Here is a 1,153,433-nt window from a genome sequence, read left to right as displayed (position 1 = left end):
AAACAACTAATCCATTCCTCTCAGAGCATCTTTTTTTGTCAAAATTGGAAGATAATCACTACAGAAGTCTCTCAGGTTGGGGCACAGTATGGGGGTTCTGAAAGGCTCACGGAGGAGGTGAGGTTACCAATAAACATCCTAGAACTCCAGGACACTTCAGAGCTGGCCCCTCTTAAAAAAGAGACTTTTCTTTATTTCCAATCGGACAATGTCACAGAAGTGTCATATATCAATCATAAAGGATAAACTCACACTTATCTAGCAATAAAGGAAGTAGCATTTATACTTTCTTGGGCAGAGAAAAATCATTGCAGAATTTTAGCTATTCACATTCTAGGGGTCAGGAACTGGGAAGCAGACTATCTGAGTCATCAATCTATTCAAAGGTGGGATTATCTCTACATAAAGTAGTATTTTATCAGACAGTAGAACCATGGGGTCTCCCAGAGGTAGATCTCATGGCTTCTTGTTTGAACAACAAACTTTGCAGGTATATAGAGAAATGTAGAAATCAATGAGCAGTGGCAGGAGATGCTTTAACTGCTCCTTGGTCATTTCCGCTTGATTACATATTTCCTCCAATAGTCCTTCTTCCCAGAGCGATCGCTCAGATCAAACAAGAATAGTCATCAGTAATTTTGATTGCTTCAGCCTGGCCACGCAGAACTTGGTTTATAAACCTAATTCAGATGTCAGTTGACCCCTGTCTTCTTGGCTTTATGGCACAACTTTTTCTCTCAAGGCCCTCTTTATCATCAAGATCTTGAGGGTTTTTTTAAATAAGGTTGTGGAAACCTTAATTCAAACCAGAAAAACTTGTCACTAGAAAAATGGTTTATCTTTCTTGGAGTAAAAGAAAAAATAGCTTTAGTTGGCATCAATGTCAAATTCCTAGAATACTGCAATTCTTGTAAAGGACAAAAGGTTTCAGCTATAACATTAGCATTGTGGTTAAAGTCCTTGATTCATAAAGCTTACTTGTAGGCAGGCAAGCCTCCTCCAAAACACACTTTACTAGATCTGTTTCTACCCCTTGGGCTTTCAAGAAGCAACTTTGTAAATCAGAAACTTGGTCACCTTTACTTAATTTTATCATTTTTAGGTTTTTGCTTCTTTATAAATGGCTTTTGGTAGTAAAGTCCTCCAGGCAGCAGTCTGAAAAATAAGTTCATGCCTTCTCCAAAAAAAAAATTTCTATCTCACTCCCAACATTGCAAGTGGACTCCATAGCTTGGGTAATAGTTTCCATGCATAATGGATTGTGGACTTTCACCACCTAATGAAAGAAAACAAAATGTATTCTTACCTGATAAATTAATTTATTTCATGGTGGTGAGAGTCAACGAGACCCACCAAAGCTATGTTACACTTTAAATTCTATTTAATGACTTTGTTCTTTCCTACATTGCTTTCTATTTCTAATGCTTGGTTATACCTAAGACTGGCATAACAATGAGATGGGAGGGATGAAGTACTCTTGAAAGTTTTGGATTGTGTGCAAGCCCAATACCAAACCAATGACTAGTAATATAGTACAATAAGAGTGTTATAACAGTCTCCCATTAAAAGCATAGGCTGTTCTATTCATATATTATGTGTGTTTAAATATGATTTGGTTAAACATTTTGCTTAGGTTAAAATTACCTGATTGTTGCATTATTGTTTGCACAAGGAGGAGCACTAAATAACGCACCGCACATAATCGATTGCACTCATCTTCTAATAGAGCCATTACTATTTACAAAATACTTAAAGGGACATGCCACCCACATTTTTTCTTTTATGATTTAGAAAGAGAATGCAATTTTAAACATCTTTCTAATTTACGTATATTATCTAATTTGTTTTATTCTCTTGATATTCTTTGATGAAAAGCATATCTAGATATGCTCACTAGCTGCTGATTGATTGCTGCACATAGAAGCCTTGTGTTATTGGCTCACCGTGTACATTGCTTTTTCTTTAACTAAGGATATTTAAAAAATGAAGCAAAATAAATAATGGAAGTAAATTGTAATGATGTTTAAATTTCTATTCTCTATCTGAATCATGAAAGAAAGATTTTGGGTTTAGTGGCCCTTTAAATATTTTGTTTCTGATAGTGTTCAATTCTTCAGCATTTAAATTCTTCTTATTGAAATATATTCCTTGAATTTCAGAATTCACAAATATTGAAGTATTGTAAAACGTTCCTGTTAGTTTCAAAATCAATTTAAATAGACATAGGAGGCAGGGGGAGGAAGAGCCTCGCCTGTCATGAAAAGAAAAAAAAGAAAATAATGCTAAAATAAAATAAACATATAAAAAACGTACCTAATTTTCTGACACATTTAATCATTAAGCCAATCAGGAAAAAGCCCCAAGTGAGGAAGCTATCATATCTGCCTCTTGGGGGGCATGACAGTGTTAGTGTAAGAGAAGCACTGACAATCTGTAAATCTATATATACAGTATAACTATTTTTTATTTTTGTTTATGTTCTGTGCTTCTTTGCGTCTGTGTGTGTGTGTGTATCTGAGTCTTTCTATGTGAGTGTTTTTTTGTGTCTTTGAATGTGTGTGTCTCAGGAGTGTTTCTGTTTTTTTTGAGTGTGTCTGAGTATTTCTGATTGTCTGTGAGTGTGAGTGTGTCTTTGAATGTTTTTGTTTGTGTTTGCCTGAGTGTTTCTGCAGACTTTTAAGTATCCAACAATTGAACCTCTATCGGGTTCATGTGTGTGTTAATCTGGCTCTGATACAAACCAGTGCCTCACCAGCCACTGACCTCACCACACTTTACTGGAACATTTTATTATTGTGGTATTGTTTGCATTACTGTGTGCCAGGAGCTAATCACATAATTAACGCCAGCTTCAGAGCAGCAATGCACTCCTGTGAGTTAGATGAAAACATATGGTAAGCCAATGACAACAGGCATATGTGCATAGCAATCAGTCTCCAGCTAGTTTCCAGTGGCACTTTGCTGCTCTGGAGCTGAGTTTGCTGGGTTAAACAAATAGCTATATATAAGCAATAATAAAATAATAAATACGTTACAGCATTTTCATTTGGAAATGTTATGTCCCTTTATGGAACTTCAACAAAATCATTATTTCATGCAATCATTTTTTCCGTGCTCGTGTATATTTGTCACATGTCTTTAAAAAGAATAATTCTAACATTTTCTACATGGCTGCCTTCAATTACTGTTTCTCCTTATTCAAATAACATTGTGATTCCTATTTTCTCTGAGCTTTGTGTTCATATTTGTGAATGAGTTTTATTAAACTGTCTGAAACTCCTATTAACAGGGAATATGTTGCTGCCATTATCAGTCAGTTTGTTACTTCATGTATAATAGATAAGTTTAAATATTCTGTATAATTTCTAAAACTAACTATTATGGGGTGTAAATTTTCTATTTCCGCCAGTCATCCTGGGTTTGAATTCTATCGTATAATAAACTGATACAACTTTATAATTATATTTTCAATAATGAATATTTCCAGCAACAAATGGTTTATAAAAATAGCAAATCCATAAGACTATCAGATATCATTATTTAATTCTGTTCATTGAGAAGCATCAGATGCATCTAACTTAATTCTGAACAATTCCAAGCAAAGCATACGTATTTATCAGCAATTAGAGAAACAGTATTATTAGCAGAGACTTATATCATGGCCTTTAGAATACATTTCTGACCAGAGACAAGTTTTAAAAAGACAATTTGTAACTAATGCAAACATGTTACAAAATGTTTCTTAAGCCTCGTGCACCTGCCCAGGTTTTGGCTGAAACTGTATGAACTGTACATAACACATACAATATCTGTACTAATTGTCAGTTGTGTGCTCTAGTTAAGCAAACACTGTGTATCGTGTAGCAGGGTCAAGGTCTTGATCAAGCAGGAAACCCTCGTCTCTCTACAGCAGCTGAAAAACAACAATTTTCAATTAAATTATGGTAAAAGCAGGCAAAATAAATAATAAAAGAACACTGAGATGTTAAGCACAAAAAAGGCAGCTGCACTAACAGTCCATAAAATAAACAAATTATTTATTAAGGAATATGTACTAAAAAAAAGTCACATATACCTTAGGAGGGGGTCTCCATCTGACATGTTTCACGCTATTACAAGCGCTTAATCATAGATCCACTGAGATGTTTTGTTATGCACAATTAGTAGACATGCATTTGTTTAGTTATGAAAGCAAATGTATTATTATTATTATTCTTTATTTATAAAGCACCGACAGATTCCGCAGCGCTGCCCATGGGTACAAGGATAACAGTACAGTGGAGAAACAATACGATAAGACACAAAATTTTACAAACAAATACAGGGGGAATTGAGGGCCCTATTCCCGTGGGAACTTACAATCTAAATGTATTAATAAAACAGAGATTCAAGTCATTTTCAAGAAACAAATATCCACAATGCACAATGAAATTTAAAGAAAAGGAATACACAATGAAATTTAAAGAAAAGGAATGGACAATGAAATTTAAAGAAAAGGAATGGACAATGACATTTAAAGAAAAGGGCCTCTATTTATGAAAGGTCTTGCGGACCTGATCCAACAGTGCGTATCAGGTCTGCAAGACCTCGCTGAATGTGGAGAGCAATATGCTCTCCATATTCAGCATTGTACCAGCAGCTCACAAGAGCTGCTGGTGCAACGCCACCCCCTGCTTACTCGCGGCCAATCGGCCGCCAGCAGGTAGGTGTCAATCAACCCGATCATATTCGATCGGGTTGAATTGCGGCGATTCCTGTCTGCCTGCTAAGAGCAGGCGGACAGGGTTATGGAGCAGCGTTCTTTAGACCGCTGCTTCATAACTGCTGTTTCTGGCGAGTCTGAAGACTCGCCAGAAACACGGGCCATCAAGCTCCATTCGGAATGGGCAATGAAATTTAAAGAAAAGGAATGTACAATGAAATTTAAAGAAAAGGAATGGACAATGAAATTTAAAGAAAAGGAATGCACAATGAAATTTAAAGAAAAGGAATGTACAATGACATTTAAAGGAAAGGAATGCACAATGAAATTTAAAGAAAAGGAATGCACAATGAAATTTAAAGAAAAGGAATGCACAATGAAATTTAAAGAAAAGGAATGCACAATGAAATTTAAAGAAAAGGAATGCACAATGAAATTTAAAGAAAAGGAATGCACAATGAAATTTAAAGAAAAGGAATGCACAATGAAATTTAAAGAAAACAAATACATACTGATGAAATATGGCAGTATTCATAAATTACCTTTAAATTACCTTAGGAGGTTAAAATACATACCGGCAGCACACTGGAGAGCCGCGCTAATCCCAATCCTCATTTACAGAGCCCCAGGGCACACTAATAGGAGGCTTAGCATGGCGGATCCCAGGACCTGCGCTACAGGCGAAAGTCTTTTAATGGAGGTCATGGATTGGTCATGCGAGCAGGACCGGAGTTAGCGTGGCTCTCCAGCATGCTTAAGGTAAGTATTTAATGGTACAGGTGTTACAAATTAACATTTACATTTGTTTAACGAAAACTAATGTAAATGTTCCACAAGTTTTTGGTATTTGTTTCTTTAAAACAAAGTGAATACCGAATAGCACTGGCAATTAATATTCGAAAAACGAAGTGTATAACAATGATCCTGTATATCAGTTTCTTTTTAAAGAGATTTTTTATTACATTCTGTTTTTTAAAGACACAGGGCCAGATTACAAGTGGTGCGCAAATTTTTATCGCTCATGGGCGCTAACTGCACTTAAGATAACATTTTTAGCATTGTTGGATTAGTAGATGTGTAAGTAAAAGGCTCAGGAGCGCTAACTTTGGGGCAAGGGGGGACCAATGCCCCACGCACCTAGAATTTTGCTGTTTAATTTTCTGCTATACTTGTAGGTTGACCTACAGCAAAGGTGAATGGAACAGTTCCCTGAACCTCCAGTAGCAGGGGACTCTCACATGTTCTCCCGGCTCTGCTGCTTTAGTGCTATTAGCTTTACAGATCTCTAGCGGTATTCCTCAAGCAGACTGTGTTGTTTTTTATTATTGTCTTTTGGTTAATATTTTGTTTACTATGTTGTTGTTTAAAATTGGCTTTTTGTTAAAGTTTTCTTTTTTTTTTGTTGTTTTTTTGGAGCTAGGTTTACTGGTGTAGATAAAGTGTGCCACCGCCATTTTGTTAGCAAAGCTATTATAATTTTGCAGTTTCCTATCTGATACCCCATGTTGATGCTAATTTTCAGCAGATATATACCAGGATTAGAAACAGAAGTTGGTCCTGTTCACAACTGAAAAACATACAAATTTCATAATTAAATTACAATAGGCTAAATGAATAATGCAAATATATTCCTAAGTAATTTTGCTGGTTAAGTTAGCATGATAAATTGCTTTTATTGAGCTAAGCAATGCGTTTGCATTGTGGCCGAGAAACGCGTTGCTTAGCTCAATATAAGTATTGTTTTATCATATTCGGATGTCCTTTGTTTTCTCATGAAGTCTCTTTTGATACATTTGGCAAAGTCAAGAGGGGCATAATAATATTACAGCAAATCACCTGTTCCATCTGTTGCCCTCTGTTTCACTGTGGCCTATTTGTTTGGCTCCACTAACCTTAGCCTCTGACAGTCTTTGGGAACCAAACTGGTTATCACTCCAGAGTCATTAACCCACCTGTTCAGTCCAAAGGATTCTGGTTCAGCTGTGGACTCCTGCATTGCCAAAAATTGGATATCGTGGTCACAGCGTACTGACTGCTGTATAAAGGTCAGCTTGCCTGTTTGCACTTTTTTCGTTAAGAGTGCCATCACACTTGTGAGTTTCTGTTCACTTGTTTATCCTGCATCGTTTCACACTTTTTGGATATACTACACCATGAGGTGCTTTTTTTCTGTTTTTCTGTTTTTATATGTGAAATTAGTATTAAAGATAAACATAATGATGATTTTAGGCCACACAGTGTGATATTTTTGACAATGATTTTAATAATCAAATGATGTTTAATTCAATATAATCTTAAACTGATAGCTCAAAGGGATGGTCTACCTAACTTTAAACTGTCATGACGCAGATACAGCAGAAATTAAAATGACCTCTTTAATATCATCCTCTTTCCTTCCTTCTCTTGAATTTAATTTTCATTAAGAAATGTCATCTTAAATGCCAGCTCATTTGTTAACACCTTTGTAGAAGTGGTGTTTAAAACTAGGCTTCAATTAGGAAGTGATAAACAGGTGCAGAAAGAAAACTGGCCCAGCTCTTAAATATATATAGTGGTATAAATAAACACAAAGATATGAAAGACAACATTGTTTAGAACAAAAAAAAAGAATTTAGGGACATGTAAATATGTTTGATTTTTTTTTTTACATAAAACACATATATATATATATATATATATATATATATATATATATATATATATATATACACAAGTATGTGCAAAGATATATGTACAAATTCTATCATTAATAATAATTTTAAAAAATAAAAAAAAAACATGAGATAAGCATATCATGATTTCTAGAAAAACAAATACATTTATGTGAAAATATTATATATCAGATTGTTTGTATAAAAAATAAATAGAAAAATAACTTTCTATGAGATATTATTGTTTGTTCAGGTAAAAGAAAACAGAAGAAAAGAGAGCACAACCACGACTCAAGGTAAAAGGTTTTATATTTCCACTTTGCGCATATATAAAGGTTAATCGGAATAGATGGAAATAATCACTCTGGACATAAAATATATTATATATAAGCTAATATTTATTATTTAATATAAAAATGGTGATTAAAATTATTCTTTGAAAATTTATTCTTTGAATTTTTTTTTAAAAACAATTACATTTGTGTTAAAAAGCTGATATAATAAAGTTTTCTTTTTTTCAGCAAAAATGACAGAGGCAAAAAGATAAAAAGATAAGAAGTAGGCGTAGTGAGTATACTGAGCAGAGGATATAGTTAGTATACACAGCACATATAGTTAATATAGTTAGTATAGTTAATGTGGTTAATATAACAACAGATACGGTTAGTATATACAGCAAGTGTAATTGGTGCAGTGGATTAGAGAATCATGGAAAATTAATAGGAAAAAATTGGGGTTAAAGTGTCAACTAAAATTGTGTCAGCTAAAAGTGTGTAAACTAAAAATGTGTAAGCTAAATAGCTATTAAATGAATAACACCTTATTTCATGTAGTAGACAGTTATCTGCATGTTGTGCAAAAAAGCAATGTTAATAGAGCTAAGTTAAAAAAGCTAAAATTAATAAAGCTAAGTTAATAAAGCTAAAATTTTAGAGATTGGTAGCAAGCCTTAGTATAAGAAATAGCCATATACATATTCCAACATAATTATGATTGAACTGAAAAATGGAACAAAAGTTCGTTAAAAGTTCTTTTCTGTGCACAGGTAAAGAGTTTTGGCATATGCAAAATGTTAGGCAAATGTAAATTTTAGTGCCGTCTCCTTTTTATATTAAAAGTACCTTGTGAGATCAGACTCAAAGTCCGTTATGTTATCCAATCCTATAGTAAATGAAAATAAAGTAATCCGAAGTGCAGGTAATACCAGGTTACCTTAAACTGCTTTTTCCCAAGGAAGCATCTGTCAGGTTGTAAATATAATACCTTATTTCTTTCCTTGTCCTTTATGGTAAAGCCAGGTTACCATTAGGAATTTCGAGCAGCATACAGGACTGCTGTGGCGTTAATGTGGCGCTTTTGTCCCGCGTCTGGAAGCAGGGTAATTCTCGTCCGGTCTTTTTCCTGATGGTGGTAGTCTGACGTCACAGACTACGGTGGCTCAAATTGGCCAAAAAAGAAGTAACGCGTTTCGGTCGTGGACCTTTCTCAAACTTCTGATTTGCTCCGTGTATGTCTTGCTCTTTATATAGCAGAGCTTATGGCTTGACATGTGTAAGCACCTCCTTATTTAGTTTGCTGTCAAAACGCTACATCTGTAGGAAATGGGCAGTTATCGTTCTATCATATATGGTTTATAACACAAAAAACGAATGTTAGAGGCCCATTTCCTACAGATGTAGCGTTTTGACAGCAAACTAAATAAGGAGGTGCTTACACATGTCAAGCCATAAGCTCTGCTATATAAAGAGCAAGACGGACACGGAGCAAATCAGAAGTTTGAGAAAGGTCCACGTCCGAAACGCGTTACTTCTTTTTTGGCCAATTTGAGCCACCGTAGTCTGTGACGTCAGACTACCACCATCAGGAAAAAGACCGGACAAGAATTACCCTGCTTCCAGACGCGGGACAAAAGCGCCACATTAATGCCACAGCAGTCCTGTATGCTGCTCGAAATTCCTAATGGTAACCTGGCTTTACCATAAAGGACAAGGAAAGAAATAAGGTATTATATTTACAACCTGACAGATGCTTCCTTGGGAAAAAGCAGTTTAAGGTAACCTGGTATTACCTGCACTTCGGATTACTTTATTTTCGTTTACTATAGGATTGGATAACATAACGGACTTTGAGTCTGATCTCACAAGGTACTTTTAATATAAAAAGGAGACGGCACTAAAATTTACATTTGCCTAACATTTTGCATATGCCAAAACTCTTTACCTGTGCATAGAAAAGAACTTTTAACGAACTTTTGTTCCATTTTTCAGTTCAATCATAATTATGTTGGAATATGTATATGGCTATTTCTTATACTAAGGCTTGCTACCAATCTCTAAAATTTTAGCTTTATTAACTTAGCTTTATTAATTTTAGCTTTTTTAACTTAGCTCTATTAACATTGCTTTTTTGCACAACATGCAGATAACTGTCTACTACATGAAATAAGGTGTTATTCATTTAATAGCTATTTAGCTTACACATTTTTAGTTTACACACTTTTAGCTGACACAATTTTAGTTGACACTTTAACCCCAATTTTTTCCTATTAATTTTCCATGATTCTCTAATCCACTGCACCAATTACACTTGCTGTATATACTAACCGTATCTGTTGTTATATTAACCACATTAACTATACTAACTATATTAACTATATGTGCTGTGTATACTAACTATATCCTCTGCTCAGTATACTCACTACACCTACTTCTTATCTTTTTATCTTTTTGCCTCTGTCATTTTTGCTGAAAAAAAGAAAACTTTATTATATCAGCTTTTTAACACAAATTTAATTGTTTTTAAAAAAAATTTCAAAGAATACATTTTCAAAGAATAATTTTAATCACCATTTTTTTATTAAATAATAAATATTAGCTTATATATAATATATTTTATGTCCAGAGTGATTATTTCCATCTATTTTGTTTCACCTCAATAGTTTTAGCTTTAGGACCACTTAGCTTGGCCTTTAGCGCAGGAAGACAATTAACATAGACTTTAACTCATCAGTTTCATCTGGGGATTTTTGACATCAACCTGTGTACTTTGAGGTGAATCTTTTCAGCGCTCTCTCTCTCCCTTGATGCATATATAAAGGTTGCACTTACAAGATGTAAATAATACAAGCGCCTTCAGAGCAACACACATTTTACGGCATCCGGTTTCCAAACAGCTGATCCTGCCTTTACCAGTATCTCTCTGTAGCGTGTGAGTTCCATCAATGGCAGTCTTTGCAGTAAGTTTTTTTAACTCTTGCTGCAACGATGATGTCTGTGACTTAGTCCTCGTCTACGCGTTTCGTCTGGCTTCTGCAGACTTTCTCAAGACTCTGGACGCTGAATGAATTCTTCGCGGGGATCCTCTCTTAAATGCGGATAGCTGCTCCTCTGGGTTCTGCCCGGCACAAATCATCTGCTCAACATTCACACGCCCACTAGTTCAGTATATCGGGCGTGTGCGTTGGTTTGTGTAACATAAACAAATGAATCAGTTCATATAAATTCAAATATATGTTGCAATCCTGGCATAATGTATCAATTTTAAAGAACCACTACTATTTAATACAACTCTCCTAAAATTTCACCTAAAAAAAGAAAAAACGCAACATATCAGGCTGATAAAGGAGGAGGGATTATAGTCCAAAATAGAGAAGACTATTTATGTGAAGCTAATCGATTATTGGGAGACAATAGTACTTATAGAAAATTGACAAAAGACCCTACTATAGAATATAATAAGAGTTTATTTAATATACTGATGGAAGCTAAAAGTGAGGGTATTTTGAATAATGACGAATTTGGATTCATATATAATCCCCACCCAAAAATTCTGATCTTCTATCACATCCCCAAGTTCCATAAAGATCCACTGAAACCTCCAGGCCGGCCAATAATTTCCGGCATAGAACCTATTTCAAGCAACTTATCCATATATATATAGACTCCTATATGCAACCTATGGTTAAGAACATTAGATCCTACATCAAAGATACTGTTGATGTTATTTTACAATTAGAAGGTATACCTTGGGAGGAGGAATATATGTGGATTACTTGCAATGTTACAGCTTTATATACTAATATTCCCCATGAGAAAGAAATTGAGGCTTTCAAATATGTAGGACAAAATAGTGGTATGTCTACAAAACATTTAGAGTTCATAGAGAACAGTATCAGGTTTATTTTGTGCAATAATTACTTCAACTTTGATGGAACGTACTATAGACAAATCCAAGGGACTGCCATGGGTACCCCAATGGCACCATCATATGCCAACATCTATATGTCCCATTTTGAGTATGCAAAGGTGTGGAATAAAAATCCCTTTTTAAGCAATATAGTTAAGTATCTGAGATATTTTGATGATATTATCATCATATGGCGAGGAGATATAACAATAGCCGAAGAATTTGTCAAACACATGAACAATAATCAACACAATTTGACTTTCATCGGTAAAACGTCCAGGGAGAAAATTGAATTTCTGGACGTTGAGTTTTTTTTTGACCATGTGTCAAGTTCAATAATGGTAAGGAACTATAGAAAACCAACGGATAGTAATGGTTTCTTAAATGCCAATAGTGGACATATGAGTATATGGAAACAGAATATACCGTTCGGACAGTTTTGCAGAATTCGGAGGAACTGCACGAAGTTAGAGGATTATAACAGTGAAGCTGATGTCCTTGAGAAAAAGTTCTTAGAGAAAGAATATGATAGTAAGTTAGTTAGCGAGGCTAGGTATATAAATGCGATATGTGAACGTAAAGACCTACTACACTCTGGAAAGGGCAATAAGGAAGATCAGGAGGGACGTGATAACACAATTAGATTTATTAATACATATAATGAGTGGGCAGGATTCATCAAAAAGATTTTACATAAACATTGGGGGATCCGGAAGGCTGATCCCCTCTTAAAGGGTGTCATAGAAGATAAACCAAATATAGTGTTTAAGAAGAATAAGAATCTTAAGAACTTATTAGCTCCTTCAAAACTTAAAGGATCTACAGTAGGGATAAATAAGAGGTGGGTCTCTGGAAAACCATAATCACAAAATGCACATTCTTTTTATATACTCACTTTTTGAGGCTCCAACTTCTACTGAGCATTTGCAGAAGCATGCAGTATATACATATTTGCATTTTGTGATTGGCTGATGGCTGTCACATGATATAGGAGGAGGGAAAATTGGATTAACTTTGAAATGTGACTAAAAATATTCTACTACTCATTTCCAAGTGCTTTTGCATTGTCCTTTTGTTGTGTATTTGTCAGTTATTAAATTCTGCTGTATTTAGTAAACCTTTAAATGTTAGAAATCAATGCCAACATGAATTATACTACAAAATACATATTCTTGTAATTGTATTGTATTGTTAATATGCATATTTTGCTTTAATCTAATTTTTTCACAATCATCACTTCTTCTTCACAAAAAAATCTAGGATAAGTTACTTTTTTAAATAGTGGTTGAATTTAACATTCAAAGAGTAAATTCAAATATCTACAAAGACAGCAACATTTACCTGCATATTTAAAATGGCATAACAATTCAGAAATATTCTAACATGTTCTGCATCATTGCGTTCTGTGATTGTTTCCTCTCCTTATTCAAATAACATTTTATTTCCAATTTCCAGTGAGTCTTGTGTCCATATTTGTAAAAAAAAATTATATAAAAAATTACTAAAAATCAAGTTTAACTCTTATTATCATTGATTATGCCACTTTCATTTATTAATGTTTAATCTATAATAGCAGTGTTTAAATATTCAGTATAAGTCCTAAAGAGATATAACTATTATCTAACTACTTTAAGCTTTTTTAGAATGTAAAGTTGTATTTTCTGATTATTATGGGCTCATTTGTAATGCTTAATAATCGAGATGGGCATAAAAGTCTATTGTTTTGTTTTAGTAATGGAAATTTTCAGCAATAAATAACTTCTGACTAATTTTTTGTTCCGTGGGTTTATAGCATTTTCAAAGTGAAAAGCTGCTATAAAACGTATCATTGTTTAAATAAATCAGATTTATCTAAAACTAGTGGGTGTAACTCATATCTTTTGTTAACGATCAAATTCAAAATTGCAATATAATGAGATATAACAGACAAAGAAAACGATTTAGCATAATTTACATTATTTTCCTAACTGTACTTTTTCACAGCATGGTATACAAAATAGATGATTGTAATCACTGCTTTACCTTTGACTGAAATATAAAATCAGTGGAATTAAGGATAATTATAAGGCAAATTCTCAGCAATTTTAAAGGCCACAGCACATAAGTTTCATTATATGCATGCATTGCATACAGTGTTTTAAAGATTATAAAGATTTCTGCCATAAAAAAAATATTTTCCAAGATTCTTAAATTATTCTTTTTCTATTGCAATATAGTTCCACCATTCTAAAAAATGAAAATAAATTTGCTCCAAAAATAGGCGTATTTTGACCTGTGCTTAAAGGGACAGACTATTTGAAAATATTTTTGTTTAAAAAGATAGATCATCCCTTTATTACCCATTCCCCAGTTTTCATAATCAACACTGTTAAATTAATATACATTTTTTTCCTCTGGGATTACCTTATATCTAAGCTTCTACAGACTGCCGTCTTATCTCAGTGCTTTTTTTTTTTTTTTACAAACATGCATTTAGCCAATTAGTGCTGGTTCTTGCATAACTCCATGGAAGTGAGCACAATGTTTATCTATAAGGAACACATGAACTAGTTCTTTCTGGCTTATCACAGTCACTGTGATAAGAGGTGGCCTGTAAGGGCTTAGAAATAGGCAGAGATTTAGAGGTTATAATGTATATCTATATAACAATGTTGGTTATGCAAAACTGGGGAATGGATAGTAAAATCAAGTAGACTGTCTATTTAAAGGGATATAAAACCCCACATTTTTCTTTCATAATTCAGAAAGAGCATACAATTTTAAACAACTTTAACAATTTACTTCTATTATGAAATTTGCTTTGTTCTGTTGGAAGCAGCATTGGGAGCTAGCGGAGCACATTGGGTGAGAAAATTTCAAGTAGTATATACAGTATATGTAGCCTCCAATCAGCAGCTAGTTCCCAGTAATGAATTGCTACTCCCGAGCCTACATAGGTGTGCTTTTTAACAAAGTATGCCAATAGAACAAAACATATTAGATGATAGAAGTGAATTGGAACGTTGTTTAAAATTGCAATTTTCATTTCTCACTGTCTACAAAAAGGGGTTTGCCTCTAGCACACATTTAATTTGAGTAAGGGGTGTTTTTAGCTACAGCACTGCCCTAGGCACTGACATTTTTCTCCTCTATGTACCTATTTTAGCTTATATGTGCCTGATGTATGTTTATCTCAAATGGAATGAGCAGTAAATTATTCAGTTAGCCCTTCCAGACTCAAAGAAAAGTATGCAATAGTGACTATCCTCCGACTCGTTATAAACCGTTTGTATCATTCTGATGAGCATGAGAGCAGCATAAAACCATGAAACCAAGCTGTTATTCAAAGTTTGCTGTCTCCCTGAAATCTTGTTTCCTTAAAGGGACATGAAACCCATTTTTTTTAATTTCATGATTAAGCTAGATCATGCAGTTAGCTTATAGGGACAATAAACTATAAATATATATACAGTATATTATGCATAAGAAATAGAACTACTTAAACGTGTTAGCTTATAGGGACAATAAACTATATATATACAGTCAGTGGCGTCGCTACAGGGGGGCAATGGGGGGCATTTCCCCCCCCCCTGATTTATGGCTTGGCTACCCCCCCCCCCCCCCCGGGCTGCCCCCCCGGCCCCCAGCTCCTGTTTTTGCTTAATGCAGCAGTGGTACTGAGTGTAGTGTGCTGTGATTGTAAACAACTGTTTTACTCAGGGCTGGTGATGTTTCAATGATGAGACAGAGTGAGCAAATAACATGCGCAGCGGCGCGTGCCCACATCCACCATGTGTTCAGTTCTCCCCCACCCACCACAGACACGTGCCTCGTGCCAGCTCTACATGCAGCACCACAGCACTGAAGCACTCCAATACCCCATCTGCATGCTGGCACTATTTGCTCCTCCAGTCAGCCAGGCTGAGGTCACTTTCCTACACAGCAGAAGGATAGGTACATGACCGGAGACTGGAGGAGATCAAGAGGGAGGCGCCAGTCAGCAGGTGCTGAGCGGCCTGAGCCTGTGTGCAGTGCAGGACAACTTAGAGCAGAGAAGGAGCAGCACCAGCAGGCACTGGCTGGCTGGCTCTCAGTGACAGCAAAGTAAAGACGAAGCAGATCATCTGGTGTAAGTCACTACTAGTGTCACAACAAGGTACTTTAATTACCAACTTGTAAAGTTGAAAGTGACTATGTGACTGTGAGTGTTTTTACCTCTAACTCCACCTGTGACCTGCTCTGTCTCTGCCCTGGCTGTGTAGATTCTGCCCCCTTACACCAAGACCTGGATACAATTTATGAAATACTGGGGATATGCATATTTTAAATATAACAGATGGGACATGTGGTCCTTGAGAAGATAGATTTTTGGCTTATGGATAACTTTACCATTTTACCCTAATGTGATATTAACCTTGGTGTCATGCTCATATAGTACCACAAATTGATATGAGTATATGCAGGGAAAATTATTAATGAAATACTCTGCAGAGAGGATGTACTAGAGACATGCACTGGAATCAAATACAATTATCTACTTTCCAATACATGATATAGGCTTAACAGTAGTGATATTTAGGAATATAATTTAACTTTTACAATGAGTCAGATAAGTGCATTTTTAGTATTGATTATATGACACATTTAAAATTGGGCCACAAAAAAACACCTATTTCAATCCATCTGTTGAACATAGTCAAATGATTTATGATGCATATTATTAAAAAAATGGATTACTTGGCACTAAGAAACCTATATTTATACATGGTTTATGGTAAGTAGAATGGGACAAAACAGGCAAAATTCACCTGGTGTTACAAACTCTCAAATAACTGCAACAAAAAAAAGGTGAAAAAATAGTTTTTGGTGCACAATCTGGCTCCTATAAAACATAACATTTACTACTATAAAAGCATAAATATTTTAGGCACACACCCATAAGAGTTATACATGATGCATATTATTAAAAAAATGGATTACTTGGCACTAAGAAACCTATATTTATACATGGTTTATGGTAAGTAGAATGGGACAAAACAGGCAAAATTCACCTGGTGTTACAAATTCTCAAATAACTGCAACAAAAAAAGGTGAAAAAATAGTTTTTGGTGCACAATCTGGCTCCTATAAAACATAACATTTACTACTATAAAAGCATAAATATTTTAGGCACACACCCATAAGAGTTATACAAGTGTTGGGGTAAGAAATATTCATGAAAAGAGCAATTATCACTATTCTCAGAAAAACCTCAAATGGAAAAAAATCCAATGGAAGGTCACCCCTCTTTCCTGTCCAATAACTGGATACTAATAAATTATGATTACTTATAGACACGGGCCACATGGCTCACTGTTAGAGAGACTGGGAGAGAATTTGTCTCACTGTCTGTCAGAGAGACTGGGAGATAACCTGGCTCACTCACTGTCTGTCAGAGAGACTGGGAGAGAAATTCCCTCCCAGTCTCTCTGACAGACAGTGAGCAAAATTCTCTCCCAGTCTCCTAGACAGACAGTGAGCCAAATTTTTCAGATAAACTGGGAGAAAATTTGGCTTACTGTCTGTTAGATAGACTGGGAGAGAATTTGGCTTACTGTCTGTCAGAGAGACTGGGAGAGAATTTGGCTCACTGTCTGTCAGAGAGACTGGGAGATAACTTGGCTCACTCACTGTCTGTCAGAGAGACTGGGAGAGAATTTGGCTCACTCAGTGAGCCAAATACTCTCCTAGTCTCTCTGACAGACAGTAAGCCAAATTCTCTTCCAGTCTCTCTGACAGACAGTGAGTGAAATTCCCTCCCAGTCTCTCTGACAGACAGTGAGACAAATTCTCTCCCAGTCTCTCTGACAGACAGTGAGACAAATTTTGGCTCACTGTCTGTCAGAGAGACTGGGAGAGAATTTAGCTCACTGTCTGTCAGATAAACTGGGAGAGCATGTAGCTTACTGTCTGTTAGATAGACTAGGAGAGAATTTGTCTTACTGTCAGATAGACTGTGAGAGAATTTGGCTCACTGTCAGAGAGACTGGGAGGGAATTTGGCTCACTGTCAGTCAGATATACTGGGAGAGAATTTGGCTCACTGCCTGTCACATAAACTGGGAGAGAATTTGGCTCACTGTCTGTCAGATAGACTGGGAGAGAATTTGGCTCACTGTCTGTCAGATAGACTGGGATAGAATTTGACTCACTGTCTGTCAGATAGACTGGGAGAGAATTTGGCTCACTGTCTGTCAGAGAGACTGGGAGGGAATTTGGTTCACTGTCAGAGAGACTGGGTTAGAATTTGGCTTACTGTCAGTCAGAGAGAGTGGGAGAGAATTTGGCTCACTGACGGCTAGATTTGGAGTTCGGCGGTAGATGGGTTTCTAACGCCACGCATGTTTTATGTCTAACGCACGGCATTGTTTGACTCCGGTATTTAGAGTTCAAAAAAGACCATCTAACGATGCTCCTAACGCGTGTATGTCACACGCGGAATCCTGCACGCGTTAGACAGTCTCCCATAGAGATCAATGGGAAAGCAAAAAAATCGCTTTTTTCACCTAACACTCGATCTCGCGAGAATACGCACGGCTCGGTCATATGACGCATACCACATCATGCACAACAATAACACGCCGCAAATGTCACAACAACAATCAATCAACAAAGCACACAAGCATTACACATTCACAAGCGGGGGGATTTTTAATAAAATTTAATACTGGGGAATACGCATATACTTTAAGATGCGGAAATTCGCAAAATAACAATAAGGAATAAAAAATATATACATACACTAGAAAAATAATCGCATTCAATATCACTATATATTAGGACAAACATACATATACAACACTTCACTAATAACACACCATCGCAAATTCACATTTAAAAAGAATACTATTGGACAATGTTAGAGAAAACGACCACTATGACATCATCGCATTCTACACATTCCACAAATACTAACTCAAAATGAGCATGCGCAAATTCACACAACTAATACACATTGCACTAATATTAATTGCTAATAAAGCACACCTGAACACAATTTACAACGGAAATTGGTACATCATTAAACATTTACACAGGGTATATAAGCACCACACAAGCAGGGCTTCTTTGACTGTGTTGCTGGTGGGTCTTTGGAGATTGGAGGTTTAAGATTAGAGAGTTGGTGCATTATTGTGAGTGAGTTAGTGTTAGCGTGAGAGAGTCAGTTGTTAGTGTTATCGTGAGTGAGTTAGTGGGAGTGGGAGAGAGTCTGTTAGTGGGAGCGTGAGTGAGTTAGTGGGAGTGGGAGTTGTTAGTGAGAGTTGTTAGTGGGAGCGTCAGTTAGTGGTAGTTAGTGAGAGTTAGTGGGAGTGTTTGTTAGTGAGAATTAGTAGTAGTGTGTTAGTGAGAATTAGTAGTAGTGTGAGTTAGCGAGCGAGTGATTTTTCTGTACACGTAACACATTTACACGCAAACACATTCAATACATACATACACTTATCAATAACACTACATACACTCCATACCCCCTACCCCCTCATACTACACCCCATACCCCATTCCCTGTAGTCCCATTCCCTTTCATCCCATTTACTCTTATCCCATACCCCATACCCATCCCATACCCATCCCCTAGTTACATTTAGTTTACATATCCTCCTTTTAGTCTTCTTCTTCTTTTGGTTTATTTAAATACTCCTTACCCTCTTTGTTTTTTTACATCCCTCTCACACTTTCAGCACTTTTTTTTGTCTTTTTAGTTCTTTATTTTGACCCCCTTTCATTTCATCACACTCACTTTTTGTTTGATTATTTGGGGTTTAGTTTAGGGAACAGATGGAGGCCAGGCAGGGGAGAGGTAGAGGGGGGAGGAGAGGGAGGGGGAGAGGAACAGGGCAGGAAGGGGGGCAGGAAGCGGGGGTGGAAGCGGTGGATGGACCCAGCCACTTGGTTCAAGATGAACAAGTGGCTGGGCCCAGTGGCGGACAGAGTAGGGCTTCACAGTCCGGGAAACAGAGGGCATCGTCACAGGGGAAGGCCAAGGCGACTAGGGAGGCGAGGTTTTCGATGGAGGAGAAGGAGGCCCTCGTAGAGGCCTATATGGCCAGGTATAGGAGGCTGCAGCACCAGAAGACTACCCCGACTGACAAGAGGAGGCTCTGGAATGAGATAAGAAATGCAGTCAATGCAGTGGGTGGCCGGAACAGAGATCTGGATTCGATAAAACATCGCTAAAGGGACTGTAAGATGGATCTCAAGAAAAAGTTAAGCCTGGAGGCCCGACATGCCGCAGGAACCGGTGGCGGACCTGCCCTGGAAATAGAGTACTGCCGATGGGAGGAAATGTTGCGGCCCAGCATCTCCGAGGTGGAAATAGTCGGTATCGGAGGAATTGATACCGGGAACCTGCCACTCTCATCTGACGGTAAGCTCATTGAACAATAAATTCACATACGAATGTATTTCAAGGGACACTATACGCAAACCTTTACTTTCATGATTGAGGTAGCGAATACAATTTGACAAAACATTCAAATGTACTTATATTACCTAATTTGAATCATTCTTGAGATATATTTTAATGAAGAAATAGCCATGCACACGGTGAAACAATCACAGGAGGCAGCTATATTCAGCTAACAATCAGCATCTTATAAGCATATTTAGATATGCTTTTCAGCAAAGAATATCCAGAGAATGAAGCTAATTAGATAAGAAAAGTACATTAGAAAGTTGATAATAAATGTATGCTTCTAAATCATGAAAGATAAAACATTGGGTTTCATGTCCCTTTAAGGATCAGATTAATGCTATAACGTTGTTTACACGCATTCAATTACTTTGCGGTTACATCAGTATCTAGGCTATAGGTTAGGTGTGCATTTAAACAGACTGAAAACAAACGCGAAAACATTCAGATTGACCAGAGATATCACAAACACGGTTTTGAAAAAGCGGAAATCGTATTGATTGTTTGTTAGATTTCAAAGTGGATTAATGATTCTGCATTTGTAATTGTATCGTAAGCTAAGTCATTTAAAGCTTGATTTGCAAATATGCTAATATATACCTTTTTTTTTTTTTTTTAATATACAGAGTCTGGGGAGGAGGCAGCACAAGAAACACAGCCTCATCTATCTCCCCGGGATGAGAGTGGTGGGGAGGAATTTCCACTTCGGAGGGAAGAGGCCCCCCGTGACGAAGAGCGCACGGAAGCTGATGAAGAGGCCCCGGAAGCAGAGGAGGAGCCCGCGGAACCAGAGGACCCTCAAGGACCCGCACACCGCCGTGCACGGGCACCCCGCCATGCACGGGTACCCCGCCAAGCACAACAAGAGGAAATAGCGGAGGTGCGGGTTCTACTGGACTACATAGACCAGATGCGTAACTCCCGGATACAAAATATCGAAGGCCGCACTCGAATTCTTGATGGACAAAATCAAATAATTGAAGGACAAAACCAAATAATAAACATACTTAATAGAATCGAACAAGGCCAAAACAGAATCTTTAATCTGCACCAAGAGATGTTCAAATTTTTCCGGGAGGCGCATGCTGGTCTACCTCCTGGTCCGCCTCCTGCTGCTGGGCCTCTTGCTGCTGGGCCTCTTGCTGCTGGGCCTCCTGCTGCTGGGCCATCTCCTCCTGCCAGCCCATCTACTCCTGCCGGCCCATCTACTCCTGCCGGGCCATCAACTCCTGCCGGGCCATCTACTCCTCTTCAGCCATCTCCTCCTCTTCAGCCATCTCCTCCTCTTCAGCCATCTTCTCCTCCTCAGCCATCTTCTCCTCCTCAGCCATCTTCTCCTCCTCAGCCATCTTCTCCTCCTCACCTTGGTCGTCCCAGTACTCTTCCTTCCACTCTTCCCACAACATCTCCAAGGAGAACTCTTCGGAGTCGGCAGTTGCCCCTCCCAGAGCCTCAGCCCCGTGGGAAGAGAGGAAGGAAGAGAAAGTAAGTATTTATTTTCAAATGTAATGTTTTTTTTATTTAATGTGTAATGGATAGGTATGTGATGATGTGGTTTTCATACACTTGTGGACCACACTCTGTATATAATCTACTTCTATGGGACCGGGTCCATGGAGGAAGATTGTTTGCAGAGTGTGGGTTATAAGTGTGTGAAAACCACATCATCACATACCTATCCTTGTTCATGATATTGATTGGTTTCTGTGATGTGATGTCCAAACCGTTTCCCGAATCGCAAACAAAATTACCATTACAATTATCCATGATGGCATATTACTGTTTGAATGCCAATAACACAGCTTAAAGGGACAGTCAGAAAATTATTGATTACAAAGAAAACACTGTATTACGTATTATCAAGTTGGAAACAACAAAACATGGAGAAATACGTGTGACTTATGTGCTTAACCTTGTATCTATGACTAGGAAAAATGACCACTTATTTGTTGTTCTGACATAACAACATTTTAGATATCAATGATCAATACATGGTAAATAATATGCTGTATGAGCACAAGGTTTTACATATACAAATGCTATCCAAATGCCCTCTAGTGGTCAAACTGTATAATGATTACATGCACTCTTCAAGCTCGAAGAAATGAGCACACGAACCTCATAGGTTTAGCTAGCAAATTTAAATAAACAAAGACAAATGATTAATTGGTGAGAAACCTTTGATATCATTGATATTACAAAATTGATTTTTAGAATAATGCAAAACATTATTTGTTTTCTAAACTGTCCCTTTAACAAAATTACATATGCTAACACATATTTGAAGCTTGTTGGTATATCTACATGTACTTGTTCAAAAATTAAATATTGAAATCAGATTTATATTGACGTGTTAAATAAAGTATATTTTCTTAAAGAGACATTATTGTGGTAATTTTTTTTTAGAAAGACATTTGTTTGAACAATGAATATGGTTTAAAGTCCTTTTAGGAGTGGGGGGTGAAAATATGCTAACAATAATATATTTGAAGATTAAACAATGTGGAACTCATACATGATACAAAAATCAACATTTGCATTAAAGGGACAGTATACTATATTTTTAACAGAACTGTATGTAATAGACACTACTACAAACAACAAGATTAACATATACTGATATCAATATTACAAAGCTTCAAACACTTTCAAAGAAAATCGGGTTAGCTCTATTGAAAATATAGATGAACCCCCATTACAACCGTAAAACAAGACAATACCCCATCATTAACATATGAAAAGACCCTTTACACAAACAGGAGACAGCTGGAGATGGTACTCACATGATACTCAGAGGCTTGGCGAGGAGTCTGAAAATGAATTACATTTTCTTTGAACAGAAGCAAAATGAAACGTGTATTTGTTAAACAATGGACTATCTAACTAGAGACAAAATTAAAAGTTTTGATTTATAATGTGAGTGTCTAATGAACCTTTAATAAAATATACAACGAAATTACATTTAGAAGAAGTCGGCATCATATATTTAGCATATGATAAAGCTAAATGCATATTGATTACTTTATCTGAAAAAGGAACATATTGTTGACAAACATATTAAACAACATGGACTATAGAGATTTGCACTTGCCTCGAAATATCATATGCATGAAAACATTTTGCTTTTGTTCGTTTATTCAACCAGACATCCAGCAAAAGAGAATGTGGTGGTCTTTATCAGCTACGGGTCAACAATGTAACATGATGCAAATAATACATATTCGCAAGGTTTTTAAAATTGGCTGCAGTCACAAACGTGTTTAACGTGCACAAACAAATATTGTGGGACTACGTAATCCAATCAGACGTTTTTTTACAATACAAGGACTCAGTTGACAGCTTGGCATATCACTAAGAAACGTATTTATATTTTAGGAACTAGTATGTGTCTAGATTGCTATCTAGGAATGTCACCAAATCATGAATCATCTTTTCGGACTTGACTGTCCCTTGAACTATAGCTATGGTGTATATCTTTAACATTTAAAAGATACACATGAGAAATACATATGCCATTGATGTTTTAAGATATGTTTTGATTGTTTTGGAATAACAATAATGATACATGGATTGATTAAACGTGTCATTTATTCAAGTTTAAATATGGTCAGCCTACCTATAGCCATATATGGGAGGAGAATTATTTTGTTAACATATTTTTAAAAAAATATTCATCATCTAAAATATTTGCATTACACACAGAGATTTATTTGGTTACACTTTTACAATAAGATAGAATAGAAAATGAAATACATGTGCTGTCAACATTACAATAAGATTGTTTTTTAATAAGATTATATGTCCTTGTTCATGTAAAAAGGACAAAAACGCTTTAGAAATGGAAAGACATTCATTAACAATTGTGCTCACCATCACTTAAAGGGACATTATTTTGTTTTTAAAAAGAGGATACACATAGACAATACTATTTCAATAAAATGAACACTTTACAGGGATTATATCATTGTATCAATCCTCAGATCATTTGTTAAAGGTGCATCAATTCATGCAGAGTTTCTAAATACACACATGGATGTGAAAATTGAAATATACATATATACACAAATAACAATCTATATATACATATATAAAACAATTACTATGCTAATCATAATCATGCAATGATAAAGCTAAGAGAAAAATATATAAAGACAAATAATAAGATTACATTGGAGATGTTAATCTTAAAGTCATTTACAATTGTCTTACATATATGATTTTTAAAAAAAAAATATTTTTGGTAGGTCCCTTTAAGGATCAACAAGATAAACTAGAGCTTTCAAAAAATAACATGAAGAATGAGGACAAAGAATCGTGCAATTACATGTCTTTTATTAGTATGTAAGAAAACATCAACAACGTTTAGAAATAATCTTGTAAAAATAAGGAATATTTGAGCCATATGACAAGGTAACAGAGTGCATCACAGTCCATGAAGAGAGTTGCCAAGGGCCACCATAGCCCCATTGGAGACATATGACAAGGTAAAAGAGTGCATCACAGTCCATGAAGAGAGTTGCCAAGGGCCACCATAGCCCCATTGGAGACATATGACAAGGTAAAAGAGTGCATCACAGTCCATGAAGAGAGTTACCAAGGGCCACCATAGCCCCATTGGAGACATATGACAAGGTAACACAGTGCATCACAGTCCATGAAGAGAGTTGTCAAGGGCCACCATAGCCCCATTGGAGACATATGACAAGGTAAAAGAGTGCATCACAGTCCATGAAGAGAGTTACCAAGGGCCACCATAGCCCCATTGGAGACATATGACAAGGTAACACAGTGCATCACAGTCCATGAAGAGAGTTGCCAAGGGCCACCATAGCCCCATTGGAGACATATGACAAGGTAAAAGAGTGCATCACAGTCCATGAAGAGAGTTACCAAGGGCCACCATAGCCCCATTGGAGACATATGACAAGGTAACACAGTGCATCACAGTCCATGAAGAGAGTTGCCAAGGGCCACCATAGCCCCATTGGAGACATATGACAAGGTAAAAGAGTGCATCACAGTCCATGAAGAGAGTTACCAAGGGCCACCATAGCCCCATTGGAGACATATGACAAGGTAACACAGTGCATCACAGTCCATGAAGAGAGTTGCCAAGGGCCACCATAGCCCCATTGGAGACATATGACAAGGTAAAAGAGTGCATCACAGTCCATGAAGAGAGTTGCCAAGGGCCACCATAGCCCCATTGGAGACATATGATAAGGTAAAAGAGTGCAACAGGCACAACAATAAACTTTTAAAAAGGCCAAATGGCAACAATAAAAAAAAAACATCAACATGTTGACGGAGGATTCTTATCTGCCACCTTACTGGTCATCCTCTTCATCATCCTGTGCATGTCCAGCTCCAGATTCAGGCCTTGAACTTAATCGCATAATTTCACGCAGAGTCAAGTCCTGAACCCGGAGCTGGGCCTGCATGGTGTCGTTCATCCCTCTCAGGACAGCTGTGTTCCTCAACACGGCCTGCTCTACTCTTGCTATACCTTCTAGCATGAGCCATGCTGAGTCACAGCCTAAAATAAAGAATAAATTAAATATTAATGATAATTACACAGCAGACGAAAAAATAAGCAAAGATACATTGTCATCATAAAGACAAATCATTCTTTACATCAATTAGTTTAAATTTATTCTTTACACATGAAATATGTTCAGACTGACCGAAATCATTAAAGGGACAGTTTACTCAAACATGTTGTCCCCTTTAATTGGTTTTAGATGATCCACTTATACAGCTTGAGTGTATCATATCTTGTTAAAGGATTTACATTGTACTTACATTAGCAATTTAAATATTTTAATTATACTGTGGTAGGCACACCTATCCTTAAACATTTTGGCATTGAGGACAAGCTGTGTAAACATAGCAACCTGAAGAAATTACATTCCCACTGGGTTAGACAAGAGATAATGTATAAACATTTGTACATTAATTGTTGGATCCAAGTAGTGGTGATTGGTATATGTAGTGATATCCAATTAAAGGGACACTGAACCTAAATATTTAATTGACTGATTCAGATAGAGCATGACATTACAAATATTTAAAAATTACACATATTCTTTAAATGTTTGAATTCTATAGCTAGATTTTGAATGCAAGAATGTCGGTTTTTAGGGCAGGCCATATTTGTTTATCAACTTTGTTTGTCCCTGCTGGTGGATGGATACATTCATCCAACAATAAAGAAATGATGTCCACAATTATTTTATTTTTAAAATTAATTATAGGCATTTCTTTGTTTCAATAAAGATATCAAGAGAATGAAGAATAATTCATAAGAGTAGTAAATTATAAATTTGATTAAAATTGCATGCTCTATTTGAATCACAATAGAAAATATTTACCTTCAGTGTACCTTTAAGTATCTTATAATGTTGATTTTGAATGATACTTACAGCTGTGCCTGGGAAGGACAATCCGACACCCACGACAATGAAGGTTGAGACAGGGGGGAGGGATGGGATTGGGTTGGGGAGGGATGGGATTGGTTTTTGGTCAGGGATGGGATTGGCTTGGGGAGGGATGAGCTGCTGCTCCGGGGTAGGCCGTACCCCTGGGGAGTGGGGAGTTGGGGTCTGGGCAGCTGTACGGGCCATAATACGGGGAGAGCGGCGAAGGGGGTTGTAGGGGCGTTTTTTGGGAGGGACAGGAAATGATAAATGGGAAGGGCCGGCAGGGGTCTGGGCATGGGCAGGAGTCTGGGCATGGGCAGTGGTCTGGGCATGGGCAGGGGTCTGGGCCTGGGCAGTGGTCTGGGCATGGGCAGGGGTCTGGGCATGGGCAGGGGTCTGTGACTGGTCAGGGGACTGGGCAGGGCGGAAACCAGATGACCAGAAGTGGCGGATCCATCTGAAAATTTAAAAAATATATATTAACATCTCATACATCATGAAATCAAATCAACGCATTTCAAATTGATTATGTTTTCAATATACTTAGAAGTGTGTTTGAATTTGTAAACAATTATGAAATGAGGATATGGTATGCATATAGGCACTCAGATGAATATCAATTACTGTCTGTACAATTATAACATTATTATTGTGTTTTGGCCTGGAATATGCATGTGCCATAATGATGGCATGAATTATACATTTTTTAAAAAAATAATATTTTCATGCTGCCTGATATAGAAAGGGGGCAGTAGTGTATTTGAACAGACAAATAATATTCCTTTTTAAAGTGCAAAAGCTGTAGACTTTGAATGTCTTCAATGAAATGATTTCAAAAAAAGCAACATGTTGGAAACATGATAGATATATTTCACATACCATTAGACTCCAAGGCAGCCTCTTCCTCCTCCGTCACATATGTTAAATCAATCTCTGTAAAACATAACATGTTGTGTACACGTTAAGAACAGATATTATAACATATGTTACTGTTGTTCAAAGACACACATCAATGTTGCATTAAATATATACACACCCAAAGTTATGATTTACATCATTTTGATGGAGCATACAAATTACATTAGATTTGTTATTCTCAATGATTCATATTTTCAATGTATTGTTTGTATTAATTTAAAAATCATAAAAGCATAGTACATAGAACATTTAAGATTTCTCATGTGTGTATCACTTGATGACTGTTGTCAAAAATGAACATGGAAACAAACATATGCTATACATCTTCTGAATAACAAATGTGTAGACTAATAAAGTTGTAATTATTAATCTTTCAATATTAAAAGAAAATTAATATATAATCAGAAGATAAAATTATATGTTTGTTTCAAATGTTATGCTTCATCAGAATCATGCTCATAATATTGATTACCAATACACCTTCAATGACATATAAATGAGTCAATGGACTTACCAGGAGACGGCAAAGGCGGCTCTGTGTCACTGCTGGATTCCTGTGGGCTCACCACACCAACTCTCTCTATGAATGATATAGATATATATTAGTAAACACATTTGGGATATCACTAAATCACATCTGTATCGAATTTTAAGATTAATCAACTTGAAAATGTGAAGAATAGAGCAGTCATTAAACCAGAAAATGCTTGATTGAATCAAGGGGATTCTGTTAAACATGATGTATTGAACATATGTTTAATTTCAGACTATATTAGACATCAAACTCATCTCATACGATGCTATTGCATATCTAAATATACCCATTGATCAATGTTCTTAAAAGAATACACACAAACCACATTTTGAAGAACAGCTGTTGACAAATCTAAACAAACACATGTGGCACATCGAGCCATTTGTGCAATGTACAGTAATCTTGTTTAGGACACAACACATATTTATCACAATACAAAACCAAATTGATTAGTACAAATATGTAATCATGGTGCTGTTAGAGTATGCTGATATCTATACAGTAACTCCAACAGTGAATATGTGAATTATATATCAATATTGTTTAATCCAAAGAATGTAAAGATGAATGAATCTATTGTTTATTAAAGGGACACTGACATGATTAATTTAAATAATTGATTTCTCTGTTCAAACTGTTCAAAATGATTTAACATTGACTCCTATTATAATTTGAATGTTGCTACATTTTAATATTAAAGGCAGATAAGTAATATTGTATTCAATAAATATTGTTTGTTGAAGGTATCCACCAATCATCAATAAAAACCCAGGTTGTTCAACCAAAATTGAGATGCAGATAAACGTACATTCTTGATTTTAAAATACATTTAGCAATAGAATATTTCACATATGATGATAGTATTATATTTAAATGTTTATTAATATTGCATACTCTATCTGAATGACAACATTAATAATTGTAGCTCAGTATCCCTTTAATATAAAATTATATTGATTTGACAATGTTGGTGTTAATGAATTCTCTACTCCATATGTTGATGTAATGAATGGGATTGAGCATGCAATTCAAATCTAATATGTTATTTAAGGATATCCGAAGAATTATTTAATTTTCATCTATTAAAGGGACATTACATATAAATATTGAACAATGTGGATTTAGTATGTAATGTTCTGTCCATGTTTCTAAGACAAATGTCAATTAAAATGAGACATACCATACTGTGACAAGCCCTGCCTTAAGGATCCAGCAGCAACATCCATATCTGTAATATATTAAATGAGGATTGCATATCATTAATACAAATCATGCCATGTTTAAAATCTTTACATTATTAGCAAATCAATTTAAAACTATTAATCCTTTGGTAGTCCCATGAGTTAATTGTTTCCTCAATTCAATTCATGATAAATATATCCTGTACTCTTATTTTCAATCAGTTGTGTTGTTTACTGTAGCTTTAATTATTTTTTGGTGTTATTTCATTCTCATCAATTGCTGGGCATATGTTATAATTTATTTGGATTCTTCTTTTTTTATTATGTATAATATTGAAAATAAGAATACTGTATTCTTCACATATATAATAATTCACATTTCATTTTGACCAACATGTATAAAGCAATGCCACTTACAGCAAAGCCATGTTAACGTGTATGCGCAATTCCATTTTCGCGATCATTGCGCAATGATTCAAAGCGGAATTACGCATCCGTCATTTGACCAACATGTATAAAGCAATGCCACTTACAGCAAAGCCATGTTAACGTGTATGCGCAATTCCATTTTCGCGATCATTGCGCAATGATTCAAAGCGGAATTACGCATCTGTCATTTGACCAACATGTATAAAGCAATGCCACTTACAGCAAAGCCATGTTAACGTGTATGCAAAATTCCATTTTTGCGATCATTGCGCAATGATTCAAAGCGGAATTACGCATCCGTCATTTGACCAACATGTATAAAGCAATGCCACTTACAGCTAACCCATGTTAACGTGTATGCGAAATTCCATTTTCGCTCTGTGACGCATATTCTGTAGAGCGCAAGACACATCATTCCTATTTCATGTGTCACTAATCTAAAATCAGATATCTAAACATCATATGTAGTGTATGTTGTGAGATCTGTATAGGTTTAGTATCTGACTATATACACATTTATTGATTAAAAAAAATAAAAAAAGATATTATATGAAGTTGGATAATTACCTGGTTCAGATTCTCCATCTCCTCCCAGGCCACTGGACGGAGAAGCAGCTGCCCTGGCCCCCGCGTCAGGACTTTCAGATCCCGCAGCTGGGAGGGAAGAAGAGGAGGCCGAGGATGGCGAGGATCTGAATCTTTTGGGGACCCGGAGATTGAGGAGCTTGCATAAAGTCACCTCATAAGGGAGTAGGTACAGTTTCCGCGGGGCCTCTCTTTTGCCACCTCTTTTACGGGCTTGTACCCAGTCCCTTATGAGGTTGACTTTTTTTGTTAACCGCAACCTCATATCTCCGAATCTCCTCATGATCTGATCCTGGGTCTTCTGGATGTCACACACCAATCTAACCGCATTGGTGATAGACTCCCAGAGGGCCTTCTTAACAGGCACATCTGTCAACCTCCTCTTGTTCCCAAACAGCTGGGGATAAAAGTCCTTGACGGCGTGGACCAGTGCAGCGCTCTCCTCCTTGGTGAACCTGGGAGCTGACATGCCTGCTGGGTTGTCCAATAAATATATTATAATAATAATAATATAAACTGCCTGCAGGCATTAGAGAACTGACAAAGATGGCAACGTGTAATGGACTTGTATATGGTGAAGTAAACATGAGATGCACCATGGGACAAGTTATCTGTACATCTGATTGGATAAAAGTTTGAAATATTGTTATCATGTCTGTGAGACCATCCTGACTCAAGTTGTGTTTGTGTGATGAACTCTGATTGGCCGTTCCTTAATGTTTCATATCTTAGTAACTTCCTTACACATACCTCATGGTGGTGCTGTTACTTCATTTTTCATGTAGACTTATTTGTAACTCATGGGCCTGTCATGCGGATATGTGTGACGCAGATTTAATATCCGTGATCCGTTAAATATTAATGATTAAATTCTCTTTAACATCTAATACTGTCACATTATTAAATGTTGTAGACATTTCTCGGTTTAATAACGGTCTGTTTCTTTAATACAAATACACATTTAATATTGTATGTCTTTATTGTTCATAAAATCCATTTATTGACTTATTGTGAAGTATTGATATTGCTCTATTAAATGTATTTCATAATGCACATTGATTGTGTGCTATTGCGTGACATTAGACTCTAATGTTTAAAGATGCTAATCTGGTGTTTCAAGATGCGTTTCCCACGCAATATTTCTGAATGTTCAAATTCAGGTTATAAGGTCAGTAACTTGGATAATCTGTTTATAAATGTTAAACTACAGGTTTGTTTGTTATTAGTAAATAAACCTCGAGCTTGTATTTGTCTGAAGTGCTCATATATGTTATTGTGCAATGGCGTCTTTATTTTTAAATAGACATTACAAACAAACAATTGTATCAAATGAAGATTGTTTAGACTTTAAAATGTAAATCAATTTATCTTAGTATTTAGATATCCTCAACAGAAGAAATTTAAATGCACATGGTTGAGACAATCACATAAGGCATCTCTGTGCATCCACCAATCTTCATCTACTGAGCCTATCTCGATATGCTTTTCAAGCAAAGTATGTCAAGATAGGAAGAGAAGTAAATACACTCTTTAAATCTCTTAAAGGGACACTGTCCAAACAAATTTAGCGTTGGTGATTCAGATTGAGCATGAAATGTTAATCAACGTTATAATTTAATCCGATTCTCAAATGTTAACAATTATCTTGTTATCTTTCTTTGCAAATCAATAATGATATTTGAGATTACGGACAATTGTTTCAAAAAACCTGGGTTGTCCTTGATGATTGTTGGATAAATTAATCCACCACAAAAAACCAAGTTCAGTCCAGAGTACTGAAGCAAATAAATTATCTATTTAATGCCTTATTTTTAAAGTAATGATAGCAACATCACAAGGAGCATTCATAATATGAGACAATTTTTAAAGTTGCTTAAAATAGAATACTCATTCAGAATGTATAAATAATTAATTTTTTAACTGTCTCCCTTTAAGTATATTTTTAGTTCATGTCCCTTTAAATAAACATTTCACAATAATACTTGAAATATCAGAAACCTAGGCACCTTCCTTTTGATAAATTAGTATAACATATGAGTATATAAAATTTAGATTAACTTCTGGATTGTTTTACACACTGACTGAAATATATATTGTAAAGGAGGTATTTCGGAGTCTTCAGCTTAGAGGGTCATTAAGCTATATGTTATGTATGCATTTTGGATAAGATTATAATATTTGAACAACTTAATATGTTTTGGTATTCAATCATTAGATTGTAATTATATATATTTTTGGATTAACTACATATCTACATAGGCTATTTTGATGCTGATTGTTGGTTGCACATAGATACCTTATGTAATTGACTAAGATATGTGCATTGATGTTTTTTTTACAAAGTATATTTAAAGACTGAATGTAATTCTATAGTACTTTCTAAATATGTTTAAATTCTTTTATGAATTATTTAAAAATCAATACACAATATACTTTGTGAATGTCCCTTTAAGGACCAAAACATTTGTAATGTTGATTTAACATTGTCAAAATAAACTAAAGGGGAATGAAAATTATATGTAGATATGTGATGTCTAACCCAAGAGGTAAGATTTTAAAAACTACATAATATTATTAACTATAGTTAAATGACTCCACTAGAAAATCAAAGCGATTAACCTGCCATCCAATAACTAGCTTGTGAAAAATATAAAGTTAAATGACCTACCATTTATAAATGTAAAAATTAAAATAATTTAGCAAATAATGTTTTGAGATACCTAAGGAAGATACAAGATCTTATAAAATTAATTTTACATTCAACAACACTGTCACTTTAATGTAATTGAACCACTTCCCCTTCTTAAAAGTGAAAAAAAATAATTTTTTAGAAATTGACTACATATCCGAAATTATTTTAACATCTAAGAATTTCAAAAGAAAAGCATCAATGGATCTCACTCACCAATGAATGTTAAAAAAGATAGTTTAATGTAATATTCTTGGAATCAGTGGATTTTCCACAATTAATGCATTATTTGATCTTATGCATGTGCTTGTCAAATAGACAACTACCAGTCATGGGAGTCAAATTGTTTTTTATTGACAGATTATATGGATATTTATTATAATCTGTTCCAAAGAGTGTATTTAATACTAAAATGTTTATTATTACCATTTTAAAATTTAATAGTTTTTGAACCAAAAAGAAAAAAATATTCCTGGAAGTCATCAGATGCCAATCTGAAATGTAAATTTTTTTTTTACAAAAGTTAATACACACGTAGTCAAAGATTCATAAAATACATTTACAATCATCTTGTGTCTATGCTCTAACTTTGTCCAACATTTTTTAAAGATATTTATTAATTATATTTAAAAAATAAAAAATAAAAATTATATTGTGTAATAAAATAAAAAAAACAAAATCTGATTTTCTAATTATACATAAAAATGTATATCACATTTCAATAATATATATGTTGAACATAAATGTCATATTTCATGTCCATTCAAATACCTCTATATCAACTATAATATGTATTCCTTTTTATGATTGTGATCCCTAAATATCTAATGATGAAATATGTATGACTAATGTATGTAAGCTACCAATAATCAACATTCTTCCTGTGATTCTTAACTAGCATGCATTGGGACGCCAACCTGGATAATGCATGGTCTTTGAAAGTCAATTCAGTGGTAAACAGTTGATCTTCAATAGGTGTCTTATTCATCATTTCAAAAATAGAGGACTGAAATCCCATCTAAAAATTTGAAAATCATCTAAGTGTCTCCGATAGGATGCCTCAACAGCCTTATTCTATTAAATAGTTGGCACTTACCATGTGAACATGTCTTTGTATGGTTTTCAAGGTCAGCAGATTTGAAAGATAATGCCAGACATGATCCCATTGGTATACTTCAATTTCAATCTTGGCTTTTTCCACTGTCAGTCTTCCCTTTCAGTCTTTAGATTAAGTCAGCTCCCTAATGGCATAAAAGGTTTATTCAAAATTACTACAAGTGTGTGAATCATTTCTGTAGCCCTCTCCCACCCCCCATTTCATAAGAAATTTCTGTCACTAGCTTACTGTGTAGCATCTTGTGTTATGTTCTATCAAGTGTGAAGATGAGTCATATTGAGCAGAACAAACCTCTAATGTGTGACATTGAACCATAGTCATGCTAGAGGATCCCTTTCTGAGTATTTTCATTTTAAGTAATGTGTAAACTAAATACTAGTTTATAAAATGTATGCCATATGATGTATTTGTGTACAATTCATGCCAGCAACAGTCCAGACATTTATACTTACCAGCTGATGTCCTCTTTAAAAACCAGGTGGCAAAGACTTGCTACAGGACCCAATGGCCAGAGCATCACCTATATTAATAAATGAAACACATTTTTAGCATTTGATGAACAATCCTAACATGTTTGCACAATTCTCTACTTGTCATTTCCCTACAGTTCACATCTATTGATAATACTCCAGTCTAACTTCTATTCTTTACCGTCTAAAGTTGCGGTTGATGATGTCTGCTCTGACATTGAGCCCCTCGTCTCGGAATGGCCCCTCTAGAACAGGATCATCCTCCTCATCTCTGAGGAGGTTTCTTTCCGGCCGGACGGCCTGCAGCATCCCAGCCCGCTGTGCAATATTATGCAGGACGCTACAGGCTACAACGATCTTAGCCACCTTCTTTGGGTTGTACTGGAGGGCTCCTCCCGACCTGTCCAGGCACCTGAACCTCATCTTCAGGAGCCCGAACATCCGTTCAACCACCGCCCTGGTTCTCTTATGAGCCCTATTGTAGCGCTCCTCAGACACATCAGTCGGGCTACGCAAGGGGGTAATGAGCCAAGGCCGGCTCATGTACCCAGAATCACCTATAAATTATGAACAGAACATAATTCCAACAGAATCCTCAAAATAGTATTTGTAGTACAATAAAAAGTTTTGTACACGATAATTCATTAACAAATGTTTATTTTAACTTTAAAATATCTAGTTCAATATTATTCTCTATCTTCCTATTTCAGCTAAGACATGCTACATATGCGTATTTCTCCTAAATCAAGCCTTGTGTAAAATGCTAACTACATGGTTACATTACATTCTCTATCTGAGCATTTAAGGTAAGACATGCTACATATCTGCATTGAACTAAAAGACATTTGCAGAAAGAGACAATGACATGGTTAAATTGCATTAGCTAATATCTTCCCATTTCAGCTAAGACATGCTACATATGCGTATTTCTCCTAAATCAAGCCTTGTGTAAAATGCTAACTACATGGTTACATTACATTCTCTATCTGAGCATTTAAGGTAAGACATGCTACATATCTGCATTGAACTAAAAGACATTTGCTGAAAGAGACAATGACATGGTTAAATTGCATTAGCTAATATCTTCCCATTTCAGCTAAGACATGCTACATATGCGTATTTCTCCTAAATCAAGCCTTGTGTAAAATGCTAACTACATGGTTACATTACATTCTCTATCTGAGCATTTAAGGTAAGACATGCTACATATCTGCATTGAACTAAAAGACATTTGCTGAAAGAGACAATGACATGGTTAAATTGCATTAGCTAATATCTTCCCATTTCAGCTAAGACATGCTACATATGCATATTTCTCCTAAATCAAGCCTTGTGTAAAATGCTAACTACATGGTTACATTACATTCTCTATCTGAGCATTTAAGGTAAGACATGCTACATATCTGCATTGAACTAAAAGACATTTGCTGAAAGAGACAATGACATGGTTAAATTGCATTAGCTAATATCTTCCCATTTCAGCTAAGACATGCTACATATGCGTATTTCTCCTAAATCAAGCCTTGTGTAAAATGCTAACTACATGGTTACATTACATTCTCTATCTGAGCATTTAAGGTAAGACATGCTACATATCTGCATTGAACTAAAAGTAGACATTAGCGGGGGGAAAATATATGGTTAAATTGCATCCTATAGCTGAACATTACGCTAACATTTTAAAACTACAGTGGCAATTGTCAAAATAATTAACCATGTTGTGCACAAATACTCACCAACGAGATAACCAGGGGGCATTTGTCTTTCCTCAAACTATCTCCACAGGGACGACAGAGAGAGGATGCGGGCATCATGACAAGCCCCTCCAAAATTCGCACACACATGCATAATCCTCATCTGTGCGTCACAAACATACTGCACGTTGAGGTTATGAAAATGTTTGCGATTTCTGAAGGGCGAGTCATCAGTTGGAGCACGCAGCGCAATGTGGGTACAATCTATGGCTCCCAAGACATTGGGCATTTGAGCAATATCAAAGAATTCCCGCTTCAGGCGCCTCCAATCACCATCATTCTGTGGGAATCCTATGTATTGCTTACTGATACGTACCATGGCGTCCAGAAAGTTATCAAACACCCCAGAGAATGTACCTTGAGCCAGGCCATGCATGTACAGTTCTCCGGATTGAAAACTCCCGGAGGCCAGGACGTATTGACAGCTTAGCATCTTACTCATGGCAGGAACAGCAGTCCTTATTCTTATACGTGGCTCCAAATGAGGTTTAAGAAGATCGTAAAGGCCAATGAGCTGTTCGCGATCGAGCCGATACTTATCAAAAACCTCAAAGTCGCTCATGTTTTCCAAGGTGGGTCTCACCCTGTAGACACGAGGACCTCGAACCAGACGACCCCTTCGTCTCAGTCTGAGCCGCCGAGGCTGCCTGATTCGACCAACAGCTAGTTCGCCAATAGCAGCACCAGCAGCGTCTACCATGTCATCGTCACCCATCTTTCAAAACAGCGTAACAAGGTAAGCACTTGATCTGATGTGGATCACAAGTGATGCATTGGCCATGTTGTTTGGGGGATTTATAGTACAATTAGTCCAATGGTAGTGAGTTTGTAATGATTGCTGATTGTATTCACCTGTTTGTATGTGAGCGGCGCGAATGCTTTCACAGTGGGCGTTTATTTGTTGTTTGCTGAAATGTTATTTTCAAACAATGAATCTCAATGTGAAAGTGTCAAATATCACACATACAGTGCATGTTTGTAATGTTTGTTCATATGCGTAATCAATATTTCTTAAACGCGATCTTATAGTAACAAGCACACGTCCAGGCTAACATGAATGAAAGTGCATAGTTGTGTATAATGTGCATCGAATGTGATCGATCAATGTTGCTGCAATATTGTTTGTAAACGATAAAGTAACAGCTGCCATCTGTAGTATTGTATATATAAGTGATTGCCGAGCTGTCAATATTGTATGCGTCCCTTTAAAATCGCAATAATAATTCCGAACTTCCCGTCTGCCATCTGTAGTATTGTATATATAAGTGATTGCCGAGCTGTCAATATTGTATGCGTCCCTTTCAAATCGCAATAATAATTCCGAACTTCCCATCTGCCATCTGTAGTATTGTATATATAAGTGATTGCCGAGATGTCAATATTGTATGCGTCCCTTTAAAATCGCAATAATAATTCCGAACTTCCCGTCTGCAATCTGTAGTATTGTATATATAAGTGATTGCCGAGATGTCAATATTGTATGCGTCCCTTTAAAATCGCACTAATGCTGAATAACTTCCGGCTGTCATCTGTAGTATTGTATATATAAGTGATTGCCGAGCTGTCAATATTGTATGCGTCCCTTTAAAATCGCACTAATACTGAATAACTTCCGGCTGTCATCTGTAGTATTGTATATATAAGTGATTGCCGAGCTGTCAATATTGTATGCGTCCCTTTCAAATCGCACTAATACTGAATAACTTCTGGCTGTCATCTGTAGTATTGTATATATAAGTGATTGCCGAGCTGTCAATATTGTATGCGTCCCATTCAAATGGCACTAATACTGAATAACTTCCGGCTGTCATCTGTAGTATTATATATATAAGTGATTGCCGAGCTGTCAATATTTATTAATTGTCCCATTGAAATCGCCCTAATAATGCTGTTCCAAACTGTTGTTTACGTATATGTTGTATTGTAGTATTGAGTGTTAAAGTTCCGAAAGGGGCGGTACAGTCGTGAATCTGTGATGTGTATGGTTGAATCTTCTAATGACGTCATGATATTATTAACCTGCCTATGTAGTTCTGAAATCCTCATTGTGTTGTTCTATTGTGCTACATTGTTATTGTGTGCTGAATAAAATCTAAATGTGTGGTTTGTGGTTGCGTGATGGGTGATGCGTGTTATGTACATATACGTATATATTGTGATTGTGTCCCACATATGCTGACTTCTATATAGCGGTCTGGCATTGTTGTTCCTTCCCATAAAGTGACATCTGTAATCTGGTGTAATGATGTTCTTGTTGTACGTAATTCCTAATGGTTTCTGGTGATGGAATCATGATGTTAAAAGTACAGTAAAATCCATATGTTCTGTTTTGTGATTCCTAGAGAGAATGTAATGTGTTTTTCCCCCATCATTTGAATGCACATGTATGAGTGAATGTTAAAAGTAATGTATGTGCATCCATGACTGATCATGTGTTAAGCCTATGTAGATATGCTGTTGCTGCAAGCATATGAGTTGAATAACTGAAATGCAATAATAAAGGTAAATGAGAATTGTTTCCCATTGTGTAGTGTTTGTGAATCCTGAAAAGTTGACATTATTTTTGTGTCCGTTTAAATGTAATATTTTGAAAACAAAAATGTTGTTAATAGTGATGTTGATTTGTAGTTGATGTAATATAAAAGTCTGAAAGAATTTAATGGTGTTGTGAATATTCAAACAGTAAAATCCATAAATCCACCATAGGGAAATAGTCATTTCTTGATCTATTTATCATAGCTGGGTCTAACGCATGAAATCATGTCTTTTCTAGCGCTGGTATTTGGAGTTTTTCTGTCTACGCTATTTGCGTGCGTTAGGGAAATGAGGGTTTCGCGTGCACGAGCACGTCTTCCCAATAGAAGTCAATGGAGGCTCTAAAATTTGTTCATTTTTTTTTTCTAACACTGGTTTTCCTCGTAAAGTGAATGACGTCATGAGCTTTTGTGAAAAAAGTAACTAAATCGTGTTCTTTTTGTGATAAATAAATATTTTGTGTATGTCATGTGGTGTATATTGTTTGTATGCATCGATGAGTGTATGTTTGTGATAATGTTATTAGTTAGATGTAGGTATATGAGGGTCTTTTCCCGTGTGTCAATGTAAGTCAATGGGAAAATGGATTTGTGTTGTTTTTTTTCTAACACCCGAGATCTCGTAACTTTAATCCTTTGTATTTTGATGAAAAATTATTAAATATGAAAAATAAACATAGTGTAGTGTTTGTATGACTGTAAGTGTAGTTTGTGTAATATTTGTTTTTTGATTCGTGGATCTTTTTTTTGTCGGTATATGTTTACTACTGGTTCTGAGGTGTCGGTAGAAATGTGAGCGTTAGGTGTTTTTTGAGTGTCGGTAACTGAACTCTAAATACCGGAGTCCGTAAGAAACCCACGTTAGGAGCCTCTAACGCTGGTTTTCACGGCTAACGCCGAACTCCAAATCTAGGCCTGAGTTCGTTGGTCTTCATTAGTGACAAATTTAACAAAGGGGATTATTTACAGAGCCCTGGTGTTTGCTGAAATTGCTTTAAACTATAAAGAAAAGCTTTTGATAGTTTTCCTCTCTCAGGTCTGAAGCTATAGCCGAGGAAGAAAGGACAACTCTCAACAGCTTTTCTTTTAAGTATTAGATTATTACAATAAAAAGGTATGATTGCATACCGCATTACTCTGGTATTTTGGAATCTTATTTATATATATTTATTTAGTTTATTTTAAGTGGTATGATTTAGTTGTGAAAATTATTAGTGCCCCCCCAGTTTTGACTGTGGTATCTTATGTGCCCCCCCTATATATTGTTCCTAGAGTCGCCACTGTATACAGTATATATATATATATATATATATATATATATATATATATACATATATATATTAAAAAAGAGAATAATCAGAGCTAGAAGTGTATGAGTATGCTGTTAGTCTTAATATATATTCCCATCCACTACCTGGAATATATATGTATACACAAGACACTTGCAGGTTATGCAGCAAACAGTCTCATTCATTCAAGTGTGTTAAGTCTATGGATATATAATGTTCATTAGAGTCCACAATGCTAGTTCCTGTGTGCTGTGAAAGATTTAGGCTGCTCGTCTGTAAGAAAAGGATGATCCCCCGCAGGGCGAGGTTCCTCTTGAAAATCTGAAAAGGTATAGAGCAAGACAAGCGCCAAAAGGCACACTTCGTGTAATACGTTCAGATAATAAGCATATAGTTAACAGTGGGAAAAATCCCCGCTCACCTGGTTCAACCTCAAGGTATGAGGTATTGGTAGGGCACTTGTGTTAGTGTACTCTCATCCCTTGCTGTCCTCCTGTATGTCCACGGGTCTTCAGGGATCCCTGGGTGTCTGTAGAAGTGAAGGTGTTATCTACATGGTATCATGTAATTGCCCAATGTTCTATATAGGAAAAACATATGGAGGCCTCTCTGAGTGTTCTTGGGACTTCTCCGGTGTGGCTACAGACCCACAAGGACGCCAGCCACACCGGAGAAGTCCCAAGAACACTCAGAGAGGCCTCTATATGTTTTTCCTATATAGAACATTGGGCAATTACATGATACCATGTAGATAACACCATCACTTCTATATATATATATATATATATATATATATATATATATATATATAGTATATTATGCATATGAAATAGAACTACTTAAACGTGTTAGCTTATAGGGACAATAAACTATATATATATTGAACAAAAGGAATTGTGTGGATGGTTGCTGTGACAAAACTCACCGCAACCACTGGAAGGCGCTGTAAATCTCAGTACAATAGTGAAGCTGCTATGTATGTGTAAAGAGTGACTGATGGGGTGTACCCTCAACCCTATCTGTCAAAATAAAGATAAATATACAACAAGATTTATACACTTCACAGAGCTACACCTTATTCAGCTAAAACGTAATAGATTAAATGCTATATAATATTCTAATAAGTATAAAATATCTGCATGTAATCGATATGTGAGGAATTCATATATAGTTCAAAATGTTTCCAACTTTTGAAAAGTACAGAGTAGTTGGATTATTAAAGCAATTAGAGAATACTATCAGTGGCAATCAAAAATATTGGATTAGTTTGTGAGAAGAATAAAGCAATATAATGACTAATACGGCAAAACTATTGGCATGAGCAAAAACAAGGCAATAGTCAGTTTAATATGCAGTCTATACAGATCGTATCAAGAAAGTCCAATTTCCAACAACATTCAGCTTGATACCATCTGTATAGACTGCATATTAAACTGACTATTGCCTTGTTTTTGCTCATGCCAATAGTTTTGCCGTATTAGTCATTAAATATTTAAAGTGCACCCTGGATGCTGTTTGGTAATAGTGAGTGCGGAATTCATTTGGGACTTATATATATATATATATATATATATATATATATATATATATTAAAAAAGAGAATAATCAGAGCTAGAAGTGTATGAGTATGCTGTTAGTCTTAATATATATTCCCATCCACTACCTGGAATATATATGTATACACAAGACACTTGCAGGTTATGCAGCAAACAGTCTCATTCATTCAAGTGTGGTAAGTCTATGGATATATAATGTTCATTAGAATCCACAATGCTAGTTCCTGTGTGCTGTGAAAGATTTAGGCTGCTCGTCTGTGAGAAAAGGATGATCCCCGCAGGGCGAGGTTCATCTTGAAAATCTGAAAAGGTACAGAGCAAGACAAGCGCCAAAAGGCACACTTCGTGTAATACGTTCAGATAATAAGCATATAGTTAACAGTGGGAAAAATCCCCGCTCACCTGGTTCAACCTCAAGGTATGAGGTATTGGTAGGGCACTTGTGTTAGTGTACTCTCATCCCTTGCTGTCCTCCTGTATGTCCACGGGTCTTCAGGGATCCCTGGGTGTCTGTAGAAGTGAAGGTGTTATCTACATGGTATCCTGTAATTGCCCAATGTTCTATATAGGAAAAACATATAGAGGCCTCTCTGAGTGTTCTTGGGTCTTCTCCGGTGTGGCTAGCGTCCTTGTGGGTCTGTAGCCACACTGGAGAAGTCCCAAGAACACTCAGAGAGGCCTCTATATGTTTTTCCTATATAGAACATTGGGCAATTACATGATACCATGTAAATAACACCTTCACTTCTACAGACACCCAAGGATACCTGAAGACCCGTGGACATACAGGAGGACAGCAAGGGATGAGAGTACATAACACAAGTGCCCTACCAATACCTCATACCTTGAGGTTAAACCAAGTGAGCGGGGATTTTTCCCACTGTTAACTATATGCTTATTATCTGAACGTATTACACGAAGTGTGCCTTTTGGCGCTTGTCTTGCTCTATACCTTTTCATATATATATATATATATATATATATATATATATATATATATATATATATACAGTATATTATGCATATGAAATAGAACTACTTAAATGTGTTAGCTTATAGGGACAATAAACTATATATATATATTGAACAAAAGGAATTGTGTGGATGGTTGCTGTGACAAAACTCACCGCAACTACTGGAAGGCGCTGTAAATCTCAGTACAATAGTGAAGCTGCTATGTATGTGTAAAGAGTGACTGATGGGGTGTACCCTCAACCCTATCTGTCAAAATAAAGATAAATATACAACAAGATTTATACACTTCACAGAGCTACATCTTATTCAGCTAAAACGTAATAGATTAAATGCTATATAATATTCTAATAACTATAAAATATCTGCATTTAATCAATATGTGAGGAATTCTTATATAGTTCAAAATGTTTCCAACTTTTGAAATGTACAGAGTAGTTGGATTATTAAAGCAATTAGAGAATACTATCAGTGGCAATCGAAAATATTGGATTAGTTTGTGAGAAGAATAAAGCAATATAATGACTAATACGGCAAAACTATTGGCATGAGCAAAAACAAGGCAATAGTCAGTTTAATATGCAGTCTATGCAGATCGTATCAAGAAAGTCCAATTTCCAACAACATTCAGCTTGATACGATCTGTATAGACTGCATATTAAACTGAATATTGCCTTGTTTTTGCTCATGCCAATAGTTTTGCCGTATTAGTCATTAAATATTTAAAGTGCACCCTGGATGCTGTTTGGTAATAGTGAGTGCGGAATTCATTTGGGACTTAAATAAATGTATATATATATATACAAAAAATATATATATATACTGTGTATGTGTGTATATATATATATATATATATATCTATATATATATATATAGACACATACATACATACATACATACATACAGTATATAACAGAAATATATTTCATGAAACCTTTAGAATACCATTATATGCCATCAAAATATTCTGACAAGTTCATTTATTACTTTACATTTATATCTCTCTCCTCCATTCCATATTTTTTTTCTCACTTGCTTACTTTTAATTTGGACTATAGTTTCTACACAGTTTTTTGCTTGTCTTTATGCATTGTCATAAAATCATGGCTCCCAAATAAAAGAAAAATCAATAATGTATTTTTCACCTCTAAATGCTATTCAAAGCATTGGCTTTCTCTGCTCATTTGCATTTTTACTACATCTAAAGCATAATCTTCAATTTCAAGTCTTTAGAAAACAATTATTAAACCCTTTAGTGCGGATGATGGTACATGATTGTCATCCACACACTGGTCCCCATTTACCAAAGGTTGTGCAGACAATGTTTTCAGAAAGGCAACCTGTCCATGTGCCTTCAGCCTCAGGTGTAGCATTGGCCACCAAAATTTAATTTTGCACAATTGCTCTCTGCTCTCACACAGTCTTTTACATGAGAGTAGGACTTGATAGACATTCTGAACTAATTAGTCCAGAACGTGTGACGACTACAACCTCAGAGGTTGAGTACACATTATGAAGCAGCAGTCACATGAGAAAGCCAGCACTGAATGGCCCAAATCTTCTTATACAGCTTCATAAATTAGGGTCATGTGTTTAATGCCGAAGATAACCATATTTCATCATCCTGGGGATGATTCGTTCAAAGCTAATCTAGACCTCCTTGAGGTGGCCAGGAGAATCCAAGCAAGATGACATTCACCAAGTGCTGGCCTGTTACAAAGAAGCTGGATGGGAGTGAGTATTAAACCACTCAACCTCCCTTTAAGGGACATAAAACTCTTTTTTCTTCTTCTCATGATTCAGATAGAGCAAGAACTCAAATACATTTCTAAATTACTTATATTATCAAACTTTATTTGTTTTCTTGCCATCTTTTTTTTGAAAAGCAAGGAAAAGCACAATTGCTCTCTGCTCTCACACAGTCTTTTACATGAGAGTAGGACTTGATAGACATTCTGAACTAATTAGTCCAGAACGTGTGACATCTACAACCTCAGGGGTTAAGTACACATTATGAAGCAGCAGTCACATGAGAAAGCCAGCACTGAATGGTCCAAATCTTCTTATAAAGCTTCATAAATGAGGGTCATGTGTTTCATTCCGATGATAAGAAAAAAGAAGATATAATGTGTACTAGACACACCAATCCTCAAGGGGGCGCTCTTTAACGGGTATATAATGACATAAAAGACAGCATCAAAAGAATAGTGGTAAATCAAAAATGGTAATGAGAACAATCATAATAATACAAATAATAAAACTCCAAAAAACAAAAACAAAATGGTCAGCTCTCTGTCATAGGAGGGTCAGGATCCTGATGATTCAAATGGTCTAGAAGAGAAGAAAACAGAGGTGCCCAATGTCCTAATACCATATACACAGAGTGAATAAAGTTAAGCAAAATGTATACTTACAAACGGACAGCACCTGAGGGTGCAAATAAAGCAAAATGGAACCTCACAGTTGCCCATCTAACTGGATATGAGCAGCCGGATATTCAAAGGTGAATCCCCACTTGTAGATTTCAACGTTTTTCCTATATGAAGGGAAACAGAGCCAACGTAACCCAGCACAGTTTGGTATAAAAATGTGTGTATTGTGGAAATAAACACACTTACATATTCCGAAGCACCTCCAGGTTCACTATAAGCAGGCTGGGGCTTCTCAGCCACCCAGCTGACTGAGTCCAAGGGTTGAAGAGGTGCAATAAAAACTCCCAAAGAGTTTAGAGATGATAGATACACATAAAAAAAACAGCAGCAAGTGTATAGATAAAAAAAATACTTTAATAAAAGTGACGCATTTCTCAGCCTCTGCAGGGGCTGTTTCCTCAGAATATACAAAAACAAAATGAAATACACTTGCTATATAAAGGGATAAAACACTCCAATAGGGCAAACCATTAACAAGATACACCTGTATGTGTCATCAGTAGATGATTGATTGCTATGGTAACCCAAACAAACAAACAAACAAACAAACCCTTTTATACCTCCTTAAAGGGACAGTTCACCCAAAAATTTTCTCCCCTTTAAATTATTCCCAATGATCCTTTTAACCTGTATTAAATTGGTTACAAGTAGCTCCTTTACTCCTATTTCAGCATTTGAAATAGCTGATTTAGCCTGTGGTTTCACCACCTATACTGAACAAATTAATACTGGAGTATAGGCTATTGAATAGCCTAAGTAAACACAGCCAGCAGAAGAGATTACACTCTCAGTGGGATGCAGGATAGTTAAGTAAAAAAATGATAATTTTCCATTGTTCTATCTATGTATTGAGCTTTGGTGTTCCAGCCAAACAAAAGATAAGGAAGCAAGTCTGTTTACACAAACTTAGAACATACAGTAATGAGATCTGATATCACCTTTAAGTTCAACCCATTGTAATAGGCTGTGCTTTCAAAGCACAAAATCAGCTACTTCATATACACAAATAAGCATGAAAATGGAATTTCTCAAATATTTTATACTCTGCAGTTGGTATAACAAGTCATTTAAAATACATTAATGGAAAACAATTTTACAGTGTACTGTCCCTTTAAGCCATAGAAATCTCCAACACACACCATTTGAAAGACAATTATTTGCTCTTGAGGATACAAAGATTTAGCACTTTTTAAACAAAAAATTAAATAAAATGCACACTCTTTGTAGGCTGGGAGACTTGTAAGGAAAAGGCCTAGCAACCCCCCCCCCCCCCAACAAAAAAACAACAACAAAAAATTATTTTAAAGCCTAGAAGCCCCTCTTTACAGTAGGTTGTAATAGAGAGGTGACCAAATGGCATGAATAGATGTAAAGATGCTCATGGGACCTTATGTGCACATTATACAAATATTGCCAAATGCACATTTAAAATGATAAAAATCCTTATTTTTTACACTACAGAATTTAAAAAAGACTCACAAATTATAAGGCCTCAAATATATGAGATCTCCGGTGATGGAAAAAAAAGCCGGCAAACATCTTTAACATAGAGATGCATATATATACAGCTTTAAAGATGTATATGTATGTATGTACAATATATATATGTATTACATGTTGCCCACGGCTTTGCTCACGTAGATTTTGTGATTTGTTAAAAATAGTGAAAAGCGCGACTACTCACAACAATGTTTGTTCATGTGTGTGCCCATTTGGGTTGCACGCTCGCTGACATGAACTTTGTGAGTTTTCATTAATTCTCTGTGTTTCTCGTGCATGGGCACCAATCAACTAAGTTTTGAGCAGGGCATCCATCCAACACATAAAAAATATGTTATTATTATTCTGTTTACAATTACATTAATATTAAATTGTAATTATATATTATGACTAAACTGTCAGATGTGAAAAAAAGAGTATTCATTTTTTTAGTGATATCCATATCTTGAGAACTACTGACGTTAAGAACAAGAAATTTGGCATGTAAACTTACTTTATAATGAAGATTTGAAATTATTATTTTTACTTTTCTAATTTCTTCGGTTTTTAAGATATAGCTATCCTCATAAATCAACCCCCTTTTCACCCCCTTAAGTGGATTTTTGTGAAATGGTAAAACACGTGTTTCTTTATTTTTAAAGGAGAATGTAAATACTAATTTTCACATCTTTGTTTTTTGAGATATAGCTATCCTCATATATCGCCGCCCCCCTTTTTCACACCCCTTAAGTGAATTTTCGGAAAATGCTAAAACACATGTTTATTTTTAAAGGTGAATGTAAATACCAATTTTCTAGTCTGTAACAGTCGGTAGCTCTCCACTTTCTGACTGCTGGTCAATCAGTTTCCTCACTGCGAACTATGCTCATGGATCATATGCCTCACCCAAGACGGGGAGGTGACAGGGCAAAGACATGACTACGACTGGAAGCTCGCTGGATATTCAATCTGTGGACTTAACACTAACATTGACTTTGGCTGCTGTTATAGGGCCGAATAAGAGGCCCCTGGGAATCGTTGCTTTAAGTTTCTACCTACTCCCTCTGATATGAAGTGTGGGCATTTTGTCCACCCTTGGATATGGGTTCCTGATCTGTACTACATTGAGTTTAAGCTCTAGGTTTCACTTGTGGCACCTTGATACCATGTTGGTATAGAGGGTATCCCAATATACTTACTATTTTCATGGTATATATTGGTTGCGCTATGATGTTAACATGATACTTAATTCATTGATTGGCTCTTATGGACTGTATATTATGTCTCTTATGATTAGATTTGATCACTCAGAGTGGTGGTCACTTTTAGTTGTTTGTTCTGGTATCGATCTGACAGCGTTTACACACCTTCTCTGCTTTCATGTATATTATGACTAAACTGTCAGATGTGAAAAAAAAAGAGTATTCATTTTTTTAGTGATATCCATATCTTGAGAACTACTGACGTTAGGGACAAGAAATTTGGCATGTAAACTTACTTTATAATGAAGATTTGAAATTATAATTTTTACTTTTCTAATTTCTTCGGTTTTTAAGATATAGCTATCCTCATAGATCAACCCCCCTTTTCACCCCCTTAAGTGGATTTTTGTGAAATGGTAAAACACGTGTTTCTTTAATTTTAAAGGAGAATGTAAATACTAATTTTCACATCTTTGTTTTTTGAGGTATATCTATCCTCATAAATCGCCGCCTCTTGGTGGTTGTCACTCGTCTTTCACACTATCGGAAGGTATTTTTGTATTTTTGTATTCCATGCCACCAGAAGGCGAACCCCAGGACACTTATGATTTGGGACACTGGGATTGTATTCTTATACTCATATATATGACCCTTGATGTCCTGTTGAGGTGATCGCTAATATGTGAACGTATTGAGGGCAGCAAAATTTAGCATCCAAGAATGTATATTTAAAAAATCTTTATCTGAATATGGGTGTATAAGAGTTGTGCATAATCTATGTAAAAGCATTTTACCTAAGAGTGGTACATTGATTACTGACAGCGGATCTAATTTCAAATCCAGTTCTGAAATTGATGTGATCCCATCTCATTTAACCATTTGAGGTTTTTGAATATATGGGTCACTGGTATTTGGATAGATCTCCTGTTATTATACAGATAACTTACAGTACAATACTGTTACGATATAGCCTTTCCGTTTTTAAAATTCTTTTGTTTGTCATGTTAACATTTACTAGTTTTATGTTAAATTCTGATGACATTTTTAGGTTCAGTAGGTCCGTTATAGGACATACATAAGGGATCTGACACTCCGAGATCTGGTTTATTAGTTCACAACTGCATAATAATATCTGGTCTCTGGGCTACAACCCTTATCTATTGTATTGTATATAGAGTATAACATTTTTAAAGTCACCTTTTTTAATGTCACTTTGTGTTGCACATTGATACACCATTCTTTTTGTGCATTTGGTATTTGAATATAAGTGAAGATGCTCTTATTTAAATTTTTGGCTGTGGCCCCTACGCTTTCAAAGCGTTACTAGTTTAGATGGTAACCATTTGTCATTGGTGGCATGTGGTTTAATCAGCAGATTTAGCCACATACTTACATATTAACACACGTTATGATGTTGTAATATGCATGCAATTTATTTAGTTGGCAAATGAGTTAAGATTGCTTATTGCACTTACTATGTATGTCTCACATATCGGCTTAGACCGGAAGTGAGGCAATTGAACTTCCGGTTTCGGCTCTAACAGTGGAACGCAGTATGCGTTCCATACACGGAAAATTTGGCGCTGTTTGGGATCAGGTTGGTTTGTTTAAACACTCACACTATAAAAGATGTTTGGTTTGTCACTAGGGTATGCTGACGAAGGGGACCAGATCCCCTAAAACGTTACACAATAAAGTATTGTATACTTGGATTGAGAAAGACCTGAGAGTGCATCTTTTGTTCCTGTATGGTCTTGCATCCTTGCACCCAGGCTGTTGACGGCAGGAGGGTTGAGCTGAAGTTTGTTTTCTAAATTTTGTTGAGCAGTGACAACCCCCACATTTGACCATCTTTTCCTTTTACCCAGCATCCATTGGACTATATAGTTTTTTCTGTGTATTATTGCAGAGGATCTGTTGCTGTTACTCTTCTCTTATTACTCATTTGCTTCCTTTTGTGCCAGCATGACATCACAAGCAGAGGAACAGGGGATCATCCCTGTGGACCCGGATTTCCAGGTGGAAGACATTACTTGCCAAGCTAGGATGGCACAGACTGGCACAGCCTCATATACCCAAGATGATGCCAATCGGATCCTGTTTGCACCTATCTCTAAGACAGCCGGTGAGACCCCTTTAATCTTTACTATAACTTACATAAATTGAAAAAAAGAGAAGTTGATCTAGCATTGCATGGCAGCTATTTATCTGATTATTATAGGACAGGCCATATCCCTAGGGGGTTTAGAGTTCATAATGTTCCAACTATTGGTAGAGAAAACCCAGAATTTAGGAAAAATTGTGCTTTATCCTTAATAAGTGTTCTTTGGATTTAATACTCTTAGTGATTGAGGAGGTAACAGATATACTATCAAAGGTTAGAATTGAAATACAGTCTTTTGAGACAGCTCATAATAATACCCTTACCAGTGACCCACAGGAGAATTGGTTGTCTAAAATTAAACAACAAATAGACAAATACCAAAATGAACTTATAACTTTCAAAAACAGAACGTTAGAAACAGTAAATGCTAATTATACACAGGGGAAAGTGTATAAATGGCTTACTATTACACAAGCTAGCCAACCTAGGAGAAAGCAGAGAACCAGGAGAGTGAGGTTTGATACAGTGGACACCAGTGGTGGGGATTCCACAGACACTGAGAGACACCAGTCCAGTTCATCGTACACCTCACCAGGTACACATAGACAACAGGATCTATTTACTTCACAACATGACTCTAGACTACATTCAACTCCTAGTCATTTTTTAGGGGTTACCACATGGTCATGAGGGGGAGGCACAACAGACCCCATATTAGGAGGGCGGGGCATCAGACACAGACCCCCCAGACGAGCACGCCAGAGTACATAGTCATTATTTTAAGTGTACATATTCTCACGGATAGTGAACGTAAGGTACTTAACAGAGGTCTTTCTTACCTAGCACGCCTACATCTGAATTTGACCAAAAACTTGATATTTATAAACTTAATAGGACTTTAAAGATTAAAGAGTTTTTTCAAAAAACGGAATCCCAAGTCACCTACTGAACTCAAATGTAAGATACCGAGTTCATTTAAACCCACAAATTGTTGCCCAAGTACTAAAACATTCATACGACTAGTAACTCAAAATCTAGACCAGGAGAGAATTTATACCCCTTGAAAACATAATTTATCCAAGGAGGAACATGGTGCCATTCGGACTCTCCAGGATGACTCCTCTGTAGTCATCAGGCCCGCGGACAAGGGAGGGGCCATTGTCCTTCTTAACTACTCGGACTACAGGGCAGATATCCTGGAACAGTTAGCTGACACACTGACTTACACGCAACTCCCTACTGATCCTACAGGAATATACAAACGCCAGTTGGATAGCCTTATTAAATTGGGCTTTGAACAAGGGCATATATCTGAACACATACGTGATTTTTGTACAACTAAGTACCCTAGAATTCCAATTTTGTATTCGATCCCTAAGATCCACAAGAGGTTGGACCATCCACCTTGCCGCCCTATAGTGTCTGTGGTGCAGTCACTATAACAGCCAATAGCGCAATACGTGGATGTCTTATTACAACCAGTGGTTAGGGATATTCGGTCATACATCATGGACACTAATGATTTCATTAGGAAATCGCAGAGTGTTGACATCCAACAGGATGACATTTTGGTTACCCTGGATGTCAACAGTCTGTACACTATTATTCCCCACCACAGTGGATTAAGGGCCATCAAGGAACATCTCACGGGCAACCCTCTGTATGAGGGTCCCCCGGTGGAGTATGTCTTGGCCCTTATTGAATTCTGCCTGTTTTAAAATTACTTTCGATTTGAGGGTGATTTTTATTTGCAAGTTGCCGGCACAGCAATGGGTTCCTCCTTGGCCCCATCGTACGCCAATATTTTTATGTCACAATTTGAAAATATGTATCTGTGGGACAGTCATGACGCATCTATCGTTTGTTACTACAGATACATTGATGACATTTTTTTGGTGTGGTGTGGGGGCCTGGAGGAACTCCACAATTGGTTTGATCATTATAATAATACTGACAGTTCAGTCAGGTTTAAGATGACATTGGATGAACAGACCATTAATTTTTTGGATTTAAAGAGGCAGGGCATTTGGGTACTACTCTGTACAATAAACCCACTGACCGCAACTCTATTCTTAGGGCGGACAGCTGCCATCCCCCAGCATTATTAAAAGGCATTATAAAATCACAGCTCATTAGAGCAATGCGCAATAACTCAAATGTAACTACAGGGGTTTCCCAGCTGACTGGAGTGGGTGAAAAATTTCTTGCACGAGGATACAAACCATGTGTGGTTAAAGAAACCATAGAGGCAGTATCTGCACTGACACAATTGGAATTAATCCAAAACAAACCTAAGAGGGACTCATCTGATAAATTGATTATGTCCACTACTTTCACACCTGGCACTAGAAAAACAGGACAAATCTTCCATGAACACTGGCCAATTATAACATCTGATCCGAGACTACCATTTGCTACTAATCTTCAACCAATGGTAGAATACAAGAGAGGTACCAACCTCAAAGATTTATTGGTCAAAACAGATCCAAAATGAAACTATTCCACAGGCACAAGGAGTAACATCAGAGGTTCTTACCGCTGCCTAGGATACACAACGTGTAACGGCCTAATCAATACCAAAACGTTCCACCATCCACATACCAACTGTAATTTTGTCATCAGACATTCCATTTTGTGTACTACTACACACGCAGTGTATTTATTATTCTGCCCATGCTCTAATTTCTATGTGGGCAAGACCTCAGGAACACTACGAGAACGTATGGCCAATCACAGACATGCAATTAGAACTGCTTTTCAACGCGGTGAATCCAACCAACCGGTGGCGAGGCATTGTGCCAAGAAAGGCCACTCCATCTCCTCCATCTGATATATTCTAATTGATCACATTCCAGTTTTGGAGAGAGGTGGTGACCGTAACTAGCTACTACTAAAGTGTGAGGCACAATGGATTTATTGGTTGGGAACCATTTATCCTGGTGGTTTGAATACAACCCCAGACTTTAAGGGTCTGCTATAATTCTGATTAGTGTGATACATACTGGGAGTGCATCCCTGGGGAGCTGCGACTCTGTGTCTGCATTGGGTATAGATATCCCCCTAACGTGGGTGTTCGTTCACATTATGCTCAGAGCACACGGGATTGGAAACATCTGGTATCCCTGTGTGGAAGTCCAGCCTCTTGGTGGTTGTCACTCGTCTTTCACATTATCGGAAGGTATTTTTGTATTCCATGCCACCAGAAGGCGAACCCCAGGACACTTATGATTTGGGACACTGGGATTGTATTCTTATACTCATATCTATGACCCTTGATGTCCTGTTGATGTGATCGCTAATATGTGAACGTATTGAGGGCAGCAAAATTTAGCATCCAAGAATGTATATTTAAAAAATCTTTATCTGAATATGGGTGTATAAGAGTTGCACATAATCTATGTACAAGCATTTTACCTAAGAGTGGTACATTGATTACTGACAGTGGACCTAATTTCAAATCCAATTCTGAAATTGATGTGATCCCATCTCATTTAACCATTTGAGGTTTTTGAATATATGGGTCACTGGTATTTGGATAGATCTCCTGTTATTATAAAGATAACTTACAGTACAATACTGTTACGATATAGCCTTTCCGTTTTTAAAATTCTTTTGTTTGTCATGTTAACATTTACTAGTTTTATGTTAAATTCTGATGACATATTTAGGAGATCTGGTTTACTAGTTCACAACTGCATAATAATATCTGGTCTCTAGGCTACAACCCTTATCTATTGTATTGTATATAGAGTATAACTTGTTTAAAGTCACCTTTTTTAATGTCACTTTGTGTTGCACATTGATAAACCATTGTTTTTGTGCATTTGGTATTTGAATATAAGTGAAGATGCTCTTATTTAAATTTGTGGCTGTGGCCCCTACGCTTTCAAAGAGTTACTAGTTTCTATGGTAACCATTTGTCATTGGTGGCGTGGGGTTCAATCAGCAGATTTAGCCACATACTTACATTTTAACACACATGTTAAGATGTTGTGATATGCATGCAATTTATTTAGTTGGCAATTGAGTTAAGATTGCTTATTGCACTTACTATGTATTTCTCACATATCGGCTTAGACCAGAAGTGACGCAATTGAACTTCCGGTTTCGGATCTAACAGTGGAACGCAGTATTCGTTCCACACAAGGAAAATTTGGCGCTGTTTGGGATAATCAGGTTGGTTTGTTTAAACACTCACACCATAAAAGATTTTTGGTTTGTCACTAGGGTATGCTGACGAAGGGGACCAGATCCCCGAAAACATTACACAATAAAGTATTGTATACTTGGATTGAGAAAGACATGAGAGTGCATCTTTTGTTCCTTTATGTTCTTCCATCCTTGCACCCAGGCTGTAGACGGCAGGAGGGTTGAGCTGAAGTTTGTTTTATATATATATATATATATATATATATACTAGCTGTTGCCCGCGGCTTCACTCGTGTGGATTTTGTGATTTGTAAATAATAGTGAAAAGCGCGACTGCTTACAACAACGTTTGCCCTCATGTCTGTGCCCATTTGGGTTGCACGCTCGCTGACATGAACTTTGTGATTTTTCGTTAATTCTCTGTGTTTCTCGTGCATGGGCACCAATCAACTAAGTTTTGAGCAGGACATCCATCCAACACATAAAAAATATGTTATTATTATTCTGCTTACAATTACTTTAATATTAAATTGTAATGATATATTATGACTCAACTGTCAGATGTGAAACAAAGAATATTCATTTTTTTGTGATATCCATATGTTGAGAACTACTAACGTTAGGGACAGGAAATTTGGCATGTAAACTTACTTTAGAATGATAATTATCACTTTTCTAATTTCTTCGGTTTTTAAGATATAGCTATCCTCATAGTTCAACCCCCCTTTTCACCCCCTTAAGTGGATTTTTGTGAAATGGTAAAACACGTGTTTCTTTAATTTTAAAGGAGAATGTAAATACTAATTTTCACATCTTTGTTTTTTGAGGTATAGCTATCCTCATAAATCGCCGCCCCTTTTCACACCCCTTAAGTGGATTTTCGTGGAAATGCTAAAACACGTTTATTTTTTATAGGTGAATGTAAATACCAATGTTCTAGTCTGTAACATCTTTGGTTTTTGAGATACAGGTATCCTCAGAAATAAACCCCCCCTTTTGACCCCCCTTAAATGGATTTTTGGGAAATGGTAAAACACGTTTTTCTTTATTTTTAAAGGACAATTTAAATACCAATTTTCTTGTCTGTAACATCTTTGGTTTTTGATATATAAGTATTCTCATAAATCAGACCCCCTTTTCACCCTCTTTAAGTGGATTTCCGGGAAATGTTAAAACACATGTTTCATTATTTTAAAAGGAGAATGTAAGTACAATTTTCATGTCTGTAACATCTTAGGTTTTTGAGAAATAGGTAGCCTGGTAATGGTAAAACAGGTGTTTTTTTTATTTTAAAAAGAGAATGTAAATACCAAATTTCACGTCTGTATTCAGCCAATAGGATTTTTTCTAACTTAATTCCGATTGACTGATAGAATTCTATCAGCCAATCAGAATTGAAGGGACGCCATTTTGGATGATGTCATTTAAAGGAACCTTCATTCAGTCGTCGGCCATGGACAGAAGAGGATGCTCCGCATCGGATGTCTTGAAGATGGACCCGCTCCGCCGGATGGATGAAGATAGAAGATGCCATCTGGATGAAGACTTCTGCCCATCTGGAGGACTACTTCTGCCCGGTTGGATGAAGACTTCTGCCCGTCTGGAGGTCCACTTCTGCCCGGTTGGGTGAAGACGTCTCCCGGTAAAGTGATCTTCAAAGGGTTAGTGTTAGTTTTTTTTAAGGGGGGATTGGGTGGGTTTTAGAGTAGGGTTGTATGTGTGGGTGGTGGGTTTTAATGTTGGGGGGGTATTTGTACTTTTTTTACAGGTAAAAGAGCTGATTACTTTGGGTCAATGCCCCGCAAAAGGCCCTTTTAAGGATTATTTGTAATTTAGTGTAGGGTAGGGCTTTTTTTAGTTTGGGGTCTTTTTTATTTTGTTAGGGGGATTATAGAAGGTGTAATTAGTTTAAAAATCTTGTAATTTCTTTATTATTTTCTGTAATTTAGTGGGGGGGGGTTCGTACTTTAGATAATTTTAGGTAATTAATTTAATTATAGTGTAGTGTTAGGTGTAATAGTAACTTAGGTTAGGTTTTATTTTACAGGTAAATTTGTGTTTATTTTACTAGGTAGTTATTAAATAGTTAATAACTATTTAATAACTATTGTACCTAGTTAAAATAAATACAAAGTTGCCTGTAAAATAAAAATAAACCCTAAACTAGCTACAATGTAACTATTAGTTATATTGTAGCTAGCTTAGGGTTTATTTTATAGGTAGATATTTAGTTTTAAATAGGAATTATTTAGTTAATTGTAGTAATTTTATTTAGATTTATTTTAATGATATTTAAGTTAGGGAGTGTTAGGGTTAGGGTTAGACTTAGGTTTAGGGGTTAATAACTTTATTATAGTGGCAGCGATGTTGGGGGCGGCAGATTAGGGGTTAATAAATGTAGGTAGGTTGCGGCAACATAGGGGGCGGCAGATTAGGGTTTAATAAATAAAATGTAGGTGTCGGCAATGTTGGGCGTGGCAGATTAGGGGTTAATAAATATAATGTAGGTTGCGGCGGTGTCCGGAGCGGTAGATTAGGGGTTAATAATATAATGCAGGTGGCGGCGATGTTGGGGGCAGCATATTAAGGGTTAATAAGTGTAAGATTAGGGGTGTTTAGACTCAGGGTTCATGTTAGGGTGTTAGGTGTAGACATAAAATGTGTTTCCCCATAGGAATCAATTGGGCTGCGTTAGGAGCTTTACGCTGCTTTTTTGCACGAGCACGTTTTACCAGCTCACCGCTAACGCAGCGCTGGTATTGAGGTGAGATGTGGAGCTAAATTTTGCTCTACGCTCACTTTTTTGCAGCTAACGCCGGGTTTGTAAAAACCTGTAATACCAGCATTGTCTGTAAGTGAGCGGTGAGCATAAACTGCTCCTTAGCACCGCACAGCTTCTAACGCAAAACTCGTAATCTAGGCGTATTGTTGCAAGTCTAATTTGCAACAGTAACTTGGTGCTTTTAAGTTACTTATTCTCTTGTGTGCACATTACAGATTTTATCATGCGGTCGCTCAGATAATGATTCACTGGTATTAGAACAGTGTCATCAGAGGGAATCTATTGAGTTCTCAACAGAAGTAACATATAATATTATAGTTAAAAAATGATTAAATTCCTTGGTCTAGTATTAGAACGATTATTAAAGTACAACTTAAAAATAATCGTTCTAATACTAGACCAAGGCATTTAATAATTCTTTAACTATAATATTATACGTTAATTCTGTTAAGAGCAAAAATCTGAATTTAGAGTATTGTCTGCACATTCATGTATTCCCCCATATAAGTCAATAGAGCAAAAAAGCCTAAAATATTACTCTTGTGCAAACATGATTGCATATTCTCATGTGCGCTAACCCGACATTTCACATTCCAATGTTCTTCACATACACAGAAAATACAAGAATATGTTCTATTTATTCATAAATAAATATTTCTATATTATATTCTACCTGAAATACAAAGCTATTCCTATCCAGCACTGACCAATCCCTATCTATAAAATAATCATGACCTCCTTATGTTATTCCAAATAAATACTCCTTTTTATGCTCCTTTTTGTGTAGTATATGACTGCTTCACAGTATCATTTTATATATATTTCACATTTTTATGCTGCTATAAGGTTTGACACTCTTGAGGATGCATATTTCAATTATATAGATAGGGATTGGTCAGTGCTGGATAGGAATAGCTTTGTATTTCTGGTAGAATATAATTTAAGTTTACTACTTTCCCCTTGCACCAGTGGTCTGATAAGTACTAAATAATTCAGACCACTGTAACCACCCCTTTTATTGGTAATACTGGAAGTGCTGACAACACCTCTTTTACTACAAATATTTCTATATATATATGATTTTTTTTTGTTGGTAAAATATATATCTATACCAATCTATACTATTAAAGCATTTGTAAAGCGCCCGTCGCCGTTGTAAGTTGCCGGGGCATTGCCGGACAGGAGTCGGCAGGACGTGGTTGAAAAGGAGAGGGCGTGGCGGGAGCGCAGGCGGGTGGGACCGCTGCACTACAGAAAATGGCCCGTGTACAAAGGATTTACCACTAGTATATCTATATACATGATTATATATAGGTATATATATATATATATATATATATATATATAAATATATATACACGTATATATTTATATATAAATATATCTATTTAGAAATTCTTAGAACATGTATTGCATATATCTACTTTTTCATGTTTTCATCTACTTTACTGCAAAGGGCTCAACATTTAAGTCAATTATAATGCAACATACAAGAGTGTCAGGTTTCTGCAAAAGACCAGAGTGAAAACGCTTCATTAATAAAAGTAAATAAGTAATAAAGTAAAATTACAGGAAAAGCAGGCAAATAAATAATGAGATTGAATTTCAAGTTTTTTTTATGCATAATTAAACCTCTTATGGGGAATGCAATTTTGAGTTTATTGTCCCTTTAATTATTGATTCACATAGAACATTACATTTTAAACAATGTTCCATTTTACATGTATTGTCAAATTGGCTTTATTATCCTAGTATTCTTTGTTGAATGAGCAGCAATACAGTACTGGGAGCAAGCTCAGCACATAAGCCCATGACAAGAGACATACATGTGCAACCACCAGTCAGCAGCTAGCTCCCAGTACTGCTTTCCTGCTCCTGAGCCTACCTAGGTATGCTTTTCAACAAAGGATGTCAAGAGAACAAAACAAATTAAATGATACAAGTAAATGGAAAATTGTTTAAATTGCTTGCCCTGTCTGAATCATGAAATAAATATTTTGGTTTTCATGTCCCTTAAACCCCTTCCTGCTTGTACTCATTTGTTGACATCAGAACAAAGTTCTGATGTAAACAAATGAGTTTAAATTTAAATCACGCAATCATTTATGCAATGGCATTATTTCAATGATGGAATTTGGTCAGGGGGGGGGGGTTCCTATGACGCTAGACACGCCCCCAGCCTGCAATCCCATACAGGAAGCAGCTTTTGTTTCCTGACCGCTAAACTATCAGGAAGTTCCATGCCTTCCTAACCGCGCTAAAGCCCAGTGCAGTTAGGATTGCATCGAATGTCCTAACGGTGGGAAGGGGTTAAGCAGTAGTTGCTTGTGAGACTTGCAGAGGGAGTTTCAGGGAGTTTCCTTATAATCCTTATAACCCTTTGAGCAGCATTTAGTAGGAAGCTCACAAGGGCTGCACTATATTAGACATGTGCGTTTCGATTCGGAACAAATCGAAATTCGGCCAAATTTGTTAAATTCTGAGATTTGGATTGATTCGAATTTCCGAATTACGGTAGTACCGAATCTACCGAATAAATCCAAATTAGTTCGGATTTATTCGGTAGATTCGGATGGCCATGGATTACACTAGTATTGTACAGTATATTAGGTTATATCACTCTGCTATGGGTTACACCTAATATACAGTACATAATACTAGTCTAATACATAGCATATCCAACCTAACATATTCCGAAATTCCGAATTTCCGAATCGAACCAAACCGAATCCAGCCAAATTTATTCGAATCCGAATGAATCGGAAATTCGAAAACATCCGAATCGATCCGAACCAAAACAAATTTTTCCGCCATGCACAAGTCTACACTATATTAGTTTCAATTTACACTTAGATTTTACTTAACATTTTTTAGGCAAGAAATTGAGTTTAATGCAATTACATTATTTGTTTCTATATACACAATGTACAAAGTCCCTTTAATCATAAAGTATCTCAGGACAAACACATTACATTAAAACCTCTTGATAAAGGCTGGGAACACAGCTGAAATGCGAAGATGTTATATCACCTGTAAAGGAAAATACTCTTCTATATAATACGGTAAACAGGACGGGTGTCATCAGATCATTTAGTGATATGCGCTAGTATTAAACACATACCCATTGTGGCATTTAACCAGTATCTTGCAGACTACTTATGAGCAGTTTTTGTTCTTTCCTCTGAACCGCTTCAGTGATCTCAAAACCAGCATATCGGTGATCCTACAAAGAGGCGGAGCTACTACCTGCCTAAAAAGTCAGGGAGCCACAAGTCTGAGTATGATCTGCCCTGCACCAAGACATTCAAATTAAGGTTTAGCTCAATCTCTACACATTCCGAGCGGTAACGATTCCACTCTGCAAACACACACGCTTAGCGAATAACCCAGCTAAGTGGGACAACACTCTCCTCAAGGTACTCAGCATGAGATAATCTCTCGAGACATTCATACATTACTGACTTTAGCCCTTCATCGGATCGGCACATACGCCTCTTGCAATTAACATTTGTTTGCACATCTTTCTGCCGTATATACGTTTTCTGCTACCAACAGTTTGTGCACACCAGCATCTGCTTAATGCACTGTATAACTATATCATGACTCTTTGTAAGAATGCTTTATGATTGTCATTAGTAATTATTTATATGCCGGAATACGCATGTTAGGTTATATGTTTTTTACTATTTAATAAATTATTCTTTTATCTAAGTCAATACGTCTTTTATATATATTCTGTCACGTAATATATTAATTATAGTATCCATTTGTGAGACACCTACAGATAAGCTCTTCTTTTTAGAGCGCTTTTCCCCAACTCTTTTTTCTTCATTAAAATAAAGAAAAACACAACTGTTTAAACATAAAAGTGAAGTAGTCCAAAATAAGCATAAAATACATGTTTTTTTGCCAATGTTACATATTCATTAACTTTATCTCACTTATTACTTGGATCTATAAATAATGAGGAATAAACACAGCTGTGTAATGTTAACTTGACTCTTTATTAAAGGGACAGTCAAGTTAAAAAAAAAACTTACATGATTTAAACAGGGAATGTAATTTTAAACAACTTTCTAATTTACTTTTAACACCAGTTTTGCTTTGTTCTCTTGGTATTCTTAGTTGAATGCTAAACCTAGCAGGTTCATATGCTAATTTCGACCTTGAAGACTGCCTCTAATCTGAAAGCATTTTGACCACTAGAGGGCATTAGTTCTTGTGTTTCATATAGATAACATTGAGCTCATGCACGTGAAATTACCCAGGAGTGAGCACTGATTGGCTAAAATGCAAGTCTGTCAAAATAACTGAAATAAGGAGGCAGTTTGCAGAGGCATAGATACAAGCTAATCACAGAGGTAAAAAGTGTATTTCTATAACAGAGTTGGTTATGCAAAACTGGGGAATGGGTAATAAAGGGATTATCTTTCTTTTTAAACAATAACAATTCTGGTGTTGACTGTCCCTTTAACTCTCTACAGACAAAAATGAAGTCTTGAAGATTGATTCAATAATGGCCATTACTACAAAATAAAGATTTGTTTCAAATTTACAAATTACTTATAATAAAAACGTAGTCAATAAAATGTATTTTCCAATTAAAGTAAAATAATTTTTTCTCTTCATCTATATTGCTTGTACTTTATTTATTTATATAGGATAAGAAACCCACAAATTTGTGTTTTAGATCATAGAATTTTTTTTAAAAAGTTTGTAATTTACTTCTATTATCAAATTTGCTTTGTCCCTATGTGTCTGACTTTTAAACAAATGTTAATGTCATTTTACAGGTAAATTATAGTTTATATATTTCAGTATAGCCTGAACAGCTAAGCATCTATTTCTCTTGTTAAGTGTATCCAGTCCACGGATCATCCATTACTTATGGAATATATTCTCCTTCCCAACAGGAAGCTGCAAGAGTCCACCCACAGCAAAGCTGCTATATAGCTCCTCCCCTAACTGCCATATTCAGTCATTCTCTTGCAAGCCTCAACATAGATAGGAGGTCGTGAGAGTCTGTGGTGCTTTCTACTTAGTTTATTCTTCAATCAAAAGTTTGTTATTTTTAAATGGCACCGGAGTGTGCTGTTTATCTCAGGCAGTATTTGGAAGAAGAATCTGCCTGCGTTTTTCTATGATCTTAGCAGACGTAACTAAGATCCATTTGCTGTTCTCACACATTCTGAGGAGTGAGGTACTTCAGAGGGGGAATGGCGTGCAGGTTTTCCTGCAGATAAGGTATGTGCAGTAAAATATTTTTCTAGGAATGGAACTGACTAAGAAAATACTGCTGATACCGAAGTAATGTAAGTAAAGCCTTAAATGCAGCGATAGCGACTGGTATCAGGCTTATTAATAGAGATACATACTCTTGTAAAAATGTGTTTTAAAACGTTTGCTGGCATGTTTAATCGTTTTTTAACATATGTTTGGTGATAAAACGTATTGGGGCCTAAGTTTTTTCCACATGGCTGGCTTAAATTTTGCATAGAAACAGTTAACTGAAGCTTCCCACTGTTGGCTGTGGCAGTTTGTTGTGTCTGTTTTTAAAAACGTCTGTCGTTTTTTTTTTTTTTTTTTTTTATCTGTTTTTTGCATTAAGGGGTTAATCATCCATTTGCAAGTGGGTGCAATGCTCTGTTACCTTATTACATGTACTGTAAAAATTTCGTTTGTTTTACTGCCTTTTTTTCACTGTTTTTCAAATTTTGACAAAATTTGTTTCTCTTAAAGGCACAGTAACGTTTTATATATTTGCTTGTTAACTTGATTTAAAGTGTTTTCCAAGCTTACTAGTCTCATTATTAGTCTGTTCTAACATGTCTGACATAGAGGAAGCTCTGTGTTCATTATGTTTTAAAGCCATGGTGGAACCCCATCTTAGAATGTGTACCAGATGTACTGATTTCATGTTAAACAATAAAGATCATTTTTTGTCTTTAAAAACATTATCACCAGAGGATTCTGTCGTGGGGGTAGTTATGCCGACTAACTCTCCCCACGTGTCAGACCTTTTGACTCCCGCTTTAGGGACTCACGCTCAAATGGCGCCAAGTACATCAAGGGCACCTATAGCGTTTCTTTTACCAGGGGATTCTGTCGAGGGGAAAGTTATGCCGACTAACTCTCCCCACGTGTCAGACCCTTCGACTCCCGCTTCAGGGACTCACGCTCAAATGGCGCCAAGTACATCAAGGGCGCCCATAGCGTTTATTTTACAAGACATGGCAAAGGTGGTGAATAATATTCTGGCAGCAGTATTAGTCAGACTACCTGAAATTAAAGGAAAGCAGTTAGCTCTGGGGGTAGATACAGAGCATACAGACGCTTTAAGAACCATGTATGATACTACCTCACAATATGCTTAGTCTGTGGGTGATTTTTTTTGACTCGGGGAAGATGATTTAACCTGATTCTGATATTTCTACATTTAAAATTTATGCTTGAGAACCTCCACTTGTTGCTCAGGGAGGCTTTGGCTGCTCTGAATGAATGTGTACAATCGCAGGGCCAGAGAAATTGTGTAGACTGGATAAATAATATGCAGTGCCGGTGTGTACTGATGTTTTTCCAATACCTAAAGAGGTTTACTAAAAATTTTTTAATAAGGAATGGGATAGACCAGGTGTGCCGTTCTCTTCCCCTCCTATTTTTTAGAAGAATGTTTTCTAATAGTTACCACCACACGGGACTTCTGGCAGACAGTTCCTAAGGTGGAGAGAAGAGTTTCTACTCTAGCTAAGCGTACCACTACCTCTGACGAGGACAGTTGTGCTTTTTAGATCCAATGGATAAAAAATGTTTATTCAACAGGGTTTTATCCTGCAGCCCCTTGCATACATTGCTTCTGTCACTGCTGCTGCAGCGTTCTGGGTTGAGTCTCTTGATGAGGCTTTACAGTTAAGCGACTCCATTGGATGAATATATTTGACAAGCTTATGCTAGCCAATTCCTTTGTTTTCTGATGCCTTGTTCATTTGACTAGACTAACGGCTAAGAATTCTGTTTTTTACTATACTGGCGCGCAGAGCGCTATGGCTTATATCATGGTCAGCTGTCGTGACTTTAATAAATAAGCTACTTAACTTCCCTTCAAGGGGCAGACCCTATTCAGGCCTGGTTTGAAGGAGATTATTGCTTATATCACTGCAGGAAAAGGTCATGCCCTTTCTCAGGATAGGTCTAAATCAAGGGCAAAAAAAAAAAAAAAAAAAAAGTCTAATTTTCGTACCTTTTAAAAACTTCAGGGCAGGTGTGGCATCCTCTTCCTCTAAGGCAAAACAAGAGGGAATTTTTGCTCAGTCCAAGGCGGTCTGGAGACAATCGGACCTGGAACAAAGATAAGCAGGCCAAGGAGCCTGCTGCTGCCTCTAAGGCAGCATGAAGGAACGGACCCCTATCCGGTAACGGATCCTATAGGGGGCAGACTTTCATTCTTCGCCCAGGCATGGGCAAGAGATGCCCAGGATCCCTAGGCATTGGAATTTATATCCCAGAGATATCTTCTGGATTTCAAAGATTCCCCCCCAAAAAAAGGGGAGATTTCGCCTTTCACAATTATCTGCAAACCAGATAAAGAAGGAGGCATTCTTACATTGTGTACGAGATCCATCCAGTTCCAAGAGAGGAACAGGGACAGAGTTTTTACTCAAATATGTTTGTGGTTCCCAAGGAGAGGGAACCTTCAGACCTATTTTGGATCTAAAGATCTTAAACAAATTCCTCAGAATTCCGTCATTTAAGATGGAAACTATTCGTACCATCTTAACTATGATCCAGGAGAGTCAATAGAGGACTACAATGGATTTGAAGGATGCTTATCCTCACATTGTGATGCATAAAGATCACCATCGTTTTTCAGGTTTGCCTTTCTAGACAGGCATTACCAGTTTGTAGCTCTTTCCTTTGGGATATCTACAGCCCCAAGAATCTTTATGGAGGTTCTGGGGTCGCTTTGGCGGTCCTTAGACCGCGGGGCATAGAAGTGGCCCCTTATTTAGACGACATCCTGATACAGGCGTCAAACATCCAAATTGCCCAGTCTCATACGGACGTAGTACTGGCATTTCTGAGATCACATGGGTGGAAAGTGAACAAGGAAAGAGTTCTCTATCCCCAATCTCAAGGGTTTCCCTCCTAGGGACTCTGATAGATTCTGTAGAAATGAAAATTTACCTGACGGAGTCCAGGTTGTCAAAGTTTCTAAATTTCTGCCGTGTTTTTTCATCCCATCCACGCCCTTCGGTGGCTCAGTACATGAATGAAATCGGCTTAATGGTAGCGGCAAGGGACATAGTACCGTTTGCACGTCTACATTTCAGACCGCTGCAACTATGCATGCTCAGTCAGAGGAACCGGGATTACACAGATTTGTCCCCCTGTTAAACCTGGACCAAGAGACCAGAGATTCTCTTCTCTGGTGACTATGTCGGGTCCATCTGTCCAAGGGTATGACCTTCCGCAGGTCAGATGGGACAATTGTTACAATAGATGCCAGCCTTTTAGGTTGGGATGCAGTCTGGAACTCCCTGAAGGCTCAGGGATAGTGGACTTAGGAGGAGACCCTCCTTCTAATAAATATTCTGGAACTGGGAGTGATATTCCATGCTCTTCAGACTTGGCCTCAGTTAGCAACTCTGAGGTACATCATACTCAGTCGGACAATATACACGACTGTGGCTTACATCAGCCATCAAGGGGGAACAGAAGTTCCCTAGCGATGTTAGAAGTCTTACAATAATTCACTGGACAGAGACTCACTCTTGTCTATCAGCTATCCATATCCCAGGTGTTGAGAACTGGGAGGTGGATTTTCTAAGTCGTCAGACTTTTCTTCCGGGGGAGTGGGATTTCCTCCGGAGGTCAAGACCAAGCAGGAGAGGGCTTTGGTGTTTTTGACAGCGCCTGCGTAGCCACGCAGGACCTGGTATGCAGATCTGGTGGACATGTCATCCTTTCCATCACGGTCTCTGCTTCTGAGACAGGTCCCTCTACCTCAGGGTCCTTTCAACCATCTAAATAGAATCAATCTGAGATGGACTGCCTGGAGACTGAACGCTTGATGTTATCAAAGCATGGCTTCTCCGAGTCAGTCATTGATACCTTAATACAGACATGAAAGCCTGTCTCTAGGAAAATTGAACATAGATATGATGTAAATATCTGATTGTTATGAATCCAAGGGTTACTCATGGAGTAAAGTCTGGATTCCCAGGATATTATCTTTTCTCCAAGATGTTTTTGAGAAAAGGGTTGTCAGCTAATTCCTTAAAAGGGGACAGATTTTTACTCTGTCTATTTTTTTGCACAAGCGTCTGGCAGGTATTCTAGACGTTCAGGCATTTGGTCAGGCTTTGGTTAGATCCAAGCCTGTGTTTAAAACTGTTGCTCCGCCATGGAGCTTAAACCTGATTCTTAAGGTTCTTCAAGAAGTTCCGTTTGAACCTTTTTTGTTCCATAGATATCAATCTTTATCTTGGAAAGTTCCTTTTGGGTAGCTAATTCCTCGACTCGTAGAGTCTCCAAGTTATCTGTGTTACAATGTGATTCTCCTTATCTGGTCCTTCGTACGGATAAGGTAGTCCTGCGTACCAACCTGGGTTTTTTCCTAAGGTGGTATCTAACAAGTACATCACTCAAGAGATAGTTGTTCCATGCTTGTATCCTAATTCTTCCTCAAAGAAGGAACGTCTATTACACAATATTGGACGTGGTTTGTGCTTTAAAGTTTTACTTACAAGCTACTACAGTTTTCATCAAATGTTCACCTTGTTTGTTGTCTATTCTGGACAGAGGAGAGGTCAAAAGACTTCAGCAGCCTCTCTGTCTTTTTGGTTAAAAAGCATAATTCATTTAGCTTATGAGACTGCTGGACAGCAGCCTCCTGAAGGGATTACAGCTCATTCTACTAGAGCTGTGGTTTTCACTTGGGCCTTTTTTAAATGTGGCTTCTGTTGAACAGATTTACAAGACGGAGTCTTGGTCTGCGCTTCATACTTTTCAAATTTAACAAATTTGATACCTTGCTTCTTCGGAGGCTATTTTTGGGAGAAAGGGTTTTTTACAGGCAGTGGTAACTTCCGTTTAAGTACCTGCCTTGTCCCTCCCATCATCCGTGTACTTTAGCTTTGGTATTGGTATTCCATAAGTAATGGATGATCCGTGGACTGGATACACTTAACAAGAGAAAACATAATTTATGCTTACCTGATAAATTTATTTCTCTTGTAGTGTATCCAGTCCACGGCCCGCCCTGTCACTTTAAGGCAGGTAATTTTTTCATTTGAACTACAGTCACCACTGCACCCTATGGTTTTTCCTTTCTCTGCATGTTTTCGGTCGAATGACTGAATATGGCAGTTAGGGGAGGAGCTATATAGCAGCTTTGCTGTGGGTGGACTCTTGCAGCTTCCTGTTGGGAAGGAGAATATATTCCATAAGTAATGGATGATCCGTGGACTGGATACACTACAAGAGAAATAAATTTATCAGGTAAGCATAAATTATGTTTTTTACAATGCAAGAAGGCTCATATACAAAAAAAAAATAGAGAAAATACTTGATAAATGAGGAGAGTGTATGCTGTCGGACTTTATGTGCAGCGGACATGATCAGCAATATCGTATCATGTCCGGTCGCACCATAATAAATAGGCCCCATGGTGTTTGAATACTGGTTCACAGAATATGTGCATATGCTGCAGAAAAGCAGTAATAATTTTTACTAGAAGCATTTTTGCTGATGAAAGTTTATTGCAAAAATGCTTATAATTTCAACATGAAATGCACCCATGCGCATATGATTTTTGAACGTTTTCTCCCTTTTTAAGCTTATTATTATTATACATATAAGAAGGTAAAACAGTAAATAAAAACTGAATAGGCTAGCAATAATTATTTCATTTTCAGATGGTAAAAAAATGCACAAAAGCATTTTGCAAAAATGTAGTATGAAAGCAGTGATGCAATTTGTCATGTGATATAATGGTATCAAACAATCTGTTAGATGTGAAATACAAAGTTCATAATTATTATTTTCTGAAATACAAAACTTGAGTTGAACAGAGGTTGCTTATTTATTCATAACAGAACAAAACAGTAAAAAAACTGCAGCCACAGAAGGGATGGCTATTACTTTTATATTGAGATCACCTATCCATAGGGAAACCGTGATTTATAGAAATCCAAGATTTATATTGTTATGGTTTGAGAATTTATTTTGATTTGAGATAGCAATTTCCTATTGACTTTTCAATTCAAAATTTATCCATAGGGAAACCAAAAATCCTCCAGCCACTCATTTTACTTACTGAGAGAAATTAAAAGTGACTCGGATTTCCAATACACACAATAAATCTAAATAATCTATTACCATAAGAGAGAGCTTGACTTTTTCACTCTACTGTTTTAAAAAGTGGAATCTAGAAAGTTTGCATCTGTAAAAAAAAAAAAAAGTTTAAACTGACGTTGTATTTGGATTAAAGGGATGCAATTTAATTCCCTTTAAAATGTTTAATCCTAAATTGCAAACTACTCTTCTATGCATCTTTAAAGGGACATTCAAGTCAAAACTAAACTTTCATGATTCAGATAGGAAATGCCATTTTAAGCAGCTTTCCAATTTACTTTTATCATCAAATTTGCTTTGTTCTCTTGGTATTCTTTGTTGAAAGCTAAACCTAGATAGGCTAGTTTGCTAAATTCTAAGTGCTTGGAGGCAGCGTTTTATCTCAGTGCATTTTGACTATTTTTCACAGCTAGACAGCTCTAGTTCATGTGTGCCATATAGATAACATTGTGTTCAATTTTGTGGAGTTACTTATGAGTCAGCACTGATTGGCTAGACTGCAAATCTGTCAAAATTATTGACATAAGGGGGCAGTCTGCAGAGGCTTAGAGACAAGGTAACCACAGAGACGAAAAGTATATTAATATAACAGTGTTGGTTATTGAAAACTGGGGAATAGGTAATAAAGGGATTATCTATATTTTTAAACAATAAACATTCTGGAGTAGACTGTCCCTTTAAAATTTGTTGTGTGAGTTTTTTTCATCATTTAACTTTAATAAGTGTAGTTTTTTTCATGCATTCTGCTACATATTGATAAAATATTTTTTGTGTATGCTGGTGATTTGTAATGCAGTTTTTAATTTCTGATAGACACATCTTAAAACAAAAATACCCTTTACAAACTCCAGGAAAAATCACATGAATACAGATATTTAATTGTGATTAAAATGCAAATTTTAGTCTGGTGTCTCACTGATATGACATTTTACTAATGTGTATAACTTAAAGGGACACTGAACTGTAAAATTAGTTTCCTTTTAATGTTTTAACTTGTTATATCAGCTGCAAAGTATGAAATGTACAGAACATTGCTCCTTTTTTAGTTATTGAAACCATAACCCATTGTTCTCGATCAAGCCCATTCAAATGGGCTAAGCCTCGGGAAGCACAGACCTCCTTTTCTCATCTCCTTCTAAACACAAAGGCATGTTAGTTGTATATCTTTATATATACACCAAGTCCAATACTTAGAATAAATATGAATGCTCCAGTATTTTCTACTGAAAATCTGTATAAACAAAAGGTAGCTCCAGACATCAACATCCCCACTATTTGGTGTTTACATAGCTTTTTTTATAGAGAATACTGCAGTATTCATATTTTCAGTATAGGTGGTGGTTTCAACAGAATTAAAATCAATCATCTATTTCAAATACACAATAAAGGTAAAATAAATATATGTAAATAATATAATATGCTCAATATGGTTAAATGGCTCATTGGGAGCTCATTAAAGATGAGGACACTATACAGTGCAATGTCCCTTTAAATAGGCACATGTTTGTATATACAAAAATATCACAATGTGGGTTTAGCCTACACGGGTCAGTATGGGTTGCATACATTCCATTCCTTTTGAATAATTCGAAAATACACATAAATCTTGACTTGTATGGACAAGTATTGTTGCACAATACACAAATGCTCCTGGTGTGGATATTTTTAAAGCTTGCAATATAGATTGTCAAAAATAAAAACTAAAGGATCACAATACAGAACTCTTGTTTTTTTATCTGGTTTCCAACTCCTCACCTCTATCTCTCAACATTTCAACATATAATACGTTCCTTTTCACTGCAAATAACCCTTGTCTGTACTCTCTATACTCATAATCTAATTGGTATGTGAGCTCTGTCCTACTGTTCCTTCTGTAACCTATAATTGTCACAGTTGCTCATAGTTAAAGGGACATGAAAGACTTTTATTATTTAGATAGGGCATGTCATTTTAAGACAATTTTAAAATCACTTCTGTAATTACATTTTCTTCATTCTCATGCAAGTTTAATCTTGACTTAAGGGACGCCATCTTGGATGACCGCTTAAAGGGAGACTTAATTTTCCAGCGATGATTAGAAGAAGAGGATGCTCCACGCCGGATGTCTTGAAGATGGACCCACTCCACACCGGATGGATGAAAATAGAAGATGCCATCTGGATGAAGACTTCTGCCCGCTTGGATGAAAACTTCTGCCACCTGGATGAGGATGGATGTCCGGTTTTCGAAAACTGTAAGTGGATCATCGGGGGTTAGTGTTAGTTTTTTTTTAAGGGTTTTTTGGGTGGGTTTTATTTTTAGCTTAGGGTTTGGGCACCGTAAAAGAGCTAAATGCCCTTTTAAGGGCAATGCCCATACAAATGCCCTTTTCAGGGCAATGGTTAACTTAGGTTTATTTAGATAGAATTTTATTTGGGGGGTTTGGTTGGGTGGGTGGTGGGTTTTACTGTTGGGGGGGTTGTTTGTATTTTTTTACAGGTAAAAGAGCTGATTTATTTGGGGCAATGTCCCGCAAAAGGCCCTTTTAAGGGCCATTGGCAGTTTAGTGTAGGCTAGGGTTTTTTTATTTTGGGGGGCTTTTTTATTTTGATAGGGCTATTAGATTAGGAGTAATTCATTTTTATTGTTGATCATTTTGTTTTTAATTTTGTGTAATTTTTTTTGTAATTTAGATTTTAATAATTTAATTTATTTGATTTTATTGTAATGTTAGTTTTTAGTGTACGGCAGGTTAGGTTTTATTTTAAAGGTAACTTTGTATTTATTTTAACTAGGTAGCTAGTAAATAGTTAATAATAACTATTTACTAACTTGTCTACCTAGTTAAAATAAACACAAACTTACCTGTGAAATAAAAATAAAACCTAAGATAGCTACAATATAACTATTAGTTATTTTGTAGCTAGCTTAGGTTTTATTTTATAGGTAAGTATGTATTTAGTTTTAAATAGGTATTATTTAGGTAATAATTGTAAGTTTTATTTAGATTTATTTTAATTATATTTAAGTTAGGGGTTGTTAGGGTTAGGGTTAGGTTTAGGGGTTAATATATTTATGTAGTGATGTGGGAGGTCAGAGGTTTAGGGGTTAATAATTTATTTTAGTATATTTCGTTGTGGGGGGCTTGCAGTTTAGTGGTTAATAGGTTTATTATAGCGGCGGTGTGGGTGGACAGCAGATTAGGGGTTAATAATATTTAAATAGTGTTTGCAATGCGGGAGGTCGGTGGTTTACGGGTTAATAGGTTTATTATAGTGGCGACGATGTCGGGGAGCGGAGGAATAGGGGTTAATAATTTTTTTTAAGTGGCGGCGATGTCCGGAGCGGCAGATTAGGGGTTAATAATTTTATTTTAGTGTTTGCGATGCGGGGGGCTTTGGTTTAGGGGTTAATAGGTAGTTTATGGGTGTTAGTGTACTTTGTGACAGTTTAGTTATGAGTTTTATGTTACAGCTTTGTAGCATAAAACTCATAACTACTGACTTTAGATGGCGGTACGGATCTTGTGGTTTTAGAGTGTACCGCTCACTTTTTGGCCTCACCGCAAAACTCGTAATACCGGCGCTATGGAAGTCCTATTGAAAAAGGACTTTTTTAAAAGTGCAGTACTGACGTTGCCTGATGGCCAAAAAGGTGTGCGGTACACCTATTCTGACAAAACTTGTAATAGCGGCGTTAGGGAAAAAGCAGCGTTATGAAATATAATGATGCTTTTTCACTCATAATGCAAAACTCGTAATCTAGGTGTAAGTCAGTTAATTCACTGTTACTAACTGCAATTTCACAAGCTTATAGTGTATCAGAAAAGTTACATTATTTTCTGGGATATAGATACTATTTATATACGCTAAGGTCATATGTACTAAAAGTATAAAAAAAAAAAATTCTCGTTTCCAGTCCCTTTGTGGACATATTAAACAAATATATTAAGCAGAATTTGACCTTGTATCTTCACGTTGATACTTCTTCTAGGATTATTATTGTTAACCCTTGTCTGTATACACTGTTGGCTCGATATTTTCATTATCAGCTAATTTATACATTACATGGCTTTCTATGAGTAAGATCCGTGTTGAATAATTTTATATCCAGCTACTACTTTTAGCCCTCACAAGAGGAAATAATAAGCTGCATAGATTCTATGTTGGATATTACTGCATTAACTTTGAACTATATCAGTGGTCATATTAGAACACTTACCCCTAGGATTTATTATCAGAAGATCTTTGTACACACAATGTCAAGCAACTTAGTTATTAACATCTTCTGATTACAATACATATTTGGGAACTCAATAAGCTGTAATAATCACACGCTAAATATCATTGAGCTACGTTTGACTATATTAGTGGTTAAGCTTTATTTCATACTCCTAATAATTTCTATACACTTTTCAAGGTACCTAAGTGTGTTTTTAATGAAGTTTCCTATTTTATTTTTAACTTAATAAAGACGGCAGTTATCACCCTAGGGGTTGTCGAGTGAGTCAGGGGTTCCCGTGTCTATTGAGGCGTGGGTTAGGGACTCCCAGTAAAATTGGACCTCCTGAAAAAAGGCCAGGTTACAATTTCTATGAAAGGAGAATTCCTCCACTGACAGAAGTTCTGAGGTATAGAGGATCCACTCTTGTAGTGTGGGGATACGTGCAGATTTCCATTTTCAGGCAACGAGTGCCTTTGTGCTATTTAGGCTAACTTGTAATAATTTCCATTTAATTTTAAACACTCTACCCTGTTTGTAATTTAGGAGGGCAGTAAGGGGTGTTAACCTGAATGTCGCTCCCATTAATTCCTTAAGGAATAATTCTACCTCCTCCAGAAAGGGGAGAGCAGGTGACATTGCCACCATATGTGTGTAATCGTTCCAAGGGCCCCACACCCTCTCCAGCAGGTGGCGCCCAGCCCACCCCAGGGAAAAATTTGTTTAATTCTCTCTGGTGTGAGATACCAGCGGAACAGGACTTTGTGGTTCAATTCTAGTATTCTGGGGGAGGACGAGGATTTAGATGTATAAAGGAAGACATTCTGCCATTGCTCCTCAGAAATCTCCATCCCCATCTCCGCTTGCCAATGCAGCCTGTAGGAAGGAGACGACAACACATGAACAGCAGCTAACATTTTTTTGGCTATTGATATAGGGAGCCTCGGGGTGAGGTGCCCGATAGGCATAATTTCTCGAAGTGGGTTAATTCTCTGAGCAGGCTGTCTCTGTGGGGTGATATTTTTACCAGGTGGGTCAGTTGGGCATATTTAAGCCACAGGGAGAAACCCCCGCCGGCAATGTCTGCCATTTGTGATTGTGTTTTTAGTGTACTATTAGAAACTAATTTTGCAAATGGGATTGTGTTTTCCATGCCCTTGGGGTATGATTTCTCGGCCAGTATACCTCCCATAAATTCGACTTTATGGGAAATTGGTGTCATTGGGGATATGGGGGAAGAAATTCCCTTTGTCTTAGCCCGTATTATGTCCCAGGTTATAAAGAGGTGGGCATATAGTGGGGATGTTCTAGCAAGGGGAGGCCTGGCAGAATGCTTAATCCAACTAAGGGGGCCTATACTGTGTGAGTTTAGGAGGAAAGAGTCAATGATTGCCCACGCCTTTAGCATTTGTCTGATCGTGCCACTCAATCACTCTTTGCATTACCACAGCCCGGGAATATTGCAGCATGGAGGGCACTGAGTGGGGTTAGTATGACTTTTTTTACTAATGCGTGGTTTAATGTTTCCCCAAATAAATGAGTTTATCAACGATTGTAGTTGGTTAATATATGTGGTCTGTAGATGGATCAATACCGTTTGCATTTCATAGAGTATCCATGTGAGAGTAGTCATCTTAACCGCTTGTATGCGGCCCCACCATGAAAGCGGTTTATTTTGCCATGTATCAAGCTCTCTTTTAAGTCTGTGTATAATGGGTATGTAATTGTGTTTGAATAATTTGCTACTAGCCAGTGTAAGGTAAATTCCTAGATATTTAAGTTTATCGTGGTTCAATTTGTAAGGGCAGTGGCTTCTTAAGGCTTCATAGTGCTGTGTTTGCATATTGATGTTAAGAATCTCTAAATTTTTGTGCATTGATAAGGAAGTTAGAATGGACACTAAATCTGTCAAACTCTTCCAACAGGTAAGTAAGTGAAGTGTTTGGAGAAGTTAAGAGGATTAAGACGTCATCCGCATAGAGTGTTAGTTTATATGTGTTGGGGCCTAATTCAATTCCTGTGATTTTGGAGTTGTTTCTGACATGAGAGGCTAGTACTTCCATTGAGATTACGAAGAGAAGCTGAGGCAGGGGGCATCCCTGCCTGGTTCCATTCCCAATCCCAAAGCTATCTGAAAGTATTCCATTGGCTTTAACTTTCGCTAAAGGTTGGGTGTACAGGCTAAGGATTCTGTGGATCATGGTATCACCTATACCAAAGGCGGACAGACAGGAGTGTAGGAATTTCCAGTCCAGCCAGTCGAAAACTTTTTCAGCGTCGGTTGATATTAAAATCGAAGGTATATCCGACCGGCTTGCCTGTTCTATTAATTGTATTACCCTAATGGTGTTATCGCGTGCTTCCCTCCCAGGGATGAACCCTGTTTGGTCCACGTGAATAATTTGGGGAAGGATTGAGTTTAAGCGCATTGCTAATACTTTTGCATATAATTTAATATCAGAGTTAAGGAATGATATAGGCCTATAATTTTCCACTTTTTGGGGGTCTCTGTCGCCTTTGGCAAGACTATGACATGGGCTTCTAAGATACTTTTGGACCATGGTTCATTATTGTCTATTGCAGCGAACATTGATGTCAAATGTGGAGCTAAAAGTTGCTTGTATTGTTTATAATATAGATTGGTAAACCCATCAGGTCCTGGGAAGGGACTTTATTGCTAAGAGTACTTCTTGAGTAGTGATTGGGTTTTCTAATGTCTTGGATAACTCTGTTGGGAGGACTGGCAGACCAGCCTCTGAAATGTATTGTTCACGCGCCTGAGGAGTTGCTGCCGATGGTGGGTTCGGTAGATTATATAGTTTGCTGTAGAACAGCTTAAATTGGTCCACAATTTGGTGGCTACTTAGGAGTTGTTGCCCTGTGGGATCAGCTAAACTGTGTATGTAGGAGCTAAGTTTTTGTTCTTTGAGGGCTCTTGATAGGGAGGGTCTCACCTTGTTTGAATTAGCTAAATACATTTTCTTGAGATAAAGCACCTTTGTTTTTGCTTCTTTATATAGTAATCTGTTTAGATCATTTCTCGCCTGTCTCAGTTTATCGGCTGTGGCTTTGTCTCGTGGGGAAATTTTGTTTTGTATTTCTATACTGTGAATGTTTTATATCAGAGACATGTATGTCTCTCGATACTGTTTCATGAAACGTGCTTTATGCTTTATCATTTCACTCCTGATAACACATTTGTGGGCCTCCTACAGGGTGTGTGGGGAAATGCCTGGTGTGTTATTGAGGTCAAAGTATTTTTTTAATATTTCCGCTACTCGCGTAGAAAATATGTTTTTTTTAATAAAGATTCCTCTAGCCTCCACACATACGGGGATAAAGGTGTATCTGACCAGTTCAGGATGGATGTTACTGTGGCATGAACAGACCAGCTGATAGGCTCTATATCTGCATCCCCAACCAAGCTGTAAGTGGTTTGGTCGATGAATATATAATCAATGCAGGAGTAGTTCTGATGTGGATTGGAGAAAAAAGTGTAATTCCGTTGACCCGGGTGTTTTGCCTGCCATGGATCGATCAAGGTAAGCATGTTTGGAAGAGTTCTAAGATCTAGTTTTAAGTTTTAAAGGGAGTCTTTAGATGCCACTATACAGACTGTATAACATGTTACCATCTAACCCCAGGTAATGGTTTTTCCAGCACAAAAACTGGAGAAACCTTTGAACATGACAGATGTTTCAATTGCAGGGCCACCTACGTGATTTATCTCCTCACATGCAGACAATGTAATTTACAATACATGGGTATGACCTCACGGGAAGTCAGGTCTAGAATATGTGAACATGTTAATAACATCAAATTAGGCACCCTTACCACTCCTCTAATAAATCACTTTTCAATGGTTCACAACAAAAACACTGAATTCCTAAAGTGGACTATAATGAAGCATGTCTTACCCCCCCCCCCCCCCCCCCACAGAGGAGGTGACAGGGACTCACTACTAGCTAGGGAAGAAGTCTTTTGGATATTAAAGTTAAAAACCAGGAAACCTCATGGGCTCAACAGTGAGTTTGATCTCATACATTTTTGGCACTAGGTACAGTGCCTCCGTCCTCTCCCTTTATCTTTTATTTTATATTATTTTCTGTATCTTACCTGTATTCTTTATCGTTTTTCTTATTTTATCTTATTTTTCTTTATTTTACCTTATATAATACTACCTGTTCTCCATTTACCCCATGTATGCCTCTGAGGGGGAATTTTATTTGGATCAAGCAAATCATTAAGATACACATGTAGCATTAGCACTTATTGGAAAAGTATATGTTCATATATTCATATGTTATAAATTTATTTAACATTCAATATCTTGCTACAAATATGCTCTGTGATGTTTCAACGTTACTGCTATCCCAGATTGAATGATATAAGTATGCATGTACATTCATTTTACTTTATGTCATTTGCCTCTGTCAGTGTATACGACATTTGCTATATCTAGATATTCACAAATTACTCTAATTGTCATTGTTGTTACATAGCCCCAGTAAAGAGGCGCAATTGAAGTCTATTGTACAGGAGCTGTGTTTGTGATCTTAACCAATGGGATACAAGCAACACCTTTTTAAAGCCGGGACTTATGGTCACTAAACATGCTATGACTACGGCGTGGGAAGCCGAAACGCATCAGCATTAGTTACCACCATCCTGTACCTGTGTATACTGCTGAAGTGTGTTTTGTTTGGAGTTACTGTTTTAACCGCAATAAATATCAAGTTTTGGAAGAAGCACCAAGTTGTATCAAATTTCCTTTACTTCTTTGTTCCTGTCTAGACTGACTTGAGCCTCAACTGGGAATGATAAAATGAAAGTTTTCCATTGTTTAAAAAATAGAGCTAATCGAGCATTGAGGTGTTTTGAAGATTACCTTGCTCCAATGTAAATTGTGCTATTAAGGCATTTTTAAGCTCTTTCAAGCTAGGTGGTGTTTTGGCTTTCCAGGCTCTCAATATTATATTGCGGCCGAGAAATATAATTAAATTAATTAATTTCGAGTTTCATAAAGTTGCCTGTGGTTTAACTAAAAAAAAAATTTCTATCGGCTGTACTTGGTATTCCAATTTGAGCGTTACATTCAACAAATAACTTACTTTAGCCCAAAATTGCCCAATCCTTGGGCATGACCAGAAACAATGAAACAGATCTGCCATGGTAGAGCTACATTTAGAACAAGCAATCTTAGATTTAAACCATCCTGATAATTTTTTTTTGTTTTTTTTGTTTGTTATTTGCGTGCATAACTTAACAGAAGGTATACTATACAAGATTATGTGCCACTGCATAACTTACATAGAGCTAAAGGATCTACAGGGATGGGTGGGTAGAGGGTATAAGTAGTAGAGTAGTAGGTAGTTAGATAATACTTGGAGTGTTAGGTGGTCAGGGGACCATGAGTGTAAAGAAAAATTATTAGCATAACAGGATTATATGTTAAAAGGTCTCACGCGAAATGATTTAGTAGAGGCAGAAATGTTAGTCTTAGTTTTGAATTAGAGATACTCGCTTGTAAAGTAACAAGTTGGGATCGACATAAGCTCTTCCGTTTTTTTTTTTTTTTTTAGGTGTCATGAGATGTAGAAGCTTATGTTAACTTAATGTGTTGCATAACGGTTATAGATTATTAGGCTACTGAGATAAATTTCACTCTTGTATAAATGTTTAATCTTGTGTTATGCGATCACCTTAGTTAGTTAGTCGTTTTGCTAATGTTTCTATAATGTTTCATATCTTGAACTTGTTTATTTGCATGATACTTTTTAATTTATATTGTTAATGATCAAGATGTTTAAACCTGTTTTGAAAAACCCAATAAAAAGGATATATAAAAAAAAAAAGATTAGTACCTAAAAGAGCCATCCCTCTACTATACAAGCCACACCTTTATATGCGCTATGTAAAGTTAGTGAAATGTGGGATACTTAGCATGAGGTAGTCCTTATATTCAGGTGACTGCTTCTTGGCTCTTAGTCGATGAATCTGCAGGGGTCTTCGTTAAGGGCCTTTTTTTCTTTCTGTAGGGGACTTGTGTCCATTCTTGCCTTTGTGGCCTTGGTGTACGCTGATCTTTGGGAGCTTCCTGTAGCGCGGGAAGGCTGGGCTTCTGGATCTTTAGCAGCAAGCAGAAAGCTTCCAAATCCTCTGGAGATCTGTACAATGCAGTCAAGTTGTCCCTGATCACCTTGAGGCAGAAGTGGAAGCCCCATCTATAAGGGATTCCAAGATCCCTAAGGTGCAAAGTGAGGTATCTGGTTTCCCGTCTTTTGGTTAGTGTCAACTGGCTTAGATCTGCATAGAATTGGAGGTCTCAGCCATTATATGATATGGGTGATTTCTTTCTTGCTTCTTTGAGGATATTTTCTTTATCCCTGAAGCTTGTGAACTTAATAATGATATCCCTCTGGGAGCTGGATCTTTCGGAGGTGGTCTCAATGCCCTATGGTAGTGGTCAAGTGGGTACTCAACTGCATCTTCATTGTCCTTAAGTTTATTGAATAAAGTTTGCAGGTAGGAGAGCAGCTTGGGGGATTTGATATTTTCAGTGACACCCCTGATTCTGATGATTTGGCGTCTCCCCCTGTTGTCTAGGTCTTCTACCTGGTCCTTATTAAGGATGAGTGATGTGAAGTTTGGCGGGACTGTAGGTCTAGGAGTTTGTCAGTGTGTTCTGCGTCTTCTTACAATTATACTATTCTGAATCCAATTTCACTGATCTCTTTTCTTACTTCCGACAGACTGGTTTTTATCATAGAGCTGACTTGGGCTATAAAATTATTAAAATCTTCTTTGGACGGCAGGGTCTGCAAATCTGCTTTTGTGAGCATTGTTTCCATTGTGACCTCTGTTTCAGATTCTGACATTGGTGAGGGCACCTTAGCTGGGTTGTCAGTTTGTTCTGTTGTTGCCGGTTCCACAGCCTTGAAGAAGTGATGTACTGTAGGAGCTGTTATAGTGTTGCCCTTGCATGATTTTTCAGTTCTGGGTACTCTCCTGGTTGTCATAGTGAAAATGCCTACACTAGCTTATGTTATACAATGTATGGCTATTGGGGACTTGTGGCGACAATTAGTGTATTAAAGGATATGTCTGTAAGTCTTTCTGTAAGGCCCTCTCCGTGTTATGCCTGTATTTCTATCAACTAGATATTAGGGTTGATTTGCATACATCAATCTTCCGCATGTCGCCAGTTTATCTCCTCTGTACGTCACCCAAAATTATATGCCTGAAGCTCCAATATTGAACTTGCAGATTATAGGACATAGGTGCAGGGGAGACCACTGATGTGTCATTTTAGCATAGATAGGGCTCATGCTTTAATTTCCTCCATACCTGTGGGCCAACGAGGATTTATTTAATTTGCTGCCTGCGTGCTCTCTTACGATCACCCATGTGGCGATAGATCTTGTACTCACCGGCCTTTAAGCTCTACACTTTCGCTCTCTGCTCTCCTGTTATATATCGGTGAGTCCGCTGTTCATGTCCTGCAGCTGGTTTACAGCAGCGTGGTAATGGTGCGTGTCTCAGCCCCGTCGGATGCCTCAATATGTTATGCCCAGCGGGTCTCAGCACCGGATCTCTTCTGTATCTTACCGGGTGCTCCCTTGACTGTTAGGAAGTGAATGCTGACTTTTTTGACTCCCAACTCACATTCCTATAGCACTAGGTATTTGAGCTGACCACATTTACTAAGTGCTAGCGACCATCTTGGGCACCGGCTAGCTCCGCCCCAGAGCATACAATAATAAAACACTTTTTTTTTTACTTATTTACTGATATTATTTAATTTGCTTCCTTCTCTTGTTATCCTTTTCTGAAAGGTTTATCTATGTAATCTCAGGAGCAGCAAAGAACCTAGCTGCTGATTGGTGGCTGCATATATATACTGATTGTCATTGGCTCACCCATGAGTTCAGTTAGAAACCAGTAGTGCATTGCTGCTCCTTCAAGAAATAATACCAAGAGAATGAAACAATTTTTATTATAGAAGTAAACTAGTAAGTTGTGTATTCTACCTAAGGGCTCCATGTAAGAAGCAGCAAAAGCTGCTCCGGAGCCCTTGTGGGGCAGATTCACATATGCGAGCCTGCTTCCTACAATGTAAGAAGCAGCGTTCTTTAGAACGCTGCTTCTTACACCCTACGCCACCTCTGAGGTGGCGAGGGAAAATCACTGAGAGCTTGCTCGCTCTCTGTAATTGACATCCCCTTCAGTCACGCGATTGGTTGGGCGAATGAAGGGGCGGGCATTACACACTCCGATGAGTGTGTAATGATACATACGAGCAAGCGGATCAACAGATCCGCTGCCCGTGTGTAGCAAACGCGGGCGGACAGCTTCGCGAGTTGAGAAGCTGTCCGTCCGCCGGCTAGTACATGGAGCCCTAAATCATGAAAGAAAATTTCGGGCTTTCATGTCCCTTCAAATTTTAAACACCTTTCCTATTTACATCTGTTATCAAATCCGCTTCATTGCCTCGATATTCTTTATTGAAGGAGCAACAATGCTCTACTGAAAGCGTGCTGAACACATCTAGTAAGCCAATTACGAGAGGCAAACCAGGCTCCAGCCCGATCCTACTAGTGTAGGATATATGCATATTCTTTTTCAACAATAGATACTCAGAGAACAAAGTATATTTGAAAATAGAAGTGAATTTAAAAGTGTCTTAAAATAACATGCTCTATCTGAATCATGGAAGTTTAATCTTAACTTTCCTATCCCTTTAAGGCACCTAAATGACAATACCTGAGCTGACTAATAAGAGACCAAAATACTTTTTGCTATTCAGAATATAGTGTAATACACGGTGAGTTTTAATCTGCAAACAATTTCCTCCATTTAGTTCTACTGAACCATTAAGTCCAAACCTATTTTGATTTAATTACCTCCATATTGCTATCAAATGCATCAATTATTTCATGCTTGTCCCTTTGCATATCTGTGCGGCAGCATTACAGCAATAAGACTAGGCAAATTATAGTTTTCTTATATGGAAAATAAATTCACATACATATTTAGTAGGGATTACTGTATGTTATGTGCTTGTTCACTAGAGCAGCAGATATAATTCACTATATTTAGCATTTAGTCAAGTCACATAAATTATTCTTTGATCCTTGGAAATGACTTAAACTGTGATTTAAAATAATGTTTCAACTTGTCAGCCAGAATGCTAATTTTGTCTTTCTAAAAGTAAGAAGTCTCTTGAAGATTCTCACTGACAATCTTTTGTCAGCTTGTATCTTTACATTCTTCAGTTAAAGAGAAGCTTAATAAATGGAAATTTTGGTCCTGGTCGTTGGTTTTTAAAACCTTACTCTCTATGGGGTCCATTTAAAGGGACATTGAACCCAATTTTTTTTTCTTTCATGATTCAGATAGAGCATGCAATTTTAAGCAACTTTCTAATTTACTTCTATTATCAATTTTTCTTCGTTCTCTTTCTATCTTTATTTGAAAAAGAAGGCATCTCAGCTAAGGAGCCAGCAGATTTCTGGTTCAGACCATGGACAGCACTTTTTTATGGGTGCTGTCCAATCAGCAAGGACAACTAAAAATGCGCCGGCATCTAAACTTACATTCTTGCTTTTCAAACAAACATACCAAGGGAATGAAGAAAATTGGATAATAGGAGTAAATTAGAAAGTTGCTTAAAATTGCATGCTCTATCTGAATCACGAAAGAAATTTTTTGGGTTCAGTGTCCCTTTAAGGCCACCCTGTGCAAGACAAATGTGTGGGGCCCCTCAGCCAAGCAACCTTATTTCCTTCCCTCTGTATGCTCTTTGCCCTGCATGGACCACCCCTGTCCCAACTTCCAGTGTTATCTATAAAAAGAATAACACTATGGGCTCCATGTACGAAGCAGCGGAAGCTGCTCTGGGACCCTTGTGGGGCAGGTTCGCACATGCAAGCTGGCTTCCCGCAATGCAAGAAGCAGCAGTCATTAGACCACTGCTTCTTACACTCTTCCCAACCTCTGAGGTAGCGAAAAGAAATCACTGAGAACTCGCTCACTCTCGTGATTGACAGTCCCTTTTCTCGCGTGATTGGTCGTGTGAGTGAAGGGGCAGGCATTACATAGTGTTTAATGCTGCATATGAGCCAGCAGATGAACAGATCCACTGCATGTATGTGGCAAAGGCAAGCGGACAGCTTGCCCAGCTTGCCCAGTTTAGATGCTGTCTGCACACCTTTTGATATATGGGGGCCTATAAATTACACCTCCTGATACAATAAACACTTCTTCATAAACTATATACAGGGTATTCAATGCACCTTCTTATAACCTCACTGTTGACATTTTTGGGCCCTGAAAGCATGGGGCCCTGGGGGGGTGCCTTTCTCTGTCTGCCCAAAGAGCAGGTACGGGTACATTTAGCGATAAGAAATGATATCTGTCATATATTTTATGTCAACTTATACACATATATTTATTGAGAAAAAATTACCATAGAATATAAACATTAATTTGTGCCTCGAGAAAGTTGCACAATCACTGTTTGTGTCACACTTTATAGGAAGATACAGGAGACTTACATGTCATTGGCCAAAATTCATAGATGCATGAGGTGGCAGAGGGACATTTTTGCAAAAGCAAAATCATGTTCTTTTTTTCATCAATATTTATACAGTATATATATAAGAAGAAAAACAACTGACCACAATTCCAAAGAGGGACTTTTCTTCTTTCAAATGTAAACCTATAAAACTATATGAAATTATACAGTATACAGGTATAGAAGAAATATACCGATGTGAAGAACATTGGAATGTTAAATATTTACAGTAAATACACTGTAAAACAAAATGATAAATATTAAAATGTAATAAAAATGATTTTCTTGTTTTCATTTATATATTCAAATTCTATTCAAATACCTGAAAACAAGAAAATAATGTTTATTAAATTTTAATATTTTTATTTATTTTGTTTACAGTGTATTTACTGTAAATATTTTATATAAATCTTATATATGTGTTTATATATATATATATATATATATATATATATATATATATATTTGTTTATCATACATTTTCACTCAAAAACTTTATATATGATATACATTTTATCCCTTATATATATATTTTTTAAAATATTTTGAGTAATAATTTTTATTGTATAGTGTATATATGAATATAACACTTTATTTTAATGTATTTATGTTGTGTTTGGGGCTTATTTTATTTTAACTCTTACGCTAGGGCCCCAAGTTATCAAGGTCTGTCGGACCTGATCCGACAGTGCGGATCAGGTCCGACAGACCTCACTGAATACGGCGAGCAATACGCTCGCCGTATTCAGCATTGCACCAGCAGCTCACAAGAGCTGCTGGTGCAATGCTGCCCCCTGCAGACTCGCGGCCAATAGGCCGCCAGCAGGGGGGTGTCAATCAACCTGATCGTACTCGATCGGGTTGATTTCCGGCGATGTCTGTCCGCCTGCTCTGAGCAGGCGGACAGGTTATGGAGCAGCGGTCTTTGAGACCGCTGCTTCATGACTGCTGTTTCTGGCGAGTCTGAAAACTCGCCAGAAACAGGAGCCATCAAGCTCCATTCGGAGCTTGTTAAATAGAGGCCTAGGTCTTCAGTCACGCAAAGCTGACAAGCTAAATTTGTTTGTGCTTGTAATATGCACTCAAATATGCAATAGCTATAACTTGTAATCTTGCCTTTTATCTAATATCACTGTAGTATGTAGCATGGTGTAGTAAATGACACCATATTTATTTATGTAGGAGGCACATCAACCTCTATTGTGCACTTCTTATATATTATCATGTTTGTATAATCTCAATGAAAATATTTAAAGGACCAGTAAATACATTAGAACTGCATAATCAACAAATGCATATTTAAAAGACAATGCAATAGCACTTATGGGTAGATTTATCATAGTGCGAAACAGGGGCATCAAGCTCTATACGGAGCTTGATAAATTGGCCCCTTAGTCTGAACTTCAAATAAGCAGCAGATTTCAAAGTTATGTCTATTTCCACTCTTCCTGTATCATGTGACAGCCATCAGCCAATCACAAATGCATAAATGTATATTCTGTGAATTCTTGCACATGCTCAGTAGGAGCTGGTGACTCAAAAAGTTTAAATATAATAAGACTGGGAACATTTTGTTAATGGAAGTAAATTTGAAAATTGGTTGAAATTGCTGCACTATTTGAATCATGAAAGTTTAATTTTGACTTGAGTGTTTATTTAAACACAAAAAAAGAAATAATTTAATGATTATGATTCAGGAATTTAACAATAAATACAATAATTGTACAATATGTTATTTTATACACATTAATACAAATGTTATGCATCAATATGTTATGTTATGCATCAACACATGTGTTATGGGTAATTTAGTTTGTACTTTAGCGTTCCCTAGATCTAATTTCACCAATTGATAATAGACATACTATATAGGTTTTAGTCGTTAATTACCTTTTGGAGGGCTAATAAGAGTGGCCCATTCATTCTAAACTCATGTTTAAGAGGGTGATGGTCCCCTGATTAGCATGTTTGTATAGCACTAGTATGCGCTAACCTGCTGAAGAATATTTCATTATTATGGGCTATTCTGTGGAAATTTGCAGCTAAGTAGTGTCAGTGATTTACAATATAAGGCTAACTCAAAGAGGCCTATTTATTAAAGGTCTTGTGGACCTGATCCGACAGTGCGGATCAGGTCCGCAAGACCTCGCTGAATACGGAGAGCAATACGCTCTCCGTATTCAGCATTGCACCAGCAGCTCACTATCGGCCGCCAGCAGGGAGGTGTCAATCAACCCGATCATACTCGATCGGGTTGAATTGTGGTGATTCCTGTCCGTCTGCTCAGAGCAGGCCGACAGGGTTATGGAGCAGCGGTCTTTATGACCGCTGCTTCATAACTGCTGTTTCTGGCGAGTCTGAAGACTCATAAATAAAAAGAGAGAAGCGCTCAACCTGGAAACGAACAATAGCATAATAGCTTGTTCTATGGCTAGTTGCCACCCAAGAAGCAGCCTCTTTTTGCTCAACATGTGCCTTTCACAGAGAAAAACTTTCCTGAAGCATATCAGTCTGATCCTGACTTCACAGTACAGTCCAGCCCCGAAATACCAGGCAATTCTTCTCTGAACGAAAGAAACAGCAAAACCCCAGACGTACGTTTCGGCCTATTGTGGGCCTCGTCAGTGAGGTGCAGCCATATCCCTCTAGGCACACTGAGCAACGGGTCCACGTCTGGATTCCCGCATCACACTTAGGGAGACTTCCCAAAATGTCATAATTTGCATAAATAAAAAGAGAGAAGCGCTCAACCTGGAAACGAACAATAGCATAATAGCTTGTTCTATGGCTAGTTGCCACCCAAGAAGCAGCCTCTTTTTGCTCAACATGTGCCTTTCACAGAGAAAAACTTTCCTGAAGCATATCAGTCTGATCCTGACTTCACAGTACAGTCCAGCCCCGAAATACCAGGCAATTCTTCTCTGAACGAAAGAAACAGCAAAACCCCAGACGTACGTTTCGGCCTATTGTGGGCCTCGTCAGTGAGGTGCAGCCATATCCCTCTAGGCACACTGAGCAACGGGTCCACGTCTGGATTCCCGCATCACACTTAGGGAGACTTCCCAAAATGTCATAATTTGCATAAATAAAAAGAGAGAAGCGCTCAACCTGGAAACGAACAATAGCATAATAGCTTGTTCTATGGCTAGTTGCCACCCAAGAAGCAGCCTCTTTTTGCTCAACATGTGCCTTTCACAGAGAAAAACTTTCCTGAAGCATATCAGTCTGATCCTGACTTCACAGTACAGTCCAGCCCCGAAATACCAGGCAATTCTTCTCTGAACGAAAGAAACAGCAAAACCCCAGACGTACGTTTCGGCCTATTGTGGGCCTCGTCAGTGAGGTGCAGCCATATCCCTCTAGGCACACTGAGCAACGGGTCCACGTCTGGATTCCCGCATCACACTTAGGGAGACTTCCCAAAATGTCATAATTTGCATAAATAAAAAGAGAGAAGCGCTCAACCTGGAAACGAACAATAGCATAATAGCTTGTTCTATGGCTAGTTGCCACCCAAGAAGCAGCCTCTTTTTGCTCAACATGTGCCTTTCACAGAGAAAAACTTTCCTGAAGCATATCAGTCTGATCCTGACTTCACAGTACAGTCCAGCCCCGAAATACCAGGCAATTCTTCTCTGAACGAAAGAAACAGCAAAACCCCAGACGTACGTTTCGGCCTATTGTGGGCCTCGTCAGTGAGGTGCAGCCATATCCCTCTAGGCACAATGAGCAACGGGTCCACGTCTGGATTACCGCATCACACTTAGGGAGACTTCCCAAAATGTCATAATTTGCATAAATAAAAAGAGAGAAGCGCTCAACCTGGAAACGAACAATAGCATAATAGCTTGTTCTATGGCTAGTTGCCACCCAAGAAGCAGCCTCTTTTTGCTCAACATGTGCCTTTCACAGAGAAAAACTTTCCTGAAGCATATCAGTCTGATCCTGACTTCACAGTACAGTCCAGCCCCGAAATACCAGGCAATTCTTCTCTGAACGAAAGAAACAGCAAAACCCCAGACGTACGTTTCGGCCTATTGTGGGCCTCGTCAGTGAGGTGCAGCCATATCCCTCTAGGCACACTGAGCAACGGGTCCACGTCTGGATTCCCGCATCACACTTAGGGAGACTTCCCAAAATGTCATAATTTGCATAAATAAAAAGAGAGAAGCGCTCAACCTGGAAACGAACAATAGCATAATAGCTTGTTCTATGGCTAGTTGCCACCCAAGAAGCAGCCTCTTTTTGCTCAACATGTGCCTTTCACAGAGAAAAACTTTCCTGAAGCATATCAGTCTGATCCTGACTTCACAGTACAGTCCAGCCCCGAAATACCAGGCAATTCTTCTCTGAACGAAAGAAACAGCAAAACCCCAGACGTACGTTTCGGCCTATTGTGGGCCTCGTCAGTGAGGTGCAGCCATATCCCTCTAGGCACACTGAGCAACGGGTCCACGTCTGGATTCCCACATCACACTTAGGGAGACTTCCCAAAATGTCATAATTTGCATAAATAAAAAGAGAGAAGCGCTCAACCTGGAAACGAACAATAGCATAATAGCTTGTTCTATGGCTAGTTGCCACCCAAGAAGCAGCCTCTTTTTGCTCAACATGTGCCTTTCACAGAGAAAAACTTTCCTGAAGCATATCAGTCTGATCCTGACTTCACAGTACAGTCCAGCCCCGAAATACCAGGCAATTCTTCTCTGAACGAAAGAAACAGCAAAACCCCAGACGTACGTTTCGGCCTATTGTGGGCCTCGTCAGTGAGGTGCAGCCATATCCCTCTAGGCACACTGAGCAACGGGTCCACGTCTGGATTCCCGCATCACACTTAGGGAGACTTCCCAAAATGTCATAATTTGCATAAATAAAAAGAGAGAAGCGCTCAACCTGGAAACGAACAATAGCATAATAGCTTGTTCTATGGCTAGTTGCCACCCAAGAAGCAGCCTCTTTTTGCTCAACATGTGCCTTTCACAGAGAAAAACTTTCCTGAAGCATATCAGTCTGATCCTGACTTCACAGTACAGTCCAGCCCCGAAATATCAGGCAATTCTTCTCTGAACGAAAGAAACAGCAAAACCCCAGACGTACGTTTCGGCCTATTGTGGGCCTCGTCAGTGAGGTGCAGCCATATCCCTCTAGGCACACTGAGCAACGGGTCCACGTCTGGATTCCCGCATCACACTTAGGGAGACTTCCCAAAATGTCATAATTTGCATAAATAAAAAGAGAGAAGCGCTCAACCTGGAAACGAACAATAGCATAATAGCTTGTTCTATGGCTAGTTGCCACCCAAGAAGCAGCCTCTTTTTGCTCAACATGTGCCTTTCACAGAGAAAAACTTTCCTGAAGCATATCAGTCTGATCCTGACTTCACAGTACAGTCCAGCCCCGAAATACCAGGCAATTCTTCTCTGAACGAAAGAAACAGCAAAACCCCAGACGTACGTTTCGGCCTATTGTGGGCCTCGTCAGTGAGGTGCAGCCATATCCCTCTAGGCACACTGAGCAACGGGTCCACGTCTGGATTCCCGCATCACACTTAGGGAGACTTCCCAAAATGTCATAATTTGCATAAATAAAAAGAGAGAAGCGCTCAACCTGGAAACGAACAATAGCATAATAGCTTGTTCTATGGCTAGTTGCCACCCAAGAAGCAGCCTCTTTTTGCTCAACATGTGCCTTTCACAGAGAAAAACTTTCCTGAAGCATATCAGTCTGATCCTGACTTCACAGTACAGTCCAGCCCCGAAATACCAGGCAATTCTTCTCTGAACGAAAGAAACAGCAAAACCCCAGACGTACGTTTCGGCCTATTGTGGGCCTCGTCAGTGAGGTGCAGCCATATCCCTCTAGGCACAATGAGCAACGGGTCCACGTCTGGATTACCGCATCACACTTAGGGAGACTTCCCAAAATGTCATAATTTGCATAAATAAAAAGAGAGAAGCGCTCAACCTGGAAACGAACAATAGCATAATAGCTTGTTCTATGGCTAGTTGCCACCCAAGAAGCAGCCTCTTTTTGCTCAACATGTGCCTTTCACAGAGAAAAACTTTCCTGAAGCATATCAGTCTGATCCTGACTTCACAGTACAGTCCAGCCCCGAAATACCAGGCAATTCTTCTCTGAACGAAAGAAACAGCAAAACCCCAGACGTACGTTTCGGCCTATTGTGGGCCTCGTCAGTGAGGTGCAGCCATATCCCTCTAGGCACAATGAGCAACGGGTCCACGTCTGGATTCCCGCATCACACTTAGGGAGACTTCCCAAAATGTCATAATTTGCATAAATAAAAAGAGAGAAGCGCTCAACCTGGAAACGAACAATAGCATAATAGCTTGTTCTATGGCTAGTTGCCACCCAAGAAGCAGCCTCTTTTTGCTCAACATGTGCCTTTCACAGAGAAAAACTTTCCTGAAGCATATCAGTCTGATCCTGACTTCACAGTACAGTCCAGCCCCGAAATATCAGGCAATTCTTCTCTGAACGAAAGAAAGAGCAAAACCCCAGACGTACGTTTCGGCCTATTGTGGGCCTCGTCAGTGAGGTGCAGCCATATCCCTCTAGGCACACTGAGCAACGGGTCCACGTCTGGATTCCCGCATCACACTTAGGGAGACTTCCCAAAATGTCATAATTTGCATAAATAAAAAGAGAGAAGCGCTCAACCTGGAAACGAACAATAGCATAATAGCTTGTTCTATGGCTAGTTGCCACCCAAGAAGCAGCCTCTTTTTGCTCAACATGTGCCTTTCACAGAGAAAAACTTTCCTGAAGCATATCAGTCTGATCCTGACTTCACAGTACAGTCCAGCCCCGAAATACCAGGCAATTCTTCTCTGAACGAAAGAAACAGCAAAACCCCAGACGTACGTTTCGGCCTATTGTGGGCCTCGTCAGTGAGGTGCAGCCATATCCCTCTAGGCACACTGAGCAACGGGTCCACGTCTGGATTCCCGCATCACACTTAGGGAGACTTCCCAAAATGTCATAATTTGCATAAATAAAAAGAGAGAAGCGCTCAACCTGGAAACGAACAATAGCATAATAGCTTGTTCTATGGCTAGTTGCCACCCAAGAAGCAGCCTCTTTTTGCTCAACATGTGCCTTTCACAGAGAAAAACTTTCCTGAAGCATATCAGTCTGATCCTGACTTCACAGTACAGTCCAGCCCCGAAATACCAGGCAATTCTTCTCTGAACGAAAGAAACAGCAAAACCCCAGACGTACGTTTCGGCCTATTGTGGGCCTCGTCAGTGAGGTGCAGCCATATCCCTCTAGGCACAATGAGCAACGGGTCCACGTCTGGATTACCGCATCACACTTAGGGAGACTTCCCAAAATGTCATAATTTGCATAAATAAAAAGAGAGAAGCGCTCAACCTGGAAACGAACAATAGCATAATAGCTTGTTCTATGGCTAGTTGCCACCCAAGAAGCAGCCTCTTTTTGCTCAACATGTGCCTTTCACAGAGAAAAACTTTCCTGAAGCATATCAGTCTGATCCTGACTTCACAGTACAGTCCAGCCCCGAAATACCAGGCAATTCTTCTCTGAACGAAAGAAACAGCAAAACCCCAGACGTACGTTTCGGCCTATTGTGGGCCTCGTCAGTGAGGTGCAGCCATATCCCTCTAGGCACACTGAGCAACGGGTCCACGTCTGGATTACCGCATCACACTTAGGGAGACTTCCCAAAATGTCATAATTTGCATAAATAAAAAGAGAGAAGCGCTCAACCTGGAAACGAACAATAGCATAATAGCTTGTTCTATGGCTAGTTGCCACCCAAGAAGCAGCCTCTTTTTGCTCAACATGTGCCTTTCACAGAGAAAAACTTTCCTGAAGCATATCAGTCTGATCCTGACTTCACAGTACAGTCCAGCCCCGAAATACCAGGCAATTCTTCTCTGAACGAAAGAAACAGCAAAACCCCAGACGTACGTTTCGGCCTATTGTGGGCCTCGTCAGTGAGGTGCAGCCATATCCCTCTAGGCACACTGAGCAACGGGTCCACGTCTGGATTCCCACATCACACTTAGGGAGACTTCCCAAAATGTCATAATTTGCATAAATAAAAAGAGAGAAGCGCTCAACCTGGAAACGAACAATAGCATAATAGCTTGTTCTATGGCTAGTTGCCACCCAAGAAGCAGCCTCTTTTTGCTCAACATGTGCCTTTCACAGAGAAAAACTTTCCTGAAGCATATCAGTCTGATCCTGACTTCACAGTACAGTCCAGCCCCGAAATACCAGGCAATTCTTCTCTGAACGAAAGAAACAGCAAAACCCCAGACGTACGTTTCGGCCTATTGTGGGCCTCGTCAGTGAGGTGCAGCCATATCCCTCTAGGCACACTGAGCAACGGGTCCACGTCTGGATTCCCGCATCACACTTAGGGAGACTTCCCAAAATGTCATAATTTGCATAAATAAAAAGAGAGAAGCGCTCAACCTGGAAACGAACAATAGCATAATAGCTTGTTCTATGGCTAGTTGCCACCCAAGAAGCAGCCTCTTTTTGCTCAACATGTGCCTTTCACAGAGAAAAACTTTCCTGAAGCATATCAGTCTGATCCTGACTTCACAGTACAGTCCAGCCCCGAAATATCAGGCAATTCTTCTCTGAACGAAAGAAACAGCAAAACCCCAGACGTACGTTTCGGCCTATTGTGGGCCTCGTCAGTGAGGTGCAGCCATATCCCTCTAGGCACACTGAGCAACGGGTCCACGTCTGGATTCCCGCATCACACTTAGGGAGACTTCCCAAAATGTCATAATTTGCATAAATAAAAAGAGAGAAGCGCTCAACCTGGAAACGAACAATAGCATAATAGCTTGTTCTATGGCTAGTTGCCACCCAAGAAGCAGCCTCTTTTTGCTCAACATGTGCCTTTCACAGAGAAAAACTTTCCTGAAGCATATCAGTCTGATCCTGACTTCACAGTACAGTCCAGCCCCGAAATACCAGGCAATTCTTCTCTGAACGAAAGAAACAGCAAAACCCCAGACGTACGTTTCGGCCTATTGTGGGCCTCGTCAGTGAGGTGCAGCCATATCCCTCTAGGCACACTGAGCAACGGGTCCACGTCTGGATTCCCGCATCACACTTAGGGAGACTTCCCAAAATGTCATAATTTGCATAAATAAAAAGAGAGAAGCGCTCAACCTGGAAACGAACAATAGCATAATAGCTTGTTCTATGGCTAGTTGCCACCCAAGAAGCAGCCTCTTTTTGCTCAACATGTGCCTTTCACAGAGAAAAACTTTCCTGAAGCATATCAGTCTGATCCTGACTTCACAGTACAGTCCAGCCCCGAAATACCAGGCAATTCTTCTCTGAACGAAAGAAACAGCAAAACCCCAGACGTACGTTTCGGCCTATTGTGGGCCTCGTCAGTGAGGTGCAGCCATATCCCTCTAGGCACACTGAGCAACGGGTCCACGTCTGGATTCCCGCATCACACTTAGGGAGACTTCCCAAAATGTCATAATTTGCATAAATAAAAAGAGAGAAGCGCTCAACCTGGAAACGAACAATAGCATAATAGCTTGTTCTATGGCTAGTTGCCACCCAAGAAGCAGCCTCTTTTTGCTCAACATGTGCCTTTCACAGAGAAAAACTTTCCTGAAGCATATCAGTCTGATCCTGACTTCACAGTACAGTCCAGCCCCGAAATACCAGGCAATTCTTCTCTGAACGAAAGAAACAGCAAAACCCCAGACGTACGTTTCGGCCTATTGTGGGCCTCGTCAGTGAGGTGCAGCCATATCCCTCTAGGCACACTGAGCAACGGGTCCACGTCTGGATTCCCGCATCACACTTAGGGAGACTTCCCAAAATGTCATAATTTGCATAAATAAAAAGAGAGAAGCGCTCAACCTGGAAACCAACAATAGCATAATAGCTTGTTCTATGGCTAGTTGCCACCCAAGAAGCAGCCTCTTTTTGCTCAACATGTGCCTTAATTACCTTTTGGAGGGCTAATAAGAGTGGCCCATTCATTCTAAACTCATGTTTAAGAGGGTGATGGTCCCCTGATTAGCATGTTTGTATAGCACTAGTATGCGCTAACCTGCTGAAGAATATTTCATTATTATGGGCTATTCTGTGGAAATTTGCAGCTAAGTAGTGTCAGTGATTTACAATATAAGGCTTACTCAAAGAGGCCTATTTATTAAAGGTCTTGTGGACCTGATCCGACAGTGCGGATCAGGTCCGCAAGACCTCGCTGAATACGGAGAGCAATACGCTCTCCGTATTCAGCATTGCACCAGCAGCTCACTATCGGCCGCCAGCAGGGAGGTGTCAATCAACCCGATCGTACTCGATCGGGTTGAATTGTGGTGATTCCTGTCCGTCTGCTCAGAGCAGGCAGACAGGGTTATGGAGCAGCGGTCTTTATGACTGCTGCTTCATAACTGCTGTTTCTGGCGAGTCTGAAGACTCGCCAGAAACACGGGCCCACAAGCTCCATACGGAGCTTGATAAATGGACCTCAAAGACTCGATGTGCCCCCTTCAGAGTTTCATTAAAGAGACAGTCAAAATTAAACTTTCATGTTTCAGATAGGGCATTCAATTTTAAACAATTTACTTTTTTAATCAAATTTGATTAGTTCTCTTTGTATTCTTTGTTTAGCTCATATACTAATGTCTAAGCCAGTGGTTCCCAAACTTTTTCGGTTCAAGGTGCACTTAATGTTTAAAAGGTTTTCCAAGGCACCCCAAGTCAAACTATAGTTCTATATTACATACCTGACAATTGCAGTGCGCAGTTCGTGGCTTGGTGCAATTAGTATTAAAGGCAAATTATCATAAGGAACCAGCAATAATAATCTTTTATTTGAAAAGATTCAACAACAAACATAACAGAAATCACAAACAATTTATTGATGGGAATAATTAGTGAGATGAATGAGCCTGTTGTTCACTACACATCTTTTCAAATCTCTGAATCAAAGTGGATACAGCCACCCTCATTTCCTGTTCCTCGTTGAGTTCACACGGTATTTGCTTTTTATCACAGCGATTTATCATAAATATGATATTCAAAAGGAATTAAGATTTGCTGAGCTTTACCACTTAGCAGTGTATATTCATCTTTTACTGAAGTCAGTAAGTTCCATGTTTGCAAATTTTACCTTGAGCGTATTGTCGCAAGAAAGCTCAATACGATTTTTATCTTCTGCAGAAGTAAATTCAGATGAAGCTTGGCTCTAGTGATGTCGCGAAGCTAAAATTTTGCGTTCGCGAATGGTGAACGCGAACTTCCACAACTGTTTGGGAACGGGCGAACCGCGCGTACCGCCATAGACTTCAATAGGCAGGCAAATTTTAAAACCCACAGGGACTCTTTCTGGCCACAATAGTGATGGAAAAGTTGTTTCAAGGGGACTAACACCTGGACTGTGGCATGCCGAGGGGGATCCATGGCAAAACTCCCATGGAAAATTACATAGTTGATGCAGAGTCTGGTTTTAATCCATAAAGGGCATAAATCACCTAACATTCCTAAATTGTTTGGAATAACGTGCTTTAAAACATGAGGTATGATGTTGTATTGATCAGGTAGTGTAAGGGTTACGCCCGCTTCACAGTGACAGACCAAACTCCCCGTATAAAGGGACAGTCTACACCAGAATTTTTATTGTTTTAAAAGATAGATAATCCTTTTATTACTCATTTCCCAGTTTTGCATAACTAACACATTTATAATAATATACTTTTAACCTCTGTGATTATCTTGTATCCAAGCCTCTGCAAACTGCCCCTTTTTTCAGTTCTTTTGACAGACTTGCAGTCTAGCCAATCAGTGCCTGCTCCCAGATAACTTCTCGTGCATGAGCACAGTGTTATCTATATGAAATAGGTGAACTAACACCCTTTAGTGGTCAAAAACTGTTAAAATGCAATCTGAAAGAGGTGGGCTTCAAGGTGTAAGAAATTAGCATATGAACCTCCTAGGTTAAGCTTTCAACTAAGAAAGAATACCAAGAGAACAAAGCAAAATTGGTGATAAAAGTAAATTGGAAAATTGTTTAAAATTACATGCTCCATCTGAATCATGAAAGTTTATTTAATCTACACTACTGTTACACCAGATATGAGTGGTGGCACTGGGCAAGTGGGCACAGTATACGCTGTGAGCCTGACACACAAGCTGGCAGGCAGGCAACTGCAATTAGATTACACAGGAAAAAAAAAAAAAAAAAAAGCAGACTGATGTTCTAGCCCTAAAAAGGGCTTTTTGGGGTGCTGTCCTTACAGCAAAGATCAGATGAGTCCTTCAGGACTGTAGTGGACACTGAATACACTAGCCTAGCTATCAATTTCCCTATTAAATCAGCAGCAGCTACACTGTCCCTCCTCTCACTAAGAATGCAGCTTCCAAATGAATCTAAAATGGATGCTGTCCAGGAGGTAGGAGGGTCTTGGAGGGAGGGTCTGCTGCTGATTGGCTGGAATGTGTCTTCTGACTGTGAGGTACAGGGTCAAAGTATTACTCAATGATGATGAATAGGGGGCGGATCGAACATCGCATATGTTCGCCCGCCACGGCCAATGCAAACAAGCTATGTTCGCCGGAAACTATTCGCCGGCGAACTATTCGTGACATTACTACTTGGCTCTGAATGGGTCTTGAATTTATGCAAATTTGTCACTATCATCTTCTTGAAAGTATTTTTCAAACCACTTTATAATCTGTGATAGGTGATCTTCAAAAACAGATTTTAAATTGTGAGAGAAATCAACTTAATTGGAGACGACAAACTGCGCAACAAGGTGAAACAATCTTTGCCACCATCTTTATTCATTTTTCTTCTCCATAGTTGTAATTTTTTTCTGAAAGCTGAAATCTTCTCAGTCAATTTCAAAATGTGCATATTGCCTCCGTGCAGGGAGAGATTCAATGCATTTAACTCTTCAAAAATATCACACAAGTATGCTAGTTTTACTATAAAAATGTTTTTCCAGAAAGTGTTTGGCATACTTGTGTTTTTCTGTTTCAAGAAAAATGTAGATTTCTTGCGTAATGAAAATACAGGGAGTGCAGAATTATTAGGCAAGTTGTATTTTTGAGGATTAATTTTATTATTGAACAACAACCATGTTCTCAATGAACCCAAAAAACTCATTAATATCAAAGCTGAATAGTTTTGGAAGTAGTTTTTAGTTTTTTTTTAGTTATAGCTATTTTAGGGGGATATCTGTGTGTGCAGGTGACTATTACTGTGCATAATTATTAGGCAACTTAACAAAAAACAAATATATACCCATTTCAATTATTTATTTTTACCAGTGAAACCAATATAACATCTCAACATTCACAAATATACATTTCTGACATTCGAAAACAAAACAAAAACAAATCAGTGACCAATATAGCCACCTTTCTTTGCAAGGACACTCAAAAGCCTGCCATCCATGGATTCTGTCAGTGTTTTGATCTGTTCACCATCAACATTACGTGCAGCAGCAACCACAGCCTCCCAGACACTGTTCAGAGAGGTGTACTGTTTTCCCTCCTTGTAAATCTCACATTTGATGATGGACCACAGGTTCTCAATGGGGTTCAAATCAGGTGAACAAGGAGGCCATGTCATTAGATTTTCTTCTTTTATACCTTTTCTTGCCAGCCACGCTGTGGAGTACTTGGACGCGTGTGATGGAGCATTGTCCTGCATGAAAATCATGTTTTTCTTGAAGGATGCAGACTTCTTCCTGTACCACTGCTTGAAGAAGGTGTCTTCCAGAAACTGGCAGTAGGACTGGGAGTTGAGCTTGACTCCATCCTCAACCCGAAAAGACCCCACAAGCTCATCTTTGATGATACCAGCCCAAACCAGTACTCCACCTCCACCTTGCTGGCATCTGAGTCGGACTGGAGCTCTCTGCCCTTTTTCCAATCCAGCCACGGGCCCAACCATCTGGCCCATCAAGACTCACTCTCATTTCATCAGTCCATAAAACCTTAGAAAAATCAGTCTTGAGATATTTCTTGGCCCAGTCTTGACGTTTCAGCTTGTGCGTCTTGTTCAGTGGTGGTCGTCTTTCAGCCTTTCTTACCTTGGCCATGTCTCTGAGTATTGCACACCTTGTGCTTTTGGGCACTCCAGTGATGTTGCAGCTCTGAAATATGGCCAAACTGGTGGCAAGTGGCATCTTGGCAGCTGCACGCTTGACTTTTCTCAGTTCATTGGCAGTTATTTTGCGCCTTGGTTTTTCCACACGCTTCTTGCGACCCTGTTGACTATTTTGAATGAAACGCTTGATTGTTCGATGATCACACTTCAGAAGCTTTGCAATTTTAAGAGTGCTGCATCCCTCTGCAAGATATCTCACTATTTTTGACTTTTCTGAGCCTGTCAAGTCCTTCTTTTGACCCATTTTGCCAAAGGAAAGGAAGTTGACTAATAATTATGCACACCTGATATAGGGTGTTGATGTCATTAGACCACACCCCTTCTCATTACAGAGATGCACATCACCTAATATGCTTAATTGGTAGTAGGCTTTCGAGCCTATACAGCTTGGAGTAAGACAACATGCATAAAGAGGATGATGTGGTCAAAATACTCATTTGCCTAATAATTCTGCACTCCCTGTATACGGGACAATATATTGCCGTGAGAGAGCCATCGTGAGTGGCAGTAGTACAACAAAGTTGTGTATTTGGCTCCCGTATCCTCACACAATTTTTAAAAACCTTGCTTTCACTGGCCTAGTTTTAATAAAGTTTATCACATTCACCACACATTCTAAAACCAGATTCAACGGAAGACTCAAATACTTTGATGTGAGTGCTTCTCTCTGAATGAAGCAATGGATCCACAGTGCATCTGGAGCTTTGTTTCTGATAAGCGCCTGCAATCCTCCATAATGGCCAGACATCAAACGACCACCATCAGTAGAGACACCAACGCACTTTGTACATTCTAAGTTATTTTCAACCATAAATATTTCCAAGATCTCAAATAAGTCTTGAGCCTTTATACTTGTAGAAATACTTTAACAAAAGAGAAGGTCCTCCATAATGTCATTACTATCTACAAACCGTACAAAGCAAATAAAATGTACATCCTTGTTATTGTCCGTGGCCTCATTCAGCTGCAAGCCAAAGTTCTTTCTGTTCAGTTTCTCAATTAATTAATCATTGAGATCCTCTGCCATGTGCTGAATTCTGTGACTGATAGTATTGTTAGGCAAAGGCACATTTGAAAGCAGTTTTCCTGCAGATTCACCGATCATAATGTTCATCAAATCTATAGCACCTGGTAGAATTAGTTGCTCTGCACGTTGGAACTCTATATGCAACCTTGTATAAGGCTAGCAGTGCATTGTTTTATAGTGACAAATGTTGAGAAAAAGTACATCGTTGCTGTTTTAATTCTTTAACCTTTCTGGTAAAGTAGTTGCAAGATTTACCAACCATGTTTGAATGATTGGTTTCTAAAATGGGGTTTTAGCTTACTTGGAATCGTGCACTCTGGAGCCAAAATCTTCAAACACACTACACACTGTGGTCTATCTTCACCATTGACATTTGTTGATGTAAAGCCAAAATCAATGTAATTACATAGTAACATAGTAGATGAGGTTGAAAAAAGACCGAAGTCCATCAAGTTCAACCTACATAAATCTAAAATATATACAAAAAGCTCCAGTTAAGCTTAAATAATCCCACTAAAAGGTGACCCATTTAATACTAGCAATCATATCCATTAATTTTGTTTATAGACAGAAATGTATCCAAATATTTTTTAAATGTATCTAGGGTATTGGCATTCACTACCTGCTTTGGTAATGAGTTCCACAATTTTATTGCTCTTACAGTGAAAAAACGTTTCCGTTGCAGGAGATTAAATCTTCTTTCCTCCTACCTTAAATTGTGACCTCTGGTCACAAACAATTTTCTTGGAATAAACAGAGCTTCTGCCATCTCTGTATATGGGCCTTGAATATATTTATATAAAGTAATCATGTCACCTCTTAAGCACCTTTTTTCTAAAGAAAACAGACCCAGTTTGGCTAGCCTCTCCTCATAGGTAAAATTCTCCATTCCCCTTATTAGCTTTGTGGCCCTTCTCTGAACTTTTTATAGTTCTGCAATATCTTTTTTTGCGATCGGACCCCAGAACTGCACTCCATACTCAAGGTGAGGTCTTACCAGGGCTTTATATATTGACAGAATTATGCTTTCCTCCCTTGAGTCAATGCCTCTTTTAATACATGCTAGCATCTTATTAGCCTTTGAAGCTGCTGCCTTGCATTGTGCACCCATCTTTAGCTTGTTATCTATCACTACCCCCAAATCCCTTTCCTCCTGTGTTTGGCCCATTTAAATAATACGTTGCCTGCTTATTTTTACTACCAAAATGTAGAACCTTGCATTTTCCCGTATTAAATCTCATTTTCCATTTACCTGCCCATACTTCTAATTTTTGCAGGTCCCTTTGTAACGAAAGTTCATCCTGCTCTGACCTAATGACCTTACTTAACTTAGTATCATCTGCAAAAATAGAGATGTCGCTATTTAATCCTAGCTCCAAATCATTTATAAAAATATTAAAAATAACAGAGCCCAGCACTGATCCCTGGGGTACTCCACTGATTGTTATCATATTTAAGAAATTTTTCGTTTCTTTACACACCCACCACTGGTTTGTGGTGCATCCCCTTCATTTTCAAACCTATCGTGCTTCTCAAATAAAAACTTGTCCATTTTTTTAGAAAGATAAATAATATGCACTTGCAATACAGTAATATAATTAACGTGATAACTGTAACAGTAACTTGTTCAAATACAAAAGAAGGAAAGGAGTCTCTTTTTTTCAAGTAGGTAAGTAAGTAAATGGTTTGGGCTCACTTACAATTAAAATGTGGAAATGCAGGTTAACATGTGTAAGTACCAGAGTGTCTCAAAAGCTCTTAGTGATAGTTTCAATAATGCAGGATGTTTATAATTATGCAGCTAAACAAACATAGTGGTCAGTTCAATAATGCAAAAAAACTGTCACTGCCACATAATATCAGAGCTAAACTGCTGCACTGCCACACAATGGGGCCTATTTATCAAAGGTCTTGTGGACCTGATCCGACAGTGCGGATCAGGTCCGCAAGACCTCGCTAAATGCAGAGAGCAATACACTCTCCGCATTTAACATTGAACCAGCAGCTCACAAGAGCTGCTGGTGCAACGCCGCCCCCTGCTGACTCGCGGCCAATCAGCCGCCAGCAGGGAGGTGTCAATCAACCCAATCGTACTCGATCTGGTTGATTTCCGGCGATTCCTGTCAGCCTCATCAGAGCAGGTGAACAGGGTTATGGAGCAGCAGTGTTTCTGGTGTTTCTGAAGACTCGCCAGAAACACGGGCCCACAAGCTCCGTTCGGAGCTTGATAAATAAGCCCCAATATCAGGGCTAAACTGCTGCACTAACACACAATATTAGGGCTAAACCGCCTACTGTATATATATATATATATATATATATATATAAAAGACTGTATTTATTGTCCTTTTAAAGATTTTAAATAATTCCCAGAGGTTTTGTGCCTGAATTATACAGATTTTCTTCTGCAACGCTTAGAGGAGAAATCCTTTGAAGTTTGACCTTATTCCCTGCTAGCACTCGAGACAGCACATTGGCTCTGGAGAAGACAAGGTACCTCCCTTTGTCTCTTATCAATTACGTCTTTGCACTATGTGTAATATTATAATATATATAACATTTAAATCTGCAAATTACAGTACCTCTTGCGACCTTATGTGTAGTCGCATCATTCTCCGACGCTCAGTGGCACGGCAACTTATTCATGTGCAAATGGGTGTGTTCAGGTGTATTATTCATATGCAAATATATTTTGTGTCGTAGCGCACATGTAGATCAGTCACGGTGCACCAGGGCGCCGTGTCGCACAGTTTGGAAACCTCTGGTCTAAGCCTTTGAAGGCTGCCTATTATCTAAATGCTTTTTGGTAGTTTTTCAAAGCTAGACAGAGCTAGTTCATGTTTGTCATATAGAAAAACAGAAAAGCTGAGGGGCGCTTACGTTCCTGGGTTAAGTCTGTGAGCTGTAGAAAAGCCGGTTGCTCTGTTGAGCAGGAAGTGGATCCACTGTGATAGCGTGTTGCAGGTGTCAGTGATAGTCTGCTTCCTGTGTCACTGTAGTGATGAGCGCTGCCTGAGACAGAGGGGGGTGTATTCTCCAAACACCTCCAGCAGGTAGTAGTCTGTGAAAAGAAAGCAAAGACAGGCGCAGCCCAATTCAAGTGTAGTATTCTTTAATTCAGTGTAAGTGCACACATACAAATGGCTACTTACAAAAGGCACAAATAAAATCTGCATATAAAGGTATCTTTACATCCAAACTGTGTTATAGTATAACATACAGCTATGAAACAAACTCTACGCGTTTCGTCTGAGAACGCCCAGACTTTCTCAAGAGATGAAAAATTAGAAGTGTTGCAAGCATGGTGCCTACCGGCTTTATAAAAGGGACCATTAATTGCATGATTGATTACCAGCCAGTCAGAGTGTGGTGAAACTGATTGGCAGGTGAGCTTGTTAAGTAGGAAAAAAGCTTTGCATTATTGTATGTTTGAAAAACATATAAAATTTGTTCAGTGTTATCACCTTAAATGCAATAATAAACGTTAAAATATAAACATAGATAAGAAAATGGACAATAAGCTTTATGTTAAAAAAACCTTGTATATTAAAAACTAAAAAAAAATTTTTTTAAAAGCAATATGTAGTTGTATACACTAAAATTAAAAATCTGATGTTGTGTTTTTTTAAAAAGGTGTTTTTTAGTAAAACTACATGAAAGCTTGCAGGTCTAATTCTAGGTTTAGACCTGATGGTTGTATGGTGTTTAGTTGGTAAATCCACCATGATTCTCTGCGTCTGAGTGTTAGAAGCCTGTTTGGAAATTTATTGGGGGGTATCCAGTCTATGACTTGGATTTTGAGGGATGCAGGATTTGAATTGTGATGTAATTTAAAATGTTCTGGCACACTGTGTGTCATGAGGCCATTTTTTATATTATTGACATGTTCTCCCAGCCTTGTACGTATACTTCTTTTGGTTCTTCCTATGTAAATCAAATTGCAGCTACATTTTAGCAAGTAAACTACATAGGTGGTACTGCAGTTGCTCTTATATTTCTGTTTGAATGTAATGTCTCCCCCTGAGTTGGTAAAGGTAATCTCTCTATTTACATATTGGCACATGCCACATCTGGATACCCCGCATTTGTAGGTGCCGGGTTTTTGTTGTAACCAGTGTGTTTTATCCTTAATTATACAAGGTTTATTAGAATTACGCAATCTTGTGGGTGCTAAAATGTTTTTAAAATCCATATTTTTTCTGAAAGTTACCAATGGGTGATCTGGTAAAACATCGCCCAGTATGGGATCTGCCTTTAACACACCCCAGTGTTTCTTTAGGATATTTTGTATTTCTCTAGAGCCCTGACTGTATGTTGTGATGAATCTGACATTGTTTAATGTATTAGATTGTCTCCTTCGTTTTGACTTGTCAGTAGGGAGTAAAAGAGTTTTCCTGTCCATTAGAGAAACTTTAGTTTTAGCCTGTTCTAATAACTCAACGGAATAGCCCTTTTCAATGAATCTAGAGTCTAGTAGAGCGCACTCTTGATTGTAGTCGCTTGTTTTGGTGCAGTTTCTCTTTACCCTTTGGTATTGCCCCAGAGGAATGTTAATCTTCCATCTGGGTAAATGGCCACTAGTTGCGTTGAGGAACCCATTCTTATCAGTTGGTTTTCTAAAATTCTTCACTGCTACCTTGTTTTGTTCATCGATATATAAAATTAAATCAAGAAACTCTATTTGTTTGGTATCTGTTTTTGACGTAAATTTTAAATTATAATTATTGGTGTTGATGTGTTCTATAAACTCCTTACATAGTGTTTCACTTCCTCTCCAGATGATAATTACATCATCTATATACCGAAAATAACGTATTAGGTGGCTGTGATAAGGGTTATTTGTCCAAATGTGATTGTTCTCAAAATGATGCATGTAGAGATTGGCATACGATGGGGCAAATGTGGTCCCCATCGCAGTGACCTGTATCTGTCTATAAAACTGTTTGTCAAATGTGAAATAATTATGTGAAAGTATGAATTTAATGCCTGTTAAAATAAACTGAAGGTGTTGATGGGGTGAGAAGTCTTCAATAAGTATTTCTTTAATAGCCTTAATTCCTTGGTCGTGCGGTATACAAGTGTATAGCGACGATACGTCGCAGGATACCCACAGAAAGTCATTAGACCAATCTAACCCTTCAAATGTGTTGATTGTGTAGATTGTATCCCTGAGGTACGCCTTGGTAGATTGTACTACAGGCTGTAAGTAATGATCTATGTATACAGATAGGTTGTTGGTTAGTGATCCGATCCCAGAAATTATGGGTCTACCTGGTGGAGATATTAGGGTTTTATGCACCTTGGGAAGGTGATAAAACGTGGGTATGGTGGGGTGGTTTTCTGTTAAGAAATTGAATTCATCATTATTAAGTATGTTGTTATTTTTTGCTTCTTTCAAAATAATATTGAGTTCCTTTTTAAATTTAAGGGTGGGATCAAAGTTTAATTTTTTGTATGTGCTTTGATCATTTAATATATTGGAAGCCTCTTTAAGATAGTCTTCTCTGTTCTGTATCACCACCCCACCACCCTTGTCCGCTGCCCTGATGATGATATTATGATTATTTTCTAAATCTTTAAGTGTTTTTCTTTCACTTGTTGTTAAATTATCATTATGTTTGTGTATCCAATTGTCTCCTTTCTTTTCCCAAAGTCTAGTGAGATCATCACATATTAGTTTATTAAAAGTATTTACAAATTGGCCTTGGGATGTGTAGGGGTAAAAACTAGATTTACGTTTAAAATCACTGTTTGATACTTTCCTCGAGGTCATGTGTGCTAAGATCTAACAAAACTGATTGATTTTGGGTCAATGTATCAGTTAAAGTCACCCCCGTATCTAATTCATTGAGAGTCGCCAAAGCAGATTGGTCAGAATGGTCCAAGGTGATAGGCAATGTCGGTGTGATTCTGGGTGTGTTTTTTAAAAAATACCTTTTTAGGGTCAGGTTTCTAATATATTTTTGTATATCTATGTAAGTCTGGAATTTGTTTGGGGCTTTTTTGGGGGCAAAGTTGAGGCCTTTCGCCAAAAGATTAATTTCTTTATTGCCCAATGGTACAGTGGAAAGATTAAATATATTAGCTCTATTTTTATCTATCTCATTCTTTTTGTGTTTGAGAAGTTGGATCTTTCTCCCCCCTCTACATCCCCGCTTGCTCTTCTTCTTTTGCCTGGCAAAAGCCTTCGGTTTTCTATTGTGTTTTCGTGTGTTTGGTTTCGAAATCTTCCTGTTGGGGAAGTGGCGAGATATAAAAAATGCAATTGGTGACTTCTATTATCCTGATTGGATGTATTATGTGTTGAATGTGTGAACTTAGGTTTCCCCCCCTGTATTTGCCAGTTGGGCTTTAAAACTGTATTTGAATTGCCATTTCCTAGGTGCCCCAGAGTATTGAATCTATTTGTGGTTGGAATGTTAAATCTAGATTCTTTAAGATATGGTGGAGTAAAGCAGCTGGAATTATTTCTGCTTCGCCAGGATTCCTTCCTGGCAGTGTGGAAGCCTGTATTTGTAGTATGATGTGCAATGTGGTTTCCTGTGTTGGAATTTCTCCTAAAATTACCATTTTTATTATCACGATAATGATTGTTGTTAAATTGATGATTATCATTTCTGTGTTCTGTGTTACCACCTGTATGGGGAACTGAGAGAGGCCTATTGAAAGTGTTTGTGTTTTGATTTCTATTCCTATTTATTGAGTGTGAGCTCGTATTAAAACTCTGTTGTCCATTGTGTTGCATGGTTTGTTGATGGCCTTTATTGTAATTTTCAGTTGAGTGTCTGTTGTAGTTTTCATTCTGTTGGGGCTGATATGTGTTGCGATTTGTGTGTGGATTTCTAGTGTAATGATTGGAAGGTCTTTGTTCACATATGTCATTCCTAGTATCATTCTTCAATATGGTATGAGTGATTTCTTTTGTTTTATAAGTATAGACCCTATCATTTTGATAGTCTTCCATATCTCTGCAGTTTTTTGTATTTTGCACTCATTAGGTCAGACCCATATTTATTATTTCTTTCTTGAATACTATCATTGAGTTTCTTCCAATGATCAATATTCTGAAAGTTCTGAATTTTAGGGAACAATTTATCTAGATCTACTTTAATTTTGTCCAGTTTGTATTCTCTATATTTGATGAGGATTTTAATTAAGATAAGTGAGCAGTCATGGAACGCTTTATCCCACTCCGTGCTAAATTCTACCTCCTCTAGTTCAAAGGCTGGTTTCTTATACAACCTTAGTCCCCTGGGAACTATGTCATGTAAGACATAGTTATCAAGCAACACTAGGTCCTGCCATTCTCTGGTGTCATTATTTAGTAGTTTCTCTAGGTCTTTGAATAGGGCATTTGGGTCTAAGTTTTCAGAATTGGTTGAAACAATGTTAGTCTGATTAAGTAAATTCAGTGCCCTTTTTCTCAGATGTCTATCTGGGCAGTCCCCAAATTCAAAATTGTTCATGGCTGCCTGGAGGTGCCTAACTGCAATGTGGTTGATAAGTGAGTATCTAAGAAATGCCAATGATATAATATATGAAGAAAAACAAATAAACACTTGTGTGAAGTATGAGAAAAACAGATTAGTTTCTATATATGCCTGTAAGCCATTTAAACTTCAATGTGAACTACCTGAGCTACTCCCCCTATTTGTATTTAGTATAGCACAAATAAGTTGGAGTCTGGTAATTATATGCTTATATGAAATCAGCTGAATGAGGGAATACTGAATTCAAAAAGGCTTATACCTACCTGAGTGTTGGTTTCAGTGGGCACTATACAGTAATAATAACAACAAGTCTTATGTACATCCCTCTGTTAAAATAAAAATGGATTAAAATTTATCAAAGTTAGTTAAAGTAAATGAAAATGCAAATAACAAATACAACATCAAAAGACGAAAAATCGCCACTACGAATGAGTGTGCACCTTGTTAGATCCTGTTCTTAAGTACTAGTACGTGACTAGAAGCAAGGTATTAAGTAAACGCTGCAGCGGTTGTATACTGAGAGAGCGATTAGGCTCTGTAAATGGTGACCGCAGCACAAGAAACCAAAGTATCAGAGAAGCTGGATCACTGCGCTAAACACAAATTCTTGACAAGCGGTCCCAACAAAACAGATTGAATATGCGAGTGTCAGTATATTCAAATTACACAGGTATGTGGCGCTTAGGATCTGCAAGTGGTGACCGCAGCACAAGGAACCAGTGAATTAAAAAAAAGCTGGATTATTGATACATTTTCACTAAACATAAATTCTTAACAAGCGGTCCCAACAAAACAAAACAAATCAGATGTGCGAGTGATAGTATAATCAAATTACACAGGTATAATTGATACGCTGAAAAAAGAAGAAATGGGTTATATTGAAGGCGTAACAAACTTGCCACAATTAAAGTTCGTGATGAACAATGTCTGCCGGTATTTACATAAAGTTCAGTCACTTGGCATTTAGAGGTGTACTCCAAGAGAAATGTAGCAGCCCCAAAGGACTAGGAAAAAGTTAATGTAGAAAAACAGAAAAGCTGAGGGGCGCTTACGTTCCTGGGTTAAGTCTGTGAGCTGTAGAAAAGCCGGTTGCTCTGTTGAGCAGGAAGTGGATCCACTGTGATAGCGTGTTGCAGGTGTCAGTGATAGTCTGCTTCCTGTGTCACTGTAGTGATGAGCGCTGCCTGAGACAGAGGGGGGTGTATTCTCCAAACACCTCCAGCAGGTAGTAGTCTGTGAAAAGAAAGCAAAGACAGGCGCAGCCCAATTCAAGTGTAGTATTCTTTAATTCAGTGTAAGTGCACACATACAAATGGCTACTTACAAAAGGCACAAATAAAATCTGCATATAAAGGTATCTTTACATCCAAACTGTGTTATAGTATAACATACAGCTATGAAACAAACTCTACGCGTTTCGTCTGAGAACGCCCAGACTTTCTCAAGAGATGAAAAATTAGAAGTGTTGCAAGCATGGTGCCTACCGGCTTTATAAAAGGGACCATTAATTGCATGATTGATTACCAGCCAGTCAGAGTGTGGTGAAACTGATTGGCAGGTGAGCTTGTTAAGTAGGAAAAAAGCTTTGCATTATTGTATGTTTGAAAAACATATAAAATTTGTTCAGTGTTATCACCTTAAATGCAATAATAAACGTTAAAATATAAACATAGATAAGAAAATGGACAATAAGCTTTATGTTAAAAAAACCTTGTATATTAAAAACTAAAAAAAAATTTTTTTAAAAGCAATATGTAGTTGTATACACTAAAATTAAAAATCTGATGTTGTGTTTTTTTAAAAAGGTGTTTTTTAGTAAAACTACATGAAAGCTTGCAGGTCTAATTCTAGGTTTAGACCTGATGGTTGCATGGTGTTTAGTTGGTAAATCCACCATGATTCTCTGCGTCTGAGTGTTAGAAGCCTGTTTGGAAATTTATTGGGGGGTATCCAGTCTATGACTTGGATTTTGAGGGATGCAGGATTTGAATTGTGATGTAATTTAAAATGTTCTGGCACACTGTGTGTCATGAGGCCATTTTTTATATTATTGACATGTTCTCCCAGCCTTGTACGTATACTTCTTTTGGTTCTTCCTATGTAAATCAAATTGCAGCTACATTTTAGCAAGTAAACTACATAGGTGGTACTGCAGTTGCTCTTATATTTCTGTTTGAATGTAATGTCTCCCCCTGAGTTGGTAAAGGTAATCTCTCTATTTACATATTGGCACATGCCACATCTGGATACCCCGCATTTGTAGGTGCCGGGTTTTTGTTGTAACCAGTGTGTTTTATCCTTAATTATACAAGGTTTATTAGAATTACGCAATCTTGTGGGTGCTAAAATGTTTTTAAAATCCATATTTTTTCTGAAAGTTACCAATGGGTGATCTGGTAAAACATCGCCCAGTATGGGATCTGCCTTTAACACACCCCAGTGTTTCTTTAGGATATTTTGTATTTCTCTAGAGCCCTGACTGTATGTTGTGATGAATCTGACATTGTTTAATGTATTAGATTGTCTCCTTCGTTTTGACTTGTCAGTAGGGAGTAAAAGAGTTTTCCTGTCCATTAGAGAAACTTTAGTTTTAGCCTGTTCTAATAACTCAACGGAATAGCCCTTTTCAATGAATCTAGAGTCTAGTAGAGCGCACTCTTGATTGTAGTCGCTTGTTTTGGTGCAGTTTCTCTTTACCCTTTGGTATTGCCCCAGAGGAATGTTAATCTTCCATCTGGGTAAATGGCCACTACTTGCGTTGAGGAACCCATTCTTATCAGTTGGTTTTCTAAAATTCTTCACTGCTACTTTGTTTTGTTCATCGATATATAAAATTAAATCAAGAAACTCTATTTGTTTGGTATCTATTTTTGACGTAAATTTTAAATTATAATTATTGGTGTTGATGTGTTCTATAAACTCCTTACATAGTGTTTCACTTCCTCTCTAGATGATAATTACATCATCTATATACCGAAAATAACGTATTAGGTGGCTGGGATAAGGGTTCCTCAACGCAAGTAGTGGCCATTTACCCAGATGGAAGATTAACATTCCTCTGGGGCAATACCAAAGGGTAAAGAGAAACTGCACCAAAACAAGCGACTACAATCAAGAGTGCGCTCTACTAGACTCTAGATTCATTGAAAAGGGCTATTCCGTTGAGTTATTAGAACAGGCTAAAACTAAAGTTTCTCTAATGGACAGGAAAACTCTTTTACTCCCTACTGACAAGTCAAAACGAAGGAGACAATCTAATACATTAAACAATGTCAGATTCATCACAACATACAGTCAGGGCTCTAGAGAAATACAAAATATCCTAAAGAAACACTGGGGTGTGTTAAAGGCAGATCCCATACTGGGCGATGTTTTACCAGATCACCCATTGGTAACTTTCAGAAAAAATATGGATTTTAAAAACATTTTAGCACCCACAAGATTGCGTAATTCTAATAAACCTTGTATAATTAAGGATAAAACACACTGGTTACAACAAAAACCCGGCACCTACAAATGCGGGGTATCCAGATGTGGCATGTGCCAATTTGTAAATAGAGAGATTACCTTTACCAACTCAGGGGGAGACATTACATTCAAACAGAAATATAAGAGCAACTGCAGTACCACCTATGTAGTTTACTTGCTAAAATGTAGCTGCAATTTGATTTACATAGGAAGAACCAAAAGAAGTATACGTACAAGGCTGGGAGAACATGTCAATAATATAAAAAATGGCCTCATGACACACAGTGTGCCAGAACATTTTAAATTACATCACAATTCAAATCCTGCATCCCTCAAAATCCAAGTCATAGACTGGATACCCCCCAATAAATTTCCAAACAGGCTTCTAACACTCAGACGCAGAGAATCATGGTGGATTTACCAACTAAACACCATGCAACCATCAGGTCTAAACCTAGAATTAGACCTGCAAGCTTTCATGTAGTTTTACTAAAAAACACCCTTTTAAAAAAACACAACATCAGATTTTTAATTTTAGTGTATACAACTACATATTGCTTTTAAAAAAAAAATTTTTTTAGTTTTTAATATACAAGGTTTTTTAACATAAAGCTTATTGTCCATTTTCTTATCTATGTTTATATTTTAACGTTTATTATTGCATTTAAGGTGATAACACTGAACAAATTTTATATGTTTTTCAAACATACAATAATGCAAAGCTTTGTTCCTACTTAACAAGCTCACCTGCCAATCAGTTTCACCACACTCTGACTGGCTGGTAATCAATCATGCAATTAATGGTCCCTTTTATAAAGCCGGTAGGCACCATGCTTGCAACACTTCTAATTTTTCATCTCTTGAGAAAGTCTGGGCGTTCTCAGACGAAACGCGTAGAGTTTGTTTCATAGCTGTATGTTATACTATAACACAGTTTGGATGTAAAGATACCTTTATATGCAGATTTTATTTGTGCCTTTTGTAAGTAGCCATTTGTATGTGTGCACTTACACTGAATTAAAGAATACTACACTTGAATTGGGCTGCGCCTGTCTTTGCTTTCTTTTCACATGTTTGTCATATAGCTAACAATGTGCTCATGCCTGTTAAGTTACCTAGGAGTCAGCACTGATTGACTAAAATGCAAGACTGTCAAAATAAATTAAAATAGGGGGGCAGGCTGCAGAGGTTTAGATATAAGTTAAACACTTAGTTAAAAACTATCGGCTAGATTACGAGTCTTGCGTTATGAGTAAAAAAGCAGCGTTAAGCCTCATAACACTGCTTTTTTACTACCGCTGGTATTACGAGTCTTGCAGATTTAGGGGCACCGCACACTTTTTTGGCCTTACCGCAAATCAATTTACGCAAATTGTGTATAGTCTATTTTCAATGGGACTTCCATAGCGCCGGTATTACAAGCTTGTCCTGGGAGGCCAAAAAGTGATCGGTACACCCTATCCCGTCAAGATTCGTACCGCATTTTAAAGTCAGTAAATATGAGTTTTACACTACAACACTGTAGCATAAAACTCAAACTGAAGTGCTAAAAAGTAAACTAACACCCATACACTAGTTATTAACCCCTAAACCGAGGCCCTCCCGCATCGCAAAAACTAAAATGAAATTATTAACCCCTAATCTGCCGCTCCGGACATCGTCTCCACTAGAATAAACATATTAACCCCTAAACCGCCATACTCCCGCCTCACAAACACTAGTTAATATTATTAAACCCTAATCTGCTGTCCCTAATGTCGCTGCCACTATATTAAATTTATTAACCCCTAAACCTAAGTCTAACCCTAACACCCCCTAACTTAAATATAATTAAAATAAATCTAAATAAAACCTACTACTAATAACTAAATAATTCCAATTTAAAACTAAATACTTGCCTATAAAATAACCCCTAAGATAGCTACAATATAACTAATAGTTACATTGTATCTATCTTAGGGTTTATTTTTATTTTACAGGCAAGTTTGTATTTATTTTAACTAGGTAGAATAGTTACTAAATAGTTATTAACTATTTAATAACTTTTAGCTAAAATAAATACAAATTTACCTGTAAAATAAAACCTAACCTGTCTTACACTAACACCTAACCTAACCCTACAATTAAATAAATTCCCTAAATTAAATACAATTAACTAAATTCAAAACAATCAGCTAAATACAAAAACCCCCCACTAAATTACAGAAAATAAAAAACAAATTACAAGATCTTTAAACTAATTACACCTTATCTAATAGCCCTAACAAAATAAAAAAGCCCACCCAAAATAAAAAAAAAACCCTAGCCTAAACTAAACTACCAATAGCCCTTAAAAGGGCCTTTTGCGGGGAATTGCCCCAAAGAAATCCGCTCTTTTACCTGTAAAAAAAAATGCAAACACCCCCCCAACAGTAAAACCCACCACCCACTCAACCAACCCCCCAAATAAAACCCTAACTAAAAAACCTAAGCTCCCCATTGCCCTGAAAAGGACATTTGGATGGGCATTGCTGTTAAAAGGGCATTTAGCTCTATTGCAGCCCAAACCCCTAATCTAAAAATAAAACCCACCCAATACACCCTTAAAAATCCTAACACTAACCCCCAAAGATCCACTTACAGTTTTGAAGAGCCAACATCAATCCTCAATGAAGCCGGGAGAAGTCTTCATCCAAGTGGCAATATGTCCTCAATGAAGCCGACAGAAGTGGTCCTCCAGACGGGCAGAAGTCTTCACCCAGACGGCATCTTCTATCTTCATCCTTCCGACGCAGAGCAGCTCCATCTTCAAGACATCCGGCAAGGAGCATCCTCTTCAATCGACGGCTTCTTGCTGAATGAAGGTTCCTTTAATGACGTCATCCAAGATGGCGTTCCTTAGATTCCGATTGGCTGATAGAATTCTATCAGCCAATCGGAATTAAAGTTGAAAAAAATCCTATTGGCTGATCCAATCAGCCAATAGGATTGAGCTTGCATTCTATTGGCTGTTCCAATAGATTAGGGGTTAATAATTGTAGGTAGGTGGCAGCGATGTTAGGGGCGGCAGATTAGGGGTTAATAATATTTAACTAGTGTTTGCGATGCGGGAGTGCTGTGGTTTGGCAGTTAATATGTTTATTATAGTGGTGGAGACATTGGGGATGGCAGATTAGGGGTTAATAAGTGTAGGTAGGTTGCAGCGACATTGGGGGCAGGAGATTATGGGTTAATAAATATAATGTAGGTGTCGGCGATGTTGGGGGCAGCAGATTAGGGGTTAATAAGTATAGTTTAGGTGTCGGTGATATCCAGAGGGGCAGATTAGGGGTTAATAAATATAATGTAGGTGTCGGTGAAGTCGGGGGCGGCATATTAGGGGTTAATTAGTGTAAGATTAGGGGTATTTAGACTCTGGGTTCATGTTAGGGTGTTAGGTGTAAACATAAAATGTGTTTCCCCGTAGGAATCAATGGGGCTGCGTTACTGAGCTTTACGCTGCTTTATTGCAGGTGTTAGACTTTTTTTCAGACGGCTCTCCCCATTGATGTCTATGGGGAAATCGTGCACGAGCACATACAATCATCTCACCGCTGACTTAAGCAGCGCTGGTATTGGAGTGCGGTATTTAGGTCAATTTTGCTCTACGCTCACTTCTTGCCTTTTAACGCCGGGTTTGTAGAAACCTGTAATACCAACACTGTAGGAAAGTGAGCGGTGACAATAACATGCAAGTTAGTACCGCCCCATCATAATGCAAAACTCGTAATCTGGCCGTATATTAATATAACCGTGTTGGTTATGCAAAACTGCGGAATAGGTAATAAAGGGATTATCGATCTTTTAAAACAATATAAATTCTGGCGTAGACTGTCCCTTTACACTTTTATTCTTTAGTAAATTTACCATTTCCTACAAACATGGTACATTTAATAATACTCATCAAATAGCATTAGTTTAAAAAAAAACACGAAATAAATGCATTTAAACTTTAACTATCAAACTGTTCATCTGCCCCAGAATTTTTTAGTCTGAAATAACTGTATGTTGCTTGAGTAGGGAAAAAAACAAATTAATAATTATTAGATTCATAAAGTGTATATTTACATAATAGACATCTTCGTTAAATTCCTGTGTCACAGGTCGGTGACAGGTGATGTGAGTAGAGTCAATTGGCCCCCATTAAATTGGACATTTCTGGCCTTTGTGTTGTAGGGTATATTGCCATTTGTATTTTTATTCATTTTTTAAAATGTAAATAATGGTACGTACATTTATACTGATGATGCCCCTGTATACTGTCATTTATCTCTATAATGTGAACATATGTGTTTCTTGGTTAATGTAACATTAAACTAACCAAATACAAAAGAGTACTATTTCAAAAATCTTATTTATCTATATTTAATTTTTGCATGAAAGGGGATCTTGAAATCAACAAGAAGTGTGTGTCTTGTGGAATAAAAGCTTAGTAGCCCTTCCATAGCTTTATTAGTGGCAAATGACATTCCCCACGAGCATAGCAACAAACATTTATTTTCCAGCACTCTAATATCCATTAAAAATAGGAATAATGCATATTAAATGCCTGTTTAAGGAAACAATTGATGAATTTGCAATTAAAAGAGAAGGGTACCTATACTTTTGGTACCCTTAAAAAGAGTGAGAATGGGGCAGATGATCAGAAAGTTAATGATACTCTGAAAATGTAGTTTGATAATAAAGGGTTTGGAGATTGAGTGGTCGGTCTGTCATGTTGAAGGTTACAGATTGATCAAGAAGGACTATCATTTATAAATTACCTTTATACTTGGCTGTGAGCAGTTTGTCACCTTAGTGCACTCTTTGTAGTTTTTTGGGCGGCAAACTCCCATTGACCTCTTAGATGCAAGTGAAGTCTTTAAAGGGACACTAAACCCAATTTTTTTCTTTCATGATTCAGATAGAGCATGCAATTTTAAGTAAATTTCTAATTTACTCCTATTCTCAATTTTTCTTAGTTCTCTTGCTATCTTTATTTTAAAAGCAGAAATGTAATGCTTAGAAGCCGGGCAATTTTAGATTAAGCACCCTGATTAGTGCTTGCTTATTTGAAACTACATTAATCCAACTAATAAGCAAGCGTAACCCAGGTTCTGAGCCAAAAATGGGCCGGCTCCTAAGGTTTACATTCCTGCTTTTTAAATAAAGATAGCAAGAGAACGAAGAAAAATTGATAATAGAAATTTTGGATTTAGTATCCCATTCAAACACATTGCATCCAAGGGGCTAATTCCAACTCAAATCTCTAAATGTAACCTCATTCATTAACAGCAACTTTACCCAGGAACAAGATTGTCAGCCACAAATTCTAACACTGTGAAGTCATGAGACATAAGGTTTTGATCTTTTCTGATATTTTCCTGGTGACTCTGTGGTCAGCAATCATCTGGCTGTGACATAGTAATAGGTTGTTATTCGGGGCTGCTCTCTAAATAGAAAAATATATTTTATTCCTGTGTAATGTGTAATGCATTGCGATTAATTCTGAATTTATATGACCAACGGTGTAAATCTGTAGCTTGTATGAACATCCATGAATTAATTTGGTACAGATTGATCTGGATTAAAGTTATTAACTAAATTAACGTGAAGTGCTTTTCAAAATCTTCATAATAATCAAGGGCAATAAATGCAAATGTCAGATGCTAAAAATACATAGCAGCAATGATGCAATTTGGGGAAAGTATAAATAAAAGATCAAGGAAATATTAAATAATTATTAAGCAGTTTTTAAAATGCATGAATTACATAGTAACATAGTAGATGAGTTTGAAAAAAGACAGAAGTCCATCGAGTTCAACCTATACAAATCTAAAATACTTACAAAAAGCTCCAGTTAAGCTTAAATAATCCCATTAAAAGGTGACCCATTTAATACTAGCAATCATATCCATGAATATTGTTTCTAGACAGAAATGAATTCAAACAATTTTTAAATGTATCTAAGGTATTGGCATTCACTACCTCCTTTGGTAATGAGTTCCACAATTGTATTGCTCTTACAGTGAAACAATGTTTCCGTTGCAGGAGATTAAATCTCCTTTCCTCCAACCTTAAATTGTGACCTCTTGTCACAAACATTTTTCTTGGAATTAACAGAGCTTCTGCCATCTCTGTATATGGGCCTTGAATATATTTATGTAAAGTAATTATGTCACCTCTCAAGCACATTTTTTTCTAAAGAAAACAGACCCAGTTTGGCTAGCCTCTCCTCATAGCTTAAATTCTCCATTCCCCTTATTAGCTTTATGGCCCTCCTCTGAGCTTTTTCTAGTTCTGCAATATCTTTTTTTTGCGATTGGTCCCCAGAACTGCACTCCATACTCAAGGTGAGGTCTTACCAGGGAAATTTGCTAAAACTATACAAGAGCTGACCATGGAAGATTGCAAATATAAAATTAATGAATGAATAAAGTACTAGTTTTATTAGCGCTGTAATAATTACAGATCTTTAAATCTCCTAAGAGTTCATCACACCTTGCCTGTACCAACAAACTTTCCAAATTGCTTAAAAAGTTTTTTAAGAAAAAAGCTGATTTCTTGTAATCTACTTGTTAGGTTATTTGGCTTGTTCTACTTTTTATATTATATATCAGTCTGTTAATTTGCCAATAAAGACTAAAAATTAAAAATGATATCTTTAATACACTTGTAGCAAACATAATTGTATTTTCAGCTTTATTACTTAAAAAATAATTATTGTATTACTGCACTTATTTTTATTTTTTATTTTAATTCTAACCACTTATGAAAAATAAGCAAAACAAAATTAAAAAATGAAACCTTAAACAATAGATACACAACTTACTTTTTGGCTAGATTAATAGATGATGATGTTGAAAGGCGGTCTGTGTGCATCATTATTCAAGCAAGATCACGTTTGATATTCAATAAGGCTATCTTCACATATCTTTCCAGCCAATCACCATTATCATCATCCAATTTACTTCTATTATCTAATTTGTTTCATTCTCTTGATATCTTTTGTTTAAAAGCATATCTAAATTTGCTCAGTAGCTGCTGATTGGTGGCTACACATAGATGCCTTGTGTGATTGGCTTACCCATGTGCAGTGCTATTTATTTAACAAAGGATACTAAAGCATGAAGCAAATTAGATAATAGAAGTTAATTGGAGAGCTGTTCAAAATTGTATTTTCTATCTGAATCATGAAAGAAAAATATTGGGGTTCATTTCCCTTTAATGCATAGTTGTGGTAAGTGACCTCATACATGATATATTGGACAGCAAATAAGAAAAGCTAGTGATGAGGAAAAACAATAATTGCAACCAGGGGCAGAACTACCAGGGATGCAGAGGTAGCGACTCCTCAGGGGGGGGGCCCAGCTTCAGCCCAAACATTTTTTTTAATTACTATTTTTTGTTTCTGCCTACTTACTATTGGCTCCTGACCTGACTGCATGTGTAGTCTCCTCAATTGGCTCATGACTGAACGTGTGGTCAGGAACATTGAGACTGTGAGTCTGCAGCATGGCAGTCGCAGAGCTGAGTGAGGGCGGCTAGTGGTAGCTGAACTGAAGAGTCAAGCCAGCGCAACGGTAAGCTGAGTCAGTAATGTTTCTCTGATACATCTAGCACTTGTCCATCTTCCTCAGCATCTTGTACAGAGAAGTATATTTTCACCTAATTGAACCCTGCCTTGCCTAGATGCACTGCCCTATTATAGGAGTAAATATTTACCACCCTGCTCAGCTTCATGTGTGTATAATGTTAGCTCGGGCTCTCTGTATGTCTTTACTCACACTCCCTGGAAAACTGTGTCTGTGGTATCTGGTTATCTGCCCCAGCACTGCCCTCCCCTTTATCGCTCTCCAGCCTCTCCCTGCGTATTTGTGACTTCCCCATACTCTCTCTAGTGCGTCTGCTCTCAGCTCTTATATTTCTCTCCATGACTACCTGTATCTGCTGCTCACTGCTCTGTGCTCAGTCCAGTGAGTCCAGAGCATTATGGGCTTAATGCTAACATTATTTTTACACTCTGTCCATATAAGATCACTGGACTGTGTCAGTGGTAGAACACTACTGTGTAGCCTATAATCCCTTTATATATATATATATATATATATATATCCCTATATATATATATAGATATATCCCTTTCTATATATATATATATATATATATATATATATATATATATATATATGAAGAATATGGGAGTTATTGAAGAGGTTGTCGAAGCAACTGACTGGTGTGCTTCCATTGTGCCCGTTACGAAGAAGAACGGGAAGGTATGCATCTGCGTAGAATTGAAACGCTGAATTTGGTGGTGAAAAGAGAAAGATACGTGCTGCCGACCCTTGAAGACATAGCTCCGAAACTGGCTGGGGTGAAGTTCTTCCCTACACTGGATGCTTCCAGTGGCTCTTGCCAGATACCTCTAGACCCAAAGGCTAGACTACTTTCATTACATCGGTAGGTCGGTTTTGCTTCTGCAAACTCCCCTTTGAAATATCCTTTGCTCCTGAAATCTTTCAAAGAGAGATGAGTTCCCTCCTAAGCGACCACGAGAGCACAGCAGTTGTCATGGACAACATTTTAGTATATGGGTCTACAGTGGAAGAACATGATTAGCGATTGAGCTGTGTGCTGCAGACCATTAGAGAGTCTGGGCTTAAATTAAATAAAGAAAAATGCCATTTTAGAAAATCTGAGTTATGTTATTTTGGGCATAATTTATCAATGGAGATGGCATCAAGCCGGGCCCTGACAAAATTCTTGCTATTGAACAGATGAAAAGTCCTTTTGATGTACACGAGGTGAGACAAATATTGGACCTTGTAAATTATGTTGGCAGGTTCCTACCAGATTTATCCACAGTAATACACCCTATCACGAGTTGTTGAAGAAAGATGTTACCTGGGTATGGGGACCTCCACAAGAAGAAGCTTTTATAGAGGTCAAGTCCCTGCTTGGGTCTGCCCCAGTGTTGGGGTTCTACGACCCTTCTAAAAATTCTGTGGTAAGTGCTGATGCAAGCAGTTATGGGCTAGGGGTCGCTCTCCTGCAGCTGAATGAGAACAAACTACAGACCATCGCCTACTGCTCCCGTACACTGACAGCTGCAGAATAAAAAAAACGCTCAAATTGAGAAAGAGTTTGGGCAGTTTGGGCCTGTGAGCGGTTCCAGCGTTATCTAGTGGGTTTGGAGAAATTTAGTCTGGAAAGTGACCATAAACCACTAGTCCCTCTAATCAATTCATATGATATTGACAAGACATCCGTAAGATGCAAGAGACTTCTGATGAGGCTACTCAGGTTCAACGTTCAGGCAGTGCATGTGTCGGGGAAACAACTGGTAGTGGCAGATACACTTCCAGGCTCTCACTGGCTGCTGCTGAAGGATCTTCAACTGAATCGGATGTGAAAGTGTATGTGAATTCAGTTCTGGCATCTAAATCCATCTTGTCAAGAAAGTTAGTTTTGTTTTCTTGTTGAGTTAATGGTTATACTTTCTGTGATCATGTATTTCATTTGGAAACAAAATTTAAACCGCTATTACTCTTGGCATCTATGATATATTTTCTAGGTTATTGTAATCATAGTTTAATATCCCAATAAATCTGGAATTAAAGGGGCTATAAACAAAGCTTGATATTTTTATATAAAATATTTACTTAAGCATAATAAAACAACTTTACAATATCCTTTTGTTATTTATTTTACTAACCATTCAAATTGTGGATTTTCTCTTATTCTCAGAACTTTAAAAACAACTTGCTGACCTCTCAAGGCTAAACCTGCTACATATCTTTTTGAAAGTGTCTTTAAATGATAACAACTGTAAAGCAATTACTTTTATACTAACATTATGATCAAAGCTAGCATTGTTGTCTGCAAACTCAAGCCCAGATTGGCTTCTCTAAATAAGTCAAATCATATGTGGAGTTTGGCTAATGTAAACCCAATGCAGTAAAAAAGTGTGGTAATTTTTTTTTTAAATATTCTATATGGCTGATATGATATTCTATAGCAGCATAACAAAAATGTTTTATAATTACAATGTGTTACCTGTTCCTTTAATATAAAATCCTGGCATTACTTTTTGATTTACCTTAATGCAGTAGTCTACCTACTCAACAGAAGGCCTTGGTGAAAAAAAATTTGGGGGCCCCCCAAAGTTAACTAGTAAGCAATAGCAATAATATAGATGCAGCTTTGTATAATAATTTGAGTAGAGATAGTTGATGATATGTAGATAGATGATAGATAGATAGATAGATAGATAAATAGATAGATAGAAAGATAGATAGTAGATATGTACATCTTGTTCTTTACGAATGTAAGAATATATATTTTTTCTTTCAAATTTGTTAGTGCATTTGTTCAGATATTCTATTTGTTTTCACAAAACAAATATATGAACAAATGCACTAACCAATTTAAAAAAAACAATATATACTAATGAAATAATTAATTTGCATTTGTCTCCTTTAAATAAGTTTTAAAAGGTAAAATACCACGCTAATAACGACCCTTGTTCACACAGCCCAGGGCCACGCTAATAGTGGGTCCTGTAGTGCAGACTCTGGGCTCTGCCATACTAAGCCTCCTATAGGAAAGTATAAAACTATAGGTGACATTTTTTCACTTGCAATAAAGGAACATTTAGATTCGTTTTAAAGAAAACTAATGTAAGCATTACTGAATATTGTGTATTTGTTTAGTTTTAAACAAAACAAATACCGAATAGTGCAGCAGATGAATATTCTGAAAAAGCAGATGAATATCCTGAAAAAACAAATTTTTTCAGAATATTTATTGGTTCATCCAAAACACATTTTTCGCTGCTGCACAAGTCTGATAGATATATAGATAGATAGAGATAAGATAGACCTGCATCCTGCACTTAAAAAAGGCTCACCTGCATTAGCACTGTGAACATTCTGCACACGTCTATGCATAGGCTTGGGCCCTAGTGCCTCTGCACCTGCCGCACTAAGGGCTCCATGTACTAAGCCCTCAATTCATCCGTCATTGTAGACGCGGATAAACTCGCCGTTACTCGCCGCGGGCGAAATGGTGTCCGCTGTTGCTATGTACTAATAATCCCACAATAAATAGACACGTCTAGCCCACCGCGAGCAGTGGCGGAATATTGATAAATTTGACGCCTCTCTCGCCGCGACTAAGCTGATGTACTTAACTTTCAGTTGAATTGTCTGGCCAATTGTTAACACGTGACATGCAAGGTGTCACAAACGTCATAGTAGTCGCGGGAATAGAATTTTGCTCCAATAAAAGTACAACTTTTCTAAACAACTTTATTATTGTTCCAAAATTTTTGGAGAGTGATTACAGAGCGTTATTTTTTGTGATCTTTATTTACAAATTGGATATGGCTTCATCTGGATCTGAAACCACTTCAAAATCCAAGAATCCTCACTTTTCGCATCCTTCAGGCATATTTCCGTCCTCGAACTTCCGGTATAAGCCAGTCTGCCTTAAGATGTAAGAATCATGACAGGAGCCAGGAAAGTTAGAACGGACACTGATAATCCTCATGTTGGGGTCACAGACCATCTGGACATTCAAGGAATGGAAATGCTTTCTATTCCTATAGATCTCCTCACAAGCTTGAAGTGGTCTTACAGCAACATGGGTACAGTCTATGGTACCTAGGACATTGGGCATCCCAGCCATCCTATAGAAATTGGACTTTATAGATTGCCATTCTTCAGGGTTAGATGGCAAACAAACATATCGAGGAAAAATAACCATCATAGCCCCAATGACTTTGGATAAGTGGCGTGAAAAAGCTGATTGACTCATTCCAATAATGAAGCTAGAAACTGCCTGAAAGGAGCCTGTTGCCATAAAATGCAATGCAGCTAATAGTTTCAGAAGTCCCGGAATAGCTTGTGAACGAGCCGTCATCGGCTCCAAATGATCTTCAATCTCTCGATACAGGTGTAATATGGATTCATGATCAAGCCTGAATCTCCTTATGATCTCTCGGTCAGAAAGGCCGTGCAAAACAACCCGTGGAAGGAATACACGGGGGACACGAACTCTCCTTCTTCTAACCATTCGATTAGCGACATTTCCAGTATTCTGTCTTCTAGACCCTATTTGCATCACACGGAGAATAAACAAATACAGTGTCTCCATAGCTGCTGAAATGAACAATGTAAGTACAATGCTGATATTACTGCCTTTTATATATGTCTAGACTGGCGTCTAGAGTGACTTTCCTATTGTTTTGTACCTTGCCCGCCACCTAAAAGGTGGCGAGGCAAAAATAACGAGGTGGGAGCGGAAATTGTCGCGAGCGAACAAATAGATTTTTTAGTACATTCGTTTTTGGTGAGTTGGTCGTCAAATGGGTGTAATTACAGTGAAAAATGGAGAGGTAGCGAGGTTTGGCGGATAAGTACGCTCGCAATTTTAAAGATGCGAGTTTGAACATAGTTGACGACTTTGTACATATCAGTTTGCGAGTTTTGACGCAAGATTTGTTGCGGGTAGCTCGCTGACTGCTTAGTACATGGAGCCCTAACTGCAGTTCCGCTCCTGATTCATGCTCAATAAATACCTTGAACATTGACTACTTGTAGTTCCATTAAAATAGTATACAAAAATACATCATTAATGTTTTTTTAACTTCTAGAGTTTGCATCAAGCAAATCTAGAAAATGGTTTTGCTGGAAACCTTGTTTTCCTTTCTATTTGAACTATTCATCCATAGAATCAATCTGTTTTATATGTTCACATACACCACAGTAATGTGTATTATACAAAATGCACTTTTTAGATTTTTATTTCTTGGTTTACTGGGAGTGGAAATGCCACCCTACTTAGCGATGCAGTCTACACAGATCATCTGGTAGTTTACTCGTTTGTTTTCGTTGACCTTATCAATAGTTAATGAGTTGCAAGGAAATTGTTGCCTAGCAACAGTTCTTGCACCTTATTTGCTTTATTGTGCTATATTAGTATTGGAGCACATAATACATTTCTCTCAAAATACTGTACTTGTGGGGATTCATGAGTTTCTTATTAAAAAAAAGGTAGAACAGCAAAATATATAAATATTTTATTTGCTAACTTTCTTAAATTTTTTATTTTTTATGTTTCAGAAAAAAAATATTTTTGTGTATATTTCGATTTTTTTTTTTATTTGTTGAATATATCTAAATGTTAATATAAAAATATTAGACTTTTGTGAAGAATGTTTTATTAATTCTTCAAATGTTTTTCAAAGTTTAGTTATCATCTAATGATTGACAAAAACATTTTCCAAAGCTTAGTAATTAAATAAAGGCAAGTTGAAAGAAAATATTTTATTCTGTCTAAGAAGTTTACCATTAAAGGGACAGGAAACCCCTAAATATTTTTTCATGATTTGGATAGAATATATTATTTAAAGCAATTTTAAAATGTACTTCTTTTTATCAAACTTGCTTTAGTCTCTTGTTATCCTTTGTTGAAGGAACAGCTTTACACTACTGGCAGCTAGATTTAGCCAATCCAATAGACAAATGTGTGCGGGGACCAAACTAGCTTTAATTAGTGTAGGATATGTGCGTATTCTTTTTCAACAAGGTATACCAAGAGAACAATATAAGTGAATTTACAAGCGTCTTAAAATGCTCTGATTCAAGCAAGTTTAATTTTGACTTCTTTTTTAAGGAAATTAAAATACTTTAATTTTTTCAGCATATTAATTGAAATAAGACTGCATGGCAGGATTCCACTACTAAAAGCTTTAACAACTCTAGACACCACAATCATTTTTATAGCATCTCAAAATCTATAAGTTGCCAGTCTATTTTTGAATTTGTGATTGTCTTTGTAAACACCTGTAGATATATTGGTCTAGAACAGTGGTTATTTTTTTTAATGGTTTATTTTTGTTGCAAATGCTAAACTAACATGCAATCAATTGACCACCAGTCATAGTGTTACTATGAAAATAAATATTTTAATATAATTTGAATATAGGCAATGTAGTGTAAACAGTAAAATACTTGACAATTGACAAGTCATTGAATAAAACTCAACCCCAATAAATAAGACAGAAAACCATAAGTGGGATGAAAAGACCACAGCTTGTTTTATTACCACTTTAGATAAACACGGTCCTGTATTATGCCTAGCTGAACACTTCTTCTTTTACAGCTGCTGTGTTTTGTGCCCAGTAAATATAGCAGGGTCTAACAAGCCAACATCTAACATACACATGGAACCTTTCAGACCTCCACCTACCAAGCTGCTTAATAACCAAAGCACCTAACCCCAAACCCTCTCCTTCTGTTGCTGCCCCAATTCGGAAACAGTGTGAACAAATTCCTTCCCATCAACCCCCAGATAACAAAACTTTTCTAAAAATTGAGACAAACTGAAACTGAGATAGAACCAAACCATCACTGTCCTCTAAAAATGCTTCAAATAGAAAAGGCCTTAAAATAGATAATTACGCACATTGCCAACTGGGCAACAACTGGGAAACAATTGCATCCAAACAGACCTGCCCTTACCCATCTGATTAGTCTTTAACTGATGCAACTACAGCTCAACCACCCCATCTCTTAACTGCACATCCTGAAGACGCAACTAGACACTCTCCTGTTCTTTGCCACCATTTCAGAAATCCGGAAGGCCCCAGAGAAAGCCAGCTCTAAACAACAACACCTCAAACTCAGATGAATAAATTGTAGGTAATTGACCCACCATCTGCTGTAAAAGCCAGAAAACCATCCTTTCTATCATGGCCCTGCACAACCCTCCCACAGCCATTATCACCTAAAAGAGTTTTGTCAGGTCTTCCAAACCTAACAACTGAAATAAAAACGCTATACCAACTATGCTCCTCACCTCAGCTGGCAAAAAGACCAACAGCAGCCCAATGCCTGATCCAATATACCAAACCCTCCAAACAAGCCTCTCTTGACTTAATTCATTCCCTGCCACCAGCTTCAGCTGCCTCCTGTCACACCAGGGCATATGCCCTCCAAGTAAATGGTGCTAAAGCCCCTTTTACTGACTTAGATACTACTGGTAACCCTGGTTCACAAGTCTCCTGGGTAAGCCACACCCTTCATCTCCATGTCCGGAGCCTACAGCTCCCATTAAAAATGGCACAAAGAATCAGCAATTGTATTAAAATTGCACGCCATATGCACTGTTCTAAATGACACATGCATTGTTCTAAATGACACATTGCACACACTACTTACTAAAGGACAATGGAGTCAAATTAGTTGGTAAACGATTAATTGCCAACACCACTCCCATTTTGTCCAATATGGAAACACACCCATTTGTCCCTGAGCAGCTATTCCTCTGCACATCACTTACCCTTTAGGTATGCTCCAAATCCATGAGCCCCTGACAAATTATTGAATAAGCACAAACCCTCATCCAACTATCTCACTTCTTGACTGCTCAGCTTACAATTAGATTTTTCCAGAGAAGCATTCCACACCTTCAGGTCCTGTTTCATTTCCATAGTCAACCTGATGTGATGATGAGGCACCGAGACACCCACCGTTGTTATAGACAAATGGCAACAGAAGATGTGACCAACGGGAATAATTTGATAGGCAAAAATCAGCTTCCCAAGTAAAGACTGAAGTTGACATAATTTATTTTCTTTGATCCCAAGGCTTCCACAATAGCTGGCTTCAAATCCACCAATTTGTCCAATGGGAGCCTGCATTCCATCACTACCGTATACAACTCAATGCCCAGGAATCTGAGAGATGTCACTGATCCTTCAGATTTTTCTTCAATGAACAGCATACAAGAATCCCACACCACAACCTTAAACATGTCTATCAAACACTTGCAAACATCCGATCCTGCAGGACGCAGAAACAGAAAGTCATCCAGGTAGTGCACCATAGAAGACAATCCCATTTGTTTCTTCACCACCCACTCAACAAAAACATTAAAATTGAGCCACATACACTTTAGCCAAGTAGTGACTCCCTCGACACCCTGAACACTTTTATATTTACAGGCTCCACTGAACCTACATTGCCCATCATTAAATTTGAAAAAAAGGTCTTTCTGCATGGCAACTGCCATGCTACTATTGAGAGTTGAGCCAATTGATCCCCATCCGCTCCCACAAAAGGATTTCCCATGAAGCAGCATCATAATCTCCAGCCAGATGGCTGATCTCCAGCCAAATGCCCATGTCACAGTCGTCCCACCGCATCTTCGGGCCTTACGTCATCTGGTTAAACTTCTTATCATATCTCCACCATGCCATACTCCTATAGGTCTGATAAGCCCTCTATGTTTCATCAAAATAACAAAAAAGGGGAGATCCTTGATCAGTAAATGTATCAGCCACCAGGCTAACAAGAATACAAAAGGCCTTGGGCCAATTGCTAAATGTCTTAGAAAGCTTCCAAAATCACTTCTTTCTTTCCTCTTTCTTCCCTTTATCTGACTTATCACCCTCTGTGATCTCCAGCACCTGATTCATTGGCAGCAGTGAAAAATCTCCAAATGCTCACTTTCCAAAATGTCTCCTTTACTTCAGCTGTAAGGGGACAATAGAGTACAGGAATGGATGTCTCAAGGCTTCGTTAAAGCCCTAACATGTTTCGCCTGAACGGCTTTCTCAAAGGGAATTCCCTTTGAGAAAACCGTTCAGGCGAAACATGTTAGGGTGTTAGGGTACTGGTGAGGAGTCCTAGGAGCTCCTGTGTTTTAGTTTATCTTGGGTCTACTTCGTTGATGCCGGTCATTTAATATTGTTTTGCTACATTGATAGTGGGCGGTTTCTGTAACGGCTGCTATTCAGTTGCTCAATCTTTAGTGTGCTCTTCACACTTGTATAAATAACCTACTTTATTTATAACTTATGTGTTAACGGTATCCATCTTTCAGACGCCAATTTTACATATTTCATAGAAGCTGGTATGTACTACTTGATACAGGCTAACTAGACTTGTATCAACGGAGGGTTACTTTTTTGGTTAAGTCAGTTGTGATAATTGAACTCTATAATTAATCAGAGTATCCTTATTTATTTGAACATATAAAACTTTATAGATGAAAACGACATACTAGGGCTTATATCTCCTATGTTAAGCTGTTTGCTCTTAATCTGTTACTAAACTTTACAGGTGTACCAGATATATTTACTAGGTCACCACCAGGGCATTAGCTGATGCATTGAACAGTCACTATACTGAATTAACCCCTGTGTTTATTACCTGCCAGTATAAGCACCTCACTTGATATACACTTCTGTTACCAATACGTACTGAGGAGGAAATTACCACTCGACATACAGGGAGTGCAGAATTATTAGGCAAGTTGTATTTTTGAGGATTAATTTTATTATTGAACAACAACCATGTTCTCAATGAACCCAAAAAACTCATTAATATCAAAGCTGAATATTTTTGGAAGTAGTTTTTAGTTTGTTTTTAGTTTTAGCTATTTTAGGGGGATATCTGTGTGTGTAGGTGACTATTACTGTGCATAATTATTAGGCAACTTAACAAAAAACAAAAATATACCCATTTCAATTATTTATTTTTACCAGTGAAACCAATATAACATCTCAACATTCACAAATATACATTTCTGACATTCAAAAACAAAACAAAAACAAATCAGTGACCAATATAGCCACCTTTCTTTGCAAGGACACTCAAAAGCCTGCCATCCATGGATTCTGTCAGTGTTTTGATCTGTTCACCATCAACATTGCGTGCAGCAGCAACCACAGCCTCCTAGACACTGTTCAGAGAGGTGTACTGTTTTCCCTCCTTGTAAATCTCACATTTGATGATGGACCACAGGTTCTCAATGGGGTTCAGATCAGGTGAACAAGGAGGCCATGTCATTAGATTTTCTTCTTTTATACCCTTTCTTGCCAGCCACGCTGTGGAGTACTTGGATGCGTGTGATGGAGCATTGTCCTGCATGAAAATCATGTTTTTCTTGAAGGATGCAGACTTCTTCCTGTACCACTGCTTGAAGAAGGTGTCTTCCAGAAACTGGCAGTAGGACTGGGAGTTGAGCTTGACTCCATCCTCAACCCAAAAAGGCCCCACAAGTTCATCTTTGATGATACCAGCCCAAACCAGTACTCCACCTCCACCTTGCTGGCGTCTGAGTCGGACTGGAGCTCTCTGCCCTTTACCAATCCAGCCACGGGCCCATCCATCTGGCCCATCAAGACTCACTCTCATTTCATTAGTCCATAAAACCTTAGAAAAATCAGTCTTGAGATATTTCTTGGCCCAGTCTTGACGTTTCAGCTTGTGTGTCTTGTTCAGTGGTGGTCATCTTTCAGCCTTTCTTACCTTGGCCATGTCTCTGAGTATTGCACACCTTGTGCTTTTGGGCACTCCAGTGATGTTGCAGCTCTGAAATATGGCCAAACTGGTGGCAAGTGGCATCTTGGCAGCTGCACGCTTGACTTTTCTCAGTTCATGGGCAGTTATTTTGCGCCTTGGTTTTTCCACACGCTTCTTGCGACCCTGTTGACTATTTTGAATGAAACGCTTGATTGTTCGATGATCACGCTTCAGAAGCTTTGCAATTTTAAGAGTTCTGCATCCCTCTGCAAGATATCTCACTATTTTTGACTTTTCTGAGCCTGTCAAGTACTTCTTTTGACCCATTTTGCCAAAGGAAAGGAAGTTGCCTAATAATTATGCACACCTGATATAGGGTGTTGATGTCATTAGACCACACCCCTTCTCATTACAGAGATGCACATCACCTAATATGCTTAATTGGTAGTAGGCTTTCGAGCCTATACAGCTTGGAGTAAGACAACATGCATAAAGAGGATGTTGTGGTCAAAATACTCATTTGCCTAATAATTCTGCACTCCCTGTATGTTAATTATATCTGTACTAACAGCTGGTAACATACTGTTTTAGTCCCTTGTGACTTTTAAACCCAATAAATTATCATAGCTTTATTTATGTGAACCTGTTGATCTCATATATTCAACTGTCACAGCAAGACTATAAGCACAAGGGCTTGCTCAGAGCTACATGGTAACTAAGCCCTCAGGGGTAACCAACAGGTATATTAGGTTACCACTTAGGCGCAAGCTTATTTTTGGGCAGTCACTTCTTGTACTAATCATAGTGGTTATTTTCCTCTGGACCTTCTGTACTAATCCACCTGAAAGATACTGCATATAGCCATTAATAATGCTATGTCCACTTACTTAAAGCTTCTCCTGAAGCATACATAATTTTGCATTTTTATGAACTTACTTTAATTAATATTAAGCTATATGTAAAGCCAACAGTATCTTGGCGACTATAAGATTCAATACCAACACTTAGTAATTACCACATTTAATTGCTATATCATCTGAGCACACTACTCAGTACTGCCACCACTTTCCAGCTTATTATACTTAATGCATCAACGAAATGTACCTAAGTGTGATTTTATTTATCTTTTCCTATTTTAATATGTGTTTATTGTATGTAATAAAAGTTATGTTTTAATCAACACAATCCCCCCAGCAGTGCATGCTAATGTCAATTCCTTTCTAATACTTATTAGGCAAATCAGTAAGTGTATGTTGCATTATCAGTTATAAATACAACACAATTAACCCTCTTGAGTGCTGTATATGTAGCCTTTATTAAAGTATAGGTTGCTTGACCTATCTTTAAATATTTTTGCAATTTGTATCACACTACATAGCACCTTCACCCAGTGCACTAATTGACTGCTAGTGCATTTAATAAGGATTATAAGGGTTAAAACTTACTTTTGTAGTGCCATTGGTTTTTCTGCTTTTTTCTAGCACCTTCATCCAGTGCACTAATTGACTGCTAGTGCATTGACTAAGGATTATAAGGGTTAAAACTTACTTTTGTAGTGCCATTGGTTTTTCTTCTTTTTTCCTCATCATGTGTAGTTACCCTTCTCCTAAGGTACCTAGAATTGCCTGTAATCTGTGAATGGTGCATGGTAACAGTTCCTGTTCCCAGGTAAGTTACTGTATACAGAAGTTACAGAACTCAGTGTTGAAAATTTTTCACATTGTTACATTTTTGCATTAAAATACATTGTTTATATATCTAATTTATATGTCATAGCATTTAATCCCCTAGCTAGGTGTACTTTTGCCTGGTTTTGTTCTTATAAAACTGTAATCATTGATCTAAACCTGTGATTCAATCTGCATTTACTTGTTTAACACTTTTTGCGTTGGGGGTTGTGGTGGTTTAGGCATTAATAGCATAGGTTAGAAGCATTGTTTTATTATTAAAAAATAACTAATTAATTAATATTTTATATTATTTTATATTAAAATAGTATTTCTAGTCTACAACTGTGTTTAATAAATGTAATATTCGAATGCTAAATTCGAATTTGAATGTAACATTCAAATTCAAAATAGTATTTCTAGTCTAATACTGTGTTTTATAAAGGTAAAATTCAAATTTGAATGTGACATTCAAATTTGAATGTCACATTCAAATTCAAAATAGTATTTCTAGTCTAGAACTGTGTTTATAAATGTGACATTGAAAAACTATAAATAACATTCAATAATAGAATTTTTAAGAATATTCATTCTTATCAACATTCTATCATGTAAATCGAATTTCTACAATAACACTCCTTCTAACATTCAAAATTGAATATGAACACATTTGCCTATTACTACTGGAGACATGCTTGGCCAGTCCATCACCTTTTCCCTCAGCTTCTTTAGCAAGGCAGTGGTCGTCTTGTAGGTGTGTTTGGGGTCGTTATCATGTTGGAATACTGCCAGTCTCCGAAGGGAGGGGATCATGCTCTGTTTCAGTATGTCACAGTACATGTTGGCATTCATGATTCCCTCAATGAACTGTAGCTCCCCAGTGCTGGCAGCACTCATGCAGGCCAAGACCATGACACTCCCACCACCATGCTTGACTGTAGGCAAGACACTCTTGTCTTTGTACTCCTAACCTGGTTGCCACCACACACGCTTGACACCATCTGAACCAAATAAGTTTATCTTGGTCTCATCGGACCACAGGACATGGTTCCAGTAATCCATTTCCTTAGTCTGCTTGTCTTCAGAAAACTGTTTGTGGGCTTTCTTGTGCATCATCTTTAGAAGAGGCTTCCTTTTGGGACGACAGCCATGCAGACCAATTTGATGCAGTGTGCAGCGTATGGTCTACTGACAGGCTGACCCCCCATCCCTTCAACCTCTGCTGCAATGCTGGCAGCACTCATACGTCTATTTCCCAGACAACCTCTGGATATGACGCTGAGCATGTGCACTCAACTTCTTTGGTGAACGATGGCAAGGGCTGTTCTAAGTGGAACCTGTCCAGTGAAACCACTGTATGGTCTTGCCCACATGCTGCAGCTCAGTTTAAGGGTCTTGGCAATCTTCTCATAGCTATATTTATGTAGAGCAACAATTCTTTTTTTTCAGGTCCTCAGAGTTCTTTGCCATGAGTTGCCATGTTGAACTGCAGTGACCAGTATGAGAGAGTGTGAGAGCGATAACACCAAATTTAACACACCTGCTCCCCATTCACACCTGAGACCTTGTAACACTAACAAGTCACATGACACTGGGAAGGGAAATTGGCTAATTGCGCCCAATTTAGACATTTTCCCTTAGGGGTGTACTCACTTTTTTTGCCAACGGTTTAGACATTAATGGCTGTGTGTTGAGTTATTTTGAGGGGACAGCAAATGTACACTGTTATACAGGCTGTACACTCACTACTTTACATTGTAGCGAAGTGAAATTTCTTCAGTGTTGTCACATGAAAATAAATAATAAAAAAAATGTTAGGAGTGTACTCATTTTTGTAAGATACTATATATATATATATATATATATATATATATATATATATATATATATTTACAATAAAACATATATTATCCTGTAAGTGAAGGACATTGGAATGTAAAATATGTACATATACAGTAAAACACTTAAAGACATAGATACATATGCATGTATGTATGTATATATATATATATATATATATATATATATATACATAGTAATATAGTAACATAGTAGATGAGATTGAAAAAAGACAGAAGTTCAGAGTTCAACCTATACAAATCTCAATATACTTACAAAAAAATCGCATTAAAAAAGGTGACCCATTTAAAGGGACAGTCTAGTCAAAAATTCATGATTCAGATAGAGAATGTAATTGTAAACATATTTCCAATTTACTTTTATCACCAATTTTGCTTTGTTTTCTTGTTATTCTTAGTTGAAATCTAAACCTAGGAGGTTCATATGCAAATTTGAACCTGCCTCTTCTCTCAGAGCATTTTAACAGTTTTTCACCACTAGAGGGTGTTAGTTCACGTTTGTCATATAGATAACACTGTGCTCACGCACGTGGAGATCCAGTGAGCTAGCTCTGATTGGCTAAAATGGATGTCTGTCAAAAGAACTGAAATAAGGGGGCAGTTTGCAGAGGCTTAGATACAATGTAATCACAGAGGTAAAAAGTATATTCATATAACTTTGTTGGTTATGCAAAACTAGGGAATGGGTAATAAAGGGATTATCTATCTTTTTAAACAATAACAATTCTGGTGTAGACTGTCCCTTTAAAACAAGCAATCCTATTCCTGAATTGTGCTTCTAGACAGAAATGTATTCAACCCATTTTTAAATGTATCTAATGTATTGGCATTTACTACCTCCTTAGTTAATTATTTCCACAATTCGATTGCTCTTGGTTTCTTGTATTCTTTGTTGAAAACTAAACCTAGATAGACTCATATGCTAATGTATATGCCCTTGAAGGCAGCCTCTTCTCTCAGAGCATTTTGACAGTTATTTTACAGTTTGACAGCGCTAGTTCATGTGTGCCATACAGATAACAGTGTGCTCACTCAAGTGGAGGTATCAGTCAGCCCTGATTGGCTAAAATGCAAGTCTCTCAAAAGAACTGACATAAAGGGGGCAGTCTGAAGAGACTTGCATATAATGTTATCACAAAGGTAAAAGGTATATTAATATAACAGTGTTGGTTATGCAAAATTAGAGAATGGGTAATAAAGGGATTATCTATCTTTTTAAATAATAAAAAATTCTGCAGTTGGGGCATGGTTTGGAAGCGGTCATGAGCGGCTGCAATTTATGAATCTCTCAGTATATTTCTAACAAACTTCGGGAAATCTTAGAGGATAAATCCCAATATATCCTGTACTTTCAGGGTTTAACCACTTTGACCTCTGGGGGACCGAAGAACATTAAAATGTATCCCACATATTCTCTCTGAGACCGGATCCAGCCCATTGTATATACAGGTGAAGGCCTTCACTTGGATTCATAACAACCCCCACCCCCCCAGTTATCCGGGTTAAAGCAGTTTTGGCCTGCTGACATTAGACACTATCGGCTACTACATTCCCTACTCTGAATTAAACCCAGCACCAGATTCCTATCTTAAAATGGAGCCCCTAGCGATACTTCTACAAGATTTAGACACTCACCTAGATCATCACCACCCAGATTGCATGGATTCACTAAAATCTGCAACAACCTCACCTCTGGCTGCAGATCTTGCTGAAGCTTTGCGGACTACTAGTAAAAAGGTATTGAATGTCGGGGGGGGGGAGATGCTGTAAAGCCCCAGTGTTATCCTTCAGCCCCCACATATTTGCAAGCTTCCCACAGTATTTAGAGAGGAAAGGCTGAGCTCAGTGAAAAGCCAAAGGAGGGGAAGATAAAAATGGCAGAAGCGTTTCAACCTGTTTGCTACACTGAGGATTTGGCTGACTTCATAGTGTACCCAGAGCGTACCGAAAAATATGTTCCAGATAGACAATTTATTATACTGACTGATGGACCGCCTGGTCCTAGGGAACTATGGCCCTATGCGATCTCTTTTTATGCAGCATGGACCTCTGACAATGCTTGGAGATATTCACTTGACAGATTAGTTCAATACTCCGCAAGAGCTTGTCAGGGCAGAGCTTATCTGGACTTGCATAGTACGCTTCCACTAAACAGCCCTAGTGCACGAGTTGGGGGATCTTCTATTCTGTGAACTAATATAAGATCTGGGGTTGGGTAATACATCAATAGCACTGGGAGATTACAGTACTAGGAAAAACACCCTGGACTTTGTTAAGATGTATTTAGGATTGAGGTGCTTTAATGAAAACAATTCAGTTTGACAATTGTGCCCTGTCCATTTCTAAGAATGCAAGTTTCTTTGGTGTCCTAGTATAATCTAATTTTATTGCAAATGGCGACATTCATGTAGCGTAGAATAGCACATGTCAGATTGTGCATATAATCTTTAAACAGGTTATAAAGTAAATATCCACTCTACTGGTATAAGCATTCTAAGTTTACTTTGTGTTGAAATTGAGATAGGATGATATCCTTCATAGCAATCTCTTTACTAGAATTTTAAAAAGAAGATACATTTTAATGTCTAGTATAATTGTATAGTCTTCATCTCCCATATACAGGACATGTTTATAGTTTCACCTCTGTTGTATTCATACTTTTATGTTTGAACTCTTAAATTCATTAATTCAGTACCAACTTTCTTAGATAACTTGAGGAAAAGGGGAATTTATTATTTAATACCTTAGGATAGTGTCTAATAGTAGTCTAGAATCTCTATATTTTTGCTCTAAAGATACAATTTAACATCACTTGTCTCATTGCTCTTATATAGCTTCAGGAACCTCCTATACATCGCTATCTACCAGTATGGTTAAGACATATATTTAAAAAGGTGATAAGGAGATGACAAGAGTGTGATGTTTAATTAAATATTAAATAATATTATTTACTAAAATTGTGTGATATAAATTTTATATCACCAACTTATATCTCCAGTATGTAATATATCTGTTTTATAAACTACCTTTAGAAAGTTCACAATATTAATGTTATTAATAACTAGTCAATTCTATTATTTTTAGAACGAGTTATATAAATTAAAGAAATTGAGGTTTCATTCCAAAATGTTTAATCTTAATATAAACTCAATTCATGCTTGTATTGCCTATATATTTTGTGCACTCTAACTGGAAGTTACCAAGCTTGTTATAATATTCTTATATGACTAGGAGTATTACTTATATTATAGCGACAAATGTCTCTTCAGTTAACGTGTAAAACAGTATATAGTACATTATTACTTGTTTATTGTATTGCATCTATTGTTATGTGTGAACATATACTATATGATGTTTAATATAAAAACCTCAATAAAAAAGTATGATTGGATTTAAAAAAAAAAAAAAAAAACAGGAGTAGACTGTCCAGTGTCCATTTAATATAAGTTGGATGCAATTTCTTTCTACTCTGACCTTACCTGTGACATACTAGGATCATTTTAAGACGAGTATTTTAGCTGCTACTTTAGAAAATTAATGCTTTGATTCATTTGTCCTATTCATACTGTAATGTTATACAATTAAGAAACAACTTGACAGGTTTTCAAAGACATTTAAGTTTAAAATATAATGTTAAAATCTAAAATATTAATATGACTATTTTAAATTAACTTTGCTAGCGTTTGAGAAAGAACTTTGGTATTAAAAGAAATCACTGAAAAAAAATATAACTATGGATTGGCAGTAGCTTGTTTGAGCAACAGTAATAGTCTATATCTTAATCATTATCCATGTTATGTTATCTTATGATATAGGACTTTGTTCTGATTAAGAAAGTTTTAAAAATCTGATCATAACTATCATACTCAAAATAAAAGGAAATGTGTGACCTTTAATGAGAAAAGATTGGACACATATAAATACATACAATAAAATCAGATTTTCACTCGTAGAATACACATTTCTATATACTTTATTACATTTATAGATGTCCTCACAAACTGTGTATGTTTGCATCACATCTACTTTATGAGGAGATAAACCAACTGGTCAGAGATCCAGTATGTAGAGCAAAACATGTTTTACTGAAAAACTCTGGATTTTGTGTAACATATTGATGTTCATGAATAAAAAAGAGTTCAACAATGAGCCTCCAATAGTGATGTCGCGAACCTAAAAATTTGGGTTCGCGAACGTCGAACTCGAACTTCCGCAAAAGTTTGCGAACGGGCGAACCAGGCGAACCGCCATAGACTTCAATAGGCAGGCGAATTTTAAAACCCACAGGGACTCTTTCTGGCCACAATAGTGATGGAAAAGTTGTTTCAAGGGGACTAACACCTGGACTGTGGCATGCCGGAGGGGGATCCATGGCAAAACTCCCATGGAAAATTACATAGTTGATGCAGAGTCTGGTTTTAATCCATAAAGGGCATAAATCACCTAACATTCCTAAATTGTTTGGAATAACGTGCTTTAAAACATCAGGTATGATGTTGTATCGATCAGGTAGTGTAAGGGTTACGCCCGCTTCACAGTGCGCAGTGTAGGTGATATACCTGCCCTGACCATGCTTTGCAGACCAGGTATCAGTGGCCAGATGGACCCTTGCCCCAACACTGTGTGCCAGACATGCCATTATAGCAGACTTATATGGCTTGGGCGTTGCTTTTTGGTAATTAGAAGGCTGCTAAATGGGTTAATTAGGGAGCATGTAGGCAGCTTGTAGAGTTAATGTTAGCTTAAGTGTAGTGTAGTAGACAACCCAAAGTATTGATCTAGGCCCATTTTGGTATATTTCATGCCACCATTTCACCGCCAAATGCGATCAAATAAAAAAAAATTGTTCACTTTTTCACAAACTTTAGGTTTCTCACAGAAATTATTTACAAACAACTTATGCAATTATGGCATAAATGGTTGTAAATGCTTCTCTGGGATCCCCTTTGTTCAGAAATAGCAGACTTATATGGCTTTGGCGTTGCTTTTTGGTAATTAGAAGGCTGCTAAATGCAACTGCGCACCACACGTGTTTTATGCCCAGCAGTGAAGGGGTTAATTAGGGAGCATGTAGGCAGCTTGTAGAGTTAATGTTAGCTTAAGTGTAGTGTAGTAGACAACCCAAAGTATTGATCTAGGCCCATTTTGGTATATTTCATGCCACCATTTCACTGCCAAAGGCGATCAAATAAAAAAAAATTGTTCACTTTTTCACAAACTTTAGGTTTCTCACAGAAATTATTTATAAACATCTTATGCAATTATGGCATAAATGGTTGTAAATGCTTATCTGGGATCCCCTTTGTTCAGAAATAGCAGACTTATATGGCTTTGGCGTTGCTTTTTGGTAATTAGAAGGCTGCTAAATGCCACTGCGCACCACACGTGTTTTATGCCCAGCAGTGAAGGGGTTAATTAGGGAGCATGTAGGCCGCTTGTAGAGTTAATTTTAGCTTAAGTGTAGTGTAGTAGACAACCCAAAGTATTGATTTAGGCCCATTTTGGTATATTTCATGCCACCATTTCACCGCCAAATGCGATCAAATTTAAAAAATACTTAAATTTTTTCGCAATTTTAGGTTTCTCAATGAAATTATTTACAAACAGCTTGTGCAATTATGGCACAAATGGTTGTAAATGCTTCTCTGGGATCCCCTTTGTTCAGAAATAGCAGACATATATGACTTTGGCATTGCTTTCTGGTAATTAGAAGGCCGCTAAATGCTGCTGCGCATCACACGTGTATTATGGCTATCAGTGAAGGGGTTAATTAGGTAGTTTGTAGGGAGCTTGCAGGGTTAATTTTAGCTTTAGTGTAGAGATCATCCTCCCACCTGACACATCAGACCCCCTGATCCCTCCCAAACAGCTCCCTTCCCTCCCCCACCCCACAATTGTCCCCGCCATCTTAAGTACTGGCAAAAAGTCTGCCAGTACTAACATAAAAGGTTTTTTGTTTTTTTTTAGCATATTTACATATGCTGTGGTGTAGCATCCCCCCTTAGCCCCCAACCTCCCTGGTCCCCCCCAAAACAGCTCTCTAACCCTCCCCATCTGCCTTATTGGTGGCCATCTTGGGTACTGGCAGCTGTCTGCTATTATTTCACAGTCAAAAAAGTGTTGTTTTTTAAAATGTACACTACTGTTACACCAGATATGAGTGGTGGCACTGGGCAAATGGGCACAGTATACGCTGTGAGCCTGACACACACGCTGGCAGGCAGGCAACTGCAATTAGATTACACAGAAAAGAAAAAAAAAGCAGACTGATGTTCTAGCCCTAAAAAGGGCTTTTTGGGGTGCTGTCCTTACAGCAGAGATCAGATGAGTCCTTCAGGACTGTAGTGGACACTGAATACACTAGCCTAGCTATCGATTTCCCTATTAAATCAGCAACAGCTACACTGTCCCTCCTCTCACTAAGAATGCAGCTTCCAAATGAATCTAAAATGGATGCTGTCCAGGAGGTGGGAGGGTCTGGGAGGGAGGGTCTGCTGCTGATTGGCTGTAATGTGTCTTCTGACTGTGAGGTACAGGGTCAAAGTTTACTCAATGATGACGAATAGGGGGCGGATCGAACATTGCATATGTTCGCCCGCTGCGGCGGACGCGAACATGCTATGTTCGCCGGGAACTATTCGCCGGCAAACTATTCGGGACATCACTAGCCTCCAATAAAAAATATAATACTTTATTCCATCATCTTAAAAACGGAGCTGGGAAAAAAATAGAGATACAATCCTAAGCCAAAGGCTAGTCTTACTGGTTTCGATCACAGAGACCTTAATCATAGACACAATTAGTGACATCTGAACACACCATTTAAAGGATAAAATTCAATCTGATTGGTTTAAAATAAATGGTCTAGGACTGGGAATAACTTTAAAGGAGTAGAAACGTAGAAAAATTGATGAGCATATTTACATATCAGGAGCATTCTTGAGCAACAGTCACATTAATCAATTAATACAACATCAGTATCTCTACAATAGAACTACAAGTGTATGTAAAACCCACAAACTCAGACTTTAACCTGAGTGAGGTATAATGACGATACTTAGCAAGGGATTTAGATATCTTTAAAATTATAATCCACACAGTTTAATCAAATGTTAACTATGATTGGGTATAATGGGGATACTTAACATAGACTATAAATTTCTTTAGAATAACAAAACCATACAGTTTAACCAAGTATAATCAACCATTAACCATAATTGGATATAATGGGAGTACTAGCATAGAGTATACATTCTATGGGGTAAAACTAATGGTTATCCTGAGAATGACTCAGACCGTGTAATCAGAAGTAAAGCTTTATAGCCCTCACATGAAAGTGCCCCACTATAAAGATATCAGTAAGAATTGAGGGGAATGATTGGCAGCTCATGTCATGGGGGAGGCAAACGGATAATTATATAGGGGGGAGAAGGACCCTGTCAAATATCAATGGGAGCAGATACCTGAATCATAGAGGGGGGCTTTTGAGCTATTAACCATCCACTTGATATATGGACCTAACATTGCCAAAAGTTTATAATATCATATTCAGAATTGAAACCAATCGGAACTAGACTATTAAGTCTAAATATCCAGTAGATCTCTTGTCTGCAATGCAATGAAAATGTATCTCCCCCTCTAGGGGGTCTTTTGATTTGTTCAATGGCTCTCCATTTGAAACTACTCACATACAGACAGTGAACGTCCAAAAAAATGTTTAGACAAAGCAGAACAGGGTCTTTCCCCTGATATGTAAGATAGGTGCTCACTAATCCAGGTCCCCACCTGTCTAGTGGTTCTAGCCACATAGCTTTTGGAACATTGTGTACACTCCACCAGATATATAATGAAAGTAATTTTACAGTTGACACAAGTTTTTGTGTCAAATGTTTCCCCTGAGTGGAAAGAGGAGAATGTCTTGCCAACCTTAACAAAATCACAAGAGGTACATTTATGCCTCCCACACCTAAAAGTTCAGTGCATTGCAACCATGAACTTCCTGTGTCAACTTCTTTCAGCATGCTAGGAGATAACATGTTGCCTAGTGTGACATCCTTTTGGCAACACACATACAACCTCCTTTCACAGTATTCCTCTATTTCTTATCTACCACTAGTATTGGTTGATTCTTATTAATGATTTTACATATTTGATCGTATTGGTTTTAAAATGAAGTGACAAATTTAGGTTTTGCCTGCTGTAAAGACCTTTCTGATCTCCTTTTATTAGGGGCATTGTTGAAGAGGGAAACCCTCTCCATCCTAATCACATCTTGGAATGCTTTTTCCACAGTAGACTTGAGTTAACCCTTCTCTCTCAACCTTCTGTATAGGTGTCTGCTCTCCTCAAGAAACGTGCCATCCAGGGTGCAGTTACGGCGTACCCTCATAAACTGCCCTTTGGCAATGCCTTTAAAGACATGCCTAGGGTGACTACTGCTAGCATGTAGCAGGATACTGCCCGCAATAGGTTTCCAGAAGAGAGCAGATACTAATCTACCTTCTGATGGTTGTCCTCTAAGTGAAATATCCAGAAACGATATAGTATCTTTATGCCATTTATAGGTAAACTTTATACCCACATGATTGGTATTCAGGCAGTTGACAAACTCATCAGCCCCGGTTAGGCCGGTAGACCATACCATGAGCAAATTGTCAATATATCATATATACTTGACTATATGAGTGGATGAAGGAGCACCACCATCTCCATAGATAGTGGTCCCACACCTCTGGAGATAAAAGCGTCCCTGAAACATAAAAAAGTTAAGTTCCAATGGAAACTTTACAGCCCGTACCACCATATCCTTCATTTCTGGGAATAGGTCAGTATATAACTCCAAAAATAATTCTATTGCCCTGAGACCAGAGAGGGATAGAGCAGTACAATGATACAACATCCACTGTTAACCAGCTGTACTCTTTCCTTCAGCAGACATTTTCCATTTTGCATATTGCCTGTGTGGTATCCCTAATGTAACTGGGAAGTCTGGGGACCAAGGGTTGTAAAAAATGATCAACCCATTTTGATTATAGTTCCATCATTGAGTCTATCCCAGCCACGATAGGTCTGCCTTTTACATTCACTGTACTTTTGTGGAGTTTTGCAAGATGGTGGAAGATGGGGATCACTGGATCACTAACCATCATGTGTTTAGCTGTATCATTATCCATCAACCCATCTTCCACCGCCTCATCAACAAGATGCTTCAGTTCACAATAGAATCTTTTAGTGGGGTCCCCTGAAAGCAACATGTAAGCGTCTGCATTTTGCAGTTGGCGCAGCGCTTCTGACACATAACTGTCCCTGTCCATGACCACCACGCTACCACCCTTATCTGACTGTTTGATCACAATATGTCTATTATTCTGTAAACCAGCCAACGCTGTTTTTTCTTTTACAGCCAGATTATGGGGTCCTGCCTGTAAGGCCATGGACAGCTCAGTCAGATCTTCAACCACTCTCTGGTGAAAAACCTCAAGTGTTTTACCCCTAACCTGGAGGGGATTAAAGGATGATAGTAAATTTCAAAGTAGGTATGGTTACTCTCATATCTGTTTCTTCATAATCATAACCTTCTTTATACAAACCCTCAAGGGACACTACAGCACATGAGTCCATAAAGTCATTTGTTGAACTTACGGTTTCAGGCCTACAGTCCACGTATCCTCAGCAGGAGCCCTGGACCCAGAGAAATACGTATGAAGCGTAAGATCTCATATTAATTAATTAACATCAAGAATAGTCGAAACATATAAAAATTTCTCGATGGAACAAACCCCAGTCCATAGTTAAGAACTTTAATTTCAACTGCTGATAGTGGGTACGTGGATATATTAATCACCATGTTCATTGATATTTCTTTTGCTTTTTGTTCTTCGCTCTTAGGGAATATCTGACTTGTTCCCGATTCCCTACCTTGGAATTTGGGGTAGCTACACCCTGATTCCCTCCCCCTGAAAGGACTTCAGGGCCTCATGAAAAACCTGCACATTGGGGTACTGAGTGTTGTTTATTGGGGCCATAGTTTCAAGATGAGACTTAGGTCTAGCCCCCTGATTAGTGTTCTTAGCCCCTGGGAGTGTATGTAAATTGAGCACCTGTGGCTGTTCATCTACCCCTTGACATTGATTCATCACCCGAAGCCCCCTCAAAGCTTGAGGCAAATCTGTCCTCATCAGAGGCCTCCACCTCTGAGTCAGAAAACGTGACCTTTTTGGGGGGTTCAAGTGTAGAATTTTCTGCCTTTTGTCTATTACTCCTATAGAGTTTCCAATTTTTATTCTTATTCTTGTTTTTAGTATTATTACTACTAGAAGATGTCTCTTGACTATCTGCATTATACCAGGATTTATTCCTTTGGCGTTGTCACCATACATAAACAATACCCTGTGAGTAATCTTTCTGATCTCTCAAGAACTTAGTATGTTTCGTCTGGATTACTAATTTCTTAGACTCTTCAATAGTTTTTCTAAAAATAGCTTCAAATTTCACATATGTGTTACATTCCTTAAACCTGTATACTTGTAATTTTAGTTTTAACCTCCATGAGTAATATATCCTTATATTCAATAAGGAGAGTAATAAGAGTAAGCGAACAATTATTATTATTATTATTATTATTATTATTATTATTATCATTATCGGTTATTTGTAGAGCGCCAACAGATTCAGCAGCGCTATTAACAAAGGCGGAGTGCAAAAAAACAGTTATAGGGATCAAATGGGTAGAGGGCCCTGCCAAGCGTTGCACTGTTGTAGTCAGCTCTTGAGAAGGTGATCAACAAACAGCTGGACTCTTAAGCTTACATGCTAGGGGGGTTCAGGGGATAGCAATGGAGGAGAGGAACTGGTATAAAGAAAGGTTAGCGTAGGATGTATGCATCCCTGAACAGTAGAGTCTTTAGGGAGCTTTTGAAGCTTTTAAAACTAGGAGAGAGTCTTGTGGAGCGAGGCAGAGAGTTCCACAAGATGGGAGCCAGTCTGGAGAAGTCCTGTAAACGGGAGTGTGATGAGGTGACAAGAGTGGAGGAGAGTAGGAGGTTAGTGAGCAGAGCGAAGGGGACGGGAGGGAGAGTATCTGGAGACAAGGTCTGTGATATAGGGGGGATCAGTGCAGTTGAGGGCTTTGTATGTCAGAGTGAGAATTTTGTGTTTGATCCTAGAGGCAAGAGGAAGCCAGTGAAGAGATTGGCAGAGAGGTGCAGCAGATGAAGAGCGAATTGTAAGGAAGATGAGTCTGGCATAGGCATTCATTAAGGATTGTAAAGGAGCTAGGCGGTAGGTGGGGAGACCAGAGAGGACAGAGTTGCAGTAATCGAGGCGGGAGAGGATGAGAGAGTGGATTAAAATCTTAGTTGTGTCTTGTGTAAGGAAGTGTCTAATTAAATTAAGGACAATAAGTTAAAGCTTGAGTCCAACGGTTAACAAAGTCTTGTCCTTGATATCGTAAGTTGGGAATGTGTTCAACTTAAGCCCCCTTGGTATTATTTATAAATCCAAATACTTGTTAAGGATCCACTTGTCCCATTTTAGCTTTTGCCCCTTTAATTTTCTATTCTCATAGTCCTGGAAAAGTTCTTCCAACTTAGTTTCAGGGGAGTCATGGCTGAACACATCTTCCAGGCCCAGCAAATAAAGATTGTCCTCATCTATCTCCTTTAAAAATATAGAGTCCATTTCCTGCAACTCCTCTATAGAGACTGGCCGTATACCAGTGGACACTTTATCAAAAAAGTGCCAAAAAACAATGGATGTAGACACAATGGTGTTTCTCAGCAGTTCTCTTTATTATGTGTATAATGATCATACTTATAGCAAAATATAACAGGAACAGGATGCAAATGGACAAAGACCATATATGGGTTTTACCATGTACAATCAGCATAACGTGATTATCTCTCAGACACTGGCCTTAGCAAAAATGCAGACATACACAAAAACAAAGAACTCAGCCAAGAACAGGGAAGTTAGCATCTGCAAAGAATAGGGAAGTTAGCATCTGCAGAGAACAGGAAACTAAGAAACTAACTAAGCATATATCTGTGCAAATGTGTGTATAAACAATTCTTAGTTATAATGTATAATAATAATGATTATATAGCCTGACATTGGCCTAACATAATAATGGTTATATAGCCTGACATTGGCCTAGCATAATAATGGTTATATAGCCTAACATTGGCCTAGCATAATAATGGTTAAATAGCCTAACATTGGCCTAGCATAATAATCATCCCAACATTCCTCTCTTTAATCACAACGTGATCACAACGGTAGTAAATGTGCATGATTATAAAGGAGTTTCCAGGGTCTCATATGGGGAAGGTATGCCTCTTAACAAATATTCATATTGATGCTCAGTGTGCCTCTTAATAGTGGACTTAATTCTTCTCTGAAGAGTGCACGTGAGATAAAGGTTCCACAGGGTTAACAATATCAATATCACTGTAATTATGTTTGGTGGGTAAAATGACATTTGTAACATGTTTGTACCTGTTGGGGACCATCCAGTAAGGGAGTCATACCTGTGGTGCGTATGATCACTTTGTATTTTTGAAGAAACAGATTTATCTTTAACAAAATGTGTTTGTATCTCCCCATGAGAAATAGCTTTTGCATGTTTTTGTAAATTGTAGAATAATTCTTTCTGACCCTGCAATTATTGTAGGATGGTAGAGTAGGGTAATTGGTAGGAGGAAAGAGGGTACCTGTATGCCATTCATGTGAATTTTGGCAATTCATAGGAATATGAGCATATGTTGTATGTATATTACAGAATTGTAAAAAACCATTAAGCATAGTTGTATACCCACTTATATCCTTTGTACTTACAAATACAAGGTATGTATTCTGAGGCCACGTAATCTCTGTAGTTTTATCTCCTCCCTTTTGTATGGTCGTTATATTAGGTGTTGAAAGATTGTTATGTTTAAAAAAAATAAAAAAGATTGTATCATATTGTGTTCTGCTGTATCATTTGAATTTGGATTATTCACTTTGATTATAAAATCATTCGTCATTCCCATAAAACAGGGAGGAAGATCTGACAAAAGGTAGGTTGTGTAGTTGGTATAAGAAGTAACTTGCATGCTACAGTGTTGTGTATCTTGGTTTGGGGTCAATATTAATACATTTGAAGTGATATTGTGACATAGATTAGATGAAGATTCCAAAATAAATACATCACATCTTCGCTTTGTATTACACCCTTTTGGGTCTATACCTTTAAAGTTTATGCTATAATCATGTGAGGTATAACCATTCCAAGCAAACAAATCATAACACTCTACAGGTATACCCGGGGTCCTATGTAATGATGCAGATCTTTTGGGTCTCTCTAAAGGAGCAGAGGTATTAGCATGTACAGTACTGAAACTTCAGTTACCAAACAAAAAAACACATTCTGGTTCAAAAGAAGTATCAGGGTATCCATAACAAGAAAATATTATGACTGGTATGTAAGCAAACAGAAGTATACATATCAATATCAATACTGTTTTCCATGGGTGCGTCATCATCACAATGGAGGGCATCCCTAGATATTAGTATAGTCCAGTAAGTTGAAAGTGGTAGGACTAGCAGATATTGTAGGGACAACCTGAGCTACTGGCCGGGGTGGGCACACTCTTCTTCTTTGTGAGGGGTGACCGAGTGGGGGGAGAGGTAAACGGGAGGACACATCACCATAGATGCCATTCAACTTATCAATTAATTGTTTTACATAATGTTCCTTAATACAATCTAAATCACCATTTTTAATGATAAACGGGCCTTTCACCCATGGATTTGGAAATGGTCTACCCATTAAGACCTCAAATGGGGACAACCTAGTTGTCCAATTTGGAGTCATTAAGATTTCTGCTAAAATCGCAGGTAAATAATTTTGCCATCTAACCCATGTTCCTGCTGTTGCCTTTAAAAGTTTCTCTTTAATAGTGCGGTTCATTCTCTCTACAATCCCTGAGCTTTGAGGATGATATGGTATATGGAAGTTCCAATTAATTTGCAACCATTGCACTCACGGGTGACCTTACTAATGAACGCAGGACCATTATCAGAATTAATCTGGAGCGGACAACCAAATCTGGGGATTATTTCAGTGGCTAAAATTTTAGCAACTGTTTTTGCATCTTCCCTCTGAGTAACAAATGCTTCTGGCCACTTAGAAAACATGTCAACTATAACAAGCAAATATAATTGTTTAGCACCAGTCTTTGGAATATGTGTAAAATCAATTTGCAGGTGTGTAAATTGGGTTGTAGGTGGGGGTAAGTGGTCATGTTGAGCCTTATTAGGAATAACTGTATTTGTCTGTAAGCAATATACACATCTGTTAATGTATGCTTTGCAATGTTCACCTATGTTTCTAATATAAAAAGACTTTCAGCAGGTTAATTGTTGGCTTCATACCTAAGTGTCCTACACCATGGGATTGTGCTATAAAAAGTGGTGCGCTGCTTTCCGGTATGCCCACCTTCCCCTCCCTAGAAAACAAACCATTCTCATCCAATGTTAACCCATTAGTCTTCCAGAAAGACATGTCACCCGTGGTGGCATGTCCCTGGAGTTCAAGAAGCATGTGGTCTGTAGGACATGAAGGTGGGGCTAAAATAGCATACAATGGGACGGGTGGTCTAGATGTATGAGAAGCATAAGCGGCTTCTTTAGCAATTTTATCTGCCAGCGCATTACCCAAAGAAATAGGGTCAGTCTTATGTGTGTGTGCATGGCAATGTATGATCGCTATATCTTTTGGGAGTTGTATGGCCTCTAGAAGGTCATTAATGAAGTTGGTATGAGAGATGGCCTTGCCATCTTCTGAAACAAACCCACATTGCTTCCATATCATACCAAAATCATGCACAACCCCAAAAGCATAGCTATAATCAGTGTAAATATTAACAGATTTCTCCTTAAACATTTTAAATGCTTTTGTGAGGGCTATTAATTCTGCAGCCTGTGCAGAATGATAAGCAATAGGGCCTGCATCTAGTACAATGTCTGGTAGCTGCACAACGGCATAGCCTCTCTTATAAATCCAGTCGCTAGGTTGGGAACAGGAGCCATTTACAAATACGTTATCTGCATGGTCAAAAGGTTTGTCCATTAAGTCAGGTTGTGGTGTGGTAATGTGATGTATTACCTCTAAGCAGTCATGGTCAGTTGACAGGTCTGGTGAGCCTAAAAGTAGGGCATTCAGGATTTGGGCTGGACCCGAGTTGCTATTACTATATTTAATTGTCAGGTTTATATTATTCAACAATATACACTCATAACCAGAGAGCCTCTGGGCAATCATGTGTTGAGTGGTAAAAAATTTTACAAGATGTAAGACTTGGTGACTTGTATGTAATACTACCGAGTGACCTAGTGTAATTGTTTCAACCATCTCTACAGCCATGGGGCAAGCCGCCAATGCTAGGAGACATGCCGGCATCCCCTCTACCGGAATTGGGACTACTTTGGAAAAGAAAGCTATGGGATGCATATTGCCTCCTCCATGCTCCTGGGCACAGACAGCAGCCATGGTTTTACAATTGTCCCTCACATACAAATGGAATGGTTTACAATAATCAGGTAGTCCTAAAGCAGGGGCACTAATAATACTGGTTTTAAGCGCTATGTAGGATTTAGTCATGTCTGTGGTCCACTGAATGTGTTCTGGGCTATCTCCTTTTGTGGCTTGTCTTAGTATAGAATCATGATGGAAGCACTCAGGAATCAATTGTCTGCAATAGTTAATCATGCCTAGAAAGGTGAGCATGTCATTTCTAGAGTTAGGTTTGGGACCCATTGGATGGCTTGTATGCGTTTAGAACTAATGGACCTGTGACCCTGGGAAAGTACAAAACCCAAATATTCTACTTCTTTTGCTCCTACTTGTAATTTGTGTTTAGCTATTTTGTGACCTTCAGCAGCAAGATGCTTTGGCAGACTAATGGTGTCTGCTGTATTAGCCTCCTGATTATGACTACACAACAGTAGGTCATCGACGTACTGAAGGAGGACGGAAACTTGGCTGGGTGTCCATGACCGCAAGGTATGTTGGAGCACCAGCGAATAATCAGCCGGCGAGTTCACGTAGCCTTGAAGAAGGCAGGTCCACGTCAGGTGATGCCCACCATAACAGAAAGCCATAAGTAGTTGTGTCTCAGGGTCCAATGGGACAGAGAAAAATGCATTAGCTAAATCAATTACTGTAAATCTACGGGTGTCATGTGGAATGGCCGTGAGTAAGGTTGTAACATCAGGGACAATAGGGGCAATAGGTACCACTATAGCATTAATGGCCCTTAGAACTTGGACTAGTCTATATTCATTATCCTTCTTTGGGACTGGGTTTATCGGGGTGTTATAGGGGGAATCCACTGGGCGAAGAATTCCTTTATCAAGGAACTCCTCTATCATAGGTTTGATACCCTCCATCTTTTCCTTTGACAATGGGTATTGTTTTATAAACACAGGGGTAGTATTGGGTTTTAACCTAGCCTTGCACAGGGTACATTGAATCAACCCGACATCTAGTTTAGAAGATGCCCACACTGAAAGTGGGATATCACCCAATAAGTCATTGTAAAAACTCAAATTAGTGGATCCCAAACTTATGTCTAACCCACCCCTTTTAGAGATAGTTACTTTTACCCCAAGGGGACCCATAAGATCCTGACCCAAAAGATTCAAAGAACACCCGGTTACAATATGAAATGGGTGAAAAATGCACTGGCCAGTACAGGGTACCCTGACTTCAAGTAGTAGTGTAATGTGAGTCTGAGTCAGCACCCCATTAATCCCTAGAAAAGGTTCAGATTCTTCAGTAGTGCCCTCATACATATCCGAGCATAAAAAGAGCATGTGGCTCCGGTATCTACTAGGAATGGTAGGGGCTGCCCCTCCACCTCTAGGACCAAATATGGTTGCTCACGATAAGTTGTTGACACTACTTAAAAATTGGAGTGCTACCTTATGGGCAGCCCTATGGCCATTGTATGTTATGTTTGGGTGGATCTGTGGGCGCAGGTGGTATGTAAGGTTGTCAGTTATACTGTCGGGGGTTGTAAGGTGGGCCAGAATTAACAGGGGGGTTAGGGCATTCATTCTTCCAGTGTCCCTGCTCCCAAAAAATAAAACACTGTGTCCTATTGGAATTATGATTCCCCCTTCCCTGTCCTCTTCCTCTACCTTTTCCTCTCAATTACATCCTATTACTTCCTGCATGATCCCGCCCTCTAGTCTGGAATGGGTCACAGTGCTGCAAACCTTGCTTTTGATAAGAAGCAAGAATTTTCCCTCTAGTTTCTTGATGTTGAAACAATCTGCCCCCCTCTTTTTCATGAATTCTTTTCAAGAATTCATCGGGTTTTAACTCCGGCCATTCAGAGACACGCTGTTTCACCAACAAAGAAAATTGAGGCTGCATATTACCTATGCAAGTCTGGAACTTAAAGAGCCCATTGCATTTTCTGACTCCATTCCAGCCTCTTCCTTCCAACATTTATAAAAACGTTTAGCAAATTCAACCACTGTTTCCTTCTGATTTTGTTTGCAAGCTAATGCAATTGACATACTTTGCTTATCTTTCCATACTCTATGCATTTCTACAGAAAATTCCTCCCACATAGCTTCCCTTTTATCGGGATAATTTAATGAATAATCTGTTGTGGTATCATTATCGATTTCACTAATGGTTTTAACTTTCACCCAATCCCACCCTGATTCAGTGTCAAGATCTAATAAAGCATCTATAATAATATGTATATCTGTTTGTGTCATGTTTTGTTCTTCTAACATATGCTTTAAATATTCAATGCATGCGGATGGGTGCTGTCAGGGATTAGGCACTCCCTTAGTAATTTTGTGCAACTCAATAGATGTTAAGGGTTTAATTATAAGTTGATCACCTACAGTAAGAAAAGGCATTTTACAAGATACCTCATTGTCTTCCTTTTATATCCAATATCCCTTCCCTGTCTTTCATTAAGGATTTTCTCAAATAGTCTAAAACCCTCTGCTTGCGCTCGCGTTAAAGCCATCTGTGGGGTGAAAGTATATGAGTGATGCGAGTGGATATAGGCGGGCAGGGAGCTGGTGTAGAGGAATCGGAGGCTACTGAACTAATTGAATCAGTTTGTGGGACATTTTGTCTTGACAGAAGGGATGCTTCTGCGATAGTTTGTAGTTCATCATCTATCTGGGGAGTTAAACTAGGATATAACTTATTATATGATGGTAATGGTGGCTGTACCTGAGGTGGAGCTGAGGGTCTTAAATACACTATTTGCCTTTGCTTATTCTTGATCCCCTTTTTCTTCCCCTCTATAACAGTATACTGCCAATGTAGGGCAACTGTCAACCAATTCTCACCAACATTTTTCATATATTCCATATCCCAGCCGGGATCACCCTTATACAAAAGGAAATGCATCTTCATCACCTAGACACAGCCCTGTTACCATATTCATATTAAATTTATCATTATCCCCGTCTCTAGGGAATGGATCAGAGCTTCTCATGGCCTCCGTCCATCCCGCTATGTTGTCTACCCAGGGAACAACATATGCGTATCCCTCGGGTGACACCTTCCCATAATCTTTAGAAGTCTCTCCCAGTCTAGGTGGTGGAAATTGTTTAGACTAGGATTTGCCCATTCTCAAATCCTAACTTATCTTATACATATCAACACAATATCAACAACATACGTATTAACACAATATCAACAAAATACTTAGCAACCCAATATCAACAACATACGTAACAACCCAATATCAACAACATACGTAACAACCCAATATCAACAACAATTTAGTTATCTATCATTTTGCAAAAAAACGAACTATCTGGCCCGGCTGTACTGAACCGTGAAGGCGTCATCAAAATCCTGTAACCAGATATTGGGCTCAAATGCTTAATTGTGCAAAAAGGTACATTTTTTAATATCTACTCTATCTTCCTTCGGTAACCAATGGATATCGATTTTCCTGGATCACAGGGTCACCCCTCACCAGTGAATCGGGGCATCTTGAAACGTCACAGAAGATTTTTTTTTTTTATAATTAAATATTTTTATTAAGGCAAGTAAACAAATACAACATCCGAAAAGTGTAGGATAACATCTCCATAACAGTATTACAGACCAATAGTTTAGCACAGTTATACAGTATGAATTAAAGTGTTTAAGTACAGCAAAGTGTCAACCTACATCTAAGCCAAATTTTGTAATAGTTGAGCACTCTGGTGTCCTCAATATAATAGAGACCCCGTCATGGGATCTGACACCTAATTCAAACTGAAGACGTCTTCCGAAAATTCAGAAAGTCCTCACCATATACTGACAGAATCTACAGGGAATAGGTTTAGAGTAAGCTTGCGGGAATGTTTTATATATATTATACAATCATAGCCGAGTATGTGAATCAGGCAGGGGGCAGAAGGGAGGGAAGAAGAAAAAAAAAAAAAAAAAAAGAGGGGGAGAAGTGTAGAGGAAGAAAGACTAGAAGGGATGGCGAGAGCGGGGCAGGGAGAAGTAAGGAAAAGGTGCCCAGTGGCCATGTCAAAGGGGCTATGGGAGGAATTAGTGGTCCGGTAGTTATGAGAAGGGATGTGTCGAGCTCATCTGGTTCATTCCCAACCCGCCTAGCCCTCACCTGGCTTGAGTGATTTGGTCAAGTCCTCCCTTCCCTTTTTATAGTCGTCCCATATATACCAGATTGAGCAGTAGAGGTTGTATCGTCCTTCAACTCTTAGTGAGTATTCCTCCATGTTCTGGATGTAGTCTAGAACCTCCAGAACAGGTGTCAGCGTCAAGCAAGAAGATTTATAGCTCTATTCTATACATTACGTATAAACAGATTAATACAAAAAACAACTTTATGTAAAATAACACAGTAAAGGTTAAGTAAGTATACAATATCAAAGATAGACATATAAGCAATACATCAACTAGACAAATTAGTGAACATACAAAAACACATGAGTTCCGGTTACTAGTCTCCCAGTCAGTACTCAATATTTTCCTATGTTTCTACCCATTAGACTATATATGAGGGGTCTTACCAAAAGACCAAATCTACCTTAGATTTAATACCAAATTATTTCCCCTAAATTTAAGTAAGTTGGGATATTTGTGGATCCTGGAATAAGTGAAGGGATTATGTATGTAGAATAAAAACACCGTTCAACTTACCTCACGGGGTCACATATCCCATCCCACAGCTACCACCACCTGAAGGGGATGATCACCGAACTGGAGTCCCTGACTAGGAGTGGATGGCACCTTCCTTCAGCAGGGCCCTGGGAGGACCACTAAGAAACAATGGAAGCAGACACAATGGTGTTTCTCAGCAGTTCTCTTTGTTATGTGTATAATGATCATACTTATAGAAAAATATAACAGGAACAGGATGCAATGGACAAAGACCATATATATGTTTTTACCATGTACAATCAGCATAATGTGATTATCTCTCAGACACTGACCTTAGCAAAAATGCAGACATACACAAAAACAAAGAACTCAGCATTTTGCCAAGAACAGGGAAGTTAGCATCTGCAAAGAATAGGGAAGCTAGCATCTGCCGTGAACAGGAAACTTAGGCCTAGATTTGGAGTTCGGCGGTAGCCGTCAAAACCAGCGTTAGAGGCTCCTAACGCTGGTTTTGGCCGCCCGCTGGTATTTGGAGTCAGTGATTAAAGGGTCTAACGCTCACTTTTCAGCCGCGACTTTTCCATACCGCAGATCCCCCTACGCCATTTGCGTATCCTATCTTTTCAATGGGATCTTTCTAACGCCGGTATTTAGAGTCGTTTCTGAAGTGAGCGTTAGAGCTCTAACGACAAAATTCCAGCCGCCTGAAAATAGCAGGAGTTAAGAGCTTTCTGGCTAACGCCGGTTCATAAAGCTCTTAACTACTGTACTCTAAAGTACACTAACACCCATAAACTACCTATGTACCCCTAAACCGAGGTCCCCCCACATCGCAGCCACTCGATTAAAATTTTTAACCCCTAATTTGCCGCCCGCCACCTACGTTATCCTTATGTACCCCTAATCTGCTGCCCCTAACACCGCCGACCCCTATATTATATTTATTAACCCCTAATCTGCCCCCCTCAACGTCGCCGACACCTGCCTACACTTATTAACCCCTAATCTGCCGAGCGGACCTGAGCGCTACTATAATAAAGTTATTAACCCCTAACCCGCCTCACTAACCCTATCATAAATAGTATTAACCCCTAATCTGCCCTCCCTAACATCGCCGACACCTAACTTCAATTATTAACCCCTAATCTGACGACCGGAGCTCACCGCTATTCTAATAAATTGATTAACCCCTAAAGCTAAGTCTAACCCTAACACCCCCCTAACTTAAATATAATTTACATCTAACGAAATTAATTAACTCTTATTAAATAAATGATTCCTATTTAAAGCTAAATACTTACCTGTAAAATAAATCCTAATATAGCTACAATATAAATTATAATTATATTATAGCTATTTTAGGATTAATATTTATTTTACAGGTAACTTTTTAATTATTTTAACCAGGTACAATAGCTATTAAATAGATAAGAACTATTTAATAGTTACCTAGTTAAAATAATAACAAATTTACCTGTAAAATAAATCCTAACCTAAGATATAATTAAATCTAACACTACCCTATCAATAAATTAATTAAATAAACTACCTACAATTACCTACAATTAACCTAACACTACACTATCAATAAATTAATTAAACACAATTCCTACAAATAAATACAATTAAATAAACTAGCTAAAGTACAAAAAATAAAAAAGAACTAAGTTACAAAAAATAATAAAATATTTACAAACATAAGAAAAATATTACAACAATTTTAAACTAATTACACCTACTCTAAGCCCCCTAATAAAATAACAAAGACCCCCAAAATAAAAAATTCCCTACCCTATTCTAAATTAAAAAAGTTACAAGCTCTTTTACCTTACCAGCCCTGAACAGGGCCCTTTGCGGGGCATGCCCCAAGGATTTCAGCTCTTTTGCCTGTAAAAAAAAACATACCATACCCCCCCCCCCAACATTACAACCCACCACCCACATACCCCTAATCTAACCCAAACCCCCCTTAAATAAACCTAACACTAAGCCCCTGAAGATCTTCCTACCTTGTCTTCACCATACCAGGTTCACCGATCCGTCCTGGCTCCAACATCTTCATCCAACCCAAGCGGGGGTTGGCGATCCATCATCCGGTGCTGAAGAGGTCCAGAAGAGGCTCCAAAGTCTTCCTCCTATCCGGCAAGAAGAGGACATCCGGACCGGCAAACATCTTCTCCAAGCGGCATCTTCAATCTTCTTCCATCCGGTGCGGAGCGGGTCCATCTTGAAGCACGCGGATCCATCCTCTTCTTCCGTTGTCTCCCGACGAATGACGGTTCCTTTAAGGGACGTCATCCAAGATGGCGTCCCTCGAATTCCGATTGGCTGATAGGATTCTATCAGCCAATCGGAATTAAGGTAGGAATTTTCTGATTGGCTGATGGAATCAGCCAATCAGAATCAAGTTCAATCCGATTGGCTGATCCAATCAGCCAATCAGATTGAGCTCACATTCTATTGGCTGTTCCGATCTCAATCTGATTGGCTGATTGGATCAGCCAATCGGAGTGAACTTGATTCTGATTGGCTGATTCCATCAGCCAATCAGAAAATTCCTACCTTAATTCCGATTGGCTGATAGAATCCTATCAGCCAATCGGAATTCGAGGGACGCCATCTTGGATGACGTCCCTTAAAGGAACCGTCATTCGTCGGGAGACAACGGAAGAAGAGGATGGATCCGCGTCGCCTGCTTCAAGATGGACCCGCTCCGCACCGGATGGAAGAAGATTGAAGATGCCGCTTGGAGAAGATGTTTGCCGGTCCGGATGTCCTCTTCTTGCCGGATAGGAGGAAGACTTTGGAGCCTCTTCTGGACCTCTTCAGCACCGGATGATGGATCGCCAACCCCCGCTTGGGTTGGATGAAGATGTTGGAGCCAGGACGGATCAGTGAACCTGGTATGGTGAAGACAAGGTAGGAAGATCTTCAGGGGCTTAGTGTTAGGTTTATTTAAGGGGGGTTTGGGTTAGATTAGGGGTATGTGGGTGGTGGGTTGTAATGTTGGGGGGGGGTATGGTATGTTTTTTTTTACAGGCAAAAGAGCTGAAATCCTTGGGGCATGCCCCGCAAAGGGCCCTGTTCAGGGCTGGTAAGGTAAAAGAGCTTGTAACTTTTTTAATTTAGAATAGGGTAGGGAATTTTTTATTTTGGGGGTCTTTGTTATTTTATTAGGGGGCTTAGAGTAGGTGTAATTAGTTTAAAATTGTTGTAATATTTTTCTTATGTTTGTAAATATTTTATTATTTTTTGTAACTTAGTTCTTTTTTATTTTTTGTACTTTAGCTAGTTTATTTAATTGTATTTATTTGTAGGAATTGTGTTTAATTAATTTATTGATAGTGTAGTGTTAGGTTAATTGTAGGTAATTGTAGGTAGTTTATTTAATTAATTTATTGATAGGGTAGTGTTAGATTTAATTATATCTTAGGTTAGGATTTATTTTACAGGTAAATTTGTTATTATTTTAACTAGGTAACTATTAAATAGTTCTTAACTATTTAATAGCTATTGTACCTGGTTAAAATAATTAAAAAGTTACCTGTAAAATAAATATTAATCCTAAAATAGCTATAATATAATTATAATTTATATTGTAGCTATATTAGGATTTATTTTACAGGTAAGTATTTAGCTTTAAATAGGAATCATTTATTTAATAAGAGTTAATTTATTTCGTTAGATGTAAATTATATTTAAGTTAGGGGGGTGTTAGTATTAGGGTTAGACTTAGCTTTAGGGGTTAATCCATTTATTATAGTAGCGGTGAGGTCCGCTCGGCAGATTAGGGGTTAATAATTGAAGGTAGATGTCGGCGATGTTAGGGAGGGCAGATTAGGGGTTAATACTATTTATGATAGGCTTAGTGAGGCGGATTAGGGGTTAATAACTTTATTATAGTAGCGCTCAGGTCCGCTCGGCAGATTAGGAGTTAATAAGTGTAGGCAGGTGTCGGCGACGTTGAGGGGGGCAGATTAGGGGTTAATAAATATAATATAGGGGTCGGCGATGTTAGGGCAGCAGATTAGGGGTACATAGGGATAACGTAGGTTGCGGCGGTTTACGGAGCGGCAGATTAGGGGTTAAAAAAAATATGCAGGGGTCAGCGATAGCGGGGGCGGCAGATTAGGGGTTAATAAGTGTAAGGTTAGGGGTGTTTAGACTCGGGGTACATGTTAGGGTGTTAGGTGCAGACGTAGGAAGTGTTTCCCCATAGGAAACAATGGGGCTGCGTTAGGAGCTGAACGCTGCTTTTTTGCAGGTGTTAGGTTTTTTTTCAGCTCAAACAGCCCCATTGTTTCCTATGGGAGAATCGTGCACGAGCACGTTTTTGAGGCCGGCCGCGTCCGTAAGCAACTCTGGTATCGAGAGTTGCATTTGCGGTAAAAATGCTCTACGCTCCTTTTTTGGAGCCTAACGCAGCATTTGTTTAAACTCTCGATACCAGAGTTAAATTTATGGTGCGGCCAGAAAAAAGCCCGCGGAGCGTTAACAGCCCTTTTCCGCCGAACTCCAAATCTAGGCCTAAGAAACTAACTAAGCATATATCTGTGCAAATGTGTGTATAAACAATTCTTAGTTATAATGTATAATAATAATGATTATATAGCCTGACATTGGCCTAACATAATAATGGTTATATAGCTTGACATTGGCTTAGCATAATAATGGTTATATAGCCTAACATTGGCCTAGCATAATAATCATCCCAACCCTGCTTGCTCACTTAGATAACAACGTTGCAGTTCTAACAGCATAAGCCTTTATGCACTGCCCATAAATAATGCCACACCAAAATCTTCAAATTCACTCACTCACCCATATGTGACTGCTAGAGCGCCCTCACAAATCCAGCAATATCATGCTGAGTCAGCTGGAAGTCTTTGGCCAAAAAACAGAGTTAAAGCTAACAGTTTCTCCAAAGCGCTGTCAGTCTCCTCCTGCTTCCATTACTGCATGTGTCCGGTAGTGGACCAATCCTCAATGTGTCAGGTACTGATGTCAGTAGCTGAAGGTGAATAGTAAAAACAACAGGCTGCGTGTAACCCTCAAACAAAGAACGGCTCAAGTTCTGGAAAATTGACCCCTGAAGACCGAATATAATATGAATAAAAAAGAGTTCAACAACGAGCCTCCAATAAAAAAATATAATACTTTATTCCATCATCTTAAAAATGGAGCAGGAAAAAAAATGGAGATACAATCCTAAGCCAAAAGGCTAGTCTGACTGGTTTCGGTCACAGAGACCGTAATCATAGACACAATTAGTGACATCTGAACACACCATTTATAGGATAAAATTCAATCTGATTGGTTTAAAATTAATGGCCTAGGACTGGGAATAACTTTAAAGGAGTAGACATGTAGAAAAATTGATGAGCATATTTACATATCGGGAGCATTCTTGAGCAACAGTCATATTAATCAATATATACAACATATTCATATAGTACATCAAGTATCTCTACAATAGAACTACAAGTGTATGTAAAACCCACAAAAGTTCATAGGGAACAAAGGGAATAGTCCGACTTTAACCTTAGTTAGGTATAATGACGATACTTAGCAAGGGATTTAGATATCTTTTAAATTATAATCAACACAGTTTAATCAAACGTTAAGGGGCCATTAAACCCCAATATTTTCTTTCACGAATCAGATAGAGAATACAATTTTAATCAACATTCTAATTTACTTCTATTATCTAATTTGCTGCAATATTTGTATATACTTTGTTAAAGAAATAGCAAGGCACATTGGTGAGCCAATCACATGAGGCATCTATGTGCAGCCACCAATTAGAAGCTACTGAGCATATCTAGATATACTTTTCAGGAAAGCATATCAAGAGAATGAAGCAAATTAGATACTAGAAGTAAATTAGAAAGTTGTTTAACCTCTTAAGGACATATGACGGAATTTTTCCGTCATAAAACAATTGAGCAAACTGCAAGCTGTGTCCTTAAAGGGTTAAAATGGTATTCTCTATGTGAATCAAGAAAGAAAAAATGTGGGTTTAATGTCCCTTTAACTATGAATGGGCATAAAGGTGATACTTAACATAGACTATAAATTTCTTTAGGATAGCAAAACCATACCGTTTAACCAAGTATAATAAACCATTAACCATAATTGCATATAATGGGAGTACTAGCATAGAGTATACATTCTATGGGGTAAAACTAATGGTAATCCTGAGAATGACTCAGACCGTGTAAATTGAGATAGGACGATATCCTTCATAGCAATCTCTTTACTAGTATTTTAAACAGAAGAGAAATTTTAGTGTCGAGCATAATTTTATAGTCTTTATCTCCCATATACAGGACATGTATATAGTTTCACCTCTGATGTATTCATATTCTTATGTTTGAACTCTTAAATTCATTCATTTAGTACCAACTTTCCTAGGTAACATGAGGAAAAGGGGATTTTTTTATTTAATACCTTAGGATAGTGTCTATTAGTAATCTAGAATCTCTATATTTTTGCTGCAAAGATGCAATTTAAAACCACTTATCTCATTGCTCTTACATAGCTTCAGGAACCTCCTATATATCGCTATCTACCAGTATGGTTGAGACATATATTTAAAAAGGTAATAAGGAGATGACAAGAGTGTGATGTTTAGAATTTATATTATAGTTAATATGGAGGTTCCTCTCTTTACTAAAATTGTGTGATATAAATTTTATACCACCAACTTATATCTCCAGTGGGTAATATATCTGTTTTATAAACTACCTCTAGAAAGTTAACAATATTAATGTTATTATGATAAACCATCTGCTCAGCTAGTTAATTCTATTATTTTTAGAACAAGGTATATAAATAAAAGAAAATGAGGATTCATTCCAAAATGTTTAATCTTAATATAAACTTAATTCATGCTTGTATTGCCTATATATTTTGTGCACTCTAACTGGAAGTTATCAAACTTGTTATAATATTCTTATATAACTAGGAGTATTACTTATATTATAGCGACACATGTCTCTTCAGTTAAAGTGTAAAACAGTATATAGTACAATTGTACTTGGTTATTTTATTGCATTTATTGTTATGTGTGAACATATACTATATGATGTTTAATATAAAAACCTCAATAAAAAAGTATGATTTGATTTAAAGAAAAAAAAAATCTGGAGTAGACTGTCCATTTAATAAGTTGGATGTAATTTCTTTCTACTCTGACCTTACCTGTGGGGTACTAGGATAATTTTAAGACAAGAGTATTTTAGCTGCTACTTTAGAAAATTAATGTTTTGATTAATTTGTCCTATTCATACTGTAATGTTATACAATTAAGAAACAACTTGACAGGTTTTCAAAGACTTTTAAGTTTAAAATATAATGTTAAAATCTCAAATATTAATATGACTATTCTAAATTAACTTTGCTAGCGTTTGAGAAAGAACTTTGGTATTAAAAGAAATCACAGCAAACAATATAATTATGGATTGGCAGTAGCTTGTTTGAGCAACAGTAATAGTCTATATCTTAATCATTATCCATGTTACGTTATCTTATGATATAGGACTTTGTTCTGATTAAGAAAGTTTTAAAATCTGATCATAGCTATCATACTCAAAATAAAAGGAAATGTGTGACCTTTAATGATAAAAGATTGGACACCCATATACATACATACAAGAAAGTCAGATTTTCCCTCATGGAATACACTTATTTTACAAGTGAAAATCTGTTTATGTTTGCATCACATCTACTTTATGAGGAGATAAACCAACTGGTCAGAGATCCAGTATGTAGAGCAAAACATGTATATCACTGGAGAACATATTGATGTTCATGCTGAATTAAAACTATTTAACTCTTAGGGGTCGATTTATGAAGCAGCGGATGCTGCTTTCAAACCCACTCCACTTCTGTTCCACCTGACGCGGAAGTTAAGAAGCAGTGGACCTAAGACTGCTGCTCCTTAACTTGTCCGCCACCTCTGAGGTGGCAGACAGCAATCAGCCTGATCGAATATAATTGTGTTGATTAACACCCCCTGCTAGCGGTCGATTGGGCCCGAGAATCTGCAGGGGGTGGTATTGCACCAGCAGTTCACAAGAACTGCTGGTGCAATGATAAATGCTGACAGCCTATGCCGTTGGCATTTATCGATGTGCGGCGGACATGATTCGCTATAGCAGGTCATGTCTGTCCGCACCATGATAGATTTACCCCTTAGACTAAAGCTACATCAAAAAGAATAAAAAAACAGAGCAATGATTGAAGTCACTGATTTAAAGAAACCTAAATAGAGAAATAAAAAGTAGAGCTTTGCATGGTCTAGAAACTGACGGAGGAGGAGGAGTTTGTGGAACATGGTCTCCAAGGGGCGGTCCTAGGATCTATGGTAGTGTGCTTGACGTAGGCGCACGTATTGCGCGCCAGGGAGAGGAATACGCGGGTGTGTGCAACGGACCGGCGGAGGAAAGCAAGGACGGGAGAACAGACCTAAGGGGACTGAAAGCGGAGGTCGGAATCCACAGCCGACGAGCGGACGGTCTCATTCCCTGTTCCCCGCAAGCAGCTCAGATCTCTTGTTAGGCGGGAGGTGATGGTGAGGAGAGGCGGCTAAGAGGTATAATAAGGTTGTGGGTACCTTCACTGTGTATGTGTTTCCCCCTTGTGTTTTTTTGATAAGCAGTGGTGAACTGTTGTTTCCTCCCAAGGATTCACCGGCTTATCTCTTGGGGGTTATATGTCTGTTTAACCGTTTCTCTCCTCACTAGACACAATCTGCGCCATGAGATAGCCACCAATAGGGTGTACTGATAGGACCAGTGCCATATAGAATACCAATGGCTATAGGTGCCCCACAAATTTAGGGCTGTGGAACTGAAGGGATACCTCCCCCCCATCCCCCATAAGTTATAATTATTAAGTGAATACTAAACTGGACTAAGTATAAACAACTTAAAAATAAGTAGCACTAGTACCTTGCAGATTGCAAAGCGTTATTCTATTGGAAGATTATAAACGCCAGCTCTACAGAATTCAGCGTGCTGGACTGCTGTAAAAGGTCCAGCCTGCTTATGAAGGCACAATGAAGTGTCGCTGCGTTTGTGAGTACCATTAAGAAGACTGTATAGTGATTTATTTACTGTCTATGACTGAGTCATACATGTGCGGTCTCTTTGTGTTTTCTCTCTCCTTATCTCCTTCATGAACCGGGGGAACATGGATCTTCGGCGTATGAGGTCAGCGTGCTAGGCTGCTGTGAAAGGACTAGCTTGCAACATTTGGCACAACAGAGTGCCGCTGTCTTTGTGAGTACCCTGCAGTTGGTTGTGTATGTGTTTACAAGTTTCTCTAAGCGGATTCACACAGGGTTCTGTTTTCTTGTTTTTTCTTCTTCTCTTCCTCTGCTCTCTCTCTCTGCTCCCTCCCCCTCACGTTACTGCTATTCTCGGAGGTACGATATCAACTCTGGAAGGGGTCAGCATGCTGAACTGCTGCTAAAGGTTCAGACCGCAACTACAGGCACAATTGGGTGCCGCTGGAATATGTGAGTACCCTGCACAGCTCTGTTTTGTCTCACACGATTGTTGTTTTGGATACACACATGTGGCGTCCCTTTCTTATGTGTCCCAACAGAATTGCTGGAGCGGAAAAAGATTAACATCTAGAATATGGAGAATGATTCTTTCTGAATTCTTGGAATAATGACCCATGGAAAAAGAGCACTTATTTATGAATAAGAACATTGGGACATTTGAGTCTGGGTTGGCTGCCGAAGTTAATTAAGTATCACATTTTTTCTAAATAGTAGTTTTCTACCTACAGATTGCAGAATTTGTATCTTTCTTTTGTTCTTGATGAGGTGCTTATATTGTAGTGTCTGTTCATCTGTATGGACTTCCTACTGTCTCTCCGCTATATTTGTTTAGAATAATACACTATGTTAATTTTGTATTTTTTTTTTTTAATTTGGGTATTTGATAATTGGAGTATATAAGTTAATACGGAGGGATAGTTCATTGAGTATAAATTATTTTTGAAATTTGACACATAAAAGTAACACTGTGGTTGAAGCTGAGGGGATAGCAGAGGGGCTAAATTAGGTGGTAGGAAAAGAGATTAGGGTGATAGGGGTAGGGTAGAGGAAATAAGAAGCCCATTGAGGGAAAGCAGAAGTATTAGCAGTACGCCTCCTATGGATAAATTTATCCTCTCAACCTCTAGTTTAAAAACAGGAAATATGGCAGGGAGGAGGCAACAAGAGAAAAAACAACCTAGAAGGAGTACAGAATTAAGTATAGAAACCTCGCAGGAGGCAAGGCCAGATATTATAACGAATACTGAATTGTTAAAACAAATGAGCGCACTTTTTATGCCTAAATTTGAGGCGATACAAAATACCGTGGAGGTAATATCGCAGGAAACAAAACATATATCGGCCAGGCTGGGCCTTGTAGAACAACGTATTTCAGACCTAGAGGATAGGGACATTGAGAAGGATCAGGAGCTGGTAGGAATACGAAAACAAGTTAAATTTTTAAGTGAGAAAGTGGAGGACCTCGAAAATAGATCAAGGAGAAATAATCTCAGAGTTATCGGAATACCTGAAACCCTGCTAGAGAAGGAGTTGTTACATTTTGCTGCAGTCCAGTTACCTTCAATCTTGCAAATGTCAGAGGCAAATCAGGCTATTTTAGTTGAACGGGCACATAGGATTGGGGGATTCAGAAATCAGGAGGAGGGTAGGGAAAGACCTAGACCTATAATTATTAAGTACTTAAATTACCAAGATAAGGTAAATATTCTAAAAGCCTATAGGCTTCAGAAGGATGCCCTTTATCAAAATAAGAAATTTCTTATTTTCCAAGATTTTTCATTTGAGACTTCTAATAGGAGGAAACTGTGCGTGCCACTTTGTTCCCGTCTAATAAAGGAAGGTAGATCAGTTAGGCTTCTATATCCAGCGAAAATTAGCATTAAAACCCAGGAGGGGTTTAAAACCTTTGATAGCCCACTAGAAGCAGAAAAGTTTCTTCAGGAAGAAATTAAAGGGTAGGGGTGGCTAGAAGATAAGTGGTAACTTATTGATGTTTAGTACAGGTAAAGAACAAGATTGCAGAACTTTTAGAGAGGGTTGGGGGTTTGGGGGTGATGTGTGGCTTCTTGACTCAGTATGGGACGAATGTGGGGGGGGGGTTCCTTTTTTTTTTTATTTTTATTATTATTATTCCTTCTCCTTTTCTCTCTCCCTCCCTATCGCCAATTATAAGTAATAATGATTGGGAAATTTAATATAGGCTCGTGGAACGTGGGGGTTTTTACCTCACCAATTAAAAGAAAAACGGTTTTACAACATCTGAATAGATTAAAGGAATCATAGGAAGAAGGGAGTGGCGATACTATTTAGGAAAAACATACAATATCAGATTCATAAGAAAGAAATAGACCCTCAAGGCAGGTTCATTATCTTGGAGGTGGAACTTGGGAAGAAAAGGATAACATTGTGTAATATATATGGCCCAAATGAAAAGAAAAGCTCCTTTTGGAAAATACTTCAAGATAAATTGATTGGGTCTGGACAAAATATTATAGTAGGGGGGGATTTAAATATGGTGGCATCCGATTTGCTGGATAGGAAAAGAATTGGGGAGAGGAAACAATTGGAAAATAGGGACACCAAAATCTTTAAAAAGTTCTGTTATGAGCTGGATTTATTAGATATTTGGAGAAATAATTTTCCGGATAGCAAGGAATACACATGTCTATCTAATGCTCATAAGTCCCTTTCGCGCATCGATATGTTTTTGATTAGTAAAAACCTATTTTCCTTAGTTCAAAAGACAACAATAACCCCAATCACAGTGTCTGATCATGCACCAATATTGCTAAATTTAATAGTTAATCATAATGCCTCATCTAGTAATAAGTTCTTTTTTCCAAAATACTTGTACACAAATCTGAGATTTCGGAGTTTTCTGCGTAGTAAATGGGATGAGTATGTAGCCAACAATAAAGACTCAGTTGAGAATAAGGAGGTATTCTGGCAGGCCTTTAAGGCAGTGATTCGGGGGGGAAATTTTGGCATACTTGGTTAAATTAAAGAAAGTGAACAATAAACAGTGGATGCAACTTACAAATCAAATAATTAATAGATATCAAAAGTACCTCCAAAATAATAGTAATGAGAATTGGAAACAATATTTAGATGCTAAGAAACAGAGGGATGCCTGGTGTATAGCAAAGGAAACACAAGCTGAAATTAAACGAAACAGCAAATTTATGTCATATGGTAATAAAACGGGGAAGTATTTGGCCAGTTTAGTAAAGGCTCAAAAGGGAAGCAAACCCATAACAGCGATTAAAACAAGGGATAGGACACTAAGTCACCCGTCAGAAATTATTCAGGAATTTCAGCAATATTATAAGAAGCTATACGGGGAGAGGGAGGTAGATCAACAGGAAAAAGAAATATTTTGGGAGAGCATTAGAGTGCCTCAGATAGTGGAGGAAGATCTGGAAAGTTTAAATGCCCGGATCACTAATGAGGAAATTCAAAAGGCGATGAAAAATTTGAAACTTAATAAGGCCCCTGGACCGGATGATATCCCAGGAGAACTATATAAGATTTTGGAAGATAAAATAATTCCGACAATAAATGGGGTATATAATTCATTTCATATTGAGGGGAAGCCCCCCTCTAAATATTTTAATGAATCAAGGGTAGTCTTGCTTCCAAAACAAGGGAAAGATCTGAGCCTGATGGAATCATATAGGCCTATCTCACTGTTGAATGTGGATTACAAGATGTTGACATATATTATGGCAAATAGATTGCAAGGAGTTATTAGTTCCCTTATACATGTAGATCAAACGGGATTTATGAAAGGAAGAACATTGGTGAAAAACATTAGAAAATTGGAGGTAGTGATAAACTATTGCGATAAGGCAGCTGGAGAGGGTTCTTTCAAGGCAAAAGACGCGGCGGTGATATCCATAGATACACAGAAGGCCTTTGACTCCCTGATCTGGGACCATATGTTCACCACTTTAAGGAAATTTGGGATCCAAGGCAAGTTTGCTAATACTGTTTCCCTACTGTATGCTGCACCTACAGCTGCCTTAGTGGTCAACTCTATGTTGTCGGATAAGTTTGTTTTACAGCGGGGAACAAGACAAGGGTGTCCCATTTCACCCCTTCTTTTTAACTTATCTTTAGAATCATTGGCTATATATTTCCGAGATAATTTGGAGGGAATAGATATTGGTGGCTTTAAAGTTCAGCAGGCAATATATGCAGATGATCTTCTCATCTTTACTCAAAATCTAGGAGTTAACCTACCCGTGATTATTGATACTTTGGATAGATTTCAGCTATTTACAGGTTTTAGAATAAATAAGGATAAATCCGAGATTTTGTGGTTGATTAAAGATAAGAACTCACCGGTCACACCGTTTAAAGAAGCAAAGGAGTATATTACATACTTAGGGTTAAAATTTGCATCAGATCCAAAAAATTGGTATAAATTAAATTTCCCACCGCTCATTTGTGCTCTGGGGAAGGATATAGAGAGGTGGATGAATCTACCCCTATCTTTGTCAGGAAGGATCCAGCTTATTAAAATGATCTCACTACCTAAATTCTTATACACATTTCAGGCCATCCCAATAATGTTATTAAAGAAAGATAGTATGTTAATCAATAAACATATAAGACAATTTGTATGGAATAAAAAAAGGCCTAGAATAGCCTTCAAACGTATGTATGCAGGTAGAAGGGGGATGGGGTTAGCAATTCCAGATATAGAGGCATACAATATTGCGGCTAATATGAAGTACGTATTAGATTGGTTCTTAGGAACAGACAATTTTGCTTTGTGTAAAGCTGAAGAAGGGATGGTTGCCCCATTCTCCCTTAAAGCTCTGGTTCATATGCCGCTATCTAAGATCCCTAAAGGATTAAGACAACTAATAATAATAGAACAGCCGATCAGAGCTTGGCGAAAATTTTGTACAAGAATAGGTTTTAATTTCAGGGTTTCTCCCTATTTAACTATAAGGGGGAACCCTGACTTCTTGGCAGGATATGACTCCTTAAGATTTGGAAGCTGGATGGATGCAGGGTTTAGCTATATGATTCAGGTCATTAATACGGAGAGAAATAAGGTTAAAACTTTTGATGAGTGCAAAACTGAATTTGCGATTGGGAACTCCCAGTTTTTCGCTTATTTGCAACTCCGCCACTATGCTGAGCAGATCTTGAGAGTAGAAAATGTGGACTGGCATAACAAAGTCTTAAAACAAATATTAGTGCTATTTGGAATAGGGAAAGTATCGATTTCCCCCACCTATGCCGCACTACTAAGTAGTCAGGAGCAGAGTAATATTAGGTACCTCACTTTAAAATGGGGAGATATTCTTAGCCCGGAAATGGCATTTATCGATGTGCGGCGGACATGATTCGCTATAGCAGGTCATGTCTGTCCGCACCATGATAGATTTACCCCTTAGACTCAAGCTACATCAAAAAGAATAAAAAAACAGAGCAATGATTGAAGTCACTGATTTAAAGAAACCTAAATAGAGAAATAAAAAGTAGAGCTTTGCATGGTCTAGAAACTTCCAAAGTTATGTTTTTACTGTAAAAACTTTACATTTTAAACCATGCATACCAAAAGAGAAGAACGCTGCCTGGAACAAACATCTCAGTGGCTTGTTCTATAGCCTGGTTACCACCTGGAAGTAACTTCTTTTAGCCCAATTGTGCTTATTTACAGAGGATAACTTTCTTGAAGTATATCAGTTTGATTCCGTCAAATAAAGTCAGTCCTGCCCCAAAACTTCAGGCAACCTCAGATCTTAACAATGGAAATGACAAGCTCAGATAATTGTTTTGGCCTCCTTTGGGACTTGTCAGTGAGGTGCAGTCATATCCCTCTTGGCACATTGGGCAAGGAGTCCATCTCTGGTTTCCCCACTACCATTAGGCTTTAACATTAAGACACATACATATACATTGCTAAAGTAGTATTTGTATGTGAGTGTGTATATATATATATATATATATATTATTCAAGCAATTTCCAGTTCAGCCCACCAAGAGGCAACCGCCTGGGTGCAAATATAAATAATATAAGTAGACGAAATCAGATGCACTCTCAGGTCTTCCACAAAATTCTTTAATGGAACGTTTTCGGGGTTCACAACCCCTTCATCAGCATCAACATATAATCAAATATCACACAATTTATAGTGTTTCAAACAGTGTCTCACCAAACAAGTGTTATTCCAAAAAGTGTGCCAAATATCGAGTGTGGAACGCATCTTGCGTTCCACTGTGATCATGCCTACCGGAAGTGATGTAATCCCACTTCCGGTATCGCGGCATGACAATATTAAGCATATAAGCAGTGTTGTGTATTGTGCCTTTATATATTCACTTTTACACATCTAGTGTAATATGAGCTTCAATATGTAAGTGCAAAAATTACCTTTTGGTATGTTAAGGATCTGCCTTATATCGCTGTGTTATTAGCTCTGATCGGCAGGTTGAGTGTATACAAGTCGTCATAGCAACTGTAGCTATGGTTATGATACAAACCCAAATTCGTGTCTCAACACAGTGATAAATTGCCTGGTACAGCAAGCATATATAAGTGACAATAAGTGCTAAACATTCTAAGTCACATTCATGCATAGGTATGCACAATAGTATATGTACATAAATAGATCTAAAAAAAATAATAAAAAGTGGCGATTCTCGCTATACTTGTTATCAATACATATAAAAATGTAGAATGACTCTATGCAGGCTATGCATCCACTGAATCAATTTGCAACATTATTCTATTATGTTTTCCAGTAAATATATGGATAGATAAGTGATGTACTATAAATAATTGGGCACAACTTTTTATATCAGTATCCAAAAGCTGTAAATAAATCAGTACATCTATTTCTCTGTATATTTGTGGTATGGTACAGATATTTGGCCCAATAGAGAAATTCACTTAATAATATAGTGAACTCACATAGAGACCTAGATTATCATGCTAGAATAAGGGGAGGTATATTTGATCATGTCAATATTCATGATCCCACCTTTTGGATGTATACCACAATGTGTCATACAGCTAAGCCATGTCCCAAATACTAGAATAATACTTGATGGTGTATCGAAATGTATCTTAATTACATCTGAAATAATCTCTTATTTCACCAAGATAAACAGGTAATTAGGTCCAACTTATAGATGACCAAGTATGGACAGATAGAAAAGGTCCATCCTGTTACTCCTTAGTATTTGTGACAATATTGATGTATCCCCAGCATAAGGTCTAAGGTGCATAAATGGGTAATTCCACCTCAGGGGCCAGGCTTCCACAACCAAGGTGGGGGATTCCCCTCCACCCGGGTGTGTCGTAAGCGACCGGCTCGCATCGCTCAAAAGAGCGATGGAACCAGGAGCTACACGTAGCCACTATGCTCCTGGGTTGTACCCCAAGCATGTAGCACTACCTTATGGGATCAGATAAGATTTTTAAAATCTGGGGTGGTATTTAATCCACCTGGATGTATGGTTCCCAATTTGAAGATCCACTGGGCTTCACGTTTAAGCAATGTCTTGCTCCTATCCCCTCCCCGATCCAGTGGGGGTATATGGTCAATGAGGATATAACGTATGGAAGAAACGGCGTGACCTTGCTTGGCACAATGGCGTGCAACAGGCTGTTTAGAGTCGCCCTGTTTAAGTGCAGATCGTATTGCATGCCTGTGGTTTGCCATTTGTTCATGTAGCGTGCCTGTAGTCTTGCCTACGTAAAAACACGAACATGGGCAGAAGAGTAGGTACACTACGTGTGTAGTGGTACACATAATGGAGTGTTTAATCACGTATCTCCGATTAGTGTGTGGGTGATGAAAGGTTTTACAGGGAGTGCAGAATTATTAGGCAAATGAGTATTTTGACCACATCATCCTCTTTATGCATGTTGTCTTACTCCAAGCTGTATAGGCTCGAAAGCCTACTACCAATTAAGCATATTAGGTGATGTGCATCTCTGTAATGAGAAGGGGTGTGGTCTAATGACATCAACACCCTATATCAGGTGTGTATAATTATTAGGCAACTTCCTTTCCTTTGGAAAAATGGGTCAAAAGAAGGACTTGACAGGCACAGAAAAGTCAAAAATAGTGAGATATCTTGCAGAGGGATGCAGCACTCTTAAAATTGCAAAGCTTCTGAAGCGTGATCATCGAACAATCAAGCGTTTCATTCAAAATAGTCAGCAGGGTCGCAAGAAGCGTGTGGAAAAACCAAGGCGCAAAATAACTGCCCATGAACTGAGAAAAGTCAAGCGTGCAGCTGCCAAGATGCCACTTGCCACCAGTTTGGCCATATTTCAGAGCTGCAACATCACTGGAGTGCCCAAAAGCACAAGGTGTGCAATACTCAGAGACATGGCCAAGGTAAGAAAGGCTGAAAGACGACCACCACTGAACAAGACACACAAGCTGAAACGTCAAGACTGGGCCAAGAAATATCTCAAGACTGATTTTTCTAAGGTTTTATGGACTGATAAAATGAGAGTGAGTCTTGATGGGCCAGATGGATGGGCCCGTGGCTGGATTGGTAAAGGGCAGAGAGCTCCAGTCCGACTCAGACGCCAGCAAGGTGGCGGTGGAGTACTGGTTTGGGCTGGTATCATCAAAGATGAGTTTGTGGGGCCTTTTCGGGTTGAGGATGGAGTCAAGCTCAACTCCCAGTCCTACTTCCAGTTTCTGGAAGACACCTTCTTCAAGCAGTGGTACAGGAAGAAGTCTGCATCCTTCAAGAAAAACATGATTTTCATGTAGGACAATGCTCCATCACACGCGTCCAAGTACTCCACAGCGTGGCTGGCAAGAAAGGGTATAAAAGAAGAAAATCTAATGACATGGCCTCCTTGTTCACCTGATCTGAACCCCATTGAGAACCTGTGGTCCATCATCAAATGTGAGATTTACAAGGAGGGAAAACAGTGCCTGGGAGGCTTTGGTTGCTGCTGCACGCAATGTTGATGGTGAACAGATCAAAACACTGACAGAATCCATGGATGGCAGGCTTTTGAGTGTCCTTGCAAAGAAAGGTGGCTATATTGGTCACTGATTTGTTTTTGTTTTGTTTTTGAATGTCAGAAATGTATATTTGGGAATGTTGAGATGTTATATTGGTTTCACTGGTAAAAATAAATAATTGAAATGGGTATAAATTTTTTTTTTTTGTTAAGTTGCCTAATAATTATGCACAGTAATAGTCACCTGCACACACAGATATCCCCCTAAAATAGCTATAACTAAAAACAAACTAAAAACTACTTCCAAAACTATTCAGCTTTGATATTAATGAGTTTTTTGGGTTCATTGAGAACATGGTTGTTGTTCAATAATAAAAGTGAAAAAAAAAGCTGCCGAGTGAATGTTAATTTAGGATCCAACGTCATTATGGGCCAGTGCTGATGTAGAATACGTCCCGTGTTCTTGGTGGTTGGAGTGAATGTAGTGGACATAATTAATCTATTGCTTGTGTCTCTCTTTGATGTGGGCTTGATCAATTCGTCTTGAGTGAGTGAAGATGCTGTGATCATGTTTTCTTGAATAATAGAGGATTTATACCCCCTCTCGCAGAATCTTTCTCCTACTCCTGCCAGTTGGGAGACCCCAGTCTGCATCTCTGAATTATTTCTCATAGTTCTCACAAAGTGAGATTTGACTATGCCATTTAAGAGGGCAGGGGGGTGACAGCTGTCAGCACTCAGAATAGAATTACGGTCGGTTTGTTTATGATAAAGGGTAGTGCCCAATTGGTGTACCTTTTTAAAGACCATCAGGTCCAGGAAATTGATAGACTGTGTATCAACCGTCATCTTAAATTTAACATTGCTAGTGGCCGTGTTGTATATTTCAAACCAAGTTTGTAGTTCCTCCATGGTCCCCCGCGACATCTTTATGGTGTGGCGGGGGACCATGGAGGAACTACAAACTATGTATTTACTGTAAATATTTCACATTTTCTAATGCGAATATGCTTTGTTGTTTCTGCGATGGGTGTTTTTTCAACATTTTTTTTCTCCATTTACTTTTTTTTTGGGAAAGGGACAATGTGATGGAGTTTGCGCGATCTCGGGTGTTTTTTTCTACTTTTCTCCATTGATTGCTTTGGGGGAATACATGCACACGTACACTATGGGGCCGATTTATCATGTACAATAGTACAATATTATATAATTTTCATTCATTTTTATATACTTTTAATGGACATTCATTAACCCCTTAATTCTATGGGGAGCATCTTAAGGGCAACACAGGAGCATTTGGACAGCAGCTTAAACTTAAATAAGTTTAATGTAGTAGTTAATGCTACTGCCACAAGCAAGTAGCACAAAAAAATATATATATTTTTTTTTAATGGGTTCAGGGTTGTCAAGAACAAAAGTTCTTACTTACTTGGCAGACACAGAAATCAATTAACTAACAAGGACATTGATCAATCATTACTGAATAGTGTAAAACTGAAAAACTTAAGCATTACCTACCTGCAGAAAAGCCTTTTCCATCTGAAAATAGTCTTCCCTTTTGCCGAATAGTTTTTTCAGCCTTTAGAGTAAAACTTTTGACTGCATGAAACTACATTTTTGTGTAGTGTGCATTTGTTTGTTTGTTTATTCATCAAAGTGTAAATTCATTTTGCATTTTCAAACAAATGCAAAGAACACAGCAAATTGTGTGATTTTTATTTGTCTGAATCCGAATGCACGTCTACTCATTATGTTATTTGTTATGATGGTATAATGCAATTTATCACCACCCCTCTGTAGCTAGTAAAGAGACATACCCATAAAGCAAAGTAATTTGCTTTTGGTAGATTCATTGTACTGCCCATGTTATGTTAGTCACAAGCTGTTTACAGTGCAGATAACAGTCAGCAGATTAATTGTGTACACTTCATTCTACAACTTGCAAAGAGACCAGAAAATAACTTCAAATGATAACTGCATTTAGAGCAATTTATTACAGCCTCTCCCAAATGTCATTTTGCAAAAACATTCATTTTAAGAGAGGACCTGGATGTTTTCTTCAGTCATGTTAAAAGAAAAGAAAATTTTGTAGGCGAATCAGAGATACATTCATTACCAGGAGTTCATTATTTAATGTAATTAATGTTTAATTACCATAAAACATATCAGTTATCTAGTCTTTCACAACATCATATTGTTAAATCCATAGGATATTTCTCTATCAGACCAATCATGTGGATAGATAAAGAAAAATCCCAGGACTAAAGTTAAACATATTAAAGGGATGAGGTAGAGAAATAGAAAGGAAGTCCATACAGTAAAATGAATCAGAGGGTAAGACAAAAGGAAGGGCACTAGGCAAAGCAAGACCTGGCAAGAAGAAGATCAGGTTAGCACACTCTCCAGAGTGTGTTAAGGTAAATATTAAAGGGAGAGTCTACTCCAGCATTTGTTTTGTTTAAAAATATAGACAATCCCTTTATTATCCATTCCCCAGTTTTGCATAACCAACACTGTTATATTAATATACTTTTTACCTTTGTAATTATCTAAGCCTCTGAAAACTGCCCCCTTATTTCAGTTTCTTTGACAGACTTGCATTTTAGCCAATCAGTGCACTCTCATAAGTAACTCCAGGGGCATGAGCACAATGTTATCTATATGGCACACCTGAACTAATGCCCTCTAGCTGTGAAAACTGTCAAATGCATTTAGATAAGAGGTGGCCTTCAAGGGCGTAGAAATTAGCATATGAGCCTACCTAGGTTTAGTTTTTAACTAAGAATATCAAGAGAACAAAGCCAATTTTATGATAAAAGTAAATTGGAAAGTTGTTTAAAATTACATGCCCTATCTGAATCATGAAGCTTTTAAAATTAATTTAAAGGAAGCAATTAAATACTGAGTAATTCAGTTAAATTTTGCTGGTGGATTCTCTCATATTTTCTTAAAATGAAAATCCCATTTTCAGTACAAATGCGCATTCGTCCAAAAACAAAGGCTCATCTCTACTGCTAACATTTACTGCATGTACTTGTCACTTTAAATCTGATTAGTTCTGTACGTTGCTTATTTTGAGGAAGTTAAGTTATGTCACATATAAGACTATTTCTTGCGATTTTCTCTGCTAATTATTTATTGCAAGAGCTGTCAGTAACTCATTACTAGATATGTGCACCGACAAAAAAAACAGTTTCAGATAAATGTTCTAGCACATTTTTTTTTTGTTTCGTCCAAGATTAGTTCATGGGTTTGATCATTTTAGCTGAATTTTGACAACATTATTTATTTGTTAAATGGATAGGAAAGTCAAAATTGTTCTTGCATGATTTTGATAGACCATGTAATTTTAAGACTTTTAAATGCACTTGTACTTTCAAATGTACTTTGTTCTCTTGATATCCTTCTTTCAGAAATAATATGTACATATTCTACACTACTGGGAGCTAGCTGGTGATTAATTGCTAAGTTGCAGATTAAAATATTTTAGCATTTTGGAAGTCTATTAGTAAATATGCTTGTGATTGGTTATTTTGCCTTCTTATACCACAGGGAAAGAGCTCTTGCAGGTTTTTCAAACTGTTGTGCGCAAGCAATATTGTCTTTTTCGGCTTGTTGTGCACGATGGACATACCACTTATATTGCGAGAGTACAATCGCATCTTATGTGCTTCTGGTTAGCGTGACTGGAATCCTCACGTAGAGGGTAGTGCATTAAAACAAGTTGCACCAAACACAAGATAAATATATTTAAAATTACAGAAACATTCATATAAACACTATCTGGTAAAAAATATTCACGGAAATAATAATTAAAAAAGTTATAAAGGTTAAAAGGAATACAGTATATGAAAAGGTGTTTAACTGCAAAGGTCTATAGTTTACAGTATGTATACACGCATATACATGTCTAAATATATGTATGTATGTATATATACAGGGAGTGCAGAATTATTAGGCAAGTTGTATTTTTGAGGATTAATTTTATTATTGAACAACAACCATGTTCTCAATGAACCCAAAAAACTCATTAATATCAAAGCTGAATATTTTTGGAAGTAGTTTTAAGTTTTTTTTAGTTTTAGCTATTTTAGGGGGATATCTGTGTGTGCAGGTGACTATTACTGTGCATAATTATTAGGCAACTTAACAAAAAACAAATATATACCCATTTCAATTATTTATTTTTACCAGTGAAACCAATATAACATCTCAACATTCACAAATATACATTTCTGACATTCAAAAACAAAACAAAAACAAATCAGTGACCAATATAGCCACCTTTCTTTGCAAGGACACTCAAAAGCCTGCCATCCATGGATTCTGTCGGTGTTTTGATCTGTTCACCATCAACATTGCGTGCAGCAGCAACCACAGCCTCCCAGACACTGTTCAGAGAGGTGTACTGTTTTCCCTCCTTGTAAATCTCACATTTGATGATGGACCACAGGTTATCAATGGGGTTCAGATCAGGTGAACAAGGAGGCCATGTCATTAGATTTTCTTCTTTTATACCCTTTCTTGCCAGCCACGCTGTGGAGTACTTGGACACGTGTGATGGAGCATTGTCCTGCATGAAAATCATGTTTTTCTTGAAGGATGCAGACTTCTTCCTGTACCACTGCTTGAAGAAGGTGTCTTCCAGAAACTGGCAGTAGGACTGGGAGTTGAGCTTGACTCCATCCTCAACCCGAAAAGGCCCCACAAGCTCATCTTTGATGATACCAGCCCAAACCAGTACTCCACCTCCACCTTGCTGGTGTCTGAGTCGGACTGGAGCTCTCTGCCCTTTACCAATCCAGCCACGGGCCCATCCATCTGGCCCATCAAGACTCACTCTCATTTCATCAGTCCATAAAACCTTAGAAAAATCAGTCTTGAGATATTTCTTGGCCCAGTCTTGACGTTTCAGCTTGTGTGTCTTGTTCAGTGGTGGTCGTCTTTCAGCCTTTCTTACCTTGGCCATGTCTCTGAGTATTGCACACCTTGTGCTTTTGGGCACTCCAGTGATGTTGCAGCTCTGAAATATGGCCAAACTGGTGGCAAGTGGCATCTTGGCAGCTGCACGCTTGACTTTTCTCAGTTCATGGGCAGTTATTTTGCGCCTTGGTTTTTCCACACGCTTCTTGCGACCCTGTTGACTATTTTGAATGAAACGCTTGATTGTTCGATGATCACGCTTCAGAAGCTTTGCAATTTTAAGAGTGCTGCATCCCTCTGCAAGATATCTCACTATTTTTTACTTTTCTGAGCCTGTCAAGTCCTTCTTTTGACCCATTTTGCCAAAGGAAAGGAAGTTGCCTAATAATTATGCACACCTGATATAGGGTGTTGATGTCATTAGACCACACCCCTTCTCATTACAGAGATGCACATCACCTAATATGCTTAATTGGTAGTAGGCTTTCGAGCCTATACAGCTTGGAGTAAGACAACATGCATAAAGAGGATGATGCGGTCAAAATACTCATTTGCCTAATAATTCTGCACTCCCTGTAGATATATATATATATATATATATATATATATATATATATATATATATATATATATATGTTTAGAAACATAAAATTTGATGGTAGATAAAAACCAAAAGGCCCATCAAGTCTACCCATATTACATATTACTGTCTTCTTAGAATAGCCTTACGCATGTCCACGGCATTTCTGAATTACTTTACAGTCCCTGTGTTTACAACCTCAATTGGAAGTTAATTCCATTAATCTACCACCCTTTCTGTAAAAAAAATGCTGCCTCACAATTCTCCTGAATCTGCTAATTTAAAGGGATATGAAATCCAATGTTTTTCTTTCATGATTTAGATAGAGCATGCAATTTAAAGCAAATTTCTAATTTATCTATATTATAATTTTTTTTTCATTCTCTTGGTATCTTTATTTGAAAAAAACAGAAATGTAAGCTTAGAAGCCGGCCCATTTTTGATTTAGCACCAGGAAAGCGCTTGCTTATTGGTGGCTAAATGTAGCCACCAATCAGCAAGCACAACCTAGGTGCTGGATGAAAAATGGGCCAGATCTTAAGCTTACATTACTGCTTTTTCAAATAAATAAACCAAGACAATTAAGAAAAATTGATAATAGGAGTAAAAATTGCATGCTCTATCTGAATCATGAAAGAAAAATATGGGGTTTCATATTCCTTTAAGATTGTGACCCCTTGTTTTAACATTTTTTCTTTTTGTGGAAAATGCTTTTAGCTTCCACTTTATTAAGTCCCTTCATATATTTAAAGGTTTCTATCATGTCACCTCAATCTCTTCTCTATGTTTTATGTATTTGACCAGGTACCATTTTAGTAGCCCTCCTTTGGATATTTGCTAGTATATTTATACCCTTCTGGAGATATGGGGGCATATTTATCAATACACTCTCCGCATTTTACATTACACCAGCAGCTCACAAGAGCTGCTGGTGCAACACCTCCCCCTGCTGACTCGCGGCCAATCGGCCGCCAGCAGGGAGGTGTCAATCAACCCGATCATACTCGATCGGGTTGATTTCCGGCAATTCCTGTCCGCCTCATCAGAGCAGGCGGACAGGGTTATGGAGCAGCGGTCTTTAGACCGCTGCTTCATAACTGGTGTTTCTGGTAAGTCTGAAGACTCGCCAGAAACACGGCCCTTCAAATCACATTTCAATTTATAACAAAATTGTTCTGGAAAAGTAGAAATCTTGAAAATTAAATTTTGCAGCAAACAAATGGAATGTGCACAGTAGAAACTCTAATAAAACCACACTGCAAAAGGAAAAAAGAAAAAAAGAATAAAGTGTACTGTTTTGTTATTGTAAAATGAGCACCCTCCTCTCCTAGTACGCTGAGCAGGAGCAGCACATAGGAGTAGCTGAATAGTCTATGGCAGGTCTTCTGTTTTCTCTAAACATTTTCCACTGTCACTGTCAAAATACTCAAAACACTTATTACCATAACAGAAAAGCATACAGAAAGGGAGAGCAGTCTGCCAGAAACAGCTCAGTGGCCTGCTCTATGGCCCGATTGCCACCTATGAGTAGCTTCTTTCAGCCCAATTGTGCTTTTCACAGAGAAAAACTTTCCTGAAATACAGTAGATAATGTATATCAGTCTGAACATGACAAGGTCATTCCAGCCCTGAAATACCAGGCAATGCTCCACTGAACAAGGGAAATGGTAACCTCGATGATTGTTTTTTTCCTTCTTTGAGCTTCATCAGTGAGGTGCAGCCATATCCCTCTAAGCACATTGGCCAGGGAGTCTGCATTTGGTTTTACCCACCACCTTTGGGGAGACTTTCCCCAGGGCCATAATACAAATACATACAGAAACAGAAGCAGTCTGTCAGGATCTATTAGAAAATTCCATGCATATGAATACAGAGACAAGTATAATATACAATACATTGAAAACAGAATAATCTAATTTGTATTGACTGCAGGATTTAATTTTTAAAGTTTGGCTCCTCTATCCAGCAAAGTTTGCCTTTCCAGAAAATTATTTTAGTTTCTTTAGGAGGCATCTCACAACTCCCAGAGATAGCTTTTATCATAGAATTTACAGAGGGCAGCCCTTTTTGAATGTCATGCCTGATGTGGCAATATTAGATAACGGAACCTTGGGAGTACAGTGCCAATCACTGTTATTTTGACTAACACAGCTGTTATGATGAAGGGGTTTTGGTTTGCAGTGTGCCCAGGTTTGCGCTGGGGCCTGAAAATCAGTTACATTAGGCACAGGCCTTGTGGGTCTATGCATTAATACACCGCTAGTGAAATATATTAGTTTGTTTTGTAAATAGATAATAAAATAAATAAATAATAAAAATAGTTAATTTTTGGAGCGCTATTTGCTTGTAATGGCTGGTTATTTATCGCACAGTGAATTTGCCCTTTTATGGGCACACAATAAATTAGAGCTCCACTTGTAATCTAGCCCAAAATTAGTGATGTCGCGAACCTAAAATTTTCGGTTCACGAACCGCGGACTCGAACTTCCGGTATTGTTCGCGAACCGCGCGAACCGCCATTGAATTCAATAGGCAGGCGAACTTTAAAACCTACAAGGACTCTTTCTGGCCACAATAGTGATGGAAAAGTTGTTTCAAGGGTCCTAACACCTGGACTGTTGCATGCTGGAGGGGGATCCCTGGCAAAACTCCCATGGAAAATTACATAGTTGATGCAGAGTCTGCTTTTAAGCCATAATGGGTCTAAATCAACTAACATTCCCAAAGTGGCTGTCTCAAAACATCCCGGACAGAAGATAGATTGATAGTGATAGATAGGATAGATAGATATACATAGATTGATAGTTAGATAGAATCGATAGAAGAGAAATAGAAATATTTGTTAGATATATAATTACCCTAATAAATTCTAATAATCAAACATGCGTTCTTGGACCCAACTAGCTTGTGTCAATTAGTACTTTTCTTAGCACTTTAATCCCTGTTCCCCCCCCCCTATCGTGGGAGTTTTATATGGCCTGCCAGATTACCCTGAAAAATTATAATAATAAGACATGTGGTCTGCTACCTATTTTAACGAGGTTGTGTTTTAAGTACTACCATTCTTAGCACTTTAATCTCTGTAACTCCCCCTATTTGGTGAGGTCTATACGGCCTGGATGATTACCCATACAAAATATAATAATAAGACATCTGCTCTTGGTCTGTGACCCATGGTAACTATGTTGTGTTAATTAGTAATGTCCTTCGCATTTTAATAGCTGTTACTCATACTCACCCTATCGGTGGAGGTCTAGATGGCCTGCATGATTACCCTTACAAAATATAACAACCAAACATATGTTCTGGGACCCATGGTAAGTAGGTTGTGTTATGTAGTACTGTTCTTTGCATTTTCATACCTGTTACAACACCAAATGGTGGCAGGTCTATCTGTCCTTCATGATTAGCTGCACCCAAACCCAAAAAAAAGCCGAGTGGTCTTAGACTAACACCCATGGCTAACTCTGTTGTTTCAATTAGTACTATTCTTAGCACTTTCATCCCTGTTACGGGCGGTCTACATGGCCATCATGATTAGCCGAACAAAATACTACAATCCAACCTTTGCTCAGTCTTCATAGGCCCTTCATTGTCTGTATTTTGATAGTACAGTTCTTATTATTTTTATAGCTGATACAACACCGAATGTTGTCAGATCTATATATATGATTAGCTGCACCCAATACAAAAATAAATCCAAGCTGTCTTGGATTAACACCCATGGCTAACTCTGTTGTTTCAAGTAGTACTATTCTTAGCACTTTCATCTCATCATCCCTGTTACTTCCAGGACTCTCAGTGGTGGTGGTCTACATGGCCATCATGATTAGCCTAACCAAATACTACAATCCAACCTTGGCCCAGTCTTCCTAAGGCCCTTCATTGGCTGTATTTTGGTAGTACTGTTCTTATTAGTTTAATAGCTGATACAACACCGAATGTTGTCAGCTCTATATGGCCTGCATGAATAGCCGCACCCAAAGCCAAAAAAAAGCCAAGCGGTTTTGCACTAACACCCATGGCTAACTCTGTTGTTTCAAGTTCTACTATTCTTAGCTCTTTCATCTCATCATCCCTGTTACTTCCAGGACTCTCAGTGGTGGTGGTCTACATGGCCATCATGATTAGCCTAACCAAATACTACAATCCAACCTTGGCCCAGTCTTCCTAAGGCCCTTCATTGGCTGTATTTTGGTAGTACTGTTCTTATTAGTTTAATAGCTGATACGACACCGAATGTTGTCAGCTCTATATGGCCTGCATGAATAGCCGCACCCAAAGCCAAAAAAAAGCCAAGCGGTTTTGCACTAACACCCATGGCTAACTCTGTTGTTTCAAGTTCTACTATTCTTAGCTCTTTCATCTCATCATCCATGTTACTTCCAGGACTCTCTGTGGTGGTGGTCTACATGGCCATCATGATTAGACTAACCGAATACTACAATCCAACCTTGGCCCAGTCTTCCTAAGGCCCTTCATTGGCTGTATTTTGGTAGTACTGTTCTTATTAGTTTAATAGCTGATACGACACCGAATGTTGTCAGCTCTATATGGCCTGCATGAATAGCCGCACCCAAAGCCAAAAAAAAGCCAAGCGGTTTTGCACTAACACCCATGGCTAACTCTGTTGTTTCAAGTTCTACTATTCTTAGCTCTTTCATCTCATCATCCCTGTTACTTCCAGGACTCTCGGTGGTGGTGGTCTACATGGCCATCATGATTAGCCTAACCAAATACTACAATCCAACCTTGGCCCAGTCTTCCTAAGGCCCTTCATTGGCTGTATTTTGGTAGTACTGTTCTTATTAGTTTAATAGCTGATACAACACCGAATGTTGTCAGCTCTATATGGCCTGCATGAATAGCCGCACCCAAAGCCAAAAAAAAGCCAAGCGGTTTTGCACTAACACCCATGGCTAACTCTGTTGTTTCAAGTTCTACTATTCTTAGCTCTTTCATCTCATCATCCCTGTTACTTCCAGGACTCTCGGTGGTGGTGGTCTACATGGCCATCATGATTAGCCTAACCAAATACTACAATCCAACCTTGGCCCAGTCTTCCTAAGGCCCTTCATTGGCTGTATTTTGGTAGTAATGTTCTTATTAGTTTAATAGCTGATACGACACCGAATGTTGTCAGCTCTATATGGCCTGCATGAATAGCCGCACCCAAAGCCAAAAAAAAGCCAAGCGATTTTGCACTAACACCCATGGCTAACTCTGTTGTTTCAAGTTCTACTATTCTTAGCTCTTTCATCTCATCATCCCTGTTACTTCTAGGACTCTCGGTGGTGGTGGTCTACATGGCCATCATGATTAGCCTAACCAAATACTACAATCCAACCTTGGCCCAGTCTTCCTAAGGCCCTTCATTGGCTGTATTTTGGTAGTACTGTCATCCTTTTGAATAAAAGATTACAGTAAAGGCATTGATTTTAGAAACCCACAGATCATTATTTGCAACCGTGAATTTAGAAAAAAAAATTGATTACACAGCCGTGACACTTATTTATGCTCAGGCCTTTTTAATACGAGGGTCCCGGAGCCTCAACCGAAACAACAGCATGAAAGAGGAGATATGTCATCCTTTTGAATAAAAGATTACAGGAAAGGCATTGATTTTAGAAAGCCACAGATCATTATTTGCAACCGTGAATTTAGAAAAAAAAATTGATTACACATCCGTCACACTTATTTATGCTCAGGCCTTTTTAATACGAGGGTCCCGGAGCCTCAACCGAAACAACAGCATGAAAGAGGAGATATGTCATACTTTTGAATAAAAGATTACAGGAAAGGCATTGATTTTAGAAAGCCACGGATCATTATTTGCAACCGTGAATTTAGAAAAAAAAATTGATTACACAGCCGTGACACTTATTTATGCTCAGGCCTTTTTAATACGAGGGTCCCGGAGCCTCAACCGAAACAACAGCATGAAAGAGGAGATATGTCATCCTTTTGAATAAAAGATTACAGGAAAGGCATTGATTTTAGAAAGCCACAGATCATTATTTGCAACCGTGAATATAGAAAAAAAAATTGATTACACAGCCGTGACACTTATTTATGCTCAGGCCTTTTTAATACGAGGGTCCCGGAGCCTCAACCGCAACAACAGCATGAAAGAGGAGATATGTCATACTTTTGAATAAAAGATTACAGGAAAGGCATTGATTTTAGAAAGCCACAGATCATTATTTGCAACCGTGAAATTTGAAAAAAAAATTGATTACACAGCCGTGACACTTATTTATGCTCAGGCCTTTTTAATACGAGGGTCCCGGAGCCTCAACCGAAACAACAGCATGAAAGAGGAGATATGTCATCCTTTTGAATAAAAGATTACAGGAAAGGCATTGATTTTAGAAAGCCACAGATCATTATTTGCAACCGTGAATTTAGAAAAAAAAATTGATTACACAGCCGTGACACTTATTTATGCTCAGGCCTTTTTAATACGAGGGTCCCGGAGCCTCAACCGAAACAACAGCATGAAAGAGGAGATATGTCATACTTTTGAATAAAAGATTACAGGAAAGGCATTGATTTTAGAAAGCCACAGATCATTATTTGCAACCGTGAAATTTGAAAAAAAAATTGATTACACAGCCGTGACACTTATTTATGCTCAGGCCTTTTTAATACGAGGGTCCCGGAGCCTCAACCGAAACAACAGCATGAAAGAGGAGATATGTTATCCTTTTGAATAAAAGATTACAGGAAAGGCATTGATTTTAGAAAGCCACAGATCATTATTTGCAACCGTGAATTTAGAAAAAAAAATTGATTACACAGCCGTGACACTTATTTATGCTCAGGCCTTTTTAATACGAGGGTCCCGGAGCCTCAACCGAAACAACAGCATGAAGGAGGAGATATGTCATCCTTTTGAATAAAAGATTACAGGGAAGGCATTGATTTTAGAAAGCCACAGATCATTATTTGCAACCGTGAATTTAGAAAAAAAAATCGATTACACATCCGTCACACTTATTTATGCTCAGGCCTTTTTAATACGAGGGTCCTGGAGCCTCAACCGAAACAACAGCATGAAAGAGGAGATATGTCATCCTTTTGAATAAAAGATTACAGGAAAGGCATTGATTTTAGAAACCCACAGATCATTATTTTCAACCATGAATGTAAAAAAAAAAATTGATTACACAGCCGTGACACTTATTTATGCTCAGGCCTTTTTAATACGAGGGTCCCGGAGCCTCAACCAAAACAACAGCATGAAAGAGGAGATATGTCATCCTTTTGAATAAAAGATTACAGGAAAGGCATTGATTTTAGAAAGCCACAGATCATTATTTGCAACCGTGAATTTAGAAAAAAAAATTGATTACACAGCCGTGACACTTATTTATGCTTAGGCCTTTTTATTACGAGGGTCCCGGAGCCTCAACCGAAACAACAGCAGGAAAGAGGAGATATGTCATACTTTTGAATAAAAGATTACAGGAAAGGCATTGATTTTAGAAACCCACAGATCATTATTTGCAACCGTGAATGTAGAAAAAAAAATTGATTACACAGCCATGACACTTATTTATGCTCAGGCCTTTTTGATACGAGGGTCCCGGAGCCTCAACCGAAACAACAGCATGAAAGAGGAGATATGTCATACTTTTGAATAAAAGATTACAGGAAAGGCATTGATTTTAGAAACCCACAGATCATTATTTGCAACCGTGAATGTAGAAAAAAAAATTGATTACACAGCCGTGACACTTATTTATGCTCAGGCCTTTTTAATACGAGGGTCCCGGAGCCTCAACCGAAACAACAGCATGAAAGAGGAGATATGTCATCCTTTTGAATAAAAGATTACAGGAAAGGCATTGATTTTAGAAAGCCACAGATCATTATTTGCAACCGTGAATTTAGAAAAAAAAAACGATTACACATCCGTCACACTTATTTATGCTCAGGCCTTTTTAATACGAGGGTCCTGGAGCCTCAACCGAAAAACCAGCATGAAAGAGGAGATATGTCATCCTTTTGAATAAAAGATTACAGGAAAGGCATTGATTTTAGAAACCCACAGATCATTATTTGCAACCGTGAATGTAGAAAAAAAAATTGATTACACAGCCGTGACACTTATTTATGCTCAGGCCTTTTTAATACAAGGGTCCCGGAGCCTCAACCAAAACAACAGCATGAAAGAGGAGATATGTCATTCTTTTGAATAAAAGATTACAGTAAAGGCATTGATTTTAGAAAGCCACAGATCATTATTTGGAACCGTGAATTTAGAAAAAAAAATTGATTACACATCCGTCACACTTATTTATGCTCAGGCCTTTTTAATACGAGGGTCCTGGAGCCTCAACCGAAACAACAGCATGAAAGAGGAGATATGTCATCCTTTTGAATAAAAGATTACAGGAAAGGCATTGATTTTAGAAACCCACAGATCATTATTTGCAACCGTGAATGTAAAAAAAAAAATTGATTATACAGCCGTGACACTTATTTATGCTCAGGCCTTTTTAATACGAGGGTCCCGGAGCCTCAACCGAAACAACATCATGAAAGAGGAGATATGTCATCCTTTTGAATAAAAGATTACAGGAAAGGCATTGATTTTAGAAAGCCACAGATCATTATTTGCAACCGTGAATTTAGAAAAAAAAATTGATTACACATCCGTCACACTTATTTATGCTCAGGCCTTTTTAATACGAGGGTCCTGGAGCCTCAACCGAAACAACAGCATGAAAGAGGAGATATGTCATCCTTTTGAATAAAAGATTACAGGAAAGGCATTGATTTTAGAAACCCACAGATCATTATTTGCAACCGTGAATGTAAAAAAAAAAATTGATTACACAGCCGTGACACTTATTTATGCTCAGGCCTTTTTAATACGAGGGTCCCGGAGCCTCAACCGAAACAACAGCATGAAAGAGGAGATATGTCATCCTTTTGAATAAAAGATTACAGGAAAGGCATTGATTTTAGAAAGCCACAGATCATTATTTGCAACCGTGAATTTAGAAAAAAAAATTGATTACACAGCCGTGACACTTATTTATGCTCAGGCCTTTTTAATACGAGGGTCCCGGAGCCTCAACCGAAACAACAGCATGAAAGAGGAGATATGTCATACTTTTGAATAAAAGATTACAGGAAAGGCATTGATTTTAGAAACCCACAGATCATTATTTGCAACCGTGAATGTAGAAAAAAAAATTGATTACACAGCCGTGACACTTATTTATGCTCAGGCCTTTTTGATACGAGGGTCCCGGAGCCTCAACCGAAACAACAGCATGAAAGAGGAGATATGTCATACTTTTGAATAAAAGATTACAGGAAAGGCATTGATTTTAGAAACCCACAGATCATTATTTGCAACCGTGAATGTAGAAAAAAAAATTGATTACACAGCCGTGACACTTATTTATGCTCAGGCCTTTTTAATACGAGGGTCCCGGAGCCTCAACCGAAACAACAGCATGAAAGAGGAGATATGTCATCCTTTTGAATAAAAGATTACAGGAAAGGCATTGATTTTAGAAAGCCACAGATCATTATTTGCAACCGTGAATTTAGAAAAAAAAATCGATTACACATCCGTCACACTTATTTATGCTCATGCCTTTTTAATACGAGGGTCCTGGAGCCTCAACCGAAACAACAGCATGAAAGAGGAGATATGTCATCCTTTTGAATAAAAGATTACAGGAAAGGCATTGATTTTAGAAACCCACAGATCATTATTTGCAACCGTGAATGTAGAAAAAAAAATTGATTACACAGCCGTGACACTTATTTATGCTCAGGCCTTTTTAATACGAGGGTCCCGGAGCCTCAACCGAAACAACAGCATGAAAGAGGAGATATGTCATTCTTTTGAATAAAAGATTACAGTAAAGGCATTGATTTTAGAAAGCCACAGATCATTATTTGCAACCATGAATTTAGAAAAAAAAATTGATTACACAGCCGTGACACTTATTTATGCTCAGGCCTTTTTAATACGAGGGTCCTGGAGCCTCAACCGAAACAACAGCATGAAAGAGGAGATATGTCATACTTTTGAATAAAAGATTACAGGAAAGGCATTGATTTTAGAAAGCCACAGATCATTATTTGCAACCGTGAAATTTGAAAAAAAAAATTGATTACACAGCCGTGACACATATTTATGCTCAGGCCTTTTTAATACGAGGGTCCCGGAGCCTCAACCGAAACAACAGCATGAAAGAGGAGATATGTCATCCTTTTGAATAAAAGATTACAGGAAAGGCATTGATTTTAGAAAGCCACAGATCATTATTTGCATCAGTGAATTTAGAAAAAAAAATTGATTACACAGCCGTGACACTTATTTATGCTCAGGCCTTTTTAATACGAGGGTCCCGGAGCCTCAACCGAAACAACAGCATGAAAGAGGAGATATGTCATACTTTTGAATAAAAGATTACAGGAAAGGCATTGATTTTAGAAAGCCACAGATCATTATTTGCAACCGTGAATTTAGAAAAAAAAATTGAATTAAGCGACAAAAACACAGGACTGATAGAAAATTAAGTTACATTACACTAGCAAAATATTTTAAAATTTTAGATTTTAATATTAAAATTATGTTAAGAAGTGCAATGCACATATGACTCTATGAGTGGTCGCACTGGCTGGCTGCTACGTAGGGCAGCAATTATAACAACAGTATGCTGTGTAAGTCAGATAGACAGTTAGACACAGGCCTGATAGAAAATACAATTAGATTACACTAGCATAATGATTTAAAGACTTTTTTTTGGAAATTTTAAGAAAAAGGTTAAGCACATACATATGAGTCGTGGCTGATAGCCTTGGAAGGGCAGCTATTAAATACAGTAGGCTATGTATGTACACACACGCCTGATAGAAAATACTATTAGATTACACTAGAAAAATGATTGAAATTATTTTTTGGGGGGGGAATTAAAAAAAGGTTAAACACATATGAGTCGTGGCTCAAAGACTATGGAGGGCAGCAAGTAAACACAGTAGGCTCTCTATGTCAGCAAAACACACAGGCCAGATAGAAAATTAGATTTGATTACACTAGCAAACAAATTTAAACTTTTTTTTTTTTTATATATTAAAATTAAGGTGAAAGAAAAATAGATATGAGTGCTGGGTGGCTGCCTGGCACAGACCAATTAACCAAAAGACTGAAAAAAAGAGGTATATTAATGCTGAGTGAGCCTGACAGACACAGGCATGATAGTAAATGTAATTAGATTACACTAAAAAAATATTTTTGTGTGTTTTTTTTTTAAATTAAAAATAATGTTATAAACGGATATTAACACTGCTGGCTGCTGGCTGGCACAGAGCAATGAACCAGAGTATATGCTGTGTGACACTGGCCTGATAGAAAATGAAAAAAAATTACACTAGAAAAATAATTATATTTTTGGGTTAGTTAAATTTAAACTAATGTTGTTAGGGAGATATCAGTGGTGGCAGTAGTCACAGCATATGCTGTGAGCCTTAAACACAAAGCTGAAAGCCAGGCAAATGCTAAAAAAAAAAAAAAAAAAAAAAAAAAACGGCACGAAATATAGCCCTAAAAAGGGCTTTTTGGGGTGCTGTGCTTGCAGCAGAGATGAGTGGAGTCCTTCTGGACTGTAAATACACTAGCCTAGCTATGTTTTTACTATTAATGTCAGGAGCGAAAACACAACACGTCCTCTCATTAAAAAAGCAAGGTCATTATGAGTCTAAAATGGCGGATTCCGAGTAGCTGGGAGTGTCTGTGAGGGAGTGTCTGATGTTGATTGGCTCTAATGTGTCAGGCGGCTGTGACATAAAGGGTCAAAGTTTCCACAATGATGACACATAGGGGCGGATCGAACATCACCATGTGTTCGCCCACAAATGCGAACGCGAACAAGCTATGTTCGCTGTGAACCGTTCGCGGGCGAACAGTTCGGGACATCACTACCCAAAATGAATATATACGTTTAACCGTAATATACATGATAAAAACATTTTAACAATTTTAGTGCTACAGTATGTCCATTTAATACTGCATTAACACATCTTGCTATAAAAAATGTTATCTAGCATTTAAAAATAATAAATATTAAGAACAAACTTAAAAAACGTTTAATATTAATCTTTTATTTACATAATTATAACATATTACATTTTAAATGTGATAAAAAAAAATATTTTTAAACATTAAAGAGATGAATTTGAAGTAGTTGTTTATTTTATTTTATAAATTTGATTGTGCCATTTTAGCTGATTTATTTGCTACATATTAATGTATTTATATATGTATAGCAGCTAAACAAAATGCAACCCATCCTCAGAGCACTTACTATTATAACAAAAGCAAGTTACTTTATACAAGTAGAACTTTTTTCATTTTAGACTACACATTTAGGCACTAATTTAGTACAGTCAATATTATGCTTTGGGAAACTGATTAGCTCTTTTTTGTGGTTTAATGGATTTGCCCCAAACCCCTTTTATCACTTGAGTAAATATATAGGCGTTGAAGACATTATTAAACCTAGAAGCAAATGTTAATATAATGTGCTAAATAAGCTCTATATCTAGTTTCTAAAGCCTGCGGGAACCTCAAGGACAACTGACAGAAAACAGTTGTAGAGTCCAACGAAGGGAATGTGCTGCAATGTTTTTAACTGTTAAATGGCTATTTATAGAGAAACTAAGCAACACAGATCTTAAAGGGATATGAAGCTAAAAAAATAATAATTTGTGATTCAAACAGAGCATACAATTTTGTATGTTGTAGAGTCCAACGAAGGGAATATGCTGCAATGTTTTTAACTGTTAAAGGGCTAGTTATAGAGACACTAAGCAACACAGATCTTAAAGGGATATGAAACAAAAAAAAATCATTTGTGATTCAGACAGAGCATACAATTTTTTTAAAAAAAGTTTCCAATGTACTTCTTGAAGAGATACCTAGGTAGGTGTCTAGAGCTTTAGAGTCCTATTTATCAAAGCGTCAACTGAAAATTCGCTGGAATTCTGCGTCATAATTGTCACGAGATTGATCCGCCATAGTTATCAAAGCTAGGGCAAAGGAGTACAAGTAGCGCAAGAAGCCTTGAATTATTTATTTGTCACAACAAGTAAAAATATTCAACATAACAACTTACATTCAAGTAAGTAAATTCATGCACCAAGTATGCAACACAGCCGCAGTACAGGACCGGATCCTCAGGCAGATATGTCCAAAACAGATTTTGAAAAGGACCGCCGAACAGAGTCGGCGTCTGACGTCACTAAAGGTTCCGGCACCGGAGCGTCCCCCTGCAGGCCTAAGCCTCCTAGACCGCTATTGCTGATGTTGTAACCGGAGCACAGGAGCACTGTATCCCTACGCGTTTCGTCCGGATCCCGGCCGGACTTTTTCAAGGGTTATTGGATAGTGAAATTAATGCAATGTTCAGACACTGTAATGGGCCATCTATTTATACCAAAGGAGAGGAGCGCCCTCTATCGGTATATTAAAAAAATGACATGATGATGGCCAGCATTAGTATAAAATTGAATACAGAATAAAATACATACACTGACAAAATACATTTGAACTACATGTAAATACAAAATTAATAAAACTACCATAATACAGAATATAATATAAATAAAATACAATATAATACAAACCATTACATGCAATTCAAATCTCTAAATCCATTCATAAAATCAAACACAATAATTTTAAATTTTTTTAAAATATATGATAAATAAAATTCATGCCCTTTAAATTGATCTATCTACCTCAATGTTTAAGGTTAAATAACCTATATAGAAATACTATGGAAGTTAGTTAAAGAGGAATTAAAGAATATATAGAATAAAGAGATAGAGGAGATTGTGGTATGAACCCCTAATGATAAAAAAATTATTATTTTATATTATTAACCCTAACAAGTGTATATAAATATATATATATATATGTAGACTAAAAGAAGTTAAAATCATACTAATGTAAATTAATGAATTAATTTAATATAATAAATTACATATAAGCTGCAAGGTCCAGATCAATATTTAAACCCTTTGGGGCCAGACTACCAATCTTATATATCCAATAGGTCTCCTGCTGTCTCAAAGCTAGGAGCCTATTGTGAATATTTGGAGGAATCCAATCTATGACTTTAACCCTAAGTGAAGACGGGTTACAATTATGCATTTCAAGAAAGTGAAGGGGAACACTATGTTTTATAGATTTTTCTTCATTTTTAGCTATTTTGATGTTATACAGATGCTCGTTGGTTCTGGTTCTTATTTTCCTTTTTGTACGCCCTACATAAAAAAGACCACAGCCACACCTGAGAAGATATACCACAAAAGTGGAATCACATGTTGCTCTACAGTTTATATTAAATGTCTGGGTACCATCCCAGTTTGAAAAATTAGATGCATTATCTACGTGACTACACATGTTACACACTTTTTTCATACATCTAAAGGTTCCTTTTTTGGCACTCAACCAATTCCGTGCATTATCTACTACTGGATTGGTGTCCCTAAGTTTACTCGGGGCCAATATATTTTTGAGATTTTTGCCTTTTTTAAAAATGACTTGTGGTTTATCTGCTAGAATATTACCTAGTATAGGGTCAGTTTTTAGAATTGACCAATGTTTATTGAGGACTTTTTGTATGGTGCTATAGCCCTCATTATATCTGGTAATGAACCTTGGAGTATCAGATGTTATTTGATTCTTTGTATTAGAAGGTTTACTTTTATTTAACAGATCATGTCTGGAAACACTCATAGCCCTATCTTTAGCTGTTTCTAGAAGTTCTTTTTTGTAACCTTTATCCGAAAACTTTTTGTCCAAGATAGCTGCCTCAGACAAAAAATGTGACGTATGAGTACAATTTTTGCGCATTCGCAAATATTGTCCATATGGGACATTTGACACCCAACTTCTTTTATGACCACTTGTAGCATTTATATAACTATTCTTCTCGGTTGGTTTTCTAAAATTGGTAGTTGCTATCTGATTATTTATATCTACATACAGGAGTAAGTCTAAAAATTCTATTTTTGTTTTAGACATGTTAGCTGTAAAAACAAGATTGTAACTATTTCCATTCATAAAATTGATAAAATTACTAATATCTGCTTCATCCCCTTGCCATAAAATCAGCACATCATCGATATACCGATGGAATTTGATAATGTTTTTATAAAATGGATTATTATACCATATATAATTATTCTCAAAATCATTGACATATAGATTTGCATAAGAGGGCGCAAAGGTCGTGCCCATTGCAGTCCCCCTTATTTGTCTATAGTATTTTTTCTCAAAGAGAAAATAATTGTGTTCAAGGATGAACATAATAGAGTCAATGATAAAGTCTATATGATCTTTGGGAATGTTCCATCTCATTAGTTCATTCAAGACAGCCTTACTACCTAATGTGTGAGGGATGCAGGTATATAAGGAAGTCACATCACATGTGATAAAATAATAATCATCCTTCCAAGGTATACCCTCAAAATTTGTGATTACTTGGGTGCTATCCCTCAGGTAGGCCCTAGTCTTCTGAACAATCGGTTGTAGATAATGATCCACATATTGGGATAAATGATTACAAAGTGAATCTATACCAGAGACTATGGGCCTACCTGGGGGATTACTTAAGTCCTTGTGGACTTTTGGCAAGTGATAAAAACCTGCAATTTTTGGCGAAGCCACAAATAAAAAAGCGAACTCTTCATTAGTTATAATCCTTTTATCTTTGGCTCTACATAAAAGAGTTTTGAGATCTCTAATATATCCCACCGTAGGGTCTCTCTCCAGAACAGAATAAGTGGTATTATCTTCTAATAGGCGATAAGCTTCTAATAAATATATCTCTCTATCTTGTATGACAATTCCACCACCCTTGTCCGCACTCCGGATGACGATATTGTTATTATCTTTAAGATTATTAAGTGATTTTCGTTCAAGGGTGGTGAGATTGTCAGAAAATTTATTAACAAATTTGTTTGATTTTATAAAAGCTTTTTCTAAATCCTCCATTACTAATTTTCCAAATACTGGAATTTGATCACCTTGAGTCCCTATAGGGTAAAAATTAGATTTGTTCTTGAAATTAGAGTGAATAATGTGTTGTTCTTCCTCATGAATAGTAAGATTCATAAGATCTGGTATTGTTACAGACCCTTCACTATTAGAGTCTGAGACACTAATATTTTGTCTCTCAAGATCACATAGGATTTTTAAGGTATCTAGATCTTTAAACTCTAGATATTCTGGATTATGATCACCTCTATTACATGGATTTTTAGCAAAATAACGTTTTAATGTTAGTTTGCGAATATATTTCTGAATGTCAATAAATATTTCAAATTTATTTGGGGGTGCCTTGGGTGCAAAATTCAACCCTTTACTTAATAGTTGATAATCCGACTTATCTAGTACAATGCTAGAAAGATTGTAAATAGTTGATTTCCCTTCCTCTAGTATCTTGGTCTTCTGTCTACTTGTATGCAATCTCTGTCCTGCTCTAGTTCCCCTTCTTGTTCTAACGATCTTTTTCTCGATTGTGTGTTCCTTGTCCCTGGATTCAATCCCTCTCCCACTAGTGTTTCTTGGTTCATTCTGTTCGTTATTACAGGCCCTCTTTGCCTGTTCACTTCTAAAAAAACCCTTGATGAATCTTGGTTATGATTTGAGAACTGATTATTACAAGGATTTTTGGGGCGTGCTCCTTGGTTGTCCCAAGGTTGATTCATATTTTCATGTGTTGGACCAACATTTGGGTCCAATACTTGATACCTATTACTATGTACAAAAGGACTATATGAATCTTTCTCATTATCTTGATTGAACCTAACTTGTCTATAGTCTTTCTCTGGGTTGTTCCAAAATCTCTTATCCTTAGGATATTCAGATCTATCTCTTCTCCAATTCCTATCATGGTCATATTGGGGTCTATTGGTATGATTACCCTGAAAACTCTGATTTCTATTATTAGAATTTCTAAAATTGTGATTATAATTACTATGATAATCAGGTCTGTAATTACTGTTTCCCTGAAATGTTTTATCATTGGATCTCCAATTGGTATAAGTAGATCTATCTGGAAAAGAATCAGGATTAAAATTACTCCTCTGGTTATTGGTAGATCCATTGATAGATACATTTCTAATATCATTTGGTCTATTCTCATTAGGTTTGGTGTCAGAAGAATAATTAGTACTGGATTGGGTTTTTATAATATCTCTGGAGGGAAGTTTATTGAATTTATTGATTTTCTCCTTAAATGTATAGACCTTGTCCTCTTTAAAATCATTTAAATCTCTGTTGAGTTTAGATATTTTCTTAATCTGTAATTCTTTTTCCAAATTATTAATTCTAAATTGGATGTTATTATTCCTTGTTATCCATTTTTCATCTGTTTTAAATGTTTGAATTTTGGGGATAATTTCTGCAATCTCAGTCTTAACCTTTTCTAATTTGTACTCAGTACTAGTTATCAAAGCGTCAAGATCATCAAATGTTGAGATTTGTGACGTAAAATACGATCCCGCAATCTCAATCTGACACAGATCGATGCGAGTTGAAAACCGAGGTAGTCGCCCTCCTAGTCGACACTATTTGAAGCTCTCAAAAAGTTATCAAAAATTCTACTAGTTTTCAATCCGCCACCCTTGAGGTCACGGATTCAATAAAACTCAATGGGAGTCTGAAAACACAGAAAGCTTATGTTCAATGCTGCAAGAGAATGAAGTATATTACATAATAAAAGTAAATTAGAAACTTTATTAAATTTGTATACCCTTTCTAAATTAAACAATATTATTGCTACACATTTGGTGCACTAATAGATATAGGGATAAACATGACAAATACATACTACTTATGGATTATGCTACAACTTTGTCTCTTATTGCAAAGCAAGGGGACAATATTATTTCTCCAAATTTTGTGCACTAATAGATATAGAGAATAAAATGAAATAAATACACAACATAATATAGCTAACTTCCTTTTTATTCTTTGGAAAAATCTATGTGCACCAATGTTTAAGCCATGAAATACAGGTCCCACTCTCCACTTCGCGCCATATTTGACTCAACACTTTTCGCACCAATTATGACGCAATCTCCTAAATAACCCACACACTAGTGAATTTTTCTACCATTTTTGATTGGAATATGCATAATCACATGATTTATGACATCAGCCAATCTGATTCAAATACACATTATAAACTATCACTAACAAATCAAATTGCTCGATACTTGTGTCATTGATCATTCATCAGAACTTGTAACTGCCATTTGTTACATTGTGCATTATACTTTGAAAGTATGTACTGTATATGTGAAATTAGTATTAAAGATAAACATTGATGCTGACATTAGGGGACACAGTGTAATATTTTAGACAACGATTTTAAAATTCGAATTGATGTTTAATTCAATAGAATCTTAAGCTGATAGCTCAAAGGGATAGCCCACCTAATTTTAAACAGTCATGATTCAGATACAGCAGAAATTAAAATCACCTCTTTACTGGCATGCTATTTTCAGTGTAGTATTTCTTCCTTCTCTTTAATTTCTTTTTCAGTAAGAAATGTCATCTTATATGCCAGCCCATTTTATAACACCTGTGTAGGGGTGGTTTTTAAAAATAGACTGCAATCAGGAGGGGTTAGACAGGTGCAGAGAGAAATCTGGCCCAGCTATAAAAGGGACAGGAAACCCCAAAATATTATTTTATGATTTGTATAGAACATACAATTTTAAACAACTTTCCAATTGACTTCTATTATCAAATTTGCTTCATTCTCTTGTTATCCTTTGCTGAAGGAACAGCATTGCACTACTGACAGCTAGCTGAACACATCTATTGAGCCAATAACAAGAGACAAATGTGTGCAGGCACCAATCAGCAGCCAACTCCCACTAGTGTACAATAAGTGCGTATTCTTTTCCAACAAGGGACACCAAGAGAACAAAGCACATTTTAAAATAGACGTGAATTTTAAAGTTTTTTTAAAAATTACCTGCTCTATCTGAATCATGCAACTTAAATTTTTACTTACCTATCCCTTTAAAATATCCATTGATTGCAAATAAATACATTTGATACTCTGATTACATTTTATATTCTCAATTAGTCCTGCTCAGAATAATAATAGATTCACAATATATACATATAGTGGTATAAATAAACACAGAGATATGACAGACAACATTGTTTAGAACAAAAAAAGGAACTTAGGGACATGTTAATATGTTTGCAAAAGATTTCTGACATATTTATTATTTATTTATTTATATGTATTTATATATACACACACAAGTATGTGCAAGGATATGTACAAATTCTAGCATTAATAATAATTTAAAAAATAAATAAAAAAATATGACTCCTAGAAATACAAATACACATTCATTTCTGTGAAAGTATCATATAACAAATAAATATAAAAATAACTTTGTATGAGATATTGATTGTTCAGGTATAAATCAATCTATTTCTTGGACATTAACAGACGAAAAATAAAAGATTAGCTTTAGAGAAATGTGCTTGTTCATGGACAGTAATGAAATGGTATAAATAAAGTTGGGAAAAACACGAACAACCACGACATCAATGACTGTTAGTTTACACCAGTCCGAGGCTCTTCCCACCACACTTGACGCGCATGTTTTTTGATGGCTTTTTTGATAAATAAGGAGATTGTATTCAGGTCCGCTGCAGCAATGTCTGGCGAGTGTATTGATACCGGTGAATGCAACATAGTTGATGCTTTGATAAATAGGCCTCTTAGTGCTGATATCTTGTGTTCTTGAAAATAGATAACATTCTTGCGAAACTGCTGCCATATAGTGCTTCAGAAATGGGCCGGCTTCTAAGCATTTCAACAAAAGATATCAAGAAAACGAAGAACATTTGATAATAGAAGTAAATTAGAAAGTTGTTTAAAGTTGTCTGCATAGAGAAATAAAAAAATGAGGTTTTGTGTCCCTTTAAATTAAGCAGACAGCACAGCCAAATATAGACGATACCACTCCTCTTATAGACAATAATAAGAATGAACTCCCAGTGGTAGTTCTACAGAGGGTGCACAAACCCAAGCTGTCTCTACTGAATGACAAGTCCCCCATTTATTGCGTGATGTAATCTCCAATACACTTTTCTGTTGCTCTCCTTTAGTGCATTAGCAAGTTGTTTGGCATGTCGCATAGACCTTCTTTGTGCTACAGGTCTAGCAGCAATACAAAATATTCTGAATCAGTTGGACAGCTTACTAAGAGGGACTATAAGTATGGCCTCTTATTGTCTGTGCTGTTGATTTTTTTATATAATTTTTTTTTGAGGTTTATAAAGCATACATTACAGATATAGGCCTCTAGTTATTAAGGTCTGTCGGACCTGATCTGACAGTGCGGATCAGGTCCGACAGATCTCGCTGAATACGGCAAGCAATACGTTCGCCGTATTCAGCATTGCACCAGCAGCTCACCTCGCTGCTTTATAACTGCTGTTTCTGGCGAGCCTGCAGGCTCGCCAAAACACGGGGCATCAAGCTCCATTCGGAGCTTGATACATATGCCCCATAAAATCAAAACGTTTAGGTATATGTGTACAGTAGACATGAAGTCAAACCAAAGCTTTCAGTACCATATTTATAAGTACAAAATAATGTGAGAATTACAAATCATTGAGGTTTATAAAGCATAAATTGTAGATACATGAAATCAAAGCTTTTAGGAAAGTACATAATATACTCAAAGTAAAGTTTTCAGTTGCATATGCATAGATACTAAAAAATTTGAGAATTACAACTCAATATTAAATAACTAAATTCTAGGGGTATTGATTTCTAACGCTCACTTCAGCACGACTCTAAATACCGGAGTTAGAAAGATCCCATTGAAAAGATAGGATACGCAATTGACGTAAGGGGATCTGCGGTATGGAAAAGTCGTGGCTGGAAAGTGAGCGTTAGACCCTTTCCTGACTGACTCTAAATACCAGCGGGCGGCCAAAACCAGCGTTAGGACCCCCTAACGCTGGTTTTGACGGCTAACGCAGAACTCTAAATCTAGGCGTATGTTTATAATCTTAAAAAAAGCGGAGAATACCTCCAAAGCATATGTCATGAGATGCAGGACATATGCAGGACACAGCAATGATGGTACAACTCTATTTTATTACAGAGCATAGCAATACACATCCAGACAGGTTGATTGTACTAAACTAACTGCGACACAGACACCGGACCTAAGCCCCACCCACATGCTAGTGACATCACATCCTGCTATCATCACATCTTCCCCTTTTTCAAAGACAAAGCATACATTCGCATATATTAAATAACAAGGTACACCAACAGGGTATACAACAACATTTTGTTTTAGAACATTATAAAAACAGATAGATTAGAAAACATGAACAAATAAATTACATCCTGACTTGGACATCGGGGTAGACTACCCTAGTCCACAGTGACCATGGGATTATTCTGCCCATACTTCCGGTCACTGTTCTAGCTAAAGTCAGTCCCTGTATCGGGCCGGAAGCCTCACCACTCTTCCGCTTGATGTAACTTTGCATGAACTGTCCTCTGATACAGAAGATGGTGAACAAGAGTCTGCTGGAGGCAAAGATATATCCCCGCTATGATCTTGCTGAGGGGAAGGCACCTCTCTTAGAACAGGGGATCCCACCGGCGGTGGTACTGAGGTATCCGGTTCCAGACTCTCAGGTACAGGCTGAAGATGTCTTCGGTTACGGCGTGTAACCGTCCCTCCCTCTGTAAGGACTGTGTAAGACCTTGGTTCTGGAGAGCGGCCCACTACCGTAGCAGGCGTCTTCCATTTCTTCTCATCATCCAGTTTAATTCTGACACTTTGGCCCGCTTTCAGTTCCTGTAAAGGCCTGACAGAATGTCTCCTGTCGTAGAAGAAACGATAACCCTTTTTGGCCTCTTCATCCCTCCTAAGGACTTCATCCCGAGGAACAGGGCCAGGCGGCTTGAAGACACCCACTGAGGGTAAAGTGGTGCGAATCTGGCGTCCTAGCATCAGCTGTGCCGGGCTAAACCCGGTGGCTTGAATGGGCGTCGCCCTGTATGACAAGAGGGCTAGGTACGGTTCAGATTGCTTTAGAATGAATTTTGATGTTTGAACTGCCCTTTCAGCCATTCCGTTGGCCTGCGGATAATGTGGACTTGACGTGGAATGTACAAAATCATATTCCCTGCTGAAAGCACTGAACTCTGTAGAAACGAACTGCATGCCATTATCACTCACCAGCTCCATTGGAATGCCCCAGCGGGCGAACAAGCTCTTCAGGCGAATGATAACGGCCTGACTTGTGATATCATTCAGGGGTGCTATTTCCAAATACCTGGAATAGTAGTCGATAACAACAAGAAACTTTTTCCCGTGCAGTTCGCACAAATCAGCAGCTATTTTCTGCCACGGCCCCGCAGGCAGCGGAGTAGACATTAAGGGCTCCCTTCTCTGAGTAGGCCGGCGTTCCCGGCAAAAGGCACATTTAGACACGTGATTTGCAATGTCGGAGCTGATCCCAGGCCACCACACAGCTGTAGCTGCTCTTTCTCTGCACTTTGTAATGCCTAAGTGGCCATCGTGAATCCTGTTTAACATCTCCTTCCTCATGCTGACAGGAATTACAATACGGTCTTGGAACAGCACCAACCCCTCCAGCTCCGTGAGCTGCGACCTCTCTGACTGGTAAGCATTTAAAGACATCCAGGCTGCCCGGCTCTCGGGCCAGCCATCTCTTATGTACCTTATAACTTCTTGCAGATCTGTGTCCAAATATGTCTCTTTCTTTATCTCTTCCAGTTTCCTTGAAGAAATGGACTTAGAGGCCAGAACTGAATCAACATACACTTTTACATCCGACTCTGTGGAGGATTCTTCAGCAGCAGCCAGCGGGAGCCTGGACAGTGTATCTGCCACAACCAGCTGCTTCCCCGGCACATGCACTGCCTGAACATTGAACCTGAGTAGTCTCATTAAAAGTCTCTGGCATCTCAAGGGTGTTTTGTCGATGTCATAAGAATTGATAAGAGGGACTAGCGGTTTGTGGTCAGTTTCCAGACTAAATTTCTCCAAACCCACTAGATAACGCTGAAAGCGCTCACAGGCCCAAACTGCAGCCAGGCACTCTTTCTCAATTTGAGCGTATTTTGACTCCGCAGCCGTCAGTGTGCGGGAACAGTAGGCGATGGGCTGTAGTTTGTTGTCATTCAGCTGCAGGAGTGCAGCCCCCAACCCATAACTGCTTGCATCAGCACTAACCACAGTCTTTTTTGAAGGGTCGTAGAACCCCAGCACTGGGGCAGACCCCAGCAGGGACTTAGCATGCAGGAACGCTTTTTCTTGTGAGGGTCCCCAGACCCAGGCAACATCTTTCTTAAGCAACTCTGTGATAGGGTGCAAAACTGTAGATAAATCTGGAAGAAACTTGCCCACGTAATTTACAAGGCCCAATATCTGTCTCAGCTCATGTACATCAGAAGGGCTTTTCATCTGTTCGATAGCCCGAATTTTCTCGGGGTCCGGCTTGATGCCATCCCCGTTGATGATATGCCCAAAGTAGCATAATTCAGTTTTCCTAAAATGACATTTTTCTTTATTCAGCTTCAGCCCAGACTCTTTGATAGCCTGCAGCACACAACTCAAACGCTGATCATGCTCCTCCACTGTAGACCCATACACTAGAATGTCGTCCATGACGACTGCTGTGCCCACGTGGCCACTCAGGAGAGAACTCATTTCCCTCTGAAAGATCTCAGGAGCGGAGGATATCCCAAAGGGAAGTCTGCAGAAACAGAACCGACCTACCGGAGTGATAAAGGTAGTCAGTTTGCGGCACTTTGGATCCAGGGGGATCTGCCAAAAGCCGCTAGAAGCGTCTAATGTGGAAAAGAACTTCGCCCCAGCCAACTTCGGGGCTATATCTTCCAGTGTCGGCAGCACAAATCTCTCCCTCTTCACTGCCTCATTCAACCTTTTCAGGTCCACACAGATGCGCACCTTTCCGTTTTTCTTTGCAACTGGAACAATGGGGGCACACCAATCAGTTGCTTCAACAACCTCTTCAATAACCCCCATAGACTTCATGCGCATGAGCTCTTTCTCCACTTGAGGCATGAGCGGGAACGGAATTCTACGAGGAGTAGAAATACTGTACGGGACTGCGTCACTTTTAAGTGCTATACGGACAGGTTTGCAGCTCAGTAGGCCCAACTCGCCAAACATATCTTCAGAGATCTCATTCACTCTGGCCACGAGGCCCAAGTCACAGGCTGCTTTTCTGCTCAATAAACTGTTAACACACTGACCTCGGATCACATGCACCCACATGGTGAACTTCCTTTGTTTGTACTCACAGCTGGCAAGAAATTTCCCCACACAATCAATGCGGCCACCAGGACTATGAACATTTGTAGTAACCTTCGCCAGCTGGGGCTGTCGAGGCAGTTTCATAAATTCAGCAAAAGACATTACAGTGATATCAGCTCCTGTGTCAATCTTAAAATCAACATTGGCTCCCATTACAGCAAAGGTAACTTTCCAATCTTCCTCTGAGCTTGTCCGTTCCACAACAGACCTCACAAAAGACACTTCCTGACCCTCCTGGTCACTGTCCACCTGCATCTCCTTAATGTATTCAGTTTTACACACCACTTCAAAATGGCCTATTCTGTTAAATTTTCTGCATCTTTTATCTCTGGCCGGGCATATAGCACTCTGATCATGAGCCCGGTAGCACCGTGTGCATCGGCCATGTTGCGCCCATCCACTTCTAGGCCTTTCCAGTACTTTAGATCTACCGCTCACACTGTGCCTTTCACTAGTAATTTTCCTAGACTGTTGCACTTCATCCACAATACTCTCAGACCTCAGATCAGCACTTTGCTTTTTCACCAGTTCACTCTGGCGGGCCATCCTAATAGCCCCGTCTAACGTTAAATCAGGCTCTAACTGCAGCTTCAGGGAGACTTCAGCATCTGCAATTCCAATAACTATTCTGTCTCTGATTTGCTCTTCTTTAGCAACACCAAACTCACAGAATTCAGCTAATTCATACAGGCTGCGCACCAATGACTCCACAGATTCTCCCACACGCTGATTACGTTTGTGAAAACAAGCTCTCTCATGAATCACATTTCTTTTGGGCACAAAGTGGGCACTGAGTTTATCCATAACTATATCAAAGTTAACTTCGTCCCCTTCTTGGAAAGTAAAAGCATTGAACACTGGCTCTACATCTTTCCCCATAGAGTATAAAAGAGAATTAACTTGTACTTCACCACTCTCCTTGTTCAGTTTGGATGCAATCCTGAAGCGCTGAAACCGCTGACGCCATGTGGGCCAAGCTGCAGGCTGAGAAAAGTCAAAAGGCTCAGGTGGGGTAAACTTTGACATCGTCATCATCAGAAACAGAAGCGTAGTCCAGAACTTCTGACACCATGTCATGAGATGCAGGACATATGCAGGACACAGCAATGATGGTACAACTCTATTTTATTACAGAGCATAGCAATACACATCCAGACAGGTTGATTGTACTAAACTAACTGCGACACAGACACCGGACCTAAGCCCCGCCCACATGCTAGTGACATCACATCCTGCTATCATCACAGCATAAATATGCTACAGGCTTTAAATAGTTAAGACAGCACTAACATAAAAAAAACAATAACAGGAGGGTGGTAACTAATAGAGTAGGGTCACAAAATATCTCTAACAGGAAGCATTAAGCACATTCACATAATATCAAGTAGCAAGATATATTATTTACTATGGAGCTACCAGAAGTTAGGTAAATTTGACTGTTGTATCTCCAGGATAAGCTGCAGTTAAAAAATAGAGCATAATATAGAGAGATAAGACTAATATATCTCACCACAAAATGTTCCAAATGCTCTTCCAAAATACAGTCTAGTTCCTTAATAAAAGTGACTGCATTAAATTCTATATTTCTGATAAATCTTGCAGCCCCCCTTTTTCAGTGGTTTGTACAATGATTGATACAGATAGCAGTCCAAATGCGACTGCTCTACCCAGATCACTGGAGGGGGGGTATCAAGATCCCAGAACAGGCCACCGCCTAAGGCCTTGACGGTCCGGATGAGGTCTCTAATTTCATGCATACAGCAAGTCTTATATCAAACTGCTCAGCAAATTATGAAGAAGCTGAAAATGGTATTTTCTTATAAGGCTGTTAGAAATGACCAGTGATAAACAGAGGATTATGTGGTTCACTCTAAGAGCTCCCAATATTGCGACTTAATATGTCCGCTACCCAGACACCCTCCCCCTGAACTGTTAATTTAGTTAAAGAATATGGTACTCTAAAATGTTTTAGCATGCATACACACATTGGCTTAAAAAGATAACTGCCACTGTTTTATTGGTTGAGTTTTCAAATAACAAAAACTAAAATAAATTTTGAATGCATTATTTTATATGCAACATAAAAACAAGTTGAGTAAATGTCTCTTTGAGAAACGTTTCATAGTTAAGGATGTCCAGGGTATCATGCTAATCAGTGCTTCTTAAACTGAGGCGCAAGATCCCTTTGGGGGTACGTTAACATTTTTGGGGTCATCACATGATTTGATAAGGTAATGCTTTAGGTGTGTTGTGAGTGTGTATGTTTGAGTAACTTTTTTCTGTATGTTGCTTAATATGTATGGGTGTTGATCATCAGTACACATAGGGGTGAAGTCTATATGGAAGGTACATGAAGTTAGATAAAAAGTGTAACCTTTAGTGATTAGTAATGGCTACAAAAGTTGAATTTACTTATTTTTGCTAAAATACCCTCACTTTTGGTATATTCCTAAGAGGAAGCTCTTAATTGCAGCAGAAGCACAGCTAGACATCAGCTTAAACTTAAATAAAGTCATGTAGTATCTAGGGCTACTGGTACAAGCCAACAACAGCACAGAAAAAAAAAAAGATTTTTCTTTAAAAATAGGGTGAGTACTGGACAAGAACAAAAGTAAAGCTTTCATATGTTGCTAACAAATAAATCAATGGATTGGCATGGACATTGCTAAATTGTTATTGGATAGAATACATTTGAAAATTAAAAGCCTTTTCCCTCCTTCAGAAAAAGACTTTCTTGCCTTTTGAGTAGCCATTTAAACCTCATAAACAAATCAACTAAATTTTATTTTGTTTCATGCATTCATTCATTTATTTGTTTGTTTTTTGTTAAATAGGCTGCTTGTTTTTAGCAAATCAGAAAAAAAAATCTAAATTCACATGTCTATTCTAAACTACACGTACAGATCAAGGGAGGAACATATCCCCTGAGACAGAAAAGAAACAAATCGTTTACAGATAAAAAGTAGTTTGAGACTGAAAAGACAAAATATAAATAATTTGTAGGTGGAATTGTGGTCCTTGGCCATATGGTGGACAAATGTTTTTTTCTACACTTGGAGTGTAAACTATAAGCTATGTGAATTACCTAATAAAAAGCTAATAAAGTATATTTCAACTTAGAGGATTTATTTTTGATGGGAACTAGTGATATTTGCTGAAATGAAAGACTGTAACTAAACCATTTCCTATAAAATTCTAATTTAGAACTAGATTATGTTTGATAGGTCTACTTTATGGAGAATGATAGGTCTACTCTATGTGAGAGGAAAGCAATTGCTTTTAATAAAAAACTCATTAGACATTGGATTGTTAGTCTTCAGATTGATTTGCTTTGATTGATTCTGGAAAAAAATACTTTCTGAAAAACTACAAATTTCATGAATAGACATAAGTATAAATCAGGGTTGACAGACTAATTGAATATGGTATAAATCATTTTGTTATAATCAGCTTGCATAGTCCTATTTTTAAAATCCATCAAATAATTATTCAGTGTTTCCTATTTTAAAAGTATTTTCTATGTGAAACATATACATAAATCTGAAAGAATGTTTAATACATTTGTTCTGAAACTGATCAGCTAATAATGACTTATACCAAACAAGCTTTAGTATTCAGACAGCATAATTACATCCATAGTGAATCATGCACTTTTCCTATATGACTTTTGAATTTTTAAACTAAAATAAATGTTTTCAGATTTTTAAATGAAAATAACATGAAATAAAGTTAGGCTATACAAGAAACAGGTTTGTAGTTTTAAATACTCATAATAACCAGGGATAGCAATATAATTATTTAGTGATTGTAGAAGGAACCTTGGAAAATTATATAAATTATACAAATGGAATAAAATGACAAAAAATTAGAGAGAGAGAGAGAGAAATAGGTATAGATGATAGATAAATAGTTTGATAGATAGATAGATGATAGATAAATAGATAGATAGATGGAATAGATAGGTAGGCAGACAGACATGCAGACAGACAGACCGATTAGATAGATAGATAGATAGATAGATAGATAGATAGATAGATGATAGATAGATGATAGATAGATGATAGATAGATAGATAGATAGATAGATAGATAGATAGATAGATAGATAGATAGATCGTGAACAGAGCATAAGCATCAGATGTCAGAAGTTTAAAAGCAGAGTTTTTCAAACCTTTTGTATCAAGTACCTTTAAGAGGCATACATTTTGCCCTACGTACCCAGACTGCGACATTAATATATTTTTAGGTTTAAAAAAATAAAAGTTATTGATTGTGCATATCCCAGAATGTGGCAAGCTGATATCAGATGTATCTTTCTGTTTCAGGAATTTATTGTAAAAACCCAGTTTAACAGAATGAAAATGCAATAAACATGTCGCTCTGGCATAAGGGATCAAACCCCCTATTCATTTTTCTTTTACAGCTATGACATATAATTCCCCCAGCTGGACTCCTGACCCTTTCTCCCCATTAATTAAACCTTGTTACCCAAATAAACACAAAACAACAGAGCTGTTCACAGTCATGTTTATTAAACTTTATAGGCAACATATTGAAGCCGACTAAATTAGTTTATTAATATTAATACATCACAGAGCTGATCATTCTTCAGTGATGCCCCACGTTGCCCCTACTCTTGTGTATCATGGCTCTTTCACCTGCCTACCTGCAAAGAGGAGTACCCCAAGGCCACCATCTAGTGGACATCACTCCATTTAGCTAGGCAGTCACTTTTTGGCTTCTCTGCTTGGCCACAACCAACCGCCATAGCTAGGGTGAAAACACTCAATCCCAGTAGCAACTCTAAGGGAGCGCTGTCTCAGAGCTGCCTATCCTACAACACATCCATACAAGGGAGGAAGGGAGCAGGAAGCAAAGAGGGCTTAAAATGTCTGACACTTATAACAGGTAAGTTGCAGCACCACAGTCACTCACATAGTTTAAGGAGGTTAATCCTTAGGGCGTTCCAGACTCACAAGAAGTCCTCCACTATTACAATCCACTCATTAAATGGACAAATCAGTCCCGAGCACCAGTTGCCATTTTTCTGCAGCCCAGCCTCTGTGTTTCCATACATAGCTGAGTCACTTAGCCTTGTTTCCATGTCCAAGGTATGGCTTTTTGGCTGCAAGTCTCCATAAAAGACCACTTCTGACCAGACTTCTCCAGACAATAAATGAGTACACAATGGCCCCACTTGTTTCTGTCAATTCATAGTTGATGGCACTGCTTGACATTCTTCAGGGGTGAAAGGAAGTAAGCATATGTGCCTTTCAACAGCTGCAATACGTTTCCTTGAAAAACCACTGCGCCTATGGTCCTTAACGTTGCCCCTTTCTTTGTGCTTCTTCAGAGCTTGGACAACACATCTGGAAAAGCCTGCCTGCCTTACAATTTCTCCCTGTGAGATACCTTGCTGATGCAGTATAACATGTGAATTGTTGCAGTGCTAAACCTTGCTATGGTGTATGACTTTTGACATTAAACTGTCTTCAGCAAGCTCACATTCACCTAGATTATGAGTTTTGCTTAATAGAGGGTACAAAACAAACGCAAGAAAAGTTGTGTTAATTTACCCTCCATAGCGCTGCCATTACGAGTTTCTGAAAAGCCTCCTTGTGTATGCAATACCTTGTGCGTGCAATATTGTGGCGTTAAGCTCCATACCGCACAAAATTTAAGGGCTGCTTTGATGTGCTCGTGCATGCTTTCCCTATAGATATCAATGGGGAGAGAGTGTTAGAAAAAAAACTAACACCTAGGGGAATATTTACCAAGCTCCGTATGGAGCTTGATGCCCTGTGTTTCTGGCGAGCCTGCAGGCTCGCCAGAAACAGCAGTTATGAAGCAGCGGTCACAAAGACCCCTGCTCCATAACCTGTCCGCAGGCGGACAGACATCGCCGGAAATCGTTGGCGGCCTATTGGCCGCGAGTCTGCAGGGGGTGGCGTTGGATCAGGTCCGACAGACCTTAATAACTAGAGGCCTATATCTGTAATGTATGCTTTATAAACCTAAAAAAAAAAAAAATTATATAAAAAAAAATCAACAGCACAGACAATAAGAGGCCATACTTATAGTCCCTCTTAGTAAGCTGTCCAACTGATTTAGAATATTCTGTATTGCTGCTAGACCTGTAGCACAAAGAAGGTCTGTGCGACCTGCCAAACAACTTGCTAATGCACTAAAGTAGAGCAACAGAAAAGTGTATTAGAGATTACATCCCGCAATAAATGGGGGACTTGTCATTCAGTAGAGACAGCTTGGGTTTGTGCACCCTCTGTAGAACTACCACTGGGAGTTCATTCTTATTATTGTCTGAGCAGGCGGACAGACATCGCCGGAAATCAACCCGATCGAGTACGATCGGGTTGATTGACACCCCCCTGCTGGCAAGTCTGCAGGGGGCGGCGTTGCACCAGCAGCTCTTATGAGCTGCTGGTGCAATGCTGAATACAGCGAGCATATTTCTCGCCGTATTCAGCGAGGTCTGGCGGACCTGATCCTCAGTGTTGGATCAGGTCCAGCAGACCTTGATAAATATGGGCCCTAGTGCGGAATGAAAATCCCTGTAACGCAGCCCCATTGATGTCTATGGGGAAAAAAAAGTTATGTTTAAACCTAAGCATATTAGAAGTTATAGGGAGATATACTTGAAGTTTCGATTCTCAGTTTAAATATTTAAATATAACCCTTTAAAGGGACAGGAATGCAGACCCTTAAAAATAAATAGTTAAAGACTACAAAAATAGAAAGAGAAAAGTAGGAACGTAATATTCACCACTTATAAGACAGGGATTTCAGCATACTGTGCTTCTCTGTGTGTACATTTGAAAGGTTGTGCATTGCATTTGTTACTATGGATAATTGGTAAGAGATTTATCCTTACCTCCAAATAAAACTACGGTATGCTGAAATCCCTGTCTTGTAAGTGGTGACTTATTATGTTCGTACTTTTCTCTTTCTATTTTTGTATTAAAAAAATATAAACAATTACACCTAATCTAATAGCCCTATAAAAATAACCCCCTCCCAAAATAAAAAAAAACCTAGCCTACAATAATCTACCAATAGCCCTTAAAAGGGCCTTTTGTAGGACATTGCCCTAAAGAAATCAGCTCTTTTACCTGGAAAAAATACAAAGACCCCACAACAGTAAAACCCACTACCCAACCAACCCCCCAAAATTAAAAAAAACTAACTCTAACAAAAACCTAAGCTGCCCATTGCCCTGAAAGGGGCATTTGTATGGGCATTGCCGTTAAAAGGGCATTCAGTTCTTTTACATTGCCCTGAAAAGGGCATTCAGCTCTTTTACCTAAAGCCCAAAACCCTAATCTAAAAAAAAACTCACCCAAAAATTAAAAAAAAAACTTAACACTAACCCCAAAGATCCACTCACAGTTTCTGAAGTCCGGACATCCATCCTCATCCAAAAATCTTTATCCAGGCGGCAAGAAGTCTTTATTCAGACGGCAAGAAGTCTTCATCCAGGCGGTGTCTTCTATCTTCATCCCGGCAGCGCAGAGCAGATCCATCTTTGAAGACATCTGGCAAGGAGCGTCCTTTTCATACGGACACCGCCGTACACAATTAATAATACTTTTTTGTAAAGAAAGTTTTGTCTATCATATACAGTTACATTGGACTTAAACTGATTACCAGCACTATTGTTTATTACACCACAAAATGCTGCTCTTTGTTTTTCAGACTACTGTCAACATAAACCTGTTTATCCTTTTATTAATAAGCACTATAAAAATATAATCAGTGCTTGAATTGTACTAAATTGAAGTCTAATTTTAATTTTGCATATATGCACTTTTAATCAATATTTGTTTATATGCAGTGAACTTAATTGGCTATTCATGTGCTAAGCCTAAAATCCTTGCTAAATTAGTTGACATCCAAACGTAACCTTTTTAGGCATGTTTGCTGAACAGCAAAATAGAAATGATGTAAAATTAATGCTAATGGATAAAGGGCAAAAACAGAGAACAATGCTGATGTTATTATTGTAGAATTTTAAACTGTTAGGACATCAATTAAGGAAAAGGTAAAAACTGGACATAATTAAACAAGTTATCTCAGTGTAGCAAAACTTCATAGCAGATTTTCAAATCATAAAAGCTTCTTGTAAAGCAGTTATCTTGAATTATAATTCAATAAAACATTTTTTGAAATAGTACAACATTCTCATTCTAGACGGCTTTCTGTTTCTATATTTTCACTTCAGTTTGGAATATTGAAAATGTGTTGCAATATGTTTCCATAAATAAGTAAATTGTATTACTTTTTCAGTGACACAACCCACATATGCTGTGACTGCCTAGTGCACCAATATTCAAATACCACACCATAGAATCAGAATCTTAATAGTATCCAATTGCTTCTATCACCTGTCTAAAATGACAATGCTCACTATCACTTGCGCCGTTCCTTTCACAAAGTGGGCTATCTAGTGCTATCGTTCCACAAACTGGGCTGTCTAGTGAGTCTATACCCAAGATGGCACCGGAACTAGAAGTTAAGAACCAGAAGTGATGCGGGAGAATGACGCTTTTTGGCACCAAACTTTTTCATTTTTAAGGACAACATACTGCTAAGCCTAATTAACCTTGAAAAAAGACTTTAAGGGGTTAAAACGCGTCAGCTGTTGGGCTATCTATTGAATCTATACCCATTTAGGGTTACTGTTTGTGCATTACATTTTGCACTATTTTTTATTTTGTATTCTGCATTTAATACAGGTCTTAACGTGGGATGTATAGCTTATTCCATTGAGGAAACATTTTAATGTTGTCATTTATATCCTTTTAAAAATGTAAAAATATGTATGATATGTTCTATTTTTTTCTGAATGGCCCACAATGCAATTTAGATGACAAAATAAACAATATAATTTATAAATTAAATTTATAAAAATCCTACTACATGTTTTTCCTCGCTCTCACATTATGATTTCCTCATCATTTTGTAGATAGCACACACATTAATTGTTAATTGAATATGGGCTAGATTACAAGTGGAGCGCTAATTTATTGTGTGCCTGTCAACAGGCAAATTCATCCATTTGTGGTCACGCAATAAATAACGCCATTACAAGTGGCTGGTTATTGCTACCGCAGGCTTGCAGTAGCAATTAGCGCTGTGGTTAAATGTTTTAAATGTGCCCGAAAATATATGTAGCTACTTTTAAAAATAAAAAATTGTGGCATCTCTTTTTTTAAAAAATATTCTGCACTAGGCAGTTTTTGTGGGCTAAAGTTGGCAGCTGTGGGGTGTTTTCTAAGGTAAGGCACTATTCAGTGCCGTTTTTTGTTTCTGTCCATGGGAACTGTATGTTCCTGTAAATATATATGCACACATTGCTAGTGAGCTTGCTTCCATAGGCTCTGATGGGCCTAGAGGCACGGCATGAGAACTAGTGCAGCGAGGGGGGTAAGTCACACAGCGATGGGCAGCAAATATAAATATATATGCATATGCTTATATACATATATATGTGTTAATATGTGTATATACACATAATAACACAAATATATATATATATATATATATATATATATATATGTTCATATACATATATATATATATTTATATTTGCTGCACATCGATGTGTGAGACTTACCCCCCTTGCTGCGTTAGTTCTCATGCTGTGCCTCTAGGCCCATTGGATCCTATGGAAGCTCGCTCTATTGAGCGCAAAGCTCCCTAGCAATGCGAATGCAAGCTCACGTTCGCATTGCGCTGCACTTCAAATATCAGCGCACAATTACCTGAACTGGTATTATGAGTGGAGTGCAAATATCACACCACTCGCATAAGCACAATTTTTCGCTCCACTCGTAATCTGGCTCTATGTGTTTAACCTATGCAAGGGGTTAAACATATGTAACATCTAATCTAGCCTACTAAAACACCAGCAGATTTCCCTGGTGGGCCACATCAGGTGGGACTGACCAGCTACAATTTAAGGGGATGATGCTAATGGTGAGATGATGCAGCTGTTTCCCCTATTTTTCCCCTCTGAGCTGTAAGTATTAAGGTCACAAAGTAATTCCTTGTAAGTTTAATTTCTTAGACCATGTGTCATTTAGTAGCCCTCCTTTGAATGATTTCTTGTGTATAGTCAAGTCACTCTGTTTTGAGTGTCTTCTCCAGATCACACTATTGATAATCCCTTTCACACTGTGAAAGGATGTCATGGAACAAATTGTAGGGTGCCTACATAATAACAATCTAAAGGTTTTTTTTTTTATTACAAACTAATATAATTTAATTCTGGAAAGAAATTGGAGGAACAAATTTTTCCTGTGCTGCTTTTTTAACTTCAGCTCATGAGCAGCAATGCATTAAACTAGCTGACTTAATTTCGTAAGCCAGTAAGTGGGTAGCTCCAAGTAGTGCATTGCTGCCCCTGAGCCTACCTAAGGATGCTTTGCAAAAAAGGATATCAAGAAAACTTAGTACATTTGTTCATAGAAGTACATTGAAAAGTCTCTTAAAATTGCATGCCCTTGGCTCTGTTTATTAAGATCTCATGCAAGTTTGCTAACAGCAAGTTAAAACTACTGCTTTTTAATCTTTTCTACACTTCAGAAGTGGAAGGATTAAATCCCCCTGAACTTGATTGTCCATGGTGATTGACAGGCCCTGCTCTGTGTGATTTGTCACATGAGATCTGGGGGCAGTACTTAACACTAGGTTCATGTACAATGATAGATACAGGCATTTTGCCCTAGCTGGGAATCTTGTCAGCCCACCTGTTGATAAATGCTGTACTGTATCTGAATCATTAAAGTTTAATTTTGACTTCCATGAACTTTTATGGACCCTTAAGATAGAGTTATCACATTCTTAGTGGATGAAACTCATTTGCAATTATCAATTTATAGGGTAAAAATTAATGCTTTTCCACAATGCCTCTAGGTTAGCGCACATCATGGCATGGACTCACCCTGTTAATACTAATAAATGGTCGATTTTGGAGCAAGCTTCTATAACTGTTGACATACCTCTTAAAGAATTGATATGGATACTTAAATACTCTATGGCACATGACCTTACAGAGAAGTTTATTGTCACTTCTAATCTTAAAGTTTGGGACAAAATTCGACATCTACCTGACATATCACCCCACGATCCCTGATTCACTCTATCTGTCATGTCCATTTCCACCTTAACTGGATATTTCTCAATTAGTTCCATATCCATCTTAACAACGACATCATAGATCCTGACAAGGATAAAAGAGCTCTAACTACTATGCTTCAATGCTGGATTATTGAAGAGTTCATATTAACCTTTTGTCTCCAGCTCTGAAGTTTATACTAACCTTTTGTCTCCAGCTCTGTAACTTATACTAACCTAAGAGTTACTGTTCAAACTTCTATTGGATTCCTGACACCATGAACCAAGATTCACACTACAGCTCTGACATCATCAGGCTTCGTCCTCCACTTTGCATCTTGTCTGCGCACAAGCTGATACAAGCCACGCATAACCAAGGCTCGAGAATATGCTCACCCTTTTGCTAACGATCCGGTAAGGTGTATGCCCTTATTGCAGCACAGCCACTCTCTCTGTACCGGACAACTGTGAGTTAGTAGTTACTTCTGTAAGCTGTATGCCTTTATCCTCCGATGCTTTTATGTAACTGCATATTGTTAACTGACCGTACTCTTAATAACATCTTTATACACTGCCCTTACATATTGAATGAACTACCATAGGGGTACACCTTAAAAGGGGCATTATTATACTATACACATCCATACCTTATGATCTACTAACTATTACTATAGTTACTTGTTACTATCAAATGTGAGATTTACAAGGAGGGAAAACAGTACACCTCTCTGAACAGTGTCTGGGAGGCTGTGGTTGCTGCTGCACGCAATGTTGATGGTGAACAGATCAAAACACTGACAGAATCCATGGATGGCAGGCTTTTGAGTGTCCTTGCAAAGAAATGTGGCTATATTGGTCACTGATTTGTTTTTGTTTTGTTTTTGAATGTCAGAAATGTATATTTGTGAATGTTGAGATGTTATATTGGTTTCACTGGTAAAAATAAATAATTGAAATGGGTATATATTTGTTTTTTGTTAAGTTGCCTAATAATTATGCACAGTAATAGTCACCTGCACACACAGATATCCCCCTAAAATAGCTATAACTAAAAACAAACTAAAAACTACTTCCAAAACTATTCAGCTTTGATATTAATGAGTTTTTTGGGTTCATTGAGAACATGGTTGTTGTTCAATAATAAAATTAATCCTCAAAAATACTACTTGCCTAATAATTCTGCACTCCCTGTATGACACTTTATATAGTTCCTTGATTGGGAAACTCCTAGGAACGGTGTCTATTATACTTTTTACACTAATATGAAATATATTCTACATGTATTCACTTAGAATAGTTCACTATGCATTATACAGACTGCACATGTATTTTAGGGTCACTATCTCCTTAAGCGTGTTTAGCTTTCTATATTACGTTAGTTCACTCCCATAGTCACCGCCCCTAATATCTGTCATTCATACTAGCATGCTTACCCACTGACACGCCATAGGCATTACACCTGTCAACATGCATCTAGTGTACCTATCAGTATGTAGCTAATGGGTGGAGCTACACATGCACCAGCGACCCAGTGTTTGACAACATGGAGACAATATTTATGATCGGTGCTCTGTATATGCATTTTTTTACACAAAAGTGTTCACACATCCTACACTTGTTATATACACATATAATCCACCTACTAATATGTGCTCACCAAAATAATCATCGGACATGTAGTGGGTGTATCGTCCTACGCATAACTGACATGGGGGCTGATATATTGTATGGGCCAGTAATATTATAGTGATCTCTGCACTGTGTTTTAATACATGTTATAATATGCAGGCACTGTATTAACTAGCAATAAGGCAGCTATTTATGATGATGGCGACATCCATCTATATACTTGGATACATATATGTAAGTAGTGATTCAGTATGCAAGCAACATATCACAGTATATTTTACATTTAGACAAATAGGGTTACCTGTATTGAGATTGATCACAGCCGCAGGCCTTAGTGCAGGTAAAAAAAGACTTCTTTATTCAGGTAGATTTCAACATTTACAGGGTGAACAGACTCAGGGGTACATTGAGCACAAACGTCCGACGCGTTTCCTGCCCGGAGGCACTTCGTCAGGGACTTACAAAGTCAAAATACAAACAGCTTAAAAGGGCTTACTTCCTTACGTAACAAAATTAGCACCTGCTCATTATGGTTGAAAGTACAACTGCTGCCGTCTATGGAAATTTGCTACCGCTGGGTCCAAAAGAACCCCTTTGAACTGATCGGCGAGAATAACACTGTGTCCATAGTGCCATATGTATATATATCTTGTATCTATATTGGTAAATATCACAGAAGACACAATGTGAATGTCGTAAACCAGTAACATATTATGATAACGTTTTCCAAAGGAGGCAGCCAAATATAACAGAAATTGCACTAAAATCTATTCATATGAGCAGGTGTTAAAAAACATAATTATTTTCAAGCTACAAATTCTAAAAAGAATAGCGATATTATTCATATAATGTACAGCGGACTCACAGAGGATTCGAACTGAGACGTTTTCACAAGTCTCTTATATAGATTTAAGATGTTAAAAACAAGTATTTAAGATTTGAACGGTCTTTGTAAAGAATATTAAATGTTACACATTTAGGAGAGAATTTAAGGACTTATAGAACAATCAGTTTTTTTGCTTGACTTGCTTTGTTAGTTACAGTGTGTGTGTGAGCTAGCTAACTCCTTGTGAAAAGCAATAAATTTTGTTAAAGTGATGTGTGCAAGTGTGATTGGAGACTAAGACTAAAAACAAAAAGGTGAATATGTGAAGTTAAAAAGAATATGTGCAGTTGGAAAGAAAATTTAATGTGTGACTCCACATATTCTTTTTAACTTCAACTTGCTTTCCCTTCTAATCAGCTGGTTACCATTGTCTAAACAGCTGTGCATTTTATTTTGGTGTTAATTAATTAACAAGAGCATGTGTTTTCTTCATAAATTTTGCTTAATAAGTTTCAGGTTCACTTAGTCAAGAATAGATAACTTGAGATGCTCTAGTCCTCACTGGGGCTGACAAAACTTAAGCTCTCTGTTTTTAGTAATCACGACTCAACTTGTATAATTCACCTTCAGGTAGATTACAAGTTAGGTGAGTTAGAGGGTATTTAACGAACGCAACAAAAGTTGCGTCATTTCACCCTCAATAGCACTGCCATTACACGTTTTCAAACAGCCGGCTTTTGCGTGCGATATGGTTGCGTTGGTCTCCATACCACACAAAATGCAAGAACTGTTTTGACGTGCGCATGCATGCTTTCCCCATAGAATTCAATGTGGAGAGCGTGTTAGAAAAAAACCTAACACCTGCGATTGCGGAATGAAAAGCTCCGTAACACAACCCCATTGATGTCTATGGGGAAAAAACACCCTAACATTAAACCACCCTAACATAAAAACCATAAAAACCACGTCTAAACACCCCTAATCTGCCACCCCCAACATCACCGATACCTACATAATGTTATTGACCCCTAATCTGCCGCTCCCAACATCGCCGCCACTATGAAAATTCATTAACCCCTATTCCTCCGCTCCCCGACAACGCCGCCACTATCATAAACCTAGTAACCCCTAAACCGCAAGCCCCCCACAAATAAATATACTAAATTAAACTATTACCCCCTAAACCGAAAGCCCCCACATCGCAATAAACTAATTTAAACTAGTAACCCCTAATACTAACGCCCCCCTAACTTTATATTAAAATAAGTTTCCCTATCTTCAATTAAATTAAAGCTTACCTGTCAAATTAAAAAAAAACTAAGTTTAAGCTAACAATTAAACTAATATAACTATTAAACTAAAATTAAACTAACTACCAATTAAAGAAAATTAAAATACACATTAAAAAAAACCTAAAATACCCATTACCCTGAAAAGGGCATTTGTATGGGCATTCAGCTATTTTGCTTGCTCTGAAAAAGGACATTCAGCTCTTTTAAGATAGCCCAAACCCTAATCTAAAAAAAAAAACACCCAAAAAAAGTTTAAAAGATCCTAACACTAACCCCCGAAGCTCCACTTACAGCTCCTGAAGTCTGGACATCCAGGCGGCGAGAGGTCTTCATTCAGACGGCAATGTTTCCATCCATCCAGGCGGCGTCTTCTATCTTCATCCAGGCGGCATCTTCTATCTTCATCCCGGCAACGTCTTCCTTCTTCATCCCGTCGCTGCGGAGCAGGTCCATCCTGAAGACATCCGGCGCAGAGCATCCTCTTCATACGGTCTCCGCCGTATACTGATTCTTCCATGCAAGGGAACCTTTTCAAAAAGGTGTCCCTTGCATTCCTATTGGCTGATTTTGGAAAATCAAATTAGCCAATAGGATGAGAGCTAGTGAAATTTTATTGGCTTTTCAAAACAGCCAATAGGATGAGAGCTTCTGAAATTCTATTGGCTGTTCAAATCAATGTTATTGGTTGGGTGGTGGGTTTTACTGTTGGGGGGTCTTTGTGTTTTTTTACAGGTAAAATAGCTGATTTCTTTGGGGCAATGCCCCACAAATGGCCCTTTTAAGGGCTATTGGTAGTTTATTGTAGGCTAGGGTTTTTTTTTATTTTGGGGGCCTTTTTTATTTGTATAGGGCTATTAGATTAGGTGTAATTCTTTTTTATTTTTGATAATTTCGTTTGTTATTTTTCGTAATTTAGTGTTTGTTATTTTTTGTAATTTAATATATTTTATTTTTTGTAATTAGATACTTTGTAATTTTTATAGTAGTGTTAGGATTTTTTTAATGTGTATTTTAGTTTTCTTTAATTTGTAATTAGTTTAATTTTAAATTAATAGTTATATTAGTTTAATTGTTAGTTTAAACTTAGTTTTTTTAATTTGACAGGTATGTTTTAATTTAAGATAAGGAAATTGAAATTTTAATATAAAGTTAGGGGGGCTTTCGGTTTAGAGGTTAATAGTTTAATTTAGTATATTTCATTGTGGGGGGCTTTCGGTTCAGGAGTTAATAGGTTTATTATAGTGGCGGTGGTGTTGGGCAGCGGCGGGATAGGGGTTAATAACTTTAGTATAGTGGGGGCAATGTGGGCGGATGCCAGATGAGGGGTTAATAATATTTAAATGGTGTTTGTGATGCGGGAGGGTGGCGGTTTAGGGTTAATAACTTTATTATAGTGGGGACGATGTCAGGGAGCAGCAGATTAGGGTTTAATAACTTGAATATAGTGTTTGCGATGTGGGAGGGCCTCCATTTAGGGGTTAATAGGTAGTTTATGGGTGTTAGTGTACTTTGTAACACTTTATTTATGAGTTTTATGTAACAGTTGTGTTGCGTAAAACTCATAACTACTGCTCTCTGAAGGCGTAACGGATCTTGTCGTTACAGGGTGTAACACAAGCTTATTAGCCTCACCACAAAACTCGTAATGCCAGCGCTATGAAAGTCCCATGACAAAACATAATTTTTACAAGTGCGGGACTGACGTTGCGTTACAGGCTAAAAGCCTTGCAGTACAGCCATACCAACAAGACTTGTAATGGCTGCGTTGCTGTTTTAACTCTGAAATTACCATTTTTTTCAGAGTTAAAAAACAAATGCACAACTCGTAGTTTACCTGCTTGTTAATTAAGAGGAAATGCTTTGAAATTTACATTTAAGCCCCAGAATTTAATTCTTACACACAGTGTTGAAAATTTAAGAACTCCTAAATAAATCCTTAATGGAAAATGAGATTTAGTACTGGAACATATAAAGGTTCTACATTTTGAAAGTAACAATAGGCAAGCAACCTTTTATTTTAATAGGACTAGACTTAGCAAAACAGAGGAGGAAAGGGATTTGGTCATATTTATAGATAACAAACTAAAAAATGGTGCACAATGTAAGGCAGCACATTCTAAGGCTAATAAAATGCTAGCATGTATTAAAATAGGCAAAAATGCAAGAGAGGAAAGCATAATTCTGTCACTATATATATATATATATATATATATATATATATATATATATATCACTGGTAAGACCTCACCTTGAGTATGGAGTGCAGTTCTGGGGACCAATCTAAAAAAAAAAAGACATTGCAGAGTTAGAAAAAGTTCAGAGATGGTACACAAAACTAATAAGGGGAATGGAGAATTTAAACTATGAGGAGCGTTTAGCCAAACTGGGTCTGTTTTCTCTAGAAAAAAAGGTGATATGATTACTTTATATAAAGATATTCAAGGCCCATATACAGAGTTGGCAGAAACTTTTTATTCCATGAAAATTGTTTGTGGCAAGAGGTCACAATTTAAGACTGGAGGAAAGGAGATTTAATCTCCAACAATGTAAATATTATTTTTTCACTGTAAAAGCAATCAAATTTTGCCTAAGGAGTTGGTGAATGCCAATACATTTAAAAATCGATAAAGATACATTTCTGGCTAGTAACAGAATTCATGGATTTGGTTGCTTGTGTTAAAGGGAAAGCCTACTCCAGATTTTTTTTGTTTAAAAATATATATAATCCCTTTATTTTTCCATTCCCCAGTTTTACATAACCAACATGGTTATATTAATATACTTTTTTTCCTCTGTGATTTCCTTGTATCGGCACACTGCGCCCTTATTTCAGTTCTTTTGACAGACTTGCAATTTAGCCAATCAGTGCTGACTCGTAAATAACTTCACAAGTGTGAGAACAGTGTAATCTATATAGCACACATGAACTAGCACTGTGTGGCTGTGAAAAACTGTCAAAATGCAGAGTCGGCCTTCAAGGGCTTAGAAGTTAGCACATTGGCCTACCTAGATTTAGCTTTCAACAAAGAATACCATAAGAACAAAGCAAATGTAATGATACATTTTTTTTTTAAATTGCATGCCCTATCTGAATCATGAAAGTTTAATTCTGACTAGACTGTCCCTTTAAATTGGTCACCTTTTTAATGGGGTTAAGTTAAGCTCAATTGAAGCTTTTATTGTAAATCAGGTAGATTCTGTATATGTTGAACTCAATGGAATTCTATCTTCTTTCAACCTTATCTACTATGTTACTATGGTATATGCACTGGTCAAAATTAACAGAAAAAGAACTGATGCTGATCTTTTTAGCCTTTCTACTTTCACCAAGTTATTTAATTTAGCTAGTTCACCTATTTTCCAATTTTCAAAAAGCTGTGTAGAATAAACAAGAACTGAGAATCTGAAAAATGGCTTGATAACCAGTAAATACTGAACACTGCATTTACTGATTCTTGGTCACTAGCAAAAATATTTTCCAGGTAATTTATGGTTAATATAGAGATACAAATGATTTTTAAAGACATTTGATTGTCATGTGACATATATGCAGTCATATACACACTTTGGTAAATACCTTTGTGGTGGGATACATTTGCAGATACACTAGGCTGAGCATATTGTCACTTTAAGAAGGGACACATATGAAAAATACATACGTCAGGGTTCTTATACAAAACATTTCTTTAAACAGCCCTGAAAACTGCCCTGACATATGTATTTTTCAAATGTGTCCCTTTTTAAAGCGGCAATATGATCACCCTAAGATGCACTCAATGGTAAATATTTTATTTTGATATACATAATAAGACACCATAAATTAAAAAAAAATATATCATATATAGTTTATTAATGTCTTAAATACAACCTTTAAAACTAACACTACTGTATGTGTACATTATATGTTCAATTCTGACTTATTAAAACAGCCTTGTGTATTTCAGTTCATAATATTCCTAATATTTTTAAATTGAAAAATGGTGACTGTCAAAAAAGGGCACACTTTGTTCAGATGTCATCCAGAAAAAGGATAGCGTATTGGAGAACTGTCTCTCAAATATGAATAACATTGCACTTATGGTTAAAAGCTCAAAATAAAGCAAGAAACATGTTTATCAATGTTTTTACTTTGACATCACATGAAGGATTTGGGGTGTTTTAAACAAAATCCTGACTGTCAAAACATTTCAGGTAAAGTATAATCTTTTATAAATATAGTAGTACTTGGATGTTTTCCTGACACTAATAGATAGTGAAGTCTTTTTCACATTTTCTGAAAAAACTTTTTTGCTAGTCTTTGACCATGTTTTGTAGAATTTAAAAATAAAAAGAATTTGCTATATATTCATGGTTCCCCACATTTAACGAAAATAAAAATGCAGTTAAAGGGACATAAAACCCATTTTTTTTCTTTCATGATTCGGATAGGGCATGCAACTTTCTAATTTACTTCTATTATCTAATTTGCTTCATTCTCTTGATATCCTTTGCTGAAAAACATATCTAGATAGGCTCAGTAGCTGCAGATTTGTGGCTGCACATAGATGCCTCGTATTATTGCAATTGCTATTCCTAAATTGGAATGTTGTTTAAAATTGCATTCTCTTTCTGAATCTTAAAAGAAAAAAATTGGGTTTAATGTCCCTATTACAGTTTTCTTAATCAAAGCACGGTATATTATTTACATGAGTAAAGAATATAGCAATGATCTGAATAATGTAAAGTTAACAAATACGGCAAAAAGACTACAATGTAAAATAATATAATAAGGGAATACAAACTAATCTCCATAGAAAATAACCGGCCAACGGCAAGCCTGATTTGATGCACATTTATCCTCTACACTTTAGATTTAGCTTTATAGCTGCCATATACAACTTTCACAATAACCAAAACACCAAATTACAAAAGAAAAAACAGGAGACAGAAGACATATGTTCCTCGTAGAATATTAGGAAGATGTTGATTTTAAGGTATCTTCTTTCAGAAGAAGTTAGCATGTTGGTGATTTCCATCCATTTGCTTTATTTTCCACAAACACGATGGGGCAGAAAAGCTTAAATGATGGTAAACTCTCCCCTTTTTAAAATCAGATCCAGAATGTTAATGATATTTTTTATGGAGTAGCATTCATCATTTGTAATGAAGATTCACTTTAACGTACTTTTTAATATAGATATAAAAATTAAATACCCCATGCTCCGCCGTCCACTTCAAACTGTTCAACTGTTTAACTGTTGTCCAATCAGCGCTCTAGCTACAAAAAAAGTGCCATATGGGGAGAGCACTGATTGGAGAACAATTCAAACTGTTAGCTCACAGAAAAAAAATGACTTTTGAAGTGGGCGGATTTCCGTATTTGTTTTTATAAAAGGGAGAGTTTACCATCACTGTAAGGTGCAAATTCAGAAACAGAGGAGACACAGATGAGTACCCCTTGTTTCTCTTCCTATGACCAGGCTTGATTACCTAAATAGCGCTTAGATGGAATAGACAATCCATATTGGGATTGTATAACAATATCATCTCTCTGCAAGGCCATACAAATTGCTCATCCATTACCAGTAATGAAATCAGTATTAAAGCCAAGATAAAAAAAATCTGCATTCTTTTTTATTAAGCATGGAAAAAAAGAGCAAAACAATATAAATTCATTATTTATGCTGTGACATTTTCTTGTAATTGTGTGTTTCTATTCCTGAAAACAAGCATGGCTTTATATACAAAGAGATCTCCCCAGCTTTTCCTGCTTATATTTATTCGTGCCATTTAATTTACTAAAGCTTATGGGAACTGGTAAAGGTGGAGAGACTGTTGACTCCTGAAAAACTGGAGAGACTTGAGAAATTAGTGAATTTAGCAAATGAAATGCATTAGTTAGTGCATTAGTTAGAGACTTATTAAACTGTGTATCAATGGCCCACTCCGAAAAATAAAACTTTTGCTATAAAAATTACAGGTTTAAATTATTTCCCAAAACTATTTTGAATTCAAATCATTGGAACAAACAAGTTCATTATTAATACATATAGTTCCATTTAACAAGATGTGAACAAACAATGTTACCAGTCAGGAAACTTATTCATCCATGTTTGGCTTTTCCTAGGCATCATCTGCTGCCCACATGTATCATTGCACAAGCAAATACTGGGGCCATGCCCATTGTTCACATGTAACCAATTTCAGTGCTTGTCAATCTTCCTGGACAAATCAGTCTGGGAGGATTTAAAGGGACAGTCTAGTCCAAAATAAACTTTCATGATTCAGATAGAGAATGTAATTTTAAACAATTTTCAAATGTATCTTTATCACCAATTTTGCTTTGTTCTCTTGGTATTCTTAGTTAAAAGCTAAACCTAGGAGGCTCATATGCTAATGTCTAAGCCCTTGAAGGCCGCCACTTCTCTCAGAACATTTTGATAGTTTTTCACCACTAGAGGGTGTTAGTTCCTGTGTGTCATACAGAAAACACTGTGCTCATGCACAAAAGAACTGAAATAAGGGGGCAGTTTGCAGGGGATTAGATACAAGGTAATCACAGAGGTAAAAGTGTATTTATATAACTGTGTTGGTTGTGAAAAACTAGGGAATGGGTAATAAAGGGATTATCTTATCTATCTTTTTAAACAATAAAAATTCTGGTCTAGACTGTCCCTTTAACTCTTCCACAACTGAGGTGGTAGAAAGGTTAGGAAGCAGAAGTCTTTAATACACCTGCTTTTTAACTTGAAAATGTGCAAAGTCCTAGCTAAGAATTTTCTTTCTCCATCATCTTCATGACATTCTCTTCTTTTACCAGAAAATGAAATCTGATTGGTTAAATATTTTGAATCAGAATTTTAGATGAATAAGCTCAATGTTTCAGTTGAACCTGTCCACTCTTCTGTCTATTTAATAGTAAACACACAAACACACCTATACATATAATCAAAAGAGAAGGCAGGTATCCTTGAATGTAAAAAATCAATTCCTTTATTCGGTATATTTAAAACTTTAAAACACAAGGATAAAAATGCAAGCTGGTCTGACTAGTTTCGGCAATGCGGTAATCATAAACCTGCTCACACTGAGGAGTAAACATGTTTAAAAAGGCTATCTTGGGGGGCGGAGCCGAGCCAAGGACCAGCATGGCCGCAAATAAGTGTAGCTCCGAGTGAAGTTCCCCATAAGGGCTTATAAACAGGGGTTCCCACCGCTCAAAACACCCCACAAAATGTCCGGGCAGTCTCCCATTACCCAGGAGCATCAAATTGTTTAAAAGTAGAGAACGTCCAGACCTCGCTTAGAGATTCAACCGCCGACCGCAGCAACGCAGCAGGGTAAAGTGAAGCGCCATTTTAGGCCCACCGCTCCCACGCCGCAATACAATAAGATCCGACCGAAGAGCAGAAGCTGCTGACAGAAAGGAAAAAAGCCCTAATCGGAGATAAGTATACCTCCCGACTAAGCACACACCAGACGCCGCAACATATAACACGAGCGTTACTCCACACTCCTGCTCCAAAGCTCCGGAAAACAGTAGGCCCACACACTAAAATGCCGATACCAGCCCAAACATGAACATGTAATCGGGTGACCATACAGCTAACAAATAGCCTACTAGCGGTGCTGCAAATAGAACAAGCTGGGACTCCCTTACATTACAACTCAGGACAACAACATAAGTAATACAGACAAGGGATCAGTCTGTAATGAACGATAAAAAGGATTACCAAGCGATACAACCGCAATAGAACAACCAGTTATAATCCACAGCCACAGCCACAGGCTGACTTGCTCATACGACAAAGAGAGTGTGAGGACCGGGACTCATAGTTGCAGCAAACAGCATTATTCCACTCCACAAAACACGCTGCTTTAAAAATGACATCTAAACGTGTGCCTAAGGGAGACAAAGCTAACAAATCAACTATACAACCAACTGCTAAACTAAACTCCTTTTTTAAAACAATGGATGCAAAAATAAATAACACTCCAAGCTCCCCACACAGCTCTGATAGCACACACGAAGAAGAAATAGATAACTCTCCAACAGACCTTCTCACTCCTATAACTAAAGCTGACTTAAAATTTCTGCCAACCAAGGAGGACTTTACAACATTCATGACCCAAGTTAGCTTGCTTATAAAAGAAGGACTCTCTGATGTTAAAAAAGAAATCACAGACTTGGGTAACAGAGTGCATGACTTGGAAAACCATGCAGAAGAAATCTCAGAACCAATTAACCTACATTCTATGCAACTCCAACAACAAGCAGAGGAGATAAGACAAATGCAGATGCAGATTGAAGATTTAGACAATCGTGGCAGACGCCAAAATTTACGCATTAGAGGGGTAACAGAAAAAATCTTAAACACTGAACTCCAGAAATACTTACAAGGCCTATTTAACTTCCTTCTTGATAGCGAGGAAGACACAGATATCTCGTTAGACAGAGTACACAGGGCGCTGAAACCTAAGCCCTCACCCAAAGCTCCACCAAGAGACATTATTTTAAGGTGCCATAACTTCAAAGACAAAGAAAAGCTACTGAATGCAGCAAGGAAAAAAGCACCAATTTATAAAGACGGAGATACAATACAAATCTTTGCAGATCTCAGCCCACTAACTCTCACTAGAAGGCGAGATATCAAGTTTCTGACTGCCCACTTACAAGACCACCAAATCCCATATCGCTGGGGGTTCCCTTTCGCACTCAGAGTAACAAAAGATAACAAAGAAATCACCTACAAAGACCTAGAAGATCTCAACTCCTTCTGCACACAACTGAACATTCCACTACCGAAACATATACCCCAAACTGCAGATCAAGAGGAAGGCGAACCAACATCTGATCGGTACCCACCAAAGCCACAGAGACAAAAATGGAACACAGTACCCAAGAAGCATAAAATTGTTCCCAACATCCCCAGCCCGATGCTGAACATCCCCACAAACCCACCTTGAGGTCTAACCCCCACCATATGGGACTTTACCAACCTAACTAACCCCACTTCCACTCCTAAAAGAGACTATGACTGCCCAGCGAGTAGCATATTTTGACTCTTAGTTGCAGGTTTATAGACAACCCAATGTTACAACATACTGAGACCTAAAAAAGAATCTCCCTGCACACCCTTTTCTCCCCCTTAGGGGGCTTATACCACTATAGTCAGAATATCCATGATTAGAGGGAATCCCATCTTAATGTAATTTCAGCACTAGCCCTATTTTGAGGAACGGTAGTGACCCTAGTCAGCTACCACTTTCCCCCCTTCCTGTTTTAGATTTAAGTCCAAACTTAGATTTAGACTTGAATTTGTATTTAATGTTATTTACTGTAATCTCAATTTTGTTATGTTACGTTTCTCAATGCATGTTTTTGTATTTCAGATTCTCTGCAGAATCCGGATCGATTCACTGGCTCACATTCTACTCATCCCATGTCCATAGTAAGCATTACATCTTTACAAAGACCTCATCAGTATACTACACCTCCAAGAAGCACATAATCTCCCCATATGGTAAGACAAATCTGGAAAACTTAATAGCAGATGCTCGCACAAACATTACTCATGTCCCCTAGATCCCTTACAATAATATCCCAAAATGCTAAAGGTTTGAATTCACCTACAAAAAGGTCAGTCGCAATCCATTGGTTCGCCAAACAAAAAGGCTCCATTATATTTCTACAGGAGACTCATTTCCCCCGAGCAAACAAACCCAAATTCTCGAGCAAACACTTCCCTCTCAGTTTTTTCAATTCCCACGAAAGGAAAATAAATGGTGTGGGAATCCTTCTCCACTCATCCTTACCCTTTCAATTGCTTCATAACACATCAGACAAGGAAGGGATGATATTAATCTTAGTAGGCCTACTTTACAATAGACCAATCACTCTAGTTAATGTATACGCTCCCAATACTAATAAGAGCAGATTTTTCAATACTCTCAACCGCATGATACATGAATCACGTAAAGGCACAGTAGTAATGGGTGGAGACCTAAACGTTACCTTAGACCCCCTACTTGACTCTACCTCCTTAAATACAAACAACACATCACGCCCCCCTAATGCTACTTACTCATGCCTTAAACAACTAGGCCTCATAGACACTTGGAGACTACAACACCCCACTCAACGTGGATATTCCTTTTACTCTCATCCTTGGTCCATGTACTCAAGGTTAGACTATCTATTTCTAGACCAATCTAGCCTATCCCTCTTATCCAATACTGACATATTATCAACGGCATGGTCAGATCATTCTATGGTAACCCTAGATTTAAACTGGCCCGACACTCCGCTCTACCCGTACACATGGCGACTTGACCCTTATCTTCTACACCACCCACCAACAGCCCAAAAACTCAAGACAACACTGACAGAGTACTTCCACCTAAACGCTGACCTAGAAACTCACCTGATGTTTGTATGGGAAGCACATAAAGCAGTAATACGCGGAGAATGTATAAAACACAAAGCATACATCACAAAACAATACAACACCCAGCTAAAAACTCTTACCGACAGACTCACCGACCTAGAAACTCAACACAAACAATCCCCCTCAGATAGAACCCTTCTAACAACACTGACAGCCACACGAAAGGAACTCAATGCATTACTGTACACTGAAACCCAAAGAAAAATGTTAAACCTGTGAAAGAAATACTACTATGAAGGAAACCGCCCAGGCAAAATCCTTGCTAACACCCTGAAAGATAAGAACACCATTACACATATTCACAAGCTCAGAACTAAACAAGGAGACTATGCAGTTGACAGCAAGGAGATAGCAGCCCACTTTCGTAGCTTCTATCAACAATTATATAACCTGACAAAAATTACCCCACTCGACCACGCACAAAACATGAAAGCGTACATAACTTCAGCAGATTTAAACAAATTATCACAAACCCAGGTAAATGACCTAGAGGCAGATATAACATTAGCAGAAATAGTGAAAGCTATTCGGAGCCTTCCAACAGGCAAGAGTCCAGGACCTGACGGACTAACCAATCAATACTACAAAACACATTGTCCTCTCTTAGCCCCACATTTACTAAATCTTTTTAAATCCTTAGACGAAGGCACACTACTCTCTGTAGAATCTCTAACAGCTCATATATCTGTAATTCTGAAACCAGAAAAACCACAAGAGGACCCAGGTAGTTATCGACCTATATCGCTACTAAACACAGATCTTAAAATTTTAGGGAAAATCATAGCGAACCGTATAAACTCCATTCTTACTGATATAGTCCACACAGATCAAGTAGGATTTGTCCCTGGCCGTGAAGCCAGGGACAATACTATCAGAGCCCTAACTCTCATAGAATATGCTAAGACCCACAAAATAGAATCTGTAATGATAGCCATCGACGCCGAAAAGGCATTCGATCGAACAGATTGGCAGTTCCTTCTAGAAACACTTAAAAATATTGGATTTGGCCCAAAAATAATTAACAGAATATTTAATCTATATTCCCACCCAAATGCAAAAATAAAAGCTAATGGTATACTGTCGGATACTTTCCCCATACACAATGGCACACGCCAGGGCTGCCCCCTATCCCCGATCTTATTCGTTTTAACGATGGAGGTCCTCACTTCCCATGTTCGTAAAAACCAAAACATCAAAGGAATAACGTTCAATAACCAATCCTATAAAATCGCAGCATTTGCTGATGACTTACTATTCTCAGTTACCTCACCCCTAACAACTATCCCAGAACTCTTAACAGAATTAGACAGATATGGGCGGTATTCAAACTTTTTAGTTAACAAACAAAAGTCAGAGATCTTGAATGTTAGCTTATCAGAAGCTAAATTTCAATCACTATCAAAGATATGCCCATTAAAATTAAAAAAAGATTCTATAAAATACTTAGGAATACACCTAGCCCCCAAACAAAAAACACTCTTTGACAAAAACTATATAAATTTATTAAACAATACTCAACAAGATCTTCAGACATGGGCGAGTAAACCTCTCTCATGGTGGGGTCGAATCCAAGCCCTAAAAATGACCACACTCCCTAGGATTACATATATACTACAGACATTACCTATGCACTTACCCCGTTGGTATCTGAACCGTCTTCAAAACAGCCTTAATTCCTTTGTGTGGGGGAAAACTAAGCCTAGAGTTAACAGGGACACAATGTATAGGTCAACTGCTGATGGAGGGTTAGGACTACCAAAAATTGAAGAGTACTACCTAGCGGTCACATTACAAAGAATACTTGATTGGCACGGGAAACAGGAATGTAGGGCACGTGTTGCATTAGATTCTCACATACTCAGAGCTCCACTGGTATATGCGTTGTGTTGGGTACCTAACAACTTAAGACCACCCCAATGTAGACACCTGGAAATTCACAAACACTTATTTCAGACCTGGGATCAAATCTTATCCTCCAGACCATACATTTCGACTTCTAGATCTCCCCTTTTTCCGATTGTTCTAAACACTGAGATGGTGGGTGGTCTTGACAAAGGGTTTCAGAGGCTCTCTGAATGGGACTATACCATCCCTTTACTAAACTTCACGGAAGCAGGCAAACTACTAGTAAGAGACAAATTAACCAACATAGCACAAGGCAAATACAACAACTGGCTAAAATACGCACAACTACAACACTTCGTTCACACCTCCCCATTCAAAACAGACTTGTTAAGAACACCCACCACATTCGAAACATTGTGCCATGGAGGGATTATACCAAGAGGAACACTTTCGCTCTCCCGTAAACTATTAACCAAAAACACCAGAGACACCCTACCTCCATACTCAGCTAAATGGAATGCAGATATAGGTAGTCACGTACCAGAGGACAATTGGGCCAATATATTTAAGTTAATCAAAAAATCCTCAACCTCTCCAGTAATATTAGAGCTCAACTATAAGATTGTAACGAGGTGGTATTTAACCCCGTCAAAACTAAGTAGTATTTACCCAAACCTACCAGATAAATGTTGGCGCTGCGGTAAGAGACATGGTAGCCTACTTCACATGTGGTGGCGATGCCCCAAAGTACGCCCCCTATGGAAAGCGGTAGAGCAACATTTCAGGCAAAGTCTTTCAACTGAATTTATACTAAACCCACAAATAGCATTACTCAATGATCTCCCTAATATACCATGTCGCTTGCGACTTTTAATGCTCCAAATAGGCCTTAACAGCGCGAGAAAATTCATAGCCCGTAATTGGAAAAAACATCTAACCATAACTAAGGAAATGTGGCTTGAAGAAGTAGATGAACAATTCACACTGGAACAATACGGTTACCTCTGCCGTAACAAAGTAAACACCCTACTAGATGCCAAATTTCTCTGGCAAGAATCCCTACACACAGCAATTCTCTCAAATACCCCTAGAAATGCCACCCCTCCCCCCCAGTGAATTCAACCAACTATCACCAAACAGAAAGGGTACAAATTTTCTTCGTGAAATGAACAGATCATACAACACCTTGATAAACATATAATCTAAGAGCCAGTGACGATCCGGATAAAGACATAAAGACATGCAGATGTAAGTTATTATATTTATTTTATTGATTAGTTTGTTTGTTTACCTGTTCACATGTTATCTAACCTACATGGACTGATTGACCACAGCTCATGAAGCAGCAATGAAACTCATGAACATACAGCCCTAATTGGCAACACTTGATAATGTAAAATCATTTCTATGCTGATATTTGTTATTGTGAATATTTAAATTTTCAATAAAAAGAAAAATTAAAAAAAAAAAAAAAAGGCTATCTTGCACATACATTAGTTAATTAGGGGGGAGGAACAAATACTCCCCTATATTAACCCCTCATATCTCAAACTTATAATTAAACATAGGCTTATATGACTCTGTGCAAACTGAATTTGGTATATGGTATTTAGTACATACAGACTTTGGGAATATTCATTAAGAGAAGACACGTCATTAGCAAAGCCATAATAAATCATTTAACATGCATAATGTATAAGTATTATATATTATAAAAAAATACAATTGCTTACACCTAAATAGTGTGTTTCCTATTATTGCTATTGGGACCCATACAATGAACATGTACCATGAATCACAACCACTATCCTCTATAACTTAAAGGTATTTATGATATATCGTATACATTTCATATTGCCCAGATATTAGAAAACCATGATCAAAAGGGGGGGTAGCTGTCCAGAACACACCTGGGAATATGTAAAGGGTAACAGTGTAACTAGAAAGGACTTGACAGGATGCCCTATATACATCCGGAGTTAACAATCACAAGGATTGTAAGAACTCCAGAATGGTGCAATAGGCATATTTACAATACATATATATATATATATATATATATATATATATATATATATATATATATAGGCAATGATTCAACACCAGTGATAAATTAAATCAAATTCGGAATTGAAGCCATCAGGAACCTGAGTTTGAAGCTTAAAAATCCAGAAGGCCTCTTGTCTAGCTAAAATCTCATCTTTATTGCCTCCTCTGGGTGGTTGCCTGATGGCTTCAATTGCCCTCCATTTGAATGCTCTAACATCTCCCCCGTGCACCTCAATAAAATGTTTTGACAAAGTAGAACATGGCTTCTCATTTTTAATATAACCAAGATAAATCTCATCTTTATTGCCTCCTCTGGGTGGTTGCCTGATGGCTTCAATTGCCTTCCATTTGAATGCTCTAACATCTCCCCCGTGCACCTCAATAAAATGTTTTGACAAAGTAGAACATGGCTTCTCATTTTTAATATAACCAAGATGTTCTCGCACCCTGGTTCATACGTCTCTTGTGGTCATGCCAACATACTGGCGCCGATGTTGAATGCATTCAATGAGGTACACGACAAAAGATGTAGAGCATTTCACACATCATTTAGTGTCAAAGATATGATTAGTAACACATGAATAGAAGTTCTTCCCCTCTACAATAGATTCACAAGCCTTACACCTGCCACTCCCACACCTATAAGTGCCATTTATACTCAGCCATGTAGCTGGACGCTCCTTATGTGGAAGTTGGGTGGGAGATAAAATATTGCCCAGGGTCAAACCCCTAGAATATACACATTTGAATCCTTTCTCAACAGTACCCTTCAAACCCTTATCTCCATACAGAAGAGGGAAATATCTCTTTATTATTTCTCAGATTTCATAGTATTCAGAAGAGTACTGTGTGATAAACAGTGTCCGCTTATCTTTAGTTCCCCTAGACCTATGGGTAAAAGCATCCTGTCTGTCCATTCCATTCACTTCCTAAGCCACATTGCCAACCATCCTGGGCTGGTATCCCCTCTCAACTAGTCTGTTAACCATATCTGTACTCCCTTCCACAAAATCAGCGTCTGTGTTACAAATCTGTCTAGTACGTAGTAATTGTCCCTTTGCTAAGCCTCTAAAAACGTGTTTAGGGTCTGCACTTTTACTGTGCAATAGTGTGTTGCCTGAAATTGGCTTTCTGTGCAGTCTAGTGATAATTTTTCCAGATATAGCATCCCCCTCAAGGGAGATATCTAGGAAATTTATGGTCTGTTTATTCCACTCAAAGGTGAAACTAACGCCATTCTGACTGTCATTTAGATATATTACAAAACCTTCAGCATCCATTTCATTAGATGTCCATACTATGAGCAGATCATCTTTGAAACGTTTATATAAGCGAATATGACCTGTATACGGATTACTATCTGCATACACAAAGCACCTCTCTAGCCATCCCATAAATATGTTCGCATAGGATGGGGCAAATTTTGTCCCCATGGCTGTGCCTTGTTTCTGCAGGTAGTAGGTCCCTTCAAATAAAAAGTAATTGTGTTGAAGTAGAAAAGTAATGACCCTAAGTATAAAGTCACTTGCACATTTGACCATATCATAGAGTAGTTCCAGAAAATACTTAATAGCCATGATACCCAAATGATGGGGAATACTGGAATATAATGACACTACGTCTATGGTAAGCCAACTACTGTCGGGGGTCCAGGTGAAGTCCTCAAACAATTGCAATACATGTGTAGTATCTTTAATATGGCTATGTAGGGCCAAAACAATAGGTTGTAATATAGCATCCAACCACTCAGACAGTGGCTCCAAAAGGGAGCCAATGCCTGAGACGATTGGTCGTCACTTAACATTTGTTAGACTTTTATGCACTTTTGGAAAATGGTGAAACCCTGGGGTAATAGGATTGACTACATTAAGATAGTTCAAAGTTTCAACATCCAAAATACCATTGTCCAAACCAATATAAATTATTATATAGTTCCTTCTGAAAGCTATTTACAGGATTACAAGTAAGAGTGATATAGGTGTTAGTATCCTCTAACTGTCTTTTCGCTTCTGCAATATATGTTGTCTTATCCAATAGAACCACACTCCCCCCTTATCAGAATATTTTATCACAATAGACAGTTTATTCTTAAGGCTACTGATTTACTGATAAGTTGTGCTGTTTGGTTCTCTTGGATTGATGTAATTGAGTAAGGTCTTCTACTTCCTGCTTATGAAACAGTTCCAAGGCTTTACCACGGCTATGTATGGGATAAAATACGGAAGGTCTTTTAAATTTGGGAAATACAATAGGTGTAGAATTACTGGTGAAGTTGGATTCTCGATAGAGGCTCTCTAATGTGATAGTATCACAAGTATCAAAAAAATTAGCTATTGTTAGTCTAGTAAATTCTAATTCAGAAGCCATACTATTTGGTACTTATGTATCCATAGAGAGATGTTTGTCAATGGTTAATTTCCTGATGAATTTGTTTATGTCTATGATAGTATGAAATAAATTAAAGCTATTGTTGGGACAAAATCCCAAACCATAATTTAACACACTGCATTCTGCTTTTTTAAGTACATGTGAGGATAAATTTACCACACTGCCACTGTAATAAAAAAAAAGCACATTTGTTAAAAGAAATACTTTGGCCTGCTGTTTTTAATTATACACAAGTACTTTTAATTTGTGATGTGACTGAAAACATAAAAGGAAGGTGCGGAATTTTTTTTTCCTTATTGTGCGGAAAATTGTGTGGTATGAGTAAAAGTAACTGAATAGAGATAGAGGGCATTATAAGAACTTCAGATTAGTGTTTTATGGGATACAGTGATAATGAGCAGTCATATTAATAGCTATGTGGATCCAAACAGGGAATGTCTCTTGGAAAGGTTGAAAAAGTCAGAAAATCAATTGTAAGGTCAAATAGATTTACTGTCCATCTACAGGGTCCCTTTCTGGATCTAACCCTCCTCTCTTCGTCCAAATATTCAGTTTGAAGACCGGTCCCCTATAAAAATTACATTTACATAAAAGGGGGTATAAGTAGTGCTCATTACACATTATAATAATATACACATTTAAACTATATGAGAATGAAAAAATGCTATTTAGGCTTTCTAAAAAAGAGCTTTACAAAATAAATAAATAAAATATGAAAAAAGGGCAAGTGCTCCAATATATATTTATATTTGAGCATATATAACTTCAGTTTCAATAATAGGGCTATTTCGAGCTGTATTCATGTACACATTAAAATGGAATACTATATACTTTAATCTGCATATCAGTATTTTTAGTCAATGTTTGATTGTATATACTGTAGCTTGTTGAATTTGATTAGTTAATTAGTAATAATACGCAAAATGTAAACTAGTTGCATATAGATGTCATATTATTTTTCTATTAGCAGTTCTCATTAATTAATTCTCGGCTAGATTACGAGTTGTGCGTTAGGCTTAAAAAGCAGCGTTGGCCGGTCCTAACGCTGCTTTTTAACGCCCGCTGGTATTACAAGTTTTGCAGGTACAGGTGTACCGCTCACTTTTTTGTCCCTACTTGGAAATACCGCAAATCCACTTACGTAAATTGCGTATCCTCTTTTTTCAATGGGACTTTCATAGCGCCGGTATTACGAGTCTGTCAAAAAGTGAACGGTACACCCTCTCCTGTCAAGACTGGTACCGCATTTTAAAGTCAGTAGTTAAGAGTTTTACACTACAACTCCGTAGCATTAAAACTCTTAACTAAAGTGCTAAATAGCACACTAACACTTTTTTTTTGTTTAACCCCTAATCTGCCGAACCAGACATTGACGCCACTATAATAAATATATTAACCCCTAAACCGCCACACTCCCACCTTGGAAACATTAGTTAAATATGATTAACCCCTAATCTGCCGGCCCTAACATCGCCGCCACCTAACTTCATTTATTAACCCCTAATCTGCCGCCCCCAACGTCGCCGCTACTATATTAAAGTTATTAACCCCTAAACCTAAGTCTAACCCTAAACCTAACACCCCCTAACTTAAATATAATTAAAAGAAATCAAAATAAATATTCCTATCATTAACTAAATTATTCCTATTTAAAACTAAATACTTACCTATAAAATAAACCCTAAGCTAGCTACAATATAACTAATAGCTACATTGTAGCTAGCTTAGGGTTTATTTTTATTTTACAGGCAAGTTTGTATTTATTTAAACTAGGTAGAATAGTTACTAAATAGTTATTAACTATTTACTAGCTACCTAGCTAAAATAAATACAAAAGTATCTGTAAAATAAAACCTAACCTAAGTTACAATTACACCTAACACTACACTATAATTAAATTAATTTCCTAAATTAAATACAATTAAATACAATTAAATAAAATTAGCTAAAGTAAAACAAACAAACAAACACTAAATTACAGAAAATAATAAACAAATTACATGATTTTTAAACTAATTACACCTAATCTAATCCCCCTAACAAAATAAATAAGCCCCCACAAAATAAAAAAAGCCCTACCATACACTAAATTACAAATAGTCCTTAGAAGGGCCTTTTGCGGGACATTGCCCCAAAGTAATCAGCTCTTTTACCTGTAAAAAAAAATTACAAATCCCCCCCCAACATTAAAACCCACCACCCACACAACCAACCCTACTCTAAAACCCACCCAATACCCCTTAAAAACCCTAACACTAACCCCTTGAAGATCACCTTACCGGGAGAAGTCTTCATCCAACCAGGCCCAAGTCCTCAACGAAGCCAGGAGAAGTCTTCATTCAAGCCGGCAGAAGTGGTCCTCCAGACGGGCAGAAGTCTTAATCCAGACGGCATCCTCTATCTTCATCCATCCAGTGCGGAGCGGGTCCATCTTCAAGACATCTGACGCAGAGCATCCTCTTCATCTGACGACTAACACAGAATGAAGGTACCTTTTAAGTGACATCATCCAACATGGCTCCATTAGATTCCGATTGGCTGATATAATTCTATCAGCCAATCGGAATTAAGGTAGAAAAATCCTATTGGCTGATGCAATCAGCCAATAGGATTGAAGTTCAATACTATTAGCTGATCCTATCAGCCAATAGGATTGAGCTCGCATTCAGCGATGCAATAAGCCAATATGATTTTTTCTACCTTAATTCCGATTGGCTGAAACAATTCTATCAACCAATCAGAATTGAAGGGACGCCATCTTGGATGACGTCATTTAAAGGAACCTTCATTTAGTGTTAGCCGTCGGATGAAGAGGATGCTCCGTGTCGGATGTCTTGAAGATGGACCCGCTCCGTGCCGGATGGATGAAGATAGAAGACGCCATCTGGATGAAGATTTCTGCCCGTCTGGAGGACCACTTCTGCCGGCTTGGATGAAGACTTCTCCCGGCTTCGTTGAGGACTTCGGCCTGGTTGGATGAAGACTTCTCCCGGTAAGGTGCTCTTCAAGGGGTTAGTGTTAGGTTTTTTTAAGGGGGTATTGGGTGGGTTTTAGAGTAGGGTTGGTTGTGTGGGTGGTGGGTTTTAATGTCGTAGTGGATTTGTAATTTTTTTTACAGGTAAAAGAGCTGATTACTTTGGGGCAATGCCCTGCAAAAGGCCCTTTTAAGGGCTATTTGTAATTTAGTGTATGGTAGGGTTTTTCTATTTTGGGGGGCTTTTTTATTTTGTTAGGGGGATTAGATTAGGTGTAATTAGTTTAAAAATCTTGTAATTTGTTTATTATTTTCTGTAATTTAGTGGGGGTTTTTTGTACTTTAGCTAATTTTATTTAATTGTATTTAATTTAGGGAATTAAGTTAATTATAGTGTAGTGTTAGGTGTAATTGTAACTTAGGTTAGGTTTTATTTTACAGGTACTTTTGTATTTATTTTAGCTAGGTAGTTATTAAATAGTTAATAGCTATTTACTAACTATTCTACCTAGTTAAAATAAATACAAATTTGCCTGTAAAATAAAAATAAACTCTAAGCTAGATACAATGTAACTATTAGTTATATTGTAGCTAGCTTAGTGTTTATTTTATAGGTAAGTATTTAGTTTTAAATAGGAATAATTTATTTAATGATAGGAATATTTATTTTGATTTATTTTAAATATATTTAAGTTAGGGGGTGTTAGGTTTAGGGTTAGACTTAGGTTTAAGGGTTAATAACTTTATTATAGTGGCGGTGACGTTGGGGGCGGCAGATTAGGGGTTAATAAATGTAGGTAGGTGGCAGCGATGTTAGGGCCGGCAGATTAGGGGTTAATAATATTTTTCTAATGTTTGCGAGGTGGGAGTGTGGCGGTTTAGGGGTTAATTTGTTTATTATAGTGGCAACGACGTTGGGGGCAGCAGATTAGGGGTTAATAAGTGTAGGTAGGTGGCGGCGACATTGGGGGCAGCAGAGTAGGGGTTAATAAATATAATGTAGGTGTCGGTAATGTTGGGGGCAGCAGATTATGGGTTCATAAGTATAATGTAGGTGGCGGCGGTGTCCGGAGCGGCAGATTAGGGGTTAATAAGAATAATGTAGGTGTTTGCAATGTCGGGGGCGGCAGATTAGGGGTTAATAAGTGTAAGATTAGGGGTGTTTACATTTGGGGTTCATGTTAGGGTGTTAGGTGTAGCGCTGGTATTGGAGTGCGGTAATGAGCAAATTTTTTTTATAAAAAAACTTGGAATACCAGCGCTGTCTGTAAGTGAGCATAAACTGCTTGTTAGCACCGCACAGCCTCTAACGCAAAACTCGTAATCTAGGTGATTATTTCTATTTCCAGTAGGTAAAAAGTATCATATTACCACTTTTACCAATGGGATTTAGCAGCACAATTTAGGTACTTGATTTTGTTCACTACAATTTTTTCAGCTTAAAGGGACAGTAAAGTGAAAATTAAACAAACATGAAACCTAACATTTTTCAATCATGATTCAGATAAATCCTACATTTTTAACCAACTTTCTAATGTTCTCCTATTATCTAATTTGCCTAATTATTTTAGTATCCTTTGTTGAAGGAGCAATAATGCACTATTGGGAACTAACTGAAATTCAATGACAAGAGGCATATAGCTGCAGCCACCAATCAGCAGCTTCTGAGCCTACCTAGGTATACTTTTCAACAAAGGATACAAAAAATACACAACCAATTAGATGATAGAAATAAATTGGAAAGTTATTAAAAATTGCATGATCCATCAGAATCATGAAAGAAAAAAAAAATGGGTTTCTTGTCCTTTAAAACTTTCATGATTCATATGGAGCATACAATATTAATTAACTTTCCATTTAACTTTCCAATTAACAAATTTGATCATATATAACTTTTCTCTAGGTATCATTTGTTGAAGACTAAACCTAGGTAGGCTTTTTGACGTTTAGGAGCTTGCATGATGTCTATAGCAGTCTATAGCAGAAGTGTTTGTAATTGCTATAAACAATGTTGCAAACACTGCTGCCTGCTGGCTTAAGACACGTGCACACTCCTGAGCTAACCTAGAATTACTCTTTAACTAAGGATGCCAAGGGAACTAAGCAAAATTGATAATAGAAGTAAATTGGAAAATTGTTTAACAGTTCATGCTCTATCCAATCAATTTTAACTTTACTATCCCTTTAAAGTGCATTTTAATAAAGATCAAATCAATAAAAATGTCCCTTTATTTGTTCATTTGCATGTGTAAAACAGGTCAGAAAACCTGAGTCTTAATCAAAACCCTAATCCACTCAATAAAAAAAATAATAATTGGGGCATGAAAAATGTAACCTGCCAGTAAAGAGATTAACATTACTTAAGGGAATCTTCCATTCATTTTTAATCTCTTGGGTTATCTCATTGAGTGAAGAAAGTACATTAATACTTAATCCCCTTGTATAAATTTGTATAATCTCTTGATTTTCATTATAGAAGTTAATGGCGTGTGGTCTGATGCCAAAGTGACCAGCTGGCATTGCTATCACACTGCTTACTGCTGCTATTTTTTTTTATTTAAATACCCTGTTTTATTTATAATAATTCAGTCCAACTGTGGACAAATGTAGCTATCTTGAACATAATTTATGAGCTCACCTTCAGTGCACATTAATAGTATTTAAAGGGACAGTAAAGTCATAATTAGACATTCATGATTTAGACAGAACATACAATTTTAAACAACTTTCCAATTTACTTCTATCATTTAATTTTCTTCCTTCTCTTGTTATCCTTTGCTGAAAGGTTTTTCTAGGTAAGCTCAGGGGCAGCAAAGAACCTAGGTTCTAGATGCTGATTGGTGGCTGCATATAGATACGGATTGTCATTGGTTCACCCATGTGTTAAGTTAGAAACCAGAAGTGCATTGCTGCTCCTTCCACAAATTATACCAAGAGAATACAACAAATGTTATAATAGAAGTAAACTAGAAATTTGTTTACAATTGTATGTTCTACCTAAATCATGAAAGTTTTTTGGGGGTTTTCTGTCCCTTTAAACAAGTGAAGTTCTAAATATTACATTGATCATCATATACTCACATCTTTTGTGATAATGGTATTAATTATATTGTGAATTTTCACCCAACCTACCCCAGAGGTCTCAAAGCACATAGGGTATAGATCCTTGCTATTAAAGGGGCATGTTATCTATATGCTAAATACACTTAAAGTGATGCAGCACATCTGTTGTTAAAAGCTGACTAGATAAGTTTGTTGCCTTTACAATTTCCTCTATAGCCACATCCCAATGCAGAGGGACTTTAAGATGAAAATCTTGTCCTAGGATTAGCATGGGAATATGCATGCACCAGACATGAACAGGCAGTCAGTTATTTTCCTCATCACCCCTTAGAAACCAGGCATTTCAGACAAAAACTTCCCCAAAAGACCAGCATTTTTGCCATCACTCCATTTAAACATAAATAGAGCCTTGGGGGCCGAATTATCAAATGACAGGCAGACAGGATTTAGCGAATTATGTCCTCCCGACATCGCTAAATGCCGACAGCATACTAAAAAGGACACCGCCGCCACCTACATTATATTTATGAACCCCTAATTTGCTGCCCTCAACATCGCCAACACCTACATTATATTTATTAACCCCTAATCTGCCACCCCCGACATCGCAGACACCTACATTATAATTATTAACCCCTAATCTGCCGCTCCGGACACCGCCGCCACCTACCTACATTTATTAACCCCTAATCTGCTGTCCCCAACATCGCCAGCACCTACATACTATTTATTAACCCCTAATCTGCTGCCCCCAACATCGCCGACACCTACATACTATTAACCCCTATCGGAATTAAGGTAGAAAAAATCCTATTGGCTGATGCAATCAGCCAATAGGATTGAACTTCAATCCTATTGGCTGATCCAATCAGCCAATAGGATTGAGCACACATGTCCTTTTTTTTTTAGTGTACTTTTTAGCACTTTAGTTATGAGTTTTATGTTACGGCGTTGTACCATAAAACTCATAACTACTGACTTTTAAATGCGTTAGGACTCTTGACAGGGTAGGGCGTACCGTTCACTTTTTGGCCTCCCAGGACAGACTCGTAATACCGGCGCTATGGAAGTCCCATAGAAAAAAGACTTTACGAAGTTTACGTAAGTCGTTTTGCAGTAAGGCCAAAGAAGTGTGCGGTGACCCTAAACCTTCAAGACTCGTAATAGCAGCGGGCGTAAAAAAGCAGCGTTAGGACCTCTTAACGCTGATTTTTTACCCTAACGCACAACTCGTAATCTAACCGTGTGTATGCAGTCATAACACAAATGGCTGTTGAACTTTCTCTGGGACCCCCTTTCTATATATTGCTTTTTGGTAATCAGAAGACCACTCATTGCAGCTGTGCACCACACTTCTGAAATTACTGGCAGTGAAGAGGTTAATCAGGTAGCTTGTAAGGTTAAGCTTCCCTCTCAATGATCTCTACCTTATCTCTCCTAAACAGCTATCTTCCCTCCCTCACCTCCCCCCCCCCCCACTCCACTGGTCAATACAATTTTGGGTATTGGCAGACAGTCTGCTTATGTGGAAATTTAATTTTTATTTCATTTTTTTATTTCTGCCATATAGGATTCCCCTCCTTTCCCTCCCAACTCCCTGATCCCTCCCAAGCAGCTGTCTAATCTCCCCCCCCCCCCTCTAACTAGTGTTCAGCATCTTAGGTACTGGCAGCTGTCTGCCAGTACCCAGTTTATATAAATTTATATCCTTTTTTTTTAATTTTTTTTAAAAACAAATTTTTTTTCTATAATGTAGTGGCCCCCCTCACCCTTCAAGTGATAATTTTCTAGGGCCCCTCTCTCCCTTCTAATAATATATTTTGCTCCCTCCTGCTCTCTGTGGAAATAATTTTCTGCTGTGTAGCAGACCCGCTGTACCGCCCCCTCCCTCTCCCCTTTAACAATGAGCCACCCACCCGCCAACAATCGGCACCACCGCTACCCAAAGCAGAGAGGGACACAGACTATTTCTCTCTGCATCGGTTTCTCTGCACTGAAATTTCTCCACTGCCCCACTCGTGGGGCATACAGAAATAGCACACTCTTACCACTGACCTAGATTTGGAGTTTGGCGGTAGCCGTGAAAACCAGCGTTAGAGGCTCCTAACGCTGGTTTTAGGCTACCGCCGGTATTTAGAGTCACTCAAAATAGGGTCTAACGCTCACTTTTCAGCCGCGACTTTTCCATACCGCAGATCCCCTTACGTCAATTGCGTATCCTATCTTTTCAATGGGATCTTCCTAACTCCGGTATTTAGAGTCGTGTCTGAAGTGAGCGTTAGACATCTAACGACAAAACTCCAGCCGCAGGAAAAAAGTCAGTAGTTAAGAGCTTTCTGGGCTAACGCCGGTTCATAAAGCTCTTAACTACTGTACTCTAAAGTACACTAACACCCATAAACTACCTATGTACCCCTAAACCGAGGTCCCCCCACATCGCCGCCACTCGATTTCATTTTTTTAACCCTTAATCTGCCGACCGCCACCTACGTTATCCTTATGTACCCCTAATCTGCTGCCCCTAACACCGCCGACCCCTGTATTATATTTATTAACCCCTAATCTGCCCCCCACAACGTCGCCGCCAGCTACCTACACTTATTAACCCCTAATCTGCCGTCCGCACGCCGCCGCCAGCTACATTATCCCTATGTACCCCTAATCTGCTGCCCCTAACACCGCCGACCCCTGTATTATATTTATTAACCCCTAATCTGCCCCCCACAACGTCTCCGCCAGCTACCTACACTTATTAACCCCTAATCTGCCGAGCGGACCTGAGCGCTACTATAATAAAGTTATTAACCCCTAATCCGCCTCACTAACCCTATAATAAATAATATTAACCCCTAATCTGCCCTCCCTAACATCGCCGACACCTAACTTCAATTATTAACCCCTAATCTGCCGACCGGAGCTCACCGCTATTCTAATAAATGTATTAACCCCTAAAGCTAAGTCTAACCCTAACACTAACACCCCCCTAAGTTAAATATAATTTAAATCTAACTAAATAAATTAACTCTTATTAAATAAATTATTCCTATTTAAAGCTAAATACTTACCTGTAAAAATAAATCCTAATATAGCTACAATATAAATTATATTTATATTATAGCTATTTTAGGATTTATATTTATTTTACAGGTAACTTTGTATTTATTTTAACCAGGTACAATAGCTATTACATAGTTAAGAACTATTTAATAGCTAAAATAGTTAAAATAATTACAAATTTACCTGTAAAAGAAATCCTAAACTAAGTTACAATTAAAACTAACACTATACTATCAATAAATTAATTAAATAAACTACCTACAATTACCTACAATTAACCTAACACTACACTATCAATAAATTAATTAAATACAATTGCTACAAATAAATACAATTAAATAAACTTGCTAAAGTACAAAAAATAAAAAAGAACTAAGTTACAAAAAATAAAAAAATATCTACAAACATAAGAAAAATATTACAACAATTTTAAACTAATTACACCTACTCTAAGCCCCCTAATAAAACAACAAAGCCCCCCAAAATAAAAAATGCCCTACCCTATTCTAAATTACTAAAGTTAAAAGCTCTTTTACCTTACCAGCCCTGAACAGGGCCCTTTGCGGGGCATGCCCCAAGAAGTTCAGCTCTTTTGCCTGTAAAAAAAAAACATACAATACCCCCCCCCCCAACATTACAACCCACCACCCACATACCCCTAATCTAACCCAAACCCCCCTTAAATAAACCTAACACTAAGCCCCTGAAGATCATCCTACCTTGTCTTCACCTCACAAGGTATCACCGATCCATCCTGGCTCCAAAATCTTCATCCAACCCAAGCGGGGGTTGGCGATCCATCATCCGGTGCCTGAAGAGGTCCAGAAGAGGCTCCAAAGTCTTCATCCTATCCGGGAAGAAGAGGCGATCCGGACCGGCAACCATCTTGATCCAAGCGGCATCTTCTATCTTCATCCGATGACGACCGGCTCCATCCTGAAGACCTCCACCGCGGACCCATCTTCTTCCGGCGACGTCCAACTGCAGAATGACGGTTCCTTTAAGGGACGTCATCCAAGATGGCGTCCCTCGAATTCCGATTGGCTGATAGGATTCTATCAGCCAATCGGAATTAAGGTAGGAATATTCTGATTGGCTGATGGAATCAGCCAATCAGAATCAAGTTCAATCCGATTGGCTGATCCAATCAGCGAATCAGATTGAGCTCGCATTCTATTGGCTGATCGGAACAGCCAATAGAATGCAAGCTCAATCTGATTGGCTGATTGGATCAGCCAATCGGATTGAACTTGATTCTGATTGGCTGATTCCATCAGCCAATCAGAATATTCCTACCTTAATTCCGATTGGCTGATAGAATCCTATCAGCCAATCGGAATTCAAGGGACGCCATCTTGGATGACGTCCCTTAAAGGAACCGTCATTCTGCAGTTGGACGTCGCCAGAAGAAGATGGGTCCGCGGTGGAGGTCTTCAGGATGGAGCCGGTCGTCATCGGATGAAGATAGAAGATGCCGCTTGGATCAAGATGGTTGCCGGTCCGGATTGCCTCTTCTTCCCGGATAGGATGAAGACTTTGGAGCCTCTTCTGGACCTCTTCTGGCACCGGATGATGGATCGCCAACCCCCGCTTGGGTTGGATGAAGATTTTGGAGCCAGGACGGATCGGTGATACCTGGTGAGGTGAAGACAAGGTAGGATGATCTTCAGGGGCTTAGTGTTAGGTTTATTTAAGGGGGGTTTGGGTTAGATTAGGGGTATGTGGGTGGTGGGTTGTAATGTTGGGGGGGGGTATTGTATGTTTTTTTTTTACAGGCAAAAGAGCTGAACTTCTTGGGGCATGCCCCGCAAAGGGCCCTGTTCAGGGCTGGTAAGGTAAAAGAGCTTTTAACTTTAGTAATTTAGAATAGGGTAGGGCATTTTTTATTTTGGGGGGCTTTGTTGTTTTATTAGGGGGCTTAGAGTAGGTGTAATTAGTTTAAAATTGTTGTAATATTTTTCTTATGTTTGTAGATATTTTTTTATTTTTTGTAACTTAGTTCTTTTTTATTTTTTGTACTTTAGCTAGTTTATTTAATTGTATTTATTTGTAGCAATTGTATTTAATTAATTTATTGATAGTGTAGTGTTAGGTTAATTGTAGGTAATTGTAGGTAGTTTATTTAATTAATTTATTGATAGTCTAGTGTTAGGTTTATTTGTAACTTAGGTTAGGATTTCTTTTACAGGTAAATTTTTAATTATTTTAACTATTTTAGCTATTAAATAGTTCTTAACTATTTAATAGCTATTGTACCTGGTTAAAATAAATACAAAGTTACCTGTAAAATAAATATAAATCCTAAAATAGCTATAATATAATTTATATTGTAGCTATATTAGGATTTATTTTACAGGTAAGTATTTAGCTTTAAATAGGAATAATTTATTTAATAAGATTTAATTAATTTCGTTAGATTTAAATTATATTTAACTTAGGGGGGTGTTAGTATTAGGGTTAGACTTAGCTTTAGGGGTTAATACATTTATTAGAATATTCGAGATTCGGTCGGCAGATTAGGGGTTAATAATTGAAGTTAGGTGTCGGCGATGTTAGGGAGGGCAGATTAGGGGTTAATACTATTTATGATAGGGTTAGTGAGGCGGATTAGGGGTTAATAACTTTATTATAATTGCAGTGCGGTCCGGTCGGCAGATTAGGGGTTAATAAGTGTAGGCAGGTGTAGGCGACGTTGTGGGGGGCAGATTAGGGGTTAATAAATATAATATAGGGGTCGGCGATGTTAGGGCAGCAGATTAGGGGTACATAGGGATAATGTAAGTAGCGGCGGTTTACGGAGCGGCAGATTAGGGGTTAATAATAATATGCAGGGGTCAGCGATAGCGGGGATGGCAGATTAGGGGTTAATAAGTGTAAGGTTAGGGGTGTTTAGACTCGGGGTACATGTTAGAGTGTTAAGTGCAGACGTTGGAAGGGTTACCGCATAGCAAACAATGGGGCTGCGTTAGGAGCTGAACGCGGCTTTTTTGCAGGTGTTAGGTTTTTTTTCAGCTCAAACAGACCCATTGTTTCCTATGGGAGAATCGTGCACGAGCACGTTTTTGAGGCTGGCCGCGTCCGTAAGCAACTCTGGTATCGAGAGTTGAAGCTGCGTTAAAAATGTTCTACGCTCCTTTTTTGGAGCCTAACGCAGCCTTTATGTGGACTCTCGATACCAGAGTTATTTTTATGGTGCGGCCAGTAAAACGCGGGCGTTAGTTTTTCGGGTCGTTACCGGCAAAACTCCAAATCTAGCCGACTGTTAGCAAGATCACGGCAGAAAGAGACCCAGGATAGCAGCACTGTACATGGTACGGCACTGGTCCTTAAGGGCTAAAAGACCAGCGCCGTACAGGGTGCAGCAATGGCCGTTAAGGGGTTAAAGTGATTTTACATGTTGTAAGCATGTTGTAAGCATAGTATTGAGGTTATGACCCACCTCTCTCTAGTCATGAATGCTACCATGCTGAAATCTAGCTTTTACTATATTGCAGTACTCCTCTGATTGCTGTAACTCTACTTCAGATACCTGCTGGACTCGGTGAAGCAGAGTGTGAACATAGCACCATTGATTTCACCATGCACATGAAGTACTCTGGCTTTACAGTTTTAAATAAAGAAAAAACAGTTATGCATCATAAAACTTTTTGTTCTTTCTCACATATGCATAAAGGACAAAGGAGAATTGAGCTTGAGTAATATTTTCCTTTAAATGATACTCAACTTAGAGAACAGAGAACAACTTATATTATAACCAAACTTAGCAGTAACAAGTTTATCAATCTTGAATGTCTGAGGTGCTCTAGTAGAGTCAAATCAATAACATATATTTTTAACCCCTTAAGGACCAGCGACGTACCCTGTATGTCGCTGGCCTTTTTTTGGGACTTGATTGTTTTACAGCGTGGTCTTGCCACCAGTGTTGAGACTGCTCTATTCCACAAAGCCTGCTAGAGGGAGTGCATTAATAGCGTGTTCTTGCTAGACTTGTGCTATTATGTCCTGAAAAAACCCTTAACAACCAGTGACATACAGGGTACATTGTGGTCATTAAGGGGTTAAACAGGTATTAGTCAAGTGATGCATCTCACCAGCATTTTTAAATACAATGTGGTTTTTCACAATCTTGCGCTTTTCAGCAGATAATGATTTCTGAACCTTGTCACATATTGCTTCAGAATCCTAAAATGCTTCCCCCATTAAAGGGAAATAAAACCCAAACTTTTTCTTTCATGTTTCAGATAGAGCATAAAATTTCAAGCAACTTCCCAGTTTACTTCTATTGTAAAATATGCTTCATTCTCTTATTTTCCTTTGTCAAAAGAGAACCAATACACTACTGGGAGCTAGCTGAACACAGATGAGCCAATGACAAAAGAGACATATAATTGCAGGCACTGATCAGTAGCTAGCTCTTAGTAGTGTATCACTGCTCCTGAGCCTACCTAGACATGCTTTTATATAAAAATATACCAAGAGAGCAAAGCTAATTTGATAAAAGAAGTAAATCTATCAGAATCACAAACAATAAATTATGAGTTTTGAAAGTTAATCTGTCCCCTGATGCAATTTCATAACTTTTAACTGCAGTTACCATCACTTTAAGGAACCAAAAGGTACATTGTCACATCTAAAGTAAAACATTGCAGAAAGCTCCAAAATATTGTACAGCATTCTAATTTTTTTTATAATCAATTTGAAAGCTATTCCAATCAATTTCAAATAAAAACCCCAAGTTTACATACATAATAATTCTGTTTGTGACGATTTCTACTGTATCTGAAGCTTTAATCAGCTATATTGCCTTTGATTTTGTCATTCTATGTCATTCTTAAACTTATTTTTTTTATTTATATATCTAATTGTTGTGCACTGCATGTTCGTAAAGCTGAACGTTTACTTGAAGGTACAGTAACAACTATACTGAAAGTGTCTATAATTAAAGGGACATGAAACACAATTTCATGCATGATTCAGATAGAGCATGCACTTTCAAACAACTTTCCAATGTACTTATTTTATCTAATTTTCTTTTCTTTCCTAAGATATGGTGAGTCCACGGAAACATCAATTACTAGTGGAGATATCACTCCTGGCCAACAGGAGGAGGCAAAGAGCACTACAGCAAAGCTGCTATATATGTAACTTCCCTTACCCATAACCTCCAGTCATTCTCTTTGCCTGTGGTGCAAGGAGGAGGTGAAGTATTGGTGTCTGATCTACAATCAATATTTTTTTTATTTTAAAGCAGAGTAGGTTTGCTCTGATCTTTCTAAAGGGTCTAGCCTTAGCCCATGTCAGTCTCTTCAGTAGGGCAATGGTGGCTTCTAAGCAATTGGGAACTTGTGGGGTACAATCCTCACTGCGTTTTTTTCAAAACATTTTGCTGCCCTATTTAGATAGTCTGAGTAAGTTTACTCAGTCTTTCTGTATTTCCACAGGTCCATGTGAGGGATGGCATCCTCTCAAACCAGGTGAGCTGTCCTGCTGCCAGACAGATAAATATTAAGGTAAGTGCCAATTTTATTTTTCTATGTAGCAGGGAAAAATGTGGCACTTATTCAGCTGAAACGCTGCAGGAGGACGTTTTTTATTATTCCTGTCAGGGTGCAGGTTTTTATAGCAGTTTTTGCAGGCACTGTTAGTGTGAGGTTGATGGCTCAGTAAGGATCCGTTTTTAGTAACGGATTATGTACTTTTTTTGGGGGGGGGGTTATTGTTTGCTTTTAAGCCTGTTTTCAAGAAAGTAGTTTTTTAAAAAAAATTGCATTTTTGTTTGCTGTAGGACCGCCCCTTTTAGGGAGGTTCTGATTCTTTGATGTCTAGAAGGCTTCTTGCTGTTTTTGCTTCTCTGGAAATCCAGGTTGTAAATCAGATCATTTTTTTCCTCAGTTTGCTGTGGGTTGCAGGACAGGTAGGGCACCCCAGTAATTCTGCTGAGGTGTAGAGTGTTACCTGGGGTATGTTTTCTTGATTTGGTAAATTTAAAGGGAACATTTATTTAAGAATGTTTTTTTTTTGTTCTGTATTATATCCTTTGTTAAAAGATATACAAAAAAGGTTTTTAAATAAAAAAAAGTTAGATTTTTTTATTTGCTTCTTTTTTTTTGTATTATGGATCAGGAGGCTGTGCAGGATGTTACCTGTAGCTTATGTTTTGATGCCCAGGTGGAACCCCCAGTACCTTTTTGTTCTTCATGTATTGAAAGAACTTTAGCTTATAGAAATAGATTTTTGATCAGCTAAGGCGGATGCTGTTCAGGAGCCTCCTGTTTCAGATGTGCCGCAGCTTTCTCCTCAAGCATCCCAATCCTATTCATCTGCACATGCAGTGCCCTGTGTTTCCTCTCATGCGTCGCCTGGAGTTACTTTGCAAGATATTGTTGCAAAAATATTTTCTGCAGTATCTGAAGTGCTGTCTGCTTTTCCCATGCTGCAGGGAAAATGCAAAAGGAATTTTAAAGAAACAGTAAGTAAGTTTTCTGATCCTGAGGTGGCTAATCAAAGTCTTTCCTCTCAGAAGTCTGATTTTTGTGCATCTGAGGGTGAAATTTCGGATTCAGGCAGTATAAATCCTTCTACTGATGCTGAAGTTGTGTCCTTAAGCTTTAAGATGGAACACCTCTGCTTGTTACTTAAGGAGGTTTTGGCTACCTTGGATGACTCAGATACAACTATCGTTGTTAACCCTAAGAAGTCTAGTAAGCTGAACAAGTATTTTGATGTTCCCTCTGTGGTGGAGGTTTTTCCGGTTCCAGACCATGCTTCTGAGATTATTGCACGGTAATGGGGGAGACATGGTATTCCTTTTTCTCCATCTCCTATTATTAAAGAAAATGTATGTTCACCAAGGTCTTCAATGGCAGCCTGCAGTGTGTATTGCTACTGTTACCAGCACTGCAGATTACTGGTTTGATGCTTTGAGGCCCATTTCTCAAGCTCCGAATGGAGCTTGAGGGCCCGGGTTTCTGACGAGTCTTCAGACTCACCAGAAACAGCAGTTATGAAGCAGCGGTCTAAAGACCATTGCTCCATAACCCTGTCCACCTGCTCTGAGCAGGCCTACAGGAAACGCCACAATTCAACCCGATTGAGTACGATCGGGTTGATTGACACCCCCTGTTGGTGGACCATTGGCCGCGAGTCTGCAGGGGGCGGCATTGCATCAGCAGCTTTTGTGTGATGCTAATGCAATCCTGAATACGGAGAGCGTATTGCTCTCCGCATTCAGTGAGGTCTTGCAAACCTGATCCGCACTGTCGGATCAGATCCGCAAGACCTTTGATAAATAGGCCTCTTTGTCTGATTCTATTCAGACAGATACTCCTCTTGAGGAGATCCAGGACAGGATTAAGGCTCTTAAGGTTAGCCAATTCCTTTATTTTTATTTTATTTTATTTTTATTTTATTTTCTTCCTTACAGGTCATTAAACTGGGAGCAAAAATGTCTGGTTTTGCGGTTCTAGCTCGCAGAGCCGTATGGTTAAAATCCTGGTTTGCGGATGTTTCTTCTAAATCTAAGATATTAGCTATTCCCTACAAGGGTAAGACCTTGTTTGGGCCTGGTTTGGCTGAATTTTTTTTCAGATATCACAGGAGGAAAGGGATCTTTTCTTCCTCAGGATAAGAAGAATAAGCAGAAAGGGCATCAGAGAAATTTTGTTGCTTTCGTAACTTTAGAGGTAAACCCTCCGCTTCCTCTTCCAAGCAGGAAACTATCCAAATCTTCCTGGAAGTCTGGTCAGTCTTGGAGCAAGGGGAAACAGTCTAAGAAGCCTGTGGTAGACTCCAAGTCAGCATGAAGGGTCAGCCTCTGATCCAGGAATGGATCTAGTAGGGGGCAGGCTTTCTCAATTTGCACAGGCTTGTATACGAGATGTCCCAGACCTGTGGGCCGTGGAAATTGTTTCTCAGGGGTACAAGATAGAATTCAAGACTTTTCCTCCCAGAGGTAGGTTTCTTCTCTCAAGATTATCTGTAGACCAGATAAAGACAGAGGTGTTCTTAAATTGTATCAAGGATCTTTTTGCCCTGGGAATTATAGTTCCAGTTCCTCCGTAGGAACAGGGTCTGGTATTTTATTCAAATCTGTTTGTGATTTCCAAGAAAGAGGGGACTTTCAGACCAATTTTATACCTAAAGTGTTTAAACAAGTTCCTCAGTGTACCGTCCTTCAAGATGGAGACTATACATTCCATTCTTCCTTTGATTCAAGAGGGTCAGTTTATGACAACCATATACTTAAAAGATCTGTACCTTTATGATCATCACAAGTTTCTAAGGTTTGCTTTCTTAGGCAATCATTTCCAGTTTGTGGCTCTTCCTTTCCTTGCCACAGCTCCCAGAATTTTCTCAAAGGTCCTGGGGGCTCTTTTGGCAGTGATCCAGTCTCGGGGTATTGCTGTTGCACCTTATCTGGATGACATTCTGGTTCAGGAGCTGTCTTTTCAACAAGCAAACTCTCATACAGAGATCTTCTTGTCTTTTCTTCACTCCCATGATTGGAAGGTAAATCTAGGAAAGAGTTCTCTGATTCCAGCCAAAAGAGTAGTGTTTTTAGGGACCATAATAGACTCCCTGCTAATGAAGATATTTCTGACAGAGGTCAGAAAAACAAAGATCTTCGACTCTTGTCTTGTCCTTCAGTCCTCTTCTTGGCCGTCAGTGGCTCTATGTATGGAGGTAATTGTTCTGATGGTAGCTTCCATGAACATCATTCCATTTGCTCAGTTCCATCTCAGACCTCTGCAGTTATGCATGTTAAGGCAATGGAATGGGACTATGCAGATCTGTCTCTGCAAATAGTTCTGGATCAGACGACAAGGGACTCTCTTCTGTGGTGGTTGTCTCAGAATCACCTCTCCCAGGGAACTTCCTGAGTGATCATGACCATGGATGCCAACCTTATAGGTTGGGGAGCAATTTGAGGGTCATTGAAGACTCAGGGTCTTTGGACTCGAGAGGAGTCAGTTCTCTCTATAAACATTCTAGAACTGAGAGCGGTTTTCAATTCTCTACTGGCCTGGCCTCAGCTAGCCTTAGCCAGGTTTATCAGGTTTCAGTTGGACAACTTAACTTTGGTGGCATACATCAACCACCAGGGGGAACTCGGAGTTCCTTGGCCATGTCAGAGGTGGCCCGGTTAATCCAGTGGGCAGAGTCTCACAACTGTTGTCTTTCTGCGATCCACATCCCAGGAGTGGACAATTGGGAGGTGGATTTTCTCAGCTGACAGACCTTTCATCCGGGGGAGTGGAAACTCCATCCGGAAGTATTTTCCAGTTTAATCCTCAATTGGGGGCAGCCAGAACTGGATCTCATGGCTTCTCGGCAGAATGCTAAGCTTCTGAGGTACGGCTCGAGGTCAAGGGATCCGCAGACTTTCTTGATAGATGCTCTGGCGGTTCCATGGAATTTCAGTCTAGCATACATATTTCCTCTGTTCACTCTCTTGCCAAGAGTCATTGTTCGGATCAAGCAGGAGAGGGTATCGGTGATTCTCATAGCGCCGACGTGGCCTTGCAGTATCTGGTATGCAGATCTAGTGGAAATATCGTCTCTACCTCCGTGGAGACTCCCTCTGAGGAAGGACCTTCTGCTTCAGGGTCCTTTTCTTCATCCAAATCTCGTTTCTCTGAAGCTGACTGCTTGGAGATTAAACGCTTGATTTTATCTAAGCATGGGTTTTCAGAGTCATCATTGAGACCATGATTCAGGCTCGTAAGAATGATTTACTATAAGATATGGCATAAATATCTGTATTGGTGTGAATCCAGAGGCTACTCTTGCAGTAGAGTCAGGATTTCTAGGATTTTGTCTTTTCTCCAGGAGGGTCTGGAGAAGGGTTTGTCATCTATTACTCTGAAAGGTCAGATTTCTGTGTTGTCTATTTTGTTGCATAAGCGTTTGGCAGATAGGCCAGATGTGCAATCGTTTTGTCAGGCTTTGGTTAGGATTAGGCCTGTGTTTAAGCCAGTTACTCCTCCCTGGAGTCTTAACCTTGTTCTTAGAGTTTTACAGCGGGCTGTGTTTGAACCTATGCCTTCCTTAGATATCAAGATGTTATCTTGGAAGGTTTTGTTTCTTGTTGCTTTGTTTATTTATTTATGTTTATTTCTTCTGCTCAGAGAGTTTCGGAACTCTCGGCTCTGCAGTTTGATTCTTCTTATTTTATTTTTAATTCTGCTAAGGTGGTTTTGCATACTAAATTAGGTTTCCTACCTAAGGTTGTTTCAAACAAGAATATTTATCAGGAGATTGTGGTTCTTTATTTGTGCCCTAATTCTTCTTCTCCTAAGGAGTGTTTATTGCACAACCTCGATGTTGTGCATGCATTGAAGTCCTATCTTTAGGCAACTGAGGACTTTCGTCAGTCTTCTGCTTTGTTTGTTTTTCTGGGAAGTGCAAGGGTCAGAAAGCTACAGCTACTTCTCTTTCTCTTTGGCTAAGAAGTATTATTCGTTTGGCCTATGAGTCTGCTGGACAGCAACCTCCTAGGAGAATCACTGCTCATTCTACGAGGGCTGTTTATTCTTCCAGGGCATTTAAAAATGAAGCTTCTGTGGAACGGTTTTGCAAGGCTGCAACTTAGTCCTCTTTGCATACTTCTTCAAAGTTTTATAAATTTGATACTTTTGCCTCAGCTGAGGCTTCTTTTGGGAGAAGGGTTCTTCAAGTGGTGGTGCCTTCTGTTTAGGTCTACCTGTCTTGTCCCTCCCTTATCATCTGTGTCCTCTAGCTTGGGTATTGATTCCCACTAGTAATTGATGATTCCATGGACTCACCATATCTTAAGAAAGAAAACATAATTTATGCTTACCTGATAAATTTATTTATTTCCGGATATGGTGAGTCCATGGCCCACCCTTTATTTAAAACAGTTATTTTATCTAAAACCTCAGGCACTAAACTTTTGTGTTATCTTCTTTTTCCATTTCTCCTTCGGCTGAATGACTGTAGGTTATGGGTAAGTGAAGTGACATATATAGCAGCTTTGCTATAGTGCTCTTTGCCTCCTCCTGCTGGCCAGGAGTGATATTCCCACTAGTAATTGATGATTCCGTGGACTCACCATATCCAGAAATAAATAAATTTATCAGGTAAGCATAAATTATGTTTTTTCTTGGTATCCTTTATTGAAAAGCATACCTACAGGTAGGCTGAAGCTCAGAAGCAGGAATGAAGCTAGCAGATGATTGGTGGCTGCACATGTATTCCAGTTATACTGTGTGTGTGTTTGTGTGTATATTTATATGTATGTATATATATCTATATATATATATATATATATATATCCAATGAAAGATTGCACTCACAGGTCTTTTTCAAACAATGAAAACACTTTAACGTAACGTTTTTGGGGATATTATCCCCTTCATTAGCATAACAAATGTGAACCAAAACACACAATTTATAGTGACAAAATACATATCTCATACCTGCCTACCATGTCGGTGGCGCCAAACTCTAGTGCTGGAAAGCATGTTTGCGTTCCAAGGTCTCGTGTAGCCGGAAGTGTAATCACATCACTTCCGGTATACGTAACACATTATCTTTTAAAACAAATAAACCCTTGAATATAACATCATATGTTTATTAATATTAAAACCATACTTTCTATGCAATTTAGGTGACCAAGTTGATTGGCACCACTGTGTATATTATGGCATTAGTCAGTTGCTAAGAGATATGGCCACATAGAGGTACATTTGATGTCATATATGATGCATAATATAGACAAAATATGTATGTCAATATTTAAGTAGAAGGGTTAGAAGCACAACAGTTTTTTGTCTAGTTTAATGCACTTGATTAATGAACGTAACTCGAATTTTGAGTTACTCTTTACACATTGTGAGGTAATATAGATATGTTTACTGGAGGTGGGCATTATGTTTGACTACAAGGTCAACATCTTAGCTCTTTGTGGTAACAAGCCGTTATCGCAGTAGAACATATTAAGCATCACATAAGTTGTTGTGGGAATATCCAACATGAAACCGTGTGTAGACAAATAGACCCGTGATTGCTTTATGAATTTCATGTGACATATTTACATCTGAGGCATTGTTTATCCCTTACGATGATGGTTTCCATGACAATAACATAATCAACTCACATCATAATATGCATCGCACACTAATATTTGTTAGATGTTAGTAGCACATCACAATTTCAAGTATGGTTTTCATATTAATACACATATGATTTTATATTCGAGAGTTTATTTGTTTTAAAAGATAATGTGTTACGTATACCGGAAGTGATGTGATTACACTTCCGGCTACAGAAGACATTGGAATGCAAACATGCGTTCCAGCACTAGAGTTTGACATCACTGACATGGTAGGCAGGTATGAGATATATATTTTGTCACTATATATTGTGTGTTTTGGTTCACATTTGTTATGCTGATGAAGGGGATAATATCCCCAAAAACGTTACATTAAAGTGTTTTCATTGTTTGAAAAAGACCTGTGAGTTCAATGTTTCTTTGGATTATAGTGGTTTATCATTGCACCCAGGCAGATGTCCTCAGGTGGTTCGGGCTGCAGAGTGGTTATATATTGGTTGTAAACAGTGGAACCCCCAGTGTTTGACTTCAGTTCTCTTCAGTTCAGTGGACTACACTGTGTAATTTTGTCCTTGTTGATGTATAGAACTTTCTTATTGCTGCACCTTGGATTAAGGATATTCATCTATACATCTGCTTGACAGCATGGATTCAGAAGCTGATCCACAGAGGGAAATGGCTACTGGTGATACAAACCAGCAGGAGGATCCAGCCTGTCAAGCGAAAGTAGCCCAGGTTGGAACTACCTCCTATACCCAAGATGATGCAAATAGGATTTTGTTTGCCCACATGTCCAGGACAGCTGGTGAGACTCCTGTTAATTTATAGTATACTTTATTAAAATTAAAAAAGAGAGAGGTAGATTTATCTTTACATGGCAGTTATCTATCAGAGTATTACAGATCTGGTCATATACCTAGGGGATTCAGGATTCATAATATCTCTACGATAGGTAGAGAGAATCCAGAATTTAGAAAGAAATGGTGCTACATCCTCAACAAGTGCTCTTTGGACTTAGTCCTATTAGTAATTGAGGAAGTGACAGATATTTTGGCCAAAGTAAGGATTGAAATACGCTCATTTGAAACTGCACACAATAGTACCTTCACTAGTGGCCAACAGGAAAACTGACTGACTAAATTTTCACAACAGATTGAAAAATTCCAAATTGACCTAATAATAATTAAAAATAGGAAATTGGAGTCAGTAAATACGGATTATACACAAGGGAAGGTATATAAGTGGTTAACTACATCACAGGGGGGGGGGGCAACCAAGGAGGAGACAGAGAAATAGGAGGGTCAGGTTTGATACAGTTGACACCAGTGGGGCAGATTCTTCTGACATGGACAGAAACCTCTCAATCTTATCACATCCATCATCCCCAACACATAGTGACCAGGGTCAATTTGGTTTCTCTCAAACTTGTAAATTACACTCTACTCCTAGCCATTTTTTAGGCGTTACCACACGATCCCGAGGGGGAGGAACAATAGACCCCATATTAGGAGGGTGGGGCACCATACACAGGCCACCCCGACGAGGCAGACAGAGGATATAGTGATAAACTTAAGTACACATAGCCTATCTGTCATTGAATGTGAGGTACTTAACAAGGGTTTACCCTTTGTGCCTAGCACTTCAATCTCAGAATTAGATAAAAAAAATTGGACATCCATAAATTGAGTAGAACTATGAAAATCAAAGAATTCTTTCAGAACATGGAAACTAATAGAATTGCTTCTCCTATTGAATGCAAGTGCAAAAAATCAAGTTCCTTTGAACCTACTAACTGCAACCCTAGTATCAAAACATTCATTAGACTAGTCACACAAGACTTGGATACAGAGAGAACACAAAAACCTTGGAAACATAATCTCTCTAGGGGACAATGGAAGTCATTAAATCTCTCCAGGATGACCCCTCTATAGTCATCAGACCGGCCGACAAGGGCTGAGCCGTAGTTCTTTTGAACTATTCTGATTTAAGGGGGGACATCCTGGAGAAATTACCTGATAAGACTACCTATACCCTATTGCCCTCAGATCCAACCTGCACATATAAAAAACAAGTGGACACACTTATTAAGCTTGGACTAGAACAGGGATTCATTTCAGAACAAATCAGTGAATTCTGTACTACCATGTATCCTAAGATTCCCAGCCCTAAAATTCACAAAACATTGGACAAACCTCCAGGCCGCCCTATAGTGTCCGCTGTCCAGTCACTATTACAGCCAGTAGCCCAATATGTTTATATCTTACTGCAGCCCATAGTTAGGAGTATCCGTTCTTTCATCCTTGACAAAAATGACCTAATAAGACAGCTCAAAGGTTTACGTATCCAGGAAGATGATATTATGGTCACTTTAGATGTTAACTGTCTATACACCATTACCCCGCACCAAGAAGGTCTGACAGCAATCAGAGAATATCTAATACATAGTCAGGTGTATGAAGGTCCTCCTGTTGAGTTCTTACTGACCCTGATAGAATTTTGTTTACAGAAAAATTACTTTCGGTTCAAAGGTAATTTTTATTTACAAATTGCGGGCACAGCGATGGGGTCTTCTATGGCCCCATCCTATGCCAATATATTTATGTCACATTTTGAAAACCAATACTTGTGGGGTAAACGTGATGAGTCTATTATTTTCTATCGAAGATATATAGACAATTTATTTTTAATCTGGCGTGGGGGTCAACAAGAACTCCAGGATTGGTTTCATACCTTTAACAGTACAGATGCAACAATTAGATTTAAAATGACTGAAAGCGAACAGGAGATACATTTTCTGGATCTCAGTATCTATAAGCATACTTTAGGTACAACACTGTATAATAAGCCTACAGATGGAACTCAATTCTTAGAGTGGACAGTTGTCATCCTCCTGCACTTTTGAAAGGCATATTCAGGTCCCAAATGATTAGGACGATACAAAATAATTCTAACAAACAGACATTGGTCTCCCAGCTCAGTGGAGTGAGGGATAAATTCCTTCAAAGAGGGTACAGACTACATCTGGCCAATGAAATACTGGATGAGGTGTCACTTCTTACTCAGGCTGACTTAATCACTGAAAGACTGAAGGTTGTAGCCAGTGACAAGCTAATCATGGCTACAACATTTACACCAAGTACCACAAAAACTGGACAGATATTAAGAACACACTGGCCAGTAGTAGCGTCTGACCCGAAACTACATTTCACTACAAACATGGACCCCATGGAGGGGTATAGAAGAGGGACTAACTTAAAGGATATGCTCGTTAGAACTGATCCTAAACAGCGTTATAACATCAAGGCCAAAGTGAATTTCAAAGGATCCTATCGTTGCTTGGGGTGCACCACATGTAATGGATTAATCAGTAGCAAATAATTTCACCATCTGCATACCAACCAGAGCTATACTATCAGACATTCTCTTACTTGTAACACCACACATGTCATATATTTGCTTTTTTGTCCATGTTCCAACTTTTATGTTGGTAAAACTACAGGAACTTTAAGAGAGCGTATGGCAACCATAGGCATGCAATTCACCTGGCCCTACAAAAGGGTGAATTGGACGAGCCGGTGGTGAGACACTGTGCAATCAAACGCTATCTGGTATCATCTATCCGATACATCTTAATTGATCATGTCCCCAGCCTGGCAGGGGAGGTGACAGGAATTAAACACTCCTAATGCGTGAAGCTCAGTGGATGTATAGGCTGGGCACAATCAACCCTGGAGGACTGAATACAACACCGGACTTTAATGCATTGATTTAGTTCTGGGTGGTGTGGCACTTACCGGGAGTGCAATCCCGTGCAGCCAGGACTACATTGGAATATATGGGGGTTCAGCATTCCCATTATCAATGGCCGTTGTCCACCTTAGTACTAATAGTACACAACAACAGGAACATCTGGTATCTTGGATGCTGTGTGGAAGTCCAGGCGTGTATGGGTGGTCACTCAATATCCCACACTTCCGGATCATACTCCGGTAGCGAACATCACTTTATATATATGTACAAGTATACTCACTTATGTTCTTTATTATACTGATGGGGTACAACAAACCAGGGGTGCATTCTGGCACTCAACGTTGGTACCCAGAGATTGACATAGTGAGGTGTAATGGGAATATCCAGCTTTAGCTCAATTATAGCCATGTATTAATCTAGGCATGCCTTGATTTACATAGGGTTATAGATGGTTTCATCTACTAGAATAAACAGGAGGTTACATAAATCCGTGTGGATACAAGTTAAACACACTAGTAAATCACTGTATATTGGGAGTCTAGTGTGAAAAGTATGTTACAATTTAATGTTACAATTTAATGTGTGGATCCTGGCAATAGGAGTTGCTCCATATGAATACAATAGATGAATTAGATTCAAATATCTAGGACAGTACACAGTGTAGTCCTACAGTGTATTTTGTTTTTAAGTGTAGATATTTTGTAACCTTGTTTATTTCTTATTTTATTTCTTAGTTTTTTTTCATCTTGTTCTATCTGGCATTTTGTTTAAAAAAAGGGAAACGGTTGAGTCCCTAATAATGCAATGTAGGTGGCCAAGTTGATTGGCACCACTGTGTACATTATGGCATTAGTCAGTTGCTAAGAGATATGGCCACATAGAGGTATATTTGATGTCATATATGATGCATAATATAGACAAAAGATGTGTGTCAATATTTAAGTAGAAAGGTTGGATGCACAACAGTTTCTGACTAGTTTAATGCACTTGATTAATGAACGGAACTCGAAGTTTGAGTTACTCTTAACACATTGTGAGGTAATATAGATATGTTGACTGGAGGTGGGCATTATGTTTGACTACAAGGTCAACATCTTAGCTCTCTGTGATAACAAGCCGTTATCGCAGTAGAACATATTAAGCATCACATTAGTTGTTGTGGGAATATCTAACATGAAACCGTGTGTAGACAAATAGACCTGTGGTTGCTTTATGAATTTCAAGTGACATATTTACATCTGAGGCATTGTTTATCCCTTACGATGATGGTTTCCATGACAACAGCATAATCAACTCACATCATAATATGTATCGCACACTATATTTGTTAGATTTTAGTAGCACATCACAATTTCCCATAGAAAGTCTGGTTTTAATATTAATACACATATGATGTTATATTCAAGAGTTTATTTGTTTTACAAGATAATGTGTTACGTATACCGGAAGTGACGTGATTACACTTCCGGCTACATGAAACATTTGAACGCAAACATGCGTTCCAGCACTAGAGTTTGGCGCCACTGACATTGTAGGCAGGTATGAGATATGTATTTTGTCACTATAAATTGTGTGTTTTGGTTCACATTTGTTATGCTAATGAAGGGGATAATATCCCCGAAAACGTTACATTAAAGTGTTTTCATTGTTTAAAAAAGACCTGTGAGTGCAATCTTTCATTGGATTATAGTGGTGTATCATTGCACCCAGGCAGATGTCCTCAGGTGGGTCGGGCTGCAGAGGGGTTATATATATATATATATATATATATATATATATATATATATATATATATATATATACAAACAAAGAGGTATCAGCGCACATCCATTTTCAAAAGCACATCATATTTTTAACTGCTGCAAAAAATTGCCTGCATATACATCAAGAGACAACTATTCTTTTTTAAATAATATTGGGAACTTAGTCACACAATATGGCCATACTTTGCTTAGCCAGTCACCACTTACAAGGTGCCCCAATTCGACTGGTCCTACTCTAAGTCCTTTTGCCACAGAGGGCTGAAACATTCCTGCTTTTACTCTTCATAATAGAATGAGACTCCCTGGCTTTTTATTCACAACTCTTTAACACTGTAATGAGCACACCTGAACTTGGGTGGGGTGCTTAAACCAATGGGAGATGGTCAGTCTCCCTGGTAATTTTAAATACAAATACAAAATTTGTTTTTTTAGCACACTTTACAAAAAGTTTAAATCAACATCTGGGAGTGCTGCCAATATGATCCACTAATTACACAAACAAAGAGGTATCAGCGCACATCCATTTTCAAAAGCACAACATATTTTTTACTGCTGCAAAAAAATGCCTGCATATACATCAAGAGACAACTATTCTTTTTTAAATAATATTGGGAACTTAGTCACACAATATGGCCATACTTTGCTTAGCCAGTCACCACTTACAAGGTGCCCCAACTCGACTGGTCCTACTCTAAGTCCTTTTGCCACAGAGGGCTGAAACATTCCTGCTTTTACTCTTCATAATAGAATGAGACTCCCTGGCTTTTTATTCACAACTCTTTAACACTGTAATGAGCACACCTGAACTTGGGTGGGGTGCTTAAACCAATGGGAGATGGTCAGTCTCCCTGGTAATTTTAAATACAAATACAAAATTTGGTTTTCTAGCACACCTTACAAAAAGTTTAAATCAACATCTGGGAGTGCTGCCAATATGACCCAGTAATTACACAAACAGAGAGGTATCAGCACACATCCATTTTCAAAAGCACAACATATTTTTTACTGCTGCAAAAAATTGCCTGCATACACATCAAGAGACAACAATTTTTTTTTAAATAATATTGGGAACTTAGTCATACAATATGGCCATACTTTGCTTAGCCAGTCACCACTTACAAGGTGCCCCAATTTGACTGGTCCTACTCTAAGTCCTTTTGCCACAGAGGGCTGAAACATTCCTGCTGTTACTCTTCATAATAGAATGAGAATCCCTGGCTTTTTATTCACAACTCTTTAACACTGTAATGAGCACATCTGAACATGGGTGGGGTGCTTAAACCAGTGGGAGATGGTCAGTCTCCCTGGTAATTTTAAATACAAATACAAAATTTGGTTTTCTAGCACACCTTACAAAAAGTTTAAATCAACATCTGGGAGTGCTGCCAATATGACCCAGTAATTACACAAACAAAGAGGTATCAGCGCACATCCATTTTCAAAAGCACAACATATTTTTTACTGCTGCAAAAAATTGCCTGCATATACATCAAGAGACAACTATTCTTTTTTAAATAATATTGGGAACTTAGTCATACAAGATGGCCATACTTTGCTTAGCCAGTCACCACTTACAAGGTGCCCCAATTTGACTGGTCCTACTCTAAATCCTTTTGCCACAGAGGGCTGAAACATTCCTGCTTTTACTCTTCATAATAGAATGAGACTCCCTGGCTTTTTATTCACAACTCTTTAACACTGTAATGAGCACACCTGAACTTGGGTGGGGTGCTTAAACTAATGGGAGATATTCGGTCTCCCTGGTAATTTTAAATACAAATACAAAATTTGGTTTTCTAGCACACCTTACAAAAAGTTTAAATCAACATCTGGGAGTGCTGCCAATATGACCCAGTAATTACACAAACAAAGAGGTATCAGCGCACATCCATTTTCAAAAGCACAACATATTTTTTACTGCTGCAAAAAATTGCCTGGATATACATCAAGAGACAACTATTCTTTTTTAAATAATATTGGGAACTTAGTCATACAATATGGCCATACTTTGCTTAGCCAGTCACCACTTACAAGGTGCCCCAATTTGACTGGTCCTACTCTAAGTCCTTTTGCCACAGAGGGCTGAAACATTCCTGCTTTTACTCTTCATTATAGAATGAGAATCCCTGGCTTTTTATTCACAACTCTTTAACACTGTAATGAGCACACCTGAACTTGGGTGGGGTGCTTAAACCAGTGGGAGATAGTCAGTCTCCCTGGTAATTTTAAATACAAATACAAAATTTGTTTTTTTAGCACACCTTACAAAAAGTTTAAATCAACATCTGGGAGTGCTGCCAATATGACCCAGTAATTACACAAACAAAGAGGTATCAGCGCACATCCATTTTCAAAAGCACAACATATTTTTTACTGCTGCAAAAAAATGCCTGCATATACATCAAGAGACAACTATTCTTTTTTAAATAATATTGGGAACTTAGTCACACAATATGGCCATACTTTGCTTAGCCAGTCACCACTTACAAGGTGCCCCAACTCGACTGGTCCTACTCTAAGTCCTTTTGCCACAGAGGGCTGAAACATTCCTGCTTTTACTCTTCATAATAGAATGAGACTCCCTGGCTTTTTATTCACAACTCTTTAACACTGTAATGAGCACACCTGAACTTGGGTGGGGTGCTTAAACCAATGGGAGATGGTCAGTCTCCCTGGTAATTTTAAATACAAATACAAAATTTGGTTTTCTAGCACACCTTACAAAAAGTTTAAATCAACATCTGGGAGTGCTGCCAATATGACCCAGTAATTACACAAACAGAGAGGTATCAGCACACATCCATTTTCAAAAGCACAACATATTTTTTACTGCTGCAAAAAATTGCCTGCATACACATCAAGAGACAACAATTTTTTTTTAAATAATATTGGGAACTTAGTCATACAATATGGCCATACTTTGCTTAGCCAGTCACCACTTACAAGGTGCCCCAATTTGACTGGTCCTACTCTAAGTCCTTTTGCCACAGAGGGCTGACACATTCCTGCTGTTACTCTTCATAATAGAATGAGAATCCCTGGCTTTTTATTCACAACTCTTTAACACTGTAATGAGCACATCTGAACATGGGTGGGGTGCTTAAACCAGTGGGAGATGGTCAGTCTCCCTGGTAATTTTAAATACAAATACAAAATTTGGTTTTCTAGCACACCTTACAAAAAGTTTAAATCAACATCTGGGAGTGCTGCCAATATGACCCAGTAATTACACAAACAAAGAGGTATCAGCGCACATCCATTTTCAAAAGCACAACATATTTTTTACTGCTGCAAAAAATTGCCTGCATATACATCAAGAGACAACTATTCTTTTTTAAATAATATTGGGAACTTAGTCATACAAGATGGCCATACTTTGCTTAGCCAGTCACCACTTACAAGGTGCCCCAATTTGACTGGTCCTACTCTAAATCCTTTTGCCACAGAGGGCTGAAACATTCCTGCTTTTACTCTTCATAATAGAATGAGACTCCCTGGCTTTTTATTCACAACTCTTTAACACTGTAATGAGCACACCTGAACTTGGGTGGGGTGCTTAAACTAATGGGAGATATTCGGTCTCCCTGGTAATTTTAAATACAAATACAAAATTTGGTTTTCTAGCACACCTTACAAAAAGTTTAAATCAACATCTGGGAGTGCTGCCAATATGACCCAGTAATTACACAAACAAAGAGGTATCCGCGCACATCCATTTTCAAAAGCACAACATATTTTTTACTGCTGCAAAAAATTGCCTGCATATACATCAAGAGACAACTATTCTTTTTTAAATAATATTGGGAACTTAGTCATACAATATGGCCATACTTTGCTTAGCCAGTCACCACTTACAAGGTGCCCCAATTTGACTGGTCCTACTCTAAGTCCTTTTGCCACAGAGGGCTGAAACATTCCTGCTTTTACTCTTCATTATAGAATGAGAATCCCTGGCTTTTTATTCACAACTCTTTAACACTGTAATGAGCACACCTGAACTTGGGTGGGGTGCTTAAACCAGTGGGAGATAGTCAGTCTCCCTGGTAATTTTAAATACAAATACAAAATTTGTTTTTTTAGCACACCTTACAAAAAGTTTAAATCAACATCTGGGAGTGCTGCCAATATGACCCAGTAATTACACAAACAAAGAGGTATCAGCGCACATCCATTTTCAAAAGCACAACATATTTTTTACTGCTGCAAAAAAATGCCTGCATATACATCAAGAGACAACTATTCTTTTTTAAATAATATTGGGAACTTTGTCACACAATATGGCCATACTTTGCTTAGCCAGTCACCACTTACAAGGTGCCCCAATTCGACTGGTCCTACTCTAAGTCCTTTTGCCACAGAGGGCTGAAACATTCCTGCTTTTACTCTTCATAATAGAATGAGACTCCCTGGCTTTTTATTCACAACTCTTTAACATTGTAATGAGCACACCTGAACTTGGGTGGGGTGCTTAAACCAATGGGAGATGGTCAGTCTCCCTGGTAATTTTAAATACAAATACAAAATTTGGTTTTCTAGCACACCTTACAAAAAGTTTAAATCAACATCTGGGAGTGCTGCCAATATGACCCAGTAATTACACAAACAAAGAGGTATCAGCGCACATCCATTTTCAAAAGCACAACATATTTTTTACTGCTGCAAAAAATTGCCTGCATAAACATCAAGAGACAACTATTCTTTTTTAAATAATATTGGGAACTTAGTCATACAATATGGCCATACTTTGCTTAGCCAGTCACCACTTACAAGGTGTCCCAATTCGACTGGTCCTACTCTGAGTCCTTTTGCCACAGTGGGCTGAAACATTCCTGCTTTTACTCTTCATAATAGAATGAGACTCCCTGGCTTTTTATTCACAACTCTTTAACATTGTAATGAGCACACCTGAACTTGGGTGGGGTGCTTAAACCAATGGGAGATGGTCAGTCTCCCTGGTAATTTTAAATACAAATACAAAATTTGGTTTTCTAGCACACCTTACAAAAAGTTTTAATCAACATCTGGGAGTGCTGCCAATATGACCCAGTAATTACACAAACAAAGAGGTATCAGCGCACATCCATTTTCAAAAGCACAACATATTTTTTACTGCTGCAAAAAATTGCCTGCATAAACATCAAGAGACAACTATTCTTTTTTAAATAATATTGGGAACTTAGTCATACAATATGGCCATACTTTGCTTAGCCAGTCACCACTTACAAGGTGTCCCAATTCGACTGGTCCTACTCTGAGTCCTTTTGCCACAGTGGGCTGAAACATTCCTGCTTTTACTCTTCATAATAGAATGAGACTCCCTGGCTTTTTATTCACAACTCTTTAACACTGTAATGAGCACACCTGAACTTGGTTGGGGTGCTTAAACCAATGGGAGATGGTCAGTCTCCCTAGTAATTTTAAATACAAATACAAAATTTGTTTTTTTAGCACACCTTACAAAAAGTTTAAATCAACATCTGGGAGTGCTGCCAATATGTTCCAGTAATTACACAAACAAAGAGTTATCAGCGCACATCCATTTTCAAAAGCACAACATATTTTTTTACTGCTGCAAAAAATTGCCTGCATATACATCAAGAGACAACTATTCTTTTTAAAATAATATTGGGAACTTAGTCATACAATATGGCCATACTTTGCTTAGCCAGTCACCACTTGCAAGGTGCCCCAATTTGACTGGTCCTACTCTAAGTCCTTTTGCCACAGAGGGCTGAAACATTCCTGCTTTTACTCTTCATAATAGAATGAGACTCCCTGGTTTTTTATTCACAACTCTTTAACACTGTAATGAGCACACCTGAACTTGGGTGGGGTGCTTAAACTAATGGGAGATATTCGGTCTCCCTGGTAATTTTAAATACAAATACAAAATTTGGTTTTCTAGCACACCTTACAAAAAGTTTAAATCAACATCTGGGAGTGCTGCCAATATGACCCAGTAATTACACAAACAAAGAGGTATCAGCGCACATCCATTTTCAAAAGCACAACATATTTTTTACTGCTGCAAAAAATTGCCTGCATATACATCAAGAGACAACTATTCTTTTTTAAATAATATTGGGAACTTAGTCATACAATATGGCCATACTTTGCTTAGCCAGTCACCACTTACAAGGTGCCCCAATTTGACTGGTCCTACTCTAAGTCCTTTTGCCACAGAGGGCTGAAACATTCCTGCTTTTACTCTTCATTATAGAATGAGAATCCCTGGCTTTTTATTCACAACTCTTTAACACTGTAATGAGCACACCTGAACTTGGGTGGGGTGCTTAAACCAGTGGGAGATGGTCAGTCTCCCTGGTAATTTTAAATACAAATACAAAATTTGTTTTTTTAGCACACCTTACAAAAAGTTTAAATCAACATCTGGGAGTGCTGCCAATATGACCCAGTAATTACACAAACAAAGAGGTATCAGCGCACATCCATTTTCAAAAGCACAACATATTTTTTACTGCTGCAAAAAAATGCCTGCATATACATCAAGAGACAACTATTCTTTTTTAAATAATATTGGGAACTTTGTCACACAATATGGCCATACTTTGCTTAGCCAGTCACCACTTACAAGGTGCCCCAATTCGACTGGTCCTACTCTAAGTCCTTTTGCCACAGAGGGCTGAAACATTCCTGCTTTTACTCTTCATAATAGAATGAGACTCCCTGGCTTTTTATTCACAACTCTTTAACATTGTAATGAGCACACCTGAACTTGGGTGGGGTGCTTAAACCAATGGGAGATGGTCAGTCTCCCTGGTAATTTTAAATACAAATACAAAATTTGGTTTTCTAGCACACCTTACAAAAAGTTTAAATCAACATCTGGGAGTGCTGCCAATATGACCCAGTAATTACACAAACAAAGAGGTATCAGCGCACATCCATTTTCAAAAGCACAACATATTTTTTACTGCTGCAAAAAATTGCCTGCATAAACATCAAGAGACAACTATTCTTTTTTAAATAATATTGGGAACTTAGTCATACAATATGGCCATACTTTGCTTAGCCAGTCACCACTTACAAGGTGTCCCAATTCGACTGGTCCTACTCTGAGTCCTTTTGCCACAGTGGGCTGAAACATTCCTGCTTTTACTCTTCATAATAGAATGAGACTCCCTGGCTTTTTATTCACAACTCTTTAACATTGTAATGAGCACACCTGAACTTGGGTGGGGTGCTTAAACCAATGGGAGATGGTCAGTCTCCCTGGTAATTTTAAATACAAATACAAAATTTGGTTTTCTAGCACACCTTACAAAAAGTTTTAATCAACATCTGGGAGTGCTGCCAATATGACCCAGTAATTACACAAACAAAGAGGTATCAGCGCACATCCATTTTCAAAAGCACAACATATTTTTTACTGCTGCAAAAAATTGCCTGCATAAACATCAAGAGACAACTATTCTTTTTTAAATAATATTGGGAACTTAGTCATACAATATGGCCATACTTTGCTTAGCCAGTCACCACTTACAAGGTGTCCCAATTCGACTGGTCCTACTCTGAGTCCTTTTGCCACAGTGGGCTGAAACATTCCTGCTTTTACTCTTCATAATAGAATGAGACTCCCTGGCTTTTTATTCACAACTCTTTAACACTGTAATGAGCACACCTGAACTTGGTTGGGGTGCTTAAACCAATGGGAGATGGTCAGTCTCCCTAGTAATTTTAAATACAAATACAAAATTTGTTTTTTTAGCACACCTTACAAAAAGTTTAAATCAACATCTGGGAGTGCTGCCAATATGTTCCAGTAATTACACAAACAAAGAGTTATCAGCGCACATCCATTTTCAAAAGCACAACATATTTTTTTACTGCTGCAAAAAATTGCCTGCATATACATCAAGAGACAACTATTCTTTTTAAAATAATATTGGGAACTTAGTCATACAATATGGCCATACTTTGCTTAGCCAGTCACCACTTGCAAGGTGCCCCAATTTGACTGGTCCTACTCTAAGTCCTTTTGCCACAGAGGGCTGAAACATTCCTGCTTTTACTCTTCATAATAGAATGAGACTCCCTGGTTTTTTATTCACAACTCTTTAACACTGTAATGAGCACACCTGAACTTGGGTGGGGTGCTTAAACCAGTGGGAGATGGTCTGTCTCCGTGGTAATTTTAAATACAAATACAAAATTTGTTTTTTTAGCACACCTTACAAAAAGTTTAAATCAACATCTGGGAGTGCTGTCAATATGACCCAGTAATTACACAAACAAAGAGTTATCAGCGCACATCCATTTTCAAAAGCACAACATATTTTTTACTGCTGCAAAAAATTGTCTGCATATACATCAAGAGACAACTATACTTTTTTAAATAATATTGGGAACTTAGTCACACAATATGGCCATACTTTGCTTAGCCAGTCACCACTTACAAGGTGCCCCAATTCGACTGGTCCTACTCTAAGTCCTTTTGCCACAGAGGGCTGAAACATTCCTGCTTTTACTCTTCATAATATAATGAGACTCCCTGGCTTTTTATTCACAACTCTTTAACACTGTAATGAGCACACCTGAACTTGGGTGGGGTGCTCAAACCAATGGGAGATAGTAAGTCTCCCTGGTAATTTTAAATACAAATACAAAATTAGTTTTTTTAGCACACCTTACAAAAAGTTTAAATCAACATCTGGGAGTGCTGCCAATATGACCCAGTAATTACACAAACAAAGAGGTATCAGCACACATCCATTTTCTAAAGCACAACATATTTTTTACTGCTGCCAAAAATTGCCTGCATATACATCAAGAGACAACTATTCTTTTTTAAATAATATTGGGAACTTAGTCACACAATATGGCCATACTTTGCTTAGCCAGTCACCACTTACAAGGTGCCCCAATTCGACTGGTCCTACTCTAAGTCCTTTTGCCAGGGAGTCTCATTCTATTATGAAGAGTAAAAGCAGGAATGTTTCAGCCCTCTGTGGCAAAAGGACTTAGAGTTGGACCAGTCGAATTGGGACACCTTGTAAGTGGTGACTGGCTAAGCAAAGTATGGCCATATTGTGTGACTAAGTTCCCAATATTATTTAAAAAAGAATAGTTGTCTCTTGATGTATATGCAGGCAATTTTTTGCAGCAGTAAAAAATATGTTCTGCTTTTGAAAATGGATGTGCGCTGATACCTCTTTGTTTGTGTAATTACTGGGTCATATTAGTGTTAAAGAGTTGTGAATAAAAAGCCAGGGAGTCTCATTATATTATGAAGAGTAAAAGCAGGAATGTTTCAGCCCTCTGTGGCAAAAGGACTTAGAGTAGGACCAGTCGAATTGGGGCACCTTGTAAGTGGTGACTGGCTAAGCAAAGTATGGCCATATTGTGTGACTAAGTTCCAAATATTATTTAAAAAAGAATAGTTGTCTCTTGATGTATATGCAGCCAATTTTTTGCAGCAGTAAAAAATGTTGTGCTTTTGAAAATGGATGTGCGCTGATACCTCTTTGTTTGTGTAATTACTGGGTCATATTGGCAGCACTCCCAGATGTTGATTTAAACTTTTTGTAAGGTGTGCTAAAAAAACAAATTTTGTATTTGTATTTAAAATTACCAGGGAGACTGACCATCTCCCATTGGTTTAAGCACCCCACCCAAGTTAAGGTGTGCTCATTACAGTGTTAAAGAGTTGTGAATAAAAAGCCAGGGAGTCTCATATTACTATGAAGAGTAAAAGCAGGAATGTTTCAGCCCTCTGTGGCAAAAGGACTTAGAGTAGGACCAGTCGAATCGGGGCTCCTTGTAAGTGGTGACTGGCTAAGCAAAGTATGGCCATATTGTGTGACTAAGTTCCCAATATTATTTAAAAAAGAATAGTTGTCTCTTGATGTATATGCAGGCAATTTTTTGCAGCAGTAAAAAATATGTTGTGCTTTTGAAAATGGATGTGCGCTGATACCTCTTTGTTTGTGTAATTACTGGGTCATATTGGCAGCACTCCCAGATGTTCATTTAAACTTTTTGTAAGGTGTGCTAAAAAAATTTTTTTGTATTTGTATTTAAAATTACCAGGGAGACAGACCATCTCCCACTGGTTTAAGCACCCCACCCAAGTTCAGGTGTGCTCATTACAGTGTTAAAGAGTTGTGAATAAAAAGCCAGGGAGTCTCAGTCTATTATGAAGAGTAAAAGCAGGGATGTTTCAGCCCTCTGTGGCAAAAGGACTTAGAGTAGGACCAGTCGAATTGGGGCACCTTGTAAGTGGTGACTGGTTAAGCAAAGTATGGCCATATTTTGTGACTAAGTTCCCAATATTATTTAAAAAAGAATAGTTGTCTCTTGATGTATATGCAGGCAATTTTTTGCAGCAGTAAAAAATATGTTGTGCTTTTGAAAATGGATGTGCGCTGATACCTCTTTGTTTGTGTAATTACTGGGTCATATTGGCAGCACTCCCAGATGTTGATTTAAACTTTTTGTAAGGTGTGCTAAAAATCCAAATTTTGTATTTGTATTTAAAATTACCAGGGAGACTGACCATCTCCCATTGGTTTAAGCACCCCACCCAAGTTCAGGTGTGCTCATTACAGTGTTAAAGAGTTGTGAATAAAAAGCCAGGGAGTCTCATTCTATTATGAAGAGTAAAAGCAGGAATGTTTCAGCCCTCTGTGGCAAAAGGACTTAGAGTAGGACCAGTCGAATTGGGGCACCTTGTAAGTGGTGACTGGCTAAGCAAAGTATGGCCATATTGTGTGACTAAGTTCCCAATATTATTTAAAAAAAATAGTCGTCTCTTAATGTATATGCAGGCAATTTTTTGCAGCAGTAAAAAATATGTTGTGCTTTTGAAAATGGATGTGCGCTGATACCTCTTTGTTTGTGTAATTACTGGGTCATATTGGCAGCACTCCCAGATGTTGATTTAAACTTTTTGTAAGGTGTGCTAAAAAAACAAATTTTGTATTTGTATTTAAAATTACCAGGGAGACTGACCATCTCCCATTGGTTTAAGCACCCCACCCAAGTTCAGGTTTGCTCATTACAGTGTTAAAGAGTTGTGAATAAAAAGCCAGGGAGTCTTATTCTATTATGAAGAGTAAAAGCAGGAATGTTTCAGCCCTCTGTGGCAAAAGGACTTAGAGTAGGACCAGTCGAATTGGGGCACCTTGTAAGTGGTGACTGGCTAAGCAAAGTATGGCCATATTGTGTGACTAAGTTCCCAATATTATTTAAAAAAGAATAGTTGTCTCTTGATGTATATACAGGCAATTTTTTGCAGCAGTAAAAAATATGTTGTGCTTTTGAAAATGGATGTGTGCTGATACCTCTTTGTTTGTGTAATTACTGGGTCATATTGGCAGCACTCCCAGATGTTGATTTAAACTTTTTGTAAGGTGTGCTAAAAAAACAAATTTTGTATTTATATATATATATATATATATATATATATATCAACACAAAAATTAAAGCAGTGCTTCTATATGACAGACTGGACTTTGTAAATAGCTATTTAAAATTTGGTTAAGATAGCATAGTATAGACCACTAATATGCAGTGTTGCAAATATGCAAATGAAATCTATACCAAAGAAAATAAAAAATTTAAAATATCCGTTACTCACCTTATTCCATATGCTTAGGGGATGAAAAGTAACTTGGTTTAGAAACACAACGTTATTTGATAATAGCACCAGTTTATAAATATATACATGTAGCAATAGAGGGATTCAAGGATGCACTGGTAGCTGATAGATGTTGCAAAAACTTTATTGAAGAAAACATTAAAAGTTCATCACTGAACAAACTTCATTCCATAGACAAGTGAGAGGTGCTTTTTCCACCCCAGGGACTGCTTGCTGACGCGTTTTGGCTCCAAGGGCCGTAATCGTAGCTGCAGTCACTTGCCTTAATGATCCTAAGTATCAGTTAAAGCCAGCTAATAGGTTAAAAATAGTTACACCCTTCTTTTACCTGGGGCGGAACAAAAATACACCTGTTAAGGTCTAAACTCTATATTGCATATATGGACACATAGGCCTAGATTTGGAGTTCGGCGGTAAAAGGGCTGTTAACGCTCCGCGGGCTTTTTTCTGGCCGCACCATAAATTTAACTCTGGTATCGAGAGTTTAATCAAATGCTGCGTTAGGCTCCAAAAAAGGAGCGTAGAGCATTTTTACCGCAAATGCAACTCTCGATACCAGAGTTGCTTACGGACGCGGCCGGCCTCAAAAACGTGCTCGTGCACGATTCTCCCATAGGAAACAATGGGGCTGTTTGAGCTGAAAAAAAACCTAACACCTGCAAAAAAGCAGCGTTCAGCTCCTAACGCAGCCCCATTGTTTCCTATGGGGAAACACTTCCTACATCTGCACCTAACACTCTAACATGTACCCCGAGTCTAAACACCCCTAACCTTACACTTATTAACCCCTAATCTGCCGCTCCCGCTATCGCTGACCCCTGCATATTTTTTTTAACCCCTAATCTGCCGCTCCGTAAACCGCCGCAACCTACGTTATCCCTATGTACCCCTAATCTGCTGCCCTAACATCGCTGACCCCTATATTATATTTATTAACCCCTAATCTGCCCCCCTCAACGTCGCCGACACCTGCCTACACTTATTAACCCCTAATCTGCCGAGCGGACCGCACCGCTACTATAATAAAGTTATGAACCCCTAACCCGCCTCACTAACCCTATCATAAATAGTATTAACCCCTAATCTGCCCTCCCTAACATCGCCGACACCTAACTTCAATTATTAACCCCTAATCTGCCGACCGGAGCTCACCGCTATTCTAATAAATTGATTAACCCCTAAAGCTAAGTCTAACCCTAACACTAACACCCCCCTAAGTTAAATATAATTTTTATCTAACGAAATAAATTAACTCTTATTAAATAAATTATTCCTATTTAAAGATAAATACTTACCTGTAAAATAAATCCTAATATAGCTACAATATAAATTATAATTATATTATAGCTATTTTAGGATTAATATATATTTTACAGGCAACTTTGTAATTATTTTAACCAGGTACAATAGCTATTAAATAGTTAAGAAATATTTAATAGTTACCTAGTTAAAATAATAACAAATTTACCTGTAAAATAAATCCTAACCTAAGATATAATTAAACCTAACACTACCCTATCAATAAAATAATTAAATAAACTACCTACAATTACCTACAATTAACCTAACACTGCACTATCAATAAATTAATTAAACACAATTCCTACAAATAAATACAATTAAATAAACTAGCTAAAGTACAAAAAATAAAAAAGAACTAAGTTACAGAAAATAAAAAAATATTTACAAACATAAGAAAAATATTACAACAATTTTAAACTAATTACACCTACTCTAAGCCCCCTAATAAAATAATAAAGACCCCCAAAATAAAAAATTCCCTACCCTATTCTAAATTAAAAAAGTTACAAGCTCTTTTACCTTACCAGCCCTGAACAGGGCCCTTTGCGGGGCATGCCCCAAGAATTTCAGCTCTTTTGCCTGTAAAAGAATAAATACAATACCCCCCCCCCCAACATTACAACCCACCACCCACATACCCCTAATCTAACCCAAACCCCCCTTAAATAAACCTAACACTAAGCCCCTGAAGATCTTCCTACCTTGTCTTCACCATACCAGGTTCACCGATCCGTCCTGAAGAGCTCCTCCGATGTCCTGATCCAAGCCCAAGCGGGGGCTGAAGAGGTCCATGATCCAGTCAAAGTCTTCATCCAAGCGGGGCAGAAGAGGATCTTCCATCCGATTGAAGTCATCATCCAGGCGGCATCTTCTATGGTCTTCCATCCGGAGCGAAGCGGCAGGATCCTGAAGACCTCCAGCGCGGAACATCCATCCGGACCGACGACTGAACGAAGAATGACTGTTCCTTTAAGGGACGTCATCCAAGATGGCGTCCCTCGAATTCCGATTGGCTGATAGGATTCTATCAGCCAATCGGAATTAAGGTAGGAATTTTCTGATTGGCTGATGGAATCAGCCAATCAGAATCTAGTTCAATCCGATTGGCCGATCCAATCAGCCAATCAGATTGAGCTCGCATTCTATTGGCTGATCGGAACAGAGCTTGTAACTTTTTTAATTTAGAATAGGGTAGGGAATTTTTTATTTTGGGGGTCTTTGTTATTTTATTAGGGGGCTTAGAGTAGGTGTAATTAGTTTAAAATTGTTGTAATATTTTTCTTATGTTTGTAAATATTTTTTTATTTTCTCTAACTTAGTTCTTTTTTATTTTTTGTACTTTAGCTAGTTTATTTAATTGTATTTATTTGTAGGAATTGTGTTTAATTAATTTATTAATAGTGTAGTGTTAGGTTAATTGTAGGTAATTGTAGGTATTTTATTTAATTAATTTATTGATAGGGTAGTGTTAGGTTTAATTATATCTTAGGTTAGGATTTATTTTACAGGTAAATTTGTTATTATTTTAACTAGGTAACTATTAAATATTTCTTAACTATTTAATAGCTATTGTACCTGGTTAAAATAATTACAAAGTTGCCTGTAAAATAAATATAAATCCTAAAATAGCTATAATATAATTATAATTTATATTGTAGCTATATTAGGATTTATTTTACAGGTAAGTATTTAGCTTTAAATAGGAATCATTTATTTAATAAGAGTTAATTTATTTCGTTAGATAAAAATTATATTTAACTTAGGGGGGTGTTAGTGTTAGGGTTAGACTTAGCTTTAGGGGTTAATCAATTTATTAGAATAGCGGTGAGCTCCGGTCGGCAGATTAGGGGTTAATATTTGAAGTTAGGTGTCGGCGATGTTAGGGAGGGCAGATTAGGGGTTAATACTATTTATGATAGGGTTAGTGAGGCGGGTTAGGGGTTCATAACTTTATTATAGTAGCGGTGAGGTCCGCTCGGCAGATTAGGGGTTAATAAGTGTAGGCAGGTGTCGGCGACGTTGAGGGGGGCAGATTAGGGGTTAATAAATATAATATAGGGGTCGGCGATGTTAGGGGTAGCAGATTAGGGGTACATAGGGATAACGTAGGTGGCGGCGCTTTGCGGTCGGAAGATTAGGGGTTAATTATTTTAAGTAGCTGGCGGCGACGTTGTGGGGGGCAGGTTAGGGGTTAATAAATGTAATACAGGGGTCGGCGGGGTTAGGGGCAGCAGATTAGGGGTACATAAGTATAACGTAGGTGGCGGTCGGCAGATTAGGGGTTAAAAATTTTAATCGAGTGGCGGCGGTGTGGGGGGACCTCGGTTTAGGGGTACATAGGTAGTTTATGGGTGTTAGTGTACTTTAGGGTACAGTAGTTAAGAGCTTTATGAACCGACGTTAGCCAGAAAGCTCTTAACTCCTGCTATTTTCCTGCGGCTGGAATCTTGTCGTTAGAGCTCTAACGCTCACTTCAGAAACGACTCTAAATACCAGCGTTAGAAAGATCCCATTGAAAAGATAGGCTACGCAAAAAGCGTAGGGGGATCTGCGGTATGGAAAAGTTGCGGCTGAAAAGTGAGCGTTAGACCCTTTAATCACTGACTCCAAATACCAGCGGGCGGCCAAAACCAGCGTTAGGAGCCTCTAACGCTGGTTTTGACGGCTACCGCCGAACTCCAAATCTAGGCCATAGTGAGTATTATACTAACATAGACCATATAATGACTAAAGACCGTAAAGCTCACTAAATTTAGCTAAAAATAGCCCATATACCTACATTAACAGTATGAAATAACAAATATATATATATGTACATAGTGCAGACAACAATGATTGCAACTTTCTGATAGATTTGAATACATTGCAAGATAGATACTTATATACAAAATAGCGATATTACAAATGCAAATGCCAATACACAAAAGGAAAAGAAAAGAAAAAGAAAGTATGAGTCTATTTCATTCCCTTGTTATAACCTAAGTTTAATGCCCCAAATTTGATCACTTCCCAATTAATGTGAAAACATATATAGAGGATTTAATCCAATCCTAGGGGATTAGAAAGAGAAAAGGTTATAAACCGTGTTTAGAATTCATGGGACTCTCAATCTCAATATCAGGTCACTTTCTTCTCAGTAACACAGGGATTGAAAAGGGATCTTCCAAGTCAAAAAGACTGAGATAATGATGCAAAGATAATACATAAGATGATACACAGGCCAAAGGATTATTACTCCCAAAAATTAATGAGATCAAACTCTGAATTTAATCCATAAGGGATCCTTGTTTTTAGTCTGTGTATCCAGTATGCCTCCCTTTTAGACAATAATTTATCCCTATCTCCTCCTCTTGATTTACATCTCACCAATTCAACTAAGGTCCATTTCAAGGAATGGGGACTACTATTGTGCCACTCCTTGAAATGCCGCACTAGCGGTGTGGTTAATTTGCCTGCTTTTATGTTAGTGAGGTGTTCCCTTATTCTTTCCCTTGTTTCTCTCGTCGTGAGTCCTGTGTACTGAATTTCACATTCAGTACAAGTCAGGAGATACACAGCATAAGAGGTTCTGCAATTTAGACAAGATAGATGTTCAAAATGCTCTCCTGTCGCTGTGCTGGAAAAGCCATTACCTTGTTGTAAGTACATACACGCTGTGCACTGTGTGTAACTGCACCTGTATGTGCCCTTGTATCTTAGCCATGAAGAGGTTTGAGTATGTGTATCTGGCCTCAACTGAGTGGGTGCCAATATATTACCTATACTTTTCCCTTTTCTAAAGGCGTATCTGCAGCCTTTGGGTATAACATTAGCCAGGCCGTCATCCGCCTTAAGCATTGGAAAATGTTTCCTTAATATATTGCAGATGTTGTGATATTGTTGGCTATACTGCGTTATGAATGTCACACCTTCAAATTTCATATCAGTTTTCTTTTTTGTCATTAATAAATCCTTCCTATCTATCCTTGCAATTCTCTCTCTAGATGCTGTGATCTCCTTCTGTTTGTAACCCCTAGTGAGAAATCTCCTCTCCAGATCCCGAGCCTGTCTTTCAAATTCTGTGTTTAAAGTACAGTTCATTTTCAGCCTTATAAACTGCCCATTGAGGACAGACCTAAATACCCTTTTAGGATGGCTGCTCTGGGCATGGAGAAGAGAATTTCCTGCTATGGGTTTCCTGTAAATCCTGGTTACAATTCGTCCTTGGTCAGTGCCTGACAAATTTACATTAAAATAATTAATACTCTCTGGATTGAAATCATATGTAAATCTTATACCCACGTCATTGTTGTTTAAAACATTGACAAAATCAGTTGTTCTGTCTCACTGCCTTTCCAGATGACCAACAGGTCATCTATGTAGCGTTTATAATAAACAATTCTCTCCTTCCAGCGTCCATCACATGCATAGATGTGGGACATATATTGGCACCCACTCAGTTGAGGCCAGATACACATACTCAAACCTCATCATGGCTAAGATGCAAGGGCACATACAGGTGCAGTTACACACAGTGCACAGCGTGTATGTACTTACAACAAGGTAATGGCTTTTCCAGCACAGCGACAGGAGAGCATTTTGAACATCTATCTTGTCTAAATTGCAGAACCTCTTATGCTGTGTATCTCCTGACTTGTACTGAATGTGAAATTCAGTACACAGGACTCACGACGAGAGAAACAAGGGAAAGAATAAGGGAACACCTTACTAACATAAAAGCAGGCAAATTAACCACACCGCTAGTGCGGCAATTCAAGGAGAGGCACAATAGTAGTCCCCATTCCTTGAAATGGACCTTAGTTGAATTGGTGAGATGTAAATCAAGAGGAGGAGATAGGGATAAATTATTGTCTAAAAGGGAGGCATACTGGATACACAGACTAAAAACAAGGATCCCTTATGGATTAAATTCAGAGTTTGATCTCATTAATTTTTGGGAGTAATAATCCTTTGGCCTGTGTATCCAGCATCCTGAAGATGCTATTATCTTTGCATCATTATCTCAGTCTTTTTGACTTGGAAGATCCCTTTTCAATCCCTGTGTTACTGAGAAGAAAGTGACCTGATATTGAGATTGAGAGTCCCATGAATTCTAAACACTGTTTATAACCTTTTCTCTTTCTAATCCCCTAGGATTGGATTAAATCCTCTATATATGTTTTCACATTAATTGGGAAGTGATCAAATTTGGGGCATTAAACTTAGGTTATAACAAGGGAATTAAATAGACTCATACTTTCTTTTTCTTTTTTTTTCCTTTTGTGTATTGGCATTTGCATTTGTAATATCGCTATTTTGTATATAAGTATCTATCTTGCAATGTATTCAAATCTATCAGAAAGTTGCAATCATTGTTGTATGCACTATGTACATATATATATATATATTATTTCATACTGTTAATGTAGGTATATGGGCTATTTTTAGCTAAATTTAGTGAGCTTTAAGGTCTTTAGTCATTATATGGTCTATGTTAGTATAATACTCACTATGTGTCCATATATGCAATATAGAGTTTAGACCTTAACAGGTGTATTTTTGTTCCGCCCCAGGTAAAAGAAGGGTGTAACTATTTTAACCTATTAGCTGGCTTTAACTGATACTTAAGGATCATTAAGGCAAGTGACTGCAGCTACGATTACGGCCCTTGGAGCCGAAACGCGTCAGAAAGCAGTCCCTGGGGTGGAACAAGCACCTCTCACTTGTCTATGGAATGAAGGTTCTTCAGTGATGAGTTTTCTTCAATAAAGTTTTTGCAACATCTATCAGCTACCAGTGCATCCTTCAATCCCTCTATTGCTACATGTTAAAGAAACGGAGGATTTGCATGAAGTTACAGGTGATTATTCCTGTAAGCATAGTCCACTCACCTCTCGCGAGAGTTGGAGCATTTGGGGAGAGATAGTGACGTCAGACGCCGAGAAACCTTGAGGCTGGAAAACGGAGCACAGCCTAGCGGAGCAGTTGGTTTGCTTTCTGCAGTCCGCATATAGGACCACATCAGTGGAATAAGGTACCGTGGTGTTGGGGAGCTCTGAAGCCTATGAGAGGTAAAGTCTATCTTTGAAGTACGTTTACACTGTCGTTTGCGCCCCGAAGTAGAGGTAAGTGGTGAAGAAGCGGACTTGATCAGCTTATTCACACCAGAATCACAGTTGTTATATGCTCACAGATACGTTTGGGAGTGAATTGGTGCCGATATCGTCTGTATATTTACATATAAATATATACAGTCACCGTTTGTGTTTCTTATGGCTATTTTGTGTAATGACTGCACTCCGTCCTATCCGTTGTCTTATAGTGCTGCCTCCCCAAAAAAGGTGATAGATGTCTGGTCTTCAAAAGAGCACTACAAATACAAAAAGGGGACAGGCACAGGCGCGACTCACAACATCAGTTTATTCAGTCAGACTCCTGACAAATTGACAATACGTATTGCACTTACACGATAAAAGAAACAAGCAGGCCTCAATGTTGCACTTATATGCTCCAATCCCTCCCGGCTGTGATCCTCCTTTTGATGTCAGTATGGACCACCCTCAGTTGTTGAGTGTGGATACCGCTATGCGATTCTTGCCACAGACTGAAGCTCACCATAGGTTGTGAGTCAGCATTGGGTACACTGCTGGCAAAGCTAAAAATGTTCCTGGACGCGTTTTGTCTGCACCCGGGCAGACTTTCTCAACAGGTTGTACACTTACTGGTGCCAGAAGGGGTTTTAAATTGACTGGGTTCTAGTTAGTCCCGCCCCTAACAAGTAACAGGCCTCACCACTAACAAATCTGTTGTGTAGAGATCCGTTATAATACAGGTTCATCATATTATTACTATGTTTCAACCAATTAGCATCAATAATATAACATTGTAAAATATTATAAAACAGTTGCGATATATAAAAAAACATTATAAAACAGTTGCGGTATATAGAAAAAACAAGTAGATCCTCATATTAAATAACAAATTAATAATCACAAAACATTATATATGAAAATACAATCAAATAGCAAAAAAGAAAATACAATTTATAATGCATTACATATAAACGCATATATAATTTTTACTTATATTTGTCTTCTTATACTTAACATCGATCTAATACTAGCTTAACCCTATATGGTATATAGCTTAGTAATTCTTCTTCACTGAACTTATACTGGGATAGATTTACACCATAAGGGCTTGCAGGTCTATATCAATATTGAGTCCCTTAGGGGATATATTACCCAATGCGTGTCTCCATCTAGTCTCTGCCTGTCTAAGCCTAACTAAATGATAATTTCCTTTGTTATCTATATATTCCAAAACTTTGATTCTGACACCTTCACTACTAAAATTTTGTTTAACCTTACAGTGATTAGAAACACTATGCCCCTCTATACCATTTTTGATATTAGTGAGATGTTCATATACTCATCCTTTAATACGCCCTATGTAAATTATTCCACATGAACAGGTTAGTTGGTAGACAACATATGTGGAATTACATGTAGGTCTATGTTTAACCTCAAACTTGTTTGTTCTGTTCCAATTTGTACTATCAATTAATGGTCACATGCAACAATCTTTTTTGCCACATTTATATGTTCCACATTTTAGTGATAACCAGTTGGACACATGTTTGTCTATCTCATTTTGAACTTTTTTTAAGTTGGAGAGGGCTATGATACTTCTTAGGTCTCTGTTTTTCCTATGCACTATATTGGGTTGTTTTTCTATTAAGCCTTCCATTATGGGGTCTGCTTTGAGGACATTCCAGTGTTTATTAAGACTAGACCTAATTCCTTTTGACCCTTCATTAAAGTTGGTTATGAGCTTAACTTGACTTCTTTTATTTTGTTCCTTTTGTTCTTATTTCCGGTTCTCTTTATCTGTGACTAATAGTTTTTCCCTTGGGCATGTAAGTACTTCTTTTTTTTCTTTCTCTATAGTTTCATTATTATTTCCCCTCTGTTTGAATCTTTCACATAGGATATCTGCTTCCCTAATATATACTTCATTCTTTGTGCAGTTTCTGCAAATGCGTCTATTATTTTTCCATGCAGGTAGATGCCCAAAATTTTTGGATGCTACTTTTCCCTCATCATTGACAAATAGGATTAAATCTAAGAACTCTATTTCCGTTTCTCTGATTTTACTACTGAAACTTAGGTTATATTGATTATTATTTAGAAAATGTATGAATAACTCAACTTCTTCTCTCGTTCCCCTCCATATCATTATAATGTCATTGATGTATCTAAAATATCTGTGAATATTTGATTTAAATTGATGTTTTCCCCAAATTTTGTCATTTTAAAACATGCCCATATACACATTTGCATACTATGGGGCCATTATAGTACCCATTGTGGTACCTTGGATTTGATTGTAATATTTTCCTTTGAATGCAAAATAGTTGTGTGTTAGAATGTATCTGATACATTTTGCCAAACATTCTACGTGTGATTGTGAGATATTCCAAGATGTACAATGCATTTTAAAAGCTTCAATGCCCTGATTGTGTGGAATAGTCATGTATAACAATGACACATCCCAAGTAGTCCTCAAGAATTTATCCTTATTTTACAACCAAATCCAAGGTACCGCAATGGGTACTAATATGGCCCCATCGTATGCAAATGTGTACATGGGCATGTTTGAGCATGACAAAATTTGGGGAGAACATCAATTTAAATCAAATATACACAGATATTTTAGATACATCAATGACATTATAATGATATTGAGGGGAACAAGAGAAGAAGCTGAGTCATTCATACATTTTCTAAATAATAAACAATATAACCTAAGTTTCAGTAGTAAAATTACAGAAACGGAAATAGAGTTCTTAGATTTGTCGATGATGAGGGGAAAGTAACATCCAAAAAAAGGTGAAGGTGTAAGAATCAAAGTTTTGAAATATATCTTGTATATGTACATATCTAACCCCTATATTTTCTTTCCTGACAATAGTTTCCTGTCATACCTCTAATATTCTTATTTCTATGTTTAATCCATTTATGGGTGACATTGTACTTTAGTTCCCTTAGTTCTAATATTATATCCCTATTGAAGATTGCTTTACCTTAGCATGTTATTGTGTCCATGGATGAAAATGTCATTTTAATCTGCTAATTGTTCGGTTCTTTGATATGTTATAGCTATAAGATACATGCTTATGTATTTCAGATAGATACAGGTTGCTTGACTCTCATTAACCTACTCTTTCAGGCGAGTGACACACTAATAGCTCCTCCGTATGTGATGTGTCTGTTGCCGGGTGTAGAGCCCGCACCCGGCTGGCATGGTTTACCACTGTCAACATAGACATATGCCTGTTTCTACCGAACCGATATAGTCCACAATATTTTTAGCTGCTTTGGAGTTAAGTATTTTACTATTATGGGAATGCTTAGATTTAGTATATATTCACTACTTTTTAATTTCTATCTATTGGGTGTTTACCACAATTACACTGCATCCCCCTATTTTTTTTTCAATTTACTTATACCCCTTACTATTAATGGTTGCAATCTTTAAGGCCTTTTATCCCCATAGTTATGTTGCATATAATCTCCCTACTAGATATTTGAGTTTTATTAACACATATGCACATTATAATTGCCCATACAAGCTATCCACTCACAGACTCATAGAGTCCGCTGACAAAACCCTATTGTTATATCCCCCCCCCCCCCCCCGCCCACCTCTATACCCTGAGATTTGTAATTAGTCTCAGTGGTTTGCGCGGTTTCTCTCGTTATATACCGCAAACAAAATCATATCAATCCTGTGGATTCTATTTCATTTCTGGTTATTTACGTGTAACAACATATTGAATGTATAGAATCCGTGACATTTTGTGAAAGAGAATAAGCCCTAGATTGAGCATTCATGACACATTTTTTTTTATTTTATGTATGATTGCTAACCAAGTTCTATATAGATATAGACAGTTTAAATTTGCAATCCTATCTGACTACGTTTAAATTTACAGGTAACTGTTCAATAACTGTTGGAAAAGCATTATAAAACAAAAAAGTACGAGGCTTTCATTTGATTGGGACTCTAACTATGACTTTACAACCGTTTATTTTTGCATCTTCTATTTTTTATGCTGGAAATCAACACCATTTATGTTACAGTTTCAGTTATTCTGTGATACTATTTAGTTCTTTTTTTTTGTATTATGTCTGTATGTCACAACTTTATTTGCCTCAATAAAAACTATTATAAAAAAAAAAAAAAAAAAAAATAATTCTATGACTGGGGGCAAAATTTAGTCCTCTATTTAAGACCGACATTTGTGCTTCTGTTAATTCTATTTTAGATAGATTAAAGATACCTTTACCTGTAAAAAAAAAAAAAAAAAAGTTTTGAAATATATAGATAACAAAGAAAATGATCATTTAGTTAGGCTTAGACAGGCAGAGACTAGATGGATACACGTATTGGGTAGTATGTCCCCTAAGGGACTCAATATTGATATAGACCTGCAAGCTTTTAGGTTGTAAATCTATCCCAGTATAAGCTCAGTGAAGAAGAATTACTAGGCTATATACCATATAGGGTTAAGCTAGTATTAGATCGTTGTTAAGTATAAGAAGACAAATATCAGTAAAATAATATATGTGTTTATATGTAATGCATTATAAATTGTATTTTCTTTTTTTCTATTTGATTGTATTTTTATATATATTTTTTTGTGATTATTAATTTGTTATTTTATGTGAGAAATCTAATTTGCAGTTGCACAGGGTCTGAATCTCAATGTTTTTTCCCTGTGGTTGTGGATCTCAAATGTTTCCCTGTGGTTGTGGATGTAATCTCTTTGGTTGGTTAAATGTTACTATAATGGTGTAGACAGGGAACACAATTTAACACACTGCATTTGAAAAAATGTTTTGAGGTCTTCCAAAGCCAATTTGTATTGGTCGCATTGTTAGGTTTCAGTTGGTAGGATATTCTTTCAATTTGTATTTTTTCTGAAGACAATTCTAGGGTTGTTTGTAGTGAAATCCTTAAGAAGATCATCCTTCCTGAGGATATGCCAGTGTTTCTTCAGAATCTGTTTAATTTCTTGGGCCCCTTCATTATAAGTCACAATGAAGTTGACTGTATTCTGTACGTGATTTTTGTGTTTCTCTTTCTTTCTCAGTTTTTAGTAGTGTGTTCCTATATAGACAGACACGATAGGCAGCATGTGTGTGTTACTCTCTAAAGAATGATCTCTTCAATTGAGCCTTTGCTGGTATCTGGAAGGCCGTGGACTGGGCCCCTGTTTCACAAAGTAAGAGTGCGACATTTTGAAGGCGCAAAATTTGCAATCCTCTCACAGACCAGGGACAGACCGAAGAAGGGAGCTGTTTTTGCCTAGAGGGACGACCGTTCTTATGCGATCATCATTCCCTCATATGTTTGAGGTTTGCCTGTGTAAGTGCAATTGCTATTAATTAAAAGCATATGTATTTTAACAATTACTATGCTTAGAGGCTGTTTTTCAGATCAGATTTGATGAGTTTGTTCCTATCTAGACTTTTTGTTTTGTCGTATGCTTCTTCCAGTTTCTTGTGCAGAGAAGACATGCACACTTCCGTGCATTCAGTAGTTCATAGTCCATAGGAAGACTGCACTCATTAAATGGTTTTATAAAACTTAGCATTTATTAAATAGATACACGCTGTATATCGATTTAATATATTTTACCTTTTTTTATCCATTTATTAAATATACTTTACATGTCAGTACTTGATCAAATGGATTCAGCACAGGATGCATTACAACATATAAGATGTTGTAATCCATCCTGTGCTGAATCCATTTGATCAAGTACCAAAACCTCATGGTACATTATTTTTAAAGTATATTTAATAAACTTTAAGTTTTGTAAAACCACCCAGTGAGTGCGGTTTCCTGTGGACTATATATATATATAACTATACATTAATCCATATTAGAACATCCATTCATACACGTTTCATCTCTCAAGTGCTAAATTTTAGCAATACAAAATATAAAGATACATTACTCTGGAGAGTTTTTCATGGTAAGCACAGTACAAAAGAAATCAAGGGCAATAATTTTTGTCTTTTGACATGACAGTTCTGATTGCTTTTAGACTGTATTTCACAATAAAGGTGATGATTGTCAAAGAATTGCTAAAATCTTGTCATTATTATGCCTGAATTTAGCTGTGATAATACATATAATTTTGAATAAAAGTGGACCGTGAACATTTCAGTTGCAGTTACTTACTGTTTTTTTTTTTTCTTTTTTTATCTGTTAAGCCATTTTATTTGACAAGTAACTGGGAAGATATCAAGTAAAAGGGACTTATAAAAAGTTTTTAAAATAATATTTAAACTCAAAGATTTACCAAAATGGACGTTATGTGCCCAAAATATTTTTTCCCTTACTGGCTATACAGGGAGTGCAGAATTATTAGGCAAGTTGTATTTTTGAGGATTACTTTTATTATTTAACAACAACCATGTTCTCAATGAACCCAAAAAACTCATTAATATCAAAGCTGAATAGTTTTGGAAGTAGTTTTTAGTTTGTTTTTAGTTTTAGCTATTTTAGGGGGATATCTGTTTGTGCAGGTGACTATAACTGTGCATAATTATTAGGCAACTTAACAAAAAACAAATATATACCCATTTCAATTATTTATTTTTACCAGTGAAACCAATATAACATCTCAACATTCACAAATATACATTTCTGACATTCAAAAACAAAACAAAAACAAATCAGTGACCAATATAGCCACCTTTCTTTGCAAGGACACTCAAAAGCCTGCCATCCATGGATTCTGTCAGTGTTTTGATCTGTTCACCATCAACATTGCGTGCAGCAGCAACCACAGCCTCCCAGACACTGTTCAGAGAGGTGTACTGTTTTCCCTCCTTGTAAATCTCACATTTTATGATGGACCACAGGTTCTCAATGGGGTTCAGATCAGGTGAACAAGAAGGCCATGTCATTAGATTTTCTTCTTTTATACCCTTTCTTGCCAGCCACGCTGTGGAGTACTTGGACGCGTGTGATGGAGCATTGTCCTGCATGAAAATCATGTTTTTCTTGAAGGATGCAGACTTCTTCCTGTACCACTGCTTGAAGAAGGTGTCTTCCAGAAACTGGCAGTAGGACTGGGAGTTGAGCTTGACTCCATCCTCAACCCGAAAAGGCCCCACAAGCTCATCTTTGATGATACCAGCCCAAACCAGTACTCCACCTCCACCTTGCTGGCGTCTGAGTTGGACTGGAGCTCTCTGCCCTTTACCAATCCAGCCACGGGCCCATCCATCTGGCCCATCAAGACTCACTCTCATTTCATCAGTCCATAAAACCTTAGAAAAATCAGTCTTGAGATATTTCTTGGCCCAGTCTTGACGTTTCAGCTTGTGTGTCTTGTTCAGTGGTGGTCGTCTTTCAGCCTTTCTTACCTTGGCCATGTCTCTGAGTTTTGCACACCTTGTGCTTTTGGGCACTCCAGTGATGTTGCAGCTCTGAAATATGGCCAAACTGGTGGCAAGTGGCATCTTGGCAGCTGCACGCTTGACTTTTCTCAGTTCATGGGCAGTTATTTTGCGCCTTGGTTTTTCCACACACTTCTTGCGACCCTGTTGACTATTTTGAATGAAACGCTTGATTGTTTGATGATTACGCTTCAGAAGCTTTGCAATTTTAAGAGTGCTGCATCCCTCTGCAAGATATCTCACTATTTTTTACTTTTCTGAGCCTGTCAAGTCCTTCTTTTGACCCATTTTGCCAAAGGAAAGGAAGTTGCCTAATAATTATGCACACCTGATATAGGGTGTTGATGTCATTAGACCACACCCCTTCTCATTACAGAGATGCACATCACCTAATATGCTTAATTGGTAGTAGGCTTTCGAGCCTATACAGCTTGGAGTAAGACAACATGCATAAAGAGGATGATGTGGTCAAAATAATCATTTGCCTAATAATTCTGCACTCCCTGTATATGTACATGTGTTGAGGAGGGAAAAATAAATGTTTATGATTCAGACAGAGCATGCAGTTTTAAGACACTTTCCAATTTACTTCCTTTATCAAATTTTTCCCAGTCTTTTTATATTCACACTTTCTGGGGAACAATATCCTATTGAGCATGTGCACAAGATCACAGGGTATACATATACTAGTCTGTGATAGGCTGATGTCTGTCACATTAACAAGGGGCCAGAAAATGGTAGAATTTTTTTTGTCAGAATTTGTTTTTACTGCTTATTTAAAAATTCTCTTTTTACTATGCACTTCCTAAGTATGCAGTTCTGCTGCATTGAGTGGTAATTTAAAATATATTTTATGCCTTTGTTTTATAACAGAAACATAGATTTGATGAGTAGATTAACCACACCTGCCCATATTTCCTTTAAAGTGTAAGCATAAAGACATATACAACCCATTTGTTTTACTTTCAAGATTTAAAGGGGCAGTCTACTTCAGATTTTATATTGTTTTAAAATATAGATAATCTCTTTATTACCCAGTTCCCATTTTTGCATAAGCAACACTGTTATATTAATATAGTTTTTACCTCTGCAGACTGCCCCGTATTTAAAAGGACAGTCAACTTAAAAAAATGTATTGTTTAAAAAGATAGATAATCCCTTTATTACCCATTCCCCAGTTTTGCACAGAAAACAAGGTTATATTGATATACTTTTTACTTCTGCAGACTGCCCCCTTATTTAAAGGGACAGTTAACTCAATTTTTTTAATTGTTTAAAAAGTTAGATAATCCCTTTATTACCCATTCCCCAGTTTTGTAAAGCAAATATGGTTATCATAATGCACGTTTTACCTCTATGATTACCTTGTATCCTTCCATTTACGCCAATTAGTGCAGTGTCTGCCACAACCCACGGGCATGCACACAATATTATCTATATGGCCCACATGAACTAGGAGTCTCCTGTTGTGAAAAGCAAATAAAAAAGCATGTGATAAGAGGCATACTTTAGTGGCTTAGAAACAGGCAGAAATTTAAAAGTTATAAAGTATATTATTATAACAATTATTTCATGATAAGCCCTGAGAGTGCCTCTTCCAACACTTCATGCATTTATCTACCTATATGAGAGCACTCAGGCAGTTGTACTAACATTGAGTGCTTGGATCTCCAAATATATATATATATATATATATATATATATATATATATATATATATATATTTTTTTTTTTTTTTGGAATGTAAAATATGTGTAACTCGCTTCAGTTTAAGCAATGTAGGTTTAACGCAGTGTCAGGCTAGCACACATGAATAATTAGTTATTAGTGATGTTGCGAATAGTTCCCGGCGAACATAGCGTGTTCGCGTTGGCCGCGGCGATCCGCCCCCTATTCGTCATCATTGAGTAAACTTTGACCCTGTACCTCACAGTCAGCAGACACATTACAGCCAATCAGCGGCAGACCCTCCCACCTCCTGGACAGCATCCATTTTAGATTCATTCGGAAGCTGCATTCTTAGTGAGAGGAGGGACAGTTTAGCTGCTGCTGATTTAATAGGGAAATCGATAGCTAGGCTAGTGTATTCAGTGTCCACTACAGTCCTGAAGGACTCATCTGATCTCTGCTGTAAGGACAGCACCCCAAAAAGCCTTTTTAGGGCTAGAACATCAGTCTGCTTTTTATTTTTTTTCCTGTGTAATCTAATCGCAGTTGCCTGCCTGCCAGCGTGTGTGTCAGGCTCACAGCGTATACTGTGCCCACTTGCCCAGTGCCACCACTCATATCTGGTGTAACAGTAGTGTACATTTAAAAAAAAAAAAACACTTTTTTGACTGTGAAATAATAGCAGACAGCTGCTAGTACCCAAGATGGCCGCCAATAAGGCAGATGGAGAGGGTTAGAGAGCTGTTTTGGGGGGATCAGGGAGGTTTCTACACCACAGCATATGTAAATATGCTAAAAAAATATAAAAAAAATTAAAAACCTTTTATTTTAGTACTGGCAGACTTTCTGCCGGTACTTAAGAAGGTGGGGACAATTGTGGGGTGGGGGAGGGAAGGGAGCTGTTTGGGAGGGATCAGGGGGTCTGATGTGTCAGGTGGGAGGCTGATCTCTACACTAAAGCTAAAATTAACCCTGCAAGCTCCCTACAAACTACCTAATTAACCCCTTCACTGTTAGCCATAGTACACGTGTGATGCGCAGCAGCATTTAGCGGCCTTCTAATTACCAGAAAGCAACACCAAAGTCATATATGTCTGCTATTTCTGAACAAAGGGGATCCCAGAGAAGCATTTACAACCATTTGTGCCATAATTGCACAAGCTGTTTGTAAATAATTTCAGTGAGAAACCTAAAATTGCGAAAAAAATTAAGTTTTTTAAAATTTGATCGCATTTGGCGGTAAAATGGGGGCATGAAATATACCAAAATGGGCCTAGATAAATACTTTGGGTTGTCTACTACACTACACTTAAGCTAAAATTAACTCTACAAGCTCCCTACATGCTCCCTAATTAACCCCTTCACTGCTGGGCATAAAACACGTGTGGTGCGCAGTGGCATTTAGCAGCCTTCTAATAACCAAAAAGCAACGCCAAAGCCATATAAGTCTGCTATTTCTGAATAAAGGGGATCCCTGAGAAGCATTTACAACAATTTAAGCCATAATTGCATAAGTTGTTTGTAAATAATTTCTGTGAGAAACCTAAAGTTTGTGAAAAAGTGAACAATTTTTTTTTATTTGATCGCATTTGGCGGTGAAATGGTGGCATGAAATATACCAAAATGGGCCTAGATCAATACTTTGGGATGTCTTCTAAAAAAAAATATATACATGTCAAGGGATATTCAGGTATTCCTGACAGATATCAGAGTTCCAATGTAACTAGCGCTCATTTTGAGAAAAAGTGGTTTTGAAATAGCAAAGTGCTTCTTGTATTTATTTCCCTATAACTTGCAAAAAAAGCAAAGAACATGTTAACATTGGGTATTTCTGAACTCAGGACAAAATTTAGAAACTATTTAGCATGGTTGTTTTTTGGTGGTTGTAGATGTGTAACAGATTTTGGGGTCAAAGTTAGAAAAAGTGTGTTTTTTTTCCATTTTTTCCTCATATTTTATAATGTTAGGTGATTTATGCCCTTTATGGATTAAAACCAGACTCTGCATCAACTATGTAATTTTCCATGGGAGTTTTGCCATGGATCCCCCTCCGGCACACCACAGTCCAGGTGTTAGTCCCCTTGAAACAACTTTTCCATCACTATTGTGGCCAGAAAGAGTCCCTGTGGGTTTTAAAATTCGCCTGCCTATTGAAGTCTATGGCAGTTTGCCCGGTTCGCCCGTTCGCAAACTTTTGCGGAAGTTCGCGTTCGCCATTTGCGAACTTAAATTTTTAGGTTCATCACTATTAGTTATATTAAAGGGACATGAAACCCAATTTTTTCTTTCATGATTCAGATAGAGAATACAATTTTAAGCAACTTTCTAATTTACTTCTATTATCTAATTGATTTAATTATCTTGGTATCATTTGTTGAAGGAGCAGCAATGCCCTACTGGTTTCTAACTGAACACATGGGTGAACCAATCACAATCGATATATATATATATATATATATATATATATATATGCAGCTACCAATCAACAGCTAGAACGTAGGTTATCTGCTGCTCCTGATCTTACATAGACAAACTTTTCAGCAAAGGATAACAAGAAAAGGAACCAAATTAAATGATAGAAGTAAATTGGAAAGTTGTTAAAAATTGTATTTTCTATCTGAATCATGAAATAAATAAATGTGGGTTACATGTCCCTTTAAGGCAAATTATGTATATATTAAATATAAAATATTGAAAAAAATGAATAATTAATGTAAATAATTATTATAGATGTACTAAAATATTCTAAAAAATCAATAGAAAATATATATGCATATTTTACACTAATTATAATAATTATTATTAATATTTTTTCAATACTTTGGCTGACATTTAAGAAGCACCGGGCGGACAAGGCCTCTCTTTTGAACTCTCTCTCTCCCCCCTCTTTCTCTCTCTCTCTCTCTCTCTCTCTCTCTCTCTCTCTCTCTCTCTCTCTCTCTCTCTCTCTCTCTCTCTCCCCCCTCTTTTGCTCTCTCTCTCACCCTCTCTTTGGTGCTCTCTCCCTCCCTCTATCGCACTCTCTCTCCCCCTTCTCTGTTGCGCTCTCTCTCTCCCCCCTCTCTTTTGAGCTCTCTCTCTCCCCCTCTTTTGCGCTCTCCCACTCTTTTGTGCTCTCTCCCCCTCTTTTGTGCTCTCTCTCTCCCCCCTCTCTTTTGAGCTCTCTCTCTCCACCCTCTCTTTTGAGCTCTCTCCCTCTCTTTTGTGCTCTCTCCCCCCTCTCTTTTGCATTCTCTCTCCCCCCTCTCTTTTGCATTCTCTCTCCCCCCTCTCTTTTGCATTCTCTCTCCCCCCTCTCTTTTGTGCTCTCTCCCCCCTCTCTTTTGAGCTCTCCCTCTTTTCTGCTCTCTCACTTCCCCTCTTTTGCGCTCTTCTCTCTCCCCCTCTTTTGCGCTCTCTCTCACCCTCTTTTGCGCTCTCTCTCCCTCTCTTTTGAGCTCTCTCTCCCTCTTGTTTGAGCTCTCTTTCCCCCTCTTTTGCGCTCTCTCTCTCCCCCCCTCTTTTGCGCTCTCTCTCTCTCTCTCCCCCTTTTGCGCTCTCTCTCCCCCTCTTTTGTGCACTCTCTCCCCATCTTTTGCACTCTCTCTCCCTCTTTTGGGCTTTCTCTTCCCATTCTCTTTTGAGCTCTCTCTCTCTCCCCCCTCTCCTTTGAGCTCTCTCTCTCCCTCTCTTTTGTGCTCTCTCTCCCCCTCTATTTTAAGCTCTCTCTCTCTCTTCCTCTCTTTTGAGCTCTCTCTCTCCCTCTCTTTTGAGCTCTCTCTCTCTCTCTCCCCTCTCTTTTGCTCTCTCTCTCTCTCCCTCTCTTTTGAGCTCTCTCTCTCTCCCCCCTCTTTTTTGCTCTCTCTCTCTCCCCCCTCTTTTGCTTGCTTTCTATATTTCCCTCCTCTCTTTTGGTCTCCCCCACCTCTTTTGGCCTCTCCCACCTCTCTCCCGTTGACCTCGCCCCTTCAAGCCAGCTCCCGCAAGACCACACCCCCTGCCACGCCCCAAGGCACGCCCATTGTCACGCCCGCAAGGCCACACCCCCTTATCACGTCTGCTGGTCACGCCCCCACCAGGCAGCTTCCGCAGTGCGCACTCCTCTGCTGATCAAGGCCAGGTATGTTTGTCCTCTGCAGGCTCTACTGCGCATGACTGCATCTGACAAGCATACCTGGCCTTTTATTATATAGGATATTTCTATATTTATCTGATAATGTTAATGTTTGTTGTATGTGAAGAACATTGGTATGGGAAATATTAATAACTCCTGTCGGGTTAGAGCGCAAGCGATAAAAGTTAGCTTTTTTTCTTCTGTGCTCTCTTTTGAAGTCTATGTGGACAATAAGTTAGCGCAGTTACAATATCTAAAGTCCTGAAGAAAGTTTGCATCAGGTTTCGCTCGCATGCTAAAGTTTTACGTTCAACTTGTAATATGCTCGCTTACCCACACACAAACTCTTTATTTCTGTCTGTATTATCACTCGAGCAAAAGTGCTAAATAGTGTGAAACTTGTAATCTGTGCCTCCATGTTTTCAGCTAGTTTCAAGTATTACATTGCTTCTTCTTCAGCAAGAGATACATAGAGAATGAAGCAAATTTAATAACAGAAGTAAATTAGAAATGTTTAAATTGTTAACAATTGTATTCTCTATGTGAATCATTAAATAAATGGGTTCAATGTTTCTTTAGTTAGTTTATGATGTAGCCTTATGCCTTGTGTATTATTTACTACCTCATAGATGTTTATTACATCAATAAACCACATTTTCTAAAATGAAGAGTTTATGGAAATGACTCCTGAACCTACCTCCACACAAAATCATAACCCCTTGTTCTAGTGTAGCTCTTTTGGGAAAAATAATTTCAGCTTCAGCTTTATTAAATTATTTGACAAACATGAATGTTTATATTATATAATCTCCCTCCCTCCTCTCCTCTAAGCTATACATACATTGAGTTATTATTATTATTATCGGTTATTTGTAGAGCACCAACAGATTCTGCAGCGCTATAAACAAAGGGGGAGTACGACAAAACAAATATAGGGATCAAATGGGTAGAGGGCCCTGCCAAGAGTTGCACTTTTGTAGTCAACTCTTAAGAAAGTGATCTACAAACAGCTGGACTCTTAGGCTTATATGATAAGGGGGTTCAGGGGATAGGGATGGAGTAGTGGAACTGGTATAAAGTAAGGTTAGCATAGGTTGTATGCATCCCTGAACAGTAGAGTCTTTAGGGAGCACTTGAAGATTTTAAAACTAGGGGAGAGTCTTGTGGAGTGAGGCAGAGAGTTCCACAAGATGGGAGCCAGTCTGGAGAAGTCCTGTAAATGGGAGTGTGATGAGGTAACCAGAGAGGAGGAGAGTAGGAGGTCATGAGCAGAGCGAAGGGAACGGGAGAGTATCTGGAGACAAGGTCTGAGATATAGGGGGGAGCAGTGCAGTTGAGGGCTTTGTATGTCAGAGTGAGAATTGTGTGTTTGATCATAGAGGCAGGAGGAAGCCAGTGAAGGGATGGGCAGAGAGGTGCAGCAGATGAAGAGCGAAGTGTAAGGAAGATGAGTCTGGCAGAGGCATTTGTTATGGATTGTAAAGGAGCTAGGCGGCAGGTGGGGAGACCAGAGAGGACAGAGTTGCAGTAATCGAGGCGGGAAAGAATGAGAGAGTGGATTTAAATCTTAGTTGTGTCTTGTGTAAGGAAGTGTCTAATTTTTTAGATGTTTTTAAGGTGGAAGCGGCAGGCTTTAGCCAAGGACTGAATGTGAGGAGTGAAAGAAATATCTAAGACAAATGTGACCCTGAGACATCGGGAATGTGGGGTAGGGGTAATGATGGAGTTGTCAACAGTTATAGAGAGATTGGAGGTGGAGATTTTGGAAGAAGGGGGGACAATGAGGAGCTCAGTTTTGGAGAGATTTAGCTTGAGGTAGTGAGAGGACATCCAGGAAGAGATGTGAGAAAGACAGTTAGTGACACGGGTTAGCAAGGAAGGAGATAGGTCTGGTGCAGAGAAGTAGATTTGGGTGTCATTGGCATACAAATGATATTGGAAACCATCGGACTTTATTAGGGAACCTAGTGATGACGTGTAGATTGAGAAGAGAAGGAGACCAAGGACAGAGCCTTGCGGTACCCCGACAGAAAGTGGTGATGGGGCAGAGGAGGCCCCAGAGAGGCTACACTAAAGGTACGGTTTGACAGGTAGGAAGAGAGCCACGAAAGGGCTGTGTCACAGATGTCGAAGAATTGGAGGGTTTGGAGCAAGAAAGGTGGTCAACAGTGTCAAAGGCTGCGGACAGATCAAGAAGGATAAGCAGAGAGAAGTGGCCTTTTGATTTTGCTGTAAGTAGGTCATTGGTAACCTTAACAATAGCTGTCTCTGTGGAGTGATGGGGTTTAAATCCAGATTGCAATGGGTCAAGAAAGGGAGTTTAATGTAAGTAAATGGCAGAGGTGTGCATATACTAGTTTTTCGAGAATCTTTGAGGCAAGAGGGAGGAGGGAAATAGGGCGGTAGTTGGATGGGGAGGTAGGATCAAGGGAAGGTTTTTTGAGGATAGGTGTGACCAGTGCATGTTTCAGCAATGAGGGAAATATACCGGTGCTGAGGGAGAGGTTAAAAATGTGTGTGAGTATAGGGGTAAGGGTAGCAGAGAGGGAGGGAGTAGCTGTGAGGGGATAGGGTCAAGGGGACAGGTAGTGAGGTGAGAGTGCAGTATAAGTGCCGAAACTTCTTCCTCAGTAACAGGGGAGAATGAGCTAAGTTTAAGGTTATGTGGGTTGTGGTTGAGTGAGAGCATTTGAGGGGGTGAGAGAATGGAATTATGTTGAGAGCTTATTTCATTTCTGATGGAGTGAATTTTGTTATTGAAGTGGCTGGCAAAGTCCTGAGCTGACAGAGAAGTTGTATTAGGAGGTGGGGGAGGGCGGAGGAGAGTATTGAAAGTGGAGCACAGACATTTTGGGTTTGAAGAAAGATAAGAGTAGAGAAGTAGTGTTGCTTATGGAGATTAAGGGCAGAATAGTAGGAGTTCAAGATGAATTTGTAATGAAGAAAATCAGCTGAGATTTTCTCCAGTGCCGCTCAGCAGTACAGGAACATCTGTGTCAGAGGAGTATGCCAGGGCTGAGGATGAGTGTGTGATTTCCGAGCTATGGTAAGAGGGGCGAGATTGTCAAGGATGGATATAAAGGTGGAATTATAGTGGCAGATAGATTGTTCAGGGCAGGAAAAGGAGGAGAATGATGAGAGGAGAGGTTTTGATTGAATTAGCAAGCTGATCTAATGACATAATGCTTCTGTGAAGTTTGGTGTGAGGAGTAGAAGGAGGGAGAGTTGTAGGGAGGGATGATATGTTGCAAGTAAGGAGATGGTGGTCAGAAAGAGGAAAGGGGGAGTTTGACTTGTTTAGGTTCTTTTGCCTGGCTACCTTATTTCCTTTCCTCAGACACCCCTGTCTATTTATCTATTCTTTAAATGATGGGTTGCATGCCTCTTTAAACCATTAAGGAGCTGTCGTGGAACTATACCGAACGTGTGGTGTACCAGGTGGAGAAATAACAGAGACCAGACTAAAATATCCAAACAGCATCTAACCCTGTACAAGCTGATCTTTTATTTACTGGTAGCAGGACTTCTCTTACAGACAGACAAAGGGGCAGTGAAGTTCTTGGTATGTGTAACAGCTTATATACTAGCAGCATTTCTAGATACGAGACATATATGTGATTGGTCATTATTAATTACACCACCTAGCCCCTCCAGGTTGCTAGGCAAAAGACAGACATGTAATTTCAGTTACATTTCATGTCACTTGGGTTCCCTGCAGACAAGACTATGTGACATGTATCTTAGGGAAAATGGAGTTTAGACAGAGCAGAAGCCAAATAGAAAATAATACATTACAGGACTTTTAGTAAACTCTGAGTATGATCAATTTACTTTATCAATTTTATTACCAATGTGCCAATATTTCCAGCAATTCCCAACCCATTTATTTAGTAAAGTAAACCTATTGAATGCCTTTTCAAAACTCAAATAGGGTACATCAACTGATTTGCCTTTATCTAAGTTTCTACTTACATACGGCTAGATTACGAGTCTTGCCTAATGAGTAAAAAAGCAGCATTAAGCCTCATAATGCTGCTTTTTTACTACCGCTGCTATTATGAGTCTTGTAGGTACAGCTGTCCCGCACACTTTTTTGGCCTTACCGCAAATCAACTTACGCAATTTGCATATAGTCTTTTTTCAATGGGACTTCCATAGCGCCGGTATTACAAGCTTTTATTTTTAGGCCAAAAAGTGAGCGGTACAGCCTATCCCACAAGATTTGTAACGCATTCTAAAGTCAGTAGTTATGAGTTTTACACTACAAAGCCGTAGCATAAAACTCATAACTAAAGTGTTAAAAAGTACACTAACACCCATAAACTACCTATTAACCCCTAAACCAAGGTCCTCCCGCATTGCAAACACTAAAAAAACATTTATTAACCCCTAATCTGCCGCTCCCGACATTGCTGCCACTAGAATAAACATATTAACACCTAAACCGCTGCACTCCCGCATTGTTTACACTAGTTAAATATTATTAACCCCTAATCTGCTGTCCCTAACATCGCCGCCACCTACCTACATTTATTAACCCCTAATCTGCCACCCCCAACGTCGCCGCCACTATACTACATTTATTAAGCCCTAAACCTAAGTCTAACCCTAACACCCCCTAACTTAAATATAATTAAAATAAAACTTACTATCATTACCTAAATAATTCCTATTTAAAACTAAATACTTACCAATAAAATAAACCCTAAGCTAGCTACAATATAACTAATAGTTACATTGTAGCTAGCTTAGGGTTTATTTTTATTTTACAGGCAAGATTGTATTTATTTTAACTAGGTAGAATAGTTACTAAATAGTTATTAACTATTTAATAACTACCTAGCTAAAATAAATACAAATTTACCTGTAAAATAAAACCTAACCTAAGTTACACTAACACCTATCACTACACTACAATTAAATAAATTACCTAAATTAAATACAATTAACTAAATTAAATACAAATACCTAAATTACAAAAAAAAACTAAATTACACAAAATGAAAAACAAATTATAATATAATTAAACTAATTACACCTAATCTAATAGCCCTATCAAAATAAAAAAGCCCCATCAAAATGAAAAAAAAAACCTAGCCTAAACTAAACTACCAATAGCCCTTAAAAGGGCCTTTTGCAGGGCATTGCCCAAAAGAAATCAGCTCTTTTACCTGTAAAAAAAATACAAACAACCCCCCAACAGTAAAACCCACCATCCACACAACCAACCCCCCAAATAAAACCCTAACTAAAAAAATACTAAGGTCCCCATTGCCCTGAAAAGGGCATTTGGATGGGCATTGCCCTTAAAAGGGCATTTAGCTCTATTGCAGCCCAAAGCCCTAACCTAAAAATAAAACCCACCCAATAAACCCTTAAAAAAAACTAACACTAACCCCTGAAGACCCACTTACAGTTTTGAAGAGCTGACATCCATCCTCAACTAAGCCGGGAGAAGTCCTCATCAAAGTGTAAAGAAGTCCTCAACGAAGCCGGGAGAAGTCTTCATCCAAGCCGGGAGAAGTGGTCCTCCAGACGGGCAGAAGTCTTCATTCAGATGGCATCTTCTATCTTCATCCATCCTGCACGGAGTGGGTCCTTCTTCAAGACATCCGGCGTGGAGCATCCTCTTCTGCCGACGACTACCCGACGAATGAAGGTTCCTTTAAAGGGACATAATACTCATATGCTAAATCACTTGAAACTGATGCAGTATAACTGTAAAAAGCTGACAGAAAAAGATCACCTGAGCATCTCTATGTAAAAAAGGAAGATATTTTACCTCACAATTTCCTCAGCTCAGTAGAGTAAGTTCTGTGTAAAAAGTTATACTCAGCTGCAGCCCAGCTGCAGGTAAAAAAAAATAAAAAATGAAGAAATGAACAGCAGCCAATCAGCATCAGCAGTGCTGAGGTCATGAATTCTTTTACGGTGATCTCATGAGATTTGACTTAACTCTCATGAGATTTCATAGCAAACTTCCTTTAAACTGAATAGGGAAAAAAGATGAGAGTGCATGTAAGCTCGCCCCTTCCGCTGTCCCGGGACAGACGTACTATTATTATGCTGCTTAGAAGTCCTTTACAATGGGATGTGGTTACTGAGAAACTTTTGAGGTAAAATATCTTTCTTTTTTACATAGAGATGTTCAGGTGATATTTTCTAGTTAACTTTTTAAAGCTATGCTGCATCACTTTCAAGTGTTTAATCATTTGGGTATTATAGCCCTTTAAGTGACGTCATCGAAGATGGCATCCATTAGATTCTGATTGGCTGATAGAATTCTATCAGCCAATCGAAATTAAGGTTGAAAAAAATCCTATTGGCTGATGCAATCAGCCAATAGGATTGAACTTCAATCCTATTGGCTGATCCAATCAGCCAATAGGATTGAGCTTGCATTCTATTAGCTGTTCCAATCAGGTATTTGTATTTAATTTAGTTAATTGTATTTAATTTAGGTAATTTATTTAATTGTAGTGTAGTGATAGGTCTTAGTGTAACTTAGGTTAGGTTTTATTTTACAGGTAAATTTGTATTTAGTTTAGCTAGGTAGTTATTAAATAGCTAATAACTATTTAGTAACTATTCTACCTAGTTAAAATAAATACAAACTTAGCTGTAAAATAAAAATAAAACCTAAGCTAGATACAATGTAACTATTGTAGCTAGCTTAGGCCTAGATTTGGAGTTCGGCGGTAAAAGGGCTGTTAACGCTCCGCGGGCTTTTTTCTGGCCGCACCATAAATTTAACTCTGGTATCGAGAGTTCAAACAAATGCTGCGTTAGGCTCCAAAAAAGGAGCGTAGAGCATTTTTACCGCAAAAGCAACTCTCGATACCAGAGTTGCTTACGGACGCGGCCGGCCTCAAAAACGTGCTCGTGCACGATTCCCCCATAGGAAACAATGGGGCTGTTTGAGCTGAAAAAAAAACCTAACACCTGCAAAAAAGCAGCGTTCAGCTCCTAACGCAGCCCCATTGTTTGCTATGGGGAAACACTTCCTACGTCTGCACCTAACACTCTAACATGTACCCCGAGTCTAAACACCCCTAGCCTTACACTTATTAACCCCTAATCTGCCGCCCCCGCTATCGCTGACCCCTGCATATTTTTTTAAACCCCTAATCTGCCGCTCCGTAAACCGCCGCCACCTACGTTATCCCTATGTACCCCTAATCTGCTACCCCTAACACCGCCGACCCCTATATTATATTTATTAACCCCTAACCTGCCCCCCACAACGTCGCCGACACCTGCCTACACTTATTAACCCCTAATCTGCCGAGCGGACCTGAGCGCTACTATAATAAAGTTATTAACCCCTAATCCGCCTCACTAACCCTATCATAAATAGTATTAACCCCTAATCTGCCCTCCCTAACATCGCCGACACCTAACTTCAATTATTAACCCCTAATCTTCCGATCGGAGCTCACCGCTATTCTAATAAATGGATTAACCCCTAAAGCTAAGTCTAACCCTAACACTAACACCCCCCTAAGTTAAATATAATATTTATCTAACGAAATAAATTAACTCTTATTAAATAACTTATTCCTATTTAAAGCTAAATACTTACCTGTAAAATAAATCCTAATATAGCTACAATATAAATTATAATTATATTATAGCTATTTTAGGATTAATATTTATTTTACAGGCAACTTTGTATTTATTTTAACCAGGTACAATAGCTATTAAATAGTTAAGAACTATTTAATAGTTACCTAGTTAAAATAATAACAAATTTACCTGTAAAATAAATCCTAACCTAAGTTATAATTAAACCTAACACTACCCTATCAATAAAATAATTAAATAAACTACCTACAATTACCTACAATTAACCTAACACTACACTATCAATAAAATAATTAAACACAATTCCTACAAATAAATACAATTAAATAAACTAGCTAAAGTACAAAAAATAAAAAAGAACTAAGTTACAGAAAATAAAAAAATATTTACAAACATAAGAAAAATATTACAACAATTTTAAACTAATTACACCTACTCTAAGCCCCCTAATAAAATAACAAAGCCCCCCAAAATAAAAAATTCCCTACCCTATTCTAAATTAAAAAAGTTACAAGCTCTTTTACCTTACCAGCCCTGAACAGGGCCCTTTGCGGGGCATGCCCCAAGAATTTCAGCTCTTTTGCCTGTAAAAAAAAACATACAATACCCCCCTCCCAACATTACAACCCACCACCCACATACCCCTAATCTAACCCAAACCCCCCTTAAATAAACCTAACACTAAGCCCCTGAAGATCTTCCTACCTTGTCTTCACCATCCAGGTATCACCGATCCGTCCTGGCTCCAAGATCTTCATCCAACCCAAGCGGGGGTTGGCGATCCATAATCCGGTCCAGAAGAGGCTCCAAAGTCTTCCTCCTATCCGGCAAGAAGAGGACATCCGGACCGGCAAACATCTTCTCCAAGCGGCATCTTCGATCTTCTTCCATCCGGAGCGAAGCGGCAGGATCCTGAAGACCTCCAGCGCGGAACATCCATCCGGACCGACGACTGAACGACGAATGACTGTTCCTTTAAGGGACGTCATCCAAGATGGCGTCCCTCGAATTCCGATTGGCTGATAGGATTCTATCAGCCAATCGGAATTAAGGTAGGAATTTTCTGATTGGCTGATGGAATCAGCCAATCAGAATCAAGTTCAATCCGATTGGCTGATCCAATCAGCCAATCAGATTGAGCTCGCATTCTATTAGCTGTTCCGATCAGCCAATAGAATGCGAGCTCAATCTGATTGGCTGATTGGATCAGCCAATCGGATTGAACTTAATTCTGATTGGCTGATTCCATCAGCCAATCAGAATATTCCTACCTTAATTCCGATTGGCTGATAGAATCCTATCAGCCAATCGGAATTCGAGGGACGCCATCTTGGATGACGTCCCTTAAAGGAACAGTCATTCGTCGTTCAGTCGTCGGTCCGGATGGATGTTCCGCGCTGGAGGTCTTCAGGATCCTGCCGCTTCGCTCCGGATGGAAGAAGATCGAAGATGCCGCTTGGAGAAGATGTTTGCCGGTCCGGATGTCCTCTTCTTGCCGGATAGGAGGAAGACTTTGGAGCCTCTTCTGGACCGGATTATGGATCGCCAACCCCCCGCTTGGGTTGGATGAAGATCTTGGAGCCAGGACGGATCGGTGATACCTGGATGGTGAAGACAAGGTAGGAAGATCTTCAGGGGCTTAGTGTTAGGTTTATTTAAGGGGGGTTTGGGTTAGATTAGGGGTATGTGGGTGGTGGGTTGTAATGTTGGGGGGGGGGGTATTGTATGTTTTTTTTTACAGGCAAAAGAGCTGAAATTCTTGGGGCATGCCCCGCAAAGGGCCCTGTTCAGGGCTGGTAAGGTAAAAGAGCTTGTAACTTTTTTAATTTAGAATAGGGTAGGGAATTTTTTATTTTGGGGGGCTTTGTTATTTTATTAGGGGGCTTAGAGTAGGTGTAATTAGTTTAAAATTGTTGTAATATTTTTCTTATGTTTGTAAATATTTTTTTATTTTCTGTAACTTAGTTCTTTTTTATTTTTTGTACTTTAGCTAGTTTATTTAATTGTATTTATTTGTAGGAATTGTGTTTAATTAATTTATTGATAGTGTAGTGTTAGGTTAATTGTAGATAATTGTAGGTAGTTTATTTAATTATTTTATTGATAGGGTAGTGTTAGGTTTAATTATAACTTAGGTTAGGATTTATTTTACAGGTAAATTTGTTATTATTTTAACTAGGTAACTATTAAATAGTTCTTAACTATTTAATAGCTATTTTACCTGGTTAAAATAATAACAAAGTTGCCTGTAAAATAAATATTAATCCTAAAATAGCTATAATATAATTATAATTTATATTGTAGCTATATTAGGATTTATTTTACAGGTAAGTATTTAGCTTTAAATAGGAATAATTTATTTAATAAGAGTTAATTTATTTCGTTAGATAAAAATTATATTTAACTTAGGGGGGTGTTAGTGTTAGGGTTAGACTTAGCTTTAGGGGTTAATACATTTATTAGAATAGCGGTGAGCTCCGGTCGGCAGATTAGGGGTTAATAATTGAAGTTAGGTGTCGGCGATGTTAGGGAGGGCAGATTAGGGGTTAATACTATTTATGATAGGGTTAGTGAGGCGGATTAGGGGTTAATACATTTATTATAGTAGCGCTCAGGTCCGCTCGGCAGATTAGGGGTTAATAAGTGTAGGCAGGTGTCGGCGACATTGAGGGGGGCAGATTAGGGGTTAATAAATATAATATAGGGGTCGGCGATGTTAGGGCAGCAGATTAGGGGTACATAGGGATAACGTAGGTGGCGGCGATTTGCGGTCGGAAGATTAGGGGTTAATTATTTTAAGTAGCTGGCGGCGACGTTGTGGGGGGCAAGTTAGGGGTTAATAAATGTAATACAGGGGTCGGCGGGGTTAGGGGCAGCAGATTAGGGGTACATAAGTATAACGTAGGTGGCGGTCGGCAGATTAGGGGTTAAAAATTTTAATTGAGTGGCGGCGGTGTGGGGGGACCTCGGTTTAGGGGTACATAGGTAGTTTATGGGTGTTAGTGTACTTTAGGGTACAGTAGTTAAGAGCTTTATAAACCGGCGTTAGCCAGAAAGCTCTTAACTCCTGCTATTTTCAGGCGGCTGGAATCTTGTCGTTAGAGCTCTAACGCTCACTTCAGAAACGACTCTAAATACCAGCGTTAGAAAGATCCCATTGAAAATATAGGCTACGCAAATGGCGTAGGGGGATCTGCGGTATGGAAAAGTCGCGGCTGAAAAGTGAGCGTTAGACCCTTTAATCACTGACTCCAAATACCAGCGGGCGGCCAAAACCAGCGTTTGGAGCCTCTAACGCTGGTTTTGACGGCTACCGCCGAACTCCAAATCTAGGCCTTAGGGTTTATTTTATAAGTAAGTATTTAGTTTTAAATAGGAATTATTTAGTTATTAATAGTAGGTTTTATTTAGATTTATTTTAATTATATTTAAGTTAGGGGGTGTTAGGGTTAGACTTAGGTTTAGGAGTTAATAAATATAGTATAGTGGCGGCAACATTGGGGGCGGCAGATTAGGGGTTAATAAATGTAGGTAGGTGGCGGCGATGTTAGGGACAGCAGATTAGGGGTTAATAATATTTAACTAATGTTTGCGATGCGGGAGTGCAGCGGTTTAGGGGTTAATATGTTTATTATAGTGGCTGCGATGTCCGGAGCGGAAGATTAGGGGTTTATAAGTATAATGTAGGTGTTGGCGATGTCGGGCGGCAGATTAGGGGTTAATAAGTGTAAGATTAGGGGTGTTTAGACTCGGGGTTCATGTTAGGGTGTTAGGTGTAAACATAAAATGTGTTTCCCCATAGGAATCAATGGGGCTGCGTTACGGAGCTTTGCGCTGCTTTTTTTGCAGGTGTTAGATTTTTTCTCAGCCGGCTCTCCCCATTGATGTCTATGGGGAAATCGTGCACAAGCACGTAAAGCCAGCTCACCGCTGACTTAAACAGCGCTGGTATTGGAGTGCGGTATGCAGCTCAATTTTGCTCTATGCTCACTTCTTGTCTTTTAACGCCGGATTTATAAAAAACTGTAATACTGGCGCTGTAGGTAAGTTAGCGGTGACAATAACGTGCAAGTTAATACCGCACCCCTCAGAACGCAAAACTCGTAATCTAGCCGATAGAAACCAATTGAAATAGTTCCACATATGCATAGAGATCTGCATGTAATCCATTTAAGATCTCATCCAGGGCTTGATGATTGAAAGCTTTTTGGTCTGGAAAGATTATCTAAGATTGTTTTGTAAGTACAGCACGGTCCCTCAAAATATTTAGAAAATCAACCTTTAGTTTGAGAACTGTTTATCTTGCTATGCACGGTTCTAGATGTGAAGGAGACACATATAGTGCAATATAATGCTTAAAAAAAAAAAAAAGAAGAAAAAGGTTTTGCATAATTTGTATCTATACATTTTTGATCATCATGCCCTAAGTATCTTATTACTCTTGTAAGGCTTACTGGTTTGTAACACCCTGAATGGATTCTGGTTCCCTTTTAAACATCATTTTATGGCAGTCCTGTGGCACAATAAGAATCACATTATTGTATGGCAGTCCTGTGGCACCATACCCAAAGGTGCTGAGTCTTGAACAAAGTAAGAGAATAAACTTGGCTGTTATAGAGTTTAGATGACTTTGAATACTAGTAACTACAGTACTTCATTTGAACCTAGAACTTTATTTACACTAATACTCACTAGTGATGTCGCGAATAGTTCGCCGGCGAACATAGCTTGTTCGCGTTTGCCGCGCCGGGGGCGAACATATGCGATGTTCGATCCGCCCCCTATTCGTCATCATTGAATAAAACTTTGACCCTGTACCTCACAGTCAGCAGACACATTCCAGTCAATCAGCAGCAGACCCTCCCTCTCAGACCCTCCTACCTCCTGGACAGCATCCATTTTAGATTCATTCGAAAGCTGCATTCTTAGTGAGAGGAGGGACAGTGTAGCTGCTGCTGATTTAATAGGGAAATCGATAGCTAGGCTAGTGTATCCAGTGTCCACTACAGTCCTGAGGGACTCATCTGATCTCTGCTGTAAGGACAGCACCCCAAAAAGCCCTTTTTAGGGCTAGAACATCAGTCTGCTTTTTTTTTTCCTGTGTAATCTAATTGCAGTTGCCTGCCTGCCAGCGTGTGTGTCAGGCTTACAGCGTATACTGTGCCCACTTGCCCAGTGCCACCACTCATATCTGGTGTAACAGTAGTGTAGATTAAAAAACAACAACACTTTTTTGACTGTGTTAAATAATAGCAGTCAGTTTCCTTCACACGTGTGCGTTTCAGTGCCTGCCAGGGTACAGTGTCACCCCAGTGCAACTCATATCTGGTGTAACAGTAGTGTAGATTTAAAAAAAAAAACACTTTTTTGACTGTGTTAAATAATAGCAGTCAGTTTCCTTCACACATGTGCGTTTCAGTGCCTGCCAGGGCACAGTGTCACCCCAGTGCAACTCATATCTGGTGTAACAGTAGTGTAGATTTAAAAAAAACAACACTTTTTTGACTGTGTTAAAGAATAGCAGTCAGTTTCCTTCACACGTGTGCGTTTCAGTGCCTGCCAGGGCACAGTGTCACCCCTGTGCAACTCATATCTGGTGTAACAGTAGTGTAGATTTAAAAAAAACAACACTTTTTTGACTGTGTTAAATAATAGCAGTCAGTTTCCTTCACACTTGTGCGTTTCAGTGCCTGCCAGGGCACAGTGTCACCACCCCAGTGCAACTCATATCTGGTGTAACAGTAGTGTAGATTTAAAAAAAAAAAACACTTTTTTGACTGTGTTAAATAATAGCAGTCAGTTTCCTTCACACGTGTGCGTTTCAGTGCCTGCCAGGGCACAGTGTCACCCCAGTGCAACTCATATCTGGTGTAACAGTAGTGTAGATTTAAAAAAAAACAACACTTTTTTGACTGTGTTGAATAATAGCAGTCAGTTTCCTTCACACGTGTGCGTTTCAGTGCCTGCCAGGGCACAGTGTCACCCCAGTGCAACTCATATCTGGTGTAACAGTAGTGTAGATTTAAAAAAAAAACAACACTTTTTTGACTGTGTTAAATAATAGCAGTCAGTTTCCTTCACACGTGTGCGTTTCAGTTCCTGCCAGGGCACAGTGTGACCCCAGTGCAACCCATATCTGGTGTAACAGTAGTGTAGATTTAAAAAAACAAAATTTTTTTGACTGTGTTAAATAATAGCAGTCAGTTTCCTTCACACGTGTGCGTTTCAGTGCCTGCCAGGGCACAGTGTCACCTGAGTGCCACTCATATCTGGTGTAACAGTAGTGTAGATTTAAAAAAACAACACTTTTCTAACTGTGTTAAATAATAGCAGTCAGTTTCCTTCACACGTGTGCGTTTCAGTGCCTGCCAGGGCACAGTGTCACCCCAGTGCAACGCATATCTGGTGTAACAGTAGTGTAGATTTAAAAAAAAAACCACTTTTTTGACTGTGTTAAATAATAGCAGTCAGTTTCCTTCACACGTGTGCGTTTCAGTTCCTGCCAGGGCACAGTGTCACCCCAGTGCAACTCATATCTGGTGTAACAGTAGTGTAGATTTAAAAAAACAATACTTTTTTGACTGTGTTAAATAATAGCAGTCAGTTTCCTTCACACGTGTGCGTTTCAGTGCCTGCCAGGGCACAGTGTCACCCGAGCGCCACTCATATCTGGTGTAACAATAGTGTAGATTTAAAAAAACCAACACTTTTTTGACTGTGTTAAATAATAGCAGTCAGTTTCCTTCACACGTGTGCGTTTCAGTGCCTGCCAGGGCACAGTGTCACCCCAGTTCAGCGCATATCTGGTGTAACAGTAGTGTAGATTTAAAAAAAACAACACTTTTTTGACTGTGTTAAATAATAGCAGTCAGTTTCCTTCACACGTGTGCGTTTCAGTTCCTGCCAGGGCACAGTGTCACCCCAGTGCAACTCATATCTGGTGTAACAGTAGTATAGATTTAAAAAAACAACACTTTTTTGACTGTGTTAAATAATAGCAGTCAGTTTCCTTCACACGTGTGCGTTTCAGTGCCTGCCAGGGCACAGTGTCACCCGAGTGCCATTCATATCTGGTGTAACAGTAGTGTAGATTTAAAAAAAACAACACTTTTTTGACTGTGTTAAATAATAGCAGTCAGTTTCCTTCACACGTGTGTGTTTCAGTGCCTGTCAGGGCACAGTGTCACCCCTGTGCAACTCATATCTGGTGTAACAGTAGTGTAGATTTAAAAAAAAAAACACTTTTTTGACTGTGTTAAATAATAGCAGTCAGTTTCCTTCACACTTGTGCGTTTCAGTGCCTGCCAGGGCACAGTGTCACCACCCCAGTGCAACTCATATCTGGTGTAACAGTAGTGTAGATTTAAAAAAAAAACAACACTTTTTTGACTGTGTTAAATAATAGCAGTCAGTTTCCTTCACACGTGTGCGTTTCAGTGCCTGCCAGGGCACAGTGTCACCCCCGTGCAACTCATATCTGGTGTAACAGTAGTGTAGATTTAAAAAAAACAACACTTTTTTGACTGTGTTAAATAATAGCAGTCAGTTTCCTTCACACGTGTGCGTTTCAGTGCCTGCCAGGGCACAGTGTCACCCCAGTGCAACTCATATCTGGTGTAACAGTAGTGTAGATTTAAAAAAACAACACTTTTCTGACTGTGTTAAATAATAGCAGTCAGTTTCCTTCACACGTGTGCGTTTCAGTGCCTGCCAGGGCACAGTGTCACCACCCCAGTGCAACTCATATCTGGTGTAACAGTAGTGTAGATTTAAAAAAAAACAACACTTTTTTGACTGTGTTAAATAATAGCAGTCAGTTTCCTTCACACGTGTGCGTTTCAGTGCCTGCCAGGGCACAGTGTCACCCCTGTGCAACTCATATCTGGTGTAACAGTAGTGTAGATTTAAAAAAACAAACACTTTTTTGACTGTGTTAAATAATAGCAGTCAGTTTCCTTCACACGTGTGCGTTTCAGTGCCTGCCAGGGCACAGTGTCACCCCAGTGCAACTCATATCTGGTGTAACAGTGTAGATTTAAAAAAACAACACTTTTCTGACTGTGTTAAATAATAGCAGTCAGTTTCCTTCACACGTGTGCGTTTCAGTTCCTGCCAGGGCACAGTGTGACCCCAGTGCAACTCATATCTGGTGTAACAGTAGTGTAGATTTAAAAAAACAAAATTTTTTTGACTGTGTTAAATAATAGCAGTCAGTTTCCTTCACACGTGTGCGTTTCAGTGCCTGCCAGGGCACAGTGTCACCCCAGTGCAACGCATATCTGGTGTAACAGTAGTGTAGATTTAAAAAAAAAAACACTTTTTTGACTGTGTTAAATAATAGCAGTCAGTGTCCTTCACACGTGTGCATTTCAGTTCCTGCCAGGGCACAGTGTCACCCCAGTGCAACTCATATCTGGTGTAACAGTAGTGTAGATTTAAAAAAACAATACTTTTTTGACTGTGTTAAATAATAGCAGTCAGTTTCCTTCACACGTGTGCGTTTCAGTGCCTGCCAGGGCACAGTGTCACCCGAGCGCCACTCATATCTGGTGTAACAATAGTGTAGATTTAAAAAAACCAACACTTTTTTGACTGTGTTAAATAATAGCAGTCAGTTTCCTTCACACGTGTGCGTTTCAGTGCCTGCCAGGGCACAGTGTCACCCCAGTTCAGCGCATATCTGGTGTAACAGTAGTGTAGATTTAAAAAAAACAACACTTTTTTGACTGTGTTAAATAATAGCAGTCAGTTTCCTTCACACGTGTGCGTTTCAGTTCCTGCCAGGGCACAGTGTCACCCCAGTGCAACTCATATCTGGTGTAACAGTAGTATAGATTTAAAAAAACAACACTTTTTTGACTGTGTTAAATAATAGCAGTCAGTTTCCTTCACACGTGTGCGTTTCAGTGCCTGCCAGGGCACAGTGTCACCCGAGTGCCATTCATATCTGGTGTAACAGTAGTGTAGATTTAAAAAAAACAACACTTTTTTGACTGTGTTAAATAATAGCAGTCAGTTTCCTTCACACTTGTGCGTTTCAGTGCCTGCCAGGGCACAGTGTCACCACCCCAGTGCAACTCATATCTGGTGTAACAGTAGTGTAGATTTAAAAAAAAACAACACTTTTTTGACTGTGTTAAATAATAGCAGTCAGTTTCCTTCACACGTGTGTGTTTCAGTGCCTGTCAGGGCACAGTGTCACCCCTGTGCAACTCATATCTGGTGTAACAGTAGTGTAGATTTAAAAAAAAAAACACTTTTTTGACTGTGTTAAATAATAGCAGTCAGTTTCCTTCACACTTGTGCGTTTCAGTGCCTGCCAGGGCACAGTGTCACCACCCCAGTGCAACTCATATCTGGTGTAACAGTAGTGTAGATTTAAAAAAAAACAACACTTTTTTGACTGTGTTAAATAATAGCAGTCAGTTTCCTTCACACGTGTGCGTTTCAGTGCCTGCCAGGGCACAGTGTCACCACCCCAGTGCAACTCATATCTGGTGTAACAGTAGTGTAGATTTAAAAAAAACAACACTTTTTTGACTGTGTTAAATAATAGCAGTCAGTTTCCTTCACACGTGTGCGTTTCAGTGCCTGCCAGGGCACAGTGTCACCCCAGTGCAACTCATATCTGGTGTAACAGTAGTGTAGATTTAAAAAAACAACACTTTTCTGACTGTGTTAAATAATAGCAGTCAGTTTCCTTCACACGTGTGCGTTTCAGTGCCTGCCAGGGCACAGTGTCACCACCCCAGTGCAACTCATATCTGGTGTAACAGTAGTGTAGATTTAAAAAAAAACAACACTTTTTTGACTGTGTTAAATAATAGCAGTCAGTTTCCTTCACACGTGTGCGTTTCAGTGCCTGCCAGGGCACAGTGTCACCCCTGTGCAACTCATATCTGGTGTAACAGTAGTGTAGATTTAAAAAAACAAACACTTTTTTGACTGTGTTAAATAATAGCAGTCAGTTTCCTTCACACGTGTGCGTTTCAGTGCCTGCCAGGGCACAGTGTCACCCCAGTGCAACTCATATCTGGTGTAACAGTGTAGATTTAAAAAAACAACACTTTTCTGACTGTGTTAAATAATAGCAGTCAGTTTCCTTCACACGTGTGCGTTTCAGTTCCTGCCAGGGCACAGTGTGACCCCAGTGCAACTCATATCTGGTGTAACAGTAGTGTAGATTTAAAAAAACAAAATTTTTTTGACTGTGTTAAATAATAGCAGTCAGTTTCCTTCACACGTGTGCGTTTCAGTGCCTGCCAGGGCACAGTGTCACCCCAGTGCAACGCATATCTGGTGTAACAGTAGTGTAGATTTAAAAAAAAAAACACTTTTTTGACTGTGTTAAATAATAGCAGTCAGTGTCCTTCACACGTGTGCATTTCAGTTCCTGCCAGGGCACAGTGTCACCCCAGTGCAACTCATATCTGGTGTAACAGTAGTGTAGATTTAAAAAAACAACACTTTTTTGACTGTGTTAAATAATAGCAGTCAGTTTCCTTCACACGTGTGCGTTTCAGTGCCTGCCAGGGCACAGTGTCACCCGAGCGCCACTCATATCTGGTGTAACAATAGTGTAGATTTAAAAAAACCAACACTTTTTTGACTGTGTTAAATAATAGCAGTCAGTTTCCTTCACACGTGTGCGTTTCAGTGCCTGCCAGGGCACAGTGTCACCCCAGTTCAGCGCATATCTGGTGTAACAGTAGTGTAGATTTAAAAAAAACAACACTTTTTTGACTGTGTTAAATAATAGCAGTCAGTTTCCTTCACACGTGTGCGTTTCAGTTCCTGCCAGGGCACAGTGTCACCCCAGTGCAACTCATATCTGGTGTAACAGTAGTATAGATTTAAAAAAACAACACTTTTTTGACTGTGTTAAATAATAGCAGTCAGTTTCCTTCACACGTGTGCGTTTCAGTGCCTGCCAGGGCACAGTGTCACCCTAGTGCCATTCATATCTGGTGTAACAGTAGTGTAGATTTAAAAAAAACAACACTTTTTTGACTGTGTTAAATAATAGCAGTCAGTTTCCTTCACACTTGTGCGTTTCAGTGCCTGCCAGGGCACAGTGTCACCACCCCAGTGCAACTCATATCTGGTGTAACAGTAGTGTAGATTTAAAAAAAAACAACACTTTTTTGACTGTGTTAAATAATAGCAGTCAGTTTCCTTCACACGTGTGTGTTTCAGTGCCTGTCAGGGCACAGTGTCACCCCAGTGCCACTCATATCTGGTGTAACAGTAGTGTAGATTTAAAAAAAAACAACACTTTTTTGACTGTGTTAAATAATAGCAGTCAGTTTCCTTCACACGTGTGCGTTTCAGTGCCTGCCAGGGCACAGTGTCACCCCCGTGCAACTCATATCTGGTGTAACAGTAGTGTAGATTTAAAAAAAACAACACTTTTTTGACTGTGTTAAATAATAGCAGTCAGTTTCCTTCACACGTGTGCGTTTCAGTGCCTGCCAGGGCACAGTGTCACCCCAGTGCAACTCATATCTGGTGTAACAGTAGTGTAGATTTAAAAAAACAACACTTTTCTGACTGTGTTAAATAATAGCAGTCAGTTTCCTTCACACGTGTGCATTTCAGTGCCTGCCAGGGCACAGTGTCACCCCAGTGCAACGCATATCTGGTGTAACAGTAGTGTAGATTGAAAAAAAAAAAACACTTTTTTGACTTTGTTAAATAATAGCAGTCAGTTTCCTTCACACTTGTGCGTTTCAGTGCCTGCCAGGGCACAGTGTCACCCCAGTGCAACTCATATCTGGTGTAACAGTAGTGTAGATTTAAAAAAACAACACTTTTCTGACTGTGTTAAATAATAGCAGTCAGTTTCCTTCACACGTGTGCGTTTCAGTGCCTGCCAGGGCATAGTGTCACCCCAGTGCAACGCATATCTGGTGTAACAGTAGTGTAGATTAAAAAAAAAAAAAAAAAAAATACAATTTTGACTGTAATAGATTGAATAACAGTTAGTTGTCTGCAAGCGTGTGTGTCAGGCCTACAGCGTCTACTCTGCCAACTTCTGCCAGTGCACATTTCCACTCATATCTGTTGTCACAGTAGCTTGCACGCATAGTACCATTAATCGAAAAAAAAATGACAGGCAGAGGCAGGCCACCCCGCAGGGGCCGTCATGTTCATGGTGCTGTGATTCCCTTTGGCCCTAGAATAATGCCCAGTGTTCAGAGGCCACGTACCCCAAACTCAAACAGTTCTGAGGACATAGTTGACCGGCTAACACAGGACACCCAATCTTCTAAAGCTTCCGCTCGGAACCTTGATGCACCATCCTCCTCCAGCTTAGCTTCGGGCACCTCTCAAGTTACCACTCGCCCGCCTGCCGCCACCGCCAACACTAGCACCACAGCCGCTTCACTTGATCTGTCAGAGGAGTTATTTACACATCAGTTGGAAGAAATGAGTGATAGTGATGCGCAACCATTATTGCCAGAGGATGTAGATAACAGGGATATGTCTCAGTCAGGCAGCATTACACACATGGACGTATGGTGTGATGATGATGATGTTGTACCCGCTGCTGCTTCCTTTGCTGAGTTGTCAGATACAAGTGAAGCGGTTGATGATGACGATGCGTCCGTGGATGTCAAGTGGTAGCCCGCTAGAAGAGATGAAGAAGAGGGGGAAAGTTCAGATGGGGAGACAGAGAGGAGGAGGAGACGAGTTAGAAGCAGGGGGAGGTCATCGCAAGGAGCTAGTGGCACAGTCAGACAGCATGCATCGGCACCCGGGGTCAGCCAGACAGCACGCCAATTAACGCATGCAGTTGCCACCACCATAATGCCGTCATTGCAGAGCTCAGCAGTGTGGCATTTTTTGTGTGTGTCTGCCTCTGACAACAGCAATGCCATTAGCAACCTGTGCCAAAAGAAACTGAGTCATATGAAGTCCAACACCCACCTAGGTACAACTGCTTTGCGAAGGCACATGATCGCACATCACAAACGCCTATGGGATCAACACATGAGTACAAGCAGCACACAAACTCAAAGCCGCCATCCTCCTCCTGGTCCAGCATCTTCAGCCACATCAACCACTGCTGTCCTCCTTGCCCCCTCTCAACTATCCGCCACTCCGTGTCTCGCCTTGAGCAGTTCCTGCTCATCTGCCCACAGTCAGGTGTCTGTCAAGGACATGTTTGAGTGTAAGAAGCCAATGTCACAAAGTCACCCCCTTGCCTGGCATCTGACAGCTGGCTTGTCTGAACTCTTAGCCCACCAGCTTTTACCATACAAGCTGGTGGAGTCTGAGGCGTCCGAAAAATTTGTAGCTATTGGGACACCGCAGTGGAAGGTACCCAGCCGAAATTTCTTTGCATAAAAGGCAATCCCCAACCTGTACTCGATTGTGCAAAAGGAAGTAATGTCATGTCTGGCACACAGTGTTGGGGCAAGGGTCCATCTGACCACTGATACCTGATCTGCAAAGCATGGTCAGGGCAGGTATATCACCTACACTGCGCATTGGGTAAACCTGCTGACGGCTGTCAAGCATAGAATGGTGGCTCTGCAGAGGAGTTGGTGACACCGCCACGACTTGCAGGCAGGCCTGCTGCCACCTCCTCTACTCCTCCTACTCCATCCTCTTCCATAACCTCCTCGGCTGAGTCCTCTTCTGCTGCTGCATCTTGCTCCACATTATCGGCACCCCCCCAGCTCCCCAGGTACTATTCCACATCCCGGATACGGCAGTGTCACGCCGTCTTGGGGTTGACTTGCCTGAAAGCAGAGAGTCACAGCGGACCAGCACTCCTGTACGCCCTGAACGCACAGGTGGATCAGTGGCTGACTCCGCACCAACTGAAAATCGGCAAAGTGGAAGAAATTTGGTGGCGGCATTGAATTTGGGCAAGTTGACACATGTGCCGTGCATGGCACGTGTGTAATCTGATCGTACAACGCTTTGTGCATAAGTACCCAGGCTTACAGGACGTCCTGAAGCAGTCCAGGAAGGTGTGTGGCCATTTCAGGCGTTCCTAATGTTCGACCGCCTAATCCAACAAGAAAAAGCCGTTAACGACTATTTGTATGACTGGGGTGCTAGGACAGCCTCTGCGGAGCTGGGAATTTTTTGCCACGTTACTGGACGCTCATGCGTCCTTTTGAGGAGGTGACAAACCTAGTCAGTTGCACCGAAGGCACCATCAGTGACATCATACCATTTGTTTTCTTCCTGGAGCGTGCCCTGCGAAGAGAACTGGATCAGGCCATAGATGAGCGTGAAGAGGAAGAGTTGTGGTCACCATCACCACCAGAAACAGCCTTATCAGCATCGCTTGCTGGACCTGCGGCAACGCTGGAAGAGGATTGTGAGGAAGAGGAGTCAGAGGAGGAATGTGGCTTTGAGGAGGAGGAGGAAGACCAACCACAACAGGCATCCCAGGGTGCTCGTTGTCACCTATCTGGTACCCGTGGTGTTGTACGTGGCTGGGGGGAAGAAGATACCTTCAGTGAGATCACTGAGGACAAGGAACGGGACATGAGTAGCTCGGCATCCAACCTTGTGCAAATGGGGTCTTTCATGCTGTCGTGCCTGTTGAGGGACCCTCGTATAAAAAGGCTGAAGGAGAACAACCTGTACTGGGTGTCCATGCTACTAGACCCCCGGTATAAGCATAAAGTGCCTGAAATGTTACTGAATTACCGCAAGTCGGAAAGGATGCAGCAATTCCAAAATAAATTAAAAAGTATGCTTTACACAGCGTATAAAGGTGATGTCACAGCACAATGGGAATCTAACAGGATAAGAGGTGAAAGTAATCCTCCTCCTCCCACGACCACGCCGGCAAGGACAGGACGCTTTACAGACGTGTTGTTGATGGAGGACATGCAGAGCTTTTTAAGTCCTACGCATCGCCACAGCCCTTCGGGGTCCACCCTCAGAGAACGACTCGACCGACAGGTAACAGACTACCTCGCCTTAACTGCAGATATTGACACTCTGAGGAGCGATGAACCCCTTGACTACTGGGTGTGCAGGCTTGACCTGTGGCCTGAGCTATCCCAATTTGCGATAGAACTTCTGGCCTGCCCTGCTTCAAGTGTCCTGTCAGAAAGGACCTTCAGTGCAGCAGGAGGTATTGTCACTGAGAAGAGAAGTCGCCTAGGTCAAAAAAGTCTAGATTGCCTCACCTTTATTAAGATGAATGAGGGATGGATCCCGAAGGGACTGACAGTGGGCGATACATTTGACTAAAAAGGTCTGATGAGATGAGCTGCCTTGGGCTAAAAATGGTCCACACGCTGCTGTATTTTATCTCTAAATGCCGGATGACTTGCGTGACTTATCCGCCACCAACTAGGGTTCAAGCCGCAATGTTTTAGGGTACTTTTTGCCTGGGAAACAAACATCAATTTTTCTGGCCGCTGCTACAGCAGCGGCTGCAACAATACCTAATTTTTCAGGCATGTGTACATGCCTAATTTTTCTGGCCTCTGGTGCTGCACTGTGGCTTCAAAAACCAAACCAAAAAAAAGGCACATAACAGGGATTAAACTGATAGGAATAGTACTACTTAACACACCACTCCTATCTGGTGGCACATTAGATTGCACGCGCAGTGCCCCAAATTTGAAGTAGGAGGACCAACCAAGCATCTTTTTCCATTTCCCGGTTCCTAAAATCGATGCCATATACACGTCCCCTGATAGGGGACGTAACAGGGATTAAACTGATAAGAATAGTACTACTTAACACACCACTCCTATCTGGTGGCACATTAGATTGCACGCGCAGTGCCCCAAATTTGAAGTAGGAGGACCTACCAAGCATCTTTTTCCATCTCCCGGTTCCTAAAATCGATGCCATATACACGTCCCCTGATAGGGGACGCAACAGGGATTAAACTGATAAGAATAGAATTACTTAACACACCACTGCTATCTGGTGGCACATTAGATTGCATGTTCAGTGACCCAAATTTGAAGTAGGAGGACCGACCAAGCATCTTTTTCCATCTCCCGGTTCCTAAATTCGATGCCATATACACGTCCCCTGATAGGAGACGTAACAGGGATTAAACTAATAAGAATAGTACTACTTAACACACCACTCCTATCTGGTGGCACATTAGATTGCACGTGCAGTGCCCCAAATTTGAAGTAGGAGGACCGACCAAGATTCTTTATCCATCTCCCGGGTTCCTAAAATTGATGCCATATACACGTCCCCTGATAGGGGACGTAACAGGGATTAAACTGATAGGAATAGTACTACTTAACACACCTTATAATAATGCAGAGAGAGGCAACACAGAGAGAGGAGTCTGAAGAAAAGGAGTCAGAGGAGGAAGGTGGCTTTGAGGAGGTGGAACACCAAACACAGCAGGCGTCCCAGGGGGCTTGTTGTCACCTTTCGGGGACCCTTGGTGTTGTACGTGGTTGGGTGGAGGAAGAGACCTTCAATGACATCAGTGAGGACAAGGAACGGGACATGGCTAGCTTGGTATCAAACCTTGTGCAAATGGGGAGTTTGCGGTTGTGCAAATGGACTGTTTGCGGTTGTTTGCTGTGCATAAACGGGGAGTTTGGTCTGTCACTGTGATGCGGGCATAACCCTTACACTACCTGATCGATACAACATCATACCTGATGTTTTAACCCTTTAATGACCACAATGTACCCTGTATGTCACTGGTCGTTAAGGTTTTTTTCAGGACATAATAGCACAAGTCTAGCAAGAACACACTATTAATGCCCTCCCTCCAGCAGGCTTTGTGGAATAGAGCAGTCTCAACGCTGGTGGCAAGACCGCGCTATAAAAAAAATCAAGTCCCAAAAAAAGGCCAATGACATACAGGGTACGTCGCTGGTCCTTAAGGGGTTAAAGCACGTTATTCCAAACAATTTAGGAATGTTAGGTGATTTATGCCCTTTATGGATTAAAACCAGACTCTGCATCAACTACAGGGAGTGCAGAATTATTAGGCAAATGAGTATTTTGACCACATCATCCTCTTTATGCATGTTGTCTTACTCCAAGCTGTATAGGCTCGAAAGCCTACTACCAATTAAGCATATTAGGTGATGTGCATCTCTGTAATGAGAAGGGGTGTGGTCTAATGACATCAACACCCTATATCAGGTGTGCATAATTATTAGGCAACTTCCTTTCCTTTGGCAAAATGGGTCAAAAGAAGGACTTGACAGGCTCAGAAAAGTAAAAAATAGTGAGATATCTTGCAGAGGGATGCAGCACTCTTAAAATTGCAAAGCTTCTGAAGCTTGATGATCGAACAATCAAGCGTTTCATTCAAAATAGTCAACAGGGTCGCAAGAAGCGTGTGGAAAAACCAAGGCGCAAAATAACTGCCCATGAACTGAGAAAAGTCATGCGTGCAGCTGCCAAGATGCCATTTGCCACCAGTTTGGCCATATTTCAGAGCTGCAACATCACTGGAGTGCCCAAAAGCACAAGGTGTGCAATACTCAAAGACATGGCCAAGGTAAGAAAGGCTGAAAGACGACCACCACTGAACAAGACACACAAGCTGAAACGTCAAGACTGGGCCAAGAAACATCTCAAGACTGATTTTTCTAAGGTTTTATGGACTGATGAAATGAGAGTGAGTCTTGATGGGCCAGATGGATGGGCCCGTGGCTGGATTGGTAAAGGGCAGAGAGCTCCAGTCCGACTCAGATGCCAGCAAGGTGGAGGTGGAGTACTGGTTTGGGCTGGTATCATCAAAGATGAGCTTGTAGGGCCTTTTCGGGTTTAGGATGGAGTCAAGCTCAACTCCCAGTCCTACTGCCAGTTTCTAGAAGACACCTTCTTCAAGCAGTGGTACAGGAAGAAGTCTGCATCCTTCAAGAAAAACATGATTTTCATGCAGGACAATGCTCCATCACACGCGTCCAAGTACTCCACAGCGTGGCTGGCAAGAAAGGGTATAAAAGAAGAAAATCTAATGACATGGCCTCCTTGTTCACCTGATCTGAACCCCATTGAGAACCTGTGGTCCATCATCAAATGTGAGATTTACAAGGAGGGAAAACAGTACACCTCTCTGAACAGTGTCTGGGAGGCTGTAGTTGCTGCTGCACGCAATGTTGATGGTGAACAGATCAAAACACTGACAGAATCCATGGATGGCAGGCTTTTGAGTGTCCTTGCAAAGAAAGGTGGCTATATTGGTCACTGATTTGTTTTTGTTTTGTTTTTGAATGTCAGAAATGTATATTTGTGAATGTTGAGATGTTATATTGGTTTCACTGGTAAAAATAAATAATTGAAATGGGTATATATTTGTTTTTTGTTAAGTTGCCTAATAATTATGCACAGTAATAGTCACCTGCACACACAGATATCCCCCTAAAATAGCTATAACTAAAAACAAACTAAAAACTACTTCCAAAACTATTCAGCTTTGATATTAATGAGTTTTTTGGGTTCATTGAGAACATGTTTGTTGTTCAATAATAAAATTAATCCTCAAAAATACAACTTGCCTAATAATTCTGCACTCCCTGTATGTAATTTTCCATGGGAGTTTTGCCATGGATCCCCCTCCGGCATGCCACAGTCCAGGTGTTAGTCCCCTTGAAACAACTTTTCCATCACTATTGTGGCCAGAAAGAGTCCCTGTGGGTTTTAAAGTTCGCCTGCCTATTGAAGTCTATGGCAGTTCGCCCGGTTCGCACGTTCGCGAACAGTTGTGGAAGTTCGCGTTCGCCGTTCGCGAACCCAAATTTTTATGTTCGCGACATCACTAATACTCACTATCTCCTTTTTGATAATATCTAGAGTCAGACAAAATTTGTACAATTTGATAGAGGTTCTGTTTTGTTTTGTTGTAGTTTCTCTGTCATAGATGCATAAATGTCTCACATATTCTATGTTTAACCTGAATTATTATTATTTTTATTTTGAATTTTATGCATTTTAGCCAATTTGATTATCTTTTTGTAAGCTTTTGTATCTTTCTTAAATACTCGATAGATAAATTAACACCTTCCTTCTTTAATCATTTAAATATATTTTTATATACTCTCTCCCTCCCCTCCCTCTTCCTCTCTCTCTGATTTATTTCTTTTTTAATACTTGTTACGCCACATTTTTGTAATTTTACCTTTGTTTGTGTGTGTTGTAATGTATTTTTATTTAACAGCGATATGAATATTACCTATTTATCATCAGTATTGTATTTGAAAATATTTTACAACCATCTATGAAGTGTTAGAAGTTGTATTACTGAAATGTGTCAGTTTTGGAAAATACTCTCAATCAAAATCATGTTATGATCACTGGTGCTTTAATTTTATTTAATTTTGTGATTCCTTTTATTCATTTGTTATTTGAGATTACTAGAACCAAAATTGATTCAACCCTATGTGTCCCTATACTGAAGATTGTTATTGATCCAACCTATTTCAAGGTAATTTAAAATACAATCTGGGCATGATTTCAGACTTCTGTCTTTGGACAGATGAAATGTTGTATCCTATGCCTATAGGTTTTTGGTATTATATAGTCAACTGTTTACTTTAATCCAAAATTCCTTTACATTATTGCTTGTCTCATCCTACATATCTTTACCATCTGTAGATTTAAAGACAGGCCTAGCAAGCATGCAAATCCCTCCCTCCTACTATACTGTATGTCACCTATCTTGCCAAGACCACACTATTGCTGAATTCCTCCTGTACTGTGATATTACAGGGCTGAAAATCATATAAGATGCACAATAACAACGTTTCGAACCTCAGTCCTTAATCATGTCGGTCTGAGGTCTGAAACGTTGTTATTCTGTGCACCTTGGTGTCTTCTGGACTGTTTGATTTGTATTGGGGACCTGGTGTGGAGCCCCTGACAGAATTGCACCTTCTTGTCTGTTGTGCTGTTCCTATTGCTGACTGTCAAATATCCAATAACATCCATTGTATGCCTTTTAAAAGCCTCTCAGGAGGCCTGTTTTTTATCACATTGTATTTAGCGTGAGGAAACGGCCATAGCATTGCGGTCGAGAAATGCGTTGCTAAGCTTATTAAATTTGTTTTACTTTTTTCATATCACGGATGTGTTCATTTGCCTCCTAATCACTTTTAAAGTGTGTTTTTACTTTGCTACAATTGGCAATAATATCTGAGACGCCAGTTGCTACAACAGTATCCATCTGTTGCAACCGGTATTGGAGCTTGAGCCTGTTACGGGTATCGAAGGTCTGACCAGACATTGGAGGTGACACACCACCCACTGGCCTAAGCGAACTGTATGCTGCAAACGTAACTGGTATTGGAGGTCTCACCAGACACCGGAGGTGAAGCACCACCCACTGGCCTAAGCAAACTGTATGCTGCAGACGTAATGGGTATCGGAGGTCTCACCAGACACCAGAGGTAACGCTCCACCCACAGGCCTAAGCGAACAGTATGCTGCAGACTTCAAACAAACTTCCCTGCTGAGCCAACGGAGACCGAGGATACAGCGAGCTGACTGCTGCTTAAAAGTCAGCCTGCCTGTTTGCACCTTTTTCGTTAAGGGTGCCTGCACACTTGTGAGTACTGTACATGTTCACCTTTTGTTCCACACTGTTCCATATTGCTTAAGAATACTACACCATGAGGTGCTTTCTTTATGCTTTCCAATTCTAGATGCACTGATTCACCATCGGTTCAAAGAATTGGTTCCTGTATATATGCATAAAGGTATAAAGGTATTAGACATGTACAGGGAAGAAAATTTAGTTTAAAACTGACTATTCGTTGGCTGCACTATTCGGTTTCTGTTTTATTTAAAATGAAACACAAATTCCTAATAGGTAAAGATATATATTTTACATTAATATTATATAACATTTGAATGTAAAATATAAGTAACGAGCTTCAGGTTTCGCACTATGGGGCATCTTTATCAAGCTCCGCATAGAGCTTGATGCCCCTTGATTCTAAAGACCAGTGCTCCATAACTTGTCCACCTGCTCTGAGGTCGCGGACAGAAATCAACCCGATCAAATTCGATCGGGTTGATTGACACCCCCTGATAGCGGTCGATTGGCTGCAAATCTGCAGGGGGCAGCATTGCACCAGCAGTTCACAAGAACTGCTGGTGCAATGATAATTGCCGACAGCATATGCTGCCGGCATTTATCGATGTGCGGCAGACATGATACGCTATTTTGTATTATGTCTGCTCGCACATTGATAAATATGCCCCCATATGTCGAACGTGATGTTGGGTTAGCAGACATGAAGAATTAGTTATCTTAATGCGTGTTATGTAAACATTAAATATAAAATACTGAAAAAAAATTAATAATAATTATCAATAAGTATTAAAGATGTTCTTAAAAATTCTAACAAATCATTTAAAATATATATATATATATATATATATATTACAGTATTTATAATATAGATTATATATATATATATATGTGTGTATATATTTACATGTGTGTATTTATGTGTGCACATACTGTAAATATGTAAACATATAAATACATATATATATATATATATATATATATACTCATGTATATACACACACACACACACACACACATATATATATATATATATATATATATATATATATATATATATATATATATACACACACATATATATAAATGTGGACTCTTGTTTCTTAACCCATTATCAAGAAATTCTATAATGTACTTTCATATACTGTAGTCAATAATATTGTATATTCCACACTCTCTATGCATAGGTACACAGGTAAGCCTGTGTCCACACTTTTGTCATTATTATTATTTCCCCCTTTTTTTCCCCTTTCTCCTTTTTTGACTATCTTATATTCCCCTGTATTCCTAACTTCCCATCTTTATTCATATTGATTCTATGTTGATATATAATTTTTTGTCAGTATATGCTTTGTGTATAACCATATATTTCCCCTGTCTGTTATCTTTTACTGAAACTAACTGCCTGTCTCCTAAACCCCATGATTTTTACGACACCTCCTCCTCCCCCTGCATTCAGACCTCTGTAACACTTTTTGTCTTTTTAGCCTGTGTTTTAAGATATAGGCCTCTAGTTATCAAGCTCCGTACGTACCTGCCTTCGCCGGCCCCAATACGCTCGCCTAAGCTCGCCTACCATCGCCACCGCAGACCTGAATACGTTCGCCAAAGTTATCAAAAAAGCTGTCAAAAAGCCGCACACCAAGTACGGGGCGATGAGCAGCGGACTGTGATAGTTATCACTCATCCGATCTCGCTGCTCTTCGGCTTTTCTACAGCTTTATTGATAAGCTGACACTAAGCACCCACACTATACTATACTGATCTACCCCCTATACCGCCACCCCCGGAGCCCCCCGCAACTAAATAAAGTTATTAACCCCTAAACCGCCGCTCCTAGACCCCGCCGCAACTATAATAAATGTATTAACCTCTAAACCGCCGCTCACGGACCCCTCCGTCACCTACATAATACCTATTAACCCCTATCCTGCCCCCCTATACCGCCGCCACCTATAATAAATTTATTAACCCCTATCCTGTGGATCTCGTACCCCGCCACAACTAAATAAATTGTTTAACCCCTAAACCGCCGCTCCCGGACCCCGCCGCCACCTATATTAAACTTATTAACCCCTAATCTGCCCCCCCTACACTGTCGCCACCTATAATAAACTTATTAACCCCTATCCTGCCCCCCCATACCGCCGCCACCTATAATAAAGTTATTAACCCCTATACTTCAGATCCCGCTGCATCTAAATAAATTGTTTAACCCCTAAACCGCCGCTCCCGGACCACGCCGCCACCTATATTAAACTAATTAACCCCTATCCTGCCCCCCCATACCGCCGCAACCTATAATAAAATTATTAACCCCTAAACCTAAGTCTAACACTAACCCTAACACCCCCCTAACTTAAATATTAATTAAATAAATCTAAATAATATTACTCTTATTAAATTAATTATTCCTATTTAAAACTAAATACTTACCTATAAAATAAACCCTAATATAGCTACAATGTAATTAATAATTACATTGTAGCTATTTTAGGGTTTATATTTATTTTACAGGCAACTTTGTATTTATTTTAACTAGGTACAATAGCTATTAAATAGTTATTAACTATTTAATAACTACCTAGCTAAAAGAAATACAAATTACCTGTAAAATAAATCCTAACCTAAGTTACAATTAAACCTAACACTACACTATCATTAAATTAATTAAATAAATTAGCTACCAATACCTACAATTAAATACAATTAAATAAACTAAACTAAATTGCAAAAAAAACAAAACACTAAATTACAGAAAATAAAAAAATATTACAAGAATGTTAAACTAATTACACCTAATCTAAGCCCCCTAATAAAAAAAATAATAAAAAAAAATAATAAAAGTTCCTACCCTATTCTACATTACAAAGTAATCAGCTCTTTTACCAGCCCTTAAAAGGGCTTTTTGCGGGGCATGCCCCAAAGTAATCAGCTGTTTTGCCTGTAAAAAAAAATACAACCCCCCCCAACATTAAAACCCACCACCCACATACCCCTACTCTAACCCACCCAAATCCCCCTTAAATAAACCTAACACTACCCCCCTGAAGATCTCCCTACCTTGAGTCGTGTTCACCCAGCCGGGCCAAAGTCATCATCCAAGGGGCGCTGAAGAGGTATTCCATCCGATAGAAGTCATCATCCAAGGGGCGCTGAAGAGGTCTTCCATCCGATAGAAGTCTTCATCAAGGCGGCATCTTCAATCTTCATCCATCTGTAGCAGATCGGAGCCATCTTCTTCCCAGCCGACAAGGATCCATCCTCTTCAACCGACGCCTACTCGCCGAGTGAAGGTTCCTTTAAATGATGTCATCCAAGATGGCGTCCCTCAAATTAAGGTAGGAAAAATCTGATTGGCTGATTCAGTCAGCCAATCAGATTGAGTTCGCATTTTATTGGCTGATCGGAACAGCCAATAGAATGCAAGCTCAATCTGATTGGCTGATTGGATCAGCCAATCCGATTGAACATGAATCTGATTGGCTGATTTAATCAGCCAATCAGATTTTTCCTACCTTAATTCCAATTGGCTGATAGAATCCTATCAGCCAATCGGAATTCGAGGGACGCCATCTTGGATTTTTTTTGTAGCCCTAACACTTTACTTCAGGTGTCAAGTCATGCTAAGTTTTTTAGCGCTGTTAACTTTCAACTTGTAATTTGTGTAATGTTATCATGGTTGCATTATTCCATTCGTATAGGGCGAGCTAAAGGGTTGTCAGCCATGCAAAAAATTATTTGCTGATTTTTCTTTACTATTGACTTGTAATATCAATTTGCTTGCTAATTTTAACGCTGTCTAGCGATATTGATAGAGCATCCCTGTACTAGCAATAGCCTTTATGGAGAATTTTTAGGTGTTGTAATAAAATATGAAGCACTGAGAGCAAACAGAATTATCCTTGTTTTTATTGTTGTTTGTTGTTTTTTTAATCCACAACTGTTAATCAATCATGGAGAGGGTTGTTATCTTTCTTAAAGGGACAGTAAACACCTTGGGCCAGATTACAAGTTGAGTGCAAAATATTGCTTCCGCAAAATCGATATTTGCACTCAACTTAGTAATAACAGCACAAGCAAATGTGCACTAGTAGTTCAAGTGAGGTGCAATGCGAAAGCGACCTTGAGTTCGCATTGCACGGAAGCATTGTGCTCGCCAGAGCTCGCTTCCATAGGCTCCGATAGGAGCCTTATTCTCATGCTGTGATACACAACATGAAAACTAGAATAAGCAAAGAGGGTAAGTCGTGCAGTGATGGGCAGCAAATATAAATATATATGAATATATAAATATATATTTTGGTGTTAATATGTATATAGACATATTAACACATAAATATGCATGCATATAAGCATATACATATATATTTATAGGAATAACATAGTCCCCATAGACTGCAATGTAAACGTACCATTTTTTTTTATAACACCCCAGACCCACCAACTTTAGCCCCCAAAAACTGCTTAGTGCAGTTTTGTTTATAAAAAAATAATACTAATATTTATAATTTCAATACAAAAAACTACACAATTTATTTTGGGGCCAAATGTCTGACCTCTGTTTTTTAAACACTAATTGCTACCACAAGCTTGCTGTAGCATTATCAAGCCACTTGTAATGGCTGGTTGTTATCATTTGCCTGTTTGTGGGCACGCAATAAATTAGCACGCCACTTGTAATCTAGCCCTTTATATTTAATATTTAATCATTTGTTTTGTGACTTTTTGTGTAATTTACTTTCATAGCAAACATTTTTTTAGTAAAACAGTTTTCATCTCAAGAAAAGGGGCTTTGGTTTATTTTTCTATGTCATTACAATCCATTAGAAAGGTAGCTGTTTGAATTAAGTCATTAGCGTTACATCTGCAATAAATACAGAACACCTTTTTTCTGTCCATTTTAATAGGGTAATTACATGGGAACCTATAAGGAACTAGACTTTTGAAGTTTATACTCAAACCAAGTTTTCACAGCGAATGCAAACTAAATCAAAGCAAGTAACTTATTTTGTATTGTTAACTCAGGCTCCATAATGGGACTAAATGTTGTTGTTTTTTACGCTCAAATAGAAATATTAGTGCTTAGATTAACACTTTCATATCACTGTGTTTATTTTGAATTCATATTTTTAAACATTCAAACAATTGCAGAAATGAGTTACTATAAATATGATCCCATTTTAACACCTATAACCTTTTTAATTTTAAAAAAGCCCCATAAAAATATAGCTCTAATACGAATTATAAAATTAAAGGGACAGTCAACACAATATTTTGTTGTTGTTTTAAAAGATAGATAATCCCTTAATTACCCATTCCCCAGTTTTGCATAACCAACACAGTTATAATAATACACGTTTTACCTCTGTGATTACCTTGTATCTAAGCCTCTGCAGAGTGCTCACTCCTCTGTAAATTCACGTGCATGAGCTCAATGTTATCTATATGAAACACATGAACTAACGCCCTCTAGTGGTCAAAATGCATTCGGCTTAGAGGCGGCCTTCAAGGTCTAAGAAATTAGAATAAGAACCTTCTAGGTTTAGCTTTCAACTAAGAATACCAAGAGAACAAAGAAAATTTGGTGATAAAAGTAAATTGGAAAGTTGTTGAAATTACATGCCCTATTTGAATCATGAAAGTTTATTTTGGACTGTCCCTTTAAGTTAAAAATACAAAATTGTTGATAACACATACCAAGCTACATTATTTGTAAGTGACAAAGTGTATTGAGGCACATTAGACAAGTTTATCTAACCCAAGTATAAAAAAAGACAATATAATGTCACATTCATAATACAGTAAACATAACTAGTAATAGATAGTGATGTCGCAAACCTAAAATTTTCAGTTCGCGAACCGCGGACTCGAACTTCCGGTCTTGTTCGCGAACGCGCGAACCGCGCAAACCGCCATTGAATTCAATAGGCATGCGAACTTTAAAACCTACAAGGACTCTTTCTGGCCACAATAGTGATGGAAAAGTTGTTTTAAGGGTACTAACACCTGGACTGTTGCATGCTGGAGGGGGATCCCTGGCAAAACTCCCATGGAAAATTACATAGTTGATGCAGTGTCTGCTTTTAAGCCATAATGGGTCTAAATCAACTAACATTCCCAAAGTGGCTGTCTCAAAACATCCCGGACAGAAGATAGATTGATAGTGGTAGATAGTATAGATAGATATACATAGATTGATAGTTAGATAGAATCGATAGAAGAGAAATAGATAGATTTGTTAGATATATAATTACCCTAATAAATTCTAATAATCAAACATGCGTTCTTGGACCCAACTAGCATGTGTCAATTAGTACTTTTCTTAGCACTTTAATCCCTTCCCCCCCCCCCTAATCGGGGGAGTTCTATATGGCCTGCCAGATTACCCTGAAAAATTATAATAATAAGACATGTGGTCTGCTACCTATTTTAACGAGGTTGTGTTTTAAGTACTACCATTCTTAGCACTTTAATCTCTGTAACTCCCCCTATTTGGTGAGGTCTATACGGCCTGGATGATTACCCATACAAAATATAATAATAAGACATCTGCTCTTGGTCTGCGACCCATGGTAACTATGTTGTGTTAATTAGTAATGTCCTTCGCATTTTAATAGCTGTTACTCATACTCACCCTATCGGTGGAGGTCTATATGGCCTGCATGATTACCCTTACAAAATATAACAACCAAACATATGTTCTGGGACCCATGGTAAGTAGGTTGTGTTAAGTAGTACTGTTCTTTGCATTTTCATACCTGTTACAACACCAAATGGTGGCAGGTCTATCTGGCCTTCATGATTAGCTGCACCCAAACCCAAAAAAAAATCCGAGTGGTCTTAGACTAACACCCATGGCTAACTCTGTTGTTTCAATTAGTACTATTCTTAGCACTTTCATCCCTGTTACGGGTGGTCTACATGGCCATCATGATTAGCCGAACAAAATACTACAATCCAACCTTTGCTCAGTCTTCATAGGCCCTTCATTGTCTGTATTTTGATAGTACAGTTCTTATTATTTTTATAGCTGATACAACACCGAATGTTGTCAGCTCTATATGGCCTGCATGATTAGCTGCACCCAATACAAAAATAAATCCAAGCGGTCTTGGATTAACACCCATGGCTAACTCTGTTGTTTCAAGTAGTACTATTCTTAGCACTTTCATCTCATCATCCCTGTTACTTCCAGGACTCTCGGTGGTGGTGGTCTACATGGCCATCATGATTAGCCTAACCAAATACTACAATCCAACCTTGGCTCGGTCTTCCTAAGGCCCTTCATTGGCTGTATTTTGGTAGTACTGTTCTTATTACTACATGGTGGTCTACATGATTGCTGACAACAATTGGCTTGGTGGGCCTGGCTCACAGCAGGCTGCAAGGCAGGAGGAAAGTGCTATTCAATGGCACCAGCAAACTGACGATTCAAATCACAGCAACTATTACCAAAAATTTTCATTTTTAATTATTAGAATACTGTCACAACAAATATGATTGGTGTAAATATTTTTTTAAGTAGGCCTGGCACAAAGGCTTGGAAGTTTGTAGAAAAGTGCAATTCAAAGGCACGAGCAAACTGAGGGTTAAGATCATCAACAATAAAGATTTTTTTAATTTTAATTAGTAACTATACTGTGACAAAAAATTAGGATTGGTGTAAATAGTTGGCAAGACGGCCTGGCACAAAAGGATGGCAGGCAGGAGGGAGATGCAATTCAAGGACACTAGGAGACTGATTACTGACAGTCTAAACAGTGATGATTGACAATTTTTGCAATACTGTTAACAGAAATATGATTGCTGACAACAATTGGCTAGGTGGGCCTGGCTCACAGCAGGCTGCAAGGCAGGAGGAAAGTGCTATTCAATGGCACCAGCAAACTGACGATTCAAATCACAGCAACTATTACCAAAAATTTTAATTTTTAATTATTAGAATACTGTCACAACAAATATGATTGGTGTAAATATTTTTTTAAGTAGGCCTGGCACACAGGCTTGGAAGTCTGTAGAAAAGTGCAATTCAAAGGCACGAGCAAACTGAGGGTTAAGATCATCAACAATAAAGATTTTTTTAATTTTAATTAGTAACTATACTGTGACAAAAAATTAGGATTGGTGTAAATAGTTGGCAAGACGGCCTGGCACAAAAGGATGGCAGGCAGGAGGGAGATGCAATTCAAGGACACTAGGAGACTGATTACTGACAGTCTAAACAGTGATGATTGACAATTTTTGCAATACTGTTAACAGAAATATGATTGCTGACAACAATTGGCTAGGTGGGCCTGGCTCACAGCAGGCTGCAAGGCAGGAGGAAAGTGCTATTCAATGGCACCAGCAAACTGACGATTCAAATCACAGCAACTATTACCAAAAATTTTAATTTTTAATTATTAGAATACTGTCACAACAAATATGATTGGTGTAAATATTTTTTTAAGTAGGCCTGGCACACAGGCTTGGAAGGCTGTAGAAAAGTGCAATTCAAAGGCACGAGCAAACTGAGGGTTAAGATCAACACTAAAAAATTTTTTTATTTAAATTAATAACTATACTGTCTGACTGTGACAACAATTATGATTGGTGTAAATAGTTGGCTAGACGGCCTGGCACAAAAGGCTGGCAGTGGCAGGCAGGAGGTAAATGAAATTCAATGGCCCTAGGAGACTGAATATTTGCAGTCCAAAAAATTATGTTTTTTTTTTTTTTATTACTGTTACAAGAATTGTGATTGGTGCCACTAATTGGCTACTTGGGCCTGGCAGACAGGCTGGCAGATATGAGTCGTGGATGGTAGGTAGGGCAGTAATTTAACACAGTATGCTGTGTAAGTGACAAAAACACAGGACTGATAGAAAATTAAGTTACATTACACTAGCAAAATATTTTAAAATTTTAGATTTTAATATTAAAATTATGTTAAGAAGTGCAATGCACATATGACTCTATGAGTGGTCGCACTGGCTGGCTGCTACGTAGGGCAACAATTATAACAACAGTATGCTGTGTAAGTCAGATAGACAGTTAGACACAGGCCTGATAGAAAATACAATTAGATTACACTAGCATAATGATTTAAAGACTTTTTTTGGAAATTTTAAGAAAAAGGTTAAGCACATACATATGAGTTGTGGCTGATAGCCTTGGAAGGGCAGCTATTAAAAACAGTAGGCTCTGTATGTCGGATACACACACGCCAGATAGAAAATACTATTAGATTACACTAGAAAAATGATTGAAATTATTTTTTTGGGGGGGAAATTAAAAAAAGGTTAAACACATATGAGTCGTGGCTCATAGACTAGGGAGGGCAGCAAGTAAACACAGTAGGCTCTCTATGTCAGCAAAACACACAGGCCGGATAGAAAATTATATTAGATTACACTAGCAAACAAATTTAAACTTTTTTTTTTTTTATATTAAAATTAAGGTGAAAGAAAAATAGATATGAGTGCTGGGTGGCTGCCTGGCACAGACCAATTAACCAAAAGACTGAAAAAAAAGAGGTATATTAATGCTGAGTGAGCCTGACAGACACAGGCATGATAGTAAATGTAATTAGATTACACTAGAAAAATATGTTTTTGTGTTTTTTTTTTTTAAATTAAAAATAATGTTATAAACGGATATTAACACTGCTGGCTGCTGGCTGGCACAGAGCAATGAACCAGAGTATATGCTGTGTGACACTGGCCTGTTAGAAAATGAAAAAAAATTACACTAGAAAAATAATTATATTTTTGGGTTAGTTAAATTTAAACTAATGTTGTTAGGGAGATATCAGTGGTGGCAGTAGTCACAGCATATGCTGTGAGCCTTAAACACACAGCTGAAAGCCAGGCAAATGCTAATAAAAAAAAAACGAAAAAAAAAAAAAAAAACGGCACGAAATATTGCCCTAAAAAGGGCTTTTGGGGGTGCTGTGCTTGCAGCAGAGATGAGTGGAGTCCTTCTGGACTGTAAATACACTAGCCTAGCTATGTTTTTCCTATTAATGTCAGGAGCAAAAACACAACACGTCCTCTCATTAAAAAAGTAAGGTCGTTATGAGTCTAAAATGGCAGATTCCAAGTAGTTGGGAGTGTCTGTGAGGGAGTGTCTGATGTTGATTGGCTCTAATGTGTCAGGCGGCTGTGACATAAAGGGTCAAAGTTTCCACAATGATGACACATAGGGGCGGATCGAATATCGCCATGTGTTCGCCCACAAACGCGAACGCAAACAACCTATGTTCGCTGTGAACCTTTCGCGTGCGAACAGTTCGGGACATCACTAGTAATAGATTGAATTAAAACTGAAAAGCAAATACCACACAAGTTCAATACATTTCTTTGCATGGTTAACCATAACTGTTTTAAAGGGAACCATAACATTTTATTTCATTATAATAGGAGGATATAAATACCCCAGTCCCACATCTGATTGGACGTACAAGATAACCATTTAGTAGCCTGCACAGTTACAGCCCTTTACTAGCTTAGACTTGTGCAGTAGTGAAAAAACATTTTCAGACAAATCTTTCGGAACAAATATTCTAAAAAAAATAGTTGTACTACTGCACTAATCAGAATTTGCTTCATTTTAAACTAAACAAATGCTGAATATTTTTACATTTGCTTTCATTAACCCCTTAGTGACCAGACCATTTTTTTTAAATGTTCTTACCATTAAGGACCAGGGCTGTTTTTACATTTCTGCGGTGTTTATGTTTAGCTGTAGTTTTCCTCTTACTCATTTACTGTAATCACAATAATTATATAGTTGTTTTCTCGCCATTAAATTGACTTTCTAAAGATACCATTATTTTCATCATATCATATAATTTATTATAAAAAAAATATAAAATTTGATGAAAAATTTAAAAAACACACTTTTTCTAAATTTGACCCCCCAAATCTGTTACATATCTAAAACCACAAAAAAACACCAATGCTAAATAGTTTCTAAATGTTGTCCTGAGTTTAGAAATACCCAATGTTTACATGTTCTTGGCTTTTTTTTTGCAAGTTATAGGGCAATCAGTACAAGTAGCACTTCGCTATTTCCAAAACATTTTTTTTCAAAATTACTGATAGTTACATTGTAACACTGATATATGTCAGGAATCCCTGAATAACCCTTCACATGTATATATATTTTTTAGCAGACAACCCAAAATATTGATCTAGGCCCAATTTGGTATATTTCATGCCACTATTTCACCGCCAAATGCGATCAAATAAAAAAAAATCTTGACTTTTTCACAAACTTTAGGTTTCTCACTGAAATTATTTACAAACATTTGTGCAATAATGGTACAAATGGTTGTAAATGCTTCTCTGGGATCCCTTTTGTTCAGAAATAGCAGACATATATGGCTTTGGCATTGCTTTTTGGTAATTAGAAGGCCGCTAAATGCCTCTGTGCACTACACTTGTTTTATGCCCTGCAGTGAAGGGGTTAATTAGGTAGCTTGACACACTTGACACATCCTCTGATCCTTCCCTGACCCCTCTCAAACATCTCTCTTCCCTCCCCCACCCAGCAAAGGTCAAGTACTGGGCTGGCAGAAAGTATGCCAGTATAAAAATAAAAGTTTTTTATTTGTTTTGTTTTTTTTTTGTTTTTTTTAATATATTTTCTGCAGTGTAGGATCCCCCCCTTACCAACCAACCTCCCTGATTCCACACAAACAGCTCTTTAACCCTCCTCCCTCTACCTATTAGCCACCATGTTATGTACTGTTAGCTGTCTGCCAGTACCCAGTTTGCAGGAAATTAGTATTTTTTTCGTAAAAATAATAAAATATTTATTTTTTTCTGTAGTGTAGACACCCCAATCATTCCCCTACCCACTCCTAGATCCCTTTACCGAAACACTATCATTCCCCCCCCACTCCTTCCCCTCTCACAACCCCTCCCGCCCCTCACACACCTTCCTCTCGCCCCTCACACATCTCCTCCCACCCCCTTTAGTGATGGGCCACCCACCCACCTCCCTCCTATCCCCCCCACGCAACCAATGATAGGCACCATTGCTGGCCAATGCAGAGAGGGCCACAGAGTTACTGCCTTAAGGGTATTGCACAATGTCTCAATATCGAGGCATTGCTGCAATACCCTGAGAGAGGCTGGAAGTGATCACGATCGCTTCCAGCGCTCCTTTTAACTCAGGACGTGCTATGCAAATGTCCGCTTGCTACAGGTGAAAAAGTTCACCTGTATTCTTTTACTTAACTCCAGAGTGCTGGAGAGCCGCTAAACCTGACCCTTCTTCACAGAACCCCGGGCTGCACTAATAGGATGTTTAGTGTGGTGCATCTCAGGGTCTGAACTAAAGTGCCTTCTCCTTTAGATGTGGGATCCACCGTGCTAAGCCTCATATTAACTCAGCCTGGGGCTCTGTGCAGAAGTGTCAGGATAAGGCGTCTCTTCAGCATGCTAGAGGTAGATATTTAACCCCTAAAGATATTTTAAAGGAAACAAATGAATGCTGACAAATTGTGTCAGTATTTCTTTGTTTTCATTAAATTTAGTTGGTGCATTTGTTCGGAGGTTCGTTTTGTGAAAACAAAAGAAATATCCATGTTTTCATCATGTATTTACATTCGTAACAAAATGAATGCAAAAGCCTACAGTCATATAGCATTTCTCTAATTGAAGGTGACAATTTTATATAAAAAAAATGAACTATCTAATTTTAATTGGTTTTCAGTTTGTAATGGCAAATATATTAAAATCAATTACTCTGTCCAACAGGGTCTCTCTTATACTAGTGCAGGAATGCTACAAAGCTGTGTTTAAAGGGACACTCTTCTCCAGATTTTTTTTGTTTAAAAATATAGATAATCCCTTTATTACCGAATTCCCAGTTTTGCATAAGCAACACCATTATATTAAAGGGACAGTCTACTCCAGAATGTTTATTATTTAAAATGATAGATAATCAATTTGTTACCCATTCCCCAACACGGTTTTATTGATATACTTTTAACCTCTGTTATTACCTTGTATCGAAGCCTCTGCCGACTGCCCCCTTATTTCAGTTCTTTTTGACAGAATTGCATTTTAACCAATCAGTGCTGACTCATAAATAACTCCCCAGAAGTGAAAACAATGTTATCTATATGGCACACATGAGCTAGCACTGTCCAGGACTGAAAACCTATCAATATGCACTGACATAAAAGGCGTCCTTCAAGGGCTTAGAAATTTGCTTATGTGCTTACCTAGTTGTTTAAAATTGCATGCCCTATCTGAATCATGAAAGTTTCATTTTGACCACACTGCCCCTTTAATCTAAAGGATACAGCTTTGCATATAATTTATTATTCACCTTTTAGAGAAAAAAATAATAAGCTTTATATCAATGTGATATATTCAAAATACCAATCCTATACAGCCCTAAGGTTACAGGTAAAAGAATTAGAGAATAACAATATTTTTTAAAGTTGCAATGAATTCTAGCAATTAACTCCTTAAAGGGACATTAAACACTAAATACACGCTAGATAGAATGATGCATTCAAAGAAAAGATTAGTCCATGACAAACATGTAGATGTATCTTTAAAGTTTCATTAGTTGTTTAAAAAGTGACAAAATAAGTGTAAAGTTTTAGTGTCTATAAAACACTGGGAGCTGCCATGTTGTAACTTGTGTTACCTTCTCTGCTGTGGCCAATTAGGGTCAGTTATAAATAGGTCCCTAGAGTGTGCAGCCAATTGTTGTGCTGGATTTAACAGTGTTCTGCACTTCCATTTCTAACAGGAACTGAAAAGCTCACAATTTCAGAATGGAATTACAGGCAAAGAGGACAAAATAAATAATGAAAGTATATTGCAGAGTTGTTTTATATATACAATTTATAATTTTATATTACCATCCCAAAGTGTTTAATGTCCCTTTAAGGACCAACGATGTACCCTGTACATCGCTGGTCTTTCTACGTTAAAAGCGGTGGGACCCGCACTATTATAAACAAGGAAACCCTTAATGACCTGTGAGGTACATGGGGGTTAAAAACACAATGGGCAAGATTAAGAGTGGAGTGCTATTTAGCGCTAGATGTAAACTTTTTGAGCACAAGTTAAGCTTGTATCACAAGTTGAAAGTAAATGTTATAGCACTTGCACTAACCCAATGCGTGCAAACAGCTTACTTCTAGTGCAATTAGAATATCGCGCGTGCAATAACGTATTCCCCATAGATGTAAAGTTGTCAATAAAGCAAAAAAGGGCTCTAACCTGACATGAAGAGGTTTCGATGTTAAAGCCCTTTGTCTGCCTTTTTTTGTTTTCTACACCTGAGACCTTATATCTTTGAGCACTTTTGTGTGCAATTTGTTTCCTATAATTTTTATTTGATGTTGTTATTATGAGTGTAACTTTGCTTTGTAAGGTATTTTTATGTGTTTTTTTTTAGACCTTTTTGTTTTGCAGAACAGTTAACCACAGCTCTGAGTACGCTCTAACCCGACGAGCATTGACTTGAATTGCGCTCAATTAATCGCTTTTACTTTCAACTAGTAATATGAGCGCATTTTAACCTGCGCACAAATTAAAACCCGTTATTGCTTGGTCCAAATGTTTGCACTTCACTCGTAATCTGGCCCTGTATAGGATAGAGGGAAATAAAATGGTCTTATTACATTTGGAACTATTTTCACTCTTGGCTATATCTAATTTCCAGTTATCATACATGAACACAGAAAAAAATGTGTTTGGATGACTTGTTTGTCAAACTTAAAGGGACAGTCAACACCAGAATGTTTGTTGTTTAAAAAGATAGATAATCCATTTTTTACTCATTCCCCAGTTTCGCATAACCAATACTGTTATAATAATACGCTTTTTACCTCTCTGATTAACTTATATCTAAGCATCTTCTGACAGCCCCCTGATCACATGACATTTGATTAATTTACTATTGACTTTCATTTTAGCGAATTAGTGCAGTGTCTGCCACAAGCCACGGGTGTGATCACAATGTTATCTATATGGCTGACATGAACTAGCTCTCCCCTGTTGTGAAAAGCAAATAAAAAAGCATGTGATCAGAGGCGGCCTTCAAGGGCTTAGAAATTATCATATGAGCCTTCTTAGGTTTAGCTTTTAACTAACAATACCTAGAGAACAAAGCAAAATTTGTGATATAACTAAATTCAAAAGTTGCTTAAAATTACATGCCCTATCTGAAAGATAAAAGTTTTTTGGGGATTTGACTGTCCCTTTAAATAAATAATAATAATTGCTTATTGTATTGTATTAAAATGTATTTTTTTATGGGGTCAATATGAGGTAAGAACAACGTGTACTGATATTACTTAGTTCCTCTGTAAGCCTTTCCTCCCTTTAAAGTAATGGTTTTAACCCTATAAATGAACCAACCTAATTTTTGTGTTGCATGCTATAATTGTGTTCATTTTTTAATAAGTAAATCAGTGAATGTTCACATTTTATCTAAGTCGGAATGCACCTGCTTAAAGGATATTTTTCCTTTTATATGTATAATTAACTAAAACATACATCTGAATCATGTTTCTATAATTGCAGGTGTGTCAGCTTTATATTGAGCATGTGACTTTAGAAAACAAAATACATACATTCAAAGAATCCATGAAAACCTATATTTAAAGAGTCATGAAACTCATAATATATCTTTCATGATTTAGATAGAACATGAAATAAAAATGTTAGGTTTCATGTCCCTTTAAATAAATTTTCTTCAGAAGTGAAGAAAAATAGTGGAGAAAGGAACATGGGAATAATGATAATAGAAATGGCATATTTTTTATACATTTTGTTCTCAGGTGTTCATATTTCTCATTGTATTCAAAAATGCTTAGAGTATATCAGCATTTCAGATATGTGTTTATGTTTGAGTGATTGATGTGTACTGTTTGCACTGTCTACAGATAAAAAAAAAATCTAGTGCTCTAGAAGGATTGACAGAATATATATTAATAACAATGATTTTTGAAAACAGACATGTACTGCAAGTAGAATATTTTGATACTTGTTTTCCGACCGCTACCATAAATTTTGAATTCTCAATAACAGTTTACAATAATGTCAAGAAATTGCAAATTTCCAGCTTCCATGAAAGCACATTGCTATATTTATATAGTATGCTAAGAAAAAGGATGTTGACAATTTTCAATAAAATCTTTTTATGATTCATTTTCATATTGCTTTTCTTGTATATATTTCAAAGAGGAAATAAAAAACTTGAATGGTGGTCTAAGAAAGAAATCACAAAAGCAATGTTTGATCTAGTTTCTAAAAGGCAGAAGATAACCTTTACCTTTAAAGGGACATTAAACACTTAATAAATGTAAGATAGAACAATGTATTCAAAGAAAACATTAGTTTGTGAATAACATGTACATTTATTCTTTAAAGTTTCATTAGTTTAAATATTGACAAAATAAGTGTAAAGTTTTAGGGGCCGATTTATCAAAGTGTGGCAGATGTGATATGCTGTAGCATATCATGTCCGCCAGACATCACTGATTCCGACAGCATGAACTGTAGTGAACTGCTTGTGCAATGCCGCCCCCTGCAGATTTATGACCAATTGGCCACTAGCAGGGGATGTCAATCAACCTGATCGTACACGATCAGGCGAATTGATGTCCGCAGCCTCAGAGGCGGCGGACCAGTTAAGGAGCAGCGGTCTTGATAAATCGGCCCCCTTGTGTCTATAAAACAATGGGAGCTGCCATGTTGTAACTTAGGTTATCTTCTCTGCTGTGGCCAATTAGTGACAGTTATAAATAGGTCACTAGAGTGTGCAGACAATGGTTGTGAGGAATATAACAGTGTTATGCACTTCCATTTCTAACAGTAACTGAAAAGCTCACAATTTCAGAATGGATATACAGGTGGCCCTCGGTTTACGCTGGTTCAATTTGCGCCATTTCAGAATAACAACCTTTTTTTCAGTCATGTGACTGCTATTGAAAAGCTTTGGAAAGCAAAGTGCACTAATTAAAATAGCCAGTAGGTGGAGCTGTCGCTTGTTTTGCAGCAAGTTTATGAAACTTAACAGCCTGAAATTGATCTGTGTACACAGAGCAGACAATAGCTATCGAGCAACAAGTTTTTGCAGGCACTTCCCTATTATCTTCCTGTCCAGCAGCTTCAGGTGAGGGTGCCTAACTGCTTAATCACTGCAGATTGAAATGCATAGAATAGGTGCAGACCCAATATTATCTAACATGCTAACAATGCAGAGAACTGATTGCAGAAAAATGCAAGTAAAAAAAACATTTTTGTTCATTAAACTTAGTTTGATAATGATGCAGTCTGTTGTGTGATTATTTAAATAGGTGCTGTTAGCAAATGTTTTTGTTCATTAAACTTAGTTTGATGATGATACAATCTATATTATTAGGTTTATAATGCTGTTTAGCATTTAAAGTCTTCATTTCAAAGCTTTAAAAATAATGTATTAGGTGTTACTTATGACAATTTTGAGAGGGGCCTGGAACCTAACCCCCTCACTTCCCATTGACTTAGATTATAAACTGGGTTTCAATTTACAACGGTTTCGATTTACAACCATTCCTCCTGGAACCTAACCCCGGCGTAAACTGAGGGCTACCTGTACAGGAAAAGGGGACAAAATAAATAATGAAAGTATATTGCAGAGTTTTTTTTCTAAATATGATTTATTATGTTATATTACCATTTTAAACTGTTTAATGTCCCTTTAAGAGTGATCTTAGCAAAAAGTTTTACTACTACTTACAAGACAATGGGGCCTATTTATCAAGCCGTCAACCGCAAATACACTGGAATTCCGCAGCGTAATTGTGGCGAGCCTGAGTCCCCTTATTTATCAAACCCTACAGACCGGTAAAAGTAGAATTTTGTGACGTAACATACGATCCGCCGGGCAAAGTCCGACACAGATCGATGCTTACGTCATTACAGATGTTCCGAATGCAAATTCGGCACTATCTGACTACTTTTGCAAGTTAACAAATTTCTACCAGGTACGCTCGGCACTATTCCGGCATAGTGTACCTGGTTTTCAATCCGCCGCCCTGGAGGCGGCGGATGCAATAGGAATCAATGGGAGTCTGAAAGCAGCGAAAGCTCATGTTCGCTGCTGCCCGATATCCCATTGATTCCTTTGGGAGAATAAAGTTACGTTTACACCTAACACCCTAACATATACCCAGAGTCTAAACACCCCTAATCTGCCACCCCAACACCGCCGCCACCTACATTATACTTATTAACCCCTAATCTGCCGCCCCGCCACCGCCGCCACCTACATTATACTTATTAACTCCTAATCTGCTGCCCTGCCACCACCGCCACCTACATTATACTTATTAACCCCTAATTGCTGCCCCGCCACCTACATTATACTTATTAACCCCTAATCTGCTGTCCGACACCGCCGCCACCTACATTATACCACCGCCACCTACATTATGTTATTAACCCCTAATCTGCCGCCCCCAACGTCGGCGCCACTATATTAAATTTATTAACCCCATAACCTAAGTCTAACCCTAACACCCCCTAACTTAAATCTAACTTAAATAAATATAAATAAAATTACTATCATTAACTACATTATTCCTATTTAAAACTAAATACTTACCTATAAAATAAACCCTAAGATAGTTACAATATAACTAATAGTAGTTACATTGTATCTAGCTTAGAGTTTATTTTTATTTTACAGGCAAGTTTGTATTTATTTTAACTAGGATGAATAGTTACTAAATAGTTATTAACTATTTAATAACTACCTAGCTAAAATAAATACAAAAGTACCTGTAAAATAAAACCTAACCTAAGTTACAATAACACATAACACTACACTACAATTAAATAAATTAACTAAATTCAATACAATTAACTAAATTAAATACACTAACCTAAATTAAATTAAATTAGCTAAAGTACAAAAAAAAAAAAAAAAATTACAGAAAATAATAAACAAATTACACAAATTTAAACTAATTACACTTAATCTAATAGCCCTATTAAAATAAAAAAGCCCCCCAAAATAAAATAAAAAAACCTAGCCTAAACTAAACTACCAATAGCCCTTAAAAGGGCCATTTGCGTGGCATTGCCCCAAAGTAATCAGCTCTTTCACCTGAAAAAAAAAAAAATACAAACAACCCCCCAACAGTAAAACCCACCATCCACACAACCAACCCCCCAAAAAAATACTAGCTAAAAAAACCTAAGCTCCCCATTGCCCTGAAAAGGGCATTTGGATGGGCATTGCCCTTAAAAGGGCAGTTAGCTCTTTTACAGCCCAAAGCCCTAACCTAAAAATAAAACCCACCCAATACATCCTTAAAAAAAACCAAACACTAACCCCCTGAAGATCGACTTACCGGGAGACGTCTTCATCCAAGCCGGGCAAAGTGGTCCCCCAGATGCAATCAGCCAATAGGATTGAACTTTAATCCTATTGGCTGATTGGAACAGCCAATAGGATTGAGCTCACATTCTATTGGCTGTTCCAATCAGCCAATAGAATTGAAGTTCAATCCTATTGGCTGATTGCATCAGCCAATAGGATTTTTTCTACCTTAATTCCGATTGGCTGATAGAATTCTATCAGCCAATCGGAATCTAAGGGACGCCATCGTGGATGACGTCACTTAAAGGAACCATCATTCGTTGGTTAGTCGTCGGCCGCAGAGGCTGCTCTGTGTCGGATGTCTTGAAGATGGACCCGCTCCGCACCAGATGGATGAAGATAGAAGATGACATCTGGATGAAGACATCTGCCGTCTGGAGGACCACTTCTGCCCAGCTTGGATGAAGACTTCTGCCCGTCTGGAGGACCACTTCTGCACGGCTTGGATGAAGACGTCGCCTGGTAAGTCGATCTTCAGGGGGTTAGTGTTAGGTTTTTTAAGGGTGTATTGGGTGGGTTGAGGGGTTGTTTGTAATTTTTTTATAGGTAAAAGAGCTGATTACTTTGGGGCAATGCCCCGCAAAAGGCCCTTTTAAGGGCTATTGGTAGTTTAGTTTAGGCTAGGGGTTTTTTTTATTTTGGGGGGGCTTTTTTATTTTGATAGGGCTATTAGATTAGGTGTAATTAGTTTAAATTTCTTTAATTTGTTTATTATTTTCTGTAATTTAGTGGGTTTTTTTTGTACTTTAGATAATTTAATTTAATTTAGGTTATTGTATTTAATGTAGTTAATTGTATTTAATTTATGTAATTTATTGAATTGTAGTGTAGTGTTAGGTGTTATTGTAACTTAGGTTAGGTTTTATTTTACAGGTACTTTTGTATTTATTTTAGCTAGGTAGTTATTAAATAGTTAATAAGTATTTAATAACTATTCTACCTAGTTAAAATAAATACAAACTTGCCTGTAAAATAAATATAAACCCTAAGCTAGCTACAATGTAACTATTAGTTATATTGTAGCTATCTTAGGGTTTATTTTATAGGTAAGTATTTAGTTTTAAATAGGAATATTGTAGTTAATGATAGTAATTTTATTTATATTTATTTAAATTAGATTTGTTAGGGGGTGTTAGGGTCAGACTTAGGTTTAGGGGATAATAAATTTAATATAGTGGCAGCGACGTTGGGGACGGCAGATTAGGGGTTAATAACATAATGTAGGTGTCGGCGGTGTTGGGGAGCAGATTAGGGGTTAATAAGTATAACGTAGGTGGCGGCGGTGTAGGGGCAGCAGATTAGGGGTTAATAAGTATAATGTAGGTGGCGGCGGTGTAGGGGCAGCAGATTAGGGGTTAATAACATAATGTAGGTGGCGGCGGTGTAGGGGGCGGCAGATTAGGGGTTAATAAATATAATGTAGGTGGCGGTGGGCTCCGGGAGCTGCGGTTTACTGGTTAATAACTTTATTTAGTTGCGGCAGGGTCTGGGAGCAGCGGTATAGGGGTAAAACAGTTTAGTATAGTGTTGGTGTTTAGTGACAGGGTACCAATAAAGCTGGGAAAAAGTCAAAGAGCAGCGAGATTGATGACTGTTAGTTAACAACAGTCTGCTGCTCATCACCCCGTACTTGGTGCGCAACTTTTTGACAGCTTTTTTGGTAACTTTGGAGAGCGTATTCAGGTCCGCGGCATCGATGTTAGGCGAGCATATTGGTGCCGTTGAATGCAAGTAAGTTGACGGTTGATAAATAGGGGCCAATGTATTAAAACAACAAATAGATAGGGCTAGATCACGAGTGGAGCATTAACAGTTCCGTGCAAGCAAAAAGGGGTTTATCGCGGGTGTTTGCTAGCTTTGGGCTTTTTACCAAAAGTGTTTTTTAGTAAAAGTGATTGCTTGAGTGCAATTGAAATTCATGTGCTTCGGGTAAGCACATGCTCAGAGTTCTGGTGAACTGCTTTGCAAAACAAAAAAGTGTCACAAAACATCAAAAATGCATTACAAAGTACAGCTACACTCATAATAACACCATCTAAAAAAAATATTTAAAAAAAACTATGCAAAAAAGTTATATATTTATGCAATATTTATATTTAATAAAGTTTTATATTGTGAATTTACTGTAAATATTTCATATTACAATGTTCTGCACATAGGGGAATATATTCTATGTATTTTTAAATAGATATTCATATATATATATATATATATATATATATATACCGATATATAATCATATTTAAATATATATTTGTGCAAAATACCATCAAATATATGTAGAAATATGTACTTATGTATAAATAGAAAATATTGTGCTATGTGAAGAACAAGAACATTGGAATATGCATTTTCATATGTTCATGTTGCGCTAGAGCACTTGAGAATATGCAATAGGGTTTGCGCACGAGTAGGGTGTTAATTTTCCCCCCACTTTTTTTGCTCCATTGACTTCTATGGGGGAATATGTTATTGTGCGCGGGATATTGTAAGTTCGGCTTTTTATGCCCGTCGTGTTAGCGTGCGATTGAAAACAGTTTACTTTTAACTTGTAATTTGAGTGCAATCCATTGAGCTCAAAAAGGTTACTTCTAGAACAGTTAAGACTCAAACTTGACATGTTTTAAAACTTCAAAACTCATATTTTTTGTAAGCTAAAGGTTTGAACTGTTCCCCAATCTACGCTCTAGCTACAAAAAAAAGTGCCGTATGGCTAGAGCACCGATTGGAGAACAGTTCAAACCGTTAGCTCACAAAAAATATGAGTTTTGAAGTGGGCGTCCAGAGTGCTGGGTATTAAAATGGCACGGCTAGATCAAAAATAAGTCTATAAGTTAAAACATGTTTGTCAATTAATGTTTTGGTTTGTGTGTATATGTGTGCAACTATGATATCCCCATCACTACAAAATGTGTAACTTTGTCAACTGTTTTGATAGTTGGTAATATGTGTTAAAGGTAAATGTTTTCATTTTAATTGGTAGAGAATTTTAGACCAGGCTTCAGCAAAAACTACAGTACCAATCCATGAAATTTGAAAGATAAATGAAAAAAAAAGGCTTCTAAGTTTAAAATGCGTAGGGATTGGTACATGTTGGAACAAGACTGGTGTATGAATACTGGCACAATTTTTTTGTTGTATAAACTAATATAATATAAACTAATATCACATAATGTATGATCAAATTTAGACACTATTAGCCAATAACTAGACCCTTTAATGCTCAATCACTCAATTCATGGGAAATGGTTCATTTATACCTCATGTGTTTTAAGGTTAAACCATGTGATGCCCTGCATGTTTATGTTTAGAATGTTTTTATTCAAGTGAATTACACTACGTGTGACACGGAATGGGCAGGATGCTCCAGTCGAGTAGACAAGCTGCAGTGGTCTTCTGTGCTAATGCTTGCAATGGATGGAGTAATTGGGTGCATGTAAGGGAGACACTCCTGTTCAGGCATAATGAGTCAGTTGTAGAACACAAGAACCAGGCACTCTGATATATAACAAAACACACTTTAGTTAATCAGTTTAAAGCCATACAGGGTAACAAGGTTAATTAAAGTGAAGCATGTCCACCCGCCTAATAATAAATGGAGCCTATATTCTCCAATGTACTTAAATACATTGGAACTTTTGGACTTTTAGCTGCAACAATTGGCTGCTACTTCATAATCATCTGCCTAATTATATTAAACTTCAATTTCCTGTATTTTGGTTCCTTCTGTTTGTGCTAGCAAATTATCAGTTATCTCAATTCTTTGGAGTAGATAGTTTATTTTCCTACATATTATCATATTATCATATTTGTTTATGTAAATCCAGAGAGTGCTATATATATATATATATATATATATATATATATATATATACTAGTCCTAAAGCCCGTTCACACAGGCCATTTTTTGCAGTACAGTGGTCCCAACCCTTGCTTTCTCTCCCTCCCACTCTCTTTTGCTTTCTCTCTCTCCCCCCTCTCTTTTGCGCTCTCTCTCTCCCTCTCTTTTGAGCTCTCTCTCTCCCCCTCTCTTTTGCGCTCTCTCTTCCCCCCTCTCTTTTGCACTCTCTCCCCCCTCTTTTGCGCTATCTCTCTCCCTCTCTATCTCCGTTCTATCTCTATCTCCACTCTCTCTTTCTCTCTCTCCCCTCTCCCTCTCTCTCCTCTCTCTCTCTCCCTTCTCTCACTCTCCTCTCTCTCTCTCCCCCCCCCCTCTTTCTCTCGCTCCCCTCCCTCTCTCCCCTCTCTCTCGCTCCCATCTCTCTCCCCTCTCTCTTTCTCTCTCCCCTCTCTCTTTCTCTCTCCCTCTCTCTTTCTCTCTCTTTCTCTCTCCCCTCCCTCTCTCCCCTCTCTCTCGCTCCCCTCTCTCTCCCCTCTCTCTTTCTCTCTCCCCTCTCTCTTTCTCTCTCCCTCTCTCTTTCTCTCTCTTTCTCTCTCCCCTCTCTCTCTCCCCTCTTTCTTTCTCTCTCCATCTCTCTTACTCTCTCCCTCTCTCTTTCTCTCTCCCCTCTCTCTCTCTTTCTCTCTCCCCTCTCTCTCTCCCCCCTCTCTCTCCCCTCTCTCTCTCCTCTCTCTCCCCCCTCTCTTTCTCCTCTCTCTCTCTCCTCTCTCTCTCCTCTCTCTCTCCTCTCTCTCCCCTCTCTTTCTCTCCTCTCTCTCCCCCTCTCTCTCTCTCCCCTCTTTCTCCCCTCTGTCTCTGTCTCTCTCTCTCCCCTCTGTCTCTCTCTCCCCCCCTCTCTCTCTCTCCCCCCTCTGTCTCCCCCTCTCTCTCTCTCTCCCCTCTCTCTCCCCTCTCTCCCCCTCTCTCCCCTCTCTATCTCCCCCCCTCTCTCTCTCTCCACACCTCCCCTCTTTCTCTCCCCTCTCTCTCTCTCCACATCTCCCCTCTCTCCACCTCCCCTCTCTCCATCTCCCCTCTCTCCATCTCCCCTCTCTCTATCTCCCCTCTCTCCATCTCCCCTCTCTCCCTCTCTCGCCTGTCTCTCTCTCTCCCCTGTCTCTCTCTCTTTCCTCTGTCTCTCTCTCTCTCTCCCTGTCTCTCTCTCTCTCCCCTGTCTCTCTCTCTCTCTCCCCTGTCTTTCTCTCTCTCCCCTGTCTCTCTCTCTCCCCCTGTCTCTCTCTCTCCCCTGTCTCTCTCTCCCCTGTCTCTCTCTCCCCTGTCTCTCTCTCTCCTGTCTCTCTCTCTCCCCTGTCTCTCTCTCTCCCCTGTCTCTCTCTCCCTCCCCTGTCTCTCTCTCTCCCCTGTCTCTCTGTCCCCTGTCTCTCTCTCTCTCTCTCTCTCTCTCTCTCTCTCTCATGTCTCTCTCTCTTTCTCCTGTCTCTCTCTCCCCCTGTCTCTCTCTCTCTCCCCCTTGTCTCTCTCTCTCTCCCCTGTCTCTCTCTCTCTCCCCTGTCTCTCTCTCCCTCCCCTGTCTCTCTCTCTCTCCCCTGTCTCTGTCTCTCTCTCTCTCCCCTGTCTCTCTCTCTCCCCTGTCTCTCTCTCTCTCCCTTTGATCTCTCTACCCTGTCTCTCTCTCTCTCTCTCTCTCTCTCTCTTTCTCTCTCCCCTTGATCTCTCTCTCCCCTTGATCTCTCTCTCCCCTGTCTCTCTCTCTCTCCCCTGTCTCTCTCTCTCTCCCCTGTCTCTCTCTCTCTCTCTCTCTCTCTCTCCCCTTGCTCTATCTCTCTCTCCCCTTGATCACCAAATAGTGCTTTAGACACAGGCTGGAACTTCTCAGCCACCCAGCTAACTGTGCTCCGGTGAATTGACAGGATAAAATCAAATCCCAAAGTAAGCAAGTGTATATAATAAAAATATAATTTATTAAACAGCAACGCGTTTCTCAGCCAACACTGGGCTGTTTCCTCAGACTAAATCTGAGCCTTAGGAAACAGTCCTGTGTCAGCTGATAAACATGTTGCTATTTTAATAAATGCAGTTTGGATAAAGGGTTTTGTACCTGTATTATGCTCACCAGCCCACTAAGCAATTTAAGCACATAATAGGAAAATTTTGAACACAACGCCAAACACCATTTTTATGTTTTGTTTTGAATTTGAGAATTACATTTTCCTGATAAAAAAATAACATAGTATAAACTGTATATTTAGTATTTGAGAGAGGTTATTCTTTAAATGACATCACAACATTATGCCTAGATTCCTGTTAATGGCGAATGCACTGCACTGACTTTTAGCCCCTCAAAATAAGCCTACCCTATGCCATTTACATTTTACTGTCCAACAGGTTAAAGTGCCTGAATCTTTTTGTTTTAACAAAAAAATTTTTAACAACAGAGAATAATATAAGCAATCAATATATGAAGAAACAACTAATGTATATTACAATTTTAATAAAATATGAAAACCTAAAAAAATGGTTTCTGCAAGTCTGGAAGTTTGCAGATTTTGTAACCTTTTATAAAGAATTCAAATAGTTGGCAGCAGTCAGTATACATGGTTTAGAATATTCTACCTCTAGATGTCTGTTTTCAAAAATCATTATTATTGATATATGTTCTGTCAATTTTTCGTCAACACTAGATATGCAATTTTATCTGTAGGGCAATACAAACAATACGCATCAGTCATTCAAACATAAACACATATCGCTTTCTAAAATTCTCATATACTTTTTAAATACACTTGAATGCACATGAATACCTAAAAACGGAATATGTAAAAAAAAAACATACTTTTTCATAATTGTTACCATGTTCTTTTTCTTCCAGCGTTCTTTGTTTCAGAAAAACATTTATATAAATATAACTTTTTACAGATTCTTTGAATGTCTGTATTTTTCTTTTTTCCAAGTCAATAACCACTAATGTTACCCATATAAATACATTCAATGTGCATTGTTTGAGATACTGGTCCTCTATTCCAGCTACTAAACGTTTATATTGCATAAATATTTTTTGGAGGGGATTTTCAAGGTTTTAAACAAACAAAACAAAGAAAATGAATTTCAATTACAGTCATATATAAATCACAACAAACTGTGTGATACAATAATGTTTCTAATAGTTCAAGGTGATATATCCCAAGAATAAAGGTCATAATTGATGATGTCCTCTAAATTCAGAACTCCTTAATCTATAAATACAGAGTAAAAAGTAGTCCAAGTAACTTGTTTGAGAATCTTGCAAAAATAAATTCAGGGTATAAAAGGAGGGGAAACTATTGAATCATAACCAATAGTATAATACACTCAAAAATAATGGAAGAGTATCTTTTTTTTAGAGTATTCTTCCCAGAGAAAGCACAAATCATGGTATTCGTTAAAGTGTTTAGTTTGTATATAATTAACTTTCTCTAGTTTTAATAAAAATGAAACCTTTTCTCTTCATATTGAGGTCGGAGGTAAGATTAGTTTTTCCAATTTGCGGTGATTAGTTATTTAGCACAGTTGATCATTAGGGTTAACATATTTAGGGCTAGATTAGGTGTGGAGCATCATTTATCGCTCCCGTGCTAACTCCGCTAGAGGTTATCTTGAAAGTAAAAAGATTTTGCTCACAGACTAGTCCAATGGGCATAAAAAGCCAAAGTTAAAATATCGCAAATGCGTTAACGTATTCCCCCATAGACTTCAATGGAGCATGAAAAGTAGAAAAAACTAAAACCAATCCAGAAGACATTTTCTCAAGTGCTCTAACCCAACATGAAATATTTTGGTAAAATATATATCTATACCTATATATAAAACATGGAAGGGAACTGCACTCCAAGATGAATTCCATGTTTTGTTTTTTATGTTTTGTATTTTCTCTGGGTGATTACATCCACCTGTGCACCCCTTCTTTGTTCTCAGTCTGTTTGGCTTTGTGAGCTCGCATGATGGTGTGGCTGTGTTAGGGACTCAGGCAATGGAAAGGACCTTGACGTGGTGCCTGAGCTTTCCCATTTGGCCAGATGCGATAACTAACCTTTCCAGTTGTGATTTTATCTTATCTGTGAGCTAGCTGGTGAGTGCTGGGTGTTTCTATGTGTTGTATACCTATATATATATATATAGATGATTATATATAGATATACAGATATATATATATATATATATATATATATATACAGTATTTTCTGTCTCACCAAGGTGTGCAATCTCTATAAGCAATAATGGTTTTTAACACATCTGTCACAGATTTCCATAGTTTCAGATGTGATGTGTTGCAGGGAAAAAAAATCTATGTCTTGGGACATAAAGACAAAAACAAAAAACGAAAAACCATAAAAAACACAGATAAATATAAAATATATAGACAGTAGGTAACATTGATGAAGCTTTTTCTCAGACTGCTTCTTAAATATAATGCAGCCTGATTTATATCAGGTAGGATATTTGTAAAGGCTTTTGCTTAAATTCAGATCTAGTTGACCTTTCGGATCAGCTTACAGCAAAAAAACATGATCGTAATGTAATTTTGTGCCTATATTATCTATTAGATATATTATCCTCTTCTTGCTACAATAAAGTCTTGAATTCTTAAAGGGATACTAAACACATTTTTTTTTCATGATTCAGACAGAGCATGCAATTTTAAGCAACTTTCTAATTTACTCCTTTAATCAATTTTTCTTCATTCTCTTGCAATCTTTATTTAGAAAGCAGGAATGTAAATCTTAGAAGCCGGCCCATTTAAGATTCAGCTCCCTGGATAGCGCTTGCTTATTTGTGGTGGATTTAATTCATCCTGATCGAATACAATCAGGATGATTGACAGCCACTGCTAGCAGACGATTGGTCGCCAGTGAGCAGGGGGCGCCAGTGAGCTGGTGAAATGCTTGTGCAATGATAAATGCGAACAGCATTTAGTGATGTCCAATTGATGCTTGTTAAATCAAGCCCTACATCATGAAATCTATGCAGCTTCATAAATGGGGACCATAATTTGAATAATATTCTGAACAGCAGTGAAAGACGTTGTAGGAAATGGCATAGTAGAGCAGTGGATAAAGTGGATAAGGCTAAGTCTAGCAGCAGTATTTAAAGGGACATTAAACACTAAATAAATGCTAGATAGAATGATGCGAGAAAAGATTATTCTGATAATGAAGATGCATGTTTTAATGTTTCATTAGTTGTTTAAATATGGACAAAACAAGTGTAAAGTTTTAATATCTATAAAACAATGGGAGCTGCCATGTTGTAGCTTAGGTTTCTTTCTCTGCTGTGACCAATTAGAGACAGTTATAAATAGGTCACTATAGTATGCAGCCACTGCTGTGTGGAATATAACAGTGTTCTGCACTTCCATTTCTAACAGGAACTGACAAGCTCACAAATTCAGAATGAAATTACAGGCAAAAGGGACAAATAAAAAGTGATATATAAGTATATTGCAGAGGATTTTTTATATACACAATGCATCCATTTATATTATAATCTCAAAGTGTTAAATGTTCCTTTAAGAACAAACTGAAATGCAGATAGTCTAAAAAAGGTAAATCAATAAGAAGGGTTTTGCAGTAGACAATACTTGATATGAGGATGTTACACAATGTGATGTTCAACTGCAGATTTTTATATTGCAGCTGCAACCTTATGTTTTAAAATTAAAAAAACTACCATTACTACTAAAAAAAACAAAACATTACTATTTAAATTAAAAATAATAACATTATCAAAAAATACATTACTTAAAAAAAACTAATACAAAATAAGGGAAAAGGCGGCGCAAAACACCTCTAAATGCAGACTGTTAGATCACACCAAGTTTATTTAAAATATATGACGATTAAAAACTCACACTCTCTACCCTCAAACATATGAGGTATGTGCTATCACAGAAGTAAAAAAGCAATCAGATGCTCAATCCATACGTGATAAAGTTCCAGCACACGAACAGTCCTCAGCTCATTCTTATTGGTTATCTGCATGTCATTGTTGGTAAAAAAAACTAACATTAGAAAAAAAACAGAGGACGGAGGAACCGGAAGGGGAGGAGCTAGTAAGAACGTGGGACGCTAACTCTAGCTCTGGGGAGAAGGGCTCCATCGATCTACCCCATCTGTGCTTATCCTTGGCCAGCGGAGGCGAATCCCGGCTTGGATAACTTTTTTGCAGTGGCCGGTTCCCGTAAGCAGATTGACTTCAAAGCGGAGTCACGACGCCAAAAGGCGTTCCTGTTCTGTGAAAACTTCCTATCTTTCAACACAGAGAAACGCATCAATTGCAGCAACATATCCACCGGTCGGCAGCCACACAGGACAGAGGAGCTGGTGTAACAGCGGAGGCTGCGGTAGCGGAGGTGTCCGAAATCGCGACTTCACAAATCCGCCGCTCCTTAATATCTACCTGTGGAAAGACCTGAAAGCTAGCTGGAAAGTAAGAGGTAGCTGCTATCTGGATAGGAACAACAGCGTGAGACAGAGAGCTGCTGCCAGGAGAACTCAATTGGAAACAGGTACTACAGACACGGTCTGTTTTATCCTTAAACACTCTCTTGTTAGACAATAACTGCTGAACCTTTATAAACATACTAAGGCTGAGATTATTAAAAGACTACACCTAGGTGTAAATAACCATCAAGCCTGGTTAAATGTCTAAATATAGACTAAACTATTTCACAGCCTAAGGTTAAGATCTGCTTCTCCTAATATTAAAGTCCCATACACAAGGAAACTGCCTAAAAAGGTCTTATAGAGGGGCCGAGGAGTGGAGAGAGAAGCTGGAAAAAGATACACGGAGGTATACAGGCTTTTTATGTGCCCGAGCCACCTTATAGCCTCCCTTTTCTCGCTACATATGGTAAAGTTTTTGTTAGAAACCTTAAGTAACACATACCATAAGAAAACTGTTTAGAGAACAAGTGGTGAGACCTGCTGTATTAATCTCCATTAGACTGATTGCTTTTCTTTGGATTTTTCTGTGTGGGGACTGTCCTCTATGAAAACTTCAATCAAGCTAAAAAGTTGTCTTTTTCTGAGGGATACCACTTATTACTTACTGTTAAATACAAGAAAAATATTTCTAGGTCTTGGGAACTCTCCTTCAGAAAGGGATTATCCTTATAATGAATCTTCAATCAAGCTAAAAACTTTTTAGTTATCTTTTATGACTGGTTATTAACATAAGAAATACAGTTAAATATAGCTTGTTTGACTGGCGTAAATAAGCTAAAGAGTCCGATTTGAACACTGAATTTTGCTTCTATTTTCTTTTTTTCCCTTAGCTTTTCCTTTTTTTGTCTCTTGGTATTCTCCTTTTCCTGTCTATTGTTTTTTGCCTCTTTCTTCTCTTTGTTCCCCTTTCTCTGCCTTTGGTAGAGGCAGAGAAATAATCTATTCTTTCTAGCTGAAAAAGTATCAATATATAAAGAAATTGGGTCTATTATATAGTGATAAACATCTCTACATGGTTATAACTTGTGTCTGCTGGAACTGATCATATACTCATTTTGTACAAGTGTGTTGGTAACAGGAACCTACCCAGAAATAGATTATTTTGTGTTTTTACTAGACTGATATTTAGAATACCTGTGGCCTAAGCTATTCAGATAGTGGCTCTGTTAAGAAGTGAGGGAAGCGAGGAAAAAAAAAAAAAAGGAAAAAAGAATAGAGTTGTAAACCTTTAACAACTGTTTTTCTCGGCAGTTCACTACTGTGAGTCTTTGTACTCTCTTATTCCCACTTTCTGCTTTTTTCTTTTTCTTTTTGTTTTTCCACTAAATATACATTTTTTTATTTTTCTTCACTGATTTCTAAAACTAAGATTTCACATATAGAGTATTTAAGGATTTGTTTAAAGCACGTGTTGGCACACATCAATGTAATATTTTGATTTAGTATTGTTTGTCACTAAAATGTAAAAAGGAACACATTTTAACTATTTTTCAGACAAGATCTCTGAAGACATTTCTTGTTTACTTACTTATCCATTTACAGAAATAAGTAAAGAGGATATATTTTTCTTTTTTTCTTTCACCCACTCAAGACACAACTAGGTTTTTTTTTGCCTTTCTTCTCTGGTCACAAAAGAGCGATAATAAGCTTTATGGAAAGGTTTATGTCACATTCTAAAAATTTATCACCAAATATGCCGCCCAAACCAAAAGAAAAAAAACTCAAAACTAATGAAAGTAGTATAGGTTTACAGTTACAAAATGAAATAGATCTGAATTCTACTGATAATACACCACTAATACAACAAATTTCTGATTTAATCATGCCACAATTTGAAGCTTTAAGGCAAGAAATGGCCACAGCTACGAATGAAATAAAACAGTTCGCAACACGTATAAATGAGCTAGAAACCAGGGTTTCAGATGCTGAGGATAGAATAGAGATACAAGAACAAATGACCCATTCGCAGGATACAAAAATTAAATTTTTACACTCAAAACTAGAGGAGTTAGAGGACAGGTCAAGGCGCAACAACCTTAGGGTTGTCGGCCTTCCTGAGACAGTAGAATATCAAGACCTGATAAGCTTTGCAGCCTCCCAGCTCCCTAAATTAGTAGGGAGCACCATTGAGAATGTCAGATTGCCTATAGAAAGAGCTCATAGAATAGGTGCACCTAGAAGGATTGTAAATGGTATGGCAAGGCCTAGAGTGGTAATAATCAAGTTTCTAAATTTTCAGGACAAATTCCATATACTCAGACTATATCGTAAAAACAATAACATCATGATAGGATCTAATAGAATACTGCTATTTCAAGACTTTTCATCAGAGACTCAAAATAAACGTAGGGAGATGGCACCATTTTGTTCTCAGTTAATTAAGGCAAATATAAGAGCAAGATTAATATACCCGGCGAAAATAATTATTGACAAAGATGGTGAGACTTTGACATTTACCAAAACTGAAGAAATCAAGGCATTTTGCCAGAAGCTAGACACAGAACAGCTGAGAGGTACACAAGATAAGAACCCCTAATAAATAAAGGCCTTACCTACATAAATAGATATAAGAAATGGATGTATCTTTATGTAGGGCAATAATACTGAGTGTTAAGCATGAAGAAACAGGATGCAGGAGTTGCGCAGGGGCGAGCTTTAACTATTATAATTTTTTTTTTTTTTTTTTTTTTTTTCCCTCCTTAGGAGCCCTCATTTAGACTCCTGTTTGAACAGTATTTTTAGATGACCAAACTTAAAATACTTTCCTGGAATTGCGGAGGGATTTCGTCCCCAGCTAAAAGGAAACTTCTGTTAAAACATTTAGGAAAGCAAAAACCAGATTTAGTCTTCCTACAGGAGACCCATCTTAGGCCAGTAGAAGCTATAAAACTTAAAAGCAAATGGGTCGGAGAGGTGGTGTTTACCCCTTATGATAGGGCTAAAAGAGGTTTGATTATCTTAATACTAAAACAGCTAAACCATAAAATAATCTCGGTAGATAATGATCCAAATGGGAGATACCAGATCCTTGAAATACAGATCAATGGTTTTAATTTTGTTTTCTGTAATGTTTATGGCCCAAACGCGATAGACAAAGAATTCTGGGAAAATATTAGCTTAAAATTGTTTTTACATATTGGAAAGAACATTGTAGTAGCTGGCGATTTTAACATGGCTTTTTCACATATTCTGGATAGATCAAAAGCTAGATTTGCTCCAAGAAAAGCAAGGGAAACAGAGATTCTTCGAAGGTTCTGTCAAAAACTAGCACTGCAAGATGTTTGGCGAGCACAAAACCCTGATCAACGAGAATATACATGTGTTTCTAACGTACATACTTCATTCTCTAGAATTGATTATTTTTTAATAGCTAGACAAATGTTAAAAATGAATATAGAAACTGCTATTCAAGATATTGTGATCTCCGATCACGCAGTGATCTCATTAGAAATAGGCCTGAATGATAAAGCATCTACTGGAAAAGGTAGAATATTCTTCCCGAATTATCTAGTAAACAATGTCCATTTTAAAAGATGGATGCAAAATAGGTGGTATCAATTCCTAGCGGAAAACTCGGGCCATCTTGATAAACCAGAAATATTGTGGGAGACTCCGAAGGCGGTATTTAGAGGAGAGATAAAAGCATATCTGATAAGAATGCGAGCAATTCTGAGAAAGCGAGAGGAACAACTATCTAATACATTAAGAAATAGCTATTGCAATTACATCAGTATGCCCTCGGTAGAACATTGGAACAAATACAAAGACTGTAAGTCGCTTTACAATCTTTTTCTTAAACAAAACTCGATTGTAGAAGAGCAGAAACTTAAAGCCCTCTATTCAGGTGCGCAGGGTGTTTCAGCCAAATATCTTGCAAGAATAGTCAAAATCAGGCAACAGAAAAGCTACATTGCAGCTTTAAAAACTAGGAATTCTAGGGTGACAGAACCTTCAGAGATAAGGGAAATTATTTATCAAACTTTTCAGGATCTATATACATCTAAACAGATTAATACTGTGAATAAAGTCCAGTTTTGGCAAGGTATAAGCCTACCTCAAATAGAGTTGCACGATTTGCTGAGGTTAAATGAACCTATATCTGTGGAAGAGATCAAGCTTGCTATCCAAAAACTAAAAATGGGAAAAGCTTCTGGGCCAGATGCACTACCAGCCGAATTTTATAAGATACTCGCAGAACAGGTCCCTTTGATCTTAAGTAAATTATTTAATGAATATTTCATAAGTAACAAACCACAGTCTCCATTGTTCGCTGCATCTAATATAGTTTTGATCTATAAGAAAGGCAAAGATCCAGAACTTCCTACATCTTATAGACCAATTTCTCTCCTCAACCAGGACTATAAAATCCTTACCCACATTTTAGCCAACAGATTGAAATCCCCTTTGGGGTATATGATACATCCTGATCAAACGGGGTTTATGAATGGTAGAAATCCAGTAAAAAACATACGAAAATTACAATTAGTACTAGATCATTACTGGAACAAATCAAGCGGCAAGAAATATCACGGTAACCCCGATTTAGCGATTCTTTCAATCGACGCTGAAAAAGCGTTCGATTCGATTATATGGGATCATCTCTTTACCTCCTTGGAGAACTTTGGGATAACAGGGGTTTTCCAATCTTTCATTCAACAACTATATAGAGAACCAATTTCCACAATTCTAGTGAATGGGGAAACTACAAAAGGGATTATATTGAAACGTGGCACGCGACAAGGCTGCCCTCTATCACCATTTTTATTCAATCTAGCGATTGAACCCCTGGCAATCTATCTAAGGAGGGAACTACAGGGTATACAAATTGGAGGGCACAAACTGATTTTATCTTTGTTTGCGGATGATCTCTTGCTCTTTCTTAGCGATCTATCGGACTCGATCCCTAAGCTTATCAGACTTTTCACAATCTTTAGTTCATTTTCAGGATATCAAATCAACTATGAGAAGTCAGAAGTTATGTGGATAAGTAAACCACATAAGCAAATTAATCTACCTTTCACTGAAACAACACAAATCACATATTTGGGTATTAAACTGAGTAAAGATCCTAGTTTATGGTATGACCTTAATTTTAAAGGATGTATTAAGGAATTTGATAAAAAGCTCCAGAATTGGAGCAATCTACCTTTATCTATTACAGCCAGGATTATGGTGGTCAAGGTAATTTTGTTTCCCAAACTGTTATATTTTCTACAAAATCTTCCCTTGCTCCTCTATAAAAGGGATCTGGTCTTCCTGAATAGATGTTTTAATCGCTTCATTTGGCAAGGAAAGAAGCCTCGCATTTCATTGCTTAAATTAACATTACCCAGAATATATGGAGGTTTGGCTTGCCCTAATGTCAGATATTATAATTATGCGGCTTTGTGTAAATATGCATTAGATTGGGTAACTGAAAAAGAATTGGTTACATTCTATGGTTTGGAATCAATGTTAATTAAACCTTTTAACCTACAGGCTATTTTACATTATAATGCAAATAAATTGCCAGTTCCAATATGCCAAATGATCACTTTTAAAACTATTATACAGGCATGGCAAAAAATAGGTAAAGAGTTGAATATTGACTATCGGAAATCTGAATTTTTGCCATTCATAGGCAATCCCGATTTCCCACCAGGATTGGGCTTGTCAGCATTTCAAACCTGGTCCGAGCAGGGACTGAAATTGGTAATCCAGATCTGTGAAGGTAAAAATCTAAGACTGAAAACTTTTGAGGCAATATCTCGACAGTTTGATCTTCCTAGATCTAGCTTCTATGCGTACTTGCAGGTGAGACACTGGATAGAAAAATTAAGGCTAGATACAGGTTTGGAATTGGATAGTAAAGAAATCAAGAAAATAATTGGAGAATATAGGGATGGGGTAAGCACCATCTCCCGAGTGTATGATACAATTCTGAAACAACGAGGTAGGGAAAATATACAGGACTTAACATATAAGTGGGCCAAAGTCCAAATCAGAGTAGATTCTGAAACTATATCCCAGAGCATAACATTGGTAGCAGGCGCCACAATTATGCATACTTGGAAAGAGTCACATATGAAATTGCTTAATAGAACCTATCTTACACCTGCTAGAGTAGCTAAATGGAGGCATGATGCAGGGAAATGCCCCAAATGCCACCATGAGAAGGCGGACATAGTACACTGTTTCTGGACATGCCCAAAGATATATCAATTCTGGCAAAAAATCAATTTTTGGGGTATTAGGATAACAGGGAATAAATTTAAATTAAATCAATATTTAATATTTTTCTTGAGTAAGCATACCTCAATTCCCAATAATAACAGATTCATTAATCTACTTATTCTGGTGGGTCGAAATTTAATTCTGAAAGTTGGAAAGGATTAAAAGCCCCTAGATTTAGTGACTTCCTTATGGAAATACAATATCAAATGACCTTTGAACAATACAATTTAAAAGTCACAAATTCTAAACAATTGGCTAAATTCTTTAAGAAATGGGAGAAATACATAATGTCTCTTCCGTTGGAAATACAGAGGCAGGCTTTATCCTTCTGTAAAGCCTCCATCTGGATGAAACAACAGATAGAACAAGGAAGATTCCTGAGAGCTTGGTCTCCTTAGGATGGATATCATGGTTACCCCCTTTACCCTTTTTGTTGATACGGGGTTCTCCCTTTTTTTTTTTTTCCTTCTTTTCCTCTCCCATTCCCTCCTGTTTCTCTGGTATATTTAAACTTCTTGGAGAGATAGAAACAAGATAGTAACCAACAAGGATTAAAATAAAATAATAAATGCCTATAGATAGGCAGTAGGGGTTTTTTCTCATGCACAAATTCTATAATTTAGGAATAGGGATATTGGAACATTACCTACATTTCTTCTATGTCTCGCAAAGAAAGAGAGAAAAGAGAAGAAAAGAGAGGATAGAAAAAGTGTTAAGCTCAAGGGGCTAGTGTAGCACTATACACTCTTCTAATAGTATGTACATCTTAACGACCTGAAAGAGGAAAATGTTATATAATTCAATTCACATAGAGTGTTGGAGGATAGAGCAGGAAAAATGGAATGTTTGCCATGTTCGTTTCTTATGCTTTTTTGTTTGTTTTTTTTTCTTCTCATGCAAAAATTAGCTACTAGTTGGCTGAGAGCAGATCAGCTATATAATATAGAGTTTGAAAATGTAAAGATTGTTTGTCTTTATTAGTGCAATTTATGATATAACCATATTTTATTTTTACAGCAGTTTAATTTTAATTATGAGACAATGCAATGAATATAATTGTATATGCTACATTGATGTGTTGATTTTGTCTGATGTGTAAAAAACCAATAAAAAGTATAAAAAAAAAAAAAAAAAGAAAAAAAAAAAAAAACCTAACATTAGAAAATAAAATCCTAACATTAGAAAAAATTACAAACACTAACCTTAGAAAAAATAACAAACAAATTACCAAAAAAGAGTTATGCCTATTCTAATACCCCGAGTCCTAAAAAAGAATCACTTGGATGCCGTTTTCTAATAATGGCATGCAAAACACTGATTAATAATATACTGAATAGGTATGGCCTATATATATGTAAAATTAACCTATGCGGGTTAAGTGGATATATAGGTGTGGGTTAGACATGGGTATATATAACCAAAGAAGTAATCTGTAACTAAACAATACTTTACCCTGTTATTCTAAACATGTTAATATTTGTACAAACATAAAACGAAAAATAAAATGAAAAATAGAAAATGTAAATCTCTTGCAAAGAGGTACAGCTCACCACTTTAGGCATATACTTGCGTAGTACTTAAAGACTCTGATATGTGGTGCCATATATAGCATAATACATAGATGCCTGATCAGCCTGTGGGGATAACAAACAGAATCTATTAATATGTAATAATGTGATAAACAATAATACATAAACTTGTCTCTGTGTTTATATACTAACAAGATGCCCCATCATACACCAACTTATTCTTAGGTTGGTGGGAGCTCTTTCACATCTTTGAAGATAGGAACCAATTTAAACATGACATAGTAATGTATAGGAGATACATAGACAACCTCATATTTATATGGGAGGGGTCCTGTGAAGACATACATCTCATAGATTATCTTAATCACAACCAGATTGGACTAAGTTTTACATATGAGATACAACCTTCAATGATTAATTATCTTGATTTGACCCTAATGGGTATGAGGGATGGTACCATAATCACCAAAACATACAGGAAACCCATCTCAGGTAATTCTCTCCTGCATGGGAAAAGCTGTCATCCAAAACACACACCAGCAGCAGTGACCAAAGGCAAATTTTTTCGCCTGAAAAGAAATTGTAGTGACATGGCCGATTTCAAAGAACAAGACGATGAATTGGAACAAAGGCTAATTAAAAAGGGTTACCACAGGAACATCATAACTAAGGCCAGGAAACAATGCAATGAGAAGCAGAGCACAGCACTTCTTAAAGGTTCAAATAAATCACAAAAGGTTTTTTCGGGAGTCAACTTCATCACTAGCTATAGCTCCCAGTGTCCTCAAATAACATATATAATAAAGAAACATTTCCCTATCTTAGCTGCTGATGAGAAATTAACAGGTCTAGGGAAAAAGGGAATCAGATGTAGCTCCAGAAGGAGCCCTACTTTAGGTTCAATCCTGTCCCCAACACTCTTGAAGCAGGACACTATCAGTAACAGTGAAAAGAGAACAAAGACAGGCGCAGCCCAATTCAAGTGTAGTATTCTTTAATTCAGTGTAAGAGCACACGTACAAATGGCTACTTACAAAATGCACAAATAAAAACTGCATATAAAGGTATCTTTACATCCAAACTGTATTGTGTGACATACAGCTATAAAACAATCTCTACGCGTTTTGTCTGAGGACGCTCAGACTTTCTCAAGAGGTAAAAAATTACACTTCTAATTTTTTACCTCTTGAGAAAGTCTGAGCAATAAACAAGTGGGAACATCCAGTAGAGGGGGGGGGGTGGACAAACTTCTTGCCAAGAGAGACATTTTCTGGATATTTAAACTTAAGACCAGACATCCAGCAGGTTTAAATTCTAAATATGACATAATACATTTTTTGGGAATAACACCAAACATATTCTTAGCTGTTAATCTATTAGGTTAGTGTATCTCTCAAGGAGAGCCCTTTATCTTGTTAGTATATAAACACAGAGACAAGTTTATGTATTATTGTTTATGTATTATTGCATATCACATTATTACATATTAATAGATTATGTTTGTTATCCCCACAGGCTAATCAGGCATCTATGTATTATGCTATATATGGCACCAGATATCAGAGTCTTTAAGTACTACGCAAGTATATGCCTAAAGTTGTGAGCTGTACCTCTTTGCAAGAGATTTATATTTACTATTTTTCATTTTATTTTTCGTTTTATGTTTGTACAAATATTAACATGTTTAGAATAACAGGGTAAAGTATTGTTTAGTTACAGATTACTTCTTTGGTTATATATACCCATGTCTAACCCACACCTATATATCCACTTAACCCGCATAGGTTAATTTTACATATATATAGGAGATACCTATTCAGTATATTATTACTCAGTGTTTTGCATGCCATTATTAGAAAACGGCATCCAAGTGTTTCTTTTTTAGGACACACTATCCTCTAAAAATGTGAGCACACACTAAGTAATAGCATGTGTTTTTGTTCCCATATTACATATATTTATATTAAATTCTAAATGCCTATTTTCGAATTTCATAGGTTAGTGGTCACATCAAAAGTGCTTATTATACAGGTGTAACATGAGCAGAGCGCAAATCCTCCTTTTAATTTTTAGACCAATTATGTATGAGTATAGTGTTTTTAAGGTTGTTAGGATGTGCAAAAGTCAGGCTATGACTATGGGTTATACCCGAAACGCGTAAGCCATCGTGCTGCGCTTCCAATGTTTTTTGTATTGGTGGCTTGTATTTATACATTTTTAAAGGATTACAAATAAAGTGGACATTTTATTATATGGAACCTTGCAAGAGCGTGTCTTTTTCTATTTTGCTTTCATTGTGACCGGCTACACATGCTCCTTTTGTGTTTGAACCAACGTAACTTTGGATTGGATGTGAGACACTGGTTGAAACACCCCCCCACCCGGAAGTATTGTATAGCGGCCGTGTGTTAGTGGGAGACAGAGACGGAGCTGCACGGCTTTGATCTGGATCATTACAGCGAAGATACTGTTACTGTGTTTATACTGTGCACTTTAGTGGAAGTCTTTTGGGACTACAGGAGCATATAGAACCATATGTGATATAGAATGTTCGTCACATAGTCCGCATGTAGGTAATGCGAGAGGGAATATATCCCAGGGTGACCATTACCTCACACATACTTGCACAGATCTCCTAGTACCACCAGAATTTATTGGGACTATAGTAAATACACATTATGTATCAGACATAGAAGGTCTGTCGCAATTGAGGGATTCAAGGATGCACTGGTAGCGGATAGATGTTGCAAAAACTTTATTGAAGAAAACATTAAAAGTTCATCACTGAACAAATTTCATTCCATAGACAAGTGAGAGGTGCTTGTTCCACCCCAGCGACTGCTTGCTGACGCGTTTTGGCTCCAAGGGCCGTAATCGTAGCTGCAGTCACTTGCCTTAATGATCCTTAAATATCAGTTAAAGCCAGCTAATAGGTTAAAACAGTTACACCCTACTTTTACCTGGGGCAGAACAAAAATACACCTATTAAAGTCTAAACTCTATATTACATATATGGACACATTGTGAGTATTATACTAACATAGACCACATAATGACTAAAGACCGTAAAACTCACTAAATGTAGCTAAGAGTTACCCATTTACCTACATTAACAGTATGAAATAACAAATATATGTACATAGTGCATACAGCAAAAATTGCAACTTTTTGATATATTTGAATACATTGCAAAATAGATACATATATACAAAATTGCGAAATTACAAATACAAATGTCAATACACAAAAGGAAAAGAGAGTGTAAGTCTAATTCGTTCTCTTGTTATAACCTAAGTTTGATTACCTAAATTTTATCAATTCCCAATTAATGTGAAAACATATATAGAGGACTTGATCCAATCTAAGGGTAGAAGAAAGAAAAAAGGTTATAAACCGTGTTTAGAATTCATGGGACTCTCAATTTCACTGGAAATTCACTATCTTCCCAGTAACACAGGGATTGAAAAAGGGATTTTCAAAGTCAAATAGACAGAGATGATGATGCGAAGGTAATAGCACCTTCAGGATACTGGATACACGGCCAAAGGGTTATTACTACCAAAAATTGATGAGATCAAACTCTGAATTTAATCCATAAGGGACCCTTGTTTTCAGTCTGTGTATCCAGTATGCCTCCCTTTTGGACAATAATTTATCCCTATCTCCTCCTCTTGATTTACATCTCACCAGCTCAACTAAGGTCCATTTCAAAGAATGGGGACTACTGTTCTGCCTCTCCTTGAAATGCCGCACTAGCGGTGTGGTTAATTTGACTGCTTTTATGTTAGTGAGGTGTTCCCTTATTCTTTCCCTGGTTTCTCTCGTCGTGAGTCCTGTGTACTGAATTTCACATTCAGTACAAGTCAGGAGATACACAGCATAAGAGGTTCTGCAATTTAAACAAGAGAGATGTTCAAATTGCTCTCCTGTCGCTGTACTGGAAAAGCCATTACCTTGTTGTAAGTACATACACGCTGTGCACTGTGTGTAACTGCACCTGTTTGTGCCCTTGAATCTTAGCCATGATGAGGTTTGTGTTTGTGTATCCGGCCTCAACTGAGTGGGTGCCAATATATTACCTATACTTTTCCCTTTTCTAAAGGCGTATCTGCAGCCTTTGGGTATAACATCAGCTAGGCCATCATCCGCCTTTAGCATTGGAAAATGTTTCCTTAATATATTGCAGATGTTGTGATATTGTTGGCTATACTGCGTTATAAATGTCACACCTTCAAATCTCATATCAGTTTTCTTTCTTGTCTTTAATAAATCCTGTCTATCTATCCCTGCAATTCTCTCTCTAGATGCTGTGATCTCCTTCTGTTTGTAACCCCTAGTGAGAAATCTCCTCTCCAGATCCCGAGCCTGTCTTTCAAATTCTGTGTTTAAAGTACAGTTCCTTTTCAGCCTTATAAACTGTCCATTGAGGAGGTGAGCGCCTATAAAATTTATTTATAGGAAAACGAACAACCTAAAGAACAGATTGGCTCCAACTGTACCTAAACAACAATAAATAGGCACAGTGGTAGACCATTGTAATAAGATGATAAAAGGCTTCTACCCGTGCCCGAATTGCAAGGCGTGCAAAAATGGTTGGAAAACAACCTCATTTGCATCAGCACATACCAAAGAAAAATTTATGATTAACAGTCTGATAAGATGTAGTGACCATAATGTCATATACCTCATTGAATGTCCATGCAAATTTCATTACGTAGGACAAACCTCTCGAAAACTGAGAGACAGAATGAGGGAGCATATATTATGTATAGAGAATAAAAGGACAGATACAGCCCTATATAAACATTTCACTACTAAACATGGAGGAAATGTTAGGGAAATGAGATTTTGTGGAATAGAGATAGTGAAGAAAAATTGGAGAGGAGGAAACCATGAGCAGAAACTACTCCTACAAGAGTCCAAATGGATATTTTCCCTGAATTGTCTATATCCTAAGGGCCTAAATAATAAGGAGGACCTATCTCATCTGTTCAGTTTCACGAAATAAAGCTAAGCTTTGATCAGTATAGCACTCTTAGCAAATATCCGCCACAAAAATCTACCACATTACCCTCCCCCCATTTTAGTCAGATGTCCTTTATCCATTATAGTGTCCCACATATAAACATATAGTTTCCTAGTCAGGACTATACAACACTATTCATGAGTTTATTCATTCTCAGTGATCAGCCATCGAAGTCACTAGTTTCTCATTATCCTGTTTCATTCAGTCTGGTTTTATTCATCTTTTATCAACATTTGATGTCATTTCCTCACCATAGGTGACACCCTACTTTTTAGTGTACTCTCTCTGCGTTGCCCCTCCCCCCCATATATGAATTTTTTATGAATTTTTTATACATTTTATACAAATAATATTTTAAAACATCAGCTTTTTATATGGTATTTTATTTATTTATATAGATTTTATTAATTAGTGTATGTTCTTAAGTGTATATCCAACAGATTTTATTAATAAGTGTATAGCCTTAAGTGTATATGCAATAGTTTTATCAGCCATGTATATTTACGTTTTTTACCTATTATGTCTCCGAATGTTTGCATCCTAAAAAGTATTTAATATAGTCTAATGCATTTAGATCACAGCTTTTCATTGTGTCTGTACGCTTTCACATTCGCTCACAAATTCACTTTTAGATTGTTTGAAGATTCAATCTAGAATTACGATTTGACTTGTCATACAGCATATTCGAATTCTACTGTATCTATTTCTTTTTAACATACATGTTTGGAATTGCCCCATTTGTACAGTCATTATATTATGTCGGCCTTGACTGTCAGAAATGTCAGCACCTAGTAGCGATATAAACCGGAACCGGAAATGGTAACCGGAAGTAAGAAAATGGTAAACATAAACAAAAACAACACATGCAGCGATACAAACCGGAAACGGCAACCAGAAGCAATAACTGGTAAATTAAAGAAACACATGCAGGATTTAGAAATTAGAGAGAAAGAATAGAGCCCATATAAACAGATCGCTAAGATAAGTCGCAATGAAATTACGCACACACTAGCATAAGAATTAATATGAATATCCAGGACTAAAACGTCGCATAGGGCAGCTAAACCGGAAGTAAGGGCTAAACCGGAAGTAAGGGCTAGATTTACTAGCGAAACCGGAAGTATATGTACGAATAAACAAATTCATATTAGGACACACACGAACTAGCTATATATATTGGAAAGAAAATCTATAACTACACATGTTCTAAAAACATAATAATGACCTCAATAACACAAGCAAAATAAATGTTTTCGCCCATACCCACAATGCTACCAAACAGGAAGGGGGCGTGGCTTATTAGTGTTTGGCGCCAAAACATCAGCCATAACTCTTATAAATTCTGTGAGCTTACTCATTCTATTAGTCTTGATAAAGGCCAGAGGTATATGGCCGAAACGCGTCGACAGATCTGAGTAAGCATAATACTGATATATCTATTGTACAGATTGCATATATTAGAGTATTGTTTGTTTTCTTTTTTTTCAGGATTTTTTCTTTTTGCATAATCTTATTTTTAATGTCAAAACATCGTATCAACACTGAACCACTGATTGATTGATTTGCACTGACATCACCAACATCACTTTGGATTTGAATATTGACACTATTTCTTTATCCTTTTTTACCCTTTTTTCACCTTTTTTCATTTTTGATAACACATTTTTTGGAGGGATCTCATCATCTTTTTATCATCATTTTTTTCATCACATAGAGTGAACACACATTTTTTCACCCCTTTTTTCTAAATTGCTGGATTGGACACTGATCGCACCTAAATCTCGATATTTTTTTCCTGCACAGTATTGGATTACAATTAACCCTATACTACTTACCATGAGCATCTTACACTTACTGGACTCAATCAAGGTGTTAATCACATAACAGATACTCAGCATAAAAGGCTATATCATCAGCCACTGACTCTATCATTATTTATAATTGTTTTTAATATTATATTGTATTGTATTTCACCCTACACTGCAATTTGCAATTTTAATATAATCATTGTATGGAATAAATAACTTTTAATTTTACATTCTACCAGCTCATTATAGCCTATTTTGGCCTTCCCTACCCTACCCTCAGCCTTCTTTTGGCGCTCACCTCTACTTTGCATATATCTTTTACACATTGGGCACGCTAGGGTACCCATCGAGGAGAGCTAGAGGCATCCCCCATCCCCTTTCCCCATCTGTTTTTTGCGCAGGATATACACTTTCTTTATCCAAACTGCCCATTGAGGACAGACCTAAATACCCTTTTAGGATGGCTGCTCTGGGCATGGAGGAGAGAATTTCCCGCTATGGGTTTCCTGTAAATCTTGGTTACAATTCGTCCTTGGTCAGTACCTGACAAATTCACATCCAAATAATAAATACTATCTGGATTGAAATCATATGTAAATCTTATACCCACGTCATTGTTGTTTAAAACATTGACAAAATTAGTTGCTTCTGTCTCACTGCCTTTCCAGATGACCAACAGGTCATCTATGTAGCGTTTATAATAAACAATTCTCTCTTTCCAGTGCCCATCACATGCATAGATGTGGGACAGCTCCCAGCAACCCATAAATAGGTTGGCATAGAAGGGGGCAAACTTAGCCCCCATAGCTGTCCCACATCTCTGCAGGTAATGGACACCTTCAAAGAGAAACATGTTATGTGTAAGCAAGAAATGGGTAACTTGTAATATATAAGAACAAAATCCCTGCTCATACGTGGTGTACCTTTCCAGGAAAAAACTTAGTGCTTCCAAACCCTTGTTGTGGGGGATGGACGAATACAGTGAGGTGACATCTATTGTGAGCCATCCATACTCTTTATGCCACTGTATCCGTTCCATCTCCGTCAACAACTGTTTTGTGTCATAGAGGTGACTGGGCAGCATCACCACCAGTGGTTGCAAGATTTCATCCAACCATTTTGATAACGGCTCTATTAAAGAGCCTATCCCACTGATGATGGATCTGCCCTTCACCTCTACCAAGGATTTATGAACCTTGGGTAAAAAGTTGAATATTGGTATAATCGGATTTGTCACTGATAGAAAAGAGCTTGTTTTTTCATCTATATAGCCCGCTTCATAACCCTCATCGATTAAATGGCTAATTTCGTATTTGAAATGGCTAGTGGGGTTAAACTCAAGAATTTGATATTGTATGTGGTCTGTGAGCTGACGTACTGATTCCTGGACAAAAAATTCCTTGTCCATCACTACCACAGACCCCCCCCTTGTCCGCAGAGCGGATGACCAACTTCTCATTCTGTTGCAAATTTTTAAGTGCAACAGACTCAGATTTGGTGAGTTTAGAATACTTATTCCTCTGAACAGTATAAGCCAAGTTAAATCTGATTCCACTCTCTTCTGAAATTTTTCCAGAATATTACCTCTAGATTAAATGGGGTAAAATCTGGAAGACAGAGATAGAGAAGGACCCCTATCCTTTTGTGTATCGTCATGTGGGTTGACATTCGTGGAGCCCTCTTCAAATAACGTTTCTAGAGACTGTATGTCACTATATTCCTGAAATGTGAGTGATGTATATGTTGTAGATTGTTGTGTATCATTACTAGTAAAACCAAATTGATTTGTCTCTTCGTTCTTATTGAAGTGTTTCTTTAATGTGAGGTTTCTGATTAATCTATTCACATCGACTAGTGTCTGGAAAAGGTTAAAATTCTCAGCTGGAACAAAATTCAAACCATAGCTGAGTACCTTTAAATCCACTTCACTAAGTTCCTGTGAAGACAGGTTAATTACAGAATTTAATTGTATTTTGTTTGAGATCTCCCCCGCCGGGGTGGTAGTCCCTGTTCCTTCAAAATTCCTTTTTCTGTTTTTGTTCCTCCCCCCCCCCTCCTGATTCTTTTTGGGGTCTGGAAAAAACCTGTGTTATTTCTGAACTAGCAGTTCCTCTCAACTGTCCACTATCTGAAACATTATTTACTTGTGGACTAAAATTAGTTGGTACATTCTCACCTTGTGTTATATTCTGTTCAATAACCCTCTCTGTTGTATCAGTTTCATCCCCTGAGGTAGAATATTCCCCAGAGGATTCTACCTCGCTATCATTAAAGGTCACTTTTTTAGACTTATTACCCTTGTTACGATTTTTGCTCTTGTTGTTTTTCTTATTTTCTTTAGGGAACCTCTTTTGATCATTCTCTTTTTTTATAAAAAGACCTTTGCTTTTTGTTCCAAATATAAACCTTATTAGATTCGTAATCCAAAGAATCCCTCAAAAATTTGTCATGTTTAATATCCATGATCAAAGATTTCGTTTTTGATACAGATTCTTGGAGAATACCATCATATTTGCTAAACAACAAATCTCTACTACGTGAGTGTAACTCTAGTTGTAAAGAATCAATTTCATTAGAAGTAACAGACAACATTTTAGTTAAATTCTAATAACATGCCCATCAATTTAAAGGAACAATCAGACAGGACACTGTTCCACACTCTGATGAATTCTGCATCTTCCACCACAAATGTTGGGAACTTGTTAACTCTCAAGCCCCTAGGGATCATCCCTCATTTAATATACTTCTGCAGAGTCCATACGTCCCACTTGAGTTTGGTTTCTTTTATTAACAAAGACTCTATGGTGTCAAATAATTTACTCAGAGTGTAGGTCGAAATGTCCGTTGAAAATACAGTCTCTGACTCCTGAAAGTCCCCAACTCTTTCAACTGTGGTAAGTAATGAGTAAAATTTAGCATTCATATTGTCATTATTAGGATCCATTATGTTTTCTAATTCTTGATTCCTGTATAGAAACTTCTGGTTTGGATTGTGCTCTGATATCAACAATAGGAAACTTATATATACCAACTTGTAAATTTACAAAAGATATCGGCACCAATTCACTCCCAAAAGGAACTGTGAGCATAAAACAACTTATGATTCTAGCGTGAATAAGCTGATCAAGTCCGCTTCTTCACCACTCACCTCTACTTCAGGGCGCAAACGTCAGTGTAACCGTACTCCAAAGATAGGCCTTACCTCTTACAGGCTTCAGAGCTCCCCAACACCACGGTACTTTATTCCACGGATGTGGTCCTATATGCGGTCTGCAGAAAACAAACCAACTGCTCCGCTAGGCTGTGCTCCGTTTTCCAGCCTCGAGGATTCTCGGTGTCTGACGTCACTATCTCTTCCCGGTGCTTCAACTCTCGCGAGAGGTGAGTGGACTATGCTTTCAAGAATAATCACCTGTAACTCCGTGCAAATCCTTCGTTTCTTTAACATGTAGCAATTGAGGGATTCAAGGATGCACTGGTAGCTGATAGATGTTGCAAAAACTTTATTGAAGAAAACATTAAAAGTTCATCACTGAACAAATTTCATTCCATAGACAAGTGAGAGGTGCTTGTTCCACCCCAGGGACTGCTTGCTGATGCGTTTTGGCTCCAAGGGCCATAATCGTAGCTGCAGTCACTTGCCTTAATGATCCTTAAATATCAGTTAAAGCCAGCTAATAGGTTAAAAATAGTTACACCCTTCTTTTACCTGGGGCGGAACAAAAATACACCTGTTAAAGTCTAAACCCTATATTAAATATATGGACACATTGGCCTAGATTTAGAGTTTTGTCGGTAAGGACCCACGTAGCTAACGCCGGGTTTTTTGTGGCCGCACCATAAAAATAACTCTGGTATTGAGAGTCCAAATAAAGGCTGCGTTAGGCTCCAAAAAAGGAGCGTAGAGCATTTTTAATTAACGCAGCTTCAACTCTCGATACCAGAGTTGCTTACGCAAGCGGCCAGCCTCAAAAACGTGCTCGTGCACGATTCCCCCATAGGAAACAATGGGGCTGTTTGAGCTGAAAAAAAACCTAACACCTGCAAAAAAGCTGCGTTCAGCTCCTAACGCAGCCCCATTGTTTGCTATGCGGAAACACTTCCTACGTCTGCACCTAACACTCTAACATGTACCCTGAGTCTAAACACCCCTAACCTTACACTTTTAACCCCTATTGTGACGCCCCCGCTATCGCTGACCCCTGCATATTATTATTAACCCCTAATCTGCCGCTCCGTAAACCGCCGCTACTTACATTATCCTTATGTACCCCTAATCTGCTGCCCTAACATCACCGACCCCTATATTATATTTATTAACCCCTAATCTGCCCCCCACAACGTCGCCTCCACCTGCCTACACTTATTAACCCCTAATCTGCCGAGCGGACCTGAGTGCTACTATAATAAAGTTATTAACCCCTAATCCGCCTCACTAACCCTATAATAAATTGTATTAACCCCTAATCTGCCCTTCCTAACATCGCCGACACCTAACTTCAATTATTAACCCCTAATCTGCCGACCGGAGCTCACCGCTATTCTAATAAATGTATTAAGCCCTAAAGCTAAGTCTAACCCTAACACTAACACCCCCCTAAATTAAATATAATTTTAATCTAACGAAATTTATTAACTCTTATTAAATAAATTATTCCTATTTAAAGCTAAATACTTACCTGTAAAATAAATCCTAATATAGCTACAATATAAATTATAATTACATTGTAGCTATTTTAGGATTAATATTTATTTTATAGGCAACTTTGTAATTATTTTAACCAGGTACAATAGCTATTAAATAGTTAAGAACTATTGAATAGTTACCTAGTTAAAATAATTACAAAATTACCTGTAAAATAAATCCTAACCTAAGTTACAATTAAACCTAACACTATACTATCATTAAATTAATTAAATAAAATACCTACAATTACCTACAATTAAACCTAACACTACACTATCAATACATTAATTAAATACAATACCTACAAATAACTACAATGAAATAAACTAACTAAAGTACAAAAAATAAAAAAGAACTAAGTTACAAAAAATAAAAAAATATCTACAAACATAAGAAAAATATTACAACAATTTTAAAGTAATTACACCTACTCTAAGCCCCCTAATAAAACAACAAAGCCACCCAAAATAAAAAATGCCCTACCCTATTCTAAATTACTAAAGTTAAAAGCTCTTTTACCTTACCAGCCCTGAACAGGGCCCTTTGCGGGGCATGCCCCAAGAAGTTCAGCTCTTTTGCCTGTAAAAAAAACATACAATACCCCCCCCCCAACATTACAACCCACCACCCACATACCCCTAATCTAACCCAAACCCCCCTTAAATAAACCTAACACTAAGCCCCTGAAGATCTTCCTACCTTGTCTTCACCATACCAGGTTCACCGATCGGTCCTGAAGAGCTCCTCTGATGTCCTGATCCAAGCCCAAGTGGGGGGCTGAAGATGTCCATGATCCGGTAGAAGTCTTCATCCAAGCGGGGCAGAAGAGGTCTTCCATCCGATTGAAGTCTTCATCCAAGCGGGGCAGAAGAGATCTTCCATCCGATTGAAGTCTTCATTCAGGCGGCATCTTCTATCGACATCCATCTTGAGCGGAGCGGCAGCATCCTGAAGACCTCCGACGCGGAACATCCATCCTGGCCGACGACTGAATGACGAATGACGGTTCCTTTAAATGACGTCATCCAAGATGGCGTCCCTCGAATTCCGATTGGCTGATAGGATTCTATTAGCCAATCGGAATTAAGGTAGGAATATTCTGATTGGCTGATGGAATCAGCCAATCAGAATCAAGTTCAATCCGATTGGCTGATCCAATCAGCCAATCAGATTGAGCTATCATTCTATTGGCTGTTCCGATCCATTCCATCAGCCAATCAGAATATTCCTACCTTAATTCCGATTGGCTGATAGAATCCTATCAGCCAATCGGAATTCGAGGGACGCCATCTTGGATGACGTCATTTAAAGGAACCGTCATTCGTCGTTCAGTCGTCGGCCAGGATGGATGTTCCGCGTCGGAGGTCTTCAGGATGCTGCCGCTCCGCTCCTGATGGATGTCGATAGAAGATGCTGCCTGGATGAAGACTTCAATCGGATGGAAGACCTCTTCTGCCCCGCTTGGATGAAGACTTCAATCGGATGGAAGACCTCTTCTGCCCCGCTTGGATGAAGACTTCTACCGGATCATGGACATCTTCAGCCCCCCGCTTGGGCTTGGATCAGGACATCGGAGGAGCTCTTCAGGACCAATCGGTGAACCTGGTATGGTGAAGATAAGGTAGAAAGATCTTCAGGGGCTTAGTGTTAGGTTTATTTAAGGGGGGTTTGGGTTAGATTAGGGGTATGTGGGTGGTGGGTTGTAATGTTGGGGGGGGTATTGTATGTTTTTTTTACAGGCAAAAGAGCTGAACTTCTTGGGGCATGCCCCGCAAAGGGCCCTGTTCAGGGCTGGTAAGGTAAAAGAGCTTTTAACTTTAGTAATTTAGAATAGGGTAGGGCATTTTTTATTTTGGGGGGCTTTGTTGTTTTATTAGGGGGCTTAGAGTAGGTGTAATTACTTTAAAATTGTTGTAATATTTTTCTTATGTTTGTAGATATTTTTTTATTTTTTGTAACCTAGTTCTTTTTTATTTTTTGTACTTTAGTTAGTTTATTTCATTGTAGTTATTTGTAGATATTGTATTTAATTAATGTATTGATAGTGTAGTGTTAGGTTTAATTGTAGGTAATTGTAGGTATTTTATTTAATTAATTTAATGATAGTGTAGTGTTAGGTTTAATTGTAACTTAGGTTAGGATTTATTTTACAGGTAATTTTGTAATTATTTTAACTAGGTAACTATTAAATAGTTCTTAACTATTTAATAGCTATTGTACCTGGTTAAAATAATTACAAAGTTGCCTGTAAAATAAATATTAATCCTAAAATACCTACAATGTAATTATAATTTATATTGTAGCTATATTAGGATTTATTTTACAGGTAAGTATTTAGCTTTAAATAGGAATAATTTATTTAATAAGAGTTAATTAATTTCGTTAGATTAAAATTATATTTAATTTAGGGGGTGTTAGTGTTAGGGTTAGACTTAGCTTTAGGGGCTAATACATTTATTAGAATAGCGGTGAGCTCCGGTCGGCAGATTAGGGGTTAATAATTAAAGTTAGGTGTCGGCGATGTTAGGGAGGGCAGATTAGGGGTTAATACTATTTATTATAGGGTTAGTGAGGCGGATTAGGGGTTAATAAGTGTAGGCAGGTGGAGGCGACGTTGTGGGGGGCAGATTAGGGGTTAATAAATATAATATAGGGGTCGGCTGTGTTAGGGGCAGCAGATTAGGGGTACATAAGGATAACGTAGGTGTTTGCGCTTTGCGGTTGGCAGATTAGGGGTTAATAAGTGTAGTTAGCTGGCGGCGACGTTGTGGGGGGCAGGTTAGGGGTTACTAAATATAATATAGGGGTCGGCGGTGTTAGGGGCAGCAGGTTAGGGGTACATAAGGATAACGTAGTTGGCGGTCGGCAGATTAGGGGTTAAAAAAATGTAATCGAGTGGCGGCGATGTGGGGGGACCTCAGTTTAGGGGTACATAGGTAGTTTATGGGTGTTAGTGTACTTTAGAGTACAGTAGTTAAGAGCTTTATAAACCGGCGTTAGCCCAGAAAGCTCTTAACTACTGACTTTTTTCCTGCGGCTGGAGTTTTATCGTTAGAATTCTAACGCTCACTTCAGCCACGACTCTAAATACCGGAGATAGAAAAATCCCATTGAAAAGATAGGATACGCAATTTACGTAAGGGGATCTGCGGTATGGAAAAGTCGTGGCTGAAAAGTGAGCGTTAGACCCTTTTTTGAGTGACTCCAAATACCAGAGTTAGCCTAAAACCAGCGTTAGGAGCCTCTAACATTGGTTTTCACGGCTAACGCCAAATTCCAAATCTAGGCCATTGTGAGTATTATACTAACATAGACCACATAATGACTAAACACAGTAAAACTCACTAAATGTAGCTAAGAGTTACCCATTTACCTACATTAACAGTATGCAATAACAAATATATGTACATAGTGCATACAGCAAAAATTGCAACTTTTTGATATATTTGAATACATTGCAAAATAGATACATAAATACAAAATTGCGAAATTACAAATACAAATGTCAATACACAAAAGGAAAAGAGAGTGTAAGTCTAATTCGTTCTCTTGTTATAACCTAAGTTTGATTACCTAAATTTTATCAATTCCCAATTAATGTGAAAACATATATAGAGGACTTGATCCAATCTAAGGGTAGAAGAAAGAAAATATGTTATAAACCGTGTTTAGAATTCATGGGACTCTCAATTTCAATGGAAAGTCACTATCTTCCCAGTAACACAGGGATTGAAAAAGGGATTTTCAAAGTCAAATAGACAGAGATGATGATGTGAAGGTAATAGCACCTTCAGGATACTGGATACACGGGCCAAAGGGTTATTACTCCCAAAAATTGATGAGATCAAACTCTGAATTTAATCCATAAGGGACCCTTGTTTTCAGTCTGTGTATCCAGTATGCCTCCCTTTTGGACAATAATTTATCCCTATCTCCTCCTCTTGATTTACATCTCACCAGCTCAACTAAGGTCCATTTCAAAGAATGGGGACTACTGTTGTGCCTCTCCTTGAAATGCCGCACTAGCGGTGTGGTTAATTTGCCTGCTTTTATGTTAGTGAGGTGTTCCCTTATTCTTTCCCTGGTTTCTCTCGTCGTGAGTCCTGTGTACTGAATTTCACATTCAGTACAAGTCAGGAGATACACAGCATAAGAGGTTCTGCAATTTAAACAAGAGAGATGTTCAAATTGCTCTCCTGTCGCTGTACTGGAAAAGCCATTACCTTGTTGTAAGTACATACAAGCTGTGCACTGTGTGTAACTGCACCTGTATGTGCCCTTGAATCTTAGCCATGATGAGGTTTGTGTTTGTGTATCTGGCCTCAACTGAGTGGTTGCCAATATATTACCTATACTTTTCCCTTTTCTAAAGGCGTATCTGCAGCCTTTGGGTATAACATCAGCTAGGCCATCATCCGCCTTTAGCAATGGAAAAGGTTTCCTTAATATATTGCAGATGTTGTGATATTGTTGGCTATACTGCGTTATAAATGTCACACCTTCAAATCTCATATCAGTTTTCTTTCTTGTCTTTAATAAATCCTTCCTATCTATCCTTGCAATTCTCTCTCTAGATGCTGTGATCTCCTTCTGTTTGTAACCCCTAGTGAGAAATCTCCTCTCCAGATCCCGAGCCTGTCTTTCAAATTCTGTGTTTAAAGTACAGTTCCTTTTCAGCCTTATAAACTGCCCATTGAGGACAGACCTAAATACCCTTTTAGGATGGCTGCTCTGGGCATGGAGGAGAGAATTTCCCGCTATGGGTTTCCTGTAAATCTTGGTTACAATTCGTCCTTGGTCAGTACCTGACAAATTCACATCCAAATAATTAATACTATCTGGATTGAAATCATATGTAAATATTATACCCACGTCATTGTTGTTTAAAACATTGACAAAATTAGTTGCTTCTGTCTCACTGCCTTTCCAGATGACCAACAGGTCATCTATGTAGCGTTTATAATAAACAATTCTCTCTTTCCAGTGCCCATCACATGCATAGATGTTGGACAGCTCCCACCAACCCATAAATAGGTTGGCATAGGAGGGGGCAAAAAAGAGAATGATCAAAAGAGGTTCCCTAAAGAAAATAAGAAAAACAACAAGAACAAAAATCTTGACAAGGGTAATAAGTCTAAAAAAGTGACCTTTAATGATAGTGAGGTAGAATCCTCTGGGGAATATTCTACCTCAGGGGATGAAACTGATACAACAGAGAGGGTTATTGAACAGAATATAACACAAGGTGAGAATGTACCAACTAATTTTAGTCCACAAGTAAATAATGTTTCAGATAGTGGACAGTTGAGAGGAACTGCTAGTTCAGAAATAACACAGGTTTTTTCCAGACCCCAAAAAGAATCAGGAGGGGGGGAGGAACAAAAACAGAAAAAGGAATTTTGAAGGAACAGGGACTACCACCCCGGCGGGGGAGATCTCAAACAAAATACAATTAAATTCTGTAATTAACCTGTCTTCAAAGGAACTTAGTGAAGTGGATTTAAAGGTACTCAGCTATGGTTTGAATTTTGTTCCAGCTGAGAATTTTAACCTTTTCCAGACACTAGTCGATGTGAATAGATTAATCAGAAACCTCACATTAAAGAAACACTTCAATAAGAACGAAGAGACAAATCAATTTGGTTTTACTAGTAATGATACACAACAATCTACAACATATACATCACTCACATTTCAGGAATATAGTGACATACAGTCTCTAGAAATGTTATTTGAAGAGGGATCCACGAATGTCAACCCACATGACGATACACAAAAGGATAGGGGTCCTTCTCTATCTCTGTCTTCCAGATTTTACCCCATTCAATCTAGAGGTAATATTCTGGAAATATTTCAGAAGAGAGTGGAATCAGATTTAACGCAATTGGCTTATACTGTTCAGAGGAATAAGTATTCTAACCTCACCAAATCTGAGTCTGTTGCACTTAAAAATTTGCAACAGAATGAGAAGTTGGTCATCCGCTCTGCGGACAAGGGGGGGGTCCGTGGTAGTGATGGACAATGAATTTTTTGTCCAGGAATCCTTACGTCAGCTCACAGACCCCACACAATATCAAATTCTTGAGTTTAACCCCACTAGCCGTTTCAAATACGAAATTAGCCATTTAATTGATGAGGGTTATGAAGCGGGCTATATAGATGAAAAAACAAGCTCTTTTCTATCAGTGACAAATCCGATTATACCAATATTCAACTTTTTACCCAAAGTTCATAAATCCTTGGTAGAGGAGAAGGGCAGACCCATCATCAGTGGGATAGGCTCTTTAATAGAGCCGTTATCAAAATGGTTGGATGAAATCTTGCAACCACTGGTGGTGATGCTGCCCAGTCACCTCTATGACACAAAACAGTTGTTGACGGAGATGGAACGGATACAGTGGCATAAAGAGTATGGATGGCTCACAATAGATGTCACCTCACTGTATTCGTCCATCCCCCAAAACAAGGGTTTGGAAGCACTAAGTTTTTTCCTGGAAAGGTACACCACGTATGAGCAGGGATTTCGTTCTTATATATTACAAGTTACCCATTTCTTGCTTACACATAACATGTTTCTCTTTGAAGGTGTCCATTACCTGCAGAGATGTGGGACAGCTATGGGGGCTAAGTTTGCCCCCTCCTATGCCAACCTATTTATGGGTTGCTGGGAGCTGTCCCACATCTATGCATGTGATGGGCACTGGAAAGAGAGAATTGTTTATTATAAACGCTACATAGATGACCTGTTGGTCATCTGGAAAGGCAGTGAGACAGAAGCAACTAATTTTGTCAATGTTTTAAACAACAATGTTTTAAACAACAATGACGTGGGTATAAGATTTACATATGATTTCAATCCAGATAGTATTAATTATTTGGATGTGAATTTGTCAGGTACTGACCAAGGACGAATTGTAACCAAGATTTACAGGAAACCCATAGCGGGAAATTCTCTCCTACATGCCCAGAGCAGCCATCCTAAAAGGGTATTTAGGTCTGTCCTCAATGGGCAGTTTATAAGGCTGAAAAGGAACTGTACTTTAAACAAAGAATTTGAAAGACAGGCTCGGGATCTGGAGAGGAGATTTCTCACTAGGGGTTACAAACAGAAGGAAATCACAGCATCTAGAGAGAGAATTGCAGGGATAGATAGGAAGGATTTATTAAAGACAAGAAAGAAAACTGATATGAGATTTGAAGGTGTGACATTTATAACACAGTATAGCCAACAATATCACAACATCTGCAAGGCGGATGATGGCCTAGCTGATGTTATACCCAAAGGCTGCAGATACGCCTTTAGAAAAGGGAAAATTATAGGTAATATATTGGCACCCACTCAGTTGAGGCCAGATACACAAACACAAACCTCATCATGGCTAAGATTCAAGGGCACATACAGGTGCAGTTACACACAGTGCACAGCTTGTATGTACTTACAACAAGGTAATGGCTTTTCCAGTACAGCGACAGGAGAGCAATTTGAACATCTCTCTTGTTTAAATTGCAGAACCTCTTATGCTGTGTATCTCCTGACTTGTATTGAATGTAAAATTCAGTACACAGGACTCACGACGAGAGAAACCAGGGAAAGAATGAGGGAACACCTCACTAACATAAAAGCAGGCAAATTAACCACACCGCTAGTGCGGCATTTCAAGGAGAGGCACAACAGTAGTCCCCATTCTTTGAAATGGACCTTAGTTGAGCTGGTGAGATGTCAATCAAGAGGAGGAGATAGGGATAAAGTATTGTCCAAAAGGGAGGCATACTGGATACACAGACTGAAAACAAGGGTCCCTTATGGATTAAATTCAGAGTTTGATCTCATCAATTTTGGGAAGTAATAACCCTTTGGCCCGTGTATCTAGTATCCTGAAGGTGCTATTACCTTCGCATCATCATCTCTGTCTATTTGACTTTGAAAATCCCTTTTTCAATCCCTGTGTTACTGGGAAGATAGTGACTTTCCAGTGAAATTTAGAGTCCCATGAATTCTAAACACGGTTTATAACCTTTTTTCTTTCTTCTACCCTTAGATTGGATCAAGTCCTCTATATATGTTTTCACATTAATTGGGAATTGATAAAATTTAGGTAATCAAACTTAGGTTATAACAAGAGAACGAATTAGACTTACACTCTCTTTTCCTTTTGTGTATTGACATTTGTATTTGTAATTTCGCAATTTTGTATATATGTATCTATTTTGCAATGTATTCAAATATATCAAAAAGTTGCAATTTTTGCTGTATGCACTATGTACATATATTTGTTATTTCATACTGTTAATGTAGGTAAATGGGTAACTCTTAGCTACATTTAGTGAGTTTTACGGTGTTTAGTCATTATGTGGTCTATGTTAGTATAATACTCACAATGTGTCCATATATGTAATATAGAGTTTAGACTTTAATAGGTGTATTTTTGTTCCGCCCCAGGTAAAAGAAGGGTGTAACTGTTTGAACCTATTAGCTGGCTTTAACTGATATTTAAGGATCATTAAGGCAAGTGACTGCAGCTACTATTACGGCCCTTGGAGCCAAAACGCGTCAGCAAGCAGTCCCTGGGTTTGAACAAGCACCTCTCACTTGTCTATGGAATGAAATTTGTTCAGTGATGAACTTTTAATGTTTTCTTCAATAAAGTTTTTGCAACATCTATCAGCTACCAGTGCATCCTTGAATCCCTCAATTGCTACATGTTAAAGAAACGAAGGATTTGCACGGAGTTACAGGTGATTATTCTTGAAAGCATAGTCCACTCACCTCTCGCGAGAGTTGAAGCACCGGGGAGAGATAGTGACGTCAGACGCCGAGAATCCTCGAGGCTGGAAAACGGAGCACAGCCTAGCGGAGCAGTTGGTTTGTTTTCTGCAGGCCGCATATAGGACCACATCAGCGGAATAAGGTACCGTGGTGTTGGGGAGCTCTGAAGCCTGTAAGAGGTAAGGCCTATCTTTGGAGTACGGTTACACTGACGTTTGCGCCCTGAAGTAGAGGTGAGTGGTGAAGAAGCGGACTTGATCAGCTTATTCACGCTAGAATCATAAGTTGTTTTATGCTCACAGTTCCTTTTGGGAGTGAATTGGTGCCGATATCTTTTGTAAATATAGAAGGTCTGTCACCTAGTCCGCATTGGTTGCGAGAGGGAATATATCCCAGGGTGATTACTATTATACACATACTCCCACTAAACCTATCAGCACCGCCAGCATATACCTTCCAGGGGACAACCGTATAGGGTACATCTTTTCCAAGAAAGAAAAGAAAGAAATAATAGACATTTATATGAACTTTATACCCATTTATTGAGCAGGGCCTGCAAAACCGTCTCTCTTTAACTGTTTATTCTAATACCCCAACATAAAAAACCCAAAATAAAAAATATATATACTAAAACTAAACTACAAATAGCCCTTAAAAGGGCCTTTCATAGCGCATTGCCCTAAAGTGATCAAGCTCTTTTGGTGAAAAAAATTAAAAGCACCTAATATTTACCCCCCCAAAAAATAAAAGATTATCTAAACAAAAACTACTCTCAAAAGTGCCCTTAAAAGGTAATTTGGCTGGGCATAGCTCTTTTGCTGCTGATAGAAAAAAAAAAATTCCTTACCTTAAAAACCCCCCAAAAAACTAACAGTAAACCTCAAGATGGTATTCGCCAATGATGAAGGCGGCGCTCCATCTTCATCCCGGCAGCGGTCCATCTTCTTATATTTATCCCGGCGGTGGGGGCGGGAGCAGTGGTCTTCATCTTCACATCTTGAACAGGGAGGTCCTCTTCATGCGGTCACACTCACCAGTCACACACTGGTGTACCCTTTTTATATAGGGATACACTTGCATTCCTATTAGCTGTTTTGTATGTTCAAATTGAAATCAGCTAATAGAATGAAAGCTTTTATTTAATTTTTTGGCTAATTTGAGGTAGTTTGCGATGTGGGAGGTGGCGGTTTAGGGGTTAATAGGGTTGTTTAGGGAAACTGTTTTCTCCTGACAAACTTTTTACAACCTTTCAGGTTGTGTAATAAGTTTGAGCGGTAAATGCAATTGCATTTGAGTGATCGCATTTACTTTCAACTTGTTATACAAGTGCATATTACTGCTCAACGCTATCCATAAAAAATATGGGGGGGTGTAGAATACCGCGAGTTTGCGCAAACAAATTCACAGTAATTTAAACAGCGTGCCACTTGTAATATGAATTTAGCTATAAAGAACACTGCAATCTCGCAATAGCGTTTTCGCTCCTATCACTAACAATAGCAATCTACTCAAAATCTGGCGAAAAGTGTTTCCGAGAACCTTCACACTGTCTGATATGTTAATCTATTGCAAGACTTGTAATTACAAGTTTTTTATGTCCTTTTAACCAAAGCTCATTTAAAAATAGTTTTTTTAATAGTTTCTATACTCTAGGGGCAAGTTTTGTGGTACAGCTATACCGCTGAAAAACTGGCCATTGCGTGGGGAATGGCAGGTCTCCCGTATTACAAGTCGCAGCGATACGGCTATACCTCTAGCGTTTTAGCCTATTCCGCAACTCTCCATTCCGCACTCAAAAAATGGCTTTTGAGTGTGAAATTTTCAGGTCTCCCATATTACAAGTTGTTCAGTCAGGCTATTAGCATTATAGCTTAAACTGCAACTATCCATTCCGCGATCACAGACCAGTAGCTATGGATTTTGCAAAACAAAAATGTTTCACAAAACTCATAACAAAAATTATACAAAGTACACTAACACTCCTAAGCTACCTATTAACCCCTAATCCACCACCCCCCGCATCGCAAATACTATAATAACCCTATTAACCCATAATCTGCCATCCACCCACATCGACAACACTAAATTAAAGTATTAACCCCTAAACCGCTGACCCCCCACATCGACAACACTAAATAAACATATTAACCCCTAAACCAGCCCCCACATTGCTAACACCTAAATAAACATATTAACCACTAAAACATCAACCCCCCACATTGCCAACACACTAAATTAAACTACTAACCCCTAAACCTAACACCCCCTAAATTTAAATTAAAGTTACAATATAACTACCTTTTAAATAAAAAAAACTTACCTGAAAAAAACAACCTAAGCTTAAACTATAAATAAACCTAATATAACTATCTTAAAAAACTAAAATAAGCGAAAAATAAAAAAACTAAGTTACAAAATTAAAAAATCCTAACACTACGAATAAATTAATAAAACCTAACTTACAAAAAAAACCCACTAAAATTCTGAAAAAAAATCTAAGATTACAAAAATAATATGCAAAATTATCCAAAATAAAAATTAAACCTAATCTAATACCTCTATAAAAAAAAAAAAAAGCCACCCCAAAATAAACACCCCCTAATCCAACAATTAACTTCCAATAGCCCTTTAAAGGGCCTTTTGTAGGGCATTGCCCAAAGTTAAACAGCTCTTTTACATAAACAAATTGCAGTTGTTCCCTATCCCACTCCATATCCCCTATCCTTTCTTTGTATACCTTTACTAGTCCCTCTCCCCTGACCTACCTTCCCAGTAGGATTTCTTTCCTCACCTATGGAAAAAACTGTGGGTTTTCTTACTAGTACGATTGTGAACTTTTATTGCATTTGTTTTAGGTTTGCAAGTACTATATGATGTATTATTGTGAAATGTATTAACCCAATAAAAAGCATTTAAATGAAAAAAAAATTACAAAGTACCCCCTAACAGTAAAACCCCCCACCCAACCAACCCTGCAAAATAAAAAAAACCTACATCTAAAAAAACCTACGCTACCCATTGCCCCTAAAGGGTCTTTTGTATGGGCATTGCCCTTAAAAGCACAATCAGCTCTTTTGCTGCCCATAGAAAAAGCCATAATCTAAATAAGAAAATAAAAAACAAACCTAACACTAACCCCAAAAAATATACTCACAGTTCCTGAAGTCTGGACATCCATTTTCATCCAGGCAGCGACAAATCTTCATCCAGGCGGCGATATCTTTATCCATCACAGGACCATCTTCTATCTTCTTCCTGGAGGTGAGGAGCGGTCTTTCCCGATGCGCGGATCCGGAGTGGTGTTCCTCTTCAGTGACGCGCCTCTGTGGTGTGGAGGCTCCTCTTCATGCGATCTCCACCACACACTGAAGATTGAATGCAAGGTACCCCTTTTATGATTTGAACATCCAATAGGATTTAAGCAGCTCCCATCCTATTGGCTGATTTGAAAATGTCAGCCAATAGGAATGCAAGGTACCCCAAATATAAAAGGGATACCTTGCATTCAGTCTTCTGTGGTTGCCGGAGATCGCATGAAGAGGAGCCTCCACGCCGCTGAGGACCGCCACCGCTGAGGACCGCCTTTCCGGATCCGTGCATTGGGAAAGACCGCTCCACTCCTCTGGGAAGAAAATAGAAGATGGTCCTGCGATGGATGAAGCTATTGTAACTTTAATTTAAAGTTAGGGGGTGTTAGGTTTAGGGGTTAATAGTTTAATTTAGTAGTTGCAATGTGGTGGGCAGCGGTTTAGGGGTTAATAGGTTTAGTTTCGTAGTTGCAATGTGGGGGGCAGCGGTTTAGGGTTAATAGGTTTATTTAGGTGTTAGCGATGCGGGGATGGCGGTTTAGGGGTTAATAGCTTTATTTAGTGTGAGCAATGTCGGGGGGCGATGGATTAGACCGGATCAGACTGACTCTGCCCATGAGAAACCCAACTCTATTCATCAAGCATTCATGATTTGGGGGCAGCAGGAAGTGTAACTGAAGCTATGGCTGAAGAGGATTGTGCTAGAGGTTAATGTAGTGATTTAACAGGTTAACTGGATAATTTAGGGTACTTGTAGGTATTAACTGTTAATGCAGAGTGTTGTATGAGAGTATGTGTGTGTGTGTGTGTGTGTGTTGTATGAAAGTGTGTGTGTGTGGTGAGTATGTTATGTATAAGAGAGTGTGTGGTGTGTGTTATATGAGAGTGTGTGTGTGATGAGTGTGTGTTGTATGAGAGTGTTGTGTGGTGTGTGTGTGTTGTTTGAGAGTGTGTATGGTCTGTGTTTTATGAGAGTGTGTGGTGTGTGTGTGTTGTATGAGAGTGTGTGTATGTGTGTGTTTTATATGAGAGTGTGAATTGTATGAGAGTGTGTATGGTATGTATGTATGTATGGTGTATATTGTATGTGTGGTGTGTGTGTGTTGTATGAGAGTGTGTGTGTGGTGTGTGTTCTCTGAGAGTGTGTGGTGTGTGTTGTATGAGAGTGTGTGTGGTGTGTGTTGTATGAGAGTGTGTGTGGTGTGTGTGTTGTATGAGAGTGTGTGTGTGGTGTGTGTTCTATGAGAGTGTGTGGTGTGTGTTGTATGAGAGTGTGTGTGGTGTGTGTGTTGTATGAGAGTGTGTGTGCGGTGTGTGTTGTATGAGAGTGTGTGTGTGGTGTGTGTTGTATTAGAGTGGGTGTGGTGTGTGTTGTATGAGAATGGGTGTGGTGTGTGTTGTATGAGAGTGTGTGTGGTGTGTGTTGTATGAGAGTGTGTGTGGTGTGTGTGTTGTATGAGAGAGTGTGTGCGGTGTGTGTGTGTGTGTTGTATGAGAGTGTGTGTGGTGTGTGTGTTGTATGAGAGAGTGTGTGCGGTGTGTGTGTGTGTTGTATGAGAGTGCGTGTGTGTGGTGTGTGTGTGTGTGTGCTGTCTATGTGTATATTCTTACCTTTTACAACACTTTGAAGTTTGACTACAATCAGGAATAAAGTATGCACACATTTTAGTCTTGGGGGCGAAATTCTCATTGTCTGGGGGACATGATACACTGTAGTATATCATGTCTGCCAGACATTGCTGAATGCCGACAGCATACGCTGTCGGCATTTAACATTGCACAAGCAGTTTTAGTGAACTGCTTGTGCAATGCCGCCCCCTGTAGATTTGCTAGCAGGGGGTGTCAATCAGTCCGATCATATAGGATTGGGCAGATTGATGTCCGCAGCTTTAGATGCGGCGGACCAGTTAAGGAGCAGCGGTCTTAAGACCTCTGCTTCATAACTGCTGTTTCCCGGAGAGCCTGAAGGCTTGCGCGAAAACAGGGGCATCAGGGGCCGTTCGGCCCTTGATAAATCGGCCCCAAGCATAAAAATAGGGTCATTAAGGTATGTGGTGTCATAGCACTGGGTCTTGAAAAAAAAGGTTTGAAGAACCCTACTTTATCTGAATCATGAAAGTTTATGTTTGACTATAGCGTCCCTTTCAAAAATCATGATGGGCCTAATTAAAGTTTATACATTGGAGCCAACATTTTTTTATAACACTGAATATTCCTTTAAATGTTTAGTATAATTAATTTTGTTATTCTACGCAATTGTTTTATTTATTTATTTACATTTGTAGGTAAACTGGTTATCATTTGATGCTTTTTCCCCCCACTTTATACCTAAAAAGAAAACTAAAAAGTAATTTGTAACTTATGTGCATGATTAATTTACCTTTCATTTAATAAGCTCCTAGACACAGTGAAAATATTCTAATTAAAAGTGTAACATTTGTATTCCTTGCATTGTTTTCAAGATTAATTCTTTAATTTGTGATAAATGTGTCCTGATAAAATGTAGTTGTGTGAAGTTATGGTTGTGACTGTAAATTAAAACATTATTGCATTCTAATGAAAATCTCTCCTTAATGCAAATCTGGAAAAAGCATTATTAATTAAAAATACCAAATTACATTTTAAAAATGATAAACTATAAAGGAATGAACCACACAAAACTACAATTCTAAACAATTTTCTGAATAAAAAATGAATGGACAAAACAATAGCACGGGGAAGCACTGTAATAGAGTTTTCAAGGAGAAAATAAAATTAAGATTATCAGATATATATATCTGATAAGGTTAATGTAAAATTGATATCTGTACCTATATATCTGCAGGAATAGATATACAGAATCTGCAGGAATAGATATACAGTTATATGTACTGTATAAACATATATATATATATATATATATATATATATATATATATATATATATATATATATATATATATATATATATATATATATATATATATATATATATATATATAAATATGTATTTACAATAAAAAGAACATTACCCTGTGACGAACATTGGAATGTGAAATGTGTACAGTAAATATACAGTAAAACACATAAATACATATGTACACACATCTATACATACAGTATATATATACTATATATATATATATATACATATATAAAGTATATATATATATATATATATATGTAGGATTAAGTAAAATGTGTCTCCTCAGAAACCTGAGTTGACACAAGTGTTACTCTGTAGTGGGCGCTGGTCAGAAAGGTTATAGGAGATAATGGCTGCTATATAAGACAAATACTGGGAGGGTTGTAAAGCCCTAGACAGTAAGAGTAAATACGTATTCGAAAAGGTGGATACAGCGCCTATATGTCCAGTATACTGTAGAGGTATGTAAGGCGTATATATTATAACAAAAAGGAGAAAAGTAAAAAGTACATCAATGTAAAGTATACAATACTAAAAGAAAAAGAAAAATTAAACAATATTAAATATTATAATAAAAAATATATATAAACATACAACAAATAAATAATGAATGAGAGTCCAGTTAAAGATAGCATATAAAATATATGAACTTAAAAATAATGTTCATAGAGGTCCTGGAGATGATATAATTCGTAATAAATCTCCAGATGTAGTAATTATGTAGGTTATAGTTGGTATATACTACCCTTACCAGATATTACCTCAATCGAAATGAGGTAAGTATGCCGCACTGGGGGTAGATATAGATGATTGGATTTCCTCCTTGTATTCTGCTATGGTGCCTCTTGTGATGTTCGTTAACCTCTTGGAGTATGCAGGGATAAGTTTCTGAAGGTGAGTTGATCCCTTGTACTTCCTATGGGTTGATGGTTGGCCTCTTGGAGTGCTCTTTCTGTTCTGGTATTGACTTTCTCCAGCATAGAGATACCCAGGGAGACACAGAGAAAATATATAGTGTAATACTGTTTATTTGTTAAAAGAGCATAAAAATACACTTTATATTGCACTCACATTTGACAACCTCAGACAATATGAGGTATGTATATAGCATATATATTTAAAATAATCTTTCCACAGGTTAGAGAGGGATGCGTAATCCCCAATCTTAAATGCAAGTCTCTTAAAGAATTTACATGCAGCTGTGGTGTGTTCCAAGATAGATAGTACAAAATAAGGTGCCCACAGAGCAGCGCTAGTGAAACTGGCTGCAGGAGGAACAAATGAGGATATTATAAAACAACTATTAAAACGTAGATAAAATATGTTTACACAGAAGTAGATTCCCTAACGCGTTTCAAAGGTTTGAGTCCTTCTTCTTCAGAGGGTAGAATTGAATGCTGGGCCATTATCGTTTGTTTTAAACGCTTTGGGCGGCGGCACGCCCTCAGCGTATGATTGGTCATGTGGGCCCGCGTTACGTGACGTTAGTTTCACGTTTGTTACAGTGTGTTACATTGTACAGTGATTGGTTATACATCGGCACACGAGATAGGGCAGAGATGTATTCTGATAGGTTGAGTACAACAAGGATCTATGGGATATGTAGTCTTTAACTTACTCAGCATTTTCCCTTGTCCTTTTCGATCGCATTATATACGATATATTCATATTATGTGATATCTTTTCTATAGCAATGGGATCATATTATGGTGTATAGTATGAGGTGAATATTTACACAAACATATATTTACATTTTATATTTTATATTTTATAGTATATGGGTTGTTGATATTATATACATCTCTTCAGTATTTTTGTATGATTATATATTTTGTGGTACATATATGTATTGCTTGTTTATTTGAGAACCCATGTATTATTCAGTATCTACTTATTTTATGATATATATTATATGCTCCGTGTTTTTTGGAATAAATGCTATTTTAATATATCAAATTTTCTGAAGTTCTAGAATTATATGTAGCCCCTTTGGAAGGCTATTAATTGTTCTATACTAGGAGTATATCTTTCTTGTGTATTAGAATCATATTCTTATGTATATGGTATATAATATATATTGTATCAAGATATCTATAACTTCATACATCAAGATACTGGGGTCAAATGTTGAACTAATCTCATTGGCTAGTTAGTATTTATATGTGTATAGTTCTAATTTTTTATTATTTTTTATTTTTTATTTTATATATATCACTCAGGTCATTTGGTCTCAGGGTGGTATATCATGATATATATGTGACTATGTAACATATTATGTTATTATTTATATTCGTGATGAAATAGGTAGTACTATAGTGTATGTGATATAGTTCTAAGTCTTGTGAGGAATAGATAGATATAAATAACACATACATGTCATTGCAGACAGTTATTGTATACTTAGAAATTTTAGAATTGTATTTCTTACTAAATAAGGAAAGCTGCTATATCAATGTCTTTGTTGAGGCCTTTGGGAATCATGGAGTCTAGTTTGTGTATCCATTGTGTTTCCCTTCGTCTTAAATGGAGTTCCCTGCTTATACCTTCTGGGGGGTCCCTGATGTGTTCAAGTATGGTGCCTCTTAGACATGCTGGATTAGAATTGTGTATTAGGCGAAAATGATTTGACACGCTATGTTTTTTGAAACTGTTTTCTATGTTCCTAATATGTTCCAGTAGTCTGATCTTGTAAGGTCTAATAGTGCGCCCTACGTATTGGAGCCCACAGTTGCATTCGATGAGATACACTACATGATCTGTTTTGCAGTTAGTAATAGAATCTAATTCCCAGCTTTTGTGGTTTGAGGATGAAGTGATTTTTTTAGTGGGTTTATTGTTATTGTAGTGGTGTTTACATGCCTCACAATTAAGACGGTTGCATTTAAAGAAACCTTTTGTCTTATTTTGCAACCAGTTAGAAGTTTTTATAGTTTTAGTTATTGATTTTAGTTTGCTGGGGGCTATGGTTGCTCTGATATTTTTACCCTTCCTAAAGACTAGTTTGGGGTTATTTGTGGTTATGTCATTTAGTAGGGTATCCTTTTTCAATATATGCCAGTGTTTGTTTAAGATAGTTTTAATGGCATTAGCACCTTCATTATATGTTGTAATCATTAGTGGTATGTCATTTTGTTTTTTATTGTTTTTATTAGGATTTTTTAATAGTCTATTTCTATCCATTTTATTTACTTTATTAAATGCCTTGTGTATATTGTCAGCTTTATATCCTTTGCTTAATAATTTATTGGTTAAAATGTTTGATTCATGTAAGAAGTCTGTTTGTCTTGAACAATTTCTTTTTATACGTTGAAATTGTCCGTATGGTATGCTTTGTATCCAGGCCGGATGATGGCAACTGGTAGCTGTTAGATAACTGTTACTGTCTGTAGCTTTACTGTATAATTTTGTTTGAATAGTGTTACCTTCATGATAGAATATAAGGTCAAGGAATTCAATCTCTTTCGAATTAATTTTTTCGGTAAATGTTAGGTTAAAGTCATTAGTATTGATATGGTTTACAAAATCTTGAATTGTATTATTCGTGTCCTTTTGTTCCCATATTACTATAATATCATCAATAAACCGGAAATATGTTTTGATATTATCTTTGAAGGGATTGTTGTCCCAAATATGTTTATCCTCCCACATACCCATATATAGGTTGGCATAGCTGGGGGCGAATTTCGTCCCCATAGCTGTGCCACCTATTTGGAGGAAATGTTCGTTATTGAAGGTAAAGTAGTTTTTTTGTAGGATGAACTTTGCAGAATCTTTTATGAATTCAATTTTGTTTATTTCTAGATTGGACAGTTTGTTAAGCCAATAGTCTAATGCTTCTATACCTTTATTGTGGGGGATGTTGGTATATAAGGAACTGACGTCTAGTGTGAGCCAGCAAAAGTTATCTTCCCATTTGATATTAGATAGTTTGCTTATAGTGTCGGGTGTATCTCTAATGTGTGATTGGAGTTTAGGTACCAATGGTTGGAGAAATGAGTCTATGTATTCTGACAATTTGGTCGTGAGTGACCCTATTCCAGAAATAATGGGTCTTCCAGGGGGATTTGTATTAGATTTGTGTATTTTGGGTGTATGGTAAAAGGTGGCTACTTTCGGATTAGTAATAGATAGAAAGAGGAATTCACAATTGTTAATTGTGTTTTCATGTTTGGCCGTATCTAGGAGATTCCTATATTCTCGTAAATAACATTCTGTTGGGTCAGTTTTAAGGGGTCTGTATGTTTCATTATCACCGAGTAATCTCGTAGCTTCCTTGATGTAATCTGCCCTATCCTGTATGATAATCCCTCCTCCCTTGTCTGCCTCCCTTATTACTATCTCGTTATCTTCTTTTAATTGCTTTAAAATAATCTTTTCTTTCTTAGTGAGATTATCTTTTTTTATTTTGTATGTTTCGCACATTTGTAGTAGGTCTTCTTGAACTAACTTTTCGAATACCGGAATGTAGTTCCCTTTAGACTGTGTAGGGAAAAATGTAGAAATGGGTTTGAAATTTGAATGCGAGGGAAAATTTACAATTGCTGTACTAGAGCTGGGTACAGGGTTATTATCATTATCATTTAATAGTGATTCCAGATCTAATAGAGCGTTTAGGTCTTTATTGTCCAGTTGTGATGGAACTATAGTGTCCAGATTAATTAATTTATCTTTTTGTATTTTTTGGAAGTGCCTGTTTAGCGTTAACTTCCTAATATATTTATGTAAATCTATGAAAAGATCAAAGGGGTTAGGTCCCTTAGTGGGAGCAAATGCTAGACCTTTTTTTAGGAGATTTAATTCCTGTAGTGAAAAGGTTTTGTGTGTTGATAGATTGAATATTTTTACTTCTGAGTATGCATCAGAAGGATTAGACTTTACATTTTGGTTGATCTTATTCTTTTTTGATTGCATTCGTTTTCCTGCTCTACACCCTCTTCTTCTGACTCGTTTCTTCTTCTTTTTTGGTGATGTGGTTTTATTCTCCAATGTGGGATGTTGGTGTTCTGCTCTTGTTGAAATGGTGTGTGTGGGTGTGAGTCTCTGGGTATTGTGTTCTGATTGTTCGTTTTGTGTTGTCGGTTGTGTGGGTAGTAGGTTTGTTGGTATGGGAGGGAATGGTAATGGTATAGTGGATGTTGTGCCTGATTGATGTGTGCCGGTCTTCTGTAGTTGGGGGAGTGTTTGTATGGCTGTCTGATATGAGTGTTGGGAGGGTGTTGCGGAGGTGGACGTGGTCCTAAAAAATGAGAATTGTAATGACTATTGTTGCGATTGTTGGGTGGTTGTGTTTCTTTGAGGTTTCTATTGCGAGTTATGTGAGATAAATGATTGGGGAGCGAAGCGTTATGTATATGTTTATATCCTCTATTTTGTTGTTCTTTTGGATTTTGGTAGTGTAGTGAGAAACCTGGTGAGTATATTTCCTCATAGTTATCCTCATTTATTTTATCATGAGATTCAGGTTCTACTACTGTATTATGGTTTTCATAGTTGAAACCTAGATTGTGTGAAATATTATTATCTTCTTTTATTCTTTCTTTATGTAAGTTTAAATCTTTCATGAATTTATCTCTTTTTCGATTTTCTACTATTTTTTCATACCTCAAAATTTTGTTTTTGTTCTCATTGTCGAGCTCATTGTAATATACGTCTCCTTTGAAGTTGTTTAGTCTTTGTCTTATATCAGTGATCTGTTCTGTTAGGGTGTCTACCTTTTTATCCCTATATTTGATTAGAATTTTCATAAATGTAATGGAGCATTGATGTAGGGCTGTATCCCATTCTGTTAGAAACTCAATTTCTGTATCCTCAAATATAGGTGTTTTGGTGAGTTGTAGACCCTGAGGTACAATATTATATTTAATATATCTTTCTAAGGTTAAGCTATCATACCAATTTTGCAGTTGCTTCTTACTAAGTTTTTCTAGCTTTTCGAATAGTTTTTTTGGATTTGTAATTTCCAAATTGGTTTCTAAGGTGAATTGTTCCTCATTTATTGATAGATTTCTGCTTTTATTTTTTGGATCAAAATATGCCCCATATTCCAGATCCATGGTATGGTTATTAGTCTAGGGTATTAGTATATATATGTCAAGCTGCAGTTCGATCTGTCTATTTCAAGGTGTGAAATAGGTAATGTGGTTAGATGGTGTCTATGACCTGCGGCCTAGAGTAACAAATGAACCTAAAATTAGGAACCAAAAATATGTAGGATTAAGTAAAATGTGTCTCCTCAGAAACCTGAGTTGACACAAGTGTTACTCTGTAGTGGGCGCTGGTCAGAAAGGTTATAGGAGATAATGGCTGCTATATAAGACAAATACTGGGAGGGTTGTAAAGCCCTAGACAGTAAGAGTAAATACGTATTCGAAAAGGTGGATACAGCGCCTATATGTCCAGTATACTGTAGAGGTATGTAAGGCGTATATATTATAACAAAAAGGAGAAAAGTAAAAAGTACATCAATGTAAAGTATACAATACTAAAAGAAAAAGAAAAATTAAACAATATTAAATATTATAATAAAAAATATATATAAACATACAACAAATAAATAATGAATGAGAGTCCAGTTAAAGATAGCATATAAAATATATGAACTTAAAAATAATGTTCATAGAGGTCCTGGAGATGATATAATTCGTAATAAATCTCCAGATGTAGTAATTATGTAGGTTATAGTTGGTATATACTACCCTTACCAGATATTACCTCAATCGAAATGAGGTAAGTATGCCGCACTGGGGGTAGATATAGATGATTGGATTTCCTCCTTGTATTCTGCTATGGTGCCTCTTGTGATGTTCGTTAACCTCTTGGAGTATGCAGGGATAAGTTTCTGAAGGTGAGTTGATCCCTTGTACTTCCTATGGGTTGATGGTTGGCCTCTTGGAGTGCTCTTTCTGTTCTGGTATTGACTTTCTCCAGCATAGAGATACCCAGGGAGACACAGAGAAAATATATAGTGTAATACTGTTTATTTGTTAAAAGAGCATAAAAATACACTTTATATTGCACTCACATTTGACAACCTCAGACAATATGAGGTATGTATATAGCATATATATTTAAAATAATCTTTCCACAGGTTAGAGAGGGATGCGTAATCCCCAATCTTAAATGCAAGTCTCTTAAAGAATTTACATGCAGCTGTGGTGTGTTCCAAGATAGATAGTACAAAATAAGGTGCCCACAGAGCAGCGCTAGTGAAACTGGCTGCAGGAGGAACAAATGAGGATATTATAAAACAACTATTAAAACGTAGATAAAATATGTTTACACAGAAGTAGATTCCCTAACGCGTTTCAAAGGTTTGAGTCCTTCTTCTTCAGAGGGTAGAATTGAATGCTGGGCGATTATCGTTTGTTTTAAACGCTTTGGGCGGCGGCACGCCCTCAGCGTATGATTGGTCATGTGGGCCCGCGTTACGTGACGTTAGTTTCACGTTCGTTACAGTGTGTTACATTGTACAGTGATTGGTTATACATCGGCACACGAGATAGGGCAGAGATGTATTCTGATAGGTTGAGTACAACAAGGATCTATGGGATATGTAGTCTTTAACTTACTCAGCATTTTCCCTTGTCCTTTTCGATCGCATTATATACGATATATTCATATTATGTGATATCTTTTCTATAGCAATGGGATCATATTATGGTGTATAGTATGAGGTGAAGATTTACACAAACATATATTTACATTTTATATTTTATATTTTATAGTATATGGGTTGTTGATATTATATACATCTCTTCAGTATTTTTGTATGATTATATATTTTGTGGTACATATATGTATTGCTTGTTTATTTGAGAACCCATGTATTATTCAGTATCTACTTATTTTATGATATATATTATATGCTCCGTGTTTTTTGGAATAAATGCTATTTTAATATATCAAATTTTCTGAAGTTCTAGAATTATATGTAGCCCCTTTGGAAGGCTATTAATTGTTCTATACTAGGAGTATATCTTTCTTGTGTATTAGAATCATATTCTTATGTATATGGTATATAATATATATTGTATCAAGATATCTATAACTTCATACATCAAGATACTGGGGTCAAATGTTGAACTAATCTCATTGGCTAGTTATATATATAGAACAAAGAATATGAGATGGCGCAATAGATCAGCTAGTATATATACATATAAATATTAGATGTTATATCATAAAAAGTGCCAGAAAGGAGAGGGATAATCCCCTAACAATGTAACTCTAAGCACTATAGTATAAAGGAAAAAGAATCTATTTCAAGAAAATATATATATACAAAGAAAAAATAAAAGGAGATAAAAATAAGTTAAACGAAATCCTAAAAACAAGTAGGTGTCACAGTTCCAGATGTATAAAAGTCAGAATAAATGTGTATATATATGAGACTCCACACATATATATAAGCAATGCACAAAATCAGCAGTTCTTCATCGCTGTTTCCCCTAATGGATGTGCACTTACTTCTAGAACCCTCAATCAGATGAGGTAAGGATGTAGCAGAATTCACAAATGGGCTAGGCGCCTCTTGTAGTATGGATCAGGCTTGTAGTAGATCCCTGGTCATATGCTGAATCTTGTCACAGAAATTATAGCCAAGCTCCGTGTGGATTTTCCAAGGTCCAGTGCTTTATGTGTGGACAGAAGACTCTCAGCTCCGGTAAATATATAAATGGAAAAAACCAGAAAAACAGAGCATAGTGTGATACCGTTTAATAATAAAGTTAAAAAGCACAACATACGATTTTTCACTCACATTTAAAATCCTCAATATATGAGGTATGAATACAGGATATAAAAATAGATCCACAGCTTTCAAGATAGTAGAGCAACAACACCCCAGTATACCCAGTTCAATCCTGGGGATAGGAAGCACTACTCGGTCCAAAAAATCACAAGAGGATACAGTCTATCTTAAAATATTCCTTACGCGTTTCAAAGGGTTTAAAACAGTATTTCCCTTCTTCATCAGAGGTAATTAGCTAGACTCTTAACTCACCTTAAATAGCCCATAAAGTGATTCATGCTACATGTTTCAAACTGTTCATCGGTCAGACACGCCAATCGTATTTCCTGTTCCTGTGAAGCACAAAAACGTCACTTTCGGTTGGGTGCTGCCAATCCACAGGGGCAGAGTTTGTTACACAGACGGTTGTCATGGAAACAACTCGTTAACCGCAGCCCATATTTCAATAGGAGACCATACAATCTGGTGTGTCAGACCGAGGACTAAGCAAAATTAATTGCTAACAATGCGTGACATACCATATACACATTTACGATAATCTGGACATTTAATAGTATATATAAACTAAAACTAAATTTAACATTAAAAGACTCCCTTCTATTAGGGACATCATAAGTAAAATTTATATATATAATAGATAACACGAAAACCTTAGGTCTCATTACACCCTCCTAAAGGAGTATATATATATATATATATATATATATATATATATATATATATATATATATATATATCCATTAAAATCTATACACCTATTATTAAAAACTATTAAATATAAAGAGCTTAAAATAAAATATAAACATATAATAACATGTACCAACTAATCTATATGATCAATAAAATTATGTCCACATTAGAATGCCATATGAATAAAACTGCTAGTGTGGCACATATATGTTGTAAACATCTAAAAAAAAAATTCAGAGACACCCAGCCTTCATTAAAAAAAAAATATATATATATATATATAATACTGATAGAGTATATAAAAATACATATGGTTCCAAAGTACAGATAAACTATACTTTTGTAATAGTCCTATTCTACATAATTCATATCTTACTAGTTCCCTGCCTAGGGGAGATAAAAGCTGAGTTATAGAAAAGCTGCAATATCAATATCTATATTTAGCCCTGTGGGAGTTCTCGTATTGAAGGCATGAATCCAGAAGGTTTCCCTCTGTCTCAATAGGGTTTCCCTATCACCCCCTCTTTTTCCAATCACCACATGCTCCAAGATAGCACCCCTGAGACAACCTGGATTTTTATCATGTTTTAGTCTATAGTGGTCCGATAGATTATGTGATTTGAGACCTTCTTTGATATTATTGACATGTTCGTACAGTCTCTTCTTATAAGGCCTTGTAGTTCTGCCTATGTATTGGAGATTGCAGCTACATTGAAGTAAGTAGACTACAAAGGTAGTCCTACAGTTTACCAGCTTATTAATCTTGCATTGTTTCCCATTTGATGTGGAATCAATGGTTCTAAAAGGTTTATTACCATGATACATATGGTCACAGGAGATACAGTTGAGTCTATTACATTTATAAAATCCCACAGTTCCTTTATTTAGCCAGTTAGCCTCATTATTTAGCTCCTTTAATTGACTAGGTGCTATAATGGTTTTCAAACTTTTATTTCTTTTAAAGATACAATTTGATTTTGTGCCAATTTTATCCCTTAAGAGATAATCTTTTTGTAAAATATACCAGTGTTTTCTCAGGATCTGTTTGATCCCTTCTGATCCCTCATTATACACTGATATAAAGCTTGTATTTCCATTTCTCTGGTTTCTCTCACTTTTTACTTTTTCAGGATTAATCGTCTCTTTTCTAATAGACCTATCTTCTACCCTATTACGGGCTCTATCTATCCATTTTTCCTTATATCCTTTTTCAATAAATTTTTGAGCCAGTTTCTTTGATTCTTTCTCAAAATCACTATAGTCTGTACAATTTCTTTTTATTCTTTCTAGTTGGCCCACTGGAATATTTCTAATCCAAGATGGGTGATGCCCACTAGAAGCATGGATGTACCCGTTACTATCTGTTTCTTTCGTAAATAGACAGGTTTTTATTAATCCATGGTCCTGGAATAGCAAGAGGTCTAAAAATTCTATTTTCTCTTTATTGTGTTTTTCAGTAAATTTAAGATTCATATTGTTGGTATTTAGATATTCAAAGAATTGGAGTAGTTCTTCTTCCCCCCCTTTCCAGATCAACAGAATATCATCTATGAATCTTAACCAAATAACCACTTTATTGAAAAAAAGGATTATTATGCCAGATGTATTGTTCTTCCCAGTATCCCATGTACAGGTTGGCGTAGCTAGGGGCAAATAGCTGTACCGCCAACCTGTACATAGTACTCATTCTCAAATAAGAAATAATTTTTCTCTAAAATAAAGCCTATAGCTTCCTTTAGAAAGGATTGTTTAGTTTCTGTCAAGTTGGTTAAGGTTTCCAACCAGTAGCCCACTGCTTCAATCCCCAATATGTGAGGGATATTTGTATAAAGGGCCGTAACATCAATAGTGGCCCATATATAGTCATCTTCCCATTTGACATTAGTAATCTTAGTTATAGTGTCAGAGAAAGAGATATGAATTGAGGGCAGCAGTCCCCAATTCACCCTATAGCGCAATTATACAGATATAATACCGCCCTGAAATTACAACAGGACCCCTATATACTTCGCACTAGCTGAGAGTACCTAGCAGCCTAGTCCCAAAGAAAAAGAAGCGCCCCTTAACACTTCCAATACACTACACATAGAACAAAGAATATGAGATGGCGCAAGAGATCAGCTAGTATATATACATATAAATATTAGATGTTATATCATAAAAAGTGCCAGAAAGGAGAGGGATAATCCCCTAACAATGTAACTCTAAGCACTATAGTATAAAGGAAAAAGAATCTATTTCAAGAAAATATATATATACAAAGAAAAAATAAAAGGAGATGAAAATAAGTTAAACGAAATCCTAAAAACAAGTAGGTGTCACAGTTCCAGATGTATAAAAGTCAGAATAAATGTGTATATATATGAGACTCCACACATATATATAAGCAATGCACAAAATCAGCAGTTCTTCATCGCTGTTTCCCCTAATGGATGTGCACTTACTTCTAGAACCCTCAATCAGATGAGGTAAGGATGTAGCAGAATTCACAAATGGGCTAGGCGCCTCTTGTAGTATGGATCAGGCTTGTAGTAGATCCCTGGTCATATGCTGAATCTCGTCACAGAAATTATAGCCAAGCTCCGTGTGGATTACCCTCCTGGTAGGCCCATAATAGCAGGAATTGATTCACTTACATCTCCACTATCTGAGTATGTGGATCACTTCTTGCAGCCTATTGTACCAAAAATTGAATCCTTTATTAGAGACACACCTGACACTATAACTAAGATTACTAATGTCAAATGGGAAGATGACTATATATGGGCCACTATTGATGTTACGGCCCTTTATACAAATATCCCTCACATATTGGGGATTGAAGCAGTGGGCTACTGGTTGGAAACCTTAACCAACTTGACAGAAACTAAACAATCCTTTCTAAAGGAAGCTATAGGCTTTATTTTAGAGAAAAATTATTTCTTATTTGAGAATGAGTACTATGTACAGGTTGGCGGTACAGCTATGGGCACTAAATTTGCCCCTAGCTACGCCAACCTGTACATGGGATACTGGGAAGAACAATACATCTGGCATAATAATCCTTTTTTCAATAAAGTGGTTATTTGGTTAAGATTCATAGATGATATTCTGTTGATCTGGAAAGGGGGGGAAGAAGAATTACTCCAATTCTTTGAATATCTAAATACCAACAATATGAATCTTAAATTTACTGAAAAACACAATAAAGAGAAAATAGAATTTTTAGACTTCTTGCTATTCCAGGACCATGGATTAATAAAAACCTGTCTATTTACGAAAGAAACAGATAGTAACGGGTACATCCATGCTTCTAGTGGGCATCACCCATCTTGGATTAGAAATATTCCAGTGGGCCAACTAGAAAGAATAAAAAGAAATTGTACAGACTATAGTGATTTTGAGAAAGAATCAAAGAAACTGGCTCAAAAATTTATTGAAAAAGGATATAAGGAAAAATGGATAGATAGAGCCCGTAATAGGGTAGAAGATAGGTCTATTAGAAAAGAGACGATTAATCCTGAAAAAGTAAAAAGTGAGAGAAACCAGAGAAATGGAAATACAAGCTTTATATCAGTGTATAATGAGGGATCAGAAGGGATCAATCAGATCCTGAGAAAACACTGGTATATTTTACAAAAAGATGATCTCTTAAGGGATAAAATTGGCACAAAACCAAATTGTATCTTTAAAAGAAATAAAAGTTTGAAAACCATTATAGCACCTAGTCAATTAAAGGAGCTAAATAATGAGGCTAACTGGCTAAATAAAGGAACTGTGGGATTTTATAAATGTAATAGACTCAACTGTATCTCCTGTGACCATATGTATCATGGTAATAAACCTTCTAAAACCATTGATTCCACATCAAATGGGAAACAATGCAAGATTAATAAGCTGGTAAACTGTAGGACTACCTTTGTAGTCTACTTACTTCAATGTAGCTGCAATCTCCAATATATAGGCAGAACTACAAGGCCTTATAAGAAGAGACTGTACGAACATGTCAATAATATCAAAGAAGGTCTCAAATCACATAATCTAACGGACCACTATAGACTAAAACATGATAAAAATCCAGGTTGTCTCAGGGGTGCTATCTTGGAGCATGTGGTGATTGGAAAAAGAGGGGGTGATAGGGAAACCCTATTGAGACAGAGGGAAACCTTCTGGATTCATGCCTTCAATACGAGAACTCCCACAGGGCTAAATATAGATATTGATATTGCAGCTTTTCTATAACTCAGCTTTTATCTCCCCTAGGCAGGGAACTAGTAAGATATGAATTATGTAGAATGGGACTATTACAAAAGTATAGTCTATCTGTACTTTGGAACCATATGTATTTTTATATACTCTATCAGTTTTATATATATATATATATATATATATATATATATATATATATATATTTTTTTTTTTTTTTTAATGAAGGCTGGGTGTCTCTGAATTTTTTTTTTAGATGTTTACAACATATATGTGCCACGCTAGCAGTTTTATTCATATGGCATTCTAATGTGGACATAATTTTATTGATCATATAAATTAGTTGGTACATGTTATTATATGTTTATATTTTATGAATCTTAGGTTTTGATAGTAGTAGATTGAATTTGAATATTCTCCATCTCTTCTCTCTGTATCCGATATTATCTGAAATTGTACTTTCCAATTTTATTTTAAGCTCTTTATATTTAATAGTTTTTAATAATAGGTGTATAGATTTTAATGGATATATATATATATATATACTCCTTTAGAAGGGTGTAATGAGACCTAAGGTTTTCGTGTTATCTATTATATATATAAATTTTACTTATGATGTCCCTAATAGAAGGGAGTCTTTTAATGTTAAATTTAGTTTTAGTTTATATATACTATTAAATGTCCAGATTATCGTAAATGTGTATATGGTATGTCACGCATTGTTAGCAATTAATTTTGCTTAGTCCTCGGTCTGACACACCAGATTGTATGGTCTCCTATTGAAATATGGGCTGCGGTTAACGAGTTGTTTCCATGACAACCGTCTGTGTAACAAACTCGGCCCCTGTGGATTGGCAGCGCCCAACCGGAAGTGACGTTTTTGTGCTTCACAGGAACAGGAAATACGATCGGTGTGTCTGACCGATGAACAGTTTGAAACATGTAGCATGAATCACTTTATGGGCTATTTAAGGTGAGTTAAGAGTCTAGCTAATGGGGGGGCGGAGCCAACACCGGGAGAAGCTAGTCGCACTTAGATTGAGCTCCTCTAACAAATTATCTAAAATCCTTTACAAAATCCCTTTTTATTGTTTTTTCTTTACTAATTTCTTTTCCTGAAGCTTTTCCCACCTTCCTTATCAGACCCTGGCACAACGACAAGTGAAAGGAAACACTGAATTTCGGCTAAACATATGCAGCCTTAAGAGCCCGTGGCATCTTATAGAGGCAAATTCAATCCGGAGCCCAGCAAAAGTAGTGGAGTCTGTCCCCGCTATTGCACTTCACCCCTGCACGGACCCCGGTGCTCCACATTGCAGCACTACAAAGAAGAGCCTTGTCACAGCCCAGCAGTTACCCGCGGCACAGAGGAGACGCCATCTTGGCTCCTTGCCATAATCTACGCGGTCAGTGCAGCGATCCGCTTGCGGCTCAGAGACTCCCCTTCATCCTTGCCGGATAACTGTTATATTCATACCGTAAGGAGATCATCTCACGCAGGAGCAGGCAAACAGAAAGGTGAGCCACCGACAGTGAGTAAAAACATTGCAGCCACGCTCTTAGACACCCACTAGCTCAAAAAAAAAAAAAAGACTCAGACTGGGCCTGATACTTTTACCCTGATCTTAGAGTGCATTGCTGCAGCTAAATAAAGGGGACTTTGATAAAATATATTAAGCCTCAAATTAAGAGCCAAGCAGAGGCCCTGAATAACTCCTGTCTATTATATACACTTAGGCATATATACTCATCTGCCCAGGAGGGATATATCTGAAAGGCCGACATTTCATTTCATTAACGTCTTTCTCACAGAGAAGTTGTGAATTCTATTGTTGAACATTCTCATTTCTACCACAAGCCATTGTTTAAGGCCTTGCAGGGAAAGGACAGTGGAAGGTTTTTTATTGGTGCTTTGCAGCCCAAGAGGGGGCACTCCCCTGGGAGGGGATCATACATAGATCATACACAGATCCTGATTTTGCGGTGCAGGCATCAGCACCCTGAGTACTCCAAAGTTACTATAAATATAAGGCTACAATAATACCCCACTGGAGGTCTGAGATTACATACTCCACTGAATGACAAGAGACTGTTTCAGAGTTCTGAGCTCATCTCCAAGAAGTGAGAGGTAGAAGACTACCTTACAAAATCCATAGACACTCTCTTGTACTGCAGATGTCCTGCTAGGTGCACTAAATGTGAGGAGGGGGAGGTCTAAACCCTCTGGATCCTAATACATATACACACAATTCTAGTCTGCATCATAACTCTAACTTTCAACTTTTATTCCCTCTAGTCTTGGTTGGGACCTTGCTCATACATTGTGCCTTCCATATCTCTAGAAATGGCACAATCAAACAAACGGAAACCAAAGCCTCCTGTTGGCCCCAAAAGGACTGTAGCGGATCATTTTAACCCTTTGCTACTCTCTGCAAATGAAGATTCACAGGATAGCTCAAATACTTCTACAGCAGAATCAGACATGGTGACTACCACTCTTCAAGCTCTTCAAGAGGCTGCCCCAACAACTGTCACGCCTACATTTATCCTATCATCCCTGCAATCTTTACTCGAAGCACACCACTCTTCTTTTCAATCCCAAATTACCGCCTCATTGGTGGAGATGCGGCGAGATCTGACCTCTACTGCAGAAAGAGTGGACACAATTGAAAGGAAGCAGGAGGACATGGTGGTTGAACAATCCAATGTTTTAGCTTATGTGCAGAGCCTGGCGGAGCAACTTAGTATGCTGGAAGATAAAGTGGCGGACGCCGAAGACCGATCCCGCCGCAACAACCTGCGCCTTAGGGGCATTCCTGAGAGTGTGGCCTCGAGTGACTTAGTCACTCACCTGTCCGAATTTTTCAACCTCCTGGCACCACCAGCGAACCCAACTGAGGGACTTATTGACAGGGCGCATAGGGCCCTTCGCCCTAGAAATCTAGCAACTGATAAACCAAGGGATGTCATTGTACGACTTCATTTCTATACGTATAAAGAGCGACTTGTTAGAGCTTCCCTGTCCAAACCTACTATGCCAGACCAATTCCAAGACATCACAATCTTCGCAGATCTTTCCTACCACACACTCCAACAGCGGAAATCTTTTGGAGAATTCACAAAGTTCCTTAGAGCACACAATATAAAATACAGATGGGGTCACCCGACCAGACTCTTTGTTCTGAAAGATAACCAGCAGCACATAGTTACCACAGTCGAGCAAAGTAAGAATCTACTTCAAAGATGGAGATCTACACCTTCACAGGGCACCCCATCTCAAAGCTCTCTGAATCCATTGGTCCCACAATGGGGCCCACTCCCTCAAAGATTACCCAAGGACTCAGCTGCACTCAGTCGCACCCAAGAGGAGGGTGATGGCTGATTGAGAGGGACAGGGTAGGTGAAATGCCTACACCCACTTCTCTCTCCCCATCTCTGCACACAGGCTACATGTTACTTGTTTATTGATAATATTCTTTTTTGCTCTTATTTTGGTAAATGTAAATATTCTAACTCTAAGTGTATATGTATGTCTCCCTTATTCCTTCCCTTGTTTTCCCCTTCTCCTTTTCCCCCTTTTCCCCTTTTTTTTTTTTTTTTCTCTCTCCCTTCCTTTTTATCCTACTCCCTCCCTATATAGTATACCCACTCACACTAGGAATGTACTTAACCTTTTAAGAATGTCTCTGTGGGCTGAGTCAGTGCTGGGGTCCTCTGCCCTGCCCAAGTGGTGTGGTAGATACACACTGGCAATCTACTTTTGGGTCCGTCAACCACTGATTGTGAGATCTTATTGTGCACTGCTATCTTGTACATGCTGTTTGTTCTTTAATTAAGTTTTATCAAATGTGTTGTATATTACATTGCATGTGCCAATTTTGTATTGCATACTTCCTCTCCCGCTGGCGTGCTGCTAGCCTCCCTATCTTAAGGCGGGCTGGTGCGCTGTCTGCGGTTTGCAAGGTCAAAAAGTGTAGCGCTCCACAATTGGCATATTAGTATATTCCACTCTGATTATTAATATGATGTTGATGTTTAACAGCCATTGGTAATGGCCCTACACCTATAACTCTCACATGGTCTATACTCTTATTACAAATTCTCATGTCATATCTATGTATTGCAAGTACTATTGTTGATCTACCTTCTATACCTTACCCATCCCCCAGGCCCCTTCCCCCTTTTTTTTTTCTCTTCTTCTCCCTCCCACCTTATCCCCTTTTCAACAGCTATACCCTATTACATTTCAACTAAGACTCAGGAATACACCTAAATTTCTAAGAATGTATCTGTAACTATGTCAATGCTAATGTGCTATGTTTTATTTAATTGTTGGGATTATCTCATATTGGTGATCCCCCTACCAGGGCTCCCATTGATTGTTATGTCTGTGGATGCGATACCCTCACACGTTCTACTATTTCGCCTATGTTATTAGGTCTATACCTGCACTGTTTTCTTAGTAACACATGTCATAATGTATATGCCATCTTGTGCTGCGCACTGCCTTGGCCAATGCTAGACTACTAAACCTATTATCCTATGACAGGATTGTGCACTATCTGTAGCTCTCCGCGTTGTTGAGATATAGTGCAGCACAATTGGCATATTTGTTCTCTCCGTTCGGGTTATTAACAGTATGTTGATGTTTGTAAACCATTAGGGTGAACCTGACACTTTCAAATTTTGACTAAGGCTTGGGTGGGCACTTAAGCTTTCTAAGTATGTACTGGTAAGTATATCATTGCTAATGTGTTATATTTTTCTTGACGGGTGGGACAGCCATATATTGGCAATCTACTACCAAGTTTGGGTTTACTATTGATTGTAACATCTATGTTTGTGATACCCTTCTGCGCACTGTTATTTTGTACATGTTGCCTGCTCTACAATTGAATTTTACCCTAGTCAATACATAATACAACACTCATGCCATCTTGTGTCGTGCACTGTCTTAGCCGTTGCTAATCCATTAAGCCTATCTATGTTATAGTGGGCTTGTGTGCTTTCTTTAAATTGCAGCGTCGCTGGGGCATGGTGTGGCACATCTGGCATTATTGTTCTTTTCACTTGGTTATTAGTGCTATGTTGATGTTTACAAGTCACTAGTGTAGGTCTGATGTTTATAACCCATGGTCAACCTCCACTCCATGTTTTTTTTTTTTTTTTCTCTTCCTCCCTTCTCCCCTTTTTAACCCTCCCCTATCCGCTCTTTCTCCCTAGATCTGGAGGGACGCTATCTCCCTCTCCTCCCCTCATCTCACACTGTCTCGACTCTTATTGTCTCCTTACTTTTGTCTCTCTTCTTTTCTTTGCTACATACTCCCCTCTCTCACATGTTCAGCTACTAACTGAAGCTACCAGCCCACGCTGGCTACCCCCCCCATTTAAAGTACTCTGGAAGTGTGTTCCAGAGGCTACATACGCGGTTTACCTTGTTTATATACCGCATTCTCCATGCTCATATTTTTGTTTTCTGTGTGTCTTGTTTTGTTTTCTCTTTCTCAAATATTGCTCACACCATTGGTCTCACCTTTAAGTTCTTTTTGGGACCGTACTGAGCTCTAACTACCCTTTTTTTTTTTTTTTTTTTCTTTTTTCCTCTCTTCCTCCCCCCTCCCTCCACCCATCCTTTACCCTACCTGCCCTTCCTTAAATACCCTTTCCTTCATAGCGATCCATAGCGATAGGATTCGACTCCTGCCCAAACTAAGTGGAATACCAGCGAATTATGCCATTCTGCTGTGTTACCCATAATGTGCGGGGGCTCAACTCCACGACTAAGCGCAGTATCTGCCTTAGGTCTCTAGCAAAATCCGGAGCTCACCTAGTTTTTCTCCAGGAAACTCACTGGGTAAAGGGCGCAAAAATACCCATTCAATCTAAATTATACCCAATAGTTGAGACTGCTAGCTTTTTCCAGAAATCAAGAGGAACAGCTATTCTCATACATAAAGACATCTCCTATGAGAGTATTTTTGTTGACTCTGACCCCCAGGGTAGATTTTTAATTCTGGTCTGTAAGTTGGATGGGGTGATATATACATTGGCTTCTTACTATGGACCCAACAAACAACATATCCGCTCACTTCGTAAATTTCTCCAGAAACTGGAGGCTTTGCGTCAGGGACTGTTGCTTCTCGCTGGAGATTTCAATGTTGTGTGGGACCCCCACTTAGATAGGCGGTCGGATACGACCCGCAAATCAATAAAACCAGTTGCTGAACTGTCGCATAAATTTAGGAACTTGATTTCTCAGTTTAATCTGTTTGACGTATGGCGCACCCTTAATTCTTCGGCTCTTGACTACACCTACTTTTCGTCGGTGCACCGTTCTTACTCGCGATTAGACTTCTTCTTTTGCGATCCACTCTCTTGGACAATGTGACTCGATCCTGGATCCCCCAATGCTCATGGTCAGATCACGACCCTGTGTATCTTAGTCTACGCTCCCCTACGGAACTCCATCGTTCCTCAACGTGGTGCTTACCCCCTCACTTATTCGCAGCTCCTGGAATAGAAGCCTCTATTGCCAGGGATCTTGCGGAATTCCTATCTTTGAATGATACCAATGAAGTGGATGACTTCACTTTGTGGGCTGCGTTGAAGGCGTATATTCGGGGGTCGTTCATAAGAATAGCAGCAGCCGAGAAAAAGTGTAGAGGGGAAACCCTGGCACAGCTCACTATAAGTCTTCGCAAGATCTCCGAGGAGCATAAGATAAGTCCCACAGTGGCGCTGACTAAACAGTTAGCGGACCTTAAGACATGGATAGTTACACTGGAGACCGAGAGGTCAGCCATAAGGCTCTTACGGCTTAAAGAAATCTATTACCACAAGGGTAATAAAGCCGATAGACTACTTGCTAATAGGCTACGCCAAAAAACCGCAGCAGCACGTATCCCCTCATTGAAGGTGAACGGGCAATGTATTACAAAACCTGCAGACATTGGCAACGCCTTCGCGGATTATTATGCTTCTCTCTATAATCTGAATCAGGGAGACTCGACTCTCCCCCCAACGGATTATTGACACATTCCTAGCCTCATTCAATCTTCCTTCGGTACCTCTGGACCGCATTGACTCCTTACAGAGTCCCATCTTACTAACAGAAATAAAGAGGGCTATTAAATCCCTCAAAGCTTTCAAATTGCCGGGGCCGGATGGTTTTTCGGACTTATTCTATAAAAAATTTCAAGCCCAGCTGATCCCTATCTTTGGACGTCTTTTTTCACTGGCAAGTGCGCAGGGAACCTTCCCGGCTGAATTCTTACAGGCCACTATTATCACCATTCCGAAACAAGGGAAGGACTCGACACTATGCGGAAGCTATAGGCCAATTTCATTGCTGAACCTCGATGTCAAGCTCTATGCCAAGATATTGGCAGCGCGCCTCAATTCTTTACTACCTATACTGGTTGACTCTGACCAAGTGGGTTTCGTCTTGCAACGTCAGGGTCCGGATAACACTCGAAGACTCCTGAATATCTACTTTGAGGCCCATAGATCGCACCTACCCTGTGTCACCCTGTCGCTAGACGCTGAGAAAGCCTTCGACAGGGTGAACTGGGAATATATGTTTGCCGTCTTACGAAAATTCGGTCTTTCGGACCCTTTTATCACGGCGGTCGCGGGTTTGTATTCTACTCCGTCGGCAGTGGTTAAGGGCCTGGGATTCTGCTCCAAATCTTTTTTGATAACGAATGGCACGAGACAGGGATGCCCATTGTCCCCACTCATATTTGCCCTGGTGATGGAACCCCTAGCTGAAGCTATCCGATCCTGCCCCCAAATTAATGGGGTCAGTATACATCACACAGAGCAGAAGACAGCTCTGTTCGCCGATGATTTAACAGTACTTATATCTGACCCTCTTACTTCTCTCCCCCATTTGTTCTCCCTGTTGGATAAGTTTACCCTAGTTAGCTATTATAAGCTAAATGTTCTCAAAACGGAAGCTTATGCAATCAACATCTCGGAAGAGGCCCTCAATGTGCTAAAGAGCACATACAAGTTTTCGTGGTCTACATCGCATATTAAACATCTTGGGGTTTATTTATCCCATAATATCCCGGTGATGATTGATCTAAACTTTACCCCCTTATTATCTAACATCGAAAAAACTACTGGTACTTTGAATGTTCCATCATTGTCCTGGCTGGGCCGGATAGCAGCTTTTAAAATGAGCCTCCTCCCGAAACTTACATATCTTTTTCGATCGTTACCTATTCCAATCCCTAGACCTACAATCTACAAATTTCAGCAGTTGTGCAATAAATTCATATGGCGTAACAAGATCCCAAGATTAGCTACTAACATCCTACAACAGCCTTTGCTGGCAGGTGGAGCAGCTGCCCCTAACATTTTAAAATACCAAGAAGCAGCCAGATTATCTCACGTAACTCAATGGAAAGCGACCTTGGAGAGCCGGTGGGCCGACATTGAACAGGCATCCCTTCCAACAGGTTATACCCTGAGAGATCTGTCGTGGATCCCCAGACATTCCAGGCCTTCTACCCTTTTGGCTAACTCTATTGTAAAATCAAATTTGAAATTTTGGGACAAGATCCGCAACCTTCCCTCTATAGCACCTCACCCCTCGCCATCACTCTCATTGAGAGGGTTGTTACTGGCACTGCCGGATTCGCACCCTAATTCATGGCTTGCTTTGAACCTAATCAAAATAGCAGACCTCTATGTAGGAGATAAACTGCTCACTTTTCAAGATTTTATTCGGAAGTATAATCCACCCCTCCTCTTGCATTTTTAGTTCTGGAGACTACACAGCCTCATCATCTCATGGGGCTTTGATAAAGGCCCTCCGAGAACCAAAACTAGTTGGGAGGTAAGATGGGACTCCTCGTCCCCCCCTGCTCGACTACTATCTGTTTCATATCTTGTACTCATAAATTCCCCAGTCTTCTACAAATCCCCCCCAATCCGACGATGGGAATCCTCCTTAGCGGTTACGCACGAACCACAACAATGGCGAATTGCGGTCCAACTCACCAAAAAAGCTATACATTGTACAACTTTGTATGAGTTGTTCCTCAAGGTTGTTCTCCAATGGCACATGACTACAGTCCGCCTTTTTAAAATCTCGTCTATTCACTCGCCTAAGTGCTGGAGGGGATGCGAGGATTTGGGAACCCCCCAACATATCTGGTGGTCTTGCCCGCATATCCAGCCGTTGTGGCAAGAGGCAATTCAGTTTTGTTCTTCAGAGGGTATTAAGTTATCCATATCACCAAGTATCTGTCTCTTTCACATTTTGCCCAGGCAGTTAGCCCTACCGCAAAAATTGTTCTGTATTTACCTATTCCTAGCCATTAAATTAGCTGTGGCCCGTATGTGGCTACAGCGCGTTTCACCCTCCTGGGAGCAAGTGACTGACATCTTACACTATATCAAGAAAATGGAATCCTATGTTTCCCACATTCATGGGTCAGCGGACCTCCAGGTCCAGATCTGGGCGTACGGCCCGAAATGACTCTCACTGTCAAAAGTGCGGGAGACTCATGGCTCCCTACCCCTGGTCTTTTCTAAAGCTACATGACCAAATTTGGCCATTCAGGCTCCTGTTCCCTTCCCTCGAATGAACCCCTTCCCCCCTGCCCTCTTCCCCATAACCCTCCTCCCACATACCCCATTCCCCCCCCCCCTTTTTTTTTTTTTTTTTCTTTCTTCTTCACTCTCTCTCTTTTTTCCCTGTTTAACAATTTGATACAATCTCAGTATGGTTGATTAATATATTTGATTTTCAATATCCAATAGTTATTTTGTGCTATCGAGGTGAACAGCCATGATATAACCTTTATATTACTCAGGAAAATGCTGATCTTTTTGTCTACTAAAACAATGTCTGTCTCCTTGTGGACTTTGGCATCTAACACTCCCACCCTGAGAGGTGGCGGGAAAGCTTGGGAGATTAACAAACATTGGACCCTGATACCCAGCATTTTCCATTATGCTTTTCTTATATATGACTATTCCATACATTGTAATGTTTTACAAGTGCCGTATTATGTACCTTTGTTATATACATATATGCACTTGAAGCTCTTATGTTCATTTATCTGTTTCAATAATAAAAAAATATGTTAAAAAAAAAGAGTCTAGCTAATTACCTCTGATGAAGAAGGGAAATACTGTTTTAAACCCTTTGAAACGCGTAAGGAATATTTTAAGATAGACTGTATCCTCTTGTGATTTTTTGGACCGAGTAGTGCTTCCTATCCCCAGGATTGAACTGGGTATACTGGGGTGTTGTTGCTCTACTATCTTGAAAGCTGTGGATCTATTTTTATATGCTGTATTCATACCTCATATATTGAGGATTTTAAATGTGAGTGAAAAATCGTATGTTGTGCTTTTTAACTTTATTATTAAACGGTATCACACTATGCTCTCTTTTTCTGTTTTTTTCCATTTATATGGTTACCGGAGCTGAGAGTCTTCTGTCCACACATAAAGCACTGGACCTTGGAAAATCCACACGGAGCTTGGCTATAATTTCTGTGACAAGATTCAGCATATGACCAGGGATCTACTACAAGCCTGATTCATACTACAAGAGGCGCCTAGCCCATTTGTGAATTCTGCTACATCCTTACCTCATCTGATTGAGGGTTCTAGAAGTAAGTGCACATCCATTAGGGGAAACAGCGATGAAGAACTGCTGATTTTGTGCATTGCTTATATATATGTGTGGAGTCTCATATATATACACATTTATTCTGACTTTTATACATCTGGAACTGTGACACCTACTTGTTTTTAGGATTTCGTTTAACTTATTTTTATCTCCTTTTATTTTTTCTTTGTATATATATATTTTCTTGAAATAGATTCTTTTTCCTTTATACTATAGTGCTTAGAGTTACATTGTTAGGGGATTATCCCTCTCCTTTCTGGCACTTTTTATGATATAACATCTAATATTTATATGTATATATACTAGCTGATCTCTTGCGCCATCTCATATTCTTTGTTCTATGTGTAGTGTATTGGAAGTGTTAAGGGACGCTTCTTTTTCTTTGGGACTAGGCTGCTAGGTACCCTCAGCTAGTGCGAAGTATATAGGGGTCCTGTTGTAATTTCAGGGTGGTATTATATCTGTATAATTGCGCTATAGGGTGAATTGGGGAATGCTGCCCTCAATTCATATCTCTTTCTTTCTTTTATATATATATATATATATATATATATATATATATATATATATATATGTTCATACACTTATTTAGACATGTATATGTATGTATATATACAATATAGCCCTTTGCAGTCATAGACCTTGTCATAAACCATATCACTTTGAGTCCTTTCAACAGCGCCACTTGTAAATTTAGCCCAATATGCTTAAAATATGTCTGACAGGCATGTAAAATGCAAACAATACAAGTGCCTGACACAAACTGGCATGTAACCACTTATTGGGCTAGATTACAAGTAAAACACTAAATTAATCTGTGCACGTAAATGGGCAAATTCGCCCGTTCATGGGCACACGTTAAATAACCTGCCATTACAAGTGGCTGGTTAATGCTACCTTGAGCTACGGTAGCAATTAGCGCTCCAAAAATTAACCAGAGGTTATACCTCTGGTTAATTTTAAAAAATGTCCCCCAATTGCCCCCAAAATAAAATGTAGTATTGCTTTTTAAAATTAAAATAAAAAGTAACATTTTTTTTTTTTAAGTAATAGCTGCAGAAAGCAGTTTTAAGGGTTTAACATTTGCAGATGGGGGGTGTTTAAAAAAATGGCACTGAAAAGTGCCTTTTCAATGCGGTCTATGAGACTGTGTTATTGTTCAAAATATATATATGTATCTGCTTATATACATATATATTTATGTGTAAATATGTGTATATACATATAAACACATAAATATTTATGTATTTATTCATATTCATATATATTTACACTTTGCTGCCCATCACTGTGCGACTTACCCCCTTCGCTGCACTAGGTTCTGTGCCATGTCTGAGGACACATGATTAAGGGGTAACCCCCGAAACGTTGTGTTTTTTTCTTTGGTGCCAATAAATGGTTATTTCACACTGTGCTGCTGCCTCTTTGAGATTTTTATCTATATTGGGGTTTTGCAGTATCTCCTGAAGCTTGGACAGTTGCTACAAGTGTGCTGGACTTTTCTTTGATTTTGTATAAGAACAAAGCTCCCTTTGAAGCCTATGGTCGTGCGTTCTCATGAGTTCAAAGCTTCCATGCAATGCAAAAGCGAGGTCGCGTTCGCATTGCGCAGAACTTATAATTCTAGAGCATATTTGCGAGTGATGGTATTACAAGTGGAGCGCAAATATTGTGATTGTGAAAGCTCAATTTTGCTATCCACACGTAATCTGGCCCATTGTTTTTGAGTTGTTTTTTATGCTTTGCCTGATTTTAAATAGCGGGTACATGTATTTTAAGCAGATTTGACTGATCTGCTTGTTAAACGAAAATATTACTTTCTATTGTTTTCAACTATATAGAACAAGTCCTGTGAATTATTTTTTCATGTAATGTATGGTATTTATTATTTTTATTATCATTCTAATTATTATTATTTATATGTGAAGTGAAGCCAAAATTCTGAAACTTTGAATATATGAGTTAATATACATGATTAATTGAATGCCTGCATAATATACCACTAGTGCATGTAATTATATAAGCATTATCACAATGGGGATTTTATTTTTAACAATTGTTCTGACAAATCTCATGCTGGTGCATAAATCACAATGTAGTTCATTTGCCCTAATAAAGTGATATGGAAAAAGTAAAGAATTATTTTTTAAATAGATATTAAATTTGTAAAAAAAGAATATCATACCATATGCATGAAACATCAATCTAACAGCATTTTTTTACATAAAAAGATATTTAAATTTACAGTATATTGGAGCTAGCAGGAAACACATGTTTTTGCACCACTGGGTGATAATGCATAGAACCATGAATAGATACGCAAAAAATTTTGATTGATTCATGGGACATTAAACATTAACGGCTAGATTACGAGTTCTGCGTTAGCTTTAAAAAGCAGCGTTAAGGGGTCCTAACGCTGCTTATTATCTAAGGCTGGTATTACAAGTCAGGCAGGAAAGGGTCTACCGCACAATTTTTTTCTGCGACTCGAGGCTACCGCAAATCCCCTTACGTCAATTGCGTATCCTATCTTTTTAATGGGATTTGCCTAATGCTGGTATTACGAGTCTTGGAAGAAGTGAGCGGTAGAGCCTCTACCTCCAAGACTCCTACCGCATAAAAAAGTCAGTAGTTAAGAGTTTTATGGGCTAACGCCGGAACATAAAGCTCTTAACTACAGTGCTAAAAGTACACTAACATCCATAAACTACCTATGAACCCCTAAACCGAGGCCCCCCACATCGCAAACCCTATAATAAAATTATTTAACACCTAATCTGCCGACCAGACACTGCCGCCACCTACATTATAGCTATGAACCCCTAGTCTGCTGCCCCTAACATCGCCGACACCTATATTATATTTATTAACCCCTAATCTGTCCCCCCAACGTCGCCACCACCTATCTGCCGACAGGACATTGCCGACACTATAATAAATGTATTAACCCCTAAACCGCCGCACTCCCGCCTCGCAAAAACTATAATAAATTGTATTAACCCCTAATCTGCCCTCCCTAACATCGCCGCCACCTACCTACAATTATTAACCCCTAATCTCCCGCCCCCAACGTCGCCGCTACTATAATAATCTAATTTAAATAAAACAAACTAAAATTACTATCATTAAATAAATTAATCCTATTTAAAAATAAATACTTACTTATAAATTAAACCCTAATATAGCTACAATATAACTAATAGTTACATTGTAGCTATTTTAGGATTTATATTTATTTTACAAGCAACTTTGTATTTATTTTAACTAGGTAAAATAGCTATTAAATAGCTAATAACTATTTAATAGCTACCTAGTTAAAATAATTACAAAATTACCTGTAAAATAAATCCTAACATAAGTTACAAATACACCTAACACTACACTATCAATAAATTAATTAAATAAATTAACTACAATTATCTAAACTAAAATACAATTAAATAAACTAAACTATAAAACAAAAAACAAACACTAAATTACAAAAAATAAAAAAATATTACAAGAATTTTAATCTAATTACACCTAATCTAAGCCCCCTAATAAAATAAAAAAGTCCCCCAAAATAATAATAATCCCTACCCTAAACTAAATTACAAAGTAATCAGCTCTTTTACCAGCCCTTAAAAGGCTTTTTTGCGGGGCATTGCCCCAAAGTAATCAGCTCTTTTACCTGTAAAAAAAAATACAATCCTCCCCCAACATTACAACCCACCACCCACACACCCCTACTCGAAAAACCCACCCGATCCCCCCTTAAAAAAACCTAACACTACCCCATTGAAGATCACCCTACCTTGAGCCGTGTTCAGCTAGCCGGCCACCGATGGGACAGAAGAGGACATCCGGACTGGCAGAAGTCTTCTTCCTATCCAGGCAGAAGAGGACATCCGGACCGGCAGACATCTTCATCCAGGCGGCATCTTCTATCTTCATCCTTCCGGAGCGGAGCCATCTTCTATCCAGCTGATGCAGAGCCATCCTCTTCTTCCAACGATGAATGAAGGTTCCTTTAAATGACGTCATCCAAGATGGCAACCCTTGAATTCAGCTTGGCTGATAGGATTCAGCCAATCGGAATTAAGGTAGGAAAAATCTGATTGGTTGATTTAATCAGCCAATCAGATTGAAGTTCAATCCGATTGGCTGATTGGATCAGCCAATAGAATTGACCTCGCATTCTATTGGCTCATCCAATCAGCCAATAGGATTGAACTTCAATCTGATTGGCTGATTAAATCAACCAATCAGATATTTCCTACCTTGATTCCGATTGGCTGATAGAATCCTATCAGCCAATCGGAATTCGAGGGATGCCATCTTGGATGACGATATTTAAAGGAACCTTCATTCGTCGTTAGTCCGTCGGAAGAAGAGGGCGGCTCCGCGTCGGCTGGATAGAAGATGGCTCCGCTCCGGAAGGATGGAGATAGAAGATGCCGCCTGGATGAAGATGTCTGCCGGTCCGGATGGCCTCTTCTGCCCGGATAGGATGAAGACTTCTGCCGGTCTGGATGTCCTCTTCTGTCCCATCGGTGGCCGGCTGGCTGAACACGACTCAAGGTAGGGTGATCTTCAATGGGGTAGTGTTAGGTTTTTTTAAGGGGGGATCCGGTGGGTTTTAGAGTAGGGGTGTGTGGGTTGTAATGTTGGGGGGGGTTGTATTTCTTTTTTTACAGGTAAAAGAGCTGATTACTTTGGGGCAATGCCCTGCAAAAAGCCCTTTTAAGGGCTGGTAAAAGAGCTGATTACTTTGTAATTTAGTTTAGGGTAGGAATTTTATTATTTTGGGGGGCTTTTTTATTTTATTAGGGGGCTTAGATTAGGTGTAATTAAATTAAAATTCTTGTAATATTTTTTATTTTTTGTAATTTAATGTTTGGTTTTTTTTTTGTATTATAGTTTAGTTTATTTAATTGTATTTTAGTTTAGATAATTGTAGTTAAGTTATTTAATTAATTTATTGATAGTGTAGTGTTAGGTGTATTTGTAACTTAGGTTAGGATTTATTTTACAGGTAATTTTGTAATTATTTTAACTAGGTAGCTATTAAATAGTTATTAACTATTTAATAGCTATTGTACCTAGTTAAAATAAATACAAAGTTGCCTGTAAAATAAATATAAATCCTAAAATAGCTACAATGTAACTATTAGGTATATTGTAGCTATATTAGGGTTTATTTTATAGGTAAGTATTTATTTTTAAATAGGATTAATTTATTTAATGATATTAATTTTAGTTCATTTTATTTAAATTATATTTAATTTAGGGGGGTGTTAGGGTTAGATTTAGGTTTAGGGATTAATAACTTTATTATAGTAGCGGCGACATTGGGGCGGGAGATTAGGGGTTAATAAAATGTATTATAGTGTTTGCAAGGCGGGAGTGCGGCGGTTTAGGGGTTAATACATTTATTATAGTGGTGGCGATGTCCGGTCGGCAGATTAGGGGTTAATAATTGTAGGTAAGTGGCAGCGACATTGGGGGGGGACAGATTAGGGGTTAATAAATATAATATAGGTGTCGGCGATGTTAGAGACAGCAGATTAGGGGTTCATAGCTATAATGTAGGTTGCGGCAGTGTCCGGAGCGGCAGATTAGGGGTTAATAGTATAATGAAGGTGTCAGCGATAGCGGGGGCGGCAGATTAGAGGTTAATAAGTGTAAGGTTAGGGGTGTTTAGACTCAGGGTTCATGTTAGGGTGTTAGGTGTAGACTTAGAAAGTGTTTCCCCCTAGGAAACAATGGGACTGCGTTAGGAGCTGAATGCTGCTTTTTTGCAGGTGTTAAGTTTTTTTTCAGCCAGCTCAGCCCCATTGATTCCTATGGGGAAATCGTGCACAAGCATGTTTTTCCAGCTTACCACTACCGTAAGCAACGCTGGTATTGAGGGTTGAAGGGAAGCTAAATTTGGCTCAACGCTCACTTTTCTGAGGCTAACGCAGCCATTCAGACAACTCGTAATACCAGCGTTGTCTTAAGGATGCGCTGGAAAAAAAAGGCTCGTTAGCACCGCAGGTCTTTACCGACAAAACTCATAATCTAGGCGTAAATAAATGCTAGATAGAATAATGCAGTCAAAGAAAAGATTGGTCTGAGAATAACATGTAGATGGAATTTTTTTAAGTTTTATTAGCTGTTTAAATATTGACAAAATAAGTGTAAACTTTTAGTGGTTTTTAAAACAATGGGAGCAGCCATGTTGTAATTTAGGTTACCTACTCTGCTGTGGCCAATTAGGGACAGTTATTCATAGGTCACTAGAGTGTGCAACCAATGGCTGTGTGGAATATAATAGTGTTCTGCACATAAAAGTATATTGGAGAGTTTTATCTACATATATAAAATATATATATATATATATATATATATATATATATATTTATATATATATACGTATACGTATATATATATATATATATATATATATATATACACAGTATATATGATTTATGATGTTATATTACCATCTCAAAACGTTTAATGTCCTTTTAATGACAATATACAATAAAGATTACAATTGACTTTAATGTCCTTTTAATAAAAGAGAGAAGAAAACAGCAAAACAAAACAGTCTTGATAGTGCCATGTGCGATTGCACAAGTCATGCACATCATAAGCTTGTCATGTTTCCTTCTTTTTAATACTACTCAGGTAGATCTTCAATATATGTTACTTTAAGGTAAAGTTAATATCCTACTCTCATGATTCAGATAGCGCATACCATTTTAAGAGACTTTTTGATTACTTCTATTGTCAAATTTGCTTTTTTCTTTTGGTATCCAAAAGCATAACTACGTAGGCTCATGGTTTGTAATGCACTACTGGGAGCTAATTGGTGATTGGTGACTATACATTTATCCCTAATGTCATTGGGTAGGTCCCATTAATGCATTGCTGCTCTGGAGCTGTTTTAACCCCTTTGCAGGTGATAAACACAGTTATATGTAAGCACTAGTGCAATAATAAAATGATCAAACACTTGAGCATTTTTTTCTTGCACCATGATGTTCCTTTTATATTTTGATACTTTTGCCAATGACTTGGAACTATTAATGATCTATTAAACCTACATGTCTCCTATTCCTTAAGAATATATTTTTTCTGGTTCTTTCAGCTTTAATATGTCTGAGAATGGCTAAGGGACACATTCTCTAAAGCTCTCTGGTTTGATAAGATTATCTAAGAAAGCTCAGCGACAGTAGTGAAAAGTTGGAGAGATGCTTATCTCACTATGCGGGGTTCTGGTTATGAATGGGAAACCCATACATTATAAAAAAAAGGTTAAGCAGGATTCCCTGCTGGTAAGTTTTTATTATTGTGACCTAACTGAGAACACTATGGGGCCTATTTATTATGGTGCTAGTGGACAAGATCCAATATAGTATACGCTGTCGGCATTTATCATTGTACCAGCAGTTCTTGTGAACTGCTGGTGCAATGCTGCCCCCTGCAGATTCGCAGCCAATCGTCCGGTAGCAGGGGATGTCAATCAACCCGATCGTATTCGATCGGGTTAATTTCTGTCCGCTGCCTCAGCGCAGGTGGACAAGTTATAAAGCAGCGGTCTTTAGACCGATGCTTCATAACGTTAGTTTCCGGTGAGCCTGGCAACACGGAGCATCAATCTCCATACGAAGCTTGACAAATATGCCCCTATGTTTACGCCAATAATAAAAATACAATGATGATAAATGTTCCATTGAGGATTTGCGTATACAGGATATTGAGGCCGATTCAGTCTTGGTGCACTACATGCTTTATGAGGATCTTCCAAAAGAAAGAAAAACTCCCTTATATTAAAGTGAAGGTAAACTTTGGTGAATGAAAGTCATTTTTTAAAAATACTATTGAAAACAGGGGCACTTTCATTCATCAAAGTTTACAAATCAGCCGTTTTGATTAAAAACTTACCTTTGTTTTTTTCACAGCTACAGCAGCTTTCCCCTCCTGGAAATCCTCTCTTCACACGTCAGCAATGACTAATCCGGCTTCCTCCAATCATTGTTTTCCCCCCAGGGTGGTTATTGCCTGAGGCCATGCTGTGATTGGAGGAAGCCGGATTAGTCATTGCTGACGTGTGAGGAGAGGATTTCCAGGAGGGGAGAAGCTGCTCTGGCTGTGAAAAAAACAAAGGTAAGTTTTTAATCAAAACGGCTGCTTTGTAAACTTTGATGAATGAAAATGCCCCTGTTTTTAATAGTATTTTTAAAAAACGGACTTTCATTCATCAAAGTTTACCTTCACTTTAAATTAAAAACCATTATGAAATATGTAATAAAGCAGGTATAAAGCAATAATTTGTAAACATCACACCTACACGCTAGATATATTCAAAACATTTTCTGTATATTTTATCCTATCTTAAAAACAATAGATGACCACATGTGCACATTCATTAACAGAAAATCTTAAAAAAGTGTTATCCCTGAGCAGGGAATTCTGGATATATGTGCAAATGAACTCCAAAATGAATCACTTTTTGCGTCCTGTATCTATTTTAAACACCTCCTCACATTCTGATAATAGTACGCTAATTTGCATATCCTCTCCCAGAATTCCAGAGGAAAACTGTTGAGGTTTTCTTTTTTGGGGAGGGATATGTATGTGCTGTACAATAAAAAACATACACGAAAAAACCCAAACACTAAGCTTAAAGCTTTATATAGCTGGTGTGTAATAGAGTAGGATCCAGCAGTTTATCCGGATTAGTTGCAAGATGTGGTACCGCCATGGGCGCTAAGTTTGCCCCATCATATGTTAACTTGTTTTTAGGGTGGTGGGAGTTTTACCACATCTTTGGAGATAGTAACCCCTATAGAGATTGTATATCTCTATATAAGAGATATATTGACGATCTCCTCTTTATATGGACAGGTAAGGAGGAAGATATCCCTGGTTTCATAGAATATCTACATGTCAATGACCTCGAACTGAGATTTACTTGTGAGTCTAGCAGGAAAAGTATAAACTATTTAGATGTCACTCTTACTGGGACCCCCCAAGGGAAGGTAGAGTCAACTATATTTAGAAAGCCTATCTCAGGGAATTCAGTGTTACAGGGCACTAGTTGCCATCCTAAGCATGTGCCATTTGCAATCGCCAAAGGCAAATTTACCAGACTTAAACGGAATTGTACCAATTCGTCTCAGTTCCAGAAATAATCTTTAGATCTGGAAAAAAGACTTAAGAACAGGAAATACCATAAAGCAGTTATATCAAGAGCAAAAAATGCAGTTGAATCAATCAATAGAAAAGATCTTTTGAGTCTGTCGTCCTCTCAGAAGGATAAGTTTAAAGGTGTGACTTTTATTACAAACCACAGCGTACATTATCCACATATTTGTAAGATTGTACGTAAACACTTTTCTATCCTTTCAGCGGATTACAAACTGGTAGACACTGTAAAAAATGGTTTGAGATGCTCTTACAGAAAAAGTCCAACATTGGGTAACATTCTAGCACCGATCTTATTGAAACCTAAGAATGAAACCAAGGGAGCCTGGCTCAGGCATACTGGTATGTATAAATGCGGTCGAAGAAAATGCAAACCGTGTGATTTTGCAAAGGTTACTAAGACATTTTCTAGTCTGGTAACGAACAAAACATATAATATTGAAATGTGTATGAATTGCACAACCGAATATGCGGTTTATCTGATAGAGTGCTCCATCTGTCAAATACAGTATGTAGGGCTCACTTCTAGGGACCTCAATACAAGAATTCGAGAACACCTGTCATCATTTAAAATAAACAAAGCTACTATGCCCATTGTACAACATTTTGGCACTTTTCACAACAATGACTTACAATATTTCTGCTGGTGTGCAATTGAGAAAGTCACCAGACCCCCTATGGGAGGGATCATAGATCTAGTATTGGCACGTAGAGAAGCGTATTGGATCTTTACTCTAGACACTTGTTTGCCGAAGGGCTTGAACTCCAGATTTGATATAATTAATCACTGGGAATGAGTTCTTGGAGACATCTTACCAGGTAGTCTGACACATTTCCTATATTTGTCAGGTCTTTGAAATTAAAATCCAGCTTAATTTCCATTATATGTATTATGTTCCATGATGCTAATGCCCAAGTAATGTTGTTACACTTAAATGTAATGTTCAAGTTTTTTCTGTATTAAGAACTCATTGTGAGTAATAGGCATAGCGTAATGCCACTTTTACAATGGGGCATTATCACATAATGGATAACCTTTAGTGGTTTTGAATAATCAAAACTCTCCATGTAGAGAGGTGTACTTTACCTATGTATTTACCTTAGGTTTACCCATTATCTGAACATTTATGCATCCTGATATCATCGGTCCTTTTAAATTAAATTGATTTAGTTTCATTTGGATCAATTTACTTTAATACTCTTTAATATTCTTCTTACGTTAAATATGTAATATTTGCATACATTTGTGTTTTTTAATTGGTGAATATGCAAATCATTTGGGTTATTTGAAACCTTTCATTCATGTTAAATGCAAGCATCTTCTATATCACTGAGCTATATTGTCATATTGAGCCTAATAACGTTATGTTTAGAACACAATACTGGTAATGGAGGGTGTGTTAAATTTGGTACGTTGTTATTGGTCTTCATTCATGGGGGTGTGTGTTTTTGTATAACCAATCACTATTGTTTTAAAGCCTTTTAAACAAATGTGCGGGCTAGCACCTCAGGCTGTGACTATGGATACGTCCGAAACGCGTATGCCTGTCTGTGCTGCGCCCATGTCTTTGACCTAATGCTGTGTTTATCCTTTTAATCTCATCAATAAATATTGGAACTTTTAATTTAAATCTACTCTGGATGCCATTTTTTTCTTTTGAATTGTGCTGTACAATAGCCTATTTTGTGTTACTATACTCACAGTGGGAGGATTGTTTTCCTAATGCTTTTACTCATACTAGCTTCATGTTACAGCACATACAGTATGAAATGCAGTATGTTTTAGGGAATCTAATGAGATTCTAATTGCTGTTCATGGGATTTCTGAAATACAAAGTTAACCACTTTATTTATATAACTTTAATTGTCTTAGTATAAATGATAGCAGGGCTTGGGGATCATTTTAGAGTATCTAACCTGAGTAGAGAGGATTTAAATATCAGAGCCTAAGTGTAATGAGGGAAACCAGATGAGGATCCTTGCCCACTGTGCCTTAGAGGGATATATCTGTACCTCCACTGTAAGGCACATGAAGGCTGAAATGTCTGCTGATGAGAGTCAAAAAAACTTGAAACAGCTGTGCAGAAAAAGGTTTTTATACTGAGGACCTTCTCCTCTGCCTTGCACTCATTTCTTTTGGGGTTGGGTGCATGCTGCTATTGGGAGCAGCATTCTCTACAGTTGTAAGAGCTTTGGCCAGTAGCCCCAATCATCTTGGCCTTGCAGCATCTCCATCTGGCTTAAGTTGCCTGCTGCTTTTGGGATGCTGTGTTGAAAGCCTATGAGATTGAAGCAAACCTTCTGATATGACCTTGTTAGCCCCGGGCATCAAAAATATAGCAAGTGACGGAGGAGAAAAGGAAGGTGGTTGGTCTTACCCATGTGCAGACTGTGGTGTTGGAGAAGGTTATGGCTTTTCCCCAGCAAGGATACTTTGATGTGACTTTGTACAAGACTGAAGATTTTGATTTGTGCCAATAAAAAAGTTTGAAAGTTGTCTCATGTACAGAAATGGAGGGGATTACTATTGTGTAGAGGGCTCCTAGAGAAAAGCTGAAAGAGGGTACCAATTATAGTTTATTTGTATAACCCTTTGTACCAGACTCTCAGATTATTGTGTGGCTACAAAAGTTCTGCACTGAAGTTTCTCAAGCTGAAAGATTGAAAAATACTCATGGGGCTTTTAATGGAAAGAGGAGGTATTGTGTTGAGTTTCAGAAGAATGTTCATGGTGAGCTCTATCGTCCTCCCCAAACCTTCTTGATTGGAGCAAATAAAGGCTTTCTCTTTTGCCTGCTTATACATACCTTCTGTCAAAAATTCCAATATTTGTTCATTCTAAAGATGAGTGCCCTGATAAACTGGTTTGCAGAAATTGTGGTGGTGTAGATCTGCGGATTGCCTGGAAGCACAGATGTGTGACTTGTGTGAAGTTTTTGGCCATATGGGTAGATTGTGTCCTAAGCTTTTTGTAAAGAAGTCTACCTTTGCTAATTTTCTTGATGGTTATATTCCTGATCCTGTGACTGTTACAGATGAAAGCTTAAAGAATGTGCCTGAGATATTTATTCCTGCTTCTTAAGGAGTTTCAGCTGCTATGCCAGAGAGCAAGTAATGTTGTCGTTTGTCTGATGGTAAAGAATCAGAGGTTCCAGAAACTAGATCCTGATTTCTACCTGCTGTTGACCGTGGAGAAGGTAAACCTTTTGATGTGGGTCAAAAATCCTTGAAGAGAAAGGAAGTTCCAGGGGGAAGTGATTCTTCCAGTAAAATTGAGGAGTTTAAGAGTTCTGAAGCTGGAGACTCTGAGGATTCTAGTATTTTGTCGGACTCTTCTACTTCTGTCAGTGATATTCCTTTTCTGGACAAATCAGCTGTTGAACAGTTAACTGCTACTGTTTGAGTGATTGTTGAAGAATCATGGATGGATGAGGAGTAAGAAGTGGGAATTTAATTCTATTTTGGATAGGTGGGAATAGGTTCAATTCGAAACAAATATTTTTTTATTCTAAGGAGTTGTGAGAAAGTGCGTAAGGAACTTGAGAAATATGAAAGGTGGCAAATTAGATTGGAATAGTTAAAAGATTTTAGAGAATTAGGTTTAGAAGTGAGTGATGAACTGGAAGAAGCAAAATAAGTGATTAAAAGATGTATCTATGTGAAGGGTAGAGGCATTATTATACGTGCAAGAATGGAAAAAAAAAGAAAGGTGAGCAGTCTACTAGTTTTGTTTTTTTAAGAGAGTGTTTGGCAGTAAAGTAGGCATGCTGAGTGCTATGGATATGCAATGTAGAGAAGTTAGTTGCAAGAATAGAGTTTTGGCTGCAGTTTAGAAGTTTTTGTGGTAAGATTGTGTGTGTTGATGAGGTTGTTTTAGAGAGCATTGACAATTAGTTGATTCAAGATGATTGTTTTGATTTCAAAAGAGATCTAATGTTGTCTGAGACTTAGGTAGTGGCTAATGGGATTAAGGAAGGACCATCTCCTGGGCGTGACGGTTTGATTGTTGAATTTTATTTTGCTTTTTGGGATTTGATTAAAGAGGATGTTTTTGATGTTTGCAAGTGGGTTTTAGAGAATGGTAAGATGTCTTTATCAATGAGAGATGCTGTTGTTTTGTTATTTAAGAAAGGTGATCAAAAATATATTTGCAATTGGAGACCTATATTGTAATTGAATATAGATTACAAGATTATTGCTAAGATAATTGATAATAGGTTAAGAGGTGTGATTGATAGAATGGTTGGTGAGTAGCAAGTGTGTGCAGTTCCTTCCTGTGGTTTTATGTTTAGAGTTTTGGAAAGAATGGGTATTCCAAAGAAAGTGTTGCCTTGGATTAAATGTTTTATAGAAGGATATTGTGAGTAAATTTGGAATAAATGTTTTTTTAAAAGATGAAGTGGTCATTGGGTCTGATGAAGCGGTGATTAGGTCAGGGTTGTCCAGCGTCTTCATATATTCGTGTGATCAAACCATTGCTGAGTACGCTTAGAGATGATTGTGTTGTTAAGGGTGTGGATGTTCCAGGTAGTAATGGAAGATGTTTTAAGGTTATTGGTTTTATGTATGATTTAACTGTTGTTTACCAGTCTCAAGAGAGTTTGAGGCAGATTACATTTCATTAATTTTTTGTGGCGTAAGTGGATTTCATCTAAATTGGAATACATGTTTATGTATGTTTTTTGGTGAATGGAGAGACGGATTTGTGTGATTGACCTGTTAATAATGATGCAATTAAAATTTTGGATATTAAGTTTTGTGACGATATGAAGGGGTATAAACGTTTGCATGGTGTTTGTGAGAAAGTGAAGAGGAATATTAATTTTTGGAAGTTGAGAACAATGAGTTTTGATGTGCGAACTTTAGTTATTAAGGCTGTTTTGATTCCTAAATTATTATATGTTAGTGATGTTTTTTTTTTACTTATTTTTTAATTTTTATTGAAGGTATGGAGGTTTACAAACATAAATTTGCATGGTACAATGATCATTACAAACATTTATAGCATATCTGAAAGTATGAGATGCACCAGAAGCAAATAAAAATAATTTTAAAAAAAATGACCTTCCCCTTCATTTTCTCCCCTCTATATGTCAGATTAGATCGCTCTTGGATCCCAGATTTGTAAATAAAATTATATAGGGGCTTATTAAATAGTGATAACAAATAACACAAAGAAAAATGGCATCTCTAACAATGCTGAATATGTTTTAGCTTTTAAAGATAGAAGATGCAAAGGTCCAAACCGGGTACCCACTCGATGAATATAAACATTAACACAAAAAACAATTAAACATGAACCATTATAGTTAAAGAAAAGGCATGTCAACCCCTAATAGGAAATAGAACGTAAGCAGCTTAGTGTAAAAAAAAGTTTGGGCTGAGACTCAATACAACTTGGGATATTAAAATCTACTATCAAAACATCTCCCACAGGATAATATGCAGCAATTTCAGGCTAACGGGACTGTTTAGATATCCCTGCTCCCTCACTAATGTGTTCTGTAAGTTATCTATTGGATGGGTGTTGCAGTTAACTATATGTTTGGGAACATTCAACAGTTTGTCATGAAGAAGAAGTTTATCACTCTAGCACTTTAAAGGGACATGAAACCCAAATTTTTTATTTTGTGATTTAGAAAGAGCATGTCATTTTAAACAACTTTCTAATTTACTTCTATTATCTAATTTGCTTCATTCTCTTGATATCACTTGCTGAAAATCATATCTAGATATGCTCAGTAGCTGCTGATTGGTTGCTGCACATAGAGGCCTTGTGTGATTGGCGCACACATGTGCATTGCTATTTCTTCAACAAAGGATATCTAAAGAATTGAGCAAATTAGATAATAGAAGTAAATTGGAAAGTTGTTTAAAATTACATGCCCTATCTGAAGCATGAAAGTTTAATTTTGACTAGACTGTCCCTTTAAGAGAGATATGCCCTATTGGCATATGGAGACAATGATTTTCATATGTAAGAACCCTTATTTTGCCTATTTTATATAATATGCCTCCCTCAGGGGCCCCCCACTAAACCCCCCGGAAAACATACCACTATATTTAAGGGCACTATTAAAATAGTAAAGTCTGCCAGGCGAGACAAAGAAAGGAAATCAGAACTCTAAGACTTTATCCAGAGTGTAAAAACAAAATGAAACAGGGATATAGGATTAATTAGCGCATGTTTCTCCAGATTGTACATTGCCGTTACATATATAACCCCCTCCCCGGTTCCGGCCGCAAACCGCGGGAAGTAGGCCATTGTAGTGATCTGATGGTAAGGGAACCTCTGTATAATATCTAAGGAATAATTAACAGTGTGGACTCATTGTTTACCCTTATAGTGATGGGGTGGCAAATAATTTATAACAGAAAAGTAAAGCATAACCAGAAACCCAAAATGTCTTTAAGCCTCTCCTTCAGTAATTAACAAGCCCTATATGCTAAGGTAAGAGCTTACACTAAATTTCTGATTCCGGGCATAACCTGCATATGCGCAAATATTGTCCCAGTGTCCCATATGTGGCACCCATCACCTCGAGGGCTATGTCTAGGTAATGATACTAAAGTTCTTGTACATCCTTCCTCTATCGGCTTTTCAGGTCGTAGCATACTCACAAGGTCCAGCCAGTATGATTGCCCCATTAAACTTGGTTTACAAGCGCCAGATAGACTGTGACTCTTTTTATTGTATATTGCGGCATGAGTGCCCTCCCCAAGTTCCTGCCTTGATGCGGGGCTGAGTACAGAACCCCCTTGTGATGGTAAGTCCCGATTTATATCGGCTGTGGTCCCCTCTGCTTTAACGATGCTGGGGCTCAGGTCGAATTCAGACAGCTTCTTGGCCTTTATATCCACCGCTCCCTCAGAGCAACGGCCGCCCATCTTCTTGATTCCTATTGTGCAGCCAGCCGGTTGTTGAATCAGTATCGAGGACGAACATGGCGGCTTCTCAGCAGGGTTAGTAACCTCTGGATGTTCCGGTGCTATGTCTACCACGTTAGCTGTAGCAGGCTGGTATAGTTCTTGCCGCTCTTGGTAAATATGGACAAGAAAGTCCCACGGGGCTCTATCTATCAGGCTCTGAAAACAGCGTTCCAATTTTTCCATGCAGCTGTCGCAACTAGCCTGCAGATCCATTTCCTGTGCGGTATCCATTTTGCGGGGTGGCATTGCAAAGTGATTAGGTAGTATCTTCTTTTATTCAAACTTTGAAAAGTTTATATGGTTCGGTAACTGAATATATATTTCAAACTGAAGTAGTGAGTACCCAATTAGGACAAAAACCCTCGAATATTTGAGGGGGGTGGCGTTGCCTATATGTGAGCCGCCGCTCTAGGCCTCCAACGTCCGATGTCTGCCTCAAACTTCACAAATACAGTGCAGATTTCTCTGAATTTAGGATGTTACTAGGTAGTCTGCCCTCATAGACAGATGGGTGTAATTCTGTGCTGTAGGATCTCCCCTGGCACCGGCGGATTTCAAGCGATCAGTGAGAGCACAGAGAAAGTGCGACCATGTAAGATCGCAGTTCGGCATGTTAGTGATGTTTTTATGATTATGGTGTGTATTTCCCCAAAGAAATGAATGGAGAAAAAAAAGTGGAAAAAAAACATCTGACTATCGCTCAAACACGATCGCATTTTTGCATTCCCTATAAAAATCAATAGAGAAAAAAATTTATTGAAAAATAACACCCATCTCGCAAACAACATAGCATTCTACATTAGAAAATGTGAAATAATTACAGTAAATACATAGTTAAAGTCTTTATTAAATATGTATATTGAGTAAATATGATTTATCATGTTTTCATCTATTAATGGCAAAGGGCTCTAATGTATATATATATATATATATATATATATATATGTCTTATGTGTGTACATATGTATTTATGTGTTTATCTGTGTATATATGTCTGTAAATACATATATACACATATAAATACATTAATATGTATGTACACACACACACATATATATATATATATATATATATATATAAATGTAGAACAAACAAGCACTCTAGAACAACAAAGGAGGGGGCGCCCTAATGGAGAGTTATCTATATACTTAGTGATAATAGAGGTGACTTAATCAGTCCTCTATAGCCATTAATTTAGACAAGATATAAATATATGTCCAACAGCCTCGTTAGAGAAAGATCTATAATGCTTAATGTAGAAGACAACAATCTAATCTAACAATAAGCGTAAATATAAATACAATATATAAAGCACAACCTCCTAGGAGAAAGATATAGATAGAATGGTGTACAATACTAATAGTAAGCAGGTAATATGACCTAGATATAATAGATATATATCACAACCTCCTAGGAGAAAGATATAGATAAATTGGTATACAATAATATTAAACCAGTGGCAGAACCTAAACAGGCAACCTCTCAATATGATGTATGCATGAATTGAACAATATATTAGATTATATGATGAAAACTCATATAGTGGTAAAAGTCTCTATAATATATACTGGGAATCCCTGAAGTGGAGATAAAGGCAGCTATCTGTAGAGATCCAAAGCAGCAATCTACAAAGACAAGAGAAGACAGATGCGCCACATGGCCCAATATTGTTTGGTCCAAAGATGTGTTACAAGATGTGCAAAGATTGAACTCACATTTGTTTAAACACCTCAATTAGTGCTATAGAGGCAGTCTGGGATTTCTTACAGTCACCCAGGGGACCAAACTCCGGTAGTAATGTGTTGTCTGTATCAAAATGACATAAAGAGACACAGGTGCCTATATGGCCTAGCATTGTCTTGACAAAGATAGCAGTGTAATAAGATAGGATGGTACTCACAATAGTTATAGCATCTCCTTTGATGCTATAAAGGCAGGATGGGATCAATATAGTCACCCACCAGACTTAGATACAGGCTCACTGGATACAGATGGAGGTAGGACCACCAGTAATCAGGAATACCAAGGATAAGATGTGCCCTCTCAAACAGAGGGATAGCAGGCCAGCAAACAAAATGGTAGCAAGTGTTCCGGATATTAAAAAAGTTTTATTAAAATCATAAAAACAGGGGGGGGTGGAGCTGACTAGAGAACAGAGCACACATGTCTACATAGAGCTCCTGGAGCCCATAGTGATTCAAACCTAAAAAGCTTGCTTTTTCTACTTAATTCCCGATTAGGTTTGCTCCATCTACACTCAGCACCTGACTGAGCTCTTGGCTGGGACCCTTTCCCCTTTTTGCTGGACCTTTTTCCACCTCTGGGCACAACACGGCACTGCCTTATCTTCCACCAGCCCACACCTCGGCATCAGACCCCGAGGACCAGCACTGCGCTACCACATTAGCGGAGGCCACTTGGCTTTTCTACTTGCTTGCCCAGATGCTCACCTGCCTCCGACTGTATCAGAAGATTTAGCCCTAAGAAGAAACTGTCCGGCGGTGAAAAGGCACGAACGGCGCCATTACCTGTGACGTCACCGGACCGCAACCCAGGAGAACAACAACCGCCGGAGCTCCAATTACCCTCCCGGCAGCCCAACTATCTGACTGCAGCTACCGGGGGCAATCAAGGACCTTTAGCGGTGGCGGCCATACTCACCTAACAGGCCGATAACAGACTGCATCGGCTGTGGACCGGAGCCCTGCATAGCACTTCCATTACCACATGGCCATCACTGCAAGGGTAAGCCTCAGCACAGGGTCCACCCCTAGATCCCTGAAAACCTACTGATTCATATATAAAACCACCGGGCCTGTAGTTAATACTGTACCAGAGTCCCAATAGCTGGCAGACCTATTTGAGGCCTGTTGTTTAATTGACTATTCAAAACAAGCTGCAAGAACAAGGGGAGATTATTCCCAACTCTACCTCTAAATAAAAACTACCCTGCAGCAACCTGCTGACACTGACATATCTCCCAGCTTAGGGGCCTTCCACTGAGCACTGAACACCCACAATTGGCTTGAGGCCTAAGGACTGTGCTGACCTGCTAAGCCAGATATTTCTCATCTACTTTACTTTACTTCTGGCACTGACTATATTCAGCATGCAGAGTATGCTTACAAGATCCTGCTGACACAGAGACTTCCTGCAGCACTACACACTGCTTAGATCTCAAGGCCCTGTCATAACTCAGGATTCAAGATCCCTGCCTAGTTCTCAGACAAATACAGCTCTATAGTGTCTCTCCCCCCTCCTTTCCCACTCTGCCTCCCAGGGTGGGTCATATCCTACATCCTTTTCCCGGCTGGGCCCAGTGGTGGCAATTTTCTCCCCAGGGGAGAGACACATTTTGTCAGGACTTGCTGATATCTACACTCCTACCTATTTACACTGTAGTTCACTGCTAACACAGCCTGTAAAAGAACTTTCTCCAGCTGTTTAATATACATAACGCAATCATGATGTGCTAAGCCCTGAGGCGCCCCTCCCTGCCGGTGTTAGCCAGCTGATTTTGCCAGGTCTCCCTCCAGTGATCCTCTCCCTATATAATACCTCTTAAAGCATCGCTCATCATTGGCTGCAGCCCTGACTTATAATGTTGCAACAATCCAAGAGGAAATCAAAGGGATTGCACCCTTCCAAGCATACAGTTCGGGACCATTTTCATCCCATCAGGGACCCGCTACCAGATATCTCAGATGATGACAGATCTGTCTCCCCCTCTCTGTCCGAGGGAAGGGCTAGCGTGCGGAGCTCACCACCCTCCCGCACACAGTCTGAAACGATCACTATGGAGTCTATGAAATTGCTGCTAGATCAGCAGACCCAGTCATTCACAAAAAGATTTGATAAACTAGAGAGGTCCTTTGATGATCTCAGAAAAGACATTGTCACAGTTAATGAGCGAACGACATTTTAGAACGCAAGCAGGAAGACCTGCTAGTTGACCACACAAATTGGGTCAGCTACACGCAAAATTTGGCAGATCAGGTGTCCTCCTTGGAGGCGAAGCTGGCGGACCTGGAAGATCGTTCCAGACGAAACAACGTCAGGATCCGGGGAATCCCAGAGTCTGTGGGGCCCCAGGAACTGGAAAAATTCGCTCAAGCATTATTCAGATCTATCCTGGGTCCATCAGGGGATCAGGATGCGAGAATAGACAGAATACACAGGGCGGCTAGACCGCAAAATTTACCTATGGACAAGCCCAGGGACACCATAGCCAGATTGCACTATTTTTCCTTCAAAGATAGGCTCCTGAAAATCACCCTGAGACAGCCACAACTTCCGGAACAATTTAGAGATGTCTCGCTATATCCTGATTTTTCCCCATTCATACTACAACAAAGACGAAGTTTCAGTGAAACCACAAAAACTCTGAGAGCCCATCAAATCCGGTACAGGTGGGGATTTCCAACCAAACTGATTATCACCAAAGATGGGGCCCAACATACTGCGTTAACACCACGGCAGGCGCAGGACCTCCTGAGAGTCTGGAACTTACCTGCTGTAAATGGAAATGATGACCCCCCCCCCCCCGCCCACAAAGAGTTGGGCCTATGCTGAGAGTGGGGACTCAGGCCTGGAACCCGGACAGACAAGATCCACCTCGACAAGACCCCGGGCGATGATCCATCACCCCCAACCCATCCACAGAGGTCTAATGATTACCTAATCACCCCTCTGCAGGTGATGTGTAGACTGCCTATTGCTGTCCAACTCCTGAGAGGACTGTGTCACTTTCTGGCATCAAGATGGTGCTGAAGATCTGGAAAGGACCAGTTGATGGGCCCCCTTAACATCACTCCCTGTCCCGTGTTCATTTTCCCTTCCCCCCCCCCACCACAAGTTGTTTAAGTTCTGTATACTTAGCTCTCACTCCACTAGAGGACTGGGACATGGTCTGCCCGAGTGGACCATCTCCCTATATGGACCGTGACTGCTCCTGAGAGCTGGAGATAACCAGGGATCTGGTAATGTACTTTTGAAAGACTATCTAGTTTTTACTAATTGCATACTACCTAATTGAGTTAAATTTACACTACTAGTTATTTATAATGTTCCAATTATGTCTTCAAGTTTATGTTTTATACAATGGTGTTCCTGATGACTATGGTCTCTCTTCCTAACCTTCCCCATCTCCACCATCCTTCCTCTCATTTCCCCCGCTCCCCTAACCCATCTTCCCACCTCCTACTCTGGCTCTGGCCTTTCCTGGCTTCCTACCACCTCCTTTTTTCCCTCAGCCGCCCCACTAGACCCTGTCATTTCCTCCCACCCATCTACTCCACTCCCTCCCCCCACCATTTTTTCTCCCTTTCAGCCTTGCTGCATTTCTCCACATACCACTCTAGACTTTGGGAGGGCTCCCTTATGGGAGGGGCTGGGGGGGGTCCTGTCATCCGAGTAATGTCAAGATGTTGAGTACATACTGTTTTTCTTTTTGTCTAACTGAGTTTAACTTGCACTGTCGGAACGGTATAATTTTTCACATAGGATTCTAGGTTAATGGTTTGTATAGAGGTACATCTAATGATTATGTGGTATTTTTCCATCTCTCCTCATCTCTATCACCTTCCCCTTTGCCTACCCCCTGCCCTACAGCTGCTTTCCCATTTCCCTTTTCGCTCTGATGCCCTCTTGCTGCTGTACCGCCTTCCTTCCCAACCACTCCTCTTTCCTTCTTGGGAGGACAGAACTTCATGTCATCCATCCAACCACCTTCTTTATTTCTATATTCTTCCCTTTCCCATTTCTCCTGCCCTCCCTTCACACACCCTGTGCAGCTACTACTGCCTCTTTCACTCATCTCTCCTCATTCTCTACCCTGTCTGTTTACCTCTTCACCTCCTGAACTCACCCCAGCATTTGAATAATGTCAAAATGTTTTGCACTGTAGAATTTTGTATAATATTATGCTTAGGACTCTATGTTAATGGTTTAAATAGAGGTTCTTCTAATGACCATGTGTTCTCCTCGCATCTCTCCTTGTCTCCACCAACAACCCCCCTGCCCCTCCCCCTACCCCGCAGCCGCTCCTCCTGATACCTCTCCCAATTCTGATGCCCTCTCACTATTGTACTACCCTCCTTCCACCATCCTTCTTTCCTCCCCATGGTAAATGAACCCTCATGTCACCCACCTTACCTAACCCTTCCTCTAATTTCCCCATTCCTACTCCCTTCCCTTCCCTTCCAAGTGCCCTTCTGCAGCTATAACTGCCTCTCACACATCTATCCCTGTACCCTTCCCCCCCTACCTGCCCCTCTACTTCCTGAGCCCAACTCCAACAGGATCTTTCAGATCCCCCCTCCCTCCCTTTCCCTCCGACACTCTCACTTTATGCCCGCTTCGGGCCTACCTACCACCCATTATTCCCTAGTGTTAATGCAGGTTAAGTTTTGCAATAGCTGTTACGCGTTTGAGCACACGTACCTACCTACCCTCTAAAAATGACATGGCATGTCTGATGTCACAGACCTGCAGGACCCTTTAGATCCCCCGTCGATTTCAGATACCTAGGACTCGAAGGTACCATATATGAACATTGCTCCCTCAACATAAGCCTAGACCCTTCACCCCCTCCCTTCCCTTCCTAAGCCTTCCCTCACTATCACCTCTCCTGTCTTCCCCCTAAGACTACCTGGCCACAGCTACCCATATAAGTTGATGACTGACTGTACACCACAAACCGGCGGTGGAGGGGAGCCTCTGAGTTCTCCTCTCCCTGACCACCTCCCCTCTTCCCCCCACCAGGGGTTAAATTTTTGGTGCAGTTAGGGACTATTTATTCTGTCCTCTGCACTCCCTATTTGGCAGAGTGTAGTAGCCTCTGCCCAGCCCGGAGAACCTAGTGGAACCTAGTGAATACCCCTGCCTCCCCCTGCCCCCCATCATCTTTCCCTGATACCTTCCTTTTTTTTTTTTTTTTTTTTTTTCTCTCCCGTAATGAGAGTGGGCACGCTGAACGTTAGGGGCCTGAATTCCCCTACAAAACGGAGTTTACTCCTTACATTTTTGAAAACCCAGCGCCTTGACATAGTGTTCATACAGGAGACCCACTGGATGGGGTCTCGGTCCGCCATGTTCCACCCCAGAGATTTTCCGATTCGCCTGTCCTCAACGTTTCACAAAAAAGCCAGAGGAGTTACTGTCCTAGTGGGGAGATATGTCTCCTACTAGCCCATCTATCTTGAATCAGACCCCTCTGGCCGCTACATATTATGTGTTTGTCGGCTGGACAACATTTTGGTCACGCTGGTGGCCCTGTATTCTCCTAATGTCAACCAGACCCGTTTCCTCAGCAACCTTCAGAGTAAGGTCCCCAGACTTAAACAGGGCCACGTTATTATCGGTGGTGACTGTAACCTAGTGTGGGACCCGCGCAGGGATAGAAAATCACAGCGGAAGGGTCCCCCAAGACGTGGAGAGGACCATTACTCTCACCTCTTTAGAAGCGTTGTCTCTCAACACTCATATCATGATGTTTGGAGGGCCCTGCACCTTGATGTGGATGACTACACCTGTTATTCGTCTCCCTCCCAGTCCTTTGCCCGGCTAGATTACTTCTTTTGTCACTCATGGACGTTGCAGACGGTAGCTGCGGCTAGGATAGTACCTTGTGTGTGGTCGGATCATGATGCAGTGGTTGTAGATATCACCTTTTCTCCCTCAGGGGAAAGTGGGATCTCTTGGTGCCTACCAGAATACCTCCTCGTGGACTCCCAGATTCCGCTCTGGACAAAGGAGATAGAGGAGTTCTTGATTATAAACGACACGGGATCCACATCTGCGCTGACTCTTTGGGCGGCGCTCAAGGCCTACCTTCGCGGGCTCTTTATGCAAAAATCCTCAGAGATTAGAAGACGCAAGGGGACCAGTTTAGCCCAACTTTATCACGAACACACTATCTCCAGAACCCAGCTTAGACAGAGGAGAACAGATTCCCTAGTTAGGAAAGTCCAGTCCCTCAGAAAACAGATCGAGACCTGTGAACTTGAGAGGGTTCAGAGGGGACTTTATCTCCTAAAACAGAGATACTACCACAAAGGGGACAGGGCGGACCGGCTCCTGGCCCACAAACTCCAACAGAGAACCTTACTGAATAAGATAGCTTATGTAACAAGAGACGATAAGAAATTCTATTCTCCTAACGATATAGGGGATGATTTTGCAAGCTATTACAGAGGACTATATCAGATAGCTGACGACCCCGGCACTCGTTATGTACCAGCACACGCTATCCCTGAGTTCCTTGATAGGCTCCACTTACCACAGGTTCCGGAGGGTATGGGGGAACAACTTATTGCCCCCATCACTGTTGAGGAGATTGAGAAAATGATCAAAAGCCTGAAGGCACATAAGTCCCCAGGACCAGATGGATTTGATGCCTTGTTTTACAAAACATTTGTGACCCAGTTGTGTCCTCTTCTCGTTCGTGTGTTTGGCGAGGCCATGGACACAGGTAGCTTCCCCCAAGACTTCTTAGAGGCATCAATCATAACTATACCCAAGCCGGGGAAAAACCCTGAGCTTTGTGAGAGCTACTGCCCAATATCTCTCATAAACGGAGATGTAAAACTATTTGCAAAAATATTAGCCTCAAGGCTAAATAAAGTCCTCCCGGTCTTGATTCATCATGATCAGGTGGGGTTCACCCCGGGACGACAGGGCTCGGACAACACCAGACGCCTACTGAATATCTTTTTTGAGACTGTTGCACTTGGAATCCCACTGGTTACCCTGTCATTAGACGCTGAGAAAGCCTTTGACAGGGTCCGGTGGGAATACATGGTTGAGGTCCTACGCTCTTTCGGATTTCCACTTGCTTTATCAAGGCAGTAATTGCTTTATATTCAGGCCCATCTGCTAGAGTAAGAGGATTGGGGTTTGTCTCTAGACCCTTTGAGATCCGGAATGGCACAAGGCAGGGGTGCCCTCTGTCACCACTCCTTTTTGCTATTATAATGGAACCGCTAGCGACAAGACTTCGGACGACTCCCTCAATTCAACCTTTAGTGCTGCATGATATACCCCAGGTCCTACAAAAAAGTTTTGGCAGCTGCTCAAAAAGAGTGAATAAATGCAAGGGCTGGCAAAAAAGGTTAAAAACAAAAAACCTTTATTAGACCATTAAAAATACATAGGCAGTAAAGGGCACACAAACTCCCTGACTAGTTTTGTGCTCTGTTGAGCACTTAATCATAGGGTGAGTTTGCTTAGTGTTCATGGCCTATTTAAAGGCACAGAACACCTGAAAGAAATTATACATTAAAAACTACAACAGTGATAAAACAATGGCAGAATATACCTAATTACAAACACTATCGGCTAGATTTGGAGTTCGGCGGTAAAAGGGCTGTTAACGCTCCGCGGGTTTTTTTCTGGCCGCACCATAAATTTAACTCTGGTATCGAGAGTTCAAACAAATGCTGCGTTAGGCTCCAAAAAAGGAGCGTAGAGCATTTTTACCGCAAATGCAACTCTCGATACCAGAGTTGCTTACGGACGCGGCCGGCCTCAAAAACGTGCTCGTGCACGATTCTCCCATAGGAAACAATGGGGCTGTTTGAGCTGAAAAAAAACCTAACACCTGCAAAAAAGCAGCGTTCAGCTCCTAACGCAGCCCCATTATTTCCTATGGGGAAACACTTCCTACGTCTGCACCTAACACTCTAACATGTACCCCGAGTCTAAACACCCCTAGCCTTACACTTATTAACCCCTAATCTGCCGCCCCCGCTATCGCTGACCCCTGCATTACACTTTTAACCCCTAATCTGCCGCTCCGTAAACCGCCGCCACCTACGTTATCCCTATGTACCCCTAATCTGCTGCCCTAACATCGCCGACCCCTATGTTATATTTATTAACCCCTAATCTGCCCCCCACAACGTCGCCGACACCTACCTACACTTATTAACCCCTAATCTGCCGACCGGACCTGAGCGCTACTATAATAAAGTTATTAACCCCTAATCCGCCTCACTAACCCTATCATAAATAGTATTAACCCCTAATCTGCCCTCCCTAACATCGCCGACACCTACCTTCAATTATTAACCCCTAATCTGCCGACCGGAGCTCACCGCTATTCTAATAAATGTATTAACCCCTAAAGCTAAGTCTAACCCTAACACTAACACCCCCCTAAGTTAAATATAATATTTATCTAACGAAATAAATTAACTCTTATTAAATAAATGATTCCTATTTAAAGCTAAATACTTACCTGTAAAATAAATCCTAATATAGCTACAATATAAATTACATTTATATTATAGCTATTTTAGGATTAATATTTATTTTACAGGTAACTTTGTATTTATTTTAACCAGGTACAATAGCTATTAAATAGTTAAGAACTATTTAATAGTTACCTAGTTAAAATAATTACAAATTTACCTGTAAAATAAATCCTAACCTAAGTTATAATTAAACCTAACACTACCCTATCAATAAAATAATTAAATAAACTACCTACAATTACCTACAATTAACCTAACACTACACTATCAATAAATTAATTAAACACAATTGCTACAAATAAATACAATTAAATAAACTATCTAAAGTACAAAAAATAAAAAAGAACTAAGTTACAGAAAATAAAAAAATATTTACAAACATAAGAAAAATATTACAACAATTTTAAACTAATTACACCTACTCTAAGCCCCCTAATAAAATAACAAAGACCCCCAAAATAAAAAATTCCCTACCCTATTCTAAAATACAAAAATTACAAGCTCTTTTACCTTACCAGCCCTGAACAGGGCCCTTTGCGGGGCATGCCCCAAGAATTTCAGCTCTTTTGCCTGTAAAAAAAAACATACAATACCCCCCCCCCCAACATTACAACCCACCACCCACATACCCCTAATCTAACCCAAACCCCCCTTAAATAAACCTAACACTAAGCCCCTGATGATCTTCCTACCTTGTCTTCACCATGCCAGGTTCACCGATCCGTCCTGGCTCCAAGATCTTCATCCAACCCAAGCGGGGGTTGGCGATCCATAATCCGGTGCTCCAAAGTCTTCCTCCTATCCGGCAAGAAGAGGACATCCGGACCGGCAAACATCTTCTCCAAGCGGCATCTTCTATGTTCTTCCATCCGATGACGACCGGCTCCATCTTGAAGACCTCCAGCGCGGATCCATCCTCTTCTTCCGACGACTAGACGATGAATGACGGTTCCTTTAAGGGACGTCATCCAAGATGGCGTCCCTCGAATTCCGATTGGCTGATAGGATTCTATCAGCCAATCGGAATTAAGGTAGGAATTTTCTGATTGGCTGATGGAATCAGCCAATCAGAATCAAGTTCAATCCGATTGGCTGATCCAATCAGCCAATCAGATTGAGCTCGCATTGTATTGGCTGATCGGAACAGCCAATAGAATGCGAGCTCAATCTGATTGGCTGATTGGATCAGCCAATCGGATTGAACTTGATTCTGATTGGCTGATTCCATCAGCCAATCAGAAAATTCCTACCTTAATTCCGATTGGCTGATAGAATCCTATCAGCCAATCGGAATTCGAGGGACGCCATCTTGGATGACGTCCCTTAAAGGAACCGTCATTCGTCGTCTAGTCGTCGGAAGAAGAGGATGGATCCGCGCTGGAGGTCTTCAAGATGGAGCCGGTCGTCATCGGATGGAAGAACATAGAAGATGCCGCTTGGAGAAGATGTTTGCCGGTCCGGATGTCCTCTTCTTGCCGGATAGGAGGAAGACTTTGGAGCACCGGATTATGGATCGCCAACCCCCGCTTGGGTTGGATGAAGATCTTGGAGCCAGGACGGATCGGTGAACCTGGCATGGTGAAGACAAGGTAGGAAGATCATCAGGGGCTTAGTGTTAGGTTTATTTAAGGGGGGTTTGGGTTAGATTAGGGGTATGTGGGTGGTGGGTTGTAATGTTGGGGGGGGGGGGTATTGTATGTTTTCTTTTACAGGCAAAAGAGCTGAACTTCTTGGGGCATGCCCCGCAAAGGGCCCTGTTCAGGGCTGGTAAGGTAAAAGAGCTTGTAACTTTTTAAATTTAGAATAGGGTAGGGAATTTTTTATTTTGGGGGTCTTTGTTATTTTATTAGGGGGCTTAGAGTAGGTGTAATTAGTTTAAAATTGTTGTAATATTTTTCTTATGTTTGTAAATATTTTTTTATTTTCTGTAACTTAGTTCTTTTTTATTTTTTGTACTTTAGATAGTTTATTTAATTGTATTTATTTGTAGCAATTGTGTTTAATTAATTTATTGATAGTGTAGTGTTAGGTTAATTGTAGGTAATTGTAGGTAGTTTATTTAATTATTTTATTGATAGGGTAGTGTTAGGTTTAATTATATCTTAGGTTAGGATTTATTTTACAGGTAAATTTGTAATTATTTTAACTAGGTAACTATTAAATAGTTCTTAACTATTTAATAGCTATTGTACCTGGTTAAAATAAATACAAAGTTACCTGTAAAATAAATATTAATCCTAAAATAGCTATAATATAAATGTAATTTATATTGTAGCTATATTAGGATTTATTTTACAGGTAAGTATTTAGCTTTAAATAGGAATCATTTATTTAATAAGAGTTAATTTATTTCGTTAGATAAAAATTATATTTAACTTAGGGGGGTGTTAGTGTTAGGGTTAGACTTAGCTTTAGGGGTTAATACATTTATTAGAATAGCGGTGAGCTCCGGTCGGCAGATTAGGGGTTAATAATTAAAGGTAGGTGTCGGCGATGTTAGGGAGGGCAGATTAGGGGTTAATACTATTTATGATAGGGTTAGTGAGGCGGATTAGGGGTTAATAACTTTATTATAGTAGCGCTCAGGTCCGCTCGGCAGATTAGGGGTTAATAAGTGTAGGTAGGTGTCGGCGACGTTGTGGGGGGCAGATTAGGGGTTAATAAATATAACATAGGGGTCGGCGATGTTAGGGGCAGAAGATTAGGGGTACATAGGGATAACGTAGGTGGCGGCGATTTGCGGTCGGAAGATTAGGGGTTAATTATTTTAAGTAGCTTGCGGCGACGTTGTGTGGGGCAAGTTAGGGGTTAATAAATATAATATAGGGGTCGGCGGGGTTAGGGGCAGCAGATTAGGGGTACATAAGTATAACGTAGGTGGCGGTCGGCAGATTAGGGGTTAAAAAATGTAATCGAGTGGCGGCGATGTGGGGGGACCTCGGTTTAGGGGTACATAGGTAGTTTATGGGTGTTAGTGTAGTTTAGGGTACAGTAGTTAAGAGCTTTATGAACCGGCGTTAGCCAGAAAGCTCTTAACTCCTGCTTTTTTCAGGCGGCTGGAATCTTGTCGTTAGAGCTCTAACGCTCACTGCAGAAACGACTCTAAATACCAGCGTTAGAAAGATCCCATTGAAAAGATAGGCTACGCAAATGGCGTAGGGGGATCTGCGGTATGGAAAAGTCGCGGCTGTAAAGTGAGCGTTAGACCCTTTAATCACTGACTCCAAATACCAGCGGGCGGCCAAAACCAGCGTTAGGAGCCTCTAACGCTGGTTTTGACGGCTACCGCCGAACTCTAAATCTAGGCCATAGTGTGGCGAAATGGAAAAAAGTAAGGACTAACAATTAAGCAAACCACAATACACAAGGACCAAATTAATTCACATAGTCCTAATCATATTTACAATACAGACATAATTCTCATATCTCTTAAATATTCAAAGCATCATCCAAAATTACTTTAAACTGTATTAGAAATATACCTTATGCTAAAACTGTTTGTAATGCCTGTATTAGGACATAAAGCTAAATAGCAAAAAATATCAAAAAATATGTAAAAAAGGTGCATGAAAAAGGTGTAAACCAGGCTCCTAATGAGAGATGCTGTTGATGTGTATATATGAATATCACATAAAGGACAAAAAATCCAATAAATGATACCCATACAACACAAACAAAAACAAAACTAAAACTAAAAAATGCCCATAAAGGGGATAGATACTAAAAAAAAACCCCATATAGGGGATAGATAGAATAACTTTTCAGATAGACAAACATAAATGCCCATATAGGGGATATATAGTTAAAACAGCCCATATATAGGAGATAGATCATATACTCAGTATCATAACATGGGAATAAAGAAATCAATTGAACTAAACAAATTCACATTTAATTTCTCAACATAATAGCTCATATCCCATTCTCTGTTTAAACCCAGGGGGGTTATAGTTCTTAATTTGTATATCCAATACAATTCTTGCTTCAGCAACAAACTACCCCTATCACCCCCCCTAGGTGGAAACATAACACGGTCTATTACCTGAACCCTCATATCAAAAATGTTAGTCATATGTACCAGATTAAAATGTCTAGCTATCGCTGATTCTTTAACATATTCTCTGGTGTCCCTAACATGTTCTCTGACTCTTGACCTGAGTTCCCTACTTGTTTGACCTGTGTATTGAAGGTTACAATATTTACATTCTAGGAGATAGACCACAAAAGTTGTTCTACAGTTAGTGTAGAATTTGTGTTTAAACTCTTCTCCTGTCTGGCTACTCCTGAAACCATCACCCACCTGTACAAAACCACAAGTTATGCATGAACCATGACCACATTTATAAGTTCCTCTCCTCCTAATCCAATCGCTCCTATCTGGGTTATTGGAACGGATTAAACTTGGGGACAGCTTAGATGCCAATGTAGGTGCCCTTCTCGGTACAAATTTACATGAACCAATTATAGGTCTTAGAACATCATCATTCTCTAACAAATGAAGATTCTTCTTTAGTATGGAACATACCTGATAGTATTCTTTAGAGTATTCAGTTGAGAATACTACAGTATCATGTATAATGATGTTTTGTTTCCTAGTCCCTCTCATTAGTTCTTGCTGTGATTTTAGTCTCACCTCATTGAGAACCCCATTCAAGAGGTTTTCAGCATAACCCCTTGCTTTGAGGCGCTCAATGAGGGTCTTGGCTTGTGCATCAAAAAGACTATCTGAGTTTGTGTTTCTTCAAAGTCTCATAAGTTGACCCCTGGGAATTGACCGTACCAAATGTGGTGGATGACATGATTCAGCATGTAGAATAGTATTCCCAGCTGTCAACTTACGATAATTGTCACTAATCACTATACCTGTTTCAAAGTCACCATTTAGAGTGAGATCCAAGAAATTAACCACATTTTCGTACAAATCTCCCACAAATTTTAGATTAAACTCATTTTGACACAAGTAACCTAGGAAGTCCTCATACACAAAAGGTTCCTTGACTATAAAAATTAAATCGTCAATGAAACGCATATAGAAAACTATGTTTTCTTTAAATGGATTACTTTCAGTGTATAAATAAAGATCCTCCCATAATCCCACATACAGGTTCGCGAATGAGGGGGCAAATTTAGCCCCCATAGCAGTTCCGCAAACCTGTATGTGGAATTCTCCATTGAACATAAAAAAATTGTTTCAATAGAAACTCAATAACTTCACATAGTACAAGTCTTACATCCTCAGTAAATCTGGTGTGCTTGTCAAAAAAGTACCTAATTGCTCGTATCCCCATATGGTGGGGTATACTTGAGTAAAGTGCAGTGGCGTCCACCACTACCCACTTATACTCCTTTTCCCACTTAAGATTCTTAAGCATCTGTAGGAGATGTGTTGAATCTCTCAAGTAACTCTTGAGACCCCTCACCAGGGGCTGCAAAATAGAATCAATCCACTCTGAAGTGGGTTCAAGCAATGATCCAATCCCCGAGACAATAGGTCGCCCCGAGGGTTGGGTCAGACTTGTGTGCATTTTGGGTAAATAATGGAAAATCGGAATACGTGGATTCTCAGGAATCAAAAATTCCAGCTGTTCCCTGGTGAGGAGTCCAACAGAAACAATCTGTTCCAACAATCTAACCAACTTGGCCTTGAATACAAATGTGGTATTGGAATCCAACTTTCTGTAAGTGGAGGGGTCATTCAATTGCCTACTACTTTCTTGCAAATAGTCATTCTTGTTAAGAATTACTACATTGCCACCTTTATCCGAATTCCGGATAAACAAATTTGTATTATTTTCAAGTAAGGCCAGGGCAGCTTTTTCTTTCCTAGTTAAATTAGTTCTTACCATCTTTTTTTGTTGTTTCACAGTGTCCTCTAAGGCCAAAATTTCCCTCTCTACCCTCTTCTGATAAAGATTCAAAGCTGGACCCCTAAACTGGACTGGATAAAAACTTGAGGATTGTCTTACAGGGGTAGGAATATCACAATTTTCAGGGCCATATTCACCTTCCATGTCCCTAAGTCCATCTAACATGATGTTATCTACAAAATTCAATGCCTGATTAGCCTCTGTGTAAAGACCATGTGCATTGTCATTCAAATCAACAGGTGAGGTAACCTCACTAGACTCTGAACTAGAGCCTTGAACAACCACAGATTGAGTATTGGTATCTCTAACCGAAAAAAACCTTTTCAGAGTCAACTTCCTTATAAATTTGTTGACATCCAACAATGTTTTAAATGCTGAGAAGGTGTTAGTCGGTGCGAAACCCAATCCCCTAGACAACACAGAAATGTGTTCAGTTGTTAATTCAATGTCCAAAAGATTAAGAACAGTTAGTCCTTCTTGTTCTGCTTGGGCTTCCTTCCTGTTGTTCTTTTCTCTCTTCCCTGCTCTCCTTGTTTTTTTCACCTAAAGGGATATCCATGCTGTCACTTCCTTTTGGATGTATCTCCATTTCTTCATCTTCAGAACTCCCTACAGCACCACTACCCGGTACCTGCAATGAGAAAGATGAACCAGAAGAGACAGAGGAGGAAGAGAGCAAAGAAGAGGAAGAAGAGAAAGAAGAAAGAGAAACAGAAATAGGTGCTGATGCTCCACTGTCATCAGACATGTTGGACTCCATTTCTGAGTTTTCTGTAGAAGAAAACACCACACGACGCTTGTTCTCTTTTTTCTTTTTCAATATGGACTTAGGCACCCAATTGGTCTTCTCATCTGTTTCAGTATCTTGCTTGGCCTTACTTTGGTTATTGCCAGCTTGATTTTTCAGGCCTTTACCAAAGCCCCTCTTGGAATGTTTGCCTTTAGATCTTCGCTGGAACTGGGACCAGTTATATACCCTATTATTGGTATAATCTTCCAAGTCCCGACTGAACTTGGTGCCTTTCCTCTCAGCTAGCTCCTCGTCTGATTTTTTTATTTTAGATTTCAACACTGATTTGAATTCTTTATACTTCTCATCAGACCTCAGAGCCTTTAGATCTTTTTTGACTGTCGTGATCTGCTCATTGAGCTTACTCCTTTTATGATTCTTGCTCCTGTTAGCAATGTCCATTAATTTTAGGGAACATGTAGTGAGAGCTTCATTCCATTCCTCTAACAGTTCTGGGACCTCCAAATCAAATGAGGGATATTCCTTGATACGTAATCCACGAGGGATTCTCTTGGCCTCTATATAATGCTCAAAAGATACCACATCCCACATAAGCCTTAAGTCATTTAATAGCAACTTTTCCAGTTTGAAAAATAGGCCCTTGAGAGAGCTGACAGTCCCTCCTGTGGCTTCATTTTTCATAAATATTCTTTCAAAGAAGCTTCTTCTATGTTCCATGTTGAAAATGGATTTATTAAAACTTGTTCCTTCCTCCTCCATAGTGTTTGTAAAAAAAGTATAACTTAGCCCAAAATGTACTGCCAAAAAGGAAGATACTCTCTCAACCCTTTTAAGAACTATAACCTCACTTTATAATGGTATAGTATGCAATTGCTGATCATGCAAACAATTATCTTGGGATACCCCAGGTCCTAGCCTTCTTTGCTGACGACTTGACGATCTTCCTGGCGGATCCGGAGGAGTAGCTCCCTAAGTTGTTTGAGATCCTGACCGAATTTGCCAATTTAACATATTACAAACTCAACTATTCTAAGACCGAGGCCTACGCTATTGGCCTACCGGAAACCACCCTGTAGACTCTGAAAGGTTCCTACCCATTTAAGTGGTCAACAGAAGGACTGAAACATCTGGGAGTAGTACTCTCCCATGATCCTAAGAGAATAGTGGCAGCAAATTATGGGTCCCTGCTTAAAGAGCTCCAACAGACAGTCTCTGGTTGGAAGGTCCCGGAGGTCTCATGGACGGGTAGGATCGTGGCTGTAAAGATGCTCCTACTACCAAAGCTGATCTATCTATTCCGATGCCTCCCGGTCCCGGTTCCGGCATACCTTCTCCACCATTTTCAATTCTTCTTTACGAAATACGTATGGAAGAGACAGCATGTGCGGCTTCCCCTGACCCAACTACAAAAGCCGAAAAGATGCGGAGGCATGTCGATGCCGAATATTTCGCTATATTACAAAGCTCCCATGCTCTCACATATTACTGCCTGGGGAGTGAGGGACTGCTCCGCGAGGTGGCTCCAAATAGAACAGGGCTCGTTGCCCGCTGGAGTGGACATAGCCAACCTCATATGGATCCCTGATCACGCAGAGGTACTGAGCGGAATACACTGCCGCATAGTCAAGACCTGTCTGAAACTCTGGAGAGGGCTCCGACCCCTGGACTCGGTTGCCCCACATCCCTCCCCCATACACTCTGTTAAGGCTTTGTTACATTGCCTTCCTGACTCTCACCCCAGGAGGTGGGAGGCCTTAGGGCTCAGGCTACTCTTGGACCTGTACAGAGGGGACGCCCTGGCTATCCCACCACAAAATTACCTGACGGACAGTTTTCCCAGAGATCAGCAGTTCGAATACCTCCGCCTGGTTTTGCTTCTCTTGTCCTGGGGATTTCAGAAGGATAATGTGAGAGCTCTCACTAAATGGGAGAGGAGATGGCTGGCAGGTAGGCCTCTACGAGGCTCTCTATCGTTCCACTACAGGATTCTCTTGGACTCCCCTCACTTCATAAAAACCCGGTCCACAGAGGATTGGGGGAGAGACCTTGGAGTGGAGGCTTCGGAGGGTAGATGGCAGAGTGCTCTTCAGGATGTCGGCGCAGCAGTGCGCTGCTCCAACCTGTTTGAACTGTATCTTAAAATCCTGCTTAGGTGGCACTGGGTACCAACCAGGCTGCATAGAGTGTACCCCTCCAGGTCGGCAGACCGTTGGAGAGGCTGTGCCCACCGAGGTACTCACCTCCACATCCCTTGGGAATGCCCCAAATTAAAACATTTCTGGAACCAGATGGCTGGATTGCTCCAGGGACTGGGCCTCATTGACGACCTCTCAGGGAGTACGGCACTCTTCCATTTCGGTCTGCAAGATCTCCCAAAACCATCCCGTCTCCTAGGTGTTGTTGTTCTCTTGTCGGCAAAACTGGTTATAGCCAGACAGTGGATGAAACAAGCCCCTGTTTCGCTAAACCCAGTTCTTGAGTCTCTGGATTATATCCAAAACATGGAAGAATACGCACTAAGGGTTGAAGGGCGATATGACTACTACTGTTCTATATGGTCAGCATGGGAGGAGTATAGGAGACCTGGCGAATCTGTAGCCTTGACGGATGGCCAGATAATTGTATAGCTCCAAATCTGGATCAGGGAACTGGCGGCCTGAGCACCCCAATGGCTCTTAGTGGCCTCCCCCTTTTAAAAAAAAAAAGAGAGAAATTTTTATTTTTTTTCTCTCTTCTCTCCACTCCCGTCTACCTTACCTGCCCTCCCCTGGCCCCAACCCTGGCAACATTTCTCCGGGTTAACCCCCCTCCCCTTACACCACGTATTTTCTCTCAGCTGATTCCCACATACAATCTAATAACCCACACATCCTATATTGCCACAGTAACCATTACCTAACACTTGGTCTTTGCCTTATATGTTCCATATTGAGAATCTTTATCCCTGTGAGTTTTGTCTTCAGACAAGTACTAATTTCCAGGTCCCATAAGTGGATCTATTTCACTTTGTTGACACATGTTTGTCCTGCTATTAAATTATAAAATGGGGCTCCATTAGGGTCAATACAGTGCTCCTACTATTGTCTACTGTATTTATGTTTGAATGATGGAACTGCTGTCATGTAATTTTGTTTGAGATATTGCCCTACCTACTATGTTTGTACTTTGATGTATTTTATTGCCTCAATAAAAACACTTTTAAAAAAAAAAAATCATAAAAACAGGGCAACGCGTTTCTCAGCTCTAGGCTGTTTCATCAGGCTTCATAAAAACATTTGAGAACACTTGCTATATATACACTCTAAATCTAATTAGTCTTAATCAAAATCACATGGTAATGGGAGGAGTCTAGGAGGCAAAGGAAATCCTATTGGCCCATTTTGTTACAATAGGTATAACACACCCACTGTCATAAATGTGAATAAGTAAATAAACATAATATAATAATAATAGTAAAAAATCAGGCTGACATATGTCTCATTAACAAACAATATTGGGCCAAGCCTGGGGTGCAACAGAAAAGATAGCATAAGCAAAAGATGAGTGCATTCACCAAGACTTTTTAATTATTTATTTCCTAAGATGTGAACATTTTCTGGGGATTAGCCCCTTCCTCAGACACACAAAAAACAAGTGTGCATGAACCAACACCAGACACCCTTATAACAGAACCGTCATTAAATCACACGCACTCCAGGGTAGGGTGCCACCTACATAGTGACATCACCATCCCCAGCAATGAGTGTAAATGGTTACAATAACATAAATATATAAATTACATGATTAAACAGGAAATACAATCTAGACAATCATAATATACATAGTATAAACAGCATAAATAATTGGATGTATAAAATATTCTTTATATGTGTGGGTGCAGGATATTATGTAAACATCAAGAATGTTTATATATGTAATATAATAAATAGAGCCAAGCCCCTAATATGTTAAAATCTCATAGAAAAAGGCCAGGAACTAACCCATAACGCCATCATATACAGCAGCGAAGTACTAGGTGCAGAATAGAAAATTGAAAATTGACCAGCTGTAAATCACATGAGGTGTAAGACCTGTATCCGTAAAAAAAACGGGAAATACTAATGTAAGGGGCTGTTGTCATGTCAACAGTAAACACACCATGTTAAATATGCCATATGCAAATTCAAGCAGCTAATCAAATAGCGTTCAAACGAATGAAAAAGGCTAAACAACCTTTAAGAGTCATGAGTGTCCACCATGAGTAATACGAGACATAGGGGCCAATAATATGGTATATAGCATACATATGATATACTTCAGGAAAGTTTTCTTCTGTGAAAAGCACACTGGTCTAAAAGAGGCCTCTTTTGGGTGGTAAATCGCCATAGAATAATCCGCTGAGCTGTTGTTCGTTCCTGGTAGAGCGCTTCTCTCTTCGTATGCAAATTATTATGACCCTGGGGAAGTCTCCCTATGGGTGATGGGGGAAACCAGACGTGGACTCCTTGCCCAGTGTGCTTAGAGGAATGTAGCTGCACCTCACTGACGAGGCCCTTAGGGGGCCGAAACGATCGTCTGGGGTTGTCATGTTCCTTGTTCAGAGGAGAATTGCCTGGTATTTCGGGGCTGGACTGACCTTACTTGGCAGGATCAGACTGATATACTTCAGGAAAGTTTTCATCTGTGAAAACCACACTGGTCTAAAAGAGGCTGCTACCGGGTGGTAAATCGCCATAGAACAAGCCACTGAGCTGTTGTTCGTTCCTGGTAGAGTGCTTCTCTCTTCGTATGCAAATTATTATGACCCTGGGGAAGTCTCCCTATGGGTGATGGGGGAAACCAGACGTGGACTCCTTGCCCAGTGTGCTTAGAGGAATGTGGCTGCACCTCACTGACGAGGCCCATAGGAGGATGAAACGATCATCTGGGGTTGTCATGTTCCTTGTTCAGAGGAGAATTGCCTGGTATTTCGGGGCTGGACTGACCTTACTTGGCAGGATCAGACTGATATACTTCAGGAAAGTTTTCTTCTGTGAAAAGCACACTGGTCTAAAAGAGGCTGCTTCCGGGTGGTAAATCACCATAGAACAAGCCACTGAGGTGTTGTTCGTTCCTGGTAGAGTGCTTCTCTCTTCATATGCAATTTTTTATTATCCTGGGGAAGTCTCCCTATGGGTGATGGGGGAAACCAGATGTGGACTCCTTGCCCAGTGTGCTTAGAGGAATGTGGCTGCACCTCACTGATGAGGCCCATAGGTGGCCGAAATGATCGTTTGGGGATGTCATGTTCCTTGTTCAGAGGAGAATTGCCTGGTATTTCGGGGCTGGACTGACCTTACTTGGCAGGATCAGACTGATATACTTCAGGAAAGTTTTCTTCTGTGAAAAGCACACTGGTCTAAAAGAGGCTGCTTCCGGGTCATAAGTCGCCATAGAACAAGCCACTGAGCTGTTGTTCATTCCTGGTAGAGTGCTTCTCTCTTCGTATGCAAATTATTTTGACCCTGGAGAAGTCTCCCTATGGGTGATGGGGGAAACCAGACGTGGACTCCTTGCCCAGTGTGCTTAGAGGAATGTGGCTGCACCTCACTGACAAGGCCCATAGGAGGCCAAAACGATTGTCTGGGGTTGTCATGTTCCTTGTTCAGAGGAGAATTGCCTGGTATTTCGGGGCTGGACTGACCTTACTTGGCAGGATCAGACTGATATACTTCAGGAAAGTTTTCTTCTGTGAAAACCACACTGGTCTAAAAGAGGCTGCTTCCGGGTGGTAAATTGCCATAGAACAAGCGACTGAGCTGTTGTTCGTTCCTGGTAGAGCGCTTCTCTCTTCGTATGCAAATTATTATGACCCTGGGGAAGTCTCCCTATGGGTGATGGGGGAAACCAGACGTGGACTCCTTGCCCAGTGTGCTTAGAGGAATGTGGCTGCACCTCACTGACAAGGCCCATAGGAGGCCAAAACGATTGTCTGGGGTTGTCATGTTCCTTGTTCAGAGGAGAATTGCCTGGTATTTTGGGGCTGGACTGACCTTACTTGGCAGGATCAGACTGATATACTTCAGGAAAGTTTTCTTCTGTGAAAACCACACTGGTCTAAAAGAGGCTGCTTCCGGGTGGTAAATTGCCATAGAACAAGCGACTGAGCTGTTGTTCGTTCCTGGTAGAGCGCTTCTCTCTTCGTATGCAAATTATTATGACCCTGGGGAAGTCTCCCTATGGGTGATGGGGGAAACCAGACGTGGACTCCTTGCCCAGTGTGCTTAGAGGAATGTGGCTGCACCTCACTGACGAGGCCCATAGGAGGCCGAAAAAATTGTCTGGCGTTGTCATGTTCCTTGTTCAGAGGAGAATTGCCTGGTATTTCGGGGCTGGAATGACCTTACTTGGCAGGATCAGACTGATATACTTCAGGAAAGTTTTCTTCTGTGAAAAACACACTGGTCTAAAAGAGGCTGCTTCCGGGTGGTAAATTGCCATAGAACAAGCCACTGAGCTGTTGTTCGTTCCTGGTAGAGCGCTTCTCTCTTCGTATGCAAATTATTATGATCCTGGGGAAGTCTCCCTATGGGTGATGGGGGAAACCAGACGTGGACTCCTTGCCCAGTGTGCTTAGAGGAATGTGGCTGCACCTCACTGACAAGGCCCATAGGAGGCCGAAACGATCATCTGGGGTTGTCATGTTCCATGTTCAGAGGAGAATTGCCTGGTATTTCGGGGCTGGACTGACCTTACTTGGCAGGATCAGACTGATATACTTCAGGGAAGTTTTCTTCTGTGAAAAGCACACTGGTCTAAAAGAGGCTGCTTCCGGGTCGTAAATCGCCATAGAACAAGCCACTGAGCTGTTGTTCATTCCTGGTAGAGCGCTTTTCTCTTCGTATGCAGTATATAGCATATGTGCGATCATGTGTACAGCAAAGCAACCGTGTATGCAGTGTGTCAGAAAGCTAAAAAATGAGGACGTACCAAATGCTGCAAAGACAGGTACTCCGAGAACAATTGTGTGCCTATGGTAGGCAAGCTAGGGCCGCAGTGTGAAGGAAAAACAGGCCCATTGCCAAGGCAAAGGTAAATACAGTATGTCCCGTATGTATCAAACCAAGATCATGCAGCAAGCAAATATGTATTACGGGTGAACCATTTTTGAACCGTAAGTGGTACACTAAACAGAAGTCAAGCCAGGCAGAGATATATAAACATATAAAAGAGCAGTATGTGCAAAGGGACCTACAATGTACATCATATAATAAACGTATTGGAAGACAAAGGCATATGACATCCCATTACATATAGCAAAAGCACAGACTGGATATAAATATATACAATCTACAGTCCTAAGAGTGACTATGTTAGCGATCATGACAAATAAACTGAAAACATTAATGTATAGTAAACAGTATAGCCAGTGCTGGGGGATATGTTTAACAAGCTAACAGGATTGTATTATAGGGGTGACCTCTTAGACGGCATAACAGGTGCACCAGTCACCATCTCACATGAATAACATTGAACCATTAAGGTAAAGAGGTGTGTAGAAGGTGAGAGTGCTCCCCAAGGAATGTTGCCAAAGAGTTGGTTGCAGTAAAGTAAACATAATAGGAAACAATTGAGAATTAATATGACATACACGATCCTAACACCCAGTCCTAGTTTACATATAACAGAATTACTATGCAGAGGAAATATACTGTGCAGAAAAAAATGAACAAACAAAATAAATGAACAAAATGCAGAGAAGAGCTAACTAGATCACTGTCAACAAATGCCATAGATACAATAGCCGACTTATAAAACCTAGGCTGGGAAAACTTATGTAGGCGCAATGTACCATATACCAAGTTCAAGAACAACTGAATAAAGAAATAAATTAAAAAATAAAAAATGATATAAGTATAGTAGAAATAATAAGTTAGGTGGAACACCCCCCCCCAGCAATGAACATCAAGGGCTAAAGGATGCATATAATACAGATAATAAACAACATAATCACAGGCACACCTGCCAGTCCAGATGGATGTTCAATCCCTTTGGTATGAGGGTGTCCAACACAAAGGTCCAATGTGCCTCTCTCCTCAGCAGTTGGGTATTTCTGTCACCTCCCCTTGCCAGTGGGGGATCATGATCAATAATTGTGTATTTTAAATCTTTGACCGTGTGGTTGAGGTCTAGAAAATGGCGTGCCACTGATTGTTCGGAAGTTCCCTTTTTCAAGGCTGCTCTAACGGCAGAATGATGGTTCGCCATCCTAGTACATAAGTAATCTGTAGTTTTCCCCACATAAAAATGCCCACAAATGCAGTGGAGCAAATAGACTATATGGGTAGTAGTACATGTCAGTCTGTATTTGTGGACAAACTTCTGCCGTATATGCGAGGGAATAAAGTACTGTCCTGTTATGAGGCCACTACAAGTGGTACAGCCTATGCAGCGAAAGACCCCTTTCTTCTCAAGATTAAGCCAGGAGCCCTTGTTGTAACTAATAACCGGGTCGGTTTTAACCAGCATATCCTGTAGGGATCTGGACCTTCTGAAGCCAATTCTTGGAGCGGCCATCTGTTTAAAGGGTAATGCTGGATCCATGGAGATGACATGCCAATTATCATGAAGGTGTTTGTTAATTCGCTGTTTGTCGCCTGTGTAGGTGGTTATGAAGTTCATCCTTTCATCCCCTTGGGTCACCCTGGTGGCATCCTCTTCTGTTAGCAGTATTTGTCTCTGGGTCTTGAGCAGATTTGTAGGATAACCCCTTTGAGCAAATCTGTTCTCCATTTCTTGTAGCTGTGTCTTCTTCTTGAGTTCCATAGTGTTGTTTCTTATGACACGCTGTAACTGCGCCTTTCAGTGCTTGGGGATGGCAGGACGTATAATGCAGTAAAGAGTTCCTGTCCGTTTCTTTCTTGAAAAGGGTTGAGTGTAATTTATGCGTATCCTTAAACAGTCGTACATCCAAAAAATCTATGGAGACTCCTGAATATTGTATTTTGAATTTCAAGGCCGTAGATGTCCAATTTAGCTGTTTATACCAGAGTTGTAGGTCTTTCTCTGAGCCACTTCAGATGAGCAGCAAATCATCTATATAGCATTTGTAGAATTTTATATGTTGAGTCTTGGAATAGTTCCGTATCCATTGATTCAAATGGGCCATATAAAGGTTTGTATATCATGGGGCTACATTGGACCCCACTGCTGTCCCTTGTAACTGTAGGAAGAACTGTTTTTCAAATTTAAAATAGTTAGTCTTCAGGCTAAATTCAAGCAGATGTATTAATACCTCAACTGGAAGCCCCACGTATGGGTATGTCATAAGGTGGCGTCTGGTTACCTGAATCCCATCTATGTGTATAGACTGGTGACACCCAGGGTCACCAGTAGATCTCCTTCTGTGCATGGGATGGTAGATAATTGTTCCAAAAGCATTTTTGAGTCCCGTAGAAAGCTGTTCATGTCTCTAACCAAGGGTTGTAGGAAAGAATCCACAAAGCGAGCTATGGACTGCAGGAGGGAGCCCATAGCGGACACAATGGGTCTGCCCGGAGGGTTAGACATGTTCTTGCGAAGAATCCCTATCCTGTACACCTTGCCAAAGATTCACAAGAACATGTCTAACCCTCCAGGTTAGCAAATACTTTTGTGGCTTTTTTTTCTTTGACACACAAGATCTCATATTTTTGAGCCCTTATAACTTTTGTGTGCAATATTTTTTTTAATAATTTTTATTAGACTGTGTTAATATGAGTATAACTGTACTTTATAATGTAATTTTGAAGTGATTTGTGCAACTTTTTTGTTTTGGAAAACAGTTAACCATAGCTCTGAGATTGTGATAAGGAGAACGCTCCACCTATTATACATGCGCAATGGAAAGGGGGCACAAACGATCAGGATAATGCTAGCGCAAATATTTGCATCTCAATTTTAGGGGCTTATTTAACAAATGTCGGACAGACATGATCCTCTGTAGAGGATCATGTCCGCCCGACATCATTACATACCAACAGAATACGCTGTAAGCATTTAACATTGAAAGAAAAAACAAAGAGGAGCGCTAAAAGCATGGATATAATTTAATCTAAAAAAATCAAAGACATGTATTATCAGTAGTTCATATTGGGCCAAACAACCACCAAATTGAAAGAAATGAGCGCTATATAGCGCAAGAAGATCAGCAAAGTCCCGAATATTCACAATAAGGACCGCCAAAGGTGAAGTAACTGTGAATCCAAACAAGCTCAATATTTTCAAAGTATCTGTTACTCTAGATAGAGTTAGTATCTGTGCTTGTACTGCAGGTCATTTTTTTTGGTTCCTCTCAGCAGCTCCGTCTGCGTCCAGGAGGACAACCTGTTATGTCTCTTGCAGCGTGGGTATCACGTGACTCCAATGACGTCACATATGACGATTTTACCCGGTTTTCAATCCAGTTCGTGAAGTGACTGTAGTGCTACAGCTTGAGTAACAAATCAGTCTCTGTTAGCGAGGTGTGGAGGATCTTTATCTTGTATACCTCTTAAGTTTAGGCAAGTAGTATCCTCGATCTGGAACAGAGCTGTTTCTTGTCATATGGTGCAGACCTGGAATGTCTGTTAATGAAGATGTTGTGACAAGAGGATTCCTAGTCAAAAAATATCTGTCCACGCATTTCGCCCTGAACTAGGCTTTATCAAGACTTATATTCCTTCATTTGCAAAAGTCTCTTTTTAAATAGGCCTCTCTTTATTCTAATTGGTGGTTGTTAATTGGTATTGAAGGTGGAATCCAAATCTTTCTATTTCATTAATAAAGGTGGTATTGTATCATTGCCCACATATGCAACTTTATATCTAACATTCAATGTCTTTTTTTTCCAATCAAAATAATATGATATCATAATACACATTACAAAGGTGACAAATCAATAATATTTGGTTACATGAATAAAAAGTATGCATCATGATCCATATTTCTAGCATTATTTAGAAACATTTAATATATCAATGTTTCATAATAAAAAAAACGATTTTAGTTTAGAGACACAAATCACTGTATAAGTATCTATTTAGTCATCTGTCATGATAGTATACTAAGGGTTGACCATGAACCTTGAGATGGTGTAACATAATTTCTTAGGGATTATAGAATTGTTATAAGTATAAAAAAAATATAGGGGGGCGGAGCCGGCCGATGAAGAACATGGCCGCTGACTGAGAGAGCTCCGGAGCTCCGAGTTCTGGCGGCGGGTACCCTGGGCTATATAAGGCATCAAAATTATAACACTAGGTGCCACTCACTTCCTGAACACTACCGGTGCCTTGAAACTTAACAAGCACCACTCAAAGGCACGTTAAACAAGACTCCGACATGCGGCCTTAACGGAGACCACGAGGATAGAAAATGGCGACACCATAACAGCTCGCTAAGCCTAACAGCGACACAACGCAGAACACCACGCAGAGCTGTATAACTCAATCAGGAGGCAGACGATAATCAAGCGGAGCTGAACATAGACACCATTGACCACCAATCCCGCCACTGGCCGCAAGTATACCTGCTGTTCATATATGCCCTTATGAGACTTACTTAGAATCAGGGCCACACAGTTAAGAGGCTGCTGTTAAATACATATAATAGTCACAGGAGATATGACCTAACCCTGACTCCTATAAATAATGCTCATGCTTGCGACCCAGTATTATTGCTGAGGATGAATGTGATTTAACAAGTGGGGGTTAATACAGCATTTACTCGCTTCTCAAAGAAACCGCAGGAGCAGCATCTGCAGCATGAGATAGCCAGTCTGACCTTTAGGTTCGCTGAGAGCAGCAAAATCATCATAAACACACATAGTGTGCTCTACACTGATTGCGGCTGCATTTGAATTACACAATATTTTAGCCACATAAGACTCATTTCACGCTAACCCCGTGGACTGTGAGGGGGGAAGGACACAATCACAATACCCCTTAGCACAAGACCACCATGACCTCACGCAGCAAACAAAAAGCTGACAGATTGAACAAACCAACTATGTCCACAAATACTAAGTTAAACACTTTCTTCAAGCCACAAGAGGGCCTAACACCCTCCAATCCAACATTAGCCACAGAAGACAGTACTGATAGCTTGGAAGAGAACTCGCAATGGGGTGATACTCAGAAAGCTCCACTCACAAGAGCTGACATAAATAACCTCCCCACTAAGCAAGACCTCAATCTCTTCATGTCGCAGGATAATCAGTCTATCAAGGAGGGTTTAGCAGGTGTTAAGAAAGAAATCACTGCCTTGGGGAACAGAGTAATGTTAATAGAGGAGCAGGTTGAGGATATAGCTAAGACCTCAGACAACTTGGAAGAGGCTGTACAACATCAGAATGCAGCGATAGTTCAGTTACAAGAACAAATGGAGGACCTCGACAACAGAGGTAGGCGACAGAACCTCCGAATTAGAGGAGTACCGGAACAAATTCTCCAAGCACAGATAGCATCATACCTCCAAAATCTATTTAAATACCTGCTGGACTTGAACACGGGAGAATCTATTGTACTGGATAGAGCCCACAGGGCGTTGAGAGCACGACCTTCCAAAACGGCACCCCCTAGAGACATTATCTTGTGCTGTCACAAATTCACAGATAAAGAGAGGATCTTGCAGGCAGCGAGAAAGAAATCACCGATCCTTTTCGGAGAAGATAGCATTCAGGTGTATGCAGACATCAGCAACATCACTCTGGCAAAACGGAAAGAGGCCCGCTACCTGACTCTGCACTTAAATGACCTTGGGATCCAGTACAGATGGGGCTTCCCTTTTGCAATAAAAGTCACGAAAGATGATACGATTGTTACTTACAAGAGCCCTGAAGATCTGGACAATTTTTGCAAACAACTAGAAATATCACAACCTCCCCTCCCGTCATTAAAAGACCCAGACCAAGGTAAAAAGAACCAATCCACCCTCCCTCAAAGGCCACAACGCCAAGATTGGTCAACTGTATCAAAGAAGAGGAAAAACACTACCTCCAGCTCTACTGCCGGAGATGGGGAGAATGAGGCTATAACCTGATCTGCTGCATAATGGATCCAGAGTTTCTCCTTCCACATGGATCTGAGGTCATGACTTGCTCACTAACCTCAATCACTCACCCTACAGGCTGAGTTTGTTTTAATGGGTTAATATGTTGAAGTTTTATTCGCACAGTTTGCTAATATAAGTGAACACTGGACTGTGACATTCAGTATGTTGGCTTGTGCGAGGCCGATAATTTTCATAATTTTCTTTGTCTTGTCCTTCTTTGTTTCAGTTAATCAATCAATATTCTGATGTTACATAATGGGTTAATGAGTCGTAGCAGCTAGCTAATAGTTCAGTTAATCTAATGAAAGCCAAATGTAATTATCAAAATGCTTGCCTTCTAAATTGCTAAAAGTACCAACCCCAACCCGGGGTCCCGCCCCTAGGACGGAGCCGGCCACTCCTGGTTCATTTCCCCTTTCCACTCTTGCTTTTACTTCCTTTCTCACCCTTGGCCGGCACTTATTCTCCTTCTCCTTTCCCCTCTTCCCCCTTCTCTCGTCCCTCCCATCTCCTTCCCCTGAATCCCGTCCCTGTACCCCCTTTGGTCCTCGCCTCATCTCCTCGCACTCCTCCTTCCTCCATATTTCCCACCCCTTCCCTTTCTATGCCCTTGTTCCGTATGGGTTTGTTCTATTTTCATACAATGTTGAGATGCTTTGAAAAATTGTATTGTTTCAGTTATGTTAATTTTTCTTTTGTTTTTCTTTTCATGCCTGTCAGCCACACCTTCCACATAAGGGAAGAGTTATCATATTCAACCTCTTTCTCCACTGCTCCTCACCACAGACCAGAACACCTCTCTACTGATGAACTCTCATTCACCTATGTTGTATCCCGGTACAGGGTAAGAGCTCGCACACACGACCTTCAAACACACACATGACTAACAACACGCTAACGATTTTTTCACAAAATGTGAAAGGTCTAAACTCACCTACAAAACGCTCAGTGGCACTGAAATGCTTTGCTAAACATAGGGACTCAATTATATTCATCCAGGAAACTCATTTTGAGGGCCAATCAGAACCTAAATTCCTATCCAAAACTCACCCAACAGTTTTCCTTAACTCCCTTGAAGACAGAAAAGCGAATGGAGTGGGGATCCTAATACACAAAAATATTAAGTTCGAACTCACAAAAAGGGTAGCAGAGGAAGAGGGTAGGATCCTCATATTGATAGGAATGCTGTTTAACAATCCCATAACCTTGGTAAATGTTTACGCCCCCAATAACACCAAAGCTAAATTTTTTAACAGACTGGGCAAACTAGTGAGTGAAAACAAGAGAGGGACACTAATTCTGGGGGGGGGACCTGAACGTTATATTAGACCCCACCCTGGATGCCTCTTCAGGGAAGCCATTCTCCCATGCCCGACCTCCAAACGCGACTTATGACTGCCTGACACAACTGGGTCTAGTGGATGTATGGCGCATACAGCATAGCTCCCAAAGAAACTATACCTTTTACTCTCACCCTTGGGCAGTCTACACAAGAATAGACTATATGCTAATAGACAGAAACCACTTAGCTTTAGCAACAGACTCTAACATCCAACCGACCGCATGGTCAGACCACTCACAGATAAGTATTGACCTAAATTGGCCGAACCACCCGATTACCCCTTATTTGTGGAGACTGGACAACTCTCTCCTTCTCGACCCATCAATAAATGAGACTCTCACTAAGTCACTAACAGAATATTTCCAACTAAATGCCATACAGGGGGTAGAACCTAGGCTTGTGTGGGAAGCTCATAAGGCAGTTCTAAGGGGGGAATGTATTAAACATTCGGCTTATAGGAGGAAAATATATAATGAAAGAATCCACACTTTGACAAAACAACTTGGGACCCTGGAGCTTCAACACAAAAACAGGCCCTCAGACACAGAGACATACACATTATTAACTGAAGTCAGGCAAAATATAAATAGTATCTTAATGAAAGAAGCACAGAGGAAGGCTTTAAGCATCAGGAAGCTATATGCTTATGAGGGAAACCGTTCAGGCCCTCTGTTACAAAACTCCTGAGGACCCAAAAAGCTAGATCCCAAGTAGATAAACTGGTGACAACAGACAACCAGCACATATACGACAGCAAACAAATCGCAGACCACTTTGGCAACTTTTACTCCAAACTATACAATTTAGACCGAGTAAACACACCAGAACACCTAGCAGATATGCGGGACTACATCAAAGCAGCAGACCTCCCAGCCCTAGACCAAACACAAAAGGAAGCCCTAGAGGCACCTATATCACTTGCAGAAGTAGTTAAGGCCATCTCGAACTTACCATCAGGGAAGAGCCCAGGCCCTGATGGTTTCACTAACGCATATTATAAGTCCTTTCGGAAAATTCTGGCCCCACACTTACTACACTTATTTAATGCCCTTGATGACAACCCCATTCTTTCGAAAGACATGCTACTGGCACACATCTCAGTCATTCCCAAACCAAATAAAGACCCCACAGACCCAGGGAGCTATAGGCCTATATCCCTCCTGAACACAGATGTCAAGATCCTGGGCAAGATATTGGCCACGCGAATTAACGGAATACTTTTTTCCCTTATACACATGGATCAAGTGGGCTTTGTCCCCGGGAGGGAAGCTAGGGACAACACCATTAGGGCAATCACCCTTACTTCTTATGCCAAGCATTATAACATCCCTTCAGTTCTCATAGGCACCAACGCCGAAAAGGCGTTCGACCGCATTAATTGGACCTTCCTCAAAGAAACATTACTTTCCCAAGGATTTGGCCCCAAAATGATACAACGTATATTTAGTCTATACTCCCACCCAATAGCTAGCGTTAAAGCGAACGGAATACTTTCAGATCCCTTCAGTATAGGCAACGGGACGAGACAGGGATGCCCCCTCTCCCCAATTCTATTTGTTCTAACCATGGAAGTCCTAGCTGCGCACATTAGGCAAAACGATATGATAAAAGGAATCACTATTGGACCCCATAACTTTAAAATCGCAATGTACGCAGACGACATCCTATTCTCATTAACCGACCCCCTCTCTAGTATCCCAGAAGTATTGAACCAAATAGACACTTTTGGTAAATTCTCAAACTTCCTAGTCAATAAACATAAATCAGAAATCCTAAATATATCACTCCCCATCTCCATCTTCCAATCCATTAGTAACATATGCCCATTAAAACTCCAAGAAAAATCTTTAAAGTATCTGGGTATTTACATCTCCCCAATCATGAAGCAACTTTTTGACGAGAATTACCTGGCACTATCACGCAAACTGCAGACAGATTTTAATACATGGTCATCAAAACCGATCACATGGTGGGGGAGAACCCAATGCGTTAAAATGACGGTCTTGCCCAGGGTCTTGTACATACTTCAGGCCCTCCCAATCCCAGTTCCTAGGTGGTACGTAGCACATTTACAAAAACTTATTAATCTGTTTATTTGGGGGAAAATTAAACCCAGGGTGAGCAGGGAAAACTTATACAGGACACTCGACAGGGGAGGAATGGGTCTACCTTGTGTGACAGACTACTTGGATGCAGTGACTTTGCAGAGAGTGACGGACTGGCACAGGTCAGCAGACACTAAGGCATGGGTAGCAATAGATTCAAACATCCTCAAAACACCTGAGGTGGGTGCCCTCTGCTGGGTCCCCAAAGAACTTAGACCGCCCCAATGCACAGAGCTTGCAATACATCGCAGATCATTTGAATCTTGGGACTCACTCATCAAACGGAGAAAACATATCTCAGGGGTCCGCTCTCCACTCTTCCCAATCCCGAGAAATGCTGAATTGATAGGAGGTTTAGATAAAGGGTATAAGAGAATAACAGGCTGGGGTTACACCACACCACTAAAAGATTTCACCACACAAGGGAAACTCAAAAAGAGAGAGGATTTATCAGAGATAATGGGAGGCAACTATTCCGGCTGGTTAAAATACTCTCAGCTGGCACACTTTGTACACACATCTCAGCACAGGCACGATTTTTTAAGGGAACCTACCCCATTTGAAAGTTACTGTCTCATCAAGGGAACAGCAAAACATTCATTGTCATTGGCAAAAAAAATGATCCAGGGAGACCAGGCTCAACAACTTCCCTCTTACACACAACAATGGCACATAGAATTGCAAACAAACTTACAGAGTGAAGAATGGCATTACATTTTTATGCGTACAAGGAAAGCCTCCACCTCCCCCCAGGCATTAGAACTTAATTTCAAAGTGCTATCACGCTGGTACCTCACTCCCGTGAGACTACAATCTATCTACCCTGGGTCTTCAGGACAGTGCTGGAGAGGTTGCGGGGCGAGGGGTACCTACCTCCACATGTGGTGGCATTGCCCAAACGTCCAGACTCTTTGGAGTTCAGTGGAAAATTATCTTAAGCCACTTCTGGGGGGTGACATATCTATAACACCTAGAATCGCACTACTGAATGACTTACCGAGACTATTGTGCAAGCTCAGACTCACATTACTCCAGCTAGGTCTGACAGGAGCCAAAGCTCTAATAGCGCTACACTGGAAGACCCCATATTCACCGACACTAAGAAATTGGACAGACAAAGTCACAGACCTTTTAATTATGGAGGGATATGGCTACGCTAAAAGGAGGAAATCACATATGCTAGCAGATATGACATTTATCTGGGAAGGCGGCGGACGAGAGGTAACTTGAACCCCTATAAGTAGCCCCTGAGATCAGCATTTACTAGGAAAATAACGGAAAACTCCCCCAGAAAAGAGTGAGGACTGAGAGGAATGACTTTTCTGCACACCATAAACACCCCCCTATATAAAGACACCCGTATATGACGAGACCCCTTAAGTGGCTGACGGGCACTCCGTTTTCATTTCATCTTACTTTTTTTTTTTTTTTTATTTTTTTTTTTTTTTTATTTTATCTCATATATTTACTATATTCTACTATATATTAGTTTATTCCCTTTTTTATTATTTTATTCTTATTATTTATTTTCCATCTTAGTTAGCTTCTACTACATGTCTTATTCGAGTCTTTTCAAATGTTTCAATTGTTATTACTGTTTGATTGTACATGTCCTACGTCTTGTTTCAAGATTAACACCGATATAAACTTTTTAGTACATTCAATATATCAACACCCGGTATAACACTTCAGATATTGAGACTTTAACATTCACCCGGGTTCCAGGATGGAGACAATCTTACATGTCAATGCTATGTTTATGTCTTACATTTTCCATCGATAAGATTAACCTCGATGATGTACTGTACAATCTCTTTTTATATCAATAAAACTGTTTATTAAAAAAAAATAAAAAAATATATAAACTATACTGGTTAGTCTCAGACGAAACTATAAATAAATCCTTATTACACAATATATACTAATAGCTAGTGTGTATATAAATGGAGGGACTACAAAAAGTTATTAATTAATACCATCAAAATTCTATTCATAAGTGGCCCAGATTGAATCTAAAGAAACAGTGTAATATCTAATTCTGAATTTAATCCTGAGGGGTAAAGAGTATCCATTTGGTATATAAGTTCTGCTTCCATTTTGAGTAGGCACTGTTTTTCACCACCTCTCCAGTTGGGTACTAATTTCTTGAAGCCCCAGAATTTAAAATCTTTAACATTATTAGTATGAAATTCTCTAAAGTGAGTATATAAAACAGTATCTAAATTACCCCTATCTATACAGGAAAGGTGTTCCCTGATCCTTTCTCTCAGGGTTCTAGTAGTTTCCCCTATGTAGAATTTATTGAACGAACATTCAATAATGTATATTACATATTTGTCCTAACATCTAATTGTTTCTTTAATATTTAATTTACATATATTAGTTGGTGATTCAATACTTTTAATTTTGTGACTATGTCTACATGACCTACATCCAAAACAGGGAAAAAAATCTTTTAATGGATTGTCTTGTAAATTTCTTTCTATACATTGTATATTAGTCTGTTTCAATTCACTTGGGGCTAAAACACTTTTTATATTTTTGGCTTTTATTATTGGATCAGTTAAAATAAGATGCCAGTGTTTTTTTAAGAATGTTTGTCATGATTACATTGTCTGTATTATAATCAGTAATGAAGGGGATGTCCAATTTAAGGTTATCTTTTAATATGTAAGTGTTTTTATTTTTGTAGGTCAAAAGTTTAGATATATCCATTTTTTCTACTTCTAGTTTTGCTTGTCGCATAATGTCTGGATTGTAATCCCTCTCAATAAATCTTTTTTCTAAAACCTCTATTTGTTTCTCAAAATCTATCATTTTGAAACAATTCCTTTTCATACATATATATTGTCCTTTCGGTATGTTATCTGTCCAGCGTGTCAAATGTCAACTTTTGTAATGTATGAAGTTCTTTGCATCTATTTCCTTGAAATGGGTAGAGGTTACTAATTGGTCATCAATAATGTCTATTTCTAAATCAAGAAATGTTAGATGATTAGGACTCGATTGGTGAGTGAAAACCTATGGTATTATTGTTCATATCAGACAGTAGTCTATCTAGTTCTGCCATGTTGCCTTTCTAAACAAATATCATATTGTCAATGTATCTTTTGTAAAGCATGAAATTCGCACCCAGCTTGTGCCCAGGAAAAAGTCTCCTCCCATAGCCCCATAAAGAGGTTAGCATAGCTGGGTGTGAATCTCATGCCCATCACCCTTCCCTTCTTTTGCAAAAAGAAGGTTCCATTGAAAGAAAAATAATTTTTATAAAGAATAAATTTAATACCCTCAAGAATAAATTATTTTTGTGTGTCCCTAAGTGTGGAATCTTTATAAATATAGGTATAGACGGCCTGTATACCAAGTTTGTTATCAATGCTAGTGTAGAGCGATGAAACGTCGCACGTAACCAATATATAGTCGCTTTTCCATTTTAGTTCTAGATTTCTAAGAATATCTGTAGTATCTTTAAAGGGACACTGAACCCACATTTTTTCTTTTGTGATTCAGATAGAGCATGCAAGTTTAAGCATTTTTCTAACTTACTCCTATTATAAATTTTTCTTCGTTCTCTTACTATCTTTATTTGAAAAGAACCCGGACAGCACTTGTTTATTGGTGGATGAATTTATCCACCAATCAGCAAGAATAACCCAGGTTGTTCACCAAAATGGGCTGCATTTAAACTTGCTTTCTTGATTTTCAAATAAAGATACCAAGATAATGAAGAACATTTGCTAATATGAGTAAATTAGAAAGTTGCTTAAAATTGCATGTTCTATCTGAATCACAAAAGAAAAAAATGTAAGTTCAGTGTCCCTTTAAAATATGATGGAGATTGTCTAACATATCCCTGGAAGAAATCATCTATATATTGGGAAAGATTTATTATTAAAGAATTGATCCCTGAGATAATGGGTCTTCTGGGTGGGTTATTGGGATGTTTGTGAATTGGGGGTAGACAATAATAAAAGATTGGGATTTTTGGAAATTTTGGATTTAAAAAATTATATTCTTTAATATTTAAAATGTCTTTATCTTTTTCTTCATCAAGTAACCTGGTAAGTCTTAATGAGAATTTATGGGTCACATCCAATGGCAATTTTTGGTATGTTTATATATCTCCCAATAATCTATCTGTGTCATGTCTCCAAGTAAATAAAAAATAGATTTGTAGCTTTTTCCAATATTTAACAAATATAGCTTTGAATAAGTTAAACTCATGGAATAAAGCAACTTAATATTAGTAATTGAAAATGATTTGTGTAAATAAATAAAAAATAATACTGAGTGGGAAATCTGAGGAGAAAGAATCTTAAAGTAAACTCACTCAGAATAAGATTTGTCTTACAAGAGACAGGCTGTTTTAATAACAAAAAATAATACACTCTGTGCGCACAAGAGAAAAATAGGAGACAAAAATGGTGAGCAAAAAGATAGAAAAATTATGTATCCGCTATATATGAGATGTAAACTTGAATTAACAAAATTTACTTTGTAAGTTACAAGATGATCTTACTTGAGGCAAAAACAGTTTATGAGCTGAAGGAGTTTGTACCTGATCGGAGACTGAAATGTATCGAAGACACAGCTGGGAAGCAGCGTTATTGATTAGGCAGCGTTCACTAAACAGGTCAGAGAGGAGGAGGCTGCAAGATGCGAGTGCTGTACGGCTCCTGTGATACAGCGAGTGAGATGACGTCACAGATTCAGACTATAGATTACGGCAAGGGATAAATACCTTGGAGAAGTAAGTTTAGGAAGATATAATCACTTGAGATACACTTTGAAAGTGAAAACTTGATCCAACGTAGATGATTATCAAAAATTAGTTAAAGGCTTGAAAGAGTAGAAACGGAGGAACAGGAAGTTCTTCAGAAATACAACTTCAATAATCAAGCATTAAACAGGTGTGTCTGATATCCTTTTATAGGTGAATAGTAAAGGTGGACCAAGGGATTTAAGGTGGAATCATGACAGATCCCCCGTCTCAAGGCAGACCTCCTGGGAGCAGAGACCCAGGTTTGGAAGGGTTGTGAAGATGAAATTCACGTAATAGTTCTGGAGCGTGAATATCACGTAAAGGAATCCAAGAGTCCTCTTCAGGACCATATCCCAACCAACGGACCAGATATTCAACCCGTCTCCAACGGTTGCGGGAATCCAAGATCTTTTCCACCTCGAATTCAGACTGATCTGCACACAAATCCGCATCAGAGGAATCATTCCCGGGTAGTGAATCTAATGTACCAGAATAAGGTTTCAAGAGAGACACATGGAAGGAAGGATGAATCCGTAGATGAGCTGGCAATTGGAGAACGACTGCATTAGGATTCAGGATTTTCTTAATTTTGAAGGGACCTATAAATTGGGTTGCCAATTTTTTGCAGGGAACTTTCAGTTTTATATTTTTCGTGGATAACCATACACGATCTCCAGGCTTATATGATGGGGGAGGTATATGTTTCTTGTCAAAATAAAACTTTTGTTTATCTTTTGCAGTCTCCAGATGTTTTTTCAATAAAGGTATGGAGTTTTTCAGTTCAGTAATATATTCGACAGCATAGGGAGAAGATGAGGTGATGTTAGAAGTGGGTATTGTTCTCGGATGATAACCATAAGAAGCAAAAAATGGTGTCATTTTAGTAGAAGTGTTAATCGAATTATTATAAGCGAATTCCGCCATTGGTAGCCAGTCTGACCAATCATCTTGAACTTGAGATATATAACACCGAAGATACTGCTCTAATGTTTGATTTAGTCGTTCTGTCAAACCGTTAGACTGCGGATGAAAAGCTGTTGTGAATCTGGGGGTGATCTTCAATAGACGACACAATTCCCTCCAGAATCTGGAGGTGAACTGAGTTCCCCTATCTGTAACTATTGAAAGTGGTAGACCATGTAATTTTACGATATGGTTAATGAAACAAGTAGCAGTGGTTGTTGCAGAGGGTATCTTCTTAAGTGGAATGAAATGTCCCATACGGGTAAGGTGATCAACGACTACAAGGATACAGGTATAATTCTTCGAAGGTGGTAACTCTACAATGAAATCCATTGATATCATATGCCAAGGAGTGTCAGGTATTGGCAGAGGAGTCAACAAACCGAATGGTTTATGCGAAGGTCGTTTGGTTCGGGAACAAACTTGGCAGTCAGTGATATGGCTACAAATATCTTGTTTCATTTTCGGCCACCAATATTCTCTATTCAACAATTCATGGGTTTTAGTAATACCCGGATGTCCTGCTAATGGAAGATTATGGAAATGATGAAGTAATTGTTTTCTTAATGTTGGTGGTACATACAGAAGTTTGTGATAATGATATAAACCAGTCTTTGAATCTTTAGTACAGATTGAAGGGATTGTGGAATCTTTGAGTTGAGCATGTAGTAGATCAGAATGGAATGAGGTAATAGAGGCTAAGAATCTGTGAGTGGGTATGATATTTTGTGCCTCTTCCTTTTCAGGTACATTCTGAAAAGTTCTGGATAGAGAGTCTGCTTGAGTGTTTTTTGATCCTGGACGGTAGTGGATGAGATAGTTAAAGCGATCTAGAAAAAGGGACCATCAGACCTGACGTGAAGATAAAGTTTTGTTTTTCTTTAGGTACTGTAGATTCTTGTGATCTGTAAGTACTAAAAAAGGTTTGGATGTGCCTTCCAGAATATGCCTCCAATGTTCCATGGCAACTTTTATTGCCAAAAGTTCTAGGTCACCCACAGAGTAATTCCTTTCTGCTGGAGTCAAGAGTCGAGAATAAAAGGCAACAGGATGGTTAACTTGTGATCCAATGCGTCGTTGAGACAAAATTGCCCCAACACCCACATTTGAGGCATCAACTTCTAAGGTAAAATCTGCATCTGGATCAGGAAGCTGTAAGATGGGAGCTGAAGTAAAACATTTTTTCAAATGTTCGAAAGCTTCTTGTGCTTCAGTAGTCCAACAAAATTTAATTTTTCCTGTCAATTTAGTTAAGGGTTGAACTATTGAAGAGTACCCCTGAATAAATCTTCTGTAAAAATTGGAAAAACCAAGAAACTTTTGGAGAGATTTTAAATTGGTAGGGACAGGCCAATCCAAAACAACCTTTATTTTGTCAGGATCCATTTCTATGCCAGTTGGGGAGATGATGTAACCCAGAAATTTGATTGTCTTTACATGGAATTGACATTTCTCTAATTTAGCATAAAGATGATGCTCTCTTAACCTCATTAAAACCCATCGTACATGTTTGATGTGATCAGTTATGTTCTTAGAATAAATTAAAATGTCATCTAGATATATCACTACGCAGATATCTAATAAATCCTTGAATATCTCATTTATAAAAAACTGAAAAGTTGCTGGAGCATTTGTCAAGCCAAAAGGCATGACATTGTACTGATATAAGCCATAACGAGTTTTAAAAGCTGTTTTCCACTCATCCCCTTTCCTTATGCGTATGAGATTATACGCACCTTTCAAATCTAGTTTGGTAAAGATTTGAGCATCAGTTAATCTTTCTAAGAGTTCAGGGATGAGTGGAAGTGGGTAGCGATTTTTTACTGTAATTTCATTTAAACCCCTGTAATCTATAATAGGACGTATAGTACCATCTTTATTGGTCACAAAAAACATTCCAGCTGCTGCTGGAGAAGTGGAAGTGGATATAAACCCTTTTCTTAAATTTTCATCGAGATATTCTCTAAGGTATTGTAATTCTTTATTAGACATAGGATATATTTTACCAAAAGGTATGGTGGTATTAGGTTTAGTGTCTATAGGACAATCGAATGGCCTATGTGGTGGTAGATTTTCTGCCTCTTTAAGATTAAACACATCTGAAAACTCAAGGTATTCTGGGGGTAATTGAGGTTGTATGTGGTTTATAGAGATTGTAGGGTAACAAGTATTGGTACAGTACTGAGATGTATATTGTATATTATTGCTTACCCAATCAATACTTGGATTATGCAGCTGTAACCAAGGGTATCCTAAAATGATAGGATGGATAGAGTTAGGTAGTATATCGAATGTGATATATTCAGTATGTCCATTGCCTGTAGTAGTGAGTAGTGGAATAGTGTGGTGTGTTATTGGACCTTTTAAATGAGTGGAACCATCAATAACTTTTACAAGAATAGGGAATTGCTTTAACACTCTGGGTATTTTATTTTTTGTAACATAAGTTTGATCCATGAACATGCCAAACGCCCCTGAATCGATCATGGCCTCATTCAGCAGAAGATGTTGATCCCACTGCAAAGACAATGAAATGGTTAAGTGTGATATCATTTTAGAATTAATTTGAGGGTTAACTATCAATATCTTACCCCTCTTCTGGCGTATTAGAGTTGGACAAGTGGACACTGTGTGGTCTTTGTTTCCACAGTACATACAAAGATTTAAACTTCTTCTTCTTTGTTTTTCTTTGTATGTTAGAGGACCCTTAATTGTGCCAATTTCCATAGGTACAGGACTTGAAGATTGTTGTTGTACATGTGGTTGATGGTTCAGGTGGTACCTTTTCAGCACGGCGTTCCCTGAATCTCCTATCCATTGAAATAGAGATCTTTCTGAGAGACTCAAGCGTCTCTGGGAACTCAATACGAGATAACTCATCTTTCAAATGTTCTGATAGTCCCAGACGAAACTGGTTGCGTAGAGAGACTGAGTTCCACTGAGACTCCGTGGCCCACAGTTGGAACTCAGCGACGTAGTCCTCAACTGGCCGTTTGCCCTGCTTAAGTGTTCTTAAGTTATTTTCAGCAGTGAGTTGGGTGTTTCGGTCTTCATACAATAAAGCCATTGCGTTAAAGAAATCTTCCAGTGAACCTAAAATGGGATCATTAGCCTCAAAAAATTTGTCAGCCCATAATCTGGGTTCCCCACTTAAATATGAGATCACAGTACATACTTTTACTCTATCAGAATAATATGTTTTAGGTTTCATAGAGAACATGAGTAAGCATGCATTGCGAAATTCACGGAAGCGAGTGCGTACACCAGCAAACACACTTGGTGGGTTAATCTTTGGTTCTGGGTGTTCAGCTGCCTTTTGTGTAATAAAGTCATTCATAATACTTTTCAAAGTGTTATTTTCATTTTTTAACTCTGTTAAACCCTGAGCTAATATCTCCACCTTTTGATTTAAACTGGTTATTTCATTTGCCATTGCTGCAGGATCCATCTTTCAGAGTAACTTTATATATTTTTAAGGCTTGATTATTCTGTCATGTCTCCAAGTAAATAAAAAATAGATTTGTAGCTTTTTCCAATATTTAACAAATATAGCTTTGAATAAGTTAAACTCATGGAATAAAGCAACTTAATATTAGTAATTGAAAATGATTTGTGTAAATAAATAAAAAAATAATACTGAGTGGGAAATCTGAGGAGAAAGAATCTTAAAGTAAACTCACTCAGAATAAGATTTGTCTTACAAGAGACAGGCTGTTTTAATAACAAAAAATAATACACTCTTTGCGCACAAGAGAAAAATAGGAGACAAAAATGGTGAGCAAAAAGATAGAAAAATTATGTATCCGCTATATATGAGATGTAAACTTGAATTAACAAAATTTACTTTGTAAGTTACAAGATGATCTTACTTGAGGCAAAAACAGTTTATGAGCTGAAGGAGTTTGTACCTGATCGGAGACTGAAATGTATCGAAGACACAGCTGGGAAGCAGCGTTATTGATTAGGCAGCGTTCACTAAACAGGTCAGAGAGGAGGAGGCTGCAAGATGCGAGTGCTGTACGGCTCCTGTGATACAGCGAGTGAGATGACGTCACAGATTCAGACTATAGATTACGGCAAGGGATAAATACCTTGGAGAAGTAAGTTTAGGAAGATATAATCACTTGAGATACACTTTGAAAGTGAAAACTTGATCCAACGTAGATGATTATCAAAAATTAGTTAAAGGCTTGAAAGAGTAGAAACGGAGGAACAGGAAGTTCTTCAGAAACACAACTTCAATAATCAAGCATTAAACAGGTGTGTCTGATATCCTTTTATAGGTGAATAGTAAAGGTGGACCAAGGGATTTAAGGTGGAATCATGACAATCTGCTTCTGTATGTAGTTGTTTTTATCCATCACTACTACCCCCCATCTTTGTCCGCTGGTTTTACAATTATTTCTTTATTATTTTGAAGTTCCCTAAGAGTGGTTCTTTCTTTGTACGTTAAATTATTGGGAACATTTCTCTTCACCTTTGCATTTTTATATGTCCTTTTGCACTATTTTTTCAAAAAGTTCAAGGTTCCTACCTTTTTCATATGTGGGGTAAAATTTAGATTTAGGTTTATATTGAGAATGTTTTATGTCTGGAACTGCTAAATTCTTATCAATTCCTGGTTTATTTCCCCAATTTTTTAGGATTGGATTTTACATATAATATCTTTTAGTGTCAATTTTCGTACAAATTGACTGACCTGTATATGAGTTTGAAATTTATTTAATCTTGATGTAGGTGCAAAATTTAATCCCAATTCTAAAACTCTCTTTTCCTCATCACTTAATACTTTTGTGCTTAAATTAAAAACACCAGTTTTCTTGATTACCTCACTCAATTTTGTTCTCTCTTTCGTTTTCCCTTTCCTCTTGACCCTCTCTTTCTCTCTTTCTAGTGAAATGCATGTGCAATGCCGCCCCTGCACATTCGTGGCCAATCGGCTGCTAGCAGGGGGTGTCAATCATCCTGATCGTATCTGATCAGGATGATTGCTGTCTGCCACCTCAGAGGTGGCGGACAAGTTAAGGAGCAGCAGTCTTATGAAGGCTCACATGGAAACAGCTGCATTCGCAGCATGTTAAATCGGCCCCATAATCTAGCCCTTTAAATATTGAAATTTCTGTATATTTTATCCCACCTTATATGCAATAGATAATTGTTCAGCTATTGTCCTGGTTCTATTGGCCTGATATTCAAAAGCTTACTGGCATGGAGAGAAATAAATCAAAATCTTGGGAAGTTGTTTAGACCTTACATTGTAATGTAGGCATCTCTCCTTCACACCAAGAACCCTGCATATTTAGATACATATCTTTCAAATGAAAATTTGTGTTTCTTACATTTTATAGGGACCACTCCATACTGATGAGATGTCATAGATCATCTCATCTGAGAGGAGAACCTATGAATACCATGCCCTTTATCTGTTTTAAACATGGATTTCAGAACTTTTGAATATCAGGCCCTTTATCTGTTTTAAACATGGATTCCCTGTTGCCAGTATAGTGTTACTCTAGGCAACTTGAATGCATAACAGGGATAAGTACAGTAGAAGAAATTACAAATGGGCACTTGTTTTAATCTCATTATCCCTCGGCTGCACCTTATAGATTTCTTACTTACTGTATAGTGAAGTTGGTATGAGGCATCTAAACCAATCTTCAAATTATTTAGGTGAGTAAAATAAGGAGAAAAATGTTTCTCATATTGTGAGCAAATTGGCATATTCTTACCTAGATCTCCCTACTCCAGTGGGAACACTGTTTGTTGGGAGGGCTGTCTGTTGAGGGATATGAGTGTATGCAATACAATTATCTATTTTCTGTCACAATACTCTATATAAAGAGAAGTCCCCCCTTACCTTTTTGCTCACCATAGCTCATTTAGAGATTAAATTGGATTCCTAAAATTAATGTCCCTATGCAGCAAATAGGAAATCTATCAAGCACTGATGAGAGCTAATGAGGCTAAAATAACTGTCTACATCTGATTTATCTTGCTGTACGTGTCCCATGCTGTGCATTAAATATGCTTAGTATAGATCTTTATTGGCATAAATAAATTCATGTTTAAAACAAATATGGGAAGATAAATGTTTGGGCATTGTTTAACTTTTTTTAAAAAACCTTGCCCATTATTATTTTTTTTTTTAGTGAAGTCACTATTTGTTAAGGTTCTCCGTACATTGATCTATTGTGAATAACTATCGGCTAGATTACGAGTTGTGCGTTAGGTTTAAAAAGCAGTGTTAAGAGGTCGTAACGCTGCTTTTTAACGCCCGCTGGTATTACGAGTCTTGCAGGTACAGGTGTACCACTCACTTTTTTGGCCAGACTTGGAAATACCGCAAATCCACTTATGTAAATTGTGTATCCTCTTTTTTCAATGGGACTTGCATAACGCCGGTATTATGAGTCTGACAAAAAGTGAGCGGTAGACCCTCTCCTGTCAAGAAGACTGGTACCGCATTTTAAAGTCAGTAGTTAAGAGTTTTATGCTACGGCGTTGTAGTTTGAAACTCTTAACTAAAGTGCTAAAAAGTACACTAACACCCATAAACTACCTATTAACCCCTAAACCGAGGCCCTCCCGCATCGCAAACACTAAAATAAATGTTTTAACCCCCCTAATCTGCCGAACCAGACATCGCCACCACTATAATAAACATATTAACCCCTAAACCGCCGCACTCCTGCCTCGCAAACATTAGTTAAATATTATTAACCCCTAATCTGCCGTCCCTAACATCGTCGACACCTACCTACATTTATTAAACCCTAATCTGCCGCCCCCAACGTCGCCGCCAATATATTAAAGTTATTAACCCCTAAATCTAAGTCTAACCCTAACCCTAACACCCCCTAACTTAAATTTAATTTTCATAAATCTAAAATATTCCTATCATTAAATAAATAATTCCTATTTAAAACTAAATACTTACCTATAAAATAAACCCTAAGATAGCTACAATATAACTAATAGTTACATTGAATTTATCTTAGGTTTTATTTTTATTTTACAGGCAAGTTTGTATTTATTTTAACTAGGTAGAATAGTTACTAAATAGTTATTAACTATTTAATAACTACCTAGCTAAAATAAATACAAAGTTACCTGTAAAATAAAACCTAACCTAAGTTACAATTACACCTAACACTACACTATATTTAAATTAATTCCTTAAATTAAATACAATTAAATAAAATTATCTAAAGTACAAAAAAACCCCACTAGAAAATAATAAACAAATTACAAGATTTTTAAACTAATTACACCTAATCTAATCCCCCTAACAAAATAAAAAAGCCCCCCCAAAATAAAAAAGCCCTACCCTACACTAAATTGCCCCAAAGAAATCAGCTCTTTTACCTGTAAAAAAATTACAAATCCCCCCCAACATTAAAACCCACCACCCACACAACAAACCCTACTCTAAAACCCACCCAATACCCCCTTAAAAAAACTAACACTAACCCCTTGAAGATCACCTTACCAGGAGAAGTCTTCATCCAACCGGGCCGAAGTCCTCAATGAAGCCAGGAGAAGTCTTCATCCAAGCCGGGCGAAGTTGTCCTCCAGATGGGCAGAAGTCTTCATCCAGATGGCATCTTCTATCTTCATGCATCTAGCGCGGAGCGGGTCCATCTTCAAGACATCTGACGTGGAGCATCCTCTTCATCCGACGGCTAAGACTGAATGAAGGTTCCTTTAAATAACGTCATCCAAGATGGCGTCCCTTCAATTCCAGTTGGCTGATAGAATTCTATCAGCCAATCGGAATTAAGGTAGAAAAAATCCTATTGGCTGATGCAATCAGCCAATAGGATTGAGCTGGCATTCTATTGGCTGCTCCAATCAGTAAATAGAATGCAAGCTCAATCCTATTGGCTGATTGCATCTCCCGGCTTCATTGAGGACTTCGGCCCGGTTGGATGAAGACTTCTCTTCCCCGGTAAGGTGATCTTCAAGGGGTTAGTGTTAGGTTTTTTTAAGGGGGTATTGGATGGGTTTTAGAGTAGGGTTGGTTGTGTGGGTGGTGGTTTTTAATGTTGGAGTGGATTTGTAATTTTTTTACAGGTAAAAGAGCTGATTACTTTGGGACAACGTTGGTAGCAGCAGATAAGGGGTTAATAAGTGTAGGTAGGTGGCGGCGACATTGGGGGCAGAAAAGTAGGGGTTAATAAATATAATGTATGGTTCGGCGATGTTGGGGGCAGCAGATTAGGGGTTCATAAGTATAATGTAGGTGGCGGTGGTGTCCGGAGCGGCAGATTAGGGGTTAATAATTATAATGTAAATGTCGGCGATTTCGAGGGCGGAAGATTAGGGGTTAATAAGTGTAAGATTAGGGGTGTTTAGACTCTGGGTTCATGTTAGGGTGTTAGGTGTAGACATAAAATGTATTTCCCCTTAGGAATCAATAGGGCTGCGTTAAGGAGTTTTACTCTGCTTTTTTGCAGGTGTTAGACTTTTTTTCAGCCGGCTCTCCCCGTTGATTCCTATGGGGAAATTGTGCTCGAGCACGTTACACCAGCTCACCGCTAACGTAAGCAGTGCTGGTATTGGAGTGTGATAATGAGCAAAATTTTGCTCAACGCTCACTTCTTGTCTGGTTTGTAAAAACCTGTAATACCAGCGCTGTCTGTAAGTGAGCGGTGAGCATAAACTGCTCATTAGCACCGCATAGCCTCTAACGCAAAAATCGTAATCTAACCGTATATGTTTGGTTTTTTTCATAAGTTTAGTCACTGTAACGCATTTGAAGAGTGATTTGAGGACCTTTATACTTTGTTTATATAACAAATAACCACAATCAAACCTATATTTTAATACATGTCATTATAGCATTCATGTATATTTTCAGAGGACAGAGATAAAATGCAGAACAGCTGGATCCAGCAATAATCTTAGATATCTTACACTGATAATATGTTGGATTCCCAATGTCGAAAACCTGGATAGCATTAGCCTCACATATATCAGTACTACCATTGCATATCTTTCTCTATCTCAGGCAAGAGACTCATACTTCAATGAACCCCTTAGTGACCAGACCACTTTTCAATTTTCTTACCATTAAAGGTACGTCCTCCAAAATAATACCCTTAATGACGAGGACGTACCCTGCACGTCGTCGATCTGGGAAAACAGTGGAAGCGATCCGCTACACTACAGAATTTTTTTACTGAAAAGGGGGAAAAAGGGGGGGGGGGGAATCAGGCTGAAAAAAACTATCTCGCAGGGGGTGGTGGTTGGTCTGTGGGTGGGGGAAGCTACACTACAGATAAGGCAGAGGGGGAGGGTTAGAGAGCTGTTTGGGGGGCCGGTCAGGGAGGTTGGGGGCTAAGGGGGGATCCTACACAGCAGCATATGTAAATATGCTAAAACACTATTTAAAAATTATATCAGTGCTACCATTGCATATCTTTCTCTATCTCAGGCAAGAGACTCATACTTCAATGAACCCCTTAGTGACTGGACCACTTTTCAATTTTCTTACCAATAATAGGACATTAAACCCAAATTTTTTCTTTCATGATTCAGATAGAGAATTCCATTTTAACCCCTTAACGACCGATGACATGCAGGGTACGTCCTCCAAAAATACACTTAACGACTGAGGACGTACCCTGCACGTTGTCGGTCTGGGAAAGCAATGGAAGCGATCCTGATCGCTTTAAGACACTTTCTGGTTATTGCAGTGATGCCTCAATATCCTGCAATAACCCTCCTTTGCCATCTGATGCAGAGAGAGCCACTCTGTGGCCCTCTCTGCACCAGACATCAATGGCCGGTTTTGTTGAGTCGGGGGTGTGCACTGACGCGCACGGGGAGTGAGTGGGTGGGAACCACTACACTACAGAAATTTTTTAGTGAAAAGCGGGAAAAAGGGGGGGGGGGGCAAGCTGAAAAAAATGATCAGGCAGGGGGTTGCGGTTGGTCTGTGGGGGAAGCTACATTACAGAACAAAATAAAATAAAAAACTTTTTTTTGCAAACTGGGTACTGGCAGACAGCTGCCAGTACCCAAGATGGCTACCAATAAGGCAGAGGGGGAGGGTTAGAGAGCTGTTTGGGGGGGGCATCAGGGAGGTTGAGGGCTAAGGGGGGATCCTACACAGCAGCATATGTACATATGCTAAAAACAATTAAAACAATTAAAAGATACCTTTTATTTAAGTACTGGCAGACTTTCTGCCAGTACTTAAGATAGCGGGGACAATTGTGGAGTGGGGGAGGGAAGGGAGCTGTTTGGGAGGGATCAGGGGTTGTGATGTGTCAGGTGGGAGGTGATCTCTACACTAAAGCTAAAATTAACCCTACAAGCTACCTAATTAACCTCTTCACTGCTAGACATAATACACGTGTGATGCGCAGCGGCATTTAGAGTCCTTCTAATTACCAAAAAGCAATGCCAAAGCCATATATGTCTGCTATTTCTGAACAAAGGGATCCCAGAGAAGCATTTACAACCATTTGTGCCATAATTGCACAAGCTGTTTGTAAATAATTTCAGTGAGAAATCTAAAGTTTTTGAAAGAGTGACATTTTTTTTTTTATTTGCTCGCATTTGGCGGTGAAATGGTGGCATGAAATATACCAAAATGGGCTTAGATCAATACTTTGGGTTGTCTACTACACTAAAGTTAAAATTAACCCTACAAACTCCCTACAAGCTCACTAATTAACCCCTTCACTGCTGGGATTAATACACGTGTGGCTCGCAGTGGCATTTAGCGACCTTCTAATTACCAAAAACCAACGCCAAAGCCATGCATGTCTGCTATTTCTGAAGAAAAGGGATCCCAGAGAAGCATTTACAACAATTTTTGACATAATTGCACAAGCTGTTTGTAAATAATTTCAGTAAGAAATCTTAAATTGTGAAAAATGTAACGTTTTTTTTTTTTAATTTGAGAAACCTAAAGTTTGTGAAAACATTTGTGAAAAAGTGAACTTTTTTTTTATTTGATCGCATTTAGCGGTGAAATGGTGGCATGAAATATACCAAAATGGGCTTAGATCAAAACTTTGGGATGTCTTCTAAAAATATATATATTCATGTCAAGGGATATTCAGAGATTCCTGAAAGATATCAGTGTTCCAATGTAACTAGTGCTAATTTTGAAAAAAGTGGTTTGGAAATAGCAAAGTGCTACTTGTATTTATTGCCCTATAACTTGCAAAAAAGCAAAGAACATGTAAACATTGGGTATTTCTAAACTTAAGACAAAATTTAGAAACTATTTTTTTTTTTTATAATTGTATTTTTTATTGATTTTTGTTGAGATAAAGGTGTAATAGATACAACAACTGTACGAGACAATCGTACATCAAGTACAAATACATCATACATCATAGCATTTACGTAATCATTACAGACATAAAGTAAATTTCTATGAAAAGGGAGTCAGTGTCCTAACAGGACATAGGTTATCGTCAAGAGGGTGGGGAAGGGGGGGGGGGGGAGAGGGAAGGGGAAAAGGGTATCAAGATACGCTAAGATTACTTCAAAAGGGGGTTAGTTCAAATGTGTAAGGGTGAGGTCAGATCTACTGCTTATGTGGTTAGGGGTGTACTGCCATTTAAGTGTCAAAGGTGGGGAGCCAGAGAGTATCAAATCTGGTTTTCCAATCGGACCAGATCAGTTCAAAGAAATCAGTCCTACCCGAGGCATAATAGATACTCTTCTCCATAGAGTACATGTATGCCATAGTGGATATAATATCCGACCAGGCTGGGGGAAGGGATCTTTTCCAAGATCTCGCTATATTAAGTTTAACTGCTGATAGAAGGTAAATACACAGTGCACCATTATGTTTGGGTAATTTACATACACCTAAGTGAAACAAAGCCGTTTCGGGAGTTCTGGGTAAGTTGATACCTAAACTGGTTAATGTTGAGAAACATTTGTTCCAGAGAGGTTTGAGTCTGGGACAGCTCCACCAAATGTGGATCATATCTCCAATGTGCGAGCAGTCTCTCCAACAAATGGGGGAGGCCTCTGGAAACATTTTTGCAAGCCTAGCTGGGACATAATACCAGTGTGTGAGCACTTGGTAATGCAATGAAGGGTTTTCTTTGTAAAAAGGAGCGTGCGTTGCCACTCTAGAGAGGATTTCGTAAAGTCTAACTTCCGTTCCCATTTCAGAATATGCTGGGCTTTGTCAGCTGGGGCAGCGCCTTCCATAAGGGAGTAGTGTAAGGACAGCGGTTTGCCCAATCTGAGCCCCTGTTGCCATCTAGCTTCCCAGATGGTAAGTTGTCGAGGTAGAGATGGTTTGAAACCCCACCTAAATAAGAAACTAGTAACTCTGGAGTATTCAAATTTCATATACAAAGGTGTAGATGGAGTTATGTTGAGTTGGGTGTAGGGGGGAAAAGTTATATGTGGCGGGGTTGACCATAGGTCTCCCACCTTCATAATACCCAGCCGAGCCCAAGCGTTCGGATGGGAGTCCGGTAAACCAGACAGAAGACCAGTTACGGAGGTAATTGGGGAAGGGTGAGGGGCCACCTTGGGGTTATGCCTCAGGCGGTCCCAGGCAGACAGGCATTCCTTTATAATCGAGTTAGAGGCGCCCAGGTTACTTCTGCAATGGGGTGGCGTCCATATTAGGTCCCTTAACGTAAGGTTATAAGGTAGGGAGGCTTGTTCAATAGACCTCCATTTGCTGTCTGAGTCCTTGACACCCCATTGAGAAATATGAGTGAGCATAGCGGCATCCGCATACCTAAAAATAGAGGGAGAAGCAACCCCGCCGTGCATTTTAGGGTATTGCAGGGCATTATGAGCAACTCTAGGGGGTTTACCCTGCCAAATGTATTTGGTACAGGCGCTCTGAAACTGAACTAAGAGAGTTCTGGGGACTCTTAATGGTAGACAGCGGAGTGCATATGTGAGTTTAGGGAGATAGCTCATCTTTAGAGCTGCTATGCGTCCTAACCAGGATACACATTTGAAGTTCCAATGTGTGGGCAGGGACCTTAGCTCAGTTAGAAGTGGTTTGAGGTTATCTTCGAGAATTTGGGGGAGAGAATTGGATAATTTAACACCAAGATGGGATACGTACTTATGGCTGGGGATAAACTTATATTTTTTACATAAGTTTTTGGAGACCTCCTCGGGAAACCCAGAGGTGAATAATTCAGATTTCGAGTGATTTAATTTATAGTACGACAGGGAACTAAATGTCTCTAGGAGGGACAAGAGTCTCGGGATCTCTCGTGAGGGTCTGGAGAACAAGGTAGTGTCATCTGCAAATAGGGCTACTTTATGGACCGTACCGTGTAGGGTGATTCCCGAAATCTCGTTATCTGTCCTGATGGCCGCAGCCAGAGGCTCCATGGCCAGTGCGAACAAAATCGGGGAAAGGGGGCAACCCTGACGGGTGCCATTAGATATAGGAAAGGGAGTGGGGTCAAACCCCAGTCCTCTCACCAAGGCCACTGGGGAGGAAAATAAAGCTTTGATTGCCAAAATAATTCGTGTAGGGAACTGGAAGTTCTCTAAGACCTGCCAGAGGTATTCCCATGTGACACGGTCAAAGGGCTTCTCGGCATCCAGAGAGAGCACCGCAAGTGGCCTATTCAGTCTCTTGGCCTCTAGGAGTATGTTAAGGAGCCTCCTGGTGTTATCTGGGCCTTCTCTCCCTGGTATGAACCCGACCTGGTCTGGGTCAATAAGTGTTGGGAGCAGTTTAGCTAGCCGGTTAGCCAGGATTTTGGCGTAGATTTTAACGTCGGTATTGATTAGTGAAATGGGTCGGTAATTAGCGCAAAGGGTAGGATCTTTATTGGGTTTGGGAATGGTGATGATGGAGGCCTCAAGGAATTCCCTGTCGAATTTCCCTGTGGACATAGCCTTATTGAAAAATCTAGTAAGCATAGGGGCGAGTTCTGCTAGGTATGTCTTGTAGAAAATGGCTGTGAAGCCATCAGGCCCAGGGGCTTTAAGAGATTTTAGTTTTTTAATAACCGATTTAACCTCCTGGCTAGTAATCGGGGAGTCAATGCACTCTTTATGAGAGTCATCAAGGGTGGGAAGCTCGAGGGAGTGAAGGAAGGAATCTATGTTTTCCGAGGGGGCGTTCCCTAGCACCGCGGTATTGCCTATGTTGTAAAGTTCAGAGTAGAATTTATGGAACTGTTGGCCAATCTGGGAAGGAAGTCGGACTGAACAGCCGCCCTGTTTGATTTCATGAATATGAGTGGCACCTGCACGCTGCCTGATTTTATTGGCTAGTAAAGAGTCTGCTTTATTGCCCTTGGAGTATAGGAGGTGTTTCAGACGGAGGAGATTGGATTGTGTTTTACGGAATTCTAATTGGCAAATGTGCCGCCTAAGGTCTTCTACCTCAGATTTGTGGATTACCGAGTCAGGGATCCGCTGTTGGGTTTCAAGCACCCGCAGTCTGCTATGTGCTTGGGAGAGGGAAAGGCCTGCCTGTCTCCTGAGATGAGCCTGCTTACGGATGAAAAGACCTCGTAGAGTAGCCTTAAATGCCCCCCAGATAGTATTCTCACTAACTTCTGGGGTATCATTGGTCTGGAGGGTGAAGCAGATCTCTTTCCTGATCTCTTCTCTAAACGGGACATCCAAAAGGAGATGGTGTGGCAGTCTCCAAGGGGCTCTGGTTTTAGTAGTATGACTAGAGTCAATGTCTAAGATGATAAGGTCATGGTCTGACCACGGGGTAAGGTGAATATTCACGGAGCGGACCAGATCTAGGTCAGTGGGGTGGCAAAAAAAGTAATCGAGCCTAGAGTGTGTAGAGTGAGGGTGGGAGAAGTGGGTGGAATCTTTATCTAGAGGATGTAGGGACCTCCAAATGTCAAAATACGTGAACTGGCAGATAAGTTCCCGGAACCTACGACTGGTAGGGTCGTGATTGGGGGGGAGTCTCTTAGAGGGGCCTGTTTTCCTATCTATCTTCTCATCCCATACCATGTTCAGGTCACCAGCAAGGATAACTCTGCCTTGTTTAACCTTCTCCACATGTAAAAGGACCTTCCTGAGGTATCTGGGTTGAAGTGAGTTTGGGAGATGGACCGAAACAAGGGTATATGTGACATGATCTAAATTACATATAAGGATGAGATATCTAGCCTGAGGGTCTCTAAATATAAAGAGGGGCTCGTAAGCCACTCTTTTGTGTATTAGGATGGCTACTCCTCTGGCTTTCTTTGTGAAGGAAGCCGCCTCAAATACTGGGAAGTCCTTGGAGATGTGGGGGGGGGGAGGAGTCCGCTAGGAGGTGCGTCTCCTGAAGGAAGGCTACGTCCGCTCCGTGGTGTCGGAGGGAACGTGATAGAAGGCATCTCTTGCCTACAGTGTTGAGGCCTCTGACATTATGAGTGAGGAATCTGAGGGAGGCCATTTAGAATTCCTGAGGGGGGGGAGAAGAGAAGGGTAGGGTCAAAGGGTTGGTTGGAGTAGGGGATGAAGGATGAAGGATAGCAAGTGGAAGTAGTCCACCTATGTGGGGCCCTAGAATGAGCACCAGAAATTGGGGGGGGAGTTAACCTTGTCTAAAAGACAGAGGGACTAGTGCAAGTAGCCCCGCTCAACTATAAGAAAAACACATAATAGCTAATTAACCATATATATCAACTTAAACTCTAACTTAAATTAGTTACAATAAATATTGACGGAAACAAATCACAGTATATGAACCTGACAGTGGTATTGAAATGCATGTCGACAATCTCAAGTGGGTGAGGCTTGAGGCCTTAGGGTGTGGTCAGGGGGGTTTGGTTTTGACCGCTTTGGCCTTTGTTCTTTGACAGACCATTCAGAGGCTGTGACCCTCAATCTGGAGCGAGACTCTTGCTGGTTGCTGGGGGCAGCTTGGAGTCCCCAATTGGCTAGTAGAGTGCCTCCCATAGAAGGTGAAGAGACTGTGTGGGTTTGATTGTCCTTAGTCAGCTTAGTGGGGAATCCCCACCTATATTTGATCCCTGCTTTCCTCAGCTGAGTAGTAATTGGAGCATAGAGCTTTCGTTGTTGCAAGGTATGTGAGGAGAGGTCAGGTAAGAGTTGGATGTCTTTGAGATTATCGGGCAAAGTAGGTCTGTTGTATGCTGCCTGCATCAACCGGTCTTTGAAGGTAAAATGGTGGAAGCAGACGACCACATCTCTCAGCCTATCTGATGATACTGAACGTGGCCGGAGAGCCCTGTGGGCCCTCTCCATAGCATGCATGTTGCCTTCCAGGGGTCCCAGGTATGCGGTGAACAGAGCTGTGAGAAATTCCTGTAAACCACCCGTGGTTACCGTCTCAGGTATGCCTCTAAATCTTATATTGTTCCTCCTAGCTCTGTCCTTCACATCTGCCAGCTTCAGCTCCAGCTGGGAGATTTGTTCGGCTAGATTTTCTGCGTAGGCCAGGAGGTTCGAGTTATCGGTAGCCAGATCATCTTGTTGCCGTTTGAGGGAATCAACCCTATCTCCTATTTCTTGGATTTCCTTTTTAAGTTCAGCTGAACTTCTCTGAATCTCAGCAGTGATAGATTTAGTCTGAGCTGCGAGGAGTTTCTGAAGAGTACTTTCGGTGATGTAGTGGTTGAGATGTGCAACAGACTGAGAACTTGATTGCGAACCCTCATCTTGAGAATCTGGGTCGCTAATGTCCTTGCTCACAGAAGGAGGTTTCTTGCACGGCTGAGAGAAATGGTCTAGGACAGTCTGCTTCGAGGCCGCTTGGGTCTTGGTGTTTTTTCTAGCTGAGTGTGACATGATTGGTGGTTAAAAGAGACCAAGGAGTATGTCAGTGTGGTGGAGACAAGGCCCACCCTGACCACGTAACCACAGAGAAGTCGTTAAGGCCCTGGACTAAACTTCAGAGAGAGAGAAGGGTTAAATTTCAATACCTGGGTAAGACATTAGCAATATATGGTATACTGTAAGAGCGGGGCTCGCACTTTCCTCATAAGGAGTGACACCTAGCACATAGTACTACACCTCAGCAATGTTAACGGCTCCAAAGAGCCCCCACGCACCTCAGGGAGGGGGGTACGACCAAGAGGAAGGGAAAAGGGGAAGTGGAGGTGACCAACCCAGACAAGCTGGGCCGGAGTGGAGGAGGCACGAGGGGGACCAATGCAGCCCGTCCCGTGCAGCGGGACCTACAGCACTATTACCAAAACACAGAGCAATAAGGACACACGGCAGTATGCTTCAAAATTTAGATCAACTCTAGGTAGCAAAGGCCCTAGCAGATAACTAGAGTAAAAATGATGGGAAGCACTACGCCCCGAGTGTTGGGGATTAAGCAATCCGAGGCCAAAGCTAATGGGTTGTCACTTAGCTTAGTATAGGGGGAGAGGGGGGGTACTTTATGGTAAATGATATGTGGAAATGACCAGCTCGCCACTGGGGTGGGCCAAGAATGTAAGTGTATACTAATTGCTAGGCTGGCTTAAGTATGTTCCTTAGTATAACCTATAACCACAGTATCGATACAAATATGAAAATGCAGTTTGGGAGCAGCAAAGAGGAGTTAAGTAGACATATGCTTAATATACAGAAAGCATCCACATAGATTAGTACTGTAAATAGAACCTGTGAAGAGAAGCAAGTATTAGAATGGCAGACAAAAGTAATAACACTCCACTTTGAGCATAGAGCCCAAAGGCACATAGGCTGACACAGCAGCAATGGTTACACCAATTAATGGAACAGGTTATTGTGTTCAGAGAGGCTCACTGAGGACACTTTTAGGCAGAGCTGTGAGAGTAGGATTACTGTGACTGCAGTCCCTCAGGTTTTTAAATTTTTCTGCATAGCTTGAGGACACATGCAGCAGGGCACAGTGGGGCAGACTGTCAGGTGGACAGGAGGTCTGGGGTTAATAAGCAGTATAGATCTCGCAACCCTATAAAGACTGTTCTGGCCTTCTCAGCACCTGTTCCCTGCTAGGGCAGGGGCTATGTTAATTCAATTGACTGATAAGGGTAGTCCTTAGCTGTGAGTCTGTGAAAGGGCAGGGAGCTAAATTTAATACTCTGGGATCAGCACAGAGAGGAAGGTATAGAGTCCAAAGTTCCTGTGTGAACAACCTGAGACCCAATTTATAGTTGAAGAAGGGAGCTCAAGGGCTCCTGTGTAAAGTTACTGTGGTCTCTCTATTATGGCTTGTTACTTCCCAGCAAATAATATGGTGATAGAGGCCAGCAGAGTGACTCTTATTGGCCCCTCAGGTAGAGTCAAACTGTCTGGCAACTGTACACTTCTGGCAACTGTACTCTGGTTAGTGGTGTAGGAGGTTAGGCCCGGCTAACTATGGCCTGCTAGATGTGAGCCGATCCACGCTAAATGGAACAGCTGTGTAGCCTGGCAAATGGTGTATGAAGACATATAACATTTTTACTTACGGCGTCCAGCCATCTGCTCCTGATACTCCTCACCTCAAGGTCTGGTGATCTAGCCTGAGGGTCTCAGGGGAGCACGCCACAGGTGTTAAGGAGCTCTCAGTGTGGCAACCAGCTCTCTGTATTTATAGCTGGGATCCGCAGTAACCGGTCGGAGGTGTCAAGAGGGCAGCGGTGCAGATATAGGTCCAACTTTCAAGGCAGCGCTCTTCTGGTCAGGTGATTTTCCTGCGCTCCCCGCAACCCAGGACCTCAAAGCCGGGGGTGAACTCGGAGCGGAGCCCCGACCCTCCGGGTCACTTCGAAGATGGGTAAAGTAGTTCCGCCACCTTAGGGGTCAGGATCCAGTCAGTCCGCAACTCCTCGAGGACCAGAGTCGCGGATCGGGTGCGAGTTAAGATCTGGCTGCAAGTTCTAGCCCCGGCAGGGAGCAGGTAAGCGGGCCCAAGATGGCGCAGTTTCGCGCCTTTTGTCACGCTAGGTGTCCCTTAGTAGGCTGCAAAAGGAAAAGTCAGTGACTGGATTTTGGGTCGCTCGGTTGAGATAAGGCGGCTTATGGATGCAGAAAGCTGTGAGTTCGGCCCCCTGGCCCCTACCAGGGACTTCTCTGAATCTTAAGGTATGTGCTCCGGAGCGGGTCCCCGGCCCTCTGGAGCAATGCGGTGAAAAGCCGGTAAGTACAGTCCACTAGTATTTAGAAACTATTTAGCATGGGTGTTTTTTGGTGGTTGTAGATGTGTAACAGATTTTGGGGGTCAAAGTTAGAAAAATTGTGTTTTTTTCCATTTTTTCCTCATATTTTATAATTTTATATAGCAACTTATAAGACATGATGAAAATAATGGTATCTTTAGAAAGTCCATTTAATGTCGAGAAAAACTGTATATAATATGTGTGGGTACAGTAAATGAATAAGAGGAAAATTACAGCTAAACACAAACACCACAAAAAATGTAAAAATAGCCTTGGTCCCAAACGGACAGAAAATGGAAAAGTGCTGTGGTCATTAAGGGGTTAAACAACTTTCTAATTTACTCCTTTTATCTAATTTGCTTCATTCTGTTGATATTCTTTCCTGAAAAACATATCTAGATAGGCTCAGTAGCTTCTGATAGGTGGCTGCACATAGATGCCTCATGTGATTGGCTCACCAATGTGCATTGATATTTCTTTAACAAACAATATCTAAAGATTGCAACAAATTAAGTAATAGAAGCAAATTGGAATGTTGTTTAAAAATGTATTCTCTATCTGAGTCATGAAAGAACATCTTTGGGTTTAATGGCCCTTTAAGGACCAGGGCTATTTTTACATTTCTGCGGTGTTTGTGTTTAGCTGTAATTTTTCTCTTACTCATTTACTATACCCACACATATTATATACAAATTTTCTCGCCATTAAATTGACTTTCTAAAGATACCATTATTTTTATTTTTTCTTATAATTTACTATAAAAATTATGAAAAAACTGAAATAAACACACTTTTTCTAACTTTGACCCAAAAATCTGTTACACATCTACAACCACCAAAAAACACCAATACTAAATAGTTTCTAAATTTTGTCCAGAGTTTAGAAGTACTCAATGTTTACATGTTCTTTACTTTTTTTTTGCAAGTTATAGGGCAATAAGTACAAGTAGCACTTAGCTATTTACAAACCATTTTTTTTTTCAAAATTAGTGATAGTTACATTGTAACACTGATATCTATCAGGAATCCCTGAATAACCCTTCACATGTATATATTTTTTAGTAGACAACCCAAAGTATTGATCTAGGCCCATTTTGGTATATTTCATGCCACAATTTCATCGCCAAATGTGATCAAATAAAAAGAAGCGTTTTTCACAAACTTTTCACAAACTAGTTTTCTCACTGAAAATATTTACTAACAGCTTGTGCAATTATGGCACAAATAATTGTAAATGCTTCTCTGGGATCCCCTTTGTTCAGTGTATTGCCTAATAAAATTCATACCTTAATACATATGCTAAAAGCAATAATTGAACTATTTGCTATTCTTAATAGGTATAATAGTTTATTCACAAAAGAATAAGAACAATCCTAAATAATAATGTATAATAACAACTTTTTTTATAAAAATAAAATAAATCACATCATTAGATCATGCATCATATACTGTATGTTCCACTTTGGCTGGAGATTCCTGTCAACTTCAGCCCGAACGATATAGAAGATCTGGGAGTTTCAATATTATTTCCAAGCAGCATGTCTCTGTCCTTGGAAAGAGAAGACCAAATAAAAGAAAGTCCCAGCTCATCTATATATATATACTGTTAATTATAGTTCTTACATTAGTTTTTTGCAAAAAGGGTTATGAAACTGCCTATGTGTCTCTTCACAACTTGTCTAGATGTATCCGGTCCAACAAATGTCTCAACCACGGATGAGTCATTTGTTCTTTTAGAATACATATTGTTTTGTTAAGCATTTATTCAATCAAAACAAGTTATATTTAAGCTTCAAGTCTATGCCATGTCAGCAACTCTAGATATCTTTATTCTATGTAAATTCATATAGGCCAAGAAGACTGGTTCACATTCATCACACTCTATATGGCCTGCCATATCACATTTGTATCACATTCAGTCCTTGAACCAATCTTATTGACCATATGAATAAGCCATGACTTTCAAAGGTCTGCAGAACATTCGATAAGCCAAGTAGCAATTCCATAACGTTAATATATATATATAAATTAGGATTGCTATCACCAATACTGGGGGAATTATCCAATTTAGCATCTGAGTAGCTGATGGCGAATATCATAACAATATCATACCAATGATGTTGTGTTGCTGTTTCAATATTTGAGCCTATTTTAACTAATTTCTGCCCAATTTTAGTTGTGTATATAACTTGAAGTTGCAAAGTCTGATTCAACAATTTTATATGTGTCTTTACCACTTCTGATCTACTCATGATGTAATGTAATGCTGAAAAAGATAAATTCCAATTGGTAATCATCATTATATTTGTTAGCCACAGGGAACTCACATTTATATGAAGTTCTGGATGCAATATATAGGTCCTATTTTCCCATTAAATATAGTGAGATTAGATATACATCCAGCAAAAGGTAATTGCATATGAGGTATCACCTCCTCATTAGTAACTATACATAGTGTTTGTGAAGCTATTTCAATCAACATTTTCCATTGTATAGGTAGGATTGTCCAATCACAGATGTTAATAGTATTTTGCAATAAACATGGTTTATATAGTCTGGAATGAACAGTACATACCACTCCTTCTATCATCTCTTCACATACATTTAAATCATGTGTTAAATTATTAGTATCAATATGGGTACCTGTAAACTGAGGCATCCAATATGCACCTTCTAAAATCAAAGGTAAAGCAAACAGGCTAAAACACATTCTGCCGGGTGTTGTGCATCCAAACCAGGTTGGATTTGTAGTGGGAAGGGAGGCACCTGATAATATTAGACGTATGATAACAATCATAGCCCATCTGACAAGAACGAAAATGCCTTCTCTGGTCCTATCTCTGGACACAGAGAAGGTGTTTGATAGAATTGACTGGACATACATGTTTACGGTTCTAGACACAATAGGTTTCAGGGGACCCTTCATAGACACTCTGCAAAGCATTTATTCGACACCCACTGCAGAGGTTAGAGCCATGGGCTACCAATCCAAGTTCATAGACATTAAAAATGGTACAAGACAGGGCTGTCCATTGTCCCCTTTATTGTTTGCTATATGTATGGAACCCTTGGCGGCTTGCATCAGGCAGTCCCCGGGCATAACTGGTCTCCAGATAAAAGACAACGACTATAAAATCTCCCTCTATGCGGATGACGTACTGCTGACATTAACTAAACCCCTGACATCACTTACAAATTATATATACAATATTCTTGACCAATTTTCTGCTATATCTGGCTACAAGATAAATTTGGATAAAAGCAAAGCTATGGCAATAGCACTGCCAGATCACACAAAAAAGTTAATAGAATTAAAGTTTACCTTTTCTTGGATTAAGTCCCATATCAAATACTTAGGAATTAACTTGACAAGCCAATACAAAGATTCATACAATAAAAACTATCTCCCCTTGTGCAAAGACTTATGCAGAGACATTAGTAAATGGAAACATTTCTACTTCTCCTGCTATGGTAGAATGTCCGCTATAAAGATGAATATTCTCCCAAGACTCCTATATTTGTTCCAAACCTTACCCATACCGATCCCAAGAAATGATATAAAATCTTTACAATCAGAAATTATCTACTTCATAAATGGTAAAAAACAATCAAGAATCCCCTACCACACACTTACCAAGAATAGACAATTAGGGGGGGTTGGAGTTCCCAACATCCTAGATTATTATGATGCTGCCAGGTTAGCCCAGACTATGTTGTTGGGATCTATAAGAAAAGAGGTAATTTGGACCAAATTGGAATCAGACCTTTGAGGTTTTGCCTCGCCAGGGGATCTCATTTGGGATAAATCCCTATATCGACTTAAAAGTCAAAATTGCCCACAGACCACTATCTTCTCAGTCCATCACTGGCAAATGTTTCCAGAATTTTCTGTTAAGATGCCGCTTAAATATCTCATTCCAGCAGATTACTGGAGGCAATTGGATAAATGGGAAAATAAAGGCCTCTACCGGGTAGGGGACATTCTGTCTCAGGTCAGATCTATGTCTTTCACCCAAGTACGAATAATTCTGTCCCAATCCCCTTAAAATGGTACCTGTATCTTCAACTTCAATCTGCTCTAGGCAAATTTACACCTAATATGCCTAGGCAACTTAGTACACCTTTAGAAAAATTCTGCAGCATTAACACTAGACCAAAGAAGACAATATCACAAATACACATAACACTGTAAACCGCGACCAATGATACCAAATCTACTGTCTTGCTTAAGTGGGAGATGGACATTCATAAGGTACTAGACATACAAGAATAGTGTGATTTATTACACTCGGTGTACAGAGGGCTTATAAATGCTGAACTTAGGGAAGATAGCATTAAAACTATCTTCAGATGGTACTTGACCCCCCAAAAAATGTATCATTTTGGAGAGGGAAGGAGCAAAAATTGTTATAGAGGGTGCGACACGGAGGGTACCTATGTACACATGTGGTGGGAGTGCCTGGGGTCGCTCAAATATGGGCTCATTTATCGATGGATCTTAGCACACTGCTAGAAGAGCAAATAACATTAACTATGGCACAGGGGCTCCTCAATGATCCATTACTGAACTTTCACAAACACATTAACACCTTTATAAAATACTCTGTACGGTTACAAGAACAAACATTGCCAAGTACTGGAAAGAAAGACCCCCAACATGGCAGGAAATCACAGACAAATTTAGAATGACGTACTCCTTGCATGAAACAGCGGCAATAACACTAGGGATGACAGACTCGTTCCAGAGGGTATGGTTTTATTGGATGATGCATCCATCTATAGTTAGTTCTTCTTCCTTAAACATAGGGGGAGCTCAGGGTGACCTGGTTCCAAGACAAAGAGAATAGTATATCACATCATAAATGGAATAATAAGAACTAGCAGACGGTAATTGCTTCAGGCACCAACACTCTACAGCTGTCTCTCTCTCTCCTCACAGGTGAAATTAGATCCAATTTTATAATATGGCATAGACACAGTAATCTAGTTTGCATGACCAAAGGTTAATTGTTGTTGTTTAACTGTTTTTCATTATAAAACCATGTACGTATTATACATTGCAGATGTTTATTCTTTCTCAGAACACTGTACCAGTTGCTTTATATTTGTTAGTGGAATGAAGTTAGGTTATAGTTGACAGCATACGATTGACTCTGTCGGACTTTGAAAATCACCATTCCAGTCAATGGACATACCTCAGCATGAGGTACCGACTTGCCGAGCTGATAACAGACTTTAAAATGCCCATAAATGTCGTTACTTTATGTGGCAACCAAAGGTATAAGATATACTTTCTGTATGATGATGTTATTTCAATTAGTATAACTCACAGGCTACACAGGCTATAGTCAGCAAAGTTAGACTCATATTAAAAATAAAATAAAGAGACCTAGAGTGTAAACAAGCGTTATACGCGGACAATGTACTTTTTACTTTAACCAAGGCTGAAACATTCATTCCAGAACTATTGAAAGAATTGGACTCTTATGGTGAGGTATCCAACTTCCTCCTTAATTTAAACAAATCAGAACTCATGAACATAAACACCCCCCCACAACACATATCTACCCTACATGAAAAATATTCGATTCCTATAGCCAAACCAAAACTTAAGTACCTAGGGATACATCTTACACCGTGCGTGGAGGATCTTTTTAAATATAACTATGCCCCCTTAATAGACGAAATTGTTAGAGACCTATCTATCTGGAAGAATAAACCTATCTCTTGGTTAGGGAGGATAGGAGTCTTCAAGATGAATATTCTCCCTAGAATCCTTTACTTCCTCCAAGCGCTACCAATACCGCTACAAGAGGGTTACTTAAAACAGTTGCAAACCATAATAGAACGCTACATTTGGCCAAACACTAGACCCAGGGTTCCGAAGAAGACAATGTACTTACCTAGGAGAGGGGGGGGGGGGTTGGGGTTACCTTATTTAGTTGCGTATAGAAGAGTGATATTCCTGCAAAGGGTTGTGGAGTGGTCGCATAACAACAAGGATAAAGCTTGGATACACCTGGATAGGCAAATATTTAAACTAAATAACGTGGGCACTATGGCATGGATCCCCTCTGCCCATAGGCCAAAGCATATTCCTAAATATCTAATAACTACAGAAACACTAATAGAATGGGATAAAACACTAGCTACAAGCACTCACATTTCATCTAGAAACTCTCCCCTCACGCCGATTATTGAAAATCGAGAGCTCCTATACTGGAAACAGGGTTACCATATTAAACATCCATATAGTCTCAGAGTAGGCTCTATGCATTTCCTTAAGGAAAATAATATACTTAAAACTCAAGGTAAATTAGCTGAGACCCATAAGGAGATCTTCACCTCTTGGCTCAATTTTAACAGACTGCTTCACTACATTTCACACCACAAGAGCAGGAAAGATATGGGTAGAGAACCCACAACCTTTGAAGGTCTTTGTATCCTCCCGAAACTACCGGGACATCTTATATCCAATCTATATAAAATAATATCCACTGATATTGAGACATCACTTCCCACTTACACTCTAGCCTGGAATAAGGAGTTATCCCAAGATTTAGGGGTAGATGTGTGGTCCAAGGCCTTTGAAATTACAAAGCGCTCATCGGTCTCCGCCAACATACAGGAGACACACTTTAAACTCCTGAGTCGATGGTATCTCACACCAGTCAGACTTCACAGAATATTTCCTTCCTTGAGCAGTTCTTGTTGGAGAGGTTGCGGGGGAGAGGGCTCGTTGTCACACATATGGTGGTCATGCCCCAAACTAGGAAATTACTGAGCAATCATCATCCCCATTATATCCAAAGTATTAAATGTTCCTATACCATATACCCTAGAAAGCATACTGTTCTTCTCTCTACCCACTATCAAAGAGTCAGCCAAACTGGCTCTCTTGTTAATAACGATTACAGGGCAAAGAAACTCATACCCAAAAGATGGAAAACCCAAACGGTTCCCACAGTGGAAGAGTGGAGGAGGGATTAAGACCTTAATTCCCTAGAGAGGTATCACTATCTTAAAATAAATAAGCTTGATACACACAAGATGATCCAGGTAATCTGAAATGGCACTATATAAACAGAAAGCCTTGCGCTTTCCTTCCCTCCCCCCTTTTTTTTTTTCCCTTTCTCTCTCTCTCGTCCCTCCTCCTCCCCCCCCCTCTCTTTTCTATACTTTCTAGCTAAGCTTCTTTAATTTACTGTACTGTATATAGTTTCCTATACGGATAACAGCTGAGCTTGTGGCAGTGGTAACGACAACGATTTCACCAAATATATTGTATATATCATAAACATAAATATTAAGGTTTTCAAAGATTGATGTTCATTTTATTTGATGCTAAGAAGTTAAAGAAAACGGTTTAAAATTATAAAGAAAAAGAGAAAGTCTTACTAATGTATAGACAGGGATGTATCACAATATGTTACTCATTAATGTAATGTAAATTCTGCTGTGAATACTGTAAACCTGTGATTTATACAATAAAGCTCTTTTAAATCTGGAAAAAAATAAATAAATAAATAAAAAGTTTGTAGGCACATGCCTACTGTGCCTAATGGCACATCTGGCCCTGCAAATTACATTAAGGGGTAAAAATTTGTAAGCTGCTTTTGCAGCTTGTTGGTATTTGTGGAGCAGATTCAAGTTTTGCCAGCAACTCATGCTTCAAAAATATGGGATCACAAATATTATGGATTAAAGTAGTATCTGTTTTACATAACATGGCAATGTCTGTAACTGTAATTATAAGGGTTGCCTCCTCCACAAAAAAATGGGACAATCTGTTGCTGACTGGACCCTCCAAAAAGCACTACTTTAACTCCCACCTTTGACCCATCTATATATATTTTTTACTCTTGAATGTCAGTAACATATTAATGATTTTTCCTCTTTGGTTGTCAGTTACACACACAGCAGTGACTAGTACCCATGACTGCCAGTGGCAAACACAAGAAAGTGTTTTTATTCTCCCTTGGCCAACAATAAAAACAAAGAGCACGGATTTTACTTCAGTGTTTACATGTAACACACAAATATCATAATACTGCCTGTTTGTTTTTTACCGTCTTTGGCTGCCAGAAATACATGTAATAATGCATATGAAGTGTCACAGGATTTTTTTAATGCATTGAGATATATTAAACTTTTAAAAGGTAGCTGAACTTGGGGGGGGGGGGGCTTAAAAAAATGGACATTCAAGTGTCAAGTATATTTGTATAGATTTTACTCAACATACTTAGGCCTAGATTTAGAGTTTTGTTGGTAACGACCCACGTAGCTAACGCTGGCTTTTTTCTGGCCGCACCTTTTAAATACCTCTGGTATTGAGAGTTGACAGAATGCCTGCGTTAGGCTCCAAAAAGGGAGCGTACAGGCATATTTACCGCCACTGCAACTCTCGATACCAGAGTTGCTTACAGACGCGGCCAGCTTAAAAAACATGCTCGTGCACGATTCCCCCATAAAAAACAATGGGGCTGTTTGAGCTGAAAAAAAACCTAACACCTGCAAAAAAGCCGAATTCAGCTCCTAATGCAGCCCCATTGTTGTCTATGGGGAAACACTTCCTACGTCTGCACCTAACACTCTAACATGTACCCAGAGTCTAAACACCCCTAACCTTACACTTATTAACCCCTAATCTGCCGCCCCCGCTATCACTGACCCCTGCATATTTTTTTTAACCCCTAATCTGCCGCTCCGTAAACCGCCGCTACTTACATTATCCCTATGTACCCCTAATCTGCTGCCCCTAACACCGCCGACCCCTAAATTATATTTATTAACCCCTAATCTGCCCCCCACAACGTCGCCTCCACCTGCCTACACTTATTAACCCCTAATCTGCCGAGCGGACCGCACCGCTATTATAATAAAGTTATTAACCCCTAATCCACTTCACTAACCCTATAATAAATATTATTAACCCCTAATCTGCCCTCCCTAACATCGCCGACACCTAACTTCAAACATTAACCCCTAATCTGCCGACTGGAGCTCACCGCTATTCTAATAAATGTATTAACCCCTAAAGCTAAGTCTAACCCTAACATTAACATCCCCCTAAGTTAAATATAATTTAAATCTAACGAAATTAATTAACTCTTATTAAATAAATTATACCTATTTAAAGCTAAATACTTACCTGTAAAATAAATCCTAATATAGCTACAATATAAATTATAATTATATTATAGCTATTTTAGGATTTAAATTTATTTTACAGGCAACTTTGTATTTATTTTAACCAGGTACAATAGCTATTAAATAGTTAAGAACTATTTAATAGCTAAAATAGTTAAAATAATTACAAAATTACCTGTAAAATAAATCCTAACCTAAGTTACAATTAAACCTAACACTACACTATCAATAAATTAATTAAATAAAATACCTACAATTACCTACAATAAAACCTAACACTACACTATCAATACATTAATTAAATACAATATCTACAAATAAATACAATGAAATAAACTAACTAAAGTACAAAAAATAAAAAATATTTACAAACATCAGAAAAATATTACAACAATTTTAAACTAATTACACCTACTCTAAGCCCCCTAATAAAATAGCAAAGCCCCCCAAAATAAAAAAATGCCCTACCCTATTCAAAATTACAAAAGTTCAAAGCTCTTTTACCTTACCAGCCCTGAACAGGGCCCTTTGCGGGGCATGCCCCAAAGAATTCAGCTGTTTTGCCTCTAAAAAAAACACATACAATACCCCCCCCAACATTACAACCCACCACCCACATACCCCTAATCTAACCCAAACCCCCCTTAAATAAACCTAACACTAAGCCCCTGAAGATCTTCCTACCTTATCTTCACCATACCAGGTTCACCGATCGATCCAGAAGAGCTCCTCCGATGTCTTGATCCAAGCCCAAGCGGGGGGCTGAAGATGTCCATGATCCGGCTGAAGTCTTCATCCAAGCTCGAGCTGAAGAGGTCCATGATCCGGATGAAGTCTTCTATCAACGGCATCTTCAATCTTCTTTCTTCCGGAGTCATCATCTTCCAGCCGACGCGGAACATCCTCTTCTCCCGACGCCTACTCGCCGAATGACGGTTCCTTTAAATGATGTCATCCAAGATGGCGTCCGTCGAATTCGATTGGCTGATAGGATTCTATCAGCCAATCGGAATTAAGGTAGGAAAATTCTGATTGGCTGATGGAATCAGCCAATCAGATTGAGCTTGCATTCTATTGGCTGATCGGAACAGCCAATAGAATGCGAGCTCAATCTGATTGGCTGATCAGATCAGCCAATCGGATTGAACTTCAATCTGATTGGCTGATTCCATCAGCCAATCAGAATCTTCCTACCTTAATTCCGATTGGCTGATAGAATCCTATAAGCCAATCGGAATTCGATGGACGCCATCTTGGATGACGTCATTTAAAGGAACCGTCATTCGGCGAGTAGGCATCGGGAGAAGAGGATGTTCCACGTCGGCTGGAAGATGATGGCTCCGGAAGAAAGAAGATTGAAGATGCCGTTGATAGAAGACTTCATCCGGATCATGGACCTCTTCAGCTCCCGCTTGGATGAAGACTTCAGCCAGATCATGGACATCTTCAGCCCCCCGCTTGGGATTGGATCAAGACATTGGAGGAGCTCTTCTGGATCGATCGGTGAACCTGGTATGGTGAAGATAAGGTAGGAAGATCTTCAGGGGCTTAGTGTTAGGTTTATTTAAGGGGGGTTTGGGTTAGATTAGGGGTATGTGGGTGGTGGGTTGTAATGTTGGGGGGGGATATTGTATGTGTTTTTTTTACAGGCAAAAGAGCTGAATTCTTTGGGGCATGCCCCGCAAAGGGCCCTGTTCAGGGCTGGTAAGGTAAAAGAGCTTTGAACTTTTGTAATTTAGAATAGGGTAGGGCATTTTTTTATTTTGGGGGGCTTTGTTATTTTATTAGGGGGCTTAGAGTAGGTGTAATTAGTTTAAAATTGTTGTAATATTTTTCTGATATTTGTAAATATTTTTTTATTTTTTGTAACTTAGTTCTTTTTTATTTTTTGTACTTTAGTTAGTTTATTTCATTGTATTTATTTGTAGATATTGTATTTAATTAATGTATTGATAGTGTAGTGTTAGGTTTTATTGTAGGTAATTGTAGGTATTTTATTTAATTAATTTATTGATAGTGTAGTGTTAGGTTTAATTGTAACTTAGGTTAGGATTTATTTTACAGGTAATTTTGTAATTATTTTAACTATTTTAGCTATTAAATAGTTCTTAACTATTTAATAGCTATTGTACCTGGTTAAAATAAATACAAAGTTACCAGTAAAATAAATATAAATCCTAAAATAGCTATAATATAATTATAATTTATATTGTAGCTATATTAGGATTTATTTTACAGGTAAGTATTTAGCTTTAAATAGGAATAATTTATTTAATAAGAGTTAATTTATTTCGTTAGATTTAAATTATATTGAATTTAGGGGGGTGTTAGGGTTAGGGTTAGACTTAGCTTTAAGGGTTAATACATTTATTAGAATAGCGGTGAGCTCCAGTCGGCAGATTAGGGATTAATGTTTGAAGTTTGGTGTCGGCGATGTTAGGGAGGGCAGATTAGGGGTTAATACTATTTATTATAGGGTTATTGAGGCGGGAGTGAGGCGGATTAGGGGTTAATAACTTTATTATAATAGCGGTGCGGTCCGCTCAGCAGATTATGGGTTAATAAGTGTAGGCAGGTGGAGGCGACGTTGTGGGGGGCAGATTAGGGGCTAATAAATATAATATAGGGGTCGGCAGTGTTAGGGGCAGCAGATTAGGGGTACATAAGGATAACGTAGGTGGCGGTTGGCAGATTAGGGGTTAATTATTGTAGGTAGCTGGTGGCGACGTTGTGGGGGGCAGGTTAGGGGTTAATAAATATAATATAGGGGTCGGCGGTGTTAGGGGCAGCAGATTAGGGGTACATAAGGATAACGAAGGTGGCGGTCGGCAGATTAGGGGTTAAAAAAATGTAATCGAGTGGCGGTGATGTGGGGGGGCCTCGGTTTAAGGGTACATAGGTAGTTTATGGGTGTTAGTGTACTTTAGAGCACAGTAGTTAAGAGCTTTATGAACCGGCGTTAGCCCAGAAAGCTCTTAACTACTGACTTTTTTCTGCGGCTGGAGTTTTGTCGTTAGATTTCTAACGCTCACTTCAGCACGACTCTAAATACCGGAGTTAGAAAGATCCCATTGAAAAGATAGGATATGCAATTGACGTAAGGGGATCTGCGGTATGGAAAAGTTGCGGCTGAAAAGTGAGCGTTAGACCCTTTCCTGACTGACTCCAAATACCGGCGGTAGCCTAAAATCAGCGTTAGGAGCCTCTAACGCTGGTTTTCACGGCTACCGCCAAACTCTAAATCTAGGCCTTAGAAAATACTGGATAGTCTGTTTAAATACTGGACACCTGGCAATCCTACATAATATTGCCTAACTTTGAATATTCCCAAAAATAAAAAAAGAGTTAGCCTATTCTATTACCCCAAAATAAAAACCCTATTCTAAAACTAAACTACAAATAGCCCTAATACCCCAAAATAAAAAAAACACCCCAAAATAAAAAATGCTCTTCTAAAACTAAACTACAAATAGCCCCTAAAAGGGACTTTTGTAGGGCATTGCCCTAAAGTGATCAAGCTCTTTTTCTTAAAAAAAAAAAAATAACTACAACCCTCTAACATTAACCCTGCCGCACCCCCCCAATATTTTTTTTTTATATATAAAAACAATCTAGAAAAGGACATTTGGTTGTGCATTGCCCTTAAAATGGCATTTAGCTAAAGCCCAAGATGGTACTTGATATTGATGGCGGTGCTCCATGTTCATCCCGGCGGTGGTCCTTCTTCATCCCGGTGGCGGTCCTTCTTCATCCTGGCGGTGGTCCTTCTTCATCCCGGGGGCGGTCCATCTTCATATCTGCATTCTGGCAGCAGCAGTGGTCTTCTTCTTCAGAGCTTGAACATTGATGTCCTCTTCATGCAGTCACCAGACACACTGAATTTGGAATGCGAGTTACCCCTTTTATATAGGGGTACCCTTGCATTCCTTTTGGCTGATTTGCATGTTCAAATTCAAATCAGACAATATCATTAAATTCATGCTTTCATTCTATTCGCTGATTTGAATTTGAACATGCACATCAGCCAATAGGAATTTAAGAGACAGGGGTATCTTGTGCACCTGTAGGCTCAGTTCCAATTACTAACTAAACAACAGTGAAGCAATTGGACAGAAAGGAATTGGAGGTTGCTGCTAACCTGGGATTTTTCTTCATACGTACATGGCAAAATGTCTTCAACCTTGTTCATAAAGAAAAATGAATGCAGATAAAATAATTTGTATTCATTTTATGGGACACCCAGGATGTATACATGGGTGACTGTATATGTATGACTATGTATGTGTGTACGTATATGTTAGTGAATATGAATGTGTATGGATATGTACAGGTATGTGTGTATGTAAATATATATTTGTGTATGTGTGAGTGGGTGTGATTGAGTTAGTGCGTATGTATGAGTAATTGTGTGTGTGTGTTTTGTATATCAGTGAGTACATTTGTTCTGTATTTTTTTTTAATATGAGAAAGGCACATAGATAATTGTGTACCTCTTCAAAAGTGCTTGCAAAATTTAGTCACTTGTCCAAAAAGAGCAAAGACATTTTGCACACATTCCTCAAAAAATTAGAGCAAACATTTTGTGCGTGATTGATCACGTGAGTGAAGGAGCGGGCATTACACACTCAGCTGGATATGAGCCAGCGGACGAACAGATCCATATGTGGCGAAGGCATGGGGACAGCTTCTCAAGTTTAGAAGGTGTCCACACACCTTTTGATACATGGGGCCAATGGGGCCTATCTATCAAGCTCCGAAAGGAGCTTGACGGCCCGTGTTTCTGGTGAGTCTTCAGACTCGCCAGAAACAGCAGTTATGAAACAGCAGTCACAAAAGCCGCTGCTCCATAACCTGTCCGCCTGCTCAGAGCAGGCGGACAGGACTCGTCGGAAATCAACCCGATCGAGTACGATCAGGTTGATGGACACCCCCTGCTGGCAGCCGATTGGCCGTGAGTCTGCAGGGGGCGGCGTTGCACCAGCAGCTCTTGTGAGCTGCTAGTGCAATGCTGAATACAGAGAGCGTATTGCTCTCCGCATTCAGCGAGGTCTGGCGGACCTGATCCGCACTGTCGGATCAGGTCCGCCAGACCTTGTTAAATAGAGGCCAATGAGTCTATCCGTAAGTGATTGGCAATGGCTACAAAAGCTGAATTGACTTACTTTTGCTAATTATCTTCTCACTTATGTAAATGTAAAAAGGGTCACAAGTGAAAACGTTTATGGAGCTTTGCTCCATCGCACTAAAAGTCCAGAAAAGAACAAAATTGTTTTTCCTTTGTGGAGAGAATGTATTTAAAAAAATGAATGTCTGTCCTTGTTCCCACAATAGAATAAATGACACATGACTAAGTGGTCTTTAACATTTATCAGACAGCTTTTTTTTAATACTGGGTTAAGTACTTTGAAAATTAATTAATTCATTTTAATCACATGGGGGGATATTTATCAAAGCCTCAACTATGCTGCATTCGCCGGCACCAGTACGCTCACCTAACATCGTGGCCGTGGACCTGAATACGATCTCCATATTTATAAAAACAAAGCCAGCAAAAAGCAGTGCACCAAGTACGGGGCAAAGAGCATCGGACTTTTATTAACTAGCAGTCATCGATCTCGCTGCTATTTGGCTTTTTCCCAACTTTATTTAAACCCTGTCACTAAATGCCTCCACTATACTAAAATGTTTAACCCCCATCCCGCCGCTCCCGGACCCTGCCGCCACTAAATAAATGTATTATCCCCTATCCTGCCACTCCCGGACCCCTCCGCCACCTAAATAAATGTATTAACCCTTATTCCGCAGCTCCCGGACCCCGCCGCCACCTAGATAAATGTATTAACCCCTATTCCGCCACTCCCGGACCCTGCCGCCACCTAAATAAACGTATTAACCCCTATCCCGCCGATCCCGGACCCCGCCACCACATAAATAAACCTATTAACCCCTAAACCTCTGGCCTCCCACATCACTACCATTAACTAAACCTATTAACTACTAAATCACCAGCCCCCACATCGCCATAAACTAAATTAAGCTATTAACCCCTAAACCTAACAACACACTAACTTTACATTAAAATTACAACATCCCTATCTTAAAAATTAAAACTTACCTTTAGAATTAAAATAAACTATATTAAACTATTAATTAACCTACCCTAATTATTATACTACAATTACATTAAAGTAGCAATTAGATTTTCTATATTACATATTAAAAAACCCTAACCCTATTCAAATTATTTAAATCTACTATTAAAAATTACTAAGTTACTAAAACAAACAAACACTGTTAAAAAAATAAAACCCACAGTATCAAAAATAAAAACAAATTACACCTAATCTAATAGCCCTATCAAAATAAGCAGCTCTCATCCTATTGGCTGTTCCAATCAGCCAATAGGATTGAGCTCTCATCCTATTGACTGATTGGAACAGCCAATAGGATGAGAGCTCAATCCTATTGGCTGATTGGAACAGCCAATAGGATTTTAGCAGCTCTAATCCTATTGGTTGATTGGAGCTGATTTCTTTGGGGCAATGCAATGCAAAAGGCCCTTTTAAGAACTATTGGTAGTTTATTGTAGGCTAGGGTTTTTTTTTATTTTGGGGGGGGCTTTTTTATTTTGATAGGACTATTAGATTAGGTGTAATTCGTTTTATTTTTTTTGGAAACTGAGGCCTAGATTTAGAGTTCGGCGGTAAAAGGGCTGTTAACGCTCCGCGGGCTTTTTTCTGGCCGCACCATAAATTTAACTCTGGTATCGAGAGTTTAAACAAATGCTGCGTTAGGCTCTAAAAAAGGAGCGTAGAGCATTTTTACCGCAAATGCAACTCTCGATACCAGAGTTGCTTACGGACGCGGCCGGCATCAAAAACGTGCTCGTGCACGATTCCCCCATAGGAAACAATGGGGCTGTTTGAGCTGAAAAAAAAACTAACACCTGCAAAAAAGCCGCGTTCAGCTCCTAACGCAGCACCATTGTTTCCTATGGGGAAACACTTCCTACGTCTGAACCTAACACTCTAACATGTACCCCGAGTCTAAACACCCCTAACCTTACACTTATTAACCCCTAATCTGGCGCCCCCGCTATCGCTGACCCCTGCATTACACTTTTAACCCCTAATCTGCCGCTCCGTAAACCGCCGCAACCTACGTTATCCCTATGTACCCCTAATCTGCTGCCCTAACATCGCCGACCCCTATGTTATATTTATTAACCCCTAATCTGCCCCCCACAACGTCGCCGACACCTACCTACACTTATTAACCCCTAATCTGCCGAGCGGACCTGAGCGCTACTATAATAAAGTTATTAACCCCTAATCCGCCTCACTAACCCTATCATAAATAGTATTAACCCCTAATCTGCCCTCCCTAACATCGCCGACACCTACCTTCAATTATTAACCCCTAATCTTCCGATCGGAGCTCACCGCTATTCTAATAAATGTATTAACCCCTAAAGCTAAGTCTAACCCTAACACTAACACCCCCCTAACTTAAATATAATTTACATCTAACGAAATTAATTAACTCTTATTAAATAAATTAATCCTATTTAAAGCTAAATACTTACCTGTAAAATAAACCCTAATATAGCTACAATATAAATTATAATTATATTATAGCTATTTTAGGATTAATATTTATTTTACAGGCAACTTGGTATTTATTTTAACTAGGTACAATAGCTATTAAATAGTTAAGAACTATTTAATAGTTACCTAGTTAAAATAATTACAAATTTACCTGTAAAATAAATCCTAACCTAAGATATAATTAAACCTAACACTACCCTATCAATAAAATAATTAAATAAACTACCTACAATTACCTACATTTAACCTAACACTACACTATCAATAAATTAAATAAACACAATTGCTACAAATAAATACAATTAAATAAACTAGCTAAAGTACAAAAAATAAAAAAGAACTAAGTTACAGAAAATAAAAAAAATATTTACAAACATAAGAAAAATATTACAACAATTTTAAACTAATTACACCTACTCTAAGCCCCCTAATAAAATAACAAAGCCCCCCAAAATAAAAAATTCCCTACCCTATTCTAAATTAAAAAAGTTACAAGCTCTTTTACCTTACCAGCCCTGAACAGGGCCCTTTGCGGGGCATGCCCCAAGAAGTTCAGCTCTTTTGCCTGTAAAAAAAAACATACAATACCCCCCCCAACATTACAACCCACCACCCACATACCCCTAATCTAACCCAAACCCCCCTTAAATAAGCCTAACACTAATCCCCTTAAGATCTTCCTACCTTGTCTTCACCATCCAGGTATCACCGATCCGTCCTGGCTCCGATATCTTCATCCAACCCAAGCGGGGGCTAGACATCCACTGAAGAAGTCCAGAAGAGGGTCCAAAGTCTTCCTCCTATCCGGCAAGAAGAGGACATCCGGACCGGCAAACATCTTCTCCAAGCGGCATCTTCCATCTTCTTCCATCCGGAGCGAAGCGGCAGGATCCTGAAGACCCCCAGCGCGGAACATCCATCCGGACCGACGACTGAACGACGAATGACGGTTCCTTTAAATGACGTCATCCAAGATGGCGTCCCTCGAATTCCGATTGGCTGATAGGATTCTATCAGCCAATCGGAATTAAGGTAGGAATTTTCTGATTGGCTGATGGAATCAGCCAATCAGAATCAAGTTCAATCCGATTGGCTGATCCAATCAGCCAATCAGATTGAGCTCGCATTCTATTGGTAGTTTATGGGTGTTAGTGTACTTTAGGGTACAGTAGTTAAGAGCTTTATAAACCGGCGTTAGCCAGAAAGCTCTTAACTCCTGCTATTTTCAGGCGGCTGGAATCTTGTCGTTAGAGCTCTAACGCTCACTGCAGAAACGACTCTAAATACCGGCGTTAGAAAGATCCCATTGAAAAGATAGGCTACGCAAATGGCGTAGGGGGATCTGCGGTATGGAAAAGTCGCGGCTGAAAAGTGAGCGTTAGACCCTTTAATCACTGACTCCAAATACCAGCGGGCGCCCAAAACCAGCGTTAGGAGCCTCTAACGCTGGTTTTGACGGCTACCGCCGAACTCTAAATCTAGGCCTTAGTGTTTGTTTTTGTAACTTAGTGGGTTTTTTTGTAATTATTAATAGTAGATTTAAATAATTTGGCTAGGGTTAGGGTTTTTTAATATGTAATATAGTTACTTTAATTGCTAGTTTAATGTAATTGTAGTATAATAGTTAGGGTAGGTTAATTAATAGTTTAATATAGTTTATTTTAATTCTAATGGTACGTTTTAATTTATTTTAAGATAGGGATGTTGTAATTTTAATGTAAAGTTAGCGTGTTGTTAGGTTTAGGGGTTAATAGCTTAATTTAGTTTATGGCGATGTGGGGGGCTGGCGGTTTAGGCGTTGATACGTTTAGTTAATGGTAGTGATGTGGGAGGATAGTGGTTTAGGGGTTAATACATTTTATTTAGGTTGCAGTGATGTTGGGGTGGCAGATTAGGGGTGTTTAGACTCGGGGCTTATGTTAGGGTGTTAGGTGTAAATGTAACTGGTTTTCTACTATATAAATCAATGGGATATCGGGCATCATCGAACATAAGCTTTAGCTGCTTTAAGACTCCCATTGATTCCTATGACTTCCGCGGCCTCCAGGGTGGCGGATTGAAAACCAGGCAGGCTGGTCTGGAATAGCCGCAAGCGTACCTGTTAACTATTTGATAACTTTGAAATAGTGTCAAATAGTGCCGAATGTGTATTCGGAACATCTGTAATGACGTAAGCATTGATCTGTGTCAGATTGAGACCGGTGGATCGTATGTTACGTCACATATTTCAAATTTTGCCGGTATGTAGGCTTTGATAACTAGGTCGAATAAAGCTTGCCACATTACGCTGCGGAATTCCAGCGTATTTGCGGTTGACGGCTTGATAAATATCCCCCATGGAAATATTTTCAATGTATGCCTTCTGAAACAAATAAAATCTATATTCTGGATTGAAGTTTGTACTTTTCTTATCTACATATAAGAACTTCTCCCTTTTCTTCTTGAAGCCGTGTACAGACTAAGGGGCCAAATTATCAAGCTCCGATCGGGCTGATTGACACCCCCTGCTAGCGGCCGATTGGCTGCGAATATGCAGGGGGCGACATTGCACAAGCAGTTCACCAGCACTGCTTGTGCAATGATAAATGCCGACATGATACGCTACATCGTGTCATGTCCGCTCGCACTTGGTAAATTGGCCCATAAATTTTAACCATTATTTGTAATATAACATTATAAGTAACATAGTAACATAGTAACATAGATAAGGTTGAAAAAAGACTGAAGTCCATCGAGTTCAACCTATACAAATCTAAAATACTTACAAAAAGCTCCAGTTAAGCTTAAATAACCCCATTAAAATGTAACCCATTTAATACTAGCAATCATATCCATGAATTTTGTTTATATACAGAAATTTATCCAGACTATTTTTAAATGTATCTATGGTATTGGCATTCACTACCTCCTTTGGTAATGAGTTCCACAATTTTATTGCTCTTACAGTGAAAAAACGTTTCCGTTGCAGGAGATTAAATTTCCTTTCCTCCAACCTTAAATTATGACCTCTTGTCAGAAACAATTTTCTTGGAATAAACAGAGCTTCTGCCATCTCTGTATATGGGCCTTGAATATATTTATATAAAGTAATCATGTCACCTCTCAAGCGCCTTTTTTCTAAAGAAAACAGACCCAGTTTGGCTAGCCTCTCCTCATAGGTTAATTTCTCCAATCCCCTTATTAGCTTTGTGGCCCTTCTCTGAACTTTTTCTAGTTCTGCAATATCTTTTTTAGCAATTGGTCCCCAGAACTGCACTCCAAACTCAAGGTGAGGTCTTACCAGGGCTTTATATAATGACAGAATTATGCTTTCCTCCCTTGAATCAATGCCTCTTTTAATACATGCTAGTATCTTATTAGCCTTTGAAGCCACTGCCCTGCATTGTGCACCCATCTTTAGCTTTTTATCTATTACTACTCCCAAATCCCTTTCCTCCTGTGTTTGGCTAAGTCTTGTCCCATTTAAAAAATACGTAGCCTGCTTATTTTTACTTCTAAAATGTAGAACCTTGCATTTTTCTGTATTAAATCTCATTTTCCATTCACTTGCCCATAGTTCTAATTTTAGCAAATCCCTTTGTAAAGAGAGTTCATCCTGCTCTGACCTTATGACCTTACTTAATTTAGTATCATCTGCAAAAATAGAGATGTCGCTATTTAATCCTTGCTCCAAGTCATTTATAAAAATATTAAAAAGAACAGGGCCCAGTACTGATCCCTGGGGGACACCACTGATTACCTTTGTCCAATCTGAGTATGATCCATTTACTACTACTCGTTGCTCCCTATCTTTTATCCAGTTATTTATCCATGAGCTAACATTTTCAGCTATTCCCAGTCCCTTAATTTTGTGCATTAATCTCTCATGTGGCACTGTATCAAATGCCTTTTCAAAATCTAAGTATATCACATCAACTGATTCCCCTTTATCTATATTTTTACTTACTTCCTCATAGAATCTAATTAGATTAGTTTGACATGATCTATTTCTCCTAAAGCCATGCTGATTAGAACTCATAATCTTGTTTACACGAATATGCTCATCAATATAATCCCTTATAATCCCTTCAAATATCTTCTCCACTATTGATGTCAGATTAACTGGTCTATAGCTTCCTGGATCATCCCTGCTTCCCTTTTTGAAGAGTGGCACCACATCAGCTTTACGCCAATCCTGGGGTACCATGCCTGAGGATAATGAGTCTTGAAAGTGAGGCATGTTGTATGGGAACAGTGGCACCGGCAACTCCCAGGGTGAGATGTGTAGCCTCCCAAATGATCACAACACTGCTTGCCTTAAAGAAAAAGATCCACAAATGTTGTAGACCACACAGGTGATAGTGGCTAATAGAAGGAATATACTCACAGACAAAACTATGAAGAAAATCTTCTGATTTGTTTTGAAGAAATACAGCATCAAACTAAATTTACTGACTAAGTGTTAATCCACAAAATTGCTTAAAGAAACACTAAACTCAATTTTTTCTTTCCCAAAGCATGCAATTTTAAGCAATTTTCTAATTTACTCTGATTATCAATTTTTCTTTGTTCTCTTGCTATCTTTATTTGAAAAAGAAGGCATCTAAGCTGGACAGCGCTTGTTTATTGGTGGGGGAATTTATCCATCAATCAGCAACCCAGGTTGTTCACCAAAAATAGTCCGGCAGCTAAACTTACATTATTGCTTTTCAAATAAAGATACCAAGAGAATGAAGAAAATTTGATAACAGGAGTACATTAGAAAGTTGCTTAAAATTGCTTGCTCGGTCTGAATCACAGAAGAAAAACATTGGGTTCAGTGTCCCTTTAATGAATTTCAACAGATGTCACTGTCTTTTTTAAGATCATAAAAAATAATGGAACACATGAATAAAATTGAAAAGAAAAAACTTGACCATGGAGTGCCTATACCTTTTAATAATTACAAATCCTACAAAGATACACCTTTAAATTGGTTGGGGAAGATTTACTTTACAGTTTTGTCTGTGAGTATATTCCTTTTAGAAGCCACTATCACCTGTGCGTTCTACACCATTTGTAGATCTTTCTTGTTTAAGGCAAGCAGCGGTGAACATTTGGGAAGATACACATATCACCCTGGGAGATGACGGCGCCACCGTACCTATACAAAACAGCTATATACAGCTAAAAGGTGAAACTGGGGTTGGCTGTGACTACTATCCTATTCCTAAGGGATGTTCATTTTAACACTAACAATAACCTTTTCCTTTCTTATATATTATAAGTGAGGCAACCTTCTTCATGAAGACAATGAGCTCCATTTAAAGTTTGGGTGGATATGATGCGCTACCAGCAATGCTTGTACAAGGCCACCCTCTGCTCACTGGTGGCTAATCAGCCTCTAGCAGGGGCTGTCATTCATCCTGATCGTCTTGGGACAATTTCAATCCGTCACCTTTTAGGTAACAGACAGGTTAAGGATCAGTGGTCTTGAGACTGCAGCTACTTAAAGGGGCATGAAACCAAAACATTTTATTTCATGATTCAGATAGATTATACAATTTTAAACAACTTTCTGATTGATTTCTATGATCTAATGTGCTTCATTCTTTTGGTATCCTTTGTTGAAGAAGCAGTAATGCACTAATGGGAGCTAGATGAAAGACAATTACCAGAGGCATATATATGCCACCAATCAGCAGTTTTTGAGCCTACCTAGGTATACGTTTCAACAAAGGAAAAAAAGAAAACAAAAACAAATTCGAAGAAAACGAAAAAGAAAGAAAACAAAACAAATTAGACAATAGGTATACATTGGAAAGCTATTTAAAATTGCATGGTCTGCCCAATTCATGAGAGATAAAAAGTGAGCTTCATGTCCCTTTAACTATTTTTTCAGGAGATTCCGAAACGATGGGCCTCCAAAGCAGTAATTGCTGCTTGGTAAATAGAGCAAATTACGCAAGATTGAATTTGTTTTTTATTCAGAATTTTGGCTTGTAAACAGTTTTTGTACTGCCCTCCTGATTTAAAAATGTAATATACATAGTTATAAGTGCTAATAAATTACAGCAAACATTACAGCAATAATGTAAATCAAAGTGAAATATATCTATAAATCTTACTTTTTTTGTATAAAACAGAGAAACAAAAAAAAAAAAAATCAGACTGACATAAAATTTGAATAATAAAATTAAAAAATGCGTGGCCTAGCACAGATGTTTAACAGCTGAAATGAACTATTTTCTGCATAGGAGCAAATGGAGTTACATCTGTTAAGTGTTTAAAAGACCTTTATTTAGAATCTTTGTTCCCTACCTTGGGAATGCTTATTTTTCAATTGCAAGGTAGATTGGTCTATGGATACATTACAGCCTGGGATTCAATTTGCTTTTCCTAAATGTGGTATTTGTAGGTTATAATATGTTTAATGAACTGAATGAATGATATTTGTTTAGTGGGCAGTGTTTAATTCCATACAGGCTTGTTTGAGAACGCTCATTAAAATACAGATGTAGAAAACATTTGTTAAGATGTACCAGCAAAATTCTACATGTATTCTGGCATGTAAAATATGTGTTATGTGATTATTGTTAAGCCTAGGAAAACACATTTTAAGAGGGTAACAGAGCCAAGAATTGTTCCTGGTTTCATAGCAACTACATATTTTCATACACATTTTTGAACAGCAGCAACAAAGGTTTTTTAAACAAAACGTGAGTCTTTTTTGGGTAGGGTAACAGCTGCGGTGGAACAGCTGGCTGTATTTCAAGATAGAAGATTGATTAAAAAAAAACATCTGGAAGATTATTTAACTATGTCTCTGCCAGGGGAATACAGTTTCATTTTCTTGTTCAACAATTAATACATATGTTTTTTGTAACAAAAGTATATATTTTGAATAATACAACCATGGGATACATTAGTCTCTTTTGCACAGTTTATTTTTTTTAAATATCTGTAACATATTTAGAAAACTGTTTTATATTGTAATTAAATGAAACAACTAAATAATATGAAATGCTGAGTTTTAGTAAATGTTTAGTCTTTTTAGATAATCAGACTGGTATTAAAAACTAAAAGGATAATCAAAATATTGTGCTTGTTTTTGAGATTTAAATACTAATTTCTTAACGTTGGCCAATTTTATCAGTATGTTTTTCCAGTGATCACATCAATAATACCCCTCAAGCTCAAAATTGTAACCTCTGGAAAATCCACAAAATTTATCTGCCTTAAAGGATTACTTTCTGTTTTAATTTTTAATCTAAACAACTAACATATTAAAGTTAATAAACATTAATTAAAACCTACTGACCTATATTTTCTCCAAAACAAAGTTTTATAACGTTCTAAAAGTTATATCTTTTATTCGCCGATGATGTCACGTTATCCTGCCCACTATTTTCAGCACTGCATGTTCAAAATACTTAAACCAATAACTTGTGTTTAAAGCGCCATTTTGAAACCTAGGTATTGTAAACGGATTGGTACAGAGCAAAGACAAGATTTCTGATATACAGTAGAGATATGTTAATGAAACGCTATTGATAAAAAGCGTATTTGGGGTAGTTAGTTAGTAACAAGCATAGAAAATATTTACTTACAGTGGCCCTTTAATATTTTTTTAATATATTGATTTAACCTCCTGTGCCACATTGATGTACGTACTACATCCCACAATACTTTGCCCAGAGTATAAGGTAGGAGGGGAGGGGCAGGGTTCCCAACACTAAGGACAAAATGTTAGGCAGGGTAGAGGGAGGGATTAATCCTATCCTAGAGAAAATAGTTTGTAGGTGGGAAGGAGAGATGTTATCTACCCTATGGAAAAAAATGTAATCTTGGGGGAAGTTAAGGGGTCCCTACGCTACAGAATTTTAATTTTTTTAATGTATAATAAAACAATAAATAGAAAATGAGAATAATGTGTTACTGGTAGGCTAGCTGCCAGTAACAAACATGGTGGGTAGCAGTGGGAGGGTTAAAGAGCTGTTTGGAGAAATCGGGAAAAAATTAAAAATATATAAATTTAAAAAAATAAAACAACTAAACTTTATACTAGCAGAATGTCTGCCACTACTTAAGATGGTGGTATATTAGAGTAATTTCATAACACATCAAATATGTAGGGCTAAACAAGTCATTCCATTATGAATTGACTTATACTTCATTAATGTCAATCTCATTAATATTCTTCCATATTGTTACTATTATTGAATTATATTATGATCCCCATCAATTAGTCAGTTACTTTCACTGAGAAAATATATAGTAGAGTTAAGTGATTGTAAAGTTGAATGACTTAAAGCCCAGTATTTAAAAATACTCATGGGCACTTTAAGTCATTACACTTTACCATTACTCTACTTTTTAAAATTCGTACCTTTTGTTACTGTAAACTTACCTTCAATCCTCCACCCGCATCTCCTTCAGTATTTAGCATATTGATGATGATCCGGCTTCCTCCAATCTTTATGTGCCTCACAAGCTGTATGCCAAAGGGGACACACAAAGATTGGAGGAAGCCAGATTCGTCATTGATTTGCTCAATACTGAAGGAGATGCAGGTGGAGTATAGGCAGCAAGTTTACTGTAACAAAAAGGTAAGTATTTTAAAAAAGAAGCATAATTGTAAAGTTAATGACTTAAAGGTGCCAAACTTTTAAGAATATTTTTAAATACTGGGCTCCAAGTCATTCAACTTTACAATCACTTTAATACCTTCAATAGTAAGGAGATTTTAAATAGACCTACTTCCCCCAATAATACTGTGAGGGGGTGTTGAAGGGAGGGGGAAGCGTTTATCTAATGTGATTGGCTAATTGTGTTGTTTTAAGGTTGCTGTTATAAAAAAATTTCATGCCTGAAGAAACAGCTATGGCCAAGAAACATGTTGCATGTCTAGTAGACCTTATTAGGTTTATCCTTTTATTAGTATACATTCTCATTTTACTTGTTTTTTATTGATTAATGATGTTTTATTATCCCTAATTTGGGAGATCTAGTGGTGTACACTGTTTCACAGCACTTTAAACCTAAGGAGATCACTGGGACCTGGTAATTTGGTCTATTTGGAACCAGACCAATGTCAGTTTGAGAGACCCAGCATCAGTGAGCTGGTTTACTGTGATCTCCAGTATATCTCTACCAAGCACATTTGAGTGTTGCAGGAGCATGTGGGTACCCTGTGTTTTATTTTCACATAGTTGCATACAAATCTGCCGATGTGCTCATAAGGTGCTTTCTGGTGTGGTTATTTTACAGATCGATTTGGTTCTAAAGGAAAAAGAAGAGCAGCCTTTAATGGTGTGTTGCATAAATTATTAGATGTTTCTATTTGCAAGCTTGTAATTTTCTAAGACATTGGACAGAGTATCCTGGTTGTGCTTTCGACATTTGAGTTTCCAGTATAGTATAGAATTTGTATCAAAATTCAATTGGATTGCTATTACAATTTACAATGTTAGTGCCCCCTATTGGTTGACACATCTATTGTATTACCTAAGATGGGGGGGGCGAGGTAAGAGAGCTGTTTGGGAGGAATCCAGTGGTGGAAGGTGTCAGGTGGGAGGGTAATTCCTACACTACAGCAAATATTAACCTTACAAGCTAACTGATTAACTTCACTGTCAAGAATTTCAGAAGTGTTGTGTGCAGCTGTACCTAATTGCCAAAAACCAATGGCAAAGCCATGCATGTCTGATGCTTCTGTACCAAAGGGTCCCCAGATAAACTTTTGCAACCATTTGTATAATGACTGCAGTAGCTGTGTGTAAATTATATCAGTGAGAATCCCAAAGTTTGTGAAAAAAATTAAGGATTATTTTTATATGGTCGTATTTGATGGAAAAATAGTGGCATATAATATACCAGAATGGGCCTAGATCAGTACCTTGGGTTACTTTAAAAATATATATAGTGTTCATAGGTATGGTGTTATTAATTTAATTTAACGCACATCAGGATAGCGTGAGTTCAGAGCTCTGGTTAACTGTTATGCTCAACTAAAAAGTTTCACAAGAAACATCAAAAATATGTCTCAAAGTACATTTACACTCATAACAATGCTATCTAATAACAATTGTTTAAAAAATGCATTGAACCTTATATGTGCTCAAAAAGGACTGCAATGGGCTTTAACATAGAAAAACATACATATACATGTCTAATTTACTGATTTACATATTTAAATAATTCTAGTGAGCTCTGTTAATGAATGCAGATTCTTTATTTTTGGCTTACACATGCGCACCGCCCCCCATTAATATTTTGTCTGCAGTCGACTTCAGAAGTAATGCATGCTGGCTCCTTCTTCCACGCTGGTGTTCTGCTTCTTGGAAATAAACCGTGGTCATGTCCAAATGGAGGTTGATGCCCCTGTTTCCACGCGAGCCTTCAGGCTCACCGTTAACTAGACATGTGCGGTTCGTTTCGGATTAATTCGGAAATTCGGTAAATTCGGTAAATTCGGAGATTCGGATCGATTCGGATTTCCGAATTAAAATACTTCTGAATCTACCGAATGAATCCGAAATAGCTGCCGTATCTCCGAATAAATCCAAATTAGCTCGGTAAAATTCGGCATTTCCCCATAGGAAACAATGGGAGTTTCGGCTGAAAAAAAACTAACACCGCAGCCCCATTGTTTCCTATGGGGAAACACTAAGTCTGCACCTAACACCCTAACATGTACCCCGAGTCTCTAAACACCCCTAATCTGACACTTATTAACCCCTAATCTGCTGCCTCCGCTATCGCTGACACCTGCATTATTTTATTAACCCCTAATCTGCCGACCGAATATCGCCGCCACCTACATTATAACTATTAACCCCTAATCTGCTGTCCCTAACACCGCCGACCCCTACATTATAGTTATTAACCCCTAATCTGCCCCCCCCAACGTCGCCGCAATCTAACTACAAGTATTAACCCCTAATCTGCCGACCCGATATCGCCGCCACCTACATTATAACTATTAACCCCTAATCTAAAAATCAAAAAACAAGAGTCTGGACTAAGTCTAACCCTCTTAGCCTCTCTAAATAAGACTGATATCTCCCTACTCAGTCCAATAAAGAATACAAAAACTTGGGTGTAAGAGAGGCGCTGTATGAACAGCTGAGAGAACCAACAATAGCTAAAAAAGTTTAAATAAAAATATCTCAATATGTATAATACAGTGTATCGTAAAATTATATATATATCAATATGTATAATAAACAAACATAGAAAGGGATGATATAAGCTAGTTTAATAAAAAACAATAATAAATAACAATAGTAAGTTGTGGCCACAACTAAATAAAATGATGAAGAAAAATTAGCAGCATAGATTTACAATTCACAAATCAAAACGCTATTAATTAACTATGACGGTTCAGCGATGTAATATCACTTAGATAAGGTGCAATACTAAGCCTCCTGTAAGTAAATAAAACTGAAATAGTTGGCTTGTAATTTCTCCGATAATGTCCGTATGTGATTTAAAACTGGTGAGTTAGGGTATCCTTTGTGAATGAAATAGTCCCATTGAAAGTGTGTAGGCAAATTACTATTGCGTGTACTGAGTTGAGCTTCGTGAGTTGAAGTGAGTGAGAGACAGGGCAATCAGCTGTTTTGCCGTACTGTGTTAAAGTGCAAGTGATAGATAGTTCTTTGTTAAGTGAACTGGTAGATACGTGAATTTCTTTGAATTAACTTCTTTGCAAAAAAGTGACAAATTTTCTTATTTAAGAATATTTTATCAATGTGATATTTATAAAATGTTCAATGTGAATCTTCAGCTGTATGACAGGCTTATTAGCTGCGCTCCCCGGCCAGCGTATGTGTGTAAATGCGTGGCGGAAGTACTCACAGCTGCTTCACTGTCTTGTAACAGCACTGAATCCTTTCTAGTTGCCGTTCGGCTGTTCCGTTGAAAGAATGGACAATGGTCTCCTTGATCTTCCTGGATCCTCCTGGATCTTTCCTGGGTACTATCGATAGATGATGGGTGACAATGGAAAGTGTAAACAGACTCCACAGCTTCCTATCTACGCGTTTCAGCACTATGAGTGCCTTTATCAAGAATGTTTTCGTGGAGTCAGAATGTTCCTTTTAAATGGTTCTCATAACCCGTATGTAAGACCCGTATGTTAGTAATGGGTCCTAGAGGTTCTCGGCTTTAGATATATTGTATCAAAGTGTTTTACAGAGTATCCAGTACCAAGCAAAGTAGTCTATCTACAGAGTAGAGCTCCACTCTGCAGATAGACTACTTTGCTTGGTACTGGATACTCTGTAAAACACTTTGATACAATATATCTAAAGCCGAGAACCTCTAGGACCCATTACTAACATACGGGTCTTACATACGGGTTATGAGAACCATTTAAAAGGAACATTCTGACTCCACGAAAACATTCTTGATAAAGGCACTCATAGTGCTGAAACGCGTAGATAGGAAGCTGTGGAGTCTGTTTACACTTTCCATTGTCACCCATCATCTATCGATAGTACCCAGGAAAGATCCAGGAGGATCCAGGAAGATCAAGGAGACCATTGTCCATTCTTTCAACGGAACAGCCGAACGGCAACTAGAAAGGATTCAGTGCTGTTACAAGACAGTGAAGCAGCTGTGAGTACTTCCGCCACGCATTTACACACATACGCTGGCCGGGGAGCGCAGCTAATAAGCCTGTCATACAGCTGAAGATTCACATTGAACATTTTATAAATATCACATTGATAAAATATTCTTAAATAAGAAAATTTGTCACTTTTTTGCAAAGAAGTTAATTCAAAGAAATTCACGTATCTACCAGTTCACTTAACAAAGAACTATCTATCACTTGCACTTTAACACAGTACGGCAAAACAGCTGATTGCCCTGTCTCTCACTCACTTCAACTCACGAAGCTCAACTCAGTACACGCAATAGGAATTTGCCTACACACTTTCAATGGGACTATTTCATTCACAAAGGATACCCTAACTCACCAGTTTTAAATCACATATGGACATTATCGGAGAAATTACAAGCCAACTATTTCAGTTTTATTTACTTACAGGAGGCTTAGTATTGCACCTTATCTAAGTGATATTACATCGCTGAACCGTCATAGTTAATTAATAGCGTTTTGATTTGTGAATTGTAAATCTATGCTGCTAATTTTTCTTCATCATTTTATTTAGTTGTGGCCACAACTTACTATTGTTATTTATTATTGTTTTTTATTAAACTAGCTTATATCATCCCTTTCTATGTTTGTTTATTATACATATTGATATATATCTAATTTTACGATACACTGTATTATACATATTGAGATATTTTTATTTAAACTTTTTTAGCTATTGTTGGTTCTCTCAGCTGTTCATACAGCGCCTCTCTTACACCCAAGTTTTTGTATTAACCCCTAATCTGCTGTCCCTAACACCGCCGACCCCTACATTATAGTTATTAACCCCTAATCTGCCTCCCCCAAGCTCGCCGCAATCTAACTACAAGTATTAACCCCTAATCTGCCGACCCGATATCGCCGCCGCCTACATTATAGCTATTAACCCCTAATCTGCTGTCCCTAACACCGCCGACCCCTACATTATAGTTATTAACCCCTAATCTGCCCCCCCCAACGTCGCCGCAATCTAACTACAAGTATTAACCCCTAATCTGCCGACCCGATATTGCCGCCACCTACATTATAACTATTAACCCCTAATCTGATGTCCCTAACACCGCCGACCCCTACATTATAGTTATTAACCCCTAATCTGCCCCCCCCAACGTCGCCACAATCTAACTACAAGTATTAACCCCTAATCTGCCGACCGCAAATCGCCGCAACTATAATAAATGTATTAACCCCTAAACCGCCGCACTCCCGCCTCGCAAACACTATAATACATTTTATTAACCCCTAATCTGCCCTCCCTAACATCGCCGCCACCTACCTACAATTATTAACCCCTAATCTCCCGCCCCCAACGTTGCCGCTACTATAATAAGGTTATTAACCCCTAAACCTAAGTCTAACCCTAACACTAACACCCCCTAACTTAAATATAATTTAAATAAAACAAAATAAATTTACTATAGTTAAATAAATTAATCCTATTTAAAACTAAAGACTTACCTGTAAAATAAACCCTAATATAGCTACAATATAACTAATAGTTACATTGTAGCTATTTTAGGATTTATTTTTATTTTACAGGCAACTTTGTATTTATTTTAACTAGGTACAATAGCTATTAAATAGTTATTGACTAATTAATAACTACCTAGCTAAAATAAATACAAATTTACCTGTAAAATAAATCCTAACCTAAGTTACAATTACACCTAACACTACACTATCATTTAATTAATTAAATAAATGACTCATATTTAAAACTAAATACTTACCTGTAAAATAAACCCTAATATAGCTGCAATATAACTAATAGTTACATTGTAGCTATTTTAGCATTTATATTTATTTTACAGGCAACTTTGTATTTATTTTAACTAGGTACAATAGCTATTAAATAGTTATTGACTAATTAATAGCTAGCTAGTTAAAATAATTACAAAATTACCTGTAAAATAAATCCTAACCTAACTTACAATAAAACCTAACACTACACTATCATTAAATAAATTAACTACAAGTACCTACAATTATCTACAATTAAATAAACTAAAGTACAAAACCCCCCCACTAAATTACAAAAAATAAAAAAACACTAAATTACAAAAAATAAAAAAATATTACAAGAATTTTAAACTAATTACACCTAATCTAAGCCCCCTAATAAAATAACAAAGCCCCCCAAAATAAAAAAAATGCCCTACCCTATACTAAATTACAAAAGTTAACAGCTCTATTACCTTACCAGCCCTGAACAGGGCCCTTTGCGGGGCATGCCCCAAAGAAAACAGCTCTTTTGCCTGTAAAAAAAAAACACAATCCCCCCCCCCCCACATTACAACCCACCACCCACATACCCCTACTCTAACCCAAACCCCCCTTAAGTAAACCTAACACTACCCCCCTGAAGATCTCCCTACCTTGAGTCGTGTTCACCCAGCCGGGCCGAAGTCTTCATCCGATGGGGCAGAAGAGGACATCCAGACCGGCAGAAGTCTTCATCCAAGCGGGGCAAGAAGAGGTCTTCCATCCATCATACAAGTACCAAAATACAAACAAACACTAAATTACCAAAAATAATAAAATATTACAATAATTTTAAACTAATTACACCTAATCTAAGCCCCCTACTAGCTATTAATATAGCTTCAATATAACTAATAGTTACATTGTAGCTATTTTAGGATTTATATGTATTTTACAGGCAACTTTGTATTTATTTTAACTAGGTACAATAGTTATTAAATAGTTAATAACTATTTAATAACTACCTAGCTAAAATAAATACAAATTTACCTGTAAAATAAATCATAACCTAAGTTACAATTACACCTAACACTACACTATCATTAAATTAACTAAATAAATGAATCCTATATAAAACTAAAGACTTACCTGTAAAATAAACCCTAATATAGCTGCAATATAACTAATAGTTACATTGTAGCTATTTTAGCATTTATATTTATTGTACAGGCAACTTTGTATTCATTTTAACTAGGTTCAATAGCTATTAAATAGATATTGACTATTTAATAGCTACCTAGTTAAAATAATTACAAAATTACCTGTAAAATAAATCCTAACCTAAGTTACAATTAAACCTAACACTACACTATCATTAAATAAATTAACTACAAGTACCTACAATTAAATACAATTAAAAAAACTAAACTAAAGTACAACCCCCCCCCACTAAATTACAAAAAATAAAAAAATATTACAAGAATTTTAAACTAATTACACCTAATCTAAGCCCCCTAATAAAATAACAAAGCCCCCCAAAATAAAAAAAATGCCCTAACCTATACTAAATTACAAAAGTTAACAGCTCTATTACCTTACCAGCCCTGAACAGGGCCCTTTGCGGGGCATGCCCCAAAGAAAACAGCTCTTTTGCCTGTAAAAAAAACACACAATCCCCCCCCCCCCACATTACAACCCACCACCCACATACCCCTACTCTAACCCAAACCCCCCCTTAAATAAACCTAACACTACCCCCCTGAAGATCTCCCTACCTTGAGTCGTGTTCACCCAGCCGGGCCGAAGTCTTCATCCGATGGGGCAGAAGAGGACATCCAGACCGGCAGAAGTCTTCATCCAAGCGGGGCAAGAAGAGGTCTTCCATCCATCAGAAAAGTACAAAAAAACAAACAAACACTAAATTAGCAAAAATAATAAAATATTACAATAATTTTAAACTAATTACACCTAATCTAAGCCCCCTACTAGCTATTAATATAGCTACAATATAACTAATAGTTACATTGTAGCTATTTTAGGATTTATATTTATTTTACAGGCAACTTTGTATTTATTTTAACTAGGTACAATAGCTATTAAATAGTTAATAACTATTTAATAACTACCTAGCTAAAATAAATACAAATTTACCTGTAAAATAAACCCTAACCTAAGTTACAATTACACCTAACACTACACTGTCATTAAATTAACTAAATAAATTAATCCTATATAAAACTAAATACTTACCTGTAAAATAAACCCTAATATAGCTACAATATAACTAATAGTTACATTGTAGCTATTTTAGCATTTATATTTATTTTACAGGCAACTTTGTATTTATTTTAACTAGGTACAATAGCTATTAAATAGATATTTACTGTTTAATAGCTACCTAGTTAAAATAATTGGAATCAGCCAATCAGCCAATGATGGAATCAGCCAATCAGATTGACCTCGCATTCTATTGGCTGTTCCGATCAGCCAATAGAATGCGAGCTCAATCTGATTGGCTGATTGGATCAGCCAATCGGATTGAACTTGAATCTGATTGGCTGATTGAATCAGCCAATCAGATTTTTCCTACCTTAATTCCGATTGGCTGATAGAATCCTATCAGCCAATCGGAATTCAAGGGACGCCATCTTGGATGAAGTCACTTAAAGGTACAGTCACCTAGTCGTCGGATCAAGAAAGAAGAGGATGCTCTGCGTGGGATGTCTTCAGGATGCTGCCGCTCCGCTCCGGATGGATGAACAGAGAAGATGCCGCCTGGATCAAGACTTCTGATGGATGGAAGACCTCTTCTTGCCCCGCTTGGATGAAGACTTCTGCCGGTCTGGATGTCCTCTTCTGCCCGATCGGATGAAGACTTCGGCCCGCTGGGTGAAGACACGGTAGAGAGATCTTCAGGGGGGTAGTGTTAGGTTTATTTAAGGGGGGTTTGGGTTAGAGTAGGGGTATGTGGGTGGTGGGTTGTAATGTGGGGGGGGGGGGGTATTGTGTTTTTTTTTACAGGCAAAAGAGCTGTTTTCTTTGGGGCATGCCCCGCAAAAGGCCCTGTTCAGGGCTGGTAAGGTAATAGAGCTGATTACTTTTGTAATTTAGTATAGGGTAGGGCATTTTTTTATTTTGGGGGGCTTTGTTATTTTATTAGGGGGCTTAGATTAGGTGTAATTAGTTTAAAATTCTTGTAATTTTTTTTATTTTTTGTAATTTAGTGTTTGTTTTTTTTGTACTTTAGTTTAGTTTATTTCATTGTATTTAATTGTAGGTACTTGTAGTTAATTTATTTAATGATAGTGTAGTGTTAGGTTTAATAGTAACTTAGGTTAGGATTTATTTTACAGGTAATTTTGTAATTATTTTAACTAGGTAGCTATTAAATAGTCAATATCTATTTAATAGCTATTGTACCTAGTTAAAATAAATACAAAGTTGCCTGTACAATAAATATAAATGCTAAAATAGCTACAATGTAACTATTAGTTATATTGTAGCTATATTAGGGTTTATTTTACAGGTAAGTATTTAGTTTTATATAGGATTAATTTATTTAGTTAATTTAATGACAGTGTATTGTTAGGTGTAATTGTAACTTAGGTTAGGGTTTATTTTACAGGTAAATTTGTATTTATTTTAGCTAGGTAGTTATTAACTATTTAATAGCTATTGTACCTAGTTAAAATAAATACAAAGTATCCTGTAAAATAAATATAAATCCTAAAATAGCTACAATGTAACTATTAGTTATATTGTAGCTATATTAATAGCTAGTAGGGGGCTTAGATTAGGTGTAATTAGTTTAAAATTATTGTAATATTTTATTATTCTTGCTAATTTAGTGTTTGTTTGTTTTTTTGTACTTTTCTGATGGATGGAAGACCTCTTCTTGCCCCGCTTGGATGAAGACTTCTGCCGGTCTGGATGTCCTCTTCTGCCCCATCGGATGAAGACTTCGGCCCGGCTGGGTGAACACGACTCAAGGTAGGGAGATCTTCAGGGGGGTAGTGTTAGGTTTATTTAAGGGGGGTTTGGGTTAGAGTAGGGGTATGTGGGTGGTGGGTTGCAATGTGGGGGGGGGATTGTGTTTTTTTTTACAGGCAAAAGAGCTGTTTTCTTTGGGGCATGCCCCGCAAAAGGCCCTGTTCAGGGCTGGTAAGGTAATAGAGCTGTTAACTTTTGTAATTTAGTATAGGGTAGGGCATTTTTTTTTATTTTGGGGGGCTTTGTTATTTTATTAGGGGGCTTAGATTAGGTGTAATTAGTTTAAAATTCTTGTAATATTTTTTTATTTTTTGTAATTTAGTGGGGGGGTTTTTGTACTTTAGTTTAGTTTTTTTAATTGTATTTAATTGTAGGTACTTGTAGTTAATTTATTTAATGATAGTGTAGTGTTAGGTTTAATTGTAACTTAGGTTAGGATTTATTTTACAGGTAATTTTGTAATTATTTTAACTAGGTAGCTATTAAATAGTCAATATCTATTTAATAGCTATTGAACCTAGTTAAAATAAATACAAAGTTGCCTGTACAATAAATATAAATGCTAAAATAGCTACAATGTAACTATTAGTTATATTGCAGCTATATTAGGGTTTATTTTACAGGTAAGTCTTTAGTTTTATATAGGATTCATTTATTTAGTTAATTTAATGATAGTGTAGTGTTAGGTGTAATTGTAACTTAGGTTATGATTTATTTTACAGGTAAATTTGTATTTATTTTAGCTAGGTAGTTATTAAATAGTTATTAACTATTTAATAGCTATTGTACCTAGTTAAAATAAATACAAAGTTGCCTGTAAAATAAATATAAATCCTAAAATAGCTACAATGTAACTATTAGTTATATTGAAGCTATATTAATAGCTAGTCGGGGGCTTAGATTAGGTGTAATTAGTTTAAAATTATTGTAATATTTTATTATTTTTTGTAATTTAGTGTTTGTTTGTATTTTGGTACTTGTATGATGGATGGAAGACCTCTTCTTGCCCCGCTTGGATGAAGACTTCTGCCGGTCTGGATGTCCTCTTCTGCCCCATCGGATGAAGACTTTGGCCCGGCTGGGTGAACACGACTCAAGGTAGGGAGATCTTCAGGGGGGTAGTGTTAGGTTTATTTAAGGGGGGTTTGGGTTAGAGTAGGGGTATGTGGGTGGTGGGTTGTAATGTGGGGGGGGGGGGGGATTGTGTGTTTTTTTTACAGGCAAAAGAGCTGTTTTCTTTGGGGCATGCCCCGCAAAGGGCCCTGTTCAGGGCTGGTAAGGTAATAGAGCTGTTAACTTTTGTAATTTAGTATAGGGTAGGGCATTTTTTTTATTTTGGGGGGCTTTGTTATTTTATTAGGGGGCTTAGATTAGGTGTAATTAGTTTAAAATTCTTGTAATATTTTTTTATTTTTTGTAATTTAGTGTTTGTTTTTTTTTGTAATTTAGTGGGGGGTTTTTGTACTTTAGTTTATTTAATTGTAGATAATTGTAGGTACTTGTAGTTAATTTATTTAATGACAGTGTAGTGTTAGGTTTAATTGTAACTTAGGTTAGGATTTATTTTACAGGTAATTTTGTAATTATTTTAACTAGGTAGCTATTAATTAGTCAATAACTATTTAATAGCTTTTGTACCTAGTTAAAATAAATACAAAGTTGCCTGTAAAATAAATATAAATGCTAAAATAGCTACAATGTAACTATTAGTTATATTGCAGCTATCTTAGGGTTTATTTTACAGGTAAGTATTTTGTTTTAAATATGATTCATTTATTTAGTTAATTTAATGATAGTGTAGTGTTAGGTGTAATTGTTACTTAGGTTAGGATTTATTTTACAGGTAAATTTGTATTTATTTTAGCTAGGTAGTTATTAAATAGTTATTAACTATTTAATAACTATTGTACCTAGTTAAAATAAATACAAAGTTGCCTGTAAAATAAAAATAAATCCTAAAATAGCTACAATGTAACTATTAGTTATATTGCAGCTATCTTAGGGTTTATTTTACAGGTAAGTCTTTAGTTTTAAATAGGATTCATTTATTTAACTATAGTAAACTTATTTCGTTTTATTTAAATTATATTTAAGTTAGGGGGTGTTAGTGTTAGACTTAGGTTTAGGGGTTAATAACCTTATTATAGTAGCGGCGACGTTGGGGGCGGGAGATTAGGGGTTAATAATTGTAGGTAGGTGGCGGCGATGTTAGGGAGGGCAGATTAGGGGTTAATAAAATGTATTATAGTGTTTGCGAGGCGGGAGTGCGGCAGTTTAGGGGTTAATACATTTATTATAGTGGCGGCGATTTGCGGTCGGCAGATTAGGGGTTAATACTTGTAGTTAGATTGTGGCGACGTTGGGGGGAGGCAGATTAGGGGTTAATAACTATAATGTAGGGGTCGGCGGTGTTAGGGACAGCAGATTAGGGGTTAATAGTTATAATGTAGGCGGCGGCGATATCGGGTCGGCAGATTAGGGGTTAATACTTGTAGTTAGATTGCGGCGACATTGGGGGGGGGCAGATTAGGGGTTAATAACTATAATGTAGGGGTCGGCAGTGTTAGGGACAGCAGATTAGGGGTTAATAGCTATAATGTAGGCGGCGATATCGGGTCGGCAGATTAGGGGTTAATACTTGTAGTTAGATTGCGGCGACGTTGGGGGAGGCAGATTAGGGGTTAATAACTATAATGTAGGGGTCGGCGGTGTTAGGGACAGCAGATTAGGGGTTAATAGCTATAATGTAGGTTGCGGCGATATCCGATCGGCAGATTAGGGGTTAAATAATGTTATTATAGGGTTTGCGATGTGGGGGGGCCTCGGTTTAGTGGTTCATAGGTAGTTTATGGATGTTAGTGACTTAGTGTACTAAATGGGTGTTAGTGTACTAAAAACATACCGAATTTCGGAACGGAATAGAACCGAATTCAGCCGAATCCGAATAAATCCGAAACAAATTTATTCGGATCCGAATAAATCCGAAACAAATTTATTAAAATTTTGCCGAATCCGATTCGATCCGAAACGAAATTCGAAAAGTCCGAATCGATCCGAACCGAAAACGAACCAAATTTTTTAGCCGTGCACATGTCTACCGTTAACAGTAGTTATGAAGCAGCGGTCAAAAGACTGCTGCTCCATAACTTGTCCGCTGCCTCTAAGGCTGCGGCCTTCAATCCGCCCGATCCTATACGATCAGGCTGATTGACACTCCCTGCTAGCGGCCAGAACTGCTTGTGCAATGATAAATGCTGAAAGGAAGGGCCTCACAGCATCGGCGCCAAGCAGAGTGGTGCGAGCGGCCACCATCTTTGCCCCATTCCTATACTGGAGACAGATGTGAGAACGGGCATTAGACCAGAATAACCTGCACATTAAAGCGAACCTGTTCACATTTTGAGGAGTCGCAGACTCTTGATCCATGCAGGTGAAGTCGGAGAGCTGGAAACAGAACCACACAGACACATTAAGGAGATTGAGGTAACCACATGGAGGCTTGGGACCTAATAAAACCACCACCACTGACACACTGCTAGACGGACTCTAGGGGCCTCACCTTATAGTGAAGAGACGATTGCTCATTATTGTAAAACAGCAGAACATTTCATTAAATATTAACCAGCTCCCTAAAGCACCCTCCTGACGAGACACAACAGGTTATAGTGATCTATAGCAGGTCTCCCACAGGGGAAAAAAGAGGATATATAAATAAAATACCTTTCTCCATGATCATCCTGTGAGGACAACTGCCCTGGGGAGAAGGGTATTCCCGGAACACTGGGCCTTAAAGTCAACGACGGAGACATATCAGAGGCCTTACAGCTCTTGCACAAGGGGCAATCAACATACTAAATTCCCTGCACAGAGGAGGAGATATAGGGGGTACTGGATCTACGTATAAATCTAGCTTATATGATATTGCATACCCACGATTATAAAAGACTCAAACACTTTATTTAACCCACACCTCAACATTGTAAGTGCTGACATGTAGTCTACATGGTGAAGATACAAAGGGGAGTCCGTCTAGCGAATCAATAAACAAAGCACATTGGGATAGTTCTATCCTCCAGTAAACCACAGAACCATAATATGTGACCACAGCGGGGGACATAGGAAGTATCATGTAGCCACAGCAACCACCCACCACTATTTCTCCTAATATCGCTACTAGTGGTGGACCGTACGTCCATGATACTAATTACACCGGAAGGGCCTAACCATCTAACACAAGGAGATTGTACCTACTCTTAGAAAAGAAAATGGCTTCTAGGAGAATGGTGAAGGGAGACAAAACAGCTACTAAAACTTCTACAGTGTCCTCCTTCTTTAAGTCCTCGCAACCTAACAAGCCCAACAAGGATATGGAGGGAGACGGAGATTCGGATCAAGACTCCACACTGCAAATAGAAGATAATACCCCGTTAACAAAAGCTCACTTGCGAACCCTGGTCTCAAAAAAAGACATTGCCGACAACTTTGAAAAATTATGGGAGAAAATTGATTCCATTCACTCCACTGTAACTAGCAGCTCATCTGAGATCAAATCTGATTTGACGGATATGGGGAACAGGATAGATATGCTTGAGGAACAGAAGGATGCCATGGTGGAGAATGTGGATGAAATATCTCAGGTGGTCTCAACACAGCAACAACAATTACTGGAATTTCAAGATAAGCTGGATGACCTGGAGAATAGAAGCAGGAGGAATAATCTCAGGTTGAAAGGAGTTCCAGAGGAGGTGACCGTTGCAGAGTTACCGACATATTTAGCGCAACTCTTTGCCAAGATCACAAGCTCACCTTCAGACTATACCTTCCATGTCGAGAGGGCTCATAGAGCTCTCAAGGCCAAACCAAAATCTGGTCTTCCACCTAGAGATATAGTGATTAAAATGACTTTCTTTCCAGACAAAGAGAAGATCCTCCAAGCTGCGAGAAAGCAACCCACATTCAAATTTCAAGGCAATATGATCCTAATTCTACCAAGATCTGAGTCTCCGGACTTTACAAAGATGAAGTGCCCTACGACCTCTCACCACTTTGTTGAGGAAACAGCAGATACAATACAGATGGGGCTTCCCTTTTGCCCTAATTATAACAAAGGACACTAAAGTAATAACTATTAAGGAACCAGAAGATATTCCCGAAGTGTGTGGGGTGCTGGGTTTGGAGACCCCACCGTTACCTGAGAAAGAACCAACGTTGACACACAGGCTGACACCCACACGACAAGAGGACCAATCAAAGTGGCACAAACCACGACAAAAGAAGTTGAAGACAAAAGAACCCAGAGATAGAGAACTTTAACTAACGAATTTTCCTCGCCCCCTGGGACACAGGGGAAAGGGACTTTTCTAATCTGGGACTACCTCCTCAACAATTAAGTGGAAAAAGATGTCAAGAGGGTAGAACCAAGCTATGTATCATTCACAATTGCAATTGTAGAGATGCATGTAATTTATTATACTAACGCTTACTTTAGATCCCTTAGGCTATGTTATTGTTTTAGAACAAATGTTTTCTAATGCTTTTGTATCAGGATAATATTAATATGACTAGACGGGCTCCCCCAGCCCTTCCCGTTATAAAGGGATAAATAGGGAAAATGCAGCAATTACTAAGTTATTTTTTCCAAGTATATTGTCCCAGGGTTGGGGATAAGATTTTGGTTGTTGTTCTCACCTGTTTGATGTGTTTTCCCACCCCAAATGTTTTTTTTCTTTTCAGTGACACTTCCACGGCACACTCCTGTGGGATCCAGGCTCTAAAGATCAGCAGCATATCGACTAATACTTCTCATCTGAGGGTAAATACCTGTAGAGTAGGAAACAGAGAAAAGAAGGATAAAAATGACCACTAATATACACCTAGTATGACATAACGTAAGAGGACTCAACACTGATACCAAACGTAGAATAGCTATGTCCCAGTACACACTCCTAAAGGCCAATGTTCTGTTCTTACAGGAGACACACCTCCTGAAAGCTAATATCCCAAAATATTGGGCAAAACATTTTAATACACATTATCATACCACAGCGGATACAAAGAAAATAGGGTCTCAATTCTGATACATTCCTCCATTAGTTTTACTCATGAAAGCACCATAGCAGATCCGTGAGGCCGATACCTAATAGTTAGGGGGCAGATGCTGGACACTGAGCTTATTTTATGTAATATATATGCCCCAAATGAAAACCAACATGATTTCTTTAGACACATCTCCCATCTTTTAACACAATGGTCTCAAACTAAGATCATATTAGCAGGAGACTTCAACATAACTATGGTCCCACATACATTGGTTAATAATGCTCCTTTATCCTGTAAACAACATAGACACGATCAATTAGTTAAATCAATACAGTATTCACTTGCGCCACACGCTATGATTGATACCTGGAACACACTATATGGGGAGACGAGCGATACTAAATTTTACTCAGCAGCACATATTTATTTATGTTATCCAGATTCTCCACTCAATGCTACAGAGCTGAACTATACATGCTTGTGCATGGTCAGACCACTCTGTTTTATCATTAAGATTGGGAGGGATGCAGGATATTCAACGTAATAGGACATGGACTTTTGATCCAACTTTTTTGAAAAACTCACAGAGACATGATAGCATTTTGCAGTAATTGGTAGAGTTCTGGGAGATAAATGTGGACACTACAACCAACCCCATAAACACCTGGGCGGCACATAAAGTAGTAATACGGGGATGGCTTATACAGGAGAAAGCCAGATTAAATCAACAATACAGAAAACAAATGAGACAACTTCACGAAGAGATAGAAAAGCTAGAAAGACAACACAAATTGACAAGGAGGGCGGCAACACTACAGACTCTTCAGACTAAGAAGGCCATGCTGGCAAAAATTCTAAACTCTCAGGCTGCGAGAGCAATCCAAAAATTGAAAGCACACTATTTAATTTACGCTAACAAGCCAAAAAAATATATGGCCCACAAAATTAGAGAGTGATGCAAAGCCTCAACTATCCCTCTTATAGAGACAGAACAGGGGAAGTTGACGTCTGACCCACAAACTATAGTAGATACATTTGCTACCTTTTTTTTCAGCAGACTATATGACGGACAAAAAGTTTTACATGGCACAGAGAAAGACACATGCACTAACGAGTTCCTAGCTCACTGCCTATTAAAATCACTTACTAAAGACCAAATTGTTAGCCTTAACGCTCCGATTACTAACCTGGAGGTGTTGAGAGCAGTGAAAGACCTGAAGCCTGTTCCGCAGCACCTTAATTCCACATTTGACCAAATTTTGTAATCATATCCTGGAGGGAAATCCTATTCCGAAAGAACTGTTGCTAGCGAAGATTGTGGTGATCCCCAAACCTGAAAGAGACCATAAAAGGTGTCAGAACTATCGACCAATATCATTAATAAATCAAGACTTGAAACTTTTTACTAAGGTTTTAGCAAACCGACTTAAGGTGATTCTTCACGGTCTGATACACCCAGATCAGGTGGGGTTTATTAAAGACAGGGAGGCTCCAGACAATATACGCAGAATCACTAACCTTATTCATCATTTAGAAAAACAGAGGACGCCTTCTCTGCTATTATCGCTGGATGCGGAGAAGGCATTTGATAGAATTTACTGGAGATACATGGACTTTGATGGTTCCTTTATGACAGCTATACAAGCAATTTACTCACAGCCCCAGGCCCAAGTGACTGTGGGGGGCTATAAGTCTGACTCCTTCCCTATATTTAATAGTACGAGACAGGGATGCCCCCTTTTGCCTCTGTTGTTCGCGCTCTGTATCGAACCACTAGCAGCCAGAATAAGATTACACCCAGACATAGAGGGAGTTAAAATAGCGAAATCAGAATATAAACTCGCCCTGTTCGTGGACAACATTCTACTAATGATTACAAAGCCTCTCATATCCTTACCTAATTTATACTCAGTGTTAACCTCTTTTTTGGCCATCTCAGGCTACAAAATTAATTCGGACAAATGTGAAGTTCTCCCCATAGCCATTCCCTGCCAAACTCATAAACTATTGGAGTTAAACTTTGACTTAAAGTGGGTCAAACATACACTTAAATACCTGGGGATTAATCTTCCACAACAGACACAACGCCTGTACAAGCATAATTATCCACCTCTAGTCCAGAAAATCAGACAAGACATTACAAAATGGAGTAAATATATTTTCTCTTGGTTGGGAAGGCTAGCAGCAGTCAAAATGACTATTTTGCCCCGATTACTATATTTATTCAGAGCATTGCCAATAGCAATCGTCAAGGCAGACATAGAAAGACTGCAGACAGATCTTACAACCTTTATCAGAGGGACAAAATCAGCTAGGATCTCGAAATCTTTAGTACACCAACACAGATCATTGGGAGGGGTAGGGGCCCGAATTTGATGGACTACTATAGGGCAACTAGAGCAGTGCAGGATGCTATGTTACTGAAAAAGATGGAGGAACCCATTTGGATTACTTTAGAGAAAGAACTAGAAGGGAGAGTAGACTCAGAATCCATTCTATGGGACATGCAACAGACTAGAGCTAGCGAACATTCCCCAGAATGGATGAGAGTGAGGAAGAGAGAAGATATTCTTCCAAAACACTCCTTGTTAATGCTGATTAGGTACCTATTACAGGGGGACACACGTAAACTCCTACAGAAATGGGAAAACAAAGGCCTGTACAGAGTGGCCAACATTCTACATGGTTTAGTGTTGTCATTCTCCCACTTACAGGAGAGGATTGCACCCCTCAAACTACACTGGTTCATTTATTTACAGTTGCAATCCTCTCTTCAAGACTTCCTTAAACATGCACCAAGTAAGATGTCCACGGTGCTAGAAATCTCCAGCATCAGTCCCCATAGGTAGAAACACTCCATATCTAGAGTCTATGTGGCTATTCAATTCCCCCCAAATGCACCTAAAACACACATAATGCTAATAACAAATACCAAAGTATCACAAAAAGAAAATGGATGAAATAAATGTGATAACATAAAATAAGCCCAAAAGGTGTGAATTAATATATGTGGTGCCACTCACATATATTCAACCTAAATAAATTGATAAATAAAGTTCATATAAGGATATGTATACTCTTCCTGGCACTCTTCAATCTTCTGTGTGGTCTCTCTTGATCCTCATAAAAAAGAAGAAATATGCCACATAGCGTAATTCTGTAATTTTGTTGCAATGTAAAACTTGTGTCTGTGCAAATGGTTACTCACATGCGGTAGAGCTATAACCAAGCTCAGGTGGAAGCGCACACCCACTTTTATACTGTTGGGTAAAACAGATTCTTGTTCTAGTCGTTCAGATAAATGAATTTATTAAAACATCATATATAAAATATATAAAATAGCGTCACCAGACCTGCTAACAACACCTTTTATAATAAGTATAGGCAATACAGTGTAGTAATTGCTCAATATGAGCTTAACAGAATACTAGAAACCGTGGTAAGGAGTGTAGAAGCTGAACCACACAACCTCCCCCAGAAAGTCCAGTAACTGTTGCTCTCCTTATTGGTGTGCAGGTACTTAGGAAGGCGCCAAGGAACGATAAATCCAACGTACGTTTCGCATTAAGCTTTATCAAGGATGGTGTGCGCATGTCCAAAACTTTAATTTAAGTCATTCAAAATCTTTAAACCGGATATCCGGTACAGTGTCCTCCATCTTTAAAATGGGCAAACATCTCGGTTTGTGGTCATCATAAAACTTCAAGTAGAGATTTTCACAATGAAAGCTTTCATCAATATATGCATAGACATTGTTAAAGATAGGAACATTCAACAAAGAAATATTAAAATTAAAATTAAAAACATTCGACAAGAAAAAATATTTTTGTTCAAATTCAATAGACGAACTTAACCTGTATATAACGTACCATATAAATAGAGAGTAGAAAATGTGTAAATACGGAGCATAAAGGGAAATATATCTCTTAAAGGTATACATCCTACAATATATTTAGTAACCGTAATGTTCTCCTTGTTACCAAAAAACAGTATCTTATGCATTGTACAAATGAGGTGAGATCTATCCCATTTCTAGTCATCTTACAGCGATTCATCTACACATAATTAGCAAATGTTAGTGACTACTACCGGATAATATGATTAAATTTAAAATGTATACATTTGAATTGTCAGCTTTTACTGTTTTATATTGATGCATTAGTACTAAGGATGGGAAGTTTTGTATTTACTTGGATTCTTCAAAATTGCTTGTTGGGGGGTATGTATGTTGTTTATAGAAAGTGATGAAGTTCAAAATCCTTATTAAGGCCATTTGGTATAAGACTATCCATAATATGGATCCATTTCATCTCCAAACGACCTAATTGGTTCTGTGTATCCCCTCCTTTCCACCCAGATTCTACCTTCCTAATGCCCAAAAACTCAAGATCCTCTGTTCTTCTATTGTGTTTTTTGTCAAAGTGTGCTGATAGTGTATGTTTCTGAAAACCTTTCTTTATGTTGTATATATGTTCATTTAACCTTATTTTTAAAAGCCTGGAGGTGCGTCCTATGTAAATTAGATTACACGTGCAGCGTAACAAATATATTACATTTTTACTGTTGCATGTGATGACTTGGTTAATATTATACTGCCTATTTCCATCCATGGAATAAAATTTATTGCAAATTCTGGGTCCCTTTTTCATTTCTTTACAGGCACTACAAAACTGGCACCTTCTAAAACCTTCTTGTAATGTTGGTAACCAGTTTCTATTTGAATTAATACCCTCTGTCTTTTTTATTGTTTTATGTGTGAGTTGTACTTTTAAATTTGGAACCTTTTTAAACATTATATACGGTTTGTCTTCTATGAGTTCAGACAGACTTGCATCTCTAAATAAAATTCCCCAATGTTTTTGTATAATTTCTCTCACCTCTTTACTTTGAGTGCTGTGTTGTAAAATCAGTCTACTTGCTGAGTTCTCTGTTTTTGATATCCAGTTGCTTTTTTGCTTATACTGGAGTAGATTTTTTCTGTCCAAGTTTGCCACCTCTACTATTTTCTCTTCTAAGAAATTGCTTGAGTAATTCTTCTCTACAAATCTTTCTTTAAGTATTTTAGATTGAGTGTGAAAAACAGCTTCATCCCTACAGTTGCGCCTAAGGCGCATAAATTGTCCCTTTGGTATATTTTTTAGCCAGTGTCTTTGATGGCAGCTGTTTAGATTAATATAATTGTTTACATCAATACTTTTGAAGAAGTTTTTCGTTTTTAAACCCTCATTTTCTATATATATTTCTAAGTCAAGAAATTCTACTTTTGTTCTACTCTGGTTCCATGTAAGAGTTATGTTAAACTCGTTAGATTTTAAATATTCCTTGAATTCGTTTAACTGGCCTTCCGTTCCTGACCAAATCAGGAACAGATCGTCTATGTAACGACGATAGGACACCAGATATTGCGCCCAGGGGGAATTAAAGATGTACAAATTTTCCCAATTGGCAATGTATAAGTTGGCATAACTGGGCGCAAATCTGGTGCCCATCGCCGTTCCACTTATCTGTAAATAATATGTTTTATTAAACCAGAAGTAGTTAGTCTCTAGGATGATCCTAATACCATCCAAAATAAATTGTAGCTGTTTAGGGTCAAGGGTGGTATCCTCTTTTAAGATGTCACGTACTGAGGTAATCCCTAATTCTGTATCTATTATGGTGTATAGGGATGTGACATCTCCAGTGACTAGTATCCACTCTTTATTCCATTGGATGTCTTCCAGATGATTTAATATACTAATGGTGTCTTTCAAATAAGATTTTGTATTTTTAACATATGTTTGTAGGAATGAATCTATGTATGCCGATAGATTACTAGTATGTGAATTTACCCCAGACACAATGGGCCTCCCTGGAGGATTTATGGGATCTTTATGGATTTTAGGGAGTATATAAAAACTGGCAGTTTTGGGGAATTGGTTGCATAAATATTGATACTCCTTCTTGTTTAAAATACCGTCTTTAAGTCCTTCGTTCAAATATTTCTCAATTCTTTTTCTATAAACAAAAACAGGATTTGAGTCTAATTTTTTGTATGTATTCAAATCATTCAGTTGTCTGAGACACTCTTCATTATACTTTTCACTGTCCATTATAACAGTGCCTCCGCCCTTATCGGCCAGCTTCACCACTATCTTGTCATTATCCTGTAGTTCTATTAGTGCTATTTGTTCTACTTTGGTCAAATTTGAAGTGTAGTTGGTTTTGAGGTGTTTAATGTCTCTGTGAACTAATTCTAAGAATGTTTCCATTGGGGCTGACCTATATTGCGTAGGATTAAATAATGACCTATTTTTGACTTCTGCATGTTTATATTTATTTGAGTCAGGAATCTTATTGTTCATAATAGGACTGTTAAGAAAGTATTTTTTAATACATAAATTACGTATAAATTTCTGCACTCCTATATAGGTATCAAATTTATTGATTCTATAGCTGGGTGCGAAATGAAGACCTTTGTCCAGAACAGAAGTTTGTGCTCTTGTTAGTTCTATCTTGGATAGGTTGAAGATACCTTTTCCTGTCTTTTTGTTGTCATTACTTGCTACTTCAATTATGTTCTTATTAGTTTTTTTATTCTTTTTTCTTAGTATTCTGTTCTGTCCATATTCCTTCTCCTTTTGTTGAACAGATCCGAGTTTGTGCGATTGTATTTTCTTTTGCCTGCTTCTAAAAAAACTTCCTCATCTTCCTCTGAGCTAAATCTGTTTAGGTCCTCGAATCTGTTATATGTAGGGATATCTTCCTGATAATAAACTCTTTGTTTTTTAAAAGGGTTTCTAGGTTGCTGCCATTCATTATCCTCCTTCCTTTCCTGTTCTATACGGTGGTAATTCCCCTTATGTTGTGCATAATTCCTATCCCCTATCTGATGTTGATTATTTTTATACCCTTGTCTGGAATCCTTTTCGTTGTTATGTGAGTAATAGTTTTCTCTCTCTCTATGTGCCAGAGTATGGTAATGATGTTTGTTTTTATTACTATTATTATATGTATTTCTATTGTAATATCCGGGTCTCATTTCACTATTTCTATTCTCTACAAAGAATTTTTCTTTGCCATTATTATAATTATTTACTCTCATATTCTTGATTTTAAAGTTCCTTTCCTTCCTTTCTTTATAGTCCTCATGGTCTCTAAAATATTTCTTTCTTTTAGTATTTTTTATTTCTTTCTTTAAGGTATCCAAATTATCAGCTATTTTTTGTGATAATTCTTTGTAACTTTTATTATTCATATGTGGGATTATTTTTTGCTCTAACATGTTGATTTCTTCATTTGCTTCATCTAATAATTTTTTTCTCTCACTTATAATTAGATTCATGAGTTTCTTAGTACATTCCTCTAAAATATGGTTCCATTTTGTTATAAACATTAAGTTATCCTGTCCAAATGTCGGATTTTTTAATATTCTCAGCCCCCTTGGTGTAATTTGTTCCTTTAAGTATTTTTCTAATGTGACTATTTCAAGATGGTATTTAATTTCCTTAGACATTAGTTTTTCTACTTCTCTTAACAGATTCTCCAAAGACTCATTGGTGTTCTCGGAGTTATCAAAAAAATCATCCGCACATGATGTAGTTGCTAGCATGGGAACAGGAACTTGATATAGTAAAAGATAGACAAGAATGGGAAACACTACTCCAGTCGGGAGATAAGGGCCTACTAAGCGTTGATCTGAAGGAAAACACATTGAAAACAGCCTTCCGATGGTACTTAACTCCAGTTAGGACTTCTCACATGAATTCTCTGGGTAGCAATTTGTGTTAAAGGGGTTGTGGAAAGAGAGGTACATACAAACACATGTGGTGCGACTGTGAGGTTATCCAAGAAGTGTGGAGAAGACTGTCTTTGTTTATAGGGCAGTTGGTAGATGAGGAGTTTACCCTTACTATACAACAGACACTGTTACATGAACACATAGATATTTACCACAGACACCTGAACACTTTTATTAGAATTCTATGTACAATCACTAGAATATGTATTGCGAGATACTGGAAGACAAGGGCTCCGTCATGGACAGAGATATACAATAAAATACAATTCACATATAACATGTATGAAGAGGCAGCGGGAATCCTAAATAAGGAGAAAATGCAAAAGGTATGGTTCTACTGGATAGGTAGACAGGAACAAACAACTAGGAATCTAACTTAGATAGAGACGATTTCAGGACGACAGGGTGTGCCGTGGAATAGAAGTCTTTATTTACAAGGTAATGTGCTATATATGAAAAGAGTCACTGTTTCTTTTGCTGCTTCCCCCCCCACCCCTCCCTTTCCCTTTTCTATTTTCTTCTCTATTAACTTGTTATTCTGTTTAGTTTTAAATTTGTCTAGCTTAGTGTTAGCGCAACTATTACACAACCTTGTTTTTCTGTTGTGTGTAAACTCTGATAAATGTTAAATTGAAGCTACACTAAGATATGTTAATTTCATACTGGAAACGATAGATATTCATGAAGGCATTCAGACAGGTGTTACTAGCTACTGATGCAGATTAAATGCCTTTATCTCAGAAGGAATGATAATGTAATGCATTTACTTTATATACATGTTGTAAACATTTTCAATAAAAACTATTTAAACTTAAATTGCATGCTCTATCAGAATCATTAAATATTTAAAAATTGGGTTTATTGTCCCTTTAATGTTGACCATATTTCATACACTATATATGTGTATCCTTAAATAAATATTATAAACAAATATGTATTTTCTGTTATTCACAGCTGATCTTGGACAGTTGTTTAGGAGCATGACTGCAAGTCCTCCACGGTTGTTTGATGGTTAGTATGTCTTCTTCAAACAGATACGAATAATATGCACAGAAAAAACATCATTATCGTTGACAGAGACATATAATAATTTTGGATATAGACAAACTTTTATACAATGTAATTTAATTACTATACCAGCATATTAATATTGCAGTGTCTTACAATTATCCCATTATTTTTAGTTTGTGAATTGTAAATCTCTAACTCCACCCACGCAAAAAACTTGATGTCTGCATCTATATCCACAATTCATATGGTTGTTGAACGAGTTATATCTGATACTGATATCTGTAACTAATGAAAGAATTATATCGCCGACAATGAAACATATTAAAAGTTCTTCTAATGTAAGATAAATAACTAGATATATATGTTCATCTGTATATTGAGCAATATATATCTATATACATATTTTTATGTATATAGAATATAAAGATTATTTATACAGTATTTTTAGAGAAGATTAACATTATTAAATATTGAAAAGAGTTGTTCTCTATTAGTTACTAACCAAATAAATTTTACCATTTGGTAAATAATCATTTGTTTGTTTTAATTTTATAATTACTAAAAAAAAATTACTTTTTTACAGATTCTGAAGAATCATCAACGGAAAAGATATTAAATATGGTCCCTGTACAACCGGAATTACCGGCAATAGAGGAACCTCAAAACAGGGATCATTGAAGTGAGACACCTGATTATTTGGATGATATGGTGGATGCACAACCACAGCCAATATAATAAGAGCTGCTTAAATCCTATTAGCTGATTTGAACAGCCAATAGGCTTTTAGCAGCTCTCATTCTATTGGCTGATTCAAAATTTTCAGTCAATAGGAATGCAAGGGACGCCATATTGAATTGCGTACCTTGCTTTGAAGATTCAGTGTATGATGGCGACTGTATGAAGTGGATGCTCTGTGCCTGATGTTTTTTTAAGGCTTTTTTGGGTGGGTTTTATTTTTAGATTAGAGTTTAGGCAGCAAAAGAGATAAATGCCCTTTAAGGACAATGTCCATCCAAATGCCCTTTTCAGGGCAATTGGCAGCTTAGGTTTTTTAGATAGTTTTTTATATTTTGTGGGTTTGGGGAGTGGGGGTTTGTAATGTTAGTAGGTATTTGTATTTTTTTTTTCACAAAAAGAGCTGATATATTTAGGGCATTGCCCTACAAAGACCCTTTAAAGGGCCATTGGTAGTTTATTCTAGATTAGATATATATATTTTTTTTTAATGGGTATCAGAATAGGAATAATTTTTATTATTTTTGATAATTTGTTTGTTATTTTGTATAATACATTTTTTTAGGGGATGTTTGTTTTTTTGTAGCAAAAAAACTGTTTAACTTTTAAAGGCCCTTGGTAGTTTGTACACTGTTAGGGGGTGTTTGTTTGTTTTTATTGCAAAAGAGCTGTTTAACTTAGGGCACTGCCCTACAAAAGGCGCTTTTAAGGGCCCCCCAAAAGGTCATTTTAAGGGCCCTTGGTAGTTTGGGGGGTGGGGGTTTGTATACTGTTAGGGGTGTTTGTTTTTTTTGTAGCAAAATAGCTGTTTAGCTATTTAAGGGCCCTTGGTAGATTATTCTAGATTAGGTTTTTTTTATTTTGGGATTTTTTATTTTTTTTAAAAGGTATTAGAATATGAATATTTTTTTTTTTATATATATATAATTTCGTTTTTTTATTTTTTGTAATGGTAGGTTTTTTTATTTTCTGTAATGATAGATTTTTTATTTTTTGTAATTTTATGTTTTAGTGTAAGGTAGCTTAGGTTTTATTTCACAGGTAATTTTGTATTTATTTTAACTACGTAGTTATTAAATAAATCATAACTATTTACTAACTAGTCTACCTAGTTAAAATAAATACAAACTTACCTGTGAAATAAAAATAAAATCTAAGCTAGCTACAATATAACTATTAGTTATATTGTAGCTAGCTTAGGTATTATTTTACAGGTATGTATTTAGTTTTAAATAGGTATTATTTAGTTAATAATTGTAAATTTAATTTAGATCTATTTTAATTATGTTAAAGTTAGGAGCTGTTAGGGTTAGGGTTACTTTAGGGTTAGGGTTATGGTTAGGGTTAGGTTTAGGGGTAGGGTTAGGGTTAAGTTTAGGGGTAGGTGTAAAGGTTAATAGTTTAATTTAGATTGTTACGATGTGGGGGGCTGGTGGTTTAGGGGTTAATAGGTTTATTTAGTGGTAGTGATGTAGGCCAAAGGTTAAGGAGTTAAAAACTTTATTTAGTTGCAGCGATGTTGGGGAGCGGTGGAATAGGGGTTAATAACTTTAATATAGTGGCAGCAATGTTGGGGTGCAGCGGAATAGGGGTTAATAACTTTAGTATAGTGGTGTCGATATTGGGAGCGGCAAATTAAGGGTTAATAACATTATGTAGGTGGCGGCGATGTCGGGGGCGGCAGATTAGGGGTGTTTAGATATAGGGTTTATGCTAGGGTGTTAGGTTTAAATGTTAGTTTATTTTTCCCCATAGACATCAATAGGGCTGCCTTACGGAGCTTTTCTTTCTGCGATCGCAGGTATTAGACTTTTTTCTGACCCGCTCTCCCCATTGATGTCTATGGGGAAAGCGTGCACAAGCACATCTAAACAGCGCTTATTTTTGGTGCGTTATGGATCTTAAAAGCACCATATTGCCCGCACAAGCCAGGTTTTTTAAAACTTGCAATGGCAGAGCTATGGGGGATTAATAAATAGTGATGTCCCGAACTGTTCGCCCGCGAACGGTTCACAGCGAACATAGCTTGTTCGCGTTCGCGTTTGTGGGCGAACACATGGCGATCCGCCCCTATGTGTCATCATTGAGGAAACTTTGACCCTTTATGTCACAGCCGTCTGACACATTAGAGCCAATCAACATCAGACACTCCCTCACAGACCCTCCCAGCTACTCGGAATCTGCCATTTTAGACTCATAACGACCTTGCTTTCTTAATGAGAGGACGTGTTGTGTTTTTGCTCCTGACATTATAGGAAAAACATAGCTAGGCTAGTGTATTTACAGTCCAGAAGGACTCCACTCATCTCTGCTGCAAGCACAGCACCCCAAAAAGCCCTTTTTAGGGCTATATTTCATGCCATTTTTTTTTTTTCATTTTTTTTTATTAGCATTTGCCTGGCTTTCAGGCTGTGTGTTTAAGGCTCACAGCATATGCTGCTGCGATTACTGCCACCACTGATATCTCCCTAACAACATTAGTTTAAATTTAACTAACCAAAAAATTTAATTATTTTGCTAGTGTAATTTTTTTTCATTTACTATCAGGCCTGTGTCACACAGCATATACTCTGGTTCATTGCTCTGTGCCAGCCACCAGTGTTAATATCCGTTTATAACATTATTTTAAATTTAAAAAAAAAATAAAAAAATATTTTGCTAGTGTAATCTAATTACATTTACTATCAGGCCTGTGTCTGTCAGGCTCACTCAGCATTAATATACCTCATTTTTGTTCAGTCTTTTGGTTAATTGGTCTGTGCCAGGCATCCACCCAGCACTCATATCTTCTTCACCTTAATTTAAATTTAAAAAAATAAATTTTTAAATTTGTTTGATAGTGTAATCTATTATAATTTTCTATCAGGCCTGTGTGTTTTGCTGACATACAGAGCCTACTGTGTTTACTTGCTGCCCTCCCTAGTCTATGAGCCACGACTCATATGTGTTTAACCTTTTTTTAATTCCCCCCCCAAAAAAAAAATCATTTTTCTAGTGTAATCTAATAGTATTTTCTATCAGGCGTGTGTGTATCTGACTTACAGAGCCTACTGTTTTTAATAGCTGCCCTTCCAAGGCTAGACAGCCACGACTCTTATTTATGTGCTTAACCTTTTTCTTTAAATTGCCAAAAAAAAGTCTTTAAATCATTATGCTAGTGTAATCTAATTTTATTTTCTATCAGGCCTGTGTCTAACTGTCTATCTGACTTACAAAGCATACTGTTGTTAATTGCTGCCCTACGTAGCAGCCAGCCAGTGCAACCACTCATATATGCATTGCACTTATTAACATTATTTTAATATTAAAATCTAAAATTTTAAAATATTTTGCTAGTGTAATCTAACTTAATTTTCTATCAGTCCTGTGTTTTTGTCACTTACACAGCATACTGTGTTAAATTGCTGTCCTACCTACCATCCACAACTCATATCTGCCAGCCTGTGTGCCAGGCCCAACTAGCCAATTAGTGGCACCAATCATAATTCTTGTAACAGGATATAAAAAAATAAAAATCATAATTTTTTGGACTGCAAATATTCAGTCTCCTAGTGTCCTTAAATTGCATTTACCTCCTGCCTGCCAGCCTTTTGTGCCAGGCTGTCTTGCCAACTATTTACACCAATCCTAATTGTTGTCACAGTATAGTTACTAATTAAAATTAAAAAATATTTGATTGTTGATCTTAATCCTCAGTTTGCTCGTGCCCTAGAATTGCACTTTTCTACTGCCTTTCAAGCCTGTGTGCCAGGCCTACTTGAAAAATATTTACACCAATCATATTTGTTGTCACAGTATTCTTATTAATTAAAAATTAAAATTTTGGGTAATATTTGTGGCGAATCCTCAGTTTGCTGGTGCCAGTGAATTGCACTTTCCTCCAGCCTTGCAGCCTGCTGTGTGCCAGGCCCACCTAGCCAATTATTGCCAGCAATCCTATTTCTTTTAACAGTATTGCCAAAATGGTCAATCATCACTGTTTTGACTGTCAGTAATCAGTCTCCTAGTGTCCTTGAATTGCATCTACCTCTTGCCTGCCAGCCTTTTGTGCCAGGCCGTCTTGCCAACTATTTACACCAATCCTAATTGTTGTCACAGTATAGTTACTAATTAAAATTAAAAAATTCTTGATTGTTGATCTTAATCCTCAGTTTGCTCGTGCCCTAGAATTGCACTTTTCTACTGCCTTCCAAGCCTGTGTGCCAGGCCTACTTGAAAAATATTTACACCAATCATATTTGTTGTCACAGTATTCTTAGTCGCAGACCAAGAGCAGATGTCTTATTATTATATTTTGTATGGGTAATCATCCAGGCCGTATAGACCTCACCAAATAGGGGGAGTTACAGAGATTAAAGTGCTAAGAATGGTAGTACTCAAAACACAACCTAGTTAAAATAGGTACCAGACCGCATGTCTTATTATTATATTTTTTCAGGGTAATCAGGCAGGCCATATAGAACACCCCCGATAGGGGGGGGGGGGGGATTAAAGTGCTAAGAAAAGTACTAATTAACACAAGCTAGTTGGGTCCAAGAATTTAATTATTAGACTTTATTAGGGTAATTATATATCTAACAAATCTATCTATTTCTCTTCTATCGATTCTATTTAACTATCAATCTATGTATATCTATCCATCCTATCTATAAATCTATCTTCTGTCCGGGATGTTTTGAGACAGCGACTTTGGGAATGTTAGTTGATTTAGGCCCATTATGGCTTAAAAGCAGACTCGGCATAAACTATGTAATTTTCCATGGGAGTTTTGCCAGGGATCCCCCTCCAGCATGCGACAGTCCAGGTGTTAGTACCCTTGAAACAACTTTTCCATCACTATTGTGGCCAGAAAGAGTCCTTGTAGGTTTTAAAGTTCGCCTGCCTATTGAATTCAATGGCGGTTCGCGCGGTTGGCGGGTTCGTGAACAATACCGGAAGTTCAAGTCCGCCGTTCGCGAACCGAAAATTTTAGGTTCGCGACATCACTATTAATAAATAAATAACGCCACTTTTCCCTATAGCGTTATAGTTTCCCTATATATTCGTTAATTTCCCTATAGCGCTCAAAACTCGTAATCTAGGTGAATGATGCGTGACTATTTATTTTGATAATTGTGTACTTTTTTGTTTGTTTTTTAATAAATTTGAATTCAACATTATCATGGTAAATTGATTTTGAAAACATCTTTTAGAGCCAAAGTTGTTGACCACACCTAACACTACCAATACAGTTATTGATAAATTCATTATTCATTCGATTTTCATTCCCTTATTATGTTACAAAATGAGTCAATAGATAAAGAATATTTTGAATAATCTGTACATGGACTAATGTGAACTTTTATTTTCTACATTTTACCTTTTTTTATTATGTTGCAATATGCTAATTGTTATGATAAAATGCTTCTATATAGGTTTATTTGTGTGTTTTTTTGTCTTTAATTTTTTTTTAATACAAATTATTGAAACAAACTGAACCTCTCTTTTATTTTAATTTTAGTTGTATGTGATTATTGCCAATACTATTAACTATTACTATTAAACGATGTTTACAAAATGGAAGATGAGATTTTAAATATTTTTTAATTAGGCAAAAAAAAATAACATAAAGACATGTAACTAATTACATAATTTACAGATATAAAAGCAATATTTTGAGAACATGAAACAAAATGTTTTATTAAAAATCAATTATTAAAATATTGGTTAGAAACCATCGCCTAGATTACAAGTTTTGCGTTAGAGGCTGTGCGGTGCTAACGAGCAGTTTATGCTCACCGCTCACTTACAGACAGCGCTGGTATTATGGGATTTTCCAAACCCGGCGTTAGCCGCAAAAAAGTGAGCGTAGTGCAAAATTTAGCTCCACATCTCACCTCAATACCAGTGCTGCTTACGTTAGCGTGAGCTGGTAAAACGTGCACGTGCACGATTTCCCCATAGGGATCAATGGGGGAGAGCCAGCTAAAAAAAAACACCTGTAAAAAAGCAGCGTAAAGCTCCTAACGCAGCCCCATTGATTCCTATGGGGAAATAAAAGTTATGTCTACACCTAACACCCTAACATGAACCCCGAGTCTAAACACCCCTAATTTTACACCTACATTATATTATTAACCAATAATCTGCCGCTTCGGACACCACCGCCACCTACATTACACTTATGAACCCCTAATCTGATGCCCCCAACATTGCCGACATCTACATTATATTTATTAACCCCTAATCTGCCGCCCCCAATGTCGCCGCAACCTAATTACATTTATTAACCCCTAATCTGCTGCCCCCAACGTCGCCGCCACAAAAATACAGTTATTAACCCCTAAACCTAAGTCTAACCCTAACCCCCCATAATTTAAATATAATTTAAATAAATCTAAATAAATTTACTACAATTAACTAAATAATTCCTATTTAAAACTAACTACTTAGCTATAAAATAAACCCTAAGCTAGCTACAATATAACTAATAGTTACATTGTAGCTAGCTTAGGTTTTATTTTTATTTTACAGGTAACTTTGTATTTATTTTAACTAGGTACAATAGTTATTAAATAGTTATTAACTATTTAATAACTATCTAGCTAAAATAAATACAAATATACCTGTAAAATAAAACCTAACCTAAGTTACAATTATACCTAACACTACACTACAATTAAATAAATTCCCTAAACTAAATACAATTAAATACAATTAAATAAAATTATCTAAAGTACAAAAAAACAAACACTAAATTACAGAAAATAATAAAGAAATTACAAGATTTTTAAACTAATTACACCTAATCTAACCCCTTAACAAAATATAAAAGCCCCCCAAAATAAAAAAAGCCCTATCCTACACTAAATTACAAATAGCCCGTTAAAAGGGCCTTTTGTGGGGCATTGCCCCAAAGTAATCAGCTCTTTTACCTGTAAAAAAAATTACAATTCCCCCCCAACATTTAAACCCACCACCCACACAACCAACCCTACTCTAAAACCCACCCAATCCCCCCTTAAAAAAACCTAACACTACAGGGAGACGTCTTCACACAACCGGGCAGAAGTGGTCCTCCAGACGGGCAGAAGTCTTCATCCAACCGGGCAGAAGTGGTCCTCCAGATGGACAGAAGTCTTTATCCAGATGGCATCTTCTATTTTCATCCATCCGGGGTGGAGCGGGTCCATCTTCAAGACATCCGACGCGGAGCATCCTCTTCATCTGACGGCCGACGACTGAATGAAGGTTCCTTTAAATGACGTCATCCAAGATGGCGTCCCTTCAATTCCTATTGGCTGATAGAATTCTATCAGCCGATCGGAATTAAGGTAGAAAAAATCCTATTGGCTCATGCAATTGGAACGGTCAATAGAATTCCAGCTCAATCCTATTGGCGGATTGGATCAGCCATTAGGATTGAAGTTCAATCCTATTGGCTGATTGCATCAGCCAATAGGATTTTTTCTACCTTAATTCCGATTGGCTGATAGAATTCTATCAGCCAATCGGAATTGAAGGGACGCCATCTTGGATGACGTCATTTTGTTAGGGGGGTAGGATTAGGTGTAATTAGTTTAAAAATCTTGTAATTTCTTTATTATTTTCTGTAATTTAGTGGGGGGGGTTATGTACTTTAGATAATTTTATTTAATTGTAATTAATTGTATTTAATTTAGGTAATTAATTTAATTGTAGTGTAGTGCTAGGTGTAATTGTAACTTAAGTCAGGTTTTATTTTACAGGTATATTTGTATTTATTTTAGCTAGGTAGTTATTAAATAGTTAATAACTATTTAATAACTATTGTACCTAGTTAAAATAAATACAAAGTTGCCTGTAAAATAAAAATAAACCCTAAGATAGCCACAATGTAACTATTAGTTATATTGTAGCTATCTTATGGTTTATTTTATAGGTATTTAGTTTTAAATAGGAATAATTTAGTTAATTGTAATTTTATTTAGATTTATTTAAATTATTTTTAAGTTAGGGGGTGTTAGGGTTAGACTTAGGTTTAGGGGTTAATAACTTTATTATAGTGGTGGCGATGTTGGGGGCGGCAGTTTAGGGGTAAATAAATGTAGGTAGGTGTCGGCGATGTTAGGGCCGTCAGATTAGGGGTTAATAATATTTAACTAGTGTTTGCGAGGCGGGAGTGCGGCGGTTTAGGGGTTAATATATTTATTATAGTGTCGGCGATGTCCGGTTTGGCAGATTAGGGGTTAAAATATTTATTTTAGTGTTTGCGATGTGGGGGGCCTCAGTTTAGGGGTTAATAGGTAGTTTATGGGTGTTAGTGTACTTTTTAGCACTTTAGTTAAGAGTTTTATGATACGGCGTTGTAGTGTAAAACTCTTAACTACTGACTTTTAAATGCGGTACCATTCTTGACAGGAGAGCTTGTGGTCAGACTCATAATACCGGCGCTATGCAAGTCCCATTGAAAATATAGGATACACAATTGACGTAAGTGGATTTGTGGTATTTCAAAGTCTGGCCAAAAAAGTGAGCGGTACACCTGTACCTGCAAGACTCGTAATACCAGTAATACCAGCGGGCGTTAAAAATCAGCGTTAGGACCTCTTAACGCTGCTTTTTAACCCTAACGCACAACTCGTAATCTAGGCCTATGTCTCTTATGGCCATGTCATGTCTGTTTGGGTTCTCCCTACAAATTTCCTCTGGAAAATCCTCTAAGGGTATGGGAATATCATACACAATGGGGCATCCTCTTTTCTGCAAAACACAACAAGCTAATATTATTCTAGCAACTTTCTCTGTAGAATACTGCATTGCACCGCCAGATCTGTCCAGACATTGGAACTGCATTTTCAATAATCCATATATCCTTTCAATGACACCCCTTGTGGTCTTGTGTGCCTCATTGAACCGGATATGTTTCCTGAGTTGTGGGTTATTATAGGGTGTCAGAAGCCATTCATAACAAAGGTAACCAGCATCCACAGTAATAAAAAAAAACTCGAGTCTACAATTGGCTCTGACATGCCTCTAGAAATAATTTTTTATACTCTATACCACTTCGGCTGAGCTCTTAGCCCTTATGGATCTCTCTCTGGACAATTTGAGTATACACATGATCTCAAGTCGTACTAATTGTTGAATCTCTTAGCTACTTTGCTTTCTGTTACCATGCTGTTTTGTGGATTTGTAATTATTATATTTATGGCTATACTTTTAAGTATTTGACATCTTAAATGCTTACTAACGTTACGCTGTCATTATAATAATATTATTACTTGTCTCACATGTGAGACCATACGGGAATCTAATAGTATCTACCCCGGCGCAAGAGTTACCATTTATAATTGATCAAAATATACTCTACAGGTATTACTAGTGTTATGCTATACTAGTCAGAGCTATTTTTTACTTAACTGTATCCCACCATCGTTGCATGTGAAACGTGCCTCTCACTAATATATATATATATATGCTTTGTATCTTTACTGGATAACAGCTACCATTTAGCTATGACCATGCTTTACAGTCTACATGGAACATTTCTATTGTGACTTATAGAAGGGGCTAGTGATTGGTACAGATTAATCACTGTACCAAATTTTGAGAGGAGTTTGTGTGTCAATTGTTATTTTTGACACGGTTTTAATTACTTTAATTTTATCAGTGGATTTGTCCACCTTTCTTTTACCGATTTCACACAATAAAAGTTATCTTTTAATCACTACACTCCACACACCATACCTATTGTATGATTATTTCCCCATAAGTGTGCCCAATATGCTTCTCTTTTCACTCTACATATACTATGTTTAACTATTAGCATAGGCACTGCCCACCTTGATCACTCAGGTTTGCACAAGGAGGGTGTACTGTCCTCCCTAACTGATAGCTAGACAGCTAGTTAACAAACCAGGCAGAAATAGCTTTGTGTTTATTCCAAACTGATTTTACTTCTGAATAGTTATTTTGTAAAACTGCAATACAATAAGAAAAGTTGAAATTACAATATGTACTTACACATGGTGTTTGCAATGCATACAATAATACATGTTTCTAACACAGAGAGCTTACATTTAAACCTTACAGCAAATAGCAATGCAATTCAAATATACAATGAACTACAGGCATATGTATATTTATAGGCAAATATGAAGAGCTGATTTCCATGCTTCTTGATGCTAAGATGGCTGCTGTGAAACTGAAAGTAAAAACTTTTCATTGACAATTGAGAACTTTATTAACAAGAGCCAGGACACTTCCTGATTCATTCGTGAGAGGAACTAAGCTGTAATTACAATGTAAAACCACCAGATGTCATCAACATAATAACCATAAAATAGACAGAACAGAGGGCCTGTTGAGAAAATCCAGCTAAATTGTTACTACCCCCCCTCTTTCCCTAGGGGCTTTAGGGAACCATATTATAAAAAGTATATCTTATAGACCCTATTGTTTAATATTGTGCTCACTATCTATAAACTGGCGAGGGATTTTTCACGAGCTATATGCGGAAAAAGTAACATGCATAGAAATAGATTGTTTAGTAATTACTGTTTATTACGAGATTTCTGTTGAGCGAGGATTTTTTAGCTACAAAAAAGATTTGAATATCAGAGTTGCGAACAAGTTCGCTCGACACTTGTAATTGTCAGTTTTCCAATGAATTCAGGGCATAGTACATACGATGTTCGATCCGCACTCAGAAATTTAGACGGAAAAAGTCATGAACACCTCACGTACAGCTTAGTACCTGGAGCCCTATTTCTCTGCATTTTTGTAATAAAAATAAATGGTTGCTGTTGACAGAAACTTTTTAAAAATAGTAAAACTGTAAAAAATTTAACTGAGTCCAGCTTCAGAACAAACAGACTCAACTTTATTATAAAACTTATAATGCAAAGCCAGCAGCTGCTTGGCTATGCAACAAAAGGGTTATTTAATTTTTAAATTTAAAGTGGGCATTTGAGAGTGAGAGTGTGTGTGCGGTGAGTAAAAATGGTTGTTGGTTGACGCAATACTATATTGTTTCAACACTGCAAGAGTAAAAGCACATTGTACTAATTCAACCGATGACAAGAATGTGTGGTATTGGGATTGTGTGTGGACACAATAAAATGGTTGACATGGTGTTATTGGCACTGCATAAGTAACACCACATTGTACTAACTCAACCAAGTATGTGTGATACAGAAAATGAGGGTGTAATTATATATGTATGTATGTATGTGACTGTGTGCTGTGTTGTTTTGGTTCTTTATTTTAATAATTTACAACCTAAATAGAAAGTAATTATTAAAGTTACATGAAACCCCTAATTTTTCTTTCATAATCCAGATAGAACATACATTTTAAAACAACTTTCCAATTTACTTCTATTATCAGCTTTGCTTTATTCATTTTGTATCCTTTATTGAAAGAGCAGCTACAGTGAGCTAGATGAACACACTGGTAATCCAATGACAAGAGGCATGTATGTGCAGCCACAAATCAGCAGCTAGCTCCCAGATCCTGATCCTATCTAAATATGCTTTTCAACAAAGGATACAGAGAGAAGAGAACTAAGCAAATGAAATAATATAAGTAAATTGGAAAGTTGTATAAAATTAAATGCTGCTCTCTCTAGATCATGAAATAAACATTTTGGGTTTCATGTCCCTTTAATAAAAACATGGCCATCCCAGCGGAGAAGGCCGTGAAAAAAACATCCAGAACATACATTTCTAAGCAACTGTTTATTTTTTCTAATATCAATTTTGCTTCATTATCTTGGTATCCTTTGTTGAAGTTGCAGCAATGCACTACTTGGAGGGGCCTAGCTGAACACAAGGTTAAGAGACATATACAGTGAGGGAAAAAATTATTTTATCCCCTGCTGATTTTGTGTTTGCCCACTGACAAAGAAATGATCAGAAGAACAACAACAAAATCCAGAAAAACACATTTCAAAAAAGTTATAAATTGATTTGCATTTTAATGAGTGAAATAAGTATTTGACCCCCTATCAATCAGCAAGATTTCTGTCTCCCAGGTGTCTTTTATACAGGTAACGAACTGTGATTATGAGCACTCTTAAAGCAAGTGCTCCTAATCTCAGCTTGTTACCTGTATAAAAGACACTTGTCCACAGAAGCAATCAATCATTCAATCAGATTCCAAACTCTGCACCATGGCCAAGACCAAAGAGCTGTCCAAGGATGTCAGGGATAAGATTGTAGACCTACACAAGGCTGGAATTGGCTACAAGACCATTGCCAAGCAGCTTGGTGAGAAGGTGGCAACAGTTGGTGTGATTATTGGCAAAAGGAAGAAACACAAAATAACTGTCAATCTCCCTCGGTCTGGGGCTCCATGCAAGATCTCACCTCGTGGAGTTTCAATGATCATGAAAACGGTGAGGAATCATCCCAAAACTACATGGGAGGACCTTGTCAATGATCTCAAGGCAGCTAGGACTATAGTCACCAAGAAAACAATTGGTAACACACTAAGCCTTAAAGGACTGAAATCCTGCAGCGCCCGCAAGGTCTCCCTGCTCAAGAAAGCACATGTACAGCCCCATCTGAAGTTTGCCAATGAACAGCTGAATGATTCAGAGGAGAACTAGGTGAAAGTGTTGTTGTCAGATGCGACCACAATCAAGCTCTTTGGCATCAACTCAACTCGCCGTGTTTGGAGGAGGAGGAATGCTGCCTATGACCCCAAGAACACCATCCCCACTGTCCAGCATGGAGGTGGAAACATTATGCCTTGTGGGTGTTTTTCTGCTAAGGGGACAGGACAACTTCACTGTATCAAAGATACGATGGACGGGGCCATGTACCATCAAATCTTGGGTGAGAACCTCCTCCCCTCAGCCAGGGCATTGAAAATGGGTTGTGGATGGGTATTCCAGCATGACAATGACCCAAAACACATGGCCAAGGCAACAAAGCAAAGGCTCAAGAAGAAGCACATTAAGGTACTGGAGTGGCCTAGCCAGTCTCCAGACCTTAATCCCATAGAAAATGTGTGGAGGGAGCAGAAGGTTTGTGCTGCCAAACGTCAGCCTAAAAACCTTAATGACTTGGAGGGGATCTGCAAAGAGGAGTGGGATGAAATCCCACTCCCTGAGATGTGTGAAAACCTGGTGGCCAACTACAAGAAACATCTGACCTCTGTGATTGCCAACAAGGGTTTTGCCACTAAGTACTAAGTCATGTTTTGCGAAGGGGTCAAATACTTATTTCACTCATTAAAATGCAAATCAATTTATAACTTTTTTGAAATGCGTTTTTTTTTATTTTTTGGTTGTTATTCTGTTCAAATAAACCTATCAATAAAATTATACACTGATCATTTCTTTGTCAGTGGGCAAACATACAAAATCAGCAAGGGATCAAATAATTTTTTCCCTTACTGTATGTGCAGCCACCAATCATCCGCTAGCTCCCTTCCTGCTTCTGAGTCTCAGCCTACCTGTAGGTATGATTTTCAACAAAGGATATCAAGAAAAAGAAGCAAATTAGATAAAATAAGTAAATTGCAAAGGTGTTTAAAAGGGCATGCTTTATCTGAATCATGAATTCAAAAAATGTGTTTCATGTCCCTTTAAGAATAGACACTTTCAGTATAATAAGTATATAAGTAGTACTAGTTACTTTACTTTTCAGTAAACCTTTTAGTTTTACCAAAAATGTAGTGCACGAAAATTAAAAGCTAGATTATGAGTTTTGTGTTATGAGTGAAAAATCCTCATAACGCTGCTTTTTCACTACCGCTGCTATTACGAGTCTTGTAGGTATAGCTGTACCGCACACTTTTTTGGCCATCACGCAACGTAACTACCGCACTTTTTTAAAAGTCCTTTTTCAATGGGACTTCCATAGCGCTGGTATTACGAGTTTGCCTGTCCGGCCAAAAAGTGAGCAGTACAGCCTATAACTGCAAGATCCATACCGTAAACTGAAAGTAAGTCGTTATGGATTTTACGCTAAAAATCTGTACCATAAAACTCAGAACTAAAGTGCTACAAAGTACACTAACACCCATAAACTACCTATTAACCCCTAAACCGAGGCCCTCCCGCATCGCAAACACTAAAATAAAATTATGAACCCCTAATCTGCCGCTCTGACATCGCCGCCACTATAATAAACATATTAACCCCTAAATCGCTGCACTCCAGCATCGCAAACACTAGTTAAATTTTATTAACCCCTAATATGCTGCCCCCAATGTTGCCGCCACTATACTAAAGTTATTAACCCTTAAACCTAACCCTAATTCTAACCCTAACCCTTACGTAACCCTAACCCTAACACCCACTAACTTTAACATAATTAAAATAATTACAAATAAATATTACAATTAATACCTAAATTATTCCTATTTAAAACTAAATACATACTTACCCGTAAAATAAAACTTCCCGGGCAACGGCCATTATAGGTCGCAAGACTGTCTGTTACTCCAAGTCTTATCAGAGTTCTGAACATAATCTCTTCTGAAACACTTCATCAAGATTCCCTTTCTGATAGAAATTCTATTACAAAGAAAGAAATACACCTATTTCTGGAGTTGGATCCAGATTCAGCCTACCGGAGCATCTTAAAAGTTGCGTCCCTCTACATAACCCCCCGGCAGATAAGCCACATGTCTGTCGTTACGGTGCATTGATAGACCCGCAACACAATGCAGGACCTTTGTACCCCCCGGTCTTCTGGGTGAAACAGCTTGTTGTGATGTACAAATACCTTGTCCCTGACAAGAGCTTCCTACACAAAAGAGACACTTTTACACCCAAATTCTTTAAAAAGTTCTGCCATCAGTTTGCAAGATAAACTAACATGGCGTCATACACGCAAGAACTAGAAGCCCCAACTCTTCAGCTCCTAGAAGATCATTTCCAGAATCTTTGCAGACTTATCGCAACCTGTTTCCATTTAGAGTCGTTCTCCCACAGAGAGGATAATGGAGACTTACCCTTGACACCCTGTGCGGCCTTGCAGTCGACGATGAAAGGGGCAACCAGCTTGGAGGATAGAGAGGACATTGGCTTGCAAGTGGAAGTTAAAGTGCAGGCATTCCCTATGGAGAGAGAGACACTAGAAGAGCTAGGGTGTCCCACCACTCTCTGCAGTGTTATCCACGGACTGACCGGCAACCAGATTGATGCGGCAGATGTATACAAGATGGTCCCAACCATGACCCCCCTCTTGTTACTTGGAGACCGACGACAACACCCGATGAAGCAGGACTCCTTTACCCACATTCTGGTAGAAGCCGGGAACCAACATAGTCTTACCATTTGCGATCCCCAGACCACAGTATTTTTGAATATGTCTCATGAGACTCTCTCAAAAACGTGTACCCCGGTCATAAAGTGGATGCAACTGTTCATCAAATTAATTAATAACTCGAACCAGGAAAATGACCGCTCCCAAACATGGCGTGACCCTAAAACAGGTATCGGATAATGTGGACAGTCCACTCTGCAAGGGACAGTGTTTCTTAGAGGATGAGGGTGGGCTGAGAGTCCTGCAACCATCTCCATAAGGAACCTTTGTCAGTAAGGAGTTAACCCACAATAATTACTCTATTACGGCTAGATTTAGAGTTTTGTCGGTAACAACCCGCGTAGCTAACGCTGGCTTTTTTCTGGCCGCACCATAAAAATAACTCTGGTATTGAGAGTCCACATAAAGGCTGCGTTAGGCTCCAAAAAAGGAGCGTAGAGCATTTTTAACGCAACTTCAACTCTCGATACCAGAGTTGCTTACGGACGCGGCCAGCCTCAAAAACGTGCTCGTGCACGATTCCCCCATAGGAAACAATGGGGCTGTTTGAGCTGAAAAAAAACCTAAAACCTGCAAAAAAGCCGCGTTCAGCTCCTAACGCAGCCCCATTGTTTGCTATGCGTAAACACTTCCTACGTCTGCACCTAACACCCTAACATGTACCCCAAGTCTAAACACCCCTAACCTTACACTTATTAACCCCTAATCTGCCGACCCCGCTATCACTGACCCCTGCATATTTTTTTCACCCCTAATCTGCCGCTCCGTAAACCGCCGCTACTTACATTATCCTTATGTACCCCTAATCTGCTGCCCCTAACACCGCCGACCCCTATATTATATTTATTAACCCCTAATCTGCCTCCCACAACGTCGCCTCCACCTGCCTACACTTATTAACCCCTAATCTGCCGAGCGGACCGCACCGCTATCATAATAAAGTTATTAACCCCTAATCCGCCTCACTAACCCTATAATAAATAGTATTAACACCTAATCTGCCCTCCCTAACATCGCCGACACCTAACTTTAATTATTAACCCCTAATCTGCCGACCGGAGCTCACCGCTATTCTAATAAATGTATTAACCCCTAAAGCTAAATCTAATCCTAACACTAACACCCCCCTAAATTAAATATAATTTTAATCTAACTAAATTAATTAACTCTTATTAAATAAATTATTCCTATTTAAAGGTAAATACTTACCTGTAAAATAAACCCTAATATAGCTACAATATAGATTATAATTACATTGTAGCTATTTTAGGATTAATATTTATTTTACAGGCAACTTTGTAATTATTTTAACCAGGTACAATAGCTATTAAATAGTTAATAACTATTTAATAGTTACCTAGTTAAAATAATTTCAAAATTACCTGTAAAATAAATCCTAACCTAAGTTACAATTAAACCTAACACTATACTATCATTAAATTAATTAAATAAAATACCTACAATTACCTACAATTAAACCTAACACTACACTATCAATAAATTAAATAAATACAATTCCTACAAATGAAATAAACTAACTAAAGTACAAAAAATAAAAAAGAACTAAGTTACAAAAAATAAAAAAATATTTACAAACATAAGAAAAATATTACAACAATTTTAAACTAATTACACCTACTCTAAGCCCCCTAATAAAATAACAAAGCCCCCCAAAATAACAAAATGCCCTACCCTATTCTAAATTACTAAAGTTCAAAGCTCTTTTACCTTACCAGCCCTGAACAGGGCCCTTTGCGGGGCATGCCCCAAGAAGTTCAGCTCTTTTGCCTGTAAAAAAAACATACAATACCCCCCCCCAACATTACAACCCACCACCCACATACCCCTAATCTAACCCAAACCCCCCTTAAATAAACCTAACACTAAGCCCCTGAAGATCTTCCTACCTTGTCTTCACCCTGCCAGGTTTACCGATCGGTCCAGAAGAGCTCCTCCGATGTCCTGATCCAAGCCCAAGCGGGGGGCTGAAGATGTCCATGATCCGGTCGAAGTCTTCATCCAAGTGGGGCAGAAGAGGTCTTCCATCCGATTGAAGTCTTCATCCAGGCGGCATCTTCTATCGTCATCCATCCGGAGCGAAGCGGCAGCATCCTGAAGACCTCCGACGCGGAACATCCATCCTGCCCGACGACTGAACGACGAATGACGGTTCCTTTAAATGACGTCATCCAAGATGGTGTCCCTCGAATTCCAATTGGCTGATAGGATTCTATCAGCCAATCGGAATTAAGGTAGGAATATTCTAATTGGCTGATGGAATCAGCCAATCAGAATCAAGATCAATCCGATTGGCTGATCCAATCAGCCAATCAGATTGAGCTTGCATTCTATTGGCTGATCGGAACATCATTGTAGCTATCTTAGGGTTTATTTTTATTTTACAGGTAACGTTGTGTTTATTTTAACTAGGTAGAATAGTTATTAAATAGTTATTAACTATTTAATAGCTACCTAGTTAAAATAAAGTCAAATTTACCTGTAAAATAAAACCTAACCTATGTTACAATTACACCTAACAGTACACTATCATTAAATAAATTAACTAAATTAACTACAATTAATTACAATTAAATTAAATAAACTAAAATATGGAAAAAACACACTAAATTACAGAAAATAATAAAATAATTACAATTTTATTAAACTAATTACAGCTAATCTAATCCCCCTAATAAAATAAAAAAGCCCCCCAAAATAAAAAAAGCCCTACCCTATACTAAATTACAAATAGCCCTTAAAGGGGCTTTCTGTGGGGCATTGCCCCAAAGTAATCATAAAACCTAACACTAACCACTTGAAGATCACTCTACTTTGAGACGTCTTCACCCAACTGAGTAGAAGTGGTCCTCCAGACGGTCCGAAGTCTTCATCCTATCCGGGCAGAAGAGGTCCTCCAGATTGCCAGAAGTCTTCATCCAGGCAGCATCTTCTATCTTCATCCATCCAGAGCGGAGCGGGTCCATCTTCAAGACATCCGACGCGGAGCATCCTCTTCTTCCGACGACTAACACTAAATGACGGTACCTTTAAGTGATGTCATCCAAGATGGTGTCCCTTCAATTCCGATTGGCTGATAGAATTCTATCAGCCAATCAGAATTAAGGTAGAAAAAATCCTATTGGCTGATCCAATCAGCCAATAGGATTGAGCTCACATTCTATTGGCTGATCAAATCACACGGTCATATGACGCATACCACATAATGCACAACAATAACACGCCGCAAATGTCACAACAACAATCACTAAACAAAGCACATAAGCATTACACATTCACAAGCGGGGGGAATTTTAATAAAATAAAATACAGGGAATACGCATATACTTTAAGATGCGGAAATACGCAAAATAACAACAAGGAAAATAAAAAAAAAACATACACTAGCAAAATAATCGCATTCAATATCACTATATATTAGGACAAACATATGTATATAACACTTCACTAATACCACACCATCGCAAATTAACATTTAACCCCTTAACGACTGAGGACGTGCAGGGTACGTCCTCAGAAAAAAGGCAGTTAATGCCTGAGAACGTACCCTGCACGTCCTCAGTGTGGAAAGCAGCTGGAAGCGATCCTGCTCGCTTCCAGCTGCTTTCCGGTTATTGCAGTGATGCCTCGATATGGAGGCATCCTGCAATAACCTTTTTAAGTCATCCGGTGCAGAGAGAGCCACTCTGTGGCCCTCTCTGCACCGGAGATCGGTGGCTACCTGCGTTGGTGGGTGGGAGCCGGACCGGGAGGCGGGGTGGCGGCCATCGATGGCCATGTGGATGTGAAGGGGGGCGGGATCGTGGGCGGGGGTGGCTGGGGGCGCGCACGGGAGGGTGGGGGCGGGCGCGTGCACGGGGAGGGAGCGGGTGGGAACCGCTACACTGCAGAAAATGGGAAATAAAAAATATATCAAAAAATAAAATTTAAACAATCAGCAAGGTGGTGGGGGTTTGTCTGTGGGGGGTGTGGGGGGGGGGGAAGCTACACTACAGAAAAAAACAAAAAAACACAAAAAAAAGCACTTTTTATTGTAAACTGGGTACTGGCAGACAGCTGCCAGTACCCAAGATGGCCCCCAATAAGGCAGAGGGGAGGGTTAGAGAGCGGTTTTGGGGGGGGATCAGGGAGGTTGGGGGCTAAGGGGGGGATCCTACACAGTAGCATATGTAAATATGCTAAAAAAAAAATTCATTTTTTTTTAAAAACCCTTTTATTTTAGTACTGGCAGACTTTCTGCCAGTACTTAAGATGGCGGGGACAATTGTGGGGTGGGGGAGGGAAGGGAGCTGTTTGGGAGGGATCAGGGGGTGGGATGTGTCAGATGGGAGGCTGATCTCTACACTAAAGCTAAAATTAACCCTGCAAGCTCACTACAAACTCCCTAATTAACCCTTTCACTGCTAGCCATAATACACGTGTGAGGCGCAACAGGATTTAGTGGCCTTCTAATTACCAGAAAGCAACGCCAAAGTCATATATGTCTGCTATTTCTGAACAAAGGGGATCCCAGACAAGCATTTACAACCATTTGTGCCATAATTGCACAAGCTGTTTGTAAATGATTTCAGTGAGAAACCTAAAATTGTGAAAAATTTTACGTTTTTTTTTAATTTGATCGCATTTGGCGGTGAAATGGTGGCATGAAATATACCAAAATGTGCCTAGATCAATACTTGGGGTTGTCTACTACACTACACTAAAGCTAAAATTAACCCTACAAGCTCCCTAAAAGCTCCCTAATTAACCCCTTAACTGCTGGGCATGATACACTTGTGGTGCGCAGTGGCATTTAGCGGCCTTCTAATTACCAAAAAGCAACGCCAAAGCCATATATGTGTGCTATTTCTGAACAAAGGGGATCCCAGAGAAGAATTTACAACCATTTATGCCATAATTGCACAAGCTGTTTGTAAATGATTTCAGTGAGAAACCTAAAGTTTGTGAAAAAATTTGTGAAAAAGTGAACAATTTTTTGTATTTGATCGCATTTGGCGGTGAAATGGTGGTATGAAATATACCAAAATTGGCCTAGATCAATACTTTGGGATGTCTACTAAAAAAAATATATATACATGTCAAGGGATATTCAGGGATTCCTGAAAGATATCAGTGTTCTAATGTAACTAGCGCTAATTTTGGAAAAAAATGGTTTGGAAATAGCAAAGTGCTACTTGTATTTATGGCCCTATAACTTGTAAAAAAAGCAAAGAACATGTAAACATTGGGTATTTCTAAACTCAGGACAAAATTTAGAAACTATTTAGCATGGGTGTTTTTTGGTGGTTTTAGATATGTAACAGATTTTGGGGGTCAAAGTTAGAAAAAGTGTGTTTTTTTCCATTTTTCCTCATATTTTATCATTTTTTTTTATAGTAAATTATAAGATATGATGAAAATAATGGTATCTTTAGAAAGTCCATTTAATGGCGAGAAAAACGGTATATAATATGTGTGGGTACAGTAAATGAGTAAGAAGAAAATTACAGCTAAACACAAACACCGCAAAAATGTAAAAATAGCCTTGGTCCCAAACGGACAGAAAATGGAAAAGTGCTCTGGTCACTAAGGGGTTAAACATAATACTATTGGTCAATGTTATAGAAAACGAGCACTATGACATCATCGCATTCTACACATTCCACAAATACTAACTCAAAATGAGCATGCACAAATTCACACACCTAATACACATTGCACAAATAATCAGTAAGAATAAAGCACACCTGAACACAATTTACAAAGCAAACCGGTACATCATTAAACATTTACACAGGGTATATAAGCACCACACAAGCATGGCTTCTTTCACTGTGTTGCTGGTGGGTTTTTGGAGATTGGAGCTTAGAGATTTTGTGCATTATTGTGAGTCAGTTAGTGTTATCGTGAGTGAGTTAGTGGCAGTGTGAGTTATTGAGAGTTAGTGGTAGTGTGAGTTAGAGAGTTAGTGGTAGTGTGAGTTAGAGAGGTAGTGCTAGTGTGAGTTAGAGAGTTAGTGGTAGTGTGAGTTAGAGAGTTAGTGCTAGTGTGAGTTAGAGAGTTAGTGCTAGTGTGAGTTAGTGAACGACAGTTGGTTTGGGTGAGTGTGCGAGCGCTTTTTCTGTACACTTAACACATTTACACGCAAACACATTCAATACATACATACACTTATCAATAACACTACATACACTCCATACCCCATACCCGCTCATACTACACTCCATACCCCATTCCCTGTAGTCCCATTCCCTTTCATCCCATTTACTCTTATCCCATACCCCATCCCATACCCATCCCCTAGTTACATTTAGTTTACATATCCTCCTTTTAGTCTTCTTCTTCATTTTGTTCATTTAAATACTCCTTACCCTCTTTTATTTATATCCCTTTCACACTTTCAGCACTTATTTTGGTCTTTTTTAGTTCTTTATTTTGACCCCCTTTCATTTGATCACACTCACTTTTTGTTTGCTTAGTTGGGGTTTAGTTTAGGGAAGAGATGGAGGGCAGGCAGGGGAGAGGTAGAGGGGGGAGGAGAGGGAGGGGGAGAGGAACAGGGCAGGAAGGGGGGCAGGAAGGGGGGCAGGAAGCGGGGGTGGAAGCGGTGGGTGGACCCAGCCACTTGCTTCAAGATGAACAAGTGGCTGGGCCCAGTGGCGGACAGAGTAGGGCTTCACAGTCCGGGAAACAGAGGGCATCGTCACAGGGGAAGGCCAAGGCGACTAGGGAGGCGAGGTTTTCGATGGAGGAGAAGGAGGCCCTCGTAGAAGCCTATATGGCCAGGTATAGGAGGCTGCAGCATCAGAAGACCACCCCGACTGAGAAGAGGAAGCTCTGGCATGAGATAAGGAATGCAGTCAATGCAGTGGGTGGCCGGAACAGAGATATGGACTCTATTAAACATCGATACCGGGACTGCAAGATGGATCTCAAGAAAAAGTTAAGCCTGGAGGCCGACATGCCGCAGGAACCGGTGGCGGCCCTGCACTGGAAATCGATTACTGCCGATGGGAGGAAATGTTGCATCCCAACATCTCCGAGGTGGATGTAGTCGGTATCGGAGGAATTGATACCGGGAACCTGCCACTCTCATCTGACGGTAAGCTCATTTAAGAATAAATTCACATACGAATGTATTTCAAGGGACACTATATGCAAACCTTTACTTTCATGATTGAGGTAGAGAATACAATTTGACAAAACATTCAAATTTACTTATATTACCTAATTTAATTCATTCTTTAGATATACTTTAATGAAGAAATAGCCATGCACACGGTGCACCAATCACAGGAGGCAGCTATATTCAGCTACCAATCAGCATCTTCTAAGCATATTTAGATATGCTTTTCAGCAAAGAATATCCAGAGAATGAAGCTAATTAGATAAGAAAAGTACATTAGAAAGTTGATTATAATTGTATGCTTCTAAATCATGAAAGATAAAACATTGGGTTTCATGTCCCTTTAAGGATCAGATTAATGCTATAACGTTGTTTACACGCATTCACAATTACTTTGCGGTTACATCAGTATCTAGGCTATAGGTTAGGTGTGCATTTAAACAGACTGAAAACAAACGCTAAAACATTCAGATTGACCAGAGATATCACAAACACGGTTTAGAAAATGCGGAAATCGTATTGATTGTTAGATTTCAAAGTGGATTAATGAGGCTGCATTTGTAATTGTATCGTAAGCTAAGTAATTTAAAGCTTTATTTGGAAATATGCTAATATATACATTTCTTTCTTTTTCAAATATACAGAGTCTAGGGAGGAGGCAGCACAGCAAATACAGGCTCCTCCTTTTCCCCGGGATGAGAGTGGTGGGGATGAATCTCCACCTCGGAGGGAAGAGGCCCCCCTTGACGAAGAGGCTACGGAAGCAGAGGAAGAGGCCCCGGAAGCAGAGGAAGAGGCCGCGGAACCAGAGGCCCCTCAAGGACCCGCACCCCGCCGTGCACGGGCACCCCGCCGTGCACAACAAGAGGAAATAGCGGAGGTGCGGGTTCTACTAGACTACATTGACCAGATGCGTAACTCCCGGATACAAAATATAGAAGGCAGAACTAGAATTCTTGAAGGACAAAACAAAATCATTGAAGGCCAAAACCAAATAATAAACATCCTTACTCGAATAGAAGAAGGCCAAAACAGAACCTTTAATCTCCAACAAGAGATGTTTAATTTCTTCCAGGAGGCACATGCTGGTCTGCCTCCTGCTGGTCTGCCTCCTGGTCCGCCTCCTGCTGCTGGGCCTCCTGCTGCTGGGCCTCCTGCTGCCGGGCCATCTTCTCCTGCCGGGCCATCTTCTCCTGCCGGGCCATCTTCTCCTGCCGGGCCATCTCCTCCTGCCAGCCCATCTCCTCCTCCTCACCTTGGTCGTCCCAGTACTCTTCCTTCCACTCTTCCCACAACATCTCCAATGAGAACTCATCGGAGTCGGCAGTTGACCCTCCCAGAGCCTCAGCCCCGTGGGAAGAGGGGAAGGAAGAGGAAGTAAGTATTTGTTTTCATGTTTAATGTTTTTTTTATTTAATGTGTAATGGATAGGTATGTGATGTGATTTTCATACACTTGTGGACCACACTCTGTATATAATCTACTTCTATGGGACCGGGTCCATGGAGGCAGATAGTTTGCAGAGTGTGGGTTATAAGTGTGTGAAAACCACATCACATACCTATCCTTTTTCATGATATTGATTGGTTTCTGTGATGTGATGTCCAAACTGTTTCCCGAATCGCAAAAAAAATTAACCTTACAATTATCCATGATGGCATATTACTGTTTGAATGACAATAACACAACTTAAAGGGACAGTCAGAATTATTGATTACAAAGAAAACACTGTATTACGCATTATCAAGTTGAAAACAACAAAACATGGAGAAATACGTGTGACTTATGTGCTTACCCTTGTATCTATGCCTATGAAAAATGACCACTTATTTGTTGTTCTGACATAACAACATTTTAGACATCAATGATCAATACATGGTAAATATGCTGTATGAGCTCAAGGATTTACATATGCAAATGCTATCCAAATGCCCTCTAGTGGTCAAATTGCATAATGATTACATGCACTCTTCAAGCTCTAAGAAATGAGCACACAAACCTCATAGGTTTAGCTAGCAATTTAAAATAAACACAAATGATTAATTGGTGAGCAACCTTTGATATCATTGATATTACAAAATTGACTTTTTTAATAATGCAAAACATTATTTGTTTTCTAAACTGTCCCTTTAACAAAATTACATATGCTAACATAATATTTGCAGATTGTTCGTATATCTACATGTACTTGTTCAAACAATAAATTTTGAAAAAAATGTTATATTGACGTGTTAAATAAAGTCTATTCTCTTAAAGAGACATTATTTTTGTTTTTATTTTTTTTAAGAAAGACATTTGTTTTAACAATGAATATGGTTTAAAGTCCTTTTAGGAGTGTGGGGGGGGAATATGCTAACAATAATATATTTGGAGATTAACCAATGTGGAACTCATACATGATACAAAAATCAACATTTGCATTAAAGGGACAGTATACTATATTTTTAACAGAACTGCATGTAATAGACACTACTAGAAACAACAAGATTAACATATACTGATATCAATATTAGAAAGCTTTAAACACTTTCTAATAAATTCGGGTTATCTCTATTGAAAATATAGATGAACCCCCATTACAACCGTAAAACAAGACAATACCCCATCATTAACATATGAAAAGACCCTTTACACAAACTGGAGAAAGCTGGAGATGGTACTCACATGAAACTTTGAGGCTTGGTGAGGAGTCTGAAAAGCACTTAAATTTTATTTGAACAGAAGCAAAATGAGACGTGTATTTGGTAAACAATGGACTATATAACTAGAGACCAAATAAAATATTTTGGTTTTTAATGTGAGTGTCTAATGAACCTTTAATAATATATACGACAAAATTACATTTAGAAGAAGTCGGCATCATATATTTAGCATATGATAAAGATAAATGCATATTGATTACTTTATTCTAACACAATAGTGCATATTTATGAATTAGATATCTTTAACATTAAACACAACAGTCATTTTTCATAAAAAGGAACATATTGTTGACAAACATTTTAAACAACATGGACTATAGAGATTTGCACTTGCCTCGAAATATCTTATGCATGAAAACATTTTGCTTTCGTTCGTTTATTCAACCAGACATCCAGCAAAAGAGAATGTGGTGGTCTTTATCAGCTATGGGTCAACAATGTAACATGATGCAAACAATCCATATTCAACATGTTTTTAAACTTGTCTTCTCATTCACAAACGTGTTTAACGTGCACAAAAAAATATTGCGGGACTACGTAATACAATCAGATGTTTTTTTACCTTTGCATGTGACGTCTTAATTAACATGGCGCTTCCTTGATCACGTAAGAACGCAATCCAATAAAAGGCGCATTATTGATTACGTAAGAACGCAAAGCAAAAAAAGGCGCATCCTTGATCGCGTAAAAACGCCATCCAATAAAAGTTGCATCCTTGATCGCGTAAAAACGTCAGTCAATACAAGGAATCATTGGACAGCCTGGCAGGTGACGTCTTAAGCAACATGGCGCATCCGAGATCAAGGAAAAACCGCAGCCAATACAAGGACTCAGTTGACAGCTTGGCATATCAATAAGAAATGTATTTATATTTTAGTAACTGGTATGTGTCTAGATTGCTATCTAGGAATGTCACAAAATCATGAATCATCTTTTCGGACTTGACTGTCCCTTTAACTATAGCTATGGTGTATATCTTTAACATTTAAAAGATACACATGAGAAATACATATGCCATTGATGTTTTAAGATATGTTTAGATTGTTTTGGAATAACAATAATGACACATGTACTGATCAAACGTGTCATTTATTCAAGTGGGAATATGGTCAGCCTACAATATTTGTCAAAACATATTCTTCATCTAAAATATGCGCATTACACACAGAGATTGATTTGGTTACACTTTTACAATAAGATAGAATTGAAAATGAAATACATGTGCTGTCAACATTACAATAAGATTGTTTATTAATAAGATTATATGTCCTTGTTCATGTAAAAAGGACAAAAACGCTTTAGAAATGGAAATCCATTCATTAACAATTGTGCTCACCATCACTTAAAGGGACATGATTTTTATTTATAAAAAGAGGATACACAGCGACAATACTAATTCAATAAAATGAACACTTTACAGGGATTATATCATTGTATCAATCCTCAGATCATTTGTTAAAGGTGCATCAATTCATGCAGAGTTTATAAATACACACATGGATGTGAAATTTGAAATATACATACATATACACAAATAACAATCTATATATACATATATAAAATAATTACTATGCTAATCATAATCATGCAATGATAAAGCTTTTAGAAAAATATATAAAGACAAATAATAAAATTACATTGGAGATGTTAATCTTAAAGTCATTTACAATTGTATTACATATATGATTCAGGAAACACCATTATTTTTGGTAGGTCCCTTTAAGGATCAACCAGATAAACTACAGATTTCAATCAATGACATGAATAAGGAGGACAAAGATTCATGCAATGACATGTCTTTTATTAGTATGTCAGAAAACAGCAACAACGTTTATAAATAATCTGGTAAAGATCAGGAAAATTGGAGCCATATGACAAGGTAACAGAGTGCATCACAGTCCATGAAGAGAGTTGCCAAGGGCCAGCATAGCCCCATTTGAGCTATATGACAAGGTAACAGAGTGCATCACAGTCCATGAAGAGAGTTGCCAAGGGCCAGCATAGCCCCATTGGAGCCATATGACAAGGTAACAGAGTGCATCACAGTCCATGAAGAGAGTTGCCAAGGGCCAGCATAGCCCCATTTGAGCTATATGACAAGGTAACAGAGTGCATCACAGTCCATGAAGAGAGTTGCCAAGGGCCAGCATAGTCCCATTTGAGCCATATGACAAGGTAACAGAGTGCATCACAGTCCATGAAGAGAGTTGCCAAGGGCCAGAATAGCCCCATTGGAGCCATATGACAAGGTAATAGAGTGCATCACAGTCCATGAAGAGAGTTGCCAAGGGCCAGCATAGCCCCATTTGAGCTATATGACAAGGTAACAGAGTGCATCACAGTCCATGAAGAGAGTTGCCAAGGGCCAGCATAGCCCCATTGGAGCCATATGACAAGGTAACAGAGTGCATCACAGTCCATGAAGAGAGTTGCCAAGGGCCAGCATAGCCCCATTTGAGCTATATGACAAGGTAACAGAGTGCATCACAGTCCATGAAGAGAGTTGCCAAGGACCAGCATAGCCCCATTTGAGCTATATGACAAGGTAACAGAGTGCATCACAGTCCATGAAGAGAGTTGCCAAGGGCCAGCATAGCCCCATTGGAGCCATATGACAAGGTAACAGAGTGCATCACAGTCCATGAAAAGAGTTGCCAAGGGCCAGCATAGCCCCATTTGAGCTATATGACAAGGTAACAGAGTGCATCACAGTCCATGAAGAGAGTTGCCAAGGGCCAGCATAGCCCCATTTGAGCCATATGACAAGGTAACAGAGTGCATCACAGTCCATGAAGAGAGTTGCCAAGGGCCAGCATAGCCCCATTTGAGCTATATGACAAGGTAACAGAGTGCATCACAGTCCATGAAGAGAGTTGCCAAGGGCCAGCATAGCCCCATTTGAGCTATATGACAAGGTAACAGAGTGCATCACAGCCCATGAAGAGAGTTGCCAAGGGCCAGCATAGCCCCATTTGAGCCATATGACAAGGTAACAGAGTGCATCACAGTCCATGAAGAGAGTTGCCAAGGGCCAGCATAGCCCCATTGGAGCCATATGACAAGGTAACAGAGTGCATCACAGTCCATGAAGAGAGTTGCCAAGGGCCAGCATAGCCCCATTTGAGCTATATGACAAGGTAACAGAGTGCATCACAGTCCATGAAGAGAGTTGCCAAGGGCCAGCATAGCCCCATTTGAGCCATATGACAAGGTAACAGAGTGCATCACAGTCCATGAAGAGAGTTGCCAAGGGCCAGCATAGCCCCATTGGAGACATATGACAAGGTAACAGAGTGCAACAGGCACAACAATAATCAGAAAAAAAGGCCAAATGGCAACAATTACAAAAACATCAACATGTGGACAGAGGATTCTTATCTGCGCCCTTGGAGCATCTCCAGATCCTCCACTTACTTGTCATCCCCTTCATCGTCCTGTGCATGTCCAGCTACAGATTCAAGCATTGAGTTCCAGCGCCTCATCTGACGTAGAGTCATATGCTGAACCTGTAGCTGGGCCTGCATGGTGTCGGCCATCCCTCTCAGGACAGCTGCGTTCCTCAACACGGCCTGCTCTATGCGTGCTAGACCTTCGAGCGTGAGCCATGTTGAGTCACAGCCTAAAATAAAGAATAAATAAAATATTAATGATAATTACACAACAGACAAAATAAAAAGCAAAGATACATTGTCATCATAAAGACAAATAATTCTTTAAATTAATTTGTTGACATTGATTATTTACACATGAAATATGTTATTCAGACAGACCTAAACCATTAAATGGACATTTTAATCCAACATGTTGTCCCCTTTAATTGGTTTTTGATGATCCACTTTTACAGCTTGAGTGTCTAAAATCTTGTTAAAGGATTTACATTGTACTTACATTAGCAATTTTAAGATTTTAGTTATACTGTGGTAGGCACACCTATCCTTAAACATTTTAGCATTGAGGACAAGCTGTGTAAACATAGCAAACAGAAGAAATTACATTCCCACTGGGTTATACAAGAGATAATGTATGAACATTTGGACATAAATATTTGGATCCAAATAGTGGTGATTGGTATATGTAGTGATATCAAATTAAAGGGACAGTAAACCTAAATATTTTAGTTACTGATTCAGATAGAGCATGACATTAAAAAGAATTATTAATTTACTCTTATTCTTTAAATGTTTGAATTCTCAAGCTATATTTTAAATGCAAGAATGTAAGTTTATAGGGCAGGCCATTTTTGGTTATCAACTTTGGTTGTCCCTGCTGATTGATGGATACATTCATCCAACAATAAAGAAATGATGTCCATATTTTTTTTTAATTAAAAAAATATCGGCATTTCTTTGTTTCAATAAAGATAGCAAGAGAATGAAGAATAATTGATAAGAGTAGTAAATTAAAAATTTGATTAACATTGCATGCTCTATTTGAATCACAATTGAAAAATATTCATTCAGTATCTTAAAATGTTGATTATGAATGATACTTACAGCTGTGCCTAGGAAGGACAATCCGACACCCAGGACAATGAAGGTTGAGACAGGGGGGAGGGATGGGATTGGGTTGGGGAGGGATGGGATTGGGTTGTGGAGGGATGGGATTGGGTTGGGGAGGGATGGGATTGGGTTGGGGAGGGATGGGCTGCTGCTCTGGGGTAGCCCATACAGCTGGGGAGTGGTGAGTTGGGGCTGGGCAGCTGGGGTAGCTGTACGGGCCAAAAGACGGGGAGAGCGGCGAAGGGGGACGAAGGGGCGTTTTTTGGGAGGGATAAGACAGGACAAATGGGAAGGGCCGGGAGGGGCAGGGGACTGGGCAGGGGGCTGGGCAGGGGGCTGGGCAGGGGGCTGGGCAGGGGACTGGGCAAGGGGATGGGCAGGGGGCTGGGCAGGGGGCTGGGCAGGGGACTGGGCAGGGGGCTGGGCAGGGGACTGGGCAGGGGAGGAACAATGATGACCAGAAGCAGAGGATCCATCTGAAATAAATATAATAAATATATTAACATCTCATACATCATGAAATCAAATCAACGCATTTAAACTTGATTATGTTTGCAATATACTTAGAAGTGTGTTTGAATTTCTAAACAATGATGACATGAGGATATGATATGCATATAGGCACTCAGATGAATATCAATGACTGTCTGTACAATTCTAAAATTATTATAGTGGTTTGGCCTAGAATATGCATGTGACATCATGATGGCATGAATTTCAAATCCAAATATTTAAACAAATCCAAGCATATCTTCATGCTGCCTGACATATAAAGGGGGCAGTAGTGTATTCGAACAGACAAATAATATTCCTTTTTAAAGTGCAAAAGCTGTAGACTTTGAATGTCTTCAATAAAATGATTTCCAATAAAGCAACATGTTGGAAACATGTTAGATATATTGCACATACCATCAGACTTCAAGGGAGCCTCTTCCTCCTCCGTCCCACATGTTAAATCAATCTCTGTAAAACATAACATGTTGTGTACACGTTAAGATCAGATATTATAACATATGTTACTGTTGCTCAAAGACACACATCAATGTTGCATTAAAGATATACACACCCAAAGTTATGATTTACATCATTTTGATGGAGCATACAAATGACATTAGATTTGTTATTCTCAATTATTCAGATGTTCTATTTATTGTTTGTATGAATTTTAAAATCATAAAAGCATAGTACATTGAACATTTAAGATTTCTCATGTGTGTATCACTTGATGATTGTTGTCAAAAATGAACCTGGAAACAAACATATGCTATATATCTTCTGAATAACAAAGGTGTAGACTAAGAATGTTTTAATTTTTAATCTTTCAATATTCAAATCAAATTAATATATAATCAGAGGAGTCAATTATATGTTTGTTTCAAATGTTATGCTTCATCAGAATCATGCTCATAATATTGATTACCAATACACCTTCAATGACATATAAATTAGTCAATGGACTTACCAGAAGACCGCAAATGCGGCTCTGTGTCGGTGCTGGATTCCTCTGGGCTCCCCACACCAACTCTCTCTATGAATGATATAGATATATATTAGTGAACACATTTGGGATAGCACTAAATCACATCTGTATCGATTTATAAGAATAATCAACTTGAAAATGTGAAGAATAGAGCAGTCATTATAAAAAAAATGCTTGATTGAATCAAGGGGATTCTGTAAAAAATGATTTATTGAACATATGTTTAATTTCTGACTATATTAGACATCAAACTCATCTCATACAATGCTATTGCATATCTAAATATACCCATTGATCAATGTTCTTAAAAGAATACACACAAACCACATTTTGAATAACAGCTGTTGACAAATATAAACAAAGACATGTGGCACATCGAGCCATTTGTGCAATGTACAGTAATCTTGTTTAGGACACAACACATATTGATCACAATACCAAACAAAATTGATTAGTACAAATATGTAATCATGGTGCTGTTAGAGTATGCTTATATCTATAAAGTAACTCCAACAGTGAATATGTGAATTATATATCAATATTGTCTAATCCAAAGAATGTAAGGATTAATGAATCAATTGTTTATTAAAGGGACACTGACATGATTTATTTCAATCATTGATTTCACTGTTCAAACTGTTCCAAATGATTTAACATTGACTCCTATAATAATTTTAATGTTGCTACATTTTAATCTTAAAGGCAGATAAGCAATATTGGATTCAATAAATATTGTTTGTTGAAGGTATCCACCAATCATCAATAAAAACCCAGGTTGGTCAACCAAAATTGAGCTGCAGATAAACGTACATTCTTGTTTTTAAAATACATTTAGCAATAGAATATTTCACATATGATTATAGTATTATATTTAAATGTTGCTTAATATTGCATGCTCTATCTGAATGACAACATTAATAATTTTAGCTCAGTGTCCCTTTAATATAAAAATATATTGATTTGACAAGGTTGGTGTTAATGAATTCTCTACTCCATATGTTGATGTAATGAATGGGATTGAGCATGCAATTCGAATCTAATATGTTATTTAAAGATATCCTAAGAATTATTTAATTTTCATCTATTAAAGGGACATGAAGCTCTAAATGTGTAATTGTACTACTGTTATCTGAACACATGATTTTAACTTTTGACACAATGCCAATTTATGCATAAAAAAACAGCCGGATAATACCAGAAATGCATTGTTTAACCTAAACCAAAATCAATATGTTTTTAGAAGAACTAAAACAATAGACTGAACCAATGTAGCTCATAAAATGTTTAAACAAAACAATAAAATCACATTTACAAATCATTCAATGTAAAATTTAGTTGGCATGTCCCTTAAATGACGTGATCAATTTCAAAAATGGAATCAATATTTTTAAAAACAAATCATATGCAAAAGTGTGTGAATTTTTTCAAAATGTATACAAATAAGATTAAGCAATACACAAGGGAAGAATATAAATTGGACATTCAAAGATTCTTACATTAAAATTAAGATATCCAGAATAGATGGGATATTTTAAATTTAATAAAAATTCAGAGTAGTCTTACAAAGTAATCCTATGGTTTTTTTTTTTATTCTTATTTGTAAATATTTTACTAATCCATTTTGCAGATACATATAAATATTTAACAATGTGGATTTAGTATGTAATGTTCTGTCCATGTTTCTAAGACAAATGTCAATTAAAATGAGACATACGATACTGTGACAAGCCCTGGCTTGAGGATCCAGCACCAACATCCAGTTCTGTAATATATTAAATGAGGATTGGATATCATTAATACAAATAATGCCATGTTTAAAATCTTGACATTATTAGCAAATCAATTAAAAACTATTAATCTTTTGGTAGTCCCATGAGTTAATTGTTTCCTCAATTAAATTCATGATAAATATATCCTGTACTCTTATTTTCAATCAGTTGTGTTGTTTACTGTAGCTTTAATTATTTTTTTGTGTTATTTCATTCTCATCAATTGATGGGCATATGTTATTTATTTTTTTTGGATTGTGCTATTTTTTTTTTTATGTATAATATTGAAAATAAGAATACTGTATTCTTCACATATATAATAATTCACATTTCATTTTGACCAACATGTATAAAGCAATGCCATTTACAGCAAACCCATGTTAACGTGTATGCGCAATTCAAATTTTCGCGATCATTGCGCAATGATTCCAAGCGGAATTACGCATCCGTCATTTGACCAACATGTATAAAGCAATGCCACTTACAGCAAACCCATGTTAACGTGTATGCGCAATTCTAATTTTCGCGATCATTGCGCAATGATTCCAAGCTGAGTTACGTATCCGTCATTTGACCAACATGTATAAAGCAATGCCATTTACAGCAAACCCATGTTAACGTGTATGCGCAATTCTAATTTTCGCGATCATTGCGCAATGATTCCAAGCGGAATTACGCATCTGTCATTTGACCAACATGTATAAAGCAATGCCACTTACAGCAAACCCATGTTAACGTGTATGCGCAATTCTAATTTTCGCGATCATTGCGCAATGATTCCAAGCGGAATTACACATCAGTCATTTGACCAACATGTATAAAGCAATGCCCCTTACAGCAAACCCATGTTAACGTGTATGCGCAATTCTAATTTTCGCGATCATTGCGCAATGATTCCAAGCGGAATTACGCATCCGTCATTTGACCAACATGTATAAAGCAATGCCACTTACAGCAAACCCATGTTAACGTGTATGCGCAATTCAATTTTCACTCTGTGACGCATACTCTGTAGAGCGCAAGAAACATCATTCCTATTTCATGTGTCACTAATCTAAAATCAGATATCTAAACATCATATGTAGTGTATGTTGTGAGATCTGTATAGGTTTAGTATTTGACTATATACACATTTTCTAAAATTCTAATCAAATATTAAGATATTATATGAAGTTGTATAGTTACCTGGTTCAGATTCTCTTTCATCTCCTCCCAGGCCACCAGACGGAGAAGCAGCTGCCCTGGCCCCCGCGTCAGGACTTTCAGATCCCGCAGCTGGGAGGGAAGAAGAGGAGGCCGAGGATGGCGAGGATCTAAATCTTTTGGGGACCCGGAGATTGAGGAGCTCGCATACAGTCACCTCATAAGGGAGTAGGTATAGTTTCCGCTGGGCCTTTCTTTGGCCCCCTCTTTTACGGGTTTGTACCCAGTCCCTTATGAGGTTGACTTTTTTTGTCAAGCGCAACCTCATATCTCCGAATCTCCTCATGATTTCATCCTGGCTCCTCTGGACGACACACACCAATTTAACCGCATTGGTGATAGACTCCCAGAGGGCCTTCTTAACAGGCGCATCTGTCGACCTCCTCTTGTTCCCAAACAGCTGGGGATAAAGGTCCTTGATGGCGTGGACCAGTGCAGCGCTCTCCTGCTTGGTGAACCTGGGAGGTGACATGTCCAATAAATATATTATAATAATATAAACTGCCTGCAGGCATTAGAGAACTGACAAAGATGGCAACGTGTAATGGACTTTTATATGGTGAAGTAAACATGAGATGCACCATGGGACAAGTTATCTGTACATCTGATTGGATAAAAGTTTGAAATATTGTTAGAATGTCTGTGAGACCATCCTGACTCAAGTTGTGTTTGTGTGATGAACTCTGATTGGCCGTTCCTTAATGTTTCATATCTTAGTAACTTCCTTACACATACCTCCTGGTGGTGCTGTTACTTCATTTTTCATGAAGACTTATTTGTAACTCATGGGCCTGTCATGCGGATATGTGTGACGCAGATTTAATATCCGTGATCCGTTAAATATTAATGTTTACATTATCTTTAAAATCTAATACTGTCACATTATTAAATGTTGTATACATTTTTCGGTTTAATAACGGTCTGTTTCTTTAATACAAATACACATTTAATATTGTATGTCTTTATTGTTCATAAAATCAATTTGTTGACTTATTGTGAAGTATTGACATTGCTCTATTAAATGTATTTCATAATGCACATTGATTGTGTGCTATTGCGTGACATTAGACTCTAATGTTTAAAGATGCAAATCTGGTGTTTCAAGATCCGTTTCCCACGCAACATTTCTGAATGTTCAAATTCAGGTTATAATGTCAGTAACTTGGATAATCTGTTTATAGATGTTAAACTACAGGTTTGTTTGTTATTAGTAAATAAACCTTGAGCTTGTATTTGTCTGAACTGCTCATATATGTTATTGTGCAATGGCGTCTTTATTTTTAAATAGACATTACAAACAAACAATTGTATCAAATGATCTGTAGAGATAGAAAATTGTTTAGACTTTAAAATGTAACTCAATTTATCTTAGTATTTAGATATCCTCAACAGAAGAAATTTAAATGCACATGGTTGAGCCAATCACATAAGGCATCTCTGTGCATCCACCAATCTTCATCTAATGAGCCTATCTCAATATGCTTTTCAAGCAAAGTATGTCAAGATAAGAAGAGAAGTAAATACACTCTTTAAATCTCTTAAAGGGACACTGTCCAAACAAATTTAGCGTTCATGATTCAGATTGAGCATGAAATGTTAAGCAACTTTATAATTTAATCCGATTCTCAAATGTTAAGAATTATCTTGTTATCTTTCTTGTCAAATCAATAATGATATTTTAGATTACGGACAATGTTTGCAAAAAACCTGGGTTGTCCTTGATGATTGTTGGATAAATTAATCCAACCAAAAAAAACAAGTTCTGTCCAGAGTACTGAAGCAAATAAATTATCAATTTAATGCCTTATTTTTAAAGAAATGATAGCAACATCACGAGGAACATTGATAATATGAGACAATTTATAAAGTTGCTTAAAATTGAATACTCATTCAGAATGTATAATTCATTAATTTTTTTAACTGTCTCCCTTTAAGTATATTTTGAGTTCATGTCCCTTTAAAGAGACATTTCACAATAATGCTTGAAAAATCATAAACCTAGGCACCTTCCTTTTGCTAAATTAGTATAACATATGAGTAAAGCATATTTAGATTAACTTCTGGATTGTTTTACACACTGACTGAAATATATATTGTAATGGATGTATTTCGCAGTCTTCAGCTTAGAGGGACATTAAGCTATATGTTATTTATGCATTTTGGATAAGATTATAATATTTGAACAACTTAATATGTTTTGGTATTCAATCATTAGATTGTAATTATATATATTCCTGGATTAAATACATATCTACATAGGCTATTTTGATGCTGATTGTTGGTTGCACATAGATGCCTTATGTAATTGACTAAGATATGTGCATTGATGTATATTTTTCGAAGTATATTTAAAGACTGAATGTAATTCTATAGTACTTTCTAAATATGTTTAAATTCTTTTATGATTTTTTAAAAATCAATACACAATATACTTTGTGAATGTCCCTTTAAGGACCAAAACATTCGGAATGTTGATTTAACATTGTCGAAAGAAAGGGGAATGAAAATTATATATATATGTGATGTCTAACCCAAGAGGTAAGATTTTAAAAACTACATAATATTATTATCTATAGTTAAATGTCCCTTTAAATGACTCCACTAGAAAATAAAATCTATTAACAATAACTTGCTTGTGAAAAATATGAAGTTAAATGACCTACCATTTATAAATGTAAATATTTATAAATTTAATAAAATAATGTTTTGACATACCTAAGGAAGATACAAGATCTTATAAAATTAATTTTACATTCAACAACACTGTCACTTTAATGTAAGTGAACCACTTCCCCTTCTTAAAAGTGAAATGAAAAAATTTAGCTCTAATTCTGACTACATATCCGAAATTATTTTAACATCTAAGAATTTCAAAAGAAAAGCATTGATGGATCTCACTCCCCAATTAATTTAAAAAAGATAGTTTAATTTAATATTCTCTGAATCAGTGGATTTTCAAAAATTAATGCATAATTTGATCTTATGCATGTGCTTGTCAAATAGACAACTACCAGTCATGGTAGTCAAATTGTTTTTTATTGACAGATTATATGGATATTTATTATAATCTGTTCAAAAGAGTGTATTTAATAATAAAATGTTGATTATTACCATTTAAAAATAAAAAGTTTTTTAAACAAAAACAAAAACAAAAAAATATTCCTGGAAGTCATCAGATGACAATCTGAAATTAAAAAACTAAATTTTACAAAGTTAATACACACGTTGTCAAATATTCATAAAATACATTTACAATCATCTTGTGTCTATGCTCTAACTTTGTGCAACATTTTATCAAGATATTTATGATTTAAATTTAAAAATAAATAAAATAAACATACACCATTATATTGTGTAATAAAAATTAAATTTAAATATCAGAATTTCAAATTATACATAATAATGTATATCACATTTCAATAATAAATATATATGTATGCTGAACATAAATGTAATATTTCATGTCCATTCAAATACCTCTATATCAACTATAATATGTATTCCTTTTTCTGATTGTGATACCTAAATATCTAATTATGAACTAAATATGACTAATGTATGTAAGCTACTAATATTCTACATTCTTCCTGTGATTCTTAACTAGCATGCATTGGTAAACCAACCTGGATAATGCATGGTCTTTGAAAGTCAATTCAGGGGTAAACAGTTGATCTTCAATAGGTGTCTTATTCATCATTTCATAAAATAGAGGACTGAAATACCATCTAAAAAAGTAAAATCATCTAAGTGTCTGATTGTGATACCTAAATATCTAATTATGAACTAAATATGACTAATGTATGTAAGCTACTAATATTCGACATTCTTCCTGTGATTCTTAACTAGCATGCATTGGTAAACCAACCTGGATAATGCATGGTCTTTGAAAGTCAATTCAGGGGTAAACAGTTGATCTTCAATAGGTGTCTTATTCATCATTTCATAAAATAGAGGACTGAAATACCATCTAAAAAAGTAAAATCATCTAAGTGTCTGATTGTGATACCTAAATATCTAATTATGAACTAAATATGACTAATGTATGTAAGCTACTAATATTTGACATTCTTCCTGTGATTCTTAACTAGCATGCATTGGTAAACCAACCTGGATAATGCATGGTCTTTGAAAGTCAATTCAGGGGTAAACAGTTGATCTTCAATAGGTGTCTTATTCATCATTTCATAAAATAGAGGACTGAAATTCCATCTAAAAAAGTAAAATCATCTAAGTGTCTGATTGTGATACCTAAATATCTAATTATGAACTAAATATGACTAATGTATGTAAGCTACTAATATTCGACATTCTTCCTGTGATTCTTAACTAGCATGCATTGGTAAACCAACCTGGATAATGCATGGTCTTTGAAAGTCAATTCAGGGGTAAACAGTTGATCTTCAATAGGTGTCTTATTCCTCATTTCATAATATAGAGGACTTAAATACCATCTAAAAAGTAAAATCATCTAAGTGTCTGATTGTGATACCTAAATATCTAATTATGAACTAAATATGACTAATGTATGTAAGCTACTAATATTCTACATTCTTCCTGTGATTCTTAACTAGCATGCATTGGTAAACCAACCTGGATAATGCATGGTCTTTGAAAGTCAATTCAGGGGTAAACAGTTGATCTTCAATAGGTGTCTTATTCATCATTTCATAAAATAGAGGACTGAAATACCATCTAAAAAAGTAAAATCATCTAAGTGTCTGATTGTGATACCTAAATATCTAATTATGAACTAAATATGACTAATGTATGTAAGCTACTAATATTCGACATTCTTCCTGTGATTCTTAACTAGCATGCATTGGTACACCAACCTGGATAATGCATGGTCTTTGAAAGTCAATTCAGGGGTAAACAGTTGATCTTCAATAGGTGTCTTATTCATCATTTCAAAAATAGAGGACTGTGAAATACCATCTAAAAATTAGAAAATAATCTAAGGCCTAGATTTGGAGTTTGGCGTTAGCCGTGAAAACCAGCGTTAGAGGCTCCTAACGCTGGTTTTAGGCTACCGCCGGTATTTGGAGTCAGTGATTAAAGGGTCTAACGCTCACTTTTCAGCCGCGACTTTTCCATACCGCAGATCCCCTTACGTCAATTGCGTATCCTATCTTTTCAATGGGATCTTTCTAACGCTGGTATTTAGAGTCGTTTCTGAAGTGAGCGTTAGAGCTCTAACGACAAAACTCCAGCCGCAGGAAAATAGCAGTAGTTAAGAGCTTTCTGGGCTAACGCCGGTTCATAAAGCTCTTAACTACTGTACCCTAAAGTACACTAACACCCATAAACTACCTATGCACCCCTAAACCGAGGTCCCCCCACATCGCCGCAACTCGAAGAAATTTTTTTAACCCCTAATCTGCCGACCGCAACCTACGTTATCCCTATGTACCCCTAATCTGCTGCCCTAACATCGCCGACCCCTATATTATATTTATTAACCCCTAATCTGCCCCCCACAACGTCGCCGCCAGCTACCTACAATAATTAACCCCTAATCTGCCGACCGCAAAGCGCCGCCACCTACGTTATCCTTATGTACTCCTAATCTGCTGCCCCTAACACCGCCGACCCCTATATTATATTTATTAACCCCTAATCTGCCCCCCACAACGTCGCCGACACCTGCCTACACTTATTAACCCCTAATCTGCCGAGCGGACCTGAGCGCTACTATAATAAATGTATTAACCCCTAATCCGCCTCACTAACCCTATAATAAATAGTATTAACCCCTAATCTGCCCTCCCTAACATCGTCGACACCTAACTTCAATTATTAACCCCTAATCTGACGACCGGAGCTCACCGCTACTATAATAAATGGATTAACCCCTAAAGCTAAGTCTAACCCTAACACTAACACCCCCCTAAATTAAATATAATTTAAATCTAACGAAATAAATTAACTCTTATTAAATAAATTATTCCTATTTAAAGCTAAATACTTACCTGTAAAATACATCCTAATATAGCTGTTCCGATCAGCCAATAGAATGCGAGCTCAATCTGATAGGCTGATTGGATCAGCCAATCGGATTGAACTTGATTCTGATTGGCTGATTCAATCAGCCAATCAGAAAATTCCTACCTTAATTCCGATTGGCTGATAGAATCCTATCAGCCAATCGGAATTTGAGGGACGCCATCTTGGATGACGTCCCTTAAAGGAACAGTCATTCGTCGTTCAGTCGTCGGGCCGGATGGATGTTCCGCGCTGGAGGTCTTCAGGATCCTGCCGCTTCGCTCCGGAAGGTAAGTATTTAGCTTTAAATAGGAATAATTTATTTAATAAGAGTTAATTTATTTCGTTAGATTTAAATTATATTTAATTTAGGGGGGTGTTAGTGTTAGGGTTAGACTTAGCTTTAGGGGTTAATCCATTTATTATAGTAGCGGTGAACTCCGGTCGTCAGATTAGGGGTTAATAATTGAAGTTAGGTGTCGACGATGTTAGGGAGGGCAGATTAGGGGTTAATACTATTTATTATAGGGTTAGTGAGGCGGATTAGGGGTTAATACATTTATTATAGTAGCGCTCAGGTCCGCTCGGCAGATTAGGGGTTAATAAGTGTAGGCAGGTGTCGGCGACGTTGTGGGGGGCAGATTAGGGGTTAATAAATATAATATAGGGGTCGGCGGTGTTAGGGGCAGCAGATTAGGGGTACATAAGGATAACGTAGGTGGCGGCGCTTTGCGGTCGGCAGATTAGGGGTTAATTATTGTAGGTAGCTGGCGGCGACGTTGTGGGGGGCAGATTAGGGGTTAATAAATATAATATAGGGGTCGGCGATGTTAGGGCAGCAGATTAGGGGTACATAGGGATAACATAGGTTGCGGCGGTTTACGGAGCGGCAGATTAGGGGTTAAAAAAAATATGCAGGGGTCAGCGATAGCGGGAGCGGCAGATTAGGGGTTAATAAGTGTAAGGCTAGGGGTGTTTAGACTCGGGGTACATGTTAGAGTGTTAGGTGCAGACGTAGGAAGTGTTTCCCCATAGGAAACAATGGGGCTACGTTAGGAGCTGAACGCTGCTTTTTTGCAGGTGTTAGGTTTTTTTTCAGCTCAAACAGCCCCATTGTTTCCTATGGGGATATCGTGCACGAGCACGTTTTTGAGGCTGGCCGCGTCCGTAAGCAACTCTGGTATCGAGAGTTGCATTTGAGGTAAAAATGCTCTACGCTCCTTTTTTGGAGCCTAACGCAGCATTTGTTTGAACTCTCGATACCAGAGTTAAATTTATGGTGCGGCCAGAAAAAAGCCCGCGGAGCGTTAACAGCCCTTCTAACGCCAAACTCCAAATCTAGGCCTAAGTGTCTCCAATAGGATGCCTCCACAGCCTTATTCTATCAAATAGTTGGCACTTACCATGTGAACATGTCTTTGTATTGTTTTCAAGGTCAGCAGATTTGAAAGATAATGCCAGACATGATCCCATTGGTATTCTTCAATTTCAATCTTGTATTTTTCCACTGTCAGTCTGGGAATTCTTCACTGTCATTCTTCGAATTCTTCCCTTTCAGTCTTTACATGAAGTCATCTCCCTAATGGCATAAAATTTATTTTTAAAATTACTAATACAAGTGTGTGAATCAGTTCTGTACCCCTCTCCCACCCCCCATTTCTGAATATATTTCTGTCACTAGCTTACTAAGCATGTGTAGCATCTTGTGTTATGTTCTAGCAAGTGTGAAGATGAGTCATATTGAGCAGAATGAACCTCTAATGTGTGACATTGAACCATAGTCATGCTAGAGGATAGTTATGCTAGAGGATCCCTTTCTGAGTATTTACATTTTAAATAATGTGTAAACTAAATACTAGTTTAGAAAATGTATGCCATATGATGTATTTGTGTACAATTCATGCCAGCAACAGTCCATACATTTATACTTACCAGCTGATGTCCTCTTTAAAAACCAGGTGGCAAAGACTAGCTACAGGACCCAATGACCAGAGCATCACCTATATTAAGAAATCAAACACATTTTTAGCATTTGATGCACAATCCTAACATGTTTGCACAATTCTCTACTTGTCATTTCCCTAGCGTTCACATCTATTGACAATACTCCAGTCTAACTTCTATTAATTACCGTCTAAAGTGGCGGTTGATGATGTCTGCTCTGACATTGAGCCCCTCGTCCCGGAATTGCCCCTCTAGAACAGGATCATCCTCCTCATCTCTGAGGAGGTTTCGGTGCGCCTGGACACCCTGCAGCATCCCAGCCCGCTGTGCAATATTATGCAGGACACTACAGGCTATAACGATCTTAGCCACCTTCTTTGGGTTGTACTGGAGGGCTCCTCCCGACCTGTCCAGGCACCTGAACCTCATCTTCAGGAGCCCGAACATTTGTTCAACCACCGCCCTGGTTCTCTTATGAGCCCTATTGTAGCGCTCCTCAGACACATCAGTCGGGCTACGCAAGGGGGTAATGAGCCAAGGCCGGCTCATGTACCCAGAATCACCTATAAATTATGAATAGAACACAATTCAAACTGAATCATCAAAATAGTATTTTGAGTCCAATAAAAGTTTTTGTACACCATAATTCACTAACAAATGTTTATTTTTTAAAAGAATAATCTAGTTCAATCTTATTCTCTATCTTCCCATTTCAGCTAAGACATGCTACATATGCGTATTTCTCCTAAACCAAACTTTGTGTAAAATGGCAACTAAATGGTTACATTTCATTCTCTATCTGAGCATTTAAGGTAAGACATGCTACATATCTGCATTGAACTAAAACTAGACATTAGCGGAAAGAGACAATGACATGGTTAAATTGCATTAGCTAATATCTTCCCATTTTAGCTAAGACATGCTACATATGCGTATTTCTCCTAAACCAGACCTTGTGTAAAATGGCAACTAAATGCTTACATTGCATTCTCTATCTGAGCATTTAAGGTAAGACATGCTACATATCTGCATTGAACTAAAACTAGACATTAGCGGAAAGAGACAATGACATGGTTAAATTGCATTAGCTAATATCTTCCCATTTCAGCTAAGACATGCTACATATGCGTATTTCTCCTAAACCAGACCTTGTGTAAAATGGCAACTAAATGGTTACATTGCATTCTCTACCTGAGCATTTAAGGTAAGACATGCTACATATCTGCATTGAACTAAAACTAGACATTAGCGGAAAAAGACAATGACATGGTTAAATTGCATTAGCTAATATCTTCCCATTTCAGCTAAGACATGCTACATATGCGTATTTCTCCTAAACCAGACCTTGTGTAAAATGGCAACTAAATAGTTACATTGCATTCTCTATCTGAGCATTTAAGGTAAGACATGCTACATATCTGCATTGAACTAAAACTAGACATTAGCAGAAAGAGACAATGACATGGTTAAATTGCATTAGCTAATATCTTCCCATTTCAGCTAAGACATGCTACATATGCGTATTTCTCCTAAACCAGACCTTGTGTAAAATGGCAACTAAATGGTTACATTGCATTCTCTATCTGAGCATTTAAGGTAAGACATGCTACATATCTGCATTGAACTAAAACTAGATATTTGCTTGAAAAAAAATAAATGGTTAAATTGCATCCTATAGCTGAACATTACGCTAACATTTTAAAACTACAGTGGCAATTGTCAAACTAATTAACCATGTTGTGCACAAATACTCACCAACGAGATACCCAGGGGGCATTTGTCTTTCCTCAAACGGTCTCCACAGGGACGACTGAGCGAGGATGCGGGCATCATGACAAGCTCCTCCAAAATTCGCAAACACATGCATAATCTTCATCTGTGCGTCACAAACATACTGCACGTTGAGGCTATGAAAATGTTTGCGATTTCTGAAGGGCAAGTCATCAATTGGAGCACGCAGCGCAATGTGGGTACAATCTATGGCTCCCAAGACATTGGGCAATTGAGCAATATCAAAGAATTCCTGCTTCAGGCGCCTCCAATCACCATCATTTTGTGGGAATCCTATGTATTGCTTACTGATACGTACCATGGCGTCCAGAAAGTTATCAAACACCACAGAGAATGTACCTTGAGCCAGGCCATGCATGTACATTTCTCCGGATTGAAAACTCCCGGAGGCCAGGACGTATTGACAACTTAGCATCTTACTCATGGCGGGAACAGCAGTCCTTATTCTTATACGTGGCTCCAAATGAGGTTTAAGAAGATCGTAAAGGCCAATGAGCAGTTCGCGATTGAGCCGATACTTATCATAAACCTCAAAGTCGCTTATGTTTTCCAAGGTGGGTCTCACCCTGTAGACACGAGGACCTCGAACCAGACGACCCCTTCGTCTCAGTCTGAGCCGCCGAGGCTGCCTGATTCGATCAACAGCTAGTTCGCCAATAGCAGCACCAGCAGTGTCTACCATGTCATCGTCATCCATCTTTCAAAACAGCGTAACAAGGTATGCACTTGATGTGATGTGGATCACAAGTGATGCATTGGCCATGTTGTTTGGGGGATTTATAGTACAATTAGTCCAATGGTAGTGAGTTTGTAATGATTGCTGATTGTATTCACTTGTTTGTATGTGAGCGGCGCGAATGCTTTCACAGTGGGCGTTTTTTTGTTGTTTGCTGAAATGTTGTTTTCCCACAATGAATCTCAATGTGAAAGTGTCAAATATCACACATACAGTGCATGTTTGTAATGTTTGTTCATATGCGTAATAAATATTTATTAAACGCGATCTTATAGTAACAAGCACACGTCCAGGCTAACATGAATGAAAGTGCATAGTTGTGTATAATGTGCATCGAATGTGATCGATCAATGTTGCTGCAACATTGTTTGAAAACGATAAAGTAACATCTGCCATCTGTAGTATTGTATATATAAGTGATTGGCGAGCTGTCAATATTGTACGCGTCCCTTTAAAATCGCAATAATAATTCAGAACTTCCCGTCTGCCATCTGTCGTATTGTATATATAAGTGATTGCCGAGATGTCAATATTGTATGCATCCCTTTAAAATCGCAATCATAATTCAGAACTTCCCGTCTTCCATCTGTAGTATTGTATATATAACTGATTGCCGAGCTGTCAATATTGTATGCGTCCCTTTAAAATCGCAATAATAATTCAGAACTTCCCATCTGCCATCTGTAGTATTGTATATATAAGTGATTGCCGAGATGTCAATATTGTATGCGTCACTTTAAAATCGCAATAATAATTCCGAACTTCCCGTCTGCCATCTGTAGTATTGTATATATAAGTGATTGCCGAGATGTCAATATTGTATGCGTCCCATTCAAATGGCACTAATACTGAATAACTTCCGGCTGTCATCTGTAGTATTATATATATAAGTGATTTGCGATCTGACAATATTTCTTAATTGTCCCATTCAAATCGCCCTAATAATGCTGTTCCAAACTGTTATTTACGTATATGTTGTATTGTAGTATTGAGTGTTAAAGTTCAGAAAGGGGCGGTACAGTCGTGAATCTGTAATGTGTATGGTTGAATCTTCTAATGACGTCATCATATTATTAACCTGCCTATGTAGTTCGGAAATCCTCATTGTGTTGTTGTATTGTGCTACATTGTTATTGTGTGCTGAATAAAATCTATATGTGTGCTTTGTGGTTGCGTGATGGGTGATGTGTGTTATGTACATGTACGTATATATTGTGATTGTGTCCCACATATGCTGACTTCTATATAGCGGTCTGGCATTGTTGTTCCTTCCCATAAAGTGACATCTGTAATCTTGTGTAATGATGTTCTTCTTGTACGTAATTCCTAATGGTTTATTGTGATGGAATCATGATGTTAAAAGTACAGTAAAATCCATATGTTCTGTTTTGTGATTCCTATAGAGAATGTAATGTGTTTTTCCCACATCATTTGAATGCACATGTATGAGTGAATGCTAAAAGTAATGTATGTGCATCCATGACTGATCATGTGTTAAGCCTATGTAGATATGCAGTTGCTGCAAGCATATGAGTTGAATAAATGAAATGCAATAATAAAGGTAAATGAGAGGTGTTTCCCATTGTGTACTGTTTGTGAATCCTGAAAAGTTTAAATCATTTTGGTGTCCGTTTAAATGTGATTTTTTTGATAAAAAAGTTTGTTACTAGTGATGTTGATTTGTAGTTGATGTAATATAAAAGTATGAAACAATTTAATGCTGTTGTGAATATTCAATAAGTACAATCCATAAGTCCACCATAGGGAAATAGTCATTTCTTGATCTATTTATCATAGCTGGGTGTAACGCAGAAAAGCATGTATTTTTTTCCTATTTCTAGCGCTGGTATTTGGAGTTTTTTTGTCTACGCTATTTGCGTGCGTTAGGGAAATCTGTCTGTCGCGTGCACGAGCACGTCTTCCCCATAGAAGTCAATGGAGGCTCAAAATTTTGGACAAATTTTTTTCAAAGACTGGTTTTCCTCGTAAAGTGAGTGCCGTCATGAGCTTGTGTGAAAAAGTAACTAAATTGTGTTCATTTTGTAATAAATAACTTTTTTGTGTATGTAATGTGGTGTATATTGTTTGTATGCATCGATGAGTGTATGTTTGTGATAATCTTATTAGTTAGATGTAGGTATATGAGGGTCTTTTCCCGTGTGTCAATGTAAGTCAATGGGAAAATGGATTTGTGTTGTTTTTTTCCTAACACCCGAGATCTCGCAACTTTGATCCTTTGTATTTTGAAGAAAAATTATTAAATCTGAAAAATAAATATAGGGTAGTGTTTGTATGAGTGTAAGTGTACTTTGTGTAATATTTGTTTTGTGATTCGTGGATGTTTATTTTGTTGGTAGATGTTAACTACTGGGTTTGAGCTGTCGGTAGAGATTTGTGCGTTGGGTGATTTTTGAGTGTCGGTAACTGAACTCTAAATACCGGAGTCCATAAAAAACAAGCGTTAGGAGCCTCTAACGCTGGTTTTGACGGCTAACGCCAAACTCTAAATCTAGGCCACTGTGAGTGAAAAGTCAAAGGGTTATACTTTATGCATCTAATTGCTATGTGGTTAATCTTACTTAGAGTTAACTGACAGGTACTTGGGTAAATAGTAATTTGTGTAGGATACGTGTATCAAAGTACTTCTCTGTTGCTATGTATATTGAGATAGTCTTTTAGTTATGTCACTACCATTGTAGTATGTCTTTGCTTCAATCTGTGACAAAGCGTATTAGCAAGTAGTGATAGCAAGATGCATGTATAAGTAAAAACGCTCACTCACCAGGTCCTCCTTTTAAGCAAGCTTTACCTCACCCTGTATCTGTCATCAGGGATAGCGTCTTGGTGTAATAGGTCAGATGGCAGGTTACAAGTGCATAGGAGGCCTTTTTCTCCTCCGTTAGGTGTGCAGCAAATGTTTGCAGGAAGCGTCAGATCAGCTGGGTGCAGTTGCTGCCCTTTAGACAAAACGCTAATTAAGTAAATAGCATTTTAGAGATCACCAAAGTGAACAAATCCAGCTACCAATGGTAAATGAAGATACATTTTGTATCCAAATGAAGATACATTTTGCACTGTATAATTGTATAAAAATACATTCAAAATTGAGTCACTGCAGATATATGAATAACCCTACATAAGTATCAGTTCGCAAATGTTTAATACCATTGACTATACAGCAATACTAATGTAGATAACATTCCCTATAACCTCTAAACTAAAATGTCCAAAAATGTAAACATACTCTACTAAGTTTGCCTATATCACTGACATAGAGTTTGTTTTATGTATAAATAATTTAAAAAAATATTTTTTTCTTTTTTGTGTTGATCCTGTCAGTGTGAATAACCAATCAAAATATTCAGATTACGTTTTTTTTAATACTGGCAATAGCATTGGCTGAGAGCCATTAATCTCCACTGATTGGATCCCAAATAGTTTTTAACTTTTGAGTAATGATGTTAACTCTATCCCTGACGAAGTGCTGTAATGCCATGAAACATGTGTGATATGTGCTGTTAGCGGCTCCGCTGGCTGTGATATAGCTATTTTCTTAATGCAAAGTCATTTTATTGTATTCCAATAAAAGCTATTTTTACTCTCAACATTCGGACCATTGGCAGCTTGATTTGTTCACTTTGGTGATATCTCTTTTGCTAATAAATTACTAAGGCAATTTGAAAATATTATTAAATTTGAATCATTTTCAAAACAGTTATAATATATATAAATCAGTAATGAATAAAATTTGATTTCATACACCTTAGAGTGATGGCAAATCCGAGTGCTTAACAAACGCGGCAACTCCATTTTATTTTTATTGATGGTAAATCCTAGCATTTGTTAAACACTCGGATTTACCATCACTTTAAGGGTAATGAAATATAATTTTATTTATTACTGATTTATATATATATATATATATATATATATATATATATATATATATATATATATAAAAAAAACTGTTAAGCAAATCATTCAAATTTAATATTTTCAAATTGCCTTATTAATTAAATTAATTGATAAATATTAGCATTTGTTAAATGCTCGTATCTACCATCACTTTAAATGACCATTAAATACAGTAGATTTGCATAATAAACAAATGCATGTTAAAAAGACAATGCAATAGAACTTTAGTCTGAACTTTCAATTAGTATTTTTTTCTGTCAAATTTAAAGGTTTTGTCTATTTCTATTCCTCCTATATCATGTAACAGACATAAGCCAATCACAAATGCATATATGTATACTCTGTGAATTCTTCCACATGCTCAGTTGGAGCTGATAACTCAAAAAGTGTAAATATAAAAAGACCCTACATTTGTTTTGAAGGAAAGTACATTTTAAAGTTATTAAAAATGGCATCTTCTATGAAAGTTTAATTCTGAATTGTGTGTCCCTTTAAAGATAGCAAACTGAATACTTGTTTGAATACCACCCTTCTAGCCCTGTTCAAACTACCCTTAATACACCCCTAATAGAACTTTATTTAGTACTTGATAATCTGTTGTCCCAAAAAAATACATTAAAAATGTATATATACTTTTATGTATATATTTCAATCTAATTATCATCTATATATCTATCCATCTATCTATCTATCTATCATCTATCTATCTATCTATCTATCTATCTATCATCTATCTAATGTATCTATCTATCTTAAAATATATTTATAGCCATATATGTTTGTGTATACATATATATATTTATTATGACCCTGGGGAAGTCTCCCTATGGGTGATTGGGGAAACCAGACGTGGACTCCTTGCCCAGTGTGCTTAGAGGAATGTGGCTGCACCTCACTGACGAGGCCCATAGGAGGCCGAAACGATCGTCTGCGGTTGTCATGTTCCTTGTTCAGAGGAGAATTGCCTGGTATTTCGGGGCTGGACTGACCTTACTTGGCGGGATCAGACTGATATACTTCAGGAAAGTTTTCTTCTGTGAAAAGCACACTGGTCTAAAAGAGGCTGCTTCCGGGTGGTAAATCGCCATAGAACAAGCCACTGAGCTGTTGTTCGTTCCTGGTAGAGCGCTTCTCTCTTTGTATGCAAATTATTATGACCCTGGGGAAGTCTCCCTATGGGTGATGGGGGAAACCAGACGTGGACTCCTTGCCCAGTGTGCTTAGAGGAATGTGGCTGCACCTCACTGACGAGGCCCATAGGAGGCCGAAACGATCGTCTGGGGTTGTCATGTTCCTTGTTCAGAGGAGAATTGCCTGGTATTTCGGGGCTGGACTGACCTTACTTGGCGGGATCAGACTGATATACTTCAGGAAAGTTTTCTTCTGTGAAAAGCACACTGGTCTAAAAGAGGCTGCTTCCGGGTGGTAAATCGCCATAGAACAAGCCACTGAGCTGTTGTTCGTTCCTGGTAGAGCGCTTCTCTCTTTGTATGCAAATTATTATGACCCTGGGGAAGTCTCCCTATGGGTGATGGGGGAAACCAGACGTGGACTCCTTGCCCAGTGTGCTTAGAGGAATGTGGCTGCACCTCACTGACGAGGCCAAAACGATCGTCTGGGGTTGTCATGTTCTTTGTTCAGAGGAGAATTGCCTGGTATTTCGGGGCTGGACTGACCTTACTTGGCGGGATCAGACTGATATACTTCAGGAAAGTTTTCTTCTGTGAAAAGCACACTGGTCTAAAAGAGGCTGCTTCCGGGTGGTAAATCGCCATAGAACAAGCCACTGAGCTGTTGTTCGTTCCTGGCAGAGCGCTTCTCTCTTTGTATGAAAATTATTATGACCCTGTGGAAGTCTCCCTATGGGTGATGGGGGAAACCAGACGTGGACTCCTTGCCCAGTGTGCTTAGAGGAATGTGGCTGCACTTCACTGACGAGGCCCATAGGAGACCGAAACGATCGTCTGGGGTTGTCATGTTCCTTGTTCAGAGGAGAATTGCCTAGTATTTCGGGGCTGGACTGACCTTACTTGGCGGGATCAGACTGATATACTTCAGGAAAGTTTTCTTCTGTGAAAAGCACACTGGTCTAAAAGAGGCTGCTTCCGGGTGGTAAATCGCCATAGAACAAGCCACTGAGCTGTTGTTCGTTCCTGGTAGAGCGCTTCTCTCTTTGTATGCAAATTATTATGACCCTGGGGAAGTCTCCCTATGGGTGATGGGGGAAACCCAACGTGGACTCCTTGCCCAGTGTGCTTAGAGGAATGTGGCTGCACCTCACTGACGAGGCCCATAGGAGGCCAAACGATCGTCTGGGGTTGTCATGTTCCTTGTTCAGAGGAGAATTGCCTGGTATTTCGGGGCTGGACTGACCTTACTTGGCGGGATCAGACTGATATACTTCAGGAAAGTTTTCTTCTGTGAAAAGCACACTGGTCTAAAAGAGGCTGCTTCCGAGTGGTAAATCGCCATAGAACAAGCCACTGAGCTGTTGTTCGTTCCTGGTAGAGCGCTTCTCTCTTTGTATGCAAATTATTATGACCCTGGGGAAGTCTCCCTATGGGTGATGGGGGAAACCAGACGTGGACTCCTTGCCCAGTGTGCTTAGAGGAATGTGGCTGCACCTCACTGACAAGGCCCATAGGAGGCCGAAACGATCGTCTGGGGTTGTCATGTTCCTTGTTCAGAGGAGAATTGCCTGGTATTTCGGGGCTGGACTGACCTTACTTGGCGGGATCAGACTGATATACTTCAGGAAAGTTTTCTTCTGTGAAAAGCACACTGGTCTAAAAGAGGCTGCTTCCGGGTGGTAAATCGCCATAGAACAAGCCACTGAGCTGTTGTTCGTTCCTGGTAGAGTGCTTCTCTCTTTGTATGCAAATTATTATGACCCTGGGGAAGTCTCCCTATGGGTGATGGGGGAAACCAGACGTGGACTCCTTGCCCAGTGTGCTTAGAGGAATGTGGCTGCACCTCACTGACGAGGCCCATAGGAGGCCGAAACGATCGTCTGGGGTTGTCATGTTCCTTGTTCAGAGGAGAATTGCCTGGTATTTCGGGGCTGGACTGACCTTACTTGGCGGGATCAGACTGATATACTTCAGGAAAGTTTTCTTCTGTGAAAAGCACACTGGTCTAAAAGAGGCTGCTTCCGGGTGGTAAATCGCCATAGAACAAGCCACTGAGCTGTTGTTCGTTCCTGGTAGAGCGCTTCTCTCTTTGTATGCAAATTATTATGACCCTGGGGAAGTCTCCCTATGGGTGATGGGGGAAACCAGACATGGACTCCTTGCCCAGTGTGCTTAGAGGAATGTGGCTGCACCTCACTGACGAGGCCCATAGGAGGCCGAAACGATCGTCTGGGGTTGTCATGTTCCTTGTTCAGAGGAGAATTGCCTGGTATTTCAGGGCTTGACTGACCTTACTTGGAGGGATCAGACTGATATACTTCAGGAAAGTTTTCTTCTGTGAAAAGCACACTGGTCTAAAAGAGGCTGCTTCCGGGTGGTAAATCGCCATAGAACAAGCCACTGAGCTGTTGTTCGTTCCTGGTAGAGCGCTTCTCTCTTTGTATGCAAATTATTATGACCCTGGGGAAGTCTCCCTATGGGTGATGGGGGAAACCAGACGTGGACTCCTTGCCCAGTGTGCTTAGAGGAATGTGGCTGCACCTCACTGACGAGACCCATAGGAGGCCGAAACGATCGTCTGGGGTTGTCCTGTTCCTTGTTCAGAGGAGAATTGCCTGGTATTTCGGGGCTGGACTGACCTTACTTGGCGGGATCAGACTGATATACTTCAGGAAAGTTTTCTTCTGTGAAAAGCACACTGGTCTAAAAGAGGCTGCTTCCGGGTGGTAAATCGCCATAGAACAAGCCACTGAGCTGTTGTTCGTTCCTGGTAGAGCGCTTCTCTCTTTGTATGCAAATTATTATGACCCTGGGGAAGTCTCCCTATGGGTGATGGGGGAAACCAGACATGGACTCCTTGCCCAGTGTGCTTAGAGGAATGTGGCTGCACCTCACTGACGAGGTCCATAGGAGGCCGAAACAATCGTCTGGGGTTGTCATGTTCCTTGTTCAGAGGAGAATTGCCTGGTATTTCGGGGCTGGACTGACCTTACTTGGCGGGATCAGACTGATATACTTCAGGAAAGTTTTCTTCTGTGAAAAGCACACTGGTCTAAAAGAGGCTGCTTCAGGATAGTAAATCGCCATAGAACAAGCCACTGAGCTGTTGTTCGTTCCTGGTAGAGCGCTTCTCTCTTTGTATGCAAATTATTATGACCCTGGGGAAGTCTCCCTATGGGTGATGGGGGAAACCAGACATAGACTCCTTGCCCAGTGTGCTTAGAGGAATGTGGCTGCACCTCACTGACGAGGCCCATAGGAGGCCGAAACGATCGTCTGGGGTTGTCATGTTCCTTGTTCAGAGGAGAATTGCCTGATATTTTGGGGCTGGACTGACCTTACTTGGCGGGATCAGACTGATATACTTCAGGAAAGTTTTCTTCTGTGAAAAGCACACTGGTCTAAAAGAGGCTGCTTCAGGGTGGTAAATCGCCATAGAACAAGCCACTGAGCTGTTGTTCGTTCCTGGTAGAGCGCTTCTCTCTTTGTATGTATGTATGTATATATATATATATATATATATACATATATATAAATTAATTAAAATTATGGGGGGAGATAAAAAACTGAAATTAAAATCCTCCATGTCTCAAAATTAAATCAATATAAATATTTGCATAGGAAATTAGCACATCTAGGCAAGTATCCCTGCTTGCTTTTCCCCAGAAATTCTAAATATACAATATTACCACTGTACAAGAGAATTGTGGGTAAGATATGCAAATTAGATATGCAAATTATCAGTTTTTTGCTTCAAAATACTGTTTTGACACATCGATCCTTTTAACAAGATTATTACAGCAAAACAGAAATCACTCACTAGACAAACCTGTTTCGTTCTTTTTGGAACTCATCAGTAGGAGATAGATTTCTGGATGCTGCATTGGTAAAGCTAATTTCATGGTTAAACCAAAATTCATTAAAATTATGGGGGGAGATAAAAAACTGAAATTAAAATCCTCCATGTCTCAAGATTAAATCAATGTAAATATTTGCATAGGAAATTAGCACATCTAGGCAAGTATCCCCGCTTGCTTTTCCCCAGAAATTCTTAATATACAATGTTACCACTGCACAAGAGAATTGTGGGTAAGATATGCAAATTAGATTTGCAAATTCTCCATTTTTTTGCTTCAAAATACTGTTTTGACACAGCGATCCTTTTAACAGGATTATTACAGCAAACCAGAAATCACTCACTAGACAAGCCTGTTTCGTTCTTTTTGGAACTCATCAGTAGGAGATAGATTTCTGGTTGCTGCATTGGTAAAGCTATTTTCATGGTTAAACCAAAATTCATTAAAATTATGGGGGGGAGATAAAAAACTGAAATTAAAATCCTCCATGTCTAAAAATTAAATCAATGTAAATATTTGCATAGGAAATTAACACATCTAGGCAAGTATCCCCGCTTGCTTTTCCCCAGAAATTCTTAATATACAATGTTACCATTGCACAAGAGAATTGTGGGTAAGATATGCAAATTAGATATGGAAATTCTCTGTTTTTTTGCTTCAAAATACTGTTTTGACACAGCGATCCTTTTAACAGGATTATTACAGCAAACCAGAAATCACTCACTAGACAAGCCAATTTCCTATGCAAATATTTACATTGATTTAATTTTGAGACATGGAGGATTTTAATTTCAGTTTTTTATCTCTCCCCATAATTTTAATGAATTTTGGTTTAACCATGAAAATAGCTTTACCAATGCAGCAACCAGAAATCTATCTCCTACTGATGAGTTCCAAAAAGAACGAAACAGGCTTGTCTAGTGAGTGATTTCTGGTTTGCTGTAATAATTCGGTTAAAAAGATCACTATGTCAAAACAGTATTTTGAAGCAAAAAAACTGAGAATTTGCATATCTTACCCACAATTCTCTTGTGCAGTGGTAACATTGTATGTTAAGAATTTCTGGGGAAAAGCAAGTGGGGATACTTGCCTAGATGTGCTGATTTCTGGTTTGCTGTAATAATCCTGTTAAAAGGATTGCTGTGTCAAAACAGTATTTTGAAGCAAAAAAACTGAAAATTTGCATATCTAATTTGCATATCTTACCCACAATTCTCTTGTGCAGTTGTAACATTGTATATTAAGAATTTCTGGGGAAAAGCAAGTGGGGATACTTGCCTAGATGTGCTTATTTCCTATGCAAATATTTACATTGATTTATATATATATATATATATATATATATATATATATATATAAAAATATAGATTTTTATATAGGTGTATGGTTTCAAGCCTTGCACTCAATATATGACCCATGTAACTCCCTAGAAGTCTTAACAAACACCTAACGCATGTGCAATATGTACCTATCAACTGCCATCCCCCCACCGCAATAACTAATACATTTATTGACCCCTAATTCGCCAACCCCTAAATCACAAAGTATCTAAAAGTTATTAACCCCTAATCCACCACCCACCCAAAATGCAAAGTATCTAATTACACTATTAACCCCTAATCCGCCACCCACCCAAAATTCAAAGTATCGAATTACACTATTAACCCCTAATCTGCTAACCCCCCACAACGCAATCTACCTAATTAACACTATTAACCCCTAATCTGCCAACCAATCACAACACAATCTACCTATTAACACTATTAAGTATTAATCTAATCACTAAGCCCCCTAACCTAACCCTTAACCCCAATTACATAAAATAAAAAAAGACTATCTCCCTAAAAAAACAATTAAAAATTACCAAAATAACATTCCTGAAGTCCTGACATCCATCTTCTTCCAGGTGGAGCAAATTCTTCATCCAGGTGGCGTAAATCTTCTTTCAGGGTGGCGCAATTTTCCATCTTCATCCCAGTGGTGCAGAGGCGGTGGTGAAGAGAGTCCTCTTCATGCGATCCCAGTGGTGAAGAAGGTCCTCTTCATGCGATCGTCCGCCACACACTGAAGATTGAAGGCAAGGTACTTTTATATTGGGGTACCTTGCAATCGTATTGGCTGAAAATGGCAGATCTTAGGTTTTTTTATCTAAAGATAGGATTTTTTTGTTAATTTATATTATTTTTTAAAGTTAGTCTTTTTTATTTTTATGTAATTGTAGTTAATTGGGGTTAATTTAGGGGGTGTTGTATTAGGGGGCTTAGTGATTAGATTAATACGTTGTGTTGTGGGGGGGTGGCGGTTTAGGGGTTAATAGTGTTGATAGGTACTTTGCCTTGCGGGGGGATGGCGGATTAGGGGTTAATACATTTATTAGGTAGTTTGTGAAGTGGGGTGATGGCGGATTAGGGGTTAATACATTTTTTAGGTAGTTTTTTATGTGGAGGATGGTGGATTAGAGGTTAATATATTTATTACATAGTTTGTGATGTGGGGGTTGGCAGATTAGGGGTTAATAGTTCAAATAGGTAGATTGCATTGTGGGGGGATGGCGGTTTAGGTTAATACATTTTATTATTAGTTACGATGTGGGGGATGGCAGATATAGGGCTTTTGACGTGTCAGGTTCATTTTTGGGAGGTGGGTTAGACTTTTACGGGTGATTAAACATTGTTTTTTTTTTTCCTAGGCACCGTCAGTTCATAAACTGCGGTAAGTCACTGGCGACTCCAGAAAATTTCTATTTCCACACATTTCTGAACGTCGCCGGTTTATCCGACTTAATGCAGTATAAGATCTGCCGGCATCTTATATGGGATTCACCCGATGTGTGAGGTGAAATTACGGGAAGCATGGTTTTCAGCAATTGTGCTGAAACCTATGCCGTATATGTAATCTTGCCCCAGGTTGCAAAATAAATACTGAGAGTGCTCATGAGATGAAACACATTACATAATGGTAAAAGGAGCATTGAACCCTGGTGACATAAGCATTCAAGGAAATGCTCTATACTTTTTTATATGTATTTATGTATATACATTTTTAAATATATAGATTGATAGATATGAATTCTTTTTTAATTTATATATCTAAGTTATATAGTACTTTTCTGTGTGTTATATAGAGTTTTTTTTATTCTTATTATTAAAGAAATTTCAAATTTAATTAAAAATTTTACGTTTATATTTCAAAACAATTTAATTTTTTTTTTGGAATATTTACATTAATCTTTTTTATTATTAATGCAATGTCAGTAATTTATTTTACTTATTAATACTTATTATTATACGTTATATTAGAATAATAAAACATTCTATATTAAACAACATATTTAGGGGCATACGCTCTCTGCATTTATCATTGCACCAGCAGTTCTGTTGAACTTCTGGTGCAATACCGCCTCAGGGCTGGCGGACTGGTTATGGAGCAGAGGTCGTTAGACCACTGCTTCATAACTTGTGTTTCTAGCAAGGCTGAAGGCTCACCAGAAACACGGGGCATCAAACTCCACATAGAGCTTGATAAATAGGTCCCATATTCTTAACAATAAAGTATTACATGACATACTTTCAAATTTAATATTTTTTGTAATGAAGATCAACTTGTTCCAGAAACAATCCTTATGTTGCCCTTATTCAATTTAATTTCAATATTTGTATAGGAAAATGGACATAACGGTACAAACATGAACGCAGAAAATTTGTATGACAAGGTGGTTCAGAAATAGCATACATGCACAGAATATTCTGAGATTGAAGCCCAGGTAAACAATTATTAAAGGTATTTAGTCCATAAACGTAAACTGCGGAAGAAAACAAAATGGAAGTCAAGACGGAAATCTACTTCATTAAGAGACATAATATGTGCTGAGAAACAGGGGCAAAAATATATCCATATCCAAGCAGAGAAATAAACAATTATTACTTATTGAAAGAAACAGATAACTGGGGAAAGAGAAAGAGAAGAAAGGGTATGTGCGGTGTGGGAAAAGAGAAGAGGGCAGGACTGGGAGAGGATACTGGAAATAGAGATGCGCTAAATCTGCAGAGGAATGTGAGTTAGAGTGTGCTACTGATTATTTAACTATGTAAGCAGCTTCCATTTGTCCCAGATCTGTGACTGCAAGAGAATTTTATTATTCTGAGTGAAAATCGTGAGCTCCATAAGCTCAAGGTAGGCCATAATTTTAACTACATCTCTCCACATAGGGTTTTTTTTTTTGTTTCCATAGCCTGGCGATCGACACCTTAGCAGCCATAAGCAAGTATATGCTGAGGAGGTCCCCAGGACTTGAAGTAGTTTTGATGTGTAAATGGAATAGAATGGTTTGTGGGGCATTCCCTATAGAGGGATCTAAAATCTCAAGCTTATGTTCAATCTCATGCCAAAAAGGTTGTAATGCAGGGCACTCCCACTATATGTGAGCAGGTGTCCCCGCTAGGCCACACTCTCTCCAACATAGGGGAGAGTTTATAGGGGAGATTTTGAAAAGCCTGAGGGGGGTAAGGTGCCATTGGGGAAACACTTCCTACGTCTGCACCTAACACTTTAACATGTACCCCGAGACTAAACACCCCTAACCTTACACTTATTAACCCCTAATCTGCCGCCCCCGCTATCGCTGACCCCTGCATATTATTATTAACCCCTAATCTGCCGCTCCGTAAACCGCCGCTACTTACATTATCCCTATGTACCCCTAATCTGCTGCCCTAAAATCGCTGACCCCTATATTATATTTATTAACCCCTAATCTGCCCCCCACAACGTCGTCTCCACCTGCCTACACTTATTAACCCCTAATCTGCCGAGCGGACCGCACCGCTATTATTATAAAGTTATTAACCCCTAATCCGCCTCACTAACCCTATAATAAATAGTATTAACCCCTAATCTGCCCTCCCTAACATCGCCGACACCTAACTTCAATTATTAACCCCTAATCTGCCGACTGGAGCTCACCGCTATTCTAATAAATGTATTAACCCATAAAAGCTAAGTCTAACCCAAACATTAACACCCCCCTAAATTAAATATAATTTTAATCTAACGAAATTAATTAACTCTTATTAAATAAATTATTCCTATTTAAAGATAAATACTTACCTGTAAAATAAATCCTAATATAGCTACAATATAAATTATAATTATATTATAGCTATTTTAGGATTAATATTTATTTTACAGGTAACTTTGTATTTATTTTAACCAGGTACAATAGCTATTAAATAGTTAAGAACTATTTAATAGCTAAAATAGTTAAAATAATTACAAAATGACCTGTAAAATAAATCCTAACCTAAGTTACAATTAAACCTAACACTACACTATCAATAAATTAATTAAATAAAATACCTATAATTATCTACAATTAAACCTAACACTACACTATCAATAAATAAATTAAATACAATACCTACAAATAACTACAATGAAATAAATCTAAAGTACAAAAAATAAAAAAGAACTAAGTTACAAAAAATAAAAAAATATTTACAAACATAAGAAAAATATTACAACAATTTTAAAATAATTACACCTACTCTAAGCCCCCTAATAAAATAACAAAGCCCCCCAAAATAAAAAAATGCCCTACCCTATTCTAAATTACTAAAGTTCAAAGCTCTTTTACCTTACCAGCCCTGAACAGGGCCCTTTGCGGGGCATGCCCCAAGAAGTTCAGCTCTTTTGCCTGTAAAAAAAAAATACAATACCCCCCCCCAACATTACAACCCACCACCCACATACCCCTAATCTAACCCAAACCCCCCTTAAATAAACCTAACACTAAGCCCCTGAAGATCTTCCTACCTTATCTTCACCATACCAGGTTCACCGATCGATCCAGAAGAGCTCCTCCGATGTCCTGATCCAAGCCCAAGCGGGGGGCTGAAGAGGTCCATGATCCGGCTGAAGTCATCATCCAAGCGGGAGCTGAAGAGGTCCATGATCCGGCTGAAGTCTTCATCCAAGCGGGAGCTGAAGAGGTCCATGATCCGGATGAAGTTTTCTATCAACGGCATCTTCAATCTTCTTTCTTCGGGAGCCATCATCTTCCATCCGACGCGGAACATCCTCTTCTCCCGACGCCTACTAGCCGAATGACGGTTCCTTTAAATGACGTCATCCAAGATGGCGTCCCTCGAATTCCAATTGGCTGATAGGATTCTATCAGCCAATCAGAATTAAGGTAGGAATATTCTGATTGGCTGATGGAATCAGCCAATCAGAATCAAGTTCAATCCGATTGGCTGATCCAATCATCTTGGATGACGTCATTTAAAGGAACCGTCATTCATCGTTCAGTCGTCGGCCTGCCGCTCCGCTCCGGATGGATGACGATAGAAGATCCCGCTTGGATGAAGACTTCAATCGGATGGAAGACCTCTTCTGCCCCGCTTTGGATGAAGACTTCTACCGGATGGAGGACCTCTTCTTGCTCCGCTTGGATGAAGAATTTGGCTCGGCTGGGTGAAGACGACTCAAGGTAGGGAGATCTTCAGGGGCTTAGTGTCAGGTTTATTTAAGGGGGGTTTGGGTTAGATTAGGGGTATGTGGGTGGTGGGTTATAATGTTGGGGGGGGGTATTGTATGTTTTTTTTTACAGGCAAAAGAGCTGAACTTCTTGGGGCATGCCCCGCAAAGGGCCCTGTTCAGGGCTGGTAAGGTAAAAGAGCTTTGAACTTTAGTAATCTAGAATAGGGTAGGGCATTTTTTTTATTTTGGGGGGCTTTGTTATTTGATAAGGGGGCTTAGAGTAGGTGTAATTAGTTTAAAATTGTTGTAATATTTTTCTTATGTTTGTAAATATTTTTTTATTTTTTGTAACTTAGTTAGTTTATTTCATTGTAGTTATTTGTAGGTATTGTATTTAATTAATTTATTGATAGTGTAGTGTTAGGTTTAATTGTAGGTAATTGTAGGTATTTTATTTAATTAATTTATTGATAGTGTAGTGTTAGGTTTAATTGTAACTTAGGTTAGGATTTATTTTACAGGTAAATTTGTAATTATTTTAACTATTTTAGCTATTAAATAGTTCTTAACTATTTAATAGCTATTGTACCGGGTTAAAATAAAGACAAAGTTACCTGTAAAATAAATATTAATCCTAAAATAGCTATAATATAATTATAATTTATATTGTAGCTATATTAGGATTTATTTTACAGGTAAGTATTTAGCTTTAAATAGGAATAATTTATTTAACCCCTTAATGACAACTGACGTACCAGGTACGTCATGCATTAACAACCAGTTAATGACAATAGACGTACCTGGTACGTCAGTTGTCTAAGAGAGTGCTGGAAGAGATTGCAATCGCTTCCAGCAGCTCTCAGGGTATTGCAGTGATGCCTCCATATGGAGGCATCCTGCAATACCTTTTTAGAAGACTCCGATGCAGAGAGAGCCACTCTGTGGCCCTCTCTGCACCGGTAGCGATGGTGCCGGTTCGTTGGTGGGTGGGAGCATAACAGGGAGGCGGGTGGGCGGCTCATCGCTACCCGGCATCCGGTTCCTGTAAGTGCAATGTGCACGCCGGGTGCCGGGAGTGTGCGGGGGCGCGCGTGCGCGCGTGTGCGCACGCGATTAGCTGGCCACTGACACCAATGAGGAGGGAAGAGGGGGGAAAAAAGATGTTAAAAATATAAATATATAAGGATCTGGGAGGGGGAGGGGGAGGGGGTTGGGGTATTGTGGGGGGCTGCTACACTACAGAAAATATTAATAATTGCAAAAAGAGAAAAAGATACTTTTGTTTTTGGGGGCAAATTGGGTACTGGCAGACAGCTGCCAGTACCCAAGATGGCGGCAAATAGGTAGGGGAGAGTGTTAGAGAGCTGGGGGGGGGATCATGGAGGTTGGGGCTAAGGCAGGGGTCCATCACAGCTAAAACATTTTATTTTTTTTTATTAAAAAAAAAGAAAAACTCCTTTTATTTAGTACTGGCAGACTTTCTGCCAGTACTTAAGATGGCAGGGACAATTGTGGGGTGGGGGAGGGAAGAGAGCTGTTTGGGAGGGATCAGGGGGTGGGATGTGTCAGGTGGGAGGCTGATCTCTACCCTAAAGCTAAAATTAACCCTGCAAGCTCCCTACAACCTACCTAATTAACCCCTTCACTGCTGGGCATAATTTACGTGTGGTGCGCAGCAGCATTTAGCGGCCTTCTAATTACCAAAAAGCAATGTCAAAGCCATATGTCTGCTATTTCTGAACAAAGGGGATCCCAAAGAAGCATTTACAACCATTTGTGCCTTAATTACAGAAGCTGTTTGTAAATAATTTCAGTGGGAAACCTAAAGTTTGTGACAAAATTTGTGAAAAAGTGAACTTTTTTTTTTTATTTGATGACATTTGGCGGTGAAATGGTGGCATGAAATATACCAAAATGGGCCTAGATCAATACTTTGGGTTGTCTTCTAAAAAAAATATATATACATGTCAAGGGATATTCAGGTTTTCCTGACAGATATCAGGGTTCCAATGTAACTAGCGCTAATTTTGAAAAAAAGGGGTTTGGAAATAACAAAGTGCTACTTGTATTTATGGCCCTATAAATTGCAAAAAAAGCAAAGAACATGTAAACATTGGGTATTTCTAAACTCAGGACAAAATTTAGAAACTATTTAGCATAGGTGTTTTTTGGTGATTGTAGATGTGTAACAGATTTTGGGGGTCAAAGTTAGAAAAAGTGTGTTTTTTTCAATTTTTTCCTCATATTTTTTTTTTTTTTATAGGAAATTATAAGATATGATGAAAATAATGGTATCTTTATAAAGTCCATTTAATGGCGAGAAAAACGGTATATAATATGTGTGGGTACAGTAAATGTGTAAGAGGAAAATTACAGCTAAACACAAACACAGCAGAAATGTAAAAATAGCCTTTGTCATTAAGGGTAAGAAAATTGAAAAATGGTCTGGTCATTAAGGGGTTAATAAGAGTTAATTAATTTCGTTAGATTAAAATTATATTTAATTTAGGGGGGTGTTAGTGTTAGGGTTAGACTTAGCTTTAGGGGTTAATACATTTATTAGAATAGCGGTGAGCTCCAGTCGGCAGATTAGGGGTTAATAATTGAAGTTAGGTGTCGGCGATGTTAGGGAGGGCAGATTAGGGGTTAATACTATTTATTATAGGGTTAGTGAGGCGGATTAGGGGTTAATAACTTTATAATAATAGCGGTGCGGTCCGCTCGGCAGATTAGGGGTTAATAAGTGTAGGCAGGTGGAGGTGACGTTGAGGGGGGCAGATTAGGGGTTAATAAATATAATATAGGGGTCAGCGTGTTAGGGGCAGCAGATTAGGGGTACATAAATATAACGTAGGTGGCGGCGCTTTGCGGTCGGCAGATTAGGGGTTAATTATTGTAGGTAGCTGGCTGCGACGTTGTGGGGGGCAGGTTAGGGGTTAATAAATATAATATAGGGGTCGGCGGTGTTAGGGACAGCAGATTAGGGGTACATAAGTATAACGTAGGTGGCAGTCGGCAGATTAGGGGTTAAAAAAATTTAATCGAGTGGCGGCGATGTGGGGGGACCTCGGTTTAGGGGTACATAGGTAGTTTATGGGTGTTAGTGTACTTTAGAGTACAGTAGTTAAGAGTTTTATGAACCAGCGTTAGCCCAGAAAGCTCTTAACTACTGACTTTTTTCTGCGGCTGGAGTTTTGTCGTTAGATTTCTAACGCTCACTTCAGACACGACTCTAAATACCGGAGTTAGAAAAATCCCATTGAAAAGATAGGATACGCAATTGACGTAAGGGGATCTGCGGTATGGAAAAGTCGCGGCTGAAAAGTGAATGTTAGACCCTTTTTTTAATGACTCCAAATACCGGAGGTAGCCTAAAACCAGCGTTAGGAGCCTCTAACGCTGGTTTTCACGGCTACCGACAAACTCCAAATCTAGGCCTTGGTATTCTTAGTTGAAATCTAAACCTAGGAGGTTCATATGCTAATTTCTAAGCCCTTGAAGTCTGCATCTTCTCTCAGGGCATTTTGACAGTTTTTCACCACTAGACAGTGTTAGTTCATGTTTGTCAAATAGATAATACTGTGCTCACGCACGTGTAATTCCAGTGAGCCAGTATTGATTGGCTAAAATGGATGTCTGTCAAAAGAACTGAAATAAGGGGGCAGTTTACAGAGGCTTAGATACAGGATAATCACTGAGGTAAAAAGTGTATTTATATAACTGTGTTAGTTATGCAAAACTAGGGTATGGGTAATAAAGGGATTATCTATCTTTTTAAACAATAACAATTCTGGTGTAGACTGTCCCTTTAAATGATTATCTAGACAACTTTGTGTGCTTTGATCTTGTGTTTCTGCAATACATTTAGATAAAAAAATCTGAAAAACAAACCAAAAATATTATTTAACATACAGATGATTATATTGCATAAGAGTGTACATGTTATCAGTTTGAAGATTTTTGTCCACTCCTAAGTAGCTATAATTAGTCCAACTGACTTTAAAAGCAAGAAAAAAAATGCCAGTATATATCTTTAAGTATTCAGATTACAAAAAAATAAATTTTAGATAATATACCTTTGTCTGTCATATTTTTCTTTGAATCAACCATTGTATATTCGTTCACATTAATTGTTGTTGATTCACTGTCATCCAGTTGTATATCAACTTGAACACTTTTGTCAAAGAAGCCAAATATTACATCAGTTCCAACTGCTAATAGAAATAGAAAATAGTTTTAATTAAAGGGACACTGAATCCAAATTTTTTCTTTCATGATTCAGATAGAGCATGCAAGTTTAAGCAACTTTCTAATTTACTCCTATTATCAATTGTTCTTCGTTCTCTTGCTTTCTTTATTTGAAAAAGAAGGCATCTAAGCTATTTTTTTGGTTCAGGACCATGGAAAGCACTTGTTTATTGGTGGGTGAATTTATCCACCAATCAGCAAGAACAACACACTGTGTTCACCAAAAATGGGCCGGCATCTAAACTTACATTCTTGCATTTCAAATAAAGATACCAAGAGAATAAAGAAAATTTGATAATAGGAGTAAATTAGAAAGTTGCTTAAAATTGCATGCTCTATCTGAATCACAAAAGAAAAAAATTGGGTTCAGTGTCCCTTTAAATGATGTCTTTTTGTAATCTTAAGAAACAATATCAAACCAATAGTTAGTTAATTAGTTAGTCCCCTAGTGGGTCCTTTAATTGCTTTTTAGTGCTGCCCTAATCCTGTGTGTTGTGTTTTCCGTTACAGACTCTTAGGGAGTTAGGTTTTTTTTTTTTGGGGGGGGGGGGGTCCAGCCACATTGAAGGTATTGAGTGTTTCAGATTTCCCTTTTTATCGTTTACAATACTAAGTTAATACCTTTGCATACTGTTTGTGTATTTTTATTGACCTCTATGAAAGTAATTGAACTCCCGTCACTTTGACATTGCTCATCTGCATCAAATCACTGTTATCATTATCCTTTATTGTAACCATTGGCTTGTTAATCATCATCGCTGTATAAACATACAGGAATCTCTAGACAGAGAAATAAATAGAAAATTTACAAATATAATTTAGATTCATAATAGAAATAAATGTAAAAGTAGTTTATCATTGTATGCTCTTTCTTAATCGTGAAAACATATTTTTCTTTCCTAAGATATGGAGAGTCTAGAACCTCATTCAATTACAAGTGGGAATATCACTCCTGACCAGCAGCAGGAGGTAAAGAGCACCACTGCAAACTTGTTAAGTGTCACTCCCCTACCCATAATCCCCAGTCATTTTCTTTGCCTCTGTCAATGGAGGAGGTGAAGTTTAGTGTCTGAAGAAAAATTCACTACAAGCAAGTATTTTGGGTTTAGCTGTAGTCCACATCAATCTCTTCAGTAGAGTGGTGGTGACTTTAAAACAATTAGAAAGTTGTGAGGTAGTCCTTGCTTGGTTTTCTAACATATTTGCTGCCCTTGATACAGAAAGCCAGAGTTGACTTATCTGTTCTTTCTTTTTCTACAGGTCTCTGTAAGGAGTATGTGTCCTTTCACGCCTGGTGAGCTGTCTACCTGCCGGACAGCTGATTTTGCAGGTAGTTGCTTTTGTCTTCTAAGCCTAATAAGAAAATTATTAATTATACTTAGAGATTCTTATAAAACTTTTTATTGATTTATAATATCTTGTCTCTCTACGCTTCAAATCATTGTATTTGCATAGACACTGACACCTGGTCCTTTTAATTTAATATTATATTTATTATGTTAGCTATAAGTATTAAATGCTATTGCTACGTATGCCTTATTTGGTATTACAGTATATGGATTATTGACCGATACTAATATGTTTATATATATATGTACATTTAGGGCTAAGTTACAAGTGGTGCACTATTTCTCAAGTGCAAACAAAATTAGCACAACTGTGAAGATCTTGCGTAAAAGTGTAAGGGCAACAAAGATATTTGGTCTATAAAGATATTCTAGAGGGGTAAACTGTGATTTGGATAGAAATACTACATATGTTTTGACAACTAATAGTTTTCTAGGAACAAAATAGAAACAGGTTTAAACTGAAGAATAAAATAAAATGTGCATAAAAAAAAATATGATTTTTGTAAAGAACATTTGGAACAGACTGAATGTTCAATTGAATGGAGTATTTTGAAAAATAACAAGCTATTAAATTCTAACAAAAATTGATTTGTCATGAATAAGTATACAGGAATACTTGTCAACAAGGAAATTTAAAAAATGGTATTGATGAATTTATTGTAAAAAATATATTTTTAAGTTGAATGTTTATAGAATGTGTACTAGAATATGGGCTAGATTACAAGTGGAGCGCTAATTTATCACCAGCTAATAAACAGCCATTATAAGTAGCTGGTTTTTGCTACTGCATGTTTGTGGTAGCAATTAGCACTCAAACAATTAACCAGAGGTGAGACTTCTGTTTAATTTTTTAAATGTACCCCAATTGTCCCCAAAAATGTGTGTAGTGGCTTTTAAAAAATAAAAAATATTAGCATTTTTAATGTAATTAAAAAAAAAACACTAAGCGGTTATCAGGAGCTATATTTGGTGGGATTAGGGTGTCAGAAAAAAAAGGCACTGAAAAGAGCCTTTACATTGTGGTCTATAGGGACTGTGTGTTCCCAGTAAATATATATGTATATAAGCATATACATATATATTTATATTTGCTGCCCATCTCTGTGTGACCCCCTTCGCTGTGCTAGTTCTCATGCTGTGTCTCACGGAATGAGATTGAGGCTCCATTTGGAGCCTATGGAAGCGCTCTAATGAGCGCAAAGCTTTCATGCAAGTTGAACGTGACCTTCACTGGTATTACGTGTGGATCGCAAATATCACGCTTGCACAAGTAGCCTGGCCCTCTATGTTTCAGTTTGATGGTATTTGTTATATATTTTGGCATTGATTATTGCAGGCTGAATATAATTAAGTCTATGAAATGCTGGTAATTTATAATTTTTTTATATATAGACATTATTTAATTAATTACATGTGCAGTCTTTCAATTCTTTAGGTCCTGTAATACAAAAAGATGAGGCAAATATTTTAATACATACGGCTTAGTAGACAGCGCCACATTGGGAATATCTAATCTATTTTCAAAATATACACATTCCTTCTTAATCAATTAAAGGCTAAGGCTGCCTTGCAGTTCTTCCCACACCTATCTGCACTTTACAAACACTGTGGGTGTATAAAAGTTATTAAAACACCCAATGCTTGAATGGTGTTTGTTTAGTATTTTCAATAGAATCCAATTTAGGGATAAAGTTTTTTACTTGATCCAGGATATACTCGGGTTGCTGCTCCTTTTCTGCTATCAGGGATATACATATACGAGTAAATACTCAGTAAACGGAGATCGTGTGACACTGTATGGGGAGAGCGGTTATCGTTCAGTCCCTGCAGTGTTCACACTCACTTCTCCTTTGGTATGTTTATGGGCGTGGCCTTACGCGTTTCACGGGCTCCTCCCCACTTCCTCAGAGGCTAGCCGTTCACCCCATACAGTGTCACACGATCTCCGTTTACTGAGTATTTACTCGTATATGTATATCTCTGATAGCAGTGCTCTGATTAGTTCCCCCCTGCATGAAGGATCTGGATATAGACAAGATTTGTCTGCAGAAACAGGGTGGATCCGAATACATAACTGCACAGCTGAAGTGGGATTGCTATCGTTTTTCAAAGGCAGACACATACCTCATAAGTTTGAGGGCATCTTTGTGAGTGAATATCGTTTTATATATTGTAAATAGAGTGTTGTTATAAAGATACTGCACTTAGATTGTGGATGCGTTCCATCTTTTCTTGTTTATAGAGTAACTCGTTTAATAGGCAAATATTTTAATATTAGAAATTATTCAAACTGTTTTTTGAGTTAAAGCCATCTTGGTGCTTAGTTTTTTTTAAAACTGTGGCCTAGATTATGAGTTGTGCGTTAGCCTTAAAAAGCACTGTTAAGAGGTCCTAACGCTGCTTTTTAATGCCCACTGGTATTACGAGTCTTGCAGGTACAGGTGTACTGCTCACTTTTTTGGCCAGACTCGGAAATACCGCAAATCCACTTATGTCAGTTGCGTATCCAATATTTTCAATGGGACTTGCATAGTGCCGGTATTACGAGTCTGACCAAAAGTGAGCGGTAGACCCTCTCCTGTCAAGCTTGGTACCGCATTTTAAAGTCAGTAGTTAAGAGTTTTACACTACAACGCCATAGCATAAAACTCTTAACTAAAATGCTAAAAATACACTAACATCCATAAACTACCTATTAACCCCTAAACCGAGGCACCGCCCATCGCAAACACTAAAATTAAATTTGTAACCCCTAATCTGCCGAACCGGACATCGCCGCCACTATAATAAACATATTAACCCCTAAACTGCCGCATTCCCACATCGCAAACACTAGTTAAATATTATTAACCCCTAATCTGCCGTCCCTAACATCGCCGCCACCTACCTACATTTATTAACCCCTAATCTGCCGCCCCCAACGTCGCCGCCTCTATAATAAAGTTATTAACCCCTAAACCTAAGTCTAACCCTAACCCTTACACCCCCTAACCCTTCGGAATTGAAGGGAAGCCATCTTGGATGATGTCATTTAAAGGAACCTTCATTCTTCAGTCGGCCGTCGGATAAAGAGGATGCTCCGCGTCGGATGTCTTGAAGATGGAGCCACTCCGCGTCGGATGGATGATGATAGAAGATGACGTCCGGATGAAGACTTCTGCCTGTCTAGAGGACCACTTCTGCCCATTGGATGAAGACTTCTGCCCGTCTGGAGGATCACTTATGCCCGGTTGGATGAAGACTTCTCACAGTAGGGTGATCTTCAAGGGGTTAGTGTTTTTATTATTTTATAATTATATATTATTATTTTATTTTGGGGGGCTTTTTTATTTTGTTAGGGGGATTAGAGTAGGTGTAATTAGTTTAAAAATCTTGTAATTTCTTTATTTTCTGTAATTTAGTGGGGGGGTTTCGTACTTTAGATAATTTTATTTAATTGTAATTAATTCTATTTACTTTAGGTAATTAATTTAATTATAGTGTAGTGTTAGGTGTAATTGTAACTTAGGTTAGGTTTTATTTTACAGGTAAATTTGTCTTTATTTTAACTAGGTAGTTATTAAATAGTTAATAACTATTTAATAACTATTGTACCTAGTTAAAATAAATACAAAGTTGCCTGTAAAATAAAAGTAAACCCTAAGCTAGCTACAATGTAACTATTAGTTATATTGTAGCTAGCTTATGGTTTATTTTATAGGTAAGTATTTAGTTTTAAATAGGAATTATTTAGTTAATTGTAGTAATTTTATTTAGATTTATTTAAATTATATTTAAGTTAGGGGTGTGTTAGGGTTAGACTTAGGTTTAGGGGTTAATAACTTTATTATAGTGGCGGCGATGTTGACGGCGGCAGATTAGGGGTTAATAGATTTAATAGGCTATGGTGGTTTAGGGGTTAATAATAGAATAGGTTTATTGCGGTGTGGGCTATGGTGGTTTAGGGGTTAATAATTAGGCTTATTGCATTGTGGGGGGTTGTCGGTCTAGGGGTTAATACATTTATGATTAGGAGTGAGAGGGGGGATTGCGGATATAGGGGTATACGTGTCGATCTTATTTTTGGGAGGCGTGTTAGACAGTTACGGGAGATTTAAAATTTTTGTTACTTTTCTTAGGCACTGGCAGTTTCTAAAGTGCCGTAAGTCACTAGCGACTCCAGAAATTTGTAGTTACGCTTATTTCTGGACATCGCTAGTTTATCTGACTTACGGCACTTTAGGAACTGCCGGCAGGGTATATGTAATACCCGGATGTGCGAGGTGAAATTATGGGCTGCGCGGGTTCCCTACGCCATATATCGGATCGCGCCAAAAATGTGTTTCCCCATAGGACTCAATGGGGCTGCGTTAGGAGCTTTGTGCTGTTTTTTTGCAAGTGTTAGGTTTTTTTTCAGCCGGCTCTCCCCCATTGATTCCTATGGGGAAATCGTGCACAAGCATGTTTTACCAGCTCACCGCTAACGTAAGCAGCGCTGGTATTGAGGTGAGATGTGGAGCAAAATTTTGCTCTACGCTCACTTTTTTGCGGTTAACGCCGTGTTTGTAAAAACCCGTAATACCAGCGCTGTCTGTAAGTGAGCGGTGAGACCAAACTGCTCTTTAGCACTGCACAGCCTCTAACGCAAAATTCGTAATCTAGGCGTATATATTTTTTATTGAGATATATAATGAAGCATTCAAAATACAATACAGAACAGTTTCCACAAAATAAAGCATATACAAGAACAAACAATATTAGCCATATTAAAAGATTCATCAGTATTTCAAATAAGTTACATAAACATAAAGGGCCAGATTACATGTCGAAATGTATTTAACCCTCCCACTCAAGCGTTAACTCCGCTAGAAGTAAGCTTTTTGCACACGTTGGGAAGTGCTCGTATCACAAGTTGAACGTAAACAGTTTTTGCTTGCATGCTAACCCAACCTGCATAAAAAGCTGAATAATAATAATTGGGATAACCTATTTCCCATAGAAGTCAATGGAGCAAAAAAAAGAGAAAAAACCCTACTTAAGTCCAACCATGACTGCATATTCTCACGTGCGCTAACCAGACATAAAAATTTGAATATTTCACGTTCAGATGTTCTTCACATAGAAGAATATGTAACAACCCTAATACCAAAAAAGCTGGACATTAATGAAAATGCAAAAAAACAAATGAAAGGAGTCATTTGGAAATTCAATTCACCCTGTACTATATTGAAAACACATTATTAACACAATATTTGATGTTTTTCTTTGTGAATTTAACGTATTTTTTAAAAATTACACTCATTTCAAATCTGATGACTGCATCACACTCCAAAAAAGTTGGGATAGTCGACTCTTTACCACTGTGTAACATCACCTTTTCTTTTAATAACATTTATTAAGTGTTTGAACACTGAAGACAACCAGTTGGTTAAGTTTAGCAAGCTGCATTTTCCCCCATTCATCCATTATGCATGTCTTCAGCTGTGCAACTGTACGGGGCCTTCTACATGCGAAGGACATTGGAATATGAAATATAAATATTTAATGTCTAGTTAGTGCACTTGAAAAAATGTGATCATGTTTGTGTGACTTGTTAGGTGTTGTTTTTTATCCTCCAGTTTTTGCACTCCATTGAAGTCTATGGGGGAATATGTTAACGTGGTCGCGATAGTCTTACTTCAGCTTCTTGCAAAACTTTTTACTTTCAATTTGTAATTGAAATTAACCCCTTAAGGACCAGCTACGTACCCTGTATGTCGCTGGCCTTTTTTTGGGACTTGATTGTTTTATAACGTGGTCTTGCCACCAGCGTTGAGACTGCTCTATTCCACAAAGTCTTCTGGAGGGAGGGCATTCATAGCGTGTTCTTGCTAGACTTGTGCTATTATGTCCTGAAAAAACCCTTAACGACCAGTGACATACAGGGTACATTGTGGTCATTAAGGGGTTAAGTTCGGTATCACACATAGGCAAAAAGCTGAAATCAAACATAGTTAACACATGAGCGGAAGTGATCCACTCGTAATCTAGACCACAGTTTGGATTTTCTTTATGTTAATTCCATGTGGACATCTTTGAGTGATAGATAGAAAATATTCATTTGGATGACACCTTTGAGCCTTAGAAACATAATTTTAGGCTCCATGTATGAAGAAGCGTAAGCTGCTCCGGAGCCCTTGCGGGACAGGTACGCACATGCAAGCCTGCTTCCCGCAATGTAAGGAGCAGCAGTGATTAGATTGCTTCTTCCTACACTCTTCGCCACCTCTGAGGTGCCATAGAGAAATCACAGAGAGCTTGCTCTCACTGATTGACAGTCCCTTCCCTCGTGGAATTGTTCACACGAGTGAAAGGGCAGGTATTACACACTCATCGGAGTGTGTAATGATGCATAAAGGTCAATGAACAAACAGGTCTGCTGCCTGTATGCAGCAAAGGTGGGTGGACAACTTCTCAAGTTGAGAAGCTTCTCCACCCGCCATTTAATACATGGCACCCTTTGAGTGGGAGCAATGCAGTAATAATTTTTAGTATATTATTTTGATGCTGTCTTTTATGTATTAAGTATGATCATAAGTTCTTTATTCAAACCATTCTCTCTCTTTGTGTATTGAATTTTTCCTGAGTGTTGTAATTTTCATGTCTTTAGGGCTATAATTTTTACTGCAGATGTAGACTCACTGGTGTGTCAATTGTATGCAGCTGACTGGGAAATAAAGAAATGTCCTCCTTTTTACAAGTATTTGTGCTATTTCTTGATCTATAGTTTTTCTTCATTATATTGAGTGTATGTATACAGCAATTTGTAATGGTTAGCAATCTACCTATATGCAATTGTTATTTTGTCTGTTTTCTGAGCAGAAGATAGGTGCGAAAGTTTCATATTGTCTTTGCGTAGAGATGAATGTACAGGTTTTTATAGGCTTATAAAAAGGAATTTAGCATTGATTCTATTTTATATGTTTTAATAAAATGGTTTGTGTACAATATATTTTAATATGCTATACTGGAGAATATGTTGAATATTAGTCTCAACATATTTTTAACTTTTCTATTAGAACGCACACTGTGTAGATGATCAGGTTCTCATAGATTTTATATATGAAGTACAAGTTTAGATATTATTATAAGTTTTGATATAACATTTTTTGTGTTTAAGAGAGTTTTTGAAAGTATTTAATGGGTCACATTGCTTAGGTCTTCATATACAGAAAGTCTATGGGGTAGATTTAACAAAAGTCAATCATATGCTGTCGTCATTTATTATTGCACAAGTAGGGCTGTCAATCATCCCGAACGTATCGTATCGGGGTGATTTAAGTGGCAGAGAAGTTAAGGAGCAGCGGTCTTACGACTGCTGCTTTTTAACTTCCGTTTTTGGCGAACCTGAAACGATGGGGCTCCGAAGCAACATCCACTAAAAAAATCAACTCCTATGTGTCCAGTTTAAAAAATAGCATTTTTTTTTAATTCTTGAAAATTGCCATAATGGAACATACAGAAGGTTTACATTGTATATGATGAGCAGGTAGAATGATTATACAATATATGAACATTATAGACACTTTTAAAATATATTTAAAGTGTATTTATTGGTAATTAATCTATATTTTATTATGCTGTAGTTCATATAAAATTGTTTAACATATCAATAATTTTGGAATGCATTGTTAATAATTTAGTTATTATTTTTAATATTGAACTTCATGTATAACTTTGTGAAATGGTAGTGTTTAGGAGCACTGACAGTCTTCAATCATTTGAATTTTTCCATAAATTTATGTGTGCCCAATTTGTTTAATTTGACTGAAAAAGCAAAAAGCATATCTTAACACTTAACTGAATATCTAGGAAATTCAAATTTTAAATTTATTGCTAATTTTATTTTAAATTTAAAATGCATAGTACTAAATTTTTAGTGGAAAGCTGATAGTTAAAAGTAAATGGGACTGCACAAGCTCAAACTAAATTTGCGCTCATCGGGTTAGTGCTACTGAAGTCCTTGTGTAAAGGGTTTGGGATAAAAAAAAGTTGCAGCAAACACAACATAATTACGATAAAATAAAGTGTTACACTCATATATACAGTTTAAGAACAAAAAGTCTCAAAGCACAATATGTGTGAGCTCTGGGAAGCCGTTACTTTTGCAACGTGCAGTGTAATGTAGATGAGAGATACAGGGGGCGATATTTATTAGTTAGTGTTGTATTGAGGATACTTTCCAGACATCCATCCATGCAGTGAAAAACTCCTAAATAGCACACTCGATAATCCTACGGTAATAAGCAGTAATTGAACATTTCACTGTTGATATATGAATACAAAACTGGATCTCCTCTCAGCTGCTGTCTCTGAACTCTCTGTGAGACCAAACAGCCGGAGGTACACTTGTCCCTGAGTATCCGTGTAACATGCAAAAACACAGTCAATCCGTCAAAAGCGATAATACAAAGTAAACAATTACTGTGTATCTTCAGTGCTATTTCAAGAGGTATATCTGCATTGCCTTCTACCTGTGCTTCATAAAGCCATTAGCGTCCTCCTTAGACTCTTCACCTCCAAGCTCTCACACCGCTCATCTTCTCTTGTCATGCCCCACCTCCTCTGTATGTCAATTGACGTAAGAACCACCTGGAGCCAGTAGCAACCTAGACGTGTTGATAGGATGGGAGTCCCAGTACTCTGCAAATTGATAATGAAAAATAAATCCTGTTTAACGTCCTGGGTCAGGAGAATGGACAAGAGTAATCCAGCAATATATTAAAAATAGAAAAAAACTTTATTATTTCATAGTTAAAAAACAAACAAACAGACTCCGACTAAGAGTAAGCAGAAAAACATCTGACCGGTTTTGGTCCAAAGCGACCGTAGTCATAGATATAATAAGTGTGCTCATGTGTATACTATTTAAACACATTAACCCCTCCCCTAAGAGAGAGGGGGTTAATTAAAACTTTACTTAGCTCTATAGGTATAGAATCATTTCTACCATTTGCAGACACTGGTTACATACAATGATATATTGCTAACGTTATATAATAGAAGATATAATATATTCAGTGCAGGATTACTAAACTTATATGCACAATATGAAAATCAATTAAATATATATATATATCGATTAAAAAAATATTTAGTTTGTATAGTGAATAAAGCAGTGTAGAGGAATAGTGACTACGACTAAATTAACTAAAGCAGTGTTTGATAGTAAAAAATATACTAGCTAATGTAGACCTCTAATACTATTTGTGACTATATGGAGAAAGACAATAGAACTATTGAAGATCATATTGAGGCTATAAAATCCTTCCCTTGTATATAGGTTCTAGTTAGCCTCTCATTAGATGGGTTAGTCAAAGGGCATAGATAGTAAGTATATGACCCTTGGACCTAGAACTACAAAGGAGCCCAGAATAAAATGTCCTCGGTTAATGTATTAACACTATAAAAACCTGAATATAGGTCTAGAGTGTTGTGACAACTAAGTGTGAGAGTGTAGGAGAAAGTAGAGAAACATACATATTATTATACCACATCAAATGCAATTTTATAAGCAAGAACTGGGGTAGGACACGTATTGGACATACCATGATATGAAATGACTTATTTAAAGCTCTTGATATTTAATACTGAAAGTATGGCTCTGTGTGGAGCAACTAAACACAAATGGAGTACTTCTGTTGTAAAATTGTAAAATTGTAATTTATCTGTGCCAGTAATTGATGATATTGAATTCTAAGTTGAAACCTCCAGGGAGCAGGCTACTGAGCTTATGTATCCAGTAGATCTCTTGTCTGGATAATATCTGAAATTTGTCCCCCCCTGTATCTCTCATCTACATTACACTGCATGTTGCAAAAGTAACGGCTTCCCAGAGCTCACACATATTGTGCTTTGAGACTTTTTGTTCTTAAGTTCTTATTCTAAGCTATGGCCTCTCTTTTGCCCCCTCAAAGGGCCTTAACAAATTTGACACATTCGTCAACATCAAACAGTTTACAAGAAAGCTAACATTGAAACAGCATTTTATGAAGTCACCTTTCGAATATGACAATAGACTTATGGATCCATACCAACATACCGATTTGAAGCCTAGTTCATCCTTTTACCCTACATCCAGCAAGGGCAACGCCATCGAAACATTTGAGACGATGGTATGTAACGACTTGAAGAAAATCAGTAAGAACCAACTGTCGAAACATAAGCACAATCTATCTAAGAGTCAAATGCAAACCATCAGAGCACTGGAAAAGAACAGAAACTTAGTGATCAAACCCGCCGACAAGGGGGGCGGCATAGTAGTCCTGAATAAAGAAGACTACTACACAGAATGCATGAGAATTCTGTCGGACACCAAGACTTACGAAGTTATGAGGAATAACCCCGTAGGTGGTTATAAGAAAGAAATAGATAGGATTCTAGGAGAGGCACATAGTAATAATATACTAAATCACCAAGAATTTAGATATATAAGCGTGGAGTATCCCATCACTCCCGTTTTTTACTACCTCCCAAAAATCCACAAGACTCTCCACAACCCTCCAGGAAGACCCATCATATCCGGTATAGGGTCTCTAACCAGCAATCTGTCTGAATATCTAGACAAGAATTTACAGAAATATGTGACACAACTACCATCGTACGTGAGAGACTCAACCCAGGTTTTGAATATTCTGGAGAACACAGAATGGAAAGACAACTACCTACTTGCTACCTGTGACGTCACCTCCCTTTATACCTGCATACCGCATAAGGGAGGTGGAGAAGCTGTAGAGTACTATCTGAAGAAGGACCATACAGTGCCGGAACTACAGAAGACCTTCATTCTAGAAGGGATCAGCTACATTCTAACGCTTAATTGCTTCCATCACGGCGGAAAGTTCTATAGACAGCTGTGCGGTACCGCCATGGGGACCAGGTTCGTGCCGAGCTACGCGAACCTTTACATGGGCAAATGGGAACACATATTTTGGGAGTCCTGCCCAGCCGGCGCGGACCTGGTCTCCTACCACAGATACATTGATGACATCCTTCTGATATGGAAAGGCTCCAAAGAAGATTCAGAATATACTATAAGTGTTATGAACAACAACACCAACAACCTAAAATTTACTTATGAGATCAGCCACAACGAGATCACATTCCTTGATCTAAGAATAACCATTGAGAATGGGAAACTCAAGACCTCAACATATTTTAAGCCTGTGGACTGTAACAACTTTGTCCACAGGGAAAGTTGCCATCACTCCAAATGGAAGGAGAATATACCTAAAGGACAGTTACTAAGATTGAAAAAGAACTGTTCGGACCATAATCTATGGGAAACCCAGGCGGAAGAACTGAAAACTCGCTTCCTGGAAAGAGGATATCAAGAGGAGAAACTCAACAAGGACATAGAAGAGGTTAGGCAAAGGGATCGTAAGGAACTTCTTAAGTACAAAGACAAGAAGATTGGGAGGGACACCAACATCAACTCTATAGATGTTGCCTTTATAACGCAGTACAGCGAAAATAGGCGCACTATAGAGAAAATAATAGAAAAGCACTGGCACTTACTGAAGGATGATGATACAATTGGCGAAACACTCATCGACAGGCCAAAATTCATCTACAGAAAGTCAGATAATCTCAAGAATATTATATCTCCTAGTATTCCACGCCCAACAACAACACAGGTGAAAGACATATCAGGTAAATCTATCAAAGGATTTTTTCCATGCCCGAGCTGCAAGGCGTGTAAGAGGGGCTTGAAAATCAAAAATGTCTCCCCACACGACTCAAATATCAAACATGAAATTAAGGACTTGATAAGATGCAGCAGCAAGGGGGTAATTTACATAGTACAATGCAGTTGTGGACTTCAATATATCGGAAAGACTTCAAGATGTCTGAAGGATAGAATACGGGAACATCTGTTACAGATTGAACATGGCAGCACGGATACCGCACTGTACAGCCACTTCTCTATTAAACACAAAGGAAACATCAAGGATTTGAACTTCTATGGTATCCATATAATTAAGCCTAATTGGAGGGGAGGCAATTATGAAAAGAAGCTCCTGATTGCGGAATCCAGATGGATTTTTGAGTTGGACTGCCTCTACCCGAAGGGTTTGAACAACAAAGAGGACCTCTCACACTTGCTAAGTCTGAAACACACATGACCTTGACCCTTAGACACCTATCCGAGGTACTGTTGCCCCTACATAGAAGGAATACATCTAGGTCAACATGTGACACAATAAGACTCACACACTTCCAAATATATCTAATGAAGATGACCCATATGGATCTACATAAGGATCTCTTAGGCAAATCCATCCAGTCCCACTGCTTCATCCATACGTTCATATGATTAGCCTTATAAAGAACCCTATAATTGATCTGAGGGACCTTTCAGATGCCAAATATATCAATAAGATATAACCCCTTAAAACATCGACAGTGTGCGGAATATAGGAGAAACAATCAGCCATATTAGTTTCGACACTTATTTTAGTAGCCTCGCTATTTAAGATATTTAACATAGCAGTTTAAAAAAACAATCCAAGCCTGACCTTCTATAAGGATAAAGATACAAATTTAGACATCACTTACAGTGGGGAGATAAGTCCCTATACTAATATAGCAGTATCATAAGGTAATACTGATAAGAAAACTGGAGGCACATACACATTGATTAACAAACAGATTATACCACCTATAAATGATTTTCAGTATATGCCAACTAGGCTAAGAACCAATTAAACATATATACGCTAAGAACCAATTAAACATATACACACCTTACATTAGATACTTGAATTAAGAGTATCCCCCACCACATTTTTAAAAAAAAATTTCAATTCCAAGATTTTTTAACTCACTATCATAATTCATTAGCATAAAACTAATCAATTAGATCCCTACACTTTTCCTAAACCAACCTCTATTTACCTCGTAATCACTATTAAAACACTTAGATAAAGACAAGTTTCCTCTCTATCCGTATTTTTCAATATAAGTTTACTATGTTGCTCCTATAGCTATTCAACAATGAAGCTAGTTCTAACTAGATCGATAATGGATAATGAAAAATAAAAGTTTTCAGAACTCAATATCATGTATGCTATATACGTAATGTAGATAGATACACACATACTCTTTATACATCTACCGGACACTCTAACCAATCAAAAACATTTTTTTAATACACACCAAAGGGGAATCAAATCTCAGAATATAGATATCGGCTCTGTTTACTTTTTTGCCCCTTTTTGCCACTTCCGGTCCAACCATATTCGGTAAAGCGCTACTTCCGGTCTAACCATATCCGGTAAAGCGCAACATCCGGTATAGCTCCACTGGATGTTTACATTCTTCGCCACTTCCAGTTTAACAATTTCCGGTAAAGCGCAACTGTTTACCACAAACGGAACCGACATGGCAAATATACAGGACAACTGAAAGAGCATATTAAGAACATCTAAGATAATGTTCCCACATAAGCCTTTTTAACTAATAAATAAGAACAGCATAAAGATAGAACTGAACCATTCCATATACAGATAAACACTTCCGGTTTACCACTTCCGGTATTACGATTTTGGCGCGAAAATTTGGCGCAATCCAAGTGTAATATGATTGGTTAGAGAGGGGTATAAAGATCTTAGCTCACCCACACCATACCATAGTCTTGATAAAGGCCTCTCCTGTGGGCTGAAACGCGTTGACAAAGTTATGGTGAGCTATTTTCCTTGATTATTGAATTCTAATACAGTATTATACTATGTTATTATCTTTCATCTACAGGTTTTGAAGACTTCCCAGAATTATTTTTATTTTTATTTTTTGTACTCTTTTTTCTATTTTCCTTCTCCACCACTTTCTACATGGGATTATAATTCCTTTTGTCACATCCAGAATTGATTTAGATGTTAACCAATACTTTTTCTGTGATCACTCTCACTAGTTTGTGTACACACTAGTTGATTTAACTTTTGGATTTTTATAATTTTTGATTTTTTATCATTTTTCATGGATTTGTTTCTATCACTATTTTGGATTGAAATATTGGATTAATTACTTTTAAAACAGTTTTTTTGGATTTACACTGTTTTGGATTTATTTGCATCACGATTTTGGATCACACCAAATTGGATGGTTTATTAACTTTTCACTTTTTGGATATATATAACAGAACTTTTTTCACATTCCTTATCCTTTGAAGTGGCTACTGGACATTATCGTTTTTTATGTTAATTGTTATTATTTCTCTGTCTATGCCAATATAACTTTATATGAGACACTGCATATATATGTGTTAGAAACTCCATATATATTTGCTGTCATTCCAGCACTTTCAACATTTAGCATCATCAATATTTAGCTAACATTTAATGTTTATTCGAGTATGAGGTTCACACTTAGGCAACCCATCTTATGATCTATCACTACTAACCTGTAGTGAACAAGCTACACACGCGTGTTTTCTGTTTTTATATGCTTTTATATACCATTTCTTGCCGTTCTTTTAATAATATATTTGTCCTAACGATACCTATGTTTTAAATGTTCAATGTGTATTAAATACTTTTATATACCCTCTTGTGCCACACATATATTTTAATCTATACATTAATGCAGCACAATCACCATAATTGTAGCTAAGCTATAGTGCTATATCGTTATTTATACGAACCACTATCACATTATTCACACTCAAATTCTATCGGACCTTGCCATCAATTGGCGCTCCTTTCTGACCATTATTTTGCATACTTTTTCTTCTTATACTATCTACATTGAAGCACATTAACATTAACCTCCTCAGGGACTGTCTGGCCACTTATACTCTTTATATTTTATATTTTATAAAAAGAGCCCTGTACAGGAGACAGACTTACATCCAGATCAAGTGATTTAGTAAAGTATTACCTTTACGGCCAAGATATATTCCTGTACTAATGGATAATTTGACAGAAACAGACTCTTTCTATTCTCTTAAATATTACAAAGACTTGGATTTATTAGAACTGGCAGATGTATTTGAAAAAGACACACCTAATACTTTACTTGGGGACTTTTTCTATGACTTGGAAAATTTAAAGAAAAAGGAACAAAAACTGAAATGGGACAAATCCTATCAAAATACAGCAATATGAGAATGATACCGAGGGGTTTACGAATTAATAAATTCCCCACATACGACATTAAAGACCTTGGATTCATTGAATGCTGGAATCAGACTTTAACAGACTGCTCTCTGAAACTTATCTCATTGTTAATAGAATACAAAGACATGCTACTTGCAGAAGTAAATAATAAGATCACAACACTACAGAGTGACATGAATAAATATAAACAATGTGATATGTATCCATAGTATGACGCCATACTTAGACGTGTAATAGAAGAATCTAGGAAAGTAGTCACACAAATAAAACACTCAAAATTTATAAGAGATCAGAAAGTCTACACTAATGGAGTGGTATATATATGACGTCGAAGACAGAGAGCCAGACAATGGTCACAAACACAGAATAGAAGTCGAGGAAATCACAATATGGGTCAAGATAAAAAACAATACAAACCAAATAAAGGTATAAATATACAACTGTCAGGTATCAAGCTTCTCCTTCACTATTTGTGCATTTCTACTGTACCTTTAAGACCTGCAGCACTTAAACTTCTCCCCCTATTTAAAGGGACAGTCTACACCAGAATTTTAATTGCTTTAAAAGATAGATAATCAATTTATTACCCATTTCCCAGTTTTGCATAACCAACACAGTTATAATAATATACTTTTAACCTCTGTGATTATCTTGTATCTAAGCCTCTGCAAACTGCCCCTTTTTTCAGTTCTTTTGACAGACTTGCAGTCTAGCCAATTAGTGCCTGCTCCCAGATAACTTCTCGTGCACGAGCACAGTGTTATCTATATGAAATACGTGAACTAACACCCTCTAGTGGTGAAAAACTGTTAAAATGCAATCTGAAAGAAGTGGGCTTCAAGGTCTAAGAAATTAGCATATGAACCTCCTAGGTTAAGCTTTCAACTAAGAATACCAAGAGAACAAAACAAAATTGGTGATAAAAGTAAATTGGAAAATTGTTTAAAATTACATGCTCTATCTGAATCATGAAAGTTTATTTTGGCCTAGACTGTCCCTTTAAGGCTCCTCCTTGCTACCTATCATTGCTTAGTATTGTAGATTGTTTATGTGATCTACTGTGAGCCTATGCCATTGTGAACGCTTTTCACTTCTACCCAGTTCCAGTGAAATCAAGTGGATTCGCCAAGTGTTACCGACTCAGCTGACTCACTCCTCTCTTAGGATTATTTGCACTAGCGGTTCTCATACAGTCTCATCAGACTTACCATCCTTTGTATGAGATTCTTATTCTCTGCTAGCAACCCCGCTCTCCCTCTCTGGCAAGCTTTCCTCGCCGGACCGGAACGTGGTGACGTCATCCGCCAGCTGCGTCTCTCTGCTACAAGCAGCAGGCCTGAAGCCCTGCTCGCTTCTTGTGATTTGGCTGTGTAAACTCTGTTTTACCTCGGTAAGCCTAGTTCCTCTCCGTATATGTCAGCTAGAACTGTATATGACTGTCAGTGTTCCTGTGTGCACTCAGTACTGAACCGCTAACTGTGCACTTTATGCTGCTTTGTAGTCTCTGCTTTTGCTAATCCTTGCCTTTTTACTCATGATGGCTGTATCAACATTGGATGCCATTATCTATATTTATAATTGCCTATAGTGATGTACATATTATATCACCTACACATTACTCATTATCCCTCAGGTCGGTTTGTGTTTACCCCTGCTGCTATTTTTTTCCTCACAGTGTCTTCCCTGACACATGTGGCAGCTATAGGGTGCAATTGCAAACTATACCTGTAGATTAAATATTGCAAACTGTGATTCTGAGGACTACATTGTTGCGCAGGTTCACTATATGTTTTCTTTACTATTCACTTATGCAAAACAACCTATATCATTATGTAACATCCTAGCAGTTGTGGTCCTTATTTCTAATTAGATATATATTTCCTAGATTCTTGATTCCAGTCTTCCCTGACAACAACAAAAAGAGTTAGGACCCCAGAAAGTAGCTTTCTCTGATTCAGAGCAGGAACTAACTGATGAGGATAGATTTCCCTCTAGTTTTGATAATGACGGCTGTTCATGCTCTGAAGGAGAAACACTAGAAACAATAGAAAATACTGAAACAAATAGTTTACCCAAAAGCATTTTGAAAGACCCAAAGGGGAGTGGAGCCATACCTAAGAGGGGAGGTGGTGGACGCCAGAGAAGAGGGTGATCTCACTACTCCCAGGGGAATATCTCATGAGAATCAATGACACAAGACAAGACCCTGAACCAAATACACAGGTTTTTCAGTGGGCTCCAAGACGACCTAGAGGAGGGGGGCAAGGGTATTCTCAGAGAACAGAAATAATAAATACACAGGAGCAGAGGTATCCTGTGAGGGACAACAGAAACACACTGAGACACAGATACCAATAAGTGACCATACTGTCATTAATTTATCATCCTATCGGTTGACTGATCTTGAGAGAAAGATTCTAGGATATTGTCTAAGTTTTGTCCCTTCACGAAACTTTGATTGTTCCAAACTATTTTTGACGTAAATAAACTAGTAAGAGACCTAACTCTTAGAAAATTCTTCTTGGATACTGGGCCCGACGAGGGAGATACCACTGATATGCATCGTCAGATAACATGTCAATCTGACATGTCATTTGGTGATGTATGTGCTTTGACAAATCTGGAAGATCTAAGTAACACACAGGGAGACATGATTGTCCCGGGATCAACAAAGTACATGCAGGACACAATGAGATCTAGATCAAACTTTTATCCTCTCCAATCTAGAGGGAAAACCTTGGAGGTTTTTCACAAGAGGGTAGTGGAGGATCTTACTCTCTTAGCCAGCACAGGATCAGGCAACCAGTCTAACCTATCACGGTTAGAAAGAGAAGCAATTATAAAACTTCAGAACAACAAAGATATTGTCATTCGCCAATCAGACAAGGGCGGAAGTATTGTAGTGCTAGATAAAACTACATACATCAAAGAAGCTCACAGGCAGTTGTCTGATCCTGAAGCATATATGAAATTGTCTAGGGACCCCACAGCCCAATTCAAGGAAGTACTAAGAGATCTTTTGGACGATGGTGTGGAAACGGACATTATAGACAAACAGACATTTGACTGCATGATGGTAAATAACCCGATAATGCCCATTTTCCACCATTTTCTGAAAGTCTATAAAAGCCTTACTCATGTACAAGGCAGATCCATAGTGGCAGGCATTGGTTCTCTATTAGAACCACTGTCAAAATAGGTAGACCAATTTCTCCAACCTCTGGTTCAACAACTCCCTAGTTTTGTTAGGGATACACCTCATGCGTTGTCGAGATTGGAGGACACTCTTTGGGAACCCGGATATAGTTGGGTAACGATTTACGTTGTATCCCTATATTCCTCTATACCTCACAACTATGGGTTACAAGCGGTGTCATACCTTCTGGATAGAGGCACGAATCTAATCCCTGAACACAAAGACTTTATAGTTAAAGTTGTTCAATTTCTCCTTCAGCATAACTTTTTTATGTTTCAGATGTTTTTTACCTCCAGAGAGGTGGAACCGCAATGGGGGATACATTTGCCCCCTCCTACGCTAACCTATTCATGGGGTGGTGGCAGATGTTCCACGTCTATGGAGGGGTAAAAAAATGTTCTCAATATTTTGTCAAATATATGCGATTTATTGATGACCTGCTTATTATTTGGTCAGCTGACTATCATCTAGCAGAGGAATTGGCTGACTATTTCAACCAAAATGAAATTGGCCTGAAATTTACATTTGAGTGGAATCATAATGTTATCAACTATTTGGATGTAACCCTAACATCATATAGAGAGAATTTGTTCATCTCTCTATAGGAAACCCATCTCTGGGAATACCCTTTTACATGCCCGTAGCAGCCATCCTGGACATGTGTTCATAGGCATAGCAAAAGGCCAGTTTATGCGGATCAAGCGGAATTGTACCCTGGAGATGGATTTCCTTAAAGAGAGTGAAGATCTAAAGAAAAGGTTAAAAGCTAGGGGCTACCTCAAACAAGTCATCAGTAAAGCATTTTGGGAAGTAAATCTAATGGACAGAAGTCAACTTTTTGAACAAAAAACCAAAACCATAAAGGTCAAATATCAACTAAAACCAAGCCTACCTTGGTGCCAGCATATTCAAACCAGTATTATCAGGTCTGTCAGGTGATAAGAAATAATCTACCCATCTTGAGTGGGGACAAAATTTTACGCAACACCATAAGTGATGGCTGTAATTTTGTCTATAAATGCAATCAATCGTTAGGTAATTTACTGTCCCCAAGTTTATTACAAAAGGAAGATAGTGGCAGCTCCTGGCTACAAGTTAAGGACACCTACAAATGTGGCAAAAAGACATGTAAATCATGTGATTACATATATGTATCTAATACCTTTATTTCGGCTTCTACTTCTGAAGTTTTTGATACAAAGGAATGTATTAAATGCGGTATTAAATATGTTGCATATTTTATTAAATGCACACAATGTCACAAACAATATGTAGGGAGGACCACCAGTACGGTGGGTAAACGTATCAGGGAACATCTGTCCTATGTATCACAAGAGAGAGCGATTTCCACCTTCTCTAAACACTTTTTTGAGGTACATGGTGGTGACATTGGAACCTTCAGGTGGCAGGCTATCGAGCAAATTTCTAGACCCCCAAGGGGGGGGGGACACAAATTTCAGATATTATCCAGACAAGAGATCTACTGGATACATAAGCTCGGTAGTCTGCTTCCTGGAGGTTTCAACTCAGAATTTGATATCATCAATTACTGGCACAGATAAATTACAATTTTACAATTATTCATAACAGAAGTACTCCAGTTGTGTTTAGTTGCTCCACACAGAGCCATACTTTCATTATTAAATATCCAGAGCTTTAAATAAGTCATTTCATATCATGGTATGTCCAATAGGTGTCCTACTCCAGTTCTTGCATATAAAATTGCATTTGATGTGGTATATTAATATGTATGTTTCTCTACTTTCTCCTACACTCCTGAACTTAGCTGTCACAACACCCTAGACCTATTTTCAGGTTTTTATAGTGTTAATACATTAACCCAGGAAATTTTATTCTGCGCTCCTTTAGTTCTAGGTCCAAGGGTCACATACTTACTATCTATGCCCTTTGACTAATCCATCTAATGAGAAGCTAAGTTGAACCTATATACAAGGGAAGGATTTTATAGCCTCAATATAATCCTTAATAGTTCTATTGTCTTTCTCCATATATTCACAAATAGTATTAGAGGTCTACATTAGCTAGTATATTTTTTACTATCAAACACTGCTTTAGTTAATTTAGTCGTAGTCACTAGCCCTAGACACTGCTTTATTCACTATACAAACTATATATTCTTAAACGATATGTATATAGTTAATTAATTTTCATATTGTGCATATAAGTTTAGTAATCCTGCACTGAATATATTATATCTTGTATTACATAACGTTAGCAATATATAATTTTATGTAACCAGTGTCTGCAAATGGTAGAAATTATTCTATAACTATAGAGCTAAGTAAAGTTTTAATTAACCCCCCTCTCTCTTAGGGGAGGGGTTAATGTGTTTAAATAGTATACACATGAGCACACTTATTATATATATGACTACGGTTGCTTTGGACCAAAGCCGGTCAGATGTTTTTCTGCTTATTCTTATACGGAGTCTGTTTGTTTGTTTTTTAACTATGAAATAATAAAGTTGTTTCTATTTTTAATATATTGCTGGATTATTCTTGTCTATTCTCCTGACCCAGGACGTTAAACAGGATTTATTTTTCATTACTCATATATACACTATCTATCACCAAGAAAACAATTGGTAACACACTATGCCGTGAAGGACTGAAATCATGTAGCACCCGCAAGGTCCCCCTGCTCAAGAAAGCACATGTACAGGCCCATCTGAATTTTGCCAATGAACATCTGAATTATTCAGAGGAGAACTGTGTGAAAGTGTTGTGGTCAGATGAGACAAAATTGAGATCTTTGGCATTAACTCAACTCGCCGTGTTTGGAGGAGGAGGAATGCTGCCTATGACTCCAAGAACACCATCCCCACTGCTGGAAACATTATGTCTTGGGGGTGTTTTTCTGCCTAGGGGTACAGGACAACTTCACCTCATCAAAAGGACGATGAACTGGGCCATGTACCGTCAAATCTTGGGTGAGAACCTCCTTCCCTCAGCAAGGGCATTGAAAATGGGATGTGGATGGATATTCCAGCATAACAATGACCCAAAACACACGGCCAAGGTAACAAAGGAGTGGCTCAAGAAGAAGCACATTAAGGTCCTGGAGTGGCCTAGCCAGTCTCCAGACCATAATCCCATAGTAAATCTGTGGAGGGAGCTGAAGGTTCGAGTTGCCAAATGTCAGCCTTGAAACCTTAATGACTTGGAAAGTATCTTCAAAGAGGAGTGGGACAAAATCCCTCCTGAGATGTGTGCAAACCTGGTGGCCAACTACAAGAAACCTGACCTTTGTGATTGCCAACAAGGTTGCCTTCAACTACTGTCATGTTTTGCAAAGGGGTCAAATACTTATTTCACTCATTAAAATGCAAATCAATTTATAACTTTTTTGAAATGCGGTTTTCTGGAAAAATAATTGTTATTCTGTCTCTCCCTGATCAAATAAACCTACCATTAAAATTATAAACTGATAATTACTTTGTCAGTGTGCAAACATACAAAATTAGCAGGGGATCAAAACATTTTTCCCTCACTGTATATATAAATGTGTGTGTGTGTGCTTGTGTGTATGCATGTGTATTTATTTTTATATGTGTAAACAGAAGTATGAACCTTTAGGAGCCATCCAGCTAGCTCACAATCTGGTCAGGCTTCCCCTGCAATGATCTTTCACGTCGATGGTAGAAACTGGCAATAACAGCTCACAATCCAAGCTGTACAATCCAAAAAGTATATTAAGAATATGAAATGACTAACTATTGATAATCACTTCCTAACATAATCAAATGTATTTTTCACTTTAAAAAGTAATATTTATTCATGATATGTTTGCTATGATAGAAATACAATCATCCTCAGGGACATGGTGTGGCACAGCGTCATCTATTGGTTGAACCAACCACAGGGACCTTGTGTGGCACAGTGCCATTTATTGGTTGAACCATCCATAGGGACCTTGTGTGGCACAGTTCAATCTATTGGTTCAACCATCCACAAGGACCTTGTGTGGCACAGGGCCATCTGTTGGCTGAACCTTCCACAGGGACCTTGTGAAACACAGCGCCATCTATACGTTGAAAGATCCTAGACATTGTGTCAAACAGCATCATCTATTGGTTGCAAGTTCATCACCAAAATGTATACAGAGGAAAGGACTCATTTGCATGTATTATGCAGGAAGTCTCGGTAATCATTCTAGTGAAAATCGCTCAAGCGATTGCGTTTTTGGAGCGCAATTTAAACGGCATGTTAACAATCCCAAAAACCTGATATAGCTTGCGTACAAATGTTTGCGCTCCACTCTAAATGTGTCCCTAAATGGTTGTTAGAGGTTAGTCCTGAGTTAAATAAAGTATTTGTTTTAATTCCTTTTGGAATGTGCGTTCCTAAGAGGATCAAAAGCATCTACCCTATCTACCCAGAAACGGCATTTTAAAACTGTTCAAAATTGTTTCGTTTTTTTAAAGAATCCAAAAATTATGCATAAAATTACTGTTTTTCAAATGGATTGGTATCGCTGAAAGGGATATATTACCCAACATTTTTATTTTCTAATTCAGAGAGAACATGAAATTTTTTAAAAAAAAGGTTTCTAATTTACCACTACTATCAAATTTGCTTTGTTTCCACTGTATTCTTTGTTAAAAAGATACCTAAGTAGCTGTGTCAAGCCCTACATGGCAGGAATTAATGCCACCATCTAGTGCTCTTGCGAATAGATAATATTCTTTAAAAACTGCTGCCATATAGTGCTCTAGACACGTGCACGCTCCTGAGCTAACCTCCTTGCTTTTTAACAAAAGATACCAAGAGAAAAAACAAAATGTCATAATAGAAGTAAATTAGAAAGTTGTATAAAATTACATGCTCTATCTGAATCATAAAAGAAAAATTAGGGGTTTAATTTACCTTTAAATTTAGAAATTGGCTCACCCATGTCCATTGCCATTTCTTCAACAAAGGATATCTAAAGAATAAAGCAAATTAGATAATAGAGGTATATTTGAATGTTATTTAAAATTGTATTCTCTATCTGAATCATGATAGAAAGATTTTGGGTTTCATGGCCCTTTAAATAAAAATCCAGTGCAATACTTTACTGCCTATTGTCATTCTTCTTCTTCTTGCAAAGAATGATCTCCTTACAGTGACAACTTTGTAACATAAATGTAATGATTTAAAAGTTGTAACCAGAATATGCAGGACTGCTGCTGTTCATCAAGACTATCCAATCAGAAGCAATGTGCAAATTAAGCAGCTGATGTGCAGGAACATGCACATTTTCTTCTTCTTAAAGGGATAGCAAAGTCATAATTAAACTTGCATTATTCAGATAGAGCATGTAATTTAAAAAAAAAATTTAATTCACCTCTATTTTCAAATGCACTTTGTTCTTTTGGTATCCCTTGTTGAAAAAGAATATGCACATACCCTACGCTAGTGGGAGCTAGCTTCTGATTGGTGCCTGCAAATATTTGTCTCTTGTGATTGGCTAACTAGATGTGTTCAGCTAGCTACCAATGTTCCTTCAGCAAAGGATAAGAGAATGAAGCAAATTTAATAATAGAAGTAAACTGGAACGTTGATTAAAATTGTATGTTCTATCCAGATCATGAAGGAATATTTTGGAGCTTCCTGTCCCTTTAATTATCTATATTGCTTATTATAGACAAGGTGATGCAATAGTCTATCGTACATTTGTGACAAGGGGCACCTCATAGTGTAACGATCATTGACAAAAGGGATTCGCAATGTAAGTAAAATACTCACAAGTGTAGATAACGATGAAGTAAGGTGAAAATGAGTCAGCTGACATTCAACAGCAGTCAGCAGGCTATGTGATAGTCCCAATGGGTACGCAATCCATCTCACCAGTACCAGAAGAGAGAGCAGCAGACACATGATGTAACCACGATAGGCTAAGCCGAACTGGGGCAACGGATGTGGCAGTGTAATCTGACACTGTTAACGCACAGGTCTCTGCAAGAAGTGTGAGGCTGGAGAAAATGTTTCTTATGTTTCAGCATAAGTTATAAATATGTCTTTGCATGGTGTTGCATATCCTTCTTTATAAATGCAGACTTGTGCATTAACAGCGTCAGATCACGTTGTCACATCTGTTGCCCCAGTTTGTTGCCCCATTGGGACTATGGCTTAGCGTGTTGACTGCTGTTGAATGTCAGCTGGCTCATTTGCGCCTTACTTCATCGTTAGGTGCATCTACACTTGTGAGTATTTTACTTACATTGGGAATCCCTTTTGTCAATGATGGTAACACTATGAGGCACCCCTTGTCTTTTCTTCAAATCCCAAAGGTACACCAGTGCACCTTTGGTTACAAGAGGAGCATTGCCTTATCATCACAGTGAATTCCTTTTTGGAACTTTGGATTTTTGGATTTTGGTGTAATATTCATTTCTTTTTATCAACATTTCATAAAATCTTATTGTTTTACATTGTTTAATGAATTAGTATTTTGTCACGTTTATTAATTCATTTTATCCACATTTTATTCAAATTTTTTAGTGTAAATATCTCAATAGTTAATTCATCCTGCATTAGCACCCCCTATATTTATCTGTTTTTTTGGATACAAAATTTCTCTATTGTACATTCGTGATCACAGTATATTTTGTATGATTTTACTGCCTCTACCATACCATTAAGCCAACAGGGAACAAAACTCATGATTGCCTTTACTCCAATTTCAAATATTTATATTGTGTTAATATCTTTCATACTGCATTCATTTTATCTTTAATGTGAAGTAAATCAATTAAACCAACTTGCACTCTAAGTTAAAGTCACTTAAGTTGTACAGTTTACAAATTTTGCAAATATACCAGAGGTTGAGAATAGGCTATCAGTTTCCTGAGTGGCTAAAACTCCTTCTATAGTGGGAGTTTACATTATTTTTATCTTTCCCTGTTATAGTTAGTATTCTGGCAATGCAGCGGTTATAATTTACCAAAGGAAAGTTTGTAGGGTAGATAAATATAGCAACATGTATAGGAGCTAAGTCACTCTAGAGTTTAGATAAATGCATCCGGTCATATTACCAATAACCACTGTATACAACAAGTATGTTTAAAAAAGAGACACGGCTCACAAAGAAATCCCCTGACTCGCGTTTCACTTAACATTTCTTCAGATTTAGAATTCTGCGGCCAAAGGGGTGCGTTAGCTACGCATGCTTTTTTTTCCCTGCACCTTTTAAATACCGCTGGTATTTAGAGTTCACAGAAGGGCTGCGTTAGGCTCCAAAAAGGGAGCGTAGAGCATATTTACCGCAACTGCAACCCTCGATACCAGCGGTGCTGTTTGGAACAGCCAATAGAATGCGAGCTCAATCTGATTGGCTGATCCAATCAGCCAATCGGATTGAACTTGAATCTGATTGGCTGATTCCATCAGCCAATCAGAATTTTCCTACCTTAATTCCGATTGGCTGATAGAATCCTATCAGCCAATCGGAATTCGAGGGACGCCATCTTGGATGATGTCCATTAAAGGAACCTTCATTCTTCAGTTAGACGTCGGAAGAAGAGGATGGATCCACTCTGGATGTCTTCAAGATGGAGCCGTTCGTGATCGGATGAAGATAGAAGATGCCGCTTGGATCAAGATGGTTGCCGGTCCAGATCTCCTCTTCTTCCCGGATAGGATGAAGACTTTGGAGCCTCTTCTGGACCTCTTCAGTCGCTGCTTGATAGAAGACTTCAGCCGGATTATGGATCGCCAGCCCCAGCTTGGGCTTGGATGAAGACTTCGGAGGCTTGGATCAAGACTTCGGAGGATGGATCGGTGAACCTGGCATGGTGAAGATAAGGTAGGAAGATCTTCAGGGGCTTAGGGTTAGGTTTATTTAAGGGGGGTTTGGGTTAGATTAGGGGTATGTGGGTGGTGGGTTGTAATGTTGGGGGGGGGTATTGTATGTTTTTTTTTACAGGCAAAAGAGCTGAATTATTTGGGGCATGCCCCGCAAATGGCCCTTTTCAGGGCTGGTAAGGTAAAAGAGCTTTGAACTTTTTTAATTTAGAATAGGGTAGGGCATTTTTTTATTTTGGGGGTCTTTGTTATTTTATTAGGGGGCTTAGAGTAGGTGTAATTAGTTTTAAATTGTTGTAATATTTTTCTAATGTTTGTAAATATTTTTTTTATTTTTTGTAACTTAGTTCTTTTTTATTTTTTGTACTTTAGTTAGTTTATTTAATTGTAGTTATTTGTAGGTATTGTATTTAATTAATTTATTGATTGTGTAGTGTTAGGTATAATTGTAACTTAGGTTAGGATTTATTTTACAGGTAATTTTGTAATTATTTTAACTATTTTAGCTATTAAATAGTTCTTAACTATTTAATAGCTATTGTACCTGGTTAAAATAATTACAAAGTTGCCTGTAAAATAAATATTAATCCTAAAATAGCTACAATATAATTATAATTTATATTGTAGCTATATTAGGGTTTATTTTACAGGTAAGTATTTAGCTTTAAGTAGGAATAATTTATTTAATAAGAGTTAATTTATTTTGTTAGATTTAAATTATTTTTAACTTAGGGGGGTGTTAGTGTTAGGGTTAGACTTAGCTTTAGGGGTTAATTCATTTATTATAGTAGCGGTGTGGTCCGGTTGGGAGATTAGGGGTTAATAATTGTAGGTAGGTGGCGGCGACGTTGGGGGCGGCAGATTAGGGGTTAATAAATATAATATAGGGGTCAGCTGTGTTAGGGGCAGCAGATTAGGGGTACATAGGTATAATGTAGGTTGCGGCGGTGTACGGAGCGGCAGATTAGGGGTTAAAAAAAATATTCAGGTGTCAGCGATAGTGGGGGCGGCAGATTAGGGGTTAATAAATATTATGTAGGGGTCGGCGGTATTAGGGGAAGCAGATTAGGGGTACATAGGGATAATGTAGGTGGCGGCGGTGTACGGAGCATCAGATTAGGGGTTAAAAATTTTTAATAGAGTGGCAGCGATGTGGGGGGGGACCTCGGTTTAGGGGTACATAGGTAGTTTATGGGTGTTAGTGTACTTTAGAGCACAGTAGTTAAGAGCTTTATAAACCGGCGTTAGCCTAGAAAGCTCTTGACTACTGACTTTTTTCTGCGGCTGGAGTTTTGTCGTTAGATTTCTAACGCTCACTTCAGCCACGACTCTAAATACCGGCGTTAGGAAGATCCCATTGAAAAGATAGGATACGCAAATGGCGAAGGGGGATCTGCGGTATGGAAAAGTCGTGGCTGCAAAGTGAGCGTTAGACCTTTTCCTGACTGACTCCAAATACCAGCGGGCGGTAAAAACCAGCGTTAGGAGCCTCTAACGCTGGTTTTGACGGCTACCGCCCAACTCTAAATCTAGGCCTAAGTGATTTTAACTTAGTGTGTATGTTGGTTTAATTGATTTAATTCATATTAAAGATAAAATGAATGCAGTATGAAAGATATGAACACAAATATAAATATTTGAAATTGGAGTAGAGTAAAGGTATTTTTTTTTTTGAGTTGCAACCTCTTTCTCTTTTGCAACTCATAATTTTATTGTGAGTATTCTCCAATTACCTTTACTCACTAAGGCCTAGATTTGGAGTTCGGCGGTAAAAGGGCTGCTAACGCTCCGCGGGCTTTTTTCTGGCCGCACCATAAATTTAACTCTGGTATCGAGAGTTTAATCAAATGCTGCGTTAGGCTCCAAAAAAGGAGCGTAGAGCATTTTTACCGCAAATGCAACTCTCGATACCAGAGTTGCTTACGTACGCGGCCGGCCTCAAAAACGTGCTCGTGCACGATTCTCCCATAGGAAACAATGGGGCTGTTTGAGCTGAAAAAAAACCTAACACCTGCAAAAAAGCAGCGTTCAGCTCTTAACGCAGCCCCATTGTTTCCTATGGGGAAACACTTCCTACGTCTGCACCTAACACCCTAACATGTACCCCGAGTCTAAACACCCCTAACCTTACACTTATTAACCCCTAATCTGCCGCCCCCGCTATCGCTGACCCCTGCATATTTTTTTTAACCCCTAATCTGCCGCTCCGTAAACCGCCGCAACCTACGTTATCCCTATGTACCCCTAATCTGCTGCCCTAACATCGCCGACCCCTATATTATATTTATTAACCCCTAATCTGCCCCCCTCAACGTCGCCGACACCTGCCTACACTTATTAACCCCTAATCTGCAGAGCGGACCTGAGCGCTACTATAATAAAGTTATTAACCCCTAATCCGCCTCACTAACCCTATCATAAATAGTATTAACCCCTAATCTGCCCTCCCTAACATCGCCGACACCTAACTTCAATTATTAACCCCTAATCTGCCGACCGGAGCTCACCGCTATTCTAATAAATGTATTAACCCCTAAAGCTAAGTCTAACCCTAACACTAACACCCCCCTAAGTTAAATATAATTTTTATCTAACGAAATAAATTAACTCTTATTAAATAAATGATTCCTATTTAAAGCTAAATACTTACCTGTAAAATACATCCTAATATAGCTACAATATAAATTATAATTATATTATAGCTATTTTAGGATTAATATTTATTTTACAGGTAACTTTGTAATTATTTTAACCAGGAACAATAGCTATTAAATAGTTAAGAACTATTTAATAGTTACCTAGTTAAAATAATAACAAAATTACCTGTAAAATAAGTCCTAACCTAAGATATAATTAAACCTAACACTACCCTATCAATAAAATAATTAAATAAACTACCTACAATTACCTACAATTAACCTAACACTACACTATCAATAAATTAATTAAATACAATTCCTACAAATAAATACAATTAAATAAACTAGCTAAAGTACAAAAAATAAAAAAGATCTAAGTTACAGAAAATAAAAAAATATTTACAAACATAATAAAAATATTACAACAATTTTAAACTAATTACACCTACTCTAAGCCCCCTAATAAAATAACAAAGCCCCCCAAAATAAAAAATTCCCTACCCTATTCTAAATTAAAAAAGTTACAAGCTCTTTTACCTTACCAGCCCTGAACAGGGCCCTTTGCGGGGCATGCCCCAAGAATTCCAGCTCTTTTGCCTGTAAAAGAATAAATACAATACCCCCCCCCAACATTACAACCCACCACCCACATACCCCTAATCTAACCCAAACCCCCCTTAAATAAACCTAACACTAAGCCCCTGAAGATCTTCCTACCTTGTCTTCACCATACCAGGTTCACCGATCCGTCCTGAAGAGCTCCTCCGATGTCCTGATCCAAGCCCAAGCGGGGGCTGAAGAGGTCCATGATCCGGTCATGAAGTCATCATCCAGGCGGCATGATGACTTAAATATTCAGGTGTCAGCGATAGTGGGGGCGGCAGATTAGGGGTTAATAAATATTATGTAGGGGTCGGCGGTATTAGGGGAAGCAGATTAGGGGTACATAGGGATAATGTAGGTGGCGGCGGTGTACGGAGCATCAGATTAGGGGTTAAAAATTTAAATAGAGTGGCGGCGATGTGGGGGGACCTCGGTTTAGGGGTACATAGGTAGTTTATGGGTGTTAGTGTACTTTAGGGTACAGTAGTTAAGAGCTTTATAAACCGGCGTTAGCCAGAAAGCTCTTAACTCCTGCTATTTTCAGGCGGCTGGAATTTTGTCGTTAGAGCTCTAACGCTCACTTCAGAAACTACTCTAAATACCAGCGTTAGAAAGATCCCATTGAAAATATAGGCTACGCAAATGGCGTAGGGGGATCTGCGGTATGGAAAAGTCGCGGCTGAAAAGTGAGCGTTAGACCCTTTAATCACTGACTCCAAATACCAGCGGGCGGCCAAAACCAGCGTTAGGAGCCTCTAACGCTGGTTTTGACGGCTACCGCCGAACTCCAAATCTAGGCCTCTGGGTGCCAGAACATTAGTCCCATTGATTAATTACGACAAATCAGCACCTTTAGTTATCTATCTATTAGTGAGATTCCCTTTGATTTTTTTCACATTAAACAATACTCATGATTGGTATGTTCCTCTTAGGTCACTGTTAATAAGCACCTGTGCAACACCAGCATGTAATCGCCCCTGTGCTCTATCAAGCATATGTAAGATTTACTGGAACTCAATAAACCTTTGTAAACCAACAACAAGGAGATGAAGTGTTTAGCTTGAGAAGTATCTGAAATATTTAAATGTTTCATGAACGATTTCACTGAAAAAAAGTACAATACCCCTTTAATAAACAAGTAATCACACATTATTATATATCTATATAATACAGTATATACTGAACATAATTTAAACTGTTCTGCAAATGAATAAATGTGTTTTGTGAATTAAGAAATAATTTGTTTACCTTCATGTTTAGAATAAATTGATGTTAAATTCGGTCATGTACAGAAATACATGTTCACTGTACTAAATTATTATATTTTTTTTGAATATGCATTAAATTTGATGAAAGCCAGCAGAGCACATGTAATAAAAATAAAATAATTCACTTGTTTGCAGATCCGGCATATTACTTGTTAGACACTATTTATATGCAGACTAGTAAGTGTTTTTTCCAAATAACATATTTTATTAGATATTACACAGATTTATTTATTTACATAACAGCCAATAATAATAGTTAATTGTACTAAATTATGCTGCACTTGGTACTAAGACTTTTACCATAAGTTACTTGCTCTATCCTCATTAAACCCTAACAAAATATTATGTATCCACACCAATTTGTTTAACACTGTCAGCCATTTTTATTAATATCTTTAATTGCTTTGTTTGGTGCTAGAAAGGCTAATAATTTAAGCACATTAACTCTGTTACATTAATTCTACCTCAAGATAGGTATGAATATATATTTCCCTTAAAATTAACTGAAAATAAACTTGTTCCTTTTTTATCAACTCATTATTTTTGTTTGTATTTTACAATAGTAGAAGCTTGTCTTACTATAGTACAAATCTAGGAATATTATACTCCATATTCTTTAATTACAACAATATATTCAGGTTGAACCCTGGCAGATGTTATTGTAACAAATTATAAAAATAGCAGTGAATAATGCACACCTGGTCTTTAATTTCTTTAGAATATGCTTTCCTTGCTTTGTTACGGAAAAAAGGTGAATATTCAAGAAATTAACACCTGCTAACTTTCAAATAAGGAAAATAAACATGGAAGATATTTATCAATTTATGAACTGTACCTGTATTAGGCAAGGCATTGGGTTTCATAAAAATTGAGAAATAAAAAATAAATTAGAAAAATAAAAATGGTGTTCACAGCTAAGATCTCAGTATACATTGATCTATTTAAATAGAACTATATTATGTATAAAATTATAAAAGTAATATGCTTTCTTAAAGGGATAGTAAACCCATTTTTTTATCTTGCATTATTCAGATTTCTCTTATTGTCAATGTTTCTTCGTTCTCTTCCTATCTTTATTTGAAAAGCACGAATGTAAGCTTACAATCCGGCCCATTTTTGGTTCAGCACCTGGGTTGCGCTTGCTGATTGGTGGCAAGATCTAGCCACCAATCAGCATGCACTATCCAAGGTGCTGAACCACAAATGGGACAGCTCCTTAGCTTAGATTCCTTCTTTTTCAAATAAAGACAGCTAGAGAACAAAGAAAAATGGATAATTGGAGTAAATAAGAAAATTGCTTAAAATTGCTTGCTCTATCTGAATCATGAAAGAAAAAAATTGGGTTTACTATCCCTTTGAAATAAGATGTCTTGAGCAATATATGCACTATGCAGCAGTATGCTATACATTTAGAGATCCATAGCAGTGGATGCTGCCTTGGAGAGCTTGTGGGACAGACTCATTTACCACAATGTAAAACACAATGGTCATATATTGCTGCTTCTCCCCTCTCAGTGATAGTCCTTGTGTAATAGTATATGTGGGCAGTGGACGTACAGTGCCCATTCACCACAGAGGTCAGCCAGACAGGTTCCCAAGTTGATAACCTGATCCGTCTGCCAGATAATACATAGGAAACATGGTGGAAACATGGTGGAAACATGGTGGATGTGCCTAAGCCTATTCCAGTATGCACTCATGGAAAAGAGCTACATTTTAATAAAGGATACCAAGAAAAAAAGGTAAATCTGAACTAAATTGGGAAGCTTTTAAAAAGAGTACACTCTATCAGAATTTTGATTTTAATGTCCACTTAAGAAATATATGCACGCTAATAATATTTGTAAAATGCAGATTGAGACATCGTCACAAACTGTAAACAGGTTCTAAAAAGAAAGCCAAATATCTCCTAAAACATATTTTCAATAAAGTCATAAATATATTATATGTGTCCGTGATATTTATAAATGGGAATGTTTTGTGCCCATTCTGGCTAAATAAAACCCTTCATATTGCATTTGTAGCTGGCTTCATAGGGGCATATTTATCAAGCTCCGTATAGAGCTTAAAGTCCCGTGTTTCTGGCGAGCCTTCAGGATTGCCAGAAACACCAGTTATGAAGCAGCGGTCTAAAGACCTCTGCTCCATAACCTGTCTGCCTGTTCTGAGGATGCGGACAGAGATCGCCGCAATTCAACCCGATCAAATACGATCGGGTTGATAGACACCCCCTGCTAGCGGCCTATTAGCCGCGAATCTGCAGGGGGCGGCGTTGCGAATCTGCAGGGGGCGGCGTTGCACCAGTAGTTTACAACAGACAGGGAGGTCTGTCGGACATGACCCGCAATGTCGGATCATGTCCGACAGGCCTTTCATAAATAGGCCCCAATATGTCTGCTCTGTTACTTAAAGGGACATTGTACACTAGATTTTTCTTTGCATAAATGTTTTGTAGATGATCCATTTATATAGCCCATCTGATAGTGTTTTTATAAGAATGTATAGTTCTGTTTATTTTTAAGAACCTTGTGCTGATTTTCAGACTCCTAACCAAGCCCCACAGTGCCAGATGTATACACACGTTTACAGACTCTTGCAGGCTCCTGTTTATGTTATCTGTCTTTTCATACGCAGGGAAGGGGTTGGGGGGGGGTGTCTGCTCTTTTTGTTTACCCAGCCCCTTTCAGTTGGTGTCCCAGACTACCTAATCAACAGTGCTAAACTAGGAGCTTCTAAGTAAGTTTTAAAAAAGGTTTTATGCTGGATTTTCAGATCAGTATCTGTGCATATTCTTCCTTATAGTAGTGTCTATTACATGCAGTTATATGAAAATTTATGTACACTGTCCCTTTGCGTAGTTGTATTACAATAGGTTGTATTTGTACAGTACTTACATTACATATTTATTAATAATTATACATTTTTTGGCATTATTATTCATTTCTTATTTTTCAGATGTATTTTTCACTGTGTTTTTATACCATTTTGTTATAATAATAAGCAGATTTTAAGTTATCTTTCCAAATCATCAGTGCCACAGAGTTTACTTGTCCAGACACTTCTTGTCTGTTTTGCACAATATTTTTTTTATTGTTGCATATGGTGTTTAGTTCAAAACAGTTGCTAAGTATTTTTTTTGTTTGGTTTTACTCAATCTTGCTGATACACAGCCTTGTGGAAACAAACTGTCAAGTTGGTTACATTCTCACTATGAAAAGTACAATTGCAAAATGCGTAGCTATTATCAGTGTCTGTTTATATAAGTTTCTGCTTATCAGACGAGAAACAAGTTTACTTTCTAAAATATTTTACATGTTTAATAATTGGTTATGTTGCCCTTTTTAAAGCTTTCTACCAGCTTGTTAACAGATGAATGTATCCTGCTATTTGTCCACAATTCTTATTTCAATATAAAAGCTGCAGTTTGTATAATTAATTTTATTCAGCCTGAGGAAAAGGCTTCTAAGTCAAGAAACGCATAACTGACATTACACATTATATTATTATTTTTCTGATGTTTTTTGAACATAATAAAAAATATTTTTTAGAATTTGCATTGCCACTCTTTAACAAGAGTTAGCCCTCAGCTTATTTAAAGACATCAGTTGTTTGGTTTTTTCTACATTTAAAGGGACATTAAACCCAAATTTTTTCTTTCGTGGTTTAGAAAAAGCATACAATTTTAAACAACTTTCTAATTTACTTCTATTATCTAATTTGCTTTATTCTCTTGATATACTTTGCTGAAAAGCATATCTAGATAGGCTCAGTAGCTGCTGATTGGTTGCTGCACATATATGCCTCATGCGATTGGCTCACCCATGTGCATTGCGATTTCTTTAATAAAGGATATCTTAAGAATGAAGCAAATGATATAATAGAAGTACATTGGAATGTTGTTTAAAATTGTATTCTCTATCTGAATAATGAAAGAAAGTGTCTACCTAGTGTCTACCTCTGTGTCTACCTAGCTGCCGCATAGCTCCTTTACAATCCATTATGAATGCCTCTGCCAGGCTCATCTTCCTTACACGTCGCTCTTCATCTGCTGCACCTCTCTGCCAATTCCTTCACTGGCTTCCTCTTGCCTCTAGGACTAAACATAAAATCCTCACCCTGACATATAAAGCTCTCACCTGCACTGCTCCCCACTACATCTCAGAACTTGTCTCTAGATACTCTCCCTCCCGTCCCCTTCGACCAGCTCCTCCTCTCCTCCTCTCTTGTTACTTCTTCACATTCCCATTTACAGGACTTCTCCAAACTGGCCCCCATCTTGTGGAATTCCCTGCCTCGCTCCATAAGACTCTCCCCTAGTTATAACAGCTTCAAGCACTCCCTAAAAATTCTACTATTCAGGGATGCATACAACCAACACTAACATTTCCTAACTCCATTGCTGTTTACTCTTGGCAGGGCCGGCCTCTACCAACTTGACCCCTACAAAAGCTATCCTGTACACCGACTATGTTTACAGCGCTGCGGAATCTGTTGGCACTCTACAAATACCTGATAACAATAATAATAATGTGGGGTTAGTGTCCCTTTAAGTACTTGTTTTTTAAGTCCTGTTTGTGTTCTGATTGTGATACACTATGTGGTGCCTCATACTTTTTCTGATGTCACCTTGAAACCTTTCTTAGCAGGGTATGAGAACGCTTGGTCGGGGCCTGGAGTCGAGGGAGGGTCTTGGTATTCTTGCTTGGGGGGATTGTGAAACCTCCTCTTGCTTGTATCAGGCCATCCAGAGCATACAGTGGTGGTCACCCTTTTGGGTACGCCAGCCTGGCTATTTTTTGCCTTTCCACTGAGAAATAAATGATTTAAGAAATGTAATGAGAAATTGTTGGGACTGATACATTGGCTTTTGTATTTTTTGGTGAGAATATTGGATTTATTTGGAATGTTGATTTGGCATTGTTAGCTATTGTAAATTGGTTAATATGTGGATTTGTAAATAGTGATTTGGTGTTGTGGTGATAGTGGTAAAAAAATGTGGTCTCGCTCTGTGTTTATTTTCTTGTGAATACTTCCGAGTGCCTGTAGTCTGGGTCCAAAGGAGATGTGCTGCCTAAGAATTTGGACTTTCATTTAAAGTGTTTGAATGGGACCTGGTTTCATGGACTTTACTTGTTTATACCGGATTAGAGTTGTCCTCTAAGGTTGAGGGACCTCTTGTTATGTGCAATATATTTTCACAAACGGGCAAATAATGACTGTGGTCTGCATCAATAAATAGCACCATTGGTGGTAAAAATCAAGTTAGCTCTACAACCTGGCTACAGACAATGACACAAAATGACGCAATGCCAAACCAAATGCTTATGGGAATAATGCTATGGTAACAAAAGCCATTGCTAAGAAACCACAACATGACAGTTTTTGAGGGTCACATCTCTGAACTGCAAAAAATAGCAAAGAAGTTACAGTTTAGATGCATTTTGTAAGCTGCATTTTATTGCAAATATATACTATATTCAATAGAAATCTGACTTAAATGCCCATTAAAATCTTGAGTTCGTATCATGAACTATATAATTCTCAGAATAACTGAATTCATCTGCTGGAATATTGACCTTGTTAAGGTATTTTCACATTTTCTCTTACTGGAGAAAATGACAAACAAGGATCTATTTTCTGAATGATTCCATAAAAAAATCTATTGCATATATGATCTTTAAAGTAAGTGCTATTGCATTGTATTTTTAGTATGCACTTTCCCATAACACAATTATATTGTATTAAGTGAGTGTGGGGGGGGGGGGGTAAAGTGTAAAAAGCTTGTGCCTTACTATTATGTTCAAAATAAGCTTTCATCAAAATAAGTCTTGAAAAATATTTCTAAAGCTCATGTGCAAAAACAGATGAAAAAAAAAGTAATTTCTGAAGACCATAGTATGTTTAGTTAGGGTTCCTAAAAAGAAAACTGTACTGTCAAATTTGTTTCCATTCAATGGTTTTCCAATGACTTGTTATAAAAGCGGCATAGTGCTAAATGTATGGAAAAATTGCTCCTTTTTGTGTGAAATAACTAGTAGTCTTCATTAAAACCACATCCTATTGTTGACATGAACATGCCCATTCAAATGGGCTAAGCCTGCAGGAACATCAGACCTCCTAAACTCATCTTTCTTTCAGTACACATTTACTAATATTTAGGTACTGAAATTTTAATTTTACACTACATAATTTATAAGTAATACAGTGCCTACACTTATTCTCACAAGCTCCCCAAATAAGTTCCCTAAGAGACCTGAAAAAAGTAATATCACAAGATAAGGAGCGCCAAAAAAAGGCTTAAAGGGCAACTAAGCTCAAAATCTTTCTTTCATGATTCAGATAGAGAATAGAAATTTAAACAACATTACAATTTACTTCCATTAATTATTTTGCTTTATTTTTAAAATATTCTAAGTTGAAGAAAAAGCAATGCACATGGTGAGCCAATCACACAAGGCTTCTATGTGCAGCAACCAATCAGCTGCAAATTAGAGAATAAAACAAATTAGATAATATAAGTAAATTTGAAAGATGTTTAAAATTGCATTCTATTTCTAAATCAGAAAAGAAAAAATGAGGGTGGCATGTCCCTTTAAGTGAAAAATAAAGGGTAAAGATGATAGGAAAAAGCAATAATGATCTAAATATTTAAGAACAATTATATATTGTGTTTAATAGAGTACCCTATTGTTATGTGTTTTAGACAATAAATATTATTGTAAATATAATTGTTCTTAAATATTTGTTTCATTATTGCTTTTCCCATCATATTTACCCTTTATTTTCAACTTAAAGGGACACTGAACACAATTTTTTTCTATTATGATTCAGATAGAGCATGCAATTTTAAGCAACTTTCTAATTTACTCCTATTATCAAATTCTTTTCATTCTCTTGGTATCTTTATTTGAAATGCAAGAATGTAAGTTTAGATGCCGGCCCATTTTTGGTGAACACACTGTGTTGTTCTTGCTGATTGGTGGATAAATTCACCTACCAATAAACAAGGGCTTTCCATGGTCTGAACCAAAAAAATTGCTTAGATGCCTTCTTTTTCAAATAAAGAAAGCAAGAGAACGAAGAAAATTGATAATAGGAGTAAATGAAAAAGTTGTTTAAAATGGCATGCTCTAGCTGAATCACGAAAGAAAAAAATTGGGTTCAGTGTCCATTTAAGCCTATTTTTGGTGCTCCCTATATTATGATATGAAATTTTAATTTTGTTTAGTGCTTTCAATAAAAAATACTGCTGAATATTTTATGCTCAACAAATATCACATGTAACATAAGTGCACAAATAAAAGTGCCCTTGATTAAACTTGAGCGATGTCTGAGCATAATAGCACTAATATTTTTGCACTCTACTTGTAATCTTGCCCACACTCCCTATAGAGGCCAAAAATTCAGTAGCATTTTCACAATAGTAATTGTGGAACAAGCTCAATTTTTACAAAGTCAAGAGCTCTTTTATTTCCCTTTAATGGGCTCCATGTACTAAGCTAGGCTTGCTCATATGACCGCAGTTATGCATCCTCAGAGGTGGCAGAGGGTGTTTGACGGGGGGAGCGCAATAGTACATATGGGCAAAGGTGTACAGTGTCTGCTGTATGTTTGCAGCAGGATCGGGCGGACAGGTTTCCAAGTCGGAAACCTTGTTTGCCCACTGAATAGTATATAGTGCATTTGCATAAAAGTGCAACACACTGAGATATGTACAAACCCCAATCTTGGCATTTTGCACTTTTACAAGAAAAGATCTGGCTCTGAAAAGAGCTGAATGCCACTAGCGGCCGTCCTCGTCAGTATTCAGCTGCTAACAAAACTGCTGAGTGCCCAATACATTTAATGCAAATAAGGACTGATCCTATTTGTCTATATTGGAACGAGATTTCAATAATGGGATCCGGTCACGGGTGCATACCTATCATGCAAGGCACCCCCTCCAGGCTGCAATCCCATTGAAGAAGGGCCGTTGGCTTCAGTACAGCCAAATGGCTAGGGTGTACCATGCCGTCCTAACGGTGCTGAAGCCCAACGCAGTTAAGACAGCATGGAACGTCCTAACATCGGGAAGGGGTTAAAACAGCTGACAAAACAATTAGCAAAGCAATTTGATTATAAATAATTTGTTTATGCATTGTTAAAGGGACTTGAATCCCAAACATTTTCTTTCTTGATTCAGATAGAGCCTACCATTTAAAACAACTTTCCAATTTACTTCTGCTATCTAATTTGTTTAATTCACCTTAATATTCTTTGATGAAAAAGCAGCAATGCACTATTGGGAGCTACTTAACACATTGGGTGAGCCAATTACATGAGGCATATATGTGCAGCCACCAATCACCTGCCCCTGAGCCTACCTAGGTATCCTTTTCAACAAGACAAATAAACAAATAAGATAATAGAAGTAATCTGGAAAGTTGTTTAAAATCACATGCTCTATCACAGAGGAGCTTGAGGGCCCGTGTTTCTGGCGAGTCTTCAGAAACGCAAGTTATGGAGCAGCGGTCTAAAGACCACTGCTCCATAACCCTGTCTGCCTGCTCTGATGAGCCGGACAGGAATCGCCACAATTCAACCCGATCTTGTACGATCAGGTTGATTGACACCTCCCTGCTGGCGGCCCATTGGCCGCGAGTCTGCAGAGGGCAGCGTTGCACCAGCAACTCTTGTGAGCTGCTGGTGCAATGCTGAATACGGAGAGCATATTGCTCTCCGCATTCAGCGATGTCTGCCGGACCTGATCCGCACTGTCGGATCAGGTCCGACAGACATTTGATAATTCGGCCTCTTAAAGGGACACTGAACCCAATTTTTTTCTTTCATGATTCAGATAGAGCATGCAATTTTAAGCCACTTTCTAATTTATTTCTATTATCAATTTTTCTCCGTTCTCTTGCTATCTTTATTTTAAAAAGAAGACATCTAAGCTTTTTTTTTTAAACACTGGACAGCACTGGACAGCACTTTTTTATTGGTGGATGAGTTTATCCACCAATCAGCAAGAACAACCCAGGTTGATCACCAAAAATGGGCCGGCATCTAAACTTACTTTCTTGCATTTCAAATAAAGATACCAAGAAAATGAAGAAAATTTGATAATAGGAGTAAATTAGAAAGTTGCTTAAAATGTCATGCTCTATCTGAATCACAAAAGAAAAAATTTGGGTACAGTATCCCTTTAATCATGAAAGAAAAAAAATGGTTTTCATGTCCCTTAAAATAAAATGATATCTAGGAATACATACTAAATCTGAAGCAAATGTACTGTAAAATATCTGCAACTGCTTGAAAAGTGAACCAGTCAGTTTAGTTCCTTTGTTACAATTCACTGGTATTATATGTTTGAAATCTACAGCCAGCTGCAGGCTGCTTATTTGTTTCTAATAAGATACTTCATGTTCTACATCCATAGAATTGTACAACACTGACAAAACCATTTCACTCTTTTATCTTGCTCAGGAAACAGCTGCCTAACTGTAAGTAGGGTCAAAAAAACCCTCTCAAATATCAATTATTTCCTATTCACTAACCAAATGTGTGTATATACTGATGGGATTGAAGATTTATGTCTTAGTTTAGGAAATGTACATGAAGCTGTAATTGCTTTTTTTAAATAAATTTATTTCACATTTATATTTAAACTAAATAAAAATAATCTATATAATGTTGTGGTCTACACAGTTTAAACAAACAAACTTTAAAATTAACATCAAATCCCCCAGTAAAATGTTTAAATATGAAAAATAAAACAACATTGGAATATAATGTAACTATTTTGCCTGCTTACATTGTAAAATATCTCTATAAAATATGCGTTTTCCACTTCTTTCCAGAGTGAGTGGATTTTCCCCATTTTACTTAATTTGCTTGACCCTTCAATACTCTGCAATGTGATTGGTTAGCTCAGAGCACAAACCCATTTACATCTTTCTCTAATTGGCCATAGCACAGAAAAGAAAACCAGGAACATGCAATTAACGCCAGACTTGTATAGAAGAGATATACAGAAATTTCTCTCTTAATTTGTAAAATGTCATATATTGTAAGTCTAAAATGTAAAGCTTTCCTTTTGCAAAGTGCTTACATTTATGATATATGATATGGGTTGAATGCCCTTTTAACTCATTATTGATGATAATCAGGAATACATAACAGGTAATTTATGGATCTGTACAGAATCAGTCCCAATATTGCATATGGAAATCACCAGTTAATCTTTAGGGGCATATTTATCAATGTGCGAGCGGACATGATACGAAGTAGCATATCATGTCCACCGCACATCAATAAATGCCGACAGCATGCGCTGGTCGGCATTTATCATTGCACCAACAGTTCTTGTGAACTGCTGGTGCAATGCCGTCCCTTGCAGATTGGCCGCTAGCAGGGGGTGTCAGTCAACCCAATCGTATTCGATCGGGTTGATTTCTGTCCGCGGCTTCAGAGCAGGCAGAGAAGTTATGGTGCAGAGGTCTTTAGACCACACAGAGCTTGATAAATATGCCCCTTAGTGACATTTGGTGAACTCGGGTACCTTGGTTCTATGCTTTTTGCCTGCCCTCGGCAGACTTTATCAAGGTTTTGAGTGCGTTTTTGTGATCATGTAACCTTGACAGTGAACTCATATGCTTTGAGAAGTGAACAGTTACAAAATAGATGAGGTGCACTGATTATAACAGAGATGAACTGGCAACCTACCTCACTTCTTTGAGGACTGTCAAGTACACATCTTTATACATTCCCCAATGCTCAAATTATGATATTGTAGCAAGTTTTTTAATGTGAGATATTAGTTTTATGAGCAGGTTTATTCAATCTGACCAAAAAAATTAATTATTATTAATATTATTATATGTAGCCCAAAGTTTTGACCTGAAAGCCCATACGAAAATTGAAGGCTTTATATCAAAGTGTTTTCATATCTCATTATTAGATCAGTAATCCAGTGCATTTCACTTACAATTATACTGCTATGTGACAAACCGTTGTCAAGTGCTAAATTAGAACTAGACATCTAATGTGATGCAACTCAACTCCTTCATGAGATTTTTAAAGGCATATTGTACCCTACTAGCCTAACCTACAATTCTGCATGTGAAGGAGAGATACATACATTGCAGTATAGTACTCAAAAGAACACAGGTATTTCATTTATAATGTACTTTCAATATACAAAGTTAATTTCCTAAAAAAAATCCTACAAAAGGTACTTTATATTTCTATTGTAAAATAAGTCTCACAACCTTAGTGAGTTTAATTTAAAATACATAATGCACTTATTGCACTAAGAATAAGATATGCATGCAAAACCAGAAGCAAATGAAAGGTAAACCTCATTGAAAACAGTGTGATTTGTATGTGCTTTAAGAAAATTGTTGCTTCATTACTTTCTATGGGAGTCAGGTTTCCAATCGCTGAAACATCCTGGTCAAGACCTAATTTTTTTTTTTAAAGAATCATCTAACCTCTGCCCATGGGAAGGTTAGTCTGATGTTTCTTTACTTGCTATTGAATGTTTAAGAATTTGAGTAATATATAACAAAAGGAAAATACACAAGAAATTATAGATAGACAGGCAGAGCTTGCAGATTGCAGGGTTTTACCTTTATGTTTAACCCCTTTGTGGATCAGTAATGCAAACATAGCATGATCTAACAATTTGACACCTTAAAGGGTCAGTATGAGTAAACACCAGATTTTTTGTTATTTAAAAAGATAGATAATCCCTTTATTACCCATTCCTCAATTTTGCATAACCAACAGTTATAATAATCTACTTTTAACCTCTGTGATTACCTTGTATCTATGCCTCTGCAAACTGCCCCCTTATTTCAGTTTTTTTGACAGACTTGCATTTTTAGCCAATCATTGCGGACTCCTAGGAGCTTCACGTGCCTGAGCTCAATGTTATCTATATGAAACACATGAACTAACGCCCTCTAGTGGTGAAAAACTGTCAAAATGATTTCAGATTAGAGGCAGTCTTCAAGGTCTAAGAAATTAGCATATGAACCTCCTAGATTTAGCTTTCAACTAAGAATACCAAGAGAACAAAGCAAAATTGGTATTAAAAGTAAATTGGAAAGTTGTTTAAAATTACATGACCTATTTAAATAATGAAATATTTTTTTTTTACTTTACTGTCCCTTTAAAGAGACAGTAAAGTAAAAATTCAATGTACAACTTTCCAGAGTACTTTGCTTCATTCCCTTGGAATCCTGTTTTTGACCAGCATAACTATGTAGACTCAGAAGCAGCAGTCCGCCACTGGAAGCTAGCTGCTGATTGGTGGCTGCACATATATGTCTCTTGTGACTGGCTCTCCTGATATGTTCAGCTAGCTCACAGTAGTGCATTTCTGCTCCTTCAACAAAGGATACAAAGAGAATAAGCAAATTTGATAATGACACAATTTATGCTTACCTGATAAATTTATTTCTCTTGTGGTGTATCCAGTCCACGGATCATCCATTACTTGTGGGATATTCTCATTCCCAACAGGAAGTTGCAAGAGGACACCCACAGCAGAGCTGTTATATAGCTCCTCCCCTAACTGCCATATCCAGTCATTCGACCGAAAACACGCAGAGAAAGGAGAAACCATAGGGTGCATTGGTAACTGTAGTTTAAATGAAAAAAATTACCTGCCTTAAAATGACAGGGCGGGCCGTGGACTGGATACACCACAAGAGAAATAAATTTATCAGGTAAGCATAAATTGTGTCTTCTCTTGTAAGGTGTATCCAGTCCACGGATCATCCATTACTTGTGGGATACCAATACCAAAGCTAAAGTACACGGATGAAGGGAGGGACAAGGCAGGTACTTAAACGGAAGGTACCACTGCCTGTAAAACCTTTCTCCCAAAAATAGCCTCCGAAGAAGCAAAAGTATCAAAATTTGTAGAATTTTGAAAAAGTATGAAGCGAAGACCAAGTCGCCGCCTTGCAAATCTGTTCAACAGAAGCCTCATTTTTTAAAGGCCCAAGTGGAAGCCACAGCTCTAGTAGAATGAGCTGTAATCCTTTCAGGAGGCTGCTGTCCAGCAGTCTCATAGGCTAAACGGATTATACTTCTTAGCAAAAAAGAAAGAGAGGTTGCCGAAGCCTTTTGTCCTCTCCTCTGTCCAGAGTAGACAACAAACAAAGCAGATGTTTGCCAAAAATCTTTAGTAGCTTGTAAGTAACACTTCAAAGCACGAACCACGTCCAGATTGTGTAATAGACATTCCTTCTTTGAAGAAGGATTAGGACACAAGGATGGAACAACAATCTTTGATTGATATTCTTTGTTAGATACCACCTTAGGTAAAAACCCAGGTTTGGTACGCAGGACTACCTTATCCGAACGGAAAATCAGATAAGGAGAATCACATTATATGGCAGATAACTCGGAGACTCTACGAGCCGAGGAAATAGCTGCCAAAAAAAAAAAAAAGAACCTTCCAAGATAAAAGTTTGATATCTATGGAATGAAGAGGTTCAAAAGGAACTCCTTGAAGAACCTTAAGAGCCAAGTTTAAGCTCCATGGCGGAGCAACCGGTTTAAACACAGGCTTGATTCTAACTAAAGCCTGACAAAAAGCCTGAACATCTGGAACATCTGCCAGACGCTTGTGCAAAAGAATAGACAGGGCAGAAATCTGTCCCTTTAAGGAACTAGCTGACAATCCTTTTTCCAAACCTTCTTGGAGAAAGGATAATATCCTGGGAATCCTGACTTTACTCCATGAGTAACCCTTGGATTCACACCAATAAAGATATTTACGCCATATCTTATGATAAATTTTCCTGGTTACAGGCTTTCGTGCCTGTATTAAGGTATCAATGACTGACTCGGAGAAGCCACGCTTTGATAAAATCAAGCGTTCAATCTCCATGCAGTCAGTCTCAGAGAAATTAGATTTGGATGGTGGAAAGGACCCTGAAGAAGAAGGTCCTGTCTCAGAAGAGTCCATGGTGGAAAGGATGACATGTCCACTAGATCTGCATACCAGGTCCTGCGTGGCCACGCAGGCGCTATTAAAATCACTGATACTCTCTCCTGCTTGATCTTGTCAATCAGTCGAGGGAGCAGAGGAAACGGTGGAAACACATAAGCCAGGTTGAAGGACCAGGGCGTTGCTAGAGCATCTATCAGTGTCACCTTGGGATCCCTGGACCTGGATCCGTAACAAGGAAGCTTGGCGTTCTGTATGAGATCCAGTTCTGGTTTGCCCCAATGATAAATCAATTGTGCAAACACCTCCGGATGGAGTTCCCACTCCCCCGGATGAAAAGTCTGTCGACTTAGAAAATCCGCCTCCCAGTTCTCTACACCTGGGATATGGATAGCTGATAGGTAGCAAGAGTGAATCTCTGCCCAATGAATTATCCTTGAGACTTCTAACATCGCTAAGGAACTTCTTGTTCCCCCTTGATGATTGATGTAAGCCACAGTCGTGATGTTGTCCGACTGAAATCTGATGTACCTCAGAGTTGCTAACTGAGTGTCTCCTTCTGAGTCCACGATCCCTGAGCCTTCAGGGAGTTCCAGACTGCACCTAGAAGGCTGGCGTCTGTTGTTATAATTGTCCAATCTGGCCTGCGAAAGGTCATACCTTTGGACAGATGGACCCGAGATAGTTGCAGCGGTCTGAGATGTAAGCGTGCAAATGGCACTATGTCCATTTGCCGCTACAATTAAGCCGATTACTTCCATGCACTGAGCCACCGAAGGGCGCGGAATGGAATGAAGAACATGGCAGGAATTTAGAAGCTTTGATAACCTGGACTCCGTCAGGTAAATTTTCATTTCTATAGAATCTATCAGAGTCCCTAGGAAGGAAACTCTCGTGAGTGGGGATAGAGAACTCTTTTCCTCGTTCACTTTCCACCCATGCGACCTCAGAAATGCCAGTACTATGTCCGTATGAGACTTGGCAATTTGGAAGTTTGACGCCTGTATCAGGATGTCGTCTAAATAAGGGGCCACTGATATACCCCGCGGCCTTAGGACCACCAGAAGTGACCCTAGAACCTTCGTGAAGATTCTTGGGGCTGTAGCTAATCCAAAAGGAAGAGCTACGAACTGGTAATGCCTGTCCAGAAAGGCAAACCTGAGAAACCAATGATGATCTTTGTGTATCGGAATGTGAAGATAAGCATCCCTTAGATCCACTGTAGTCATATATTGACCCTCCTGGATCATAGGTAGGATAGTCTTGAATGATGGAACTCTGAGGAATTTGTTTAAGATCTTTAGATCCAAAATTGGTCTGAAGGTTCCCTCTTTTTTGGGAACCACAAACAGATTTGAGTAAAAACCTTGTCCCTGTTCCTCCTTTGGAACTGGATGGATCACTCCCATAACTAGGATGTCTTGTACACAGTGTAAGAATGCCTCTCTCTTTATCTGGTTTGCAGATAATTGTGAAAGGTGAAATCTCCCTTTTGGGGGGGAGGCCTTGAAGTCCAGAAGATATCCCTGGGATATAATTTCCAACGCCCAGGGATCCTGAACATCTGTTGCCCACGCCTGAGCGAAGAGTGAGAGTCTGCCCCCTACTAGATCCGTTACCGGATAGAGGGCCGTTCCTTCATGCTGTCTTAGAGGCAGCAGCAGGCTTTTTAGCCTGCTTACCTTTGTTCCAGGTCTGGTTTGGCCTCCAGACCGTCTTGGACTGAGCAAAAGTTCCCTCTTGTTTTGCATTAGAGGAAGTTGATGCTGTACTTGCCTTGAAGTTTCGAAAGGTACGAAAATTAGACTGTTTGGCCCTTGATTTGGACCTGTCCTGAGGAAGGGCATGACCTTTTCCTCCAGTGATATCAGCAATAATCTCCTTCAAACCAGGCCCAAATAGGGTCTGCCCCTTGAAGGGAATGTTAAGCAGCTTAGATTTTGAAGTCACATCAGCTGACCATGATTTAAGCCACAGCGCCCTACGCGCCTGTATAGCAAAACCAGAATTCTTAGCCATTAGTTTAGTCAAATGAACAATGGCATCAGAAACAAAAGAATTGGCTAGCTTAAGTGATCTAAGTTTGCCAAGCATGTCATCCAATGGAGTCGCTACCTGTAAAGCCTCTTCCAGAGACTCAAACCAGAACGCTGCAGCAGCAGTGACAGGAGCAATGCATGCAAGGGGCTGTAGGATAAAACCTTGTTGAATAAACATTTTCTTAAGGTAACCTTCTAATTTTTTATCCATTGGATCTGAAAAAGCACAACTGTCCTCGACAGGGATAGTAGTACGCTTTGCAAGAGTAGAGACTGCTCCCTCCACCTTAGGGACTGTCTGCCATAAGTCCCGTGTGGTGGCGTCTATAGGAAACATTTTTCTAAAAAATAGGAGGTGGAGAGAACGGCACACCTGGTCTATCCCATTCCTTAGTAATAATTTCTGTAAACCTTTTAGGTATTGGAAAAACATCAGTACACACCAGCACTGCAAAGTATTTATCCAGTCTACACAATTTCTCTGGCACTGCAATTGTGTCACAGTCATTCAGAGCAGCTAAAACCTCCCTTAGCAATACACGGAGGTGTTCAAGCTTAAATTTAAATGTAGAAATATCAGAATCAGGTATCTTTCCTGAGTCAGAAATATCGCCCAAAGACTGAAGCTCTCCTTCCTCAGCTTCTGCATATTGTGAGGCAGTATCAGACATGGTTCTTAAAGCGTCAGTATGCTCTGTATCTCGTCTAACCCCAGAGCTATCTCGCTTACCTCTAAATTCAGTTAGTCTGGCTAATACCGCTGACAGTGTATTATCCATGACTGCCGCCATGTCTTGTAAAGTAATCGCTATGGGCGCCCTAGATGTACCTGGCGCTATTTGAGCGTGAGTCCCTTGAGCGGGAGTCAAAGGATCTGACACATGGGGAAAGTTAGTCGGCATAACTTCCCCCTCGTCAGAATCCTCTGGTGATAAATTTTTACAGACAGAACATGAACTTTATTGCTTAAAGTGAAATCAGTACATTTGGTACACATTCTAAGAGGGGGTTCCACCATGGCTTTTAAACATAATGAACAAGGAGTTTCCTCTATGTCAGACATGTTTGTACAGACTAGCAAAGAGACTAGCAAGCTTGGAAAACACTTTAAATCAAGTTAACAAGCAAATATAAAAAAACGGTACTGTGCCTTTAAGAGAAACAAAATTTTTACAGTGTGTATAATAAGCTAACAGAGCATTGCACCCACTTGCAAATGGATGATTAACCCCTTAGTTCAAAAAACAAATAAAAAAAAAAAACGACATAAACGTTTTTAAACAGTCACAATCAACTGCCACAGCTTTGCTGTGGCCATACCTTCCCCAATAAACGACTTTAGGCCCTTTTGAGATGTCCTGCAGCATTCAGGGGACTTCTGAGGAAAACTGGATGTCTCAGTCTGTAATTTTAACTGCACAAAAAAGCGCTAAAATAGGCCCCTCCCACTCATACTACAACAGTGGAAAGCCTCAGAAAACTGTTACTAGGCCAAAATAAAGCCAGCCATGTGGAAAAAATTAGGCCCCAATAATTTTTATCACCAGACACACATATAAAAACGATTAAACATGCCAGCAAACGTTTTATATTGTATTTATATAAGGGTAATACCCCTGAGAGTAAGCATGATACCAGTCGTTATTAAATCACTGTATTCAGGCTTAACTTACATTAATTCGGTATCAGCAGCATTTTCTAGCATTTCCAATCCTAGAAAAAATTATAACTGCACATACCTCATTAGCAGAATAAATTGCACGCCATTCTCCCGCTGAAGTTACCTCACTCCTCAGACATATGTGAGAACAGCAATGGATCTTAGTTACAACCTGCTAAGATCATAGAAAACTCAGGCAGATTGATAACCTGGACTCCGTCAGGTAAATTTTCATTTCTATAGAATCTATCAGAGTCCCTAGGAAGGAAACTCTCGTGAGTGGGGATAGAGAACTCTTTTCCTCGTTCACTTTCCACCCATGCGACCTCAGAAATGCCAGTACTATGTCCGTATGAGACTTGGCAATTTGGAAGTTTGACGCCTGTATCAGGATGTCGTCTAAATAAGGGGCCACTGATATACCCCGCAGCCTTAGGACCACCAGAAGTGACCCTAGAACCTTCGTGAAGATTCTTGGGGCTGTAGCTAATCCAAAAGGAAGAGCTACGAACTGGTAATGCCTGTCCAGAAAGGCAAACCTGAGAAACCAATGATGATCTTTGTGTATCGGAATGTGAAGATAAGCATCCCTTAGATCCACTGTAGTCATATATTGACCCTCCTGGATCATAGGTAGGATAGTCTTGAATGATGGAACTCTGAGGAATTTGTTTAAGATCTTTAGATCCAAAATTGGTCTGAAGGTTCCCTCTTTTTTGGGAACCACAAACAGATTTGAGTAAAAACCTTGTCCCTGTTCCTCCTTTGGAACTGGATGGATCACTCCCATAACTAGGATGTCTTGTACACAGTGTAAGAATGCCTCTCTCTTTATCTGGTTTGCAGATAATTGTGAAAGGTGAAATCTCCCTTTTGGGGGGGAAGCCTTGTAGTCCAGAAGATATCCCTGGGATATAATTTCCAACGCCCAGGGATCCTGAACATCTGTTGCCCACGCCTGAGCGAAGAGTGAGAGTCTGCCCCCTACTAGATCCGTTACCGGATAGAGGGCCGTTCCTTCATGCTGTCTTAGAGGCAGCAGCAGGCTTTTTAGCCTGCTTACCTTTGTTCCAGGTCTGGTTTGTCCTCCAGACCGTCTTGGACTGAGCAAAAGTTCCCTCTTGTTTTGCATTAGAGGAAGTTGATGCTGTACTTGCCTTGAAGTTTCGAAAGGTACGAAAATTAGACTGTTTGGCCCTTGATTTGGACCTGTCCTGAGGAAGGGCATGACCTTTTCCTCCAGTGATATCAGCAATAATCTCCTTCAAACCAGGCCCAAATAGGGTCTGCCCCTTGAAGGGAATGTTAAGCAGCTTAGATTTTGAAGTCACGTCAGCTGACCATGATTTAAGCCACAGCGCCCTACGCGCCTGTATAGCAAAACCAGAATTCTTAGCCGTTAGTTTAGTCAAATGAACAATGGCATCAGAAACAAAAGAATTGGCTAGCTTAAGTGATCTAAGTTCACCAGACACACATATAAAAACGATTAAACATGCCAGCAAACGTTTTATATTGTATTTATATAAGGGTAATACCCCTGAGAGTAAGCATGATACCAGTCGTTATTAAATCACTGTATTCAGGCTTAACTTACATTAATTCGGTATCACCAGCATTTTCTAGCATTTCCAATCCTAGAAAAAATTATAACTGCACATACCTCATTAGCAGAATAAATTGCACGCCATTCTCCCGCTGAAGTTACCTCACTCCTCAGACATATGTGAGAACAGCAATGGATCTTAGTTACAACCTGCTAAGATCATAGAAAACTCAGGCAGATTCTTCTTCTACTTCTGCCTGAGATAAAACAGTACAACTCCGGTACCATTTAAAATAACAAGCTTTTGATTGAAGAAAATAAACTAACTATTTTTTACCACTCTCTCTTACTACCTCCATGCGTGTTGAGAGTTGCAAGAGAATGACTGGATATGGCAGTTAGGGGAGGAGCTATATAACAGCTCTGCTGTGGGTGTCCTCTTGCAACTTCCTGTTGGGAATGAGAATATCCCACAAGTAATGGATGATCCGTGGACTGTATACACCACAAGATAAATAAATTTATCAGGTAAGCATAAATTGTGTCATTATCAAATTTGCTTATTCTCTTTGTATCCTTTGTTGAAGGAGCAGAAATGCACACTAAATAAACATTTGTTTTTAACTATATCTTTATCACGGCTGGAGTGATATTTTATACGTGTGAGATTTTTTATTACTTTGCATCCGGACTTAGCTGCTAGCCCACCTGGTTTGGGCTTCTCTCCCAAAATTAATACTACGAGAGAAAGTAGCCGGCTAAAGGGGTCAAGCTGCAAAACATTTGCAGATCGTATGCAGCATCAAGGATTACATTTTCACTACGAGAGAGCAGCTACCTGGACAGCTGTTAATGCTCCAGAAAGCCATTGTAGCACTTCTCAAGTGCCTTACTTCTTGTAAGTACAATTTATGTGTGGGGAGTGAACAACTTTCAATACAGATTCACACTATGTTGGCGCCTTCTTTTCTTTTGTGTTCTATACAGATTTGCTTCGTTTGAATTGCCTTCAACTTTTGGAAGAAGTTTTTGCCGCCACACCTTCATTATTTGAACTTTGGACTTTTGTGTTCACACACCAGGTTTTTGGTTTGATTGTTGTATCAATATTGACCTAATTTGTGAGAATCACCTCACTCCATTTAGCGTGTGGGTCACATATTATTGTGTTTATGCACTTATTTTCTTTTGCACATTTTTATTGTCAGAGGTATTTTATGTATTTGTTGTTTTTTCATTAGGCGCAACTGATTTATAACACTTGGTTTATTATTACTTTTCCTGTTGGGAATGAGAATATCCCACAAGTAATGGATGATCCGTGGACTGGATACACCTTACAAGAGAAATAAGTGTATCAGAAAGTTTTTGAAAATTGTATGCTTTATCTAAATCATGAAAGAAAAAAATTGGGGTTATGTCCCTTTAAATGCCATTTTAAGTACTTATCACTGATCTAAATAAGAAAACAAATGATCTTGCTTGTTTAAATATCCCTTTATTCCTATTAAGGGCTTAGATTACGAGTGGCGTGCTATCTTTTGCACATGAGCAAAAAGGGATTTATTTCATCTCTTTTCCTGCATCAGGTTAGCGGTTGTGCAACAACTTTACTTTTAAATTGTAATGCACGCACTACCTGATGCACGCACTACCTGATGCAGGCAAAAAGCTTACTTCTAGCACAGTTAAAGGGACATGAAACCCACAATTTTTCTCCCATGATTTAGAAAGAATGCACAATTTAAAGAACTTTTCAATTAATTTCTGTTATCTAATTTGCTTCATTCCTTTGATATAATTTGTTGAAAAGCATATTTAAATAGGCTCGTTAGCTGCTAAATGGTGGCTGGTGGCTGTACATAGATGTCTTGTGTGATTGGCTCACCATTGTGCATTGCTTTTTTTCAACAAACGATATCTAAAGAATGAAGCAAATTAGAGGATATAAGTAAATTGGAAAAATATACCTAGTTTACTGGAAATTATAAGATTATATAGTTCCTTTTCAGGATAGAAAATCAACATAACCAAATCTGAGATTCTATGGTTAAAAAAAGATGAAACAAGTATAGACTCCCACCCATTTAAAGAGGCAAAGGACCACATTAAATATTTAGGCATATTTGTAAGCAGAAATCCGGCAGACTGGTATCAGATAAATTATAATAAGCTATAGAAATCAGTAATAGATAAGCTTGAAAGGTGGAAACAATTTCCGTTATCCCTCTCTGCTAAAATTCATTTAATTAAAATGATTATTCTCCCGAAAATATTATTTCTATCACAAAATCTACCTTTATTGATAAAAGAAAAAGATCTAAAGAATTTTTATAAACATTGTACCCAATTTCTCTGGAAAAGGAAAAAAGTGAGAATTGCAATGGGGAAACTAATGCAGAATAAGGTTTTCGGAGGATTAGGATTACCTAATATAAGATATTACAATTGGGCATCTATGATTAAAGTCACTTGCGACTGGATTACAGAGAAAAACATAATCACACATTTAGAAATTTAAAGGGATTTGTCTCCATCAATTTCCCTACCAGGGTTACTCCATCTAGCAGAAAAAGATATTCCAAAGTCAATTAAAGCTAGATAAACACTTTTAATATAGTCAAAGTTTGGAAGACATTTAGTAGAGAGCTTAAAATAGATTCTCATATGTCAGTGTATTTACCGATATGGGGGAATCCAGAATTTGCTCCGAGTCTAGTAACCAGTATCTTTAAAAACTGGAATCAAAAAGGTCTAAGGTATATATATCAATTAGAATAATCTGGGTACAATTAAATCATTTGCGAGTTTAAGCCAAGAATATTCACTGCCAACTAAAGAATTTTTTGCTTATCTGCAGATTAGACAGTATTACTTTAGATTGATAGAAAAGTTTGATAGGGATTGGTCTCTAGGGAGGATTGACCAAGGTATTAGTCTATATAAAGCAGGACAGACATCAATTGCTGTCTGGTACAAGTTGGTAATACAAGAAAAAGGACAAGAAAACTTAGACGTTATTTACTCAAAAAGGAGGCAAGACTTCAGTGAATTATCAGTGGATAGGGTCTCCAAGAGCTTGTAAACACTATATAATTTTAGCAATGTACAAGTTTGGAGAGAATCACATATGTGGTTGATCAATAAAACATATTTGTCCCCAGCCAGAATCTCTAAATGGTTAAGTAGTGTGATAAGTTGTTCTAGATGTTCATATCCTATGGCAGATATACTACATTGTTTTTGGACGTGTCCTAAGGTAAAGAAATTTTGGCTTAGACCATCAAAAAAAGAACGGCAACTGGTTAAAAACTAAAAAATGTTTCTTTATTTCTTCCACTTAAAATCATGGCTTTAAAATTTCAAAAAACATGGCACAGACAGATAGACACGTCTAACATGTTTCAGCCCTGACTGGCCTTATTCATAGACTCTCCTTGTCAGACTCAGCTGTGTGGTTTTATTCCACTCTCTCTTATTTGATTGGTAGTCTGTGCTATGCCTCTATTCTATTGTTAACCCTTGGTGTTATTGTACACTGTATATACTCATTCTAAATCTATGTGTATCTTAATATTAAATATTTAAGGTACTATGCTTATCTACTCTATTTATTCATGAAAAAAATGCACCAATTTGTCTATATATATATATATTTAAAGCAATTGATATTTGTTATCAATTTTGTGTTTTTACCTTTATAGCTTTGATTTTTGTGTTTGTTGTATCCCTGCAAACTGGTTGCTTAAACAAATATATATATATGTCTCTATATGTCTACATTTCAATTATTATTGAGTCTTGTTTTAATATTTGTGATACAGCTTAAACTCACCTTAGCTATAGATATTACTTTATATATGTTATACACACCCAACCTCAAATTTTAAATTATGCTGAGTTTGATCTCATTTATGGATAGTGCTATTTTCACATTAATATAAAATCTCTGTTAATTATTAACACAATTACACTCCAAAAGCGAGCCATTTAAGGACTATTATTTGTTGTTTGCTTACTTGCTACTAAAAGTGAGCCCCAAAGCGCCGCTGTTATGTTGTTCCTAATATCTATGTGTTTAACAAAATTTTTGGACATAATATCTATGTGTTTAACAATATTTTGACATAAGTTGACCTTATCTAGTACCTGGTTGGCATTGGATTTTCAAGCAATTGATTACCAATGGTTAATCAAATCTGTCTCAATATTCATGCCATTTGGCATACTTGTGTATAGCTTGAAAATCCAAAATGCCTCCTTCTTATAGAGCTCCTTGACTTTACTACCTCCCCTAGGTTTGTTTTTTATGATGTCTATGATCATCCAGGTGAATGTTTTGGCACTGCCTCCATGTTCATAGATGAAATGCTTGGATGCCCCTGTTGCTGTCCTTCCTCTCTCAATATCATTAAGATGCTCACGTATACGCTCTCGTGTTTCTCGTGTCGTACACCCTACATACTGTTTCTGGCAAGAGGAACAGGTTATCAAATATATTGCAAACTCTGAACGACAATTCGAGCAGAAGTTGCAATCAAAAACACGTTGTGAGTAGCTTGACTGGAATACTTTACCAGTTGTAGTGTAACCACAAGCTGTACAACCATGTGAACCACATCTGTAATGGCCTTTACAGCTAAGCCAGCTGCTTTTTTTCTGTAGTTTCCTGAGAGCGCTAGGTGAGACAATGTTGCCTATTGTTAAGTTCCTTTTAGAAACAAAACGGCAGCCTTTGTCTATCACAGTCTTCAGTGCTTCATCAGCCCTCAGAATTGGCAAATTTCTCTTGATAATATCACAAACTTGTCTGTATTGGTTGGTATAATTAGTCACAAAGGTTATTTCACTCATCTCTCTGTTTATTCTTTGTGGTTTAGGTTTCAGCAGGTCAGCCCTAGGGATTCTCTGGACCTCAAAATACGCTTTACGAAAGGGCCCCTCTGGATATCCCCTGGCTTTAAGCTTTTTCCAAAGTATCTTACTTTCTGCTTGATAATCAACTTCTCTAGAGCAGTTACGTTTTAGCCTAATGAACTGGCCCTTTGCCACGCCATAATTCATATGGCGCGGATGACAACTCTTTGCGTGTAAAAGGGCATTAGCAGCAATAGGTTTTACAAAAAGAGTCGATATTACTGTTCCATCTTCTATATTCCCTTCCAATTCCACATCTAAGTATGACACCTTTTTGCTTTCAAAGACATGTGTAAACTGTAAACCTGCCCTATTCTGGTTTAGATGTTCTACAAAGGATACACTCTCTTCCTCTGTGCCTGACCAAACCATTATCAGATCGTCAATATAGCGCTTATACGCTATAATTGAGCCTCTAAATGGATTGCTATCTGCATAGACGTGGGACAGCTCCCACCAACCCATGTATATGTTGGCAAAAGCTGGGGCAAATTTTGCCCCCATGACTGTCCCACGCCTCTGCAGATAAAACAATCCATTGAACTCAAAAAAGTTGTGTGTCAGTAAAAAGAGAAGAGTACGCAATATGAAACTTTTGAGATTAGCATCATATTCGCTAAAGCAATCCAACATGTATTTCACAGCCTCGAGACCTTCCTTGTGGGGTATCGCTGAATAAAGGCCCACCACATCTATGGTGAGCCAACTGTAATTTGGCTCCCAAACAAAGCTATCTGTCAAATTTAACAGGTGCTTTGTATCTCTGAGAAATGATGGTAATCTCCAGACGATGGGCTGGAGTAGAGATTCAATCCAATTGGACAGGTTTTCAAATATTGAACCTATGTTGGGAAAACAGAAAACCAGGTTGCGCCTAATTAATTTTATCCTGGGTGTCCAGGACAAAACTAATTGTCTAAAAGTGAAAATATACAACTAAACTAAAATATAAATAAATATTGAAGGGGATAAGATTTAATTTGAGGTGGTAAAATTTAATTAAGTTGTAAATAAATATTTGAGGTAGTAAAATTTATAAAATATGGTTTATTAAAATGTTTATGAGACAATGAATAATCCTTAAGATTAGTTTAAAATATTTATACTAAAAACATATATATACAATTTTATTGGAAGGGACAGATATAAACATATAAAAAAGTAAATATAATACAGATACAAATTGTAAATTTAAAATTTTGACTGGCCAATCTAACTTAAGTTTATATAATAAATCCTTTAATAAACTGGACACATTGCATCAGTAACCTAAGGGAACCATTCGAGCAATATATGCAATAAATCAAAAGATAAATATATAAATATAGTATCAAATAAATAAATAAAATTTGTGTAATTTGTTCAAATGTTGTTGTGTAATTGTTCTAATGTTGTTTTTTAAGTAAAAACCATCCATATGGCAGATATGATAGATTTCAGTGATTGTGCTGTTTTGTGGTGTATCTTTATAGTAGTTTAATGCCTTGTGTTTCTTCGTATATACTATTTGTCCACTTCTAGCAGGATAAGGCAAGAATCACTTTCCCAAAGATATTCAGAACGATAATAGTCTTATAATTAGTTCCAGGACATGTATTCAGCAAATACCGGTATAAGCTATTATTTCAATGTAATCCTTCATGAGTAGAAATTTCATATAAGTCTTACTTTCAAATTTGCAGGTAGGAGCGTTATCCTAGGTCCATATAGAGTTTTTTTATTTTGAAAGCAACCGCTCCCTTGCTTAGTAGCGTCTTGTTCTCACGCTAGCGGTGGTTGATTCAAAACCCAGGCCGGTCCGTCTCACACAGTCGTCCGTCACTTCCTGTTTAACAGTGACTCGGTATCCTCACAGTGGATATCCCCAGACTGATGTGTCCTCAAGAATTGGAAAAGTGTGAACGCTACGCGTTTCAGCCGCTACTGCAGCCTTTCTCAAGCGATTTTGATTCTTAGCCTCATTTATCCTGCTATTTTATAGGCCATAGTCTGAAATTTTTTTTAATTGAATAATTGTGATTTAAATATAAATAAATATATCAATTCGATGATAATGGAAGGGAACGAAGAAACCTAAAATGCTTGTCAGAAAAATAGTATAGCAAACATAAATCATTTTATCTATTCTTCAAAACTTATTTATTAGAATTGTTTAAAGTCGTTAGTAGATATTTATTCAAAAGAAAATATGTTTCCTAAATTGGTATCGAACTCGTGGTCTTACAGTTGGGAGAGTGATGTTCTCTCCACTGAGCTATATGTAAGTCAATTAAACCTGTTGATATTTATAGTATTTGAAGCTCTATTTTTGTTGTTTCTTTACCAGACTTATTTCCCTTATTTGATCCTAATAGTTAGACTTCCCCCTTAATTTTGGTTTATTAAAACAGCATTTCTAATGTTTTTATAAGAAATGACCACAAAAAATTGAAACTCATAATAATAATAATTCTTAGTTGGGAATTGAACTCATAGACTCCTGGTTTGAGGGATGTTGGTCTTACCACTGGGCTAACAGAAATAGCATAGTAAGAGAGTATTTTCATATATATATTGTAATCAAAATCTATTTATTTATATTGTTTGAAGTCATAAATAAATATTTGTTCAAAAATATATATATTACCTACATTGGTTTCGAACTCGTGGTCTTACAGTTGGGAGAGTGATGTTCTCTCCACTGAGCTATATGTAAGTCGATTATACCAGTTGATATTTCTAATGTTTGAAGCTCTATTTTTGTTGTTTCTCTGACAGGCTTATTTATCTTATTTAATCCTAATAGTTAGAGTTTCCCCTTAATCTGGGCTAAAAATTAAAAGTTAATGAAGAAAGGGGGTTAAGTGGAAATCTATATTTAGTCCTTTCGGGTGTTTGGCCTCTAACTCATATATCCACTTATATTCCAATTTTAAAAGCTCATTTTGTACATCTCCACCCCTCCAATCTGGATTTAACTTATGTATGGCTATGTATTTAAAATGTTTCAGATTGCAATTATTACAAGCTAAAAAATGTCTGGGTACAGGGAGGTCTTCATTTCTTTTTTCTGTAGCATTCTCTATTGATAAGATATGTTCCCTCACTCTTTCTCTGACGGGTCTTGTGGACTCTCCTATATATTGTTTTCCACATTTACAATTGATGAGGTAAATAATATTTTTATCTGTACATCTTATTAAGGACTTTATTTCGTATTCTTTACCAGTAACGTTCGAATGGAATTTTTTCTTTTTCTCAGAATGCCTGCATGCTTTGCATGCTAGACATGGAAAAAAACCTTTTAGATCTTCTCCCAAGAGGTCTTTATCCTTTTTCATATTTCTTTTTCTTCTTAAATCTGTTGGTGCTAGTCTGTTTTTTAAGTTATTAGCTCTTCTGTATACTATATTTGGAGCTTCACCTATCACTCCTCTTAGTTTTTCATCTAATTTTAGAATATTCCAATGTTTTTTTATGATCCTCTCTACTTCCTTATAGTTGTTATTATATTGGGTAACCAATGGTATAAAAGGTTTCTTTTCTGTATTTATTTTCTCTCTTTTTGACCTTTGTATGATGTCTGTTCTATTTATTTGTTGTATTTTACTGATCTCTTTATCAATAGCATCACTTTTATATCCTCTTTCTGTAAATTTATTTTTAAGGATGGTGGATTGATCTAAATAATCCATTTCACTTGTACAATTTCTTCTTATGCGTAATAATTGACCTTTTGGTATATTATTTTTCCAAGTTGGTAAATGGCAGCTTTTTGCGTGTATGTAATTATTACTGTCAACTGGTTTAAAGTGTGTTTTTGTTTTAATTTTGTCATTATCAATAAAAATTTCCAGATCTAGAAATATTATCTTTTCTTTACTAATCTCATATGTGAATTTTAAGTTCAAATCGTTTTCATTCATTTTATTAAAAAAAGACTCAAATAGAGATATATTTCCTCTCCATACCATTAAAATATCATCTATATACCTTTTAAAGGAGACCAGGTTTGCTCCAGCCGCTACATTGGTTAAAAATTCTGTTTCCCAGGATCCCATAAAAAGATTTGCGTAGCTTGGAGCAAACCTGGTCCCCATTGCTGTTCCACAGATTTGGTCATAAAAAGAGTCTTCATAGTAAAAATAATTATGTGTTAAAATAAATTTAATACTTTCTAATATAAAATTTCTATGTTGTACTATTACTTCTTTATCGTTTTCCAAATATTGTTCCAAGGTATTGTATTAGTGTAAGTTAGCTTAATATTATAATCACCATGACTAACAATTCAGATGTCTTTAATTTAAGAACAACTATTTATGACAGTCTGAATAATATATTTGAAGAAAACATTACAAGTAGCAAGTAGCAAGTAGCAATGAGAATAACACTGATACTATAGAATTGATCACTACAACAAATAAAGGGGATATAATTAAGAAAATAATTAATGAATTAGAAACAAAACTAACAAATGAAATGAGACAAAAAATAGAATATGCTTTTCTTACAAAATACATTGAACAGAAATGGATCCCACGTGGATTAAGAATAAAGAAACAATGTTCTTTTAAAGTGGAAGATGAAACATTCATTAAAAAATGGAGAGATATTCTAGAAAATGCCTCTCTTAAATTGATGGAATTGATAAAAGAATATAGAGGGGACACACTAATAAAATTAGGCAATGAAATTAATGAATTAGAATTACAGTTGCAGAAATATAAATCAGATAAAGAATACCTTGAAAAAGAATTAAAAATAAAAGAGATGATGAATAGGACTAAAAAAGAACTATTAGACATAAAAAAGAAAAAATTTGACAGGGATAGAGAAGACTACAAACAATTTAAAGGGATAGAGGGAAACAAATATTTCAGTACACATTTTTGGAGATCAAATAGATACACTGAAAACACTGAAGTCAAAAATAATATCACTAGCAATAAAGAAAATATAGATCAGGATCGTGATGTTAACATACCATGGAGACCATCTTACCATAACCAAAGGCGATATAATGGTCACCTTCAAACAAACACTAATAATATAAATCAATATAGAAGTACAACATTTACACCTTATAATAGTAATAGAGATAATAGATATAATGACTATTTCAAATCTAATGAGTATGATAGTCACAATAGAAAAAATAGATATAGAGAAAATTTCGGAAACCAATATAATTATAGACAAAATGTATATTCAATGAACGAAAGACAGAAGAGTCAATATAACCATTGGGATAGGGATTATAATGACAGAAGATTCAATTCTTATGAGAGTAGAAATACAAATTTCAGAGAACATACCAGACAAGAAAATGAATATAGAAATTTCCAGTCCCAAAACAGATCAACACAAAATAGAAATTTTGAATCATATAATAGGTTTGATCCACTTAGATATATAGATACAGAGAAAGACAACCAGGAGCACTACATCGAGAATAGAGATTTTTTAGGAGTAGGACAAAAGACCAGAGAGCCAATACCCCCAGAGAGGGAGAACAAGAATTCAAGAAAAAGAAAGGAGTCAGAAAAAGAGGGACAAGAGGAAAATTATTATGTAAAACCAAAAGACAAGAAAAGAAAGTAGTTAATTCTATACTTGAATGTCCAGTAGGAATAAACGATATAGATACAAATGAATTGACACTAAATGTAGGGACAACCACTGAGAATACTAATACAAACTATAAAGGCATCTATAATTTAAGTAAAATAAGTTTGAGTAAAGAACAAAAAGATGTTCTAAGCAAGGGTTTATCCTTTGCCCCTAGTAAGAGGCTTAACAAATTCAATACCTATATAGATGTACAAAAATATATTAGATCACTTACTTTAAAGAGATATTTTTCAAAGACACCTGTGGAAAAAACTATTACAGAAGAGAATATCCGCCATACAAATATGGTAAGACAGTCAGGCCTTAAAAAGAAATCAACATTCTATCCCAAGCATGAGAAAGGCCCTTTTTTGGAAACTTTTGAGATGCTAGTATTAGACGATTTAAAGAAAATGAAAGAACCTAAATTAAACCGAAATGATTACAATTTAAATAAAAAAGAAAAAGAGGCACTTGATATCTTAGAACAAAATAAAGAAATAATTATAAAACCTGCTGATAAAGGGGGAGGGATAGTCCTACTTAATAAAGAGCACTATGATAAAATCTGTAGCAAACTCATAGAAGATACTAAGACGTATAAGAAATGTGTGAGGAACCCAACCAGCTTTTATAAATTAGAATTAAAAATGATTTTAACTGAAGCAAAGAACAATGGGATTTTAAATGATAAAGAATTTGAATATCTCTTACCACAACACCCTAAAATTCCCTTATTTTATATTTTACCTAAAATTCATAAATCTATAATAGACCCATCAGGTCGACCAATAGTATCAGGTATAGGGTCACTAACTTCAAATTTATCCGAATACGTTGATCTATATTTACAAAAATATGTGACTAAATTGGACAGTTACCTCAAAGACTCAACAAGTGTAATAAATCTTTTAGAGAATATTACATGGGATGAAAACATGTGGCTAGTTACCTGTGACGTGACTTCACTTTATACGTGTATACGGCATATAGATGGTATAAAAGCAGTAGAACAATATTTGGAAAACGATAAAGAAGTAATAGTACAACATAGAAATTTTATATTAGAAAGTATTAAATTTATTTTAACACATAATTATTTTTACTATGAAGACTCTTTTTATGACCAAATCTGTGGAACAGCAATGGGGACCAGGTTTGCTCCAAGCTACGCAAATCTTTTTATGGGATCCTGGGAAACAGAATTTTTAACCAATGTAGCAGCTGGAGCAAACCTGGTCTCCTTTAAAAGGTATATAGATGATATTTTAATGGTATGGAGAGGAAATATATCTCTATTTGAGTCTTTTTTTAATAAAATGAATGAAAACGATTTGAACTTAAAATTCACATATGAGATTAGTAAAGAAAAGATAATATTTTTAGATCTGGAAATTTTTATTGATAATGACAAAATTAAAACAAAAACACACTTTAAACCAGTTGACAGTAATAATTACATACACGCAAAAAGCTGCCATTTACCAACTTGGAAAAATAATATACCAAAAGGTCAATTATTACGCATAAGAAGAAATTGTACAAGTGAAATGGATTATTTAGATCAATCCACCATCCTTAAAAATAAATTTACAGAAAGAGGATATAAAAGTGATGCTATTGATAAAGAGATCAGTAAAATACAACAAATAAATAGAACAGACATCATACAAAGGTCAAAAAGAGAGAAAATAAATACAGAAAAGAAACCTTTTATACCATTGGTTACCCAATATAATAACAACTATAAGGAAGTAGAGAGGATCATAAAAAAACATTGGAATATTCTAAAATTAGATGAAAAACTAAGAGGAGTGATAGGTGAAGCTCCAAATATAGTATACAGAAGAGCTAATAACTTAAAAAACAGACTAGCACCAACAGATTTAAGAAGAAAAAGAAATATGAAAAAGGATAAAGACCTCTTGGGAGAAGATCTAAAAGGTTTTTTTCCATGTCTAGCATGCAAAGCATGCAGGCATTCTGAGAAAAAGAAAAAATTCCATTCGAACGTTACTGGTAAAGGATACGAAATAAAGTCCTTAATAAGATGTACAGATAAAAATATTATTTACCTCATCAATTGTAAATGTGGAAAACAATATATAGGAGAGTCCACAAGACCCGTCAGAGAAAGAGTGAGGGAACATATCTTATCAATAGAGAATGCTACAGAAAAAAGAAATGAAGACCTCCCTGTACCCAGACATTTTTTAGCTTGTAATAATTGCAATCTGAAACATTTTAAATACATAGCCATAGATAAGTTAAATCCAGATTGGAGGGGTGGAGATGTACAAAATGAGCTTTTAAAATTGGAATATAAGTGGATATATGAGTTAGAGACCAAACACCCGAAAGGACTAAATATAGATTTCCACTTAACCCCCTTTCTTCATTAACTTTTAATTTTTAGCCCAGATTAAGGGGAAACTCTAACTATTAGGATTAAATAAGATAAATAAGCCTTTCAGAGAAACAACAAAAATAGAGCTTCAAACACTAGAAATATCAACTGGTATAATTGACTTACATATAGCTCAGTGGAGAGAACATCACTCTCCCAACTGTAAGACCACGAGTTCGAAACCAATGTAGGTAATATATATATTTTTGAACAAATATTTATTTATGACTTCAAACAATATAAATAAATAGATTTTGATTACAATATATATATGAAAATACTCTCTTACTATGCTATTTCTGTTAGCCCAGTGGCAAGACCAACATCCCTCAAACCAGGAGTCTATGAGTCCAATTCCCAACTAAAAATTATTATTATTATGAGTTTCAATTTTTTGTGGTCATTTCTTATAAAAACATTAGAAATGCTGTTTTAATAAACCAAAATTAAGGGGGAAGTCTAACTATTAGGATCAAATAAGGGAAATAAGTCTGGTAAAGAAACAACAAAAATAGAGCTTCAAATACTATAAATATCAACAGGTTTAATTGACTTACATATAGCTCAGTGGAGAGAACATCACTCTCCCAACTGTAAGACCACGAGTTCGATACCAATTTAGGAAACATATTTTCTTTTGAATAAATATCTACTAACGACTTTAAACAATTCTAATAAATAAGTTTTGAAGAATAGATAAAATGATTTATGTTTGCTATACTATTTTTCTGACAAGCATTTTAGGCTTCTTCGTTCCCTTCCATTATCATCGAATTGATATATTTATTTATATTTAAATCACAATTATTCAATTAAAAATTTTTTCAGACTATGGCCTATAAAATAGCAGGATAAATGAGGCTAAGAATCAAAATCGCTTGAGAAAGGCTGCAGTAGCGACTGAAACGCGTAGCGTTCACACTTTTCCAATTCTTGAGGACACATCAGTCTGGGGATATCCACTGTGAGGATACCGAGTCACTGTTAAACAGGAAGTGACGGACGACTGTGTGAGACGGACCGGCCTGGGTTTTGAATCAACCACCGCTAGCGTGAGAACAAGACGCTACTAAGCAAGGGAGCGGTTGCTTTCAAAATAAAAAAACTCTATATGGACCTAGGATAACGCTCCTACCTGCAAATTTGAAAGTAAGACTTATATGAAATTTCTACTCATGAAGGATTACATTGAAATAATAGCTTATACCGGTATTTGCTGAATACATGTCCTGGAACTAATTATATGACTATTATCGTTCTGAATATCTTTGGGAAAGTGATTCTTGCCTTATCCTGCTAGAAGTGGACAAATAGTATATACGAAGAAACACAAGGCATTAAACTACTATAAAGATACACCACAAAACAGCACAATCACTGAAATCTATCATATCTGCCATATGGATGGTTTTTACTTAAAAAACAACATTAGAACAATTACACAACAACATTTGAACAAATTACACAAATTTTATTTATTTATTTGATACTATATTTATATATTTATCTTTTGATTTATTGCATATATTGCTCGAATGGTTCCCTTAGGTTACTGATGCAATGTGTCCAGTTTATTAAAGGATTTATTATATAAACTTAAGTTAGATTGGCCAGTCAAAATTTTAAATTTACAATTTGTATCTGTATTATATTTACTTTTTTATATGTTTATATCTGTCCCTTCCAATAAAATTGTATATATATGTTTTTAGTATAAATATTTTAAACTAATCTTAAGGATTATTCATTGTCTCATAAACATTTTAATAAACCATATTTTATAAATTTTACTACCTCAAATATTTATTTACAACTTAATTAAATTTTACCACCTCAAATTAAATCTTATCCCCTTCAATATTTATTTATATTTTAGTTTAGTTGTATATTTTCACTTTTAGACAATTAGTTTTGTCCTGGACACCCAGGATAAAATTAATTAGGCGCAACCTGGTTTTCTGTTTTCCCACTGTATCCACTTATTATCAATTTTTATAAAGGTTTTATTGATATAACTGGGTTGTTTAGTGAAACTATAGTCCACCCCTAGTATTAATATCTTACATTCGCCTTAAATATTGAACCTATGCCAGACACTATCGGGCATCCCTTAACATTGTCCAAGGATTTATGCACCTTTGGTAGATGGTGGAAGATCGGAATAACCGGTTCCTCCACCATCAAATATTCAAAAGTGACAGAATCTATCTAAGAAATTTTGGCTTAAGGTTAATTATTGGTTAAAAAAGTTTACAGAAAGATCATTGAAATTGTATCCTCTTGACATAATATTTCTCCATGAAAAATCTTATACGAAAGAAAATAATAATTTGATTAATACGGCAGTTTTAATCAGTAGAAATATGATTCTGAGTTCATGGAAATCAAAACGAAGGCCAAGTATAAAAGAATTTAGTAGGAGAATCCTATTCCAGATTAACCTAGAACAATATGAGTTAGAAATAATACAAGAAATAGCTGTCAAGAGGTTCTTTATTTAATGGTTTAAGGTAATCTCCTCCTTTCCAAAAGGTATACAGAAACAAACAGTAGCTATATTTAAAAAAAATAGACTTCTTCTGTATGTCGGTATTAACAGGAGTATTTCCAGAGCATTGGCTGGAATACAGATAAACAGTTAGGAGTAACGTTACTGGCAGGGTCGGAAGATGGGGGGGGCTGTTTTTTTTTGTCTTTCTTTTTCTTTGGTTAATAACATCTAGGGTTCCTTTTCTTTCAAGGGGTTAAAGATGCAGCACATAAAATGAATTTTGAAATGTCATATAAATATATGTAAACACAGTGTGTTATATACTGGAAGATATACGTAACACCCGTATATAGATGTTGTCAAACTCTGTGTAACTTATTTTTCTTTCTTTTTTTCTTGGTGATGATATGCAATCATGTATTATGTTGATTATAATATAATAAAAATATATAAAAAAAAAAAAGTAGTAAATTGGAATATTGTGTAAAATTGTATTATCTATCTGAATCACGAAAGAAACATGTTGGGTTTCATGTCCCTTTAACGCACAAGCAGTAGCGATAAACAGTGCTTCACTCGTAATTTAGCCCTAACAAATGCATCAATTAAAGTGCTATAAATAAAAATAAAAAAAACACACAAACACTGACCTTTTGCTCTTAAACAGGGACTCTATAATCACTTATTCTTGGTAAAAGCAGACTGATATTTGCAAGGTTGATATGTTGCTTATTTGCATGCAAATTAGTCTGATAGAAAAATAAAGTTGATGACATCTGCAGAAGGTAGAGTCACCTTGCGTAATGATGGAGATGTACATTTTGGTCTATTTCAGTCTGACAGCAAAAAATGTTTGGTGAGTTAAATACACAATGTAAAGGTTAGCTGGTAATGTTTGCTGTGTTGTGACATTCAAACAGTAAAGGATTATACTCTTTAAAAGATTTTGCTACTAAGAACAAAAATCTAATGCTTTTTTGTTCTTTTTCTATTTCTTAAAATACAACCATATATATAAAACGGTATATTAAAGGGACGGTAAAGTCAAAATAAATGCAATGCAATTTTATATACCATTCAAATTTATTTCATTTATCAAATTTGTTGTGTTCTCTTAGTATCCTTTTTTTTTTAAAAAAAAGAGTAAACTAAGGAGCACAGGAGCATGCACGTGCCTTTAACATTCAATGGTAGCCATGTATAACATTGCCACAAACAAAGCTAAAAACATGGCTGCCCTGAAATGCTAAAGAAACTTTTAATCCTTGTACCCATGGGCATTGCTACAGAATCTGTTGGCGCTTTATAAATAAAGTATAATAATAATAAAAGAAACGTGCACGCTTCTGAGCTCCTATGAGTGTATCTAGGTTTACTCTTTAACAAAGGATACCAAGACAATGAAGCACATTGGATAAAAGAGCTGTTTACAATTAAATGTTCTATCTAAACCAATGACATTTTTAATTTATCTTTTGTGTATAGAAAAAAGGGAGCACCGCAAATGGGCCTAAGTGAGAATGTTAATGGAAAATCTAATAATATTATAGCTGTATACATAAATTATGACATATAGCATTTATTTAAACATCAGCGGGTTTTCGTTATGAGCTGTGCGGTGCTAACGAGCAGTTTTTTCTCACCGCTCACTTACCTGCAGTGCTGGTATTACAGGTTATTACAAACTCGGCGTTAAAAGGCAAGAAGTGAGCGTAGAGCAAAATTGTGCTCCATACCGCACTCCAATACCAGCGCTGCTTAAGTCAGCGGTGAGCTGGTCGTATGTGCTTGTGCACGATTTTCCCCATAGGACCACTTCTGCCGGCTTCCTTGAGGACATCTTGCCGCTTAGATGAAGACTTCTCCCGGTAAGTGAATCTTCGGGGTTAGTGTTAGGATTTTTTAAGGGCGTATTGGGTGGGTTTAGTTTTTAGGTTAGGCTTTTGGGCAGCAATAGAGCTAAATGCCCTTTTAAGGGCAATGCCCATCCAAATGCCCTTTTCAGGGCAATGGAGAGCTTAGGTCTTTTTAGTTAGGCTTTTATTTGGGGGGTTGGTTGTGTGGGTGGTGGGTTTTACTGTTGGGGGGGTGTTTGTATTTTTTTTTATAGGTAAAAGAGCTGATTTCTTGGGGGCAATGCCCCGCAAAAGGTCCTTTTAAGGGTTGGTAGTTTAGTTTAGGCTAGGGTTTTTTTTTGCGGGGGGGCTTTTTTTTTTATTTTGTTAGGGCTAATAGATTAGGTGTAATTAGTTTAAAGATCTGTAATTTGTTTTTTATTTTCTGTAATTTAGTGTTTTTGTTTTTTGTGATTTAGCTAATTTAATTTAATTTATTTAATTGTATTTGATGTAGGTAATTTATTTAATTATAGTGTAAGGTTAGGTGTTATTGTAACTTAGGTTAGGTTTTATTTTACAGGTCAATTTGTATTTATTTTAGCTAGGTAGTTATTAAATAGTTAATAACTATGTAATAACTATTCTACCTTGTTAAAATAAATACAAACTTGCCAGTAAAATAAAAATAAACCCTAAGCTAGATACAATGTAACTATTAGTTATATTGTAGCTATCTTAGGGTTTATTTTATAGGTAAGTATTTAGTTTTAAATAGGAATAATTTAGTTAATGATAGTAATATTTATTTAGATTTATGTAAATTATATTTAAGTTAGGGGGTGTTAGGGTTAGACTTAAATTTAGGGGTTAATACATTTAATATAGTGGCAGCGACATTGGGGGCGGCAGATTAGGGGTTAATAAGTGTAGGTAGGTTGCGCCGACATTGAGGGTGGGAGATTAGGGGTTAATAAATATAATGTAGGTGTCGGCGATGTCTGGAGCGGAAGATTAGGGGTTAATAAGTATAATGTAGGTGGCAGCGATGTTAGGGGCGGCAGATTAGGGGTTAATAATATTTAACTAGTGTTTGTGAGGCGGGAGTGCGGCGGTTTAGGGGTTAATATGTTTATTCTAGTGGCGGTGATGTCCGGAGTGGCAGATTAGGGGTTAAACATTTTATTATAGTGTTTAGGGGTTAATAGGTAGTTTAGGGGTGTTAGTGCACTTTTTAGCACTTTAGTTATGAATTTTATACTACAGCGTTGTAGTGTAAAACTCATAACTACTGACTTTAGAATGCGTTACGGATCTTGTCGGTAGAGGCTGTACCGCTCACTTTTTGGCCTCCCAGCCCAGGACAGACTCATAATACCAGCGCTATGGAAGTCCCATAGAAAAAAGGGTTTACGAAGTTTACGTAAGTCGGTTTGCGGTAAGGCCAAACAAGTGTGCGGTACACCTATACCTGCAAGACTCGTAATGGCAGCGGGCACAAAAAAGCAGCGTTTTACCTTAACGCACAACTTGTAATCTAGCCGCAAGTTAGGTTAAAAATGTTAGGTTACAAATGTGAACAAAATAGTGTACCCTATAAAAAAGTAAATTTATGCTTACCTGATAAATTAATTTCTTCTATGGTAAGACGAGTCCACAGATTCATCCATTACTTGTAGGATATTATCCTTCCTAACAGGAAGTGGCAAAGAGCACCACAGCAGAGCTGTCTATATAGCTCCTCCCTTAGCTCCACCACCCAGTCATTGGACCAAAGATACAGGAAGAAAAAGGAGAAACTACAAGGTGCAGAGGTGACTGAGTTTAAATCAAAAAATATAACCTGTCTTAAAATGATAGGGTGGGCCGTGGACTCGTCTTACCATAGAAGAAATTAATTTATCAAGTAAGCATAAATTTACTTTTCTTCTGTAAAGGTAAGACGAGTCCACGGATTCATCCATTACTTGTGGGATACAATACCAAAGCTACAGGACACGGATGAACGGGAGGGACAAGACAGATGGTTAAACAGAAGGCACCACTGCTTGAAGAACTTTTCTCCCAAAAATAGCCTCCGAAGAAGCAACGGTATCAAATTTGGAAAATTTGGAAAAGGTATGAAGCGAAGACCAAATCTGTTCAACAGAAACATCACTTTTAAAAGCCCACGTGGAAGCCACCGCTCTATTAGAGTGAGCTTTAATTCTTTCAGGAGGCTGCTGTCCAGCAGTCTCGTATGTCAAACGGATGATGCTTTTCAGCCAAAAAGAAAGAGAGGTAGCCGTAGCTTTTTGACCTCTACATTTTCCAGAATAGGCAACAAACAAAGTTTGACGGAAATCTTTGGTCGCTTGCAAGTACAACTTCAAAGCACGAACCACATCCAAGTTGTGCAACAGACGCTCCTTCTTAGAGGAAGGATTAGGACACAGAGAAGGAACCACAATTTCCTGATTACTATTCTTATTGGTAACAACCTTAGGAAGGAATCCAGGTTTGGTACGCAAAACCACCTTATCAGCATGGAAAACCAGATAAGGCGAGTCGCATTGCAATGCAGATAGCTCAGAAACTCTTCGAGCCGAAGAGATAGCAACTAAAAACAGAACTTTCCAAGATAAAAGTTTAATATCTATGGAATGCATAGGTTCAAACGGAACGCCTTGAAGAACGTTAAGAACTAAATTCAAACTCCATGGCGGAGCAATGGGTTTAAACACAGGCTTGAGTCTAACTAAAGCCTGACAGAACGACTGAACGTCTGGAACATCTGCCAGACGCTTATGCAGTAAAATTGACAAAGCAGATATCTGTCCCTTTAAGGAACTATCTGATAACCCCTTCTCCAATCCTTCTTGGAGAAAGGACAAAATCCTAGGAATCCTTATCCTACTCCATGAGTAGCCTTTGGATTCACACCAATAAAGATATTTACGCCATATCTTATGATAAATTTTCCTAGTGACAGGCTTTTGAGCCTGAATCAAGGTATCTATGACCGACTCCGAGAATTCCCGCTTGGATAAAATCAAGCGTTCAATCTCCAGGCAGTCAGCTGCAGAGTAACTAGATTTGGATGTTGGAACGGACCCTGAATGAGAAGGTCCTGTCTCAGTGGCATATGCTACAGTTGTGATATTGTCCGACTGGAATCCTAAAGCGCATTGAATATCGCTCTCAGTTCTAGAATATTTATCGGGAGGAGAGCCTCCTCCTGAGTCCACAAACCCTGTGCTTTCAGGGAATTCCAGATTGCACCCCAGCCCAATAGGCTGGCGTCTGTCGTCACTATGACCCATGCTGGCCTGCGGAAACACATTCCCTGGGACAGATGATCCTGTGACAACCACCAAAGAAGAGAGTCTCTGGTCTCTTGGTCCAGATTTATCTGAGGAGATAAATCTGCATAATCCCCATTCCACTGTTTGAGCATGAAAAGTTGTAGTGGTCTGAGATGCAAGCGAGCAAACGGAACTATGTCCATTGCGCTACCATTAAGCCGATTACCTCCATACACTGAGCCACTGACGGGCGAGGAATGGAATGAAGAGCTCGGCAGACGGATAGAATTTTTGATTTCCTGGCCTCCGTCAGAAAATTTTTCACGTCCACCGAATCTATCAGAGTTCCCAGGAAAGGAACTCTTGTGAGAGGAATAAGTGAACTCTTTTGTATGTTCACCTTCCACCTGTGAGACCTTAGAAAAGCCACCACGATGCCCGTGTGAGACTTGGCTAGTTGGAAAGTTGACGCCTGGATTAAGATATCATCAGATAAGGCGCCACAGCTATGCCCCGCGGCCTTAGAACCGCCAGAAGGGACCCTAGCACCTTTGTGAAAATTCTGGGAGCTGTGGCCAACCCGAATGGAAGAGCCACAAACTGGTAATGCTTGTCCAGAAAGGTGAACCTGAGGAACTGGTGATGATCTTTGTGGGTAGGAATGTGTAGATACGCATCCTTTAAGTCCACGGTGGTCATATATTGACCCTCCTGGATCATTGGCAAAATAGTCCGAATGGTCTCCTTCTTGAAGGATGGGACTCTGAGGAATTTGTTTAGTATCTTGAGATCCAAAATTGGCCTGAATGTTCTGTTTTCAGGACTGGGCAGATCACTCCCATGGTATATAGGTCTTCTACACAGCGTAAGAACGCCTCTCTTTTTGTCTGGTTTACAGACAATTGAGAAAGATGGAATCTCCCCCTTGGGGGAGAATCTTTGAAATCTAGAAGATACCCCTGGGTTACTATTTCTAAAGACCAGGAGTCCTGAACGTCTCTTGCCCAAGCCTGAGCGAAGAGAGAAAGTCTGCCCCCTACTAGATCCGGTCCTGGATCGGGGGCTACGCCTTCATGCTGTCTTGGTGGCAGCAGCGGGCTTCTTAGCGTTTTTACCCTTGTTACAAGTCTGGTTAGGTCTCCAGACTGACTTGGATTGAGCAAAATTCCCCTCTTGCTTTGCGGCAGGGGAAGAGGAAGAGGGACCACCTTTGAAGTTCCGAAAGGAACAAAAATTATTTTGTTTGGTCCTCATCTTAATCATCTTATCCTGAGGAAGGGCATGGCCTTTCCCTCCAGTGATGTCTGAGATGATCTCTTTCAGTTCAGGCCCGAATAGGGTCTTACCCTTAAAGGGAATGGCTAAAAGCTTAGCTTTTGAGGACACATCAGCAGACCAGGATTTAAGCCATAACGCTATACACGCTAAAATGGCAAAACCTGAATTCTTTGCTGCTAATTTAGCCAATTGAAAAGCGGCATCTGTAATGAAAGAATTAACTAGCTTGAGAGCCCTAATTCTATCCAGAATATCATCTAGTGGGGTCTCAACCTGAAGAGCCTCTTCCAGAGCCTCGAACCAAAAGGACGCTGCAGTAGTTAAAGGAACCATGCACGCTATAGGTTGGAGAAGAAAACAAATATTTTCTTCAGAAGACCCTCTAATTTTTTATCCATAGGATCTTTGAAAGCACAACTGTCCTCGATAGGTATAGTTGTACGCTTAGCCAGGGTAGAAATAGCTCCCTCCACCTTAGGGACCGTCTGCCACGAGTTCCGCACAGCGTCAGATATGGGAAACATTTTCTTAAAAGTTGGAGGGGGAGCGAACGGAATACCTGGTCTATCCCACTCCTTAGTAACAATTTCTGAAATCCTCTTAGGGACCAGAAAAACATCAGTGTAGGCAGGAACCTCTAGGAATCTGTCCATTTTACACAATTTCTCTGGAACTACAATAGGGTCACAATCATCCAGAGTCGATAAAACCTCCCTGAGTAATAAGCGGAGGTGTTCTAGTTTAAATTTAAAAGCCGTCATATCTGAATCTGTCTGAGGGAACATATTTCCTGAATCAGAAATCTCTCCCTCAGCCAGCAAATCCCTCACTTTAAAACATTGTGAAGGTACATCGGATATGGCTAATAAAGCGTCAGAGGGCTCAGCGTTTGTTCTTACACCAGACCTACTGCGCTTCCCCTGCAACCCAGGAAGCTTAGATAAAACCTCTGTGAGGGTAGTATTCATAACTGCGGCCATATCTTGCAGGGTGAAAGTATTAGACGCACTAGAAGAACTTGGCGTCGCTTGTGCGGGCGTTAACGGTTGTGACACTTGGGGAGAATTAGATGGCAAAACCTGATACTCTTCTGACTGAGAATCGTCCTGCGACATACTTTTAGTAGCTAAAATATGTTCTTTACAATTTATTGACCTTTCAGTGCATGAGGGACACATTCTAAGTGGAGGTTCCACAATGGCTTCTAAACATATTGAACATTGACTTTCCTCAATGTCAGACATGTTGAACAGGCTAGTAATGACTACAAACAAGCATGAAAACACTTTATTTAGTGAAAAAAATAACAATCTTATAAAAACGGTACTGCGCCTTTAAGAGAAAAAAAGCATACACGTTCTGCAAAACAGCCTAAACATGCACCAAATTTTTCAAAATTTTGTATGTAGACACAATATAGGTAGATAAGATTGCACTACAAAAATTTTTAACAATTAACCCCTTAATTTGCAAACCGGATCTAAAATAGGCCCAGATCCGGAAAAAAGCACTTTCAGCACCTTGCCACAGCCCTGCTGTGGCCCTACCTGCCCTCAGGGATCCAAATGTGGGGTAAAAGCTTCGATTTGCACCAAAACATACACCAGGGCCCTCAGGAGTTAGAGTTTGCTGCTTGCTGATAAAACTAACTGCGCATCTGAGGCACGAAAATAGGCCCCGCCCATCTCACTCGATGTCTCCAGCCTTAAAGAACTGCACCAGAGCGGTTATAACTAGCCATGTGGGTTCTGAGACCCAAAAAGTTAAGCCATGTGTGCCCTAAATAAAGTTTGCCCAAAAACGTTATTGCCCACAAAAACGTTAAGCACTCCCAAATCGAAAACGTTTGCTCCCAAACATTTGCAATTCAGTGTCACCATATTTGAAATTGGCCCCATATGTAAGCTAAATAATGCCCTTCTTTTAGCTCTAGGATTACTGTTACCCTTACCCTCCTGGGTATAATGTCAGCCTTTCTGAAATACACAGTCTCTCCAGAAAAAAATATGACTGAACATACCTCACTGCTGCATAGCATGAAACCGTTCCTCACACTGAAGTTTCCTGTATTCCTCAGCTTCTGTGGGAACAGCAATGGATCTTAGTTACAAATGCTAAGATCATCATCCAGGCAGCAGTCTTCATCCATCTGCTGCCTGAGAGTAAATAGTACACACCGGTACCATTTAAAATAGCAAACTCTTGATTGTAGAAATTAAAAACGAATATTTTATCACCTCTTTCACTTTACCCTTCCTAGTACTTAGAGTAGGCAAAGAGAATGACTGTGGGGTGGAGCTAAGGGAGGAGCTATATAGACAGCTCTGCTGTGGTGCTCTTTGCCACTTCCTGTTAGGAAGGATAATATCCCACAAGTAATGGATGAATCCGTGGACTCGTCTTACCTTTACAGAAGAAATAACAATATATAAAAATAGCTATATTAAAAACAATGATGCTGAAAAAGAGAGCTGAAGGATCCTACTGAGTTAGAAATAATTAACAGTGTGGTCTAACTGTCCAGATAGTGATATAAAATCCAAATAAAAAGTCCCAAATATGTCCAACAGATGAGGTTCAGAAAAAAATAAAGTTCAGAAAAAAGAATTTGATGGAGTGACTATGATATGTGATATTTATATATTTTAACTTTTCTGTACCTTTAATGTCCAAAACAATTAATCAATCTCAATAAAAAACATTTTTAGCACATTGATGGGTCAATTTATGAAAGGCTTTGCCAGCCTTTGCCCACCTAAGACTGCAGGTTCTCACAAGAGAACCTGCAGTCTGTATTTATGAAGCAGTGTTCTGATTACCGCTGCTTCCTTAATCTCTTTGCCACCTCTTAGTTGGCGAATTTCAATCTCCCTGGCCTCGTCCAACCGAAGATTGAAAGCTCCTGCCCGCGCGTGATTTGCTGTGCGCGGGCAGGGGGCGGCGTTGCACATGAGTGCAAAATTGCGTTCTTGTGCAATGCTGAATTCCGGCAGCAGAATTCAGCCCGCCAGTCGCGTATATATGCCCCTGTCTGCAGTAGCTTGATAAATCGACCCCTAAGAAATGCCTACAGAGTAATATTCAAAATATTTTTTCTTTACGTTTCCCTTCTTTTTTTTTGTTGCTAAAATAGTTTTTATTGGTTTTTTAACATAATTCAAATATCAAACAACTAAATAAGATTTTGGAGGAATGAATCAGCTAAAAGATTATGAAGCACACATCACTTTGTATCCATTTTAACTACACATATTGATAAGTAATTATGTCCAGGGTATCAGTTATTACATCAGCCTCTGCTATTCATGATTGAGTATTATATATATATATATATATATATATATATATATATATATATATATATATATATAATGAACAAACAAGGTTTAGTTCTTTATCCCTATCTAGATTCCTGAGAACTCCTAGTTGACAAAAAGTGTATGCTAATCCTCCGGGGTTCTGCCACCACTTAGCAGATGATGCAAAATAGACACAGACAAGTGTAGAGTGAAGAACAGCTACGATTTGCAATGACATTCAAACAAGAAATTGCTAATAGTTTAGATGGCCCAAGACATCAATGCATGTACAAAAACAATGTTAATCAATCACAATACTCTCACCTTGTTTTACCTTATCTTTATGTGGTATGCAAAACGTCCTAGGGGTGGAGCTTACCACTCTGTGTGTAGTTGAGTCCCAATTGGAGGTTTTGAAAAATACCAACTTGATATGTATGTGAATAAGTGTCTGTGTGTGTATATATATATATATATATATATATATACACACACATATATATATATATATATATATATATATATATATATATATAAAACCTCCCTTGGCACTAAGCACATTTTGAACTTTTTTGGGGAGACTGTCCTAAGGTTTCCTGAAGTAATATTCTAGTATATTATACCAGGCTTCTTTCAGCACTTCCCAGAGTTATTTTTTAGATCTAGGTTGTCTTTCTATTCCCCATGCTGATCCCATACTGTCACTTTAGTATTCAGGTCTGCACACTGTGAAGGCCAGTCCATGACTGTCATTGTTTTATCAGCTGTTTTTCTCTCCAAATACGAGTTCACTGATTTAGCAGTGTGCTTGGGATCCTTATCATGCTGAAAAAAACTAAACATTCTCAATCAGGCACTTTCCAAAAATAATGGCATGACGAATTAAAACCTGTCTGTACTTTTCAGCATTCATGATCCCAACATTTCCAAAAATATAGCCAACACCACTGGCAGAAATGTATCCCCAAACCAAGACAGACCCTTAAACATGTTTCACTGAAGGTTGCAAGCACTCATCCATCTCTCTCCAATTCTTCTTCTCCAATATTGTCGACGATTGGACCCAAAAATGTCAAACTTGGATTTATCACTCCATAATTGTCAGGGTTTTTTCCCTGTTTTGTTTGCCATGTGCTGCTGGCAGCCATTTTACTCACCTCTCTTCTTGACTATGGTGCATTGTGGGGGATGCTGCTCATTTCCTGCACTTCCTTTTATGGCCAGACTGGTGTGCATCATCCGTGTGAGACAGGATGCAGTCTCACTAAATACTTGGTCACACTAAATACTTGCAATTTAGCCTATAGAAACTGTTTTTTCTAATTTGTGTTTGTTTTTTAATACTGCATACAAATATCCTGAATTTTCTGGTTGTAGTCTAATAAAGAGACTGAGAAATAATTATATATGGTCATTATACCATTGCTAAAACAACAAATCTAACGGTGACCTATTAGAATAATTGTTATATATATACTGTATATATATATATATATATATATATATATATATAATAACATAGCAGATGAGGTTGAAAGGAGACAGAAGTTCACAGAGTTCAACCTATACAGATCCTATCTGATTTAACATTTCCAATTGAGCTTAAATTGATCCCATTAAAAAGTTGACCCATTTAACATAAGCAATCATATTCCTGGATTCTGTTTCTAGCCAGAAATTTATCTAAACCATTTTTAAATGTATCTAAGGTATTGGCATTTACTACCTCCTTAGGCAATAAGCTCCACAATTTGATTAATCTTACAGTGAAAAATGTTTACGTTGCAGAAGATTAAATCTCCTTTCCTCCAACCTTAAATTGTGACCTCTTGTCACAAACAATTTACTTGGAATAAACAGAGCTTCTGCCACCTCTGTATATAGGCATAAATACATTTATTTAACGTAATCATATTACCTTTCAAACACCTTTTTTTTCTAGAGTAAACTGACCCAGTTTGGCTAACCTCTCCTCATAGTTTAAATTCTCGATTTCCCTTATTATTTTTGTGGCCATTCTCTGAACTACAATGTCTTTTTTAGAGATAGGTCCCAAGAACTGCACACTATACGCAAGGTGAAGTCTTACCAGGTATGTGTTCTCAGTAAAAGACAATGGCCTCTAGTTATCAAGGTCTGTCGGACCTGATCCAACAGTGCGGATCAGGTCCGACAGACCTCGCTGAATACGGCGAGCAATACGCTAGCCGTATTCAGCATTGCACCAGCAGCTCACAAGAGCTGCTGGTGCAACGCCGCCCCCTGCAGGGGGTGTCAATCAACCCTATCGTATTCGATCGGGTTGATTTCCGGCGATGTCTGTCCGCCTGCTCAGAGCAGGCGGACAGGTTATGGAGCATCGGTCTTTGTGACCGCTGCTTCATAACTGCTTCAGACTCGCCAGAAACAGGGGCCATCAAGCTCCTTACGGAGCTTGATAACTAGAGGCCAATTAATTCCACAGAATGAATAAAGGGACACTGAACCCAACTTTTTTCTTTCATGATTCAGATGGGGCATGCAATTTTATGCAACTTTCTAATTTATTCCTATTATCACATTTTCTTCATTCTCTTGCTATCTTTATTTGAAAAGCAGGAATGTAAGTTTAGAAGCTGGACCATTTTTTGTTCACAACCTGGGTTGTGCTTGCTGATTGGTGGCTAAATGTACCCACCATTAAACAAGTGCTGCCCAGGGCCCTAAACCAAAACATTTTTGGCTCCTTAGCTTACATGCCTTCTTTTTCAAATAAAAATAGCAAGAGAATGGAAAAAAATTGATAATAGGAGTAAATTAGAAAGATTGCTTAAAATTGCATGCTCTATTAGTGTCCCTTTAAGGCCAGTGGGGCCGAACGTTGCATGATGTACTTGAGGGCCCATTTATCAAGCTCCAGTTATCTAAAGACCGCTGCTCCATAACCCTGTCCGCCTGCTCTGAGCAGACGGACACACATCGCCGAAAATCAACCCGATCGAATACGATCGGGTTGATTGACACCTCCCTGCTGGCGGCCGATTGGCCGCGAATCTGCAGGGGGTGGCATTGCACCAGCAGCTCACAAGAGCTGCTGGGGCACTGCTGAATACGGAGAGCATATTGCTCTCCGCATTCAGCGAGGCCTGGCGGACCTGATCCGCACTGTCGGATCAGGTCCGCCAGACCTTTGATAAATATCCCCCTTGGTCTGTGAAGAATAAAGTAAGAGACTATTCTTTGAAAATGCCTGTGGTGCTGTGGAATTCATTGTCTTTTACTGTGTTACTTGGGGGATAGCAGTAATCTGTTCCACATGCACCATACCACATAAAGAGATTGCTAAGTGACACAAAAGTGCTTTGCCCAGGTTTGATGTCTTATTGTGTTCTTGATATTCAAATTTTGGCTTTTTGCACACATTGGATTAGTGCTTGTGCAAAAACTTTTTACTTTCAACTTGTAATAAGCATGCTAGCCGGCATTCTCAAAAATCTTACTTCTAGCAAAGGTAACACGCAAGCGGTAACTACTATATTGAGAAAAAACATCTAAAATGTTTAGCACAGGAGCCTTTGTTTTTAAAAAAAATGTGTTTTAATACATTTTGAATTATTTTGTTTTAGAGGAAAAGGAGAAACCTTTTTATTACTATGTCCCTTTAAAATGACAGTCTAAACCAGGATTTGTATTGCTTTAAAAGATAGATAATCCCTTTATTACTCATTCCCTAGTTTTGCATAACTAACGCTGTCATATTAATATACTTTTTTACGTCTGTTATTATTTTGTATTTAAAAAATGGTAAAAGTAGAAGGTGCAACAATAGTGCAAAATCAGTGTTTTAGGATACAAACACACGCAGATAACATCATTCTCACATCAGGCACTTGAGAAGAGCCTGATGTGGAATCAGAGTATCAGGCACTTAAGAAGTGCTACAATCGACTGCTGGACCTTTAGTAGCTGTTCAGATAGCTATCCATCGGCATACAACTCGGTCAAATGGAAAAAAAATTAAAGGCTCTGAAAGTCACTGGTCCCGCTACCATAGTCATGTATGTGTGCTCTAGTGGGAAAAATAAGCTCCTCTGATGTGAGCCCAATACGTGATCAATCACTTAAGTGAGATACTGAAAGTGATTAGAAATGGTTAAAAAGTTGTGATTAAAAAGTCATAATTAAAATAAAGACTTTAATAAAATCAACAAGTATATCACAATGCATTTCTCGTTTGTCAATGACCGTTTCATCAGGTGTATACATTACAAATAAAAACACGACTTCTACTCGGCGTCTAGTAAAACTGTGCGCATGCGCAAAGGTTCACAATAGCAAATGTGCTGACATCATTCATGACATGTGCTAATTAATTAGACAGAGCTCTACCAACACAAAGTGAAATGAACATTACATACCCACTCCTTAGAAATGCCGCACAATGTATCAAAATGTGGAAATGGAGTTGTCAGTACATTACAAAATTAACTGGTTACAAAATTACTGCAGTAACAGAACCGATAATAATAAAATATGTGTGCCAATATTATTTTGATAAAATGGACCTAACTATATATATAAAAATACAATATATAGTCATGAACCTTCGTGCATGGCTATAGATGAAAAACATTTAATATAACCAACTAACAGATGTACAAAAAATTGGAACATTGGAACATAAACATTATGTAAGATATATACCCCTGGGAATCAAAGATAGAATACAATCATAAAAAACTATAAAGAGATTCTAAAAATTATTATAATCATAAACATGTACATCGTATTTGGTAGAAGACCCCAGATGATAAAACTAAAATACAGTCAAGACAGAACTAACACAGCTAAAGACAATTGGCCAAAACTATAAATGAAAAATTTAACCTATATCAACAAACTATAACAGAACAAATACATAAAGCAATAATTATTATGAATAAAATACATACATTGATATTAAAAAATAACATAACATTAAAAAAACAAATTTATAATTCACAGATAAAAACATTTCCACATTTTGATACATTGTGTGGCATTTCTAAGGAGTGGGTATGTAATGTTCATCTCACTTTGTATTGGTAGAGCTCTGTCTAATCAATTTGCCCCATGTCATGAATCTTGTCAGCACATTTGCGATGGTGAACTTTTGCGTATGCGCACTTAGTTTTACTAGATGCTGAGTAGGGTTTTATTAGTCATGTTTTTATTTTTAATGTATACACTTGATGAAACGGTCACTGACGACCGAGAAACGCGTTGTGATATACTTGATGATTTTATTAAAGTCTGTATTTTAATTACGACTTTTTAACCATTTCAATCACTTTCAGTATCTCACTTTGATTAAGTTATTGATCACGTATTGGGCTCACATCAGAGGAGCTTATTTTTCCCACTAGAGCAACATACAGGACTATGGTAGCGGGTCCAGTGACTTTCAGAGCCTTTAAAAGTTTTCCATCTGACCGAGTTGTTTGCCGAGGGGATAGCTATCTGGACAACTACTAAAGTTCCAGCAGGCAATTGTAGCACTTCTCAAGTGCCTGATACTCTGTGAGTTTGATGTTATCTGCGTGTGTTTGTATCCTATAACACTGATTTTGTACTATTGTTTTGCCTTCTTCTTTTATACCATTTTCCAGGTCTGTTTTACTTGACTTACCATTAAGTGTTGGAAGGAGCAAGCTGCCCCTTTCTTGTGAAGAGATTGAACAATCCCCATGATCTATTTTGGGACTTTTTCACAGGTTTTCACTGCATAAGTATATGCATTTCACTTCTTATTGCACACACATTTATATTATTTTATTATTTGTATTTGCATTTAAATCGCAATATTTTTTAATATTTTTAATATTTTTTTATATAAATCTTTATCACTTTTACGACTATATCTTCACTACTATAGTTTTCATAAACTTTTTAGTTCGGCGCATCAAACATTAATTGTATTTCATTTTTCTATCTTGTATCTAAGCCTCTGCAAACTGCCCTTTGTTTCATTTCTTTTGACAGACTTGCATTTTAGCCAATCAGTGCTGACTCCTAGGTAACTCCACGTACTTTAGCACAGTGTTATCTATATGAACTAACACCCTCTAGTGGTGAAAAACTGTCAAAATGCATTCAGATAAGAGGCGGCCTACAAGGTCTAAGAAATTAGCATATGAACCTCCTAGGTTTAGCTTTCAACTAAGAATACCAAGAGAACAAAGCAAAATTGGTGATAAAAGTAAATAGGAAAGTTGTTTAAAATTACATGCCCTACCTGAATCATGAAAGTTTATTTTGGACTAGACTGTCCCTTTAAATGAGAGTTTCCCAAACTATGTCTGAGGTTTTTGTGCTACAAAAAAGAGAAATCTCACATTTCTAATTGTATCTTTCTAGAAAAAAAATAGATTTATGTTCTAATTGTATGTTGTAGTATTATTTCACCATATGTGTGAATATAATGTAATGTGGACCCTAGCAAACCTTTTTTTTTATGGTTAAAATTTTGCTCTACAATTTTGGAGGGTCCTGGAAACAGGCTGAATATATTGAAAAATAATTGTTCCTAATGGGCACTAAGTAGTTCCCTTAATAGAACAGCTGAAATAATGTGCTGAAAATATTCCTTCAACCGTGCATGAAATTACTTTAAATAGGTTAAAATTAAAATGTTAATCATTTAACCTCTTAAGGACATATGACGGAATTTTTCCGTCATAAAACAATTGAGCAAACTGAAAGCTGTGTCCTTAAAGGGTTAAAGATACTGTAAGTAAAAAGATAGTATTGAAAGTTGGAATGCAATCTGTTTTTTCCATTGTATTCTGATTATAGATTTTTTTAATATGCAGATGTTTTTCTGAGATGCAAAATAATGCACATAATACCCCACAATACATTTTCTTTTTAGCCTAAAATATAGCTATAAGTCAGTGGGCTCCATTTATCATGCAGAGAAAGCTGCTTTTGTCTTTGGCTCTGTCTTCCACAAGTTAAAGGGACATTCCAGTTACAATTTAAATCTTAGAAACATATATGATTTTAGTAAATGTTATCACTGTTTTATTATGGAGTACTCAAAAGTTTTCAGATGTAATACACGTATTGCACAGGGGCAAACACACTAAACATAGCCCCACCATATTGGATGACAACATCACCAAACAGATACAAATGCTTTTTGCTCGATTAATATAAAAAAAATAAAAAAAATTTTGTAGTCAATTTTGTAGTAATATATATTAGCAAAATTGATAATCCAATAATCACACATGTCCCTATGGTTTATACACATGACCTATTAGCATCACTACACGCTATTAAAAGGGATCCCATAGAAGCTCATCAACCAATCATGTAAATCACTAAACCTCCTAAGTTGCCATTTTCTTTGATGTTAATTATGTGCAGTTTATTTCTTGATTACAAATTCACATGATTATTTTAATGATGCAGATAACTATTTCATGTTGTTTCTGGGAGGTAATGATTTCCAATTTCAAGAGTATTAATGGCAGAATAATTTTGGGATTGTGTTCACTGGGAAAAAACTGAAAAGTTATCAGCTGAGAACATGATAAATTGAAATGGGATCATCCCCCAAACTTGATTAGTTAACTTCTTCAACCATTTTGATATGTATTTATATCATGAGGTTGTTTGTCCAAATTGCTGTATATTGTTAATAAACACCAAAGTGATTTATCTTGTTTTTCTCTGCAGATAGCAGAACCAATATTATAGATAATCATAATCAACTGAAAGCAAAATAACCCAAGGATAATAAAGTAGATCCACTTTACAGACATTATCTTTATTTTCCATGGGCCCTCTTCTAGCAGCTGCTGTTGGCTTATATATGGCTATCAAAAAAGTATACAACCTATTAGCCAGTAGATTAATCATGTCAATAAGCTATTTCTAAAATGTTTGTAACAGCAGATAACAAGTTTAAACTGCTGTTTGATGAAGCTTAAAGTGGTTGTAAAGTTTAATGAATCACTGTCCATTATCTAAAATAATCTTAAAAACAGGGGCACATTAATTGTGTAAACTTTACAACACTTCTTTTTAAAAATATTTACCATTGCATTATGGTAAACATACCACTGTTCCTCTGCCCGCATCTCCTACTGTATTTAGCATATCAGTGATGAATCTGGCTTCCTCCAATTATTGTGTGCCCAATTTGGCATCCAGCTCATGGGGCATGTAACGATTGGAGGAAGCAGGATTAATCATCGATATGCTAAATACAGTAGGAGATGCGAGCGGAGGAATTGCAGTATGTTTACCATAACGCAAAATTAAATATTTTTTAAAAAAGAAGTGTCTTTGTAAAATGTAATTAATTAAAGTGCACCTGCTTTAAAGATCATTTTAGATACTGGGCAGTAACTCAATAAACTTTGCTAAAAGAAACAAGAAAGGTGTACAGGAGTACACCAAAACCCATAGGGGGCACTTCCTACTCACTCCAAAGGCTAATACTAAATGACATAAAACATATACAAACTGAACATAAAGTCCATATGATCTGAAACAAGGCAGTATCCTGTCGAAGGACGGTCAAATCCTGATGTGAAGTAATCTGCAGAAAAAGAACAGAGGCACCACAATGGCCTAGTACCACCAAAACAAGTGACAATTGATAAGAGAAACAGGGGCAGGAGAAGGAAGATTGATTGCACTTCCAGGTACAGTATAAATGGACTGGGGCTTTACAGCTGCCCAGCTGACTGAGATCCCCAGCACACCGTAGCAAACACTCCAGAAGAACCCAAAGTGGTATGTCAATATAATACACCACAGCAGCAAGTGTATGGTTAATTAAAAAAAAAAAAAAGTATCTTTATTAAAAGCGACACGTTTCTCAGGGCAAATACAATATTTATTTAACTTAGGATGAGATTAAAGTTAAGGAGATAATTCTGGGTAAATTATGCAAATCTGATATACTTCTTATACTCAATCATATATTTGCATATCTTAGCCAGTGTTCTTTGTTTCACTTTAATCTCACCATAATTTAAATAGATATTTTGTTTGCCCTGGAATTTAACTTCACCAAGCAGATCTCTAAATCTATTGTTTGTTGTTATAAACTTGTATATTTGAAGTAGCTAGAAATAAAGTTTGCCTTATAGGAATGTTGGCTTTTGACAGCCTTCTTCTCCCATGAATCTACAAAGCCATCCCTAAATGCCAACTGTTGAGGGTTAAACATTATGGTTCCTAAAGGCTCACATGGAAACAGGGGTATAAGGCCCATTTGGGTCGTGATAAATCGATTGTGTTAAGCTCAGATTGAAGAGATGGTGAATGCATTTATTCAAAGAGGTTATACTAAGAATTTAAAAGAAGAAACACAAAGAATAAAAGAGTTGAAAAATGAAGGATGAAATATTAACCCCTGGGCTTCTCTCTGTCGCAATCTCGCTCAAAATAGCTATTTCTGCATGCCCCACGAGTGGAGCACTGCAGAAATAGATTTGCAGAGTAAACGGTGCAAAGAGGGTCACTCTGTGGCCCTCTCTGCATTGGACAGCGGTGGTACCGATCGTTGGATCGCTGGTGGGTAAGGAGGGAGGCGGGTTAGCTGCCCATCTCTGGAGGGGGTGGGAGGAGGGCAGGAGTGGGTGGGACCACTCGGCCACGCTACAGGGAGTAAAAAAAAGGGGAAAAGAGGGAGTAGAGGCAATGAGGGGGATCCCATTTGGGATCCGTTAACGGAAAGGGATCTGGAAGGGGGTAGGGTATTGTGGGGGGGCAGCTACACTACAAAAAAATGGGTCTTTTATTTATTTAAATTAGTCACATTTGCAGCAAACTGCAAAGGGGGGGGGTTAGAGAGCTTTTTTGGGGGGATCAGGGAGGTTAGGGGGTAGGGGGAACCTACACTGCAAAAAATATATTTTATTAAAAAAGGGCTTTTATTTTCATACTGGCAGACTTTCTGCCAGTACTTAAAGGGACAGTATACCATAGAATTGTTATTGTTTTAAAAGATAGATAATCCCTTTATTACCCATTCCCCAGTTTTGCATAACCAACACAGTTATATTAATACACTTTTTACCTCTGTGATTACCTTGTATCTAGGAACCTTCTTTCAGCCCCCTGATCACATGACTGTGACTGTTTATTATCTATTGTCTTAAATTTAGCATTGTTTTGTGCTAAATCTTAAATAACCCCCTGTGCCTGAACACAGTGTTATCTATATGGCCCACGTGTACTTTCTGTCTCTTTGTGTTGAAAAGAGATTTAAAAAGCATGTGATAAGAGGCAGCCCTCAAAGGCTTAGAAATTAGCATATGAGCCTACCTATGTTTAGTTTAAACTAAGAATACCAAGAGAAAAAAGCTAATTTGATTATAAAAGTAAATTGGAAAGTTGATTAACATTAAAAATCCTATCTAAATAATGAACGTTTAATTTATACTAGGTTGTCCCTTTAAGATGGCGGTGACAATTGTGAGGTGGGGGAGGGAAGAGAGCTGACATTATTAACCCCTTCACTGCTAGGCATAATACAAGTGTGGTGCATAGCTGTATTTAGTGGCCTTCTAATTACCAAAAAGCAATGTCAAAGCCATATATGTCTGCTATTTCTGAACAAGGGGGATCCCAGAGAAGCGTTTACAACCTTTTGTGCCATGATTGCACAAGCTGTTTGTAAATAATTTCAGTAAGAAACCTAAAATTGTGAAAATTGTCAGTGAAATGGTGGCATGAAATATACAAAAAAATATATAGTTTTGATAGGTAAATATAAATAAGGCTCTATTTTTGTTTAAATGTAGTGATGGCAAAATGCTAAAATTGCTCTGGTCTTCTGGGGAAGTTTCTGTCTGAAATGCCCGGTCCTTAAGGGGTTAAAAACAAAGATAAGCAATAAAGGTTAGTATGTGTCTCCCAATATAACACCAGAGGTCATAAGGTTTATAAGATATTAAGGAAAAGTTAGCATCTGTTACAGGCCTAACATCCAGAAATTAAAGCTTTTCATGATTTCCCTATGCCAACATATAAAGGGGACACAATATTAAGGATACTATGGTTAAGGCAGATATTCTGCATAAAAACAAACGAGACAAAGCTTTAATGATAGACCAAAGACAGGATGTTTCCCTTTTTTTTTCCTGTATCAACTGTAATTCTATAATTAAGGGTGAAAATATATTAGGGATTATTTTACCTGTTCAACCTTTGTAATTTACAAAATGCTGTGTTCTTTGTTCTATGTTCGACAAAAGATGAGGGATGCCTATTGAATAAAAGGGAAACATTTTGAATAAATTAATTGATGTCCCGTGTTTCTGGCAAGCCGTCAGGCTCGTCAGAAACACAAGTTAGCTCCATAACCTGTTCGCCTGCTCTGAAGGCGGCGGACAGACATCGGCGGAAATCAACCCAATCAAATACGATCAGGTTGATTAACACCCCCTGCTAGTGGCCGATTGGCCGCAAATCTGCAGGGGGCTGCATTGCACCAGCAGTTCACAGGAACTGTTGCAATGATAAATGCCGACAGCGTATGCTGTTGGCATTTATCGATGTGCGGAAGACATGGTTCGCTATAGCGGATCATGCCCGTCAGCACAATGATAAATGGACCCCCCATTACTTCCAAAGGTTTAAACCGGGAATGTGATTGGACAGTTTTTTGGTAGTAATACATATGCAGTTTGATTAAATTGGTTCATGGTACAGATGAAAACCAAGTTATGTTTCAAAGAATAATTTTATCGATGTGCGGAAGACATGGTTCGCTATAGCGGATCATGCCCGTCAGCACAATGATAAATGGACCCCCCATTACTTCCAAAGGTTTAAACCGGGAATGTGATTGGACAGTTTTTTGGTAGTAATACATATGCAGTTTGATTAAATTGGTTCATGGTACAGATGAAAACCAAGTTATGTTTCAAAGAATAATTTTACTAACTAAAAAAATATTTTAAAATGTTTTTATTTTTAAGTTTTTATAGAGATGGTAATTGTGCAATTCTGTGAATCTAGAAAATAAAGGAAAAAAATCTTCTGCTTAAAAATAATATTGTATAGTTTATAGTTGTTTAGCTACAAGTTTTTGTGGGTTGTAAGAATACATCTTTTTTTTTTGCTTCTTTTTTGTAATTTTTCAATAACTTCTTAATTATGTAACTAAAAAGCCATTTGAACTTGTTATATTCTGAATGTTTTTTTTATGGACAAAAATTAATATGTAGTTTTCATGGGTAAATCTATATATCTGTTTAAACTGAATGATATAAACAATGTTCAAAATTGCCTGGTCCTTTTGGGCAAATTTTGTTCTGAAATATCTGGTTCTGAAGGGGTTAATGTGAATGAGAATAATTAAATAACATACTAAATGTGTGTTATGTAGTTTTCTTTTTTTATGGTGGAGACAGAGAGGTTCAATTTATGTAAATGTTTATAGCCTATTGTGTATGTGGATAATAATAATATAGAGCAATATTGCCAGCTAGACATAAAAACTAATTTTATTATCAATAAAAAAGATGTATTTGCCTAAGGGTAAACATTAAGACTATATAAACATAATCATTTCAAATAACTGTCTTACAGTATAAGTGTCTCTTAGACAATTTTCTTTCTTTTCTGATGGTGGAAGATAATTTAAAGGTTCCTTAAATGGACAATAAAGTTAAAATTAAATTTCCATGATTCATACAGCGCTAGCAAGTTGCTTAAAATTTCATGCTCAATCTGAATCACAAAAGAAATTTTTTGGGTACAGTGTCCCTTTAACAATAGGTTTCAAGTGTGATTATATATAGGATCCCAATTTTCCCCCAAGGTATTTATTCTGGTAATTATAGGTCTACCTGTTAGAGATTCTAATGTTTTATGAACCTTAGGAAGATGTTTAAATATTGGTATTTTTGGTGCATGTATTTTTAAGAATTCTGCCATTTCTGAAGTCAGCAAACGTTCTTTAAATTACCTGGTCAAAAAATCATCAAGCTCATTTTTAAATTTACTAAAGGATTAAAGGTGGATCTTTATATGTATTCCCATCTGCCTACTGTCCATTGGTTTCCTGAATATATTGTTGTCTTTCCTGTACAATAGAGCCACCTTTGTCTTATTTTATAATGACCACGTTTTTATTATTTTGCAGACGTCTCAAGGTAAAAATTTGATCTTTTTTCCATGGGAGAACTCAAATTTCTCTTATCTCCTTTCTATGTTAAAAGTAGATTTATCTAGCACAATATTATCCCTGTCTACAACCTTATGAAATACATCTACAAAGTCTTCTCTCATTTGATAGCAATTTAGGTCTGATCTTAAATGTCTGTATACATGAATCATAATGGCCTACATTACAAGTTTTCTGTTATGGGGCGATACAGCTACTACCAATAAAAAATGGCCATTGCGCTGAAATGGCTGGTAACTCATATTATGAGTCGCGGTGGTATATCTATACCTCAAGCATTTTAGCCTGTAACGCAACATCCATTCCGCACTCAAAAAAATTATGTTTGAGTGCGTGATTTTCCATAGCGCTGTATTACAGGTTGTGCGGTCCGGCTTAAATGCTTACGTTACAGTATATACCGACACAAGCATTCCGCCATCTGAGACTGAGACCAGTACTTATGGATTTTGCGAAAACAAAAATGTTTCACAAAATTCATAACTAAAATGTTACAAAGTACACTAACACCCATAAAATAACAATTAACCCCTAATCTGCCCCCCACCTACATCGTGACTATTAAATAGACCTATTAACCCCTAATCCACCGCCCACTCACATTTCCAACACTAAATAAATCTAGTAACCCCTAATTCGCTGCTCCCTGACACGAAATAAAATGATTAACCCCTAATCTGCCGCCCCCGACCTCGCCGACACTAAATACACATATTAACCCCTAAACTGCCAGCCCCCACATTGTAACTAATAATTTAAACCTATTAACCAACCGCCAGCCCCCACATATTAAAACACTAAATTAAACTATTAACCCCTTAACCTAACACCCCCTAACTTTAAATTAAAAGTTACAATAGAACTATCTGACAATAAATAAAAACTTAACTATAAAATAAAAAAAACATAACATTAAACTATAAATTACTTTAACATTACTATTCTAATAAAAAAAATACCAATTAAACAACCTAACTTACAAATTTAAAAAATCCTATTACTATGAAAAAAATTTAAAAAATCTAACATTACAAAAAATAATAAACACTAAATTACAAAAAATAAAAAAACTCTAAGATTACAAAAAGCGATAAACAAAATTATCAAAAATAATTATTTACATATGTATAAAATTAACCATCCTAAAAAGTGTTAACAATTTTTTTTTTTTTTTTAAATAATTTTTATTGTTTTTGAAAGATGAATGAACATGAGAGCATCAAAAGCATGTACACACATATCAATAGTACATATTACAATATTAACAGAAAATTACAATATGTAAAGCAATCACAGATAATACGGAACGCAAGAGAGAATGCTGAGTATTAGAGTCAATGCCAGTTGCTTGTGGATCTCCAATCGTACCCTCACCTCTCCAGGTAAGAGCGCTGAAACACCGTTGTTGCAAAAGGATAAACACATAGCAATCTATCCAGATAAATCAGCATTCTCCAGAGAGTGTAGAGGTTTTATCATAGTTGTGCATACCAATATCATAACTTAACCATAAAACATTACAGATCAGGTATATTAGTCAAAACAAATGCAGGCTGTGCCAAGCTATCTAATAGGCGGGGGAGGGGAAAAAGGGAGAGAAAAAAAAAAAAAAAAAAACACACACACAGACCAGGAAGAGGTATAGGAGTGGAATTTTAGGGAGGGTTCAGTAGGGGGGGGGGATGAGGGGGGGTAGAAGTGTTCATGTAGCGCTAGATCGGTCCAACACCAAAGAACCACAATCACCCCATATTATTTGCGGGAAGAATTACTTTGGGCAATATGCCCAAGTTTTGATCTGGAGGTCCACTGATCCATGGATGTGAGAGACGTAGGACTCCATTCTCTTAACAAAGTCCAAAATGTCGGTCACTTGCTCCCAAGAGGGTGCAGCACGTTGTAGCCACATACGGGCCACAGCCAGTTTAACGGCCAGGAACAGGTAGATACAGAACAGTTTTTGAGGTAAGGTTAACTTACCGGGCAAGATGTGAAACAGACATGAACTTGAGGACAGAGGTACTGGAATACCCCCCGAAGAGCAATACCGGATTGCTCTCTGCCAGAGCGGCTGAATCTGTGGGCAAGACCACCAGATATGTTGAGGGGTTCCCATGTCCTCGCAACCCCTCCAGCATTTAGGCGAGTTGACTGGCGAAATCTTAAACAAGCGAATGGGAGTCATATGCCATTGGAGCATGACCTTGAGGAACAACTCATACAGAGTTGTGCAGTGTATAGCTTTCTTAGTGAGTTGGACTGCAGTCCGCCAGTGCTGTGGTTCGTGTGAGACCGCCAGGGAAGATTCCCAGTGCCGAATCGGGGGAGATTTGTAGAAAACTGGGGGTTTCATGAGTACAAGATACGAAATGGATAGGAGTTTGGTAGGAGGGGCCAGAGAGTCCCATCTCACCTCCCAGGTAGTTTTGGTTCTCAAAGGGCTTGTATCAAAGCCCCATGATATGAGGAGGCTACGTAGTCTCCAAAATTCAAAGTGTAAAAGAGGGGGTGGGCTAAATTTCCGAAGGAAACTTTGATAAGTGAGTAATTTGTCTCCTGCATAGAGGTCTGCTATCTTGGTCAAACCCAAAGCAAGCCATAAGTTAGGATGAGAGTCTGGTAGCGACAGTAGTAATCCTCTTAAGGAGTGTGACGGTGAGGGGTGAGGTGCTATGGACGGAAGGCTACGAACCTTATCCCAGAATCTCAAATTTGACTTTATAATAGGGTTAGCCAGAAGGGCAGGCGGTCTAGAGTGCTTGGGGATCCACAGAAGATCTCTCAAGGTATACCCAGCCGGAAGAGACGCTTGTTCAACCTCTGACCACCGGCTCACCAGTGTCGAGTTCCATTGAGTTACATGGGAGAGTCTGGCTGCTTCGTGATATTTCAAGATATTGGGGGCAGCCGCACCGCCAGCTAGTAAGGGCTGTTGCAGGATGTTGGTAGCTAGTCTCGGGACTTTGTTGCGCTATATAAATTTATTGCACAATTGCTGGAATTTATAAATTTTAGACCTAGGGATCGGAATAGGGAGCGAACGAAACAAATAGGTAAGCTTCGGTAAGAGGCTCATTTTAAAAGCTGCTATCCGACCCAGCCATGAGAGCGATAGAACATTCCATGTGTCGGTAGACTTTTCGATATTTGATAGCAGAGGAGTAAAATTCAAGTCAATCATCTCCGAAACACTATGGGAGAGATAGACTCCGAGATGTTTAATATGGGACGTGGACCATGAAAATTTATAGGTACGTTTTAGCGTACCGAGAGTCTCTTCCGAGATATTGATTGCGTAAGCCTCTGTTTTAAGAACATTTAATTTATAGTAGCTAACTAAGGCAAATTTGTCCAGCAGCGAGAATAGATGGGGGAGAGAGGTAAGAGGGTCCGATACAAGTACTGTGAGGTCGTCTGCGAATAGAGCAGTCTTCTGCTCTGTGCGATGTATGCAGACCCCTTTAATCAGAGGGCAAGACCGGATAGCCTCGGCCAAGGGCTCCATCATAAGGGCAAAGATGAGCGGGGACATTGGACACCCCTGTCTCGTGCCATTCGTGATCATAAAAGGCCTGGAGCAGAACCCCAGGCCCTTGACCACTGCTGACGGGGTAGAATATAACGCCGCGATTGCTACAATGAAGGACTCCGGAAGGCCAAATCGTCGTAGCACAGTGAACATATATTCCCAGTTCACCCTGTTGAAGGCCTTCTCGGCGTCCAGCGACAGGGTGACACAGGGCAGACGTGAGCCATGAGCTTCAAAGTAGATATTCAGGAGTCGTCTTGTATTATCCGGGCCTTGCCGATGTAAGACAAAGCCCACCTGATCTGAGTTGACCAGCATAGGTAATAAGGAGTTAAGGCGCGAGGCTAGAATTTTAGCATACAGCTTAACGTCAAGGTTCAGCAACGAAATTGGTCTATAGCTTCCACAAAGCGTTAAATCTTTCCCTTGTTTCGGGATAGTGATGATAGTGGCCTGCAAGAATTCGGCCGGGAAGGTCCCCTGCTCACTTGCCAGTGTAAAAAGACGCCCTAGAATGGTAAGTAGCTGAACTTGAAACTTTTTATAAAATAAGTCAGAAAAACCGTCCGGCCCCGGGGATTTGAAAGCTTTGAGGGATTTAATAGCTTTTTTAATTTCCATTAGTGAGATGGGACTCTGCAATGAGGCAATACGATCCTGAGGAACCACAGGGAGATTTAACGGAGTTAGAAATGCCTCAACAATTTCAGATGTTGGGGGGAAAGTTGAGCCGTCCTGTTTTAAATTGTAGAGAGAGGCATAATAGTCCGCAAAGGCATTACCAATATCTGTAGGTTTCAAAATGCACCGACCATCCACCTTCAACAGGGGGATGCGTGCCGCTGCAGTTTTTTGACGTAGCCGATTAGCCAACAGTCTGTCTGCTTTATTACCTTTATGGTAGTATATTTCTTAAAGCCGTAAAAGTCTCACGGCTGACCTCTCGGTCTCCAGATGAACTATCCGTGCCTTAAGGTCCATTAGTTGTTTCGACAGTGTGGTTGTGGGATTCATTTTATGTTCCTCAGAGATCTTACGGAGGCTCATAGTGAGTTGCGCTAGGGTTTCCCCTTTGCGCTTTTTATCAGCTGCCGCTATTTTTATGAACGACCCTCGAATATACGCCTTCAATGTTGCCCTCAAAGTAAAGTCATCTACCTCATTGGTGTCGTTTAAAGTTAGAAAGTCTGCAATGTCCCTAGCAATAGAAGCTTCTGTTCCAGGAGCTGAGAACAGATGAGGATGTAAGCGCCATGTAGAGGATCGTTGGAGTTCTATAGAAGATCGCAGAGTAATATACACAGGATCATGGTCAGACCATGAGCAAGGGGGGATCCAAGCACGAATTACCCCATCTAGCAGACTCGGGTCACAAAAGAAAAAATCTAAACGCGAATAAGAGCGATGTACCAAAGAAAAGTAAGTGTAATCACGAGCAGTCGAGTTAAGGGCGCGCCATATGTCAAACAGGTTAAAGCGGTAGATCAAATTCCGGAATTTGTGCGACAATTCAGCTAGTGGCTTAGGGGATTTGCGAATGGTATCTGATCGCCTATCCAAATTGGGGTCCCAGATAATATTAAAATCACCAGCGAGAAGCAAGAGGCCTTGGCGCAAAGCTTCCAGTCTCTGGAGGAATTTACGCAATGACCGGATATGTTGTTTATTGGGTCCATAATAGGAGGCCAATGTATACATAGCGCCATCCAACTTACAAACAAGAATCAAATATCGACCCTGAGGGTCAGCTTCAACAAAAACACTCTCATATGAGACATCTTTGTGTATAAGGATAGCCGTTCCTCTTGATTTCTGGGAGAAGCTAGCAGTCTCGACTATCGGGTACAATTTAGACTGAATGGGTGTCTTTGCACCTTTAACCCAATGGGTCTCTTGGAGAAAAACCAGGTGGGCACCAGACTTGGCTAGAGACCTAAGGCAGATGCTGCGCTTAGTCGGGGAGTTGAGCCCTCTCACATTGTGAGTGACACAACAGAATGGCATACTTGCAGTTACGTTTCTTCCTTGCGTAGGTAGGGGCCAGACGGGCTAACAAGAAGGAGGTGGGGTACGCTAGGGAAGGAGGGTAATTGAGGGGAGGAGAAATAGGGTGCAGGGCGAAAAGGAAGGGGGAGACACAAAAAAAAAAAAAAAAAGGGGAGGGGTAGTGAAGGTAGATAAATACACTTAGCACAGTCTCAAAATGTGAGAGAAAAAAGGACCGCTGGTGCGGACAAAATCTGAGATAAAATATACAAAACAAGCAAAACAAACAAATTCGAGCACAAAGGGTGCGGTATATAAACAAGGTAAACCGCGTGTGTAGCCTCTGGAACACGTATCCAGAGTACTTTAAGTGGGGGGGGAGGTGGCCAGTACTAGCCAGTAGCTTGATTATTAGATTATACAAAAGAGAGGAGGGAAAAAATAATATGAAGTGAGAGTTGGGGGGAGGGGGAAGCACATAGACTCTGGATCAAGGAAAGAGTGAGCAAGAGGGTAGAGGGGAGAGAGATGACAGAGGGCCAAAGTGGAAAAGGGAGCAAAGGAGGGGGGAAAAGGTAAAGCCATTTATGGGCCAGAAGTACAAAGGCAAAAACAGTAATTAGAAAACATCAACATAATAATAGTAATCTAAACGGATAGAGTGAGTAAGCCAGCTGTGTAGCACCACACCTCCATAACACTGTAAATCACAGATATCTCATTGGCCTATCCAAAAAGAGGTAGGCTTAGTAGCATAGTAATGATAGAGGAAGGATGCATCACAGAATGGCATAAGCATTATCATGCATATCACTCGAGGTGGAGATCAGACATAAACAAATAACATATAGGGAATAATATTATGGAAGAAGATAACAAAACCAGTGGTAGATCAGTCAGTTAGTTACCATAATATGTCCACCCCACCGATTAGGCAAGCACTAGCAGTACATAAATATAACAATAACATATGCAATAAAAACAGTAACATATGCAATAAAAGTAACATATAATCCGCAAAACTCAATGGCTGTGGAACATCATTGAAACATTAACAGTCAAATCAGAGAGATCAAGTATGCCAGTTGTGGAACACAACACCTCTCTGCGCTGTGAGTCATAAGCAGCGCGTAAGCCCATCTCTGAATAAGTGGGGATGTATATCACCGAATAAGGCACCATGAAACACAAGTGGCATATGCATTACAGTATACATCATCTAAAATATAATTTAACTGGAGAACAAGTGGTAGATTTAAAATAATAGTGCTCATGAGAGCATCGTGACCATTAATTGGTGGATTCAGTAGTATACTGTCAGTAGGTGGCCATCCCACCATCTAGGCAGAACACAACACACCGACAGCAGTACCTAACAGATACAAATACATTCCTGAAAGCTCAAGTACATCATTAGTTCCTAGTTTGGGGGAAAGAGGATATCCCCGTTTGAGGGGGGATGAGGGAAAAAGAGAGGGAGAAGAGAAAAGCTGGAAAAAGAGTAGAGAGAGGGGGAGGGGAAAAGAGAGAAGGGGGAGTAAGAGAGGAGATAGGGATGGGTGGGTAGGGTAAGGTATGGACACATATACACTTAAGATTAAAGTCTTTGCGTATGTCAAAATCACCAAGAAGAAAAAAAAAAAAAAAAAAAAGAATATTTATCAATAGGAAAGTCACATGCAGTTTATATGTAGAGGTGGAGAGAGAAAAAAAAAACAAAAGAAAAGTGGAAGAATGTAGCTATTTCACCTCTCCTGCGTCTCATACTCAGTCATCACCCTCCTCTTGGACCTGACTGGTTGAAGCTGAGTCTTTAGGAAGTCTTTGAGGAAGTGGACCCCATTGTGGGACCAAGGGATTCAAAGAGCTTTGGGGTGGAGTATCAGATGAAGATGAAGATGCAGAACTCCATCTCTGTAGAAGATTCTGACTTTGTTCAAGTGTGGTGACAATATATTGCTGATTATCTTTTAGAACAAAAAGTCGTGTCGGATGACCCCATCTGTATTTTATACTGTGCGCTCTAAGAAACTTAGTGAAGACTCCAAAAGACTTGCGTTGCTGAAGGGTATGGTGAGAAAGGTCAGCAAAGATGATGATGTCCTTAAACTGTTCTGGTAGAGTAGGCTTGGACATGGAGGCTCTAACAAGCCGCTCCTTATATGTATAGAAATGCAGTCGCACAATGACATCCCTTGGTTTATCAGTTGCTAGGCTTCGAGGACGAAGGGCCCTATGTGCCCTATCAATAAGTCCCTCATTGGGATTCACCGGCGGTGCCAGAAAGTTAAAGAACTCAGACAGGTGGGTAACTAGGTCACTGGAGGCTACACTCTCAGGAATCCCCCTAAGACGTAGATTATTCCGACGGGATCGGTCTTCAGCATCTGCTACTTTATTTTCTAACATGATAAGCTGTTCCGCCAGACTCTGAGCATATGCTAGTACATTAGCCTGTTCAACTACCATGTCTTCCTGCTTCCTCTCAAGTGTGTCCACTCTTTCTGAGGTAGAGGTCAGGTCTCGTCGCATCTCTGTCAGTGAGGCAGTAATTTGAGACTGAAAGGAGGAGTGGTGTGCCTCAAGTAAAGATTGCAGAGAAGATAGTATAAATGAAGGTGTTACAGTTGTCGGAGCAGCTTCTTGAAGGGCCTGGAGAGTAGTGGTCACCTTGTCTGATCCTGGCGTCGATGTGTTGGAGCTGTCTTGTAAGTCTTCATTTGTAGATAGAAGCATAGGGTTGAAATGATCCACCACAGTCCTTTTAGGGCCAACTGATGGCTTGGGTTTTCTTTTGTTGGCTTGTGCCATTTTCAGAACTGAAGGCGGCACAACCTGTGAACAGAGACTCAGCCCAAGGTCAGAGGAGAAAGAAGTTGGAAATTGGCGTTGCAAGATGGACTAAAACAATGTGTATATGTGTTAAGATCCAGAGCCTTAAGAGCGCCCCCTCCCCTGAAGCAGTGCAATTAGCAGAGCATTTGTAAAATAGGAGAGTGCCTTTGGGCTTTACAAGGTATTCTTTGACCTCTCACTTCTTGAGATTAGGAGAAATATATAACTTGGATGCAGCCCTTTGCCACATATGCTGCTTTTTATAGGGTATGTATTCTCAGGCTTCTACTAGGATATCTTTGACTTAAAGGTATAGTAGCCTTAATGTGGCCAGAGTGCTAGTGGCAACACAGCAAGTGCAATGTCCATGTATGGCACCCTCCCAGGGGAGTGCCCCCTTTTGGGCGAAGCAGGAGAGGGAAGTAGGGTATGACCCGCTGTCACTGAGGGCAGCGGGAAAGGGGGGAGGGTGTCCAAACCTGGTGAGAGGTATCAGTGAAGGTTGGTGCTGTAACAGAACATTAAAGTAGCATCCGTCTTTAATTTAGGTGTTGGAGGCCCTTTACAGGGGTGTACAGTGATGCAGTAATCTATATCACAAATAGACCACACTTTTCTGGGATTTAGAACAGGGAGCTCTGTGGATTATTAGTTATGATGTGGGACTAGACTCCAAGCTAATTCCTTTTTGAGCTACTCAGTATGTAGTCCGAGATAGTTAAGTGGGGATCAACTTTCAGGATGGGAGCAGGACCAGGCCCTGGGAGCGTTTTACCCTCTATGCAGCAGGATGCTTTTGCTATTATGCCACCAGGACCTAAGCTGCGGTTAGGAGTGCCTTAGAGTATGTTGGTGTGTTTGACCCTGGGAGCTCCTACTGAACTTTATTAGGAGTTGTGGCCCTGAGGGTGGAAGACAGAGTCACTATCAGGTGTGTAGAGGGGGGTCGGGTCTGACGCCGTTCTTTGTGAGGCTGGCGTGGGGGACGGCAAGATGGCGTTGAGGCTTAGGTTGTGGAAGAAAGCAGTGGCTAGGTATGTTAAATAGACATCCTGGACATCACTGTATCTAATTCCAACTACCACAAAAAGATTTCTATAGACACTCAATCCTAGCAGTGAAGTGGAGTGAAGACTGCTTCTGTATGAGGCTTCAGGATGCCTTGATGTAGAGTGAGTTGATAACCAGCATTTAGAGGTGAACCTTAGGTGTGTGGATAAGGTACTCTGCAGCAAGGATTTTCAGTATTATGTTGGCAGATGTTATATAGTTCAAGAGTCTCTCCTGCAGATTATGTTTCTTACAGGGTCTGCCAGCTTAGTCCTGCATGTAACCAGAGCCCCACATGAGAGAGAGACATTATAGAAAGAAAAAAAATGGCAAGGGCTTTTAGCTGCAGTAGCAGCAGATACATTCAAGTGGTGTGAATCGTAGTGCAAGCTACCGCTATTTGAGGAGGCTGAGGTGCAAAGGTGCCTACTGTGTTTATGCTCAACTTGGGGCTATTTGGGTAGAATGGGTAGAATGGGGCTTAATAATCTTACCCTTATGTTCAATATGAGTGAGCCTCCTTATCGCCCCTTAGCTGTTTGTTTATCCTGCTCAGATCTGGAGAGCGGCAAACTGAGAGTTGGTCCCCGTAGTTTCAGCCGGGGGTCATGGGATGGTAGCTGCTAGGAGCGATGTAGATGCTGGCCCCTGCAGTGTGAAGCTCCTCTGTTGTGTGTGCGGGATCACCCGGATGGCCCCCTGCAGTGATTGATGTGGCGCGGATGCGGTAGTCGGCTCCTGAAAGCTACTGTTAGGTAGCGGTAGCCCTCCAAAGTTAAATGCGGAGGGAGAGACAGGATCCAAGTCTGGATAGACAGCCAGGAGTAGTTAGGGTCTGGCTGATGAGACGTGTTGCTCGATCTGTCCCGCGCAGTCCTCCAGAGTGAACCCGGAAGTTCAATGTTAGCTCCGTTATTGACTGTGGCGTAGTTAGAATTTTTGGGCTATGATAAGTTAATTAGCTCTTCAGATGAGTAATCCTGTCACTCTACTTACAGGACAAGCTTCCCCCAGGCATTAGGGACACACTGAGGGATAAATAAAAAAAAAAGATAAAGTGAGATAGAACTATTAAATAAGGTTAGGTCTGCAGAGCTCCTGAAGAATGCAACCACTAGGTAGCGTGGCCAGCTCCGCCCCAAGTGTTAACAATTTGAGTGCCATTTATAAATGGGTATGATTGGTATACTGGCATGTTTGCTCTAATTTTGCTCAAATAATTTATTTTTAAAATAGTAATTTTAGTGTTTTTAAGCTGTACAATCATTGAGAAAACATAATTTTCTGATTTGGTTTAATCTAAAATCAAGATAAACCATTAAAAAAAAATGATATCAGAAGAAAGTCGCTACAGCTAATATCTTTATTAACAGGATTTTATACAGTTCTTAAACTGTAAATCATGAAGCCATTCATTTATGAGGCTTAAAATGAAACTCTTCAAACCACACTGTGCAGAATAGGCTTTGTCTTTGCCGAATAATATTCCTTATGCTGTAAAAAATTGGTGATACAATGTTTTATATATTGTAAAGTAGGATTTTTATTAACACACAGCTAGATTACGAGTTTTGCGTTATGAGGGGTGCGTTGCTAACTTGCACTTTATTCTCACAACTCACTTTCCTACAGTGCTGGTATTACAGGTTTTGATAAACCCGGCGTTAAAAGGCAAGAAGTGAGCGTAGAGCAAAATTGTGCTCCATATCGCACTCCAATACTTAAGTCAGCGGTGAGCTGGTTGTACGTGCTTGTGCACAATTTCCCCATAGACATTAATGGGGAGAGCCGGCTGAGAAAAGTCTAACACCTTCAAAAAAGCAGCGTTTAGCTCAGTAACACAGCCCCATTGATTCCTATGGGGAAACAATATTTATGTTTACACCTAACACCCTAACATGAACCACGAGTCTAAACACTCCTAATCTTATATTTATTAACCCCTAATCTGCTGCCCCCGACATTGTCGCCACCTACATTATATTTATTAACCCCTAATATGCTGCTCCGGACATCACTGACACCTACATTATACTTATTAACCCCTAATCTACTGCCCCCAACATCGCCGACACCTACATTATATTTATTAACCCCTAATCTCCCACCCCCAATGTCGCCGCAACCTACCTGCATTTATTATCCCCTAATCTGCAGTCCCCAATGTCGCCGCCACTATTCTAAATTTATTAACCCCTAAACCTAAGTCTAACCCTAACACCCCCTAACTTACATATAATTTAAATAAATCTAAATAAAACCTACTATCTAAATAAAACCTACTATCATTACCTAAATTGGAACAGCCAATAGAATGCAAGCTCAATCCTATTGGCTGATTGGATCTGCCAATAGGATTGAATTTCAATCTTATTGGCTGATTGCATCAGCCAATAAGATTTTTTCAACCTTAATTCATCTTGGATGATGTCATTTAAAGGAACCTTCATTCGTCGTTAGTCGTCGGAAAGAAGAGGATGCTCCGCGTTGGATGTCTTGAAGATGGACCCGCTCCGCCCCGGATGGATGAAGATAGAAGATGCCGTCTGGGCAGTGGAGGCTCCTCTATAGGAGCACTTGAGCACGTGAACCCCCTGGGCCTGACCCGACCCCTGATGCACCCTGACCCCTGATGAGCAAAAAAAAGAAAAAGTGAGAAATAAAATAAATAAATAAATTTTTTAACTTTTTTGCTGATTAAATTAAAAAATACTCCTGAAATACTCCAGGCTCCACTGCAGTTACAAGTAAAAACATTAAAATTGCCTTATTTAGGCTGAAAGTGGAATGGGCATTTGCCTAATACTTCTATCTATCGCACATGATGTGCAGTGCGATAGCTAGAAGTATAGGCAAAAGCTCTTTCCACTTTAAAGCTGCATTGACAGCAGCGCCACCTACAGGCCAGCCCATAGGTCTCATAACCGTGCAGCTCTTAGTGTGCCAGCTGTCACATGACACTAGCACACTAAGAGCTGTGTGTGTGGAGGCAGTAGCATGACTAGGGGGGTGTGGCCCGCACCGGGTGACACTGGTGGGTTTTCCCATTTGAGAGTTAAGATTGCAGCAAGTGCTGCATGTCCTGATGGATCAGGATTATCACTACGGTATTATCACTACGGTGAGTCATTGCGTACAGTTAGGTGTTTTATCTCCAATTTATTTGCTGAACTTTGTAACTAAGTCTTATATTAAATACATGGAGACAGAGTTGATATACGGGTTCGTAATTACAGCACTCTGATTGGCTGCTCTTTCCAACTGGGCTGTGACTTCCCGGGTACTGTCAGTGCACGCTCCTGTGCGGATTAATCATAAAATGTTTTAGTCTGCCTATATCAGTAAGCTCATTGTATTGGAATATGTTATTTGCGAGATAATTTACCTCAATATGTATATAATATACACTTTCGGCTTTTTGTGTTCTTAGATCTGTGCTGTCCTCCCTGTTCTGTCTCTATGCTTCTTCAGCCCTCTCCCTTAATATAAGAGTCACTAGTAATTATATTGTATAGTTTACACTCATTATATTATATGTATGTACATATATATACTGTGTATGTATATATATATATATATATATATATATATATTATATATACTGTGTATATATATATATATTATATATACACATTAAAATGGGCGGAGCCATCTGAGGGGGCAGGGCTAGTGCTCCCCCATCTTCAAAAGTCACCAGCCGCCACTGCGTCTGGGTGAAGACTTCTGCCTGTCTGGAGGACCACTTCTCCCGGCTTGGATGAAGACTTCTCCCGGGTTCGTTGAGGACTTCTTGCCGCTTCGATGAGGACTTCTCCCAGCTTTGTTGAGGATGGATGTTGGATCTTCAAAACTGTAAGTGGATCTTCAGGGGTTAGTGTTAGTTTTTTTTAAGGGTTTATTGGGTGGGTTTTATTTTTAGGTTAGGGCTTTGGGCCGCAATTGAGCTATATGCCCTTTTAAATGCAATGCCCATCGAAATGCCCTTTTCAGGGCAATGGGGGGCTTAGGTTTTTTTAGTTAGGGTTTTATTTGGGGGGTTGGTTGTGTGGGTAGTGGGCTTTACTGTTCGGGGGGTTGTTTTTATTATTTTTTTTTCAGGTAAAAGAGCTGATTTCTTTGGGGCAATGTCCTGCAATAGGCACTTTTGAGGGCTATTTGTAGTTTAGGCTAGGGTTTTTTTTTATTTGGGGGGGGGGGGGCTTTTTTATTTTGATAGGGCTATTAGATTAGGTTTAATTAGTTTAAATATCTTGTAATTTGTTTTTTATTTTCTGTAATTTAGTGTTTGTTTTTTTTGTAATTTAGGTAATTGTATTTAATTTATTTAATTGTATTTAATTTATGTAATTTATTTAATTGTAGTGTAGTGTTAGGTGTTAGTGTAACTTAGGTTAGGTTTTATTTTACAGATAAATTTGTATTTATTTTAGCTAGGTAGTTATTAAATAGTTAATAACTATTTAGTAACTATTCTACCTAGTTAAAATAAATACAAACTTGCCTGTAAAATAAAAATAAACCCTAAGCTAGATACAATGTAACTATTAGTTATATTGTAGTTAGCTTAGGGTTTATTTTACAGGTAAGTATTTAGTTTTAAATAGGAATTATTTAGTTATTAATAGTAAGTTTTATTTAGATTTATTTAAATTATATTTAATTTAGGGGGTTTTAGAGTTAGGGTTAGACTTAGGTTTAGGGGTTAATAAATATAGTATAGTGGCGGCGACGTTGGGGGCGGCAGATTAAGGGTTAATAAATGTAGATAGGTGGTGGCGATGTTAGGGACAGCAGATTAGGGGTTAATAATATTTAACTAGTGTTTGCGAGGCGGGAGTGCGGCAGTTTAGGGGTTAATATGTTTATTATAGTGGCGGAAATGTCCGGAGCGGAAGATTAGGGGTTAATCATTTTATTTTAGTGCTTGCGATGTGGGAGGGCCTCGGTTTAGGGGTTAATAGGTAGTTTATGGGTGTTAGTGTACTTTTTAACACTTTAGCTATGAGTTTTATGCTACGACTTTGTAGTGTAAAACTCATAACTACTGACTTTAGAATGCGGTACGAATCTTGACGGGATAGGCTGTACCGCTCACTTTTTGGCCTCCTAGGACAAGCTCGTAATTCCGGCGCTATGGAAGTCTAATAATAAAAAGACTATACGCAATTTGCGTAAGATGATTTGCGGTAAAGCCAAAAAAAGTGTGCGGTGCCCCTAAATCTGCAAGACTCGTAATACCAGCGGTAGTAAAAAAGCAGCATTATGAGGCTTAACGCTGCTTTTTTACTCATAACGCAAGACTCGTAATCTAGCCAATAGTTTTTGAGAGTTATCCTTTTTTAAAATCCTGTGCACAAGATCTTGGTAGCCAACAAACAAGACAGGGAGCCAGAATGCAAGTGGCATACTATTTATCGCATTTTCTTGAGCATAAACTTGACTAGAAGTAAGCTTTTTTGCGCATCAGGTTGCGCACGTTTTACAAGTTGAAAGTAAAAAGTTTACTTAAGAGTGAAAGCCAACACCAAATACAGAGTTAACGTATTCTCCCCATAGAAGTCAATGAAGAGTACAGAAGACCTATCACTCAAGCAATAACCAGACAGGACTTTTGAATATTTCACAATCTAATGTTCTTCACATACACGGCTAGATTTAGAGTTTTGTCGGTAAGGACCCGCGTAGCTAACGCTGGCTTTTTTCTGGCCGCACCATAAAAATAACTCTGGTATTGAGAGTCCACATAAAGGCTGCGTTAGGCTCCAAAAAAGGAGCGTAGAGCATATTTAACGCAGCTTCAACTCTTGATACCAGAGTTGCTTACGGACGCGGCCAGCCTCAAAAACGTGCTCGTGCACGATTCCCCCATAGGAAAGAATGGGGCTGTTTGAGCTGAAAAAAAACCTAACACCTGCAAAAAAGCCGTGTTCAGCTCCTAACGCAGCCCCATTGTTTGCTATGCGGAAACACTTCCTACGTCTGCACCTAACACACTAACATGTACCCCGAGTCTAAACACCCCTAACCTTACACTTATTAACCCCTAATCTGCCGCCCCGCTATCGCTGACCCCTGCATATTATTATTAACCCCTAATCTGCCGCTCCGTAAACCGCCGCAACCTACGTTATCCCTATGTATCCCTAATCTGCTTCCCCTAACACCGCCGACCTCTATATTATATTTATTAACCCCTAATCTGCCGCCTCCGCTATCGCTGACCCCTGCATATTATTTTTAACCCCTAATCTGCCGCTCCGTAAACCGCCGCTACTTACATTATCCTTATGTACCCCTAATCTGCTGCCCCTAACACCGCCGACCCCTATATTATATTTATTAACCCCTAATTTGCCCCCCACAACGTCGCCTCCACCTGCCTACACTTAGTAACCCCTAATCTGCCGACCGCACCGCACCGCTATCATAATAAGGTTATTAACCCCTAATCCGCCTGACTAACCCTATAATAAATAGTATTAACCCCTAATCTGCCCTTCCTAACATCGCTGACACCTAACTTCAATTATTAACCCCTAATCTGCCGACTGGAGCTCACCGCTATTCTAATAAATGTATTAACCCCTAAAGCTAAGTCTAACCCTAACACTAACACCCCCTAAGTAAAATATAATTTTAATCTAACGAAATTAATTAACTCTTATTAAATAAATTATTCCTATTTAAAGATAAATACCTGTAATATAAATCCTAATATAGCTACAATATAAATTATAATTATATTATAGCTATTTTAGGATTAATATTTATTTTACAGGTAACTTTGAATTTATTTTAACCAGATACAATAGCTATTAAATAGTTAAGAACTATTTAATAGCTAAAATAGTTAAAATAATTACAAAATTACCTGTAAAATAAATCCTAACCTAAGTTACAATTAAACCTAACACTACACTATCAATAAATTAATTAAATAAAATACCTATAATTATCTACAATTAAACCTAACACTACACTATCAATAAATAAATTAAATACAATACCTACAAATAACTACAATGAAATAAACTAACTAAAGTACAAAAAATAAAAAAAGAACTAAGTTACAAAAAATAAAAAAATATTTACAAATATAAGAAAAATATTACAACAATTTTAAACTAATTACACCTACTCTAAGCCCCCTAATAAAATAACAAAGCCCCCCCAAAATAAAAAAATGCCCTACCCTATTCTAAATTACTAAAGTTCAAAGCTCTTTTACCTTACCAGCCCTGAACAGGGCCCTTTGCGGGGCATGCCCCAAGAAGTTCAGCTCTTTTGCCTGTAAAAAAAAACATACAATACCCCCCCCAACATTACAACCCACCACCCACATACCCCTAATCTAACCCAAACCCCCCTTAAATAAACCTAACACTAAGCCCCTGAAGATCTTCCTACCTTATCTTCACCATACCAGGTTCACCGATCATTCCAGAAGAGCTCCTCCGATGTCCTGATCCAAGCCTAAGCGGGGGGCTGAAGAGGTCCATGATCCAGCTGAAGTCATCATCCAAGCGGGAGCTGAAGAGGTCCATGATCCGGCTGAAGTCTTCATCCAAGCGGGAGCTGAAGAGGTCCATGATCCGGATGAAGTCTTCTATCAACAGCATCTTCAATCTTCTTTCTTCGGGAGCCATCATCTTCCATCCGACGCGGAACATCCTCTTCTCCCGACGCCTACTAGCCGAATGACGGTTCCTTTAAATGACGTCATCCAAGATGGCGTCCCTCGAATTCCGATTGGCTGATAGGATTCTATCAGCCAATCGGAATTAAGGTAGGAATATTCTGATTGGCTGATTCCATCAGCCAATCAGAATCAAGTTCAATCCGATTGGCTGATCCAATCAGCCAATCGGATTGAACTTGATTCTGATTGGCTGATTCCATCAGCCAATCAGAATATTCCTACCTTAATTCCGATTGGCTGATAGAATCCTATCAGCCAATCGGAATTCGAGGGACGCCATCTTGGATGACGTCATTTAAAGAAGAAAAAAAAAAGGAGCGCAAAAAAAGTCAGACCTTTCATCCCTGTTCTATGTTTCCTGCTGCTGCTGGAATTTTATCCATGTACTCAAATTAATAAAGATGAACTTTTTTACCGGATGAAGCTGCGCTCCTTTTTTTTTCTCATTATTCACACATTGGATTACAAGGAATCCTCTTTGCAGTCTCTGTCCGATTACATCCCCGTTCCTACCTTCTCAGCGTTTAATGCTTCAGTTTGGAAGCGGATTGTCTTCACAGGAAGGATTCACTACGGAGCAGTTCAGCCAATGGGCTCGCAGCCTCACACACACCCCCAGTTTAGACGTCATGCCTAGGCGCCGGGACGCTTGAAACAGAGAAAGATCAGCGGCGTTACACGCCAAGCGGAGGATCTCTATCAGCGCATACCTTGTACAGCCTTGAGCAATCAATCGTCTAGAACCGAGAAGATTTTGGCAGAAGGGTGAGTTTGTTTCACTCTATTCCGCAATGGTGGATGCCTGTTTTTCCTCACTACTGGGGGTGTTTGCTGTGTAGACCTGCTGGGGCATATACCGCTACTATTTAACTGACCTTTGTGAAGATTCCACGACATTGGTTTGGAACATTAAATTTGTAGAGACACACTAGTTTTCAATTTGGGAATATTTTCTTCGTTGTTATTTGTCATTTAAAGGAATCGTCATTCGTCGTTCAGTCGTCGGCCAGGATGGATGTTCCGTGTCGGAGGTCTTCAGGATCCTGCCGCTCCGCTCCGGATGGATGACGATAGAAGATCCCGCTTGGATGAAGACTTCAATCGGATGGAAGACCTCTTCTGCCCCGCTTGGATGAAGACTTCTACCGGATGGAGGACCTCTTCTTGCTCCGCTTGAATGAAGAATTTGGCTCGGCTGGGTGAAGACGAGTCAAGGTAGGGAGATCTTCAGGGGCTTAGTGTTAGGTTTATTTAAGGGGGGTTTGGGTTAGATTAGGGGTATGTGGGTGGTGGGTTGTAATGTTGGGGGGGGTATTGTATGTTTTTTTTTACAGGCAAAAGAGCTGAACTTCTTGGGGCATGCCCCGCAAAGGGCCCTGTTCAGGGCTGGTAAGGTAAAAGAGCTTTGAACTTTAGTAATCTAGAATAGGGTAGGGCATTTTTTTTATTTTGGGGGGCTTTGTTATTTTATTAGGGGGCTTAGAGTAGGTGTAATTAGTTTAAAATTGTTGTAATAATTTTCTTATGTTTGTAAATATTTTTTTATTTTTTGTAACTTAGTTCTTTTTTATTTTTTGTACTTTAGTTAGTTTATTTCATTGTAGTTATTTGTAGGTATTGTATTTAATTAATTTATTGATAGTGTAGTGTTAGGTTTAATTGTAGGTAATTGTAGGTATTTTATTTAATTAATTTATTGATAGTGTAGAGTTAGGTTTAATTGTAACTTAGGTTAGGATTTATTTTACAGGTAAATTTGTAATTATTTTAACTATTTTAGCTATTAAATAGTTCTTAACTATTTAATAGCTATTGTATCTGGTTAAAATAAATACAAAGTTACCTGAAAAATAAATATTAATCCTAAAATAGCTATAATATAATTATAATTTATATTGTAGCTATATTAGGGTTTATTTTACAGGTAAGTATTTAGCTTTAAATAGGAATAATTTATTTAATAAGAGTTAATTAATTTTGTTAGATTAAAATTATATTTAATTTAGGGGGTGTTAGTGTTAGGGTTAGACTTAGCTTTAGGGGTTAATACATTTATTAGAATAGCGGTGAGCTCCAGACGGCAGATTAGGGGTTAATGTTTGAAGTTAGGTGTCGGCGATGTTAGGGAGGGCAGATTAGGGGTTAATACTATTTATTATAGGGTTAGTGAGGCGGATTAGGGGTTAATAACTTTATAATAATAGCGGTGCGGTTCGCTCGGCAGATTAGGGGTTAATAAGTGTAGGCAGGTGGAGGCGACGTTGAGGGGGGCAGATTAGGGGTTAATAAATATAATATAGGGGTCGGCGGTGTTATGGGCAGCAGATTAGGGGTACATAAGTATAACGTAGGTGGCGGCGCTTTGCGGTCGGCAGATTAGGGGTTAATTATTGTAGGTAGCTGGCTGCGACGTTGTGGGGGGCAGGTTAGGGGTTAATAAATATAATATAGGGGTCGGCGGTATTAGGGGCAGCAGATTAGGGGTACATAAGTATAACGTAGGTGGCGATCGGCAGATTAGGGGTTAAAAAAATTTAATCGAGTGGCGGCGATGTGTGGGGACCTCGGTTTAGGGGTACATAGGTAGTTTATGGGTGTTAGTGTACTTTAGAGTACAGTAGTTAAGAGCTTTATGAACCGGCGTTAGCCCAGAAAGCTCTTAACTACTGACTTTTTTCTGCGGCTGGAGTTTTGTCGTTAGAATTCTAACGCTCACTTCAGACACAACTCTAAATACTGGAGTTAGAAAAATCCCATTGAAAAGATAGGATACGCAATTTACGTAAGGGGATCTGCGGTATGGAAAAGTCACGGCTGAAAAGTGAGCGTTAGACCCTTTTTTGAGTGACTCCAAATACCGGAGGTAGCCTAAAACCAGCGTTAGGAGCCGCTAACGCTGGTTTTCACGGCTACCGCCAAACTCTAAATCTAGGCCACAGATTTTTATTGTAAATACATATTCTTACTTATAAATCTATATATACCTATACCTGTATATTTATTCCTATAGACATATAGGTATAGATATCTATTTTACATTAACATTATCACATATATATATATATATATATATATATATATATATATATATACACAGTATATATAGAAATATATATTTATTTATAAAATTAAAAACAAATTCTACGTGAAGAAAATAGGAAGGTAAAATATGAGTAAAGCGCTTTGCATTTTGTGATTTAGGTCTATCTAGGTGTTGGTTTAGCGGGTATTAAGAATTGTTAGTAATGCATCAAAAGGTAACAGAAGGAGTGGAGCACCTGCTTTCATAAAAATGTAAATCTTTATTCCAACATCGGTAAAAAAGTTTGAATACGCACAGGTATGCAAAAAAATGTAAAAGGAGTAAGCACACAGCTGACGCGTTTTGGCTAAGTGCCGTTGTCAAAGCTGATGGAGTAAAGGAAAAACTCCCAGTCTCTTAAATGAACAGCATGACTCCTATTGGATAACATAACCTAATACATATAAACCCCTTTATAACATATACACAGGGATGGAACTGCAGGGGGTGCAGAGTTCGCAACTGCGACTGGGCCCCCGAGGGTGGAGACCTAGCTTTAAAAAAAAAAAAAATTCCAATAAAAAAAACGTTGACCTGCATGCACTGATATCATGTGAGTGTGATGTTATGCTTCACTAGTGTCTCTGTCTCTGACTACAGGGGTTAGTGTTTAACCCATTGGTGTTTATGTGTGTGTGTGTATGTGTGTATGTATGTGACTGTGTATGTATTTATGCATGTGCGTGTGTGTATGTTTGTGGAACCAGCAAATTACAGACCTTGTTACTACAGCATGGGGGAGCGGGGGGTAAACAGTGTCACTATACAGTATCACTATATACAGTACAGGGGGGCTGGACCATGTCACAGACTACTGTGGTCACTCTATAAAGTACTGGGGCAGGTAGGGGCAGGCCAGCCATCTCACCGGCAGATTACACTAACTCGCTATATACAGTACTGGTGGGTTAAACAGTGTCACTATATACAGTAATAGGGGGTCAGAACATCTCACAAACAGTGGGCACAGGGTACCTCCTTTTGCAGACATGTAATCTGATTCACATTTTTTTTCTGTGTTAAATGTAAAAAAAAAAAAAATATGTATTAAATTCACATTTTTTTTTGTGGGGGGAGTGGGGGGCCCTTCTTAGATTCTTGCACCTGGGCCCTGTGGTCTCTAGTTATGCCTCTGCATATACATATACAGGGTTATAGTAATTATTGCTAACAACTACTTATATTCATACAGGCTAATGTTATTCATTAATAAATGGTAGGACTAGAAACAATACTACTCAATAAAAGCCAGATGATTATAAAAAAATAATGTATGAAAAACAAACGCTATTCTACTTTCAAAATGAGAAAATGCTGTTCAGTCAAGAATCTTACAACCTAATAACAAACGAAATGACTGTATGTGTCTCAGCACATGTATCCAAACTGGAAATATATGTATAATGTATCATATATTGATAATAGTGGTGTTCTAAAACTTCTAAACTCAGAAGTCATTGACTTATTGTGAAGAGGCATTGAACCTCCTCTGGGTGGGGGCAAAACCCTCTTTATGCAAGTCCATCTGAAGGTTGCATCACTTTTGTTATGAAATTGGACAAAATGCTGTACTAATGGGGTGCTAGCATGTCCTATCCCTATACTAGAGAGGTGCTCCCTAATCCTTGATCTTGCCTAAACGGGTGGTCATACCAGTGTATTGTTTGTCACACTCTGTGCAGGTAATGAGGTAAATTATAAAAGAAGGTCTACAGTTTTAACACATATTCTTTATGTATGTGTAACCTGTTACTGAGGACCTAAAAGTATCGCCTGATTCTACCTTTTCACATGCCACACAATCCCTGTTGTGGAATTTGAACATGCCTTTTGCAGTTAACCAAGAGGATGTAGAAGGGGTAGTGGATGGTAATCTGGTCGGGGCAACCAGGTTTCCTATTGTTCTATTTCACCTATAGGAAAATTTGCAAGAAACTGTAGGAAGATTGGCTAGCCCATTGTCTGCCTTCAGCATGGGAAGATGTTTCTTTACAATATTAAATATTTTATTGTATTGTTCAGTATACTCTAATAAAGAGCAAGCTATCTCCATTAATCTTTGGATTCACATGAATGGACTTTTGGGCGTATCAATTCATGTCGGTCCATATCCTTGACAGATTCTGCAAGCCTGTTTATAATCTCATTTCTGTACCCTCTAGATAGTAATCTTTCAGTCAAAAATTGTGATTCATTAATTAATTGTTCTGGGTTTGAGCAATTCTGTTTTAGACAAATGAATTGTCCCTTCGCTATCCCCTGGAACACACTCCTCGGGTGACAACTCTTCGTGTGGAGAAGGGTATTCTCAGAAATGGGCTTTCTATATACCTTAGTGTACCCTTTCTCCACTTATGCCCATAAGTGTGATGTCCAGATAGTTAATACTGTGTGGAATGGATTCTGACGTGAAGGTAATGCCTAGGTTGTTTGTATTCAAATAGTTTACAAAGTTGGTTAAATCTTTCTGTTCACCATTCCAGATGAACAGTAGGTCATCAATAAATCTTCTATACACAACTATCTTCGAGCCGAAAGGGTTCCCCATTCCATAAATGTGGTCCTGCTCCCACCACCCCATGAAGAGGTTGGCATAGGAGGGGGCAAATTTTGCCCTCATAATAGTCCCACAAATCTGGAGATAGAAAACCCACCGAACTTGAAGTAGTTGTGTGTAAGAAGGAACTCAGCAACTCTGACTACAAATTGGCAATATTCAAAATCCTTGCCATGGTTCTTGTGAGGGTCAAAGGACCCTTGCCATGGGGGATTTAAGAATACAGGGCTTTAACATCAACTGTTAGCCAAGTGTATTCTGACTTCCACTCTATATCCTCCATAAGGTTAATGATATTTTTGGTATCCCTCACAAAACTCCATAGTTCAAGTACCATCGGCTGCAGAATCAAATCCAACCATTCAGACGAATGTTCCAATAGGGACCCGATGCCACTGACAATGTGCCTCCATACCACATTATCAAGAGATTTATGTACCTTGGGGAGGTGATTGAATATAGGGACCGTGGGGTGTGAGACTATCAAATATTGGAGATAGCTTGCGCTTTATTATAGAGTATACTGAGCAATACAATCAAATCTGTAATATTGTAAAGAAACATCTCCCCATGCTGAAGGCAGACGATGGGCTAGCCAAACTTCCTACAGGTTCTTGCAAATTTGCCTATTGGCGCAATAGAAAAATAGGAAACCTAGTTGCCCCGACCAGATTACCATCCACTACCCCTGCTAAATCTTCTTGGTTAACCACAACAGGGATTGTGTAGCATGTGAAAAGGTAGAATCAGGCGATACTTTTAGATCCTCAGTAACAGGTTACACATACACAAAGAATATTTATATTAAACTGTAGGTCTTCTTTTATAATTTACCTAATTACCTACACAGAGTGTGACAAACAATACACTGGCATAACCACCCATGAGGCAAGATCAAGGATTAAGGAGCACTTTGGTACAACATTCTGTCCAATTTCATAACAAAAGTGATGCAACCTTCAGATGGACTTGCATAGAGAGGGTTTTGCCCCCACCCAGAGGAGGTTCAATGCCTCCTCACAATAAGTCAATGTCTTCTGAGTTGAGAGGTTTTATAACACCACTATTATCAATATATGATAAATTATACATATATTTCCAGTTTGGATACATGTGCTGAGACACATACAGTAATTTTGTTTGTTTATTAGGTTGTGAGACTCTTGACTGAACAGCATTTTCTCATTTTGAAAGTAGATTAAAATTTGTTTTTCATACATTATTTTTGTATAATCAACTGGCTTTCATTAAGAAGTATTGTTTCTAGTCCTACCATTTATTAATGAATAACATTAGCCTGTATGAATAGAAGTAGTTGTTAGCAATCATTACCATAACACTGTATATGTAGATGTTATGAAGGGGTTAAAATGTATTAGGTTATGTTATCCAATAGAAGTCATGATGTTCCATTAAGAGGCGGGGAGTTTGTCCTCTACTCCATCAGTTTTGATAACGGCGCTTAGCCGAAATGCGTCATCTGCGTGCTGACTCCTTTTACTTTTTTTGCATACATGTGTGTATTCAAACTTTTTAACTGATGTTGGAATAAAGATTGAAATTTTTATGAAAGCAGGTGCTCTGCTCCTTCTGTTAACTTTTGATGCATTACTGGCCAACCATAAGCGTGAATCACTGCTATAAGGGTATATCCCTGCTTTTTTCCTCACTCTCTGCAAGCCCTAACCGGGATACGTGTAGGTGACACATACACCCCCATGACATCCGAAGAGGGAGTAACAGATGAACATGCCTGTTACACTCACAGGAGTGAGTCTGGCATCTGCCAAGGAGCTACTGACCGGATGACAAGTTCACGCTGATTTCACTCCTCATGACCAGACAAGTCACGACGTAAAGTGGTAAGCCAGGAATGTGTTTTTTATTGTGTACGGCCTTCGTTTATTAACAGATGGTACAGGTTATATAACTTTTTATCGACCACGCTTAAGTAATTTCCTTTTAAGACAGCATATTGCTGTATCAACAGATACATAATCTATTTGGTAATTTGTAATAATAATTATTATTTTTAAAAAATATTTTATATGTAATATTTCAATAATGCGATGTAAGATTAATAATTCTTCATGTGTGCTAACCCAAAAGCCGCATTAGACCTAAATTGAGAACCCCGATATGTGTTATACATATTTTACATTTCTATGTTCTTCACATAGAAAATAATGTAATTTTTATTATTAAATACTTTATATATTTCTATATACGGTATGTCTGATAATGTTAATGTAAAATAGATATCTATACTATATAACTATAGGAATAGCTATACAGGTGTATATATATATATATATATATATATATACAGTGTATATATATATATATATATATATATATATATATATATGTGTGTGTTTACAATAAAAATTACATTATCCTGTAGAAGAACATTGGAATGTTAAATATGTACAGTAAATATACAGTTAAACACATAAATATATAAACGTAAATGTACACACATATAAACACACACATATATATATATAAATATATATATATATATATATATATATATATATATATATATATATATATGAATTAACAAGTAGAAAGTAGGGGAGAGAATCCCCTAACAAGCCCTAAGAGCGCTTCTAAAATGGGTATCAAGTACCTATATTTAAGGCAACCCTATATACAGTTATCTCTGTTGAAAATAAAGACAGCCTGTCCTATAAATCCAGAGGAGTCCCTTCACACCTCTAACAATAGAAACATAAATACAGAAGAATAACAGGATGGCACTTAGTACAACAGAGCATAAAACAAACTAATGTTTATCAGACTACAAAGTGTCTTGGAGGATGACAATTCTCAAAACATAGCTACATGCAATTAGTTGAAATTATAAATACACAGAGTCCATAAAGTGAACAACACAATCAATAAATTAATTAAAAGAATCTCTTCATGTACCGCTCCCACTTCGAAGTACACTTACTTCAGGCAACCTCAATCATATGAGATAAGGATGAATCAGTATCGCTGAGAAGCTTGGTGCCCCCTGGAGTATAGATCTGCCAGAAAATCTAGGCCTCTTGGTTTGCAAGCTCCAAAAGTATGATGTTTGTCAGTGTTCAGAATTCGTCGTGCCACTTGTACTTTCAGGTAGATGGGAACTTTCAATCTCAATCACCGTTTGTGTATGCAGTCATAACACAAATTATGGTAAAAGCTTCTCTGGGATCCCCTTTCTTGACAAATAGCAGACATGCATAGCTTTGCCTTTGGTTTTTTGTAATTAAAGGCCTGATAAACATTAGTTTGTTTTGTGCTCTGTTGTACTAAGCGCCATCCTGTTATTCTTTTGTATTTATATATATATATATATATATATATATATATATAATTCCCAAGCATCAAGACACTCTCCGGTATTAAAGTCATCAAATATCTTTAATGTAACATTTCAGGGGTTTTAACCCCTTCCTCAGACCATAAAAACATATACCATAATACAGACTTACCCCCAGATATATACCCTTCACTGTGTAATAACATCCAAAGCGTGAATGCAGACCGTTGTTCCGATGATACAACTGCACATGCGCAAGCGGTCAGCCATAGCATCCCTCATAGGACAATCTAAAAAGTAAAGTGGTTAACATTACGATCCGTATTTACATAATTACATTATATAAGCATGTAGTCAGTAAATATCCATCATTGCTAATTCATGTTATTACTTGTATTCATATCCTTTGAGGTTTTACTACACCTGTATAATATCATTTCTATGTAAACTAGTATAGCTCAGTATGGTTGTGCACAACTGCTGCCAATAACTGGAGTTACTTGGTAGATGTCAAGTTATCCATACTATTCTCTATTAAGCGCTAGACTGTCAATATTATAATTGGCATATAGGGAAATATCCTTGTATGAGGCTGTAAATACATATGTCCGTTGGCTCAAACATAAACTCAGCATAATCAATGGTCAATATATACAATGTCTACAGTAAATATAAAAATAAATATAAATATAATCCAGGCCAGATAACCCAGTTGTCCTACATCCTACATGTTAAATGGCAACCTATTTAGTAGCATATATTGGCAAACCTATGGAGCTTAGTAACAAGTATATATTAAGTATTCTAGTATAATATAACTAAAATACAAATATATAACATAGGACTATACTTATTATCTTTATTACTAGTATTCTTGTTGTTAGTCAACTTCACATGACCCGTAAGCATATAGATAAATTAGCTAGATAACAGAGTTGTTAATCAACTCTTAGGACTAAAAAAGCCTATCTTATAGGGCCATTTATAAAGATAAATATAAATAGGGAAAGGGAGACTTGAATTGCCTTAAATTTGTAACTTTACCTTGAGCTAGGAGGCAAACGCTCAGGTGGTACAAAAAACCTTTATATAAAGGAAAAATAGTGGTGTGCAGACCCTTAAACTAGTTATACATTCAAATTGTAAAGTGAGAAAGAATACAACCGCAATTAGATTGTTATTAAGAAAGACAGGGATTTCAGCACAGCCTTTTTTTTAGGAGAAATGCTAGGCAAATGCAAAGCTCCGCATTTAGCGGTATGTGAGTTCCCCTCTCATTCAACTACAGACTTACAGAGCATACAGCAAGCTGATATTCTTAAATAAATAACACATGAACCAAAATAAGCAAAAGAAGCACAGATAGACGTTATGCTTGAAACAGTTATTACTGTCAAAATCTATTAGGTATTTATAATAATCAAAAAAGTCAGCTGAAGCCTAAAACTGAAAAGGTAAAGCACTGACAACACCTCCACTAGAGGGTGGTTACGTACTGAACGTAAAATCCGCCACCATAGTGATCCTTGAGGATCTATGTCAGTACATAAAATCTGTGTTAATGACCTAAACCAAGCAGCATAATACAATAAACTGGCTGAGATATACGTAATAAAGCTAATATGTAGCTTAGAGTATGTGCACAATACATAAATTAGCCAATAATGCAATGGTTATCCCCAATTTCCATAATTATCATAATGGGGAACAGTATAGACTGTGGGGGATGAAAAAACAACTCCAGTAACAGTGGGCACCACCAATATAGTAAAAGGTTTCTGGTGTCATGTGAATAAATTCTGGCTCTATGTTTGTCAACCCCAGTAGAACAGTCTAACTGAATGTTAACAGATTGGTTTAAACACACATATCCTCACACATATTCTTGTATACAGGTATAAGGTAAGACAAAAAGGGCTATGGGGATGAGAAAAACAACTCCAATATTCAGCGGACACCACCAATATAATTAAAGGTATCAGGTGTCATGAATGTTCAAGTGTCTGGATCTATGTTAAACAGCCCCAAAAACGAGTCAATTTGTCTTTACAAAATTAAATTGTGCAGATAACATAATACCAGTGTCATTTAGGTTCTATCAAACACAATAAACAAATAAATGGTTGCACACAAGTAGTTGTTGCAGTGGTGTATATAACACCCATAGACAGTCTTTGATATGTCCAGTATAGACGGTGCTGTGTTTAAATGTAGTACATCAAGGATACCATCAGGAATCCAGGTATAGCAATGGACTGGTGTATCAAAGTTTATAAGGTTACAGTGTCAACTTGTTATACAACCGTAATTTCCTTTCAGCAAGCAGACTTCCCAAGTCTGTGATTAGGCAGGCTGGATCAGCATTATTAGGTTCACCTCTGAACCGATATTAGACAGCGTGAACGCCACCGCAAACTTTCATTCAAGCATATCTACCTCCACTTCCTACCTCACTGCCAACGCGCTATTCACCCCCACGTGACCGCCAGTGACCACAAGGGTTTCCTCACGGCAAAGCGGATACTGAGTCTAGAATCAGCCGCGTTATAAACTTTCCATCCCGCTGTTCATTGGAAGATTCAAAGCCAAATAGTCACCAATTAGAGTCCTTAGGCGAGACACAGCCCAAGTGTGTGCATAGAAGAGGAATAGGTGAAAATTTATCGTAAACATTCTTATAAATAGTTAACCTTAAAAAAGCCTTAAGTACATGAATTGAAAAATAGATAAGTAAGTAAAAATAAATGAAAATAAAGTGAAAATAAAATAACAGGTAGATTAAATATACTTAATCAAAATAATGTAAAAGTAACTTTTTTGAATATGACATGTACCCGGCATTAAGTTGTTCAATTATCAAGATTAGTCTATATATTGGTTCATGTGTGTAAAAATCGTATATAAACCGTTTTAAATTATTTTGTAGACATCGTTCAGGTGCGCCCTTTGTTTCTTTAAAGGGAAACATAGATATTATGTTTACCTTCCAAAGAAGCAATTTTTTAGGAAGTTAGTCAAACAGGTAAAGGCACATAGATATAGCATTAGGCTAATTTTACAGGTGAAGGTTGAATCATTTCACCATTACATTTTCTTATTTTGTTTAATTTTATTCTTATTTTAGGAATGCTGCAAATTCAAATTTCTCATTAAGCCCTTTAGGCATGACTGTCTGTAACTTATACATCCATTCAGTTTCCTTCTTGAGGAGTACATTGTCAATGTCCCCCCTCAGCCCTCTGCCAATACCTGTTACCTTTAAAACTGAGGGGTTACAGTTATGAAATTTCATAAAGTGATATGCCACTCCACTTCTGATGTCACCCTCTTCTGCTGCCTTTCTGTGCTCAGAGACTCTATCCTTCAACATTCCTCTTGTTTTTCCTACATAGAATGTCGGGCAGCTACAGGATAACAGATAGATTACATTACTCTACTCTTCCATCCCTCACAATGTGGGCCTAGGAGCCGCGAGATTTTTCCTGGAAAGTAGAGGTCCAGCCTATCAAAAACACACTGAGTTTGTATTGACTCTTTTAGAGTTCGTACTAAATAATAATGTGTTCTCTTTTGACAAAAAATTCTATAAACAGATCAGAGGCACAGCGATGGGGGCAACATGTGCCCCATCGTATGCTTGCCTCCATCTTGGCCTATGGGAAACCCAAACAGTCTTTAATGAATTACAAATTTGGATTGATGAACATGTCCTTATCTGGCTACGCTATGTGGACGACGTCTTCCTCCTCTGGAGGGGGACAGAGGATTCCCTTAGGCTTTACGATAAATTTTCACCTATTCCTCTCCTATGCACACACCTGGGCTGTGTCTCGCCTAAGGACTCTAATTGGTGACTACTTGGCTTTGAATCGTCCAATGAGCAGCGGGATGGAAAGTTTATAACGCGGCTGATTCTAGACTCAGTATCCGCTTTGCCCTGAGGAAACCCCTGTGATCACTGGCGGTCACGTGGGGGTGAAACACGCGTCGGCAGTGACGTAGGAAGTGGAGGTGGATATGCTTGAATGAAAGTTTGCAGTGGCGTTCACGCTGTCTAATATCGGTTCGGAGGTGAACCTAATAATGCTGATCCAGCCTGCCTAATCACAGACTTGGGAAGTCTGCTTGCTGAAAGGAAATTACGGTTGTATAACAAGTTGACACTGTAACCTTATAAACTTTGATACACCAGTCCATTGCTATACCTGGATTCCTGATGGTGTCCTTGATGTACTACATTTAAACACAGCACCGTCTATACTGGACATATCAAAGACTGTCTATGGGTGTTATATACACCACTGCAACAACTACTTGTGTGCAACCATTTATTTGTTTATTGTGTTTGATAGAACCTAAATGACACTGGTATTATGTTATCTGCACAATTTAATTTTGTAAAGACAAATTGACTCGTTTTTGGGACTGTTTAACATAGATCCAGACACTTGAACATTCATGACACCTGATACCTTTAATTATATTGGTGGTGTCCGCTGAATACTGGAGTTGTTTTTCTCATCCCCATAGTCCTTTTTGTCTTACCTTATACCTGTATACAAGAATATGTGTGAGGATATGTGTGTTTTAAACCAATCTGTTAACATTCAGTTAGACTGTTCTACTGGGGTTGACAAACATAGATCCAGAATTTATTCACATGACACCAGAAACCTTTTACTATATTGGTGGTGCCCGCTGTTACTGGAGTTGTTTTTTCATCCCCCACAGTCTATACTGTTCCCCATTATGCTAATTATGGAAATTGGGGATTGCATTATTGGCTAATTTATGTATTGTGCACATACTCTAAGCTACATATTAGCTTTATTACGTATATCTCAGCCAGTTTATTGTATTATGCTGCTTGGTTTAGGTCATTAACACAGATTTTATGTACTGACATAGATCCTCAAGGATCACTATGGTGGCGGATTTTACGTTCAGTACGTAACCACCCTCTAGTGGAGGTGTTGTCAGTGCTTTACCTTTTCAGTTTTAGGCTTCAGGGGACTTTTTTGATTATTATAAATACCTAATAAATTTTGACAGTAATAACTGTTTCAAGCATAACGTCTATCTGTGCTTCTTTTGCTTATTTTGGTTCATGTGTTATTTATTTAAGAATATCAGCTTGCTGTATGCTCTGTAAGTCTGTAGTTGAATGAGAGGGGAACTCACATACCGCTAAATGCGGAGCTTTGCATTTGCCTAGCATTTCTCCTAAAAAAAAGGCTGTGCTGAAATCCCTGTCTTTCTTAATAACAATCTAATTGCGGTTGTATTCTTTCTCACTTTACAATTTGAATGTACATTTATAAAGATAACTAGTCTACTCAAATTCAGACAGGACATCAAAATGCATCTAGCCTAGAGGAAACATTGTAAATTCATATACTTATTACTACCAGAATTCCTGTTGTTAATCAGTTTCATATAGCCCTTAAACACATAGATAAATTCACCAGCTAGCAAAATTACTAATCAACACATAGGACTAAAAAAGCCTATCAAATAGGGCCACTTATACACATATATACAGACAACTAGTCTACTCCAATATAGACAGGACATTGAAATACATCTACCCTAAAGGAAACATTATAGATACATATTCGTATTTAGATTAAGAATATTGAACCAGTCATCCAATTCTCCTTTTGTTCCTGACCAGATCAAGAACAGGTCGTCGATATAGCACCTAAATAGTCAAATCCTTGGATCCTTAAATCCATCTGTCCTCATATCCTCAAATTCTGACATGTACAGGTTGGCGTAGGATGGGGCCACATTTGACCCCATCGCCATTCCTGCTGTCTGCAAATAGTATCCTTGTTCGAACTTGAAATAGTTTAGAGTTAGACAATACTCTCATAGCTGTAATAGTACCTCTGTCGGAGGACCTAAATATGGATATCGATTCAGATGTTGTTGTACTGCTGATAAGCCCCCACCATGCGGGATTACTGTATATAAACTTGTTATATCCAGTGTGACCAAAATGTCTTCTTCTGTCACATTCAGCTCATCTTTAAGTAGCTTAATCAGTTCAATAGAGTCTAATAAGGATGAAGATACACTTCACACTAGAGGTTGTAGGAAGCTATCAACAAAGCTAGCGAATGTTTGCAATAGAAAACCTCTGGCCGAAATAACCAGACGTCCTAGCGGATGGGATGGGTTCTTGTGTACTTTTAATAGTGTATAAATGATTGGTATCACTGGGTGTTCTACTGCCATAAAGCCTTGTTGGCAACACTAATATAACCCATACCTGTGATAACATTTAGACATCCATCAATACGTGCTTTGAAAGCTTTAGTTGGATCACTTGGCAATCTCCTATAGGTATTCATATTAGACAATTTCCCAAGAATTTCTTTCTGATAATCTTTATAGTTCATCAGGAAACATAAGTAAAAAGAAATAAACAGCGCTTAATCTGTATCTAAATACAGGGTAGCTAGGGAAGTACAACAACTAAGGTGTAAATGACAATAAAGTTAAAAGAATAAATATAATACGTGAGAATAGATATATTAGGTATAATACAATTTATTATATAAACATATGTGGACAAATTGTCTGAGATTGTATATATTAAAATGAGTGTGATAATAAAAAGTTAAAACATTATAAAAAGATGTGAAGAGGGGAGGACGTCTCCTCTGCCTCTATATATAGATTAATACCACTTCAGCTTGTATTACTGCACACCACCTTTCGAATTAGTCCTGATAAATCCAACACAGTTCAAGTACACTAGGCTCCAACTTGCGTCAAACAACCTTTGATCCTATAGCTTCCAATAGTATCAGATTGTAACAATTCGCCTTTAAGTACAGGCTTCAATATAATGTTGCAACTTGTGAAAATACTTTAACAACAATGTCCCATTTCAATATATAATGTTTGAAAGTTAATATGGTCTGTTTATCCGAAGACGGATTAATAAAATTGGTGGCAGGCTATAACTTAAATGCCATATACATTCAGAAGCTGTTTAGCAACAAAAGTTCAATGCGGAACTGATATATCAAGTGGGTATACTTTACTGGTCCCCTTGCCGTTCGAGTTACGGCGCTAGTCATGCAGTGTCTCAGCGGTCTGGCGTGGACCTGTCAGCATTCGCTTTCACCTCTGACCTCTTTGGTATATACATGTTCCGGTTACTTTTAGCATGAATCTCTACCGCTCTAAAGTTGTCCTGTTCAGTGCCCGCATCCTTAAAAAATGATTTAAGTTTCAGAGTCCTATTGAACTTAAAAATATCAATATGCAGGTCAAAATTGTCCGTAACAGTAGTTGGTACAAACGTTAAGCCTCTTTGGAGAAGCTTCTCTTCCATCTCAGTGAGTTGATGATTGCTATATATATATATATGTATACATACACATATTCCCACATGTATACTTATGAATATATACAATAAAGCCATTTGAAGTCAAACACCTGGACATATACCATATACCTTTTAACCCTTATAACCTTTTTAAAATATCTATATGAATATTTTTTATCAGATAATGTTTATATGAGTATAACTCTAATTTAGAATGTATGTTATGTGTAGTGCAACTTTTTTTTAACGCACTACTTTTTACACAAGGGTTTCAGTTGCGCTATCCCGACTGCTTATGCTCTCGCAATCACGTTTACATTTAACTTGTAATACGCACGCTATTTCTGATACGTGCAAAAACACGATATCACTCTAGCACTTGCTACTTTTAATCTAGCCCAGAATAGGAAGCTATTAAACTCTGATCTTGATTTGTAATTAAAATCCTATTTAAAAAGAGAGAACTACTGTAAATAACAATCACAATAATCTGAGTATGAAATAAAAAGAAACTTTTAAATATTGGGAATGCAAATCACTTTTCCTACAGATCTTGTTAGCAGTATGATACATCAAGTTTATGGATAATTAAATACATATAGATATATACATTTATGTCTAATCAAATACTGATATACTATACTACAGTGATGGATACTCGCTACCCATTTACGCTTGTCACTTGTCAAGTTTTTCACATGCAAATAAAAAGTAATGAAAAAGTATGTAAACTGCTGCATTTTGTGAAACCAAACTTTTACCATTTTGCACCTGGCAACTATTGGTAACTATCTAAACTTGCACTTATCGTGGCATACAGGAAATATAATACATGTTATTACAAGGGGTAATCATTTGGATTATAAAATACTGTCTACTGGATTATTCCATCTTGACATTATTTTCAGCAGTATTCATTTGCATTATTTTATTTTAGGCTACTGAGTTCCCAATAAAAATTCTGAACTTTTTTTAATATGACTCACAGATGTTTGAATTTTAAATGAGTGTTCACAGAATTATCATAATTACAATATTGACAGATGGGAACAGAGTCAAACAAATCCTAGGGGCTTTGCTTAGAAAATGTTTAAGTTTTCAACTCCATCTTTTATTTGACCTTGTCTGAAAGTTTTGCATCTTAAAATTGTAAAGCCTTAAAAAAGCCATAGTTATATAAGTAGATATTTGATATATATATATATATATATATATATATATAGAGAGAGAGAGAGAGAAGAGAGAGAGAGAAGAGAGAGAGAAGAGAGAGAGAAGAGAGAGAGAAGAGAAGAGAGAGAGAAGAGAAGAGAGAGAGAAGAGAGAGAGAGAGAAGAGAGAGAGAGAGAAGAGAGAGAGAGAGAAGAGAGAGAAGAGAGAGAGAGGAGAGAGAGAGGAGAGAGAGGAGAGAGAGGAGAGAGAGGAGAGAGAGAGGAGAGAGAGAGGAGAGAGAGGAGAGAGAGAGGAGAGAGAGGAGAGAGAGGGGAGCGAGGAAAGAGAGGAGAGAGAGGAGAGAGAGAGAGAGAAGAGAGAGAGAGAGAAGAGAGAGAAGAGAGAGAAGAGAGAGAGAGGAGAGAGGAGAGAGAGGAGAGAGAGGAGCGAGAGGAGAGAGAGAGGAGAGAGAGAGGAGAGAGAGGAGAGAGAGAGGAGAGAGAGGAGAGAGAGGAGAGAGAGGAAAGAGAGGAGAGAGAGGAGAGAGAGAGAGATTGATTTAATGAGCATTCAATAGAAACAAAAAGAAACAAGCTTTGAAAAGATATGAATCTGCAAAACTATTGTCATAAAATACAGATATCAGAGTCCTGGCACTTCCAAAATACCACTGAAAAAAAAAAGAAGGTAAAACTTCAAAAATGTATTTCATCCAAGTATAAAAACACACATGGATCCAACACAAGGATACACAATGTGAAAGAAGAACAAAAATAAAGATGGGGAGACCATGGCCCCTCCGCATCAGAAGCATTTCATGCCGAGTTAGCACTTGATCACTGATAGTGTAGGGGTTATCGTGCTGGACTTTTAAATGTAAATGCACCAATGAGAACACTGCATATAATTAACCCCTATTTTTGTTCAGACACAGCCTTAAAGGGACAGTGGGATTGTTCTCTGAACTGAAAAGCAAAATTTGACATAATCAAAAAAGTATAAATACATAAAACGTTTGATTTAAGCTTCAAGTTTTATAGATATGGTTTTAGACTGGTGCTAGAATCCTCACCCCTCTGCTTAGTACAAGGGATTCCCTCTAGAATAATGCCAATACAGTTAGAAATGTCGGTAAAGTGGTGAAATGTACAAGCGCTATTCACTAGGAGTAGCTGGGGGATTCCTCCATGGGGTTTTCTAAAATAAATGCTATTCTAAGCAAGCACTAGATATACTTCAAGCACTAGATGTATTAAGCACGGAATTTATACATATGAGTACTAGAGCACTAAATGTACTAAGCACGGAATTTTATAAATAGGAGTAACAACTTTTTTATATATTAAAAATGAAGTTTTTACTTAAAAATGAAATTTATACACAGGAGTGACAGATATACAAATTTATTAATCTGTTAAATACAACATACATAATAAGTGTGTGGACACATATACATTAAACTTTTTTGAAAAAATGGACGTCCAATTTATCTAAAAAATAGTCATTGTGTAAATGTTAAAAGCAATGGACAACTTGTTTCTGCTATGGGTAATTTGTGCTTATACACTGATACAAATTCCCAAATGGTGTGATTCACTTAGTGTGCTCAGCGGTACTTATTGGATCTCAGAAAGATTTTGTATCAGGTATGGCCTCTGCCGAGATGTCTCTTAGCCCTTGGCTTACCTTTGATATTCGTCCGAGAAAACATCTCTCTGTTATAAGCTGGTTTCTTTGTGTGCAATCTCTATGTCGACTTGTTTTGATCTCCATTAGTATTATTCAGCCTCCTTTGGTCTTTCGTTTTTTCTTGGGGTTGATTTCTGTATACTTGCTGTTTTTTTCCCGCTTGTGGTGGCTGTATTTTATCCGAGTTCTTGGCTGTATTTCAGTGAAGGTTAGGATCCTTAGATTTTCCGTTACCTCCTTCATAACATTACTGGCTGCTTTGTGTCTTTTGCTGATAGAGGACTGTACACTTTCTTCACGCTCTTATTTCAGCGCAATTTTGTTTCCACAATTTTGATGGGTAGTTTCTGCCTTTATTTCGTGCAGGTTTTTTTTTTTTTAAAAAAAAAGATCCTTGGTTTTCAAGCAATCCTCTGATTCCGAGTGTCGTGAGTGAGCTCGTCTCAGGTGCAGTAATAAAGAGGTCCAGACCAGATATTTATCAAACAAGGGCTCACCTCAGGAGAGGTCATCTTTATTACACTATTGCAACAGTGTCCCAGCACAAAAAACAGTAACGCAAGACTAACACATTTTCATATACATGCATTTTTATACTATTACAGTTCCTTACAAAGCAGAGAGCTAATTGGCTGATAATGATTGGCCAATAAATCTCACGTGATTAGTGGTTACTAGGAAAGGGAAAAAAAACAGGTCCTCTATGTTAAAATTTGGGAGATATGTTTTCTTGGAATGTGACCAGAGGCTAGTTGACTAATTGGATTGAGAAGTTGATACTGTACAGAGAAGCTTTGGATTTTACCTTGAGTTTCAGATATTTAGAAAACAATGTATGGGAGAAGCCATAACTTTAAGATGTACTGATACATACTTATTAGGCTAAAAGTAAGTTGTTAAAGATACATCACTTATTGGAAAATACAGAAGTAATATATCTGCAGTTTCAGAGAAGAGTTCAGTAAAAGGAAAGGAAAAGTTTGGTTAAACATATAAAATAATGAGAAAAGAATAAGCAGCTCATAACATTCCCCCCTTTGATCGCAAACGTCAAAGTGCTGCGATCACAAAAACTCAATGTGACTCATGGCGGTTTGACAATCACAATGCTATTAGTACATGGGTGCTCACGTCCAAGATGGTTCACAGGACTACAAGAGGGTAAGCAAAAACAAGGTAGGAGTGAAGATATTAGGTAGTAGACAATTCCGCTATTACCGGACGCTAGTCGCCATCGGGTGGAGTAGACAACTACCTAAACATTCCTATGCTGTATTTGTGTGTGTGGCATGACATATGTGTGGGGCATGACATAGTGCAGAAACATCCCCTCCCAGATTTATTAACAACAATTAACAATCCTCATCATTCTTGCAGAGTTGATGGCGAATAGTGGGTTGTCAGGCAGTATCATGGCATGTTTGGGAGGTGAAGGAATTCTGCACCTGTGAAGGAAATATAGAGAGTGTAAGTATAAGGTAATGCAATATGAAAGCAAAATCAAACAATACAGAAAGACAATGAAGAAATAGAAACCACCAGGGAGGGAAAAAGGAGTGGGTTATGGGTATACAGGCTACGACCGGGGTGGCCATCAAGGTAGATGATGGTCCATGGTCTCTCCGTGGCCAGTTTCCCAATGTAGGAAAGTTCTAGACGATCCTAGGGACGTAGTGCATCCTGCATAGGAATAAGACAGGGAAATTTAGGGCACAGCTGGTGGTTAGGCAATAACATTGTAAGATCAAGAGTTCAAAAGAGACATAGAGTAGGAGAGAAGTAGGTGAACTCAGAAGAAATCAGGGTCAAGAGAGATCTCAACATGGTGGGGAGATTCAAAACGGATAGAGGGAAACAAGTACTTGGGAGAAGAATGGGACACAGAGAAAACAATCTTTCATTTAGAAATTAAACCAGGTACACATTGTATACATCAACACATCAGGATAAGGCATACTAAAATAACAATGCCATACAGAAAAAGGGAGCGTAACCATCCCAAATTAGGTAGCCAATCAAAGAGATGGTCAAAAATACCTCCAAGGCCAAATTTGTCATCAATCACATCTTGGACATCCTGGGATAGGGACCTAATAACTGTGAGATGGTGACTCTAAGTGATTGATCAGTAACATAGGTACAACATTCTTTGCTCACAAGACTACACACCCCCTCCCCTCCTTGGGATGCCAGGAGGTAATCAAGGGGCCATCCTATTCTGCAATGCTAGTTGTCTAAGCTGCTTCAACTCTTGGGCCACACTTTGAACAACTCCTGCACTCTCATTCATGAAGGTCTGTAGTATCACAGATAACATGATGATGTCCTGATGATTCAGGTAGACACCAACGGCCGGGAGGATAGCTCGACCAGTTGAATCTCCAGCATACTGTTGGACAAGGGGGAGCAGCGAGCTTCCAGATTCACGTTTATTGTGAATTGGGCCCAAGGGCAGCGTGGGGACAACATGGATGGCTGGGGTTACCACACCCAGGAAGCAGATGGCTGTATAGTTACCAGGGAGGACTGACACCGCTGTCTGTCCACATATCCAATACAACCCAGGGGGTGGTCTGCTGAGGAAAGATTTACAAGGGATGGGGAAACAAAAGTACAATTGGGGCCCTGGGGGAAACAAAAAAAAGTGCAGTGAGATTATGATTCACAGTCAGGATCATTCCAGAGAAATTTACCAGCTGGAAATGAGTGCCATTACTGGAGATTACATACTCACATAGGGAGGCACCCAACCGCACCGTACCTTGGCCAATTTCCCTGCAGATAGTACCATATGAGGTGCCTCCCAAAGAGATAAAATTACCTGATAGGTTGAACAATGGTGTACCTGGAGGAATAAAAGTAGACAAATCAAAGGTAAATAAATCAACATTACCCATAAGAGGAATACCCCCTTATGATGAGTGGGAATGCGAGCACAAATATAACAATTGCCCTCAGTGTGATTGGCTATAGTTTGGAGTAGGACAACATGTGAGTTTAGTCCCCATTCACCTAAAGGACCGTTCTCTGAGGACAATTGGGCATTAGGTAAATTATCATTATGGGGAAAAGAATAATGGGGTAAATAGGGATTGTGGCAAAGGTAGTTACATGGGAACGTCAAGCAAGAAGGGGTGACTTTCTTTTCTCAGCTACCCACTTCATAATTTTCAAACCACATTCACTAGTGGGGCTATGCAAATAGACTGGATAACAAACCCCTTAGGACCTTTAAATACGAATTTTGAGTATAATTACTTGTTGGGCAGCTAGTAGTGGGAGGGAAAACTGCCACAGATACAAGGTTACCAGAACAAGATTATTTAGTAAAGGGGTTAGGACAAACACACTGACCAGAAGACACATATTGGGAAATAGAGTAAGAGAGCATGGTCAAAAGTGTGACACAAAACAAAGGAGACATATTGAGGGATGTTACTCAAGATATCAACAGAGGAGTGAGACAATGAAAATAAGAGTTAGAAAGACAGATCTTTCAGTTTCACTCATTCAGCTAGTGAGATTTCACTATTTCTGGTTAGTCTGAGTTTCAAACCCGGAAGGGTCTGAATTAACCAATCGTCATCAGGGGTCTTGGTTACCCCTTCTTCAGAGGCCTTGGTTGCCCCAGCTTCTTGTTTCTTTTACTTGTTGCAGGCTGCTTCTTTTTCTGGGCTGTATCTTTTACACCTGGAGTAGTGGATCCAAGAGTCGACCTTGGCAACGTTGATAGCTGTTGGAGTAGTCAGCAAAACCAGGAAGGGACCTTTCTAGAGAGGCTGCAGTGGCTTCTTTTGATAAGTCTTGACCAAAATGGAGTCACCTGACTGGAAGGGGTGTGCAGTCACATCCAATGGCAAGGGCTGACAGAGAGAGACATGTCTGTGGAGAGAATGTAATTGCTTTTGCAGTTGCAAAAGATAGGCAGTTAATTATAAATCACCTACTGCAAGGTCAGGCAGGTGTAAAGTGTTGGCACTATACAAAGGAGGTGGCCTACCAAACAATAGTTCATATGGTGAGAGCTTGAGGGTCCCCCTATGGTTTGTGTGAGTCCCAAACAGTGCTAGGGGCAAAGCATCTACCCATTTAAGGCTTACTTGAGAACACATTTTTGCAATAGTCTGTCTTAGGGTCTGGTTCTTTCTTTCCACTTGGCCTGATCTTTCTGGATGCCAAGGGGTATGGAGATGCCAAGTAAAGCCTAAGGCTAATGTCAGTTGGTTAATAATATTACTTGTGAAATATCTTCCTCTGTTAGATTCAATTACTCTGGGAGGCCAAACCTGGGTATGAGTTCTTTTAGCATTCACTTGGCAACTTCTTGGACTTTCACAGTTCTTGTAGGAAAGGCCTCGACCCATCCAGTAAGTTGGTCCACTATCACAAGTAAATGTTTGAAACCCCTACAGGGAGGTATGTCAGAAAAGTCAATTTGTAAACATTCAAAAGTTTGAAATGCCCATGGGCATCCACCTGGTGGGCCTTTAGGTTCCCCCCTTGGATTGAATTGAGCACTTCTCACAATTCAATACAACCCATTTTGCAGCTTGATGGGGGGGGGGGCAAACCACTGTCTGTTAAGGGTTTCAGCAAGTTGTGCGGTACCTCAGTGTGTTTGGTTATGCAGAAAGGATAGCATAAGAGAGAGGTGTGGTTGAGGTAGAGCAGGGCATCCATCTGGAGTGGACCAGATACCAAAAGAGTCACAGGTAACACCAAGAATAGTCCAGAGGTGAACAGTTTGTTCAGGAAGAGAAGTGTAAAGAGAAGACAATGTAGTGTAAATGGCAGAGAAGCTGCATGCTAAGCAATTTGATCAGCATAACTATTACAAAGTGAAATGGGTTCCTGTGAGTGGGTGTGTGCTTTGCAATGCATGACAGAGATGGAAGTGGGTAAATGGATTGAGTCAAGGAGTGCAGAAACTTGTGGTGCATTGGCAATTTGGGTACCAGCAGAAGTTAGAAGACCCTTTAATTTCCATAATTGACCAGTGGCATATACAATCCCTAAAGCATATATACTATCAGTGTAAATGTTTACTGACCTGTCCTTTGAGAGCTGACAAGCAAGTGTGAGTGCATGTAGCTCAGCCGCTTGGGCACTGTAGTGAGATGGGAGGGGCTCGGCCTCTATAACAGAATCTGTCATGATTGCACCAGAAACATTCACCATCCTCAAACTTCCATCACAGAACAGTGTCCAAGGCTAGGTAGAGGCACATCAGAGAGGTCATCCCTTGGTTTGGAGGAAAAGAGAGATACAGATAAACAGTCATAGTGTGGGGTACCATCATCAGGCAGAGGTAACAAAGTTGCTGGGTTGAGAGAGGTGCAGGGGATGATAGCGATATTAGAATGTACAAGAAGCAATGTCTCATACCTAGTGAGACGTTGGTTTAAAAAAATGTGTATTTTTCTGACTTTTCCTTTTCAGAGTTCTTGCCAATAAGGGGCAACATAAATTTCTCCCCCGGGATACATCAATTAGTATTTCAAAGCTGGGCTGAAAAGGGCCTCACAGTCGTTCAACAGCTTTTTTCATCCGAGGGATATATATTAACGTTTGAGAAGCTGCGGCATAAGTTTGGCCTTCATTTTAATAATTTTTATGCGTACCTACAAATAAGACATTATATACAGGAATGGAATTGGGATGTTACTAGGGAGGTAGCGTGGGCCGAGGTCAAGAGTTGGCTGAAAATTTTCAGAGCGGGGAATACCTCTATATCTTTAATGTATGACATAATGCTGGCTAAGCAAAGCTTGTTCACACTGAATAAGACGTGTGAGTCTTGGGCAATGTTTCTTCCAGATATAAATACAGATAAAATCATAGCAAGTTGTACTTTGATAAGTAAGTATCAAATCCCGATGAGTTGGAGGGAAGCCCATTTCAAACTCATAAATAACTTTTATTTAACCCTGGCGAGGCTCTCAAGATTTTCTCCCCAGTCACTCTGTGTGTGCCCCCGGTGTTCATCGGATGCAGCTGATCTGATACATATGTATTGGTATTGCCCTAAGATTTTACAGCTTTGGAAGAAGGTGGTTTTCTGTTTTAATAAGCACTATCAACTAAATGTAGTATTAGAGATAGAGAACATATTCCTATTAAATATTCAGATATTAACATTTCCCCTAGGTCAGACTATATTAAACACTATAATTTTATTAGTAAGACATTTAATATCCAAAATTGGAAGGCTAAGCGAGCGCCCACATTAAAATCTGTCCTGCAAGAAATCCAAAATCAGATTATTTTTTAATCCTATCATACTAGGTTTCTGAAAGAAAAAAAAATCAAACAATTTTTAGTGGGTTGGTTGCCTATAATTAAATCTTTCCCAATCGGTATTCAAAAATTGATACTATTTCCTTTTTTGAGTTCAGAAAGTTTTATGGATTTGGTCTTATTAGGAGATTTTCCGGCTGATTGGATAGTATTAGGATAAAGGAATTTGTTTCCCCCTTTTTTTTTTTTTTTTTCTTCTCTTTTCTTTCTTTTTTTCTTATTTTATGTGTGGTTTAGTATGGTTTCTGTAGGTAGGTTTAGAGTGTTCCCCAAAATGTTAAAAAATCCCAACATGGTGGTATTAATAAAATTTTGATTACATAGCAGTATATGTTAGACAAATGATGAAAGTGGCGTATAGATGCGGACACAATTTGGCTTAGTCCATTCTGCTATAACAGTTGATAACTTTCTATTGATGAATGTTTTTGAAATCCTACAATGTTATTAATTGTTCTTTATGTTATTTTATTTTTTCACCCTGCGAGGTGTGTTTTTCCTTTTTTTTCTTGTCTGTAATACCACATGTTGGTTATAAATAAATTAATAAATAAAAAAAAAATGTGTATTTTTCTGATTGAATAAGAGGTATACTGCGTGTGGCACATAAATGTGTAAAGAATGTCCCTGTACAAGCTCCTTTGCCCTTTTTTTTCTTTTTGAAATAGCTGATTTAGTCTGTGGTATACCCACCTATAGTAAAAGTTTTATACTGGAGTCTCAGCTATCAATCAACCTAAGTAAACAAGCCAGCATAAGAAACCACACTCACAGTGGGGTGCAGGATAGTTAAAGGGACAGGTTACCCAAATTAAGAATATTTTGAATTGAAACTGCTGACATAGTTAAATATACTAGTGCTGAGCATACAATAAACCTCATTTTCTTTCTCTGTAAATATTTTTTGAAATCTCAGATTTTATATCAGTTTGCCTATACCCCTTTAAATATTTTTTTTTCTTTTTTTTTTTTCTGCGGCCACTCTGTTTTCCCTGCCTTCAGTGCATAGCACATGCTCCACCCCCTGACTCCGTGTTTAGCAGTGAGCAGTTTTTTTTAGAGCTTGAATACATTCAGGTCAGTGATATCTCTCAGTTTGCAACTTATTTGAAGAGAAAAAGAAAACGTTTGCAACATGCAATTCCACTCCTGTATTAGAACAGACTTTTACACAGACCTGTATGTATTCAACTCAGAAGTCAAATCCACATCGGCATGAAGCCTCAATCAGCTGGAAAGCAAATGTAACTCTTTTTTTTTCCCCACTGCTAGTCTCACAGATTTTATATTATATATATATATATATACAAGGAAAGGTCTGCACAAGGTGATTATGTAAGCAAACTATTGTAAAATAAACTAAAGTAAAAATATAGAAAATCATCCAGGTCTTATGCAATTATTATGCTCCCAGAGACAGGACCAGTAAACACAGCAGATTTGCATAATCAACAAATGCAAGATAACAAGACAATACAATAGCATTTAGTCTGAATTTCAAATGAGTAGTAGATTCTTTTCTAACACATTTCTAAGTTATGTATATTTCCACTCCCCCTGTACTATGTGATAGCAATCAGCCAATCACAAATGCATATACGTATAGTCTGAGTTCTTGCACATGCTCAGTAGGAGCTGGTGACTCAAAAAAAAATGTAAATATAAAAGACTGTGCACATTATTTTTAATCGAAGTAAATTGGAAAGTTGTTTAAAATTACATGCTGTATCTGAATCATGAAAATTTTATAAAACCTGAGTGTCCCTTTAAATGTAAAGTGTGGGGAGTGATATTTAAATATATTTTGTTAGCTGCTGATTGTGTGTGCACATTGGAGGTTTACTGTCTTTAGCATATCATTTACTAAAGCACTTTGATTGGCCATGGGGCGGGGTAATAGAGCATTGCAGCACTGCCCTTTTATTAAAGCATTCCAGGGACATTTAGCTGAACTGCAAAGAAGAAGATAAAAAATTTAAAAACAATATATATATTTTACAAACTACTACATTTTATGTATTATCTCCTTTACTTGTTAATCCAGTGTTATTGCTGTTCATGAACTCATGAACTGGCCCTTGAAGTAACAAAATGACAATTTTCCATTGCTCTGTCCAAGCACTGAGCTCCGGTTTTACAGACAAATATAAGATAACAAACACAATGAGATATGCTTATTATCTGAAATTCAACCCATTGCAATCAACTGTGTTTTGAAAGCATAAAACCAGCTACAGTACTTCATATATATACAAATAAACTTGCAAATGCAATTTCTCCTATATTTTATACTATGCAGCTTGTATAACAAGTAATTGAAAATACAGTAATATAAAAACAATTTTACAGTGTACTGTCCCCATAAGGGCTGACCATTTATCATGTATATTACATATTCAACCTTATTGTCTTATTTACCATCAAAACTCCACCTCCCCACTGCATCACAACCTGCATATACTTAAATATGTATTGCAAAAGAAACAGACCCAAATACATACATCTAATGACACACAGTCCATAATACAGCAAAGAAGCAGAACTCCAATGGCAAACAAGACAAGTTTTTTTACCTTATTTTATCTTTTTCCACAAACATACTTAACCCATTAATCATATACCAGTAAAACTCTCATATTTACTAGAGCGTGACAAAAATCACACACACCATCGCACTTTCAAAGTTCTTAGTTACTTCACTCGAATATATTTTATATGCCTCAAACAGATGGAAGCACATTAAATCTCTCATCAGCCCAAGCATAAAACAAATATCACTTAAAACTAAAAAAAAAAAATGCTATTATTGGCACACAAAATTAAGAACATACATATGACTTTAAAACCAAGTTACAGCAATGACAAGCAAATCATTACGTAATCAAATTTCTTAGCTAAGAATCCCTGATACACACATACAGCTCCAGCCTGCATCAAACATCAAGGCCAGCTTTCTTTTGCAGCGATCGTACACAGAATTCATATCAACTCGCATACCTCAAATATTTCACTCCCAGCATTTATTCTAAAGCAATGTTAACATACATGAAACTTTTAGTAATACAGAAAACACATTTTCATTTGGGTTTTGACGTCCGCAATCCTACTATTCTCAAAAAGATAATAGTAGTCCATCTGGTCAGGGCATAAATCAACCAGAAGATTGCGGGGGGGCAATTAATTTAGGGAGCTCAAAGGACCCAAATCTCGGCCACCTTAATTCAGGATCAAGGCTGAGAGTATAGGAAACTCAGAGCTCTGTGCACAAAGTATAAGGTCTATTTTTTTTTGTAACCAAGCAGTACTGAGTTTTCCCTAATTTGCATATACTTTAACAAGGGGAGAGTCTTTGTCTACTTTAGACAGCCGGGATCCCATTATTATATCCCTGTTCCTTAAAGTGAATGTAAATTTTGATGAGAAAGTGCCCAGTCTACAAAAATTAGACCAAAATCAGGGGCACGTTAACCCATCAAAATCCACACCTCACTCTAATCCCTAATCAAGTCCCTGCAGTTACCGGACGGACACTACCTCAACGTCCTTGCTTAGCGGGAGAGATTAGCACTATAGTCTCAAGTCACAATATGTCTTGGATCACTATTTCTGCCTCTGTAAAATCCCTACCACCTGAATCTTTATTTTATAGTGGGCTGGCACCCTAATGGTGTTTAACTGCCAGACAGATGTCCCACTGAATTTAATAGTGATCCAGTATATACAACAAAAACAGGGTAAAAGACCCACAACATATATTACACGTACATGAACACAAAAGACAAGAAAACACTCACAGATTGGTCCAAGGGGTAGATTGTGTCCGTTGTTTGTGGTCTGTTCCTCAGGACGTACTCCCTTATCGCCCCCCGGGACTCCCTGGCCAACAAGACAAAACCTCCCACAGGTAAGCTATAGACCTGAATCAGATAGGTGCGCGCAGATGTTGGTTCCCAGCCAGGGAGGCACGGAAAGGTCGACCTGAAACACGTCCCACCAGAGTCGCCATGTTACTGTCGTGAGTGAGCTCGTCTCAGGTGCAGTAATAAAGAGGTCCAGACCAGATATTTATCAAACAAGGGCTCACCTCAGGAGAGGTCATCTTTATTACACTGTTGCAACAGTGTCCCAGCACAAAAAACAGTAACGCAAGACTAACACATTTTCATATACATGCATTTTTATACTATTACAGTTCCTTACAAAGCAGAGAGCTAATTGGCTGATAATGATTGGCCAATAAATCTCACGTGATTAGTGGTTACTAGGAAAGGGAAAAAAAAACAGGTCCTCTATGTTAAAATTTGGGGGATATGTTTTGTTGGAATGTGACCAGAGGCTAGTTGACTAATTGGATTGAGAAGTTGATACTGTACAGAGAAGCCTTGGATTTTACCTTGAGTTTCAGATATTTAGAAAACAATGTATGGGAGAAGCCATAACTTTAAGATGTACTGATACATACTTATTAGGCTAAAAGTAAGTTGTTAAAGATACATCACTTATTGGAAAATACAGAAGTAATATATCTGCAGTTTCAGAGAAGAGTTCAGTAAAAGGAAAGGAAAAGTTTGGTTAAACATATAAAATAATGAGAAAAGAATAAGCAGCTCATAACATAAAAAGCAAGCCTTTTCACAATAATGCCGGTGATCGGTAGTATGTTTTCTTTAAAAATCCTCTTCTTTGCACGAATGCACAGTTGTACAGTTGTACTGCACTGTGTTGGTGAATCTTTTATACCTTTATTCCAAGTGGGTATGGTATTAGGGTTGGTGGTAATCCTCTGTATGTTAGCAATGTCTCAGTATCACATCTGAAAAACAATATTTGACCTAATCAAAAAAGTATAAATACATAAAATGTTTGATTTAAGCTTCTAGTTTGGCTTGTGAAAAAACATGTCAGAAGTAATGTATTTAGCATGCATAGTTAAAATTTGAAGGAGGGAGAAATATTTACTATTATTATTATTACTATTATTATTATTATTATCAGTTATTTGTAGAGCGCCAACAGATTCCGCAGTGCTATGAACATAGGCGGAATACAAGGAAACATTTAATGGGATCAGAGGGGTAGAAGGCTGATAAAGCTTATTTCTAGTACCAGGGACCCCTTAAAACTGTAGCAACAAGATTTTCTCTCTCTTTCTTTCCTCTCTCCTGCTGGACTCTGACATATACAGCCTTCAAGCGCTTGGAGAACTGAATTCACACAAACACGTTGAGATGTAGTGTAAAAACAGCTCTGTTTATTTTAGGGACACATGGAGTTTAAATACTATTCAGAAATACAGTGAAACACATAATCCTTAGCTCATTCTTAAGGTTGAATAACAACAGATGTATCTTACTCAGCGTTTGTGATATCTTTAGGTCTAAAAGTAGTTTTGATATTACAACAGAAAAAATAGGAATCCTGAAATACACTTGTAATGTATAGTTCTCCTTTTGCCTTTGTCTGTGTGGTCAGCATTTCTTGCATGTGGCTAAAAAGTTCAACAGTACATGTATGGTATTCATACAGAGTTCATGATTAACAACACATTATAGTATCAAGTTTGATACAATAAAGATACATAACATATAGTTATAGTTAAAAGTAAATAAGGATACATACTTATAAAATACAAAGTATAATATAATATACATAATATAATATTCTCACATTGCCTCCTTTTATTCTGAAAGAATAATATACAAAGATTTTGAAAAGAAAATAAGGAAGAAAGTGGTCAAAGTATATAGGCCTCAAGAATTGTCATAAGGAAATTAACAGATATGTAAGTTATCTAAGAGTAAGGGTGTGATAGATAGGGTATGAAAGATGAGAAGGTGGGTGTTCCTTGGGGTGTCATTATTACCATTGTGCAGGGGCGCACCAGGACTAGGGAATGGGCTTAACTTATACATTGGGACTCCAATAATCAAGGTGGCCACTAGGCCAGTGGTAGCACCAACAAGGACTGATAAGATCAACAGGTAGATTGCATCTTGTCAGACTGAGGAGCGGGCACTGAAGGACCAGCATTTGTCTTTCCATTCTGTGGGGCTGCCTTAATCCGGCTTTCATGGATCCATGCCGGGCTCTTGTCAGTAAGGATAGCAGTACGAGTTACTGCAATGACCTATGTGGGTTGTCCAAAGGGAGGATCTAGGCATTTATTTTTGTGCATTCGCTTCACAAGGACCTTGACTCCAGGCTTGAAAGGGTGTGTCGGTGTACCTGAAAGGGATGGCAAAAAATAAGATACATCACCATAGATGCCATTCAGTTTCTCTACAAGTTGCAAAACATACTCCTCTTGAATAACATTCAGGTCTCCCCTTACCACAGGAGCACCCTTATGTTTACATCAAGGAGTTGGGAATAGTCTGCCCATAAAAATTTTAAAGGGTAAATAACCCGTAGTGGCACTAGGGGTCATTCTGTCTTCTGCCAATACTGCAGGTAAATGTTCAGGCCAATTAGTAAAAGTGCTATCAGTTCCCTTCCTCAGCTTTTCTTTTATATTTCTATTCATCTTCTCTACCTGACCTGAGGATTCAGGATGATATGGGATGTGAAATTTCCAGTCAATGGAAAGGAAAGTACAAACTTTCTGAGGTATTTCAAAAAATAAATGGAGTACCTCTGTCACTATTTATTTGTAGAGGGCAGACAAACCTAGGTATAAATTATTTACACAAAATTTTAGCTACTATTTTAGCATTTTCTCTTGCTGTGGGAAAAGCCTCTACCCATTTAGTGAATTGATCTACAATAACAAGTAAGTATTTTATGCCTCCTTTTGCAGTGGGCATGTGTGTAAAATCAATCTGTAATGTTTGCATAGGGCCATCATGTGGTGATAGAGGATCTAATTTACCATGTATGGTACCTCCAGGATTGTTGCATGCACGTTAGGCATCTGCTTAGTTGTGCATATATCATTGAATGTAAGTCATGTATAACATAACGTTGTGACATGTTGTGTTCTGTAGTGTGAGATCAAAAGAGGGGCTACAGATTTTGTAATACCCACTCTCCCCTCTTTGTCTGACCAGAGACCATTAGAGTCGGGGGTCAGACAATGATTTTCACAAAAAGCAATGTCATGTTGTGTTGCTGATTGTTGGAGTGAGATTAAATCTGCATCTTGTGCCAACAAAGGAATATGTACCACTTGCAAATAAGAGTAATGTGTTTGTGTGTAATCAGGGTGTGATGGACCATTAAAAGCAGCATGTTTGGCTACCTAGTCAGCAAAGGCATTGCCCAATCGTATGTCAGAATTATCAGAGCAATGGCCTTTACATTTAACAATGGCAATAGTTCTTGGGAGTAAGAATGCTGTTAGGAGGTCATTTACTAAGGTGGAGTGAGAAATACCTTTACCATCAGTGGTAACGAATCCTCTATTATGCCAGATTATATCAAAGTCATGTACCACACCAAAGGCATACCTGAAATCAGTGTAAATGGTCACATCTTTGTTAGCAAAAGGTTTACAGGCCTGTGTGAGTGCTACTAATTCTGCAGCATGAGCAGAAACAAAAGGGAGAGAACCTGCAGTTAAAACAACATTAGGGAGTTGGACAACAGAGAAACCTGTAAGGAATAAACCATCAGAGGGTTTAGAGAATGAACCATCAACAAAAACTACATCACCTGTTGGCAAAGGAGTAGAAGAAAGATCAGAGTGAGGTGAAGTATCACTTTGAATAAGTTGCAGACAGTCATGAGTGCCATCAGTGTCAAAAGGAGTGGAAGTTAAAAGTTGATGCAAAAGAGGAGCAGGGCCTCCAGAAGGAGAGATGTATTTGAAAGTAAGATTTGAGGTGGATGTGAGAATGGTTTCATAGCCAGAGTGGCTTTGTGCTGTCAAGTGTTGTGTAGTGAGGTTACTAAGTACCTGTAAAACTTGATGTGAGGAATTCTTCAATGATGGGAGCTATCCCATCCTCCTTGTCCTTTGAGGGGTATTGTTTTATGTATACTGGTGTAGACTTAGGTTTAAGTGTGGTCTTGTATGGTGTGCAAGAAATAAATCCAGGATCAGTGGAAGAAGTTACCCACAGGGATGGGGGTAGGCTGACAAGGGTGGGAGGGATTTGTAGGGCTGGAGGTGCCAAAGTAATCATACATAAGGCATCATTATCACTAAGGGGTTGTACTGGAATATATTTGGGCTCATGGAGGAGGTTTAGGCCTTCCTTCCATAGCCATAGGTGGTCTTGTGTGGTGACAAATACCTGAGTTGGGGTTATGTACAAACCATCTGGTTCTATGGGTCCTGTATCATGCACAGAAACTGTGGAAAGAAAAAGGTTTCTCATAAGTACAGCACATAATGGTATTGTCATTTTTGGAGTAATTAAAAGGTTTTTTAAAGATGGACTTAAATGGTAAAGGAATTTGCATTGCTTGTGGCACAGTTGCTATTTGAATTTGCTGATTGTCACAGTAGCTACTGTACACATTATTATATTGACTATTATACATGTTTACATCATCATCATCATCATAGCCAATAATAAAAGTAAAAGCTACACAATCAAGGTGTGATGTTTCAGGTATTCTCATTTCATCCCATGGTGTGTTAATTGTTATACCTCCTTGTGGATCAATTTAAATGCCAATACCTAATTTACCTAACAAGTCGTGTCCCAATAAGTTTATTGGAGATTGTGGCATTATACGAAATTTGTGCATTAGTGTGACATGTGATGCAGAGGTAGGGTACACAGTGATGGGGGGGTGTTTTGAGACAAAAGAATGGGACTCCACTCACGCCAACAGATCTTTCACATGTATTAGTAATTGGCCCTTGATATTCATGTTTAGAAATACTAGAAGCACTAGCTCCTGTGCCAACTAAAAAATCATAAGGAACTTGATTGACAGTCACAGAGAGGAACAGTAACTCATCCCATGACTGTGTAATTTGAACCTTATAACATGTGAGGAGTCTGTCTACTGGCTGTCCTAGTAAGTATTTCCAGCATTCCAGGATATGGAAAAACGTACTGGATTTTGTGATTGCATTTGCTGTTGCTGTTGTGGGTGTGTCTGTGCATGCTGATTTGTACTTTGAGATCTTTGTTGTGTGCCTTGTGTCTGTCGTGGATGTGGGCATTCTCTCTGCCAATGATCTAGGGCCCCACAATTATAACAACCTTGGTTACCTTGGGAGGAGTTTGGAGTAAAGTTTCTAGTCTGACTATTAAATGTGTTGCAATTTTGGCCATTAAAGTTCTGATTATTAAAATTTCTTCTTCCTTCTCTATTGAAATTACCTCTTCCTCTTCCCCTATTTCCTCTCCCTCTATTACCTTGAAAACCTGCAAAATCCCCACTAATTTGTTCAGAAGGGAACACACCTGCTGCATCTTTCTCCCTTACCTCTTTTTCAAATTGAGAAGGAGTTTTCAAGTATATTCCTGTTATAGTTTGCTTAATTATCTGTGCTGTTTGTGGATACATATTATTTAACATGTACTGTAGATACAGTTTGCCCATATTTTCATCTAAATCTAAACAACATTCCTGTATCCAGCAATCTCTAAACCTCTTCATATACTCTGAAACAGACTCATTTGACCTTTGTTTACATGTTGTTGCTATGGTGATATCTTTCATATCTCCACATTTCTTTGTAAAATAATTAGTAATGTTTTCCCAGATATCTGCTATATGTTTTGGTCTATCCCATGCATATGCCCCATCATAACTAGGTTTATCATATTGTGGGTGCAATTCTGGTGCTATTTCAACAGCATTTAAGTCATCATACTTAGTTATAAGGGAAAATAGGAGTCTATAATCAGGACCACCTTAAAACATGTCTTGGGTTATTCTTTTTAAGCAAGCTAAAGCACCAGCAGGAAGTTTAAATGGATCAGGGTATTTTTCCGCCCATTTTGCAAGTAGTGCAGTGTCTGGGGGACATATCATTACTGTGTTTCCTACAGTCATGAATGGATATACTGTTTCAGCACATCCACTAGCTTGTACTATTTCCTCACTAGCTGTTTTAGTTTCCTGATTAGGAAAAAAGGTCCATTGACCTTTTTTGTGTCTTTGTTAACTGTTTTTCTTCCTTTTGCTAGCCTTTTTTATCTCTACTGTTACACTAGCTTCCTCTATGTCATTGTCCTCATCTTGATTACTTTCTTCTTCACTTTCATTATTCACTGTCTTGATTATTTTATCCCTTTTCTTTTTAACCTCTTCATATCTGGATCCTTTTATTTGTCTTATTTTTCCTTTTGCCTTTTAACCTCTCTAGTGGCGCTAGTCTTAGTTTTAACTTGTTGCTTATGTGATTTACTAGTTTGCTCAGGAACCTCATCCTTACAAATACCTTCTGTAGCCTCGTCATTTGAATCCTGTTCTCTATCACTGTACTCTATTTGTTCAGTGTTTTCTTCTTTTCTACTGTCTTTCATTATGTCACTATTTATTGTCACCTTCTCTGACTGTTCCTTCTGTAATTCCACATCAATGTTATCTTTGGGCATGTCTGGGACCTTTTTGCATATTGTAATACTGTCTTGGATACTTTCACTAGACTGTGGGATTCTATAACTAGTTTTTTTTAAAAATATGGCAATTATCGTAGCTACTTCCTCTATTTCTTCATTACTTTTGCTTAAGGCAGACAATTCAGGATATAATTTGTTAAAGGAATGTCCCATAGGGGGAACAGGTGAGATGGAAAGAGCAGAGGGAACCAAATATGGGGGAGGGGCATTATGATCAGTACAAAAATAAGCAATTTTAACCCATACTTTCCCACATTCCTTCATATATTTCTTCTTCCAATTTGGATCCCCACATGGTACAGATTTACAGTCATTCCCTTTTTTTCATAAACACATACATTTTATCATTGTTATATGTGGCTCAATCAAAGAATCTTCCCTGGGAAAAACATGTGATTTTTGCTGGTTCTAGACCCTCTGTCCAGCCAGACATATTGTCATTAAATGGGTCAGCATAATAACTTCCAGCAATTCTAGTCACAAACTTTTTAGGTGTTTCCCCAGGTAAGGGCTTTGGAATAATATTTTATAAACTATTTTGGCTTGCATTAGATGGTAAATCTGTAGGACCTTTATATTTAGATTTCATTTGTTTTGTAGCAATGTCATGTGTACTATTGGCAGACCCCATAATAAACTTGGCACTTTAAATAAAGCAAATAGAAAAACAAATGCAATACAGCAATTTTAGTTTTTAGCAAGCAGAAAAAGATTGCACATAGAGAAATATAGCAAAAACAAACAAATATTTTCAGGCTATGTCAGAGTCCATGGATCAAAATACAACAAATACTTATAAACTATACCACTTAATATTACAACTTATATTCCTTATACAACACTATATACTTCAATATCCTTATTGTGGGACTTAAACCCTTTTACCAAAACTTCAATATCTGTATTGTGGGACTTAAACCCTTTTTACAAAACTTTAACTTTATCATGAAACTTAAATTCCACCCTGAGACTTGAACTCAGCAGTGTATTAAAGGGATTTTTTTTTAGGGACTCAAACCCTAAAGGTATGGTCTGTTTCTGGGTCTAGAAATTGAAAGAGGGGAGCAAAGACAAAGAATAAAAGTGTTTACTCACCCTGTGCCAAAATCCCACTTCTGACACCAAATTTGATAAGGCTTATTTCTATTATTTCTAGGACCAGGGGCCCCTTAAAATTGTAGCAAAAATATTCTCTCTCTCTCTTTCTTTCCTCTCTCCTGCTGGACTCTGACATATACAGCCTTCAAGCATTTGGAGAACTGAATTCACACAAACACGTTGAGATGTAGTGTAAAAACAGCTCTGTTTATTTTAGGGACACATGGAGTTTAAATACTATTCAGAAATACAGTGAAACACATAATCCTTAGCTCATTCTTAAGGTTGAATAACAACAGGTGTATCTTACTCAGCATTTGTGATCACACTCTTGTAGTCAGCTCTAAAGAAGGTGATCTACAAACAGCATGTCTCTAAGGCTTACATGCTAAGGGGGTTCAAGAAGATAGCAATGGAGGAGAGGAAACGGAATAAAGAAAGGTTAGCGTAGGTTGTATGCATCCCTGAACAGTAGAGTCTTTAAGGAGAGCTTTAAGTTTTCCAAACTAGGGGAGAGTCTTGTGGAGCGAGGCAGAGAGTTCCACAAGATGGGAGTCAGTCTGGAGAAGTCCTGTAAGTGGGAGTGTGAGGAGGTAACAAAAGAGGAGGAGAGTAGAAGGTCATGAGCAGAGCAAAGGAGATGGGAGGGAGAGTATCTGGAGACAAGGTCTGATATATAAGGGGAGCAGTGCAGTTGAGGGCTTTGTATGTCAGAGTGAGAATTTTGTGTTTAATCCTGGAGCAAGAGAAGCCAGTGAAGGGATTGACAGAGAGGTGCAGCAGATGGAAGAGTGACGTGTAAGGAAGATGAGCCTTGCAGAGGCATTCATTATGGATTTGTAACAGAGCTAGGCAGCAGCTGGGGAGATCAGAGAGGACAGAGGTTGCAGTAATCGAGGTGGGAAAAGAGTGAGAGAGTGGATTAAAGATCTTAGTTGTGTCCTTGTGTAAGGAAATATCTAATTTTAGAGATATTTTTATAATGTAAGCATCAGGATTTAGCCAAGGACTAAATGTGAGGAGTGAAAGAAAGATCTGAGTCAAGTGTGACCCCAAGACATTGGGCATGTTGGGTAGGGGTAATGATGGAGTTGTCAACAGTTATAGAGAAAATGGGGGTGGAGATTTTGAAGAAGGAGGGAAAATAAGGGAGATCAGTTTTGGAGAGACTTAGCTTTAGGTAGTGAGAGGACATCCAGGAAGAGATGTGAGAAACACAGTTAGTGACACAGGTTAGCAAGGAAGGAGATAGGTCTGGTGCAGAGAAGTAGATTTGGGTGTCATTGGCATACAAATGATATTAGAACACGTGGGACTTTATTAGGGAACCTAATGATGATCTGTAGATAGATAGGAGAAGGGGACCGAGGACAGAGCCCTGCGTTACCCCAACATAAAAGTGGTGACAGGGCAGAGGGAGCCCAAAAAAGGCTACACTAAAGGTACGGTTTGAAAGGTAGGAAGAGAAACCACAAGAGGTAGTGTCACAAATGCCGAAGGATTGGAGGGTTTGGAGCAAAAGAGAGTGGTCAACAGTATCAAAGACTGCGACAGATCAAGGAGGATTTGCAGAGAGAAGTGACCTTTTGATTTTGCTGGTCATTGGAAACCTTAATGATTGCTGTCTCTGTGGAGTGATGGGGATGAAATCCAGATTGCAGAGGTTCAAGAAGGGAGTTTAATGTAAGAAAATGGGATAGGCATGCATATACTATCTTTTTGAGAAGCTTTGAGGCAAGAGGGAGTAGGGAAATAGGGTGGTAGTTGGATGGGGAGGTTGGATCAAGAGAAGGTTTTTTGAGGATAGGTGTGACCAGTGCATGTTTTTTAGAAATGAGGGAAATATACCAGTGCTGAGGGAGAGGTTAAACATGTGTGTGAGTATAGGGGTAAGGGAAGAAGAGAGGGAGGGGAGCAGCTGTGAGGGGATAGGGTCAAGAGGAAAAGTAGTGAGGTGAGATCTCAGTATAAGTGCGAAAACCTCTTCCTCAGTAACAGGGGAGAAAAAGCTTAACTTATGGCTATGTGGGTTGTGGTTGATTGCCAGCATTTGAGGGGGTGAGAGAATGGAAGTATGAGCTGATTTTGTTTTTATTAATTAATAAAAAAAAAATCACATCCATACGGGAGTTCAAACCAGAGGGGTAACTGGTGTTTAGATGTAAGATCCACAATTCCACTTTTAATTCAATTTCTCCTCCCTGTTGCCTCCTCTCCTGCCCACTGGGACAAAATCTATTCCTTGATCTTTTAACAGAGAACTGTCTGATTTATGGTGTACTCTAAAATGTCTGGCTATAGGTGTATTGGATTTAAGGTCCTCTTTAGCCCTTAATTTTTCGAAAAATCTGTCTCTAAGAGCTCTCTTACACCTAGATTACAAGTTTTCTGCTATACCAAGTTCGTAAAGAACGCAAAAAAAAATAGCGGTATCACACTTTTCATAGCACTCGCCATTACGAGCTACTGAAAACCTTCTTGTGCTTTGCGTTATGGTGCATTAAAGGGACATGAAGCCCAAACATTTTCTTTCATGATTCAGATAGAGAATACAATTTTCCAATTAACTTCTATTATTTAATTTGCTTCCTTCTCTTGTTATCCTTTGCTGAAATGTTTATCTAGGCAAGCTCAGGAGCAGCACAGAACCTAGGTTCTAGCTGTTGACTGGTGGCTGCATATATATGTCAAATTCGATTGGCTCACACATGTGTTCAGTTAGAAACCATTAGTGCATTGCTGCTCCTTCAACAAATTATACCAAGAGAATTAAACAAATTAGATAATAGAAGTAAATTAGAAAGTTGTTTAAAATGATATTCTCTATCTGAATCACAAAATTATTTTTTTGGGATTCATGTCCCTTTAAGCTCCATACCGTACAAAAGCCAAGCACTGAGTTGACATGCTTGTGCACACTTTCCCCCAAAGACATCAATAGGGAGAAAGTGTGGAAAAGAAAACTAACACCTGCGATTGCAAAATGGCAAATTGCCATAACGCAATCCCATTGATGTCTATGGGGAAAAGAAAGTTATGTTTAAAGCTAACACCAGGATATAAACCCCTAGTCTAAATACCCCTAATCCGCCACCGCCGACATTGCCGACACTTTTTAAAGCTAGTAACCCCTAAACTGCTGCCCCCTGACATCGCCAACACTAATTAAAGCTATTAACTCCTAAACCGCTGCCCCCGACTTCACTGACACTAAATAAAAATTATTAACCCCTAAATACCGCCCCCCCCCCACATTGGTACCAATAAACAAAATCTATTAACCCCAAAACTGTCCCCCACATCGCTACTTATAAACTAAATCCATTAACCCCTAAACCGCTGGCCCCCCACATCGTGAAGACTAAACTAAACATATTAATGCCTAAACCACTGGCCCCATACATTGCAACACACTAAATTAAAATATTAACCCCTAAACCTAACATCCTCTAATTTTAAATTAAACTTACAATATAACTATCTTTAAATAAATAAAAACTTACCTGTGAAATAGAAAAACCTAAGTTTAAACTATAAATTAAACTAACATTACTATTTTAAATTAATAAAATAAACGAAAAACAAAAAAACATAACATTACAATGTTAAATAATCCTAACACTACGAAAAAACTAAAAAAAATAACATTACAATATTAAATAATCCTAACACTACGAAAAAAATGAAGAAAACTAATATTACAAAAAATAAACACTAAAATTGTGAAAAATAAAAAAATCTCTAAGATTACAAAAATAATAAACTAAATTATCCAAAATAATAAAATTTTCACCTAATCTAATAGCCCTATAAAAATTAAAAAGCCCCCCAAAATAAAAACACTCCTTAACCTAACAATAAACTACCAATAGCCCTTAAGATAGCCTTTTGTAGGACATTGTCCTACGTTAAACAGCTCTTTTACCCAAATAAATTACAAAGTCCCCCAAACAGTTAAAGCTACCCATTGCCCTAAAGGGCATTTTGCATGAGCATTGCCTTTAAAAGGGCATTCAGCTCTTTTACTGCCCATCAATACACTAATCTAAAAAAAAACACCCAAAAAAGTAAAGGAAAAAACTAATGCTAACCCCAGAAAATCTACTCACGGATCCTGAAGTCCAGACATCCATCTTCATCCAGGCAGCGAGAAGTCTTTATCCAGGTGGCGACATCTTGATCCATTACGGGGGCATCAAATTTCTTCATGGAGCTGTGGAGACATGGAGCTGTGCAGGTGCAGAGCATCTTTGCTGGCGGCTAAGACATCCAGCTTTGAGGATCTTCTTCATGCAATCACCGGCGTACTCTGAAGCTTAAATGCAAGGTACCTGTTTAAATATGAGATACCTTGCTTTCCTTTTGGCTGACATTTTCAAATCAGCCAATAGGATGAGAGCTACTAAAATCCTATTGGCTGTTCAAATCAGGGGTTAATAGGTTTATTTAATAGTCACAATATGGGTGGGCGGCGGATAAGGAGTTAATGCGTTTAATAAAGTATTTGCGATGCAGGAGCATGGCGGTTTAGGGGTTGATAGGTAGTTTATGGGTGTTAGTGTACTTTGTAACATTTTAGTTATGAGTTTTGTGAAACATTTTTGTTTTGCAAAATCCATAACTACTGGTCTCAGATTGCGGAATAGATCGTGTTGGTATAGGCTGTAACGCAAGCATTTTAGCCGGACCGCACAACCTGTAATTCAATGCTATGGAAAATCCCGCATTCAAACGTAATTTTTTGAGTGCAGAATGGACGTTGCGTTAAAGGCTAAAATGCTTGCGGTATAGATATACTACCGTGACTCGTAATATGCGCTACTTGCCATTCCACGAGCAATGGCCCAATTTTTCAGCGGTATAGCCCGTACGCACCATAACGCAAAACTTGTAATTTAGCCCATAGTAATTAATTAAAGTAATGGAGCTCGCTGGAAAGGGGCAATTTAAAGTTAGCAAAGAGCAGGGGGCACTTTTTAAAAATGAAATCCTGCAGCCAATATAAATCACATTAAAGGGACACTGTACCCAATTTTTTTTCTTTCGTGATTCAGATTGAGCATGAAATTTTAAGTAACTTTCTAATTTACTCCTATTATCAATTTTTCTTCGTTCTCTTGCTATCATTATTTGAAAAAGAAGGCATCTAAGCTTTTTTTTGGTTTCAGTACTCTGGACAGAACTTTTTATTGGTGGATGGATTTATCCACCAATCAACAAGGACAACCCAGGTTGTTCACCAAAAATGGGCCGGCATCTAAACTTACATTCTTGCATTTCAAATAAAGATACCCAAGAGAATGAAGAAAATTTGATAATAGTAGTAAATTAGAAAGTTACTTAAAATTTCATGCTCAATCTGAATCACGAAAGAAAAATTTTGGGTACAGTGTCCCTTTAAGATGCTTTCTGCATATAACCATTTACAACAGCCTATATTTTCATATGCAAGTGTTTGTCTATTAGGGTTTTACGTATTTTGAGAAAAGCTTGCAAACCTTTTAGTTGGCCAGATAAAACTGTGAGATCTGTAGTGTGAAAATCTTTACAGAATTATGCTGGATTATTTAATATGCGCCCATAGAACGCCATGTTCAGCCCATTTATGAAAAAAAGAATTACACTTTGTATTTTTTTACCTTAAAGTACGAATTTCTAAGGGAATTTTGAAAAAAAACTAGTGTACTTAAATTACAATTTTTGCTGTCCCTATTTAATACAATTTATTCCTGAGTAATTTACATACAAATTTGACATTTTTTATACATTTTTTGATGCACTTTAGCAACACTATTTTTGCTTGGTATTTTTGCGTGAATGGTTCATTTATTCATTTTGTAATATTTTTAAATACAAATTTTATTGTGCACATTTGTAATATCTGCATCTCCTCCTCTATCATAAACATAGATAATAAGTGTTAATAAACAAATCTGTGCAAAATATGTGTGACAGATATTTATTTTTGTTTAAACCAAGCACAAAAAAATAATTTATTTACCTAATTAATTTTTCTAATTCTCTAATGTATCCAATGCCTTTATAAAGTAAGAATATATATATATATATATATATATATATATATATTATGCTTTTTTATTTTTACAAATCACATTTATTCTAAAGATTATCATTTCAAACTCATGGGAAATAGATGAGTATTTTGCAATAACCAGATGCTGAGATTATGGAAAGTTATCAATACTTCAATTTATAAATGTATTATATGTTAATCGTGAGATACTATATTTTTTGCAGTCATAGCTATATTTTATTTGTTTATCTATATTGAGAGTGCATGATACAGCTTTCTCCAGATAATTTTGCTTTTAATGGTAATTATAAAAGCTGTCCTTATGAATTGTACGGCAAATGTTTACAGGCAACAAATTAGTAGTGAAAAGTCATTCCAAATGTGAATTGATTTTATAGTAGTCATGGCTGTTACAAAAGGGAAATATAATTTTAGAAATCAAATATATTATTAGAAATGGTTAAACGTAGTTGATGGCATGTTTTTTTAAAATGTAATTTGCTATTTTTGTGTGACACTGTTTGCACTTATTTTTTAAAATGGCACACATCCATATTTTCACCATTATTAAAGGGACATTCTACTCCAGAATTGTTATTGTTCAAGAAGATAGATAATCCTTTTATTACCCATTCCCCAGTTTTGCATAACCATCATGGTTACATTTATTTACTTTTTACCTCTGTTATTACCTTGTATCTAAGCCTCTGCAGACTGCCCCCCTATTTCAGTTCTTTTGACAGACTTGCATTTTAAAGTGCCATAAAATATATATATATTTTAATTTATTTATTTTTTATTTATTGAGGTACTAAAAACAGTGAACAAACAGTGGATCTAGAACATAGATAGCAGAGGTACTTTACAATACATAAAACATTTTGAGTTATGTGCATATTATAAAAATATTTTAATAAAATTTCTGCAAAATTACTTACACTTTAGTGTTGCCAAGTGTAACCTGCTCCACTCCCCTGATCAGTGTCCTAGTCCAAACCTTTTGGTATCATATAGCAATGTGTGCATGTGAGGATAATTACTTATGCAAGCAAGGGGGGTTGAGGAGGGACAGCAGGTTCTGCTATTGTTTGATGCAAAGAGGCTTGCTCGTTTCCATGGGGATAATGTCACATTATTTGTGAAAACTGTGGCATTAACCCCTTGAGTGCTAATGACAGCTCTGAGCCGTCACAGAGTTTCCCACTCTGGTATAATAGCAAAAAGAAGGAAATCCCAAAACGAAGGTGCTTTATATAAAATCTTCAATCCTTTATTTGTAACATCTAAAAGCAGCAATCTTCAATAAAACAAACTAATGTGTTCAGACCACATTGTATTACGCGTTTCAGCTATTGCAGCCGTACTCATAGACAATATAAATAAATATAATATCCCCCTAAGTAAGGGTTGGAGTGTGGATTCGTTAATTCCCCCCGGTAAAATCAACCATATCAGACTGGCTTTTACTTGCCTTGTCTCCCGGCTTACACTTGTCAGGGTTGATGTCCTTTAGGGGCTGTTAAGATTTCTTACCACACTGTGTTTTGGTCTGTCTTAGGCAAGGTGTCTTCAGACTTCTGTGGGTTTAGCTTCTGGTGTTTACTCGCTGTTCCGTCTCTGCTGTGCCACTTCCGTGTTGTTTGTCACGTGTGTGGATTCGACCAATCGGAACACTTGTTTAGCCGTCAAGTAGAATTACAGCAAAACCTGTGTGTGTATAGATCAGTCACAGCCTGTTACCGTCCCCAGCTCTTTGATTGTCAAAAGATTCCACACTGCTCTCAATATACTTTTTACTAGCCGCTTTTTGTGGACATTGTCAGTGAGGACTACTTATCAAGCCGTCAACTTACTTGCATTCGACGGCACCAATACGCTCGCCTAAGATTGTCTAACATCGCTGCCGCGGACCTGAATACACTCTCCAAAGTTAACAAAAAAGCTGTAAAAAAAACGTGCACCAAGTACGGGGCGATGAGCAGTGGACTGTTGTTAACTGACAGTCATCGATCTCGCTGCTATTCGGCTTTTTCACAGCTTTATTTGCATACTGTCACTAAACACCCACACTATACTACACTGTTTTACCCCTATCCCGCTGCTCCCGGAGCCCACCGCAACTAAATAAATGTATCAACCCCTATCCTGCCGCTCCCGAAGCCCACCGCCACCTACATTATGTTATTAACCCCTAATCTGCCACCCCCTACACCGCTGCCACCTACATTATATTATTAACCCCTAATCTGCCACCCCCTATACCGCCGCCACCTACATTATACTTATTAACCCCTATCCCGCCAGTCCCGGAGCCCACCGCAACTAAATAAAGTTATTAATGCCTAAACCGCCCCCACCTCGCCATAAACTAAATGAACCTATTAACCCCTAAACCTAACAACCCGCTAACTTTATATTAAATATTAACTCATCCCTATCTTATAATAAATTTAAACTTAACTTTAGAATTAAATTAAACTATATTAAACTAATAATTAATCTACACTAAATTTTATAATAAAATTAAATTAAAATATATTACATTAATACTTAATCTACCCTAACTGTTATACTAAAACTACATTAAACAACAAATTAAATTAACTATATTATATAATATATAAATAAAAAATACAAATACACCCCCAACAGTAAAACCCACCACCCACACAACCAACCCCCCCAAATAAAACACTAACTAAAAAAACCTAAGCTCCCCATTGCCCTGAAAAGGGCATTTGGATGGGCATTGCCCTTAAAAGGGCATTTAGCCCTATTGCCCCCAAAACCTAATCTAAAAATAAAACCCACCCAATAAACCTTTAAAATAACCTAACACTAACCCCCTGAAGATCGACTTACTGTTCTAAAGAGCCGACATCCATCCTCAAGGAAGCAGCAGAAGTCTTCATCAAACCAGGCCGAAGTCCTCAACGAAGCCGGGAGAAGTCATCATCCAAGCCGGGCGAAGTGGTCCTCCAGACGGGCAGAAGCCTTCATCCAGACGGCATCTTCTATCTTCATCCATCCAATGCGGAGCAGCTCCATCTTCAAGACATCCGACGCGTAGCATCCTCTTCATCCGGAGTCTTCTTACTGAATGACGGTTCCATTAAATTACGTCATCCAAGATGGCGTCCCTTAGATTCCGATTGGCTGATAGAATTCTATCAGCCAATCAGAATTAAGGTAGAAAAATCCTATTGGCTGATGCAATCAGCCAATAGGATTAAAGTTCAATCCTATTGGCTGATCCAATCAGCCAATAGGATTGAGCTTGCATTCTATTGGCTGATTGGAACAGCCAATAGAATGCAAGCTCAATCCTATCGGCTGATTGGATCAGCCAATAGGATTGAACTTCAATCCTATTGGCTGATTGCATCAGCCAATAGGATTTTTTTCTACCATAATTCTGATTGGCTGATAGAATTCTATCAGCCAATCGCAATCTAAGGGACGCCATCTTGGATGACGTCACTTAAAGGAACCGTCATTCAGTAAGAAGACTCCGGATGGAGAGGATGCTATTGTATTTTTTTATTTTCTGTAATTTATTGTTTTTTTTTGTTTTGGTAATTTAGCTAATTTAATTTATTTAATTGTATTTAATGTAGGTAATTTATTTAATTGTAGTGTAGTATTAGGTGTTAGTGTAACTTAGGTTAGGTTTTATTTTACAGGTAAATGTGTATTTATTTTAGCTAGGTAGTTAGTAAAAAGTTAATAACTATTTAGTGACTTGCCTGTAAAATAAAAATAAACCCTAAGCTAGCTACAATGTAACTATTAGTTATATTGTAGCTAGCTTAGGATTTATTTTATAGGTAAGTATTTAGTTTTACATAGGAATTATTAAGTTAATGATAGGAATTTTATTTAGATTTATTTAAATTATATTAAAGTTAGGGGGTGTTAGGGTTAGGGTTAGTCTTAGATTTAGGGGTTAATACATTTAATATAGTGGCGACGATGTTGGGGGCGGCAGATTAGGGGTTAATAAGTATAATGTAGGTGGCGGCGGTATCGGGCGGCAGATTAAGGGTTAATAAGTATAATGTAGGTGGCGGCTGTTTAGGGGGCGGCAGATAAGGGGTGTTTAGACTTGGGGTACATGTTAGGGTGTTAGGTGTAAACGTAACTTTTATTCTCCTGTAGGAATCAATGGGATATTGGGCAGAAGCGAACATGAGCTTTCGCTGCTTTCAGACTCCCATTGATTCCTATGGCATCCGCCACCTCCAGGGCGGCGTATTGAAAATCAGGTACGCTGAGCCGGAATAGTGGCGAGCGTACCTGGTAGGTATTTGATAACTAGCAAAAGTAGTCAGATAGTGCCAAATTTGCATTCGGAACATCTGTAATGACGTAAGCATCGATCTGTGTCAGACTGAGACCGGCGGATCGTATGTTACGTCACAGATTTCTACTTTTGCCGGTCTGTAGGCTTTGATAACTAAGGGGACTCAGGCTCGCCACAAATACGCTGCGGAATTCCAGCGTATTTGAGATTGACGGCTTGATAAGTAGGGGCCATAAACTGGAATATCCTTATATGCTGCCAATATTCAATATACAATATTATCAATGCTGCTTTTTGGTTTTAATTAGTTTAGACCACCGGTGGTTTTTTTATGTGTCAATTTAATTAATTGTATTAGTTACATCTGTGAATATATAGGATAATCTTAAAACCTATAGAATAAATTGAATTGTTAATTATATCATGGTTGATGCTGTTGCTTTTTAAGTGCACTTTTTTTAATAAACACATTTTTAGTATTTTTGCCATAACTACATTTAAACAGAAATAGAGCACTTTTTTTTTTTTACCTATCAAAACTATATATTTTTTTTTAAAAGACAACCCAAAGTATTGATCTAGGCCTATTTTGGTATATTTCATGCCACCATTTCACCGCCAAATGCGATCAAATTAAAAAAAAAATGTGAACTTTTTCACAATTTTAGGTTTCTCACTGAAATGATTTACAAACAGCTTGAGAAATCATGGCAGAAATTGTTGTAAATGCTTCTCTGGGATCCCCTTTGTTAAGAAATAGCAGACATATATGACTTTGGCATTGCTTTTAGGTAGATAGAAGGCAGCTAAACACTGTTGTGCACCACACTTGTATTATGCCCAGCAGTGAAGGGGTTAATTAGGTAGCTTGTAGGGTTAATTTTAGCTTTAGTGTATAGATCAGCCTTCCACCTGACACATCCCACCCCCTGATCCCTCCCTGACCCCTCTCAAACAGCTCTCTTCCCTCTCCCACCCCCCAAAGGTCACCCCATCTTATGTACTGGCAGAAAGTCTACCAGTATAAAAATAAAAGGTTTTTTTTTTACATTTTTTAATTATATATTTTCTGCAGGCTAGTATCCCCCCTTACCTCCCAACCTCCCTGATCTCCCCCAAACAGCTCTCTAACCCTCCCCCTCTATTTGTGGCCATCCCAGTTTGCTGCAAAATAGGCAATTTTTAAAACAAATATATATATAATATCCATTTTTCTGTAGTGTAGCTGCCCCCCCTCAATACCCAAACTCCCCTTTTCACTCCCAGATCCCTTTTTCTCAAATTATCCCAGTATCCCACATATGATCCCCCTCATTGCCCCTCCTCCCCCCTCAAAACTTTGTTATTATTTTGTATCCCTGTTGGGTCCCACCCACTCTGGCCCTCCTCCCACCTCCTCCAGTGATGGGCCGCCCACCGCCTCCCTCCTTATGCTCCCACCCACCAACGATCAGTCCCATTGCTGTCTAATGCAGAGAGGGGCATGCAGGAATAGTGGGATATCGCAATTTTGAGCGAGATCACGGCAGAGAAAAGCTCAGGACTGCAGCAACATACAGGGTACATCGCTAGTCCCTAAGGGCATAACGACCAGCGTCGTACAGGGTATGGCGCTGGTCATTAAGGGGTTAAATCACATGAAATTTTGTTTTCGAAAATGTTTTTCAATGAACTGGAATGCAGGTTCTTAAAGGGATATGAAACAATTTTCTTTCTTTCATGATTCAGATAGAGCATGCAATTTTAAGCAACTTTCTAATTTACTCCTATTGTCAATTTGTCTTCATTCTCTTGGTATCTTTATTTGAAAAGCAGGAATGTAAGCTTAGGAGACGGACCATTTTTGGTTCAGCACCTGGGTAGCTGATTGGTGGCTAAATGTAGCTGATGGACTAAAATCTCCCAAGACTGGGGTGATTGACAGCCTCTGTTGGTTCACAATTGGCCACGCGCCAGCAAGGGGGGGCATCGCACTAGCAACTGCTGGTGCAATGATAAATGTGGGCAACGTATTGCTGCCCGCTGGCAGCAATACCAGACGGCCAGGTTCGCCTTGTCTGCCCATTGCTTCTTAAATGTTGGCCATAGTGTATTTAAAGCCTGACAAATTGGTGACTGAATATAATTACAAAAAAATGAGGTTTTAAATATAATTTCATAGACCCGCACTAACATTAAACAGTAATTGTTATTTTCAGAGGCTAAATCTTATGTTTAGTGCATCCTGTTTGTTAAGCTATACATCTTTATAGAGGACATTTATTATCAAAAAATAGGCTGTACTTCAATTTTCATACTGTATGTATTAAAGTGAATGTTAAGTTTGATGAATCAGTGTCCAGTTTTAAAAATCCTATTAAAAACAGGGGCACGTTCATTCATCAAACTTAACATTTCACTTGTTTTGTTTAAATACTTACCTTTTAATCTTGAAAGCCGCTCCAGCGATTCTCCCTCCTACCGCTCGTCACTTCATACATCAGCAATGACAAAAACAGCATCCTCCAATCACAGCTTCCCCACCCAGGGGAATCATGGCCTGAGGCAACGCCGTGATTGGAAGAAGCCGGATTCATCATTTTTGACGCATGAAGAGGCTTGCAACGGGTGGGGGAAGCGCTGGAGCGGATTTAAGAGTAAAAGGTATTTTAACAAAACAAGTGAAATGTAAAGTTTGATGAATGAAAACGCCCCTGTTTTTAATAGGGTTTTTAAAAATCGGGCACTGATTCATCAAGATTTACATTCACTTTAAAAGTTACTGGTACTATATTGATCACAGAAGTACACTGCATGCTAAACAGTTTAGCTTCTTTTTGAATAATGAATAACCTTGTTTTAATTAACTTCATGTGGCATGTATCGACTATAAATCTGAAAAATTAAATAATATCTCATTTAAACAGTCAGAAGATATTATGCACCAAAATATTTTACTACCAAAATTCAAATTATTTCTATGCAGATTGCATCAAATCAGACTGAACTGTGCATGAGCAGAATATGATCCACTAACTTTTGAATTATTTATACAGATAATCAAACAAGAGAAAACAGTTACTGGTGCACTTGTTTCAAAAGTTTATGGGGGGGAATTTATTACCATATTGCGATCCAAGGCATTCAGGTTCGTAGAGGCAAACCTTGTTTGTCTGGGATTTGATAAATGTGCACTTGTATTACAAGTTAATTGCAATGTGAACGCTAGCTTGCATTCGCATTGCTAGGAAGCATTGCGCTCACGAGAGTGTGCTTCCATAGGTTCGTATGGGAGCCTCATTCTGATGCCGCAGCGATGGGCAGCATTTTTTAAATATAAATGTATATGAATATATATATATATAAATATATACATATATACACATAAATATATATGTATATAAAAATGCTAGATTTTTTTTAATAAAAAAACATCAATGCCCTCTTTTTTGAGGGCATTTGGGTCACTTTTAGAAAATTAACCAGAGATCTAATCTCTGGTCATTTTTCAGGAACATTAATTACTACCGCAAGCTTTTGGTAGCAATAACCAGTCACTTGTTTATTATCACACTCCCGCAAACGAGCAATAATTTAGCGCTCCACTTGTAATCTATCCCATAGACTTTCAGGGTCAGTAAAACACAATTATATTTTAATGAATTAGTGCTTGTCATTTTTGCCTTACAATGTCTCTGTAAAATAATATGCATACTTACAGCTATCTCTGTAGCCCATACAGATCATTTCAAATTGTGCCTAAGGTCAATTAACCCTCACCTAATTAACCCTTTCAGGGACATATTTCAAAGCAAAAAAACTTCAGACTTTCATATGATCATTGTTACTATTTTTATTACTAATATTAAAAAGGGTGGACATTTCTATTAGTTCCCTTGCCCCCAACTAGTAATAATGTACAGTAGACAAATAAAAAATCAGGCAGTTTCATATTTTGTCTAGTATTTTTTCCCCCTCTTCGGACTAGTAACTTTTTCCCCTGACTAATAAAATTAAGTGATTTTGTTTTTAAAACATAGCATTATATTAAAAAAAAAAATAGGCAGATTAAAATGTCCTTGTTCATTTGTTTAGATGTTAAAGTTGTAATTATCTTTTGTTCTCTGTACATTACTGAATACTTATTTGTCCTATTTGATGTTAATTATGGAGTTAATGAACCAATCAATTCTGAACCTGAAGTTTATTGGGTTTCTTTTTACGTATTTATTTGTTTTTCTGGGTTTTTGTAGTCTTTAATTATTGCCACGGGAAATATGACCTCAAAATGAATTTACATGATTAGCTCAAGTAAAAGGCATTTTATACAACCAGCAGAGTTTAAAGGATATTTTAAATGTCAATGTCTCATTAACCTTTTTCTTGTAAACAGACATATCATTACTTGAACATGCAAAGACAACACTAATCAGATATAAAATATCTGTAAAACAACTTATTGTATATGTCAGAGTGTTTGGTAAGGGATGTTGTCATGTGCTGAATACAAATATTATGAAACCAAAGCAAATTAAAACAATAAATTGTAATACATTATACTGAAAACCTTTGTTATTAGGTTTCACTGCAGACATGTGGATTTGGCTATGTTGGGCCTACAGGGCCGGACTGGGTATAAAAAGCAGCCCTGGAAAATCTGGAGACCAGCCCTATTTTACTTGAGTCAGTAAAATGTTCACACTATTTTTATCAAAGGGGATTACTGGGATACTCCTCCCTCCAATATTTTTTTCAGAATTATAATATATTAGTTTGTATTAAAAAAAAGTTCCAAAATGATAATATATAGGAACGCTACAACCCAATTGCATCCATTAATCACCCCTTTAAATTATAGCTTTCCAGCCCCAGCTACTGCAGCCCACCGGGAAATCTCCTGGTATTCTGGTAGGCCAATCCGGCCTTGTGGGCCTATCCAAATGCAGAAGCTGGTGGCCACATCTATGTTTAACCAAATTCACATGAATATTTCAATAAATGCTATTAAAACATGTGTGTATAGTACATTTATAACAAGTAAGAATAACTTTCTTTATATACATGTTTCTACCATCAATGGAATACATTTTTGAAGCAGATTTAGTAAACACGCAGTGGTGTGGAATATTATTTGTATATTGCAAAAGAAACATGTTATCTATATGATTCATCACTATAAAGCAATGTACAAAAGTTCATTCAAATATCTTAAATGATCCTTTCTATATAATAAAAGAAGACATCTTGACTTTGCAATGAAGCTGTCCCTAGTTAGCTGTCTAAATTGTCTATTGACAAATGAACAATAAGTATTTTGTTCCAGGTGTACATACAATTTATCAAAGACAAGGGCCATTTAGAGTGAAACATATATTTTTTAATGCAAACTTTTGTAGACAATGATAATTTTATTTATGATTCATAAAAGTGGACTGATATTACATTTAGAATCATAGCCACAACCCATTGTAGAGAGATTTTATGCACCTTCAAGGAAGCTTGACCTGGGTCTTTGAAGGGAGAGTACAGTGCATTTGGCATGTCCAGGCATAGGGCTTAATTTATCACGTGTCAAGCTGACATTATTCGCTATATAGTATACACTCTCTGAATTTATCATTGTACAAGCATTTCACCACTAGCGGACAATTGGCTGCTACCAGAGGCTGTCAATCATCCCGATTGTATCAGATCGGGATTATATCAATCTGCCATCTTTTAGAAGGAGCAGCGGTCTTACATGAGCCTATACCGATGGACCTCCGAAAAAGCATCCGCTGCTTGATGAATGGAGCCCAGTGTCTCTATTATTCACGCATTTTAGAAGACCCAAGAGATTATGGTAGAATACCATAATATCAAAGCAAGTAAATTTTAAACTTAACATTGTTGATGCTAATTGGCTATTTATTTTTTCAATATAAAAATGACAATAGGAAGAGGAGCTGAAGGGTAAACACCCACAGAGAAGTTCCTCTACTAAGTTTATCCTAGTTTTAAATAAGGAAAACCTCATGTATATATCAAAGTTTTTTATTCTTATATTTGCATCAGGGATAAAGAAAAATTTATTTTGAGTAATATATCCCTTTAAAAAAATACCAGTTATGGCAGATTTAGGGGTCTGTTGTAGGTTGTAAGAAGAGCTCTTAATAGGGGGTTTCCTTACCATTTTCAAATAACAAATCTAAGGTTTATTCAAGCTTTTTTTTTTGGGATGCTATTGTCCGAAATGCTTAGGTCACAATAATTCTTTAATTAATTCATTAAACTTTACAAAGACGCTTCTTTTTTTTTTTTTTTTTTTAAAAGGCTTTATTGAACTAAATGATTATACAAAATCCTGCTGGGAGGATGCATAGAAAATAAACAAACAAAAATAAAAATTCCATACAGCAGCATTATGAAAATTATTATACACTTCCTTGTGATTAAATCTCACTCTTCTCTACATCGAGTGAGATATTACAATATAAGAATTTTCCAAAATTTTTGAGAGAACAATATATCTTGATCTACTAATCCAGATATTATTATCTTAGTAGATACGGGTTAGTAGAAAGGAGTAGGGAAGGGGAGAAAAACAAAGTGGAGAACAGGGCTCAAGGAATGACGAGTGGGGGGTGGGGGGATGGAAGGGATATGTGGAGGTAGGAGAGGGGAGAGAGAGAAAAAAAAGAAAAGGGGGGAAGGGAGAGGGGAACCCATGACAGCAACGCAACATCTACACACTATTACATTGAGATTAGATAGAACCATGCCAGTACGCTTTTATCAACTCGTATGTGTCTAGCCTGTGAGTTTTCAAGTAGTGGTATCTTTCCTTTAGAAAGACGCTTCTTTTTTAAAATACTTACCATTGCGTTGTGGTAAACATAACGCTGATCCTGCTCCCACATCTCCTACTGTGTTTTGCTTATCAATGATGAATCCACATTCCTCCAATCGTTGTGTGTCAGGATCAAAATGCACAAGCCAATTAACTATTATTGATTACTAAAAAAGGGCTGAATTATGAAAGGGAGCCAGATCAGGGTAGTGGAGTTGGATCAGTTAACTTTTATTAGAGCTGGGATCCAGGTCACTGCTAGAGTTAATTGCAATGTGGTAAGTTTATTGTAAGGGTTAGTAGTGGATGTAAGGCCAAATAAATCAAGTTACATTTAAAATAAATTGTGGTTAGGGGTTCAAAGTTGCGCAGTGGGCATGTTGTGCTTTTGTTAATTGCTGTGGGGGTGATTCATGGCTTGGATTTATTGTAGAGGGGACAAGTTTAATAATTAAAGAGAAGAGAGAAAAGAAGCATAATATGGCACACTTATACAGAGGATAGTAGTATACAGAATTAGACTGTGTGAGAGGGGACACGTTGCAAATCGAATTACTGGTCTTTAATGCTGGTACTTTGGAGGCACTTGATAATGTACTCATTGTTTGTATTCCGTCTTTTTTTTAAATTCAATAAATATAGCATCTGGACTTCATACAGGGAGTGCAGAATTATTAGGCAAGTTGTATTTTTGAGGATTAATTTTATTATTGAACAACAACCATGTTCTCAATGAACCCAAAAAACTCATTAATATCAAAGCTGAATAGTTTTGGAAGTAGTTTTTAGTTTGTTTTTAGTTATAGCTATTTTAGGGGGATATCTGTGTGTGCAGGTGACTATTACTGTGCATAATTATTAGGCAACTTAACAAAAACAAATATATACCCATTTCAATTATTTATTTTTACCAGTGAAACAATATAACATCTCAACATTCACAAATATACATTTCTGACATTCAAAACAAAAAAAAAAAATCAGTGACCAATATAGCCACCTTTCTTTGCAAGGACACTCAAAAGCCTGCCATCCATGGATTCTGTCAGTGTTTGATCTGTTCACCATCAACATTGTGTTGCAGCAGCAAACCACAGCCTCCCAGACACTGTTCAGAGAGGTTTACTGTTTTCCCTCCTTGTAAATCTCACATTTGATGATGGACCACAGGTTCTCAATGGGGTTCAGATCAGGTGAACAAGGAGGCCATGTCATTAGATTTTCTTCTTTTATACCCCTTTCTTGCCAGCCACGCTGTGGAGTACTTGGACGCGTGTGATGGAGCATTGTCCTGCATGAAAATCATGTTTTTCTTGAAGGATGCAGACTTCTTCCTGTACCACTGCTTGAAGAAGGTGTCTTCCAGAAACTGGCAGTAGGACTGGGAGTTGAGCTTGACTCCCATCCTCAACCCGAAAAGGCCCCCACAAGCTCATCTTTGATGATACCAGCCCCAAACCAGTACTCCACCTCCACCTTGCTGGCGTCTGAGTCGGACTGGAGCTCTCTGCCCTTTACCAATCCAGCCACGGGCCCATCCATCTGGCCCATCAAGACTCACTCTCATTTCATCAGTCCATAAAACCTTAGAAAAATCAGTCTTGAGATATTTCTTGGCCCAGTCTTGACGTTTCAGCTTGTGTGTCTTGTTCAGTGGTGGTCGTTTTTTTAGCCTTTCTTACCTTGGCCATGTCTCTGAGTATTGCACACCTTGTGCTTTTGGGCACTCCAGTGATGTTGCAGCTCTGAAATATGGCCAAACTGGTGGCAAGTGGCATCTTGGCAGCTGCACGCTTGACTTTTCTCAGTTCATCGGCAGTTATTTTGCGCCTTGGTTTTTCCACACGCTTCTTGCGACCCTGTTGACTATTTTGAATGAAACGCTTGATTGTTCGATGATCACGCTTCAGAAGCGTGTTTTAAGAGTGCTGCATCCCTCTCTGCAAGATATCTCACTATTTTTGACTTTTCTGAGCCTGTCAAGTCCTTCTTTTGACCCATTTTGCCAAAGGAAAGGAAGTTGCCTAATAATTATGCACACCTGATATAGGGTGTTGATGTCCTTAGACCACACCCCTTCTCATTACAGAGATGCACATCACCTAATATGCTTAATTGGTAGTAGGCTTTCGAGCCTATATAGCTTGGAGTAAGACAACATGCATAAAGAGGATGATGTGGTCAAAATACTCATTTGCCTAATAATTCTGCACTCCCTGTATATAGTTCTTATTTGTACTGTATGCTCAGAGCCAGGTTTACATTTTGGCTCTCTAGGCACAGATTACTAATACTCTACTACTATACGCCTAGATCACAAGTTTGGCGTTAGCCTTAAAAAGCAGCGTTGAGAGGTCCCAACGCTGCTTTTTAACGCCCGTTGGTATTATGAGTCTGGCAGGTACAGGTATACCGCTCACTTTTTTTCCGCGACTCGAGCATACCGCAAATCCACTTACGTAAATTGAGTATCCTATCTTTTCAATGGGATTTTCCTAACGCCGGTATTACGAGTCTTGGAGAAAGTGAGCGGTACAGCCTCTCCTGTCAAGACTGGTACCGCATTTAAAAGTCAGTAGTTAAGAGTTTTATGGGCTAACGCTGTAATATAAAGCTCTTAACTAAAGTGCTAAAAGTACACTAAAACCCATAAACTACCTATTAACCCCTAAACTGAGCCCCCCCCCCCCCACATCGCAAACACTTAAATACATTTTTTAAACCCTAATCTGCCGACCGGACATCGCCGCCACTTCAATAAATATATTAACCCCTAAACCGCCGCACTTCCACCTTGCAAACATTAGTTAAATTTTATTAACCCCTAATTTGAAGTCCCTAACATCGCCGGCACCTACCTACATTTATTAACCCCTAATCTGCTGTCCCCAACGTCAACGTCAGTTATTAACCCCTAAACCTAAGTCTAACCCTAACCCCCCTAACTTAAATATAATTTAAAATTATCTAAATAAAATTACTACAATTAAATAAATTATTCTTATTTAAAACTAAATACTTACCTATAAAATAAACCCTAAGATAGCTACAATATAACTAATAGTTACATTGTAGCTAGCTTAGGGTTTATATTTATTTTACAGGCAACTGTGTATTTATTTTAACTAGTTACAATGGTACAATAGTTATTAAATAGTTATTAACTATTTAATAACTTCCTAGTTAAAATAAAGACAAATATACCTGTAAAATAAAACCTAACCTAAGTTACAATTACACCTAACACTACACTATCATTAAATAAATTAACTAAATTAACTACAATTAATTACAAATAAATTAAATAAACTAAGGTACGAAAAAAACACTAAATTACAGAAAATAATAAAATAATTACAATTTTTTTAAACTAATTACACATAATCTAATCCCCCTAATAAAATAAAAAAGCTAACAAAATAAAAAAAATCTCTACCCTATACTAAATTACAAATAGCCCTTAAAAGGGCCTTTTGCTGGGCATTGCCCCAAAGTACTCAGCTCTTTTACCTGTAAAAAAATACAATACCCCCCAACATTAAAACCCACCACCTACACACCCAACCCTACTCTAAAACCCACCCAATCCCCCCTTAATAAAACCTAACACTAACCCCCTCAAGATCACCCTACCTTGACACGTCTTCACACAACCGGGCAGAAGAGGTCCTCCAGACGGTCCGAAGTCTTCATCCTATCCGGGCAGAAGAGGTCCTCCAGACGGCCAGAAGTCTTCATCCAGACGGCATCTTCTATCTTCATCCATCCGGAGTGGAGCGGGTCCATCTTCAAGACATCCAACGCGGAGCATCCTCTTCTTTCCGACGACTAACACTAAATGATGGTACCTTTAAGTGACGTCATCCAAGATGGCGTCCCTTGAATTCCGATTGGCTGATAGAATCGGAATTAAGGTAGAAAAAATCCTATTGACTGATGCAATCAGCCAATAGGATTGAAGTTCAATCCTATTGGCTGATCCAATCAGCCAATAGGATTGAGGTCGCATTCTATTGGCTGATTTGAACAGCCAATAGATTTTTTTCAACCTTAATTCTGATTGGCTGATAGAATTCTATCAGCCAATCGGAATTCAAGGGACGCCATCTTGGATGACATCACTTAAAGGTACCGTCATTTAGTGTTAGTCGTTGGAAAGAAGAGGATGCTCCGCGTCGGATGTCTTGAAGATGGACCCGCTCCGCTCCGGATGGATGAAGATAGAAGATGCCGCCTGGATGAAGACTTCTGGCCATCTGGAGGACCTCTTCTGCCCGGATAAGATGAAGAGTTCGGTCCGTCTGGGGGACCACTTCTGCCAAGTTGGGTGAATATGTCTCAAGGTAGGGTGATCTTCAGGGGGTTAGTGTTAGGTTTTATTAAGGGGGGATTGGGTGGGCTTTAGAGTAGGGTTGGGTGTGTGGGTGGTGGGTTTTAATGTTGGGGGGTATTGTATTTTTTTTTACAGGTAAAAGAGCTGATTACTTTGGGGCAATGCCCTGCAAAAGGCCCTTTTAAGGGCTATTTGTAATTTAGTATAGGGTAGGGAATTTTTTGATTTTTGGGGGCTTTTTTATTTTATTAGGGGGATTAGATTTGGTGTAATTAGTTTTAAAAAAATTTAATTATTTTATTATTTTCTGTAATTTAGTGTGTTTTTTTCATACTTTAGTTTATTTAATTTAATTGTAATTAATTGTAGCTAATTTAGGTAATTAATTTAATTATAGTGTAGTGTTAGATGTAATTGTAACTTAGGTTAGGTTTTATTTTACAGGTAAATTTGTACTTATTTTAGCTAGGTAGTTATTAAATAGTTAATAACTATTTAATAACTATTGTACCTAGTTAAAATAAATACAAAGTTGCCTGTAAAATAAAATAAACCCTGAGATAGCTACAATGTAACTATTAGTTATATTGTAGCTATCTTAGGGTTTATTTTATAGGTATTTAGTTTTAAATAGGAATTATTTAGTTAATAATAGTAATTTTATTATGATTTATTTAAATTATATTTAAGTTAGGGGGGTGTTAGGGTAAGACTTAGGTTTAGGGGTTAATATATTTATTATAGTGGCAATGACGTTGTGGGTGGCAGATTAGGGGTTAATAAATGCAGTTAGGTTGCGGCGACATTGGGGGCAGCAGATTAGGGGTTAATAAATATAATGTAGGTGGCGGCGATGTTGGGAGAAGCAGATTAGGGGTTCATAAGTATAAAGTAGGTGGCAGCGGTGTCCGGAGCAGCAGATTAGGGGTTAATAATATAATGCAGGTGTCGGCGATGTCGGGGGCGGCATATTAGGGTTTAATAATAGATTTGGTTCGGTTCGATTCGGAAATTCGGCAAATTCGGTGATTCGGATCGAACCGAATTTCCGAATTAAAATTATTTCGAATCGATTCGGAAATTCGGGATGGCCATTGGATTACACTAGTATTGTACAGTATGTTAGGTCAACACCTAATATACAGTATAATACTAGTCTAATCCCACCTAATACTTACCGAAATTCCAAATTTCCGAACCAAATCGAACCGAATCGAACCGAATCCAGCCGAATTTCTTAGAATCCGAATGAATCCGAAACGAATCCGAAATGAATCGATTCAGAATGTTCCGAATTCCAATCGATCCGAACCGAACTTTGAAAAATTCCGAATCGATCCGAACCGAATTTTTTCGCCATGCATATGTCTAGTTAATAAGTGTAAGATTAGGGGTGTTTAGACTCGGGGTTCATGTTAGGGTGTTAGGTGTAGACATAACTTTTATTTTCCAATAGGAATCAATGGGGCTGCGTTTAGGAGCTGAACGATGCTTTTTTGCAGGTGTTAGGTTTTTTTTTCAGCCGAATCTGCCCCATTGATTCCTACGGGGAAATCGTGCACAAGCAAGTTTTACCTGCTAACAAAAAAAGGAACAAGAGCCCACAGCCCAATCTAAGAGTAAAAGTATTTACTGTAAAATAAAAGCGCATAAACAATAAAAAAAACGTACAAGATAAAAACAATTTAATGCAGTGTGTGATTATATCACCATAAAATGACTCCCCAACAGTTAAGGTGTGAGCAAAGCTGCCGGAAACACTGGGATCTTTAGTCAGTCAATCCGCTGTTCTTCAAGCCAGATACATGAAATCCATTAGTGTTGCAGCCGGGTCAGCTGTTCTTAAGTCTTAACGGGGGTGAGCAATAGAATCGCCCACACAGGGTTAATTCTAGAAAGGAGAATTATAGGTGTGTCTCAGTTTCTAATATACCTGTCAGCTGTAAGGTCTTTGATTGACATTTTGACCCACCTATCCACAACTGAGTTTGACACCGGTTACCTGCGAACAGACACTTTAAAAGACATCACATTAGGCTGTGATGTAATCTAACCTCTTGAAAAAGTCTGTTGAGGCACTTATACTCAGTGCTCACCCCCGTTAAGATTTAAGAACAGCTGACCGGCTGCAACACTAATGGATTTCATGCATCTGGCTTGAAGAACAGCGGATTGACTGACTAAAGATCCCAGTGTTTCCGGCAGCTTTGCTCACACCTTAACTGTGGGGGAGTCATTTTACGGTGATATAATCACACACTGCATTAAATTGTTTTTATCTTGTACGTTTTTTTATTGTTTATGCGCTTTTATCTTACAGTAAATACTTTTACTCTTAGATTGGGCTGTGCGCTCTTGTTCCTTTTTTTATTCACAGTTTCCCTATATAAAGGTGTCACCGGAGACCCTTTTCCACACGGAGCAGCACTTCAATTGAATACACCGCAGCAGCGAAGGCTCTTCAGTTTACTCCGCTAAGATTGCGGGTACAGCATCTAACGGGCACATCAGCTCACTTTCTATCATCCTAGAATTACCGCTCCTATTTGGGACCTTTTCCAACATACTAAGGTCAGGTACTACCACTTATTAGGAGCGTGTTGTCTTTGTGCTTTGCTATACAGTGCACAGATCACTGTGGACTTTATATCTCAGCTGAACATTGAAACTGACCGAATTACCACGCTCAGAATTCTACTAATACTGTTTGCCTTTTTGCATATTGCATTGCACTTTATATGTGTGTATATCTATACATATTTAACTACTCTGGCATACTTTTCACGAATTTACATTTTTAAGTAAGTGTGCCAGCTACTTAGGAAGCGCTTTTTTTTTTTAAACTTTTTCTCTAGTTTTACCTGCTCACCGCTACCGTAAGCAGCGCTGGTATTACAGTGAGATGTGGAGCTACATTTTTCTCTCCGCTCACTTTCTTGAGGCTAACGCCGAGTTTGAAAAAACCTGTAATACCAGCGTTGTTTGTAGGTGAGTGGTGAGCATAAACTGCACGTTAGCACCGCAAGTCTTAACGACAAAAACTCGTTATCAAGCCGATAGTTTGCATAATTCAAAATATGAGATAATATAAAATATAATACAAAATGTCATCATATGTCTTGGCAGCCTCTTGACTCTCTAATTATGCTGTCCCTAGTCAGCTGTCTTTATTTTCTAATGACAAATGAGCTAGTATTTTGTTGCAGGCATACACAAGTTATCAAAGACAAGGGCCATTTAGAATGAACCATATATTTTTCATGCACACTTTTGCAGCCAATGCTATTTTTGTTATTATTCATAAAAGTGGACTGATATTACATTTTGTATCATAACAAGTCTAATGGTGACTCATAGAAAATAACTTATGTTAAAACTGCATTAAAAATATTTCCATATCCATAATAACCATATCTTTAAAAGAAAAAATGCTAAAAAATAGATAAAGCAATAAAACAAACATCATTAGTATTATTAGCTTATATAAAACAATGAAGAGCTAAACATATTTATAGTAAACAGATACTCCGGGCTCGATCCGATAAAAATCGGCGCCCGCAAAAAGCTGGCGACGCCAATATTTGCGCTGGTTTGGTATCACATATACGGCAATAACCTAGAAGTTACGCGCGTATATTCCTGCCGTCGCCCGTTAGTTTTTTTGGGCCATAGGCAGGTATACCAAACCAGTGCAGTTTGGTATCCAATATACAGCGTAAGGACTTACGTGGCGAAAATGGAGAAATCTTACTCCATTTTCACCTCGCCACAAAAAGCAGCCGTAAGAAGCCTTACGCTGACTATTGGAGCCCCGTAACTCCCTGAACTACCTGCTAAATAAACCTAACACCTAACGCATGCGCAATGTCTATCTACCTGTCAACCGCGATCTGCTAAATAAAACCTAACACCTAATGCATGCGCAATGTCTATCTACCTGTCAACCGCGATCCCCCGCCGCAATCCCTAATAAAGTATTTAACCCCTAAACCGCCGCCATCTACATAAACTAACCCCCTACTGTGAGCCCCTAAAACCGCCACCATCTAACTGATCTATCCCCTACTGTGAGCCCCTAAAACCGCCAACATCTAACTGATCTATCCCCTAATGTGAACCCCTTAAACCGCCACCATCTAACTGATTTATCCCCTAATGTGAGCCCCTAAAACCGCCACCATCTAACTGATCTATCCCCTAATGTGAACCCCTAAAACCGCCGCCATCTACCTGATCTATCCCCTAATCTGACCCCTTACACCGCCGCCAGCTATATTAATATTATTAACCCCTAATCTAATATCCATAAAGTAATAAGATCTATTACCAGCCCTTAAAAGGGCCTTTTGCGGGGCTTTGCCCCAAAGTTAACAGCTCTTTTGCCCTAATGGTATTAACCCCTAATGTAAGCCCCTTACACCGCCGCCATCTATATTAAAATTATTAAACCCTAATTTAATCTACCTACCCCGCCGCCAGCTATATTATCTATATTAAGCCTAAGTATATTATAGTTAATATAGTTATTACATGGTTCAGCCAATCGGATTGAACTTGAATCTGATTGGCTGATTCAATCAGCCAATCAGATTTTTCTACCTTAATTCAGATTGGCTGATAGAATCCTATCAGCCAATCGGAATTCGACGGACGCCATCTTGGATGACGTCATTTAAAGGTACCTCATTCGTGTGGATGCTCCGCGTCGGAGGAGCGACGAATGAAGATTGAAGATGCCGTTTGATGGAAGATGCTGCCAGATGGAAGAAGACTTTGCTGCCGCTTGGATAAAGACATCGCCCGGATCTGATGAGGAGTTCGGCCCGGTGTGGTGAAGACAAGGTAGGGAGATCTTCAGGGGGGTAGTGTTAGGTTTATTTAAGGGGGGTTTGGGTTAGATTAGGGGTATGTGGGTGGTGGGTTGTAATGTTGGGGGGTGGTATTGTGTTTTTTTTTCAGGCAAAAGAGCAGTTTTCTTTGGGGCATGCCCCCACAAAAGGCCCTTTTAAGGGCTGGTAAGGTAAAAGAGCTTTGAACTTTTTTTTTAATTTAGAATAGGGTAGGGAATTTTTTTTATTTTGGGGGGCTTTATTATTTTATTATTTTATTAGGGGGCTTAGAATAGGTGTAATTAACTTAAAAATCTTGTAATCTTTTTTTTTATTTTTTTGTAATTTAGTGTTTGTTTTTTTTGTAATTTAGTTTAGTTTATTTAATTGTATTTTTAGATAGATATTTGTAGTTTATTTAATTTATTGATAGTGTAGGTGTATTTGTAACTTAGGTTAGGATTTATTTTACAGGTAATTGGGTAATTATTTTAACTAGGTAGCTATTAAATAGTTAATAACTATTTAATAGCTATTATACCTAGTTAAAATAATTAACAATTTACCTGTAAAATAAAATAAACCCTAACATAGCTACAATGTAATTATTAATTATATTGTAGCTATCTTAGGGTTTATTTTATAGGTAAGTATTTAGATTTAAGTAGAAATATTTTAATTAATAATATTAATATTAGATTTATTTTAATAAGAGTTTAGTTAGGGATATTACAGTTAGATAGGTTTATTATACTTAATATATATATAATATAATAACGATATTAACTATATTAACCCTAATATAATTAGGGTTAATATAGTTAATATATATAATATTATAATTATATTAACTATATTAACCCTAATATAATTAGGGTTAATATAGTTAATATAGCTGGCGGCGGTGTAGGGGGATTAGATTAGGGGTTAATGTATTTAATATAGCTGGCGGCGGTGTAGGGGGATTAGATTAGGGGTTAATACATTTATTATAGCTGGTGGCGGTGTAGGGGGATTTAGATTAGATGCAAAAGAGCTGATTACTTTGTGACAAAGCCCCGCCAAAAGTAAAAGAGCAGTTTTCTTTGGGGCATGCCCCGCAAAAAGCCCTTTTAAGGGCTGGCAAAAGAGCTGTTTACTTTGGGGTAATGCCACGCAAAAAGCCCTTTTCAGGGCTATTTGTAGGGTTAGACTTAGGTTTAGTGGTAGGGATAGTTTAGTATTTTAGGGGTTAAATAATTTAATATAAATGGCGGCAGGATAGGGGGATTAGATTAGGGTTAAATAATTTTAAAATAGATGGCGGCGGGGTAGGGGCTCACTTTAGGGGGTTATAGATTTAATATAGCTGGCGGGGGGGTCCGGGAGCGGCGGTTTAGGGGTTAATAACTTTATTAGGTTGCGGCGGGGTTTGGGAGCGGCGGTTTAGGGGTTAATAACTTTTTTTATTGTTAGGCTAGTGAGGGGGGATAGCGGATAGAGGGTTAGACGTGTCGGGCTATGTTAGGGAGGCGTGTTAGACAGTGCGGGTGATTTCATACTTTAGTCAGGTTTTGTAGGCGCCGGCAGGTTCTAACGTGGCGCAAGTCACTGGCAACGCCAGAAATTTGTACTTGCGCAGATTTCTGGACATCGCTGGTTTATCCGACTTATGGCACATTAGCAACTGACGGCGCCGTATATTGGATAGCTCGAGTTGCGAGCTCAAACTACGGGCGACACGGGTTCCCTCGCTTGCGCCGCAAACTACGCCGTATATCGGATCGCGCCCCTTATGTTCCATGATTAGTTTTCCAGAAAACTAATTCTAGCAATGCAAAATGTAAATGTACAGAAATTGTATTCTAGTATTAAAAGCTGCTAAATAAAATACTATGGAAGGACAAAGAGTTGACCATAACAATTATCAGTAGATCCTAAAATAATACTATCATGCCGGTGTTCTATCAGATTCTGCTCCTTTGTCAGAATCTGCTCCCTCTGACTGTGCATGCTCTGTATGACCCAATTACTCTTCACATATGTTCAATAGGAATGTTTGGAATGTGATTATAAAAATCAGCAACATGCGCACTCAGAGGGAGCAGATTCTGACAAGAAAGTTGTGTCGGATATTGCTGCTGCTACGCATGCACTGTTGAAATTTAATACTGTCCCACAAATTAAAAGTGCATTTAATATATATTATATATATATATATATAATATATATACATACATACAGGACACAGTTAAAAAAAAAGCACATTGTCGCATATTTCATCACCGTGAGAAGTGATTAAACTTTGCCCTGTGTGTGTGTTTGTATATATATATATACAGTATATATATATATATATATATATATATATATATATATATATATAGTATACTTTGTGGGACAGTATTACATTTCAACAGAGCATGCATAGCGGCAGCAAGATCCGACCCTTGGTCTCTCTCTCTCCCCTCTCCTTTGCTCTCTCTCTCCTCTCTCACCCCCTCTCTTTTGCTCTCTCCCCCCTCTATTTTGCCCTCTCTCCCCCCTCTCTTTTGCTCTCTCTCCCCCCCTCTCTTTTGCTCTCTCTCCCCCTCTCTTTTGCTCTCTCTCCCCTCTCTTTTGCTCTCTCTCTCTCCCCTCTCTTTTGCTCTCTCTCCCCTCTCTTTTGTTCTCTCTCCTCCCTTTTGTTCTCTCTCCTCCCTTTTGCTCTCTCTCTCCCCCCTCTCTTTTGCTCTCTCTCCCCTCTCTTTTGCTCTCTCTCCTCTTTCTTTTGCTCTCTCTCTCTCTCTCTCTCTCTCTCTCCTCTCTCTCCTCTCTTTTGCATTGCCCTCAAAAGGGCATTTGTATGGGCATTTTCCTTAAAAGGGCATTCAGATCTTTTGCTGCCCATCCCTAATCTAAAAAAAAATAAATAAATAAAAAAAAAACTAAGTCTAACTCCTAAAAATTTAAAAATTAAACCTAAGTTTAAATTAACCTAAATTACAGAAAATAAAAAAGTCTATTACAGAAAATAAAAAAACTAATTACCAAAGTTTACAAAATTAAACCTAATCCCTATGAAAATAAAAAGCCCCCTCAAAATAAAAACACACCCTAATCTAAGAATAAATTGCCAGTAGCCCTTAAAAGGGCTTTTTGCAGGGCATTGCCCCAAGATAAACAGCTCTTTTACAGAAACATTTTTAAGTCCCCCTAACAGTAACCCCCCCACACACCAAACCCCCCAAAATAAAAGAACCTAACACTAAAAAACCTAAACTACCCATTGCCCTGAAAAGTGCATTTGTTTGGGCATTGCCCTTAAAAGGACATTTAGCTCTTTTGCTGCCCATCCCTAATCTAAGTAAAACAAACCCCCTCAAAGAACCCTTAAAAAAACCAAAGTCTAACCCCTAGGTTGGTACTCACCATTCCTGAAGTCCGGCGGAGAAGGTCCTGTTCCAGGCAGTGAAGTCTTCTTCCAAGCGGCGACCTCTTCTTTCTTCTTCCAGGAACAATCTGGCATGGAACAGAGGGCGGAGCTGTAGACCAATGACCGCAGAGCTGAAGACCAGCGACCCTGGAACTGAAGCCCGGCGATCCTGTAACTGAAGACTGGCGACCCTGGAACTGGAGACTGGCGACCGCGGAGCCATGGAGCGTGGAGGATCCTCTTCGTATGTTCGCCGCTGTACACTGAATAGTGAATTCAAGGTACGTGATTAAAGATGGCGTCCCTTGAATTCCTATTGGCTTATTTGATTCTTCAAATTCAAATCAGCTGATAGGATGAGAGCTACTGAAATCCTATTGGCTGTTTAAATCTGCCAACATTCCATTGAGGATGCGTGCACAACTGCCGATGGCGACGGAAATTACAAACGCATTTATAGTATTGATGTGTTCCTAAGGATCCAAATGTAAAAGCACCATTTTTTTTCTAACACCTTTCATATTTTTTAGCCTTTATAACTTTTTCATGATTTTTTTTTTACAAATAATTTTTATCAGATAGTGTTTATATGTTTGTAACTATACTGTTGCATGTATTTTTGATGAGTTTTGTGCCACTTTTTTACTTGCATGTCAGTTAACCAGAGCTTTTCAGTCACAGTATCCCGAGGTGCATTAAATGCGATTGCGCTCTCAGGGTCGCATTTACTTTCAACTTGTGATACAAATGTTCTTTAACGTGCGCCTAAAAGGGCGCAAAAGGGCCCTATCGCGCATGCGCTATTATGAGCACTCCATTTGTAATCTGGCCCTTAATCTGTAGTGTTATTATTATTATTAAAAAAGGGATAACAAATGTCTGTGAAATTTAAGCTTGATAGACGTATTGCGTTGTTTCAACCTTGTCTACTCTCAATATATATTATACACTTCTGAGCAGGGAAAAACTCCTCAACATCACCAGCAACCAGTGGAATCTGAATTAGTTAATTAGTCCCATGAGTCCCTTGAATAATTATGAAAAGCCTCTCATATATAAGCTTTTATTGATACATGCTGCACATGCCCAAACCTGGCCTCCATCTTCTCACTCAGGGCCTGATATTCAAAATCTTGCCGGCATGGAGACAAATCATGCAAAATCATTGGGATTATTTTTAGACCTTATATGGAAATGTAGATGCCTCTTCTTCACATCAAGAACTCTGCATAGTGAAATAAATATATTTCAAATTTAAATTAGTGTTTCTAGCATTTTTTTAGGGACCTCTCCGTACTGACGAGACATCTTAGATCATCTCACCTGAGAGGAGAGGTTTTGAATATCCGGCCATCAGTACACTATATTGATACAATCCATAGGTATTAAAATATGGAGATGCTGAAAAAATGTAAATTATAATGGAAGAAGTGACAAATAATAGATCATTGTACATCACATATGTCATTTCTCTACAGAAAAGCCCAACAAACAGTAATTCCTCTGTAGAAGTGGATTCTGGGTAAAGATATGCAAATGAACTTCAATATGTCATCTTTGTGTGTCTTGTCTCAATTTTAAGTCTGTATTCTCAAGTACAGCAGTAATCTAGGTTTCTTTTGAAATGCTTGTGCAATGCAGCCCCCTGCACATTCCGGCCAATCGGCTGCCAGCACGGGGTGTCAATCATCCCAATCGTATCTGATCGGAATGATTGCAGTAGTTAAGGAGCAGCGTATGACCACTGCTTCTGAACTTCTGTTTCCCAAAAGTCCACAATTGAGATATATCCTTGAGTTTGGAAGTGGTTTTTAAATCATGTCCAGGGCACTTTTGTTGACTTTCTTCAAACTGTTGCTATTCAGATACAGGAGTTACAGTCTATCTCAGGCACCAGTGTACACTTTTATGTATACGTGTGTATTTACATCTCACAAATACTATCAATCGCTAGAAGACATTCTAAGTAAATTAAAAAAGGAGAGGAAGAAGTCATAGAAAAAGATTAAATGGGCAATGTTAAGTAATTTGAGGGTAAGAGGTAAAAGATAAGGAATGAGAAATTGAGGGGATTGATGGGAAGTTAGGTTAGGTCTAATAGGTTTCCCGTGGTGTGCACATATAGAAGGCGCTGATTAAAGGGACACTAAACCCAAAAATTTTCTTTCATGATTCAGATAGCGAATACAATTTTAAACAGCATTCCAATTTACTTTATTATCTAATTTGCTTCATTGTTTAGATATCCTTTATGGAAGAAATAGCAATGCACATGGTGAGCCAATCACATGAGGCATCTATGTGCAGCCACCAATCAGCAGCTACTGAGCCTATCTAGATATGCTTTTTAGCAAAGGATATCACGTGAATTAAGCAAATTAGATAATAGAAGTAAATTAGAAAGTTGTTTAAAATTGCATAATCTTTCTATATCGGGAAATAAAAAATTTGGGTTTTATGTCCCTTTAACTATTTTAACCAAAGCATTGTAATGCAACCACAACTATTTTAGCTTGCCTTATGTTTTTAAAGGGACATGAAACCCAAAAGCTTTCTTTCATGATTCAGATAAGGAATAACATTAAAAAAAAGTTTCCAATTTACTTCTATAATCAAATTTGGGTCGTTCACATGTTATTCTTTGTTGAGGAGTTATCTAGATAGATAGCGTGCATATGTCTGGAACACTACATGACAGAAAATAGTGCTGCCATCTAGTGTTCTTGTTTATGTATAACATTGTTGCAAAACTGCTGCCATATTGTTCTACAGACACGTGCACACTCCTAAACTTACCTTCCTGCTTTTCAATAAAGGATATCAAGAAAACAAAGAAAATCTGATAATAGAAGTTAATTAAAAAGTTGTTTAAAATTGTATGTTCTATCTGAATCATGAATTTTTTTAGCTTTTATGTCGCTTTAATGGATAGAGCTGAGAGCACTATTAACGCTCATTGCACTCGCATTACAAGGACTGAGTTAAATGTTGCACTCAAGTGCAATCCAAAATATTGCTATAAATAGTAGTACTTTTTATGATCTTAAATAAACCATTATTATTAATAGTATAGCAGGGAACTGCGTGAAGAAAGTCACTACTTGCACACCAGAGCTTAGTGTACCCTTAGATTAGCAGCGATATCAGACAATTTTACTGTGTGCCCTTTGTAACAGACTGCCTGTCTGTCTGGGACTTTACCTGCACAGCCCTTTAGGGTTTAAAGGGCCACTGTAAGTAAATATTTTCTATGCCTGTTACTAACTAACTACCCCAAATACGCTTTTTATCAATAGCATTTCATTAACATATCTCTACCGTATATCAGAAATCTTGTCTGCAAATTTAATTGTTTTCCAAACCCACTCCGTGGGTATCCTTTGCTCTGTACCAATCCGTTTACAGTACCTAGGTTTCAAAATGGCGCTTTAAACACAAAGTTATGGGTTTAGATATTTTGAACATGCAGTGCTGAAAATAGTGGGCAGGATAACGTGACATCATCGGCGAATAAAAGATATAACTTTTAGAACGTTATGAAACTTTGTTTTGGAGAAAATATAGGTCAGTAGGTTTTAATTAATGTTTATTAACTTTAATATGTTAGTTGTTTGGATTAAAAATTATAACAGAGGGGGCGGAGCCAGCCATCGCCCGATATGGCTGCCAAAAGCTAAAGCTCCGTACAAACAGGCTCTTCCTGAGCAATTTCCAGAGGCACACACCGATGTAAAAGTCCCCAACTTGGAAGATATAGCCACCGGAACACCCAGAAGCAAATGTGAAGCCGGTCCGGAGCGCAACATACGCACGAAGCAGGCTCAGATATATAGAAGAGTGCGTGGCGCGTCTCCCGACTAGGCCCAACTGCGCAATACAAACCCTGCAGCACGACCAGCGAAACAACAAGCGGCACATATGCAGGTAACTACCAGCAATAAAACCACTCACTCTATGCTCTCCAGAGCCTCCTACACCACAGAAAAGAACTAAATGAGATGGCAGGGATTGCAGATTAAACTATGAGACGCAGATGTAGGGGGATAAGTAATCAACACTAGGGATTACAAGCTACCCTTGAAACGATACCTAGAGGCATGTAACAACAGCACATCCGAACCTGAAAACCTCAAACAACACAGGCAGCTCATAAAAAAAAAAAAAAAAAAAAGGGGAGAAAAAAGCAATTGATCACAGCACAGCAAATCTCACTGAGACAGGCTCAGCTTTCCCTTAAAGCAGCATCACAGAGGCATTACAAGTAAGAACAGAGCACAATAGCAGTATTAACCTCAAGAACCACTACTCCTTATACAGGTTAACGCCATATTCTGCTCGCCACTATTTAAAACCCTCATAACTGGTAGTGCCACTTACATCACCATGTCCTCAAAAAGACTGCCTAAACAAGATAAAAACACAAAAAGCCACACAACAACGGCATCAAAACTTAACAATTTTTTTAAGGTACTTGAGGATCCAGAACCAGAATCCCCTACATCCCTAGATTCCACAGACATGACCATAGAAACAGGACTGCACGCTCAAAACCCTGAAACAAGTGAACCCCTCACTAGAGCGGACATTAACAATCTCCCCACAAAAGCAGACTTCGCCTCCCTCATCTCCCAAGTGGGCAAAATGATTAAAGACGGTCTAAAGGACGTTAAAAAAGATATATCGGAACTAGGGGAAAGGGTAATGCATATGGAGGAAGATGTAGATCAACTGCAAAATGGAACTGATTTATGCAACAGAGCCCTGGAAATGCAAGACACACTGATTCAACAAATGCAGCTCCAGCTGGAAGACCTCGACAACCGAGGACGACGCAATAACCTCAGGGTCAGAGGAATACCTGAAAAAATACATACGTCCCAAATACCACAATACCTACAAGGCCTTTTTCAGCTACTTTTAAAAAGCACGGAGCCACCAAACATGTCCATAGAGAGAGCACATAGGGCCCTAAGGCCTAAACCACCGGAGGGAAAACCTCCCAGAGACATTATTCTGAAAATGCAGCTCTTCACTGATAAAGAAAAAATCATGGAGGCCTCAAGAAAACTACGCCAAATAACATTCGACGGAGACAATATCCAGATATATGCCGATTTAAGCTCTATCACTTTAAATAGAAGAAGAGAAGCAAGATACCTAACATTGCACCTGCAAGAACTGAAAATTCCATATCGATGGGGTTTTCCATTTAGTATAAAAGTCTTACAGGGCTCACAAATAGTGATCTACAGAACGCCAGATGATCTAGAGGGCTTTTGCAAACAGCTCAACATCCCCCAACCCACCCTACCACTACTGGATAAATCACCGCCACTGAAGGAGACAAGCTCCACTGACAACCCCAAGCCGCAAAGAAACGCCTGGAATAGAATAGGAAGGAAGAGACCTCAACAATTCACAAATTCTACAGACTCGGACTTAAACAACACCTGAGACTCTTTATTAGTTGCAAGTAAAACAAGTTTATTTCACAAAATTATTTTTATCCTGTAAGTTACAAAGTAAATCCACCTGAGCTAGTAAACACCTCTAACCAGGTTGGTCGTATAAACGCCTAGACGCGTGAGTATGCTTTATATTACTGTAAAACTATTACCATGTTTTTTCCTTTTTATACTTTGAAACCGGTATGGTCAAAAATGTGCACAACACTAAATCATTAATCATATGTTAAAAGGAAGTAGCCGATACTCCCAGGTTCATGTATATTTATGAACGGGGTAGTATCCCCTTGGTTTATTTATATTGTGTATGTAATTATGCAATGGTTTTGTTTTCACTTTACGTTTGTAAGTTAACTGTTCGTTTATTTTTTTACACTGGATACATGCTTAGCAACTACACTATATTGAAAACTGTATTGCAATGGCGGAGCGAGTTCAGACACAATATCCCACAAAATCTACTAACCCAAATAGCACTTAGCCGGGGATTGCTTAGAAGGCAGACACAGACTAACTACGCGTTTAGATGGCGGTAAGAAACCTTAACATACTAACACAAAACGCCAAAGGCCTTAATTCCCAAACAAAGAGATCAATAGCACTAAATTGGTTCGCTAAACATAAGAATGAGATTATATTTATCCAGGAAACCCACTTTAGACACCAAGAGGAACCTAAATTCACATCAAAGCACTATCCAACGAGCCACTTCTGCTCACACACTCTTAAAAAAAAGAACGGAGTAGGGATACTACTACACAAGTCGATCCATATTCGCAACATTACCACGCACACAGACCCGGAGGGCAGATTCCTGATACTAGTGGGTGACCTCTTTAACAAGCCAGTGACTTTAGCGAATATATACGCCCCGAATAAGGGACAAGCGACATTTTTTAAAAAAATCACAGGAAAGTTGCTGGAGGTAGCAAGGGGAACTACTATCATGGCAGGCGACTTCAATATAACGCTTAACCCTAAAATAGACTGCTCATTGACCAGGAGTTACCAATCTCAACACACAATCAAAACAGTATCACAATGCCTTAGATCCTCCTCATTGCTAGACGTATGGAGAATACAACACCCGACACAAAAATCATACACTTTCTTCTCTAATCCAAATAAGACGTACTCGAGACTAGACTACATCTGTATTGACCAGATGGGACTGACACTAACTAGGGACACCAGCATCACACCAACACCATGGTCGGATCATGCATCTGTATCTATGACTCTCGACTGGCCTGACAGACCGACGATAAACTATAACTGGAGACTTGATGATACCCTCCTGCTCCAACCCCAAATTCTAGATAAGGTAACCACAACGCTGTCTGAATACTTTCATTTCAATAACACATCTCAATCATCCCCAGGAGTGGTCTGGGAAGCCCATAAAGCAGTAGTGAGAGGGGAGTTTATCAAGCAAAAAGCTATCTTAATCAAAACACGAAATAGGGAATCCAAACACCTAATTCACCAACTCAAGGAAGCTGAAAACGCCCATATGCAAACACCAGATTCAACAGAAACGCTTGCATCCCTCACTAAAGCCAGAGCTAACTTAAATAGGCATCTATCAGACGAAGCACATAAGAAAGCTTACTACCTAAAGAAGCTATACTTCATAGAAGGAAACAAGGCAGGCCCTTTACTAACCAAAGCATTAAAAAAAAAAAACAATTAGCCAACTACATTCGCAAGATGCTCGACATCAATAACAAAGAACATTACGACTGCAAAGAGATAGCCAATATATTCAGTAACTATTACCGATCCTTATACAACATCCCCTCGGTAGACCCTGCACAGCTCTCCACACCTATAGAAGAATACCTGAATAAAGCCCAGTTACCAACCATAACTGACACAGAGGCTAAAGCCCTAGAAGAACCTATCACAGAACGAGAAGTGGCAATAGCTATCAAAAACCTCCCAACACGTAAAAGTCCAGGCCCAGACGGCCTAACGAACGCTTACTATAAACAGAACCAACAAATCTTAGTCCCCCATTTAACTAAATTATTCAACTCCCTGGATGAGGAGGGACGCCTAACACAGCAGCTATTAGAGGCCCATATCACAGTAATCCACAAAGAGGGTAAACCTATGTCAGACCCTAGCAGTTACCGCCCAATTTCCCTCCTAAATGGGGACATTAAAATCTACGCTAAAATATTGGCGAGTAGGATAAACTCGGTCCTGCCAAATATAGTACACCTTGACCAAGCAGGTTTTGTTCCGCTCAGGGAGGCCAGGGACAACACAATTAGAACCTTACATATAATAGACTACGCCAACTCGCACAATATTCCTATGTTCCTGGTATCCACTGACGCGGAAAAGGCCTTCGACAGGGTGGCCTGGCCTTTTCTCAGAAGTACACTCCAGCACTTTGGCTTCCGTAGCCACATGATAAATAGAATCTTTCAGCTTTATTCAGATCCCTCAGCAAAAGTTAGGGTTAATAGAGTACTTTCAAATAGCTTTAAAATTGCAAACGGCACGAGGCAGGGATGCCCACTCTCGCCAATCCTATTTGTTCTCATTATGGAAGCTTTAGCATCTCATATCAGAGCTAACCCAAATATCATGGGAATACCCATAGGTCCCAACCACTATAAATTATCAATGTTCGCGGACGACGTCCTACTTACATTATCATCCCCATCACGCACCATACCAGCCCTCATGAAAGAGTTTGAAATCTTTAGCCAGTTATCCAATTTCCTGATCAATGGGCAGAAGTCAGAGATCCTAAACATCTCCCTCCCACGTAGAGAAGTCCAGATCGCTAAGGACCTATGCCCCTATAAAATAAATAACTCACAATTAAAGTACTTAGGCATTCAACTAACACCTAAAATACCGCATCTTTTCAAGGCAAACTATGAACCCCTACAAACACAAATACAGCACACCCTACAAAATTGGCGAGACAAACCCCTATCGTGGTGGGGTAGAATCCAAGCCATAAAAATGTCGATCTTGCCGAAAATACTGTACATAATGGAAACAATACCTATTACTCTCCCCAAGACCTACCTCCAATGGCTCCAAAGACACATCAACTCATTTGTATGGGGAAGATTAAAACCACGTATAAATGCAGCCACGCTATTCCGACCTTTAAGGGAGGGGGGATTGGGGGTCCCCCAACTAGAAACATACTACCACTCGGTAACACTTCAACACATTCTAGACTGGCATAATAAGAGCACAGTCAAAGACTGGGTATCCATAGATTCCCAGATACTAAGAGCTCCGCAACCAGGTCCCATTTGCTGGATCCCCAAAAACCTAAGGCCGCCTCCATGCTCCTCATCACCTATATATAGACACATTTTTGAAGCATGGGATCAGCTAGTTCAGAAATACCCAACATTGTCCTCACAACAATCACCCCTCACACCTATTTCTCCAAATATGGAACTCACGGGTGGCTATGAACCCCTGCGAAACACCAAAGTTACATGGGAGCTCACCGACTCAGTACCTATACTCTCACTACTAGACAACCGCAAACTGAAACCTAGAGACAGTTTATCAAACACACTGAAGGGAGCGTTCACCTCATGGTTGAAATACTCCCAACTAAATCATTTTATCCACAACAACCGATTTAGAGAAGATTTGGTGAGACTACCCACTCCCTTTGAACAATTATGCTTGCTAGAGATTCCCTTTAAGGGAACCCTGTCCCGAGCCAAAAAGATCCTCGAAAATGCTAAACAACCATCCCCCCCATTATACACGACACAATGGCACCACGACCTAAATATACGACTAGAAGAGAAAGACTGGCAGATACTCTACAACAACACACGTAAGTCATCCACCTCTACCAGACTCATTGAAATGAACTTTAAGATTCTCATGCGCTGGTACTTAACACCCCATAGATTACACAAGATCTACCCTGCCTCAACAGCGCTTTGCTGGAGAGGATGCGGAGAAACGGGAACCATGGCCCACATTTGGTGGAAATGCCCTAAGCTATCACCATTTTGGAAATCAGTAGAGAGGACACTACAAACCATAACAGGAGAAAACTTTACACTCACCCCCGAGATAGTGTTACTAAATCAGAACCCAGCACTACATTGCAAACTCCGCATCATACTGACTAGGATATGCTTAAACAGTGCGAAATCACTGATCGCACAGAATTGGAAGACTGCAACAGTCCCCACAGCCCAACAATGGCTGTCTAAAGTGTCAGACACTATCCCACTGGAGCAATATGGGTACTATAAGCGTAATCAGCTAGGGGTATTCTTAGATATCAAATTCTATTGGGAGACTTTTTTAAACTCATTAGAAGACCCACCCCATGACAATGAAGGAAATAAGTGAGATAGATGTGGCCCTACGTTAACATACACCATAAATCTAGAGTTAATAAGATGAACTCGACTCCGCCTATATGGTAAAATAGAGCTCAAGACTGAACTTATCCCATCACCATATATGTAACTCCAGTGATTGTTATTAAAGTTAATATGTTTGTTAGATGATTCAAATCAGTTATGATTATGGTACGTATTTAATGCCTTTGACCCAAAAGAACTACCAGCATCCCGCAAGAGGATGCCCTCAGATGGACATTTTTAAAGAGGCAGATAAGCCTTAAGAACTTTTTCTACATTTTTTCCATTCCTTGAACTTGGACATTATAATCAAAGCCAACAAGATATGGCCCGCTCCTAAAGATACAATTAATGTCGCTCATTTATAAGTGATGTATTAAGTTATATTTTGAAATGTATCACTTGTATTTGCACTCTTTTGGTTGAAAATTAATAAAAATCATCTTAAAAAAAAAAAAAAAAAAAAAATATAACAGAAAGTAATCCTTTAAGGAACACACATCATAAACTGATATTCATTTACAAGGCCTAAGGTCTGTTTATTTGTAGTTCACAGCAGAAATCCAGCCAATCCTTTACCACTAAAACACACAGCACCATCATTACTAACTTAATGAGACCTTTTTAGCCTCAGCACAATCCAGGTAAAATGAATCAGATTAATTAATTCAGTTATAAGAACCTAGTAAAATCTGAACTCGATCTTGAACATTCAATCTCCATGATAGTGGGGTGGAGAATTGGCCCACCCTTCTCTTCTTAATACTCTATCCCAGGGACTTCATAATAGACAATAACTTAACAGGTTACATTAAACACAGTCTTTCCAATGGGATGCTTGTATTATCCCACATATATGGGGTAGTGACTTAAAGGGACAGTAAACCTTAAAAATAATGTTATATAATTCTGCACATAGTGCAGAATTATATAACATTATATTAGCCTTATCTTTATAAAACGTAATATTCCCTTTGAATTTAAAAAAAACGGCTGTTTTACAGACCCGCTCTCTGTGCTCTGCTGAGCAGGTCTGTTTTATTCACACAGCGCATCGGGCCAGCTGTATAGTCACAGCCCGGCCCGACCGCACCATTATACACAGTGCAGCTCGCTCCTGCTGTCTGACAGACCAGGAGCAAGCTGCACTTAGTGCTATGGCGTGGTCGGGCCGGGCTGTGACTATACAGCTGGCCCGATGCGCTGTGTGAATAAAACAGACCTGCTCAGCAGAGCACAGAGAGCGGGTCTGTAAAACAGCCGTTTTAAAAAAAAAATTCAAAGGGAATATTACGTTTTATAAAGATAAGGCTAATATAATGTTATATAATTCTGCACTATGTGCAGAATTATATAACATTATTTTTAAGGTTTACTGACACTTTAATAAAACACAAGGGCTCCATGTACTAAGAGGCGGGCGGACAGCTTCTTAACTCGCGAAGCTGTCCGCCCGCCTCCGCTACACACGGGCAGCGGATCTATTGATCTGCTTGCCCGTATGTATCATTACACACTCAGCGGAGTGTGTAATGCCCGCCCCTTCAGTCACGCGACCAATCTCGCGACTGAAGGGGCTGTCAATCACCGAGAGCGAGCGAGCTCTCAGTGATTTTGCTCCGCCACTTAAGAGGTGGCGTAGGGTGTAGGAAGCAGCGGTCTAATGACCGCTGCTTCTTACATTGCGGGAAGCAGGCTCGCATATGTGAACCTGCCCCGCAAAGGCTCCGGAGCAGCTTTCGCTGCTTCGTACATGAAGCCCTGGGTCCTAAAAACACCTCACTCACAACTCTGTCTAGCTACGGAAGTAAATGTTCTTCAGTATAGCTTTAAAGTCTTTAGGAATTATTAATGCTAAGGTCAATTATGGCTAAATACATGACACCTGTGTGTAGTTTTGCATGCTATGTAATCTGTCACACCCCTAAGAAGGCTAGTAAGTGAGGAATTTAGCGCGTCCATGCTATCTGACAATGTAGATGTTAGAGTGCCCTAGACTATTGCTTGAGCGATAAATAATACATTTGGATTTCTAAAAGGAGCACAAAAATAGGAGTGCTATTGATTGCCCTCAAGCTAATATTTTTGCTCTCCACTTGTAATCTTGACCATAGTGCATAACCACATTTGTAATAAATTAGTTACTATAAATTAATTTAATTTAACAGTATATACTATTCAAATTTGGTACAAGAACTCATGCTCATTTACCTAGAACTGCCTTTTCAATATCAAAATACGTGTTGAGGGCCACACAAAAAACAATGGAGGGACAGAGTGTCCCTCTGGCAATTGTTTGGGTGAGGAACGCAGGTATAAAATAAAACATTTACTTATATGAATTAAGTACTTTAGCAGTCACAAACTAAATTTGAATATAGGTGGAAAAAAGAACAAGTCTGAACTAAAAAAAAACACAAATATGCTGTGAACTAGCTAAAGTAAACTGTTTCAGAGCAAATATTTATAAACTTGAGAATATCAAAATGAAGAAATTCAGGAAATAAGATATGTTGGAAAAAAGATGAAATGTTAAGTGATATTTAAAAAAAAATGGAGTTCTTTGGATATACTGTAGAAATGATCTTGTATTACAAAATAGTCTGCCTGTAGTATTAAAATATTATTGGAAAACTAGTGTGATAAAGTCTTACTTGATTCCTAGCTACTTAGAAATAGAACAAGCATCACAAAAAATGCTAAAATAATGTGGATTTATATACTATAAATAAATTCAGTATAGCTTGCAAAACTTTTCTTAATATGAATATGAAATAATATAAATGAAGTTAATTTTAGCAGAACTACAGAGTCTTAAAATCCTTGTAAAATATATCTTATGTAAGTATAAGAAACATGAAATATGTTTTTTGATGTGGATAACAAATGTGTAACAGATTGTATTTGCATAAAAAAGTATACCAAGAAAAGGGCTACTGAAGTAAATGTTTTGCAGTACAGCTTTGATGTCTTTAGGGATTTCTGATTCAAAGGCCAAATATAGCAGTCTACATAGCACCTGTGTGTGGATTTACATGCTATGTAATTAGTTCCATTATTGTACCAATTGAGTGCTTTCTGGGGATTAATCAACAGAGAGTGAAATATAACTTTCTCTAGTGTTTCTACTCATTAATATTTTTGGAGTTGGACATGGAGAGATTTATTGGGGAGGTGATAGAAAATAGATGTACACAGATAACAAAGTCATTCAGAATTAATTTGCTAAGGAAAATCTGTTTGTCTACTATTTCTTATAAGTAACTTCCTCAGGCATCAGAGGAGCACCTGGATGGCTGCTTGAATTAAAATAAAGTTAAATAAGTAGTTAGTGCTACAGCAATGTTTTCACCTTTAATATGGTCATAATTACTTAGAAAAAAAATTGAAGATTTAAATTTTATTCCTTTCCCGCCATTTATTATTTCATCAAAGGTAGACATGTGCATGGGTGAAAATTTCCTTTTGCGTTCACAATATTCAGTGCTGTAAAAGATCGGTATTCATCTTGTTTTAAACTATATGGAATTTTCATTAAACAAATGTAAATGTTGCACTGCTATTGGTGAAAAAGTTCACCTGAAGGGACTAAAATACTTACCTAAGCATGCTGGAGAGCCACGCCAACCTACTCCTCTTCTTCTCAGAGCTCCAGCCCTATAAACAGCAGGCTTAGCGCAGTGGCTCCCAGGGCTTGCACTATAGGACCTTCTTCACAAGTCTAATAGATAATATTTAGAAACCTTCTCAGAAAGTATCCAAATACAGTTTTATGTTGTAAACTATGAATTTGAGCAGACCCAATTCATTTTTATTAGAAGTTTTTATTTTATAAAATTTAAACTTAATGTTGCAATCCCTAAGTTTTATATTTAATATGAAATAAAGGGACTGATTAATTAATGTTATTGCATAATTAAAGACAACATGTTACTTGATTACTAGAGAACTAGGATAAAAGTTACAAATAAAAAATATTTTTTCTTCTGGTGAGGAGATACATCACATAGTGTGAACCACAATTTGCATAAAAGTTAATATTATATTTAGTCTTGTCAACAGTACATATAAATGTATTCCCTAGACAAATACTAGGGCAGGTATCACATGATCTTACACCACATTTAAAGTCCCTCTTTTGGATAACCAATTACTAGATCCATTATGAGACTTATTTTTAACCAAACTGGGGGATAACATTTGAGCTAAGGTTCTAGATTTTTTCGGCACAAACTTGCATTTGTGGATATGTGTTAGTAAAATGTCATCAGTAGCTAAAATGGGCAAAAGTTTTTTTTTTAGGATTTTAACAATGTCATTATATTGTTGGCTGAACGGAAGGGAATACTATACTTCATGCCACTTTCCAGCACCCAGGGCATCTGGTTGAATCCATACCTAAATCACAGTTCCTTAGATTAAGATGAAACACTAAGTCAAATAGTATTTATGAACAACAGTCCATAGAACTTAAGAACAGATTGGTTAGAAGAGGTTATGATTTTCAAAAGTTGGAAAAATGTAGAAATATTATTAAAATGCATGGTCAGCATGGCAAGTTTGATAAGACTAGAGATGATAACTTTGAGGATGCTATTTACCACCGAGTTCAACCAACAATATAATTACATTATTAAAATCCTAAAAAAACATTTGCCCATTTTAGCTACTGATGACATTTTACGAACATATATCCACAAATGCAAGTTTGTCCCAAAAAAAAATCTAGAACGTTAGCTCAAATGTTATCCCTCAGTTTGGTTAAAAATAATTCTCATAATGCATCTAGTAATTGGTTATCCAAAAGAGGGACTTTTAAATGTGGTGTAAGATCATATTATACCTGCCCTAGTATTTGTCTAGGGAATACATTTATATGTACTGTTGACAAGACTAAATATAATATTATGCATATTGTGGTTCACAATATGTAATGTGGTGTATCTCCTCACCTGTAATTTTTGCCTCAGTCAGTATGTTGGTAAAACTACCCGCCATATTAGAATGAGATTTAATGAACATGTCAGAGATGTCAAAAACTACAATCATGACTCTACAGTATCTACATTTTACTAACATAGCTAATTTATCATTACAAGTAATCAATATTGCCACCACCCCTCTTAGAGGTGGTAATAAATCTAAAATTTTAGATAAGAAAGAGCTATATTGGATCTTGAAACTACATACACACCATCCATCTGGCATGAATAAAGAATGTAACATTAATTTTTTTATAGATAATTATGATCACATTCTCATTCTAGAAATTGGCTACTATTTTTATGCACTGCAACATATGTCTACATATATTTTTTGACAATAACTCTGTGATTATGCAGTGTCTCAATTTCAATCTCGCTAGATGTCTACACTGTAGCTAATATTTCCACTTATTGTTTTCAATATTGGATGTGTCATCTTTAAGGATTTTAAATATAGTCTATAAGGGTAGAATAATGCATTCTTGTCATCAGCTAATTATGTATCTAATTCTATGTATCTTTTGTATCATGTACTAAGTCAGACTGTGTCTATATAGGTATCTTATGTTTTTAACCTTTCTGTGCCTGTGTTATTAGGTAATGAAATAGTTAATCTTCTGTTCATTGCCTATAAATAGACAATGTTGAAACATAGACTATAGTCTATGAGTAAGCGCCGCTAGGGGGCCCGAAACGCATCAGGCTTTTTATACCTGTCCTGCCATGTCTGTTTGTGTACTTTTTTAATATGTTAAAATAAAGGATTTTTTTATTTCTTAATCACTTGGGCTTTGGAGTAGTGCCTGCATCCTGTGTGTCTTTTGTGTCTTTTGGTACTATTTGCGGATTCATCCACCGCTTTTTTGCTACGGCGCTCCGAGTGACAACAATATTTCCCTGTTTACCCCCTCAGAGGGTTTCACTTCCGGGTGATGTGGACATATGCCGAGTGCTGCGGTTGCACCTCTTTCTGATGATATTAAAATTATTACCTGTCCTTGAGTCCACAGTTGGACCTTTAGTCAAGACGCTGCAGTAAAAGCAACCCAAACAAGCAAGGCATCCCTGATTTACAGGGATAAAATAATACGCAAAAAGGATCATTATTCCTGTATGAGCAATTTTCCATAAAGTCTAAACAGTGTAATAAACATAGTTACTGAAGTAATAATTCTGTTTTAAATGCCCATTTAATCCAAGTGGCTCCTGGGTATTATGTGCTGAAAAAGTAAAATCCAATTGGTTGTTCTTAATGTGCTGAGTATAAAGTATTACTGTTCTACATAAGCCTGTAGTTACTAGAACCATCAGGGGGGTATACCAGTAACATGCAAAAGCCATAAAGTTCTATAAGTCCCCAAATAATTATGTATAATGGCTAACTCAGCTGAGGCCTGCAAACCAACAGGTGCCCAGACACCGTGGTTGAAAATAGCTGATAGGATTATACATTATTGCACATAATATGAGCACATCTAATTAAATCAGTGGTATTATGTGACACCAGCTATGCCCTGCACCTCTGATTTAACCCTTATTAGGAATGATGCCACAGTCACTTGCTTTGTTAAGGAATATTTTATCTGGATTCTAATTTAGAACTCCAGTAGATTCTACAATCACATCCTCCGTCCCACTGGTACTTGCTCCGTACAATGCAGCCTTACATTTGGATTGTAGAAAACAAGTATGAAATGTGTCTTGTCAAAGTTATTGCTTTAAAATACTACAAAGCAATTTTTATAAAGGTCACTAACTCAAGATAATATGTTGTGGCATAAAGTCCATTAATCTCATATTGCCCTTGTAAAAGTCACCACAATGAATAATCTAAAATATTTTTGCTAGTCAGAAAAGTTAAACTGTATTCTACCTTTTACATTTTTTTTATATAACTATTACCCAATAATTGATCCCAACAAATAATTAAGTTTAAGAGTGGTTCATTAATGTCCAAAAATGTATATTATTAGCTTTAAATCCCCACTGATTTCAGAGCCTATTAGCACATTGACATTAGTGAGCCAAATAGTTGTTTCCTTTCTTTCTTCTATAAATCATCATAATTAATATGCACTTTGTATATGGCATAGAAACCGATTCATTGTTGTTTCTTTACATTTCTACAATGTTATTCAGTTTTTAATAGCTACTTTCTACATTTGCTAAGCTGGAAATTGTAATTAGCAAAAAATATATATTAGCCTTATTTATTATTTATAAAAATATCTTTCTTTGTACACTCATTATATAGATAATCGTTTGTGCCAGCAAGACAAGTTTGTCTATCGCAATGTGTTATAATACAAAGTAAAGGGATATTAACTAAGTTCTCACAACAAGAAAGATAAAAAAAAAACTACATCATATGTTTCCAGCACTTGTTTATTGATGAAAACAATTGACTTAGATTTTACCATTAGCACAATATACTCTAATTGGCAAGATGTGTTATTACAAAAATGGTCTCTTATACAATTAAATGTGTTTAGAATTTGAGCAATATCTAAAATGTTATATCATTAAACAATACATATGAATGTATAATATGGGGTAATGGTGCAGATTTAAAGACCTCTGGCACAGTCCATCAACCTACCTGTGGAGGGGGTCTGACCATACGTATAATAATATTATATGAAGGTGATGGTGCAGAGTAGAAAAGGATACACAAATTTCCTTTTGTGATGCAGGGTTTGAAATTGAAAGGATTTTTTTAAAGACCTTGTATTGTAATGTGAGAGTCTCTGTTTCACCTAAATAACAATACATAGCAACATAAACATTTCTCAAGATAAAATTTGTGTTTCTAAGTTGTTTATTACAGGGCCTCCCTGTACCAGTGAGACTTCTTTGATAATCTTGCCTGTGCGGCAAAGTTTTGAATATCAGGCCCTCATGCAGAAAGTATGATTTTAAAAAAGTTTCCAATTTACTTTCTTTTAGCAAAATTCCCATGATATTCTTTGTTGAAGAGTTAACTAGACAGGTGTATGTGGCACTACATGACTTGAAATAGTGCTGCCCTCTAGGGCTCTTGCAAATGAATAGCATTCTTGCAAAACTGCTGCCATATAGGCTCCTGGGCCTATGTACTGACTTTTCAACAAAAAATACCAAGAAAACAAAGTAACGTTGATAAAAGAAGTAAATTAAAAAGCTGTTTAAAATCACATGCTCTATTTGAATAATCATGAAAGAAACATTTTGGGTTTCATATTCCTTTAAGATCACTGGCACAGTGCATCCCCCTACCAGTGCAGAAGGTCTGACAATAAATATAGTATATGGAGGTAGTGATACAGAGCTTAAGATCACTGGCACAGTGGATTCCCCTACCTGTGCAGAGGGTCGGACCATGCATATAAATATATAATATGGAGGTTCTACTGCAGCATTTAAGAACACTAGTACAGTGAGCCCTCCCTTATCTATACAGATGGTCAGGCGATACTCTCAGATGTACTCCCAGTTAGGAGGAGAGGCCTCACATAAATGCTTTATGATTTGCTAGAGAGCTCACGCCCCACCACTGTACAATGCATGCTGGGATTTACGGTCAAGAACTGCATTGGCAAAATACAGAGAGTGTAACAGTAAACTACAATTCCCAACATGCTGTTTTTCTACCTCTGAAAGGCAGCTAGATACTCAAGAGAATTAAAAAAGTGAATATTTAATTATCTGGGGTGGTTTCTTCAGTTTTTACTCTAGATGGGTAGAAAAAAATATTTGTGGCATGGGCAGTTAAACCCTCTTGAAACTCATTGTTGCTGATGATTTAAAAAAATAACACCAATTTAGATTTTTAACATTATTGATGTATTTGGCTTCTAAATCTACAGATAATAGAATGCAAGATTACCAAAAGTTTATTGGAATGTTTTAACACTTGGCCAGCAAGGATCATATCTGCTTTATGTTTATATAAAAATAGGGTGAGACCTTATATTTATGTGCTGAGTACTGAATTATAAAATATATTTTTGTATTGTTGTATACTTATGATGAGTGTATTTACACTGGTATTACCAATTTTGGATATACAGTACATATATAAGTATTTGGATGTTAATTTCCACTTTTGTTTTGGAGTGCATTAACGATGAGCGCCTTAGAAATAAAGGCATAATAATGTCTCTGTAAGACAGGATATTTCACCTATTTCAAAGATGTGTCTAACCATTCAAACCATTGGGAGAGAGGGTGGATAGTCTGGCCAGGAGTGATATTCTCACTAGAAATTAAATGACGTTGTGGACTCTCCATATCTTAGGAAAAAAAGTACTGTTTTTCAGTGGCATATGCACATATTCTCTGAGGGCCAGTGTACCAGTTTTCAAGCTCAGAGAGCTGGCAGTGGCATGCAATCTGCCTCTGGAGACTTAATTTGTGTCATTCAAGCCACTGCTGACTCTCTGAGAAGGTATAGGGCTAGATTACCTATGGCGCGCTAATGATAGGGAGGGCCGTGATAAGCAGTATCGCTGGACAATAATAACGTCATGCTAACAGATTTACAAGATAAGGGTTAGGGTGGCCAACATGGTGCTAGCACAACTTATGCTTTCAATGGATATCTCAAAATAGCGCTGATATTACAAGTTGAAAGTTATAGGTTGTGCTCAAGCACAAGCAGACATTGCACTAGAATTTTAACTTGAAACCTGAAGTAAAGTGTAAAGGTTAAAAAAATCACAAAACACATCAAAAAGATAGTAAAATAAACTATATATGTATATATATATATATATATATATATATATATATATATATATATATATATATATATATATATATATATACAGTGGGGCAAAAAAGTATTTAGTCAGCCATCAATTGTGCAAGTTCTCCCACTTAAGAAGAAGAGGGAGGCCTGTAATTTTCATCATAGGTATACCTCAACTATGAGAGACAAAATGTGGAAACAAATCCAGATAATCACATTGTCTGATTTGGAAAGTATTTATTTGCATATTATGGTGGATAATAAGTATTTGGTCACCTACAAACAAACAAGATTTCTGGCTCTCACAGACCTGTATCTTCTTCTTTAAGAAGCTCCTATGTCCTCCACTCATTACCTGTATCAATGGCACATGTTTGAACTTGTTATCAGTATAAAAGACACCTGTCCACAACCTCAAACAGTCACACTCCAAACTCCACTATGGTGAAGACCAAAGAGCTGTCGAAGGACGCCAGAAACAAAATTGTAGATCTGCACCAGGCTGGGAAGACTGAATATGCAATAGGCAAGCAGCTTGGTGTGAATAAATCAACTGTGGGAGCAATAATTAGAAAATGGAAGACATACAAGACCACTGATAATCTCCCTCGATCTGGGGCTCCACGCAAGATCTCACCCCATGGGGTCAATATGATCACAAGAACGGTGAGCAAACATCCCAGAACCACACGGGGGGACCTAGTGAATGACCTGCAGAGAGCTGGGACCAATGTAACAAAGGCTACCATCAGTAACACACTACGCCGCCAGGGACTCAGATCCTGCAGTGCCAGACGTGTCCCCTGCTTAAGCCAGTACATGTCCGGGCCCATCTGAAGTATGCTAGAGAGCATTTGGATGATCCAGAAGTGGATTGGGAGAATGTCATATGGTCAGATGAAACCAAAGTAGAACTGTTTGGTAGAAACACAACTCGTCGTGTTTGGAGGAGAAAGAATGCTGAGTTGCAACCAAAGAACACCATACCTACTGTGAAGCATGGGGGTGGCAACATCATGCTTTGTGGCTGTTTCACTGCAAAGGGAACAGGACGACTGATCCATGTACATGAAAGAATGAATGGGGCCATGTATTGTGAGATTTTGAGTGCAAACCTCCTTCCATCAGCAAGGGCATTGAAGATGAAACATGGCTGGGTCTTTCAGCATGACAATGATCCCAAACACACCGCCCGGGCAACAAAGGAGTGGCTTCGTAAGAAGCATTTCAAGGTCCTGGAGTGGCCCAGCCAGTCTCCAGATCTCAACCCCATAGAAAACCTTTGGAGGGAGTTGAAAGTCTGTGTTGCCCAGCGACAGCCCCAAAACATCACTGCTCTAGAGGAGATCTGCATGCAGGAATGGCCAACATACCAGCAACAGTGTGTGACAACCTTGTGAAGATTTACAGAAAACGTTTGACCTCTGTCATTGCCAACAAAGGATATATAACAAAGTATTGAGATGAACTTTTGATATTGACCAAATACTTATTTTCCACCATAATTTGCAAATAAATTATTTCAAAATCAGACAATGTGATTGTCTGGATTTGTTTCCACATTTTGTCTCTCATAGTTGAGGTATACCTATGATGAAAATTACAGGCCTCTCTCATCTTCTTAAGTGGGAGAACTTGCACAATTGGTGGCTGACTAAATACTTTTTTGCCCCACTGTACATCCTTTTTTTTTAAAAAAAAAAATCTAATATTGTTAAAAAGGTTTTAAGAGGGTTAAAAAAGGATATGGTATATAGCAAGGTGTTTGACTGGAAAGGGCTCCAATGTGTGTGTGTGTATGTGTATATATATATATATATATATACACACATATATACACATACAGTATACACACACACATATATATATATATATATATACACACACACATATATATATATATATATATATACACACCTATATGTATACTGTATATTGGATTGGATTTACCCTTCCTACATATATCTTTTAAAATACGTTGAAATTACTCCAGTGCCGCTATATTCACATATATATTTTTAAGACTTCACAGTGAAATATCTTGAAGCATACAATATAATTTGTTATATATACAGAAAGATAGGCAATCTGCCAGGAATGAACAACAGCTCAGTAGTTTGTTCTATGTCTTGGTTACCACCTGGGAGTAGCTTCTTTTAGCTCAACTGTGCTTTTCACAGAGGAGAACTTTCCTGAAGTTTATTAGTCTGATACCACCTAACAACAAGTTCAGTCCATCCCCAAAATACCAGGCAATTCTCCTAGTAATAGAATGCTCTGGGGCTCTATGAAGAACAGAAGGCTCGGTATTTAACCCTTAAAAGCTAATTTAATGGAAACAAATGAACACTGATGAATTTGGTCAGTATTTGTTTGTTTTCTTTTAATCAGTGCATTTGTTTGGATATTTTAGTGAAAACAAAACAAATATCTGTATGTTCATTACAAACCTGCATTATTAATAAAACAAATGCACAAGCCTACTATTTAAATGTGATTTGAATAGAAATACTTGAAATTCCTATGTTCTTCACACATAAAAAATATAGATTTCGATGTCTCTATCTGTAGCTCTCATCTATCTATCTATCTACCTATAATCTATCTATCTATCTATCTATCTATCTATCTACCTATCTATCTACCTATCTATCTACCTATCTATCTATCTATCTATCTATCTATCTATCTATCTATCTATCTATATCTGTATATACTGTATTTATATATATATATATTATAATATCTATAATAAAATCGCATTTGTAACGCATCCGTCTGTGTTGCCAGTTGCGCACATATCCTTAAAGGAATGTTAGCAACATGCGCAGCCAAAATAATTCGCTGCATCCAGGTGGTTGGTGGATTCTTTCACCACCCTGCCATTTTCGGAAACCACCGGGATGCAGCGAAGGCAAACGGAGCATTACAAAAAAAAACAAAAAAGGCCTGCAATAAGTATTAAAAAAAAAAAAAACTAACCCTCGGCAAAAAGTAATAAAAAAAAAAAATAACCACCCCTACGAACTATTAAGAAAAGATAAACTAACCACCCGCACAAAGTATTAAGAAAAAAAAAAACCTAATAAAATTATTAACCCCTAAATCCACCAACCACAACATTGCAAACTACCTAATACATCTATTAACCCCTAATCCGCCAACCCCCACAACGCATTAAACTTAATTTACCTATTAACTCCTAAACCCCCAACCCCCACAACGCAAAAAAACTAATTTAATGACTAAGCCCCCTAACCTAACACCCCTTAAATTAACCCCTTAATTACATAATAAAAATACTACATTACAATAAAAATAAAATAAATAAAAATTACATTACATTAATTTAAAATTACAGAAAATAAAAAAAGGCTAACATTACAAAAAAATAATAAACAACACTATCCAAAATAAAAAAAAAAACCTAATCCCTATGAAAATAAAAAAGCCCCCCAAAATAAAAACACCCTTAATCTAAGAATAAACTACCAATAGCCCTTAAAAGGGCTTTTTGTAGGGAATTGCCCTAAAGAAATCAGCTCTTTTACATTAAAATTTAACAAAGTCCCCCTAACAGTAAAACCCCCACCCGTCAAGCCCCCCAAAATAAAAAACTAACACTAATAAACCTAAACTACCCATTGCCCCTAAAGGGGCATTTGTATGGGCATTGCCCTTAAAAGGGCATTCAGCTCTTTTTCACTGCCCTTAAAAGGGCATCCAGCTCTTTTGCAAATTGCCCAATAAACCCTTATCTAAAAAAAAATAAAAAAAAAAATTAAAAAACTAACTAACACTAAAGCCCCAAATAGGTTCTCACGGTTTCAGAAGTCCGGCGGAGAAAGTCTTCTTCCAGGTGGGTCCATCATCTTCATCCACAGCGAAGGTGGCAGGGAGTGGAGGTCCGGAGCGGTCTTCCTAAATGTGGCGGTCTTCCCAGATGTGGCGATCCTCAGCGGCGGTCATCGCAGTCCTCAGCAAAGGCATGGAGGTTCCTCTTCATGCGATAGTCCACCGCACACTGAAGATTGAATTTAAGGTACCCCATATTTATTGGGGTACCTTGTATTCCTATTGGCTGAAATTTTCAAAATCAGCCAGTAGGATGAGAGCTACTTTAATCTTATTGGCTGATTTGAACAGCCAATAGGATTTCAGTAGCTCTAATCCTATTGGCTGTTTTGAAAAATTCAGCCAATAGGAATGCAAGGTACCCTAAATTGATTGCGGTACCTAGTTGCATTCAATATTTAATATACGACGGACATCGGATGAAGAGGAGCCTCCATGCCGCCGAGGACCACCGCTGCCGTGAGGACCACCGCCGCTGCCAAGGACCGCTGTTGCAGAGGATCGCCACATTTGGGAAGACCGCTCCAGACCTCCTGCCCCCCTGGCTTCACTGTGGATGAAGATGATGGACCTTCTCCGCAGGACTTCTGAAACCGTGAATACCAATTTGGGGCTTTAGTGTTAGTTTTTTTATTTTGGGGGGTTTGGTGGGTGGGGGTTTTACTGCCCTACAAAAAGTTGCTTTAAGGGCTATTAGTAGTTTGATATTAGATTAGGGGGTGTTTTTATTTTGGGGGGGATTTTTTTTTTTTTATAAAGGTATTAGTTTAGGTTTAATTTAATTATTTTGGATAGCTTTGTTTATTTTCTTCTGTATTTTTACTTTTTTATTTTTTGTAGCTTGGGGGGGGGGGGGGTTACATTTTTAACACATAGACTGCCCTCTGGGCAGGCTTATCAACTAGTGTATTTGAAAAAATTTTTTTGAAGTATCCTTCATGCTTAGCACAGTTGATCTATTGCAGTGTCAGGTTAGCGTGCAAGCTATAAATGTAAAGCCCCCTTAGGATTTGCACGCCCCATAGAAGCCTAAGGGGAAAGGCAATTAGCTTGGTCGTGATATTTGAAGTCCTGAAGATAGCGTGCCTGAGTCTTTCGATCACTCACTAATTTTACTGTCATCTTTTAATACCAGTGCTAATTTGGCTGGGCTCATTTCTTTACTTGAGTGGTTATCACTCAAGCGCGAAAAAAAATTAGAGTGCCACTTGTAATCTGGGCCAATGTGTTTGAATACTGGTATGCGGGACCCCACAGCATATGTGAGTATGCCGCTGTAAACCAGTAATAACTTTTACTAGAAACATTTTTGCTAACAAAACTATATTGCAAAAAAGCTTCTATTTAAAATTGAAATACAGGTAGCCCTCAGTTTACGCCGGGGTTAGGTTCCAGAAGGAATGGTTGTAAATCGAAACCGTTGTAAATTGAAACCCAGTTTATAATGTAAGTCAATGGGAAGTGAGGGAGATAGGTTCCATGTCCCTCTCAAAATTGTCATAAGTAACATCTAATACATTATTTTTAAAGCTTTGAAATGAAGACTTTAAATGCTAAACAGCATTATAAACCTAATAAAATAATCACAAAACACAGAATATATCATTAAACTAAGTTAAAGGAAAAAAACATTTGCTAAACAGCATTATAAACCTAATAAAATAATCACACAACACAGACTTCACTTGCATTTTTCTGCAAACAGTTCTTTCTATGCATTCTAATCTGGACTGATTTATAGACATGAATATCTTGTTCCTTTGAAATCTGCTCGATAGCTCAGGTCTGGTTAAACTGATTAATTTCAGCTTGATTGGCTTTGCTGCAACACAAGCGGACAGCTCCACCTACTGGCTATTTTAATAAATGCACTGCTTCTCAATGCTTTTCAATAGCAGTCACATGACTGGAAAAAAAGGTTGTTACTCTGAAACAGTGAAAATTGAACAGTTGTAAAACAGGGCCACCTGTACCCCTATGCACATTTCAGTTTGACTTTTCTATCCCTTTAAAGCTTATGTAGCAATGTCTTAGTTATTTTCCACCTAGAATAAATATATTATGCTTATAATTTCCTTTTAGCACTATGATGTAACTCATAAGAGCATAAGTAGATCTAGTAACCTTTAAAGAGTTTAAATGGGACCCTGGAATTAATGATAAATAATTCACATTAATTATATTCAATGCAGCATAGTTCATCTATTATATGTCTCTAAGATATTATTCCATGATCTCTATGCAGTTAGTTTGTTGTTAAGTGGATAATGGATTGTCTCTTGCACTTCTTAAGATCCCTTGAGAAAACGAAAGCAGAAAATTTGATCTTCAATAAAATAATATCGCTGCCATTTATATGAAAATTAAGTAGCTGATTTTATGACCCATGAGCATAAGGAGTACATAACCTTGTCAAGTGCCCTTTGAAACAGAACCTGTGAAATCACCACTGGGATTATTCCTGCAGTACAGTTGTCAGGGAGATTCTTTCAGTACAGTGTTTAACAAGTCAATGTGTATTTTACAAATGCTGGAACCAACAGATGGTTTGGGATAGAAAACTGAACCTGTACTCTCATAGCAAACATAGATATGTATTCTTATCAGGGGTTATGATTCACGAGTGTGCTAATTGATGCTAGTGGGTTTTCGAATAATGAATACAAGAATAAATTACCATGCAAAGCTATTTCTACGCGTTGGAAGTTTCTGCTGCGATATGAGCGTGGGTGCGCATTTCTTATTAATCATTAACCCTTTCAAAATGCCATAAAATGTTTTATAGTACATATTTTACATATATATTTACATTTTATTTCTCTGAATTGCAATTTTGTCAAATTGTTGTTTATAGAAATTAAGATATACATACATTTACTGCCCAGGGCTGGTTTGTGGTTTCATAAGCTTAGAGAAATAATGAATCCTTCTTGTACAATTTGTTTGATCAATGGCTCATTTCCTACAAAATTTAGATCTAGATTTTATTTTCTGATATTTGCATTGTTTATCTGTTAAATGATTAAAGGGGCATTAGATTGCTGAGTTAAACTTAAGTAGCATGGTTCCTACACACCATGCCATTGTTTTAAAGGGACACTTTACTCCAAATATTTCTCCCCTTAAATTAAGTTGCCAATGATCCACTTTACCTGCTGGATTGTATTAAATTGTTTACAAGTATTTATTTTACCCTTATATTGGCATTTTAAATAGTTAATTTAGCCTGTGGTATCCCCACCTATTCTGAAAGTTTTTGGCCTAAGGGCCAAGCTATAAATAAGCTGTGTAAGCCAGCGCTATGGAATTTGGCGGCGTCATACAAATAAATGATAATAATAATAAAAATAATAAACACAACCAGCAGAAGAAATTACACTCCCAGTGGGGTATAGAAGAGATACGGTATTAAAAAAGATTGGTTTATGGACAGATATAAGATAAAGAAGCATGTACAGGGAGTGCAGAATTATTAGGCAAATTAGTATTTTGACCACATCATCCTCTTTATGCATGTTGTCTTACTCCACGCTGTATAGGCTCGAAAGCCTACTACCAATTAAGCATATTAGGTGATGTGCATCTCTGTAATGAGAAGGGGTGTGGTCTAATGACATCAACACCCTATATCAGGTGTGCATAATTATTAGGCAACTTCCTTTCCTTTGGCAAAATGGGTCAAAAGAAGGACTTGACAGGCTCAGAAAAGTCAAAAATAGTGAGATATCTTGCAGAGGGATGCAGCACTCTTAAAATTGCAAAGCTTCTGAAGCGTGATCATCGAACAATCAAGCGTTTCATTCAAAATAGTCAACAGGGTCGCAAGAAGCGTGTGGAAAAACCAAGGCGCAAAATAACTGCCCATGAACTGAGAAAAGTCAAGCGTGCAGCTGCCAAGATGCCACTTGCCACCAGTTTGGCCATATTTCAGAGCTGCAACATCACTGGAGTGCCCAAAAGCACAAGGTGTGCAATACTCAGAGACATGGCCAAGGTAAGAAAGGCTGAAAGACGACCACCACTGAACAAGACACACAAGCTGAAACGTCAAGACTGGGCCAAGAAATATCTCAAGACTGATTTTTCTAAGGTTTTATGGACTGATGAAATGAGAGTGAGTCTTGATGGGCCAGATGGATGGGCCCGTGGCTGGATTGGTAAAGGGCAGAGAGCTCCAGTCCGACTCAGACGCCAGCAAGGTGGAGGTGGAGTACTGGTTTGGGCTGGTATCATCAAAGATGAGCTTGTGGGGCCTTTTCGGGTTGAGGATGGAGTCAAGCTCAACTCCCAGTCCTACTGCCAGTTTCTGGAAGACACCTTCTTCAAGCAGTGGTACAGGAAGAAGTCTGCATCCTTCAAGAAAAACATGATTTTCATGCAGGACAATGCTCCATCACACGTGTCCAAGTACTCCACAGCGTGGCTGGCAAGAAAGGGTATAAAAGAAGAAAATCTAATGACATGGCCTCCTTGTTTACCTGATCTGAACCCCATTGAGAACCTGTGGTCCATCATCAAATGTGAGATTTACAAGGAGGGAAAACAGTACACCTCTCTGAACAGTGTCTGGGAGGCTGTGGCTGCTGCTGCACGCAATGTTGATGGTGAACAGATCAAAACACTGACAGAATCCATGGATGGCAGGCTTTTGAGTGTCCTTGCAAAGAAAGGTGGCTATATTGGTCACTGATTTGTTTTTGTTTTGTTTTTGAATGTCAGAAATGTATATTTGTGAATGTTGAGATGTTATGTTGGTTTCACTGGTAAAAATAAATAATTGAAATGGGTATATATTTGTTTTTTGTTAAGTTGCCTAATAATTATGCACAGTAATAGTCACCTGCACACACAGATATCCCCCTAAAATAGCTATAACTAAAAACAAACTAAAAACTACTTGCAAAACTATTCAGCTTTGATATTAATGAGTTTTTTGGGTTCATTGAGAACATGGTTGTTGTTCAATAATAAAATTAATCCTCAAAAATACAACTTGCCTAATAATTCTGCACTCCCTGTATATGTAAATAATGTGATAAAGTAATGAGATCTGAAAAAACTACAAGCTCAACCCAATTTATTAGGTTGGGGCTTCAAAACACAAAATCAGCTAATTCATATACACAAATAAACCTTATAAAGCAAAATTGCATACATTTTATACTCTGCAACTGGTAAAAAAAAGTAATTGGCAACACATTAAGGGAGAAACAATTTTACAGTATACTGTCACTTTAAATCCTGTACCTGCAGCTTAATTTAAATTCATTTTCTTTTTTTAACCTATTACAAATACCAGTTGTTAAGGCATGAAACAGCTATAAAGTTTGTCCCTTCATGCACCATATTATTCATGGAGCTATTCCACATATTTGTAGATGGAAATCCTTATAAGGGTCACATTAAAGTGAAGGTCAATTTAGATGTATTGGTGCCCGGTTTTTAATAATCCTATTAAAAACAAGGGCACTTTAATTCCTCAAAACATTTCACTAGTTTTCTTCAAATAATTACCTTTTAATCTTCACAGCCGCTCCAGCGATTCCCCTCGCCGTCGGAAGCCTCTTCATATGCCAGAAATGACGAATCCAGCTTCCTCCAATCACGGCTTCCCCCCTGGGGGAATCATGGCCTGAGGCAACGCCTTGATTGGAGGAAGCCGGATTCATCAGTTTGGACCCGCAAAGAGGGCTTGCGACGGGCAGAGGAAGCGCTGCAGCGGCTGTCAGGATTAAAAGGAAAGTATTTGAAGTGCCTTTGTTTTTAAAAGGTTTAATAAAATCCCGGGCACCGATTCATCTATATTGACCTCCACTTTAAGTTATATAAGAGATTTACTGATGATCTGTTCTTTGTTTGGACAGCGACTCCAAAACAAACTACTTCATTTTTACACTCTGGGGCATATTTATCAAGCTCCGTACGGAGTTTGATGCCCCGTGTTTCCGGCGAGTTGCTCCATAACCTGTCCACCTGCTCTGAGGCGGCGGACAGAAATCAACCCGATCGAATACAATCGGGTTTATTGGCACCCCCTGCTAGCAGCCAATTGGCCGCAAATCTGCAGGGGGCATTATTGCACCAGCAGTTCACAAGAACTGCTGGTGCAATGATAAATGCAGACAGCGTATGCTGCCTGCATTTATCAACGTGCAGCGGACATAATACACAATCGTATTATGTCCGCTCGCACTATAATAAATTGACCCCTATTTGAATAATAATGACATTGGAATTCAGTTTACATATAACCAGTGGGAGATATTCTTTCTTGATCTTAAACATATAATAGATGATGATCATAATATTCATACTACAGTTTATAGGAAACCCATTCCAGAAACACTTGATCACATGCTAAAAGCTGTCATCTGCAGATTTGCTTATAGAAGAAATATAACCATAGGCAAATAGTAAATATTTTTCGCCTAACCATATAGCTATTTAGTTATTATTGCATATAGAATTTTAAGATATTTTTATGTTAGAATGAAGTCCAGGCTTACTTTATTGAGGGGTCCCTTGTCAAGGAGGAAAGCACTTTGCATTGGTGGAGCTCAATATACCACCTTGGCAAAACCCTACTTATGTATCTCAGGCACCTCAACACCATCTGAGTAGCACTCAGTATGCAGATTTTATTTTAAATACAGGAACAAAAATATTGATTTTTTTATCTGATTAGTCGATTAATAGACAAAAGAATCGGCCGATTAATTGACTATAAAAATAATCGTTAGTTGCAGCCCTACAATATAGTATTTTAAAAAACACTGAATCTGGGAGTTCATGGTTGAGTATCAAAGGCACATTCAAATGTGGTATTAGTAAAGGTAATGTTTGTTATTATATTATGTAGACATCAATTTTTGAGCATTATGCCACAGAGAATACATATCAAACATTAAACTACATTAATTGTTCCACTACCTGATTTCATGCACTCTAAGTCAGTTGCATTATGCAGGCATGACCACAATGGAAGTTAGAACCAGAATACTATCTGTGTAGCTTTGACGATGCCAATAATAAACCCTTCCTCATTAACTTAGGCCTAGATTTGGAGTTTGGCGGTAGATGGGCTGTTAACGCTCCGCAGGCTTTTTTCTGGCCGCACCATAAAATTAACTCTGGTATCGAGAGTTCAAAAAAAGGCTGCGTTAGGCTCCAAAAAAGGAGCGTAGAGCATTTTTACCGCAAATGCAACTCTCGATACCAGAGTTGCTTACGGACGCGGCCAGCCTCAAAAACGTGCTCGTGCACGATTCCCCCATAGGAAACAATGGGGCTGTTTGAGCTGAAAAAAAACCTAACACCTGCAAAAAAGCAGCGTTCAGCTCCTAACGCAGCCCCATTGTTTTCTATGGGGAAACACTTCCTACGTCTGCACCTAACACTCTAACATGTACCCCGAGTCTAAACACCCCTAACCTTACACTCATTAACCCCTAATCTGCCGCCCCCGCTATCGCTGACCCCTGCATTATATTATTAACCCCTAATCTTCCGCTCCGTAAACCGCCGCTACCTACGTTATCCCTATGTACCCCTAATCTGCTGCCCCTAACACCGCCGACCTCTAAATTATATTTATTAACCCCTAACCTGCCCCCCACAACGTCGCCGCCAGCTACCTACAATAATTAACCCCTAATATTCCGACCGCAAAGCGCCGCCACCTACGTTATCCTTATGTACCCCTAATCTGCTGCCCCTAACACCGCCGACCCCTATATTATATTTATTAACCCCTAATCTGCCCCCCACAACGTCGCCGACACCTGCCTACACTTATTAACCCCTAATCTGCCGAGCGGACCTGAGCGCTACTATAATAAAGTTATTAACCCCTAATCCGCCTCACTAACCCTATCATAAATAGTATTAACCCCTAATCTGCCCTCCCTAACATCGCCGACACCTAACTTCAATTATTAACCCCTAATCTGACGACCGGAGCTCACCGCTATTCTAATAAATGTATTAACCCCTAAAGCTAAGTCTAACCCTAACACTAACACCCCCCTAACTTAAATATAATTTAAATCTAACGAAATAAATTAACTCTTATTAAATAACTTATTCCTATTTAAAGCTAAATACTTACCTGTAAAAAAAAATCCTAATATAACTACAATATAAATTATAATTACATTGTAGCTATTTTAGGATTAATATTTATTTTACAGGCAACTTGGTAATTATTTTAACCAGGTACAATAGCTATTAAATAGTTAAGAACTATTTAATAGTTACCTAGTTAAAATAATAACACAATTACCTGTAAAATAAATCCTAACCTAAGTTATAATTAAACCTAACACTACCCTATCAATAAATTAATTAAATAAAATACCTACAATTACCTACAATTAACCTAACACTACACTATCAATAAATAAATTAAATACAATTCCTACAAATAACTACAATTACATAAACTAACTAAAGTACAAAAAATAAAAAAGAACTAAGTTACAAAAAATAAAAAAATATTTACAAACATAAGAAAAATATTACAACAATATTAAACTAATTACACCTACTCTAAGCCCCCTAATAAAATAACAAAGCCCCTCAAAATAAAAAAATGCCCTACCCTATTCTAAATTAATACATTTAAAAGCTCTTTTACCTTACCAGCCCTGAACAGGGCCCTTTGCGGGGCATGCCCCAAGAAAATCAGCTCTTTTGCCTGTAAAAAAAAACATACAATACCCCCCCCAACATTACAACCCACCACCCACATATCCATAATCTAACCCAAACCCCCCTTAAATAAACCTAACACTAAGCCCCTGAAGATCTTCCTACCTTGTCTTCACCATACCAGGTTCACCGATCGGTCCAGAAGAGCTCCTCCGATGTCCTGATCCAAGCCCAAGCGGGGGGCTGAAGAGGTCCATGATCCAGCTGAAGTCTTCATCCAAGCGGGGCAGAAGAGTTCTTCCATCCGATTGAAGTCTTCATCCAAGCGGCATCCATCCGGAGCGAAGCGGCAGCATCCTGAAGACCTCCACCGCGGAACATCCATCCTGGCCGACGACTGAACGACGAATGACGGTTCCTTTAAATGACGTCATCCAAGATGGCGTCCCTCGAATTCCGATTGGCTGATAGGATTCTATCAGCCAATCGGAATTAAGGTAGGAATATTCTGATTGGCTGATGGAATCAGCCAATCAGAATCAAGTTCAATCCGATTGGCTGATCCAATCAGCCAATCAGATTGAGCTCGCATTCTATTGGCTGATCGGATCAGCCAATAGGATTGAACTTGATTCTGATTGGCTGATTCCATCAGCCAATCAGAATATTCCTACCTTAATTCCGATTGGCTGATAGAATCCTATCAGCCAATCGGAATTCGAGGGACGCCATCTTGGATGACGTCCCTTAAAGAAACCGTCATTCGTCGGGAGACGCCGGAAGAAGAGGATGGATCTGCGTCGGCTGCTTCAAGATGGACCCGCTCCGCACCGGATGGAAGAAGATCAAAGATGCCGCTTGGAGAAGATGTTTGCCGGTCCGGATGTCCTCTTCTTGCCGGATAGGAGGAAGACTTTGGAGCCTCTTCTGGACCTCTTCAGCACCGGATGCCAGGACGGATCGGTGATACCTGGATGGTGAAGACAAGGTAGGAAGATCTTCAGGGGCTTAGTGTTAGGTTTATTTAAGGGGGGTTTGGGTTAGATTAGGGGTATGTGGGTGGTGGGTTGTAATGTTGGGGGGGGGGTATTGTATGTTTTTTTTTACAGGCAAAAGAGCTGATTTTCTTGGGGCATGCCCCGCAAAGGGCCCTGTTCAGGGCTGGTAAGGTAAAAGAGCTTTTAACTCAATTAATTTAGAATAGGGTAGGGCATTTTTTTATTTTGGGGGTCTTTGTTATTTTATCAGGGGGCTTAGAGTAGGTGTAATTAGTTTAAAATTGTTGTAATATTTTTCTTATGTTTGTAAATATTTTTTTATTTTTTGTAACTTAGTTCTTTTTTATTTTTTGTACTTTAGTTAGTTTATGTAATTGTAGTTATTTGTAGCATTTGTATTTAATTTATTTATTGATAGTGTAGTGTTAGGTTTTATTGTAAATAGTATTAACCCCTAATCTGCCCTCCCTAACATCGCCGACACCTAACTTCAATTATTAACCCCTAATCTGACGACCGGAGCTCACCGCTATTCTAATAAATGTATTAACCCCTAAAGCTAAGTCTAACCCTAACACTAACACCCCCCTAACTTAAATATAATTTAAATCTAACGAAATAAATTAACTCTTATTAAATAACTTATTCCTATTTAAAGCTAAATACTTACCTGTAAAAAAAAATCCTAATATAACTACAATATAAATTATAATTACATTGTAGCTATTTTAGGATTAATATTTATTTTACAGGCAACTTGGTAATTATTTTAACCAGGTACAATAGCTATTAAATAGTTAAGAACTATTTAATAGTTACCTAGTTAAAATAATAACACAATTACCTGTAAAATAAATCCTAACATAAGTTATAATTAAACCTAACACTACCCTATCAATAAATTAATTAAATAAAATACCTACAATTACCTACAATTAACCTAACACTACACTATCAATAAATAAATTAAATACAATTCCTACAAATAACTACAATTACATAAACTAACTAAAGTACAAAAAATAAAAAAGAACTAAGTTACAAAAAATAAAAAAATATTTACAAACATAAGAAAAATATTACAACAATATTAAACTAATTACACCTACTCTAAGCCCCCTAATAAAATAACAAAGCCCCTCAAAATAAAAAAATGCCCTACCCTATTCTAAATTAATACATTTAAAAGCTCTTTTACCTTACCAGCCCTGAACAGGGCCCTTTGCGGGGCATGCCCCAAGAAAATCAGCTCTTTTGCCTGTAAAAAAAAACATACAATACCCCCCCCAACATTACAACCCACCACCCACATACCCCTAATCTAACCCAAACCCCCCTTAAATAAACCTAACACTAAGCCCCTGAAGATCTTCCTACCTTGTCTTCACCATACCAGGTTCACCGATCGGTCCAGAAGAGCTCCTCCGATGTCCTGATCCAAGCCCAAGCGGGGGGCTGAAGAGGTCCATGATCCAGCTGAAGTCTTCATCCAAGCGGGGCAGAAGAGTTCTTCCATCCGATTGAAGTCTTCATCCAAGCGGCATCCATCCGGAGCGAAGCGGCAGCATCCTGAAGACCTCCACCGCGGAACATCCATCCTGGCCGACGACTGAACGACGAATGACGGTTCCTTTAAATGACGTCATCCAAGATGGCGTCCCTCGAATTCCGATTGGCTGATAGGATTCTATCAGCCAATCGGAATTAAGGTAGGAATATTCTGATTGGCTGATGGAATCAGCCAATCAGAATCAAGTTCAATCCGATTGGCTGATCCAATCAGCCAATCAGATTGAGCTCGCATTCTATTGGCTGATCGGATCAGCCAATAGGATTGAACTTGATTCTGATTGGCTGATTCCATCAGCCACTCAGAATATTCCTACCTTAATTCCGATTGGCTGATAGAATCCTATCAGCCAATCGGAATTCGAGGGACGCCATCTTGGATGACGTCCCTTAAAGAAACCGTCATTCGTCGGGAGACGCCGGAAGAAGAGGATGGATCTGCGTCGGCTGCTTCAAGATGGACCCGCTCCGCACCGGATGGAAGAAGATCAAAGATGCCGCTTGGAGAAGATGTTTGCCGGTCCGGATGTCCTCTTCTTGCCGGATAGGAGGAAGACTTTGGAGCCTCTTCTGGACCTCTTCAGCACCGGATGCCAGGACGGATCGGTGATACCTGGATGGTGAAGACAAGGTAGGAAGATCTTCAGGGGCTTAGTGTTAGGTTTATTTAAGGGGGGTTTGGGTTAGATTAGGGGTATGTGGGTGGTGGGTTGTAATGTTGGGGGGGGGTATTGTATGTTTTTTTTTACAGGCAAAAGAGCTGATTTTCTTGGGGCATGCCCCGCAAAGGGCCCTGTTCAGGGCTGGTAAGGTAAAAGAGCTTTTAACTCAATTAATTTAGAATAGGGTAGGGCATTTTTTTATTTTGGGGGTCTTTGTTATTTTATCAGGGGGCTTAGAGTAGGTGTAATTAGTTTAAAATTGTTGTAATATTTTTCTTATGTTTGTAAATATTTTTTTATTTTTTGTAACTTAGTTCTTTTTTATTTTTTGTACTTTAGTTAGTTTATGTAATTGTAGTTATTTGTAGCATTTGTATTTAATTTATTTATTGATAGTGTAGTGTTAGGTTTTATTGTAAATAGTATTAACCCCTAATCTGCCCTCCCTAACATCGCCGACACCTAACTTCAATTATTAACCCCTAATCTGACGACCGGAGCTCACCGCTATTCTAATAAATGTATTAACCCCTAAAGCTAAGTCTAACCCTAACACTAACACCCCCCTAACTTAAATATAATTTAAATCTAACGAAATAAATTAACTCTTATTAAATAACTTATTCCTATTTAAAGCTAAATACTTACCTGTAAAAAAAAATCCTAATATAACTACAATATAAATTATAATTACATTGTAGCTATTTTAGGATTAATATTTATTTTACAGGCAACTTGGTAATTATTTTAACCAGGTACAATAGCTATTAAATAGTTAAGAACTATTTAATAGTTACCTAGTTAAAATAATAACACAATTACCTGTAAAATAAATCCTAACCTAAGTTATAATTAAACCTAACACTACCCTATCAATAAATTAATTAAATAAAATACCTACAATTACCTACAATTAACCTAACACTACACTATCAATAAATAAATTAAATACAATTCCTACAAATAACTACAATTACATAAACTAACTAAAGTACAAAAAATAAAAAAGAACTAAGTTACAAAAAATAAAAAAATATTTACAAACATAAGAAAAATATTACAACAATATTAAACTAATTACACCTACTCTAAGCCCCCTAATAAAATAACAAAGACCCCCAAAATAAAAAAAATGCCCTACCCTATTCTAAATTAATACATTTAAAAGCTCTTTTACCTTACCAGCCCTGAACAGGGCCCTTTGCGGGGCATGCCCCAAGAAAATCAGCTCTTTTGCCTGTAAAAAAAAACATACAATACCCCCCCCCAACATTACAACCCACCACCCACATACCCCTAATCTAACCCAAACCCCCCTTAAATAAACCTAACACTAAGCCCCTGAAGATCTTCCTACCTTGTCTTCACCATACCAGGTTCACCGATCGGTCCAGAAGAGCTCCTCCGATGTCCTGATCCAAGCCCAAGCGGGGGGCTGAAGAGGTCCATGATCCAGCTGAAGTCTTCATCCAAGCGGGGCAGAAGAGTTCTTCCATCCGATTGAAGTCTTCATCCAAGCGGCATCCATCCGGAGCGAAGCGGCAGCATCCTGAAGACCTCCACCGCGGAACATCCATCCTGGCCGACGACTGAACGACGAATGACGGTTCCTTTAAATGACGTCATCCAAGATGGCGTCCCTCGAATTCCGATTGGCTGATAGGATTCTATCAGCCAATCGGAATTAAGGTAGGAATATTCTGATTGGCTGATGGATTCAGCCAATCAGAATCAAGTTCAATACGATTGGCTGATCCAATCAGCCAATCAGATTGAGCTCGCATTCTATTGGCTGATCGGATCAGCCAATAGGATTGAACTTGATTCTGATTGGCTGATTCCATCAGCCAATCAGAATATTCCTACCTTAATTCCGATTGGCTGATAGAATCCTATCAGCCAATCGGAATTCGAGGGACGCCATCTTGGATGACGTCCCTTAAAGAAACCGTCATTCGTCGGGAGACGCCGGAAGAAGAGGATGGATCTGCGTCGGCTGCTTCAAGATGGACCCGCTCCGCACCGGATGGAAGAAGATCAAAGATGCCGCTTGGAGAAGATGTTTGCCGGTCCGGATGTCCTCTTCTTGCCGGATAGGAGGAAGACTTTGGAGCCTCTTCTGGACCTCTTCAGCACCGGATGCCAGGACGGATCGGTGATACCTGGATGGTGAAGACAAGGTAGGAAGATCTTCAGGGGCTTAGTGTTAGGTTTATTTAAGGGGGGTTTGGTTTAGATTAGGGGTATGTGGGTGGTGGGTTGTAATGTTGGGGGGGGGTATTGTATGTTTTTTTTTACAGGCAAAAGAGCTGATTTTCTTGGGGCATGCCCCGCAAAGGGCCCTGTTCAGGGCTGGTAAGGTAAAAGAGCTTTTAACTCAATTAATTTAGAATAGGGTAGGGCATTTTTTTATTTTGGGGGTCTTTGTTATTTTATCAGGGGGCTTAGAGTAGGTGTAATTAGTTTAAAATTGTTGTAATATTTTTCTTATGTTTGTAAATATTTTTTTATTTTTTGTAACTTAGTTCTTTTTTATTTTTTGTACTTTAGTTAGTTTATGTAATTGTAGTTATTTGTAGCATTTGTATTTAATTTATTTATTGATAGTGTAGTGTTAGGTTTTATTGTAGGTAATTGTAGGTATTTTATTTAATTAATTTATTGATAGTGTAGTGTTAGGTTAATTGTAGGTAATTGTAGGTAGTTTATTTAATTAATTTATTGATAGGGTAGTGTTAGGTTTAATTATAACTTAGGTTAGGATTTATTTTACAGGTAAATTTGTTATTATTTTAACTAGGTAACTATTAAATAGTTCTTAACTATTTAATAGCTATTGTACCTGGTTAAAATAAATACAAAGTTGCCTGTAAAATAAATATTAATCCTAAAATAGCTATAATATAATTATAATTTATATTGTAGCTATATTAGGATTTATTTTACAGGAAAGTATTTAGCTTTAAATAGGAATAATTTATTTAATAAGAGTTAATTTATTTTGTTAGATTTAAATTATATTTAACTTAGGGGGGTGTTAGTGTTAGGGTTAGACTTAGCTTTAGGGGTTAATACATTTATTAGAATAGCGGTGAGCTCCGGTCGTCAGATTAGGGGTTAATAATTGAAGTTAGGTGTCGGCGATGTTAGGGAGGGCAGATTAGAGGTTAATACTATTTATGATAGGGTTAGTGAGGCGGATTAGGGGTTAATTACTTTATTATAGTAGCGCTCAGGTCCGCTCGGCAGATTAGGGGTTAATAAGTGTAGGCAGGTGTCGGCGACGTTGAGGGGGGCAGATTAGGGGTTAATAAATATAATATAGGGGTCGGCGGTGTTAGGGGCAGCAGATTAGGGGTACATAAGGATAACGTAGGTGGCGGCGCTTTGCGGTCGGCAGATTAGGGGTTAATTATTGTAAGTAGCTGGCGGCGACATTGTGGGGGGCAGGCTAGGGGTTAATAAATGTAATACAGGGGTCGGCGGTGTTAGGGGCAGCAGATTAGGGGTACATAAGTATAACGTAGGTGGCGGTCGGCAGATTAGGGGTTAAAAAATTTTAATCGAGTGGCGGCGATGTGGGGGGACCTCGGTTTAGGGGTACATAGGTAGTTTATGGGTGTTAGTGTACTTTAGGGTACAGTAGTTAAGAGCTTTATGAACCGGCGTTAGCCCAGAAAGCTCTTAACTCCTGCTATTTTCCGGCGGCTGGAGTTTTGTCGTTAGAGCTCTAACGCTCACTTCAGAAACGACTCTAAATACCGGAGTTAGAAAGATCCCATTGAAAAGATAGGATACGCAAATGGCGTAGGGGGATCTGCGGTATGGAAAAGTCGCGGCTGAAAAGTGAGCGTTAGACCCTATTTTGAGTGACTCCAAATACCGGCGGTAGCCTAAAACCAGCGTTAGGAGCCTCTAACGCTGGTTTTCACGGCTACCGCCGAACTCTAAATCTGGGCCTTAGTCTACAGTTATTGTCAATAAGTATATTCAGTGAAAAGTCAAATTTAAAAGCAATGGGTGATCAGGATAAACAAATTAAACACATTATTCATTTATAAATATTATTCTTTTACATTATTCTTTACAACGTGTTTCCTTATAAAAATGTTTTGCGCACATATATATATTTGTATTTAAAAATAAATTTAAACACAAATTTGCATTCTATTATTTTTCAAGAAATACAATATAACACCACTAAGGAAATACTAATTAGCACCATGTAACCTTGCACTCTTCAATTTAGGTTGATTAAAAGGTTACACTAGGGATAAAACAATACAGAAATACTCTAAACAAATCAGAGTAGAGGGCGCCACATAGTGCAGATCATAAAGTAATTCAGATATAAAACAGGAATGGTAGAAGTATCCTACTCACAAGGTGTAAAGCACAGATGTGCAATAACAGCAGTCCGGAACCACACGTCGTCCGGTAGACCAATAGATAGAAGGGGAATCCTCGTCTCACCAGGGAGAGTCCAGAGAAACCACAGAGGAGGTCTGTACAGTGATGGTCAGTCCCACAAGTCCAGAGGCCTGGGAGGAGAGTCCACAGCTCCAAATAGGTGGATAAGTCCCAAATTTTGGAAATAATAATCGGCAGCAGGAAGAGGGTTAAAAACTTATTTTACAAGTTTATTAAAATGATAAAAACAACAGCAACGCGTTTCTCAGTGTTACACACTGTTTCATCAGGCCGATTATTATTTCCAAAATTTGGGACTTATCCACCTATTCGGAGCTGTGGACTCTCCTCCCAGGCCTCTGGACTTGTGGGACTGACCATCACTGTACAGACCTCCTCTGTGGTTTCTCTGGACTCTCCCTGGTGAGACGAGGATTCCCCTTCTATCTATTGGTCTACCGGACGACGTGTGGTTCCGGACTGCTGTTATTGCACATCTGTGCTTTATACCTTGTGAGTAGGATTCTTCTACCATTCCTGTTTTATATCTGAATTACTTTATGATCTGCACTATGTGGCACCCTCTACTCTGATTTGTTTAGATTCTCTGGACCTGTGTCGCGGCACGACACCCTAGAGGAGCGGCCTACTGTATTAGATTGACATCATCTGGGATCTTCCAGTACTAAAATAAAAGACTGCCTATTCTAATTTACCATCTATTGGACTATTAGTTTGTATACTTTTATACCTCTATCTATTGGACTATTAGTTTGTATACTTATATACTTCCATTTATTGTTATATTATTAGTCCTATTAGTTTAATATTATATATTATATTTCAAGTGTGTTTTACCTGATCCCAGGCGCCTCTTACAAGTACTGTAGTGACGTTTCCTGCCACTAGAGTATTATTTGAATACAGAAATACGATTCAATAGAAGACAAATGTCTACAAAGAAGATTGGTTCGGATGAATCTAACGAACGGAATATTCAAAAAAATGTTCTTAATATATTTGGCTGCCTTGCTATTCAGTATTCGTTTCGGTTTAAATTATACAAATACTGAATGTTCAAGGAACATTTTAATTTGTGTTCATTAAACAAATGTAAATGTTCCTTTGATACAGATAAAAAGGTCACCTGTAGCATAAGATTCTTACCTGTAGAGCGCTGGAGAGCCACAATAATCCCGACCCTTCTTCACAGTGTCCTGGGCAGGCTAAAAGGAGGCATGCTAGAGGTATGTATTTTTAACCCATAAGGCAATTTAAAGGAAATTAATTAATACTGATTAATTATCTCAGTATTTCTTTGTTTTCTTTCAATTTTGTGTTGGATTCATTCAGATATCCACAAATATACATGTTTCGTTAATTAATTTGCATTCATACCAAAACAAATGCACATGTCTAATTTCAAAAATGTTACAAGAAAAATCTGATAAACAAACCCAACAAATAATGGAACCTTTAATAACTACACAAACCTAAGCTAGTCTGTGAGAAAATAGTTTTAGAGGTCTTGAATGATAAAGAAGGCAATCTCTAACATGGAAAAAAGTAACAATTAACTAATTAAGAAGATCAGGAGAGTGCACTTTCTGGATTTGAGTAGAAGAAAAACAAGAAAACAATAATCACAACCATAGCATCTAGAAATGGTGTTCTTACTGTAATGCTCAGGGGATATTTCCCTATCAGACCAAATTTGGCCAGTAGTCTTCTTATCCCGGCATCAAGTGGAAGGATAAGGAAATATCCCAGTTGAGTTTAAGAAATTAGGTAAGCAGTACTCACGGTAGACAGGGCAGTCCTTCACTGCAATACAGGTAAGGCAGAGAATGGTCAGAGACAAGCAAAGTTCAGCAACAGAAAGGCAATCCAGCAGTTCATGGGGTAAACCAGTAAAATGGTCAGGAACAGGCAGAGGTCAGCAGCAATAAGGCAATCAGCAGTTCAGCAGTACAGGGGTAAACCAGTAGAATGGTCAGGAACAGGCAGAGGTCAGTAACAATAAGGCAAACAGCAAGTTCAGCAGTTTAGGGGTAAACCAGTAGAATGGTCAGGATCAGGCAGAGGTCAGCAACAATAAGGCAATCAGAAGTTCAGGGGTTAAGCAATAGAGTAGTCTTGTAACAGGCAGAGTTCAGTAACGATAAAGCAAACAGCAGTTCAGGGGTTAAGCAATAAAGTAGTCTTGAAACAGGCAGAGTTCAATAACTATAATGCAAACAGCAGTTCAGGATAAAATATAATCACCCAGAAGCACACACAGTAACACCTATATTTGGGCAAAGAGCATAAAGTGAGAGGTACTTACATAGGCACAGGTTTGCGGCAAGAACATCAAACCGGAGAGCGACTTTAGAGGCCAGAAGTGGCGTGCAGCGATGACGTCATCACCACAACAACTGCCGTAGTAGGAGAGGCAGAGTCGCTGCCAAGACGAATCTTTCTTTCTTTTATTTCATACTCACATTTTGATGATTGTTATTTATAGTACTGTTTCTTCTTAAATGGGATTTGTATTGTTAATTACGTCTTCATTATTGGGATTTAACAATTTGCTGTCCCATCTTGTTTATTGGAAACCGCAAAAGTTTTTTTACAGATGAAAAAAGTCCTAAAAATGTGTTTTTTTACAGTAATAGTTATTTGGCAAAAACAAACCTTGTTCTGTACAGTGAGGTTTGGAACTTTTGCTAAAATTCTAAACCTTATCACTAAGCAGTTTCATGATTTAAAGTATAACAAATGTTAAAATCTTGTTATAGAAGATGAGATAAGGTATGGGCACTTTCTTCTTTTGAAAATTAATTTCCTGTACTGTTCTTTTTGATTTTAGATGAAAATCTTTGCATAAAAGAAAACAATGTTTTCTCAATGAATAAAAAAAAAAAAAGACTGCTCAAGTTAAATTAATAATGATCCTATGCTTGAGCTCAAATTTCAAGTTGAAGGTAAAAAGTTATTCCTTGAAAGAAAGCCTAACATCTAGTGCACCCTGCGCTATTAAAAATTACTCATATGTTCAATATGCCCATATACATATGGCATTCATATAGTTAAACACTTTTATCAGAAAGACTTCTCCATCTAATTAGAAAACATTCATATAGACTCTATTATCCCCATTAACTCATTTTGTTTTTGAGTGATCAACAGCCATTAACTTTTATAAACTGTGATGGGGAAATAGAGATTAACCTTGACTGTGCTTGACACAAAAAGATAGCAATCATTTTAATTAAAAAAATTGATTTTATTAAAAAAAATATTCAGTGAAAAGACGTTTGTGGTATCCAAAGTCTATTCCAAAGTGCAAACAATACTTGTCTTCATTGTTTAAATATAGTGCACATAAGAAATATGTGTCCATTCTTTGGAACCTGTTTGTCCTTGCTCTTAGCATTTTCTCTTTCGGCGGTTGAGTGCGTGTGACGTCACTGTGATGGGATCTTTATCAGAACCGATGCAGTTGATCATTTAACAGAGCACTCTGTATGGATTCTCTTGTGAATGATTCTAGGGTCAGATGTAACATTTACGTGTTTCAGCAAGAAAAACCTTTGTCAAGAAAGTAAACAAAGACATTTTAGATAATTAAGTGCTTTCAACTTTGTGGCAGAAGTTTGGGGAAGACTCTTTCCTGTTTCAGCATGACTGTGCCCCTGAGTACAAAGGGATTGCCACAAAGACATGGTTTTAAGAGTTTGTTGTGTAGGAACTTCAAAGGACTGCACAGAACCCTCAGCTCAATCTCTAGGGGGGTATGAATTAGAATGCTGACTACAAGTCAGACCCTGCCGTAATTCCCACAAATTTGTTGCATTTATAGGTTACTTTGATTTTTTTTTTTTTTTTTACCCATTAAAATATTATTTATTAACAATTGTATCAAAACATAAATAAACATATTGTTATAAATCTACGTAAAGGGACATTCCAGCCCAAATTGGAATTTACACTTGTGCATTTCACATTTGAATAGAAGCACCCCCGCAATACACATGGATTAGTTATTTCAAGAGTGTATTTAAGTATGCACTGTGCACCAGCATTTTAAACAAAACACTTTCTCACAGAGCTTAAGGTGCTTCTACCATCTGGTAATTACTGACATGATAAAGCCCCACTGGCTATCTGAGCAGCTGCAGTATCCAAAATGCTGGTACACCTAGAATATCTAGCTATGCTTTACATGCACATGCATTGCAGAGAAAAATGCTTACACTAAAACAGTGATAACGTCTACTAGAAGCATTTTTGCCAATACATGTATATTGCAAGCACGTCTCCACCCAAAGATGCAATTCATCTATGTGCATTTACATTTTGACTGGAATGTCCCCTTAAGCTTTACAGGATACCTTAACTACATCATGAAAACAAAAACATGGGTTAACATGCAGATGCAGAACGAACTGGGGGTTCTAGTCCCACAGGGGCTTAAAAATATAAAGGCATAAAAAATAAATTTACATAGTAAAAGGAAATACTGAGAAAGGAAACCAACTCTTATCTTATGTTAGAATGATAAATCTAATGTTTCTTAGACCGCTGGTGCCCACATTGAAGTTTTTATTTCTCAAAAAGAAGCTTTATTTTGTCAAGTACAACAACATTTCAATCATAACAACGTTATATAATGATCAACAGCATTTTTAGAGTCCTTTCATCTGTGACATTTTAAGTACATTGCAGTCGATATAAGTGCGTACTACCATTTTTGATATTCATTTACAACCTCTACCTAGTCGTCTAGTTGCACTTATGTAATGTTAGTGCTCTTAGCTACAGTCCTCGGCTGTAAGCTATGTTCATTACTATATTATCTGAAGCTTATTTACAATTTTCATCAGGTTTGCGTCATTTCAGTCAATTGTCTACAACTTACTTTACACACATAGTTGTAGATACGTGTGAGCCTGATGTGATCACCGAATAGATGACCAAAGGTGGGCGGGGGGAAGAGCGGTTTAGGTTGGTAGGGAGAATGGGGTAGGGTGTGCCTCCTAGGGAAGGATGTGGCGGAAGAGAGAAGGGGAGAGAGAAAAAAAAGAAAAAAAAAAAAAGGGGAGGGGATGCCAGGGGGCAACGGCAATGGGATGTTATTAACTCTATGCGGGCCTTTACATAGTTTCCTGGGCGCATGAGGGTTGTTTAGATACCTTTGCCTTCCCACGTTAATACCATCATTTCGTGCGTGCCAATTTTGCCCGTTTTAAGGAAGTGGTATCTTTCAATGTGTATCAATTCTCCCACCCTTAATTTCCATTCCTGCAGATTGGGTGCTCGTTGCTTTTTCCATAAAGCTGGAATGAGTCCTTTCGCCCCATTTAACATTAGCAGAAACAGGAGATACCTGTCCTCACCTATTAGCTTGGGCAGGTCATGATATATCAGGTACGATGCCTTAGGTGGAATTATGGTCTTGAGTATTCTACTCATCTCACCAAACACCCCCTCCCAGTATGGGCGGATGAGTGGGCAAGTCCACCATATGTGAAGATATGTTCCCTCCTCACCACAGCCTCTCCAGCACCCCCCGCTTGCGTGTGGGTATATTTTTTGAAGTCTTTGGGGAGTCATGTACCATCTACTCAAAAATTTGTAATGCATCTCTTGAATGCGCATGGAGACTGATGCCTTTTTGGCTCTGTAAAAGATTTTGGTCCAGTCCTTCAGGTCAATGTCCAAGTTCAGTTCAGTTTGCCAGACCTCTGTGTAGGTTGGTAGTGCTGTTTTCCCCCCAGTCAAGAGGAGTCTGTAAAGCTGTGAAATTAGGTGCCTGGGAGCTTGTGTTGTTGTGCACAGTACCTCAAATGGGGTCCTTTCTCTTGTTAGGTCTGCTCTGTCTTTGTGCGTGTTAAAAAAGTGTGTAAGCTGTGCTGTCCTAAACCACGAAGCGTATATGTCCGGTCTCAGTTCTGCTAGGTCACTTTGGTTTTTGAGTCTGTGTTGATGGGTGAGGTTCAAGAATGCTGCTGTCGCTAGGGTGTATGGGGATTTATGGGGGCTGATCTCCTTCTCTGTACCCATGTCTGGGTTCTCCTGAGCTGGGGTAACCGGTGATGCTGAGGTGGAGACGTGTGGTGCCCCCCTGATCAGTCTATCCCAAGTATTAAATACTTCTGTAAGGAGGGGGTATCGTGCGATGCTTTTTGGGCGATTTTTGATCGTGACCCAGGCAAGCGCACCCATGTTCCCCCTCCTGAGAATCTCTCTGTCGACTTGTATCCAAGCTTTGTCTGGCGAGTTGTGGCACAGCTCAACCAGTCGCTGCAAGGATATTGCTCTAAAATATTCCGCTAATTTCGGAATTCCCAGACCCCCTCTGTCTCGAGGCAGGTAGCTGGTGCTCTTGCGGATTCTAGGTTTTTGCCCGTTCCGTATGTAGGCCTCGATCGCCGTTTTTATGTGGTGGATATGTTGAGTGGTCGGCCGGACCGGGACAGTCTGCATAATGTAAAGTACTCTGGGTAGTATGTTCATCTTGACTACCCCAATCCGGCCCATCCACGAGATTGTTTTATTTCTCCAGCTGGCTAAGTCTTTTGTTATGTCGCCCGCAATTTGCCTATAATTAGTCTCTACTGTGTCTGGAACTGAGGGCGTAAGCATGATCCCAAGATATTTTATGGACTTCTGGGCTATTTTTATTGGGCAGTTAGATTTAAGAGCTTCAAAGCTTTCATGGGTCTCTGTGATGTTTAAAACCTCCGATTTTGTGGGGTTTAACAAGAAATTAGACACCTTTCTGAATTCAGAGAACTAGATCAAGACCTCCTGGAGCGAGTTTGCCGTGTCCGATAGCGTCAGGAGGAAGTCATCAGCGTACATTGCTAATTTATGCTCACAGTCGCCAACCACTATCCCCTTTATTGATGGATTGTTTCTAATTTTCTCAGCTAGGACCTCCATGACGAGGGCAAATAAGATGGGTGATAGTGGGCAACCCTGTCTGGTCCAGTTCCTTATCAGAAATGACCTGGACAGGGTCCCGTTAACTCTCACTTTTGCGTTAGGTGCAGAGTAGAGTGACATTACCAAATTGACCATTTTAGGTCCTAGCCCGAATTTTTTAAGGGTATGTTTCATAAATGACCAGTCAACCTGGTCGAAGGCCTTTTCGGCGCCTGTTGTGACTAAGGCTAGCGGTTTCTGATTGTTCTGGGCAAAGGTCATTAGTTGTAGCACCTTAAGTGTGTTGTCTCTCGCTTCACGTGCAGGCACGAAGCCTACTTGGTCAGAAGAGACCAGTTCTGAGAGGTATCTATTCAGGCGGTTAGCCAATGCTCTGGCAAGAATCTTTACGTCAGAGTTTAGCAAGGATATTGGTCTGTAGCTTTCTGGTCTATTAGGCGGTTTCCCTGATTTGGGAATCACCGCAATATAAGCCTCCAACATAGTATGCGGCAGGACAGGGTGTTCAGAGAGAAAGTTAAAGACAGTGGTTAGTTCTGGAGCTAGCGTATTTGCAAATATTTTGTAATATCTGGTTCCGAAGCCGTCCGGCCCCGGGCTCTTTCATGTTGGGAGGTCCTTTATGGCTTTTTTCACTTCGTCCACTGTGATAGAAGCCTCAAGGAGTTCCTTCTCTTGGTCCGAAAGACTTGGGATCTCCACCCCATCAGTATATCTGAGGAGGTCTTCCTCTGTTTGTAATCCCTTCGATATGACTCCTTCTTCTCTACGTTGCCCTTGGATATTGTACAGAGATTCGTAGTATTCACTAAAGACATCTGCCACCGATTTTCCGTCAGCCTTGACTTCCCCCTCCCGGCTCAGCATCTCATAGACATATGTTTTAAGTTTTTTACGCGCTATGGCTCGGGCCAGAAGCTTTCCAGCTTTGTCCCCATGCTCAAAATAGAGCTGCCTTAGCATTAGGGCCTTTTTTTGATAACCCTCTTGTAAGTGTACAAGTAAATCCGCCCTTGCCTTCGCAAGTTTTTCTGAAAGACCCACTTCCGTTGGGGAATTCTTATGTTCCTTCTCCGCGTCTGCCACCTGAATCAGAAGGTCCCGGTAGCGCCCTTGTTTCTGTTTGTTCAAGTATGCCTTTATCCTGATCATTAGACCTCTGATGGTGCATTTGTGAGCCTACCAGATGGTGCTACTCTGCATTTGGTCATTTGCATTTATTTGGAAGAACTGAGACAAGGATTCCTGGATCTCCATGTGAAAGACCGGATTGTCAAGCATCGTGTCATCAAGTCTCCAGATGTGCGGGGTGAGTGGTGCATTAGGCCATTGGACAGAGCAACTGACCGGTGCATGGTCTGACCACGTGATCGAGTGGATATTACTGCTAGTGGTTATTGTAAGGCCTGATGAGCCTGTGAATAAGTAATCAATTCTTGAATACTTTCTGTGTGGGTGTGAGTAAAAAGAATAGTTTCTTGTGCGTGGGTGATGTAGGCGCCATATGTCATGTACGACCAGATCAGTCAGGGTGTCTCGTATGCGTTCAAGTCCCCTCCCATGTACAATATTCCCTTCTGAACCTCAAGTAACTTACGGGCGACCGTTTGCAAAAAGAGGTGCTGGGACTGGTTGGGGCAATATATATTAGCCAGGGTAATTGGTCTGCCAAAAAGGCAGCCCGTGAGTATGAGGTATCTGCCTTCTGAGTCACTGTGGATCTGATCTAACTGGAATGGCACATTTGCGCTAAATATGATCCCCACCCCATTCTTTTTTGATATGCAGTCGGATATCTGTGACTATACCATTTTGGTTCTCGATTCTTGACAAAGTGAGTCTCCTGCAGATAAACAATTTCCCCTCCCATTCTGTGTAGGTCAACAAGGGCAATGGAGCGTTTACTGGGGCTATTAAACCCCTTGACATTGACCGTTATGAGCTCTACTGAGAGAGTGTGCTCCTTGCTCTGCGGAGGAGCCATTTTAGTTTAGGGCGCCTGGATTAGTTGGTAGGGGAGAAGAAGAGGAAAAAAAAAAAAAAAAAAGGGGGTGAGTATGAGTAGGAAAAAAAAAAAAAAAGGGGGGGGGGAGGCTAGAAGGCAGTAAGGGTGGGAGGATTAGAGGTGTGTCAGGGGGTGGAAGGTAAAGGGAGGGGAATGATTTCAAAATAAGGAGCCGCAAATATAATACAGTGAAATCTCAAGCCAGTGGCTCAAGTCAGTGTCAATATATATGTATATATATTGAGTAAAAGAAATAGAAAATAGAAAAAAAATACCAGAAAGTCAGGGGTAGTTATCCCTGATAAAACACCTGAAACATAAACCTATAAACATGTTCATTTATATCAGAACGTATTATGAATACATATAAATAAGTTGAACAGTTCTTTGTTCCTAATCATATCATGAGACTAAGTGTGACCATGTCCCACATCTCGTATCGTGTGTCTATGAATATGCGCTGTGTAGAGGGGACCCCATTTGTAAGATGTGTCTAGAAGGATATTCCAGATAGGGGGCAAGGGGTTTGGTTCTTGGTTTTTGAGCTACGGGTCACTAGATCAAAGATGAGATCCTATATGATGTGTCCAGCCTGCGTGTGTGTGTCCCCCCGAGGGGGGAGAGTGCTGGTAGGACAAGTGTTAGTGCTGAGGATTGAGTGACAGTATACTGATAAGGGGGTCACATGCACCTATTTATTGGACTCCCCCATGGAGCTTGCGGGCGCTTCATGTGTGAATATGATGTTGTGATATGCTCTTGCATAGTTTGTATGCAGAGTGGGCCCCCTGCTTGCCGGGTATAACTTTGGTCTCCTACCCATACGTGTTAAGTACTATGTAAGTGTACCCCAAGCTCCCATCAGTGTGTAAGTCCCCTCTGCCCCAGCGCCTAGATCCCCACATTACAGCGTCAGCACACAACAGGATATGATAGATCTCATTCAACAATAGCTCACTGTGGTTAAACAAGTTTTTTTTTTTTGTTTTTTTTTTTAAGATAACAAAACATAACTTTGTGTGACAACAATCTCAACTTGTTAACTTTGGATTAAACTTATCTGTGTGCACTTGCTGGGTGTAGTCCATGACAAACTCTAGCTAGGCCATATTGGCCTACTGTCCAAGTCCTATGTGTTTGGTCGCTTCTGAATTTACAACCAGCCATTCTCATTTACGCTTTCCTCAGCCAGGATGATTCCTGATGCCTTCAGGATCTCCCTCCCGGGGATCCTCCGGAGCTGCCCCTTGCTGGCGCGGTGGTCTGATTTCCAGGCCGAGGGCCTGGTTGAAGGCAGGCAGATCTTCTAGTGTTCTTAGAACATGTGACGTGTTGTTCATGTTGGCAATCAGGCATGTGGGAAATCCCCATCTATATGGGATTCTTCTCTCCTTCAGGACAGATGTGATGAACCTTAAGTCCCTTCTTTTTTGAAGCGTGGTTGGGCACAGATCGGAATAAACCTGAACCTCTGCTCCCCTGAATTCGATCAAATTTTTTGCTCTGGCTAGTCTCAGAACCGTCTCCTTGTCTCTAAAGGACAGGAATTTTAGTATAATGTCTCTGGGGGGGGGGCCCTGCTGGGTGGCTTGGGCCTCAGGGCTCTATGGGCTCTTTCTATGGGGACATCTAAAGCCGTTTCATTATTTTTAAGGAATTTGATCAAATCCTGTATGTATCCTATCAGAGCAGGAGGATCTACGCTTTCTGGAACACCACACAATCTTATGTTGTTCCTCCTGCTCCTGTTCTCTAAGTCTTCAATTCTGTCCATTAGTGTATGGACCACACTTTCCTGCGCTTGGAACACACTAGATTGATGTTGCAGGTCTGAGCAAATGGATTCTTGCTTTTCCTCAATGTGTGTGACTCTTTGCTCTACAGCCGCTATTTCACTTTTAAGTTCCCCAAACATAGATTTAAAATCCTTCATTGCTTCCTTAATGTCTTCTTTTGAGGAGAGGTGCTTAATGTCTTCTTTTGTGAGAAAGCTATGAGACTGTATGCCCAGGTCTGTGTTGTGAACTTGAGCCTGTGTGCTGTGTGGGCCTGGAGTGATTGTGTCTTGCATTGCCCTATTTTGTTGGGATGCAGCGTCTGTAGGTATCAGGTAGTTTTCTATAACTGTGTTCTGTGAGCCCTTGACCGGTTTAACACTTCTTTTCCCTGACATTGTGGCAATCAGGTCTCTGTCTGTGAGATTGCTGGCAAGATGCCCCTCTTGTGTTGCAATTAAGTCAAAATATGGTGTCTGAGTGTTCTTTCTCCCCCCCCCCCTTTTTTTGATCCCTTTCTTTTTCTTTGTTCCTTTTTAGGGGGCCTTCTTATGAGCCAGGCTATCTTTAATTAGTATAAGTGTGTGGGGTTTCCCACTGTGCCCGATCCGGTATGAATACCCTTTTGAGGGGGATACTTTGTAGAAGTTACTGCCGCTGCGCAGTTGTGCTGAGGCTTTTCTTTTTTTTCCCCTTGGGCCTATTATGTAATCAGGTCTCCCTGCCAGTGGCCTTTCCTAGCATATGCTTAACACCTTGCAGCTCAATCTGTCTACTGACGTACCGGGCAGAGATCCCCTTTGATGCTCCCTCTTGTGTTTTTGCCGCCCTGGGTAAGTCTATCTGGACTACAGCTTTGTGTCAGTTATTTGCTGAAACCCCAGGTTACCTCGTGGTTGCGGCCTGCAATGGGGCCCATACTGCTGCTCCGTGTGTTCCAGCTGCTGGTGTCTCGCTTGAGCTGTTAATGCTTCCTTGCTTCTTGTGCTGATCGTCTGACTGACAGAGGGCCGCTGCTCCTTTGCGCAGCTCACTGACCACCAGACCCTTGGATGCCTTGGATGCCGGGTTGCCGGGTTCCGCTGCGGCTCTCCCCTGTTGACGTTCCGGAACTTATCTTCTAAATCTGTTTTGGCTTTGGATCTGCTAGAGTTTCCTCCTGTTTTCAAGTGTCTTTTAAAGGTGTAGGAAACTGTACTAACAGATACCTTGGATTAAATTGTAACGTTTCTAAAGGAAAGACCCACATAATTGTCATAATGGTCTATCTGTTTTCCTTTGTTAATTGCCTTACAATACTGTCCAAATAATGCTTAAGGGGGCATAGTAACATAGTATCTCAAATACTGCGTTTACACAGACAGAGGGATTCTAACGCCTAGATTACGAGTTTTGTCGGTAAAGACCCGCGGTGCTAACAAGCCTTTTTTTCCAGTGCACCCTTAAGCCAACGCTGGTATTATGAGTTGTCTGAATGGCTGCGTTAGCCTCAGAAAAGGGAGCGTTGAGCCAAATTTAGCTTCCCTTCAACTCTCAATACCAGCGTTGCTTACGGTAGCGGTAAGCTGGAAAAACGTGCTCGTGCACGATTTCCCCATAGGAAACAATGGGGCTGAGCTGGCTGAAAAAAAAAACTAACACCTGCAAAAAAGCAGCGTTCAGCTCCTAACGCAGCCCGATTGTTTCCTATGGGGAAACACTCTCTAAGTCTACACCTAACACCCTAACATGAACCCCGAGTCTAAACACCCCTAACCTTACACTTATTAACCTCTAATCTGCCGCCCCCGCTATCGCTGACACCTGCATTATACTATTAACCCCTAATCTGCCGCTCCGGACACCGACGCAACCTACATTATAGCTATGAACCCCTAATCTGTTGTCCCTAACATCACGAACACCTATATTATATTTATTAACCCCTAATCTGCCCCCCCCCCAACGTCGCCGCCATCTACCTACACTTATTAACCCTTAATTTGCCGACTGGACATCACCGCCACTGATCGGAACAGCCAATAGAATGCAAGGTCAATCCGATTGGCTGATCCAATCAACCAATTGGATTGAACTTCAATCTGATTGGCTGATTGAATCAGCCAATCAGATTTTTCCTACCTTAATTTCGATTGTCTGATAGAATCCTATCAGCCAATCGGAATTCGAGGGACGCCATCTTGGATGACGTCATTTAAAGGAGCCGTCATTCGTCGGGAAGTCATCGGCCAGGATGGATGTTCCGCATCGGAGGTCTTCAGGATGCTGCCGCTCCGCTCCGGATGGATGAAGATAGAAGATGCCGCTTGGATGAACACTTCAATCGGATGGAAGACCTCTTCTGCCCCGCTTGGATAAAGACTTCAACCGGATGGAAGACCTCTTCTGCCCCGCTTGGATAAAGAATTCGGCTCGGCTGAGTGAAGACGACTCAAGGTAGGGAGATCTTCAGGGGGTTTGTGTTAGTTTTTTTAAGGGGGGTTTGGGTGGGTTTTAGAGTAGGGGTATGTGGGTGGTGGGTTGTAATGTTGGGAGGGGGTATTGTATTTTTATTTACAGGTAAAAGAACTGATTACTTTGGGGCAATGCCCACACAAAGCCCTTTTAAGGGCTGGTAAAAGAGCTGATTACTTTGTAATTTAGAATAGGGTAGGGCATTTTATTATTTTGGGGGGGCTTTTTTATTTTATTAGGGGGCGTAGATTAGGTGTAATTAGTTCAAACTTCTTGTAATTTTTTTTTATTTTCTGTAATTTAGAGGGGTTTTTGTATTATAGTTTAGTTTATTTAATTGTATTTTAGTTTAGGTAATTGTAGTTAATTTATGTAGCTAATTTATTGATAGTGTAGTGTAAGGTGTATTTGTAACTTAGGTTAGGATTTATTTTACAGGTAATTTTGTAATTATTTTAACTAGGTAGATATTAAATAGTTATTAACTATTTAATAGCTATTGTACTTAGTTAAAATAAATACAAAGTTGCCTGTAAAATAAATATAAATCCTAAAATAGCTACAATGTAACTATTAGTTATATTGCAGCTATATTATGGTTTATTTTATAGGTAAGTATTTAGTTTTAAATAGAAATAATTTATTTAATTATAGTAAATTTATTTTGTTTTATTTAAATTATATTTAAGTTAGGGGGGTGTTAGGGTTAGGTTTAGACTTAGGTTTAGGGGTTAATAACTTTATTATAGTAGCGGCGACGTTGGGTTCGGGAGATTAGGGGTTAATAATTGTAGGTAGGTGGCGGCGATGTTAGGGAGGGCAGATTAGGTGTTAATAAAATTTATTATAGTGTTTGCGAGGCGGGAGTGTGGCGGTTTAGGGGTTAATACATTTATTTTAGTGGCGGCGATGTCCGGTCAGCAGATTAGGGGTTAATAAGTGTACGTAGATGGCGGCGAGGTTGGGGGCGGCAGATTAGGGGTTAATAAATATAATATAGGTGTTGGCGATGTTAGGGGCAGCAGATTAGGGATTCATAGGGATAATGTAGGTGGCGGCGATGTACGGTCGGAAGATTAGGGGTTAAAAATTTATATTATAGGGTTTGCAATGTGGGGGGGGGGGGGCTCGGTTTAGGGGTTCATAGGTAGTTTATGGGTGTTAGTGTACTTTGTAGCACTGTAGTTAAGAGCTTTATGTTCCGGCGTTAGCCCATAAAGCTCTTAACTACTGACTTTTTTTTGCGGTGGAAGTCTTGTCGGTAGAGGCTCTACCGCTCACTTCTTCCAAGACTCATAATACCAGCATTAGGCAAATCCCATAGAAAAGATAGGATACGCAATTGACGTAAGGGGATTTGCGGTAGCCTCGAGTCGAAAGAAAGTGAGCGATAGACCCTTTCCTAATTCCAGCGTTAGATAAAAAGCAGCGTTAGGACCCCTTAACGCAGCTTTTTAACCCTAACGCAGAACTCGTAATCTAGGCGTAAGTGATTAATAAAAGTTGGGACACCGGTAGGAATTGTTGGCATCAACTTTCAAGTACTTATTTACCTCCATTGCAAAGAGTTATGTTATTCATGATGGGTAAATGTTTTGCAACATTGAAAAAAATTAATCAAATTTTAACACAATAGTTTATTTCGAATTTCGAATGGTTGCAAACCATTCTAAAATTCATTTAATGTAATATTATTTCTAATGTTTTCTTTAAATGTAATATTCGATTCAAATGTTTCTAATAATGAAATTCAAATTATGCAATATTCTAATTCTAAAAATTTTAATCTATATATTTGTAATAGTATTTCTAATGCTCTCTTTAAATGTAATATTTAAATTATGCAATATTCAAAATAGAAACATTCAAATTTATATATTTGTATCTATTATGTATCAATTTACTAAATTCCATACCACATGAGCTATTGAACTTCTAAGTTGTATTTGTTAAATCAAATGTTACATTCAGCATTTCAAATTTGAATATTCAATTTAATTATGAACATTTTAAAATGAAAGAAACATTTGATTGCCAAATTTTAATGGATTTTCATTCTTATCAACAACACTTGATTGTCCAAAATGAATGTCAACAGGACTATTCATTATACCAAACGAATTACACTTTCAGCACAAGTGTCCATCTCTCTTATTCACTCATTATTTGCTCACTGAAAAATACTTTTGTTTCTGAATCTGAAATGTAATTTTTTTTTTTTTTTATGTAACATTAAGTTGTTTCTTTAACCTCTGGCTGTTAACTGTGGACTTTCATCATTAAGAGCATGCAACTTTCCAATTTACTTTAAACTTTGCTTCATTCTCTTGCTATCCTTTGTTGAAAAGTATACCAGAGTAAGCTTGGTAGCAGCAATGCACTACTGGGAGCTAGCTGCTGACTAGTAACTGCACAAATATGACTCTTGTCATTGGCTCAGTAGATTTGCTCAGCTACCTCCCAGTAGTGCATTGTTGCTCCTTCAACAAAAGATACCAAGAAAATGAAGAAAATTTGACAAAAGTAAATTGTAACATTATTTAAAATTGTATGCTCTATCTGAATCATTAAAGAGTTAATTTATTTCCTGTCCCTTTAATATGTATTACATTTTCCATCTCACAAACACAAATCACAAATTATAAAAAAAAAAAAAAAAAGAGTTCAGCATGTGTTATGAATAACTATTTTTTTATACATTATTATACATTATTAAAATGATAAAATGTATTTCTTCCCACAAATGTTGCTGATAACCAACTGTACTATTATACAAAAGTAACGAGCTGTAAGTTGCTTTGAATAGATGAAACTTACTCATTCAAATGGTTAATAGTACTTGACAAAAATACAGATTTGCTTCTTGATAACTTGACATTTTTAACCTATTATTGATAAAAAGTCTGAGGCAATGTGCTTATTTACAAAATGACTGTTGAAATACGACTTTCTCCTGCCTATATTGCTATGTTGATGAGTTGACCGGTGATAATGGTACAGGAATCAATATTCAAAGAAGGCAACAGAAAAAAAACAAAGGTCAAAAGTTTTATAGTTGTTTAAAAAAGTGATTACAAATATCCCGATGACCTTGCTGCTTATTCTATTTTTTTTTTTTTTGTAAGAATCATAAAACAATCAAATTAATTTCCATATAACTATATACTTTTCATTAATATATTCAAAACTGATAAATACAATTAATTAGATTTGAACTATTAATATCTTCAGTTACATCAATAAAAAAATGTTTCAATCAATGTTTTTTCCCCCCTTATGTTATTATAAAATCAGAAGTTATTTAGTTCATTAAAGGGACATTAAACACTTTGAGATTGTAATGTAAAATGATAAATTGTATATAATAAAACAACTCTGCAATATACTTTCATTATTTATTTTGTCCTCTTTGCCTGTAATTCCATTCTGAAATGGTGAGCTTTTCAATTCCTGTTAGAAATGGAAGTGCAGAACACTGTTAAATCAAGCACAACCATTGGCTGCACACTCTAATGACCTATGTATAACTGTCTCTATTTGGCCACAGCAGAGAAGGTAACACAAGTTACAACATGGCAGCTCCCAGTGTTTTATAGACACTAAAACTTTACACTTATTTTGTCACTTTTTAAACAACTATTGAAACTTTAAAAAATACATCTACATGTTAGTCATGGACTAATCTTTTCTTTGAATGCATCATTCTATCTAGCATGTATTTAGTGTTTAATGTCCCTTTAACACAGGTTTTTTAAGAGTTTGTAGAACCACAAAGTTTAATGTACAGAAATAAAACATAATTGTTAAATTATAATAAAAACAAGCCATGGATCCCTTCAAAGCTAAATATTTAAATATAATCATGCAGTGTATAACCTATTTGGAAAGTATGGTAAGGTACATATATTAATATACAGCCCACACCATTTAAGGGCCAGATTTCGAGTGGCGCGCTAATAGTTGCATGAAAGTGATATCAGGTATATTGTGAGGGTTTGCACATGTCGGAAGTAGCGCATGTTTTACAAGTGGAATGTACATTTATTCACTTAAGTGCAATTTAATTTAAAGCGCGTTGGGATAGCACAACCTCTGGATAACTGTTAAGCTCAAATAAAAAGTGTAACAAAATACATCAAAAATGCATTTAAAATACAGTTACACTCATAAGACTATCTAATAAAACGTATTGAAAAAAAGCTATAAGGGCTCAAAGATATGAGGTCTCAGGTGTTAGAAAAAAAAGGACTGCAAAGGGCTTAAGCATAGAGATATCTCTCCCTCTGTACATATTTAACATTCTAATGTTCTTCACTTACTGGATAATGTCCTTTTTATTCTTAAATACTTATTTTTATATATATATATATATATATATATATATATATATATATATATATACAGTACTGTGTGTATATATATATATGTATATACCTATACTTGCATATCTATTCCTATAGATATATAGGTATAGATATGTATTTTACATGACCAGTATCCTATTTATAGAAGTATATATTTAATAATAAAAAGTAGATTATTTTCTATGTGAAGAAAAAAGGAATGTAAAAATATGCGTTTTGCACATCGAGTTTCTCGATTTAGATCTTAAAGGGACATGAAACCCAAATTTTTTCTTTCGTGATTTAGAAAGAGCATGTCATTTTAAACAACTTTCTAATTTACTTCTATTATCTAATGTGCTTCATTCTCTTGATATCACTTGCTGAAAAGCATATCTAGATATGCTCAGTAGCTGCTGATTGGTTGCTGCACATAGAGGCCTTGTGTGATTGGCTCACACATGTGAATTGCTATTTCGTCAACAAAGGATATCTAAAGAATTGAGCAAATTAGATAATAGAAGTAAATTGGAAAGTTGTTAAAAATTACATGCCCTATATGAATCATGAAAGTTTAATTTTGACTAGACTGTCCCTTTAACACAGTCGGGTTAGTGCACATGAGAACTTTATATTCTTAAGATGCATTATTAAAATATTACATATAAAATATATTTAAAAAAAATAATAAAAATTATTATAGATACTGTAAAATATTCTAAATAATCCATAGAATATATCTATATATTTTACAGTATGTTTAACCAGCGGCACAAAATGGATGAAGATGGAACACCGCCACCTGGATGAAGATAAATGATGGCCACCACCACCTCAATGAAGATGGTCCCCTACCGCCATCAGGATGAAGATGGCACCCGCCATGAAGAGGAGAAAAAAAAAGGCAGGCAATGGGCTTTAACATTGAGACATATACATTTACATGTCTAAAGATATATCTATCTATCTATCTATCTATCTATCTATCTATCTATCTATCTATATATATATATATATATATATATATATATTGTGACAGAAAGCAAGGCCTGGTTATAAATGGAAGATATTTAAGACCAATCATTGTACATGCTATTTCTCCTTTCAGTTAAAACCACAGGGAGAAAGAGTGTGTATTTGATTATGCAGTTGATAAACTGTGTTCTGGGTCCCTGGGGTTTGGGATAATTGGAGAGAGGGTGGGCCATTATCCCAGACAGCTGTGAAGCTGTCCAGCAGCTAATCACAGGTGTGGCTAATTAGAAGTTGTGAGGGTTTAAATAGCAGCCTCACTTAGGCCTTGGAAGAGAGTTACACAGCTACAGAAGCTGGTGTGTGTGTTTGTTACACTGTGTAAAAGACTTTTGTTCCTGTGAACTGTAAAAGGACATTATTTTTACAAAGCACTTGTGGAATGCTGTGAAGTGCTGGGACACATTTAAAAGTACTTAACTTTGCTGCAGAGGAAGGATTTCCCTCTTTTGAAAATGAACTGCCTGTTTGTTATTGCTGTGAAAAATAAAGCCTTTTAAACTACAGTGGACTGTCCTGTGCTGCATTTGTGCCCTAGAAGACCGTGGTTAAAAGTGGTCCCTGTTACAATATATACATATATATATATTCATATATATATATATATATGTGTGTGCGTGTGTGTATCGATACATATGTATTTATGTATTTATATGTGTATAAATATATTTACAGACATGTATGCACATATAAACACATAAATACAAATGAACACATATATATATATATATATATATATATATAGAGAGAGAGATACTGTTTATATATTAATATATATATATATATATATATATATATATATATATATATATATATGCGCATTTGAGCCCTTTGCATTCAAGTAGATGAAACATGTAAAAACATATGTATGCAATATTATTTATATATTATTTATATATTTATATATATTGTAATCTGGCCCTAAATGTTTAATAATAGGGTTTTTGGAATGTGTGTTAAAAAACTGGTTTTGTACAGGAGTATTTTCTACTATAGTAGCTATGCTTTTCTTAGGGGTTCAATTTATAAAGCTGTAAAAGCAGCTTTTGAGCCCACGTGGTGTTGATTTGTATTAAAATCACCACAGACTGACTTGTCTAAGATGACTGAAGAGCCCTGCTCTTACACAAGTCCATACCTTTTACAATTTCCCTGAGGCTATCAAGGGGCAGGAGTTTTAAAAGCCTAAGGTAAGTGGCACACCTGCACTTTTTGGGTGACAAGGTCATGGATTGGCCATTGGCATTTCTGGGTGGGTACACTACAGGATGGGCAAGGTCATAGATGGGTCATTGCTATGTCTGGGTGGGGCTGCTGTAGGAGGGGCAAGATCATGGAAGTGTTGTTGGCATGTCTGGGTGGGGTCACTGCAGGAGGAGCGAGATCATAGACAGGTCATTGGTATGTCTGGGTGGCCAATGGGAGTTGCTCATACAATCCCTTAGGAGCATGAATGCCTGCAAGCAGGTAGGAAGTCAGACTTCCAAACCCATGACAAACTCTGGAGTCAGGACGGTTGGGAGGTATCCAAATGGTTTCATAAGAGCAGAGGGAGGGGTGTCACAAGAAAAACTTGTGCAAAAATCATTTCAGGCAGCGAATGCCACCTTGCAAGCATAAATGTAACATATTTTAGACATTATATCTTAGCAAAAATGTAATACAAACAATACAAAAGTATATGTAAGACAAAGAAAGTATTTCATATTAAAAAGAGTTAAGCAAATATTTGTAAAGTATACACAGCACCTCACAGTCATACTTAGAAGCTAAAATATGTTTATTGTGTCTAAAATATGTTGATATTATTCAAATATTGAGTAGAATCCAAGACAGAATCATTCACAAACATTGTATCCTAATCCCTTTCTTTGATATAACACTGGTTTGCAGAGGATTAGTAAGACGCTAGCCATGTGATTTGAGCAGAAGGCACTATTGCATCAGGTAAAGAATTGTACATTACAGAAAAGTAGTAATCCGCAATGGCATTAAACAGCAGAATATGTATCTGTCCTATAATTTAAATATTCTCATTTTCAAATAGTACTTAACATGATTCCTGAAGCCCCACTCTTTAAAGTTAAGCAGTGCATGCAAGTACAGATACCTTATTTTTCAATAGCACAATTCTTAAAATATTCTTTTTTATCATTTGCTTCCCTTTCTATTATTCACTTGCCTAAAAGCCAGAATTGTGTATAAATACTTCAGGATTCATTTGACTAGTAACTGAATCAGTAAGGCAAATATCATTAACAGAATAGGTAAGTCGAAATTAAACAAAAGGCTTTGTGCCTTCCATCCAAATTGGCCTCAGATTTTCTCAAGTGATCACAATGTTATATATTTTTTAGTTTGTTAAAACACTGTCACAGCAACCAAAAAGCTCCTCAAAAGGACTTTTTGTGTGTAAAAAAGTTCCTATATTTGAAATAAAAACTGTGAGGTTTCCCAAAACTGACTGATACAATAGCCCATTCACACCTTTTAAAGGGACATGAAAACCCAACATTTTCTTTCATGGATCAGATAGAGCATATACTTTATTACCTAATTTGCTTTGTTCTCTTGAAATCTTTAGTTGAAAAAGCATATTTAGGTAGCTTAGGAGCAGGAAGCAAGCTGCTGATTGATGGCTGCAAATATATGCCTCTTGATATTGGCATACCTATATGTTCAGCTTGTTCCCAGAAGTGCATTGCTGCTCCTTCAATAAAGAATACCAAGAGAATGAAGCAAAATTGATAATAGAATTAGATTGGAAAGTTTTTTGGGTGTTTTGTGTCACTTTAAGGTTATAGGAAAGCACTATTCATCTAACCTCATTTTTTCATTCTACAAGGAAAATGATCATTTTTATTTGTGACATTAACCTAATGTCATTGAAATAGATACTCAGCACTCACTAACCATATAAATGACATATGTATCTTGGCTTGGTGGCCATACTTATATATATAGTCACTTCAGGACTCCAACATCTACAAATGGTGTGTTTTTAATGTTCATTTCTAATATTTGATAAAACGTCTCACTTGCACTGTTGTGAATGTTACTAACAGTACTGACATTATAAAATTGTGTTGTAAAAGAAGATTGCTTAATCTCAACTTTCATAGGAATTACTTGTAATACATCCACACCACTGCTAAACTAACTGAAAGCATCTTTGTCGGGATGGGCAGACTGTACACCATTTTGCTATCGCTATACGGTCTTATATGGTCGCTTTTAACTTGCACAAGTATTTTAAAAAAATAAATAATTATTTATGTTTGTTTGTTAAAGAACTGTTTTAATTTTAGCATGAATTGAAAACAAAATGGCAACAAAATGTTGCTTTCATGCTTTTATAGAGGATGCATGTCCGAACTTGTTCAAAAGATTGCCTTTCATAGCACTTGTGCCTACATTATTTGAACTTGTAAACTGGAAAAAGCAATTGTGACTGTGGCCCCGATATTAAAAATATAGACAGATCAACAAGGGTTTGCCAGACCAGCAAAGTGTTGGCTATGTGTCTCCCATAGGATATAATAGGGATCACGGCTTAAGCAAAATACTGCCGAAATTGGCACTTGTCAGCACTTTCAGTGGGCGGGGGGGAAGATTCTTATTTGAAGTGCTGCTACACAGCACAGAAACCAAAACAGTTTCTGTTTAGGAACACTTCAAATAATGCCTGTGTAACCTAACTGCAACTAGACCTACACTACCTGCCTCATTCTGGAAAGTCTCGCCACTTAAAAGGTGACGAGACAAACATGGCTAAAACCCTACAAATAACCTGGACTTCAGAGATTGGAATATATTAAACTACTGGAAATGTATCCCAACCAAAGGGCTGGTTATTCCCCTGGAAAACTCAACTAACTCACACAGAATGTGTGTTTATATGTATGTTCATATGTATTTGTGTTTCATATTTCACATTCCAATGTTCTTCACTTACAGGACAATGTGCTTTTTATTGTAAATACATATTTCTATATATGTCTGTGTATACCTATACCTGAAGACCTATCCCTCAGAGAAGGATTGCCTCGTATTTCGGGGCTGGACTGTACTGTGAAGTCAGGATCAGACTGATAAGCTACAGGAAAGTTCTTCTTTATGAAAGGCACATGTTGAGCAAAAAGAGGCTGCTTCTTGGGTGGTAACTAGACATAGAATAAGCTATTATGCTATTGTTCGTTCCCAGGTTGAGTGCTTATCTCTTTTTATTTATGCAAATTATGACTCTTAGGGAAGTCTCCCTAAGCGTTATGTGGTAATCCAGACGTGGACCCATTGCTCAGTGTGCCTAGAGGGATATGGCAGCACCTCACTGACGAGGCCCATACTAGGCCGAAACATACATCTGGGGTTTTGCCGTTTCTCTCGTTTAGAGAGGGATTGCCTGGTATTTTGGGGCTGGACTGTACTGTTAAAGGGACAGTATACACTCATTTTCATATAACTGCATGTAATAGACACTACTATAAAGAATAAGATGCACAAATACTGATATAAAAATCAAGTATAAAACTGTTTAAAAACTTACTTAGAAGCTGCCAGTTTAGCTCTGTTGAAAAGGTAGCTGGAAAGCCCACTGCAAGTGGGAAATAAGACACTCCCCCCTCCCCCTTCTTTTGCATATGAAAAGAACCTTTACACAAACAGGAGCAAGCTGGAGAAGGTAGCTGACGGTATTCACATAAAACTTTGGGGCTTGGTTAGGAGTCTGAAAATCAGAGCAATATTATTTAAAAATAAGCAAAACTATACATTTAAAAAAAAAAAAAAAAAAAAAAAAAACTTTATGGGCTATATAAATAGATCATCTACAAAACATTTATGCAAAGAAAAAATGAGTGTATAATGTCCCTTTAAGTCAGGATCAGGCTGATATGCTACAGGAAAGTTCTTCTCTGGGAAAGGCACATGTTGAGCAAAAAGAGGCTGCTTCTTGGGGGGTAACTAGCCATAGAACAAGCTATTATGCTATTGTTCATTCCCAGGTTGAGCGCGTCTCTCTTTTTATTTTTGTAAATTATGACTCTTAGGGAAGAATCCCTAAGCATTATGCAGGAATTAAGATGTGGACCTGTTGCACAGTGTGCCTAGAGGGATATGGCTGCACCTCACTGACGAGGCCCATACTAGGCCGAAACGTACGTCTGGGGTTTTGCCGTTTCTCTCGTTCAGAGAGGGAGTGCCTGGTATTTCGGGACTGGACTGTACTGTTAAGTCAGGATCAGACTGATATGCTACAGGAAAGTTCTTCTCTTTGAAAGGCACATGTTGAGCAAAAAGAGGCTGCTTCTTGGGTGGTAACTAGCCATAGAACAAGCTATTATGCTATTGTTCGTTCCCAGGTTTAGCGCTTCTCTCTTTGTATTTATATTTCTATATATGTCTGTGTATACCTATACCTGTAGACCTATTGTTTACAGTGAAGTACTCCCACCACAGAGGGCGCTGTAGCTTATGATTTCACTTTATTTTCTCTAGTCTCTGTATGTAAGAAACTGTACGCAATTTTTTTTTTCTGCAATCTTCTTGTGTGCTCATCTTTTATACTGAAGTGTAACAATGTGTACTCAGGTAAGGGGGAGCTATGAGATGTGTAATACCAGGGTGTGTAGACTAGAATGCAATGTGTGAGGAAGCAAAGCATCTGAATAGTTTTGCAAAATTTGGAACATGCAGACATCCCATAATTACTTGAAGTTCAGGGAGTATCCCTTATTGTAATAGCGGCTCCCTGATGCCCGCAAATTAAATGTAATCTCCCTGAAACTACAAGTATCATGATCCAATGTGGCCCAAATTCAGAATTAGTGTTTCTTTAAGGAATACCTTTAGGTGCGGTGATGTGCTGGGACACATTCAACAAGCATATGATCACTGGAAAATAGGTTTGTTGTATGTGGTTGGGCAATAAAGTTACTTTTGTTTTTAATGTGAGTTTGGTGGAAAGCTACTTTAATGATAATTCTCTATCTTATTTAGGATTTCCAGGTGTACAGTATATAACCGGGGACAACCTCCCTGAAATGAGTATTTGCAGGTTGGGATGTCTGAACATGTGTAATTGTATTTTATTAGCAGGGTTTCAAGACATTAGACTCTTCATGTACTGTGACTGGAATTCACAGAACATAGAAGAAAAATATATAGAATTACTGGGGCATTTTTTTGTTTTTTAATCCACTTCCAACTATCACTGCATGAGCAAAGATCAAAAATGTCTATTTACTGTGAGGGTGGCTGATCTTTGTTGGAGCCTTTCGCTCTTTTCGCACTGGCATGGCACTGGAACTATACATTTATTTATAGTGCCAAACAGCAAAGAGCGTCACCTAGACCCCACACAGCAAAACGAAAACTCCCTTGATCACCCTGCAGAGAATTAAAACTTAATGGACTTACATTCACTCTGCTTAGCAGACCAATGAACTGCTAGGTGATGATAGCATTAACCTAATAACACAGCTTCAGAGATTAGGAGAGCACTAAGCCACGATGATCCCTTCTCACTTTTGGGACGTTGCTTTACCTTGTGTATTGTATACTATTTTCCTGTTAAAGTTGGGAGCTGTTCGTTTGTACATATTGGAGAATTGACTTAATATTTTTATATTATTAGCGAAGTAGCAGTTGAGCCTCTCTGCACATTTAGCCATTACATTTATCCACAGCTAGGGGTCTTTATTTATATTCCTGTCATAACCTTCATAAAACTTGGGAGCTCTGAATTTTTTGTTTTGTTATTATTATGTACAGTAGGGGCCCAACATACCAGCATTATCAGTAATTCTATATTTGAATTTAACCACAAATGCAGGCATTATCTTACATTACAGATTCATGAGACTTTCTCTAAAAACATTTTAGAGGGGAGACCCTTTTATACTCTACTGTTTTGTCTTGGTTTGTGCACATGCTAGCTAAGTCCTGATTCCATGTACCCTTATTTAAACAAGGTGACTTAAAACTCACCTACCCAACCTCAGACATCCCAACTCTCCCTGAAGTCCAGGGAGTCTCCCTCTTTGTAATAGCGGCTCCCTGACACCCGCAAATGAAATGCAATCTCCCTGAAACTACAAATACCATGATCCAATGTTGCCCAAAATCCAGAAACAGTGGAAAGCCTCTAGTTGCAGTGACATCATCGAGCAGGAAGGCGTTGTCACAGCAAGACTGTCTTTACTTTCAGCGTATTGCATGTCTGCCACCCTCCCTCCTGCTGTTTGGGGGCGGTGATAAGGCTTTTGGGAGGAGGAGAATCAGCAGCAGGCAACATTGGCTGCAGAATAGGCTGAGTGAGAACTGAGAAAGAGGGCAAAGAAAGTGCGCCCCTCTGAGGGAGGAGGACCTTATCAAACTGACTCTACTATGAGTACAAAACGTAATTACAAATAGCCTCTCAAACTCAAAATCACACTTTCCAGACACAAAATCCAAAAGTCATACAGGGACAACTATACTGAATACTTCACAAGCTGGGACGCCATGGAACCCTCAAAGCATGCATCAGTAACCAAAAAGCCCCCACTGTTTTTTGTTTTTTTTTAAATAATTTTTTTATTGAAGTTTAACGTATAGATTAACAAACAAGCTTCGCCCTGAGGCCAAAATTACATCAGAGTAAATAATACATTGTCTATAAATTGACATTATTAGAAGAGAAAAACAAGATATACATGTGACAATATAATTACATATCAAATCGTAACCTGAAGATAGACAATAAGTTTAGGCGAGGTGGAATATAACTTCATTTTATGTTATATTATTAATGAATGATCTCCACAGTACTATAAAAAATAATCAATAGAGTATCAGAGTTAGAGATATCAAGCTGTGGAGAATTAGCTTATGCGTCAGCCACTCTTGGGCTGAGATATACAGGGGGGGGGGGGGATATTCAGCGGGTAAGCACCGCTATACATATAAAGGAGGGGGGGGAGGACGGAGCCTTACATGAGTATACGAAGTTTAAAGTACTAGCTGGGAGCTTAGAAATGTTCAGGTAGAAGGATGCCAGGACTGTCTAGGGGATATTATATCAAATAAATAGTGAATCAGGGTATTCCCTGTCGTTAAGCTTCACCTCTATGGATATGTATGCACCTATAGGGTTAAAGAGAAGTTAATTAGAAGAGGGATATTATCAGGGCGTAGGATGGCTTAACACTGTCATCACAGCAAGACTTATACAGCCAATAAAACTAATAGGGCTGCAAATAATTAGGAAATTAAGCCAGGTCCAGTTGTACCCCTTACATACAAAACATTAAACTTGAGTAATAGAATTATGAGTTAGTGTATAGGCTGGCTAATTGTCCAGCACGTTGTCTCATGAATAGGATATATACAGTTTGGAAGTAATAGACATTAGAGGGGAATGCTAGTTATCTTTCAATGAGAATGCGCCCCAGGACACCCTTTTAGAATATATACATAAACCAGAGCTAGAAACAGAAACTAGCAAACAGAACCAGTGCCCAGGTTAAAAAACTAAAGGCCTAGATTTGGAGTTTGGCGGTAAAAGGGCTGTTAACGCTCCGCGGGCTTTTTTCTGGCCGCACCATAAATTTAACTCTGGTATCGAGAGTTTAAACAAATGCTGCGTTAGGCTCCAAAAAAGGAGCGTAGAGCATTTTTACCGCAAATGCAACTCTCGATACCAGAGTTGCTTACGGACGCGGCCGGCCTCAAAAACGTGCTCGTGCACGATTCCCCCATAGGAAACAATGGGGCAGTTTGAGCTGAAAAAAAACCTAACACCTGCAAAAAAGCAGCGTTCAGCTCCTAACGCAGCCCCATTGTTTCCTATGGGGAAACACTTCCTACGTCTGCACCTAACACTCTAACATGTACCCCGAGTCTAAACACCCCTAACCTTACACTTATTAACCCCTAATCTGCCGCCCCCGCTATCGCTGACACCTGCATATTTTTTTTAACCCCTAATCTGCCGCTCCGTAAACCGCCGCAACCTACGTTATCCCTATGTACCCCTAATCTGCTGCCCTAACATCGCCGACCCCTATATTATATTTATTAACCCCTAATCTGCCCCCCTCAACGTCGCCGACACCTGCCTACACTTATTAACCCCTAATCTGCCGAGTGGACCTGAGCGCTACTATAATAAAGTTATTAACCCCTAATCCGCCTCACTAAGCCTATCATAAATAGTATTAACCCCTAATCTGCCCTCCCTAACATCGCCGACACCTAACTTCAATTATTAACCCCTAATCTGCCGAGCGGACCTCACCGCTACTGTAATAAATGTATTAACCCCTAAAGCTAAGTCTAACCCTAACACTAACACCCCCCTAAGTTAAATATAATTTTTATCTAACGAAATAAATTAACTCTTATTAAATAACTTATTCCTATTTAAAGCTAAATACTTACCTGTAAAATAAATCCTAATATAGCTACAATATAAATTATAATTATATTATAGCTATTTTAGGATTAATATTTATTTTACAGGCAACTTTGTAATTATTTTAACCAGGTACAATAGCTATTAAATAGTTAAGAACTATTTAATAGTTACCTAGTTAAAATAATAACAAATTTACCTGTAAAATAAATCCTAACCTAAGATATAATTAAACCTAACACTACCCTATCAATAAATTAATTAAATAAACTACCTACAATTACCTACAATTAACCTAACACTACACTATCAATAAATTAATTAAACACAATTGCTACAAATAAATACAATTAAATAAACTAGCTAAAGTACAAAAAATAAAAAAGAACTAAGTTACAAAAAATAATAAAATATTTACAAACATAAGAAAAATATTACAACAATTTTAAACTAATTACACCTACTCTAAGCCCCCTAATAAAATAACAAAGCCCCCCAAAATAAAAAATTCCCTACCCTATTCTAAATTAAAAAAGTTACAAGCTCTTTTACCTTACCAGCCCTGAACAGGGCCCTTTGCGGGGCATGCCCCAAGGATTTCAGCTCTTTTGCCTGAAAAAAAAAACATACCATACCCCCCCCAACATTACAACCCACCACCCACATACCCCTAATCTAACCCAAACCCCCCTTAAATAAACCTAACACTAAGCCCCTGAAGATCTTCCTACCTTGTCTTCACCATACCAGGTCCACCGATCCGTCCTGGCTCCAACATCTTCATCCAACCCAAGCGGGGGTTGGCGATCCATCATCCAGTGCTGAAGAGGTCCAGAAGAGGCTCCAAAGTCTTCCTCCTATCCGGCAAGAAGAGGACATCCGGACCGGCAAACATCTTCTCCAAGCGGCATCTTCAATCTTCTTCCATCCGGTGCGGAGCGGGTCCATCTTGAAGCAGGCGACGCAGATCCATCCTCTTCTTCCGTTGTCTCCCGACGAATGACGGTTCCTTTAAGGGACGTCATCCAAGATGGCGTCCCTCGAATTCCGATTGGCTGATAGGATTCTATCAGCCAATCGGAATTAAGGTAGGAATTTTCTGATTGGCTGATGGAATCAGCCAATCAGAATCAAGTTCAATCCGAATGGCTGATCCAATCAGCCAATCAGATTGAGCTCGCATTCTATTGGCTGATCGGAAAAGCCAATAGAATGCGAGCTCAATCTGATTGGCTGATTGGATCAGCCAATCGGATTGAACTTGATTCTGATTGGCTGATTCCATCAGCCAATCAGAAAATTCCTACCTTAATTCCGATTGGCTGATAGAATCCTATCAGCCAATCGGAATTCGAGGGACGCCATCTTGGATGACGTCCCTTAAAGGAACCGTCATTCGTCGGGAGACAACGGAAGAAGAGGATGGATCCGCGTCGCCTGCTTCAAGATGGACCCGCTCCGCACCGGATGGAAGAAGATTGAAGATGCCGCTTGGAGAAGATGTTTGCCGGTCCGGATGTCCTCTTCTTGCCGGATAGGAGGAAGACTTTGGAGCCTCTTCTGGACCTCTTCAGCACCGGATGATGGATCGCCAACCCCCGCTTGGGTTGGATGAAGATGTTGGAGCCAGGACGGATCGGTGAACCTGGTATGGTGAAGACAAGGTAGGAAGATCTTCAGGGGCTTAGTGTTAGGTTTATTTAAGGGGGGTTTGGGTTAGATTAGGGGTATGTGGGTGGTGGGTTGTAATGTTGGGGGGGGGGTATTGTATGTTTTTTTTTTACAGGCAAAAGAGCTGAAATCCTTGGGGCATGCCCCGCAAAGGGCCCTGTTCAGGGCTGGTGAGGTAAAAGAGCTTGTAACTTTTTTAATTTAGAATAGGGTAGGGAATTTTTTATTTTGGGGGGCTTTGTTATTTTATTAGGGGGCTTAGAGTAGGTGTAATTAGTTTAAAATGGTTGTAATATTTTTCTTATGTTTGTAAATATTTTATTATTTTTTTGTAACTTAGTTCTTTTTTATTTTTTGTACTTTAGCTAGTTTATTTAATTGTATTTATTTGTAGCAATTGTGTTTAATTAATTTATTGATAGTGTAGTGTTAGGTTAATTGTAGGTAATTGTAGGTAGTTTATTTAATTAATTTATTGATAGGGTAGTGTTAGGTTTAATTATATCTTAGGTTAGGATTTATTTTACAGGTAAATTTGTTATTATTTTAACTAGGTAACTATTAAATAGTTCTTAACTATTTAATAGCTATTGTACCTGGTTAAAATAATTACAAAGTTGCCTGTAAAATAAATATTAATCCTAAAATAGCTATAATATAATTATAATTTATATTGTAGCTATATTAGGATTTATTTTACAGGTAAGTATTTAGCTTTAAATAGGAATAAGTTATTTAATAAGAGTTAATTTATTTCGTTAGATGTAAATTATATTTAAGTTAGGGGGGTGTTAGTGTTAGGGTTAGACTTAGCTTTAGGGGTTAATCAATTTATTAGAATAGCGGTGAGCTCCGGTCGTCAGATTAGGGGTTAATAATTGAAGTTAGGTGTCGGCGATGTTAGGGAGGGCAGATTAGGGGTTAATACTATTTATGATAGGGTTAGTGAGGCGGGTTAGGGGTTAATAACTTTATTATAGTAGCGCTCAGGTCCGCTCGGCAGATTAGGGGTTAATAAGTGTAGGCAGGTGTCGGCGACGTTGAGGGGGGCAGATTAGGGGTTAATAAATATAATATAGGGGTCGGCGGTGTTAGGGGTAGCAGATTAGGGGTACATAGGGATAACGTAGGTGGCGGCGCTTTGCGGTCGGAAGATTAGGGGTTAATTATTTTAAGTAGCTGGCGGCGACGTTGTGGGGGGCAGGTTAGGGGTTAATAAATGTAATACAGGGGTCGGCGGGGGTTAGGGGCAGCAGATTAGGGGTACATAAGTATAACGTAGGTGGCGGTCGGCAGATTAGGGGTTAAAAATTTAAATCGAGTGGCGGCGATGTGGGGGGAGCTCGGTTTAGGGGTACATAGGTAGTTTATGGGTGTTAGTGTACTTTAGGGTACAGTAGTTAAGAGCTTTATGAACCGGCGTTAGCCAGAAAGCTCTTAACTCCTGCTATTTTCAGGCGGCTGGAATTTTGTCGTTAGAGCTCTAACGCTCACTTCAGAAACGACTCTAAATACCGGCGTTAGAAAGATCCCATTGAAAAGATAGGATACGCAATTGACGTAAGGGGATCTGCGGTATGGAAAAGTCGCGGCTGAAAAGTGAGCGTTAGACCCTTTAATCACTGACTCCAAATACCAGTGGGCGGCCAAAACCAGCGTTAGGAGCCTCTAACGCTGGTTTTGACGGATACCGCCGAACTCCAAATCTAGGCCATAGTTAGTTAGTTACTAAATTTAAAAAAGGAGTAAGAAAAAAATTACTGTCCAACTACTGCTTAATAGCAGCAGTGATAAATCAATGTTATAGGAATGTTGTAAGCTTGGTCATATGCAGGTTAATTATATACCCCTCTTCTGAGAAGTCAGTCAAGCAAGAGAAAATACCTAGGTATTTAACTGAAACATATAAATCATCGTATTATGCAAGCAAACTACCTTCTACAAATCAGTGTTAAGTAACAAATCAACATGTATGAACTTTAATTTTTAGTAATAAAGTCTCTGAGGATTGAAATCCTCTTGGTGTAAGAAACAGAGCTTATTCTATGGTATAGTTGCACACCATTTGGATGAACATTAGGGCAGGTCAGATTATATTTAAACTGAAAGAGCGTGAAGAGTAGTTTTAAAGCTCTGCCAGAATAGTGCACCCAGGCAAGGGATGCAAAATAGCAAGTGATCTAGTATACAATGTGAAACTGCATATAGCTGCTTTAAGATAGATTTAACCAGTATGTAACAGCATGTAAATTAAACAGACCATAAGTTAGGAACACATATATGTTTGTTAAGCCACACTCTGTTATATATGAAACCTTTCATGTATCTAATTAATATTGCAGTATAACCAGCTTAATGACAGCACCAATGCCACTAGGCATTTGTGGATAATGGTATCGTCCTGAACAGTGTCATCCACATAGATAAGGCATATAATTGCAGTACAAAGAGAAGTTTCACTGTAAAAACATACTTTTAAAACTAGCATATAAATAGTTCCAGCTAACGCAGAAAGTTTAGTACATAACACAATAGGATTAAACAAGTTAGGATTCTGATAAGGAATATAAACTATGATGAATTTCAGTTTAGTCCTACCAATTCCTGACCAAAGTCTCTAAATATTAGGGTCTCTATTGAAGAACGTTTAGGGGTGAGATGTCTCATATACATTTTCAGTGTCAGGACCTAATATGCAGGCATTATGTCGCGTGGCATTTACAGTGTCAGGACCCAAAATGCAGGCATTTTTTCTTGTGGAAGCTCTAACCTACTCCATCTTTATGGCGTGCTCGGGCAGATCTCAAAATAAGCGGCAATCTGTTTCGCCATCTCTCATCAGCCTGTTGCTCTCTCCGAGTAAGTTTGGCTCCCCGCTCTTCCATTATATATCCCTTAGGTGTGGGCAGAGTGCCAACGGGCTCTACAGTCAGGCTGCCTTCCGCTTCTGAAGATGCAGGGGGATCAGCTGGTTTCTCCTTCCCCACCGGGGGGGCAAGCGGTAAGAACCGCTCCTCGTCGCCTGTAAGGTACAGTCTAGGGCCGGAAGGCCGTCTCACACTCTCTCCCTGCAGCTTCGAGTCCGGTGCCACAAGGCAGCTCGAGGTGACTAGAGGGTGATGATCCAGCAACAGATCACACTTATTAGGTATAGTAGCACTGACTTCGTCACCGACACTTCCCGGCGAGGGGAGAAGGGCAAATGTAGTAAGCTGCTGTCTCAGTGGTGATTTCTCCCGCGCAGCTTCAGATCTCTCACCAAAGAGGGTACAATCCGATCTCCTCATCTCCTCTTTCAAAGTAGCTGATAGATCAAGGAAGCAGCTAGATAGTTGTCGGTCTAGATCACGGAGTAAAGTGTGTAGTAACTGCGAACCCTCCGCCATGTTTTATGGGGTTGCCAGGTCCGACTAAGTTCTGTAGTATAAAGAGTAGGCCTCTTTTGCTGGATAGTGATATCGTTAGTTGTCAAGTTTTATGCCATTATTAGCTCAGGCAAGTTGACTTTCAGCTAGGAATTAGTTAATAGATGTCCCCAGGTATCACTGAGTCTTCTTTTGTTAGGAATAAAGATCATTAATTAGGATCAGGCCTAGAAGCTCCAGGTTTGCACGTCTATCTCTCTAGGCTGTTGGCTCCGCCCCCCCGCCCCCACTGTTTTTAATAAGATAAAACACACACACTACCTTATTTACTGAACATAATTAAACTTCATATTTTAAAATATTTGAGCATTCAACAAGCATATGATCACTGGAAAATAGGTTTGTTGTATGTGGTTGTGCAATAAAGCTACTTTTTTTAATGTGAGTTTAGTGGGAAGCTACTTTAATAAGTCTCTATCTTATTTAGGGTTTCCAGGTGTCCAGTACATAACAGGGAGAGGGGGCAGCACGCAGTGCAGTAGCCGGTGAAGACACCTCCCTGAAATTAGTTTTTGCATGTTGGGATGTCTGTGATAGTTTAGAAGCAGCGGTCATCTTTACCGTTTCTCGATTCCCCAGACTTCTCCAACTGGGGTTATTGACAGCCCCTGCTTGCACACAATTGGCTACCTGTGATAAAGGTGCTTTTGCAATGATAAATGCGGGCAGTGCTTCCCGCTACTGGTGAGGCCAGACAGACAGGAGTGGATGTTAAATGTATACTGTATATTGAGAGCTATTTTTCAATATGAGGTATAATTACTTATGGTGTTGTAAGAACCTTACATTTCAACTACTGATACGTCTTAGTATAAAAAAAAACAATCATCAGGCTGACATTACTTATTAATATTGCCTTGTTTTACCCACTCTCAAAATTTTTAAAATAGCAATTCAAAGTCCTGCTCCTATTATTAAAATGATCTTTATTACTTAAGTTAAATACATGAAGACTATGAAGACTATGAAGATATGCAAATGCTATTATAAGGCCTGATAAATAACAAGCAAGTTCATCGCAGGTCAAAGTTCATTTAAAGGGACATGAAACCCCAAATTTTTCTTTCATAATTCAGATAGAGCATGTGATTTTATAAAACTTATTGAGCTCCATACCGCACTCCAATACCAGCGCTGCTTAAGTCAGTGGTGAGCTGGTTTTACGTGCTCGTGCACGATTTCCTCATAGACATCAATGAGGGAGAGCCAGCTGAAAAAAAGCCTAACACCTGCAAAAAAGCAGCGTAAAGCTCTGTAATGCAGCCCCATTGATTCCTATGGGAAAACTAAATTTATGTTTACACCTAACACCCTAACATGAACCCCCGAGTCTAAACACCCCTAATCTTACACTTACTAACCCCTAATCTGCTGCCCCCGACATCGCCGACACCTACATTATACTTATTAATCCCTTATCTGCCTCCCCCGACATCGCCGCCACCTACATTATACTTATTAACCCCTAATCTGTTGCCCCAACATCACCGACTCTACATTATACTTATTAACCCCTAATCTCCCGCCCCCAATGTTGCCGCAACTTACCTACACTTATTAACCCCTAATCTGCTGCTCCGGACATCGCCGCCACTATAATAAACATATTAACCCCTAAACTGCTGCACTCCCGCATCGCAAACACTAGTTAAATATTATTAGCCCCTAATCTGCTGCCCCTAACATCGCCGCTACCTACCTACATTTATTAACCCCTAATCTGCTGCCCCCAACGTTGCCGCCACTATACTAAAGTTATAAACCCCTAAACCTAACCCTAAGTCTAACCCTAACACCCCCTAACTTAAATATAATTAAAAGAAATCTAAATAAAACCTACTATTAATAACTAAATATTTCCTATTTAAAACTAAATATTTACCTGTAACATAAACCCTAAGCTAGCTAAAATATAAGTAATAGTTACATTGTATTTAGCTTAGGGTTTATTTTTATTTCACAGCTAAGTTTGTATTTATTTTAACTAGGTAGAATAGTTACTAAATAGTTATTTAACTACCTAGTTAAAATAAATACAGATTTACCTGTAAAATAAACCTAACCTGAGTTACACTAACACCTAACATTACACTACAATTAAATAAATTAAATGAATTAAATACAATTACCTAAATTACAAAAAACCCCCACTAAATTACACAAAATAAAAAAAAAGAAATTATCAGATATTTAAACTAATTACACCTAATCTAATAGCCCTATAAAAAAAATAAGAAATCCCCCCCAAAATAAAAAACCCTAGCCTACCATAAGCTACTAATAGCCCTTTAAAGGGCCTTTTGCGGGGCATTGCCCCAAAGAAATCAGCTCTTTTACCTGTACAAAAAATATAAACACCCCCCCCAACAGTAAAACCCCCTACCCACACAACCAAACCCCCCAAATAAAAACCTAACTAAAAAACCTAAGCTCTCCATTGCCCTGAAAAGGGCATTTGGATGGGCATTGCCCTTAAAAGGGCATTAAAATTGGCTGATAGAATTCTACCTAGTTAAAATAATGAATACTTCTCCCGGCTTCGTTGAGAACTTCTTGACGCTTTGCTACGGACTTCTCCCGGGTTTGTTGAGGATGGTTGTCGGCTCTTCAAAACTGTAAGTGGATCTTCAGGGGTTAGTGTCAGGTTTTTTTAAGTGTTTATTGGGTGGGTTTTTGTTTTAGGCTTTGGGCAATTGAAAAAGAGCTAAATGCCCTTTTAAGGCCAATGTCCATAAAAAAAAACCTTTTCACTGCATTGGGGAGCTTAGGTTTTTTTAGTTAGGTTTTTAGTTGGGGGCTTTGATTGTGTCGGTGGTGGGTTTTACTGTTGGGGGGGTGTTTGTATTTTTTGTACAGGTAAAAGAGCTGATTTCTTTGGGGCAATGCCCAGCAAGAGGCCCTTTTAAGGGCTATTGGTAGTTTATTGTAGGCTAGGTCTTTTCTTTATTTTGAGGGGATTTTTTTATTTTGATAGGGCTATTAGATTAGGTGTAATTAGTTTAAATATCTGATAATTCCTTTTTTTATTTTGTGTAATTTAGTGTTTTGTTTTTTTTGTAATTTAGGTAATTGTATTTAATTTAGGTAATGTATTAAATTGTAGTGTAAGGTTAGGTGTTAGTGTAACTCAGGGTAGGTTTTATTTTACAGGTAAATTTGTATTTATTTTAGCTAGGTAGTTAGTAAATAGTTAATAACTATTTAGTAACTATTCTACCTAGTTAAAATAAATACAAACTTAGCTGTAAAATAAAATTAAACCCTAAGCTAGCTAGAATGTAACTATTAGTTATATTGTAGCTAGCTTAGGGTTTATTTTACAGGTAAGTATTTAGTTTTAAATAGGAATTATTTAGTTATTAATAGTAGGTTTTATTTAGATTTACTTTCATTGTATTTAAGTTGGTGGGTGTTAGGGTTAGACTTAGGTTTAGGGGTTAATAACTTTAGTATAGTGGCGGCGACGTTGGGGGCGGCAGATTAGGGGTTAATAACTGTAATGTAGGTTAAAAAATCTAACCCTACTCAAATTAATTAAATATACAATTAAACATTATTAAAAGTACTAAATTACAGAAAAAAAAAACACTAAGTTACAAACCCCCCCACTAAATTACGAAAAATAAAAAAGGATTACACGTAATTTAATAGCCCTATCAAAATAAAAAAGCCCCCCAAAAAAATAAAAAAAAGACCCTAGCCTACAATAAACTACCAATGGCCCTTAAAAGGGCCTTTTGTGGGGCATTACCCCAAAGAAATCAGCTCTTTTACCTGTGAAAAAAAAAATACAAATACCCCCCAACAGTAAAACCCACCAGCCAACCAACCAACCCCCCAAATAAAAAACCTATCTAAAATAACCTAAGCTCCCCACTGCCCTGAAAAGGGTATTTGCATGGGCATTGCTTAAAAGGGCATTTAGCTCTTTTACATGCCCAGAGCCTAATCAAAAAATAAATCCCACCCAAAAAAACCTTAAATAAACTTAACACTAACCCCCGACGATCCACTTACAGTTCTTGAAGTCCCGCTTGAAGGATCCATCCAGCTGTTGAAGTCCTCATCCAGGCAGCAAGAAGTCTTCATCCAGATGGCATCTTCTTTCTTCATTCATCCAGCGCGGAGCGGGTCCATCCTGAAGAGATCAGGCGTGGAGCATCCTCTTCATACGGTCGCTGCCGTAAACTGGAACTTCAATGCAAGTGACTCTATCCAAGATGACGTCCCTTGCATTCCTATTGGCTGAAAGATCAGCCAATAGGATGAGAGCTCAATCCTATTGGCTGATTGGAACAGCCAATAAGATGAGAGTTGCTCGAATCCTATTGGCTGATTGGAACAGTCAATATGATTTTAGTAGCTCTAATCCTATTGGCTGATTGAAATCTTTCAGCCAATAGAAATGCAAGGGACATCCCATAACTGGGAAAAAGTGTCAAATAGAGCTGAATGTGTATTCCGAACATCTGTAATGACGTAAGCATCGATCTGCGTCGGATTGAGACCGGCAGATCTTATGTTACATCACAAATTTCAACATTTGATGGTTTGTAGGCTTTGATAACTAGGTCAGATCAAGCTTGCAACAATTACGCTGAGGAATTCTGGTGTATTTGCGGTTGACAGCTTGATAGATAGGCCCCATAGTGTTTGAAAAACAGTAGTAACTTTTACTAGAAGCATTTTTGGCTAATGGAAGTATATTGTAAAAAAGCTTATATTTCACATTTAAATTTACCCATGCACATTTCATTGTTTACCTTGTTATCCCTTTAAAAGCACATAAAATATTAGTAGTATCAGCCATACTTATTGCTCAAAGGGATAGGAAGGTTATAACTAAACTTCCATAATTCACATAGATTATGTAATTTCTAAACTCACATCTATTATCAGATTCCCTTTTTTTTTGGTACCTTTGTGGAAAAGATATGTACATATCCTCAGCCACAACAGTTCACTACTAGGGGCTCCCTGTTGATTGTCATAGGCTCACTATATATGTCCAGCTAGTTCCCAGTAGTGCATTGCTTCTCTCAAAATGACTTTAATTATGTGTTTAATCCCTTAAATGCTGAGCGATTTCTACCACCGTGCTGAGCTGATTTTTTAGATGATGCTCACATCTAATCAACACTGTAGGTCATTTTTAATGAGAAAACCACATACAGATTTTTTTTATTTTTTTTCAGCAGACCCAACAGATTCAAACTATAATGTTATTTTATGAATATATTATGGCATGGGAAACCTGCACAACGAAATGTGTGGGAAAAAGTGTATATTTTAATTAAAATTTAAATAAATAAGGTTGCAAACAATAGTGTGTGTGTGTGTGTTTTTCTTTTTTTTTTAAAGAACAATTTTTTATTGAAGTCATAAACAAATACAACATTATGGGTATGCCCCAAAACATTTACAGAAAAGTGCATATACAGTTCTATTAGAAAAAAAGTATTACAGAAAAAAACATGTATGTAAGGAAATGTCAAGAGTGTCACAGTATTTTGAATGTTATAACTCTATTGAATCAAGTAATCTGATTATCGTAAGTTTAACAGATCACAATAGACAACAAGGTGAAAAATATTAGTTTGTGTCACAACGGTAACTAACGTAAAGGATTTTCCTAAGTTACGGTAGTGACTTACTATAGCCTTAATACTTAATGCCTGAAGTCTGGGGTGCAAAGACAACAAGAATTAAGCAAAGGCAATATAACAGTAAAAGCATCAGTTCATACCTCAGGTCCGCAGTTGGTAGGAATACAGTGAGACAGATACGAACCAGCAGAGGTTGAGAGTACCGTGATCCCAACTGGCAGCTAAAGGAGATTCAGCCGGCGTCTGAGTGTGGAGCGAGAGACGCTGCTGCAGACAGAGGGCCGTAGCTGATGACGTAAGGTACAGAGCAGAGTCTCTGATTCCTGTAGGTTTGAAGAGCGGAACCCCGATAGGTTCGGAATAACTTTTGGAAAGCAGCACTTGTCAGCAAGGATTTCCAGGTAACTAGTAGATAGGTCAGAATAACCAAGAGGCTGAAGTTTAAAGAACGAACTTCAATAATCCAGCATTGAATTAAACAGGATGTGGCTATTTATAGGGAGGAGTTGATTTCCTTAAAGGCACAGCATATGAGAATTAAGGAATTCCTTACATAGCCCCTCCCCCAAGGAACCCACAGCGAGGGTTCAGGGCCTGGGTCTGTCAGGGTACCTTCGGTGAAACAGGGAGACAAGCCTAGGAGCTGAAAGGTTAGAAGCAGGTTCCCAAGTATCGTCCTCTGGTGCATAACCCTTCCAGCGGACCAGGTAAAATAAGCGTCCCTGTTCAATCCTGGAATCAAGAATGCTATGCACCTGGAACTCCTCCTGAGCCCCAGAAGTGGAAAGACCAGGTAGGTCCTTGAGAATGGGTACATCCGAGGAACAAGGTTTCACCAAAGAAATATGGAACGTGGGATGTACCTTCAATGAAGGTGGGAGATCCAAAGTAACTGTAAGGGGATTGGTGATGGAAGAGATGACAAAAGGTCCGCTATAGGTGCGGCCTAACTTTTTACTGGGGTACTGTAATTTTAAGTTTTTGGTAGATAACCACACCTTTTGACCAATTGTGTATGAGATGCCGGTCCTATGTCGTAAGTTGTAGTACCTACTCTGTGAAGATTGGGCTTCCAAAATATGAGCCTTAACAGACGAAAAAATGCGTGAGATGTCATTAATGGTATCATTCACCTGTGGACAAGGTGAATCTATCTTAGGCAGTAGATTAGAACGAGGATGCAGTCCGTAGTTGATAAAGAAAGGGCTATAGCCGGTAGATGAATTCAATTGGTTGTTGTGGGCGAATTCAGCCATTGGGAGGAAAGTCGCCCAAGTATGTTGTTCCTGCGAACAGTAACATCGAAGGTACTGTTCTAATGACTGATTCGCACGCTCCGTTTGGCCATTCGACTGAGGATGGTAGGAAGTCTTAAGACATTGTTCTATGTGAAGAGCCTTACAAAGATTACGCCAAAATCTTGATGTAAATTGCGTGCCTCGGTCACTAACAGCAGATTCAGGTATTCCATGTAACCGTACAACGTCTCTAAGGAAAAGATCAGCGGTATGTCCAGAAGTAGGGAGAGCAGTTGTGGGGATGAAATGGGCCATCTTTGAAAAAAGGTCTGTGACAACAAATATAGTATTATAGCCATTAGATCTGGGGAGGTCGACTATGAAATCCATTGAAACTTTCTCCCATGGTCTTTGAGGAGCTGGAAGTGGTTGCAAGAACCCAATCGGTTTTTGTTTGGAGTGTTTAGAGGTAGCGCAAATGATGCATTTAGACAGGAAGGTTTGTACAGATTTCCTGATTTCTGGCCACCAATAGGAATGTAGAAGTAATTTGGTGGTCTTTGTCGTGCCCATATGTCCAGCAAGAGGCGATTCATGGACCTGTTGTAGAACCATCTGGCGGTGATTTGGAGGTATATACAATTTCCCATCCTTGTAGTAAAGTCCATCGGTATGTAGGGTGAGAGTTTCTAATGGTAAGGTAGTATCAGATCTTTGACCCTCTTTAATCAGTTTCATTACCGAAGTTATAAATCCGATGAAACATTCTTTAGGGATAACAGTAGTGGGAGTATTGTCTGAGGTATTCCTTTTGATTTGACGAGAAAGAGCATCCGCCTTCCCATTCTTGTCCCCCGGCCTATAAGTTATATCGGAACCTGGAGAAATAGAGGCTCCATCTGAGTTGCCTTGAAGAGAGAGTTTTGTTTGTTTGGAGGTACTGCAAGTTCTTATGGTCTGTGAATATAATGATTGGGTGTACAGCACCCTCCAATAAATGACGCCAGTGGTCAAATGAACTCTTTATTGCCAGAAGTTCCTTTTCCCCGACTGGATAATTTAATTCAGCTGGTTGTAACACTCTGGAAAAATAGGCAACTGGATGTAAAGGTTCTTTAAATGAAGGTCTTTGTGACAAAATATCCCCTATAGCATGTTCAGAGGCGTCGACTTCTAAAACAAATTGATGATTCATGTTGGGGTAACTAAGAATGGGTTCAGATGAAAATTTTTGTTTGAGGTAATCAAAAGCTTTTTGAGCTTTTTGTGTCCAGGAGAAGGTGAAGTGTGCCTTAGTCAATTCTGTGAGAGGTTTACTAATAGCAGCGAACCCTGGAATGAACTTCCGATAGAAGTTGGAGAAGCCCAAGAAGCGTTGTACTTCCTTTTTGCAGGTCGGAACTGGCCAATCTAGAATGGCCTGTACCTTTTTATTATCCATAGATATGCCCTGTTCCGTTATGTGATAACCTAAGAAGGTGATAGTCTTTGTTTCAAAAATGCATTTTTCTGGTTTAGCATATAACCTATTTTGTCTTAACCTGGAAAGAACTTCCTTGACATGAATTCTGTGTTGTGCCAAATCTGGGGAATAAATTAGGATGTCATCAAGATAGACAATTACATATACATCCAGGATGTCTCTAAAAATATCATTTATGAAACATTGGAATGTTGCTGGGGCATTGCATAGCCCGAATGGCATTACAGTATATTCATAAAGACTGTATCTGGTCCTAAAAGCTGTAAGCCATTCGTCTCCAGCTCTCATTCTGATAAGATTATAGGCGCCTCTGAGATCCAATTTAGTGAATAACGAGGCACCTCGCAATCTTTCTATTAGTTCGGGTATTAAAGGGAGGGGATACCTATTCTTCCTTGTTCGTTTGTTTAACTCTCTATAATCTATGATCGGCCTAAGCGTACCATCCTTATTGGTAACAAAAAACATACCAGCACCAGCTGGGAGGTACTAGGTCTTATAAAGCCTTTCTTAAGGTTTTCATCAATATAAGCTTTAAGTTTTTCCAGCTCAGGTTTAGACAGGGGGTACAGATGTCCAAAAGGAATCGAAACACCAGGAAGTAGGTCTATTGGGCAATCATATGCCCTATGAGGCGGAAGGGACTCAGCTTCGATTTTATCGAAGACGTCCTTAAATTCTTGATAATGGACAGGTATACCAATCTTATCTACAGATTCGGTTTCAGAGAGAAGGATAGGAGTGATAACAGTTTGGTTCTCTTTCAATGTTTCTGGGAAGATAATGGTGGAATGTTGCCAATCTATGTTAGGTTTATGGGAACATAACCACTTTATCCCTAGAATTACATCAAACATAGGGGAAGAAATCACATCAAAAGAGGTTTGTTCCTGAGTAATATTACCTGTTATTAAGTGGTTATTAATAACCAAGAGGCTGAAGTTTAAAGAACGAACTTCAATAATCCAGCATTGAATTAAACAGGATGTGGCTATTTATAGGGAGGAGTTGATTTCCTTAAAGGCACAGCATATGAGAATTAAGGAATTCCTTACATAGCCCCTCCCCCAAGGAACCCACAGCGAGGGTTCAGGGCCTGGGTCTGTCAGGGTACCTTCGGTGAAACAGGGAGACAAGCCTAGGAGCTGAAAGGTTAGAAGCAGGTTCCCAAGTATCGTCCTCTGGTGCAAAACCCTTCCAGCGGACCAGGTAAAATAAGCGTCCCTGTTCAATCCTGGAATCAAGAATGCTATGCACCTGGAACTCCTCCTGAGCCCCAGAAGTGGAAAGACCAGGTAGGTCCTTGAGAATGGGTACATCCGAGGAACAAGGTTTCACCAAAGAAATATGGAACGTGGGATGTACCTTCAATGAAGGTGGGAGATCCAAAGTAACTGTAAGGGGATTGGTGATGGAAGAGATGACAAAAGGTCCGCTATAGGTGCGGCCTAACTTTTTACTGGGGTACTGTAATTTTAAGTTTTTGGTAGATAACCACACCTTTTGACCAATTGTGTATGAGATGCCGGTCCTATGTCGTAAGTTGTAGTACCTACTCTGTGAAGATTGGGCTTCCAAAATATGAGCCTTAACAGACGAAAAAATGCGTGAGATGTCATTAATGGTATCATTCACCTGTGGACAAGGTGAATCTATCTTAGGCAGTAGATTAGAACGAGGATGCAGTCCGTAGTTGATAAAGAAAGGGCTATAGCCGGTAGATGAATTCACATGGTTGTTGTGGGCGAATTCAGCCATTGGGAGGAAAGTCGCCCAAGTATGTTGTTCCTGCGAACAGTAACATCGAAGGTACTGTTCTAATGACTGATTCGCACGCTCCGTTTGGCCATTCGACTGAGGATGGTAGGAAGTCTTAAGACATTGTTCTATGTGAAGAGCCTTACAAAGATTACGCCAAAATCTTGATGTAAATTGCGTGCCTCGGTCACTAACAGCAGATTCAGGTATTCCATGTAACCGTACAACGTCTCTAAGGAAAAGATCAGCGGTATGTCCAGAAGTAGGGAGAGCAGTTGTGGGGATGAAATGGGCCATCTTTGAAAAAAGGTCTGTGACAACAAATATAGTATTATAGCCATTAGATCTGGGGAGGTCGACTATGAAATCCATTGAAACTTTCTCCCATGGTCTTTGAGGAGCTGGAAGTGGTTGCAAGAACCCAAGCGGTTTTTGTTTGGAGTGTTTAGAGGTAGCGCAAATGATGCATTTAGACAGGAAGGTTTGTACAGATTTCCTTATTTCTGGCCACCAATAGGAATGTAGAAGTAATTTGGTGGTCTTTGTCGTGCCCATATGTCCAGCAAGAGGCGATTCATGGACCTGTTGTAGAACCATCTGGCGGTGATTTGGAGGTATATACAATTTCCCATCCTTGTAGTAAAGTCCATCGGTATGTAGGGTGAGAGTTTCTAATGGTAAGGTAGTATCAGATCTTTGACCCTCTTTAATCAGTTTCATTACCGAAGTTATAAATCCGATGAAACATTCTTTAGGGATAACAGTAGTGGGAGTATTGTCTGAGGTATTCCTTTTGATTTGACGAGAAAGAGCATCCGCCTTCCCATTCTTGTCCCCCGGCCTATAAGTTATATCGGAACCTGGAGAAATAGAGGCTCCATCTGAGTTGCCTTGAAGAGAGAGTTTTGTTTGTTTGGAGGTACTGCAAGTTCTTATGGTCTGTGAATATAATGATTGGGTGTACAGCACCCTCCAATAAATGACGCCAGTGGTCAAATGAACTCTTTATTGCCAGAAGTTCCTTTTCCCCGACTGGATAATTTAATTCAGCTGGTTGTAACACTCTGGAAAAATAGGCAACTGGATGTAAAGGTTCTTTAAATGAAGGTCTTTGTGACAAAATATCCCCTATAGCATGTTCAGAGGCGTCGACTTCTAAAACAAATTGATGATTCATGTTGGGGTAACTAAGAATGGGTTCAGATGAAAATTTTTGTTTGAGGTAATCAAAAGCTTTTTGAGCTTTTTGTGTCCAGGAGAAGGTGAAGTGTGCCTTAGTCAATTCTGTGAGAGGTTTACTAATAGCAGCGAACCCTGGAATGAACTTCCGATAGAAGTTGGAGAAGCCCAAGAAGCGTTGTACTTCTTTTTTGCAGGTCGGAACTGGCCAATCTAGAATGGCCTGTACCTTTTTATTATCCATAGATATGCCCTGTTCCGTTATGTGATAACCTAAGAAGGTGATAGTCTTTGTTTCAAAAATGCATTTTTCTGGTTTAGCATATAACCTATTTTGTCTTAACCTGGAAAGAACTTCCTTGACATGAATTCTGTGTTGTGCCAAATCTGGGGAATAAATTAGGATGTCATCAAGATAGACAATTACATATACATCCAGGATGTCTCTAAAAATATCATTTATGAAACATTGGAATGTTGCTGGGGCATTGCATAGCCCGAATGGCATTACAGTATATTCATAAAGACTGTATCTGGTCCTAAAAGCTGTAAGCCATTCGTCTCCAGCTCTCATTCTGATAAGATTATAGGCGCCTCTGAGATCCAATTTAGTGAATAACGAGGCACCTCGCAATCTTTCTATTAGTTCGGGTATTAAAGGGAGGGGATACCTATTCTTCCTTGTTTGTTTGTTTAACTCTCTATAATCTATGATCGGCCTAAGCGTACCATCCTTATTGGTAACAAAAAACATACCAGCACCAGCTGGGAGGTACTAGGTCTTATAAAGCCTTTCTTAAGGTTTTCATCAATATAAGCTTTAAGTTTTTCCAGCTCAGGTTTAGACAGGGGGTACAGATGTCCAAAAGGAATCGAAACACCAGGAAGTAGGTCTATTGGGCAATCATATGCCCTATGAGGCGGAAGGGACTCAGCTTCGATTTTATCGAAGACGTCCTTAAATTCTTGATAATGGACAGGTATACCAATCTTATCTACAGATTCGGTTTCAGAGAGAAGGATAGGAGTGATAACAGTTTGGTTCTCTTTCAATGTTTCTGGGAAGATAATGGTGGAATGTTGCCAATCTATGTTAGGTTTATGGGAACATAACCACTTTATCCCTAGAATTACATCAAACATAGGGGAAGAAATCACATCAAAAGAGGTTTGTTCCTGAGTAATATTACCTGTTATTAAGTGGTTATTAATAACCAAGAGGCTGAAGTTTAAAGAACGAACTTCAATAATCCAGCATTGAATTAAACAGGATGTGGCTATTTATAGGGAGGAGTTGATTTCCTTAAAGGCACAGCATATGAGAATTAAGGAATTCCTTACATAGCCCCTCCCCCAAGGAACCCACAGCGAGGGTTCAGGGCCTGGGTCTGTCAGGGTACCTTCGGTGAAACAGGGAGACAAGCCTAGGAGCTGAAAGGTTAGAAGCAGGTTCCCAAGTATCGTCCTCTGGTGCAAAACCCTTCCAGCGGACCAGGTAAAATAAGCGTCCCTGTTCAATCCTGGAATCAAGAATGCTATGCACCTGGAACTCCTCCTGAGCCCCAGAAGTGGAAAGACCAGGTAGGTCCTTGAGAATGGGTACATCCGAGGAACAAGGTTTCACCAAAGAAATATGGAACGTGGGATGTACCTTCAATGAAGGTGGGAGATCCAAAGTAACTGTAAGGGGATTGGTGATGGAAGAGATGACAAAAGGTCCGCTATAGGTGCGGCCTAACTTTTTACTGGGGTACTGTAATTTTAAGTTTTTGGTAGATAACCACACCTTTTGACCAATTGTGTATGAGATGCCGGTCCTATGTCGTAAGTTGTAGTACCTACTCTGTGAAGATTGGGCTTCCAAAATATGAGCCTTAACAGACGAAAAAATGCGTGAGATGTCATTAATGGTATCATTCACCTGTGGACAAGGTGAATCTATCTTAGGCAGTAGATTAGAACGAGGATGCAGTCCGTAGTTGATAAAGAAAGGGCTATAGCCGGTAGATGAATTCACATGGTTGTTGTGGGCGAATTCAGCCATTGGGAGGAAAGTCGCCCAAGTATGTTGTTCCTGCGAACAGTAACATCGAAGGTACTGTTCTAATGACTGATTCGCACGCTCCGTTTGGCCATTCGACTGAGGATGGTAGGAAGTCTTAAGACATTGTTCTATGTGAAGAGCCTTACAAAGATTACGCCAAAATCTTGATGTAAATTGCGTGCCTCGGTCACTAACAGCAGATTCAGGTATTCCATGTAACCGTACAACGTCTCTAAGGAAAAGATCAGCGGTATGTCCAGAAGTAGGGAGAGCAGTTGTGGGGATGAAATGGGCCATCTTTGAAAAAAGGTCTGTGACAACAAATATAGTATTATAGCCATTAGATCTGGGGAGGTCGACTATGAAATCCATTGAAACTTTCTCCCATGGTCTTTGAGGAGCTGGAAGTGGTTGCAAGAACCCAATCGGTTTTTGTTTGGAGTGTTTAGAGGTAGCGCAAATGATGCATTTAGACAGGAAGGTTTGTACAGATTTCCTGATTTCTGGCCACCAATAGGAATGTAGAAGTAATTTGGTGGTCTTTGTCGTGCCCATATGTCCAGCAAGAGGCGATTCATGGACCTGTTGTAGAACCATCTGGCGGTGATTTGGAGGTATATACAATTTCCCATCCTTGTAGTAAAGTCCATCGGTATGTAGGGTGAGAGTTTCTAATGGTAAGGTAGTATCAGATCTTTGACCCTCTTTAATCAGTTTCATTACCGAAGTTATAAATCCGATGAAACATTCTTTAGGGATAACAGTAGTGGGAGTATTGTCTGAGGTATTCCTTTTGATTTGACGAGAAAGAGCATCCGCCTTCCCATTCTTGTCCCCCGGCCTATAAGTTATATCGGAACCTGGAGAAATAGAGGCTCCATCTGAGTTGCCTTGAAGAGAGAGTTTTGTTTGTTTGGAGGTACTGCAAGTTCTTATGGTCTGTGAATATAATGATTGGGTGTACAGCACCCTCCAATAAATGACGCCAGTGGTCAAATGAACTCTTTATTGCCAGAAGTTCCTTTTCCCCGACTGGATAATTTAATTCAGCTGGTTGTAACACTCTGGAAAAATAGGCAACTGGATGTAAAGGTTCTTTAAATGAAGGTCTTTGTGACAAAATATCCCCTATAGCATGTTCAGAGGCGTCGACTTCTAAAACAAATTGATGATTCATGTTGGGGTAACTAAGAATGGGTTCAGATGAAAATTTTTGTTTGAGGTAATCAAAAGCTTTTTGAGCTTTTTGTGTCCAGGAGAAGGTGAAGTGTGCCTTAGTCAATTCTGTGAGAGGTTTACTAATAGCAGCGAACCCTGGAATGAACTTCCGATAGAAGTTGGAGAAGCCCAAGAAGCGCTGTACTTCTTTTTTGCAGGTCGGAACTGGCCAATCTAGAATGGCCTGTACCTTTTTATTATCCATAGATATGCCCTGTTCCGTTATGTGATAACCTAAGAAGGTGATAGTCTTTGTTTCAAAAATGCATTTTTCTGGTTTAGCATATAACCTATTTTGTCTTAACCTGGAAAGAACTTCCTTGACATGAATTCTGTGTTGTGCCAAATCTGGGGAATAAATTAGGATGTCATCAAGATAGACAATTACATATACATCCAGGATGTCTCTAAAAATATCATTTATGAAACATTGGAATGTTGCTGGGGCATTGCATAGCCCGAATGGCATTACAGTATATTCATAAAGACTGTATCTGGTCCTAAAAGCTGTAAGCCATTCGTCTCCAGCTCTCATTCTGATAAGATTATAGGCGCCTCTGAGATCCAATTTAGTGAATAACGAGGCACCTCGCAATCTTTCTATTAGTTCGGGTATTAAAGGGAGGGGATACCTATTCTTCCTTGTTCGTTTGTTTAACTCTCTATAATCTATGATCGGCCTAAGCGTACCATCCTTATTGGTAACAAAAAACATACCAGCACCAGCTGGGAGGTACTAGGTCTTATAAAGCCTTTCTTAAGGTTTTCATCAATATAAGCTTTAAGTTTTTCCAGCTCAGGTTTAGACAGGGGGTACAGATGTCCAAAAGGAATCGAAACACCAGGAAGTAGGTCTATTGGGCAATCATATGCCCTATGAGGCGGAAGGGACTCAGCTTCGATTTTATCGAAGACGTCCTTAAATTCTTGATAATGGACAGGTATACCAATCTTATCTACAGATTCGGTTTCAGAGAGAAGGATAGGAGTGATAACAGTTTGGTTCTCTTTCAATGTTTCTGGGAAGATAATGGTGGAATGTTGCCAATCTATGTTAGGTTTATGGGAACATAACCACTTTATCCCTAGAATTACATCAAACATAGGGGAAGAAATCACATCAAAAGAGGTTTGTTCCTGAGTAATATTACCTGTTATTAAGTGGTTATTAATAACCAAGAGGCTGAAGTTTAAAGAACGAACTTCAATAATCCAGCATTGAATTAAACAGGATGTGGCTATTTATAGGGAGGAGTTGATTTCCTTAAAGGCACAGCATATGAGAATTAAGGAATTCCTTACATAGCCCCTCCCCCAAGGAACCCACAGCGAGGGTTCAGGGCCTGGGTCTGTCAGGGTACCTTCGGTGAAACAGGGAGACAAGCCTAGGAGCTGAAAGGTTAGAAGCAGGTTCCCAAGTATCGTCCTCTGGTGCAAAACCCTTCCAGCGGACCAGGTAAAATAAGCGTCCCTGTTCAATCCTGGAATCAAGAATGCTATGCACCTGGAACTCCTCCTGAGCCCCAGAAGTGGAAAGACCAGGTAGGTCCTTGAGAATGGGTACATCCGAGGAACAAGGTTTCACCAAAGAAATATGGAACGTGGGATGTACCTTCAATGAAGGTGGGAGATCCAAAGTAACTGTAAGGGGATTGGTGATGGAAGAGATGACAAAAGGTCCGCTATAGGTGCGGCCTAACTTTTTACTGGGGTACTGTAATTTTAAGTTTTTGGTAGATAACCACACCTTTTGACCAATTGTGTATGAGATGCCGGTCCTATGTCGTAAGTTGTAGTACCTACTCTGTGAAGATTGGGCTTCCAAAATATGAGCCTTAACAGACGAAAAAATGCGTGAGATGTCATTAATGGTATCATTCACCTGTGGACAAGGTGAATCTATCTTAGGCAGTAGATTAGAACGAGGATGCAGTCCGTAGTTGATAAAGAAAGGGCTATAGCCGGTAGATGAATTCACATGGTTGTTGTGGGCGAATTCAGCCATTGGGAGGAAAGTCGCCCAAGTATGTTGTTCCTGCGAACAGTAACATCGAAGGTACTGTTCTAATGACTGATTCGCACGCTCCGTTTGGCCATTCGACTGAGGATGGTAGGAAGTCTTAAGACATTGTTCTATGTGAAGAGCCTTACAAAGATTACGCCAAAATCTTGATGTAAATTGCGTGCCTCGGTCACTAACAGCAGATTCAGGTATTCCATGTAACCGTACAACGTCTCTAAGGAAAAGATCAGCGGTATGTCCAGAAGTAGGGAGAGCAGTTGTGGGGATGAAATGGGCCATCTTTGAAAAAAGGTCTGTGACAACAAATATAGTATTATAGCCATTAGATCTGGGGAGGTCGACTATGAAATCCATTGAAACTTTCTCCCATGGTCTTTGAGGAGCTGGAAGTGGTTGCAAGAACCCAATCGGTTTTTGTTTGGAGTGTTTAGAGGTAGCGCAAATGATGCATTTAGACAGGAAGGTTTGTACAGATTTCCTGATTTCTGGCCACCAATAGGAATGTAGAAGTAATTTGGTGGTCTTTGTCGTGCCCATATGTCCAGCAAGAGGCGATTCATGGACCTGTTGTAGAACCATCTGGCGGTGATTTGGAGGTATATACAATTTCCCATCCTTGTAGTAAAGTCCATCGGTATGTAGGGTGAGAGTTTCTAATGGTAAGGTAGTATCAGATCTTTGACCCTCTTTAATCAGTTTCATTACCGAAGTTATAAATCCGATGAAACATTCTTTAGGGATAACAGTAGTGGGAGTATTGTCTGAGGTATTCCTTTTGATTTGACGAGAAAGAGCATCCGCCTTCCCATTCTTGTCCCCCGGCCTATAAGTTATATCGGAACCTGGAGAAATAGAGGCTCCATCTGAGTTGCCTTGAAGAGAGAGTTTTGTTTTGTTTGGAGGTACTGCAAGTTCTTATGGTCTGTGAATATAATGATTGGGTGTACAGCACCCTCCAATAAATGACGCCAGTGGTCAAATGAACTCTTTATTGCCAGAAGTTCCTTTTCCCCGACTGGATAATTTAATTCAGCTGGTTGTAACACTCTGGAAAAATAGGCAACTGGATGTAAAGGTTCTTTAAATGAAGGTCTTTGTGACAAAATATCCCCTATAGCATGTTCAGAGGCGTCGACTTCTAAAACAAATTGATGATTCATGTTGGGGTAACTAAGAATGGGTTCAGATGAAAATTTTTGTTTGAGGTAATCAAAAGCTTTTTGAGCTTTTTGTGTCCAGGAGAAGGTGAAGTGTGCCTTAGTCAATTCTGTGAGAGGTTTACTAATAGCAGCGAACCCTGGAATGAACTTCCGATAGAAGTTGGAGAAGCCCAAGAAGCGTTGTACTTCTTTTTTGCAGGTCGGAACTGGCCAATCTAGAATGGCCTGTACCTTTTTATTATCCATAGATATGCCCTGTTCCGTTATGTGATAACCTAAGAAGGTGATAGTCTTTGTTTCAAAAATGCATTTTTCTGGTTTAGCATATAACCTATTTTGTCTTAACCTGGAAAGAACTTCCTTGACATGAATTCTGTGTTGTGCCAAATCTGGGGAATAAATTAGGATGTCATCAAGATAGACAATTACATATACATCCAGGATGTCTCTAAAAATATCATTTATGAAACATTGGAATGTTGCTGGGGCATTGCATAGCCCGAATGGCATTACAGTATATTCATAAAGACTGTATCTGGTCCTAAAAGCTGTAAGCCATTCGTCTCCAGCTCTCATTCTGATAAGATTATAGGCGCCTCTGAGATCCAATTTAGTGAATAACGAGGCACCTCGCAATCTTTCTATTAGTTCGGGTATTAAAGGGAGGGGATACCTATTCTTCCTTGTTCGTTTGTTTAACTCTCTATAATCTATGATCGGCCTAAGCGTACCATCCTTATTGGTAACAAAAAACATACCAGCACCAGCTGGGAGGTACTAGGTCTTATAAAGCCTTTCTTAAGGTTTTCATCAATATAAGCTTTAAGTTTTTCCAGCTCAGGTTTAGACAGGGGGTACAGATGTCCAAAAGGAATCGAAACACCAGGAAGTAGGTCTATTGGGCAATCATATGCCCTATGAGGCGGAAGGGACTCAGCTTCGATTTTATCGAAGACGTCCTTAAATTCTTGATAATGGACAGGTATACCAATCTTATCTACAGATTCGGTTTCAGAGAGAAGGATAGGAGTGATAACAGTTTGGTTCTCTTTCAATGTTTCTGGGAAGATAATGGTGGAATGTTGCCAATCTATGTTAGGTTTATGGGAACATAACCACTTTATCCCTAGAATTACATCAAACATAGGGGAAGAAATCACATCAAAAGAGGTTTGTTCCTGAGTAATATTACCTGTTATTAAGTGTAGGGGAATTGTTTGATGTGTGAGAGGACCACTCGCCAATGTACTACCATCAATGACTTTCACAGACACTGGAGTTTGCTTAGGAATTAAAGGGATTTTATTGGATGTCACACATTTCATGTCAACAAAATTTCCACAGGAACCTGTGTCAATCAAGGCTGTTGTCTTGATCTTGTAGTGCTCCCACTGTAAAAAGACAGGTAAGGTGAGATATGAGGTTGGGACTAATTTAGAGAAGAAATTAGTCTGAAGTAAAGAGTCCTTACCTAATTTCTGCTTTGCCAGTATGGGGCAGTCCTTCACTTCATGTTTAGAAGAAGCGCAGTATAAGCATAAATTCAAATTCTTCCTCCTAGTCTTCTCCTGTAAGGACAGAGGTCCTTTTATGAAGCCGATCTCCATAGGTTGTGGTTGGTCCTTGCTTAGTGTCGTAGGAGGTATAGGTGATCTTTTTACAATACCCATTTTTTCTGAACGTCTTTCTCGGAGACGTCTATCTATAGATATAGACAGGGTATAGAAATCCTCTAAGGTCTCTGGGAGACCTACACGAGATATTTCATCCTTCAGTTCCTCACACAATCCTAGCCGGAACTGATTCTTAAGTGATATTTCATTCCACATTGAATCTCTGGCGTGTATTTTGAATTGAGTTATAAATGTGATAGTGTATAATTAGTGCGCCAACGGTCTGATAATCTACTGTCTATATGACAGTGAAACAAAATCACAGTGTTAAAAATATAACTATCTGATACAAATAGTTTTATAAAAAAACCCCGATCAAATTAGGGAACAAATGAGTTATTAAGAAACAAATAAATTATTCTTAGATAGTAATAGTGATAACGTGATACAGTGGTGTCTTAGCAGCGAACACCCTAAATTATTAAGGTGATAAAACTGCAAGGCACTATAAATAATAAACACAGCAATGTGGTAAAATCATTAAATGATATAGTGAAATAGTCCCAATAATCAGAGTTCAAAATGTTACATAAATGATGGGAGTAATGTCCAAATCACAGTAGGCAGGCTCTTCTCCAAAAGATCCCTGTTGGTGACCCAGGGGTGGATACTATATAGAAAAAAAGATAAAAGAAGGCGCCAACATAGTGTGGTTACCAATGGGATGGGACACGCTTAGCAAATATACCAAATACTCACAGGATGAAAGACACTTAAGAAGTGTCACAGGTGCCTCCTGGACTCTCAGAGTTGTCCAGCTAACTCCCACTCCACTGTGGTGGTAAGGTTCCGCTTGTCTCTGCCGATTTGGATGGCTCCGCTGGTGGTCCTGGCTCCCAGCCAATGTTCCAAAAGGACTCTCTTGCGGTTTCCCCAAATCCAGTTATCCAGTTAAGATCCGTGCTCACCAGTGGGAGGTAATACAGCAAGGCAAAAAGTGGTTTGTATAGTGGTGACAAACCACAATATTGCCAATAAAGATATCAAGAAAAGAAAGTTCGTGGCTTCTCTACGACAGAGAAATGTTCTCAGCGAACTAGTTTCCACCCTCGAATTGAGTTATGTATGTCTCAACAGGATTTTTATGTTGTTTTAACGCCCTTAAGTTATTTTCAGCTGAAATCTGTTTATACGGATCGTCATAAAGTGATGACATTTCAGTGAAAAAGCATCTACTGATCCTAAGATCTGGTCGTCTCTTTCAAAGAAAGTATCTGCCCATGCCCTGGGCTCTCCCCTTAAATAAGAGATTATTGTTAAAACCCTTGTTCTTTCAGAGGCATACGTTTTGGGTTTTAATTGAAATAATAATAAACATGAGTTGCTAAATTCTCTAAACTGAGAACGGTTGCCTGAGAATTTCTCAGGTGTTGATACTGCGGGTTCAGGTGTATGTTCAGCTGTAACTGGTTTAGCTGCAAGGGATTCTCTAAGACAGGCTCTTAGGGCCTGATTTTCTATTTGCAGTTCATGAAAGGAATTAGCTAGGAGATCCACCCTGTCTGACAGGTTTTTTAGATGATCTGCCATAGCATTAGGATCCATTATATAATAAGAGTACAATAATTATTTTAACAGGAAAAAATAATCTGTTTGTAGCAGGGTTTTCCTGTTAATATGTTAGGCTGGATTATTATGTAAGGAAATGTCAAGAGTGTCACAGTATTTTGAATGTTATAACTCTATTGAATCAAGTAATCTGATTATCGTAAGTTTAACAGATCACAATAGACAACAAGGTGAAAAATATTAGTTTGTGTCACAACGGTAACTAACGTAAAGGATTTTCCTAAGTTACGGTAGTGACTTACTATAGCCTTAATACTTAATGCCTGAAGTCTGGGGTGCAAAGACAACAAGAATTAAGCAAAGGCAATATAACAGTAAAAGCATCAGTTCATACCTCAGGTCCGCAGTTGGTAGGAATACAGTGAGACAGATACGAACCAGCAGAGGTTGAGAGTACCGTGATCCCAACTGGCAGCTAAAGGAGATTCAGCCGGCGTCTGAGTGTGGAGCGAGAGACGCTGCTGCAGACAGAGGGCCGTAGCTGATGACGTAAGGTACAGAGCAGAGTCTCTGATTCCTGTAGGTTTGAAGAGCGGAACCCCGATAGGTTCGGAATAACTTTTGGAAAGCAGCACTTGTCAGCAAGGATTTCCAGGTAACTAGTAGATAGGTCAGAATAACCAAGAGGCTGAAGTTTAAAGAACGAACTTCAATAATCCAGCATTGAATTAAACAGGATGTGGCTATTTATAGGGAGGAGTTGATTTCCTTAAAGGCACAGCATATGAGAATTAAGGAATTCCTTACAATGTAGAAAGGGCATTATGTATCCATTTATCTCAAGCGTTATTATAAGATTTGGGCAATCTATAGTGAGACTTCCGTTTTATAATAGAATATCGTAAAGGTAGTAAAAACAAAAATGGTCCTCTCTGTGCCGTATAGAAATTAAATTAGAGTATCTATTCAGGTAAAATTAGGGCCAGGGTGGAGTTAGCTTTATAGTTTCATGGGGGGGGGGGGTGCAGCGGGCGAGAGCTGCTTGAAATAGAGTAGGAGGGGGTGGAGGGCGGAGCAAATTAGCATGTCAGGTTTATAATTACTATTGGGTCTCTAAGCTTTCAAATACACTACTGGGAATGTTATCCTCTATTAACGCCATGGGTAAATTTGAGCTAGGGTATGTCACCAAGATACTAAACGTTTTATAGTCACAGCCTCAGAACCTGCTAAGGACCCACTGGGTTCACAGTACTATTCGGCAATTTGGCAATAGACATCAATAGTTGCGTCCCCTGTGTAAGTAGATTCAGCGTATGGCTGTTGAGTGACACCTCTTAAGCCCTTGTTCATATTATTGGCTTAAACGGGGAAAATAAGGTTTCTAGCAGAGAGCCACTAACTAGAGGACTCAACAGTATTCAGAGAAGATAGCAACCATGATCACTCATAACAGAAGTAATAGATTATATGCTATGGGAGTATATAAGAAAACAAAGACTATAACAAAGAGCATAGTATATTTGCTAGCAGAGTAGCAGAGTGTAATAATGGGATTGTGAATAGCAACCAGAGACCTGAGAACCTATTATCACCTTTCATCTACCAGAGCAAAAAAGACTTGGATATAGAGAATATAAATTCAATGGTGAGGCTTTCTGACTCTCAGTCACTAATGCATTAGTTCAGGCACTTTGTAATATGATAGGAACATCTATACTCAACTATATTACTATGGACATTATGGAAGTTTAAATAAGTAATAAACCTTCATATCATTCTCCAACTAGGTCATATATGAACAATACAACTGGAGAGGTCCAAGATAAGCAGCTTATTTTGACATACATGGGTTAAACACTTGAGTACAGTTGATTCATGTAAAATAGAGCCCAATACCCAGCTGAACCTCAACCGTACATACTGTGCACCTCAGGAGGCATTAGGGCACCAGACATACTAGCTCAGTATAAGAGCTAAATATCTAGAAAAGGTAATATAAAACAGATATACTAGTGCAGTGTAATATACATGTGCCATAATAGCTAGAGATCTAGAGGAGACTATATAAAACACAAACATACTAGTGCGGTGCAATGTATATGTGCCATGAGAGCTACATACCTAGAGGAGGTGATATAAAACACAGATATACTAGCGTAGTATAATATACATGTGTAATAAGAGCTAAATATCTAGATGGGGTAATATAAAGCACGGACATACTAGAGGAATGTAGTGGACATGTGCCATGAGAGCTAACTATCTAGAGGAGGCAATATAAAGCACAAAAATACTGGAGCAGTGTAATATACATGTGCTATGAAAGTTGAATATCTAGAGGAGGAGATGTAAAACACAGACATACAAGTGCAGAGAGATATGCATATGCTATAAGAGCTAAGTTTCTAGAGGAGGTAATATAAAACACAGACGTGTTAGCGCAGTGTAATATACACATACCATGAGAGCAAAATATCTAAAATGGGGGTAATATAAACATACTAGTGCAGTGGAATATTCCTGTGCCATAATAGCTAAATATCTAGAGGAGGTAATATAAAACACAAACCTACTAGTGTTATGTAAAATACCTGTACCATGAGATTGAAAAATCTAGGGGAAATAATATAAAACACCAATATTCTAGCGTAATGTAATATATATGTGTCAGAAGAACCAATTATCTAGAGGAGATAATATAAAACACAGACAATCTAGCGAAGTGTAATATACATGCGCAATGAGAGCTAAGTATCCAGAGGAGGTAATTTACAACACAAACATACTAGCGCAGTGTAATATACATGTGCCTTGATAGCAAAATATCTAGAGGAGATAATACAAAACATAAACATACTCGCACAGTGTCATAGACAAGTGCAGTAAAAGCTAAATATCTAGAGAAGGTAATGCAACATATTATAATGCACATTGTTATCTCACTAAACAAGATATTTTAACTATAGCAATATAACAAGGTTATATAAGTTATTAAATTTAAACAAGCTGGCTAAATGAGTATTCCTCATCTGGAGGAAACAGGATACATGAGACTAGATAATCTATCTATAGTTCCAATATGTCTTTTATGCTATCCTCAGTTTACCCCACTCCTACTGTTGCACGGATAGTAGTTAATGGTAAAAGGTAGACCATAATACTCTGCAACATAATATGTAAGAAAGTCATTGAGATGTGTAAACCAAAGCATTGTCTAATTGGGTAGTCTATTAATGCATAGGTAGCTATGGTATAGAAGGGATATAAGTCTTAGTAAACAGAAATGTGTATGGAGAAGCGCTAAAAGCTAAAGGTGCACAAATATAAACCAAGAGTATCGTAGAGTGAAATATGGCTATGCTAAATTTAATAAAATATATTAAAATATAACAGTAAAACACAAACACCAAAAATCAGAATACTGCATAAAAATCGGACGTCTCCGATATAAATTATTAAAATGAGAACAATACTAATGTTGCCACCATAGGGGAATAAAGTCTCTGATGTAATTATGGAGAAATGCACAGGGGCCCCCAAAGAAAGTCTCTAAATACTAAATCCAGATTCTTGGTAAGACTATATACGTATTACCTTCCTTCCAAGAGCTGTCTTTGGCTCTTTCAAACTTACACCTCCGTGAAGGCGCGTATATAGCTGGTGACATCACAGAACGTGGGTGCTGTCTCCAGGCTGGAATCCTATTGGTCAGGATCATCCTAGTGTAGGAGATAGCGGCCGCTATATTGTAGAAGAAAACAGAGGTGAGGTATGCGCTCTTAGTGCAGTTATGCACGCAGGATAAACTAACAGTGTTGTCTTGTTGTAGATGCCTTGCAGCAGCCTTGTGAGAGCCTTGAACTTATTTCGGTAGTTCCGGATTTCTTTGGCTGGTTTTAGGCTCTGTACTTCAATGTCCAAACCATATCAGGGACAATTTCTGTCTCAGCGTAATCTCGATGTTCTTCCAAAAATATAATGTAGCATAGGAGAGCTGTGGCTCTATCATCAACGTGTTTCTCCCTCTTACAGAGTTTTTTCAAGATGAGTTGGCTACGGTCACAGCTTTCCTTTATACAGCCAACCATATTTCTTATTGGTCAGACTGAGTCAATTAGTAAAGCATATGTCTACTATGCAAATGAGGTTGTATTGGCAACAGTGTGGGCAACTTTATATCACCCTCATTGATGTTATAGAGAAGTGACAATTTACAGCAAAGAACGGGCAACCAAATATAGCCCTCATTGATTTTGTAGAGGTACAATTTACATAAAGGAATACAGAAAATGCAAAAAATAATACAAAAAATAGAAAAAAAAACCTAAGTTAGTTTCCACAGATAAACTAACATTGCTTTTCAATAGGGTATAGCAGCTAACAACGTCAGAGGGATTCATAGAGTTTAAGCAACTTTGAGTAACAATTAATTAAAAAAGGAGAGTGTATAAATACTGTTAGCGGATATTAGCCGCTCAGTTATGAATCTTAAACACTGATACATATATAAGGACGTAATGTTAACAACATTACGTGTTACTTTGTATTTTATACCATACTAATAAAGTGATAATTTGTATTGCATCATAAGAATAAATGTGCTTTCAAACATAAAAAAGGTGATAATAGCAACATTAAGTATAACTTATATATCTATGATGCTGCTAAAGTGACAGTTTACATTACATAGTATACATTTATAGGTGAGTATACTTTAAACAAATGGCGCTATATGACAGTGTTAATAACAACTGTCAGACACACATTTAGTGTTTACTACTCAAAACATATATGTGTAGTGGGAATATAATAATAATAATCGGATCTTATCCGCTAAAGTGTATATCTAAATCATTATGTATAAAGAAGGGTAGAAAAATATGAAAAGGAGAGAATATATAGAAATATATACATATATATATATATATATATGTATATATATATATATATATATATATATATATATATAAAGTCTGTAAAGTCTAGTGTCTTCTCTATTTTTCTCTATACATAGGAGATGTTCCCTAATCCTGTATTTATCATCCTTTTGGTTTCCCCAAAGTATATTAAATTACATGTACACTGAAGTATGTATATAACCCCTTTAGTTGTACACCTAATAAGGTCTTTTATTGGAAATATTTCTCCTGTCGGGGGGATTTCTAAAGAGACTCTCTTACAGCTATGCTGGCAGGCCTTACATGTATAACATGGAAAGAAACCGGAAACTTTCTTTCCAGATAAATCCTTATGTGTATTGACTTGTATTTTATGATCCTGAAATGCACTAGGTACTAGCATTTGCTTCAGATTTTTAGAACTCTTGAATATAAGTTTAGATCTATTGGCCAGTTTATTTCCTATAATGGGGTCTGACTGTAAAATATGCCAATGCCTATTGAGAATCTTTCTCATAATACCATGGTCATTGCTGTAATCAGTAATAAAAGGAGTATCAATCAAGTCTTTTTTGTCCTCAATATCTTTCTGTTTATTGAGAAACAGACAAGAGAAAGACGACGGCACTACTGATGCTGTGTCCCACTTGTTTTCTAATTTCTTCTCAGAGTATGAGAAATACCAATAGTGTTCTGGGGGACTTGGGTGCTGTACATAGGGAGAGACTAACTAGAAAATATCAATTGCAGGAAGCAATTGAAAGGATGTACTTAGATAGCACTCACCAGCAAGTAATCAATTTAAGTCCAATGCTACCATAGGTAAAGAAGCCCAGAAAGGTGCGGATTTAAAACTTAACTTTTATTAGAATTATTAAAATCATTACAACACATTAAAAATCACAAACAGTGTGAGGTGAGGGAATGCTGCTCCTAAGGAGGAATTATCAAATTGTATATTGTAGGTATATTCTCAGGAGGATATCTTCACTATTGTGGGGTGCTACATATACCTCGGGTGTCACCCTTTTATATGAGATCCTGAGTCGTATCTCAGGTGTGGCCGACCCACCAATAGTTATGTTAGTCCTCTGTGAGAGGGGTGTGAGTGATAATATTCTGATATTAAGGACCCAGGCTGTAAAAGTCCCCGCTTACTATTTGCCACTCTGTTGTTAGAAATAGAATAGAATTAACACCTTGCTGAATGCACTGGGGGAATTATCTGCTGCATCATCCTAGGTTAGGTTGATGTTATTATACTGTGAGGTGGTATTTATAAGACGATATGGCACCCCTTTTAAATATCGTTATACCCACTTATACACGGGGGTTCAGGAGTATTCCCCTACTTATAGGGATAATAAAGTTTGGGGTTTTCCAGTATTAATCTGGTATTGCAAATATTCTGTACTCGTATGTAGATAGCTCTATGGGTTAATTAAAGTTGTTTACGGGTACCAATAATTATATTAATGGGATTCCATTCAGAGAGCTAAACATACACATTAATCCGGTACAATATCAGTTTATTTAATACTGGATGAGAATACCTAGTATAAACAAATACATATTGCAGTGTGCGGTGCTTATACTTGTGTAATGGCGCTTAGCATTTTGGTGAGAACTTTTTATGATAAATTCGGGCAAAACTCAGCTGTAAAATGACGGCTGCGGTATTAAAAATGATTTCTTTTAGTTACACTGACCTCCTTTGTGTCAGTGCCACTAACTTATACAACTGAGGTATCAGAATAATGCCCCTAATTAATTACGTATACACAGGCTTCCGTAGCGTCAGTGATACTAATATAAGTTCCCTTACATATGCTTAAAGTTAGCAGCGTACATCACCAGTAATCACTGTCAATATTGGCCCCCAAATTTGGTCTGATGTATCTCCTAGATAAGTATTATATGCTGGTTAGGAGTATATAGCTTATTCTGCCGGTAATTTATGTGTAGTTACCATTAACAAAATAGCAAAGCGGGTGTTTTAGACTTGGTAGTAAAAATTATATTACCGTTAAACCTCCCAAGTTTTTTAAGGTAAGTAGGTCACTTAATATTTTAGGTTATGGAAGCATTGAAGCCCCCTTACCATAATGTATCAATTCGCGGTATATCTATTATTTGAGGTAGCGATTTGAAAGGTGCTGATACAAATAATTAGCAACTGGTATACAGCTAGGATATCTCCATTGCACACACTCTCTCACGCATATACCTTTTTTAAATTATTTTCTAATTAGACATTCATACACCAAATCACACTGTTGTTTTAGTTAAAAAGGAGAAATGTTCTCCAGCTGCCCTGACATGTTTCGCCACAAAGGCTTTGTCAAAGGTGGGGCGCCCGCCGAACTTGGGGCTTTTTATTGGCTGACCGGTGGGAGGTTCTCCCCCTTCGGCTATAGTGATTGGTTCCCTGCTTCTCCTATTGTATTTGTAGGAGAAGGGGGTGTGTAACGGGTTCGCCATTTCTATCAGGTCTTATTGGATGCCTGTCTTTAATTCTGAATACCCGAGTGAGATGCTTATGCGAGTAACAGGGGTTATGTTACTAAGTGCGATGGGATTCTGAAGGAGATATGAGGTGGTTAAATCGCTAGGTTACAGGGGTTGACACCTCCAAATTGAGCCGTTCTTCCTTATAGGAGACCTAATAGTAGTGTGATCGTAATCAAAAATAAATAAAAAATAAACGAAGACAACACTTTCATGATTTACTGTATAATCATTGGTGACACGTCATGTTATAAAGGGAACAGTGTGTGAGACCATTTGTGTGGATATGATCAGGATGTACTCCTGTTATAAGTGGTGATACCGTGTAAGGGTGAAAAATGTGTGAACAGACAATAAAAAGAAAACTAGTGCCCTGTTTATGTGTGAATGGAAAAAAGTGAAACACTTGATCAAATGTCGTATTATTTAACCTAGTTAAGTTCTAGGTCCCAAGACAGAATTATAATTTAAATAGTGTATTGATAATGTGCAAACAGGTGCTCAGTCCCAATATGTCCTGGGCTGTCCAAACAATTTTATTAGTGAATTTTAACAGATCTAAATAAATCTGGACTTCTCAGACTTAGGGTAACACTTAATATTACCTTGGTGGGTGTACTTACACCATAGAGTGTATAAACAATTTATAAAGTGCAACATTTGCATTGCTGCAAAAAAGTGAAGGAAAAGGTAGGTTTTTAACAAGTTTATGATTAATTATTTATTGATAAGTCAAACAATGAAAGTGGTAAATGGAACCTGTTCATTTAAGGTTCCCATTATATATTATTATACGATCTTACGGTCCCACTCTCGTGCGGTTTCTAGTAGTTAGTACACAGTTTTACTCGGACTATATAGGGGTTGAAGTAAAGTTACATTAGTTTTATTATATATCCTTTTTTACTAACTGGTACTTCTCAAGTTTTCCCTTTTTGAATCCTGGTAGAATTATACCTCATTCTCACATCCTGGGATGTCCTGTTTGGATGTGTATTAGTGTATATATCCAAAGTTCTTGTTAGTCTCTGAGTTTGTTCATTTTTACAGAAAACAATAATAGTTGTTTTGTTCGTTTAATCCCTTTGGATACACACTATCTAGTAGATATAACCATCTACACTCTGTCCTTAACAAGGCCTGTTCTATATTGCCCCCTCTAATGCCTAAGGATATTTTTTCTATTCCTTGGCACTTTAGCTCTCTCGGGTTAGAGAAATGGCGTTTAAGGAAATGGAGAGCCACTGAGGTTATGGGTTTTCCATCTTCAAGGTCCTTTGCAGCATTTTTAATGTTTCTTACATGCTCCTGTAGTCTGACTTTGAGCTGGCGGCTGGTCATTCCAACATAGATCTTGGAACAGCTGCAAGATAATACATATATTACAGTATCCGATGTGCAGCTGATGTAATTCTTAATTTTGTGTGTGTGGCCAAACCTATCTTGAATCATATCCGTTCTACGGATATATTTACATGAGGAGCAAGTGCCGCATGAGAAACATCCTGCCCGAATGGCAGTCCTTGTTTTCCCCACTTGGTAGTGGCTACGGGATACCATGTCTTTTATGTTCTGGGTTCTCCTGTATCCTATTTGTATCTTTTCTCCTACAATTGGCTTTAGATCTGGGTCTAGGGTAAGAATATGCCAGTGTTTATTCAGTATATCATTTACAGCTTGCACTTGTGGATTGTATGTTAAAATTAGTCTGGTTTGTTCATCTTTCCTCTTGGTCTTTTTGTGTAGTAATTCTGTTCGATTGGTATGAATTGCCCTATTTTTGGCTCTTTTGATATTTCTTTTGCTATATCCTCTGTCCTCTAATCGTTGCTCCAGAATTCTGGATTGCTCTTTGAAAAGATGTATATTGCTACAATTCCTTCTTATCCTCAGAAATTCCCCAACCGGTAATGATTTGGTGGTTCCGGGGGCGTGAGAGCTGCTGTTATGCAATATGCTGTTAGTTGCTGTTTCTTTTCTGTAGAGATTAGTTTGTATCTGTCCCTCCTGATCTTTGAAAATTGTAAGATCTAGGAAATCTATCTCTTTTTGGCTCATTGTGTACGTTAACTTGATGTTTAGATCATTCTGATTGAGATTATGGAGGAAAATCTCTAATTCTTCCTTACTTCCTTCCCACATGAACAGAATGTCATCTATGTACCGAATCCAGAAAGGTATTTTATCTGTTTCGGTAGAGTGCATATCGTTGAATACCACATGTTTCTCCCAGAAACCTAAGAACAGGTTGGCGTAGGTAGGGGCACAGGCCGTGCCCATCGCCGTCCCTTGAACTTGTAAGTAAAACTGGTTGGCAAAGGTGAAGAAATTGTATTTAAGGACAAATTCCAATAGTTTTAGGATGAACAGATCATGATCCTCCTCTTCTGAGGAGCCTTGATTAAGAAAGAATTGAACAGCCCTGAGTCCCTTGTCATGTTCTATGGAGGTGTATAGGGACTCAACGTCCGCTGTAACAAGCCAGGTTTCTTTTCTGGCGTTGCTATTTTCCAATCTTTGTAAGACCTCCATGGTGTCTTTGACATAGGAGGGGAGGGCCTCCACAAATTCTCTCAATCTGTGGTCCACATATCGACTGGCATTTTCTGATAGGCACTCATTGCCAGAGACAATGGGCCTACCAGGCGGATTGGTGATGTTTTTGTGAACCTTAGGAATGAGATAAAAGGTAGCGATTTTGGGGTATTTGACTGTAAGGAACTTTATTTCATCAGTATTTATGATTCCTCTGCTACTGCCTTCTTTGATGATATTGTTATAGATCTTGCTATATGTTTCACTTGGATTGTTGAATAGCTTTTGATAGCATTGTCGATTTTTTAGTTGTTTCTCAACTTGTTTTAGATACATGGGTAAAGGCCAGAGGACGATGTTTCCCCCCTTGTCCGCTTCCCTTATTATTATATCATTCCATGTCTGGATTTCTTTAAGAGCCAATTTTTCGGTTCTTGTAAGGTTCTGTTCCGGATAGCCCGTTTTTAATTGTGAAATTTCTTCACAGACCACCTGATTGTATATTTCCAATTGAGTGGATAGGTTGTATTTTGGTACAAATGTGGACCTAGCCTTCAAATTTCGTCTCCAGGATTTGGATTGAGATTCATTGTCCTGTAATAGGCTTTCCAAATCTTGTATGCTCCTCCTATCAGCTTCTGACAGGGTGGGATCAGATTTTTTGGCAAAGAATTTCTTTAGATTTAATTTTCGTATATACAGCTGTATATCTTTGATTATTTTGAATTTGTTAAGTTGTCCCGTAGGACAGAAAGATAGACCTTTAGATAATACAGAGATATGATCTTGAGATAAGAGGTGCTCGGACAAGTTTATGATTTTTAGTGATTTAGTCTCATCTGAGAGAAAGGACTCGGGGCTCTCTGATGTTGTCTGCCCCTCCGATGTGTTCCTCTGGGGTAACCTCTTGACCTGGTTGGTTTTTTGTTTGTACTTCTGGCCTCTTCTGGAGGTTCTGCCTCTTCTGATGTGCCTTCGTCTAAAAAATTCTTTCTCTTGTTTCTAGTTGGTAAAGAGAAAGTGGCAGTAGAAGTACTGGGAGTCTCTCCATTGTTGTCATTACCTATATTGTCCTCCCCATCCGTATCAGAAATATCACTTTGGATTATATTAGGGTGGTTAGTTCTGGGGGTACCTTTGTAAAAGTTTCTTCTTCTCCACTTATAGATCTTTTTCTCTTTATAATTATTGATATCTCTAAATAGCTTGCCCTGTTTCATGTCTCGTAACTCTTTAATATATTGGTCTAATTCTTTCTGATAAGTTTTGTACATCTTTTCGAAAATCTGAGTGTAGTTCGTATTTTTTGAGTTGTGTATATTGTTCTTGGATAGCTGTTTCTAGTTTGTCATATTTTTCTTTATCATGGCGTATCAGGATGTTCATAAGTTTGACCGAGCATTCTGATAGAGCTGTTTCCCAATCTTCTGTTAGTACTGGGTTCTCAAACTCAAATGCCGGGAACAACTGAATTCTTAATCCTCTAGGGATTAGTTTTTGTTGAATGTATTTGTCAAAAAATTGTTGGTCCCACCACACTTTTTCTTGTTTGAACATATTTTTATGTACCTCCTTTAGTAAGGTCTCTAGTGATCCGATAGGAGTATATTCATCCGTGGTACTTGTTTTGAACATATTGTCCAAATCAGTGGCTCTTTTAGAGTGTCTGTCTGATCTATCTTTGCCAAAAAAGTCAGCCATAATGCTGTTAAATTACCTAGGTATGTTAGGCTCTTGGAATTAATTTAATAATACTGATAAATAGTGACCTTGTCCAGTTACAGTATTTATTTAAATATATGTGTGCTCTGTCGTCTGGAAAACTGTGTCACCACAGTAACAGAATTGAGAAACAGACAAGAGAAAGACGACGGCACTACTGATGCTGTGTCCCACTAGTTTTCTAATTTCTTCTCAGAGTATGAGAAATACCAATATTGTTCTGGGGGACTTGGGTGCTGTACATAGGGAGAGACTAACTAGAAAATATCAATTGCAGGAAGCAATTGAAAGGATGTACTTAGATAGCACTCACCAGCAAGTAATCAATTTAAGTCCAATGCTACCATAGGTAAAGAAGCCCAGAAAGGGGCGGATTTAAAACTTAACTTTTATTAGAATTATTAAAATCATTACAACACATTAAAAATCACAAACAGTGTGAGGTGAGGGAATGCTGCTCCTAAGGAGGAATTATCAAATTGTATATTGTAGGTATATTCTCAGGAGGAGTTTTGCCCGAATTTATCATAAAAAGTTCTCACCAAAATGCTAAGCGCCATTACACAAGTATAAGCACCGCACACTGCAATATGTATTTGTTTATACTAGGTATTCTCATCCAGTATTAAATAAACTGATATTGTACCGGATTAATGTGTATGTTTAGCTCTCTGAATGGAATCCCATTAATATAATTATTGGTACCCGTAAATAACTTTAATTAACCCATAGAGCTATCTACATACGAGTACAGAATATTTGCAATACCAGATTAATACTGGAAAACCCCAAACTTTATTATCCCTATAAGTAGGGGAATACTCCTGAACCCCCGTGTATAAGTGGGTATAACGATATTTAAAAGGGGTGCCATATCGTCTTATAAATACCACCTCACAGTATAATAACATCAACCTAACCTAGGATGATGCAGCAGATAATTCCCCCAGTGCATTCAGCAAGGTGGTAATTCTATTCTATTTCTAACAACAGAGTGGCAAATAGTAAGCGGGGACTTTTACAGCCTGGGTCCTTAATATCAGAATATTATCACTCACACCCCTCTCACAGAGGACTAACATAACTATTGGTGGGTCGGCCACACCTGAGATACGACTCAGGATCTCATATAAAAGGGTGACACCCGAGGTATATGTAGCACCCCACAATAGTGAAGATATCCTCCTGAGAATATACCTACAATATACAATTTGATAATTCCTCCTTAGGAGCAGCATTCCCTCACCTCACACTGTTTGTGATTTTTAATGTGTTGTAATGATTTTAATAATTCTAATAAAAGTTAAGTTTTAAATCCGCCCCTTTCTTGGCTTCTTTACCTATGGTAGCATTGGACTTAAATTGATTACTTGCTGGTGAGTGCTATCTAAGTACATCTTTCTGTTTATATGTGAGGAGTATCCTTCTATCTGTTAGTCTAACTCTCTCTGTTGCCTTGTTCACTAAATCTTCATCATATCCCCTATCCCTGAACCTCTCAACAAGGGTTCCTATTTGATCCTCAAAATCTGATCATCTGGAGCAGTTCTTTCTAATCCTTTGGGCCTGACCCACAGGGATATTGTCCTTCCATTGCTGTAAGTGGCAACTCTCTGAATGTATGAAGCTGTTTGAATCTACTTCCTTAAAGTGTGTCTTTGTTTCAAGGGAGTTGTCAACTACCATAATCTCTAAATCAAGGACAGTAGCAGTTTCTTGACTATAATTGTGTGTGAATTTCAGGCCCCTATCGTTTGCATTCATATTTTTGAGCATATTATTTAACTCAGTTTCGGAATCCCTCCAAATAATTAGCATATCGTCGATATATCTTCTATAGAGCATGAGGTTTGCACCGTAGCCACTCTCATGGAAGAAAGTTTCCTCCCAGCTACCCACAAACAGGTTAGCATAGCTCAGTGCAAACCTCGTGCCCATAGCTGTCCCCTCGATTTGAAGATAAAAGCTTTTATCAAATACAAAATAGTTATTATTTAATATGAACTCTATGCTTTTTAGCAGAAAGTCGGTCTGCTCTGACAATATTCCTGGATCTGCGTCCAAGAACTTTTTTACGGCCGATATATACCTTTCTTATGGTCGATCACTGTATATGGTGAGGTAATGTCACAGGTCACTAGACCCATTTTATCGTATCCAGAACATTAAGTACCTGGGTTAAGATTCCTGCAGGAAGGAATCCACGTATTGAGAAAGATTGGATGAGAGTGCCCCTATTCCGGAAATAATCGGCCTTCCGGGGTTTTTTTTTTTAGATTTTTGTGAATTTTGGGTAGGAAGTAGAATACTGGGACCCTAGGATACCTAGGGTCCAAGAAATCCACTTCCTTTGCATTTAGAATCCCCAAATTTTTTCCTTCTACAATAATTTTCTTCAAAATGGCTGTAAATTTTTTAGTAGGATTTAATTCTAATTTTCTATATGTTTTAGTATCGCTAAGGAGTCTCAGAGCCTCACTGTTGTAATAGCTGGTATCCATGACCACAGTCCCACTGCCCTTGTCGACGGGCTTTATGGTCACGTCACCATTTTTCTTCAGTTTATCTAATATCAGTCTGTCTTGTTTACTCATATTGGTTTTCATATACTGGGATGATTGACTTTTCTTAAGGTCATTGAGTACCATTAACTCAAAGGTTTCCAAATTACTCCCTTTACAAAAGGTAGGGTTAAAGCTGGACTTATTCTTTAAATCTGTATGAATAAATCTCTCTTGTTTTGTCTCAGTGTTTCTAGTCCTATCTAGTGGGTCCTTCATGAAGTATCGTTTGAGTGTCAGATTTCTTATGAATTTTTTCACATGTATGTGTGTGTTAAATTTATTCATTTTAGTGCTAGGTGCAAATGAGAGACCATGACTTAAAATTCTTTTCTCTTCATCTTTCAACTCAATACTACTGATGTTAAAGACCCCATTATTATTTACCTTGTCCTTTTTGCCTCCTTTCTTTGTTCCACTTCCTCTTGTTCCTCAAGAGGTCTTTTTCTGGTTACCCATACATTCTCTGTGTTTTCTTTTTGCAGATTTCTTGAGGTGCCCTCCCTTGGACACTAGACTTTACAAGCACTTTAAAGAGGTCCATAAAGGGAGAACAAAGGATCTAACATTTTGGGGAATTAAACATGTCAAATGTCATTGGAGGGGAGGAAACATAGACAAAATACTACGTATAAAAGAGGCAGAATACATATATAAATATGATACACTATACCCAGCTGGTTTAAATTCAGAGTTAGATATCTCACTATTTATATTGGACTAATGCACTACCTTTTGGGACTCTTTTTATATACATGTGTATATATATATATATATATATATATATATATATATATATATATATATATATATATATATATATATATATATATATATATATATATATATATTAATATATATATATATATTTCTATATATTCTCTCCTTTTCATATTTTTCTACCCTTCTTTATACATAATGATTTAGATATACACTTTAACGGATAAAATCCAATTATTATTATTATATTCCCACAACACATATATGTTTTGAGTAGTAAACACTAAATGTGTGTCTGACAGTTGTTATCACCTTCTTTTTTATGTTTGAAAGCACATTTATTCTTATGATGCAATACAAATTATCACTTTATTAGTATGGTATAAAATACAAAGTATTGTTGTTAACATTATGTCCTTATAGATGTATCAGTGTTTAAGATTCATAACTGAGCGGCTAATATCCGCTAACAGTATTTATACACTCTCCTTTTTTAATTAATTTTTACTCAAAGTTGCTTAAACTCTATGAATCTCTCCCACGTTGTTAGCTGTTATACCCTATTGAAAAGCAATGTTAGTTTATCTTTTTGTATTTTTTGTATTATTTTTTGCATTTTCTGTATTCCTTTATGTAAATTGTACCTCTACAAAATCAATGAGGGCTATACTTGGTTGCCCGTTCTTTGCTGTAAATTGTCACTTCTCTATAACATCAATGAGGGTGATATAAAGTTGCCCACACTGTTGCCAATACAACCTCATTTGCATAGTAGACATATGCTTTACTAATTGACTCAGTCTGACCAATAAGAAATATGGTTGGCTGTATAAAGGAAAGCTGTGACCGTAGCCAACTCATCTTGAAAAAGCCCTGTAAGAGGGAAAAACGCGTTGATGATAGAGCCACAGCTCTCCTATGCTACATTATATTTTTGGAAGAACATCGAGATTACGCTGACACAGAAATTGTCCCTGATATGGTTTGGACATTGAAGTACAGAGCCTAAAACCAGCCAGAGAAATCCGGAACTACCGAAATAAGTTCAAGGCTCTCACAAGGCTGCTGCAAGGCATCTACAACAAGACAACACTGTTAGTTTATCCTGCGTGCATAACTGCACTAAGAGCGGATACCTCACCTCTATTTTCTTCTACAATATAGCGGCCGCTATCTCTTACACTAGGACGATCCTGACCAATAGGACTCCAGCCTGGAGACAGCACCCACGTTCTGTGACGTCAACAGCTACATACGCGCCTTCATGGAGGTGTAAGTTTGAAAGCCGTTTGAGCCAAAGACAGCTCTTGGAAGGAAGGTAATACGTATATAGTCTTACCAAGAATCTGGATTTAGTATTTAGAGACTTTCTTTGGGGGCCCCTGTGCATTTCTCCAGAATTACATCAGAGACTTTATTCCCCTATGGTGGCAACATTAGTATTGTTCTCATTTTAATAATTTATATCAGAGACGTCCAATTTTTATGCAGTATTCTGATTTTTGGTGTTTGTGTTTTACTGTTATATTTTAATATATTTTATTAAATTTGGCATAGCCATATTTCACTCTACGATACTCTTGGTTTATATCTGTGCATCTTTAGCTTTTAGCGCTTCTCCATACACATTTCTGTTTACTAAATTACAATTACACCTAACACTACACTATAATTAAAATAATTACCTAAACTAACTACAATTAATTACAATTAAATTAAATAAACTAGTACGAAAACCCCCCCTACTAAATTACAGAAAACAAAATAATAATTACAAGAATTTTAAACTAATTACACCTAATCTAATCCCCCTAATAAAATAAAAAAAAGCCCTCCAAAATAATAAAAAATCCCTAACCTATACTAAATTACAAATAGCCATTAAAAGGGCTTTTTGCGGGGCATTGCCCCAAAGTAATAATCAGCCAATAGAATTGAAGTTCAATCCTATTGGCTGATCCAGTCAGCCAATAGGATTGAGCTCACATTCTATTGGCTCTTCCAATCAGCCAATAGAATGCGAGCTCAATTCTATTGGCTGATTGGATCAGCCAATAGGAATTTTCCTACCTTAATTCCGATTGGCTCATAGAATCCTATCAGCCAATCGGAATTCAAGGGATACCATCTTGGATGACATAATTTAAAGGAACCTTCATTCGTCGGGATTCGTCGGAAGAAGAGGATGCTCCGCGTCGGCTGGCTTGAAGATAGACCCGCTCCGCTCCGGATGGATGAAGATAGAAAATGCCGCCTGGATGAACACTTCTGCACGTCTGGAGGTCCTCTTCTGCCCAGATCGGTTGAAGACTTCTGCCCCTCTGGAGGACCACTTGTGCCCGGCTGGGTGAAGACGTCTCAAGGTAGGGTGATCTTCAAGGGGTTAGTGTTAGGTTTTATTAAGGGGGATTGGGTGGGTTTTAGAGTTGGGTTGGGTGTGTTGGTGGTGGGTTTTAATGTTGGGGGGTATTGTATTTTTTTTTACAGGTAAAAGAGCTGATTACTTTGGGGCATTAGATTAGGTGTAATTAGTTTAAAATTCTTGTAATTATTTTATTATTTTCTGTAATTTAGTGGGGGGGTTTTCGTACTTTAGATTAATTTATTTGTAGTTAATTGTAGTTAATTTCGGAAATTATTTTAATTATAGTGTAGTGTTAGGTGTAATTTAGGTTAGGATTTATTTTACAGGTAAATTTGTTTTTATTTTAATTAAGAAGTTATTAAATAGTTAATAACTATTTAATAACTATTGTACCTAGTTAAAATAAATACAAACTTGCTTGTAAAATAAAAATAAACCCTAAGCTAGCTACAATGTAACTATTAGTAGTTATATTGTAGCTATCTTAGGGTATATTTTATAGGTAAGTATTTAGTTTCAAATAGCAATAATTTATTTAATTGTAGTAATTTTATTTTGTTTTATTTAAATTGTATTTAAGTTATGGGGGTGTTAGGGTTAGGGTTAGACTTAGGTTTAGGGGTTAATACATTTAATATAGTGGCGGCGACGTTGTGGGCCGCAAATTAGGGGTTAATAAATGTAGGTAGGTGTCGGCGATGTTAGGGATAGCAGATTAGGGGTTAATAAAATTTAACTAGTGTTTGCGAGGCGGGAGTGCGGCGGTTTAGGGGTTAATATATTTGTTTAAGTGGCGGCGATATCCGGTCGGCAGATTAGGGGGTTAAAAACTTTAGTTAACTGTTTGCGATGTGGGGGGGGGCCTCGGTTTAGGGGTTAATAGGTAGTTTATGGGTGTTAGTGTACTTTTTAGCACTTTAGTTAAGAGTTTTATATTACGGCGTTAGCCCATAAAACTCTTAACTACTGACTTTTAAATGCGGTAGGAGTCTTGACAGGAGAGGGTCTAGCGCTCACTTTCTCCAAGACTTGTAATACCAGCGTTAGGAAAATCCCATTAAAAAGATAGGATACGCAATTGACGTAAGGGGATTTGCGGTATGCTCAAGTCGCAGAGAAAAAGTGAGCGGTACACCTATACCTGCCAGATTCATAATACCAGCGGGCATTAAAAAGCAGCATTGGGACCTCTCAACGCTGCTTTTTAACCCTAACGCAAGACTCGTAATCTAGCCGATAGTAAGTAACCTGTATTTTAATGGGGAAACATCGCCAAGAGTTTCTAATTTTTAAATGACTAACCTCTGTGCTAGATGCATCATTTCACTTATACCAGTCTCGCAAGCCTTTCAGTGGCGAGATTTTTAATTGTAAGAAATCTACTGGGTATACAGTGAAAACTAGTTTACATGTGTATTCTTTAAACTGTTACTACACAAAACAAATTGTTATTTTTAGTGAACATACATGTATGTTGTGTAAACATGCTTTGAATACACTCTCCCCACTGCTGAGATCTGAGTTCACTGACAATGTGGACGGATTTTTGTTGAGGCTGCGATTCCTATTGTTTCCTATGAAAGCCACATTGACACTTGTTGGGACAGAGAAGGTCAGCCGACGTTTTCATAAAATATCACCAGACACATGTATCGCAAGTTTGATGAGACAAAAAAGGCCATTTCTCATAGGTCTGACAATCTTTTTAGCATCAGGCCCAATATCAGGTTATTGTAAGATCTTAACCCTTGAACCATCCTCACTACACATGTGTAAGCCTGTAAAAGCACTTTAAAATGTTAACATTTATTTCCTACAAAGTATCCCAACTGTGATTTAGGGTGAACAAAAATGTACTAAATCACCCAAGGTTGAATACCATAAACCTTCAAATGTCAACACTAATGTGAAATTGAGCAGGAGCACTACACCTGTGCATTAACTGAAAGGGACCATTTACTACTACAACTGACAGCATTGTTTTTACATTGTAACACACCTTTGACCTTTCCCTACTAGACCCAAAGAACCTAACTATCTCAAGTATTTAAAGATGTGCTCCTGTGTACCTTTTGCAACAGTGCAAAACAGAGTTGCCAACTCTAGAAGATGGCACTAGGGTGAGTCCTGTTTATTAAAGGCAATGAATTCCCACAGGCAATGAAGAATAATGACAGCTGATAACAATCTAATAAGACTTTAACTGTAAATCTGAAGAAACATTTGTATAAGCAGAAACTAAGAGTATACTGCTAATACCAAGCACACTTAATAGCTTGCCAGATGCAGGACACCCAGAAAGACTGGCCTAGATCTACAACTACTCTAATCTTTAAAAACGTTTTAGAGTTCTATTACCTTTCACCCTACTCAAAGTTCTATCAGCTCTTCTCCTAACTACCTCAGTAAGTAAGTACAGTAAGCTTAAACAGTGAAGGCCTATGCTGAGATGGGACTGTTTGCTCTCAACAGAAGCTCTTTCTGCTTCTTGCATTGTAGGTGTATGTTGAACTGAATGAAGCGGGAGCTGTTGCGAAGCGAAAGATGATCTCAAACTGACATGTGGGCAAATGGTGCCAGGCAGATAGTATCATGTGGAGCATTATCTGGTGCAGCCAAAGCACAAACTGAGCTGCCTTTCATCTGTGTGTTATGAGGAGAGCAAATATTTGAACCATCCCTCCCCCTGCCATAGTAACAATCTGGGCTGGACTCCCTATTGCCTGCATAATACCAAGAGAGGGCAATTTTAACTATCACTCTCCCCTGTCATCATATGCAACATTATTATTATGGCAGCCAATGCTTAAGGAGGGAGGATCTTCTGAAGAAGAATATCAGATCAATTATTAGCAAAGACTTGTAACTACTGAAAAAAAACATTAAAATAGCAACCAGGGTCTAGGAAGAAGGTTACTACTATTGCAGAAGCAACCCCAGGAATGGCACACAAAAGCAGAGAGAGAAAAGAAACATCTGCAAAAGTGGGAGGGGTAGAAAAAGACTGGCTAAATGTCTAACAGACACTAAATAAAATGTAGACAGAGAAGGTGTGCATGTAGAAGCAATACAGGTAGGACTTGAAAAGGGACAGAAAAAACAAACCATAAAAGAATAAGGTCCTCTATTTCACTGATTCTTATCTTCTCCATTCTTGCTGGGTCTAATGCTGTTGATCCACTGAAGATTGTGAAACTGCTTGTGAGGAACCAAGATTCTTCTGGACTGCTCCACATCTGCAAAAAAAGGTAATGATCACAGTCATTTCCCAGATAATTCTGTGAGAGTTACTCTTAAAAGGTTCAAATACAGTTGAGGGTTTTACATTTTTGTTTTAAGAAGAACTGCTAGTTTCCTCTTGTGTTTCATAAAACACAAATAATGCCCTATAAAGTTCAGTCTACTTCCACTGTACCAATATACAAAAAAAAAAATCTGAAAGAGTTGCATCAGACATTTGCTGAGCAGAACTTCACAGTACTGTATTGTATATTAATTGTTTTAATGTAAAAAAAATATATTGTTATACAATGTTGCAAGAATTATGTTCCTCTGTAAAAGCCAACCAGAATTTTAGAGATGTGCATCTGGGCATTTTTTGCTGATTCATCGAGTCGTTTGATATACAAATTTGTTCATGCCGTTTGGCGCCAAAAAGGTGCAGGAATGGTGGGCAGGAGTTATATTGTTTGGTCAATAAGCTCCTTTATTTTTAATGATGTACAGGGGGTCTTACCATTAATTTTCCCCGTCCAATCTTGCTATAGTATTACTAATGATGGATGTTAGGGACAGCCGGTCAGGCGCTAAATACTAAATTTAAGATACAGAATTGTATGTTATTTTAACATTTAAATATATGTCCTCTTAATTGTTTGAATCCTATAATGTAAGACTTTTTTGTAATATTTTTTGTCAGTAATAGCTGTTCCCATTTGAAATAATGGTAATGAATCGGAAATCCAATATTTGTCCAAACTAAACGTTTGAAAAAATCCAATACAAATCTTTTGTACAAACTGAATTTTTCACCCGTGCACATGTCTACCAAATGTAGAGATATAAACAAATGACCCATATTATAGAAAAATGTAATAGAATAAGTAGCAAGTTGATATAAAACTTTTCATAGCCTGTACAGTATATGCAGCAAAAGAAAGGAAGATAATGCAATAGATAGGCAGGAGATGCATCTATTAATAACTATTTAAAAATTAAGCAGTAATTCATAGAAAGCGTACAAGGTTTAAGGAATATTAATTCTTGAAAACACATTTTATTAGTGCTTTGGTACTGCAGTTTAAATAACATGTGGCATTGGGCAGCTTTTCCTGTCTTGGAAATTACATCCATACTTTGTGACAAGCAGATAGATCATTAAACACAGGTTTGTGGAACTTTACTGACTGTAATTAGACTCACATCATTACCCATAATCCACACCCTCAAGAAGTTGTGTGAAACATATCTATAAATAATTTTGTCCTTAGTCCAAAATCCAACCCAGTACACTTCTGAATGTGAAATATGCTGTCCAAAGGAGGGCTACTAAAATGGTACTAAAATATAAAACATACAAAAAAGAGACTCTATGACCTAAATATGTATAGTTTAGAGGAGAGAAAGGAAAGAGATGACATGATAGAAACCTTCAAATATATAAAGGGACTAAATAAAGTGGAAGCTGAAAGCATTTTCCACAAAAAAAAAAAAAATGCCAAAACAAGGGGTCAGAATCTTAAAGGGACACTGTACCCAAAAAAAAATCTTTTGCAATTCAGCATGCAATTTTAAGCAACTTTCTAATTTACTCCTATTATCATTTTTTTTGTTCTCTTGCTATCATTATTTGAAAAACAAGGCATCTATGCTTTTTTTTTGGTTTCAGGACTCTGGACAGCACTTTTTTATTGGTGGATGAATTTATCCACCAATCAGCAAGGACAACCCAGGTTGTTCACCAAAAATGGGCATCTAAACTTACATTCTTGCATTTCAAATAAAGATACCAAGAGAATGAAGAAAATTTGATAATAGGAGTAAATAAGAAAGTTGCTTAAAATTTCATGCTCAATCTGAATCATGAAAGAATTTTTTTGGGTACAGTGTCCCTTTAAGATAGAGATTTAGCAGATTCAGGAGAAATGTGAGGAAGCATTTTTTTTACAGAAAGGGTGGTGGATTCATGAAATAAACTTCTAATTGAGATGGTAAACACAAAGGGGCCAATTTATCAAGTGCCGAATGGTCATTGATGCCCCTTGTTTCCGCCCGAGTCTTCAGGTTGCTCCTTAACTGGTCCTACCTGCTCTGAGGCTGTGGACATCAATCCACCCGATCTTATACGATCGGGTTGATTGACACCAACTGCTAGCGGCCAATCTGCAGGGGGCGGCATTGCACAAGCAGTTCACTACAGCGTATCGTGTCCGCAAGACAATAATAATTCATTCCCCATCACTGTAAAGTAATTAAAACATGCCTGAGATATGCATAAGGCTATCCTAAGAAAAAAGTAACATGTAATTTGGGTAGACTTGATGGGCCTTTGTGGTTTTTATCTACAGTCAAATCAATGTTTCTATGTTGTTATACAACAAACCCTAATGTAACAAACATTTAAAAATGTAAATTATATTTAAGATGTAATATATTTCCCATAGTTACAGATTTAGCAATGTTTGCATTCATAAAAACAGTTTGGTACACTTGGATAGTTGCAAATGAAAAATATTGTTGACCAACTCAAATACAGAGATAAAAATTGCTGCTCTAACACCCAAAGAAGATAAAACTTTTGCCGCAACCCCCAAAACAGATAAGGAAAAACAAGAAAAAGCAATCATAGTAGTAGTTAGGACCATTAAAGGGTATATTTATTAACGTGCGAGCGGACATAATACGATGTAGCGTATCATGTCCGCCTCACATCGATAAATATATTTATCATTGCACCAGCAGTTCTTGTGACGTGCCGGTGCAATGGATCAAGCTCCATACGGAGTTTGATAAATCGGCCCCCTAAATGTTTGTTAATACACTGAGATCCCTCAAATGGGGAATGTCATATCAAAACCAACAGCTTCTCACCTCAATGATTACGCTTGTAAAGAAATCAAATAAGAGGCAACATAACGTAATCCAATTTAAAATCTGATTTCATATTGTATCATTTTTCCTAACGCAGGCAAACATTCTTTGCTAAAATACACGGAGAAGAGAAATAAATGCTATGTTCTCTTATTCTGAATTTTATTTAAGAATCAATCTACATATTATAGCAATGATATTTTAAAAAGTATTATGACATGCTGTATTTTACGTGACTTTACACATATAGGGCCAGATTACAAAGAGGAGCACTAAAGGGTGCGCATGAGTGATATTAAGGGGCTTATTGCGGGTGTTTGCGCCAGTCAGGTTTAAATGCTGGTATTACGAGTTCAAAGAAAATGCTATTGCGCTTTATGCTAGAATGATTACAGCATACTCAGAGCTCTGGTTAACTATTTTGCAAAACAAAACAATAGCACAAAACACATCACAAATACATTACAAAGCACACTTAGGGGCCTATCTATCAAGCTCTGTATGGAGCTTGAGGCCCCGTGTTTCTGGCGAGCCTGCAGGCTCGCCAGAAACACCAGTTATGAAGCAGCGGTCTAAAGACCGCTGCTCCATAACCCTGTCCGCCTGCTCTGATGAGGCGGACAGGAATCGCCGGAAATCCACCCGATCAAGTATGATCGGGTTGATTGACACCCCCTGCTGGCAACCCATTGGCCGCGAGTCTGCAGGGAGTGGCGTTGCACCAGCAGCTCTTGTGAGCTGCTGGTGCAATGCTGAATACAGCGAGCGTATTGCTCTCCGCATTCAGCGATGTCTGTCGGACCTGATCCGCACTGACGGATCAGGTCCAACAGACATTTGTTAAATATGCCTCTTACACTCATAACACCATCTAATAAAAAAAATATTTAAAAAAATATTGCACACAAAAGACAGCCAAAAGGCTTTAACATAGAGATACATACATATACATGTCTAAAGATATGTATTTATATGTGTACTTATGTATTTACAGTCATACATATACATATAAACACATACATATACATGCATACATATATATTTGTGTGTGCATTATTTTTTTTTAAATAAAGTGTTATACTGTGAATATGTTCTATTTATTTCTAAAAAGATATTCCTATAAATATATATATATATATATATATATATATATATATGTATATATATATATATATATACATACATACCTATATCTAATTATATATATACTGTATATATATATATATATATATATAGTATCAAAATACCATCAGCTATATATAGAAATATGTATTCATGAATAAATATAACACGTTCTTGTATGTGACAAATGTGAAATATTAGCGCACATTAGAATATGCAATCGGGTTTGCGCACGAGTAGGGTGTTTTTTACCCACTTGTTTTGCTCCATTGAATTCTATAGGGGGAATATGTGAACGTGCACCAAATATTGTCAGTTCAGCTTTTTGTGCTCGTCGGGTTAGCACAAGAGCGAAAACAGTTTACTTTCAACTCAAAATACAAGCACAGCCCGATAAGCGCTAAAAGCTGAACTTCTAGCGTAGTGAACGCATGAGCGGGAACGTTAGTTAGCTCTCTTGCTGGGAGAATAATTATAAATTGATTTGACTCCACCCATTTGGAAATTTGTGAATGAATTGAAAAACAAAATAATTTTGTTGATTACCTTGAACTGTACCATACCATTGTGGTCATTGTTTTTAATCTGAAGTAAAGTAGAGAAGAAGGCACCACAATAGTGCAAAATCACTGGTACATGGTCTAAACCCACAGAGAAAATATCATACTTATAGAGTATAGAGCACTTGAGAAGTGCCACAAATGCTTGCTGGACCTTTTGCAGCTGTCCAGATAGCTATCCCCTCGGCACACGACTCCGTCAGCTGGTGGTAATCACAGGCTCGTAAAGGCACTTGTCCACACAAACCCAGTCTTATGGTGTAGCATCAAATAGGGGCTGTAGGCTCTTCTAGGTTGAGCCCAATACGTATGAAATCACATTAATAAAGTGTTATATTAAAGATGGTAAAAAGTCGTGATTCAAAGTCTAAGTAAAAATACAGACTTTATTAAAATTGCAAAAGTATCACACAACGCGTTTCTCAGTCGTAATGACCGTTTCATCAGGTGAATACATTACTAATAACATCAAGACTTATAAACACTACTCCGCGTCTAGTGCTGCTAAATGCGCATGCACAGAGGTTCATTTGAATCATTTGATTGGAATATGGCCGACCAATGCAGTGCAAGGGATTACATGCACACCCACTTCAAAAATGAAGAGCATATCATCATATAGACATAGTGTAATAAATTTAAAATATTGTTTTTCCAATTCATAAAAACTTTACTTCTTTAAAACTTTTAAAATCTCATATGTGGATGTGAACCCCCGTGCATGACTAATACTTATAGCATCTAATGTAGCCAATTCACAAATACATCAAACAAATGTACCATTACGGACTTATTGGTATATATATATATATATATATATATATATATTTGCATACAGGAGAGAGAAGCACTCTAACAGGAATGAACAACAGCTCATCAGCTAGTTCTCTGGCGATTTACCACCTGGAGCAGCCTCTTTTAGACCAGAGTGCTTTTCACATTGAAAAACTATCCTGAAGTATATCAGTCTGATCCCGCCAGTTAAGGTCGGTCCAGCCCTGAAATACCAGGCAATTCTCCTTTGAACAAGGAACATGACAACCCCAGATGATCGTTTCGGCCTATTATGGGCCTCATTGGTGAGGTGCAGCCACATTCCTCTAAGCAACACTGAGCAAGGAGTCCATATCTGGTTGCCCATATCACCCATAGGGAGACTTCCCCAGGGTCATAATTAATTTGCATACAGGAGAAAGAAGCACTCTAACAGGAACGAACAACAGCTCATCAGCTAGTTCTCTGGCGATTTACCACCTGGAGCAGCCTCTTTTAGACCAGAGTGCTTTTCACATTGGAAAACTATCCTGAAGCATATAAGTCTGATCCCGCCAGTTAAGGTCGGTCCAGCCCCGAAATACCAGGCAATTCTCCTTTGAACAAGGAACATGACAACCTCAGACAATCGTTTCGGCCTATTATGGGCCTCATCGGTGAGGTGCAGCCACATTTCTCTAAGCAACACAGAGCAAGGAGTCCATATCTGGTTGCCCCTATCACCCATAGGGAGACTTCCCCAGGGTCATAATTAATTTGCATACAGGAGAGAGAAGCGCTCTAACAGGAACGATCAACAGCTCATCAGCTAGTTCTCTGGCGATTTACCACCTGGAGCAGCCTCTTTTAGGCCAGAGTGCTTTTCACATTGGAAAACTATCCTGAAGCATATCAGTCTGATCCCGCCAGTTAAGGTCGGTCCAGCCCCGAAATACCAGGCAATTCTCCTTTGAACAAGGAACATGACAACCCCAGATGATCGTTTCGGCCTATTATGGGCCTCATCGGTGAGGTGCAGCCACATTCCTCTAAGCAACACTGAGCAAGGAGTGCATATCTGGTTGCCCCTATCACCCATAGGGAGACTTCCCCAGGGTCATAATTAATTTGTATACAGGAGAGAGATGCGCTCTAACAGGAACGAACAACAGATCATCAGCTAGCTCTCTGGTGATTTACCACCTGGAGCAGCCTCTTTTAGACCAGAGTGCTTTTCACATTGGAAAACTATCCTGAAGCATATCAGTCTGATCCCGCCAGTTAAGGTCGGTCCAGCACCAAAATACCAGGCAATTTTCCTTTGAACAAGGAACATGACAACCCCCAGATGATCGTTTCATAATTCTTTTATTAGAAAAATAATCATATATGCATATATACAAAATAAAATCATAATAACAAATGCAAACAAAATAACTCTTGTTACAAAACTGAAATATTGACCCAAATTTTTGTCATCAGAAAAAAATCAAAATGCAATTAAACTTAAATAATCACACAAAATAAAATTAAACATATTTCAAATACAGACAAAAACAAACTGGAGGAAAAAAAAAAAAAAAAAAAAACCTAAATAATCCAATCCTTCTACTTCTTTGTCTTCCAGATGCCTTCAGAATCTAATTCCCCATATCGCCTCCTATCAAAAGAAAAATACAAAAACAACTTCCCACGGATCATACCCACACAATTACCTACAGTAACTACCTCTTTCTTAAAAATCAAAATATTACGCACATCCCACAAAACCTCCTTCACACAACATGCCAACAACCATATCAATCTTGCTTTCTCCTTTTCCACACCACTTCCACACAAACCATACATCATCATATTAAAAGTAAAAAACTGCACTCCAGTCAAACCCTTAATCATCCTTTTCAAACTTCTCCAAACATCCCTAGCATACTCACAATTCCAAAACAAATGAATAACACTCTCGCTTTGAAAACAACCATCTCTAGGACACACTTCTGAAGCCACTAAACGACGCATTCTCTGAAAATCCCTTGTTGGCAAACACTTATGCACACTCATCCAACTAATATCTTTCTGCCTAATCATCAAATACTTATTACACACATTTTTCCATACCAACACACATTCATTTTCATTCAAATCCCCAATCAACTCAAGACCTTCCTTCTTCTCCAACATTTTCAATATCATTCTGTTTGCACACCACATCTCCCTACTAACATTCTCCAAACCATATTTTTTAATCCAAGATTCCACCCTTACATAAAACCACGGAACAGCAAAACATACCGGTTTCTTTCTATCAATCTCAAATAAAGCATATCATCTTAAAACATTTCCACAAGCATACTTTACCATACAACCAGCCATGCTATCCTTACCACTCAGAACCACACACCTACTAACATATTTCACAGCCAAAAATCTCTCCACATTTGGAAAACCCTTACCACCAACATTCTTACTCTTAACAACAACATCTCTTTTCAAACGCTCCATACCAGAACTCCAGAAAAACGAAAACAACACTCTCAAAATTCTCCGAAAAATCCTCTCAGGTGGCGGAAAAACTAACGCCAAATATAGCATAATAGGGATCAAAACCGATTTAATAACTAATATTTTTCCTTTCAAAGATAAAGTCCTTAAAGTCCAAAACTGAATTTTCTAGTCACTTTATCAAAAACATTCTCCCAACTTTCCAAGCCTTTCAAATCCACATCAAATTTCACACCCAACACCTCAATTGCACCTTCAGTCACAGGCCATCCACAAGAATCAATCGCCCTATCATTACCAAAAACTTTAACTTTACACTTATTCCAATTAACTCTGAAACCACTTGCCATACAAAAACATTCAACTAAAGTTTTCACCCTCCTCAAACCAGCCTGAGTCTCACATACCACACTCACATCATCCATATACCCAATCACTTTTAAACACCTTCCATTACTACCAGGAACACTCACACCTCTAACTAATTTATCCTTCCTCAAACTAGTTAATAATGGCTCAATGACACATACAAATAACACAGGAGACAAAGGACATCCTTGACGCACTCCAGATTTAACACAAAATTCCTCAGTCAAAAAACCATTCACCTGAACTTGACTCACAATATCACTATACAAACATTTAAACCATCCAATAATCTTACCAGAAAAACCTAAACGTTCTAAAACATGAAACATAAAATCATGCACTACCCTATCATACGCTTTTTCAAAATCCACAATAGCAACAGCAACAGACCTCATCCTCTCCCTCACATACCACAGTACATCACGTAGTAACAACAAACTTTCAGAAATCTGACGCCCAGGAACAGCACACACTTGCTCTTCACCCACAACCTTACCAATCACTCCACGCATTCTATTTGCCAACACCTTTGCAATAACCTTATAGTCAACATTCAACAACGTAATCAGCCTCCAATTCCTCAAATCTCTCTTATCACCCTTTTTAAATAACAAAACAATCAAACCTTTCCTCATTGAAACAGGCAAAACATTCATTCTAAAAACAAACTTACAAACATCCAACATATCAACCCCAATCAAATTCCAAAAACAAGTATAAAATTCAACAGGCAAACCATCACAACCAGGTACCTTCCCATTCTTAAAACTCCTAACAAACTCTGCAATCTCATCCAAACTTAGATCCCTTTCTAACAAATCGTTATCATATTTTTCCAACTTAATCTCAATGTTTTCCAACAACTCATTTTCCAATAAAACATCTCTTGTTTTTTCTTTATACAGCTCACTGTAAAACTCATGAACTTCACGCAAAACACCATCCGTACCATTAACTTCACACTCAACCTTATCAAAAACACTAACAAAACCAGTCTTTCCTTCAAAAGCTTTCTTAAAAAAACATTTACTACAAGACTCATCCTTTTCCATTTTCTACAAGACTCATCCTTTTCCATTTTCTCCAATCTTGCCATAAAAACAATTTTCTTTCCTTTTTCATGCATACACTTTTTAATTATCTTTCTTGCTTCAGCAATTTCCTCATGCACATCAATACCACAATTTCTCAATTCATACAAATACAACAACCTCAGATACCATTTATCATACAACTCCCTTTCCATTCTAGCTTTCTCACAGCCTTTCTTAATGAAAAACCTCTTTATTTCCACCTTCAACCATTCCCACCACATAAGCACATTACTAAAATCACATTTTCTTTCACGCCACCTTTCATACATCCAAACAAACTGACGCTTAAACTTCTCATCTTCTAACAAATCCACATTCAGTTTCCAAACACCCTTACCATACTTGATCTTCAAATCACAATTCACCTTACACATCAAAAGGGCATGATCCGTAAAGGGCATTCGCTTTAAAGAAAAATTATCAACACATAAAAATTTAGATAAAAAACAAAAATCAATTCGAGATTTTATCCCACCACTATAACTGAAGAAAGTAAAACCCTCCCCTGAAAAAGAAACAGACCCGAAGGCATCCTTCAAACCGAAAGATATAAGCAAATCAAGTAAAAACTTCCCTGAGCTATCCACCCTACAATCACTCCCACCCTCTATGTCCCCATTCTTAATAATACAATTAAAATCCCCAACCAAAAAAGTTGGCTCTCGACCTGGCAGAAAAAACTTTAAAGTTTCAAAATTAAGCAAATGTTCTACCCTATTTGGAGAAGCATATATATTAAACAAACGAAAAACAGTCCCACAAAAACTAAAACAAACCAAAAGTACCCGACCTGGGACAATATGAACTACATTAAGTATAGAAAAACTAAACCCCTTAAACAAAACTCCCACCCCCCCATTCCTATCAGAAGAACAAGACCATACTTTAGGACCATATTCCCAGTCAGCACATTTAGGATGTTCAGAGAGACCACATTCCTGTAAACAAAAAATATTAGCAGAACATACAGATAATAATTTAAAAATTGCAGCTCTCCTTGCTATAGTTGTCATACACTTGACATTAAGGGAAGAAATGGTCAGAAACATCACAAAAATAAATTAAAGAAAAAAAAAATTACATCAGGACTTCTTCTTTCCTTTCTTTTTCTTAGGACTCAAAGGAGATCCTTTAAATCTGCCTCTGTGACGTTCCGACCTCCTAGGCTCCCCCTTGCCAACCTCATAACCAGTAACTTCAGCAAGTTGGTTCACATCTCTTTTATCTAGATAACCAACAGAAGAGGCATCAGAAAAGTCACCTATACACTGGCTTGAGTCAGAAGGAACGTCTTTAGTAGAGACAGAAGGAAACTCTGAAATTAAAGAGTCAGCATCACTTGTAGTATCTGGATCTGCACCCTTAACTACTGGAAGATTCAAATCAGGACTCTCCCATCCATCAGAATCCGCATCTATTTTTCGCTTGGAGGCAGATTTTTTCCCTTCAGTGTCCATATCCTCCTCAGAACTAGAGGACACAACAGCAGACCAATCAATGTTCTCCCCTTCACCAAGAACAGCATCAGGAGCAGCATCACAAGATGACTCAGTGAAGGAAAAATTCTCTGTCCCAGGAACAGCAACAGTATCATCCACAGAATTGGGCAACAGGGCTTCAAGAACATCTGAAGCAGCTATCATATTAGATGTAGCAAGATCCACCTCCTGAAGATGAGATTGGGCTTCCTCTACCTTCTCAGCCACAGGAACCACCACAGGAGCATCAGACACCTCTCCGACAGGGACCCCAACTGCAGATTTCTTACACAAAAGAGGTAATATAGAGTTCAATGCCTCATCAGAGACCTCCTCCTCATTCACAGATGGCTCAACTGCAACTGAAGATGTTTTTTTTGCAACATCAGCATAGGAAGGCTTCACTCTATCAAGCCCCTGAAACATCATCAAAGGACACATCCTGCACAGATGACTTGAAGAACCACACAGGTCACAGGTCCGGCGTTTACTACAGTGGGCAACAAGATGATCCTCCTCACCGCAATTTCGACATCTGGCACCTGGGCAATTTTCAGCAATGTGACCAAACAGGTTGCAACTACGGCAAAAAAGAGGCATGTCATCATAGTATAGGAAACCTCTATTTCCACCAATGGCGAAAATCTGTGGAGGGTGTTTCTTTCCACCAATACCTAATTCATCTGGCACAAACCGCACCCAGAACCTGCGCTTTCCATTGAAAGTCCCAAACTGATTCTTCAGCTTGCTACCTCCTTGAACATCATCAAAGTAGCGACAAAGAAACAGACGAATTTCCACATCAGTGACCCAAGGGTTGTACATATGTACTGTCACCGGGATTCTTCTTTCCCTCTGCACACAGGCAACAAATTTCATGCCAACCAACTCTGGAGCAGCAGCCATATCAATAGTCCGTTGATAGCAGGTCTGTAAATAATGCTCATTGGTGAAAGCCACATCAAAAATCCCTCTTGAAGGGAATGACTGAACACAATGCAAGCTTGCTCTTGGCATCTTCAAAACACCCTCCAAAACCACCTGCTGGACATGAGCCAAACCAATCTTCTCTCGAAAGTCCTCAGAAATCAACACCCGAAGTGTATGGGGAACATTTGGCACATTGGTAGCCATATTTGCCCTATTGCCTCTTTAGGCTGGATTTCAGAGCGCCCCCCCAAAAGCAGCATGTGGCTGAAGTCCAGGGACGATACCACAAGGCCAAGGGGACGGCCCTACTACCCAGTTGCTCTACCCCTAAGGAGTAGCCACCCCCCCAATAGCAGCAGGAGCCCAAACCCCAAAGGGAAAGGACCCCAGGCCGAAGGAGCAGGTCTCCAGGCAGCAAACCAAGACTAAGACCAAGTACAGAAAACTGCACTTGATCCAAGCCAAAGGCCCGAGAAGCAACCTCAGCTGATCATTTCGGCCTATTGTGGGCCTCGTCAGTGAGGTGCAGCCACATTCCTCTAAGCAACACTGAGCAAGGAGTCCATATCTGGTTGCCCCTATCACCCATAGGGAGACTTCCCCAGGGTCATAATTCCCTATGGGTTATAGGGGCAACCAGATATGGACTCCTAGCCCAGTGTAGAGAAATGTGGTTGCACCTCACCGATGAGGCCCATAATAGGCCGAAATGATCGTCTGGGGTTGTCATGTTCCTTGTTCAAAGGAGAATTGCCTGGTATTTCGGGGCTGGACCGACCTTAACTGGCGTGATCAGACTGATATGCTTCAGGATAGTATTCCAATGTGAAAAGCACACTGGTCTAAAAGAGGCTGTTCCAGGTGGTAAATCGCCAGAGAACTAGCTGATGAGCTGTTGTTCGTTCCTTTTAGAGCGCTTCTCTCTCCTGTATGCATATATATATATATACAGTATATGTATAAGGAATATATACCTTTCAGAAACAGCAATCAAAGACATTTCTAGAATATATTAAAAATATAAAAAATTATATAAAAATATATATAAAATAATATAATTGTACAACACATATACATCATGGATATATATAGTGATCTATCTCCAAACAGGTTAATTCATGTAAAATCGAGGCTAATGACAATCCATCAATATATAAAAAAAAAATCTATAATATTGGCCAATATGTTGCCTTCCATCTTTTGAGAATTGTTCCCCTGTTTGCTCTAGATTCGACAAGAACAACAATCATGTTGTTAAAAGGGACATGAAACCCAAAAATGTTCTTTCATGATTCAGATAGATCATACAATTTTAAACAACTTTCCAATTTACTTCTATTATCAAATTTGCATTATTCTCTTATTATTCTTTGTTGAAGGAGCAGTATTGCACTACTGGGAAATGGCTGAAGGCCAATGACAAGAAGCATATATGTGCAGCCATCAACCAGCAGCTTTTGAGCCTACCTAGGTATACTTTTCAACAAAGGATACAAAGAGAATGAAACAAATTAGATAACAGAAAGACATTGGAAAGTTATTTAAAATTGCACATTTTATCTAAATCCCAAAAGAAAAAAAAATCGGGTCTCATTCCACTCCTTTTTTTGTCGTCGTTTTTAATATTTTGGCTTCTATCTTCTGAGAATTGTTCACCAGTTTGCTATACATTAGACGTAACCAACCTTAAGTAGTTGTAGGTGACTGCATTAGAATAATGTTTTACTATTATTATTATTATTATCATTATTAATATTATCATTTTTATTGTTCTGTCAGAGCTGTGAGGTCCCTCAAAGAATTTTAGAAAAGCAAATTTGAGTTTGAGAGCTGTTTGTCAGCTATGCAGTGTACTGGATACGAAGGATAGACACACACTACACAATATCATTCTCAAAAAAGGCACCAAAGATTTATGGGTATATTTATTAAAGCACGGAATGACATGATACGATGTACCATATCATATCCGCAGCACATCGATAAATGCCGACAGCATACGCTGTCTGCATTTATCATTGCACCACCAGTTCTTGTAAACTGCTGGTGCAATGCCGCCCCTGCAGATTCGTAGTAAATCGCTGCTAGCAGGGGGTGTCAATCAACACGATCGTATTCGATTGGGTTGATTTCTGTCCTCCGCCTCGAAGCAGGTGGACAGATTATGGAGCAGCGGTACGGAGCTTAATAAATTGACCCCTTAGCATGATTTGCCTCCATGCCGGCAAGTTTTTGATCATCAGATATTTAGTCCTGATATTAGATTTATTGGATCATCAGGGCAATACTTGTAAATATAAAAATAAATTATATACCTTCACCTTTTTCTTGCTAAGCTTTAACTCACTCATAAGGTTTGAAAACTGGTAATGACCAGTTTCCAAACATTCTTGTAGTAAATTACAAATCTACATCTTACTTCCAGGTTAGGTTCAGGATAATTCACAATCTCCACATTTGTTTTCCCCAAGATTTGCTGTTTTTTCATTCACTTACGGTAGCGATAACTTAAAGGGACAGTAAACATCTTGTGATTACAACAAATTTCTGTTGTGTTGCTGTAGACTATTGATTTTCGTAACCTGTTCTTAGGCCTCCCCAACGGTCTAAATTTTCTGAATACCCTTGGATGAGAGCAGCTAAAATAACCATGTTTACTAAGGGATTAAAGGGCCAATGTTGTGTGGGTATAATAAGAACCAAACGTAAAAATCTTAAACTAGATGAATAAAGACACTACTAAAGTTGGAGTTGAAAGACCGGGTAGGTTGTTTATTAGCAAGAGGCACTCCTTGTATGGCTTTATCATAAAACATCAAGGCCTTTCTTTATAACTTTAAACATTTAACTTATTTACATGTTTATATACGTAAATAACTTTGCATCTATTTAACTTATTAAAAATAGGCAACAATGAAATCCTAACTAACTAACTAACTAACTAACCTATATGAAGCAGGTAGCAGGCCCAGGCAAACTGACACAAAGTGGAGCCCAGCTACAATGCGTACCAGCTACAACGCGGTAACAGACAGAAGGATTAACTTGAGCTGTTCGGCTCTCCGCAATACAGGGGGAGATTCCTCAGGCACGCCCCTGTGGATGTCACTCCCCCGCATTGGCCGTCACTCCTCCTCACTTTCTATCTGCAACATGGGCCGATACCACCCACCACAAGATCACCCTGCATTGGTTGATTCTTGCCGCCAACCTAAACCAATTAACTATCATTAACTAAACTGCTATACTAACTCTGCTAACGCCCTTATAATATTAGCCAGAAATCTATCCAAACCTAGGTCTGTGAGATGCATGCCATCCTTATAAAGGCTTTTATCCCCGGCAGAGATGTCAGAGTGCCTCACTACGAAACCTCCTAACTCCCTAACAACTTTTCCAATATCCCTATTTACCTTTTTTCTTACACCGAAAGCTGCTTTGTGACACATCATATGCCTTCAGTGTAGTCTAGGGATAACTTGGGACCACCACACTTTTAAACCAGGCAACCATGCATGCATCCACCTAATGTCTGCACTAATTATTTTTATTAATTCTAGCGTAGGCAATGCTCCCAAGTTGTTGCCTCCTAGATGAATCACTTATACATTGGGACGACCCCACTTGTGGTAAGCCTTCTGTAGTAGTGCTGGTAAATCATACCAGCATAGACCTCTGCACCATAGCCATCTGATGGATGCCCCCGGAGAGGTGAAAGCCTAGCGGCTTCTATCCAGGACTTCTAATGCTCTGATGGAGGCCCAGTGGACAAACAAGTGCCCGACAATCCAGATTTTAAGTGGATTCTTGAGTCTACCTGTAAAACACAGATCAAATGTTACCCACAGCACAACCAGTAATCAAAATAAACATGAATCCCAGAGCCAACAAGTGGCCACTGTTTACCACCTCCCCCCAAGTTATGAGCAAAGATCAGCAATAGGCCTGACGTATGTCCTGTAGTGCTGTGATCTCCAATGCTCTAGCACACAAATTCTATCAGCTGATCATCCTAATGCAGCTGTGCTGGTCGCCATGCCAACCCTAAATGAATGTGGAGCAATGCGCGACACATTCAGCCCCGCCTTGAGTGCTGCTTTCTCTAAAACCCTGCAAAACTGAAACTTAGTTATCCCTGAACCATCTTGGTGTACTAGATATGGACCCCCTCCAACAGGGCGCTGAGCTCCAAACCCATTAAGAACTGCCACTGGCCAGATCCTGGTGTCATGAATTCTCGAAAGATGTAACCAGACTCCCTTTCCTTCCGGGTCAGTCTTTGAGCGGGGGATGAATAATAGAACAGCCTCAGCTGACAGCTTAACATGTTGCTTTTGAACCCCAGCTTGAGAGCAGGCCCTAGAGGGGCAAACTAATTCAGTAACCCGCAGAGCGCTGTGAAATGCCCAATTTGCTGAAAAAGGACAACACTGCCAGTTTTCCTCACACCATAGACTTCTTAACTCCCCGTGCTTGAAGGGAAATGAGACACTCTAAAAGTGTTAAATGGGTAGCCTCGAAATAAAAGAGATGCTTGCTTTCGCGGAACGTCTGCCACTTGTTCCATTGCCTCACGTAAGCCCTCCAAGTCACAGAAGCCGGAGAAGCCTTAACTAGAGGGAAGACAGATTGCCAGGGAACGTGAGCTGCCAGAGATAAAACGGGCAAGGCTTGCCATGAGAAGAAGCACGAGAAGCTATCTTTTTAAATTCCTCCCACTTCCCTCTAGACAGTGCGTCGCCATAATGTTTTTTACACCTGGGACATGCCTTGCTGTGAAATTAATATTGTATTGTAGACATCGAAGCACTAACTGTCTTAGAAGCCTGACAACCCCTGCTGATGTTGCTGACAGGCGGTTGATTGAATTAACCACGCTCTGGTTATCGCACCAGAAAATCACAGATTTATTAGTCAATCTATTCACCCACAACTCCACCGCCACAATTATTGGGAAGAGCTCCAGGAAACATAAGTTCCTGGCGAGGCCCGCCTGTAACAAAGTTGTTGGCCCTGCTTTTGCACTCCACTCCCCCATCTAGATTTGCCCCATACCCCACGGAGCCTGCCGCATCTGTAAACAGATGAAGCGACTGGTTGGATTCTGCAGGTGTTGTACAAATACATATACCATTAAAGTCAGAAAGGAAAGTCTCCCAGACTCTCAAATCCTCAGAAATTCTTACACTTGCTTTTGAGATTTAGAGCCTCCCAGGTGCGCTTCCAATCTACGATTGAAAATCCCCCCCCATGGCATGACCCAACCTGCAAAGTTTAGGAGCCCTAGCAAGGATTGCAGGTCTCAAAGATACAACCATTGCGCTTTCCCAGCACTACGCACCGCGTCTAGCATGCGTTCCAGCTTATCCTCCGGCAACCAACAAAGTTTAGCGAAAGAGTCTATCTCGATCCCTAAAAATGTCAGACGTGTGCACGGTCCCTTAGTTTTGTCACATTAAGCACGTTAGTTATGTCGCAATATTGATATTTTGTGCGCGTATTAAAGCAAACGCGTACTGCCGAGCGCAATTGGGTTAGCGTGACTAAAGACCTCGCATAAAGGGTTAAGGGTAAAATAAAAGTTGCACTAAACACAACATATATAATAATATGTTTTACTGTAAATATTTCACATTCCAATGTTATTCATATAGGGGAAAATGTTCTTTGTATTTTTAAATAGGTATTCCTTTAGATATATCCGTATATATATATCTATATATATTCATAAAGAAATATAGGTATAAATATATTTGTTACAAAAATGTTATCAGATATTTAGCAATATCTATTTAAAAATAAAAAAGATCAATCGGAATGTAAAATATGAATTTCCTTGAACGCAACCATTTACTTTTAACTTTTTATACAATTACAATTTTACTTCTGGTGGTATTTGCACTTGAGCAAAAGCACTAAATAGCACACCCCTTGTAATCTGGCCCCATATTGGTAAAGTATTAAGACTAGGTTGATGTTTTGTTGGGCTTACAACATACAAGCTTTTGTGCTTGCAGATATACTGGTTTCATACTTTATAAAAAAAGTTAACATACATTTATAGAGTGCACTACAAACTATTACATTTTCAATTATAATATTATTTCCAACATTTTCTTTGACTGTGATTTCTTCATCTATGCAGTAAGTATACATTTCTGCTTTAACATTTCTTAATTGAGGGTTTCTTGTATCAATATTCATTTTACTCTTAAGTAGCTAATTACATCTTCATTTGCAAGATATTTATCTTGAGTATATTAAAAATCTTGTTAATTAGAAAATCTCATTCACTTTGTTGAAACATGATAAGATAAGAAAAGTATAACTAACAATGAATATAATTTGGATATGTTTATATGCTCTATGTTAGAACTGATAGAGTTATTAGGTTTCTGAGAAAGTTTTAACACCATCTGACAGAATGAATACTATTTATTTAAAATGACACTGGGCTACATTACAGTTGGAGTTCCAATTTGCTCTTCCATAAGCGCGATACTCGCATTTGATTCTTTTTAAGTTAAAAGAAAAAAGAACACAACTTTGTGGTCGCATTCTCGTGCTCAAAAGGGTGCAACGCGCAATTGTGATTGCATAATCACATTTCCCCATAGACTTTAACATACACTTGTTTTCATGCCGAAAAAACTAACAGCTACACCTCAAGCAACCCTAATTGTAACAACATATTAATATATATGTACAGTATCTCACAAAAGTCAGTACACCCCTCACATTTTTGTAAATTTTTTATTATATATTTTTATGTGACAACACTGAAGAAATTACACTTTGCTTTAATGTAAAGTAGTGAGTGTACAGCTTGTATAACAGTGTGAATTTGCAGTCCCCTCAAAATAACTCAACACACAGCCATTAATGTCTAAACTGTTGGCAACAAAAGTGAGTACACCCCTAAGTTGAAATGTCCTAATTGGGCCCAATTAGCCATTTTCCCTCCCCGGTGTCACGTAACTCTTTAGTGTTACAAGTTCTCAGGTGTGAATGGGGAGCAGTTGTGTTAAATATGGTGTTATCGCTCTCACACTTTCTCATACTGGTCACTGGAAGTTCAACATGGCACCTCATGGCAAAGAACTCTCTGAGGATCTGAAAAAAAGAATTGTTGCTCTACATAAAGATGGCCTAGGCTATAAGAAGATTGCCAAGACCCTGAAACTGAACTGCAGCACAGTGGGCAAGACCATACAGCGGTTTTACAGGACAGGTTCCACTCAGAACAGGCCTTGCCATGGTCGACCAAAGAAGTTGAGTGCACGTGCTCAGCGTCATATCCAGAGGTTGTCTTTGGGAAATAGACATATGAGTGCTGCCAGCATTGCTGCAGAGGTTGAAGGGGTAGGGCTCAACCTGTCAGTGTTTAGACCATACGCCGCACACTGCATCAAATTGGTCTGCATGGTTGACGTCCCAGAAGAAAGCCTCTTCTAAAGATAATGCACAGGAAAGCTAGCAAACAGTTTTTTTGCTGAATGCAAGCAGACTAAGGACATGGATTACTGGAACCATATCCTGTGGTCTTATGAGACCAAGATAAATGTATTTGGTTCAGAAGGTGTCAGGCGTGTGTGGCGGCAACCAGGTGAGGAGTAAAAAGTGTGTCTTGCCTACAGTCAAGCATGGTGGTGGGAGTGTGTTGGTCTGGGCCTGCATGAGTGCTGCTGGCACTGGGGAGCTACAGTTCATTGAGGGAACCATGAATGTCAACATGTACTTTGACATACTGAAGCAGAGCATGATCCCCTCCCTTTGGAGACTGGGCCACAGGGCAGTATTCCAACATGATAATGACCCAAACACACCTCCAAGACCACCACTGCCTTGCTAAATAAGCTGAGGGTAAAGGTGATGAACTGGCCAAGCATGTCTCCAGACCTAAACCCTATTGAGCATCTGTGGGGCATCCTCAAATGGAAGGTGGGGGAGTGCAAGGTCTCTAACATCCACCAGCTCTATGATGTCATCATGGAGGAGTGGAAGAGGACTCCAGTGGCAGCCTGTGAAGCTCTGGTGAATTCCATGCCCAAGAGGGTTAAGGCAGTGCTGGAAAATAATGCAGGCCACACAAAATATTGACACTTCGGGCCCAATTTTTACATTTCCACTTAGGGGTGTACTCACTTTTGTTGCCAACGGTTTAGACATTAATGGCTGTGTGTTGAGTTATTTCGAGGGGACAGCAAATTTACACTGTTATACAGGCTGTACACTCACTACTTTACATTGTAGCAAAGTGTCATTTCTTCAGTGGAACCGCGGAATAAGGGTTAAAAACTTTAGTGTTGTCACATGAAAAGATATACTAAAATATTTACAAAAATGTGAGGGGTGTACTCACTTTTGTGATATACTATATATGAATGTATACTTATATATTTATGTGTTTATATGTGTATATATTTTAGAATACTTATATACACAAATAAATATTTAAATATATATGTATACATTCACATACATATATATTTATAGACAGAAAAATAAAATGTAAAATACACTATTGGCCAGTTATTTTACTAACACCTGACATCTCGAAACTTTGAGCCCTTATAACTTTATTTGTGCAATATTTTTTGATAAAAGTTTATATCAGACAGTGTTAAAGGGACATAAAACCCTTTTTTTCTTCTTTCATGATTCAGATAGAGCATCCAATTTTAAACAACTTTCTAATTTACTTCTATTATCAAATTTTCTTAGTTTTCTTGTTATCTTTTGTTGAAAATCAGGGATGTAACCTCAGTAGTTTTTTTTAACAATGTTATGCATTAGCAAGGGCACTAGATGGCAGCAGTGACGTGCAGTAATAGGAGGCAGGGGAGGCAGTGCCTACCCTGTCCAATGAGGGAAAAATATTTTTATTCTTATTTATTAAAAAAAAAAAAAGAGTGTTTGTTACTTCATTCTTTTGTTGGCCACGCCCACCCTCGCCCCAAGGGTACCCCCCCACCCCCATGGGATTACTCATTATGTTACAGCGCTTTGCGCATGCGCTGTGCAAATATTCAGCATCCATATTCCATTGTTGCGCAATTAGGAGGCAGTGAGCCGGTCCGCTGCCCTCCATTAATTGCGCAACATGGATCTGGAGCTGCGCCACCCACTGGTGACTTGCCTGGGCCTGATACAAGCTCCAATGGAGGCGGTTCTCAAAACCGCCTCCATGATGAGCTAGGTCACCTCAGCCAATCACAGCTTCAGCAGCACTGCAGGGAGGCGTGCCTGCTGGGCTGCTGATTGACAGGTGTGGGCCATGTGACATTTTGACGTTGCGCGCGCTGTCACTGGCGGGAAGAGTAGACTCAGTAGTGGAGGGAGCGGAGCTGCCCGACCGGACCGTGCTGCTGCCCTAGCTAGCTCTAGCTGGACTGTGTGGACGCCGGAGGAGGTGCTGCTAGTGCCTGCCCACTGCCTGGAGGAGATTGAGGAGTCCGACCGGACTCAGGACTAGGAGCGGAGGACGACGGAGGAGCGGGAGCCGGTGCTAAGGTAAGGAACACACAGTCACAGGGCCGATACTTCCCGCTACTAGACTAGAGAGTAATGGTTATGGTACTTATTAATAAAATTACAAGAGCACACACTCAAAGAGGCATGGCATCTAACAGTTTGAGTTCTAACTTTACCTCAGCAAAGCAATTCTAGGCAGGGTGGCTTCCCAAGGGGGCAATGGGGCATACTGCTGCATACAAAATGAATATAAAAAAAAGGAACAGATGACATTGCCCATCTCCCTCAAGATTACCTCACTGGTGTAGGAACAGCATATTTTTCATAAACAACAGTTTTTCTCAATTTATTGATTAGCCCCCCCAGCATAATGGCTGGCTGCCCCTCAATGCTGTGTAAGAACTGAAGGAGGGATATGCATGCTGTCAATGGGACACAAATACAGTAAAAAAAAATTAGGAGAATAAATAAAAGCACAGCATTACAAAATATATATGCAAACAACTTCTAATGTTACACAAAATATACAGCAGATAGTATACTAAAGTAATGTATTATTTATGCATCAGCAGTTAGGCTCTGCATATCTAAATATCTGCCTAGAGATAGAGAATATACTTAGTAAAATATGCAAAGTTATGCAATCAAGGGACATACCCCTTGAAAAACTTCTTGCTTATAATTATCTACTCATGTGATGAAAACCAATCAGTGACAGATATACATGAGCTTCTTCTGAGGAGTGACAGTCGACTCTTTTCTCTTGACTTGTGTTGTGTCTGACACTGTGCAAACTAGAAGCAGGTGCGAAAACACATTAGAGGGCAAGGAAAGGGATATAAGTTTTTATTTTTTTTAATGCAGCTTTCATAAAAATTAAGCAACTAATTCAAGCATAAAATGGCAGCTAAACAATGCATTCTATTATTCCCAGGGTAAAAAAAAAAAGTTTAACCCTTTGGTTGCTAGAGAGGCAGTCAAGATGTTACTAAACTGCAGCACCTATATTTTTTCTGCACTACCTTACTTCACTGACAATACTTTTACTTTATCTTTAGAGAACAGATGACTGTCTAATAACTAGTAGGATTGTTGGATGCTTACCGCATTTGACTTTTAACCCCATTTTTTTATTTTAAATAAGCAAATACAAACATATTTTACAGTGGGACTGGGTAGTGGGTACTGGGTAGGTATTACTGGTAGACAATTTTAATATAAAAAAATATTACATATACATAATTTTATTTACATAATATAGATTCAAGACATGAAATAAATATTTTTTAAAAAATTACTAAATATAAATTATATTTGATTAAAGTAATCTAATCTCTTAGATTATTTATTTTTCTTTTTGAAAACTTTAAGTGTTAAGTAATAGGAAATATTAACAAGCAGTGAAGCACATAGAATTGTGTAAATAACAGATTTTTATTAAATAAAAAAATGCAATATTGTGCAATAATATTTAAGAACGCAGACAGTTATGTGTATAATTATTGTTCATGATACTATCCATTCAGATGCTGACATATTAGCTATTATTGGAGCCCTTCTTAGGCCTCAGAGTGTGTGCAGCCCAGCAGCCCTGAATTTGCACTTTTGCAGAAGAAACTTAGGTCAAAGTCACTAGTAATTGTAATTGAAGATAGAATCATTTATTATATATTCTCATTTTATCATAATTATAAATTAAGGTTAAAGGATTTTTTTTCCGAAAAAATTGGTAGTTGTAGCAGGAACAGTGTTCCTTTGAGACTATGACTTAAAAGGACCTTACTTTTTTTTTTAACATTATAATTTATATGTGAAACAACCTCAAGTAACTTGAGATTGTTTCACATAAATTTCACATAAATTATAATGATAAAGCTGCTTTATGATAATGTTTTTAAAAGTGTTATGCATCCTGCCAATCTGCCATCCATCTCCTGTGCTTGAACACCAAAATAAAAAATAAGTATCACTTAATCTCCTTGTGCAACAAATAAATCTCAGGTTTTAATAAAAAGCAAAGTAAGGTAAGCTTTTATTTCTAGCAAGTGGCATTATAGATAGTATCTCAAAAAACTGTTTTTAATACTATACATAACTAATCTAATTTCATAATTTACATTAAATTGTTGCAGGAGGCAAAGTGTGTGCCAGTTGCGTTGCCACTGAGCTGCCTAGGAAGAGGAGGAAGAGGAGCTGCCAACCTGCCCCAGTGCCTAGTGCCACTGACTGCTCTGGAGGACGCGGTTAGAATTACGGTAACTGTAAGTAATTATTTATTTATTTTTGCTTCCAGCCTTCCAACTGTTACTAAAGTGACTGTAAAACTTAATGATAAAGTGCAAGTTTTTTAACATTTTGATTAAAAGCAGGGGCACTTTATCATCATTTACATTCACTTTAAGTGCAAACTGAATGGTAAAATATGTTCTCTCTCTCTCTCCTCTCTATCCCTCTCTCCTCTCTCTCTCTCTTCTCTCCCCTCTCTTTCTCTGTCTCCTCTCTCTCTCTCTCTTCTCTCTCTCTCTCTCTCTCTCTCTCTTCTTCTCTATCCTCTCTCTTCTCTCCTCTCTCTTCTCTCCTCTCCTCTCTCTCCTCTCTTCTCTCCTCTTCTCTTCTCTCCTCTCTCTTCTCTCTCCTCTCTCTTCTCTCTCCTCTCTCTTCTCTCTCTCCCCTCTCTTCTCTCTCCCCTCTCTCTCTGTCTCTCTAATCCTCTCTCTCTCCTCTCTCTATCCCTCTCTGTCTCTCTATCCCTCTCTGTCTCTCTATCCCTCTCTGTCTCTCTCTCTTCTCTGCTCTCTCTCTTTCTCTCCTCTCCCCTCTCTTTCTCTGTCTCCTCTCTCTTTCTCTCCTCTCCCCTCTCTTTCTCTGTCTCCTCTCTCTGCTCTCTCTCTCTCTGTTTCTCTCTCCCTCTCTCTCTCTCTCCTCTCTCTTCTCTCTCTATCCCTCTCTATCTTCTCTCTCTATCCCTCTCTATCTTCTCTCTCTTCTCTCTCTCTCTCTTCTCTCTCTCTCTCTCTCTCTCTCTCTCTCTCTCTCTCTCTTCTCTTCTCTCTCCGCTCTCTATCCCTCTCTCCTCTCCCCTCTCTTTCTCTGTTTCCTCTCTCTTCTCTCTCTCTCTTCTCTCTCTCTCTCTCTCTCTCTCTCTCTCTCTCTCTTTTCTCTCTCCTCTCTCTCTCCTCTCTCTCCTCTCACTTCTCTCTCTCTCTTCCCTCACTTCTCTCTCTCCTCTCTCTCCTCTCTCTCCTCTCTCTCTTCTCTCTCTCCTCTCTCTCTTCTCTCTCCTCTCACTTTGGAATTTATTTATTAAAGAAAGATTTTAAAAAGAACAAAAGGTTTTGTTTTGTTTTTCTCTGAAGTTAATTTGCAATACAATTTTCCACTGCTGTAATATACGATCACACTATTACAACCTGCTTTATTTGTCAGGTAATCAACATATTGCAGATGAGCTGGTGCTTTAGTGAAATGTACCTTAACTGTGGTCCTCAAGTACCCCTAACAGGTAAGGTTTTCATTATAGCTGAACCAGTGCAAAAGTAAAATAATAATCTGATCAGTAACACCATGGTTAATAACATGCTCTCACCTATCATCTTATTATTTAATCTATGCACTGGTTCAGCAAAAAAAAAAAAACCTGGCCTGTTGGGGGTACTTGCGGCCCGCGGTATATGTCTTTCTTCCGCGTAAAATATCTAGTGCCTCACCAGCCTCAGACCTCACCGCACGTCACTGGATGGCAGCACTATTTCCTGTCATGTAGTGCTGCAGGCATGTGCATGCTACCTATCTGGATATCTCTTTAACAAAGAATAAAATGAGCAGAAAGCAAATTTCATAACAGAAGCAAATTGGAAGCATCTTTAAAATGTCATTCTCTATCTCAATCTATTTTTTTTAATATGAGTGTTACTGTACTGTTACCTGTTGTTGTTATGTGTTTTGTGAATCTTTTTTGTCATTTAACCAGAGGTCTGAGGTTTCAACTTGTAATAACAAGCGCCTATATTATGAGTTTTGCGGTATGGGTGAAAAAGCAGCGTTATGGCTCTTTTTCACTACCGCTGGTATTACGAGTCTTGCAGGTTTAGGGGCACCACACATTTTTTGGCCGTAACGCAACGTAACTATCGAAGCTTTCCAAAAGTCCTTTTTCCAATGGGACTTCCTTTGCGCCGGTATTACGAGTTTGCCTGAGAGGCCAAAAAGTAAGTGGTACAGCCTATACCGTCAAGATCCATACCGTAAACTGAAAGTCAGTAGTTATGAGTTTTATGCTACAACGCCGTATTATAAAACTCATAACTAAAGTGTTAAAAAGTACACTAACACCCATAAACTACCTATTAACCCCTAAACCAAGACCCTACCGCATCACAAACACTAATATAAAATTTGTAACCCCTAATCTGCCGCTCCGGACATCAACACCACTATAATAAACATATTAACCCCTAAACCGCCGCACTCCCGCATCGCAAACACTAAATAAATATTATTAACCCCTAATCTGCTGTCCTTAACATCGACGCAACCTACATTACTGTTATTAACCCCTAATCTGCTGCCCCCAAAATCGCCGCCATTATACTAAAGTTATTCACCCCTAAGTCTAACCCTAACACCCCTAACTTTAAAATAATTAAAATAAATCTAAATAAAAATGACAATTAATACCAAAATAATTCCTATTTAAAACTAAATACTTACCTATAAAATAAACCCTAAACTAGCTACAATATAACTAATAGTTATATTGTATCTAGCTTAGGTTTTATTTTTATTTTACAGCTAAGTTTGTATTTATTTTAACTAGCTAGACTAGTTAGTAAATAGTTATTAACTATTTACTAGCTACCTAGTAAATTGGTAGTTTATTGTAGGCTAGGGTTTTTTATATTTTGGGGGGGGCTTTTTTATTTTGATAGGGCTATTATATTAGGTGTAATTAGTTTAAATATTTGGGGCCCAATCCGATATGCAGCGTCGCCCGCAAAAGCCGGCGACGCCAAATATTGCGCTAGTTTGGTATCCTATATACGGCGTAACATAGAAGTTACACTTGTATATTTCACCCTTCGGCCGTAGTTTTTTGGCCCATAGAGTGATATACCAAACCCGCGCAGTTTGGTATCCAATATACAGCGTAAGGACTTACGTGGCGAAAACGGAGAAATCTTACTCCATTTTCACCTTGCCACAAAATGCAGGCGTAGTAAGCCTTACGCTGAGTATTGGAGCCCCATAACTCCCTAAACTGCCTGCAAAATAAAACTTAACACCTAACGCATGTACAATGTCTATCTACCTGTCAACCGCAATCCCCCGCCGCAATCCCTAATAAAGTGTTTAACCCCTAAACCGCCGCTCCCGGACCCTGCCGCCACCTACATTATATGTATTAACCCCTAATCTGATCCCCCTACACCGCCGCCACCTATATTAAATTTATTAACCCCTAATCTGAGCCCCCTACACCGCCGCCACCTATATTAACTATATTAACCCCTAATATGATCTCCCTACACCGCCGCCACCTATTTTAAATATAGTAACCCCTAATATGATCTCCCTACACCGCCACCACCTATATTAAATATAGTAACCCCTAATATGATCTCCCTACACTGCCGCCACCTATATTAAATATAGTAACCCCTAATCTGAGCCCCCTACACCGTTGCCACCTATATTAAATATAGTAACCCCTAATATGATCCCCCTACACCGCTGCCACCTATATTAACTCTATTACCCCCTAATCTGATCCCCCTACACCGCCGCCACCTATATTAACTCTATTACCACCTAATATGATCCCCCTACACCGCCGCCACCTATTTTAAATATATTAACCCCTAATCTAATCCCCCTACACCGCCGCCACCAAACTAAATACTTACCTAAAAATAAACCCTAAGATAGCTACAATATAATTAATAATTACATTGCAGCTATTTTAGGGTTTATATTTATTTTACAGGTAACTTTGTATTTAGTTTAGCTAGGTACAATAGCTATTAAATAGTTAATAACTATTTAATAGCTACCTAGTTAAAATAATTACAAAATTACCTGTAAAATAAATCCTAACCTAAGTTACCATTACACCTAACACTACACTATCAATAAATTAATTAAATAAACTACAATTATCTAAACTAAAATACAATTAAATACACTAAACTATATTACAAAAAAAAAAAAAGATTACAAGAATTTTAAGCTAATTACACCTAATCTAAGCCCCCTAATAAAATAAAAAAGCCCCCCAAAATAATAAAATTTCCCTACCCTAAACTAAATTACAAAAGTAATCAGCTCTATTACCAGCCCTTAAAAGGGCCTTTTGCTGGGCATTGCCCCAAAGTAATCAGCTCTTTTACCTGTAAAAAAAAGAACAACCCCCCCCATTACAACCACCACCCACACACCCCTACTCTAAAACCCACCCGATCCCGCCCTTAAAAAAAACTAAGTCTAACCCCCAAGTGGTCCTTACCTGTCCTGAAGACAGGCGGAGAAGGTCCTGTTCCAGGTGGTGAAGTCTTCTTCCAAGCGGCAACATCTTCTTCATCCAGGAACCAGCCGGCGCGGAGCAGAGGACTTGAAGACCGATGACCGCGGAGCTGAAGACCGTCCACTCTGGAACTGAAGACCGGCAATGCTGGAACTGAAGATCGGTGATGCAGGAACTGAAGACCGGAGCCATGGAGCGTGGAGGATCCTCTTTATAAAATCTCCGCCGTACACTGAATAGGAATTCTAGGTACGCGATTAAAAATGGCGTCCCTTGAATTCCTATTGGCTGATTTGAGCCTTCAAATTCAAATCAGCCAATCGGATGAGAGCTACTGTAATTCTATTGGCTGATTAGAATAGCCAATAGAATTACAGTAGCTCTTATTCTATTGGCTATTCAAATCAGCCAATAGAATTACAGTAGCTCTCATCCGATTGGCTGATTTGAATTTGAAGGCTCAAATCACCCAATAGGAATTCAAGGGACACCATTTTTAACCGCGTACCTTGAATTCCTATTCAGTGTACAGCGGAGATCGTATGAAGAGGATCCTCCACGCTCCATGGCTCCGGTCTTCAGTTCCTGCATCACCGATCTTCAGTTCTGGAAGTTCCTGGAAGAAGAAGATGTTGCCGCTTGGAAGAAGACTTCACCACCTGGAACAGGACCTTCTCCGCCGGTCTTCAGGACAGGTAAGGACCACTTGGGGGTTAGACTTAGGTTTTTTTAAGGGGGGATCGGGTGGGTTTTAGAGTAGGGGTGTGTGGGTGGTGGGTTGTAATGGGGGGGTTGTTCTTTTTTTTACAGGTAAAAGAGTTGATTACTTTGGGGCAATGCCCCACAAAAGGCCCTTTTAAGGGCTGGTAATAGAGCTAATTACTTTTGTAATTTAGTTTAGGGTAGGGAAATTTTATTATTTTGAGGGGCTTTTTTATTTTAATAGGGGGCTTAGATTAGGTGTAGTTAGCTTAAAATTCTTGTATTTTTTTTATTTTTTGTAATTTAGTGTTTGTTTTTTTTGTAATATAGTTTAGTGTATTTAATTGTATTTTAGTTTAGATAATTGTAGTTTATTTAATGAATTTATTGATAGTGTAGTGTTAGGTGTAATGGTAACTTAGGTTAGGATTTATTTTACAGGTAATTTTGTAATTATTTTAACTAGGTGGCTATTAAATAGTTATTAACTATTTAATAGCTATTGTACCTAGTTAAAATAAATACAGAGTTACTTGTAAAATAAATATAAACCCTAAAATAGCTGCAATGTAATTATTAATTATATTGCAGCTATTTTAGGGTTTATTTTATAGGTAAGTATTTAGTTTTAAATAGGAATAATTTAGTTAATAATATAAATATTTTTTAGATTTATTTCAATAATAATTAAGTTAGGGGGTGTTAAGGTTAGACTTAGGTTTAGGGGTTAATATATTTAACATAGGTGGCGGCGGTGTTGGGGGTTTAGATTAGGGGTTAATATATTTAAAATAGGTGGCGACGGTGTAGGGGGATCAGATTAGGGGGTAATACATTTAATGTAGCAGCCGGCGGGGTCCGGGAGCGGCGGTTTAGGGGTTAATATATTTATTATTAGGAGTGAGAGGGGGGATTGCGGATAGAGGGGTATACGTGTCGGGATGGTGTTTGGGAGGTGTGTTAGACAGTAATGGGAGATTTTATACTTTAGTTTTTTTTATGCAGCGGCAGTTTCTAAAGTGCCATAAGTCACTGGCGACTCCAGAAATTTGTACTTACGCTTGTTTCTGGACATCGCTAGTTTGTCCGACTTATGGCACTTTAGCAACTGTCGGCGCCGTATATGTGATAGCTCGATGTGCGAGGTCAAACTACGGGCGGCGCAGGTTTCTACGCTTGTGCCGAAACCTGCGCCGTATATCGGATCGCGCCCTTGATAATTAATTTTTTATTTTGTGTAATTTAGTGTATTTTTTTTCTAATTTAGTTAATTGTATTTAATTAATGTAATTTATTTAATTGTAGTGTAAGGTTAGGTGTTAGTGTAAGACAGGTTAGGTTTTATTTTACAGGTAAATTTGTATTTATTTTAACTAGGTAGTTAGTAAATAGTTAATAACTATTTAGTAACTATTCTACCTAGTTAAAATAAATACAAACTTACCTGTGAAATAAAAATAAAACATAAGCTAGCTACAATGTAACTATTAATTATATTATAGCTAGCTTAGGGTTTATTTTATAGGTAAGTATTTAGTTTTAAATAGGAATTATTTAGTTAATGATAGTAATTTTTATTTAGATTTATTTTAATTATATTATAGTTAGTGGGTTCTAGGGTTAGGGTTAGGTTTAGGGGTTTATAACTTTAGTATAGTGGCGGGGACGTCGGGGCGGCAGATTAGGGGTTAATAAGGTTAATAACTGTAGGTAGGTGGTGGCGACATTGGGGGTGGCAGATTAGGAGTTAATAAGTGCAGGTAGGTGTCGGCGATGTTGGGGGCGGCAGATTAGGGGTTAATAAGTGTATTGTAGGTGTCGGCGATGTCAGGGGCAGCAGATTAGGGGTGTTTAGACTCTGGGTTTATGTTAGGGTGTTAGGTGTAAACATAACTTTTCTTTCCCCATAGGAATAAATGGGGCTGCGTTACAGAGCTTTACGCTGCTTTATTGCAGGTGTTAGTCTTTTTTTTAGCTGGCTCTCCCCATTGATGTCTATTGGGAAATCGTGCACGAGCATGTAAAACCAGCTCAAAGCAGTGCTGGTATTGGAGTGGGGTATGGAGCTCAATTTTGCTCTACGCTCACTTATTGCCTGCTAACGCATGGTTTATGAAAACCTGTAATAGCGGCACTATAGGGAGGTGAGCGGTGGAAACAACTTGCTATTTAGTACCGAGCCGTTCATAACGCAAAACTCGTAATCTAGCCATATGCAATTTAACATACGCCAGAAAAGGCTGCTTTTTGCCCCAACGCAAAGCGCACTGAGATTTGTGCTCCAACTGTTATCTAGCCCACTGTGTTTAAAAACACATTTATATCAAATAAAATCATTTAAATAAGTGAAACTATTTTTTACTTAAAATGATTAAATAAAAGGGCAAAAATAATATGCTCTTATGACCTACAGCATTTTATTATTGCACTTTAGGTTGCATAACCCCCACAAAGAAATATATAGGGACACTGTACTAAAAAAAATGTAAAGCAAAGAAGAGGGGCAGCGATAAGAGAAGCAATAGGGTATCTACTATGACATATAAATTAATAGAGGGTGATAACTAATAGCTAGTTCAAATGCGGGTATTTGTTATATCAAATAGTGAACTCAAATTAAACAATTATAGTATGCTAAGAAATATAAATGATATATAAAATAATTGAGTATGGGTAAGAGAATAAGTTTATTCTTTACAATACTGTATCACAATAAAATATTACAATAAAACAATGATATGACTTTGGATACACCCAGGATACCACCCGGTAAGCTACTAGACAGATCCAGGGGTGAACATATGTAAACCAATAACAACGGTCACCTATGATTTAAGAGCACAAAACTACAGGCCAACATACAGGCAATGCTGATACGTATAACCTACCAAGTGTAACACTACCTGACTCAACTATCAGTTAAAGCAAGAAGCCTTAGAACCTGATCAAGGTCATACTTTACATAAGCCAAATATGGAGAAGCATTGAAAACTTCTTTTGCAAGGGGTAAGTGGCGTGAAAATCACCATCTTTACATACACTAACTATAAAGAAAGGCCCCATAACAAGCCACAGACTCTAAAATATACTATTTAATAAAGACTGAACTACTACTACCTCTCAAACAAACATCCATCTCAGGCTGCTTGCACTAACCAAGGCTAAGAGACTTCCATAAGTAACAAACCAGTACTGACATGTTTTGGGGCTGCAGACACTCAGCAGATGGTTGCCAACCTCCTCCTTGCCTTAATTCTATACAGGCTCTCTCTGTGCTAATGATGAAGGTGTAAACTATCAAGCTTGCACCCGGGGGGACGGTATTTTCATATTTATACCTATTACTTCTAACATTGAGTTGATCCTATGCACACCTATTCTCCATCCCTCCATACTCAAATAATATGTCTCAAGCTGCTAAAAGAAAACCTAAAGTGACACCCCATCCAAAAAGAACAGTAGTGGACCATTTCAAAGATCAGCCTTCTACAAATTCCCTATCACCAAAGGGCACCCATTCCTCTGTGGACGGAAATTATTCAGAGAACATTATGGACTCACAACACCTGCCAACTGATAATTTGGCCTCCAACATAGTTGATGTTTTGACTCATTGCATGAATATGCTACAAGACACCTTAACCAAAGAAATAAAAAGTTCCACAGCTGATCTTCATAGAGACATAGCGGCGCTGGGGGAATGTACGGAGACCCTGGAATGGAAACACGAAGACTTAGCCATTGATCATGTTAATCTCCTGTCCTACTCTCAGAGCTTGTCTATCCAGATTTCAGACTTAGAATTAAAATTGGCTGATATGGAAGACAGGTCTAGACTCAATAATTTAAGATTCAGAGGAGTACCGGAAGAAGTTGGATCAGCTGAACTGGAGCAGTGCATCCTGGAATTATGCCAACATATTCTACCTTCACTGGACCCCCCTGGTCCTATCCTAGACAGAGTCCATAGAGTCCCCAGACCACGAAATGTCTCTCAGGATAAACCAAGAGACGTGCTGACCAGAGTACATTTCTTCACCCATAAAGAAAAAATTATTTGTGAGATAGCCAACCGCCCAACCCTACCATCAAAATTTCAGCAAGTGTTGATATTTCAAGATGTCTCAACATATACCCTCCAAAAAAGGACATTTAGATCTATCACCCAGACCTTATGGAAAGGTAACATTCTGTACCGTTGGGGTTACTCCACTAAACTCATATTTTCTAAGGATGGTTCCACCCATACCATAATGACTCCAAAGGAAGGCCTGGATCTTCTTAAAAATTGGGACTTGTCACTATCTCCGGATCAAGAGAAACTCCTGTATCCGCACTTCACCCACAGGCACCCGAGTGGTGCCCTCTGCCGCAGCGATCAGCTACATTAATGTCTTAAGTATATTTATAGTATTTCATTGTATTCTACTACATAGTTAACTGTCTAATGTCCTAGGTATCTCCACTGTATCATTATATTTCCTCAAAAAAGAAAAATGGGAAGAGTCCCATTCTAGAATACACTTATAGCACTCATTATAGGCATAGGATTGGATAATATTCAAACTTAGAAATGAACAACAAAAGGAGATTCAAGGTCTCAGGTCAAATAAAACATAACTTTTATTAGAAACACATAAAAATGGAGTTTAAAATAAAGGGATGTGCAACTTAAAATCAATTGCTCATACTAGGGTTATATAGTACCTATGTGACACAAATAGTGGTTCCAGAGGTTCAGTTACCTATATATTAAGTGTGAACCAGTATGGATCTCTAAGTATAGTTGATCCAAATCACGTGTATAAGCTGCACTGAGTAGGCAGTGGTAACACTTATAAACCTCGTGGATTGTGAGAGTCTATGGACTATTAGTATAGGTAACTAATGTCAAGTAAAATTAGTTAATTCACAACAAATATTTAAAGATCAGTATAAGTATTGGACATACTTGGATATCCTCTTAAGGTAATAGTGATTGGGGTGCTGGCTGAATACTTTGGTATCAAATTGTAGTGTGTTAGTGCATACTTGGATGATCTAACGTGACTTGGCCGTGGGATGCTTATGTAAATACTGTTAACTATGTATCAGGAGTGTTGGCACATTGCTCGATAGTATCCCTGTTAGCCAGTATTATTATGTAATTGCTTGAACACCTGTTGATACCTAGCGGTCAAGTATATGCAGAGAGTTTATACACAATGGTATTTGCACAGCTTATGAATCCTATATAGGGTTAATACAATCCTGGGTAGTTAAATGAAAGATAAATTGTCTTCCACCCTGCAGTTCAAACCAAATTTAAACACAAAAATATGAAGATCCTAATACCAGTACTCGCTGTATAAAAGCCTAGTCACTTCGTATTGTGTTTATGAAACTTGTATGTTTACGATTGACTATAGGTTTAAAGTGGCAACATTGAGAGTTCTCTTTAGATACTTTGTTTAATTGCAAAGTTAAGGCATCTGGATTTGAATTTAAATGATAGCTGCACGTACACCAGCAGTTAATGCTTGGTTTGGCTGGTTAGCCTGCAGGCCCAAATTACTGTGAGTCAGCGCATTACCAGGTTATGAAGGTATCCCTTCAATTACCCTTAGGGTGTGTGGTTATTTATATACCATTTGAGTATCGTTAAGTCATAGCATATCTATATATTAGATGACAAAGATAAGTGATACGCTCCCCATATACCCATAACTTAGTGACCGCAAGTCCAGTCCAGCTTGTTTTCAATTATAGATACCCAAAAGTAATCCTCAACTGATCTGGGATACCATCTGAGGTATCCGAATTCTGAACTAAGGCTGAATGTACCTAGATAGAGCAAGCCCTAACATACACAGGAGCTCCCTGACTCCTCACCAGTACCCTAACATGTTTCGCCGTTCTCACGGCTTTCTCAAAGGGGGTGTGTGTGCGCGCGTCACGCTTGGATTGGCTTTTTATGTGCAAGGAAGCTGAAAGTACCCTCCCCCATCTCTGATGTCAGAAGGTCATGTGACTTGACGCCGATAATGGTCCTAAATATGTAATCTGATTTAACGAGTACATATTATGTTGGGTTGCATGCAATAAGAGTACTTAAGTTAATATAATTTATAGTTACATATTTCTTCATGTATATATATTATTTTACCCCAATGTGTGTATTGATGTTGAGTAAGTGCAAACATCGTACAGTCATACATGAGAGATGTCTAAATAACCTTGGCAAGCTTGCCAGTCATCATGGTGTAGTGAAATATTCAAGAATTCTTGAGAGTGTAATACTGCATCAAAACCTACCTATAATAAGTTCGATGCATATATATAAGGTGATGTGTGTTAGGGGAAATTTGGGAAACACATTGTGACTGATAATAATAACACATGTGAAATAGGGAAAGAGTGCTCATGGAGATTGTGATTATCATGTATATTATAAATGATAATAATAACACTTGTAAAATAGGGAAAGGGTGCTCATAGAAATATTAGATTATCATATAAGTTTAGATATCTAAATTCTCACAGACATAGTGAGTGATTGGAGGTTTGCTAGTGTGGCCTGACCACGTCAGGTTAAGCCTTAGAAGATAGTGTAAGGTGAAGAATTGTAAAAGTACATGATTGCAATTATTGGATAAAATTTAGTAGAAATTATAAATGTGTGTTTAAATTAACGGTGCACTACTAGTGTAAACTGTGTGATGTATGCTAAAAAATAATAATAATTGGTGTGTCAGTTAACTTATCGCTCTTGGAAGTAGATATATATTATCTCATGTATGTACTTTTGCTTTTGGGATATGCACATATTTTCTATATTTATGACCCTCACACTTAAGGGGCCATTATCTACCCTTGATGTGTTATACACGAACTGGAGATTCATATTAATGTTGTACTCTTGCTCAATCTTGTTTTTGCTAGATTCTCATATTAAATATTATTCATTTTGATGTATTGTGATTGATCCAAACAATCCCCATATTATCATAGGATTGGATGCTGATATGTTCAGCATGGCGTGATGTTTGGTGTCATATGACCTTTTGTTCACACATAGTGAACAAAATTATTGTATTCATTTAACCCATATGGATGAACAGAATTAAGCAGAAAAATCCATCTTGTTTCTGCTCTAAGGAGTGTCTTTTCTTGGTTTCCTCCTCTTATTCCCAGATTAACTTTCTGTAGTCCAAAGCACTGTAAATCTGATTGTTTAGATTTGTGTACTTGTAGGAAATGCCTGGCGACTGAGGTAATGGGTTTATCTGCATCTTTGTCTTTTTGGGCATTTTTGATGTTCCTCAGATGTTCTGAGCTTTCTGGTGGTCATACCCACATAGAATAAATTACATTTGCATGTCAGAGCATATATAACCCCTTCTGTGTGGCAGTTAATGTGTGCATTAACTTTGTGTATCTTACCAAATCTATCAGTTATTGTGTTTGTTTTTTTCACGAAACTGCAAGTACTGCAAGTACCACATCTTAAGGTTCCCTGTTTTAGTTGTGTTTTTGTTCTTTCTCCAGAGAAATGGCTCGGGCTGATCATATCTTTAAGGTTTCGTGCCCTTTTAAACCCTACAGCTGGCTTATCATCCAATATATTTTTCAAAATAGGATCAGCTTTCAGGATGTGCCAATTGTTTTGCAGGATTTTGATCACTTTTTTGGTTTGAGGGTTATGAGTGGTGATGAATCTAACTGTTTCAATAGATTTGCTGTTAGTTTTTTTGTTCAATAGTTCTTGTCGAGGGGTATGTCTTGTTCTGTATTCAGCCTTTTTTAGGGATCTCCTGCTGTAGCCACGCTGTACCAATCTCTCTTTTAATTCTTTAGCTCTGCATCTATAGTTTTCCTCGCTTGAGCAGTTGCGTTTAATTCGCAAAAACTCCCCTGTGGGTAGCGATTTGGTGGTGCTTGGAGCATGGGCACTGGTGTGGTGAAGAATGCTGTTGGTTGCCGTGGGTTTTCTGTACAGGTCAGTATTGATGGTTCCTTCCTGGTTTACATTAATTTTTAGATCCAGGAATGTAATTTCAGTCTGGCTAGTTTCATATGTCAATTTAATATTGACATTGTTGGTATTCAAAATACCCATGAACTTATCCAGATCCGACGTCGTCTATGTACCGTAACCACATTGGTATCTGTGACATATAGCTGGAGTTCTGGTCTGAAAATACTGTGTTTTGTTCCCACCATCCTAAGAACAGGTTGGCATATGTGGGTGCACATGATGTGCCCATCGCCGTGCCTCTGACTTGCAGGTAAAATCCATGATTGAACGTGAAGTAATTATGGTGAAGAACAAAGCTTAGTAGGTTAAGAATAAATTCATCGTGAGAGAGGTCCTCACTTGATCCCATATTTAGAAAACTCTTGATTGCTTTTAATCCCAGATCATGGTTAATGCTTGTATAAAGCGATTCAACATCCGCTGTTACTAGCCAGGTGTTGGGTTTCACATGTAGATGTTCAAGATGTTTTAGTACATCCGGTGTATCCTGGACATATGATGGTAGTTGTGATTGGTATTCTCTCAACCTGTAGTCTACGTATTTACTGGCTTTTTCAGTGATACAGTTGATTCCTGAGACTATAGGGCGGCCAGGTGGATGAGTTTGGTTCTTATGTATTTTTGGGATCAAGTAAAATGTTGCTGTCGTTGGGTTTTCCACTTTAAGGAATTTGTATTCTTTCGGGGTGATAATGCAGTTGTATTTGGCAGTTTCGATCAGTGTTGTATATTTTTCCAGATAGATTTGAGTTGGATTAAAATGGAGCTTTTTGTAACACTTGGTATCTCTTAGTTGTTTTTCCGCTTCCATTAAATATAATTCAACTGGCCATATAACCACATTCCCTCCTTTGTCTGAATTCCTTATTATTACATCCTTCCATGTTTGTAATTCAGATAGCGCTTGTTGTTCCTTAAATGAGAGATTATGTTCTGTTTGATGATTGTTTAAATCAATTATTTGTTTACATACCATATTATTAAATACTTCCAGATAGTGATTGTTGCTAATCTTGGGCATGAATTGAGATTGATTCTTTATTTTGTCTCTCCAAGTTGGTTGTTGTGGAGATTCGTTGTCTCTTAACAGATCTTCCAAAATTGCCAAACTAGATTGTTCATCTTCAGTCCAGACAATATTATCTTCCTCTGTCGTGTGGATGTTTCTATTGTTATAAATTATTTTCAGTGCTATTTTTCTCAGGAATAGCTGCACATCCTTGATCACTTCAAATTTGTCGTTTGTTGGAGTTGGACAGAAAGAAAGCCCTTTAGATAGTACTTTGATATGTTCTTCTGAAAGTAGTTTATTTGATAGATTTATAATTCTCATTTTGTCATTCTGATCTGGGAGAAGGGACTTGGATCTCTTTTGTACGGCTTCCAACCCTTCCTCTCTGCTTTGCTGTGGCTGATGTTTTTGTTCTTCATTGGTTTTTTTGGCTTTCCCCCTGCCTCTTCTGGTGCGTTTGTGGATGAAGAGGCATTTTCCTCTAAAAAATTCTTTCTCTTACGGCGTGTTAATCTCTCATTGGAGGATGTGCTTGGTGTTACAGTCTCTGTTTCTGCTTCTGAGTTATCTGTCTCATCAATGTCTGTATCTGAAATGTCACTTTCTATTATCGTGACTTTTGATGGTTTGCCTCTGGTGCTGTTATTGCTCTTTTTCCATTTATATACTTTTTTATTTTCATAATCTGCTTTGTCTCTGTTTAATTTGCCATGTTTGGCAATTTTTATTTCTTGTTCATATTTGTCAAGTTCTTGTTGATATTTTTTATATGAATTTTCAAAGTCATTTAGATGTTCAAATTCTTTTAATTTTTCGTTAAGTTCTTTAATCTGTGTTTCCAGTAGGTCATATTCAGATTTGTCATGTTTGATGAGTATCTTCATCAATTTCTCAGAGCACTCAGATAATGCCTCTTCCCATTCATTGCTTAGAGAAGGATTTTTAAACTCAAATGCAGGGAAAAGTTGCACTCTTAGCCCCCTAGGGATCATGTGTGTTTCTAAATATTTTTCAAAGAAATGGTGGTTCCACCATACTTTGTCCTGTTTGTGCATGAGTTTATGAATATCTCTCAGGGTCCCATTCATTCTGTCATTTATATTTGTGCTAGGAATATTTGGGTTTTGGAATACTTCATTGAGGTCAGCTTCTCTTTTTTGCTGGCGTGAGAATCTATCTTGTTCCCATTGGTTGTCATTTTTAGTTAGATATAGTTATTTACCAAGAGTAGAGGTAAATTGATGAAAGAACAGTGTGCTCTATTGAGAGGAAAACCTGCCTGCTGCAGGTAATAATACTTAGATAAAGAAAAAGGGAGGTTCAATGGCACTACCGTGTGATGTGATGCACTATGCCTGTACCCTCCTAGTGTTAAGTAGCTTGTATGCTAAAATTCAACTGGGGTCAGTGGTGCTGTGTATTAAATCAATATTAAGACAAAAAAGAAAAATGGGAAGAGTCCCATTCTAGAATACACTTATAGCACTCATTATAGGCATAGGATTGGATAATATTCAAACTTAGAAATGAACAACAAAAGGAAACTCAAGGTCTCAGGTCAAATAAAACATAACTTTTATTAGAAACACATAAAAATGGAGTTTAAAATAAAGGGATGTGCAACTTAAAATCAATTGCTCATACTAGGGTTATATAGTACCTATGTGACACAAATAGTGGTTCCAGAGGTTCAGTTACCTATATATTAAGTGTGAACCAGTATGGATCTCTAAGTATAGTTGATCCAAATCACGTGTATAAGCTGCACTGAGTAGGCAGTGGTAACACTTATAAACCTCGTGGATTGTGAGAGTCTATGGACTATTAGTATAGGTAACTAATATCAAGTAAAATTAGTTCATTCACAACAAATATTTAAAGATCAGTATAAGTATTGGACATACTTGGATATCCTCTTAAGGTAATAGTGATTGGGGTGCTGGCTGAATACATTGGTATCAAATTGTAGTGTGTTAGTGCATACTTGGATGATCTAACGTGACTTGGCCGTGGGATGCTTATGTAAATACTGTTAACTATGTATCAGGAGTGTTGGCACATTGCTCGATAGTATCCCTGTTAGCCAGTATTATTATGTAATTGCTTGAACACCTGTTGATACCTAGCGGTCAAGTATATGCAGAGAGTTTATACACAATGGTATTTGCACAGCTTATGAATAAAAGCCTAGTCACTTCGTATTGTGTTTATGAAACTTGTATGTTCATAAACACAATACGAAGTGACTAGGCTTTTATACAGTGAGTACTGGTATTAGGATCTTCATATTTTTGTGTTTAAATTTGGTTTGAACTGCAGGGTGGAAGACAATTTATCTTTCATTTAACTACCCAGGATTGTATTAACCCTATATAGGATTCATAAGCTGTGCAAATACCATTGTGTATAAACTCTCTGCATATACTTGACCGCTAGGTATCAACAGGTGTTCAAGCAATTACATAATAATACTGGCTAACAGGGATACTATCGAGCAATGTGCCAACACTCCTGATACATAGTTAACAGTATTTACATAAGCATCCCACGGCCAAGTCACGTTAGATCATCCAAGTATGCACTAACACACTACAATTTGATACCAAAGTATTCAGCCAGCACCCCAATCACTATTACCTTAAGAGGATATCCAAGTATGTCCAATACTTATACTGATCTTTAAATATTTGTTGTGAATGAACTAATTTTACTTGATATTAGTTACCTATACTAATAGTCCATAGACTCTCACAATCCACGAGGTTTATAAGTGTTACCACTGCCTACTCAGTGCAGCTTATACACGTGATTTGGATCAACTATACTTAGAGATCCATACTGGTTCACACTTAATATATAGGTAACTGAACCTCTGGAACCACTATTTGTGTCACATAGGTACTATATAACCCTAGTATGAGCAATTGATTTTAAGTTGCACATCCCTTTATTTTAAACTCCATTTTTATGTGTTTCTAATAAAAGTTATGTTTTATTTGACCTGAGACCTTGAATCTCCTTTTGTTGTTCATTTCTAAGTTTGAATATTATCCAATCCTATGCCTATAATGAGTGCTATAAGTGTATTCTAGAATGGGACTCTTCCCATTTTTCTTTTTTGTCTTAATATTGATTTAATACACAGCACCACTGACCCCAGTTGAATTTTAGCATACAAGCTACTTAACACTAGGAGGGTACAGGCATAGTGCATCACATCACACGGTAGTGCCATTGAACCTCCCTTTTTCTTTATCTAAGTATTATTACCTGCAGCAGGCAGGTTTTCCTCTCAATAGAGCACACTGTTCTTTCATCAATTTACCTCTACTCTTGGTAAATAACTATATCTAACTAAAAATGACAACCAAATGGGAACAAGATAGATTCTCACGCCAGCAAAAAAGAGAAGCTGACCTCAATGAAGTATTCCAAAACCCAAATATTCCTAGCACAAATATAAATGACAGAATGAATGGGACCCTGAGAGATATTCATAAACTCATGCACAAACAGGACAAAGTATGGTGGAACCACCATTTCTTTGAAAAATATTTAGAAACACACATGATCCCTAGGGGGCTAAGAGTGCAACTTTTCCCTGCATTTGAGTTTAAAAATCCTTCTCTAAGCAATGAATGGGAAGAGGCATTACCTGAGTGCTCTGAGAAATTGATGAAGATACTCATCAAACATGACAAATCTGAATATGACCTACTGGAAACACAGATTAAAGAACTTAACGAAAAATTAAAAGAATTTGAACATCTAAATGACTTTGAAAATTCATATAAAAAATATCAACAAGAACTTGACAAATATGAACAAGAAATAAAAATTGCCAAACATGGCAAATTAAACAGAGACAAAGCAGATTATGAAAATAAAAAAGTATATAAATGGAAAAAGAGCAATAACAGCACCAGAGGCAAACCATCAAAAGTCACGATAATAGAAAGTGACATTTCAGATACAGACATTGATGAGACAGATAACTCAGAAGCAGAAACAGAGACTGTAACACCAAGCACATCCTCCAATGAGAGATTAACACGCCGTAAGAGAAATCATTTTTTAGAGGAAAATGCCTCTTCATCCACAAACGCACCAGAAGAGGCAGGGGGAAAGCCAAAAAAACCAATGAAGAACAAAAACATAAGCCACAGCAAAGCAGAGAGGAAGGGTTGGAAGCCGTACAAAAGAGATCCAAGTCCCTTCTCCCAGATCAGAATGACAAAATGAGAATTATAAATCTATCAAATAAACTACTTTCAGAAGAACATATCAAAGTACTATCTAAAGGGCTTTCTTTCTGTCCAACTCCAACAAACGACAAATTTGAAGTGATCAAGGATGTGCAGCTATTCCTGAGAAAAATAGCACTGAAAATAATTTATAACAATAGAAACATCCACACGACAGAGGAAGATAATATTGTCTGGACTGAAGATGAACAATCTAGTTTGGCAATTTTGGAAGATCTGTTAAGAGACAACGAATCTCCACAACAACCAACTTGGAGAGACAAAATAAAGAATCAATCTCAATTCATGCCCAAGATTAGCAACAATCACTATCTGGAAGTATTTAATAATATGGTATGTAAACAAATAATTGATTTAAACAATCATCAAACAGAACATAATCTCTCATTTAAGGAACAACAAGCGCTATCTGAATTACAAACATGGAAGGATGTAATAATAAGGAATTCGGACAAAGGAGGGAATGTGGTTATATGGCCAGTTGAATTATATTTAATGGAAGCGGAAAAACAACTAAGAGATACCAAGTGTTACAAAAAGCTCCATTTTAATCCAACTCAAATCTATCTGGAAAAATATACAACACTGATCGAAACTGCCAAATACAACTGCATTATCACCCCGAAAGAATACAAATTCCTTAAAGTGGAAAACCCAACGACAGCAACATTTTACTTGATCCCAAAAATACATAAGAACCAAACTCATCCACCTGGCCGCCCTATAGTCTCAGGAATCAACTGTATCACTGAAAAAGCCAGTAAATATGTAGACTACAGGTTGAGAGAATACCTATCACAACTACCATCATATGTCCAGGATACACCGGATGTACTAAAACATCTTGAACATCTACATGTGAAACCCAACACCTGGCTAGTAACAGCGGATGTTGAATCGCTTTATACAAGCATTAACCATGATCTGGGATTAAAAGCAATCAAGAGTTTTCTAAATATGGGATCAAGTGAGGACCTCTCTCACGATGAATTTATTCTTAACCTACTAAGCTTTGTTCTTCACCATAATTACTTCACGTTCAATCATGGATTTTACCTGCAAGTCAGAGGCACGGCGATGGGCACATCATGTGCACCCACATATGCCAACCTGTTCTTAGGATGGTGGGAACAAAACACAGTATTTTCAGACCAGAACTCCAGCTATATGTCACAGATACCAATGTGGTTACGGTACATAGACGACGTGCTCTTCCTATGGGAGGGCAACAAGTCGGAATTGGATAAGTTCATGGGTATTTTGAATACCAACAATGTCAATATTAAATTGACATATGAAACTAGCCAGACTGAAATTACATTCCTGGATCTAAAAATTAATGTAAACCAGGAAGGAACCATCAATACTGACCTGTACAGAAAACCCATGGCAACCAACAGCATTCTTCACCACACCAGTGCCCATGCTCCAAGCACCACCAAATCGCTACCCACAGGGGAGTTTTTGCGAATTAAACGCAACTGCTCAAGCGAGGAAAACTATAGATGCAGAGCTAAAGAATTAAAAGAGAGATTGGTACAGCGTGGCTACAGCAGGAGATCCCTAAAAAAGGCTGAATACAGAGCAAGACATACCCCTCGACAAGAACTATTGAACAAAAAAACTAACAGCAAATCTATTGAAACAGTTAGATTCATCACCACTCATAACCCTCAAACCAAAAAAGTGATCAAAATCCTGCAAAACAATTGGCACATCCTGAAAGCTGATCCTATTTTGAAAAATATATTGGATGATAAGCCAGCTGTAGGGTTTAAAAGGGCACGAAACCTTAAAGATATGATCAGCCCGAGCCATTTCTCTGGAGAAAGAACAAAAACACAACTAAAACAGGGAACCTTTAGATGTGGTACTTGCAGTACTTGCAGTTTCGTGAAAAAAACAAACACAATAACTGATAGATTTGGTAAGATACACAAAGTTAATGCACACATTAACTGCCACACAGAAGGGGTTATATATGCTCTGACATGCAAATGTAATTTATTCTATGTGGGTATGACCACCAGAAAGCTCAGAACCAGACTACAAGAACATCTGAGGAACATCAAAAATGCCCAAAAAGACAAAGATGCAGATAAACCCATTACCTCAGTCGCCAGGCATTTCCTACAAGTACACAAATCTAAACAATCAGATTTACAGTGCTTTGGACTACAGAATTTTAATCTGGGAATAAGAGGAGGAAACCAAGAAAAGACACTCCTTAGAGCAGAAACAAGATGGATTTTTCTGCTTAATTCTGTTCATCCATATGGGTTAAATGAATACAATAATTTTGTTCACTATGTGTGAACAAAAGGTCATATGACACCAAACATCACGCCATGCTGAACATATCAGCATCCAATCCTATGATAATATGGGGATTGTTTGGATCAATCACAATACATCAAAATGAATAATATTTAATATGAGAATCTAGCAAAAACAAGATTGAGCAAGAGTACAACATTAATATGATTCTCCAGTTCGTGTATAACACATCAAGGGTAGATAATGGCCCCTTAAGTGTGAGGGCCATAAATATAGAAAATATGTGCATATCCCAAAAGCAAAAGTACATACATGATATAATATATATCTACTTCCAAGAGCGATAAGTTAACTGACACACCAATTATTATTATTATTTTTTAGCATAAATCACACAGTTTACACTAGTAGTGCACCGTTAATTTAAACACACATTTATAATTTCTACTAAATTTTATCCAATAATTGCAATCATGTACTTTTACAATTCTTCACCTTACACTATCTGCTAAGGCTTAACCTGACGTGGTCAGGCCACACTAGCAAGCCTCCAATCACTCACTATGTCTGTGAGAATTTAGATATCTAAACTTATATGATAATCTAATATTTCTATGAGCACCCTTTCCCTATTTTACAAGTGTTATTATTATCATTTATAATATACATGATAATCACAATCTCCATGAGCACTCTTTCCCTATTTCACATGTGTTATTATTATCAGTCACAATGTGTTTCCCAAATTTCCCCTAACACACATCACCTTATATATATGCATCGAACTTATTATAGGTAGGTTTTGATGCAGTATTACACTCTCAAGAATTCTTGAATATTTCACTACACCATGATGACTGGCAAGCTTGCCAAGGTTATTTAGACATCTCTCATGTATGACTGTACGATGTTTGCACTTACTCAACATCAATACACACATTGGGGTAAAATAATATATATACATGAAGAAATATGTAACTATAAATTATATTAACTTAAGTACTCTTATTGCATGCAACCCAACATAATATGTACTCGTTAAATCAGATTACATATTTAGGACCATTATCGGCGTCAAGTCACATGACCTTCTGACATCAGAGATGGGGGAGGGTACTTTCAGCTTCCTTGCACATAAAAAGCCAATCCAAGCGCGACGCGCGCACACACCCCCCCTTTGAGAAAGCCGTGAGAACGGCGAAACATGTTAGGGTACTGGTGAGGAGTCAGGGAGCTCCTGTGTATGTTAGGGCTTGCTCTATCTAGGTACATTCAGCCTTAGTTCAGAATTCGGATACCTCAGATGGTATCCCAGATCAGTTGAGGATTACTTTTGGGTATCTATAATTGAAAACAAGCTGGACTGGACTTGCGGTCACTAAGTTATGGGTATATGGGGAGCGTATCACTTATCTTTGTCATCTAATATATAGATATGCTATGACTTAACGATACTCAAATGGTATATAAATAACCACACACCCTAAGGGTAATTGAAGGGATACCTTCATAACCTGGTAATGCGCTGACTCACAGTAATTTGGGCCTGCAGGCTAACCAGCCAAACCAAGCATTAACTGCTGGCGTACGTGCAGCTATCATTTAAATTCAAATCCAGATGCCTTAACTTTGCAATTAAACAAAGTATCTAAAGAGAACTCTCAATGTTGCCACTTTAAACCTATAGTCAATCGTAAACATACAAGTTTCATAAACACAATACGAAGTGACTAGGCTTTTATACAGCGAGTACTGGTATTAGGATCTTCATATTTTTGTGTTTAAATTTGGTTTGAACTGCAGGGTGGAAGACAATTTATCTTTCATTTAACTACCCAGGATTGTATTAACCCTATATAGGATTCATAAGCTGTGCAAATACCATTGTGTATAAACTCTCTGCATATACTTGACCGCTAGGTATCAACAGGTGTTCAAGCAATTACATAATAATACTGGCTAACAGGGATACTATCGAGCAATGTGCCAACACTCCTGATACATAGTTAACAGTATTTACATAAGCATCCCACGGCCAAGTCACGTTAGATCATCCAAGTATGCACTAACACACTACAATTTGATACCAAAGTATTCAGCCAGCACCCCAATCACTATTACCTTAAGAGGATATCCAAGTATGTCCAATACTTATACTGATCTTTAAATATTTGTTGTGAATGAACTAATTTTACTTGATATTAGTTACCTATACTAATAGTCCATAGACTCTCACAATCCACGAGGTTTATAAGTGTTACCACTGCCTACTCAGTGCAGCTTATACACGTGATTTGGATCAACTATACTTAGAGATCCATACTGGTTCACACTTAATATATAGGTAACTGAACCTCTGGAACCACTATTTGTGTCACATAGGTACTATATAACCCTAGTATGAGCAATTGATTTTAAGTTGCACATCCCTTTATTTTAAACTCCATTTTTATGTGTTTCTAATAAAAGTTATGTTTTATTTGACCTGAGACCTTGAATCTCCTTTTGTTGTTCATTTCTAAGTTTGAATATTATCCAATCCTATGCCTATAATGAGTGCTATAAGTGTATTCTAGAATGGGACTCTTCCCATTTTTCTTTTTTGTCTTAATATTGATTTAATACACAGCACCACTGACCCCAGTTGAATTTTAGCATACAAGCTACTTAACACTAGGAGGGTACAGGCATAGTGCATCACATCACACGGTAGTGCCATTGAACCTCCCTTTTTCTTTATCTCATTATATTTCCTGTTACACATTTATTAGGTCATGATCTGTTAATGATTTAGGATAGTATTGATATCATTGATAAGTTATTTATTTCTTACTCCAATACTATTAATATTTGGGGTCAAAAATGTTCTATTGAACAGGTTGCAACACCACAGATTTCAACATTCTCCACCTGGCTCATTCACTAATCTAGTGATGCTAAACCTTACTATCAACAAAAATCCATTGACCTGGGTATGCTGATATCACCCAACAAGCTCTTCTTGTCCAGGTTACGGCACTCTTCATTTAGTTTACTCACTAGTTTAATGTTGTTAAACTTTCACAACTCCAAGGTCCTATTGGCTTGGCTAAGACATTATGGCCATGCCGCCAAGACCAGTCACATTGTCCAGATAAGCTATCCTCAATAAACATGCCCATTAACCTATACCCTTACCTAGGATGATGTACAGGGGAAAAAATAGAGAGAGAGAGAGAGTTGACTATGTACTTTGCATAGGGTGTTCATGATGTACAAATAATCCTTTACGATATTTACATTTCTATCTATACAATTTTGCACTAAAATACTTTAAGGTATTAATAACCTTACTTGTTCTTATTCCCTTCCCCCTTGAGGTGCCAGTTTACCACCTCTGTTACTTTTTATAGTAATATAACCCCCCTCAGAAACACTGATAGTACTATCCCCTGTTACGGGAACCAAGGAGGTCACTCTTCATTGCAGTTGTACCTCTTCCACGGGTGGAACAGCATACCACCCTTTCTAGACAATCCTCTACTGTATATAACTCTTGGCCCATAATACTAAGGGCTAATTATAGCCTAACTATTGATGGTTTTTGGTAAACAGGAACTTAGAAACTTAGAAATAACAGCTGTTAAACCTAATTAATATAACACACCAGTGATAGTGTACAATTCAAGGTATTTAATTGTCTTTTTAACTGTCATACCTACAGAACTGGTGACCAGATCCTATTTTTCCTCCAGAAATTGTCAAGTGAGCAGCCTGATCATTCATAGCTGGTGAGATGTGGTGAGTGATCCCCTTCCCGATCCCCATCTCATCTCCCAAATCCAAATAGACCCTAACTTCTTTTTCTCCTCTATCTTTGAACTTTGTCAACTATGGGTGAAACCTGTGAAAACCTGACATTTGCCACCCTAAATGGTAAAGTCCAAAATTCACCAACTAAGCGAAGCCTGCTGACTAATTTTATGAAATCCCTTAAAGCTCACATTATCTTCTTACAAGAGACCCATTGGCTGGAATCTCGTTCAGATCCTCTGAATACCCTACACAATTCTACTCCTCCTTTGTTGAGAAGTCAAGGGGTGTAGCAGTCTTAATTCATAGGTCAATAAGTTTTGAACATGTCTATGATGAAAAGGATGACCAGGGTAGATTGCTAATACTAATCTGTAAATTGAATGGTTCATTGTTTACATTAGTAAATATTTATGCCCCTAACCAATCCCAGCCCCATTTTTTGAAAACTCTTCTCTCCAGGGTTGAAACGGTCAAGGCTGGAACAATGGTCTTAGGGGGTGATTTTAATATGGTTCTGACCCATCAAAGGATAAACGGGTCCAACTCAATAAAGACATAAATTCATATACAGTAAACACAGCTACTAAATTCCAATCCCATATTGCGCACTTTAATGTATACGATATATGGCGAGCACTACACCCGGGAGAGCAAGATTACACATTCTTCTCTAAACCCCACAACACATACTCTAGGTTGGATTACTTTTTTACTGATTCATGGACCCTCAACAAAGTTAGTTCATCGCACATACGGGTTTGTTCGTGGTCTGACCATGATGTGTTACTTTTCACTCTCACTACTGACATGACCAAATCCTCCAGACCTTCCTGGAAACTTCCTAAAACATTGCTACATAACCAGGAATTTAAAACCTCTCTTCAGACTTCTATTACAGAATTCCTGTCGATCAATGAAGACCCTCAGATCTCATATCAGATCTTATGGGCCTCCCTAAAAGCTTATGTCAGAGGTATCTGCATACAAAAACAAGCATCCATGAGGGCTCAGAAAAGTGCCCCATTAGGCCTTTCGGTCTCTTCATTAAGGGAGAAAGAATCCAACAATAAGTCTTCTCCAACAGCACAATTGGCATCAGAAATTAAAGCCTTAAGAGATCAAATTGACGAAAAAGAATTAAAAAGGGTTAAGGACTCTTTCACACACTTCAAACAATTAATGTATTACATGGGCAACAAAGCTTCTGCCCTGTTGGCCCGTAAGCTACTAGGTAGAAGCTAGAATTCTGGAAATAGATAGAGGAGACACCTAGGTCACTTCCCCTAGAGATATTGGTCAGGTGTTCGCTACTTATTACTCTATTAACCTCAAATTGGCCACAGATGAATCGGAATCGCCACCACAAGATATTATCTCATTCTTAGATAAACTAAAACTCCCCTCCCTTACCAATTCAGCCAGAGAAGAGCTATTAACGCCTTTCACAATAACTGAACTTAATACAGCCATTAAACATATGCAAGATGTTCCGAGTTCATCTAAGTTCGACCCTCTTGAAATTATTTGCAGAGGCTCGAAATCAAGGATCACTTAGAAAATAATTTTTACAAGCCACTATCCTGGCCATACCGAAGCAAGGAAAAGATCCTGCCCAATGTAGCAGCTATAGACCTATCTTCCTGATAAACCTGGATGCTAAATTATATGCCAAACTCTGGGCTAACCGCCTACGTCTTCTCCTCCCCAGTCTTATACACCCAGACCAAGTAGGGTTTACATTTGGTAGGGAAGGCCCTGATAACACCAGAAGAGTACTTAATATTCTTTCAGAATCCTCTAGACTAAAACATTCTATGCTGGCCAAGTCTCTAGATGTGGAAAAAGCATTTTACAGGGTTAGATGGAAATATTTATGGTTGGTACTACACCAATTTGGATTCCCACAGTAAATTATTAGCGCTATCCAAGCATTATATTCCAACCCATCGGCCACAGTTAAGGCCTTATGATTTACCTCCACAGAGTTTCCCATAACAAATTGTACACAACAGGGCTGTCCCCTGTCGCCCTTAATCTTCACCCTGGCTATTGAACCCCTCGCTCAAGCCATTCGTAATTCACCACAAATCCACTGAGTTTCAGTAAGTCAGGAGAGTGAGAAGATCACACTTTTTGCGGACAATATAACTCTATTCATATTTAATCCTATGGGCTCTTTCCCAGCAGTATTCAATATTATAAAAAACTTTAGTAAGTATAGCTATTATAAAATAAACATCTCCAAAACCGAAGCTCTGCCCATCCATATCCCTGAATTTGAATTGGATATTTTGCAAACAACCTATGATTTCCAGTGGTCTACAGATACAATCAGACATTTAGGGCTACAATTAGGCCCAGACCTAAAATAAGCAAAGGATAAAAACTACAATCATATCTTCCGTGAAATGTCTTCCCTCTGAAATTCATGGAAATTACATGAAATTTCATGGTTAGGCCGTATAGCCTTGTTGAAGATGACAATCCTTCCCAAAATGTTGTACTACTTCAGATGCCTACCTCTTAATCTCTCTAAGATGCGACTGAACAAATTCCACTCCTTATTTCAGACCTATATATGGGGATCCTCAAGGCTGAGAATAGCAGGGAAAATATTACAAAATAGATATGATCAAGGAGGGATTGCTATGCCTAATATCTCCCACTATTATGAGGCCACCCGTTTGCCACATATATCTGCATGGTCAGACAAAGGAGAACCACAAAAGTGGAAGGCTATAGAACGAACAGCCTTACCATTAGGGCTAGACCTCAGTGACCTTCCCTGGATTCCAACCTACCACTTAGGAGTAACAAAGATTAAAAATGAAATTGTGCTGGAAAATCTAGGAGCTTGGCACTCCCTTAGACACCTATCTGACATAGCACCCCATCCTTCACCAGTAAATTCAATACAGGGTCTTCTTACTAATCTCCCGGATACCAAAGGTATCCACTGGAAGATATGGAACGTACAAACAGTTTACCAGTTCTATGTAGGTGACACCTTACCTTTACCAAGAGACTTTGCTCTTCCTGTTCCGAATACCCCCCTTGGTTCCCATTTGAGTGTACCAGACTATATAAATGGTTATTATCATGGGGATTTCCCAAATCAAATTGGCGCCCATATACTAATTGGGAAAAAATGTGGCAATCCAACACTAAATTACCCAGGACCCTCTCATGGCATTACGCTATGATACAAGCATCTTGTAATTCTGACAGGATTTGGCAACTTCGAGCTTGGGAATATGACATGTCCATTACTATCCTAGATAAAGACATTCAACAAGCGACCGTGCTCACAAAGAAAACCCTGCACTGTGCAAACTCTATTGAATCCTATATGAAAATCCTTCTGAGATGGTACTACACCCCAGCTAGACTCTCACAGATGTTCCCAAACCATTCCCCCTTGTGCTGGAGAAACTGTGGAGAGAGAGGCACAGACCTCCACATTTGGTGGAACTGCCCAGCACTTGCCATTTGCTGGGGACAGGTGTTTCAAATATTTACAGACATGGGGCTTACTTTACCAAAGAAACCTGAAATAGCCCTGTTACATATTTTCCCTCCCAAAATTCCAAAATCTCAATCTAAACTGGTCATCTTCATTTTAGCGGCTATGAAACTTTGCATAATAAGGGCCTGGAAACAGTCTGCACCCCCTGAGATTTCAACGATGCATGAGACAATAAAATACTTTGCTAAGATGGAAATACGTTTTTATCTTACTCTGAACAAAGAAGATCTATTTTGGGATATTTGGGAACCATGGTTCCACTACAGTGAAACACTGGATAAAGTTGACAAGATCTAAATTCTCCTTTTCCTCACCTTGTGGTGAGCCTTATACCCCCTATCTGGACCCCTCCCTACATCCCCTCCTCTCCGCCCCCCCCCCAGGTCACTCATCACGTCTGGAACCGGTTACATAGACACCTAGAGAGTTTCCTCTATGAAAGCCAGAACACAAAAATCTAAATTCAATAACCTTTATGTAGAAATGATTATAGCTCACTCAAAATGTTTGCTTGTAACTGTTGTACTAAGTTCTGCTAAGTTTTTTGAGGGATCACTTGTTTTTCGTGAAAATGTTATTACACTAAAATGTTTCAGCAGACTAATATATATAAACATGTTGTAGTGAATTCTATTATGTGCCACTTACGGCTATTTATCATTTACTAAGAACTATAATATGTGGACTTGGATTATTGTCAATTACATTCCCAGAGGACCTCCCAACTCAACTTGGCTAAATGGATGCTGAATTAGATACTGACACTTACCTGATCCTGTCCATATATACTTACTGTTTTAGTGTTTACGAGTTGTCATCCTAGTAGTTGTACTACTATTTATGTAAATTCAATTTCTAAATAAAAATTATTTAAAATAAAAAAAATAAAAAAACCAATGATATGGATCTGGATCCTCTACACATAAAAAAATGACTGATAATTGCAATAGTCTATGATGGACCAAGTGGTAGAAAATATATAAGATATCTAAAAAATATATATATATGATATCTAAAAAATATGGAAAAATATATATAAAAACAATGGGGGATGAAATGTATTCCAGCAAAATAGGGGAAACAAGTATCCAATTGCTATTTGTCAATTTTAGTTTCCAAAAATATAAGGAACAGGGTAAGTGAAAAAAATAAATTGATTTTCCGATGGTTGTGCACATACATAGGAAGGTGTCCTTTAAGTGATGGGAGTGTTATTCCAAATGTGATAAAATGATGATATAAAGTACCTTAACAACGCTGGGTGAATAGTGCTGAAGTATCCTGTGTGTCAGCCCATATATCTGCGTGATCACACAGGCATCCGTTCCTGGATCTTGTTATGAGTCTCTAAATAAGATAGTGCAGTCACTCAATAGCTTTGTTGGAAACCTGTTTCCAGAGTATTGCTGAATATTTCTTCTTCTTTAGTTGGTTACTTGAGATGTAGCTATTACAGGTGTCTGTTCAGTCAGCTCAGTGAGCTGTTGAAGATTCATAAAAGTGTGAGCCAATCAGGGTACATCTACCGGTTTCAGCTGCAAAGAGCTCTTGATATCAGCCAATAGGATTTCAGTAGCTCTCATCCTTTTGGTTGTTTTGACTTTTTTTATTTTTATAGGGCTATTAGATTAGGTGTAATTGTTTTTATTTTTGATAATTTCGTTTACTATTTTTTGTAAGCTTAGTGTTTTTTATTTTTCGTAATTTAGTGTTTATTATTTTTTTATTTTATTAGAATAGTTATGTTAGGTTAATTTATAGTTTAATGTTAGTTTTATTTTTTTTCACAGGTAAGTTTTTATTTATTTAAATATAGTTACATTGTAATTTTAATTTAAAGTTAGAGGGATGTTAGGTTTAGGGGTTAATAGTTTAATTTATTGTTTTGCGTTGTGGGAGGCCGGAGGTTTAGAGGTTAATAACTTTATTATAGTGGTGGCGATGTGGGAGGCCGGAGGTTTAGGGGCTAATAACTTTATTATAGTGGCGGCGATGTCCGGGAGTGGCGGATTTGGGGTTAATAGATTTTATTAGTGTCTACAATGTCGGGGAACCGCGGAATAAGGGTTAAAATCTTTATTATAGTGGTGGTAATGTCGGGGAGCGGTGGAATCCCTATTAATATAGTTAAATAGTTTTGGAGATGTGGGTGGGCAGCAGATTGGGGTTAATAAGATTATTTAATAGTCACAATGTGAGTGGGCGGCAGATAAGGGGTTAATAAGTTTTAAATAGTGTTTGCGATGAAGGAGGGCGGCAGTTTAGGGGTTAATAGGTAGTTTATGGGTGTTAGTGTATCTATAACTACTGCTCTCAGGTGGCGGTTTGGATCGTGACATTATAGGCTGTAACGCAAGCTTTTTATCCTGAAAGTACAACCTGTTAAACCGACACTATGAAAATCCCACACAAAAATGTCATTTTTTTGAGTGCGGAATGGACGTTGCGTTACAGGCTAAAATGCTTGCGGTATAGCTATACTGACATGACTCGTAATATGTGTTCCTGGCCATTATGCTGGAATTGCCATTTTTCAGTGTTAAAAGCTGTACCGCAACACTTGTAATCTAGCCTATAGTAATTTGTTGTACCTCACATACAGCTAGATTACGAGTTTTGAGCGATATAGGGAAATTAACAAACGCAACAAAAGTTGCGTTATTTAATCTCCTATAGCGCTGCCATTACAAGGTTTTCAAAACCCTGCTTGTGCGTGCGATATGGTGCTTTTAAGCTCCAACCTGTACCAAAAACAAGCGCTGTTTTGATGTGCTCGTGCACGCTTTCCCCATAGACATCAATGGGGAGAGCAGGTCAGAAAAAAGTCTAACACCTGCGATAACGGAAAGAAAAACTTCATAACGCAGTCCCATTGATATCTTTGGGGAAAAAGAAAATAACGTTTAAACCTAAAACCCTAACATAAACCCTACGTCTAAACACCCCTAATCTGCTGCCCCCCGACATCGCCGACACCTGCCTACAGTTATTAGCCCCTAATCTGCCGCTACCGATATCGCCGTCACCTGAATAAAGGTATTAACCCCTAATCTGCCTCTCCCTAAATCGCTGCCACTATACTAAAGTTATTAACTTCTATTCCGCCACACCCCAACATCGCCACCACTATATTAAAGTTATTAACCCTATTCCACCGCTCCCTGACATCGCCACAACTAAATAACGTTATTAACCCCCTAAACCTCTGACCTTCCACATCACTACCACTAAAAAAACCTATTAACCCCTAAACCACCAGCCCCTAACATCGCAACAACCTAAATTAAACTATTAACCCCTACACCCGCCCCTACCCCTTAACCTAACCCTAACGTAACTCTAACCCTAACACCCCCTAACTATAACATAATTAAAATAGATATAAATTAAATTTACAATTAACTAAATAATACCTATGTAAAACGTAATACATTCTTACCTGTAAAATAAAACCTAAGCTAGCTACAATATAAGTAATAGTTATATTGTAGCTATCTTAAGTTTTATTGTTATTTCACAGGTAAGTTTGTAAAATAACTACCTAGTTAAAATAAATACAAAATTACCTGTGAAATAAAACCTAAGCTACCTTACAGTAAAACCTAAAATTACAAAAAATAGAAAAACCTACCATTACAAAAAAACAAAACGAAATTATCAAAAAAAATAAAAATTACTCCTATTCTAATACCCTTTAAAAAAAAAACACCCCAAAATAAAAAAGCCTAATCTAGAATAAACTACCAAGGGCCCTTAAAAGAGCCTTTTGGGGGCCCTTAAAAGGGCATTTTGTAGGGCATTGCCCTAAGTTAAACAGCTCTTTTGCTACAAAAAAACAAACACCCCTTATCAGTATACAAACCCCCACCCCCCAAATTACCAAGGGCTCTTAAAAGGGCCTTTTGGGGGGCCCTTAAAAGGGCCTTTTATAGGGCATTGCCCTAAGTTAAACAGCTCTTTTGCTACAAAAAAAACAAAAAGCCCCTAAAAAAAATACATTACACAAAATAACAAGCAAATTATCAAAAATAATAAAAATTATTCCTATTCTAATACCCATTAAAAAAAACACCCCAAAATAAAAACCTAATCTAAAATAAACTACCAATGGCCCTTAAAATGGCCTTTTGTAGGGCATTGCCTAAAGATATCAGCTCTTTTTATAAAAAAAATACAAATACCCACTAACATTAACCCCACCCCCCTAAACCCACAAATAAAAAAAACTATCTAAAAAACCTAAGCTACCCATTTCCCTAAAAAAGGGCATTTGTATGGACATTGCCTTAAAAAGGCATTTAACTCTTCTAGACAACTGGAGTCTGACCGTGAGAGCTAGTGTACAAAGAACACCTCTACACTGCCAACTCCTATAGGAGGCGCTCAAAAAGCTAACCAAATGGTGTATTAATTAACAAACTAGCAGTCTGTATTGACATGGGACGATAGACAAATATAAATGTATAAATGGCATTACAACATTCTATAGTATCCAAGAGGGAAAGTACAAGAACATCAAGTCCTCACAAATATGGACAGTCTTTTTTGGCTCTGTCCAGATCTCAATGGAAATCCTCAGGGGGCGGAGGATGATACAGGCAGCACTCTAACTTCACCACACACAATGGTCGGACTCTGCAGCAAAATAATAATAGAAAGAGAGGTGCCACATGTGTAGATCAATCATAACAATGGATATCGTGTGATAAGGAGATACAGGGTACTCACTCTTGTGCCAGTAGGAACAGGCTAGTTTGCTGTTGAAAACCAGCCTGTTCCTACTGACACAAGAGAGTACCTTCACACTTATGAGTACCCTGTATCTCCTTATCATCCAATATCCATTGTTAATATTGATCTACACATGTGGCGCCTCTCTCTCTATTATTATTTTGCTGCATTTAGCTTTTTTGCTGCCCAATCCCTAATCTAAAAATAAAACCCACCCAAAAAACCCTTAAAAAAACCTAACACTAACCCCCAACTATCCATTTACAGTTTTTGAAGTCCCTCTTGAACGATCTTCATCTCGGCGGAGAAGTCCTCATCTAGGGGGCGAGAAGTCTTGATCCAGACGGCCTCTTCAATCTTCATCCCGGCGGCAAAGTCCTCATCCAAGCGACGAGAAGTCTTCATCCATTCAGCCTCTTCAATCTTCATCCAGGCGGCATCTTCTATCTTGATCCCGGCGGCGTGTAGCAGGTTCATCCTGAAGACATCTGACGCGGAGCATCCTCTTCATACGGTCGCTGCCGTACACTGAATCTTCAATGCAAGGTACGCGTTTCAAGATGGCATCCCTTGCATTCCTATTGGCTGAAAGATTTGAATCAGCCATTAGGAATGAGAGCTGCTTAAATCCTATTGGCTGATTTGTACAGCCAATAGGATTTAAGCAGCTCTAATTCCTATTGGTTGATTCAATTCTTTCAGCCAATAGGAATGCTAGGGACTCCATCTTGAATCGCGTAACTTGCATTGAAGATCCAGTGTACGGCGGCGGGATCAAGATAGAAGATGCTGCCTGGATGAAGATTGAAGAGGCCGTCTGGATGAAGACCTCTTGCCACCTGGATGAGGACTTCTCCGCCGGGATGACGATCATTCAAGCGGGACTTCAAAAACTGTAAGTGGATTGTTGGTGGTTAGTGTTAGGTTTTTATAAGGGTTTTTGGGTGGGTTTTTTTTAGATTAGGGGTTGAGCATCAAAAAAGCTAAATGCCCTTTTAAGGGCAATGCCCATACAAATACCCTTTTTAGAGCAATGGGTAACTTAGGTTTTTTAGATTTAGTTTTTTTATTTTGGAGGGATGGTTGGGTGGTGGGTTTTACTGTTGGGGGGTCTTTGTATTCTTTTTTACAGGTAAAAGAGCTAATATCTTTGGGGCAATGCCCCACAAAAGGCCCTTTTAAGGGCAATTGGTAGTTTATTGTAGGCTACGTTTTTTTTATTTTGGGTGGACTTTTTTATTTTGCTGAAACCTTTGAAACAGTCAGCTAGGTGGCTGAGAAGTCTCAGTCTGTGTATATCACACCTGGAGGTGCTTTGCTAAATGTAAGTGTGCATATTCCCTGGATACCCATATATTTGTACAAACTGTACTGGGCTATGTTGGCTCTATATCCTCCCCTTTAGGAACCAGGAGGACCTCACTGGTGAAGAAGTACTACAGAATTATCTCTGCATCTGTTCAGTTTGCTGGGCAACTGTGAGGTTCCAGTTTGCTTCCTTGCACTTTTTGGTGCTATTCGTTTGTGAGTATTAGTCTTACATATTTTGCTTGTCCCTTGGTAATTGTGGTATTAGGCCATTGGGCGCCTCTGTGTTTCTTTTTTCAGGGGATGTCGGGAGCGTCAGATTAGGGGTTAATACATTTATTATAGTGTTTGTGATACGGGAGGGCCTCAGTTTAGAGGTTAATAGGTAGTTTATGGGTGTTTTTTTTAACACATTAGTTATGAGTTTTATGTTACAGCTTTGTAGCATAAAACTCATAACTACTGACTTTAGATGGCTGTACAGATCTTGTCTTTTTAGAATGTAACAGTCGCTTTTTAGCCTCCCAGAAAAACTCGTAATACCAGCCCTATGGGAATCCCATTAAAAAATGTAATTTTTACGAGTTCTGTACTGACGTTGCGTTATAGGCTAAAAGGCTTGCCGTACACCTAAACCGACAAGACTTGTAATGGCTGTGGTACTGTTTTAACACTGAAAATACCATATTTTCAGCGTTAAAAGATGAACGCACAGACTTGTAATCTAGCTGATAGAGATTTGTTTTTATCCGACCATCATTTTAGACAATCTTAATTTTAATCTGTTCAAATAGTTTTTAGTCATTTATAATAAATGTAATGTTATCTTTAATATTGTCTGTTGCTTGATATCATACTTTAGCCTGTTGGTGCTCCTATTATATCTCCATTTGTATCTATCCTAATTATCCTAGGTTTGTTAGGAAACGTTTAATAGTAAGCTTGTATAAGTGTATCTTAGGCACTGTCAGCTATATTCTTTTGCTAAAGTTAGTGCAGGTCCTTGTAGCCGAGTGCGCTAAACCTCATCTAAGCACTGCCAAGGCTCTGGGAAGTAGAGGAATGGGTTTGTGCGCTCTCCAGAGTGTGTTAAAGTAAGTATTAACCCCTTAAAAGTAATTTAAATAAAACAAATGAATTCTGATGAATTGTATCAGTATTTTTTTTCTTAAAAATTTGCTTGTGCATTCATTTGGATATTTTTAAATTTCGATACAAATGTGCTTTCGTAACAAAACAAATGAACATCTTTATTGGTATACCTACTGCAGTGTATTAAAAGTATGATAAATTATTCCTTCTTGATTATTTCTGTATTGGAAACTGTTTTTCTCATTTAAACCATTACCTAGGCCATGCCCATAACAATGCACCGAGCCTGCAAGTAAAAGCAGATTTGCTAATATTATTTATTATTTAATAGGATTTGAAGATAGTTTAATCTAATAATTGATGTTTCAATCAATAGCATGTGACTCACGGTTAAATCAGATGTTTTCCAATAAACAATTCTTCAAATATAAGGCCATGAGAAAAAGACTTGGCAACACCTATCATGTAATTTACTAGACAAAAACATAAAAGCTGTTAAGTTATCTATGTATATTTAGACCATGATCATATGATTGAGATACAATTCTAAATATCATGTTTTGACAATTAAAATATGAAACTTCGCTAAAACGGTATGGAATATGAAGTTAGGAAAATTGTATTATACAAATTTAAATAAATTAATTAAACTGCTCAGAGAAATACTTTTAAACTCTGGACTGACATTAAAATTCCAATAACTAGTCAAAATATAGTTTTGATCAAAAGTTTCAAAAATTAAATTAATGTCACATTTGAATGATTCATTGACGATATCTAGCTCTTAAAATTAATGTAAAATGTAAATCATACCGCATATTGCCTATGAAATCTAAAGTAACATAAATTATGACATTGCATTAATTACATGTAGTTTCGAAGTGGAAATAAGCCTAGGAGAAGATTTTATTTTAAAATAATCTAGGTGACTGAATTTTTATTTAAATGTTAATTTAGGTCAAGTAACTTTAAATGTAAAATAAAGTTTATAGCCCTTGATGAATCTACTTAAACTACAATTATATGGTGTAGATAGATAGATAGATAGAGTTTCAAATATATCTGCATACCTCCCAAAATGTTCCCAATGCCTTCTTGGACTTGGGGACCTAGGCAGTAAAATGGACAATGTATTGAGATTTTTTCTTCTTTAGTATGTTCCCAATGTTCCATTTTACTTGCTGGAGTGTATTAAACTGTTTACAGATAGCTCATTTACCTTGATTTTGTCATTTGAAATAGCTGTTTATGTCTGTTGTATCTACTGCTATACTGAAAAATGCAATACAAATGGTTATAGAAAAGCAATGTAAACAAGAATGTTTAGAAATAATCACACTCCAAGTTGGGGTTAGACAGAGAAGCACTAAAATGTAAATGTTCCAATGTTATAAGTATATACCTAACTATATATATTTAGATGAGATAAGGATGATTTTATGTAAATAAAGACAGATAAACTAATGAGGGATCTGCTCTTCCTGCAAGCTTAAGTTTTATTTTTATTGGTTTGTGGCTGCCACTAGAAATGTTGGGGCCCCTTACTTAACAATTGATCAGTGCCCCCCTTCCTTGACCAAGTGACTAAAACTTATATGCATGTTATTCCTAAGTGTAGTCAAACATGGAAATGTTGTAAAGGTAGTAACACACAAACACAGAAACACACAGACACACTCATACACTGAAACACACACTCACACATAAGGATTCACATATAGACACTGCATAGAAACACATGTTTGCAGACATGCAAAGAAACACATAAACACACTCAGGCACAGACACCCACACAGACACTCAGCACTTGTTTAGATTGATCTCACAAGTAATGAGGTAGACTACAGTTTTGTCAAAAAAGGAAATTTACAACACAAAATATGGAATTCTGATTATCTTTTTGTCAAGGAAGATGCCAACTAAATGACGACAACAGCATGCAGTGGCTGAAAGGAAGGGCCCTAAACTGCCTAAACAGTAATTTAAAGGTTAAATGGTGGATTGGTGACTTCCGGAAAGGTCTCATTAGTCTCAAAGTCTGTAGAAAGATGTGAATAATCAGTAGTAAGGTCACAATGTCCTAAAAAGGAACAGACAATGGACACACACACACAAACTCAAACACAAACTTGCACATATATCCAAGGAAACACCCACAGAGACAGCCTCAGAAAACACACAAAGACATTCACACACAGAGACACCCACAGAAAACACACAAAGACATACACACACAGAGAGACACCCACATAAAACACACAACGACATACATAAACAAACCCTCACTGAGACATCCCCAGAAAACACACAAAGACATACACACACACACTCTCACAGAGACACCCACAGAAAACACACAGACATACATGCACACCATAACAGAGAGATACACAGAAAACACAGACATAGATACATACACACACCCACCCTCACAGAGACATCCACAGAAAACACACAGACATGCACACCTACCCTCACAGAGGCATCCAGAGAAAATACACAAAGACATACATACACACACCCTCACAGAGACACCCATAGAAAATGCACAAAGACATACGCACACACCCTCACAGACATCCACAGAAAATGAACAAAGACATACACACCCACCCTCACAGAGACATCCACAGAAAATGCACAAAGACATACACACACACCCTTACAGAGAGACCCACAGAAAAAAAATCATACACACTCATAGAGACACCACCAAAAGTACAAAGACATAAACACAGACACCCACATAAACACTCACAGGAGGTAATATTTCTGCACATTGCCATCTCCTAAATCAACAGTGTGGGACATGCATGATAAAAAAAAATAGCAGAAATTAAGAGATCACTTTTTAAAGAATCATATTTGTAAATGTGCAAACAAAAATACTTATGTGATTTCAAAATTGTACATTAATGATCTGTCAGAAAAGGTAGATGAATAAAAGTACTTTTTAAAGGTGGACATATGCTTGGGTTTTTTTCTCCCCAATTTTCCCCAACTAAGAGTACCACTTTAAATATGGTGTACAAATGTTCCCATCTGTCAGCTGTACTTATGGATTTTGAAAATGCTGTACTCTATATGGTCTTGGTTGAAACATAAGCTGTGGTACTCAGTCTAATAGCAGTAGATCTGGTTAAATGCAGTGTTTAGACTTGTTTGTATGTATTTCAAAATTAAGTCAGCTGTAGTGTAAACTAAACAGTGCGAAGTTAACCTGTCTCATTTCAAAAACTGAGCAATCTTATCCAGAGAGTATAACATTTTATGCAGATGTAAAAATCTTAGAGAAAATGCTTCCTGGCATCTGGAAAGTCCTTGCATAAAGGGGCAATAAACTGAATATATATAAATAAAAAAACTCATATCTGCCAAAAGGACACCTACCATTTGTGTATTGAGGAGGAAACATTTCTGTATGGTTTTAAATATAGAATTTCTACAGCATTGTCAAATAATCATCAATACACTGCTGCATATTGCTGAAAAAAATGTGTTTTTATGGAACCCTGGCTTCACCTGGCTTCACTCTGCTGTAGCACCCTCTAGTGGCTGCCAAAATAAAAAAAATAATAATTAAATAATAGTTGTGCTTGCCTCATGGGGCCCCCTGGCCCAGTGGGCCCCTGACAGGAGTCACCCCTGTCGCCCCCTGATAGTGGCCCTGAGTAGAAGCACTGATGTGCATGATGTGGAGGTAGTGAATGTGTTTACAGCTTTAAAAAAATACAGATATTACCTAAACAAACAGATTAAGATTAGAGCAGAAAATGCTAGCATTTCTAACTACATTAATAATAAAATGATACCAAGAGGATTAAGATTGTTTGTTGACATGCTTTCTGTTGCCCTGGGAGGTCCTACCCACTTTGACAACTTTACAGTGACTTCCTAGGTGTGCATATGATGCATATGAACTGTTTGGATACAGTTTGGATACAGCGTTAATCCTTTGACATGTGTTACCTGAACCGGCTTTATTACTTGTAACAGCCTTTTCCTGGAGTGTAATCACACTGGGAGGTGTGTTAGGATATACTGAAGCTGAACTGTGAGTGTGGAGTGGCAGGGATAGAGTCTGAGGTCTCACAACTGCTTGGATCCCTTAATGCCATTTGCCATTCCTTAAAGTCTTACAGTAAGCTGACTGGGGATGTGTGGAAAAGGAAGTAAGTGAAGAGTTCCCTCTCATGTCATGCCATGTCAGCTGGGACCTTGAGTGCGGTGGTTACCGCGGTCCATTTCTAAATGCCGGTTTTCATATCATGTTGCAAAGGAAACCATGTTTTATGCTGAATAACAAACGAATGATTTAAAGTCTACACTTATATTTTCTTTTTCCTGGCCAGAATTTTTTTCTTGTGCACAAAGATATGCTCATGTTTATATACGTGGACTGTTTCTAGTTTAGGCATGTTTACTTTTATTGTGCGGTAGCTCTCCCTATACATTGGGTAATAAACAAGTTTGTTTTAAACTTGCACCTGAGTTATCCATGTCACATGATTATTTGATTAATTGTTTCTAAAAAGTACTGAATTCCCTAACTGTGGAGATTAAAAAGCTCATATACCTCCTCTCTTTCTATTTCTGTTTTTAATAAAGTTTTCTTTAGGGTCTGCACCATTACCCTTGAAGGGTAGTTTTTAGAGCTTTTGATCTTTAGTTATTATAATGTAATTTTGACTATATAAATCTATCATTGTACTGCATAACTGCATAAAACCACAGAAAACAATTTGAATTATCCATTATCAAAGCTGCAAATGAAACATTTGACTGGCATTTCCGAAGGAGTATAAGTGTATGTGAAGAGGATTATGGTGTGGTTGAGTCAAATATAGGCAGAATCAGTGTTAGAGAATATATCAAATATATTTTAATACAGGTAGCCCTCAGTTTACGCCGGGGTTAGGTTCCAGAAGGAATGGTTGTAAATCGAAACCGTTGTAAATTGAAACCCAGTTTATAATGTAAGTCAATGGGAAGTGAAGGAGATAGGTTCCAGGCCCCTCTCAAAATTGTCATAAGTAACACCTAATACATTATTTTTAAAGCTTTGAAATGAAGACTTTAAATACTAAACAGCATTATAAACCTAATAAAATAATCACACAACACAGAATATATAATTAAACTAAGTTAAATGAACAAAAACATTTGCTAAACAGCATTATAAACCTAATAAAATAATCACACAACACAGACTTCACTTGCATTTTTCTGCAAACAGTTTTTTCTATGCATTCCAATCTGGACTGATTTATATTTGTTCCTTTGAAATCTACTCGATAGCTCAGGTCTGGTTAAACTGATTACTTTCAGCTTACTTGGCTTTGCTGCAACACAAGCGGAAAGCTCCACCTACTGGCTATTTTAATAAATGCACTGCTTCTCAATGCTTTTCAATAGCAGTCACATGACTGGAAAAAAAGGTTGTTATTCTGAAACGGTGCAAATTGAACCGTTGTAAAACGAGGGCCACCTGTATATACATTTTTAGGATGGTCAAGTCAGTTTCATAATTTCATTCCAACGATCTAAGAGTTAAAAAAAAGGCTAACCATTTAATTTTTTTCTACAGGTTTATTGTGAAGAGCCTTAAAATTGTACTAGAATGACCCTTTAAAAAACAACTTGACTAGAGTCACAAAAAATATTTTAAGAATTAATAGAGGAAGTTACTGAAGCATCATTTAGCTTTTTCTTTTATACAGAAATGGGAATATAGGTCAAGTATAATTTGAAAGGCTACTGTTCATCACAGCAACAATCACATTATTATTATTATTATTATTTATAGTTTATAACAATTTAAGAAAATCTAAGTGTAATGTTTAAGTCACAGGAAAGATAAAGATTCTCACAATTGCAATTAATCAGATGTCTATGATAAGTATATATCTTAGAACTCTAAAATTCTCTCCCCTTGTGTTTCCTTTTGATGTATTCTGCATGATAAGGATGAACTTGACAAATCAAGGATCAATAGGATGAGCCATTCCTTAAGCCCATACGTTATAATAAAGTTATTTCTGTTAAACCAATTTGCATCAAATTTAAGCATAGCTGATGCCAAAGTTCTAAATAAAAAAAAAACTTTCCTTAAGATTATTTTCTGAGTTACTGGTTCAGACTTTATTGGAGACTTGTTTATAGCCCCAAACGGTAGTGGGTTTTTTCTGAAACCAAGAGAACAAAATGAGAGGAGGCAAAGCTAAGATCGTTAAGCAGCTTGTCACTCAAATTCATTAATAATAAAGTATTTCACCTAATGTAGAGGATAATCAGAGTAAAAATATATTTAAAGGGACACTGAACCCAAATTTTTTCTTTCTGGATTCAGATAGAGCATGCAATTTTAAGCAACTTTCTAATTACTCCTATTATCAAATTTTCTTCATTCTCTTGGTATGTTTATTTGAAAAGCAAGAATGTAAGTTTAGATGCCGGTGCATTATTGGTGAACATCCTGGGTTGTCATTGCTGATTGGACAGCACTAATAAACAAGTGCTGTCCATGGTACTGAACAAAACATTTGCTGGCTCCTTAGCTTAGATGCCTTCTTTTTCAAATAAAGATAGCAAGAGAACGAAGAAAAATTGATAATAGAAGTAAATTAGAAAGTTGCTTAAAATTGCATGCTCTATCTGAATCATGAAAGAAAAACATTGCGTTCAGTGTCCCTTTAAATTATCCAAGGAAGCCTGGGCTTGAACAATCACATATTCAAAAACATCTATTAGACATAACAACAAATCCATACTTTCTGGCTAATTAGAAAATTAGTCAAAGACCAAAGCAGTCAAATAAAATAAAAAAAAACATGAAAGTGTGTAAACAGGCCGACATATCTAGGAAGAGATTTGTTAAGATGCTATATACTAAAGAAAATGTAAAATTAACCAAATATACAAAAAAAAGTGGTGTTAAACACTCAGATGAGGCATGGCACGTATCAAGAATGGTGATGCTGAGGAAATGTATATCTACAACCATTTGTGTGACAGCATCCCTAACAGTCATGACGTTCACTTTTCAAAGCAGAGTAGGTTTGATCATGGCAAAATCTCTTCAGCTCCCTACTCATTGCAGAATAAAACTTCAAACAGTAATGAAACATCCTGAGGTAAGAACTCTCTTATTTCCTTTGCTTTTTTCCCCAGAAGCTTCTTTCTGTACTTTTTAACATCCATTCCCTCTCAAAGAAGAGAATACCACTAGACACTTCTCCTTTAATCTTCATTTTGAAGTGATAGTTGAGGAGCAGTCAATTCTTCTGTTTTTGAATCAGTATAAGGGGAATGAAAGGTAGCAGAGTCTCCTGTAATGGAGTTAAGGGATGAGCTGGCAGGCTAGTGGAAAATTCCAGTGCAGTGTAGTAGCAACAATGTTGCAAAGTGAGGGGAGGTCTTAGGCTTACCTCATATAAGGGAAGTTCTGGAACAATCTGGCCTCTTCCACCTGGGATTTTTCAAGGAGAAAGTTTCCCTCCCTCCCAACCCTATTATTAGTGGTTATTAAGTAGTTGTTAATGCAACGTTCATGGCGTCATTCAGGCAGATGGCTTCCCGGACGGGTTGCTGGTCCTTAGATGTGAAAGGCAGGGATGGGGTTAGTTGACCTAGTCTTGGTAAGACCTTAGCTGTAATTTATTTTGCTTCCTGGATAAGCATTGCTGCAGGGCTTTGCTATACCAGTGCCTTAGAGGCTGAAGCGCATCATAACATCCACGTATCTCCTAATGGCGGGAGGTCGTAGCCATCAACAATTGAGGGCGGAGTCTGCAGAGGTGATAGTCGGGCTAATGGGTGGGGGTGATGTCCTCAGGTCGTGACCTGGGGGGCCCCGCCCCGCTGGTCTGCTGGCTGAATATCCTTTAGGACGTCCGCGCCTATTAGACGGAATGGGGTGGGGCCACATTTGCGGCCCACCCTTGGCATTTGCAATTCCACAACATCTGGCTGCGACCTCTTGTCATATGGAGCTAATAGTATCTTTTTACTAGGCCTCGAATGCCGCCACAGGTTAAATATTTGAATGACTTCCGTTGAAGTCAAGTTAATATTTGTTAATAAATATGACCATTGTCATGGTCTTTAAATCCCAGCTATCTGTGTCGTGTGTTTATTTATAGGATAAGTAGTTATTTTAAGTGGTTTTGTAAGGGGTTGGAACTACCAAATACAGCATCAGCCCTTAATTAAATTCCCTTAGATACAGGTACTATATAACATTATCCCCCTATATAAAATTCTTGACACAGATCTCAGCAGTCTCTCTAAATAGAATACTCTTTTCAGATAAGGGTTATGCAACTCAATGATATGATATTTTCACAAATTTTTTGACAGTATATTCATTTGTCAGAGTAACCAAGATCCAAATATAACCTTTCTTTCACATTTCATTTTGCACATTTTTCACTTTGAAAAGCACACTTAAAAGACCATTAAATACAGCTGAGTTGCATAATCAACACAGGGATAATAAAAATACAGTATCACCCAATCACAGACTTATACACGTAAATTCAAAAAACAACATGGAGGGTTTAGAGACCCTCTGTTGAGAATACATGTGTAGCACTCTAGAGTCTCTTGACAGGACAATTCCTGTTTATTATGTTCCTCAACTGGGGAAGATGGGTACCCAGCAATTGCACTAAAACTTAATCTTTATTAAATTATATATATTAATCATAAAAATGGAAAATATTAAAAAACACACACTGGGAGCCTTGTTAATGTATGACAAAAAAAATATGTCTAATATAATGCGCAACTCATAAGACATAACCAATTATCGACAAGATATATGTGGGAGTCCTAGTATTATAAGTCGGTATGTGAATCGTAAAGCTGTTTGCTTTATCACCATAATTATATATCAAGCAATGTTCGCTGGTCAGCTTCAAATTCTTCATTTATTATTCATACACACGTAAATACTGAAGTTTTGCACATGGTCAGTAGTAGCTGGTCTCTCAGAAAGTGCGCACAATATGATAATGTTAGTTAATTGGAAAGTCTCTTAAAACTGCAGTCTATTGGGGTGATTTTTTTTACGGCCCGAATGGGGCTGTATACTCCTGTTTCCATGTGAGCTTCAGGCTCGCCGGAAACAGGAGTTAGGTCTTAAGACCGCTGCTCCTTAACTCGTACGTCTCCTCTGAGGCGGCGGACATCAATCCGCCTGATCGCATATGATCGGGTTGATTGACATCCTCTGCTAGCAGCCAGAACTGCTTGTGCAATGATAAATGCCGGCATTTATCGATCCGCCAGACACTTGATAAATTGGCCCCTATATCTACATCATAAAAGTTTATTTTTTACTTAAGTGTCCCTTTAAAAAGAGATTGTGTCAGTGAACAAAGTAGGGTTCTTCCACAATTTCAGATCTCCATTTATCACTTAGAACAATAAATTTGTCATGTTACTAGAACCCGCTGTTACCCTACTCTGCTGCTACTTCACTCTTCAATAGTATATACATCCTGCATGTGAATACACAGAATCTCTTCAGAATCTCCATAAGCAATTAGAAACATATGGATTAAAGGACCACTAAACACAGTAAAAATGCATAATCAATAAATGCATAATAAAAAGACAATGCAAAAGTACTTGGCTTGAATTTCAAATGAGCAGTAGTTTTTTTTTCTCACAAATGTCAAAGTTAGTTACATTTCCCTTCCTAATGCACCATGTGACAGCCATCAGCCAATCACAAAATGCGTATACGTATATCCTTAGTAAATGCTGGTGCCTCGGAAAATGTGCATATAAAAAGATTAAGCACATGTAGATAATGGAATTGATTTTGAAAGTTGTATAAAATTGTGTTCTCTATCCAAATCATGAAAGTTTAAAGAGACATGAAACCCAATATTTTATGATTTAGAAAGAGCATGCACATTTAAACAATTTTCCAATTTACTTCTATTATCTAATTTGCTCCATTCTATTGATAACCTTTGTTGAAACGTATATCTAAATAGGCTCAGTAGCTGCTGATTGGTGGATACCTAAAGAATGAAGCAAATTAGATAATAGAAGTAAATTGGAATGAAGTTTAAAATGGTATTCTCTATCTGAATCATAAATGAAAAATCTTGAATTTCATGTCCCTTTAATTTTGACTTGACTCTACCTTTAATACCTTTGGTGACTTAGCTTCTCATATGCTCTGTTGTCTCAATCAGGGACAAAACTACAGGGGATGCAGAGGTCGCAACTGCAACTGGGCCCCTGAGGGTGGGGGCCCAGCTTCAATTTTTTTTCCAATAAAAAACGTTGACCTGCACTGATATCATGTGAGTGCAACATGATGCTGTACTAGTGTCTCTGACTACAGGGGTTAGTCTTTCTGTTTTACCCATTGGTGTTTATGTGTGTGTATTTATGCATGTATGTGTGTGTGTGTGTGTGTATGTTTGTGGAGCCAGCAAATTACAGCATGGGGGGCAGGGGGTAAACAGTGTCACTATACAGTACCACTATATAAAGTTGGGGTAGCCACCTCAGCCATGTTTTCCTGGACACTTATGAGTTACACATGCTGCAGGGTGTGCAGGAAGGAACATGTTTTGTGTTTCTGGAGCATCTGTAACTTATAAGTGTTCTGTATTTTAAGGGATGGGTGGCAACACAGTACGGAAGGCGGGGGCTGGACCATGTCAGTAACTACTGTGGTCACTTTATAAATTACTGGGGCGGGTAGGGTCAGGCCAGCCATCTCACCGGCAGATTACAGATTCACTTTATACAGTACTGGTGGGTTAAACAGTGTCACTATATACAGTAATAAGGGGTCACACCATCTCACAGTCTGTGGGCACAGGGTACCTCCTTTTGCAGACATGTAATCTGATTCACATTTTTTTCTGTGTTAGATGTAAAAAATTAAAGAAAAAAAAAAAGATATAATGATATGTATCAAATTCATCTGGGCCCTGTGGTTTCTAGTTACGCCTCTGGGGCCCGATCCGATATGCAGCGTCGCCCGCAAAAGCCGGCAACGCTGAAATTTGCGCTGGTTTGGTATCAGCCCTATCAACCTAGAAATTACGCCCGTATATTTCTGCCGTCGCCCGTAGTTTTTTGGGCCATAGGCAGGTATACCAAAGCAGCGCAGTTTGGTATCCAATATACAGCGTAAGGACTTACGTGGCGAAAATGGAGAAATCTTACTCCATTTTCACCTCGCCACAAAATGCAGCCGTAGTAAGCCTTATGCTGTCTATTGGAGCCCCGTAGCTCCCTAAACTGCCTGCTAAATTAAACCTAACACCTAACGCATGCGCAATGTCTATCTACTTGTCAACCGCGATCCCTAATAAAGTGTTTAACCCCTAAACCGCTGCTCCCGGACCCCGCCGCCACCTAATAAAGTTATTAACCCCTAAACTGCCGCTCCCGGACCCCGCCGCCACCTAATAAAGTTATTAACCCCTAAACCGCCACTCCCGGACCCCGCCGCCAGCTATATTAAATCTATAACCCCCTAAAGTGAGCTCCTACCCCGCCGCCATCTATTTTAAAAATATTAACCCCTAATCTATTCCCCCTACACCGCCGCCAGCTATATTAACTAGATTAACCCCTAATCTAATCCCCCTTTACCGCCGCCACCTATTTTAAATTCATTAACCCCTAATCTAATCCCCTTATACCTCCGCCACCTAATTTAAATTGAATCAGCCAATCAGATTCAAGTTCAATCCGATTGGCTGATTGGTTCAGCCAATCAGATTGAACTTGAATCTGATTGGCTGATTGAATCAGCAAATCAGATTTTTCTACCTTAATTCCGATTGGCTGATAGAATCCTATCAGCCAATTGGAATTCAACGGACGCCATCTTGGATGACGTCATTTATAGAAACCTCATTCGTCGGGAAGTCGTCGTGCCAGATGGATGCTCCGCGGCGGAGGAGCGAAGAAAGAAGATTGAAGATGCCGCTTTGCTTGAAGACATCGCCGGATGGAAGAAGACATCGCCGGATGGAAGAAGACTTCACTGCCGCTTGATTGAAGACATCGCCCGGATGGAAGAAGACTTCACTGCCGCTTGATTGGACATCGCCCGGATCGGATGAAGAGTTCGACCCGGCTGGGTGAAGACAAGGTATGGAGATCTTCAGGGGGGTAGTGTAAGGTTTTTTTAAGGGGGGTTTGGCTGGGTTTAGAATAGGGGTATGTGGGTGGTGGGTTGTAATGTAGGGGGGGGTATTGTATATTTATTTAAATGCAAAAGAGCTGAATTCTTTGGGGCATGCCCCGCAAAAGGCCCTTTTAAGGGCTGGTAAGGTAAAAGAGCTTTGAACTTTTTTAATTTAGTATAGGGTAGGGAATTTTTTTTATTTTGGGGGGCTTTATTATTTTATTAGGGCGCTTAGAATAGGTGTAATTAGCTTAAAAATCTTGTAATTATTTTTTTATTTTTTGTAATTTAGTGTTTGTTTTTTTGGTTTAGTTTAGTTTAGTTTAGTTTATTTAATTGTATTTTAGTTTAGATATTTGTAGTTTATTTAATTTATTGATAGTGTAGGTGTATTTGTAACTTAGGTTAGGATTTATTTTACAGGTACATTGGTAATTATTTTAACTAGGTAGCTATTAAATAGTTATTAACTATTTAATAGCTATTGTACCTAGTTAAAATAAATACCAAGTTACCTGTAAAATAAATATAAACCCTAAAATAGCTACAATGTAATTATTAATTACATTGTAGCTATCTTAGGGTTTATTTTATAGGTAAGTATTTAGATTTAAATAGGAATAGTTTAATTAATAATATTAATATTAATTAAATTTATTTTAATAAGAGTTTAGTTAGGGATGTTAGAGTTAGATAGGGTTATTAAACTTAATATATATATAATAACGATATTAACTATATTAACCCTAATATAATTAGGGTTAATATAGTTAATATAGGTGGCGGCGGTGTAGGGGGATTAGATTAGGGGTTAATCTATTTAATATAGGTGGCGGCGGTGTAGGGGGATTAGATTAGGGGGTAATACATTTATTATAGGTGACGGCGGTGTAGGGGGATTTAGTTTAGATGCAAAAGAGCTGTTTACTTTGTGACAATGCCCCGCCAAAAGCTCTTTTAAGGGCTGGTAAAAGAGCTGTTTTCTTTGGGGCATGCCCTGCAAAAAGCCCTTTTAAGGGCTGGCAATAGAGCTGTTTACTTTGGGGTAATGTCACCAAAAAGCCCTTTTCAGGGCTATTTGTAGGGTTAGACTTAGGTTTAGTGGTAGGGATAGTTTAGTATTTTAGGGGTTAATTAATGTAATATAGTTGGCTGCGGTATAGGGGGATTATATTAGGGGTTAATTAATTTAAAATAGGTGGCGGCGGTGTAGGAGGATTAGATTAGGGGTTAATTAATTTAAAATAGGTGGCGGCGGTGTAGGGGGATTAGATTAGGGGTTAATGAATTTAAAATAGGTGGCGGCAGTATAGGGGGATTAGATTAGGGGTTAATCTAGTTAATATAGCTGGCAGCGGTGTAGGGGGATTAGATTAGGGGTTAATGTGTTTAATATAGGCGGCGGCGGTATAGGGGGATTAAATTAGGGGTTAATATTTTTAAAATAGATGGCGGCGGGGTAGGAGCTCACTTTAGGGGGTAGGTAAGGTAGATGGCGGCGGGGTAGGGGCTCACATTAGTGGGTTATAGATTTAATATAGCTGGCGGCGGGGTCCGGGAGCTGCGGTTTAGGGGTTAATAACTTTATTAGGTGGCGGCGGGGTCCGGGAGCGGCGGTTTAGGGGTTAATAACTTTATTAGGTGGCGGCGGGGTCCAGGAGCGGTGGTTTAGGGGTTAATACATGTTTTATTGTTAGGATAGTGAGGGGGGATAGCGGATAGAGGGTTAGACGTGTTGGGCTATGTTAGGGAGGCGTGTTAGACAGTGCGGGTAATTTTATAACTTTAGTCAGGTTTTGTAGGCGCCGGCAGTTTCTAAAGTGCCGTAAGTCACTGGCGACTCAAGAAATTTGTACTTACGCAGATTTCTGGACATCGCTGGTTTGTCAGACTTACGGCACTTTAGCAACTGCCGGCGGAGTTTATAGGATAGCTCGAGTTGCGAGCAGAAACTACGGGCAGCTGGGGTTCCCTCGCTTGCGCCGCAAACTACGATCTTTATCGGATCGCGCCCCTGGTCTCAATCTTTATAAAAAGGAAAATGTGGTGAATTAGAAGTGCTGGATAATTAGTAGCTAATTCTATTTGTAGTAACCAATTTAACTCTGCTTCTTCCTAACCTCTCTTAAAACATCCCAGACTACTGACAATACCTGTATGGTTGCAAGAGGGCAGTGGTTTGAGCTTCAAAAATGCTTGCTTGTTCAGACATATAGATCAGAAGTGAAGGCTGCCTCAATTCCATCAAACTGTTAATAAATGTGGCCATATATATTTTCGGCACTATTTTGGTATGCAAACATAAATATTTCCCCTTATTACTATACAAATGTTTAAATGGAACTAATGCATTTTTGTTAAAGGGAGTCTACTTGAATTGTTTTATTCTTTAAAAAGATAGATAATCTCTTTAATACCAACTTCCCAGTTTTGCATAACCATCACTGTTATATTAATACACTTTTTTACCTATGTGATTACCTTGTATCTAAGCCTCTTCAGACTGCCCCTTTATCTCTCTTTTTTAGTGACTTGCATTTTAGCAAATCAGTGCTTACTCATAAATAACAACATGAGTGAGTACAATGTTATCTATATAACACACATAAACTAGCACTGTCTAACTGAAAAAAATTGTCAAAATGCCCTGAGATAAGAGGCGATTTTTAACGGTTTAGAAATCAGTTTGAGCCTACCTAGGTTTAGCTTTCGAAAAAGAATACCAAAAGAACAAAGCTAATTTGATGATAAAAGTAAATTGGAAAGTTTTTTTAAAATTGCATGCCCTATCTGAATCATGAAAGTTTAATTTTGACTTGACTGTCCCTTAATTTATCATTCTATATTCATTTAAAGGGCTCCATGTACGAAGCAGCGAAAGCTGCTCCTGAGCCTTTACGGGGCAGGTTCGCATATGCGAGCCTGCTTCCCGCAATGTAAGAAGCAGCGGTAATTAGACCGCTGCTTCCTACACCCTACGCCACCTCTTAGGTGGCGAAGCAAAATCACAGAGAGCACGCTCGCTCTCGGTGATTGACAGCCCCTTCAGTCGCGTGATTGGTCGCGCGATTGAAGTGGCGGGCATTACACACTCCAATGAGTGTGTAATGATACATACGGGCAAGCGGATCAACAGATCCGCTGCCCGTGTGTAGCGAAGGTGGGCGGACAGCTTCGCGAGTTAAGAAGCTGTCCGCCCGCCGCTTAGTACATGGCGCCCAAAGGCCTCAAGTCTGGCTTACAAACAATCTACCAGTGAATTCAGGTACACAGCTTACCTACAATTATTAAATATTTTTTTTAATATTCAGAAAAAAATAGAATGTATTTGCTATTTATCAAATAAAAAGTAAAATAATAGAAAAAAACAATTCTAGATGCTGTAACATGTATGTGCAACAAAATGATATCTGCATGGGTATTTTAATTTGCAAATAAAAATTACTTCCTGCTAAACTAAAATGTATTAAGCTTTTTTAAAATTTTTATTTATTAGCTGTGCATTAAAAAAATCACTACAGTGATTCATTGGCAAGGTTTGGAACATAAATTAAGAAATGACGATATAATTCTTGGTTGCAATGTGCATTGGGAATAAGTATAGAGTAATTACTTAACTGGTTTCTCAGAAAATTTTTCGCAAATAATTAAACTGAAGCCTTCAAAGAGTAAAAAAAAAGTAAAATTCTTGAAGTTTTGCAGAACTAATAGCAAGGTTAATATAATCTTGAGGACAGATCCTGCCCTTGTCACTAAATTGTTTTTTGACATATAAATGCCTTGCAATATTGTTTGTGCTTCTGGTTTATTTCTAACTAGAGAAAATATGGCATTTATTTACAGCATATCCTAATAAACAGCGGTGCCTAGTGCATTTAATATAAATTCCAATCTCAAGCAATCTTTTAGCAATTAACAGTTTTTTTATGTACAATAAGCAGATGAATATTGTATTTTAAAAATAATTATATAAAATAATAAAATGATTGTAAGGTTTATTGATCGTGACATCAACAAACTTGTCTTAAATTCTCAAGTTATCTTAAATTTGAAACTAAAATACTGTAATAAATTTTTCATAAAGTACACCAGAAAGATAAGGAATATAAACCTGCCTATAATTTATATATCAATATATGCCCTCGAGGATATGCATGCATTTTGGGTTGTTGTTGATGTATTTTTTATTAATTTCAGCACGTACAATATATGTACTCTATCTATCTATCTATCTATCTATCTATCTATCTATCTATCTATCTATCTATCTATATATGTCCCAAGTAGTCAAGTAGTAAAGGCAGTGGCACTCATTGGGTCTTAATCACATCAAATCTTTATTTCAGACTTAAACAATGTGTGCTTACATGCTTACCTTCATTTATAATCCATCACCGTCTCATCTCCTCCATGTCACGTCCCAGAATCTTATGACATCACAAAGCGCCCACCGGTTGCCATGGCAACTAGACGCTGACGTACAGCGTCTATGGAAACCCAAGTGTTACATTAAAAACAACAAGTTAAAAACAATCTGCACAATATATTGTTAATGCACATAGAGATCTACAGTATTTATTCTTTGAACATCTTATACTTGGGGGCTGATTTATCAAGCTCGACAGAAACAAAAGTTATGAAGAAGTGGTCTAAAGATCGCTGCTCCATAACTTGTCCGCCTGCTCTGAGGCCACGGAAAGAAATCAATCCGATCAAATACGATCGGGTTGATTGACACCCCCTGCTAGCAGCCGATTAGCTGCAAATCTGCAGGGGGGGGGGGGGGCATTGCACCAGCAGTTTACAAGAACTGCTTGTGCAATGTTAAATGCCGACAGCGTATGCTGTCGGTATTTATCGATGTGTAGAGGACATGATACCCTACATCGTATCATGTCCGCTCGCACTATGATAAATATACCCCTTGATGTCTAATATTATTTTCTATGGTACGTATATATACTGTATATGTGTATATCTCTGTGTGTGTATATATATATATATACAGGTAGCCCTCAGTTTATGCCTGGGTTAGGTTCCAGAAGGAATGGTTGTAAATTGAAACCCAGTTTATAATGTAAGTCAATGGGAAGTGAGGGAGATAGGTTCCAGGCCCCTCTCAAAATTGTCATAAGTAACACTTAATACATTATTTTTAAAGCTTTGAAATGAAGACTTTAAATGCTAGACAACATTATAAACCTAATAAAATAATCACACAACACAAAATATATAATTAAACTAAGTTAAATGAACAAAAACATTTGCTAAACAGAATTATAAACCTAATAAAATAATCTTGATCTTGTTCCTTTGAAATCTGCTCGATAGCTCAGGTCTGGTTAAAATTATTAATTTCAGCTTGCTTGGCTTTGCTGCAACACAAGCGGACATCTCCACCTACCTGCTATTTTAATAAATGCACTGCTTCTCAATGCTTTTCAAAAGCAGTCACATGACTGGAAAAAAAGGTTGTTATTATGAAACTGTGTAAATTGAACCGTTGTAAAACATGGGCCACCTGTATATTATTTAATCTAGATTAATATGGTACCTTGCATGTATCCTTGAACATATGTGTATTTCCATTTCTCCTGAATTATTTTTAGCATCTTAAAATTACCAACCTTTTATACAAAAACTTTGTTCAAGGTTTATACAAAGTCATGTGATGTGAGTTTGGTATCTATAATTTACTAGTCGATGTACCTATCTATATTACAAATTGTTGTGTTTTTACAAGAAAGTAAATCCTCTGGTCTTGACAGTGCTTGGTTATAGAGGTGATAAGAAAAAACAGCATGCTTCCTTCTAACTTCTTTGTTTCACATGGCACAGCATCAATCTTGCACTTCAATACAGATAGTATAGATTACTTTTATTTGAGATTAGTCTGCAATGAATTTACACTGTAAAATACATGTTTTTTTTCCTGATTAGAAAACCTCCTGGAGTTTTAATAGCAAAAGTTTTGATTTTGACTTTAGATGGCTCATTTTCAATGCATATATTTAGCTAAGATTATTACTCATTATTGCAGTCTTCTTTCATACTGATATTTTTTTCTGATTGAAGATAATCTTTTGGGAGGGTATGTTGTAAGTAATTATTAACAAAAAATATTAAAATTTATAATATAATTATCTTAAAGCTTGAAAACGAAAAACTTAAAAATCAACAAATGGCTTACCTAATAAAGATAAATATTCCCAGGATTGCATAACTTTAAAGGGTAACTGAACCCACATTTTTTCTTTCATGATTCAGATAGAGCAGGCAATTTTAAGCAACTAATTTACTCCTATTATCAATTTTTATTCATTCTTTTGCTATCTTTATTTGCAAAGCAAGAATGTAAGTTTAGAAGCCGGACCATTTTTGGTTCACAACCTGGGTTGTCCTCGCTGATTGGAGAGCACCAATATACAAATGCTGTCCAGTGTACTGAACAAAAAATGAGCTGGCTCCTTAGCTTAGATGCCTTCTTTTTCAAATAAAGATAGCAAGAGAACGAATAAAAATTGATAATAGGAGTAAATTAGAAAGCTGCTTAAAATTGCTGCTCTATCTGAATCATGAAAGAAAAAAAATTGGGTTTAGTGTCCCTTTAAAGGGACACTCAATCAAAATTAAACTTTCATTATTCAGATAGAGCATGCCATTTTAAACAACTTTCCAATTTACTTCCATTAACAAAATGTGCACATTCTATTTATATTTAAACTTTTGAGTCATCAGCTCCTACTGAGCATGTGCAAGAATAATGCATTTGTGAATGGCTGATGGCTGTCACATGGTACGTATATGTATTTGTGAATCGCTGATGGCTGTCACATGGTACAGGGGGAGTGGAAAAAGACATAACTTTTAAAATTGTCAGAAAAAAAATCTGCTACTCGTTTGAAGTTCAGACTTAGTGCTATTGCATTGTCTTGTTATCTTGCATTTGCTGATTATGCAAATCTACTGTGTTTACTGGTCCTTTAAGTGATTGCATTCTTTATGATTTTTAAAAAAAAAAATAAACAAAAATATTCTTTCAATATCAGAACGCACTCTTTGCCTAAGCATCAAAAAGTTATTTATGTATTTATCTTCTAACTGCAGTTAAATTGTCTATTGCTAGGTCTTGGAAAAATGAGTCTTCCCCAAGCTAGTCCTTAGTTCTAAACACTATGGCCTCTATACACTCCATACAAATAAATGTTTTTTATACGCTAGATAACGCAGAACTTTTTGAACTTAGGCACCTTGAAAAAGACCGAAAACTGTTGAAACGCATCGGTTGCTTAGTAAGCTATCTGGTGAGTACCTCTACAGAGTTTTTTTAATATTTTCATATATGGTAGTTATCAGTTTGTTTTTATTCCACAGGTATCTTTTTCAGTATCTTTATCATTGTATGAGAGGAGTTTATATTTTGTCCCTGACACCAATTAATTGAATCGTCTATGGCTTCAGGATCAGGATATCTTCTCCATTATTGATTTGGCCAAGGATATTTAGCCCATTATCTTTTTAATGCTGGCACTTAGTGGGCTTTGTTGAGGTACCTGGTAGGGTGGACTTGGTGTTTATGTATGTTTGTTAATAAATACTTTACATATTTATTTTATTTTACTTATTTAAGTTTACTTGGTCCTAGGATATAGTTGTATTAATTGACAAAGTATGATGATTAAGCTGTAATCTTAGCGCCACCTATAAACCCTTTGTTGTTTCACTCTTTTTTACTTCTTTTGGCACAGATGTATTTAGGCAGCCTATATAATTTTGTATCCCTTGGTACCCAGATATCACTTCCTCTGCCCATATTGCTATGGCTCATTAGCGGAGGACCTATGTCTTCTTATACTGAATCTCGCTTTTTACCTCAACCTTCATTTTTATACCATACTGTTCACTTACTATCTCTCATTCTCTTCCCTTTCATACCCAAATTTGTGAGTCATGCTGATTGAGACACATTAATCGATGTTAAAGGGATAGTAAACACCAAAAATGTTATTGTTTAAAAAGATAGATAATCCATTTATTTACCCTTCCCCAGTTTTGCATAACCAACACTGTTATAGAAATATACTTTTTACCTTGGTAATTACCTTGTATCTAATCTTCTGCAGACTGCCTCCTTATCTCAGATCTTTTGACAGACTTGCATTTCAGGCAATTAGTGCTGACTCTTAAATAGATCCACGTGCATGAGCGCAATGTTATTTATATGAAACACATGAACTAATGCCCTCTAGCTGTGAAAACTGTCAAATGCATTCAGATAAGAGTCAGTCCTCAAGGGCTTGGAAATTATAATTTGAGTCTACCTAGGTTTAGCTTTCAACTAAGAATGCAAGAGAATAAAGCAAATTTGATGATAAAAGTAAATTCGAAAGTTGTTTAAAATTACATTAACTGATTCATGGAAGTTTAATTTGGACTTTACTCTCCCTTTAATAATATTTTATTTTATTGTTTTCAGCACTTCACTTTATTTTGATAACTATATGGCCTCTAGTTATCAACGTGTCTACTTACCTGCGATCGCCGGCCCCAATACGCTCGCCTAAGCTCGCCTCACATCGCCGCCGCGGACCTGAATACGCTCGCCAAAGTTATCAAAAAAGCTGTCAAAAAGCCGCGCACCAAGTACGGGGCGATGAGCAGCGGACTGTGATAGTTATCACTCATCTGATCTCGCTACTCTTCGGCTTTTTCCCAGCTTTATTGATAAGCTGTCACTAAGCACCTACACTAAACTACACTGTTCTACCCCCTATACCGGTGCCCTCGGAGCCCCCCGCAACTAAATAAAGTTATTAGCCCCTAAACCGCCGCTCCTAGACCCCGCTGCAACTATAATAAATGTATTAACCCCTAAACCGCCGCTCTCGGAGCCCACCGCCACTCTAATAAACTGATTAACCCCTAAACCGCAGCTCCCGGACCCCGATACACCAACATAATACCTATTAACCCCTATCCTGCCCCCCCTATACCGCCGCCACCTATAATAAATGTATTAACCCCTATCCTGCCGATCCCGTACCCCGCTGCAACTAAATAAATTGTTTAACCCCTAAACCGCCGCTCCCGGACCCTGCCGCAACCTATATTAAACTTATTAACCCCTAATCTGCACCCCCTACACCGTTGCCACCTATAATACATTTATTAACCCCTATCCTGCCCCCCCTATACCGCCGAAACCTATAATAAAATTATTAACCCCTAAACCTAAGTCTAACCCTAACCCTAACAACCCCCTATCTTAAATATTAATTAAATACGTCTAAATAAATATAACTCTTATTAAATTAATTATTCCTATTTGAAACTAAATACTTACCTATAAAATAAACCCTAAGATAGCTACAATATAATTAATAATTACATTGTAGCTATCTTAGTATTTATATTTATTTTACAGGTAACTTTGTATTTATTTTACAATAAATACAATAGTTATTGAATAGTTAATAACTATTTAATAACTACCTAGATAAAAGAAATACAAAATTACCTGTAAAATAAATCCTAACCTAAGTTACAATTAAACCTAACACTACACTATCATTAACTAAATTAAATTAATTAACTACAAGTAGCTACAATTAAATACAATTAAATAAACTAACTAAAGTACAAAAAATAAAAAAACTAAGTTACAAAAAATTAAAAAAAATTACAAGATTTTTAAGCTAATTACACCTAATCTAAGCCCCCTAATAAAATAACAAAGCCCCCCAAAATAAAAAAATGCCCTACCCTATTCTAAATTAAAAAAGTTAACAGCTCTATTACCTTACCAGCCCTTAAAAGGGCCTTTTGCGGGGCATGCCCCAAAGTAAACAGCTCTTTTGCATGCAAAAATAAAATACAACCCCCCAACATTAAAACCCACCACCCACACACCCCTACTCTAACCCACCCAATCCCCCCTTAAAAAAACCTAACACTACCCCCCTGAAGATCATCCTACCTTTAGCCGTCTTCAGCCAGCCGACCACCGATGGAACAGAAGAGGACATCTTGAGAAAGGCCTTGATATACGCCGAAACACGAAGACACAGACATACTGGTAAACTTATTTCCTATTTTCTGCAAAGTGTAAAAACTTTATTGCACCATTGTTTGTTTGTTTTTATTTACAGGTTAGGAATTTTCTCTTTGGTTCACCTGTAATTTTTCTACTGACACAAGTCTTTTTCCTGCGATTTTCTCACTGATACAAGTTTTTACTACCACCAGTTTTTACTATCCCCTGCTTTTATTTGGATACACGTTTTACATTGTATGCCCATTCCAACTTCGTTTTATCATGATTTTATCCACAACGATTCCTGTCACCACATTTGTTGAACACTTTTTTGCGGACTTTGGATACCCACTATTATTTGGATTTCTTCCATAGGTTGAGGATTTGACTTTCATCGTGGACATTTTTGTTTTCAATTTTGGATTTACAAGACTCATAGACACATTTTTTGATCACTTTTTTGAACATTGTTTTACAAACTCTTTTTTTTGTCCCATATTGATTCACTAGGTTTTTGCTACATCACTTGATATTACCATTTGTTTTAACACTTGTTTTTAATACTTGTTGAAAAATTGTGTATCTCTACTCTTAGTGCTCATCACTGCAAGATAGTTTGTTTAGGTCTGTGTAATATTTCAGTCAGACTCATCTTTTGTTTTTAAACCATACTATACATATCATGGATCCATGTTACTTTTTAATGTAATATTTATTCATTGTTGTATTAAATTTTAGACTGCGGTCACATTTTTATACATATTTTATATTTTGCTTTCTTGCACATATCCTATTTAGCTTCAAGCGCTCCCTTCTATAACTTTATAACACAGAAGAGGACATCAGCAGCGGCCAAAGTCTTCATCCAAGGGGCGCTAAAGAGGTCTTCCATCCGATAGAAGTCTTCATCCAGGCGGCGTCTTCAATCTTCATCCATCCGGAGCGGAGCCATCTTCAAAGTAGCCGACGCGGAGCCATCTTCATCCACCGACGCCTACTCGCCGAATGAATATTCCTTTAAGTGACGTCATCCAAGATGGCGTCCCTCGAATTCCGATTGGCTGATAGGATTCTATCAGCCAATCGGAATTAAGGTAGGAAAAATCTGATTGGCTGATCCAATCAGCCAATCAGATTCAAGTTCAATCCGATTGGCTGATCCAATCAGCCAATCAGATTGAGCTCGCATTCACTTGGCTGTTCCGATCAGCCAATAGAATACGAGCTCAATCTGATTGGCTTATTGGATCAGCCAATCAGATTTTTCCTACCTTAATTCCGATTGGCTGCTAGAATCCTATCAGCCAATCGGAATTCGAGGGACGCCATCTTGGATGACGTCACTTAAAGGAATATTCATTCGGCAAGTAGGCGTCGGTGGATGAAGATGGCTCCGCGTCAGCTGCTTTGAAGATGGCTCTGCTCCGCTCTGGATGGATGAAGATTGAAGACGCCGACTGGATGAAGACTTCTATCGGATGGAAGACCTCTTCAGCGCCCCTTGGATGATGACTTTGGCCGCTGCGGATGTCCTCTTCTGTTCCATCGGTGGTCAGCTGGCTGAAGATGGCTAAAGGTAGGATGATCTTCAGGGGGGTAGTGTTAGGTTTTTTTAAGGGGGGATTGGGTGGGTTAGAGTAGGGGTATTTGGGTGGTGGTCTTTAATGTTGGGGGGGTTGTATTTTATTTTTACATGCAAAAGAGCTGTTAACTTTGGGGCATGCCCCGCAAAAGGCCCTTTTAAGGGCTGGTAAGGTAATAGAGCTGTTAACTTTTTTAATTTAGAATAGGGTAGGGGATTTTTTTTATTTTGGGGGGCTTTGTTATTTTATTAGGGGGCTTAGATTAGGTGTAATTAGCTTAAAAATCTTGTAATATTTTTTTATTTTTTGTAACTTAGTTTTTTTATTTTTTGTACTTTAGTTAGTTTATTTTATTGTATTTAATTGTAGCTACTTATAGATAATTAATTTAATTTATTTAATGATAGTGTAGTGTTAGGTTTAATTGTAACTTAGGTTAGGATTTATTTTACAGGTAATTTTGTATTTCTGTTATCTAGGTAGTTATTAAATAGTTATTAACTATTTAATAACTATTGTACCTAGTTAAAATAAATAAAAAGATACCTGTAAAATAAATATAAATCCTAAGATAGCTACAATGTAATTATTAATTACATTGTAGCTATCTTAGGCCTAGATTTGGAGTTTGGCGTTAGCCGTGAAAACCAGCGTTAGAGGCTCCTAACGCTGGTTTTAGGCTACCTCCGGTATTTGGAGTCATTAAAAAAAGGGTCTAACGCTCACTTTCAGCCGCGACTTTTCCATACCGCAGATCCCCTTACGTAAATTGCGTATCCTATCTTTTCAATGGGATTTTTCTAACTCTGGTATTTAGAGTCATGTCTGAAGTGAGCGTTAGAATTCTAACGACAAAACTCCAGCCGCAGAAAAAAGTCAGTAGTTAAGAGCTTTCTGGGCTAACGCCGGTTCATAAAGCTCTTAACTACTGTACTCTAAAGTACACTAACACCCATAAACTACCTATGTACCCCTAAACCGAGGCCCCCCCACATCGCCGCAACTCTATTAAATTTTTTTAACCCCTAATCTGCCGACCGCCACCTATGTTATCCTTATGTACCCCTAATCTGCTGCCCCTAACACCGCCGACCCCTATATTATATTTATTAACCCCTAATCTGCCCCCCACAACGTCGCCGCCAGCTACCTACTATAATTAACCCCTAATCTGCCGACCGCAAAGCTTTCTATCAGCCAATCGGAATTAAGATAGGAATATTCTGATTGGCTGATGGAATCAGCCAATCAGAATCAAGATCAATCCGATTGGCTGATCCAATCAGCCAATCAGATTGAGCTCGCATTCTATTGGCTGATCGAAACAGCCAATAGAATGCGAGCTCAATCTGATTGGCTGATTTGATCAGCCAATCGGATTGAACTTGATTCTGATTGGCTGATTCCATCAGCCAATCAGAATATTCCTATCTTAATTCCGATTGGCTGATAGAATCCTATCAGCCAATCGGAATTCGAGGGACACCATCTTGGATGACATCCCTTAAAGGAACCGTCATTCTTCAGTTGGACGTCGCCGGATGAAGATGGGTCCGCGGTGGAGGTCTTCAGGATGGAGCCGGTCCTCATCGGATGAAGATAGAAGATGCCGCTTGGAAGATGATGGTTGCCGGTCCGGATCTACTCTTCTTCCCGGAGAGGATGAAGACTTTGGACCCTCTTCTGGACTTCTTCAGTGGATATCTAGCCCCCGCTTGGGTTGGATGAAGATATCGGAGCCAGGACGGATCAGTGTGATACCCGGTGAGGTGAAGACAAGGTAGGATGATCTTCAGGGGCTTAGTGTTAGGTTTATTTAAGGGGGGTTTGGGTTAGATTAGGGGTATGTGGGTGGTGGGTTGTAATGTTGGGGGGGGGGGGGGTATTGTATGTTTTTTTTTACAGGCAAAAGAGCTGAACTTCTTGGGGCATGCCCCGCAAAGGGCCCTGTTCAGGGCTGGTAAGGTAAAAGAGCTTTGAACTTTAGTAATTTAGAATAGGGCAGGGCATTTTTTTATTTTGGGGGGCTTTGTTATTTTATTAGGGGGCTTAGAGTAGGTGTAATTAGTTTAAAATTGTTGTAAGATTTTTCTTATGTTTGTTTATTTTTTGTACTTTAGTTAGTTTATTTAATTGTAGTTATTTGTAGGTATTGTATTTAATTTATTTATTGATAGTGTAGTGTTAGGTTTAATTGTAGGTAATTGTAGGTATTTTATTTAATTAATTTAATGATAGTGTAGTGTTAGGTTTAATTGTAACTTAGGTTAGGATTTATTTTACAGGTAATTTTGTTATTATTTTAACTAGGTAACTATTTAATAGCTATTGTACCTGGTTAAAATAACTACAAAGTTACCTGTAAAATAAATATTAATCCTAAAATAGCTATAATATAATTATAATTTATAGTGTAGCTATATTAGGATTTATTTTACAGGTAAGTATTTAGCTTTAAATAGGAATAATTTATTTAATAAGAGATAATTAATTTCGTTAGATGTAAATTATATTTAATTTAGGGGGGTGTTAGTGTTAGGGTTAGACTTAGCTTTAGGGGTTAATACATTTATTAGAATAGCGGTGAGCTCCAGTCGGCAGATTAGGGGTTAATAATTGAAGTAAGGTGTCGGCGATGTTAGGGAGGGCAGATTAGGGGTTAATACTATTTATTATAGGGTTAGTGAGGCGGATTAGGGGTTAATAACTTTATTATAGTAGCGCTCAGGTCTTCTCGGCAGATTAGGGGTTAATAAGTGTAGGCAGGTGGTAGGCGACGTTGTGGGGGGCAGATTAGGGGTTAATAAATATAATATAGGGGTCGGCGATGTTAGGGCAGCAGATTAGGGGTACATAGGGATAATGTAAGTAGCGGCGGTTTACGGAGCGGCAGATTAGGGGTTAATAATAATATGCAGGGGTCAGCGATAGCGGGGGCGGCAGATTAGGGGTTAATAAGTGTAAGGTTAGGGGTGTTTAGACTCGGGGTACATGTTAGAGTGTTAGGTGCAGACGTAGGAAGTGTTTCCCCATAGCAAACAATGGGGCTGCGTTAGGAGCTGAACGCGGCTTTTTTGCAGGTGTTAGGTTTTTTTTCAGCTCAAACAGCCCCATTGTTTCCTATGGGGGAATCGTGCACGAGCACGTTTTTGAGGCTGGCCGCTTGCGTAAGCAACTCTGATATCGAGAGTTGAAGCTGCGTTAAATATGCTCTACGCTCCTTTTTTGGAGCCTAACGCAGCCTTTATGTGGACTCTCAATACCAGAGTTATTTTTATGGTGCGGCCAGAAAAAAGCCAGCGTTAGATTTTCGGGTCGTTACCGACAAAACTCTAAATCTAGCCGTTAGGGTTTATTTTACAATTAATTATTTAGTTTTAAATAGGAATAATTTATTTAATGATAGTGTAAGTGTAGTGTTAGGTGTAATTGAAACTTAGGTTAGTTTTTATTTTACAGGTACATTTGTCTTTATTTTATCTAGGTAGCTATTAAATAGTTAATAACTATTTAATAGCTATTGTACCTAGTTAAAATAAATTTAAATTTGCCTGTAAAATAAAAATAAATCCTAAAATAGCTACAATATAATTATGAGTAATAGTGTAGCTATATTAGGGTTTATTTTATAGGTAAGTATTTAGTTTTAAATAGGAATAATTAATTTAATAAGAGTTATATTTATTTAGATGTATTTAATTAATATTTAAGATAGGGGGGTGTTAGGGTTAGACTTAGGTTTAGGGGTTAATAATTTTATTATAGGTTTCGGCGGTATAGGGGGACAGGATAAAGGTTAATAAATTTATTATAGGTGGCGAAGGTGTAGGGGGGGCAGATTAGGGGTTAATAAGTTTAATATAGGTGGCGGCTGGGTCCGGGAGCAGCGGTTTAGGGGTTACACAATTTATTTTGTTGCGGCGGGGTCCGGGATCCGCAGGATAGAGGTTAATAAATTTATTATAGGTGGCGGCGGTATAGGGGGGGCAGGATAGGGGTTAATAGGTATTATGTAGGTGGCAGCGGGGTCCGGGAGCGGCGGTTTAGGGGTTAATACATTTATTATAGTGGCGGTGGGCTCCGGGAGTGGCGGTTTAGGGGTTAGCATGTTTAATGTAGGTGGCGGCGGTGTAGGGGGGCAGATTAGGGGTGTTTAGACTCGGTGTACATGTTAGGGTGTTAGGTGTACACACTTCCCATAGGAATCAATGGGATGTCGAGCAGCAGCGAACATGAACTTTCGCTATGGTCAGACTCCCATTGATTCCTATGGGATCCGCCACCTCCAGGGCGGCGGATTGAAAACCAGGTACGCTGGGCCGGAAAAGTGCCGAGCGTACCTGCTAGTTTTTTGATAACTAGCAAAAGTAGTCAGATTGTGCCGAACTTGTGTTCGGATCATCTGGAGTGACGTAAGAATCGATCTGTGTCGGACGGCGGATCGAAGCTTACGTCACAAAATTCTACTTTTGCCGGGCAGCAGGGCTTGATAACTTAGGCGAATCAGCCTCGCCACAAATACGCTGCGTAATTCCAGCGTATTTGCGGTTGACGGCTTGATAACTAGGGGCCAATATTTTCACATATAATCACTATTTGTGTATAATGCAGAAACTCATGATATAATGTGCATGCAGTGGCGCACCATTCTCTAAATAATACCATTGCAGTTGTGTTTGTCTTTGGAGTCTTGTGTGTCTCCTTCTTACTTTTTCATGCTTATGAAATAATTTCTATTCTGTATTACTTCTTTTTTTAATAAACTTTTAGGGCTTGATTTATCAAGTGTCGAGCGGACATAATTCGCTATACACTGTTCGCATTTATCATTGCACAAGAATTTCACAGAAATGCTTGTGCAATGCCGCCCCCTGCTCACTGGCAGCCAATAAGCTGCTAGCAGGGGCTGTCAATCATCCCAATCGGATCGGGTTAAATTCAATCCGCCACCATTTACGGCCGCTGCTTCTTAACTTGGGCCTCTGAAGCAGCATCTGCTACTTAAAGTGACAGTCTACAATATAATTTTTATTGTTTGAAAACATAGATAATCCCTTTATTACCCATTCCCCAGTTTTGCATAACCAACAGTTACATTAATATACTTTTTACCTCTGTTATTACCTTGTATATAAGCCTCTTTTGACAACCCCCTGACCACTTGACTATTTTTTTTTATCTATTGACTTGCATTTTAGCCAATAAGTGCTGTGTTGTGCTGACTCTTAAATAACTCCAAGGGCATGAACACAATGTAATATATATATAGGGCTCACATGAACTAGCAGTCTCCACTAGAAATGCTTGTGCAATATTAAATGCCGAAAGCATATGTTGTCGGCATTTAGCAATGCCGGGCAGACATGATTCGCTGCAGAGAATCATGTTCGTCTTGGCATTTGTTAAATCTACCCCGAAAAATGAAGTCCACTTCTGCAGTTTTATAAATATATAAAAGTTCACAATAAGGAAAAAAGAAAATTAAACAAAAAGTGTTTTTTTAAAACTTTATTATTAAAACTATTTACAAAGAAGTTTTGTTTTTGTTTATTTTTTTGTGCTTTAGAATGGCACTTCCTTTTCTTTCCCTGAAAATGTTCCCATATCCTTTCAACATAAAGCAAAACCTCTTCCTCAATATTTGAATGTTGAAACAAACTGCATCCTCATTTTCTTCTTTCATAGAGCTAGTTTCCTTTGAGGTGGTAAAGTTTGGAAACCAGTAGTAAAACCATTTATCTCCTTTAAAGTCAATGGAGCATTTTTATGTTACCAAACATTACCACCTCAATGGAAACTAGCCCATAGTTGTTGCATAGAAGCCATTGAAGTGATATAGTTCCCGGTTAAGGACGATGGGATCAATAATAAAGAAAATGTTATATTAATCAAATCTTCTCCTTACAGGGAAGCTTTAGTAGAAAGTTGCAATCGATAAGGCTGTAAATACAAGGTAGTAATTGGCGGATTACCAATTTTTCCTTCGGCAGCTCCAAGAATTGCAACCTAATAGGATCTCTGCATGGACATGCCCACCTATGGTAACTATTTTAGTTTTCCTGCTGCTGTCCCTTCCCTGTAAAAGCCTTGTTTTCCCAATGTGGGGACCCTCAGTCAGGCCCTCAAACAACCTAAAATCCAACCATGGCATGTCCAAAAAAACATGTCTTAACTCTGAATCATGGGCTATTGAAGCTCCACCCCAGATCACATTAAAGTGTTGAGCACAACTACAGTATCATTTCCTCCTGTACCAGCAGCACTTTTTAAAGTCGTTCTCTTATTTTGTTTTATTACTAAAGTCAGTTGTTAAATAGCTGCATTTTTATGCTGGGCTCTATCATCTTTGTATGTGTATATTGTTGCATTCTGTGACAGAAGCAGTGCACTTTTACAGATCATGGACATTGGTGGCTTCTTGACATCTGTTTCTTACACTTTGGATTTGCTTGCAAAGCACAAAGCAGAAGAATTAAAGTTTTGCAGAGTTCTTTTTTACACAGCTTAAAGGTTACATAACAAATACTTTAATAACCTTAAAAATAATAAAGAGAAATGCAGCCACTACAAAAATATATTGACGTAAAACTGATACGGCTTGCAAGAAGACAACAATGTCACATGTCTGTGAATGTGCACCTCTTCTGTCAAAGGGTATAACAATACTTCACTTCTAAGATGGTTAGACCCAGTGCGAAGATCCAGAACTTTACTAACCAGCACTTTTAAAGGGTTAAAATAAGATAATTGATTTGAATAGAGAAGCAGGAACAGGAGGAAAAACAAAATAAACTGCTTTAGGAACATTTCTTCAGTAGAAAAGTGTGTTTGTCTTTTCTCATGTAGATCACAATCAATTTAAAGTAAATTATAACAGTTCAATTATTACATAGACAAGATGTATTGATTGAACCTTCTCATCTTTTTTAATAGTCTAATTTTAGCTGAAAACTTGAAGATATGTTATGCTGCAAAGTTGGACACATTTCTTGAGATAAATCAACATAGTAACTCCTTGTCTGTCAAATAAGACTGCAGTCGAATAGCTCAGGAAAGAGCTGTCCATTCTGAAGAAAGAAATTAGCTTAGATTGTGCATGACTGAAGTTATAATTATATATAATTATATAATTACGTAGATACCGTCCTGGAGAGAGTGCAACAAACATTATCCAGAGTTATTCTACAGCAAATGCAGGCAAAATAAATAAGGAAACATTTAAACATTGTTTTATTTTCCATAATTATGCATTCTGTTTCAGAAGGAAAACGTTTTATTCTTTTTTAAAGCAATAATCTTTTTCAGGATATTTCCACAAACCTTAAAAAAAATTATGCTTACCTGACAATTGTCTTTCTTTCCGGGTATGGTGAGTCCACAGCGTCTTCAATTGCTGTTGGGCAGCAGAACGAGGCAAAGAGCACCACAGTCAAACTGTTAAGTATCACTCCCCTTTCCACAAACCCCAGGCATTTGACAGAAGGTAAATGGAGAAAAAAGGAGTAGCACAAGGTGCAGAGGTGTCTGAGGTTTAGTCAAAAATAACTGGCTTAATAAAAAGGGCAGGGCCATGTACTCACCATATCCGGAAAGAAAGAAATTTATCAGGTAAGCATGAATTTTGTTTTCTTTCCTAAGATATGGTGAGTCCTTGACGTCCTCAATTACTGTTGGGAACCAATATCCCAACTAGAGGACACAGATGACTAGGGAGGGACAAGGCAGTTATACCTAAACAGAAGGCACCACCGCTTGAAGAACCTTTCTCCCAAAAGAAGCCCCAGCCGAGGCAAAAGTAATTTATAAAATTTAAAAAAAAGTATGTAAGGAAGAACAAATTGAAGCCTTGCAAATTTGTTCTGCAGAAGCTTCTTTTTTGAAAGCTCAAGAAGAGGAGACAGCCCTTGTGGAATGAGCCATAATTATCTTAGGAGGCTGCTGTCCAGCAGTCTCATAGGCCAAATTAATTATATTTCCCAACCAGAGAGAAAGAGAAGTAGCAGTAGCTTTCTGACCTTTACGTTTCCCAGAGAAACAAACAAACAGAGCAGAAGACTGACGGAAATCCTTATTCGCTGCAGATAGAATTTAAGAGCACACACAACATCCAAGTTGTGCAACAAATGTTCCCCATGAGAAGAAGGATTAGGACACAGAGAAGGAACAAAAAATTCCTGATTAATATTCTTATTTGAAACAACTATAGTAAGGAAACCAAATTTAGTACGAAGAACAACCGCCTTATCGGCATGAAAAATAAGATAAGACAAATCACACTGCAAGGCAGAGAGTTCAGAGACTCTCTGAGCAGACGAGATAGCCATTCTGACCAATGTCTGGAAAAAGGATTGCACATCTGGAAAAAATAGATAACGCAGAGATCTGACCCTGTCAGGGTGCCAGGAATCAGACTGAGACGAGAAGTGCAAAAATAATCACACCTTTATTAATAGCAAAAAATAATAAAAAGTCCATAAGTCAAATAACAAGCCAGGAGTCAAAACCAGAGCTGGTAGTCAGACAAGCCGAGTCAGGAGCCAAAGCAAATAGTCAGACGAGCCGGAATCAGGAGCAAGGAAAACAGCAGAGTCAGGAACAAGCCAGGGATCAGGAACCAGGAAGGACGTCAGGCAGCCAGGTAATACACAGGAACTCTCACAAACAGGTCTGAGACAACGCAAATGCAAAGCATACTGAACAGAGGCCCTTTAAATAATAAGTGATGACATCACAATTCTGAGACTGCATCCTGTCTCACATGGATGATGCACACCAGTCTGGCCATAAAAGGAAGTGTAGGAAATGAGCAGCATCCCCCACAATGCACCATAGTCAGGAAGAGAGGTGAGTAAAATGGCTGCCAGCAGCACATGGCAAACAACAGGGAAAAAACCCTGACAGACCCTTTAGGGTACTAACTGAAAAGCCTTTTTCCAGACCTTCCTGGAGAAAAGACAAAATTCTAGGAATCCTGACCTTACTCCAAGAGTAACCCTTGGATTCACACCAATAAAGATATTTACACCACATCTTATGGTAAATCCTTCTAGTAACAGGCTTGTGAGCATGAATCATGGTCTCAATGACTGAATCAGAAAAAACGTGCTTAGACAAAACTAAGCATTCAATCTCCAAGCAGTCAGCTTCAGAGAAATGAGATTTGGATGAAGGAAGGGACCCTGAAGTAGAAGGTCCTTTCTCAGAGGCAGCCTCCAAGATGGGAGAGACGACATCTCCACTAGGTCTGCATACCAGATCCTGAGGCCACGAAGGAGCTATTAGAATCACTGATGCTCTCTCCTGTTTGATACAAGCAATGACTAGTGGCAGAAAAGCAAACAGAGGAAACAGGTATGCCATCCAGAAATCCCAAGGAATCGCTAGGGCATCTATCAGGGTGGCCCGCGGATCACTTGACCTTGAACCGTACCTTGGAAGCTTGGCATTTTGTCGAGATGCCATCAGATCTAACTCCGGCACCCCCCATTTGAGGGTTAAGCTGGAGAATACTTCCGGGTGGAATTCCTACTCCCCAGGATGAAAGGTCTGTCTGCTCAGGAAATCCGCTTCCCAGTTGTCAACTCCCAGAATGTGGATGGCCGAGAGACAGCAATTGGGGGCTTCTGCCTACTGAATAATCTGAGCCACCTCCTTCATGGCTAAGAAACTCTGAGTTCCTCCCTGATGGTTGTTGTAAGCCACTGAGGTTATGTTGTCTGACTGAAAGCTGATAAACCGAGCTAAGGACAGCACTCCCTAGTCCATAGTCCTGCACCTTTAATGAGTCCCAGACTGCTCCTCAGCCTATTAGGCTGGCGTCTGTATTAAAAATTACCCAGGAAGGTCTCCGGAAGCATGTGCCCTGAGACAGATGTTCCTGAGAAAGCCACCACGGGAGAGAGTCTCTTGTCGACTGATCCAGATTTATCTTCGGAGAAAGATCAGTATAATCCTTGTTCCATTGTCTGATCATGCACAACTGCAGAGATCTCAAATGGAATCGGGTAAAGGGAAAGATGTCCATGGAAGCCACCGTCAGACCTATTACCTCCATGCATTGAGCCAAAGACGGTTGAACAGACGACTGTAGAGAGAGGCAAGAGGAAAGAATCTTGGCTCTTTTGACCTCTGTCAGAAAAATCTTCATCAAAAGGGAGTCTATTATGGTCCCTAAGAAAATTACCCTTGTAGCTGGAACAAGGGAGCTTTTTTCCAGATTAACTTCCCATCCGTGGGAATGAAGAAAAGACAACAAGATCTCTTTGTGAGATTTTGCTTGTTGAAAAGATGACCCCTGAACCAATATGTCATCCAGGTTGGGTGCCACTGCAATTCCCTAAGACCGGATCACTGCCAAGAGAGCCCCCAGAACCTTTGAGAAAATTCTGGGAGCTGTGGCAAGACCATACGGAAGAGCTACAAATTGAAAGTGTTTGTCCAGAAAGGCAAATCTCAGAAATTTTTGATGATTCCTGTGAATGGGAACATGAAGATATCCTGATAATATTGACCCCGCACTATTGTGGCGCCTTCTTTTCTTTTTTGAAACATGAAGATATGCATCCTTCGGTTCTATGGTCGTCATGAACTGACCCTCTTGGATCAAGGGAAGAATGGAACATATAGTTTCCATCTTGAAGGACGGTACTCTGAGAAACTTGTTTAAACATTTTAGGTCCAGAATAGGTCGGTAAGTTTCCTCTTTTTTGGAAACCATGAACAGATTGGAATAGAAACCTAGACCCTGTTCCTGCAATGGGACTGGGTCTATCACTCCTAGGGAGGAAAGATCCTGTACACATTTCAAGAACGCCTCTCTTTTTATTGGGTCTGCAGATAATCTTGAGAGGTGGAACCTGCCCTTGGGAGGAAAAGTCTTGAATTCTAATTTGTAACCCTGAGATATTATGTCCACAGCCCAGGGATCTTGGACATCTTGTATCCAAACTTGAGGGAAATGAGAAAGTCTTCCCCCCACTTGATCTGATACCAAATCAGGGGCAAACACTTCATACTGATTTAGAGTCAGCTGCAGGTTTCTTTGATTGCTTCCCCTTATGCCAAGGCTGACTGGGCTTCCAAGAAGGCTTAGACTGTTCCTGCTTGGAAGAGAAAGGGGAAGTCTTACCTCTGAAGTTACGATAGGAACAAAAATTACTCTGATATCCTTTAGTTCTATTCTTCTTATCTTTTGGAAGAAAAGACCCTTTACCACCTGTGATATCAGAAATAATTTCCGCCAAATCAGATCCAAATAAGGTCTTACCCTTGTAAGGAATTCGCCAAAAGCTTGGACTTAGATGAAACATCCGCTGACCAAGATTTAATTCACAAGGCTCTACGTGCTAGCAATGTGAAACCAAATATCTTGGCTCCCAACTTAATAACCTGCAATGAAGTGTCTGTAATGAAGGAATTAGCTAACTGAAGGGCCTTAATCCTGTCTTGGATCTCATCCAAAGGAGTCTCTCCCTGAAGAGATTTGGACAATGCGTCAAACCAATAGGCTGCAGCACTTATCACAGTGGCAATTCACACTGCAGGTTGCCATTGGAGACCCTGATGAACATATATCTTTTTCAAATAAGCCTCCAGCTTTTTATCCATTGGATCCTTAAAAGAGCAGCTATCCTCAATAGGAATAGTAGTTCTCTTATCCAGAATAGAAATGGCCCCTTCAACTTTGGGCACCATTTGCCACGACTCCTTAATGGAGTCAGCTACAGGAAACATTTTCTTAAAGACAGGACACAGGGAAAAATGAATCCCACATCTCTCCCCTTCCTGGGCAATGATTTCCATAGCACGGTCTGGCACAGGAAACACCTCCACTGAGGAAGGAAGCTCAAAGTATTCTAGTATTCTAAGTCAAGTAAGTTTACTAGATTTCCTAGGGTTGACAACGACAGGGGTATCAGAGTCATCCAAGGTAGCCAAAACTTCCTTTAACAAAACACGGAGGTGTTCAAGCTTAAATCTGAAGGATACAACTTCAGCATCAGATGAAGGACTTACATTGTCTGAATCTGAGATTTCACCCTCAGATGCTACTGACATACCTTCCTCATCAGACTTATGAGAAAGGGCAATCTGTGTGGCTAAGACTGGAGCAGACGCCTTACTGTCTGATTCTTTAAATTTCCTCTTGCATCTTTCCTGAAGCATGGGAATGGCTGCTAATGCCTCAGATATTGCAGAAGATACCTGGGCGGCAATCTCTGCTTGCAAATACACTCCTCCAGGAGACTGAGAGGAACTGCAGGGCACTGCATGTGATGCCATTAAGGTTTGGGGTGGTTGAGGAGAAAGCTGTGGCAAAGCCGGAACAGCATCTTCCTGAGAGACATTTGGCTCAGACACAAAAATCTTATCTTTATTTTTGAAAGTTCTCTCTATGCAAGAGGAACAAATTTGCAATGGTGGCAACACTTGACTATCCAAACAAAGGATACATGTGTCCATAAAAGGAGGATCAAGGTCCACTATGTAAGAAAAAATAAATAAATAAGGCGCGCTTCTACCCGGAAGAGAAGGGGTGCAAAATGAAACCACTTCCAGTTACAGTAGCACTCAGCTACAGGAACGGTTAAGTGAACACAAAACCACTTATGTTTAAGCTACGTTCCTAAAAACCGGAACGAAGGTTAAATAAGGTGTCTGATGCCAATCTGTTATCTAAGTCTGTCAGCCATAATAAAGTTAACCCGTCAAAGAGTGTAACTTCTGTCCCTCTCACATGCAAAGTGCCTGCTACTGCCAAATTAACCCTTTCCACAGGGTTCCATCCCCACAGTTCATGCAGGCTTAAAGGTTAACCCTTTCAGTGCCAGTCTTCTCAGAAGACAAAACAAAAAGGCACTTACCTGCATCTAGCAGTCTGGCAGAAGGACAGCCTACCCGGTATGAGAGGAAGCCACTCCTCACAGAGACCTGTAGAGAAAAAGAAAGATCAGAGCAAACCTACTCTGGCTTTCTATTTTAGGGCAGCAACAATGTTAGGAAAATGCAGTAAGACCCACCTCACAAGTTCCTAACTGCTTTAAAGCAACCACTACTCTACTGAAGAGATTAATGGGGACTACAGCTATACTTTACCTCCTCCATTGATAGAGGCAAAGAGAATGACTGGGGTTTGTGGGAAGGGGAATGATACTTAACAGTTTGACTGTGGTGCTCTTTTCCTCCTCCTACTGGCCAGGAGAGATATTCCCAACAGTAATTGAGGATGCCATGGACTCACCATATCTTAGGAAAGAAAGCATTAGATATTGACAAGATAAGGTCATGGCATCCAAGTGGCATTTGAAAGGGGTAGCACTTAGGGAGAGTATATTCCTCCTAATCAATTTTCAAAGGGAATTACTAGAGGTGTTCACGGTAGAAAAATTTGGTTCGGCTGGATCTTTCATTAAATATGTAAAAAAAAATGTTTTGAATATTCCTTGCCCATGCTATTTGGTATTTGTCTTGTTTTAACTAAATACCAACAATTTCCGGAATATTTATATTCGTTCACATTAAAGGGACAGTCTAGGCCAAAATAAACTTTCATGATTCAGATAGGGCATGTAATTTTAAACAATTTTCCAATTTACTTTTATCACCAATTTTGCTTTGTACTCTTGGTATTCTTAGTTGAATGCTTAACCTAGGAGGTTCATATGCTAATTTCTTAGACCTTGAAGGCCACCTCTTTTCAGAATGCATTTTAACAGTTTTTCACCACTAGAGGGTGTTAGTTCACGTATTTCATATAGATAACACTGTGCTCGTGCACGTGAATTTATCTGTGAGCAGGCACTGATTGGCTAAACTGCAAGTCTATCAAAAGAACTGAAATAAAGGGGCCGTTTGCAGAGGCTTAGATACAAGATAATCACAGAGGTTAAAAGTATATTAATATAACTGTGTTGGTTATGCAAAACTGAGGAACGGGTAATAAAGGGATTATCTATCTTTTAAAACAATAAAAATTCTGGTGTAGACTGTCCCTTTAACCAAATGTAAATGTTCCTTTTCTACAGGTGAAAAAGTTCACCTGTAGCGTAAATGGAGAGCCGCGCTAATCTCGGTCCTTCTTTAAAGAACCCTAGGTGTTTGCTAATAGGAGGCTTAGTACTGTGGCTCCCAGGGCATGCACTAAAGGGCCTTCTCCTTTAGTGTGTTTACTCTGCCTAGTAACTATTATAAGCAGTGTTATTTGTCTAATTATGTGAGCTCCTCACATAGTTGTTTTTGTGGTTATACCTTTGGATTTTATAATATGCCGTTCCCCTCTTTTAGTACTTATGCACACAGGCATAGTTATCTCTGCACTAGCTTGTGGGCTCAGGTAGTATCTATAGAACAAAAGGACCATGTTATAACTCACATTATTTCCCTGTTACCTGTCCATTTATCATCATCTGGGTACTTACAATATATACATCCCTTATAAACTTAGGCCATTCCTGGAGACTCAATAGTCCGTGGCAACATACACAGGGAGCAGTTTTGTCTTATTTTTGTTGTGTGTTTGTGTGTAATTTGTTTTTTTCACCCCCATTATGAATTGCTTAATATGATATTTTTTATAAAAGTTAAATTTTAATACATTATTCCGGTCCTCCCCTCCTCCATTTTGAATTGATCACTTCATCTACTTTAGGTTCAGTGTGCCACAATAGTGCATCTTTTTCTTTCTTTTTCTCCAATATACTTATCCTGGCACTAGGCACTGCCCCCCTATACATATATAATATAATAGGAGGGAGTTAGATGTGTGTTCAACAACCCTCGTCCTCCTGGTTTTATTATCGGGAACCCCCCTTTTGCATACCCTTCTCCTTTAGTGCAGGCCCTGGGAGCCGCCATACTAAGCCTCCTAATAGCGCAGCCGGGGCTCTATGAAGAAGAGGACAGGATTTGCATGGCTCTACAAGAGGCTAAAGGTATTTTAACTACGGTATTTAAAAGAAACAAGTGAATACTGATAATTTAGTCATTATCCATTTATTTTCTTTTATTTTTGTGCTGCATTCAGTCAGATATTTATTTTGTGGAAACTAAATGAATGCACATGTCTAGGAATTACTATCATAGGGTTAGATTACGAGTTGAGTGCAATTTCTTCTTCCCATAACCCTGAGCGAACTTCGAATATAGTGAACGCGTTAACGTATTCACCCTTACTCTCACCAATAGCGTTTTCTTATATCAATATTTTACTTTCCAATGTTCTTTACATAGCAGAATATGTTCTATTTATTCATAAATAATTATTTCTATATATATATATATATGATGTTTTTTGGCAAAATATATATCTATAACCATATATGTATATGGTTATATTTAGGTATAGATATACAGATATATATAGGAATATATATTATTAAATATACTTAGAACATATTATGTGAAGAACATTGTATTGGGAAATATTTACAGTAAATACATAAACTCTTTATTAAATATGAATATTGCATTTTGCATATTTTCAGCTACTTGACTGAAAAGCAGGTGTTAGCTATAGAGTGAACCTAAAAAGTGTCATAAATCACATCAAAAATACAAAATACATTACAGTAAAACTCATATTAACACTGTCTAATAAAAATTATTAAATAATAATATTGAAAACTAAAAGTAATGTGGTGATATGGAATTGCCAAGGAGCGCCCAATGGTTTCTGTACCATATACAGTATATATATATATAAAAAAAAAATATTTGCTGCAATATTACTTTATAACATTGCTATATAATATATATAATATTTTTTTGTTTCGCAAATAATCAGAGTTAGTGAATCATGATATTAAATGTTAAAAACATATAGTCATGCTACTCACACTATTGTCTATTCAAATCTCGCCGAAAATTTGCTGCTACCCAATAACCACCAATCAAAAAAGAATGTTGCTGGTAAAAGTACAAACAAAACAAACAGAAGCACAAAAAGCAGATTTAAGTGTAGTAAAACATAAAAATAAATTTAGTTTTCTCAGATGTATATTTAAAATTCACACTCACACTTTTCGACCTCAAACAGTTATGAGGTATATAAAGGCACAATACAAAACCACAGAGCAGTTTTACAGTTTGCCTTCAATGAGACCCGGCTGGAGCAGAGTTTGGGGTAGATTTATTAAAGGTCGAGTGGACATGATTCGCTGTAGCGAATCATGTCTGTTCGAACTCGCTAAATGCCAACAGCATACGCTGTCAGCATTTGACATTACACAAGCATTTCTGGTGAAATGTTTGTGCAATGCCTGCCCCTGCTCTCTGGTGGCCAATCGGCAATAAGCAGGGGTCGTCAATCATCCCAATAGGACAAGTTAAGGAGTAGTAATGTCGCGAACCTAAAAATTTGGGTTCGCGAACTACGAACGCAAACTACCACAAAAGTTCGCGAACCGGCGAACCGGGCGAACCCCCATTGACTTCAATGGGTAGGCGAATTTTAAAACCCACAGGGACTCTTTCTGGACACAATAGTGATGGGAAAGTTGTTTCAAGGGGGCTAACACCTGGACTGTTGCGTGCGGAGGGGGATCCATGGCAAAACTCCCATGGAAAATTACATAGTTGATGCATAGTTGGTTTTAATCCATAAAGGGCATAAATCACCTAATATTCCTAAATTGTTTGGAATAACGTGCTTTAAAACATCAGGTATGATGTAGTATCGATCAGGTAGTGTAAGGGTTACGCCCGCTTCACAGTGACAGACCAAACTCCCGCAGAGGGTACAACATCATGATCATCACACCATATGTCCATGTGTGTAATGCTGCCTGACTGAGACAAATCCCTGTTATCTACATCTTCTGGCAATAATGGTTGCGCATCACTCATTTCTTCCAACTGATGTGTAAATAACTCCTCTGACAGATCAAGTGAAGCGGCTGTGGTGCTAGTGTTGGTGGTGGCGGCAGGCGGGCGAGTGCTAACTTGAGAGGTGCTGCACGAAGATAAGCTGGAGGAGGATGGTGCGTCAAGGTTTGGAGCGGAAGCTATAAAAGATTGGGTGTCCTGTGTTAAAAAGTCAACTATGTCCTCAGAACTTTTCGAGTTCATGGTACGTGGCCTCTGAACACTGGGCATTATTCTAGGGCCAAAGGGAATCACAGCACCGCGACCACGACGGCACCTGCGGGGTGGCCTGCCTCTGCCTGTCATTTTTTTTTAAATGTACACTTACACTACTATTAAACAAGATATGAGTGGTGGCACTGGGCAAGTGGGCACAGTATTCGCTGTGAGCCTGACACAAAAAAGCAGACGGATGTTTCACAGTCAAAAAAGTTTTTATTTTTTTAAATGTACACTTACACTACTATTAAACAAGATATGAGTAGTGGCACTGGGCAAGTGGGCACAGTATACGCTGTGAGCCTGACACAAAAAAGCAGACTGATGTTTCACAGTCCAAAAAGTTTTTATTTTTTTAAATGTACACTTACACTACTATTAAACAAGATATGAGTGGTGGCACTGGGCAAGTGGGGACAGTATACGCTGTGAGCCTGACACAAAAAAGCAGACTGATGTTTCACAGTCCAAAAAGTTTTTATTTTTTTAAATGTACACTTACACTACTATTAAACAAGATATGAGTAGTGGCACTGGGCAAGTGGGCACAGTATACGCTGTGAGCCTGACACAAAAAAGCAGACTGATGTTTCACAGTCCAAAAAGTTTTTATTTTTTTTAAATGTACACTTACACTACTATTAAACAAGATATGAGTGGTGGCACTGGGCAAGTAGGCACAGTATACGCTGTGAGCCTGGCACACACGCTGGCAGGCAGGCAACTGCAATTAGATTACACTAGCAGACTGATGTTTCACAGTCAAAAAAGTTATTTTTTTTATAATTTACACTACTGTTACACCAGATATGAGTGGTGGCACTGGGCAAGTGGCTTGGCAGGCAGGCAACTGCAATTAGATTACACAGAAAAAAAAAACAGACTGATGTTCTAGCCCTAAAAAGGGATTTTTGGGGTGCTGTCCTTACAGCAGAGATCAGATGAGTCCTTCAGGACTGTAGTGGACACTGAATACACTAGCCTAGCTATCAATTTCCCTATTTAATCAGCAGCAGCTACACTGTCCTCCTCACACTAAGAATGCAGCTTCCAAATGAATATAACATGGATGCTGTCCAGGAGGTGGGAAGGTCTGGGAGGGAGTGTCTGCTGCTGATTGGCTGTAATGTGTCTGCTGACTGTGAGGTAGAGAACCAAAGTTTACTCAATGATGACGAATAAGGGGCGGATCGAACATCGCATATGTTCGCCCAACACGGCGAACACGAACATGCTATGTTCGCCGGGAACTATTCGCAACATCACTATTAAGGAGTAGCAGTCTTATGACCGCTGCTTCTTAACTTCCATTTCAGGCGGACCTAAAATGATGGAGCTCTGAAGCAGCATCCTCTGCTTAATTAATGTAGCCTCTGGTATAGTCCTGGTCATTGTCAGCTATGCACGTATGCCTCGGCTTCGGCTCACCCGATGCGTTTAGGTTACTACCAGTAGTGCACTATTGATCTGGAGCTGATGAATTTACAGGGGTTTAAAAAATAATTTAATGCATACAATAGTATAATAAAAATACTATAACACATTACAGTAGAGCATTTTCTTTTTACACTTTTATGTCTCTTTAACTGCTTGCAGGCATCATTATTTCGACGTGTATAGGATGCAAGTTATAAGATACCTACAAATAATTGACTTTTTTGTCAATGCAAATGCTCATGAGTGACCTCAAGCAGCCTTTGGTTATAAGCATTTGCTTTTGTTCCGTTACAGACATCATTGTAATCTGATACTTCACTGAAGCAAACCATTTGGTTTTGTATAGACGGATAAGAAACGGGGAAAATACTTAATGATAATTGTCAGCAATAGTTTCTTTTATGACTATTTTTTTTTTCTTTTATTAAAATCTATTTGTTTGATAATAACATTCTTTATGTTTTGCACTCATGATAAAATGAAGTAACAAGATGAAAATGCATAGAGAGAGAGAGAGGGAGGGGAGAGAAGGAGAGAGAGAGAGGGGGAGAGAGGAAGGAGAGAGAGGAGGAGAGCGAGAGAGGAGAGAGAGACAGAGTAGAGAGATAGAGAGAGAGAGAGAGAGAGAGAGAGAGGGAGTTGATAGAGGAGAGAGAGAGAGAGGAAGACAGGGAGGAGAGAGAGGAGGAGAGTGAGAGAGGAGAGAGACAGAGGAGAGAGAAGGAGAGAGAGAGAGAGAGAGAGAGAGAGAGAGGAGAGAAAGAGAGGAGAGAGTAGGAGATAGAGAGATAGAGGGGATAGACGGAGAGAGAGAGAAATTGAGAGAAATTGAGAGAGAAGGAGAGAGAGGAGAGAAAGAGAGAGAGAGAGAAAAATTGAGAGAGAGTAGGAGAGAGAGAGAGAGAGAGAGGGGCATATTTATCAATGTGTGTGCGGACATGATACAAAGTAACATATCATGTCTGCTGCACATCGATAAATGCCAACAGCATACGCATTCACAAGACCTGGTAGTTTGTGTTTGAAAAAATAAAAATAAAAAGTTAATGGCAAAAAAATCCAAAAGAAATCCAAAAAAACAAAAATAAATATATGTATATCAAAAAATTAACAAAGTTTTCAATGACAAACCGGATATAAACCTAAAAAAGTCTTGATAAAGGCCAGCTACGGCCGAAACGCGTTGACCAATTGGTAAGCCAATTTCCATTATTTCCCAAATTGTGAAAACGTTATTGCGCTATGTTTTTTATTCTTTTTTAGGTTTATATCCGGTTTATTACACCCTTGGAGTCTTTTAGAAGTTTTCAAATTGTGTATTTTTAGGAATCTTTGCCTGCAAGCACCACTTTGGTGTCACACAGATACTTTTTTGTCATTGAAAACTTTGTTAATTTTTTAATATACATATATTTATGTTTGTTTTTTTGGATTTATTTTGGATTTTTTGCCACTAACTTTTTATTTTTATTTTTTCAAAAACAAACTACCACCACTGTGTGATATTGTTTTTTCACCATTTTTTTGGTATCCACAAAGGACTTTTCAATTTTTCTTCTTCTTAAAGGTGGACACACTCCTATTCTGACCATCACAGGATTCATATACAAATTGGATCTTTTCATTGACATTTTTTACCATTGAACATCTACACGCAAATCTACACGCAATAATTATTCATCTGCACCCCTAATGTTCTACACCTCATGATGCATTCTACGTATTAGACTATTCCAAAGGATTTTTATTTATTCCAAGGATTATATATATTTTTTCTAATCACTCCCCTTTTTTTTTCCATGTTTTTTCACATTTTTTCAAATTTTTTCAATTACCACAGCATTTATATCCACTCTTGATGTCTTTTTAAGTTGTTTTATAGTATTTAAGAACTGTAAACGTGATCTCGATATTGGATTTATTGTTTTTATGCCTTGATTGTATTCTCATACCTTTTAACCATTTTAATTGCCATCATTTTTTCATGGATCCATGATATTTATTGCATATGTATTCAATGTCATTTTTGTAAACATTGTTATTTATTGCCATAACCTCAATTAAGATTTGTATTAAAGTTTTACATTTTAACATTGTCTAACCACAATTGTCCGAGTGATAAGTAATTCCCTGTCCTGATCATCCATTGTCACAAAGTATCCCCTTTGCCTTCGTTTGATAGGCGCCTGGGGGACTCCAATTCATATCCACTTTGTCACCCCAGTGGCTACTAGGTGCCACCACCCTTAGGCTAATAGGGGCTAAGTTGGCGCTGGTCCAAGTCCTCACCTTCACTCTGGGGTTTTCTAGAGGCCTGATTTGGACTTATTATTTCTTTTCACCAACGTTTAGATGCAGAATTCATAAAGACTCTTAAGTGCTCACAAACTATCTTGTTTCGCATTCATGTCCAACTTCTTTTATTTCTCTTTAAAGAGAAAAGATAGAGCATACTACAACTTTAAACTACTTTAATTTACTTCTATTATACATTTTGCTTTATTATGTTGGCATCCTTTATTGAAGGCGCAGCAATGCACTACTGGGAGCTAGCTGGACACATCAGTAAGCCAATGATAAGAGGTATATATGGCAGTCATCAATTAGCTGCTAGCTACCAGATCCTGAGCCTACCTAGGTATTCTTTCAACAAATTATACAAAGAGAACAATGCAAATTGGATAAAATATGTATGCTCTATCTGAATCATGAAATAATTTTTGGAGTATCATGTCCCTTTCATTGTTTTTCAACTCTTCTTATTTTGCGCACGTTTGAATGGACTAGAGAGTGCAATGAACTTTAGTTTCCACTAAAGTATTATACCCATTGCTTAAAGGGAAATGACTCCCAATTGTTTTCTCTCATGATTCAGATAGAGCATGTCATTTTAAACAACTTTCCAATTCACTTCTATTATCAAATTTAACTCTTTTTCTTGAATAACAGGGATGTAATCTCTGGAGCGTGTACGTGTTTGCAGTTTTGCAAGAATGTTATCCATTTGCAAGAGCACTATATGGCAGCACTATTTCCTGACATATAGTGCTCCAGGCATATTCACTCTACCAACCTAGGTATCTCTTCAACAAATAATACCATGAGAAAGAAGCAATTTGATGCAGAAGTAAATTGGAAACTTTTCAAATATTGTATGCTATGAGGCCCATTTATCAAGCTCCGTATGGAGCTTGTGGGCCCGTATTTCTGGCGAGTCGAAAGACAGCTGCTCCATAACCCTGTCCGCCTGTTCTGATGAGGCGGACAGGAAACGCCACATTTCAACCCGATTGAGTACGATCGGGTTGATTGAAACCTCCCTGCTGGCGGCCGATTGGCTGCGAGTCTGCAGGGGGCGGCGTTGCAAGAGCTGCTAGTGCAATGCTGAATACGGAGAGCGTATTGCTCTCCGCATTCAGCGATGTCTGTCGGATCTGATCGACACTGTCGGATCTGATCCTCACTGTCGGATCAGTTCCGACAGACATTTGATAATTCGGCCTCTGTGTCTGAATCATGAAAGAAAACAATTGGGTATAACTACAGTTAATTTACCTTTGTTTTGTCATTTGAAATAGCTACTAATGTCTTCTGATGCCACCACATATGCTGAATATTTTAAAACTGCTATACACAAACAAGGAAAGGAAAGATAGGGGCTATTGCAGCACTCATTCTTACTTAAGTAATTATAGAGTTAGTTAAAAAAACTATACTTTAATTGAATATATTAAAAAACATGGGGTAAATACCCCTACCGTTTACCACACCTACTACCAAACAGTGATTAAACTAAAAACAAGCCAACAGTCACTTCTCTGTTTCCTGGCCGATAACAGGAAACGTCGGCATCAGGTGGCTGAAGTGACTGAAATGGCAAGATTAAAAGTATATGGAGCAAACACGTTTCGGCTACGACCTAGCCTTTCTCAATGCTGTATTTTACACTGACATTTGGTAAAACCCGAGGCTACCGGATGCGCGGACTTAAATACTCATTTGAGGGCCACAGTTAGCCAATCACGTGGATTACAGGGAGAACGCCCCATTATTATCCAATGGTTGTACAAGGGGGACAACGCCTACTAACCCGACTGTGCTGTGTGGCTATAGGAACTAAATGATATGCCGCGTATGCTCAGTGTTCCGCTGCTAGCGTGTAAGAAGTAATTCCATGTAACAACACTGCTAAATTAGAAATACGAATTTATACATTATACGGACAATGTCTTATCCAAACAAGGAGGATCTTACATTCCTAAGAAATGTTTACCATAAACTCTAAGGTTTATATTTAATAGGTTTCCTTATATCCATTCAATATATAACGATACTTACTGGAGTAGAAGAGTAAAAAAGTTTTAGAGACTATGGAAATACTATTATTAATATATCCATAAATTTACCTGTAATATATTTACCATTGTACAAATACTGCCATACTGATATGATTTAAGATTATGATATGAATATCAAACAAAGAGTAAAGTAAGCTGTCAACTTATACCTCACTATTGTCATTCATACTTATAAAATCACACATAATATGCCTGAACATGTACCGGTAATGCAGTATAAATGTGATTTAGGATTATATTATGATTATCCACAAGTCAAAGTTATAGTTCTTCTTTATGAAGTATCACTATCATTTTTGAAGGATCAATTACTACGAAACCACAAAGATTACCTTATAGATGGAAGTTACTTATTAGGGTTATGGTCTATATTACGTTAATGCATAAATATATAATATTTCTTCTGGGTCCCAATCTTTAAATATATAACGTTGACTCAAGATCTTTGACATACTAGATCTTGAATATACATACATTATACAACGATTGGGACAGAAGAGCAGACTAATAGTCCAAGATTGTATATGCTCATTTACATAACAGTATTCTTATAATCTTTATGAAGTGATACAAGCTCACCAAATTATAGAATTGAATACAGTGGGCTATGTTAATAACTACATGGAATAAACTTATTGCCAGTCATAGCAGATTTAGATATACACCCAGTAATTGTTATACTCATTCATGCCATGTGGCATGACAGTATTAAGATTGAAAACCCATTTGGTTTCCATCTGTAACAATTTATCCTCAGTGTTACCCCCTCTTATTCCGGACTTCAATTTTTCAAGACCCCAACATTTCAAGGCACTGGTTTTCCCATTATGATAGCGTAGAAAATGCCTGGCAACACTAGTAATTTGTTTGGATTTGTCTACGTCTCTTTGGGCTGTTCTAATATTGCTGAGGTGTTCAGTTATGCGTGTGCCCATGCTCCTTATTGCATTATTAGATGAAGCTATTAGCTGTAATCCAGACAAAGAGGATATTGGTTGGCGAACAATTTTGAAAGCCAAGTCCAAATTTGTACCTCCAAACCATACGTCGCATAACACACTGACCTTTCTTAATTTAGTATGCCAAGATATTTTAGACATACAGGATAACAGTGGCGCTACCAATCATAATTTATCTAATGAAGAAGCTATAGCCCTGAAACAATTGAAAAATATGAAAGGTATACAAATAAAAAGCAGTGATAAAGGCGGTAACATTGTTATTTGGCCAGATGTTATGTACAGAGAAGAAGCACTACGTCAGCTCAATAATTCTTCTAACTATAAATCACTTTTATGTAACCCTACAGAGATGTTTCTCAACAGCTATAATACACTCATTCGTTCAGCATTTGACGATGGTGTTATAGATCAGAAGGAATTGAAATTTCTAGAAGTTAAAGAACCAAAAACAGCCACTTTGTATTTGTTGCCAAAGATACATAAGGACACATGCAAGCCACCAGGCAGGCCAATAGTGTCTGGAATAGGCTCCCTTACTGAAAAGGCCAGCAAATACAAGATGCAAGATTGAGATATATTGTTGAATCACTCCTATCGTACACCAGGGATACTATGCATCTGTTGAATAAAATTAATGAGATCAATATTGACAGTAACTCAGTGCTGGTAACTTGTGATGTTGAATCGCTCTACACTAGTATACAAACACAGTGGGGGTGTAGAGCGGTATCATACTATCTTAACCAAAATACCAGTATGAGTGAGGAGGTCAAACAATTTTTATTGAATATGACAGAGTTTATTTTAACCCATAATTTTTTCGTATTCGATTACAAATTTTATTTACAGACCTGTGGGACAGCGATGGGCACTGCATGTGCCCCAACCTACGCTAATATATATCTGGGCTGGTGGGAGGAAACTGTGGTGTTCAATGATAATCTAAAACACCTTACCAAACACATCTCCCACTGGTCCAGATATATAGATTATATTCTATTTATATGGAATGGTCCTGAGAATCTCCTGCATGACTTCATTAAAATTCTAAATGATAATCCATTTGGACTATATCTCACATCTAACATACAAAAATCCAAAGTGGAATTTTTGGATATAACAATTCGAAATACTGATAGCTCTATTGCTACAGAAGCGTATAGGAAGCCCACGTCCACTAATAATATCTTGCATGCTAGTAGCCATCACCATCCTGCTACTATTAGAGGACTACCTATGGGAGAATATATACGTTTAAGGAGAAATTGTAGCACCATTGAAAATTTCAAAATAGCTGCTAGAGAACTTAGACAAAGGTTACTTGAAAGAGGTTATTCAAAAAAACTGCTTGCGAGAGCATATAACAGAGCGTTACTGAAAGATAGGGGAGAACTACTTACCCCTAAGATTAAGGAGAATAATACCCCCCTAAGGTGTATTACTACTTATTCCGCACACAGCAATCAAATTACTAAAATTCTGACCAAACATTGGCATGTCCTAACTAGAGATGAACTACTAAAACTGTTAATAACAGAGAAACCTCTAGTAACATATAGGCGAGCTAGGAATATTAAAGATACACTGGTCAGTAGCCATTATGATAGAAATGCTAAAAAATTGCCTATATATGAAGGCTCTATTGCATGTGGACACTGCTCAGTATGTCAACACATGGTTAAAAAACAAAAAATAGTTGACAGATTTGGAAAAACCTGGAATATTAAACAACACATAAATTGTCAAAGTACCAATGTTATCTACTGTATATCCTGTAGCTGTAATTTATATTACATTGGAATGACTACAAGGAGCATGGGCACACGCATAACTGAACACCTCAGCAATATTAGAACAGCCCAAAGAGACGTAGACAAATCCAAACAAATTACTAGTGTTGCCAGGCATTTTCTACGCTATCATAATGGGAAAACCAGTGCCTTGAAATGTTGGGGTCTTGAAAAATTGAAGTCCGGAATAAGAGGGGGTAACACTGAGGATAAATTGTTACAGATGGAAACCAAATGGGTTTTCAATCTTAATACTGTCATGCCACATGGCATGAATGAGTATAACAATTACTTGGTGTATATCTAAATCTGCTATGACTGGCAATAAGTTTATTCCATGTAGTTATTAACATAGCCCACTGTATTCAATTCTATAATTTGGTGAGCTTGTATCACTTCATAAAGATTATAAGAATACTGTTATGTAAATGAGCATATACAATCTTGGACTATTAGTCTGCTCTTCTGTCCCAATCGCTGTATAATGTATGTATATTCAAGATCTAGTATGTCAAAGATCTTGAGTCAACGTTATATATTTAAAGATTGGGACCCAGAAGAAATATTATATATTTATGCATTAACGTAATATAGACCATAACCCTAATAAGTAACTTCCATCTATAAGGTAATCTTTGTGGTTTTGTAGTAATCGATCCTTCAAAAATGATAGTGATACTTCATAAAGAAGAACTATAACTTTGACTTGTGGATAATCATAATATAATCCTAAATCACATTGATACTGCATTACAGGTACATGTTCAGGCATATTATGTGTGATTTTATAAGTATGAATGACAATAGTGAGGTATAAGTTGACAGCTTACTTTACTCTTTGTTTGATATTCATATCATAATCTTAAATCATATCAGTATGGCAGTATTTGTACAATGGTAAATATATTACAGGTAAATTTATGGATATATTAATAATAGTATTTCCATAGTCTCTAAAACTTTTTTACTCTTCTACTCCAGTAAGTATCGTTATATATTGAATGGATATAAGGAAACCTATTAAATATAAACCTTAGAGTTTATGGTAAACATTTCTTAGGAATGTAAGATCCTCCTTGTTTGGATAAGACATTGTCCGTATAATGTATAAATTCGCATTTCTAATTTAGCAGTGTTGTTACATGGAATTACTTCTTACACGCTAGCAGCGGAACACTGAGCATACGCGGCATATCATTTAGTTCCTATAGCCACACAGCACAGTCGGGTTAGTAGGCGTTGTCCCCCTTGTACAACCATTGGATAATAATGGGGCGTTCTCCCTGTAATCCACGTGATTGGCTAACTGTGGCCCTCAAATGAGTATTTAAGTCCGCGCATCCGGTAGCCTCGGGTTTTACCAAATGTCAGTGTAAAATACAGCATTGAGAAAGGCTAGGTCGTAGCCGAAACGCGTTTGCTCCATATACTTTTAATCTTGCCATTTCAGTCACTTCAGCCACCTGATGCCGACGTTTCCTGTTATCGGCCAGGAAACAGAGAAGTGACTGTTGGCTTGTTTTTAGTTTAATCACTGTTTGGTAGTAGGTGTGGTAAACGGTAGGGGTATTTACCCCATGTTTTTTAATATATTCAATTAAAGTATAGTTTTTTTAACTAACTCTATAATTACTTAAGTAAGAATGAGTGCTGCAATAGCCCCTATCTTTCCTTTCCTTGTTTGTGTATAATAATTGTAACTAAGGGGGAGCACCGGAATCTACGGATTCTTTATCTTACTTTATACCAGTGTAGTGCCAGTTTATATATTTCCCTAAATATTTTAAAACTGCATCATTGGCTATAGAAAAACATTGTAAATTAGAGCCAGCAGCAGAAATCCAATCAAACTCCAAGTAGGGGGTAGAAAAAAATGGAACCCAGTTCCTAAATAAACTAGAAGCTGTCCAAAGGAGGGCTACTAAAATGGTACATGGTCTAAAATATAAAACATACAAAGAAAGACTCTATGATCTAAATATGTATAGTTTAGAGGATAGAAGGGAAAGAGGTGACATGATAGAAACCTTCAAATATATGAAGGGACTTAATAAAATAGAAGCTGAAAGCATTTTTCACAAAAAAAATGAATGCCAAAACAAGGGGTCACAATCTAAAGTTAGTGGGTAGTAGATTCAGTAGACATTTGAGGAAGCATTTTTTTACAGAAAGGGTGGTGGATTCATGGGATAAACTTCCATTTGAGGTGGTAAACACAAAGACTGTAAAGGAATTTAAAAATGCCTGGGACATGCATAAGGCTATCCTAAGGAAAAAGTAACATGTAATATGGGTAGACTTGATGGGCCTTTTTGGTTCTTATCTACCGTCAATTTCTATGTTTCAATATGTTTCCTTTGAAAGCATTGTGTTCCTGCAGCTGCTTAGAATACAATGAACTCATACTGATCACGACTTTGGTTGCTGCTTTATTGAATAATTTATCTATATTGCAAACAGTTTCTTACTTTTGTTGTTAATAGTGGCTTATTGTGTTAAACTTAGAACATTTTATTAAATGTTATTCTCAGTCAACGTTTATCTATTATTTGTTCTATGACTGTTTTGGAGTTTTTATTACAAGATAATGATTATTTGTCATCATGAAGGCTTCTAATACATGGAACGGTTTATAACAGTATTTGTTTTCTATTGTTGTATTAGTCTTTTCTACTTCTGTGCAAATTTATTATTCTGATTATTCTGCAAATATGCTCTGTTCATTTTAGTGTCCTTTTGGTTCTAGGGATGTTTTTTTTTATATTAACATTAATAGAAATATTTATGTACAGCTTTCCTGCCTAATATCTGTTGTTTTTTTCCCTTAAATATTTTTCCCTGCAGAGCTGAAATGATTATTATATATTAATTATTAAAAGAACATTTTATTGGAAAATAAAATGCTCTAATTTGTTACAGAATTTTATTTTAGCAATACTGACCCTAGCAAACTATTTGTTTGAAACCCACACAGGGGTTAAACATATTGATACAGCCCAGCTTGAAAGTCAGAGCACTTATGAGCTGGATATAGTTTGTGTGCTTTCAAATTAGGATCAGTGCAGAATATCAATTAAAGGGAAATTCCAGTCAAAATTTGAATCCACATGGATGCATTTCAAATAGGATTGTAATATAAACTATAGCTGTTTCAAAAGTGTATTTAAGTATGCAACATGCACCAGCATTTTAAACACAGCACTTGCTGAGAGGGCCTAAGGTGCATGTATCATCTGGTAATAACTATCACCAAGATTACAAGTTATGCGCTAAACCCGATGCGTATATAACGCAAATAAATGAACGGTATCGCTCTCTCCATAGCGCTGCCATTACAAGTTTCACAAAAACCTTCTTTTGTTGTGCGATATGGTGCGTTAAGCTCCATACCGCACAAACGTCAAGGCCTGTTTTGACATGCTCGTGCACGTTTTCCCCATAGATATCAATGGAGAGAAAGTGTTAGAAAAAAACTAACACCTGCGGTTGCGGAATGGCGATTGCTATAGCGCAATCCCCATTGATGTCTATGGGAAAAAGAAAGTTATGTAAAAACCTAACACCCTAACATAAACCCCTAGTCTAAATACCCCTAATCCGCCGAACCCCGACATCGCTGACACTAAATAAAGATATTAACCCCTAATCCTCCGCACACCCGCATCGCTAACACCTAAATAAAATTATAAACAACTAAACCGCCACCCCCAACATCGCCGACACTAAATAAAACTATTAACCCCTAATCCGCTTTCCCCCAAAATCGCTGACACTAAATACAGATATTAACCCCTAATCCGCCGCCCACCCGCATTGCTAACACTTAAATAAAGTAATTAATAACTAAACCGCCGCCCCCCCGACATCGCCGACACTAAATAAAACTATTACCCCTAATCCGCCTACCCTCACATTGCTGACACTAAATAAACCTATTAACCCTTAAACCGCTGTGCCCTGTATCGCTTACAACTAAATAAACATATTAACCCATAAACTGCCGCCCTCCCACATCGCAACTACTATAATCAATCTATTAACCCCTAAAACACTGCCCCCCCACATTGCAACACACTAAATTAAACTATTAACCCCTAAACTTAACATCCCTTAACTTTAAATTAAACTTACAATATAACTACCATAAAATAAATAAAAACTAAGATTAAACTATGAATTAACCTAACATTACTATTTAAAAAAAATAAAATAAACTGAAAATAAAAAAACTAGACATGTGCGTTTCAGACAATTTCTGAATTTGGTCGAATTTTGGCCGATTCGGCAATTCGGATGCATCTGAATTTCCGAATCGGCACATCCCGAAAAATTCCGAAAATGAATAAATTTGTTTCAAAATTTTTAGATTCATTATTCATATTCGGAGTTTTTTATTGTTCCTAAACCGCAGTTCCCCGACAACTAAGTCTATAATAAAGGTATTAACCCCTAAACCACCGTTCTCCGACATCGGTGACACTAACTAAACCTATTACCCCTTAACCACTGTCCCGAAATATTGCCAACACGAACTAAACCTATTAACCCCTAAACTGCACCCCCCCACATCACCGACACAAACTAAACCTATTAACCCCTAAAACGCACCCCCCACACATCGTAGACACAAACTAAACTTATTAACCCCTAAACCGCACCCCCCCCACGTCGCCAACACTAACTAAACCTATTAACACCTAAAACCGCCGTTCCGAAACATCGCTGACACTAACTAAACCTATTAACCCCTAAACCGCACCCCACTACATCGCCGACACAAACTAAACCTATTACCACTAAACCGATCCCCCCCCACATCGCCAACACTAACTAAACCTATTAACCTCTAAACATCGCTGATACAAACCACAACCCCCCCACATTGCTGCCACTAAATAAAGCTATTAACCCCTAAACTGCACACCCTCCAATTTGCCAACAGTAACAAAACTTATTAACCCCTAAACCACTGTTCCAAAACATCACCAACACTAACTAAAGCTATTAACCCCTAAACCACCGTTCCCAAACATCGCCAATACTAACTAAACCTATTAACCCCTAAACCGCCGGGCCCCACATCGCAACAACCTAAATTAAACTATATTAACCCCTAAATCTAACACCCCCTAACTTTAAACCTAACCCTAAACCTAACCCTAAACCTAACACCCCCTAACTTTAACATAATTAAAATATAAATAAATTAAAGTTACAAATATCAACTAAATAATACCTATTTAAATCTAAATACAAAGTAACTTACCTATATTAACCCCTAAACCTAACACCCCCTAACTTTAAACCTAACCCTAAACCGAACACCCCCTAACTTTAACATAATTAAAATATAACTAAATTAAAGTTTAAATTATTAACTAATTAATACCTATTTAAATCTAAATACAAAGCAACTTACCTGTGAAATAAAACCTATGCTAGCTACAATATAACTAATAGTTATATTGTAGCTAGCTTAAGTTTTATTTTTATTTCACAGGTAAGTTATTTATTTTAACTAGGTAGACTAGTTAGTAAAAAATAGTTATTAACTATTTACTAACTACCTAGTTAAAATAAATACAAACTTACCTGTGAAATAAAAATAAAACCTAAGCTGCCTTACACTAAAAGCTACCATTACAAAATAAAAAAACTACCATTTTTATTGCATCCAAGATGGCGTCCCTTAGATCGGAATTAACGTTGAAAAATCCTATTGGCTGATGCATAGGATTTTTTCAACCTTAATTCTGATTGGCTGAATTCTATCAGCCAATTGGAATCTAAGGGATGCCATCTTGGATGATGTCACTTAAAGAGATATTCATTCTGGAAGAAAACTTCGTTGGAAGAGGATGCTCCGAGCCGGATGTCGTGAAGATGGAGCTGCTCCATGCCGAATGGATGAAGATAGAAGATGCCATCTGGGTAAAGACTTCTGCCCGTCTGGAGGTCCACTTCTCCTGGCTTGGATGAAGACTTCTCCTGGCTTCGTTGAGGACTTCTTGATACTTTGATGAGGACTTCTCCCAGCTTTGTTGAGGATGGATGTCGGCTCTTCAAAACTGTAAGTCGATCTTCAGGGGTTTGTGTTAGTTTTTTTAAGGGTTTATTGGGTGGGTTTTATTTTTAGGTTAGGGCTTTGGGCCGCAATAGAGCGAAATACCCTTTTAAGGGCAATGCCCATCCAAATGCCCTTTTTAGGGCAATGGGGAGCTTAGGTTTTTTTAGTTAGAGTTTTATGTGGGGGGTTGGTTGTGTGGGTGGTGGGTTTTACTGTTGGGGGGGTTGTTTGTATTATTATTTTTTTTCAGTTAAAAGAGCTGATTTCTTTGGGGCAATGCCCCGCAAAAGGCCCTTTTAAGGGCTATTGGTAGTTTAGTTTAGGCTAGGGTTTTTCTTTATTTTGGGGGGCTTTTTTTATTTTGATAGGGCTATTAGATTAGGTGTAATTAGTTTAAATATCTTGTAATTTGTTTTTTATTTTGTGTAATTTAGTGTTTTTTTTGTAATTTAGGTAATTGTATTTAATTTATCTAATTGTATTTAATTTAGGTAATTTATTTAATTGTAGTGTAGTGTTAGGTGTTAGTGTAACTTAGGTTAGGTTTTATTTTACAGGTAAATTTGTATTTATTTTAGCTAGGTAGTTATTAAATAATTAATAACTATTTAGTAACTATTCTACCTAGTTAAAATAAATACAAACTTGCCTGTAAAATAAAAATAAACTCTAAGCTAACTATTAGTTATATTGTAGCTAGCTTAGGGTTTATTTTACAGGTAAGTATTTATTTTAAATAGGAATTATTTAGTTATTAATAGTATGTTTGATTTAGATTTATTTTAATTATATTTAAGTTAGGGGGTGTTAGGGTTAGACTTAGATTTAGGGGTTAATAAATTTAGTATAGTGGCGGCGAGGTTGGGGGCAGCAGATTAGGGGTTAATAAATGGTAGGTAGGTGGCGGCGATGTTAGGGGTTAATAAATATAATCATATGCAAAACAGAAAGAGAAGCAGTTTGCCAGGAACGGACAGCAGCATTAATAGCTTGTTCTATGGCCCGGTTACCACCTGGAAGTAGCTTCTTTCTGCCCAATTGTGCTTGTCACAGAGGAAAATTTTCCTGTAGTATATCAGTCTGATCCCGCCGACATGGTCAGTCCAGCCAGAAATACCAGGCAATTCTCCTCTGAACAAGGAAAAGGCAAACCCAGACAAGTGTTTCAGCCTTCTGTGGGCCTCGTCAGTGAGGTGCAGCCATTTCCTCTAAGCACATTGGGCAAAGAGTCCACGTCTGGTTTCCCCCATCACCCATAGGGAGACTATCCCCAGGGTCATATTTACATATGCAAACTAGAAAGAGAAGCAGTCTGCCAGGAACAAACACCAGCATCAATAGCTTGTTCTATGGCCCGGTTACCACCTGGAAGTAGCTTCTTTCTGCCCAATTGTGCTTTTCACAGAGGAAAACTTTCCTGTAGTATATCAGTCTGATCCCGCCGACATGGCCAGTCCAGCCACGAAATACCAGGCAATTCTCCTCTGAACAAGGAAAAGGCAACCCCAGAAGATCGTTTGGGCCTTCTGTGGGCCTCGTCAGTGAAGTGCAGCCATTTCCTCTAAGCACATTGGGCAAAGAGTCCACGTCTGGTTTCCCCCATCACCCATAGGGAGACTATCCCCAGGGTCATATTTACATATGCAAACCAGAAAGAGAAGCAGTCTGCCAGGAACAAACAGCAGCATCAATAGCTTGTTCTATGGCCCGGTTACCACCTGGAAGTAGCTTCTTTCTGCCCAATTGTGCTTTTCACAGAGGAAAACTTTCCTGTAGTATATCAGTCTGATCCCGCCGACATGGTCAGTCCAGCCACGAAATACCAGGCAATTCTCCTCTGAACAAGGAAAAGGCAACCCCAGAAGATTGTTTTGGCCTTCTGTGGGCCTCGTCAGTGAGGTGCAGCCATATTCCTCTAAGCACATTGGGCTTCTCATTCTGTTTTGCATATGTAAATATGACCCTGGGGATAGTCTCCCTAAGGGTGATGGGGGAAACCAGACGTGGACTCCTTGCCCAATGTGCTTAGAGGGATATGGCTGCACCTCACTGATGAGGCCCAAAGGAGGCCGAAACGATTGTCTGGGGTTGTCATGTTCCTTGTTCAGAGGAGAATTGCCTGGTATTTTGGGACTGGACTGACCATGTCGGCGGGATCAGACTGATATACTGCAGGATAGTTTTCCTATGTGAAAAGCACAATTGGGCAGAAAGAAGCTACTACCAGGTGGCATCTGGGCCATAGAACAAGCTATTGATGCTGCTGTTTGTTCCTGGCAGACTGCTTCTCATTCTGTTTTGCATATGTAAATATGACCCTGGGGACATGGCTACACCTCACTGACAAGGCCCAAAGTAGGACAAAATGATCATCTGGGGTTGTCATGTTCCTTGTTCAGAGGAGAATTGCCTGGTATTTCGGGACTGGACTGACCATGTTGGCGGGATCAGACTGATATACTACAGGAAACTTTTCCTATGTGAAAAGCACATTTGGGCAGAAAGAAGCTACAACCAGGTGGCAACCGGGCCATAGAACAAGCTATTGATGGTGCTGTTCATTCCTGGCAGACTGTTTTGCATATGTGCATATGTTAATAAATATAATGTAGGTGGCGGCGTTGTCAGGGGCGGCAGATTAGAGGTTAATAAGTGTAAGATTAGGGCTGTTTAGACTTGGGCTTCATGTTAGGGTGTTAGGTTTAAACGTAAATTTAGTTTCCCCATAGGAATCAATGGGGCTGCGTTACTGAGCTTTACAGTGCTTTATTGCAGGTGTTAGACTTTTTCTCAGCCGGCTCTCCCAATTGATGTCTATTGGGAAATTGTGCACGAACATGTACAACCAGCTCAACGCTGACTTAAGCAGCGCTGGTATTGGAGTGTGGTATGGAGCTCAATTTTGCTCTACGCTCACTTCTTGCCTTTTCATACCAGGTTTAGGAAAAACCTGTAATACCAGCGCTGTAGGTAAGTGAGCGGTGAGAATAACGTGCAAGTTAGCAATGCACCCCTCTTACCGCAAAACTTGTAATTTAGCCGTTTGTATTTAGATTTAAATAGGTATTATTTAGTTAATAATTTAAACTTTAATTCAGGTCTATTTAAATTATGTTAAAGTTAAGGGGTGGTTTTTTTTAGGGTTAGGTTTGGGGTTAGGGGTTAATATAGTTTAATTTATGTTTTTGCGATGTGGGGGCCAGCGGTTTAGGGGTTAATTAATAGGTTTAGTTAGTGTGTCTGCGATGTCAGGGAACTGCGGTTTAGGGGTTAATAGGTTTAGTTAGTGTTGGCAATATTTGGGATCCAATCAGCCAATAGGATTGAGCTCGCATTCTATTGGCTGTTTCAATCATAGAGTTAGGCCCCTTGAGTGCTATATGTGTATTCTTTTAAGAGTTGGCTCTTTAACCTCTCTTTACACCCATGTACAGGTACCTGTTAAATGTTTGATAAATTGGGAAAAGGGTCAAATAGAGTCGAATGTGAATTTGAAACACCTGTAATGATGCAAGCATTGATATGAGTCGGATTGAGATTGCAAGAGCATATATTTCATCACACATTTTAACATTTGACGATCTTGACACTTTGTTAACTACGGCAGATCAATCTCGTGTTAAATACGACGTGGGATTCCAGCGTATTATCAGTTGATGCTTTGATAAATATCCACCTTTATGTCATTGACCTACTAGCAGCCAACTCTGCATTACGCATATATATATATATTTACTTGTTTATTTGTTGACTATTCTTTTTTTTTTTTAAATCACAACTTATTTTTCTTTTGTCAAGACAAGTCTATTTATTAATGTGCGAGCGGTCATGAGCTGATATTGCAGATCACGTCCGCTGCACATCGATAAATGCCAATAGCATACGCTCTCGGCATTTATCATTGCACCAGAAGTTCTGGTGAACTGCTGGTGCAATGCCGCCCCCTGCAGATTCGCGGCCGCTAGCAGGGGGTGTCAATTAACCCAATTGTATTCGATTGGGTTGATTTCTGTCCGTCGCCTCAGAGCAGGTGGACAGGTTATGGAGCAGCGGTCTTTAGACAGCTGCTTCATAACTTCTGTTTCCGGCGAGCCTTAAAGGGACATGAAATCCAAATTTTTTCTTTCATGATTAAGACAGAGCATACAATTATAAACAACTTTCTAATTTACTTCTATTCTCTATTTTGCTTCATTCTCTTGATATTCTTTGCTGAAAAGCATATCTAGATATGCTTAGTAGCTGCTGATTGGTAGCTGCACATAGATGCCTCCTGTGATTGGTTCATCATGTGCATTGCTATTTCTTCATTAAATTATATCTAAAGAATGAAGCAAATTAGGTAATAGAAGTAAATTGGAATGTTGTTTAAAATTGTATTATCTACCTTAATCATGAAAGAAAATGTTTGGGTATAGTGTCCCTTTAAGGCCATACGGAGCTTGATAATTATGCCCCTAAGGGTCACGCAAGCAACCAGACATGGACTCACTGTACAGGGTTTTGGGTATGGCTTCACCTCTCTGATCAACCCTAAATAAAGTCAAAATGTACATCTTTCATTCAAATTGGGACAGTACTGTCCTATTTAAACACTATCAAACATATACTGCAGGAACATTCTTCTTTGTAAAAAGCACATTTTGACCTAAAAAAAAGTCTACTCCTAGTGTGGTGACTATACATAGAATAAGTTATTATATTTGTATTCAGTCCCTGGTTGACTGCTTCTCTCTTTTTGTGTTATGTTTATCTAGCTAGACCAATGTAATCACACAAAAAATGCCTCCCAATAGGTTAAAATAATAATAAAACTAATTATTAGGGTGCTACCTAATAATTGAATATTGTATTTTCTTAAACAAATTCTACAAAAATGTATTTTGCGAAACAATATGTTGTTTATATGTATATTTATAAAATGAGAATATTCATAATGCATGAATTGTTTATAATATAAATATCTGTCAGTAAACAATATTGTTCAAGTTTATGTGTAAAATTACATTTAGCTGTTAATGTTCTTTGGATGGAATGTTATCAAAAATTTTATTAATCACAATAAAAAAAGCATTATAAGAAAAAAGGTTGCACAATGTGTGCAGTGTCTGGAAATATATCAAGAAATAAAGCACATAAAAAAGATGTGTGACAGACTTTTATACCAAATAAAAACTACATTTAGATATTGCAAAGAAAATATAATTTTTATAATGTATAAACATTGAATTATATATCAAGTGTAAGCTGCACTTGAGATATATATGTATATATATATATATATATATATATATATATATACTGTATATATATATATATATATATATATATATATAACAGTCCCAACAGAGTGCACTCTCACCCTATGTTGACTACCAGGGTGCAAGCAAGCACATCAACAAGTCCATTATTAGAACGCACTCTCTGGATTTGTGAAAAATAAGTGCTTTATTGGCACACAAAAGATCTGTGACGTTTCGGGGATCTCACCCCTTCATCAAGACTTAGGGGCCAATTTATCATAGTGCGACCGGATATGATACGATGTAGCGCCTCAGAGCAGGCAGACAAGTTATGGAGCAGCGGTCTTTAGATTGCTGCTTCATAATTTCTGTTTCCGGTGAGCCTAAAGTCTTGTTTGGAAATAATGGCATCAAGTTCCATTAGGCCCCTCTGTCTGATGAAGGGGTGAGATCCCGGAAACGTCACAGACCTTTTGTGACGTTTCACCCGGACATTACCCGGGTAATCCTAGGATTACCCAAATGCTTCTGGCTAAAGCTAATAAAAGCATTAATTGTGCTTTACCTGGGTAATGCTAGGAAAACACACCAACAGTTAATTAAAACATTTTTATTTTTGGATTGCACAGATACTTATGTTTCTTAAAATATTTTAAACATTTTTTTATGTGATATGTGGATTTTTCATATGTTTTGTACCATGCGTTGTTACAACATGAAACATTTTTACAACCTGAAACATTTTTATTCATAAAGCATTTTAATTCATAAAACATTTTTATTTTTCATAATTTAACATTTTTATTTTTCATATGTTTTCCACCATGTTTTTTTACAACAACAGGAAATTAATGCATGATTTGATTGGTCCATGTCACTGTGAGGTCACTGGATGCACGACCAATCAGATAAGCTCATGCATTAATGGCTGAGGGCAGATACGCTCCAGAGAGTTCTGTTCTAATCAAAGCCTTGGACTCCACAACCGCCTCTGGGAGCCTAAACATGGGCCCCCCACGATGTGCTTTTAAAGTTTCTCAGACAGAATGCCTGTACGACAGACAGTCCAGTCTATTCAAGAACACAGTAACACAAAAATGTTTAATTTCCTGTTGTTGTAAAAAAACATGGTAGAAAACATATGAAAAATAAAAATGTTTAATTTTGAAAAATAAAAATGTTTAATTTTGAAAAATAAAAATGTTTCATGAATAAAAATGTTGTTGTAAAAATATTTAATATCCTGTTGTTGTAAGAAAACATGGTACAAAACATATGAAAAATCCACAAATGAAATATAAAAAAAGTGTTTGTGCAATCCAAAATAAAAATGTTTCATTTACTGTTGGTGAGTTTTCCTAGCATTACCTGGGTAAAGCACAATTAATGATTTTATTAGCTTTATCCAGAAGCATTTGGGTAATCCTATGATTACCCGGGTAATGTCCAAAGTATGATCTTATTTTGGGCTTTACCCGGATCTCTGGCTTTACCCGTAACATATATATATATATATATATATATATATATATATATAACTGGTGGTAAAAACATGTACACCTCCTAATCTAGGGACAGTTTTATCTTAATAAATCTCCATAGACTTTAATAGAGACAAATGTTTGTGTTACTAGTTTCCTCTCCCTTAGCTGTATTACTAGTTTTGACCAACTTTCCATTAAGGTGGTAATGTTTGGTAACTGGTGATAAAAACATTTATCTTCATTAAAGTCTATGGAGAATTTTTATGTTACCACCAGTTTCCAAACTTTACCACCTCAGTGGAAACTAGACCTTCATCGCCTCAGTTTATGGCCTAGTTTCTTTTGAGGTGGTAAAGTTAGGAAACTGGTAGTAACTTTAAAAGTTTCTATAGACTTTAATAAATATAAAGGTTGTTATCATGTTTCCACAATTTACCACCTCACTGGAAACGAGCCCTATGTTGGGGTAGTTTAAGTCTACCATAATTAAAGCACTGGTATTAGCAGCATTTCCTATTTGCATTAGTAGTTGAGTTTTCTCCATGTCACTAATGTTGTGGGGTTTGTAGCATGTTCCTAGTAATACTTTTTTAGGATTTTTCCCCCCACTCTTTATTTCAACCCACATGATGTCTACATTATCACCTGCATCAACATAATATCTTCCCTTATTGTAGGTTTAAGTGGCCAACAGCTAAAAGTAGTTTACGGCTCCATTTTAATACAAGATTTCCATTGAGATATTTTGCGCATTGTGTGCTGTTATTCTTTTTGTGTAGGTGTAAGTTAACGTTATTTTAATGCTTCCAGTCAACGTCAGAGTCTTGAAAATAAATGAATTGCTATGGTAACCCAACCTTACAATATAAAATGTACGTTTAACGTCTGTGCTCCTTACCTGTGATCACCTCTAAAGAGAAACAAAAACAGATACACTTATTTATAATGCATATTTTTTTTAACTATAAGCAAATACTATTTTTTATTATAATTATATTTTTCACTTTATTAATATATTTAATATGTAATGCTGCCCTAGGTATAGGTCTATTTTAAATTTTGTTAATATGTGCTTGCATATATTTTATATGTAAATACATACTGATATTTCCATAAGAACACAAGTACAACTATTCCTATACACAGGACAACATTAAATATTAAAAAATAATTCTACATTGAAACACTTGCATTATTTGCAAGTTTAAATATTTAAATGGGAAATAGGTCTCAAAAAGCTAATTTTTCCTCTTTTACACCTAGTTGAGCTGGGTGTAATTTTTTTCAAAGTATCAACAGCCTACAACAGTGCATTAATGATTTGCGCTTTTAATGGAAACCTGGTATATGTTATCGCTTACCGGCTTCTAATACTTTCTATAGGACACAAAAATATTGAGGTATAACATGCCAGCGGAAGCAGTCGATAAAATAAATTGCTTCCAACAGCATATTTATCAGTTTGCAACCTCACACAAACCTAATTACAGCTCAATGGAAACGAGCCCACAGTTAACTGCCCAGTCATGTAAATCATCCCACCAGGTTTCAGTTATACTGAAAATATCATAGTCCTTTTCAGCAACTAAGAGCTCCAGATCCCCCATTTTAACCATCATGAGTCTTGCATTTGCTGTCATACATTTCATTTTCATATGCTTTCTGCTGCTACCTGGAACGCTTTCCTCCAAACGTACCCTTCTGTCATCCATTCCTTGAGAAATTCTAGGTGTCACATTTACAGACTTATCTATCTGTTCTGTTATTTGTGGACTGACCCTCCATCCTTTGTCTAGTCTAAAACCTTCTCTAAGCGTACTACCATTCTCTCCCCCAACACACCTGCACCCATGTCATTCAGGTGCAATCCATCATTACTGTACAAATTATACCCAAGTGAAAAGTCAGCCCAGTGCTCTAAAAAGTTAAACCCCTCATTTTAACACCATGTTTTTAACCAGGAATGAATTGCCCTTAGCTTCTTCTGCATTACTGGGTTAGCACATGGCACTGGTAATAGTCCCAAAAATATTACCTTAGCTTGCTATCTTACTCATGAAGACATTTTTAGGACACTTGAACATGACTCAAAACTGGTATGACAAGGAGCATGTCCAAAAACATCTTTGAATTGCTTAATTTTCAAGTCGCCAAAGATATTTTTTTTTATGAGAGATATTGATTTACCAAATGGATTTTCTTGAATCTAGGTCAGTGCAACTCTGGCAATAATTGGTTATTGTGTGGTTTTCAAACTATTTGGAATGAGTATGAATTTTAATGCTCCACAAAAACCCATGCAATTCACATCACATGGTGATTCTGAGTGTATCTTAAATTATGCAAATATATTTAAGGGGTATTATAATCTAAATTAAAAGGGACATTAAACACCTCTTGCTTTTATTTAAAACTTGTTCTTTTTCCGAGAGGCCAAAACAATGTTTGTAATGTTTTTCTTTTTCTCAGCATTTTTAATAAAACGTAGGTTAATTTGTTTTTTTCTTTAACGCATTAGTGGACATGGATTAATAACAATCGGCTAGATTACGAGTTTTGCGTTAGGCTTAAAAACCAGTGTTGGCCGGTCCCAATGCTGCTTTTTAATGCCCGCTGGTATTACGAGTCCTGCAGGTACAGGTGTACCGCTCACTTTTTTGGCCAGACTCGGAAATACCGCAAATCCACTTACGTCAATTGCGTATCCTCTTTTTTCAATGGGACTTGCATAGCGCCGGTATTACGAATCTTCCAAAAAGTGAGCAGTAGACCCTCTCCTGTCAAGCCTGGTACCGCATTTTAAAGTCAGTAGTTAAGAGTTTTACACTACAATGCCGTAGCATAAAACTCTTAACTAAAGTGCTAAAAAGTACACTAACACCCATAAACAACCTATTAACCCCTAAACCGAGGCCCCCCGACATCACACACACTAAAATTACATTTTAAACCCATAATCTGTCGAACCGGACATCGCCGCCACTATAATAAATATATTAACCACTAAACCGCCGCACTCCCGCATCGCAAACATTAGTTAAATATTATTAACCCCTAATCTGCCATCCCTAACATCGCCAACACCTACCTACATTTATTAACCCCTAATCTGCCACCCCAATGTCGCCGCCACTATATTAAAGTTATTAACCCCTAAATCTAAGTCTAACCCTAACAACCCCTAACTTAAATATCATTAAAATAAATCTAAATAAAATAACTATCATTAACTATATTATTTCTATTTAAAACTAAAGTTTGTATTTATTTTAACTAGGTAGAATAGTTATTAAATAGTTATTAACTATTTAATAACTACCTAGCTAAAATAAAGTAAAAAATACCTGTAAAATAAAACCTAACCTAAGTTACAATTACACCTAACACTACACTATAATTCTATTAATCTAATCCCCCTAACAAAATAAAAAAGCCCCCCCAAAATAAAAAAGCCCTACCCTACACTAAATTACAAATAGCCCTACACATATAGGACTAGATTATGAATTGCTCATTAACAGTTATGCGCAAGCGATACCGGGTTTATAGCAGCTGTTCGCAGTGTGTGCTGATGTATTTATGTATTAATATGTTTATATATGTTCTTACAGACATATATACACATATAATCACATAAATATATATGTTTGTATATATATATATATATATATATATATATATATATATATATATATATATATATATATATATATATATGAAAGGAAAAGCAGGTTTGTGATAGCGGCGCAAAAATAGGTATTTGCCTTAGAAGAAGACCCTATTACAGGAAAAAATATATATTTAATTTAACACTATGCTGCCCCAAATTACTTATTAGGGTTGTGGGATCCCAAAAAACCCCCAACCCTAATAGACAAAATAGTAGACCAAGGAGTAGTAAAATGAAATGGGCGCTCAGCGTGGTGGACTAGAAATAAAAGAGTACTATGAATACTTAACTAAAAATAGTAATAGCAATAATAATGCTAATACAGTTGCCAGTACAATACCAGTAGCACAATGTATCAAACAACACCTATATTTAAATACACAGAACTTGTTTAGGGGAGGATATAAAAATCAATATATACATTCCGTGATTGCACAGCTGATACTAATCATACAGTTTCAAGTACAATGTATATATTGGAACTATCACGATAAACAATATATTCATGCTAGTGAACTTAGAACACCATATGTGACAAGTTAGATATAGATAAAAAGCACAGAGTCAAAACATGCAATATACAATGAGGTTAGAGTCCATAAGTGATACTGAGTGAAAAGCCGAAGAAGGGGGGGATCCCAGTGTTACAAATCACACTATCCCCTAAGGGGATTCTACTTACTCTCCTTAACCTCAATCCATATGAGGTAAGTGTCGCGCAGGGTAAGTAGAATAATTTCCCTTTGTGTATCCAGTATCTTCAGACTTGTAGCTGTCTCCCCGATGTTCCGCTCACATACATAAATGAGAAGAAAGTGGAAAACGGTAATAGTGCAACCCCGTTATATATAGAGTTATATGCACAATATGTTAGAGGAATATTACTCACACTTTACAACCTCAGTTTATTATGAGGTATTTTATTGGCAGAATAAGTTAAAATCGGATTATAGCATAACCGCAATATATTACAGCTTGTGCGGTGTCATGAACATAAAAATGTATAACTGTTTCAATCAGTTTTAGAAGAGATATTGGTACAAGTACATCAACAGTCCACAGTGCCCGAGTAAAGCACTAGCAGTGTGATATGTAGAGGTCCTAACGCGTTTCGAAGGTCTGGGACATATACGACCTTCTTCATTCTTCTGGGACATATACGACCTTCTTCATTCTTCTCTCTCTCTCAGAAGAGAGAGAGAGAGAGACAGACAGAGAGAGAGAGAGAGAGAGAAAAAGAGAGAGAGAGAGAAAGACAGAGAGACAGAGACAGAGAGACAGAGAGAGAGAGAGAGAGAGAGTAAAAATAAAATGTATTCTTTCTATACTATAAAATTGTCTGAGAAGCTGGAAGCGAGGGCTTACTGGCTACCCTTGTTTGTACATTTTCAGCAGCTTTACTTGTGTATTGTAAGTAGTAGCGCCTCCCTGTAGTGCCTCTGATTTCTCAGAGACACTACTCTTTAACTCTTGCCTTTCATAATATATATATATGTATGAGTAAATATAACATATTCTGCTATGTGAAGAACATTGGAATGTAAAATATTAATATTTTCTTGTCGGGTTAGCGCACTTGAGAATATGTGATCGGGTTAGCACGTTAGTAGGGAGTTACATAGTACTGCCATCTAGTGCTTTTGCTAATATGTAACATTGTTGGAAAACTACTGCCATATAGTGCTGCAGACACATGCACACGTCTGAGCTTACCTTCCTGGTTTCCCACAAAAAATATCAAGAAAATAAAGAAAATTTGATAATAGAAGTAAATTGTAATGTTAAAGGGACACTGAACCCAAATGTTTTCTTTCGTGATTCAGATAGAGCAGGCACTTTTAAGCAACTTTCTAATTTACTCCTATTATCAAATTTTCTTCGTTCTATTGCTTTCTTTCTTTGAAAAAGAAGGCATCTAAGCTATTTTTTTTGGTTCAGGACCATGGAAAGCACCTTTTTATTGGTGGGTGAATTTATCCACCAATCAGCAAGAACAACACAGTTTGTTCACCATAAATGGGCCGGCAGCTAAACTTACATTCTTGCATTTCAAATAAAGATACCAAGAGAATGAAGACAATTTGATAATAGGAGTCAATAAGAAAGTTGCTTAAAATTACATGCTCTATCTGAATCACAAAATAAAAAATTTGGGTTCAGTGTCCCTTTAATGTAAATCGTATCCTCTATCTGAATCATGAAAGAAAAAATTTAGGTTTTTTTTGTCCCTTTAATCTATTGGTTTAAATGTGATATTGTATTGTTTGTTTTATAGTCTGAGTTAATTATAATGTTTATTTAATTGTTGCCATTTGATTATAATTACAATTATGATATTTACACTAGACATACTAAATTAAATCATACAACTTTTATGAATTTAATTACTGTTTTCATTGAAAAGGAGTATTTTCTTCTCTGAAACACTTAAATACAAAAATATTATGGTACTGAATACTATGAGAGTTTTGTTTTTTTCTTAAGGCAAGTTCTATTTTAAATCCAGATTTGGGATAGGTATTGTCTTTTTGATTGTTGTAGTTTCATACTTGGATGAGTGCCAGTTGATTCTTCCTCTTACAGTTGTATATTTTTACTGGCAGTTAGACATGCGTGGACCATTTGTTTGTATATGTAAATCAGTTAGGCTTCTCAATTATTCAGCTGTCAAAAAGAATCCTGAATACTTCCAAAGTTGCCTAAAAATATTTTTATTAATAATAATAATTAATGAAAAATTGTAGAACCATAGCATGCAGCATTAAAGGGACATTCCAACCAAAATTGGAATCCACATGGATGCATTTCAGTTTTAAATTAAATAATTTTTGTAATATACATGCATTAGCAAAAATGCTTCTAATGAAAGCTATGGCAGTTCCAAATGTGTATTTAAGTATGCACCGTGCACCAGCATTTTAAAAACAACATTTGTTCAGAGAGCCTAAGGTGCTTGTACCATCTGGTAATGACTCAGTTTGTTCATTACTGACATGATACAAGCCCCACTGGTGTTCTGAGTAGCTGCAGTATTAAAATGCTTGTGCACTGAGAGTATCTAGCTATACCTCACATGCACGTGCAGAGAAAAATGTTAACACTAAAACAGTGATAGCTTTTATTAGAAGCATTTTTGCCAATACACATGTATTGAAAATATGGTTCTATTCAATGATGTAATTCATCTATATGCATTTAAATTTTGACTGAAATGTCCCTTTAATTTTGAAACAAAAAGTATTTAACTCTTGGCTAAAAAATTTTTTTATTTATTTTTGTTATACGTTTAACAGAGCATTTTGTTAAACAATAAAGAAGGACAATTTTGAAATTCGTAAAAATGAAATATTAGAATTTGTGAAAATAAAAAAAAGTCAAATTTGTACCTATAATGAGAATTGTTCCCGACTATATTAAAAAAAAAATGCAGTATATGAACAGAACTTTTTAAAACGTAGAAGGTAATAAAGTTTTAAACTTTGGGTTTAGATCCTAAAGGGACATTCCGATGTGACAATGATATGCGCTAATACAGCCAATAAATTTAACATGTTGGACCCTAGAAAACTGTAGCCTAGATTTAATAAATAACAGTTCAATTGTAGAATTGTTTTAACATTGCAACTCAAAAATCAGCTAACAAAACTACATAAAAAATACAAAAATACATATTTCTATATATATCTGATGGTATTTTGGTACTATATATATCTATAACTATATACATATACATTATTATATATAGGTATAGATGTATACAGATATATTTAGAAATATCCATTTAGAAATACGTAGAACATATTCTGCTATGTGCAGAACATAATAATGTGAACTTTTTACAGTAAATATATAGTTAAAACATTTATTAAAGAAGAATGTTAAATCAATATGTTTTTTCCTGGTTTTATCTACTTAAAGGGCCATGATACCCAAATGTTGAAACACTTGAAAGTGATGCAGCAAAGCTGTAAAAAGCTGACTAGAAAATATCACCTGAACATCTCTATGTAAAAAAGAAAGATATTTTACCTCAAAATGTCCTAAGTATTCACATTCCATTGTGAAGGACTTTAAGCAGTAAATCAGTATGTCTGTCCCGGGACAGACAAGGGAGTGAGCCTCGTTCACACTCATGTTATTTACCTATTCAGTTTAAGGAAGTTTACTATGAAATCTCATGAGAGTTAAGTGAAATATCATGAGATCACAGTAAAAGAGTTCATAACCTCAGCACTGTTGATGCTGATTGGCTGCAGTTCATTTCTTCATTATTATTTTTTTACCAGCAGCAGGACAGCAGTTGAAGTATAACTTTCTACACAGCACTTACTCTGGTGAGCTGAGGAAATTGTGAGGTAAAATATCTTCCTTTTTTACATAGGTATTTTCAGTTTTTTATAGTTAAACTGCATCTGTTTCAAGCGATTTGGCAAATGAGTATTATGTCCCATTAACTGCAAATGTTATTCAATGTATCTCAGAAATATTTATTTCTTAGTTTTACCCTCAAGCACCCCTAACAGACCAGATTCTAATTCTCTGATCTGGTCTGTTGCTCACTTATTGACTCACCTGTGACATTCAAGGTCTGGAGTTGAGACACACTGATATAAAGGGGTCAATTTATTAATGTGCAAGCGGGGCATCAAGCGCCGTACGGAGTTTGATAAATTGACCCCAAAGTGTTTCACAGGGAAAGTGCCAAATAAAGTGTATATCACTGTGTAAAGGTATCACTAAGCCAAATATAGGGCCATAGTGAAATACCACAAGGAAAATATGCCATGAAGAAATGTGCCAGGTAAAGTGTTCCCAAGTATGCCACAATGAAATAAACCTGATATGCTGTGTATGTGATGAAGTTACTGTAGAGGCAGAAATATAGTAACATGATTATTACATCCCTCATCATATTGTTTTATCTAGGTGATAGAAATAATATGAAAGAACAATATATATATATATATATATATATATATATATATATATATATATATATATATATATATATACGTGATGTGAGTGTTTTCTCTACAAGTTTCTTTTGTTATTATTTGTTCTACTATTTCCAAATATTTGCTAAAAATGCATTCAATAGAATACGTTCATGGAAACAGAAACACATATATCTGAAACCAATTTGTCTCATTTTTAGAAATTTACAATTATCTCTTGCTTTTTAAACTAAGAATATTTACAAGTTGCAGTTGGGGGTTCTTAGGCCGAAAATTTAGAGAAAATGAAGCCCTGGAGGAGTACTTACTCTGGAGGGGCTTGTGACCCCTGCCTAGGGACCAATGAGTGTTCAAATGAGGAGGGGCCTGGGGGCATATATATAAAGAAATTCTCTTTGCAAGGTCAGTGGGGGAAGAAGCCTGTTCTGTCACGTACCTTGCAAGAGGATGGCAGCATTACAGGACCTGATTGAGTCGGCCACGGCCTTGGCTAATGCCAGAGTCACAGAGTGGGTGAGGGAGCAGCTGTTGTCGGTGGGTTTGGCGCCACCAGAGAGCAGAGAGGCCACCGACCTCACGACCCTCTGGGAGGAGACCAGCCAGGAGGGCCAAGTCACTGGAGTGGCTCAGTCCGGACGTAGGCGGAAGACCCGGGACACAGGGGCCATGCCTGCATAGAAGAGGTGGGAGAAGAGGATTGCCTGCAAGAGCCAGACCTGCAGCGGCTGGAGATTCGACACTGGCGAGGACGGTTGGAGGAGAGAAGCTGAGTGGAGAAGGGCAAGCGGCTGCGAGTGGATATCGGGAAGCAGGTAGGAGGAGAGGCAGTGTGGCAGTAGGAGGAGTAGTGTGGCGGTGTGATGGGGCAATATGTTGGTGGAGCCTAAAGGCTGAGAACAGGCCTGAGATGGGGCAAGAGGCCACAAAAAAAACGGGGACACATGCATGGGGAGGCCAAAGGGGTGCGGGTTGCGGCTGAGGCCTCAGACAGGGTACAGATGGGGGGGGGCGGTGTGGGGATAAATGTGGGCCGGTTCCGGAATATATATATAGCCAGCGGTAAGGGATAGGAAAGCCAGTGGTGCTTAGTGGTAGCTGGTCGCAGGATAGGGCTGGAGGGCCTAGAGGTTTTATTTTCTGGGGAGGTAGATAGGGAACAGCGGGAAATGGGTTTGGGCGGCATGGGGATGAAGGCCTTAGGATAAAAAAATAAAAAAAATAAAAAAAATAAAAGCCATGTGGGGGTATAGTGAGGATTAAAAAAAAAAAAAGAAACAAAATTATAGGGAAATATGACTTTGGGGCAGGTGTAAGGACAGAGGTGCTGGAGAGGGCAGTAAAGTTAAAGGGGCTATTTAAAAAAAACATAGATTGAGGAGTAACGTGGGGGTTGGCAGGGGGGCATAGGGGCGGGGTGTGGGGGGGGTTCAGGGGTTGGGCATAGTGGTAAGCTGGTATAACACAAGTGGGGGGATCCCTCTTTCCCTCCTCTCTCTTCCTCCATCTCCTTTCCCCACCCCCCCTCTCCCCTCCCCCTTTTTGTGCAGTTCAGTGCTAACTGGGGTGGTTTTCCTGCCTGCCTTCTGCCTCTCTTTCCTGTACAGCAGGATCCACAGATGCGAACAGGAGCAGTGGCGGTGGGCCTATGATGCAGGGTACACTTCAGGAGGAACCTGACTTTAATGAGATGGATATGGACACAATCTTTCTGGGGGACTCATATAATGAGTTTGACGAGGAGCCGCAAAGGAATGTCGAGGAGTCCGGACAAGTGACAGCGGACCAGATAGGCGACACGAGAGTGTTAGCCCAACTGCTGCAAATTATTATCACCTGGTGCCACTAGGGGGGAAAATACTAGGAGTGGGGTTGAGTTGGAAGGTGAGAGAGGACAAAGGACCATAGGCAGCGGGAGCAGGTCCAGCATGGGGTGGTCTGGTGGGACTGGCCTTAAAAGAATGTTATCTCCACAGGCAGGAACCGGGCATGGCGGCTGGCATAGCAGCCAAAGAGGCAACGGATTGGGAGCAGACAGACAGCGGGACAGGTTCCGTTCCCCAGTGGACGACAGGAGGCGGAGGGTTTCACATGTCAGATTGCCCAGACAAGGTGGCAATTTGGTCAGATTGGGGGCAAGAGCCAGGACACGCTCCACAGGGAGGCAAAGGGATGAGACCAGGAGAGGGGACAGGTGATCGGCAGAGAGGACCAGGAGGTCAGAGGCAGACGGACGTGGAAGTCAGGAGGGCAGCAGATTGGGACTGGCCATGGCATCTAACAACACAGGTGAGGTGTCAGGGTTGTCAGCAGGAACAGCTATTACTACTAACACTAATGTTGGGAATGTGAATGAAGTGGTGTCAGTGTTGTTGAAAGGTTTGAGGAAATTGGTGTCACAGGTAGAGAAACAATGTGGGAGTGCAGCAGGGGTTTGGGGACAGCAGGTAGGGACCCAGGGGACTCCAGGGGGGGTGGCGGCGGCTGCCGTGGGAGGATATATCAAAATAGCTGAAGTTGCGATGAGTAGGCCATGTCTCTGCACAATTGGTCCTCTGGGGATACATTTGACCCAGGAAACAAAAGAGAAGATTTGGAAGCGGGAGTTTTTGGAGATCTTTTCCCTGCTACCATTGGAACAGTTTGTGGAGATTAAGGAGGATACCAAAGGGGAGCAAAGAAAAAAGGAGGAAGAGGAGCAGAAGAAGAGGTACAGGAAGCTGCCCAAGACCTTTGGGAATTGGTCTAGGGCATTTTGCATATTGGCGAGCGTGATGGCAGAAAAATTCCCGGAGCAAGGATCCGCGTTGATTTGTTATTTTTATGAAATATCTAAGGCTTACCGGACCTATGGTGGAATGGCATGGTGGCGATAAGATGAGCAGTTTCGCCAACGGATAGCGGTGAGGCCAGATATGAAGTGGGATGACCGCGATATGGGAGTTTGGCTGGAGATGATGACACCGCTTTGAGGGGAGCAGTCCTTTTGCGGGCTTGGGGGAACAGGTGGAGGAGGTGGATTGATAGCAGCTATGGCCATCAGAAAGGGTTTATGCTTCCAGTTCAAGTTCAGATTTGGGGGATCATGTAAGTATAAGCACGAATGTTCGGGATGTGGGGAGCCCATGCATTTTCGAAATGCTTTAAGAGAGGAAAGTTTCCGGCCAAGCCAGTGGACATGGGTGCACAGGGCGCGGATGCCGGTGAAGGTCGAAAGGATGGTCCCATGGCTAAAACGGTACGCTAAGGGACGGAAAGGAAGTAGGGATGCAGAGCTGCTGCTGACGGGTTTCAGTTCGGGGTTTTGGTTTCCATTTGTTGAATGTGGGGGATTTAGGGCAAACGGGAAGTCGGCAAGGGCATTCCCGGAGGTGGTCCGAAGTAAATTAGGGAAAGAAGTTGCGCTGGGCAGGATGGTGGGCCCATTCAAAGAAATGCCCTTGGATGATTTGAGGGTCTCTCCCCTGGGAGTGGTTCCTAAGAACGTTCCTGGGTAGTTCAGAATGATCCACCACCTGTCCTACCCAAAAGGGGTTTCGGTTAATAATGGGATCGACCCCGAGGTGGCAGTGGTTCGTTATGCATCCTTTGATAGGGTGGTGGATCTGGTGAGGGCAGCAGGGGTGGGGGCTATGATAACAAAGGTAGATGTGCAGGCGGCTTTTAGACCAGTGCACGCTGTTTGTGGGACCGGAGGGGGCGGCAGATTGTGAACAGCTGATGAAGGCCTTCATGCAGGTGGCGGACAACTTTGGGATTCCGGTGGTGGCAGAAAAGACTGAGGGGCCTTCAACGTGTTTGAGTTTCTTGGGTATTCAAATTGATATGCTCCGGATGGAGTGTAGCTTGCCTAAGGATAAGGTGACAGACTTGTTGTCCACAGTTGAAAGGGCATTGGGGAAGCAGAAGCTTAGAGAATTGCAGTCACTAATTGGGAAGTTGAACTTTGCATGTAAAATTATACCGGTGAGACGGATTTTCATGAGAAAGCTATTTTTAGCGACAGCAGGGGCAAGGCTGCGGTCACACAGAATCCGTTTGAAAAAAGAGCTCAAGGATGACTTGGTGGTGTGGAAGCAATTTCTGGAGGAGTTTAACGGAAAGGCTTTGGTGCAGGAAGTAGCGGGAGCAGAGTCGGATCTCCACTTGTTCACGGATGCGGCAGGGGCGGTTGGTTTTGGGGCATACTTACAGGGCAGGTGGTGTATATGACAATGGCCAAAGTTATGGCGGGAGGAGGGGTTGACAAAAAATTTGGTGTACTTGGAGCTGTTTCCCTTGGTAGAGGCATTAGAAGTATGGCCGCATCTTTTGGCAGATAAGAAGGTGACCTTCCATTCTGATAACATGGGGGTGGTTTCTGCGGTTAACCACTTCTCTGCATCATCATTGCCCGTCGTTCACTTGTTGCGCTTATTTGTACTGAAATGTTTACAATGCAATGTTATGTTTCAAGCAGTACATGTGCCTGGTAAGGAGTACAATGTGGCTGACGCTCTTTCCCGTTTACAGTGGGATCGCTTTCGGGACCTGGCTCCGGAGGCAGAAGAGTGCGGGGTGCAGTGCCCAGAGTCATTGTGGAGGAGAGCATTCGCAACAGGTTGAACTTGGTGAGGGGAGCGGTAGCTCTGGGGACTTTGAGGTCATATACGCTGGTATGGATTTTGTGGTTTAGATTCTTGCAAGGGCGCGTGGTGGTGCGCTCGTATGAAGAAAGAGCTAGGGCAGTTCTAGACTGGATGTTGGAATGGCGAAGGATGGGGGTATAAAGATCCATGGTCAGGAGAAGGTTAGCAGCGATGGCCTTCAGGTTTAATGCCTTCACGTGTTAGCTTGTGCCCAAAATAACTGACCGTTGAGACACATATCACAATTTTCTCTGGGTTAAGGTGTACTCCTTTTTCACGGGTTCTCTTGAGTACGGTGTGCAAGTTTGCATCATGTTCCTCTTTTGTTTTTCCAAACACGAGTATGTCGTCAACAATGACTGTTACCCCCTCAAGCACTTCATAAGTCTCATCAATCTTTCTCTGAAATTCGTCTTGAGCTGAAATCAGTCCAAAGGGTAAGCGGAGAAATCTGTATCTTCCGGCCACTGTATTAAATGTTGTTAGCTTGGATGATTCTTTTGAGAGTTTGATTGCCCAGTATCCAGATTTTGCATCCAGTACACTGAAGAATTGTGCTCCAGCAAGTTTTGGGGTGATGTCATCCAAAGTTGTAAGATGGTAATGTGGCCTCTTGATTGCTTTATTCAAGTTTCTGGGATCTAAACAAACCCTGAGTTTTCCAGTGCGGAGTTTTTCCACAACTACCAGGGCATTGACCCAGTCAGTGGGTTGAAGCACTTTCACAATAATCCCTGATTTTTCCATATTATCTAGCTCCTCCTTGAGGTGACTATGCAGCATGAATAGAATTCTCCTGGGTGGGTATACAACAGGGACTGCTGTGGGGTGTAGGTGTATAGTGCATTCACCTGAAAACTGTCCAATGCCTTGAAAAACATCAGAAAATTCCTGTATTATAGCACATGGTTTATCTACATCTGCGCACATTGAGAAGACAAGCTTAATTAACCGCATGTCTAGACATGCTCTCAAACCAAGTATAGGTGGGGCGTGTTTGTTGACTATGTAGAATTTAAGCACAGTTTTAGTGTCTTTGTATTTAAATTTTAACTGACAGGTCCCTTTAAGATCAAGCGGCTCACCTCCATAGCCTGTAAGACGGCGTGCTGTGGGCTTCAGTGCTACAGTACTGAAGAGATTTTTAAATCTGTTGGTATTAATTATATTTACCTGAGCACCAGTATCTAATTTAAATGTGACTTTATCTGCTTGTTCACCTAACTCAATTTCTGCAAAAGCCTGTTCACATTCTTTGTCTTTGTGCTCTTTGTTAACTGTGTCAATAAACAGTTCATCCAGCTCTTCAATATTTGTGTTTTGAACTATATGTACAGTTTTACGTGTATCTGGCGGCCTTGACTTGCATGCCTTTGCAAAGTGGTTAAATTTATTGCATATTTTGCACTGATGTCCTTTTGCAGGGCACGTGTCTTCCTGGCTGTGTTGAAGAGCACAACGACTGCATAGCCTGTCTTTAGTGATGCTCCTGTCACTTCCTTTCACAGTTGTCCAATGCTTTTGCTGGGCTGATGTTGTTTTTTTACTAAACACTGCATGAGCTGACTGGCTCTGGGTTGCTATTGGACGTGAGTTTATTGTCTTAAGCTGCTCTTGTGCAATTTCGTGCGACCTAGCTATATCAATGGCTTTTTCAAGTGTCAGCTCAGCACCCTGGTTAAGCAATTTCTCTCTGACTTTTGGAGAAATAGTGGCAAAAACAATGCGGTCTCGTACAATCTCATCACTGTTAACATATCCACAGTCTTTTACAAGCAATTTAAGTTCTGTTACAAAATGTTCAAATGTCTCATGTTCCCCCTGCATTTTTTCATGAAACTTGTATCTTGCAAAGATTGGATTAGCTTTGGGCATAACATATTCCTCAAATTTGTCATAATAAGACTTCAACTATTTAGACTCCTCAAATGTTAATGTCCAAGTATTATAAACATCTCTCCCTTTTTCACCTACCCAGAGAAGCAAGTAGCTGCACAAGGTTTCCTCAGGCTTGTCACAGAGCGGGACGGAGAACATGAGCTGTACATGCTGGCGAAATCTCCTCCATGCATCTGGTAAATGTATTGAGTCCCAATCCATCTGTGGCATAGGCACACCTGATAAATCCATTTTGCAGAAAGAAACCAGCTTCTGACACCATGTATTGTTCTTGTGTAGCCACTCAAATTAGTGTCTTACCAAGGAATAACTCAGAGAACACAGATCTGCATCTAGTCACTAACTGTTTATTATCCTAACTGAACTTGTAACCATATATGGTAGAAACACCAACAGCCAATCAACATTCCGTATGCAAATTGACAAACAGATCACATGACATGTTAATAACATTACACCTTCAACAAATAATAACAGAAGAATAAAGAAAATTTGATTATAGAATTGAATTGGAAACTTTTTAATTTTTTTATTTTCTATCTGAATCATGAAAGAACATTTTTGGGTTTCATGTTCCTTTAAAGAGCTGAAAATCACAGGGATAATGGAAGTTAGGTAATTAATGTGGCAGTGGAGTTCAGAGATAATATTGTTTAAGGGGTTCATGCTCTGGGGGTCTCAGAGGGCCATATGGGCATTTGTTTGCAGTTTGTAGTCTGGGGGATTGTGGTTAGAATAATTGTGCTGGAGTCACAATAAAAATATATTTGTAGTAGGGTCTGCATAGGGAAGTGGGTTAGTACATTTTGATTGACAAATAAGAATCAATGGGACAGTAAATTCAATTTAACAGGAAAGTCATGTTTGTTCACAAAGGTTTCCTAGAAACAGATTATTCACTGGCTACTTAAAGGGAGATGAATTCCCAAAATGTTTTTTCATGATTCAGATACAGTATATAATTTTAAACAACTTTTCAATAAATTTATTTTATCAGCTTTGTTTCATTGTCTTGGTATACTTTGTTAATGGAGCAGCATGCACTACTGGGAGCTAGCTAAAGACATCAAGTGAGCCAATGACAAGATGCATATCTATGCCGCAACTAACTCCCAATAGTGCATTGCTTCTCCTGTGCCTACCTGGGTATGTTTTTTTGTAGCAAAGGATACCAAGAGAATGAAGCAAATTAGATAATAGAAGTAAATTGAAACGTTGTTTTAACTTGCATGCTCTATCTGAATCATGAAAGTTAATTTTTTTTTAACTTTTGACTTTCCCTTTAATGGACTGTGACGCACCCCAGAGTTATAGCAAACTCTCACCAAGATTACAAGTTTTGCGCTATACCGGGTGCGTAAATAACTAAAAAATATTAGAGGTATTGCACGAACCATAGCGCTGCCATTACAAGTTACTGAAAATCCTTCTCTTGTTGTGCGGTATAGTGCGATAAGCTCCATACCGCACAAAACCCAAGGCCTGACTTTACGTGCTCGTGCACGCTTTCCCCATTAGACATCAATGGGGAGAAAGTGTCAGAAAAAAACTAACACCTGCGAATGCGGAATGGCGATCGCCGTAACGCAACCCCATTGATGTCTATGGGGAAAAGAAAGTTATGTTAAAACTAACATAAACCCCTAGTCTAAATACCCCTAATCTGCCGCCCGACATCGCTGACACTAAATAAAGTTATTACTCCCCTAAACCGCTGCCCCCTAAATCACTACTAATAAAATAAACCAATTAACCCCTAAACCACCTGCCCCCCACATTGCTACTAATAAAATAAACCTATTAACCCCTAAACCACAGGACCCCCACATCACAGCACACTAAATTAAACTATTAACCCCTAATCTTAACACCCCCCTAATTGGCAGAGCCAACTACTGAAGCAGCCAGAAGCACAGTACAAGAGCTCCAGCTCTTAATCCAGATATTAGGGGTTTATTCATATCCAAGCATACAATCCAGCTGCTTTGTCGAAGACCCCTATAAGACATTTCTATAAGTTGTGCTAATAATCGAGATCAAAAGCCTAGGTGATGAATTTTGCTTGCATCCTAGCTCTTGAAAGGGGCCACGCAGGTACGTGCTACAGTCGCAGACAAACCAGAGACAACCATAACAAGATCCATGGCTTACATTGCATAAGCTGTTTTTCACAACTTACTTCTAGATTGCTGAGTTAAGCAGAAGGAGAAGCTCAGGACAGAATCAGAATCTTCTAAATAAAAAATGGCGGCCGTAGACAACTGGGAAGCGGCAATGTTGAGACTTCCTTTCAACTTTTGGAGGCGCACATTACCAATGCCCTAATGAAGATAAGGCCTAATTGAGTCCTACCCACCCACATGGTACAGGACCATGAAATGCAAAGTAAACCAGGAATTCTCAGAGAAGTGATTACGGACACCCATACTGGGTTAGCTGAAACCCCACCTCACTATACAGAGGCACACCAGTCGAGCGGTGACAGGAAATGGCCTGGAGTGGGACAGTGCAGATCTGATTGGCTTTCTGCATCTATAAAGACCCATCTAATTGATTTCATGGGTGACATTGAGACGGTATCGGTGCCTCGCCCACAGTGGGTCATAAAGCAACATTCCTAATATACCCTAGATGGTGCCTCATCTATGTGGTGGTGAAATAAGTTTATGTAGCTATTCAATTACAGCTGGTCACTCATCAGCTTGGCTGCATTTTGTAGAAGAGACCCCTGGATCTTTGTCAGGAGCAGTAAGATATGATACATCAGCCCCTTTACCTAAGTTATTTTCCCAAGAGGCCGAGAGGTATAACCTACAGACAGCAATGCAGCCCTCTGGATCTTCCTTGGGTCAGCTGTTCTGGAACACTGGAGTGGGGTAGGCGCCTCCTAACCTAAACTTACCCTGCTAGAAAGGCTGGCAGACTATGCTGCATCGTCTTGGGACCTAACTTATACCTATAGCTTCTACTACAGATGCCGAGTCACCTACATTTCTGTCACAGGGACTTCTTCATACAAGTACAGTTAACTCAAGTTTAATTTATTTTACAGGTATTGGGACTCTTAAAATCATTCCCAAGACTGCTGGAAATGTTCAGTATTTGCTTACATATATGCAGAATATGATGTGGAAAAAGCAAAGATATATAAACATATTAACCCCTAACCCATCCACCCCCCCCACATCGCTACTACTATAATAAACCTATTAACCCCTAAACCACCTGCCCCCCACATTGCTACTAATAAAATAAACCTATTAACCCCTAAACCTAACACCCCCCCTAATTTTAAATTACATTTACAATATAACTATCTTTAAATAAATAAAAACTTACCTATGAAATAAAAAAAAAACAAAGTTTAAACTATAAAATAAAATAACATTACTATTTTAAAACAATAAAATTAACGAAAAATAAAAAAAAAACTAAATTACAAATTAAAAAAATCACTACAAAAAAATTAAAAAAATACATTACAAAAAATAAAAACTCTAAAATTACGAAAAATAAAAAACTCTAAGATTACAAATAATAAAAAACCTAAGTCTAAAAAAACCCTAAAGGGGCATTTGTATGGGCATTGCTCTTAAAAGGGCATTCAGCTCTTTTGTCCCCAAAACCCTAATAAAAAAAAACCTCAACCAAAAAAATAAAAAAAACACCTAACACTAACCCTAGGAAATCTACTCACAGTTCTTGAAGTCCGGACATCCATCTTCATCCAGGCGGCGAGAAGTCTTAAATCCATAGCGGGGGAATCTTCTATCTTCATCCCGGTGGCATGGAACTGTGGATGCTCAGAGCTGTGTGGAGGCGTGGAGCATCGTCGCTGACTGCGCGGATATCCAGCGTGAAGGATCCTCTTCATATGATCACTGCCATACACTGAAGCTTGAATGCAAGGTACCAGTTTTAAAATGGGGTACCTTGCATTCCTATTGGCTGACATTTTCAAATCAGCCAATAGTATGAGAGCTACTGAAATTATTTTGTTTTTATTTGGGGGGGGGTTTATAGGGGTACTAGATTAGGTTTAATTGTTATTATTTTGGATAATGTAATTTATTATTTTTTGTAATCTTAGACGTTAGAAGGGGTGCGTTAGCTACGCGTGCTTTTTTTCCCCCGCACCTTTTAAATACCACTGGTATTTAGAGTTCACAGAATGGCTGCGTTAGGCTCCAAAAAGGGAGCGTAGAGGCATATTTACCGCCACTGTAACTCTCAATACCAGCGTTGCTTACGGATGCGGCCAGCTTCAAAAACGTGCTCGTGCACGATTCCCCCATAGGAAACAATGGGGCAGTTTGAGCTGAAAAAAACCTAACACCTGCAAAAAAGCAGCGTTCAGCTCCTAACGCAGCCCCATTGTTTCCTATGGGGAAACACTCTCTAAGTCTGCACCTAACACCCTAACATGAACCCCGATTCTAAACACCCCTAGCCTTACACTTATTAACCCCTAATCTGCCACCTCCGCTATCGCTGACACCTGCATTACACTCGCATTCTATTGGCTGTTCCGATCAGCAAATAGAATGCGAGCTCAATCTGATTGGCTGATTGGATCAGAATCCTATCAGCCAATCGGAATTCGAGGGACACCATCTTGGCTGACGTCCCTTAAAGGAACAGTCATTCGTCGGGAAGTCGTCGGCCAGGATGGATGTTCCGCGTCGGCGGGATGAAGATGGAGCAGGAAGAAAGAAGATTGAAGATGCCGCTTGATAGAAGACTTCAGCCAGATGATGGATCTCTTCAGCCCCCGCTTTGATCAAGACTTCAGCCGGCTCATGGATCTCTTCAGTCCCCACTTGGATCAAGACTTCAACCGGAAGATGGACCTCTTCAGCCCGATGAGGGACCTCTTCAGCCCCCGCTTGGGCTTGGATGAAGATTTCGGAGCCTCTTCTGGACGGATCGGTGATACCCGGCGTGGTGAAGATAAGGTAGGGAGATCTTCAGGGGCTTAGTGTTAGGTTTATTTAAGGGGGGTTTGGGTTAGATTAGGGGTATGTGGGTGGTGGGTTGTAATGTTGGGGGGGGTATTGTATGTTTTTTTTTACAGGCAAAAGAGCTGTTTTCTATGGGGCATGCCCCGCAAAAGGCCCTTTTAAGGGCTGGTAAGGTAAAAGAGCTTTTCAATTTTTATTTTAGAATACGGTAGGGCATTTTTTATTTTGGGGGGCTTTGTTATTTTATTAGGGGGCTTAGAGTAGGTGTAATTAGCTTAAAATTTTTGTAATATTTTTATAATGTTTGTAAATTATTTTTTTATTTTTTGTAACTTAGTTCTTTTTTTAATTTTTTGTACTTTAGTTAGTTTATTTAATTGTATTTATTTGTAGGTATTTTATTTAATTAATTTATTGATAGTGTAGTGTTAGGTTTAATTGTAGATAATTGTAGGTATTTTATTTAATTAATTTATTGATAGTGTAGGGTTTAATTGTAACTTAGGTTAGGATTTATTTTACAGGTAATTTTGTAATTATTTTAACTAGGTAGCTATTAAATATTTATTAACTATTTAATAGCTATTGTACCTAGTTAAAATAAATACAAAGTTGCCTGTAAAATAAATATTAATCCTAAAATAGCTACAATATAATTATTCGTTATATTGTAGCTATATTAGGGTTTATTTTACAGGTAAGTATTTAGCTTTAAATAGGAATAATTTATTTAATAATAAATAATTTATTTAGTAAGATAAAAATTATATTTAACTTAGGGGGGGTGTTAGTGTTAGGGTTATACTTAGCTTTAGGGGTTAATACATTTATTAGAGTAGCGGCGAGGTCCGGTCGGCAGATGTTAGGGAGGGCAGATTAGGGGTTAATACTATTTATTATTGGGTTTTTGAGGCGGGAGTGAAGCGGGTTAGGGGTTAATAACTTTATTATAGTAGCGATGAGGTCCGGTCGTCAGATTAGGGGTTAATAATTGTAGGTAGGTGGCGGCAACATGGGGGGGGCAGATTAGGGGTTAATAAATATAATATAGGGGTCGGCGGTGTTAGGGGCAGCAGAATAGGGGTACATAGGGATAACGTAGGTTGCAGCGGTGTGCGGTCGGCAGATTAGGGGTTAAAAAAATTTATTAGAGTGGCGGCGATGTGGGGGGGGCCTCGGTTTAGGGGTACATAGGTAGTTTATGGGTGTTAGTGTACTTTAGAGCACAGTAGTTAAGAGCTTTATGAACTGGCGTTAGCCCAAAAAGATCTTAACTCCTGGCTTTTCTCTGCGGCTAGAGTTTTGTCTTTAGAGCTCTAACGCTCACTTCAGCCAAACTCTAAATACCGGCGTTAGAAAGATCCCATTGAAAAGATAGGATACGCAAATGTCGTAGGGGGATCTGCGGTATTGAAAAGTCGGCCGGAAAGTGAGCGTTAGACCCTTACCTACACGACTCTAAATACCAGCGGTAGCCCAAAACCAGCATTAGGAGCCCCTAATGCTGGTTTTGACGGCTAATGCAAAACTCTAAATCTAGGCGAGAGTTTTTTATTTTTCGTAATTTTAGAGTTTTTATTTTTTTTAATGTAATTTTTTTTTAATTTTTTCATAGTGTTAGGATTTTTTAAATTTGAATTTTTTTTTTTTTTTGTTAATTTGATTGTTTTAAAATAGTAATGTTAGGCTACTTTATAGTTTAAACTTAGTTTTTTATTTCATAGGTATTTTTTATTTATTTAAAGATAGTTATATTGTAAATTTAATTTAAAATTGGTGGGGTGTTAAGTTTAGGGGTTAATAGTTTAACTTAGTGTGTTGCGATGTGGGGGTGCGGCGGTTTAGGGGTTAATATGTTTCTTTAGTGTTGGCGATGTGAGTGGGTGGTGGATTAGGGGTCAATAGATTTTATATAGTATTTGCCATGCGGGAGGGTAGCAGTTTAGGGGTTAATAGGTAGTTTATGGGTGTTATTGTACTTTGTAACATTTTAGTTATGAGTTTTGTGAAACATTTTTGCTTTGCAAATTCCATAACTACTGGTCTCAGATCACAGTATGGATCACGGCGATATAAGCTATAACGCAAGCATTTTAGCCGGACCGCACAACCTGTAATACAGGGGTATGGAAATCCCACACTCAAATGTAATTTTTTGAGTGCGGAATGGATTGTTGCGTTATAGACTAAAAAAAAAAAAGCTATACCACCGCGACTTTTAATACGGAGATATGCCATTCCACGCGCAATAGCCGTACAGCACTATACCGCAAAACTTGCTGTCTATTTTTTAAGCATAGAAACATCCTTTATAGTTTTGTTTAGTTTTAACTCTTTCAAAATACTATACATGTATTTTCCCTGTAAATGTAAGTCATCACTCCTATATTCTAAAGCAAAGGAATATAGAGGGCGCTAAAAGCTAAGTTCTCCACCACATTTAGTCAATTATGGAAATAAACACAATGGATTTAGGGTAACAACTTTACTATTGGATAAAATTAAAATGCAAATTTATTACAATACAATACATAAGAAAAAATAAAGGGACGTCTCCCTGATTTTAAAAAATATTAAAAAAGGACTGGAGTACCACCTTAAAAATATTTAAAAAAGGTATTTTGCATATGTTTGATTTGATACAATATAAATAAAGGTATCAGTCAAACTAAAAAACAGTCTGTCCCAATTTAGGATATATGGTTACAAAGTATCTTATAATAGCTGTTCACCAAATGTAGCAACTGTGACAGATAGGGTCGGCGTGAAAATCTTTAGAATATAGCCCCCTTTAGACGATGGAAGACACCTTAGTATCAGATCTTTTTTTTCTTCTTACTCACACTTTCTTTTCAGAGTAGCTTGCTGACGATTTTTTGGCTCACGGCTTTGGAGATTGGACACAGGCAAACAGCGTCTCCCAATGTTGATCACCTTTGCTGGTGTCGGCTGAACCCGGTCAGCGTGAATGAAGACTGCTCGTTACTCCAGCGTTTGTAGTGCGCCAAATTGATCCCAATACAAAGGGGATAAAAGAGATTCACACACCCGCACTTAGCGTGATACACGCGCGGGCAAGGATATAGAAAGCTAGGTACCTAGATTTTCAAATTGTGATTAAAGTCCTTAGCAGGATACAACACAGATACAATCTACGCGTTTCACCCGTTAGATAGGGCTTTTTCAAGATACTCGTTGTTCCCGGGATGGAATTTAAATATCCGCTGAAGTGTGTTCATTGGTTGTTGCTCTTTTTTGTTTAAGGTGGAAGTTGATCAGAGTTGATTTTTCTTAAGGTGGATTTATTCTAATGTCCTCGTGTTCTCATCAAAAAGGTCACAGCATCACATATTGTATAATGGTTTTACTAAACCAATTTTAAAATTTAAAAAAGTTTTCCAGACCCAACTGCAAATTATATTAAAAATTTTTATTAAGGTGATACAACCAGAGGTGGTATTCCATAATAAAATACAAAAATATATATTTTCTCTATAAGCTATAAATATCAAAAATATATTATTGTTTAAAATAAAATTGTAGTACATATGTCAAAAAGGTTAATAGTCTATTAGTTTATTAAAAAATTAGTTTATTAAAAAAATTTTTAAATTTATACAGTAGGTGGATTTCTCTATTATTAAGTCAATGCCTATTCTTATAAAACCAATTTTCAACTCAAAATTTATAACCAATTATTTCTATATCTGAGGATGCAGATGAGCAAGATAATTAAAACATAGCTTAGATTATTCTATAGATTAGGGTAACCAGTTGTGTACATTGAAATACTTCACAATCATTTTATCAGATTAATCTACAATTTAAAATAATTGTTAAAATTGTTATTAAAATTGGGGGTTTATCACTATCTAAAGATATATTATTATATCAATTTTTTATATTCCACTATTAAATATTAAGGCAGTTTTATGGTATTAGCTATATCTTAACTCCTAAAAAAGGGGATAGGTCTATCTCTGAGTTGAGGCCTTTTGGAAAAAGAGTATCAAATTTGTAAATTAGTTCAGCTTCTTTCTTGAGGAGCTTACCCTCAAAATCACCTCCTCTCCAGTCTCCTTTAACCTTACATATTCCCCAAAATTTAAAATGCTGTAGATTATTTTTATGAATTTCTCTAAAGTGCTTGTATAAGTGGGTATCTAAGTTCCCTTTAACGATATTACAGAGATGTTCTCTGATCCTGTCGCGTAATAATCTGGTAGTCTCTCCAATATAAAATAAATCACATGAGCATTTCAAGAGATATATGACACCTTTGTGTGAACATCTTATGGTGTCTTTTATTTTAAAATCTACGCCTGTCCCAGTTATATGGATAGAGTCAGTTTTACTACTGTACCTACAAGCCCTGCAGGAAAGACAGGGGAAGAAACCTTTTAGATAGTTGCCTCTAAGATCTTGATCTATCATAGTAGTACTATCTTTCTTTAATTCACTTGGTGCAAGAATCTGCTTTAAATTTCTGGCTTTCCTAAAAATAATTTTTGGTTTGTATGCCAAAAGGTCCCCTATTAAGGGGTCTTTTTTGACTATATGCCAATGCCTCGTGATTATTTTACGGAGTACTTGATGGTCATCATTATAATTTGTTATTAATGCTACGTCGTATTCATTCTTATTATCTCCGATAGGTGGAGTACTTTTTTCTTTATATTGTAAAAGAGAACTTCTTTCAGTTGTTTTTGCTCTGGTCACAGCTCCTACTAGTTCTTGTTCACTATAGCCTCTTTCATGAAATCTCTGTTGGAGAACATTAATTTGTGTCTCAAAGTCTATATGCCTGGAACAGTTCTTTCTAACTCTAAGGAACTGACCTATAGGTATATTGCCTTTCCATCTCTCATGGTGGCAGCTTCTTTTATGTACATATCCATTACAATCTACTTGCTTGAAATACGTTCTGGTGGCTAGACTGCCCTCATCTACAAATATTTCCAAATCTAGAAAGGAGATGGAGGTAGTACTATATTGATATGTGAATTGGAGACCTCTATCATTATTATTCATAGCTTGAAAGAAAAGTTTTAGGTTCTCCTCTGAGCCCTTCCATATAATTAGTATATCATCTATGTACCTTTTGAAGAGCACGAGGTCCGCGCCAAACTCGTGTGACCCGAGGAACTGATCCTCCCAGTCACCCATAAATAGGTTAGCATAGCTTGGCGCGAACCTCGTGCCCATCGCGGTACCCTCCAACTGAAGATAGTATTTGCCATTAAATTCAAAATAGTTGTTTTCCAATATAAATTTTATTCCTTTTAAGATAAACTGTCTAAGATGTATATCCATATCCTTATCCGAACTGAGAGTATTTTCAATTGCCCTTAAGCCCTGCACATGATCTATGACTGTGTAAAGGGATGTGACATCACTTGTGGCGAGAATAAAGTTGTCTTCCCATTTTGTTGTTTCAACTAATTGTAATACTTGTGTTGAGTCTTTTAGATAAGTGTTTAGATTTTTAACAAATTTTTGAAGAAAGATATCCACATATCTGGAAAGGTTAGATGTTATAGAACCTATTCCAGATATGATGGGTCTCCCTGGAGGGTTTTCAAGACTCTTATGGATCTTTGGGAGGAAGTAGAAAATAGGGGTTCTAGGGAATTCAGGATACAGATAGTTAAATTCATTATCATTAATGATACCCCCATCTTTCCCTTCCTCCAAAATACCAAGTAGATTTTTCTTAATCTTATTGATTGGATTTAATTCTAATGTTTTGTAAGTTTTAGGGTCACTCAATATTCTATTCGCTTCTGTGATGTAATTGGTTTTATTCATAATTACAACCCCCCCACCTTTATCTGCCGGCTTTATAATTACCTCTTTTTCTTTTTGTAATTTGTCTATGATTTCTTTATCTTTTTTTGTTAAATTAAAATTGGGTTTCGATTTTTTAGGATTAAATTCTTTTAAGTCTTTAAGGACCATTTTTTCAAAGGTTTCTATATTGGAACCTTTGGCGTATGAGGGATAAAATTTGGATATAGGTTTAAGGTTAGTGTATGTTTTCTTTCCATCATTATCAGTTATAGTTTTGGGAAATTTAGAAGGATTTATCTGTTTCTCAATGGGATTTCTCAAAAAATAACGTTTTAACGTTAATTTCCTGATGAATTGTTTTACATGAATATGGGTGTTAAATTTATTGAGGGTAGTGGTTGGGGCAAAGGATAAGCCTAGTGATAATATCCTCTTTTCATCATTATCCAATTCTTTATTGCTCAGATTGAAGATACCTGTATTCCCAGTTACTATCTTACTCTCTTTGCCTCTCCTTCTATTCTTTCCTCCTCTTTGTCCTCTAGTTGTCTTTTCTTTAGATTTAGTGGGGTGTAGGTTCTCTCTCTTTTCTCTAGAGCTACAAGCTTCTTTGAGGTGCCCTCCCTTAGAGGGCTGTTGCCTAAAAAATCCTTCCCATTATGGGGCATCCCAATATCACATTCACTTTCTAGAGGTGAAAATCTATTGTTAGTTTCTATATGCCAACTGTCCATCCTAGATCGATTTCTCCCATTATCATAATATTCCTCATTTGAGTCTTGATAGAAATTTTTTGGATGTCTCGTATTTTGCCAGTAATTATAATTATTATGGTTTCTATTGTCATAATATTGGGACCTAGGGTCATTTCTATATGTTTCTCTATGGGGCATTCTGTTACCATGGTAATTCTCAAAATTATCTTGGTATGTTCTATTTTGATAGTTATAATTACGACGGTGTTGTTGAAATGGAGCTTTATGTCTTTGTGTGCTATAGTTAAAGCGATCTCTCCAATTTAAATTTGACTGATAGTGTTCAGGGTGTTGTGTATCATAAAAATTATCATAATGACCACCTTGTGTGTTTCTATTTCTGTATGTTTCATAGTTTCTTTCTTTTAATGTATTATGTGATATATGACCTCTAAATTGTTGTCTATTGGTATGTTTGAATTTATCCAAGTCATCTGATTGGGGTAATTCTTTATTTGCATTCTCAATTTTATCTTTCAATTCTTTAGTCTGCTCTAATAAATCATTTCTATCCCTTTCTAATTTTTTCCATTTGGTATCTAATAAACCATGTTTTAGTTCTATCAATTTATTGACCAAAATGTTCTGTCTTTCTTTAAAATTGGGATGTTCCCGCTTATTTTCTAATTGGTTTTTTAAATCCGTGATTTTTGTGTTAATTTCTTCTAAAGTTGCATTACGTGATTTTTTTATAATATCAATCAAACTACGTGAGGTTTCTTTTAATACCAAATCCCATTCTTTTTGGTGTGCTTGATTTAAAGTGAATGTGCAGGCTTTCTTAAATTTCAAGCCTCTAGGAATTAAATTTAAATTGGTGTATTTATCTAAAAAAACTAGTTCCATTTTTTGTTTAATTTCTTTCACCATCAATTTATCTAGTTCATTAACTAGTTGGTGAAAGTCTAAAAAATTTCCTTGTGGACGTTCCTCTGTTATGTGTGTGTTACTTAGTTCAGTTAATAAATTGTCTCTAAATGAAAAAAGTTCCGGTTCCATAGTGAGTGAAGTGAGTGCTCAATTAAGTGAAAAAATATATGTGATAAAATATGTGATAGTTGAAAACACAATTAAAAGATATCTTAATTGTCTGTAAAAAATATTTTCCTAATTGGCTATAAATATGTGAAAAAAGCTGCCATATAAAGGGGAAATGAGAACAAGGATAAACAAAGAAATATGGCGCTAATTCCTAAAGGAAAAACCTTAACCACTCTAGAACAGTCACCCCGGGACTGTGACAATTAAATCTAAAGCAAAGGAATATAGAGGGCGCTAAAAGCTAAGTTCTCCACCACATTTAGTCAATTATGGAAATAAACACAATGGATTTAGGGTAACAACTTTACTATTGGATAAAATTAAAATGCAAATTTATTACAATACAATACATAAGAAAAAATAAAGGGACGTCTCCCTGATTTTAAAAAATATTAAAAAAGGACTGGAGTACCACCTTAAAAATATTTAAAAAAGGTATTTTGCATATGTTTGATTTGATACAATATAAATAAAGGTATCAGTCAAACTAAAAAACAGTCTGTCCCAATTTAGGATATATGGTTACAAAGTATCTTATAATAGCTGTTCACCAAATGTAGCAACTGTGACAGATAGGGTCGGCGTGAAAATCTTTAGAATATAGCCCCCTTTAGACGATGGAAGACACCTTAGTATCAGATCTTTTTTTTCTTCTTACTCACACTTTCTTTTCAGAGTAGCTTGCTGACGATTTTTTGGCTCACGGCTTTGGAGATTGGACACAGGCAAACAGCGTCTCCCAATGTTGATCACCTTTGCTGGTGTCGGCTGAACCCGGTCAGCGTGAATGAAGACTGCTCGTTACTCCAGCGTTTGTAGTGCGCCAAATTGATCCCAATACAAAGGGGATAAAAGAGATTCACACACCCGCACTTAGCGTGATACACGCGCGGGCAAGGATATAGAAAGCTAGGTACCTAGATTTTTATGATACACAACACCCTGAACACTATCAGTCAAATTTAAATTGGAGAGATCGCTTTAACTATAGCACACAAAGACATAAAGCTCCATTTCAACAACACCGTCGTAATTATAACTATCAAAATAGAACATACCAAGATAATTTTGAGAATTACCATGGTAACAGAATGCCCCATAGAGAAACATATAGAAATGACCCTAGGTCCCAATATTATGACAATAGAAACCATAATAATTATAATTACTGGCAAAATACGAGACATCCAAAAAATTTCTATCAAGACTCAAATGAGGAATATTATGATAATGGGAGAAATCGATCTAGGATGGACAGTTGGCATATAGAAACTAACAATAGATTTTCACCTCTAGAAAGTGAATGTGATATTGGGATGCCCCATAATGGGAAAGATTTTTTAGGCAACAGCCCTCTAAGGGAGGGCACCTCAAAGAAGCTTGTAGCTCTAGAGAAAAGAGAGAGAACCTACACCCCACTAAATCTAAAGAAAAGACAACTAGAGGACAAAGAGGAGGAAAGAATAGAAGGAGAGGCAAAGAGAGTAAGATAGTAACTGGGAATACAGGTATCTTCAATCTGAGCAATAAAGAATTGGATAATGATGAAAAGAGGATATTATCACTAGGCTTATCCTTTGCCCCAACCACTACCCTCAATAAATTTAACACCCATATTCATGTAAAACAATTCATCAGGAAATTAACGTTAAAACGTTATTTTTTGAGAAATCCCATTGAGAAACAGATAAATCCTTCTAAATTTCCCAAAACTATAACTGATAATGATGGAAAGAAAACATACACTAACCTTAAACCTATATCCAAATTTTATCCCTCATACGCCAAAGGTTCCAATATAGAAACCTTTGAAAAAATGGTCCTTAAAGACTTAAAAGAATTTAATCCTAAAAAATCGAAACCCAATTTTAATTTAACAAAAAAAGATAAAGAAATCATAGACAAATTACAAAAAGAAAAAGAGGTAATTATAAAGCCGGCAGATAAAGGTGGGGGGGTTGTAATTATGAATAAAACCAATTACATCACAGAAGCGAATAGAATATTGAGTGACCCTAAAACTTACAAAACATTAGAATTAAATCCAATCAATAAGATTAAGAAAAATCTACTTGGTATTTTGGAGGAAGGGAAAGATGGGGGTATCATTAATGATAATGAATTTAACTATCTGTATCCTGAATTCCCTAGAACCCCTATTTTCTACTTCCTCCCAAAGATCCATAAGAGTCTTGAAAACCCTCCAGGGAGACCCATCATATCTGGAATAGGTTCTATAACATCTAACCTTTCCAGATATGTGGATATCTTTCTTCAAAAATTTGTTAAAAATCTAAACACTTATCTAAAAGACTCAACACAAGTATTACAATTAGTTGAAACAACAAAATGGGAAGACAACTTTATTCTCGCCACAAGTGATGTCACATCCCTTTACACAGTCATAGATCATGTGCAGGGCTTAAGGGCAATTGAAAATACTCTCAGTTCGGATAAGGATATGGATATACATCTTAGACAGTTTATCTTAAAAGGAATAAAATTTATATTGGAAAACAACTATTTTGAATTTAATGGCAAATACTATCTTCAGTTGGAGGGTACCGCGATGGGCACGAGGTTCGCGCCAAGCTATGCTAACCTATTTATGGGTGACTGGGAGGATCAGTTCCTCGGGTCACACGAGTTTGGCGCGGACCTCGTGCTCTTCAAAAGGTACATAGATGATATACTAATTATATGGAAGGGCTCAGAGGAGAACCTAAAACTTTTCTTTCAAGCTATGAATAATAATGATAGAGGTCTCCAATTCACATATCAATATAGTACTACCTCCATCTCCTTTCTAGATTTGGAAATATTTGTAGATGAGGGCAGTCTAGCCACCAGAACGTATTTCAAGCAAGTAGATTGTAATGGATATGTACATAAAAGAAGCTGCCACCATGAGAGATGGAAAGGCAATATACCTATAGGTCAGTTCCTTAGAGTTAGAAAGAACTGTTCCAGGCATATAGACTTTGAGACACAAATTAATGTTCTCCAACAGAGATTTCATGAAAGAGGCTATAGTGAACAAGAACTAGTAGGAGCTGTGACCAGAGCAAAAACAACTGAAAGAAGTTCTCTTTTACAATATAAAGAAAAAAGTACTCCACCTATCGGAGATAATAAGAATGAATACGACGTAGCATTAATAACAAATTATAATGATGACCATCAAGTACTCCGTAAAATAATCACGAGGCATTGGCATATAGTCAAAAAAGACCCCTTAATAGGGGACCTTTTGGCATACAAACCAAAAATTATTTTTAGGAAAGCCAGAAATTTAAAGCAGATTCTTGCACCAAGTGAATTAAAGAAAGATAGTACTACTATGATAGATCAAGATCTTAGAGGCAACTATCTAAAAGGTTTCTTCCCCTGTCTTTCCTGCAGGGCTTGTAGGTACAGTAGTAAAACTGACTCTATCCATATAACTGGGACAGGCGTAGATTTTAAAATAAAAGACACCATAAGATGTTCACACAAAGGTGTCATATATCTCTTGAAATGCTCATGTGATTTATTTTATATTGGAGAGACTACCAGATTATTACGCGACAGGATCAGAGAACATCTCTGTAATATCGTTAAAGGGAACTTAGATACCCACTTATACAAGCACTTTAAAGAAATTCATAAAAATAATCTACAGCATTTTAAATTTTGGGGAATATGTAAGGTTAAAGGAGACTGGAGAGGAGGTGATTTTGAGGGTAAGCTCCTCAAGAAAGAAGCTGAACTAATTTACAAATTTGATACTCTTTTTCCAAAAGGCCTCAACTCAGAGATAGACCTATCCCCTTTTTTAGGAGTTAAGATATAGCTAATACCATAAAACTGCCTTAATATTTAATAGTGGAATATAAAAAATTGATATAATAATATATCTTTAGATAGTGATAAACCCCCAATTTTAATAACAATTTTAACAATTATTTTAAATTGTAGATTAATCTGATAAAATGATTGTGAAGTATTTCAATGTACACAACTGGTTACCCTAATCTATAGAATAATCTAAGCTATGTTTTAATTATCTTGCTCATCTGCATCCTCAGATATAGAAATAATTGGTTATAAATTTTGAGTTGAAAATTGGTTTTATAAGAATAGGCATTGACTTAATAATAGAGAAATCCACCTACTGTATAAATTTAAATTTTTTTTTAATAAACTAATTTTTTAATAAACTAATAGACTATTAACCTTTTTGACATATGTACTACAATTTTATTTTAAACAATAATATATTTTTGATATTTATAGCTTATAGAGAAAATATATATTTTTGTATTTTATTATGGAATACCACCTCTGGTTGTATCACCTTAATAAATTTTTTAATATAATTTGCAGTTGGGTCTGGAAAACTTTTTTAAATTTTAAAATTGGTTTAGTAAAACCATTATACAATATGTGATGCTGTGACCTTTTTGATGAGAACACGAGGACATTAGAATAAATCCACCTTAAGAAAAATCAACTCTGATCAACTTCCACCTTAAACAAAAAAGAGCAACAACCAATGAACACACTTCAGCGGATATTTAAATTCCATCCCGGGAACAACGAGTATCTTGAAAAAGCCCTATCTAACGGGTGAAACGCGTAGATTGTATCTGTGTTGTATCCTGCTAAGGACTTTAATCACAATTTGAAAATCTAGGTACCTAGCTTTCTATATCCTTGCCCGCGCGTGTATCACGCTAAGTGCGGGTGTGTGAATCTCTTTTATCCCCTTTGTATTGGGATCAATTTGGCGCACTACAAACGCTGGAGTAACGAGCAGTCTTCATTCACGCTGACCGGGTTCAGCCGACACCAGCAAAGGTGATCAACATTGGGAGACGCTGTTTGCCTGTGTCCAATCTCCAAAGCCGTGAGCCAAAAAATCGTCAGCAAGCTACTCTGAAAAGAAAGTGTGAGTAAGAAGAAAAAAAAGATCTGATACTAAGGTGTCTTCCATCGTCTAAAGGGGGCTATATTCTAAAGATTTTCACGCCGACCCTATCTGTCACAGTTGCTACATTTGGTGAACAGCTATTATAAGATACTTTGTAACCATATATCCTAAATTGGGACAGACTGTTTTTTAGTTTGACTGATACCTTTATTTATATTGTATCAAATCAAACATATGCAAAATACCTTTTTTAAATATTTTTAAGGTGGTACTCCAGTCCTTTTTTAATATTTTTTAAAATCAGGGAGACGTCCCTTTATTTTTTCTTATGTATTGTATTGTAATAAATTTGCATTTTAATTTTATCCAATAGTAAAGTTGTTACCCTAAATCCATTGTGTTTATTTCCATAATTGACTAAATGTGGTGGAGAACTTAGCTTTTAGCGCCCTCTATATTCCTTTGCTTTAGATTTAATTGTCACAGTCCCGGGGTGACTGTTCTAGAGTGGTTAAGGTTTTTCCTTTAGGAATTAGCGCCATATTTCTTTGTTTATCCTTGTTCTCATTTCCCCTTTATATGGCAGCTTTTTTCACATATTTATAGCCAATTAGGAAAATATTTTTTACAGACAATTAAGATATCTTTTAATTGTGTTTTCAACTATCACATATTTTATCACATATATTTTTTCACTTAATTGAGCACTCACTTCACTCACTATGGAACCGGAACTTTTTTCATTTAGAGACAATTTATTAACTGAACTAAGTAACACACACATAACAGAGGAACGTCCACAAGGAAATTTTTTAGACTTTCACCAACTAGTTAATGAACTAGATAAATTGATGGTGAAAGAAATTAAACAAAAAATGGAACTAGTTTTTTTAGATAAATACACCAATTTAAATTTAATTCCTAGAGGCTTGAAATTTAAGAAAGCCTGCACATTCACTTTAAATCAAGCACACCAAAAAGAATGGGATTTGGTATTAAAAGAAACCTCACGTAGTTTGATTGATATTATAAAAAAATCACGTAATGCAACTTTAGAAGAAATTAACACAAAAATCACGGATTTAAAAAACCAATTAGAAAATAAGCGGGAACATCCCAATTTTAAAGAAAGACAGAACATTTTGGTCAATAAATTGATAGAACTAAAACATGGTTTATTAGATACCAAATGGAAAAAATTAGAAAGGGATAGAAATGATTTATTAGAGCAGACTAAAGAATTGAAAGATAAAATTGAGAATGCAAATAAAGAATTACCCCAATCAGATGACTTGGATAAATTCAAACATACCAATAGACAACAATTTAGAGGTCATATATCACATAATACATTAAAAGAAAGAAACTATGAAACATACAGAAATAGAAACACACAAGGTGGTCATTATGATAATTTTTATGATACACAACACCCTGAACACTATCAGTCAAATTTAAATTGGAGAGATCGCTTTAACTATAGCACACAAAGACATAAAGCTCCATTTCAACAACACCGTCGTAATTATAACTATCAAAATAGAACATACCAAGATAATTTTGAGAATTACCATGGTAACAGAATGCCCCATAGAGAAACATATAGAAATGACCCTAGGTCCCAATATTATGACAATAGAAACCATAATAATTATAATTACTGGCAAAATACGAGACATCCAAAAAATTTCTATCAAGACTCAAATGAGGAATATTATGATAATGGGAGAAATCGATCTAGGATGGACAGTTGGCATATAGAAACTAACAATAGATTTTCACCTCTACAAAGTGAATGTGATATTGGGATGCCCCATAATGGGAAAGATTTTTTAGGCAACAGCCCTCTAAGGGAGGGCACCTCAAAGAAGCTTGTAGCTCTAGAGAAAAGAGAGAGAACCTACACCCCACTAAATCTAAAGAAAAGACAACTAGAGGACAAAGAGGAGGAAAGAATAGAAGGAGAGGCAAAGAGAGTAAGATAGTAACTGGGAATACAGGTATCTTCAATCTGAGCAATAAAGAATTGGATAATGATGAAAAGAGGATATTATCACTAGGCTTATCCTTTGCCCCAACCACTACCCTCAATAAATTTAACACCCATATTCATGTAAAACAATTCATCAGGAAATTAACGTTAAAACGTTATTTTTTGAGAAATCCCATTGAGAAACAGATAAATCCTTCTAAATTTCCCAAAACTATAACTGATAATGATGGAAAGAAAACATACACTAACCTTAAACCTATATCCAAATTTTATCCCTCATACGCCAAAGGTTCCAATATAGAAACCTTTGAAAAAATGGTCCTTAAAGACTTAAAAGAATTTAATCCTAAAAAATCGAAACCCAATTTTAATTTAACAAAAAAAGATAAAGAAATCATAGACAAATTACAAAAAGAAAAAGAGGTAATTATAAAGCCGGCAGATAAAGGTGGGGGGGTTGTAATTATGAATAAAACCAATTACATCACAGAAGCGAATAGAATATTGAGTGACCCTAAAACTTACAAAACATTAGAATTAAATCCAATCAATAAGATTAAGAAAAATCTACTTGGTATTTTGGAGGAAGGGAAAGATGGGGGTATCATTAATGATAATGAATTTAACTATCTGTATCCTGAATTCCCTAGAACCCCTATTTTCTACTTCCTCCCAAAGATCCATAAGAGTCTTGAAAACCCTCCAGGGAGACCCATCATATCTGGAATAGGTTCTATAACATCTAACCTTTCCAGATATGTGGATATCTTTCTTCAAAAATTTGTTAAAAATCTAAACACTTATCTAAAAGACTCAACACAAGTATTACAATTAGTTGAAACAACAAAATGGGAAGACAACTTTATTCTCGCCACAAGTGATGTCACATCCCTTTACACAGTCATAGATCATGTGCAGGGCTTAAGGGCAATTGAAAATACTCTCAGTTCGGATAAGGATATGGATATACATCTTAGACAGTTTATCTTAAAAGGAATAAAATTTATATTGGAAAACAACTATTTTGAATTTAATGGCAAATACTATCTTCAGTTGGAGGGTACCGCGATGGGCACGAGGTTCGCGCCAAGCTATGCTAACCTATTTATGGGTGACTGGGAGGATCAGTTCCTCGGGTCACACGAGTTTGGCGCGGACCTCGTGCTCTTCAAAAGGTACATAGATGATATACTAATTATATGGAAGGGCTCAGAGGAGAACCTAAAACTTTTCTTTCAAGCTATGAATAATAATGATAGAGGTCTCCAATTCACATATCAATATAGTACTACCTCCATCTCCTTTCTAGATTTGGAAATATTTGTAGATGAGGGCAGTCTAGCCACCAGAACGTATTTCAAGCAAGTAGATTGTAATGGATATGTACATAAAAGAAGCTGCCACCATGAGAGATGGAAAGGCAATATACCTATAGGTCAGTTCCTTAGAGTTAGAAAGAACTGTTCCAGGCATATAGACTTTGAGACACAAATTAATGTTCTCCAACAGAGATTTCATGAAAGAGGCTATAGTGAACAAGAACTAGTAGGAGCTGTGACCAGAGCAAAAACAACTGAAAGAAGTTCTCTTTTACAATATAAAGAAAAAAGTACTCCACCTATCGGAGATAATAAGAATGAATACGACGTAGCATTAATAACAAATTATAATGATGACCATCAAGTACTCCGTAAAATAATCACGAGGCATTGGCATATAGTCAAAAAAGACCCCTTAATAGGGGACCTTTTGGCATACAAACCAAAAATTATTTTTAGGAAAGCCAGAAATTTAAAGCAGATTCTTGCACCAAGTGAATTAAAGAAAGATAGTACTACTATGATAGATCAAGATCTTAGAGGCAACTATCTAAAAGGTTTCTTCCCCTGTCTTTCCTGCAGGGCTTGTAGGTACAGTAGTAAAACTGACTCTATCCATATAACTGGGACAGGCGTAGATTTTAAAATAAAAGACACCATAAGATGTTCACACAAAGGTGTCATATATCTCTTGAAATGCTCATGTGATTTATTTTATATTGGAGAGACTACCAGATTATTACGCGACAGGATCAGAGAACATCTCTGTAATATCGTTAAAGGGAACTTAGATACCCACTTATACAAGCACTTTAGAGAAATTCATAAAAATAATCTACAGCATTTTAAATTTTGGGGAATATGTAAGGTTAAAGGAGACTGGAGAGGAGGTGATTTTGAGGGTAAGCTCCTCAAGAAAGAAGCTGAACTAATTTACAAATTTGATACTCTTTTTCCAAAAGGCCTCAACTCAGAGATAGACCTATCCCCTTTTTTAGGAGTTAAGATATAGCTAATACCATAAAACTGCCTTAATATTTAATAGTGGAATATAAAAAATTGATATAATAATATATCTTTAGATAGTGATAAACCCCCAATTTTAATAACAATTTTAACAATTATTTTAAATTGTAGATTAATCTGATAAAATGATTGTGAAGTATTTCAATGTACACAACTGGTTACCCTAATCTATAGAATAATCTAAGCTATGTTTTAATTATCTTGCTCATCTGCATCCTCAGATATAGAAATAATTGGTTATAAATTTTGAGTTGAAAATTGGTTTTATAAGAATAGGCATTGACTTAATAATAGAGAAATCCACCTACTGTATAAATTTAAATTTTTTTTTAATAAACTAATTTTTTAATAAACTAATAGACTATTAACCTTTTTGACATATGTACTACAATTTTATTTTAAACAATAATATATTTTTGATATTTATAGCTTATAGAGAAAATATATATTTTTGTATTTTATTATGGAATACCACCTCTGGTTGTATCACCTTAATAAATTTTTTAATATAATTTGCAGTTGGGTCTGGAAAACTTTTTTAAATTTTAAAATTGGTTTAGTAAAACCATTATACAATATGTGATGCTGTGACCTTTTTGATGAGAACACGAGGACATTAGAATAAATCCACCTTAAGAAAAATCAACTCTGATCAACTTCCACCTTAAACAAAAAAGAGCAACAACCAATGAACACACTTCAGCGGATATTTAAATTCCATCCCGGGAACAACGAGTATCTTGAAAAAGCCCTATCTAACGGGTGAAACGCGTAGATTGTATCTGTGTTGTATCCTGCTAAGGACTTTAATCACAATTTGAAAATCTAGGTACCTAGCTTTCTATATCCTTGCCCGCGCGTGTATCACGCTAAGTGCGGGTGTGTGAATCTCTTTTATCCCCTTTGTATTGGGATCAATTTGGCGCACTACAAACGCTGGAGTAACGAGCAGTCTTCATTCACGCTGACCGGGTTCAGCCGACACCAGCAAAGGTGATCAACATTGGGAGACGCTGTTTGCCTGTGTCCAATCTCCAAAGCCGTGAGCCAAAAAATCGTCAGCAAGCTACTCTGAAAAGAAAGTGTGAGTAAGAAGAAAAAAAAGATCTGATACTAAGGTGTCTTCCATCGTCTAAAGGGGGCTATATTCTAAAGATTTTCACGCCGACCCTATCTGTCACAGTTGCTACATTTGGTGAACAGCTATTATAAGATACTTTGTAACCATATATCCTAAATTGGGACAGACTGTTTTTTAGTTTGACTGATACCTTTATTTATATTGTATCAAATCAAACATATGCAAAATACCTTTTTTAAATATTTTTAAGGTGGTACTCCAGTCCTTTTTTAATATTTTTTAAAATCAGGGAGACGTCCCTTTATTTTTTCTTATGTATTGTATTGTAATAAATTTGCATTTTAATTTTATCCAATAGTAAAGTTGTTACCCTAAATCCATTGTGTTTATTTCCATAATTGACTAAATGTGGTGGAGAACTTAGCTTTTAGCGCCCTCTATATTCCTTTGCTTTAGATTTAATTGTCACAGTCCCGGGGTGACTGTTCTAGAGTGGTTAAGGTTTTTCCTTTAGGAATTAGCGCCATATTTCTTTGTTTATCCTTATCACTCCTATATTCCTCTAACCATGAATTGCTTAGAATAGACTGTAACGAGGAGAGCTATGAAGAGATCACAACAGGGTCAAGACTATCAATTTTAGAAGAAGGCATCTAACATCAAGATTGCTCCACTGAATTTATTGGGTTCCTTTAGTAAATATAGAGAGGGAGATGTGATGTAGTTTAGCACATTCATCATGTCTTACATGTCACATCAACTTTATGAAGCTAAAGGTTATCAAAGTCTGAAGAGGTAATTACGATCCAATTCATAAGATGAACAGATAGGAATCAAGGTTATTCTGGTCCTAATGGTAACAATACAGTAAAAATAAAATATGGATTCAATGGATAATTTTTTGGCCTTCGTTGATAAATATTCCATTTGAAATAAAGTAAAGGAAGTTGGCACATTGATAGCAGGGAAGGCATTGGGTTTATTGTTCCAAATGGTATCAAAATGCAAGACCATGTCAGAGGGAAGGTTATAAAGAAATGTAATATATATTTAAAGGGACAGCAAATAACTTGAGATTATTATATGAAATGTTTAGTTATGCGTAAGGTAACAACTTTGCAATATATTTTTGTTACGGTACCAACTGTGTACCAAGGGTTAATACCAGATGAACAATGTCCTGCATAGGGAATCAGCAATTCACAACCCAGCCAGTTTCAGGTTTAAAACAGAATGTCTACTTTATTTGAAGGCAGCACACAGATTTATACACCCTGGCTTCAGGTTACAAAGGGCATTGGTTTAACAGTAAAGCAGACATATGAACAATGCATCAAACCTCTAACAATTGTCTATTGACAGGTAAAACAGATTAACATATTAAGTTAATTAACTAGGGAAGAACGTTTACTCAGACAATCTGATGTTGGGCAGTCTAGTTAACATAATCACACAAGGACACAATCAGTTTACCCAGACAGACTCCTGAGACACAATCAGATCTGAAACATACATAGAATACATCTTATTACAGAATATAGGAACAGTTCTTATTAGCTATAAAGTCTTTTATGCCCACTTGGCTTATAGAGTCACAATTGCTCCCACAAGGGGCACTCACACCCTGTACCCATCCTGTATTTATGGATACAGGGTGACATAGACATAAGACAGAGTTATGAAAGTACATGGGGTGTCCAGCATATAACATTCCATATTTCCATGCAGTCTCTGGGTATCCTTAAGCACATGTACCTCCAGCCCAAAGAATGTTCCATAACAGGTTCTCCAATGTACAATGGCGAGATTGGTTTTGTCACAATTTTCATGATTTATTTTGTGTCCTTTCTGTGTTACATAGCTTTGAAAAAAAGAGAATTTTAATTTTCAGAACTTGAAAAACATCCTACTGACTTATCAAGGTTAACCCTGCTACATATCTTTCCCTAACTGGCTTTAACTGATAAGAACTACAAAACAATTAAATAGATTTTACATTAACATTATCAGATGTATATAGAAATATAAATTTAATAATAATAATTTATCTTTTTTTATGTGAAGAACATTGGAATGTAAAATATGCGTTACATGCTTCGGGTTACGAGCTTCAGATCTAAAGCAGATCTAAAGCAGTGTCTGGTTAGCACACTTGAAGAATGAGTTATATTAAGGTATGTTATGGATATATTTAATATAAAATATTAAAAGTATTAATAATAATATTTAATAATTATTATAGATACTGTAAAAAATTATATATATATATATATATATATATATATATATTCTATGTATTATTTAGATTTTTTTAGTACATCTATAATTATTTACATTAATTATTCATCTTTTTCAATATTTTATATTTAATAAATACATAACACACCTTAATACAACTCATATTGGGTTAGTGCACATGAACAATTATTGTTGGGTTAGTGATGTCGCGAACAGTTCTGCCGGGCATAGTTTGCAGCGAACATAGCATGTTCGCGTTCGCAGCGGACGGCGAACATATGCGATGTTCGATCCGCCCCCTATTCGTCATCATTGAGTAAACTTTGACCCTGTAGCTCACAGTCACAAGACACATTCCAGCCAATCAGCAGCAGACACTCCCTCCCAGACCCTCCCACCTCCTGGACAGCATCCATTTTAGATTCATTCTGAGCCTGCATTCTTAGTGAGAGGAGGGACAGTGTAACTGCTGCTGATTTAATATTGAAATTGATAGCTAGGCTAGTGTATTCAGTGTCCACTACAGTCCTGAAGGACTCATCTGATCTCTGCTGTAAGGACAGCACCCCAAAAAGCCCTTTTTAGGGCTAGAACATCAGTCTTCTTTTTTTTTTTTTCCCTGTGTAATCTAATTGCAGCCTGCCTGCCAGCTCAGGCTCACAGCGTATACTGTGCCGACTTGCCCAGTGGTGTAACAGTAGTGTACATTTAAAAAAAAAAATAAACTTTTTTAATTTGAAATAATCGCAGTCATTTTCCTTCACACGTGTGCGTTTGAGGTCCTGCCAGGGCACAGTGTGACACCAGTGCAAGTCATATCTGCTAAAAAAAAGTAGTGTACATTTAAAATAAAAATAAAAAATTGTTTAATTTGAAATAATAGCAGTCAGTTTCCTTCACACGTGTGCGTTTGAGGTCCTGCCAGGGCACAGTGTGACACCAGTGCAAGTCATATCTGCTAAAACAGTAGTGTACATTTAAAAAAAAAAAAAAAAAAAAATTAATTTGAAATAATAGCAGTCAGTTTCCTTCACACGTGTGCGTTTCAGGTCCTGCCAGGGCACAGTGTGACACCAGTGCAAGTCATATCTACTAAAACAGTAGTGTACATTTAAAAAAAAAACAACCTTTTTTTACTGTGAAATAATAGCAGTCAGTTTCCTTCACAAGTGTGCGTTCCAGGTCCTGCCAGGGCACAGTGTCACACCAGTGTAAGTCATATCTGCTAAAACAGTAGTGTACATACATTTAAAAAAAAACCCTTTTTTATTGTGAAATAATAGCAGTCAGTTTCCCTCACACGTGTGCGCCCCAGGTCCTGCCAGGGCACAGTGTGACACCAGTGCAAGTCATATCTACTAAAACAGTAGTGTACATACATTTAAAAAAAAAAAAAACCTTTTTTTACTGTGAAATAATAGCAGTCAGTTTCCCTCACACGTGTGGGTTCCAGGTCCTGCCAGGGCACAGTGTCACACCAGTGCAAGTCGGATCTGCTAAAACAGTAGTGTACATTTAAAAAAAAAAAAAAACCTTACACTACCTGAACGATACAACATCATACCTGATGTTTTAAAGCACGTTATTCCAAACAATTTAGGAATATTAGGTGATTTATGCCCTTTATGAATTAAAACCAGACTCTGCATCAACTATGTAATTTTCCATGGGAGTTTGCCATGGATCCCCCTCCGGCATGCCACAGTCCAGGTGTTAGTCCCCTTGAAACAACTTTTCCATCACTTTTGTGGCCAGAAAGAGTCCCTGTGGGTTTTAAAATTCGCCTGCCTATTGAAGTCTATGGCGGTGTGCCCGGTTTGCCGGTTCGCAAACTTTTGCGGAAGTTCGCGTTCGTCATTCGCGAACGCAAATTTTTAGGTTCGCGACATCACTAATTACAAGCAGTTTGCTGTCCGTTTAAGGTTGTGTTGGTGCATCTGCAGCCAGTTCACGTCATTCCCACAAACCAGACAGGCACTTCCTGTTATGAAGCAATATTGACATTTAGATTTTATTCATAAATAAATAAGTAAAATGCTTGGTTTTCGTATTGTTTTTTATATGCAAAATATATTTTATTTAATGTTCTGCTAATTTTGACCTTACCAGAATTACATTTTGTTTCGTTAATTGTAGCAAAATGTGATTATTATTATTATTTTTTTAAACGATTGCATGAATGGTTTAAATTTGTATCTTTATTTATTCTCTAAAATCTGTTGGTGTTTATGCACCTATATTATTTTATCACCTGCTGTTTGTGCTGTAAAACTGAGATGGTGTGACATAATACCTTTCAGTGTGCCCAGTGAACGTTTAAGCCCTTAGGAGGTAAGAGTCTCTTATCAAAGGCATGCTTCAGTGATCCTCAGCTTGCAATATTCACAGGGGAGAAAAGGTCAAAACATTATTCAACAGCAAAATCCATGGTCCATTCTCTAGGTAGTCAACAGATGTACTTTTTTTTTTATAATTATGAGATCAACTCTCCAGTAGCTAACTTTTGAATGAGTTCTCTGTGGAATCAGATCAAAGAACTGTATGAGACATGAAGAGAAGCAATATTTAGCCAGCTCTTCTCATTTCATATATTATAGATGCTTTGATAAATGAAAGAAAAGTAGATATGGTAAAAAAAAAATATATAAACACATATGTATATATAAATATAAATAGCAAAATAAAAAAGCATTTTCTGCCTTGCTGCTGGTTTCAATGATAAATAACTTCCAACCATACCCTTACAGCATAATCAAATAGAGTAGACTTATGAAGATATGCTATTTAAAACTGCATAATATTCCAACCTTCATTTAAATAATAAAAACTGCTTAAATAAACAAATAAATAAACCACCTTCCGGTCTGTTTCTGTATTAATGTAATTCTTATAGCGCTAAATAAAACAGGTGCATACATACATTGCTGTGATTTTAGAATCTGAACAATTGCTGCATATAATAAAAAAGTTTAACAGTCCTGATCTAAAACAGTAACGTGTGCATTTAATAAAATACAATATTGGTTGACTAGAAGTCCTCACTGTGAAATGGGTTGCCATGGTAACGTTCTGTGATTACCCTTGACACATATCATAGAAAGGTGAGGTTGAAAATTCTTTCCTACTGGCTAAGCTGTTGCTGTTTAACAAATACCACAAAGTTTTTGCTGTTAATAATATTGTTGCCATCAATAAGAAACACTTAAATGGGTATTGATCCAGAAGTGCCGAGCACAAAGTTGCACTGCTTTCTCTACTTTCCTGCATTACAAAAGTCCAGTGTTTTATTCATTACTAGTCCTAAAGCCCGTTCACACAGGCCATTTTTTGCAGTACAGCGGTCCCACCCCTTGCTCTCTCCCCCTCTCTTTTGTGCTCTCTCCCCCTCTCTTTTGCACTCTCTTTCTCCCCCTCTCTTTTGCGCTGTCTCTCTCCCCCCTCTTTTGCGTGCTCTTTCTCCCCTCTCTTTTGCGCTCTCTCCCCCTCTCTTTTGAACTCTCTCCCCTCTCTTTTGCGCTCTCTCCCTCTCTCTTTTTAACTCTATCCCCCTCTCTTTTGATCTCTCTCTCCCCCTCTCTTTTGTGCTCTCTCCCCCTCTCTTTTGCACTCTCTCCCCCTCTCTCTCGCTCCACCTCTCTTTTGCTCTCTCTCACCCCCCTCTCTTTTGCTCTCTCTCCCCCTTTCTTTTGTGCTCTATCCCCCTCTCTTTTGCGCTCTCTCCCCCTCTCTTTTGCACTCTCTCTCGCTCCACCTCTCCTTTGCTCTCTCCCTACCCCTATTTTTTACACTCTCTCGCCCCACCTCTCCTTTGCTCTCTCTACCCCTCTCTTTTGTGCTCTCTCTTACCCTCTCTTTTATGCTCTCTCTCTCCCCCTCTCTTTTGCGCTCTCTCTCTCTTTTGCGCTCTCTCCCCCCTCTTTTGCACGCTCTCTCTCCCCTCTCTTTTGTGCTCTCTCTCTCCCCCTCTCTTTTGCGCTCTCTCTCCCCCCTTTCTTTTGCATTCTCTCGCCCCCCCTCTCTTTTGCGCTCTCTCTCTCTCTCCCCCTCTCTTTTGCTCTGTCTCTCTCTCCTTTTTTTTGCTCTCTCTCTCTCCATCCCTCTCTTTTGCTCTTTTTCTCCATCCCTCTCTTTTGCTCTCTCTCCCCCCTCTCTTTTGCTCTCTCTCTCCCCCCTCTCTTTTGCTCTGTCTCTCTCCCCTCTCTTTTGCTCTCTCTCTCCATCCCTCTCTTTTGCTCTATTTCTCTCCTTCTCTATTGGTCTCTCTCCCCCTATCTTTTGCTCTCTCCCCCCTCTCTTTTTCTCTCTCTCCCCCTCTCTATTGCTCTCTCTCCCCCTCTCTTTTGCTCTCTCTCCCCCCTCTCTTTTTCTCTCTCTCCCCTCTCTTTTGCTCTTTCCCCTCTATTTTGCTCTCTCTCCCCACTCTCTTCTGCACTTTCCCCTCTCTTCTGCTCTTCCCCCTCTCTTTAGCTCTTTCCTATCTCTTTTTGTCTCTCCCCCTCTCTTTCTATTTCTCTCCCCTCTCTCGCAACAACAGCGCCCAACCACGACCCTGCCACGCCCAAACACGCCCCAGCCATGCCCGGTCACGCCCGGCCATGTACGGTCACGCCTGGCCATGCCCACGCTCCCACCCGGCAACAGCATGTCACGTAAGGTCAAGTGTGTTTGTCCTTGTGCTGTCTTTACTGCGCATGACAGCTTTGGACAAACACACTTGGCCTTTTATATTATAGGATGTTCATATCACACAATTGTCTATAAAACAGAAATGCCTAGATTGAAAGTGGGGCTTAGTTAGTCCTGCGCTAAAAATAGCATTCAATATGGTATTACAAGTAAATGGTAAAATTGTTTTACCAGAGAATGTTAGCGCAGCCTATAGTTTTAATGGATAGCACGGACAGCTAACATTGCTCATATTAAGTAGTAAGTTATGTATTTCACACAAGTACAACTCATAATAATGCTTACAAATGTAGTGAACTATCACCTAGATTACAAGTTGTGCGCTATACCCGGTGCGTAAATAACACAAAAAAATTAGCGGTACCACACTTTCCATAGCGCCGCCATTACAAGTTACAAACAAACCTTCTTGTGTTGTGTGTTACGGTGCGATAAGCTCCCTTCCACACAAAAGCCAAGTCCTGACTTGACCTGCTCGTGCACGTATCCTCCCATAGACATCAATGGAGAAAAAGTGTTAGAAAAAACCTAACACCTGCGATTGCAGAAGGGCGATCGCTATAACGTAATCCCTATTGATGTCTATGGAGACAAAAAGGTTATTTAAAAACCTAACGCCATAACATAAAACCCTAGTCTGAATACCCCTAATCCGCTGTCCCCCGACACTAAATAAAGTTATAAACCCCTAAACCACCGCCCTCGACATTGCCGACGCCAAATAAAGTTATTAACTCCTAATCTGCCGCTGACGACATCGCTGTTACTAAATAAAGTTATTAACCCCTAATCCACTGCCCCCCGCATCGCAAATACTAAACTAAACTTATTAACCCTAAACCGCCAAACATCCACATCACAAATACTAAACCTATTAACCCCTAAACCACCAAACACCAACATCATGACAAACTAAATTAAAATATTAACCCCTAAACCTAACACTCTCTAACTTTAAATTGAAGTTGCAATATAACTACCTTCAAAAAAATAAAAACTTACCAGTGAAATAAAAAAAACTAAGCTTAAACTATAAATAAACCTAACATTACTATTTTAACAAATAAAATATACCAAAAATAAAAAACCTAAATTACAAAATTAAAAAAAACCACTACTAAAAAAAAAACTAACATTACAAAAAAACAGTCTAAAATTACGAAAAATAAAAAAATCTAAGATTACAAAAAATAATAAACGAAATTATCCAAAATAAAATTTTTTAAACCCAATCTAATACGCCTATAAAAACTATTTAAACAGCCAATAGGATTTCAGTAGCTCTCATACTATTGGCAGAGTTGAAATTTTCAGCCAATAGGAATGCAAGCTACCCCAATATAAAACAGGTACCTTGCATTCACTCTGCTGCCTTCGCTCTGCGCCACCGGGATGAAAAAAGAAGATGGCCCAGCGCTATGGATGGGCGAATGTTTCTAAAAATTCAAAATATAAAACGAATTTTGATACATTTGTTCGTTCAAATCGAATTTCGAATGTTTATATAACATTCTAACATTCTATTTTTTAATTTTTGTTTTTGAATTTTTCAATAAAATTCGAAAATATTTGTTCGAATAATAGAATGTTTAGTTATGTATTCATTCAATTTCGAAAATGTAATATTCAAATTCGAATGTGACATTCGAATTCGAATATGACATTCAAATTTGAAATAGTATTTCTAGTCTACAACTGTGTTTAATAAATGTAATATTCGAATTCGAATGATACATTCGAATTCGAATGTCACATTCGAATTTGAAATAGTATTTCTAGTCTAATACTGTGGTTTAAATGTGATATTCGATTCGAATGTGATATTCGATTTGAATGTGACATTCAAATTCAAAATAGTATTTCTAGTCTAACACTGTGTTTTATAAATGTAATATTCAAATTCGAATGTGACATTCGATTTGAATGTGATATTCGATTCAAATGTTACATTCGAAATAGTGTTTCTAGTCTACAATTGTGTTTTATAAATGTAATATTCGAATTCGAATGTGATATTTGAATGTAACATTTGAATTTGAATGGGACATTCGAATTCGAATGTGACATTCGAATTCGAATGTGACATTTGAATTCGAATGTGACATTCGAATTCAAATGTGACATTCGAAAACTGTAAATATCATTCGAAAATCGAATTTTTAAGAATATTCGTTCTTATCAACATTCTATTATGTAAATCGAATTTCTACAATAACATTTGTTCTAACATTCGAATTCGGATATAAACACATTCGCCCATCCCTACCCAGTGCTGGATAAAGATGGATCTGGCTGGAAAAAGACCTTCACCGCCGGACTTCAGGAATAGTGAATACCTTTGTCGGGGTTAGTTTTTTCTGTTTTTTGTGGGGTGTTTTTTTTTTTAGATTAGGGCTTTTTTTTTATTTTTTAATGGGAAGCAAAAGAGATGATTGCCCTTTTAAGGGCAATGCCCATACAAAAGCCCCTTTAGGGTCAATGGGTAGCTTAGATTTATTTTAGTTACCTGTAGGCCTTTTTTATTTTGGGGGTTTGGGTGTGTGGGGGGTTGTAATTGTTAGGGGGGACTTTGTAATTTTTATTCAAAAAAGAGCTAATTTCTTTATGGCAATGCCCTACAAAAGGCCCTTTTAAGAGCTATTGGTAGTTTATTGTTAGATTAGTTGTTTTTTATTTTGGGGTGGATTTTTTGTTTTTATAGGAGTATTAGATTAGGTTGATTTTTTATTTTGGATAATTTCGCTTCTTATTTTTGTAATCTTAGATTTTTTTATTTTTCGTATTTTTAAACTTTTTTTTCGTAATGTTAGTTGGTTTTATTTTCATAGTGCTAGGATTTTTTAATTTTGTAATTTAGGTTTTTTATTTTTGGTATATATTTTATTTTGTTAAAATAGTTATGTTAGGTTTATTTATAGTTTAAGTTTAGTTTTTTTTATTTCACAGGTAAATTTTTATTTATTTATAGGTAGTTATATTGTAACTTTAATTTAAAGTTAGGGGGTGTAAGGTTTAGGGGTTCACAGTTTATTTTAGGTAGTCGCCATGTGGGTGTTTTTCAGTTTAGGGGTTAATAGGCTAGTATTTGCGATGAGGGCGACGGATTAGGGATTAAACTTTTTTTAGGTGTTAGCGATGTGGGGAGTTGGTGGTTTAGGGGTTAATAGGTTTATTTAGTGTTGGTGATGTGGGGGAGCGGCAGATTAGGGGTTAATACTTTAATTTATTGTTGGCAATGTGGGTGGGCAGCAGGTAGGGGTTAATAGGTTTATTATAGTATTTGCGATACGGGGGGATTGTGGTTTAGGGTAGTTTATAGGTTGTAGTATACATTGTAAAATTTTTGTTATGAGTTTTAGGAAACATTTTTGTTTTGCAAAATCCATAACTACTGGTCTTTGATGGCGGAATGGATTGTGGCGGTAAAAACTATAACACTAACGTAATAGGTGGATCGCACTAACTGTAATATGGGTGACCTGAAAATTCCACACTCAAAAGCCATTTTTTGAGTGCAGAATGGAGAGCTGTGGTTTAGGCTAAAACGCTAGCCGTACCGCCGTGACTTGTAATACGGGTGAGCGGAATATTCCGCTCACAAAGGCCAATTTTTCAGCGGTATAGCCATACCGCAATACTTGTAATCTAGGTCCTAGAAACCTGAAGAAAACTGTTATAGCTAGAATGACAAAACACATGTATAATATGTTAAAATAAAGTATTTTCCGCACACATACAGTATATGCATATTAATAAAAATGTTTTAATAGTAATTTAAAGGAATATGGGGCTCAATTTAACAAGCAGCGGATGCTGCTTCTGACCCACGTCATTTCTGACTCGCCAGAAAAGTAAGTTAACTTCTCCACCACCTTTTAGGTAGTGGACTGCAATCATCCCAATCTGATATAATTGGGATAATTGACACCCCCAGCTAGCGGCCAATTAGTACGCTGATCCTTCAACATTCCCAGACAATGGAGTGCAATCACCTGAAGGCAGAGCTGGCTTTAGCAATTCTGCAGGGAACTTCAGCATTAATTGACACTGTTCCAGAAAGGGTACTGACCAGGTACATGAAGTGAGCTCCTGCCTGAAGTTTCTGTTCCTTTACAGTAATGGATGGTTCTGAGTACAGAGCGTGGAGAGCTGGCTGGTGCATAACTTCAGTCTTCATGTTACTGGTGAGGCAGAAGTTGTTGAATGCAGATGAAAACTTGTTCAGCTTGCATTTCACAATCATCAGCAACTGAAAGCCTCAAACCATAGTTTCCTTCACTCTGGTGATAGAATGCGGTCGCCTCATATTAAATAGTTTCCCATCAGTTCTGTACTTCAGGCCTACTCCTTCAATTCAGTGATGAAAGGCATCAGTCAGAGTTGCAGAGAACCTCATGCTCAACAGAGTGGGTGCTAAAACACACCCTTGCTTAATGCTGTTGGAAACTGGAAAGGCCTCGGATGTTTCACCATCATCCAGTATACGAGCCATCATACCATCATAAAATTGCTTTTGACACGTCTCCTGTAGCTGATGCATAGCGAAGATCATGTCAATGGTCCCACGACCCTTGCGGAAGATACACTGCTATTCTGGCAGTAAGCCGTGTTCCAGGCAAGAGATCAGTCAGTTTAGCAGAAACCATGCAAGAACTTTCCCTGCTGTCAAGAGCAACGAGATTTCATGGTGATTGTCAAACAACTTACGACTGCTCTTCCTCTTATAGAGATGTATGATGGACGTCTCTCTAAATTCCTGTACAAATGGATCCCTGTTTCCAGAAGGACTGGGGCATTTCAGTTTGTTTCAATATGAAGATCAGAAAGCTAATTCTCTAGGTCATCTGCTAGATTTTCAGTAATGAGGCTGTTCTTTAGCTTTGACACATTAATTCTTTTGAGGGCCTTGTGGTTGTCTCTTCGGTATGATACAGAGCTTTATTGTGGATACTATGAGTTGGTGATCTGTCCAACAGTCAGCACCGCATAAAGCATTTGAAACCCTAACATATTGCCTGTCCCTACTCCTGATGATGATATAGTCGATCATATTCCAGTGCTTTTAAAGAGGATGCATCCACGAAGTCCTGTTTCGGGTAGGTAGGCCGAAAAAGCGTTAGGGATCAAAAGGTAATGTGTTACACAGGTTTTCAGCAGTAACAGTTCATTGCTGTTACACTTTCCTACACTGGGCTAGATTACGAATGGAGCAGTATTTTGTACTCCAACTCATGCGTTAGCTTCATTAGAAGTAAGCTTTTTGCGCACGTCAGATAGTATTCGTATTACAAATTGAAACTAAAAAGGTTTCGCACAAGCGCTAACTAGACCTCAATGGAGAGTGGAGATAAAAAATGAACACCCTTACTGGTTAGCATACAGTATCACATTTACTCAAGTGCGCTAACCCAACATTAAATATAAATATTTCACATTCCAGTGTTCTTCAAATAGCTGAAAAATTTCTATTTATTCTTAAATACTTATATATATATATATATATATATATATATATATATATATATATATATATATATATAGGAGCAAGTAAAATGTGTCCACTCAGTATACTGAGTAGATACAAGTGATACTCTATAATAGGCGCTAGTCGATAATGTATAGGATATAGTGGCAGCTATATAGGACAAGTACTGGTTGGGATGTGTGACCCCAGACAGTAAGAGTAAATATGGGTGCAAGGATTGATACAGCGCCTATATATCCATTAAAATATGGGGTGTGTACAAAAATATGCCTCGACATAGTTGTATGCTGATTGGTTGGATTCAGCTGAGGCTTGTGGGATATGTAGTTTTCAGACTACCCCATATTACATATTGCTGATCTCGATAGCGATCTAATAGTAATTCAGTGAGATGAAATATAAGTTATAGTAGAATATAAACATATCTAAATGTGTGATATAAGATTGATATTTCCCATAAAGCATTCTTAGGTATTATATTAACACTTTGTAATACGTGGATTTCCAGTGCTGTATTCATCCCTTATACAGTTTCATAATATAATTAGTGTGTAATAGATATTTTACATATTTGATTGTTACAGATGGTTATAGTTTTTCATAGGCTTTTTGTACATGTAAAAACCCTTGAATTTATCCTGGGTTGTTAGATTTTGCTTAATATAGAGCATATATTGTATACTCTATACAAACATTGGCATATACTAAAAAAAGATACCCTGCTAAACGAAGTAACTAAGAACAACCCAAAATTGGTCTTTAGAAAGGGTAGAAATATCAGAGCAACAATAGCTCCAAGCAAACTTAAATCTATAACTAAGACTACAAAAACTACCAACTGGTTGCAAAATAAGACAAAAGGTTTTTTTAAATGCAACCGTCTGCACTGTGAGGCTTGTAAACACCACTACAGCAACAACAAACCTACCAAAAACATCACTTCATCCTCAAACAACAAAAGCTGGGAATTCGATTCTATCACAAACTGTAAAACAGAATATGTGGTGTACCTCATTGAATGTAGATATGTTTATATTCTACTATAACTTATATTTCATCTCACTGAATTACTATTAGATCGCTATCGAGATCAGCAATATGTAATATGGGGTAGTCTGAAAACTACATATCCCACAAGCCTCAGCTGAATCCAACCAATCACCATACAACTATGTCGAGGCATATGAAACAGAACGTATCCAATCATATCAAAATAGTTCTCAGCACTTACGCTATACCTAAGCAAACGTGAGATTAACGTCACAACACACTGGCACGCATGACCAATCATACGCAGAGGGCGTGCCGCTGCCCGAAGCGTACAAAATGAGCGATTACGGCCCAGCTCTTTACTCACCCCTCTGAGGAAGAAGGATTTATTGATAACAACCTTTGAAACGCGTCAGGGAATTACTCTTTTAATACATATTTTAAACTGTTCTTTGTTTCACTGTTTTTAGATAACATTGTCCCTCCTTGTATGCTAGTTCGCTAGCGCTATTTTAAGAAATACTTGTACTGCATAACCTCACTTTTGATTAAACATCAGCTGTAAGAAACTTCTTTATGAAGTTTTCAACAAAGATTGGGGATATTGTATCTGATTTTAATTCGTGGAAGGACCTTTTTAGGTCCTATATGCCATATACATACCTCATACAGTTTGAGGATGTTAAATGTGAGTGCTATGTGAATTGCATTTCTGTGCTTGACTGTAAATAAACTGTATTACACTATATATTCTTTCTTGTCTCCCTGGGTATCCTTATGCTGGAGAAAGTTGATACCAAGACAGAAAAAGTACTTCAAGAGGCTAACCACTAATCTACAGGAAGTGCAAGGGATACATTCACCACCAGAAACACATCCCTGCATACTCCCGGAGGCTAACGAAAACCGAAAGAGGCTTCTCATCTGGATACAAGGAGGAGATTCAACCATCTATACATACCCCCAGTGCGGCATACTTACCTCATTAGATTGGGGTAATATCTGGTAAGGGTATTATATACCATCTATTACTGCATATCAACTATAAGTTGGAGATATACCACGGACAATATACATTCTAAGGACTCATAAGAACTTTGTTTTATATTTTTTTACTTTTACATTCATATTCTTGTACACACCCCATATTTTAATGGATATATAGGTGCTGTATCAATCCTTGCACCCATATATATATATATATATATATATATATATTATGTTTTGTTTGGTAAAATATACATCTATACTCATAAATAAATATGTTTTATCGCTCACACACAACAGGTAGCACGCCATTCATAATCTTGCCCTGCATTTTTCCAGATGATTCCTTCCCAGGTTGCAGCATCGCATCCGGCTCTTGCATTACAATCGGCAAGTAGGATCAGCTCATTTGTGTGGTGCACTGATGACAGCAGGGCATCTAGTTTTTCATAGAATTTATCCTTCACATCCTCTGGGTTGATCATTGTGGAGCGGGAGCTGAATTGTCATGAGTCGGTCATTCACACCCTTTGGAAGACTGGCAAGTATCTTAACAAGATGATTCTTGATGGTGAACACAACTCTAGATTTGTGATGCTCAACACTGCTGTGGCCACTCCAGACAAATGTATAGCCACCACCAGACTTGGATGACAGTCCTTCATTAACAAACTGAGTTTTGCTAAGGACTTCAATGTCAATGTTGTAGCGTGCAAGCTCTCTGGTGACAAGTGCTGTTCATCTTTCCTGCCTGTCTGCCATAATGTTATTTAGTAGCGTGCAGACATTCTGGGCTAGATTAGGAGTGGAGCTCTATTTATCGTTCCCACTCATGAGTTAACTCCACTAGACGCGGGCAAACTGCAGAAGTCTGAATTTCGAGACCACGTTAAAGGGACATAATACTCATATGCTAAATCACTTGAAACTGATGCAGTATAACTGTAAAAAGCTGACAGGAAAAGATCACCTGAGCATCTCTATGTAAAAAAGGAAGATATTTTACCTCACAATCTCCTCAGCTCATCAGAGTAAGTTCTGTGTAAAAAGTTATACTTCACCTGCTCCCAGCTGCAGGTAAAAATAAAAAAAAAATGAAGAAATTAACAGCAGTCAATCAGCATCAGCAGTGCTGAGGTCATGAACTCTTACTGTGATCTCATGAGATTTGACTTAACTCTCATGAGATTTCATAGTAAGCTTCCTTTACCTGATTGGTGAAATAATATGAGAGTTCACAAGGCTCATCCTTTCAGATGTCCCAGGACAGACACACTAAAATGCTGCTTAGAAATCCTTTATAATGGGAGGTGGCTACTGAGGAACTTTTGAGGTAAAAAAATATCTATTTTTACATAGAGATGTTCAGGAGATATTTTCTAGTCAGCTTTTTATAGCTATGCTGCATCACTTTCAAGTGTTTAAACATTTGGGTATTATAGCCCTTTAAGTGTTCCCCATTGACTATTATGGAGATTGAAAAGTGTGAAAAGAAACTAAATTTGCGTGCAAACCTGATCCCATTTTCTCAAGTGTGCTAATTTGAGATGAAATATTAATATTTCACATTCCATTCCAATGTTCTTCACATAGACGAATATGTTCTATTTTTTCTTAAATACAGGTACAAATTCCCAAATCTGGAAATCCAAAATCCAAACATTTTAAAATCCAAACTTTTTCACTAATATTTTTTCAAAATAACATTATCAAAAATTATTTTTTCCCTGCCTGTAAGTCAGAAAAGTATTAAAAGATCATATTAAACTACCTTTAGTTACATGTATAAGCTGTATTATGAAATTAAAATATTGCCCCCTCCAAACTGTTCCATTTTATTGATGCAAATAATCCAAAATCCAAATTATTCTGAAATCCAATAATGAGAGAGAGAGAGAGAGAGAGAGAGATTGTGAAATCAATGATATTTGTTTTTGATAATAACCCCCCCCCATTATTGTTTAATCCATTTTATTATTTATGATGGGCTAGATTACAAGTGGCGCAGTATTTTTTTCCCTGAGATCAAAACTAGAGTTAAGTTTTTTTTGCAAGTCGGTTGCGTTCATCTTACATGTTTTAAAAAAAATGTATTTTGTGCTAGCGTTAACCTGATTTTCCACGTGCACGTATTCCCCCACAGAAATCAATGGAGAAAAAAAAGTGGAAAAAACACGTGAAGTGCAAACTCCATCTCATTTTTGCATTTCCCAATAGAAGTCAATGAAGAAAAACAACATAGCATATTCACGTTAGCAAATGTGAAATATTTACAGTATATACATAGACAGTGATAATATGAGTGTTACTGTACTTTGTGTTGTATTTTTGAAGTGTCTTGTGCAACTTTTTAGTTTTGGAAAACAGTTCTGAGATTGCGGTAAGGATTGAAGGGTAAATGGCTATTGTGCTAGTGCAATCGCGATTTTGCTCCACTTGTAATATCAGCACAATGAAAATGGCTTGCAAAAAAAACAATTACGCTAGTGAAAAAATCATTTGTGCCTCACTTGTAATGAAAACACAGGTTAAGTTCACTCTAAAGTTTTAAAAATTAGGCTGCAAGCTTTTTAATATGTTTATTTATTTCAAATATAGGGCTAGACTACATGTTGAGCGCTAATTTATTACAAGCCCGCAAAAGGGCAAATTTGTACTGTATTTTTAATGTGTTTTTAATTTTTGTTTTTGAGAAACAGTTAGCTAGTGCTTTGAGATCATGCTAACCCAATGTACGTTAACTTCAATTTCTCTCAATCGATTCAATCACTCTCAAGCGATCACGTTTTGTTTCAACTTGTAATAACAGCAAAAAACCTGATGTGCGCAAACAGACGCTAAAAATACCTTTTTCGCTTGCACGCAACTGTTAGCGCGCCACTCGTAATCTATCCCAATATGTAGTAATATATAATGATGATAATAATAATAACACCAATATTTATTATTAGTTGTTGTAGTAGTGGAATATTTATTACAATAATTATTAAAGGGACACTGTACACAAAAAAATTATTTTGTGATTCAGATAGAGCATGCAATTTTAAGCAACTTTCTAATTTACTCCTATTATCAATTTGTCTTCGTTCTCTTGCTAACTTTATATGAAAAAGAAGGCATCTAAGATTTTTTCTTGGTTCAGAACTCTGGACAGCAGTTTTTGATTGGTGGATGAATTTATCCACCAATCAGCAAGGACAACCTAGGTTGTTCACCAAAAATGGGCCGGCATCTAAACTTACATTCTTGCATTTCAAATAAAAATACCAAGAGAATAAAGAACATTTGATAATAGGAGTAAATTAGAAAGTTGCTTAAAATTGCATGCTCTATCTGAATAGCGAAAGAATTTTTTTGGGTACAGTGTCCCTTTAAATACCTGATAGAAAATGTATTTCTTACATAGCCTTTAAAAACAATTATAAATAATATAACCTTCGGTCCTCTATCTGTCTTTTTGGTGAATGCAATGCAAGTCAATGCTAATTCTACTCCTACTAATATTATTGACTTTACGCAGTTTGACAAATCAGATTTAGTCAGTTAATTCATGCCCAGCTACAAAGTAAAAACTTGCTTTTTGAGATTATTACAAACTATAATGAATGACACCATCTATTATCTGATCGAAAAAACACCTATCTCATATGAGTCTGAGTATAGCAGAATAGAAGCTAATGATAGATCCGCACTGTTGCTGCCATGGAAACCTTCCAAAAGTGCACTACAGAGACGGAGAATATAAAGGCATAAAATTCTATTAAACTTGGTAAGATACATTCATGTAAAATTAGTTTTTTTAAATTATTTTTATTCATTTTGCTTATAATCACTTCAGGGCAGAAAAAAAATACTTTTTATTTGATTATTTCCAAAGTGTTGCATATTCATACTGATATTTGATTTATCTATACTGGTTTCATGTTTCAGAAATATTAATAAATTATATCTATGAATTTCAGTACTATATTTAGTTTTGTAGTATATTAATCTTTTTGTAAAATGTCTATAAATCCTTGTAATAGTAAGCATCATACACACAACATAATATTATAAAAACTAACACAGACAAATACGAGATATATATAGATATACAGTATGTATAAAAATAGAGATATTAATAGTTGTAGCTATTTTTATTAAAGGGACAGTAAAGCCAATATTAAACTTTCATGATCCCGATAGGGCATGGAATTTAAACAACTTTCCATTTCTGTTGTCAAATTTGCTTCGTTCTATTGGTAGATTTTATTGAAGTGTAAAACTAGGTAGGCTCATAAGAGATTAGGAGTGTGCACATGTATTTAGTACTCTATGGGCTAAACTGGCGCTGTATTTTTTTTTTGCGTAAGCGAAAACTCAGCTTGAATTTTCATTTTGCGCTTTTCGAGTTGCGTTTGTATTACAAGTTAAAAAAAACGTATTTTGTGCTAGCGGCAACCCGAATAGCACGAAAAACCAAACTTAAGTTTCCGCTGGCACATTCATGTATTCCCCCATAGAGATCAATGGAGAAAAAAAGTTGAAAAAAACACCCTAGATCGCGCAAACTCCATTGCCTTTTCGCATTCCCCATAGAAGTTGATGGAAAACAAATTGTTGGAAAAAAAAAAACAAGCATCACGCAAACATAGCATATTCGCATCAGTAAATGTGAAATAGTTACAGTGAATACATATTTAAAATCTTTATTAAATATGAATATTGCATAGATAAGTTTTATCATATTTGTATCTGCTTATTGGAAAATGGCTATAATGCACTTATATATATGTCTATATATGTGTACATATATATATATATTAATGTTTTATATGTGTATATATGACTGTAAATACATACTGTATATACACATATAAATACATTAATATATATGTACACATATATAGACACACACACACACACATATATATATATATATATATATATATATATATATATACATCTTTAGCAATGTATATATATGTCTCAATGTTAAAGCCATTTGACTGCCTTTTTATTTTCTAACGCCCAAGATCTCCTATTTTTGAGCCCTTATAACTTTTTTTGTGCAATATTTTTTTTTTTAAATAGTTCACCTTTAGCTACAATACTTCACCTGTAGCTACAATACTTACCCCTAGGGAGAGCTTGGAGAGATAAGTATTAAGAGTTTATTTTTTATTTTTTTAAAGGGACAGTCAAAACCAGAATTTTTGTTGTTTAAAAAGATAGATAAACCATTTATTACCCATTCCCCAATTGTGCATAACCAACACAGTTATATTAATATACTTTGTACCTCTGTGATTACCTTGTATCTAAGCCTCTGCAAACTGCCCCCTCATTTCAGTTCTTTTGACAGAAAAGCATTTTAGCCAATTAGTGCTCTCTCCTAGGTAACTTCTCGTGCGTGCTCCTCCTAGGTTTAGCTTTCAACTAAGAATACCAAGAGAACAAAGCAAAATTGGTGATAAAAGTAAATTGGAAAGTCGTTTAAAATTGCATGCCCTATATGAATCTTGAAAGATTTTTTGGGACTTGACTGTCCCTTTAAGTAAATTAAAGTAAACAGATTAATAATGACAATGTTCGTATTTGTTCGTTTTGTTTCATTTTCATTGTGCATTAATTCGGATATTAATTTCATTAAAACTAAACAAAAATCATATTTTCATGACGGATGTGAATTTGTCGAAAACAAATGAACATCTCTAGTATGTATATACAGATGTGTGTACATATGTATTTAAGTATTTATGTGTTTTACTGTAATGTACTGTACACATTTCACAATCCAGTGTTCTTCATTCACAGGATAATGTACTTTTTATTGTTAATACATATTTCTATATATATCCTATATCTGTATATCTATTACTATAGATATATAGGTAGAGATCCATTTTACATTAACATTATCAAATATATATAGAAATATATATTTAATAAATTACATTCGGCTAGATTACGAGTTTTGCATTATGAGAGGCTTGGTACTAACTTGCAAGTTATTGTCACCGCTGCTATTACAGGAATTCAAGGGATGCCATCTTGGATGACATCCCTTAAAGGAACCTTCATTCTTCAGTCGCAATGGAAAGAAGAGGATGCTCCGCGCCGGATGTCTTGAAGATGGAGCCTCTCTGTGCCGGATGGATGAAGATAGAAGATGCCGTCTGGATGAAGACTTCTGCCGTCTTGGATGAAGACTTCAGCCACTTGGATGAAGACTTCTCCCGGCTTCGTTGAGGACTTCTTGCCGCTTGGATAAAGACTTCTGCCGCTTCATTGAGGATGGATGTCCGGTCTTCAAAAACTGTAAGTGGATCTTCTGGGGTTAGTGTTAGGTTTTTTTAAGGGTTTATTGGGTAGGTTTTATTTTTAGATTAGGGTTTGGGCTGAAAAAGAGCTAAATGCCCTTTTCAGGGCAATGGGGAGCTTAGTTTTTTAGATAGGTTTTTACTTGGGGGGTTTGGTTGTGTTGGTGGTGGGTTTTACTCTTGGGTGGGTGTTTGTATGATTTCTTTGGGGCAATGCCCCACAGAAGGCCGCAAACAGTGTAGACTAGGTTTTTTTTTTTATTTTGGGGGGGTCTTTTTTTATTTTGATAGGGCTATTAGATTAGGTGTAATTAGTTTAAATATTTTATAATTTCTTTTTTATTTTGTGTAATTTAGTATTTTTTTTTGTAATTTAGTTAATTGTATTTAATTAATGTAATTATTTAATTGTAGTGTAAGGTTAGGTTTTATATTACAGGTAAATGTGTATTTATTTTAGCTAGGTAGCTAGTAAATAGATAATAACTATTTACTAACTATTGTACCTAGTTAAAATTAATACAAACTTAGCTGTGAAATAAAAATAAAACCTACGATAGCTACAATGTAACTATTAGTTATATTGTAGCTAGCTTAGGGTTTATTTTACAGGTAAGTATTTAGTTTTTAATAGGAATTATTTAGTTATTAATAGTAGGTTTTATTTACATTTATTTTAATTACATTAAAGTTAGGGGGTGTTAGGGTTAGACTTAGGGTTAGGTTTAGGGGTTAATAACTTTAGTATAGTGGCTGCAATTTTGGGGGCAGCAGATTAGGGGTTGATAACAGTAATGTAGGTTGCGGCGATGTTAGGGACAGTAGATTAGGGGTTAATAATATTTAACTAGTGTTTGCGATGCGGGAGTACGGCGGTTTAGGGGTTAATATGTTTATTATAGTGGCGGAGATGTCGGGAGAGGCAGATTAGTGGTTATTAATTTTATTATAGTGTTTGCGATGCGGGAGGGCCTCGGTTTAGGAGTTAATAGGTAGTTTATGGGTGTTAGTGTACTTTTTAGCACTTTTGTTATGAGTTTTATGTTACAGCTTTGTAGCGTAAAACCCATAACTACTGACTTTCAGTTTACGATACGGATCTTGACGGTATAGGCTGTACCACTCACTTTTTGGCCAGAAAGGCAAACTCGTAATACCGGCGCTATGGAAGTCCCATTGAAAAAGGACTTTTTGAAAGCTGTGGTAGTTACCTTGCGTTACAGCCAAAAAAGTGGGCGGTACAGAAATACCTGCAAGACTCCTAATAGCAGCAGTAGTGAAAAAGAGCCTTAACGCTGCTTTTTCACCCATAACGCCAAACTTGTAATCTAGCCGATTATTTTCTATTTGAAGAACATAGAAATGTAATATATGCATAAAACGCATCCGGGTACAAGATTTAGGACTAACGTGGTGTCGGTTTAGCGCACATGAAGAATTTCTAACTTCAAAGTGCGTTATTGTAATATTACATATAAAACATTAAAAAATATTAATAAATATTATTAAAGTATAATACACACTGTAAAAATATAGATATATTCTATTGATTATTTAGAAAACTTTTATCTATAATAATTTTTAATAAATTGTATTAATATTTTTTTACAATTTTTATTCAGGAGTCAGGCAGGACATAGTCATTGTCATTGACTGCACATGCATAAGGTTGGTCAACTGGTATGTCCATTACTGACATTTCACCTGTTGAATGGTAATTGACATTTAAAATCACACTATGATGTTGCACTGAAACAAAGGAGCGAGGGTAAATTTGATTTTAATAAAGAAAACATATAATTGGTAAAATAAATTTGATTTTAATAAAGAAAACATGTATAATTGGTGGAATAACTACAATTCCATGTTTATTTGAAAAGCAACAACCTAGTGCTTTTTGGGACAATCAGAAATAGTTGAAATTGTGTTAGATTTTCTTATTGAGATACATGCAAAAGGATTGACTATTAAATGCCAATCACTGCCACTGAAAGCAAAAGAAATTACCAAATCCCTTGGAGCAGATGGGAAAAAAAAATTCAAAGAATCATAAGGCCGGTGTGACTGATTCATGTGGCACAAAGGTCTGCTATTAAGGTGCTGAAAATAAGCTTGTTAGAAGCTTTCTGTAGCATTTGAACTGCTTAAAAAGAAAGAAAGAAAGAAAGAAAGAAAGAAAGAAAGAAAGAAAGAAAGAGAGAGAAAGAGAAATTCTTTTTCAAATGCTTCAGAAATATACTGTCAGTTCTAAAGATGGTAAAGACATCGGCCCCTATTTAAGAAAGGTCTTGCGGACCTGATCCGACACTGCGGATCAGGTCCATAAGACCTCGCTGAATGTGGAGAGCAATACACTCTCCGTATTCAGCATTGCACCAGCATGCTGGTGCAACGCCGTCCCCTGCTGAGTCACGACCAATCGGCCGCCAGCAGGGGGTTGTCAATCAACCCGATCGTACTTGATCGGGTTGATTTCTGGCGATTCCTGTCTGCCTGCTCAGAGCAGGTGGACAGGGTTATGGAGCAGTGGTCTTTAGACCGCAGCTCCATGACTTATGTTTCTGGCAATTCTGAAGACTCGCCAGAAACACGGGCCCACAAGCTCCCTACGCAGCTTGTTAAATGGGCCCCTTCAAGTTCTGTTGTTCTGATTTGTTTCTGCACACACAGAATTTAGAAGAATAATTTTCCCAGTATCTTCTCATGTTTTTACTTTGCAAATAACCCAATATGAAAGAAATGTTATCCCGAGACATCAATAGAGAACATGATACAAATTTGATTTTATTGCAATACAAGAGGCTTTACATAAGTGTTTATTTCTAAGCCCCTCTTCTTTCTTTGTTGCGCTAAGTGGTTAACACTAGATATGTGCAATTCGTTTCGGATCGATTCGGAAATTCGGAAAATTCAGCAAATTCGGAGAACCGAATTTCCGAATTAAAATACTGCCGAATTTACTGAATAAATCTGAATTAGTTCGGATTTATTCGGTAAATTCGGATGGCCATGGATTACACTAGTATTTTACAGTATATTAGGTTATATCACTCTGCTATGGGTTACACCTAATATACAGTACATAATACTAGTCTAATCCCATCTAACACTTACCGAAATTCCGAATTTCCGAACCGAACTGAACCAAATCAAACTGAATCCAGCCGAATTTCTTTGAATCCGAATGAATCCGAATCGAATCCGAACCGAATCGATTCAAAATTTTCTGAATTTGAATCGATATTCGAAAAATTTCCTAATCGATCCGAACCGAATTTTTTCGCCATGCACATATCTAGTTAACACATTTTACTAATTATGGCTTTCATCACGTTTGTGGCTGTTTTTTGGCCAGAAAAGGCTACTTTCGACTTGGCGTAATCACAGTAGCACAATTTCAGCTTTTTGTTGCACTTGAAAAAAGCCCTATTTACACTATCAAGCTGTTAACTGCTCTGCGATCATAATAAGTTTTTGGCTAATTTTTCACATATTTCGAGCTCAGTTTTGGCTTATGAAATCTGGCACCATAAGTCCTGGGAAGGGCTTTTTAGCCACCTGTGAGACTTTTTCACTGCTATTTTCAAACAGTCTTGTACATTGCATCTATGTTAAACAATCTTAAATGACCACTGGAGACATTCTAGAGGTTTGTTAACATACATGGTATCAATTAATTAAAGCTCCATTAATTCCTATTGGAGAGTTTGGGTACAGTGAGCAGGGTACACATTTACAATATACCTCCATCTACAAATGCTGTGATTTTATATTTCATACCTGAATGTTTTTTTTCACTCACACAGGTGTGATTGTCACAAACAGTACCGGCGTTGTAAAAATTGTGTTTTTACAGAAGATCGCATCATCATGGATTTCAGAGTTAACTATACGTTTCTATCCGCACCACTGCTAACCAATCTTTATGCATCTATTAGGTTGCTGGTATGAGCAGACTTTGCACTGTTTTATCGCTATATGGGCATTTTTAAACAAAAAGAGGCAGATTACAAGTGGAGTGCAAAATATTGATTTAACTAAAGCGATATTTGCACTCCACTTTGTAATACCAGCGCACGCTAATGTGCGCTAGTATTAAAAGTTTACAGCAATGCGAACATGAGCTCGTGTTCGCATTGCTGGGAAGCATTGCACTGACGAGAGTGCTCTTCCATAGGCTCCTATAGGAGCCTCATTCTGATGCCGTCACAGACGGCATCAGCACCTCACGCAGCAAAGATGTAAGTAGTGCAGCGCTGGGCAGGACTTACTTAAAATATATATGTCTATATATATTTATGTGTTAATATGTGTATATACACATATTAACACATAAATATATATGCATTTATCATAAACATACAGTATATATATATATATATATATATATATATATATATATATATATACTGTATATACAGGGAGTGCAGAATTATTAGGCAAGTTGTATTTTTGAGGATTAATTTTATTATTGAACAACAACCATGTTCTCAATGAACCCAAAAAACTGATTAATATCAAAGCTGAATAGTTTTGGAAGTAGTTTTTAGTTTGTTTTTAGTTATAGCTATTTTAGGGGGATATCTGTGTGTGCAGGTGACTATTACTGTGCATAATTATTAGGCAACTTAACAAAAAACAAATATATACCCATTTCAATTATTTATTTTTACCAGTGAAACCAATATAACATCTCAACATTCACAAATATACATTTCTGACATTCAAAAACAAAACAGAAACAAATCAGTGACCAATATAGCCACCTTTCTTTGCAAGGACACTCAAAAGCCTGCCATCCATGGATTCTGTCAGTGTTTTGATCTGTTCACCATCAACATTGCGTGCAGCAGCAACCACAGCCTCCCAGACACTGTTCAGAGAGGTGTACTGTTTTCCCTCCTTGTAAATCTCACATTTGATGATGGACCACAGGTTCTCAATGGGGTTCAGATCAGGTGAACAAGGAGGCCATGTCATTAGATTTTCTTCTTTTATACCCTTTCTTGCCAGCCACGCTGTGGAGTACTTGGACGCGTGTGATGGAGCATTGTCCTGCATGAAAATCATGTTTTTCTTGAAGGATGCAGACTTCTTCCTGTACCACTGCTTGAAGAAGGTGTCTTCCAGAAACTGGCAGTAGGACTGGGATTTGAGCTTGACTCCATCCTCAACCCGAAAAGGCCCCACAAGCTCATCTTTGATGATACCAGCCCAAACCAGTACTCCACCTCGACCTTGCTGGCGTCTGAGTCGGACTGGAGCTCTCTGCCCTTTACCAATCCAGCCACGGGCCCATCCATCTGGCCCATCAAGACTCACTCTCATTTCATCAGTCCATAAAACCTTAGAAAAATCAGTCTTGAGATATTTCTTGGCCCAGTCTTGACGTTTCAGCTTGTGTGTCTTGTTCAGTGGTGGTCGTCTTTCAGCCTTTCTTACCTTGGCCATGTCTCTGAGTATTGCACGCCTTGTGCTTTTGGGCACTCCAGTGATGTTGCAGCTCTGAAATATGGCCAAACTTGTGGCAAGTGGCATCTTGGCAGCTGCACGCTTGACTTTTCTCAGTTCATGGGCAGTTATTTTGCGCCTTGGTTTTTCCACACGCTTCTTGCGACCCTGTTGACTATTTTGAATGAAACGCTTGATTGTTCGATGATCACGCTTCAGAAGCTTTGCAATTTTAAGAGTGCTGCATCCCTCTGCAAGATATCTCACTATTTCTGACTTTTCTGAGCCTGTCAAGTCCTTCTTTTGACCCATTTTGCCAAAGGAAAGGAAGTTGCCTAATAATTATGCACACCTGATATAGGGTGTTGATGTCATTAGACCACACCCCTTCTCATTACAGAGATGCACATCACCTAATATGCTTAATTGGTAGTAGGCTTTCGAGCCTATACAGCTTGGAGTAAGACAACATGCATAAAGAGGATGATGTGGTCAAAATACTCATTTGCCTAATAATTCTGCACTCCCTGTATATAAGATGCTCAAATAGCAAAGTATTGCAGTATGCAGTGAATTATCAGTATTGCTTCAGTCCTGTGGAAGGGTGGAAAACTCTCAAAAGCTTGTCTTTGAAATATTAATGTTAGTTCAATATAAAAGGTATCACATACTGCAATACTTACTTATTATTGTTGATATTTGAGCATCATGTTGTTATTGTTATTTGAGCATCTTATCTACTGGACTAACACGGCTAATCCAATCTTCTCTATATATATATATATACACATAGTAGTCTATGAAAACACACTGGTTCCCATAGACTGCAATGTTAAGGCACTTTTCAGTGCCGTTTTTTTCCAACACCCCATTCCCACCAACTTTAAAGCCCCAAAACTGTCTAGTGCAGTTTTTTTTTTTAATTTAAAATGCTACTTTAAAAAAAAATATATATATATATAATGCCCTCTATTTTGAGATCGGATCTCTGGTTGATTTCTGGTTAATGGCTGGTTAATTATCATGCTCCCACAAATGGGCAAATTAGCCAGTTTGCGGAATAGCAATAATTTATTGCTCCACTTGTAATATAGTCCAAAATGTTCTACTGTTTGTTAAAGGCCCGGTTCCAATTTGGTGTGAACTATTTCTATGTAAAACATTTAAAATATATATATTTTAACACCCATTTAGCAATAGAAAATAGTGCACAGTCTGCCCATATCAGGAAACTAATAGATGCCTTTGGATCAGTTAGCATTTTTGTGAAGGAAACAGATTGCAATAGTTATCTCCAGTAACGCCTTTACTGTTTCAACAATCACATCAGTGCAAGTGAGAAATGCATTCAGATATGAAATATAGAATCACGTCATTTGTAGATGGAGGTGTCTTGAAGTGCCTATATAAGTCTGTCCATTCTACAAAGATACATATGGCATTCATATGGATACTGAGTGTGGAGGGTGTCTTGTGACAATAGGTGAATGCCACACATGTAAGCTTTGTCCTTGCCAATTAAACAAAGGGGTTACATGAATAGAGCTATCCTGTAACCTTAAGAGGTGTGAATTGGCTATTGTATGTGTCAGTTTCAGAAGACCTCTCAGTTTTTATTTTGAAAATAGGTAGTTAACACTTGAAAAGTCTTTTTTGGGAGCTTTTCTGTTGAAAATTTGTTCATGGCAGCCGGTTTTTTACTACCAATACAATATTGCATTTTGATCACTTGTGATATGAAAAACTAATTTTCGGCAGTTGACAGCCAATAGATTGTGAGCCCACTTATGTCCACTTTTAAATACACAAGTGTATTTTTTTAATTTGCTTATTTTTTTCTGTGTTTTTTTTCTGATTTACCTAATTTTTTCATATCTATGATTATGCTGTGTTGTCTGCTTCTGTGTTGTGTTTTTTTCACTGTTTATTTTAATTTTCTCTGGTTTATATTTGGCTGCTCCTTTATGCATAGATGTTAGCCCCCTATCAGTTTACCTTATGTCCTGCTGTTTTCCCTCCTCACTTGGTTGTTAGCAATAATGAATATTTACTTTTATTCTGTTCTATTTTTTATTACAATATCTCTTCTTAGATTTGCTCTGACTTGCTATTTGCTTTATCCATTTACTTTTTCCAGCACCTTTCACTAATGCTTTTCCAGATGAATTGACTCCCCTGCTAGCTATTTAATAGACTTCCAAACTTGTTCACAAAGACATTTATGATAATTGCTTGCATGATCATTTTATTATGTCTTCTATAAGAAAAGGTATTGGTAAACTATGAAGATCAGGGTGTTTCAGAGGAATAAATTAACAGGCTTGTATAATTTACCATGTGCAACTTGATGTTGGAATTGGAAATGGTGGATAAGATCATTTCAAATATGATGCAATATACCTCTACTAGCAATAGACATGGATTTGACATTAGAGAGGTCTTTTCTTCAAATGATAATGAGAAATGTCATGCTTCATAGTCCCTTACATTTGCCATATCAGGTTTGGACAGTCCAGGACTGATGGGTTTTAGATCAGCCTACTAGCTCAAGGTAATTACCACCTACAGCGCACAAAGATACAATCTATGTAAAAGTAACATCCTCTAAAAGGAAAATTGCATTTTAAAAACATATCATATCACTAAGGGCTCAGATTCTATGAAAAATATTCCCTTGGTAACTGATGATTAATACATATTTTAAAACCTTCTCATTTATATTCTTCCATGTTTTTGGAGGACTGAAATGATGATTGCTATCAGGTCCCTTGTAAAAAGAAGAAACACATTTTAAGGTTCCTTTGATTGGAGAGAACATCATATTTAATGAATAAGGATAATTTATGTTTGACTCAGAAGAAATATAAGTTTCATGGTCAGATGGATAGTGTCCATGATTTCACAATATTCATTTCTGTTATGGTAAATGGGTCAAAAAGTCTCTGAATCATGATACCTTAAGCAAGTTAAGTGCTGTATGTCAAAGGCTATTTTTACCATCAATCATATGGCATGTGAGAAATTTAAAAAAAATATTACTTTTCTTTCTAAGCCTGGAGGAAGACTAAAGATGTCCCTCTGATTATGCCAACATACGTTTTTTGATACTGTGGCCAAAGTCATAAAAATCCTAGAGATATCAGACTTGATAGTATCAAACAGTGGTCCAGAGAATTGATCAGCAAACAAATACAGGTAATGCAAATACAGCTAACACAAATATCTCTGTCAATAGATCCTTCTTATGATGATTAACCCTTGGATTGTTTGAAATGGTTATTTCAGAGTGTATGTAAAATCTCTAATTAAATTGCTTAACCAATATGTCTAAACCTTTTCCAGTATAGATAAGGAGAAGGTCAATAACAAGAAAGCTTCAACAAGAAGCCTTTGGAAGTGCCAGTAAAGAAAGTAACTGCTTTTCAAGTCAATTATAATTATTTAACAGCCATGAAGGTCATTACTCTTACCAGAGGTTGACACCATCTAGCCAGTCATTATTTTCATATAATCAAGTTCTTGAAGGGGATGTAGAAGTAGAAACTAGATGAACCTTCTATTCCATAAATGTTGGAGCTTGAGAAACTCAAGTCTTTATGCACTTGAATGATAAAAAATAACTTCAGACCCCTGGGTTCTTCCCGAACTCTGAGGTTATAACATGGAGTTTATAAAACTTCTCTTCAAGCAATTTGCCAATTTTTCAAGTTTGGAATTTCAACAAGGAGTAGAAATTTAGATTTTCAATGAAAGACCCATATTTCTCTGCTACTTCTTTATAGAAAAATAGGTTTTTAAATCGGAGTGATGTGAATTCCTTCATAGTTTTTACCTTTTATGACTAATATAAAGGAAGTATATACCAATGAATTTTGTTAGTATATATTTATTTCTTTAAAGGGATACATGATTCAGATAGAGCATGCAGTTTAAAGCAACTTTCTAATTTACTCCTATTATCAATTTTTCTTCATTCTCTTGCTATCTTTATTTGAAAAAGAAGGCATTTACGCTAAGGAGCCAGACAATTTTTAGTTCAGTACCCTGGACAGCATTTAGCCACCTATCAGCAAGCACAACCCAGGTTGTGAACCAAAAATGGGCCGGCTTCTAAACTTATATTCTTGCTTTTCAAATAAACATAGCAAGAGAATGAAGAAAAAATGATAATAGTAGTAAATTAGAAAGTTGCTTCAAATTGCATGCTCTATCTGAATCATGAAAGATACAATTTGGGTTCAATGTCCCTTTAAGGAGCAGCTCGATACGGAGCTTGATAAATATGCCCCTAAATCTCTCTTTTCTAATATTTTTTTTCATGTATATTTGATTAGCCATTCATGACATCACAAGAAATGGGCTTGACGTCTAATAGGAAGTAAATAAAAGGCTGCATTCTGGGCGGCGCCTCCACTTTTGACAAAGCCAGTAGGTGAAACATGTTAAAGGAGGAATCACAGGATTGTTGGGTGACCTGTAGTTTTAATTTTGCACTAGTCTAAGTGGTATTTCTTATGTATTAATCAACTGTTGGGAAAGTGGTATCTCCTTAGGAGATCTGTTGTTAGGGCTCATCCGATACTAGTTAATTCAAGGTATTTATGTAGCACATACCTGTAATTTCACCACTAATTATTACTGCCCTAGGGCAAGCTTTGTTCTAAACATATTTCTTTTACTAACCTCTTGTGGTGGTTGCCTACAGTACAAATTACAAGCATATGATATGATATTTAACAACTAACAATACAATTCATAGTGGAGTGAGAGGCCTCTCTATAGGAGTCTTGCTGTTTGGGCATTTCTAAAACCAGCTGATTTAAGTTACTGCTGTAATAAATAAATTGCATATCCTGCACTTACCTGCCTGGTGGCGAGCTTTAGTGTTAAGCCTCCTTGCTAAGTATTACACTCCTTTGTAGGTTGCTGAAAATCTTATAATAAAAGTATACGATATGTAACTTTTTAACTAATCAATAGCAACCGATACATAGTTGCGAGTCGTTGGTTTCACTGTAACTTAACGTTTGAATACACGGTAACTCCTGTGGTTTTATTTCTATACATACGCTCAATTTTAGATATTGGGCTGTACATATGACGGTGGAGATATACCTCTAATCTGGGGAGCAAATTAATATTCTAACTGTGACCCATGGGCACACTAACAAGTAATCTGTATAAGCCTCCTCGCTAACACTGGTTTCATTTATATACATACGCTCCATTTTAGATATTGGGCTGTACATATGACGGTGGAGAAATACTGTACCGCTAATCTGTGAATCAATGAATATTCTAACTGGGACCCATGGGCACACTAACAAGTAATCTGTATAAGCCTCCTCGCTAAGTATTACACTGGTTTCATTTATATACATACGCTCCATTTTAGATATTGGGCTGTACATATGACTGTGGAGATATACCTCTAATCTAAATTGTGGAGCAATGAATATTCAAACTGTGACCCATGGGCACACTAACAAGTAATCTGTATAAGCCTCCTCGCTAAGTATTACACTCCTTTGGAGGTTGCTGAAAATCATATACTAAAAGTATACGAAATGTAACTTTATAATTAATCAATAGCAAACGATACAAAGTTAGTTGCGAGTCATTGGTTACACTGTAACTTAACGTTTGAATACACTGTAATTACTGTGGTTTCATTTATATACACATGCTCCATTTTGGATATTGGGCTGTAGAAATGACGACAATGATTTACCTCTAATCTGTGGAGGAACTAATATTTTAATTATTACCCACGGGCACACTAACAAGTCATTTGTATATATAAGTGCAAACTACACGTTACTTATAAGGTATTAATACCTAGCCATACTACTACTGTTACAAGTCTCCATCACAGAGTACATATGGGTAAAATGTATTTTAGTATCCATATAATACTCAGTGAGGTATACAATATATTAGTACACACTTCGGCCTCTAGTTATCTAAGTCTGGCGAACCTGATCCGACAGTGCGGATCAGGTCCGCCAGACCTCGCTGAATATGTAGAGCAGTACGCTCTCCGTATTCAGCATTGCACCAGCAGCTCACAAGAGCTGCTAGTGCAACCCCGTCCCCTGCAGAATCACGGCCAATGGGCCACCAGCAGAGGGTGTCAATCAACCAGATCGTACTCGATCGGGTTGAATTCCGGCGATGTCTGTCCGCCTGCTCAGAGCAGGCGGACAGGGTTATGGAGCCGCAGTCTTTGTGACCGCTGCTTCATAACTGCTGTTTCTGGTGAGCCTGCAGGCTCGCCAGAAACACGGGCTGTCAAGCTCCTTTCGGAGCTTGATAGATAGGCCCCTATGACTGAATAGTGGCCCCTAATAGGTTTGATCCCACACAGCAGATTACAAACATTCCTTTATCATTAAGATTTACCACAAATCCTCTATAGGTGGGAGTTACTATCCATGATATCAATTTAGAATAATAATTTGTAACTTTCCACCCTTTTCACTACATTAGTTTGAAAACCACTTTTACTTGCTGCAGTTTTTATTGTGTGTAACCCTTTTTAAATAAAACTAATAAAGTTGATATATTTTAAACCTATATACACTAAGCCCATACGTATGAGGGTAGAGTGCTTTTCCGGTTAGTATCCTGTCCAGATCTCTTGCTGGAATTGTTCTTGTATATGTTTCCTTCTGATACTCAGCACCTATACACAATTACATAGTATAATTATATATTAGATTATATTCCATACATTTAAATAAAGTGTTCCCTCAAAGTAACAAGAGTGGTGCCATTGCTCATCTCTCAAATTCTGCACTAGGATTAGCCTGCAATCTTTTATTGTAAGTCCATGATAAAAAAAGAACAACCAGAGAATGTTTAGCACTTATATTACAAGTAGTGATGTCGCAAACTTAAAAGTTTCCGTTCGCGAACGGCGAACACGAACTTCCGCAACTGTTCGTGAACAGGCAAACCGGGCGAACCGCCATTGACTTCAATAGGAAGACGAATTTTAAAACCCACAGGGACTCTTTCTGGCCACAATAGTGATGGAAAAGTTGTTTCAAGGGTACTAACACCTGGACTGTGGCATGCCGGAGGGGGATCCATGGCAAAACTCCCACGTAAAATTACATAGTTGATGCAGAGTCTGGTTTTAATCCATAAAGGGCATAAATCACCTAACATTCCTAAATTGTTTGGAATAACGTGCTTTAAAACATCAGGTATGATGTTGTATCGATCAGGTAGTGTAAGGGTTACGCCCGCTTCACAGTGACAGACCAAACTCTCCGTTTAACGCACCGCAAACCACCACAAACAGTCCATTTGCACAACCGCAAACTCCCCATTTGTACAAGGTTGGATACCAAGCTAGCCATGTCCCGTTCCTTGTCCTCACTGATGTCATTGAAGGTCTCTTCCTCCACCCAGCATCGTACAACACCAAGGGTCCCCAAAAGGTGACAACAAGCCCCCTGGGACGCCTGCTGTGTTTGGTCTTCCACCTCCTCAAAGCCACCTTCCTCCTCTGACTCCTCTTCTTCAGACTCCTCTCTCAGCGTTGCCTCTCTCTGCATTATTATAAGGTGTGTTAAGTAGTTCTATTCCTATCAGTTTAATCCCTGTTCCGTCCCCTATCAGGGGACGTGTATATGGCATCGATTTTAGGAACCGGGAGATGGAAAAAGATGCTTGGTTGGTCCTCCTACTTCAAATTTGGGGAACTGCGCGTGCAATCGTGGCCGGACTTTTAGCCGACGAACATTTGGCCGACGGACATTTGGCCGAAACACAAGTGGCTGTCAGATAACAGTCCGGCCACGAGATAGATTTGATAGATAGATAGATACATAGATTAGATAGATAGATCAATAGATGCAATAGATACATTTGATAGATATGATAGATAGATTTGATAGATAAATAGATAGATTTGATAGATAGATAATTTCCCAGACAGAGAATTACAAGACGTGCGGTCTGTGACCCATGGTAAGGTTCCCAGGGGCAGTTGCGGCACCAGGGGACGTGTATATGGCATGGATTTTAGGAACCGGGAGATGGAAAAAGATGCTTGGTCAGTCCTCCTACTTCAAATTTGGGGCACTGCGCGGGCAATCTACTGTGCCACCAGATATGAGTGGTGTGTTAAGTAGTACTATGCTTATCAGTTTAACCCCTGTTTCGTCCCCTATCAGGGGACGTGTATATGGCATGGATTTTAACAACCGGGAGATGGAAAAAGATGCTTAGTCGGTCCTCCTACTTCAAATTTGGGGCACTGCGCGTGCAATCTACTGTGCCTCCAGATATGAGTGGTGTGTTAAGTAGTACTATTCTTATCAGTTAAATCCCTGTTACGTCCCCTATCAGGGGACGTGTATATGGCATGGATTTTAGGAGCCGGGAGATGGAAAAAGATGCTTGGTCGGTCCTCCTACTTCAAATTTGGGGCACTGCGCGTGCAATCGTGGCCGGACTTTTAGCTGACGGACATTTGGCAGACGGACATTTGGCTGACGGACATTTGGCCGAAACACAAGTGGCTGTCAGATAACAGTCCGGCCACGAGATAGATAGATTTGATAGATAGATACATAGATTAGATAGATAGATCAATAGATGCAATATATACATTTGATAAATACGATAGATAGATAGATTTGATAGATAAATAGATAGATTTGATAGATAATTTCCCAGACAGAGAATTACAAGACGTGCGGTCTGTGACCCATGGTAAGGTTCCCAGAGGCAGTTGCGGTGCCAGGGGACGTGTATATGGCATGGATTTTAGGAACCAGGAGAAGGAAAAAGATGCTTGGTCGGTCCGCCTACTTCAAATTTGGGGCACTGCGCGTGCAATCTACTGTGCCACCTGATATGAGTGGTGTGTTAAGTAGTACTATTCTTATCAGTTTAATCCCTGTTACGTCCCCTATCAGGGGACGTGTATATGGCATGGAGTTTAGGAACCGGGAGATGGAAAAAGATGCTTGGTCGGTCCTCCTACTTCAAATTTGGGGCACTGCGCATGCAATCTACTGTGCCACCAGATATGAGTGGTGTGTTAAGAAGTACTATTCCTATCAGTTTAATCCCTGTTACGTCCCCTATCAGGGGTCGTGTATATGGCATGGATTTTAGGAACCGGGAGATGGACAAAGATGCTTGGTCGGTCCTCCTACTTCAAATTTGGGGCACTGCGCGTGCAATCGTGGCCGGACTTTTAGCCGACGGACATTTGGCAGATGGACATTTGGCCGAAACACAAGTGGCTGTCAGATAACAGTCCGGCCACGAGATAGATAGATTTGATAGATAGATATATAGATAGATAGATAGATTAGATAGATAGATCAATAGATGCAATAGATACATTTGATAGATACGATAGATAGATAGATTTGATAGATAAATAGATAGATTTGATAGATAGATCATTTCCCAGACAGAGAATTACAAGATGTGCGGTCTGGGACCCATGGTAAGGTTCCCAGAGGCAGTTGCGGTGCCAGGGGACGTATATATGGCATGGATTTTAGGAACCGGGAGATGGAAAAAGATGCTTGGTCGGTCCTCCTACTTCAAATTTGGGGCACTGCGCGTGCAATCTACTGTGCCTCCAGATATGAGTGGTGTGTTAAGTAGTACTATTCTTATCAGTTTAATCCCTGTTACGTCCCCTATCAGGGGATGTGTATATGGCATGGATTTTAGGAACCGGGAGATGGAAAAAGATGCTTGGTTGGTCCTCCTACTTCAAATTTGGGGCATTTTGCGTGCAATCTACTGTGCCGCCAGATATGAGTGGTGTGTTAAGTAGTACTACTCTTATCAGTTTAATCCCTGTTACGTCCCATATCAGGGGATGTGTATATGGCATCGATTTTAGGAACCAGGAGATGGAAAAAGATGCTTGGTCAGTCCTCCTACTTCAAATTTGGGGCACTGCGCGTGCAATCTAATGTGCCACCAGATAGGAGTGGTGTGTTAAGTAGTTCTATTCTTATCAGTTTAATCCCTGTTACGTCCCCTATAAGGGGACGTGTATATGGCATGGATTTTAGGAACCGGGAGATGGAAAAAGATGCTTGGTCGGTCCTCCTACTTCAAATTTGGGGCACTGCGCGTCCAATCTACTGTGCCACCAGAGGCCAGAAAAATTTGGCATGTACACATGCCTGAAAAATTAGGTATTGTTGCAGACGCTGCTGTAGCAGCGGCCAGAAAAATTGATGTTTGTTTCCCAGACAGAAAGTGCCCTAAAACATTGCGGCTTGAACCCTAGTTGGTGGCGGATAAGTCACGCAAGTCATCCGGCATTCCAAGATAAAATACAGCAGTGTGTGGACCATTTTTTGCCCAAGGCAGCTCATTTCATCAGGCCTTTTTTACTCTAATGTATCGCCCAATGTCAGTCCCTTTGGGATCCATCCCTCACTTCTCTTCTCAGTGACAATACCTCCTGCTGCACTGAAGGTCCTTTCTGACAGGACACTTGAAGCGGGGCAGGCCAGAAGTTCTATCGCAAATTGGGATAGCTCAGGCCACAGGTCAAGCCTGCACATCCAGTAGTCAAGGGGTTCATCGCTCCTCAGAGTGTCGAGATCTGCAGTTAAGGCAAGGTAGTCTGCTACCTGTCGGTCGAGTCGTTCTCTGAGGGTGGACCCCAAAGGGCTGTGGCGATGCATAGGACTTAAAAAGCTCTGCATGTCCTCCATCAACAACACGTCTGTAAAGCGTCCTGTCCTTGCCGGCGTTGTCGTGGGAGTTGGAGGATTACTTTCACCTCTTCCCCTGTTAGATTCCCGTTGTGCTGTGACATCACCCTTATACGCTGTGTAAAGCATACTTTTTCATTTATTTTGGAACTGCTGCATCCTTTCCGACTTGCGGTAATTCTGTAACATTTCAGGCACTTTCTGCTTATACCGGGGGTCTAGTAGCGTGGACACCCAGTACAGGTCATTCTCCTTCAGCTTTTTTATACGAGGGTCCCTCAACAGGCACGACAGCATGAAAGACCCCATTTGCACAAGGTTGGATGCCGAGCTACTTATGTCCCGTTCCTCGTCCTCAGTGATCTCACTGAAGGTATCTTCTTCCCCCAGCCACGTACAACACCACGGGTACCAGATAGGTGACAACAAGCACCCTGGGGTGCCTATTGTGGTTGGTCTTCCTCCTCTTCCTCAAAGCCACATTCCTCCTCTGACTCCTCTTCCTCACAATCCTCTTCCAGCGTTGTCGCTGGTCCAGCAAGCGATGCTGATAAGGCTGTTTCTGGTGGTGATGGTGACCACAACTCTTCCTCTTCACGCTCATCTACGGCCTGATCCAGCACTCTTCGAAGGGCACGCTCCAGGAAGAAAACAAATGGTATGATGTCGCTGATGGTGCCTTCGGTGCAACTGACTAGGTTTGTCACCTCCTCAAAAGGATGCATGAGCCTACAGGCATTGCGCATGAGCGTCCAGTAACGTGGCAAAAAAATTCCAAGCTCCGCAGAGGCTGTCCTAGCACCCCGGTCATACAAATACTCATTAACGGCTTTTTCTTGTTGGAGCAGGCGGTCGAACATTAGGAGTGTTGAATTCCAACGTGTCGGGCTGTCGCAAATCAAGCGCCTCACTGGCATGTTGTTTCGCCGCTGGATATCAGAAAAGTGCGCCATGGCCATGTAGGAATGCCTCAAATGGCCACACACCTTCCTGGCCTGCTTCAGGATGTCCTGTAAGCCTGGGTACTTATGCACAAAGCATTGTACGATCAGATTACACACATGTGCCATGCACGGCACGTGTGTCAACTTGCCCAATTTCAACGCCGCCACCAAATTAATTCCGTTGTCAGAAACCACTTTACCGATCTCCAGTTGGTGCGGAGTCAGCCACTGATTCACCTGTGCGTTCAGGGCGGACAGGAGTGCTGGTCCGGTGTGACTCTCTGCTTTCAGGCAAGTCAACTCCAAGACGGCGTGACACTGCTGTATCCGGGATGTAGAATAGTACCTGGGGAGCTGGGGGGGTGCCGTTGATGTGGAGCAAGACGCAGCAGCAGAAGAGGACTCAGCCGAAGAAGAGGTTATGGAAGAGGAAGGAGTAGGAGGAGTAGAGGAGGTGGCAGCAGGCCTGCCTGCAAGTCATGGTGGTGTCACCAACTCCTCTGCAGAGCCATGCATTCCATGCTTGGCAGCCATCAGCAGGTTTACCCAATGCTCAGTGTAGGTGATATACCTGCCCTGACCATGCTTTGCAGACCAGCTATCAGTGGTCAGATGGACCCTAGCCCCAACACTGTGTGCCAGACATGCCATTACTTACTTCCGCACAATCGAGTACAGGTTGGGGATTGCCTTTTGTGCAAAGAAATTTCGGCTGGGTACCTTCCACTGCGGTTTCCCAATAGCTACAAATTTTTGGAACGCCTCAGACTCCACCAGCTTGTATGGTAAAAGCTGGCGGGCTAAGAGTTAAGACAAGCCAGCTGTCAGACGCCAGGCAAGGGGGTGACTTTGTGACATTGGCTTCTTACGCTCAAACATGTCCTTGACAGACACCTGACTGTGGGCAGGAACTGCTCAAGGTGAGAGATGGAGTGGCGGATGGCTGAGAGGGGGCAAGGAGCACAGCAGTGGTTGACGTGGCTGAAGATGCAGGACCAGGAGGAGGATGGCAGCTTTGAGTTTGTGTGCTGCTTCTACTCATGTGTTGATCCCATAGGCGTTTGTGATGTGTGATCATGTGCCTTCACAAAGCAGTTGTACCTAGGTGGGTGTTGGACTTCCCACAACTCAGTTTCTTTTGGCACAGGTTGAAAATGGCATCGCTGTTGTCAGAGGCAGATACACAAAAAAATGCCACACTGCTGAGCTCTGCGATGACGGCATTCTGGTGGTGGCAACAGCATGCGTTGATTGGCGTGCTTTCTGGCTGACCCCGGGTGCCGATGCATGCTGTCTGAATGTGCCACTAGCTCTTTGCGATGACCTCCCCCTGCTTCCAACTCTTCTCCACCTCCTCTTCTCTGTCTCCCCATCTGAACTTTCCCCCTGTTCTTCTTCTCTTCTAGCGGGCACCCACGTGACATCCACGGACGCATCGTCATCATCAACCGCTTCACTTGTATCTGACAAATCAACAAAGGAAGCAGCAGCGGGTAAAACATCATCATCATCACATCGGACATCCATGTCTGTAATGCTGCCTGACTGAGACATATCACTGTTATCTACCTCCTCTGTCAATGATGGTTGCGCATCACTCATTTCTTCCAACTGATGTGTAAATAACTCCTCTGATAGATCAAGTGAAGCGGCTGTGGTGCTAGTGTTGGTGGTGGCGGCAGGCGGGCGAGTGGTAACTTGAAAGGTGCCCGAAGATAAGCTGGAGGAGGATGGTGCGTCAAGGTTCGGAGCGGAAGCGATAGAAGATTGAGTGTCCTGTGTTAAAAAGTCAACTATGTCTTCAGAACTTTTCGAGTTCATGGGACGTGGCCTCTGAACACTGGGCATTATTCTAGGGCCAAAGGGAATCACAGCACCACGACCACGATGGCACCTGCGGGGTGGCCTGCCTCTGCCTGTCATTTTTTTTTTAAATGTACAATTACTCTACTATTAAACAAGATATGAGTGGTGCCACTGGGCAAGTGGGCACAGTATATGCTGTGAGTCTGACACAAAAAAGCAGACTGATGTTTCACAGTCCAAAAAGTTTTTTTTGTTTTAAATGTACACTTACACTACTATTAAACAAGATATGAGTGGTGGCACTGGGCAAGTGGGCCCAGTATAAGCTGTGAGCCTGACACAAAAAAGCAGACTGATGTTTCACAGTCCAAAAAGTTTTTATTTTTTAAATGTACACTTACACTACTATTAAACAAGATATGAGTGGTGGCACTGGGCAAGTGGGCCCAGTATAAGCTGTGAGCCTGACACAAAAAAGCAGACTGATGTTTCACAGTCCAAAAAGTTTTTTTTTTTTAAATGTACACTTACACTACTATTAAACAAGATATGAGTGGTGGCACTGGGCAAGTGGGCCCAGTATAAGCTGTGAGCCCGACACAAAAAAGCAGACTGATATTTCACAGTCCAAAAAGTTTTTTTTGTTTTTAAATGTACACTTACACTACTATTAAACAAGATATGAGTGGTGGCACTGGGCAAGTGGGCACAGTATACGCTGTAAGCCTGACACAAAAAAGCAGACTGATGTTTCACAGTCCAAAATTTTTTTTTTTTTTTAAATGTACACTTACACTACTATTAAACAAGATATGAGTGGTGGCACTGGGCAAGTGGGCACAGTATACGCTGTGAGCCTGACACAAAAAAGTTGACTGATGTTTCACGGTCCAAAAAGTTTTTATTTTTTTAAATGTACACTTACACTACTATTAAACAAGATATGAGTGGTGGCACTGGGCAAGTGGGCCCAGTATAAGCTGTGAGCCTGAAACAAAAAAGCAGACTGATGTTTCACAGTCCAAAATTTTTTGTTTGTTTTTAAATGTACACTTACACTACTATTAAACAAGATATGAGTGGTGGCACTGGGCAAGTGGGCACAGTATATGCTGTGAGCCTGACACAAAAAAGCAGACTGATGTTTCACAGTCCAAAAAGTTTTTATTTTTTTAAATGTACACTTACACTACTATTAAACAAGATATGAGTGGTGGCACTGGGCAAGTGGGCACAGTATACGCTGTGAGCCTGACACAAAAAAGCAGACTGATGTTTCACAGTCCAAAAAGTTTTTTTTTTTTTTTAATGTTCACTTACACTACTATTAAACAAGATATGAGTGGTGCCACTGGGCAAGTGGGCACAGTATACGCTGTGAGCCTGACACATAAATGCAGACTGATGTTTCACAGTCCAAAATTATTATTTTTTTTTAATTTACACTACTGTTACACCAGATATGAGTGGTGGCACTGGGCAAGTGGGCACAGCATACGCTGTGAGCCTGGCACACATGCTGTAGGGCAGGCAACTGCAATTAGATTACACAAGCAGACTGATGTTTGACAGTCAAAAGTTTTTTTTTTTTAATTTACACTACTGTTACACCAGATATGAGTGGTGGCACTGGGCAAGTGGGCACAGTATACGCTGTGAGTCTGGCACACACGCTGGCAGGCAGGCAACTGCAATTAGATTACACAAGCAGACTGATGTTTCACAGTCAAAAAAGTTTTTTTTTTTTTAAATTTACACTACTGTTACACCAGATATGAGTGGTGGCACTGGGCAAGTGGGCCTGACACACACGCTGGCAGGCAGGCAACTGCAATTAGATTACACTAGCAGACTGATGTTTCACAGTCAAAAAAGTTTTTTTTTAAATTTACGCTACTGTTACACCAGATATGAGTGGTGGCACTGGGCAAGTGGGCCTGGCACACACGCTGGCAGGCAGGCAGGCAACTGCAATTAGATTACACTAGCAGACTGATGTTTTACAGTCAAAAAAGTTTTTTTTTTAAAATTTACACTACTGTTACACCAGATATGAGTGGTGGCACTGGGCAAGTGACTTGGCAGGCAGGCAACTGCAATTAGATTACACAAGAAAAAAAATGATGTTCTAGCCCTAAAAAGGGCTTTTTGGGGTGCTGTCATTACAGCAGAGATCAGATGAGTCCTTCAGGACTGTAGTGGACACTGAATACACTAGCCTAGCTATCAATTTCCCTATTAAATCACCAGCAGCTAAACTGTCCCTCCTCTCACTAACAATGCAGCTTTCGAATGAATCTAAAATGGTTGCTGTCCAGGAGCTGGGAGGGTCTGGGAGGGAGGGTCTGCTGCTGATTGGCTGGAATGTGTCTGCAGACTGTGAGATACAGGGTCAAAGTTTACTCAATGATGACGAATAGGGGGCGGATCAAACATCACATATGTTCGCCCGCAGTTGCGAACGCGAACAAGCTATGTTCGCCGGCGAACTATTCGCAACATCACTAATTACAAGTCACTCCTATTACAAGTTAAAGTTAAAGGTACATGAAAGTTAAAGGTACATGAAACCCAAATTTTTTCTTTCATGATTCAGATAGAGAATACAATTTTAAACAACTTTCTAATTTACTTCTATTATCTAATTTGTTTCATTTTTCTTGCTATCATTTGTTGAAGGAGCAGCAATGCACTAATGATTTCTAACTGAACTCATGTGGAGCCAATCACAATTGAGATATATATATATATATATATATATATATATGCAGCCACCAATCAACAGCTAGAACCTAAGTTCTCTGCTGCACCTGAGCTTGCATAGATAAATCTTTCAGCAAAGGATAGCAAGAGAAAGAAGCAAATTAAATAATAGAAGTAAATTGGAAAGTTGTTGAAAAATGTATTCTCTATCTGAATCATTAAATACAAATTTTGGGTTGCATGTCCCTTTAAGTGTTACAAAGTGCTAAAAAAGTTGAGACCTGGGGGCCGAATTATTAATGTGCAGGCAGACATGATTCGCTGTAGCGGATCATGGCTGCCACACAGTGATAAATGCAGATAGCATACGCTGTCTGCATTTATCATTGCACAAGCATTTCACTAGAAATACTTGTGCAATACTGCTCCCTGCACATTCTCGGCCAATCGGCCACTAGCAGGGGGTGTCAATCAACCCAATCGTATGCAATCTGGCAGAATGTTGTCTGCCGCCTCCGAGTTGGCGGATGAGTAATGGAGCAGCGGTCTTAAGACCACTGCTTCTTAACTCCTGTTTCCGGCGAACCTGAAAGCTTGCACGGAAACAGATGCATTGGGGCAGATTGACGGCTTGATAAATCGGCCCCCTTGAAGTAAAGTTTTGGGGCTAGAATGAGAGTATAATAAAGTATAAAACAAATGCAATGCCAACATATTAAAATAAGGTTACATTTTAAAATATAAGTTTAATATAAAAATTATATATATATATATATTTTATTGTTTAAAAGGGATATTTTATATGTCAAGATGTTTGACTGGCAAACATGTATGTATATACAGGTGTATATATTTGTAGGTTTATATGTGTTTATATGTGTACACATGTATGTGCACACATACATAGATTTAAAATTAAAAATAACATTTTCTTCTAAGTGAAGAAAAAAAAGTTTTTTAAAGTATGTCTTAAAGCACCTTGAGCTTATACGATCGGACTGATTTACATCCCCTGCTAGAGGCCAATTAGCCGCGAATCTGCAGGGGGCGGCCTTGCACAAGCAGTTCACAAGAAATGCTTGTGCAATGATAAATCGCTGTCGGAATTTATCGATGTGCGGTGGACATGATATGCTACATCGTATCATGTCTGTCCGCACTTTAATAAATTGGCCATTGTGTCTACACATAGCACACCAGCTAATTCTCTCCTTCGTGTTGCAGCTCTGCCAACAAAACACTCATATAATCTCTCAAGCACCTTTTTTCTAGAGTAAACAGACCCAGTTTGGTTAACCTCTTATCATAGTTTTAATCCGCCATTCCCCATTTTAGTTTTGTGGCCCTTCTCTGGACTTTTTCTAATTCTGCAATCTCCCTTTATAAAATTGGTATCCAGAACTTTCCTCCATACTCAAGGTGAGGTCTTACCAGAGAATTATACAGCAACAGAATTATGCTTTGTTTCCTTGCATCTATACCACTTTTAATACATGCTAGTATCTTATTAGCCTTAGAAGGCGCTGCCTTGCACTGAACACTAATTTTAAGTTTGTTTTCTATAAGTAAGCCTAAATCTTCCTCTGCTTTTAAATAATAGGTAGCCTGCATATTTTTACATCCAAAATGTAGAACCTTACATTTAACAATATTAAATCTCATTTGCCATTTACCAACCAATCCATACAATGCTTGTAAATCCCCTTGCAAAGCAATTGCATTCTGCACTGACCTAATCACTTTACACAGCTTTGTATCATCTGCAAAAAAAGAGATGTTGCTATTAAATCTTTTCTCAAAGTCATTAAAAAAAATATTGAAAAGAACAAGACCCAGTACTGATCCTTGGGGGACTCCACTAACTACTTTTGTTCAATCTGAGTATGATCTATTTACTATGGCATGTTACTCCCTACATTTAATCCAGTTCTTTATCCATGAGTTTAACATTTTCAGATATTTCCACTCCCTTAATTGTGTACATTAATCTCTCATGTAGCACTGTATCAAAAGCCTTCGCAAAATCCAAGTATATCACATCAACTGATTCACCTTTATCTATATTTTTGCTTACTTCCCAATATAATCTAATTAAATTTATTTGACAGGCTCTAATACTTGTAAATGATTTCTAGCTAAAACATAGTGCAAACTTAAGAGGTAAAATTGAGTAAATTCCAAGTGGATACAATTTAATTAACAAATAAAAAACACATAAGATATATACGCATAACCGTTCATGATCACATTTAAAATATTAAAAGACAGATGTATACTCAAGTAAATACTCAGAGTTCCCACTGTGCATAATCCACAAATAAGTGAATCTCTCTAAATCTTTTAGTAAAAGCCGATAGTTCAAGAAGTCTGTAGTAGATATATAAAAGTGTATTAAGAAAGTGATGATCAGCTCTGCACAACGATTCGTAGAAGATCCTATATGGTGTAATAAACCTGACAACGTCTGCTGTATAGTGGTTTGATTCAGGACAGAGTATAGTGTGTCTGATCCTTCAGACTATGGTAGCCTCATAGGCCCCAAAAGAAGCAACGCGTTTCAGATTTCCCCTTTCACAAGCTTCTGACTTACAATACAGATACTGCTCCTTAAATAGCGGTGTCAGATTAAAGTGGCATACTTTATGCAAAAGGAACATTTTACTTTATAGTATTTAACAGGTCTTACTTTGCCAATATTTGATTTAGTATACAATTTATTCCTTTTTTTTTAAAAATTGATTATTGTAAAAAATCTTTATAAAAGAATATTTATAAGAAATACTTTATAAGAGATACATTATATTGATATTTATTAGTTCTTGTGATAAAGAGTGCCACTTTTTACAATTCATTACATTCAACTAAAAATATTTGCAGTTGCATAAAAACATTCGAATAATAACATTCAAATAATAAATTTCATTCCTGACATATAAAACACACTAAAAAAGGAGGGACAATGATTTATTTAGAAGAAGCAATTGATGGTAAAGACTAGGAAGGGCTACATAAAAAATATTTAAAAGCTTCTAAAAAATTGGATAATTTTTTTTTATATAAAATGGATTTTATAGCTATACTAAATGTTAGCAGTGTGTATTTTAAAGGTTTATATGATTCACATATCTTTAAGAAAGCTACCCAGATCAAAGTCTATATTTAATCCTACAGGAGCTAATGTATTTAACTCAAAGATCCACTTCACTTCTAATCTTAACAGAGCACAACCATAAACAGTTTACCACACTGAAGTGTTGTTTTCCCGAATGCTGTGTTGATAGTATGTTGATGTTTTACTCCACCAGTATGGATGATCATAGCAATATATGGCCATTGTTTTTCTCTATTTAAGGTTTGAGGCAAGAGTGCTTTTTTCTAGTACTTTTCATTTTCTTTTTTTCTTTAATATTTTATAAATTTACTAGAGCACCGGTCTTTTATAACTTTGTGCCTGCCTACACTATACTTGTGCCCGGTTATTTTGTTATTTACTATTATTCCAATTAAATTGAGTAATAAAAGGAAGGAATATTTTATTATTTTCTTCTACTTCCTTATCTCTTTTCTTTTTGCGGTTATACAACGGGGCCAATTTACTAAAGTGCGGACGGAGCTGATATGATGGGGCATATGTATCAAGCTCCGAATGGAGCTTGATGCCCCGTGTTTCTGGCGAGCCTGCAGGCTCGCCAGAAACAGCACTTATGAAGCAGCGGTCACAAAGACCGCTGCTCCATAACCTGTCCGCCTGCTCTGAGCAGGTGGACACACATCACCGGAAATGCTGGCGGCCTATTGGCCGCGAGTCTGCAGGGGGCGGCGTTGCACCAGCAGCTCTTGTGAGCTGCTGGTGCAATGCTGAATACGGCGAGCATATTGCTCGCCGTATTCAGCGAGGTCTGGCGGACCTGATCCGCACTGTCGGATTAGGTCCGCCAGACCTTCATAAATAGAGGCCGATGTATCTTATCATGTCAGCCACAAATCGATAAACGCAAACAGTTCTGGTGAACTGCTTGTGCAATGCCACCCCCTGCAGATTTGCGGCCACTAGCAGGGTGTGTCAATCAGACCTATCGTATAGGATCAGATGGATTGAAGACCGCAGCCTCACAGGAAGCGGACAAGTTATGCAGCGGTGGTCTTTAGACCACCGCTTCATAACTACTGTTTCCGGCGCGCCTGAAGGCTCGCGCAGAAACAGGGGCATCAAACTCCATTCAGAGCTTGATAAGTCGGCCCCAATACTGTATGTCTTCCCTAGACTGATGCATGCTCCTTTGTTTTTTATTTTCTATCATATCTAAACAGTAACCTTTTTCTTCTAATTTCTTTGCTAATTCCAGTAATTTGTTAAAATAACAAATCTATGTAAAAAAAAGTTATATCTCTGAGCACTTGGTATCATGGTTTAGCTTTGATTTGAGGAAAGAAAGAATTTATAAAATAATATTTCAATTATACAGTTAAAGGGACATTCCAGCCAGAATTGCAATATACATGTATTAGCAGAAAATGCTTCTAATAAAAGTGTATTTAAAGGGATATGAAACCCAATTTTTTTCTTTCACAATTCAGATAGAACATGCAATATTAAAGGGACATTCCAGTCAGAATTTAAATGCACATTGATTAATTACATCTTTGAATAGAAACATGTTTGCAATATACATGTATTGGAAAAAATGCTTCTATTAAAAGTTATCACTGTTTTAGTGTTAACATTTGTCTCGTTACGGGAAGCATAACTATATAGTCTCAGTGCACAAGCATTTTATGTATTGCAGTTGCTCAGAGCACCAGTGGAGCTTGCATCATGTCAGGAATTAGCAAACTAACGGCTAGATTACGAGTTTTGCGGTAAGAGCTGCTCGATACTAACTTGCAAGTTATTGCACCGCTCACTTTCCTACAGCGCTGGTATTACAGGTTTACAAAAACCCGGCGTTAGCAGGCAAAAAGTGAGCGTAGAGCAAAATTGAGCTCCATACCCCACTCCAATACCAGCGCTGCGGTAAGCTGGTTATACGTGCTCATGCATGATTTCCCCATTGAAATCAATGGGGAGAGCCATCTGAAAAAAGCCTAACACCTGCAATAAAGCAGCATAAAGCTCCGTAACGCAGTCCCATTAATTCCTAGTGGGAAAAAAAATGTATGTTTACACCTAACACCCTAACATAAACCCTGAGTCTAAACACCCCTAATCTTACACTTATTAACCTCTAATCTGCCACCCCCAACATCACTGACACCTACATTATACTTATTAACCCCTAATCTGCCGCTCCGGACATCGCCGCCACTATAATAAACATATTAACCCCTAAACCGCCATACTCCCGCATCGCAAACACTAGTTAAATATTATTAACACCTAATCTGCCGCCCCTAACATCACCGCCACCTACCTACATTTATTAACCCATAATCTGCCGCCCCTAACATCACTGCCACCTACCTACATTTATTAACCCCTAATCTGCTGCCCCTAACATCGCCGCCACCTACCTGCATTTATTAACCCAAAATCTGCCGCCCCTAACATCGCCACACCTACCTACATTTATTAACCCCTAATCTGCCACCCCTAACATCACTGCCACCTACCTACATTTATTAAGCCCTAATCTGCTGCCCCCAACGTCGCCACCACTATACTAAATTTATTAACCCCTAAACCTAAGTCTAACCCTAACCCTAACACCCCCTAACTTAAATATAATTAAAATAAATCTAAATAAAACCTACAATCTTTACCTAAATAATTTCTATTTAAATACTTACCTGTAAAATAAACCCTAAGCTAGCTACAATATAACTAATAATAGGGTTTATTTTTATTCTACAGGCAAGTTTGTATTTATTTTAACTAGGTAGAATAGTTACTAAATAGTTATTAATTATTTACTAACTACCTAGCTAAAATAAATACAAATTTACCTGTAAAATTAAACTAACCTGAGTTACACTAACACCTAACACTACACTACAATTAAATCAATTACATAAATTAAATATAATTACCTAAATTACAAAAAAATCCACTAAATTACACAAAATAAAAAATAAATTATCAGATATTTAAACTAATTACACCTAATCTAATAGTCTTATCAAAATAAAAAAGCCCCCCCAAAATAAAAAAAAAACCCTAGCCTACAATAAAATACCAATAGCCCTTAAAATGGCATTTTGCGGGGCATTGCCCCAAAGAAATCAGCTCTTTTACCTGAGCAGGTCCATCTTCAAGACATCCAGGGCAGAGCATCCTCTTCAATTGACGTTTTCTTCTAAATGAGGTTTCCCTTTAAATGACGTCATCCAAGATGGCGTCCATTATATTCCGATTGGCTGATAGATTTCTATCAGCCAATTGGAATTAAGGTTGAAAAAAATCCTATTGGCTGTTGCAATCAGCCAATAGGATTGAGCTTCAATCCTATTGGCTGATCCAATCAGCCAATAGGATTGAGCTTGCATTCTATTGGCTGTTCCAATCAGCCAATAGAATGCAAGCTCAATCCTATTGGTTGATTGCAACAGCCAATAGGATTGTTTCAACCTTAATTCCGATTGGGTGGGTTTTATTTTTAGGTTAGGATTTGGGCACTGAAAAAGAGCTAATGCCCTTTTAAGGGCAATGCCCATCCAAATGCCCTTTTCAGGGCAATGGGGAGCTTAGGTTTTTTTAGTTAGGATTTTATTTGGGGAGTTGGTTGTGTGGGTGGTGGGTTTTACTGTTGGGGGTGTTTGTATTTTTTTTTACAGGTAAAAGAGCTGATTTCTTTGAGGCAATGCCCGGCAAAAGGCCCTTTTAAGGGCTATTGGTAGTTTAGTTTAGGCTAGGGTTTTTTTTTTATTTTGGGGGGCTTTTATATTTTGATAGGGCTATTAGATTAGACTTATGTAATTGATTTAATTGTAGTGTAAGTTTAGGTGTTAGTGTAAGGCAGGTTAGGTTTTATTTTACAGGTAACTTTGTATTTATTTTAACTAGGTAGCTAGTAAATAGTTAATATCTATTTACTAACTAGTCTACCTAGTTCAAATAAATACAAACTTGCCTGTAAAATAAAAATAAATGTAGCTATTAGTTATATTGTAGCTATTTTAGGATTTATTTTACAGGTAAGTATTTAGTTTTAAATAGGAATTATTTAGGTAATGATAGTAGGTTTTTTTTAGATTTATTTTAATTATATTTAATTTAGGGGTGTTAGAGTTAGGGTTAGACTTAGGTTTAGGGGTTAATAAATTTAGTATAGTGGAGGCGACGTTGGGGCAGCAGATTAGGGGTTAATAAATGTAGGTAGGTGGCGGCGATGTTAGGGGCGGCAGATTAGGGGTTAATAATATTTAACTAGTGTTTGTGATGCGGGAGTACGGTGGTTTAGGGATTAATATGTTTATTATAGTGGCGGCGATGTCTGGAGCTTCAGATTAGGGGATAATAAATTTATTTTAGTGTTTGGGATGTGGGAGGGCCTTGGTTTAGGGGTTAATAGGTAGTTTATGGGTGTTAGTGTACTTTTTAGCACTTTAGTTATTGGTTTTTATGTTATGGCATTGTAGCATAAAACCCATAACTACTGACTTTCAGTTTACGTTATGGATCTTGAAGTTTTAGGCTGTACCGCTCACTTTTGGGCCTCCCAGGCAGACTCATAATACCGGCGCAAAGGAAGTCCTATTGAAAAAGGACTTTTTGAAAGGTGCGGTAGTTACGTTGCGTTACGGCCAAAAATGTGTGGTGCCCCTAAATCTGCAAGTAATACCAGTGGTAGTGAAAAAGAGCCATAACGCTGCTTTTTTTTACTCATACTGCAAAACTCGTAATCTAGCCATAAGTCAATACCAGATGGTACAAGCACCGTAGACTCTATGAGCAAGTGCTGTATTTAAAATACTGGTGCACGTGGGAATACTTAATTACACTTTTCAAACAGCTATAACTTTTATTAGAAGCGTTCTTGCTAATACATGTATATTACAAAAATGCTTCTATCCATAAATGAAACACATCCATGTGGACTTCAATTTTGGTTGAAATATTCCTTTAAATCTCCATAATGTATTAACTTAACCATGGTAATAAACCTCTGAAATTTTAAGACCACAATAAAAGATAAATATACTCAAAAAGCTTTTCATCAGGTTCATCTATTCAATACATTATTCTAAGGATTCCAGCCCATGCAATAAGAAGATCATTTGTTATCTGAATTTATTCATTTACCTATACTATTTTCATGACCCTCTGATTCGCTATTTCCATTCACCATTTCTGAGGCTCTGTACACCTTACAAATATATAGGCGACTTGTGTGTCTTTAAACAGATTGGATAGTTAAGAGGCAAATAGTAGTCTAACGCCTGTTGCCCATTAATTTCAGATAAAACCTGGCTTATTGATATATTTTAAAACTTGTCAAATAAAAAACTGAAGATTAAAGACTTATCAAGAAGCTACAATTACCACTCAGAAATTCAAACAATGTCCACAATAATAAAGCTGTATCTGGTGCTAAAATTAATTGGTTAGAGTAAAATTGTGAACGTGTGTAAAAAACACTAAGGGGCCTATCTATCAAGCTCCGAATGGAGCTTGATGCCCCATGTTTCTGGCGAGCCTGCAGGCTCACCAGAAACAGCAGTTATGAAGCAGCGGTCACAAAGACCGCTGCTCTATAACCCTGTCCGCCTGCTCTGAGCAGGCGGACATAATTCGCCACAATTCAACCCGATCGAGTATGATTGGGTTGATTGACACCCCCTGCTGGCGGCCGATTGGCCGTGAGTCTGCAGGGGGCGGCGTTGCACCAGCAGCTCTTGTGAGCTGCTGGCGTAATGCTGAATACGGAGAGCGTATTGCTCTCCGCATTCAGCGAGGTCTGGTGGACCTGATCCGCACTGTCGGATCAATTCCGCCAGACTTTAATAAATAGAGGCCTAAATATAATTTATTACTTATATGAATAAAGTCTACAAATTAGAACCAGAACATATTTTTCCAGCAGATTCTGTGATATTGTTTTAAATACATCTTTAGTCTGAAGTATATATTGTGCTGTGATTTAATGTGCTTATTTAACAAGGCAGCCTTCTTTTTAAATACTGTTGGTTAAATATAGCAAATGTGATGAGACACATTATGACTCATTGTAGTACAAATGCCAGTTAAATTACTGTTGCATGGAAACTCACAATGAATTCAGTTGGGTGTATGTGTAATTAGTGTCCAAATCAGAACTATTTATGTGTAGTAACATTACTGATGTATCACTCGCTACCCACTCAGGTGATTGGGCCATGTATGATAAAGTACATTTATGTGTGATTTGACTTAATATGGAATAACTTAGCCCAATAAGGGCAGTCAGTCTTCCCTTGCAAAGCTGATGAGTACATTTCTGATAGTGGTATGTAAAAAAATAAAAAGGTTAAAGGTTGAAATAAGCAAAACAATATTTATTGTATTTTTTTTTTTTTTTGCTTGTACATGTAAAAATGTCCTGCATATGAACACAGACCAAAAAATGTATATTGAATGCTACCAGAGCAAGCATGAATGAGACCGTTTAAATAAAAGATGTACTCTAAGATAACATTACTTAAAGTGAAGGTAAACTTTGGGGAATGAAAGCCCGTTTTTTAAAAATACTATTAAAAACAGGGGCAATTTCATTCATCAAAGTTTATAAAGCAGCCATTTTGTTAAAAAAAATTACCTTTTTTTCTTTTCACAGCCAGAGCAGCTTCCCCCACACTGAGATCCTCTATTCCCATTCCAGCAATGACTAATCTGGCTTCCTCCAATCACTGCTTTCCCCCCAGTGTAGTCATTGCCTGAGGCCATGCTGTGATTGCAGGAAGCAGGATTAGTCATTGCTGACGTGTGAATAGAGGATCTCTATGTGGGGGAAGCTGCTGTAGCAGTGAAAAGAAAAATTTTTTTTTTTTTTTTTACAAAACTGCTGCTTTGTAAACTTTGATGAATGAAAGTGCCCCTGTTTTAATAGTATTTTTAAAAAATGGGCTTTCATTCACCAAATTTTACCTTCACTTTAAAGGGACAGTAAACCTTAAAATAATGTTATATAATTCTGCACATAGTGCAGAATTATATAACATTATATTAGCCAAACTTTATAAAACCTAATGTACCCCTTTAATTTTTAAAAAAAAACGCTGTTTTACAGACCCGCTCTCTGTACTCTACTGAGCGGGTCTGTTATATTCACACAGCGCATCGGGCCAGCTGTATAGTCACAGCCCGGCCCGACCGCACCATAAGACTAAGTCCAGCTCGCTCCTGCTCTGTCTTATGGCGCGGTCGGGCCGGGCTGTGACTATACAGTTGGCCCGATGCGCTGTGTGAATATAACAGACCCGCTCAGCAGAGTACAGAGAGCGGGTCTGTAAAACAGCCTTTTTTTAAAAAAAAAATAAAAGGGTACATTAGGTTTTATAAAGTTTGGCTAATATAATGTTATATAATTCTGCACTATGTGCAGAATTATATAACATTATTTTTAAAGTTTACTGACACTTTAACTTAGGAAATTGAAACAGAAAAATCTATGGTTGGCTTCTGTCTGCCATAAAATTAGAATAAAATTTCATTCAGCCAGGATACCTTTAAAACATGTCATACATTAAAGGTATCCTGGCTGAATGAATTTTTATTCTGAATTAATTATTATTATTCTCTATTTTAGAGCCAACAATAAACATATTTTTTTTATTTATTTATATGCTCAAGTTGGTCTTATATTTGAGATCCCTTTGATACAATCAAATGCTGTTTTAAGTTTAACACACTCTAGATATTATCTTTAAAAGTTTTTTCTGAGAATACTAAAAATTATTAACCTGAACTGGGCAACACTTAATATTACCAATAATATTACCACATATTAGATTTATATAAGTATTTCCCTCCCATTTGGTATTAGCTACTCAGCGCTCTTTTTTCCTGACTGCAACTTAAAATCAGGTCCTATTGCCCATGTTAGTAATAAGCCCTCATCGCACCTCATTTCAGACCAATTTTGTTTTGTACATATATTTGACTAGACAGATATAGACAGGAAACATTGGATTGTATGACTAAAATAAATAAACTGAATGTTTAACAACACTATAAGAGAGCGTTGAGGAACCTACTGATTGATGTCTGCAGCCATTCGGTGAGACAATCCTGTTCTATAAGGTATAGAAAACAAAAAGATTGTAAGTTACACAGAATCACTCATAGCAAAATCAGAATTTGTACAAATCTCAATCCTTAAATAGTTTCTGTATAAAATAAACTACAATAAATACAACTGAAAGTTTAGAGTTAATTTTAAATAAAACAACACACAATGGGCCAGATTACAAGTGAAGTTCTAGCGTAACGTGCACCAGTAAAGGGTCAAATTTGCCCCTAATAAATATATACCCAGCCATTACAAGTGGTCAAACCTCTATTTAACCCCTTAATGACCACAGCACTTTTCCATTTTCTGTCCGTTTGGGACCAAGGCTATTTTTACATTTTTGCGGTGTTTGTGTTTAGCTGTAATTTTCTTCTTACTCATTTACTGTACAAACACATATTATATACCGTTTTTCTCGCCATTAAATGGACTTTCTAAAGATACCATTATTTTCATCATATCTTATAATTTACTATAAAAAAAATGATAAAATATGAGGAAAAATGGAAAAAAACACACTTTTTCTAACTTTGACCCCCAAAATCTGTTACATATCTAAAACCACCAAAAAACACCCATGCTAAATAGTTTCTAAATTTTGTCCTGAGTTTAGAAATACCCAATGTTTACATGTTCTTTGCTTTTTTTGCAAGTTATAGGGCCATAAATACAAGTAACACTTTGCTATTTCCAAACCATTTTTTTCCAAAATTAGCGATAGTTACATTAGAACACTGATATCTTTCAGGAATCCCTGAATATCCATTGACATGTATATATTTTTTTTTAGTAGACATCCCAAAGTATTGATCTAGGCCAATTTTGGTTTATTTCATACCACCATTTCACCGCCAAATGCGATCAAATACAAAAAATTGTTCACTTTTTCACAAATTTTTTCACAAACTTTCGATTTCTCACTGAAATTATTTACAAACAACTTGTGCAATTATGGCATAAATGGTTGTAAATTCTTCTCTGGGATCCCCTTTGTTCAGAAATAGCACACATATATGGCTTTGGCGTTGCTTTTTAGTAATTAGAAGGCCGCTAAATGCCACTGCGCACCACAAGTGTATCATGCCCAGCAGTTAAGGGGTTAATTAGGGAGCTTTTAGGGAGCTTGTAGGGTTAATTTTAGCTTTAGTGTAGTGTAGTAGACAACCCCAAGTATTGATCTAGGCACATTTTGGTATATTTCATGCCACCATTTCACCGCCAAATGCGATCAAATTAAAAAAAACGTAAAATTTTTCACAATTTTAGGTTTCTTACTGAAATCATTTACAGCTTGTGCAATTATGGCACAAATGGTTGTAAATGCTTGTCTGGGATCCCCTTTGTTCAGAAATAGCAGACATATATGACTTTGGCGTTGCTTTCTGGTAATTAGAAGGCCACTAAATCCTGTTGCGCCTCACACGTGTATTATGGCTAGCAGTGAAAGGGTTAATTAGGGAGTTTGTAGTGAGCTTGCAGGGTTAATTTTAGCTTTAGTGTAGAGATCAGCCTCCCATCTGACACATCCCACCCCCTGATCCCTCCCAAACAGCTCCCTTCCCTCCCCCACCCCACAATTGTCCCCGCCATCTTAAGTACTGGCAGAAAGTCTGCCAGTACTAAAATAAAAGGGTTTTAAAAAAAATGAATTTTTTTTAGCATATTTACATATGCTACTGTGTAGGATCCCCCCCTTAGCCCCCAACCTCCCTGATCCCCCCCAAAACCGCTCTCTAACCCTCCCCTCTGCCTTATTGGGGGCCATCTTGGGTACTGCTTTTTTTTTGTTTGTTTTTTTTTTTCTGTAGTGTAGCTTCCCCCCCCCCACACACACACAGACAAACCCCCACCACCTTGCTGATCGTTTTTTTTTTATTATTTTGACATTTTTTTATATTTTTTATTTCCACATTTTCTGTAGTGTAGCGGTTCCCACCCGCTCCCTCCCCGTGCACGCGCCCGCCCCCATCCTCCCGTGCAAGCGCGCGCCCGTGCGCGCCCCCAGCCACCCCCGCCCACGATCCCGCCCCCCTTCACATCAACAGGGCCATCGATGGCCGCCACCCGCCTCCTGGTCCGGCTCCCACCCACCAACGCAGGGAGCCACGATCTCCGGTGCAGAGAGGGCCACAGAGTGGCTCTGTCTGCACCGGATGACTTAAAAAGGTTATTGCAGGATGCCTCCATATCGAGGCATCACTGCAATAACCGGAAAGCATCTGGAAGCGAGCAGGATCGCTTCCAGCTGCTTTCCACACTGAGGACGTGCAGGGTACGTTCTCAGGCGTTAACTGCCTTTTTTCTGAGGACGTACCCTGCACGTCCTCAGTCGTTAAGGGGTTAAAAAGAAAAAAATGTCCCAATTGCCTCAAAATAAAGAGGACAGTACATCAAACATTTAAAATAAAGATGAACATCTTAATTGTTTTTTAAAAAAATAGCACAAAGCAGTTATAAGGGGTTAAAGTGAGGGGATGTGGGGGGTAAAGTGCCTTTACATTAAGGTGAATGGGGGACTGTGTTTTCACTTTAAATATATATGTATATGCTTATATACATAAAAATGTATGTGTTAATATGTGTATATACACTTATAAACACATAAATATATTATATACATATATATATTTATTTAATGCCCCTGCACTGCACTAGGTGGTTTGTCATGTCTGTCGGCATTGGAGCCTATGGAAGCGCACTTTTGTGAGCAATAGGCTTCTGGGCAATGCACTTGCGAGGTCAAGTTTGCGTTGTTCCGCACCTGTAAAACCAGTGCACATTTACGTGCCCTGGTATTACTGAGTGGAGCGCAAATATAATGCTTGTGTGAGGGCAATATTGAGCTCCTCTTGTAATCTAGCCCAATGTGTGAATGCAATGCAACCCTCATGTCATGCATCACTATATGGTACTGGGCTTGTCTCTCCTTCACATCCAGAAATACAGGGAATGCCTCATGGAGAAAAACTGCAAAATTAGCTTTTTTAGAATCTCGTGAGGATGTCAGAGTGATGAAGATCATTTTAGATCCTCTTATCTGAGTAGAAATCTTTAGAGAATTGTGCCATAGATCACCACCACCTGCATACATTCCAACCATTCGACACCCTGCAGGATTGTCATGGGTTGGGAGGTGTTGCACACTTTTCATCTGCAGCCTCTCAGTGTTTATTTTTATGGCACTGTCTAAAGCCCCAGATAGCCCACCAAGACATGCCCAAAGCACCTGAGACACCCCCCCTCCTAATGCAGCCCCATTTACTGCACATCTTTGACCCCCCCCAAACCCAGAGAAAGCTGGAGGGTTACTGCCCACAAGATCTTTAACCTCCCGCATCTAAGAAATCCTCCAGGAAGAGTTGGGAGGTATGCATGTGCTTGGATGGTAATAAAAGCTGTGCTCTTTCAAATCAAGGGAGTACTAATCAACCAGTGCCCATCTATGCCCAGAGATTGTCACAAGGCACATTCACATGGTGCCAATCTTTCCATTAAGAAAAGACTCCCTGGTAATATGGGGGTGCTTTACATCCCCTGCATACTATCAAACGTTATGTCCCTTTAAACATGATCATTTTGATATTACCTGTTTAAATTGATATGAAACTCCTTTAGTAAAAACAAATATACTAAATTGAAATAAACTAAAAAAATAAACAGACTGTGAAAAAAAAAATGCTAACAACTTACTTGTTTTCTTGCAAAATGAGCACTTAGAAAATTTCAATGTAACCTAGCCACTGTCCTTAGGATGTTGAGATATTTAACATGTTGGTAACTTAAAGGGACACTGTACCCAAAAGTTTTCTTTTGTGATTCAGATTGAGCATAAAATTTTAAGCAACTTTCTAATTTACTCCTATTATCAAATTTTCTTCATTCTCTTGGTATCTTTATTTGAAATACAAGAATGTAAGTTTAGATGCCGGCCCATTTTTGGTGAACAACCTGGGTTGTCCTTGCTGATTGGTGGATAAATTCATCCACCAATAAAAAAAGTGCTGTCCAGAGTACTGAAACCAAAAAAGGCTTAGATGCCTTCTTTTTCAAATAATGATAGCAAGAGAAAGAAGAAAAATTGATAATAGGAGTAAATTAGAAAGTTGCTTAAAATTACATGCTCTTTCTGAATTACAAAAGAAAAAATTTGGGTTCAGTGTCCCTTTAAGTTGCATTCTGTCCTATGTGGAGCATGGGCAAAATAGACCTATTTCTCTTGTATTCAATGAAGAGTAAACCAGCTCATGTTGCTCTAGAAAAATTATGAAATTGAGCTAGATATGCCTTCCTGTAGAGACCCCTTTTTACAAATTGTGCAAAACTATTTTTTTCTAGTACCCATGCAAGCTAGATTTATTGGGCCCCGTTTAAGCATATGCTCTCTCCCACAGACACACAACACACATACAGGGAGTGCAGAATTATTAGGCAAGTTGTATTTTTGAGGATTCATTTTATTATTGAACAACAACCATGTTCTCAATGAACCCAAAAAACTCATTAATATCAAAGCTGAATAGTTTTGGAAGTAGTTTTTAGTTTGTTTTTAGTTATAGCTATTTTAGGGGGATATCTGTGTGTGCAGGTGACTATTACTGTGCATAATTATTAGGCAACTTTACAAAAAACAAATATATACCCATTTCAATTATTTATTTTTACCAGTGAAACCAATATAACATCTCAACATTCACAAATATACATTTCTGACATTCAAAAACAAAACAAAAACAAATCAGTGACCAATATAGCCACCTTTCTTTGCAAGGACACTCAAAAGCCTGCCATCCATGGATTCTGTCAGTGTTTTGATCTGTTCACCATCAACATTGCGTGCAGCAGCAACCACAGCCTCCCAGACACTGTTCAGAGAGGTGTACTGTTTTCCCTCCTTGTAAATCTCACATTTGATGATGGACCACAGGTTCTCAATGGGGTTCAGATCAGGTGAACAAGGAGGCCATGTCATTAGATTTTCTTCTTTTATACCCTTTCTTGCCAGCCACGCTGTGGAGTACTTGGACGCGTGTGATGGAGCATTGTCCTGCATGAAAATCATGTTTTTCTTGAAGGATGCAGACTTCTTCCTGTACCACTGCTTGAAGAAGGTGCCTTCCAGAAACTGGCAGTAGGACTGGGAGTTGAGCTTGACTCCATCCTCAACCCGAAAAGGCCCCACAAGCTCATCTTTGATGATACCAGCCCAAACCAGTACTCCACCTCCACCTTGCTGGCGTCTGAGTCGGACTGGAGCTCTCTGCCCTTTACCAATCCAGCCACGGGCCCATCCATCTGGCCCATCAAGACTCACTCTCATTTCATCAGTCCATAAAACCTTAGAAAAATCAGTCTTGAGATATTTCTTGGCCCAGTCTTGACGTTTCAGCTTGTGTGTCTTGTTCAGTCGTGGTCGTCTTTCAGCCTTTCTTACCTTGGCCATGTCTCTGAGTATTGCACACCTTGTGCTTTTGGGCACTCCAGTGATGTAGCAGCTCTGAAATATGGCCAAACTGGTGGCAAGTGGCATCTTGGCAGCTGCACGCTTGACTTTTCTCAGTTCATGGGCAGTTATTTTGCGCCTTGGTTTTTCCACACGCTTCTTGCGACCCTGTTGACTATTTTGAATGAAACGCTTGATTGTTCGATGATCACGCTTCAGAAGTTTTGCAATTTTAAGAGTGCTGCATCCCTCTGCAAGATATCTCACTATTTTTGACTTTTCTGAGCCTGTCAAGTCCTTCTTTTGACCCATTTTGCCAAAGGAAAGGAACTTGCCTAATAATTATGCACACCTGATATAGGGTGTTGATGTCATTAGACCACACCCCTTCTCATTACAGAGATGCACATCACCTAATATGCTTAATTGGTAGTAGGCTTTCGAGCCTATACAGCTTGGAGTAAGACAACATGCATAAAGAGGATGATGTGGTCAAAATACTAATTTGCCTAATAATTCTGCACTCCCTGTATATGCTCTCTCACAGACATATACAAAGCACATATATGCTCTCCCTCAAGACACACACACATTTATGCTGTCTCTCAGAAACACATACACATATAGGCTCTCTCTTACAGACACACACACACATACAGATATGTTTTTTTCTTAGACACACACACACATATGCTCTCCCTCACAGGCAGACAAAATGCACATATTTGCTTTCTCAAAGACACACACACATATATGCTGGCTCTCAGACACACATACACATAAACGTTCTCTCTCAGGCCTCGATGATTGAAAGCTGGTTTTTAAAATGATATGATGTAAAGATGTTCGCACAGGAGTGCGAATATAATATCGGAATGAATGAAAGTGTTCGAAATTGATTGCGTGTATGTATTCGAAATGGGCGTTTTTTCGTCATTCGACATACGCTGCGAATGGTTTTTTTGGTTTGCGTAATGTTAAATACCCACTTCGTATGTGTAATTCTGTATTCGTAATTTTTTTAAAAAGTGTCTATTGATCAATTGTATTATCAACTTTGAACTTAGAAATTCAGATTTGTATATTATAAATATTAAATGTCCAAAACTCATGTATTATTTCTGACTTCTGTTTATTTTGAAATAAAAAGAAAATTAATACAATTGCATTCATAAGTAAAGCAATGCAATGCAATGTAATTATACAGTTTTAAATCAAAAATAATTATTAATCATGTGTTCCCTCACACTGGTGTTTACAGCAGGGTCCTGTGAAGAAAATTCATTTTGAATTATTCCATGTTCATCATCATAATCCACATCAATATCTAGATTATTTTCAATGGCTAAATTATGAAGCATACAACACAAAGTTATTATGTCTGCAGCCTTTGTTGGTTGATATTTTAATGCTCCTCCAGTTTTATCAATACAACGGAACCTACTCTTAAGAAGTCCAAATGTACGTTCAATAGCTGATCTTGCTTTTGAGTGTGCGTCATTGAACTTCATTTCTTTTCTGTTTGCTGGTTTGGAGACAGGTGTGATTAACCATTTGTAACATGGGTATCCTGCATCTCCTGTTGGATGTATGATTTATGGTTAGTATTACAAATAATTAATTTTATGTATTAGGCAATTAAACATCTTAGTACATAACTTACCAAGTATCAAACCATTTCCACAAATTCCTGCATTCATATCTTCATAAAGGAGTGATTGCTTTAGAATATACGAGTCATGTGCACTCCCTGGAAAAGCTGACAATAGAGAAATAATTTTGTATTTGTGGTCACATACAACTTGAGTGTTTAGAGAGTGCCACCCCTTTCTGTTAAAATATGTTTCTGGATGATCAATTGGTGCACAAATTTGTATGTGTGTGCAGTCAATACATCCTACAGTATTTGGTATTCCATAATGTTCATAGAAATATTCCTTAATTATATTTTTTTCATTTTCAGTCATTGGACATTTTATAAATCTGTCAATATTTTTCTTGAAAACATTAATTACCTGGTTAAGAAACCTGGAAAAAGCACTTTGTGACACACCTGTAATAGAACTGGTGGTATGTTGGAAAGAACCCGTTCCCAAAAAATGAAGTGTGGTCAATAATTTAACAATTCCTGGTATTGCTCTATTTCTCCTTGTTCTAGGATCCAAATCATCTTTAAATAATTCATAAAGGGTAATTATAACTGATTTGTTAAATCGAAATCTTTGAAATACAATATCATCAGGCATGTCACTTAAAAATTGTCTTTCTCTGTATGTTCTGGGCCTGTATACCCTGTGTGTCCTCATGGTTGTTGTTTCTGAAATTAATCCTTGAGATTGTTGAACATCATTTTCATTCAAGATTTCTATCCTATTTGTATGATGTGTTATCAACCTCCTTCTTCTCCTTTGAAATCTTCTATGTTGAAATAATGTATAATATATATATTCTGCCATCTGTAATAATAAATATTAAATAGAATTGTAAATTAAATATTTTATTAAATTTAAAATCATATATTTCGAAATAATTTTCGTAAACTTACCTTCGTAAAAATAATTTTGCGCACTTTTTTGAAAATTACGTCAAAATATTTATAGTCTCCCTAATTGCTTATTACGACGCTCTTTGATCACGTAATTTTTGATCATTGCACATTTTGTAATAAAGTTTTGCAGTGAAAACATACGCAATCATCCTTCGCTATTTCAATATAAACTTCGTAAATGTGTTTGTGAATATTCGTAACTACAATCGTTACGTAATTTGACATTATAAAAGTCCACTTTTTATGGCGCGAAATTCTCTATGCTACTTTCAGGAGTAAACTTAAAATTCGATTTTCATTTCCAATAGAAAAATAAGTGTATTTAAATTACGAAAATATTAACAATGGTAAGTACATATAATCCACCATATTATATATATTTATTGTATATGTTATTTTACATTTACTTTTATTTATTTAAAGAAATATGACATTTAATGGTAATATTATTTTAATAAAAAGACATTTAAAATGTATTCATAGGTTCTACCAACTGGAGTATCATCACAAAATAGTGAGTCTGGTAGAAACCCTGCATTCACAGAAGATGAAAATCTGGTATTAGCACAGCAAATGCAAATGTATTATGATAAACTGTTTGGATCCATGGCTGTAAAAACTTCTAATTTTGAAAAGAATTCAATATGGGAAAAAATTTCTAAATCTGTATCAGCTGTAGGTGTTAGGCCCAGATCAGTGACCAAATGCAAAAAAAGATACTCTGATTTAAAAATTAAAGTTAAAGCAAAAATGGGAAAAGAAAAAACTGAAAGAATGAAAACAGGTGGTGGAACATATGTACCAATCACATACTCTGATTCTGAAAAAATAATTAGAGAATTAATCCCAGCTGCAATGGTTTCTGGAGTTCCTGGACTTACTAATATTGGTGTAAGAACAGGTAATTTTTATTTTGTTTCTGGATAATGTAATTTTAAATATGTATGTGAAAAAATAAATATAAAATAAACCAAAAAAATTTTTTTTTTAGTGGCAGAAGAACAAAATGAAAGCTCACAAGAAAATCTTGAGACACCATCATTGGATCTTAATGAATCTAATATTAATGAAAATGAAATGTTGGATAATTTAGAATGTAATATAACTAATAAAGAAATAAGTATTGAAAGTGAACTACCACCCAACAATATATCATCTCAAAATGAAATACCAATAAATGTAGTGTTGGATTTATCACAAGCCACATTTTCAAATAGTAACATAGAACAGGAGGAGGAAAACAACAATAGCAATGAAGCTGAACATACAATTATTTTTTTACAAAATGAAAATAATTCATTACCATCAGAAAATGAGAACAATCCTGAGGACAATGAATTTTATAAGGATGTTGGTGAATTTAGTTATAAATTAATACAACATAATGATTTATTACGCGACAGACTTGAGATTATGAATAACACAATGCTTGAATTTAAGGAAGAAATAGTTAAACAAAATCATGCTATTAAAAATTTAAATGATTCTGTTGAAAAAAGTAATACACATTTGGAACACATTAGTGAGTCCTTAAAATCAATAGCTCAGTCAATGATTTTATTATGTCAAAAAAATGATTGTACTAATACTCCTTTAAATTTAAATGTTAGGTCTTCAGAAAATCCTGAAAATTTAAATTCATTTGTAACCGAATCAACCAATTTAGGTAATTCAGATATTGATGGAATACATTCTGATGTTATAATTTCTGATGGAAAAAGAAAAGGACATCAGAATTCTGATGGTAATCTTCAAGCTAGTAAAAAACCAATAAGAAAATATAGAAAAAGAAAATAAATTTAATATGTGTATATTATTATTCTTTGAGTTAAACATAGTAATTAAAAATAAATGAAGATAAAAAACTTGTAAAATATTTGTAACGTTTATTTTTGATAAATATTAAAGGGACAGTGCACACAAATATGCAGACACATGTGTATTATAAACTAATATAAGTAAGAACATGATTTGATAATGATATATACATCCATGTTCAATAATTATATATTCATACTTGTGAACACCCCACACTGAAATCATAAATCAAATGTACACGTCCCTTTAATACATGTGTGAAAATATGTAATGTGTTGTATGGTGTATAAATCTAACAAATAAAAAGACCAATTGTAAACATTCTTTTTATTAACTTTCTAAATAACAAACCAAAAAACAAACATAAGATATTAATGTGGATGATAAAATGGTCCACCACGTGTTTTAACCCCAGAATAAAATGCCCTTCCCTCCCACCTTCTTTCTCGGAACATTAGAGCACGCTGTTCTTTTTGATTTTCAATCACTCTGGTTAAAAGTCTTCTTACTTTTTGATTGTGAAGTCTTTTTTTTTTTAAATTGTGAAGCATAGAGTCTTTTAAAATGGTGAGATTGTTGTTGATATTCTCTATCAAAAGACACATTTTATCCCATTTATTCTCTTCCATTTTTCCTGTTAGACATAAAACAAATATCATATTAAACTACATTAAAATTGAATTGCACTAAGCACATATTTAAAATATTGTTATGATAAAGAAAAAAAGAAAAAAGGAATTGATAGTTCATGTGTTAAAAATAAAAACTGTGACAATTTTATTTTTACATTTAAATTAAAAATGCACACACATATAATTGACATTCTTTATTAACATACAAATTAACATGGTAAGGTGTAAATGAATACATACCTTGTTCATGTGGTTGAGAATCTTCTCCATTGGCAGCATCAACCACATTTGTACTAATTGCATTTTCATCATCTTATAAAAAAATAAAATTAAATTATTTAGAAACATATTCATATATTAATTTCTATATTACAAGTATTGAAAATAAAATATTGTGCATCCATTAATGTATAACAAATCCCTTTTATGGAGGCATAATTAATAACCATCCATTACAAGTGCTTTTCACATTATTTACAAATCTGAAGAAGGTTTTTGGGGTTAAACTTAGCAGATGTAAGGAGATATCCTAACATGTTATAGATCAGGGGATTTACATATTGGTCTATAGGGAACTTTGTCATATAAAAAAAGGAATATATATTAAAAGAAATACAACGCTTAAAGGGACACTGAACACACTCATAGAACATGCAATTTTAAGAAAATATCTAATTTACTCCGATTATCAAATTTTCATAATATTCTTGCTATCTTGATTTGAAAAAGAAGGCATGTAAGCTAAGGAGCCAGCAATTATTTTGGTCAGCAGTTGTTTATTTGTGCGTGAACTTATCCAACAATCAAGAAGAACAACCCAGGTTGAATGCCAAAAACCTACATTATAGCTTTTCGAAGAAAGATAGCAAGAGAATGTATAACATTTGATAATAGGAGTAAACTAGAAAGTTGATTTTAATTGCATGCTGTATCTTATTCACAAATTAAAGAATGTGGGTTCATTGTCCCTTTAAATTGATGTTTAAATTTACATGCTAAATGATTATAAAATAAAAATATCCACATATATACCGGTAATGATGAATTCAATATTTTGAATTGCTGGATTTTCAAATTGTTCACTTCCACATGCTGCCTCAGTGCTTTCAGCAAGTAATGCTGGTGATGTATTAACTTCTTGCACTAAATTAAAATAAACTTGATGTAATTTTTTATAAGGAACATGATATGTTAACTAAATAAATTAAAATAAAAAAAAATTTACCTTCATCCACATCCTCAGAATTATTTTGCTGTGAAACATCACTTTCTGGGCCAACAGAGACATCTACATGTTCTTCACACAAGGGAGAAGTCTGGGAAGATGATGCTGAAGTCGACTGTTGCTCAATGTCCACATTAGGGTTTACAGACATTAAAAGTTTAATAAATATTCTTTCATATTTTAAAAATCGCCTCCTCCTCTTATTCTTTCTTTGAACTTTCCGTTTAATGTCTGCAACCCTTTTGCGACATTGAGCAACAGTCTTTATATGTGTGGCATTTAAATTAACCATTTCAGCAATATCTTCCCAGATTGCATCCCTTGTCTTTAAACTAGTGTCACGCCTCTGTGGTCCAAAAAGCATGTCATAGTTTGGCTCCAGAGCAGATACAAGGATTTCATTCTCCACAACTGTAAACCTCTCAGCAACCATTTTCAAATATCTCATCAACTGCCTCACAGAATAAAATATGATATCTATATAAATATACATGTAACCAGAGTAAAATGTAAAATACGCTGTGATTGGAGAATATTAAGGAAGTACTCATAAATATGCGTACATAAATGTATTGCAAAGTATTATGGTAACAGAAATAATATAACAATAAATATGATTGGTTAACAAATATTGCACATTGAACATTGTTTAAAACATATACGCAATTTCGTAATAAGACAAATGAGTGAAAATATCTAAATAAAGAGCGTAAAAATATTTATTGTACGATTTTAAAAAAGATTAACAAAATATAACCAGAACAGTAAAAGCAGAATTCATTGCGAAGGAGAGTTTCATTGCGAAGGAGAGGGCGTAAGATGGGCGTTCCATGGGCGTAACCTGAGTAAATCTCGCAAGTTTCACAGATATGTTACGATGATATAAAAACATACGCCATACGAATCGCACATTCAACTCACATACATATCTCGCCAGACATCCTTTGGCGAAATAACATGAATAACATTATTTACAATATTTATTTCATTTTAAAAATAATACGATATAACGTATTTAGACAATATACTATAACTGTAGTTTTACATTTTGAAATATGCAAACACAAACTGAAATAAAGTGAATCATTAAAATTACGAAGCGACGCAATGATATATGGAAACCCATTTCGAGGTTCGTGAAATGATATAAGGAGGTGAAGTCTATAGTTTACTATGGACAGCTTATCGCGTAACGTATTGTTTACAATGGACTGCCCACTTTATACGATCATTACGCAAGGCGTGAAATTTGCGAGAGTTGTGAGTCAGAAATACACATTTCTCGCCGCAAATTACGAACTTTCAATCATCGAGGCCTCAGAGACACACACACACATACATATATGCTTTCTCTTACACACACACACACATATGCTTTATCTTAGACACACTTACACATACATGCTCTCTCTTACACACACATATAAAATATATTTTTGCTCTCTCTTTCCTACGGACTAAAACAACGTTTTGCTTTATGCAGATGCTTTCACACACAGTGAAGTATAAGAACCTGCTGATAACATTCATAAATAGATGCCCCCCACTCCAAAATAAATGCACAAATTCACCCAAGAAGCAGATAATATTTCATGTTTCATGTTTCAAGATCCTGCCCAGCTGATGCTAGTTTTGGTGAAAAAAACAGAGCAATTAATAATTACAAAACTGCAAAACAGTGCTGGTGCCAGCCCCAGTAGTAAAGGATATTAAATGGATACTCATCTGTTAAACACAACATGCTTGCAACACAATCACCTATATTACGAGTTTGGTGTTAGCCTGAAAAAGCAGCGTTGAGAGGTCCCAACGCTGCTTTTTAACGCCCGCTGGTATTACGAGTCAGGCAGGAAAGGGTCTACCGCTCACTTTTCTTCCGTGACTCGAGGCTGCCGCAAATCCCCTTACGTCAATTGCGTATCCTATCTTTTTAATGGGATTTGCCTAACGCTGGTATTATGAGTCTTGGAAGAAGTGAGCGGTAGACCCTCTCCTGTCCAGACTCCTACCGCATTTAAAAGTCAGTAGTTAAGAGTTTTATGGGCTAACGCCGGAACATAAAACTCTTAACTAAAGTGCTAAAAAGTACACTACCACCCATAAACTACCTATTAACCCCTAAACCGAGGCCCCCCACTTCGCAAACACTATAATATTTTTTTTAACCCCTAATCTGCCGACCGGACATCACCACCACCTACATTATACTTATGAACCCCTAATCTGCTGCCCCTAACATCGCCGACACCTACATTATATTTATTAACCCCTAATCTGCCGCCCCCAACGTTGCTGCAACCTAACTACACTTATTAACCCCTAATCTGCCGACCGGACATCGTTGCCACTTTAATAAATGTATTAACCCCTAAACCGCAGCACTCCTACCTTGCAAACACTAGCTACATTTTATTAACCCCTAATCAGCCTGCCCTAACATCGCCGACACCTACTTACATTTATTAACCCCTAATCTGCCACCCCCAATGTCGCTGCTACTATATTAAATTTATTAACCCCTAAATCTAAACCTAACCCTAACCGCCCCCTAACTTAAATATAATTTAATTTAAAATAAATAAATTTAACAAAATTAAATACATTATTCCTATTTAAAACTAAATACTTACCGATAAAATAAACCCTAAGCTAGTTACAATATAACTAATAGTTACATTGTATCTAGCTTAGGATTTATATTTATTTCACAGGCAACTTTGTATTTATTTTAACTAGGTACAATAGTTATTAAATAGTTATTAACTTTTTAATAGCTACCTAGTTAAAATAAGTACAAAATTACCTGTAAAATAAATCCTAACCTAAGTTAAAATTACACCTAACACTACACTATCATTAAATTAATTACCTAAACTACCTACAATTAATTACCACTCCTACCTTGCAAACACTAGCTACATTTTATTAACCCCTAATCAGCCTGCCCTAACATCGCCGACACCTACTTACATTTATTAACCCCTAATCTGCCACCCCCAATGTCGCTGCTACTATATTAAATTTATTAACCCCTAAATCTAAACCTAACCCTAACCGCCCCCTAACTTAAATATAATTTAATTTAAAATAAATAAATTTAACAAAATTAAATACATTATTCCTATTTAAAACTAAATACTTACCGATAAAATAAACCCTAAGCTAGTTACAATATAACTAATAGTTACATTGTATCTAGTTTAGGATTTATATTTATTTCACAGGCAACTTTGTATTTATTTTAACTAGGTACAATAGTTATTAAATAGTTATTAACTTTTTAATAGCTACCTAGTTAAAATAAGTACAAAATTACCTGTAAAATAAATCCTAACCTAAGTTAAAATTACACCTAACACTACACTATCATTAAATTAATTACCTAAACTACCTACAATTAATTACCATTAAATTCAATAAACTAAATTACAAAAAAAACAAACACTAAATTACGGAAAAAAAAACACTAAATTACGAGAAAACCCCCCCCCACTAAATTACAGAAAATAAAAAAAATTTACAAGTTTAAAATAATTACACATAATCTAAGCCCCATAATAAATTAAAAAATCCCCCCAAAATAATAATATGCCCTACCCTATACTAAATTAAAAATAGTCCTTAAAAGGGCCTTTTGCGGGGCATTGCCCCAAAGTAATCAGCTATTTTACCTGTAAAAAAAAGAATATAATACCCCCCCCAACATTACAACCTACCACCCACACACCCCTACTCTAAACCCCACCCAATAGCCCCTTAAAAAACCTAACACTACCCCATTGAAGATCACCCTACCTTGAGCCGTCTTCACCCAGTCGGGCACCAGTGGTCATCCATCTTGAAGACCTCCGGCACGGAACATCCTTCTAGGCCGACGACTAACAACAAATTAATATTCCTTTAAATGATGTCATCCAAGATGGCGTCCCTCGGATTCTATCAGCCAATCGGAATTAAGGTAGGAAAAATCCGATTGGTTGATTTAATCAGCCAATCGGATTGAAGTTCAATCCGATTGGCTGATTGGATCAGCCAATAGAATGCGAAGTCCATTCTATTGGCTGATCCAATCAGCCAATCGGATTGAACTTCAATCCGATTGGCTGATTAAATCAAACAATCAGATTTTTCCTAACTTAATTCCGATTGGCTGATAGAATCCTATCAGCCAATCGGAATTCGAGGGACGCCTTCTTGGATGATGTCATTTAAAGGAATATTAATTCGCCATTAGTCATCGGCCTAGAAGGATGTTCCGCCCTGGAGGTCTTCAAGATGGAGCCGTTCCTTGTCGGATTGATGAAGATAGAAGATGCCACTTGGATAAAGCCTTCTCCCGGTCTGGATGTCCTCTTCTGGCCCATTGGATGAAGACTTCTGGACGGATCGGATGACCACTGGTGCCCGGCTGGGTGAAGACGGCTCAAGGTAGGGTGATCTTCAATTGGGTAGTGTTAGGGTTTTTTAAGGGGGTATTGGGTGGGTTTTAGAGTAGGGTTGTGTGGGTGGTGGGTTGTAATGTTGAGGGGGTATTGTATTCTTTTTTTTACAGGTAAAAGAGCTGATTACTTTGGGGCAATGCCCCGCAAAAGGCCCTTTTAAGGGCTATTTGTAATTTAGTATAGGGTAGGGCATTTTATTATTTTGGGGGGCTTTTGTATTTTATTAGGGGGCTTAGATTAGGTTTAATTAGTTTAAACTTCTTGTAATATTTTTTATTTTCTGTAATTTAGTGGGGGGGTCGTAATTTAGTGGTTTTTTTTAGTGTTTTATTAGTTATATTGTATCTTATGGTTTATTTTACAAGTAAGCATTTAGCTTTAAATAGGAATAATTTAGTTAATTGTAGTTATTTTATTTAAATGTATTTAAATTATATTTAAATTAGGGGGTGTTAGGTTTAGACTTAGGTTTAGGGGTTAATAACTTTATTATAGTAGCGGCGACGTTGGCTGCAGCAGATTAGGGGTTAGTTAATTTAATATAGTTGCAGCGACAGATAAGGGGTCAATAACTATAATGTAAGTGTCAGTGATGTTGGGGGCAGCAGATTAGGGGTTCATTAGTATAATGTAGGTGGCAGCGGTGTCCAGAGCGACAGATTAGGGGTTAATAGTATAATGCAGGTGGCGACGATGTCGGGGGCAGCAGATTAGGGGTTAATAAGTGTAAGATTAGGGTTGTTTAGACTCGGGGGATCATGTTAGGGTGTTAGGTGCAGACATATTTTTTATTTTCCCATAGTAAACAATGGGGCTGCGTTAGAAGCTGAACGCTGCTTTTTTGCAGGTGTTAGGTTTTTTCCAGCCAGCTCAGCCCTATTGTTTCCTATGGGGAAATCGTGCACGAGCACGTTTAGCCAGCTTACCGCTACCGTAAGCAACGCTGGTATTGAGGTGAGATGTGGAGCTAAATTCTGCTAAACGCTCACCTTTTTTGCGGCTAACGCCAGGTTTAGAAAAACCTGTAATACCAGCGTTGGCTTAAGGTAGCGGTGGAAAAAAAAGGAGCGTTAGAGCCGCAAGCCTTACCAACAAAAACTCGTAATCTAGCCTATCTAGAATGTATTGTATTATTATTATTATTATTATTATTATTATTAACCCTTGCTGCCCCCAATAAACTTATTGCATAATACCCTTTCTGTAAACTCCACTGGCAATACAGCATACTAGAAACAATAGCTGCTGTCCAGGGAAATATCATCTACCAAGTTAAAGGGACAGTGAACTCCAAAATGTATACTATTTAAAAATATAGATTATATCTTTATTACCCATTCCCCAGTTTTGCACAGCCAACATGGTTATATTAATTTACTTTTAACCTCTGTGATTACCTTGTATCTAAGCCTCTTTTAACAGCCCCTCCCCCCCGCCCCCGATCACATAGCTATTGACTTGTTTTATAGCCAATTAGTACAGTGTCAGCCACAACCCATGGGAGAGAGCAGAATGTTATTTATATGGTTTACATGAACTAGCCTTGTCTTGTTGTGAAAAGCTAATAAAAAAGCACGTGATAAGAGGCTGTCTGTAGTGACTTAGAACCAGGCATACATTTAGAAGTATAAAAGTATATTAATATAGCAATGTTGGTTGTGCAAAGCTGGGGAATGGGTAGTAAAGGTGTTATATATTTTTGTTTAAATATAACAATTTTGGTGTTGACTGTCCCTTTAAGCTATCCTATTCACACTTACATTCAGAACATAATTTGCAGCTACCACTTTGGTTGAATAATTTGCAGCTATTTCAGCACAGAGGGGGTTGGGAATAAGAGTGTTGCATCATAGTAGCTTTGCTTTCAAATACTGAGGAGGCTGGACTTGTGCTGTCTATGACCCCTCTCGCACCCTTCTTGCTCTTCTTGGGAAGAAGCAGATTACTTAGCCCAGTTACAGTGTGTTATCCTAAGCATGATAAAACAATATTATGGTTCCATGTTTTTCAAACCCAATGAATTGCATACTGTGCCTACATGCATTAGGAGCTCAGCAGCTACTTGCTGCATGATATATCTACAGGAGAGCAAAACTGTTATTGTAGAGTGTTTATGAGATATTGTACATGCAAGTTTGTTTAATAAGTTGGGGGTTGAATGTCTAATACTTATTGTGGTGGCTCTTAAATAGATCTGCACTTTGTGGAATCTGCGGGGACAGGATTGCTGTCACTGCATGTAGGGCTGTGACGGAAGTAATGTAAACTGCACAAATGAAATTTTAAGAAATAAATAATGGGCAAAATCTTTATAAATGAAGAGCAAAACAAATTGCAATGAATAACATTAAGTACAACCCACTGGTTATTGTTTTTTATTACAACATTAGAACAGACTGTTTTATATCCCTTTAATGATTTTTGTTGTCATAGTGATACATGCTGCCAATCTTAAACTCTTTTCCCTTTACCATATTTTCAATCACAGTAGATACTTTATATATATAACAAATAAAACAATGGGTTAATAAAGAATCAGCTGCTACCTTGCAGGATTTTTTACGTTATTCTTGAATTCTATGTTAGAAAGAGAACTTCTCAATTGAACAATGGAAGCCTGTGCTGCTTCATTAAGCAGAAAACCCTTTCTTGTTATGTATATAGCACAGTACAGCCACACACTGTGGCAACGCTCCAACAATTCATTGCTGTGTGTCATCTCTTTATACTCGCTTCCCTCTTCTTGGCGTAGAGCTGAATACATCCGTAGACGCAACTGAGAATCTATCCAGTTGTTCTATGTCCTGCTAAGAGTTTGTTTAAACACTGGGCCAAGGATATATAGAAATATAATTTTGTTCACGTTAAAAATAAAAAATGTGAGTTATCAAAATGTAAAAGCCAAGTGCATGAACAAGCAGCAAGTTTTTTGCCCCATAATGCAAATGATAAGTATGGTTTACTGAAGTCATAGGCTGGGAAATTGAAATATTAATTTACGACTTACTTGGGATTCAATATAAATAGATAGATAGATAGATAGATAGATAGATAGATAGAGTGACAGACAGACAGATAGACAGAGAGAGATAGATAGAGTGACAGACAGAAAGACAGAGATAGATAGATAGAGAGAGAGAGAGAGAGAGAGAGAGAGAAAGACGGATACATAGATAGATAGATAGATAGATAGAAAGATAGATAGATAGATAAAATCAACAAATCTACACACTTTGGTTAGGAAAAAGCATATTAACTATGTTCCGCAGAAAGCCTACATACATATCTTTCTTAAAGCTCCTAAAAGGAACAAGAAAACGGTTATAAAACATGTACGCACCACCAAGTTACCTAGCTCATTTGCCTGAAATTATTGTAACACACAATTGAAGATAATGTGGAAAATATTATTGTTAATATCAGTGTTGAAGTTGCATTGTCATTTCTTGAATAGAAATACAATTTTCTATTAAATACATTTCAATTTCAACAATAATAGCAATTATTATAACTGAGTTCATTAACATTCATGATATACTAATTTTTCAGCTGAGAACCTTTTTATACATGTTGTTCTATTTTGCTTCTCATATTTCTTTAGTTGATATGGTTACAAATGACACATGAAATGGAGTGTTTTTAATCAATATAATGCTTCTTGGGCCAAACAGTAAAGGGACATTAAACACTTTTAGATGGTAATATAAAATGATAAATTATTTATTTTGTCCCCTCTGCTTTTAATTCCATTCTGAAATTGTGAGCCTTTCAATTCCTGTTAACACTGTTATTATTCCTATTTATAACTGTCCCTAGATTTTCACATCAGAGAAGGTAACCTTAGTTACAACATGGCAGCTCCCATTGTTTATTAGACACATGGGGGTCTATTTATGAAGCAGCGGATGCTGTTGGCATTTATCGATGTCGGGCGGACATGATTCGCTTGGCACTTGTTAAATTTACCCCTTAGGGGCCTATTTATGTAGGTGCTATTGGCATTTATCGATGTGCGGCGGACGTGATTCGCTATAGCGGATCATGTCTGTCCGCACCTACATAAATTGGCCCCTAAGGGGTAGATTTAACAAGTGCCAAGCGAATCATGTCCGCCCGACATCGCTAAATGTGAAAAAATGCTTGTGCAATGCCGCCCCCTGTTCACTGGCGCCCAATTGGTCGCTAGCAGGGGGTGTCAATCATCCTGATTGATTGCAGTTTGCCACCCAAAAGGTGGCGCACAATTTAAGGCGCAGCAGTCTTACAACCACTGCTTCTTAACTTATGTTTCCGACTAAACGATGGGCGTAGAAAGCAGCATTCGCTGCTTTTTAAATCTACCCCTAAAACTTTACACTTATTTTGTCAATATTTAAACAGCTAATGAAACTTTAAAAAATACATCTACTTGTTATTCTCAGACTAATATTTTCTTTGAATGCTTCCTTCTATCTAGCTTTTATTTAGTGTCACTTTATTTACCATGGTATTTATGTTTTAAATGCAAACTCACAGCAGTAATGCATAATCTAAAGTCGCTAATTGCTGATAAAAAAACATACAAAAACGTTCTTAAAGTGCAGAGGGAAATCACATGACTGAGGGACAATGTGTCCTGGGACTAGCATTCTGATTGGATGCTTAAACTCGCTTTACAATAGGATGTGGCTACTAAGGACTTTTTGAGCTAAAATATCTTTCTTTTTAAAGGTGATAGTTTCTAGTCAGCGTTTTACAGCTCTGCTGCATCACTTCCAGTATAATGTCCCTTTAAGTTAATTTTAGGTTAAAGGGCGATTGAATGTAATTGTTTATGTATGCATCAGGAATGTTTCACTGCTTTGAATTAGTTTAAAGCATTTCAAACTTTCAAAATCTTAGAAAACTATGCATTGTTTCGGAGAATCCTTTGAAAACCTGTTTGAATGATAATCATTTTATTTCCTTTGCTGTGGCCAATAAGGGAAGCAGAATGATAAATGATAACCTGCACATATTAAATAATTAGGTCTAGATTACAAGTGGTGCTCTATAATTAGCACGAGGAGCGTAAACACGATTGCAAGATGACTGTGTTTTTTTCCACTCTAATTCATATTACAAGTGGTGCAATGTTTAAATTACCGCAAATTTGTTAGAGCATTCTTGCGGTAATTTACACTCCCCATATTTTCTATGGGCGGCATTGAGCGGCAATTTGCGCTCCTATTAAGTTGAAAGTAAATGCAATCGCTCTTATGCAATCGCATTTAAAGACTTGAAAGTTCGCATAAAGAGTTTGGTCGGAGGATAAAGTTGCACTAAACTACACTATTAACCCCTAAATCACCACATACCCACATTACAAAGTACCCTACTACACTATTAACCCTTAAACCACCATACTCCCACATTGCAAAGTACTCACTACACCTTGTATTTCTAAATTGCCACATCTCCACATTGCAAAGTACCCTGCTACACTATTAACCCCTAAACCCCCACATCCCCACATTGTGTGGTACCCCTCTACACTATTAACCTCTAAACCACCACACACCCACATCACAAATTATCCACTACACTATTAACCCCTAAACCACCCCCACATCGCAAAGAACCCTGCTACATTATTAACCCCTAAACCAGCAGGTGCCACATCACAAATTACATCACAAATTACCCGGAGGTAAAAGTTTGGTGACTACCATTTTTGGGGTTTAGTGAAAGGATTTTTTTGGGTGGGTTTTTTCTTTTTATTTTAGGGTGCAAAAGGGCTGAGATAACTGATGTCATTTTCCGGACATTTTTTTTTTAGGATAGATGTTTTTTTAGATTAGGGTTTTTTTAATCTTTTGGGCAGCAAAAGAGTTGAGTTACTTTAGGACACTGCCCTACCAAATGCCTTTATCAAGGCAATTTTTAGAGTAGGTTTTTTTAGATAAAACATTTTGGGGGGAAACTTTAAATGTAGAATGAGGTTGTATTTTTATTTAGAAAATGCCCTAGAAAAAAAACCTTCTAAAGGCTTTTGCTGTAGAAACTTTTAGTATTAGAATAGGGTTTTTCGTTTTGAGGTGGGTTTTTTAAGGGGGTTTAAGTTTTAGAATAGGCATAGCTGGGTTATTTTTCTTTTTTTTCTATTTTTTTTTCTTTTCTGTATTAGTAGATTTTTTTCTGTAATATTAGTTTTTTTAATTTTATGTAATTGTATTTTTATTTTTGGTAAATTAGGGGGTGTTATGTTAGGGGTGTTAGCATATTAGGGGGGGGGGGCTAGAGGTTAGTGGGGGTGGAAATACTACAATTTTCATGTTTAAATTGCAGGAAAGCAGGAAAAAGATAGGAAAAGTGTAAGGGAATGGAAATGTTCATTCCACGCATAAATAATTATTCAAACAGTAAATAATGTACTGGCAGATTAAATTAAAACTTTATATATATACAGGGAGTGCAGAATTATTAGGCAAGTTGTATTTTTGAGGATTAATTTTATTATTGAACAACAACCATGTTCTCAATTAACCCAAAAAACTCATTAATATCAAAGCTGAATAGTTTTGGAAGTAGTTTTTAGTTTGTTTTTAGTTATAGCTATTTTAGGGGGATATCTGTGTGTGCAGGTGACTATTACTGTGCATAATTATTGGGCAACTTAACAAAAAACAAATATATACCCATTTCAATTATTTATTTTTACCAGTGAAACCAATATAACATGTCAACATTCACAAATATACATTTCTGACATTCAAAAACAAAACAAAAACAAATCAGTGACCAATATAGCCACCTTTCTTTGCAAGGACACTCAAAAGTCTGCCATCCATGGATTCTGTCAGTGTTTTGATCTGTTCACCATCAACATTGCGTGCAGCAGCAACCACAGCCTCCCAGACACTGTTCAGAGAGGTGTACTGTTTTCCCTCCTTGTAAATCTCACATTTGATGATGGACCACAGGTTCTCAATGGGGTTCAGATCAGGTGAACAAGGAGGCCATGTCATTAGATTTTCTTCTTTTATACCCTTTCTTGCCAGCCACGCTATGGAGTACTTGGACGCGTGTGATGGAGCATTGTCCTGCATGAAAATCATGTTTTTCTTGAAGGATGCAGACTTCTTCCTGTACCACGGCTTGAAGAAGGTGTCTTCCAGAAACTGGCAGTAGGACTGGGAGTTGAGCTTCACTCCATCCTCAACCCGAAAAGGCCCCACAAGCTCATCTTTGATGATACCAGCCCAAACCAGTACTCCACCTCCACCTTGCTGGCGTCTGAGTCGGACTGGAGCTCTCTGCCCTTTACCAATCCAGCCACGGGCCCATCCATCTGGCCCATCAAGACTCACTCTCATTTCATCAGTCCATAACACCTTAGAAAAATCAGTCTTGAGATATTTCTTGGCCCAGTCTTGACGTTTCAGCTTGTGTGTCTTGTTCAGTGGTGGTCGTCTTTCAGCCTTTCTTACCTTGGCCATGTCTCTGAGTATTGCACACCTTGTGCTTTTGGGCACTCCAGTGATGTTGCAGCTCTGAAATATGGCCAAACTGGTGGCAAGTGGCATCTTGGCAGCTGCACGCTTGACTTTTCTCAGTTCATGGGCAGTTATTTTGCGCCTTGGTTTTTCCACATGCTTCTTGCGACCCTGTTGACTATTTTGAATGAAACGCTTGATTGTTCGATGATCATGCTTCAGAAGCTTTGCAATTTTAAGAGTGCTGCATCCCTCTGCAAGATATCTCACTATTTTTGACTTTTCTGAGCCTGTCAAGTCCTTCTTTTGACCCATTTTGCCAAAGGAAAGGAAGTTGCCTAATAATTATGCACACCTGATATAGGGTGTTGATGTCATTAGACCACACCCCTTCTCATTACAGAGATGCACATCACCTAATATGCTTAATTGGTAGTAGGCTTTCGAGCCTATACAGCTTGGAGTAAGACAACATGCATAAAGAGGATGATGTGGTCAAAATACTCATTTGCCTAATAATTCTGCACTCCCTGTATATATATATATATATATATATATATATATATATATATATATATATATATATATTTATATATATATATATTGTCTTGTTCCAATAAGGGACTGCACTCGCTGGGTTTAGTTCAAAGAATGCTTAAATCTTTATTGTGGTAATGTTTCGGGGTTCACAGACCCCTTCCTAAGACCAGACAATAGTACAAGTGAACAAAGAGTGCAATATATAGCAACAAAGCCCCACCCGTCAAAACCTAGTCATGGTAACACACAAACAAGGCCTAATGATCAGTGATAATAAATATAATGTGAGTTAACTACATTCAGATTAAGAGAGTGACAACTACAGAAATAAATAAATAAATACATACATAATAGCCACTGGTTAGCAGTGCATATTTACAATACTATACAGAGAAACAAAGTGTCAAACAAAAAAACCTGTGAACATTACACTGGATATTAAATAGCATGAGAATCAAAGTAACCCCATGATAATAAATCGCTAATATAGCTGCAGCGAAATATGTGTAGCTGCTCAGTGGCTATTGTCACATCCCCTTCTCGAGTGCCTATGTCTGTCTAGGTTCATGTATATGGGCAACATAATGTGTCCCCAATATCAGTGTCAAAATAGAAGGAAAGTGCCTGTGTACATGGTATAGGCCTAGCAAAAACATATTAAATCACATTAAATCACAGGGGTGCAGAGCAGTGACGTGCGGTGAGGTCAGAGGCTGGTGAGGCACTCACTATTGTATGCCCGAGAAGCCCATATATGAACCCAATAGAGGTAGCTTAAAGGGACAGTCTACCATAGAATTGTTATTGTTTTAAAAGATAGATAATCCCTTTATTACCAATTCCCCAGGTTTGCATAACCAACACAGTTATATTAATATACTTTTTACCTCTGTGATTACCTTGTATCTAGGGACCTTCTTCCAGCCCCCTGATCACATGACTGTAACTGTTTATTATCTATTGTCTTAAATTTAGCATTGTGTTGTGCTAGATCTTAAATAACTCCCTGTGCCTGAACACAGTGTTATCTATATGGCCCACGTTTACTTTCTGTCTCTTTGTGTTAAAAAGAGATTTAAAAAGCCTGTGATAAGAGGCAGCCCTCAAAGGCTTAGAAATTAGCATATGAGCCTACCTAGGTTTAGTTTAAACTAAGAATACCATGAGAAAAAAGCAAATGTGATGATAAAAGTAAATTGGAAAGTTGATTAAAATTAAAAGTCCTATCTGAATAATGAAAATTAATTTATACTAGACTGTCCCTTTAAAGTTACAACTAAATTATAAAGTTGCAAAAGGGCAATTAGCATTATTTAGAACACACGCATACAGGTAATAAACTAAGTAAATTCTGATTATATAGGCAAATGCAGTTCCACTATTTATACTCATTGATGACAAATTAAAAAATAGACTCTGAGGGAAAGCAGTGTGCTGGGCTTACACATTCATGCTACATGCTCAAGAAAATAGCGCTTTGCTGATTTAGTCTCTTGGTGACACCGTGACCCACGCCAACGGGGTATTTCCTGAAAACTAAAAGTGGCAAGGCTTGTGTACTGAAGGAGGCAGTAAAATCTAGGGACCAAGATAACCTCACCATGACCTGACACTGCTAGCGAAGTAGTCAGTGCTGCTCTAGCACACTCAATGTGTGTGATTCTCAAAATGTACTTCCCTGCAGCCCGCCCCATAAATAGCAGTTTCGGGCGGGCTGCAGGAAGTACATTTTGAGAATCACACACATTTTCCAACGTGCTTCTGCTTACAATCCAGTTGAGTGTGCTAGAGCAGCTCTGACTACTTCGCTAGCAGTGTCAGGGAAGGAATAGGAGGACTTAAATTTAGTAGTGAACAACACAACTGCCAATGATGCATTTCCTACAAACTCATGGAGCTATCCCAGATCCTGGCTGGCACTCACCAAGGGGGCTGGAGTATAACACTTACATGCTGCCAGGGGCCTGCTTGTCAAACACAAATCACACAACCCTGCTTTAATGCACAATCTATCAGTTGGAATTAGAGGAGCAGAGTAGGTTTTACAAGTTCCAGTCCAACTGATAGATTGCACATTAAGTATTTGATTTTTTTCCCAATATGCAGCTGGAACTTGTAAAACCTACTAATTTGCTCCTCTATTCTGATAGATTCCACATAGAGTATTTTATTTTTTTTCCAAAAAATAAAATACTTAATGCACAGTTTATCAACTGGAATTAGAGGAGCAGATGAGTAGGTTTTGAAGCTGAAGCTGCAAAGCAGATAAGTGTCACATATTTTTTTGTATGAAGAGGCATTATTTTACTGGAAAACAAAAATAGAATTCAGTATTTTAATTAAAAAAAACACACCAACAAATCAGATATTTAAAGGGACATTAAACCCATTTGTCTTTATTGATTCAGGTAGAGAATACAAATTTTAACAACATTCCAATTTACTTCTATTATCTCATTTGCTTTATTCTTTAGATATCTGTTGTTGAAGAAATAGCAATGCACATGGGTGAGCCAATCAAATGAGGCATCTATGTGCAGCTACCAATAAGCAGCTACTGAGCCTATCTAGTTATGTGTTTCAGCAAAGGATATCAAGAGAATTAAGCAAATTAGATCATAGAAGTAAATTAGAAAGTTGTTTAAAATTGCATGTTTTTTTCTAAATCAGGAACAAAATTGTTTCATGTCCCTTTAAGTCTGTTTAATTTTGTGCATTTGTTATGGAGGGATATACTAAGCTAATAGTGACAGGACAGGACATGACATACATACTTTTAAATGCAGGTATATAAAGTGTATTGGTGACAAAAATCAGCTATATTAACAATTAATACAACTGCAACTTGCAGAAAAAGTGCATTATGCTTGCTTTATTAACTGTTGGTACAACTGCTGGTTAATGTCATGAAAATATTTAATACATCTACTTAAAAAGTGTGTGTTTATTAAATGATGTATTTTTTTACTTCTGCATGAGATATGTATGAATTAAAAAAATCATAATGCACTTTTACTGCAACAGTTGTATAAATTGTTAATATAGCTGATTATAGTCACCAATGCACTTTATAAAGCTGCATTTAAAAATATGTATTTAACTATATTTTTAAAGCATTATAGAAGCCATTTATTCCACAATTAATTAGGGTCAGTGGGTCATAGGCAGTCAGTTCTTATCTTGTCTTTAGTCCTGCCGTTTCTTTACTTTTCAGGGACAGACCCTTACAGAGCATGCTTTCACTGACTGTTTGCAGAAGCAGACGTTTCTCCAAAAGACTCATGGCATGCAGTAATAAATTAAGAAGGGCTTGACAAGGCAGATAGATAATTTTCTCGGACATGCAGGAGGTAAGAAGAGCACATGTGCATTTATCTCCCCTTTTCCCAGAACCACAGATCAGCAATTACATGTCAAGAAAAATAAATAAATAAATAACGGCTTGTTGAACTGTTTAGAGTGCACCAGCTCTCATTATATTGCTGATGGCTGGTGCACTGTAAACAGTTCAACAAGCCGTTATTTATTTATTTTTCTTGACATGTAATTGCAGATCTGTGGTTCTGGGACATGGGGAGAGAAAATATTCCATACTATTCAGCACACTGACTGAGCACAGACAGATGTGGAAAGTAAGGCTGTGCGATAGCAGTAGCACTTGAAATGCTTTCCCTGAAATCAGTCTGTGTAGCGCCTGACACTTACCCTGTGCTGCTGCCCCCTCACTGACTTTTCTCCCCCTTCTCATGGCACGGGCGGGACAAATGCCTCTCTCTCCCCAGTTCACTTAGCTTAATAGGAAGGGAGTAGTGTACTAGTGACAGGCAGCAGGAGCTAGAGGTAATCAATGTGTCACTGACTGTCCTCCTGACACAGGCTCTGACACAGTGAACTTTTTGCTATAACGCCTGGGCCTGTGCATATAATCTGTGTTATTATTTAATAACAACTGAAATGTTATACTAAAGTGATAAGGACAACGGTGAATTGTTGTCCTATCACTTTAATATAACATATCAGTTGTAATTAAATAATAACACAGATTATATGCAGGGCGGCAGGGGTTATAACAAAAAGTTCGGCATTTGATATTGCTAGTTCGGAGTGTAACTAAACTGACATACTAATACTCTCTGCGGTGGCCAGCTCTCACAAATAGGAACAGAAATAAAATAATTTTACTTACCATATAACTGGGTGTCTTAAATCACTTCACCACTGGTCTCACTGGCAAACATCCTTGGTCCCCAATTTGACAGACAGTCACTGGACGGTCACACTGTGTCACTGTCACAGTGTCAGACAGACTGTCAGACACATTCACCACCACAACCGACTCCGAGAGATGGCTGACTCCTACACCGGGTCCGCCCGGGTCCACCACCCACGTGGCACCGGCTCCGCTCCTCCGTCGTCCTCCTGTCCCTGACTCCAGTCCTCTCCTCCTGAGTCTCCTCCTCAGTCTCGGCTCCTCCAGTCCAGCCACCCAGTCAGACAGCCAAGTGGGGCAGTTTAGGCAGCAGTGCAGCACGGCAGTCGGGCACGCAGACAGACACTCTCTCAGCTGCTCTCCCTCCACTGAGTCTTCCCGCCACTCGCTGTTGTCTCAGCGCGCGCAACGCAACGTCAATGGTCACATGGCCCACCTGTCAATCAGCAGCCCAGCAGGCAATGGCATGCTGTGATTGGCTGAAGTGACCTAGCTCATCATGGAGGCGGTTTTGAGAACCGCCTCCATTGGAGCTTGTACAGGGCCCGGGCGACTCACCACTGGGTGGTGCAGCTCTAAGTGAGCTTTAGATCCATTGTTGCGCAATAATGGAGGGCAGCGGACCAGCTCACTGCCTCCTAATTGCGCAACAATGGATCATGCGGTCGCTGAATATTATCTGCAGTGGAGTGCACACACAGCGCATGCGCAAAGTCTACTGTCTAACGTACGACACTACTAGAAATTAAAATGAATGAGTTATCGCCATGGGGGTGGGGGGGTACCCTTGGGGCGAGGGTGGTAAAAAAATTAATGAGAAATGAGATAATAATAAACATTATTTTTTTTTAATAAATATTAATTACAAATCTTTTTTCCCTCATTGGACAGGGTAGGCACTGCCTCCCCTGCCTCCTGTGACTGCACGTCACTGGTGCAGAGTTAGACCATATCATTGTTAATAGGGGCATATCACAATTAGTAAGAAACATAACGATCCAGAGTAGCACTGTGCATCATGAAACTGAAGGCTAAATACAAAGGATAAATACTAAGTCAGCATAGATAGAGCATTTACTGCATGCAGAAAGGATATCCATGATATATGGATAAGTGTAGTCAGCACAGAGTGTGTAAACGCGTTATGTGTGTACCGGTTGCAATTTACCGGTCTAGTACAATGAGATTAGCAGCCAGTGTAAACAGCACTTACGTTTAATGTTAATATCCTGGTCTGGGTGGTAACTGAGCCCAGTGTGCCGAGGAAACAGGCGCGGATCAGCCTGATCCGACGTCTTTGTGCTACTGCGTCAACAAGCATGGCTAATTTGCATAGCCTGGTGACGTCAGTCAGTGGGCTGGGCTGAGTCAACGAGTGACAGTGTAACAATGATTATCAGAGACCGTGTAAAGCACAAGTGTGTAATATGCAAGATGAACTCATTTGGAATAAAATGAGAATAAAGTAATGTACTGCAACGTACGTGTGGCAATAGTTCACATGTTGTAGTCTATGTGCCAATCAAATAAGTGTTGGGCTAATTAAGGTCGTGTTGAAGAGACCTATCCGTACAGAGACATAAAACATAACATCATACATTAATCAGGGATATCAAATCAGCAATGAAATCAACTGTATAAGCCAATGTACCCCCCTGATTCTCTTGTGCCCGAGTGATAGTGACTCGTACAGTGGGATCTCAATATGGATATCATCGTTCCCCTGTTTAAAAGTGGCAATCAAGATGTTATTATGTACCAGAAATAGTGTGGGAGTCCCGGTCAGGCGTATAAAGACCTCATGTTAAGATATGTCAGGTAGCACCAGTGATAGTGACCATACGTTTTAATAACTGTATATACTATGCTGCGTATAGGGGTACCCTATCAGCTCCTAGCTCAGCCGAGGCCGGGTAATCCATGCATGGTGATCATATCAGTCACAAGTAGTTAGAGGTATTTAGAGGTAGCTCAAGTCTAGGTTTCAGCCCGAGAGGAAGTATGTATTCAGAGGAAACAATGCCAATCATTGGACATATTAAGTCCTCTAGGGTGTAGGGTACCTAGTCTGTGTATCCATCTGGCCTCCATCTGGAGGAGTGCCCTGCCCCGGTCACCCCCCGTCTGAGAGGGGGGACATGGTCAATTAGGATAAAACGTAGGTCAGTTACCTTATGTCCAGCCCGCAGGAAGTGTCTAGCCACTGGTTGGTCAGAAGCCCCCTTGTCAATGGCAATACGTATAGATGAGCGGTGGTTCGCCATTCTCAGGCATGCGTTATCACTTGTTTTCCCAACATAGAATTGTCCGCAGGAGGTACACAGCATGGCTAGTGGTGCATGTAATAAAGTGTCTTATAGTGTACTTTTGAGTGGTTTGCGGGTGTTGGGAGACCTTACAAGGGATCATGCCGCTGCACGTAGTGCAGCCTGTGCATCGGAAGCAGCTGGTTTTATTGGATTTGAGCCATTTTCTTGTGTAGCTTTGTTGTGGGTCCGTCTGCATGAGTAGGTCCCTTAGGTTCCTGCCTCACCTGTATCCCATGATAGGTGGGTCCATATGTCCGAAGGGGAGCGCTTGATCCGTACCCAGAATTTCCCATCTATTCCGTTTGGAGTCAGCCAACACCTTCTTTCCTTTATCGTATGTGGTTGTGAACACCATCCTTTTGGTCTTCTTATCATCAACTCGAGTACCTTGTGCATCATCAGACATAATCTCCTTTCTTACTTTTTCTATAAGGTCAGTTTTGTAGCCCCTTTGTCGGAATTTATTAGACATCAGGTCCAATTGAAGTTCCCTGTTGGTTGCCTCAGTGTTGTTCCTCACCACCCTTATCATCTGGGATTTGACAATCGCCTTCCTAGTGTGTGGAGGGTGGTTACTTGTTGCTTCAAGCAGTGAGTTTCGATCAGTAGGTTTTGAATAAAGGGTTGTGAACAATCTGTCCTGTTTTTTGTAGATCCTTAAGTCAAGGAAATCAATTTTGTCAGAATCATGTTTCAATTCAAATTTAATCGGGTATGGTTGTGTGTTGAGCTGTGTCACCCATTCTATGAGTATATTCACCGGGCCTCGCCACACAAGGAAGACATCATCAATATATTTCCTGTAGTGTTTAACCATTCCGTGATTGTAGACATCCATGATGTCCCTTTCAAATTGTTGCATATGCAGATTTTCGTAAAATGTCTAAAATTAAACTATTTCCGCTTTGAGAACATTTTCTATCAACAACGCACGGGGACTGCCATGGGATCTAATATGGCTCCGTCTTACGCAAAAATGTATATGCAACAATTTGATATATATATAATTTGTAGACAATGGGAAGGCACTCAGCATTTTTCAAACAAATAGCTTATTGTACAGTTAACGTTTACAGGAAAACGTTAACTGTACAATAAGCTATTTGTTTGAAAAACGCTGAGTGCCTTCCCATTGTCTACAAATTCTACATTAACTCTTGAAGTACACCCCGGAAGTTGACTTTAAAAAGTGAGTGGTGGCTCCCTGCTTCTTTAAGATGTATATATATATATATATATATATATATATATATATATATATATATATATATATATATTTGTGTGTGTATATACCTATACCTGCATATCTATTTCTATACATATATACATATAGATACAGTATCATATATATATGGGAATATATATTTCTTAATAAAAAGTACTTTTTATTAACACTTTATTTGGGGGCAAATTTGGGGAATTTTTTTAAATTAACCAGAGGTCTGGCCTCTGGTTAATTCACTGAGCGCAAAGTGCTACCGCAAGCTCAAGGTAACATTAAAGGAACATGAAACCCAAATTTTTTATTTCATGATTTATAAAGACCTTGAAATTTTAAACAACTATCAAATTGACTACTATTATCTAATTTGCTTAATTCTCTTATTATAAATTTGATGAAAAGCATATCTAATCTAAATAGGCTCAGTAGCTGCTGATTGTTGGCTGCACATAGACGCCTTGTGTGATTGGCTCAGCCATGTGCATTGCTATTTCTTCAACAAAGCATATCTAAAGAATGAAGCAAATTAGATAATAGAAGTAAATTGTAGTATTGTTAAAAATTGTATTCTCTATCTAAATCATGAAATAATTTTTTGGGGTTTCATGTCCCTTTAACCAGCCACTGGTTATTTATTGTACACCCATTTAAATTAGCACTTCACTTGAAACCTAGCCCTAAATATTTATTAATGAGATAACTTAAACATGAGAACTACCTGCTAACAGCGGGACTTATATGACTTATGTAAACTAAAGGAGGTGAGTGTAGTGTATAATATCTATGAACCCTTATTGTAACAGTTTTTGCCACATAGTGAATAAAATAATTGTAAAAGAATAGCCTCCACTCATGGGTAAGGGGCTCTCAACCATTAAATTAGGCTATCTATCCACATGCTGTCTTGGCCACTGACAGCACAACAGTAGCTGAACATATCAAAAAGGAGGTAATTAATGGGGTAGTGCAAACAAACATTAGAAGGGCTCTGGAATCATTGAAAAAGAACTACTGCCCATTATAGCCTAAAGAAGTATAGTGTAATTTGAGGCATCAAAGGAGTTTTGATTTAACAGAGCAAGTATATCAACCTAGAAGCAACGTATATTAGCTGGTAACAAACCCTCCTCAAAATGGACTGCTAGTGAGCCTTAGACTAATGCATCATGTAATTATTACTGCAAAAGTTTCTGAAATAAGTCCTCTATAATAGCACCCTGCTATGTCCCATCAGAGGTACAGTTACTATATAAAATATCTAGTTTATTAAAAACTGCCAGATTTTAGAGAGGTATAAGGCAATATTAAAGGGACATGAAACCCAAATTTTTTCTTTCATAATTCAGATAGAGAATACAATTTCAAACAACTTTCCAATTTACTTCTATTATTTAATTTGCTTCCTTCTCTGTTATCCTTTGCTGAAAGGTGTATCTAGGCAAGTTCAGGAGCAGCAGAGAACCTAGGTTCTAGCTGTTGATTGGTGGCTGCATATATATACAGATTGTGATTGTCTCACCCATGTGTTCAGTTAGAAACCATTAGTGCATTGCTTCTCTTTCAACAAATGATACCAAGAGAATAAAACAGATTAGATAATAGAAGTAAATTAGAAAGTTGTTTAAAATTGTATTCTCTATCTGAATAATGAAAGAACATTTTTGGGTTTCATGTCCCTTTAAGGAGGAGTTGACCCCACAAGATATCAGGATATCCTACTAATAATACTCAGGCATAAAGTCATCATAAATTTGGGACATCCCTCAAAAGATTACACCTGTATAAAAATATAACCATTATTAACTGGCAGAGGAAAACCAACATTAAATTATTTACAGACATTCAAAAAAACGTAGAGGGATTAGACACCCTCATTTGAGAATACACGTATAGCACTCAAAAGTCTCTTGACAGGAAAATGTCTCTTTATTATGCTCAATATAATGTTCCTCAATTGGGGAAAATGTGGTACTTGCACTTGCATTAAAATTTAACCTTTATTGGATTATTCATAAAAATGTAAACACTCACTGGCTCCTTGTGTATGCATGAAAAGATCTGAAAATTGTAATACACAATTTGCCATAACCAATAAAAAAATATGTGGGGGTCCTAGTATTTAGGTAGGTATATGGGTCATATCTACTTATTCATCAGAGTTAATACATGTGAATAAATACTTTTTGATCCACTCAAATTCGTTATGTAAATCATGTTAGACCATTATTAGGGGTTAAGTATTAGCTGTTATATTTAGGCCAATTGTGTCAGTATACGCACTGATGCAACTGTGTTATAGTAGGTAATTGAAATTGAAAAATCGTATATCAATCTGACTAACACATATATTTTAAATGATATATCAGGCAATGTTCACTGGTTAGCGTCAGATTCCTGAGTATTAGTGATGGTGTATAATATACATAAATTGATCTTCGTATTTCAAGCAACACTAGTCATAGTCGATAGTTATATAATTCTCTGCTAATTCCATGTAGTTTCAATTACAACATATACCGTTTACCTAGGGTTAGGCATGGCTAGTAACCGTGGTTAATGGAATAAAATAGTGACATTTCTTTTTGCAACATTAGTTGCCAATATGTAATAACATTCTATATATCAGTGTTTGACTGTTACAAAGAGCCATATTTATCAAGCTCCGTATGGACCTTGAAGCCCCGTGTTTCTGGCGTGTTTCTGGTGCTGCTCCATAACCTGTTTGCCTGCTCTGAGGCGGCGGACAGACATCGCTGGAATTCAACCCGATCCAATACGATCGGGTTGAATGACACCCCCTGCTAGCGGCCGATTGGCTGCGAATCTTCAGGGGGAGGCATTGCACCATCAGTTCACATTGCTGTAACGAATCATGTCTGATCGACCTCACTAAATGCCGACAGCATACACTGTTGGCATTTAACATTGCACAAGCATTTCTAGTGATAGCTTACGTTTTTTGCTTCCAAGAACTATTTTAAACACAGCAAACCCCTTTATGGTGTAGGATGCAGCAAGATAAACCACTTCTGGACAACTAGTTTGTTGACTCTTGTCAGTAGAAGGTAGATTTTTCTCTGGAAAGAAGCTTCACCAAGCAACTAATTAACCCCTTAACCCAAAAAGACGTATACTGCATACACATCATGCTTTGCTCTTTGTATTGCATAATGTATATATATGTTCTAGATTGTAAGTTCCCATGGGAATAGGGCCCTTAATTCCCCCTGTATGTGTCTGGAAAATTTTGTCTTGTATTGTATTGTTTCTCAGTTTTTCTTTTAATCCTTGTACTCATCTGTTGGCCCTTTATAAATAAAGAATAATAATAATAATAATATGTCTGAGCTGCAGGAAGCTACAGCAGTCTTGGCTGTAAAATTAAAGTCAAGAGTTGCAGTTCCTGAGATCCAAGCATCTGTCTGCATATGGATCGGGAGCATGATGGGTGCTCCAGTTCAACATAAAGGCAGATGCCTGATCCTTACAGACAGAGTGTGTCACCGTCTGTAATGATCAACTTCTTGTGCCAGTGAGAGGTGTGGGAGGCAGGTGGGAAGCACAGAGGTGGAGGAAATGGGAGTGGCAATTTAACCAAGAGGGAGCGATGATAAGCTTCACAATGGGAAACAAAAAGGGTAATTGGAAGGGGGTACCATAATTAATGATCGCAAGGAGGGGGGCACCACTAAATTACTGGAAAAAATGTTTTAGAAATTAAAAAAAAACATGAAAGAAAATGAACTGGGTACAGGCAGATAGCTGCCAGTACCTAAGATGGTCACCAGCAGTAAGAGGAAGAGGGTTAAAGAGCTTTTTTCAGGGGGATCAGAGTGGTGGGACAGTTGAGGAGTGATCACTTCACTGTAAGGACAATAATAAATACACTTTAAAAAGCCCTAAACTGCCTACTGGCAGGCTTTCTACATGTACCTAAGATGGTGGTGACTAGTGGGGGGTGAGTGAGGGAAGAGAGCTATTTTGGAGGGATCAGGAAGTAGGAGGTGTCAGGTGGGAGGGAAATCCTTACTCTTCATCAAAAAATAATCTTACAAGCTAATTTAATAACCCCTTCACTGCCTAGAATGCCATGTAAAGTGTGCAGTCGCAATTAGCGTCATTCTAATTGCCAAAAAGAAATGGCAAAGCCATACTTGTCTGCTATTCCTGATCAAAGGGGATACAAGAGAAGCTTTTATAACCATTTGTCAAATGACTGTGTTAGCAGTGTGTAAATTTCAGCGAGAAACCAACAGTTTGCAAAAAAGTTAACAATTTTTTGTATGATCGAACTGTTGGTCAAATAGTGGCATCAAATATACATAACTGGGCCTAGAGCAATACCTTGGGATGTCTACTTATATATTTGGTACTTTGGGCAAGTTTTTCTCAGAAATTCCCAGTAGCGAAAAGATTAAAACTCCCTTCTGCTGACTAGAATAAAAAAAACTCAAAATGGCTGTCAAAAAGAGTTTTTTTTTCTTGCTGTGCTTAAAACAGTACTTGCAAGCAAAAACATTGAGATAATTTGCATATCTTACCCAGAGTTCCCCAGTGCATACCAGTATATACATGTATGTATATGTAGATATGTATAGATACATATATACAGTATATATATATATATATATATATATATATATATATATATATATATATATATATATATGTGTGTGTGTGTATGTATATGTATATATGATATGAATGCACATATAATTTCTCTTTAAATATCCATTCCCTAACCTTATCACATTTCTTTAAACACTTCTTCATTGCAAGTGTACGTATGGAAAAATCCATTAGGCTATTGAATCCAAAATGGTGAGGGGGAATGACAAGCTAAGAAACAGAAGAGAGAAAAAAAAGTGTGTGGACAGTGTAAAATAAAGATATTTAAAAAGCCATTTTTTTTACAGTTATCAAGGATTTAACTTGTTTGCTAAAAAAAATCCATTCACATGCTCTATCATTCATCTGTAGGGCAGAGGAGGAGCAGCTGGACAGCAGCTTAAATTTAAATGAAGTTAAAGTAGCAGCTAATGCTACTGCTACAAGCCAGTATTACTATGTATATGTGTATGTATATGTGTGAGTGTGTGTGTGACTATATTTGTGTGTATATGTGTGTGTATATACAGTACACATCTATACTGTGTGTATATATATATATATATATATATATATATATATATATATATATATGATGAAGCGGTGACGTAACTGCGAAACTCATAAGGCCACGCCCACCTTGCGTCTGTCATTACGGATCAGCGATTAGCTGCTTGTTTGTTAAACTGGATGGACAGTGTTTGAAAAACTTTGCAGAAAGAACTTTTGGCTTGAATGGATGCCACTAACTGAAGGATATATTGGAATTATTTGTGAAACCATTTTCTCCAATAGCGATACCCCGAATTTCGGCACACTCTTTCAAGTGTCCTGGACAAATTACGGAGAACAGCGCTTCTTAGCCACATATTTATTGACACGCCTGCACATACCTCATAAGTTTGAGGTTGACTCTTGTGTGTAGATACCCTAAGGGGGACTTGTTTTTTAATGTATATGTTCTTCTGTATGATTAAATTGATTTGCACTATGTAGGTGCCTCTGTGCGCTTCCTTTTCTACTTGTCTACAGATTTCTACCCTACTCCGTGAGATTTTGGAGGATCATCAGGATATAGCAGCCGACACCTACATCTTATCCTTACCACTACGTGGGATCTAACAAGTTTATCCTTTTCAAAACTATATACTATATTGTTAATAGTTTTAAGTTTGGAACATTGGTATATGTTTATTTAATTTTATTTCTTAGCATATACATACTCAATATTGTGCCTATCAAATATATACAAACATTTTAAATATTGGTGACACATTAAATACACAGAGTTGTGGAAAATAATTTTATTGATTATAAATAAGAGGTTTATTTAGAGCGCAGTTCTGTGTTTTGGAAATATTTTTTCATACACGTTTTTCTTGCCTTATAAACAACATTATGGAATTTCTTTTTTTTTTTTTTCAAATAATATTTTTATTGAGACAACTTATTGTACAGCAATTTTGCCTGAAAATACAGAATTGAAGGTGCATAGATACATAATTGATATACATATTTAAGTATGAGAAGTTAAATGCTTTTATACTAAGGTAAGCGATAATAAATGAAGATAAGGATGAAAGCAGATCCAGGCATGAGATAGGTCTCTTTTCTGGAAGTAACGTGTTGTATATGTAGATTTTGGTATTGTGTCCGTAATTTGTGGTGGTATCGGTACTCTATTTTGTTGAAGTATAGAACGCAAAGATTTATGAGAGGCGGGGATGGTAGATGTGGAGGAGGAAAGAAAAAAAAAAAAGGGGGGGAAGGGAGGGGGAGAGGAGGATGTAGGGAGGTGGAAGACGATTAATAGGCCTAAGGTGGGGTCTGTATGTTTGAGGACCAGTTAGGAAACTTTGTGAGCCATCGAAGCCAAGTTTCATGGAAAGCGTTGGTCTTGTCAAGAACTCTATACGAGTATTGTTCCATGTGGCCGATGTAATGTGTACATGCAATTACCTGGGAGAGGGTCGGAGATTTCTCCTCCCTCCAAGCCCTTGCCAGGGTTAATTTTGTGGCCATGAGGATATATATCGTGAGTGCTTCTCCAGGTGGAGTGAGGTTGGGCATCTGCATGTGTAAGAGAGTTACTTCAGGAGTAAATGGGGGGGCGAGACCGAGTGTCCGGAGAAGTGCAAATACTTTTTTCCATAATGGCTGAATTACTGGGCATGTCCACCAAATGTGGAGCGGGGAGCCAAGCATCTTACATTTTCTCCAGCACTCAGGGGATTGTGAATGGTATATCTTATGTAGGGTGGTTGGCACAAGGTGCCAACGAACCAGGATCTTATAATGTAGTTCCCAAAGCGTGGCACAATGGAGGATCTTTTTGGTTATTTTGATTCTGGCATGCCAAACCTCTAGCGTGAGAGTAAGACCAATTTCTCTCTCCCACGCCTGGTGTTGTGAGATTTTATGTGAAGGAGTCGGATTTATAAGTATATTGTAGTGGAAGGACTGGAGGTGTCGGAGAGCGTGAGCTCCCCGCCATGCCCTCTCCCAAGTGGTGTATGGGCGCAATGTCTGTTTGGGATAGCCCATGTGCGTAAGCGGGTGCTCAAGCGGAATCCCTCAAAATGCAACTTGGGTGGGAGTCGGAATTTAGCGCACATTGCTGGGTGTGAGAGCCATTTGTCTTCCTCATAGAAGTCTGAGATCTGTAGTGTGTGTGCCTGTGGCCATAGATCATGGTGGGAGTCTGGGAGGCAGTAAAGAGCAGCAGGAATTGTCATAGCGGGGGAGGGATGAGGGGATATGTCTGGGTGGTGTCTGATCTGGTCCCAGAATCGTAGCGAGTGTCTAAAGACAGGATGTAGGTCGTCAATGTCTCGTCTATGATGGGGGGGAATCCAAATTATATCAGAAAGGGTTATACCTGAAGGCAGTAGCGAGGACTCTAGAGAATACCAACTAAGATGTCTCTCAGGATCATTCCAGCAGAGAATGTGTGAGAGTCTAGCGGCGTTGTAGTATGAGATGACATTCGGGAGAGCAAGGCCTCCTTGTAAAATCGGCTTTTCTAGTGTACTACCCGATGTTCTGGGTCGACGGTCTCTCCACACATATGAGGTGATTAGACTTTGGAATCTATTAAGGAGTGCTCTCGGGATGTTGTAAGGGATAGATCTAAAGAGATAAGTAATCTTGGGGAGAAAGGACATCTTTATCGCGGCAATGCGGCCCGTCCAAGAAATCTCCCTAAACTCCCATGAATCAAGAAGTCTCCTGAATTCCGGGCGTCTGTCAGTATAATTCTGCGCTATGGTGGCCAGAGGGTCTGGGCTAAGGTAGACTCCCAGGATCTTGAGTGAGGAAGATTTCCATTGGAAATGGTACGTGGACTGCAGCGAGGAAAGAGTTTGTGGAGGGATGTTTATGGGGAGGGCTTCAGTTTTGGTCAAATTGAGTTTATAGAAACATAGTAAACTGAATTTTTCTAGGATAGCGAAAACTGCAGGAAGGGAGGTGGTAGGTGAGGCCCTGCGGTCTGAGGGTCAATTCTGATAGATTGTGTTAGGGGTTCTATGGTGAGGGCAAACAGTAGTGGGGAGAGGGGACACCCCTGTCTGGTGCCATTTGCGATGGTGAATTTGGAAGACTGGAACCCTACCCCACGAACAGCGGCCGTTGGGTGATCATAGAGGGTTTGGACTGCGCCTATAAAAGAAGCGGGAAAGCCAAAGATGGTCATGGCCTCCCACAGGTACTCCCACCTGACCCTGTCAAACGCTTTTTCTGCTTCTAGCGACAGGGCCAGGAAAGGGACCTCTCGGCGATCTGCGAGATGGAGGACATCTAGAACTCACCTGGTCGCATCGACGCCTTCTCTGTTCGGGATAAATCCGACCTGGTCATTTGTTATAAGGGAGGAAATCACTCTTGTGACCCTATTAGCTAGGAGTTTGGCGTATATTTTTGTGTCAATATTAATCAGTGAGATTGGCCGATAGCTGCTGCAAAGATCGGAAGGTTTACCAGGTTTTAGAATGGTAACTATAACAGCTTCTAGGAATTCAGCTGCAAAGGGGGTTCCTGAGAATACCTCTTGGAAGAACTTGCAGAGGATAGGGGTTATCTGAGGCAAAAAAGTTTTATAAAAACCTAGCTGTGAAGCCGTCTGGGCCAGGAGCTTTCTCTAGTTTTAAATTGCGTATAATTTTTGAGATTTCCTGTGTGGCAATCGGGGTCATCAAGAGGGAGGCATCTTCGAGAGATAATGAAGGGAGGGCGAGGGATCTAAGGAACTCAGAGATATGCTGGACAGGACAGGCCGAAGATTCTAAATTGGACTCGATGTTGTATAGGTTAGAATAGTATTGTCTGAAGGTGTTACCAATTTCATGAGGGGCAGTGACTTGTGTCCCTGATGGGGTTTGTATAGACATAATTCTGGCTTGGGCTGTACGATTTTTAAGTTTGTTGGCTAGAAGAGTGGAGGCTTTATTGCCGAAGTGGTAGTGGATTTTTCTATACTTCTCTAACATGGATTGGGTTTTCTTGAGTTCAAGGGTTTGAATTTGTTTAATTGTTTCTGAGATTTTGTCATTGATAGAGGCGGAGTATGTGAGAGAGAGGTCTGCCCTGAGGTGGCGGAGCTTAATATTCAGAGAAGAGAGGGTGGCCTTGCTTTTTGCGCGCGCCTCCCATTCGAATTGGATGAGGTGGCCCCTCACCACTGCCTTCAAGGCGGCCCACCGAGTCTGAGCTGAGGTCTGGTCGTTGTCATTAAGAGAGATGCAATCTGTGATTGTATTCTGGAGAGCAGTCTTGAGATGTGGGTCTGTAAGAGTCCAGTCCTGTAGGTGCCAAGTGAGAGGGGGTGGGCGAGTATGTGGGCCTATGTGTAGATGAAGTGAGTCATGGTCTGACCATGAGATGGGGGAGATGGTCGCAGAATGAATAGTATCAAGGAATTTGGCGTGTACGAAAAAATAATCTATGCGAGTGTGTGACCTATGTGGGGAAGAGTAGAAGGTGAATTCCTTATCTTGTGGGTGCAGGGCGCGCCAAGTGTCATATAGATCATGTAGTGCTATTAGTGATTGGAAGGCTGAGGATAACGAATGAGTTGCTCTGTTGTTTCTAGAGAGGGGAGGCCCCTGTCTATCTCTTTGCACATCCCAGATGAGATTAAAGTCTCCTCCCAATATAAGGTCTCCCTGCTGTATAAAGCCACCGACTTAAGGAGATTTCTAAGGAAATTGACTTGTTTACTATTCGGTGCATATATGTTAAGGAGGGTCACTAAGTGGGTGTTTACTCTACAGACAGCAATAATGTAGCATGCTTGGGGATCTGATTCAATATGGATCTGATCGTAATGGATATTTTTGCACATATAAATAGCGACCCCTCTAGATTTGGATGGGAATGTGGCATCAAGCAGTGTTGGGTAGTGTTTGGAGGTGTATCGTTTTCTATGTTCGGGGGTCCAGTGTGTCTCTTGTATGAAGGCAATGTCTACGTGGTTTTTGCGTAAAAAGTTAAATAGGAGGCTGCGTTTGGTAGGGGAGTTTAACCCCTGGACATTGAGGGTTAGGAGATGTAGGCCCTTCATGGCAAAACTAAATTATATTCTGTAGGTGGGGGAGAAGGGGGAGAAAGAAGGGGGAGAGAGGAAAAAAAAAAAAGGGGGAGTGGGGTCCGAAGAGTGTAGATGAGTACTAATTATAGACACAGAGAGCTAGAGTTAACTTCACTTTCTGAGGTATGTTTTCAAGGGAGAGGAAGACAGCGGGCCAGAGCCGCTTTGGTTAAAGGGAGGGGGTGTGTGGATAGGAGGGGGGAGTGGATAGGTATTAAAGGACCTTGTATTGAATAAATGTAAATGTAGGGGTAAAGGGAAAAAGCTAGGGAAGGGGGGTGGGAAGGGGGGCGGAGCCTTGAGTGTATAGTCAGTGGGGGATTAATGTGAAGGTGGGTGGAGGAGCCAACCGGCTGTGTGGAAGGGAGGATGAGAGTATGAGATAGAGCTAGTAGTGGGGAAGGGAGGTGGGTGGGAGAAGATAAGAGGAAAGAATACAGACCCGTAGGGGGAAACAGGGGCTGCGACGATATGTAAGTAGGAAGTAGAAGAAAAGGCGTGGAGAGATAGGGAGGTGGCGGGGGTAGCGCCCCCCAATTCTGTGTGAATAGGTGGATGGGGAGATTCAGCAGTGAACAGGGGTGTGTATGATACTGAGGACAGGTTAAGTACAAAGTTATGTAGGGACTAACCCGGGGTGAGAGATGAGAACTAGAGTAGGTATAAAAGGAGTGATAAGGAGGATAGTAAAGAAAGTTAGATGGAGGTAGGTGAGGCTTGAATATGAAAAATGATGTGGGTGTCGTGAGAAGTGGGTATGTGGATATAGGAGGCTGAGGGTGTCATTGATAAGGTATAACAGGGTGTAAATGCAGTCTTGTCGACCTAAACATCTTATCTTGAGTATGAGTTCTAACAAAACGTTTCGTTGATATAAACATACTGAAGAAAAAAGATAACAAAGAGCATATAACGTTAAAGGAAAATGAACTAGGCCCTCTGTGGGCAGTAGTTGTAGGTAAAAGAGAGAGGGTTCTTCAGGATACAGAGTATTATACAAAGCATGCCCGTATCAGGCCTGCAATCATTGAACCTGAAATTTCCTCTGGTGTAAAGAAAGGTGAGGTTCATTATCTCAAATAGAAAAAAAACAACAGTGCAAATAACATTTTAGATATTTAACAAAAAATAGTTAGACTTGTGATCTATAAATTTGTCACAGTAAACCTGTATATTGACAGAGTAGGCAAGTAAAAAGCCGTGAGCCAAGAATAGAGTAAGGTGTGTACCCGTATGTGGGCTCTAGGCTTACCTGTCCGTGGGATGTCCATAGTAAAGGTCCTACTGGAAACATCGAGGGTGGGGGAGTGAGAGAAGAGTAAGATGTGTACCCGTATGTGCACTCCCCCTCTCGGGATATCCTCTGTAGAACAGTCTAGAAGGGTTTCTAGAAGAAGAGTTTTCTCAAAGAACCAGAAGAAGGGCTATGAGTGTGGCGGACAGTTCCAGTGATAACATCAGGAGAAATCTGGATCTTGGGGTGGTGGGGTGGAGACCCTGGAGTGCCACTCTGAAGCTGAAGGGTTCAGATCGCCTGTTTTTCCCTTTTTCCTGGGAGGGAGGCCAGGGGGGCCAGTGAGTTCCCAAGTGGTGAGAAGCTTCATACCTTGTTCTATGGAGGAGATTGTGTGGGAGGAATCTTGATATTGTACATGCAACTTAACGGGGAATCCCCATCTGTATTTGATCTTGTGTTGTCTGAGAGCTAGCGTGAATTGGTGAAAAGTCCTCCTCTTGGCTAGCGTGTATGGGGATAAGTCGGGGAAAATCTGCAACTTGTTGTAAGGTTCCTTGAGTGGTCTGTTGGTGAAAGAGGCTCTCATGATCTTTTCCTTAGCAGTGTAGTAGTGTAGACGTACAATGACGTCCCTGGGGGTATCAAATACAGAGTTACGTGGGCGTGTGGACCTGTGTGCTCTGTCCATTAAGAGGTCCTGATCTGTAGAAGAGTCCAGGATATCTTTAAAGAGTGTGATCAGATATTTCTGGAGTTCTTATGAGGGGACATCCTCCGGGATGCCGCGGGTCCTGAGGTTGTTGCGACGGGATCTATCTTCGTTATCCGCTAATTTGGATTCGAGATCTGACATTTGCTCTGCCAGTGATTGAGAGTAGGCCAGCAGGTTGGCATGGTCAGTTGCGAGATCTTCATGCTTTCTCTCGAGGATTTCAGTTCTCTCTCCCAGGGAGGAGATCTCTCGTTTCAATTTGCCAACTGATTGGCGGAGCTCTTGCCTCAGGGATGAGTAGTGAGTGTCCATTTTATCAGTTAAGATTTTAATAGAGTCTAAGAAGGTAGATTGAGATAAAGTTGTTTTATCTTTGTGTGATACCTCTGATCTGGGGTTGTCCACAACTGGAGCTGTTGAATCCCTGGAGTCTTCCCCCGAGAGGTCTGGATCTGAGAAGTTTTTACTGTGAAAATGATCAGTAAGAGTCCTCTTAGGGTTTTCCTGGTGTTTTGGTTTTCTTTTGATAGACTGAGCCATGATTTAAGTGGGTGGTCTCAGTATTACCAAAAAATTTGTGCTCAATAATATAAACTAGAGACCGCTGAACCAGTGATAGATGAAAATTGGGGGGAACGCCAACCCCGCTCCTCCCAGGCTAGATGCCCTAGCCTTTCATTTTCTTATGTCAAAGTATAAATAAGAAAGTTCAGAATTCTACTGCTAGACTGCAGTATAGATGAGGAACTCCCCCTCTCCCGGGGCTATACCACCTCTGGGTGAGACCAGTAAAAGGAGTTAGGATATGATCCACGCCTTGGAGTTGGTGCGGGAAAGGGGGAGAGGGGGGCGTCCAGGAGAGCAAAGATGCAGTCTTTGTAGTGCTTATGTAGAATTTCTGCAAGGAAACTTTATTGAGATGAGAGTTCCTTATAAAAGTAATAAATGATTTGAATGTTACACAGTCTCTGTAGATTATGATAGGTGCGAATATGATTAGGTGGTAGTAGAGGATCTAAAGGTACCTGTGGCTGTAAATGGTAATCCTGGGTATTATGCTTGGAGCCCACAGAGGCAGCAGAGAAGGGAGATATAACTGTCTGAAGAGAGTTTAAACAGCCAGGTATTACTGCAGTGTTATGTAACCTTCAGATGGGGGGCTTAGATTGTGAGATATTATTGCTCTGTTGGGAGAGGAGGTTAGGTATGATAGGTAGAGAAAGTCACAAAGAGGACTCTGCCACCCGGGTCAGCAGGTTTAGGCAGTGTACTCACTTCTGTTAGGCCGGAGTCAGAGGTTTCTCAGGAGCTGCAGCGCAGATATTGTGGGTGAGGGCAGCTGCAGAAGATCATCTCCAGTGTAAAGCTCGTGTGTGCTGGGCTGTCTGCGTTCCAGGCTAGTTCAGATGTGCCGGATTAGGCTGCGGGAGGGAGTGTATCAGGTCCCACTGCCAGATGCCAGATAGAGCTGGATCACCTTGCATAGATGGAGGTCTGGCAAAGATGGCCGCCGTTCGCGGGCTTTTGCGGCGTCCTGCTTATTTAACCCCCAGTGATAGAGCAGTGTTGTAGGGGTCTGAAGGGTGACCGGAGCGTCAGCAAACACAAACTAAAAAGCAGGGTAGGTGGAAACAGACCCGCGTTAGATTCCGGTGCCCCGGTGAAGTCAGGCATATAGCTCCGGTACCTTACAGTGGATATAAGATCTCGGTCCCAAAGAGATCACTACAGGGTAGGGTGTAGGGGTAGAATGGGATGTGATTTGCCGAATTAGGTAGATTTTGGGGGTCTTTTCATTCATTTAAGTTAAGTTTTGGGCGATGGTAGCAGGGGAGCTCTAGCTCTATGCGTCCTCACTGCTCCGTCATTATGGAATTTTTTAATGAACAAGAATGGGAGTATGATATGGCAGAAACCTTTTCTACAACTAATGTAGGTGAAACCAGTGTAAATGCAGAAGGCAATTCAACAGACAATATTTATAAATCCTTTAAGGATTATAAATACAAAGTATTGAAAGAACAAAAATATAGATGGGAAATTTCTAGCTTTACCAAATATACTGAGGCCAAAATGATACCTCGAGGCCTCAGAATAAGGAAAAAAACGGGTACAAATTTAAATGACCCTCTAATCCCTGATTTTAAAAATAAATGGGAAGAATATGCGAATGAGTGTTCCTTAAATTGGATGAAACTCATGTTAGAGGAAAATGAGTTAAGTTAAAAGAAAGTTGAACAAGAGATAAAAGAGATTGAAATAGCAATCAAAAAATGGGAAAGTTTAGATGAATACCGTAGATTAATGGATATAGCCAAAATGGAAGTTAGAAAAATTCATGAGGAAATCAAATATAGGAAGAAAAGAAAATTTCAAAGGGATTGGGGGGATTACCAGGAAGGCAAAGTATATGATTATGCGAATATACAATCAAGCACCTCTGAATCTGATACATCTGGAAATGAGAGTTTTAGGAATAGAAGGAGCAATGCTAATAGAAAAGGTTTTTTATACAGGAGAAGGCAAAGAAGACAAGGAGAGGGGAAAAAAGCACAAGAGAGGATTCTTTAGAAAAGACTCCAAGGTACCCATTGAGGAATCAAACACAGAAACAGTAAAAGATGTGATTAACCTCTCAGATAGAAAACTTTCAGAGAATGAACTAAAAATACTTTCAAAAGGTTTAAATTATGTTCCCACAAACAGATGTAATAAATTTGACATCATTAAGGATGTGCATCTGTTTGCAAGAAAGATAGTATTGAGGAAAGTGTATCACAATAAAAAATTCAAACAAGACAGTTTAAATATTAATGATAGAGTTGTGCTTCAACAACTTGAAGAACTAGCTGACGAAATAACCTCTGAATCTCAGGATGAAACATCTAAAAAGATTGGTCATACTACATTGAGAAATAATTCTTTATACATGCCACCTCTATCACAGGTGGCATGTGTAAATAATTTTTTTAAGTTAGTAGAAACTGACATTGATGAACTGGATATTAATATGGCGTTTAAAGATAATTTAACTAAAGACTTAAGGCTATCCTTGAAAGAATTAATGGAAGATAAAACCATTACAATAAAGCCGGCCGATAAAGGCAGTAATGTTGAGGTATTAAATACCAGGGATTACGTTAAGGAATGCTCTAGGCAACTCATTGATAGAAAACAATATACCATTTTGAAAAAGGATCCAACAGAGGCATACAAGGAAACCTTAATAAAATTAATTAAAGAGGGAACACAGGAAGGGTTACTTAACAAAAAGGAATCTGACTTCTTAATGGTCAAATTTCCACGTGTGGCAACATTTTATAACATACCAAAAATTCATTAAAATAAAATTCCTCCCCCGGGTAGACCTATAGTGTCTGGCCAGGGTTCCATAACCGAAAAAGCATCTCAATATGTGGACTATGTTCTAAGACCATCCCTGTTGGATCTGCCATCGTATGTGAAAGATACCCAGGATGTGTTGAAGATTATAAATGGGGTGTCTTTTGAGAAGGGCTGGCTCTTGGTGGCTATAGATGTTGAATCGTTATACTCCTCAATACCCCACAATGAGGGTATAGCCGCATGTGAAATGGGAGAAAGATGTGGTCTATGAGGGAAGCCAGGGATCTAATGTAAAGCTCTGGCTTCGCTTCATAGACGACATACTATTGTTCTGGTCAGGCACAGTAGAATCTTTAAATAAATTTATGACAGAATTGAACCAAAATGAATTTAATTTAAAATTTACATTTCAATATAGTGAAACTAAAATCACATTTTTGGACTTAATAATAACAACTGAGTGGGAACAAATTATTACACAAACACATAGAAAAGAAACAGCAGGTAATAACCTGTTAATGGCAGACAGTCACCATCCTAGATCATTAATTACCAACATTCCAAAGGGACAATATTTGCGCCATAGAAGGAACTGTACAGAATTAGATACTTTCAAACAAGAAGCCAAACAGTTAAAGACTAGATTTAGAACAAGGGGTTATCCCCAAAATTGTTTAAAGCAAGCATATACAGCAGCTGTTAAAAAGAACAGAGATTAATTATTGTATAAAACGAAAGAGGATGATACAACCAATATGATCAGATTTATTTCAACATATAATAATAAATGGCAAAATATAAGAGCAATTTTACAAAAGAATTGGTCAGTATTAACAATTGATAAAGATATAATTCAATTTGTGGGAGATAGACCTCTCATGGCAGCACGTAGAGCCCCCAACCTCAAAGATATATTAGTACATAGTCATTTCACAAAAAATAGAAAGAGAACATGGTTACAACATTATCAAGAAAGAGAGGGCAACATCAGATGTAAGAGATGTTCTGTTTGCACTAATATGCAAGAAGGTAGATTCTTTGTTGATAAATTTGGTAAGACTTTTAAAATAAAAGGCAAAATTAACTGCAGAAGTGAAGGTATCATTTATTTAGTCTTTTGTAATTGTCCAATGTATTACGTGGGAAAAACCTACAGGGAGCTCAAGGAACGTATTAAAGAACATAAAAGGGACATATCAAATTAAATTAAGACTAGCAGTGTAGCCAGACATTTCAAAAAATTCCATGAAAGTAATGAACACAAATTAAAGTTTTTAGGTCTGGAAAAAGTGGACCTATCTGTAAGAGGGGGTAACTTGGATAATTTGCTCCTACAAAAGGAGTGTAGGTGGATATTTGATTTAAAGGCTTTAAAACCGTTTGGGTTAAATGAGGAAATAAATTATGCCCCATTCTTATAAATATTACTATCTAAATCTTCAAAGTCATTAAAGTACCAAAATGTTGAATTAAAAGTCTGATCAAGACATAAAGGTTTGTATGTGTATACCTTTAAGAAAAATGTAATATCAAAACATAAGTTAAATTATTTCTTATTTTTTTCCTTTTTCTTTTTGATTTAGTAATTGCAAGCTTTGCTGAAGAGGTAACATTAGAAAATGTTATGTTTTTCCTTTTTTAAGTTTATTTTCTAGGTTATACACATGATCACAAAAGTGCATAGAATTAAATATGTATATATGTTATTTTTCGGACTTTTAAATATACTCCTTTAACAATCAGCAGATGCATGTATGAATATATACTAAGTTTACCTCTTTTATTTCACCTGTATGAGTGGAGAGATAATAGGCTTAAAAGTCAGGTAACTGATAAATGAGGAATAAGCCGGATGAAGCCCTATTCTGACAGACCAATGAGGGTGAAACGCACGTCGCTAGATGCAATCAGTTTGTGAGGGTAACAGCTGTACCCTCCATGTTGCTGCTTAACCGGAGATTTTGTATCACAGAGGTGGTCGAGTAGCGGGTATACGCACGGATGGAAACCGCCAAGTAGCGGAACAGAACGGAGGTCATTGACGACAACAGTCCAGTAAGTCTAAACAACTATATTGAGGATCTTCAATCAAGGTAAGCGTAGAATTTATAACGCTGCGACTGCTTGAAACAAATAAGCAGTAAGGAGAGAGAATCGCCTACCTGGTGAGGCGTTTGTGTTTGCATGTGATGAAAGCTGAGAATCTGGGATAAGTAATCATTGATCCAGAAAGCTGCATAGACACAAAAGAATACAAAGCTGTGACTGTGGGATTACAAATATCCGTGAGTGTTTAATACCTTGCCATAATCTCCCACTGAAGTAAAGTAAAGAAGTGTGGTGCAAAAGTTACAACTATAAGCTGTGTGGAACCTTACAATTATCCGTTTAAAAGGAACTTTATTTTTTCATGTATATATATTTTTTAGTAAGCTGACTTGCTTTGGTATACCAATAGTTGAAGTGGGCCCACACTTATCTTCACATATGTAATTTAAACCTGTGTAATCTCCGGTAGCAATAAATACTTAGTATAATCATGTATTGGTTTTTATATCTTGTGTATAATATGTATATATAAATGCTGAAATGTTGAGGAGCAATTAAGGAACCAGATTGGAGGTTGTTAATTTCTATATTGATACAGTTATGATTCATACCTTACGCTCTAGTGCTGGATATAGGGAAGCTAATTTTTCTCTTTAGGTAAAACAATATATATATATATATATATATATATATATATATATATATATATATATATATATATATATATATATATATATATATATAGTATATACACACAGGGCTTGATATTTCCAGTGCTCCACGAATCCCAGACAACCCAGAAATTGTACAGACGATTTGGGAATTTGACTTTTTCCTGTCTTTAACATTGAGTGGACTAGTGACTATTTACAAATTTATGCATTTATTGGGTCAAGATTGGCCAAGAACAACAAGTGCAGCTTACATACTTATTGGCTGTCACAGGAATCAATAAACTGACAAGTGAATTTTTGGATTATTATTGAATAGTGTAAATGTGAATCCTTTCCCGCCTACAGAAATATTGTTCCTCCCTTTAGAGTAATTGTTTTAACTGCATGAACAGATTTTTGCTGCTGCATTAATTTAATAACTCAGTAAAGCGACTGATAAATGACTCTAATGAATGCAAAACTGTGTTCATTTTATCATTCAGCCAAAAGCAAACACACGTCTATCACATTATATTTAAACAATTGTGACAACAATCAATTTTAAAATAATACATTTGCAAGTAATTTAATTTAAAAATATAGTAAAGTCAAAATGTTAGTGATTCTAATAGAGAAAGCAATTTTAAACAACTTTCCAGTTTACTTCAATCATTAAATTAGTTGTTTGTTTTTTATATCCATTATTTAGAATAAACCTGGGTAGCATGAGTGAAGCTTAGGAGTGTGCACTTGTCGAATAGCAGTCTTTGGCAGCAGTGTTTGTAACTATGTATAACATTGCATGCTCCTGAGCTCACCTAAGGCCAATTCTTAAAAGCTCTCTGGGCTGGTGAGATTATATAAGAATGTTTGCCAGTCATTCTGTTTCCCTGGTGGAATCATCTAAAACCACTTTTCACCATGAAAACAGTGCGTCTCGCTAAGGGGCGTATACTGTATTTTCGTATGGGGAGGAGATGAATACATTATAAAAGTGCACAATGAAAATCGTAATGAACAAAATCTTGCAAAACGGATAATTGAACCATTTACACAAAAATATACAAGGAAAAAAATTGTATTGCTAAGGTTAATCACAAATAGTAAAAAAATTGTTCACCAAAAATCTTATTTTATAAAAAAAACATAACATTAGTATGTAATTTAGACAGAAATAAATCGTATTACATGCACAGCATAAATCGTAATTCAAGTACATTTGATGTGCAAAAAACACACAGCAATTTGTATTTATAAGTGCAAAATACAAAGAGTAATTGAAGTGGTCGATCCATGTGCATAGATGAAATTGTCTCTCAAATTCAAGTGTAGTTCTGTAAACATTTCCGACCTACAGATCTCACTGTTTTTTTTCTCACTTAACTTAAGGGGATATGAAACCTATATAAAAGAACGAAGACAAATTGATAATAGGAGTAAATTAGAACGTTGCTTAAAATTGCATGCTCTAGCTGAATTATCAAAGAAAATTTGGGTTTCATATGGTTGCAAGATTTTATCAAAATATTCTAAAAATGAATTACTCTGAAAGCAAAACCTATGCATACAAAAAAATAACTCAGTGATTTTAAGGTACAGTGCACTGAAAACAGCATAATTTGATTTGTATTAGGCACAATATTAAAGTTTAAACGTAAGCCAGGCTCTCCCTCTGTACTTTGTACTCGATTGCAAACTTTTTCCTAGCAGAGATCTCTCATTATTTCTATGGGGTGCATCTCACCACTCGCACTAAAGAATTCCATGCCTTTGTGAGTATCTGCGTGGAAAACCACTTCTAGACTCGCAAATGTTATACATATTATTACTCTTTAACAAAGAATAACAGGAGAACTAAGCAAACTTGATAATTGACGTAAATTGAAAAAGATGTTTAAAATGCCATGTTTTATCAAATGCATTTAAATCTAATATTGACGTTTCTGTAATGGAATCATTATACTGAATTATAAGCCCAGAGTCCAATATATAATTTTTAACTCAACATCTTCTAGAATGAACAATTTATATCATTTTTGCTACAATATTGATTTATAATCCCAACATGCCCATAAGAAATAACAACATAGTAAAGTGTGTTTAAGCATAAAGCAGCAGGGCATGAACTAGGAAAGAAATACTGCTGCCAAATATGCTTTGGTACATTTTTTACGTTTTTAATAAAATTTAAGTTTTGATATTTATTTTATAGCTGGATATTTTGGATATTATAACAAAACATCAAGTACTAAAAGCACGTTGTGCATGTGCCAAAAAATCTTGGCTTAGAACATATCCGCTACTCTTTCATATACATGTAAGAATAGTTTTAAGTACAATATGCCTTTAATTGGGAATTTCTATGAACAGGAACACTGCGAGATAACAAGAGGGAATCAAGTGCCTATTTGTATTTACATGTGTATGTTCTTATTTCTCAGGACTGCATCCTATTGAGAACTCATTAGCAATCATCTAGATTGATTGCACATAGAAGTGTTTAGCTACAGTATTAAAGGGCCATTAAACATTTTGGAGATTGTAATATAAAATGCTTAATTATATCCTATAAATCAACTTTGTTACGTACTTTTATTATTTATTTTGCTGCCTTTTCCTGTCATTTATTTCTTAAAATTGCAGGCTTTCAAATTCCAAGTATTTCCAAGTAAAAGACTCCAGACATGATAATGTTATATTCCACACAGTCAGTGGTGGCAATCCTGGCCCCACAAACCACACAATCTGGGATAAAGGGCACAAGAGGGGCAAGCTGTCTCAGCCGCCTTTCCAGAGTTTCCCTAGTGTATTTTTAATAGATGAATAAAGGTTAATCATCTATTAAAAATAAAATCACTCACACTATGGGTACCCAATTAATGACTGGGCAGGGACTGCAGGTAAGAGCTTGGGAAATTACATGTAAGTAAATGCAGGTGTGTGCTCAATAAGGGAAAAGGCAGTAATTGTAGATGGGTGCTTGGTAAGCAAAGGGGCAGTAATTGCAAGAGGGATATCTAGTTTATTAAAAACTGCCAGACTTTAGAGAGGTATAAGGCAATATTAAGGGGACATGAAACCCAAATTTTTTCTTTCATAATTCAGATAGAGAAAACAATTTCAAACAACTTTCCAATTTACTTCTATTATTTCATTTGCTTCCTTCTCTGTTATCCTTTGCTGAAAGGTGTATCTAGGCAAGTTCAGGAGCAGCAGAGAACCTAGGTTCTAGCTGTTGATTGGTGGCTGCATATAAATACAGATTGTGATTGTCTCACCCATGTGTTCAGTTAGAAACCATTAGTGCATTGCTTCTCTTTCAACAAATGATACCAAGAGAATAAAACAGATTAGATAATAGAAGTAAATTATAAAGTTGTTTAAAATTGTATTCTCTATCTGAATAATGAAAGAACATTTTTGGGTTTCATGTCCCTTTAAGGAAGAGTTGACCCCACAAGATAGCAGGATATCATAATAATAATACTCAGACATAAAGTCATCATAAATGTGGGACATCCCTCAAAAGATTACACCTGTATAAAAATATAACCATTATTAACTGGCAGAGGAAAACCAACATTCAATTATTTACAGACATTCAAAAAAACGTAGAGGGATTAGACACCCTCATTTGAGAATACACGTATAGCACTCAAGAGTCTCTTGACAGTAAAATGTCTCTTTATTATGTTCAATATAATGTTCCTCAACTGGGGAAAATTTGGTACTTGCACTTGCATTAAAATTTAACCTTTATTGGATTATTCATAAAAATGTGAAAATATTGAAAACACTCACTGGCACCTTGTGTATGCATGAAAAGATCTGAAAATTTTAATACACAATTTATAAGCCATAACCAATAAAAAAATATGTGGTGGTCCTAGTATTTAGGTAGGTATATGGGTCATATCTACTTAGTCATCAGAGTTAATACATGTGAAGAAATACTTTTTGATCCACTCAAATTCGTTATGTAAATCATGTTAGACCATTATTAGGGGTTAAGTATTAGCTGTTATATTTAGGCCAATTGTGTCAGTATATGCACTGATGCAACTGTGTTATGGTAGGTAAACAATCTTGAAATTGAAAAATCGTATATCTATCTGACTAACACATATATTTTAAATGATATATAAGGCAATGTTCACTGGTTAGCGTCAGATTCCTGAGTATTAGTGATGGTGTATAATATACATAAATTGATCTTCGTATTTCAAGCAACACTAGTCATAATTCGATAGTTATATAATTCTCTGCTAATTCCATGTAGTTTCAATTACAACATATACCGTTTACCTAGGGTTAGGTATGCTAGTAACCGTGGTTAATGGAATAAAATAGTGACATTTCTTTTTGCAAGATTAGTTGCCAATATGTAATAACATTCTATATATCAGTGTTTGACTGTTACAAAGAGCCATATTTATCAAGCTTCGTATGGAGCTTGAAGCCCCGTGTTTCTGGCGTGTTTCTGGTGCTGCTCCATAACCTGTCCGCCTGCTCTGAGGCGGTGGACAGACATCGCTGGAATTCAACCCGATCCAATACGATCGGGTTGAATGACACCCCCTGCTAGCGGCCGATTGGCTGCGAATCTTCAGGGGGAGGCATTGCACCATCAGTTCACATTGCTGTAACGAATCATGTCTGATCGACCTCACTAAATGCCGACAGCATACACTGTTGGCATTTAACATTGCACAAGCATTTCTAGTGATAGCTTACGTTTTTTGCTTCCAAGAACTATTTTAAACACAGCAAACCCCTTTATTGGGTAGGATGCAGCAAGATAAACCTCTTCTGGACAACTAGTTTGTTGACTCTTGTCAGTAGAAGGTAGGTTTTTCTCTGGAAAGAAGCTTCACCAAGCAACTAATTAACCCCTTAACCCAAAAAGACGTATACTGCATACACATCATGCTTTGCTCTTTGTATTGCATAATGTATATATATGTTCTAGATTGTAAGTTCCCATGGGAATAGGGCCCTTAATTCCCCCTGTATGTGTCTGTAAAATGTTGTCTTGTATTGTATTGTTTCTCAGTTTTTCTTTTAATCCTTGTACCCATCTGTTGGCCCTTTATAAATAAAGAATAATAATAATAATAATATGTCTGAGCTGCAGGAAGCTACAGCAGTCTTGGTTGTAAAATTAAAGTCAAGAGTTGCAGTTCCTGAGATCCAAGCATCTGTCTGCATATGGATCGGGAGCATGATGGGTGCTCCAGTTCAACATAAAGGCAGATGCCTGATCCTTACAGACAGAGTGTGTCACCATCTGTAATGATCAACTTCTTGTGCCAGCGAGAGGTGTGGGAGGCAGGTGGGAAGCACAGAGGTGGAGGAAATGGGAGTGGCAATTTAACCAAGAGGGAGCGGTGATAAGCTTCACAATGGGAAACAAAAAGGGGAATTGGAAGAGGGTACCATAATTAATGATCGCAAGGAGGGGGGCACCACTAAATTACTGGAAAAAATGTTTTAGAAATTAAAAAAAAACATGAAAGAAAATAAACTGGGTACAGGCAGATAGCTGCCAGTACCTAAGATGGTCACCAGCAGTAAGAGGAAGAGGGTTAAAGAGCTTTTTTTCAGGGGGATCAGAGTGGTGGGACAGTTGAGGAGTGATCACTTCACTGTAAGGACAATAATAAATACACTTTAAAAAGCCCTAAACTGCCTACTGGCAGACTTTCTACATGTACCTAAGATGGTGGTGACTAGTGGGGGGTGAGTGAGGGAAGAGAGCTATTTTGGAGGGATCAGGAAGTAGGAGGTGAGAGGGAAATCCTTACTCTTCATATAAAAATAATCTTACAAGCTAATTTAATAACCCCTTCACTGCCTAGAATGCCATGTAAAGTGTGCAGTCGCAATTAGCGTCATTCTAATTGCCAAAAAGAAATGGCAAAGCCATAGTTGTCTGCTATTCCTGATCAAAGGGGATACGAGAGAAGCTTTTATAAACATTTGTCAAATGACTGTGGTAGCAGTGTGTAAATTTCAGCGAGAAAGTTAACGATTTTTTGTATGATCGAACTGTTGGTCAAATAGTGGCATCAAATATACATAACTGGGCCTAGAGCAATACCTTGGGTTGTCTACTTAATATATATATATTTGGTACTTTGGGCAAGTTTTTCTCAGATATTCCCAGTAGCGAAAAGATTAAAACTCCCTTCTGCTGACTAGAATAAAAAAAACTCAAAATGGCTATCAAAAAGAGTTTTTTTCTTGCGGCATCCTATCCCATAAATAAGTTTGCTGTGTTTAAAACAGTACTTGCAAGCAAAGACATTGAGATAATTTGCATATCTTACCCAGAGTTCCCCAGTGCATACCAGTATATACATGTATGTATATGTAGATATGTATATATACATATATACAGTATATATATATATATATATATATATATATATATATATATATGTGTGTGTGTGTATGTATATGTATATATGATATATGAATGCACATATAATTTCTCTTTAAGTATCCATCCCCTAACCTTGTCACATTTCTTTAAACACTTCTTCATTGCAAGTGTACACATGGAAAAATCCATTGGGCTATTGAATCCAAAATGGTGAGGGGGAATGACAAGCTAAGAAACAGAAGAGAAAAAAAAGTGTGTGGACAGTGTAAAATAAAGAGATTTAAAAAGCCATTTTTTTACAGTTATCAAGGATTTAACTTGTTTGTTAAAAAAATCCATTCACATGCTCTATCATTCATTTGTAGGGCAGAGGAGGAGCAGCTGGACAGCAGCTTAAATTTAAATGAAGTTAAAGTAGCAGCTAATGCTACTGCTACAAGCCAGTATTACTATGTATATGTGTATGTATATGTGTGAGTGTGTGTGTGACTATATGTGTGTGTATATGTGTGTGTATATACAGTATACATATATACTGTGTGTATATATATATATATATATATATATATATATATATATACAGTATATACACACAGGGCTTGACATTTCCAGTGGTCCACGAATCCCAGACAACCCAGAAATTGTACAGACGATTTGGGAATTTGACTTTTTCCTATCTTAACATTGAGTGGACTAGTGACTATTTACTAATTTATGCATTTATTGGGTCAAGAGTGGCCAAGAACAAAAAGTGCAGCTTACATACTTATTGGCGGTCACAGGAATCAATAAACTGACAAGTGAATTTTTGTATTATTATTGAATAGTGTAAATGGGAATCCTTTCCCGCCTACAGAAATATTGTTCCTCCCTTTAGAGTAATTGTTTTAACTGCATGAACGGATTTTTGCTGCTGCATTAATTTAATAACTCAGTAAAGCGACTGATAAATGACTCTAATGAATGCAAAACTGTGTTCATTTTATCATTCAGCCAAAAGCAAACACATGTCTATCACATTATATTTAAACAATTGTGACAACAATCAATTTTAAAATAATACATTTGCAAGTAATTTAATTTAAAAAGATAGTAAAGTCAAAACGTTAGTGATTCTAATAGAGAAAGCAATTTTAAACAACTTTCCAGTTTACTTCAATCATTAAATTAGTTGTTTTTTTTATATCCATTATTTAGAATAAACCTGGGTAGCATGAGTGAAGCTTAGGAGTGTGCACTTGTCGAGTAGCAGTCTTTGGCAGCAGTGTTTGTAACTATGTATAACATTGCATGCTCCTGAGCTCACCTAAGGCCAATTCTAAAAAGCTCTCTGGGCTGGTGAGATTCTATAAGAATGTTTGCCAGTCATTCTGTTTCCCTGGTGGAATCATCTAAAATCACTTTTCACCATGAAAACAGTGCGTCTCGCTAAGGGGCGTATACTATATTTTTGTATGGGGAGGAGATGAATACATTATAAAAGTGCACAATGAAAATCTTAATGAACAAAATCTTGCAAAACGGATAGTTGAACCATTTACACAAAAATATACAGGGAAAAAATTGTATTGCTAAGGTGAATCACAAATAGTAAAAAAAATTGTTCACCAAAAATCTTATTTTATAAGAAACATAACATTTGTATGTAATTTACACAGAAATAAATCGTATTACATGCACAGCATAAATCGTAATTCAAGTACATTTGATGTGCAAAAAACACATAACAATTTGTACTTATAAGGGCAAAATACAAAGAGTAATTGAAGTGGTCGATCCATGTGCATAGATGAAATTGTCTCTCAAATTCAAGTGTAGTTCTGTAAACATTTCCGACCTACAGATCTCACAGTTTTTTTTTCTCACTTAACTTAAGGGGATATGAAACCTATATAAAAGAACGAAGACAAATTGATAATAGGAGTAAATTAGAACGTTGCTTAAAATTGCATGCTCTAGCTGAATTATGAAAGGAAATTTGGGTTTCATATGGTTGTAAGATGTTATCAAAATATTCTAAAAATGAATTACTCTGAAAGCAAAAGCTAGGCATACAAAAAAAATAACTCAGTGATTTTAAGGTACAGTGCACTGAAAACAGCATAATTTGATTTGTATTAGGCACAATATTAAAGTTTAAACGTAAGCCAGGCTCTCCCTCTGTACTTTGTACTCGATTGCAAACTTTTTCCTAGCAGAGATCTCTCATTATTTCTATGGGGTGCATCTCACCACTCGCACTAAAGAATTCCATGCCTTTGTGAGTAACTGCGTGGAAAACCACTTCTAGACTCGCAAATGTTATACATATTATTACTCTTTAACAAAGAATAACAGGAGAACTAAGCAAACTTGATAACTGAAGTAAATTGAAAAAGATGTTTAAAATGCCATGTTTTATCAAATGCATATAAATCTAATCTTGACGTTTCTGTAATGGAATCATTATACTGAATTATAAGCCCAGAGTCCAATATATAATTTTTAACTCAACATCTTCTAGAATGAACAATTTATATCATTTTTGCTACAATATTGATTTATAATCCCAACATGCCCATAAGAAATAACAACATAGTAAAGTGTGTTTAAGCATAAAGCAGCAGGGCATGAACTAGCAAAGAAATACTGCTGCCAAATATGCTTTGGTAAATTTTTTACGTTTTTAATAAAATTTAAGTTTTGACATTTATTTTATAGCTGGATATTTTGGATATTATAACAAAACATCAAGTACTAAAAGCACGTTGTGCATTTGCCAAAAAATCTTGGCTTAGAACATATCCGCTACTCTTTCATATACATGTAAGAATAGTTTTAAGTACAATATGCCTTTAATTGGGAATTTCTATGAACAGGAACACTGCGAGATAACAAGAGGGAATCAAGTGCCTATTTGTATTTACATGTGTATGTTCTTATTTCTCAGGACTGCATCCTATTGAG

At 38.1% G+C, this 1,153,433-nt stretch overlaps 1 long non-coding RNA gene across 1 annotated transcript; it reads right to left on the bottom strand.

The window, feature by feature from the left end:
* Window positions 1–1,104,321: 1,104,321 nt before the first annotated feature.
* LOC128639534 (uncharacterized) lies at window positions 1,104,322–1,105,644 on the bottom strand. The gene is made up of 3 exons (XR_008399214.1): window positions 1,105,542–1,105,644; window positions 1,104,750–1,104,821; window positions 1,104,322–1,104,511 (listed from the first exon to the last, which is right to left on the bottom strand). It is a non-coding gene; the product is annotated as an uncharacterized LOC128639534 (long non-coding RNA).
* Window positions 1,105,645–1,153,433: the final 47,789 nt, after the last annotated feature.

Source organism: Bombina bombina, chromosome 9 (assembly GCF_027579735.1).
Source record: "Bombina bombina isolate aBomBom1 chromosome 9, aBomBom1.pri, whole genome shotgun sequence".
Lineage (NCBI taxonomy): Eukaryota > Metazoa > Chordata > Amphibia > Anura > Bombinatoridae > Bombina > Bombina bombina.
Note: the sequence above shows the minus strand (reverse complement) of the source record. Positions and strands in the feature narration are given on the sequence as shown.